This window comes from Marmota flaviventris, chromosome 11, assembly GCF_047511675.1.
Source record: "Marmota flaviventris isolate mMarFla1 chromosome 11, mMarFla1.hap1, whole genome shotgun sequence".
In the NCBI taxonomy this organism is placed as follows: domain Eukaryota; kingdom Metazoa; phylum Chordata; class Mammalia; order Rodentia; family Sciuridae; genus Marmota; species Marmota flaviventris.
In genome coordinates this window covers 68,492,942-69,646,374 of record NC_092508.1, presented here as the reverse complement: position 1 = coordinate 69,646,374, position 1,153,433 = coordinate 68,492,942, and the positions used below count along the sequence as shown (strand labels likewise).

At 34.5% G+C, this 1,153,433-nt stretch overlaps 7 protein-coding genes, 2 long non-coding RNA genes, 1 other non-coding gene and 1 pseudogene across 15 annotated transcripts; 4 read left to right on the top strand and 7 right to left on the bottom strand.

Annotated features, from left to right (window-relative positions):
- Positions 1–62,542: 62,542 nt before the first annotated feature.
- On the top strand, positions 62,543–275,977 carry Slc4a10 (solute carrier family 4 member 10). Of its 3 annotated transcripts, XM_071619390.1 has the most exons (26): positions 62,543–62,608; positions 89,565–89,646; positions 143,490–143,636; positions 157,270–157,408; positions 167,326–167,486; positions 174,434–174,622; positions 183,914–184,005; positions 184,968–185,057; positions 197,154–197,311; positions 201,106–201,193; positions 209,865–210,011; positions 215,775–215,875; positions 218,827–219,001; positions 219,593–219,726; positions 220,109–220,354; positions 235,126–235,231; positions 239,953–240,114; positions 241,597–241,710; positions 242,817–242,978; positions 250,579–250,830; positions 252,093–252,161; positions 257,721–257,894; positions 258,414–258,536; positions 266,671–266,738; positions 270,035–270,151; positions 275,911–275,977. In XM_071619390.1, exons 1-26 carry the CDS (start codon positions 62,564–62,566, stop codon positions 275,975–275,977), a joined length of 3,408 nt encoding a protein of 1,135 aa, XP_071475491.1. In that variant the 5' UTR covers positions 62,543–62,563. The 3 variants fall into 3 exon arrangements, with proteins under 3 accessions (XP_071475491.1, XP_071475493.1, XP_071475492.1); XM_071619392.1 differs by lacking the exon at positions 184,968–185,057; XM_071619391.1 differs by lacking the exon at positions 62,543–62,608 and having other exon boundaries at positions 89,571–89,646; positions 183,917–184,005.
- LOC114094771 (conserved oligomeric Golgi complex subunit 6 pseudogene) lies at positions 129,398–131,070 on the bottom strand (annotated as a pseudogene).
- Positions 275,978–283,836: 7,859 nt separating the features above from the next.
- Dpp4 (dipeptidyl peptidase 4) lies at positions 283,837–364,206 on the bottom strand. Its single transcript, XM_027938002.3, has 26 exons — positions 363,997–364,206; positions 363,407–363,494; positions 337,095–337,193; positions 336,607–336,698; positions 335,270–335,350; positions 330,269–330,321; positions 330,083–330,155; positions 329,198–329,318; positions 325,558–325,718; positions 323,892–324,004; positions 316,478–316,613; positions 314,371–314,415; positions 312,168–312,275; positions 311,831–311,898; positions 310,862–310,915; positions 310,370–310,491; positions 308,273–308,320; positions 307,919–308,017; positions 305,602–305,671; positions 303,140–303,334; positions 300,715–300,769; positions 300,037–300,136; positions 296,935–296,999; positions 287,240–287,312; positions 286,903–286,976; positions 283,837–284,968 (listed from the first exon to the last, which is right to left on the bottom strand). The coding sequence occupies exons 1-26, from the start codon at positions 364,000–364,002 to the stop codon at positions 284,867–284,869; spliced, it is 2,301 nt and encodes a 766-aa protein (XP_027793803.1). The 5' UTR covers positions 364,003–364,206; the 3' UTR covers positions 283,837–284,866.
- Positions 364,207–370,918: 6,712 nt separating this feature from the next.
- On the top strand, positions 370,919–376,619 carry LOC139707652 (uncharacterized). The gene is made up of 2 exons (XR_011709118.1): positions 370,919–370,989; positions 372,882–376,619. It is a non-coding gene; the product is annotated as an uncharacterized lncRNA (long non-coding RNA).
- Positions 376,620–429,602: 52,983 nt separating this feature from the next.
- Gcg (glucagon) lies at positions 429,603–434,655 on the bottom strand. The gene is made up of 4 exons (XM_027938033.2): positions 434,564–434,655; positions 432,870–433,031; positions 431,059–431,196; positions 429,603–429,750 (listed from the first exon to the last, which is right to left on the bottom strand). Exons 1-4 carry the CDS (start codon positions 434,653–434,655, stop codon positions 429,603–429,605), a joined length of 540 nt encoding a protein of 179 aa, XP_027793834.2.
- A 10,479-nt stretch (positions 434,656–445,134) lies between these two features.
- LOC114094856 (small nucleolar RNA U13) lies at positions 445,135–445,241 on the bottom strand. Its single transcript, XR_003583153.1, has one exon. It is a non-coding gene; the product is annotated as a small nucleolar RNA U13 (small nucleolar RNA).
- An 11,032-nt stretch (positions 445,242–456,273) lies between these two features.
- Fap (fibroblast activation protein alpha) lies at positions 456,274–531,196 on the bottom strand. Of its 3 annotated transcripts, XM_027937991.2 has the most exons (27): positions 531,142–531,196; positions 529,751–529,930; positions 529,343–529,427; positions 512,486–512,584; positions 511,413–511,507; positions 510,429–510,503; positions 507,962–508,014; positions 504,580–504,652; positions 503,783–503,903; positions 502,589–502,743; positions 500,465–500,568; positions 498,233–498,368; positions 494,696–494,740; positions 488,445–488,549; positions 488,276–488,346; positions 485,769–485,822; positions 483,992–484,116; positions 480,000–480,047; positions 474,571–474,669; positions 474,029–474,098; positions 473,098–473,292; positions 467,981–468,035; positions 460,242–460,341; positions 459,117–459,181; positions 458,538–458,610; positions 458,182–458,255; positions 456,274–456,658 (listed from the first exon to the last, which is right to left on the bottom strand). In XM_027937991.2, exons 2-27 carry the CDS (start codon positions 529,754–529,756, stop codon positions 456,557–456,559), a joined length of 2,283 nt encoding a protein of 760 aa, XP_027793792.1. In that variant the 5' UTR covers positions 529,757–529,930; positions 531,142–531,196; the 3' UTR covers positions 456,274–456,556. The 3 variants fall into 3 exon arrangements, with proteins under 3 accessions (XP_027793792.1, XP_071475488.1, XP_071475489.1); XM_071619387.1 differs by lacking the exons at positions 529,751–529,930; positions 531,142–531,196 and adding an exon at positions 529,672–529,721; XM_071619388.1 differs by lacking the exon at positions 458,182–458,255 and having other exon boundaries at positions 456,566–456,658.
- A 31,027-nt stretch (positions 531,197–562,223) lies between these two features.
- Positions 562,224–618,122, bottom strand: Ifih1 (interferon induced with helicase C domain 1). 2 transcript variants are annotated; one of them, XM_027937936.2, is made up of 17 exons: positions 617,332–618,122; positions 609,701–609,869; positions 602,372–602,518; positions 601,610–601,756; positions 589,922–590,026; positions 583,926–584,146; positions 578,351–578,561; positions 577,261–577,478; positions 576,073–576,189; positions 574,276–574,399; positions 573,491–573,769; positions 572,783–573,042; positions 568,865–569,014; positions 567,431–567,592; positions 565,044–565,234; positions 564,433–564,523; positions 562,224–564,333 (listed from the first exon to the last, which is right to left on the bottom strand). In XM_027937936.2, exons 1-17 carry the CDS (start codon positions 617,782–617,784, stop codon positions 564,154–564,156), a joined length of 3,225 nt encoding a protein of 1,074 aa, XP_027793737.1. In that variant the 5' UTR covers positions 617,785–618,122; the 3' UTR covers positions 562,224–564,153. The 2 variants fall into 2 exon arrangements, with proteins under 2 accessions (XP_027793737.1, XP_027793738.1); XM_027937937.3 differs by having other exon boundaries at positions 602,372–602,461.
- LOC139707651 (uncharacterized) lies at positions 617,871–628,929 on the top strand. Its single transcript, XR_011709117.1, has 3 exons — positions 617,871–617,954; positions 625,098–625,153; positions 628,868–628,929. It is a non-coding gene; the product is annotated as an uncharacterized lncRNA (long non-coding RNA).
- Positions 628,930–636,520: 7,591 nt separating this feature from the next.
- On the top strand, positions 636,521–653,334 carry Gca (grancalcin). Its single transcript, XM_027938015.2, has 8 exons — positions 636,521–636,656; positions 639,701–639,856; positions 644,223–644,292; positions 647,937–647,980; positions 648,269–648,416; positions 651,522–651,635; positions 651,938–651,996; positions 652,657–653,334. The coding sequence occupies exons 1-8, from the start codon at positions 636,630–636,632 to the stop codon at positions 652,681–652,683; spliced, it is 645 nt and encodes a 214-aa protein (XP_027793816.1). The 5' UTR covers positions 636,521–636,629; the 3' UTR covers positions 652,684–653,334.
- An 11,632-nt stretch (positions 653,335–664,966) lies between these two features.
- Positions 664,967–1,127,789, bottom strand: Kcnh7 (potassium voltage-gated channel subfamily H member 7). Its single transcript, XM_027938014.3, has 16 exons — positions 1,127,714–1,127,789; positions 1,125,799–1,126,029; positions 814,781–814,936; positions 792,459–792,887; positions 787,813–787,833; positions 779,875–780,089; positions 738,910–739,335; positions 726,045–726,444; positions 714,236–714,435; positions 695,842–696,094; positions 692,541–692,746; positions 690,646–690,745; positions 680,265–680,516; positions 675,136–675,304; positions 668,518–668,710; positions 664,967–665,233 (listed from the first exon to the last, which is right to left on the bottom strand). Exons 1-16 carry the CDS (start codon positions 1,127,787–1,127,789, stop codon positions 664,967–664,969), a joined length of 3,594 nt encoding a protein of 1,197 aa, XP_027793815.2.
- Between the last annotated feature and the right edge of the window lie 25,644 nt (positions 1,127,790–1,153,433).

Below are 1,153,433 nucleotides of genomic sequence, written 5' to 3'. Positions count from 1 at the left end.
CTTTACTGACATTCGTTTGTCCCCCTTGTATTATTTTTCCCCTTCCCCTCACTTCCTCTTGTATGTACTTTTGTATACCTCTGAGGGTCTCCTTCCATTTCCATGCATTTTCCCTTCTCTCTCCCTTTCCCTCCCACCTCTCATCCCTGTTTAATGTTAATCTTCTTCTCATGCTCTTCGACCCTACTCTGTTCTTAGCTACTCTCCTTATATCAAAGAAGACATTTGACATTTGTTTTTTAGGGATTGGCTAGCTTCACTTAGCATAATCTGCTCTAATGCCATCCATTTCCCTGTAAATTCTATGATTTTGTCATTTTTTAATGCAGAGTAATACTCCATTGTGTATAAATGCCACATTTTTTTTATCCATTCATCCATTGAAGGGCATCTAGGTTGGTTCCACAGTCTAGCTATTGTGAATTGTGCTGCTATGAACATCGATGTAGCAGTGTCCCTGTAGCATGCTCTTTTTAGGTCTTTAGGGAATAGACCGAGAAGGGGAATAGCTGGGTCAAATGGTGGCTCCATTCCCAGCTTTCCAAGAAATCTCCATACTGCTTTCCAAATTGGCTGCACCAATTTGCAGTCCCACCAGCAATGTACAAGTGTACCCTTTTCCCCACATCCTCGCCAGCACTTGTTGTTGTTTGACTTCATAATGGCTGCCAATCTAACTGGAGTGAGATGGTATCTTAGGGTGGTTTTGATTTGCATTTCTCTGACTGCTAGAGATGGTGAGCATTTTTTCATGTACTTGTTGATTGACTGTATGTCCTCCTCTGAGAAGTGTCTGTTCAGGTCCTTGGCCCATTTGTTGATTGGGTTGTTTGTTCTCTTATTGTCTAATTTTTTGAGCTCTTTGTATACTCTGGATATTAGGGCTCTATCTGAAGTGTGAGGAGTAAAGATTTGTTCCCAGGTTGTAGGCTCTCTATTTACCTCTCTTATTGTATCTTTTGCTGAGAAAAAACTTTTTAGTTTGAGTAAGTCCCATTTGTTGATTCTAGTTATTAACTTTTGTGCTATGGGTGTCCTATTGAGGAATTTGGAGCCCGACCCCACCGACTGTAGATCGTAGCCAACTTTTTCTTCTATCAGACGGCACATCTCTGATTTGATATCAAGCTCCTTGATCCATTTTGAATTAACTTTTGTGCATGGCGAGAGAAAGGGATTCAGTTTCATTTTGTTGCATATGGATTTCCAGTTTTCCCAGCACCATTTGTTGAAGATGCTATCCTTCCTCCATTGCATGCTTTTAGACCCTTTATCAAATATAAGATAGTTGTAGTTTTGTGGATTGGTTTCTGTGTCCTCTATTCTGTACCATTGGTCCACCCGCCTGTTTTGGTACCAGTACCATGCTGTTTTTGTTACTAATGCTCTGTAATATAGTTTGAAGTCTGGTATCGCTATACCACCTGATTCACACTTCCTGCTTAGCATTGTTTTTGCTATTCTGGGTCTTTTATTTTTCCATATGAATTTCATGATTGCTTTCTCTATTTCTACAAGAAATGCCGTTGGGATTTTGATTGGCATTGCATTAAACCTATAGAGAACTTTTGGTAATATCGCCATTTTGATGATGTTAGTTCTGCCTATCCATAAACAGGGTATATTTTTCCATCTTCTAAGATCTTCTTCTATTTCTCTCTTTAGGGTTCTGTAGTTTTCATTGTATAAGTCTTTCACCTCTTTTGTTAGGTTGATTCCTAAGTATTTTATTTTTTTTGAAGATATTGTGAATGGAGTGGTTGTCCTCATTTCCATTTCAGAGGATTTGTCGCTGATATACAGGAATGCCTTTGATTTATGCGTGTTGATTTTATATCCTGCCACTTTGCTGAATTCATTTATTAGCTCTAATAGTTTCTTTGTAGACCCTTTTGGGTCTGCTAGGTATAGAATCATGTCATCTGCAAATAGTGATAATTTAAGTTCTTCTTTTCCTATTTTGATGCCTTTAATTTCTTTCGTCTGTCTAATTGCTCTGGCCAGTGTTTCGAGAACTATGTTGAACAGAAGTGGTGAGAGAGGGCATCCCTGTCTTGTTCCAGATTTTAGAGGGAATGCCTTCAATTTTTCTCCATTCAGAATGATGCTAGCCTGAGGCTTAGCATAGATTGCTTTTACAATATTGAGGTATGTTCCTGTTATCCCTAGTTTTTCTAGAGTTTTGAACATAAAGGGATGCTGTACTTTGTCGAATGCTTTTTCCGCATCTATCGAGATGATCATATGGTTCTTATTTTTAAGTCTATTGATGTGGTGAATAACATTTATTGATTTCCTTATATTGAACCATCCTTGCATCCCAGGGATGAATCCTACTTGATCATGGTGCACAATTTTTTTGATGTGCCTTTGTATCCGAGTGGCCAGAATTTTATTGAGGATTTTTGCATCTAGGTTCATTAGAGATATTGGTCTGTAGTTTTCTTTCTTTGAAGTGTCTTTGTCTGGTTTAGGTATCAGGGTGATGTTGGCCTCGTAGAATGAATTTGGAAGTTCTCCCTCTTTTTCTATTTCCCGAAGTAGCTTGAAAAGTATTGGTATTAGTTCGTCTTTAAAGGTTTTGTAAAACTCTGCTGTATACCCATCCGGTCCTGGGCTTTTCTTAGTTGGTAGTCTTTTGATGGTTTCTTCTATTTCCTCAATTGATATTGGTCTGTTTAGGTTGTCTATATCCTCCTGACTCAATCTGGGCAGATCATATGACTTAAGAAATTTATCTATGCCTTCACTATCTTCTAATTTATTGGAGTATAAGGATTCAAAATAATTTTTGATTATCTTCTGTATTTCTGAAGTGTCTGTTGTGATATTGCCTCTTTCATCCCGTATGTTAGTGATTTGAGTTCTCTCTCTTCTTCTCTTCGCTAGCATGGCTAAGGGTCTGTCGATTTTGTTTATTTTTTCAAAGAACCAACTTTTAGTTTTGTCAATTTTTTCAATTGTTTCTTTTGTTTCGATTTCATTGATTTCAGCTCTGATTTTAATTATTTCTTGCCTTCTACTTCTTTTGCTGTTGTTTTGCTCTTCTTTTTCTAGGATTTTGAGATGAAGTATGAGATCATTTATTTGTTGGTTTTTTCTTTTTTTAAGGAATGAACTCCAAGCAATGAATTTTCCTCTTAGAACTGCTTTCAATGTGTCCCATAGATTCCGATATGTTGTGTCTGTGTTTTCATTAATCTCTAAGAATTTTTTAATTTCCTCCTTGATGTCTTCTATAACCCATTGATCATTCAGTAACCTATTGTTCATTCTCCAAGTGATATATTCTTTTTCCTTCCTTCTTTTATCGTTGATTTTCAGTTCCATTCCATTATGATCAGATAGGATGCATGGTATTATCTCTACTCCTTTGTATTGTCTAAGAGTTTCCCTGTGACATAATATATGATCTATTTTTGAGAAGGATCCATGTGCTGCTGAGAAAAAAGTGTAACTGTTTGATGTTGGGTGGTATATTCTATATATGTCAATTAAGTCTAGGTTATTAATTGTGTTATTGAGTTCTATAGTTTCCTTATTCAACTTTTGTTTGGAAGATCTGTCCAGTGGTGAGAGAGGTGTGTTGAAGTCTCCCATGATTATTGTATGGTGGTCTATTAGACTCTTGAACATGAGAAGAGTTTGTTTGATGAACATAGCTGCACCATTGTTTGGGGCATATATATTTATGATTGTTATGTCTTGTTGGTGTATGGTTCCCTTGAGCAGTATGTAGTGTCCCTCTTTATCCCTTTTGATTAACTTTGGCTTAAAATCTATTTTATTTGATATGAGTATGGATACTCCTGCTTGTTTCCGAAGTCCATATGAGTGATATGATTTTTCCCAACCTTTCACCTTCAGCCTATGTATGTCTTTTCCTATCAAATGCGTCTCCTGTAGGCAGCATATTGTTGGGTCTTGTTTTGTGATCCATTCTACTAGCCTGTGTCTCTTGATTGGTGAGTTTAAGCCATTAACATTTAGGGTTATTATTGAGATATGGGTTGTTCTTCCAGCCATATTTGTTTATTTATGTTACTAAACATGGTTTGTTTTCCACTTTGATTATTTTCCCCCCTTTAGTGTCCTACCTCCCACTGTTGGTTTTCATTGTTATTTTCCATTTCCTCTTCCTGTAATGTTTTGCCAAGGATGTTTTGAAGAGATGGTTTTCTAGCTGCAAATTCTTTTAACTTTTGTTTATCGTGGAAGGTTTTAATTTCATCTTCCATCCTGAAGCTTAATTTCGCTGGAAACACAATTCTTGGTTGGAACCCATTTTCTTTCAGTGTTTGAAATATGTTATTCCAGGATCTTCTAGCTTTCAGAGTCTGTGTTGAAAGATCAGCTGTTATCCTGATTGGCTTACCCCTAAATGTGATCTGCTTCCTTTCTCTTGTAGCTTTTAAAATTCTCTCCTTGTTCTGTATGTTGGGCATCTTCATTATAATGTGTCTAGGTGTGGGTCTCTTATGATTTTGCACATTCGGCGTCCTGTAGGCTTCTAGGATTTGGGGTTCTGTCTCATTCTTCAAGTCTGGGAAGTTTTCTCGAATTATTTCATTGAATAGATTGCTCATTCCTTTGGTTTGAAACTCTGTTCCTTCCTGTATCCCAATGACTCTTAAATTTGGTCTCTTGATGTTATCCCATATTTCTTGGATGTTCTGCTCATGGTTTCTTAACAGTCTTGCTGAGCTGTCTATGTTCTTTTCAAGTTGAAATACTTTATCTTCATTGTCTGATGTTCTGTCTTCTAAGTGTTCTACTCTGCTGGTAGTATTCTCAATTGAGTTTTTAAGTTGGCTTATTGCTTCCTGCATTTCTAGGATTTCTGTTTGTTTGTTTTTTATAACCTCTATTTCCCTGTATAGTTGATCTTTTGCTTCTTGGATTTGTTTATGTAATTCATTGTTGAAGTGATCTTTCATTGTCTGATTTTGCTGTCTGATGTCTTCCTTGAGACTCCAGATCATCTGAAGCATGTATATCCTGAATTCTTTATCTGACATTCCATCAGCTGCAGCTATTACCTCTTCTAAAGTTGAGTTGACCTGCAATGCTTGTGGTCCTTTCTTTCCTTGTCTCTTCATACTGTTCGCGTTCCTTTCTTCTTGGTGAAACTGTTGTGCTATTGAATTTTCCCCCTATATATTTATATTGGTCTTGTATAGTTGCAAAGTCTCCCTCGCAGGCACGGGCGGCGGCTCTGCCCCTCCTCCAATTGGGGCAATGTGCCTACCACGCCGGCAGGCCGCTGGGCCTGCTCTGCCAGTCGGTAGCAGGTCCGCCGTCCTTGCAGGCGCGGGCGGCGGCTCTGTCCCTCTGCGGGCCGCTAGGCTTGTTCTGTCGGTGTTCGCCGTTCTGCCTACTTTGCAGGCGCAGACAGCGGCACTGCCCCTCTGCAGGCCTCTGGGGCTGTACTGCCAGTGGGTCGCAGGTCCGCCTACTTTGCAGGCGTGGGGGGGGGGGCGGCTCTACCCTTCCTCAGGCCACTGGGCCTGTTCTGTCTCTCGGTTGCAGGTCTGACCTGTTCTGATGGTGGTCTCAGTTCCGATTACCTTGCAGGCGCGGGGGGGAGGGGGCGGCTCTGCCTCTCAGCAGGCCGCTGCTCCTCTTCTGCCGGTGGGTCGCAGGCCCGCCTACCTTGCAGGAGTGATTGGAAGCTCTGTCCCGCCGCGGGCCACTGGGCCTTTTCTATCGGTGGTCACCCTTCCCCTACCTGGCAGGCGAGGGGGGTGGGGGGCGGCTCTGCCCCTCAGCAGGCCGCTGGGCCTGCTCTGTGTTTGGTCCCAGTTCCCTCTACTATGCCGGCGCAGGGGGAGGGGGCGGCTCAGCCTCTCAGCAGGCGGCTGCTCCTCTTCTGCTGGTGGGTCGCAGGCCCGCCTACCTTGCAGGAGTGATTGGAAGCTCTGTCCCGCCGCGGGCCACTGGGCCTTTTCTGTCGGTGGTCACCCTTCCCCTACCTGGCAGGCGAGGGGGGTGGGGGGCGGCTCTGCCCCTCAGCAGGCCGCTGGGCCTGCTCTGTCTTTGGTCCCAGTTCCCTCTACTATGCTGGCGCAGGGGGAGGGGGCGGCTCAGCCTCTCAGCAGGCGGCTGCTCCTCTTCTGCCGGTGGGTCGCAGGCCCGCCTACCTTGCAGGAGTGATTGGAAGCTCTGTCCCGCCCTGGGCCACTGGGCCTTTTCTGTCGGTGGTCACCCTTCCCCTACCTGGCAGGCGACGGGGGTGGGGGGCGGCTCTGCCCCTCAGCAGGCTGCTGGGCCTGCTCTGTGTTTGGTCCCAGTTCTCTCTACTATGCCGGCGCAGGGGGAGGGGGCGGCTCAGCCTCTCAGCAGGCGACTGCTCCTCTTCTGCCGGTGGGTCGCAGGCCCGCCTACCTTGCAGGAGTGATTGGAAGCTCTGTCCCGCCCTGGGCCACTGGGCCTTTTCTGTCGGTGGTCACCCTTCCCCTACCTGGCAGGCGAGGGGGGTGGGGGGCGGCTCTGCCCCTCAGCAGGCCGCTGGGCCTGCTCTGTCTTTGGTCCCAGTTCCCTCTACTATGCTGGCGCAGGGGGAGGGGGCGGCTCAGCCTCTCAGCAGGCGGCTGCTCCTCTTCTGCCAGTGGGTCGCAGGCCCGCCTACCTTGCAGGAGTGATTGGAAGCTCTGTCCCGCCCTGGGCCACTGGGCCTTTTCTGTCGGTGGTCACCCTTCCCCTACCTGGCAGGCGAGGGGGGTGGGGGGCGGCTCTGCCCCTCAGCAGGCTGCTGGGCCTGCTCTGTGTTTGGTCCCAGTTCTCTCTACTATGCCGGCGCAGGGGGAGGGGGCGGCTCAGCCTCTCAGCAGGCGACTGCTCCTCTTCTGCCGGTGGGTCGCAGGCCCGCCTACCTTGCAGGAGTGATTGGAAGCTCTGTCCCGCCCTGGGCCACTGGGCCTTTTCTGTCGGTGGTCACCCTTCCCCTACCTGGCAGGCGAGGGGGGTGGGGGGCGGCTCTGCCCCTCAGCAGGCCGCTGGGCCTGCTCTGTCTTTGGTCCCAGTTCCCTCTACTATGCTGGCGCAGGGGGAGGGGGCGGCTCAGCCTCTCAGCAGGCGGCTGCTCCTCTTCTGCCGGTGGGTCGCAGGCCCGCCTACCTTGCAGGAGTGATTGGAAGCTCTGTCCCGCCCTGGGCCACTGGGCCTTTTCAGTCCCAAAATGTTTTAAAAATCTCAAATTTAAAACTACATTCTAATGATATGAATAAAAATACAAATATAACTCATATGAAATTGAATAATATCTTTTTACATAACAGTGATAACTTTAAAATACTATTGAGCGTGATAGTTACTTGTCATATTTTTAAAGGAAATTTTTTTTTTGGAGAGAGAAGAGAGAGAGAGAATTTTTTAATATTTATTTTTCAGTTTTCGGAGAACACAACATCTTTATTTTATTTTTATGTGGTGCTGAGGATCGAACCCAGTGTCCTGCACATGCCAGGCGAGTGTGTTACCGCTTGAACCACATCCCCAGCCCAGTTACATGTCATTTTAAAATTCTTAGGTAGTCTAACATTCATATCAATGTAATATAGCCCTGAGAATTAGAGACTCATTTATAGAAATTAAAAATATATGCTTCAAAATCCTGTAGCTACATTGTGAAATGCATATATGTTCTCAGCTAATATAGATATTTATTACATGTGATTTTGCATGATAAAAAATAAAACTCATTTAAGATAAAAATTAAGAATGTTATGGGAATAGAAATTTCACAAACAAGAAGAAATTGTACCAATGTAGTCAAACTTGTCAAGATTTATAATTGAGTAGATTCTAAGGCACAAAATTTCAGAAGATATTTAGGAGTTATTTGATAATTTGTTTTTACTCCATTTATCATTATCAAAATGTTGTTTATTAAGTGAAGAATGTCAAAATACATTCTACTGTCATGTATGCCTAAAAAGAAAAACAACAAAAGAATAACAACAAATTTATAGGATTATAGAGTAAATTATTTTTCCTGTGAATATTTGTTTGTAATTAGTTGACCTATATAAATACTGGATAAAAAAGTAAAGGATTCTGAGTGTTGACAAGATTAATTATTTATCTGAAAAATATTACATGAGAAATTAATAGTGCCGATTTTACATTTTTTTGTGTGTTTGAGGATTATGAGGTAATGTATAAGTGATATTTAGTATGAAGCCTGGAACATAAATAAGTTTACACATGTTAATTTCTTCCTTTTGTGGTCCATCAGATAAATTTTTAAAAAAGTATTTCATAATTTATTGATCCAGATCTTATTTTTGAGTTCAGCTACTAATTGAGTGAAGGTATATAACCTTCTCATACTTGACTACCCTAGATTACAGTTAATATCTAGGAAGACTGAATAAAAAATTCATCAGAATTCTCTTGTATTTTTTATTACAATGCAGCAAATGTCCATAACTGTCAGGGAACATGTTTTATCTAGAAATTATAACAATAGGAACTTTTTATTATATATAATTATAGTACTTATGGTGGCTATGATAAGTTTGTTAAAGCTGTTTTTATCATTTGAAAATTATTAACATGGGTAGCAAATTAGAGCATTCCATTAAATTGAAGAAATAGTCCAAAAAATTAAAATGAGGAATTATGATAGATATAGGAACAAAGATGCAAATCTCCATTCATGACAGTAAATGACAGAATATTTTAATTGTTAATGACATTATTTTTTCTGTTTATGGTGAGCTCATGTTATAATTTCTTATTTATTTATTCTTTTCCTTCAAACAGTTTTTGACTTTTATATGTTAACTGACTTGTTCTTTTAGAAGATAGTGTCACTCTTTACATATGTTTACATTGTTTTTGGTGTCCTGCAAAGATTCTATGTTCTTAGTATTTCTTTCCTCTGGTTCCAAGTCTCTTTGGACTTCTTGAATTTGTGACTTGGTGCTTTTCATTAATTTTGGCAAGCCATTAGCAATTATGTTTTCAATTATTTCTTTCATATTTATTTCTTGTCCTTCTGGAATCCAATTAAATGTAAGTTAGACTTTCTTATCATATCATGTATATCATCTAATCTTTCTCTTGTGTTTTGCAAAGATTGCTTTTCCACTCTTTTTTTCTAGATAATTTCTTTTGGCCTATCCCTCATCCTTGAAGTCTTTATGATAGATTTTAGTTTCATATTTCTGGTAGATTGTTTCACACATCTGCAGTGTTGTTTTTTGTTGTATTTAGACTTAGTTCCTTGCTGAAAAGCATAAAGTTGTTTTTATGTCCATAACTATCATAAGCACGGGCTGTTTTTAAAAAACACTTCATCTCTAATCATTCTTCTACATGGGCAACTGATGCCTGTTTCTGTTTTCTATTATTTAGGATGGCTTTTATATTACCACAGCTCCACACCTTTTTGATCTGGTTAGGTTTCATCATGTGCTGAATGCTGTATTTGTAAAATTATTTGCAGAGATAATTTCTGGTTTATGATGATGTTATAATCTTCCTGAGATGATTTTTTTTTCCTGCTGGTACAACCGGGTCTCCAGAGATCCAGCAATTCTATATTATCTTAGTCTTATTTCAATGTTTGAGATTTTCTGTGTCATTTAAATAATTGAGTATATGCCTGAAGTCAATGTGAAGGCTGTTTTAGTTCTAGTTCATCCTTCCATCTAACAGCCTTTGATTTCTCATCATAACCATGTACTCTCAAAATCCTGCTCTCTAGCCCCAGGAGGCTGTCAGAAATGTTCAGCCTCTCCACCAGATCAAGTCAGCACAGAACAGCAAGTGGCACCAAATGCTGTGCTGCTTGTTGGTTTTCTCCAGTAATTCGCTGCTATCTCATTAGCTCTTCTATGCTCTTAGAAAGATGTTATTTCTACTTAATCTGCATTTTTGTGAAAATTTACATAGGGATTTTATTTGTGGGATGGGCTTGGTCTGGATTGTCTAGTTCACCATTACCAAAACTGCACAGTACTTGTTTATATTGAAACCAAAATATATTTCTAAGTGGTTCTTTGCAGGAACACATGGATATAGAATTAAAATTTTATTCTGTATTAAAAACTAAAAACAAGTCATGATGACTATTTTTATTTCTTCAAATGGGGATCTATTCTTATTGAGAATGTCTCAGTGTGAATGGTAATATATAAAATAGATTTTAGAAGTATTCATATTTTCTATAATTAAATTTTAAAGCAAAGCATTAGTGAGTATATAGATTGCCATGATCTTCAATTATAAGAAAAATTAATAACATTTAAAATTGGATGTTGATTTGAAACTACTTTGCTCTGAAACTTTTTAAAGATGAAATAATGTAATGTGTCAGAAAACAGCATTACAATAGTTAGATTATGTCTAATAAAAAGATCTAAAATGTTAGTTCTCATCTAAGGCATTCAATTTGACTTTTCTTCCTCCATTTGACAGCACTCATCCATGTGCATTATAACTAAAATGTCAAAGTCATGATCAACTTCTATAAAAAGCTGTATTTAGTCACATATTTAAATATGGTTTTATTTTTTATGATATTTTATAATTTCATAGGTATCAGGGCAGAAGGTAAGAGTGAAGGAAATATATCTTTAGTTGGTACTTGGGAATTTCTATTTGCTGGCTTTTAGAGGGATAATATCTTTAAATATAGCCTCCTCAGTTATTGCCAGACATTGTGCTCCTCTTTTCCTTCTCCTGGGTCATGTCATGACCATGTACTTAGGTTGAAACAGGGTTTTATATGATCATAACACCTGTCTTCACTTGAAGGAGTGATTTTACTGATGACCTTATGCAAAAGTAAAGTCAATGAGAGATTTGGGAAGGTCTGCTCCACCGTGGTACTTCTGTATGTTGTGTACTTTCAATGGGGATCAGTGAGTAGGAAACCAAATATGGCATAAAGGGAAAAGATTAGCAAGTGGTATTAATGTGATAAACGTTTAGTCTGTACAAATTTAGGCATCAGGGAAATATTTACCATTTAAAAATTCCAAAACCCATGTACCCTTTAACAACAACCCATTTATTTTTCTTTCTTTCTTTCTTTTTTGTTCAGAAAAATATTGAGCTAAAATATTTTAATAAATGAATAATGTGCCTCTTAGATATCTATGTGGGGCTTCAAGAACCAGGTACCATAACAAAGAAATCTGATTCCTTATATGGTATAAGGAGAAAGTAATGGCTTAAGAAGTTTGAAAGAAAAGTTAGAAGAAAATACATAGGAAATAGAAGAAATGTTTAAAGACAGCTGTAAAAGAGCAAGAATTAGCAAAAGCATATGAAGGTGGAAGAAGAGTAGAAAAATGGGGACAGTGAGATCTATAGCTCAGAAAGATTGGAAAGGAATAGAGAATAACAAAGGCCAAGGAGTATACTGATAAATCCTTCAGGTGACATTGTACCTATGAATTGTGTATCATTTTGGGGGGGTTACTAAAGATGAATGGACAGCATAAACTATGAAAAGAGAGAATTTGGGAACTGATGGAGTTAACTAGATGCTCAATGGCAGAATATGGGACTTCATCACTGATAGAAGATAGCTGCAGTCAGAGTTACAGATGTGTTTACTTTTCCCTTTATAAAAAATTCTCTTCTTCTTGGCTTCTATCTGAAGTATCATAGAGAATTGTATGTGGAAAAGACAGGAAACGAGGAGTCAGAAGGCCAAGGCTTTGGTCCTAATTCACAAATTAAGTGCCAAATCAACCTCTAAATACTAGTTCCTATACCCATGATGTGGAAATGATACCTGTATCTCTATCTTACAAGGTTGTTTCAGGATAGGCTGACATATTTTTTGAAAATTCTTTGAAAACATATACAATGTCAAGCTTTGTTTTATTAAATAGTTATGAGAAGCAATATGTTATACAATCTTAATAATTAGACCTAAGTGTAAGTGCTGGCATTACCCTCTCTTTTGATCTAGTTACTTAAACTGTCTGATTAGAAGTATTATTATTAATTAAAGACTTAATATTTCTACTACAGAGTTGTAAGAAGTAAATTAAATACTCTCTGAAAGAGCCTCGTCGAGTGCCTGGCACACAGGTATTTCATAAGTGCTAGGTGTCATTGTATGTACTAACATTAGAAATCTACTCCATGACCATTGGTCAATTTGTGTGGTTCCATTTCTTTAGTCATTATATCTACCCTATTTGCACTACGATGTTCTTGTTTTAATGCTTTTTGTAGCTTACATGCCATGTACTATAGTTACTTGTATATTTCTGACTCTGTCAATAAATGCTGAGCTGCTGAAGAATGGAGACTCACCTTGTTCACTTTATGTTCTCCATCATGAATAATTATAAGTACTTTTCAATAAATGTTCACTATATTAGAAAGACCATCAGTTAGGTGCTAAGTGACGCTTTTGTGCTTGGAGATATCTTCAGTTTGATTCCAGAGAATTCTTACTATTATTACATAGTGGATGTTTATTTAGAACTTTAAGCATTTATTTTTCTTCACCTACTTTTTGATTTTGCCCTCATGCAGGCATGAGGAAGCATGTCTTTTGATAGAAGTTGGGTAGATGCTAGATTTCTTTGCAATGTTGCTACTTTGAGTTTCTCATTTCTAGACTCTTAACCAATTATTAATTTATTTATTGGATCCTTTTTTAGGGGCTCACTTGATTAGGCCAGACCTTTCTAGAATAATTTCTCTTTGATCAATTTTTTAATTAGAGACCTTTGTTATACCTATAAAATCTCTTTACTTTGTTATGTAGCATAATATAATCATGGGAGATATATTGCATCACTTTTTTCAAATTAGTTTGGTTAGATGCAAGTTACAGGTTCTGTCCACACTCTGGGGGACGGGATTAAACAGATGTGAGAACAAAGGGATGGGAATCATGGAGGCTATCTTAGAATTTTGCTGACTGTATTACTGATTTTTTTTTTTTTTTTTTGCGGGGGGGTGTCCAATTATAACTAATTTAACAAACAAGGACTTCTGACTGAATGTGTGTTGAAATTTTAAACTAAACAGTTTTATCTGAATCACTATCTTTTAGAGTCAACATAGAACCTCAGTGGAGGAGATAAAAAATTTTAAAAGTATCCAGATGAATAGAAATGAAATAAATGGTGGTGTTTGCTTTGCTGTTTAATAGGCTCGTGCCTTTTTAGTTTCCTTGATGGAAAGCAGAAGATAAGAAATCTTGAAAAGTTATTGGTATTGTTTGTCTTGAAACTGAAATATGGTGATCAGTTTATTAGACAGTAGTTTCCACTGAACTCAATCAGCAAAATAGAAAGGTAACTGCATTTTCATATACTATTGTAACCTTTACTTACATTTCATTTATGATTATGACCACCAGCAGAAGGTATTAGAGTTTTATAAAGTATTTTTTACCATGTGTTTAAGAAAATAGTTTCATATTTCTTTTTGAAGTGTATTTAAAAATGGAATTGCAAAGGAAAACATACACCCCCAGAAAAACTTGTACCGGAATGTTCAGAGGAACATTACTCATAATAGACAAAAAGTAAAAAAGAAACCCAAATGCCCATCAACTTTTATAGTTAAATAAAAGGTAGGATATCCATACAATGGGCATTATTTGACAATACAGAGGAATCTAGTATTGATTCATGCTCAATATGAATAAACTTCATTGAAGTTGGGCTAATTGAAATAAGTGAGTCAAAAACTATATATAGTATGATTCTCTATATATGAAATTTCAAGATTAGACAAATCCACAGATACAGAAAGTAGTTTGCCTAGAGTGAAGAAGGGAGGAAAGTTGGTGGGGGAAGGAAAGTGATTTCTAATGGGCATGGGGTTTTTAGTGGGTAATGAAAATCAATTGTGGTGATGGCTGCACAACACAGTGAACAAACTAATAAACACTGGATAATGGGTGGATTGTATGGGATATAAATTATATTGCAATAAAATTGCTAAAATATGGATTAGGAAGGTATTTTATCATTTCAATACAACCAAATTATTTACTGCTGTCCTTACATTGCTTGACTTTGTTCTGAGCCTTTTTATTGTTGGCATGTTATATCTGCTAAGGCGTGAGTTTCCAAGTTTGAAAAATGTAATTATGTATTAGTAAGAACCAATAGAACTACATGAGTACATTATTGTTGTCCAGGACTTCTACCTTATTTGGCCCAAAGCAGCATACAATCCTCTTGGTTGAAAAGTAAGGACAAAAGTACTTTGTGTATTCGTTAAATACAGTGGTACCTTTTTCTATTTAATTAAATTTAGATATAAGCTCTGATTAAGTGAATAAGATTTTAGGAACACCCAAGATCACAAGTTGTCAAGGTAAAATTGTAGCCTTAACAATTTTACCTTTACAATCATATAATTTTCTTTTCCCACTGCTGCTCATTAGGGTATTTCAATTTAATTTGTTTTTCTTCTACTGTAATGTTAACATCATAGAAAGGCAAGTTAAGAATAATGTTTAATAGATGTGAATACTTATGCCTATGGCTAATATTTTTATTCAGGTGTCCTTCTTTACATGTTTGATAGTCAATTTGGGAATAGTGTGGGTAGTCATGAGTATATTAACTTTATATCATTAAAGACAGAATGCAATTAAATCACTGTTTTGAAAATAAAAAAAAAGAATAATGTTTAATGACAATGTTGATGAAACAGAATGAATGGAAGTCTTTCTTTTGACTATTTCAGAGTAGAAATCTTTAGGGAAGTCTGCAACGTGCTTTCTGTTTGAAAATGCTTTATGGAATTTTACTGTGTGAGATTTTCTTACGGTATTTTTCTCTGAAAATGTACTGCTCTGTCCTTTAGCATTGTTTGCTTATGGATCTCTGAGGAATTCATTAATACTTTTAGTCTTTCTACTTGCTGGTTTATTCCCATTTTGCAGACTGAATTATTCAAACCACATAGTTAACATGATTTGTCCAAAAATCGAGCATGCAGTAAAAATGTTGAAAGTTAACCTTTCAGGAAAAAATTATGTTTTTTAATTATATGGCTTTAAGTTTATGATACATTATTTCAGGCAATGGATTTTGAATTAAAATTTTATATTTATAAACTAAATATAAGTATGAGATTTAATATCTTTTAAAAGTAAAAATGGTGATCTTAAAAAAATGTACTTTTATGACAGGCATGGTAGCACATGCTTGTAATCCCAGCTACTCAGGAGGATAAGGTAGAAGAACCTCAAGTCTGAGGGCAGCCTGGATAACTAACGCAGTGAGACTCTGTCTCAAAAATATAAAAAGGGCTGGGGATGTAGCTCAGTGGTCAGTGGTAAAGTATCCCTGGTTCAATCCCCAGAACCCAAAACAAACAAACAAACAACAAAGAACCTTTATGGACATATTCAGTTGATTAATAATTATTTTAAAGTGAATAGTATCCTGAATCTTATGGACTCCTTAATTTCTTTTTAATGCTATTACCTAAAATCAGTGTTTTAGTGGTGTATACCTTTTTCAAATCATAAATCATTAGTAAAGAGACTAAAAAATCATCTGGATTCTTTCCTTATCTCTGGGTAGATTTTCTTAAGTTGTTTTGAAGGTTATTTTTTTATGGTACAAAAGATATTGCTTAAGCTTTCATCAAAAAGAAAACTGTATTCAAAGTAACCAAATCTCTTTATTCATTGTTTATAAAAAACAATGTTTTTAATATTCATTGTTATTAAAAAAACAATTATTAAAAAAATATTTTTTAAAATTTTTTAATTAAATTATTTTTTAATTTAAAATTTAAATTTTAAATTTAATTTAATTTAAGTTTTAAAATTTAATTTAAAATAATTAAATTAAATTATTTTTAATTGTTATTAAAATTCATTGTTATTAAAAAAACCTATCTGCCAGTAATTCCTGTGACTAGAAATTATATTATCTTTTCAGAGTAGGTAGATTGTATTGCAAATATAATACAACAATAATAGTAATTAAAAAAACTAGTACTTTCTATTTGTGCCTAATCTACTTGTGATTTTGTCTACTTTTCCCCTTAGAAATTTTGACTCATGGTTAATCAGATTTCTATAGGATTTGCTAGTTAGATCAGTGCCCATATATTTGAAGTTGAAATCAATACATTTTAGGTTTGTCCATAGCAGGATCTTCCAAAGTCATATGCATATTTAAAAATTTACCTCCAGGCCTTAAGACATCCATATTCCAGAGGTTTTTTTTTTAAAACCCAGGAATTGAACTAGCAAATATACCCTCAGTTAGTTAGTAAGCTGCCAGACAATTGCTATCTCTGTAAGTCCTAAATAGAGATTCCTGGAAATGTCTATTGTGTTTTGAAGTAGATATTAATAAGAGTAAATGGTTGCTGAGGATGACTGCAAGCTTGCCAACCTGTTTCTCTTCAACTTCCAACTGAGAGTAAAGATAATGGAAACCTGGTGTTTTGGTAGAGTGTATTGTCCCACCTGCTCAACTGTGTCCTTGTGGGAGTCCCATTAGATAATGTGGTAAATTGCTCTTGTAAATTAGAAGAGAGATTATAACATCATGTAACTGTTCACAGTTCCTCACTTGGGTGAACAGTACCCAAGAGGAAGCAGTACATTCTCTTTGAATATATAATTACACTATCTGTGTTGCATGGTATTATAACATTGGAGTAGCACTAAAAAATTTGTTCTGTGTATTTTTTTGTTTCATTCGTTTCCAATATAATCTTGTTGGATTATTGCTATACTACTTTATTTAGCAGCTGATTTGATAAGAGACCTTGGTATTTATGTAGAGGCTCTTACTGAGGAATCTATGAGTTTTGTTAACATATTACTTATTATTATTTATTTGTTTTCCATTTGCCTTAAATTTTTCTGAGACAAATAAACATGATCTTGAGGAGTGTTTCTTAGTTAGATTTGGTTTATTGTACTAGCAAAATTTTAGGCTTCATTTAGGAAGCATTTTTAATAGTGGCTGTGGTCTACTAGAAATAAAAAAAAAACTAGAAATAAGGAGTTCTGGAATTCTAACTCTGATGCTTCCTTTTTGATCTTTCACAAAATACTGTTTCCTTAATAAAATGGATGATGGTTCGAGGTATCTCTATGCCCATGTGGAAAAAGTTAATATGAAGCAATGAGCAAAATGGTTGAACTTTTTATTCAGGGCTATCATTGAATTAGTACCTGAAAGTAAATTGGGCTACCAGATGATCAGAATAGCATTTGTGTTTAAACCTTGGTGAACTATAGAATGTTGATGCAAAGTAGAATTGAATATTTTATATCTAATGAATAAACTAAAATGAAAGCATTTTTATACTTTGTAGCCAGAGATAAATAATTACCCATGAAGGACCAATTGTGGATTCCATGACTGTGGCTTCTTGTAAGTGAAATCTTCTAGTACATTTAGAGGTTATGGTATCTGTTGTTAGGCCAAGTTATGTCTCTTAGATGTGTAGTTCATATTTTAAGACAGATTATTTTCTTATTATAATGCTCTTTTTAAAATGTGCCGTGAGTATAATATTAATGTTTTAGAGAGAGAATGACAATGCTCATATGTAGACAATATTGACTTTTTATTGTATGTATTTAGTGGTTTTTTTTCTCCCTTCATCTTTCTAAAATTTTAGGGTGTTCAGTTTATATAGCATTAGAGAATATTGTAATTGTTTTTATGCACAAAGTTAATTCCTTTTTGTTGGCCTGATTTTCATATTCTTTATTTATATGTATACATGATTTTCTTAGTGAATGTATTTTTTTTGTGTGTGAATTTTTGAAGATTTGAGACATAATATAAGAAGCAAGAGCAACACCAAAAATTCTATTTAATATTTTATTTTACTTTACCTTAACAAATGTTACAATTTTGAAATATATTCCTAGAAAAGTCTTGCATGACATTTAATATGCAAATTATTTTACAAATTGAAGAATGTATTTCTGTAAGTAGAATTGCAGGAGAGTAAGTGAAGTTATCCTATGAAAGATGGGTTCATTCCAAAAATACTAGTAGCTTTTGATAAATGTTACTGTGAATGAGTACATTTTCCCCCTTGGAAGTGATGATAAATAAAATAATCACACACTTCAACTTTTCAAAAGAGGTTATCTTAATTTATTAAATTTATTTGAATTCTCAGGATAATATATCTGAGAGGCTGTGTATGCAGAGATGATGAAGACTAAAGATTAATATTTTAGTTTGACCTCTGGCATGGATAGAATCATATTTTGAATGGAGCCAGCTGTGGTGTTCCAGATCACTAACTAAATGTGACACTAATGTTCTAATCTTGATGAAATTATTTTGTTTATGTATTGAAATTCTGTATGAAGTGGCAATTATTTTTATAGAAAGAAAAGAAAATGGGAAAAACAAGATAGGTGAAGGCCTATGAATAAAAACATATTTGAATATTGGTTTCACCATTTATATTGGGATCTTAAGATTTCATTTAAGGGCTGATTATATAGTCGTAGAAACTTTGGACCTCAATTCTCAAAAAAGGGTGAACTTGAAAGAGGTTTACATCTGGAAAGAAGCACTAATTTTTATTTTTCAAGAATAAACTCCATTTTGTAAAAGCACACTTTCATATATAACACTGAGCCTTAGAAATTAGTTTGCGTGATTTCAGTGGTAATATGTGGTTGAAGTAGCTAGATAAAACTGGAAAGCCCAAAGGCCATCTTTTCAATACAGTTTGTGTGTCGGTGTGCCATGAGACTCCATATTTGTTATTTCTATGTTCAAATCTGGGTCTTATTATGGAAAATTATATAGTCTTCGAAAAGCTGTCATTTAGTAGGGAAATTATTTTATTGAAATGAGACTATTTATATAAATATATATATATTTATAGTTTTTTGTCTTACTACAAGTGAACACACATGTTCTCAGGTATTTAAATTTTTTTATGTTAAAAAACCTAAAATAATAAAACAAGGACAGGCATCAAATATTTGTTATACAGAGCAATCTGAATTGAGATAAAAGCTGTATTAGTCAAACAGTAATTTCTAACAATGAAATGTTTTTGATAATATCAAAATTAACCTGTAGTTTTCTCATGACAGAATATTGTATCAAAGAAAAATTAGAAGCTTTGAAATGATATCCTCTTTGTTAGAATGCCAGTTCTTTTGGTATGTGTTTCTTTGTGTCACCTGGGGCAATTTTTCCAACACGTAACACATGTGATTTTTTTTTTCCCCCTGCATTTGGAATAATCAGCTTTTCCCTGTGCTCATTAAAGGGGGAAAAACTGCAGCCAAGGTATTAACACAAAGCAAGGTATTAACAGTGCCCAATCTCTACCAAATACCAAGTTCCTTTGTCTATTACCTAATTAACATACTTTAATGAGTTCACCAAGTTCAATGAATACTTTATGTAAAACTCAGCACTTTCTACCTCCTCTATATTCTGACACCTGATGTAACAGATCTGGCTAGATTTTATGAATAATTCATGAGTTAATATTTCTCAGATAAATAATAAAGAGTATGAAACATTTAATATAGAAGTTAAAGATTTGCTATATATTTACTTGACTATAATATTACACTTTTCAGCAAGCTATTGAAATGCATGTTCTAGTTAATAATAGCTTGAAAGAAACAATGTAATTTATGTAAATATATTTCAGTTCATGCTAATGATTTTAAAAGGCAGTGAACCATTTAATAGTAAAGCTCACTGCTTGTGAGTTATATTCTATAATTAGATTTGTTTACTTTGATACTACTGGGTTGGTCTACAAAGTCTTTTAAATGTATGTGAAGAATAAATATTTTTTACATAAAAAATTGAATTTTTGAACAGTTGAAGTTGGAAAAGTATTAATAATCTCGATAATCACTATTGATATTGTATTGATAAGTGAAGGCATAATTTATGTTTTTATATCAATGTGAAGCATTTCTTTTGCCACTACATTGGGAAATATAATAGATCTGAGAATTTTAAACACCTTGTCCCAAGGTAATGTATAGGTGTTAGGATCTATATCCTCTTCATTTTCTTCATCCCTGCTAAAAAAGGGCAGGGAATATAGACAAATTATCTAATTTTATGATGTTATTTTAGCAAATATTAAAAATATTACCATATATTACTACTCTTTCAAGTGCTGCTCTGGGAACTGGTGAGACAGAGATGAAAACCAACATCTCTGCTCTCAAGGGGCTTAGAGTCTGATAGGGAAGACAAGTTAATTGATAAATACAGTCAGAGGAAGGGTATGGAGAGGGAAAGAGGAGGGGAGGTGATTGGGAGGTACTGGAGAATGGACTCTACCAAATTATGTCATGTTCATGTGTAGATATATCACAGTGAATCTTGTTTATATATATATATATACACACACGCATATATATATTTGTACATATACACACATATACACATATATACATATAATGCACTAACTAAAATAATAACAGTGGCAATGGTTACAAAAGGGAGATTAGTTAAGTAGAACAACCAGATCAGGGAGGAAGAAGGGGAGGGAAAGGAAAGGTATTGGGGAATGAGAATGATCAAATTATGATATGTGCATATACAAACATGGCATAATGAATCCTATTATTATGTACAATTATAATGCACCAATTAAAATTAAAATGGGTCTAAGAAATGGAATCCCATTTCCCTATATGCTATGTTAGGCAGGGTGGGCATCACTAAAAATCTGGGCAGACACTATTTTCTATTGTGATACAATAAAAAGCACACAGAGAAGTTCTCTTGCTAAAATTCTATATGATACTACTCAAGCTTCTAGAGCTAATATCCATCTATTGGAAATGAAGAGAATAGAGAACACATTGACAGGATTGTAAAGTAAACAGATTAATTCTAAATCAGGATAAGTCTTCAGGATACTAATTTGGTTTCTGTGGTAAATCAAAGACATGGGGGATAGAGGAGACAAGACTGGTCTAGGGAGGGAAAAAAAAACAAACCCTTAAATAAAATGTAAAAGAAAATTGCAGTCAAGTACAATTCAGACCTGGGAAGGAAGTTAACATTTAATCTCTTATGATTCAGCAACAAGAAGTTGCTTTAATTTAACATGGCACAAGTTGGACTGGGAAGACAGTGTGACATCCCCATTTAACCATTTCAACCACATATTCAGTATGCTCTATAACCATAGGCTGATGTTGTTGATTTTTTAACATATCAAAATGACCCATCATCATGAGTCACATGAGTTTCTTTGGGAAAATACATTTTTGCATTGAACATATATGTGCTTACATATGTATATATTATATGTATTCAGTTAATATGGACTTTATTCACACTACTTATGTAACTTTTCTTTTGGACTTGTCTTCAGGCCTATGGTATACTGTTTTGATTGTGGTATCAAATTATCATGCTTTTAGGGTGGACTTAGCTTTTCAAAAAAGTCAGAAATTACCCAGAACACAGTATGTCAGATGAGACAGCTAAACAGAATAAAATCATTCTTGTTGTTTAAAAATAATAATAATATAGAACAGCAGATACAATAGTCAAATAAGAGTGTGGTTATGAGATAACGAGTCCAATTTTCTTCTATACTTGTAAACTGACTTTAAAAGTAGTTTCCAAAAAAGTATCATCAAAGTTCATTGCACTTGTATCAGCAATGCTAATATAAGTTGCTTTAGTAACAGGATATTTATAGTCACAGAATGTATATTTTAGTTGACTATAAATAATTCTATCTACAAAACTTTAGAATATTACACCGATTGGAGTAAGCAATATCAGATTTTCATGATTCCTGTTCTGGATTAACTATGTACCCAGACTTTTGTATTTTAGAAAAGTAGAGTTAACGGGGAGAAGAGGGAAAGAAACTTGAAAATGCCACTAAAAATGGGTGAAGGAACCTTGAAAATTTAGCCTGGAGAAAAGAGAATTCTGGGAGGGTATGATAACTATTGGAAATTATCTGGAGGACTTTCATGAGGGAGAATTAAGTTTACTGTGTGTATTACAGGACGGCAAAACTTGTGCCAAAGACTGGATTATATAGAGAAACAGTTTGTCCTGAAAGGGAGCAGGCAGCTTAAGTAGTAGTGAATTCTTCATCACTAGTGGTATTCAAGGCGAGAACACATGATCACTTCTTGATTACATGGAGGAGGGATGATAGCATTTTAACAACTCTTTGATCCTATGATGTCTGAAGATTTTTCTTTTCAAAATAAGTTTTACTGGTGTTAAAGAATCTATAACTTCAGTGCATGTATTTCAACTATCTTAGAATCTATTCAGGTTATGGTACAGTCTTTTGGGATCCATTACTTGATTTTGTTTTTATTCCTAAGTAAAATGAATAGGTACAATTTTCCCCTTGCAGAGGAGTCTTTTATAAAGTAATGCTTTGTACATGGATTAATTTCTCCTTATCCTCTATATTTAGTTTGTGCAGAGAGCACGAAGGCCGCATTTTTACCTTTCAATTTCCCTTACTTCAAATGTTCCACAGGATGCCTTAATTCATCATTCAACATGCCTTGTGTCATGCTATCAAGTTCTAGCTTTTCAAGTTTTATGCTAAGAATTTTGTGTAGAAGGTCTTTTCCCTCTTAAAAAGAATTAGTTTATATAGTTTCATGTCGAAGCTTGCCTTCTGTCAGTATTTGTGAAAAATTGGCTTCTGAATATCATTTGAAATGCTAGACACAAATTGCATGACTATCAAACAATTTCCAGTATACCAGATGAAACTATTTGTTTTCAGCCCACCACTTGACTGCCTTTTATTTTTGTTGAAGAAACAAGCTAAATTTAATGTTTTATTTTTATGAAATTAGAATTATGGGATCACATAGCATTTGTGGCCTTTGCGGATAAACATTTCTTATTCAGGAACATTGAAAAATCACCTGGTTTGTTTCATTTCTTTGAGGATATCACCCCCTGACAAATAACACACATTGTACATATACAGATTAGTGTCTCTTTTTTTTGCTTCTTCTCAAGTCTAAATAGGTTAATTGATAAATAAATGTGTCAATGTTACTTCACATGCAATTATTTTGACATACATATATAGGCACATATAATGCTAATATAATGTATTTGGACTTAGATCATTTTATAGTAATAGGCAAAATTTTGAAATATTAACATGGTAATAATATCATGTGACATGTAAGCAGAGGGTACTGTTGATATTTAAAAGTCTGATTTACTCTCATTATTTGTTGTAGGCAGAGAAAAATATGTTACTCTTATTTTTATTTTAGAGAGTGACTAGTGAAATGATGATACTCATTGTGAAGCCATGGTTTGATATATTCTCTAAAAGCTGGGGAAAACCATGGCCTCCTTTTCAGAACTGTAAATGCAAGATCTGAAGTCAGATGATCTGTGTTAAAATCCTGGCTCCATTGTTTACTGTCTTTGTATCTCTTGCTGTGACTCTGATTCTCAGTTTTTGTATTTATATAATTTTGTTATATAATTATACCTATTTCTTGAGTTGTGGTGAAGATTAAATGAATTATTTAATACGAAGTGCTTACATCATTGTCTGGAACACAGTAATAAATAATATGAGCAGTATTATTCTAGTCTCTGGGGTCTTTTATAGTATCTAGTTTTCTAAGAAGGAGCTTTTTAATTTGTTACTCAGAGTCCTCTTGCCCTTCCCTCTTCCCTTTCTTATCTCTTCCTTTTCTTCTTTATTCCATCTAAGGCATTTACTAAGCATTTATTATGCTGTAAGCTTTGGATATTAGGGGAGGAAACTTTCATTTTCCTTGTTCATCAAGTATGAAAAATGTACTGGTCTACAAGGCAGCTTTCTTTGAATGGTTCAGCCATTCCAGAATGAGTATGGTAGGGGAATTGGAATCCTTCATCTCTTAACTCTTCTTTTCTTTCACGGTTTGATTTCCCTCTGCTCTTGGCTAGGTGTTGTCTTGTGCTTACATAAGTGTCTCTGCCCTACCAACATTGTTTACAGATAATGACTAAGGTCATTCATAACTCTGCTGCAATTGTTTTTTTGTTTTTCTTTTTTTTAATGGATTTTTTTTTTTTTGGTTGGAGATGGACACAATACCTTTATTTTATTTATTTGTATGTGGTGCTGGGGAACCACTGTGCCGAACCCAGTGCCTCAGCGTGCTAGGCAAGCACTATCACTGAGCCACAACCCCAGCCCTGCAATTGTTTTTACAATTTGGCCCATCTCAATTTCTCTTCCTTAGTTTTACAAAAATTATCTATTTTATTTCTTGTGTTGCTTGTCTATCTTCATACCTTTGCTCATATATTCTTGGCGACAACATTTGCTATAATCAGTAAATCAGTTCTCCAAGGTCCAGATCAAATTTTACTATTTTGTAAAGCTTACTAGGATCATTCTAAGTGTAAAATGTCTCTTTCTGCTCTAAGAAACTGTTGCATTGGTCTGAGTCATGGACACAGTCCTTACTTAGTGCCATCTTAATATAAGAAACATTTTATTATTATTTTTTTCATCCTTCTTCCCAGAACTGTACTGAACAGGTACGATGACAATATATCATTGGAAAATACCAATGTAGTGGTCAGAATGTATCTCCTGAAATTCCTTTGTTGAAGCTTAATTGCCAATGGCAGAGTAGTAAGAAGTGGGGCCTTTAAGAAGTGAGTAAATCATCAAAGTGGAGCCCTCATGGATTGTAGTATGACTCTTTAAAAGGACTTGAGGGAGTGGGTTCATTCCTTTCTGGCCACTTTGCCATGTGAGTATACAGCATTCATTCTTTCCAGAGGATGCAGCAATAAGGTGCCATATTGGGAACAGAGAGTCCAGGTCTTCACTAGTCATAGAACCTGCCATTGCCTTAATCTTGGACTTCTCAGTCCCCAGAACTATGAAAAATGAATTTCTTTTGTTTATATATTTTCTAGTTTTGGATATTTTGTTATAGCAGCACTAATATACTGAGACAATCAGTTGATTTGATTTGTTGACACAAGAGCAGTTCTTTCATATGACATATTTCAGTATTGAATATAATGTAAATTCAAAAATTGTCTGAAAACTCAACTATTTAAAATCTCTTCATTGCATTTCAGAGTGTAGGGAATTTATAGCATTTAAATTATAGTCATAGTGTTAGGTACTAGGGGAACATATGGATAGCTAAAAATTTCCCTGATCTAAAGGTATTTGCAATTGAAAAAGAGGGAAAAAATAAAACACAAATCAAGGCAGAATAAAACTGGTTCTTAAAGAGTGGGCAGGAAATGTTTTTTGAGGAAAGGGATATTTAATTTTGACAGGGTGTATTAGGGGATACTCCATCAAGAGAGTAGCATTTGGACTGAGCTTTGACTCGTGAAAGAAATTGGGGAGAAAGAAGATGGGGTGTGCATAGCTGTCATGAGAATGCAGGACATGGGGGATATACTGAGAAGTGTGACTGGGGGAAATAGTTTGGGGTCAGTTCATTAAAGACCTGATGACTTTGAGAAGTCAAATAACATGGTCCAAACTGTATAAGCACAACAGTCTTCATGGCCTCTTTGGAGATGAAATACCATTTGGATGACTTGAAAATGAAACTTAATAATAATTAGATTTTCTGTTTTATGTATTTTTAGAAACCTGAGAAATGTTTCAAAATTTAATTTTTTTAAAAACAAAATTCAAATAAGGAATATTTTCTTCCCCCTTTTTAAAATTAGAGACAATAATCTTTCTAATTGACTGAATTCTTTCTTTTCCTTACTGATTTTCTGCATCAGTTTTTAGGAGTGGTAGGAATATAGAAATGTTTTATGCAGCAGTATTTAACTTTTTGTGTGTAGATTTTATCCTGTTGAGATTATATGTAATCAATTCACAATTCAGCAAAATGAAACACTGACATGTCATGATTCAAATTGTTGATCTAATTCTGTCAATATTAAATCTGAATTCTAAATTATAACAGTGTCTAATTTTATACTTCTTTAAGTATAAAGAATAATATCAATGGAGTTAAATTTTTTCATTCAATTGTCATTATTTTGGCTACTTAAAAACGTGTGTTAAGGATACAAGGTAAAAGAAACACATTTTGAGATGGTACAGTTTTGGAAATGAGGACAATTATTTTAGGTCATCAAATAAATGTCAGACTATTCTGGTGCTGAGTCTCAGGCCAACGCTTTTATCATGTAAGTATATGAATGTAGGGTTATTTGACTGGGAAAGCATCTTTGTCAGGAAGCTGAGGAGGGAATTGTATACTGATACACTAAATGTTCAGCTGTCACTTATTTATTTATTTATTTATTTATTTATTGGTACAAGGTACCACTGGCCACATCCCCAGGCCATTTTTTATTTTTTATTTTGAGAAAGAGTCTTGCTAAGTTGCTCAGGGCCTCACTAAGTTGCTGAGGCTGGTTTTGAACCAGTGATCCCCCTGCTTTCAGCTTCCTGAACCCGTGGGATTTACAGGTGTGTACCACCACACCTGCCCCAGCTGACACTCTTGATGAAGTAGTGAAATAGAACTAAGAATGAGCAGCATGAACTTAGCTACATTCTCAGCTGGGTGTTGAAAGAGTCTGAGGTTGTATCTGAAATCTCCCTAACTCGCCATGTAACCTTGAGAGTTTTGCTCCTCTCTCCAATCAATCACACAATATATTGCCTTCATTCTGGGGGAGGATGGGTTTGTTCTGAGGGCTAGTCTCATCAGGTTCAAGTGTCTGTGAATATGTGACAGTAAGTTTGAGTGAGTTTCTAATAATGGTTCTGATGTTAGTAGTAATTTAAAAAGATGAATTAATGTTAATTTTCAATTAAATGACTAGAAGGGGGAAAGAGGAAGGGCAGAATAAACTATTTTTTTTCCCCAGAATTTTATACAAGTTGCAACTTGGTAAGATTTTCATAGCAGTGATAAATATGATCTACTTTGATAAACAGATTAAACCAACAGTATAGTTTTGCTTCTCTGTTTTGTTAAAGTGCCACATAAAAATTAAAGTTTGCCTTGAAACAAATGAATGAATCTGGGGTATAAAATATTTAAATAGCAATACATGAGGATTAGAATGTTTATTGTTCAGCACATTTCTAAAAAATAAAACCAGTATTTAAAAATAGATGTTTCAACATAATGATCACACTTATTATCAGCTGAAAGGGTTAAAAACATGCTTGTAGACTTCATTCATTGGACAATTACTCATTAGCTATCTCCAAAGAAAGCAGTATGGTACACTGAATTGATGTGGAAGGTCTGAGCAGGTCTGATTTTGAAACTCCTGGAAGTGTGACTTTAGGAAATATCTTAACCTCTTTGAAGTTCAATGTCTTTGTCTGTAAAATGGGATGAAAGTTTCTACTTCATAACTTTGTGAAGATTATTGATAGTGTATTTGACATGGAACCTGGTAATATTATATTACCAGGTTATATTATAACAGATATTTAATAATTTCCATTGCTGCTGCTGCTGCTGCTAAACACTGTGCTAGTGGTTCAGAATAATTATCCTTCTGAAGAAAAGAATTTCCTTTACTTTCTTTTTGAAAATAATGATAGCTAGTTGGTCATCTGAAATTGTATCAAAAGTGATATAATCTTAAAGTGAGTTTCATAATACAATGGGAAATAGTTAGCATTGAGCTCAAGCAAAGGAAGAGCCTATTTAGATTTACCCTGATTTAGAAAGAAAATCATCTTCCTCCCTTCTTTAGACAAATATACTTTGATTGAGTACCTAGCTGATAGAAGCTACTGTATATGTCTTAGGGATATAGCAGTCTCCACGACAGAAAGAATTGTTGCTATTAAAGAGCTTACAGGTTAGTCAGAACAACAGACATGAAGAACTAAGGGAACTAATTTTGTTAAGTTATGCAAATGTAGAAAATTAAAATGCCAAAACAAACACCTTTAAGCATGACATTTCTCAAAATGGACAAGCATTTAGTACTTGTTTCTCTTTCCAAGTTATAGCAGCTTAATAGGACTTTAATAAAAACTTCTTAACATAGCAGACCTATCCCATTTCACTGATCTTAAGAAAATAAAATTTACTTCCAGATTAGAACCATGAAGTTGCAATTGGGCCAGCTCACTGTAGCTGTAATTAATTTTGTGTGACAGTGGCCTGTGAGGCCAGAGCCTGAGTTATGTGATGATTGGGCATCTCCTACTTGGCCACTGACTTAATTGTGCCTTTGAGGCCTTCTTGAAACCTTCTGAATTTTCTTTCACTCTGTTTTTGTATATTATCTTCCAAAGATGCCACAGATGACCTTCATTAATTTATGGACTATCTGGCAGAGGGAGGATGGTTCTGAAGCTTGTCCAGAGTTTTCCCAGCTGAGGGGGCTGTGAGTGTCAGCACAGAAATGGCACCCAGGCATTCCGTTTCCGTCTTGCCATGGGAGCATTTTTCAAACAATTTCCTCAAGAATGAAAAAATCAGCTTCATTGCTGTTTGTTTTTATCTATTTTTTTTTTTTTTAAATTTTGGAAAACAGTTATGGGAGGTTTTAAACTAAGGTATAAAAGTCAAGAAGGCATATATGTTCCACTTGTTGGCTCTGACTTTATGCCAGGCTCTTAACCTCTATGGGGTTCTTTTAAAAATAAGAGGACTCAACTAGATCTCTTCTTAGCTTCTTTTTCAATCCCAAGAAACTCTATACTTTTATAATTACAAAGTATCCTTTTTATAGTTTTAAGAAACAATTTCTACATTTTATTATAAAACAGCTATTTTTTCAATATAAAATAGTTTTTCCTTCACTTAAGTGAAAATCATTGAAAACATGTCAAGTGTGTGCTGTTTATTTAAAAAATTATTTAAAAATAGACATTATGTATTTTGACTTTGCCGCTCTATGTCTATTTTTATTCTTCTGTCACATGTATTTGAAGTCCTCAATGAAGTAAACACATATATTGGAATTGTTATTCAAAATTAGAATTCTCTCTTTTTTTTTTTTTAAGTCCAGCAAGCTGCAAACACTCCGTTTATTGTAAACTGTTAGACTAGATGCTGAGAACCAAAGTCTGTGGATAAGTTTGAAAGGTTTCACAAATCGCTTGAAATGGTAGGAATAACACTTTGTAGATGTGACTTGTATAGTTGTGTGAACAGAGAGTGTCATGAGATTATCCAAGGAACCCATATCTGCCAAGAATTAAGACCTGCTTTCTGTATCAGGCAGATTGCAACAAAGTGTTTCTTATAAGAGATTCTTGTAGCCTTTACAACATATCAGGGATCAAGGTGGATAGGAATGTCTGGCTTATGGCCCTTCTGAGTAGGCTGTGGGCTCTGTCATGGATGATGGCTGTAGATGATGAAATACCATTTAAAATAATAAAGTCCTTCATGGCATTTTTTGTTAGTTTAAAAAAAGCCTGGTGTTTGTATGTCACACTTCTTATTTCCTTTCTTTACTCTCTATTTCGTGTCTTTGGAATATTTATATCTGGTAATGTTTGGTTATGTGCTGTCTAAGAAACTCACATGGTAGCCAGCTCAGTTTTTGAAGACTATGTTATAAATTAAATAAAATTGTTTATCCTAGAGGCTAAGGCATTTAATTTTTAAGACCTATATTGATATAAGTTGTTAAAGAAGAAGTAAAAAATGGAATGGTCTCTCCCTACTTTGGAGAGCTTTATTTTTAGATATCTATATGTTGAAAATGTTATTAGAAGCTGATTGAATTTAATTCAGAATTTCTGAGGATCACTTGTATTTTGGGTTGCTTCACAGAAAATTATTCAGACATGTTTGGAAAATGCAGGGCTGCCATACTCTGCACTAGTGTTTGTAGTGTATATAATTGGTGCATCTTGGGTTGTGCTGTATGATGGTCTTTGGTAAATGCAGAATATCTTTATTTATATCTATATAAATTATCTATCAATTATATATTTGTTTAGCCCATTAAAGTTTCTAAGAAACTCTACAGTGACGGTTTAATTTTTGATTATTTGATCACACAACTTAAAAATTATTATTATTTGTTCAGGCTAGTCTGAAGAACACCAGGAAATTATTGCAAATGGGCTTAACCAGATATCTTTTTCTTTTCTTTTTTTAAAAAGAGAGAGAGAGAGAGAGAGAATTTTTTAAAATATTTATTTTTTATTATCGGCAAACACAGCATCTTTGTTTGTATGTGGTGCTGAGGATCGAACCCGGGCCACACGCATGCCAGGCGAGCGCACTACCGCTTGAGCCACATCCCCAGCCCAAGATATCTTTTTCTTAAGGTACATAATGTTCTTCATGGTCTGCATCTCAGTTCAGTTTAATGGATAGGGAGACACCCAGGAAGTTTCCACAAACTATAAATTTTTGGTCAAGTGGTGGTAAGAAACATTTGTTAAGCATTTTATTGCACGAGTTACTATCTTGGTGCTTTGCATCAGTTATTTCATCTAATCTTTCTCACAGTAAAATATGTGCTATTATCCTCATTTTATTAGAAGAAAACTGATTCATAAAGAAATAGATGGTTTGGTAAGATTTGGCATAGTGTGAAAGTAGTATAATCAGAAATAAACCTGGACAGTTCCATTGTTGCACATGGGGCTTTTCTGTCCCTCAAAATTTTGATTCTTTCCGTGGCAATGCAGTATAACTTGTAGAGGAGCTCACAGACACAGGGAAGATTGGATATGTGTCCTGCAATTTTTGGTCTTCCCTTTTCTCATCTGCACTTCTTTTGGGTCTTCTCAATTTTTAAAGTCTTAAAATGGAGGCTTCCCCCCACATTATTTTTAGCCATCTCACCTTTTTTCTTTTATCTTTTTCACTCTGCATTTTAAAATGTCGATTTTAGACCAGTACATCTTTCCTCATAACCTGACATCTTTTAGGCTCAAGTGAATTCCTCAGAGGACCCAAATCTATCCTAATCTGGATGATTATTTAGATAATGAATCTGGGGAATTGGGAAGAGAGAAAGTACAAAATGGCAATAGAACATTATGTTTGAGCTCCGAAGACTTCTGAATACCTCTTAAGAGATGGAGAAATTGCTTTGCCTACTTAAAATCTTATTCATTTTTGCTGTTTATAGAAATGAAGTACTGTATACATGAAAGGAGATGCCCAGCATTTCCCCTCAGAAATGATTTTAGGTCAATCCAGTGCCAAAATAACCCAATGACAAAATAAAGTTGGACACAGATACTTCAAAAATTGTATTGAATTATGCACACAATTGATGCGTTACTTTTAAGTGTCTTAGGTGTACGATAAGTGAATGTTCACATATACATGTGCCTATCTGGCTGTTACTCTGACCAAAATATACAACTTTTCTGTCAACCAAGAAGACTCCTCATGTTTCTTCCTACTCAATGGCCTTTCTTACCCAGTAGTAATGATTATTCCAATGTCTCTTCCCATAGAATAGTTTTGCCTAATCTTGAACTTTGTCCACATTGAAATCATATAGTATAAACTCTTTAGTGTTGGACTTCTTATCATCATGTCTGTGAGATTCATCTACGATCTTGTATGTTGCATTAATTTACCGTGTGTGTGTGTGTGTGTGTGTGTGTGTGTGTGTAGCATTCCAACATATGAAAATACCATAGGTTACTTATTTATCAATTTTACTATTAATGTACATTGAATTATTTCCATTTTTGGTTATGATGGATAAAATTGATATAAGTATCATCACACTTTTTAATTGACATATGAAGACTTTTTTGGATGTAAAACTATTATTTTATATCCAAATTAAATGCATTTTTTTGGTCATTGTATCTGAATACAATTAGTTTAGTGCCTATTGCTCTATAGTTTTCAAAGTGATTTCATCTATTCACCTTCTTACCAGTATTATATAAGAGTTCCAGTTGTTCCACATACTTGGTAACTCTTAGTCAACCCTTTGTATTGTCAGTCTTAAAGTTTAGTCATCCTGGTAAGTGTTTAGTGGCATACATATTTTATGCACAGGAAGTAATTTAGAATTGGATACTCAGTTTGTTTTTCAGTTCAACAAATATTTATTTCAAGATTATTGTGCTCAGTGTGCTCTAATGTACTTGGTGCAGGCATAGTTTAAAGCAGTAAGTCATATTTTGCTTAATGGAAAACACATCTTTATTCAGTAAATATTTATTAATACTTTCGAGGTACTTAGCAGAATGCTTAGGTGGGAAAGATATAAAAAGTGAAAGTGGAAGTCTAGTCCTTATCCTCAGTAATGGTACAGTCTGATTGGGAGGTAAAAGCAATGTATAGGAAACGAGCAATCTTAACTGTATGTGGCATGTAGGTAGACTAGGAAGAAGGAATTGATCTTGGTGTTTCTCAGGTAACTTTCAGAAGCTATATGCTATCATTTCTGTTTTCTGCATCTCTGGAATCTCTTTCTTTTTTTTTTTTTTTACATTTGTATGTGTATGTATGTGATGTTTGTGTCACACACAATTAAAATTGTCTTCCAGATTACTTCTTTGCCTTTATTTTGAAACTTTATTTATTCTATTCTTTTAGAATGTTCTTTCTAAAAACTGAGTCTCATCACTTGAAGTCACTCTTCTACTTAACATTTTTCCATTGTTTCCCATTGTTTTGTGGGTAAAATCAAAACTCTATAGCAGGTTACCTAACAATTCAATTTATTCGAGCTCTGGGCTGTATTTTTAGCCTCATATCTTGCTATCTCCCACAGGTATTCATACAATTTGCTGTAGACCCTGAATTACTTTCATTTTTCTGAATGCATTATGACATTTTATGCCTTCACATATGTTATTTCTATTTGTGTTTCTCTCCCTTAAAGACTTGGGTGAAGATTCACTTGTTCTAAGAAGCCATTTCTCATCCACCAGCTATGTTTTTTTTTTTTTTTTTTTGTGGGGCTGGGGATTGAACCCATGGCCTTGTGCATGCAAGGTAAGCACTCTACCAATCTACCAATTGAGTTGTATCTCCAGCCCCTCACCAGCTGTGGTTTTAATGTCCATTCTCTGTGATGTCACAAAACTCCATGCATTCTGCTCACAAGTTATTGTAATTGGTTTAGTTACTCATAGTCATATTGGATTGTGGTCTTAAGAATAGGGTTGCTATCATATTTAGTTGACAGTAATATATAAATGAGGTCACATTTGTTGGCACATGTATAGAATTTTCATAGATGAACAGGATGGGATAAAATATTTCTAAGAGTTAGAACATATATCAAATGCATAGAGATGGAATTGCATTGTATGTACTAGAGCAATAAATAAGCTGAGGGGGAGGTTGTATGGGAACAATAGCCTTGGGTTGGAAGTACTTGACTAAAGTGCTTAGTGTATGTTAATATGAAAATATGAAATGAGGTCAGATTATGGAGGGCCTTGAGAATCTGATAGAGAGCTATAGCTTCATATGGGTAGCAAGAGGGGGAGTTATAGGGTTTTCAATAGGGGAACAGTGTGATGAAAGAAAGTTTTATGAAGTATTATTTATTTATTGACATGTTATTAAGGTATAATTGATAAATATTTTATATATTTATAATGTACAATGTGATATTTTGATATATGTGTACATGGTGAAATGAGTAAGGAATGTTATCTTAATAGCTATTTATGGAAAAAGAATTTTAGAAGAAAGATTAGAGCCAGTGAAATCAAATATAAGGCTTTCCTGATTACCTAGGTGATATGATAAGAACATAGATAATGGTAATGACAGTACAGACATAGAAAAGAAATAGACAAGCAATACCTTAAAGGATAAATTAATGTGACTTAGGAATAGGCTGGACATAACTTCATCTTTTTAGCTCTCCTTAGTTCATAAGAAGTTGGGAATATTGGCTTACCCAGTGCTTTTTTAAAAATACAAAATTACAGCCTTTTCTCTTCATCTTATTTGCAATTAATTCCATATATTTCAAATCCTCATTATCGCTTACTATCCACCTTAATCCATTTATAACTATAAGAGAAAACATAACAAGCTCACAATCTTTCCTTCCTTGCTGTTGACTGCCAACATTCATGCTCATGACTCAGAATTCCTCACTGTCACCACTTTGCATCAGCCCCGCACTGTTAAGACTTAATCATCAAGTGGCATTGATCCACCTAGAATCAGAGGCTCCCAGAATTCCAAAACCAGAAGGGAATGTATAGTTTACATTCATTTTAGAGATGAGGATTGGAGATCAAAAATATTAAGTTGACTTATCTAATATAACATAACTAGCTAGTTCTAAGTTTTTTGAATTTCAGTTTAGTATACTTTCTATTTATTGTATCAAGATATATTTTGTAACCTTGAATTTTTATGTTCAAAAACATGAACAATTTCTTTTTAGATAAAAAAAAAACTTAGGAACTTTGCTCCCTGCATCCCTGTATTCATTGAATAAACTCATCATCTTAGGAGCTACTGACTTCAGGAGCTTCTTTATTGCATTAAACGCCTTTGATAACATAAAACTCTTTGTTTGGTCTGTAGGGTATTCTTAGATATTTAAACACCTTTTTATGAATATAGTAAGCTTTGTCATCTTTTAATTTTTGGATGTGATCACTGTGGCTCTTTCTTTTCAATTTCTGTGTTTTTGTTCCTAGAATGAAGGTAAAATTAAGGGGGGGGAAGTATTATGGACTTAATATTGACACAAGTCTCTATAATTTCATGCTGTTGATTCTTAGTATGTCATGCTCATTCTACTTTGAGTTGCTGTTCTTTATTTTTCTCTACATTTTATTGAAGTACAGTATACCTATAGAAAAATCTTATTTTGCCTTTGCATTTTGAGGAAAAAAAACTTAAAGCAAGTCACAGGCTTAGCTTATTCTAGTGAGGACACTACTGGGGAGTGTCAATACAGGATGTATGGTTGGCTGGGGGCCACTATACAGCAGATGCCATGCAGCAAATAGAACATAAAATAGCTCAGCTTGAAGAAGAGTTAATTTTTTTCTGTTTAGAAGGCACGTCTGTTTCCCACACTAGAACATTGAAGCAAGGACTGCATTTGGTTTACTATTATATTTCTAGCCCTTAGAACAGTGCCAGGTACTTAAGAGGAATTCAATAAACTTTTGTGTAATAGATGAATATATATTTATATGGAAGAAACAAAAGGGTAATACTGAACTCTTCTTCAGGAATGATTTGCAGAGAGGGTATTTAGGGAATAGAGAACCAGCCAAAGGGAGAGTTTCAAAGGACAGGATGGTGAATGATAGTATTTATTGTAGCAGAAAAGTCAAGTCAAGGAGAATAGGGAGGAGAAAAGCCTACAGGGTTTTATAAGTATCCCTTGAAGTTGCAAATGTCATTCTTTATTCTGTCTTCTTTTGTTGGTTATATTTTTAGAGATTTTTCTTTTAGGTACTTTCCAGTATAATGGCTCTAGTGAATCTATATTATGGTAATTAGACAAAAGAGAAACAATGTTTAACTTATAGCATTTTTGTTTGTAAAAGGTTATCATTCTGTAAAATCTATAACAATATCCAAGAAAAAAGCAAAGTAGAACAAAATTATAAGATCAGAAAAATATAGACTCTAGAGTTATAATTAAATTAGAAGTGAAAATCGCCTCCAGTGTTTATCATTTTGGTGAAATATGGATATGACTAATTTTATCATTTTAAATCTTTTTGAGTGTAACAATCAGTAGCAAGTATGTTCACATTGTTGTGTGACCATTCATTTCCAAAACATCTTCATTATTCTGTGTTGAAATTCTCTACGCATTAAACAACTTCTCATTTGCTCCTATCCTCAGCTCCTGACAATCACCGTTTTACTTTCTTTGACCACTCCAGGTACCTCTTACAAGTGGAACCAGTATAGGTTCTCTTTTGTTTGGTTTATTTCACTTAGCCTAATATTTTCAAGGTTCATACATTCTGTAGCATCTGAATTTCATATCTTTTTAAGCTTGAATAATATTCCATATACCATATTTTATTTATTCATTTATCTGCAAAAGAAATTTGGGTTGTTTCCATCTTTTGATTATATGATTGATTTTTTTTTCTGTATAACCATAGTGATTTTGCATTTTTCTTCTTCTTGTACTCTGTTTAAATTCTCCATGTTCCTTTTTTTCCAGTGCTGCTCATTCAGAAAAGCTTATGGAAAAAATGATCTGGAGCTATTAGTGAAAGACCTATTCCTATCTATGGGCAGAAAGCAGGGCTATCCTTCTCTTGTGATTGGAGAAGTACTTGAATAAGGACTTAAAGAGGGGGATAATATGTATCTGGGGTTAGGATTTTTAGAAAGGAAAGGAAAGCATTTTGCCACTTAAGTAGCTGAAAGACTTTGGGCAATATGCTTGATCTGTTTATGTCTCAGTTTTCTCAACTTTAAAATCTACCTATCTATCAGATGTCTTACAGAGATTAAAAGTGTTTGGCCCAAAGGAATTTAATAAGTCAAATGAAGGGTCTTTTTGTGAGTCAGTGTTCACAGTTCATTGAAAAACTGGCTTGTGGGTTTTCACAAATTTACGCTGAATGCTTTGGATTCTATAACTTAAAATACAGGTTTTGCCACAGACATTCAGGGATCTGGGGTTGTTATGGCCAAAAACAGCAGTCTTCTTCCAGAGAGGATGATTCTGATGAATCAAAACAACACCAGGTCAAGAGTCACATAATATGTGTATTAAGATGCTGTGGAAGAGAGCATAAGCAACAGGATTGCATATTGACCCCATAGACATGATGTCAGACAAGCTATTTGTAGGCATTGATTTGCAGTTGATTTGCTTATTACTTGGGCAACTCAATTTTGCTAGATTCAGGGTAAATACCAGCCAGATTTAGATATTCAGTTGTGATTAATCATTCTTTTAAGCAATACTGGCTAGTTCAGTTAAAAACTAGTGGTAGCTACCATTTATTTTTTACTATGTCTTAGACTCCTAGTAAGTGTATTACAGATATGATCTTGGTTATATCACAGTCATTCTGAGGCATGTGCCATTACCAATTACCCTTTAAAGATGATATAATTGAAGTTTATTAAAACTAAATAATTTGAGTCTTGCACAACTGGTAAGTGATAAAGTTGGTATTTGATTACAAGTGCTTTGACTTTAGTAACTATACAAATTTGAATTTTCTTTCTTTTCATGTTCTGATAACTACCATCCAAGATTATTTGACTTGATTCCAAATATATTTACATAGAATTTATCAAGAAGGTTTTCAATTACTTAGATATAAAAGTATAATTGGAAAGTCAAAAATGAAAAAAAGGATCATGAGTTAATGGTAATTTACTCTTAGAGGAGGAAAATAATCTATGGAACTTCTCAAACTTTTATAAAGAGAGGTACTATACAGTCAGTGATTCAAAGTCAAAGATGATGTGGCCAAGTCTGAAGAGGATGTTATGAAGTCACTTAATATTGCATTTTTCAGGTAATATCACTATTATGACAAAGTTGCTCTTTGGAAATTGTGCCAGAGCAAAGGCATATTATTTCATTCATTCTTCTAGTAAATATTAGATATCTGCTGGAGAGTATAAAGGTTGCATAGAAGGTGCAGTTCCTACCTCCAAGCAGGTACTAGTATAGAGACAAGAAAAGATAAGCAAATGCTATAATAAATCACAAGGCTGTGGGATGAGAGGAGTTAGCCTCCAACAGGAAGGTGGGGAGGAAAGCTAGAGGAGAATCAGTTGAACATTAGTTGCCTGTGCTTTGGGGGGAAATGATTGAAAATAAAATAAATAACATTAAAAACCAAATGAGAAACTTGGAAAAAATATTTGCAGCATATATAATACTCAAAGTGTTGATATTTCAGTATATAAATTACTGTCATTCATAACATACATGCAGTATAACTTCTCATGTTTGTGGTTGTACATGATGTGGAGTTACACTGGTTGTGTATTCAAATATGAACATAGGCAAGTTATATTTATGAATAATTTTAAAGTAAAATTCCTTAGACTGATTTTAGAGGGGATGTTTTCAAAACACATCGTTAATGTCCTTATGAATGAAGAAAGAAAACAAGCTGTTCTTAAAAGAATTGTGAATAGCTTCAAAAGTAATAAAAACTACAAAATAGTTTAAAATAGAGATATGTTTTTTCAAATATCAATCTGTTAAAGGTTATAAAAGATTGATAATAATTAGTGTTAATGAAGCAAGGATAAAGAAAGGGTACTATCATTTACCTACAGGTATGGGTTAAACAGTTTCACCCTACTTAGAGGAAACTTTGCTAACATGTGTTAGAAGATTAATTTCTTCTGTCTGATAAGTTTTACTTTCAGTAATCCATTCAAAGGAAATAAATCAGAATTCTGGGCAAAATTATATATAGGGGCTGTGTTGCAGCACTGTTTACAGTTGAAATGTGCTGAAGTCATGCTGGTTAATTAGTTATCTGTACCTTTAATTTAATGTAGGTGGATGTCCTGCCATTAGCATTAGGTTGTAGAAGACATTTGAAGAAAATTTCAGAAATGTGCATGATGAATTTCTTAGTAAAAAAAAAAAGCCTACAAAAACAGATACATCATGATTCTGTATGCATTTAAATATTGGAGGGCCTTATATTAAAATATATCCTGTGACTTTCTCAGTATTGAAACTTCAGGTAACTTCCGTGCTCTTTGTGTTTTCCACACTTTCTGTAATAAACAAATATTATTTTAAGAATTAAAAAAACATAAGCTCTTGGAATTACAAAATGGAATGATCTTATGAATCAATTCTGGAAATGTCTTCCATTTTAATTATTCTAATTAAGTGAATTGTGACAATTTAAAACTCTATTATCTCTCTTCTTGATTTCAGTGTCTTTTCCCTCTAATCTATACTTTTTCCAATACAAAATATCATCCAGACATTTTTTTGTTTTGTTTTTGGTCCCAGGGATTGAACCCAGGGACACTTAACCACTGAACCACATCCCCAGACCTTTTTTATATTTTTGTTTAGAGACAGGGCCTCACTGGGTAGCCGAGGGCCTCCCTCAATTTCTGAGGCTGGCTTTGAACTTTTGTTATTCCTGACTCAGTCTTCCAAGCTGCTGGGATTACACGCGTGTGCCACCATGCCCAGCAACATTTTAAAAAATATTTTTCTTATTGGTTGTTCATGGTCCTTTATTTTATTTACTTATTTATATGCAATCCTGAGAATTGAATCCTGTGCCTTGCACATGCCAGACAAGTGCTCTATCACTGAGCCACAACTCCAGCCCAGCAACATTTTTTTAAAAAAATATTTTTTATTTGTTATTTTTAGTTATACATGACAGTAGAATGTATTTTGATATGTCATATATTCATGCAGTATAATTTCTCAAATTTGTGATTGTACATGATGTGGAGTTACACTGGTCATGTATCAAATATGAACATAGGAGAGTTATGTCTGATTCATTCCACTGTCTTTCCCATTCCCATCTCATCTTCCATCCTCCCACTCCCCCACTTCCAATCTGTTGAACCTTCTCTCCTCCCTACCCCTTCCTGTTGTGAGTCAGTATCCTCATATCAAAGAGAACATTTGGCTTTGTTTTTGGGATTGGCTTATTTCACTTAGCATGATATTCTCCAATTCCATCCATTTACCAGCAAATAGCATAATTTCATTCTTCTTTAAAGCTGAGTTTTTTTTCCATTGTGCATATGCACCACATTTTCTTATCCATTCATCTGTTGAAGGGCACCTAGGTTGATTCCATAGTTTAACTATTGTGAATTGAGCTGCTATAAACATTGATGTGGCTGTGTCACTGTAGTATGTTGATTTTAAGTCCTTTGGGTATAAACCAAGGAGTGGGATAGCTGGGTCAAATGGCGGTTCCAATTCCAGGTTTTCTTTCTCTTATTGCTAGTGATGTTGAGCATTTTTTTCATATATTTGTTGATCAATTGTATTTCTTATTCTGTGAAGAGTCTGTTCAGTTCCTTTGCCAATTTACTGATTGTTTTTTTTTTTTTTTGGTGTTAAGTTTTTTGAGTTCTTTATATATCCTGGAGATTAATGCTCTGTTTGAGGTGAGGGTGGCAAAGCTTTTCTCCCATTCTGTGGGCTTTCTCTTCACGTTCTTGATTGTTTCCTTTACTTTGAAGAAGATTTTTAGTTTGATTCCATCCCATTTATTGATTCTTGATTTTATTTCACAAGATATAGGAGTCTTGTTGAGGAATTTGGTTCCCTAAGATGACCTGATGGAAAGTTGGGCCTACTTTTTTTTTTCCCCTAGTAGGCATAGGGTCTCTGAGTTTTGTGCAGGGTGAGATAGACATCTAATTTCATTTTTCTCTTGGTACTATTAAAAATTTTGTTCTAATTAGTCATACATGACAGTAGAATATATTTTGACACATCATACATTAATGGAGTATGGCTTCTTATTCTTTTGGTTGTACACAATATAGAATTACACTGGTTGTATAATCATATATGTAGAATTACACTGGTTGTGTGATCATATACATAGGGTAATAATGTCCAATTCATTCTACTATCCTTTTTTCCCTCTACCTTCACTCCTTTTTTTCTGATCCCAAGAACCTCTATTCTTCCCTAGCTCCTTCCTCACATTGTGAATTACCATTCTCACATCAGAGAAAATGTTCTGCCTTTGGTTATTTAGGATTGGCTTATTTGACTTAGCATGATATTCTCCAGTTTCATCCATTTCCCAGCAAATGGCATAATTTCATTCTTCTTTAAGGCTGAGTAATATTCCATTGTGTATATATACACCATAGTTTCTTTATCCATTCATCTGTTGAAGGGCACCTAAGTTGGTTCCATAGTTTAGCTATTGTAAATTAAGCTGCTATAAACATTGATGTGGCTGCATCACTATAGTATGCTGATTTTAAGTCATCTGGGTATAAACTGAGGAATGGTTTTTGGTAGTATAGCCATTTTGACAATGTTAATTCTGCCTATCCAAGAGAATAGCTGGATCAAATGGTGGTTCCATTACAAGTTTTCTGAGGGATCTCCATACTGCTTTCCAGAATTGTTGCACCATTTTACAGGCTCATCAGCAATGTATGAGTGTACCCTTTTCCCCACATCCTCACCAACATTTATATTATTGCTTGTATTCTTGATAGTTGCCATTCTAACTGGAGTGAGAAGAAATCTCAGTGTAGTTTTGATTTGCATGTCTCTAGATGGTAGAGATGTGGAATATTTTTTCTGTGTATTTGTCGATCAATTGTATTTCTTCTGTGAAGTGGTTGTTCAGTTCCTTAGCCTGTTTATTATTTGGATTATTTATTTTTTTGGTGTTAAGTTTTTAAGTTCTTTTTATATCCTGAAGATTAATGCTGTATCTGAGGTGCATGTGGTAAAGATTTTCTCCTACTCTGTAGACTCTCTCTTCATTTTCTGGATTGTATTCTTTGCTGAGAAGAAGCTTTTTAGTTTTATTCCATCCCATTTATTGATTTACTTCTTGTGCTTTAGAAGTCTTGATAAGGAAGTCAGTCAGTTCCTAAGCTCACATGATGGAGAATTGGGCCTACTTTTTCTTCTGTTAGGCTCAATGTCTCTGTTCTAATGCCTAAGTCCTTGATCCACTTTGAGTTGGGTTTGTGCAGGGTGAGAGATAGGGGTTTAATTTAATTTTGCTACATATGGATTTCCTGTTATCCCAGCACCATTTGTTGAAGAGGCTGTTTTTTCTCCAATGTGTGTTTTTGGGGGCCTTTGTCTAGTATGAGATAGATTTATTTAGGTAGGTTTGTCTCTGGGTCTTCTATTCTGTACCATTGGTCTACATGTCTGTTTTAGTGTCAATACCATGCCGTTTTTGTTACTATTGCTCTGTAGTATAATTTAAGGTCAGGTATTTTGATACCACCTGCTTCACTTTTCTTGCTAAAGATTGTTTATCCTTATTATTCTGGAACTCTTATTTTTCCAGATGTATTTCATGATTACTTTTTCTGTTTCTATGAAGAACATCATTGGGATTTAATGGGAATTGCATTACACCTTTATAATGCTTTTGGTAGTATAGCCATTTTGACAATGTTAATTCTGCCTATCCAAGAGAATAGTAGATTTTTTCATCTTCTATGGTCTTCTTTAATTTCTTTCTTTAGTGTTCTGTTGTTTTCATTGTAGAGATCTTTTCATTGTAAATCTCTTTTATTAGATTGTTTCCCAAATATATTTTTTTGAGATTATTGTGAATGGGGTAGTTTCCTAATTAAACTTTCAGTGGATTCATCACTGATGTATAGGAACACAGTTGATTTATGGGTATTGATTTTATATCCTGCTATTTGCTGAATTTGTTTATTAGTTCTAGAAGTTTTCTGGTAGAATTTTTTGGATTTTTAAAAGATATTTATTATTTTTTAGTTGTAGTTGGACACAATATCTTTATTTTATTTTTATGTGGTGCTGAGGATTGAATGCAAGGCCTCACATGTGCTAGGTGACTGCTCTACTACTGAGCCACAATCCCAGCCCCAATTTTTTGGATTTTTTATATATAGAATCAAGTCATTGGCAAATAGTGATATTTTGAGTTCTTCTTTTCCTATTCGTTTCCCTTTAATTTCTTTCTTCTGTCTAATTGCTCTGGCTAGAGTTTCAAAGATGATGTTGAATAAAAGTGGTGAAAGAGGGCATCCATATCTTGTTGCAGTTCTTAGAGGGAATGATTTCGATTTTTCTCCATTAAGAATGATGTTGGACTTGGGCTAAGCATATATAGCTTTCATAATGTTGAAGTATATTCCTACTATCCCTAGTTTTTCTAGTGTTTTGAACATAAAGGGCTACTGTATTTTGTCAAATGCTTTTTCTGCATCCATTGAGATAATTACATGATTCTTGTCTTTATTGCTGTGATAAATTACATTTATTGATTTCTGTATGTTGAACCAACCTTGCATCCCACTTCATCATAGTGACTATCTATTAAATATGTTTTTGAATTCCATTTGCCAGAATTTTATTGAGAATTTTTGCATCTATGTTCATCAGTGATATTGACTCGAAGTTTTCATTCCTTGATGTGTCTTTGTCTGGTTTTGGTATCAGGATGATACTAGCCTCATGGAATGAGTTTGGAAAGATTCTCTTCTTTTCTCTTTCATGAAATAATTTGGCGAGTATTGCTATTAATTCTTCTTTGATGGTCTTGTAGAACTTGGCTGAGAATCCTTCTGGTCCTGGACTTTTCTTAGTTGGTAGGCTTTTGATGGTGTCTTCTATTTCATTACTTGAAATTGATCTGTTTAAATTGTCCTTCTGATTTAGTTTGGGTAGGTCATATGTCTCTAGAAATTTATCAGAGTCTTCAACATTTCCTATTTTATTGGAATATAAATTTTCAAAATAGTTTCTAATTATCTTCTGTATTTCAGTAGTGTCCATCATGATATTTCCTTTTTTCATCATGAATTTTAGTAATTTGAGTTTTTTCTGTCTTTCTCTTTATTAGTATGGCTAAGGGTTTATCAATTTTATTTATTCTTTCAAATAATCAACTTTTTATTTCATCAATTTTTTGAATTGTTTCTTTTGTTTAAATTTTATTGATTTTAGTTCTGATTTTAATTATTTCCTTTCTTTTACTACTGTTGGTGTTGATTTGTTCTTCTTTTTCTAGGGCTTTGAGAAACAATATTAGGCTCTTTATTTGTTGACTTTATTTTCTTTTGAGGAATGAGCTCATTGCAATGAACTTTCCTCTTAGCACTTCCTTCATAGTGTCCCAGAGATTTTGATATATTGTATTGCTATTTTCATTTACTTCTACGTATTTTTTTTTAAAATTTCATGCCTGATTTCTCCTGCTATCCATTGTTCATTCAATAGCATATTATTTAGTTGCTGGTGTTAGAGTAGCTTTTATATTTTATTTTATCATTGATTTCCAATTTCATTCCATTATGATCTGATAGAATGTAGGGTATTATCTCTATTCTTTTGTATTTACTAAGAGTTGTTTAGGTGGTATAAGGTATGGTCTATTTTAGAGAAGGTTCAATGTGCTGCTGAGACGAAAGTATATTTGCTCATTGATGGATGAAATACTCTATATATGTCTGTTACGTCTAAATTTATTAATTGTATCATTTAATTCTGTAGTTTCTGTGTTTAGTTTTTATTGGGAGGATCTACCCAGTGGTGAGAGAGGTGTGTTAAAGGCATTCAGTATTATTGTATTGTTATCTATTTGATTTTTGAAATTGAGAAGAGTTTGTTTGATGTATATAGGTGCTTCATTGGAGAACAAATGTTTACGATTGTTATAGCTTGTTTATGTATAATTCCCTTAAGCAGTATGAAATGTCCTTCTTTGTCCCATCTGATTAACTTTGACATATTCTTGAGTCTTGTTTTTAATCCAATCTGCCTGTCCATGTCTTTTGATTTATATTCAAGGTTATTATTGAGATGTGATTTATATTCTCAGTCATTTTGGCTTATTTATGGTTGTTAATTTGAATTGGTTTCTCCTTTGATTGACTATTCCTTTAGTGAAGTTCCTCCCTTTGCTAGTTTTCACTTTTTTAAAAAATTTAATCTTCATGGAATATTTTGTTGAGAATGTTCTATTGTGCAGGCTTTCTAGTTGTGAATTCTTTTAACTTTTGTTTATCATGGAAAGTTTTTATTTCATGTCAGTTATGAAGCTTAATCTTGCTTGGTATAGTATTCTTGGCTGGCATCCATTTTTATTCAGAGCTTGGTATAAATTATTCCAAGACCTCATAGCTTTGATAATCTGGGTTGGGAAATTGCTGAGATCAAAATTGGTTTCCCCCTAAATGTAATCTGACATTTTTCTCTCTCAGCATTTAAAATTCTATCCTTATTCTGTGTGTTTGGCATTTTCATTTTAATGGGCCTTAGTGTGGGTCTGTTGTAATTTTGTACATTTGGGGTCTTGTAAGCCTTTTGTGTTTGATTTCCTCTTTCATTCTTTAGGTTTGGGAAATTTTCTGATATTACTTCATTGAGAAAAGTTGTACATTCCTTTGGTTTATATCTCTGTGCTTCCATCTATCCTGATAAATCTTAAATTTTGTCTTTTCATGTTATCCCATATTTCTTGGAAGTTTTGTTCATGATTTCTTAACATCTTCACTCCATGGTTAACTTTATTTTCAAGGTTATATATTTTGTTTTCATTGCCCAAGATTCTGTCTTCTAAGTGATTTAGTCTGTAGGTGATGCTTTCTATTGAATTTTTAATTTGGTTTATTGATTCCTTCATTTTGAGAATTTTTGTTTTATTTCTTCTCAGAATCTCTCTCTCTTAATGAAGTGGTCTTTCACCTCCCAAATTTGATCTCTGATTTTATTCATTACATGATCCTTTATGTCATGGATCAGTTTAACTATGTACATTCTAAACTCCTCTCTGACATTTCTTCTACCATGTTGTCAATGGATTCTATTATTGGAGCATATTGGTTTGTTTGGGGAGATTTTTTTCCTTCTTTTTCCATGTTGCTTGTGTGTCTATCCATCTAGTAGTGTGGATCTGAGGCAGTACAGTTTCTACTCTGTAGACTTATAGTGTTCTTGAAGGTTTCCTGGTTGACAAAGTGCCTATCTACTTTTCTTGGTTCATGCCATGGAGCTGCTAGGCAAGAGACCTTTCTATTCTGCCATCTTGCCAAAACCCTCTAATTTTATTTTGTTACATATAGATTTCCAGTTTTGCCCAGCACCATTTGTTGAAGAGGCTATCTTTTCTCCAGTGTATGTTTATGGAACCTTTGTCTAGTATTAGATAACTGTATTTATATGGGTTTGTCTCATGGTATTCTATTCTGTACCACATTTGTTTTAGTGTCTCCATATCTGTTTTAGTGCCAATACCATGCTGTTTTATTACTAAAGCTCTGTAGTATAATTTAAGATCTGGTATTGTGATGCCTCCTGCTTCACTTTTCTTGCTAAGTATTGCTTTGGCTATTCTGGATCTCTTATTTTTCCAGATGAATTTTATGATTGCTTTTTCTGTTTCTATGAAGAACATCATTGAAACCTTAATAGGAATTGCATTAAATTTATACAGCACTTTTGGTAGAATGGCCATTTGACAAAGTTAATTCTACCTATCAAAGAGCATGGGAGGTTTTTCCATCTTCTGAGGTCTTCTTCAATTTCTTTTTTTAGAGTTCTTTAGTGTTCTTTGTAGAGGTCTTTTACTTATTTTTTTTTTAGATTGATTCCCAAATATTTTACTTTATTTTTTTTTTGAGGCTATTGTTAGTTCTAGACATTTTCTAGTGCAGTTTTTTTGTGTGTGTGTAGAGTTTTTTTGTGAGTTTTTTTTGGTGTGTGTCTTTTAAATATAGAATCATGTCATCAGTAAATTGTGATAGTTTATGTTCTTTTCCTATTCGTATCCCTTTAATTACAGACATTTTTTGAGCAAGGTCTGTACATTAAGACACAGTCATGCAATATTTATTGGTCCATCAATGTAATTATGTGTATTGTTAATGAATAAATAGCAATATAGTTATATTTTGTTTAGTGATCAGAATAAAAGTAAATGATGGTAAATTATAGTAAGAAAATGATTTAGAAATGCAATTGTTAAAAGATTTTTATCTTCAAATTAAATAATAAATGGTGTTACCAAGGAAAAGTTCTTCATTCTCTATTTTGATTAAAAAATAGGATGGGAAAAATCATATAATTTAGAGGGTTAGATGTTAATCTTCATTGAGGCAGAATTGTTTTGATCTCTTGCTGTCTGATGTCTCTTATAATCTTATAGTTTAAAGAGTTCTTTCTTCTTCTTCTTCCTCCTCCTCCTCCTCCTCCTCCTCCTCCTCCTCCTCCTCCTCCTCCTCCTCCTCTTTGGTTTAGAATAATGACAAATATTTCTGGTTCAATGACTGGACTCCAACATCTGTTGTGGAGAGTCCAAGGTGCATTAGTACTTACTGAGGTCTGATAGTTAAGACCACAGTTGTTATCATTATTTTGATAGTTCTGTAGGTTTATTTCATAAAAATGCTTTATAATATTTAAAAGAGTTGTTTTTAGAACTATTTCTTTAAAGCTAAGGAAAATAAGTTTTGTTATTGTTGGATAGTAATCAACTAAAATATATCTTTTGGCTTTTATGTCCTTTCTTTAGTCTCCCACTTAAAAATAAAGAATAACTTATATTTGTAATTTTGTTAATGTAATTTGGTATCTGGTTTTCATTGATGGGAAAAATCACAAAAATAAGTAAGGTGATTATCCTACCACAGGTTTTTGGTTTTCCAGCAAATAAGATTTAAAAATCATAGTCTTTAAAGGTAAGATTATGTTGGGGCATGGTGGTACACATCTGTAAGCCCAGAGACTCAGGAGACTCCCCAAGAAACACACACACAGGTCTTTTCTCCAGATATTATATTTCCTATTAATGGTTTTGGGTACCAAGGTTTTTACTAGTTAAATCAACACCTTAGTGGGCAAGAAAAATATTCAGTAAGAATAGTAGGTTCTTGGCAAAATTATGAAGTAAAACAAACATATCTTTGGACCTTTCACCCTTTTTTTTGGTGCATTTCCATTCAAATTCTTTATTCAAAATCTTTTTTTTGGCATGCCCTTTCCTGAGCACCCCAGGCTCCCAGACTCTTTAAAACTCTCATATTCTTCAAAGAAAGCAGTAGACTCATGGCATATGCTTATCTTCAAAATGGATTTAAAAGTTCCATCCAACATAATTTCTTAACCCAGCAAGGCATATTAAGGCTCTTATGGAATGACAGTTGATGCTGAAAAATGCAAGCACCATAGGGGGAGCTTGGCCAATCCATCTGCTCTGTCCTCAATATACACTAATATAGAACCTATTAGGTCTTCTTTTATATCATAACAGGTGCGATTTGTATATTTAATAGATCTGAGATTTCACCACAGAGTGAGTTTTCTTAAACTGGAATGAGGTGGTGGCCAAATTATAGACTATAATATAGTTATTAATTTGGCTTTTACATTAATACAGAGACTATAAGTACATATTTATGTATTCATATTTAAAATAGTGCTTTAGTTAGTACAGTCAAATATGATATAAATATAAATATAATGCAGAGTATGAAGTTTCATTGTACATTTAGAAAATATAAAATACATTCATACAGAATTAACCCAATAGTTTATTCCTTTAAAAAGATAAGTTTTTTTTCTTTTTTTGTGTGGGGGCAGTGTACTGGGGATTGAACTCCAGTATAATTGTACAGGGACACTTGACCACTGAGCCACAGCCCCAGCCTTGCTTAGCACCTTGATTTTTGCTGAGGCTGGCTTTGAACTTGTGATCCTCCTGCCTCAGCCTCCCGAGCTGTTGGGATTACAGGTGTGCTCCACTGAGCCTGGCTAAAAAAGAGAGATTTTGGATTTAGTTTTAAAATTATAAATTATGTTCCTGTGGATATAGAGTTAATATTGTTATTAAGGAAACAATATTATTGAGCACTTATACACTCAGTTCTCAACTCAATGTTAAAGAATCATAAAATATGGCTTCTGAACTCTGGAGGTTTATAATTTCATTGAGGAGACAGGCCTTTCAGCTTTTAATTTATTAATTTATCAAACATTTGCTGAATGTTGATATATGTAAATTTAATTTCCTTTCTCTTTAAGAGAAGACAAGAAACATGTAAATAAATAGTAAGAAACAAGTGTGCAAGTGGTAAACTAGCATAATGGAAGTTCAAATAAAATGTTATGCATTTGGGGGCCACATGCATAAAAAGAAAGGTGTCAATAAAGTAACACAGACTAAATGCCAATGAATACGTTTAATAAAACAGAGCTTAGTTGAAAAAGAAAGTGGAGACTGTGATAGTGGGTACTCCAGGAGAGATCTGTAAACATGTGGTTCCTCATATTTAAATGGTTATACAATCTTCTGCCTTTTCATAAATTAACATTTTCCAGAGACTTTTTAAAAATTTTATGTGGGTATGTAGAAATATACAATTATATAATTATTCAAAGAAAAAATATTTAGTAATAATTATATGTTATACATTTTCCTATGGGCTGAATGTTGAATATATTTGATTCATTTTATATTTACTAGATATTCCTTATCTCCATTTTTATAGAATTTTGTTAGAGTGAGTTTTATCCTAAAGTATTTGAATGTGGGTTAGTAAGAATACCTTATAAGAATCAATAAGTCAATACTTATACAGAGATATAATCTTTTAAAAAAGAGATTAGGTAACTTCAAAACCGAAAGACATTTATTAAAACTGTTTTGAATGTTAAAATTGTTAATGAAAAAGAGGAATGGTCAGCAGCCAGGAGAGCATGGACAAAGAAAGGTTACTGAGGAGAAGGATGAGTGCATTCCTATGTCCAGGGTGGAGAACTGAGCCCTTGCCCTAACGACGTGCATGGATGTAGTTGGAGTAACTTTACTTTATACAATCAGTTATTTGAATCCTAACTGATTAGCTCATCTCGGTTTGATAATATCACAAAATGGCCTTTTAATTACAATTTGGCTCTCCAAAACACACTGGTGGTGCATTGGAGAAGGGTTGGTATCCTCGCAGCCATATGTTATAACTTAACAAATCCCGGTGAACAAGCAAAATAATACTTTTTTTTTTTTACAACAATGTAGAAAAAGAGCTGTTAATTTTCTAATTGTTTAAACTGCAATAATAGCGATTTGTGGATGATTTCCATGCCTCCTTTTGTATCAGAAGGCAGGTTGAAGAGAATTCTCTCAGAACTGGAGAAGAAGGCAGTTAGTGTAGTATTTTGCTTAACTTCCATTATAATTTTAAACCACAGATGCCTCCTGTATTACAAAACATCTTTACAATTTCAAAACTTTAAAGGGAGAAAGATAGTGTCTTTGCGACTTGCTGGCGATATTACTGTGCATGGCTTTGGTAAGCCCTGGGGCATGGGAATTGGCCAGACATTCTAGAGCTGTTTTTCATTTTAAGTGACTTAAACATTTCAGATATTAGTGTAAAGCAAATCTCACCCCCAGCATTCCCCAAACAATAATTTTCCCAAAATGACAGAAATTAAAATTGTAATTAAAATATGAACCTAAAATTTCAGGTGTGATGAAATTTGAATTGTTATCCACTTTCTAGAATCCTGTAGGCCACTATATTTATAATGTATTCATCCAGATAAAAATTTATTTTTTTCTTTACCTGTTTTTTTATAATTATTGAGTTTGACAAATAAAATTGTATGTATTTCAAATGTATAATGTGTTGATTTAAAATACATTGTGAAATGACAACCACAATCAAATTCATTAGCACATCCATTACCTCACAGTTACCTTTTTATTCCCTGCTACTCTCTCAGAAAATTTCAAGCATATAATGTAGTACCTATATTCAGCATGCTGAACATTACATCCTCAGAATTTATTCATTTAATAACTGAAGTGTGTACTCTTTGATCAACGTCTTTCCATTTCCTCCAGCTCCAGCCTCTGGCAACCATCATTCTCCTCTCTGTTTTTATGAGTCTTAATTTGTTTTTAAAAAGTATTCTACATGTAAATAAATGTATTTGTCTTTCTCTACCTGGCTTATTTCACTTGGCCTACTGCCCTCCAGTTCATCCATGTGTTGCAAGTGGCAGGATTTCCTTTTTCATGGTTAAACAATATTGTCTGTAGGTACCTCATTTTCCTTATCTATTGATATATCTATGGACACTTAGTTTTTTTCCATATTTTGGCTGTTGTGAATAATGCTGTAATAAACATGGAAGTTCACATAACAAAATTGTATATCTTAGAAGCTCAAGTTTAAGAGACTTTTGGCATATTGACAAAAGTAATGCCAATCTCTTGAGAGACAACTGACTTTCCCCTGTAACAATCCCTTTTCTTTGTGTACTCACTTCACTTATATTCTCTTGTAATTTTGTTGAGAACACAGGATTTTAAGATATATCATCTATTACATCTGACCAGATTTCATAGCTGCTTAGTGTAAATAAATTAAAATTATTGGGTCAGAGAAACATATTTTTGAATTTAGAAGTCGATCCTAAAAGATCTCACGAGGGTTCAGACCCCTTAACACCCATAAAACTTGCCTGTATAACTTATAAGTTTGTGCGATCATTTATATACAAGATTTTCCCCCCAAACATAACTTTATTCAGATAAATTTAACTAAGGTCAAAGACTACAGTGTTAATATAGAAACATTATAAAATTGTTAAATGAATGAAATTCAGAAACTAGTTTTTAAAAAACGATTAGAGCCTTCTGTTTCTGTGCATACCTCTTTAAAGAAAAGAGTTCACATTAGAACTAACAAAGAAGGTAAGGTTCAAGGATTTAAGTGGAGAAACAAGGAGACATAACAAACTATCTTATTTGAGGCTAACGGTCAGAATACAGATCCTTGTTTCATTTATGTTCTGTGAAAGAAGCAGGTTTGATGTGAGTTTGGTAGTTCACCTAATTGATATAAATAGGGATGAAATCTAATTTTAAATTTAAAAGGTAACCATTAGTCAACAAAAACTGCAGAGGTTCTCTTTGGAAGAAATATTAACACATTTCCTTTTGTAATTATTATTTTAGTTTAAAATTACTGCTGGATGTTAATGATATTGAGATAGATTATTTTAAAAATCTATTTGCCAACACTGAATAATTTTTTATATCTTTGTGTCCTGTAGTCAAAGTCATTATGATCTTAGGCTAAATTTCAATGTTTTTGAAATTTTTTATGAATCTATACATGAAATATACTGAATGTAAAATCGTAACTTAGGAAAAACATTTATGTCTGTGAATATGATGTAGTAATTACTTTTTGTCCTCAAAGTAATAACAATAAGATATCTGAAGACTGAATAAATATTATGACTTTAAAATACAGAGAAATAGGGAATCCTAAGGTCAATTAAATAGAACAAAGATTTTTTTGTCTTTCTTCCTTCAATTCTATGTTTCTGAAGTTTTTTGCCCCATTCCACAGACTGAAGCTGATTTTACTGAACTTGTAATAAATATTTATTTTGAATATTATCAAGAATATAAATAATAACAAATGTTGGTGAGGATGTGGGAGAAATGGTACTCTCATTGTTGGTGGAACTGCAAATTAGTGAAACCACCTGGAAAGCAGTATGGAGATTCCTTATAAAGCTAGGAACGGAGCTACCATATGACACAGCTATCCCACTTCTTGGTACATATCCCCCAATCTTAAAATCAGCACACTACAATAACAAAGCCACATCAATGTTTATAGCAGCACAATTCACAACAGCCAAGCTATAGAAGAAACTTAGCTGCCCTTCAACAGATAATGATTGGATAAAGAAAATATTATGGAGTAATACTCAGCCATAAAGAAGAATGACTTTATGGCATTTGCTGGTAAATAGATCAAACTAGAGACTATCATGTTAAGTGAAATAAACCCCAAAAGTTAAAGGTTGAATGTTTTCTCTGATATGCAGTAGCTAATACAAAATAAGACGAGGAGAATAAAAAATAGAAGAAAGAGCAGTGGAGGAGGTGAAGGGGATTGAAGGGTGGGAGGTGAGATGGGATAAGAAAAGAAAAGTGGAATGAATCTGACATAATTTTTCTATGTACATATATGAATATACCACAGTGAATCTCTCCATCATGTATATCTACAAGACACTAATTAAAAAAAACTATAAGTGAATAGCAGAAAAATCAGTAGAGGGGAGGGAAAGGGGAAGTACTGGTGACTGAATTAGAGCAAATTATCTTCCATGCTTTTATAATTTTGTCAAAATGAATCCTAATGTTATGTATAACTAAAAAACAATAAGAAGAAAAAAGTGATGACCCATATACTGATTCAATGCATATTTTCAAAAACATGCTGAGTTCTGAGAATTATATTAGATGCAGTAGGGGGAAATAAAAATGAAGCATACATAGATTATGTCTTAAGGATCTTTATAATTGAAAATGAGAGATAAGATTAAACCTCAGAGAAAGTGCAAATGTTTCAGAAAGGTCAGAAAGTTAAAATTGAAGATTAAAGAGCTATGAGAGAGGGAGGTAAGACTAAAAACATGTAATGAAGGGAAAGTTTCATGGAAGATATGTTTTGTTATACTTTGATTATAGATAGGATTTAGACCTATGGAAACAAATTAGAAAGGCATTCATTACAAAAATGATGATAACAACATTTGTGAAGTAATTCTAGTCTAGCATTGTGTGAGTTAAGTATTTTTTTTTAATTCAACTAATTTTAAAGGAACATTATCTCTGCTTTACTGGTAGGGACTTGAAGTCCATAGAAGTTTGGTAACTTGTAAAACATCTCACGTATAATAGATGGCAGAACAAAGATGTTGATAAGATCCATATGTAATAATATACACAAAGCTAGGAGCCTAAAGCACAAAATTTTTTTGGGGAATAGTGAGCTATTTGGTTAGATGGGTTACAAGATAAATAAGGGGGAATAGTAGATAATGAGAGGTCTGTCAGAATTAGCTATGGGGGTCATCAAATACTAGGATAGGACATTCATAGAGAGTTTCTGACCAGGTAGTGACAGTAGCTTCAGACAAGCTGAAAATAAGATTTTTTAAAAAGGTTGCTGGTTTAGTAACTAACTGGTGTCATTAATGCAGCATTAATACATTTAGTCATTTCTCTATGCCAGGATTATGAGGCAAATGCTGCCAAAGTGGACAATGAGGGCAGAGAAATGGCCACTAGATGCAGTAAAGGGAAGAAACTGGTTGTCTTCCAACATGTGCTTTCTCTCCTACTTCTAACTTTCTAACTTTTTAAATCATCCATTGATTATTTTCTCAACAGTGAAGATGAAAATAATAAAATAATGATTATCACATATTGAGCTTATATGTGCTAGACTGTATTGATTGCTTTATGTATATTTTATTTAACACTCAAAATAACTATGAAGTAAACAACATTAACTATTTTAGAAATGAGGATACTGAGGTTAGGAACTCAAGTAAATTGCTCATGAATACTAATGGATAAATTCAAGATTTAATGTTTGTCTTTGACAATTAAACTTCAAAGCCATTATAGTATAAAAGTTGTGTTTTAAGGCTGAGTTAAAAAAAAACACAAATATTCTACTCTACCATGTCTGGAGTGTCTACACTGCCATCCTGAGATCCTAGAAATTCCTTCTTAATCATGTATATACCTCTATTTATACCTCTATATTCTGTGCTTATTTTATATAGATCTTTTTCTTTTGGTTACTCTAACAAGTCAACTCATCTTAAAATGATTATAGCAGACATTTATTCAGTATTTGTACAAGGAATTACTTACCTAAATGTGTTATTAATTTCATTAACCCTTATAACAACCATACTAGGGCTATTATTTTACATATGAGGAAACGAGGCTGAGTACCTACAAAGACAAACTCAGGATTTGGACTTGGTAGCCTGCCTCCATAGCCTGTTTTTCACTACAGACCTTGTGAGTGCTTTATCCAGATAAAGGGTAATTTTTGAGGTATATTTACTTTTTTTCTTTCCAGTGTTTTTTTCTGTTATAATTATATTTACTTATGATCTGTGACCCTGTCACATTAGAATTAAAGAAAAAAGAAAAACCTGTCTTCCGTTTTCCCTATCATCTAAGTACAGTAGTCCTCCCTTATTTATGGTTTTACTTTACATGGTTTTAGTTGCCCCTGGTCAACCATGGTCTAAAAATCTTAAACGGAAACTTTCAGTGGTAAAACAGAATCGAATCCTGCCATTTGTGGCCACATGGATAGGACTGGAGAGCGTTATGTTAAGTGAAATATGCTAAACACACAAAGACAAGGACCACATGTTCTCAGTCATTTGTAGAAACCAGTAAGTCAACCATGTAAAGAAATGGAATGGAATAGTGGTCCCTAGAGACAGGGGAGTGTAGGGGAGAGCAGGGACAGAAAGAAATTAAACAAGAGCACAAAAAGAGTAGAGGAATCACTCCTGGTTCTTTTTTTTTTTTTCTTTTTTTTGCACAGTAGAGTAGCTATTGGGCCAAATAACTATGATATATTTCAAAATTATGAGAAGAGTATGAAATTTACAACTCCTAGAAATGACTAACGGTTGAAGAGATGGAAATGATTATTACCCTGATCTGGTGTATAATGTATTGAATTACTAAAATGTACCCCATATTATTTTTTTCAAAGAATAACTTTTATTTAAAAATGGAAAATTTTGAAAATAGATCATATTTACATAAATTTTATTACGGTATGTTGTTATAATTCTTCTATTTTACTATTTATTGTTAAAACCTTACTTTCCTAACATAAATTAAACTTTATCATATGTATGTAAGAACAGAAAAAATACATATAAAAATATATATGTATTTCAATACTTGTACCAGGCATTACATATATGTATATTTTCATATGTGTGTGTGTGTGAGTGTGTGTGTGTGTGTACTATCTGTGATTTCAGGCATCTAGTGAGGATCCTGGAACATGTTTGAAGATAAGAGTGTCTAGTATTGCAAGGTTGCATTTTATAAAAGCTATCAGAAAACTTCACTTAAAGAATTATTATTTTTTTAAAAAATAATGAGAGATTTTAAAGAATAAACATTGTGAATTTTTATTTATCTTCTCATTTACTAGTACTGGAATGGTGCTTAGAATAAATTTACACATGAAAATATATTACCTTTACACATGATATTTTGGATTAAGTCTCCTGAGTGTTTCCTTGGCTGCAGGCATATCTGATAGCCATTTGGAAGGTTTCCTAGGGCTCTTTCTGTTTCAATAAGTAAAACGCCATTGATCTGGGTGAGTGACTCCCCTCTCTAGGTTTCTTCATTCCATAGATGTCACAGAGAAAAAAAGTGTAGACTAGATCTTATTTTTTTATTGGTTTTTACTTGGTTTCTTTTGCAATCTTTTAGTAACCAGTTCAAAAGTTTGTTGTTTGGGTTTACAATCCTGGGTATATTCCCAAGGAACCAGTGTTATTATTTCCTAGTCTGTAAGCATAGCACAAGGAAGGCTTATTTAGTGTAAATTTTTGTTGTTCTTAGAAAACTTAAAAAGATAACTTTATTTCATGTACTTTCCTTTTTTCTTAAAGTATGCCTTTTTCAAACTTTTATATTTAAACCATTATCCTACACAAAGACTATATGATAATCCAGTTTGACAAAACAGTGAGGCAAAAGATATTTCTGCTCAAGATTGTAAATAGATATAACCCTTGGAGAGAGAAATTTGTACTTTTTATCTGAAACCTCAAAATGTTCATATCTGTCCAGTACAGAAAGTATTGAAAAGATTATATCCTTTGATCTAGTAAACTCACTTATTGGAATTTATCCTTAGAAAATTGAGGGTATGTATAAAACCATGTGCCCAAAGATGCTTATTATATTGTTATTTTATAGTATTGAAATGAAAAAAATGTCTACAAATAGAGGAATGATTAAATTAAAAATATTATTCTCTGGAATACCATCTAGCCATTAAATATTGTATTGCAGAAAAATTCTGACTTACAGAAATATTTATAACATAATACTTGGCAGAGTTTATTTAATATAATTGTAAGTGCATACTAATTAAAAACTGAAAGCAAAATATCAATAATATTTATCTTTGTTCAATGATCTTCTGTATGTTTATACAAATACTTTTGTAATTGGTATAAAAATCATTTCAAATGCAAAGTCAGTATTGTCCAGCAAATAGTTACATATTTTATTTTCTTCTAGTGTATGACCTACTTTTTGATTTTGCTAGGGGAACTAGTAGAATGATTATGAAATTAGAAAATATGGGATTTGTTAAAAACTTGAATCCGGTGTTGCCATTACTGTGATGAATAAAATACCATCTCTTGTTTAGACAGGTAAAGCTTGTGTGTTTAAAGGCCTGAACATTTCATTGAACTTATCCTTTGTACTCTGATACCCACAATATACCAGGTAGCAGTGATTATTTATAATAATAATTAGAATTTTAATAGGAATGGTCAGTTTTGTCACCATCTATTAGGTCTTCTTTCCTGATTTTTTTTGCTATACAATATATGTACTTGCTGACCTATGTCTCCAAGTTCAACCATATTCCTTATACAATGGAAAATAAAACCGTGCTTCCCCTTGTCCTGCTTGTGAGAACCACTTTAGATCAAACCACAATGCCTAATTAGACAATTTTTTCATATAATACTAAAATTGGCTTAAGAGCTGAGCTAATTTGTCAAAAATAGTCATAATTAGCTTTATCCAAGTATAAATAAAGTGTGAAAATAAATAATCAATCACATACATCATGTGCAAGGTACATAAAGAATGATTTTTAAAAGTTTGGATACTCTAAAAAGTAGATTTGAATATTTTTATAAAACCAGATCAGAGATATAAGTAAAACATTAGAAAGACTGAAATTTAAGGCAGAATTTTTAGTGGTAAGTAAAAGCTCATGAGAAATGGGTATTTGTTCAACTATCAAAATACTTCTCAGAAACTAGTTTCTATTTTGATAAGAAAAGCTTAAAGTCTGTAGATATATATCTATAAGATCAGTCAAATCAGGGATATTTTAGAAATTCAATATTTTGCCTATTTTTTCAGTGTATATTTTACATAGTTGATATTGTACTCCATACACACACACACACACACACACACACACACTTGATTTTCATTTATTATTTTGTTATGAAGTATATTTTACTTTGGTAGTAATATCTTTTATTTATAATATTCAGTGTCCCATGGAATTGTGCTTTTTAATACACCATAATTAATTAATCTTTCTCTTCTGAATAATATAATACTGGGCTGGGGGTATAACTCAATGGTAGAGGACTTGTCTAGCATGCCCAAGGCCCTAGGTTCAATCCCTAGGACTGCCAAATAAACAAAAGCATATCCTGAATAATATAGCACTAAACATCTTTGTGCATATATTTAATCTGCAGTATTACCTTTAGACAAATCTTCCAAACTGGAACTCTGAGGCAAAGGATTGTATATTTTTAAGAATCTTGATAGACTTTGCCAACTTCCTTTGAAAATTTAAATTAATTTACACTTTTTCATTCCTTTTTTTTTCCTGTACTGGGGTTTGAACCCAAGGGTGCTCTACCACTGAGCTACACTTCCCTGGCCCTTTTTATTTAGTTTTCTTTGAGACAGGGTCTTACTAAGGTTCCAAGACTGGCCTTCAGCTTTTGATCCTCCTGCCTAAGCATCCTGAGTTGCTGGAATTACAGGAGTTCACCATTGTGTGTCTGGGCCTCTCCTGTGCCCTGTTCGGGTGCCATCTGCCATGGCTATCTCACCTCTGCTTTCAGTCCTGTCCATTAATTCAGGGAAAGATACTGCATGAGGGGCCATGGGGGATGAAGAAAAGACAGACAGACACACATAAAGAGAAAAAGGTGGGGCAAGGTGGGCAGCCAAACTCTGATGGAATTTGACTGACCCATAGCTAACTCAGCATGTTTAGTATATGGTTTCATCCAAAGGTTATTTTGGGGAAAGTTTTAGCAAAGCAGGCAATCTGAAGGACACTGGACTGGAGAGACATTAGGGTTATATTGATATGTTCAGAATTCCTATTCCTGGAGTTGGTGTCTGAACTCAAGGCCTCAACTACCAACTCTGATCCTTTGCAGAGTTTCCTCAGCCAGTGTCACCATAGCAACTGGGCCATCTTGACCTGCAACTTGACACAGGCAGTTCCCAGTGCAATGCAGGCATAAGGGCATCAGGCCATAATTTAAATCATCGCTTTCCACAATCATGTCTGGCCTAATTTATACTTCTAAAAGCATTAGTATATAAAATAAAATGATTACTTTTTTCAGACAATATCTCAGATAATTTCTGTAGTAGACTACTTTTATATGAAATAAAGGTTAAATGCTTTATGACAAAATAAATTTTCATATAGAAATCTTGTGAGTTTTTTTTCCTGAATAATTTACTATTTCTCAATCTAACAAAACATAGGAACAACATTAGAGTGAATGGCATTTTAATCACTGAAGATACAGTATATTTTTACAAAAATAAAATTATAAGACCATGATTTATATTGGAGAAAACTTTGAAACTAGAAAACAGGAATTCTGAATTATAGTCTTGGCACTGCTACTGACTGACCTTGGGCATGAAAATCAAGAGCTAGATGTGATAATTCTGATATCCTTGCTGTTTTTAAGATATTGATCCTTGGGCTGGGATTGTGGCTCAGTGGTAAAGCTCATGCCTAGCACATATGAGGCTCTGGGTTTGATCCTCGGCACCACATAAAAATAACATAAAGGTCATTGTGTACACCTACAACTAAAATAAATGTTTAAAAAAAGATATTGATCCTTTTTGGGATATTGGACATTCAGCAAATCAGTAAATAAAATCCCTCTGGATTTGTGCTTTGTGCTCTGTTCTGGCCTGAATGTTTACTCCTTCCCCATTCATATGTTGAGAACCAATCATAAATATAATGATGGGTCACCAAAATCATGGCTCTTCCCTCTAGAATGGGATCAGTACACTTGTAAAAGAGGCCCCAGAGAGTTGTGTTGCCTCTTTTTCCTACCATGTGAAGTTATTGTGAGAAAAAATCCTAACTAGTCCCCGAATCAGCCAGCACCTATCTTGATCTTGGGCTTCCCAGCCTCCAGAACTGTGAGAAATGAATCTCTGTTGTTTATAGCCACCATTTCTATAATTTTGTTATTTCAGCCCAAATGGACTGAAACACATCCTTTTGGATCTCTCTTCATTCAGTACAAGGGGATTCTTCTGCAAAGTTGTCTACTCTTCATCCCTTCTATCAAATATATGTTGGATAGACCTCTCAGGGAAGGTTAGAGGCACCGTGCTTCACTATCATCAACATTAAGAACATCAGTATGAGTAGCATATTGTCTGAATAAATTTTTTAAACAGAGCAATAGCTGCCTAAAAAATAGGGTTCTTACAGTTTTAATTGCCGTATGTTAAATTGTTATTAAGTGGGTTTAATAATGTATTATAAATACATAATTTTTGATTAAAATATTTTATCAACTAGATAATAGATTAAGAGCTTCTACGCACTCCAGGTTTGATGGGTTTATTGAACACAACAATAAGTGTATTGGCAAGAAAACACTGAGGAAATTAGGTAATATACACTAGTTAGTATCATTAAGAGAATGATAAAACCCAAGTTTGTACCTATGTTCTGACAAAATATCTGAAAAAAGTTCAGTTTTGTTACTTCTCATTTATTTATTCATTCAACAACTTTGTTCAAGATATGCATACTAGAGAGGACACAGAAGGAATGTAAACCAAATGTTCCTCCTCAAGTCTTTCCATCTAATTTATAAAAAGGACACATATGCACTTGAAATGGATAAGTAACAAAACCCAGAGGATCTGATGAAAGCATGCTGATTGTAAATGAGATATGTGATAGCATAGGAGATTAGGAATGAAATTTGACATTTCTCTTTGTCTCGTTTCTCATATCAGTCTTGAAATTCTATTCTTGCTTACCAAAACATATATCTGGAATCTATGAATTTCTCTTTCTGCCTGCTGTCACCCCTTTGATTTAGACCCTCATCCTTACTCTTAACTTACTCTAGTTTTGTTTTACTCAATTGATTGGCTAATTGATTGGCCACAGTGTATTCAGGATAATCTAAAATTACAAAATTGATTATGTTGGTGGATTTTCATTCGCCTGAGAATAAAGCTCAAAATATTAGTGTCTCCTGAGGCTTCCTGTAATTGGTCCTTGGCTTCTCATCTCTCCCATCTGTTCATACACTTTATGGCCTAAGCATGTATTTATCATTTCTTGAATGTGCCTTGCTCAGGATCTTCTCAATTTTAACAGTACTTGCCTGGGAATATCCTTTTTGATCCCTAGATTAGGGTAGGATGACCTACTATTGCTCTCATTTCTTCTTTTTATTCTTCTATCATAACAAAACATAGTTAGTTATTTATTTGCTTTTTTGTGAAGATGAGTTTTATATTGTTTGTTGAGGAGTCCCCAGCACCTATCCCTAGCATCCATAAAGTATCTGACTGTAGATGATGTTTAATATTTTCTATACGAAAAGAATGAACATAGTTTGCCTATGGTTTTTCATCCAAATGTGTCATATATATACAATACAGTCAAAATACCAAGTCCTATGTCTGAACTTATGCAGATAGAGGCAGTACTTTCTCGAAAACATGTGTGGATCAGGTTACTAAAGAAACCTAATTTCTTAATGCTCATTTTAACTAGTCTGCATGATTATACATATTGTGCTCATCAAATATGAGTGGGAGAAGGGAAATTTACTGATTTATTATTTGTCTACATTTATCTAAAACATTTTCTGTATAGCACATTTTTGCTATCATCAGATTTCAATTGGTTTATTTCACAGGTATATAAATAAACAAAAACTTACAATCTCTGGGTGTTTTTTTCCATAGAGTCATTAATTCAGACTGTATATAATTTGAGAGCTGTTTTGGGATAAGAAGTTGTAGTTCATGTAGTAATTTTGATTTTATTTAAATTGATTTGAACCGTTTTGGGTTTTATTTCTAAAATACAGCCTTTTGTCACATGGTAACAGGAAAGCATTTCTAATTATACCTTCAGAATATTGGTTCTTTATTATCAGACTACTATGCCAATCTTAAAATTTCCCGAATTTGCTGTGTTGTGGTAAAAGAAAGCATTATTAGAACCTTGATATTATAAACAATGACAATTCATAATAAAATTCCCAATGACTTTTATATAGGTTTCATTCCTTGATTTCATCAAGCAGTTTTAGAATTTGGTAATAGCATGTTATATTTTGTATATTAAGCTTTTTAGAAAAAAGTTTAAATAAAAACATAAAAAGTATTTTTGTTTGAAGCATGTTGGCTGGAAGAATATGAAATGAAAATGAGGTTCTTGAAATACAAAAAGTGAATAAACATTTATCTATTTATGATTATATACAACCATCAAAGATTGTCAGAATAAAAATTCTTCAATTTTAGGCTCTTCTAATTTTGATGGATTGGATGTGTGTTAATATACATGGTTTGGAGGGAAGATTCCTTTAAAAGGAAGCACAGTTTTACTTGCTAAATCATTATGTTGAAGCTTAGTCATGTATGGAGAAAGCCACCTAATAATTAAGAATTGACATTTTAACATGGTATTTGTAACAGACATATTGGATACTTAATTAAACAGAGCATTGCTTATTTTTAAAAGACTGATGAAAAAAATCAAACTCTTCTTGGCAAGTGAAATCTGTATAGTAGCAGAAGTGGGAAACCTGAAGGATGTGACTGATTCTCTGGATGATGCAGAATTGCTCTAAGCAGTAAGCTTACTGTTTTCAGACAGCATTAGCAGCATCAGCAAACACAACTGTGTCAGCCTTTCTTAGTACAGGGTGTAACTGCGCAGGGGAGACGATAAACAGTGTATGAGATTTGATTTATTGATGTTGGCTTAAACAGATACTGATGGACAGATCTGCCGTTTGATATTTTCTTCTCTAGCCCCGAAGATGCTGAGAGAGATGGCTCTAGTTATCTTTTGTAAGACAGGAAATGCAATCTTTTAGGGGTTTCTGGAAATAGAAAGGTCATGCATTCTGGAACCTGTGAGCCTTTCCAATCTCTAAGTCACCAGGTATGACCTTGTGAATTATGATGATAGTATTTGAATGTAGGGTTATTGTTTTTCTATTCTTAGTAATTTAGAATTTATTACTCAACATAATTGTTAATTATCAGATTTTCCTTTGGGTATTTAAACAAGTAAAATCTATAGTAATGAACAGCAGCCGAACAACATGAATTGTAGAAGTATGGTGTGTGTGTGTGTGTGTGTGTGTGTGTGTGTGAAAGAGAGAGAAAGAGAGAGGGAGAATGTGTATATTAATGGTTACTTTGGTCTCTAGGGGAAATGGGCAGTAAAGGAAGAGATTATTTGTATGATTAAAAGCAAGGGTTTGAGCTCTTTAGGTTTTTCCAGATTAAATCTGATTAGAGTCAAATTGCATGTTTTGTTTCAAGTGATAAAAATAGCATAAATTGATCAAACTGATAAGAATATCAGCAGCAGCTTACATATGGTGATATATTATAAAATTCTTGTTATATAGAATTTCTTAAGTATAGAAATTAATGCTGCTTCTATTGTAATGTGCAGCACAGAAATAAAAGTTTGCTGGCTAGAGTTGTGCTTCTTGCCTCTGGACTATAAGCTAATTCCTTGAAATTTATATTAAAATATCTGAAATATTTTAAAAAGACATAGGTTTTAACCATTTCTCAGATCTATTGAAGTTCTGATGCTTTGTTGCTTTTAATATTGATCTCTGCTAAGGCATTACTTATAGCTGAAGGCAGACTATAAATCTGTTTAATTAATTGATTTCAACAAAGAAAGCTTGTAACATTTAAGCTTGTTGAAGAAATTTTGGCCCAGAGAGGTTCAGCATTTGCTTACTTTCATTTTCAAACTGGAAAAAACCTGACTTCATTAAACATGTTAAGTACAAAGAGTAGAGAATCTTCACAGCATGGATTTATATACATATTTTGTCTTGAAACTCTGCTATTTATTTCAAACTATTTTGTTAAAATAGATTTAACTTTGATTTGTTGCAACCTATCCTCAAAATTATATTCTTGAGTAAGAAACTACCTGTGCTTGACATTCCAATTTTGAAAGAACTACATTTGATTTTTAAAATATTGTACATTTCTTTCTCAGCGTTAGATAACTTTTTAGATATGCCATGTTAAATGATTGGGAGGAGATAAAAAATGTTGCAGTTTCTCAGTAGAAATATGGTGTTGCCTTTGTGATTCTGTAGCATATTATTATTTAATCCCTCATCAGGGTAAGATGTATTAAATAAAATGAATGGTAGTTAAAGTCAAACAGTGAATTGATTCAGTTAAGGGCTAAGTTTCTCCTTTTTAATTAAAAACACATTGAAAAAATTCTGCCTACTGATATTGGCTATAATTTATATGTTATCCAGGCTACTTAGCCAGCTTATATTCTTATTAGTAGGGAAGATTGCCATATTCTTAAGCTTGATTAATTTTGGAATGATTTGAATATACCTTTTAGTTGCTACAAAACCTGTTTAATCTGTTAGAATTTATTTCCAGTATTTGCATGTATTAGTCACTATGAGTACATTCTGTTTCTTGGCATTGCTTTGGGATTCCTCTAGGCATTGGTTTCACAGCATTCTGCTATTTTCCCTTGTATTTATGAACTTTTAAAAGAATCAAACCATAAAGATTTTTGTTAATGTTCTTTTTAATAACACTTAAATGAGAATATATCAATAATTTTGCAAGGAGAAAAATCACTATCTTAGAATTGTCATTTCTGTTACAAATCAGAGAGAAATTTCTCTCTGTTACTATGTCAAAAGACATTAAAAGTAAAGTCTGGTTAAAATGTAGCAGACATTTAAATGTAATGCCAACCTTTCTTCCTGTGCAGCAAGAAGATCTTGACCTTTTCAATGAGGAAATTGGTTGTAAACCTGCCTAGTAATGATTGGTCATTTTCTTTTCACAAAAGTGCCTCTGTACTAATTTACACATGCTTTTCATCATACATCTTAAAATTTCTAAAGATAAGTTGTTCATGAGCATTTGTTCATGTACTTATTCATTCAGCAAACAATGTGAGAAAACCAATCATTTGCATGGTACTGTGTTTAGGGTTGTGACAAATATAAAAAAGAAAAAAGTCATTTCTTGCTTTCAAGATTATGAAAAAATATCTACAATAAACTATGCGCACATTTTGAATTGACTTCAAAGGTATATGCTACATAAATTTTAACTTTAGTGTATAAACTGATGAATCCTAGGATGAGTTATACATAACTCTTTCCCATATGAATGTATTGGTATTAAAAATAAAATTTTGGGTCAAACTTTATAATTATGCATTCTATGATGGCACTGACAACTGCATCAAATTCTTTTAGTATGCATAATTTGTTATAACAGGGAATTAAAATTATAAATTGATAAAATAGCTTTATGTGTTACCGAGCCTATTAACAGAAGCAGGGATCCCTGGAATCAGCTTAAAAATAGGGATGTGACCAATTTACTCTATTTTTAGGCTAGGTGTGGGCAATTAAGTTAAGTATGAGTATTATGGATGATGGTTTTGACAGATAGGGATAACATTTTGGAAATAAAGAGTAGTAAGTGTGGGAGTACCTGATGTTAACTAGGTCATTTGGGGAGTCCTTTGAATAAAATGGATCTGAATGTCTATGTCATGTTGAAATTCTGTGATTCATCATATGATGGAAGTGCTGGGGGAATAGGTCACTTCAGGCTCTAAGAAAAGGGATTGGGAGAAACTAGAGTGATGCTGGATGGTGGTCAGTTGGGCTTCACTCTATTCTTTCATATCAGTATACCTGCTGAAAATAGCAGGAAGGTGGGTCAAAGCAGACAAAAAACCCTTGTTTCCTCAGAATCCCAAACTGGGCATGCTGCCTAATAGTGCCTCCAAAGTGCCTGTTTTGTTGTGTTAGAGCAAGAGAGAATTGACTTGTACATTTTCCTGGTTTGTAACAACTGGTTGCAGGAAGAAGCTGTCTAATATGGTGGTTAGGTAGCAAAACAAGTTACTATCTATATGATCTTGAATCTCGTATATACCTACATCGAAGAGATGTTGTGAAGATTAAATGTATTAGTGCACTACTAAGTATTTGTACTAGTATGTGGCATATATCAGGCACATTGTTGTTACTATTATTTGTTGATGAGATTTATTATATATTCTAAAAGCCAGGATGGGTTGTTGGCTAGTCTTTGTAACAGTAATTGTGCATATTTTTGTTCCCTTTCCCTTACTCTCCAAATAAGAAATTTGGCCAAAAACATATTCTACGCTGAAATAAAGATGGTAATAAAAATGCAAAGAACAACATGCTACATTTGATTAAATTCTAACATTTCTTGACAATCAGAATTTAGAACTGAAAAATTTTGTGTTTAAGTATTCTTGCATCTGCTCACTAGGTTGATTTAAACTCTACAGTAGTCTTGCCTTATGTCAGGTTCCACTTTTCATGGTTTTAGTTACCTGTAGTCACTTTCATTCTGAAAACATTAAGTGGGAAAATTCCAGAAGTAAACAAATCATATTTATTAAATAACATTATAGTATATTGTTATAATTATTCTATTTTGTTACTAACATTATTGTTAATCTCTTATTATGTCTCATTTATAAAGTTACAATAGGTATGGATGTGTAGGAGAATGCATAGTATATATGGAGTTTGGTACTAGTCATAATTTCAGGCTTCTTCTGGGGATCTTCAAGTATATCTGAATGGATAAGGGGGAACTACTGCACTGGATTCTATGTGTGCAGATCCTTTGCTTTCCAATGTTATGCCAACAACTTCATTCATGAAAGAATGAGTACTAGGCCTTTAGGTACATTTAACAGCAATTCTAAATCTTTCTTGGTTACAATTTAAGTTTAAAATTAAGAGATTAAAAAAGACTTACAGAAAATAATAGGGGCAAATTTATATAGTTTAGATTTAGTAAGCTTAGAGTTATTTTTATAGTTTTAAAAATATCTAGGTCAAAATTTTACTGAAAATAAAACAAAACTTGTTTTAGTAGTTTTATTTATTAATAAAATATTTAGTCTAGATGAAAGATCTAAGTGAAATATATTATAAATACAATACTATATATATGAGTAAAATAATGAAAGCTTCCATTTGATAGTATAATATTCAGAATTTCTTGTGATTGTTTAATATAAAACACATCTGCTTAAAAATTGTTGATAAAGTTCTGACTATGAGTAAGTAGTTTATTCGACTGAAATTTAAATGCTTAAATGTAACATTTTGTGACATCTCTGAATTTCGGTTTTCTTCACTTGAGCAATTTCCTCAGTGTGCAGCTATTCCCAAAAGTTGGCCCAGGGTCAACTGAATCTCAGGATAGTGCAGTTAGTTACAACAAACAAACAACCAAGCTACTACAGAGAACCCTACAGTTATAGCAAGCACAGTACTAGACAAAGGTATAAAGGACCACAGGCTGAGTAAGGAAAGGAGAGGAGAGCTTGATGGGGAATGAAAGGAATATGGAAAAGGTAGATCTTGAACACTGGTTTGGAGAGGGGAGACAGCTTATTGAGGGGAGAGAGGCAGAAAGAAAATGTGAGGAGAGAATGCAGTAGTCTATCCTGGGTATAATTAGTGGGTAGTTCAGACTATAGACAAGGTTTGTTGGGAGCAGATAGTGTACAGTCTTGAATGTTAGATTATGATACCAACTGGGAACACTTCTTTGCAGATCTACTTATTCCTGGGGGAAAATAAAATAAAAAAACAAAAGAGCAGTTTCTATATTTTGAAATGATTTTAAGAGCTCTAACCCTCTTGAGACTTTGAAAATGAAAATTAAATTCCTGAGTAGATTTAGTAGTTAGTAGACAAGGTAGGGGGTAGATGCAAAATGAAGGATTTTAATAAAATTCTTTATCAAAATTGCACGTGAGAGAATTTCTCAGTCTATACACAAGCAGTCAAAAGTCCTAGATTTCAGATCCTAAGAGACCTCCTGCTTGTCTCTGATGTAAACGGTGTTTTATTGTCAGGTAATCTGATTTAGCTTTGGCTTTGTTTTTGACATTTCCTAGACCAAGGACAATCTAGTGGGATCATTTTAATACAGTGAATACTCATGTCACTATGGTGAATATTTGGATAAAAAGGAATTTGTCTTAGAGAAAGTTGGAAATAGAAATTGCTATTTAAAACCATGGAAGCCACTAAATATTTTAAGCTTATTCTTTGTTCATTTAGAAATAATAAAGTAAACCATCATTGCTAATATTTTTAATATCATCTTTAAATCTTCTATTCCACACTCCAGAGGCTTTTGCCTGAGGATAATACAAAAGCTGAGTAAAATCTAAGACTAGATTTTCTATAGACATGATAGCTAGGATGTACCTTTTGATATCAGACCCAAGAAATTATCATCTGGATATGAAAATTTTGAAAAAAATTAGAATCCACTACTCTTGTTTTTAGTCAACATCCACATAAAGTATGTCAGAAGCTAAACTCTGGAATCCACAAGAGTGAGTAGTAGAGAGAAAGCCAGACACGGGTACTCCTCTGACTCTGTGTTTAGAACAATAGCAAACCTGTGTAATTGAGAATATTGTTTCTTCCTGTAGAGTTCTGCATTATTTGAAAATCCTATTTTTCAGAAGTTCTTGCAGGTTGTTCTTATTAATCCCTGTGACCTCACATTGTTTGGAAAAGAGACATACACATTTTTATTACTTGATTTAGAAACAAAGACCCACTTCTGGAAGATATCTTGGAGATCATCAGGCTTTGAATGCTTTAAAAGACTTTTAAATATTTAAACATTGTTTTCTTTTTCAAAATGCAAATAAAGGACATTTAGGGAGAAAGAATCTTCTCTTTACCCCAAGCCCTTTAAGAGTAATATAGGACTATCAATAAGAAAAATAAGTTAAAAAGATAATTATTTCTTTATCAAACTCCTCTTTCTAAAAGGTGGTAGAAACTAGTTCCAATATAATACACTACAGCATGAACTGAATATAAGTGTACATCATTATTTCTATCCATGCCTTTTTTCCCCTAAATTCAATTCAAGCTCATAGTACTATATTGAGTCTTTTGGAGTGGGGTGCTATAGCATAGTTGTTAAGAGTTAGGCTTCTAGAGCTGGGCTTCCTTTATGTGAGTCTATACCTTCTACTTTATTTACAGTTTTTATTTTGAGAAAGTTAATCTGTCTTTTCCTCAGAGTTAGCATCTGTAAAATGGTTATTAACCATTAACATGGTTATCTCTATAATTGTAATGAGAATCACTTGAACTAATACTTGAAGTAGTGCCTGGCTTAGTAAATATTAGCTATTATTATCTACACTGAACTAGGTAAAGCTGAGAATACAAATATGTGTGTATGCATATATATATACACATATATTTAAATTGTACATATAGAAATATTTATCATAGTATACATATAGATAGACCTTTTATTTTAAGCATATGTAATATACTAAAAGAAGAAATTAAGTAATTTGCCTAAGATCAAAAGTGCCAGCAATGATAGAATGATATGATAGAATGATTTCAAATCTATAATGATATGATAGAATGATCCAAACAGGAAGCATAGTTAAAGAGCCATTTCTCTTAATTGCTGTGTTAGATTACTTCAGATTATATACTCTGAATTAGATTGGCATGTATAAAATGATCATATTCTAAATGCCACACTGAGACAAGAGATCTCAAAGTGAACAGAAAACTACCATGGAAGACTTCATGGAACAGGTGTGACTTGATTTTCATTGAGTTCATAATTTCCTTCTTTCTGGCTACCCTTCCACTAGAAACAACATATGTAAAGCTATTAGCACAGTTCCTACCATAGGTTCTCAGTAAGTTGTGGTTGTTTCTTATTATCATATTCTTCCTGTTCAGTCTTCCCTCATGGGTGTAACCTACTGTTTGAAAAACAGATTATATCTATACCCATGTAGCTGAATGTCCCTGGAAAAGTCTTTTAGTCTCTGTAAGTCTTAGAATATTTATTTGTTTTGAAGACTTTAATAGGTAATGTATGTTGTACGTTATTTAGCACTGTGCCTGGCACACAATAAACCTTATAATGAATGTTACTTATTATTACTGCAATTATGTGCAACACTGTGAAAAACCAGACAGTGAAGAAACCAAGTTTCAGAATGTAGAATCAGAATTACCCCTCTGATTTGACTACTCAGCTTTCAAAAATCAATATTTTAGTTCTAATTCTAGCTTTGCTCTTGGCTTAAATGTATCTCGGTTTCTCCTCCAAATTGTAGTAAAAGTACTAGTGTTGATATTTTCCTCAACAGGATAGTATAATTGTTTGAGATGTCTAAAGAAAAAAACACCTGTCAAATTTTAAAAAGTGGGAATTCATATTCTTTGAAATCAAGGATAATGCTATTCTTTTATACATACTCTGTCATCTGTCTGGAATCCCCTATTCCATGCTGATAATCCTGTTTGTACTTTGAGACTCGGTTTTAGCATAAATCAGTGGGATTAAGTGCTCATTTATACATCCCCTAGAATACTAAGCCTGCTTCCTATAATAGTGCTTACCATGTTTACCATTTAAATGAATAGGTACTTGCATGCTGTCTCCCTTAGAATTTGAAATCTTAGAAGGCAAGTGTCTTTCAATTCAGTACATATTCTTGCATATGTTAAATGACTAGTACATATTGGCCCAATAAATAGATCATGTTTTATAAATTTAAGAATACTAAAAAATGCTTTAAGACAACAAAAGGAAAATTTCCAAAGCTCATTTAGAGGTTTTTTTTACTGTGAATTGGGTACTAGAAAAATGGGTTAGCTATTGTAGTGAATAATAATAGTTGAATAAACAGTGAATAAACATTACTGAAAGAATAGTAGTGTGAGAATAAATATTATTTTGGTTGATATGTTGCTCTGAAAATATATTTAAGTTAGAGAGATGAAGTAAAATCAGGAGACTGTGGTAAAACTAGCAGAACATACACAACTACTTTTCTTTCTCCAAAAATACTATTAAAAGAAAACTAAGGGTATTTTTTTTATCCTTTCTCTCTCCCAAGACTAAATGACTGTGGAAAGAATAGGTAAGGGAAAAAAACAATTTTGTAAGCAGAAATGTGGAAGGAAAATGTATCTTATTCTACTGAGAAAACAGAATTGTAAAAATTGTAAACTAGCAGTGGCAAATGTTGAGAACTAATCTAATTTACATTGAAGTATCCTGAAAAGTCACCGGCTACCTCTGAAAGGTATCTAACTTAAAATGTGCTAGGGTATAGCTGAATGCTGCTGCATTTGCCTAGCAAGCATGGGCCCTGGGTTCCATCACCTCACAGTAAGAGTATTCGTATTCGTTTAAAAGTCAATCACAGTTTCATTTTGTTGCATATGGATTTCCAGTTTTCCCAGCACCATTTGTTGAAGATGCTATCCTTCCTCCATTGCATGCTTTTAGACCCTTTATCAAATATAAGATAGTTGTAGTTTTGTGGATTGGTTTCTGTGTCCTCTATTCTGTACCATTGGTCCACCCGCCTGTTTTGGTACCAGTACCATGCTGTTTTTGTTACTATTGCTCTGTAATATAGTTTGAAGTCTGGTATCGCTATACCGCCTGATTCACACTTCCTGCTTAGCATTGTTTTTGCTATTCTGGGTCTTTTATTTTTCCATATGAATTTCATGATTGCTTTCTCTATTTCTACAAGAAATGCCGTTGGGATTTTGATTGGCATTGCATTAAACCTATAGAGAACTTTTGGTAATATCGCCATTTTGATGATGTTAGTTCTGCCTATTCATGAACAGGGTATATTTTTCCATCTTCTAAGATCTTCTTCTATTTCTCTCTTTAGGGTTCTGTAGTTTTCATTGTATAAGTCTTTCACCTCTTTTGTTAGGTTGATTCCCAAGTATTTTATTTTTTTTGAAGATATTGTGAATGGAGTCCACTAAATGATGGACCAATTCTCTGAAAATCACATACACTCATTCTGAGATCAAATACAGTGAATTCATGGTTAAAAGCATTTCAAAATAGAAATATGCAGACCAAGATGATTTTCATGGAAAATTCTGTGAAAAAGATTAAGGATGAAATAAGATTCTATACAATTTATTTCAGAAAGTAGAAGAAGAGGGAACACTTTCCAACTGATTTTATGGACCCAGAATTAACCATGATACCAAAAATTACATAAAGGCAATGCAAGAAAAGGTGCAGACCAATATCCCTCATGAACAAAGAAGCAGATATCCTCAATAAAACCTTGACAAATTAAGTTAATCAGTCCATGTAAAAAATAATACATCATGACCAATGGGAATGCAATGCTGGTTCGTTTTTTTTTTTTTTTTTGCAAATTAATCAAAGTAATTCACATTGTAATCAGACCAAATCAGAAAAAATCTCAGATTTAGGTCTGACATTTAAAAAATGATGATAACTAAATGTATCATCATTGATGTAGAAAATTCATTCAACAAAATTCCACATTGATTCCAGAAAAAAAGAAAAATTTCTCAAAAAATTAAGAATAGAAGTCAAATTCAACCCAGAAGGTATTTCCAACCACTTGTGGCTAACATGTTACTCAATGGTGAAAGACCGAATGCTTCCCCGTAAGTTAAAGAACAAGGCGAAGGTGTGAACTCTCAACACCATACTAGAAGACTTAGCAAGCACAGTGGCACCACTGCTTGGAAAAGAAGAAATAAAACTGTCCAGATTCATAATTGTTTATGTAGAAAATGCCAAGAAATCTTGAAAACAAAACAAAACAAAAACTCATAAAACTAGGTTAGCAAGGATTCTGGAATACAAGGTCAGATATCAACGTAAACTGTGTGCTTAAGAAAGGATATATAGCATAAAGGAATTTCATGGGTCTGATACAATTTCATCATGGTTGTGATGATGTTTATAGGAATCTGTCTACACATGATAAAACCTGTAGACTACACACCAACATTTCAAAAACCCTTTATAAGTGAAGAGTATGATTTATAAAGTGAATTATGATAGTAAAAATGCAAAATTCTGACTATAGGTTTTAGAATACGTGCAAAAAATGCAGTATATGGGAGTTCCTCAAAAAAATTAAAAGTAGAATCACCTTATGATCCAGCAGCTGACATCTGAAAATATCACCAAAGTGCTGAAAGGAGGTTTTGAGATATTTGTATACTATGCTTATGCAACACTATTCACATTATTTAAGAGATGAAAGAAACCAAAGAGGTGTCCCTCAACAGATGAATGGATAGACAAAATTTGTTATGTACATACAATAGAATATTACTCAGTCTTCAAGAAGAAGGAAATTTTGACAATTGCTGCAGTATGGATGAACTTCGAGGACATCATTCTTAGTGGGATAAGTCACAAAAAGAGAAGTACTGCAGCAGTTCACCAATATGAGGTATACAAAGTAGTCAAGCTCTTAGAAACAGAAAGTAGAATTGTGATTGCAGGGTGAAGAAAAAAGGTAAGAAATTTGAAAATGGGTATAGGATTTCAATTTTTCAAGAAAAAAATTTGAGATCATTGCACAGCAACATGCATACAGTTAACATTGATGCTTGGACACTTAACAGTGGTTAAGATGGCAAATTTTATGTTATGTGTTTTTTACCTCAAGTACAAAGTGTTGGAGAACTGGTTTAAGATCTGTTCTTATAGAGAAGGGGGGATTTATTGGTTTGTCTTTATTACTAAATATTTTAATACTAAAAGTGCCAATATAAACTTAGATAGAAAAAAAGAAACAGGATATTTTTCAATAGAGGAAGTAACACCTTTCTATTCCTTAACACTTCAATCAAAACTAGAAAATTGTTATCAGATTTAGGTCTGACATTTTAAAAATGATGATAACTAAGTAGAGAAAATGTAGATAGCAAAAGATCTAAAAAATGTTCCATATCAGAAACTTTTAGTAGGAAACTCTTGATGACTTTTTACCCCCTTTCAATAATAGATCTTTTCCATGTGACAAGAAGTAGAAATGACTGGTGAGATCATGAGAGTTGGCTTTACAGGTCCTCATTTATCCATAGTGTTGAGTTAACATGGAAGTGAGGCACTAAGCAACTCAGTGAGACCCTGTTTCTAAATAAAATACAAATAGAGCTGGAGATGTGGCTCAGTGGTCAAGTGCTCCTGAGTTCAATCCCTGATTACCACTCTCCCACCCCCTGCCCCCCCCCCAAAAAAAAGATAAGGCTGGCTAAGTTATTGAATGCTCTGAAGGTTCAAAGGGTCTAATATGGATTACAAGGTCTCACAGGAGAGGAAAGCATAAAAGAAACATTTTAGCCTTTAGGTCTAAGTTGTATTCTCCAGAACAATGTGTTAATAAATTAATAATGGATGATAGTTTGATTACCATCTTACACTTTCATCTCTGACTCAGAGAAGAAAGAAACATAATTAATTATTTTCCATTAAAACTTAAATACTTCACAAAGGGAAGACTTAGGATTAATAGTGTTATCTTCAAATATTTAAAACATCATCAAATAGAAGAGAAACTAGAATCAATTGTACAGATCCAGAGTGGGGAGAAAAAAACAAATGAGTTGAAATAATAGAGAAGCAGATTTTGCTCTCATTTATTAATTCATTTGTTCATTCACTCACTCAAAAAACTATCTATCTACCTATCTACTTACCTACCTACCTACCTACCTTCATTGTGATAAATCCTGAGAATACAAAGGTCATCTTACAATATCTCCAAAGATTATAAATTTCCAAACATTTCCTGGATTTCCTCATGCAGTTTTTTTTCCTATCATTGGATTTTCTCAAGAGAAGGTCAGCCATTGGACTAGACATCCTCTTAAGAGTCTGCCTGGAAGCAAAACAGTGCAATTTCCCACTAGAAAAAACAAGAAATGTTAATGCTGGCAAAACTGAATCAGAACCACACCTTGAGGCACAGCACTGTTTTTCATGGACAATCTATTATATACCATTGAACCTGATTTTAAACCATATTCATAATAATTGGCAAAGAATTATAAAAATTGCCACATGAAAATTTTTATTTTTTTTGCATGTTGACATATAGTACTTACAGGTAGATAACAATAATGGAATCCTAAATCTAATAACATTTGATGAATCATGAAGATGTATATTTGTAGTCACTTAATAAATACTGTTATGAATTGAAATTGTTTTAGCTTGGTTGTTTGATTTAGCCAACAATGCCTTTATTAAAAAAGAGAGTGTCATTTTTCTTTAAAATGTTTTTTAGTGCCTGGTTCATGGTTGTTATTCCATGTACAAATGTTGATACATGAGATTGAGATTCACTTTGTAGAAATAACAAAGTAGTTAAATTTAACTCATTTCATAGGTTCCATGTACCACTGAGCTTTTGAATAGTTTCTTATAATGCTCATTAAAATGTTTTATTTAGGAAAAAATATTTTGTGTTGCTGCTAAGGCTATACTTAGAGGAAGGCTTATTGCTTAAAATTCATAAATTAGAAGATGAATAGCAATAAACACATATTATTTCATGTCATTTAGAAGGTAAATTAAAAGCACAAGTTATTGTCAGATACCATGTTACACTCCTGTAATCCCAGCTATTTGGGAGGCTGAGACAGGAAGATTGCAGGTTCAGGACTAGCCTCAGCAATTTAGTGAGGGTTCAAGTAACTTAGTGAGACCCTTTGTGAAAATAAAAGATAAAAAGGTCTAGGAATGTAGCTTAGTGGTAAAATGCCCTTGGGTTTAATCTCCAGTACCCAAAACATAAGTTAAAAAAAAAACATAAGTTAAAAAAATTGGAAATACATTCTAAAGAGGAAGAATTATTGGGGAAGATTTCTTTGGAGCAACCCTGCAAAACTATTTGTTTTTTCAGTTTAGATCCTTGTACAACTGTGACAAAAATAATGTTAGAAAAATAAGGTTAGGAATGAATATTTGTAGGTTTAACTTGAATAATGTTTAACTTATTTGCAAGAAAGTGAATTTTAGTGAATAGGAATCAACATATCTAACATGGAGATGGAATAAATCAGGTTTATGATTTGTTTTCTTAAAATAATCTGTGTGATTTCTGGTGGATTTCAAACCTATGTCATTAGAATATACATGGTTTGAATTCTGCATTTTACTTTTAAAACTTTATTATTTCTAAATGGTTTTCCTGTCAACATTCTGTGAAAATAGGGCTAAAATAGAATATATATATATAATCAGTAGTGTAGGTGGTATTCAAAAAGTTATTCATATTTTCTGGTTTCTTATTCATTCATTTATGTACTCATTGTATATATTTAAGGTGTACAACGTGGTGTTTTTAAATTTATGGATACATAGTGAAATGGTTTCTACAGTCAAGCAAATTCACATATCTATATGCACATCATATCTCATAGTTACCTTTTGTGTGTGCTAAGAGCACATAAAATATGCTCTTTTAAGGAAAATTTTAGTATACAATATTAACTATAGCCATCGTACTGTATATTAGATCTCTAGATTTCTTCATAATGTAAGTTTGTACCCTTTAACCTACTTCTTCCCCATTCCAGCCATCTTTTTACTTTCTGATTCTGTGAGTTTGACTATATTTTTTAAAAAGATAACACATATAAATGAGATCATGCAGTATTTTCCTTTCCGTGTCTAGCTTTCACTTAGCATAATGTCCTCCAGGTTTATCCATGTTGTCATGAAACTGGAAAATATGGATAACTTTTGAATACCATCTCTACTATTTTTTTATTATAAAGGCAGAATATTTTTCTATCATTGTAAACAGACACACACACACAGACACACACATACTGTGCCATACACAATTTCTTTATTTGTTTTTTGGCACTTAGATTGTTTTACTGTCTTTTTAAAAAAATTTTATTTATTCTAATTTATTATATATAATAGCAGAATGCCACATCAATGTTTATAGCAGCACAATTCACAATAGCTAAACTGTGGAAGCAACCTATATGCTCTTCAATAGATGAATGGATAAAGAAACTGTGGTATATATAGACAATGGAATATTGCTCAGCATTAAAAGAGAATAAAATCATGGCATTTGCAGGTAATTGGATGGAGTTGGAGAATATAATGCTAAGTGAATTAAGCCAATCCCCCCAAAACCAAATGCCGAATGTTTTCTCTCATATAAGGATATTGATTTGTGATGTAATTCAGTGGGGAGCATGGGAAGATTGCTTTCATATCTTGGCCATTGTGAATAATGCTGCAATGAACATGATGCAGATATCCTTAAGAAGTGCTGATTTAGTTTCTTTTGGGTATTATCTTGGCCATTGTGAATAATGCTGCAATGAACATGATGCAGATATCCCTAAGAAGTGCTGATTTAGTTTCTTTTGGGTATTTTCCCAGAAGGATTGCTGGGTCATGTGGGAGTTATAATTTTAATTTTTTGATAACATCTATACTGTTCTCAAAATAATGTATCAATTTTCAGTTCTACCAATAGTCTAAAAGGGTTTCCATTTCTTCATGCCCTCACCAATACTTTTTTTTTTTTAATTAGAGCCATCCCAAGAGGTGTGATTTGATATCTCATGGTTTTGATTTGTATTTCCCCAACAATTAGTGATATTGAATACTTTTTCGTACATATTCTTTGGGAGAATGTCTATTTGGGTCTTTTTCCTGTTTTTTAAAATAGTTTTTTTTTTGTTTATTTGCTGTTGAGTTGTGTGAGTCCCTTAAATATTTTGGATATAATCTCTTACCAGATGTATGGCCTATAAATATTTTCTCCTACTCTGAAAGTTGCCTTTTCATTTTGTTGATTATTTCCTTTGTTGTGCAGATCAAGTGTTTTTCTAGAACAATAGCTTAGCTGGGTATACATTTCTAGATAAACAAAAATATTTCCTAGGTATCCTAAAGATATTATTTTACTGTCTTCTGATTTCTACTTTTGTTAGTTTGTCATTCTTTTGTAGGTAATCTCTTTTTCTCTGCTACATTTAAATTGTGTCATTCTGAATTTTTACATGATATTTGTAGATGTGAATTTTCTTTTAATTATTCTGTTTGTGATTAGTTCTTATTTCTGAATCTGAGTATTTATTTTCTACCAGTCCTGGAATTTTTTTTACCTATTATTTTAAAACAGATCGTCTCCCTCATTTTCTCTATTTTTATCTTCTAAAACTCCCATTAGGAATGTGATTTCCTCATATTATCCTCATCTTTTAAATTATTATTATTTTCGTTTTTATTAGAGCTTTAGAGTTGTACATAGTAGATGGGTTCATCCTGACAAACTCATACATGCATCAAAATCGATTACAGTTCACAATCCCCACCCACCTCCCCCCGTTTCCTTCCCATTGTCCTTCTCCTCTTATATTCTCCTTCCTTTACTTTAAGTTATCCTAGTCTTCCCCTCCCCTTTCCCTTTCTTTACTCTAGCTTCCACATATGAGAGAAAACATTCAACCTTTGAGTTTCTGAGTTTGGCTAATTTCATTTAGCACAACATTCTCCATTTCCATCCATTTACTGTCAAATGCTATATTTCATTCTTCTTTATGACTGATTAGAACTCCATTGTGTGTGTGTGTGTGTGTGTGTGTGTGTGTGTGTGTTTCACAATTTCTTAATCCATTCATCTCTTGAAGGGCATCTTGGTTGATTCATAATTTAGGTATTGTGAATTGTGCTGCTATAGATATAGATGTGGCTGTATCAATGTAGTATGCCTACTTTAGATCTTTTGGGAAAATAAGAAGTTGTAGGATAGCTAGATCATATGGTGGTTCCACCCCTCGTTTTTTGAGGAATCTCTATACTGCTTTCCACAGTGGTTGTACTAGTCTGTAGTTTCGCCAACAATTTTTTAGAGAAAGAAAAAAAAAAACTTTTATGGTTGGGGGTTAACTGTACATACTTCTTTCATGATACCATTGTACCTTTATACTTATATGAAGTCTGTAAGGTCTGTCAGAGAAAGAGCCATGTCTAATTGGAGTCCCTGGATTTTGTATTGGGGCCCCAAATACAAAATATAATATAAATAACAACAATAATAAATAATATTTATCAAAACCTTAACTATATGCTAGGAAAATTCATGAACTTTATGTATATTATTAATAATCAGTTGAGACATGGAGAGATTACATAAGATGCCCAAAGCCACACAGTGGGGAATTCTTTGAAACAAGACTTGAATCCAGAGGTTATATGGCCATACATATAAACTCTTAGTGCCTGTCCAACATTGCCTTTTTGATAGTCCCTAGAATGTGAAAAACAGCAGCAGAAGTATAATTCATATCAGTCAAGACTTTAACTTGGGTATCAAATAAACTAATGAGGGATATGGCAGAAGCTTAGCAACAGACACTGTAGGAAAAATGAAGGAAGGCTGAAAGACAGATGGAGGCTTGTGGAAGGGCATTTATGAGCAAGCAATACGAAAAGAGTAGAGACAGTGTGAGTCAGCAATAAGGAAGCTTAGCTGCAGTTAATATCATGTTCTGAGTACAAAATTGGGTTCACAGGCAGAACTGAGACTCCAGAAGGACTCTTAAGAACAAGTCAGGAATCAAGTCCAGAATTGAAATAAACAAGCCTTGTAGGCAAAGAATGAAAATATCATTAATCTTTAAAATACTTCTGACTAATTAAAACTGTTTTTAATTTCTCAAACACCTTTTATCTATCAGACACTAGGGCCACAAGAAGAGATTATTCTTTTGATCAAAGTAGCAGTCACAAGTATAATATAGTATGTTGTGATGAAATTAAACTGATCCAGAAGTAGCTCTAGAATTGGAAAACTTCTACCCCTGAACCTTTCAATCCTCAACCTGACTCTGGACTATCATTTCGATACCAGAGCCTATTTGACCAAACTGGTCCCCTAACTGATCATTCAAGTTTTCATGGGTAGAGTTTTCCAAGTAAATGAGATGAGAAAGACCTTGAGATTTTGTACCTGATGACTTAGTTTGTGACTTCGTAACATAATTCCTTTAACAGAGGAGTTTACTCTCCAATTCCTATTCTCAGTTTTATTTTTTTTCTTATATATGAGAAGATGAAACAACATTTACTTTACATAAATAAACTAAACTTAATTTGTTGGTACACAGTTCCTCAATTAGATACTTTAGAAGGAAACTGAAATACTTCCTTTATAAAAAATCTGTAGAGAAAATATTGATGTTCTTTAGAAGAAATTGTTTCATATGGATTAATTAATATGGTCTATGACATAGATTTAATTTATATTATTATCATGAGGTGGTAATAGTCTATTTCAAGATTAGAATAGCATATTAAATGTTAAAAGCCTAATTTCAAAGTAATATGCTAATAAGGAGTTAGATTTTCATGTTTTATAGAACCATGATATGTTCAATAAAATTAAGAGTTTGGCTCAACTTGTGCTTTTGATTTCAGTTTAGCTGGTATCAATTTAAATTATATGACATGTCAATTCCTGAGCTAATGTTTTCATATATATTGTCCTATTTAAAATACCTTACTACAATTGGAGGCAAAGCAATTGATTTTATATATATTTGCATTGTATTTTTACTCACATGTTAATGAGAAAGATAAAATGACTTGATTAAATAATGAATGTATATGTTGAGTATTAAAAATTGTCAATATTAATATTCAATTTTCTTATTTTCATAACAACTTAAAAGTACTAAGATGATTAAGAAAACTGTAAAGTTAATATCTGAATTTTTCTAAACAAAACAGTAGCAAAATATTGTTAAAAATGAGTATGAAAGTCAAGTAGTAGATGTTACAAACCTGGAAAATATATGTTTTAGCATACTGAAATGACTAAGATCAATATTAGTTTTCTATGAAGTAGTTTAATGAAAGTTGACCAGTTTGGAGACTGTGGAAAGAATACACACTTAAAACTACTTCTTAGGTTGTGTTTAGAAAACATATATGTCCATATATTTCTATTACTCCTTAAATTAACATTAGAATTCATTAGAAAATATTAACCAAGATATTAATCTGTAGATTGAGAAAGATGATACATTTTTTTGAGTTGCAGGGACTCTAGTTTGAAAGCTTCCATACTTAGACTTTGTTGCTTTTGTTCATTTCCTTTTTACATATCCAGAGGTTTATAAGATATTCTCTTTTTCATTTCTGCCATTCATTAAGCTTTTTTTTTAAAGTTAATCATGCTTTTGAGAGTTTGATGACCCAAATTCTCTTCCACCAATTTTTATTCTACCCTTCATTTGACAGTATTTTTTAAAAATTTATCAAAGTCACGTATGTCAGTTCCATTTTGAGTACATGTCCATATCTACAAAATTTAAAGTCATGGATTTCTAGGTATTAAAATAAATATGATGCATGTGTAGGTCATAGTTATAGTAGGAAACAGATGGTCACTCAAAGGGATGATAAAAGATTTTAATGAAGGGGCTGTTTGTAAACGTGAGCAGTGGGAAGTAAAATCCCAGGGACCTGCAACAGCAGTATTGTCCTAAAGGAATAAGTTGTGGGAGCAGTTATTGAAGACTTGCAAGATCTATAGCTGTAGAAGAGTCATTGACAAGACCTTTGGTCATTGTTGAAGGAATGTATTCATTGCCAAACTATTGATATTGATGTTCAGAATCAATCAGGATCTGGGGCCCATTCTCCTGAAATGTTGAAGATTGAACACCCAAGAAATGCCAAGGCAAGTGTAGAAAGCAAGTTTTATTTAAAGGATAGAACAGAGATAAACTTCTTCGAAGAGAAGTGGTCCCAGAGCCTAGCTTCTGAGGAAATGGAGGTGTCCTGCCCTTTTTGTAGGTTTTAGATTTCCTTTGTTCTCATGCCTACCTATCTGTCATGCCCTCTTATCTAACCTATGTGACTAGTGACCAAAAGGTGAGTCAAAAGGTGGAGTGATTCAAGGCCAAGAATAAAGCCATCCAGGGGTATAGACAGGAAGGGAGCAGCCTGGGAAGCATTCATTAACAACTGCTTGCAGGAAGGAACAATTCTCTGAAAGCAGGTAACCTTGGCAACAAATTGAGGGAGAGGGGGAAGTGTCCTGAAGGTATTAGCAGTTTATTTCTTTTCCTTTGAACCAGCCCCCATCTTCCACCTACACTAACTGTCCCATTGCAACCCCCATGACCCAAGAGGGTCCATGTCTTTCTCTTCTTACTCCAGTTCTCTGCCTGAATCTCTCTTTGGTTAAATTCAACCAGAAACTCAAAGGCAAAGAATCTGATAATAAAGTCTATAAGGACAGAACATAGTGGAGAATACTGGAAAGTGGAACTTTGAGAATCAGAAGAGAACATATAGCACCTCATCCTATCCTAATATCTAATAAAAGGGCAGAAAAGGTTAACAGTTTTTAAAAATTGGTAAGATAAATAATGTAGGAGTATATGAACCTCATAGAAAGAAATGTGGACCATCTGGAAGAATGGAAAATTCATCTAATTTTGACATATCAATTCCATCTCTAGGAATCCATCTCAAAAAATGAACTGCCAGAAATACAAAATGGTATATGTACAAGGATATACATTTTCATTAATTTTAATAGCAACAGAATGGAGGCAATCCAAACTAGTTGAATGAATTATGATGTATCCATAAAATGGAGTATTATCTAACTATAAAAATGAATAAAAATTATCTCTATATATTTAGGTAAAATAATTGACAGCATAGAAATCAAAGTACTGAAGAGTGTTCCTAGTATACTTCCTTTGTTTAAGAGAGGGGTTTATATAAAATATGAACACTTGTTTATGTTACCAAGTAATAGTAATAGTAACCCAATAAAAATTAAGACTGGAAAGGAACAAGGTAAAGGGACAGGGATGGAAATAATTCCAGGGAAAAAAGAATTCTGAATTGAAGATGAACTGCTTTGGTTTTTACTAATCCATTCTAGAATATAAAGAGAATTACTGAAAGGATGAATATTAAAAATTTGAATTTTCCTGCCTATGGCATTACTGTTAGATTTTTGTTTTGTGAAAAAGTAAAATTATATTTCATTGAAGTGTATTGATAAAGAGTTATGGTAAATCATAATAATGCATTTTAAACATATTTATAGAGTGCTTAATGATATTCACGAAGAATTCTAAGAGATTGTTGATATTTTTATCTGAAATTAGGAATTGAATGTGCTGCCTACAGTTACTCTTCTGTAAGAGAGTGCACCTTATACTTCAAATGTGAGAGCTGGGTTGAATGCTCTTTTTTTCTGCTATAGTTCTCTAACATTTGTTTAGATATTTTTATTGTTGTAAAACAAAAACAATAACAACAAAAATTCTTCTCATTAATTTTTTTGGGGGGAAGGTACAGATGTTCCCAATTTACATTTATATGTATTTGGATTCAAAACAGAAATGTTTTACTATTTAGAAGTCATCAAATGCAGAAAGCAATACAATGCTTTTAGCTCATGCCAATTTTATGGAGTTTGACTTTAAAATAGCTGAATACAAATTCTATTTAGCTATAAACAAGGTTTAACTGGAGCAGGGATGTGGATAATACTCTTTGTTCTTCCCCTTGAAGGCATGGGTGATATGTAGCAAGAGCAAAGCATTGCTCTCCTGGAAAGTAATGGATTATAGTTTGTTAAATTGGTTAGAATTCTATATAGATGGAGTTAAGGAATGATTTCTGTGAGGATGAGTTGTGGCTCAGTGGTGAAGTGCTTGCCTAGCCCGTGTGAGGTTTTGGGTTTTATCTTCAGCACCACATAAAAACAAATAAATAAAATAAAGGTATTGTGTTCATCTACAACTAAAAAAATATTTTTAAAAAATGTATTGAGGGACAGGGTCATGCATTTGTGTTCTATTCTCATACAGTGCTAAAATTTGTTTGTAAATGGTAAATACTTGAAATTAGGGCATATTAATGTGTTTTATGTTCAAAAAATATAAAGAGAGTAACTCACTATAAAATTAAATAAAAATTTATCTTACTGGCATTTTGGGGTAACCATGAAGTGTGGTATCCGGTGACATAATCTATCTTCCCTGCTTCGTGCCCCATGTTCAGTTGCCCTTGGTAATGAGGGGAAAAGTGCTGTATTAAAAGTCTTGAATAATATTGACTATATTGTGCTATATCCAAAGTAGAAGACTTTAAGTATGTCTTAGTATTAATTTGTGTTTGGGGAATTTTCAACCTAAACAATCATATATTTTAGGTATCTATGGAACATCGAGGAAATACTTAAAGGGAATAATGAATATAAAGCTTTAAAATGAGACATTTCTACTCCACTGAATTACATTCATATTTCACTTCTAGTTAATATTTATTTCAAAGAAACATAAAATTAAGTCATTTCAGAGGCTAGGTTTATAGCTCAGTGCCTGGCCTGCATGAGGACAAGTTCAAACTCCCAGAACCACGGGGGTGGGTGGGGTCGGAACACAAGAAAACAAATATTTCTAATTGTGTTTCTAATTGTAACCTGTATAGCAATTGAATAATTATTTATTTGGATTTTATTTCTACTTCTGAAAAGTTTTACTTTACCTCAATATCTCTCCATTGGTAATTCAGTTAAATTATCTTTGATTTGAGAGCATGTATGCCTCATACAAATAAGGGGAAACCCTTTTTGTATAAGTTGTATTTTATTTATTTAAGGTCCTTAAAATAAAAATGGGATGTTTTACTATACAGGGGAAATCATTTTATCTTACAAAAAAAGCTTCCCCCTTTGCAGTTGTTTCTAAGAGACTGCCATCATCAGATACGGTAGAAAAGAGTTCCTTTTGACCTTTGAATAGATGCCTGACTCAGTTTTTGGCATTCTGCCTAAAAACATCCCAGAGGGCAGGGATGTATTCTAGCATGACATATATGAATATATCATGCACAGATGATGAATTAATTTGTAAATGTGTCAATATCAGATGCTAAGTAGACTAAAACTTGCATTTGTCTGGTTCAGGAAAATTATATAAATCCCATCTTTAGTTTTATCTGTTACTTTTATTGCTCAAAACAACAGTTTTTAAAACTTTGCCAAAGAGCAGACAATGGCCTCTGCTCTTCAGAATCCTATCTTTTCATACTTTTTCTCTAATATTCTCTCATTCAAGTATACAATTCTTTCCGTGATTTCAAACATTTTTCCCTGACATGTCAATGAAAATTTTGTCAGAAAGACACAAGGCCTCAAGCTAAAAAATATGCTGTTCCACTGTGTATTTGTCTGTGTGTGAAGCACATGAGACCTGATTTTCCTATGTTGAAATATGTCTATTATCTTTTTCCTGAAAATAAGTACATTTGTAAAACATGGAGTCTTAATTTTTATCAAGATTATGTTCCAGAATTTAAAAACATTTTTATATGTAAATAATTTATGATTTTCACCAACATAGAATTTTTAAACTTTATTTGGTATAAAACAATATTGTTAGATACATTGTCCCTCACTTCAGACACCTGACTATAATATCTCTTTAGACTTTCAACAATGCTATTCATTTTATCCTGATAGTTAGGAAAATATTTAACTATATTCCTCTCACTTCTTTTACTAGTGCAGTACCTAATCCTCTGAAGATATTTCTAAGAGATTATTAAACTAATCAGAACAGCTAATTGGAAACATGATACTAAGGTGTGAATGGTGTAACTTGTTATGATCTGTTCTTACAGGATTTTAACTGTCTTTAGTATTTTATGAAAAGGAATTAGAAAATATTGTGATTTTTTTTCTCTTAGAATCCTTTGTCCTGGCCACTTCAAATTAGAGTTTATGGGAATAGTTTTCGGTTTGGATTATCCATAATAGATACCTTCATAGTGTTGATTATAATGCCAGTCTCAAAGTAGATTTAAAAAATATTTTTATTTTCTAATTTCTGAAAATTTACCTGGTACATAAAACATAAAAATTTTACATATTAATGGGGCAACATATAATGTTCTAAACTTGTATGCATGAGAGTTCAAGTATTTTACTCTTCTCAATGACTCAGTTCCTTTATTTACTCACTCTGTCAGTGTTGGAAAATGATGTCATTTCTCAGTATCCTCACTACCCCAAAACAAGGCCATCTAATAGAGGTTTTCTCATCTGCCATTCTCTTTGTTTCTTCAGAATATCTCTGAAAACAACAACTCTTATGATTTTCCCTTTAAATCTCAGAAAAATAGAGTTCTTATCTATAATGCTGGTGGCTAAGTCCTTGGATCATTGTCATCTTTTCTGATACTTAGCACAGGGCAATTTTAAAAAAATTTCTTTCTTTCCTAGCATCTTCATTCTTTTCTGAACGGGTACCTTCCTTTCATCCATCACATATGCCAAAGATCTAAATACTTGAAAAGAAAAAAAAACCCACCAATTTAATTTTGAAAACTCCTGTAGTTGTAACCCATGTTTGTTTCAATTATTCATTTTGGAAGAGGGAAAATAATCACAAGATATGTCTAGCAACCCATTGGATCCATGATGAGACTGACTTAAGCTAAAACTCCATTGATTAGCCATCTCTGGCTGGTGGACCGCAGTTACAATTTGAGTCTATTGGGGTAAATATTAATTCAAGGCGAGTATCCAGAAATCCCCCCACAGTTGGATTATTTCCTTATCCCCAATGTATGGCCACCTTGGTAAAAGGTGAGAAGTCCCTTTGGAGAGAGCTATAAAAAATACTGTAAGTTTTTGGCAGTGTAGCAGGGTTCTTCCTCAAGTGGATCTCTCCTCTCTCCCTTATATGGGATTCTATGCTTGTAAGTTGGCTTCCATATGGTAATTTATTGAAAGGCTGACTCTTTGTTTTGATGATTCAAATTAGACTTCTGTTCACTTGGCTTAGAAACTTTTGGCTTATACAGATAAAAATTTAGTAGACAGTCCATCTCTTTCACTTATAGGGATACCTCAATCAAGTAGCCAGTAACATTGTTCTTTTTGAGTCATACTGTTATTGTTTTGATTCTGTTGTCCATATGGTAACCACACCCATCTTATCTTAGTGATTAATTGCTATTACTTGGCCTTTGCCATCCTCTTGCCCTGGGATCTAGTTATTCCATCATAATTAGGTATCAATGACAGTTCAATGCAGTTCCTGTTATAATTTCTGACCTATGGTGAGAGACCACAGTTATGCTCAAGGATGCTTCATTCACCTCACAAATTTGTTTTTCATAGTCATGGTAAAAACTGTATCCTCTGGAACCTCCTGGAAATGTGAGCAGGCCTTTGTGATAAATTCAGTCCAACATTCTATTCCCCCTAAGCCATCAGGCACTTTTTCCTCAATAGTATGCTGAAGCTGTTCTGTCATTTAACTTCATTTAGTGTGTTTTAGTCAATCAACCAAACTGTTAGAGCCCTTTCTAACCCTGGGAACTTTAACACTGAATATAGAATTTTCTTAGTGCATCTGAATGAATTAATTGAATCCAAGCTACCTCCATATTCCTTCTATCATTATCCCAATCCTAAATTTCCATTCCCACACACATTCTCTAGATTTCTGTTGGTGCAAATTGGAAGAATATTGCAATTATTTTTGAGTATAGCTCAAATGTTCATGGGTCATTTTTTAAAAAAAATATTTTTAGTTTTTAGATGGACACAGAACCTTTATTTTGTTTATTTAGTTTTTATATGCTAGGGATCAAACCCAGTGCCTCACGTGTGCTAGGCAAGTGCTTTACCACTGAGCCACAACCCCAGCCATGGGTCATGTTTTATATCTCATTTTTTTGGACCTGTTGGGCCTTAAATCTCATTATAAGCCAAAAAATCAAAGAGAGTTGATAAGGGAGGGTCCTAAGAAGAATCTGTAGTGTCTTGCATGATATGCTCTTCTTCTTCCACTTATTCTCAATAGTTTACCTCATTTACTTCACTTGGTTAGGTTTTGATTTTGAAATTTTCCTTATATGTATTCCTTCTTGAGGTTATCACTGATCATATAGTTCAAGTACAAAAACATTGCAAAATAATTTTGTTTCATTTTTCAAAATATATATAGCTTGTCAATTTGGTTCTTCTTTTATTTCTCTTCCCCTTACTCTAATTCTTTTTTTTTAAAGAGAGATAGAATTTTTTAATATTTATTTTTTAGTTTTCGGTGGACACAACATCTTTATTTTATTTTTACGTGGTGCTGAGGATCGAACCCAGCACCCTGCGCATGCCAGGATGCCAGGCGAGCGTGCTACCGCTTGAGCCACATCCCCAGTCCCCTTACTCTTATTCTTTATGTATCTTATTGGCACAAATTTCCCAAAGCTTGAAACATTGGCTTTTCATTTGTTTTCACTCCCTGTCTGTTTTGTTCATGATCTTAAATGAGCAATTATTCTTTTTTATCTCTGGATTCCCATAATTCCTATTTTCAGTAGTATGCATTGTGGTACTCAGTCAAAAGTCATTTTCTTAATGCAGTGAAAGCATGTCCATAGGATCTGATGTGTCAAGTTAACTGATGAGAAGAAGAAAAGATTGTTTACTCTCCTCCTTCTTTGGCATACTCTGGATTTCAAAGAAGAAAAAAAATACTTTTTTAAAATAATCATATACTAGAATAGAATTGGAAATAGAACTAGATGCTGGAAGCTTTGTTCATCTTTAGTTTATCTTTTAATTTCTCCTGTTGTGCTCACTGTTCACTTTTAAACCATTTGCTACATGGATGTTCACAACCAGATAAAAGTAAAAAATAATTTATATTTCACTTCCTTTAGTATTTTTTAGTTCCATTTATTCCTGTGTGTTAGTCAGCTTTCCATTGCTGTGACAACATACCTGAAAGAAATAATTTTAAAAACAGCAAAGGTTAATTTTGCCTCGTGGTTTTGGAGATTTCAGCCATGGTTATGTGCATGGATCCATTGTTTCTCAGCCTGTGGTGAGGCAGAATATCAATGCAGGGAACATATGGTAGGGTAAACTTCATGGTAGGAGGAATCAGAAAGAGAAGAGGGACCCAGGGGCAAGATTTAGCCTTTGAGGACACACCCCCAAGGACCTACTTCCTCCAATTAAACCTCACCTCCTAAGTTTCCACCACCTCATAGCACATTAAATCATAAACCCATCAATGGATTAATCCATGAAGTTTTAAAGCCCTTATGATTCAATCACTTTCCAAAAGCCCCAACTCTGAACACTGCTGCATTGGGTACACAGTCTTTAACATATAAACTTTAGGAGAACATTTTAGATTCAAACCATAACATCCTCTATGGTCAAATTGATTGTACTGATTGATTGTACTAACATAATGCTTTCTCCATTACTTTACTGAGTATCAAGTTAGTGAGTTTATTATTTTTGATCACGAATGTTCAGAAGACATAGCATTTGCCAAGCCATTCTAATTTGGTAAAAGTATATATGGAAACTAAATGAAGGCTTAATGTACTTCATCATAATTCACCATCTAGTTTGAATAAAAAGCATTATACTGAAGCAAAGTAATTAGAGTTGTTGTTTACCTATTAATTGTCTACTAATTGCTTTCAAGGGATTAGATCAATTTTTAATGGCAGTGGAATCATTTCACCCTGCCATAGCATTAATGGTGTTAATACTAATGATTTTCATACTTTCCTTGTGTGGTTCAAAATGTGATCTTGTTAATAAGAATTCTTTATCAGAGATAAAGATGTATGTTACTAAATTGATGGGATAGCTGTTTGTTTCCTGTTTTTCATTTCACTAGCAAATGATGCCAATGGGAATGTTTGTATACCACCAATATTATGAAAAATCAGATGATATTCCTTAGTGAATATATGGTCAAATATATTTTAGTCTCTTTTCTAAAATCCACACTTGATAATCTAATAGGCTACTAATGTACAAATGGATTTAAGTGACTGAATTAAGCCTCTAAATATTAGATCATATTAAGTCTTATTTTTTGAAGATAAATTATAAGATAAATTATATTTACTTAATCTTCTTTTTCCCCAATCTACAGAGAAATGATGAAGAAGCAGTTGTGGATAGAGGCGGTACTCGTTCTATTCTCAAAACACACTTTGAGAAAGAAGATTTAGAAGGTAAGATATTGTTTCTCTTGGAACAGTTATTGTTGTACCTTCCAAAGTATTTCAAAGACAAATGTGAAGTTTGTTGCATTGTGGAGAGTTGCAAAAGTTGACGTCAAAGTGATGTTGGTGTGTAGGTAGAGGGGTAGATATGACAGTTCTGGAGAGCCAATAGGCAGATCTGCAACAATGAGAAGCATTTGTTCATGTAACAGACACTTACTAGACCCATACTGTATTCTAGGCCTGTGTTGTGTGCCCATCTTTCAATAATCCTTGCTTGAAGGAATTGTAATCAATCGGGAACAAAAAGAAAAAAAAAAACAATGATAGATCAGCATATCAAGTGCAAAGTGGGAGGTGAATATAGGACAGGCGGGGTACCTACCTACAGAGTAGACTGTCACTGACAGAGAGTTAAAGACAATCGATATACTGGTTTTAGTCAGATATGAATGAGAGAAACACGGAGCACCATTTATGTGTGTTCTCTTTAATAGGAAGAGGGCAGATAATTCAACTGGGAGATAGTGTGGTCTAGTGGTTAACTGTATAGACTCTGACACCAGAATGTACTGCGTTCAGTTATCAGTTCTGTCCCTAGTTGCTGTGAAACTTCCAGCCACTAAGTTACCTCCTCTGTATCTCATTTTTCTCAACTGTGAAAATATTGATAATAATAGGTATTTTTTAAAGTCTTAATGAGAATTAAGGGGAAATGCTTATAATAGTACCTGGAATAAAAGTTACAAAAATATTGACAATTATTGTTATAGCCCAGTTAAAGGTATATATAGCATTAGCTTATTTTTATTTTTAACTTGTAATTTTTACTAATGAGATAAAAGTATATAGTATTTGCCATATTTAATTGAAAAGTGAAACCCACTTAATCATTTTTTATTATTCTTTGTTTAATTCTAATTTGTTGTATATGAGAGCAGAATGCATTATAATTCATATCACACATATAGAGCACAATTTTTCACATTTCTGCTTGTACACAAAGTATAGTCACACCATTGTGCCTTTATACATGTACTTAGGGTAATGATGTCCATCTCATTCCACCGTGTTTTTTCTACCCTCTTGAGCCTCCCTACCCTCCTTTCCCTTTGCTCTATGTAGACTTTGTCTAAATCTCCCATGTTCTCCCCTAGCCCCATTGTGAATCAGCATCCTTATATCAGAGAAAACATTTGACATTTGGTTTTTTGGGGTTGGCTAACTTCACTTAGCATTATATTATTCTCTAACTCCATCCATTTACCTGAAAATGCCATGATTTTATTCTTTTTTATTGCTGAGTAATATTCCATTGTGTATATATGCCACATTTTTTTTATCCATTCATCTATTGATTGGCATGTAGTTCGGTTCCACAGTTTAGTTATTGTGAATTGTGCTGCTATAAACATTGATGTGACTCTGTCACTGTAGTATGTTTTTTTAAAGTCCTTTGAGTATAGACAAGGGAGTGGGATAAGCAGGGTCAAATGGTGAAACCCACTTAATCTTAAGTACAAGTTATCAGGGAGAGCTCCTAATAATTCACTGTGTTGAGAAGCAAATGATTTTTCACTTTAAGCATTGTAATATAACCATTAAATTATAATTAGAGTCATTTTCCTTCAGCTATAATAATTACATAACAGGAGAGTTAATATAATATTTAGTAAAACTTTCAACAACTATACATATTCTGTGCCTGACATTTTGTTTGGCACATAGAAAACACCTAGTTTCAAGAAAGTTGTACTTATTAGATAAGTGTAGTGATTTGCTATGCCATGCATATTTATTATATAAACAGAAGTCAGCAAAAACTTGAAAAATTTAATCTGGTAATATATAATGTAAAAATAATTTCTCTCTGAGGTTGAAATGCCATTATATTACGTTTTTTTCCCCAGTAACATATTTATCTACCTTTCTACTGTGTCATGCCATGACAAGTTATTCTTATAGTCCCTATACACACACCAAAAAACCTAATAAAGCAAGAAGTTAGTCTGGAAATACACTCAATTGCAGCTATAAGCTATCCTGGGTTAAAAGGTTGATGGATAATGCACACACAGATAAATAAAAGTCAACACTTAATAATTTGTAAATGCTTATAGTGGAAAATTGAATGGTCTTTTTGGATGGAAAATACATAGTTAAAAGAAAAGATTTCTTAAAATGGCATAGCTACATGTATTACATACATTTCTCTTTGCTGGGCATGGTTAGGGAATACAGGAGATGGTGTGAAATACTTATGAAGAGGGATTTCTGATTGGAAGACATTTGGATGAGCTGCATTTTGTTTTGTTCACTGATGTCTGTAGTGGATATTTTAACCTTTACAGCTAATAACTGTGGCTAAGTTACTGATAGTTGAACTATCTACCAAATGCAAATGTAGCATTACATTTTAGAATCTTGAATGAACATAGGAAAAGCCTTATTTATATTTCCTTACTTATATTTTTCTGTCCATAGACTGTACTATATAAACATCTAGCTGTTGAGGATGCTATGAAGGTATCTTATGGAATGTACAAAGATTTAATGGATCTGTTGGTGGCTCTGGATTGATTAATAAAAATAGAAAATGATGTAGGGGTGATGTGAAGGGCATTATGGTTTAGGAGATCTACTGGTAACTTAATCCAAGACCAGCAAGTGAGAGAATGCCAGTAAGGAAAGGTTTCCTTTTGTGCAGAGAAATTCTACTTAAAAAGAAAATCTTTAGGGGGCTGAGGTTGTGGCTCAGTGAGGTTGTGGCTCAGAGCGCTTGCCTAGCATTTGTGAGGCACTGAGTTTGATTCTCAGCACTGCATATAAATAAGTAAAATAAAAGTCCATTGACAACTAAAAAGTATATTTCAAAAAGATCTTTAGTAATATAGACAATATAAAATAATTTTTAAAAATGAAATTGAGTTAGGAATTGCCTTTTGTAGACAAATATTTCCAATAAATATAAAATCTTTCAATTAAGATTCTAAATTTGAAAAATTTTATTTCTCAGAGTGTGTCTATATTTTTAGCTAATAATTCTTCCTGGTGTAAGTTAACATCCTGAGTACAGCTTGTAGAAATGCCAGGTGGTTAAAAATATCTATAAAGTCTCAGGTGTAATATATTTAGTGGAAAATGATCACCTGCTCAATAACAACAGCTTGGTGTTATATATTAGTTAATTTATTCACATATATTATATTCTGATGAATGATATGACATTGACATGACATGTATAATTTCTCTCCCTTTGAATCTATTTCTTTTTTTTTTGTTTTATATGTTATTTTTGGGGGGTGGGTTCTGGGGGTTGAACTCAGGGGTACTTTACCACTGAGCCATATTCCTAGTCATTTTTATTTATTGGAGACAGGGTCTCACTAAGTTGCTTAGGATCTCACTAAGTTGCTGAGGCTGGCTTTAAACTTGGGATCCTCCTGCCCCTGCTGCCAGAGCTCCTGGGATTACAGACATGCAGCACCACGCCCAGCTTAACATATATCTTATACCATCTTTATTTCGTCTATAACCTAAAATCAAGAGCTTACAATTTGATTAGATTTTGTCCACTTTCTATTTTTGTACATCATGCAGTCAGTAAATTCTCTGAATCTTTCTCAGTGATCTCTTCCCCTTCCCTTCCTTCCATTCCTATTGCTCCAGTTTTTTTCTCTTATGTATGCTATGTCCTGTGTCTTTCCCCCAATCCAGTTTCCTTAATATTTCCGAAATGTTCTATGTAAGCCTATTTCTGTTTCCTGTGGTAAAATGTAGTGAAGGACATAGAATTCCTATAATTAGACAACCTGAGGATTCTTCTGAACAAAGAGAAAGTTGTTGAGGTTAACCAATTTTTTATCATTGGGCTCCCATGTCAGGTTTTCATATTATCCACAGTATAATACTATAAAAGAGAAATACATTAATACTCTTTTAGCTTTTCTTTTATGTTCTCTCTAGGGATAGTGTGGCCAGATATAGAATGCAGGTTTCCTAGTTAAACTTGAGTTTATATAAACAATAGACAACTTTTTATAATGAATAATAGTAATAGGTATATTCTCTGCAATATTTTTATTTACTATTATTTTACTGCAAAATATGGAGACCAGAGTAATGGATTTTAGAATGCATCATTAATATTCCCTTTCAAGATTTTGGGCTTTTATTATTTCCATTGTCAGTGATGTTGCTTGCTTGTGCCTCAATCTCAAGTTCCTTTCCAGGCATTACCTTCAGCTGAAATTATACTGACTCTTGTGTATGAAAGAAGCCTCCCCTGTGACATACTGAATTCAATGAATGTTCAATGCAATGGCACAAAATCCTGGCCCCTTTGCCTCAGTTTGGGACAACTCTGAAGGGCTTTCCCAACTTTAAGGTTCCCTGTGGAACCAATTGAAGGCTTATTGTAATTGCAGTATAATTCAGCTTCTCCCCATACCAAATCCATATCCTCTATCTCTCACAGGGATTATTGCTCACAGTTCTCTTCACAAAAACTCCCTGAACAGAAATCTGTGCCTCAGAGTACATTTTCTGGGGGATCTGATCCTCCCATTGATCATTTCCCTGGTACCCAAGTGGTACCAACAGACACAGTTGGTATTTTGGCATTGATTCTTTAGCCCTGGGGTTAAGAAACATTATGGTGTGTTAGAGGACTCTAAAACTATTTGATTTGGCTATGACAGTAAATTAAAATCAGTATTGTATCAGAAAGAGAATTTCAGAGATTAGTGCCACCTTTAAAGACATGAGGTATGCATCAGTCTGGCTACAACAGAAACTTGTTAAATGCTGAAGGATGATAGTGGACTACTTTGGATTCAACCAAATTTAGCACAATTGTAGCTGCTGTATAAGATGTGGAATATTTGCTAGAGTAGATTAACATGGCCTTAGCTGTTGATCTGGAACATACATCCCCCCTATTACTATCAATAGGAGTACCAGAAGTGGGAAACAAAAGCCCCAGGGAAGTACTACAGTATACACTAAGTTCTTGTTCAGAGACTATATTTACTTTCCTATCTTTTTCCCTAAGAGTCTAAAAGGATTCTGATGTTCTGCAGAACATCACAGTAGCTCAATCTATTGATTTGTCTTGGTAAGACAAATCTAGAATCTGTTTCCCAGATGAAAGGGAGTGTAAAACTATACTGAGCCTGAAACTCCAGCGTGGATGGGTGGCTAGGTGGAGGCAGTTTACACATGGGCCCAATAGAAATAACCAAATTCCCCCTCAGTTAATCTTCTTTACCTCAGTTCTCCCTTCATTGCTCTTTCTTGGCCTGATTTTTCTCAGAAGAGATGCCTGTACTTTGAAAATATTTAATAGTATTTTATTTTTTCAGATTTGGCTATTGTATCTTCCTCAGGCATAAGAGAATGCTAATGAAGAAGTCATTAAAAGTAGTAAGTTCTATTAACTAATTAGATGATCATAAAGAAAATTCAATAGCTGAATGTGATAGTATATCATCATAGCCATTTTGACTGAACTAATCAATTTCCAATCAAGGCAATATTGTCCATCAACTGGATCATTTAAAAATGTTTTGGTGGCAAAAATGCATGTATAATGTACAATTTACCACCACGAGTGTATTCATATTGTTGTGCAATTGGTCTGTAGAACTTTTTCATCTTGCAAAACTGAAACTATACACAAATAACTCGCTGTTCCACTTTCTATTTCTGTGAATTTGACTATTTATACAATTGGAATAACATAATATTTGTTATTTTGTGACTGGCTTTTTTTCACTTAACATAATGTCCCCAAGTTTTCTTTATACGGTAGCATATCTTAGAATCTCCTTTCTTTAGAAGACTAAGTAATATTTTATTGTATTTGCCATATTTTGCTTATCTGTTCAATTGTTGATAGACTTTTAAGTTGCTTCTACCTTTTGGTTATTGTGAATAGCGTTGCTATGAACAAGGATATGAAAATATCTCTTTGAAGTCATTCTCTTGATTCTTTTGAATATATACCTAAATGTAGAATCTCTGGATCATGTGCTAATTCTAATTTTTAAATTTTTTGGAGAAAATTTTATACTGTTTTCAACAGTAGCTACACCGTTTTATATTCCCACTAACAGTGCACAAGAATTCCATTTTCTTCACATGCTGGTTAACATTTGTTATTTTCTGATGTGTGTGTGTGTGTGTGTGTGTGTGTGTGTTTAATTTTTTTTGAGTTGTAGATAGATACAATATCTTTATTTTTTTAATGTGGTACTAAGATTTGAATCCAGTGCCTCACACATGCAAGGCAAGTGATCTACCACTGAGCTACAACCCCAGCCTTGTGTGTTTTAATAGTAGTTGTCCCATTGGATGTGGAGTACCACTTCATTGTGGTTTTGATTTGCATTTCCCTGAAATTAGTGATATTATACATCTTTTCATGCACTTGGTGCCCATTTGTAAATCAACTTGGAGAAATGTTTATTCAGATTTTTTGTATATTTTTAATAGGCAGAGGACTGGACTTGGATAGACATTTAACCCTATTGAAAATTTTAAAATATAAAAATAAGTAGTTTTTTTTATTATTAAGTTGTAGAAGTTATTTATATATTCTAGTTTATAACCCATTTTTTAGATATATGATTTACAAATCTTTTCTTCTATTCTGTAGATTGCCTTTTCACTCTTGGTTGTGTTTTTCATTACACAGAAATCTTTAATTTTGATGCAGTCCAGTTTATACATTTTAATTCTATTTCTTGTGCTTTTGGTGTCAAATGTAGGAATTTTTTGAAAATAAATATTGTAAAACTTTTATGTTTTCTTTTAGGAAGTTTTGGTTTTGGGGAAAATAGTTTAGTCAGTTTTCTGTGGTGACTAAAAGACCTGACAAGAACAATTTTAGAGGAGGAAAAGTTTATTTTGGGGCTCACGGTTTTAGAGGTCTCGATCCATAGATGGCTGACTCCATTGATCTGGGCTCAAGATGGGGCAGAACATCGTGGCAGAAGAGTGTGGTGAAGGAAAAGAGCTCAGGACATTGCACCATGAGGGGGGAGCGAGGGAGAGAGGGAGGGAAGGGAGAGAGAAAGGAGGGGAGGAGGCAGGTAGAGAGAGAGAGAGATCTCAATGAAGATAAAATATTAACTTCAAAGGCATGCCACCAGGGCCCCCTCCCCCTGCGCCGGCAAAGTAGAGGGAACTGTGACCACGCACAGAGCAGGCCCAGCGGCCTGCTGAGGGGCAGAGCCGCCCCCCACCCCCCGCGCCTGCCAGGTAGGGGAACTGTGACCACCGACAGAAAAGGCCCAGTGGCCCGCGGCGGGACAGAGCTTCCAATCACTCCTGCAAGGTAGGCGGGCCTGCGACCCACCGGCAGAAGAGGAGCAGCGGCCTGCTGAGAGGCTGAGCCGCCCCCTCCCCCTGCGCCGGCAAAGTAGAGGGAACTGTGACCACCCACAGAGCAGGCCCAGCGGCCTGCTGAGGGGCAGAGCCGCCCCCCACCCCCCGCGCCTGCCAGGTAGGGGAACTGTGACCACCGACAGAAAAGGCCCAGTGGCCTGCGGCGGGACAGAGCTTCCAATCACTCCTGCAAGGTAGGCGGGCCTGCGACCCACCGGCAGAAGAGGAGCAGCGGCCTGCTGAGAGGCAGAGCCGCCCCCTCCCCCTGCGCCGGCAAGGTAGACGGAACTGTGACCACCCACAGAACAGGCCCAGCGGCCTGCTGAGGGGCAGAGCCGCCCCCCACCCCCCACGCCTGCCAGGTAGGCGGAACTGTGACCACCGACAGAAAAGGCCCAGTGGCCCGCGGAGGGGCAGAGCTTCCAATCACTCCTGCAAGGTAGGCGGGCCTGCGACCCACCGGCAGAAGAGAAGCAGTGGCCTGCTGAGAGGCAGAGCCGCCCCCTCCCCCCCGCGCCTGCAAGATAGACGGAACTGTGACCACCATCAGAACAGGCCAGACCTGCAACCGAGAGACAGAACAGGCCCAGTGGCCTGAGGAAGGGTAGAGCCGCCCCCCCCACACACCTGCAAGGTAGGCGGACCTGCGACCCACTGGCAGTACAGCCCCAGAGGCCTGCAGAGGGGCAGTGCCGCTGCCTGCGCCTGCAAAGTAGGCAGAACTGCGACCACCGACAGAAAAAGCCTAGTGGCCCGCAGAGGGACAGAGCCGCCGCCCGCGCCTGCAAGGTCGGCGGACCTGCTACCCACCGGCAGAGCAGGCCCAGCGGCCTGCCGGCGTGGTAGGCACATTGCCCCAATTGGAGGAGGGGCAGAGCCGCCGCCCGCGCCTGCGAGGGAGACTTTGCAACTATACAAGACCAATATAAATATATAGGGGGAAAATTCAATAGCACAACAGTTTCACCAAGTAGAAAGGAACGCGAACAGTATGAAGAGACAAGGAAAGAAAGGACCACAAGCAATGCAGGTCAACTCAACGTTAGAAGAGGTAATAGCTGCAGCTGATGGAATGTCAGATAAAGAATTCAGGATATACATGCTTCCGATGATCTGAAGTCTCAAGGAAGACATCAGACAGCAAAATCAGACAATGAAAGATCACTTCAACAATGAATTACATAAACAAATCCAAGAAGCAAAAGATCAACTATACAAGGAGATAGAGGTTATAAAAAACAAACAAACAGAAATCCTAGAAATGCAGGAAGCAATAAACCAACTTAAAAACTCAATGGAGAATACTACCAGCAGAGTAGAACACTTAGAAGACAGAACATCAGACAATGAAGATAAAGTATTTCAACTTGAAAAGAACATAGACAGCTCAGCAAGACTGTTAAGAAACCATGAGCAGAACATCCAAGAAATATGGGATAACATCAAGAGACCAAATTTAAGAGTCATTGGGATACAGGAAGGGACAGAGTTTCAAACCAAAGGAATGAGCAATCTATTCAATGAAATAATACGAGAAAACTTCCCAGACTTGAAGAATGAGACAGAACCCCAAATCCTAGAAGCCTACAGGACGCCGAATGTGCAAAATCATAAGAGACCCACACCTAGACACATTATAATGAAGATGCCCAACATACAGAATAAGGAGAGAATTTTAAAAGCTACAAGAGAAAGGAAGCAGATCACATTTAGGGGTAAGCCAATCAGGATAACAGCTGATCTTTCAACACAGACTCTGAAAGCTAGAAGATCCTGGAATAACATATTTCAAACACTGAAAGAAAATGGGTTCCAACCAAGAATTGTGTTTCCAGCGAAATTAAGCTTCAGGATGGAAGATGAAATTAAAACCTTCCACGATAAACAAAAGTTAAAAGAATTTGCAGCTAGAAAACCATCTCTTCAAAACATCCTTGGCAAAACATTACAGGAAGAGGAAATGGAAAATAACAATGAAAACCAACAGTGGGAGGTAGGACAGTAAAGGGGGGAAAATAATCAAAGAGGAAAACAAACCATGTTTAGTAACATAAATAAACAAATATGGCTGGAAGAACAACCCATATCTCAATAATAACCCTAAATGTTAATGGCTTAAACTCACCAATCAAGAGACACAGGCTAGTAGAATGGATCACAAAACAAGACCCAACAATATGCTGCCTACAGGAGACGCATTTGATAGGAAAAGACATACATAGGCTGAAGGTGAAAGGTTGGGAAAAATCATATCACTCATATGGACTTCGGAAACAAGCATGAGTATCCATACTCATATCAAATAAAATAGATTTCAAGCCAAAGTTAATCAAAAGGGATAAAGAGGGACACTACATACTGCTCAAGGGAACCATACACCAACAAGACATAACAATCATAAATATATATGCCCCAAACAATGGTGCAGCTATGTTCATCAAACAAACTCTTCTCAAGTTCAAGAGTCTAAGAGACCACCATACAATAATCATGGGAGACTTCAACACACCTCTCTCACCACTGGACAGATCTTCCAAGCAAAAGTTGAATAAGGAAACTATAGAACTCAATAACACAATTAATAACCTAGACTTAATTGACATATATAGAATATACCATCCAACATCAAGCAGTTACACTTTTTTCTCAGCAGCACATGGATCCTTCTCAAAAGTAGATCATATATTATGTCACAGGGAAACTCTTAGACAATATAAAGGAGTAGAGATAATACCATGCATCCTATCTGATCATAATGGAATGGAACTGAAAATCAACGATAAAAGAAGGAAGGAAAAAGAATACATCACTTGGAGAATGAACAATAGGTTACTGAATGATCAATGGGTTATAGAAGACATCAAGGAGGAAATTAAAAAATTCTTAGAGATTAATGAAAACACAGACACAACATATCGGAATCTATGGGACACATTGAAAGCAGTTCTAAGAGGAAAATTCATTGCTTGGAGTTCATTCCTTAAAAAAAGAAAAAAAACCAACAAATAAATGATCTCATACTTCATCTCAAAATCCTAGAAAAAGAAGAGCAAAACAACAGTAAAAGAAGTAGAAGGCAAGAAATAATTAAAATCAGAGCTGAAATTAATGAAATCGAAACAAAAGAAACAATTGAAAAAATTGACAAAACTAAAAGTTGGTTCTTTGAAAAAATAAACAAAATCGACAGACCCTTAGCCATGCTAGCGAAAAGAAGAAGAGAGAGAACTCAAATTACTAGCATACGGGATGAAAAAGGCAATATCACAACAGACACTTCAGAAATACAGAAGATAATCAAAAATTATTTTTAATCCTTATACTCCAATAAATTAGAAGATAGTGAAGGCATAGATAAATTTCTTAAGTCATATGATCTGCCCAGATTGAGTCAGGAGGATATAGACAACCTAAACTGACCAATATCAATTGAGGAAATAGAAGAAACCATCAAAAGACTACCAACTAAGAAAAGCCCAGGACCGGATGGGTATACAGCAGAGTTTTACAAAACCTTTAAAGAGGAACTAATACCAATACTTTTCAAGCTACTTCAGGAAATAGAAAAAGAGGGAGAACTTCCAAATTCATTCTACGAGGCCAACATCACCCTGATACCTAAACCAGACAAAGACACTTCAAAGAAAGAAAACTACAGACCAATATCTCTAATGAACCTAGATGCAAAAATCCTCAATAAAATTCTGGCGAATCGGATACAAAAACATATCAAAAAAATTGTGCACCATGATCAAGTAGGATTCATCCCTGGGATGCAAGGCTGGTTCAATATACGGAAATCAATAAATGTTATTCACCACATCAATAGACTTAAAAATAAGAACCATATGATCATCTCGATAGATGCGGAAAAAGCATTCGACAAAGTACAGCATCCCTTTATGTTCAAAACTCTAGAAAAACTAGGGATAACAGGAACATACCTCAATATTGTAAAAGCAATCTATGCTAAGCATCAGGCTAGCATCATTCTGAATGGAGAAAAATTGAAGGCATTCCCTCTAAAATCTGGAACAAGACAGGGATGCCCTCTCTCACCACTTCTGTTCAACATAGTTCTCGAAACACTGGCCAGAGCAATTAGACAGACGAAAGAAATTAAAGGCATCAAAATAGGAAATGAAGAACTTAAATTATCACTATTTGCAGATGACATGATTCTATACCCAGCAGACCCAAAAGGGTCTACAAAGAAACTATTAGAGCTAATAAATGAATTCAGCAAAGTGGCAGGATATAAAATCAACACGCATAAATCAAAGGCATTCCTGTATATCAGCGACAAATCCTCTGAAATGAAAATGAGGACAACCACTCCATTCACAATATCTTCAAAAAAAATAAAATACTTGGGAATCAACCTAACAAAAGAGGTGAAAGACTTATACAATGAAAACTACAGAACCCTAAAGAGAGAAATAGAAGAAGATCTTAGAAGATGGAAAAATATACCCTGTTCATGGATAGACAGAACTAACATCATCAAAATGGCGATATTACCAAAAGTTCTCTATAGGTTTAATGCAATGCCAATCAAAATCCCAACGGCATTTCTTGTAGAAATAGAGAAAGCAATCATGAAATTCATATGGAAAAATAAAAGACCCAGAATAGCAAAAACAATGCTAAGCAGGAAGTGTGAATCAGGCGGTATAGCGATACCAGACTTCAAACTATACTACAGAGCAATAGTAACAAAAACAGCATGGTACTGGTACCAAAACAGGCGGGTGGAGCAATGGTACAGAATAGAGGACACAGAAACCAATCCACAAAACTACAACTACCTTATATTTGATAAAGGGGCTAAAAGCATGCAATGGAGGAAGGATAGCATCTTCAACAAATGGTGCTGGGAAAACTGGAAATCCATATGCAAGAAAATGAAACTGAATCCCTTTCTCTCGCCATGCACAAAAGTTAATTCAAAATGGATCAAGGAGCTTGATATCAAATCAGAGACACGCCGTCTGATAGAAGAAAAAGTTGGCTACGATCTACATACTGTGGGGTCGGGCTCCACATTCCTCAATAGGACACCCATAGCACAAAAGTTAATAACTAGAATCAACAAATGGGACTTACTCAAACTAAAAAGTTTTTTCTCAGCAAAAGATACAATAAGAGAGGTAAATAGAGAGCCTACATCCTGGGAACAAATCTTTACTCCTCACACTTCAGATAGAGCCCTAATATCCAGAGTATACAAAGAACTCAAAAAATTAGACAATAAGAGAACAAACAACCCAATCAACAAATGGGCCAAGGACCTGAACAGACACTTCTCAGAGGAGGACATACAATCAATCAACAAGTACATGAAAAAATGCTCACCATCTCTAGCAGTCAGAGAAATGCAAATCAAAACCACCCTAAGATACCATCTCACTCCAGTAAGATTGGCAGCCATTATGAAGTCAAACAACAACAAGTGCTGGCGAGGATGTGGGGAAAAGGGTACACTTGTACATTGCTGGTGGGACTGCAAATTGGTGCAGCCAATTTGGAAAGCAGTATGGAGATTTCTTGGAAAGCTGGGAATGGAGCCACCATTTGACCCAGCTATTCCCCTTCTCGGTCTATTCCCTAAAGACCTAAAAAGAGCATGCTACAGGGACACTGCTACATCGATGTTCATAGCAGCACAATTCACAATAGAAAGACTGTGGAACCAACCTAGATGCCCTTCAATGGATGAATGGATAAAAAAAATGTGGCATTTATACACAATGGAGTATTACTCTGCATTAAAAAATGACAAAATCATAGAATTTACAGGGAAATGGATGGCATTAGAGCAGATTATGCTAAGTGAAGCTAGCCAATCCCTAAAAAACAAATGCCAAATGTCTTCTTTGATATAAGGAGAGTAACTAAGAACAGAGTAGGGAGGAAGAGCATGAGAAGAAGATTAACATTAAGCAGGGATGAGAGGTGGGAGGGAAAGGGAGAGAGAAGGGAAAATGCATGGAAATGGAAGGAGACCCTCAGAGTTATACAAAAGTACATACAAGAGGAAGTGAGGGGAAGGGGAAAAATAATACAAGGGGGACAAACGAATGTCAGTAGAGGGGGCAGAGAGACAAGAGGGGAGGGGAGGGGAGGGGAGGGGGGATAGTAGAGGATAGGAAAGGCAGCAGAATACAACAGACACTAGTATGGCAATATGTAAATCAATGGATGTGTAACTGATGTGATTCTGCAATCTGTATATGGGGTAAAAATGGGAGCTCATAACCCACTTGAATCAAATTGTGAAATATGATATATCAAGAACTATGTAATGTTTTGAACAGCCAACAATAAAAAATTAAAAAAAAAAAAAGGCATGCCACCAGGGACCCACCTCCTTCAGCCATTCATTACTTGCCTATAATTACCACTAAATTAATCCCTATCAGAAGATTAATGCACTGATATTAGGCCAAACTTTTTAATCCAATCATTTAATTTCTAAACTTTTTTCTATTGTCACACATGAACTTTTGCGGGACACCTAATATCTAAATTATAACGGGGAGGCTAATGGGGATTAAACTTACAACCTTATACATGCTAAGCAAGTGCTCTACCACTAAGCTACATCTCAGTCTTTTGTTTTAATTTTATTTTGAGACAAGATCTCACGAAGTTGTCCAGGCTGTCTTTGAACTTGTGATCCTTCTGCCTCGGCCTCCTGAATTATAGGAGTGTATCACTAAACCTTACTCTTCTAAGGGATTTAAAGTTTTGAATTTTATGTTTAGGTTTTTGATCCATTTTAAGTTAATGTTTGTATATAGTAAAGATGACTGTATTCTTACTAACATATTCCTTTATTTCCTAACATTACACCTCTTACAACCCGCAGTCCTACCTATGGGTTCAATTTCCCCCAAATAATTGATTTACAAAGGACTCATTCAGAGAAAGAAAATGCCATTTCTCATGAATTTAATAAGCATTTCCAACATAATTCCTGCTATTTTTTTTTACAATATAAGAACATAGTAAATTAGTAAAACCTTAGGAACATTATTGCTAACTTCCTATTCCAAAAACATTTGATGCTGCTTTATACCAAAATGATACTTTCTCATTTCCTCCTTTTGCTAATGTTTCCCTCTATAGATATAGAATGCTCAATCTGGCCATTCAGGAGTGTTACCTGATCCCTCCCAGGAGAGAAGTTGCCTTCCTACTATAAACTTCTGTTTCTGATTTTGTACGTTTTCTTATATTATTGTTTTGTACACATCTGTGTATCTTTAAATCTTATCTTTCTTATTTGATTACAAACTCTTTGAGGGAAAAATTTTCATTTTAAACATCTTTGTATTTTCCCCTAGCATCTAAACTAGACAGGCACTAAAAACAATATGTTGTGTTGAATTTTATTTATATATAATTCAATGATACATCACTAATAATATAACAAATTTATGCAATATAATTTAGGAGTATAATTAGTGGTTATCAAATATTTAATTATCTTTCAAATATTTAATATTTAAACACAGGAGTAATTATATTGCACTATATTAACATAAATCTAGTTACATTTTATTTAATTCACTTATCATTATTATTTTTATATGTTATCTTATTATGTTGTTGAGGTTGGTTTTGAACCTGTAGGCTAAAGCAATCCTTCTGCCTTAGCCTCTCAAGCCGCTGTGACTCTAGGCATGCACTCTCATGCCTGTCTAATCTAATTGCATTTTAATCTGATATTCAGGAATTCATAAATTTATAATTTTAATTGAAAAGTTAAATGAATTATTAATTCTGGCTTTGTTAATTAAATAAATAACTTTAACCTTATTGCTGTTTAGTAAATATCAAAATACATATGTCAAAGATTTTACAGATAAAATTATATTCCTATCTTGACATTAGTTTTGTATTCCATTTGGGAAAAACAAAATTCTATTTGAGTATTTCCTTTGCTGGCTACCTAATATATTAGAGACCCAAAGTCCAAAGATAATATAAATAAAACACCCAGCATAAAGCTTCTGCACAACTTAGCTCTGTCAGAGATGGTACTTCTGCTTTCCTTATTTCACCCAATACATTCTCAAGCTCTGAAAGAGAATCAAGATTGTCCTTTGACCCCAATTAATATGATTTTAAAAGTGTTTTTCATCAAAAATCTAAAACAATAAGTATTGATTATATAATCATGAGATGGTATTTTATGACTAAACTAGTTTAAAAATAAAGAAAAGAAAAACCTAAAGATTAGGGATGGACTTTTACCTTAAAAGTTCTACCTCTAAAACTTTATGCCAAAGATCAGCAAAAAGTATAGCCCAGGGACCAAATATGGCTGCCATCTCTGTTCGTATGGCCTATGAATGAAGAATGATTTTTACATTTAAAAATGTACAATGTAAAAATATAAAATTTAAAAGTGTAACCCCCCAAGAAAATAGTAATATTTAAAGTATTTTAATTTATACATTGTAGTTATTCATAATATTAGGGTTCATTTTGACATATTATACAATCATGAAATATAATTTGCTCCAGTTCAGTCCTGTGTACCTCCCTCTTTCTTTTCCCTTTCTTCTATTCTACAGAACTCACTGTCTCTCTCTCTCTCTCTCTCTCTCTCTCTCTCTCTCTCTCTCTCTCTTTTTGTACTGGGGATGGAATGGAGGAGTTCTTTACCCCTGAGTTACATCCCCAGCCTTTTTTGTTTTTTATTTTGAGACAGGGTCTCACTAAGTTGCTAAGGCTAGTTTCCAACTTGTGATCCTCCTGGCTTAGCTTCCTGAGAATTGTAGGCACGTACTACTGGGATTGTAGGCATGTACTACTGGCTGTTCTACAGATCTTTCTTTTACCTGCTTAGTAATTAGTATTTTTAAAATTTCTGCATTACAGATATACATAAAGGTGAAATTCACTGTGGTTTATTTGTGTATGTATATAGGATAGTTTGGTTGGTTTCATTCTACAGTTCCTCCCTTTCCCTGTCTCTCCTCCTTCCCCCTCAAACCCCTTTATTTACTTCACTGATCTCTCTTCTGTATTCATGCAATCCCACCTCTCTCTCTCTCTCTCTCTCTCTCTCTCTCTCTCACACACACACACACACACACACACTTATTTTGGTCTAGATTCTTCACATGAGAGAAAAACACATATATATGACTCTTGACTTCTGGGTCTGACTTTTTTAACTTAGCTTGATATTCTCCAATCTATTTACCAGCAAATGCCATAATTTTATTTTTCTTTATGGCTGAGTAAAACTCCATTACGTATATATACTACATTTTCTTTAACCATTCATTTGTTGATGAGCTTCTGGGCTGGTTCCACCCCTTGGCTATTGTGAATGCAGTTCTATAAACAGTGATGTGACTGTGTCCCTATAGTATGTTGATTTTAATTTTTTTGGATATAAATCAAGGAGAGGGATAGCTGGGTCACATGGTGGCTTCATTCCTAGTTTTTTTGAGAAATGTCCATACTGTTTTCCAGAGTGATTGTACTAATTTGCAGTCCTACAAACAATGTATAAGTGTGTCTTTTCCCCTACATCATCACCAATATTTATTTATATTCTTGATAATTGCCATTCTGACTAAAGTGAGATGAAATTTTAATGTAGTTTTGATTTGTATTTTCCTGATTGCTGAAGATGTTGAACATTTTTTCATATATTTGTTGGTCATTTGTATTTCTTCTTTTGAGAAGTAACTGTATAGTTTAGTACTTTTGCCTGCTTATTAATTAGATTATTTGTGGGGTTGTTTTTGGTGATTATTTTTGTTTTGGGTTCTTTATGTATCTGAATAATAATCTCTTGCCAGTGAAGCAGATGGCAAAGATCTCCCATTCTATAGTCTCTCTCTTCATGTCCTAATTGTTTCCTTTGCTGTGCAGAAGTTTTTTGATTTTATGCCATCCCATTTACTGATTTTTTTTCTTGTGCTTATAAGTTTTATTAAGGAATCCAGTGCCTGTGCCAGTGTATTGGAGTGTTGGGCCTACATTTTATTCTAGCAGTTGCAGATTTTTTGGTCTAATTCCTAGATCTTCGATCCACTTTGAGTTGGCTTTTGTGCAGGGTAAGAGATAGGAATCAAGTTTTTTTTTTTTTTTTTTTGGTACCAGGGATTAAACTCAGGGGCACCTAAACACTGAGTCCCATCCTCAGACCTCTTTTTTATTTTATATTTTAAGTTTTGAGACAAGGTCTCACTAAGTTGCTTAGGGCCTCTCTTAACTGTATTGAGGCTGGCTTTGAACTTGTGATCCTCCTGCTTCAGTCTCCCAAGATGCTGGGTGTGCACCACCACACCCAGTGGGATCAAGTTTCATTCTTCTACATATGGATATGCAGTTTTCCTAGCACCAGTTGGTAAAATGTCTTTTTTCCAATGTTTGTTTTTGGCACCTTTGCTAAATATCAGATGACTATATCCATGTGGATTTTTCTCTCTGCCTTCCATTCTGTTCCACTAGTCTTCTTGTCTGTTTTGCTACAAATACCATGCCATTTTTGTTACTATAACTCTGTAATATAATTTGAGGTCTGGTATTGTGATATCTCCAATATTGCTGTTTTTGCTTGGGATTGCTTTGGCTTTTCTGGGTCTCTTATTCTTCCAAATGAATTTTAGAAGAATGTGATTAGTATTTTAATAGAATTGCATTGAATCTGTGTATTGCTTTTGGTAGTATGGCCATTTTGATAATATTAATGCTGCCTGTCCAAGAACATGGGAGGTTTTTCACTCTTCTTCAGCTTATATCTTCAGTGTTCTATGTTCTACAATTTAATTGTAGAGGTCTTTCACCTCCTTGGTTAGATTTATTCCTAAGAGTTTTATTTTTATTTTATTTTTAATTTCTTTTTAGGTTATTAGATATGTGATAGCATCCTAGTTCTTTTCCCACAGATTTCTATTGTAGTATAAGAAAGAAATTGATTTATGTATATTGATCCTATATCCTACTACTTTCTGAAATAGGTTTATTTCCTCCTGAAGTCTTCTGGTGGAGTTTTACAAATCTTCTAAATGTAGGATCTTGTCATCAGCAAACAGAAATAACTTGAATTCTTCTTTTCCTATTTGTATCCCTTCAATTTCCTTTTCTTGCCTGATTGTTCTGAGTAGGGTTCCAAGGACTGTGTTGAATAGGAGTGGTATGAGTAGATATCCTTATCTTGTTTCTGTTTTTAGAGGAAATGGTTTCAGTTTTTTCTCCATTTAGTATGATGTTGACCTTCAGTTCATCGTATATAGCCTTAATAATGTTGAGGTAAGTTTCTTCTATTCCTGTTTCTCTGGTGTTTTAAACATGAATGGGTGCTGGATTCTGTCAACTGCTTTTTCTCCATCTGTTGGGAAAATCATGTGATTCTTGCCGTTACACCTATTTATGTGGTGAATTACATTTATTGAATCAAACTTGCATCCCTGTTATGAAACACATGTAATCATGGTTCATGATCTTTTAAATGAGTTTTTTGATGTGGTTTGGAAATATTTCTTTTTTTTTAAATTTTTTTTAAATTTTTTTATTGTTGGTTGCTCAAAACATTACATAGTTCTTGATATATCATATTTCACACTTTGATTCAAGTGGGTTATGAACTCCCATTTTTACCCCGTATACAAATTGCAGAATCACATCAGTTACACATCCATTGATTTACATATTGCCATACTAGTGTCTGTTGTATTCTGCTGCCTTTCCTATCCTCTACTATCCCCCCTCCCCTCCCCTCCCCTCCCCTCTTCTCTCTCTACCCCCTCTACTGTCATTCATTTCTCCCCCTTGTATTATTTTCCCCTTTCCCCTCACTTCCTCTTGTATGAAATTTTGTATAACCCTGAGGGTCTCCTTCCATTTCCATGCAATTTCCATTCTCTCTCCCTTTCCCTCCCACCTCTCATCCCAGTTTAATGTTAATCTTCTTCTCATGCTCTTCGTCCCTACTCTGTTCTTAGTTACTCTCCTTATATCAAAGAAGACATTTGGCATTTGTTTTTTAGGGATTGGCTAGCTTCACTTAGCATAATCTGCTCTAATGCCATCCATTTCCCTGTAAATTCTATGATTTTGTCATTTTTTAATGCAGAGTAATACTCCATTGTGTATAAATGCCACATTTTTTTTTTTATCCATTCGTCTATTGAAGGGCATCTAGGTTGGTTCCACAGTCTTTCTATTGTGAATTGTGCTGCTATGAACATCGATGTAGCAGTGTCCCTGTAGCATGCTCTTTTTAGGTCTTTAGGGAATAGACCGAGAAGGGGAATAGCTGGGTCAAATGGTGGTTCCATTCCCAGCTTTCCAAGAAATCTCCATACTGCTTTCCAAATTGGCTGCACCAATTTGCAGTCCCACCAGCAATGTACAAGTGTACCCTTTTCCCCACATCCTCGCCAGCACTTGTTGTTGTTTGACTTCATAATGGCTGCCAATCTTACTGGAGTGAGATGGTATCTTAGGGTGGTTTTGATTTGCATTTCTCTGACTGCTAGAGATGGTGAGCATTTTTTCATGTACTTGTTGATTGATTGTACTATACTACAGAGCAATAATAACAAAAACAGCATGGTACTGGTACCAAAACAGGCGGGTGGATCAATGGTACAGAATAGAGGACACAGAAACCAATCCACAAAACTACAACTATCTTATATTTGATAAAGGGGCTAAAAGCATGCAATGGAGGAAGGATAGCGTCTTCAACAAATGGTGCTGGGAAAACTGGAAATCCATATGCAACAAAATGAAACTGAATCCCTTTCTCTCGCCATGCACAAAAGTTAATTCAAAATGGATCAAGGAGCTTGATATCAAATCAGAGACACGGCATCTGATAGAAGAAAAAGTTGGCTACGATCTACATATTGTGGGGTCGGGCTCCAAATTCCTCAATAGGACACCCATAGCACAAAAGTTAATAAGTAGAATCAACAAATGGGACTTACTCAAACTAAAAAGTTTTTTTCTCAGCAAAAGAAACAATAAGAGAGGTAAATAGGGAGCCTACATCCTGGGAACAAATCTTTACTCCTCACACTTCAGATAGAGCCCTAATATCTAGAGTATACAAAGAACTCAAAAAATTAGACAATAAGATAACAAATAACCCAATCAACAAATGGGCCAAGGAAATATTTCTTTAAGAATTTTTACATCTATGATCATCATGGGTACTGGTCTGAAGTTTTCTTTCCTTAGTGAGTCTTTGCTTTTGTTATCAGGGTTGTACTGGCTTCATACAATGAATTTTGTAGCGTTCCTTTCTTTTCTTTTTCATAGAATAATTTGAAGAGGCTAGACATTAGTTCAAAGGTCTGGTAGAATTTGGCTGAGCATCTATGTGTTTCTTAGCTTTTCTTTGTTGCAAGGATTTTAGCAGCTGCTTCAACTTCATTGCTTCATATGGGTATATTGAAGCTTTCTATAGCGTCATTGTTCAACTCAGGTAGATAATATATCTTCAGGAATTTGTCATATCTTCAAGATTTTTCTAGTTTATTAGAGTGTAAACTTTCAGAATAGTTTTTAATGATCCTCTGGATGTCAGAAGTATCTGTGGACATATCTCCCTTTTCATCACTAATTTTGTTCATTTTGGTCTTCTCTTTTTTTGTTAGTTTGGCTGTTTATCAATTTTATCATTTCAAAGACCCAACTCTTTTTTTCATTTGTCCTTTGTATATTTTTTATTCTCAATCTTATTAATTTTAGCTTTGATCTTAATTATTTCATGTCTTCTACTGGTTTGGATATTAGTTTATTCTTCTTTTTCAAGGGCCTTGATGTATAACATCAGATCATTCATTTGGTATATATATTTTTTAATGTAGGAATTCAGTGCAATACATTTTCCTCTTACAACAGCCTCTTAGAACTGTCACAGATATTTAATATCTTGTATAACTATTCTCATTTGTTTCTATAATCTATTTATTTGTTTATTTATTTATTGATTTCCTTATTTCTTCTGTGATCCATTCCTCATTCAAAAGTGTTTTATTTAATATACAGGTGTTAGAATATTGTTTCTGTTTTTTTATCTTTATGTTGATTTATAATTTCATTACATTATGATCAGATAGATTTCAAGGAATTATCTCTATATTTTTATATTTTCTAAGTTTGCTTTGTGCACTAAAATATGATCTATTTTAGAAAAAGTTGCATGTGCTGCTGAGAATAAAATGAATTATATTGTTGCTAGACAGAGTATTCTATAGGTATCTGTTAGGTTCATTTTATTAATAATTTTTAGTTCTGAAGAGTCTTTACTTAGTTTATATCTGGATGACCTATCTAATGGTGAGAAAGATATGTTAAAAGTAGTATTTTATTGTTGTCTGTTTGATTTTTATATTGAAAATGTTTTGTTCTTCATACATAGATGCATCATTATTTGGGTTTAAGTGTAAATATAAATATAATACTTATAAATATGTAATATTTATAATCATCATATCTTGTTGTTGGATGTTTCCCTTAAACAAGTTTAAAGTGACCTTCTTTGTTTTTTCTGATTAATTTTGGCTTGAAGTTAACTTTGTCTGATATGAGAATAGTTACCCCTGCTTCCTTTCAGTTTCCATTTGCATGGGGTATTATTTTTTTTTCATCCCTTTACTTCTTTGGTTATCTTTGCCTGTTAAATGATTCTCTTTCAAACAACATATAACCCAGTTGTGTCTTGTGTTTTAATGCAATCTGCCAATCTATGTCTTTTGATTGGGGAGTTTAGACCATTTACATTCAGTGATATTATAGAGAGATTATTTTTATTTCCTGTCATTTTGATTTATTTCTAATGCTTAATTCATACTTGATTCTCCTTTAACTGGCTTTTATTCTGGTGATATTCATCTCTGTGATACTTCTCAATTTTATTTTTCATTTCTTCTACATGAAATAGTTTGCTCAATATATTTATAGTTCATGATTAGTGGTTATGGATTATTATAGTTCCTCTTTATCATGGAAGGTTTTTAATTTCCTCTGAAGGATACTTTTGCTGAATGTAGTAATCTTGGTTGGCATCTGTTTTCTTTCAGGTCTTGGTATACATTATTCCTAATCCTCCTGGCATTTAGTCTTGGCTGAGAAATCAGTTGAAATCCTCATCTGTTTACCTCTAAATGTGACTTGTCATTTTTCTCTTGCAGTTTTTAAAATTCTATTCTTATTCTGTATATTAGGCATTTTTTACTATAATGTGTCTTGGAGAGGATCTTTTTTAATCTTGCCATTTGGGGTTCTATATGTATCTTGTATTTGGATTTTCATCTCATTCCTAAAACTTGGGAAAATTTGTTATTATTTCATTGAAAAAATTGTGTATTCCTTCAGTTTGTGTATTGGATACCAGTGATTCTTAAATTTGGTCTCTTAATGTCATCCCAGATTTCTTAAATGTGTTGGTCATGGTCTCTGAACATTTTTCTTTATTATTAACTTATTATTGACATTACTTTTTAAAATTTTAAAATTGTTTATATAAATATATATACATGACAGTAGAATGTATTTTGATATATTATACACACATGGAATAAGTATAATTTATTCCAATTAGGATCCCATTATTGTAGTTGTATAGGATGTGAAGTGACATTGGTCATGTATTTATATATAAGAATAGGAAAGATATGTCCAATTCATTCTATTGTCTTTTCTATTTCCATCCCTCCTCCTTTTTCTTCATTCCTCTATCTAATCCAATAAACTTCTAATCTTCCCTTTTTTTTTGTTGTGGGTTAGAATCCAATATCAGAGACTGTATTTTCAAGATCAAATACTTTGTCTTCAAGGTCTGAGAATCTACCCTCTAAGTGGTCTAATCTATTGCTGGTGCTTTCTATTAATTTTTGAATTTGAATTTTTGAGTCTTTCATGTCCAGGGTTTCTGTTTGGTTCTTTTTAAGAGTCTCTATCACTTTATTGAAATGGTCTTTCACTTCCTGCATTGCTCTCTAAGGATAATTGTCTACATCTTCTTTTAGCTCATGGAACATTTTAACTATGAATTTTTAAAATTCTTTCTCTAACATTGCCTCCACTTTGGTGTCAATGGGATCAGTTGTTGAAGTGTGGGCAGTTTGAGGAAATTTGTTCAATTACTTTTGCAAGCTGCTTATATGTCTACACATCTGTGGGATGATCATTGCTTATTCTTTTATGCAAGGAACATTTAGTAAGCTTATTTCTCCTAAGGCCACAGTGTATTGATACTTTGACTCAATTTGTGTCCTTTACCATTCCCAGTATCAGCACCACTTTGAGAGAAGATACTAAATCCTACTTACCACAATCGCTTCAGAGTAAGGTCATGTACTAATCAACTTCAGGGGAGGGAGGCTAGAGATAGATCAGAAGAATTAATAGTAATATTTCTGACATAAAATTTCCATGAAATTAAGATTTCAGTGTTTGTTTCAACTATCCATCTTTGTGATAAAATACTTTAAGTTGTTAAGGTACACAACTTAAAAGAGAGAAGATTAATTTTTGCTCATGATTTCAGAGGTTTTAGTCCATGGTTCCTTGACTCCATGGTTTATAGGCTGATGGTGAGTCAGAACAATATGGTGGGGAGTGCATGATACAGCAGAGATGCTTACCTCAGGTCAGCTAGGAAAGAGAGAAGAAGAGAGAGGGAGAGGAAAAGGGGCTGAAGATAAAATACACCCTTCAAGGGCATACCACCAGTGACCTATTTCCTCCAACTGGGCCTCATCTTCTAAAGTTTCCTCCACCTTCAGATAGCCCATTATGTATGAATTCACCAATGGACTAATCAGTTAATCAGGTCAGAGCCCTCATGACCCAATCTTCTCACAAAGGATCCCCCTCACTGCTACTTTGGAACAAACCTTAAACACATGAGTTTTGGGGGGACATTTCAGATCCAAATTACAACAATGTTTATTAATAAAGCTTTATTGGAGCATAGACATGCTCATCAATTGTGTTTTATCTATAGATACTTTTGCATTACAATGGCAGAATAATGACCGAATGTTTGTGGTTCCATGTATCACACTGCTACTCATTGCATTAATCATGGAGTTTTAGTATGATGTATATCACTATACCATGAAATTTTATTTTTATTACTTTTCAGAACAAGAAAATAAGGGAGAAGTAGACTCTGAATGCTGTGCTTTTTTGGCACAGTGTATGTAGATTTTTTTCTTGCTATTTAATTAGATAGTAAAACATTTTGTTATATAATGAAACTATTGATATGCTAGAATAAAATAGATATTGCCATAATCAGAGTAAATATTCATAAAAACCTCTGTGACTCAGAAGGTATCAATCAGAATAAATTAGAAAGTTAAAGTGGAATATGATATCAGCAGAATTTCCTTACAAAGTTAAAAATGACAGTGAAGCTGCAACCAACGTACATTTCTGAATGGATGATTTGTTAACAAAGTTTGAAAAATGGTGCTGTTTGTGAGTAGTGAAATCTTGTTTGATTACAGCAGCAGAGGAAATGTGCCAAGAGAAAACAAATTGGTTCAATACTACTAGTTTTTGGTGACAAAAGCTGTTTGAAGAATTGGGGATACTTGAAGCAATACAGATAATCAATTAAAAAAATACAGAGGATTGATGTCAGTAAGATGGCAGAGTACGAAGTCATGAACCCTCCTCCTCTCTTCCATAGACATACCATTTGGGAACAAGTCACAGAAAAATTTCCTTTGTGAGAAATCTAGTAACAAAATACAAAAAGTGAAGAAAAATGAAGAAACATGAAAATACATTCTATTCAAAGGAATGAAATGAATCTCTAGAAAATGAGCCTAATGAAATGGATGGAGATACACACACACATACACACACACACATTCACACACACACAATATAATGATATATATGGTAGCTATATATCTATATATGTGATGTACCTCATGGAAAATTCAAAGTAACTGTCATAAAGATATTATCTGAGGTTAGAGAAACATTACCGAAACAAAGTGAGAATTTCACAAAGAGAAAGAAAATACTGAAAAGTCGCTGGGCATGGTGGCTCACACCTGTAATTCCAGCTACACAACAGGCTGAGGCAGGAGGATTGCAATTTTGAGATCCTTTCTCAAAATTGAAAATAAAAAGGGCTGGTGGTGTAGCTCAGTGGTAGAGGTTTAATCTCTAGTACTGGGGAAAAGAAAAGATTTTTGTATCAAGACAAATTATAACACAATTGTTAAACATTAAGGTTAAAGAGAGAATTGAAAAGTAGCAAAAGAAGATCAAAGCTGTTAGGTACAAGGGAACCTTTACAAGATGAAAAGCAGATTTCTTAGCAGAAACCTTGCAGACCAGAAGCAGGTAGGATGCTATATTCAAAGTCCTGAAAGAAAAAGTTGCCAATCAAGAACAATGTGCCTAATAAAACTATTCTTTAATAATGAAGAGAAAATATTTCACCAACTAACAAAAGTAGAAAATGTTCATCACCATAAGATCCTCCTATAAGAACTACTAAAGGAAGGGTTTCAACATGAAACAAATAGTAACATGATAACATAAGAAACTATAAAAATTGCCAATATAGGTAAATATATAGAAAAATACAGAATGATAAAACTGTAAGAATGGTGAGTAAATCTTTGTAATTCTAGTAAAAATGTTAAAAGTAGTAAAAATACTTTTAATAGGTAGAAATATGTTAATAGATACACTACATAAATAGATCAAAGTTGTGATACAATACCATAAAATAAGAGTGGGAGGGAGAATTCAGAATTGTTTTTATTTGATTGAGCCTAAGTTTTTATGAGAATAAAATAGGCTCTTTTAACTATAAGATCTTATATTTTATAAAATTTCTAAGCCCCATAGTAGTCACCAAAAATACCTACAGGGTTTACATAAAAGGAAAAGAGAAAAGAATCAAGGAATATAAGCATACAAAAAAATCAAAGCATAAAGGAAGACAGTAGGAGAGGAAAATAAACCAAATAACTAAAAGAACACAATTAACAAAATGGCAACAGTACATTCTTCTCTGTCAAAAACTCCCTTAAAATTAAAGGCATGTAACTGCTCCCCACCCCAATCAAAAGACAAGAGTGGCTGAATGGATGAAAAAATATGACTGAACTATTTGCTGTCTAAAAGAAGCTCATTTGAGATTTAAGGATACATAAACTGAAAGTGTAGGATGGAAAACTATTCCATGAATATGTAAAGAAAGGACAGAGGTGGCTGCACTTGTGTCCAACAAAACACCTAAGTTAAAACTATTGTAAGAGCTCCCCCCAAAGACATTTTATAATGGAAAAAGTATAAATTCACCAGAATAATTATAATAATTGATATAGTAGGCATAGGCATCATAATTATAAATATTTATATACTCAGCATTAGAACACATGAATAAATAAAGCAAATATCAGTAGAACTGAAAATAGAAATAGCAATACAATAATAGTAGGAGGCTTTAATATCCCACTTTCAGTGATGGTAAAACATCTAAAAGTAAGATCAAAAGGAAATAGCAGTTGAAGAACACTCTAGGCAAAATGAACCTAATAGACATATACAGAACATTCAACTTAATAGGAGCAGAATACACATTCGTCTCAAGGAAGCCAGAATATTCTACAGAATCTTAGACCCCAAAACCAGTTTTATGGAAGTTAAAGAGATCAAAATCAGACCAAATAATTTTTATGACCACAATAGGATGGAACTAGAAACCAATAGCAGTATAAATACTGAAACAATTACAAGTGTATTACAATGTGGATATTAAACAAAAAATTCTTGAACAACCAATAGGTCAAAAAAGGTATCAAAAAGGAACTTAGAAAATATCTTGAGACATGGAAATGAGAATACTACTTACTCAAACTTGTGAAATTCCGCAACAGAGAAGAGTATAGTATAAATGTCTACATTAAAAAAAATAACACAGGGTAAGTTGGCTCATGCCTATAATCCCAGCAGCATGAAAGGCTGAGGCAGGAAGATTACAAGTTCAAAGCCAGCCTCTGTAACTTAGTGAGACCCTGTTTCAAAATAATGATAATAATAATAATAATAATAATAATAATAATAATAATAACGACGACGACGACAATGTCGTCGTCTTCTAGGGATGTGGCTCAATGGTTAAGCAGCCCTAGGTTCAATCCCCAGTACCAAAAACTAAAAACCAGAATGAGCTCAAATAAACTTTACATTTGAAGGAACTAGAAGAAGAACAAACAAGGCCAAAAGTTAGCAGAAGAAAAGATACTTTGTATGTCATGGTAGAGTAGTATTTACTCCTGTGGTGAAAGGTTTATCCCTGGGATGGATTCTATATATGTAAATCAATGAGTGTGACATACCATATTCATGGATCTAGGACAAAAGAATCAAGACAAAATTCAGAATTAAGACAAAAATGGTATGATTATTTAACTAGATGCAGAAAAAGCAGTTGACAAAATTCAACATCCTTTTTATAAAAAGAAAATACTCTCAACAAATTAGTTATTGAAGAATGTGCCTAAAGACTAAAAAGAACATATCTGATAAACCCACAGTTTATCTCATACTCCATGATGAAAAGTTGAAAGATTTTCATCTAAGATCAGAAACTAGACAAAGATGACTACTCTTGTTGCTTCTATTCAATCAAGTACTGAAAGTCCTATGCAGAGCAAGTAGGCAAGAGAAAGGGGACAAAAATCACCCAAATTGAAGAAGAAGAATTAAGATTTTGTATGTAAACCTGTAAAGACTCTACCAAAAAAAACCTCTCAGAACAAATAAATAAATTTAGTCAAGTTATGGAATAAAGATTAATATATAAAAATCCATAGTGTTCCTATTCACTAACAATGTTTAAAACCGTGTCTGAAAAAGAAAACAATCTCATTTATAATGGTATAAAAGTACTTAAAATGGATCTAACCAAGAGGTGAAAGATCTGTGGGAATGATAAAATGTTGACAAATTAAATTAAAGATAACACAAATGGAAATATAATTTATGTTCATGGATTAGAAGAATTAATATTATAAAAATGTCCATATTATCAAAATTACCTATAGATTCAATGTAATCTCTATTGAAATTCAAATATTATTCACAGAAATAGAAAAAATAATCCTAAAATTCACATAGAACCACCTGGAATAGCCAAATCCTTCTTGAGCATGATGAACAAAGCTGGAGACATCACATTACCTGATTTCAAAATATACCAAAAACCTATAGTAATCAAAACAGTACAGTACCAGCATAGAAACAGATACATAGACCAATGGAACAGAATAGAGCCATGAAGAAAAGCCACAGTTTAGTTTAATGGTCAGTTGATCATCAAAAAAAGTGCCAAAAAATACATAATATAGAAAAGACAGTCTTTTCAATAAAAATCAGTTATCTACATGAGGAAGAATGAAATTGGACCTATAAACATCAACTCAAAGTAGATTAAAGACTTAAAACTAAGACCTGCAAGTATGAAACTAGAAGAAAACACAGGAAAAGCTTCACAATGTGGTCTTGGCAGTGATTTCGTGGATATAAACCCAACAGCAGTCAATAAAAGCAAAAACAAGTGAGACTCCATGAAACTAAGAACTTTCTGCACTGCAAAGGAAATAATAACCATAATTTAAAGGCAACTTATGAAATGAAAGTGAATATTTGCAAACCGTATATATGACAAGGGGTTAATTTCCAAAATATGTAAAGAACTCCTACAATTAACTAGCAAAAAACTAATAATATAAGCTAAATATAGATAGATATTTCTTCAAAGAAGACAAACAAATGGCACATGGGGATAAGTGAACATGCCCAACATCACTGATCATCAAAACTTAACAAAATTATATTGAAGATACCAAAGTTTGAAATTTTATTGTTATTATTTTGGCACAGGGACTGAACACAGGGATGATTTACTGCTGAACAACATCTCAAGCCCTTTCTATATTTTTAAATTTTGAAATGGGCCTTGCTAAGTTACTAAGGCTGCCATGAACTTGTGATCCCCCTGCCTCAGCCTCCTGAGTCACTATTGAAACAGGCATGTGCCATCATGCTCAGCTGGAATTTTGAAATTTTAGTTAATATCAGGACTTGTTCATAAGCTATGGTTATATAGATTCCATGTGTCTTTAGGTAAACACTATAGACTTAGATTGTAAGAATGAAGATACATATTAGGCAGTTGCAATCTATTCTCAAATTGTATAATTGTGTGTGTGTGTGTGTGTGTGTGTGTGTATGTATGTATATATATAAATTTAAGTATAGCTCATTATAATAAAGAATATGCAAATTTTCAATAGAAGCAGAAAGTGGATTCTGCTAGGAGAAACAAACATTGGGTTCACAAAGATAGGGGTGTGCTTTGAAGGATGAATAGGAGTTCTAAAGTCAAAGAATAAAGGATCTTTTATATTCTGGGAATGGCAAATGTGATTTGGCTAAATCAGAGATTGTGTGGGAGCACATAAAATGTGACTGGTGATGAAGTTTAAATTTTTGCATGAGTTAGGTCAGATAATGGAGAATGGATTAATTTTGTAGTTATTCAATGAGGCAAGTTCCATTATTATTTTCATTTTACAAAGGAATAAACTAAAGCACAGGCAATTAAACAGCTTGCCCAGATCAAATGACTAATAACTATTAGGACACAGATTCAAATCCACAAGGAGACTTGGCCAAATTTACTTACTTTTTCATGACTAGTTTTAAAATGTTGACACTGTCCTATTATTAAGCAATAAGGCATTTAAATTAAGTTAGTACCCATACCATAATAGTTTTCCAAATAATTTTGTTTGAGTTTGAAATGTTTTATAGTTATCAAATTCCCACTGGACTGGAATTCATTCCCTCAATAGGAAAGACACTGTTCATTGGAGTCTGGTTTTTATTACAGCCTAATGTTCTTATTTTAAATTCTCTGCTGCACTACAAATTAATAATTTATTTAGTATTGTTGATATAGGGTCAACTGATGGTATAGTTCTAAGTGGTATTTGGTGAGCAGATAATAAGTAGTGGTGTTACATAAAAATCTTTTAAAATTGTACATTTTGCCTGCCAAACACATTGGACATTTGAAGATGAAAATTAAGGAGGATATCATTGGACATTTTAAAAAGGAATAGCCAGCAGTAAATTTCAATTATTTATTGAGCCATCTTTAATGGCTATTTACATTTCATAATAAACTGTTCTATTTTCCTATGGGTATTCTGGTAATAATAATTAAATAAGATAATAAAAGCCTTTAATAATGAAATTCACTTTTATTCCTAAAATTAACTCTCAGATGAATGATACACCATATACTATGGTTCTTCCTTTAATTATTTCATATAATTTGTGTATGTGACTCACATAAATTCATTTTGCTCTGCTTATTGCTATTCTCTACCTATCAAAGACACAGTAGTATTTGGGTATGGGGTATTTGCTTTTTAATGTGACATATGCCATAATCTCTGTAAATGAGAACTCTGTGTGTGTGTGTTTCTGAATATGTAACATTTCCTATCAGTCAGCATTTCAGAAATATAATAGATGAAAAGAAATTCCTTTTTGTTACATTAAATATAATCCTAGAAATATTAAAAGGGAATTTTAGAGTAAAGAAATTGTTCCATTAATCCTTTAATATTTTTATTGGAAAACATTCAATACTTTGAAGACAAACCACTTAGCGACCAAAGATTCTTAATATCTAGTATATAGGTTTATATTAACACTATACTCTTTGTTGAGTTTTCTAGACATCCAAGACTTAAGTGTATTCATTCTTTAGTTATGCAGTTTAAAATGTGGAAGTAGTACTGTGAAGGGAACATTGTAAAGTATGTCAACTTAGTCCATTTCTTGGCTGCTAATCCCCTAGAGGTATCCTGAAAGCTTGTCAACTGTGTAGGACACACAGCCTCTACAGGGTATCTTCTTTCTACAGAGTCCTCTAATAAAATGACCAGTCTATTTGAATTTTTTGGGGGAATTCATCAGCTTTTATCAATAATTATTTAAGTGATAATCAGATAATGAGGCTAGCTGTAAAGACACTGAGCCAAGTTTGTGTTTTGTGCTCTTCCTTCCCTAAGGAGGGTTAGGTATTAGTGTTGTCATTGAGACACTTAAGTTCTAGACATTATTGGGGGAAAAATTACTGTGGCCACTTCACCTATTTATATTCACATTAAATACAGCAATTGTTTTAAATACTGGTAATAATGAACAAGTATTAAATAATTAAAAATGGTGATATTCTTGATTTTGGAGGGGCTAGTATACACCCATAATTTTAGCAGTACTAAAATCACTGGAACCTTAATAAAATTAATTCCTTTCAGGTGTCCAGTATTCTGAGATTGAAATGTTCTCTTTTATATTTTCGCCCAGTGAATGAAATTGTTTGCTCCTCTATTTGTTTTTAAAAATTTATTTTTTAAATTAACAGAGAAGATTGTATGTAATTGCTATGTACAACATGGTACTTTGAAGAGTATATACATTGTTGAATAACTAAATCTGGATGAAATCATATGCTTTACCTCACATAGGTTTTGTTTTAGTTTTGGTACTGAGATTGAAACCAGGTGCACTTAACCACTGAACAACATACATCCCCAGCCTTTTTTATTTTTTATTTTGAGGCAGGGTCTTGCTAAGTTGCCCGGGCTGTCCTCAAAGTTGTCATCCTTTTTGCCTTAGCCTCCTGGGTTCTTGGGATTACAGGCATGTGACACTGCATCAGGCCAGGTAGATTACTTTTGGGTGAGGGCACTTAACATGTGCTTCTCAGTATTTTTCAAAATACAATACATTGTTATTAACTACAGTTACCATGTTGTACAATGATTCTCTTGAACTTGCTCTTCCTATCTAAGTGAAGTTTTCTATTCTATTACCATCACCCCAGGCCCCCTCTGCCTCCATCCCCTGGTGACCAGCATTCCACGCTTGGTTTATGTGTTTCCTCCCTCATCCCATCTTCCCTCTTTCCTGGCTCCCTAGGTGTTCCTACTGTCCATGGTCCAACCACTGAAAACATGATGGAAGAAACAGATTCTCTTAGCTTCGCTCCTCTGGCGTTTCTACCCCTTAATGAGTTTCAGGTGGGAATATAATAAAGGAAGCCAAAATGATTGAAATCATGATGAGAAGAACGTAAAATTTTAATTTTATGCTGATAAAATAAGCTTTCATCTGGCCTCTGGGGAGAGAATATTATGAGTGTTCTTTTTTTTTTTTTATTACTTTCAAACTTTCTAAATTACCTTAGAAATACCTTGTAAAAACACTACAGGCTTCTTAGCAAAAGGATTTTTTTAAAAAAATCTTATTTTTCTTTCTGTAACAGTTTGTGGTTGGGATAAATTACTGATTTCAGTAGATAACTCTATAGTAAGAAAGCATTTTTTGATGAATCCAAAGCTATAGTGCCACACTGCCAATGAAATTAGTCATAATATTGATCATGAAAACAAAAGACCTATTTACAAAGTTTGAGACATTGTTTAAATGTGAATTCCTTATTTCTCTCATATTGTCTCATTGATCTTTCTCTTTAGGTTTCTTAATCTTCTTTCTATCTAATTATTAAGTACTTTGAATTGCCAGATATAGTAACCCTCTGTCCTCAGCCCCAAATTCCCTGTGGCTTTTAAAACTTCTGACAGTGCCTTTCTTTTTAGATCACTCTTTTCTTTCATCTTTCTTGCCTAGGCTTCCTATCTTCTCACACCATGTTCCCTGCTGTTTTTTTTTTTTTTTCTATTTTATTCCACTGATTTTTCTACCCTTTCTGAAATTTTTAGATTTTTTTTGAAATAAAAATAACTTTATTATTATAAAAATTATTAAAATAATATAAACAATTAGAAATCTTCAAGATGGGGCTGGCATTGTGGCTCAGTGGTAGTGCGCTTGCCTAGGACATGTGAGGCACTGGGTTTGATTCTTAGCACCGCATATAAATAAATAAAATAAAGGTCCATCAACAACTTAAAAAATATATATAAAATTTAAAAAATCTCCAAATTGTATACAAAAGCATAAAGAAAGCAAACAAAGCAACCTCAGAAATGCAAACAAACCACTCAGAAATTATTACTATAAATATTCTGAAAAAGAATAATAGGATTAATATTATGAATAGAACATTAATTTAATCATGTGTCATAAACAATTATAACTAGACTATATATAAATGGAATTATGGTACATGTTTGACCTTTTAAATGGCTCTTTTTTCAACTAAAAAAATCAGGATATTTTCATGTTAGTAATGTAGATGTCATCATTTGAGTTGCTGCAGAACATGTCATTGCATGGTTGTACTTTGATTTTTATTTAATCAATCCCTTATTAATGCACATTTTGTTTATTTCTCACTTTTCTCTTAACAAAACTCCTACAAATATTGTTGTATATATATTCTGTGCACTTGATGATCTTACAGATGTAAATTCTCTTCCAAATGTTTTAAAGCTGAAAATTTGATATATGTTTTTATATCATTTTTCAGAATAATTGCACCTTTACACATTCCTATTAACATAGTGAGAGGTTCTATTTATTTCTTTAAACTTTTGACAACTCTCTTTTAAACATTGGTTTTTCTCCACACTTGTCTTTGTTTTTTAAAATTATTCTTCTTCATGTTGTCCCTGGATATTCACTTCTGGAATGCTATTTTCACCCATAAGTGCTGTGGGTACCTGTATTGGCAAAACTAAATTGCCCCAGGTGTATTCTGTAGCCCTTCATTGGATACAGCTAAGGTAGATACGCTAAAGAATTCAACATGATTGCAGTAGAGGTAATAAAATAATAAAATATTAGTTGAGGAAAATGCTAAAGAAATACTTAGAAAGAACATGACTACTAAAAGTATTTGAAAATCTGTTAGATGGAAGATTGTATATACTTTCAATTTTGTTAAATAGAAATAGTAGAATTCCATGTTAGAAAAAAAATGATTGAGTTGTTTTAATTGTCAATAATGGAAAAGGGCTACTTAGCAATATTTGGTTTTAGAAATGCTGAGTTAACTTCTTCAACCTCAGTTTATTTCATGTTAAAATGAGAGGTTTCAGATGGGGTAGAGAGAGAAGATGGGAGGGGAGGGGAGGGGGGATAGTGGAGGATAGGAAAGGTAGCAGAATACAACAGTTACTAATAGGGCATTATGTAAAAATGTGGATGTGTAACCGATGTGATTCTGCAATCTGTATTTGGGGTAAAATTGGGAGTTCATAACCAACTTGAATCTAATGTATGAAATATGATATGTCAAGAGCTTTGTAATGTTTTGAACAACCAATAAAAAAATAAATAAAAAAAAATAAAAATAAAATGAGAGGTTTCTACCAGTGATTTCTAAAGCATTCCCCAGCTCTAAATTCTATGAACTTCTAGTGTATACTTTAGAACATAAGTTCCTTTTTCTTTTTTTGAGGAATGACCTCCAGGCGATGAATTTCCCTCTTAAAACTGCTTTCATTGTGTCCCATAGATTCCGATATGTTGTGTCTGTATTTTCATTTATCTCTAAGAATTTTTTGATTTCCTCCTTTATGTCTTCTGTAACCCATTGATCATTCAGTAACATATTGTTCATTTTCCATGTGATGTAGAATTTTTCCTTCCTTCTTTTATCATTGATTTCCAGTTTCATTCCATTATGATCAGATAAAATGCATGGTATTATCTCCACCCCTTTATATTTACTGAGGGTTGCCCTATGGCATAATATATGGTCTATTTTTGAGAAGGATCCATGTGCTGCTGAGAAAAAAGTATATCCACTTGATGATGGTTGATATATTCTATATATGTCAGTTAAGTCTAGGTTATTGATTGTGATATTGAGTTCTATAGTTTCTTTATTCAACTTTTGTTTGGAGGATCTGTCCAATGGTAAGAGAGGTGTATTGAAGTCACCCATAATTATTGTGTTATGGTCTATTTGATTCTTGAACTTGAGGAGAATTTGTTTTATGAACGTCGCAGCACCATTATTTGGTGCATAAATATTGATGATTGTTATGTCTTGTTGGTGAATGGTTCCTTTTAACAGTATATAATGTCCTTCCTTATCCCTTTTGATTAACTTAGTCTTGAAGTCGATTTTATTCGATATGAGGATGGCCACCCCTGCTTGCTTATGAGGACCGTGTGCGTGGTATATTTTTTCCCAACCTTTCACCTTCATCCTGTGTATGTCTTTTCCAATCAGATGTGTCTCCTGGAGGCAGCATATTGTTGCATTTGTTTTTTTAATCCATGTTACCAGCCTATGTCGCTTTATTGGAGAGTTTAGGCCATTAACGTTTAGAATTACTATTGATAGATGGTTTGTACTTCCAGCCATGTTTGATTATTTATTTTTTTTAAAATTTAGTTTGTTTTTCCATGATTAGCTTCCCCCCCCCCCTCTGTCTTTACTGAGGCACTTCCCACTGATGGTTTTGGTTATTGTTTTTCATTTCTTCCTCGTGTAGTGTTTTGCTCAAGATGCTTTGCAATGCTGGTTTTCTGGCTGCAAATTCTTTTAACTTTTGTTTATCATGAAAGATTTTTATTTCGTTGTCGTACCTGAAGCTTAATTTTTCTGGATACAAAATTCTTGGTTGGCATCCATTGTCTTTCAGTGTTTGAAATACGTTGTTCCAGGATCTTCTCGCTTTCAGCGTCTGTGATGAAAAATCCGTTGTTAACCTTATTGGTTTACCCCTGAATGTAATCTGCCTCCTTTCTCTTGTAGCTTTTAATATTTTCTCTTTGTTCTGTATATTGGATATCTTCATAACAATGTGTCTTGGCATTGGTCTACTGTGATTTTGTATGCTCCGTGTCCTGTATGCATCTACAATTTGTATATCCGTTTCCTTTTTAATTTCTGGAAAGTTTTCTATAATTATTTCATTCAGCAGGTTGCTCATTCCCTTGGGGGGGGAAGGAGGGGGGATAGTAGAGGATAGGAAAGGTAGTAGAATACAACAGTTACTAATATGGCATTATGTATAAATGTGGATGTGTAACCGATGTGATTCTGCAATCTGTATTTGGGGTAAAAATGGGAGTTCATAACCCACTTGAATCTAATGTATGAAATATGATATGTCAAGAGCTTTGTAATGTTTTGAACAACCAATAAAAAAATAAGTTCCTAATTAGCTTTGTTTAAAGATGAAATGCTTAAAGCTTTTTAGTTTTCACGTGCACTGACAATAGAAGTTTATTACTTTTAAAATTAGAAAGGATTCCTTACTCTATATAGATGAAGGTGTTCAAAATGTTATATAAATTGTTTATGCCTTGTAAAATCCACAGAGAGCAGTTTTATACCTTTCATGAGGAAAAAAGCAGTTCAAATTAAAGTAGATATGAAAAAAAATGCCATCAAATTTGACTTGCTAATTTTACTAGAGTATGTTAGTCTTATCATCTTGAGATACAAAATTTGTTCATATTTGGTTCACATTTAAATTTATTTATTTATTTATTTTTGTGGTACTGGGGATTGAACCCAGGGCCTTGTACATGTGAGGTAAGTGCACTACCAACTGAGCTATATTCCCAGCCCTTGGTTCACACTTAAAGTACAATAACTCAGAGGTTGTGCCTTTCTCTAGAAGTATGGTATTCCTCCTCGGATTCTCCTCCCAAGGGTCTCTAGATTTACTTTAGTCTAAAGGGTTGGATAAGTTTATGATATATAACCCGTTTGGTGAGAAGAATGGAATTTCAGATCCATTAATTTAGCCATTCTTGAAACTCTGTTGGGTGACTGTTGTTAGTGCCAGACACTGTTCCAGATACTAGAAATAGAGCAGTGAACAAAAGAGATAAAAATTTGAAGATCATGTACTAGATATGGCTCTCAAGTTTAACCTAAATATATACTTACTAATGGATAGTCTAGCCAATTAACTTTGTTTCTTCTACTGTCAGGTAGAAGTCTGGTATCATCTAGAGCAGTGGAAATGATACAAGTTGCCACTAGAGTTATGTGCCTGCCTGCCATCATACATATAAGGCCATGTCCACTAAAACTGTTGCTTCTTCTATAGCTTATCTATCTAGTGTTCCTACACAGCCCCATAACCTCTCCCTCTGCATATACAAAGCAAAATCTGCCTTGAGTCTTAAGTGTCATACTTCTCAATGACCCAAGTCTTTTATCTTCTTTATTTTAAGGCACACATACACATCCTCTCTCTACTCAAGGTAAATTCCTTAGTATCTAGGCCTTTGGCATTTATCACATGATGGACTTAGAACCAGTTATATGCACACACATCCACTTATGTGTGCATGTGCATACACATGCATACACACATGCACACAAGATAATGTAAAGGCTGCTACTGAGTTTGGGAAATTGCCAGCCCTTTCTCTCTACCTTGGTGTTTGTTCTTGATGGGAGCTGCTGGTGGAGGGTTATTATCAATCCTGCCTGCCTTCTTCATTTAGGGAACTATACTGCTTTAGAAGTTCAATCCCCAGCACCAAAAAAAATATTAGGGTTTAGTTTCCCTTCTTCCTAAAATACTCTTTGGGGCCTATGTAAATTAGAGGATGAAAATAGATGCAGGAGTGAATATGACCCCTAACTTCACTTTCAACATCGACCTTTTATCTCATGCTTTTGCCTTGTCCAAGGTTGTTATTTTACTCTCTTCATAAAACTACTCAAGCAATCCTTCTGAGAAAGTGAAGTCAAGCTTATTATAATGAAATGATCAGACTACTTTTGGGTACAGAAAAATTTCAATAACTTATAAAAAAGAGAAAATTTAGGAAGTTCCACCTGTATGTCCCCACAGGCACCAGGCAGCAATACTCTATAATCTCTGTTCCTTCTCTGCCCTCCCACCTCCCCAATATTTTTGATTTGTACCATTTGCTAATTTATGTGGCTATGTGCTTTCTTTGTGGCTAATTTCATACTGCTAAAGTGTTTTCACTGAGCACAGAGTTAGGAAGAGAGGTGCACACTGGTTCCGGTGAGCAGACATAAGACTAACACCAATATTGCCAGGGTTGTGTGTGGGAGAGCACTAGCCACTGTTTTCATCTACTATATTCTGTAAAAATCACTGAAAGATAAAAAAATCTCTTTTTATATTCATTTATTACGATTGATGTTTAAGGAAATAAAATTTCTGTGTACTTTCTGCCAAGAACCAGTGAAGGATGCAAATACAATATCTCTGTTTTGTATTCCTGCACCTCCCTTTATAAGTCATGCAATCTATTTTCACTTGCCAATACAGGTCCCATTTTCCTTCAAATCCTCTCTTCTGTGAACTATACTTTTTAAATATTTCAACCTACTGCAGCATAAAATGCTGTGAAAAAAATTTATATTGGTATGTCATCCAAGAAACACTTATTAAGATTTTAGTATGCTAGGTCCTGGGAATATAGACATATATACCTAATTATATAATGCCATTTAATTGAGATTTTGGAAAATTTATAAAGTTTATAAATTTTATATACTAAAACTTCACCACAGGCCCTATAGACTAGTGCTTAGACAAGGTGCTAAGAGAGGGTATACTGGCAGTTATGTTGGATATTGCTGGACATATCCATCACTTCCTAAAGTTTCCTCCTGTAGTATTATACTATTATTATTATTAGTGATCAGAACATAAGATCTAAGAAAAATTTAAGTAGCAATAGGCATTATGCTGTATAGCAAAGCTCCACAACCTATTTATTGGCAAGTTGCTTTTTTGAACCTGTTTCCTTATCTGTAAATGGAATCTACAGGAATTTTGTAAAAATTAAATGAGAAAATGTCAACAAACCATTTAACATAGTAGATGGTGCATTATAGGTTCCCCAAAGGGCTATATTCTTGTTGGGCTCTAAACCTTTATAGTTCCACATGACTTGGCATTTATTTATATTCTGCTTTCAATTTTGTCTCCTTTTTTTTTTTTTAGGTAAAGAAGCATTTATTAGGTCACATTTTATACTAATTCTTAAATTTTGACAAAATTTTTATATGCTGTTAATTTAGAATTATTCTTGTAAAAAATACTTCAAAACTCTCATACTACTTTTTCATTTATGTTCCAAAATAAAGGGGAAACTGCAGAGCTAGAGAGGTGGCTAACAAAGAATCTATATAAATCAGATCAGAGCAATACTAACTCAGTCCAATATGTTACTTATTTCCATGTTATTGAAACTGAAAGAAATTAATTGGGACCTACAAATTTACAATGTAAAGAAAATTCTGTCAAATCTCTAAGTAAAGATTTAATAGGCTAAAAAATAATTCAGGCTTCAATATTTTAGGGATGCAATATTTTGCTAACACAATCAAATAACATAACTAGGAGAGAAGTGTTTGTGGATGCTGCAGTGATCAGCATAGGAGGCTCTCTAGATCTCTGTGTTTATTGACTGCCTCACAGCAGTACATGCTTCACCACAGGCCCTACAGACTAGTGCTATAGACTGTTTTAGCATCTGTTCTTTCATTGTGGTACTTAGAACAAGGTTCAGCAGTGGCATTAACATATTTTCTGGCAGGTAAACTGAACCACTGTAGCCCTCAGTGACACAGAATCCAAGTTTGGCATATTGGCTAAAAAACCCTGTTTAGGTTTAGGGTGCTGAAAAGTGTTGTAGATATAATTCAAGCCTATTCTAGTTAAAACATAAGAGGCTTGCTCATTTATAAGTGTCTAAATTTACATCAGTCTGAAACTAACCTTTCCAGATGCTAGTTGTTTTGTATCTGCCAATGAATTCAAATAGAACTAATGTTGTCCTTATCAATAGGGCATCGACCATGGAAGTGACTGTATTATCTGTGCCTAAACTGCTGGCTGATACAAGCACATATCTGGCAGAGAGGATCCAAGACACATGATAAAACCTGCACAAAATTAGCTTTTGAGCATTAAAGGGTATGACCAAAGAAACATCCAAAACTTTATGTAGCAACTTGAGTGTCTGACTGAGTGCCCAATTTGGTGCAAAGTTCAGTGGTGAGAATTCAACCTTGTCCTTTAATTTACTGGTATGAAGACTAACATATTGAGAAATATTTCAATATTTCCTATTTGTCCAGCAAAGAGTAGTGCCAACAATGCAGTTGCACTATTTACAACAATGCCACTGGTAAAATTTCAGAAGATTGGAAATTTTATATACTAAAACTTCCCCAAGTTTAGCAAGTTTACTCAATTTGAACCTTTAAAGGCCTGCACACACCCCTTAGTGATATGTTCAGCAACTTCTTGAATATTTTCTTTAAAATTGTGTATTTACATGCTTTAAGAGAGATTCAAAGTATTTCATTTCAGAAGCAGTAAGTTGATGAACCCAAGCTAACAAATTTTCTGCATACCTCAAAGGGTCATGTGAGTGGATTTCAATAGATCTAGGTGTACCTCCTTGGTCCCCCTCCTTTAAGAACATCAGTAAACCCGTATACATCTGTACTTCCTCTGGCTATTCCAAATTCATCTAAGATATACCTGGCAGGCCTTCCATTGTCCTAGTTAATGCTAGAGGTGTTTCATATGATTTTTGTGTCAAGGTTCTTCATCATCAAGGTTCTTCATTTGAGTCCACTGATGAAGTCTTTCACAAGCCATTTCTTGAAACAAGGCCCTCTGTTCCATAATTTCTAAATCTGATGTTTGTTGATATGCAGGTAAACTTTGACATACTTATGAATGTTTTACTCTTTCCAATGCCTTGAAAACATCCTTCATAATAAGTCCTTCTCTGTTCCTTGAGTTATTTCAGCAGAAGTCATTTGGAACTTGTATAAGAAGGCGTCTGCAACTTGTGCTCTTATTTTTTAATTTGACTTCCATCCAGAAACTTAATGGTTTTACTATTAAATCTTGAGACTATTTCTTTGCTACCTGTAGATGACTTGTCATATCTTGACAAGAGTTGCTTATTGCTTCAACATCTTCATTTATGCTTCCAAGTTCTTCCTTTACTTTCTTGAAAATGCTTGTTGATGGCTAAACTTCTGCCTTTCATATCTCTGTAAATTTCTCCAAGTCTGCAAATTGTTTTCAAGAAACAAGGTTAAAAGTAATTGAGAGCTTTTAACATCTCCTTGTCCTCCTCCAACAGCATCTCTAGGATCTTATGCTGCTTGAGCCATAGTAGGCTGTTGGTCTATCCAGAGTCTCTTCCACCTGCCTTATTGGTGGGGCTATTGATAGCCCTGGATGCTGGCACTGTGACCTCTTTCCTGCTGCCCTCAGCTGTAACACTGTACATTCCAATCCTGAGGGCTTGCTGCCCCTCAGCCTAAGGCAGGAGTCATTGCTGGTAGTACAAGTTTTGCCTTTTGTATGCCATTTCTGGAATCCTCAGCTTGTATCTTTACACAGGTTCTTACTCAGTTTCTTATCCCTATCAATACTGTTCACAATACTTTTTTGATTCTTTCTTGTTAACTTACCTTCTTTTGGTATATCTCTCCTTAGTTAACATTTTCCTGTTCTTTTCTAATTAGAATTATTTTCCTGTTTCTTTTACAGCTCTACTTTATATCCTGACAATCCATCCTTTACAATTTCTTATTTTTTCTTCCAAATAATTTTGCTTTCTCAGCAAAACTTCCCCAAACTTGGTGATTTTAAACAGCAACCATTTTATTTAGGTCACAAATTCTGTATGTTGTCAATTTGGACGGCTCAGCTAGTTAATGCTGTTGATCTGGGTCAGCTGGCTGCTGCGTGGCAGGGAGCAGATGATTAGGCAGCCGAGGTTGGCTGCTTTAAGTCCTCTGCAGAGCGGCTGTCAACTAGGGCTTCTCTCTACATGATCTCACATCATCCAGCAGGCTAGTCTGGACATGCTCAGATGGTTTGTGTCACATTTGCCAATGTCCCATAGGTTAAAGAAAGTCATATATCAAAGTCCCGAGTCAAGAGTTAGAGGAATAGAATCCACCTCCTGATGGAAGAAGCTACTGAAACACCATGGCACTTAAAAAAAAAATCTACCACATTAACTATTTCTTATTTGTAAACATCTTTACAGAAATGCTAAGTGTTTTATTTTTGCTTTGTTTTATCCCTTCAATTTCCCAGTTGAATTCCATCAGTATGCCTCTTGGAAATCTCCTGTTTCCTCAGCAATGACTCCTCTGTTTTTCCAAACAAGCCCTTCTGTCCTTAATTACCATTATTCCCAGAATGAGCCCTTTCTACCCGTGCACATGTCTTTTGAATTAATACAAAACTAAACCTGGAAAATTTTAATCATTTTACCTTTTTGTTCATTTTCTAACCAATTCCCCTGGAGCAAAGTGGCAGGATGCTGAGAAATCATAATTTAATTAAAATGGGGTTGAGGGTGTGGGTAAATACTGATTCTCATATTCTCTTTTGCACTCATTGTTTAAGTATCTCAGAACATATGTTGATCTATTTGCTCTCTCTTCCTTGAAAAATAAAACAATAAAATATATTCCAAAATTTTTTTTATTTGTTAAAAAAATTATTTATAAGCTGAAAGTTATGGAAAACAAGTCCAAGGACATTTCCCCTAAGCTTTTGTCATTTAAAATCCTAGGCCTTAGCCAGAAGAAAGAACATAAAAGGAACTTGCACCTGACTGGCACCAGACCCCCCCACCCTAAAGGGTCACCTGGTGCCAATACAGTAAGCCCCAGGAAATTCCCTAGTCACATTCCTGTCCCACCTTAATGGGTCATCAGGACCCCAATACTTGGATCTAGGAATTGCCCTCCTATCCCACCCTAAAGGAAGCCTATATAATCCAGACCGCTGGCCACCATTTTCTGCCCTGAAAATAAGCCACTCCAGGGTTCCACCAATTGAATCCACAGCTAAAAAAAAAGCCTGCTGATCCAAGGTTTGCTTCCTGTCTCCTGCCTTCTTCATGTGCTGAGAATCAAACCCAGTGCCTCACACATGCTACTTGCTACTGAGCAAGCTCTCTGCTACTGAGCCACAACCCCAGCCCTAAACATAAATATTTTAAAATACTAGTGAAAGTGCAAGATTTTTTGATTATAAAATATGCTCTATTTTACCTTGTCTTTTCTTCTTGTTCGAACAAGAACTTCACATTATTCTCTCAAATTGTTCTTCTAGTTTTGCTCACATTATCTCCTTTTTTCTAAACTTCCATTCCTCTTTTTTTTAATATTTATTTTTTAGTTGGACACAATATCTTTATTTTATTTATTTATTTTTGTGGTGCTGAGGATCAAACCCAGTGCCTTGCATGTGCTAGGCGAGCGCTCTACCGCTGAGCCACAACCCCAGCTCTCAATTCCTCTTTCTATTAATCCAAAACTTACTTATTGTTAAAGACCAACTCAAGTCCACCTTCTTCATGGAACTTTTCCTAATTGCCCAGGTGATTTTGATTGACTATTATGAACTCTTATAGCATTTAATGACTGGTACCACATAACATTTGCTTCATTTCATATTGTAATAATGTTTAATGCTTTTTACTTGCACTCAAATTTGTATTATTTGGCAGTGTTTTCATTGTCAATTTTCATACTTAATTCTCCAATTAGTAGATTGTTATCTCTCTCTCTCTCTCTCTTTTTTTTTTTTTTTTGCAGTGCTATGAAGGAAATCCAGGGCCTAACATGTACTAGGCAAGTGCTCTTACCACTGAGTTCCAGTCCAGTCCCTGGATGGTTATCATTTTTCTAATTGCAGAGATTATGTCCTATAAGCAATCTTTATTATCCAGTATTTTGACCAATTGAAGCTCTAGAATCTCTGAGCACTGTAAACATTGAACATTAAGCTCTTCTACAACCTACCAAAGTTGAGAAATATCATGTCTTTTTAAAATTAGAAAACAAGTTATTAGGATTCATTTATTTATTCAAGAAATGTTGAGTACTTACTATGTTCGGAGATTGAAAATAACACTGTTATGTCAACTTACAAAGTTGGTTTAATTGCTATGTTTTGCTTAAGATGGTGTAACATGTAAGAAGGAGTCTGTCTGAAAACATGCCCCAGTACCTTTTAAACTTATAGGATATTTTGGACTAAGCCCCCACCCCCTTTTTTAAAATGAGCAACTGCAGGACTTTCAACATTTCTATTTCTATTTTTTACCTAGAATAATCAGTAATGAGGCCATTTGCTTTGTAATTATTACAAATATGGCCCCAGAGCACCCCCAAGTGAATGTGACCAGCACTGGTTTAACAATTTCTTTTTGCTTTTAACAAAACAACACAAAGATCAACAGTACAGTTGCCTAATAGTACCTATTTGCTGTATATGTACACTCACTGAGACTTTTTTTGGTCTTTATTTTTTTTCTATGTGTTGCTCTCCTTTGGCAGAGAATTTCAGTTGGACTTAGAATTCTTTGATATATTTTGATAAATGATGCCTTGTTATGTTTTCTGACTCTGTTGGAGTCTCCTTGGAATTAAAGATCACATGCTTATTCAGCTTAATTATTTGACCTTTTCCAGTGACTGACACATCTAAATGGCTGTAGTAACAGTAATTATGCACCAGCTGTGGCATATCATTTCATGGAATAAAAGATACACTTCTCTTTGAAAGTAGATATTTTGACCCCCTCTGAGCATGCTAAATAAAGTAGTTTATAAATACTATTATTAAGCATAGTCACAAATGCATCTCTTTCCTTATTGTATTCTGTAAATGTTTCACATGCTATGACCAATGCCACATCAAGAAATGTTTCAGTACTGATATTTGTTATATAATTAAAATATTTATAGTAATTCTAACATGATAGTTATTTGAACATGTCAAAAATACAGGATTTGCTAATAAGATTTGTTCTAAGAAAGCAATGTTACCTTTAATGAACCCTTTGTTTTTCTTTGTGGAGAAATTGTATTTTCTTGCAACTGACATATCTTAACTTTTAGAAAAGTCCCTGAGGTTTTTCTAGGATATTTTCCATTCCATGACTGTATTCTAACTGCATTTATTTTTTCTCAGAATTCATTGTGAATTCTCAGTAAGCTTCAGAGAAATGGAATTTGCCTTCTAACAGAGACAAGAGAGAAATATGATAACTGTTAACTTACTTGAACAAGGCACTAAATAAGATTTTACAAGATAAAAGAAAATAATAATCTCATTATTAGTTTTAAGTCAAAATTTTAGGAATGGTTTCAACTGCAGGATAAATTTTGAATAAATTCTAGTGTTCTGTACTTGTCTCAAAATATTTTCTATTAGTTGCAGTGTTTTATGCTTACTAATGTTTCAAAATGTGTTCATATCGATATAACTGTATTTTTAACTTTGGGGCTTTTAATAAAATACAAAGTTAATTCTTTTTAAATATTTTGATTGACTTAAGATTTGTCCATTTGAAAGTATTCCCTCTTTGAATGAAGTTTTTTGCTTTTTAAATTTATAACAGCTGTTCGCTATATAATCTTGAAAATCAATTCAGATGAGGATTTATAATTATTAAGTTCTTTCAGTCCAATGACATCATTAGTTTCTTGTGTTCTTTGTCTTCTTAAGTGAATCAACCAGGATGAAAAATTCAATTTTGGATATAATGTAGGAAAATCCATAGTAATGCTCTTCTGGAAACGTGTATACAATGTTCTGCAGGATCCAAAGCGATTCTCTAATTTTTTTGGCAAGGGTCATTATAGGAAACTTGGTAATAGAGAGAGAAGCAGGAAGACAATAAAATGGACAGAAATTTTCATTCCCCTTTCTTTTTCTATTAAGCCACATAAGATTAGTAGTGTGAAGGGAAAGACTGATATGTATGTCTACGAATGACAGATATAGTGTTTATGTTTAATATTTATACCTATTATATTATCTTATATAATCTTTGTAGAAAATCTCTTGAATCCACTGGTAAGTTTTAAATGCTGTATTTATTTATTTTGTCTTCAAAGGAAGCATTCAGATTTGTATCAGAGGAAAACTAATTATTATTATTATTGTTGTTGTTGTTATTATTTTTTGGTACCAGGGACTAAACTCAGGGGCACTCAACCACTGAACCACATGTCCAGCCCTATTTTGTATTTTATTTAGAGACAGGGTCTCCCTGAGTTGTTTAGCACCTTGCTTTTGCTGAGGCTAGCTTTGAACTCAGGATCCTCCTGCTTCAGCCTCCCAAGCTGCTGGGATTATTGGCATGCATCACTGTGCCCTGCAGGAAAACTATTATTATTACATATAGTCATAGCCACATTGGTTATCCATGCCCTCATCAGAAAAGGATGTACATGGTTGTGCACAAAGGAGGGGAGCCCTGAAATGAGGAATCTGGGAATTTATATAGGAATTACTATATGGCTGTCTCCACCTCTCCTGAGAGAGGGAATATCTCCCACAGATAAACAAATCCTCTCAGTGAAGAGAAAGGAAAAGTCCTCAGTTTAAACCCTTTAGAATATAAGCCATTATCTCTGGGATTTTGTTCTGCTTTGAAATGTAAACATAGCTCTAGGAGATAAGTGTTTCTATTTCTCAGGTCTCTATTCAGTCAACCTTTAACTTGGATTCCAGTTTTTTTGTTTTGTTTGTTTTTGTTTTTGAATTCCCTAACCATGCATAAACATGAAAATATTTTCTCTACAATTCCATATTGGAGTATTGTTGCTATGATTTGTGGCCATTAGTTTTTCCACCCCTTTCTTACTGTGTTCAGTAGCATAATGCATTATTATGCCTGCTGTCTATACATTTTACTTAAAATCATCCTTTTTATGAAAAAGTTTATTTATTCAACAAATATTTCTTGAGCATCCAAAACTATCAAGCACTGCTCTAGGTTCCTGGGAAATATCAGTGAATAAATCAAAGATTTCTTCTTAAATTTACATCCTAAGTAAATTGCATGGTATTTATATGCTACAGAAGATATATCAGTAGAGGAGAATGAGGGGTAGTGGGGCTTAGAAAAAAATAGGGTTTAATATGAGATAGATGTAAGCTTCACTGAGAAAGTGAATTATGAGCAAAACTTGAAGGAGGTGAGGAAGAATAGTTCAGACAGTAAAAAGAGTGTAGAGTCCCCAAGGTGACAGTGAGAACAGCAAGGAGGTCAATGTAACTCTAGTGAAGTGGAGTGAGGAGATTTGCAGGAGAGGAAATCAGGGACCTAAAAGTGATGGGGCCTCATGGAGGGTCTTGTAGAACTTTGGGAAAATTTTGGCATTTTCTCTGAGTGAATTGCAGACACATTAGAAGGTTTAGCAGAGGAATGGCATGCATTTTTAATAGGATCACATTGGCTTCTGTGTTTAGAGCAGAATGTAGGGGTGAAAGGTGGACTCAGGAACATTTAGGAGGCTACTGAAATCATCTAAATCACATCTATGACTGTGGCCCTTACCAGAATGGTGCAGTAAAATGACAACAGGTGTCTAAGTTCTAGATATGTGCTGAAAGATGTCCTAATAGATTTCCTAGTATTTGGATTAGAGAAAGGGAGCTATCTAAAATAATTCAAAGGTTTCTGGTCTGAGTAATTAGGATAATGTTTTATCATCAACTGGATGGTTAACGGGGAACAGTTTATTGGAGAGGGCTGGGCTGGGGAGGATTGGGAGTGTAGTTTTGAACATTTTGGATTTGAGTTGTCTATTAGATATGGAGTCGAGTAGGCAGTTGGATATGTCTGAGACATGTTTGAGCTAGAGATGGAAAAGTGGGAGCTACTCAAACATGGATTTTTATTGGGGGTGGATTTAAGGTTTGTGGACCTGAAGCTTGTGCAATTTTGAGGGTTCTCTCCAAGAAAAAGAATTGAATATTTATTTAGAATGAGGAAATAGCATAAGAGCATAAAATTTGGAAAAGAGCATAATATTTTCAATTAACGGCCTCACCTACATCTGTAATGCTTTTTCCCTATATTTTTTTTTTACCTGGATGCCAATTATTATGTAATATTATTTTCTGTTGATAATATGGAAAATACTTAGTCTTTCCTCTATTAGGAGTGATTGAAATTTATTTTTATTGAATTATAGTTTTAAAAGCTTTCTTTTGTTTTTATAATTTAGTTATAATTTCATGAAAAATTTCAGAGTTGTCCCAAAACTTAAGATAATTCTATGAAACTTGTTGCATGTATGTAATATTTGGCAGAATTTTGTACTGACTGACTTTTGGCTCTGTACAGTTCAAGTTTTGCTTCTTCTTCACTACCCACAAGCATCCAATGCTAGGAGGTTGTGATGCCTCCTCATATTGTGGCACCACTTCCAGCCCCATATCTTTGTGTCACAATATCAGGGCAGTTTGGCACAGTGGACTGTTGGCACAGTGGATACAAGTATTCTTGGAAGCTATTTCTACTCTGAGATACCTAAGAATAACTTATCACATATGGAAGTGACTGTGAATCCCATAAATATGCTCCCCTAAATCTCACCTAAATGTATCTCCAACTCTATTTCCTCTTAGTTCTCTGAAATATCCACAGACACTGTTGTGCCCTGCCCAACATGAAAGGAAGTGTGAAAGAAGAGAAATGAAAAAAGACAATGCTTTTAGGCACTAATGGCTAATTATCTTATATACACATGTTTTCCTAAAATGTATGATCATGAGAACACAGCACACATACATGTACACATATCCTGCCTGCTGCAGGGTCTTGTATGAGGCACATGCAAGTAAGAATACCTACAACCTAAGCTCAAAAAATATAAATATTATAAGGAGAGTTAATTCAGAGAAATATTAATTTTTTTTTTTGGATCGTGTGAGATTTGGGTCATGTGTCAACTTTCTAAAACAGTCTAAATTTACTTCCATACTTAATTTTATATTCACAATTTTGTATTATTTTTCTTAAAAAGTCTGATAAAACTTCAGACTCCATATATTCCAGATGCTCTTATGAGGTCTTAGTGAGATTGAAATATATTTGAGGATACCACAGGTTATGAGTTATAAAGAAAGGAGGTGGTATAATGCATAAGATTGAGGTGTTGTAGGACTGCAGGATCATTGCAAAGTGGGTGTTCAAGGAGCTGAAAGGTCAAGAGTGTCACAGAATCCTTTATGTGTGCTTGGAAATCTGACAGATTAAGGCAGGGGTTATGCTGGAGAAAATGACACCAAGGAAGGAGCTCACATCTTTGTGGAGCGTGTGTTTTACCTGGATTTTAGCAGATTACAGCAACCATGAGGCGAATTGTGTAGTAAATGATAAGAAATACCATGAAATTGAAATTTGAGGGCTTTCAGGGAAGGTAGAGGAGAAGGGTCTGAACAAAGGGGCACCCTCTTACCTATTCCACTCACCCAACTAGAGGCAGGAGGGAGAGAGGCACTTTTCACAGTGCAGGAGAACTCTCATTGAGAGTATGTAGAGCAGCAGTGTCCTCCAGAAAAAGAGGTGTGTGTTTGAACAAGAAAAGTGAAGAGTGCTTGCAGAAGTGATTTTTTTGGCTCACTGGAAGGGTTTCAGTAGTTGGGTAGAAAACGGAACAACAAAGACAATATTTACCAGCTTCATATATATTAAATGTCTTGTAAAAATAATGAAACATACTACCTTTTCTCTTTCTTGACCTGATAAAATAGATAAGGATGCCACAGGTAATTATTGTTCTATATTTCCTCTTTTTTCCATAAAAGTTAGCTATTTATTTATTCTCTACTCATATATTTCCTTATTATAATTTGCTATTCTTTTAAAATTATTTTTCTATCCTTTCATATCCTGCTTACCTTAATCTTTTCTCAGTCACCTTCTTTCCTGTTAATTTTTTGGCCTTTACTATTTTTCTCATCTTATTTTGAAATCACACCACCTACTGCATTCCTGCCCCTGGCACTTCTCTTTAGCTATGGGTGGAAAGGTGCAGTGTGCCATCACAGAGGCAGTGCTACGTTAGACAAGAAATGCTTCAGCCAGAAAGGAGCTGCAGGAGGAAAGGCAGTTTTCCAGATTCTGGGAAGCAATGTTTTCTCCGGGTGATGCTAACATTGCCACCTACACTTCCAACAGTTTCTTCCTCAACACTTGGGAGGTGGCAAGTGGTTACTTCCCCAAACTCCCTGTGCTCTGCTGATCTGCTTAAACTCTAAATGGGGTTGAGTAGATTTATTCCTTAATTGTGCGACTTAAAATAAGACTTAACTGTTTTGAAACTTTCGTTTTACAAATTATGCAAAATACTTTATAAAAGATGTAGATATGAATATTTTCATTTTATCCATGATCTCATTGGCTTAGAAATATAAAGTTAATTTTTTAAAGTTATATGTATAGTAGAAACAAGATTGAGAAGTGAGCACTTTACACTTTCAAATTACTACTTTTAAGTTATATATTTCTTATATAACATAATGTAATACTGTGATAAATAAAATAATAACCAGGACCAGATACTGATACCAGGTATCAGTTCACTTCCCTTTATTTCCTTGTCCAAAATATAGCCTTTGTTATTAGTAAAGAACTTTTTAAGTTAATTGAACCAATAACCATTTTTTTCACTTGCCTACATGGATACAGGACAGAAACCTGAATATAGAATCTATTTTTCAGCTTGTAGTTTTCCAGAGGATTGAGCTATAATTATCTTCAGAATTATAAAGGATTAATATCCTGTACTAAAATATGTATAATATCAGATATTCCTCTAGGATTAGAAGAATGCCAATTTCACTTCCAGTCCTACTAGAATTTGGAAGTATTCTGATCCTGCCTCACAAAAATAAGTATTTTCTATTTTATTTTTTTCATGAATTATGGAAAATTACATAGATTAAGTATAAACATGGCCATTAAGGAAGGCAAATTCGTTACAATAAAATTAATTTACTCTTTGAAGAAAAACTGTCAGCCTAAATGATATGTATTGAATATTCCTGAAATCTCATGATGTTAATGATATGTCTTTTAAAAGAAGTTTGGTTTAGGCTTTCTTTGCTGAGTTAATTGGTTGGGGCTGCCATAACAAAACACCACAGACTGGATGGCTTAAGCAACAGAAATCTATTTCTCACATTTCTAGAGGTGGGAAATCCAAGATCAAGATGCTTTCAAGTAAGGTAGGTTTGGTTCTGAGACCTCTTCTCTTGGCTTATAGATGGAATCCATCTTGCTGTGTCCTCACAGTACCTCTGTGTGCAGGGAGAGAAAGCAATTGAGGGAGCTCTTTAATCTCTTTTCCCTTAAAGAACACTAATTGGATCCAGGCCACTTATTGACCTCCTTTAAAGTTAATTGCTTACATAAAGGCCTTGTCTCCTAATCCAGTCACAGTCCGGGTTGGGGCTTCAACACGAGAATGTTGGGGGAGAGAAACAATTTGTTACAGCATTTTGTTCACTTTGGCAGAGAAAACGAGTCTTTTTTTTTAAACTAATGCTTTATTATTTTCTTAAGAGAACCCCATACAATTGTCTCATATATAATTTGGTGACTTACACAAATATTTCCTTATTCGCTTATTGTTTTTTTTTTCTTATAAATTTCTCTTGGTACTCTGTGATATGAGCACCTATGAATCTTGACTTCTTAAGAATTAATAGACTTTATGTTTTTAGAGCAGTGTTAGGTCTACAGAGAAATTGCACATAAAGTACCTACAGTTCCTGTATATTTCCTCTCCCTTTGTACATACTTTCTCCTATTAATATTTTGTATTAGTTCAGTACATTTGTTAGAGTTGAATCAATAGTAATAAATCATCATTAACTAATATTCATAGTTTATATTCAAGTTCACTTTGCATTGTATAGTTATGTGGGTTTTAACAAATATGTAATGACATGTATCAGGGTAGTTTAACTTCCCTCCAAATGCCCTGTGCTTCACCTACACCCTTATAACTTTCCTGTGTATATACTGATATTTTTACTGTCTCCATAGTTTTATCTTTTCCAGAATGTTATAAAGTTAGACTCATATTGTTTAGCTTTTTAAGACTATCTTTTTTTCATTTAATATGCATTTGAGCTTCTTCCGTGTCCTTTTGTGATTACCAGCTCATTTGTGTTTATTGCTTAATAATACTTCATTGTATGGATGTACCATAGTTTGTATGTTCATCCACCTATTGAAGGAACATGATTACTTTTATTTTTGACAATTTTGAATAAAACTCTTGTAAGTATTTGTGTGCAGGTATTTTTTTTCAGTAGACATATATTTTCAACTCACTTAAGTAAATATATAATGAATATTAGAATCTAGCCTCAGACCTTACATTTTTCTTTAAAATTAAGACAAAATGGATCAGAGATCTAAATGAAAATCACAAAATTATATAATTTCTATGAAAATTTATTTTGTAAATTTTATATGAAAAGAGAAAGTCTAGGTGACCTTGAATTTGGCCAGGGACAGAATGCTATGGACTAAATGTTGTGGCCCCTCCAAAATTCATATGTTTAATATGGAAGTGGAACCTTTGAGAGCTAAGTCATGAAGGTAGAACCTCATGAATGAAATTAGTGCTCCTAAAGCTGAGACGTGAGAGAGATGATATTCTTTCTGACATGTGAGGATATAGCAAGAAAGCATTCATTCAAAAATCAGAAAGAGATATTTAGGAGCCAAGACCTGGCAATAAGTTGGATTGGCTTTGAAATGACAGGTACATTTACTGAGATAGATGATAAATTAATTGATACTTGGAAAACAGACAAGGATGGGCTCCAAAGACATGTTGAATTTGACATGCATGTAGGAAGGATGTCTAGATGAACATGTCTAGTAGATAGAGGATATATAGGTTGCCAGTCCAAGAGAGAAGTTAAGATGTAGGTCCTAGATTATGCAGCATAGTTATAATTATGAGGTTGAGGACAGAATCCTTGAGATCCCAAACCTTAAATTGGTGAATAGAATAAGCCTTGGCAATGGACTTAATATGAGTTAAACAAAGACTGAGGAGGGAGTTGGCCAAGAGAAAGTAATGTCACAGAGAGGAGAGTAGTCAGTGAGATTCAAGTGCCACCGATAGAAACAGTAGAACTGAAAAAACTCTGTAGGATTTGGCTTAGTAGAAGGATGAGCAAAATCTTTTTTTTTTAAATTAGAGATAGTGGCTTTTTAACACACTGACTTTGAAAGGAAGAGAATTGGTGAGAAAACAAAGTTATTTGAGTGTAGGGAGCAAATAGAACAGATTTTTTTATTCCTAACAAAAGGAATATGATAAAAGTATCAGAAGTAGACTATCTTAACTAATAAGATAGTTAATAAATTAATGATGGTTCAAAATATTCAACCAAATAATGAGTATTATAAATATTTGTGATAGAGCCATGGTATTCTTATTTAAATGTAATGCTAAAATACAGCAACAAGCCCAATAATTATATGTCATAAACACAAAAAATGATTTGTTGGATTGATTGAATTGGTTTCAATTAACATGTAAATCATCATCTTCTGTGCTCTGGAGAAGTATAAAGTTTAATGTGTGCATTTGCTTCCTAATGAAGGTCATCGAACACTGTTTATTGGAGTTCATGTGCCCCTGGGAGGAAGAAAAAGCCATCGACGTCATCGGCATCGTGGTCACAAACACAGAAAAAGAGATAGAGAGAGAGATTCAGGGTTAGAGGATGGACGGGAGTCACCTTCTTTTGGTAAGCAGCATTCTTGTTTTATTGAATTTGTGATTGTAATAATGTACTTGCTCTGCAATCCATAATTAGCAGTAATCCCGCATACTCATAAAGTCATTTATACTATTTTAAAGACTTTGGGAGGATGGGGAGAAAAGGGAACAAGCTTGATCTTTGTTTTTCACTTTAATCTGCTTTGTGAAATTGAAAATTGAATTAATTTTATGATATAGATAATAAAATAAAGTAGTAAAGCTTGTTCATCTATCTATCTATCTATCTATCTATCTATCTATCTATCTATCTATCTACAGTGTTGGGGATTCAACACAGGCCCTTGCCCAGCTATGTAAGCACCCCACCAATGAGCTACATTCCCAATTCTAGTTGTATATAACCTGGATAACTAATATAAAGAATGGCCATTGCTCTAAGTCATTTAAAAATCCAGGCGAAAATATCAAGTTCCCATTCATACTATTGGTAAGGCTACCCAAATTTTACTCTTAGGACCTGAATATTTTGAGTATTTATCCTTCCAAAGTACATATAGCCAAAGTATTACTTTTTGTAGTTTTCAAAAATTCCTGAGTGCCATGAGAACCCATTTGTATGACATAACTAAGAGTCTGGCTGTCAGTTCCTTGACCTTTCTAACTCCTATGACCTTCTGATCTTCTTCACCACTGTGCTAAGCTCACCAACTCACCTATAAGTACTCCATCTCTGAAGTTATTAATTTAACTCAGCCACTGACTATAGTTTCTCTACTTCTTGTTTTCTTGGGCAACAATTTGATCGCTCTACTTTTTTCTATCCACAAATTATTCTTCTTTCCTTATACTATTCCAGTTTCATAGCTTATAATTTTAGCGATAGTTATGCCATTATTCTAAATACCTTAGGTCCTCTATTTTAGTTTTATTCATATTTTTATTCCCTTTTAAAAACCATACTCATGTTGAAGTTCCCCCATGTCCCTACTTCCTTTCTGCATTCATAAGTAGACAGAGCATGGTGAAAATAATAATTCATCAGGGAAGATAGTAACCATTATATATTCTTGACTCAAGGGAACCTTCAACACCTCCTTTCAATTTTATTGCATTTCTTTGGTGTTTAAAATAATTATTTTTCTACCTCCTTCACCATTTTCTGGCATCTCCTATTTTCACCATCATTTAGCAGATTGTCTTGTCTTCTACCTCAGAGAGAAAAACTCTCATCCAAAAGAACTCACTTAACTTCCCTTCTATTAAATATTCAGACCTATATGTCCATATCACAACCAACCTCATTTCTTATAATAAACTAAAGAATACTTTTAATTCTTTCTTATAATTTCTAGAAATGTATATAATTTATAATCTAATTGACTTTCCCTTTTCAACTTTATTTTTGCAGCACTGGGTGTTGAACTTAGAGCCTTGTGCATATGAGGCAAGCACTTTACCACTGAGCTACATTCCCAGTCCTCAGCACATTTTTAAACAGGAACCTCTCCTGTTTTAAATAGTTTCTCAACCTTCCTTAGCCCGCATTCTCCCTTTAGTAATTCAGACATGAAATAAATTAACTGCATAAAAATCTGGGGTAATACTTTCACTTTTAAAAGCTATAGATACTGCTTTGTTCAATATTTGTTTTTACTGAATATTACAGAAAATTCTGTTTAAGTGCTGCATTTTTTTTCATCTTTTAAGTTCATGCCGTCTAAATCTGAATGCTTATAGACATTTTTTCTGTGTGTCTTTAATTAAGAAAACTTGCAGAGATAGATCTAATAGTAGGTATACTAAAAAAGCCTTTCCAATTTACATACTTTGATATTTTTCCACTTAGGAAAAATTTTCCTATTCTATTGATTCTATTCCATTTGCTTTGATCTCTTCATTTTGAATATTAGTTATTTGCATGTTAGATTTCCAGTGTCTGCTTTTTGTCCCTTTCCTCTGTAGTTGAAAGTTACTTTCCTATGGTACCTTTTTATCATCTGCGGTATCAATTCTGCATTTTATTATTTTCAGGATAGGTTTAATTTGCTATTGACTTTTAGTTTTCTTTTTTTTAATTTTTTTATTGGTTGTTCAAAACATTACATAGCTCTTGACATATCATATTTCATACTTTAGATTCAAGTGGGTTATGAACTCCCATTTTTACCCCGTATACAGATTGCAGAATCACATCGGTTACATATCCACATTTTTACATAATGCCATATTAGTAACTGTTGTATTCTGCTACCTTTCCTATCCTCTACTATCCCCCCTTCCCTCCCCTCCCCTCCCCTCCCCTCCCATCTTCTCTCTCTATCCCATCTGCTGTAATTTAATTCTCTCCCAAAATCATGGAATTTGCAGGGAAATGGATGGCATTAGAGCAGATTATGCTAAGTGAAGCTAGCCAATCCCTAAAGAACAAATGCCAAATGTCTTCTTTGATATAATGAGAGCAACTAAGAACAGAGCAGGGAGGAAGAGCAGGAGGAAAAGATTAACATTGAACAGAGACATGAGGTGGGAGGGAAAGGGAGAGAAAAGGGAAATTGCATGGAAATGGAAGGAGACCCTCATTGTTATACAAAATTACATATAAGAGGTTGTGAGGGGAAAGGGAAAAAAAAAACAAGGGAGAGAATTAAATTGATTTTTAGTTTTCTTGAACTGTTCTAATATTACCCTATTTTCTTTGCACTTTCTCCTGTCCTTTCCTAATCACTTTTATTTTTCTCTTGATTTTATTTTTTTATAGTCTACTGAGACTCCTCAGCTATTTCTAGACATGTCCTCTTATAGGGAAGTAGGCAATTTTCAGAGATATGGTCTTCCTTTGATCTGTCAAGATTATTTTTATTCTCCATTGATTTGTAGTATTTTTATAGACACCCAAGTTTTTTCTCTTTGCTCATTTTTAAACTTGGCAAGATTTATCCATTCCATATCTATGCATCTATGTTTTAAGTTTGCTTAGAAAGGTTGCTACCAATATGCTCCCTGACTCCTTCACTTGTATAGTGATAGGTATTAAATCTCTCCAGACCCCATGTATTTCTGTCAGAGGTAGAATGGTAACTGGTGGCAGAGCACACAATGGAAGTAGTCCATCCCAGCTTGACAGAAAGGTGGTTGTCTCTGATTCAGTGGACAGAGAGTAGAGTGTAAATTGTATCTCATATCTTCAGGTGTTTTCTGTCTAATGAGGTGATGTTTGAGAGTATAAGAAAGAGACAGTTGAGTAGATATTTTTTAAGCTTCATCTGCTTATAGTTAATAAATACTTTCTCTTAGACTGTGGAAATGGCTTATCTTTTAGACTAAGCTTTAAAGATGAGTTATCATCTTCTAGTATTTCAGAAAACATACTCATATAACCTCAGAATCATTTAATAAAATAAGTTAAGTGTATTATCTTTTGCTCACTTTTTCTGCTTCTGACTTCTTTTATTTCACGGATGAACACATACATGTCATTTCCACCCCCCACCCCCCCGCGAACAGTAGTTCTTGATACTGACTGCACTTGGGGTTTCTAAAAACACTGATGACCAAGCCACAATCCAAATCTCTGTGCTTGAGGCCCACATGATTACTTAAAAAGACAAAAGTACCGCAGGAGATTTTACTTTGCAACTAAGGCTGAGAATCTGTTATAAAACCTTTGCTATTCAATTGTGGTCAATGAACCAGAAATATTGGCATCATATTTAAGTTTGTTAGAATCAGAATCTCAAGTCCTACTCCAGACTTTTTGGATAAGAATTTGTATATTATCGATGCTCTCAGGTGCCTTGTATGCATGTTAAAATTTTGATAAGCAATGCTTTAAACCATTGCTTGTCAAGCCATGTTACATATTAGAATAATATGAGGAACTTTAAAAGGAACCAGACTGATGTTGGGCCCTGCCTTCAGAGATTTCATTAGTTTAATCCTGGGTGTTTCCATAAGGACTGATATTTTTTAAAAATACTCACGCATGATTTAATACCAAGCTGAGATCAAGAACCATCAATCCTAAGAAGTTCTGAGTCTTTGGTGAAACTTGGAAATAACTCAGGTGGCTCAGATACTCCCTCTCATGTGTCAGTCACTATTTTTGGATCCCATACCTCCTTCCTCCTCTAATAATTTGAGGATCTTTATTGACATTTAGAACTTAGATCTCTCTTATCAGGGACAACTGTTTGGCATCCCAATGATCTCTAAGCAGCAGAACTTCACTTTTTTTAGTTTCTTTAGGAGTAATCATCTATCATTGTCCCTACTTCACAGTCAGTTCTGTTGCCTTGATAATTCAGTATTTAGTCACAGACTGAGACTTAAACTGTGTTCTCAACACCCTCCCCTTTGATTTGGGAGTTGTTATTCTGCATTGTGGGGATATATGAAATTTCTATGCTCACGACTTCAAAGAAAACTTCTAACCACTTAAGAAATATTTATTTTATTTGGAATGATTCCAAAGAAAGTCTTTTGAAGATATTACTGCAGGTGCCTCAAAATTCTTCAGAATTAAATTCCAAAGAGATAAAAGAAAACAATTCAAGAGAGCATTAAGTTCCTGTGCTAAGAATCTGGAAGTTTTATACTGTAAATTATACTGTAAATTGGAGTATGTATTTGTCAAGACATGGAATAATTTGAGCCCAAATTTCTGGAGCAGACACCAACTTAACAAAAAGTCTTTGGAGAAATGTTTAAATTTTGACACTTTTAATGTTTTGTTATTCCAATATGTGAGCAATATCAGTGGAATCCTAATTTATTATGTTACTCAATAAGCAATATAGTGTCCTTAGGAACCTGATTTAATCCTGCATTCAGATAAGAGAAAAAAGAGATTATGCTTATGTCACAGACATGAAATGACAGGTCCAGTCCACCAGATCTAGTAGTTGGGATGCAATTCCTAGGTGAGTTCAAGGATAGACCCAGATTTTTGGGTTGTATCATAGTGGTGGTGATGATGTTTTGATTATTCAAAAAAAAATTTGATACTCACAAATAAATCCTACGTACTTTTTCTACTGTAATCAATATAATAATTTGCATGTAAGAATTTGATAATGATTAGTTAATTCTCCTTTCTATTTCATCAATTTCCTAATAAAAAATGCTAAAATTTTGCATATTTTTATTTTTTAATGTTATCTTTTATTCACCTTGAATAATTTGAAATTATGTTTTTAACTGGGAACATGGATGAGCTGTTTAAAAATAATCTACATCAAGAATGAGCATGAAGTCAATGATAATATTAAAGATGAGTGAAATTCTGAACAAATTAATATTGATTTTTTCTCCCCTCAGCTTTCCAGCAAAGAATGTAGCAGGAAACATGATAGGATTATGTCAGTTGCAATTAGCTAATCCATAAGCAGTAGAATCAAATCTAAAACAAAAATCTAGAGTATTAAACAGTTGTTTAAGATATGGTATACAAATGTACTGTATAAATTAGCACAACCCACGAATTAGACATAGGATTTTTTGGGCTTAGATAGTAAATTGTGCACATAATTCAGGAGAAATGAAGCAAATATAGAAAACATGACTTCAATGAGCTATGTTTTGATAGTCAATGGTTTTTTGTCCTATTTTAACTCCCAACTGGGTGATACATAATGTGGCCAGCACCTGTAATCCCAGAGGCTCAGGAGGCTAAGCCAGGAGGATCGTGAGCTCAAAGCCATCCCCAGCAAAAGTGAGAAACTCAGTGAGACCCTGTCTCTAAATAAAATACAAAATAAGGCTGGGGATATAGCTCAGTGGTCAAGTGCCCCTGAGTTCAATTCCCAATAGACCCCCTACCCCTGCCAAAAAAAAGAAAAAGTCAAAGTGATTTTTAAAATTTATTTTATTGTATAGCATAAGACCAATATTCACAAAGGTTAAACCATAGAAACAAACATACAACTCACTGATTTGACTCAGAAGTGTAACTACCACCTGGGCTAGCACTTCTGAGCCCCTGTTTCTGCTCAGTTGTAGTCAGTACTCTCTCTCCTCATCAAAAGGATCCTTGGCCTGTCATTTTCTTGAGTGTTTTGCTTGTTTTTAAACTTTATGTAAATGAATCATCCAGGAAGGATTTGTTTCTCAATGTTCTGTTTGTGGAATTCACCAATGCTTTTGATATACCTTTAATCTATTAATTTTCTTCCATATACTATGCTTCCATATACCATGCATTATACTATTGGGGAAGATTTGGAGCATAAAAAATTAAGAAGCTATTATGAATAAAGTTACTATGAACCTTTTTATATGTGTCTTTTAGTGCATATATGCACTTATCATACCTAGGAATGAAATTATTTGTTGCTACAACATCAAGCATGTATATATTCAACTTTAATAGATAATGACAAATAATGTTCAATAATTAGGTCCATATTTCCACTAACAAGCCATTAGAGCTTTTTGTTTTACATCCTTACTAACACTTGGTGATTTCAGTCTTTTTGTTTACAATTCAGGCAAGGTATATATAAAAATCTCATAATTTTAATTTATGCTTTTTGACTGCCAATAAGGTTGACCAACGTTGCATGTGATTTTCACCGCTTGAATACCTGTTTCTATGAAGTGCCTATCAAAGCTGTGCATTATTTTAATTGGATTTTTTTCTTATTGATTTATAAAAGTTCTTTACATATCATGGATATGAGTCCTTTGTTGGTTTTATATGTTCAAAATATCTTCTTACAATTGTGGCTACTCTTTTAACCCTCTTAATGCTGTCTTTTGAAGTGTTTGTACAGATTTCAGAAAAGACTGCTAAGGGGCTAAGACAGTTATTGTCTAGGAAGACTTCTCTATGTTGTCATTTTTACTTCCACTGTATGTTTTAGTTACTATAGACACAGAACCCTATCTTGACCATCATATTCTTGGTTGCAGTTGCATTACAGAGCCTAGTAAGTTCAGTGACTTTCACAAAAATAAATAAAATATTTACCAGTATAGGAGAAATATTTATATTAACTTATAGAATTTTTTCTGATTTGATAGTACTGTAACTTATATAATATATCATACTATTTTGAAGTGTCTTGTTTCAGTAGACATGAAAAAATAGGCATTGATAACATATCTTTAATGTTTACTATATTGAGACATAGTCTGAGTTCCTCTTTAAGATGTGAAAAATATGTTAGCCAGGATGATCATGAAAAGATTTTTATGAACATGTCTTTTTTTTTTTTAGGGAATTTTAATATTTATTTTTTAGTTTTCGGCGGACACAACATCTTTATTTGTATGTGGTGCTGAGGATCGAACCCGGGCAGCACGCATGCCAGGCGAGCGCGCTTCCGCTTTAGCCACATCCCCAGCCCCATGAACATGTCTTAATACCAAAAGTTTATTTCTATTTTAAAGAATGAATAGTCAGAGACATGGAAACATATGTTATTTTGAACCCAAGAAAAATACATCCTGTCATTGAATAGATTATCCTACTTTAATAAATTATCATTTCCTATACCATTGTTATTATCATTGTGTCTTAGAGAAGTCTTTTGAATACTTGACACTCTGTCTCACATTTTCAAGTCCACTTTATTCATAACGGTGAGGGTGTTATTTCCTCAAGTTTATTTTATGACTAGTATTTTAAAGGTGTGTAATGAGTAATTTTCATGCTTTTATAAGAGGAAACACTAATAAGTCTCACAATTGTGAGAATATGGGTCATGTTTAAGGATCATGGACATAGCAACTGAGTTTTGAGGGCTGAATGCCTGGTATTATAGACATCCAAACTATTGAAGCAGAATAAACTGAAATAAATATCTGGATACAGTGATGAGAAAAAGTGTTTCAGAGATATGAGGAACATAATACCAGTGTTGAGGCATGGTTACTGTGAGATGTGCCCTATGACAAGTTATTGGAGAGTCAGAACAGCTGTGTCATGAAACACAAAACAGCTATGTCTTCCTGAATTGGGTAAGTCCAACAGAGAGATTGAACTGATTTCTTAGTGTAACTCTAATAATTTCTGTGCTTTTTTTTTGAAATACAAAGGTATATTTATTTCATGATGATAAAAATGTCCATTGATGACATATAACTTCAAGTTTTATGTACCTAATACCATAGCCTCAAAATACATCAAGCAAAAATTAAATGAATAATAACATAATCTATAGTCTTTTGTGGAAATATTAACATGCCTCTTTCAGTAAGAGCCCCAAATCAGTAAGTATAAAGGAGCTATGAACACGGAAATGAGTAAAACATAATGTTAAACAGTAGAAACGAAGGACTATATTCCATTTCCTATGGAGGTTCTGTCACAGGGGAACGATGGCACCAAGTAGGAACAGGAATCAGGCTTATTTAGCTTTAGTCAGGCTCGCTGTAATCAATCAATTCTCCTGAACTCCAAGTTCAGATAGTTTCAGAACTTTATACCAAGCATGTAAGGGGAGGGGCTCAGAAGTTTACAGTCTGCAGAGTTCACACAAAAGAAGCTTTTTCTTTCACTGTTATAGGCAAATTAGCTTCTTCTCCCCTTTCTTCCTTCCCGCTGCCAGCAGTTACCATGGAGCCAAATTAGTAACTTCTCTTTTTATTTCTTTCTTTTTTATTTATATATAATACTAGAATGCATCACAACTCTTATTACATATATAGAGCTCAATTTTTTATATCTCTGTTTGTATACTTAGTACACTCACACTAATTCTTGTCCTTGTACATGTACTTTGGATAATAATGATCATCATATTCAACCGTCATTAATTGCCCTATGCCCCTCCCTTCCCCTCCAACCCCTCTGACCTATCTAGAGTTCCTCTATTCCTCCCATGCTCCCTCTCCCTATCTCACTATGAATCAACCTCCTTATAGCAAAGAAAACATTTGGCATTTGGTTTTTTTGGGATTGGCTAACTTCACTTAGCATTATCTTCTCTAACTCCATTCATTTACCTGCAAATGCCATGATTTTATTCTCTTTTATTATTGAGTAATATTCCATTGTGTATATATGCCACATTTTAAAAAATCTGTTCATCTTCATCTGTTGAAGGGCATCTAGGTTGGTTCCACAGTTTAGCTATTGTGAATTGTGCTGCTATAAATATTGATGTGGTTGTGTACCTGAAGTATGCTGTTTTTAAGTCCTTTGGGTATAGACCAAGGAGAGGGATTGCTGGGTCAAATGGTGTTTCCATTCCCAATTTTCTAAGAAATCTCCATACTGCTTTCCATATTGGCTGCACCAAATTGCAGTCCCACCAGCAGTGTATGAGTGCTTTTTAAATGCGTTTTATTGGTGCATTACAATTATACAAACTAGTGGGATTTATTGTGATATATTTATTCATGCACATAACATAACTTGATTAATTTCATTGCCCAAGTATCTCCAATGACTATTTGAAGTTCTTTTTCCCCCTACAGCAGTTAGTTGCAGAGATAACAGGCTAATTAGTGATAATTTATTTGATTCTGATGAAATCAGATTGAGAAAACATTAGATAACTATCACCCACATAGTACACATTTAGGATAAGATGGCACTAGGTTTTTATTTCTGATCCAGAAATAAAAAATGGATCAGATAAACTGGATCAGAAATGTATATGATATACTACTGATCTTTTTAAGTACATCTGATATTTTGGGGATTTCATCAATCTTATTTCAAAAAAATTTCATGCTTCATCCAGTAAGTTGTCATTTTCCTTTGAAGTGGTAGTAAATCTTGGGATTTAGCTCTTGACTCAATTATTGTTCCCTTTGCTATAAAATTTATTTTGACAAATTGCATGAAATATTTGTAATAATATTAGGTCCCATATTATTAGTGTTCTACAGAATGTTTCTTTTTCAAATTTCTTATCTATTGAATATATATATATATATATATATATATATATATATATATAATCATATGTAAGATGCAGTGCTGCATGCTGGAGGGAACAATTCACCTTTAAAAGCTGAGATGTCCAATTTTTAGTTTCTTTATTTTTGTGTCTAACCTTAATAAATATTAGTGCACTTTGATCAAGTTATTGTGACACAAACAATAGACAGTGTATGTAAACACCTAACTCATAGAAGAAATTAACATATTTTTAAAAGTCTGTTTTATCTTTTTCCCGTTTTTATAATATCACTATAGTCAATTACTATTTAAATAAAACAGAGAATCATATAGTAAACCCACCCATTTATGTATATAGAAGATCTGTGATCATGTAAGACTTGCAAATCTCACTTTTTTTAAGAGAGAGAGAGAGAGAGAGAGAGAGAGAGAGAGAGAATTTTTTAATATTTATTTTTTAGTTTTCGTTATCTTTATTTTATTTTTATGTGGTGCTGAGGATCAAACCCAGCGCCCCTCGCATGCCAGGCGAGTGCGTTACCCCTTGAGCCACATCCCCAGCGCATAAATCTCACTTTGAGCACACAGTATTCATGATATCTCATCATAAAATAGCTTTTAGATTAGTTCAAGTCCTCTCATCAGTAATTAGAAACTCTAGTCTTATGTTAGTAGTGAAATCATTGAATTTGTATGACCAAAGTCTTTTTCTGCCTTCTAATGCCCAGGCCTGGTTATAGGTGGGATAACTGTAATTGAGGGAAGGGATGAAGTTGCTTTTAAATTTTCCTTATCTTGGATGTCTTTTCCTTTACTCCAGAGACTCTATTATCTTCTCAACACTATTTTTGATCCCTCCAGATTTGGAGCATAGGAAACAGGTGGAATTAATGGGTATGAAATTGGAATGTTCTTACTGCACTACCACTATTGCAAGCTGATGACACACTCTCCAGGCTTTGCAAAATTTGAGTTTGCTCTTTCTCTCCTAGAGAGTCTCTAACTGGCACTCTATTTTGCCTTATTGAATATTTCTGTTTATCCCCTAGATACTCAGAGTGGTAGATTCTCTCTGCTGAAGTTTCTTCATTTCTGTGACAGCCTCTTAAACTGCATCTAAGATGACCCCACATTCTATGTTTATTGATTCATTTTTCTCTTGCAGGTGTGGCCCATATGTGGCCACAGATACCATGTTCTTCAAAGCAGCGATCTCAGTAGCTAGGTAGACAATTAGACAGGGTCCCTAATAGTATCCCTATTATTGCCTAGAGAATGAAAGCTCCTTTGGTTCCCTGGGAGCTCCACTCAATTGGCTTGACAGAAAAGCAGATACCCTACTGTCCTGCCTTTTTAGTGGAGTAAAAAGACTGGGACTCACATCTCAGATCTCTCTGGAGAAATCTATTTGAAAATGAGTCCACTGTTTCCTGTTTGCCTCACTGTGGGTGAAGAGTTAGAGCCATATAACTAGGTTTTCAGAAACACAATTTGTAAATGCTGCATGTAGTCTTAATCGCCCTTTGAATTGAAATATCTATTGGTTCTTGGTACTTCAGCTGAAAATTCTTTTTATCAATCTAATACTTTGCAATAAGATTACTAATTAGCATCAATAGAAGTAGACTATTTCAATTATATAATTGAATTAAAATATAGAATTCAAATGAACAGATTGTGTATGACATTCAAATAACATGAACAAAATTTTAAAGTTCAACTAAAAATGGAAAATATCATTGAGCTTCAAGGAGACTGGAGACATGAATTTGAAACAGAACCACCTAACTTGCCATCATTTCTTGATTTCATAAGATAGATAATCTGAATATCAGTTTATATCTCAAGTATAGAAAAGATAAAGAGGAAGGAAAGCCTCTGTGATCCAGAAATACAGGTAAACATTTAGTGAATCTGTTTCCTTAAACTGAATGTTGGGAGTATACCCGGATTATGTATTTCATGACAATAAGACCTCATATGAAAATAGAACTTTCCAAATTCACTTCTGTCATTATTCTTGTTATAGTGACATGAAAAATTTATTTGTCAACATAAATGTTAACTTTTGTTCAGAAAGGGCCTAAAATAGAGAATTTTGGGGTAGGTCTACAGAAAAGAAAGTTATTTTCACTAATTATTGGGAACAATCCACTGAAGACCCTGGTTAATTAGTATGTGAGTAATTAAAGCAGTATGAAAAACAGCTGATAATGCAAAGATGAGAGTTTGCTAAGGAATTTGTTTATTTCCAGTTATGATTCTACTACTGGCTTTTGTCAAATAGTATAATTATTTAAATTTGATTTTTATAACTAACCATTTGTTGAAAATACAGTCTATATTCCAAATGAAAATAGCTAATTTGTTTGTTTATGGTTATAAAAGTAATACATGTTACTTGAACTTCCATTGTTATTTAAAATTAGGACAGACAAATCCCTCTTGCTCTCACTCCATTATCATTGATGACCACTCTACAGCATCTGATATTATTATTGGCTTCTTATTCTGTTTGAAATTGTCTTCTTTGTTTCCTGACACACTATTTTCCACATCAGATGAAAGCTCAATGAGGGCAGAAATATTTTTCCATTTACATCTGTCTTACTTATTTCCTGTTTAGAACAGTACTTGATGAAAGGAAGGTATCATTAAATATTTCTTTAATATTTGTCCTTTTTTCATATCTGTGCCTTCCTCTTCTGATTCTTCCTTTTCACAAATCTTAAACCTGACTACTTTCCCACCATTTAACAATTGCCCAGTCACAGGATTCTTTTGACAAATAAGATAGCAAAATTGTTAGGAACCTCATGAATCTCACCATCTGATTCTTATAATTTATTCCACTGTGTTTTTAAATATTATTTGCACTGAATTAATTCTACTTTAATTGCAAAAAGGAAATGTTTTCCCATGTTGTAAAAATACATTGAGGATATTTTGCTTATTTTCTGTATTTCTTTATATAAAATATGCATGTAAATATTGGCATAAGTATACTAAATGCTTTGAAACTTTATGCTACAAATGAATGTATAAGAACAAAAACAAGCCATGTAGAACTGGTTAGAACAAATAAATAAATAAATTCTAAAAAAACTAAAACCAAAATAACAACAGCAGCAAAATGAGGGCAATTATATTGAGTCAGGGAAGGATTTTCTCCATATTCAATATCCATATGTACCCTTCTCTGACTTGAAGAATTTTGTTTTCCTTATTAGTATAGCTAACTAATTCTATTTCCTATACAATACGTCTTGAATACCAATATAGACATTTTAATCATTATTTTACCATGCATTTTTAAAAAGTCAACGTTAAATTCAGTGTACTAGACCAAACTTACTTTCATATTGACTGTATTTTTTGAACTTCCAGTTGTTTCTAAAGAAGATAAGATTTGTCACAATAATTGTAACCTGCTTGTTCCAGAACAAAACTGAAATCATTGAGCAAGTTTATTTTCTCCTTTAAAAAAGATTAAAAACAACAGCAACATCAAAAGCCTAGTATCTGTGAGGTCTTGGGTTCAATTCCCAGTCCTGAAAAAATGCCCCTAAACAACAATGATTTAAAAAAAAAACATTTTTGATAATTTTGCATCATTAAACTGATGACAAGTCACTGATAACTTTTCACGTGTTTATTTGCAGTCCATATTTCTTCTCTGGCAAAGTGTCTGTTGAAATACATTGCCCATTTTAATTGTTTTTACTGTTGAGTTTTGAGAAGTCTTTATATATTCTGGACATAAGATTTGTTGAACATGCAATTTGTTCGTGTTTCTGATTTTTCATAGACACTCCATCACAGCGAGTACAGTTTATTCTTGGAACCGAGGATGATGACGAGGAACACATTCCTCATGACCTTTTCACAGAACTGGATGAGATTTGCTGGCGTGAAGGTGAGGAAGCTGAGTGGCGAGAAACGGCCAGGTGAGGATTTTGGTTGAAGGTTGAAGGCATATTAAAGAATTTTTATGTTATTGGAAAAAGAATTTCCCACTTCAACGATTTCACAAACATCAGTGATTACTGCTGATTTCTGAACTTGCTCATCTGGCCTGGGCATATCCTATAATGGGATATAGGTCAGAATGAAATCTGAAGGCAGTAATTATAGTAAACAGTGACGCAGAGCCAGCAACAGCTGCAGTCTTAAAGATATACAGTAGCATAATTTGTGTGTCATCAACAAAACAATAGAAATCTAAAAGTAATTTATTTCTATCTTTTCAGCTGTTGGCTTGAACCCAAATTGGTGATATTACATGATAATTTGAGTGTGGGCTTTTTTTTTTTTTTTTTTTTTTTTAAGAAAGGGCAAATATTATGATAAGAGGCTTTAGGTATAGGCCTGGATTTCATGTCCTATTTAGTGAGGATAAAAATATTTTGTAATATGTTTATAAGATATGAATACATTTAAACAGAGTGTTTTATCAAAATGTTTTTTCTATAATTTATAATTCCTCTTTGTATGCTGCCAAATAATTAATGAATTAGTATAAAAAGTAATGAATGAAATTTCTTGCTTGCTTTTAACTCATTCTTGCTTCTTTAACATTTATGGAGTATCCATTATATGCTAGGTGTAATGGCTATAGAACAACTACAACAAAACCTTAGGTCTTTCCCTTAACAATTTTATAGTCTAACTTAAGTCAACAAATATTGTAAAGGCTGTAAATGAATGCTCTGGTTCAGGTATACAAAAGGAACTGTGGGCACAGCTAGGGTTGTCATTTACCCAGTGCTTCTCTAATTTTTATGTGAATACAAATCACCTGATATCTTGTTTGAAATGTAGATTTGGTAGGTTTTGGGCATGGAGTCTGGTCATGCTTTTCTAATGAGCTCCCAGTTGATGACATGTGTAGCAAGTATCTAAACCACAGGGCTGAAGGAAAGGGGAGCTGGATAGCTTCCCTGGCATAGGTTATTGCTCAGCCGACTCTTGAAGTTAACTGGGCAAAAAAGCAGAGGAGCAGGTATACGAGGAGGGGAACATGGTGTGTTATTGATTCAGGGTTTCCTGTTTTGTGGGGCTATCCTTTCCATGGCCAGACAGCTCTAATTATTAAAATTTTTTTCTGTTATTAGTGGACCTCAGATTGCAATAGTTTTCTGAAAGTTACAGAACTCTATTGGATCATGTCAAACTTGTAGGTTTATTTAATTATTGTCTTAACGATACCACATCAGAATTAATATGGAATTGATCATATAATCATGGTAATGAATTATGAATAATAAGGGCCCACATAATTTTTGTTTGATACAGTGGCCTTTACAGCTCTCTCTTATTTAAAAAATACTAAATAGAAGAAAACCAAAATGACTAACATCTAGTTCATCCATGTTGACATCTATAAAAATGGCTAATATTTGCCAATATTTGACATTAAAAAGTATAACATAGTAGAAAACCCAGGGTATCCCTCTATCTGTATGCAGGTAGTTGTCTTCAAAGGCAACTAGTTAACAGTGTTGTGCATATTCCCAAAAAACTTCAGATTCCAAAATCCAAATTCCAAAATGCCCTTTTTCAATTTTTACAATAGGAATTATATAACACACGGTGTTCATACTTTATTTTTCTCACTTATATTTATAACATTTCCTGTATCAGCAACATAGACATACTTTTTTTGGGGGGGGCTACCAGGGATTGAACTCAGGGGCACTTGACCACTGAGCCACATCTTCAACCCTATTTTGTATTTTATTTAGAAACAGGGCCTCGCTGAGTTGGTTAGCACCTCACCATTGCTGAGGCTGGCTTTGAACTTGAGATTCTCGTGTTTTAGCCTCCCAAGCTGCTGGGATTACAGGCATGCACCACTGCACCTGGCTAGACATACCTTTTCTGCATTCAGCTGTATGGAAAAACTTTATATAACCTATCATGATGGACATGTAGACTGAGTTTTCCCCCCATAAAATTGTTATAATGTTTATTTACACATGTATCTTTTAGGTACTTATATAGGGTAAATTTGTAACAGTAGAATTTTATGTACCAAAGAAAGCAGACATTTTAGATATTGCAAAATTACCATCATAAAATGTTTTACTAATTTACACATCCACCAACAGTGTATGAAGAGTGACTTATTTCCCCAAACCCTTGTCAGGCTAAGTCATCAGTTTTAATTTTTTCCTATTTCATATATGAAAACATGAATCTCATTGTTTTAATTGGTTTTCTTTAATTGTTAGAGAGGTTCAATATCTTTTCATGTTTTATTTTTTTCTGGTGTACTTATTGTTCATTCCTTTTACCCTTTTGTGTCAAATCATTCATTATTTTATTTGCCTTTTTGAATACTTTAAATTGGTGATATGTTATTTAGTTATTACCTCTGGGTTTTGTTTTTGTTTTTGTTTTGCATCAGGGATTGAACTCAGGGGCACTTGGACACTGAGGTACATCCCTAGCCCCATTTTATATTTTATTTAGAGACAGGTTTTCACCAAGTTTCTTAACGCCTCATCATTGCTGAGGCTGGCTTTGAACTCCTTTGAACTGCTTTGATCCTCCTGCTTTAGCCTCCCAAGCTACTGGGATTAAAAGTGTCCACCTCTGTGCCCCAGTTATTACTTCTTTTAATGAAAATTTTACATGAATTAATCAGTTTTACTTATGATAATTTTTATTGTAATATTTTAAAAATAGCTGTTTAAAAGTTTTTATTTAACCTCATCAATTTGAAGATTAAGAACTTTCTACTTTATTTTTATTCTCCAACAATATAGAAAACTAACTACAAAGGAGCTTTAAAATATATATGTGCTCAAAATTTTTATTTGATGGCAGGAAAGCAATGTATAATAATCTTTTCCACAATTAAGTGATAGAACCTTTGCTCTTTCATGAATAAAGTTATTGATAAGGAAGTTAAGGTGCCCACCTTCTTGTTTAAGGCTGGGAGCATCTGTCTTTCACTGGTTATAGGAAACAGGTTAACCCTGATGACTTGAAGGAAGATGTGGTGGTTTTGATGAGTAGAAAACTCTAGTTACTTGGATTCACTTGAAGTTATTGTTAAGGCTTATATTTTGAAAGCTTTTCTATTCTTTAACCTCATCCTTAAACTGAGGAGTAAAATTGGAATATGTTTTGGCAATAGTAACTTCCTTATTCTTGGAATGGTTGGTGATTTTCACCTTCTAGGTCAGATGGTGATCCATTTCTTTTAACCAGAAACTTTCCAGTAACTTTTCCATCCTCATAAAGCTGGGAAGGGACAGAAGCAATACAAGAATCTAGCTTTGAGCTGGGGTTGTGTCTCAGGGGTAGAGCACTCGCCTCACATGTGCGAGACCCTGGGTTTGATCCTCAGCACCACATAAAAATAAATAAGTGAAATAAAGGTATTGTGTCCAAATACAACTAAAAAATAAACATTAAAAAAAAGAATCTAGCTTTTCACTCTGTCACAGTTGAGCAGGTAGTATTGTATCATTCTCTAGAGGATTACATTGAAGAAGTTGTTTATCCTAAACCACCACAATGTATTGCTACTTATCTTTTTTTTTAAATTTATATATGACAGCAGAATGCATTACAATTCATGTTACACATATAGAGCACAATTTTTCATATCTCTGGTTGTATACAAAGTATATTCACACCAATTTGTGTCTTCATACCTATACTTTGAATAATAATGTTCATCACACTCCACCATCCTTAATAACCCCATGCCTCCTCCCTCCCCCTCCAACCCCTCTGCCCTATCTAGAGTTCATCTATTCCTCTTGTGTTCCCCCTCCCTATCCCACTATGAATCAGCCTCCTTATATCAAAGAAAACATTTGGCATTTGATTTTTTGGGATTGGCTAACTTAGCATTATCTTCTCTAACTTTTCCATTTACCTGCAGATACCATGATTTTATTCTCTTTTATTGTTGAGTAATAGTCCATTATGTATATATGCCACATTTTTTAAATCCATTCATCTATTGAAGGGCATCTAGGTTGGTTCCACAGTTTAGCTATTGTGAATTGTGCTGCTATAAACATTGATGTAAGACCCAGAATAGCTAAAGTCATCCTTAGCAGGAAGAGTAAAGCAAGTGGCATCACTATACCAGACCTTAAACTATACTGCAGAGCAATAGTAACAAAACCAGCAAGGTATTGGCACCAAAACAGACTAGTAGAACAATGGCACAGAATAGAGGACACAGAGACTAACCCCCCAAATTACAATTATCTTATATTAGATAAAGGTGCCAAAACCATACATCAGAGAAAAGATAGCCTCTTCAACAAATGATGCTGGGAAAACTTGAAATCCATATGCAACAAAATGAAATTAAACCCCTATCTCTCACTATGCACAAAACTCAACTCAAAATGGATCAAGGACTTAGGAATAAAACCAGAGACCCTACATCTAATAGAAGAAAAAGTATTACTGCTTATCTATAAAGAGCAAAGTTAATTATTTTAACAATATTAAGAAGGACCAATGTTTGTAGTCATGCTTTTGGAAGCTTAATGGTACAGCTGTTTGAGGTTCAGGGAGACATCTGATGAGCAGTCAAAATAGTAACAGACATTGAAGAGGAGGGTAGATGAATTTTGGCTGAGATACAACACTTTAGGGGTAAACAGAATATATTTATTGAGAACTTAGAAATTTAGTGGTTTTAAAGTGGCAGAAGTAATTTTGTTTTTCTAAAAGGACTAATTTGGGTTAATTCATGAATCCATCTGACTTTTCAAATGCAGTTTCATTCTAATCAATCATTAGCATTAATTTGAAGCACTTTTTTTTTCTTTTGGTTAATATTCCAGGTGGGATTAATAATTGTCTATCCTAACAGTGGAAATAAAAGCAATATTTTATCAGCACACTGCACCTGTCACATATCACATCTTGAATAATTTATGCCCACTGTTATTGCCAAGTGAAACTTAGGCAAACTTTTAGATTTTGAAGTTTAATTTTTGAATCATAATTATTTAATAAATGTTTCTGAAAACCAGCTGTTCACTTTTTAAAACTCTAAAAGAAGCATAAGAAGAGGCTAATGAAATCAACACAATTACAATGTCATGCATATAAATAGTATATCATGTTATTAATAGAAAAGTGAGTAAAGCCACCACAGCTGTGTGGTGATGGAGACAACATGTTCAACTCACTGTGGTTGCCCTTTAAAAATGCTTCTCACAGATGAGCTCAGAGGAAGCCAGGCAGGGGGTACACTTAGCCTCTGATACATACATGGTAGTGTGGAAAAGAAATATTACATCAAAACAGTTTTATTGATGTAGCGAAGATATTTGATACTCAAAATTTAGTAAATGTTCAAGTAATCTAGAATTTTTAGCAGCATGTGAAATGTGAAGATCATGTGAATTAAGAACATTGGGCTTAGATATGTTTCACTTTCCTTAAGAGAGGTATAGGTGTTCTGTGATTATATATGTTATTCTCGAGCTCCACCCTAACCATATCCACCTCCTTCCATGTGCCCTAACTCTCCTAAGAAAGGATGTTTCATTTCCTCCAAAGCTATAATTTTGGATGATGTAGGAACTTCTTCCTGTATGGATATAATCAGAGAATAAAAATTCCTAGAAAAGTTGAACTGAGTTGGTGGTGATAGCATACACAGGAAGAGTTAACTTCTCTAGAAAACATTTATTTCTATCTGGAAAAAGAATTTTCTTTTGTATATTTTCAATTCAAGTATTGTACAGCAGATTGTCATTGACTTAATCCTCAAAGAATTCATGAAACACTTATTTAATGTTTAGTATAAAGAGACTTCGGTGTGCTAATCATGGATGAAAACAGATCTAGACATACTGGAAGAAATTAAAATAATCTGCTCAGGGTTTAAATCTTCTCCCATCCCATATAGAAAATGTCATGTATTTGGCCTTCAGCTTTTTATTCGTTTTATTTTTTGTATCATCCATCACATCACATTCATGCTCTGAGACTCCTATTTGCTTTGGTTTGCTATTCAAACAAATGTCAGCAGAGTTTATTTGAAAACTGGAACAAATTGCAGCACTTTAGGTCATTAACTGCAATCAGACATCTTGCAACTCATAGTATATTTAGGGACTAAATAGACCTAATGTGTTCCAAACCTGTTTATGGGATAAAAAAACAGAAAAGAGAGACATACTCATGTGGCATATATATTATTTTATAGTCTCTTTAAAAGTGTTTGTTTAAATGTCTCTTAAAACTTTTGGCATCATTCTGGGGTTACTGAATCGTGTAATGTTTAGTATCTTTAGTAACTTGATATTTGTTACTTGTGGGTTCCTTTTTATGGAAAGCACCTTCTGTCTTCTATAATACTCATAAAATCTATGGGTACATCAAACCATCCATGCATGTAACATATTTGGTAATTTAAACTACCAAACTGCTTGGAACTTCCAGAGACTCCATCCCTTCTTATCAGGGTTCTTAAAATTGAATTTTTTACTTTCAAAACAGCCAAATGAAATGATGTAAATGTTTGGTCCCTTATTTAATTGTTTTTACTATTATTTAGAAGTAAAATTTAACTATAACTTCCTTTTAAGAAAGGGCTAGACCATTTTATATGGATGAAGAGGCATATGAATATTTAAAAAAATAAAACATTATTACAATTTACAAAAAATGCTATTGTATGGGTCAGTTTTACTGATGTAATTAAGAAATTAGGAAACATGATTTTTAGTTCAGGGTCATGTACAAACACTCTTCAGGTATCCACTCGAATAAAAATTTTAAAGACAAAATTTTAGAAGCAATTTTTTAACATGTGGATGGTAGAAAGTGCTATAACTCCAGAAATAATAAATGGAGGCCATCTTCTCATAGGAAAAAAAAATCTATTTCACCTCAAACACGATTAATATCCTTTCATAACCCTATGTGTTCTTTGCCACCCAACATATTAGAAACTAGATTTAAAATCCAACATGATTCTTCAATCAAATTAGCACTAGCCTAAGTACCTCTATATAGTCTTTCTTTTGCTCGTTTTGTCTGAAAATCACATCATGTCAGAAATAAATAAGGTGACAGAAGACTTAATGAAAGTTGCATCTATTCCTTTGGTGCCACCATTTTGTGGAACATTTCATTATAGTCCATTACACAGAATAGGATGTTTGGTTCTTACAAAGGAAAAATATCTATTTTTTTCTAGCATAGTAGGTAATAAAGAAAACAAATATAGTCAGTGTAAAAAAGAAAGGGAGAAAATAAGAACATTTTTCAACTTGAGATTGTTTTTAGACATGGACAAAAATTATGTTCAATCAGTTTGTACTATAAGAATTAACATAAGATCTTTGAGCTGAAAAGAACCATAATAAATTCAACACAGGCAATTATATTATGGTGAGAAATATGCACAGACTGGGAAAAATAAAATTAACAACATCCTGGAGTTGAATCCTGCTTTGACAAGATCACTGGCTAGGTGATCTTGGACAAATAATTTAATGTGCTGAGTTTATCACATTTTTATTCAGATGAGAAAATTGTAACCCAGAGAAGTTGAAAGAATTTTCCTTGGTCACATGGTAGCTTAATTGTAGAATATGGACAAACCTAGCTTTATTTTTATTCTCAACAAGTCCAAGAAACATTCTACAAAACAATTCTGCCTCAAATTGTCCATCAAGAGGTTGATTCTTTATGATGCTGACATTCATAATGTGACCATGGCCTTAGTAATTTATTGATAATTTAATAATACTTACTAATTCTAATTTATTATATTTATTAAAATCATATTCACTCTCACCAACAATTCTAATTAAGATTTTTATGCTAGATGAATAGCTAAAATGGTCATCTAGATCAACTGATATCATCTGAATTATGCTAAAAATATAATGAATCTCAAGGTTTTAAACTACAAGTTTGTTTGTTTTAATGGCTCATTGTTCATCTGCATCATGGGATCAGTGGAGGCTCCTCTGTTCATTATAGTTACTTAAAGACTCTGATTGATAGAGAAACCTCTGTCTCAAACATTGTTTGTTTTCATGCCCAGGATAAAAGAGAGCTCAGAGGCTCTCAGCAAGAAAATACTCCAATATGGAATTGGCACACATAATTTCTTCTCTGAATTCATTGACCAGAAATCATTTTCACCATCATTAGTCACAGTGACATGCTCTCACCTGGTTAAAAAGGAGCCAGGTAGTAAAATCCTACTCTTTAGTAGGAAAAGGGGAGAACCAGTTACAGTTCATGAGCAATATTGTAATATTCTTCATGTGATGTGTGAGGTATTGTGGCTCTGTTAAGGGATGAAAAGCTTTAAGAATCACTAACATGAAAAATTTCTAACTGTGTAAATAAAAACATCTATAAAATTGCCAACCTAGAAGAGGATAACTTTCAGTGACTTGGGGCTGAAATGTCAGTTTTTTCCAACCTCAATATGTTCTCTATAGGCATAGCTCTTCCTCCCTGTCTGCAAACTTTGCAGGATTGGCTCTTGTTCCCTATTGCTTTCCTTTTCACTTCCTGACCATTTTTTTTCCCTCCTAAACACCACCAGACACAGATGCAAAGCTGTCTTTTTCTTTTTTTCTTTTCTTTCTAAGAACTCATTGATCTCTCTTGCTACTCTGCACATTAATTATTCTGAAAAACTCATTGGTTAGTTACTTTTAGATGTTCCATTTGATTCCCTGTCTAGTTACTACCACACATTTGTCATCTGTGGAGTTGGGTCATTTGATTACATAAAATATCAATATAATATTATATATAGAACTTCTGTGATATTGCATGATGAGAGGATGTAGGGCCCAAATGACTAAGGACAGATGGAATGAAGGAAATGGTGGGAGATTGAGGGAAAGGCAATTTAGGATAGGGTTCATTAGAAAGGAATTAAACTGGTGAACTATTAGATTAGAGAGCAAGACCCTAAAGCATTGAGTGGTTGCTGCCAAAGTAGTAAAATCATTGGTTTCTCTTTATCTCTTCTACTAATCTTGCTTACAAACCATTCCCAGGTATTACTATTCATTTCACTCTAAGAAGGCAGTAGTGCCTCATTTGGCATCACAGCATCACGGTTCTCTTCTTCTGCTTCCCTGGAAGGAACACTCAGGGAATGGAGTCTTAGTTCAGTTCTCACATGTTCAGAGCCTAGGAAGTTTCTTTCACTAATTTTCATTCAACAAGCCTAATAAAAACTTTTCCTACAGAATAGGCAACAAATTATAATAGCCTCCCTAAAATTTGAATGGGAATATTATCAAGAACTAAAATATTTAGGCTTAATTTCTTCCACTAAACTAAATATTGTATTCTTTTATTTTCTTATTCAATTAATATTATCTTTACATGAAGAAGTATGCTGTCTTTTTTAGCCCTATATCAGATTCATGGTGACCACTGGTTGTTCAGAGTTAGAAAAATTAACAAAAGTAATAAGAGCTTCCTTTGTTTTTAATAATCTTTCAATTACAAAATGAATGTTTTTTAATGAAACTAAAATGAGTAACTTGAATGAGATTTTACCTACTTCCCAAACCCATGAAACTAAGAAGAAGCATGAAAAAAATCCCTGGTACCAGGGATTGAACTCAGGGGCATTCAACCACTGTGCTGCATCCCCAGCCCTCTTTTGTATTTTTTTATTTAGAGACAAGGTCTCACTTAGTTGCTTAGGGCCTTGCTTTTCTGAGGCTGGCTTTGAACTTGTGATCCTCCTGCCTCAGCCTCCTGAGCTGCCATGATGCCTGGAAACATGATTATCTTTCTATTTATAACTTATATAATTGTCAAAAAGGATCACTCATCTACAATATAAAATTCAATGTGCTGATAAAAATATTTATTTGTATAGGTGGTTGAAGTTTGAAGAAGATGTGGAAGATGGAGGGGAAAGGTGGAGCAAACCATATGTGGCTACTCTTTCATTGCACAGCTTGTTTGAGCTGAGAAGTTGCATTCTGAATGGAACTGTGCTGCTGGACATGCATGCCAACACTTTAGAGGAAATTGCAGGTATATCCTTTTCTCCTTTGTCTATTTTGTTTCTGTGGATTCAGCTGATTTTTATCACTCTCTTTTCCTTTTTATACCTGTATGAGTAATTCCATTCATGTGAACTTTGGAAAACAAATTCTCATGATCAATGTCTGGAGCCTTACAAGTCACCTTCTACCCCTTAACTTGAGGTAAAAAAAAATTAAAAAAGAATCTCAGAGAAATGTAGTCTAGATGGTTAGTGATGACTCTAGGGCAAGAACCTAGAGGTACTGACCCCCATTTAGTATTTATTTATCACTTGTATTTAGATTAACACCATTAGAAAACTGAAAGAAAAAAACCTAATTTTTCCAATATTCCAAAATATGAAATAACCACATGAAAAATTTCAATAATTAGGAAAAATATTGGATTAGAATGAGCACAGAAAGATACAGCCATTTGTTTTAAATTGAATTAAAACTTTTACATTCTAGAGAAAGCCAAGTATTGCAGCCATGCTTCATAATTTACCACTAAGTTTAGACTCTGGGACAAATGATTTGTACTGGAATTCTATTATGGCTTTATGCACCATCAGTTGTATTTGTGAAATGTATCACTGTCGCAGAAATAGAGTCAAAGAAAGAAGACACGGTATAGCAGAATAAAATAATACAAAAAATACAGAAATCAGTTTTGAAAGAGTATAAATGAAATGATTAATGAAGATTTTAAAAATAAACATAAAGAAAAGAATAAGGCAGGCTCTTTTAAATTCCTACTTTGGGAAAAAATAAAATTATTTTACGTGGGATTTATTTATGAGATAGAAAGATTTAAAGGAGGCTTTAATATGTTAATTATATTGCAGAAATGGGGAAAAACTCCCAAAACTATGTGTGTGTTTTTTAAAAATCACAAATAAGAGAAAAATGAATTGGTATTTAATCATCATATTAGAAAAATAAGGTATCTAATTTAATTTCTAGAACAGCCCATAAAGTAGGAATGATGCCCAGTTTTCAATGAGAAAATGGAAACTAAAATTTCCATGGCCCAGATCCATCAAAAGGCCTCTGATTTTAAGCCCAGTGTTCTTTCTTTTATATTAAACTGCTGTCTGAAGAAAAAGTAGATGTTGAAGTAGATGTTGCCTGCATTTTAATGGTGGTTTAACCATTTTATGAATTATTGATTTGGGTCATTTGTGGTGATAGACATGCATATATTGAACCACCTCAAATCAAGAAAAATAAGCCTTCTTCCCTAAGAATATACTACATATAAAGAAGTTACCCTTTAAAATACATATATGGAGGCTGAAAGACTATATGAATTTAGAGTATGATTTTGGAAAAACACAGGCTATACTGATGGTTGACACTAAATCAAGATTTAAAAAGGTCAACTTAGAAATGTGCAAACCTAAGAATGTAGGAATAGTAGCTATTCCCCTCAATTTCTTAGTTTTACATTTTAGGTCTTGTTGATATTCAATAAACAGTTTTTGTATTTTAAAATGGTGGCTTTTCCTAAACTTTGAAGTTTAGGAAGCTCTAAACTTTGTATATAATCTTTGAGATACTCATAACAAACTTGTAGTTTAGTATTATCATTAGCCTTATTTCTTAAATACAGACACTAATAATCTGAAAGTTAAAAGATTTTGCCTTAAGGAGTTCTTCTGCTTCACTTACCGATGGCATTATCTTTGAAATTGACTAATCCAAATAAGTTTTATATTGGCTTTATTAATGAAATCGTCAAATTCCTCAATCTGTCAAAATAAGCCTCAGGTAACATACTCTTCATATATCTTTACCAGGCTTTAAATTTCTTAAAGCATATAATTTCTAATGCTTTTTTCAGGAAGTTATTCTTACCAGGAAATCTTTTCCCAGTAATTTGACTAAAGCTCTGTTGCTCATTTCATCGGCTTAGTTCAATTTTACTGTCTAAAATTATGTTTCTTTTCCCTACCCTGGCCTCCTTCTCTAAGTTAGTTCTGTAGAATATGTGAAGATTAGCTGTGTTAAATCTAGCTTTTTCAAGCAAATTGCATTCTCTATGTCTATTCTTACAATGAAAGTAGTTCAATGGAAGCTTGATACCCTAAAATAGCTTTTTTAGTATTCTTTCTGCCTTTCTAATTAGTGTCTTTCTGACTCTGAAGTAGCCCAACTTGAACGTCCCACTTTCAGTGAGGAGCACCTTGTAAAATGTTGTTCAGGATATGTCAGTAGTTTAGAGCTAACATCCTAACATCATGTAGAAAATAATGGTACAAATGTTTGTTTTGGTCATTTTACCTTAGATTCCTTTTCAATTCTTAATGAGAAATTTCTTCTCACCTAGTAAGCATAATTTAATTTTATTTAAATTAAAAGTTATTTATTTCTGCCCTCAATAAAATCTCACTATTTTCTCCTTACAGCTTGTAATCACTTTCTTCTTGTTTATACTTACTGCTCTTTTCATGTTATGACAATTGAGCTGCATTACTAAGTGTGTAATAAGTAAGTCTGTTTTACGTTTTTAGGATTTCTGACTTGGCAAAGAACTTTCATATCCATTAATGTAGTTTATTTTCACAACCTTATGAAGTAGGAAAGAGGCTATTTGCCCCTTTTTAAGATGGAAATAATTTCTTTCGATCAACCCATAATCATAGATTTTTTTTTGTTCTGTTTATAATAAATTGTGATCAGAATCATTAACAATAAGACTTGGAAGTTTTTTCCCTCCTCCTGTTTATCATTACTTTTTCCATTTGTTTGGCAGTTATAAACTAGGGACATATATTAGTCGATTGTTTTCCTTTTCCAAAAGTTAGACTAAAAGTTTATCTTCAAGGACGCTAGGCCCTAGTACTTTGTGAATGCACGGCTCTGAAGTACTGTTTTCTACATGTTTCCTAGTAGAGAAATATGCCCTAGATATTGTTTTGGAACGATCAAGGATTTTTATATCAGTGTTTTGATGTTTTTGACAGACTTAGATAATTCCTTAAGAGATTTTGTTAGAATTAGGAGCAGAAAATCCCATTTGTATCTGGCAGGTCTGTCAAGAATTTCTGGTATAATTAAAGTTGGATTTTCTCTTGGATAAAGTTAATTTAAAATGTATCTATTTCCCAATGTTTCAGCGAACTCAATTAATCTAAACTTCAACCTTAAAAACACTACTTAACCTTTTCAAATCCAAAATTCCCCCAGACATATTTTCTTACTGTGATTTATTCTGATGTGGAGGCTAATTTTATTGAAAATACTTCCTAATTATATTTATATACATTATAGACAATTTAATGATCTATGTTAATCTCTTTGAAGTTCAGCTTTATAAAGATTAAAAATGAAAATATGCTCTTTCCAGCGTGAATATTTTATCCTGATTCTGTCAATGAAAGTTACAGAGAAATTAGAACCAAACTAAAGTTAGTACCATGAACAAATGATCAGTCATAGCTTTCAACTCATTGAAGTAACTTCCGTTGTTTAGAATCTTTTATTGAAATATAAATCCACACAGTTTGTTCCACTGAATATAAACTGCAGACTTGGGAATATAGGACTAACTGTATACTTTTAAACACATTTGTATTATAAAACTCTTTGGTCTGTGAAGTAAGTGTTCTATGGTGGTTTATATTTTTATGATTTTAGTGCTGGCAACCAAAAGCTAGAATTCCAAAATTTCATGTTCCCTACTCTTCTCTCAATTTTTTTTTAAGGAAAAGACAATGGGTTTTCAAAGTACTTATATGATAATCTTGAAAGAGGCATAGATTTATATAGGATTTGCAAAATCTTTTGATCTCTAAGAGCATTTCGTAGTTAGGATGGACTGATGAGTGCCTGATATTAGGAGGAGAAATAATTTTTCTTTTTTCTGAGGCCTTTTTACATAAATGATTGTAGTTTTTCTAGCACCTGCTTAACAATAGAATAGGGTGACCTATTTATCCTTTTTCTTCTTGCTTCTTCCTTTATCAAGACCCTGGCATTGTGCTTTGGCAGGCGAGACTGTATCATTTAGACATCATAGCCTGCTGAGATTGCAGGACTTGACTCTGGGCCCAAAGTGATTATGGTCCATTATCCTTTCCTACTTTTCAAGTTAATTCTGATATATATTATAGTGATGAAGAGAACAATGTAAGTGATTATTGAATCAGATTCCCATTGGTACTTAAATCTCACCCTAGTATAAGTTATATTCATCAACAAGAAGATTAGCTTTTCTACTTCATTAATGGGTTATTTGATGATGTTATACCTCAAAGGAGTTTATTGTATATTTTGTGTAACTAATGAGCAGATAAGTATTTTTTAAAATATTTACTTTCTCTTATGTAACTGTTTAAAATAAAGACATCATTGCTGAGAAACTGTGAAGCTAGCAGTCTATGAATCTTTGTAGTGCTCAAAACTGAAAAAATTGTAGCTTATTAGAAATGAAAATTTATAAATATGTTCACAGTTTATTATATAATTAATTTTTATGATTAATTAGAATATCAAATAGGCAATCATACCATGGCTTACGGATGAAATTGCCTTATAATGATGTCATATTGGTGTTTTAATAATCTATTTTAAGTTATTTTATGAAGCATATATTATAAGCATATTTTATACATATTTTTTCCATCCTAGCAAGGATTCAGTATAATGTCATATATTTTGAATATTTATCAGATCTTTTATTTTAAAGTAATTTAGGGGCATTATAACTACTGATCTTCAAAGAGTTGACAGATGGATTTAAATATTATCTTAATATTATATATCTTCATAATTGAAAGTGACCTTTTGAGATAGTTATAGTGGCTGAAATCTGAATATTTCACATTTTTATTAAGGCTGACTACCAAATATTTATTTTCACCTCTTTTCATGGGAAATAGTAAATCAATAGAGCAAACTATCTATATCCCACATTCCAAACGTGGCCTGCAGCCCTATCTAATAAGGCTTTTTAGCTAAAAATGGTGATTACATTTTACATGGTTGAAAATAATAAAAAAAGAAAATTAGTATTTTTAAATGTGACATTATGTGAAATAAAAATTTAAGTAACCATAAAAACATTTTGCTGGAGCACATCTGTGCTCATTTGTGTATGTTGTTTGTGGCTATTTTTGTGCTATGAAGACAGAGTTGAGTGGTTATGCTGGAGAGCACATGGTCCAGAAAGCCTAAAATTTTTATTATCTGCCTCACTTCAGAAAAAAAGTGTCTACGTCTGGTTTACAGAATTGACTCTTCAGTGAAGGGCAGTTCTTAATTAGTCTAAACTAATTATGTGAAGCCTGGTTTCATTGCAAATGACTGATTCTGGATGGGCAGGGCTTTGTCAGTTGGACCTAGGAGAATTTTTCCCGTCTGGGGGAAGACCCTTTTAAGAGACAATCACAAAAAGTTAATCAAATTTCTTGTTGGATGTGAGCAAGGACATATATTTCCTTGTTGCTGACTGCTACCTTATGTCCATAAGGAACACCAGGTGGAGGTTAAAACTTACATGTAGAGGAGAGAAGCAGGCAGAACCACAGAGGAATGGAATCAAAGCCAGCCTAACTTGAGTCTTCCTATTATGTGAACTAACAAAATTAATTATTTTAGCTCGTTTGATATGTATTTTCTATTATCAGCTAGCCCAGCTTTTTCTCTATAACATATACTATAATAAAATATGAATGTATTAAAACTACTGCAAATTTCAAGTTAGGGACTCATAGCCTAGTTAAAGATTATTACAAAGAAAATCTTGTATTTGGAAATATTATTTACCAATAGCTTCAATATTCCAATTGGTGCATCAGGTGCTTTATGTCATTAGTCCTGGCAAAAATATGAGATATTGCTACCTTCCCCCTTATGAATAAGCATATTCAATTTTGTAAGGTCACACAGATGGAATGTGATAGAGTGAACCAGGTCTATCTCCCTCATCCTTTTCCTTTCACATTGAAAGAAAACAATAGCATATAAGGGAGAATTCTGCTAATTTTGAAACCTTCAGTGTCCTCAATGAGGCAGTGGAAATGATTCATTGTAATATGTTTTACATAAAGAGTTAGTGCTTCAGAAATTAATCACAGTTATATTTGATAATCTTAAACAAATTGCATTGAGATTTATTGAGGTGATCGGTTATATTACTACTTAACTCAAAATGCCTTTACCTAACCAATTCTTTTATGGGTATTTCTGATACTATGTGTGGTAAATGTCAATCTCCTTAGTGATAGCCTTCTGAAATTTTACCATGTTTTGCAGTTATAGGTCTTTTTAAATTTTTTTATTTTTTTTAAGTTATAGGTCTTTTTATCTAAACATATTTTCAAGGAAAAGTTTGAGAAAGGAATGATTTTATGTCAATTTGAAGTTGAACTGTTTATTCTCCAAATGTGGGCAACTAAACAGTTGCCTGGACCTCCATGCACTATATTTTCACTTAAAGAGGAAACAATAAAATGGAAGAAAATCATATTAAATTATATTAAAATATAAGTATAAAACCACAATTTCAGACATACAAATTATTTTGATGCTACCCCTACAAATATTCCCTCCCATCAGTGCAAACAACAAAGAACATAACTTTTTTTTTTCAATACAACTATGTCATTTGGGGAAAAAATACGAGAATTACATATTTAAAATTAATTAATTCTAGAGGAGTTTCCTTCTGGAAACAATCCAGACTTTGAGAATAAAACCTTTTTCTTATTTTTTTTTGTAAAAAAATTAATGGTTTATGCTCAAAAATGCATGTGTTTCTTATTCGGCATTCTATATGGGAAGATAGACTTCTGCTTATTAATATCATACCTATATATTTTCAAAGGAATTAATTCCTATTTCAAGATCAAAACTAGTATTTAAGGTTTACAGTTTTGGACCCAGTGGTCCACTGCCAGCATAGTACAACAGGAAAGCTATGCTCATATTCTCTTGCCTTCCCTCCTTCAGATATGGTCCTTGACCAACAGGTGAGCTCAGGTCAGCTGAATGAAGATGTACGTCACAGGGTCCACGAGGCACTGATGAAACAGCACCACCACCAAAATCAGAAAAAACTTACCAACAGAATTCCCATTGTTCGATCCTTTGCTGATATTGGCAAGAAACAATCAGAACCAAATTCCATGGATAAAAATGGTAAATGTTTCCTTATTGTGCTCTTTATATCTACTATAGGTCTCTAAACTATCAGTGCTTCTATATCTTTAAAACATATTTCACTTGAAAATGTTTTATTACAATTCATATTGTTATAGTGGAATTATTTCTTTTCATAGGCATATACTGTATATGCAGTCTTATTATCAAGTATCAAATTGTAGAAATTTTAACAAGGAATTTAAGTTTCTTGAAAGGTTCATGAAAGAATGCAAAGAAAATATATCTAATAAGAACTTACATATATGAATGCAGCAAACATAAATGGAGCATCTCTGGCATCTTAAACAAGTAATGCAATGCTTCAACTTAATGCCAACGGTGGTCTTTAGTTAAAATGAATAATGCTTACCATTTAGTGTTTGTGGAAAAAGATGCTGGCCTCATGTTGCTCACAGTCATTGAATTCCATTAGAGTTAGCAATTGAAAGCCCACCAGCACGCTGCATGTGATTCTACCTATGTTAGGCCTCATTTCTACTCATGGGCTCATTGTTGTGTGCTGTGTGGCATCTTCAGTGGAGCCTCCTCATGGATCATCTTCACATACTATTATTTTACAGAAATCATTGACTTACTTTGACTTCCACTTCAGACTGTTTTATCTCCTGTATTCTTTGTTCTCCCCTTCCATCCATTTAATCTTACATAGACCACACTAAGAAAGCCACTTAGAAATTTCGGTATCATTTATTTTCCATTAGTCTCATTAGGGTAAATGGAGTTACCATGAGATAAAAATGAGTTTGTTAATCTTCCATCAGCTATAAAAGTACTAAAGCACATGTGTTGACAGCATGGACTAAATCTTGTGTGATTTCATTCCTTTTCAAAATCTTTAGTGATGTCTTAAACACAAATGTATGAAATTGAGTTTTCTCTAGACTTTGCTCTGTATGGAAATTTTCACCAGTTTTCATACTACTGAATCAAATATACACAAACAAATACAGAAGAAATGGTCTAAGGTATCACTCAATTTTGTTTCAGAATATAGGTCTAGTTTCCAATAGCAAGAAACTTATTTTTAGAAGTCCCAATGACTGAAGATGTCATTGTTATTGTATAGAAGGATCTATAGTTGTGCATACATAAAATTTGCAAAAATTGTAATGAGCACTTTATGGTTTATAGCAACTTAAGATTACAAATTCCACTGAATATTGTGAAGATAGATAACATTCTTTGATTCAAATCTTTTATGCCATATATTTATATTCTAAATCACAATTTCATTTAAGCTATATGATACATATTAATGAGAAAATGAAGTTATGATTGGAGAGATAAAATGTAGTAATTTTATTATTCTTATAATGCTAGTATTTTTAATTTGGTTTGGTAATGTCAAGAAAACTAATTCAAGTATGAGCTTATGTTTACAGGATTTCACAAACCTTATGAAAATATACCCAGGAACTAATTATCCAAGAACTTATATACATTTTGAAAAATTAAACTATTGCCTTCATTTTGTCAATTTTACTGAAAACCAGACAGTAAAATATATATATCTATAAGAAAAGTTTGTGTTTCTTCAAAGAGGCAATGATCTTAGACTGTGAACTAGCTATAATTTAACCTCAAACTTCATTTGGAATAATGTTTACTAGACAAAAATTTCATTGAATTTTGTTTTTGTTTTCTGAGGGAAGAGAGCATGGAATTTACTGGATCAACTGACCATTTATTATAATATCAGGCAGACCTAGACTTACTGTTTTTGCTTTAAACTTCTGTCAAATGTAAAAAAAAAGATGTGAGAATTATAGCTGTAGAATTACAGCCATGAGTCACAAGTTTCTCTATAGATAGATATAGATATAGATAACAAGGTTTTCTGAGAGCTTACTTTTTGTCTTATTCAGGAAATGGCTTAGTGTTCCCAAAAAGTAGTATCTGAGTGATTCTGTTGCCATCTGTAAAATCAGCCTTTATCTGAACACACACGCATCTTTTCAGGGCATACGTTAGGGTAATAAAAACTTGGAAACATTTGTAATAAGATCCATATATCCAATTAAGTATTGTTGTAGAGTATGCTGTCAGAAGTAGTTTTCTAAGCCTAGGCTTATAACACCTCCTTATGACTCTGTTTTGCTTTCTCACACACTTTACATAATTATGTGTGCTGAGAATTCTGAAAATATGTATAGACTTTACCAATTTAGAAATAAATCTTCTACTCAGAAGTGAAAAAAAGTGTGAAAGACCTTTACTACTAAGGTTCTCAATCTACTTATGAACTCTAAAAACTGACAAAGTCTAGATAAACAAACAAATTTAAATTCATAGCCATATATATAGACTTGACATTAGGTTTCAAAACATCTAATAGAGGTTCAAATTTTTTGGTGTAGTAGTACAGGGAGATGCAAAAGGATTTTAAAATATCAAAAAGAATAAAAATAATATTTTCTTATTTAAAAATCTCTTCAGTAAGATATTTCACCCAAAAAGGTTCACTTTTTTCTTTTATGATTATAGAATAAGAATTAAGCAGGGAGCATTTTCCAGAAACTTGATGGCAGAACATGTTTTCCTTTCAAAACATAAATATGGAAATAAATTCTCTCTTCTTATTTAATGTGCTTTTGCTTTAGGGGCAAAGAAATTGAAATGCCCTAAAAAATGGACTGATGATTACGTAAAGATGTTTAAAAGAGTTACTTAGAATGAGTTTTCTACTCCCTTAATTGAATCGCTCCTTGAGCATGCTACTTTGGGAGTTATTGTAGTCAATGTTTTCACTGCTGTGACCAAAAGACCTAAAAGAACAATTTTAGAGGAGCCAGTTTATTTGGCACTCATATTTTCAAAGGTCTCTGTCCAGAGATGGCCAACACCATTGCTCTGGGCTCAAGGTGAGGCAGAACAATAGAAGTGTGTGGTAGAAGAAAACAGCTCAGGACATGGCCACCAGGAATCAGAAAGATCTCTGCTTATCAGGGACAAAAAATATATACTCCAAAGGCATGCCCATTAGTGACTTACCTCCTTCAGTCACACCCTACAGTTGCCATCCAGTTAACACATTCAAGAGGATTAATGCACTGGTTGGGTTGAATATCCCATAAAAATTTCATCATTTCACTTCTAAATTTTGCCACATTGTCTCACACATGAGCTTTTGGGGATACCACATATCCAAACTATAACAGTATTACTCCAAAGGTTAAACATCCAGGTGCTATTGTGAATGTGTGTCTTTCTAGTTTTAAAGGTTAGATTAACAAGATAGTGTAGTTCCTTGCTCTTTTCCTTCCCATGTCTACACTTTTGTTCATACTTTTTTAGTAACTTGTGATAATTTGTCAATCTCCACCTCCCAATACACTGTACTTTTTTGTATAATTTTTTCTTGGTATTCTGCATATTCTCATGGGCTAAGATGCAGGATGCTATGGATTCTCCATGCATTTTTAATGCCACCATGCTGTGTTTAACTTTCACTTTTCATTAAGCATCAAAACTGTGAGAATTAAATGTCTGATTCTGATGTTTCAATAAAAAGTGACAGTTACATTTGGCAAAACAACAGCAAAAATAATAGAAAAATAATATCTACTTTGACATTAGAACCCTGAAAATGGTATGGATGGAAAGTACTAAAAATAAATATATCAAGAATATTCAGATACTTTCTTGAAACTAGAAGATGTTTTAAAAACAAGACTAAAATAATCAAAATAGCAAAATAAATTAGTATTTGCATTTATTACTTAGGTCATACATTCACTTACTGAGAAATTTGAATTGCAAGTCAATTTCAAAATGTTATTACCCTTGTGATAACTTTTGTAGTTTTGAAAACAATCTGAGACTCTTAGTTTCCTTAGATGTAGGGTGTCTTCAATCCACTCTGTCCTTTACTAATAATTTCTAATTCTGTCCCTCTCTTTTATGTGTTTCATATTTAGAATCTCAAAAACAAACTGCAAAGCAGAAAGTCTCTAGTATTTGTTCAAATACATAATTACTGAAGAACATTTAGGTGTGGAAGGTTGGGATATGTATTGATTCTTTAGACCTAGGTAGATTCCAGCCCTTGAAGCACTGTATACATATGTACTATGAATTATTATTATTTGTGGTTTTGGAAATCCCATTTATTGCCTTAAATCACTTATTTTACAAATGCTGTACTTTTTATTTACAAATGCATGATGCCTTTATGTGTCTTGATATTTACATGTTTTGTTGTTTTTTAAATGTTGTGGTCTCATAAATAAGATATCTATGGTGTAATATTTATCTCTCATAATGTTCTATCTAGGAAGAAAAAGGTAAAGATAGAATATTTCTTATTAGAATTTCTTGACAGAAAGCATATTAAAAGATTCATGTAGGTGAAAGAAAACCAGGATGGTATTGTTGACAAACTTGATGGGTCTGTTCAGGGATTATATTATATTGTATACAACAATATTATATTGTTGTAGTTGAGTTTTGAACTCAAGACTAAATCTTAATAGCAAGCTTAGTTCTATGATGATGTGCTTAAATTTGTTATTTCTTATATTACATTAATTATTTTCAGGCATACTAATTTTTCTCCAAGTTTAATTATATGCATACTTTCATGTTTATTAAATATATCTCACCTAGTCAACATTTTCTAAATATTTAAACCTTCTTTCTTCATGTTTTCTAATCCCATGAATAAATGTATTGTTACACATGTACGTAACTTTGTCATTCATCTTTATATTTCTTTATTTTGCTCTGTCTTGTGTCTGTCTCTAACAGGCTCATCTCATCTCTGTACCTCCCTCATCTCCTACCCTTTGGGTATCTAAATGCGTTGACGTTTTCTGAGGTAGTGTAACCAGCTTGGTCTCTAGGTTAATTGTAATGTATTTCCATGTCTTCATCCCAGTTTCCTTCTAGTACACATGATTTACAGTAGAATAAGCAATACTAAACAATGATACATTTAAGCAGTATTGATTTGAATTTGGCCAAATAAAAATTTAAAAGCTGCTATTTTACAATACTTCTGTGCACAATTTACTTAAAGAGGGAGAGAACTATATGTAAAGACTTGAATGAATCAGTGTAGTACTCAAGATATTTTTTGAGAACATATTTACCATTGTGTTTAATGATGAGGTATTTTAATGATACTGTCATGACTTGAAATCATGAAATAGTACTTCTGATGTAATCTATTGTTCCCATCCTACAATATTATAATGAAGGAAATGGCTATGCCAGTATTACAAAACATTTAATGAAAAATTTATGGTGTGACAAGCAGAGAAGCACAGCTTCCATTTTTCAGGCAGTGGTCACTTGAATTGCTGTCAGTTTTTATCCTGTGCTTGGCCCTAGAAAAATACATTAACTATAATATTTTATATGATTCCTACATGTAAGTCCAGAGGGAAAAATCATTTTATCATTCAAAGAAAATTAATTCAAACAAGTGTTCATATGAATATTGCATATACTTAGATGAGATGTAAAACAAATATTAGAATTGGGATTAAAGTGAAGAATTCTTTAAGTGTAACAGAAAATATAGATGTATGTCAGAGGATGATGTGTTAGGCTTATCAGTGTTTACATTTAAATAGTTAGACTCTGGTTACTGTTAATGCTTTTTTTACTTTCCATCACTTTTTGAATACTTTGAATGTAATAGGTTACCAAGTTAATAAATATCTATTTTTACAATCATTTTTATGTCTTAAAATTATTTAGATATTATAATAACAAAGGTTGTTAATCATTGCAATGACATTCACTCATAGGTGATATAAATATGGAAAGTTATCAGTGGACAAACTGAAGGTAACAATAAAGAAACAAGTTAAAACATTTCTGTTTGCAAGCATTGTAATATAATGATTAGGAAAGCTATAATAAATAAGTAGCATTCATAAAGCTTCCATAAATATGTGAGTGCTAAACTCAAACTAAATACTATCATTTTTTCCTGGTACAGAAAATATCCCAGCAAATTATTTGTTATTCTATTTAGAACACATTCTCTTCTGGTTGAAGGATAAATTCTGCACTTAAAAATTGCCATTTTGTAAACTATGGCCTTCAACATCAGCAAGTCAGCAAGAAAGATAGTGATTCTCTTTCAAAATCTCAATGTATAGATTACCTTTTGTGTTTAGTTTTTTGGTACTGGGGATTGAACTCAGGGGCATTCAACCACTGAGCCACATCCCCAGCCCTATTTTGTATTTTATTTAGAGACAGGGTCTCACTGAATTGCTTCGTGCCTCACCATTGCTGAGTCTGGCTTTTAACTCATGATATTCCTGCCTCAGCCTCCCGAGTTGCTGGGATTACAGGCGTGCGCCACTACGCCTAGCTGGATTACTTTTATATAATAGTTTTTTAGTTCAAGAAATCTACTTTGATATTCAAGCCCATCAATTTCTTTTGAAAATTTGTAATGATTTGAATAAACTGAAGAAATATTCAGACAGATTATGATTCACAACAGAATTATAAAAATTTCTTCAACATATGAGAGTTCTAGTAATTCAATGGACTATAAATCATGTTTGGATTTTAGTTTTATAAATATATCAAATAAAAATTTGAGCTACTTTTAAAGGCCTCTATTTTTTTTTACAAATAACCCAAACCAAACTTATTAATTTTTAAATTATAGTACTTGAACATTTTTCTATTTTCTGCCAGCTTGTCATAACTGTTCTGAAGATATACACATTTAATGTGTTCTTTTGTCTTAAATAATTAATGCAAGTTTTAAGAAATAATATACTAAGATTTCAAATGCTTCTTAAAATTTTCAGGACCTTTGTCATGATAAGTACATTTTACCATATCTCCAAAATATAAAAGATAAAAAATTTGTGGTTTATATTACTATCTCATAGGCTGATAGTTTTTATGCCTTCCCCCCTGCATTAGCATATATTCTGTGCACACATCTAGAATCTAGAAATAGCAAGGAATTTATTATCATCTAGTATGATTCCTGCTAAATATTCTCAACTAGATCATTATCAATCCCACTTAAAATATTCAAAGAAAATAGATCCTAAATCACTTTCTTAATATCAACTTTATAAGGTAATGTTTTGTAAAATTTTTTAATCATCTTGGAACAAGAATAGACTAGAACAATAAATTACAAAATATCTTAAAATTATTAACATTTATGACTAAAATTCTTTGCGAGTATAAATATAGATGCTAATGTTTTAAACATATTGCATGAACTAAAATAATTTGTGAAATGTTCTACTGAAAATATACAAAAGAAAACAAAAGATATTCAATTTTCTTTAAATTTTAAGTTTCAACATACTTTCCATTTGATTCAATCTCTTCAAAGTTGATGATTTTGCATGGGGTTACTTTCTTTTTGTATGTGTATACTTAGAGAATTAAATAATTGTTCTTCAATGAGTTTTATACCACATGAAATTAATTATTGTAAGAAAGCAGATACATGTTTATTTAATTTTCCCATGACTTGTGTTTCACCACTCAATTTTATAGAACATTCAATAAATTTAGTTTGAAATATATCTAATGTTCTAACTCATGAAAATATGGAGAAATGATGTGAAACTGGTGATTGAAGACATCTGTTAGTAGCACAAATGCATTATGTAAAAGGTTTTTTAAAAAATTACAGTTATTATTTTGAGAATGGTAAATTGAATGGCTGCTAATGAACAGTTCACAGTGAGAGCTGCATATTGCAGTTAGAAATGGGAGAATGGAAATATTTTATGTACTTTGTCTGAAATTTCTCTGAACTTTATAAATTTTCCTGAAATATGCTATAATCAGAACTTGCATACATGGATTGAGGTGAATTTGCTTTTAAAAGTTGCTTATTTTATTTTCGCCAAATATTGTATTTTATTTTGTTTAGTGAAAGCAGAGAAGCATTTAAGCTCTAAAAGTGTCTTAAGCCCTATTGCTTTCTGACATTATAACAATGTTAAATCATAAAATTGTTCCTATTAGTAACTGACTCCTACCTGAGAGGCTTAATATTCCAAAAATGATAGTGTTTTTAATCACACTAGGTGATTTCTAGGTAACAAAGAATAAGTGAGGTTTTAGGAGAGAATTTAAAAGGGAAGTTTTTTTTTTCTTTTGTAAGTACTATTGGAATTATAGAAGTTCAAATGAAGACCATAATAATTGGAGAAGAGGGGAATGAAAAGAGGAGTTTGGAATAAAATTGAGATTTAAGTAGGTAGAAAGAAGAGCTAGGTAGAGAGAGTATTTCTGAAGTCTCAGACTGATGAAACTGAGCGCAATATTTTGGAGTCACTGAGTTAAGGTCATAAATGTGGTCAAATCTTCAAAGTTGGGTTGTCATCACTCATTTCACAGAGGAAGAGTCTAGATGGGAAGAAGTTGAGGAAGAAGAGACATAAGTGAGAAGTTAAATAAACCTTTGTCATTTAATTGTGAACTATGGATAGATTTTAAATGACTTATACCTGCAAAGAATATTTGGTAGTTAGTGAATGATGGGATTTAACCTTTTCCGTCCATTGTCACATCCTCAGCTCTGATCTGTACTTAACTAATGTAATCTTCACTATAATAGGGAAAAGAACTACAAAAGAATTAAGTTTTGGTGAGTGTTAAAAGAAGATTAATACAACTCACGTTTATTGATCATTCTTATATAGAAGCCCAATATCAGTATGCTTATGTAATCGAATAGTCACATTCATTAAAATTATATTTATTATTTTTATACTGTATAAAATAAAGATATTTCTAACTGAAAGCCTAATATAGAAACCTCTAAAACTTATTGCTGAAAAACTTACTGGTTTGGCTTTTTAGATGTGATTAGATCTAAAAGTGCTAGGTAATTTTTAAATCAACATTCATCTTTGTTTTTTAATGTTTGAAATTCTGTAGTCTAGGCTTAAATCTTAATAGATAGCTGTCTTTTTAAAATATACCATTTTTTGGATTGATATTTGAAAATCAATGCTGTTTCACAATCATGGTTAGATTTAGGTGGTTTTGTAAGCACATTTTTTTTCAGAGAGAATAATCTCTAGAGTTTTAAGTTGAGAACTGGTTTAAATTTTATTGACTGATTTCTCCCATTTCTATCTGTAACTGTTAAGAATTTGGTATTGATCCAGATCTACTTATATTGATCCTTCATGTTTATATCACAAAACTTATTAAAAGAAATCTGTTAGTCTAGTTTAATTGAAGTTGATGTTTCACTCTGTATATCCATAATTATGTAAATAATTTTCTGTATTTTGTAATAACAATTTCTTTCAGCAGGTCAGGTTGTTTCTCCTCAGTCTGCTCCTGCTTGTGTTGAAAATAAAAATGATGTTAGCAGAGAAAACAGCGCTGTTGACTTTAGCAAGGTAAACTTTTCTCTTTCTCTCTCTCATCTAAGAAGTTTGCTCAATTACCGTTAGAAATTACTACCTATTTTAGGAGGTATTGACATAATTTTTTTGCATGCACTTTTTGGTTTTCTTTCAGTCAAAGTTTGGAATTGTTATAGATAATGTTAGCATTAAGTGCACATATATTGTTTTGCTTACTCAAGAAACTGAACATATGAGTTTTATGCACAATGTTCAGTATTCAGCCACTTGGTATAATGTATTTCTTTCAATAAAAGAAATAATTGGACTTCACAAGGATTTTAACATAAGTTTAATTTGATGTTTAAAAATTTTTACTAGTATTTTTTTCAAACTCACTTTTATGATATTTATGGAAAAACAAATCATATACTATAAAGCTTTACTGTCATTATAATTCAGAGTCATTAGTGTACGGAAATCCTAGAAGGACATGGTGAAATTGAGCTGTTTTGAATAAAAGCACACTAAAGATGACTGTGTTGATGGATACATCTAATTGGAGACAATTCAAAAGAAATCCTTTATTTGAATATATTCTAATAAAATAAGGAGTCATTGAAAATAATGTGATTTAGGTTGGCAAATTCCTGACACTGCATATGTGCCATTGTAAGTTATCAAAACTAACATTCAAAAAGAGAAATTGTAATACATGAAAAATAAGAAGAGCAAACAATGCTCTTTATCTAAGTGGCTGAAACAGTAATAACTGAGTTAATACTTTGATAAAGTCCTTAGTGCTGGCAAAGGTTGTAATAGTGAATGAGTGGTCTGAGATGGGAATGGGAGGCTCTTTGCAATGGAGGAAGTTGACTGAATCAGTTCTGTTTCAGCATTGCTGTGATAATGCCTAAGTGATCTAAGTCTAGTTAAGTGCATGTTCTCCTCTGATGCCTGGTAGAGTCTCATGGGAGCCTGGTATACCAGCTTAAGTCTGTTAATTATGCGTGCAGGGACTGGGAGGCCAGCAAAAGGGGCACACTAGTCCATGTGGGATGAAACAAAGGCATGAAAAAGGACCTCCACACCAGCAAGAGAGAGAGGTGAGGGCTTCCTCGGGCTACTTTTCTACAGTGGTTCAGAGCTCATTTCACTGTATGGAGGCATGTGATTCAAATATTCAGCCAGTTCAAATGTATTCCATTTGTCACTCTAAAAATTATCTTTTAAGGCATTACATCTTCATTCATCTGAAAGTTGGAATAAAATTGTCACAAACTGCTCTAACTTAATTTGTGATATTCTTATTTTGAAATAATATCTTAAAAGTCATGACATATAAAATTGATTATTCATTTATGCAAACATTAACAGTATAACAAGGGCATATTTAACATTCTCAAAAATAATTATTATAAACTCTATAGCTCATCCTTTCAAATTAACTACCTTTTAACTTTCTAAAATAATGTAACACTTATATACTGAATTTTTATATATCTCCATGTCATTTTGGTTTTTGTTATGTGACCTATTTTTACAACCTTCAACAATGTATCATCACCTATAAAGAATATGAAGATTGACAATTGAAGACAGTAGTCTTATTTTCTGTTCTCCTCAAACAGTTGGGACTAGAAAAAAAAAAATAAATGTTTTCCTTTAATCCTCTTCTTCATCATCACATTTCCATTCACTGGTCCATTTAATAGGGAAATTAAATTTTTCAGAGCCCTCTACTTAGTGCCTGTCATTTGTGTTTCTCAGGTTCTTGTCCTTAGAATAGTACATTGGAAAGAACATGGATTTGAGATCTTGAATCCTGACTCTAGCATTTATAAATTATCTGATCATTGAGAAATTCTCTGAACTCCAGTCTTCTCATTTATAAAATAATAATAATAATAATAATAATAATAATAATAATAATACATATCTGTGGTTTTGTTACAAGATTCAATGAGAGAGACAGTGAACCTGGCAGGGAACTGGGCATATAGTAGATGCTCAAGAAAAGTGGCTTCTATTATTATTGCTATATTAATATTAGTAGAAATGGAAGTAACCAAATAAATAACAAACCAGGTTTTAATGTTTTGGTAGATATGCACTCTTTAAGTCTTAAATAAGGCTGGGATGGGAAGGGTGACCACCGACAGAAAAGGCCCAGTGGCCCGCGGCGGGACAGAGCTTCCAATCACTCCTGCAAGGTAGGCGGGCCTGCGACCCACTGGCAGAAGAGGAGCAGCCGCCTGCTGAGAGGCTGAGCCGCCCCCTCCCCCTGCGCCAGCATAGTAGAGGGAACTGGGACCAAAGACAGAGCAGGCCCAGCGGCCTGCTGAGGGGCAGAGCCGCCCCCCACCCCCCTCGCCTGCCAGGTAGGGGAAGGGTGACCACTGACAGAAAAGGCCCAGTGGCCCAGGGCAGGACAGAGCTTCCAATCACTCCTGCAAGGTAGGCGGGCCTGCGACCCACCGGCAGAAGAGGAGCAGTCGCTTGCTGAGAGGTTGAGCCGCCCCCTCCCCCTGCGCCGGCATAGTAGAGGGAACTGGGACCAAAGACAGAGCAGGCCCAGCGGCCTGCTGAGGGGCAGAGCCGCCCCCCACCCCCCTCGCCTGCCAGGTAGGGGAAGGGTGACCACCGACAGAAAAGGCCCAGTGGCCCGCGGCGGGACAGAGCTTCCAATCACTCCTGCAAGGTAGGCGGGCCTGCGACCCACTGGCAGAAGAGGAGCAGCCGCCTGCTGAGAGGCTGAGCCGCCCCCTCCCCCTGCGCCGGCATAGTAGAGGGAACTGGGACCAAACACAGAGCAGGCCCAGCGGCCTGCTGAGGGGCAGAGCCGCCCCCCACCCCCCTCGCCTGCCAGGTATGGGAAGGGTGACCACAGACAGAAAAGGCCCAGTGGCCCGCGGCGGGACAGAGCTTCCAATCACTCCTGCAAGGTAGGCGGGCCTGCGACCCACCGGCAGAAGAGGAGCAGCCGCCTGCTGAGAGGCTGAGCCGCCCCCTCCCCCTGCGCCGGCATAGTAGAGGGAACTGGGACCAAAGACAGAGCAGGCCCAGCGGCCTGCTGAGGGGCAGAGCCGCCCCCCACCCCCCTCGCCTGCCAGGTAGGGGAAGGGTGACCACCGACAGAAAAGGCCCAGTGGCCCGCGGCGGGACAGAGCTTCCAATCACTCCTGCAAGGTAGGCGGGCCTGCGACCCACCGGCAGAAGAGGAGCAGCGGCCTGCTGGGAGGCAGAGCCGCCCCCTCCCCCCCGCGCCTGCAAGGTAGTCGGAACTGAGACCACCATCAGAACAGGTCAGACCTGCAACCGAGAGACAGAACAGGCCCAGTGGCCTGAGGAAGGGTAGAGCCGCCCCCCCCCCCAACGCCTGCAAAGTAGGCGGACCTGCGACCCACTGGCAGTACAGCCCCAGAGGCCTGCAGAGGGGCAGTGCCGCTGCCTGCGCCTGCAAAGTAGGCAGAACTGCGACCACCGACAGAACAATCCTAGCGGCCCGCAGAGGGACAGAGCCGCCGCCCGCGCCTGCAAGGACGGCGGACCTACTACCGACTGGCAGAGCAGGCCCAGCGGCCTGCCGGCGTGGTAGGCACATTGCCCCAATTGGCGGAGGGGCAGAGCCGCCGCCCGTGCCTGCGAGGGAGACTTTGCAACTATACAAGACCAATATAAATATATAGGGGGAAAATTCAATAGCACAACAGTTTCACCAAGAAGAAAGGAACGCGAACAGTATGAAGAGACAAGGAAAGAAAGGACCACAAGCATTGCAGGTCAACTCAACTTTAGAAGAGGTAATAGCTGCAGCTGATGGAATGTCAGATAAAGAATTCAGGATATACATGCTTCAGATGATCTGGAGTCTCAAGGAAGACATCAGACAGCAAAATCAGACAATGAAAGATCACTTCAACAATGAATTACATAAACAAATCCAAGAAGCAAAAGATCAACTATACAGGGAAATAGAGGTTATAAAAAACAAACAAACAGAAATCCTAGAAATGCAGGAAGCAATAAGCCAACTTAAAAACTCAATTGAGAATACTACCAGCAGAGTAGAACACTTAGAAGACAGAACATCAGACAATGAAGATAAAGTATATCAACTTGAAAAGAACATAGACAGCTCAGCAAGACTGTTAAGAAACCATGAGCAGAACATCCAAGAAATATGGGATAACATCAAGAGACCAAATTTAAGAGTCATTGGGATACAGGAAGGAACAGAGTTTCAAACCAAAGGAATGAGCAATCTATTCAATGAAATAATTCGAGAAAACTTCCCAGATTTGAAGAATGAGACAGAACCCCAAATCCTAGAAGCCTACAGGACGCCGAATGTGCAAAATCATAAGAGACCCACACCTAGACACATTATAATGAAGATGCCCAACATACAGAACAAGGAGAGAATTTTAAAAGCTACAAGAGAAAGGAAGCAGATCACATTTAGGGGTAAGCCAATCAGGATAACAGCTGATCTTTCAACACTGACTCTGAAAGCTAGAAGATCCTGGAATAACATATTTCAAACACTGAAAGAAAATGGGTTCCAACCAAGAATTGTGTTTCCAGCGAAATTAAGCTTCAGGATGGAAGATGAAATTAAAACCTTCCACGATAAACAAAAGTTAAAAGAATTTGCAGCTAGAAAACCATCTCTTCAAAACATCCTTGGCAAAACATTACAGGAAGAGGAAATGGAAAATAACAATGAAAACCAACAGTGGGAGGTAGGACAGTAAAGGGGGGAAAATAATCAAAGTGGAAAACAAACCATGTTTAGTAACATAAATAAACAAATATGGCTGGAAGAACAACCCATATCTCAATAATAACCCTAAATGTTAATGGCTTAAACTCACCAATTAAGAGACACAGGCTAGTAGAATGGATCACAAAACAAGACCCAACAATATGCTGCCTACAGGAGACGCATTTGATAGGAAAAGACATACATAGGCTGAAGGTGAAAGGTTGGGAAAAATCATATCACTCATATGGACTTCGGAAACAAGCAGGAGTATCCATACTCATATCAAATAAAATAGATTTTAAGCCAAAGTTAATCAAAAGGGATAAAGAGGGACACTACATACTGCTCAAGGGAACCATACACCAACAAGACATAACAATCATAAATATATATGCCCCAAACAATGGTGCAGCTATGTTCATCAAACAAACTCTTCTCAAGTTCAAGAGTCTAATAGACCACCATACAATAATCATGGGAGACTTCAACACACCTCTCTCACCACTGGACAGATCTTCCAAACAAAAGTTGAATAAGGAAACTATAGAACTCAATAACACAATTAATAACCTAGATTTAATTGACATATATAGAATATACCACCCAACATCAAACAGTTACATTTTTTTCTCAGCAGCACATGGATCCTTCTCAAAAATAGATCATATATTATGTCACAGGGAAACTCTTAGACAATACAAAGGAGTAGAGATAATACCATGCATCCTATCTGATCATAATGGAATGGAACTGAAAATCAACGATAAAAGAAGGAAGGAAAAAGAATATATCACTTGGAGAATGAACAATAGGTTACTGAATGATCAATGGGTTATAGAAGACATCAAGGAGGAAATTAAAAAATTCTTAGAGATTAATGAAAACACAGACACAACATATCGGAATCTATGGGACACATTGAAAGCAGTTCTAAGAGGAAAATTCATTGCTTGGAGTTCATTCCTTAAAAAAAGAAAAAACCAACAAATAAATGATCTCATACTTCATCTCAAAATCCTAGAAAAAGAAGAGCAAAACAACAGCAAAAGAAGTAGAAGGCAAGAAATAATTAAAATCAGAGCTGAAATCAATGAAATCGAAACAAAAGAAACAATTGAAAAAATTGACAAAACTAAAAGTTGGTTCTTTGAAAAAATAAACAAAATCGACAGACCCTTAGCCATGCTAGCGAAGAGAAGAAGAGAGAGAACTCAAATCACTAACATACGGGATGAAAGAGGCAATATCACAACAGACACTTCAGAAATACAGAAGATAATCAAAAATTATTTTGAATCCTTATACTCCAATAAATTAGAAGATAGTGAAGGCATAGATAAATTTCTTAAGTCATATGATCTGCCCAGATTGAGTCAGGAGGATATAGACAACCTAAACTGACCAATATCAATTGAGGAAATAGAAGAAACCATCAAAAGACTACCAACTAAGAAAAGCCCAGGACCGGATGGGTATACAGCAGAGTTTTACAAAACCTTTAAAGAGGAACTAATACCAATACTTTTCAAGCTACTTCAGGAAATAGAAAAAGAGGGAGAACTTCCAAATTCATTCTACGAGGCCAACATCACCCTGATACCTAAACCAGACAAAGACACTTCAAAGAAAGAAAACTACAGACCAATATCTCTAATGAACCTAGATGCAAAAATCCTCAATAAAATTCTGGCGAATCGGATACAAAAACATATCAAAAAAATTGTGCACCATGATCAAGTAGGATTCATCCCTGGGATGCAAGGCTGGTTCAATATACGGAAATCAATAAATGTTATTCACCACATCAATAGACTTAAAAATAAGAACCATATGATCATCTCGATAGATGCGGAAAAAGCATTCGACAAAGTACAGCATCCCTTTATGTTCAAAACTCTAGAAAAACTAGGGATAACAGGAACATACCTCAATATTGTAAAAGCAATCTATGCTAAGCCTCAGGCTAGCATCATTCTGAATGGAGAAAAATTGAAGGCATTCCCTCTAAAATCTGGAACAAGACAGGGATGCCCTCTCTCACCACTTCTGTTCAACATAGTTCTCGAAACACTGGCCAGAGCAATTAGACAGACGAAAGAAATTAAAGGCATCAAAATAGGAAAAGAAGAACTTAAATTATCACTATTTGCAGGTGACATGATTCTATACCTAGCAGACCCAAAAGGGTCTACAAAGAAACTATTAGAGCTAATAAATGAATTCAGCAAAGTGGCAGGATATAAAATCAACACGCATAAATCAAAGGCATTCCTGTATATCAGCGACAAATCCTCTGAAATGGAAATGAGGACAACCACTCCATTCACAATATCTTCAAAAAAAATAAAATACTTGGGAATCAACCTAACAAAAGAGGTGAAAGACGTATACAATGAAAACTACAGAACCCTAAAGAGAGAAATAGAAGAAGATCTTAGAAGATGGAAAAATATACCCTGTTCATGGATAGGCAGAACTAACATCATCAAAATGGCGATATTACCAAAAGTTCTCTATAGGTTTAATGCAATGCCAATCAAAATCCCAACGGCATTTCTTGTAGAAATAGAGAAAGCAATCATGAAATTCATATGGAAAAATAAAAGACCCAGAATAGCAAAAACAATGCTAAGCAGGAAGTGTGAATCAGGCGGTATAGCGATACCAGACTTCAAACTATATTACAGAGCAATAGTAACAAAAACAGCATGGTACTGGTACCAAAACAGGCGGGTGGACCAATGGTACAGAATAGAGGACACAGAAACCAATCCACAAAACTACAACTATCTTATATTTGATAAAGGGTCTAAAAGCATGCAATGGAGGAAGGATAGCATCTTCAACAAATGGTGCTGGGAAAACTGGAAATCCATATGCAACAAAATGAAACTGAATCCCTTTCTCTCGCCATGCACAAAAGTTAATTCAAAATGGATCAAGGAGCTTGATATCAAATCAGAGACACGCCGTCTGATAGAAGAAAAAGTTGGCTACGATCTACAGTCGGTGGGGTCGGGCTCCAAATTCCTCAATAGGACACCCATAGCACAAAAGTTAATAACTAGAATCAACAAATGGGACTTACTCAAACTAAAAAGTTTTTTCTCAGCAAAAGAAACAATAAGAGAGGTAAATAGGGAGCCTACATCCTGGGAACAAATCTTTACTCCTCACACCTCAGATAGAGCCCTAACATCCAGAGTATACAAAGAGCTCAAAAAATTAGACAATAAGAGAACAAACAACCCAATCAACAAATGGGCCAAGGACCTGAACAGACACTTCTCAGAGGAGGACATACAGTCAATCAACAAGTACATGAAAAAATGCTCACCATCTCTAGCAGTCAGAGAAATGCAAATCAAAACCACCCTAAGATACCATCTCACTCCAGTTAGATTGGCAGCCATTATGAAGTCAAACAACAACAAGTGCTGGCGAGGATGTGGGGAAAAGGGTACACTTGTACATTGCTGGTGGGACTGCAAATTGGTGCAGCCAATTTGGAAAGCAGTATGGAGATTTCTTGGAAAGCTGGGAATGGAGCCACCATTTGACCCAGCTATTCCCCTTCTCGGTCTATTCCCTAAAGACCTAAAAAGAGCATGCTACAGGGACACTGCTACATCGATGTTCATAGCAGCACAATTCACAATAGCTAGACTGTGGAACCAACCTAGATGCCCTTCAATGGATGAATGGATAAAAAAAATGTGGCATTTATACACAATGGAGTATTACTCTGCATTAAAAAATGACAAAATCATAGAATTTACAGGGAAATGGATGGCATTAGAGCAGATTATGCTAAGTGAAGCTAGCCAATCCCTAAAAAACAAATGTCAAATGTCTTCTTTGATATAAGGAGAGTAGCTAAGAACAGAGTAGGGTCGAAGAGCATGAGAAGAAGATTAACATTAAACAGGGATGAGAGGTGGGAGGGAAAGGGAGAGAGAAGGGAAAATGCATGGAAATGGAAGGAGACCCTCAGAGGTATACAAAAGTACATACAAGAGGAAGTGAGGGGAAGGGGAAAAATAATACAAGGGGGACAAACGAATGTCAGTAAAGGGGGCAGAGAGAGAAGAGGGGAGGGGAGGGGAGGGGAGGGGAGGGGGGATAGTAGAGGATAGGAAAGACAGCAGAATACAACAGACACTAGTATGGCAATATGTAAATCAATGGATGTGTAACTGATGTGATTCTGCAATCTGTATATGGGGTAAAAATGGGAGCTCATAACCCACTTGAATCAAATTGTGAAATATGATATATCAAGAACTATGTAATGTTTTGAACAGCCAACAATAAAAAATTAAAAAAAAAAAAAAATAAGGCTGGGATGTATTTGTTAAATGAATTTCACCTACAAGATTCAAAATAATCTAAACCTTTAGTTTTGGGATTAAAAACAACAAGAGGGTTGGGGTTATAGCTCAGTTGGTAGAGTGCTTGCGTTGCATGCACAAGGCCCTGGGTTCAATCCTCAGCACCACACACACAGAAAAAAAAAAGAGGGAAAAAAATAAGAAAAACAAATAACATCCCTAATTCTATAACCTGGGAGGGTTTGGAGAGAACAGAAGTTATCCATCACTATAGAAACAACTTTTAGTGCCAGATTTTACAGGTAGATGAGTTAAGATTTTTCTTTTAGCCTAATGATATCAGTTTTATAGTAAATTAATCAAAGCTCAGCTAATATCCAGGTTATTATATCTATTTAAAAATCTTAAGTCTTAATATGTAGATTCTAAACCCTAGTAAAATTCTGAGATGTTAAAAAAAAAATGGTCGTTTACTTATTTGCTTCATGTGACATGACCTTATATTCTATCTACCTTCAATCTACACATTTTTAATTCATCCACGGATAGGACCATCAAATTTATTCATTGAAGAAGTAATTTAGAATATAATCTGAATTGCCAGATTTTAGCTTTTTCTACAGTGCTTTTAAAAGAAGATTTGTCAAAACACTATGTACCTCAGGCTGGGGTTGTGGCTCAATGGTGGAGTGCTTGCCTAGCACAGGTGAGGCACTTGGTTTTATCCTCAGCACCACATAAAAATGAATGAATAAAATAAAGGTATAGTGTCCGTCAACAACTAAAAAATTTTTTAAAACCCCATATATACCTCTTTCTTTTATAAACTGACAATAGAATATATGTCAGTAGTGTTTCTTTTATTTCAAATAAACTAAAGAAGGCTTTATATAATTTATTTTGGGGATTAAAAAAACATCTTTTGCATCTATCTTTAGTTTGTAACACACATTACAAAGAGTTGGATTATTAAATCCTAGAACTATAGGGAATTTGAGACTGACAACAAAGCTGAATCCCAGAGAGATTAAGAGAAGGACTCAAGATTGTTGGCTAGTTAGTGTCAAAATAGTGATTCCTCATCAGATTCTCTATTGACTTTCTTGTGCTTTCTATAAGGGGCTCAAGATGTAAAGCTTTCTTTCCAAATTTCTGCCTAGTTTCCCTTCTTCTGTCAGTGTGGAGCTTGCCTAGATTCTTCTGGTTCTGCCATGGCCTTGTCCAATCTTCTTCCCTACGAACTGTTTTTCATCCATGGCTTACATACCAAATGCCCAGAATAAAGGATCTGTCCCTCAGCATGAGAGTGAAGTCTAAAGAGCCCAGAAACATGAGTGTAAATCCAGAAAATAAATCTGAGAAAATACAGCTTCATTCCTGGAAGATTCCATTGGGAGGATCAAAAACTTTCAGAATTTCTTTCTATCCATTTCAAATATTGGAATCCACTTGAAAATTAATTGTCTTAAGAATTTCAGTCAACCTAGATCCCCAGAGCTGTTTTTAGGTAGCTATAATTTATGGTTCTTCAGATGTGATTTTTTTGTTTATATTAATAAGTAGGGATATTGCCAAATAAGATATTTTTATGAATCATACATAACACAAATACAAAAATATAGGGCTTGGCCAGGAATAACATAATAATATAACTATTATAACATATAATTTCTTATCCCTGAAATACATGTCTACTCCAAGAATAATATAATGTAATGAATATAATATAGTACACCTAACTATAATTTATTGCATTTCAAAATGAAAGATAAACCTGCTAATCTGCAATTAAATTCTGTGTATTTAATGCCTTTTCTAAATAACTATCAATGATATAGTAGGTATTACAAAATTTTTTTAAATCATGTATAAGCACCATAAGTTTTTGAAAATTAAACTATTTTAGCATACTATATACTCTTTGATTTAATTAAGTTTAATCTGTAATAGCTAATTGCCTGAAGCACAGACTTTTATAGGAAAGACTATGACATTTATCAAATAATAAATGAGTGAGTTTAAAGACATTTTTTCTAGGTGGAATTTAAATTTCAGGAATTCTTAATATGCCTCATATTGATTACAATTATAGATTTTCTTAAAAAGTTATTTTCTCATTTTAAATTTTGTCCTAGTGTATTAATATTTATCACTGAAACTTCATTTTTACAAGCTCTGAAAGACTTAGGACAATGTATTATGTTTTTCTCATAGGACTAATATGGCAAATCTCCTATTCCCTTCTTAAGATTTTAAGAGTATAGTAAAAATGTAAAGCATTATTAATTTGTAGAAGTTTCAATGTACCTATCAGCTAGAAATATTAAATATGAAAATCCCATAAAATTAACTTTCTTATTAACTAAATTCCTTTGTCATCTATAAATTAGATTTTATAATAGAAGGTTAAATTCTATAAAAGAAATATATTTACCATGCAATATTCTATATTGTATGATTTACGATAAGTTTATGTAAATAAGCTTATAAATTTATATTTGGAAGTATATTTGTGGGGTAAAAACTTTGGAATTTATGATATTTGTCAAATATTTCTTTTATAAGCAATTTTACTTTGTTAAATCATTCTCCCTTTTCTTAAAAAAGATATTGGTTCTATTTGACATTTTTATAAACTAGTACAGATTAATTTTACACTTAATCCTTATATGAAATTAATAGTGTACATACTGGATATTTTGTTTTAGAAATCCTTGTCTTACAGAAAGATAATTCATTCTCAACCTACCAAATAGCTTTACTAAAGTCTTAATTTAAGAAAGCAACAGATTTAATATGGTCACTAAAATGTGGCTGTGAATTTTTTTAAAGTACTCCTAGAAGTTTTAAATATTTTTACCTTCAACTTCTTGGAAAAAGTCCTCAACTTATTAACCAGCAAAACAACTGTCTGGCCTAAAAATATCTTTTCAGCCTCACTCTGTTTGCCAGAGCTCTTTCCTCTCTCTCTTGGTTATTCTCACTTTGATCTTTGGCCCTCATTTCATTAACAGGAGAGTATAAAACCAATTACTAGAGAAGATAAACTATTCCCCTAAAAAATCATAGTTCCATAAAAAGCAACTCAAGTGAATAAAAAAAAGAAACAGGCCTTGTAATTTTACTATAAAGTCCCTGCTTGGTTTTCACCAAAATCTTTTGTATAAAAATTGATATTTATTCTTAAAGATTTTTACATTCATTTTTCAGACACCACTCTTTACTTTTAGCATTTCTTCCTGTTAATGATCACTTTTTTTATGTTCATTCAGTCATAGACATCTCATATTTGAAATTCAGCTATGGATGTTTAGCAATGCCTAATGTTGATACTTTTTTTTTCTTGTTTTCTCTATTCTGTTATGTCTAAATTCCTTAATAAAAAATTAAATTGAAGAAGTAGCATGCCAAGTATAAAACATGAATAATATAGAACAATTAGAATAAAGATGAAGACTAAAGTCATAATTTATACTGTAAGAAGAAGCATGATTATATTTCTTTTGAAATAGCCATATGTTGAGCATTAATTAATAAAAACGTATTATGTAAAATTAAGACAATCTGGCACAAAATATTGAATCTGTTGACAAATGCTAGTTGATATATGGTTACAGTAAATTTAAGTACATATACTACTCCTCCCCAAATTTAAAGATTGCTGATGTTAAGAAATCTTTTAAAAATAGTGAATAGAAAAATGAAATATTTAGCTCATTGATGACAAAGTCATCTACAAGTAAAGAAAAGCGTCATGCATGGTGTGATGGTGCACACCTGTAATTCTAGCTACTTAGGAGGCCAAGGAATGAGGATGGCAAGTTTGAGCCGAGCCTCAGCAATGTAGGGAGATCCTGTCTCAAAATAAATCAAAAGGGCTGGGAAGGTGAGTCAGTGGCAGAGCACCTCTGGGTCTTTTTCCCCTAGTACTGAAAAAAAGAAAATAAAGAAATTTATTATAGAAAAAGGGCAAATGAGATATACATCTGTATTATTTGAATTGTATTTATTGATGGATAATATATATGAAGCAGTGTTCTAAATTATTACTCACCATGTTGTTCCAATTTTGATTTACCTTATTTACTTTGTGATGATCACAGGTTGATCTGCATTTTATGAAAAAGATTCCTCCAGGTGCTGAAGCTTCAAACATCTTAGTTGGAGAACTGGAGTTCTTAGATAGAACCGTGGTTGCATTTGTCAGGTTGTCTCCAGCTGTCTTGCTTCAAGGACTGGCTGAAGTCCCAATTCCAACCAGGTATAAAATATCAGAGCATCTTTTACATTTTTCTTGAAGCATTTGTGTGTGTGTGTGTGTGTGTGTGTGTGTGTGTGTGTGTAAGAGAGAGAGAGAGAGAGAGAGAGAGAGAGAGAATTAAATATAATTTCCTCTTAGAATTTTGATAAGAAACCAATGTGTCACCGACAAAACTGTTTCCTGTTTGTAAGAGAGAAAAATGCTTTAAAAATTATTCTGTCCTTTCCTCCTCTTCCTCCTCCTCCAACTTCTATGTTTTATTTTACACATGTTCCTTGTCCCTGGGTACCCTGTCTATGTAATAATAATAATACAAACCTATTTTACATTTTTTGGGGGGAATGACTAAGTGTTAGACTTTTCTCAAAGGTTACATTAAATGGTGTGCTCAAGAAAGAGAAGATTCTGCATAGGAGTGTGGTCAAGCTCAAAAAGATTAAAATTTCCAAGATTTGGTTTGTGTTTGAGTAGGCCTTAAAAATAAATATAAGTGCCATCATTAGGAGCGCTTCTGCCATATTAAAGGTACTGTATATTTCAGTGCTAGGCACAGTGTACCTCTCATCCATGGTGTCTGAAGAATCACTAGAAACAGCATAGTGGAAATATAGTTCAATCTGAATCAAAAAGTACAAGTTCTATTTGACTACCTGAATTAAAAAAAATATTATTATTAGTTTTAGTTGCAGTTGGACACAATACCTTTATTTATTTTTATTTTTATGTGGTGTTGAGGATCGAACCCAGTGCCTTGCATGTGCTAGGTGAGCACTTTGCTGCTGAGCCACACCCCCAGCCCCTGATTACCTGAATTTGTTTCTCATTTGACTATACATAAATAGCTTAGTGATAATTCAAACTAAATTGTGTTATCATTTATCCCTATTTTATAGGCTGTCCCTGGATAAAATTGCATATATATAATAAAATATTGACCTTAACATGCTAGGTTCCTAGCACACAATTATCCAAGGACCTTCTTTTCTTTCCCGCTTGTCCCATCAAATGTGATTCCTAAGGATAGATTGTCTTTCACTCTGGTTTTATTCAGCAAAACATGATACCTAAGGTCCCATTTCCAATGTGACTGCTGCTCTTTGTGTGATACCACGACTCCTCAGATGCTATTAGTATTCCTCCTCTTGCAAACATGGAATGCCTAGTCAGGTTGAAATGATGAAAGTTGAAGTTCTGAGGCAACTAGATTTAGAAAATATGTTTCCTCCACAGACCTCTGCCCTTAACTCAAAACACAGCAGATTATATCACTTCATACTTTGAGTACAGATAAATATTCCAGAAATATGGAATAGTGCAGCCAGGAGAGGTCTCATTTTATAAGAGCTCAACTGACTAAATTGGGATTTAATGTTGGAGTTCCTAGTCTCATTCTGTGGTTTTAGGGAGAAATCTACTGTTTTTATCAGCTTTTTATCATGATTACAACCTTAATAACATAACTTAAAAGGGAAAAGACTTTATTTTGGTACATTGTTTCAGAGGTTTCAGTCCCTAGTCAGTTGACTCCAAGGCAGAAACATGCCAGGAGGGCAAGACAGAGGAAAGCCGCTCAGCTTGTGATAGGAGGTAGAGAGGTGTGTGTGTGTGTGTGTGTGTGTGTGTGTGTGTGTGTGTGTGTGTGTGTAGGAACCCAGGACAAGATATAGTCTCCAAAATAGTACCCAAGGGCAAGCCCCCAAAGGCACACTCATTTCTATTAGATCCCACCTACTGTACTTTCCACTACCTCCCAATAGTCTATTTGAAGTATGCATTCCTTAATGGGTTAACCCACCAATGAGGTCAGAGGCTTCAAGATCCAATCACTTCCCAAAGACTCCACCTCTGAACACTGCTGCATTTGTGACTAAGCCTTCAACACATGAGCTTTTAGGGAATACTTCATATCCAGACTATAATACCTAGTTACCATTCAAGTTATAGAAAAAGTTTCTATTTATCATGGTTGATGGCTTTTTGATATTTCTGATACATACCAACTTTTATTAAAAAGGAGGAAGGTTGGCAAGCTCATTGGCAGAGTGCTTGTGTGGTATGTGTGAAGCCCTTAATTGAATCTCAGTACTGTACAAACAAACAAACAAACCAGGAAGGGTGAACTCACCATATTAAAGCAGCATCTGATTGGTTGATTAAGGCTGAAATTTCTCTGCACCACTTATAATCAAAGCAGAGTTTCTGAGAAACTGGGGCTCAGATTCGAGGGATCAAACTTACTAATTGTAGAGATAATATTCTGGCAGTTTAAAATTTCTTTTCAGTTGTCCCAGCAATTTCCACCATTTAGGAAGCTATCTGGTGAACTATGAGTAAATGATTGCCGCTTATGATAATGATAATTCCTGTATTTTAAAGAAAAAAATTCCCAGGAGTAGAGAAAAGCAATAATGAGATTATATACCCTCAGTTTGAAAACTGTCAGGTTTAGGTGACCTCATTTCATACTGACATAGCAAAATATGTGCAGGGAACAATGGAGAAAAAATTAGGGGCACTGTGGAGCCATCATAGAAGGAGAGATTCAAAAGACTAGACTAGTTAGGAAAAGTGAAAAATGGAAGAAGATTAGTTAGACAAAGAGAATAAAGAAAGCCATTCAGGATTCCTAATTATCCTTTCTTAAGAGGTCAAAAGGGCACACCATGAATATAAGAGCAACACATAGTAGAATATGTCAAAAAATAAATATTTTAAGACCTTATAAATAGCTCATGGAAACCTGAAAAACAGCAAGATGCACATAGGTTAGGACATTTCTCAAAAGTATTATGGTTGATAAAGCTTCTGGCACCACATTCCAATATTAATGTTTTAAATATATAGTGGATTTTTCTATACAGTAGAAATTGACTTGAATTCAGTTACAATTGACATAAAAATTTTATAAGTTGGATCCTGTAAGGTTGTATAACATGATTTATGTAAAAACATGTACAATCTCTAAAGTCTGCAACTGAATGGAGGATAGAATTACAGTGACTATTTCGGTATACCTTACAAAGCCATTGGTCTTCATTTTTCATATAAACCATTTAACAAATTAACACCAAAGAATTATAATGCAAAATATAGGACATTCTTTAATTTTCACAATTTCCTTGTAGCATTGACCTTCTCATAGATAGGGCAATTACCAGTCCTCCAAAGTCAGAGCATGTATTGATTTCTTTAAAAGCACCAGTTATGATGATGAATTTGCCAGACCTTCAACCTTGTTTAGATGGAGTATTATAGTGCAGCTGCTATTTTTATTCTTCTAGCATTGGAATTAATAGAATATTAACTCTTTTTTCTTCTGCCTAAATGATCTTTGATTTTTAACAATATTTTTTATATTTTTATATATATCTACAGGGTATTAATATTATGTTCTATCTTTCTTTATACCTTTGTATTATTTTCTAACCCCTTTGAACTGTTTTCCATTTTGTATACAAACAAGTTTTTTTCCTTCTAATTTGGAAAGGTTTAATGAATTTTACTTTTTCTACCTTTGTCCTCTAAGGATTATAGAATCCTTAAAATTCCTAGGAATGACTGTATAGGTCAGATAACTCAATGGGGAAATACTGAGATAAAAATGATCGTGTATTCTCATTGCTCAAGGACCTTATGCATAAGAGTCAATCACTGTAAATTGTTTCAAAATAATAATGAACTATGAAAAATTGTGGAACTACTTTACAATGATATTCTCATTTCACTGATTCCACTGGGAGGTGTGTTTCTGTTCTACCCTGAAGCATTTCTCTTTTTTTTCTTCTTAATTACAGATTTTTGTTCATTCTTCTGGGACCCCTGGGAAAGGGTCAACAGTACCATGAGATTGGCAGATCAATTGCAACACTCATGACAGATGAGGTATTTATTCAAGTTTGTTTCACTAGCTCCTCTTTCCAGGACAGTTTGCTAAAATTCAGATTTCTTTGTACTGAATTTCATTCTATCATGTATCCATTATCAAATTTCCTTGAGAAAAAATTGTTCAAAAGAGATTATAGATTAACACCCAAGAATATAATATTTTAAAATACCATAGTCTAAAGAGAGTTAGTTTAGTGACAATTATATTGGTTTATATTCCCTTTATAGTACATGTGCTGCCAACGTAAGCATCACTGTTTATCATTGCAGATTTTATTTTGGGAAAAAATAATTTTAAGGTCTAAATGAAAAGCAATGGTGTGTTATTTGAATAGTATACATAACACCAAAAAGCCCTGCAACATCTGTCATTTTTCTGCAGTTACTTTACATATATGAAGATGTTTTAAGAGACTTTTTGGACTATTAGAGGCCCTATAGATAGATTTTCAAGGGGCTTGTTGTCCCTGTCATAGAGTGCTCAATTTTTTTCTGTGTGGAAAAAAAATTGTGTGTAAATTTCGTTTTTGGACTAGAAAAAGCTTTCATCAACTTCTCAAAGAGATGTATGTCTCAAAAAGTAAGATCTTAAAATAAGAACATAAAAAGTTGTATGATATAACTTTTCTTTGACTTGTATTCCCCACACAGTATGGAAATTTGTTCTTATTGTTAAAAGAAAGAGCAGATGGGAAAGATCACAGAAGGGGCATTAATTCAGTACTAAATGAACAAATGGGATTATATATTATCTAGAATATCATCTAAATAATATAATAATGTGTTTATTGGAATACAGGGATGCAAATACTTGAAAATTCTATAAAAGGAGCCAATTAGTGTTGCATATTACTTTTCCTAACTTTATGAAATTGGAAAAATTGAACTTATGTTTGGGGTTTGACATTATAAGCTTTTCTATCTGTTAAAATTAAGTTTTATATGAATTAACGATGTATATTTATACATTGGCAACTAAGCTTGGAAAAACGTTTTAAAAATCAATTTTCTAAAAAAGCCAATTTAATGAATGTATTTGTTGCTTATGGCTCCTATAAAAAAATTGCCATGAACTGGATGGCTTAAAACAAGTAATTTGTTTTCTCCTGTTTTTTTTTTTTTTTTTTAGGCCATAAGTATGAAGTTCACATGTCAGCAGAGCCACACTCCTTTATAAGTCTCTAGGGGAGGGTCCTTCTTTATCTCTTCCATTTCTGGTGACTCCTGCTATTCCTTGGCTTATGGCAGAACTTCCATATCTGTCTCTACATTCATGGGCTTTCCCCCATGTCTCTATGTCTTCCCATTTTCTGTTATCAATGACATCTGACATTGGATTTAGGGCCCAGCTAGGTCTAGGATGACTTCATCTTGAGATCTTTACCTTTAAATTTAAATTTCATTTTTATATTCTTACCTGTAAATTCTATCTTCAATAACCCTTATTTCTATTGGTAGAACTCTCTGAGAAAACTCATAGTATCTCAACTTTTAGTGTTTCCAAATTAATATTTTACAGTATTGTTAAATAAATTATATTGTGATTTGTGTTTTATAAATTAAGTATATTATCACTTTCATGAACATTTATTTCAAGTTTTATTATGTTTTGGACAGCATGTCTCTCCATCTAAGACATTTAGGTCACTACATAAGAGAGTTGTGAGGTATGCCACATTTCATAATATGAAAGGAGTGTAGTATATCCTGAAAGGCTCAGGTATAGTCTTCTTAGTTCTCATCTTCCTTTTCCCCAAGTGTGAATCAAAATTTTCTCAAGAGGAAAATGTTGGTTCTGAACAACAGGGAAACACTCATGTTTAATTTTAGATTTAGAATGAGATCAGAGAAGGGGCTTCCTCCAGTTTCCTTGATTGATGAGACTACCTAATTTGAGAACATACATTAGCCTTCTAATGAATGAATGGAAATGAATCCTTTAGACTTGAAAGTTTTGAATTTAGCTTTAGGAAAATTTGTAATTCTTTGTGTGTACTGGCATAAAGAAGCAGAAAGCCCAACAGAAAATTACCCATATCAATAAGAATTATTAATTATACCAGGGCATGTAAATTGAATAGAATATTGATTGAATATGAAAAACCTGTTTGAATACATTTATTTATTTGTTTATTTTAGTACTGGGAACCAAACCCCAGGTCTGACACATGTAAGGCTAGCATTTTATCACTGAGCAATATCCCCTGCTCTTAGTATGTTTAAAATACTTTTAAAAAGAAAAACAATGGGTTATTGTTCAAAGTCCAGGTGCTTGTTTAATTGCTTTGAAGTCTATAATAATTTAATCATTAAGAATGAAACTGAATATGTTGATTTATAGAGTTAACTTGCTAAGAAAATGATTAGTTGTATTATATTATAAAACTGTAAATTCTGTGAAAGCAGTAACAGCTGATTTTGCCAGAGATCAAATAAAGACTTGTTGAAGTGAACTTCATCCTTTTCTTTTTTTTTCCTTTGTCTGTATTGGGAGGTTCTGATAGATAGAACATATCTTTTATATTTTCAAATCCTTTTGTATTTTCAGACTCAGCATAGATCCCTGTGTCAGGGGTCAATAATTTTTTCTTTTTTGGAAAAGAACTAATTATTTTGTTTTGTATCTCTGTTATCATGTATATCTAAAAAGAATATTTTGATACTCTTTTCAACAAAACATTTATGAAAATTAAATTTCTAGTTATACGTTTGTTAAAAAAAATAAAAAGAACAAATAAAATTTAAAATGAATCAATATTGAATGTACAACTCATCCTGCCAATATCTTGAATCAATAATAATCACTTTCTTCATTGCTGTTGAGCTTTACTAGAGAATATCAAATGATTGTGCTTATCAGCACTGCTACCCATTTGTTCATCCCTTTACATTTGAAAATATTAAGAACCTGAAAAGCTATTATGTATATAGATATGTTGTTATGTATCATCATAGAACTTAAAACTGAGAAATTTTAAAAATATGCATTTTAAAATCTATTTTAAAATAATAGTAAAGCCATTATATATTAACATAACAGTTTTATGAAAACCACAGCAATCGGAAAACCAAAACTATTTTCTACTAAAAATGGTACAGTTTTGCCTTTTTTGTTCTGGATTTTCAAACTAACAGTTTTCTTTCTTTCTTAGATCTCAAATCAACACTGGCTCTGAGCAGTCAGCAAACATGCCCAACACATGGTAGCTACTTAAAATATATGTATGAAATGAATATCCAGGTCTCTCCTATCCTAAAAGTAAATGTCTTACTGCTTAATAGTTTCTAGCATTGAGGAAGTGTTTTCAAAATCTGACTCTTGAGAGTTTTGAAACAGCAGTGTGTACTTGGTCATGAATATTTTAGCTTCATCTAACACTCTACTGAAACTGCTCCCAGTCAGGTCACTATTTACAAATATACTATTGAATGTTCAGATTGATGTTGAATACCACTTTTTTCTTGTTTTATATTTCCCCCATGAAAAGGAGTTAAAATTTATTGTATACTATTGAATGTTCAGATTGATGTTGAATACCACTTTTTTTCTTGTTTTATATTTCCCCCATGAAAAGGAGTTAAAATTTATTGTATGCTTTGTTTTGATACTAAATGTCTGAAATGTTACTGTTTACCCCAAGGTTATCAATTATCCTGCTACATTGTATTTGTTGAGCTTTCATATTTTTTTTTCAGCATATCTGGAATTGCTTTATGTGTGATATGTGGATAGAAATATAGTTTCATTTTAGATAGATTAACAATTGGCTCAGTACCATTAATTGACTAGTGTGTCATTTTTTTTTTTTTTTGCAATCCCTGCCTTTCAAAAAAATCTACTTTGATGCTAATGTCACACTGTTTTACATAAAACAACTTTATAAAGAGTTTTGAACTATAGTAAAACCAGTCTCTGTGTTCCTCATTAATTCCTTTGATAAGTATATATTGGATAAATATTTATCAGGCATTCTGACAGAAATGATGGGTGAACAAAATGATAGAAGTGAACAAAATGGATAGAAGTGAACAAAATGGACAAAAGCCTTTTCTTTCATTAAGTCAATGTTCTAGTGGAAAGACAGACCAACATAGAACTAAAACATATGGCATATGGAGGTAAACACTATGGAAGGAGGGACAGGAGATAGAATTGGGTGGAAATTGGCACCAGTTTAAATGGTCAGAGAAGAACTTACTGAAGAGACATTTCAACCAAGAACCTAAAGGAGGAAAGAGAGCAGCCTGTGCAGACAGCTATGGGAAGAGTGTTTCAAGAAAAAAATAAACAATGGCAAAGGCTTTGAGGAAAGAGTGTTTCTGAAATAACAGGTGAAAGCAAGGAGGACAAAATGGCTGGGAAGGAGTGAGGAAGGTAAAGAGCAGCAGGCATGAAGTCAGGAGGGCAGCAGGGGCAGTCTCCATGGGCATTTGTGGGTCATACAAGGACACTGAGTTGGAAGCTAATGGAGTGTTTTGAGTAGAGAATTGTACTTTGTAGTCATCCTTGACTCCTCTATTTCTTTAACACCCTAAATACGATCTGTCAGTAAAGCTTCCTGGTTGTGCTTTCACAGTGTAAAAGCACAGAATCCCACTACTTCCCACTTTCTACTCTATTATAGTCTAGTTTTCATCATCACTTGGTCCATGTCACTGTTATTATTCTTTTATTGAAAGAGCCTCCTTGCTATTTTTTTTGTACTTGTTTCACTTCATTTTCTTATCAATGCAAAAACTAGAGTAATCCCTCCTCTGTTAGAGACCCTTGAGTGAGTGGTTCCCTATGTCACTGAATCAAAGTTCTTATGTTGACCTACAAAGTCCTGCAGGGCTTTAAAAAATATTGTTGTTGTTGTTGTTATTATTATTATTATTATTATTATTATTATTATTATTATTGGGACTGAACCAGGGTCATTCTACCACTGAGATACATCTCTAGTTCTTTTTATTTTATTTCACTATTTGAGGATCTTGCCTAGTAGTTGAGACTGGCCTTGAACTTGTGATCTTCCTGCTTCAGCCTAGCTGGGATTAAGGCATGTGCCACGATGCCCCTGCTAATCCTGCAGGACTTTGCCTCTTCCACTTTATGTCTCAGTCCTACTATTTCCCTCTTGCTTTTATCAGCTCCAAGAATTGGCCTCTTTGTTGCTTCTTAAAAAATGACATGAATGGTCTACACTTGCAGTTCCCTCTGCCAAGAAAGTCTTGTTCCCAATAGCTACACAGTCTGCACTCTTCAGGTCTTTGCTATAATAGCTATTGATTGAAATCTTCCTTAACACTCTTTTTAAAATTTCAGCATTGCCTAGTCATTTCCTTATTCCTCTTTGCTGTTTGTCCACAGCACTTGCCATTATCTGTCAAAATTTTTTTATCTTTCTCCCCCTCACTAGAATTTAAACTCCATAAAACATGGATTTTTATTGGTTTGTTCACCTAACACCTAAAGAGTTCGGATAAATCTTTATTGAATGAAATTTCAGAGTTTGTTTGAAAAGCAAAAAGACATTAAATTACTAAATACACAGTTAACAATAAATTCCACTAGAGCATTATAATTACAGAGAAAGCTATCAAGAAGGAAGAAGTATTATGAGAGTATTAAAAAAAAATGTCTAATTTTGTCTGAGAAGGGATCAAGAAAGGCTTCTCTGAGAAGTCAGATGTGTGTGTGTGTGTGTGTGTGTGTGTGTGTGTGTGTGCCCTTAGATCTGTTAGACAAAGAGAAGGAAGATGAGCAATTCAAAGTAATTAAGTTACTTGGGAAATTGGCACATACTGTTTATAATTTAAAATCAAATAAAGAGTAGTGTCTATCTTTGAGGAGTTTTAAATAATAGGAAATCAGCTGCTTTGGACATTCATCTGTCTAAAGCAGGATATAGGATCATGTGACCTCTTGAAGCAATTTTTTAATTGAGTGAGATCACATAAAGATCTCAAAAGAGCTGATAGTAGCAAGAAAAGAAAAGAAGAGCAGCTAAACTCTCATTAAAGATTATGAACATTTGCAATTTATAAGTGTTCAGATTGGATTTCAGGGCCAGGTAAAGATCTTTATGTGTGAGTATTTGTAGCTTATACAAGCACTTTGAGTTGGGAAACAAAATGATAGTCTGAGCCATAAAAAAAGTGTCTTGGGGCAAGGAACTCTGTGTTTTTATATTTTAAAAATCTCTTTCTCAAAATATAGCTAAGCCCTTTATATAACTTGATGTTTTCATATTATAATAAGTGAAGACTATATGTTTATCACACCAATGATGTTTTGTGAAGTGTTATTAGATGGAAAGTCAAGAAATAGCCTTTAAAACTGATTAGGATCATCCAGTCAGCAGTTTAGATTGAGTGTCCAACCAGAAATTGAAACAAATGGTCTGAAAGTGGAATAGAATATTTGAAGCAGAATTTTCTTTTCTTTTCTTTTTTATATAGTGTGTAGCTTTTCAGATAGGATTTTTTTCTCTAAATAATATTTATTTAAATTTCTTACCCGTCTTTTGGGAACATGATATCTCATTTCTTTTGAGCACTGAATAATATTTTATTGTCTAAATGCATCACTGTTTACATATTCACCTACTTAAGGACATTTTGGTAGCTTCCAAGTTTTTGAAATTAGGAATAAAGTTGTTATAAACGCCTTTGTGCTGTTTTGTGCAAATAAAAGGTTTGAATTTATTTAGGTCAATACAAAGAAGCACAATTGCTGAGCCATGTGTAAAAGCATGATTAGTTTCTTAAGAAAGTGCCACATGGCTCCAAAGGTAGCTGAACCATTTTACATTTCAAACATTGATTGAAATTGCTTGTAGCTCCATGTCCTTGCCAGTATTTAACGTTTTGGAGTTTAACCACTTTGGAGTGTATATAGTGGTATATCATTGTTTAAGTTTGCAATTTTTTAATGTGAAACATTTTCTCATTTGCTCATCTGTCATCTGTATGTATCCATATTAAGGCACTTGCTCAGATGTTTGCCCATTTTTTAGGCTGTTTTCTTATTGTTGAGTTTTAAGAGTTCTTATACAGTTTACACAATAGTCCTTATTGAAATACGTTCTTTGCAAATGTTTTCTATCAGTCTGTGGTTTGTCTTCTCTGTTTTCTGATAGTATATTTAAAAAATACTGAATTCTTTTTTTATATATGACAGCAGAATGCATTACAATTCTTATTACACATATAGAGCACAATTTTTCATATCTCTGGTTGTATACAAAGTATATTCACACCAATTCGTGTCTTCATACATGTACTTTGGATAATAATGATCATCAGATTCCACCATCATTTCTAACCCCTCCTCCCTCCCTTCCCTTCCAATCCCTCTGCCCTATCTAGAGTTCATCTATTCCTCCCATGTTCCCTCTCCCTATCCCACTATGAATCAGCCTCCTTATATCAAAGAAAACATTTGGCATTTGTTTTTTTGGGATTGGCTAACTTCAGGTCTTTGCTGTAATAGCTACTGACTGAAAACTTCCTTAACATTCTTTTCAAAATTTCAGCATCCCCTAGTCATTTCCTTATTCTCCTTTGCTGTTTGTCCACAGCACTTGCCATTGAGTAGCATTGAATATTTGGTCATTTTAATACATACCAGTAAAAAATAATATAGGAATCCCTAACCTCAAATATTCTGTTTTCTCATGTGTAAAATGCAAAAATTTATCAGAAGTGTGTATCTTATTTTTAATGTAAATGAATTTGTCCAGTTTCTCCTTATTTTTTTTTCTCACTTGAGTGTATTGTCTTGCATGTCAGTCAGGAGGAGCTTGGTTATGCTGAGGGAAAAGCCAACTAAAATCTTAGTGTCTTAAAACAGTAGACGTTACATGGTGCTGAATGGCCATCACAGGCTGGCAGGGGGGCTTTGCTGATTAGTCACTTGGGCACTCAGGCTCATAGAAACTCAACCTGGACCTGTGTTTTTCAGTTCCTAATCAGATAGAGGTAATGCAATATGTCACACACTGGAGCTCATAACTTCTAGTCAAAGGTGACATATGTGCACCTAAATTGACCACACCTAATCCAAATGACAAGAAGGCAAAAAAGTCTAATCCTACCATGTGTCTCAGAGAGGGCTTGGAAGATCTGTGAACAGCCAAAATGACTGCACATGTATAGGCAGGCTGAAAATATAACTCATTCTTTGAATGGAAAATAGTTTCTGTTCTTTTTAAATATACAGCCAGAAAGTACTAATTTATAACATTATTATTTTCAAAATTGAATAAAATTAACCTTTTAAATTAGTTTATATATATCAGGATATAATTATAATATTTCTAATACAGTTTACAAATTTTATTCTCTATTTTTAAGCAAGGAGTTCCTCCACATATAAATACATATAAATAACCTTTATGTAGCTTAAAATTTTAACTGTAGTTTAATGAGTTTTCATTTGTTTTACTTTTCCTTTCCCTTACTCCTCACCTCCAGAAATTTTACCATTGACACTAGCATCCAGAGAAAAATAGTGTGGAATCTGTGTGGAATCATAAAATAATGCATAATATTTTACATTAGAATGAGAGCTGCCTATTTCTTCAAAATGTTATAATCACATGTGGGATCCTGGGAAATGAAAATACTGAAATCATTAAGATGTTTATAATTTTTAAACTACAAGTGGTATTTCCTTGTACAGGTCTTTCATGATGTTGCTTACAAAGCTAAAGATCGCAATGACTTGGTATCAGGGATTGATGAATTTCTGGATCAGGTTACAGTTCTCCCTCCTGGAGAATGGGACCCCAGCATTCGAATAGAGCCTCCCAAGAATGTTCCTTCACAGGTATGTATATTTGAAAACACTCTTTAAAATATCATAATTTTGTTTTCCTTTAAATATATGTCCTAAAATAATATAACCCTTCAGAAAGATTCAAATAGCTGAAGCATGAATTTACAAAAGCTTTCTTGATACTACTCTGCAGAAATTTAGCATTTGGAATGCAAGCCACTAAATCAGTCTCATGCTCCTGGAAAGGGATTTTACATGGGAAGAAAATTAAAATTTTAATGACAACATAAAATATGGCCTGGGATAAAGCTTACTAGAGTCCTTTGGGGTTCTGGATACATTACTTTGAATTTGGCAATTATTAGGAAAATTTCAAGGCATGGCTTAATGATTTTATACAGAAAACTTCCTGTTACTACTAGCCACAGTGAAAATTGGGAAGAATTTTTTAGTGTAATTCTTATATTTGTATTACTTTTATGTAGATTTGTGATATAAAAGTTGTAAAATTTTTGCCTATAAAATTTGAATATGTATTTTATCCATCATACATTCCAGAAAGATATTGCTATTGTTTGGGTCATTTTTTATTATAGGCATGACTGTTGAGAGTGGTAGCCAAATGTTTACAAGTCCCCCTCCTCATATTGCCACCTATTTCCTAGGGGATAAGCCTTTCAAATGACCCCAACAATATCCTTTTTCTCTGCCTTGCCTTTGGTTCTTGCCCTGAGGGAGTCCCGCCTGGTCTGACTTGCTGCTCTGGTTCAAGTGACAGATGGCCTGACTGACACAGTCTTGGGTTAGTCAGAATTGGGCAAATGAGCAGGTGTATCACTCAACAATGAGTATGTATAAAGGTCATCTTGATTTTACTATCAATTTAAAGAAAATATATTAATATTTTATCCCTATATTTTTATTCTGAAGTCATTCTATAATTATTAAAGACTATTCACTTTCCTTTACAATACCATTTTTATGATTTTATAACTGCTATTACATAGTTTCAGTTGTTCTACTACTAAAATAAAAGCAGTTTCTTAAGGAATAATTGTAAGGATTGCCTTTTTCTGTGTTGTATACATCTTCCCACTAATGATTTGGGAAAGGCAAGATTATGCTCTCTGAGTTAATAAAAAAAACTCTTTAATTGATGTCATTTGGATAAATTCGGTGATAATATAAAAGCATGGAAAATGTGACTTTAAAAGTCACTGTAACACCAGTTAGTTACTCAAACATTAAAGTTGAAGTAAAATGTTTTTTTTTAAATACCCTGTTTTTGAGGCAAGTCAAGAATGGGAGGTCTGTACTTTCCATTATTTGTATGAGAAAATACAAATTAATTAGTAAATTCTGAGTATTGAGAGACAAAAGTTCAAAGAACATTGAATTAAGAATCCAGACATCTGGGTTCTGCCATTATTCATTTGTCTGACCTTGAACAAATACTTTATTTTCTGATCTTCTGTTATCAGTGCTGCCCAGAAGAACTTTCTGCAATGATGGAAATGTTCTAAATCTATGCTACGAAATAACTAAGCCATTATTGAGCACTGAAATTGTAGCTCCTGCAACTGAAGAACAGAAATTTTATTTAATTTAACTTAAATTCATATAGACATGTGGTTAGTGGCTAACATATTACACAGCAAAATTCTATATAATGAGTTTGAATCCGAAATACTCTGAATGCTTCATTTCAATGTTAATATTTTCAAAGGCATGTTATGTTTATGTAATAATATGAATCTGTGTTTTCTTCTATTAGATGTAGTAACATGAATGAACATATATTAAGCACCCTGACTTCATACTCATTCAGATAATATTTTCCCTGATGGAAAAAAAAATTCTGTAGTTTTTATTCTTTTGAAATGTGCAAATCACAGCATCTTAAATACTTTTTTCATTCAGTTAAAAGAAGAATAACCTGCCACCTCAAAGAATAACCCTGAAAATATTCATTAGAACTTTGTGTCATTCATTCTAACGATTCCCTTTTATGTACCCAAAACTTTTGTATTTTCTCATGCCACGTACTTGCTTGTCAAAATCACAATCCTGTTAGAATCTTTACTTTGTATCTGTACAATATAGCTGAAGTTGAAGGAAAATGTATAATTGCATTGACAGTTCTTACATTATTTCAAGACCACAACCTCAATAGGACTGTTAATGTTGCAAGTTTATCATACTTGTCTTCTCAAGTCCAATCTTTCTCTTTAGATGATGATTTCACAATTGTTCTCTCCTCAAATCTTCATCATATCTTTCCTGACCCTCACTCTCATAGGTTGACTTGCTTTTTCCTGAGAAATTCAAGAAAACCAAAAAGGATTTTCCAATGACTCCTGCCATCACACTTAACCTGTATGCCAACAGTGGTATCCACATGTGCTGCCATCTTACATATTACTCCTGGGGAACTATTTGAAGCCAGCCTTCTACTTGTGCATTAGATCCTATCTCTTCACATCTACTCAAGGACATTACCATTATCTTTCTCCTGTATATCATGAATTATTTTTTTCTGTGTTACATTTTATTAGCATACAGTATAGTGTTAACTTGCCAATCTTAAAAGAATAACTATTGATACCACTTACCACTACCTCTGCTAGTAAGTTACATTTCTTGTTTATCTTTGCAACAGAATGTCACAGAAGAGTTCTTTGTACCACCTGCCTGAAATTCCTCTCCTCCAAGTCTCTCTCAACATCTACTCCAATAAAACTCTTGCCCCCTGCTGCCCTGACTTCACTTAAATACTTAACATGATGGTCACCAATGATCTCCATAATGCTAAATCCCACGGTCAACTCTCAGTCCACATTTTATTTAACCTATCAACTAATAGTATTTGACAGAGTTGATGATATTTTTTTTCCCTTGGTAGATTTGCTTGACTCCCCAATCATCACACTCTTAGTTTCCTACAATCCCATTGATCACTCCTTCTCAGACCCCTTCTCTGTTTCTTCTTCTGATTTTTTTTTTATGTTGAAATGACACAAGGCTCAGACTTTAATCATTTTCTCTTTTCTGTTTACATCCTCATGAGGATATCATCTTATCTTAGAGTCTTAAACTTTCCTGAAATTCATTTTCCACCCTGCACTTGAGTGTTATTATCCAACTGCCTATCATGTGACTTTACTTCAGTGTCTTCTATATATCTACAGGTTAACATGTTGAATGTTTGAACTGATTTGTCCATTGTCCTGTTTCTATACCTATATATATCTTTGCATTTATGATTTTAGAAAAAGACAATATAATGTTTCCCAAAGTATATAAAAACCACTGATATTTTCTCAGAACCTGTTGCATTCACACCTCCCCACCTTGGTTAACTACTAACTACATCCTTAGCATTGATCAGGCTAAAATCATCAATTCTTTTTTTTTTTCTTATACCAGACTTCTATTCTGTAAGGAAATTCTATTGCCTTAACATTCAACATTTATCCATAATTATGTTATTTTTCACTACTGCTACTGCTGCAACCCTGGTTCATCCTGCTATCATCTCCTGGATTACTGAAATAACCTCCTAACTGGTTGGCTCATTGTTTCATCCCTGGGCTTCTAGAATCTGTTCTTGATATAGCAGCCAAAGTAACTTAAGTTCTGTTATGCCACTCCTTTCCTCAAATGTTCATTTCACTGAGAATAAGAGCCAGACCCTTACAATGGACAATAATATACACTATCTGGCTTCTCTTTACATCTGAAATGTCTTTCTGCCATTTTTTTTTCTTTCTCATTTCTCTCAACCAACAAGATCTCCTTGCTCCTGTTCTTCAAGCTCTCCAGCCACTCTCCCCATTATGAGTGCCCCACTGGCTATTCTTTTTATCTGGATATCTCCTGGCTAATGCCCTTATCTCCTTCAAGTTCTTCACAAATGAGCCTTTGTCACCAAGCCTGCCTGACCCCTCTACTTATTATAGCCAGACTTTCACCTACCCACCACATACCCCAGATTCCCCCAACTCTGCCCTATATGTTTCTTCTTCCGTAGCTCTTGCTTTCTAACACACAGTAGAATTAATTTACTCATTTAATTTTTTGTCTGCCTTTCCATAAGAATATAAGCTCCATAGACCCAATTTGTCCACTGGTATATTCCAAGGGCCTAGTATATTTTTGAAATATCAAAATACTTCTGTTTCAGATCATTTAACATTTTCTATATTTCCTTCAGAATAAGTATTGGTATTATTCATACACATTACATTTTTTTCAAATGCCATTTTCCTTTCTCTTTGAGGAAACATGTACTTTAGAATGGTTAATATCTTTCATGATTTATCATTTATTTTCATCAATGTATGGCTTTTTAAAAACTGTAAAACGATGATTTAACTTATCCAGAAGGGATAGTTTTCCCAGAAGACCAAATATTATCACTTGCTTTCTAATACTGGTGGGTGCTATGAAAAATTTCCCTAGGTAATTAGGAAGTAGATCTTGAGGACCACTTTTACATCCCTTTGTTCTGTATTATATCTTTTTTAATTACCATATAACATACTATCAACTTGCTAATCTAAATGTATCCTATTTACCTGTGAAGACATTTTCATCAGTTGATAGATATTTTATATTCATACTTTAGTCTCATTGTATCTATTCACATGCCCAGGGAAAATGTAAAAACATTAAGCAATGAACTGTTCTCTATTGTGCTCATTACAAAAATCTGTTTTTCTCATGTTTTAAACATGAACCATTCTAAATTTCCCATTGTGCATAGACCAGTTGATAAGTCACTTTTGTGCTTCACATTTACACTATTTTGGAATGGCATTCAAGTACAATTTTTAATTGTACCACTTAATTTTTTTAAACTATCTTTTCAAGTGCTTTTGAACTCATTGGTGTACTGTACATGGTGGGATTATGTATAGGGCTTTCCAGTTTTTTTTTTTTTTTAACTTCTCTCCCTGATAAAGGTGGGTGGAATAAATCTAAGGGAAAATAACACATAAACTTCCATTAATTTGTCATTGGTTCAATTAGATGCTTTCTTTTATAATAATGTTTGGGTATATGAATCAGAAAGCCTTATCAATTATTCCTTGGGTACAAAGATATTAGCTGGAATTAAGGAGGGAAATACAATTTAAAATTAACAGATAGTAGTGTTTATTGAACAAACTATGCCATGCATAGAACACCACCATGCCTAACACCTTCTTACTCTAGCCTACCCCATCAACCCGTCTTTCTCTTTTTCCAGTATTTCACTTTTCTTTGTAGCTCCTATATTTACCTCATGTTACAAGTTTATTGTATACCCATCAATAGAATGCTTTTTATTTTAGTTTTTTCCTTCATCTGCCTCCTCTACCTCTGCCTCCTTCTTTTCTTTCTTTCTCTTTTATGGTCTGGGGATCAAACCCAGGAAAATGGGCATGCTAGGTGAGTGTTTTACCCCTGAGCTATATCCATAGCTCTTAGGATGTCTTTTCTTGCTTACCTTTGCAACTCTAGCGTTAATAACAATTAATGACACACATTAGGCACAGAATATACATTAATGGAAAGAATAAATAAATAAATGCCCATTACCTAATTTAATTCTCTCAGTGATACTGTAAGATAGGTATTATTGTTACCACCAATAAATAGAGGAGGGAACTAAATCTTTAGGAGGCTAGATAACTTCTCAGAGGTCAAGCAGACTATAAGTCATACAACCTGTGTTCTTAGCCACTCTGCTTATTGCTTCAAGAAAATAAAAATACTGTTATTTGCAATTAACCTGGAATTAAAACAAAACAAAACAAAAACTTCCTGCAGGAAAAGAGGAAGATTCCTGCTGTACCAAATGGAACAGCAGCTCATGGGGAACCTGAGCCTCACGGGGGACATAGTGGACCTGAACTCCAGCGAACTGGAAGGTGAGTGAAAATCACTTATATGGGACTTCAAGGAGCAAATGACATATCATTCTTGTCTGTCAGGAATTGTTATTTTGAGATCTAATTTATTTCATACTTTTAGTACTATTTGGGGGTGAAAATGTCAATTATTTGATTTCTCTGAAGTTACTAATGATTATCATTAGTGTTAAATCAGAACAATGGATACACCATCTCATTTTATCTTACCTAATCTTTCATTTTGCTGTGCATATACATTCACAGATCCTGTGAATGAATAAGAAAACTGTCAATTGACTCTTCCAAAAGAGCTTGTTGAAAGCTTCAAGTTCAAGATGGAAATAAAACTAAATACCAATAATTCAGTCTTGTAGACCTTATCTCATTAAATGCAAGCAGGATGTATATAATGGTACTTGTTATTTTTATGGCTGTGATTTGAAAGAGCTATATGATTTATTTTTCTAATCACACATCTTTGAAGAGATGAAAGCTTCAATTTATTTCATAAAATGGTGCTTTATGTTTTTTTGACAGCTTGTCTCTCTCCAAGCAATGTGTGAGCAGAAAATCAGAAACCCTTGGGTGGGTCTGTCTTCAGGGAATTTGTGTGTACAGCCTCCACTATAATTAAAGGCAATTGCAAAGGCCCCACAGGACTGGTGCCCCCGCCCCTCAAGGCCATTTTCTGTACTGCTTGCAATGTGTCCTCTAAGCTGGCTTTCCAGTTCCTGACGACTCTGTGCATCTTAATTCTCCTGTGTTCTTTCCCTTCATCTATGTTTTGTCTCTGAGGAAATGTCCTTTAACATCTTCCTTAGGCTCGATACCTAATTTGAGATGGTTTAATATTTTTTCTTTCTCCCGTCAGTGGAAGCTTTGTAACTCATTCTGTTCACTTTCATACTTTCAAATCCAGTCCTTTTATTTTTGGTGGTTTTTTTTCTTTCTCTCTCAGGTGTAACATACCACTTAGCTTAGATTTTTTTCGAGTTCACTTTTCCTTACTGCTTCCTAAATCCTCCCAGGTCACCAATATCCGGTATCTTCGCTTCTCCAGAGTTCTTCCACAGATTCTGTTGCTGACATGACTTGAAGTATCCATTACTCATCTGCTCTCCTGGAGTTGCTGGTGTACATCTGGGCTGCTCTTGCACTGTTCTCTGTAATGAATTCCCACTTCCGGATTTAGATTTTTTAATGCTAAAAGCACATTTATTACAGTTATTTAATAGCTAGTCAGACTAATGTATGCTCTAATAAGTAATTAATTAGAAGCCAATGGTATATATAAATAGCTATAAATAATATCAAATAGCTATATATTAATTACTAATTAATAGCTTATAACCACCTCAAATTCTTTTTTGGGATTAGGTAGCATATAAATCATAAATGAATGCATAGTCTAGTAGAGTAACGCTGTTTGAACTGTGACTTAACAAAGTATTCAGAAATTTTTAAAAATTACTCAATATTAAATATGCATATATTTTGACAAACACAGGCAGAGGAACCTAAGGTGAGCTTTTTATGTGTATAAATTTCACAGACAAGCTTCTCTGAGTTTCTAATGTCCTTTTTTTTTCCCCAGTTAAAACTTTATTCTTTTCAACCCTTTCCTGATGGAAGAAATCACTAGGAAAGCAGTGATTCTGTGCTCAAATAATCATAAAATAGTTATTAATTGAAACTATTTGTTTACATCAGGTCAAGGAAGTTAGAGAAAATAGTCAAATTTTCAGTAATTCTGAATATATACATATTCCAAGGCCAACTAGAATTTACTTCTCAAGAGAACAATTACGTTTGAGATGATTCTAAGACTGCCAAATGAATAATCCTATTCATAAAATGAATAACAAAAGTTTGACATTTTTGTATGATCCAAGTATATTTAGAATACTGACATAACTTTGGAAAATAATGAGGTTTTTCACCATAAATTTTCATGTGGGAACTTCAATGTGGTTTTACTCAGTTTACTATCACATCTTTATTCCATGAAGCACACAGATCTTTCAGCAGTCAATGTTAAGTCTGAATATCATTATTAAATTTCAAAGAATTAAAATACCTAACATTAATGTTTATTAGTGTTCTCATTCCTAATAGAGTAAAAAAAATAGTTCTCAAACTTTAAGCATCATTTCATAATTTAATAGTCCCTTGCCAAAATTTTTTTTTATTAAGTGTTCCAGTGTGGGTTTGGGGTATATTTGTATGGAATTATACCTACTGGGATCTTGATAGATGTTGGGATATGTTCAGGCAGTAGTGGATCAAAATTACATTTATCCAGTTCAGTTATTATCAGTTTGTTCTTTAGTTTCCTAAAAATACCAACAACCCTTGAATCTATCTGTCTCTACTAAGTATTGCTGTTATGCACAACACAAGGCCATTTAGATGTCTGTTTGGACATTATGTGGTGAGGGGTGAGGAATTTTTTTTTTGTTTTCTCCCAGAGAGACTAGGTAAGTGAAGCCATGGTAAAGCACTGCATTTTTTTCTCTAAGGTGATGTTCAGTATTGGTGTGTACAAAAATCAGTTAACCCTCCCTCCCTTCACTTCTGTTATGCTAAATGGAATGTAAGCAATTACAAAATACTGCCAATGATTGAGAGTGGTAGGCCTGAGTTTAGAATGGTGTAGGTTGATATAGAAATGGCACAGAGAGTAGAGTAACCCTTGAATCCCAATATTTGAATGTTGATTGATGAATAGCCTTGAAAGAGTCTTGGAGTTTTAGTTTTTGACACAATATTTGGTTAAGAATTGAGATAACATAGTGGTACAAAGCCATCCCTATAGATCATGATAACATAATGTAGCAGGTTATTGTGGGTCTCAACTCTGCTGATGGAAAACGTATACTGTGGCCTGGCAACAAAGCAAGTGAGCACTTCTATATATATATTTTTTTTTATATTTGGGTTTCACTATTGTGTTTCCCCCCATGTCCTAGGATTTTTGGGGGACTTATCTTAGATATCAAAAGAAAAGCTCCATTCTTCTGGAGTGACTTCAGAGATGCTTTCAGCCTGCAGTGCTTAGCATCTTTTCTGTTTCTCTACTGCGCCTGTATGTCTCCTGTCATCACATTTGGAGGACTGCTGGGAGAAGCAACTGAAGGTCGTATAGTATGTATTATCTTTTCTCTGAACTTTGAAACTGATTTGTTTGTAAGATTAATAGTAAGATAAGTGAGCCTTTAATATTGGATTCTGTTATAAGGAGAGATTTAATGTGTGGTGTGACCGATAAAACTCATGTATGACTTTTCTGGACAAGTAGTGGGGAACTGGTAAACTAGGAATGGTGTATCTCAGAATAACTAATTCTGAGTCCTACATGAGATTTCTGACTGATCCCTTGATCCCTGTCCCTGGTACCAGGCCAGTTTTAGGCTCTGGTTCTTACCTCACAAGTCCATTTCTAAAATATCTGAGCCATGTTTCTGTCTAGACACTATTTCTAAATATGTTCAAACTTTCTGTGAGGTAAGAGACAAGTGAGGCAGGAAGGTAGAGAGGACACTTCCCATTTGTTACCATTCATTTTTGCCCCTCTTGGCTCATTCCCCTGCTCCTATTCTATCTTCTGCCCAGAGTTGCCAGGCTTTGCATAGTGAAGAAAAAAAGAATGAACCTGTATATTTTAAACATTTCTTAACTAGTTTCAATGGCCACCTGTACAGTTTAGGTAATGGAAACATTTATATCTTTACACAGAGTGCAATCGAATCTCTCTTTGGAGCATCCATGACCGGGATAGCCTATTCTCTCTTTGGTGGACAACCTCTTACCATATTAGGCAGTACAGGACCAGTTTTGGTGTTTGAAAAGATTTTGTTTAAATTTTGCAAGTAAGTGTTACATACTCTGGCCCTCAGTCCCTCTCTTTTTCTTTACTGTGTTTATGCTTCTCCTAACATCAATTTTGAAGGTCTGTTGAGAAAGTTGGAAGCAGCTGAGTTGATCCAGTTTGTCATTTCTGTCTCAGTGGAAACAGAAAGTCAAAGGCTTATGCATATTGTTATATAATGTTAATAAAAACTAAGATTCAGTTCTAAGCACTGAGGAACCTCTTTTAGTTTTGTCCCTGAGTTGTTCCCTTTAGACAAAGTCTTGAATTTCATTACTGGGGATATGAAGCTTATTGAATTAGGCTTATTTCTACTTATTTTATATGGTGGCAGGCTGTAAAATGACCTTCTTCCCACTATTATTTCCTTTTGTTCCTCCTAGAGAATATGGGCTATCATACTTATCTTTAAGAGCCAGTATTGGACTTTGGACTGCAACATTATGTATCATACTTGTGGCCACTGATGCCAGTTCCCTCGTCTGCTATATCACCCGGTTTACTGAAGAAGCTTTTGCTTCTCTGATTTGTATCATTTTCATTTATGAGGCTCTGGAGAAGCTGTTTGAACTCGGTGAAGCATATCCAATCAACATGCATAATGATTTGGAACTGCTGACACAATATGCGTAAGTACCATTTGCCCTGTTGTCTGTGGAACTTTTCTTTTCACAAATATTGTCATTGTTATAAGAAATATGAGGAACTTACTCAGCAGAAGCTATGCCTTAAATTGATTCATGACCTACATCCTGGACTTTCAGAGTTGAATAGGATTCTAAAAGTCAATTAATTAGTCACTCATCTAATTATTGAGTTTATTATACCAGTTCTGCCAAGAATATCTTCCAAAATTTCTATTTCTCAAGTAGTCCCTAAAATAAGTAGATAAGAAAACAAGTCAATTTTAATTTACATTGATTTTGACTTTGGAAAATATGTGTTATTTTGGTTTTCTTTTAAGTTCTTTTCAATGTATTATAACATAGTAATGAAAATCTAAGATTTCAGACATAAAGCAATGAGGTAAAAGAAACTCACTGAATTTGTGTTAGGTTGATGTTTGAAAATATGATAAAAATGTAAGTGAAAATCACTGAAATGAAATATTGCAGTATATGGCATTCATGGTAGAAATACTCCGGAATTTCTCACTGAATTATATTATCGTTGAGGATTAAAGATGAGATTGCACCTATTGCTCTTTCTAGTTTTGTTATACCAGCAATTGGAAATTTCTCAGGTTGTTCCTGTAGAGTATATGTGGCCATTAAATAACTCTTTCATTTAATTCTAGAATTTTCGATTGCATTTATATATAGATTTGTATACAGCAAGTATTTGAAGCAATATATTCTTTCTGAGACACTTATAACTTCTGCATCAATCACCAGGGTTTATCCTTTGAACTGCTTAAATGTGGCCTCAAGCTTCTTGAGTCTTTATTTACTACTAGTTGTTGAATGTTATAATTTTGTTAAGAATGATCTAATGATACATTTATCTAATGATACAGTGTTGAAAATAAAACGGTTCTTTAACTTTTTCTTGGTTTTTAGAGATAGATTAAACAATGCATGCATCCCTATTTTTAGACAAGAACCTAAGGGGTAATGTAAAATAACTTTCCAATAAAAATATATAAAATAGTATGAATAGTATTAAGAAGGGAATAAGAGTAGGACACTCAGAAAGAGGCAGATTGTAAGAGCAATTAACCAGAACCAGGGATAAATTTGATACATGCCTTTTCATTTATCTTTACTTAAAAAGAGAGAAGTATACCTGATTTTAGTTATCTTTGTTGGGATATACAATTCTTTCTGGTAGGATTTTTTTCAAACTGATACATGGCAGGTACTATGCTAGGTGCTGGGGAAATCATGAAAAAAGATATTCTGTCCTGCAGGAGTTTCCAGTTTACAAGGCACCAGAGACAGATAACATGATGAGATGAGTGCTGTGTGAAGACATTGCCAAGGTACTACCTCAGAAGAGTATCTCACCCAGATTTGGGGTTCAGAAAAGCCTTTCTAGAGGAAGTCCATAGAATAACAAAATCAATAGGGGTTAGAAAGAGCTGAGGAATAGGGCAAGAAAGTGGTTCAGACAGAGGGCATGAATGTTCGAGATTCACTGAAGCTTTGAAATATTTGTCTGAAGTCAGATGGATAGTGGTAAAACACAAAACAAAATCCAGGTTTTATTACTTTGACATAATTTAGTACACCAATCCTAAAAATGAACAAATTAGCACTCCAAAAGAAATGATGTAGAACAAATAAAATAGGTAAAAGCAGAATGGTTTTATTTGAAGAGGTGGGAAGGCACCAATTACCCACCCTTCTGGATGTTCTGTCAGCCTCAGTGGCAGCTTTTCAGGGACTTCAGACTGAGGGGCCAGTTTGATATCCCCTTACCTGGAAAAGAGGAAGTTTAGAAAAGAAGAATTGAACCCTGGATAATGTTCACAGCTTGAGGGAAGAAGAATGAAAAAAATTGTAAATCAATAGATGAAAAAAAAATAAGAAGAAGTATCAGAGGTGTCAGTTAAAGAGAAAACCACAGGGTGAGGTCAGGTTTTTATCCTGTGACTCCTTGCTTCTGATTAAGAATGATGTCACACATGTGTCATTAGCAATTCATGTTCTGGACTGGACAGATTTTCATATTGTGTACATGCATTTGATCAGGAATTGCCATTACTTGCTTTCTGGAAAAGCAAAACCAATCTTTTTATTTTGTTATGTATACATATATTTATTAGCATACTTTTAGTTATGTGCATTAAATAAAATACAAAAGTCATTGCTCATAACACCATTTTAATGTATTGCATACTTGCACAAAACATTTAATGTTTCATGAAGTTCCTATGACACTTGTAGTTGCTTGCTTGTTCTGACCTTTTCATATTAATAAATTTTAAGTGTCATTATCTTAATGCCTATCTAAAGTTTCTGCTTCAGATGTTGTTGGACTCATGCTTTCACAAATTTTATTAGAAAAAAAATTTTAGAAAATGTTATAGCCTGGACATACTATATCTGAGATTGCAATTTTTGTAAATTGAATATACCTATAATTGTATATATAAGCTATTATATGTCATATATTTTATTGAGGTGTAAGATATTGGGGAAAAAGCCATCATGTTCAGGATCTTCATTTCAGATATTCTTTGTAAATGGGCCTGCTATATGCAGATTTCCTTAAATTCATAGTTTACCAATCAAATAACAAAATGTTTTTGATTTGTAAAAAAAAAAATACTTTTCTAGTTCCGCTGGCATCTTAACCTCATAATGTGGTAATATGTAGACCTTACATTTGAAGATGCACACTTTCCTTTCATTGTGCCAAAAGCAAGTGTCAAGACAATCTATTTAGTTTTGAGAATATATATATTATACCAGACGATCAAACTGAATATGTCAAGTTAGAAATAAGTAATGAGTTTAAGCGAATAATTTTTCTTCTTTGCTTTGATTTTTTTCAGAAATGGCAAAAATAGAATAAAATGTTCTGCTTGTGTAAGATGAAATGTTCCTTCAGTGTATAATAATAATCTAAAGTTCTCAAATATGGCTAGTTAAAGAAAGATTAAGGATATACGGATGTTTTGCAAATGGTTGGGTCAAAGCAAAGTGCAAGGTCTATTACTCTAATTTCCATATACATGTAGATTGGAGTTAAATAAAATATAACAATTATCAAGATGTCAAAGGAGTGATCTCACTACTATGTGATGTGCTATTTTTTTTCCTCTCTTATTTTCTCTAATACTTTATTCAGCCCTCTACATAATCCAGGATAGTGATCTGTTTTGAATAAATGATGATATTTAATATCCTTTTTCTCATCTCCAAGTAGACTTGAGTCTCCTGTAAAGTACAAAACATGTAACAATTTTATCCCCCATAGTACTAGCATAATACTATTGATGCTTAATACATATTTATTAACTAATCATGTTGCAAAATAATTGACATAACCTGGCCTGTCTTGTTGGACAAGTAAAGACAATTGTGCTAGTTCACATTATCTTTAGTATTATCATAAAGATTTCATCCAGAAACTTTGAATAAATTTGACAGATTATGAAATTCTTAATATGAAATAAAGATGTATAAACCTATATCAGAAAGTTAGTTCTGACTGAAAATTTGGACAAGGTGCCAATATGATGAACCCAGAACCCAGTGAAGCAGGACTAAAATTTGCAGTACTTCAAAAACTGATCAGGGATCGGGGAGAAAGAACATGAAAGAGAAGTTTTTATGGCTCATGGACCTTTTAGGACTTGAAAAATAAAAGGTAAAAAAATAAAGCATAAAGTACATTTAGGGTAACCTCTGCACTTCAACTTTCTAAAATCACATTTTTAGATGTATATCAACTAAATTAATTCAGAATTGTTTGCAGCATAATTTGTAATTATATCTTTATGTGTTTGAATAATGCCTATGTGCCTCCACTAGTTTGATCCCCTTAATGGCAGGCCCAGGACTACTATGTGCACCTTTGCGTTCTCTACCTGCAAAACAATTAGCACATATGATATGAGCATGTTTGTTCATGTTTTTACATTTCTGAACATGCTTCTTAAGCTTGATATGCATATTGACATAAAGTTTTTCCCCTCCAAAAAAGCTAAATTTAAGAAGGTTGATTATCTGATGCCTTAAAATCAAATAAATAAGTACACTGAGTAAACAAACCTCTCACAACCAACTTCATTCTTGATAGAACTTCAGGACTTCTTGCTCCTATCTAATTATGATTTTAGTACACATTAATCAACATTTTGCCATCTCCCCACCACCCATACACACTCTACCTAGCCTCTGGTAACACTATTCTACTCTCCACTTCAATGACATCAACTGTTTCAGACTCTACATAAGAGTTAGATCAAGCAGTACTTGTCTCTTTCTATGCCTGGTTTATTTTACTTAACATAATGACCTTTAGTTCTATTCCTGTTGTCACAAAGAACTTTCTCTTTCATGGCTGAACAATATTCTATTGTATATACATATCACATTTTCTTTATCTATTCATTAGTTTATGGACACTTAAGTTGTCTTCATGTCTTGGCTCTTGTGATTCATGTTGTAATAATCATGGCAGTGCGGATGTCTTTTAGACAGACTGGTTTTATTTCTTTTGGATACATACCCAGTAGTGAGATTGCTGGATCATATGGTACTTGTGTTTTTGATTTTTCAAAGAACCTGCATATTGTTTTCTACAACATTTGTACTAATTTACCCTCTCATTTACTGTATGAAAGGGTTCCATTTTCTCCACATCAACTATTATTTTTAGTTTTTTTGATAATAGCCATTCTTACTGGGGTGAGATTACATCTCATTTTGGTTTTGTTTTGCATTTCCCTGATGATTTTTTACTGCTAAGCATTTTTCTTGTATCTATTCACATTTGTATTGTTTTCTTTGGGGGAAAAAACATCTATTTAGATCTATTGTGCATTTTTCATTGGATTATGTGTTTGTTTCGCTATTGAGTTGTTTGAGTTCTTTACATATCCTGGTATTAACATCTTGTCAGATGGGTAGTTTGCAAACATTTTTTCCAATTCTATAGATTGTCTCTTCACTCTGTTGATTGTTTTTGGCTGCCCAAAAGCTTTTCAGATTGATGAATTCTATTTGTCTATTTTCACTCTCATTTACTGTGCTTTGGGGATCTTATCCAAAAAACACTTGCCCATTTCCATGTCCTGAAGCATTTCTCAGTTTTCTTCTAGGAGGTTCATAGTTTCAGGTCTGATATTTAGATATTTAGTTCATTTTGAGTTGGTTTTTTCATATGATGAGGGATAGAGGTTCTAGTTGCATTCTTTTGCATTAAGTATTACATGAACTCAATCTTATTTTAATGATAAATCTTGTTTCCTATAGCAGTGTACCCAGCAGAGTAGTTTATATTCACTATTTCAGTGATACTGTCCCTAATGTTTTTTTTTTTTAATCTTTTTGTCTATCCACTTCCAGAAAGGTAGAAGATTGATAGCCTTTTTCAAATTTACTCTTTAGATCCATTTTCAATTACTGTTTTCCTTTTATATTACTATAGTTTTGAATTATAGATTTTAAATACAATTATCTACTAGTATTTCTTATTCTTGTTAAATATCAACAAAAAGGCAGTAATTTACATGAACATCCAATGTTGAAAGGAGAATGCTAAGCAGGAATCAGTGATTTCCTGATTTATTGCATAAAGATATACTGAATGGCTAAAATATAGAACCATATTTTGGTGAGATGTGATGACTGTTCTCAGAGGTGACAGTCTATGAAGTACTGACCCAATTTCTCTTTGCTTCTTGAATTGACCTAGATTTAAGGATATATTCTGAAATATTTAAAGTGAAATGGAGTAATATTTTAATTTACATTAAAATACCTCAGCACAGACACTGTGAGAATGTATATGTTAGTCATGGGCAGCTATGCTCTGAACAAAGTACAGCTAGTGTTAAAGCAGAAGCTGCACTCTAGCAAAAGCTCCTACAAACTCTGTGGGTATTAGCCACATCTCAGCCAACAATGAGGTTCTGCTGAATGTCAAAAATGGATTTCTGTGGACATAATTACTGACTTGTTAGTCAATATTACTGAAATGTACTGGTCAAATTAAAGGTAATCCAGATAACATGGATTGACTATGATATCCCTGCTCCTGCCAAAAAAGGATATAAAACTCTAGTTAGTAAATTGTGTAGTCTCAACTCCTACGGAGGGTACTCAAGACCTGATTTGTACTCAAGACCTAATCAAAAGTGTCCAGCCATCTTTGGCAATGGCCACCTACTGAGAACAGTACCTGAGTCCTGAGTATGGAGCATTGTCACATCATCCTTGAATGAACTTTTCATGCAAGATAAAGTCAAAGTACATAAAATAGAAAAAGTGGAGATTCAATTAGATGATAAAAGAAGTTATAGGAATGTTTTTTGCCTTTATTTTTCAGGAAAGTTTGTTTAATATATGTCTTTGAGCATTACTAGAAAATAAAAACAAACCTGTACTCCTCATCCTTACCTTCCTGAGATATATTGGGGCATAATTTTTGAGTCTATCCAACTTTTTAATATTTCTTTCAACTGCTGGAATTTAAAATTTTCTTTTAAAGCACTGTTTCTGAACCATTAAGTAAAGCAATTTAAATCGTCAACACAGTTTATTTTTTAAAAGCAAGTATTTGTAATAAAAATATTCATACACAATTTCACTGGATTTTTATATCCTTAAAATTCATTGTAAATGAAAAACAGAATAATGAAAGTCTATAGATAGTTGACAGATTTGATAGAAATATGTAGTTATAAAAGTTATGAACCATTGCTGTAGTAATTATCTAGCTATTTATTTATAAAGTATCAGTTAAAATAAGTTCAGACCTCATATTTTAATTTCAAAGAAAATAGTACTTTTTATTTTCAAAGTCCCTTTGATTATTTTACTTTTTATTTACTGAAATCTTGTGGAGCAGATAAGGTCTGTCTTATGGAACAGGTTTTAATGACTTATGATTTACTGATAATTAAATGAAGCACAGAGAAAACTCAGTTTTTCAATGTAATATTTTTTCTAATTAGATGGCATGATCTCTTTTCATTAATGAACTTTATCTTACCTGTTGATTGGGCAAATTGCCACAGATTCTTTATGAAATTAATGTAATGCCAATATTGGTACTTTGTATATAATTTGATAATTTCATTCAAAGTAACTGCCATTCCTACTGGGACATTTCTAGCAAATTTTTCTTGTTCATGGAAAATGTGGATGCATTATACATACATTCATCTTGGCTTTGCTGGATGTTTCAAGTGTCACAGCTACTACATACCTGATTGTATTAGTCATGTTTAGAGACATTTCAATAACTTCTATTAGTGGAAGAAACATTTACATTTAACTATAGAAATTAATATTTTAATTGCTCCGAACACTATATTTACTAGATATTTATAGAACCAGTCAAATTCAGGTAGCTTAAATTTTTTTTATAAATGCCATTTTTTATAACATAGGGTGTTGTATTCTTTATAATATAAGTTTATGTGTTTTATATTTGTTGTAACATACAGGAAAATATCAAGATAAATATATATACAATTCTGCAAAAGAAAGACATTTATATTATAGCTCTCAGTTGCAGGTACAACATTTTAATATGCTAATCACCAAATTACTAATACTTTCTCTCCAAGACTATTCAAATATCATGTGAAGTGTCACAAAATATGTTCTAAAAATGAATGGTCATTGCCAGTATCAATAAAGTTTGTATACAGGCCAGTTCTCTTCTACTCATCCATTATGTCACTCATTTCTTCATTACATAGGAGTCTTCACAGTCTATCAGAACTTTCTCTAGAATTGATTAAGAGGCTAGTTTTATTTCTTCCAAAATTTTTCGCATTGTGATATCTAAATAAATAAATAGTCCATGGTAGAATTTTCTTTTCAATTATAAAAGCAGACTTTTAGGGGCTAGCAGGGATGTTCCTACCCACTCTGAAATCATATAACTAAGTATTAGGGGATGCATTAAACCCCCTCCCCATTTTTGGTGTCCTAATCCAATCTGACTGGTATCTTCTAAGAAGAGGAAATCTGGACTTACTAAGAAACCCTATAGATGTGTTTGCACAGAGAAAAGACCATGTAAGGACACAGCAAGAAGGCAGTGCTCTGCTTAACTTGGAGAGAGGTTTCAGAGCAAACCAATCCAGATAATGCCTTGATCTTGGATTTCTAAGTCTCTAGAACTGTGAGAAAATAAGCTTCTGCCTTTTAAGCCACCAAGTCCATATTATTTTGTTATAGAAGATATAGCAAACAAATACACTGAATAAATACTTATATTTGAGCCCTATTTATGTTTGGAGTTCTGAGAGGAAACTCTTACAGGCTTTTCCTTCTTTTAGCTCTTCAGACTTCAGACTAATAAATACAGATTTATTCTTGACTACTTTCTCTCACATATTCAGATTACCCAGAAGATTCTAATGGCTCAATATGCAGAATTCAGACACTTTCTTTTTTTACTGCCCTTTCTTCATATTTTTTTTTCTAGATTATAGCAATTGCCTTCTAACAGCCGTCTCCAATTTTATATGTGGGACAAGACTAACCTCAAGACTGGCCTCCACAGCAGACTGGACTCTCAAAGCAGACAGAATCATTCTTTTGAAACCCAGGACAGATCACTCTGCTTCTCAAAGCCCACTGCTGGCTTCCTGTGACCTGCAGGGTATTGCCCCACCTGTCCCCTTTGCTTCTTCTGCTTTACCTGCTGCTCCAAACACACTGGTCTCCATGCTTGCTCAACCTCCTTGGGGTATTTCTGCCCATAGGCCTGCACATTTGCTATCGTAATTTTTTTTGGTCTGGAATATCTTTCCTCAGATTCCTATGTGGCTTCTTTTTTTCCTCCTTTCTTCAAAATCATGCACTTGAGAACATTTTGATCTAAAATTTCAATACCTCTCCCTCCCTTTCCTAACATATTATACAATTTACTTATGTTTTTACTGTAAAGATTATTGAAATATCAATAGGTAAAATAAAGTTAGCCCATTTTAAGTGTGCCCTTAAATGAGTTTTAACAAATGAATATGACAGTAATTGATGTACAAAACATTTTCCAAAAATATTTTGTTATGGGTCCTTACATAATGGCATTATATGTACAATAAATATTTAATTATAGTTGACCTATGTGCTTTCACATAAAGGTATAGGGTGCCCAAAGGTGTAGAGTGGAAAATATTGCCAGAGTTATGTATTTAGAGGCCAAGGAGAAGATGTGCCATTTGTATGGAAATGAAATTCAAAGAGAGAGTTTATGAATTCAATGCAACTAGTATGTTTGTTTTTAGTATTAGCTGGTTGTGGCAGTGTTTTACAAAGTTATGTGACATTTTTAAAAAGCTAAAGCTACTTTTCTCATGATATGATACAGCTGTACATCAGAATGATGTCTTTAAAAGTATAACTGCAATGGAGTAAATTAAATGCCATGCAAGTATGATTTTGTCAAATGAACTCAACTTATATGTATAGCTATAAAGCTCTAATAAAAAAAGTATAGGTACTTAGCAAATCCACTCAAAGAATACAATCTGAAATATGGAAATAGGTGTTTTTGTAAAATGCTTGACACTGTATTATTTAAATAGTAATCTGAATAGAACAAATTAATGTTTAATAATAGATGAATAAGTAAACTACGTTGCATGTTATTAAAAAGAAAAATTGTATGCTTATAAAAATATTTTGAAAATATACATAAGAAGAACTACTGAAAGAAACATACCAAAAAATATAGTAGTTGTGATGGAACACCATCAGAGATTTCTTTTTCTTTTTTTATTTTAACTTGTATTCTGTAGTGTGGTTTTGTTATTCTTTGTAATTCAAAGTACTTTTGAAACAAAACAAAATCATTTTAAAGCCATGTTTGACTTTACAGATAGGTCATGATTTTCTGATTTTATGCCTTATATTCATTCCTAACTTGCTACACAGCACTCTGGAAGCTAATTTAGTCAATAAAGAGGCTTGAAAAAAAAAAAATGAATCACGAACCATTACTGTTCAGTGCACACAGGAAGGTACTATTAATAACCACAAAGGCAAAAGGAGAGCATCTGCAACCCGGGGACTAAAATTAGTAATAGTGGTGAAGGGAGTTTTACCAAACCGTATTTCCAGAAGGCAGCCGCAGGCTTCTCTTGTGTAAGGAAGACTGATCACCTCCATTAGCCTAGAAACCAAAGCAAAGACTTCTGGATGAGGGCATTTAATTATAATGTTTATCTAATCACTCTGCAGCCATTTAGATAAACAAGATGGCTTAGAGCACATGCTTTTCCGTGGGTAGTAAAGGGTAGCAGAGGATGTTTTTGGTAAAAAGTGCATTTTAAGCCAAGTGATCCAATATCACAAGTAAAAATTATTGGCATTTTAAATTGGTGTTTATAAAAAATGTGGAGAAGTAAAATAAAGTAAAAACAGTGAAGTACAGATACTGCCCTTTCTACCTTATAATCAATGGTAACTGTAATGTTTAACGATGATACCTAACACCTAATCAATATGTATTTTCACCTGTATTAACTCGTTTATCCTCATAATAACCCTGTAAAGTAGACTACTATCATTATCACCTCTTTATAGATAAATCAAAGCATAGAATGCTTAAATTACTTGTACAAAATCACTTAGTTGAATGAACATAAGAAATTTGGTTGGATGCTCTGGTATCCTAAGTGACAGTATGCACCTAAAGAATTTGTGTGTGTGTGTGTGCGCGCGCGTGTGTGTGCACGTGTTAATTCTTCTATCGTATTGTGAGAATCACTAGAAATTATTTTGGATGAGATTAGCAGAAGAACTTTTTCTGAACTCAAACTCCATCTTTTCATGTGTTATTTCTAATGTACTTTTCTTCCTTTTTTATAGTTGGAATTAGAATAATTTGGACCAAGTTTATTGGTACAGAAAATGATATTTTTCTCATTTCATTTTTAATTTATGGAGTCAGAATATCTGCTTCTCATGTTTAAAAACGTAAGAACTGAACAGTCAGGACCCTTCTTTGGGCCACCAAGGATTGGCACAGAGATCTTTTTAAACTTTACACACAATCATACAGCCTCTGAGAACTGTCCACTGATTCCAGTTATCAGATATGTTGACTCAGGAAGGAACAGTGGCTTTCTTGGCTATCCTTGATGTCTGTGATATACAAAGTAAATATTTTAGATGAAAACATATTTTTACAGTTTGGAATTGACTTACAAATGAGGAAAGTTATTTGCCAGAGAGAGTCTTGATAAAGGCGAAAATAACCCACATCCACTTGAACACCTAGCTGTGCAAAAATGTCTCTCCTATGAGATTGCCATTTTTACATGGTATTTGTAGCTTAGCACTTTCATTGAGTCAGTTAAAGTGTAAAAGTAAATACACAGCCAGGAATACAGTTACACATTATGCCCTTTTATCCACTAGCACATATGATTACTTTGGGCAGCAGAGAACATGGCCTGAGGAATGGTACACATGACAAACAAGGTGAAAGGAAAGCCATATCACCAGGTTTATATGGGGTTAAGAGAAATATGACACTGGACATCAGGACTGAGGGGGGTGGGGGTGAAATAGTTGTCATGATATGAAGGCAAGGCTACATGGTGCTTTGGAGGACACATAGGTCCTGAAAAACAAAACAAGGAGAAACACATAGCACAACGTAGGTTGCTTCATTTGTTTCGAGTCTCCTCACTTTCTAACTATACTGCTAGAAATGGCACCACGTCACATCTAGAAGCATCATATTATAGCTGAAATAGCAGGAGTTACAGGGTCAAAGAGATGTATTCAAATCGAATTCTATCAGCACAGGCTTTTGGATAAGTTACCAAATATTTAGGTTTTCCCTCAATATCATATGGAAATTAAATTATTAGTCTAGAAAACATAATGTGCCTCCTATCATGCATATAGCTATATGCATGACTTATTTATATAGACAGATAGTAGCTACAGAAATCATATGTATGTGTGTAAACCCATTTGCACAAGGGTGTATTCATTTTTACTATAGTGCTGTCTTTCTCCCTTATTATGTTTCCTCTACAATAAACTGGCCATATTTTCTCTCTTTTACATTTTAGTCATCTCTTAGTATCCTTGGGTGATTGGTTCTAGGACCTCTTACAAATACTAAAATCTGCCGATGCTCAACTCCCTCACATAAAATGGCATGATATTTGCATATAACCTACTTGCATTCTCCTGTATTTTTAAAATCATCTCTGTAACATATAATACCTGATACAATGTAAATGCTATGTGAGTAGTTATTATACTGTATTCTTTAGGGAAAAATAGCAAGGAAAAAATGTCTGTAAGTGTTCAGTTACAGAGGCAGTCCCCACCCCCAGAATATTTTCAATCCATGGCTAAGCTAAATCTGCAGATGCAGAACCTGTTTTATGGAGGGCTCACTGTATATATTTACTTTGAAGCAAAGCAAAGAGAGTGCTAGCATATTACAGAAAGCACTAGGATTCCTTTTATGTTACATCAAGATGAAAGTTGAGTTTTATATTTTGTACAAGACTGAAGAATGAACCAGAAAACAGTAGTGATGATGAGCATGATGATGTCAGGCATAGTTCCAGAGGTACCTACATGTTACTTATTTTTCACAACAGTTTTGGTAGGTAAGCTTTTTTGTCTCCATTTCACACATGAGGAAACAGATTTAGAGTGGTTAAGTAAGTTGCCCATGGTCTCAGTCAGTAAATGATAGAGCTGTCTAGTACAAAATCCTGTGTTCTGTGACTGTGTACAACCAATCTGGCACTTGGGCACAACTTGCATTCATCAATGTCTGTTAGGCTAGTAATAGACATCTCCAGTGTCTTTGTTTCCCTTCTGCTGACACAGGCCGGTGCAGCTGATTGTAGCAGCTACAGCCTGTGTATTCCATTCCTTTAAAACCCTTGTCACCAACTTCCTCACTCCTCTGGCCTCTGATACCCATCAACAAGTGAGCCCAGCTGGAGAATCCTCTAATATCCCTTAATGAGAGCAAGAACCATGCCTGTCCATCTTGCCCAGATCAAGTAGAGTTTCTCAAAATAATAGATAGACCCTCTACTCTGAGAAGCATGAAAGAATGGTGGAAAAGCAAAACAGCCAAACTTCCTGATATGGATGATGAAGAGAGATTGTGGCTAAGGTACACAGAGGTTTACCAAGTATAAATTATAAAATTTTCTCCACAGCTATAATCTTAGCAATAGTGGTTAGATTATACAGTTATATCAAAACAACTAAAACAGGATTCCAGTGAAATTTCATCTTTGGTACTATACGTGGATTATCTTGGAGCCCAACCACCATTTACAAAATGTTTCTCTTAGAAAATGCATTCTGAATGGCAAAATAGCAGGAATATGAATGACTTTTTGGAAAACAAACTATTCATTAATTGAGGTTCATGTAGAAGGCCATACTTTTGTTAGTTGTCTTTGCTTATATTCTCTTCTCAATAGCTTATAAAGTTATAAATAACATGTGGTCAGAAATTGTATTTTCATATGACAGCAGAATGCATTACAATTCTTATTACACATATACAGCACAATTTTTCATATCTCTGGTTGTATACAAAGTATATTCACACCATTTTTTGTCTTCATACATGTACTTTGAATAATAATGATCATCAGATTCCACCAGCATTTATAACCCCATGCCTCTCCCTTCCCCTCCAGCCCTGTGCCCTATCTAGAGATCATCTATTCCTCCCATGCTTGTCTCCCTATCCCACTATGGATTAGCCTCCTTATATCAAAGAAAACATTCGGCTTTTGTTTTTTTGGGGATTGGGCTAACTTCACTTAGAATTATCTTCTCCAACTCCATACATTTACCTGTAAATACCATGATTTTATTCTCTTTTATTGCTGAGTAATATTCCATTGTGTATATATGCCACATTTTTTTTATCCATTCATCTATTTAAGGGCATCTAGGTTGGTTCCCCCTCACACATCAGACAGAGCACTAATCTCTAGGATATATAAAGAACTCAAAAAGCTAAACACCAAAAAAATAAATAACCTAATCAATAAATGGTCTAAGGACCTAAACAGACACTTCTCAGAAGAGGATATACAATCAATCAACAAAATATATGAAAAAATGTTCATCATCATTAGTATTTAGAGAAATGCAAATCAAAACCACTCTAAGATTTCATCTCACTCCAGAAATTGTATTTTATATGGCATAAAAATACAACTGTTCTCAAATCTTTCTTTTTAAAGAATCTAGTATTGATCATGGCATTGTATTCATGGCACTCAGAAAAAAAATTGTTTATTGATTATTTGATGTTTAATAGGATTATCACTTTTCACAAAGAATAGTACATCCTGAGATAGCTATGGTTCTGACTTAATTCAGGCTCTAATTTTGAATTTCATAGCAGTTATAAATTATCTTGACAATATGATTTACTTATATTTTTAAAATTGATATGGCTATACAATATTAACTATAATGGGTAAGTGGTATAACAATAGATTTGGATGCTTAAAATTTTTTCATGTATAATTTAGAGGCAAGTGGTTATGTTAGGGCCTCTCATTCCAGGAAATACTATAGAGTGGTCGAGTATCACAGAAATATATCTGTCTTGATTTTTGGAATAGTCTATCCTAATTGCTTGTCAGCTGGAGAAATTCTGTGAGTGGGGAGAAAGGACCATTTTTATATGTGTTTTGGGTACTGTGACAAAAAGCTATTTCAGAAAAGACCTTATTTTGTCTTTTCAGATGTAACTGTGTGGAGCCACATAATCCCAGCAATGATACATTGAAGGAATGGAGGGAATCCAATATTTCAGCCTCTGACATAATTTGGGAGAACCTGACTGTGTCAGTAAGTAAACCACTGAAAAATAAATCCTATCTTGAATCACTTATTTTTGTTGATTGACATTCTGAATCAATTATTGCCAGTAAAGTAAAAGTTTTGAATGCATAAAATTTTGAAAGGGATAACTTTAAATTCCTCCATTTTAGGTATCCATCAGTAAGCTGGGGTTTCACTCACTATCAAATGAAAAGGTTTTTCTAATAGTTTGTAGGCCTGAAATGCTCTGAAGGCACACATAAAAAGAACAATATGTGTGCATATATTTTAGCTTGCCCATAAATATTTAAGATAGAACTATTTTTAAAAAACAATCATTATATATTTATCAAATATTTAAGTCATGCGATGAATTGAAAGTACTTTAAATATGAGTGCTGTTGACCTAAATGAAATCACATGGCATGACTCAATCTGCCTTCCATGTAAAGAACCCAGAATGTTTTTACTTTACTCTGATACACGGCTCCAGCTGCTCAGAATATATAGAGGGGGAAGGGATACTTTGGGTGGACAAAATCACTTTTCTTAACAGAATTCTGTTACTACCCTCCACAGAGCTTTCTTGTTTCCATTTTATTCTCATCTTCTATTCAAGAAAGGTGACCAACATATTTTTCACCAATAGTGTTAAATCCTATGCCTTTGTTTTATTTTCTTAGCCTTCTTTGCTTGCTTTCCTCTCAGTTGCATTTCTTAGTTCTTCTTTATCTATTTTAATGTTTGTGCATCTCTTTTTACATTTATATTTGCATTCTTTACTTCCATTCAGTGAAATCTTATCATTTGAAAAACTGAAAGTGTCCTGCTTTTTATAAGCATTAAAATCTCTGAGAAGCTCTAGTTTCTTTTCAATTCTTCCCAGTTACAAACATTACAATCCAAAGCTTTAGCCACTTTACCTCCCTATGTAAGCTCAAATTCCATTGTGATCATCAACACAAAACTGCATGAATTCTAGTTCATTTGATCAAACACATGCTATTTTAGTAAGTGGGCCAGATAGTGGAACATAGAAATCTTTATTTGTTGTTATACAGATACAAAACTCAAAACATGATTCTTATGTGACCTTTTGTCTATTTTCTCAATTTTCTAAAACACTAAATGTGAGCTTTCAGAATCAAATTACTTATCTTCCATTTAAAATTCTTCTTGACCTAAATTTTACTACCTTTATTCTTATGGTAGTTATTTTCTCTAGAATAAGCCTGTACTTACTCTTGTTGTTCTCTTCTGTTATTGTCAGTTAACATTTATTCCTTTTCATCTATTTTTTTATGAGGAAAAAAATTGCTAGGTTGTTCTGCTCAGAATCATTTAATTTGGCCAGTAAAAGAAAGGATGATCTGACCAAGAATTATTCAGCATTTAGGCATGGGAACATGGTGGATTTTTTCAGCAGTGGCTCTTCAATCTGCATTCCTGTTTTGTAAACTGTGTTGTATCTAAAGAGCCCCTTGTTTTTGTCCTTTATCTTGATGCTCTCTTCAACAAGAAAATCCAAATAATCCCACCTCTGAATTATTTAACATGATAATTTACTCTTTGTGCTTTATATTATTAGAATAATTTAATATTAAATAATAAAATTCATTCTATATATTAGCAAATCAGAAATAATAATCTTCTAAAAGATTTACAGCACAATTGATGTGACTAGCCATTCCTTACTGTCTGATACTAGAAGTTTTCTGATCAAGTGGAATATGGTGAAAAATATTTTTGCAATCAAAGCAAAGATAATACTTGGTGGGTTTTTCTTTTTTTATTTTTGAAGAAGTTTTTTTATTAGGTATTAACATTCTGGCAGAATTTTCAGATTATTTTTCATTAGTTAAAAGCAGTTTTACAATGGGTAATTGCTAATCTTGACCAGCTATAGCTCTTATCACCAAAAAGAATGCTATATAATGGTGTGGGGGGGAGGGAAACAAAACAAAAACCTGTAATTTTTAAGTCAGCGAAGAACATTAAAATTTGTCTTATACTGATTTTTTCCTCAGTATAATCATGATATTCATCAAAGAATTTTATTAATAAAGTGCAGTTAAAGTTTATTATATTTTATGAATAGTGATATAACATTAAATTTACCTATTATTCATTTGCTAAGTCCCATATTGTTTATTTTTGAGTTGTTAAATACCTCATGAATCATATTCTACACCTTGCTAACTAAGCAAGAGAAAAAGTCAAAGGACTTTTCTTTGATTATCTCAAACTGCTATATGTAGACTAAGGTTTAAATATTTGATAAATATATGATGATTGTTTTTAAAAAATAGTTCTATCTTAAATATTTATGGGCAAGCTAAAATACATACACACATATATGTATATATCTGAGTTTGACATATATATCAAAATCAGCCATTTTAAGGAATCCCTTTGCAAGTTTACAATACTCATAAATAATTACCTAGCAATTGGTTAAGAAATGTTTTTGTGCCTGAATTACATATGTAGTTTGTACATATATTAGGGGTAGGACATTCATGCCAGCTTTAATAATTTATCAACTTATTTTTTGCCAACTTATAGAATTGTTGAAACTTAGAATGTGTTTGAAGAGTAATTAGTGGAAATCAGTTTGTCAACAAGCATTTTTTGAGAACCCATTGTAAGTGAAACCATATGTTAGACTCAAAAGAAGAGAGCAGGATTTGGAATTGGTTTTGACTTCTAAATTTCAGAATTTGCTGAGTGTGTGAGTGAGTGAGTGAGCGTGTGTGTGTGTGTGTGCATGTGTGTTGAGAGTACAATTGATATAATGCTGAAAATAAATATTGAACATAGTAGTTCATAAGTGCATATTTTATGTTAGCATCCTGTCTCCTTGAAAGCAAGAAAAAAATAAATAATATTTTCAAATTTTCTTTGAATTAAAATAACGAGACCAGTCTTTGCAATTTATTATGGATTATAAGAGAGAAAAATGATCCTTTAAATGGAATCTGTTTTAAGAATTGAGGATAAGACCCGGCCAAATCCAAGGAATATTTTGAAGACTTTTATACTTGCAAAAAGCCCACAAATGCTCACAAATCAATAGATAATGTGCTTATAATGGAACTTTTAGCTTTTCTTTGTGCTTAGCCATTCTGCTTACCCATGATGTTGCTTAGTAATTGCTCTCCAGCATTTCTGGACAGGAGCAGAAGCGTAGACTGAAAAAAAACACAAGGATTCATTTTTGCTACTTTATCTATTTTTATAGAGTTTTGAGAGAAAGGAAATTGAAGCTATAATTAAGGCCTGGGGGATTTTTCTGTGGTTTTTTCAATTAGCCAAGTTATTGTGTTCTGTACTAGCTTAACATGATAATTGGAATTCAGCTTGCAAGAAAGGTATCCACAATTAGTTTAGAATAGGGGACAGACTCTTTTAGACAGTTTAAAGTGTCTCAATCATATTTCTCAGGATTGTTAGGATCAGGTGTCTACCCTCCAGTAGATTTTGCTGTTGTTTGCTTGTTTTCAGATGACACTGTAGCTACTTGTGATGTATTCTAGAATCTTTTAAAGGTATTTTTGTTCTGCTATGCAAGGATTCCAGTATTTGAGGTTTGTTTCACTGTGAAGACTCTGTTGCTGATCCATCCATCAGTCCATATTTTTCTCTAAGATCTCTTTGTACTATTGCACAATTTAATTTCTGTTCAGGGACCAGAATACCTCAAGAACCAATAAGGTCACTGGAGCATTTAACTTTTTTTTCTCTTTATTTATCTTTATTCTTAAAATAAAATATAATTTAGTAAGATTATTATCAAATTAAAATAGGAAAAACCCAAATTTCTTTAAAGTCAGTTTTTTCCTTTCAAAATATTTGATGTTTAAAATGCTGTTTTTCTTGAGGAAAAATTTTTTGACTTTGCTGCCACCTCATGGCTAAGGCCGAAATTAGAAATGGTTTTTCAGGGGTTTATGGAAATACAGTAGCAGAAATAAAGATTGTGGGGAAGTCATAGTAAAAATGAAGTTTATCTTGCTCAAGTAACTTTTTGCTCACTTGTTCTTTAATCTAAATTGAATCCTATCTCTGACTCACAATTTCATTTTAATAATTATGTATTGTAGTTTGTTGTTGTTGTTGCTTGTCTTTCCAGGTGGTTGTAGAGTAGGTAATTTTTCAGAATAATTGTTCTTTAATATGTGATCATTTCCATTACAAGAATCTCATTTGAATCTCAGCTTTTCTGACACCCAGTAGCAGTGAGGCCACAACAAATTACTTAATATCTCTATACCTCAGTTTCCTCAGATAATGAAGTACAAATAATCACATCTACATATACTATAGGGCAGGTGTGCAATTAATTAAATTGAGGCACTCAAATGCTTTGGCCCTGGGTCTGATGTTGGTAACTATTCACTATCAAATATATCATATTCTTAATAAATATGGTGTCAGGAACTTAGTAGATATTAGGTTTAAGAAATTTGATAAATCAGTAGTCTTGCAGATTTAAATTTGAATTTGTAAGAATAAACATTTTAAAAGGAGTTTGTTTTCAAATTTTACATACTATGTCTTTGATATTGCTCTTTATCTATCCAAACGGAAATCAGAAAGAATCTGTAATATCTGCTTAATCCTTGTGAGAATCACAGGCGAAAAGCTTCAGTTGTTTTAAGCTGCTGCTGATTGGGAGATGTTGTTTTCTGAAAGAAAAAATGCCCAGCTCTTTCTTAACATCCCATTTGCCTTATTTCCTGTGGCAGGAGTGCAAATCACTGCATGGAGAGTATGCTGGACGAGCCTGTGGCCATGATCACCCCTATGTGCCAGATGTTCTGTTCTGGTCAGTGATACTGTTCTTTTCCACAGTTACAATGTCAGCCACTCTGAAGCAGTTCAAGACTAGCCGATATTTTCCAACTAAGGTACTTTGACTGTAATTTTCCTAATCCAAATGTAAGCCAATATACAGCATGTTATGGAGTCCTACATGTTTTAGGACAAAGGAAAGAGCAAGTGATGGAAGGAAAGGGGTCATAAAAGGACTTTTGTATGGCATGCCAGGTTAGAGGCGGGGTGGGGTGAGGGGGTGATAAGGAAGCATTTTGTGATTCAGGTGCCAAGGAGGGCACCAGCCCTGCAGGCTTTTCTCCTGCCAGCCTCAAGGATCAACGCCCACTTTCCCACTTAGGTTTTTGGAAATTCAAAGCACACACTGCATTACTGATTGTCACTTTCTTGCCCAGTGAACAGTGGGAACTATTCCAACCTGACAGATACCTCAGAGGAACCACTCTTACATTCTCTAATTGGGGAAGCCCCTGCAAGACTTATTGGAACACTATTCTCTTTTTCGGCTTTTAAAGCGTCAGTCCCTCCCCCTAACCCTCCATGTTTGCATCTGCATATTTGGAAAGGAAAGTAAACAGAGAAACAGCTTAGTTCAATATTTAACACTGCAAAGTAACACCTATAATGTCTGATTTCGCCAAAAAAAAAAAAAGTAAAAGAAACAAGGAAACAAGCTTTTTATGGTTGAGCTATAGATTTTGATAAAAATTCTTCTGAGAAAATGTTTCAAGAACTGTTCCCTTCAGAAAGGGCTTCTGTTTTAGTCTCTTTCTTCCCTAAGGTGGAAGATTAATTTCTTCCCACTAAGCTTAATCTGATTAATACAAAATTATCTTTTGTAAGTTTAAACAGTAATCTTAAGCGTTTAAAAAATTATTTGTGTATATAAAGATCCTAAGAAAAAAACAGATCTTATTAATAATTGTGTAAGGATATTTGCTCAAAAATGGATTTTTAAAAGAGAAATAACTTGAAAAACTGGCTTATGCAGAATACATTTAAAATTGAATAAATTTTAAATTTGCCTCCTCTGTTGTTTATATTACCAAGTGCCATACTTGTATCATAGATAAACTAAGTGCCATACTTGTATCACAGATAAACTAAAACATTGAGCTTCTTCAATAAAAACAGATACTTTTATTTTACAATGCCTTTGACTAATCATATTAAAATGTTTCCTGTGGACTTGAAAAGGAGTCCTAAAATTTTGTCAAATTTTGTCCATGCACCCTTATTCTGTGTTCTGAATTTTTACACACCCAGGTTCATAATAAAGTTAGATTTTAAGTAGGTATTTTAACAACACAACCACCATTATATCTATTCCATAATTCTTTATTCTGGAAATGTTAAGTGTGTACTCTCCAAAATGACAGAGATACATAAATATATATTCAGGTTCTGACAGACCTAATGGTAATATTATAGTATACATGAAATATATTATGATATTATGTCATAAAGTGTTTATAAAGTGTGACTCTAGATTGTGTTCTGAGTACTTATTGGTATTTATAGCTCCTTCAAGTGACAAGTGTTCTTATTATTTTTAGGTTCGATCCATAGTGAGTGACTTTGCTGTCTTTCTTACAATTTTGTGTATGGTTTTAATAGACTATGCCATTGGGATCCCATCTCCAAAACTGCAAGTACCAAGTGTTTTCAAGGTGAATTTATCATAGCACTTAATATCTATCATCTATCTCTCCCTTTCTCTAAGTTCAATCTTCATCAAGATGAAGTCTGTAACCTTAGCACTTCTTATTTTCATGAAAATATATAATATACATCAGTAGAGCAGTAAATTAGCTACGTGTAGTATGTCTAAAACTTTGGTTTAGTATTAAAAATAAATAGTAATCATAGAAATAAAAACCCAAGGATTGCTTGAAAAAAATTCCTGTCAACTTCCATAAAATCAACACTCTAAAAGATCAGGAAGGATTTTGAAGCTAAGGGAAATGCATTATCTTGAGACAGTGAGTAGGGCTTGAAAAATAGATTAAGATAGGCCTAGAACAGAATTCTGGCCTTGAGCCAGTTACTAACCCTCTCTGAACCTCAGTTTTCTCATTTGTAGAACAGGGGTGGGAAATTCCTCATAGTATTGTTGCCAGAATGAATTTCTTTGAGACTCATCTTCAGCATCATTCATGTTTAGAACCCTATCCCGAGCCTCTGATGTGACAAAATTATTACTCCATCTTCACACAATAGCCTATGCCTACATCTAAAATAAATGACTACATTCTATTGAAATATTTTGTTTATATGTCTTTCGGTGATTCTAAACTGAAAGAAGGTTCTGACTTATTTATCTTTGTATATCAGTTTTAGAAGAGTAGTCAATGTATTATTTGTTAAAATAAATAAAATTTCCAATTGTAAAGGGTAAATATTGATTTTTTTACTGTAGGTATTGATTGAGAATATAGATTTTTGAGCTAATTTGTCAGAGTTTAAATTCCATCTCTATTACTTATTATTACTTACTTTGGGACCTTGAGCAATTTACTAGATCTGTATGCCTCATTTTTTTTTTTAATCATCTTTAGAATGTTGTGAAGAAAAAAAAATGAGTTAAAATAGTTAAAGCACTTAGAGTGATGACTGTTATCTTATAAATGCTTCATGAATACCATGAATATTAATTATGGGCCACTCAGTTTGCCAGTTTATAATTAGGGATTTCCTGGTAGTATTTCTAAGACTTAATTTGATTCAGTATCTATTAATCCAGCTGCTAATATATACACTCATTTATTTTCCTCAGCCTACCAGAGATGATCGTGGCTGGTTTGTTACACCTTTAGGTCCAAATCCATGGTGGACAGTAATAGCTGCTATAATTCCAGCTTTGCTTTGTACTATTCTAATTTTTATGGACCAACAGATTACAGCTGTCATCATCAACAGAAAAGAGCATAAGCTAAAGGTATATTTTAACATCAATTTCAAAATAAGTAATTCTGATTTAACTGATAGTAATCAACTTTGCCTGTATTCTGTATTCATTTGCACATTGAAATACTAAAATCATATTTTGGGGTTCATAACTTTGGGGGGAATACCAGGGATTGAACTCAGGGCACTTGACCAATGAACCACATCTCAGCCCTATTTTGTATTTTATTCAGAGACAGGATTTCACTGAGTTGCTTATCGCCTTGCTTTTGCTGAGGCTGGCTTTGAACTTTTGATCTTCCTGCCTCAGCTTCCTGAGCAGCTGGATTAGTGCCACTGTGACCATTGGGGTTCATAATTTTTATTGTTTTGCAAGACACTTTATCTTAAAATACAATGAAAAATTTGTTAGTAGCACTTGGGTAAGCATTAGTCTTAGAATCTTACCTTCAGGACTGAGGAAAAAAAAAAAAACATTGTCAATTTTCTAATTTTAGCATGTTTAACATATTTTAATGAAGTAATTTCGGTTAAGTACAGCTTTAACAACTTATCTTACATCTGGGATTCTCTGTTCCTTTATTTGATCCTAACTATGCCTATTACATGCAATTGCGTTGCATTAATTAGTAGAACAAATTACATGTCCAGATATTTCTCGTTTTAATCATTATTCTGTTTGTAATGCCTATAACAACAAAACTCAGTCACAAATATTATAGTTTTTAAGTGATATTGTTTTAATTCTATGGAAAATTTTGATAGCTTTTTTTTACAAGGAGAATAATTAATTTTGGATATATCTTATATACAATATTCTGACCCTACCATTTTGCTACTTTGAACAACCATTTTTCACTGGTATTCAATTTTTCTTAGATATGTGATATGAGTACTATCATTTAAAGGAATGAGTTAAATAAAATCAATTAAGTCATTGAATGATTAAAAATAATCAAAATAAGTCCTTGTAAAAAGAGAACATGTTCAGTCTTGTTTTGTTTTAGTATCATTGGGGTTTGGAGATTGCCAGCTCACATACACTTACTCTATGGGGGGAAAATCATTTTCAGAGTAACAGAAATCATGGATTTTGTAAATATATTAGAATGATTAAAAAATTAGACTTTTGGTGAATATAGTAATGAGATAAGAAAGCATAATTATTTGTAATAAATCTTACTAAGGAAGTGTATCTATCTTAAAGAGCTTTCTTCATTCTCTTTGTAGAAAATAACTTAAGATGCTGAATGTTTAAAAGGTATTAATTCAATTTACTTAGGGTTTTTATTAAATAAAATGTTCAATTATTAACGAAATATATTTTAAAACATCTCATAAAATCTTACGAACTAGACCAGTGGAGTGTTGGTCTAGTTTAATACCAGGTGAACAACCAGCTCTCTTATGTAAAAAAAGGAGACCCAGATTTACCATATGTGCTGATTTCCATAGTGTGACTATTCCCAACATGGCCATTTTGAACTATCAGTGGGACATAAACTGGCAGGAAAATTCTACTTTTTAAATTTTTATTTGTTTTCATTAACACATCAATTAACCTCAAGAGATGCAAAAGAAGCATTTGATAAAATTCATGATAAAAGCTTTGAAGAATTTAGAAGGATCATACTTCATCAATTAAAAAAAAAATCATATATGATAAACCCACAACTGAAATCTTATGAATTGTGAAAAATCTGAAAGCATTTTCTCTAAGAAACCAGACAAGGGTGTCTTCTCTTGCCACTCCTATTCAATGCAGTACTAGAAATTTTAGCCAGAGCAATCAGGCAAGAGAATGAAATAAAAGGAATATAAATAGGAAAGAAGGAAGTCAAATTATCGCATTTACAGGAAAATTTTTTAAAATTAAATAATTTGCTCTCATAAGTTTAGATGGATTGGTTTAATAGTCTCCTTATTTATTTATCTATTTATTTGTTACCAGGAAATGAACTCAGGGGCACTTGACCACTTAGCCACATTCCCGGCCATATTTTGCATTTTATTTAGAGATAAGATATCACTGAGTTACTCATCATCTCACTTTTTTTTTTAGATTTTTTTTTATTTATATATGACAGCAGAATTTATTCTAATTCTTATTACACATATAGAGCAAAATTTTTCATATCTCTGGTTGTATATACAGTATATTCACATCAATTCATGTCTTCATACCTGTACTTTGGATAATAACGTCACTGTTGCTGAGGCTGGCTTTGAACTCTGGATCCTCCTGCCTCAGCCTCCTGAGTAGCCTTTAATAGTGTCATTTTTTTTTAATATCAATAATTTTAAAACATTTCCTTAAAAATACCAGCATTATACAAAATCAAGCATCACCAGGACTTTTTATTATAATGTTACATAGTTACTTGAGTAGACCTATAAACAAGTTTTAGAACATTATGTTAAACATTCTCTAAATATCCTGCAATTCTCTAAAATGTAGGAAAACATTTTATACTAAACACCTGTTTATTTTTTTAAAAACTAAAAGCATCTCTGTTTTCTGATTTTAAAGTAAAACATGATTTTGATTTAAAATCAGATAATATGAAAAATTAAAGGACAAAGTTGAAAAACACTATAATTTTATGGCCTAGAGATAATATTGTTTACATTTTAATATATAGTTAAGTAGATATTATCTTTTTCTTCCTTCCATCTGTCCGCCTTTCTGTTTTTCTTTCTCATTCTTTCTTTTCTGGGGATCAAACACAGGATAAGTATGTGTTCTACTACTGAGCCCAAACCCTGCAGCCCCAGCTTTAAGTATGTATTTTCATACCATATATATTCATTTTTTTTCAAGGAAGAATATTATTGTGGAGATCATCCCATTTCAGCAATGTAATTTTTTTTTTCATTTTTAGTGACGGCATATAATTACATGACATTTTTAAAAAAATAAACTAAAAGACTGATATTGTAAGCAGAAAGTAAGCCATTCAGTCATTGATTACCTTTCAAAAGAAGTTTGCTTTAGCCCTTATAATAGGGTAGAATTCCATTGATTTTGCTGAAATATTACCCTGTGTGTAGGTTATCAGTTAAACTGATTCAGACAGTATTTTCTCCAAGTACTAATGGAGTCATATTAAAACAAACTGGAAGTAAATGAGGATTTGCTTTCTGTGTTATTACCTTCTGAGCCATTCTGTATCCTGGCCCTTTTGAGGTTTCTCAACCTCATGAATTGCCTAGCCTTTGTTCTTGCTCCTAATTCTTCATCAGCCTATTGTAGGCCCTTAATATCACAGCTCCAAAATCTACATACTGTTCTCCCCCTTGTACACACAGCGTAGAATAACCAGAATATAGTAATACATTCTTCAAGTGGTCCTTTCATATACTTTCATTGACAGGATGGAAATGCAGAACTAAAACATTTATATTTTTTGTCACTGAAATTAACCTGAAGCTACATAATTAAACTTTTTGTATTATGTAAATAAGTAACTTTGTATTCAGAAGGTTCATATTTTTACCCCTTAGTATCAGAAACTTAGTATCAGAAACTTGGACTTAGTATCAGAGCAAGTCTGGCTTGACTCTGAGCTCTGTGGTATTGCTATCAGTAGAGGAGTCAGTGGGGTCTTGGTTACTCTGAGCCTGAGCACCCTGTCCTTCTTGGATGTAGATAATTTCAAAACAAGTTTCTTCCATTGGATACATGATTTATCCACAATGAACATTTAATTTTGTTCTATAACCCTTGTCTTCTTTAACTTTGCTTTGCTGCTGATTTCTTGTTAACAACAACAAAAATATCACCTCTTAGAACACTGTTTACTTAGAAAAACAGTTGGTTTCATGGCCGCTCTCCCTTCCTGCTGCTTCACTGAAACATTTGCAAAAACTCCTGACTTTGGCTTGAACCACATTTTCACACACACAAAAAAAAATGTTTCTTGAATATACTTCCAGACCACAAGTTCACCACATCTCAGCTTTCGTAAGTTTTCTTTTTCTTTTTTTCTTTTTTACCTGAAAACCCATTTTTGCTCTGGTTGGAACATTCCCTGAAAATTTTTAATGAGTTTTGTTTTCTAGTTACTGTACCTTTCTAGTTAATATACCAAGCACCTTGTAGACTCTACATCCTATTATCTAAGTCTATATCATAACTCTAAGTCACTCCAGAATTAATTTGTTTTTATCTCTTCCAAACATATTTTAGATCTTTTCAATTTCATCATCAGAACTAGTAGTTAGTTTTCTTTTAGACAATGTTTCTCATGCCAGTAAAAAAAAAAAAATCATTTCATGAGTGTTACTACATATAAAACCTTGCTGATCTACATAGGCTAAGCCTAACTCACTGGCTAAGTGACTCATTGCAATAAGAATGAGGGAGAACAAAATAAGCAAAACTCTAACTCATTGCATCTTATGATCCTTTGGGTCATATGAAGAGTGAAAGAAGCTGCAAGTGTGAAAATCTGAAATGAAAAGTATCATATATTACTTACAGTTATACATATAAATCCATATCATCTCCAGCATTTGTATATTTGTTTGTTTGTTTCTTCCTCAGAGAAGTGGGATAGGCATAGGTTAATGGAATCTCTTTAAAAAGCATTGAAAGTAACAGCTTGTTTTTTTTTTTTAAGCTTACTCTCAGAAAGTGTAAAGAGAAAGACATTATCTTGCAGAAAAGAAAGTTTCTGTTAAGATACAACTATGGGCTTTTCTACATGTTTCTGTAGACAGTTCAGGCTTCTCTTGACATCATTTTTAATAAACAGCAATACAATCCCAGATCACTTGAGTAAATGAATGCGTTTGCAACATTCATTTGGCACCACATTCTCTTGATGATTATGGCATTTGATATGTTCTTTTTTGCCCTCTTTGTCAGCCTGGTTCTTCATGTCAATCTATAGTCTTTTATGTGGTTAACTTGACAGATGCAGGAAATTGCTGCCAAGCTTTGAAATGAATTTTTTCAGCAGTGGCATCTGGGTATCAGATGGTCCTTTTGGCTGGCCTCTTGTCTTGCTGCATGTTGGTTTTAGTGGGGTCTGGTGTAGCATCACCTGTTGCTATGCTCCCTTTTCCTCCCATATGTCCATTTTCCGTGATTCATGGATGAATGTGAGAATAAAAACTCCAGTTCTGTCTTTATTTGAGAAAAAAAAGTCTACAGAAATATGTTAGAAGGTGCAGAGTTCTCTCTCTGACAAAGGGATAGTTCCCTTTGGTTGGCATGCCTATCAGCTAATAATTTGGTTACAAAGACCAAGTTTTTAAAGGCACTTCTAATGAAAGGCAAGAATAAAGTTGCTGATTAATTAGTGGAAGTGCCAGAACGACTTTATTTCCTTTGGTTTGCATAAAATCAAGATGCCCCATTGTTGTATGGCATAATGAGGGGGAAGTTGTCTTGTTTTTTTTTTTAATGATATATTTGTATATAACAAAGCTAGCTTTCTAAATTTTAAAAGGAAATTATTCCCTCTGAAAAAATTGTTTTGTCCATTTTCATCATTCCAGAATTACACTGTTCATATTGTATCACATTATAAAATCACTCAATAGGAGTTATAGAAAATCTCCATCATAAGGAAGATCTTCCTCCCATTATTAAATTGTAGTGAACATGGTTCCTGAGCAAGTCCAGGATGTGCTAAAAGCACAAACTAGACTCTGATATTCATCTTGTGGCCTCCAGAACTTCTTACATCCTCCATCCTCTCCTAGCAGCACCACAGCTTTGCTACAAGCTTTAGGGGCACATTCACAACCATTCCTTCAGATTTAGGGCCTTAAGGAGGTAGATCCTTCACTCACCTTTATCATTGTCTCTCAGTCCCAAAGACAAAACATTTCTGGAACTGCTTAGGGCAAACTCTAAAGGAATCAAAATTTGAGTTCTATATGACAGAAGCACATCTTCCAAAATGTTTGCAGAAGGGTCAAGGGACCACATTATAGCCCTAGTAAAACACCTTCCTACTGCCTTTTAGGTTATGCTGACACCAGGATTCTCTTCCCATTTTCCAAATCTTTTAATGAAAATCTTCCCTGCATTGCTTACAAAAGACAGTTTCCAGAATCATATACATCAGGGGAATAGTTCTAGTGAACATTTTAGTGAACTGTAGCATTGCCCCAGATATCAGTTGACTCAAGGAAGTGCTTCACTGAGCTGGTGACAACATGGGGACGTGGGGGGGGGTGTTAGGTGGATCCCCCCCCCCCCTTTTGTCATTTTTAATGATTTAGCAGGGATAAACAAAAAAGAAAGGAAGTACCAGTAACTTTGAGAATCTTTTTTTTAAAGAAAATAATTAACAAAACAAAATAACAGAAAATGCTACTATGACAGATATGCAACAAATAAGATTCATACTTTAGACTCTGTGAGCTTTTGTATTAACTATAAACTGCTTGTAGTTTGACAAAACTGCCTCCAAAAATGCCAAAGTTGTTTTATTGAAGAATTGGTCACTGCTGCTCATTGTCAGACCAAATTTAACTGTTATATCTTATTTTATAATTAAAATAATTAAGTTTAATTCTAAGAGAAGTTTCAATGATATATATTTCCTTTTAAAACAAGTCAATCTGTAACTTTTATTGGTTACTTCATGTGTGTTAATTATTGTGCTAGAAACTGTGAAATATTGAGAAATTATATGATAGATTATCTGTTCTTAAGAAACATAGTTTTATTGAGGAGCATTGAAACAAAATGCATACAAAAGAAAAATGTGTTGTCCAACTGCTAGAATGTAATAGTACTTAATGTTCATTGAGTGCTCTCCATAGACCATACATAATACTAAATGATTTTCAAAACTAAATAATTCAATCCCCATGACAACCCAGTGATGTGCTTTCTGTTATCATCACCAGTTTTCAGATAGGTGACACAATAGACAAAGAGATATACCTAAGGTCATTGGTTGAGCTGGCATTTGACCCCAGGCCATTGGTCTCCAGAACCTATTCTTTTAACCACTTTATTATACTGCCTCTGATACAGTGGTATCTTTGCAAAATTAAAAATAAGAATTGGAACATAAAATAGGCCAACTCTTTGCTACCTCAGAGGTTTTACCCTTTAAGTTCCTGCAGGACCCAGTGAGAGAGGGGAGCAGTGCTCTTGCCCATCCTCGAGTTCTCCCTCGAATGGACCTAATCACCTATTGATATCAGCCTCCTCATATCTATCCCACTTATTTTCCTTTCTTAAACTTTCTGTGAAGCACTTAAATTTGCAACACCTGGAGGTTAATGATAGTGGAGTAGAAATACAGAGGAGATCAGTAACATCAGAATGGAAATACAGAGGAGATAGAAAACATAAAAACTAGCATTTTAAGAAAGACTGATATTTTTCTAGTGCTGAAAGAAAAACTTTTTGAACTAGATCACACTATATTGAGATAAATTGAGCATAAAAAGGGAGCCTTGGTTCTATGATATTACTCTTCCCAATGGAAAGCCACCCACTGAGATATCAGAGAGCAACTGGAAAAATGTTTAAGAGTTTACCTGGAGAAGATCCACTGTGGAGGGCCTTTGGGATATTATCAGGATGAGGATTCTATTCACAATCAGGCCATCCTTTAGCTGTTTTATTGATGGTTTCTTTTCTTTCTGCTTTTTAACAGAAAGGTTGTGGGTACCATCTGGATCTATTAATGGTGGCCGTCATGCTTGGAGTATGCTCCATCATGGGCTTGCCATGGTTTGTGGCTGCCACAGTCCTTTCCATCACTCATGTCAACAGCCTGAAATTGGAATCAGAATGTTCAGCTCCAGGAGAACAACCCAAATTTCTTGGCATTCGGGAACAAAGGGTTACTGGGCTTATGATTTTTATTCTCATGGGATCATCCGTCTTTATGACCAGCATTCTGAAGGTAATGGAATGTTTTTATGAGTTTGAGAGAAAGCAGAAAATACATATTTAAAGATTTCACTTGAATCTAAGGAACATATTACAAATATTGTATGGCATGTGATGAAAATGATGAATTTTTTTATCATATTTATTCAATTCTTCTTAAACTGAAGGGAAGAAATTATGTCCTATAGTTTAGAATCCTTAGATATATAAAGGTTTTCAATGGCAAAATAAAAATCATTGTGTAAACTATTACAATAACTTTGAAATGATGATCAAGCTTTGGAAAAACATCACTCATTTCTGATTGACTGTGACCTGAATTCACTTTTAGGGTACTTCACAAACTGAAGTTTCTGATTTTTTATCAATGGAAAGATATATTAGCAACTAATATTACCTGCTATAAGTTAGCTGTGTAGAAATGAGCATAGCCATGCTTGTGGTCAAATATCCAGTTTTATACTTTAAGTGCTCCATAAAACTATTGCATGGACATCATCATTACATATACTTACTTTTTTACATTTAAAATATTTTAATTCATTTTGAAGAGCACTACATAGTACTTATTTTGTCATGTAATTTGGCAGATATTTCTGAATTATGTTAATTTCACTATAAATTATAACTCATTTTAGTTGCCTGTAATTTGAAAATTTTAATTGAATTATTTAATAATTTTCACAAGTTTACTTGTATTTAATCACTGAAATTTTTGCAAGAATTAATTCATGTTGTGTAAGTAATTATAAAGGTGGATGATGATGAGCTATTTCAATAAAAACAGATAATATGAACAACACATGATTACAAATATCTACTATAATCTAGGAACAACTTTTCAGTGTAAGATCCATTCTTCCTCTTTTAATCCAATTATCTTGCCATTGTGAAATAAAATTTAAATTGTCTTTCAAGTTGCATAACAGTTATTTTTTATTGTTAAATAAAAATATTAATAATTGTTAAAACTCTTATTTATTGTGCATGATGTGGTTTCTGAAATAGTTTTTCACCTATTACATATTGATAAGAACCCTATTGTTATCATCGCTTTTTAGATAGTGAACAACTAATGCACAGAGCTTAAATAATTTACATAAGCTTCCAAAGTGCTAAAGGTCTGATTTGAATCCATGTCTTCTGGTTCTGTATTATATTGCTTCAAAAATACATTTTGTATCTGTTTCCACCCCCACTTTTGGCTAAATGAAAAACAGCATGCCAATGTATTGGAAAATAATTTGTGCCTTTTCTCTAATTGCTCTTTTACAGTTTATTCCCATGCCAGTGCTATATGGAGTATTTCTTTATATGGGTGCTTCATCTCTAAAGGGAATTCAGGTAAGCTACTTACAGTACTACAGGTACATCTGTCATGACTTATCTTAGGGTTTGTTGATGTTGTGTCATATGACAGCTGAGAAAACAACATCATCTGAAGAGTGGTTTTCAGACCACAATTAAATTGTTCAAACTTTTCAGAGTTGCAAAAGTTAAAAAAGACCCTCTCCAGCATCCAATGTTCTTAATCTTAGGGTACTTTTATTTACCATAAATATATTAATATTTTAAGAAGTTTAGCATTTATACCTTTTATTGATATTAACAGCAGTACCTTTCAAGATACATCCAAATACTTATAGTCTTTGACACTTTAATCATATTTATGGACATCTATCCATGACAATAGAAAAATATGCACAAAAATGCTCATTCTAATACATGTTATTATTATCCAATAGCAGTAAAATGAGTAAGCAATTAGACAGTCACTGAACATTGATAATTATGATGCCTACCAAGGTAATATGATAAAGATACTTATGATGTAATACAAAGTGAAAATGTACCTACCATATGTTTATAAAGCTAATAGATTGAGTTGGATTAAAATGAAAGGTGGAGGAAAAAATGTGTTAAGATAGTGAGATCCTGGATGATTTTTTTTCCTTTTATATTTTTTTCTGTTATTACAACTGTATCTATAGAATTATTTTTTAAGATATAGGGTAAGGCAGTTTCAAATATAAAAGAAATTTTATACATTGTTAAAATATTGGTTAAATTATCGTGTTAGGCACTGTATTAGTTTTCTGTGGTTGGCAAAAATTTACTTTACAATCCCATAGCTCAAAACAACAAATCTTTATAAGCTCACAGTTTCTGGGGGTCTTGAATTCAGGAACAGATTAGTTGGGTGGTTCTGGTTCAAGATGACTCATGTGGGCCTGTCAGGATGTTGTCAAGGGCTGCAGACATCTGGAGCCTCCACAGTGTTTCAAGATTTACTTCAGGATGACATATCACATGGGCATGGGCAAGAAGCATCATTCCTTTGTGGATTTTGGTTGGAGATTTCGGTTTTCTTGCCACAAGGGCCTCTCCATAGGATACTTAAGTGTGCTCACAACAGGGAAGCTAACTCCCAGAGAGAGGAAGTTCTAATGACATTTGACTTACCCTCCAGAATTGCATGTAGTCATGCTTCACATTTTCTATTTGTTAAAGGTAAGTACACTCTAAGTCTAGCTTTGAGCACAAGAGAAATTAATTAAGATGTCATCTTTCAAAGATAAGAGTATCAAAGAATTTGTGGACACATTTAAAACCCTCTATAAGTGTATTCTAAATAATTGTGGATGCTATTGGCAAATTCTTCCTGCTTATTTCTTTTATGATGTTTTATGGGTTGGATAGTGAATGTTCCCTCAAAATTCACATCCATCTGGAATCTCAGAATATTATCCTATTTGTAAATAGGGTCTTTGCTGATGTAATCAGATACTTGGTACACTCCCAATCTAATAACTGGGGTCCTTATAAGCCGAGAAGAGGACACACAGAAACACAGGAAAGAGAGGCTACATGAAGGTGGAAGAAACGATTGGAAGTTTGCTGCCATAAGGCAACAATGCCAGGAGCCCCAGGAGCTGGAAATGGCAAAGGAAATTTTCTTCCCTAGGGCCTTCAAAAGGATTATGGCACTGCCAACATTCTGGTTCAGATTTCTGGCCTCTGCAACTCTGAGAGAATAAATTTCTATTGTATTAAACCAGAAAGTTGTGATAATTTGTTATGGCAGCTCCAAAAAACGAATACAGATTTCTACTTAATTTTGCCTTTGAATAATCTTATTTTATAACTTAATATTATTTAGCCAAACCACTTCAATATTCCTGAAAAAGAGATTAAATTCAAGCCTTATTCACTGAGTAGTTTAGTTTTTTGTTACCTAAGAGAAAAATATAAATTACAGCTTTTTCTATGACATAGCTGGTCCCATTGCTGTTCAGAACATACAGAAGAACAGTCACTTGACTGAGGAACAGCACCATGGGTCTTTGTTCCTGAGTGAATGGCCAGTTTCTGACTTTGAGAATAGCAGCATGTAAGCCTTTGGATAGTGCTAGGTAACAGAATTGAGGTGTAACTTCAATGCAAAGTCATTATAAAATCACTGAACACACAAAGATTGTATGTCTTTGTTCATCTTGACTCTGGGTAAAATTAACTTGGGAGAGGGGGATGGTTGAGAAGTGTTATGTGTTTAAATTTTCCTGGGATATAATTTCATTTGTTCATTTTAAAGTATCTTTTGGTAGAACTGAATTGGTAAGGCAGATAAAGAAGAGTATGGAAGAGGTTTTATTTATTTGTTTTTCTGATTTTTTTTAAATTGCCTTTGGCAAAAGTTCCATGACTACTAATTTCATCTGTAAGTGAAAAGTATTTATTATTAGGCCCCAGGCTCACATAAATACAACAGCAGAAGTTTAAGAAACAAACTAAAATCATTTTGATAGGTTTCAACAGATTTCCCCCCCTAATTCAACTCATATGATTTTATACCCATGTGGTTTAGAATTAAACAAGAATGTCAAGTTTGGAATTATTTGGGAAGTGATTCTTTGAAATAAAAATTGAAGAAAACATTAACAAAGCCCCATGAGTTAAGTAAAATGAGTTTTAAATACACAAATGAACAGCAAAACAGGGTACACATGGACAAATAGCATCTCACACTGAGAAACAAGCTTAGTGAAAATTTAAGTGAGCTCCACACTCAGCAGTTGAAATTCCTAATGGGAATTGTAGCTAACTGGGCAGGGAAATGGAATATTGACATTATGATATAATAAAAGCCAAATGCAAAACTTAAAATACATCTATCATGAGTAATAATAATTAAATGTGTTAAATAGCTATGGTTCAAGGAATATGTTACTTTGTTACCCTATACATTGAAGAAATCTATTACCTTATGGGCAATATTAAAAAACTTTTATGTAGGTTTCTCAATGTGAAACATGGCAGAAAAAACAGATCACAGTGTTCTCATGAACGCTGTTTCCGTATTCAGATATATAACCACATCTATATTCATTCTAACACTTTGGGAATCCAAAGTAAAGCAAATGTGCCACTTAAACAATAACAATTGAAGCACCCACACACTGAAGTACACTTATGCAATAACATAGCTTCATAAATGGAGAAATGGTAGTTAGGGAAAATTAGTTGTATAGAAATGGAAATTTTCAGTTGTAAGCCAAAGGATTTTATTTCTCCCCTATTCTTATCTTCACTGTGCCCAAAGTTTTATTTGTATGCTTAATGATTTCTAATTTTAAGAGGTATTTGAGAAGTATTAAATAAAGAGACCTAATGGTATGTGTATGGACAGTATGGAGAGAGATGAACCAGGAATGAGTTTAGCACTTAGTACTCTTAATAGAAAGTTTCCATAAGTATTTTGGAAGGTAAATGAATGGACACTGGATGAATTAATGTGCACAAGATTCTGGTTTAGATAAATGGGCAGAGGAAGGTCCTGCATTCTGTAAGATAGAATACAGAAGGACAGAGGTATATATTGAGTCTGGAATTTCTAGTATATGAACAAATAGGGTTTGGTAAAATAGGACCCTAACAGTTTGACTATGGTCAGTTGTTCCTCTGCAGATTTGAGTAATTTTGAAATATATGATGAAAACTGCTAGTTCTTTCTTATAAGTTAACTAAGAATATTACTAATTTTAATGTTACCCTTTTGACAATACATATATTATTGTAGAAATGGCACAAAGAAGAACAGTGACTATGATTGAAAGTCATAGTATTTTCTAAATAATAACCTCATGCCAGAAACTGAAAATGGCAGAAATTTCAGAAAAACTAAAATGACCACCACAAAATAAAATTACTATGCACTACAAAGTGTTACTAAGTAAAATGTAAGGAAGATTTAAGCTTCTGGTGAAATTTTAATTTATTAACTTGGGTGCTTGATAAAAATGGCCTCAAAGTCAAAGCACAACAGTAATGCAGTCAAAAATAATGCTACTACATGGCAAAATTGAAACAGAAAATAACATTGATTTATGTAAAATAATTCAAATAAAATATGATTAAAAACCATAAATGGTTTGACAGTGCAATATAGTATATTAGTCAAGAAGTTAAAATTCTCTCTGGAAAACAATTTTTTAACAAAAATCTATATAGATTAAATCTTTTTTTTCTTTTGTATATGTAGATTTTACTGGAGGTTTGGGGTGAATGCTAATGGAAGATAAGCATACCCAATATGGAAAAAACAATTTAAACTATGAATATAAGTAAACCTGATCTTAATGATCTCTTTGGATATCTCTGTCACCAAGAACTTTGTGAATTTTGAATGGCCAAACCTTAAAAATTTTTAATAACACAAAATTGTACATCTATATGAGGTTGATTATATTATACAATATACACTGATGAAATCAGGGTGATTATCATTTTCATCCCCTTATCATTTGTGTTTTGAGTCTTTGAACTTTTCTTTTCTAGCCATTCTTAAAAATATATAGTTGGTCATTTTGAACTATAGTCACCTCATTGTGTTTTAGAACACTAGCACTTAGTACTTTTTCTGTTTTGATACAACCTATTGAATCCTTTACTATCTTTCCTCCTCGGTTTTTAGTCAGTTTTTTTTTGTGTGTGTGTGCTAAAATCAAAAGATTTGGCAAGAGCAACTGTAGAGGAAGAAAGGTTTATTTAGTACTCATGGTTTTGGAGGTCTCACTCCGTTGTTCTGGGCTTAAGGTGAGGAAGAACATCATAGCAGAAGGGCATGGCAGAGGAAAGCAGCTCAGGACATGGTACCAGGAAGCAGAGAGAGAAAGAGAGCTCACCCCAAATGCAGGACCCCTAAGACCTGTCTCCTCCAGTCACATCCTACTTACCTACAGTTAACTTCTATTAATCTATATCAGAGGATTAATCCACTGATTGGCTCACAGATCTCATAATCCAATCATTTTGTCTCTTATATAGGTTAAATATTTATGGTTAAGAAGTTTGTGTTTGTAAAGACAGCATCAAAACCCTTGTTGGGGATCTAAGTGGCAAAAGGAGCAGAGTTCAAATAAGGAACTCAGAACATCCTCCACAGCAGCTGGGTGGGGTCTGGAACTCAGAGAGGTAACTGAGGGAGACAGCCAGTTTGGGAGTCATCAGGAAGTATGTTAAAGTGGAAAGATGAGAACTGAGGATAGAAGAGAACTGAGCTTGGGAGTACAGGAATCCCCAGTATTTGTGGAGGAAAAGGAGGAGATTGTGATGTGACAAGAATTAAGATGACCTTTTGCCCTCAGGACTCTACTCTCCAAGGTAGCACTGACTTTGGCTTTACTATTTAGCATTTAGCACTGGCATTACTGTTGTTATACTCTACAACCTGTGCGGTTGTAAACTAAAATTGTAGTATTTCAGTGTGGTGTATCAATCTCATTGATGTCCAATTATCACAGATACATTATGTCAACCTAAAATTTGGGGACTATATTAAATATCTGCCTTTCTTATTTTTGTTGTCTTATTACTAAATGTAATTTAATCTGCTTAATCTTTTAGTTATTTGATAGGATAAAGCTCTTCTGGATGCCTGCAAAACATCAACCAGATTTTATATATCTACGGCATGTACCACTCCGAAAAGTTCATCTCTTTACAATTATTCAGATGAGTTGCCTTGGCCTTCTGTGGATAATAAAAGTTTCAAGAGCTGCTATTGTCTTTCCCATGATGGTATGAAACTTGTACCCACTCTTTTCCTCTGATTTTGGGGTCCCTTTGGAAACACATGAACTAAAATTGGAACAAAAGAGTCTGATTAGAAACCATAGTATGGGGTTTGAACAACCATTGGAAACCCTACTATAAACTTTGGCACTAAAATTAGTGACAAAGATAGGGACTGAATATGATCATGAATTTGATTCATATTAGTTTTGTCTATATTATTCTGAATGTTTGTTATAATATGAGGTAATTTACCCTAGGTGAAAAAATATAAACTTTCAAAATTTAGCATCAGGGGCATTTTTAAGTGAAATTTAATTAAATATTTCCAAGAAGTTTCAAATACTTCAAAAACTATAGTGAATTTAATGATGTAATTTTTAAAATTCTCAACATGAATATACATATTCATCTCAAGGTTAATGTCAGCCCTAATCAAACTGACTCATTTCTACCAAAAACAATTGAATCTATATTTCCCACTTTTATTCTTTAAATCTTAAGCTGTTTTATTATTTTCTTCAGGTGTTAGCCCTGGTATTTGTAAGAAAGTTGATGGACTTCTTATTTACCAAACGAGAACTCAGCTGGTTGGATGATTTAATGCCTGAGAGTAAGAAAAAGAAACTAGAAGATGCTGAAAAAGAAGTAAGTCAGAGAAAAAGCAATGTCTCATAAAGAAGAAGAAGAAAAATAAAAGAAAGAAAAGAAAATCAGTTGCTCCTTGCAAAACTAAATTAGTATAGTTATCATTAGACAGTTATTACAAACAACTATGATGGACAGATTCGGAAGTTCAGTTTTTAAAATCATGAAGATTTAACCAGAGACAGAGGGCACCAAGATCTCACCTTAGGAAACCAATCTGTATCAAATATACAAATACTTTGTGCTTAATTAACTTCCAAATAATAAGGATTATTATTTCTCACTTATAGATGGCATAAAGTTGTTGATGCTTCACCATTTACAAGTTATGGTCATGCAATAACTATGTTTTCGTTGAAAATGTGAAGACAGACAGAAATGAGTGAGTGAGAGAGAGAGAGGGAGAAGAACAGAGATGTGTTATTACTGATGGTATTTTCTAGGGAACAAAATTTTAATCAGAAGATTCTAGTGAAAAATCAGTTAGGTTTGAAATAGATGAAATGCTTAAAAGGAAAAATGATTTGCATTCAAAGTGATTTAAGATTGAATAATGTTTGAGAAACATTTTGGGTTCTATTTATTTTCATGAACTACTTATTTGATTCTATTTCATATGTTAAAACAATTTATTGTAAGTTTTAGGGCACTTATAAAGTTAATATGTTAGCTTGGATCTATTTTGAAGACTAATCATAACATTTTTAAAAGTATATAAAAACTACAAAGTATAAATGGAAAGAGAGAGAGAGAGAGAGAGAGAGAGAGAGAGAGAACTCATACAACATTTAGCAGAATGATTGAGCTCATAGATTGTAAAAGTAAAACAAAATTTCTATGTAAATATAAATAAGATTTAAAGAATATTTTGTGAGAATTGAACATTATTATTTCAATTTTCTTATAGGTGGTTAATAAATGTATTCAGTTTTTTAATTATAGAATATTTTTTAAAGTCTTAGATATGTTCTTTCCATTGGGTAATTCATTTGTAAATGTTTCAAGAATTTTAAGTTTTGCTTAGTCATTTAGTGAACTCAGATTAAGCCACAAAATCTAATGAAGTTTCTGCTCAGAATTTTCTACCAGTATGGCTACATAATGTGAATAATAATTCCTTTCTTTTTTTATGGTATTCCATTGCAGTCAATAGATTTTCACACATAGATGGATCACGATGATATATTTTTTTCTGTATAAATATTTCAATTTTTCAAAATGTATAGAAGGCATATATAGAATCATACTTCTAGTATATTAATATAATATTAAATATTATAAAATTGTCATTAGTTCTCTATTTTTCTAAGTTTAATGTATTCTGATTTAAGTATTAGACATTTTTTAAAAAATAATGTTTTAACTAGTATATTTTGGATCTCTTGTTTCTTTTTAGAGTGTCAGTAAATGTCTGTGTTACCCTCAGGTATTATTCAAGAAAAATATGACAGAATTTGGCACAAGCTAAATTTAAATAAGATGGACATCAGACTATTGAAATTTTAATGTCTTAAATTATTCATAGTTGATGTAATTAAAATTATTAAGATTGAAAACAATTTCTAAGAAGTTATAAATTTTCAAAGAAAGTAATTTTGAAGAGAAGGTGTGCATGTGCAAATATTTAACAATGAATCCCAGTACAGTGTACAATTAAAATACACTGGTTTAAAATTTTTTAAATATATAAATTGAATTTTTTAAAAAACTTATTGGCCACAAGCTTCTCTATAGTTTCTCTGATAATTTTACTATTATTAAGTACATTCAGGCAATAACTTAAAAGTTACTATGACTGTATTTTCTTACTTTGTTTACCTGCCATGTCTTTACTGCTACTGGTGGAACTAGATAGCAATATTCCCAGCTATGTATAATCACTGCATTCTAGCATTCATCTTAGGCCACATCACATCATGAGACATTTTTGCTCCTCTTAGAACTTCAGTCTTAGAATTTAGAACTTTCAAAACGAAAAAATGCTGTGTAATTTCCTATGTTATCTTTAATATTCTTCCCTACTATGACTGAAAGTTTCAGATTCTCCATTTGTCTCTGAAATAGAATAGACAAAGCTGATGGTAATAATAAACTTCATAGAATTAGCTATTTCCACGGCCCAACTTTCAAAGCTGTGAATATTTGGCATTTGTATGTATGTGCCCTATATCCATTTTGCAATTTATTAATCCCATTAGGTAGGAATTCTATATAATTAGTTTCTAACCTTTTTACATTATATCCTGCTATAATCTAATGGGTATTTACTCTCTTCTGATTATGAAAAATTCTAGAAGTAACTAGTGTCCCTAAATTTCCTAGAACTCATGTTTTCTGCAAGTATATAAAAATAGATTAAAGATTTATTGGGATAATTTTATGGCCAAATCCTTCAGCTCCAAGTTGAGAGGGGAAAAAATCTTGTAATACGTTCATCAGACAAGTTTATGGATCTTTAAAATTCAAATAGATAAATATAGTGAGACTTCCATGTGATCCTCATTACATGGAAAGAAACAAGAAAATCAATAATAGTCAAAAAATAAACTACAATTGAACATTAAAATGTAGTTCTCACTATTGCAAAGGCAAATAATTCTGCATCAAACTGGGGAGAGAAAAGAAAGTTTATAGATGTTTATGTTCTAACCTGGGATTAGCATTTAAAAAGTAGGATCAGAGAAGAGAGTAGGAAGATTTAAGGAGGATGACACTAAAAGTTAAATCTCTGGTTGATTTTCTACTTGGTTGCCTAGATGTTGATATTTTATTTCTTGAGCTTAAGGACTCCACTAGAGGATGTGATCTTCTTAACTACGGCATCTTGTACCAAGGCCCAGTCTTCCAGGAGATTTTGCATTAAGGTGGCAAATGGACAAGTTCTCCAGAAATGTTTCATTTCTGCAATTGCTCAAATTAATTGAGTAACTTTGATCATGATCTGGCAAGATAGTAAATAGCAGAAATGTCTCAGCTCCCTGAGAGTTGAATTTAAAGTGAGCTCACCTCTTGTCCTTTTGATGATAGTTACAAGTTTGTACCTTTATCCTCTAGGGTTTTCCTATCAGTAGCCCATTTATGGTCTTATGGCACTGAAAAAGCATTCATTTGACCTTAAAATTCAATAATGAGTTAAGCAGAATAAATAGCTACACAGGCCAGTCCAAGGTCGCAGAGCTTCTGTTCCAAATTTTCATGTACTTCATGCATATGCATATGCATATGCTTCAGTTTTTAGAAAGAAAGGATTATAATCAGGGTAGAAATGAATATTGGAACCCTGACATTTTGCACATTGCTCTGTGTAAAGGGAAGACTGCAGAATCAAATTCTGGATGTCCAAATGTGCTCAGAGTACCAACATGCCTTTCTTCCTACTTAAATATTCTCTAGGACATTGTACACATTTGACAAAAGGACTATTGTTAAAAGCAGAAAACTCCACAGAATGTTTACTCTTGGAGAGAGGGTGATGGGGTTAAGCTTAGCTAAACCCTGGACATTCAATTTGGCAGAAGGTATCAGATTGAGACTTCTTGATTTACTGAGGGTTCACTCTAACACATACACTGTTAGAAAAAGTAGACAAGTAGGGCTTTGTGATTTGTATCAAATGGGTTCATGAAAAATTCCAAGAAATTAAAAAAAAAAACAAGTGCAATAAGCAAATTACAGAAAATGTCTTACTATTAAGAAGGGTCAGGATGGGTTGTGGATTTAGAAAGCATGGATAACTAATTATTATACAAATATCTTTTCTAATTGAATCTTAAGATGTGGCAAGCTTATTCTCCTCCTTCAAGCAGTAGTTTTTCAAAATGTGATTCCACAACCTCTGCTACACCAGCCAACACCTGGCAGTTTGTTAGAATAAAAATTCTTGGGCCTTACCCGAGTCCTACTGAGTTAAAACTCTGAGTAGAGGGGCCAGTGCTCTGTATTAATAAGACCTCTAGGGGATTCTGATTCATGATAAAGTTTGAGATAAGCCCTTTCCTAAACTACAGAATCTGAATCTCCAGAATATACTCAAATTCTAAGTACAAGGTAACTCTACAGAATTTTTCACTTTTGTATTTATAATAATTCATATATAGAGACAATGAATTGAATATTTTGATGAAAAATATATGTTGTCTCTCTATATGATATGAATTCTATATTAATCCTCCCATTTTTCCTTCTAAGCTTTCATTGTTAGTATTTTATGTATTGGCTTGTCTCTACATTTGGAAATCATAAAAAATCCTTATAAATATGACATTATTATCACGTTTGTAGCACCTATTCTGTTAGTTGGGAAAGGAAATGTCTAGATGCTGCTTATATTCTGTAGGCCTTGTTTTCTTCTTGGATAAAATAAAGGAGCTGAACTTGAATTTGGAAATCTCTTCCATTTCTTAAGATATATAGATTACAAAATTGCTGAGTATTTTCTATCTTCTGTACTGTAAGCATCTTCACAAAGATACTTAGAGTTGCTATTTGTTCTTTGTTGTTTGTAATTTGGAATATTTGAAGCCTCCTACATAGATACAGACTTTGCTGAAAAATGGATAAAATAAGAGATGTTACTACTTCATTAAAGGTAAAAAATAATTAAAGGATAGAGAATTTGTTAGGTGTCACAATATGGGAATAAGAATTTTTATGTTTTTATGAAATACAATTCAGATTCATGATATAACTTGATATATATCCTCCTATTAATCAAAATATACCACAATTTGACTCCTGTTTTATTTTCCCCTTGAACTCAACACAGACCTTTGGCTCTAACCAGGCTAGTTGCTCATTACTATGAAAACATTTTTTATTTATTCCTTCATTTTATGCTTGGTTCACATTATTTCTTCCTACCTACAATTTCTTCCATTCTACAACTTCTGCTCCTGTACTTCTCATGGTGAGCCTTCATATCCTCTAAGGGTAGGGTCTATATCTTTCTTTTCATGGTTGTAACCCAGTGCCTAACGGACTTCCCATCATGTAGATAATGCTTAACACATATTCATTTAATGAATTTATTAATGGTTTCTGGATGATTCTTGTTCACTGGGTGACTAGAGCATAGTATATGCTCAGTAAATGTTGGGATGCTAGTGAGTAGATTTTTTTTCTAAGCCTAACTTTTCCTTCCCTTTACTGGACATAGCATTAATTGCAGTTCACTTATTTTGTGTCTGAAAATTCTTTTATTATCTTAATCAAAAGATGACATTTAAATCATTATAAATATTTCTTTAATCAAATTGAAGAAACCCCTCAAATGTTCTTGGGTAAATTTTGTCTTCATCCTTTTAACATCTCACAACTGAGTTCTATCACGACATAGAACTCAGCATATTCTTGATGGATTCCGTATAAAAGAAATGCTGAATAGAACTCATTTTGAGGTGTGTCTGTGGTGGATACTTGGTTAGCTTTATGCTATTCTCTCTCTGCTTGCATGGTTGACATAACCTGAGTTGTGATTGTCGTGATGACTGGTGCCTGATTTGACTGCTCCTCCCCAGAAAGGCTCAATTTTTGGCTCCCTCAGAGTGCTGCCTGGGTTGCAGCCGGCCCTCCATCCCTGCTCCAGGGCCCACCCAGCTCCCTTCTGGCACTGAAGGCAGCGGCTGCTCTGCCACCCTTCTCTTCAGATAAGCATGGCTTGGAAATGCTATCTTTAGAGGTGATGAGTTTTTGTTTGGATAGAATTATGACTAGTATAAAGCCCACACATGCTAACAAGCCACAGAGTGCAAAATAATTATTGAAAGCAATTTGAGAGAAAAGTGGAAAATCATCTGAAGAAAAACCAAAATTGTTCATAATGCTTTGGCCCAATTTTTTGCTGTTGGATTGAATAGTGATTCTTCATTTTTCTGCTGCCAGGTAGCTTACACGGTGATGAACCTGTTCTTCTCTTAAACTTTATTTGCATTTTATTCTTTGTTAAACATCCTTAGCTTTTTGACGTTCTTTTCTGAATTGGCCAGAAAAGATACTATGTGACAGTCTTAACCTCTTATTGGACAACTAAGGACAGATTTACCTTTTGTTTATATCTTGGTTTTCTTTACATAGCCTATGGAATCATTGAATGTCTTCTCTTTAGGCTCCTCCATGTGCATTAAGGTAACCTCTCCCATGGAAGTAACCTTTTCTACCTGAAAGGATACATATGCTCTGCCCATGGGTTCCAGGATGTGCTTGTAAATTAATATGATATATGTATTGTATTCCATATAATCTTTTTATTGCATTTGCAAGGCATATCTCATTCTAGGCTGCAGATTAGCTCTGCTTATGCTTAAATGGGTTATTTTAAACTAATAGGATTGTACTCATCTTGAATTAGTTTTAATAGTGCTGCCAAATGACAAGGAGAATATGTGTAAAACATAAGTAATAAAATACAAGGGCCTTAAAATAAAAAAATACTTTAAAAACAGTAGAGAAAGAGAATAGAATTGGTTCTTGGAATGCACAGGGTTATGCCATTAGCCCCACCGTGTAAAAATATAACATAAAGTGTCTGAGGGGGAATGTATAAGCAGAGGCATGGCAGAGCTTATGCAGCACCCTGGCCTCTCCATTGCTCCGTAGCCTGGGCTGGGCATAGAGGTTCTGTATGCACCACAACCAAGGCCCCTGCAGAGAGGGCCCTACCTTGGCCAGTAGGTTGGGAGACTGACGCAAGAGTGAATGAGGCCTATCCCCATCACATGACATATTCATAGGTTAGCTGAAGAGTCACTAAAAACCACTTTGCCTATATAAATAACAAGAAAGATGGAATATGACATTCAGATTACAGATTGTGCAAGTGAAGGGCCAAGATTTGAATAAAAGAACCCCAGGTACCACCTTGCCTTCCAGGAATAATGGCATCAGCTAAAGGTTATATCTCTCTGGCAGCTATTATAGGTTAAGCTGGGTTAAGGAAGTTTAGCTCTCCTAAGTTACTGAAAGGGGAAAGGAGAAGAGCCTTCAGAGCCATCTGTATCTGTATTTTTTTTTTTTTGTCATCAATTCCCACTTTGGGAGGATCACCTACTTCTTCATGTCTGTACATCTTAAAATCCATTTTGAAGATAGAATAAAATAACCTAATATTTTTAAATATTCTAAATAATTCTTTGAACTGGAGTAATGCCAGTTGACCCATTTGAAAATAAATAAGAGCTGTAATTAAGAACATTAAATAAGAGCTGTAATCTATAGACAACTTTCTTACTGGGTACAGAGAAAAAGTTTAATGATAACATTATTTGAAAATTTAATGAGAACATTTTAGTATGGTAGCCATATGATTATCCTCATTTCAAAGATATAGTTTAGAATATTATATATGAAGATATACATTTGTGAATAAAGCATTTCTACCTTTTGGAGAAAGGTGAAATGTTATTGTTTTAAGAAGAAATATGAAGCATAAACAAAAGCTAAAGATGCATCTGACTGGAGTCTAACTATTCAATTTGTTTTGCCACCAAGCTTACCTATGTTTTGATGCATATATTATAGGAAGATATCTTCTATTATATCCTTCCAAGTCTGCAGCATTTGTTCTAAAGTGTGGTGTCCAGACTAGCATAGTCAAATTTAAGTGGAAACCCATTAGAAATGTAAATTTTTTTGCCCTCTCTACTTCAGACCTATAGAATCATATGAGGGCAGAACCCAGCAATCTGTATTTTTAAAAACCTTGCCAGGTAATTATACTGTAGAGTTTGAGAACTACTGGTCTGAATATATTCTTTATCTCCTCCTAATAAAGCATTCTGGGATGTAATTTCAACTTTACAACAACAAAACTGATTATATTACCCACACTTTTGTCCTTGTAAGGTTTAGATTAATTTTTAAAAAGTCTGTTTGGAAATTAACCATGTTTTACATTGAGTGACATGAAGGAGATTGTTGTTAGCATTTAAATTACTTTGTGTTATGAGATTCTCATTAATTACTTATGTTCTTGGTAGCTAAGCTTTATTGAAAGGACCTGTGCTGGCATTAATAAATGCAAACAAAGTGGAAGGTCTTGAGGTTAATGAGATAATGAAACATTAATCTGTGTTTCTTCTTTAATGTAAAATGGAGATTCATCAGGTTCACTTTATATACTTTACATTTGTCTTTCCAGGAGGAACAAAGTATGCTAGCTATGGAGGATGAGGGCACAGTACAGCTCCCACTGGAAGGGCATTATAGGTAAGATATACATTTAAAAACACATCCATGTCAGTAATAGAATATGTTGATATGTACTCTAAGAATTTCACACTGTGTGGATGCTCATAGAGGTTTGCTGAAGTTGTATTAGAGGAGAGACTGAAACTAGAAATTCGATTAACCAGGTTCCAGTACTAAGTTCTGCCCATACTGACTGGATGACTATACCCAAGTAGCATAAAATGATGTGGGGTAGGAGCTGTTGTCTGAAATATTTTCTTCTCATATTTTATGATATTTATAAAAGAATCCTTTCATAGTCTTAGAAAGGAGCAAATAGAGGACAGGGGTAAGATTCACTTCTGGACTAAATGAGATAGTTATTCACCAAGTTGATCACCGGTCAATATTTTAACTCTGGGAATTTACCCCTTAAAATAAAAAGTTAAATCTATTTCTTGAGCTAGAGGAATAAGTTCTATTAATCATTTTATGAAAGATTTATGCAATTCCCACAAATATGGTAATATTCTTTATATACAATAGGAAAAAATAAGTTTTATAAGTTGTAATAAACATTTTTGCAAGTATTTGGCCAATAATATTCATTCTCTCTCTCTCTCTCTCTCTCTCTCTCTCTCTCTCTCTCTCTCTCCCTCTCTCTCCCTCTCTCCACACACACACACACACACACACACACACACACTGCTCCACTCACCCCTCCCTCTCTCTTGCTATAGTTTAGTTTAGTTTTCTTGTAAATTCTATTTTAAGTACCATTTAATACCCAATTTTATGGATTCAGTGTTCTTAAGGATAATTTAAGGCTTGCCAGTAAAAAAAAAAAAAAAAAAACAACAGGGGATAATTTCCACTGAGGGAGGAATTTGTCATAGTGTTAAAGACAAAATAGGAATATTTTGGAGCTTTAGGGTATATTCTAAAATCATATTTCCTAAAAAGTTTTAAATAAAATTACATAGCACTTAAGAGTGAGTATAAGTATAGAAGGCATTTTTACTTTCTTTCTTTTTTTTTTTTTTTTCCTTCTGCAACACTTAAAATCTAAAATCCTCTTGATTTAGTGGAACCAGTATATTTCCAAATGTATTCTATGGAAACCTAGTCTCATGGGGTAACACTCCCAGAAAAGCCTGATAATGAAATAAGTTTGGAAAACATTCCATATTGCATTCCAATTTGAAAATTCACAATGTACAACTGCATATGAACTAATCTAAGTAGTACTGGATTTTTAAAATGAAGTTTGACTTTGTCTAATCTAGCACTTTCTAAACTCTTGCTCATAGCCCCTTGTAATGTAATATCATGAAAAATTTGTGTTTCACATGATGATTCTTTTTAAATTAGTTGATCTCATGCTTTGTGTTACTAGGAAGCTCTCTTTCCAGGCAGATTAAAGAAATTAAAGAGCACCTTTCTAGATTGGGTAAAGTAGAGACCCAAGTTTTTTGTTTGTTTGTTTTTTTCCATCTTCAATGTTGAGTTGTTGCCCTCTTGTGAGCAACCACTGATTTGGTTCCTGTGAGGTCAGCTTAGGACTTCTATAGGACATGATTTTTGTCATAGCAGTTTTACCTACACATAGCAAAAAGAGAGATATTTTCTGTTATAGAAACTTTATTTCACTTGGTAGATAATTAATTGCTACTGCCATTTGGTTGTTTCTACCCCTGGGGATGTTTTGCAGCATCCTGGATGTAACCTATAATTGGTGCCATTTTAAAATGTAATAAAAGCATCAGGTATAGTACAGGCTCTGATATTGTAGGTTACCCTAGATATGTAGAAAGAGCTCTGCCAAAGATACAGGCTGCATTCATCTGTTGAAAAACAGTTATCACGTAAGTGAGTACCAAATACATGAATGAATGATCAAGAATCACATCCTTATGAAATTTATATTTAAAGTAGAGTAGAAATGGAGGACAGAACATTAAAAAAATGAACAAGTAATATAATATAGTATTTCAGATGGTGAAAACTGCAGTGAAGGCAAACATCAAATAAAAGGGATGGGTGTGGTATGAGGAGATGGAAATAGCAATTCTAATTAGAGTGGTTGACAAGAGCCTGAGAAGGTGATGTTGGAACAAAGAGAGGGAAGTTATATATAGTGGGATGAAATACTTGTGAGGGCAGAAGAAAGATCTAGAACAAGGCCCTGAAACCTTTAGTGTTCTACAATGGTCAGGAGGCCATTGTATTGTGGCTGAATGAGCCAGGGCAAGATGGAGGAGGTGAAGTAGAGGTTGAGGGGGCATAAAGCTCGATATGGATCATTGTGAGAACTCAGTGCTTACTGAGTAAGTGGGAGCAACTGCAGGGCCCACACCTGCAGACCAGGGATCTGCATGGCAGTAAATGCCAGGTGCAAGAGCCTAAGCAGTCCACATGTAGAATCTAATCTGTTATGTGAAACAAATTTTTAAAAACTGCAGCCCAGTCAGGTGTGGTGTCCTAGTCCTATTATCCCAGAGACTCCAGAGGCTGAGGAAGGAAGATCACAGGTTAAACAATTTAGAGATAACATCTCCAAATAAAAAGAAAATAAAGAAACTAAGGGACTGAGGATACGACACAGTGTTAGAGTGCCCTAGGTTCATGTCCCCAGTTCCACCAAATAAAAAAATAAGAAGAAGAAGAAAAGGAAAAAGGAAGAAGAAAAGAAAAAAAGAAAGAAACTGCAGCCCAAATCTGTATTTTTACAATTAGAATCTTTTCTTTAGATCTTTTGAGTTTTTCTAATAATTGAGAGTCTTTCCATATTTCTTAATTTTTGATTATTAAAAATCCTGTAAAATAAATAAAATTTGGTACATATGTACAACAAAATATTATTCAGCCTTAAAAGGAAAGAAATTCTGGCATAAGCTACAACATAGCTGAACCTTGAGGACATTAAGCTAAATGAAATAAACACAAGAAGATAAATACTGTTTTATCTAACTTATATGAGGCCCTTAAAGTAGTCACAACCATAGAGACAGAAAGTGGTTGCTAAGGCCTGGGAGAGGAGGAACAGGGATTTATTGTTTAATGCACATAGAATTTCAGTGTTAAGAGATGGAAAGTGTTCTGAAGATGGATAGGGGCAGTGGTTTTATGTTATGAATGTATTTAATAACATTTAACTGTGCAGTTAAAGATGGCTAACATAGTAAATTTTATATTACACGTATTTTACCACAATAAAAATGGGAAAAAAAATTCATATAGACATAAAATTGTCCTATATTTAGTTTCTGTCCTTGAATAACCACAGTTACTTATTTAATGTTTATTATTTCATTTTTTGGTAAACTCCTAACTAGAGATGATCCATCTGTGATAAATATTTCTGATGAAATGTCAAAGACTGCCTTGTGGAGGAACCTTTTGATTACTGCCGATAACTCAAAAGATAAGGAGTCAAGCTTTCCTTCTAAAAGGTTTGAATTTTAAGATAATGAGGTGTACTGTTTCTAATTATTTTATGAAATCAATCTACTAGCGAAAGAATGATATTGGTTTCTATCAAATTTATATCTAAAATGGTTCAGAAAATTCATTTTGAAAATGGTCAAAATTGTTTTTTTTACAAATGTTATTATGTTTTCCAACATTTCACTTGAAAATAAAAGCTCACTCCAAAACTAGCACAGTGGGGGGAAATAGAGGTATAAGTGAGTTCTAATGCATGGCATTTTTGGACATTTATTTTGGCCTACTCTTGCTGTATGATTTTATTGTATTCCATCATCACCCACCCTGGACCCCCTCAGATGTGTGCCCACATTTCCCACTTCCTATTTCCTTTTTGAAAAGAGATATCACATACAGTGGGGATTTTATGTTCAGTATATTGCTAGTCCCCTATCTCAGGTCCCTGAAAATTTTTACTCACCTCCTTACCCTGAAACTTTTGGCTCTCAAAAGTTCTACCCATTCTTGTTTATTTATAAATATGCGAACAACCCCTAGAGTTGTCTCTGGTGATTTTATGTGCATGCAGAGGGATAGGTATGTCCTCAGATATCAAGAATTGTAATGAAATGTTCTATTGAATTTTCCAGAATTTATAAATAAGAATCTAAACTATACCATCCTGTCTTCTCAGTTGCTAATCTGAAGAAAAAGGAATTCCTTTGCTATGCTAGTGTCTCTTATTAGAAAGCAATTGAAGCAATTTGGGATGGTGTTATGGTTATTAAGTTTCTTTATTCTCATAACCTTAAATTAACTTTTTCTACTTAATTTTTATATTACATTTTGCCATAAGCTCCCCTTCCTAATCACTCTAGAAGCTGATTCCCCAAAGGTAAGACTCTCTCCCTTACACCTACTCCTTGGCTGCATTTACTTATGTTAAATGGTGTCTTCTGGAAACCTGATCAGCCTGTGTCTTCCGTGTGAATTTTGGGGAGGCAAAAGACATAGAAAGTCTTGGGCTCAGATCTAGTATCAGACTGAGTTCTATGCTGCTCCTGTTACTAGTCAGCTCTTTAAGTGGCTCTGAAACTTGAATAAACTTTGTTCCATCCACAACTTATACAAATGCAACATATATAAACCAATAAATCTCACAGAACTGTATTTAGTACTGACATTAAATTTTTAGATTGGGAATAGAAAATTTGTCCTTTTAATTAGGAAATTAATAAATGGAAACTCAGAGATTCCATTTATGTTACCATGAAGCATCCCCACCTTCAAGTCTTACCTGACTTCATGAGTCATAATTGGAAACATGGACTAGAAAGCAAGACTACTTTATACTTGGAGAATATATCTCTTGTTGCTGGCTTTTGTCACCCCAAAATGTCATACCGCTTCAGTGTCACCTCTACACCAGACAGAATAAATAGGACAAACAGTGGATGAGAAGAGTCTTCACCCCAGGGGCTGGGTGGCAGTCCTCTCTCTGTCTCTGTCTTCTTCTGTCTCTCTGACTCTCAACTCCTCCAAGACTTACTCCATAGGATATTAATATAAATTACTCAGTGGAATGTCTCCAAGATCTTTGGTTGATATCTTTGAACAGGGCTTCAAAACCACCACATATTTATTTGCTTGGGTCAAGCAGCAACAGTGTTTTATTCTAAAACATGCTTTATCATCCTTTCCCCCAAATATCTGCTATAGTCTTAGATTAAAAAGAAAATATATACATTTAAAATACAAAATCCAGGCCAGCTTGGGAAGCTGAGGCAGGAGAATTGCTGATTCAAAGCCAGACTCAGTGACTTAGTGAGACTTAAGCAACCTAGTGAGACCCTATCTCAAAATAAAAAGTAAAAAATAAAAAATAAAAGGTCTGGGGTTAAGTGCCCTGGAGTTCAATCCCTGGTACCAAAACCAAAACAAAACAAAGAAATCCAGGTTGATGAGCTCAAAGTAAGAAGTAAAATGCCAGCTGTGGGAAATATCTGTAGAATTTGAAATAATTTTGTAGATTGCTTTTCTTCCTGAATTAAAAAGATGCGTGTCCCAAATTGTTTCTCTGTTTTTCTTTGGTTCAAGTAAAAGGTTTTATGGCATGAATTTTCAGTACTTCTTAAAGTTAAGTATTAAAGTCAAGTTATGCTTTCCACCAGAAAAACCTAGTCATATTTTTTAAAATATGTCTTGATTACTTCAGAAGTAGATTAACTCTAGTAAACAGTGTAATGTGCTTTTAGTAGGTCCAACTTTAAATAGATCATCCTTTAAACCTTGATAGAACCACTTGATAGAACCACTTTTCATTCTTTGAATATACACTCCCACTGACTTGAGGTTCAAACTATTATGGAATGAACGTTTACCCAGATATCTTTACTTTTTCATGTGATACAATCTGTGGCTTTTCTCATGAAAAATCTCTTTCTGAGTGGTTAACATCTTTCATCTTTTTAACTGTGGGAACTGTAACAGAGTGTGGCTTTCAGAAATCCTAAAACCACCAATCCTAATAACATGAATATGGTGCCAAAACTACCACTTTCTCTTGGTATCTGTTGAAGGCACTAAAGTATAACAACCAGAAACTAGGAAAAGTGGGTACCTGTTAGAGTATTCATTGGCCAAAAGAAAAAAAAAAAGAGGCCTAAGATGTCAAGTTACCAGGACCTGTATCTCTCAAGACCTAAGCTGATTCAATGCAGCCTTTGATCCAGTCCCCTCAGTTATTTTCCTTCCTGTCCCTGGCTATAATATGACTCAGAGAAGCTTAGGTACCCTTTGTAATAAAGTTTAGCAGTAATTATTTCATTAATATTTTATTATTTCATTCATTCATTAACATTCACACTTGCCAAACATATTTTACCTAGTTTGACAACAAGTAGAATCTAAGAATGAAACACAAGTTCTACCTCATCCATAGGATGTCTCCTTTTGATCTTAGTTTAATAGTCCCATACATACTAGCTCCTCTGAAGCTTATGTGATGGATTGGTAGAAATAGGTCTCATTAAAGACCACATTGCATCAGAATAGGTGAGCAACTGCTGTGTTTTATAAAACTGATGCCCACAATCAACTTTTCATGGGAAGGTACCTGTCAATGCTAGGAAAGGAACATTGGTTTTGCCTTGGTGGCAGAGGGTGGGCTCTGGGGCAACTTCTTTTTGCTTCTCCCTCCCCAGCCTACCCCTGCACTCCCCACAATCTTATTCTATCCTGGATTCTTCTCCTTTGCTCTGATTTCTTAGGTCTAGTCTCTCTAATCACTGCTCAGTAAATATTGTTCATAATAACTGCTTTTAGTACAACCGAAAAGTAACAGCTTCATAGATTTCTTAGCAGCATGACAGTATTGGGTCACTTTTTCCTCTCTTGAAATACTACTTGCTTACATTTTAAATTTTAACTCTTCAAGTACAAAGATAGTCTTATCTATATTGTATTCCTAGGTCTTTGCAGAATGTCTGGCACATAACAGATATGCAGTATGTTTTTTTGCAATAATACATAATATATATGTAATATGCATCTGTAATAATTAAAGCAGTAAATTGACTGGCATCTAAACAATGATTTAATAGGGAATCTGGAGAGCCATACAAAAAGAAAATTCAAACTAAGAATATTTTTCACAGAAGTCTTGAACTAGTTATAAAATTTCTGCTTCATAGTTTGCTGAAATCTAATTTGATAGCAAAACCAATAATTTTAATGAGGGAAAAACAGTCTTTTATAACCAAAAGACTCAATATAACTGAAGCAGACCAGAAGGAAGCTCATCTGTGGATCAAGTTGATAATCAGATTTTTTTTTTTCTTCACTGCCTGGTGACTAACAGTGCCATTGAGAACTCATTCATTTATCAAAAGGTCATGGACCGCCTCCTATGTTCCAAAGTATTATATGCATAGGAATTGTACAGTTGTAAACGCCAGTACAATTGTCCTTCACAATTTCCTGTTAAATATTTCATAAGGCAGAGTCCACTGGAAATGGAAATACCAGTGTCAGTATGCTGGAATTGAGCTGTAAGAGAAATTAGAGGCCATTGGTACAAAACTCAAATTTATAGATGAAGATACTGAGTTTCAGAGAGATTAAATAACTGTCACAAGGTCATGCAGCTCATTCTTAGCTTCTAGGAACTGAACCCAGATCTTCCAACTCCAAACCCAGGGGTCCCTGCACTGCCCATTCTGCCTTCTTACATTGGCTTTGTTTGGCAGAAGAATTTGGGAGCCAGGTAAAGCCCAAGGAAAAGTTAATGTTGAAAGCAGGATATCCGACACTTGTCATATAAAAGAAATTTAAAGTAGAAGAAAGTGAGTCATACAGATAGAGGAGTTAAAAATACAGAGTTAAGACTCTCAACACATCATGTGCACACTGTCATCTCTTCTCATGGAAAGAGAAAAGAAAAGGGAAAAAAAGTTGCTTTGCTCTGACCTGTAAGGAGTATGTGCTGAGAAGTGTGGCAGGCATAAACCCGGGTGCCATAGACACTCGCTCACACCAGCTCTGAGCGCTGGCAGCGTGCCACAGATGGCAGAAGCTCCGGCACTTCTTACCTGATGGTGCCGGGTGGTGGTGACAACTGAGAAGGGCTGTTTCTAGCTTGAATTGGAGGAAAAACAATTTTAAAAACACACTCTTAGAATGTGTCTAAGTTATTGACCACTGAGAAAGCTGCATAGGAAGACCCATAGAAATACAGAGTTTGATTACTTTATAACTTGGAGAAGAGTTATAAAACCCCAGGATGTCTTCCCCTCAACTGATTCATAAATGTATATTAAGGGTTGAAGTTAACCATAAAATGCTGTGGATTCTTCCAATTTAGGGCTTCAGAGGCTGGTTGTAGGTTATCCTGTGTCATCAGTGGCGAGGGGCACAGAGATGTCCTCCACTAAGAGGGCTCTGCTGTGCACTGGAGGTACTAGGGGAATAAGCATTCCATCCTACTGGAAGCACTCTCTATGTGAGCTTCATGTATTTGAGCATGTTATTGGAATTTTCCATGAACACTTCATTGGAAGAGTAGGAGAAATATACAGTGAGAAAATATTGACCTAATAGACAAAAATGGTAGAGTTACATTACCAGCTTGACCATCAGTAAAGTTGATTAGAAGGTGAGATTAAACAGAAACCATTCAGGAATGAGTTTATTCTAGAAGTGAAGTGAAGTGAAGCAACATTCCTCTGATGTAAAGGCTGAGGGCTAGTTTGTAAAGATTGCAAAAGCATCTGGAGAGCAGAGTGCAGAGTCACCCATACACAGATCAGGGAGATATGTCAGTATTACCTGACTGAGACCCAATCCTCACCAAAGATCAAGATCCAGTTCATGCACAAAGGAGGGGCCACATGCAGAGTCCAGAAATACCTCTGGCAGCATCTTGTTTGTGTCATTTACTGGTGTTAGTGCTATCTTAAAATGGGGCATGACTGGCATTTTCAACAATCATCAATGATTCATTTCCTAAAAGTAGATCATGTTATTAATCTTGCATGCTTTAGAACTGTTTTAAAATGTCTGGGTTTTGTTTTTTGTGTCTGTTTTTGAATTTCCCCCTCTCTGCAGTTCTTGGTTTCTATCTCAATGAGTGCAGAGGATTTTAATTGTTGCTTCGAAGCATGAGAGAGCAGTGCCTACAGGCTCTTGTGTTGCTCGGGGGTTGATGGGTTTTGTGTGTAAAGCAAGCAAATCTCAATGTAGCCATGCTGGATTACAGTAATAAATTTCTCTTTCTTTTCCCTTGTAGCACTGAAAGCCGAAAAGAGAAGAAAGCTGACTCAGGGAAAGGTGTTGACAGGGAGACTTGTCTATGACTTGATCTTCAATTTATTTTTTTTTCATATATATGTCACAATTATTAATAAAACTGCTTTGATCATGTATTGTAAATTCTGTTTCTCATCCCCAATCCACCTTCATACTGTAAGTAGTGCAATACTTGTTTCATTTCTGTGTTTAACCTTCTGAGCAAGTGAGACAACCTTGTGAGCAGATACAATAGCTAATGCAAGAATCCGTGTTGTGTTCCTTGCTGTAAGACATTTATAAACACTGAATTCTCATTGTCAGCTTTATGAGAGCAATAGCTTTCTTAAAGAGATAAGTCATATTTGCCTAGTTTGTATTTTCCTACTTTAGTAACCTGAAGATGCCTGATAATTTCATTCAGAAGAATTTTGAAAGGTAGTCTTACTTCTTTTTATTTTTATAGATTAGCATTAGTGACTTACTTAAAAAAATCAAACAGTTAGTTTGAAAGCATTTTTAATAATAATATTTATGCACTTCCTTGATTTAATACTTAAGAATTTATATGTAACCAAAACTTACAGTCATTTGAAAAAAAAAATCTATAACCTGTTCACAGCTTGTTAAAAACAATCAGATACTAATGCAATGAGTCAACTAGTATTTGCTTAAAATTCAAGTTGTGAATACATGATCAAATATTAGGCTTGTATGAAATGCTTTAGAAAAACTTTGTAATGGTTTTGTGGGATTTATCAGAAATGTGCTGTTAAATTTCTCTCCCATTGACAAGAGATGTTTTCCAAATAAACCTATAAATACATACTTGTGGAGTAACACAAGATAAATTATCATACATGAAATTCCACTTCTGTACAGTTATTCTGCTACTAATGGTCATGTACTGCTTAATGTTGGTCCTGAATCATGTTCTAATGAAGACCAAAAGGTCTCCAATTGTAATTTTTTTTTTTTCTGCAAAGCTCTTTTCCACTTTTTAATTAAATGCATGTTGTGGAAAAACAATCTTTTAAGTGAAAATTTCAGATTCTGTTTGAGAAGTTTCTGTAGATATTTTAGTCCATATGAAATAATCCATATTTAATAAGCTTATGCAAGAAGAAGGAAAGTTAAGGGTTTGAGCATTACAAAAAATGTAATATTTAATTTCATTTTAGATGAATGTGAAATGAATAAAAACTAAATTTGAGTAATCAGTGGTCATCACACTTAAAATATTTCAATGTCCAATTTTACAATATTTCTGAGCCCCTTGGCTTTTATATACTATTATTCATGTACTCTGTACATGCACACGAAAAGTAGAATAAATTCCTTTTTGTGATTAAGCTAATAAGGGGGAAAAAAGCAACAAATCCTCCAATAGATTTCACATTTTGATACCTTCTAAAAACATTTTCCTCACAATCCTTGAAGGAGTCATTTTTTAAAAATGGAACATGAGTCAAAAAATTATGGGAAGAAGAATTTGCAGTTTAAAAAGTTTGTCTTTATAAATGCTGAAGAAAAAAATACAGAAACTTTCTGTTCTAAATAGGTTGCCTTTTTGTATTTTATAATACTGATATACACTGTAAACATTTCCATTATTTTATGATTTAGCCAGCCAGTCCCAAAAGCAGTCTCCTAGTGTTTTAATATATTACTAACTGTTCAGTTAAAAATGATCACAGTGAATTAAAAACTTCATGTGATCACTGATTTGAATAAGCAATCATATTCAATGAAATTCTGTATTTCTGAGTATTTTTATAGTCATTTTGTTCCTGTGTGAATTTTAATGCTATCTCTATGTTAATCCTAATATTTTGAAATCATATAAAACATAAGAAAAATGTAGTGTTATATATTTACTCTTAATTTCAGATTCCTGGTCAGAATTACTGAATATATTGAATGTAATTTATTGCAAAGTTTAAGTAATGTGTAAATGTGACTAGGATATTGTTTTTCAAAACAAATGTTATGTGGAAATAAATATTTATCCTAACTAATTTCCTTGTATATTTTAAATTATGATGCAATGTGTCCTGTCTTTGTTTTTCCTTCATATTAACAGCAAAATCAAAATAGAACTTTTTGGAATAGTACTGGGGATTAAACGTAGGTGCACCTAATCACTAATCACTGAGCCACATCCCCATCCCTTATCTTATTTTATTTTTTACTTTGAAACAGGGTCATACTAAGTTGCTTAGAGCCTAGGTAAGTTGCTGAGGCTGGCTTTGAACTTGTGATCCTTCTGCTTTCAGCCTATGGAGCCACTGGGATTATAGGAATGTGCCACCACACATGGCTCATGTAGAACATTTTATTTGTTTGAATGTAATATTTAAATTTAGACATCCCCAAGTATAAGAAACCTTGGTGATGTAAAGATTTCAAGAATAGTCAAATAATTTGAACTTATGAACAAAAAACAATGAGAACTATATAAGAATGTATTTTCTCATTTTCCTGGAGTACCATGTCTTGGGTGCAAATGACATTGCTGTTAGAACCAGAAAGAGGCTTCAAGGTCATTATCAGAATTTCCCATATTGGAACTCCTTAAATCCTGTTTTTTTTTTTTTTTTAAATCCATGAGGAAGAGTTTCCTGAAATTTGTCTCCCTTCAATTTGTTATAAAGCTCACATCAGACCGTTAATCTTTTGTAGTCATCTGGAACTGTACTGTGATCAGTACATTCAGAACTTTACCTGCTCATTAGTATTTCTCTCTTGACTATTGGATTTACATTGTAATTTCTACTACTAAACAGCATACAGTATCGGGAAGTCTTTCCTAACTATAATTGGAATGTCTTTTTGGTGTAGTTTAGACCCATAATCTGTTAAAGGACCCTCCTTAGGTATTTTTGGATTTTTCTAGACTCTTAGAAGTGTGGTTTATTCCTATCTGCACTGACCTACCTCTGTTTCTGTTTAACTTTAGCCTATTTACTCCTGAGCACTTATTCTACTATTATGTAATATTGCTCTACAATTTGTTCAGTATGTCTCTATTATATTATATATTTATGCAGTGTAATGTTTGAGATTTTAACCACTTGAAAGATTTATGAAAGTAATTTAAGTAATATGACAAGTTTCCAAATATCTACTTGGAGAGGGTAGTTCAAGTCAAAAGCCTAGTAATCAAGAATTACTGATACTTCTTTAGAGATCTTATTTAGATATTCTATACAGAAAGCTGCAGCCAGCTGATATGCTGTCCCTCCAATTTGGTTGTCAGTATACTGAGCACTATTGTGTGTTCTGGAACTTTGAAAACAGGACTATGACCTTTGCTTCTGAGGGTAAGTTGGGTATATGGCTATAATAAAATGTAATTTTTCACTATTTTGGTGGTATATTAAAATGATATATAACCCAAGGATGGAACTTTGAGCAGGACAGGGTTTGAATAAAATGTTATAGAAGAGCTAGCATATGAATTAGGATGGAAATGGGGAAGGAAGTACACTCAGTAACTGCAGAGATTCTCAGCCCCATGTCAATATTGAAATAAAGATAAAACAGTAAAGCTAGGTAGCAGTAACTACTCCTGGCATAGTTGATGTGTAGTGTACATGGAGCCAGGGTGGTGCAATGTTAGGAAGGTAGTGAGACTTGAAAAAATAAAAAAGGTAAAAACAGAAGATGGAGACATTATAAATGATGTCAAATTCTATTTTAGGATATTTGAACTTTATCCATTAAGAAGCTCTTAGTAATGGAGAGACATGAATTTTTGAAAAGATTAATCTGACAGCACAGTAGAGAATACAGTGGAGGAAAGAATGGAATCATTCCTTTGAGGATCCTGCTTCTAAAATGACTCTCAGATAGTCTCAAATAGACTCTCTCTGAATAGTTTCTAAATTTCTATTAGTATTGAAACCAAATGGGCTCCTGGGGTTCTTAATGAATTAGTCCAGATATTCTAGTTTTGTTGGAATATCTTCTTTGTAGAACTTCTATACATGGAGATTTTATATATGTATGTACACACATACAGAGATTTGTATTTGAAAAAAAAAAGTTCTGAAAAGCATGGCATAAGCACAGAAGCCTGAGACTATTAAATAATTCTAAGTGTGGTATGAAGTTCAGCCAATGTCTGCCTCATGAAAGTTCAGAAGCCACCTTCCTCTGCCTACAATATCATTTATTCTTACTGTGCACTTTGCTTTGTTCTAGGTCTTCTTCATTATTGGTGTGTGTAGGATCATGTGGTTTCTGCTATGTGACTTATTTCTTCCATTTGTTTTTAAGCTCCTTGAAGGTAGCAGTGGTATTTTACCCCTCTTTCTAATTCTGGTGTTTACCCAGCTAGCACAAGCTGTTGATAGAACAAAAGTAAAATGTGTCAGAAGATGCTTCGGCTTAATTTAAAAAAACAAAATGGATTCTTACTGACATGTATCAGAACAAAAACCATGCTTATTAAGCACCTTTATGAGTCCAGAGCCCAAGGATATAGAAGCCTAAGGCAAAAACCTATGCAATCCATGAGGCTATCAAGGTGGGAGAAGCACCAGATAAATGTCACTAGGAGGAAGGAGAACATGAAAGGAGAGCATTAGACATTGCAGATACATAAATCTCAATAAGCACAATCGTTTGAGGTAGGTATGTTGGTGCTAGAGTTGAAAAAGTCTTAGTAATGTCCTTTAAATGTTTTTCACTAGTCATCAGTTACTGATAATCTAACCCTGGTTCATCTGACTTTGACTGCAGGATGCTGCGTGTCCAGTAAGACGTTAGATGGGACTATCTTCCCCCTTATGGAGTGTTCATTCTGGTTCATGGAACCAAAATCAAAATCAGGTTAAGACGAATAATATTTCTTTTCAATATGCTATATTTTCTTCACCACCCATTTCTCTGAGGTTATCATTGGTAAGCAAACTTACCCAGTTAAATCCTCCCCTTTTTTCTCATTACTCACAAATGTCATGGCTTTGGATAAAAGAGGTTTCAAGAAGTACAGGTGCCCTCCTAATCCTCAGGTTCCATGTCTGTGGATGCAACCATCTGAAAATGAACACTATTTGGAAAAAAAATTGTGTCTATGTTTAACAGGCACAGTCTTAGTTTTCTTTTCACCAGTCCCTTAAAAATGTAGTATAATAGCTATTTGCATAATATTTACATTGCATTAGGTATTATAAGTGATCTAGAGATGATTTAAAGTATATAGGAAGATATTACTATGTTATATGTAAATGCTATGTCATTTTATATAAAGTATTTTAAATATCCCCAGAGTCTGATACTTATATTCATGAGAAAATCTGGAACCAATCCTCTGTGGATACCAAGAGATGACTGTAACTAAGGGTTTTGATTGTCAGATGATTGCACATCTCACCATACTGATACATGCTCTTTCAACAATTTGAAGTACTTGTAGACTTGATTCAGTGAAAGGCTATGTAGAATAAGAATGTTGATTTTGTTGAAGTTTAAAGCCTGTAAACATTAGGAAAAAACTCCCTTCTCAATAGCAAGAAAGTTATTTCTATTTTTATTAAATTCTTGGGGTCAAATATTAATATTACACAGAAAGATGATGTGCATAGATAATAAATTCCTACTCAACACAACATTGATTTTATTAATACCAAGTTCTGAGCTTTTCTTTGGATAGTGAGTGACATTATACTTTATATCTCTCATTTCTCTCTCATTCTCAACCATCTGTATCCCAGAGACATCCTGAATACATACTCCAGGTCACTAAGGATGCATGCAAAAAGATTTTTGGACACTGCTAAAATAACTTGTCATAAAGTTGGCACAACAAAATTCTCTTCCTTTATGGAAAAAGCCATGCTTGTGTTTTGGTATGTTTTTGATTTAGAATTTATTGAATCTTAAATATTTTACAAATCGAGTAGTCTTATAAGTCAGTATTCTCACATCAACTTAGAGAAAAAGCAGCAAATGCCAAAAGGTGGAACTGATAGCCTGTGAATATGAAAGGAAATAAACCCTCAGGATATCATACAGCCTGATGTGATGATTGATCTTTATGGTGGCGGCTCTGAGTCATCTTGAATGCATCGAATTATGTTCTGTGCCTTCTATTTAAGAAAGCATAAAGATATGAAATTATTTTTAGCCAAGTTTCCAATAAAAAATGTTCAAAAATAATTTAAAGTGATTTTCTGAAAGTTTTGATAGAAACTTTAAAAATGAGCCTGTATCTACAGATGAGACGTGAACTGTTTATCCCTTCTTTTGGTGCATGCACCCCTGGACTCTGTTGCACTCTCACAGGCTGTTGGTGACAGAAGTCTTAGTCACTCACTAGTTTGCCGAGCCTGCAGTTGTCAACCGGAGACAAGTCTGCACATCTTTAGTGGTATGACTAGTTCTTGTGTTTCACATTTGTCCTCAGGTTAAGTGGGTCTAGTGAATCTATCAATTTCCTCATCTTCCTTTTCCAATAGGCAAATTTGAAACTCTTACTAAAATGTAAAACTTATCCTATGAAGGTCAAATAAAAACTTCTTTGAATTTATTCACATCATTAGCACTTGTAGCCCCCTTTGCCTGAAAAATATGTGATGTGATTTTTTTTTATTAACTCTGGGCTCAAGGAAAAAAATGTTCAACATGCTTAGAAATGAAGAGAACAATAAATTCATTTAATTTTGATACTTTACAAATATCACACAGTATTTGATTTAGATATTAATATAGTATCTGTCATTGTATAATATGTAATTTTCAATTAAGATAAAAGGAGAATTTCTAATAAATTTGATTTTATGAATTAATGTTGTCCAGGGTGTGAACATATCACTGGTCTTCCTTGATATAGAACTCTGCAAAGATTGTCCCAGCTGTTCATAATAATGGAGATATATTAAAAAATAGAATAATGACAAGAAACCCACAGAGTTGAATGTTGGTTTATGGTTCCAAGGGATGAGTGGGACTTAGGAGATAAGGTAAAGTGACTTGATAGCATGCTCTGAAAATATAGTTGAAGCTGGATTTCAGATCCTCTATTTCGTATGCATGACTCACCAATCTCATGTTGAATTGATAGGCTTTTTCCATTTTAGGTTTTTATGCTATAGCTCATTCTGAGATAACTTTATCTAACAAATTGGTCTGAAGCTGAGTTTAAATTCATAAAGTAATTTTTACTTTTTAAAATGAGGCTGTTTTGCAGATAATTGAAACAAAAAACAATGTTTTCTCAGTTATATAGACATTGCTAGATCAAATTCGGCATCTTAAATTGACACTTTCATTATTATAATTCTTTCAACCAAAAAACTGGTCAAATACTTAAGTGATAACTTGCTTCTTTTTTTATTCACTTTTACTGAGCTGTCAGAACTAGTATGGTTATATTATTAATATTGTTTTTTTTAATGTGAGCCTCCTCATAGTTCCATAGAATGAAATTATAAATTATGTATTATATAAATGACCAATATGATTTTAAATTTATTTCTCAAAAGCTATGTGTTTTGATAATAGATTTTTTTTTTGTACCAGGGATTGAACCCAGGGGTGCTGAACCACTGAGTCATATCCCCAGCCCTTTTTTGTTTTGAGACAGGGTCTCACTGAGTTGCTTAGGGCCTCAGTAAGTTGCTGAGGATGACCTTGAACCTGCTATCCTCCTGCCTCAGCCTCCTGAGCTGCTGGGATTACAGGTATATGCCTCTATGCCCAGTGATAACAGAAATTTTGTATGTATTAAATTAAAATTGTATGAGATGCTTAATATAACACATTACTATGTGTATACAGTTTTTTTTAAATAAAAGCTGAGCTCTTTCCACGTTTACATGCTAGTCCAGGATTGTTAACAAAATAAACATGAACCTTCTGGATAAATGTGTCCATATGCCACTGTGATCTAGATCTGATATAAAACACAACTCATAACCTCTGAAAAATGAAGGTACATTTATTAAATGACCAGGAGAAATTCCACAGCACATAGAATGGAAATAATAATAACACAAATGTTCTAGTTTATTTTCCATTCAAAAAAAATGAATCCGAGGAAATTAAGTTTTTTTTCAATTAAAATCCTCAAAGAGATGAAACAAGAAAAATTAATGCAAGAACTCCTTCATGTTAGAATTTGAAATACAAATATTTTCAACTTTTAACAGGGCAAGCTGATGTGTTCACATCTCAGATCCAAGCTGCCTCTTTTCACTAGGAAACATCAGTCCTTTTTTTAAAAGCACATTTACAATGCTTTCCCATCACCCTTGCTGTGTTTTCCTAGCACCTATAGCCATAACTGGCACCTGGGGGCCTTACATTGCTGGCAGTTTCCCTTGCATTTCTTTGGAGTCTATTCAACTGCTGTGGTTTTACTTAGAAGTCAGTGCTTTGCATATATGATTTCCTGAGACTGTTTGAATAGTCTTTCTCAGAAACTGTGCCAGTCTGGCTGCGAACAGCTCTTCTCGGAGGGGAGCTGACAGTATCCTGTGGGGTTGGCGTGCTTGGACCTGGGTTTGTAGCCATGCTCTGCTAGCTCCTTTCCCTATACCCTCTACTCTTGTCCCTGCACTAGTGACATCATTGCCCACATCTTGTCATCCCTTTAAAAAAAAGAACAAGATTTGGACTAGCCAGAAAAAAATGAAAACATTACCCAGGGGACCTATGCAAAGCTCTCATAAAAATAATTTATATTTGTTGTTTCAGCAGCTGACATGGAAATGATTTTAAGTGATAAATAAAACCAGAATGAATAATCTAAATTTCTGTAAGGTAATAATCTGTCATGAAGACAGAAGTCCTTACTTATGAACATAAGTATGAAATTTGGAAATAAAGGTAACCTTAATTTTCTTCATTTTAGTGCATTTTTAAAGATTATCATCTTAACATTGCAGTTTTGAGATAATGAGAACAAAATGTTTTTTAATGAACTATAAATGGTATGCTGTTTTGAGGTGCTAAGGTATAGAGAAGCACTGTTTTATGAAATGGCTCATGTGGGTATATATATGCTGGTGTGCTGTGCTGCTAGCAATTCCATGGTCTTCATCGGTGTACCACTAGAGAAAGAAAGAAAAAGGTCAGAATTAGGAAGTCATCCATTTAAAAAAAAAAGCAAAAGAGCTCTCATGAACATACGTGGTAGAAAACAGGGTGTTTTGATGCCTGAAATAGTTTATAAACTGAATTATGATCACAAAAACTGTCTAATTTTTCTCCAGAGCTTTCCCAAGTCATGTTGTTCTGTCCTGCAGAAGTCTCTGATCCTCTTTAACAGGTGCTGAGGAAATCTACTGTGCATTTGGCTTAACTGAATAGTACTTTAAGCAAATATAAATTCTAATTAAAATATCCAAACCCACTTTCAAGTTTGACTCAAAGGACACTTAAATCACCCGATGCAGGCATATATACTCATTAAGACCACCTATTTTATTTGTTATCAAGTGTCAGATTTTTCTATACTCTATCAAGATAAACTATATTAAACGAAAATTTAAAAGGCAACTTTCCTAATATATGTCACTAAGGAACTGGTAAAAATCTGTTTCAATATTAGAACTATATGTTTAACATAAATGAAGTCAAAAGTCAAAAGTAGGGGCTGGGGTTGTGACTCAGTGATAGAATACTTGCTTAGCATGTGTATGGCACTGGGTTCGATCCTCAGCACCACATAAAAATAAACAAATAAAACAAAGGTTCATCAACATCTAAAATAAATGAATGAATGAATGGATGAATGAATAAATAAATAAAATGGGTTATTTGCAAACACTTAGATATTATAATGGCCTTTAAAAAAATCTAACATTTATATAGAAGGAGTTTCTGACCTGAGCCAAATTTTTAAAAATTTTTCTTTAAATGTTGATGAACCTTTATTTTATTCATTTATTCATATGTGGTGCTAAGGGTCGAACCCAGTGCCTCACACATGCTAGGCAAGCACTCTACCACTGAGCCACAACTCCAGCCCCTGAGGCAAAATTTATCACCTTATTAAATAATTGGGAAGTCATTGCCAGGCAAACATATATTTTGGAGATACAAGTTAACTCTCAAAAACTGCTGTAAGTATCATGAGTTTTGCTTTGAATAGTAGAAAAATAAAGCTCAACCTCTTAGGAGAATTTGGCCAAAAAGATGCCAGTTTTTCTCTGTATTCCTTAACTGTCCCATTCCTATATAGCAGGCACCATTCGAACTGAGCACAGAGAAAATCATGTATATTAGAAGAGAGAGAAAGAAGTCCTTTTTTTTTTTTTCAATAGATGAGAAAGCTGCATTTTACCTAAATTATTTTATGCAATTAAATTATTGCATTTTACCCAAATTATTTAGCATAGGTATGTATGTATATGTATGTATGTATGCATATGTATTTCTTCTTAATTTGAAAATCGCTAATGCAGAAAATGAATTTGACTAAATACCTAGAAACATCCTCTGTACAGGCGACAACAGCTCTAGCCATTTCTGACTTTGTAAAACAAGCCTCATTGTTTATTGTCTGTGGTTGTTCAACAAAAGATAACATAGCAATCACAAAATCTGAAGCATGCTGATTATTAACATCCTACTGTTGTTACAAAGGCTAGTAATACATACTAGACAGAAATGGATTTTCATATTTGAGCTGAGCTATTATCATGCTGGTTTCACTTTAGAATTACTCTGCCACACATTTACTGAGTAAGTGATTACTTTTGAATCAAAACAGGGAAAGACTGAACAATCACAGGAACAGGAGAGCAGTGTTTTGACACTCCCAGGATATGCAATATTGTGCTTCTCAACCCCACACTCTCTAATACCACTGAACATCACTCTATGTATGACTCAGGCATATCACTTCTCTGACTTTACATTGGAAAAATAAAAACTCTTTTCTGTCCCTGACTCCTGGGATGTCTTTGGGAAGAGGTATCCTCCAAAGAGAAAACTAGATCCCACCAGCCACTTTGCTCCCCTTGAACAAAGTTTTCTGTACCATTGCCTGGAAGTCCACTCCAGCATCCACTAGGGCTTTGGAGATCTGCGCTGACTGCTGAAAGTGAACGTTATCTGCAGGGAGAGAAAGGAAACATCAAGTAGCTAATAGCTTCTCCAGTTTCTGATACCAAAGGGTGGGAAAGACACAGAAGAAAGGGACTGTTTAAAGTTCTAGGACTCAGCATCCCATTTAGCCCAAGACAAGTGAGTTGTGGAAAGCAACACTGTTTTATTGAAGTAAATGTAACAGTCTTGCCCCTCATGCTTTTGTTTTGTCAGTAGTGAAATTGCAAACCTGTCTGTGATACTAAAAAGTCTAATTAACTGAAACTCACCATCTGCTGTTCCATGAATAAGGAGGTACTCAACTTGTTTAAAATTTTCAGCTCTGCTCATGACTGTTGAATTCTGGAATTGGGAAAAAGAATGTCATTATTCAAAAAAGGATCTGCCATAAACTGATTTTTCACTTCAGTTTACAAAATAAAATGTTTTCAGCTGGGGCCCCCTTTGATACAAAATATAGCAAACCGATATTCAAGCAAATGCTGTCTTCATGCATGGCAGAATGCACAGCATGCCCTGTGCCTGGGAGACAGGACTGGAAAGGGAGGATGCTACATCTTCCCTGCACATGCAGGAAGAGGGCACCTGCCACCCAGGCTGCATGCAAAACCCCTTGAGTCCCAGATCCCAGATTGGCTGTGTCCTATGCATTAGCACAGGGCAGAGCCTCATATTAGCAATGTATGTTCCATGGGCTTCTGCTGTAGTTCAGCCAAAAAGTGTATTACCATGGCAACCGTGTGTCACATGGTGCCATACATGCTACATTTCAAAGAGCCTGTACATAGCATTTGCAACTAAACATACTCTGCAATATGTCATGTGAACTTTGGTCCACATTGCTAGGTTCTGAATGAAAAGCAAACATTACCTCTTTCGGAACAGATGTTTAAAACCTAGACAAATGTACCATATGGGAGGGGAAAAGGGTGAAAAAGATCAAGAATGGCCTTGGAAAATCAGTGGGTTGTTGTTGTCTGCTTCATTCTTTATAATGCAGGAAATGCTGCTATTAGTTCAAGTCATATCTAAGTCAGCTAGGGAAATAGGACCAAAAAAAATAAAATAAAATAAAATGGAAGATCAGCTTTTTGAAGATGGCTTCATGACTTGTGTCAGTTAGGGCTTCTAGAATGAAGAGGTTTTTGATGAAAAACTCTTTGGAGGTAGAGAACTGGCCATCTGGTTCTATTCTGGGGCTATTTACAAAGTGGAGATGAAGATTAAAATAGCAGACAGAGGTAGGGAGGGGGGAGCCAGAGTCCACTTTGGTTGTCCTGTGATGGGATGGATAAGGGAAGAGAGAGAGGGGGTTTAAAATCAGCCAGCAAGTCTTGCAGCACTTTGGTGATACTTTATAAGAACCAAAGTTTATATTTTTGTAGCTAATACCAGCTTAATATTATTGACTGGAGTCCTGGTAGTCAAGCAGGAAGGGGATGGGGGTGAAGTCAGAGTGTTTGTATTCTAGTCTCAGCTTCAAATCAGAGAGGTGTGCAACTGCATTTTGAGCCTTGATTTCTGTAAAATGGAAATAAGAATAACTCCTCTTACTCCCTCATGGAAATAAGAAATCAAGAGGCATAGTAAAAGATTTTTTTTTTTTTAGGTTAAATTGCTGATGCTAATGTGAGAATCGTGTGACACAGTGTTTCTGGTAAAAGACATTCTGTCTACAACTTTCAGAGCAGAGTTACCCAAACTGTGTCAAGATCATCCTGTCCTGGTTAGCTCAGAGCAAATGCCCTTCCACTTCTGTGCAGGCTAGTCCCCACTCGTCCTGAACATATTCCATTTCTGACCCAAATTGAGAATGTATTCACAAACTTCTAGAACAAACACCTGGAACTAATTAAAAGGTACACCTTAAATTTACCTTACTTCTAAGAAACTTTTCACTTGGTGAGATGTCCCATATAAATCTGTCCATGTATAAATCCATCCATCCACTTATCCATCATTTGTTCATTCATTTATCCACTCATTCTTTCATCTAGTCAATCAATATTTACTTGTATTCCACTAAACTATAAAATCTGCAATTGAAGGAATTTGTCTATATTACTAATTACTTTATTCCTTTCATCTAACAAGTACTAAATATTTATCAATTAAATAATTAAACAAAATTAATATGAACTTTTCCACTTTGTTTTGCAGTCAGTGGGAACAGCCAATTTAGGCAGAGTAAATTATTCTCATTTTTAAATTCAGTGAGATAGCCATTAGTAATAATAGGTATTGTCCATTGAGGAATTACTCTGTGCCTGTCACTGTGCTAAGCTTTACAAAGGAGTTAGAAAGCACTGTTATATTGAATCCTCACAATACCTGTGTGAAACAGATTCCTATCAACCCTGTTTTTATAGGTGGAGACACTGAAATTCAAAAGGTAAGTAACTTGCATCAGGATACATATATGGGAACTGTCAGAACTGGACAAAGTCTGATAGCAAAACCCCCTTTACTTTCTGTGTTGCACTTCATCACTTCTAAAATTCCAAGCTGCTTATGATTTGTCTCCCAGCAAAGGAACAGTGTGAAATAAAATGTTAATTAACTGTCCTGGAACTTGAAGTACATAATAATAGTGGATACCCTGGCTCATGAAACACCATGCCTTCTTGCATTGAAATAATTGGAAGAGAGTCTGGTCTACACAGCTGAGATTTGGGAGGCAAATTTTCTGACTATGAAGGTGATATATAACCTAATGTAGCAATAAAACTGAGCAATTTTTTGCCCTTCCAGGAGGAAATGGTCAAAATAAACCTCCCTAAGAGACACTGTAGCACACCTTTCAAAGCTGAAAACAGAGGGGCTGAGTCCTGCATCTTAGCAGTGAACATTAGTATGTGGAGTTGCTGGACCAGGTGTCCTTTTAGTGTCCTCTGCAGTGATCTTTTCTGCTAGTCACGCTCTCAGCCCATGCAGACTTCTTCCCACCTTCTTTCTCCCCAAGTTAAATCTAGCTGTTGCTCACAGAAGATAGTCAACCTCAACACTGAGACATGACCCAGATATACACTGTGTCACCTCACCTCACCTCCAGCAGCCTCACGGGCTTGCCTTGCTTGGCAGCATGAACAGCAAAAGCTGCTCCTACAACCTCCCTATGCCATGAAACTGAGAAATGTCATTGAAACATAGAGTAATAGTTAGGAGACATATAAATACGCAGGACACTTAGCAAGGAATGTGATAACTACTGGAGTTTGGACCAAAACAGTTTCTGGCTGCCTTTTTTTTTTTCTTAAATGGAGTGAATACAGGCTGAAAGAAGACAATTTTTATAAACAAGTAAAACCCTGAGCCTAAGATAAATGTTGTGATGTACACACTGTAGCTGTGATGAACTAGACATGGTGAGAAATGCAACATACTGAGAAAAAGACGAAAACTGTGATAAAAGTGTCATGATGCAAATTGTTTTACATTAACAATATTACACTACAAAGAAAGAAAGACAAATACTTTAATGCAGCAGGAGAAAAATAAAACAAAAGCTTCCCCTGCAACTGCAAGATAAGTGTGCCATTTCAAACGCACATTTCCCCTGCTCACTGGGAGAAGCCTCCAGAGGGACCTTTGAGAGGCAGATAGGCAGCCGGGAGGTGCACACACACAAGCTTTCAGGCTGCAGAGAATATTCCCCCCCACACACAAAAATGCAGCTATGTTACTTTGACTCTGGAACCACTAATCGATCCTTCCCTATTGGACTGTATATTCTGGCTTCTCAGTTAAGACTCCACTGTCCATTGTATGGCACACTTTAAGCTGTGAAGGTAACACACAAAGCCCGTGAAAGAATCGGATGTGTTCGTTTAGGTATGATTAATGATCATGAAAAATTAATGGTGCTATTTTAACCCACCCAAGTAGGATGATCCCCCTTTGCCTATCCATGGAAACAAAAATAAAAAAGGAAATGGATGACTAAGTTAGAAGCCGAATAGTCTATCACCAACTACTAAAAAGGAAGCTCAGAGTGATAAATGGGCAAGGATGCAATGGTGGTGCAGTTGGCGCTCTCCTGAGGCTAGAAACTTCCGGAGAGCCCCGCTGCCAGCAACAGTCTGGCAAAGAGAAGTGGGAAGGATTGGTCCAGTGGCAGTGCCGATTCCACAGCATCTCTGTGAGGAGCTTTTCCTTCAATCCCCCAGAAGAACCATCTGTAGCTGCTTGTTGGATCATGCTGGTTCCTCAGTTACCTTCCAACAAATAAATCTTTGTATTTTTGAAATAAAAGAAAGAGCTGATGAAAGTAGGAAAGCACCGCGAGAAATAGAAGGTCTAACAAGTTGTGAGCTGCTCCTTGTGCCATCTAGACCCGTGAGGACACATGACTTCCCGAGGACAGGAATGGTAGCAGCTGCCATGCTTTGAAAGCTGCTTCATGGCAGGCATGGGGGTCTCAGGTAATCATTTTCAAAGCCCTGTGAGGTAGGTCTAATAATTCCCTTTATCCATATGAAGAAACTCAGGTGCAGAGACCTCCTCAGGTTCACACTGTGGGTAAGTTGAGGAAACAGAAGTTGGGTACAGATCTTTCTAACTCCAAAGTCCACATCCCTGATATTCATATTCTATTGTCATTTCACATCATGGCCAAAAAGCTCATTGCCATTCCTAGGCTCTTGTCACTGAGTTTAATGAACGACAACCCTCCAGTTCAGGAAGATATTACCTTGGATTTACTGGTTTGCTCTATGAATTCTTCTAACTTGCAATCAATGCCCCATAAATAATATTAAATGATACCATTTGGGAAGCATCATTAATGCCACAGCAGAGACCACAGAAAACATTTACGAAAAAGTGAATTCAACCCACTATATCAGATGTTTTACTTGTTTACATCTATCAAACAACTGCACCCATGAGATGCCAAGGAAAGAGCTCCCATCAACCCCAGACAGGGGGCTCTACCTCAGGCCTCACAAGCAACACTGGCTTCTTTAAAGATCACACAGCAGTCAACATTTTATCAGCACTCCACAAACAAGTTAAGGTTTGGCTTAAATCTGAAGGTCTCTCTCCCTTTGGCATATTCTGGGATAATAGAACAAATGTCAAATCAGTACAAGATGGCATATTTACAAAATTGCACCCTGTTTTGCATAACCTAACGATGCAGCAGTTCTTAAGGATTGAACATTTCAAATCTGCTAGCAGAAGACTGCCAAATCTATGACTGTTTCATACACTTGCCAAAAGCCTATCAAATTTTGAGCAAAATGCAAAATAAATCTCCTCTACAAGTTAAATCAGTCCCTTCTGTGTGTTCCAGGCTGCCCTCTTCTCTTGGCAACAAGGCTCAGGACTTGGGCCCCATTTCTCTTGCCCTTGATCTTGCACTTCTCTCTCAGAGTACTCGCAAACCCATTTCCTCCCTGGTTTTATGTCCTGCATTTTTGGTCACCATTTGGCCTGCTCTTCCCTCAGCCCTTCTTCTGTGTCCCTGGAAAACCACTCCACTTCTTACTCACCTGTCTACTTCCTTGCTCGGCCTCTCCCCTCTGCAGAATCTGTTGAGAGCCTCTCTGCCCTCCTCCATCTTTTTCTATTGGATTCAGATGGTGCCATCTCCCTTTTCTAATCCTCTGTATCTATATGTTACTTAACATTTTTTTGTGCCTTAGTTTCTGTACCAGTAAAATGGAGATAATTAGAATACTTAAAGGATTTAGGGGAGAGTTGAAACCGATTATCCACATAAAGAGCATAGAATAGTGTCTGGCCATAGAAGCACTTTATAAATGAATTAAAAGAATGAATGAAGTGATTGGAACCGGATGCCCTCTGTTGGAGAGGAGGTAAAGTGAAACCATAACTTCTTGGTTACTCCCCTGTCCCTCCCTACATGCTCCTGACATACAGAATTATATATGAAATTCCTGGGCCTCCGCAGTCACAATTGTGTTTTTCACATACGTTGGCTACTTTGTCATATTCAAGCTCATGTTTTATTACCTACTTTTATTTCATCTCCCCTAAGTCTTGGCTTTTCTTTACCTACAAGGGATAAACTGAACCCTAAATGGGTGAATGTTAATATCTTTTGCAGGTTTGGCTAATGACTGTGATGATTGGCCATCTAAGACAGCACTCACCAGTGCTACTCAGGAGCTCACTCCAAGAGGTGGCTGAGCCCGCTGTTTGGTAGTGAGTTGCCTCCCTTGAATCCTTTGCTAGGATCTGTCACACTTTTTGTCTGTTTTGGACTGAGACTGATTGCACAAACATGTCCACAGATCTACACTACTCATTAGTTCAGATTTGTCACTCTTCTGCTTTGGCTGACAATTTCTGGGACCAGCTCCTTGGAGCTTTAGGGAGATGAAGTTCTTTCTTCTTTGAGCTCTTTGTATCCTTTAAAAGGGATTCCCAAAGAGTCTTATAGACTCTCTGCTATGCCACTGCATTGGATCTAAGCCTTAGTCCTGGAGTCCCCTATCTATATTTCAGCTTTGAAAGAATGGGAAAGGGTTCTCCCTGTGTTTGAACTAAGCCCCAGTTGAATGCTTAGCAGTTGAAGTGCAGGGCAGCCTCCAATGGGTGCTGGCTCACAGCATCACACAGCTTCTCTGCCTGCTGCATTCAGCTGTGTGAAGGGTTCCTCAGAATTCCTTTTCCTCAACAGTAAATAGGACCTTTATTTCACAAGACGTGTTCCTCTCATTGATGTAGGTTTCTCTACATTCTTCCAAATCTAGGTCATTAATGACCTCATCATGAATCTTTTCCTAATTTGAGTTTTATTAAAGACTGCATTCTCCTTCAAAGGTTCTAATTCTGGCTGCTGTATTGATTGGTTTTTAACCCAGAACATGGATGAAGATCAAGGCCTTGCTGATTGCACCCTTTGGACATGTCTAATCATCAATATACTGAAGAGAGTCACTGCTCCAGACTAAACATTTCCTTCTGACCTGAAGAAATGCACAGGGTGGCAAAAGCCTCTAAGAAATTGTCCTCTTTGTCTTTTCAGGGAGGGAGGGAGGGAGGGAGCAGGAGAGAGAGAGAGAGAGAGAAGCAACCTGGGAAAGAAAAGTAAAAGATGGGGTCCAGAGGGGCAGCTGGGGCCTTGGAGGAAAATAGAATCTCTGAATGTATTCTTGCCAGAGACAAAAGCACAGGCTCATTTAAAAAACAAAGGAGGGCAGCTTTATTCTAAAGCCTGCTGTGCACCAAAAATAGGAACTTAGATTCAGTTCCTCCACATAGATTCAGTTCTCCACATTCGGAGGAAGCAACTTACCACAGTGGAGACAATTCCGCTAATGCATTTGCCTCACTTTCTCCTGCCCACCTTAACTATCACCCTCCCAGATAATTCCTCTGAGTAACACATTGGGAACCTTTAGCTCCCTGGTACTGGCAGTTTTAATGTGTCCATTGCCAGCAATAAATTTCGTGCCAAGAAAACCCGACTCCTGGCGTGGAAGGATTAAACAGTCCTCGGGTGCCATCTGTGCAGTGAAGTATAAGAGTGACTTTGTGCACCCAGTGTGCGTGTGTTGCCATTGGCAGTAGGAAGTGACTTCTATTTACATGACTACCTCATGCAGTGAACACCTAAGGGGAGAGATGAAAATGGCCACCACCATGGGGGGTAGGTGGGGGGAAGAGGGGGGTTGGAATGGGAAAGAGAGCCTATAGAAAATACTGGAAAAAGATACAGATTGAAACGGCAGATGAAAACTAATTACCCTATATAATTATATAGGGAGTCTGGTTAAGAGAAAATACACTGCAGGCCTGATGTGCTTTGAGGAAGGAAGGCAGGTGCCACGGAGGTACCTCCTTAGATGTCAGGGTTTAGACTTGACCCTGGGCTTCAGGGTTCAATGTCCCCTAAGAATGTGGTTCATCAAAATAAACTTCTTGACTTCTCATTCTAGAGTCTGGGGGCAAGATCTAGGAAGTAACCTCTAATGTTTCAGAAGCTTTTAGTACTTTGGGATAATCAAGTTTAAGTCTTCTGGCAATCAAACTTAAGTATTCAGAATGGGCCATTTACAAAAAAAAAAAAAAAAAAAAAAAAAAAAAAAGTCAAGCTATAAAATGAGAGAAGTGATGGGAAATGAAACCTACATCACAATGTTTCCCTTCAAGTTTTTATGGTGAATCAGAAAAGGTTTGGGGCTTTGTACTTTATACAGGGGAATCCAAAGAATATCATGTTGAGGAAAACCTTGAATAACCTTGCTACAGAGGGGGAAGATCCTGTACAAAATAAGGATTAAGTCAAGAGAGAATCAAGTGGGGATTAAAAGATATACAAGAAAACAACCCAGGGTTCAAAAGCAGATGCTTCTCCACTGTTCCCTTAACAGATGGAGATGGAGAGCGAATGACAGATCAGACATAAGGGGCAGAGGGCACTGTCACAAAATGGAAAGCTACAGAAATGGAGCAGTGAGCCTCCATATAAACCAGATCACTGTAATTAGGGGGCTGACCACCTGGCCAAAGAGCGGGGACTGGATGTAGTTGTGCACACAGGAAAGGGTCACTGACTGACGTGGAAAGACAAGCTAAGGGGAAACAAGCTGGGTTTCTGATATAAAAGGAGCGAGGTCACATGACAGCTGCAAGGCGGTTATGAAAAGAAAGGGTGTCTGTGTGGAGGAGAAAGAGTGGGAAGAAATTGAGTGTCAAGTATCAGATGGGAGCACTGACAGAAATGGGGAAAACCTGGTTATGGGACTTCCTTGTAGGGAAAGATGATTTGTGTGCCTCACTTTTCTATCTTGACTGACAAATACAGATGAAAACATCTGCAGGCACAAACCCCATACACACTTCCACCCACCCGATGGACAGACTTGCTTATTAAGTAGAAAGTAACAGGTACAACTAGTTTGTCTATACTTTTAAAGACTTTGAGTTAATATTATTACATTTTGATCAGATGGTTTCAGAATACACAGTAATAATGATGCCACCTTACAAAAAATGGACAAATAGTGTTCCAAGCAATGTTTCAATACCTTGAGAGTCATGCATTGAATCATGACACAGATGAGCAGAAATGATCTCCTCAGATTGTTGTCTTTCTTTCTAATTCACTATCTCAGGAAGCCTTTTGAACATTCTTTGGAGAATGGGAGCATTAGAGATAATTTACCTTGTCATCTGTAAGTTTTAGTTTCTTTTTTATTTCCCCCCCTTTTTTTTTTTTTTACCAAGGAAAGTGACACATAGAATCAGAAAAATTTTGGAAAGATCCAAATGCTGGAAGCATACCTAATAGCTCATACTTCGGGTGGCATCAAGGTGGCACCAAAGAGAACACTCCGGCTTTGCTGGCATTGTCTCTGTTAGCAATGATAGCCAGTGATTGCTGCTGCCAGACCATATTTCAAATGCTATGGCTCATCTGCAGGGAAACCTGCCCACTGGCTCTGCCTTTAAGCAATCAGCCTATTGGATGCTCTTCAGTAATTTATGGTCAGGGTTTTCCAGGGTATTGCCCAACTGTATCAACCCCTCATTTGCTTTACTCAAATCTTGTGTTTTAAAAAAAGTGTACATAACTGGCTCTGAGTAAGAAAATTATAGGCTTGTAGATATGTCTTAATTATGATGATACTATGAGAAATTTTAATATTTAGCTAAAGGTTTAAAGAGTTTTCCGGTCTCTAAAGGAATATGTTGAAATTGATATGTTTTCTAAACTGAAATTTTTATAATTAAAGTAATTATCTGGTGTTGCTTTGTATTTCTAAATGAATGCATATTGTGACCTATATAGCATACGATAAAGACTGTAATTATGCAGAATATAGTAGAGGAAGCTATTGGATTATCTCTAAACCACCTGTGTTATTTCTTTTTAACAAGAATTTTGTTGGAAATTAAAAATAAAATTATATTTTCCAGAATAGATACACTTAAACAGTTCTTAATCCACTTATAAATAGGTTATAAAATGTGCATAGCTCACATCTCTTACCCTGTAACGGTCAAGGTTGTCTTCTGGGGTTGGGAGGCCCATGTAACGTTCTGTGTACACTGAGTCTGTGAGTGAAAGGAAAAAAAACAACTAATTCCTACAATAATAACTTTTCTTCCCGTTTATTGGGTTAGTTTGTTTTCCTATATCGTAACTCAAGTACTGAGATATATGTGTTTATGTGTGTGTATATATATAGTTTCCCTCAGAATTAATCCCTCCAGATTTGGCTTGTTATGTAGCCAGAGACACTAATTCCCAGAAAGCTCACCTAGATTCAGCCCTCTTCAGACTCATCCCTAACCCACTCACACTTAGTCCTCCGATGGAGGCAGAGAGAAAGCAAACTAAATGATATTTGCTTCAATCGATAACTCACATGCAGAAAGTCAATGTGAAGTAAGACTTGCTCGAAGAGTCACCTTCGGTTTTTTGGTTGTGAGACAAATCCTTTTGGAATACCCTAACAATGATCAATTACTAGTTGGTTGCTTAAATCATATATATGTTTTGACAGGTTGGTATTCACTATAATGAATAGAAAGTGTTCAGCTATCAGTCCCATATTGGCTTAGCTGCTCTATCACAATGCAAGTTAAAATTTTGGTTTTTCTCATTTTGTGGAGAGGTCTCAATTTCGTGTGATAACACTTGAGTATTATGAAACAGATTACATTAATATCTGTCTGCTCGAATGACATAAGCTCTTTTATCTATAAACATGGTGAAAAACAGGTTGCATAATTGGTTTGGTGATTTTTGATAATTAAACATATTTCCTGCCCAATTAAAAAAATAAAATCATACATTATATGTATTTGCCCTAAGATATCAGTGAGAATTTTTTTTTCTTTTTTTTTTTTTTTTTGTGTGTGTGTGGCCAAATTCCAGTATGACCTTAGAAGTCTGACATAACTGTTTGGAAAGCTGCCTCCTTAAGTGACCAGATTACAGTAAATAAGTATAAGCATGATCTATTGCCATTGTGCTATGTAGGTTAATGGCTTAAAGGTCCTCTAACTGCACAAGTATATAAATATTGATTCTGTTAATTCTTTAAATTAAATCATCAAAATTTAACATGCTAATCTTTTTTGAATGGTTGACATTGTAGATTAAAAACTACACTGAAGAATATTAGTTGTTCTACATGTATTCTTGCCATTTCTGTTAAAATAAAAAAAATTCCTTATATTTTTAGAAATGAGTAAAACGTTTTATTATTTTGATTAAAATGAATACAGACTATATGTAATTTTATTCATTTAGAGGACACTCATGTAAAATTATAATTTTTTTTTTTTTTTTTGTACTGGGGATTGAACCCAGGGGCATTTAACCACTGAGCCACATCCCCAGCCCTTTTTTATATTTTATTTAGAGACTAGGTCTTGCTGAGTTGCTTAGGGCCTTGCTAAGTTGTTGAGGCTGGCTTTGGATTCATGATCCTCCTGCCTCAGCCTCCTGAGCTGCTGGGTTTACAGGTTAAGCACCACCATGCTCAGCTGTAAAATTACAGTATTTAAAAAGCCATTTTAAAATATAAGATCTTCATAAAATATCTTTATAAACTCTAACATTTAAATATTAATAACTTAGCTTGCGTGTTTGATAAGGGTTTATTGGGCTTTAAGAGCAAAACAATTTTTTCCCAAACAGTGGCAGACTTCATTTCTGCTTGTCTTAGAACATAATACCCCTTTATTATTTATGCTGACCAGGTTTATATTTGTGGGAAGGCCTAAAATTTAAAATAACATTTAAAATTTATGCGTAACTTTTAGAAATATGCCTTGAAATACCACTTACATATTCCTTTTATCCAATCTTTAAATAAAATTGTTCAAATTTGCACACATATAAAAACTATTGAGTTCCTCTCTATTAGGCTGGTCCTTATACACTTAATGAAGTTGTTTGTTATCATTAATACATAATTATATCATTAATACATAATACATTTTTTAAAATTTTTTCTTCTTTTTTTAAAATTTTTTTATTAGTTGCTCAAAACATTACAATGATCTTGACATATCATACATTTGATTCAAATGGGGTACGTAGTCTTATTTTTCCACGTGTACAGATTGCAGGATCACATTGGTTATACAGCCACGTTTATACATACAGCCATACTAGTGTCTGTTGTAATACATTTTAAACTCAACAGACTGTTTCTATTTTTTTATTGACCACCAGAGGTCTCCAAAAACAAGCCATCTAACATAACCAATCTCAAGGAGAAAAGTGTTGTATGAAAACAATTCCATTGTGTGCAGATCAAATAGTAACTATGCCCTCCAACTCTTTTAACAGAAAGATGCATTTTGTCCATTGACTTCCATTGACTGAGTGAGACTTTGAAAAAGGGTTTTCCACAGGTCTGATGGTACTATCATATATCACAATGTGAAATAGTTAATGAGCATATTTATTATCAGTGATTCTATTCTTACACTACATAAATGGCTTGAGATGGGGACAAAGAGATCCAGGAAAATACTACATCTCCCCACCTCTGAGGAAGATCTAGTCTTTCATTGTCCATTATCATCTTACAGATTACCATGCCCTCTAGAATAATATTCTCTCATCTATGAAGATAATAGTCTACAATATCTTTCTCCTACTAAGTGATAGTGGGGAAAAAACCCTGGAAATTCTTGTGTCCTATTCTTCTTCTATCTAAAGCCTACCTTTTTTTTGACTTTTACCCAAAGGGAAAGAGACACACACTTTCATTATTCTGCTAATATGGGAAGTCCCAAAATAAAATAAGAAGTTAAAGAAAGGTTTATTTGAGAAATGTAGCAATGAGGCTGTTTTGCAATTTGGAAAACAGAATTTGTAGATAAGAAACTAATTGTGTAGATAATACATAATATCACTCAAGCTTACATAAGAGCAGAATAAATAAGATCATCTTATTATAGTTATCCATGAAGAACCTCTAAGATGAATCAGGCTATTATTTGTGGCAGAAACACTGAAACTCAAATTATTTGCTGTATAGAGTGAAACTCTAAAAGGAATGATTTTGTTACGAAAAAATTAAGCAATTTAACAATTGCTGTTTCTTTGTACCTGACAGTAATTACATACCATAGTACTCCCACCGAGACACAGGTGCCACAGCTATTCCACACTTGAACACGCCACTTCCCGATCCCAGGACCATCGAGGTTACGTACCCTCCATATGACTAAAGAATGGAAACAGTTATTTTTATGGAGGTAAAGGAATAAGGACATATGGTAAGCGAGTCGCAGTTTCCACATTTCTCACATCTTTATATACTGTGCCTCTTTAGAGAAGGAAAGCATGGTATAGGAGGCTTAAATTGGCCTTAATTGGGCAGTATCTAAAGTCTACACTTTCAGAGCCCTGGTGCCTTTTCTTGGTAAGTGTAAGGGGGAAAGCATGGGACATTTGCTGATGCTGGTAATTGGGTAGTGCCAATTAAAGAAAATGAAAGAAATAAAAACAATAAAAAACAACTGACTCATGAGAAGAAGTCTCCCTTCTTCCCTCTCTCACTCCCTCCTCCTCTCTTCCTTTTTTTCCCTCCCTTCCTCTCTTTTCATCTCCCTCCCTCAACACAGTAGCTGAAGGTGCAAGCCTAGCTCAGGAGAGACTCTAGAGGATTACTGTCAAGAGATACAAGACTTGATAGACACGATTTTCGTCTCCAAATATTTGCATACAAAAGATAAATGAACCTGCTCTGGGTTATATCCACTAAGGAATGCACACCACTTTACCCATCCAACAACTACTCACCCAGCCCCAAATTGCAATTCGCTGGCTGTCCACAAATCCCATATTTGAAAATTGTCTGAAACACAAGAAGTCTATGCATCAATTTTATACCATGTATATAGAAAACAAAGATAACTACTCAAATGTGAGACCAGCCATTTGTTATCTCTTTCAGTCTATTTGAAACTAAGATGGATCATTGCCAGCAATCAAAAACCACCTGAGACAAATGCCTGCCATGCTAACTTAAGACCCAGATGAACACAGCTTGCTTTCATTGGAGTGGAGTCCATAAAAATTGTGTGTGTGTGTGTGTGTGTGTGCGTGTGTGTGCGTGTGTGTGTATGATTCACAGAAAACAAATCTTGGCAGTTTTTTTCACAGCTTTATATAAAAATTTGCAGCCCAGATGCACTTTTCTTTACATAATTGAATTTAAATTTCTCCAGATGTTTTTCAGTTTGAGAGCGTCTGCCCCTACAATGGGGAAAGACAAGGGCATGAAGAACATCTGGGTATGGCTTAGAAATATATCTGGGCCCCCACCTGAGAACTTAAACACCATTGTCTAATAACTTTCTTCTTATGCAGGGTGTTGATTAGTTAGCTCAGCACCATTAAAAAGAAAGCAATTTTTGCTTGGTGGATTAAGATGTCTTTTTGCCACTAAACTGTGTTCAGCTTTGGAATCCAAGTAAAGAAATGAGAAATATGTTTTTTGCCTCTATTCCTCAATCCTAGCCTTACATCAAAAGGCACTTTTTAAATTAAAAAATCTAGCAAATGGAACATTTGGGGCTTTTGCATGTGGCTTTGGGAGCTCTTTTGTTTTCAGTTGATGATACATATCCTAGGCTCTGAGTTATGCAACATTAGGGAACATAAAAATAGTTTTCAACTCATTTTCTGTATGTCAAACTCTCTAAACTTGAAGAACTCAGACATGCAGATGTGTTCACTGAATCATGAGTGTGCAGCTTGATAAAGCTTTCTAAGGGACCATGCCCTTGAAATCATGGCCTGTGCATGGCCACAGCCTCCAGATCATTTCCCTCCTTCCAAAAGGACAAAAAGAAATGTTACCCTTTTGTTGGTGAACTTGTACCTGGTTTTGGACGTCACATAAATCGGATTATACAGGATGTACACTCGTGTCTGGCTTTGCTGTCATTTAACAGTGTATTTGTGAGATTCATCTATGTTACTCTAGTTGTGATTAATTGCTGAAATAGTGTTCCATTGTATACTGCATCTCATTTTTTTCAAACTTGAGTTGCATACTATGGAAACTCAATTCTGTAATTCTGCAATATTAGGGTTTTTGTAGGTCAGATTTGAGAGGCCCTTTATATGCCCTTTATATGCCCTCTCACATATAAAGTACATGTGGATTGATACAAATTTATTTTTAAAATGTCAATGCCTCACTCATGAAAATATTTATTGTATTTTATTTAGTTAGTTATTTGTTTACCATTTTCTCTTTTTTTCTTTGTTACTTTTCTTAAAGGCATTTTTTCCCTATCCCTTTAATCATTCAAGGATCTTTCTGCATATCCTGATCCATGATTTCACAACATTATCTCAAATTCCACCACTTATCAGACTTCCCCAGATATCCACGCAGTTGGTTATAGAAACTCAAAGATTATATTTCCCATTTACTAGTTGAATGTAATTGAATAAAACAGTTGGAATAAAACTGGGTTCAAATCTTTTCACCTTGACAAGTTACCTAATCTAAGAGCCTCCATTTCTTCACCTGAAATTTGGGTAAGAACTCCCACCTCCTAGGACAGTTATGCAGCTTCAGTGACAAAAGCTGTGGGTAAATCGCTACCCACATCACGTGCAGATCATGGGGTACTCATCATTCATGGTTAAAATCTCTCGTAAGCTGGATCACATCAATTCATAACCCCATAAGAGGCCAAAAATGAGATGTGATTCCTACTTAAGGAAGCCTTCATATTTGTGACCCTGATGGGTATGCTTTATACTTATCTCAAAACAGAAGAGTCACTTTCATCCAGACTCTGGAAGATACTCCAAGGACTTCATAGTTGTGACCCCCTACAATGTCAAAACACACTGACCTCCTCTTTATCCTTGACTCTTAAGGGATGGGCTTGCTCAGGTACATTTATCCCTCAGTGTGTTTGATGAATTTCAAATCTCCATTCTTAGAAGGTAGTAGCACATATGCCAACTCCTTTCTAGCATCACTTACAAAGAGATATTTAGGAAATATTTTTTTTTTTTTGCCTTCGTATAAATCTATAATGACATACCTTGTTCTTTTCCCAAGCATAATGTCTTTACCACAAGGATAAAAGACTACAAATTTATCCCAGCACATTTTAAATTTTTACACTTTACAACTTCAAAATATAAATCGAGGGGGAAGAAGTCAGAAGTCCTTTGAATTGATCTCCTAGTCACTCACCTGGCTGCTTCAATTTGATCGTCAACTTCAAATGTTCCCAGTCTTCTGTTGATTGCATGCATGATCTTATCTCCTTGGTAACCACTTCCCCTGCCGTCAAAGCTAGCTACTATGATGTTTTCTGTACTGGCAAGGTAAGTGGCCCAGTTGAGTCGGAAGACAGCATCTGCTTTTTGGCTGCAGGGGCCTGCGTAGCTGTGAAAAGACCCAAAATTCAATAAAGAGTCTCAAAGTCAAAAGTCCCCAGATCAAATCAAAAGCTTGTGTTTGTCTTCCCTGTAGAGGAGATGCATGTATCTTTCCCCATTGTGAACCTGAAATCATGCCAGCCACTGGTGTATCCAGAATGGTTCCTCTAAAACTTGACAACATGTCTGGAATGCCTGTGTGCTTCCTTCAAAGATGCCATTAGTTTTATCTTTGAAGATTGTTATCAAACCCAGATTTCAGAAGTCAACAATTTTAAAGTATTACACAATAATTTCTCTAATAGTGGCAATAGGGAAATTTTGTTATGAAAACCTAACAATGATGACAATAAATGCAGCTTTGACTATATTTTTCCATCTCAGCTTAAAATACTTGAAGCATTTATTTATTTCCTAGGTTGCAACTTCCGTGAGGACTCTGTACACCCTATGCTTTGGAATTCCCTATGTACCCAGCAGAGTTTCTCACTCTAGGGTTTTGCACATCACTGTGGAATGAATCAAGGTAGGCACAAATGCTATTACCTAAAAGTCCAAAGGAGAAAGAAATACAAACTTGTATTGGAAAATAGGTTATGTTATTTGGCATTTTTTCTAGTAACAAGTTTAACTCCCTCATATTTGCAACATTCACAGACTATAGTCTACCCCACTCACAGCTGGGTGGACAATCTCTATTGAACACTTTTGCTGCTGTTTGTTAATTAAGAGGCAGTACCTATAGAACATTGCATCTCCTTTACATGTCATAACCGCATGGTCCCCAGTCCTTTTTAATTTTTAATTTTTTTTTTTTTGAGACAGAGTCTCATTAAGTTGCTGAGGCTGACTTTGAACTTGCAATCCTCCTGCCTCAGCCTCCCAAGCTGCTGGGATAACAGGCACATGCTACCATACCCAGCCATTTTTAGTAACATGTGAAATGCCTTGGTCCTGTCAATGATGCTAAATTTGGTAGATTAAGAGTTTGCCTCTTACCCAAACTCCCAATGGTTGCCTTGACTCTTTTAAGACTTGAAGAGTTATCTACCCCTGAGATTAGACCAAATTATTAAACAACAACAAAAAGACCTTAAAAAAGATAAGGAGGAGAGTAACTGACCAAAAATGGGTGCTAACTTGACCTTTTTGTTTTATTCTTAACCTTTCTTAATTATTTACAGGCATGTCAAAGAAGAGAGAGAAACATCACTATTATATTTTAAAGGATGCTTTTCAGAATTGTAAATATAGCCTAATATAAATCAATGTCACAGATGAATTTGAATGCATTAAACCAAAATTAAGCTTAAGAAAGTCAAATAGCACATCAGAAATTTAAAATACCCATCTTTCCTTTTGTGTATGTGCTTTATGTTCAGTTTTATAAAACTGTGAACAGAGAAACACAAAGCTATGTCTGATATTAATATCTGTGCTTTTTTTTCTAGTGACAACAGAATTTTTTTTCCCTTGAGTTTCATTTTCTCCTCCATATGATAGACCAACAGAACTCACCACATCCGTTTGTTGTATGAATAAAGTAAGTCACAGAAAGCACCTGGCTCACAGCAGGCCCCAGCACTTTTGTTTTTTATAAAGGAAATAATACATGCTATGATGGGAAGACTGTGGCATTAAGGGTGAGACCAGGGCACTTTTAAAGTGTATACCTAGCAGTTAATAAAAACATTTTACAATATTGTCATATTCAGAACTCACAAACATGATTCCAGAACTTTCTCTAAGACTTGAAGACTTTAGGATCATAATGAACACTCTGCTACGTTATTCCTCCTCTTTACAAAATAAAAAATTAAAAAAAGGAACAGACAATGCCTGGCAGTGAAATTTCAGGAACTAAAAGAGAAAGCTCAAGTCTTAAAAGAGTCAAAGGCAACCAATGAGAGTTGTTTGGGTAAGTCTGGGACATCTGTTAATACCATCTCTTGCTTGTTCAAATGTATAGAGCTAAGGACAAGCATGGGAACTTGAGAATTCCTGTGGAACTCCCCTGGATTTTTGGAAGCAAATCATAAGAAAAAAAAAATATGCTATTATAATAGAAGAAAAGTGTCTATCTTGCCTATTAAGAAGAGAGTAGAAAATACAAGGTTGGAGTTTGTGGATGCAAAATGAAGGTGAAAACAGTAATCAGTGATTTGGGGAGAAAGAAAGATTGCATTTGGCTCTATGTTTCAGTAATCTGTACTGGGCAAAGGGAAAAAAAAGTGACATTTAAGACTAAATTGCTCTCTCCTCTTGAATACTTACACTTCTAATAGCAGAGGGTATTTCTTGGATTTATCAAAATGAGGAGGCAAGATCATCTGATACCAAAATTCTAAAAAGAAAAAAAAAATCAATTAGTGAGATAAGAACAATTATTAGTGCAAGATTTCTTTCCTTATCTCTGTCAGTGATGTCATGTCTAGAGTCTAACAATTTGCTAAATTAGAATAGAAAAAAGAAAACGAGCTGCTTGGATTCAGCATGTTTTTAAGATATAAAAACACTGTCAGGTTAAAATACTCGTTAATATTAAGACAATAAAGTTGTCTCTAAAGTATCTATCGAATACATTGGTGCCTTGTAAAATAAAAGTGCATCTTAGAATTTCTAATGTTTTGTTTTTATGATTCTGTTCTTTGGCATCTGATCTACTTATCTAGTTTGTTTATGGCTTATGTTCTAAGTTTTCCTCCAAAATGTTTTCCTCTTCTTGAATTTCCTTGAAGCTGTTTAGGATTTGTAGTTGGCCCCAACTCTATTTTAAAATTCTGATTTAATAACATTTTTATAATTCCTATTGCCATCCCAGACCGCAGAGCTGCGTTCCCATTTTCAGCTCCGTATTTCACAGAATGAAATCGGGCTTATGTGGAGCAAACTGTTGCGTACATTCTGTATGATCTCCCACGGATCTGTTTGATTCCCTGTGCTTGATTTAATGTCAGTTTGATAAGATTTGTCCTTAAATAATGAATTGGTTTCCTTTGCTTTCAAATGAAAGATGAGTTTTTCTAACAAATCTAAAAGATTAAGCGTTTTTCCAGATTTTAATGACTATTTATAGCTTTGGGAGATTTAAATTGTGGGCCAAAAATGAAAAATTCCTGATCTCTAGAGCTCTTTCCTACATTTATTTTCCTTTTTGTCTTATTGCTTTGATTTTGGTTGATTTTATTTTGGTTAAGGACAAAAGAAAGATTTAGGAATAAAATATACAAGTAGATTAATCTTCAATTCTTATTTTACTGAATATGTTTGTTTTCTAATTTAATATGTTTATAAGAACAAAATTTGAAGTTAATTTATAATATAATTTCAATGAAATATCAAATTATTGGCTGCCCATGATGTTTTTATTTGATTGAGGTTCTGTGAGTCAGCACTCACTCATTAGAAGATGCTGAGACACAAAGGTTCCACCTTTGTGCAGAGGGATGGTCCTTTCTTTGGGGGGGGGAGGGTATCTTTCTAATCTTAAAGCTCCACCTTCCCTGCTCGCTTCTCTTGAATGCCCCCTTTAGCCCTCTTTTCCTATCAGACCCTCTTTTGTCTGAAAGCTCTACCCTGCAATCCCTATCAGTTTTCCCTTTCATGTGGCTTCCCTGATCCTAAACCCTTCAGGTATCCCCACTGTTTACCAACTGGAATAGAATGTCACATCCAGTACTCAACGCTTCTGCACCAGGCCTTGTCAGCATTGAGAAGCTCTAAGATTATGACTTAGAGGTTTGAAAACACCATCATCACTTAGGAGCTTACTCTAAATGCTAGAACCTGGACAGTCAACCTGACTCGCCGGGCCAGAATGTAAATGTTAACGAGCTCCCAGGTGACTCACAAGCATGTTTTATTTGAGCACCCCTGCCCTAAGATATTCTTCAGAAGTACCTACACTCTCAAGGGCCTGTCTTGTCCTTAAAATGAAATGAGTTGAATATTTCCTATTATATGCAAAATTTATAAAAAGCATCCAGGCTAAATGAACCCAGATGGATTCTTCCCTTCCCTATAAGTTGTTAGCCCTTAGTGGAGAAATGAAAACTAACCAACAAACACAATTTCCTACTCAAAGAAACCTACTGTTCTCAGTGAATGGGATCCAGGATTAGTTGACCAAGCCCAGTCATATGACAACTATGAGAGGGGAGGAGGTATAGAAAAAATAAAGATTTCTCTCTTGAGACTGAATTTCAGCCCTTTATAGAGAGCCCCAATTTGAAACTATAATCATCTCAGATATTTTCCAATTATTGGTTTAAAGGAGAAACATATTAGGATGACATTAATTAAATGTATAGCTACCCTTAGAATAGTTACTAGCAGGATAAAACTGAATTAGTAGTAGTGCATTTTCTCCAAACATCTTTCCTCTTGACAAAATATATTTTATATAAGGTGCTGTTATTTTTTTACGATGAAAAAATTCAAAAGTAGTAGATCTGTGTTAGAACATTTTATGGAAAAATAAACTTCTAAATTATATTTATATGATATAAAAGATATATTTTCAGATTATCACAGTAGTCATATTTACTGGTGTTTCCATGAAAAGTATTATTCCAATAGAAATTTAACTTACTTGTTTCATTCAAAATAATAAAGTCCAGCTTCTTTGAAGGCATTTGGACATCCTGCAGCATTTTATCCAAAGCTGAATTATCTTCCAGGACTCTTAGTACTGAGTAAATAAATGAAGCAACAGAAATTCATTGCAAGGTGAAGAATTTAGATTATGCAATAATGAGCAATGCAATACTCAGCAAACACAAAATGCGCGGATTGAACTGTACATACTTTGGGTCATAAACCTTTTGCTCAGGTTGTTGTGAAGATACTTTAAAGCCAAGGGAAAACACACAATGCTAAGGACATGTTAGTCCTCTTCACATGCACTTTCCTACAAGCAAATGAAGGGTGAGGTATGATAAATTACCTTGATCATTTGTACTTCTATGCAGAGTATAGAGAGGCAGACCAGGGCCTGTTAACACAATCAGGGAAAAATATGTTTTAGATGAGAATGGCATACATGACTTTTTTTTTTTTTTTAAGAGAGAAAGAGAGAGAGAATTTTTTAATATTTATTTTTTAGTTTTCGGTGGACACAACATTTTTATTTTTATTTTTATTTTTATGTGGTGCTGAGGATGGAACCCAGTGCTCCGCACATGCCAGGCGAGCGCGTTACCACCTGAGCCACATCCCCAGCCCCATACATAACTTTTTAAATCTCTCTTTTATTACCATTTACCTTTGATAGAAGACATAATAAATATCATAGTGGATAAGAAACTTAATAAATGGTGGTAGTTGATCCTTAAAATAACTGCAATTGGATACAAGGTGTATTACTGCAAAGGAACAGGGCTCAGTAGAATGAGGTGGGAATGAACCTCTGCCCTGCTGGGCTTGAGTACGTTACCACCTCTATGCTGCATTTCCTTGTCACTGAGCTGAAATGGGAGCTGCCATCCTCCCCACTCTGAATCCACTCTGAAACCTTGCTTATCTCAGCAGCTCCAGACCCTGCACTCTTTGGGCAGCAGGCTAGCCGAGCTCTGGAGCCAGCCGCACCTGAAGGAGGGTGGGTCCCCCAGCATGCCCACTCCTGAGGAGTCCCGGAGCCAGGAAGCACATCTGCAGTGCCTGACTTGGATAAGCGATTTCCTTCTGGCATGGAAAAGTGTTTTTCTCACAAGCCCATATCTTCACTATTTATCCCAACTGTGGTAGTTGCAGAGTGGAAGGTAATGTATAGAAAAGCTATTTTGTGAGCTAGTTAATTCTGATGCATTTGGATGATAATATTAATTTTCATACTTGATTGAAACCACAGTGAAGACACTATCCAGACCTGGGTTTGAATACTGGCTGAGTTGCCCTGTGCCTCCTAAGTCACATAGACAACAGATGTATGCTTCAATTTCCTAACTACAAAAAAAAAGGAAGAAGATAATAATATCTACTTTGCAGAATTTTCTTAAGGATGAAACAAGATCATGAATATACAGCTTTTAGCACAGTGCTTAGTATAAAGTACACACCCAAGAAAGGGGGACAAGAAACAGCGATGGCGAAGAACCACAGAAATAAATAATAAAGAAAATACACTTGGGAAGAAAGATTCAGAAAACTGTTCAGAGTCATCTTTTTTGCCATTTTGACAATTCTTTTCAGAATATCCACATTCCTACTCTCACTTAAGAGGTAGCCTCACTCAATTTTTTAGAAAGAGGGCTCAGGGGCCAGGGTTGTGGCTCAGTGATAGAGCACTTGCCTGGCATGTGTGAGGCACTGGGTTTGATTCTCAGCACCACATATAAATAAATAAATAAAGAAAGAAAGAAAGAAAGAAAGAAAGGGTCCATTAACAACTATAATAATACTAATAATACTAATACTAATAATAATAATTTTAATTTTAAAAAGAAAGAGGGCTCAGGAGGCAGAGGCCTGGGTGTGAATCCTCTATAGATGCTGTGCAACTTACACTAGGTGCTGTGTCTCTTCTTGCCCAAGTTTCTTCATTTGTAAAATAAATAAATAAATAATAATAACAATAGCAACAGAAGATAAAGCTATGAGCACATTGAGTGACAGGCACTAGTCATGGCTTCTCATTTAAAGGGGTGAGTTCATAAAATAAATATTTGAAAATGCACAATCTGTAGAGAAGACATATATAGAAGATATATAAGAAGGAAGAAGGAATAAATAGGAAGTAAGTCTCCAAAGGGAAAGTAAAAGTGGTTTTAAACTCACCACTTAAATGTGAGTGGATAAAAAGGGACTGAGGTGTTTACAACAGCCCCCCGGGGTTCAAAAGGAGAGAACTGAGCAGAGAAGAAACAATGATTTACAAACTGGACATTGGAAGGAATATCTTGGGCATGGGAAGAAGGGACCAGGAGGGTGGTAAAGGGAAGCCCTGAGACAGGGGTCACATTAGCTGAGGGAGTGGAGAGAGCTACTCCTGAGGACCACGAGTCCCTGCAGCCTCTGCCCGACCTTTCAGTGGGCGTCAACTTACCTGAACATCTCAGCTGATAATATTTTGCCATTTTACTAAATGACACAGAATAGTACTGACACCTTTCTTGATTCAGCTCACAACTAAGGCATGTCACTTTTGTGTAGTCATTAAGTTGGATTCTGTAAAACCAACAGTGGAAAGTAAATGCTCAATGAAAGGACCAAGGAAAGGAAAAAAAATTGAATAATGTCACACTCTAGATTTAGAGTATTCAGAACACCAAAACCATCCTCCAATTTCTTTTTTTTTTTTAATGTGAATTATATGAGTTAGTAATAACCTCAAATCTCCCATTGTTTGGAAATGTCACAAAACAGCTAATAAACTCATTCTCTTTAGTGACACGCAGGTTGATTTATGAGAGAATAAAAATAGTTGGCAGCAATTCTAATTTAATATTAGGACAAGACAAAAAAATTTTTAAAGGGAGTCTACAAATTGTTCATAGGCAAAACATGATTGAAGTCCATAACTTGACAGAGCTCTTACTTATAGAGATTTCTTCCTCCTGGCATGCCTTTGTATTCATTACTAATGTAGTATCTGGAAAAAAACAAATGAAATACATATCAATTCTGCTTTTTAAAAATATCAGAAGCGTCCCCTGAGGTCAAGCAGCAGGCCCAAGAGTGCTCACAAGCCATCGTCACATCTTTGCCCCCCACCTAGAAGCCCTCCTCTCTGTCAAAGGACATGTTTTTCCTAACAGAGCAAAATTAATCCTGGGATTTCTTCTTTAAGTCAAATGACAAGTGAAGGCTCAAAATAAGCTTTTTTTTTTTTTTTTTTTTTTAGGAAAAAATACGACTGGACAAGCAGCCTGAAATTGAAACCCTGTTTTCAGTCCTGTTTTCCATATTTTCTGTCTTATGCCATCAACTTCTAGATGTCAGGAGCCCCATCTTTCCAGAGAGTGGCATAACCATTTCTGGAAAGGGGCTTTAGAAACTACTTCAGGCAGTGGCAAAATTCCTCCGTTAATGAGGCCAATAAAGAACCATACAAGTGCCTAAGATTCTAATGGAGAATAACATTCCCTCTGCCACCAGCTCACAGGGTAGTGGATAGCGTCAGCAAAGTTCTCCATGAACCAAAGAGAAAGGCTGAGGCATGGGCAGATAACACTGCCTTTCCAAGCCTTCCAAACATTCAGTGCCAGCTGAAGGCTCACAGAACTCCGAGTGCTAGTGCACAGGGACGATCCAGCAAGAGGCTGCAGCTCTTGAGATGTAAAGCAGGTAAGAGCAAGAGGTAGAGCTGCTTGGTGGCATGGCATCAAATCTGCTGCGCATATGTGAAAATCATTAAGGCTTCCGTATGTTAAAAAGAAAAAAGTATTGAACACATTCCAGATAGACTACTCTGTATTTTTTCAGAGATTTTTTCCCCTACTTCTGTGCAAAGAGGGCTAGATTGTGATAAATGGATTTATATCCTATCAATTATTAGCATACTTACAGATAATCGTTGGTAAGAGCTTCTATCCCAATGACTTCCCAGGCTCCTTTTGTAATAAATGTGCAGGCCTGATGGGGTTTTTTAAATAAGAGATTTATTAGACTCTTTCTCTCTCTGATCACAGGTAAGTAGAGGATTAAATCATTTATGTCAGGAATTAAAATAGGAATGAGATTTCTTTTGGGGTGTCCACGTCCCATTCCACCTCACTCTAATACAAAAGAATTGAAATTGGACTATTTGTCCACATTAATTGACTTTACCAAATGATTTCTTCTTCAAATTAGTTTTCAAAACAAGGTGGTCAACTTGAAATAAATTACACAAGAATACTCACTTCCTTGTTTATTTGGTAATGGCAAATGTGTTTGTAACCCTCTCCATTGCTGATGATCTTGTAGAAGCTATTGCCATCAGAGGTAAAATGAGGTTCTGAAGGCCTAAACTAGAAAATAATTGAGAGCAATTAAACATTAAAGCACCACATATATATCTACTTTGCAGAAGTCTTATTTGAGTACCAACTTTAGTCTCACAAAGTCCTTTCTTAACCTATGCTCAAAATCCCATGCTTCATTTACAACCCAAATGCAGCTAGAAGGTCTCTTTTATAAAATATGGATGAAAAGACCAAACCCCTAAGTACTTTTTTTTGTGAGGAGTAAATAAGAGAATGCATATAAAGACATTTGCACAGGACATTCAATAAATATAAATAGCTCCTGTTATTTTAGGGTATCCTCTCTCTGTAAAGGACAGTGATTTCCATGGATGTGTGTTCCCAGCATCCACCTTTGTTCAAGATGTAACTTTCCTCAGTGTCACAAAGGTGCTTTCCTAAAACTGACATATTATTCTTTGCCTGCTTCAGGTTGGAGGGGTTTTGTAGTTTGGGGGAATTTTTTGTTCCTCTTTTTACACATATTTCTTTTTGAAATCCAGGCTTAACCATTTCTAGACGAGATACCATAGGAATGCCTGTTGTATACTTCATGTGGAAGCATTCATAGAGTTCTTTTTATTATAAGCCTTTTCATTTTGTGAGGTATGATCAACAATTTACCCAAAAAAGGTTGCATAGAAATATAGAATAAAATCTTCATTTTTTTTTTTTTTTTTTTTACTGTTCAATTAAAGATAGTGCTCAGAATATAATGTAGCCTAAGTAGAAGAGTGTCTTTCCAAGCCCGAAAGGAGTACGTTGTTTTACGATTTCTGTTTCCTAGCTGCATTTGAGAGCAGGTAGGAGATGGTCTTTTAAAATTGTTGGTTCACTTCGCCCTCGATGTTTCCTCTCTCATCAGCTCCCATTTTGGGAAGGAAGAAACACGCTTCCCTCTTCTATTTAGTGATTCAAGTGAATTCATTTATGGAGCAAGCTGAGGCGTGCAGTACACTTGGTGTTCTCATTACAGAGCTCTGAAACACATTCCCCTCTCTAGACCTGTGTTCACAGCCTTATCTTTTTAATACATTTCCCTGTTTCCCCTGGATGGAGTTGTGCCTAGTAGGAATGTGTGAAAAGTGGCATCTGTCTGGTTAAATACAGAGAGGAAAAAACATATTTTTTTCAAAGAGTCGTGAGGAAGTGTAGCGTGTCTCTTGCCATGGAGGAAACCACTTTTCATGTTGGCAAACGTCTCCCCTCTGCCCAATCAATGCCTGAAGAAAAAGGACATGTGAATGCTTCAGAGCTCTGAGCCCCCCGGAAGGATTCATCTTCCCGAACTGGGCCCTCTCCTCTATGACCCAAGAGTTGTGAAATCTTTCCATTTTTGTGTTGCTTTGTTTCCCTCTCCAAGGAGGATTTATAGAAGTGGTCACAAAAATTAGGTGCGAGTCAGTCTTCATCTTTCACGTGGGGTGTCTCGATGGCTAGAGCTCCTTCATGTACACGTTCCATTCCATGGTTTCGAGCAATATGTGGCTGGTAATTCTGAGCAATGTGCATATAATGCAGCAGGACTGGGAAGCATGAGAAGTCTCCGAGGGTCACCATGCTTTCCTGGATAAAGCTCTGCATCTGGGTGCCTAATAAAGTGTGAACTCACATGAGCACAATTTCTTCCAAAGAGAGGTGCGTAGCGGGCGTTGTGTGGTTGGTGCTGAGTTTCTGCTAGTTGTAGTCACATCTCCTTAGGCATTTGTCCAGGCTGGGATGGAAACTGTGTTTTCTGCCTTTAAAGCACATAACTTCAAATATGAGGTCAACAAGCATATTCGGCATCTTGGCTGCCTTTCAGCAATGGTTGCTTTTTAACTGACTGGGAGCTACAATTTGCCTGGAGTATGTGTTTTGTTTTGCCTGCTCTGCTCTGGGTTTTTCACTTGTCCCCTTACTTTTTCCAACTCAGTATGCTCTATATCCTTCATAAAGAGATAGCTCTGTAGGGACCATCTCCAGTATTTTAAGAAACAGGTCAACTGACATCTCTATTAATAGCAAATAACATAGGTCCCCAATGTACAATGCCTACCCATTAAATAGCTCTGCATAGCTGGCCCTTAGCACATAAAATCCTGTAACTCATAGTACTTACTCTTCCAACCCAGCCTGTAGAACTTGTTTCTGTGTGTTGCTGTGCCTAGGAAGGGGAAAAAACACAAGGACAGCATTTCAGAGAGGAGTGAGATGATGTCATCTATTCTTTAGCCATAATCTGTGGTAATATAACAAAATTACACTTAATAAAATAATTGAAAACTATCTCCATTCACCTATTTTCCTTTATGTTAGTATTTTTCTTGTAATTACATTAGATCATTTCCCTCTCTTGCCTAGAGCTCTGTCCTAGCTCTACCCCCTACACTGCCCTCCTGATGTGTGAAGTTCAACACGTACAGAACCAAAGGTAATTTCCTTCTCTATTCTCCATCTCTACCAGCCTGTTCATGTTCCTCCATCCTTCTACCCACCCATGCCAGACACCTGGGAGGACTTCTAGATTACTACACTGCTCACAGTCAACCTCCTCAGCCCCTTTCTTTGACTTCTCTGACCTTCTCCACCATTACTGCCTTTGTTCATGTCTTTGGCAGGTTTTCCTTGGTCCACTGACATGATCTTCTGGACATTGCTTATCTTTTCTCCCTCGGGCCTACTATCCACCCTGCTAAACCTCCAGCTGACCGCATTTGGCAACAGATATTATCTTTATGACACTCTCTGATTTATTACCTTACACTGTCCCTGTTTCTTACCAAGTAAGTCCAAACTCAGAATCGTACCTGAGTCTGAGCGTGTGTATCTCTATCCTCAATGTCCGCCCCTGTTTCTGTCCCCCGCCCCTGGTCATAAATACCACAGTCCCTTATGCCCCAACTTATTCACACTAGATACTTAGCACAGCCCTCTGCATAGATAAGCCTTTTGCCCTTATCTACTCATATATGGCATCTTATTCCAGACTCAATATTTCTTTTTCTTACATATCCAGCCAGTCATTCTCAATATCCTATATTTCTCTGTTCCAATGCACTTGTCCCACCCTGCCTGCCTGAGGGATGTCTCTACTGGGGGCAGGTGGGTTATACCTTGATTAGATGCTTTTATGGCACAATATTCTAACATTACAGGGATCTAATGAGCAGGAAGCAAAGAGCTTGGATTTTGCTGTTTGAGTTTCAGCTGTGTCCTGTGACCTGAGCAAGCTCCTTAAATTTCCTGAGCCTCAGTCTCCACAGTGCCTGGCATGACATAAGTGCTCAATAAACGGTTTACCTTATGATTTATTTTTGTAATGGAATTCCCTACCAGAACAGAAACATTTTAGGGACAAGAATGCTGTCTAAATCATTTTTAAAAATATGCATGGCTTAGCACAGAGCTTGGAACATTATACATTTGAGAGCACTCAATGTTTCTTGCATAAATAAATGAATAAAGTGAGTCAAGACATGGGGTGCTCAAGCTCTCTGAGGTGAGAATCTTCCTGTGCTCAGCCAGGAAGGGGAGCAGGCAGGAAGGTGCATAGGCACAGGCCCATGACCAGACAGGGAGGCTTGCAGAGGCCTGGTTATATGCTAGCAAATCTTGTCTGGGTTCTACCCTTCTTGAGGCTGCTGGCTCCAAAGGGGCTTTATGGTTCCCTTTGACTCATGGTCTTCTGCTCACGGTCTCCTAAGCTGGGACTCCCCCTGAAACCCGGGACTTCAAGGTCAATCAACCCTAAGTCTGCCTCAGTGTTGCCATCCTGTCAGGCTGGTAGTTATTTATTTAAGTTCTAAAGCTGTTTCCTGCTTATGGTAATGGATTTCCTGCCTCAATATTTCTTTTTCTTACATATCCAGCCAGTCATTCTCAATATCCTATATTTCTCTGTTCCAATGCACTTTGTTGCAATTGCAGCCCCTAGTCCTCTTTGCATTTTTGAATACTGACATGAGATTTTACCTTCTGCATTCCAGTCACCTCCTTTCCCTTTCCCAAGAGATCAAACCCAAACTGAACAGTATGGGTAGAGAGGGAAGGTGAAACAGAAGCCCTAATGAATATCAGGTGATCTAATCATCAAACTGATCACTGCCTCAGGGTTGAACACAGAGTCAGAGAGAATAGAAAATCAAACTTCATTTCCTGATTCCCATTCATTACTCGAGTTTAAAGTCTACACTGATGACAAGCAGAGTATCCTGACCCAATCTTACCAATATGCAATTCCATCTAAGGTTGTTCTTATCATAGTCACAAATATCCATGACAGAATAGTTCTGAATCCTCCTGAGCCACTGCAGGGAAATTCTTTCTTGTGTAGCCCATGTGACATCACACAAGTAGTGATCCCTGGAAGGAAGGAAGGAAGGAAGGAAGGAAGGAAGGAAGGAAGGAAGGAGGGTTGGGGTGGTGGTGGTGGGAGAAACATAACACAGAATGAATTTGTTCCAGACCTTGATACAAACATTTTACTCAGTAAAAATAAATCAATCCTAATGGGAATTAGAACTTTTAGTGGGTAAGAATACCATTCAATACCATCATGTTTTACCTTTCCTTAAGCTTAAAGTGCAATTTAATTTTGAATGGAAATTAAAATATATCCCACAAGAAAAGTTGTAGCAAAATCCCACAGTGGTTTAACATACTCGACTAGAACCATATGCTCAGGATTAACTGAGTCTTAAACGTGGCCCTGGTGGTACCAGGGAGTCGAGGGTGATCTCTCTCCTCTCCTCTCTGTTGTCTTGAGGGAACAATACACTGGCTGAGATGTGAGTATTTTCTGGTAATTTGACGTGCATCTCCAGAAAATTCTTCCTATTAGTGTGAAACTGCAGCTGACCCTTTTCTCAACTTCATTTTCAAATGGAGAAAAAAAAATTGACTCACACTTCCATGAACTTTGAAAATCTAAGAATTATTTCCTTAAAAAAAAGTACTAAAACCCCCAAAATGACAACAAATAAAAGCCTTTTTCAAGAGTCAAAACATGAACCTTGTGAAGAAATTAAGAAGCCCTGCAATATTTCAACTTAAATTTATACAAATAGAGATAGCTCTAGCAATGCATCCTCCCCAACACATACCTGCAAACAGTTTTGGAACCCCTCTCTGATTTATAGTGAAATGCGTGGAATTCATAATTTACTGTGCTGCTAGACTCCCTAACGTTATGTGCTCTGGATAGTTTCTTTAATTTTCCCTTTTTGCCCCTCCTCCAGTATGATTTTGGATGACTATTCACAAATCACTCCTCTCTAGCGCCTGGTCCACTCCAAACTTTCTAAAATGCTCTGCTTGCTCTAACCCCACCCAGTGGTGCCTGTCCTCTCTTCTGGACAGCTGGCTTTCCAAACAGACTATATTCTTGTGGAATGCAGCCCTCTAGGGGTAAAAAACAAAAAAACAAAAAACCCACCTCTCCTGAGTTGTGTTCTAAATAGCTCTGTCCTTCCTCAGAACTCACAGAGATGGGTTCCTGTCTCCACGCCCTTCACAGACACTGAATCACACAACAAATATGAGCACTGGGGGCCTTAGGATAAAGCACTTTAGGCCCCTCCCAGATTCTCTAGGACACTCCATGGGTTAATGCTCCTGGTGTCACTGTGCCTGCATCCTCTCTCTCTGCAGGTTGCAGGTACTGAAAGACCAAAGCCCTTCATGCAGCAGAGGGTCACATTCCACACATAGCAACTCCTTCCCCTTTCAGCCCTCTTCTTGCTTGTTAAGGGGCTCTGCAGCCTTCTTCCTCTTCCCATTTGTCTGAAATGACTGTCACATCCTATTTCTTCAGGTCTCAGCTTAAGTGTCCCTGGTCAACGATGTTTTCTTGGAAACCCCTGTTGCCATACCAAATGTCAGCCTCACAGAGCTTATCACAAATTGCCAGGCTGTAGAACCAGAGAGTGCCTCTTTGCATGCCTGGGAGTAAGGGTGCCTCGTCTAAATCTAACTCATCTGTGTTCACAACATAGAGGCATCAAAGAGAGGATGGGAAGGCAAATAAATCTTATCCAGGAGGTGATAAATCCTTGCAAAGAAAAATGGAAAAATGAAAAAGAAGACAGAAAATGAAGATTATTGAAATTAACTTTCTAGACCAGGGGTAAGGAAATTTTAGCTGAGGGCTAGATAGTAAGTGTATTAATCATTATGTTCTCTGTCATGGCCACTGAACTCTGTCTTTGTAGCATGGAAGCCCAGACAATACTTAAAACAAATGAGAGTGACTATGCTTCCAAAAAAAGATGAAATGTAACTATTCTATACTTTTCACATCATGAAATAGATATTTTTGCTTTGAGTTTTCTTCCTAACCATTAAAAAACATAATAATAATCTTGTGGATGGATGATACAAAGCAAGTGGCAGATGGGATTTAGCCCATGGACCCTAGTGGGCTAACCCCAATTCTACACAATTGTTCAAAAACCTTTCATATAATCATTAAAATCATATACCTCTCACTCTGAAGAAAAAAAAAAAAAAGGCTTTCTATTACCATATACAAAATTCTGTAGGATTCCATGGGCATAGATTAGGAAACTGGGATCCAGAAACACTTTTCCCCTTTCAAAGGGTTCTGGTGGAAGAAAAGGAAGGTGGGGTGGGTGGGGGGGGGGGCAAGGGAACACTTTTCCATGGTCAGTGAGTCACTGGTACTAAGTGGCTTTATCTACTAAAAGCCATAAATTATACCTCAGTTTAGAAATAAGCACTGTAAAACAACCATTCCTATTTGAAAACATTGAGTAGTGGAATTTGGGAAGTCAGCCAGGAAACTCACGTGCATTAACCATCTTTCCTGCCCATTTCTAGATAAAGATTAATGACCCTGGATCCTCTACTACCTTTGCCACTCTCCACGGGCCCACGGTGTACTCTGTACCCTGTGAGTGCTCAGCAAAGGCAGTTCATCAGTGGAACAAACAGTCAGTTTTGACTTTTCTTCTAAACACACTTCTCTTCAATTGCAGCCCTGAGCCAAGATCATGCCAGGCTGAGATATCAGGGTCATGAAAAAGATATAAACCAATGGCTCAACTGAACTTTTTACTGAAAGGGTTAAGACTCCACTTCACACCAGAAACATTCAACAAGCAGACTCTCAACTACGCTTTACATGCTACGTGCTGGTTTTATTCTGCAAAGAGAAAGAGGCAAATATTGAGCATATTTTCTCTCTATAGTGGTTGGGGGAGGGAGGAAGAGGGGCTGCAGGTGCGGCTTCCTCAGAGCCTGGACTGTTTACCAGAGTTAGACACAGTGACTCCACAGCTCTTCAAACTTCTGGAGCTGGATCTGTCCGAGGGGAATATGGTTGATTTAAATGCTAATGCAACAGAGTAATTTCTGGACATAACAATAAGAGTTCACACCCATGTGGTATCTACTCTGAGCCAGAAAATGTTCTAAGTGGTTGACAAAAACCCATGACCACCTGTGTCCTTGTAGTTCATGTTTTGCAGATGAGGAAATAGAAGTGCAGAGAGGTTAAATAACTTGCCCAAGATCACCCAACTGCAGAGTGTTGGAGTCAGTTTTCAGATCAAGTGGCTGGGCTGGCTTTGGCTTTCCTGTTCACGCTCACTCCCAAGGCACAGGCTCTGCCTGACACTCTGGGAAACTGCTGGTTAGCTTGACCTCATTGTTCCTTTTCAGCATAACATTCCTCACTCAATGAAATTTATTTATTTATTTTTACTAGAAAGTTGGGTGTAGACTGAATTGGATAAAGCAAATCACATTTGCATTCACGGAGAGGGACTTGATTTTGAATATCACACTTACAGGGACTCTCCTTGTAGAGTGACTGTCCTAGCACAAAGCCTTGCAAAGTGTTGGCATTTAATAAAGTCTCTTAGGTGATATTCATGCCCCTAATTTGTGTAAATGTTTCTTTTAGGAAACATGAAGGCTACTTAAAATAAGGTATGCATTACTAACTGGAAAGGATATTGGAGGGAAAATTGCTACTAAGAGCAACTTTAAATCGTGGAGTGATTAATTCAGTGAATCACCAGAGGAAGCAGGCGTACTGCCAGTGCTGGCCTCAGGCTCCATGCCACCCTCTGCTCTGATAAGGATGCCAACCCTCTTGGGTCTGCTGACAAATCACTGAGAAGAGAAATGGGTGGGGCTAGTGGAACACAGCAGATATTAGGGATGCAGCCTTGGTAGCCTTCAAGCCCTAATCTGCCTCCTTTCCTGCAGGTGTTATAGTTTTCCAGGAACTAGTTTTCCTCCAGTGACAATCTCAGAGTTGATGACCTTATAGTCCAAAGGTCATCCACTATTCCAGAGAGCAAGTCTTTATCTACTGTGTCCCCCAGGCGCAGAGAGAACACTGGTAGGGTATGTCATTATCCCGGTTAGATGGGCCTCCAGAGCCATTGGCAGATGTTGGGTGGGGTTGCCTCAGTAAAACACACCCTTCTCAAGTCAAAGAATTTACAGATGTTTGGGGGGAGACAGAAAAGAGGGATTGCTAGGCAAAGTCACTTTGAAGGCTGTCTTTGGAGCTTAGGAATTCTCATAAGCTCTACAAACAAAGTCACCAGGAAAACCCACCTTATCCATCCATCCACACATCTAATAATTTATTCTACACATATCAAATGGGTACTAGCTTTGTCCCAGGCACACTGCTAGGCACTGGAAATCTTAAAATTGGTTCCTACCCTGTTGAACTTGTCTTACGTTAGTTGGCAATGTAAGTATTGCTCTAAATAAAACAGGAGTTTTATAATTTTTCATTATATGCTTTTTCCTCTCATATTTTGAGTTCTAAAAACTCCCAGTACACATTAGCAGCTTAACTAATCAACCTTAGCACTAAACCAATAAGGGTAGCAGAGAGGCTTGCCAGTGTTCTTGGAAAAGTGACCTGATGCCCTTCTCACTTGTTATCACAGAAGTAACACATCCATCCATTTCTACCTACTTCTGCTAGTTTCTATCAAAACCACAATCAGTCTCATCCTCCTACAGGGGTTCACTTGCTGGAAGCTCTTTTGACAAAGGGACACGGATAACAGGAAACTGAATGAGGAAAACATGGATAGAGGAAGAAAGGACAATGCTGGTCCTAGCAAAGCCACCCATTCCTGGAACTAGTGAATGAGGGGGTAACACAGCTGAGAGGGCTAGGCAGTTTGTTAGGTGGCATAACCTACATGGATTCATGGATTCCCTGGGTCCTGCACGTAAAACATTCACAGTGAACAAGACAGCCCCAGGCTTAAAGAACTACAAAGCAGAAAGAATTAATGATTAATTCATTGAGGGCAATAAATAAGTCCTTAAAGTTGGATAAGTTTCCTGAGCTCAGCACTTCACAAACTGTGCTTTGGAAAGTGATTTTTAAGTGGGATCATCTATGAGATGGCTGTAAGATGACCCCTTAGGCTGTTCACAGGGAATAAATGAGAGAGTAAGGGCAGAACACGGAGCTTAGTCTGGCCCACAAGCACTCAATATATTTTAACTCCACTATTTAGTTATTTGATCCTGGGAAGCACAGACCTCTGTCCTATTCCCATTTCCCACAATAACTTGTTGTGAGAGTTGAGCCAATGACTTTGCCTGTCTGAGCCTCAGCTCTCTCACAGTGGAGTTGACTGTGTTCTGGGACTCCTCCAGGTTCTACCGACCTCATCTTTTGGGACTCCTCCAAGTCCTACTGACCTCATCTCTTGGGACTCCCAGAGGAGGAGAGGGGGGCAAGGTTAGCCTCACCAGCACAAGTGGCAATTGTCCATTTTTATTTATTTATTTTTTTGTGCATTTCTAATAATATCTCACGGGAGCAAAGCTTTCCGAGTCCTTAAATAAAAGTTTATAAACTGGTGAGATCTACACTTCCTTCCAGATGGAATATTTTTCTTAGCAGGAGCCCATGGCTTATCTATCCTCTCTGCAGACAGACTTTGGTTGTAGATCAAGAGGTCATACCAGGCACTGCTGGGCTTTCCCCAGAGAGCCCATGATTCCCACGCCCTGTTAGTTCCACCCTGGTGCCCTTCCTCTTCTCTGTGCCCTGCTGGAATCATAACTGCTCCATCTGTGCATTCTTCAGGATGCTTTCCTTGAACCCGGGGGGGTCATGGAAAACCTGTCTCCCTTCCTTGGAATGCCTCCAGCCTATGTTATGTCACCTCACTCTTGCAGAAATTTATCTGAATGTTTTATATCTGTCCCTGATTATAAGAGCTAGCAGGACACAGACTTTCCCTGCACATGCTTGGGATTGTAAATAGTAGTCTTCAATCAGTGTTGAAGAGGTCCCTGGATGGAACCAGTCAATTTTAGAACTGTTGAGTAAAATTTTACACCTTTGAACAAAGTCAGGGATTTTTTTTTTTAATTTACTGGCAATCGAGTCCCCTCTTGGAATAAATAAGTGTATACAGATATTTTTATCCAAGCTAAAGAATACTAATCAGAGAGCACAATCGTAGCATGTCTGATAGTTAACGTAACCCCAGAGAAATCAGATGCTTCCCTATTGCTCTGATAATGCCTTCAGGAATCTGAGGGCACTATCTGTATTCACTGGGGTCGGGGGAGGAGTTGTATGTAATTTCTCCAGAAAAACAGGTTTGAATACAGAGTGCTACGTGGCCATTTTTTTTTTTTTTTTTAACCTCTGGGCTTCACTTTCTTATCTGTAAAAGAGGCATACAGTAATAATAGTTGGAAAGAGAGATAAAGTCCTACATCTGGCATGTGATAAAGTCCTACATCTGGCCCACAGTGAGCACTCAATATATCCTAGCTCCTATTTAAAAACAATCACAAAGCCAATATACATAATGAAAATGGGAATAAATAAAAACTTACGAGGTAGCCACAAATTGCACCCAGCATTGTTTCTTTACAGGAAAATAAATGTGTCTGAAGATGCTTAATGGCAATATTTCAAAGTTCCAGGGTCACCGAAGCAATGACATTGTGGGGCACACAATATGGTCATGGGGGTTCATAAATTGAATCCAGTTTCTCTGAACTGCTTCAGGTCTTGCCCATGGCCTACTGTTCTGTGAGATCCTTATCTCTTACCACACTCTGCTCAGTCAGGAGGCTCCAGTCACTGGCTTCCCTGCACTTCCTCAGAGGCCCCCCACTGTGTTGCCCCAGGGGCCTTTGTGCTTTTCCCTCTGCCCAATGCTGCATCCCCAGGTATCCATGTGGACCAATCCCTCCCTTTCTTCAATCACTGCTCACAGTTCACCTTATCAAAGGGATCTTCCTAAACCTCCTCTCACCCAGCACATTGCCTTTGCCCTGCCTTGGTTTTCCTCACAGCATTGATCACCACCTGGCATTTTATAGTTATTTGTTTATCTGGTTATTGTCTGCCTCTTCTAATTTGAGTGTGGGCTGCACAACACCTATTACTCTGACTGCCCTGTTCACTGTGCATGTCTACCACTAGAACTGGGCCTAGCCTGAAGGCATGGAGGAGGGATTCAACAAGGAGTCCTCAGTGGAAGAATGAATGAGTGCCAGTCTGGCTGACACAAAGGGATGCTGCGACTGAGTCTGCCATTCATGTTTGAAACATGTTCCTAGGAAGTGTGGAACTGTCCCCAGCCCAAGTGTGGAAGCAAAGAGCCTTACCCTGTTGACACAGAAGCAGGAGCAGTAATTTCCATGGAAATGGCACTGGTGGTGGAGTTGAGAGAGTCGATATTCACAACAAAGAACTTTACAGTTGGATTCACGGCTCCTGCCTAGGAATAATCATGGAATTGGTATATATATATACTATATATATATATATATATACACACACACACACACACACACATATTTACACACACACACACACACATGCATACAGTCATTACAGAACTTAAAACTACACAAAAATGGCTGGGCTTTATGGCCCTAAAATTATAACAAATGACACTTTAAAGCAATTTAATGTGAATAAAATGAACATAAGGGAGAGTCAGGAGATGGAACCTTTTCATATTCAGGCAGAAACATATTATGTACTTGTGTGTGTGTGTATGTGTAAAACTTGAAGGTCCAAAGCACTGCCATTTAAATAATGAACTTTTATACACTCATCAGTTATGTACACCATGTAAGCAAGAATAAATCTCTTAAAATCAATTCAATCATTCGCAAATATACCATGACTCCCTAGGACAAAATGTCTTTGGTGGTCTCTATGAAGAGCACCTTGTGTTCTGCCAAAGACACAGTCCACCAAGTAAAATTAGTACCTGAGCCAATGATGCTAATTAGGCAGCCACCATTTCTACTCCACATCCAGGTTCATCATGTTAGTCTTATAGTCAATATTATGACAAAGCTTAGAAAGTCTTTTTAAATATACACATACACACACAGATATCCTATTGACAGATTAGTTAGAAATAATATGATTTTTTATAGTGAGAGCATTTTATGGTGTTTTTTTTTTCTTTTTTGCCAGTTTTGCTCATCAAAAAATAACATTCCACTGAAAACACATCTCCATATTTAGTCTCGGATCTTTTTTCCTTTTAACTTCCTCTCCCTTCCTAAAATGGCAGCTTTTCATAAAGCAAATTAAGTGAGTTGGTAAAAATAAAAATCTCTTTTTCCAAATTGCTTACAGCAAAATCACTTTATTAGATTTTCTGATAGATGACACTGTGACCATTATTATGATAATACTAATGAAGAATCCCTGGCTCCCTTCTAGCCTCGCCTTTCCCTGATTTGTACTGTTTAACCAAGCTCTCAATTTTAATAAACAGGCATGCTGGATGGTGGAGAAGAGCCTTGAAAATCGAGATGTGACACTATTATTACAAATGTAGGATGTGCAAAACTTACATTAGTGCCAAATCTATAATAGAATCACTAAAACTAGTCATGTACTGCAGCCCGTTAATTAGTAATACAATCTGATATATAACCAAGCTTTTCAACTTCATCTCGGGCACATTCCAACTTCCACAAATGAGATGAGCTTCTGATTCAATTACAGCCTCTCTTTTCCTTCATTCAAACATTTTCATCCCCCTACCTCTCTCAAAAGCATTTTCACCATCTTTTTCTGCTTGTCATTTCTCAAAGTTTTTGGAGAAATTACAAAACCTTAAATCACACTCTTTCCTGGGATAATAAAAATACTTTAAAATTGCCAGATGCTGTTGACTACAGCAAGAGTAATCACAGCAAGCTGTTGAAGAGAGACTGACAATATTTTCATTAGCAGGAAGGGATTAAATGCAACCATTCTCTTCCCATCAAATCACAGAACCACTGAACGAACGGGAGCACAGACCTTTGGATATGGAATCTGCACCGTCTTCGGGTACTGCAACGACTCATCAGAGTAGAAGGAGTATTTAATAAGTGGGACTTCTGTGTCGTTAAATTGGGCATATGCTAAAAAAGTACTGTTTGGAGACCACCACAGAGCGGAGTAGGAACCGAAGACTTCCTCTGAAAAAAGACATAAATTGTTCTGTTACAAGAAGTAGCTGATAAATTGGCTTTGGCATTCAAAATATTGTTCTCATTAGCTTTAGTAATTACAGTAGAGTTCAACTAATGAAGCATTTTGCTTTTGCTGGGCTTCCAAAATCAGAGTAATACAAATGAATGAAAACAAAATCTTTGAGGATATATCTGGATTGTAAAAATAAGTAACCCATTGGACCATTTTAGAATATTTTAGCATGCAATATTTAATATAAGCTCTACATTTTTTCTTTATCTTGTAATCCTCTAAATTTATGCCTCAAAACATACTAAAAGTAAATTTCACACAGGAGGCTGATTTTCCTTTCTAATTTTCAAACAGTCAACATGCCAGCATACTCTCCCCAACTGGGCTGAGTTTGTACTGAGCCCGCAGGGTACTGGTGGGTGGTGTATAGCTCCAGGCTATCAAATCAATATGGTACCCAGAGCTTACTACTCTTGGCACAAACAAGGTGTGGGAAGGATGGATTTAGAATGGCAAGAGCTCCATGAGACCCCTACTGAAAAACATCTCCTTTGCCCAGCTTAGAAACTGAAGACTCCCTTGGCTTCACACCCTCCTTTGGTGTATATGCTGGTGGGTGAGGGAGGAAGGTCATAAGGGAAAAAAGTGAAATAAAGATCTTGCTTTGCAGTACGTTGTTGGCTTTGTTCTTAGTATCTGACAGAGGCAGCTCCTCCTTGTAGTAATGAGGTTGACTCAGGGGATTTTCAATCTCTGGCTCTTAAAATGTCTAACCCTCTATCACCAGCTGGAAGTGGAGGGTTCAGGTAAACTGAATGGAGACTTCTACTTTAACCCACAAGTCTTATGTGATGATATGAATGCAGACATAAATGCAAAAGCACAGAAACTAGAATGTATGGGTAGGAAATTCTGTATCTCAATCACTTGTCTGACCATGGCAAGACATCTTTACAAGTTGCTTAAAAATGTATTTTCAGGGCTGGGGTTGTGGCTCAGTGTAGAGTGTTTACCTAGCATGTGTGGAGCACTGGGTTTGATCCTCAGCACCACACAAAAAATAAAAAAAAATATATATTGTGTCCACCAAAACTAAAAAATAAATATTTACAAAATGCATTTTCAATAATAGCAATAGCAGCAGTAGCAGTCAAAATTGTAACAATAAACTGTAAGAATTATTTTGATGAGCAGTTGACATTTGGTGTGAGTGCTATCTATGTACCAGACATTGATAACCACTGGCACTTGTGCCAGTTAATCTTCACAATAACCCACTGTACAGATGAACACAATGAGGCAGGGTTACTGAGAGTAGGAAACCTGCCTATGGTCACAAAGCCAATAATTAGTAGAAGCAAGAACTAACCCAGGTCAGATCTGAGTCATGCTGTATTTCTCCTTTGGAAAGGCAGCCTGTTCCCTCTTTAATGACTTCATGCCTGTGTCACTGAATTACATTCCTATAGTCATTAACAATTTATAAAACACAACTAACTTGTTCTTCACAGAGATCCCTAAAGGAGTCTGTTCATAACCCATTAAACAAAGAAGGAAATGGAGGCTTCAAGAGATTTAGTAAATTGCCTAAAAATGCAGGCCTTTTGACTGAGTCAAGTTTCCACTCAGAATCTCTTCATGTACTGAGTTGACATCTCATTCCTCATCTTTTACCTGTTGATTCTAGTTTACAATACAGCTTCAATGGCAAAAAATCAGTACAGTTAAAGCATGATTTTGGTTTGTAAAATTACTTGTACATATAGGTACAGGTGATGTTTAACTATTATTTATTTGGAAGGCAAAATATATTTTTCTCTTTTTTTTTTGGTGGTGGGGGGTGGTGTGTTACCAGAATTAAACTCAGGGGCACTTGGCCACTGAGCCATATCCCCAACCTTATTTTGTATTTTATTTAGAGACAGGATCTCACTGAGTTGCTTGGTGCCTAGCTTTTGCTAAAACTGGCTGTGAATTCTTGATCCTCCCGCCTTGGCCTCCAGAGCCACTGGGATTATAGACGGGTGCCACAGTGTGGGCTCTTTTTCCATATTGATAAGATAATGAGTTACCTCTGTGGACTGAAGAGCCATTTTTAGAAAAAGGGCCACACTGGAGCTGTGAAGTCATTCTTGTATACGTAATGGCTTAGTTATAAATACATAAAATTATCTACCTCAGAAAGAATTGCGGGGCGTGGTGAGACACACCTGTAATCCCAGCAGCTTGGGAGGCTGAGGCAGGAGGATTGTGAGTTCCAAGCTAGCCTCAGCAATAGCGAGGTGCTGAGCAACTCAGTGAGACCCTGTCTCTAAATAAAACACAAAACAGGGCTGGGGGTGTGATTCAGTAGTCAAGTGCCCCTGATCTCAATCCCCAGTATACCCTATCAAAAAGAAAGAATGTTGCATGTTAGCTGTGTTCTTATCTTAGAGAATCCAGCTCTTCCTGAGGGAGGGTCACAGCTCCTACACCATGCTATATTACCTACGCCATGCTATGTAAACTCTTAAAGAACCCTTAATAGCTAGTATTAGTAAATTTCATTAAAAGTTTTACTCAAACACTTCCTTCTGGACAATGGAAATTTATCTTTCTTTTAATAATATTTATGGTTGTTCTTATAATGTTATCCTTTAATCAAACTTGACTTGGACAGGATAAGCATCAAAATTAAATCATCAACTAAAACTATATTTTTTTAAGCATGAAGAGAAGAAATAATAGGATGAAATAAGGATGAGTCTTTCTAATAAGTATGAGGAAACCTCATGAACAGTTTGGAACAGCCTCAAAATGCCTTTTATCTTGGCAACTGTAGATGTGGAAATGTTTTCCTAATATTTTCTAAGTTTCTCAAATGCTTTCCTAATAGTTTCTAAAACTTTTTCCTAAAAACAGAATGTTACTTTTAAACTCTTTTAGTTTTATTCTTTTACTCATTTTTTCCTAAGCCTTTCTAATTACTTTTTTCTTCTTTAAAATTGAAAAATCACAATTTGTCCAAGTTCAAGTGAACACAGATTCTCTATAAAACAGACTCTTTCTTCCTTGATACTTGCTAACCACCAGACAGTATTTTTGCATCCTTTTGAATGTTACGAGGGTATTACTTTACCTTAGAAACTTCTGGGTTAGGTTGGTCTCACTAGAGAAACATTTGATATTAATCTGGAACTTTTGTGCCTCATTAAAGCCAGAAAAGTTACCTACACAGAAAGGCCCTTTGTCACAGTTAACCAAAGACAAGCGGAGCATTGTGAGACCACTGGGACAGAGGCAGCCCTGGTTACTGTGAAGACATTGTTGGTCTGTGAGATACCTGGTATTGTGAGTTCTAAATTAGATTCATGACATTTTAAAAAATGCAGCTTATTTTGAATCCCATCAAGTGTCCTCGACTTTAAAAAAAATGTTTAAGTATTTTTAAAAACTTATAGATTTTCTGATTTGAGAAAGCGTTAGTCCCTACCTTCATAAACCCAGTCAGTTATTCCATTAAATACTACATCTTCTTTTCCCGACCATGTGATCCTTTGACTTGGTAAATTTGGTTCAATTTTAACATAAATATCATTGTTCCAAACGTATGCCTAAAAGAGATGGGAAAATTTATTGGGTATCAATAATAACATGCTATATTTTATCCTGGAGTCTTAAAAATACTTTTATCTATAGAAGTCTAAGGATTGCCATAGTTAATCAATTTGAGCAAGAGACATTTACTCCCTCCGTCCCATTCTTAAATGAGAACTACACAGACCATAATCCCCAAATAATACTAAAAACATTCTTAATGTGTTAAAAATAAGAAGCTTACAAATATTGTAATTTGCATGCTAAAGTATTCAGAGAAGTAGCAGACTGGACCTCTTCTACGATATGATATGAGCTTGTGGGTTTCTGTTTTGGGTGGGAGCAGGGGAGTGCAGCTGCATTTTTGGAGAGGGAAGTTCTGCTGCAGATAAGAATTTCATCTATATATTTAAATTCTTTGGGGACTTCTGACACTCTCCTTGCACCACAGAATATGAAGATATCTAGAGTGACTCAGAAGTTCACCAAACTAGCAGAAAGCAGGTGTGACTCAAACAATATCTAAGCACAATAGACAATTAGAACTTCAGTTCAATGAGCATTTTTCCAGAGAACAAATAATTCTCTAATAGGAATCTGGAAACTTTCATGAATTGTATTTATTATGTCAGATTAGTAAAATATTATCTTGGGTAATAGCACTATATTTTATAGTGAATTATTGGCTTCCTAAGGTGTCTGCCTTATGTCAGGGTTAGTGATTTCTGCATATGAAATATTGGGGTCAATATTTTTCTGATGTCAGGAGAGATTCACTAACCAATTTATGACCTTCTTGTGACCATGTGATACACTGTGTATTGTTTGGAATTCTCTCTTCTGTAATCAGCTGTCTGGAAAAAAAAGGAAATATTACCAAAAGAATAACTTACAGTGGGATTTCCTTTTAAAAAAAACAAAGTACACTAGAAAAGTCTCATAGATTTCATGGAGAAATTTCACTGACCTTTTACTTAAGTCATAAATGTCATATGAAGCTGAGTAGGAATGCCTCCATTGCTAAAAGAGAAAACAAACATTTCAGGATTGTGCACATCTTAATAGTTTGGTCACTTACTATGGGAGCTTAAGAGGACAGGTATGGTAAGATGTTATTGTATGTAACTCTCAAATTTCACTATATATTATAATTCTCTATTTAGATTCCTAGAATTTTAGAGTTTTTAAGTATCCTAGAGCCATCTGGTACAAACTTCTCTGATCTTCACTTATAACCTTGCTTTGGTATCTTCTCCTCCAAGGAGCCTTTCCAGCAACACAGTGGACCAAAGTGTCAAAGTGATAAAAATAAGTGAGCTATATCAATTGTTGCACAACATTAGCCCTAGCGTTTGGCATAGTATATAAGAGTGTCTCTTTAGGAAAATGTAAATTGTCACTTTTTACCCAACAGACCTGCAAAATATTTACAAGACATGATTCTACTGGTAGCAGCGTGGAAAAAAATGTTTACTTCTGTAGATCGATGGTGAAAATGCCAAGTGCTATAGATTTTTTGAAATCTACTTAGTAATATGTACTAAAATTAAAATACAAGTATCATCAAGTTATTAACAGCCATCTGCAGAGAGTGAAAACGAAAATCAAACTAAACACCAAGTAGCTAGAAGAAAAGAAATAAATTTGAGAGCAATAACTAGATAGAAAGCACATAATAGAGAAAAATTGATGAAATCAGAAAGTGATTCTATAAGACTAGTAAAATGGTTAACATAGGGAAAGTGAGAAGGAAAGAAAATGCAAATGTCCAATATCAGAAACAAAAAATGGTACATCACAACAGATTCTCCAGGCATCAAAAGACCATGAGAATATTTGGAACATTTTTGCTAATACATTATAAAAAATTCCTTGAAAAAACTTAATAAAAGTGATATAAAAGTCTGAAATCTTACATTTTATAAACAAATTGAATTCATAAATAAGAAATTTTAACATAAAACACTAATTCCCAAATAATTTTTCCAGTGCACCCCCTGTTATTTATCCAAATAAGTGAAAACTTTTGCGCACATGAAAAACCTTTACACAAACATATGCAGAAAGTTTATTCATGATTGACAAATCTTGGAAATAACTAAGATATTCTTCAACAATAGGTGAAAGGATACACAGACTGTAATAAACTCATACAATGGAATATTGTTCAGTGATAAAAAGAAATGAGCACCTAGGCACTGTGGCAGACGCCTATAATCTCAGTGACTCTGGAGGTTGAGGCAGGAGGATCGCAAATCCAAAGCCAGCCTCAACAACAGTGAGGCACTAAGGAACTCATTGAGACCCTGTCTGTAAATAAAATACAAAATAGGGCTGGGGATGTGGCTCAGTGGTTGAGGGCCCCTGAGTTCAATCCCTGGAACTTCCCCCTTCCCTCCCCACCCCCCCCCCCAAAAAAAAAAAAAAAACAGCAAAAAAGAAATAAGCTATCAAGCCACAAAAAAAGACTGGAAGAACCTTAAACACATATTGCTATGTGAAATGGCCAATGCAAAATGTTGTTCACTGGATTAACCATATGACTTTCTGGAAAAGACCAAAGGACAAAAGCAGGGAAAAAAAATCAGTGGTTGTTTGAGATAAAGGGGATAAAGAGGGACATATAGGTTGAAGGCAGGGGACTTTCTGGCACAGTGAAACTGCTCTTTATGATACTATAATGGTGATTCACATCATACATTTACCCAAATCAAAGACCATACCTAATAATGTATTGCTATGTCTTTTCAGGTGTAACAAATGTGCCATAATTAATGCAAGATGTCTATAGTAGGGAAAACTGGAGAAGAAGGGATGAGAAACATCTAGGAATTTTCTGCTTAATTTCAGGAAACCTAAAGCTGCTCTAAAAATATAAAGCCTATTAATTTCTTTAGAAAATAAATTAGAGCTATGATTTGGAAGGAATTCCACATGGTATCATTAAGAAATGCAACTTACATAAAAGAATGGAAATAGAATCTTATTTTTGTAAAATAAGCAATAACTAAAAGAATCCCCATATACTTTCACACAGTTATATGAACAAGGAGAAAAATATAAAATATGGAGAGATATACACTAGACTCTGGGGAGCCAAACAAAAAATGGGGAAATGACTGAAGATAAAAGAGTCTGTATATGATGAGATCTTTGTATTCATAAAATTATAATCTTTACGTGTATAATAAACATAAAACATTTTAAAAGAAATTCCTTGTCCATATGTCTGTGCTCCCCACCATACTCTTACATGTAAAAATTGGGTCTTACTCGTATCTTTACATAACTTGAATCTAGTGTGAGCTACATGGTAGGTGTAAAAGAAATAAATGAAATTACAATAAAGTTCAAACAGTGTCCTTGAGGATGAGATATATGAAATAAGCAACCAGCTCACGGACAACCAGCTACATGATAGCAGAGCTGAGACACAAGGTTAGGGCTCCTACCCATAACTACTAGTCATTTCTCCTCCCCTTATGTTCCCATGTTAACAAGTATTTATTTATCAAATTTCCCTTCTCGTACGTCACACATTTCCCCCCTGCCCTGAATCTTGGATTATTCTGAAACACCCCATACTTGTTTCCAGGCAACCTTGAGCATAATAGTTGCTAAGCCAAAAGGTGTGGTATCGGCTGGAAATATTAAGGGCTGAGATCATTTTGGAATGACAAAACTATCGTGGGTATAAAAGGAAATGCAAAATATTTGGTATGTTTACCTCATCTTTTAAACAGACTCATCAGTCTATTTAGTCTGTGAAGACTGGCAGCTATTATCTTCCAGACATTTCTCTCCCAGAGCAACTCCTCGTGCAGTGGGGGATATGGGCAAGTGAACTACCATCAGGGAATCACAGTGTGATGGGCGAAGAGATATAATGAAGCCAGTGAGGAGAAGCAGGAATCATAAATCAGGTCTCAGGGAGGGAGAGAGGCTTACGTAAAAAAGTGGGTCTTGGGCTGAGTTTCATAGTGGAGACTGCCACGAGAATGGGCCAAAGAACATGGTATCCAAGAGAAATTGAAATGTAAAGATAAGGAAAATCATGTTTAAGAGAAGGCTTTGGAGTCTTCTAACTTGTATTTAAGTCTCTACTGTGTAACATCAAGCAAGATTGTTTTCTAAACTTCCATTTTCTTTCTAGGAAAAGGGGGATAACTATGGCAACAGTCTCAGATCCATGAGAATGCGTGTAAGGTAAGGCTATGGAACATTACCACCCTGTGGTAGATGACAAGACACTTATAATCTCTAGAGCACAAGCTAATGAGAGGAGATGCTGGGATAGCCTCTATGTCAGGCTGGAGGATGACACCCATTTACTCAGTTATTTATGACTCATGTATTTGCGGTCACTACCTAGAAGTGATAATCGATAATTCTGGATGCACTGAGTCTATCCTGGAGAAGGCAAAAGAACACTGGAGAGTGAGCCCCAAGGAAATGTAATAGAATCAGCCTTTTCTTTCTTCTGAATATGTTTCCTGAGATTTCGTCATGAAGACATTTATGCTGCCCATAAAACTATTAAACAAACAGAAGGAAGACTAGTAGAGTAGAGGAAGTAAGGGGAAGGCAGGAAGGAAAGGGGTGGTACTGAGGTAAAAATGGAGAAAACTATGTTATATGCCTTTGTGAATATGTCAAATGAACCCTACTATTATGTATAACTATAATGCACTAAATTCAAATGTTAGTCTTTAACATGGACAACTGTTATTCAGTGGTTCTCAATTCTGGTTGCCCATTAGAATAATCTATAACATTAAATAAAATTTTGATGCCAGATTTACCCTAAAGACTGCAATTTATTGACCTCGGTATTGAACCCGGACACTGAGAATTTTTAAAAAGTTCTTCAAGTGACTTTATCTTATGGGTAGTTATAAGAAGCACTGGTTTACACAAACAAATCCATTAATTGAAAATAGATATGCTGAAGTTGCCATAGGATTCTGATTTGCTTATAGCTGATGGACTTAGCAGAATATAATCAGAGAGTCTTCATATCCAGGAAACAGAGCTCAGCACTGTGGATGCACGGTAAATATTATGATTGAGAGTCTCCATCCTGAGATGGTAAATGGCGTATGGAACGCTTTGCTTGGCCCGAGTACAGCAGTGTTGGTGTGTGAGATAAGGACATTTGATATTATTTGTCCCAGAGAGTAAAAGTCGGGGGTGGGAATTCCCAGCTTTGTATTTCATTTCCAATACAGAGTATCTCTACAGGTTTCCAATCTTTCCTACATGTCTTAAAACTTCCTATCCTTGACAGCTACTGTCAACTCCATGAATTACTAAAAAGCTGCAAAGTTATCATTGATTTTTTTTTAATGCTAAACATAAAGAGGAGGTGTGATCAAGCATTGGCTTTTCCTGAGTGTGTGAGAATTCCACATTGAGTGAGTGACTGGAGCAGACTGAGTGCTTTTGGTAGGACCTTTGTGGTCAGATTAGAGGCTCTCTTCCTTAGAATGGTTGTATATGGTGGGATGTGAAGTCTGGGAGGAGGTCTGAGGCATCTTAGAGTCTTTTCCGGAGAATGAGTGGTTTAACTTTTCAAAGTAAATATTTCCTGAAGATCTTAAATGTAAAGCTAAGACAAAAGATATAAGGAGTAACATCAACCAATGTACAAGTCAGACATGTATACTAACTTTAAAATTATACAATAAATGCCTTTTTAAATTTTACTAACTTATGTTATAAGTATCTACAATTCAATACTAATTATACTTCATAGTATTTGAAAACATGAAAATATTTTTTTCTTTTGAAACATTAGTTGGATTTGTCTTTTATGAATAAGAACAATTTTTTGGTGTTGAATTAATGAGTTTTAGGTGACAAGTATATTACTTAGGTGTCCATCTTAAAACATGCACACACTGAAATTAGTTACAAAATAACGTATCCATCCACCTCTTTAAATGTCACAGAAAGCATTTTTTTTTACCTTCACATAGTTGTATTCTAAGAGAACGAACAACCCATCAGGAGATACTGAATAATCACTAATGGAATGTGGAAATTCTTCCTGTCAATCAAGGAGAAGAAAGAAAAGTTGAACAATGTAACCACCATCACTGAGCACTTACTACATAGTTGGTGCTCTTCTAGACACATGGTGTGTGCCTTGGGAGCACCCAGGAGAGATGGCACAGTAACCCACACAGAAGACCATAATATGAGGTGGGCAAGTGATCAGTGTTAGAAAGGTTTAAATCTAACCAAGGAAAGATGGCTGTGAGGGTGGGGATTGGGAGCAGAGAGAGAACTTCCTCAGTAGGAGGAGCACCATGAGCAAAACCCAAGGTGTGGGGAAGAGTATGGAGGTTTGAGGAATGTTTAAGGGATAGGGGTAACCTGAATATAGCATGGGGTGTGCCCACAAAGTGGAAGGAGCAAGGGCATCAAATTAGGAAGAGTTGAGACTTAAATATAAGACATGGAACTATGACCTGCTTTTGTATGTGGAAGTGATAATATCGTTTTTTTTTAAAGATAATCATGACACAATGTCTAAAATAACACATGCAGGGGACTTGTATCAGGCTGGATTGTGGCAGTGCTAAGTGATCTGGTCTCCAGAATAGATATGCACAAGTTAGAGTACTCACTACCATAAGATTAACTGAGGATTTAAACCAAGACTATCAAGAGGAAATGGAAATCTGTGAAGTACTGGACAGGGAATTGATAGGGTTTGTTGAGTAGCTATTTATAGGGCATGTCAGGAGAGTCAAAGACGAATCTGATGTTTCTAGTTTAACTGACTGGGAAGAGAATTAAGAGGTTATTTACCAAGATTGGAAACTTGGCAAGAGAAATAAGATGTTTTTGACAGTGAAGCGGAGATAACTAGTTAAGCTTGGGATAGTGAATTTAAAAGGTCTGCAGGTCATCCCTGGGAAGGAGCCAGCTAGCTATTGGAAATTGAAATTTGGATCCTGGGAAGAGGTTAGTGTCAAAAACTAGAGGGAAGAACACAGAAGCTGTGGAAGTGCATGAAATCACCCCAAACAGATACAAAGTGAGGAAAGAGGCCAGAGAGTAAAGACAGCTGTAAGGAGCACTTACATGTAAATATATGAGCAGAGGAGAAGAAATCATCAAAGGAGACTAAAAAGTAGCGAAGACAGGGAGCATTTGAAGGTGAAAAAGATCCACTGCGTTGTATGCTGCAGAAAGTCCAACAGAATGAGAAAGGAGAGTGCTCATGGAAAACAGGATAGAATTCATGAAAAAATCCCCAGAATTTCATGCATGATTTAGTTATATGGTTAAACATACAATTGTACGGTTCTCCAAGAAAATGGAGTTGTTTCCATTTTCAGCATTGAATAGCAAGATATTATCTTCTTGTTTGTAGAGATATTCATGATCTGAAGAGAGAAAAGAGCCACATCAGTATTTCAGGTTGCTGTCAAACATTTGCATAAGCTAAAAACTATGCAATAAATTTTAAAAATTTGGTTCACAAAAAGACTAGATATCTCTAGGTTGGGAAAACATGAATGGTGACTATTACACTAGTACTTGTTCGTTCTTCCATCATTAATGTCAAGGTTTTAATTTGCATTTAACTTTTGATACTCCATGTCAAAGAAATTCTTTGTTTCTTTCCCTTTGCACCCTAAGTAGAAGAAAAAATACTCTCCAGAGAGTTTTTAAAAGCAAGAATTATATCTTCTCAGTGCCATAAAAGTACCCCACAACCCAAGCTAACCAGGATGAAAATAAGCATAAAAATCTGCACCTCCATTAAAAAATATTCTTACCTGAAACCCACCGCAAGGAGTAAACCTTCACTCGGTAAGTATTTTTTAAGTAATCAGTTAGCAAATAAGTTTTGCGACTGTCAGCTGCGGCGTCATCGGCTGGTTGAAGGAAAAAAAAGAATGCAATGTTCAATACTATGTAATAACCTAAGCTTTGGATAAAATGAACAAATGGATCTCTATAATATCAAAGGAAGAGATAGAATTCCTTTTCTATAAGTGCTCACGAAAATGTAGAGATACACTCATGCAAGGCACATTTTGAAATATTTCATACTTGATGATTGATACCAAAATGCATTTAACTAAGCTGGGTGCAGTGGCACATGCCTGTAATTCCAGTGACTTGGTTGGTTGAGGCAGGAAGATCATAAGTTGGAGGCCAGCCCCAACAATTTAGCAATACCCTTTCTCAAAATAAAAAATAAAGAGGGCTAGGGATGTAGCCCAGTGGTAGAGCACTCCTGGGTTCAGTCCCCAGTATGGCAAAAAAAATTAACACATACATATAAAGCATATGTATCTGTTCACAGTACTGATAAGCTTCAATGTGAACATCTAGATTAGCAATTTCCAATAGAAACAAAATGTGAGCCACACTTGAAAAACATTTAAGATAAAATGAATCATAATAGCATATTTTATTTAGGTCAATATATCCAAAATATTTTTTTCAACATGTAATCAATATTAAATTTCATTAATGAGTTCTTACACAATCTTATTTCATATTAATTCTTTAAAACCTGTGAGTTTTCACTCACAGCATGTTTCAATTTGACTAGGCACATTTCAAGTTCAATACCTACATGTGGACATGGAACTAAGTATTCTAGTGGATAGCACAGACTAGATAACCCTCTGCTGAGTCCCTGAGGTCCATTTCCAAGCCCTCTTGCTCCTCAGAGACCTTTAAGACATTCTGATCAGACCTTTTAGATATCCTTCTTTGTCTCACTGCTTTTCCTTGAACTTGGTGGCATCTGTGTGGTTCTATATTCTGCTACTAGGGACCTAAATTCAAAATCTGAAACATGTTTGATATCTCCTTCTCTTTTCCTGCCAATTCCATCTAATTGAACCTACGGATTCTTCCTGAAAAATCTATTTCCAGGTATTCCTGCCATCAGCTTCATCCATTCCAATCCATCCTCTGCATCATCATTGGAGACATTTTTCTTATATCACTTTCACCTGGTGCTTATTTCCTTCAAAGATCTCCATATTTCTCCATGGCCTATAGGAAGGCAGAAATGCCTTTGCCGGCACTGGCAGTGTTATGATTTGGACATGGGGTGTCCCCAGAAAGCCCACACGTGAGATAATGCAAGAAAGTTTGGAGGAGAAATGATTGGGTTATAGCCTTAGTCTAATCAGTGAGTTAATCCCTGATGGGATTTACTGGAGTGGTAGCCTGTGACTGGAAGAGGTGGGAACTGGGGCATGGCTTTGGTGTATATATCTGTATCTGGCAAGTGGAGTCCCTCTCTCTATTTTCTTATCACCGTGATGTGAGTGAGCTGCATCCTTCTGCCACCCTCTGCTGCCATGATGTTTAGCTTCACCTGGAGCCCTGAGGAGTGGAAAGGCCTTCTATGGATTAAGACCTCTGAAACCGTGAGCCCTCAAATAAACTCTTTCTTCTTTACAGTTGTTCTGGTCAGATTCTTTAGTCACAGCAGCGACAAAAACTGACTAAAACAGGCAACCTCCTCCGTCCAACATGCTTCTCTCTTCTAGGTTCATGTCTACTCCCTGAAGAAACTCTTGTCCTGGCTCATGATTTGCACACTAAACCCAGGAGACCCTCTCCCCCTTTCTCCCCTCTACTTCTTGTCCCAAGTCAGTTTTCTGCGATGTCTTCAACTGCTCTCTTATTTGTCACCACCAGCTACCCTCTGACTCCTACCTCTTTCATGAAGACTTCAATTCTGCCTCCTCTGACTTTTGCTTTTTTACTGTTATTTCATGACTTATATTGATAACTATTTTCCATGCCTGCTTGAGTATTCTATTCAGCTAGGCTGTATATTTTTTAAGACAGGTTCTTTTTTTTTTGCATCAATTCTCAACACCTAGCACAGTTTAATGATGTAGTGTGCAGGCACACAAAAAAAGTTTTAGTTGATTAACATAGGATTTCTTCCTACAAGCACAATTGAACCAATGTGATTTTTCTTCCACAATCCCAGAGGCTGACAAAGAGCTTAACGTCTTTTCCCAAATCTTTGAATTTTCCCATATGTAACATTCACTCCCACAATTGGCCCCATCATAGCTCTCCTATATCTACTCCAATAGCACCTTCTCTTATTAATTTTTCACAGCTTACGGGAAGGTAATTCTCTAACAGGAAATGTTCTTTCAAAAGGTAGTCTTGAGATTTTATCCCTGAAGACCTTATCTGGCAATAGTCTTGTACCTACCTATAAAACCTTCTGTTTCAATAGATAACGTTGCTACATTTCACTTGATCACTTTGTTGATTTTGCTTAAGCCTAGTTTGTTAAATACATTATGGAAGTTTGAAAGTAAGGTATTATGCTAGTTAGCAGAAATACAGAAAGTGGGTGAAATCAGCACTTGGGCTTGTCAACTGTCAAAACAAGAAGTAAAGAAGTATTTGTGCTACAGAAAATATTATTTGAACTCACACTGGGGCTAGTAACCATGAATCTGGATTTGTTCACTGATGCCCTCAACTGTTTGCATGCACCCAGGTATTTTTTCATACATCTAATGATTATAAAACAAGTATTATCTGGTAAGTACTATTGAAAAATGCCCTGCTGTTAATAACTGTTAGTCTAAAATAGACAAAAAACACAATCCAAATTAGTATAAATTGAGGTATAGATGGTCATAGACATTCACAACTCTATTCTCATCTATTGATGTAGTTATCTACCTGAACATACAGAAAAGAGAACAATATATCTATGTGTACATGCATACATATATGAACATATGACAAAACAGACATGTCAACATAGAACACCTCTCACTGGCTCTTGACTTTGTGAGAAGGGAATGAACTGAACAGCTATAACAGATCACACATGTACTATCTCATTTGAGTGCTATGTGCTGCAATTATACTTGCCCATGGTTTTTGATGGCAACATACTTACATCTGGAAAAAACTGAGGCCAAATTCCCATGACGTCGCCCAGTGCCCAGAGGGCTGCACTTTGCACTCACAATGCCTTCCTCACTGAGCATTTACCTCTCCCGCCCTCCTGGGATGTCCCTGGATTTTTCTCTCACCAGCCCATGGCTTTTCTACACCATCATCTCTACCACAGTTGGCTCCCTTCTGTTCACGATGGCCCCTGTGCATCCATCTGTCAATGTCCCAGTTATGACGATTGATGGCACACTCTTGTTAAGGCCAAGGCATCCTGTGAGGTTTACCCCTACCTTGGCTTGAGTCAGATTCATTCGACTGCTTTACAGTAACCCTGTAACCTGGTTTCTCTCTATTAGCTACCTAGTCCCAGAGCAGCATGGCTAACTTGGAGCAAGTAGAGCAACAAATGTTCCCTGTTTTTTTGCCTTGCCATTTGATAAGCAGGGCACATTGGAAGACAGTTTGGAAACATCTAGATAAGCGAGTTCTGTGAGATGTGAGTGCCAAGTCCAGGTTTTGACCTTTAGCAAGTTCATAGTTTGCTGCCAAGTTCCAACCTATCCTGTCAAACTCTTATAGGACATGATCATGTTTCTTCTTCCTCGTCTACTTGTTCACTGACAGGGCACTGCTGCAGCAACAGATGAAGGTCTTTGGCTGCTTGTGTGGTTTTCCTGGTGCGGCCTGGGACATGTCGTTCATTTGACTTATCAGTTCAAAGCACTGTGCTAGCCAAGTAAAGCAGTTAATCATATGTTACCCATCATCTCATGCAGAAATCTTAGATTCAAATCTTCCTTAATTAAAAATTAAAAGAAAAAGGTTAGTAACAGTATGCTTTATTTTTTTGGGGGTAGAGCAACTATTCATTGAACCATGAAAAAAGAACATTTTTATCAGACATAAAAGATAACTAACATAAAGTGTTTAACCTCATGATAAATTCTCATCAAACTGTGGTATCTTAACAAATCCTTGCTTTAGGATTAAAATTACTTCTGAGTAAAAGAAGTTCCAGAATAATAAAGTCCAAATATGAAAGTAATGTAGTTTCATGTTTTTATCAATTATTTACTGAGTAATTACAGTAGATTTTGAATACTCATATGTCCATTCATACAAAAATATTTTAATCTGTCTTAAACTCTGATTTACAATCTTTCTACTTTACAAAGATAAAATATTTTTGGTAAAAAAAGACTAATAAAATACATTAACAGGAAATGTGCTCTTTATAGCTCATACAAGCATAAAGTTGTTAAAAACAGACAAAAAAATATCTGGTTATGGAGTCCCTGTGCTCCCTATGATAATCAGTTTTACATTCCACATTGATGGTTTATCTATGATGGGTATAAGAAATAAAATGGGTGTCACTTCAGAATTTGTGCTATCAAACTAGCCTTGACGTGAGGACAGAGGCAGAAAAATCCATACAGTAGTAGAAGAAACTGATTGAAAGGATTCTCAGATCCTGTGGTTGGATTACCTAGCAACATGTACAAACTACTACTCATCTCTGATGATTCAAAAAAATACAAGGGATTGAGTAGCTGGAGGTTTTGAAATCAGAGAATCTGGATACAGGCTCACTCAATTGCCTTAGGGCCTTAGGAAAAATTACTAAACCTTTGGTATGGTTTCAGTGATGATATCTCCTCCAAAATTCATGTTGAAACTTAATCCCCATTGTGGTAGTTTTAAGAGGTGCAACCTTTTGTAGAAGGAGTTGAATCTTGAGGACACTGTCCTTGTGAATGAGTTAGTCCCTTTAAAAAGGGCTGGGGAAACTAGCTTAGGTCTTTTTTCCCTTCAACCTTCTGCCATGTGAGAAAGCAGCTGCAAGAAGGTGCCTTTAATGGAGGAGGATGTTAGTAGGCAGGGAACCTGACTTCCCAGACTTCCAAGACTCTAGAATGGTCAAGAAACTAATTTCTGTTCTTTATAAATTATCCAGTCTCAGGTAGTCTGTTATAGTAGCACAAAAGGGCTGAGACAGAAATTGGTACCACAGAAGTGGAGTGCTGCTATAAACACATACCTGATAATGTGGAATGAGTTTGGGAACAGGGTCATGAGTAGAGGTGGGACAGTTTTGAAGTACATGCTAGACAAAGCCAGTATCACTATGAATGGGGCATTTAGGGAGATTCTGGTGAGAACTCAAAAGAAGAGGGGAGCTGTAGAGAGAGCCTCAGTCTTCTGAGAAGTTATTATAAGTGGTCACGATCAATACGGTGGTAGAAATATGCAGAGCAAAGGTCACTCTGATGAGGGTTTAGGCAGAAAAAAAAGAATATTGTTTTGGACAGTGGAGGTAAGGCGACCCTTGTACAAAGTAGGGAAGAACTTGGATGAATGGTGTCTGTGCTCTAGGGCTTTGTGGAAAGCAGAATTTAAGAGGAACAAACTGTAACATTTGGTTGAAGAATTCTCTAAGCAAATTGTTAAGGGTGTTCTGTGATTTCTTCTGACTGCCTATTATAAAATATGAGAAGAGTGAAATGAATTATAGATATAATTTATAATCAAAAGGAAAATAAATTTAAGGATTTGGAAAAGTGTCAGTTTTGCTAGGAAAAAATCATGTTTGGAATACCAAGGGTGTGGCCAAGCAATTATTTGATAAAGAGAGTAGTGTGTATAGAAGGAAGACAAATGCTATTTGTCTTGGTCTTCTCTGTGCTGCTATAGCATATTGCCACAGACTAGATAATTTTTAAGCAACAGAAGTTTATTTGGCCTATGGTTCTAGGAGCTGAAAGTCCAAAATCAAGAGACCACTTCTCAGAAGGATCTTCTGTGTCATCACATGACAGAGGCATCAGATATCAAGAAAGTATACAAGACAGAAAAAGAGGAGCCAAATTCAATTTTTTAACAAACCACTTCCTTCAATAAAACATTAACCTGCTCATGAGTATGGAGTGCTCATCACCCAAACACCTCCCTTTAGTCCCATATCCAACACTTTTGCAGTGAGATTAAATTTCCTAAGCATAAACTCTGGGAGGCATGTTCAAACCATAGCACTATTCAATAAGACATGAAGAATAAACCTGAATGCATTTTGAAAATTATTGGTGCCTCCCATTCCTGACCCAGAACACTGAAGCCTAGGGGATAGAACTGTATCAAAAGACGGGCCTCGGGTTGCCCATGGTACCTCAGCATCCACTGTCCTGCACTGACTCAAGTTCCCTGAATTGTGATGCTCTGCTCCTCAGTTGCCCTATTTGTGTCTTGAGCAGACCTAACAATTTCTCAGATGACCACTCTGGAAGATACAGGCCTGAAACCTTGGTGGCATTTAGTCTACTTCTGCAGGTACAGAGTGCCTGATCTGGGAAGGCATGGCCACTGCCATCCGGATTCCAAAGGATGCCTCAGAGAGACTTGGGGTCTATGCAGAGAAGTGTCACAGGCGTGAGACCACTACAGAAAGCCCCAACTTGGGCAGTGCTTACTGGAGCCTTTGGGACACACTTTCCCAAGTGACTTCACAACTGCAGATCAATGAATGTGCAGTGCCAGCCTGGGGACCACAGACACAAGACTTCAACATGAGAGTTGCAGCATGGGCTGTGCTTATTAGCAAAGTCATGGGGGTGGGATTCTGCGAAGCCTTGGGGACCCACCCCAGTGTGTCTGAAAAGTGGAACATGGAGTCAAAGGTTATTCTCAAACCTTCCTCTGACACAGCAGGCCCACTCCTGTCTGAGGAAGTTTGCATTTACTATACCCTCTTCCTGTTGCCTGTCCTGTTGGATTTTGGACTCACCTGGGATCTGTTATGTCTTTCTTCTTGCTTACAAAAACAGGGAAGACATTCTTGGAAGCAATAACTTTCTTGATTTCACAGGCTTACAATTGGTGAAAAAATTGCCTCAGGATGAATCTTATCTTGAGTCTCACCCATTTGTGATTCAGATGAAACTCTGGACTTCAGACTTTTGAGTAGATGCTAGAATGAGGTAAGACTCTGGGGACTGTAGAGATGGAAAGAGTCTTTCCTGCACATCAGGGCATGAATGTGAGGGGACAAGTAGTGGAATGTCATTCAAAGTTCATGTTGAAACTTAATCCCTGTTTTGGTATTAAGAGGAAAGGCTCTGGGAAGTTATTAAGTCATGAGGTTGCTGCCCTCATGGACGGATTGGTGCTTTATAAAATGACTGGAGGGAATTAGTTTAGCTCCTTCTGCCTTTTTGTTCTTCTGCCATGTGAGGTCATAGCATGAAGACCCTCTCCAGACACTGAATGCTGGCACCTTGATCTTGAACTTCTTAACCTCCAGAACTATTAAAAAAAATGAACTTCTGGTGTTTATTAATTCCCAATATGCAGTATTTTGTTGTACCAGCACAAATGGACTAGGATGAACTTTTAAAGTCTCAAATTATTAATTTAAAAAAATAAAAATAATAGCATTATTAAGCACACAGGGATCTGAAATGATTAAATGAGATAATGTTTGCAATGTGCTTAATTCAGGACCTAGAATTTAGCAAGCCCTATATCTGTGCTATAGTATGTATTACTGCTTTGCTCAAAGCATGTGTTATACCCAACCAGGATAGAAAGATGAATTAAAAAAGAATCTCTTCCCCAGAGCACCTAGAAGTGATGTAAAGAACAAGAATTTCACTGCAATAAAATAATAGCCAATTAAATTTCACTGTGTTCATAATTGCAAACATTCCTAATAAGGCAGTAGGAGGCCATTACACTGAGAAAATATCCAGTACAAGTGCAATCTAATGACTTGCTAGGTGTTAATGAATATCACATCTTCTCTCTGACATGCCTTACACCATCCATTGCATCCATTGTATAAGGCAGCAGTTTATGGAATGAAGGGAAACACTGACAATACAATTAGAGGATTTATGAAGAATGATGTTTCTCTGATTTTATTTATTTATTTATTTTTATGTAGTGCTGAGGAACGAACCCAGGGCCTTGCACATGCTAGGTAAGCACTCTACCGCTGAGCCACAACACCAGCCCTCTCTGATTATTATATATAAAGGACTTCAGAATAATGTCACAATCAGCAGATTTACCTTCTCAATAATAATAATTAAAAAAATCAGGTTCATCAAGTGACATCTGATAAATGTGCTGCCCTTAACTAGAATCTGTAAATATGGGAACTGTGTACTATAAACATGTACTTGAGAACCAGAGTGTTAGATGATGAAATTTTTATTGGGAATGTGAACATTGTCTTTTCAAATGTCTATCTGAAATGCCAAACGGTACAACGTGCATTTTCCAGATAAGCAACAGTCTGGAAAAAAGGGAACAACTTGACGGGGCAGTCAGGCACAGTTCTAGCCTCACCTCTTTTCTTACTCACTTATCATTCCACTCAGCTACCCTGACCTCCTAGCTCTTCCTCTGACACAGCAGGCCCACTCCTGCCTGAGGAAGTTTGCATTTACCAGATCCTCTTCCTCGAATGGTCTTGCCCCAACAAATGCTCAAGGCTTGCTCTGTTACCTTCTCCAGATCTTACTTAACTGATGCCTTCCTTCTGTGGGCTAGTGTACAGCCCCCTCTCCTAGGACATGCTCTACTGCTCCTTCTAGATTTATATTTTTCCTTAGCAGTGATACCATGTAGCATATAGTTTACTTATTCCCTTCTTTACTGTCTGCCTCCCTTGATTGCAGGAGAGTTCCATGTGGGCACCGATTTGTTGCTGTTCATTTTATTTACTATTATATTACTATAATATAGAACATTGCCTGGCATATGGATGATCAATAAATAGTTGTTGAATAAAAGGATAAATACCAGGACAATACAAAAACAAGAACCAATAGCTTCAAGCACCAACATGTGAACTCCAAGTGGTTTTGGTTTAGGAGAACAGCAGGCCTGGTCAGATGGCTCTAGATAGATTGGGGATGGAAGCTCCTCCAGTCTGCCTTCCATAGGGTCAGCTCACTTTTCTAAGCCTGTGCCAGTCATTTTTGTGCTTTTAGTCGTTGATATGCCTTTTTTTTTTTTTTTGTCCAATAATGCTGAAAAGGAGACTTGCAGCTATATTTCCAAGATTATGAGTCTGCAGGCTTCGTTTTATCAACAGTGGAAAAATAGAAAAAGATCAGACACTAATAGGAGAAGATAAAAGACCCCATTTTTCTTGCTGGTCCTGCCAGCATGTGAACAGAAGTAGCACCTGGCCAGGATCTACCTTCTTTTGTCTTTTGTAAGATCCATTTAACCTGCTTCAGCTTGCCTATCAGTGGAACCAGAAGCAATGGGTTGTACCACACACCTGAAAGTTTTGAGCTCAGATGGCCTGTGTTCCTCTTCTTTCTCTTTGTTCCCAAGCCCTCATCATAGCTCCTTCCTGCAATTACTGCCTCTGGATTACCTCAGAATTACTGTTTTGCTTGTTTATCTGTGCAACCAATTTTTATATTAAAAACCTAAATTTTATATTAAATACCTTTGCTGAAATATCCAATGTGACCTTTGTTTTGCCACGGTATCCTAAATGATATAAGAACTGACACACCTTGCCTATAAATAAGAAGGTCTCTATCAGTTGTAAGAATACAACATCTGGCCAACCAGGATACAAAGATGTATTTAAAGAGTCTCTTCCCCAGAGCACCTAACAGTGATGTGAAGATCAAGAATTTCACCACAATAAAATAATTGCCAATTAAGTTTCACTATGTAAATAATTGCAAACATTCTTAATAGGACAGTAGGAGGCCATTACATTGAGAGAACATCTGGGACACTAGATGCACTTTTTCTTAAATGGCTGGATGACAAACATCTTGGCTTTGTGGGCTGTGTGGTCTCTGGATACAGCTTCTCAAGTCTGCCCTTAAAGCTTGAAAGCCATCACAGCCAACCCATAGGTACGTGAGTGGGGTTGTTTTCCCATAAAATTTTACTTATAAAACCAGGCAGCCAACCCTTGCTGTATTTTAATGACCCATGTATTTTGGGCACTCCTCAAAATTGTGAGCAATTAAAAAAAAAGTATTCTCAAGATTGATTTTAAAAGACAGATGTTGTTGAAACTTGGATGGCCTTGAAACAATATCAAAATACAGAGCAGAAAAGTGAAAATTGGCAGATTATTCGTGTCTTGATATGCAGGCTGAGATGAAACCACCTGTACCACTGGTAAAAAAAAAAAAAAAAAATGGTGAGCCCTGTTGACTGCTGTCACAGCAATCAGGAGGTTCCATGCATGCAGGAAGTCAGCTCTGAATAAGGTGGCAGGATTGCTTCATTTCTTTTTGAAATTAAAACAAAACAGAACTTTTTTTCTGATTATAGTCACTCCCTCTTCCCTTGATAGGACTCTCTCTTCTGGAAATAAGTAACAATAAAGGCTCAAACTAATTCTTAGGATATTTATGCCCCACTAAGGACCTGGCAGTGGGCCAGCATAATCCAAAATGATGAGAAACAGTTGAAAGGTGGAAACTTGAAGTGTACAATACGTGACCCACAAGCTTGAGAAACATGCAACTATTTTGGCACAGGACTGGTTTCTCATGACAAATTCTCAAAAATAGGTGTAGAGACATGAATGCAGGGTGTTACAGCAAGCTAGGAATGATCTGCTGGTGTTCAAAAGAAAATTGATGAGAGAGTGTCAGCATTTAGGAAAGTAGAAAGCTCCATATTGAATCATTGAAGAACTTTCCAGAAATATTTATAAAAATATAAAATTTACAAGGTTATCCTTTGTGATAAATGTTTGCCATCCAGGATACAAGGAAAAACAATTGCTGCACATCAAAAGTGCCACAGAATTTAACCTTTTTCCTGTATTTGCTAGGCAAGCCTTTTGGGAATGTAGGGTAAATGTTATTACGGTATCTGCTCTCTAGGACTGTTAAGAAACAAAAGGATTAAAAAAATATATAAAGAATAATATTTGTTCATTCTTATAGAGTGGAGGCAGTTCTAGACATTGTATATTTTTCTCAATTGATTTATTATTCTTACTCTCATCACATTTTGCAGATGAGACTAAGGCACAGACTGGCACAGCCATAGTCTCATGATTAGTGTGTACCAAACTACATTTGAACTAGGCAGTGTGAATCTGAGGCCAGTGTTTACAACCTTCTAAACCTTTCTAAGTACCTAGGGGAATAACTGTTAATGCTATGCTGAAAGTCCTTTGTGAATTGGTGGAGATGAGTTAGATTTTATGCAAGTGTGAATTTAACTTTTGTAACTAATTTAAACAGAAATTGAAATTTAATTTGTTCTAGGACTCTGAAGTCAAAAAGGGTGTCAGTTCTCTTAAAAACTCTAGAATTTTCACTCTGGACTGCATTAAGTATGGCAGCCCTGCGGTTTCCTGGATGGCAATTTGTATCCTTCAATTTGTATCCTTCTCGTTCTCTTTTCCATGATAGATCCAGTAACTTTCATCATCTTTCCCCTAATCTCATTAAAATATAGTCAGGTAAGCCTTAATACAAATCTCTTTTTCCTTCCTTTTTTTTTTTTTTTTTTAATCCCCTACTCCCTAGATTCCAAACAGGACACAGTACTGAATTGCAGGCCATGCTGTATCCATTTTGAAAAGATGATAAAGTATCCAACACAAAGAGTCAGTGATTGCTTTTACAGCAAAAGCCACCTCAGGGGCCAATCTTCTACCACGTTCTTCATTTCTGTGGTACCTATCCTTCCTGCCACTGTTTAACCCTTTGCTTAGAACTCAGGGAGAGGCTGACTTCCTCCTGATCGCCCCTCTGCCGCCTGTGCCTCGGATCCCTGGCTATGTGATTTCCATGGGAATTCCTTTTCATTTCATTTTTACCCTTTCAAGAGTCTTCCATCTTTCCACTGCTTACTTCTGCCCTGTCCAAAGAGTGCAGCATAGGGTGTGCCTATCTTAAAGAAACAGTTTCCTGATCTTGGTGCCTTCCTTAGCCATTTCTTATTATGCTACTGACAAACTTTTAAAATAAGGAATTTCTATGTGTGGTCTTCATTTCCTCACCACCCCTTCTTATGCCTCTTGATTACTTAGTCTTTATTACATGCCCTTATTACTTAGTCCTTACTTATTTCCTTATTTCTTCCTCATATTTTATTTTTTTTATTTTTGCAACACTCAGTGGCACTTTACCAGTGCCATGAATTGCATCCCCAGCCCTTTTCACTTGTTTATTTTGAGATAAGGTGTTACTGAGACAACCAGGTTGGTCTTGAACTTTCGATCCTCCTGTCTCAGCCTCCCTAGTAGCTAGGATTACAGGTATATGTCACTGCACTCAGTGATGCTTATTTTCTATGCCAGATATGACCAATTGATCAGGCAATTTATATCATTATTTAAACACTTAATTTAAATTGTTTCTTAATCAGATGATATATAAGCCAAGAGGATGAATGTATCATATCTTTATCAAACAGCAGCTCGCACTGTACTCTATAAATAGTAGGCATGCACAATCTAGCACTGGATGATTCACCTTTTATTTATGAACATAGCATTTTAATAAGAATTGCTGCAATGTTGAAAAATGTTTATCAAAATTATTTTTCTTGTGTGAACTATTAAGACAATTTCTTGAATTCACCAAATATTTACTGAACATATTCAATGTTCTAGTCAATACAGTCATAAAGCTTACATGCAAATAGGAGAGACATGTGAACAAAAAAATCAATAGTGGCATAGGAGCCAGAAATAAGTGCTATGGAGGTAATAAATGGGGTAAGGAAGAGTTTGGTGAGGTTGCCAGTTTCAACAGGATGATTGCAAGGGCCCTATGAATACGCGAGCATCTGACCCAAGACCCAAAGATAGGGAGGAAGTGAACAATGCAGGTCCATAGGAAGAGGATCTCGGCGGAAAGATCAGCAGGTCCAAAGCCCCTGAGGGAGGCTGTTACAAAGTGGGACAGGAGCTCAGACTTCACAATTTGTCATTATGAGGGCTCTGGTTTTGACTTTAGAGATATGGGAAGCCATTGAATGGCTCTCCTCTGAGAAAGACCTATGTTTAGATATGATCACTATATTCATTTTCTATTGCTGTACAACAAATTATCACAAACTTTGTGGCTTAATACAGCACCCATTTATTTGCTCAGAATTCTATAGGTCAAAAGTCTAGCTCAGCATGGCTAGATTTTCTTCTCAGGGAATATCAAAGTTTTTGTGGCTAAAATCAGATTTTGGCTAAATTGAGTTTTTATCTGAAGACTCTGGGGAAAAGTCTGCATCCAAGTTAAGACTGTTAGTAGAATTTAGTGCCTTGAAGTTGTGATTTTGAAGATTCCATCCACTCATTGACTATGAGCTAGGGCTTCTCTAATCTCCTAGAGACTCACCCACATTCCTTGCCATATGGCCCCATTCATCTTCCTTGTCAGCAATAGCATGTCAAATCCTCCCCATCCCTGAAGTCTCTGTCTGCGTGTTCTATAACCAGCTACACACTCTGTTTTTAGTGGGCTTATATGATTCTGTAAGGACCAAGCAGATAATCTTCTTTTAAAGTTGGTTGTATCATATAACAAAACCAACCACAAGAATAGAATCAATCAAATTCACAATCTCAGAGATTAGTACATAAGAGGGGAGTAAAGGAAGTCTTAAAAGCCATCTTAGAATTCTGCTTACCACAATCACCTGATCTGTTACAGTGAAGGAATTAAGAAAATAAACAGAGAACTATTTGCTCTAATTCAGGTGAAAGGTGGGGGTTTGGGAGACCAGGGTGGTATCAGTAGAGGTGGTAAGGAATAGTTAAACCCTGAAAAAATGTGAATATAGAGAAGATAGGATTGCTGACAAGAGGAAGTTACCTGTGACTGAAAGAGAGGAATCAAAGAAAATTGCATGCATATGGGCCTCAGTAATAGCAAAACTGAAATTGCTAATTTGTTCAGATAAGATGTAGTAAGGGCTGGGGGTGAGTCTTAGCGGGGAAAGAAGTTTGAGAGTTGTCATTATGAGATGCCAATTTCATATACAAGAGGAGAAGTCAAGTAGGTAGTTGTATATATAAGCATCTAGAGTTTAAGAAAGAAGTTTGGTCTGAAGACAAAATTTAAGACTTGTCAGATTACAGATGGTATTTTAGGCTGTGGGAGTGGATGATGTCATCTAGTATGAAGAGAACTGAGGCCTTAGGAGGGATCCTTGGAGTAGTCCAATGATAGAAGTCAGAAACATGAGGAAGGAGCTCCTTAAGAAAGGTTGGAATGCAGCACACAGTGAGGTAGAAGAAAAATTAAGACCTAGAGGGAAGTGTAGAAGGATGATCAACTGATGAGCATGCATGACGGACATAGAGTGAGAACTGAGCTGAATTTGTCAACACAGAGAAAAGTAGGAGCCATGACAGGAACAGGGCTATTTTATCGGTGCAGTGGAAATAATCCTTTTGGGTTTAAGGGAGACAAAGGAGAGAGTACAGACAATAATAACAGAAAACTGAGAAGTTTTGCAATTAAGAAATAGAGGGAATGATAGGATAGTGGAAATGTGAGGTGTAGAGAGATGCTTTCCTTCCTTTTTTAAAGGATGTGACAGATTATAACATGTTTATGATCAAAAAGAGATGGGCAACAGGTAACAGAGAACTGTCTTGGGGTAAACAAAAGGGATGGAATCCAGTGAACAAATAGAGACTCTGGCCTTAGATGGGCACTAGGTGGTTTATTCATTGTCTTGAGTAGAGGAAGATGCACATGAGTGCACAGGTGAGCTGGTAAGAGCTGAAGAAGCTCTTTCACATGGTTTTCTTATTCAAACAGAAAGCAAGTTCCTCACCTGAGAATGAGCATGTGGAAGGGGATTTGGATGGAAAGGAATATGTGGAATCATCCACCCAGAGAGTGGCCAAGTGAGCAGTGGAAATAATTTCGGTGCATTGCCAAGCATAACTAAGGGAGCACTTGATGTCAGATTCTAGATTTTCCTTCAGTACAGTAAAACCACTTTTACTGAGATGAAATCAACAGCAGGCAGATTAATTTTCCCCTGGAAATTTGTCAACAATAATTTGAGTCATCAATTAGATTTTAGTATCATTATAAGATTAAACTGTATCTTCTAGATATTGTGGATATTTTGTTTTTATTTGTTTTCTTATTTTATTTTTATGACCACTAATTATTTCAGGTCCTACTTTCCTGAGTTACCTTCTACAGATCTAATTTTTATCATCTTTTAAAAACCTTTTTCCATTTTGTGCTGATTCAGCCACTTTTCTTCATTATGAATTGGATAAAATACTATAGTTTACATGTAGTTTATTTTTTTAATTTTTTTACATGTAGTTTAATAAGCAAACTGACAGTAATTCCCTTCATATGTTTCTGACTGCTTCAATTGTCTTAGATTTGCTTTTCTTTTTTGGGGATTGAACTCAGGAGGCACTTGGCCACTGAGGCACATCTCCAGCCCTATTTTGTATTTCATTTAGAGACAGGATCTCACTGAGTTGCTTAGTGCCTTGCTTTTGCTGAAGCTGGCTTTGAACCTGCTATGTTCCTGCCTCAGCCTCCCAAGCTGCTGGGATTATAGGCGTGTGCCACTGCACCTGGCATGAGTCTTAAATATTATGCATTCAATTCTTTCCTACTTTTGATCACTTTGAATGGTAAGAGAAAGCAAATACTGGGATCAAAATGCTCTTGAAATAAAATAAAAACACAGCTCTGCAATAAACCTAGATAGACAGGAAAGAAAGGAAGAAGAGACTTAAAGTTTCTAAGTCTCTGGAGATAAAAGCTACTTTGATGCCTGTTCATTTTCTGGAAAATCAAATCTTTCTAACTTAAAGATATGTGATATGCCTGCACAGACCACCCCCTTTCTGACTTTCAAAAGTCTCAATTCCCCTTCTATGGGCTAAGGAATTTCCTCTTTAGACCCAGAAAAGTGAGTCCTGATTAATCTAGTCTAATCATGATGACACATACCTTATGTTGGTGATTAATTTAGAAACAGACAAAGAATACAAATTCAGCCAATAAAGCAAACCTGAGGGAAATTCTGCCTTAGATCAGGGGACTTTTAGAAATGGTCTTCCCACTCCAATAGGGCAAACCATGAATGAGGAAGAGCATCCGCTTCCTCCTTGTGAAAGAGCTGTGTGAACAAGTGATGGGCTGAGCTATAGCAGCCATGCCCACCTATGAGAGGACAAGCTTGGGAACAAATCAGTAGTCTGAGGATAGCAGAGTTGAGTCCCTTTGGGTCTTTGAGGATAATGTTTGATCACTGCATTAACAGATTCAAAAAGTACTTACTTTACAATTGTATAAATGCTAATAATAACAATTATAAACTCTTATAGCTAAACACTTTCTGGTTCGGTATTCTGTTACTTGCATCCAAAAACACGCTAGCTGATAACATCTTTGTATGGAATCAGGGGGCTGTAATTTGCTGAGAACTGAACATGTAGGTGAACTTCATGCCTGGGATCCAGTGTGGCAGCTGGAGGATTGGAAGGATGATGTTCAGGCCCATTAATTATTAACCCTTTATGCTTGGTTGGTTTCTATAAAGACTTTCCTGGACAGAATTTATCATTTGCTTGTGAATGCTTCTGTAGCACTTTGCTCACTTACTAGAAGGGCACTTAACTCTTTTGATTGTAGTTAATGTTTCCTTTAATATAATGAATTATTTGAGAACAAGGCCATAACTATCATCTTTATATCTGTAGGGACAAAGTGCCTAGCATATACTAAAAGCTCAATACATACCTACTGATTTGGAGAATTACAATCCATTGACAAGTCTGTGTTAGCAGAACAGACTAGAGAGGGCTCCCTGAGCCTGGTCTTGGAAAGGGGAAGCCTGATGTGGTAGGATGAGGGAGGTAGTCGAGCAGAACCTTTGCAGATTAGCCTTTATGGGAAGCATGGCCATGGGAGCTAGAGAAAATCCTCCACTTTGGATAGGTAGCCAGCTGTTCAAGGAGTCATACTTATCTCCTCTCCCTCCCTCCTACTTCATATTCCTATACATTGTCTTACCTACAAAATATATCCCATTAAAAAAAATAGATTTCTATTTCCAATGCTACTACCTTTGTCCAAGTCACTATCATCTCTTACTTAGACAACCCTTATCCCCAAACATTATCCATATAGGAGTCAGAGACCTATTTTTGACATATAAATAAGATCATGCTACACTTAGGCTTAAATTCTCTGGTAGCTCAAAACCATACTTGGAATAAGAGAGAAGACAAAATCCTTCAGTTCTTTCTAACCCACTTTCTTTTTGACGTAGCACTTATTATCATCCAAAATTGTTTCTGCTCATCATCCGACTGCCCCATGGACTGTGTAAGGCCCAAGGGAGCAGGTTTTTCACCTGAACCACTGAGGACCATTTTCCTCTCACCTGCAACAACACCTGGCATGCAATAATTGTTCAAAAAATGTTGTTGAATTGACAAATACTTCCTTTCGTCACTATAAGACCTTAGTTTTGAAGGGGTTTTAAATTTCACACTGAAGAAGTTTTCCTGTCTGGAGCAAAAGAATCAAGAGATATAAAAGAAAAATGAGTCACCCATGAAACTCATAGTCCTGAACTTAAGAAAAGCAGGTCCCTACCACAGAGATGGGATTAGGGCTACAAGATTCACCTGGTTTAGTTTTAGGAGACTTAATCAGAGAAGGGATGGATGATAGGTACTACTTGAACTCTACCCCTCCTTCCCTTTTTTCCTCAGTTAAACCTCCACGGCTCACAGAATACCTGAACAAAATCCCTGATGGCTTTGGCTCTGCCTTAAATGACTTCTTCTTGGGCTTTAGATACTGAAACAAGTGGCCTAAGCTCATAGCTCTATTTGTTTACCCAGCAAACCAAATAACTAAGGAGTGTGTACATTAATGTGTACAGTTGAAGAAAGCAAACAGTCTATATTTAAGTTTCAAAAAACTTCCTATGAATTTGTACTTTTGAAGCACAACGTAAAACTGAAAATACAATACTTGGAAAACAATAAAACATCTAGCTCAGAAGTCCTAACTTTGTGGTTTCAGGTTATTCTCAAACTGAGAGGCGCACCTTCTTTTGGAGGTCATAATGGAGCTGTGAAGACTAAAGGTAAAAATATTTACAAGATATTGATTTACAACAATGAAAGGATCATCATCCAGCCATAAAGCAATGATTAAACATTAACTTCAGAAAAACTACAATCAAAGCATTTCCTAAGTTCAATTATTTATGAGAACCAGCAGGTTCAGGAAAGGATAGAAGTCAGATTTTGATTGCTTAGATCCAGTATTTACTTGCACGCTCCTAAACTTCCTATGCTTAAACTTCCTCAAGTATAAAAAGACAAGATAATAATACATGTCACATTTCAGAAGATCTTGAAGACATCAACATATTTCCAGAGAAATATGACCTACTCAAACCAAATCAGGAGGACACACACAATATAAACAGATCTGGCATGCAATAATTGTTTATTTTATTTCAAGCAACAAAATAGAAGATGCCATCAAAAGCCTACCAATCAAGAAAAGCCCAGGACCAGACAGATTCTCAGCCAAGTTCTACAAGACCTTCAAAAAGAATTAACATGAAAACTCCTCAAATTATTCCATGAAACAGAAAAGGAAGCCACACTTCCAAACTCATTCTATGAGGCTAATATCATCCTGATACCAAAACAAGACACAGCCACATCAAGGAAAGAAAACTTCAGACCAATACCCTTGATGAACATAGATGTAAAAATTCTCAATAAAATTCTGGCAAATTGCATACAAAAACTTATTAAAAAAGTAGTATCACCCTATCAAGTGGGTTTCGTTCCAGGGAGGCAAGGTTGGCCTAATATGCAGAAATCAATTTACAACAATGACTTTATCACATCAATAGACTTAAAGACAAGAATCATATGATCATCTCAATATATGTAGAAAAAGTATTTAACAAAATACAGCACCCCTTCATGTTCAAAACATTAAAAAAATAGGGATAGTAGGAACATACCTCAACACTGTAAAAGCTATAGATGCTAAACCCAAGGCCAACATCATTCTAAATGGAGAAAAATTGGAAGCGTTCCCTCTAAAAACTGGAACAAGACAAGGATGCCCTCTTTCATCACTTCTATTCAACATGGTCCATGAAACTCTAGCCAGAGAAATTAGACTGAAGAAAGAAATTAAAGGGATATAAATAGGAAAAGAAGAACTCAAACTATAGTTATGTGAATATGACATGATTCTATAATTAGAAGATCCAAAAAGTTCCACCAAAAAATTTATAAAACTAATAAATGAATTCAGCAAAGTAGCAGGATATAAAATCAACACCCATAAATCAAACTTGTTCCTTCCTATACATCAGTGGTGAATCTACTGCAAGAGAAATTAGGAAAATTACCCCATTCAAAATAGCCTCAAAAAAAAAAAAAAAAAGAAAGAAAGAAAGAAAGAAAAAACCAAAAAACTGGGATGGTGGTGTACACCTGTAATCCCAGCAACTTGAGAGGCTGAGGATCACAAGTTCAAAGCCAGCCTCAGCAAAAGTGAGATGCTAAGATCTTGTCTCTAAATAAAATACAAAATAGGGCTGTGGATGTGGCTCAGTGGTTGAGTTCCCCTGAGTTCACATGCTTTTGGATAGGCAGACTTCACATTGTCAAAATGGCCATGCTACCAAAAGCATTATACAGATTTAATGCAATTCCTATTAAAATCCCAATGACATTCTTTATAGAACTAGAAAAAGCAATCATGAAATTCATTTGGAAAAATAAGAGACCCAGAATAGCCAAAGAATTCCTTAGTAAGAAAAGTGAAGCAGGAGGCATCATAATACCAGACCTTAAACTAGAATAGAATAGAAGAAAAAGTGGCCTAAATCTTTACCATGTTGACTTAGGAACTGACTTCCTTAACAAGACTCCTAAAGCTCACAAAGTAAAATCAAGAATCAATAAATGGGATTGATTCAAACTAAAAAACTTCTTCTCAGCACAAGAACAATCAATAACGTGAAGAGAGAGCCTACAGAATGGGGGAAAATCTTTACCACATGCATCTTAGATATAGCATTAATCTCTAGGATATATAAATAACTTTAAAAATTAACATAAAAATAACCCAATCAATAAATGGGCTAAGAAACTGAACAGACACTTCACAGAAGAAGTACAATGGATCAAAAAATATATGAAAATATGTTCAACTCTCTAGCAATTAGAGAAATGCAAATGAAAACTACTCTGAGACTTCATCTCACTCTAGTCAGAAGAACAATTACCAAAAATATAAGCAACAATAAATGTTGGCAAGGATATGGGGAAAAGGTACACTCATGCATAACTAGTGGGAATGTAAATTGGTGCAACCATTATGAAAAACAGCATGGAGATTCCTCAGAAAATTTGGAATGTAACCACCATTTTGACCCAGCTATCCCACTCCTCAGTTTATATCTAAAGGACTTAAAATCAGCATACTACAGTGATGCAACCATGCCAATGTTTATAGCAGCTCAACTCACAATAGCCAAACTACAGAACCAACCTAGGTGCCCTTCAAGAGATGAATGGATAAAACAATGTGGTATATATACACAAGTAATATTACTCAGCCTTAAAGGAGAATGAAACTATGGCATTTGCAGGTAAATGGATGCAGCAGGAGAATGTCATGCTAAGTGAAATAAACCAATCCCAAAAAACCAAAGGTTGAATATTTTCTCTGATATGTTTATTAATATTTTCTCTTTTTCAGGGCTGACTTTCTGTGTGCGTGGAGCCTACTGATTGCTGTGACAGCAGTCAACAGGGCTCACCATTTTTTTTTTTTTTTTTTACCAGTGGTACAGGTGACTTCATCTTAGCTTGCATATCAAGACACAAATAATCTGCCAATTTTCACAATTAGCGGGGACTAGGGAAGAATAGAGGTACTTTAGATTAGGCAGAGGGGAGTGAAGGGAAGGGAGAGGGTAAAGGAGAATAGTAGAATTAATGCAACATTATTACCTTATGTGTGTGTATGACTACATGACTGGTGTGATTCTACATCATGTATAATCAGAAGAATGAGAAGTTATACTGCATTTTTGTATGATGTGTCAAAATTCATTCTACTGTCATGTGTAACTAATTAGAACAAATAAAAATTTTAAAAAATAATATATGTCTATGAAGTGTATGTTCTGGGAAGACCTAATGAAATAAAATAATTTGCATCAGAAAGAAAAGTGTAATTTAATACAATGAAAGCAAATATGGATACTACTTAATAAGATTACTGAAAGTATGGAATGTTGGGGGTTGGTGGTGTAGATAGAGGGTTAGAGTATGCGTGAGACTCTGGGTTCACTCCCTAGCACTACTAAAATATAAATTAATAAGTAAATAATAAGAAAATGAAAACGAAAAAGCATGCAATGTCATTCTTAGGCTGAAATTTGTTGCCTGTATACAGTTTTATATAGGAATAGAAGCACTAGTGCTAGACTCTTCTCTTCAAAACACTTAAAGTTTAAGGATTAGCAATCACGAAATTATCATTTAACTGTAAAGGAGAAGTTGAAACAATTACGCTAATAGGACCAAGTTGATCATATATTTGAAGCTTATATTTGATCACAAGCTAACAAAATAATGTGAAGTTTATCAGTATCAGGTATCAGCTCTAGAGTCAAAATGTCCAAGTGTGAATCTTAACTCTGTGGAATATGGAGCAAGTTCCTTAACTTCTTTAGCAGCTGTTCTCCAAAAATGGTTCAAGGATATCCACCCTTGTGTAGTGCCCCTGGCATTGATGTGATGTAGAGTTGGTCCATGGGATCACAGCAGAAGGGATGCTTCAGCTCCCACTTCTGAGGATGAGTCATAAAAGACACTGGGGCCTTCTGCTTAGATCCTCTCTTGGCTCCTTCATTCCAAGGGAAGGAAGCTCCCTTGTTATCTGAGGCCCTTGCTGTGGGTGGGTGGGAACTCTAGCTAGGCATCCTGTGAGTGAGCTTGGACAGGGTCCTCCAGCTCCAGCTGTGCTTTCAGTTAACAGGAAGCTGAGCTAGATGGCAACCTCAGGAGAGATCCTGAGCCAGGACACCAAGCTAAGCCACTCCCAAATTCCTGACCCACACAAAATATGAGAGAATATTGTTTTAAGCTTTGGAGTAATTTGTTATGCAGTGATTGATCCTCTCAAAGTTTCTACAAACCTTCTGTACAAATGGAGATGATAATAGCCCCTCTCTCCAAGAGTTATTTTAAGGATTACATGGGGGAATATATTGAAGCCCCTCAGCCCAATCGATATCTGGCACACAGTGAAAACCTGTTGAATACTATCAAGTCCTCACATTCCTTCCCCTCCACCAAAAAGCTGCTCCTACAGGTTATTTATAGGCACCTCCCCCCTGGGCCTCAGCACTTTCTTAAGTCATAAAAGTAGAAGGACACTGAGCCAGCTCTAGGAAGTCCCTTTATGCTCTTTCTCTGACCATTAACTGGGCAAACAATCTTCCCTTTCTGTCTCTCTGGACCCTTTTGAGAAGACAGGCAAAGATTTCTAAGACACAGAAAGTTGAGGCGCATACTATGGCTAGGGAACCAAAAGCCAAAATCATTGGCCTGTCTGCAGGAACGCTCACAAAAGTTGACAAGTTAACTGAGCAGCTCCCCGGAATCAACTAGAGCTTTCACAGACCACGCTGTTTAGAAGCTGTCCTCCACATGTACAAAGCTTTCATTCAGACTTATTTCTGTGCTTTTCAACTGGGAATCGATCCTGGACTTTCTCAGGCAAACTTCATAGATGTTATCTTTTCTCTCTCTGATTATTCCTGTCTCCTCACATTTGGGTTTTCTTTTATTACTGGTGGGTGGGTAAGCAGGCAAATTTCTTATGAACTGAAAGAAGGTATTGAGGAAATTTACTACTAAAGCAGACAAAAGAACAAAAGAAGAATAGTGATACTTCCCAACTCCATAATACAACTCCATAATAAAACTATCTGGCAACCAAGTATTTCAAATCTCAGCATGTAATGCAAAAAAGGGAAGTAAAGGAATCACAAATACTGAGTGAGGGGGAGTTTATCATTAGGCTATTAGGATTTCTATAATTCCATACAATTGTTTTATTGCTAATTCTCAGGGAACCTGAATGTTCAAATAGGCAATCTTCATCTATAATAAGTGAAAAATTTAAAATAAAATTATGATTATATATAAAGTTTTATATATATATATATATATATATATATATATATAACTAAAAGTTTTATATACATGTAACTAAAAGTTATATATACATATATATGTGTAAATATACAAATGGAGATGATTATATATATATATGTATATGCTTTTAGTAATATACATGTACATATGTTGGAGAAATGCAAGCAGTCGTTATTCTAACCTCTAACCTCAAGACATTTTTATTCTAAAAAAAAAAAAAAAAATACCAGTAGTTTATGCCTCTCCTCAACTTCTGTCCACATTTCCCTCCTGTTCCGGTGTGTTAGTTCTGCTAACTAAACTCAGCATTTCCTATGGAAACACTTGACCTTCTCTTAAATTAACATCTCAGAGGAAGAGCGTGGGGTTGCATCTTTCTCCTTCCTTTTAGCAATTTCATTCTTTGTTTTCACATCATCTAGGTCTTTTTTTTCTATTAAACCTCCTTCTCTCTCTCTCTTCCTTACATTCCCCTTCTCCTTCCTTTTATAGATCCCCAGTCTCTTTCTTTCTCCCTTTCCTGCTTAAAACTTGATAGATAATATGAGAAGCATCTCTTGATGGTTGGTTATGGAGTCTCTGTAAGAATCTCTTATTATGGCACCGCCCAGGAAAGGTATTGCTGATTAAGTGAAAATGCTGCACTCCTGAGCTTTTGTCTCTGTCCCTTCTGATAAGGCAGGAGTTGAAACAAATGACTTCCGTTTTGTATCTAAACATATATAGACGGAAATTAAGAAACACAAGAAAACAAAATGGGAAGTTTATATAAACCGCCATGAAACCACATCTCCTCCTTAAGAGAGGTCCTTATCTATTCTCCCCCTTACCTCTTTATCTTTAATCAATTACATAAGTCTAGTCCTTCACATTTCTGAATAGCTATATAGAATCAGTACTGCAATCTATACCCTAAGAGTCCTATGCCATTTCCCTTGTTTTTCCTTCTAGTCTTGCTCTATTTCAACCCACTTTCCAAATGTCATGCCTAAGAGTCCAGTCATGCTCAAAATTCTCCAGCAGTTCTGCATAATCTACAGGTTAAAATCCAACTCCGTTTCCTGCTATCTACCCTCCTCTTTGGCTGTGGATCCTTTTAGGATCCAAGAATTGAGGATATGATTTTTTGTCTCTGTGTTGTCACACAGTCATTCACATTTTCTAACTATTAAAGTTTCCCCACAAAAGAAACCTCTTGTGAGAAGTCTTCCCTGGCTTTCCCAGGAGAGTGCCCAATCTCCTGGGAAATCTTGATCAATTTGATCAAGCATTCTATAATTTGAACCCTAAATTAGAGTAGTTAGGTGGAGACCTGAGTCTCTCTAGAAGTCCTCTTCAAGAAAACATCCTTGTAATTTTATTTGGAGGAGAGACTTGGTGCTGTTTAGGGTGAGACAGCTCCTCCCAGGTCTGTATACACTACTCAATGAAAGAAAATCTTGGTAGTTAACTCAAAGAAGCCCATGGAAGGCAGCTGCATGATGAAGGGCCCTCGGCAAATTCACTCCCCATCTCAAGTGGCTTATCAAAGTACAACATTCCCTCTAATTTCACTTAAGGGAGGTTCCAATAATTACAGTTTTATCCATCTTTCCAGTGATGCTTTAATGCCTTCATGATGTTTTGGAGACAAACAGGCTAGACACACACACACACACACACACACAACAAGTCATTTGTTTGTATATTTCTAGTAGTCTATAAAATGTGATTGTTAAATTTGCAGCAACTAGCACAGTCTTGGAACATAATGTGTAAGTCCTATAAATATTTATTGATATGAATGAGCTATCCTTTTCCCACAAGGCTTTGAATGAGTTGTTGTTTAAATATACAAAAGTGTCATTTCATGAAAATAATTACAACTTAATAATGCAACAGAAACAATCAAACATAAGTGGACTGAAGTCTGTCACTCTGTAGTCTAAAGTAACCACTTTAATTTAAACACTACTTTCTTTAAGTAAATGTCATTAGCAATAGGTCAATTTATTATTATTTAATTTCTGGCACCTTTGCTTCAATTGCAGGGCAGCATATTTTTCATAGTTTTACAAAGTAATTCTAAATTGTTACCTTGAAATCTGGATGGAGACCCCTTGTATGCAAGCACTGACTACATTTCCTCATTGACTCAACCATCCAGAAAGAATGTTTCAGTTGACTGACTAATTTAGTAAGTGTATAATGCTAAAATGAAAGTAAGTGTTTAAAAGAAAAAGAAGGGCCAGAGGAAACCCAAGCTAGTTAATATCATGTGATTGTATTCAAGCGTGTGTATTTCATTATTTGAATGTTTTGTATCAAAATCTAGGCCTAAACTGGAACACTCAGGCAAGCTAAAAAGACAAACAGGTGACTTTAAAGGGAATAGTACACTAAAACATCACTGATACCAGATCCCTCTGAAGATTGTCATGCACACCAACTTTATAATTTAGCTCTGCAAGATTCCTAAATTGGTGAAATAGTCACATTTGGATTCTCAAATTGATGAAATTTTCATCATTCCTGAAGGAGAAAAATAAAACAACAACAACAACAAAAAAAATGGGTTCCCTGTGCACTGTCTTTGGCTTCATTTTTAAATTTTCCACCCCTTAAGACATCTAGTTGCAACATTTGGGATCTTTAAACACTACTTTCTTTTCTTAGAAGATCATAATCATAAACCTTTTGAAAAATTAAATTTAAGATTTTTAAATTTAATAAAAAGAAATCCTGACTTTCTCCTAATTTCAGGAAGTATGTATTTGTTAAAACTAACAAAACGTGGCAGCTGCAAGGTTCACAGCCAGCCGAAACTCTGGAGACCCTTTGAAGTGAATCTTGCCGCTAGATTAGACGCAGCTACAACCCCGGAAGTCTTCTTAGCGACGCCCTGGCACACTGTCTGAGCCCCCCGGGAAACCTGATCCAGGTCTCCAACTGTCTTATCTTTTTCAAAAGTTTCAAACTTACTGCCTTTGTTCAGCAGAACCACGGGCACGGTGATGATGGTGACAAGCGCAGCTGCACCCAGCAGTCCCAGGAGAACCTTCCATGGTGTCTGCAAGTCGGTCAGATCACGTCCAATTAGAGGGAAGCGTTTGGCCCCAGACTGGGTAGGAGGATCGGGGCCGAGCTGCCTAAGCGGCGGCGGGGTTTACAGGTGGGTGAGTTAGAAGAGGGAGACAGTGAGCTGGAAGGGTTTGGAGTTCGGTAAGTCAGGCGCCCTTGAATGTTTGGATTCTGCACACTTTAGTGCGGGTTTCTCTTCCCTGTTGGTCTGAAGCCAAGTGAGGGTTTCAGCGTGCATTTTTTGGGGGTGGCTCTCTGGGACTTCCAGGGCTCGGTGCCTGGCTCCTTAGAAAGAAAACCTGCAGATCGGAGAGCAAAGCCAGAGCTCTGGGACCTCCCTTCACCTGTTAGAGCGGTCCTGGGATTTCTGCCTAATGGTAGTCCCAGGTCCTCTTCCGCGAACTTCTGGGCAGTTTGGGGAGAGTCTGGCTAAGAAGCACCTACGACTCGACCCTGGGGCTGAGTAGGTGGGAGACGTGCTAATCACTCACCTTCATGGTCGCCGTCTGCTCGGAACTGAGCTTTCGGAGCAGGAGCGCAGGCAGAAGTCACCGCGAGCTGCTCAGACCCACGTCCTGCTCCCCTGCTCTGGGCCGCGGATTCACCCTGCGCTCGCCAAGTTTCGGCCCCGAGTTAAACATTAGTGAGCTTCCAGCCCGCTCAGTATAAAGGCGCGACGGGCAGGCTGCGGGGCGGAGGGCGCGGGAGAAGGCGCGCGGACGTGGGACCCTGCCATTCCGGCCGGGGGCGCCCGCGAGGCACCTCCCGGGCAGTGCGGGGCGCTGGGCGGCAGCTCAAGTGGTGAGGGTGAGCGCTGCGGGCGCGGTGAGCCGGAGCCACCGGGGGAACGCGAGACTGGCGACATGGAGCACAGCGGAACATCTTAGCCCAAAAGAACTTTGACGATCAGTTCCTGCAGCCCCGCCTGGCCTGGACAGAGGAGGAAACTGAGGCCCAGAGAGGACATGGGGCTTGGCAAACCTTCACAGCTCACTGCTAGTAGCTGAAAGGAAAACCCAGGCCTCTGTCCTTTGCCCAGCTAAAGGGTCTCAGATCTGCAGGTTTTCTTGCTAAGGAGCCGGGCACCGAAAAATAGTGGTGTTTAATGCAATCTGGAAGGTAAAGAGGGAGAGGAGGTAACTGTTCACTTTTGAATACCAGGTAGAGACTCCATATCTGTATTTAATTAACCTCCTCAGGAAATTTCCTCTTGTCTTGTAGGCTTACCTTTTTATCAAGATGGCAAAAGTAATACTACCACTTATGTGGAACTTACTTTTTCTCCAAGAACTATGCTAAGTGTTTACCAAGCATTTTACAGGGGAGGGAGTTAAGTACAGAGAGGCTAAATAATTTGGCCAAGTTATTCAGCTAGGAAGATATGGAATCTCAATTAAGAGTTCATGTTCTTAACCACGACTCTATACAACCTCTCATCATTAAGTCTTGTAAAGAAGTTTTGGAGCAGAGAAAAGGTCACCTGTTTCTTCCTACCCTGCTTCCACCTTGTGCCCTGGAGGTTTTTCGTTCATTCATTCATTCATTCATTTATCTATTGATTCTCACATTCTCCCATTTATTCCACTTAGCCACTAATATTGGAGTGGTCACAACCTGACAAAATCTCTTCTAGGTGGTGGAGATAAAGTGGACAAGACAGATAATATCAGTGCTCTAAACTCTCTCAGTATAAAATACACAAGTTTTGCCTTTTTTTTTCTATTTTTCTTTCTCTCATGAGAATAAGAACTCCTTTCTCCTCTAAGCCTCTCCAGCTTGTTCACTGCAGAAAAGCAAAAGCTGTCTGTTGGATGTTAGAGATAAAAGACTGAAAGTGCAAAGTCCTGTGGGTCATGAACACATGATTATGAAGAAGTTCAAGATTCCATTCCTTTTTTCCGAACCAGATTTTGCATCTGAACTCAGGCATTTTTCCCTCTTGCCAACTAGCTGATTATGATTCATAAATATACTCACTCCCAACTCCAGGAGCTCACACTGAACTCTGCCTTCTTCATCAGCCTCATTCCACCCTTCTTTGATAACCTCTGTCTTCATTAAAAGCATCTCCATTCAGAATTCACAAAAATTAAACACTTCAAACATCTTCGTTTTTCTTCAGTCTCCTGCTACATTCACTTGTTTGGTCACTGCTATAGTTTAAATATGGCTCCCCAAATTAATGTGTTGGAAACTTAAATCTCTAGGGCAACAACGTTAGGAAGTGGGGGCCAATAAGATATTAATGTCATTATTCTGGGAGTGGGTTGAGTAATAGGAGAGTGGACTTGTAATAAAAGTCAGTTTAGTCCCCTCCTGCTTGTTTGCTCTCTTGCCCTTCCACCTCCACAGTGGGATGCCACAGCTAGAAGACCTTTGTCACATGTAGTCTTCTGACCGTGGACTTCTCAGTTTCCAGAATTATAAGCAATCACTTTATAAACCACCTAGTCTGTGCTATGCTGTTATAGCTACCCAAAATGGATTAAGAGAGCAACAAATTCTTCAATTTTGTTTCACAAATATCTTTGCTCCATTTCTGCCTCTCTCTTCCAGTGGCTGAGGAAGGTGCATCAAGAGCCTGTGCTTAATCTGCATGCCTGCACCATAGCACTGAACATTTAGCAAGCCTTGGGACAGCTCAGGGGAGGTTGGTTGACATCCTGTTCTCTGGGGACATTCCATAGGACACAAATATCTTCACTTTTTATGCCCATTTCAAGAGACTATCACATACCTCTCTTTTTCATGTCACCAGTCTCTCAACATTGTTTATCCTAAGTCCTTAAGAAACCAGCTGGCCGACACATTAGCCACTACTTATGAGTCAGTGTGGATATTGTATCATGCCATCTCTTTTTCCATGCAAAACAAAAGCAGATTTTTGTCCATTAGTAAGGTTTCCTTTCCATTGGACTTCAGACATCCCTGAGAGTGGCTTTGGTATATAAGCCATCCACTAATGATTAGTGCCAGATTTCTTTGCAAAGGCTGATTCTTCTACCTCCCTGGTTGCCCACTACAGGGAATGCTCCAAGGGGCTATAGAGTGTATCAAGGGAGAGACACTAGCACAATAATCAAAGGCACTATGGAGTCTCTGTGCCAATGATTTTCTCATGTCCTATGGACCTGGTAGACTCATCTCCCACCAGGTACCCTTTTCACCAAAAAATTAAAATTTTCTGCACATGCCCAACTTTATTTATTTTTTTTTGGTGGGTCAAGTTCTGTTCATTGCAGGTAGCTAGACTATGTAGTTACTTGATGTTGATGTTATGTGCTTCTCTCTACTCCCCTCCCCCATCACTCCAGTGATATATTGGACCCTTAACTCCTAGGACTTCAGAATGCAATCTTATTTGGAGATGGGCTCTTTACAGAGGTAATCAAGTTAAAATGAATTCATTATCACCATGTGACTGGTATTCTTACAAAAAGGGAACACTTAGGAACATAGAGAGGTACCCATAGAAGGAATATGATGTAAAAAGGAACAAGGAAAAGATGGCCATCTACAGGTCAAGGAGAAAGGCTTGTAGTAGAACTTTCTGTCCACAGACCTCAGGAAGACCTAATTCTGTGGACACCCTGATTTCAAACTTCTAGCCTTGAGTTCTGTGAGACATATGTTTCTGTATTGAAGTTACCCATTTTGTAGTAATTTGTTATGGCAGCCCTCTCACACTAATGCACCTGGTGTTTTGTGATCATGCCTTCAAGCTCTACAGAGCCAGGTAGCACAAGACAGGCTGCAAATGAAATAGTGAATAGTGGTTGGCTATTGTAGCTCACTTTCAAGACAGCCTCCAAAGTTTTGGTATAATTTATTATAATTGTAGATAATTAATAAATTGGCAAAGAGGGTATGGCTTTGCTCTAAGATCCTTGATCTGTGACTCTCCTGTTGGGGCTTGTCCGAGTGTATCAGCATCCCTGGCTTCCACTGCTACTTCTAATAACATTGTGTTGCTAAGTCATAATTTTTAAGTAGTGGGACAACTTGCACTAGAGTTTAGAGCTGTAGAGCCCTCTTTCACTCCAGGTTCCACTCAAAACAGACTACCTTACAGATTATTGAGCAGTGGTTGGAAGAGTGAACCCAATGTTAATATATACTGTCTATCAAATTCAGAGTTTTGGCAAATCTTGCTCTTCCTTATGATGGATGAATGTAAATGATTTAGTGACATCTTTCATGTTAGAAAAGGTGGCCTAACATGTTGTAGACCATGGAATCCTTTGAAACTTTGCTACATTTTCATAAGCTTTGTCCTCTATTGAGTGCTTTTGTCTTACTAAATCATGTAAGAAACATGTTCACCAGCTACATTTAGTATAGTATTACCAGCACAATGAACCAATGTGATGATATGTGGGATATCAAGGTGATCAAAGTCCTGGGAAACTATTTTATGACAGAGAGTAAAAGAGTTGGTGTAGCCCGGAAAAAAAAAATGGTGAGAAGACACTGCTGTCCATACGTTTTGTTTATTACATTCAAGGAAAGAAGTGTGCAGGTTATTGTTCCAAAGGCTAGAATCATATTTTTTGATCCACAATAAAGTTACCACATCTGAGTGGCGGCTGAGACTGAAACATCATCATTTTCCATAATCCATCTTACTTTTGCACAATTTGAACAGCAAGTTAATTGATAGGAATCCAATTAACTGCCTATTTCAGTTTTCAGAGAGTGGCCCTAATCTCTGCTCTTAGGAAAGCAGCACCACTTTAGCTTTCCGTATTGATGTGGAGGTACCTTACCAGGCCATCTACTCGGCATTTCCTGCCTTAGTATCTTTTCGTAATTCATGGAACAAAGGAGCCAAGGCAGGCAGGGAGTCTCTAGGAACTGGGAAAAGTGAGGAAGTGGTCTCTTTTAGACCCTGCAGAAGGAATGGTGCCCACTGATGCCTCCTGTTGAACATGTTTCATACTTCCGACCTCCAGAAATATAATGTACTAAAATTGTGTTATTTTAAGCCACTCAGTTTGTGGTAATTTGCTTCAATTCAAAAGGGAACTAACACACACTAACACACACTGAGGTGTTTTAACACCACAGAACTTAACAGAGACCCAGAACCAGTATTTAATACCTCTAGGGATGTCTGAATATATCCCATATCACAGGGCATTTTCAAATTTAGCTGTATATCGTGTCTATCTGGGGAAGGCTTAGAAGAAAACTTAATGTATGTACTCTGACAGCACTTCAGGGTCCTTCCTCAAAAATATCTGACTCTTTAAACAAAGCATTCTGGGTCTATTAATTAGCTTGAGTCTGGGAACTTGGTGAGAGGTTACTGCGTTTTGAATTCTCTCTCTGAAACTCAGATTGAAATTTAATTGCTACTGAAATGCAAATTAAAACTAAGATACCATCTCACTCCAATAAGAATGGCAGCCATTATGAAGTCAAACAACAATAAGTGCTGGCGAGGATGCAGGCAAAAAGGTACACTCATACATTGCTGGTGGGACTGCAAATTGGTGCACCCAATTTGGAAAGCAGTATGGAGATTCCTTGGAAAGCTGGGAATGGAACCACCATTTGACTCAGCTATTCCCCTTCTAGGACTATACCCAAAAGACCTAAAAAGAGCATACTACAGGGACACAGCTACATCAATGCTTATAGCAGCACAATTCATAATAGCTAGAATGTGGAACCAACCTAGATGCCCTTCAATAGATGAATGGATTTTAAAAATGTGGCATTTATACATGATGGAATATTACTCAGCACTAAAAAATAACAAGATCATGGCATTTGCAGGCAAATGGATGGCATTAGAGCAGATTATGCAAAGTGAAGTTAGCCAATCCCTAAAAAACAAATACCAAATGTCTTCTCTGATATAAGGGGGGTGACTCAAAATGGGATAGGGAGGAAGAGCATGAGAAGAAGACTACCACTAAATAGGGAAGAGAGGTGGGAGGGAAAAAGAGGGAGAAGGGGAGTTCCACGGAAGATGGAAGGAGAACCTCATTGTTATACAGAAGACATATATGATGTCGTGATTGGAAAAAGAAAAAAAAAGTGTGTCACATTAGATTGGATATAGAGAAAGGATGGGAGAGGAGGGGAGGAGTAGGGAGGATAGGAAGGGCAGCAGAATAGAATAGACAATATGATTGATGTATGTACATTCCATGTATGTATTATATGTCAAAATACATTCAGCTGTCATGTAGGACTAAAAAAAAATAAATAAATCTTATGGTAATAAATAAATAAATAAATTTTAAAAAAGAAATTTAATTGCTACTGAGATTGCATTAAGAGTTGGGGTCCTTAGGAGGCTATTAAGTTATGGGGGCTCTGCCCTCGTGAATGAGAGTGGGTTAGTTATCATAGCAGTGTGTTTATTATACAAGAAGCAGGGAATTCAGTCCCCTTCCTCACTCCTTGATTGTTCCTTTGCTGTGTGATGCCCCCCACTGTGTTATGATGCAGCAAGAAGACCACACCAGACATGGCTGTTTGGTCTTGCATGTATGTGTGTTTCCACACAAGACATATATATATCCTATTGTTTATGTTTACCAAGTCTGTGTTACTTTTGTTTAGCTGCAGAAAACAGGCTGAGACAGAGGCCATGAATTCCTATTATGAAAACTTAAGTTAGATTTCTTGAGTACTTAAATCAAACCATAATTCAATAGATTGCCCATCTACTCTGTTCTTAAGTACTTCATAGTTATGGTTTGGATGTCCTCCAAAGGTCCATGTGTGAAAAGCCTGGTGTCTCCTGTGGTGCTGTTGGGAAGTGGTGCATTCTTGAGGAGGTGGAGTCATTAAAAACCTGACCTCAAAGGGAATTGTGGGACTTTGGTTTCTTCTTCTTTCCCTCTTTTTTACTTCCTCTTATGATGTGAGCAGTTTTTCTCTGCCATATGCTTCCTGCCATGATGTGCTGCCTTGTTATAGGCCCAAAACAATAGGGCCCATTGATCATGGACTAAAACCTTCAAAACTATGAACCAAAATAAACCGTAGTATAAGTTGATTATCGCAGGTGTTTTGTTATAGCAATGAAATGCTAACTAATACATTCATGATAAGTTAACCACCATAATTATAGGTGAAACACTCAAATTACCACATTGCACACTTATAACTGTTTATGTTAACTGCCCCTTTTGAGAACCTGAGTTTTGGAGTTGGTACTACCCAGAGTGAGCCATGGCCCTGGAGGAATGCAGCCAATGCCAGATTGCTGCACAACAAAGCAGACAAGAGCAGAAGGAACAACTACTGCAGACTCTTCCTCTTCTTTCCTTTCTTTAGAGTGCTGGTAACTCTCATTAGCTGAGCTCAACTGAGGACCGAAAACAAAGAAACCTGGATGATAAAGAATGCTCTCTGCAGATTTGTCTCCTAATGTCATCCTACAAAAAGGAAAGGGTGCAGAATGGATGGGGGAAAATATACAACTCCATTATAGTACATATTTGCCAAGCTGTTACCTTATGGAGGTAAAAAAGTTCCATTTATCCCTTCATCTTTCTCTGCCATTTTTCTGTCTCCAGTACCTAGGAAAGTGTTGGGAACATATTAGTAGTCAGTAATTGTCATGGAATAAGTAAAAATTAAAATGATAGATGAAGAAAATCTAACAACATCAAGTCTTTTCTGTGCTCTTGGGAACTAGAATTTTGAATGCCTGGAAGAAATAGGACCTTACATGTGAAGAAAAGGGAAGGAAGGGTCCTTACAGCTGCTGAGGAGTTACTTTGGGGAGTCCCTCATCTCTGCAGGACAAGTAAAGGCTGTAAGATACTTCCGTGTGTGTGTGTGTGTGTGTGTGTGTGTGTGTGTATTTCCACACAAGACATCTACTCTCCTCCTAAGCAACTCTGCTCCTCCTGTGTGGAAATGACTTCCTGATTCCCTAGGACCAAATTCCATATCTTGATTTCTTTTGGACTTCAGAATGAAACTCACCTCTTTGAGATCATCTTCAACATTGACTCCACCTGTTTCTGTTCAATTCTCTTTTATTTACCAACCACACTATGGAAGATTATCATGTTTGTGCTCTGGTTTGAACCTATTTATTATAAAACTCATTTCTACATGCATGGATGTTAGATGATAGCTACCTTAGATAATCCTATGAGTTCTACTATGTGAAAGAAAGTTTTAGACTCCAGGAATAACATACACACAAAAACTTGAGTAAGAAAGGTAGAGGATCTTTAGAGAACTTCTGTTAGTTTAGTTTTTCTGGAATATAGGGACTTTAGAGAGAATTGGGAAATGAAATTTGGCCCTGCAAATTTTCTTCAAATTTAACTCCAATAATGAGGATGCAGCAGAGAGCCACTGAAAATTTTTCCTGGAAAGGAAATCCAACTTTTAGTTTGAACTTTTGGTATAAGAATCAGATAATAGTGTCTGCCAGACAGGATGAAAAAGAGAAGAGCTAATTTTACACGAAATTATTTTGCAAAATTAATTGGGCAAGTGTGTCTCTATGTGTAACTTGTAAAATAATTCATCATGTTTATTTATACTTGTAAACATAACTCTATGAACACTATTTCCCAGCTATGGTCATAATGTTTTCCTGACCTACCATGAGTAATACCAAGTCAGGGTTCTTCTTACACTCAGGGCTCAAAACAAGTATTTTCCTACTGGTTAGAACAGACACCAGCCAAGGGGTAAAAAGAGTGTTGCACCCTTCTTTTGATGATATCCTTTGGATAATCTGTGGGGTTATTTTTAATTTGAAAAATTTGCTCATATTAGCACCTGACTTATGAAGTAAATACATGATGTATTGAGGAAATGAATAAAATAATTAGAGCTGATTCTTACACAGTGGCTGTAGCTCTGGTGACATTTTCTTAGTGTTTTCCAAATTGTAAACACATGTAGATATGCTGCTGAGTGGATGTTTATGAGAGAGGGATTGGATTAGAAATGGAGTGGCAGAGCTAGGCTGTGGCTGCTGTAATTCAGGATAGTGAGGACCAGTAGAAAAGCTGGAGGCAGGGCCCAAACTAAGCCAAAAAGAGACCTCTAATTTGCCAAGGGAGGGACCAATAGTATTTTCGTTTGAGTGGTGAATCACATAATGAGAAAATCATATGTGAGAGGGCCTTCTCCTCATTTTATTAAATGCTGTTTTATGAATAATGATAATAGGTAAGAAAGTTCATATTACTGACCTATTGTGAAAAATAAGTCTATCACTTCTTTCATTTTTTAAAAATTGTGGCAAAATACATATTATACAAAATGTACCATCTTACCTACCATTTTAAAATATCTGGTTATTTATTTTTCAGTTGGAGTATTACAAAGTTTACATGGTAATTTTAGTGAAGTAAATGTTCACCTGAAATTTTTTTTCTTTTAGGACTCTTCTTTTTCTTGGCAAGATGGTGGAGTAGGACTGAACTACTACATCACACAATTTTGGGACTGGTGTCTGGTTTCTGCTGCCTGAGTTTCCCTTCAGAAAGGAGGTACAGGATGGAAAATCATGACTACTGGATCTTCTCAGTGAAGCCATATGGCAGCCTTTGCCATGGCGTATGCAGATGCCTTTCTTCTGGTGATATTCCTCATGCTTTGAGAGGAAAAACAATAATAGCTGTATTCCTTCAAACAGAAACCAAACCCCAGAGGAGGATGTTTGAAAAGCCAGGAACTACAAGGCAAATGCAAGTCAACAGGAAGGGTCAGATGTTGTTTGACTTCTTGGCTGAAAAACCTTGTTTTATTTTTAGGTGGTAGTATTTACATAGGTACTACAGTATTTTACTCAATTTTATTTTTTATTCCCTACTTTAATCCCACTGCCTCAAGTCTTTTTTTAGATATGTTTTCCTTAACTACTTGTCACAAAATTTTAACACTACAAATATACTCTATTTGTTTATGTACTGTATGTAACACACACACATACACATTTACACACACACAAATTCTTTCTATGTATGAAGATTATATATAATATTTTCTTGCCCCCAGAATCAATTTTTATTTCCTTGGAGACTGTGTTGCTCTAATGAGAGTACAGGCTCTACAGATACACACAATTCCAACATGAACGTGCACATTACTCCAGATCAGCAGAATATCATTACACATTTTAGAGGGATGGTTCCAGCATAGGATAGAAATACTGAATTCACTCTGGGGGAGCTATTCTCTGAAATCTTAATACTGAGAGAATCAAATATGCACACAGACAATGGCAAGAACATATCTGATCTTTGGACCCCGATCTATAACTTCTAGCAATGTGATGGCCAGAATGGTCAAGAATCGGTCAATGACTGCCTGCATCCCTATTTGTATCTATTTATTTTTATATATGGTGCTGAGGATCGAACCCAGGATCAAACCCAGTGCCTTAGACGTGCGAGGCAAGCACTCTTCCACTGAGCTACAACCCCAGATTCCCCTATTTTTTAAAAAAATCCTTGCATCCAATCAGGACACTCAGAAAAGATTTATAAGCTTCCCACACCAATCTTGTAAGATTCACTGCTTCTTTTGAGCCTACCTGCTGTGTCTCCATGTCTTCAGATTCCAATCAAAGCAGACCTGAAGCCTTCCTCTTTTTCTTTATAAAGCTTGCCCACTCTCTTCTACCTGTGTCAAATGCCATGTGATAGTGGCTAAATCCCTTGCTAGAGTAAAATGAAAAAAAAATGAGTTTGTTTGCTTTCATTTGGGTTTTATTCATTTTTTTCTCCACAATGCAGAATATGGATACAGCCATTGGAGAAAAACACGTCTTCAGACAACTTTGATAATAATTATGTCATTTCCCTACTCTGTTGTTTTAGCAGTAAGCATGGCTCATTTGTTGGTCTCTATGTTATTCAATGCCCCCAAACTATGTCATATTTTATCAGCCACATACTCTTAATAATTTTGAATGATATTTCTCCACTATTTGATTATAGTAGTCATAGTATGCAATGATGCTTGGAAATGCAGGCCATTGCTAAAAGACTTAGGCAGTCTTTTAAAAAGACCTTATTATTGATTTTTTTAAATGCTTATCTGTTAACTTTACTTTGGTGGGGTCCAGAAAAACCATTCATGTTCAGATGGCTACTTTTTGAAGATTTCATTAGAAATGTTTGTCTCTATTTAACACTTTCTATCACATACACCAGAATTTTAGCATTAATATGTTGGCAAACAAACTCAAAATGACCTCAAGAGAATCTGAAGGATGACCCACATTTATTGCAAAGCTTACTATGCAAGGCAGTGTACTGGATGAACAAGTCAGACATATCACCAGGATCATAGTTTACAAATTCATTTATAGCTGCTAATCCACCCAAGATTTTTTTAGCAAAGTTCAAGATCAAATATCAGAGATAATCAGCCTTCATTGACCTTCCCCCAAACATTGGGTGGGGGGGAGAACTGAGGAAATAAGTTAGAATTCCAGGTAGCCACAGTAATCCCCTGGGGTACAGGTCTGATGTTCAGAGTGTAGTTGTCTTCCTGGCTTCTCATGAGTTCCTTCCTGCAGGTCTTGTTATCTCTTTATCAATGTCTCTTCTATACCCAACTGTACCATTCTGTAATACTTCCTTCAAACCAATCCTCTCAGGCAAAGACTCAACCTCTTCCTCTCTTTATGTACTATCAAACTTCATCTACTCAGATTTAAGCAAATTTGAGGAGAGGTTGATAGGATTGATGTATGCATTTTTATCAGGACTTTTGAGGCTAAGAGATCCTTCCTGATTTTTAAAAGTTGTGCCAAATATGCCCTGCACATACTTTCGGCTCTTCCCTGAACATATTTCATTGGAATGATCTAGGGACTTCCTGTCTTATCTTGCTTTGAGTGTGGCAGCCATGCTTTATTAATGTTTGTATTTTTAAAAACTACACCAGTGCTGGGCTGGAGTAAACCCAGTCAAAGCTGGCAACACACAGACAACTGCCTCTTCCAATAACTCACCATGCCACCTGGAAGGCAGTAGGGAAAAATGAGTAAAGACTTTATAGTCAGACAAGCCTGGCTCTGCCATCCAGTCATTATATGCCCTTGGCTCATTTTTACACAACCTGCTTCACAGAGTTGTGGAGATTTAATAATATGATAGAATTGAGTCATCTCAGCTACTCCCAGAACTTCAAATAAATTTATACACTGATGCCTTCTCCATGTGTCTCTCCTATTGGGATCTCGAGTCTGGAATCTGGGTCTCCTAGAAGTTCCCACCTGTGACTCAGAGACTTATCAAATGCAATTTAGCTAGAGTGAGATAATCATTACCAAGACTAATCCCTCCCCCACTAATGAAATTTGATCTTTTTTTATAATGCCCCTCCTTAGTGAAAAGAACCACCAGTTATATTGCCCACCTCTGGAACTCAGCAGTCCTCCTTTATAGGAATCACACCTTATTCCACATGTTGACTTCTTCAGTATGTCCTTCTCAGTCCACATCCCTTGATGCTTGTTTTCTATTTTTGCTCAGGCCTCCCTCTCTTGCAGTCTAGGTCTCTGCCCAACCTCTTCTGACTAGTGTCACCTAGCCATTGCACTCTAGGGCAACCTCTTCTACTTTCCAGCTTTAAACTAGTGGCTTCCCTTGCTGCAGGATAATGTCCAAAACCCTCTATCTGTTGAGTTATTGGAAGAAGCAGTTGTCTCTGTGTTGCCAGCTTTGACTGGGTTTACTCTAGCCCAGCACTGGTGTAGTTTTTAAAAATACAAACATTAATAAAGCATGGCTGCCAAACTCATTAGCCTTCTTTCTCATAGCTCCTGTCCAGTCTCTTAGTACCTACACTAAGCTATTTGCATTTCTGAAAATTGAAATGCAATCTCTTCTTTGCTTCTGAATCTTCAAACACAATATGTCCCCTGCTAAGAATTCTGTTTTTTGTTTGTTTGTTTGTTTTTTATTGGGCTAGGTCTTCATTGGTATGGAGGACTCAGGTGCCATGTTCTCTGAGAAACCTCATGCACCACTGTTCTAGCCAGGTACTTTGACTCTGTTTTCTCCAAAAGCTTTGTTTCTCATTTGTTTTTAATAAAGCATTCATCATTCTGTAATGATGAATTATAGAATGTAATTATTGTGTAATAAAGTAATATCCAAAATCAGTGGGCCCAATGTGTACTAAAGAGTCCTCCAAGCTCTTTATTTGTATAATCTCATTTAATCCTCATAACAACATTATGCAGTAGATACCAATTTCACCTCCATTTTGCAGATGAGGAAACTGAGGCACAGAAAGGTAAATGTTCCCAGTATTACATAGCCAGAAACTGAACTCTGGAGACTGACTCTAGGGTCCATATAATTAACTATATTGTATTTTCATATCTAATAATCTGCAAGGATTTTGTCTGTGCTGCTCATTGATGTACTTCCAGGGCCTAGAATAATGTTTGGTGCATCAGAGCTGTTTATTAAGTGCTTACAGCTTCACCAAAGGAATATACGCTGACTCATTTGTGTCTCTTCTTCCTGAGAGGCAGAAACTAGGTTTATTCCATTTCTTCCTGGGAGATAGCCTACTACCTGGCACATAGTAAAATTGTTAAGACCATCTCTCTACCTAGATCCATTGCCACTCATGAGATTTATGAGTTTCCAGATTCCATTTTGCTTTTGTGCTCTCATGAGACCTAGCGTTTACCCTGCCATGCCATACACACTTTGTTGCATGTCAATTTTCAATGAGTTGGAAAAAAAATCTGGTCAGCTGCTGCTTGACAGCTGGAAAAACAGAGCTGCTCTGGAGCCAAACAATTTTTGCCTCAAAAAAATAGGGAGGAGATCTCTTGCCTCCTGCAGATGTGTGGGTGGAGGGCTGAATCATCAAGTTCTTTGAGTTCCTTGGAAAAAGATAACTTAAAGGAATATTACACGACATGGAGAAATAGGAAGATAATGAGCAGAGACATGCACAAAAATGACTAAAGTATTGAAAAATATGACCCAGAGTCTAAAAATATTTACAGTGTATCTTGGAGAGGAAAAGACATGGACCAACATTCCAGTGTCCTGGAAAGCTGTGCATGAATGGGCTTCCATTTGAAGAAAGCTGGACAAATGCTCACTGGCCTAGGGTCAATAGTTCTAGATGCCCTTTGAGGAGCTGAGACCAGGAATGAGGACAACTTTACCAGAATAAAACAGCTTGTTTGGCAAGACATGAAAGAGAATTGTCAATTCTATGTGATCCAGGCAGAAGGGAGTGCAATGTACTGATGGTATTTCCTGGGTGGTAGGTGCATTATGAATTTTTCTTTTCTAAGCAAACACTTAAAATTGAAAATATGTTGTAAACTTTCTCTATAAAGCTTGAAAACTTTAGGTGATAATGCATATTTCAGACTTTTATGGTCATGAAAACAAAAACAAAGCAACAATGCTCAGATTCTAATATCTGGTTTATCAGGTCAGTAACATTTGAGAGACACATTGGTGTAGTAGAACATGGGCTCAAGGTCCCCGTTGCTTTGTGACCTTAGAAGTTTGTTTATTCAGGCTATGCCTCAACATTTTCTTTGAGAAGCATTTTGCAAGCAGTGTTGTAAGAGCTGAAAAAGCATAAAATATCTAAAACTATTACTTCTAGGAACATGGTGGGCTCAATGAATAAACAGAGTTGCTATTTGCATAATTTTTCATTAGCATTATTTTCTTAAATTCTAACGTGTTGCCCTGTCATAAAAAAACTAGATTAAAATAGACCCTAAAGTCAGAAGAGTTTTGATTAGGATGAAGGGGCTAAATTGGTTACCCAGATGGACTCATTTGTTACAAGGGGATTATGAGAAGTATTTATTCAACAGTGTTCCTCAGCCAGTGTTTGGGTTATTGGAAAAGGAAGTATATTGTAATAACAAATGACCCCAGGGAGGAGGGGAATTGTTCTCAAATTCTTCATGTATGTCCATCTTTTCTTCCCAGAAAGAATATACTTCCTTGATGGGCAAAGTCCATTTCTTCCGTTTTTATAACTTTCTTTTTCTTTCTCTGGGTTTTCAAGAGGAATGCACATATGGATAGAAGAAAACTAGAAATTCTAACTACTTGTATTGCTAAATATGTGTGGAGTTTTATATAAATATATTTCATAAGCAGTGTAAATGGTGAGAGTTCATACTGATGATTTTGTGGAACACTTGGTGTGCTAGCTTAAGTGCAGAACATGGCAAGCTTTAGCCTCTTGGGGACCTCTGCTCTCAGCTGGTGTAACCTGTTTCTCACCTCAGAGACTCACAAACCGAAGTGCCTGGACTTCTACTGCTGAGGTCCTGCTGGCCCCTCCTGTTTTGGAAAAGGAGCCTCCAAAGTGTTCTCACTTTTGAGGAAAGTGTTTCTTGGATTAAAATCTGTAGATCTTCCTGATTTCCATAAATATTCTGTGCTTTTTTTGTACTCTAATAAATGTTGCTGGAGAAGAGTTTTCAGTAGTAATCTTCTCCTTCCTATTATTTTGAAAAGCATTGATTAGTAAATAGTTTATTTATATTTAACTGTAGCCCTTTGAAATTTAATTTCAAATAAAACTTATTTGAAAATGTATACAAACTTTCAAAGTTTGTTTAGTCAAAAAAACTTTGAAGTTTATCCAAACGATTTTACGATTTTTACTGTAAAATCAGCTTTGTTGTTTTAGTGAAAATCGTGAGAGTTAACTCAAATATATATATATATATATATATATATATATATATATATATATATACACATAAAATATATATATATATATATATATATATATATATATATATATATATATATATATACATACACACATACATACACACAAAATGATATTTCTGACCCTCTGATCTATCCAGCCATCCATGTGTGAAGTTATAGATTGGTGAACGACTCTCAATGAATGTTTAAAGAATACTTTTTTTTTTTGCTTTAGGCATTTAACTTAATGATTGAGTGGTCACTACTGATCCCTCCTGATAAGGGGAAGAAAACATGTATTGAAAGAATATAGTCAAACCATGTGATATTACTGGTCCTTCATCACTTTTAACTTACAAAAATGAAAATTAAATATAATACAATTAATATTACTAGGGTCCATTCATAAAATAACACATTCAGTATTATGTGAAATACAAATTTGACATTGCAATAGTGACAGAGTGCAGTTAAGAATATTTTCAAAAATTATTTTAAAATATTTTAATATTTTACAGCTATTTAAAATAAGCTGTAAAATACTATGATAAACCAGTGATGGATGAAAGAAGATGTAATTATATTATTTTTACTCAGTTGTTAAATATAAACCTTATAATTATAAAAATATGTTAGTTTATCAGAAAACCTGAAGTTCCTGACATTTTATGAAACAATTCTTTATTGTGTTGTGTAGGAGGTGAGTTCCTCTGAGGAGGTTTAGGAAATCTTCCTTTATCCCACTGAAGACTGTTTCTCTTGGTCTGTTTGGGTTGATGTACCAAAGTTTCACAGAATGGGTGGTTTATAAACCACAAATTAATTTTTTCAAGTTCTTGAGGCTAGGAGTCTAAAGTTAGGGTGCTAGCATAACATGCTCTGTGGACAGTGCTCTTCAGGGTTGCAACTGCTGATTTGTCACCATATCTTCACATGGCAGAAGGGGTAGGCCTCTTGCCCTTCATAGAAGGCCCTAGTCTCATTCATGAAGGTTCCAACTTCATGACCCAGTTACGTCTCAAAAGTCCCGTCTCTAAATACCAGCATATGGGGATGAAAGTTTCAATTAATGAATTTGGGGGGACGTAAATATCTAGTTCATTTCAATATTTTAACAAGAAATTCTTTGAATTTTTAAACTACCCTATACATGAACAGAAAGAGCTATCATATAGAATTAATAAAATGTGACTGACAATAATTTAAATTAATTGTGACAATGAGAATTCTAAAACATATATGAATCGTTTGGGGTGGGGGTTAAAAAGTTATGGATAATACCCCAAAGGTATCACCCCTGCCTTTATATTTTGGTCTCAGATTCAGTAAAATTCACAACTCTGAATTATCTTAAAGAGCTAATAATCTTCTTCAACTTGTGTGCCTCTAATAGACAGATTTAATAAAGGAATTAATTAGCATCTGATGGCATGGTACAGCACAAACCTGAGGAGAAGCCTAACAGGCTCATTAATCACACAGTAAATCTCATTTTGTAGAAAGCAAAAAACAACAAAACCCACACAAAATCACAGAAGGACTGCAACCAGAGAGAAAAGAATGGCTTCTTAGGGCTCCCAACCCCTTCAAAGGTAAACTCCTTACAATTCTTCACCACTTTATTACTAGGTAATTCCCCTCTGGATGTTGCCATTTTTTTTTTTTCAAGGGAAGAGTTATACCTCTGGGCTCATAATAAGTCTTTGTTTTCATCAGGAGGGTGTGGGCGGGTGGTAATATGCCCCCAAGGAGTTCCATAAATGGGATTTGATCTGCATTCTTTCAATGCTTTCCTCTTGGAATACTCTCCAGCAGTCTACACTGCGCTCTCCTTCCTTCAAACCAGTCCCCAGAGTTGGCCTTCCTGCCATGACATACAACTCAATTAGTCAGGGTCATTCTAGGTGAATTGGGCTGGCTACTGAATAACCACACAGATACAGAAAATACCTTTTATGGGGTTCATTGATGGCTCCTTGACCTCAGCTCCCACAAGGGAGGCCAGAGAAAGGCAAGAGAGGCAGGCAAAAAAGAGAGAGCATGCCTGAAACCCTCCTATTTATTGGGGGGAAGACATTAGAGAAAGTTCTACCCAAATAAAGCAAGGGATTGGTTCTAGGGGGTTGCTTGGTGGCATCTCGTGGTCAGCAGATTGACTGACATATTGGAAAGCCATACTCATCTCAGGTACTGTATGGGGATCATAGGCAGAGCAAGAGAAAAAGACACATACATTGCATAGCCCAGTCAGAGCAGCAACGTCAGTCCAGTACCCTCCAGAACTCAAATGCTCATAGTTCACATACACAGCCCATGAATGGCTCTGGACACCTTTCCACTTCCCAGTCCCTAGTGCCTTAGGATTGCAGGCTACAACTGCTGGGAGCTGAGCTCTTGACTCCAGGCTCCATACTTGAATCATTCCCAACTCTTCATCAATTCTCAAGACTCTGCTCAGAGAAAAAGTCTTCGAATGCAAGTGTGATCCTATCATCTCTAACTCCTTGATTGCGTTCATATGTAAATTCCTTTGCAGAGTTACTTCCACTCCCCAGCAGCCCCACTACCTTCTTAATACCACTCTGCCCTTCATTCTAGGCCTTCGCTCATTCAGGAGCAGTTGCTCTGCCTAGAATGTTCTTGCCCCAACAAATGCCCAAGGCTTACTCTATTACCTTCTCTAGATCTTATTTAACTAATACCTTACTTACCCTCTGCCCACAGTATCTACAATTTCCTGCACTTAGACTAATCCTGCTCAATTGTAAAGTCTTTGCTTATATGCAGCTTCCTCCAAGTTGCCTTCACAGATTCCCCAAATCTGGGTTTCCTTAGTACCTTCACCGTTCTCTCCCCGCAGCCCTGACACACTTATTATCATTGCTTTTTTGCTTTTCTGCAAACTTCTGTAGTTTGCAAGCACCATGAGGGTAGAAACCCTTGTCTTGGTCCCTACTATATTCCCAGAACCCAACACACTGCCTTCCTGGTTCAGAATAGACACTAAATATACACACAATAGTGTTGTGGGCACACCTTTTATCTTTGAAGAAACTATAGTCTGCTTTGATTTCTGTGTATTAGAAGATTGGGATAATAAACAACACATTTTTAATTAGCTCTGGATTAATATCCAAGTTTTACAACTTAACGGCCTTGTCAACTTACATAATTTATTTAGCTTTCCCGAGTCTTCTCATATGGATCAGTATGGGGAAATAATACATCTACCTTGAGGGGTTCTTCCAGATATTTAAACAAGCATCATTTGATATGTACTATATCACTTAAGATGTTGGCTTTCTTCCTCCCCAACACTCAGCTCTGCTTCCACTCCACACAAGTCTCTACTCACCTCACCAGTGGACTGAGATGCTTCTCCCTCACCTGTGTGACACAGGCTTACATGATTAAAAAAAGTATCCTATTGGGCCAGGCACGGCAGAGTACTCCTGTAATCCCAGCAGCTTGGGAGGTTGAGGCAGGAGTATTGTGAGTTCAAAGCCAGCCTCAGCAAAAGTGAGGCGCTAAGCAACTCAATGAGACCCTGTCCCTAAATAAAATATAAAATAGGCCTGGGGATGTGGGTCAATGGTTGAGTGCCCCTGGGTTCAGTCCCTGGTACCAAAAAAAAAAAAAAAATCCTATTGAAGAGGGTAAGATTATTGTTGCTTATAAAAACAATATTTGCCATTATAATACATTGAAATAATATATATTGACATATATTATATATAAAATATATAGATTTATACACTATATATTCATATATATATGTATATATATAATTACAAATGTTTAAATATACACATAAAATATTTTGTGCTACTCTATGGGATAAGTAAATTTCAAATTAGATTTCAAAATGTAGTTCAGTTGTAGACTACTTGTGTAACACATACAAGGGATCTGGTTTTGATCCTCAGTGCCATGAAGAAAAAATAAAGAAAAAATAAACAAATAAATTAGATTTCCATGGGCAGAGTTTCCGTTTTATGGTATGGAGTTCAAATTTTGACCTGTTATTATTTTAACTATTAGTTATATTTATTTAAATCAAATCTTAAATTTTTTATATTTCTAATGGAAATGAAAACTTTGAATTGTATTTAAACTTAAACTAATGACATATTTTAGATTAAATTTTTTTTTCCATAAATAATGATAGTAACTAATTCATTTTGCTTCACCACTTAATGAGTTGAAATATGCAGAAAAGATCTCTGAGCTCATTCAGTGCTATTGTTTTTTTTTTTTTTGAGGGGAAGCTTATACCTAAAGAAGGACATCACAGCATGGACTGATACACTCTTATTTCCCCAAAATGTACAACCCAAAGGCTAGTTTTTCATGTTTTCAATTTCCGGCTGAATTGTGGCTAATCATGGCCAAGTGTTTTGATGGTGTTGGTTTCGCTCTTAAATGAAACTGGATCCTGACAAGAAAGTTCAAGAATTATTGTCAGCTTCTCTGCATAACTTAGAAGCATCTCCAAAGGCATATGTACTATTGCCCTGGCAGACATATATACACGAGTACAGTGTAACACCTCCATCCTCCATGCTTGGCAAGTTAATGTGGATGTTCATTTTTATAGCCGCTAACTTATTAGCTGTGGATTACGTTGTCACTTTGTGTGTTACATTTCCAAGCATAAGAAGTGTGAGTGAGTTCTAAGACATGTGAAATGAAGGATCAGCTCAAAAAAGCTGGTCTTGAAGGCATCAGAGAGTAGGGATAAAGACTTCATCATGCAGTTCATAGAGCCTGCCAATTCCTTGATTGACAGCTCTCTGTATGGCAAGTCTTGAGGGATTGGGTATTTAAATCTTAATTACAAAAAAGTGTTACAGAATACTAAAAATCATTCACGGAAACTGGAAGGCTTATAATGAAGCATTCCTCTATTAATCTCTTTTACAGAATAAATTTGATTGACAAGATCCATATAAATAGTGTAAAGGAATTTCGGAAATCAGTACAAAACTGAAGGGAAAACTTTAAACTATTTGCCACAAATGTACCATATTTTGTAAATTGAATTGCCCTCAAAATAAGACTAAAGCAAACTTCTTATAAGATGTAATCTTAACTAGACGAAATTAATAAAACCTCATTGACATGACTCAAACAAAAATACAATAGAAATAGCGGCTTTTCTTAAAAGATATAATCACAAGATAATGAGGTATGAAATTGATGAATTTATGCTATACACATGTATAAATATGTTATAATGAAACCCACTGTACTGTATTAATATATACCAATAAAATGATTGGATTCCCAAAGATAGGGATGAAACAACTGAAGAGAAAATTTTTAAATAAAAATTGAGGAACATTCAATAATATCATTTATGTTCTTTGTATATCCATGTCATTGCCTTATTAATTTATTAATTCAATAGACATTAAGTTTTGTTCCAAACTCTTTGTTGACTGAGAGAATGTGGAGCTAATGATGGTAGGGTCACAAATATCCCAGGGGAAAACACTCATGAAAACTGATCCTGACAACAGAATGTCATTGAAGTATAAATTGAAGTCTGGGAGTCTTCCGTTCTTTTGAACCTCTGTGTCTACTCTCCATCTTTCTCTACTTCATTTTTCCCTGAGAGAGATGATCTATATGGGCTGTATCTGCTAATCTATATGTTCCTGTATTAGCCAGGGTGCTTCAGAAAAATGGAACAGATATTATATACCTACCTATCTACCTATATCTATATGAAGATATCATTACTGCTTTAATTAGATGTCTGGGTGTCTGTATAGATATAAATACAGAGACATTTATTATGAGGAATAGGCTCACACACTTATAGAGGCTGAGGTTATATGATCTATTGTCTTCATCCCAGACTCAAGAAAGCTGTGGTACAGGGAGTTAATGGTGTAAGTCCCAGTCTAAGTCCTGAAGGCCTAAGAACCAGGAGTCCTGATGTTCAAGAGCAGTAGAAGATGGGTGTGACAGAGCAGAGAGAAAATACCTCTATTGGCAAGGTGAACTTTTTATTTGTTTATTGATTTGAACACTAATCTCTTCCAGAAACAGTCTCTCAGACACATTTAGAAGTAACATTTTACCAGCTAAGGAGGTGTCCCTTAGCCCTTCAAGCTAATGCAAAATTAAACATCACAGTTCCTCCCTTTGACTTCTGGTTGGGTTTAGCCAATGGGGACCCTGCTAGAAGATCAGAGGAGGGGAGAAGTGTGAGGTAGAGTGCTGAGAGCCCCAGCTATATCCAAAACCTGTATTAGTTTACCAAAAGTCACAGCTCCTTTCCAGTAAGGTCTTCAAGTCAGCCAATTGGATGTCTCATCTGTTTCCTGGCAGATGCATCATAAGACCACAGAATCCTATGGTGATTCCAGAAAGTTCTCACAGAGAAAGTAGCCCTGGAGCAAGGTCCTTATAGAGTAGTAGAAATTCCTGAGGATATGGGAAGAAGCTAAGGGAAGCTTAGTACAGAACACAGAATGAATGGGTGAAAGAGAAGGGAAAAAAAAGACACAATATTTTGGGGGTATATTGTGAAGAACCTTATATTTCCAACAGTTGTATTTGAATTTAATTCAAAGAATATAAACAGTATGGTGTTTTTTTTTTTTTTTTTCAGGCTCTTAAGCAAGAGGTAGCTGAAAAGAGTTTTAAAAAGCATTTTCTCATATATGACTATTAAGTACACCTTTGACTGCAATATTTTTGTGGACATTATCAGCATTGATTTAAATTTTTTTATTATAATAAGGATATGGTATTTATCAGTTTTAAGTTCCTTTTGCTTATGTTTTATATAACTAAGAAACCCAAATTAATTTCCATAATAAATAAAACCAAAACCATCTGAACTCTAAAACACAACTTAGCATTAACAACTTTTTTTTTAGTTGTAGTCAGACACAATACCTTTATTTTACTTATTTATTTTTATGTGGTGCCAAGGATCAAACCCAGTGCCTCACATGTACTAGGCGAATGTTCTACTGCTGAGCCACAATCCCAGTCCCTCCCACTTCTTTTTGTATATCTTTCATCTTACAACATGCTTTGATGTCATTTTTCCTTCATTTAACATATTGTTTCCTTCAAAAGTTCTCTCATTTCATTATGTTTCTGGATTCAGAGTCAGGAATTCTCACTGAGCACAGTGGGAATGACTTATCTTTTCTCCAGGATACCTCAAGCTCCGCTGCAAAGACAGATGCTGCTGATGTTGACTGTTCCTGGGAACTGCAGCTGGGGCTGTCAACAGTGCTTCTATACATGATTTTCCATATAATCCCCCAGCGTGGGATTCTCAGAGTGATCAGATTCTTGCATGGAAGTTTATATGGTATTTCGGAGCTTCCAAGTTTCCTGGCTTGCAAAGTAGAACTAGCCTCACATTTTCCAGTCTAGATTCAGAAACCATGTGATGTCACTTCTGCTATATTCTATTGGTTGGAATGGGACAAAGTGAACTCAGATTCAGGGCAAGGAAGTATGGAGCCCACCCTTTGATTTCTTGATGGAAAGGATATCAAAAAACTTTCAGCCACTTTTAAAGCTCCCATGAAAATCAGATGTGCACATACAAATGCACACACACACACACACACAATTTGGATGATCCAGAATATGCTTATTGACAGAAAAATAACTGGCATTGTCTTTTTAGGCTTTAAAATTAGCAATTGAGGCCCCCAAACTGAGGACAAATGTGGTAGTAAATTTCTCCCATTTTAGCAGGTTCACTATTAAGACATTTCAGTGTACCATTTAGGTCTTCAGTGGCTAAACGACTTTCCTTTCTGCTTTCCATGGAAGACAGAGACCCATGAGCTCCCCATGGAGAAGCATATAGCACTTGCTTCTCTGCCAACCACATTGCATGCTCAGCATGAACAAGGTGGCACTTTGCCATCTGGACATCTATATTTCTATATTTCTACTTTACCAGTCTGTTACAGACCACCCATCCTGGCAAAGAGCCAATATTGAACCCCACTTTTAGATTACTACAAATCCTCTCAGGCCACCTTTTCAGTCACTATTATGTTAACAAATTCCACAGACTTAACAGCTTCCCACAGGTGCAACCTGACAGCACCATGCCTTCAGACTCTCTACTGTGCCTCATGCTTCCTGCCTCAAGGGTTCTCTCCTGCCTCATGGCTTTGGGCTCCTGTGACGACCAGCTTGACCTCTTCAATGTGCTCAACCTGTAGGTGTGGAAAAATGAACACCCATGGAGTCATCTTTCACCAAGGTGGTGGGAACAATGAAAAAATGCTTGCTCTTCTTATCACCTGGTACTCTCTAAGATGCATTTACAGAGTCCCCAGAAGATTCTGTGGAATTGAACAGCAGTTACTCAGATGATAATCAATTTGTAAATATATCATTTTATTGACTCCCCATTCTCCCCTCCACTATTTTTTTTTTTACTTCCTTCTCTCGGGTCCTAATTGGACTCACTTTTCAAATAAGCTACATGCACATGAGCCTTTATCTCAGGCTTGGTTATTGGAAATACAGACCATGATAAGGTTTGTGGAATTGCTGGATGAATTCATATTGCAGGTGCTAAAAAAGTATTGTCCAACTCCAGGCCAACAGTGAAGGGAAAGGGGGTTGCTGTCAGAGAAGCCTGGATAGGGCTCTTGAGATCTATAGGCCCAAACTTCTTCACATATTTGGTGTCTATTTCTGGCTGATGTGCTGTTCAGTGGCATGGAAAATAGACAAGGTGACTGTTATATAAGACATGAAAGTGCTTGTAAACTGGAACTTCAATATCATTTAAGAAATTTAGTGTGGGAACTATTATTCGAATGGATCCTAATGATTCTTGTCTCCTCAAAGTCATGCTTTCCATTGTCCTCTGACACTTGAAGCAGGGCTCATTGTGTAACCAGTAGGATACTGCAGAAACATTGAACTGTTGTATTCAAGATCAGGTCACGAAAAACACTGTAGATCACTTGCTGTGGAGAAACCAGCTGCCATGCCAGGAGGACATTCAAGAAGCCCTGTGGAGACAAGAAACAAGAAATGGCAAGAAACTGAGTGTCCCTCCAGAACCCAGCACAAACTTGCTACTGTATTATGTTTCCTATTGCTGCTATAACAAATGACTACAAACAGTGGCTTAGGACAACACAGATGTATTATCTTGTAGTTATGAAGATCAAAAGTCCAGAATCATTCTCATTAGGCTAGTCAAGGTGTCGACAGGGTAATTCCTTCTAGAAGCTGTCTCCTTGCCTTTTTCAGCTTCTTGATGCCACCTGCATTCTTTGGCTCATGATCCTTTTCTGAAATTGCCGCATTCTCCTGCATCTGTCTTCACATTTTCTTCTACTCATCCCAATCCTCTTGCTTCCTTTTTATATGAAATCTTATAATGCTTTTATACGGATAATACATCCCCGAGGATAATCTCTTATTTCAAGATCCTAATATAATCACATCCCACAAAGTAAGACGGCTTTTTTCCAGGTCAGACAATTTGTTGATACATTTGAGGGGCTAGAATATGGACATATTTGGGGGCCATTATGCAGAGTAGCATACCAACTATATAAATGAACCACCCTGAAAACAGGCCCTCTCTCTTCCATAGAGCCTTCAAATGCAATCTTATGAGAAGCCTAACCCAGAAATGCCAAGCTAGGCCATTTCTAAATGATAGACCCACAGAAACCATGGAAGACAATTTTAATTTTTCCACTGAGTTTTGGGATGATTTGTTACTCATCAATCAATAATTAGCACAAAATGGAAAATTCAATTGTATCTAAAATTTTCATATAAAATCTTAATATTTGATTCACTAAAGCCTTTGGATTCTTTATTTGTAATTTCAATTTTTGGAAATATTTGCCTAGTACTAAGTAAATAATTTAAAATTTATATCTACTTAAGAGAATGAAGTTTTCTTGTCAAATTCAAAGAGTATGAAGAAATAGTCATTTAAAAATCTTATTCTAGAGCTAAGGTTAGGATTGTGGCTCAGTGATAGAGTGCTGGCCTAGCATGTGTGAGGCAATGGGTTCGATTATAGCACCTCATATAAATAAATAAAATAAAGTTAATTGACAAGTAAAAATTTTTTTTTAAAAAACTTATTCTAGCCTCAGTGACAGGGAGTACTAGTGAGACAGTTTAAGTTTCTCACTTAAAAATTTCTGAATATTTTATTTGAAAGTTTTATGGAAATTCAAGATCTAGTATTACTCTTCATACATTGTATTATATTTCTATCACAACACAATGGCAAAATATAAAGAAAATATAATACATTTTGTACAAACCCCCAGACTCCCAAAATTCTTCAGTGTTGTACATGGGGATAATATTATTTTTATGAGTTTATCAAACACAGAACAATCTCTTAAGACCGTGGTTCTCAAAACATGGATATCAAGAACTATGAAGGAGTTCTTGAAGCTAAGCTATGAAGCTAATAGGTTAGTTTACTACAGTCATAAATACTGTCAGGAGATATGAGACTCCCAGATCAGAAACAAAGAACAATCTATTATGCCCAGCTATAATAGTAGCCAGAAAATCATCAGTTTTGCCCTAAGTTTACCAAACCTCAATTCCCACATGGCAATATGAATAAATCAAGGGACATCTGCATGTGCAGTGTGTATTCTGTCAGCTCTCTCTCTCTCTTCATATTCTTGATTGTTTTCTTTGCTGTGAAGAAGCTTTTTAGTTTGTTATCAACCCATTTATTGATTTTTTATTTTATATCTTGTGCTTTAGGAGTCTTATTGAGGACTTTCTTTCCTAAGCCTTCATGGTGGAGATTTGGGCCTACTTTTTCTTCTAGTAGGCACAGGGTCTTGTTCTTGATCCACTTTGAATTGAGTTTTGTGCAGGGCCACAGATAGGGGTTAAATTTTATTTTGCTATGTATGGATTTCTAGTTTTCCCAGCACCATTTGTTGAAGAGGCTATCTTTTCTCCAATGTATGTTTATGGAGCTGAAAAGATAAATCTTGATCAAAGACAGTTGGTGCCTATGCTTGCAAGGCAAGCAGAAACTTGTGAGAATCATGGGAGATTATCTCTCAACAGTTGATAGGGGATTCTAAAGTAATGTAAGAACTTCAATGGGAGCTTCATGTGGCTGAAACTTTATAGTTATTTTATGTTTTTACTCTCACTTTCTCATGAATGTCAGGGGAGATTTCCAGAGTCCGCCTAAAATATGATGTCATTACTGTGATTTCTAACAGAACATTTGCTTCTGTGTTTAGAACATTTCTTTCTAATATTGAATACAGTAAATTTAAATAAATGTGGCCCAAACAGACAAAAACTCTTTGGGGTCCTAAATGTTTTTAAGAGAACAAAGATTCCTCAGTCCAAAATAGTTTAAAAACTGGGGCCCCAGAACAATCATCAGAGAGACACGGTCTTGGGAGGGATGTCTACATGAGATGTTAGTACTTTCCCCCTCTGAGTTGGAAGGGGGCTATGAGAGAATTGTTTCCAGAGGTCAAGGGTGTGCTAAAGTGAGAAAAGAAGATGAACATTTCTTTCCTGAGTTCTCAGGCAGTTCATTACTGAAGGGCTACTATCTTAATTGGAGCAGAAAGAGAAAAGATTTAGAGATGACAAGGTAGAGTGAAGGGGTAGCAGTACTGTAGTTGGCACATGCACTTTGGGTGAGGAAAGTGTGGGTGATTTTCCCCTGAATCACTTGAAAACTTTGTACATTAGTCAGAATTCATCCATCTTATTAGTACCACACCCCAAGGGCTGGCTTCGGGATGAAGAGAAGATGAAAGCTGCAGACATTTTAGTAAATATAGTATACGTGCTGTACTCATATATTTTCCCACTTGGGAGAAGAAATGAAAATACTAGCAAAAGTTTAACAATTAACAATATAAGAGAGAAAAAATAGACTGGAGTTACAAATTTTGTGACATTTTTTAAAAAATTATTTTTTAGTTATAGGTGGACACAATATCTTTATTTTATTTTTATGTGGTGCTGAGGATTGAACCCAGTGCCTCACACATGCTAGGTGAGCACTCTACCTCTGAGCCACAACCCCAGCCCAAATTATTTTATTTTTTATTTATTCACTTATTTTATTTTTATGCAGTGTTAAGGATTGAACCTAGTGCCTCATACATGCTAGGAAATCACTCTACCACTGAGCTATAACTCCAGCCTTGTGACAATTTTTATAATGGAAATTCTCCTTCCATGGCTGATTTCAAGACATCAATGGATTAAAAACCAGCTCATTAAATTTCTGAAATTTTAGAGATGGTATGAACCATCTCTAGTATACAGATGAATGAAGGCACTGGAATAAGTCGGTCTGGATCAGATATTCCCAGAAGCATGTGGGGAGTGGGCCCTCCCATAAGAAGATATTGTGTCCAAAAGAGCTAGGATCTGAATTCCTACCACCTTGAGTGAGTGGATAAATAATCAGTGTAACCAAGCAAACCATAATAACATGCATTAAGTAGGACTCTCATTCCTTCCTATAATCCTTATTCCTCCATCCATCCTACTCACGGGAAGGTGGAGATATTAAAAGGGGAGGATCGCACCTCTTTTGCCATACAGGTTTCAGTCCACTGATCAAGCAGCATAAACTATGAACAAGAGAGGAGACTCTATGAGAATTAAGTTTTAACTATATAAAAATGGACTGGATTCTAGAACTGATCCAAAAATAACTAAAAAAGATAGATTTATCTCAAGATCATTGAATTCAGGCTTAAACTCCTAACATTCAAACTATTTGATAAATTAATTACACTATGTCCATCATTGAAATAAATATCAAACAATATTCTGTTAGATAACTCAGAGAAAGATGCTCTATGGATAGAGTGAGGTGAGTTAGTAAAGTATAAAATATCCAGAATTCAAGGTTGAAGATTTGGTCTAAAGAAACAATAGATGAGAGCCTAGGGTGGCAATTGGAACCAAATCCAAGAGGCATATCCAAAGACAAAGTTACCGGACTTAGTTCTATATGGAAGGCAAGGAACAAAAGATGTTAAGTTTGGGCCCAATTTTTTGACTTAAAAGGCTTAATAACTAGTAGTTTTTTAAAAAAATTATAATATAGTATGTACATATATGTTGAAAATGGAAGAGTCCTATCTGAAAAATAAACTAAGATAATGCTGGTGAATGTGTCTCCTAGTGCTAAAATTAATTCAGCTTAATGTTAATAACATTGTTTTAGAGCTTTATATGAATGGTATTAATTCTGTTTAATCTTCTGGGACTTAATTATTTCACTGATTATATTTCTAAGATTTCTCTGGGCTCAGCTGTGTATAGCTGTAGTTCATTGATTTCCACTGATGGGTATTCTACTGGGTGAATATATTACAATTCATGTAATCATTCTTTGGTTAATAGGTATTTGTGATTTTTTTCAGTTTTATGTTATAATTATGTCTATCACAATGAACATTCTCCTGATGCACATGTTAGGGATACTATGAGAAAGAGAAAATGGCATTTAAAATGTTTTCATTCTCAAGTTGGTGGGGGATTTCATAGATGTTTATTTTGCTATTATGCTTTAAAATTAACATATATATTATGGGAATTCTTTATTATATATCAAATATTAAATTTTTAATGATAATGAAATAGTGCTAAGGAGAACATAAATGGAGAGAATAGGAAATAACAGCTTAGAAAGAGATGAAATATTGGTTTAAATAGGGTGATCAGAGAAGGCCCAGTGAGAAAGCAATGTTTGGGCAAGACATAAAGGAAGTGAAAAAGTGGTCAGGTGGAGATCTGAGTGTTAAAATACAGATATCACAGGAAAAAGAAGATGTTTTTATTTTCAATTTGTTCTAATTGGTTCTACATGACAGTTGAATGCATTTTGACACATTGTACACAAATGGAGCACAACTTTTCATTCCTCTGGCTGTACATGGTGCAGAGTAACACCAGGTCATGCATGAATATAGGGTAATAATATCCACCTCATTCCACCGTCCTTTCCACACCCCTCCCCCCGACTCCTACCCAAGCCAAAGTTCCTTCATTTTTCCCTACCCTCTCCCCTTAATGGATCAGCATCTGCTTATTAGAGAAAACATTCCCTTTGGTTTTTTGGGTTTGGCTTATTTTACGTAGCATGATATTCTCCAGCTCCATCCATTTACCTGCAAATGCCATAATTTTGTTCTTCTTTAAGGCTGAATAATATTCCATGGTGTGTGTGTGTATATATATATATATATATATATATATATATATCACCATTTCTTTATCCATTCATCTGTTGAGGAGCATCTAGGTTGGTTCCATGGTTTGGCCATTGTGAATTGAGTTCCTATAAACATTGATGTGGCTGTGTCCCTGTAGTATGCTGATTTTAAGTCCTTTGGGTATAAACTGAGAACTGGGATAGCTTGGTCAAATGGTGGTTTCATTCCAAGTTTTCTGAGGAATCTCCATACTGCTTTGCATAGTGGTTGCACCCATTTGTAGTCTTACCAGCAGTCTCACCCCCCACATCCTCACCAACACTTATTGTTGCTTAAATTCTTGATAATTGCCATTCTGACTAGAGTGAGATGAAATCTTCATTTGCAATTCTCTAGTTGGTAGAGACAATGAATATTTTTTTTCATATATTTATTGATTGATTGTATTTCTTCTTCTGTGAAGTGTCTGTTCAGTTCCTTAGTCCATTTATTGATTGGGTTATTTGGGTTTTTTTTGTGTTAAGTTTTTTGATTTCTTTATATATCCTGGAGATTAGTGCTCTAAGGTATAATGTGGTAAAGTTTTTCTCCCATTCTGTAGGCTCTCTCTTCACGTTATTGATTGTTTCCTTTGCTGAGAAGAAGTTTTTTAGTTTGAATCCATCCCATTTATTGATTCTTGATTGAATTCTTGTGCTTACAGTCTTGTTAAGGAAGTCATGTTCTAAGCCAACATAATGAAGATTTGGCCTATTTTTTCCTCTACTAGGTGCAGGGTCTCTGTTCTAGTGTTTAAGTCTTTAATCAAATTTTCTACAGGGCAATGGTAAAAAAATGGCATGATATTGGCAAAAAAAAAAAAAATAGACATGTAGACCAATGATACAGAGGAAAAAGAAGACTTTTAATGCCTAGTAAGAGCAATGTGCAAGTGGTACAAAGGGAGCAGTATTCAGTTATAACAGCCAGCGCCATGTTCTTCCCTGAGGATCTTCACTGGCTGTCCAGACAGAAGGGTTGTGGCCACCATGAGGAATAGCCACTTGCAGCAAATATCCTGAGCTTTCTTTACCCAAATAAAAATGATCCTCTCTTCTTTTAGCTTTTGGGAAACACACGCACATGCACACATGTACACATATATGCTCAGGACTTTAACAGAAGATAGAAATGTAGAAATAGATGCTTTTACAAGACACATTTAATTTATTCCAAAGAGGTCCAGACAGCCCTGACCCTATCACTATTGTGAGACAGGTCAAATCTGTTTGGAAAACTGCAGTCAGAATTTCCTTGTATCTTTGGGAAATCTTCTGTTGTGCTTTCTCTGCTCAGGTTCCCTCAGGCTTGGCTTTCTCTAGAGGTAGGGCTGGGGCAAAGTCCTAAACTGTAGATCCACTGCTGAGCTAAAGAGGAGCTTCATGAGTTTATAGACTTTCTCTAAATATCCTGTCTCCTCCCCCATCTCCTCACATTTCCTGTCAAGGTAAAGATATATTTCCCAGTCAGTTTTCTCGTAAATATTTGATTGTAAGCCTCATGGAAAATATGATTTTAATGATATTTAAACAGGGTTTCTAAAACAATAAAAAGACTAAGCACAAGTAGTTGTCTTTAAAAAAAAAGCTGGGATTGTGGCTCAGTGGTAGAGCGCTCACCTAGCATTTGTGAAGCACTGGGTTTGATTCTAAGCACTACATATAAATAAATAAATTAATTAATTAATTAAAGGTCCATTGACAGCTTTTATATATATATATATATATATATATATATATATATATATATATATATATATATATATAAAAGCTGGAATTTGCAATTTTTTTTCTCTTGTAGATGATGAAATGTTCTTATTAGCCTTTTATAGCAACTAAAATGCTTCTATTGGTAAGAAGATATGGGGAAACTCTAATACTTAAAGTCATAAGTAACCCATACACTTGGTGGTGGAAAAATACTTTTGGCAGGAAGTACGCTTCATGACAAATATAGTCAGTGTGTGTGTTGTGCAAAATGAAATGCAAACTGTACTTTCTCAGGCCATATCCACCTTGGAGAGGATGGCCAGTGGGACTCCAGAATCTCCCAAGCCCCTGCTGCCCACCTCCCAAGTGTCCTTCCCTTGAATTGGTATCAGGGGTTTCAGGACTACTCAGCAATCATGGTGGTCACTGTTGATGCCTTGGTACTGTTCTGGACCAGATCTTGGCTTTCTTTGTGATGGCTAAAGTTCTGGTTGCACCTTGAGAAGGCATATGTTAATGTCTAGCCTTTTATTCAACTGAGATTTGAGTAGTTTACTCTGTGAGGCTAGACTTATGCTTTCTGTGTTAGAACTACAGCAATATACCTAATTACAACCCACTCAACTCCAGTTTAGGGGTTGGATCTGGGAAGGGGGGAAGTAGGAAGCCTCCAGAGAAGTTCTTCTAACCTTCTTCAGCATCTGTGGAGTCAGTTGCTGGATTTGTGGTAGGGAGAGTGAGATCCCATTGGTGGACAGGGTAGTCTTCATACAGCTGAAGGTTGCAGCAGACTGGACCCCCAGAGGTACTGGCACTAGCTATGAATGGGCTGTGTGCTGTTGCAGCTAGAATGGCCTGACAACAGGCTCTCTGGAAAAACATCAATAATGCCCTGCTGATCTGGGATGATAGGTTGCTAGGACCCAGTAGACTGAAGAAGTTCCAACCACGCAAGAAGGAGGCTGGGTTAGAGGTAGACAGGTACCTGCCACTCTTGCAGCTCTTTGAATCCTGCTAGCATATCAGGGTAGTCAAAAGATGTTGCACTGAATGGGGTGAACTTTTAACTCCATGCTTTCTATTCCACTGCTTTGTGCATCAGTCACCTTAGTCTAAATTATATGACAGGAACAAATGTCCCTGAAATACATGAGAGTTTTTTGTTTTGTTTTGTTTTTGCTCAGATTACAAATCCATTGTAATCCATTGTGGCTATGGCTCAACTGCACAGGGAGAAGAAGGTAGAAGAATTACTCCTAAAGCTTATATTTGAAATTGGTGTTTGCCATCAGGGGCTTGTTCAGAAGATAAACTGAAGTCACGCATTCAAATGCCATATACATGTGAAAGCTAAAAGAAAGAAAAGACTTCTCAGGATTGCTCTCTCTCAATTAATGTTATTCCCCAAAGCTGTGCAAATTTTCCCTCTTTAATTCTTTATTCAATATAGAAAATAATCTTAAGGGGGGAAAAGGATTTCTGGTAAAGCTATTTGCACATGTCAAAAGGCATCTTGTCAAATTGAAAAAAATGCCTGTTTCACTGCCAACAAAAGTTGTGTGATATACCAAAAGTTTCTGATATATGAGTTTTCCACTGTTTTCTGCCCCTGATCCCTTCCTCCTAAAGAGACGTTTGGACATGGTTGTTTGGTTTCCTCCCCTCTTGCCTTCCAAACAGGCCCCACCATGGCCAGCCAGTCGTGGAAAAAGAATACAAGCAGCTGGAGCCTAAGGGTCGGGCCGAAAGGAGAGGGTGGAGTGACAAGAAGCTTGTCACTGGGGAGTGGAAATGTTTTCTCTTGCAAAGGAAAGAAAATCCCTTTGGAGCAGTGTTCCTGGAGCAGGGAGTTTTTCTAGGGGGTTTTAGAAAAGGAGGATTTAGAATGTAAGCAATTTGGCTTTGAATCAGGTTTAGGTATGTTTGGCTTCCAACTACAGAAAAACCTCCAAATGATTGTAACTGATGTAAGACAGAAGGTCGTTTCTGGATCAGGTTAGAGTCTGGACACAGGCAGTTTGTCATTGTTAAGGAAGCACCATGATCAACAAGGATTTTGTCTCTTCTTAGTCCCACACTGTCAGCCTACCCACCCATGGTCCAAAACAGGTGTTTCAGCTCTTGCTAAATCATCTATATTATTGCTTCATGAAAAGGGAAGGAACAAAAAAGGCACACTGCCTCCCTCTAGGACATTTGCCAGGTGTTGCTCTAATATTACCACTAAACTCATTGCCCAGAATTTATACACACGGCAACACCTAGGAAATGTTTTCTTTTATTCCATCCAGGTGTCTAGCCAAATCAGAGGTTCTACTTCTGAGGAAGAAATGGAGTGCATGACTAACAGACATCCCTAAGAAGGCATCTTGAGATGGTGCTGTGAACTATACTTTAATGCCTTGAACAGTCTGAGAAATGAAGTGAATAGTGTGAGTTGAAATCTTGGTTTCTGTACTGTATGTCATTGTCTGTCACATAGGTTTTAGGCTAAATCAGATTAGCCACGGCTCAGTATTCATCTAACTGGTACAGTGTTCACTAAATTCTTAATTTCGGTTACCACCCATGAGCTCCTCCAACTGAAATACCTTCGTATTTCCATCTATAAAACCATTGTGATCCAGGAAAGAATATTCTCCTCAACATTGTTGCAAGATATGGAATTTCCCAATGGATAACCTTGATTTTTTTGTTCTCATATATTGTGAGGATCGGCATATTTGATTCTATTTATTATTTCACCTTCTTTTACTTATATACATCTTTTTGGAAAATTTGGGACAACTTCTCTTGGAATTGACACAATGTAAGTCAAATGGCACAATGTAAGTATCAATGACAGAAGCATTTCTATTTTAAGAACATTATTGTTTCAGGGCAATTCCCAGGAACCTTGGGTTCTTTTCTGTCTTGAGGTACAGTTTCGGCCCAGAAGAGAATTTAGGAAATACCCTGTTGCCTTTCTCCTCATTTACAAGATTGTCAGTGTTTGAAGTTCTATAAACCCCACCCCTAGCCACTATGAAACCTCCATTTTCATTTCAACCAAGTATTATATTAGGATTCAAGCTTATTTGCTTCTTGTGGTGGTCTTAGAAAGCCTAAGTTCCAGAAATAAATGTAAAAGTTAACTCTTCACTTTCCTTTCCTCTTAGAATGTTATATCTGTTATCTGCTATATTACATACCAGGGATTAAAACCAGGAGCACTCAACAACTGAGCCATATCCTTAGTCCTTTTTTATACTTTATTTAGAGACAGAGTCTTGATGAGTTGCTTAGGGCCTTGATAAATTGCTGAGGCAATTTGAACTCAAAATCCTCCTGCCTCAGCCTTCTGAGCCACTGGGATTACAGGCATGCTCCACTGTGTCCAGCTATATTATAATTTTTGTTATAAAAACAATACAAGCACATTGTATTTGAAAAAAGGACAAAGAAGGAAAAAATTTATCCATATCCCAACCATCTTAACCATGTTCATGGTATTCTTTTCTGGTCTTATTTTCACAAATGTGTGTGTGTGTGTGTATGTGTGTGTGTATGTGTGTGTGTGTGTGTGTGTATGAATGAATATTTTATATATATCACTATGTGCTCTGCTTTCCACTTTAGCCCTTTTTATTTTCAAAAATTCTTCGGAATCAGTTTGTTTAATGCATAGTATTTAGTTTTTACTCCATTAAAAATCCCATACTTTTCAACTACCAAATTGTAACTCAAATATAACTTTCTTTTATAAGTTAAAAAAATCCTCTTTAATAGTGATTTCAGTTGTTTTCCTGCTGTTTAGTATTTAAAGGTAAAATCACTTTAACAACCATGTGCAAGCCAAAACTAGTCATCAGAATTATAACTGTGAGTCCAGTGTTTATTTAACCTCTAAAAAGTTTCTGGTTAGTCTCTAAGGATGATCCCCAACAAACTACTTTATCTTGCTTTTGTGGCCTTGGGTCATTCTCTCCTACAATAAATCTGGGCTTGTCCTATGTAGCTAGTAGAATTCAATGGAAGTGAGGCTGCATTACTTCTGGAACTAGGTCGTAGAACTAGGTCTGGAACTAGAAGCCTTGCAGCTTTTGCCTTGGTCTCTTTGAGCTCTGGAGGAATTCAGAAGTCCAATTACCTGGGGTTGCCTGGGTGTAAGAAGCCCAAGTTAGTAATGTCTGCAGAGTACATACTGGGGCAGGGGTGGGGGGAGGAAGTTGGGGGGAGAAGAAAGAGTTGTTTGATTTTCTGGACTGCCCCTAGTCATTCTAGGCATAAGCAAGCAAGCCAATTCGACATCCAGATCAGTCAGGCTTTCCTATGACTGTGCTGCCAACTATCTAATCGTAACTACCTGAATCATCCCAAGTGAGCACTGATCAGCTGAGTCCAGTTAAACCGCTAAATTCTTAGGGGTCACTGCAAATTAGTATTAAAGAATTAAGTTGTGGGGTGATTTGTGTTTCAGCAATAGATAAGCAAAACACTATCATATTCACTCCTGTATCCTTAGTACCTAAAATGAGCCTGACATACTTGGTATATTGGAGATGCTTGGAAAACACTTGTTAAGTGAGTAAATGCAATTACAAGATTACCTGCCTGCATGCAATTATGAAATTGTGTACAATTATGAAATTTTCTTATAATTAAAATGCTAAGAAAATGAATCACTTATTACTTCTTCGCCAGACTGAATCAGTGAAGGTTGATAGTATGAAACAATGGAACAAAATGCCAAAAATGGCTAAAAAATTTCCTTTCAATATCCTTTGTTACTGAAATTGTGAAAGTTGTATTTTAAATAAATATAATTTGGTCTTACTTTGAAACTCCAGAATGAGAGAGAGAGAGAGAGAGAGAGAGAGAGAGAGAGAGAGAGAGAAAGAGATATTGGTTTTCCCAGTTGCAAGGCTATGAAAATAGTGTTGTGATCTTATTCCTGTTTCCACCTTAGCACCAGGAGGACTGGTGAAGTGTGGCAACAGAGGTGTCATGGACCAGTGCCCCTATGGCAGTTGATGAGGTGGTAAGTTGAGTGTGGGAAAAGTATGCTTTCATGTGGTTTGGGGGACTCAAAGCAAGATGAAAAGAACAAGAATTTTTCCAAACATTCTTTGCCCAAGGTTATTCTTTACCCTTTTGTGAAATAAAAAAACAAAAAGGTGGTTTAGGAAAAGTGCCAAGAAAATAAAGGTGGAGAAGTGTAGATGAAGGAACAAAGAGCAAAGGAACGGGCTACTCTCTGGCAGCTTATATTTTTTTCCAAGTAACATTGCAGCCATCACAAGTTAGCACTGTTTCTCTGTTCCTCCTTCGTTTGCTCTCCTTCCCTCTCCCTGGTTCCCTCTTTAATCAAAAGAGAAGTGTGGCAGAAAGAGAAAGAGGCTGTCACCTTCCTGTGAGCTGCAGCAGAGAACTGGGACTTTTGCTGGGGCACAGCAGTGCTTTCTGGTCCTGAGCCAGGTGCAGCGGGGTCAGAGTTTCAGGCGTGGCCATCAGGGTTTTGGTACTTGAGAAACAAGAGACCCAGTGCTCTGCCAAGTAGCCAATAAGCAACATGGGAGGCCAGTGTGAGGCAAAGGCTCAACAAATATTTGGTATATCTGTGTGCAGACTCCTGGTTGTAGAAGCCTCAGTGTGAACATAGCAAAGATGCATAATGTCTTAAGGAGACAAATGGCACCTATAAAATATCTAAAATAAAGAACATTCTATGATATTTAATATGAAAGTCTATTCAGGTGTTGGAGAAGGCCCAGAGACGGACCCATCCTATTGGAGAGGGCACTCTCTCAGGACACCCTCTCACTCCAAACATGTGCTGTCTTGCTCCAAACATTTAAAAAGGTAGAAAGCTCTTTGTATACTCTGGATATTAGGGCTCTATCTGAAGTGTGAGGAGTAAAGATTTGTTCCCAGGATGTAGGCTCTCTATTTACCTCTCTTATTGTATCTTTTGCTGAGAAAAAACTTTTTAGTTTGAGTAAGTCCCATTTGTTGATTCTAGTTATTAACTTTTGTGCTATGGGTGTCCTATTGAGGAATTTGGAGCCCGACCCCACCGACTGTAGATGGTAGCCAACTTTTTCTTCTATCAGACGGCGCGTCTCTGATTTGATATCAAGCTCCTTGATCCATTTTGAATTAACTTTTGTGCATGGCGAGAGAAAGGGATTCAGTTTCATTTTGTTGCATATGGATTTCCAGTTTTCCCAGCACCATTTGTTGAAGATGCTATCCTTCCTCCATTGCATGCTTTTAGACCCTTTATCAAATATAAGATAGTTGTAGTTTTGTGGATTGGTTTCTGTGTCCTCTATTCTGTACCATTGGTCCACCCGCCTGTTTTGGTACCAGTACCATGCTGTTTTTGTTACTATTGCTCTGTAATATAGTTTGAAGTCTGGTATCGCTATACCGCCTGATTCACACTTCCTGCTTAGCATTGCAATAAGAGAACAAACAACCCAATCAACAAATGGGCCAAGGACCTGAACAGACACTTCTCAGAGGAGGACATACAGTCAATCAACAAGTACATGAAAAAATGCTCACCATCTCTAGCAGTCAGAGAAATGCAAATCAAAACCACCCTAAGATACCATCTCACTCCAGTTAGATTGGCAGCCATTATGAAGTCAAACAACAACAAGTGCTGGCGAGGATGTGGGGAAAAGGGTACACTTGTACATTGCTGGTGGGACTGCAAATTGGTGCAGCCAATTTGGAAAGCAGTATGGAGATTTCTTGGAAAGCTGGGAATGGAGCCACCATTTGACCCAGCTATTCCCCTTCTCGGTCTATTCCCTAAAGACCTAAAAAGAGCATGCTACAGGGACACTGCTACATCGATGTTCATAGCAGCACAATTCACAATAGCTAGACTGTGGAACCAACCTAGATGCCCTTCAATGGATGAATGGATAAAAAAAATGTGGCATTTATACACAATGGAGTATTACTCTGCATTAAAAAATGACAAAATCATAGAATTTACAGGGAAATGGATGGCATTAGAGCAGATTATGCTAAGTGAAGCTAGCCAATCCCTAAAAAACAAATGTCAAATGTCTTCTTTGATATAAGGAGAGTAGCTAAGAACAGAGTAGGGTCGAAGAGCATGAGAAGAAGATTAACATTAAACAGGGATGAGAGGTGGGAGGGAAAGGGAGAGAGAAGGGAAAATGCATGGAAATGGAAGGAGACCCTCAGAGGTATACAAAAGTACATACAAGAGGAAGTGAGGGGAAGGGGAAAAATAATACAAGGGGGACAAACGAATGTCAGTAAAGGGGGCAGAGAGAGAAGAGGGGAGGGGAGGGGAGGGGAGGGGAGGGGAGGGGGGATAGTAGAGGATAGGAAAGACAGCAGAATACAACAGACACTAGTATGGCAATATGTAAATCAATGGATGTGTAACTGATGTGATTCTGCAATCTGTATATGGGGTAAAAATGGGAGCTCATAACCCACTTGAATCAAATTGTGAAATATGATATATCAAGAACTATGTAATGTTTTGAACAGCCAACAATAAAAAATAAAAAAAAAAAAATAAAAAAAAAAAAAAATAAAAAGGTAGAAAGCATAAAGAGCCCTAGAACTCCCATGAAGTATTCCCATGACCACAGTTTTATCCTGAGGGAAAATTTGGGGGTAGAAATTATTAAGTGCCAATTTAAGACTTCTATAAAAACAACATGAAACAAACTAAAAAGGTGGGTCTGCGTAGGTTGCTGCCAAATTTCTAATTCGCAAAGGAGTGCACTTCTCTCAAGGTCGCTATCAGGCCTTGGCTGCTTGCTGCGCACCATGGGAGATACCTGGGGAGGCTCTTTCTTGATTTACACTTTAAAAAAAACTAACCTAATTCTGATTTCAGCTTTCAACATTTCTCTTCTCGGATTATCTACTTTAAACAGACAACCCACTGGCACTCCTCTCTGTTCTTCTGGACGCTGTGGGAGCCGAGTGGCTTTCCACAGTGTGTGCTACTTGGTCTCACCCTAGAGCAGAGACGATTTTGCCTTGTACAACTTCAAAAAGCACTTTGATAAGTTCGTTTTGGTTTCTTACTTAAATATGGAACAATCCAAGTTATTATCACTTCTGGTTTGTTTTTTAAATGAATTCTTTTTTTTTTAAATTGCACTTACTATATCCATCCAAAGAATGTCCAATTTCTCCTAAAACAATTCAGAAAAACCACCCAAGGTATTCACAACAGCAAGGGTGAATTTGTGATGTAATGCAATGTTTCTCAGGTATTTTCTCTGCTCCAAAGTCTTGTCATTGAGTCCCACAGGCAGATTATTCACCCACCAGGCCACCTGTGAGGTCTCATTGCATATATGAGCCAAAGGATGACAGGATAATTCTGAATGGCCAAATTCACAGGCTCATTGGTGAAACAGTGGGCCAAATTAAATGATTGGCAGTGAATGAAATATGAGGTCAAACCACAGAGCAATTGCTGTGGTTTGGAATACTGTCATCACAGAAAATTTATTGTTACTAAGATACATACTAGTGTTCCTTTAAGAGTAGTTTGTGAAATGCTGATTTAGACACACTGGATTAAAACAATTTCATCAGGTAATCTCTGGTTTAAGGGTTCGGCTAAGGATCAGTTGCACCAGGAAGCCTTGTTAGTTCCATAGCAGTTCATCTCTATTCTATCACTCACTCTGTAAGAGCATGTTTGAGTTATCTGGCTTAGCTCTCCATTAAACTGCTTTCCTTGATACATTTTTCACAAAAAGTTTGGCTTTGAAGAGTTCAAGGATGAATTAATGGGTGAATATCATGTCAGGTATGTGAGGTTTGGAGAACATTGGACACAGTGGTGGCTGTATAACTCTAGGATTTCTCTTGAGTAATAGCAATGGTATTGCCCAACCTGAAAGGTTGTTGAGGAGGGAAAAAAAAGAGATAAGCTATATTACTTTATTTAATAAACATAACTGAATGACTGCTCAGAGATAAGTACTGTGAAAACATTCCAAAGTGCTTTAAAAATATTTTCACTTATTTCATAACAGAATTTAGTTGACTAATAGCTCTTGTACACTACTGGACTGAGCAGTGTCTGTTTTTTTTTTTTTTTTTCCTAACACTTTGATTTTGGATTTTCCAGATAAGAATTTATATTTCTTCACAACACACTACTATTCCTATTTTGAAATATTAGAGCAATATGAAGGATCCCTTAAGAAATGGGAACTATATTTTGATGACCTTTCTTTATGATCATGCTTGGTTTACTTTGGTCATGGTTCAGGAAAAATAAAAGAGAAAAGAGCTGTGCAGTGCAAAAAGTCTTCTTTCTTTCTTTTCCTTTTCTTTCTTTCTTTTTTTTTTTTTTTTACTAATTCAACATAATCCCTTGGGAAGATCGATGTGGTTTGGGTACAGAAAACAAGGTTCATAGAAGTCTGAATTTGAGTTTGTTTGGCAACTAGATACCAAAGAAAAATGGAAGAGATATTTTTAAGATTTGAGAATATTTAGGTTCTTAAAAAGTGTGTGTTATGTAAGTTAATTTTTACATGGCCCAGGCACTTGTATATGTCTGAAAGGAAAAGTCAGGGAAAATGGCTACTTAGGAGTAGCTGATCTGGAGAACTAACAAGAACTGAGCAGATAATTCAGCAAGTTGTTGCATGGAATAAGTTCACTATGGTAAGAACATCATTTAGTTTGAGAACATTCCTACATTTTTCAAAATAACTCATAACATCATTTTGTATAATGGATGAGTTTCTTTCAGTGGTCATGGTTTCATAATTTGTAAAACCTAAAAAAAATGCCTAACCTTCTAGTTAGAGTTTTTATTTTTATACTTCTTTTCTAGAGTGCTATGGCATATTAAATTGCTTTGGGTTGAGTGTTTTAAATTCCAAAAGATACGACTCCCAAAGGCACTGGAAAAAGCAAGCAGAAGGGACAGAGTCATGGACTTCCAACAGCTATTTAAGTCAAAAGGAGTGTATGTGAACACAGATTGGATTGTGGTTCTTACTAATGAAAAGGTTGGGTTTCATAACGTTGAAGTTTGGGACTCTGACTCTCATTTTCATAGAAACCCTAATATAGATGAGGCATAAGCTCTGTGTCTACTCCATCTGGCCAATTTAATGGATGCGTATGCAGAAAGCATAACTCCCAATGTGAAACTGGGGACTCATTTCAGTGGTGCTGTATCTAAAAGGTTATCTGTGGAATCAGGACTGGGTCATCTCAATGGTCCTCATGTCCTGTAGCTCAAGTCCTGTGAGAGATGCTGCAGAGCCTTTAGTGGAGGACTCTGGTGGTTCCATGCTGTGTCTGAGGAAGAGGCTGCTTTAGGCAGTAGAGGGTGCAGAGGCAATTGGATTTTGTTGCTAGTGTGTTGTAATCTAGAGACTTAGAACTTTCCAACAACACTGGAGAGGACATAGGTATTATTGAAGGACACACCAGTGGACAGATGATCCTGTAGCAGAGAAAGGACAGGTTTGACTGGGCTGTGTGTCTAAGTCATGTCTAAAAAATCTGCTACTCTAGCTACAATGGTGTGTAACAGCCTCAATACGGCAGAAGGAACCATTCATCATGTTCTTGGGTTCTTTGGATAAAGCTTTTCTGTGAGGCTTGGAATGCCACCCAGAAAAGTGAGTCTGGGACTCCTGTTACCATCTGAGTGCTTGCTCATGCATAGGCTGTTGGCTGTTGGCTCAGGGTATTTCTGAGGCTACTGATTGTTCATGCCCCAACACTGAAACCAAATTCCCAACATGGTGACATTTGGAGGTGTCACTTTTGAAAGATAATTAGGTCAAAATGGTGGAACACTTGAATAGAATTTGTGCCTACTTATAAGAAGCGGTCAGAGAGCTAGCTCACCCTCAATCTCTAAGAACATAAAAAGATAACCTTCTGTAAAACAAGAACAGGGTAATCAGTATAACCTGACCCTCTTGAGCTTTTGAAACTCCAAAATAAATGTTTATTGCTTGAGCCATCCATTTTATGATATTTTGTTATACCAGCACAAGCTAAGTCAGTTATCACTGGATAGCTGCACATGACTAAGGTAATTTATGGGCTCACCTGATATATCATAAGGTTTCAACCAACTTGACCCTGTCCATTTGGCCAGGGCTTCCTCTCAACATGAAGGCTTGTTTTAAAGGGTAAGCAGAGCTGGCTTCATGAGTTTGTGATCTGTGCATGTTTGAGGGTCCTGGGTTTGTTACTGGTTTGGATGTCTTAATTTTGAAAAGAGGGCTGCTCATTTTCATCTTGTACTAGGTCCTAAAAACGTGTGTGTGTGTGTGTGTGTGTGTGTGTGTGTGTGTGTGAGAGAGAGAGAGAGAGAGAGAGAGAGAGAGAGAGAGAGAAACACCAGCCAGAAGCAATATTGTTTCCCCTTTGCTTTTAAAACCTCATCTAGGAAGTAAAGAGAGCATTACTTCTACTACATGCACTTTGTTAGAAGTGAGTAGCTGAGGTGTTCCATATTCAAAGGGAAGAGAATAGATTCCACTGCTTGATGGAAGGATGTCAAGGTTCTGGGAGAGTATGTGGGAACATAAATATTGCTATGGCCATTTTTGGAAAATACAATCTGCCACACATGCTCTGCATATATTTCTGCAGGTGCCACCTACTGGGTTAGTTTTTATTTTGTTTCTTGTGTAATAGAGTGTTAAAATTAAAGTTAGAGACTGAGACACCAAGATAGAATTGATGTGAGATTCCATAGCCAGATCGCAGTATGCAAAATTCTCTTTCCATGACTCAAATCACCTCAACCAATTTCAGAATGGGAAGAAGTGATGAACAGGAGAATTTTGAACTAATTTATTTGGAAGGAATAGTTGCTCCATCCTATTTTATCCCAGGTTTAATAAGGGTAGACCTCCATGGATCTTTTTGATGGGTCCTGAAACATGCTGAAGTTAGGTTGGGATTCTCAGAGGACTAGGGCCCTATTTGTATCTTTAAAAAGTTAAAGATATGACAACATGGTAAAGTACTATCCTTATTTTAAAATTTTAATTAATTAAAATTTATTATTTTTTATTTAATGTTTTTATTTTATAATTATTAATTCTTTTAAAGGTGATTTAATTAAAAAGTCTTTATTTTCATTCAGTATATAGCAGACCAGGCAAGGTAGGTTACTGCCTGGTTTGCGTAATTCATGGGCTCCCCAGATATATCATAAAGGGTTCAGTAGACTTGCCCACATATATGAGGAATATGCATCTTCTCATAAATCCCAAACTGGATGTCCCTCAAATCCCCTTGGCCATTGCTGAATCTTCTCAGAGGCTATGGTAAGGAGAGCATTTTATAGGGCCCAGGACAATCCTGAGACTCTCTATGAAAGAGGCAGTGAGAGAGGACAGGGAGCTGCTTATCCTGTGCTTATGGATCACATTGTTGAATATGTTGAATATTGAATCCAGGCAGGATGGAGACTGTACATCTCCAGGATTCAAAGAATGAAGAAACACTATCTGTGGGCGAGATGTGTGTGGCACTTTGGTGAGTGAGTCAGTGTGAGTTCAACATGAGTTTGTCCAATGGAACCATAAAAGGATGAAGGATCAGAAGCCAGAAGCTGGAGATGATGCCAGGTAATTATGGGCTGTAGAAGGATTCACAAGTATGATGACCAGCCATTCTGGTTCACCCAGAACTGAGAGGTTTCCCAGAATGTGGGTATTTTAGTGCTTTAGCATATTTCTGGATAAAACTGGGATGGTCAGTCCCCTACCTTGATTACCCACAATAGGATGCATCTTCCCAGGACTTCAGAATTAGAGAGGAAGGGCCCAGCAGAGACCCTTCAGGATACCTATGAAACTGCCAATGAAGGACCGACCTTGCAAACATTGGCCAGGCTCAGAAAGCTCAAAGCCAGTTCGAGAAGGACATTTTCTAGCCCCCTTACTATGTCTCTCTTCAAGCTCTGGCTCCAGACCAGAAACTGACTAGCAAGCTGTGAAGAACACGTTAGGAGGGGAAAGCAAAAATGGAGAAGTAGAGAATAAGTGGTCCACAGTAGAGCAGAGAAAGCAAGAGGGCGGGAGGAGGCTTAGTGCTGAATCAGTTCCAGCTTCTGATTAGGCAAGGAATTCCAGCTACTGAATTTATTTGTTACTAAAGGGACTTGTCCTTGTCCTTACATAGTCATCTGAACAAGTCTAGAAAAGTCCTGAGATACTTACTCGTGAAAGCTCTACCAAAGGACTGGTAGAGGGAATGTCTACTGACTGACAAGGGAATGTCAACTGTGCTGAACACATGTGAAAGGGGGGTGAGTCACAAAAACAGGGGTGTTAGGATTTCATCATGGGTCACGCTTGTCCAATGTACCTGCTATGCTTGAAATTTCAAGTAGCCTGCTCCAAGAAGAAGTCACAATGACATGATAAAGAAATAACTGTGTTGATTATTTTGCTCTACGTTTAAAAGGCTGTGTGCTTTCTATGAACTATTTAAAATCTTTCAGATGATCAAGATAAACATAGGAAAGTATTCCACCTTACCTATCCCTCACTCAGCTTCTAATGACCATCCTATTAGTTGAATATTTGCCTCTTCCCTAGGATGGAGGCCAAGAATCCAGGAGGTAAATGTCAGAGCTTCTACAGGGAACTGTGGTTTCATTTATACTGAGATGATTGTCAAAAATCACTCAGCTTCCTTCACTTCTGTAGGGTCCCCTCAGCCATATGAACCAAGCTGCTCTCGCCATCTGAACTCAGCTCGGCTCATCTGCTTCTACTTGAGCTTTGGCTCTTGGGACATGCCCCTTTCACTGACACTGGCTTATCATTATTGGTACTTAATCCTACGCAGCCCTACACCCAGTCATATTTGGCACCCAGTCTCAAGAGCTCATGATTCCTCAGTCTTTCTGGACCAAACCATCTGATGCTTCTGACTCCACTGCCTGGGATTTTTGTATTAGTGCCTTCGTTGATGCTGCCTAAGAGCTGCTTCTTGGTTTTCTTGGATCTGGATTCTAGTCTCAACTCTGATAAAAACTGTCTGTGTAATTTTCTTCATCCATGCAGTTGGGACAAAAAGTAACTATGTTGTCCAGGGCTATTGTAAAGAAATAAAATAATAGGTTGGAAAGCCACTTACAAAAGTTAGGTAGTAAATACATGTGTGGTATTACCATTGGTCCAATCCTGATAACAAACTAAAGTTGGGATTTCCGATCACATTCCAATCTGATTTTTACTCTTACCTACTATTACTGCACCCCTTGTCCTCTTGCCTGGATCCCTTATCATCAGAGCCTGATGTGTTAAATGCTAGTATCTGTTTGTCCACCCACAGTATCTTCCAGGGATATTTTCTCACACACAAAGGTCAATTATTCTTTCAATCCCAGGTGAGCCACCTGAACCTCTCTAACTACTTTTCTCCCTGACATGACTTCTGAGTGACTACAGAGATCTGTAGAATTCCAGTTCAACCAACATTCTTCTCCTTGCTTCCTTCAGAGCTACCCCACAGAGGGAAATCAGGACAACCGAGCATCTGGAATCCAAGGGGAGGTTATTTTGAAGAAGGAGAAAACAAACTCTGCCAAATGCTGCCAATAGCTCCAGGTAGACAAGGCCTGAGAATTGACCCATGGATTTGGCAATATGGAGGTTACTGATGAACACGGAAAGAGCAAATTTGGAGAACAAAATAAAAACAAAAATGTGATTAGAGTAAGTTCGGTAGAGGTCAGGAAGAGATAAATTAGAGACCGTCCGTTGGTCAAGTGTAGCTAGTTCTATCAAGGAGATTTTTGTTTTCTTCTTTTTTTTTTTCTTAAGGAAAAGAAAAAAAATGTGCAATAGCTGAAAATAGGAAGAAGAAAGTTTTTTTTTTTTAAATGAAGGAATAGAGAAATAAAAGAGAGAAATAAATTGATGAGACAGTAGAGAGAATTTCTGGAGCTATGACTTGAATAGGTTAGAGCAGATGGACTGTAGCACATATTGCAGGGGTTGGCCTTAGAAACATGGATGGCTCAACCATAGTCGTAAAGGGAGTGAAGCACACATGCACACACGCAGGTGGGTGGGTGGATGTGGAGGTGTCTTCTGGTTGATTCAGTTTTCTTATTTACGCAGGAGGAAAAGTCATCAACTGAGAGTGGGGTATTGGAATTTGAGGACAGAGAAGGTAGAAAAGTTTCATGGGGGAGTAGAACCATAAACGACTTAGAAAAATTCAATATAATCACTGGGCATGTTCAACGCCCTCATTGTGTTCATGGTCAGGCATCTGTGTTGATATAAATAATTGATGAGAAATGGTCATCCATGCAAGTATAGGCACAGAGTAGGCAGAACGTTGATTATTAATTATTATTATTATTATTATTATTATTATTATTATTAATTTTGAGAAGGAATCTCACTATGTTGTCCAGGATAGTCTCAAAAGAATGTTGAATTTAGCCAAGATTGAAATTTATCCAAGATTGAACTTTACCCAATAGAATTTAATAAAACAAGAGCCAAAGAATTTGGAGGCAAATTTAAGATGGATAATGGGGGAAGGGAGTGAAATTGCAGGAAAAAACTAGGGAAATCTTGCAGGATTGATAGATTGAGGGTGTTTGTTGCAGGGTAAAGTGGCTGTTGGAATTGAGGTACAGGAAATGAATTGAAAAAAATAGTGGTTATTGGACAGAGAAGTAAATTTATGTTTAAATAAATTAAAATTGAGATTATGCCGGGTTAGTAGTTATGGTGAAAATCTAAGAATATACTCAAATGCATGAGGTAGCAAAGTGAAGGGAAGGTTTACATAATCAGAAGAAGCCCCTCTTCCTGGGGCTTGAGAAAGCAGATACTGGAAAGCATCAGCTATGGAGATCCCAAACTCACCAAGAAGTAGGGAGAAATAGAAAGAGTGCATCTCTTTTAAATTTTAAGCTAATTTTCTTAAAACATAACAAGGAGCAACCAAGTAGTGCTGGTCTACAGATATTCTCAACAAGCCTCTTTGCCTGCGAATAACATATTGATAAAGCTTTACATATTCTCCCAGTTGTTCCATGTTGGCAAGGACCATGATTTTTATGCTAGTGTTCTTATTCTCCTCATTATGTTTCAGTTTTAGTTCAATATATTAAAAAAGGAAGAGAGAAAGAAAGAACAGGGGGTGATGGTAATAAGTTTAATTCAGTGAAGCAATGAAGCTTAAAGTGTGATCTGAGAATCACTGAGTTTCCCCCAAGATCTTTTTCTGATTATAACTATTTTCATAACAATACTAAGATGTCATTTGCCATTTTTGCTTTTGTCAAACAAGCAAGTGTATAGTGGAGTTTTCCAGAAGCTATCTAACATACAATAGCATAAAGATTGAGTACAGAAGTTGACTTGGGGATGCAGTTAACTTCTTTCAAGTCAGAAATTAGAGATCTCAAAAATTGTGAACTATGCCACTTACCTTTACGTATATTTTTTCCCATGTTGGAAAAGATGGTCTTTTTCATAAAAATTATTATTTTTTCTAACCTTTAGTTGGACTATTCTCTTAACTTATTTAGAAATTTGTTTTAACTTTGAATATGTTAAATATTCATAGATATAATCCACATGAACAAAATATGTTTTGGAATAGTGGCAGTTTTTAAGAGGGTAAAGTGGTCTTGATGGCAGAATCTCTAAGGACTTATGAATTTTGTCTCTTTCTGAAAGGTGAAGATTCTTTCAAGGGAAAGTCTGACAGGTTGGACGTGAGGAAGAATGTCCTACATGAGCATTTCTGATAACTGTGACCCAGCATAAGTCACATAATTCCCCAGAAGCCAATACTGGAGAACGTGGGTAGAAAAACTATCAGAGATAGTTCCTCTTTAAGCTATGCAAGATTTCCTTACTTTGAATATCACTTAGAGTATTTATTTAATAAACAATTATTCTTAAAAAATTGAGCAATGATTTACTCTGTTTAAGAAAATATCATATCTTTTACAATCTCTATGAAGCCAAATTATTTGAAAATTTGAGAATTTAGTTTTTCATCTCTGATTGTAGAAAAACTATACATGTCACTGTAGAAAATGTGAAAAATCCTGAAATGTACAAAGAAAATATGAATCAGTTATAATTGTGCCTTCAAAAGAAAGTGTTAGTATATTTCTTCTATTTTTTTAAACAAAATTGTTGTCTTGTATAATTTTACATAAACTCTATTTAACCTTTTATTATGAGTATTTTCTCATTTGTTAATCATTTTAAATGTATTAAATGGAGTAGAATATTTCATTTGGATTATATAAATATATTTAAGCAATATGCTATAGATATGAAAAGACTCTTCATTTTCCTCTTATAAAGAATGTTTGAATATGCCGCTCCTGTTATAGCAATTATTCTGCTTGCATGAACATGCATGTGCATACACATATACCATGAACTCTGTATATTTATATCACTGGTTCAGAAATATTTGTTTTACTGAAGGAAATAAATATAAAGACATAACTTCCTCCAAAACTAACTTATAAATTTATTATTGTTATTGCTATTGTTGAGCTTATTGACAATTTCAATAAAAGGGCCAGTGTGGTTTTTTTTCTTTCTTTCCTTTTAAACAATATTTAATGGACTTGCATTTTATTTGAACAAATTAATTGGATAAGGAATATTTTGAAAATGAAGAGATACTTGAGGAAGAATGGTGGTTACACTTGGTATTGAAAAGTATTGTAAAAGAAGAAAAATTTAAATAGCAGGGGTTCTTAATAAGGATCAATGTATAAAGGAAGAAAATTCCCTGGAAATAAAATCTAGCATAAATTAAAATTCAGCATATGATGCAAAGAAGTATCACAAGTAAGTAGTGATGCTAATGGATATTCAATAAATGGTGCAAAAATGCCATAGTTTCTTTGGAAAACAATAAACAAAAACAAAAATACAAATCTCATTTCTGAAAAGCTAGTTTAGCTAGATAAAATTAGAAGAAAAGATGTATGGTGCCATCTAGTGGATAAATGGATAACTGCATAATACGGTTCAACCTAGTGTCTATTGGCAGAAATTAAAATCTGCTGAAGACTCGAGGGAGGTAAATTATTATTCATTAATAAAAAGGTCTATACATCATGTACCAACACTAATTTAAGGAAAAATTTAACACCTATAAGATTATTTTCCTTTTTCACAGAACATTATATATGGTAGCTTATAAAGTGATCCAAAGTATGAGAAATTTCAGTTCCAGACATTCACATAAACAAGCATGCCAACCTGTCATACTTTTTTTAGTAACACAAAGAAACAAAAGAACCATTTGAATAAGAGCCTGCTGATTGAAAATTCATATATGAGCGTAGAACCTGCCAGCAGTTATAGTTTTGAATAAAGAACACAATTGGAGAAACCTGCTCTCTGGATTGTGGAGCCTGATGGAAGTGCAGAACATGCCCTGGGCTGTGGCTAGTGAGGCTGTGCAATTCTTGGGCTCAGTGGAGACCCTCCTCATTGACCCAGGTACAAGCTGCACACCCACATCCATCCCCATGCTTGTTCCCTGCCTACAGTCTCCCCCATCAAGCAAACCTAGGTTGCTGCATGGATATGCAGACTAATCTGCAAGACAGTCCTTATATCTCTGAGAAGGAGCCCCTTTCTCCATCCAGGTGGCTGCAGGTGTAGCTTCTCTGTTGCTGTATACCTCTGCTCTCCGGCTTTTGCTCCTTGGTCCAAAAAGGAGCATCCAAATTGAAGCTGCATCTATTAATTCCTTTCATTGGGATTTTGAATTTTGGAACAAGAGAATCAGGCCAGTCTAACTCTGGGTAGTCAAGCCTGAAAGCTTAAAATTCAAGAATTTTGGGTTCCCATCAATATAAACTAGAAAAACAGGAAGGATGAAGTCCAAAGGAGCAGCAATGAGAGATGGACCAAGAAGGACCCCGACATTCCTCTCCCAGGATGTTGCTTTACTCTGTTCGGGTGTTCAGTTGCTACTTGGATTTCCATTATCTTTCCGATAAGCCCTTCATTTTACTGAAGCAGATGGAAATGTTTTTCTTTTGAGTTCAAAAGAGTCATAATAAGCCTTTTGAAAGGGCGAATTTTATCTGTTATGTTCAAAGGCTGCTTATTACTTTCATATCTAGCCGGAATGCTTTAGCATAGTCTACGAGGATTCTCATGACCTCTGAAGCTCCCTTCCTGACTTTCCTTTGCTCTCTTTTCTCCCACCTGCCTTTTATGCTCCCTTTCCACTCTCCACGCTCCAGCTATATCCAATGACTACACTTCCCATGCCCTAGCATTCTAGCCTCTGGGCCAGGCTGTACCCTCTCAGTGAAATACTTTTACACTTTTCACTTCTCCTGGAAATTGCTTCGCAGGATCCTTTGGATCTCAACTTGGGCATCAGTTCTTCCAGAAAATCCCCTCAGGTCCACTGAAACTGCGTTGGTGGCTGCTCCTGCGTTATCCTATAGCACTGTGTGCCTAATACCATTACAGCTTTTACTACTGCATCAAAATGGCTTGTCCATTTGGAAGAGACTCTAAGCTCTGTGAGGGAAGGACAGTATTTGCCCCATGGCTGCATTCTCCAGTGCTTTGTACTAAACCTAGAATACAGTCAGCGCTCGAATATCCATTCGATGAACTAATGAACATATACAGAGAGCTGCATCTGTTATCTAAGTGAGAAGCACTAAGGCACAGTGAGCCGTAAATCTTTTCACAGTAAGTGTCCAATCAGCCTCATTTCTGCTTAGACTAGGGTTTGTAAATCTCTGATAACATTTTTTTGAGAGCTGCCATCTCAGGTTCCAAAACCAGATAAATACTTTCAATGCATGCAACTTTCATTTTATGCCATGTCAAAGCTAAATGCACATAAATCAAAATAAGGATTACCTATATTTTGCAGACGTGGGTGGTCCAGACACCCACGAGGAGATAAATAAATGTTTGAGGTGGGTCCTTCAATGATTTTTACAATGGATGCCAATTTGGCAAGCTTGACTGGGCCCTACCAGTGTGAGGAACCATGATTTTGGTATGATGTTGGGGAATTTGTGGCTTCCATCTGCTGGTTATCTCACAAAATGTAGAGCTGAGAAAAATCACATACTGATTAAATCATAGAATCCCACACTTGGAAGGGACTTCATGAGATGATCGGGCCCGCCTCCTGAAGGTCAATGCATAAATCATCTTGTGCAGATGGCTGTTTATACTATTTTTAAAGCTCTTTAAGGATGGAGATTACACAGCTTCCCTTGGTAGTCTGATCTTCATGGTCAAGAACTTCCTTTTTTAAAAGCCCAGCTTCTCACTGCAGTTTGGCTCATTTCCTCTTTTTTTTAGCTCTCTGTGAACATGGAGAGTACATGATCAACCTTCCCTGCTAATTATCTCTGGCCCACACCTCACACCCTTGCAACTAATTATTAAGATCTATGCTATTTCCCCCCTCCTAGGCGACACAGTTGTAATTCCTTTATTTTTCAGACTTATTTTCCCTCTCTATTATTTTTGTAATTTAAATATTTGCTCCACAGAATCCATCCCCTACTTCACTTTGTAAAACTGGTAATTGCATTTCTGCTCCAGTCCTGATCAGCTGTAAATAAACAGCAAAACTTGGTTCTTATCTTATTCCAGCTTGCAGTTTAAATCACGGCATTTCCTTTTTGTTTCTCGTGTAGATGACATTCTACGATATGTCTTACGCTGTTTACCGTCAAACTTTTACTTTCTCTATGTCCTGTCTGTGTACTCTGTCTTGGGTGGGCTGGATCCCAGCCCCTCCCAAACCAGTCCGTGTCCTGATCTCCAGAACTGTGGGTGGGTTTCCTTGCCTGGAGAAGGGACTGTGAAGATGTGAGGAAGGATCTTGAGTTGGGGAGATTTTCCTGGATTATCCAGGTGGGCTCAATGTAAACAGAAAAGTTTTTATAAAATGGACATGGGAGGTTCTGAGGCCAGAAAGAAAAGATGGGAACAGAGACTGCAGTCACAGGCTTTGAGGACAGCTGACATGGGCCAGATAACACTGCCTCTAGAATCTGGAAAAGGTGTGGGCGTGGATTCTCCTTCATAACTCCCACAGAGAGCATGGCCCCACTAGCATCTTGATTTTTGGTCCACAAAAACCCATTTGGATTTCTGACTTGCAGAACTGTAGGGTAATGTATTTGTACTGTTGAAAACAACTCAGTTTGTGGTGATTTGTACAGCAACAGTTAAAAAAAAAAGTGGATACCATTTATTAATGAAAATAACTGTGTTCATCTTGAATGTACTGGTTTTATGTAATAGGCTATTTTTTTTTTTTTTATTTATAAAGGTTTCCTAGAACTAGGTTCCTATCATCCAAAGCCTCAGCAAAACTGCAATGGAAACATAACTTCTTATTAGTTGTCTTAATATAATTTATGTCATGGAGGATTTCATTTATCAAAAGGGTTCTCTGTGCCAGGTATTGCACTATGAGGTTGGACGGTGCTTTCTCACTGCTGGTCAGAACAAACCCAGAAGCAGGGATTATTGTGCCACTTTCCTGAGGCTTGGAGTAGTGCAAGGACACAGCTAGTTGCCGGCAGAGCTGACACTCAAGCCCCAGTTTGCCAGGTTTTAAAGTTCATCTCTATCTTGCCATGCTGACCTGCTGTGGTACCATGCTCAATTTCTCTAGATGGAAGAAACTGAAGTGTCATGCATTTTTCAAGGAAGATGTGTTACTATAAATGTAAGTTTCTTGGAAAAAAAAAAAAGGCTGGTTTCCTAGAAATGCCGTGTATTTGTTCCAGATGTCAGAGGAACATGCTTTCAAACAGCAAGAACAAAATTATAATTGTTAGAAAAGTGAGAGGGATCACTCAAAAAAACCTTGTGGGAGGGTGGGAAGAGATACAAGCTCTCTCTGTCTTGGCAGTAACCTGTAATTTCCCTGGGGGAAATCATGTGTAAAGAGAAAACTCCTAAATGAGTGTTCAGCATGGTGTGATTGAAACTCTTATTATGCCCTATGAAAGTCTCTGACATTGTATTGTTTTTAAAGTAGAATTTTGTCACCCACGTAATTTGACATATGTGGCCAGGAGGGATGCTATTTGATTATGACTTCCGTGCTTCTCTTCCCTGTTTTGGTACTCTCTGCAAGAAGAGAAAGTACAATTTTGTTTTTAATGTTCATTTTTTTTTTCCAATTAATTTTCCATGTGGTCTGCCAAGACTGAGAGAACATATGAATTTGTTCTCTTCATCTCATCTTAAATCAACCAACAAATATTCAGTTAACAAACAATTGCCCCTTGCTTCTGTTTATCAACTTCTCCCTGCTATTTACTTTGATCTGAGCAATTCGTAAGCTGTCTCATCTTCTGGTATGGCTTCTCTACCCACCTTTCTACTGCACACCACTGCCCTGTGTTCCTCTTATGCGCAAACCTCACTGTTGCCCTCATTTCCTCTCTTCCCGGCACACTGTGAAGGACCACAGTGGTCCTCTTGTTACCTGCACCCTCACTTTCTTGTCTCTTCTTAGTCCACTAAAATCCTATCTGTTCCGCCATTCTTTCATAAGAGACAACAAGACTTCTCACAAAACAAAACAAAACAAAAATCACTCTCATGGGATGGAAGTGATATATAACTTTTTTAAAAAATATGTGCTAAACTAAACTTACTGTTTTCCTTCCAGCCTTTAAACACTGCTCCTTATTTGGTATTTATTCTTTGATACATGACACCATTTAGATGCTGAACCAGGAATCTAAGATGTAGCTGCTGTATTCCCTTCTTGTGTCCATCCATCATTTTAACGTTTTGCCTGCCTCTTCCTTCCTGATTCTATTTGTTTCTTAATTCAAGTTTTCATCTTTTTACAAATGAATTATTGGGAAACACCCCAAACTGCTATTTTTTTTCAATCTTCAAAATTGTTTTATGAAATTAACTGTTCCTCTCAGGTAACAGAAGAAGGGAGAGATGGGTGCAGTAAAAAAGATGGTAAGAGAGGTTGAAATAAGATTGAAGATGTGAACTAAGACGCAAGGATCACGGTAGCAGCTCTAAAGTACGTGTGGACCCATGTGCTGTTAAACACTCCAACCTGCAGATTATTAAAGTCAAATTAAACATAAATATATGAAATACAACCTGTGTAGGCATCTATCATACCAGGAGAGTGTTCATGCTGATGAGAGGAACTAAGTCGTTATGAGTGTCCCTGGAATCACCAGAGCAGCTACAAATCATAGACAATTATTGTTACCATTGTTCTGCCTTCATGGGTATTTCATGACCAGCTTGGAACTTGGTAGCCTTTGCTTCTCTCTGTTTGTTCCTTATTTCTTGTGTAATTTATTATGATACATTCAAGACATTAAAGCAGACATGGAGATCATTACATTCCCATTAGTTGTGTATGATGTTCTGTTTTCAAACAAAACCCACCAGCCTTGATGCCATTAGAGGTTCCTCTTTTTGCCAATATCTTGCTATAAATAATATCATTGTTAAAATCCACATTTGTCTGATTGTCAGTAATATAATAATAATTGATGTTTCATTTTATTTTTCTACGTATTTTTTTTAACTTTCTTTGGCAACCTTCTGTTAGATATCTGTCCTTTTGCTATTTGTGTTCAGTTTCATATATTCGGTATCTCAATGTGAATACAAAACCTTGACATTTATTGAACCTAGGAAATTGAAGATTAGCAGTCCTGATACATCAGCAATTTCCTGGCTGATGTATAGTCTAGAGAAACTTGTGAATTTGTAACTTTTTATTGTTTGTATTTTCACTGTTTGTAATGGCAGAGATGTTGAGAATAAACTGATTTATTTCCATGAATGGAAAGTACATATTTATGAGTCATAATGAATAAAGATTTGAGGATTTAAAATCAAAGGAAGTATTAACATATTAAAGATTTTGAAATTGTAGATAAAATAGGACACTGGGGTACAGGTATATGTTGGTGGTAGAACACTTGCCTAGACCCTGGGCATGATTCCAGCAACATAAAATATATAAATCAGTTAAAATTGGATACAATTCATGTAAAATCTTAAAAGACACAAAATATTATGGTGTGTAGGTTTATATTACATATATGTAACCTAAAGACTAATGGTTCATGGGAACTATCAACACTATTTTGGGGGTAGTTTTAATTCCTGGGAAGGATTGAAAAAGTAGATATGGAGATTGAATATACATTGTATTTGCTGAAACTCTAATGCTTTGCTTACTATTTTAAGTTAAAAATTCAGAGAAAATATAACAAAACATTATATCTTCACATTAGGTAATAATTTGTGTTATATTTTTATTTTGTACTTTAGCTTATCAACATTTTTATTATTGCTTTAACAATGAAAAAACAAGTAATTTTCCATCATAAATTACATTTAAACTTATTTTGAGTGAACATTAAATGTGATTTAAATTACAAAACAGTTTAAATATCAACACAAATTTGAAGATGCTCTTCATTGGATTCATAATTTTAAGCTACCGGATAATGGGTTTCTCTGATCTTGGAAGCAACAGAACTTATTGATTAAGCTTAAAAAGAAGGAAAAAGAAGAAGAGGAGAAGGAGGAAGGGGAGGGGAAAAGAGAAGAAGAAGAAGGAGAAGGAGAAAAGATGATAAAGACATAATTAAACAAACACCCATCTATTGACCACTAACCCTAAAATATGAAGTTAATCAGCATACGACAGTGACACAGCCACATCAGTGTTTATAGCAGCTCAATTCACAATAGTCACACTATGGAACCAACCTAGATGCCCTTCAACAGATTAAAGGATAAAGAAAATGTGGAACATATACACAATGGAATATTACTCAGCCTAAAAGAAGAATAAGTTTATGGCATTTGCAGGTAAATGGATGAAGCTGGAGAATATCATGCTAAGCAAAATAAGCCAATCCCCAAAAACCAAAGGCTGAATGTTCTCTCTGATATGCAGATGCTAATTCACAATAAGAGGATGTGGTGTTAGGGAAAAATAGAGGTACTTTGTATTAGGCAGAGGGGAGTGAAGGGAGTGGGTAGGAAGGATAGTAGAATTAATCAGATATTATTACCTATGTTCATATATGATTACACTACCGGTGTGATTCTACATGATGTACAACCAGAAGAACAAGAAGTTATACTCCATTTATGTATGTTGTGTGAAAATGCATTCTATTAACATATATAACCGAGTAGAACAATTTTTAATAAATAAATAAATAAATACCATAAGAATTAAAACCCTGTACTTAGTCTCCCTTCCTTCTCCTTTTGACTCCCAACCTGAGGTTAACTGCTATTCTGAAATTTGTGTTTTTGCATTCTCGTGAACCTTTACTTTTAATGTTGAAACTGTAAAGACTCTCACTTACCTAATGTAGCACCTTGACTATTCTACCCAACTGTTGAAGACTCATGAGTCATCCTTGATCCATCACTGTTTCTCATCCTGTTGTTCTCTGGTTTGGGCTCCCACTGAGGGGAAAGGCAACCGTACACCTCTCTTCCCAAATCCATGTTCCCAGTGAGATCACTCACCACCCAAACCAACTTCAATAAGTATCAGAGTTTTGCCAACTTTGTCTTATCTACTCTGCCTCGCTGTTTGTTTTGGAGGCAGTGATTGGTTGGAGTAACTGACAGCAAATCTATATAATTTCTTAATTCCTAATATGCATCTGTCTCCATATATCCCACATATATGTATGTTTTTATACCTATATCAGGTCATTTTACACCCTAAACAATTAACAATTATTCTTTAATATCATTTAACACCCAAATTATTTTCCAATGTCTCCAGTTTGATCAAAATGAGTTTATAAAGTTTGAAACAGGTTCCTAATAAGGTCCACAATTCCTTTGATTGATATGTCTTTACTGTGTCTCTTATTCTATAACAAATCTGTTCTTTTTTTTTTTTGCTTAAACAATTGTCTGATAGGGAAACTGTTTGTAGAATATAGCACATTTTGCATTTGGTTCCTAGCTCCCCATGTTCATTATTACCTCATATTTAGTTTGAGAGGTTTCATGGGTTGAGTTTTGATTGTTTAGACAGGAGTAGCCTGGGTGGTACATTCTATCACACAATGTAACCATTAGCAGGTTCCCATGTGGCCAGTCTGAATTCCTCATCCATTTTTTCCCCTAATGATTCTAGAAACTTTTAGTCACAACTGTCTAGCTCTATTATTATTGTTTTTTTTTTTTTTTTTGAGAGAGAGAGAGAGAATTTTTTTAATATTTATCTTTTAGTTTTCGGTGGACACAACATCTTTATTTTATTTTATTTTTTTTATGTGGGGCTGAGGATCAAACCCAGTGCCCCGCACATGCCAGGTGAGTGTGCTACCCCTTGAACCACATCCCCAGCCCCAAGCTCTATTATTTTATTAGAGTGTGCAAAATGGTGATTTTTTAAATTCTATAATTTCATTTTTAGTATTTAGTTGAAATCCTATCAAAAAATCTTTCTCTTATCAATGATTTGGTTACTCTGAATAACAATTGGTACCAAAAAAGTTAAAATATGCCTGCTTCTTTTCCCACATCTGTCATATTATAGAGTAATGAGTTGATATTTTAGCAATTACAAGTGGTAATGAGTATTTAAGAATTTTTTAGATAGTGAAAAACTAGAATCAACGAAAAAGTTGAAAGAAGAGTTCTAAGAAGTGTTCATTCTAGGTCCATCAATTAGTAACATTATCCTATTTGTACCTGTCCCCGTCATTTTATTTTCTCTCACCACAAAATGTTTCAAATTAACCTTGTCCTTTATGTAATTGAGGAATTAGATTGAGCATTTATCCAAGGAGTTTCTGATTTTTTTAGTAAAAAATAGTACCTCAAACTAAGGCGTGTGTGTGTGTGTGTGTGTGTGTGTGATATCACACTGTGGTTTGAACCTGGAATGTCCCCCAAAAGCTCATGTGTTGAAGGCTTGGTCCCTAGCTGGTGGGGCTATTAGGAGGTGGTAAAAACTTTGGGAAGTACAGTCTATTTGAAGAAATAGGTCAACTGGGGAAATGTCCTTAAAGGGTATATCTTATCCCTAGGTCCTGTCTCTTTCTTTCTTGACTGCCATGAATTGAGCAATTTTGTTCTACCACATGTTCCCTGTCTCACAACAAACCCACGGCAATGGGTCAAGTGATTCTGAAACCATGAGCCAAAATAAATCTGTATTTCTTAAAGTTGATTTTCTTAGATATTATGTCACAGTGATGGAATAATGCAATATATTAAGTACATAAACACACATATATTCATGTACATGCATATTTATACTTATATCTACAATTCAAATTTGTGCTGTCTTTCCTCACCTTTCCTATTCCATATTGGTTTTTACCTTCTTGTACAATGAGAACCCTGTTTTCTTACAAACTCAAATGTAATTTACTCATTTGTTCTCTTCCACAGCACACACAAAGGAATTTCAAAGTTACCATATCAATAATGATACTTAAAAGCAATTGGAACTGTATGAACAGATACTCATTTTTAAATAATGGTTACATAATTCTTCATTTTAGTAGATATAACTTGATTGATTCAACCAGTATTCTATGGCAGGTTATTTAAGATGTTTCTGATTTTTCACAGTGGATGATCAATATCCACAAAGAATAAACAAATTTATATGTAGTTTTTAGTTTCTGGATGTGTTAGAAATTCATAGTCAGGATGAATTTCTAGAACTGGTGCTGTTGAGTAGTTTTGGTAAATACTATCAAATTCCCCTTTGTAAGAGATATAGTAATATTTTGCACATTCATCTGCCATGTTTGAAAAGTTCTGTAGACTCATATCCTTGTCAACACAAGGTATTCTTAAGCTTTTAAATTAGAAATGATATCCCACTGAAGTTTCATTTTGTTTTACTCAAATATTTTGCATTCTTAAATGCATTTATAAGACATTTATAAGACATCGTTTATATAATGTGAAATGCACAGATCTTAAGTGTTCATTTAGATGATGTTAGATAAATGTATGCAGCACACCCTAATCAAGAAACAGAACATTTCCACCATGTCAGTATGCTCTCTTGTTCCTATTTCTATTCAAATTCTACACCTCCCTCCCCCAGAGGCAACCACTAAGCTATTCTGCAGCCATTGCTTAGTTTGTACTATTCTTAAACTTTATATAAATAGAATCATGTAGTAAGTTCTATTTTGTGTCTGGCTTCTTTCCTGAAACATGTTATTTGTGGGATTTATCCATGTTGTTTCATTATTGTATTGCTGGGTAATATGCCACTGTGTGAATATATGTTATGGTTTGGATATGTGGTGTCCCACAAAAGCTCATGTGTCAAAAAATGCAAGAATGTTCAGAGGGGAAATGACTAGATTATAAGGGTTGTAATCTAATCAATGGATTCATCCACTAATAAGGACTAACTGAATGGTAACTGTAGGCAGGTTGGTTAGGTAGGGTGTGGCTGGAGGAGGTTGGTCAATAGGGTTAAACCTTGGAGGGTTTATATTTTGTCCTTGGTGAACACAGTGCCCCCCCACCCCCACCCCTCTCCTCTCTGTTGCCATGTTCAGAGCTGCTTTCTTTCTCTACACCAGCTTCCGCCATGATATTCTGCCTCACGTTGGACCTAGAGCTTTGGACTCAACTATCTATGGGATTAGACCTCTGAAACTGTGAACCAAATAAGCATTTTCATCAAGTCTTTTGGTCTCAGCAATGAAAAACCTGACTTAAAGAACATACAAACATTTCTATCCATTCTACTGTTAATGGACATTAGGGTTGTTTTTCCAATTTTTTGGCTAGTATGAAAACAACTAAAGACATCCTTGCTCAAATAATTTAATGAAAATGTAGTCTCCATTTTGTCCATTTAACTTGATTCTTTTAACCAATATCCTGTGCATGGTGACTTAGGTTGCTGTATACATCTGTATTTTATATATATTCCATCAACAGATAATGTCAACCTGTGTCTAGAGAAGTAGATGATTGTCAAGTATGGCTGTTTGCCAAAGAGTTCATACAACCCTGGGCCCTTCCTTGAGGATCTAACACATATCTGTTTACATATTTCTATTTTACACATACATAAGTGTATATATACATTTAACTGTAAGAAATTGCCAAATTATTTTCCTAAGTGTTTGTCTCATTTTATGCTACCACCAAGAGTATATGAGACTTCCAATTGTTCATGTTCTTGTCACCATTTAGTCTTCTTCCTTTGCATATTTGATATAAACATATAATGCATTAATTCCATTTTACGGAATTTTATGAGGAATAGGTATAGATTTTTATCAAACACATATACATTGCATGGATTTTATAAAATATTTTTTAAGATTTCTTAATACATTATATTATATTAGTAGATTTCCTAATATGGAACACCCTTGACAATTTTGAAATAAATTGCATTTGGTCATAGTGTGTTATTAATGGTTTAAACATGCCATTGAATTCTACTAGTATTCCATTTATTTTTGGAATTTAAAAATTACTACACATAGGTGAAATTAGTCCATATAACTTTCCTTTTTTATATTTCTTCCATCTGTATCAAGTTAGCTATTGATGTTATGCTCACTTTATAAGGACACAGTATTTAGAATATTATTTTCTTTTCCGCCTTAGCCTCTAGAACAATTCACATAGCATTGTAATTACCACTCTTGAAAAGTGTGGTAGACATTATGTATGAAAACATCTGGACATGGTGCTTTTTCAGGGGATAATCCTTAATACTTCCATTTCTTCTATGGAAGCTGGTTTATGTAAATTTTTTTAAAAAAATATCTACTGGTGTCAATTTTTTAAAAATTATATTTTCTTAAAAATGTTACTTATTTATTCTAGATTTTCAAATATATTTGTTGAAAATTTTCAGTCACCTTGTTTTAGTTTCCTATTTCAGTTTGTTTTCCAACTCTCTTTATTTTATAGATTGTTTCTTCTTAGCTAGTAATTTTGTGGTTTCTTTTAAAAGTTGTACTTTTGATTTATTAGTCCTATTGTTTTTTGCTTTGTTTTCTAATTTAATTCTGTTTTTACCTTCATTACTGCTTCTGAAAGCTTTAAAAAAATCATAAATAGGTTTTGAATGCCAACTAGTGTGTTGTTAACATTTATTGAAACAATCCCATGATTTTCTCTTTTTATTTCTGGTAATGTGAATTACATCAAATTGTTTTGCAAATGCTAAACTGCCACAGAATTGCTAGAATACAACTTGTTTATCTACACTGTATTTTTCCTTATATAAGGTGATGTATTTGATTTGGTGGTGTTTTATAGAGGATTTTTTCATCTATATTCATGAGTCAGATTAACCTGTTGTTTTCTTTTCTTGAGAAAACTTTATCAGATTTTTGTATGAAAGTTATTCTGGTTTCATAAAATGAACTGGAAAATACTCCTTCTTTTCCCTTTGTTTTAAAGAGTTTATGTAATATTAGTATTATTTATTTCTTAAATGTTTAGAAGAATTCACCTGTGAAGCCATCTGGGCATGAAGATCTTTTTTGAAAAGGGTTTTAAAAATAACAAACCAAGTTCCACAATAGACAGGATTATTATTTTTCCCTGTTTTTGTGAGTTTATTTAAATGGATTTTTTTGAGGAATTTGTCTATTTAATCTAAGTGTTCAAACTTTGGGTTTGAAAAGTGTGGTAGACATTAGGTATGAAAACAGCTGGACATGGTGCTTTTTCAGGGGATAATCCTTAATACTTCCATTTCTTCTATGGAAACTGGTTTATGTAAATTTTTTTTAAAAAAATATCTACTGGTGTCAATTTTTTATAAAATTTTACATAGACTTTGCCTTTTTCTTTTGTTGTGAGGTGTTGGAGATCAAACTCAGGACTTTGTGCTTGCTAGACAAGTGCTCTACCACTGAACTACAGCCACCCCAATACAGTATATTCTTATAAATGCTTTTATTGTCAATGAGAACTTTAGGAATGTCTACTTTAATAAAAGCATTTTGGTAATTTATTTATTTACTGTGTAGTCTTGCTAGGGATTTATTAATTGTATTAATCTAGTCAAAGAACCAACTTTCGTCATTGTTGATATTTACAACTGACTGGTTTCTTTTCGCACTTATTTTTAATACTTTCACTTTAATCTTTCTGTATCTTTTGTTTTAGGTGTGTCTTTTGAATACTGCATGCATCTATCTGAATTTAGCATTATTTGTTATTCTGGTAATCTTTTTCTTAATACGTGGTTAAAATCCATTTATACTAATTTATATGACTTCTGTTAGCCTCAATTTTGTAATATTGTTTTATATAAGTATGAATATTAACATAGTGTTTTCCATTAACAAAACACAATATGCTCATTCCACCTGGCTCTTTTACTTCTTTATCCTAATTATTTGATCTTAGTTCTGTAGTTAAAGATATAAAATATTTGTATCAGTCTCATACTGAATACTCTCCAACATGTTTCTTGTTGGATATTTTACCTTTATTCACTGTACTCAGAGCGAGTCTAGGGTTTGTCAAGCAGTTTGAACTTAAATAACGCCAAATAGCTCCATACTACAAAGGGTGATAGTAAAAGGAATTTTGGGTCTCTGTCCTGACTGTGGTAATATATATGCCTTTTGATCTTAGTGGCCTACATAATATTCACTTTCCCTTTTCCTTACTGGTAGAGTCTTGGTTTTGTGAGAGATGCAATATATCCTGCTGAAATGCAGCATTTATCAGCCTATCTTGTTGTCAGAATGCATCATGGGTTATATTTCTGGCCAAAAGGAAAGATGGTGGAATGAATTGGTCATAACTTTCCTATGTGCTTACATGAATATGCCACAGTGAATCTTACCATTGAGTACATCCAATAGAACATGATATATTCCATGCTCTGATTATTATGTCAAATGAATTCTAATATCATGTATAAACTGAAAAGAACCAGTAAAAAAACATAATTCAAAATCTGTTGATTCTTTAAGTTGGTGCATTCCTTTTCTGGTTGTTAGTTCTTTCCTATTCTTCTTTTCTTTTTCCTCTATATTATCTTTCCCTTTCTACTCACTCTTATGTCTTTTCCTTTTCATATTCCATAGAAAGTAGACAGGAGCTGGAAGAAGGGGCAGCGATCTTTTAATCTTGAGGTAGCCATGGGGGGAAACCATTTGTTAATGATGGCAGACCAGAAAGAAAAAGATCATGAGCTATTCCTGACATGTCTACCTTTGGACTTCTTGCCTCTGGATTTGATCTTACCCATTGAATGCCTTAACAATCAGCATAGCCATCTTTTACTTTAAAATGATATTACTTTATGTAGCTTGTTAGATTCCCCCTTTGAAATGCTTTGGAGTAAGACATGGTTTGGTCTGGAGAGACTGACACATCTTGACACATACAAAGGTACTTTTTGTCCTGAGAAGTTTCATGTTTAGGTCTTTAGTATCCTGTTATTAATGAACCTCATGGTGAAGCAAATGCAGGGTTGTGAATAAAGATGTTTATAAGATATGATGGTGCTGAGATGGTTTTAATTTTGCTTTTTCACATAAGAAACTTAGACTCAAAGAACTTAAACTGTGCAGGATCCTCAGCTAGCACTAGACTAACTTAGGTAATTCTAGTCTTAAATTTTCCATTCAACTCAGGAAAGGTTGATCATATATAAATGAGTGAAAATGAATATTAAAATATTACTTCAAGTTCACTACTGCTGATAAAAGTATAAAAATAAATTTACTAACTTTGGAATCTTATTGGTGGGTAATTTTATGGGAGCTATTGAGATAGAGAAAGACAGATGGAAATAACCATGGGCATGTCAATCAGCATCAGGCTGGCCTAAGATATTGGCCCTTGCAGAATAGAGAAACCAGGGTATAGGGAATTTTGGACAAACTTGAGTGTCTACTGGGAGATGAGGTTTATAAAGTGGGCTGGGGGTAAGTGACTAGGTGTGCATATCCAATCTAGATAGGATGTGTGCTGGTGTATGCATATGTATGTGTATGGGCCACTGTAATGAACAGGGGACAGGCTGAATCTTTAGAAAGTGTCAGCTGTTACAGAGCACTTGGAGAGATTTGCCTTTTGAGTCTAATACTGCCTGCTGACCTGCTATTTCAAGATAAACCAGAAATGAATATTTATATATAAAAAGCATTGGCTTTTCAATGATGGCTCAAAATGTTAAAGCATCCTGCAATCATTCAAAACATGGAGTCATATTTGTGCATTAGTTTTGAATTTTAGGTTACCAGCTTAGGCAGAAACTGTGTTGGAAGTAGGCGGATAGAGAAATAAAGACAATGGTAAAGAAGCTTGAAAGTTTTATTTATAACTATGTTTGATACATTAAAAGCTGAACATTTTTATGATGAAGGCTTCAAGATGGAAGTTCTCTTTTCAGTTTCATCACTGTGGCCAGATTGTCTCTTCTCTTATTATTCTGATGCAGATATGTTGTGATTTCAATAATTTACATTTACAAATTATATCATAGAAAAATAATTGCACTGCTAAATGTAAATGGGTGGGGGTTCTTCATTCAAAATAAGAAGAAAATAAAAGAATCTAGTACTTTTATGTTTTAAAGCTGATAATTTAGCAATACTCTGACAATAGTTTATTCCATTTACAATCTTTTGGCTACACAATACTAAAAGAAAATTCACTTATTGGCATGCAAAGCAATATGGCTTCAGAATACATCTCTTAAATTTACAGAACTTAAAATTTCAAACATCCCAAGTGGCTGGCAAGTGATGGTGTGAAGATGGTCTTGAATAATGACATAGTTATTTCCTACAGATAAAAAATAAAAACAATGATTTAACATATTATCATAATCAGAAGATATAGCTAACTTATGTTGAAAACATTTTAATGATTTTTGATAAAAGTTGTTTATTGATCCCTTCATCTGTGAATCCCCCAATCTTTTGGACACATGACATATTTTCATTTAAAGATGATTTATCTAAAGTCTGCCCATCATAAAATATAACAATTTATGAAAAATTATAGAAATAATTAAAATCTACCAAGTTAGTGGTTATTTGCATTTAATTGTTATTACTATGCTTATTAAATGAAGCAAATAACACCACATATACTGACATTTTATTTTTGTGCTAAAATTTCAGCATATGTGACAATTTGGACATATAGCAATTGTTACATTAATATGTGACTTCACATCTCCATGTTTCATTCATATCTGTGCTTCTAACTCCCATAGGCAGTAAAGGTTTTTGGAATAAATGAGTTAGTGGATAAAAAATTATAATGATGAAAAACAGAATGATGTTTTCTTAACTAATTTAAAAATACAAAATTTTATCACATATCAGGAGAGTCAAACTCTCCTTCACACAGGAAACAACTTGTAGCAGTACGATGATCAATGATTATGAAAGGTTTCATGCTTGTCAGAATTAGCTAATGAGCTGTCACCTGTCAGTGATTTTGGTCTGAATCAGCCAGTTGATGAAGTCCCTGGTGGCAAGGTTATCAAGAACTGTGTTCATCTCATCTGAGAAAGAGCCATCCGCGTGTCTGCGGCGGAGTTCTTCAACGATGGTAACTTCTTCTGGGAAACTAAGAAAACAAGGTTTAAAGTTGGTGTTTGGATAGATATTTTAAATAAATGTGTATGGATTACCTACTACCAGCAACATGTGTGAGGGTTGTTTAGAATATGGTTCAGGAATCTATGTGTAGAGGGCCTACTATCAAACCCCTCATGGGATGCTTGTGAGCTGGTGACTGATGGAAAGGTAGAAGGTTTCAGAGTAGGGGTTTGAAATCAAGTCAAATAATTCTATGCCCTTTTAAAAAATTCCAGGTAGTTTCAAAGATTTTAGCAACACAGAGCTATTGTTGAGACTGTTAACTTGTCTACGATTCAACAAGATATATCACATTTTATAAAAGCAACAATTGTCAAGATAGCTATGCAAAAGGTAAGTATTAAAGGTTCCAATTTTTCTCTTTTTCTTATTTGTCATAGTAGAATTTTTAATATCCCTTATAACACTATTAAATATGCTCAAGAACAACTATTTACCATTGGTTTTGCAAGTTTGCTTGCTAATGTTTTAAAAATTAGCCACATACTATTTCCTTTTTATCTTAAGATCTATATTCCAAATTCAATTTAAAAATCAGTGTTGAACATAAATTTCATGTCTCTTATATTTCAAATGCTAATAAAAATAGTCACAAAGAGTGTAGGGGTCCTTCGTGGTGTAAGATCTAAGCAAGTAACTAAAGATCCTAGTTCCATTTTCAATTTTGATTTAATGGATATCTATATGATAATCCTATCAAAAAACTAAGTATGTGTTTAAATATATGGACATTTCTGTACCCAGAGTGTCATTTTATTAGCATTTTATGTTTGGTTGTTTTTAGTTTTTATCACACACTAATCCAAATATCTGCTCATACGTGAATATATGTTGATCACATATGTATATATGTAACTACTTCAAGTCAAGTTTTAAATATAAAAATTTTATTCAAATAATGAAATATTTTAAGTTTTCAGTACTATGTGTTTCTTTTACTTATCTTCAGCTTTCCTGGGACAGTACTCATTTAAATTTATTGTTCTAGTGAGGTTTTCAAAAGCATAATGTTTATTCTCAAATGTTTCTGTCCTCACCTGGAAAGTCAATATCCAATTATACATGATAATAGTGGAGAATAAAAATGTAACCTACTGTACTCATTATTAATTCCTGTTGCAAAATTTTTATATTAATCCTTATCAATATAGGTTATAGTCTTAGTTGATGAGACTATACTAATTGCTTCTTTAATCCAGATCCATATATAGGTAACTATACTATTAAATTTTCTGCATCAAGGAAAAAAATGTCAGATAAGAATGTACAGACTTACTCTCGCCTTTCTCGGCCTTTCACCAGCCAAGCAATGAATTCCTTGGCAGCTTGACCTTCCAAGTAAGAACTTACATCACTGGTAAAGGTTCCTTCAGCATGTCTCTCAAATTCATCATGACGTTTGGCAATGTTATTCCTGAAAGAAATGTGAGTTAAGTGGAAGCTTTGTCTCTTTGGCAATATGGTTCTCACTTACAAGCAGTGGCAACCTCAGGTTCAGGATCTGATGAACAAGGCGCTTAGTGAGTTTGGGAGATTCAGGTGGCTGGGGTTTCATTTTGAAGTTATATTCATGATCTGGATTGAAGACTGGTGGGAGAGGGCCAATGGCACTTAGGAAATGACCAAAGCATGACCTTCCTTCCTAGTATACCTGTTCTCACCTCCCCTGCTCACCTGTGCCATTGCGGATGAAAGCTGCATTATTTGTTACTTTATTCTCAATAGATGTAGGCTATCCACTGTGCTTTGCTACTCACCAGCAAGTTAGGTATTTGTTATTAGTATGTACAGGGTCATCGTTAGTTGATTGATTCAAAGGAAAGCAAAGGACCATCTCCAAATGTCATGGAAAGAATCACACAGTATGGATTAAAGAAAATGTGTGATCTTCTAGGAGGAAAACAAGGAAGATAATCCCACATCAGGCACAAGTTTGTGCAGAGTACTCTGGGGAGGAGGCATCTGCTGCTGTCGTCTGTCCAGCATGCAATTTGCCTCCGGAAGGTTTCATCTTAAACATATAGCAAACACCGCAGAGTGAGGATTGTTATATTTTAATTTACCAAGTTGTGGCATTTCCATACAGAAAAAGAGGACAGTGTTTTTCGTTTGTTTAAATCTGTGATTTCTCAGATTTCTTGGTAACTCTACATGTAGTCCTCGACAGAGATGTCTTCCAGTGACTCCCCTGACCTTGACAGCGGACTTTCCTGCAGTTGGACCCTCCCATAAGGTTAACTTTGGTTGACAACTCTATGTCTCCTATTTCTCCTACTTGCTTGTGTTCTCTCTTCTGCTCTCACTCCTTTCTTCCTTCTCCTTCCATCCAGACAAATCTATGTCCTTTTCCTGATTCTTAGATTCCTTCAGCTACTTTGTATGCATAACTCCCTTCTCCTTGTGGGCCATCCTCCAAAGAAATTGTGAAATTCTACCATCTCTGTGAAACCCATGTGGATAATTTTCTCCAGTAGCCTAGGAGCAGCAAAACCCCAACACTCGTCAAAGAAAATCCAACATTAAAATGTATGCCTTACGATAGGTTTGTGTTCTTATTTGCCGCCTTCTCTCTTTATGCCGTGCAGCTAGCTAGGCTGTAATTTTAAATGCATATCTTGGATTTTCTTTTACAAGAAAAGGAATGCATCTGTTTCCATTCCTTACCACGATTAACTTGGCGGGGGGATCATTTTAATGTGATCACAGTCATGGGTTTGAACCCCAAAAGGGAGTATGGAATTTGCTCTCTCTTTTGTCAGAAATTATATTCCTAACCTTGCAGGTCCACAGAAATTCATGTTCAACTTTAGGTAAAAGTGAATGAGAGTAAATATCACTAAGACCACAGTTGGGAAAATAAAGTCTCTGTGCCCTTGGAGTCTGGGTAAGGCATTTGGAGGGGTGAAGAGTGAGACATTTAGACGTCTAATTCAAAGGACAGTCTCTCCAAACTTGAGAATAATCAAAGTTGAAAGGGCTTTTGGGAATTACTAGAAAAGTGTGATGACTTTAAAAGGTCATGAAAAAAAATTTTGGACAAGTTTCATACATTTGTGTATGAATTTTGGACCAGATTTAGATTCTGACCTGTTTCTCTTGGTATTCATCAGCCACTGCACAAAGTCCTGGGCACGCCTGGAGTCTAGGTACTTGCTGTAGTCACTGGTGAATGTGCCCTGCGAATGACGCTTGTCTTCATTCATCTGGTCAGGATCATTCAGAGGGTCTGTCTGTGAAGCCGGGAAGGATCTGTGAAGAACAGAGAAAGGTGTGTCACAAGACCTTCCAAAAGTAGGCTTATTTGAGAAGCACATGAGTCATATGCAGCTGTTTCAATAGGTATTTCAGTGAGACCTTTGCTTCTCATGGGAATCTCATAGTTGAATACACTCTTATTCTGAATTCTAGTAACAGGTTTCTTAACTGACTTCATTAATTTTCTGAAATGGGATCAAATAAATCCCTTTTCAGCTAATGAATCTACTCATGGTAATGCTAATAATGACAGAAAAGAACAGTGACTTGAATATTTTAAAAGAGTAAAGAATCACAAATCATTTGTTTTGGTTAGCACATTTATGTTCCCAAGCTTGTTTTGAATATATTAATACAAAAATATAGCTCAATCACCTATTTATGTGGTAGCTAATGGCGGAAGAAAGAAAATTAAAAGTTCAGAGACAGACATGAAAAAAGATCACTTGCTAATTTGAAACTATATAGTGGATAATTCTTATGCCAGTAATCAACAGTTGGTTGGCATGGCAAATATATGTGGAACTATTCAATGGGATTGGTACTCCAGGAATAGAATACTGTTTTTACCTGTCAAATTAGCATTGATTAAATATTAGGGAGAATAAAATATTTCTATATTGCTAATGGCAATGCACATGCATATGGCTTTGCTGGAAGGAAACTTAGCAAGGTACTAAAAAAGGTTTAAACTCATTAAAACGCTTGAACATAATAATTCTTCTACTACAAATCTACCATCAGAAAATAATAAGGAACTCAGGAAAAAGTGTATATGCAAAAATGTTATTTGTAGTACTCTTCACGAGAAAACTTGAAGGTCTCTTTAAGTGTCCAATAGAAGAGAAATAACTAAATAAAGGTTGAAAATTTCTTGGGTGAAATAGTATGCAACTGTTAAATATCATAAGTTTAATAGATATTCTAATGATAGAAGAAAAAGCTAACAACACAATGTTAAATGAAAAAAATATGCTACAAAACCATATAAGTTGAGAGATATTTAAATACAATATACATAGAACCCAAAGCAATATACCACTTTTCTCTATTTTGAATAGTTTTCTTTGGATAGTGGAATTTTGAGCACTTAACTTTTTTTTTTTTTGCATAGTTTTCAAATTTTCCATCATGAACATGTATGATTTTTACAATTAGAAAAGAACAATGTTATTTTTAAAAGGAGTAAAAAGAGAAAAGAGTTAGTGAGAATAATTAAAATAATCTACTGTGCAGTACATGGATAATGAATGGATAGATCAGATTGGATCATCTGAAGAATTCAAAGGGCTGTAATTTTCTCTGAAGATGTTTTTCCAGGTCCCTCACCCCTTTGATTGTGAAACAACACATATTCTGATCCATACTCCAGAAAAGACTGTCTTTATCACCATCATACTATAAAGCATTTGAAAAGTATGGAGGATATATGCTCTAAATTCCAGAGATCCCACTCACCTGTCCTGTTCTCCCAGTCTCTCTTCTAACCATAGTACTATGTTACTTAAAGTTTAAGGATTTAATACCTGGTTTTCTCCTCTGTGTCTTGAAGGGATCGTTGCCAGCTTCCTTGCACCAGCATTATAAACAATCCGGCCACAAAGTAAATGTTCTTCATCTTTGCTGCCTGTCAGGACACAGCAGGGAGTAGGGAAGGAAAGGGCAGGGGCAGGCAACCCTATATAAACATGTCAGGCCAGGGGAGTTAGATTTCGACTCACCAAATATTATAAGAAGAAAGAAAAGCTAATCTGATCCATTTTATTCTGATTATAATTCTATCTTAATTCCAAATAATCTTAAAATTTCCCTAGATTTTTAGAGGCAAAAAAAGAATATATATATAAAAAAATGTGCTCCTTCATTAAGCTTTTTCATTAATGTAGCACACTTCTGTTAATGATTAAAAGGCTCATTTCCAGACTTGAAATAAAAGATGTCCATAATAAACATTTAAAATTCCCACTGTAGATGATATGCCACATATGGTTAGCCTGAATGGCACCTTATCCATAATGCCACCCCCTTCACTATCAGTCTGGCTTTCAATTAATAGTCCTTCACTTCCAAGCATTTACATTATACTGCATTTCAACCATCTTAAAGCAGCCTCAGGCTACAACTTGGCATACCAGCTGTCGGTTCAGATGTATTATTCATTTATATTTTAAATAGTGTAACTTGGTCTAGACTTTGTAATTATAAAGCGGCCAACAGATTTGAGGTATTTTAGGGTGCTTTGACCTGTTCTAAATTAAAGGGAAAAAATCATTTTAAAGACAAGCAATTTGCAACAAGAACTAATGCTTCTGGCAACTTGAACAATCACAACTAAGAAACTAAGAAATTAGTATCATAAAGGAAATTAGTGCTTGCTTCTGAAGTCTCGGAAGTCCCCAGGTTGTTTCATAATTGGATTCAGTCCAGGACATAACTTTTCCTGTCGGTGACACCAAAGCCCTAATTGTAGGACACACCAGACTTCTTATCCTTATATCACAAGCAGATGCCTCGTGATCCTTATATCACCAGCCGTAAGATGCCAAGGATGTGGTGATGTGGTGTGAATGGGGACAGGCACTTACGAATATGGGGCAGAATACCCCAGTGGAGCAAGAGCCTCTACTTTCTGAATGGAAACCTCAAGTCCACTATTTGTCATGAACCTCTCTCTGCTTCTTTCAAACTTAACCATGTTTCTTTCTTTCCTTTTTTTTTTTCTAGAAAAGGGGATTTCAATCCAAGATTCATTATGTTTATCCATAAATAAATTGAATGAGTATTTTTAGCAAATGACATTTGGTTTGGAATAAGGATTTTACAAATATTATCATTTTAAACTATCAATCTTTTCTTTAACATTCTTGCCATATTTACTATTTATCTCTGGCACTAAAACACAGAGAGTATAATACCTGCAGAGGTGAATTTATTCTCTGAAATATTTAGTACTTATATATTAGGCAGCCAATTAGACAAAGCAACATAATGGGAATTATGCATTTACCCTTTTTATTCATTAGCATTAAATTACTAATTTGGCATTTTGCCATATTTCAGTTTAACCAGTTGGCAAACCTCAGAAACTTTGCCATCTATTTAGTTAGTGTTGATTATAACTCTCAATTATAATATCTTTCAGGAATATTTAAAACTTAAAGTCACCACCTTTTAATATAGAGGATTATACCTCTTTTGGAAAGTTTCATGTAAAAGACTGAAAACTGTCAATTTAGTTTTGAGTAAATGATTTTCACCCAAAGTCCCTACAGGTTTTGCCATGTCTCCTATTACTTTCTATTGGGGCAGATTTAGAGCATGTGGTGTTCTACCAACGTGGGAGCTGATGGAACAAGAAGGAAACAGAAAGGAGTGTTCAAATCCCTATAATGCTATCCTATATTGAGTTCTACTGATAGAACTGCCTTTTAAAATCTCATTCATTCATTTTAGAAAGTTGACAGAATTGTAAAAAAATAGAGATATTTCACTGTTTGAACATCATTGTTGAGAAATTAAATATTGTTATTTTAATATCAAAATTTTATTTAATAAGAAACAAATTTAGGATTACTTTCCCCCTCAGTATATAGCCTAAGTACAGAGTATGCTGCTTTTTGAGAGCAAAATTTAAACAGGAAATATGGTAATAATAATATTCCATTTTAGGAAGGCTTTTAGACTTAGGAAAGAAGACATTGTATTACATTCCTAAATATATTGATTTTTTTAGGCCACATAAATACTTTTAAAACTGGTTGGTTCATAACAGAACCCCAGTATGTACTGAAAAACACACTACTTAATCATTTACTTCCTTGATGATCTTTGTAAATTTATTTTCTTTCTTTGAGAGTCTAAATAAGTACCTTGATTTTTTTTCTAAAGAGATGTTCTAAAATTTCATTTTAGAGTATAGCTACTTGAGTTTTTATTATTACTATTGGTCCTCAATACCTAGTACCTAATTATTAATTTATGGTTTTAATCATAACCATTCAAATAAATCCACAATAATAAATGATACTTGTTCTCCGCACCAGCTATGTTACGTCTTATTTACAAACAACTGATTTCATGGACTTTGATTATTTGACAGACATCAGAAATTCAAATATTTGAAAGATGATACTGAAACTGCTCTTTTGGAAAACAAGAGATTTTAATTGATAAGGAACAATTACTGTTATAGCCTCTGTAATGGACACATTTCTGAGTTTAAAAGGCACCTTCTGTTCACACATCTATCAAATACAAGGACAAGTATTCATTTTCCAGAATATTTCTACTTATTTGAACATGCAGTTCTTAAAACAGTTAAGACTTGTAACAAGTGCATCCATCTGAGTCTTTGTTTTTATTTTCTATCCTCACATAGGATAATTTCTCTGAATCACTTTGTGGCTTCATTTTGTTAAAGTAGGTACAAATATATTTGATATCACATTTTATCTCAATTCTAGCCTGCGTATTATTAGTAATAAAATCAAAGAAGAATATCAAGACAATTCACAACATTTTGCTCTCTTAAAAATACTTAACACTTCCCCAAAACAGGTTTAGAATTTGATAATCATCCAACAGGAATCTTACCTTCTGATGGAGTGGTGTGGGCAGAGCAGGTGGAGAGAGAGTGGGCCCTCTTTCGAACTTTGGATGTGCTCTGTGCCCTGAGCTCTGCTGTTTGGCATCCAAGTGCTCTGCTTTTATATACTCTCCAGCTGTTTAGCCTCACAGATATTATGCTGACAATATAAATTTCTCATCTGTAAATAATGAGGTTTTGTTACAAATGATTTCCCTCGCCCACTCGTTTTACTCATCTGCATCCTACTGGGACCTCAGAGAGACCCGGAAACTTTTTATTTACTCTTGTGCCTTTTTGTTGTTGTTGTTGGAAATGGAAAGGGCAGTTTTGAAAACTCATTTTCTCAGTCAAGCATGAAAATCACTTAAGATCTCTAAAGTGAGTTTGCTATTGAGGACCATGGCCTCAATTGAGGGTCTTACAAGTCCTTCTTTTGCTCCGTAGCCATGATGAATTTGCCTGAATCATCAATCATTCATTCTTCTCTTCAAATAACACGTAATTCACTTAAGGCATTTCCCGCTATATGAAATTAATCTGTGTTACTTTTGTGGGGAATTTGAAAGAGCTTCATTTACAACCTAATGTGTCTTGTTTGAATAAACTGGGTTTGGGCAGAGAGGATAAAGGAAAAAAATAAGGACCAAACATCAAATATAGGTGATGTTAATTATATAGGATCTAGTATTTCTTTTTCTTTTGACTGAATATTTAAGGCCTAACTTTACTGATAGGAAGGTGGATCACTAGGTTACAAAAGAATGAGATGTGAGAAAAGCTGTTGAAGTGAGATGCTTATTGTCATATTTCCAAACTTTCATGCTTTTGCCATATAGGCCCATAGTGATCTATAGAATGTCCCAAATATGATTCTGGTCATATCAGAGAAAAGAAAAATGCAGAACAATGTGGTCAGACAGCACAAAAACCCATCAGCATAATTTTACTCCTGCTGCTATCAACAAGCTGTGTGACCTTGGTTTAGTAACATTTTCTCTTTGTGCTTCTGCTACTGATTTGTAAACTGAGAGGTGTGGTTAAATGTCCCTTTGAAAATAAAACTTGATATTCCATAGACAAAATCATTGTGACATTTTGTAACTAGATTCCACAATTCTAATACATTATATGACAATGACATGTATGGAAGTCAATCATTGAGAAGTCAATTACTAAAGAAATATTCCAAATGAGCTTTTCAAATTGTGCCTCAGACCAACTGCTGGATGTAGAGCTACATAAAGGCAATATATAAAAGCATCAGGTCAAATTGGGAAACCCCACTGAGGGGCTTCTGTGCTGATTAGTGATGGTATGAAGCATTGCTATTCAAAGTCTGGTCCAAGGACCAGCCATCACTTGGGAACTTGTTGCAGATGCAGAATTTCATGGTCCCACCCAGAATTACTGAATTGGAACCTTAAATTAAAGAGATACCCAGAAAATCCATAGGAAATTCATACGTATATTAAAGTTTGAGAAATAGAGCTGTATAAATGATCTATCTCACTTTCTTCACCTGCTTGCTGGTGTTGTGGGTGGGTTGATCTGAGGACTGCTTCTTGGCACTACCAGCAGAGGGGGCGAAAGAGCAGAGAAAGGTATCAAGCCTTAGATCCCTCTGGAGTAACATGAATGCAGTAATGGCTTCAAAGTGTGGATTGGCTTAATATATAATTAAATTGTCCTTTCTCTGACTACAATCTTTATGAGCATAATGGCTATATTTTAGTGAAATGTTTTGACACATTCCGCTTTATTTTTTTCTTGGTGTTTTTTTTTTTTTTTTTTGAGATTTACTCATTTATTTACTCCTTTCTCCCTCTCCTTCTCCTTCTCCTTCTCCCTCTTCCTCTCCCTCACTCTTTCCTTTGTCAGACTACCTGTCTGTGGAGCAGCCCTCACTGGGGAGCTCTGTAGCTGGTATACATAAAGCCCCTCAACACAGCACCAGCATCTAAGTAAGTACCCTCTGCCAACATTTCACTACCAAACACTTTTCTTCTCTTCCACAATGCTTGGTTTCTACTGCTTCAGAAGTAATTATCACAACTTCTTTCAGGCATCTTCCTCTAACTTCATCCCCAGTCCAATAACACTGATGTTTGGGCCCCAACACAGTGAAGATAAGCATTCTGAGAATGAAGAAACATTAAGAACTCAAAGGGAAAGTACACTGCTGCTCTTCATCCTAAGAGTGACAAGTTGGTTTCTTAATGGCAAGTTGTTGTCAGAAATAAAAACAAACATCAAGTGCAATTGGATGTGCAGGTCTTTCATAACTGTCTTAATGCCAGGCTCTACTTGGCCTTCAATGCTCATGGTTACAGTTGTTTGGTTATTTAGATGAGAAGTAGAGTGGTAGCAGCCCTGAATTTATATTACCGATGATACAAAGCTTGTTCCAGAAGCAGTGAAGTTCTGGGTGGTGTAGTCTAAAGTTCTTGCATCAGGAAGCATGGGAGTACCCAAGTTTCCAATGGATATTGCCCCATAAAATCTGTGCTATGCCAATTTGACTTGATGAAAATAATATAAAAAGAAATTTGTTTTATGGAATACAATGCAAAAATTTACATCAATAATAAGATAAAATAAGCTACTTATTCAAAGATTTTTGTGCTTTTTATGATATTTAGTACCAAGGACCTCCCTGAGTTCAAACCTGCACATTTGCACAGAGGCCCACACTGAGAGGGTCTGTGCTTGCCTTAATGCTGTTCGTACCATCTTAAATTCTTAATAATTTTTAGACAAGGCTAAATTTTCTAATTTTTTAGACAATGATGTTGCAACCTGGCACCATAAATATGTAGCAGGTTCTGCATAGAACCTCACCTCACAAAACCTTAGTTTTCTGTAGTCATTAAAGATACCAAGAATGAAGTGTTTGAGAATGGCAGGATCCACACTCATAGTTCACTCTGGTGACAAGTCTATGGGCAACCATGCATGGTTGGTGAGAGTACAAAGCATTACAAGCTCTTTGGAAATCAATTTAGTAATACTTAGGAGAATTAGAAATACCTTTTTCTGAGCCCAGTAAGGCTTAAGCACTATTCTGAAAAATTATACAACATATATTCCTACATATTTATGTAATGATACAGGTACAATGATCTTTGCCGCAGTACCATATATAATAGTAACAAGTAGGACTAATCCAAGAGGCCATCTGTTGATTACTATTTAGAAAAAGAAATGAGAAAGCTCTCTATTTTTCAATATGGAAAGACTTCAAGATATGTTTTTGTTGGAAAAAGAAGGTGCCGGCTGGTTGTACAGAGGAGGCTATCTTTTGTGCTAGAAAAGGGAGGAGTCCAAACATATGTTTATCTACTCATAATTACATTAAAAATTAGAAGAATATACAAGAAACTGATGAAAGTGCTTACCTGTAGCATGCACTGAGGGACAGTGAGTGGACAGGAACAGGATACAAAGAATACTTCTCAATATATATATATATATATATATATATATATATATATATATATATATATATATCTTATATTATTGGACAGTTTTGATCATTTAATTGAAATACCTGTTCAATAAAATTGCAGTTTGAAAAGCAACAAAACAACCATTTTGAAAAAGAGGTTAAACTGAATGTACAACTACCCTTTGATCTAGCAATTCCACTTCTAGTTACTTCACCCAAGAGAAATAAATATATGTGTCTCCCCAAACTTGTATAACATGTTCAAAGAAGCTTTATTACAACATTTGAAAACTGGAAGCAACTGAACTCTCCATTAGCAAGAGAAAGAATAAGCAAACAGTGCTAAGGAATTTATCCCATGGAACACGACTTAAAGACAACAAAAATGAACTAGCAGCAGATACAGGCAACAAAGTGGACAAATCACACAGACATCATGCTGCATGAAAGAAGCTAGACACACAAAGCAACTACTACATGCACGGTGCATCATATACAGAGGTTCAAGAACAGGCAAAATTAAGGTTAAAAAAAAATCAGAGCTCTGGTTGCTTCTTGGAAGAGGATAGGAGAGGATTGCCTGAGAGGGAACTTTCTGGCAAGATGGAAATATTCTATATTGTGATAAGGATATGTGCTGCCAGATTTATCCAATTGTCAAAATAGCAAAGCTAAGATTTGTGATTTCAATTTGTGTAAATTTTACCTAAAAGAAAAAAAAGGAATAGTTTTAAAAGAGGAGTATAAAGTGTGATTATAGAAGGATAGAAAATACAGAATACTGATAATTGTTGAGGTTGACTGATGGGTAAACAGGGTTTATTATCTGGTTCTGCTTTCTTTAGGTATGTTTGAAACTTTCTATACTAAAAAGTTAAAATAAAATGAACTACAATAAAATGATTATGGGGATAGAGGAGTGGCACCAATGAATCAGTTATCATTTTTTAAGCTAAAGAGTCTGACCTTTCAGTTAATAAATAGAAGGTAGGCAAAGTCAGTCCAGTTCAGAGACATTGTGGTGGCAACAGAGCTGGCAAGTAAACTGGAAGCACAGCACAGGGCCTAGGTCATGGGGAAAGTGGAAGAGTGAACCACCATTCTGAGGTAATGAAACTCAGGCTGCAGCTTCCTTCTCTGTATTACACAAAGCTCATCTCTGCTACACCTCTGCTCTATATGAGAAATCCACAGAAGGGATCAAACTTTCCTCAAGAGTCTGCAGTCCAGTTTTTATTCTTGGAGGTAACTGCAATATGCAGTCCTCTTTTTAGGTTAGAACACTCTTCTGTATAACAAGGGTTTTCTGAAAATAGGTGTAAACCTTCAAAAGATTAAAAAAAAGATCACAGAAAAAAATTATATACAGCATTTGAGGGAAATGTTTGCCTCAATTGAGGTTTATTTTAATTTTAGCTTTGAAGATAAAAAGCTCTGAGTTCACTTAATAATGTCTTTTGAAAATTCAAAACTGAGTCCATAGAATATAATCATCAGATGCCCTCCTTCACATCTCTGCGATGACTTGATGGGCTCAAGTATTCAGGGGCAATAAAGGAAGAATTTCCAGGGGAAGCCAGAGGATGTGAGAAATACCCTTCCAGTGAGATATTTAAGAGTTGGTCCATGACCCATCCATCTGGAATGATTGGAGGAAGCCTGCTGGGGGAGGGGAGGTTTGTCAGAGGATCAGTGGACAGTCTTCCTGCCCTGAGGCTCTGAGACCCTGTTGACAGCTGAGCTCGATTTCGAGTCTGTGCAAGAGATAGTGCAGCATCGTGGCTTTGCATTCGTTGATTTTATCTTTTGCAAGATCTCTGGCATAATGAGATGTTTAAAATTGTTCTAAGTTTCAGTTGTTATTTTTATTCCTAAAGGGAACAAGAAGGAGAAAGAAAACAAAATCACATTTGTACAAAAGAATCTTATGTCATAATTTATAAGCAGAATATATATTTATATGTATAAATACATATATATCATTGAATACATGTGTTATGCTACTATTTTTCGCATATTGTAGCTATAAAAAACAAACCATATGTCATTACATTTATCCAACCTCTTGCTCATCTGGAAAGACTTTTTTCAAGATTCTAAGAGTCTTTAATGTGAACCAATTAAAACATTGCAATTTTCAAAGTCGTGTGTATAAGGAAGTTACTTCAACCATTAGAAAATTTAAAATTTGAAATCTGGATACAGAAAAACAATGCAGAAAATGCAAAATGGAGTTATGGACACTTTTTTCTATTCACTGGGCCTTGGAATCAGACTTGCCCCCTGCCTGACACTTGTTCAGTGTAGGCAACTCTTATCAGATGTATTGCAAGAGATGACCACTTTTCTGGTGATATTGAAATGATATAATCATAGAAGATAATTCATACAGTCTTCTAGGCTATTATTAATTTTTCAGAGCTTTATTTATTATACTTTATTGTTTGGCTATTTTTTCTTCAACCCTACAGCATATTTCCTATATTTTAATTTTGTAATAAATTTGCAGAAAAATTTATTTCTATAGTCAGGGTCATTTCTGGAGGCCAGAATTCTTCCATACTGTGTTCCAATACCTACTCTTTCTTGCTGAAAAGCAAGTTGCTTCCCTGTTTCCATATTGCCAGAGGATATAAAGCCTAAATTTTCATTCCCATTTTAATAAAATCCTTTGTCTTCATGGAGTGCAATGGATTGATTAACAATAAGATCTTTCCAAGGCTGAGGATGACAGCCTCTCTTTTTTCTTCTTCATGTATCTGGTCCACAATTACCAGCATCTTTTTCCACAGGTCTGATCATCCAAACTGTAAAAACCAAGGACCATGGCCCATGACTTCCCCTTCCTCACAACTATTAGGCATAATGAATAGGATAACGAACTTAGTCAAATGAATATCTTAAAATTTGATTTGATTTATTAAGCATCAGTTTTCATCTAATGTTTTTATGCAAACTGGTTCTAAATAAATGCATTATTTAGGATAGTTGACATTGATGCAAACAATTAAATGAAAATTATAGATTCAGAGCTACATTTGATTAAATACCTTGGTTAAAAGTACAATTGTCACCCATTCCAGCAGTTACATACAACACCAACCTGCAGATTAGATTATATTTTTCATTTCCAACTGAATTCATATATAGAATTGCAGGCCACAGATTATTAAAATAATAATAATAATTTGAATTGAATTAAAATATTTCTATTCTTTTTAAAAAAATATTTATTTTTTAGTTATAGGTGGACACAATATCTTTATTTTATGTTTATGTGGTGCTGAGGATTGAACCCAGTGTGTCTCATGCATGGTAGGTGAGCACACTACCTCTGAGCCACAACCCCAGCCCCAATATTTCTATGCTTTGAGACCATTTTTTTTTTTTACAATTTGGGGACAAAGACCAAGCCTCCTAAGAATAGAAATAACTACCATTTACTCCAAGCAAAATCCCCCAAGTCCTCAGAATCTGCTCTGACTGCTGTCTAAAATCCATTCATTGCTGCTAGTTAGCTAAGATGGGGAGACATCTAAATACAAAACAACTGGCAATTGGGCTATTTTTGTAGTTTAGTTTTTTTTTAAGTGTATGATTCAGTAGTTTTTAGTGTATTCAAGAATGTTGTGTAACTATCTAAATCTGGAATTTTTTTCATCACCCCCAAAAGAAGCCCGTACCCACTTAACTGTCACTCTCCCTTGTCCCGTTTCCAAGCTCTTGACAACCACCAATCTATGTTCTCTCTTTTTATATATATTTGCTTATTCTGCACATCTTATAAAAATAGGACCACTCAATATGTGACCTTTGGTTTATTTATTTATTTTTCAGTACTAGAGATTGAATCCAGGGCCTTGCACATGCTAACTAGTCATGCTTCCACTGGCTCTATGCCATACATTTGCTTATTCATTTATTTTTTTTGAGACAGAGTCTCAGTAAGTTTTCTCACTGACCTTGAACTTGGGACCCTTCTGCCTCCTTGCTTCCAGAGTAGCTGGGCTTGTAGGAGTGTACCACGGCTCTCAGGCATTTAGTTATGGGGTCCTCTAAGTTAATGTCAGACAGATAAGGTGCCAATATTGAAACACCGTTCTGAGGGAAGCAGTTCTCAACACAGTGGCATGGAACATGTAATCATCATCCTTATGAAGTAAAAATGGATACTCCTTTCATTTTTTTAAAAAATGTTTTTAGTTGTTGATAGACCTTTATTTTTATTTATTTATATGCGGTGCTGAGAATCGAACCCAGTGCCTCACACATACCAGGCAAGTGTGCTAACGCTAAGCCACAGCCCCAGTCTTCTCCTTTCACTTTTTGATGTCTTTATTTAGTATAATATTTTCAAGTTTCATTCACATTGCAGGGAGAATCAGTACTTCATTCCTTTTTATGGCTTAGTACTATTTCTATAATATAGTAATATGTCTATATCATATTCTTTTATACCCATTAATCAGTTGATGGACATTTAGATTGTTTCTACTTTTTGCTTATGATGAATAATGCTGCTATAAACACTTATGAACAAGTTTTTGTCTTCATTATTTTTTATTTTTATTTTTTTGTACCGGGGATTACCACAGGGGTTTAACCAGTGAGCCACATCCCCAGCCCTTTATTTTTTATGTTTCATTTAGAGACAAGGTCTCACTGAGTTGTGTAGGTCCTTGCTAAGTTGCTGAGGCTGGCTTTGAACTCGTGATCCTTCTGCCTCAGCCTCCCAAGCCACTGGGATTATAGGTGTGCCAGTACATACATAGGATCAGATCTGAAAAAATTGCCAGCTCCTTTCCAAAGTGACAGTGGAAATTTTGCTTTTTAAAGAATCAGAACCATGAATTTTGGATAAGTCACATGATTGACTTTTCATTCTTTTTAATGCCTGCAGATTTCACAGAGAACATTAAAAGTATAGGATTGAGAACCCTGTGGCAGGGTAGGACATGGCAAGAATGAGCTGATGTGAAGGCAGAATTGGAGCCATAATGAGGAGACTGGATAAGGCTGGGTGTCTGAGAAAGTCTTTTTGGAAGACTCTGTTGAGACAATTGAGCAAGAAGCTGGAAGACTAGAATGCAGGGGTAAGAGAAGGGAGTATATGGCGTTTGAGAGGTTTAAGCATTCTGAGTATGTGCACGGATGTAAGATAGGAATTCTATGGGTTTCTCCTCTGCCTTTTATAGAGTTATGGCAGTGTCAGTAGAAACTGGTTAAAGTAAGCATACTTAAATGTTATGTTTTTTCTTTAATTGAGAATGAAAATATTCTTATTGGCAATAAGAATAGATCAAAATAGATATTCATGAAAGTACTAAAAAGCCTAATTTCCTGGAATACACTATATCTTTTATATCAGAACTCAATTTGTACTTGATTCTAGAACTGATTCAGTCCTTATTATGAATTAATTATACTGAATTAATTATTGAAAAAGAAACCCTTTAAAAAATTATTGAAGTGAAATGCAAATAACAAAATCTCCCTTTTGAAGTGAGTGTCTCATTGGCATTTACTCCATTCACGATGTTGTGTTGTGCAGTCAGCACCTCCGTTAGGTGCCAAGACTGCCCACATCACTCCAAAATAAAAGCCCATGACCCTTATGCACTTCCTCTCATTTTCCTGTTTCCCATCCTCTGGCAACCACCCTTTTGCATTTTGTCTCTATGGATTTACCTCTTCTAGACCTTTCACCTGAGTGAAATACACAATAGTCTTTGTGTCTTAACATGAATTCAAGATCCATCCACATTGTAGGATGTACTAGTACTTCGTTCCCTTTCATGGCTGATTATTCCCATGTGTATGCACCTCAATTTGTTTGTCCATTCACCCATCGATGGCTGTTCAGGCTGTTCACACCCTTTGACTATTGTGAATAATAATACCATGAGTCTAATAAGTGGCTTCTCACTGTTGTTTTGATTTGTATTTCCCTAATGACTGAGGATGTTGAGCATCTTTTCATACATTTCTTGGATACTTGAATATCTTCTCTGCAGAACTGTTCATTGAAGACCTTTGCCCATTTTTTAATTGTGTTGTCTTTTTATTGTTGAATTTGTAAGAATTCTTTATATATTCTGCATACAGGACCCTACAAATAATGTTATACATGTAAATATGTATGATACATATGTTTAGAATGTTTATATGAAATGCATATATAATACATATTAACATCTTTTCCAAAAGTGAAAAGAAATTTTAATGATAAAATGGCACATTTTAATAAATTATATATCTTAACAACTTACAGTCATTATTTCCATGACTTTATCCATTTTTGGGGAAGTGTGACACAAGGATCATATGAATATTGGGTTGCTATTTATAGGGTTTATTATAATTTTAAGACTGATAAGACCCTACTTTTTGTTAAGAGAAAATAGCATGGAAAATATTCTAAATAAATACATCAGAGAAGGTTTAAAGGGACATTGTTTTTTTTTTTTTTTTTTTTTTTTTTACCATAGAAGATTATATAAACAATATTTTATGGCTCCTGCTACTGTAGCTTGCAAAAGTACATAACAAATGTACTCTGGATATATTAAAGTTGTTTTGGCAACTTGAGGTACACAAATGAGTTTTTAAAAATACAGATTGATAGCCACTCACTAAAATGGGAGAGAGATAAAAGACTTATTTTATGTGGAATCTTCTAAATTTTATTTTTTTGTCTTTCTTAAAAATCTAATCTGAAGGAATAAAACTTGAGGTTTACACATTCATTGTTCTTTTTCTCTGGAGTCTCTCTGCTTTGGCAGTCTGAATGTTTTTGGCATGATATACATGGTGCCAACTTGAGGATGATTCTTGTGCAATATCTTGGAAGCTTTTCCTCACCCTGCCCCCATATGTAGTTCTATGGCCATGGCGTGGGAGTTGGCAGGAGAACAACTGTGGGAAGACATAATGTAGGGGTAACATCAGAGAGAAGACATGGAAGAAACACTGGGACGGCCTGTGGTGGTGCCCACTTGTAATCCCAGGAGCTCAAGAGGCTGAGGAAGGAGGGTAGCAATTTCAAGGCCAGCCTCAGCAATTTAGTGAGACCCACAGCAATTTAATGAGACCCTGTCTCAAAAAAGAAATTAAATGTAAAGAAGAAAAAAGGAACACATAAACACTAGTGAGTGGAGGAGAGCTAAGGAGAAGACTGGAAAGCTAGCATCATTTTGAGTTTAGTCTCAGACTCAGTTTACATGTTGAATGGCTTCCCTTTTTATACACACAATGTTACTGAGGCCAGAAACAAAATGTCGACCCCTTTAGAAGTCACTAAGTTATAGATGGGCACAAATTCATTTTAAAAACCCACCTATAAATGTTTACTTATCAGTCACTGAATAGATACTTCATTGACTGTACTTAAATTCTAATAATGATTAGTAACAGCTTACTATGGCTAGGGTCATGGTGTTGATACTCTATAGAATATTTGCCTAATGAAACAAATATGTTATAAAGCTGTCTGAAAAGGCATTCCATTTCTTGTTTTCTAGAATACTTGACAAGAGGCACGGCCAGTGTTACATGGAACTCTGGTGATAGAAGGAAAGTCATGTCCAGTAGACCTGGACCTATGGGATCTTAGGTGAGGTCATAATACATACCTCATTTTCCTACTAAGAAATACTTATATTTTAACGTCTAATTAATAGTTTCAAAAATTAAATGAAATAATATAAATGGAGCACCTACATTCAAAAAAAAAGCAGAAAAACTATTATTCCAAATACAAATTGATACCTACAGGCCAAATCTGTCATACAGATTTTTCTTTACTTGCAAATTAGTTGTCTAGTGTTCAAAATTTGGAGAGAGTTTATATTTGAAAACACACTCCTTGGGCTTCTGTTGACAAAAATTCTGGCCACAGTAAGCCCACATTTCTGCACTGCAAGTCTGAACTTAGTTGTTATTTCTCTGGATGAACCCCCAGCTCTCCGAGTCCCACCCTTGGCTTACCAGGACCTCCCTGGCCCATCTGTGGTTGACTTCCTTAATTCTGATTCCTTCATTCTGGTTGCCTAGCTGACCTCAGAGGTTGCTTGGAACTGTCAACTTTGCACCCAGGAAATCTGTTCCATTCCTCCAGTGTAAGATTTTTCAGATATCTATTTAAATCCTATAAAATGAGTTAATCAAAGAAGGTGGTGGGTTCCTTAAGAATGTTTGCATCTGAGCATCACACAAGAGACCAATGCTCACATTCCCTGCCTAAGTCAGGGAAAAAACTTCAACTTCAGCACTTTTAGGGCATCAACAACTGCTATTCAATCAAGCATTTCACCCCAACCTGGTAAATAGAGCCTCAGAGAAAGAGTTCCATAATGAGAGGGAACAGTGTAACCACTGTGATCTCAGAAGATACTAAGATTCAAAGGTGAGAGGAGTGAATGAGAACAGATCTATCTATCTATCTATCTATCTATCTATCTATCTATATGTATATATATATATCAGGGTGCAGACATAAAAAAAAAAAACTCAGACAGTAAACCCAGGAGTGCTTTACCACTAGCAATGTCCACAACCCTTTTTAAAAAAAACTTTATATTTTGAGAGAGGGTCTTGCTAAGTTGCTGAGTTTGGCTTTGTACTTGTGATCCTCCCGCCTTAGCCTCATGAGTCATTCGGATTACAAGTGTGTGCCATGTGCCTGGCTTTGACCTCAGATTTTTTAAAACAATTTAGGACTTCAGCATTGCTGTGTTCTATTCACTAATAGGTTACATAAGATTTCTTAGGGCTTGCAAAGCATGGTTTGAGAGTCCTGGATAGAGCACAGTCCCTGTGGCACATAGAAAAAATAATTGAATCTTAGAAAGAGAGAGAACTAGTCTAAATCACAAGAACTGAGACTCAGTTTTCTTGATTCTGTCTGGATATTTTGCAGGTATACAATGCTGCACTCCATGTGGGATCCTAAAAAGCTCAATGTATTTGAGTTAAATCATCAACTACAAAAGTATGATCTAAAATGCATAACTTTTGGAGGATGTATCTTGCTGATGTACTTTCCATGACTTTAAGTTTGTAATGTGAATTTAGGAAAATTAGCCAATCAAACATTCAGGGTTTGAATTTATGACCTGATCAGTGACAGTATAAAGCATGGGTATTCTTGTTCCTAAATGTTAAGTAAACCTTGCACATTCAAAATATATACTTATTCATTAAAAATATATTATTGTTTAAAAAGTAGTATTCATAAAGGTGAAAGATTTACATGATCTGAAGAGAAACTGAAGTAATTTTATTTTTTTTTAATAAAAGATGCTAGATACCCAAGAGCAATTTCAGATGTTTATCTGTAGTCTGAACATTTTGTGCCAAACTTCCTCAGTTTGCATGCCCCTTTAATGATTCATCTAGAGGCAGCAAGTGTTTAAGTTAGGACAATGCAGTAGGCTGTTTCCATTTCCTATTCCAAATTATTTTTGTTTCAAAGGCCAATCTCGTTTACATCTCTGACTGATTGATGTTGTCCTTAACCCCATTTTTCTTACTGCTTATCAGAGATTTTTTTCTTCTTTCTCTTTGCTTTGAGGGGGTCAGAGCAAGACCTGTTTCATACTAAGTTACAGAAAGGGTAAGATGCTTCTGTTGGGAGATTGCACATAAAAATCTTAGTGGCCACAGCAAGTGGTGATACAATCAGCAAATATTTATTGAGCTTCTCTTATCTTATTCCTCCTGTTTAGGGCCTGGAGGCAGAGAAGTGAAATGACAGATGAGCTCTTTGTTCATAGGGAGCTGGTGTTCAAATAGGAGAAATAGAGAGCAAATGGGTGCAGACATAAATAAAATTATTTCTGATACTTCTAAGTGCTACCAATAAAGCAAATTTAGATAATGTGGTTGGAAGTTTCTGAATGGTGAAAGTAATATTAAATCCAGTGACCAGGGAAATTCCCTCTAAGGCAGTGAAACTTAGATAAGAAAGACACAGTCAAGAGAAAAGTTGAGAAAAGATGTTCCAGGATCTAAAGCAGAAAGAAGTTTGCTCTCTAAAAAACCACAGAGAAGACCAGAGTGGCTGGAGTTTGGTGAGCAGTGTGAGAGGCGTGGAGATGAGCCCAAGAGGAAGGCCTCTGTGGGTTTTATAGGTTGCAAAGAAACCTGGTGCATGTGTTGTCTCTTTCACCTGCATGGTGCCCTGGCAGTTTGTCCTTCCCAATTGTGATTCGATCTCTACTATGAAATATTAGACTTCATGGACAGGTGTTAAGAGTGAACTGTTTGCTCAAGGTAAGGACCAGGGGGTTACATGAGCTTTCTTGGGCACTCACAGCTTCAATATTGGTTATTCCTAAAAGACTGCATTGCTTTAGAAGTAGAGATGCCCTTATAAGTGATTGAAGATTCTAACACATATTAAATTCACTGATACGAGAAAGAAATTTAATGGCTTCAGATACAGACTATTAATTTCTTGAGAAGTTTTTTTTGAAAATGACAACAAAACACTTGTTCATTTTATGTCGCCAACAAACACCTACAAAATTCTTACTATGTGTCTGATATGTTAGCTCTACAAACAGTATTTTATTTTATTGGTACTGGGGATTGAACTCAGGGGTACTCAACCACTGAGCCACATCCCTAGCCCAATTTTGTATTTTATTTAGAGACAGGGTCTCACTGATTTGCTTAGCACCTCACTGTTGTTGAGACTGGCTTTGAACTCTAGAGCCTTCAGCCCTACCCTCCCCAAGCCACTGGGATTACAGGCATGCACTACCGTGCCCAGCTACAAAAAAAATAACTATTTTAAAACTCTAATCAACTTCATGGGATATGAATTATTGTTATTTTAATTTCACTTAAAAGGAAAAGGAAGCAGATAAAATGAATAGAAGTTGAACAAAGTTACATGCCTAGTATGTTCCTGAGCTGGGATTCAAACCAGGTAGCCTGACACCCATGCCTTACTCACTGTGGTGTGCTGGACTAAAATGGTGACAATCAACATGCTATGTTCAAAAGACTAACATGAGATAGCTTGCATTTTATTTGGAAAAAAAAAGTGCTTCCAATATTGCAAAGAATTGCTTTAATCTTCTGAAGAAAATGAGAGTGCAGCATTGTCATCCCTGTAGGAACACAAAATACTTGTATATATTTAAAGCATCATTGCTTTTTATTCATTATTTAAGTTAGAAATGCAGCTTAGTATCTGTGTGATATAAGCAAATTTTATAATATTAAAAAATTTTATACCATATCCATTGATACCTGAAAGAATGTTCCAAGAACACTCTAAATACTATGTGAATGGATAGTAGATGTTTTTTAACAGACTAATCATTTTTATGTTCTACTAAATGTTTCAGTAAGATGTGTACTTCCAAAACTCACCTTTTATAGTAGTAAGAAAAATTCGTACTACCAAAAATGCTACTAAAAAAATTCCTACTAGCAAAGATGCTTCTACCCCTGAAGGACAATAGACAGCAATTATAAAAAAAGGAAGATGGATTGTTAAGCTACCATGGCATGACCTTGGCTTGACTGTGCTTCTATCTCACTCATAGGATATAGACTTTCTATAGCCCTAAAGCAAAAGGTAGCATTCTGTACCAAGGAATAAGTTGGTAAAACATATACTGTCAAAGCACCTTTTAAAGTCATAAAACGGAGTATTGGAGTATTAATTAGAAGCTGATAGAATGAAATCTATGTTGCCAACAACATTACCTATGTCCAAAAGATGTGCTTATAACAAGCATGCTAGTATTGCACGCCAATAATCTAAGCAGGTGATCATTAGAGGCTGTCACTAGAAACCAGGTTATTTCACTTATAAACCACTTGGTAAGGTGTAGGCACTTATTTCTTCCTGAATGAGAATTTATTCTACATCAACTTGCCAAGGTACCTGTCCATAATGCCAAGAAAGCATTTTAGCAATTCTCCTTTAGCAATTCACAGGCTGGGAATGATTTACTGCATTCAGAATTTTTCAATCTGTTTTATTGGATAAACTCAGAATATCTGGTTTATTGAATAAATTCAAAATCTCTGTTAGGTGCCTTCCTTCTTTTTTATAAACAGTGTAATTGAAAGCATTGTTTTGGTAGAATCTTCTCAGAAGACCATATAATCACCATTTAAATTAGCCCTAATTCATTTTACATTTGCTTATTTTACTGTTAACTTTCCCAGAACTATTTTTTTTTTTACAATTAGAACATCTGAATTTTAATTACATTACCATCAAGAAGCTCATTAAAGTCACTTAATTGGCAACATTTCCAAAAAAACCTTAGCTGGGTTTAATATATTTTAAAGAGTTACTGTCAAAGTATAATTTCACCATTACAAACAGCTTGGCAACAACATTTGCATAAAGATCTGTCAGTTTCTGAAAAATGCTCAAATGTTGGGAAAATCAGATTCGTTAAGTCGCCTTTACTGAAACAGCCTAGAAATGGAGAAATTGTCACATATATTCATCCTTGTAACCCCTGAAGTTCCCAGAATACTGCCATGCCAGCATAGGGATTCAATATATGTTTCTTGAAGGAAATAAATAATGTATCTTATATGTTGGAATAGATTTTAAAAAATGTAAAACCCCAATGAAAGTTCTCTCATTTTGTCAAATTTAACCAAATACTAATATACTTGATTTTTTTTTCAGTTTTAAAAATACTAGATGGTCATTCAGAATTTTGAGACCTTTATAAATATCCCTGGGGCCAGCATTGTGGTACTATAATTTGTGATTACTTTTAGAACTCGTTCTATGATTTCCCTCTTACATATACTAGAAATTTTTTTTCTTCTTTCTGTTTTTTTTGTCATACACAGTATCTAAAACAATGACTCATAATTGCATTTGTTGAATGAATAAATGAATGAATGAATGTAAATCCCAAGTTTGTGATAAGTAAGAAATTATTATACTTTGCAGTATTTATCAGGGTTTTAGAACCCCGCTCCAAATACATTCAAAGATTAAAATGTGGTAAAAGGTCATTATTACTATATGCTAACTTTTTTAAAAACAGAAAAACCCAAAGAGGAATCTAGGAAAGCTGTAAAAAATATATGTTAAAAAAATTTCCACTTGCTGCCTTGCTTTACAAAGTCTTGCACAATGTTTGATATACAGTCAGACTCAACACATGTCTGTTGAATGAATAAGTGAAAGAATATATGCTGAGAGTCCTGAGGAAGACCTGGACTCAGGTAGGATCCATCAACAGTAATGTGTGAAACCTGAATTTTCATGAAATAGAGGCATTCATTCATTCATTTAACAGTTGGTGAGCTTCTGTAATATGCTGTGTTCCAAGACAGAGACTATGAAGATTTCTCTATGACAGTATTGTCACAAAAGCATGTTGTGATGATGGACATATTCTACATGTACATTGTCTACTATGGTAGTCATTAGTGACTACCATGTCACTATCTGGTGACATGTGACTAGTATGACCAAAGAGCTGAATTTTATCTTCATTTTGCTCATTTAAATTGAAACATCCGCATGTGCAGAGTGGCTATCACAGGTGGGCAAATACCACAAGAATTTCACTGTGTGTTGAAGAACATGATGTATTTGAGGAAATATTGGGCTTATAGAGGCTGATGTTAGGAGAGTGTGGTAAATCTGCATGAGGACAAGTCATCAAAGGCTCTGTGTGACCATGGATAATCACTGCAGGTTTCTAAGTAGGCAAATGACATGACAGATTTGTCTCTTAGAAGTTGCTTCTGTGCCTATGGATGTAATCTCTAAGACTAGAGAATCTAACTTTTCGAATTTCACAGAGAAAAGAAATTGAAGATATATAGATATATAAATATGTGTGTGTGTGTATATATATATATATATATATATATATATATATATATATATATATATATATATATATTTTCCTTCATCACATTGGTAAGATGCAATTTGAACCTTGTAGTCTCCCTAGATTGAGTATTAGGAAATGACTACTGGTTGGTCTCTCTCCACAGTGGGAGAGTTTGAATGCTGAGGCTGCTCTTTGGAGATAGAAATTTCTAAGAAGATGCTACTTTCCTTTTACTCTCAGAGCATCAGCCATTGCATGCAGGTAGAGAAAAGGGGCTATTTTCAATCCTGAGTCAGTAAAAGTACTATCTGGGATCCCTGACTACCACAAAGGACCCCTTCCTGCTGTGTGAGGTGGGACTATTTGGCCTAAGTGGGAGGCATGGTTTGAGAAGGCAGCAGTGGAAAGAGCATTGGACTGAGAAACGCCTGAAAATTCTAGAAAAGACTATGGTATATGATCCCTGAAGCCCCTTCCTGCTGTAATCTTCCATTCCTGATGGGTTCTTCTGGCTACAGAACATGAAAGAAGGCATGAGAGTACTCGACTTGAAATTGGAAAGGAGGAATTAAGCTAGAAATGGAGAAAAATAATTCAGGGTGGTTCAGTGCTGAGAGACACATCAGTGAAAAATCTCCTGGACAGTGGCTTGGTGGATACTTCCAACATTCATGAAAGAAGATCTTCTGGTGACCTGGTATGGATCTTTAAAATTCTGTGGCAATCATAGAAATGGCAAGTTGCCCATAGTTTCTAATTGATGGTGACAGCTAACTGGCAGAGCATTGCTTTCAGGATTGCAGTTATTACAGCTTTTTTTTTTTTTAATTTCCCAAAATGAACTTTATAATATAGAACTAAAACCCCAGAAAAAATTCATAGATATCAAAATTTCCCCTCTAGCTATTGGTATCTATTTTATTTATTTGTTTTCTTAGTTAAGTTATAGCCTAGTAATCTGAAGGCACTTACTATCATTAATTTGAAAAAGGGATATGACATGGGCACATTTCCAAATTTGAAGCATTTCTTAAAAGAAGTATGAATTCAAAAGTCTGACTTTATCCTTACCCAATGCTTTTGGCAATGCTAAAGAAATCTGGGAGAAATTTAATAAACATTTCTTGGAGGGAGAGCATGTAATGCAAACATCTCAAACTTGATTCACTGCATTTTCTGAACTATGTTTTTGCCTACTCTGAGCTATTTGTTCCAGAATTTGAAGACCCCAAACTGCTTCTAGATTCTTTGCTCCCATGACCATCAAGATATTATTCACACACTTGCTGTGTACAACACTTCATTCTGTGATAGAACCCAGAACCTGAAATCAATGAACACAAACAACATGAGAAAGCACTTGAACTTCTGACTTTATTTATTTATTTTTCTCAAATAAACAGGTTGAAAAAATACTAGTTGTGTCTAAAGGAAAATGCATGGTTCCTTTTTTCTCCTTCCACAGAGTATCAGAAAATGTAAACAATATTGAACTTCTGAGCCTTCCTAAATTTTTGCCATCCTTTAGAAAAACATTCATTTGTTTGTTTATACCAGCATTTTACAACATAAAAGTACACGAGTAAACGGTCTGAGACATTCATATAAAGTTTTCAGATTGTGATACAGGCTTGTATCTGTATCAGTTTTAGTCTGATGAAGAAAAACATTGTTTCAGGAAGTGGGTCATATGGGTGTATAAGTGGTTTGTGGACAGGCCGGATAAGCCGTGGTTCTGGTCAGAGTACCACTGAAATAGAAAAGGAAAGAAGCCTGTTTTACTCCTGTAGTCACAAAATGCATGCAACTTTGATGTTTCTGTATACTCCCAGGACCTGCTGTTTTTTTCTTTTTAAATATTATCGGGAAATTCTACCTAAGAACATTTGAATGAATAAAATAGTTTACACATGAACATTTAGAGCAGGAAGAACTACGGAGCTTTTATTAATGTTCCCACTGTTTTATATCCTTTAAACTTATATTTTATAGACCTCAGAGGCAGAATTTTCACAGTGTCCAGCATCTTGAGGCATCAGGATCAGGAAGCATGGGTTCCATGTTGGTATGGTGGGGCTGGTCCTTGCATCTATGGAACTTAATTTTTTCATTTGAAAATCAAAGGCATTGGATTTAATTTTATCTAAGAAGGCTTATAGCTCAAAAATTTTATGAGGAACAGACTTCCTCTCTGTTACAGAAAACTCATAATATTGTGCATCACATATGACCATAAATACCCCTTATGGGAGTAAAAAACAACATTGTAAAAAACTGGAGGGGGGGTGTATCAGAGATATTATAACAATATAACTTTAAAATTCATTGTTGGGAGAGATACCAATAAGATTATTATTTTCATTAGTAAAAGTGGCAGTGGTTATGATATAAGTCTATATATTTACTAGATTGAATTTTCTTTGGGGAACACAATAAAAAAAGATCAGAAAAATGATCAAATTATGTCATGTGCATGTATGATTATGGCAAAGTGAATGCATCTGTTATGTTTTATAAATGCACCAGAAAAAAATCTCACCTCACTCTTCATAAAGTGTTAAAATAAACAAATTTACAAAAGATAAAAGAGCTCCCTTTCTGGCTTCTCATTCCATATAAGCAAGCAATTGAGGGAGAATCTATGCTCACTGAAGAGGTAACAATGTGGCTACCAAGGACTGCTCTCCTTCTCTTGGCTTCTGTCTTATTTTGTCCTGTTTCCATTTCCCATTCCTCATGCAAACTGGATTTTACATTGAGCTCATTTATTCATTTGCTCAGTAAAAATCTGAGCTGTGTTGGGTGGGGCATATGCCAGGTGCTGAGCAGATACAGGTGAAAAGATTCATTAACCCTGAATGGGGACTGTGTGACTTCAGGGAGCCTTGGCGGTTCTGATAACATTCTGCAATTGCTTTTTACTGAATATCCAGGATTTTCTAGCTGCTTTGAGAATCCTAGGTATTCTAGGGACTCTAAGTACATAAATGCACTTATGTACATAGGATTGCAGAACTATTTGATGTTTGCGATAAAATATCATTTGATCTTGTGAACTCCCTTATTTTATATAACTCAAGTGGGAACTCCAGAGGTAATTTTGCTTCTCTAGGGTGTTTCAGGGAGTTCATGAAGACCTACAATTTATTTGCTAATGTTCTGCTTACTCTACAGTCTCTTTGTCAGGTTTACTAAAAGATAGATAAATAAGACCCTCTTCTTTTAGCTTGAGGGGTCTAAGGCCATGAACATGAGTGAAACAAAATTATGTACCATTGCCTGGAAATCCACTTGTGCATTAACCAGAGCTTTAGCAATCTGTGCTGAGTTTTGAAAGTGCACATTATCTGCAACAAAGAGGGAGAGAGAGAGAGAGAGAGAGAGAGTTAAAGTGCTGCTAAATACCAGAAAGCATAGAGTGACAATGTACTGCCTGGAAATGAACACCAACAATTATCTAGTCATGCATTTGACATTGTCAGCAGTGAGTAATCACACTCAGATATGGAAATGTCCCTGACTCTTAGGTACTGACCCTGAGCATAGGCATAGGAGGATGCTTAATGTTTCTTAAACAAAGTGATGCTGGCTCAGTATTTTTATGTGTAAGAGTCTTGCTTAAACCTCACCATCTGCTGTTCCGTGGATGAGAAGATAGTCTACATTTCTGAAATATTCTGCTCTTGCCATCACAGTTGAATTCTGGAAAAGAGGAAAAATTAACATTTTAGTTGCTGCAAGTTCTAATAGAAAACTAGCTAAATCATTGTGCAATGGACTTAGCACCAATACTGAAATTATGTATTGCTTTGGTTGATAAATATTTAAGAGTCGGAGCAACACATTTTCATCATCATTTGCATTACTTCCATCTGATTCTTAGTTTGAAAAACTGAAAGTTTATGTGTCATATGTTACATATGAGTGAGACCTTAGGCATAAATGATGCCCGCTCAAGCTGTGTAAGGGTTGGGGGGTGGGGTGGAGGATTGGGAAAAGGGAGGTTAGGGAAAGGAGAATGAGGAAAGAAAGAATAAAATCCCAAAGGGGTAAAAATCCTTTCTCGTGATGTGTTTTGCAGTTAACAAAAGAGGATCATTTTGGCTTGGAGACCCAGAATTAAAGCTATAAAATCTGGTTTTCTACTTTAAAATTATTTAGCATGTTAGAAATAAATTAATGGCCTAAGTAAATTAGAAAATACTTACTTTATAATGCTCAAGATTATCATCCTTTGTTGGGAAACCCATGAATCGTTCTGTGTAGATAGATGCTACAAAATATGTAAGAACATGTTAATTTGCATATGATACATGTTATTTCATTAACCAAAAAGAACTCTTTAATAACTCTTCCTCAACTCTCCTATGAGAAAATCTTGGGTAAATTTTGCTTTAGTTTACATAACGATTGGCCTCAATGAAGGTCTGTTATCTGTGCAGTTCAACTCAGTAGGGCAAGAGAGAGAATGCAGGAAGAAATTACAGGAGCAAGAACATCCTAACATTTTCTTTCTAGAACTGCTCTATCTTAGGGGGACTGCTGAGGTGGGCATGAAGCTGTTGAATGACTTTATATTTTAAAAGAAATCAGGAATGCAGCCATTTGAGCACTTGACCAATGTCTTTTCTCATCTGAGATGAAATATGTGCCTAAATCCATTCTCCTCAACATCACGCACGTGCACACACACACACACACGCGCACACACACACATGCACACACACATACACACATATTTTCCTGGATCCTCTCTAAAAATCACAATGATCTCATTTCTATCCCAATACAGGGAAGAAGCTCTGATGAAATCCAATTTTTGTACAACTTTTTGAATCATTTTCAAATAATTACTCTGATGTTAATCATAAAAATAGGCAAGAGCAGGAAGGGTTCTTCCCAAACATAGTTTTCATTTCTATGATTTCTGGAGTAAAGGAGATGCAGTTGCAAACTGCAGCATGGAGGTGAATTGCTTGGTTCCCAGATGGACTTTGCACTTAACTGGCTTAAAAGCCAGTTAAGCTGCAAATGTGTGCTTTCAAAAACATGAGTTAGCTCTGATTTTAAAGATTTGGTTCAGAGCCTCCAAGCTTCTGGGAGAAAATAAGATATAATGAATTTTAGAAGAATCCTTCCTCACTCTTAAGATTTCTTTGATTGTTGCAGCGTGATTATAATGAATCTTATGAACCACCTCATGTATAGATTACATTTTTCCTGGTGATGCTGGGGTGAATTTTACCACATAATTTATTTTTCTAGCAACCTCAAATATAGAGTAATTATATGTCAAATGTTTTCAGGGCAATATTTATAAAATGTTTCCATACCATAATATTCCCAGCTGGAGACAGGAGCCACTGCTATTCCACATTTGAAAAGACCAGTTCCAGACGCAAGGGCCAGTGATGAAACGTAACCTCCGTAGGACTGTGGAGACATTGTCATGTGTCAGGCCCAGATTTACTTTCAGAATCTCCTCCATATTTTTAGAGCAACCCTAATCAAAATCAGGTTTGAAGGGAGCTGGGAGATATGCATAAGACTACATTAAATGTCTGTCTTGCACCCTCAGCAGTAAGCTCCATCCGTAATTTTACCCCTAATAAATTAGAAATAATTGGTGTGCTAATCAGAATAGACTGTTCTAAATCAGGGTTGAAACAGCTTAAGAGATAAACATAATTGCAATCTTTCTGCAAGAAAATTCTCCTTTCAACTTCTATATTTCTATTTAGGACCTTGCTAGAACAAAAACAGGATTTTATATGAAAGAATGAACAGAAAAGTATAAATGTAATATACTTTATATTATTTGCAAGAGTTCTGTGAAGAAGAACCTGTGTCTATGTATCTATTCATTTTCATAACAGAAAAATATAAAGAAGCCCATAAGAATCTTTTGGAGAGCTTAAGACCCGGCCAGAGTTTGTGTATTATATAGCTACAAATTTTAAGGAATCTGACATAGTAGCACAAAGAAGGGAAAGTCATTAGTGTCTTTAAAAACCTTATATTTCATCGCACAAATTTAATAAAAAATATAAAAAGGAGATAAAAAGCACAGAGAGAGGAGTAGGTTTAGCTGGCATTTCATACAGGAATCAATGGGTGATTCAGAAATGGGACCCTGATAATAGCTTTTCCATGTCACTTGGATAACTGAATATATTCCTAAACATGAAAAATTAAACAGGGAATAACAAGTAGATTCATGTCCTCCTGGAAGCCAACTTGGTCTGTTTGGACATACTAGGATGGAGGTCCTTCTTGGAATAAGTAGGCTTTTGGAACATGAACCAAAACAGTGTGTGAAGCAGGTTAAGAAATGATTCTCTGTTCATCCTTGTCTGGATGCAGGGACATCTCTAGCCATCCTAGGGCAGCAGTGTGACTCCCACTACAGTTTTGCCTTGTTTCTAAGACATTATTACCACAAATTTGGGAATTGCTTCCTTTGGATCATGACAGATTATGTTACATTTCACTATAGAAAAGTCAGTCCTTAGGGCAAACAGAGAGAGAGAAGGAGAGATAGAGGGGGGGGGTGGAAGAGAGAGACACAGAGAGAAAGACAGACAGAAAGACAGGGTGATGGCAGCAAGTCAGTGGCAGGGGTCTATCTGTAGCCATGAAATACAGGGAGTGGGAAAATAAGCTAAATTATCTTGTTGAATCCAACAGTTAAATGAAGATCCTCTAACTAGTTTACAGTTTTATGTCTCCAACTCTGAGAAATTTTATTGAGGGCCGTTGGCTGCAAAACACAGAATAAAAGAGGCGGCTCCAATTATACCATGGCCTCTTTTTATTATACTTGGAGTAGAACTGAACCATGTTTTAATAGGGGAAAATATATTTTAAAAACAGAAGGAACATTTGGGTTTGAAAATCATTGTGTTAAGTTAAAATTCTCTGATTCAAACTTTCACTTATAAAAATAATTTGTTGTGATTAGTAGGTTAGCAAGAACTATTTCTAAAATTAAAGGGGTTTCCTTTCTTTTTACTTTAAATTCAAATGAGAGCAGGGTAAGGCTAAAACCTTTAACAATTTTATTATTATTTATGGTTTTATTGGAAAAGAGTGTTTACCAAAAATGAAAATACTGGGTCTGGTTCTGCTTCTCCCATGCCCTAGAGCAGGAAATAGCATGAAGTGAGATTTGGCATGGAAAGACTTTGCACATAGTAAAATTGTTCTTGAACATTTCTGTTTAAACTCTTAGGAATTATTTAAATGTGTCAACTCAGATATTAGGTGATAGTGCTGTATTTAAATATAATTCTCCTGTTTTCAGAATGAATATAAATTTTTTATAAGAATTTGTAAGAGCAAAAAGCCACTGTATCTGCAGTACGACAAAAGAAGGCTATACTTTAAATTCCCAGGCAGCTTGGAAAAGCTATTCCTATTGTAGAAATGAAGAGGGGGAGAAAATCCTGTGTTGACTTTTTTCTGCTCCCTCATGAGTGGGGCTCCCAGGCAGAGTGGGTGGCTGCCGTAAGAAAAGAACCCACAGAGCAGATTGGCCATGAGAATTCTAGAATTGTGTCCTTTGCACTTAGATGCCTTGCCATTTTGTTTAAATGAAGGATGTCTTTAAAAACATTCTTAGAAGGGCACAGAATTTTAAAAGAGGGCTTGTGGAACACTCTTATTTGAGATATAATGCACATTGGGACATTTTACCTAAAAGCAATAATCATAACTAGCTAACATTTGTCTGGTCAAGCTTATTGCAATGGTCTCTGGGGTCCCACGCAATTCCCCCGCCACACACACACACACCTCCTCCTCTTTTCTCTTCCCCTGCTCACTGGTTCTCTGGATGTTCTTTGAACTCTCCAAGCATGATCTAGCCTCAAGACGGTTGCAAATGCTGTCACCTCTAGCTGTGCGCTCTTTCCCCAGAATCAGCCTGCTTTACTTCCTCACCTCTTCCAAGTCTTCACTTAAATAAAAAGAGGCATCTCCAACCTTCTAATTAAAACACACCCACCGTGAAGCACACCCTTTCTTGTTTGTTTCACATTTCTCCATCCTGCTAACCATCACTCAACATTCTCTATTTCATTTATCTTGCTTTTGTCTTTCTCTCCAACTATTTGCAACTCCTTAAGCATGAAGAGTTCTGTTTTATAAAAGAATGTTTCCTTGGCACTGAGGATATGGCCTGACATACAATAGGAATAAAATAAATACTTGTTGAATATAACTTTGTTATTAACTCACATAATTTTCAAAGTGACTTGGTGGGAAAACTGAAACTGAGAGGGAACTTACAGTGGCTATAGTCAGTAAGCACCAGAGCTAGGACCCAAACCCAAGACACCTGGTTCAGAAACTCGGGCCATTTCCTCTCCATCCCTACACCAGTGCAACTTCTTTTGAGGCGGGGAATAATATAGTCTAATACAGTCTCATTAGAAGTGCATTTGTCCTACTTTAACATCGTTGATCACACATAGCAATTCAAATTACTTATAATTAGTCACTGGAAGAGAAAGAACTAAGATTAAATAATGAACTAATGCTTATTCAACACCACCTGTCTAGGTCTATATTAACAATGCAAAGCCCACAAGTGAGACTGTTTTTCTAATAATTTAGACAAAACCCTCACTGCTCTTCAATTGTCAGAATAATTGATCCATTTTTTAATTGCATATAGGTTTTTAACACTATTGATATTTTTTTGGCTGGATAATTCTTTGTTGTAGGGCTGTGCTGAGCATTGTGGGATGTTTAATTATCTCTGGTTCCTATCTTCTCCATGCCAACAGCTGTCCTTCAGTATGACAGCCAAAAATGTCTCCAGATATTGCCAAATGTCCTGAGGGTAAAATCATCTTGGTTAGGAACTACTGTAATAAACCCATAATTTTTGGGCACCATGAATAGATATTTAATAACTATCTAAAAACAGGGTTACTGAGCTGTGTTTTGTGTGAGCCAGAAAAATGAAAGGAGAAGGTAAAAATGCTTCCTACTACAAATATAGTGTTTGTAGCTTATTGACAACTATTTAAAAAAAAAATTGGTTTCATTAGGCATGATGTATTGTGCAGACCACAAAAATGTCTAGTACTTCATAGAAATATACCTTCTTCCCTGATACATAGCACATTAATAGCTAAATAACTCTCCTGGTCTTTCTCAATCCTTTTTCCTACCTATAATTTTTTCATTGGTCTTTGCCTGTATTAGAACACTTAAAGCTACGGTCTCTCCCCAACCCCTACTTCACTAGCTAACTTCATATGTTTGGTATTTATTCCTAGTATTCATGTTCTTCTGGCCCTTTGGTCTACCCCTCCCCTTTGGCCACTCTCCACTCTGCTGCCAAGATTATCTTTCTAACATACTAATAATAGCTTCAACAGTATTCTCATATAATGTTCATGGAAAATATTGTTAATGTGTGCTTTGTGATGGAAAAGGAATAAAGTATTGTGTAATCACATGCTTTTCGGTAATATGGTGCTAAACAAAATTTAACAGGTTTTTTTTTTTTTTTTGACTCACCCTTCGTAGAGTCTGTACACTCTTTTATAAACATTTAATGATTTATCAAATTATTAGATCATAGAACCTTTTCTTGTAAAATCTCCTAGGACTAGTGGAACACATTTTGGGAGAACTTGTGGGAACTTGTAGGATTAACTTCTAGTTTAAACAACATTGTGGATGCTTGACAAGGCCATGCATCATGCTAAGTATTTGAGAAACAAAGCTTAGAAAAGACAGTCAATTTTCTTGAGCCTACATTCTTGAGGGAGAAACCAAGAGACAGATGAAGCTTGCTGATTCCCACAAGAGAAGGATAAAAAGTTACTGGAACACAAGTAAAGTCATACCTCAGTTGTGTTTTCAGAAGTAAGTAGAAGTGTTCCATTTGGGAGTGAGAAAAAAGCAGGGAATGGAAGAAGTGAATTGTAGTGGGTGGACATTGCAAAGCACAGGGAACTGCACATACAAAATCATGGGAACAAGGAAGAATAGACATGATTTAAGTTACTTATGAGATGTAGGGAAAAGTGGAGAGATAAGACTGGAAAAATAACCTGGAGCCAGACTGCCAAAGGCATTGCATGCAAGGGAATGTATTTGGGCCTTATGAGGTAGGAATCTTGGAATCCTAGTAAGTAGGAGCAGAAAAGCAACATGATAAAAATTGTGCTTTGGAATGACAACTTTTTAAACAACATTGCAACTTGTGGAGTCAAAGCAGGGAGGATGGTTTAAAAGCATATTGATTGGTTTAAACAGGAGTTACCCAAGTGATGGCCCATGGATTAAAAGCCTCAGCATTCCTGCGTTCTTGTTAGTAAATCAAACTCTCGAGCCTCACCCTAGAATACCACACCAGAATCTCTGGTGCTCAGGCCCTGGAAGATATGTCTCAAGCTCTTCAGATTAGCTTGTGCATCTAAAGTTTGAGAAGTCCTGATCTAAATGGCATATGAAGAAACTCAAAGCAATGTCAGTGGGGATGGAGAGAACTTACCTAGATGCCTGAACGTAGAGTTGAAAGAATTTACCAACCAACAGAATGTAAGATTCACAGAGAGGGGGAGGTTGAAAGTAACTCTGAGCTTTATAATTTGGATGACTAGGTGGGCAGTGAGGCCTTCGTATGAAGAAGAAGACTTATCTTAAAGTAGACAGTAATAAGTTTAGTTTGGGGGTAAATAAAGCCTCAGGTTCAGGTAGAACATTTAAAAGAGATAACCAGTAAGCAGTGAAATAAGCAGCTCTAAATAAATAAATAAATAAATAAATAAATAAATAAATAAATGTAATTGCTAGTGGCAGGGATCTGACATTCATCATCAATTTTTAGATTACAAGGTTTTCTCAAGAAAACGAAGAGTACTGTTGGGTCAAGGCTAGACCCTGAAACATACTTACATTTAAAGAATTAATGCTGTGTAATGATCATAGAGACATAGACAAATGAAAAGAGAAAGGTGTCACAAAGTCATGTACAAAGTCTATTCTCCTTTAGGAAGTCTAGAAGACCCTTGTTATCTGATTACCTTTCTGTGCAGACTCATGTCCTACCTCTTCTTTATGATTTTTTAGACTTGAAATTTCATGTATTCCTGACCAACTTACACATGCCCTGCTCTCTGTCACCTCAGGATCTAGGCAGTGTGGTCTTTACTCTGCCTGGAATGCCCTGTTATGAAGTTATCTTTGCCAATCTCATGTGCTGACTCACTTCTGAATCCTTCCTTAGCTCTCACAGCCATAAATAACTACTCTTCTTCCTGTTGTTCTTCACAGCAAGTTCATCTCTCTTAACACTTGGAACATTGCTGAGCCATTGCTTTTCCCCACAAGAGGGTCAGGGCTGTAGCTTATCATCCTTTCATCCCCAAAGACCCCAGGACAAGACCTAGCTGAGATTCAGTGAAAATTTACGTGAATGAAAGAATAAATGCATGCAGTGATGAGAGAGATGGATTAATATATGTGAATTTAGTCTAAAATCTGAAGAACAGATAAAAACAGCATAGTATTAAGCTCTTTCTCCACCTTCCCTTTCTTCTGCTGATCTGGTATGTGATCAGATATTGCATCCATCAGCTGTCCACTTTCTTATCTCAATAGTTCTCTCAAAGTCTGCTTCACAATCACTATCATGTTGTAAATAAGCAATAAAAGGAGTCTAATATACTATTTCTTTCAGTGGCATTTGCACAGTTTAGATGTGATGAGAATCTCTTATTGAAAAATTTTAGGCTGATATGGATGTACTTTCGGGTGATGAGTGGGTTCTTTAAATCATCCCACATAGATGGTTCTCTACCAAACTAATACCAAAGATGTTCTATAAATGAATGTAAAGTTCTACTTTATGGTTATTCCAAAGCCCGCAGATAAAGCAAAGCATAACGCTTAGTGTTAACTACTGTACACAAGCATTCAGCTTGAAGTAAAAATTTTCAAAGATTTACTTTAGGAAATTTCATAAAAATGAATAGGAGGACAGGTCTTATCTGAAATATTCCACTACAAAAATATTTTATTTATTTCCACCCATTTGAATTCCATTCTGTTATTTAACATTTGATAGTTTTAAGAAGGACCAAATGGTTTGAAATAACAACTTTCTCCAAATTCATAACAGCCCTTCATCTGGTCACTGAGCTGAAAGTTGAGCCGAATCCTGCAGATTCCCTTCAATACTGGGTTTCATTCCCTCCATCTTGTGCAGGCCTCTCAGAGAAAACAGCCAAGAAAAACAACCCAAGCACAACCGGCTGCAAATTGACTTGCAAATGTACAAATTCAGACCAAAAAGTGAAGCAGGAAATCTTTGAAGGGTAATTATCATAATTTATAATGGGCAAACCTAAACTCTTTCCAATACTTCTCCAAACTTTCCAGTGACTTCATTGCCCAGGGCTGATATATTTTGCCACTTCCTTTTATGTGTACTTTCAATATACATACCAGTCCTCAATTATGAGAAATTATCTCCATGACCAATAGCTAAGAAACCAAATAAAATTTGTCTTCAGTTAGCATAAATCAGTATTATATCTACTAAAAGAATTTAATGTCAAAAATAAATAAATAAATAAACAAATAAGAAAGAAAGAAAGAAATCTAACATCCTGGATAGGATTGGAGTAAACTAGGTACTAAGTTTATATTGTAAACTTCCTATAATTTCAAACTTTAGCTCAATGTTTCACAAATATGAAATATAAAATAGAAGCATATTTAAGTCTAAAATAACAAAAGAAATTAAACGTCTGATGAGTATAGTGCAGTTCAATATGCTATAATTTAGTACCAAAAACCCAGTAAAAAAAATGTGTCAATTATGTGTTAATTTGCTGTATGCGAATGAAATAAAATGATTGAAGAAAAAAAAGGAACAAACACTTATAATCACCACTTTGAAGCCCAGATTATCAAACTGACTGTTTCCATTGACAGATTAAATTATGTTGCAACATTAACATTTCATGAGAAACCTTATAAGCGAATACTTTAGAAAATGATGATTGCTAAACCAAATAACAGGCATAAAACATATAAAACAACTCACCCAGCCCCATATGGCTATTCTTTTTTCATCAATGAAACCCATTTCTATGAATTTTCTAAAGTAAAAGAAACAAATTTTTAGAATTTTAAGTGTGTACACATGACATTTACTTCATTACACAAGCATATTTAATCTGAAGATTTAATAGAAACGCTACATTTTCTTTGTTTAAACACATGCATAATAAGGCTGCATTTACAAATAATTAAAATAATATTATCATGTTTTCTGCAAAGGATTAAAAGATCCTCCATTGAACATTTACTGAGTCATGATCTCTGAGCTATCAGGCCTAGTATCCTAATCATGTGGGTGAGGTACTGAGACTCAGAGAGGTCAAGAAATCAGTTCACAGTAATACAAGAAAGGGCAGCCCCACTAAGTAGGACCAAATTTCTAAATCCCCACCTTTTGGAAAGAAGGTTTTGTTTTGTTGCTGTTTTATATTTTATTAATTTCTTATCACCTTGTGTACTTAGTTGTTGCCAATAACCACCAATTTCATTTTTAGCTATGTTGAGAAAAATATCCCTCCTTCTCCCATTTCATACTTAGCTGCCCTCAATTCATTATGGTATGAACAAGTACCTTTTAAAAAGAGAAATGATTCATTTCAGCTCTATCATAGAGGAGCCTCCATTCAAAAACCACTTTTTAAATACAATTTTCCTTGGGAACAAGAGGCCAGGAGGAAAACAGCCTTTAAAAAGTCATGAGAAGCCTTCAAAGTCAATGTAGAACAAGTGTTTTTATGTCCCCCCGATGGCAGGTGTTCTAGAGCAAATGTGACTTATTTGGGGAATGATTTGATAAAAACTCAAAATCTCAGAGAAACAGAAGGGGTGAGAGAAAGAAGTGGTTGAAAAAACTGGAGGAGCCTCTGCAGAAGCCACTGTATGCAATAGTAACTGGATGAGGAGGAGACTCAAGTGTCACCCAGCCCCAGAATGATACCTTTGTTTTGAACTCTTGAGTTTCTCTTAGTGCCCTTTCTCATCAGTTCTTTGGAAGCAGAACGGAGTGATTTTCATTAGTTGAATAATGGAGTTTCTTAAAGGGATTTTACAGCAAACATTTCACTCATTGCATTGATTCATCATGCACGCTTCCGATGCATAGAGGAGTTGGGCAAATGCCCGGGACAAACATATGGGAAGAGGCCCCGTTAGTCACAGCTTACCCGACACTGATTCTGAAGGACACTGAGGAGTGTTCAGGGAAGAAATGCAATAGCAAATGGAAAGTTGCTACCTGGGTGGATGCTGCTCATGGTAAAGCAGAAATGTGCAGCAAATTGTGGCCCCTCAGCCCTTCTTCCATAAAACTTCAAAACCCAAAAGAAGAGGAGGTTCACTCTCCTGTTAAAAAATAGTCTTGCTACTAGTGTTTGAAGACAGTTCTGAGCCATAAAATTGGATGTGATTTTATGATCTCCCAGAAGCTAGCAATCATATTGCCTTGCATCTGGGGTAAAAAGCAAATAACAGGTGATACAAGAGAACAGGAAATTCTTTACAGCTCCCTTCCTAGGTTTATTCCTAAAGGATGACATTTACAGGAAATGATAGCGCAATAGTTAACATGGAAATGAAACATTAACACTTAATGTGGCAGGACTAGGTTAAAAGTTAGCTAGATAATCTGAGCACGCTGAGATCAACAAGGCCCTATAAAATTCACCTCCAAGCTTTCAGGAAGGTAATCAGAAATGCTATTGATAATGTGGTTAAATCAACACAGTGTTAGTAATAAATGAATAGGATGCTTTCCTAATCTTAGAGGCTAGATTGAACTTTGCAATTTTTCCTCCCAGTAAAAATGGCTCCAGGCCAAGGTCAACTGGAAATCTTAGTGATCAATTATTATGCTATTTTAGAAATGTTCTTAGAAATGTTCTTATTGGTACCATCTATAAGAGTATGATAGGATATTTTTTCACATGTGATTCTTTACTGTTAATCTCAAATTGTATAAAAATTAAAAGCTGTGGAAATGTTAAAAATGTAAAATACTCTCCAAATGAGCAGATTCGATCCTATAGCCACTGGAAATTTATGGTTCTCTTATATATGCAATTTTCAGAGAAGCCTGAGGAAAGCGAGCCCAGTTTCACTTATATGTGTGACTTCAGAAACATCTCCTTAGAACTCTCCCTTATAGCCAGAATACTCTCTCTTGTATACAGAAGTTATGAGGTTGTAAGACTTCTGCTTTTTCTATCCTGCTTTGTTTTGTTTAAATCTATTTGCTGGACTTGACTAGTATTTACTATTGCTTCCAAATATATACATGATTTTCTTTCAATATGTAGAAAATTTAGCCAGATTGTATTTTATAAGAGATTTAAGAAGACAATTTTTATTCTTAGCCTGGGAGGAATTTGAGGGTTACAATGGAGGGATTATACCAATTTCTCAGGTCAAGTATTTTTTTGTCTGATTCCTAAAACACTTCTTTGGGAGATAAGTGGTGGAATCATTCCCAGGATTATCATTATAACTTTACCCTTTTTAGCTTTTGATTTCTCAAAGCATTAGGTTCCTAGGCCTCCTTTTCACTTTTGCGTAACAGTGATTTCAAGAAAGTCCAAGGCCAGCCCTGGAGACATATGCCATGAATTGGGCCAGGCAGCCATCTCTGGTTCACTGAGATATTTACTAAAATTACATCAAACAGCAATTCTGTCCCCTCAGAGTACAGATAGTTTATTCACTTTTACCAGATTGTAAGTGCATTGAAAGCAGACATTGTAAGTTGGACAATATCAGAGTGAAATACAATGGCATGTATTAATATTCAATATGTTGTTGGTAAATGGCTGAATGAATAAGTGAATACATGCTTGTCCTACCATAGGAAAACTCTCTTCGGATTTCATCCTAAATAACCATTTACTACTTCTGGTTCATCTTCAATTTAAATACCAAAGACAAACTGGTTACTGCAATAATTGGTATAAGCAGAATTTGTGGCTTTGTGTCCTCTATATTGAATATCAGAAATAGCAATTTTTATTAAGGTCTATACATAGGATTCAGGCTTAAAATTTCATTCTATCCAAGGGAGACATTAAGAAGCTATTTGTTCTTAAGCTCAAATGCTACATTTCTGGTGGTAAATCAATATACAAAAGTATAATGTCATATTTTGTTATCATTGGTGGATTGTGACGATGATGATGGTGGTGGTGGTGGTGATTTTTTTGACCAATGTGAAAATGACTTTTTTAGCTCTATCCACTTTGGAAAAGATCTAATTAAATTACAAATGAAACATCATTGTCATCTTTGTGTTTTCATGTAGTCCTGGGATTACATGTTCTTAGTGTTTCTTGCATGGTTCAAGTAAAAATGGGTTGACCCAAGATGACCAAAAATAAATAAATAACAATTAAAAAAAATAAAACCTAAGGAGTTAAGGCTACAATGCTGACAATAGCTAACATTCTTGTTAAGGCATGCCACAGTCCTTAGATAAGAAACTGATGTCTTGGTGGGACAAAATTCCTCCAAAGAAATTAATAGTGGGATGGGGATGTGGCTCAAGCGGTAGCGCACTCGCCTGGCATGCATGCGGCCCGGGTTCAATCCTCAGCACCACATACAAAGATGTTGTGTCCGCCAAAAACTAAAAAATAAATATTAAAAAATTCTCTCTCTCTCTCTCTCTCTCTCTCTCTGCCTTTCTCTTTCTCTCTCTCACTCTCTTTTTTTTAAAAAAGAAAAGAATTTAATAGTAAAAACACAAAAAATCTGGATCAGTGAAAATCATAGAGCTTTCTAGAAGTAAGGGGTTAATGATGGCCATAGATTTTCATGTTATTTAACAACCTGCTTATTAATTTGCCTAATTTTATACAAATAGACTTTTTAATTGAACATATTATGTGTATATAAATTCACAGAATGGAAGAAACATGAAATATGTAAGTTATTATTATCTTTTTATTTTTAAAGTAATTACTTGTGAATGTAAATTCTCCTGCTTTGATTAGAGATAAAAACACAGAAAATTATTATCTGGGCTTGGCTCCTGGCTGTTAAATACAATTGGTGTTGTGTGTGTTACTTTGAAATCAATAACTATTAACGGCAATAGGTGATAAAAATAATAAAATTTCTAGATTGTTCTGCTGTGAATCAGTGTTTGACCTTCAGCTATCATGCATGCAAAATCGTCCATGGCTGAGAGTACCATTAGCATTTAGCTTTTAGATTTATAAAAGACCATTCTATAACTTAAATAATTTATACTCTAATAACAGAAACCCAACAGCTAGAGAAATAGCCAGAAGAATCCTGCACAGTGTTTCCAAAGAAGCAGCAATTTTGGTGGAAATGTTCTTTTTGTTTCAGAAAAAGATGATTGAACTGTAAGTTGTGGTTGAAAATACACTTGATAATAAGAAATCAGATTATGAATCTGTCTTCCCACTAAATATTATTTTAATTTTATTATTCTAATATTCTTTCTATTATATAAAATATGTTTTTGTCAAATTAAATAGGCAAAAACTTTTATGCTAGCATAGCTGAACTTGACATCTAGTTTAACCACAAATGAATGCCCAACACCTAAAAATATGTAGTGCTCATGAAATCCTGAGTTATTTCTTAAGAGTATTCACAATGCTTGAGCAAATTTAGATATTTGGTTTTCTGAAGATTATTGCTAGAGTTACACAACATTTATATTGTAAATATAATATTGTGAGCTGTAAATGAAAAAATATTGCAACAGCTGACACACTGAAAAAGGATGTGTCACTTAGCACAGTAAATCGTTTTTCTATATATTTATTAGATCCATTCCATGAATAATTTTCCCTATATTTGGAAAAATATTTCTTTAATATTAATAATAGTTTAGATCAAGGTAGGACAAGAGACAAACAGAATTATGTCTTTAAAAATGAAGAAACGAACTGAGGATGTGGCTCATGTGATAGAGCACCTAGCTAGTATGCATGAGGCCCAGGGTTCAATCCCCAGCACTGCAAACAAACAGACAAACAACCAGCCAACCACCACTACCAACAACAAAAGAATGGAGAAACACAGTAGTGAGTAATGATATTTGTTGCATGTCGATGTCAGTTTTAATGAGAAGGGGCTCACCTGACTGCTGTAATCTGGTCCTCAACTTCATAAACACCCAGCTTTCGATACACTGCATACAAGAGTTTGTCACCTTGGAAAGCTGTGCCTCGACCATCCACCAAAGCAATGACCATGCCTTCCTTACTTGAAAGATAGGATATCCAATTAACAGCAAACACAGATCTCACACTTTGACTGCAGGGACCACCATACCTAATGGGAGGGGGAAAAAGAATCTCAGAATCCTTTATAATACTTAATTTTCCATACTGGTCTAGCATTGCCTCTAGTAATTCCCAGAACAATTATGTGATAAAATTTTAATAACAATGGCATTAGAACTGGCTCAAAATCAAGAGACCAGGCTTTTCCCAGAGGTTTGCTACAAGGAAGTTGTTTTGGGACACAGCCTCCCTTATTCCCCAAAACGGATACATCTAGGGTTGGCATTTCAAGGAATATGTGTGGGTTTTTCGTCATTTCTGCCACCTGCCACTTGCTAAAAGCAGACATAAGATATACTAAAAAAATGCATGGTGTTTTAAGCAAATTGTGTGTAGGTCAGCACTGATTTTGGGTGTGATTCCACTAAATGTATTCCATTCCTTTATTTCATTTCTAACTCAATTACATAAGATGTTAAGATGATTTACAATATTTTTTTGGCTGCAATTTCTCTATCTCAAAGGTATTCTGACACATTCGGCAATTTGCCATGCAAAGGCAATTCAACACAGAAATTGCAGGCAAGTCCATCTAAAATCTCAAAACTTCCTCAATCTATTTTAAATAGCCATATTTTATTTACTCTGATTAGTTGAGGAATATATAAAAACAGCATCAATAGGAACTGTTACCAAGGAGAATGGTTCATTCTATTTCATAAATGTGTATTTCATCCAACATATTTTCAGTAAATAGATTTTACACCAAAGAAAATATTACATACACTTGAATTAGCAAGGGATACTTCTTTGATCTGTCAAATTGAGGAGGAAGAATCATCTTGTACCATAATGCTTTTGGGAAAAAAAAGGAAAAAATGTTTATTCCACAACATGCATGATAATATCATTTATTTTCTTTAATAACAATATACACCATAAAAGCAATTCATAACTAGTAAATCATTAGGAATTAAGAATATATTTAAATTAATTTTTGTTACATAAATTACATCTAATTTACAAATGACTAGAAATCTTGAATTACTGTTTGTTCTAGAAGCAGACATTCTAAAATTAAAATTAGATAAGATCTTTTTTAAAAATGTCAGTTGAAAGTGAGTTATGGAAAAGTATAAGATCAACTTTATTCATAACCACATTAAAAATGTTTAGCAAAACTACATATCATTACAATAAGACTGTTTTATACAAGATAATCTAATACGTCAGAGAGTTTGGACTATAACATTTACCAGAAATATTTTTAAAGCAGGAAAGTATTCAATTTCATATTGATAAGAGAGAAGTTTTTAAAAGCTCTTACTAATTTCATCCACTTCGAGCTTCTTAATTTCCTCTTTAGGTAGCTGGATATTTTTCAAAGCATTTTCCAGTTCCTTGTTTTCTTCTAAAATTTTGATTTCTTAAAAAATAAAATGTTTAATTAATAATATTTCCATAAATATTTTTTCTTAAAATTCCTTTGGCTTTAATATGGATAAAACAGAACAGGTTAAGGCTTCTTTAGGAGATTTCATATTGGCTAGCAGTTTTAATCCAACCTTCAGAACGGATACAAATTTATGAAGGACATCACATTTCAATTACTGCCTCCTATGCTGATCCTTATGGCATCATAATTTCTGACATTTTCGGCAGTATCATAGAGCAACAATGTTAATTCAAGCATGTTTTCCCATCTCCGATTATTGTTTTTTTTTTTTTTTACAACTTAAAGCCAAGACCTAAGTAGGTGACATTTCTTAGATCATCCATTAAAAAATAAGTAGTAAATATAAAATCAAGATTGCTGAGCACTCAAATTTAAAATAATTAATTGTGAAGTTACACAATTTAAAAATTTTCAGGTGTAAAGACAAATATTATCTCTGTGATTTTTATATCTATTTTTGATCTTTTTCTGATACACTTAATCTAAAAAGTTCTCTTTTTTTGTAGTTGAAGAACCATGTGTATAATTCCTTCAAAAACTTTAATAATATATGCATACACATACATATATATATATATATATATATATATATCAGTAAAACAACAACATACAAATGCACTATGCTCTCTTTGTCTTACATATTAAAAGATCTGAAAACTGTTGTTTAGATTTGAGCCCAGTTGTGTTTCACAATTTAAACAACTGAGTAAATCCATCCATCTCTTGAATATTATCAATCAATGATACATGCAAATTGGTTTCCAAAAATAGAGGATTTTTCTATAAGTTTTCTTTGAAATAGGACTGACACCAGCAAGTTTGTCTTTTGTATAATATGTGGGGTTTGTACCTTTGTTTTTTACAAGAGGGACTAGGTGACTTATGAAATACAGCGATTACTACATAAGATATCCTGAGGACTTCTTATTCATTTGTCTTTTTGAAAAAAAAATGGTTCCTGAAAATAGCAAATTGGAGACTTGTGACTACAATAAGTTGCCAAACCACTTCTCTTGTAACTATCAGTTTTCATATACTCAGGGCATCTTGCTCCAACATGTTATATTTAATCTTAGCACAAGTATGGGTGTTTTGGGTAGGAATTGTATAAGATGAATATTAAATTTCACATTAACTTTGGGTAATCCATCAGAAAACAGGTACTTGTTATGCCTTAAAAATTGAAACAAAAAATAAACAAGTAAATAGATAAACAAATTGAATACACAATTCTGAGTTAGAGCCAACTTCATTCTCCTTTTATGGATTCTGTATGTGGTGAAAGTGAATTCTATGTGGGGCCAGCATATAGAATGGTTGGTTGATTGATTTAATTGATCATTATTTTACAAAGTACTGGAAATAGGAGGTGTTACCAGGTTGGTATCACTTTGACTCCTCTCTAGTCTGTTTCTATCCATTGAATTGTTCTGATTTATGACAATGAAATACTAAATTTAACTAAAAAGCTAATCAATGTCTCTAGAATCAGAGTTATACTTTTAGGGATATTAATTGGGAAATTTTTGTACTTTTTGAAGCACAAATGGAATTTCATAGGGCTATAAGTAGAGTGAAAGATGGTAGCTGGATTTCTCTATCAGGCATTGAATTGAAAGCCTGTTACCTGCAAGGTGTGGTACAATACAGATGGCACACTTTATTTTGTTTCATTTGTCATTGTGTATTCAGAACCCAGTGCACTGACATGTAATATGTTCTCCATCTGTATTTGTATGTATGTATGTATGTATGTATGTATGTATGTATGTATGTATTTATTTATTTTTTGATACCAAGGATTGAACCCAGAGGTGCTTAAACATTGAGCCACAACCCCAGGTCTTTATTTTTTATTTTAAGTTAGGGTCTCACTAAGTTGCTTATGACCTTGCTAGGTTACTGAGGCTGACTTTGAACTTGTGACCCTCCTGTCTCAGCCTCCTAAGCTGCTGGGATTACAGGTGTTCACCACCATACTGGGCTTGTAGTGGCTTTATTACGATGAAATTAAGTGTTAGAATGATGGCTTTTATATTTGATTTTTGTTTAAATCATATGAAAATGCAATATTGCTCATTAGCTAAATTATGTGAGAATTTGTGAAAAAATTGATATAGGAGGCCATTCAGTCAGCTGCTTAATTTTGATGAGAACCTGCCTTGCCCCAACAACTAAGCCTCAACTGGGCACTCAGTGTCAAGCCATCTCTTCTAGGTTTCCATAGCATCTGGTTCAAATACTATCTGCTATTTTCAAATGACATCCACCTTTGCAAAGAAAATGAAGTCATTGTACTCTCTTCCATAATGCTTACAAATTTCACTTAATTATGCCAGTACCACTTTCTTCATTCTCTACCATCACAACACACAGGATTGATTTCTTTACCTGTCTCTGGACTCCATCCCCTCCCAACTTCTCACTGGACTCCTTTCTCTGTTGCTTCAACCTCCTTTTTGTTTCCTAATTTCTTCCGACATCATTTAATGAAACTCAATTTTTAAAAAAAAATATTGGTTTAGTTGTCAATGGACTTTATTTTGTTTTTATTTATATGCAGTGCTGAGAATTGAACCCAGTGCCTCACTCATGCTAGGCAAGCACTCTACCACTGAGCCACAATCCCACCCCAAACTCAAATATTTATCATCTTTCCAAAACAAAATTAGAACTCCATCAAATCACTTCCAGCCATCATCCAATCTCTCCCTTCTTCTCATCACAGTCAAGTCCACTGGAAATACTGTTTCTTCTTCTTTATCTCTTATACAGCCCTAATCCTATTTCAATCTGGCTTCCACCTCCACTGTTCCACTGAAACTGCTCTGACCACGGTAACATCAATCTCTTGTGGCTAAATCCATTAATTTAGATTCGGTCTTGCTTCACTTTCTGCAGCATTTGACACATCTATGTACCTCCACTTTCTTGAGCTCTTCTCCTTCCCTGCCTCTTATGACACCATGCTCTCAAGAACCATACCCCACACCCCCGCTGTTCCCTTACAGGCTCGTTTTTCTTTTTCCATTTCTCCTGTGTTGATGTTCCACACAGTTTTGTTCTAGGCCCACTTTCCACTAATCCCATCCAACCCCCATTTTTATGACTCTGCTGATCTCAATTATTTTCAAAGCCTTTATAACCAGGTTTTTCATAAACAAATGACTTCTTGATGGTCATCCTCAGTACAACTTGATGCTTTGACATGCAGCTCTAAAACTATGTCACTAAGGACAGTCCCGTTTAGATATCCCATCAGTATCCTAAACCCAACATTCAAAACAAAATTCATCATCTCTCCAAAGACTTATTTCCACAGTGAGTCCTCTCTTCCAGTGAAAAACACAAATTTCAATCGACTTGACCAAGCCAACCACTTAAACAGTATCAGCCCTTCTTTCATATTCATGAGTCCCAGATTTGATATAGCTACCACTAGGAAATATTTCCTACCCACCCCCTCAAAAAAGCCAGATGAGGTGCTCTCTCTGATTCAGATTTTCTGTATTTCCTCTCTTTTACAATATTATCTTACTTTTTTGTAACTTCCCATTCACACAATTGCATCCTCCACTGGTTTATTATAACCTTCTTGAGAACAGGGACACATCTAACCCAGTTATCTATCATTTTATAGATCTAGTAACCTAACACAGTGTCTGGTTTAATTTGGTAAAGCGCCCAATAAATATCTGTTGAATGAAAATTGCTGGCACCAAATGCAATGAAAGTGGGTGGAATAACTGTATATAAATAGAAGATACAGCATCAACTGTAAAACAGTAACTGGACATTTATTCAAGGTACAGATTCCCAAGCATAAGATCTACCAGATTGGAATCTCTGGGGAAGGTCTGATAATCTGCATTAATGGTAAACATAGTAGAAGAATTTCAACATAAGGCAAGTTCACAGAATTATGATCTAAAAGAATTTGAGTTCTTCTTTATGAATTAGAAAATATAAAAATACAGATGATGTTATGTTTAGAGTGACATGAACACTGTACCTATTTGGTAAGAATTCAGTGACATAATAAAGCCTCAAAAGCAGTACAGAGATTAGCATCTACAAGAAATATGACCAGTACATTAGGGAAAAAAAATGTTATGATGTAGAAATTCATGCTATGAGAAAAGAAAAGCTGTTTTATTTTATAGTCAGGATAAATTGGGAATTTTATATCTATAGTGTTTTGCATTAAAAGAAAATTTAGGACTTGGAAGTAGTATTACTTTAAAATTTCTCTCACTGAAGGTTGATATGAGCCAAACTATAAATCTGTTATTCTTAAAAGCATTTCATTATTAGATACAAAGTTAAAACAACCACAAAATAAAACTAGATTCACAGTACTTCCATATTACAATGTGGGTCCTATCTAGAGATCCTGAATCAACTCTGATTTTCTTTATGATTTTATTTTTACTATACTTAAGCCATTGAACTGACAGTCAGACTAATCCTAAAGTAGCTTGTCACCAAAGCTGACCAGAGGCAACTATAGGCATGAGTGCTGAAGGAAGTGGCATCTGGGTGTCCCTCACTGTCCCAGATCTCCAACAACTCCAACCATATAATGCCATTTAATAGCAAATCAAAAGATAATGGAGAATCAGCTGGATGAATTTCAGAGCAATTAGGCACTTGCGAACTCTGTTGAGAGCAAAAGCAGTCATCTCTGAGCTGGGAACTATCTTGAACTAATATCACAAATTTAGGACACAGGAGGGCTGTCTCGATAGCACTTGAAAATGGAAAGAGCCTCCAAATTTCAGGGCTTTCATATGTGGCAACTATAGTGATGTAGCTGTTAAAAAAAAAAAAAAAAAAAAAGCTAGCATGATAGTCACCCTCTGTTCTGAACTGAACTGAAGAAGTTATATCTAGAATTTGTCTTGTTTGGGATGTTACAAAACAATAACAACAAAACCTCAAAAGCGAAAGCTTCCCTGTGAAACAGGAATTCTTTTTTCGGAAGGAGGGTGTACTGAGTATTCTGTTTCTTTCCAATTCTAATCTGTGCTTTTTATAAGGCCAGTTGGGGAAGCTAGAATTAATCCCTATGATATAATTTATCTGCATTATGCCAGATTCTCATAGCAAATAGTCATCAAATTCCATATGATCATGTTTGACTAAAATAATATCTTGATCTGTGTAATAAGCTGTGTGCTAACAGGATTCCATCACAGTTCCTCTTTTCCATGTGGGGCCACTGTAATGCTTTCTCTAGTGGAGTATCACAGTGAATTCAGGATGCTTTTAGACAAGACAGCAGTATGTAAGAGAGTTACCTTGATCTGTGCGGCCATCATGAAGGGTAGAAATGGGGAGGCCTGGGCCTATAAGCAGGATAGAAGCAAAAACATTTTAGTGTTAAAATAACAGGGAGTTTTCAACAAGGACTGCTGACAGTATTTAAGATGAGTGTCAAGGTCAAGTATCTTTTTTAATTTCGCAGTAATATTTTTTTTTTCCCACAAAGAAATAAACATCACTTTTGTTACATTTAAATAACACAGGAGATCAGAGCTCAAAGAACAGATGTGAGAGAAGCATTACTTGTACGTATACTTTCTAAGAGTGATCCTAAATAACTAAAATCAAATTACACAAAGGGGCCTCCAAAGATGCTGTGGCAAATATCCTTCTGGAAAGATACCACACTGTGTTGGGCCTGTTTTAGCTGTGTCTTTATTATCAAATAAACTTCATCAGTACTCAGATCATATTTTGAATCTGGCTTTCTGGTTCCATGTTCAGTTTATGTTGTTGGGCAAATTCAGCATTGTTTTTCTTTATGTAATTACTCCATGCAGAAATAAATTGATATAGAATATATATATTTTTTCAAATATTCTGTTTCTGGTCATGTTCCCTGGGATACAGAAGGGTTGTAGGTCAGAATTTCATGGGGAGAAGGTAGCTATGAGATGCACATTTGTGGGACTAGTGTGAAAGGATGTGATAGGAAGGGAAGGAGGGCTTCAGTGTTGTCACACAGAGACCCCAGCCAAGACCCCAGCCAAACCCCTGCACAACTCTGGAACTAGCTAGTCAGCAGATTTGTCTTTTGGGGCAGCAGGGTATGCTTTTATTCCCTAGCATGAAATGTAGTCATTGCATGTGGCCTGAGACGAGAATAGTCTGTAGAGGGGGACTCAGCTATAAGCTGACAGCCACCTGCACCCTCATTAGCTGGAGAAATTTTAGTGAATCAGTTCTAAAGATGGTGGGAGTGGGTCCTGCTGGTACAACAATGTCCACTACACATTCTAAAGTAGACTTCAGCTTTTGCATGCAGAAAATGGCCATATTAACAAACTCTAGAAATAATTATCAACTATATATCATTCATTTGACTTATAGAATCACATCATACCTAGAAATACACTTTTAAAGAAAATGCTTGCTCAGGCAGTCAAGGGGTTAAACAGGCAACACAGGTGGAGTGTGGGGTAGATGTTCATGCCACCCCAGTACTTCTTTCTGTGTAGAGGGAACACCAATCAGAGAAGTACCCTTGACCCCAAGCAAAGCAGAAGAAGAGTGATTTTCTAGATGAGTCTGAGAAGATCTGGCTATGAATAGTTTCTCCTGTCTTGCTCCTGGCATCTTTACGTCTTCTGAGAACATGCTTTTGCTCTATTCCTCAGAGCTATAAGTGTGACAGTGCCAAACCCCATGGGGGAAACCTATAGATGTTCAGTTTTAACCGTATCTCTGGGTGCAATTGTAATCCTGCAGTGGAATATTAGAAAGCCACACACCTCAGCCACATTTTCCAATTAGCCTTTTATAAATAACAAAGCTAATATTTTGATTTCCTACCTGACACCTCAGTATAACTTAGGGATGGAGAACACAGATATTATTGGGCTTTCTCAAAAACCAAAGTTCGTTTATGGACTTTCAGAGCTTTATAGAATATAATTGCAGAGATTTTCATTTAGGTCAGTTTTTCTTCAAAGTTATCAGAAGAGACAAGTATACCTATGACCTTTTTGGCCAGAATGGAAGGAAATGAGCCAGGAGTATAAATTTCGAGACTTTAACCAATCAGCACCCATATTGCAGAATTTTCATGGGTGTGCAGTTCCAGTAATGAAAACTTTGCATTTCTTTTTTTTGTCTAAACTATGAGTCAAACTAATGACTGACTGTTCTTGACACTGAAGCCCAGGATAAGGTCCTGAAGACCCTAGTACCAGTTGTCTAAAATTCCTACATCACATCCTTTTTGTTCCATCAGCATCATCGGTGTGATTTTATCTGCTTTAATCCTGTCATCTGGGACTTAGCACCCCTTTGGAGAGTTTGAAGTTACATAATGAGGCTTTACTCTTAGTCCTAAAGGGAAAGATTTCAAGGTTTTTCCTATGATGGTGCAGTGACTCATTTTACTGGAGCTTCAAAAACACCAGACGATGTGATGCTTCCCACACAGTATATTTTTTGCTAAATGGGAAATTACCATACTGCCGAGGAAGAGTGAGTGGTGGAAAAGTCAGGCGATTCAAGTTCTAGAAAGGACTCTTCCACCAACTTTTGAGGAGAGCTCAGTCTTTGATTTCTTATTTCCTTGGTAGGCATTTAAGCTCAAGAAGATATTAGGGAGACAAAGTGATACAGCATGTGGTAGAGTACTCTCTAAAACGTTATTCAAATACAGAGTGCATGTCAATATAAATGCAGGTACATTAATGCAGTGTCACTGATGCCTTTATCAGCAAATGCTTCAGCACAATACAAGTTTCTTGGTAGACTTTGCAAAAGACAGCAATGCTATGATACTCCCTAGCACCTATGTTTCATCTCCAAGTTCTGAATGGCTAGGATGCATTAGGCATTCTTCTTGGCCTTATATATATAAAGATTAAAAGAAAGCAGCTCCTGCTTTCCAGGAGAGAAAGACAGATACTAACAATTGATTCAGTATGGTTAGCTCAGTGATGCTATGTGCCTGGCATGTAAGCTTTGAGTATATGTTACATAAATACAGATCTTTGGATGAAAAATGTTTTTATATAACTTGAGAGGGATATTTAATGTATACCTTTGAATGTCATAGCCACAACCAGCACATATGGTCATGAACAACAATCTCTTGACATTTCAAAGATACCATTGACCAAAACACTTTATGACAGTGTTATTTAAAACTGACATCACGTGTCATTTTGAAGGAGGCATTTGGGTTAAAATGTTTGTTCATGTCCACACAGTCAAATGAACTGTGGTTCAGGTTCTAGGCCCAGGTGGCTGGACTGAGGGAAATGGCATGTCAGGTGGCTTTCATGCTGGTTCTCATTTCAGAGGACTCTGCATCTGAGCAGGGATCCCAAATAGAGATTCCACGTGTTCTCCATGCCATGTACTTCAACACAGGGAGTTAATACTAGAAATGCAAGGGCAGCAGGCATTTCCTATAATCTTATGCCAAATGCTCTAATCCCCACCCCTAAATTGGGGATTAACTAGAGGGTGGAGACACAAATGGGCAAATCAGAAACTTTCCAATCCAGTTTTCCAGATCTCTCTTATGAGTACTAAGATCTCAACAAATTTCATGGATCTATGTTGTTATCTTAGCCTGTTTTACTATTTGTCACCTCTTCAAGATAAAATGTTGTGCATAGAATAAAATTATTAGGATAGAAATTATTCATGAAATATACCAATGGCCTGAACAAGCAGGAAATGATTATTTTGTACTTGAATCAATTATTTAAGATATCATTCAAGTTTTGAAAGGGTATACAGAATGACAAAGGTTCATTTTCTATACCCATTGAAACTGAAGCTGGAAGAAGGTTGGCCTTCAGGGAGAGATCTTGGGATTCTAGGCTACTGTTCTTTCTACTGGATGCAGGAATTTGAAATTTCTCCAACAAATGAAGCCAAAGTCCCACAACCATTTTACCAGAGAGTGCTTCTTTTTATAATATTTCCCCTGCTATGGATGGGATAGATTATGTTTGGATATAACGTCATGAAGCTGTGGACCATGGTGGTTAAGAGCATGGGATTTAAAAGCAACAGACTCTTGCTTCAATCTGGCTGGTGTTATCCACAGTGCACACCTTTGGCAAGTTATTCTGTTTCCTTAACAGCGGGGATAATAGTACCTTCCATTCTTGCCTTCGTTGCTTCTCTTGGGCATTAGATAGGAGCCTTACATGTAAGAAGTGCTCAGTACCTGAAGCTGGGAACACACCAGTTGGTGGTGACGAGGGTGAGGACAGTGGAATGGGATGGTAGTGCTCATGGTGAGGCCATCACCTACCGTAGCAGATGAGTGCATAGTACTTGGCATAGTCGCTGAAACTTGCTGTGTAATATTGGCACCTTTCTTTCCTTAGATGGCAAGTAACACACTTCTTGCTCGGAGGATAGCTTCCAATGCTAATTCTAGAGGGAAATGAAAATAAAACTAAGCTAAAATTTTGAGATTGTATTTATCAAAATGTACTACTCCATGTAAAGTGACTAATTTACATATTGACATCAAACACACTCTATTTTTCGGTTGCCAATATCATTTAAAGTAAAGGGGAATCACAGTATTTTGATGTAGCTTGATTTTTGATCCATTTGTGCCTGAAGAGGCATAAACTTTGAGGGAGAAGCCCTGTGTGCTTTTCCCAAAGTAGGATAAATATCTAACACTTCCCATGGAAGTAAGATAGTTACTTCCCATAACCACTTTATGGAGTGGTTGGGAATCCATACCTCTTGATTTCCCCATCTCTTTTTCTAACCCACAGCAAAACACACCAAGAAAACCTGGCAGTGTCAATAAGAAAAGGGTTCCTGTTCTAATCATAAATCTGGGAAGGGAAAACAGTAACAAGAAAATTCGAAATAAGAAGCCATGGTTCTATACACCTTTCATTCCTTTCAGCAGAAATTTGGGCTTGAGGAAGTTCAGAATGATAATGCTCCTTCGTCATAGCCCTAGCCAAGCCAACCTGTGCCTTCTACAGTGGTCCTACACTTACCTCAGCAGAGCCTCTGTGTGTTTTTTGAATGCAGTGATTGATTTTAATAAGACTCCTGGATCTTTCTGCAAACCGTCAGAATTAGAATCCCACTTGGGAGATAATAGATGGTGTTATGCCAGGATGCAGGAAGGGCCACAACCCCATAGTGGCTTTCAGGGTTACCTGTGCCACCTCAGAGTCCCTTCTGCTGTCCCCTGACCTTGCTTTGGGCATGGTAGAGAGTAAACAGAAACATGGCTTGTTTAAAATAAGGATGCTCTCTAACAGCTAAGGGAAGGGCATGATTCAGGAGGGAACAGAGGAATATGACATAGGAAAACTTCTTATTTCTTCTTCACAGTTAGTTTTCATGTTTGTATTTTAGTGTATCATTGGAAATGAAAGGGAGGGAATTAACAAGGGCTCAGAGATCAATATGTCCAGGTACAGACTGTGGCTCTAACAACCCTACATATCTCAGAGTTGTGGGGATTAAATAAAAATATAGATGCAAATCAGATTAAAAAGGTGCCTGGCATATAGTGAACTACCAGCACATGGTAACTATTGTTTCTATTTCTACATCCAGAAGGAGTGTTGACGGCACCATTCCAGTCATCAAGGGACAACCAGAGAGCATTAAAGCAGGAAGAGAGATGGCTTATGCCAAAGTGAACCATAGTAAAATAAACCACACATTATGGGAACAAAAACAATGCCTGACACATAGTGGGTACACAATAAATGTGTATTTAAATGAATAATGTCCTTAATTACCTTTAAATGTTGTTGAAATATTTAATATCATATAAATAACATTTAGTATTTATATTGACATTACAATTTACTGTTTTTTCCTTTTGAAAATAAACATTTTGAAATGACTAAAAATGTATGTTTTGTTTTTATTCTGATATAATACAAAACAACATTCCCTGAATGTTTTATATTATAAATAATTTTTGTTAATTTTCACACTTCAAAAAGTTTCCTACTTCTCCTGGGGATTATGATATATGATATATTTTTATTCAACTATTAATATATATATAAATAAAAGAATGGACTGGCATAATTTACCTGTAGATATTTCTTCTTCCAGGGTAACCTTCAAATTCATTGCTAGAATAAAACCTGAAAATGTATTCAGAAATTGTTACATATTGATGAATGATCATAGTACTGTTACTAATATTAGTAGAATATAAACTACAGGTAAGTATTCACCTAATAAAATTATTTACTGGTAATTATGTGCACATATCACTGCTATTTATAAGTGAATTCTGGGTATTTACCCTGCATTCCAAATCATCAGAGAAAGCTTAAATTATGCTAGCACTCATTTTATTATAGATATATAATATTTTGATTTATTATGAGCCATGTGATATAAACTATGATTTTAAATTAATATTATGTCTTTCTTTTTCCAAGATTAATAACAATTTATTGGTTTCTGTATACTATATTATTTAATTTTGTCTATGATTATGAAAACAGTTTATTTTATAGTAACCCTGATAGGAGCTCAGTTGGCCATAAACGGGGGAAACGCATCCAAATGGGGATACCACACACCTTAGGACATGTTAACTTACAACAGAAGCAAAACAAACCACAAGAGAGCATCCTTACCACCTAAGAATCCAGGGAGTACCATTCTAGCTAGTTTTAATACAGCTCTGAAGTGGGAAATTCAATTTAGGGATATAATATTCTTTCCTATGTGAATTTATCTTAATATCACAAGTAACTGTCTATTTTTTTTTTTTTCAGAAAGAGCACAATAGAGAGTGGAATGTTTGGAATAACTGAAGTTTGGTTTAATTCTCAGGATGGTTTAGCAATTCAGGTAGTTTATGTCCTCAAAGTCTTAACCTTTGTTAATTCCCAGAAAACAGAAAAAGGTAATAGAATGTAAAATTCATAGTATAAAATTTATATTCTAAATCTGCATATGTCCAGCTTATATCTTTCCTAATGTCACATGACTCCAATCACCACTTACACTTGTCTTTCTCACATCATTTCAAACCACCCGTGAATAAAATGCTTAGACTCTTTCCCAGAGGGCTCCCTGTAGCTTTCCTGAGATGTCAAAGTTTCCCCATTGTCTTCACCTCTAACAGCACAGTCCCCTTTTCCTCTTTCTTCTCTTTTCCTTCACGGTTAGTAACTGACCAGCATCTTCAAGCCTCCATCTGCCTTAACCACTTCCCCTTCTTCTCCTCCACTTAACAAATATATACTGAACTGGTTCTCTGTGTCAGGCATAGTGCTAAGTGTCACACAGAAAAGGAGAGTAGATTTGTCCTCTGTGTACATCCTTTATTGCCATTATTCAAGTTCAGAACTCAGCTCAACATTTTGACCACAGCTGTGTCATTTTTTTTTCTTTCTGGTACTGGGAAGTGAACCCAGGGGTGCTCTACCACTATTGCCTCCCTAGTTCTTATTTTTAATTTTTTTTTTATTTTGAAATAGGGTCTCGCTAAGTTGCCCAGGATGGAAGTTGTGATTTTCCTGCCTCAGCCTCAGTAGCTGGTATCATAGCCATTTGCCATATTTGTGGGTCTTCTTGTCTTCAATTTTCTCTACTTCCTAAATCCATCATAAATGAAATTAATCTCCCATCTGTTTTTATCTTTTTAACCCCCTTACTGTAGAGATTTTAATGGCTGCTCTATACAAGGTCCAAACTCCTTTGCCCACTATTCAAATAATTCCACATATTGGCAATAGGTTTTTGACAGGTGTCTATCCAGTGAGCTTGGCTAATGATGCTGACCTTTTGCTCCATGAATCTGAGATAATGACAGGTAGTTTATGAGTACTAAGGGGAACCTCTGTGACAGTCAGGAAGTGCACATTTGTGATTAGAGAAGTTTTATCATAAATGATTACTTCAAAATGATAGGCAGTATTCAGAATGGACTGTGAAGGAAATAACCAAAAGAAAAAAAATCCCCACTGGAGGATAACAACAAAAGCCTTATATTTAATATGGTTTAGGTCTGAATCTTCATCTGTCACTAACTAACTGAGTGGCTTTTGGCCAAGTTAATTAAATTTTCTGAGTATCAGTTTTCTTATCTGTAAACTTGAGAAAATTATTTCTACTTTACAATATCTGGTACATAGTAATTCCTCAATAATGAATAGCTGTTATAGATGATAATATTAAACTTAGATAACAATAAATATTTACAAAATATTCTTCATATCAATGGGCTGCACCCCCTGCCCCCATTGAATTTTGAAGCTTGTTCATTGCTTCAAGTGCTGAAGAGTAACACTTGGCTTGAGAATTAGTTGTTGTTTTAAAATTTTTAGACTTTTATATAATTATCTATCAAATATCAGAATAAAAGTGTCTACTGAAAATTCTTCCCCAAAGGAAACAGTATTGGCTAATTATTAAAGAACGCAATCCTAAATGAAATCGTAGCCATCTGAACTAAACTGCAGAGTAACAGAAATGCTCTTTTAGTTAACTGGAAGAGATGGTGCAGTATCATTTTTACGTCCATCGGTCGGTGCCAATTAAAACCTGAATGGTGCATCGTGCTTCATGCAGTACTTACAGTGAATCCTGTGTTACTCTGAATATATTTATGGCCTCCCACTTGCCACTTGTAATTTGAATAGCATTTTCCTATAAAAAGACAAACATTATGTTGTGTGAATCTGAGCGTTATTTGAGCAACCTCAAGTGAATGATCTTTGAGGAGATAAATCTTGGAAGGAACGTACCACAGAGTCTTTGATATAGTGAATATGTTTGTAGCCATCCTTGTCGCTAAATATTTTGTAGTATGAAATGGCATCATAGCTGAAAACTGGTGTTGAAACAAAGAACTGAAAGAAATTAACAGAGGTTATGTTCAAAAGACAAACTGAATTAAAACCATAGATTATTTTCAAAGCAATATATGGTCATGTTTGTAGGAATCAGAGTGCCTGACCTCCTGCTCCCATCTTCTGTCACTCACATCTGAAATTTCAATTTTCCAGATGACAGCTTTTCCAGAGATTCAAATAGGCACTCACACATGCCAGCTACTGCTGGGTGCTACTATATACCCCTGACTTTATAATGTTTAATTTGATTAAATTTCTATGTTCTGGGATGAAGAATCACAAATAAATGTTGATATTTAACCAAACCAAACTTTAAAATGAGATATTTGACCAAAGTGTGACTCTCATGAAAGCTGACTTGTCTAATGTCAAGCAACTAATGGCAATGCTTGAATAGAGACATTTTAGGGATTAAAATAGCACCTGCTAGCCACAGATTTTAATGGTGAAGAGAGAATTCTGTACTTCAGAGAAAAATATTATCCACGATGAGGGAGGTTTACTTCTGAATCTCAGGAAACCTGACCTTATTGTCTTAGCTTGACCTTTTCCAGGGAACCTTCCTGAGTGCCTGCTGGGAATCACATTATTACATCGGGAATGCTAGACACTCAAATGTGCCTTGGAACAGAACTATCCACACCGCAACATCCTAAATGGTATAGAAAACTGAGATCCTGCAAATGTCCTCATAGTAAATTTCAACCAGTAGTATCATGTTTCTCCCATTAAAAAAACATGATATGCTCCTCCATCTCCTGTTATTTGTAAAATGATCACAAATTTGTAAAAAAAATTACACAAGAAAAGAATTATTCTACTGATACAGAGTAGCTGTTTTCCTAATTTAAAACCAAATCTCTCTAGTTGATATTCCTCCATGTGACAGGAGACCAAGATATTCAGTACATTTAGAGCTAAGCCAAGCAACAAAACCAAACAAATAAATTACTAATAAAATAAAATGAAATTAAAAACACCAACATCTTTTAGCTATGAACATTTATTCTGCTAAGACCTATTCTGACATCCATTTTTGAGAAAGAGAGCAGAAGAAGTTACTGTTGATTTCCTTAATCATAGTTGCATGTATGATCTGATATTGATGCCTTTTGATAAAATTAATCATTATTTTTTCTTAAAATGATTGTGATCACATGACATTAATATGAAGCATATTTGATGCATCTGTAGTAGGATGAATAGAATAAAGTACCACTAAAGTTAATTCCTGGGATAAGAGTCTAAGATGTGATGATACTTGAATGGGTGTACCCTAAGTCCAATTCTGGAGTTCTCAAGAGAGAGGACACAGAGAGACACAGAATTACAGGAAACGGACCTAAGTGAGAACAGTAGCAGGATTAAGGTGATGCAGTTGGAAAAAAAAAAAGAATTCCAGGGATTGCCTAGTGCCATTAGAAGCTGGAAGAAGCAAGGAAGGATTCTCTTCTAGAGCCATCAGAGAGGGCACAGCCCTGTTAGCACCTGATTTCAGATTCTATCCCCCAGAAATATGAAATAAAAAATTCTGTTGTTTTAACCCACCAAGTTTGTGTAATTTATTATAGCAGTTAGGAAACTAATATAGTGTCCTAAGTCTTATCACACTGACTAGACAATGAAATTAGGAGGAGGCTATTAGCTTGAGGCTGTTTCCACACTTTGAGTTGTATGTGATGAACCACAACCTAACCCCAACCAGCCAATCACAGGCAGGCAACTCATCACACAGGGCCCAATAAGGCAAACTCCTAGCTGCAGCCAGCTGGGGTTTCTCAATTTTGCTTCTGTCTCAGTTCACTGCTCACATTGTTGGGTGGAGCTTTCAGAACCTCTTCTGTTCTGAGTGCTGCCTGATTCATGAATTGTTCTTTGCTCAAAGAATCTCTGCTAAATTTAATTTGTTTAAAATTTTTCTTTTAATAAACATTGAACAAAATGGAAAAATGAATAATGAAAAACTGCTGTCTCCTTATATGATTCCTTCATTAGGCTTGCTTATTAATAATAAACACTAATCCTGGTAGGGTTTTGCAATTAAGTGAAATTATGAGTCATGGGACCCAGGTAAAGAAAACTGATATGCAATTTTGTGAATGGAATTTTATTATTATCTGGGTCTTTACCAAAATTGTTTCTTCAGAATGAAGTTTTGTCTTCTTAGCCTAAAGATATAATTGCCTACTAGTAACCTCTTTATGTCCTCCTACTTAGTGTGAAAGACAAAAATTGGTTTTATGATGTCTTAATCACTAACATGAAATCTGAGTCACAAAATACTTTAACCCATTTTGTACCACTGTCATAAATGAGGAACACCTACAAAACTTCTAGGATATGATGCTAATACAATTATATATAATTATACAACAATATATAATTATACTATAATAGAATATTAATTAATACAATAATATGTATAAGCTGTAGATTATGATCTCCAACCTATTTTAATGTTTCTGTATCAATTTTGCTGAAATATTCACAGAATTGAAAAATTAGGATTTAATGGATTAAGGTAACAGTTAAAAAAAAAAAGTTATCCACACACTTGTAGTCAATTAAGAGACTTTGAAAAGGCTGTTCTGTATTAAAACCTAAAATTTTGCTTTTATGGAAAATTAAAAAAAAATAACTGGGTAGAGTGTTATATTTTAAGATACCAGAATCAGGCAAACAGGAAGAATCTTTCTGTTAAGCAAAGACTGTTATCTTCTCTCTCCTCTTTGGTTGCGGAACAGCTGGTTTAGATGATTGGGGTAACTTGGGTGAGGTAAAGAGAGTGTGAAATATTTCCGCTCTCATTGGGCCAGAGCTAGGCCCCTAATGCATTCTGAGTTAAGTGCTTCTTTCAGCAAGTCACACCTGGACCTAGATAAGCCACACAGCTAGGCTGTTGTCAGTTTTAACAAGGCCCCTACACTGGCCTTTTTATTATGCTTAGAATTTCTGATGAATTGCTCTTCTCAATGTGAAGTGCAAAGCCATTTAAATGTTTTGCTTGAAAAGTGAGATTATTTACCACCATGCTATATCTTGTCTTAGTGGTTAAATGACATAAGGCTGATGCCTAAACTGAGTTCACATTCAACCAAAAGCAAAGGCTTTCCAACATCAAGTAGAAACTTATTTGTTTTTAACCAAGAGGTTTCTCCAACAGCCTAAAGAAGGTGTAATGTACTTCTTAATTATTTTAAAATAATTTCATAGTGATTTTGCAGTCTAAGCAATATGCTTTCAGTGCTTGTTCTCCAGTTATAAAGGATTAAATTCTAGATTCTTCTGTTAAATTTTCCCTTTTTTGGTCTGCTCTTTAAAGGGAAAAAGTCAATTTATTTAGAGTGATTTTTTTTATTTCTTTGACAAAATACCAAAGAGTACAGTTATTTACCTTAAGTTAAGACATGAAATGTTTCAGTGCTGAAAAAAGAAAGTGGTAAATAAAATTCTTAGAATTTAGGAAACCCATTCGTTAATTCCTATGCCTGCAACTAACAAGTTAGTTACTCTTACCAAGCTTTTTTTTTTTTTTTTTTTTTTTTTTGGTAGTGTTGGGGATTGAACCCAGGGCCTCATGTGTGCTAGACAAGTGCTGTACTCCTGAGTTGTACCTCTAGCCCTAATTTCTTTTTAATTTATAGATGATCTTCCAAAGTCTTTTTCAGTTTAAATTTCTTTGATAAATTCTAAAGGAACCCCTTCTCTAAAACTGCTTTTAAAATTTACATTAATACAACTAGCCTATATACTTTTAAGACCCAATAAATATTATTTAAGCAAGCCTGGCAATGTAATTTAGTGATAAAGCATTTTCCTAGCATATTTGAGGCCTTGGGTTCAATTTCCAGAAACCACACTCCCTCAAAAAAAAAAAATCAAATATTATTTGAACAAATGTGTAAAGTACATATACATTTCTAGATCTTCTCTGGTTAATTTCATTAAGTCACTAGTTTGAGCAGAGATCAAAGGAAGCTATGCAACATATTATGACTCTATAAAAATTGTGGCCTGACTTTTTCAAGAGCATATCAGAATTTATAAGGCAGATGCATTGAGAGGGTGTGAATTTACTCTTAAAAGCTACCAGTGAAAAGAATTTTTGAGAATTCTTCTTCTGGAATTTAGAAGGTTTACTGACTATTCAATAAATTTTAAAAGATTGACGTTAACACATAAGAAAAACAAATTGTTTCCAACAGAATTCTAAAACATTAAATATCCTGGCACAAAATCACATGTTCCAAGTAAAGAATTCACTTATTTTTTAAATTTAGTTGGGCATGATTTCTGATTCAATGAAGGGACCTCATCTTCTCTCACAGGACAACATATGTACTCTATTAGGGGTATTTCAAAAACATTCCATAATTTTACAAGACAATTCCTTCATTCATTCACTCACTCATCCAGCCCTTATTGGAAAATGCAAGTTTGTTGTAATATGAACTTTAAAAATTAAGATGCAATTGATCTCAAGACCTTTCAAAAGGTGTATTCTAAAAATGTTCAGAGTGTTTTGGGCACTTCAGCATTTCTGAAGCAAGGTCTAGATACCCAAGGTAATATCTTTGAGAAGTTTGTTTGCATCATTGCTGATCTTTTTGTAAGCATATCATTCATATTACCGTATTATAAATCTAATAACATTATCATCATGAAGAACACAAGGATATTTTTAAGCACTCTTTCTTCCGATTCTTTATTAGAAATCTTTGCAATGGGATTGAATTAGGATCTTGATTTTCCTCATTCTTCACATTTTCAAATGCTGATATAGAAATAGGAATGACCTTTCTGGAGGTTGAGCTTCTGATGATCAAGAAAGCAGACAATTTACAGAATCCTTTCCCTCCCCCCACTGGTTATTGCTAATTTTTCCTGTAATAACATAATAGTGTGGCAAAAAGTATATTAAAATAGAACTTTTTGACTTTTTAAAATCAATTCTTATTACCTCAGAGTGTAGTTACATTACTGTATGTTATTAATAAAGTTCTACTGGTCCCTAGTTAGTAAATAAAACTGAAATATCTTTCATTAAAGGCTGAGCGTAAATATAGTAGCCTGTAAGACAAAAATTACTGGATACAGAAAAGTGTTCAACTAAGAATTTTTAATACCTGGATATATATTTTTTAAATTTTTATTTCCTTCTCTCTGGCCATTTTAAGTTAGAATTTGTTAAAGATGTATGATCTTAGAATTGAATTCTGAATTCTTTACTGTCTTTATGTCATGAGTCAATGTATTAAATCTGGTCCTAAAAATTTTCTTTTTTGCATAATGTGTTCAAATTTCAAAAAAAAGTGGCATCCCCAAACTGAAATGCTAGTTGAATTAAATTATGTATGTGATGAGTGAGTGACAGCATTCAAACCACATTCACTATTCTCCATCCTATTTTGTATTATTTTTATAGGATATTAGATACAATTGGTATATTTCACTAAAACATGATTTTTACACTAGAATTCCTCATATATCACCAAACAACAATAATAACAATTTATCCAAAATTTCCAGATATAAGTAATCACAAATCATAATAAAACACATTTGCCTATTTGATACCAAGTCAATGCTTATAAGAATATGCATATATGAAATTCAGTTTAGTTTATATGAAATATATTAAGAGATAGTTTGCATTTAACTCACAAGGATTCCTAATGTCTTTATTTTTCCTTGATTAAAATGGCATAAATATTAAGATGATTTTATCCCATCTACTAAGATTTGTGTTTTCTTTTGCAAACTGATTAAATGTTGTTGTATTTAAGAAATACTATCAGTTAGTAGTGGGGTGTGGTGGTGCATGCCTGTAATCCCAGTGACTCAGGAGGCTGAGGCAGGAGAAGGATGGCAAGTTGAAGGCCAGTCTCAGCAACTTAGCAAGACCCTCAGCAACTTACACCCATTTTCAAAAGTGTGTGTGTGTGTGTATGTATGTATGTATGTGTGTGTGTGTGTGTGTGTGTGTGTATATATATATATATATATATATATATATATATATATATATATATATCAATTGAAAAACAAAAAGTGCCGGTTTGAGAACATTGGAGAGAGTCCTTTGATAGTTGAGAATCTGTCAAGTGGCATTAAAATGTAAGGAAAAGGTAGCAAAATCATACTCCACCAGCCCATCCAGTTCTGCTTTCTTCTATATGTTCCTGGGTCTGAAAGACAAAAGATCACATCAAACATGGTATTAGCAGAAAATTTTTTTAAATATAATCTGGACATTTGGGACCAGTTAAACTGCTTGGCCAGAGAGTCCTATGGCTAGTCAACTATCTTCGATTTTGAATTTAAGAAGATTCTATTAAAAATCTTATATAATAGTGCTGCTGTATACACATGGGTACTTTGCCTGCTGGATCTAGTTTCAGATCTTTATTCTGGTTAAATCTTTTATAAAGTGGTACTTTAGAATTATCAAACATGTATGGAGATCCAGCATAGTTCAAGCACTTGAATTAGTGTAGGTGAAAAGGAAATTCATAATGGAGATTAAATTCTTTTCTTGGTCTTAAGAATTTCTCGTGAAATTTTAAAATCTGCGTTAAATCTTATTTTGGTTTACATTTTAGCATAATAGCATTGATCATTTATTAAACAAATGTTTAGTAATTCTAAAAGGGTGAATAGGCTTTTCTAGACAAATAATTAGAAAAAGAACAACAAACAACACCAGACTGGATTAGTTAACCCAAGTGGTTCAATATGGCTCAGTGGAAAGTGACTACAGGGAAGAGGCATAAGTATGAGCAAGATCTTGAGCAACCTTTATGCCATCCTAAGAAGTTTGAATTTCTCCTGTAAATAAATCTTTGAAAGACTTCAAATCCACCGTTAAGAAAATATGATTTTGAACATGATAAAGAGAATGGGTTAGAAATAGGTAAGATGGAAGGAGGCAGGGGACCAACTGGAATGTTGTAGTAATGTTTGGGAAAAGAATAATAAAGAACCAAATGAAGGTCTTGGTAGTGAGGATGAAGTAGAGAAAATGTAGTCACAGCTATTTAAAAGTTGAAATCTTTATAAATAATGTTGGTAAGTAGTAACAGAAACCTCTGATGTGGATAAAACTACCCAAAGAGAGTTGAGATAGAGGAAGCAGGATAATCAGGAGCTATTTCTTCCTTTGGGTGGGCTATGAGTATGCTACATTTCCCAGCCTCCTTTGCAGTTGGATGTGGTCATGTGATATGTTTTAGCCAATGGTGTATAAGTTGAAATTAGTAAGGCTCTTTCTAGACCTAGCCAAAAAAAAAAAAAAAAAAAAAAAAATCTTATTCATGTTCCTCCATTCTTTTCTCTATCCTATGTCTGGATCTTGATGCTCAATTTTAATAACTTTAGAATAGTATTGAAAACCACAAATGAAGCTAGCAGAAATTCTATCATCTGGGTTCCTGGATGATTATATGGAACAGAGCATCCCCTCTCCCAGTCCTTACCACACTCCTCTTACTTGGACTCACTATTTGATGGGTATATGAATATGAATATGAAATAAACTTCTACTGTAACCTACTGAATCATTGGAGGTTGTTGTTTTGTTATAACAGCCTATCTTGCAAATACATTAAATAGGAGGATAAGATGTCTAGAGAAGTCAGCAGAACTATAAAGGAAAAGAGTAGTTAACAATGTAAGAGAACCATGAGAAGATGTACTGCCAAAAAAGGCATGGGAATAATAAATTTTAAGGACAGTTTGTATTATCTCCTATATGGAGAAGCCAGTGCCTACGAGAGAATAAAAAAGACAAGACTTGAAAAACTAGTGAAACTTTTTTGATTCTTCATTTTTAATCATAAAGATAAACTTCATTTTAATCCTCTTTTGGGAGGACAATAATAATGTAAGACGATATTAGTGTCTCAAACTATAAATTTCTTAATATATCTCACAATTGTAATTACAAGTATCTATTGTCAGTTTCTTTTGATTCTTTGCTTTATGTATGGCTCTGAACACCAATAAATTATTGATAAGTCCTCTAACCTTAAATATTATTGGTTTTCAAACCCCAAACACAGTGTAAGTCATGAGTATGTTTGCTGGAAAATGCAACACCATTGTTCTCAAATCTGAAAATGTGTTGTATAAATTTTTCATAGTATTCTGAAATAGAGGTTGTTTAGAAATCCTATGGTTATTCAGTTCTGGTATTTTAAATGTAATAACATTTCTGGCAAGAATGTTTCTATTCAGGGGACTTCCATACTTCATTGGATGAACATCTTTGATATTCTGTAAATTTAGGTTAATGTTATCTCACATTTTTATAAATTAGAATTTTGGATACCAAAGCAATTCCAGTTTTTAACTAAAGATATTAATTAGTTAAAAATTGTGTCTAAATAATAAATCTCCTAGTTTTCAAGCTAACAAAATTAAGGCAGTAGTTTCTAATCACTAGATCTAGTGAATTTTGAAGATATTTTTAACCAAAGCTGACTATTCAGACCAATGGTTTCAAATCAACTAGTATAATTAAGGTCAGTTTGTTTGTTTGTTTATACTTTTGCCTATGAGCAATCAATAAAGCCAAATATTTCTACTTTGTATATCAAAATATAAATAAAAATAAGCTAGCATAGTTCATCAAAATCAGCCAAGTCTCTTTCAGACACAGTAGTGATTTTAAAAATATTTCAGCTTGAGTAATGTTGACTATTGCAGCCCTAATACATTTTCAAACAGAGTCATATGACTTTTTCAATGTAAAACATATTGTCCTAATTTCTAGATCGAATTTAATGATTTTCTATGATTGTTCTGTGCTTTTCTTCTTACTTTTAAGTAGCTTTATTCTATATTTGGTTTAATGAAACATTTCTTCAAAATTAGAAATCTCATGAAATGAACCCATCAAATTTCTTATTTAAAGAAATTTTGAATTTCATAGTCTTTAATATGAGTACTTAAGAGCCAGAATATTTTAAAACTTTTAAATTGGTTAAAGAAGCTTCTGACTCATTCATGTCAACAGATTATGTTTAGATTTGAGCAATGGAAACAATAAATCTCAGTAGAAATCTGTCTCTAATTTTCAAATTCCTCCCCTTAGGTGTGGGGTACTTCCTTAAGATAAATGGATAATAAGATAATTTGATCTAATATTTCATGTCATGTTTTCGGACATCCACCTTGGATTTAAAATGAGTATGTTAGGCTTTCTTTTGATATTCATTTCTTTTGGAATTTTTACTTTTTAATTTTGACATTGAATTGAACATGCCCCATTTGCATTTCTTCTCCTTCTCTTGTCTAAAACACATTGATTTCCATAGTAGAACCACTTTATGTTTTTATCTTCATTACTTTGCTTTTGTTGACTGCTAATCTTATAATTGCAAAAGGATGGATGACCATCCTAATTGAGAACCAAATACCTGATTTTCCCAGTGTTAAGCTGCCTCATTTAGTCTTTTTCTCTACCCAATTTCAAGGTTAAAGTCATTTGAGAAAGCAACAAATATCTAATCCATTTAAAGCAATGGTGGACTTGTGAATATAGAGTATATTTTTGCCAAGCATTTTCCAGTTTGATGCAGTAATTCTACCTTTATATATTACATATTAGCTATAAATGTGTTTCTACTGTTGTGCTTTCATCTTCAGAAATATGTATCTCTAGCATTAATATACTTTACCTTTGGGCAATCCCATATCTGCCAGTCTTCCCTGAAAGCACATATAGACAAGACAGATACATTCTGGACTCTTTTTAGCCACTGCAAACATATTCGTTCATCATTGACCCATGTCAGCCAACTGAAATAGTAATCACTGAAAATAAATCAAAACAGATAATCACAACCATAAACACATCACATTTAAATAATTTCTTATTTTATGTTTTCTAAAGAATTTATCTTATTATTATGGAATATTTGCTCAACAGAAAAGGAAGATAAAACTTTCCTTTCTCTGAAAAGAATTTTAAATGTATCTGCTGACTCCTGATAAAATAATTTCACTTGCGTTTTCTCTCCATTCTGGGATAGTCACATCTTAGTTAATAATTGAAGACATAAGGCCAAAGCTACTGGTCCATCTAGAATGGAGAAAAGCATTAAACTTTGTATTTTGTGCAAGGAATCACATTTTTTTTTTTGCTGTCTACTTGGTGTAAAAAAAGGTTTTACATTGACAAAACCACTTTTGTCTAGAGGCGTGTTTGTGTTGGAAGCAGAGTGTTAGCTGTGATAAGAGGTATTGAAATTTGGGTTAATATAATAACTGGATGATGGATATGAAATAACTATATTAGTGTTTGGTACATAGTAGATGTCAATGAATGGCAGCAAAGATTATGTGAAGATGATTTGTAAATAGGGGAATGTCAATGTAAAATGAATCAGAGCTGGTGCAGTGGTGCATGCCTATAATCCCAGCCATTCTGGAGATTGAGGTAGAATGATTGCAATTTTGAGGCCAGCCTGGGCAACTGAGTGAGGCCCTGTCTTAAAATAAAAAAAAAAAAAAATAAAAAGGGCTGGGGATATAGCTCAGTGGTAGAATGCCCCTAGATTTAATTCCTGGTACTGAAATAAATAAATAAATAAATACATGGATGAATGAATGAATGAATAAATAAATAAAAGAATGAAATGAAATGAAACAGAATTTTGCAGTCTTCCACAGAACTGAAGGAGTTTGGGGGCTCAAATTCTGTCTTTATATCCTCTTAGTTGTGTAACTTCAAGCCAATTATTTAACCATTCTATGTTTCTGTTTCTATATAAAATGGAAACAAAAGTATTAATTTTAAATCTGTAAAGATTAGCTAAAAGTAACTAAGGTGCTTTAAGACTATGCTTGCTAAATAATATATGTTCAAAATTGATGAGTTATTACTATTATTATATATATATTTTTAAATGTTCAGACAAGCCTCTTAACTCTATATGGTACTACTTCTATTCCATTTACCATCTAAGGAGAATGAGTTTTAAAAAAATGATGTATTCAGTCACCTTTCCATCAACTAAATTGGGGTGAGGAAGAACTGATAGTTTGAAAAGTTAAAGTTGTTTTTAGTACTGAAGAGTGGATTTACTTAGGTAAGTGCCAGTAGGGGCTTCCTATGTGGTTCTTTTCTGGATCAGGGATTAATCACTGGGCCCTAGCTGATTCTCCTTCATGAGGCTGGAGAAGCCAAAGGCTGGGTCTGCTAGGCAGGAGGCTAGGTAAGAAACCTCAGCAGCCAGGATGTGGGGACACCTTTCCCTTATCATTTCAACCAAAAGAGACCACAGAGGATGGATTGTGGGACTAGAAGTTTGCTGTAATCAGGACAAAACAGAGAAACTCTACATGAGGTCTAATGCTGGGGAGGTGAGAATACTTCACTTTCCTGTCTGTCTATAAATAATCCCCAAGTCGATAACTCCAGGATTAGAAAATTGAAAAGAGACTACTTTCTAGCAAAATAAATGAATAAAAATTTTAAAATCCTTATATTTGGAGAGGGTTAACCTATCTTTTCTTGTTTATTATGCATATATGACACAGGATGAATCTATAAACCTTCGCTTGAGAGAAAGTAAACCACACTTGAAAGAAGCCTGAGATGGAGGACATACATGAATTTTACTATCTTCTTTTTGATCCTGAGCTGATAGCTGAATGTCTGAGGAAAGCTTCATAAAGGTGGATCATTGTAGCCCCTTTTATATGTGTAAAAGGGCTACTTAAAAAAAAAAAACAATTTAAGAAATATTTATGATTTTTAAGTTTGTATGTATTGTGTGTGCAATTTTTACTTTTTGAGCTTATAGCATGCACATCCATAAATTCCCTAGAAAAGAAGTGTAAATTCTGATTTAAAAGTTTCTACATGATAAAATTCAGTTAAAATTCAGAAATCTGAAATTAATCACCTTGAGGCTATCATTGCTGGAACTGGCACTTCCCTGGGACCCACATGCTGAGGGTAAGTTGTGTCAATAATAAATATCCGAACAATAGGATTCTTAGCCCCAGCCTGCCAAAAAAAAAAAAAAAAAGGAAATATATAAATTCACAAAATTCCGTTTATCACCAATATTTTAAAGACACTTCAGGAGTTTAGACACATTTTTATAACTTAATATAGTTGAGTATATTATGTTGGATTTAGTCTCTTTATTGCCTAACCAGGAACTTCATTTCAATTTTATTTTTCAGGGCAGTTACAAGTGTTGTCAACTGGAGTAAGAACATACATTTTAAGTGCTTAATGAAAGAGCTTCAATTTATAGTGGAAAATGTTTGGGATATGAATAAGTAGTTTTTCAATCTGTGTTCTCTTTTCTGATTTTCATGATAGTTCTTTCACTATTATAGCATTCATCTGTGTGCTTAGGGGAGGAGAGAAGAAGATTGGTTTGTTAGGATAGTGAAAAGAAATAAATGAAACATACTTTTGGCTTTTGCCATGTAATTTGGATTAGGACAGTAACCAAATGCTCAGTCTCCTAGCTTCTTGTATTACTACTGCTAGCATCCCAAAAGATTAGGAAAATTCCGCTTCCAAATAAAATGTCCATGGGATTTACACTTTTCTTGTTTTGTACTTCCTGTGCTATGGCATGCCTAAAATTTACATGACAGTATAGCTTATGCCTAGACAGCTTCTTAGAATTCCTGTTATTTTACTGCAAAGAGAGAGAGAATCTTACAGTTATAATAAAATTTAAATCACAAAGTTTAGGTACTCAGTGTTCCATGACTCAGTGCTGATTGCATTCATCTAGAGAACTGTTTAGTCTCTCCTAGGACCTCCCAGGTGTGGCTGGGAAATCCTTGATTCTTTGGGATATTCCTGTCTCTCTGTCCAATGTCAGATGTTTCAGCAACTCTAGTCTTCAAAGGAACATAAGAATGCGGGTCGAAAAGTCCTAGTCAGTGTCAGTGGCTCCTCAGTTCTGAGTTTCCTGATCTTTCCCAACTCCTATAAACTCTTTCAAAGATTTAAATTATTTTATGTCTTAGATCCTAAGTATTAGTCTTCTCACATCCAAACACTTCCAACTTTCTACAATATCCCTCGAGGGGTCTCCTATCTAAATACCCATTTCCTATCTACTGATCTCTTAAAAATTACTTTGAATATAAACATGATACTATCTGCAATTCTATTTTTTTCTGTTGCATGTTTGTCTTGCTTCTAAGTCCACTTGTGCAGATCCACACTGTCATCCTGCACATAGAGGGACCCACTGGGTCCATGCATGACAGTGTTCTGCCTGGCCCCCCCCCAAAAAAAATACAGGAAACAGAAGACAAAAGCCATATCCTAAAATCATACCCAATTCCTCATGCAAGAGGTGAGTTTGTGCTTCGATTTCTTTTAAATTTCTCCTTTAAATTGAAATTAGGTTGCAATACCTCTTCACTGTGAGTTGGCTATTCTTCTATTATATACTCATATCCTTTTTCTGTACTCATGGGCCTGAACAGAAGGAATGTACGATAATAATGCTAGAATGTTTGTTATGCAAAAAAAACTCTGCACTTACCCCAGTCCACTTCTTTCATTTCCTTGAGGAAGAAACTGAGGTTCACAAATGTCACTATATGTCCACAAAAGACCATAACCCATGCCTGCTTCTACCTGACAGAAACATCAAATTCAACATTTGCATTTCCCATTCTAGCTTGCATTTACATGAGAATTCAAGAGGGAAATGCTAAACAGAACTTTACCCTGAATTTGGAGCATGAAATATGAAAAAAAAAAACATTAAAATTAAGTTAAGCTTGTTTTTCCTCCATGATCTAGACCATATGTTTCTCAAAGATTCTGCAATGGATTTTGCAAAGTCTATTTCATCCAGTACAACCAGATGTCCAAAGCAACAGATGTCCACATCAACAATAGAGCACAGCACAATGTTTGCCTTACAATGCACAAGGACAAGAAGCTCTCTGAACATGTTGATCCCACCTCCACTCATGGTAATAATGACTGCTCATTTTGACACCAAGGAAATGAAGGCGTCTGCTGAAAGTAGTCAACATACCTTTGGGTATGGAATATTTATTGTTCTAGGATACTGCTCATCACCATAATAAGAATAGGCAATAACTGGTATATCTGTATCATTAAATTCTGCGTATGCCAAAAATTTTCCGTTAGGAGACCACCAGAGAGCATATTTTGTAGCAAGCATTTCCTCTGAAAAAAAAAAGTACTATTATATTAATTACAATTAAGTCTTACTCTTAAAATCATTGCAATCAGTTCTAAATAGCTATTTTTGGACTGAATATGACACATGACATACTTTGGTTATTACAAAAATAAATAGTCTGAATTAAGAGGAACAGTTTAAACTTACATGCCATATTAAATATGAATTAGTCTTGTTAGCAATTGACATTAATGAGAAATGTAACTTTTAAAATAAAATATAAACATATTATCTATAATTAGTTTTTCCTTTTAGGGCAGTTTTTGGCTTCTATACTAACCTAAAGCTGCCCAAACAGGGAGAACTCTAGTTTAACTAGGGAGGAGATAGCCATTGAAAGTTGACTTCCTTTTTTTTTTTTTTTTTTTTTTTTAGTTTTCAATGGATCTTTTATTTTATTTATTTATATATGGTGCTGAGGATTAAACTCAGGGCCTCACACATGCCAGGCAAGTGCTCTACCACTGAGCCACAACTCCAGCCCCCTGAAAGTTGACTTTCTATCCTGGAAATTTTTAAAAATAGGGTTGGCGATGTTATATTTTTTATATATTTATATATTTCATAAAGGCAGGGATTAGAGACCTTTTAAATTTCAGTTACGTGCTAAATCCTACATAACCTAGAATGGAGACAAAATTCAAGAGAATATAAAAAAACTAAGAACATTTTCTTAAAAAATAACATAGACAGTATTTAGTTTGGGGGTGGGGGAGATTTCTTTCTTAAGAAAATGCAAACATAAAAAGACTAACACAGTACCTAAGGACTAAATACTTCTTGGGATATAAATTATTACTATTACTTTGTAGTAATGTTCGTGAAAATAAATTTTACCGGTCTTTTGATAACAAGATTTAGTTCTTTTCAAATATGCATATATTGTTCATAACCTAATAATAGCTTTTAGAAATGCAAACACTTAACAAAATAAGATGTCACTCATCTTAATCTTGCTGAATGCATGAAATAGTTTTCAATTAAAGCCTAAAACAGCACCAGTAGAAAGAGAATACAGCTTACCTTCATAAACCCAGTCTGGGATTCCATTAAATATTTTATTTTCTTTTCCATTATATGTAATTTGAAAAGGTGGGTCCCCTGGTCTTTGTTTCAAATAGATATTGTTTTGGTAGACGTATACCTAGAAGTGGTGGTAAGTTAGTCAGTAGGAAAATTTCCTAACAAATATAGTAAAGGATATAGATTTGATTTAATTATTCACAAATTCCTTTATAAAGGGTGGTGATTCAAATGCAAAAAAGACTCCCAATAAAAATATTTCAATAGGTTTAAAACCTCAACAATTAGCCCACATTAACATTGATTATGATTTTAAAAATCTACATCAAATAAAAAATGAATTCTATTATACTTGTTTTTATTACTCAAATAAGTAGTTATGCATATTGACAAAAAGTCAGATAAACTCTGAATATTAATAGCTAGCCAGATCTAATCTTTATTTAGAGTCCTTAAATAAGAGCTTGGACAAAATTTCATGTTGTCTGAAGCTAGTCTGGGAAACTTGTGAAAACCATATTTTTCCTGAGTTTTCTGGCACAACGCATTCTGGCTGAGTATAAGGATAAAGTTTTTGACTGCGATATTTAAAGAAGTCTATCCATGAGCTTGAGATTTTGCGGAATTCTCAGATGGGTTTCAATTTATCCAAACTCTTCCCGTTTTTAACCACTAAAATAGTCATGAATGTATTTTTTTTTTTTTTCCGTTTAGGCAGGGAAATTTAACAAAGGCCAAAATCAAATGGCTCCTCTTTTATTTAAATGATTAAACACTTCTATAATTTAAACACTTACTAATTTACTCCCAACAGGCGACCAGCATAAATACTGAATTGGACGAGGAAGCTCATATCCTTTTACAAATTCTCTAGAAAGAAATGAAGAAAGAAAGAAACACAAGGAACTTTGCTGTTCAATGCAAAAACAACAACAAAAAAATCTGCATAAACATAAAAAAACAACAAGCCATAAAAATGAAGGACAATTCTAAGAAATGTCTCTGTTCCTGGAGATATGGGTGCCGTATACCTCCTTCCACTAGTTATAAGTCACTTAACTTTCCTGAGTTTCAGTTTTCAGACCTTATAGTGAGGTAAGTGGATTTATAGACCGTAGGGATATCTCTAGAGATTATCTGATAGAATCCCTTTGTTTTATAGAAGACAATTGAGAGGTTTAGATGCATGATATGACTTTTTAAGATCACATTGCTAGTTTTTGGCAGACCCCAAATTAAACTCAAGTCTTTTAACCCCTGAGACTGTAAAATTTGCACACACCAGATTAAGATGGTGGCTGAAGTGCCTTCCAACTCTGAAATTCTATAATTGTGCTGAAGTTTAATATGTGCTCTTCCACATTCTCATTCACAACCCCCATCTCTGTGAATGCATATGCATTTCAAATTTTTGAAAATAAGATGCCATTTGACAATCTCCCCAGGGATCTGACTTAAAATCAGAAAAGGAAAGGAACATCTGATCTCAAGCTAAACTGAAAAACAGATCTTATACTGGGCAGTATGCCTTAAGCTTGCAAAGTTCTCCACCCGTAGAGAAATTTCAAATATTCTATTGGCCAAAAATCTCACTTCAATGTTTAGAGTCGTTCTGTAAGTCTCCATTGAGTTGCTTGTATTGTGGAGCTTTTGCAGTTCTTTAGCAAGAACACATTCAGATTTTTATGTTACAGAATCATAGGAAGCTATGTTTAAGTTAAACTTCTTGAAGATTGTATTAATACTTTCATCAAGACAGTTTTTGTGGAACCACACAGCAAGACCTACCTCCAAAGTCTAATTTGAGGAGCCCCAAGAAGGATTCCCTGTTCCTTCTTCCAAAATCTCTCTCTAACCCTGGACCTGATACATGTTTAATATTTCTTCCTTTCCTATTATCTGAATTCTTAGACACCTGTGAAGTCCTGTAACACGTATTAACTTGATTTAACTCATTAATTCATGCAACATGATATCTAGAAAGCAATGAAGGGAGAAGGCATGGGTTTGATAAGAAAAATCTCTACCTTGGAGAAAGATAACCATGGATGCGGCAGTGGGAATGCTGGCCACTAGAGGGCAGGATTTGAATGCCACACCTTGGGGAGGTTTGGAAAAAATTGAAAACTATGGGAGGACACAATCGGGGAATGACTCTCAGAAAGGACATTCTCCTGGTTTGCAACTCTCTTTCAAGTCAGTATTCATGTTACCTTTGACATTGTAACACTGACTTAGTTTTTGTACTAGGTGGAATTAATCTATGGGATTACATAGTTAGCACCAAACTGAAAATCTCAGTGAATACTTCTTCATGATGGGAAAGCCACAACAGTTGTTGAGTCACTTGGAGTATGAGAGAGGGAGGATGATGGTGCTTTACAAAGGCTGTCATCTTCTAGGGGTTCCTTAATTAGCTCGAAACTAGAACCATATTAATTTTCTCCGTGCTAAAGAATGTCTATAGAGGCATGAAAGATGCTCGGAATTAGTGGCATTCAGTCATATCTTGAATCTCAAGTAATTTTTCATCCATCACTCATAATGTATTCACCTGATCAGAAAAAAAAAGTCTGAGATTTTAGACAGTTGTACAGAAAACAGAAAACAAATAGTGGTTTGATTACATTCACTGCAGGCAGGCTAGATATTTAATATGGTTTTAGGTTTTAAAGTTTATACAAACCATAATTAAAATATTAATACTGTCATTTTTTGGAATCCTTTCATATTTGGTAGATCTAAACATAGGGAATTTCAAAAATGATTAAAAGAAAAGCACAGGCATGAATAAAGACGTAAGAAATTGTACTCAAAGACTAAGATTGTCAGCTCACTGTCCTAAAGGTTTTTTGAGAGCAAATTTGGATTTCTTATATTGAATCTCTTGTATATGTTTATAATATAATAAGTATTCAGTAAATGTTTCTTGAATTATGTGATGATGTGGATAAAGAGAAGAGAAAGACTTAGAATCCATTCGATGGTTTTGAAGTCTATTTAAGAAGGGGCTCCTATTTCTTAAGTGACATTTTAAGAAGATCAGTTATTCTTTTCTGAAAACTTAAAAGAAGTAGATAGTCATTTTTTTTTAAAAAAATGTGTTCTTGACAGACAAAAGGGGAAACAGACCAGAAGATTTTTTCAATGCCTCTTCAAGCCATATAATTATTATTACCTTTTATGTAACAGCGAAGAGGGTATCACATTAAGATGAGTAATGAACCAATTCATTGTCCACACCCAGCCAGAGTGATTTTTCTAAAGTGCAAATCTGATCATGTCATGTCCCATTTAAAATCCTTCAGTGATTTCCTATTGTCATCAGAAAGAGATCTAAACGCTTTTCAGTGGTTTCCTCATTATAATTTGGCTTGTACCTCTGAGACTCAACTCTTTCTCAATCTTACACAATCCTCCCTGGTAAGTGGGTCCCTCCTCCAATTTCAGCTAATTCGACACACCTTGGGTTTCCTGCAATTCCATGTCCAGTCTCCCTTTTGGACCTTTATATATTATATTCTTCTTTTGCTTGGAATTTTCTCTCTCAGTTCTCACCTACCTTTACATTCATTTAACTTTTTTCTTTTAAACAATAACTATTTTAAATAGTTAAAGCATACATAAAAATAAAGAAAATGATGTAATACATGGAAATTTATATACCATCTAAGTTTAGGAAAATATTTGGTGTTTTAAATATTAAGTTAAACATTTTGTAATTTTTAAAATAATTATTTTTGTCATTTTTAAGTCATTAATTTAAAATCAATTCATGGAATATGTGTTGGACACAATTAATGCTGACTTTCCCTCTCTCCCACCTCCCTCCAATGAAGTAGCCACTCTCCTGAAAATAGTATCTCATTTCCATGCATGTTTTTGTCCTTTGACTACATATGTTTATTTCCATAAATAGTACATCCATAATTTGCTCTTTGAAAGCAGGAAAACCAAAATTATATTGTGCATAAAGGTTTAAAATAGTAGTCAAATTTTAAAAAAAGGTGAATATCTCAAATCGTTCCCTGAATTTTCAGTTTTGTGGGTTCACATATACTGTAAAAAAATAACACATTGAAATTAGTAACAAGATAATACTGTGTCAATCTCAAATTAGAGATAGAATGGAAAGTTCTGGGTATTAGATGGTATTAGTAAATAGTGGTGACGTTTTACCCATTTCTAAGGTCGTAGATGTGGTATGTTGCTGTGTAAGAGTATCTCCAAAGCTGTCAGAAAGAAGAGAGATAAAGACAGATTATAATTTTTAAAAGGCTCATGTCAATAATGTATAATCACAGAGAATCCCATTCAAAGTTCAGAATTATAAAAGTACTGTTTTCACAAGGAACTAGGAAGGTTATGTTTCACTTCTAAACCAAGCCTCATTTAAGGAGTCTTACTGTGAACTTTGTAAGCTTGTCCAAGTTCCAGAACAAATCTCAGCAGTGATCTAACTTTCACTCCACAAAAAGCATATCCAAATCATTTCTTAATATAAAAAGCTAATATTTCCTATAATCTCAGCAGCTCAGGAGACTGAGGCAGGAGGATAGAGAGTTCAAAGCCAGTCTCAGCAATTTAGCAAGGCCCTAAGCAACTCGGCAAGACCCTGTCTCTAAATAAAATATTTTAAAAAGGACTGGGGATGTGACTCATGGTTAAAAAAAATGCTTATCTTTGACACACTTTATTCTAGGAATTTTTCCTTCTTGTTTACCTGTATTGAAGTAAAAAACACTATGATTTTCATAGCCCATAGGGATTGTCCTGTGCCTTGGTAAAAATAATGATACCTTTTATCCAGAATTTCATTCAAAATATTCTTTTGTTGAAAATTTCTTGACTTTAATTGAGCACAGTTTTCTACACAATAGAAATTGAAAAAAAATAAATGGAAGATATTTATCTTTTTTGTCAGGGACTAAAATATTAATATTTATTCTCTATGGCATTGACTTTTAAGTATGACAGCATTTGGATAATCCAATGATTAATCACAAGATTGTTTGGAGAGCACATATCCAAAAAGAAATAGAATTGGTTAATTTGAAAGAGTATTGACATGTTTTGAACCATGTCTGCTCCCAAATTGTCTACAGATCAAATCTACTCAAGCTTGTAATATACAGGATCTCTCCCTTGAACATAGATCTCAGCTTCTTACACTCAAATATCTTTTGTTAAAAGAAACCACAAACACAATTACACCATGCAAGTTAAGTTTCAGAACAACTAAATTATAGTTTTCATTTATATTGCCATTTTGTCTCCTTGAGGACATAATCTGTTCAACTTTATTGGACTTATGCATTGTCAGAGTCTATAACAGGAGCACATTTGAAAATTAACTCTTCAAATGGATAATGACCACCAGCTCAGTTAATTCTTTAAAAATATTTTATATATATATATATATATATATAAATAAATATATATATATATATATTTAATCATATATATAAATAATATATATATGATTAAACTTTATTTTTATTTATTTATTTTTATGTGGTGCTAAGAATGGAACCCAGTGCCTCACATATGCTAGGCAAGTCTACCACTGAGCCACAGCCCCTCAGTTACTTCTTATATTCCCGCTGAATGAAGTTGCTCTTTTTTTAAAGTATGCTTTTACTCAGGTTAGTGATTGTTGATGATACAAATGCCATTTTGGATTCTGTTTCTTAAAGAGATTTCAAACTCTTGAAAAGAAGCCACATTTGTTTTAAGCATGTCTTTCTTTAAAAAAATGTTTTATTTATGCATTTAAAATTTTGATACAGAGTCTCACTAAGTTACCCAGGCTGCCGCGAATTTACAATCCTTCTACTTCAGTCTCCCAAGTAGTTGGTATTACAGGTTTGTGCTTCCACACCCAACTGAAGCATGTCTTTTTGAAGACTGTTGATGCCCAGGGGCTAGGTCTTTGGAAAATAATCAATGATCAAAAAAAAAAAAAAAAAAGAGCAATCTGGTTGAGATAAGAATGCCTTTTTTCTCCCTAAATATTAAGGAAATTTTACATCTCAAATAGGATCTGAAAAAAAGTGGTTGTCAAAACAAAAAATTCTTGATGTGAAAGTAACTATTAGAAATCTAGTTTGATAATAAACCACTTTTCTTTTTTGTCAGTGTATGGAGGAAAAAAAATAAGAGGATCAACTTTCTTCTCTTCATTCAGAAAGAAGAAAGTAAGTGACGCTTAATCATCTGACTTGGTGGGAAAATTTCTAAACCAGAAACAGATATAAACCCTGACTTACTACTGAGTATATATTATAATGTTTGAGCACTTCACCAAAATTGTACACTTGTACAATTGTGATAAATTTTCATGGTGTTTAACTGTGTGAAAATTAACTAATGGCTTATGATATCAAACATAGGATAATTCTCCCCTTTCTAATGGATATTAGTGCTCCCAAATAAAGTGATTTTCCCCAGAGGAAAGTGGCTTGCATAGTGATAACCCAACCAGAATGCCAAATTCTAAATTATTTGCCTGTTTTGTTATGTTTTGGGGTGGCTCATTTACTTCTTGAATCAGTGAAGATGGATTCTTATTTTCTTTTTCTTTTGTAAATTAACCTTTAGATTAATAGGGGATATAATAGATATACACAAATTAAATAGTTGATACCTTTGAATAATCACTTTCAAGATATGCAAATTGCCGATCAGGTGATAAACCATAATTCGAAGCATTCACACTTTTCTGAAATTATGAAGAAGTTGATTAGAATACAGAAAAAATAAAAGTCATATAAGTTTATAATTCTAAAAGAATATTGTGTCACTCATACACTCCTACATCTATACACTTCCGGTGCAACTGGAGAATGTTTATGTGTACCTAGTGTATGAATAGAAATTCACTATACACTATTGGGGAGGATGCAATAAATAAAATAAACTTTGTGACTTAAAAAATCATATAATGTAACACTTGTGAATGAGTAGCATTACACATTAGAAAGTTCGATAGAAGAGATTCAATATAGCATTAGAAATGCATTACATAAGAAGTTATTGAATCCAGATGAGAAAGTCATTGGTTACAGAGACGAGTTTTAGCTGAGCTTGGTTTGAACAGAATTAGGTTTTTAAGGCAGAGGAAGTAGAAGGTGGAAACCCAGGAGCACAGAACAGTACGTATGCATGGATCATGGCTACCATATATTGAGCACTAAATCTGTGGAAGGCTCTATCCCAAGCACTTCTAAATGTTATTTCATTTAATTCTTACATGAACCCAAAGAAGTACTATTTTTCCCACTTTATAGAGGAAGAAACTGAGTCATAGTTAAATTGGTGTAGTATAGAACATTATCCTAGATTCTGTAACTGGTGAATGACAGAACCTGTATTTGAACCTCAATCTGCCTGACTGTAAGGAATGAGTTCCCATTCTTAACTTAAGTCACACTACCTCCACAGAGGAGGATAGATGCTAGGTGACTGAGAGGAAAGCAGGCCAGTAGTGCAGAGAACCGGAGGACTGCAGCAGGGATGAAGCTAGGAAGGCAAGTTGAATCCAGATCAGGTGCTAAGAATTTTAACTTGCTCCTTGGTCCATGAAGAGCTAGCAAAGGTTTCGAGGAGGAAGATGAGGTTGGATACATACCATGGTGCTATTACTCAAAATGATATATGATTCTCCTGTTTCAATATTATACAAGATGATATTATTTTCTGCAGACTGATGAAGATATTCTTGTCCTTTAAATAAGAAAACAAAGTTTAAAATGATATGTTAACAAGATATTCATTTATAACAAAAGAATCCTCTCTTATTTCACACACTTGCTTTGCTTTGCTTCTGGGTCCAGTACCTGCTGCTTTGTCAGATTTAAAATAATGAGTTGGTAATGGAAGTGAGGAAAGAATACTTTTTTCCTACTTCATACAAAGATGCTATATATGCCAACAGCAGTCCTATTTGAACTGATTCCGGATGCTTGGGAATCAAATTTTGTTTTATCTAAGTTGCAAAAAGGATAGACTAGTTTAAAATGGTAAATTTCTTTTCCAATAATAAAAATATATTTGGTTTTTGTCTGATTTCGTTTAAAACCTACTTCATATGAATCATATTTTCTAAAGAGAAAAATGAAAATATTCAGTTTTATTTAGTGGAAATATACATACATATATATATATATATATATATATATATATATATATATACACACACACACACAACTATAACATTATAAACTATTTAGTTCATCTCACCATTTATTAGACTTATTTGATAACTTATTTGAAGAACTAAATGTGAATGCCAATTTTATAACCCTTAAAGAACTTGCTGTTAGAATGAGGTTTTTGTCTGTCTTCCAGATTCTCTAGATTAATGATGGAATTTTTCTTTGAGTAAAAGTCTTATGACCTCTCCAAAGTAGATTCTTCTCTCCCATGCTTGAAAGATATACCACGTGCTAAAATTATTTCAACAATGCATTCTCAACTTTCACCTTTCTGTTAAAACTCCTCTTGGCCTTATTACTTTTGAACAATCCCAGTCTTAATGGTCTTGTCAAAAGTGCCTGTGTAGATACTTGAATTTTCCAAATAATATCTTTTTTATGTATTTCAACTGATGTGTCTTCAAGGACCATATAGATTCACTGCTACTAAAAACAAAACAAAATACATTTAAGACACTTCCAGAAGATAAAGATGTAATTCACTGACCTGAAATCCAGTTTGGAAAAAATGTTTTATAAGAAAATGTTCCATTTAAAATATCCTTCAGTGTGAGGGCCCTCTTTGTACTTCCTTCAGGGTTATGGACTTTGTGGAGAAGAAGAAAAACACTATTACTAAAATACAAAGTTAATAATTCAAATAAATTCTATGTCTGGCCTTCATCTGTTCTTTCTCATATAATGATATGCTCTGCCATTTGCTAAGTGCCACTTAGCTCCTGTCTTAATAATGATTTTGTAAACTGGGCAACCAAGACATAGAGAGGTAGTTCAATTGTCAGTTGGTGGAATGTGTTGAGGAAGATGAAGGTTACAGAGGAGAACAACCCAGAGCAGCAGGGACGTCATTCTTCAGGCAGGAAAAGCCATTAGAGGCTTCAAGGGAGGAAGATTAGAGGAGGTTTCAACATCTTTAAACCTTGCAGAGCTGAGATTACAGATCACGTGGGTTTGTCTAAATCCTTAGCCTCTGGATTGGTTCATTGTACTTCCTCATATAGTCTAGGCTGGGATTTCTACTGGCTTATCAATAATATATTTTAGCATCCCATTTGGTTGAATAAGACCAGCCAGAATGGTTACCTTCAAGAAAGGCATTAGTGAATACAGGTAATTTTCCTATCCTGACCATATCATTTTTAAAGAGAAATTGGACTAGAAAGAAAGAAAATCACTTGAACTCTTCAAGGGATCTTAGAAACTCTAAGACGAGAAGTTTTCCATAGAAAAGCTAGTATTTTTGAATCTGGCATTTTCCCAGGTGAAACTTCAAACATAAGACCTATCCTTTTGTCTTTCTGTGTAAACTCTTTCATAGTTTTCCATGGATTTTTTAAAATAAAAACCAAAAATGATAACCTGAACCAAAGGTCCTGGCTGGTCTGGGATACCCTACCCCACTAGACTTTCCTGCTGCTTCTCTTTCCTTTCTAAACAAATGCTGGACTTTCTGTTCCTTAAGTATTCTCTCTCTGCAGGATTTCTGCACCTATATCTTTGACTGAAATTTTCATTCAGGTTTTAGTGCTCAATCCCAGATCTGCTTCCTCTGAAAAGCCCTTCTTTACCCTCTGGTTTAGCTTAGGTTCCTTTGTTACACAATTCCCATAGAATATGCCCCTTTCTTTCATAACACTTGCCTTGGTTTGTAATTGTGGGTGTATTCCAGTAATTGTTTCATTACAAAGTTTTCTAATTTCCTCTGTATGATCTCCCTCACATATATATCTTAATTTTCCTCACCAGTATATCTCCAGTGTTCAGCATATACAAGCATTGAATAAATATTTATTGAATGAATGAATGCATGAAAAGAAGGATGAATTAATGGATGGATGTGTAGATGGATGGTGGATGTATGCTCTTCTTTTAATTTCCTTTGGTCATTCTGTCATCCAAGCTTGCTTACCTATAACTAAGTGATTGGGCTAGAAGATGCCTACAATCCTTTCCAGCTATGCTGTACTAAAATATGAGATGCAAAAATTTGACCTGCCCTGTTAACCTTGAATGTACATAAATGTACTGCTATGTAACCAGAGCAAAATTATCGACTAGGAGATGGCATCTTCTGCTATTTTAACTGATTCCCACTGATGAATGTATGCTTTGCCCATTTGATTAAGACCCTGGGTTTCCGTTTTTTTTCTATTTCTTACATACATGACAATAGTGGAATGCATTACAATCATAATTATCCATTCACAGCACAGTTTTTCATAACTCTGTATATAAAGTTTGTTCATGCCAAATTATGCCATTATACAAGAGCTCTCTTAATTTTTTTGCATTACAATTCTTAATACACCTTTATACCACAATTTATCATATCTCTGTTTGTATATAAGGTATATTGACACCAAATTCACATCTTCATACATGTATTTTGTATAATAATGAGAGTCTCCTTCCACCATCCATGCTATTCCCCTTCTCCCTCCTTTTCCCTCCCACCCCTATTCCCTATCTTGAGGTAATCTTCCTCCTATGCTCTCCCTCCCTACCCCTTTTTTTGTTTTCATTATTTGATTCTAGTGGTTATGCTTGCTGTAAGAACACAGGAGGTCAATGAGCTCCCTTGCAACTTGACACTGAATACTTCATAGCATTAAGTTATTCTTTAAAATAATCTTCCTGCATTCTCTTTGCATTCTAGTAATTTTGTGTACATTATACAATCTTTTATAATGAAAATTCTATTTAACTGAATGGTTTTGTACAGAATTCATACCACTGATTTTGTAATTTCCATTTAGTGACTAAAGAACCATTTACTATAAAAGCATTTAATTAAATTGTATTTAGCTTTCCTAAGAGCAAATTGCAATCTGTTTCTAATGCATTCAAGGGAAAATTATAATACTACTTGTAGTGAAAATTGTTTTCTATTTGAGATGAATTTGTGTCAGAACAATCCAAATATTCAGATGGAAAATTGAAAAATGTAGTGAATCCATTAGCTGTGAATTCCAAAATAACTAGATTATTGTTTATTTAATTTTTTATGTCAATTCAAAAAATGAGTATAATCTTGGTGATGTCTTATTTTTATATCCAGCATAAATAATACTTTGGTGATAACTAATGACTTATCTCATAGTTTTTCCTATTTAAGTATCTTTGTATACAGTTTTTTCTGTTCATAGTTATACTTTAGATATTCATATCTGTAATAAATATTCATTTTTATAAAAGATTAAATGAGATAGTTCAACTAAAATATTAACTTCTATGCTTAGTATGTAGTAAGCAGCCTTTAAGTATTATCTTTTACTGTTATAGCTTATCAGTATTTTTCAAGTAAATATTTTAGATCAATGTTTTCCAAACAAGTTTGACCACTGGAGTTTTTTGTTTTTGTTTTTGCAGTACTGAGGATTTAAACCAGGGCCTTGGATATGTTAGGAAACACTGAGATATATTCCCAGTCTTTTTTATTTTTTTTTTGAGACAGGATCTTGCTGTATTTCCCAGGCTGGTCTCAAACTTGCAATTTTTATGCCTCAGCATCCTAAATAGCTGGGATTACATGCAACTACCACTATGCCTGGCATTGTTATTGTTATTTTTTAATATCTACTAAAACCACTTTTGGGGAATTCGGTTCCAGCTTAGGCCACATATATCATATATATATATATATATATATATATATATATATATATATATATATATATATATATGACACATACACACATATGTATGTACACATATATATGTATATATATATATATATGCTGTTTTTATTCTAGTTTAATGAAATTTATGGCTAAATAAAATTTATATAAAGACAAGAGTTTCAAATTATTTCTGAAAACCTACTCATTTTTTGTTCTATGTCATTAATAAACATCCTAAGCCTTATCAGATTTCTGAAAATGATTCCAAAGATTAGGTATTTACATTTTAAGCCTATAATTTATATTATTTGAGAAGGTTATAATTGATAGTATATTTCATATTACTTCCTAGTTAGTCACTTGTTTATATGGTGAATAGCTATTAATGCCAACAATCTATATAGAGAACTTAGCATATGTCTTATTATGACTCAAAATACCTGTAAAGCAATCTTAAATATGTATTAATTGAACTACTAATTGCCATAAAGTGAGAAGTACTGAGTGGTTGTAGAAAGCACACACTCTAGAAGCCAGCTACTTTGATATAAGAAAAAGGTTCCTGGCACAGATTGGTGTAGGATGATTACTTCTAACCAACTGTTACCTTTGTAAGCCACTTCTCATGTGATATAGCCAGGGCTTGAAAGTGTAATTATGTTGGTGTTAGGCTGGGCACAGGTAAATTCATTCCCAGTATAATGGGAGGAATTTAAATTAGACATTCTCTTTCTGCTGAAAACTGACACATGTTCATAATGCAGTGCAGTACATATGGAAGGATGATACATACAATCATGTGTCACCTCACTATCAATGTTATCACCATACTAACCACAAGTAGAAATGATCTTCAACTGGGTACCATGGAAATGCCAATGGATTTTCACTATCTCCATTTTTAATTTATTGAACATAATTTTTACCTCAGTTATTTATATAGCAAAAAATTTTACAAGATGTAGATCTCTAACTATGAAGGTAGAGCCTTTGTTTGATTTTTCTATTGTATGCTCAGAAGCTAGGATAGTACTTACATAATATGGAATCACAATAAATATTGGCTGGATAAAAAAAATAAACTAACTTCATGGATATTGTGTTACTTGATTTTTTATGATTTTCCCTCAAAGATTTACCTGTCCTTATTTTCTACCCTCTAGTCCCTATTGTCAATTTCATATACGTGGTCTGCTGGAGGTATTTGTAAATATTTATCCAAACATGGTCCTTAGAACCATGTGAAGTGCATATTTAAAAAATTGATTTCTAGTCCTTGTCTCAAACATACTAAATCAAAAATCCTGGCCAGGGGTTGGTGGGATATCCTGGAAGTTTTAACTTTTACCAAGTCTCCTAGATGATTCTTCTCCAAAGGTTCAGAGTCCCAATTAAACTATTTTAGTAACTGCACTCTGATTAATGTACTCCTGTGCCTATCGATGGAATTGCTCCCTGACTAAACTCCTGATAGGTGTTTGAAGCTAGTCTGCTAACAGTGCACATTACACGAAGAATAGGTCCCACACAATCAAGTATTGCTAGCTCTCAAGGAATGTTATAGTCTCTTTTAATATTTATGCTCCTATCTAGTGAACTTGCTCATAGCCAACAGTGGGCTTCTATTTAGGTAAATTTTCTTTGCTGACCCTGGAGAAGTAGAGAAAAGGCAAGGGGACTTATTTGTGGTCCAAATTAGATTTAAGTAAGATTAGGGGAAAAGTGTAGGGGTCATTATTTTCTTGTGTGTGTGTGTGTGTGTGTGTGTGTGTGTGTGTGTAAATCAGTGTTGTTATGGTTTAAATATGAAGAGACCCCAAAAACTCCTGTTAATGCAGGAATATTCAGAGGTAAAATAATTGGATTATGAGAGCTGTAATTGTCCATCCTAATTTGAATGGACTGACTGGGTGAAGTGTCCAGGAAGGTGTGTGTGACTAGAGTAGGTGGATCACTGGGGTGTCCCCTAGAAGGGTGCATCTTCTCTAAGGCCCCTTCTCCCTCCCCTGCTTTATGACTCCACCATGAGCTGAACAGCCTTTCTAGGCTGGGTCCTACCCCCTGATGTGTTGCCTCACCTGAGGCCCTGAGCAATGGAATTGGCAATGGACTGACACCTCTGAAACCGTAAGCCCCAAGTAAACTTTTCCTCCTCTAAGTTGTTCCTCTCAGGTGTTTCGGTCATAGTGACACAAAAGCTAACTAAAACGAGTATAAGAAGTATCTTCAAAGAATGAAACTCACTGAACAAGTTCCAGTTACCTGAGAAATATTTCATTATACTGGATGAATAAATGGATTTTCATGTGTCTTCCCAAATATTATTTTGATGTTAAAATACAATCATTTGATTATTTTGGAAGGATAGTTTTGGCATCTATAAACTTTAATAGTTCCAAGAAATCAGAAAGGAAATCTGAAAGAATCTCTCTCTTCTGATACTTACTTGATTAACACTTAATTCCTGACAGTGCCCTGAAATTTGATTTTGCCCATGTTTAACATAGTTACGCATATACTGCTTAAATACTCTAATTAACCATGCTTTAATTATTTGCATTTTCAACTTATTAAAGCAAAGCTGAAAATTATTTCAGTTATGTATCCAAGAGATTACAATTCATGAAATGATTCACAAGCAAGTAATGATTCACTATTCTCCCAGTTTTTTTCTTAAAACTTGGTGCTTCTTTATTGGAACTGTTTCTGCGATTTAATTGCCTAGTTCTGAAAAAATAGAAGTGTCAGAGCAGAAATTTTGTAATAGCTCTAATATTTATCATAAACCAAATGAAAAAAAAATAGGCTTTATTAAGTGGGCACTCAAGTGGCTGGCAGATCTATTGTTCCTGCTTTCACACTTGATTTGGAATTGATGCTTAGTTACCACTCCAAGGAATGTGAGGTGGGTCCCAGGAACACCACACCAGTCCCTCTGCTGGCTCTGCAGAAGAGCCATCATCTCCAACAGTCAGTTTGGGACATTTTTATTTCTGGAGTAACTTGCCACAAGAGCAAGTGTAGAAAAATGAGGGTGGGATATGTACAATTTATAAGCTATTGTGACAAAATTTGGGCCAAGATTGACAATTTTTGAAAAAAAAAGTGTATCCAAGATAATTTCATGCCAGTGATAGGAAGTGTTATAATTTACCAAGTACTTGTCAGTAGCAAGCTCTCTACACACATGGTACCATTAAATCTGAAGAACAACATTCTTAGATACAGATCATTATTAACACCATTTTACAAACTGGGAAATGGACTGACGCCTCTGAAACCATAATCCCCAAGTAAACTTTTTCTCCTCTGAGTTGTTCCTCTCAGGTGTTTTGGTCATAGTGACACAAAAGCTAACTAATACAAATATAGGCAGTATCTTCAAAGAATGAAGTAAAGGTCTGGTTTAAATTCGGCTCCATCTAACTTTATAGCTTGTGCACTTTATCACTGTACTGTCATTTAAAGTAAGAGCATGCATAATAAAATGACAACAACTTATAACAAATACAAAAATAAAGTCAAGAACTAAGCAACACACAAATGGGGTAGAATAACTATGCCTCACCCCCCCCAACCTAGGTTAAGCTCTCAATTCTGAAAGTGATTTTCCATGGTATGTACAAACAATACAGAGCAACAAATTATTCAAAGAGAACTGTCAGGCTTTTTAAAAAAATAGCTTGCTTGTATATTATGTTATTTTAATTTAGGTTTTTTTTTTCATAATACTTAACAGCTTTCAACATTCCTGGGATATGGTCAATATCATGCATAAGAACATGAATGGCAAATGTCATTTTGGTGACTCTGAAGATGAAGGTAAACCTCACCTAGTTTTCAAGACCCATTTAGTCTCCTTTGGCAGCTCATCTTCCTCTAAACTCTACTTTAAATTGTGGTATGGTCTCATGGCTATTGCTAGAGGCCTAAGGAAGAGCTACCTTCCTGGGTCATTTTATTCTCCTGAGGTTTCTATTGTATATATTTGGGTTAATCCATCCCTTGCGGTCACTGCCCCACCCCATTTCTTCTCTGCATTGGTGATGTGTATTTGGATATTAAACTTCCTTTTTAATATCTTCACGTGCATATATTACAGGTACTTTCAGTGCTAAGAAATAAATTCCACACTCCTCCAGATTTCTGTACACAAATGGCACTATCTATCATCACTCCTCAGTTCAAACACTTGGGAGAGACTTTTGTGTCCCCTCTTCTCTTACTGCCTTTGTCCAACAGCCAACCTGGACAATTCTATCTAAACCTCTCCCTGTTCTGCTTTTCTCCATTTCTACTGGACCCTCAAGGTCAGGCTATGTCACACCTAGGTGGTTGCCTAATTACTCCCCAGCAATTCATTCCTGGTATTTCACTGTGACTTGGATTTGTATTTTCTTAATGACTATAAGTTCGGATCATCATCCATATGTTTATTAGCCATTTGTATATCTTCTTTGGGGAAATGAATATCTTTATCAATTTTTGATTAGGCTATTTGCCTTTTTATACTATTGAGTTGTTAGAGTTCTTTATATATTCTGGATGCAAGTCCTTTATCAGATATATGACTTGCAAATATTTTTTTCTCATTTCGTGGGTAGTCTTTTCACTTTTTTGATGTTGTCCTTGGCAACTCAGAAGTGTTAAATTTTGAGGAAGACGAACTTATGTATTTTGCCTTTTGTTGCTTATGCTTTTGATCATAGTTAAGAAATCATTGCCTACTCAAGGACTTGAAGAATTATTCCTAGGTTCTATAAGTTTAAAGTATTAGCTCCTATACTTGGGTCTTTGGTCCATTTTGAGTTGTTTTGTTTATGGCGAAAGGAAGGTCCAATGTTCTTTCCCACATAGATATTCAGTTGTTCCATAACTACTTCTTCAGGTATTCCTCAATGAATTGTCATGGCACCTTTATAAAAAAAAATCATTTAACCACAAATTTATAAGACTATTTCTGGACCCTCAATTCTATTCCATTGATCTACACATCTTTCTGTATGCTAGTACCTCACATATTCATTATGTTCCTTTGTAATAAGTCTCAAAGTTGGGAATTATGATTTCTGTTTGCTTGTTTTTAAGATTACTTTAGTGATTCTGGGTACCTTACATTTTCTTTTTTTTATAATTTTTATTGTTGGTTGTTCAAACCATTACATAGTTCTTGATATATCATATTTCACAATTTGATTCAAGTGGGTTATGAGCTCCCATTTTTACCCCATATACAGATTGCAGAATCACATCAGTTACACATCCATTGATTTACATATTGCCATACTAGTGTCTGTTGTATTCTGCTGCCTTTCCTATCCTCTACTATCCCCCCTCCCCTCCCCTCCCCTCCCCTCTTCTCTCTCAGCCCCCTCTACTGACATTCGTTTGTCCCCCTTGTATTATTTTTCCCCTTCCCCTCACTTCCTCTTGTATGTACTTTTGTATAACTCTGAGGATCTCCTTCCATTTCCATGCATTTTCCCTTCTCTCTCCCTTTCCCTCCCACCTCTCATCCCTGTTTAATGTTAATCTTCTTCTCATGCTCTTCGACCCTACTCTGTTCTTAGTTACTCTCCTTATATCAAATAAGACATTTGGCATTTGTTTTTTAGGGATTGGCTAGCTTCACTTAGCATAATCTGCTCTAATGCCATCCATTTCCCTGCAAATTCTATGATTTTGTCATTTTTTAATGCAGAGTAATACTCCATTGTGTATAAATGCCACATTTTTTTTATCCATTCGTCTATTGAAGGGCATCTAGGTTGGTTCCACAGTCTTGCTATTGTGAATTGTGCTGCTATGAACATCGATGTAGCAGTGTCCCTGTAGCATGCTCTTTTTAGGTCTTTAGGGAATAGACTGAGAAGGGGAATAGCTGGGTCAAACGGTGGCTCCATTCCCAGCTTTCCAAGAAATCTCCATACTGCTTTCCAAATTGGCTGCACCAACTTGCAGTCCCACCAGCAATGTACAAGTGTACCCTTTTCCCCACATCCTCGCCAGCACTTGTTGTTGTTTGACTTCATAATGGCTGCCAATCTTACTGGAGTGAGATCGTATCTTAGGGTGGTTTTGATTTGCATTTCTCTGACTGCTAGAGATGGTGAGCATTTTTTCATGTACTTGTTGATTGATTGTATGTCCTCCTCTGAGAAGTGTCTGTTCAGGTCCTTGGCCCAATTGTTGATTGGGTTGTTTGTTCTCTTATTGTCTAATTTTTTGAGCTTTGTATACTCTGGATATTAGGGCTCTATCTGAAGTGTGAGGAGTAAAGATTTGTTCCCAGGATGTAGGCTCTCTATTTACCTCTCTTATTGTATCTTTTGCTGAGAAAAAACTTTTTAGTTTGAGTAAGTCCCATTTGTTGATTCTAGTTATTAACTTTTGTGCTATGGGTGTCCTATTGAGGAATTTGGAGCCCGACCCCACAGTATGTAGATCGTAGCCAACTTTTTCTTCTATCAGACAGCGTGTCTCTGATTTGATATCAAGCTCCTTGATCCATTTTGAATTAACTTTTGTGCATGGCGAGAGAAAGGGATTCAGTTTCATTTTGTTGCATATACATTTTCATATGAATTTGAAGATCAGCTTGACAATTTCTATAAAAAACTAAAATGAATTGGGATAGAGACTGCATTTAATTGATAGATAAATTTATGAAGCATTGTCATTAACTTAAATGTGTTGTTTTCTGATTCATAAATATGGGCCATCTTTCTATTTGCTTAGATTTTCTGGTTGTTAATTTCAAAAGTATAGAAGTACACTTGATTTTTATGTATTGATCTTGTATTCTGCAACTAGGCTGAATATGTTTTTTAGTTCTCTTAAGTATATAGTGTATTCCTTAGAATTTTCTATATAAAAAAAGATTGTGTCATCTTCAAATAGAGATTATTTTACTTTTTCCTTTCCAGCCTGCATACCTTGTATGTCACCTTATTGTCTAAATCATCCTGTGTAGAACCACCGATAAAATCTTGAATACAAGTAGTGAGAGCAGACAAACTAGTCTTCTGTTTTTGATTATAGGGGAAAAGCCTTGAAAATTTTAACTGTGATATTTTTATAGACACCTTTTAACAGGTTGGGGAAGTTTGCATTGTTTCTATTCTGTTGAGTGTTTTTATCATGAAAGCATGCTGAATTTAGACAACTCCTTTTTCTATATTATAATAATTATGTGGTTCTTGCTTTTTTCCTGCTAAGAAGACTTACTACATTAATTTTCTAATGTTAAAACAACCTTATGTTCTTGGGAGAAATCCCACTTAGCCTTGGTGTATAATCCTTTTTATATATTGATGGTTTGGTCTACTATTATTTTTCAGGACTTTTACATCTATATTTATTAAAGATGTTGTTCTACAACTTTCTCCAGTCATGATGTGTTTGTCTGGTTTTAGTATCTGGGTAGCACTGGATTTAAAGAACAAGCTGAGAATTGCTCTGGTTTTTAGGATAAATTTTTAAGCATTGGTAATAATTCTTTTTCAAATGTTTGGTAAAGTTTGCCACTGTAACTATCTGGGCTTAGTATTTTCTTCATGGGAAGTTTTCAAATGACTACATAACACCTAACTACATATTATAGTTCTACTCAGGTTTTCAATTTATTGTGTATAAGTTTTGATAATGAACATTTTCCTAGAAATTTATTTCATCTAAGTCATCTGATTTTTATTTTTATTTTTTTTTTTTGAGTTCCAGGGATTGAACCCAACAGTGCTTACCAATGAACAACATCCCCATCCTTTTTTATATTTGATTTAGAGACAGGGACTCACTAAGTTGTTTAGGGCCTCGCTAAGTTTCTGAGGCTGGCTTTGAACTTGTGATCTTTCTGCCTCAGTCTCCCAAGTCACTGGGATTATAGGCCTGCACCACTGTGCCCAACAGTTATGTGATCTTTTAACATATAGTTGTTATAACATATAACATATAGTTGTTACAGTTGTTATAACTGCCCAACAGTTATGTGATTTTTTAACATATAGTTGTTTAACATATAGTTGTTTAATATATAGTTTAGGAGCCCTTTAAAAACTTCTAAACACAGTGATTTTTCTGCCAAGTATAAAATTATGATACATATGAAAAATTTAATTTTGATATTAAACAATATTATTCTTTTTATTATCAATTAGAATTAAACTTAACAAATATTGTTATCCTGTTTTTGCTACTTATTTTTTGTATTCATAAGGATATCAGAAATGAAAACCAAATTCTTTGCTCTAAATATAATGACAAAAAGTAAAAGGAAACTGGTTGGTGTTTGATTAACTGTTATATGAAAAATCACTTCACTTTGTATCTGGTTGATTATTGACACATCTTAAGGTTCTGTTGAACAGTCTCTGATTTTCAAAAACATTTAGACATGATTCCAAATTCCTGATTTGATCTTTGAACATGTTTTTCTAAAGGTCTATTTATGATAAGATGCTCCTATAATAGTTGTGGCACAACTTGCTTTGGAAATCGGAGACAGGTAAATTCGTCTGCATGATAGGAATCATCCAAAGATTTGGAGGTTTTTTTTTTAATATCTAAAATTTGGCAAAACTCAAAAAGAGTTTGCCAAGATTCATCTTCTGTGATTTTAAAATCCAAATGCCAATTAGAGAAATATAATCTATGAACTTTATTTATTTACACTCAACTCAAAAGATCTTTTATATACATGAATGTTCTGAGCCTTTTCCTCAACCTTGCAGACCCCTCATGTTTCCTCCAAAAGAACACTGAATAAATAGCTTAAAACTCTTCCAAAGTTTGAGGGAGTCTGTTCTACAGCTCTAAATATTAATACTGGAAAATCTCAAATCTTAAAAACATATTCACATCTCTTTTGAAGATGATCACATTTCGCAATGTCTTACTGTACCAAAAGTGACTTTTGGGGTTATAGCAGTAATAATCATAATAACAACAACAGTATATTTCTGACTAAAATGTAGTAGGTATTCTAAATATTTCTTCTGAGAAAATAATAATCTTTGTTCTATCAAAATTACCTATAACTTTAGATATCTTCTGAAATACTTTATATCAAGTATTACTTTGCTAATTTTAGATATACATTATATATATGTATATAGTCATAAATATGAATCTATTGCTATATCTTTTATTTATAAGATAAATAAATATATATTTCACTTGCTAATTTGTTTAAATAATTTTGGCTTCGCAGCTCCATCAGTCTCCTTTGGGTTCCTTGAACTCCCCACTTTCCTATATCAGGACCTTTGCACCTGTCTTTTCCTCTACATTGGGGGCCTGTCCCCAGCTTTTGCCCTTCTTGTTCTCAAGGCCCCAGCTGAAACACCATCTCAGAGAGGCCTTCACTGACCACCAATGTTATGAACTGAGTCGTGTTCCCCCAAATTTTACAGGTTAAAACCCTGACCCCAAATGTGACTATGTTTGAAAATAGAAACTTTCAGGAGTTGATTAATGCTAAACAAGGTCATAAGGTTTTGGTTCTAATTCAATAGGACTAGTGTCTTTATAAGAAGAGGAAGTGACAGCGGGACGTACATGCACAGAGAAGCTGCCTACAAGCCAAGGAGAGGCCTGAAGAGAAACCAAAGCTGTGGACACCTTGATCCGGGACTTCCAGTCTTCAGAACAATGAGAAAATCAAGTTCTATTATTTAAGTCACCTAGTTAGTCTGTAGTACTAGTAACCCAAGTAGACAAATGCAAAATTTGCTTCTGACAATTAGGATGATGCTGTAATAAACAACTACATGTTTTTTAAAAGCCCAAAATGTAACCTTTTGTGAGAAACCTCAATTTTAGAAATTGGCAATAAATCTAAATTTGTATAAAATACTTCAGACTAAAATAAATAAATAAATAAATTAATTAATTAATTAATAAAATGAAGACAACAGTAGAAGCAAAAGAATGTAAAGGTGGACAATAGGACTCTAGGGTGGTCTAAGGCTAGACCAGCAGTGGCTCTCCCTTCACTGAGAACCCCAAGGCAGACCCAGTGAATTTGCACTTAACTCATATTGCATAACCCTCCTAGCTCTCTCCGTTTTTTCATCCTCCCTTTAACTTTTTTCTTCTTTTCTTCTAAGATCACCTCATACACAGGGACAGCAAAGATATTCAGGATTAAAGACTTCCTACTTTCAGAATTAAGGGGGACATTTTGAAAACTGAAATCCATCAAGCAGCAGTGCTTACTCCCCGTCTTGGCCTGTGTCTGTGTATATGTAAATCAAGATAGTGAACATAGAGCAACTCTACTACCATTCACCAAGTATCTGCTACATGTTAGAAATTTTAGAAAAATAGCGAACATTTCTTTAATGTTTGCTCATCACCATGTGAAGAAATCTACACTCAGTAGAATCCAAGGAAAGGGTACATAGCTCCTACAATTCCTTTTGACAAAAGTCCAGGAATTCAGAAACTAGAAATCACAAACCCAGAAAAGCTATATAGAATTTATGTGATAAATTCTGGGGCCTCTGTAACATTCCAATTCTAGTTTCTCTGTTTCATTACCTCTGTAAATCTCTAGAAAGAAGATGATCTACATGTTTGTCTTCGGGATCAATAAAAACAAGGGGGAACCCAGCATTGTGATGCATTCCTGTAGTCTCAGGGGCTTGGGAGCCTGAGGTAGGAGGATAGTGAGTTTAAAGCCAGCCTAAGCAATTTACTGAGGCCCTAAACAAATTAGCAGGACCCTGTCTCAAAATAAAAAAAAAAAAAGGCTGGGGATATGGCTCACAGTGGTTAAGTGCCCCTAAATTCAGTCCCCGGTACCAAAAATTAAAAAAAAAAAAAAAAATATATATATATATATATATATATATATATATATATATATATATATGTAAAATAAGGGGGAGCTGGGGAGCTTGGTTTGGGTTCCATCTTCACACTGGAGGAGGGTGCCCAGGAAGAAGAATCTCAAGATAAGAAATGAATGGAAGTGGAAAGGAGAATGAAAATCAATAGAAGTGGTGTAGGGTGAGGCCAAGGAGAATAACTTGGCACCAAAGGGTAGAAATCTATGTGTGTTTTCCATTTTGACAAACAAAAAATTGATTATTTTAGATTTTTTGATGAAACGTGCTCCTTAGATGTTTTTATTATGTGAGCCAAGTGGATCTTTCTCATTTCACTATTGCACATTCCTATCTGTTCCTAAGATCCTGTGTAATTCCTTCCAAACACTTTTAATCCTGAGACTGGCTCTCTGTGAACCCTACTGCTTCATGGAAAAGACCCTCTCATTTTTTTTTTTTCACTTAGACCTGTGGGGAATGATAGAAATCCTTCTCTGGTGATGGTGGTGTGGACCAGGTATCTTTATCTTTGGGTTCACAAAGTCTTCCTTTACCTTTCAAGGGTAAAGGAGGGAAATCAAGACTGCTGCATCTCTGGAACCCTTGCAACTGGCCAATGGTGGCCAGGTAAATTAGTGGGACTTCACACATCAGTATACACATGGATGAGTGAATGAATGTTCCGTAAGTCTCTCTTCAAGTTCTCAAGACTGTTCTTACGTTGCTTACAAATTCTGGGCTAAGAATACAAGGGCACCCGAGGTAAATGTGAGGTAATGGATATTTGTTGAAGTGTGAGAAGCAGCCCAAGTAGACGCTTACTTGGCTTCAAGTTCTAGGATCCTTTCCTTGCCTGCTTCCCTTTTCTGCCTTGCTACTTTAAATCCTCACTAGGCATGGGACAAATGTGAGAGCAAAGACTGGGCCTGGCAACCTGGCCCTGGATGCTTGAGGCATGGGATGATAAGAAAGGAGGAAAGTCAGAAGAGAAGGCCAGTGCATCTGACACCAGGGCTGCCTGTGACACCAACACCAGGAAAGCTGGGCTTCTGCCCCCAACCTGCTCACGAAAGCAGGGGAATGATTGGTCCCATTTACAGTATATTTATGTGACTTCAAAAGAAGTTCTTCATCAAATTTAAAATTAAAAAATTGATATTATAAACGAAAAAAGAAATAAAAGCAGAGTTCTCAGTTTATTCATAATTTTTCTTTCTGAATGAATACTAAAATTAATTTTATTACTTCACCCTATCATGAAATTACTCTGAGTGTAATCTTGCCAGTTGAAAACAGAAAACTATGCTATAAAATACATCAGACTTTTATCTTATATATGATTTATAACATAAAATTTATGTGTATACTCTACAAATCTAAACTTGGAAAGAGGGTATAAATGGGATTATATGGAATGACACAAATGTCTCTTTGTGTGTATGCTTATATAATATTGGTAATGTGTAAATGTAGTGTATCTCTTATTAGAAATGATAACTCAAATTCTGAAGTGCAATCCTTCCTTCCCTGTGAACAGAGAGGCATGCTCCAAATAAAATCCACATACTTTCACTCTAAGAACATCTATTTCTGAGGGAGAAAAGTGTCCATTTCATGTACTTCTGAATTTCTTTAAAAATTATGAGTTGATTTGTAATGATTTAATATTCAAAGGGTCATTAGATCTAACACAACACCTGACAATTGTTGGTAGGTGGGAAATGTGCCTCTAAAAGGATGCAGAAGAGACACCTGTTTAAAAACAATTTTAACTTGAAAATTTATAAAGTATATGGACACACACTGCATACATCTCAACAGTCTTGTGCTAGCAGAATACAGACTAAAAATCTAATTGAAGATCTGAGAACACTGCTTGCATGTTGCTAATCTGCATTCATTTTCCAAATCTATGAAAAAAAATCCCTTAAGCATTTTGGATGTTTCAAATTATTTTCTATATTTTGTTTTTAAGATCTTTGGCTGGAGGTGTCATCTACCTTCCTTTATGATCAGCTATTTTTCACCAAAAATATTTCCCACATTGGCTGTCATAAGCTTTTGATATTTGTTGGTACAAACATTTCCCCTTTCCTAGAATCTAAAGCACAAAATCTGTTATTGTTCTATCTTTCTTCTGTTTCAGAAGTTCAAGTTTCTATAAATATTTTCATACAAAGAAACTATTCCCTTAGTATGACTGTATTATCTGTAGACAGAGTCATAATTTAAAACTAGCTTCAATTTCAGCCCACAGAATCTCCCAGTTTTCAACTGAGATCAATGTCAAACTAAGCTTTTTTTGTAAAAGGAATCAATTTATCACTAATCATAATGCTGGCTCAACTATATTTAAACTTCTAATTTAATTGTTCGATTCTACTGCACATAGAACAATTTTACTTGTTGTATACAGCTATTTCTGAGAGTTCTATTTTCAACTTCTTCCTTTGGAAAGACTATTTAGTTATTTTAAAACTCCATAAATTTTATTTTAACTCTTCTTACTCCTTCTTACTCATTTTTACTTTCCTCAAGATAAACCTAATAATGAAAAAAACAATGCTAGTTAAAAATACTGCCTCTAAAGGCCTATCAAAGCTTGTATTTAAAATATGCATATATTTTTGGGGGGTTGTGGGGGTGATGCAGAATAGTTCTTAGGTTTTTCTATTGCTGAAATAACACTGTAAATCTCTTCCTACCCATGCCTTAAATTCCTCAGTATTTCTGGTTTTACACAACACATATCTGTGAGCTTATATGTCTTCTTAGAAATAACAGCCTCACTTTGGAAAATAAGCACTTAGGAAATGTTCAACCACTTGTGATCACGCATTAGTGCACTTTCCAAGCTATTCTAGGCAGACTGAGCAAATCAGAGAAATTCCTTACCTCTCGAAGGGCGTAAGACAATGCACATGACCAGTAAAGCAAGCACAGCAGAGGTAGCAACTCCAAATACAATTTTTAACCATGTCTACATAAGATAAAGAAAATTAGGCATATATGTAATTTCTGCTAAACAGAAGTGGCAAGATTTTGATTACATGTAAATCCTATTTCTCCTTCCCCATAAAGCTTTCGATTGTCCTTCACTGATCTGGCAATAATTGCTGGAATTCTTCCAGCTCTGCAAGGACAAATGTTTCTATAGTATATTTAGAACATTTTCCCAATCCTAACCCACTCCAGGAAGTGAATACTCATATACAAATCCTCACCTTCTGAACAATAGAAAACTCTGATCACACTCAACCCAGCCAACCTTCTTTAGCAATAACTGAGGGTGCACATACTAACCTTCATTTTTCCAGATGTTTTTGAAAGTTAGCTAATTTTGACTGTAGAGCGTGGGTCTGTAGATCTGTGAAAACCGTTGAAAAGAAGCAAGTCTGTCTTCCTACTTGGAAGCCGAAGTCAGGACAAGAGTTTTTTTCTTTCCACGGACTTTTGAATACTGTGCCAAATTTCAAAAGATTTCTGTAAAATTAGAAACAGATTTTGGGGGCGTTCTTGGCCTTGAAATGAACTACGAGTGGCTCAAGGGAGATTTTATAGCCTTCTCATCCTTGTAAATTCTACACCAACATCTGCTTACATTGACATACAGAGGTTTTTTGTGTTTTTTTTTTTTACAAGTTCAAGTTTCTTTTTCGAAATCACTCATGGATTGCTTTAGTAAGTCACTGAGTTTTATATAACCTTTTTATTTGTAACTGAAAGATGAATATAAAATAATAAATCTACATGATATAGTCATTATACACATATCTAATTTTTAGCAGAAGAAGAACACTGAAGCGACATAAGATTTTGAGAGAAGTACACCATATAACTGCACTTTTTTCTCCCCTGGGAGATTATGAGGTACTGCAGACAGAAATGTTTTTCTTTCAGCACAATTTCTTTGTCCATATAGCACCATATGCACTTTCAGTAAATACAGAAGTTTAAAAATTCAACTGTCTAAACCCACGGCTGCTTTACTTTAAAGAAATAAAATGCCATCTGGTGAAATTTAGTATGGGTTAGGTGTGTTTGCACAGGCTAGAAAGATGGAAAGATCAGTAAGAATAATTTACCAGCAGACCTTTGGAAGAATGGAAATGGCTTTGCAAGAGTGGTATTTTTGCTTTCCTCTCAGAATATCTTCTGAGAAAGGAGAAGAGTTAGTGATTATAAAAATTTTTACAATAAATAAAGAGGCATCTGAAAAGAATAGTTTTATGTAAAATTTCACTTTGGCTAAGTCCACAAAATTCCAAAGTGATCGGTCAACTTGACAGATCAGTAAAATGACTAAATTAAAACACCCACATGCACAACAGTTTCTCTTGGAATATTCTGACAGGTTCAATGCAATTCACTTTGACAACTTCTCTGATTCCCCATGAACATAGTTGTTAACCTAGTGTGTCTTTAATTTTTCCACTAATGAATTTTCTTTTTGGAATTTTAAATTGTTTTCACCCTGATTAAAACAAGTTTCATGGTGACCTTTCATGGATCATTCATATTACTGAAATCAGTTGTTTGCTTTAGTCAACTAGTCTGGCTGACACGGGTGCTTTCTTCAGCAAAAACCAGGACAGTGGCTTGTGAACTTCTTTTCAGACATTCTCCAGACATCCCTCCCTGAATTCCAGCCTTATGAAAATTCTGTTGAGGAAAATGAGTCATTAAGCACTTACTGGCAGAGGAAAGTCTCCACAGCAGCTCCTTGATGAGACCCCTTGTCTGCAGTTGGTGGCCCCTACTTTTACAAACTGAATAATCATTAGGAGTAATGTGTGAGGTAGGCTTTATCTTCATGTGATCGTTAAATACTCAAATCCAAGATACAAGTCACCAGCCTGGTCCAAGATAAACTGCTCCCATGTGGGTCCTCTCAGATCGACTGCCTTCTCTGGAACATTCACACAGTATGTTCTCAGAAATTCTGTCCCAGCCTGCCAAAGCCCGAAAGTCCACAAGTGATTTTTAGAGAGTGATTTGCAAGATTTCACATTGTGGAGAGAAACTGACACCAATAAATGATTAGGGTGTAATTAAAATGAATATTATTAGCTTTACCAATTAAAAATGTACTGACATGTGACTCATCTGAGAAACTATTACGATTCTACAGGTGAGTGTGTGTGTGTCCAAAAAAGTGTGTGCGCCTCATCAGGCAAACTTTAAGAGAAAGTGGGGTGCTGTAAGAGGGTCACATTTAAGTTGAAAAAATTGGTAAGTGGGGAAATTTTGAGGATGAAACATGTTTAATTTTGTTTGTTTTTTTCCCTTGGAAATTTGGGTGAGTCAAAGTGTAAATTCTGGAAATTTTCTACTAGTTTGAATTGTTTTAGGAAAATGAAACTGATTATGGAAATAAAGATGTCAAGAGCTCTTCCATCTGATTTCATGGGTTAGGAATATATGGTTTATAACAGAGTTACATGTACCTATGCCTTTGAGATAATGTGGATGCATTCTAATTTGTTTCCAAAGACTTCCATGAAAATTTGGATGTTTTAAAATATTTTACAATTTTTACTGTTTTTTCCTTTTAGAGTCCAAATGAAAATGCTCTAAGTTTCTCCCTTCCTCCCACCCCCACTAAGGAAACTGACTCCTGTTTTTTATTTTTTTGGTACCAGAGATTGAACCCAGGGACACTTAACCACTGAGCCACATTGGCAGCCCATTTTTATATTCTATTAGAAACAAGGTCTCACTGAATTGTTTTAGGATCTTGCTAAGTTGCTGAAGCTGGCTTTGAACTCAGAATCCTCTTGCCTCAGTCCCCCAAGCCACTGGGACTGACTCGTATTCTTACTTTACAGTTAACATACATGTTGGGAAGACAAAAGTGAATCAGACATAGTCTGTATCACTAAGGAGCACACATTCTTGCACAAGTATGGCAGTTAAATTCTTAATATTTGCTTCTTTTTGTTTTGGGGAGCTTTTGCTGGGTTTGTGCTTAGTAGAAAGATTCCCCTGGTTGGTTGGTAATTTCTGCATATACCTGGAAGGAAGGACAGAAAAAGCACATAACACATGCTTATAATCTTAATTCAAATCTAGCCATTGTCAGAACTAAAATTTTTCTCAGAAAGCAATTCTAGATCTATAAACCCTATAAAAACAACAGAGATGATGGGTCAAGAATCAGGATAATAAGGTTCATCAACTAGCTCTTTTCAGAGAAGGACCCTCTATATGGCTTGTTTTGGAATATAATGGCATTCTGGTAGGCACATGGTATAAATAAGCTCCAAAATAAATCCTCAGATTATGAAGGGGGCTTCATAGAGCTATGTACTCATAACCATTATATATTTGCCATATTCCCAGGAAATGCATCCCATATACGTTCCTAGAATACAAAGGTAAGACAAAGCTGACAGCATAAATAAAGATGCTCTCTCTTCCTTTTGGGGTGGGAAATAAAGAAAGAATAATTTACTTATTAATCAAAAACTATAAAATGTTTTAAGATTCAGTTATAAATAAAGAGTATGAGCAAATAAAATGTTTGGTTTTATACTCTTTATAGTGAGAAGTTGCTCCTAAAAAGCCTTAGATCTCTTAAAAACTTGCTCACTTGATTCATCCGGTTCGATAAACATTTCTTATTTACTCTTATATACAAAGTGCTCTAAAACATTATTTCATTCAACCTATAACCAACTTATTTTGTTGAACAGGAAACAGAGTCCAGAAAGCTTTGGTAACTTGCCCAAGACTCTAAGAGGACCCAAAGTCACTATATTACATTGCTTCTTTGTTACACCTCCTAAGGTTGAATTTAGAGTTTTTTTTTTTTTTTTTTTTTAATTTAAAATGATATCTCATTGATTTTCTCCTGAAAGACACCTAAAAATGTGATGGTAGAATCATTAAAGCTAATATACACACAATCCTCACATCCTCAGTGTACATTATTAACCAGCCTCGTTCTATAATGACTGTGTCTAAAGTTGGTTAAGTTCTTTAGAACTTTGTTAGAATTGAAGGTTCCAGCTTAAACATAACTGTAAAAATATTTCTACACTGCCTGGGAATAAGGAATCTTCCTTCAGATTCTTATTTAAGGAACTCATCAGAATATCTATCATCAAACAGACTTCTGAGACCCAAGCTAAAAAGAGTCCTAAGGTCTTTAAAATTCAAACTCATAATAACGATAATATAGTATAGATGTGGAAGAATTGATACAACATAGTATCAATGAGAAAGGATCTAGCTGAAATAACTTTTTCAATCTGATCTAATTTCTAAAACTACAATTGTAACATAAAAAAACTATGAAGAAGCATGCCTCCCAGTTTGTAATTGGTACCTACTACCTTCATAAATGCATAATTATATGTCAGTGGTTCATTAGCCTATCATAAATAGAACAAGTTCTCTGAGGCAAGGAGAGTTAGCTATCAGAATTGGGTCAGAAAAGAAGGAGAAATAATTCATTTCACTGAGTGCTGAGAAAACAGACTCAAGACAAATCTGTGCCTCTGTGTAGTTTAAAAATGCAAACATTACATCTCCTTAGAAATGTTTAATCAATAGGAAGATGAGTTAAATAACAAACTGAATGTATAAGTACCTTAAATACTTTAATACAACTTAATGAGTTAAATAATAAATTGAATGTATAAGTACCTTAAATACTTTAATACAACTTAATGAAACACACTGCTATTTCACTAGCATTTTAAAGTATATTACTACTAGTAGTAAATGCTTATGGAACACTTTTATTGAGCCTGACATTTTTCCAAGCACTTCACATGTATCACTTCAACTCTAATCACCCTCCCAGGAAATTTAAGGAATTTTCCCAAAGCCATACAGCTTATTGGTGACAGAGATGGGACATAAACTAAACCCAGGTAGTATTTATAACACGATTTGATTGATTCATGTTTAGAGTTCTGACAGAAGGAGTTTATGGATACTATGATTGTGATGTATAATCCAGGAAAGAACTAGAAGAATATGAAAAAAAGGGAAAAAATTAGATGAGCTAATACATTGGATATATTAATTAATACAAAAGTACGTTTCCTAGTGTAATTAAATAATAAGATGGGAAGTAAAGGAATTTTTTTACAAGATGACAGCAAGTTTCATTTAATGTTTCTATTCAAGATGATGATAAGGCCCAAGTATAATTGTTATAGAAATCAGTGACCCAGATAGAGCAAAGAAATAAAGACCCCTACAGATGGAGTTGTCAAAGCAGTGAGAGGCTAAAGTATTAATTGAGATGTTCTTTTTTTTCTCTCCCTAGTCAAATGTTTTTCTTATTGTGTAACCATCATGCAGTAATTGAGATGTTCTTGTGGGAACTTAATTCACCCAAAATTTTGGCATAATTGGGGTCAGGCGAGAAATGTCCCAAATCATATTTGAAATTCTTTATAAAGGAGTCAGAAAGGCATCCAGGTCAAGATGGCAAATTGAGTATACACACAGATTTCTTTGCCTTCCAAAACTCCATTAAGTGGACCATAAGGAAGGAAAAGGACACACAGACAACCAACAACAGACAGAAAGGAGAGAGTATCTTCAATGGATAAAGCAGAACAGAAATAGCAGCTGCCTCCAACATGTGTAGAAAGGACCACCTTGCTGCCAGAATGGGACTTTTCCAGACCTAACATGGAGGTTACCACTGAGGGTAGGAGAAAGAGCTGAAGCTGGAAAGAGGACTACCAGGACATGCACATGGAATTTTTTTTTAACCTCTTGGTGTAGAACAATCTGTAGCTGGCATTTATTTCAGGCAAAAATAGGAGATTTAATTTTAAGAGAGATCAAGCTGTGACTAGAGAACACAGCGGTACACCGGGGCTGACCACACCTCCAGCTCAATGGCTACCTCATCTTCAATCCTGAAGCTTTCCAGCTCATACCAGGGTTTTCCATTCTCACCTTATTTTTAAATATCTGCTCCTAAACAAGAGTTATAGGCCAAAATAACGACTTCTTAAAAATAGAATTAAAATTCTAAAACACAAAAGAAGAATTTTTTAGAAAAAAAATCTAAGATGAATGAGTGGAGAAAAAATGCAAGGAAAACAGAAAAAAAAATAATCATTTTGGGAATAGAAGTACACTTTTTTTTCAAAGCTTGAATTTTTCAAAAACTTGTTGAATCTTATCTGTGAGATTCAGCCAGATATTTCCATCATCTAGTCACCAGGCTATGAAAACAGAACATTAGGAAACAAATAAACTCCTCATGATAGATAATTTTATGTTTCAACTCAACCGGGTAAGAGATATCCAGATAGCTGTTAAAACTTTAACAACTGGGAATGTGTTTCTGGAAGAGATTAGCATCTAGACCAGCATATGAACAAAGATCAGCTTCCAAAAATATGGTCATGCATGATCTGGTCTGTTGAGGGTCTGAGTAGAATAAAAAGGCAAAAGAAGGGCAAATGGTCTCTTTCTTCTTGAGCTGGGACATCTATCTTTTGCCCTAGGATTCCAGTTCTTTGATCCTGAACACTGGGACTTATCAGTGCCATTCCCCTGCTTTCAGCCTCCACAGTGCTTGAACTAGTTCATTTGTCTCCTTCCTCCCTCCCTCCCTTCCTTTCCCTTTTTTCCTTCCTTCTTTCCCTTCCTCCTTTCCTTCCTTCCCTCCCTCCTTCCCTTCCTTCTTTCCTATCATATGTCTATGTAATTTATTTACCCATCTATCCAGCCATTTTTCCTATTGATTCTCTTACTTTGGAGAAAACGGACTAATTCACATTTTCTGTTTTTGGTGAATTTTCTTCCCATCTTAGTTCTTTAAATTCACTTTAGTTTTGAAAATTTCTTCTTTTACACTTTAAATTTTTAATTATTCTCCTTTCAAAAAGTTATTATTCTTGCCTATATAAAGTTACTAGATTGTGTGACTGAAAATATGATTACTGAAAACTTTTTAAAGTCAGTATAGATTCTGGGAAATAAAATTAGGCAATTCTTTCAGAACAGAAAGACAAAGATGGACAATATGATGAAAAATATAAGAAGCATAGAATATATAAACTGAGGAAATTTAAGAAATAAAAGTCAAGAAAAGAGGGAGAGAAAGTTTACTATGGAATGAATGCAAGAGAATTTCCTAAAACTGAAGAAGAAAATATGTTTTGGGTCCACAAAATGCCCAACACAAAATATGAGAAAAGAATCACACTTAGCCACATAATTGTGAAATTCCAGAATTAATTATAAAGAGAAAATCCAGAGAGAAGCAAAATTCAGACTGACAACAAACTCGCCATTGCCAATTAGATGCTGCAAAATAAGGGAAAAATGTTTTCAACATTTTGAAAGAAAAATGCTAATCAAATCTACTTAGCCAAGATACTGTCAAATCTGAGGACAGAATAAAGGTATTTTCAGATGTGTGATATTTCAAAAAGTGAATTCCCCAATTATCCATTTGTAAGAAGGAACTTAATAATGTATTTCATCAAAATGAGGGGAAAAAAATGCTGGAGTTATCATTCAGGGGAGAGCAAATGAGGAAGCCAGAAGCGAACAACATTGTGAGAGCTCCTGTCTCCAGCCACTTCTGAAGTCAGATCTAGTCTGTTTGTGTAGTAATTTCTTTTTAAATTTGGGTTGTATTTTATACCTTTTGTAACCAAAAGAGTTTATTGGTCACAATATATTTGGAGGTTCTTGATTTAATGCAAAAGTAGCATCTTAACATTCTCCATTGAGCAGCATGACAATTGGAACACAGAAAAAGAAATGCAGTCCCATCAGACTACTTAGCTCAAAAGCAATGCCTGAGTAGCCATAATAAATCAAACTGCCCATTGGTTTTAAATTTTTAAAATTCACTAAGGACAAATCACAAGACATATGTATAGTCAGAGAAATTAATGATTTTAACAAGTATTAAAATAAATGTACATCTAGTATAAGTTGGAAAGTAAAAAGGAGTAAGTTAAGCCGAGGACAGGAAAACTCATTTCTTAATGCAGACAGTCAAGAATAAGAAATATGGAATGAATTTAACAAAATCATGTTATATACATATAAATGCACAAAAGGAAATTTCATCTTTATGTATATGTAGAAAGTGCCAATAAAAATATAAGAGTGAAAGGAAGATCAGTAGTGTAGAGGAAGAAGAAAAATGGGAGGTACGAAGAGAAGAAAACAGGGCAGGAGAATAGAGATTGAAATCAAATTCCTTATATATATATATGATTTTGTCAAAATGAACCAAGATACTAATGATTATAATGCTCTCATAAAAAATGACTTTAAAATATGGGGGAAAAGAATAGGAATTAAAAATTAAAAATTCCCATTCTCTGAAAATTCCCTTTCTGAACAGAATACGAATTGTGCTGAACAGAATAGGAATTGGAGGCACTGCCATGTTATCATTGATGGACCCAAACTGATTTTCTGTTAAAATTGGGAGCCATCTTGCCACAAAGCCATGAAAAGATAATTTCGGCTTTACTATAAATTACTGCAAATTCTGAACTAGCTTGGAATGCCTGCCTGTGCCTTGAACTCACCACCCATGCCTGGCTCTCTGACCAGATAGCAGCCCTCTCTGAAACTTTAGTGATGCTGCACAAATCTTGGCCTTCCCTGGCCAGATAACAACCCTCTCCGAGGCTCTAATGACCTCCATAAATTCTGATGTTGGGGCCAGCAAAAATGTAAACTAGCATTCGTCAGAGTTTTGTTATCTGTAACACCCCTTTGTGTAACTTTCTGGGCCTGAGCAAAAATACAAAAGCCATATGATTTTTTAATGCAATTTCAGAAGTTCAAAAAACAAGTCTACAAGTTCAAGTTCATGTCCACTGCTAAGTAGTTTCATACCATAGGTGAAATTTGGGCTTGGCTTCTTTTCTGATCCTTTTTTAAAAAGTTTTCTTTAATTTAGTTGTTTATTATTATTATTATTATTATTATTATTATTATTATTATTATTATTTTCTAGTTTTACAGAGTAGTTGGGTTCATCCCAACAAACTCATACATGCATACAAATCTATTTTAGTTCATGACTCTAGCTTTCCCTGCTCCTTTTTCCTTCCCATACTCTCTCCTCTCTCCCATTCTTCTTCCTCTACTCTACTAGAGTTCCTCCCATTCATCTATTAATTTCTGTTTGATTGATTCTTTATGTTATCTTATCCTTCCCTCCCCCTTTCCTTTATTTTATTCTAGCTTCCACATATAAGAGAAAACATTAAACCTCTGAGTTTGGCTAATTTCACTCATCATGATATTTTTCATTTCCATCCATTTGCCAGCAAATGCCATTAATTTCATGAATGGATTAAAATTGTGGTATTCATCTATCTATAGGCATCTGGGTTGACTCCATAATTTAGCAATTTTGAATTGTGCTGCTATAAACATTGATGTGGCTGTATTGCTTACTCTAGTATGCCAATTTTAGATATTATGAGAAAATACCAAGGAGTGGGATATGAGGGTCACATGGTTTCATCCCTATTTTTTTGAGGAATCGCTGTCTGCTTTCCAGAGTGGTCATACTAGTCTGCAGCCTTAGCAACAATGAATGTACAAGTTTACCTTTCTCCCCACAACCTTTATGTATCTTATTTTGAGCAGTTTCTGTTTAGTTCTTTAGCTAATTTATTTGTTGATTTTTTTTGGGAGGGAGGGCGGGTGTTGTTTTTGAGTTCTTTGTTCTGGATATTAATCCCATATTGGAAGAGTAGCTGGCCAAGATTTTCTTGCATTCTGTAGGCTGTCTCTTTACACTATCATGTCCTTTGCTGTATAGAAGCTTTTTAGTTTAACAGCTCCCCACTTTTTGGTTCTTAGTTGTTTTTTTTTTTTTTTTTCTTATGCTTTGGGGTCTTGTTAAGTTGGTGCCAGCACCTATATGATGGAATGTTGATACTATGTTTTCTTCTAGCAGTTGTAAAGTTTCTGTTCTAATTCCTAAGTCTTTGATCCCTTTTGATATGTCTTTTGTGTAAGTGAGTGATAGGGGTCTAATTTCATTTTTTAAAACATAGTTATCTAAGTTTTTTAACACCATTTGTTAAAAAAGCTGTGTTTTCTCCAAGATTATTATTTTTTTGGCTCCTTTGTTAGATATGAAACAGCTATAGGTATGTGGATTTGTCTCTGTGTCTTCCATTCTGTTCCATTAAGTCTTCATGTTATTTGTGATGCCAAGATCATCCCTTTTTTTCACTACAGCTCTGTAGTATAATTTCAGATCAGGGATTGTGATGCTTCCTGTTTTGCTTTTCTTGTTTAGTATTGCTTTGGCTATTCTGGGTCTGTTATTCTTCCAAACGAATTTAAATTTTTTTTTTCTAATTCTGTGAAGATTGTCACTGGTATTTTGAATCTATATGTTGCTTTTGATATTATGACCATTTTGACGATATTAATTGTGCCTATCCAAGAACATGTGATGTCTTTCCATCTTTAATTTCTGTCTCCAGTGTTCTATAATTTTCATTGTAGAGCTCTTTTTTTTTACCTCCTTGGTTTGATTACTACCCATGTATTTCATTTCTTTTTTTGAGGTTATTGTGAATGGGTTGGTTTTCCTGATTGACTGAATCACTATCGGAGTATAGGAAAGCTATTGATTTATGGGTGTTTATCATGTATCCTGCTACTTTGCTAAATTCATTTATAACCTTTAAAAGTCTTCTGGTAGAGTTTTGGGATCTTCTAGATAAGGATCATATCATTAGCAAACAGAGATAATTTGACTTCTTTTTCTAATTACATTGACTTCCTTTTCTTTCTCAATCACTCTGGTTAATGTTTCCAGGACTGTATTGAATAAGAGTAGATAGAGTGGACAGCCTTGTTTTTTATCTGAATTTAGAGGCAATGCTTTTAGATTTTCTCCACTAAGTATTATGTTGACTTTGTGTTTGTCATAAATGGCCTTTTATGATGCTGAGGTAGGTTTCTTCAATTCCTAACTTTTCCAGTGTTTTTCACATGAATGGGTTTTGAATTTTATCAAAGGCCTTTTCTGTATCTATTGAGATTATAATGTAATTTTTGTCCTTTATTATGTTTAAGTGATGTATTACATTATTCATTTGTGTATGTTGAACCAACTTGCATTCCTGGAATGGACCCCAATTGATCATCTTTTTGATGTGATTTTTAAGTGTAGTTTGCTAATGTTTTATTAAGGACTTTTGCATCTATGTTCACCAGGGATTGTGGTCTATAGTTTTCTTTCCTTGATTCATTCGTTGTCTAATTTTGGTATTAGCTTCACAAAAAGTATTTGGAAGCCAGGCATGGTGGCACACGCCTGTTATCCTAGCAGCTTGGGAGGCTGAAGCAGGAGGATTGCAATTTTAAAGCCAGACTCAGAAAAAGTGAGGCACTAAGCAACTCAGTGAGACTCTGTTTCTAAATAAAATACAAAATAGGGCTGGGGATGTGGCTCAGTGATCAAGTGCCCCTGAGTTCAATCCCCAGTAACCGCCCCCCTCGCCAAAAAAAAAAAGTATTTGGGATTGTTCCCTCCCTTTCAATTTTGTGGAATAATTTGAGAAAGATGGGTGTTAGTTCTTTTCTAATGGTCTGGTAGAATTCAGCTGAATATCCATCAGGTCCTGATTTCTTTTCAGGAAGGCTTTTAATTCTGTTTCAATTTTGTTACTTGTTATTGGTTTGTTTAGGTTATCTATATCTTCCCAATTCAATGTGGCACGTCATATGTGTCAAGAAATTTGTCAATGTGTTTCAGATTTTTCAGTTTATTGGAGTATAAGTTTTCAAAATATGTTCTGATAATCTTCTGAATTTCAGAATGCTCTGTGGTGATATCTCCTTTTTAATCTCTGATCTTATTGATTTTTCTTCTCAATCTTCCTTTTGGTGAGTTTGGCTAAGCATTTGTCAATTTTATGTATCTTTTCAAAGAACTAAATTTTGTTACATTGATCCTCTGTATTGACTTTATAAATTCTCAATTCCATTGATTTTTGGCTCTGATATTAATTGTTTCCTGTATTCTACTAGTTGAGGGTTAGTTTGTTCTTCTTTTTCTATGGCCTTGAGGTGGAGCACAAGCTTATTTTATTTGGGATCTAATTTTTAAACGTAGACGCTTAGTGCTATAAACTTTCCTCTTAGAAATGCTTTCATACTGTCTCAGAGATTTCAGTATGATGTGTCTTTGTTCTCATTCATTTCTAAGAATTTCTTGATTTCTATTTTCATTTATTCTTTGATCCATTATTTAATTAAGAGAATGTTGTTCAAATTTACATGTGTTTATGTAGTTTCTATTATTTTTCTTGATGTTGATTTCAAGCTTTATTCCATTCCATAATGATCTGATATGATAACTACATGGAGATTTTTTTTTTTTTGTGTGTGTGTGTGTGTAGGTGTGTGTGTAGTATTTGCTAAGATTTGCTTTGTGGCCTAGGAGATACGGTCTATTTTGGGAAAATTTCCATATTCATCTGAGACAAAGGTAAATTCAGCTGTTTGGGGTTGGAATATTCTATAGATGGCTGTTAGGTCCATTTGATTTATAGTGTTGTTTAGGTTGAAAATATCTTTTTTGATTTTAAGTTTTGATGACCTGTCTATTGGTGATAAGATTGTATTGAAATCCCCCAGTATTATTGTGTTGGGGATCTATGTGGGATTTAGTGTTATGAAGTATTTTTTCCATGTAATTGGGTGAGTTAATATTTGGGGCATAAATGTTTACTACTGTTCTATCTTCTTGTTGGATTGTTCCCATTAGTATGTAGTGACCTTCTTTGTTTCTTTCGATTAATTTTTGCTTGAAATCTCTTTTGTCAGATAAGAGACTACCTACTCCTACTTGTTTTCTTGGACTCCATGCCTGGAATATTTTTTGCTATCCATTACCTTCTGTCTGTGGGTGTCTTTGCCTATAAGATGAGTCTCTGTAAATAGCTTATAGTTGGGTCTTGTTTTTTTGATCCATTCTGTTAATCTGTGCTTTTAATTAAGAGGTTGAGACCATTGACATTCCATGTTAGTATGCATATGAGTTTGTGTTTTCTGCCATTTGGGTTTTTATTTTATATTTTTTATCTTGTCTTGATTATCATTTAGTGGATTATCTTCTATTAAACTTCTTTGTGGGACTTGGGGATTGTTCTTTAGTTCCTCTATGTGCAGTTTATCTTTTAGTATTCTTTGTAGTGCTGACTTGGTACTCATTAATTCTTTTTGTTTTTTCTTGTGGAAAGTTTTTATTTCCCTCTCAAGTTTGAAACTGAGTTTTGCTGCGCATACTGACCTTGGCTGACAGTTGCGTTCTTTTAGGGCTTGTAATATATCATTTTAGGCCCTCCTTATTTTAGGGTCTGAGCTGAAAAATCAGAAGTGAGCCTTATTGGTTTGCTTGTAATGTGACGTAATGTTTCTCTCTTGAGGCTTTTAATAGTCTTTCCTTATTTTCATGTTAGGCACTTTGATTATAATATGTCTTGGCAAGCTTCTTAAATGACTGGGTCTATCTGGAGTCTTATGTAAGCCTCCTGTAGGTGGATGTCTATCTTGTTTCTGATATGGAGAAATTTTCTGTAACTATCTAATTAAAAATGTTCTTTTTTTTTTTCCTTTTGCTTGTATCTACATGTTCTCTTCTATCTCAATGATTCTTAGTTTGTTCTTCTAAAGTTGTCCCAGAGTTCTTTTATATTGTAGTCATGTTCTATAATCTTTTTCCTTTGCTGCCTTCTCTGTACTAAAGATCATATAGCCTGTCTTCAGTGCCTGAAGTTCTGTCTTCAAAGGCTGAGGTTCTATTTTCTATACAAATTAATCTATAGTGATGCCTTCAAGTGAATTTTTAATTTGATTGATTGTGTCTTCCATTTCTAGGAGTTTTGTTTCATGTCTTTTCAATATTTCTACTTTTTTTTATTTACATGTGTATGATTTATTAGTAGTTATTAAGAAGCCAAAGTAATTTGTGGTGATATAAATCAGAACAATGGTTATCTATGGGAAGAAGGTTTATTAGTTATCTTTCAATTACTAGAACAAAATACATAAGATGATCAACCTACGAAAAGGAAAGGTTTATGTTGGCTCACAGATCGAAGGTTTAAGTCCACGGTTCATTGGCTGTGGATTCGTGCCTGTGGCGAAGCAGTATATCATGGCAATAGTGGGTGGCAAAGAAAGCTGTTAACCACATGGATGGGAAGTGAACAGAGAAAGAGAGGAGGGACCAGGGCTTCAGTATCCCCTTTAAGTGCCTATCCCCAGTGACCAAACTTCTTCCAATAAGACCCCATTTCTTGAAAGTTTCATTGTCTCCTAATAGTACCACAGGCTGGGAGCCATGCCTTTAACACATGGGCCTGTGGGGAGCATTTCAGATCCAAACTTTAGCAGGAAGCAAGAGGAACCTCTCAGATGATGAAAATGTTTTATAACATAGTAGGTTGTTGAACACACAAGCACATATGCTTTTCAAAAGTTATTGCATTTTACACTTATGATCTGTACATTTTATTATACATAAATTATACTTAACCTTAATAAAATAATCACAATACCATGTGGACCATAGGAGAAGCAGTAGACAAGAAATTTTAAGACATGTATGAGTTACAAACTTAACTCTGTCACTTGCTGTTATTTTGATCTACTTCTTTATTAAAGGAAATTATCATCTCCTGTAACTGGTCTCTTAATTACTTCCTTAGGTCTTCTTTTAGTTCATTTAACATTTTAATAATATTTTTTATTATTGTTCTCTAGATTTTCACCCATCTCACTGTCAGTGGGATCCTTTGTTGGGGTATTGTAGTTTTGGGGGGGGGATATTTCTTCACCTGTTTCCTCATATTTTCAGAGATTTTGGTCTTGTGCATCAAATGAGGTAGATTCCTCTACCTCTTTTTTACATGTGTCCTTTTGTGCAAAATTATCTTATTTGTTCTGGGACTTCATGCTCTGGTTGTTCCATCTTGGGTCCTTGTTGATGGTTTGAGGCCTTTGTCTCCTCGTTTCTTTGAGTTAGAGTAATGTCAGGGAATGTTTAATCCAGCAGCAGAGTCTCTAAACTGTGATCTTTAGTATCCTCAAGGATCCCAGAATCTCAAAGAATGGGGGCAAAAAAAAAAATAATAGGAAAAACTATTGCAGATAACAAACAGTGTTAAAGTAAATACCCAGATCCTACTATGACATCTTCAACATTAATTTGCCACCAATAAAGAAGAATGGTGGATTCAGCAATTGTCAACAGTGTCAACAATAACCATGAACTAGCTCTAGCTTTAAAGCAAACAGCAGGTGTCAACTATATCATCCACAGCAGTAATGATTGTATTAGTATTAATGGTGGGGGCAGGAGTTATTTAAACTAATTAGTTTGAACAGTAGTAAAAATACAGTTAATTAGGGGGAAAGGAAATGTCTTAAGAAGTTAGAAAAGACTTTACAACTTCATAAAGTGAACTGAGAGAATGCAAAAGAGATGTAGCAGGTGATGTTTATTCAGATGGAGGGGGAAAAATAGAAGAAGTAAGGTATTGGGAGGGAGAATAATAGAATTTGGCCATTAGCAGAAAAGAGAAAGAGAACAAGAGAAATAAACAAATGAAAACAATACAAAATCAAACCAAGGTATACAATCCAAGAATTCCAAACCCTCACAAGACAATACTAGGAAAAAATGCATTTAAAAAATATTAAATATGATAGAAAAGAGACAAGTGTATGTTTATTTATCCTTGAACCAATCTCTCTCTCTCTCTCTCTCTCTCTCTCTCTCTCTCTCTCTCTCTCTCTCTCTCTCTTACACACACACACGGAATAAAAATAATAATAAATAAATAAAACAGTTGAAATTTCCTTAAAAATTAAATTTTAAAAGCCCAGTATCTTAGTGAAGACTGAAGAAAACTTCCACACTGAGGTGGTCAAAATATTTGACCTGAATGGGTAGTCATTGTCTATGTCCAATAGTCTTTCTTTCCAATTCTTTCATGAGATATGTACTGATAGAGCAAGGGGTGGGGATTTTAACCCCATTCTGTTTTTGTGTTGCTCTCTGAGATATCAGTTGGAGCATCCTAAGATTGCAGCTGTTTGATATAAGACTCAGCTTCCCTTCTCATCAGTATCAGGTGGGATGGGTTAAGACATACTATCAGTTGACATTTGTCCATTTGGACCAATTCACTGCATTCCCAAGGAGTGAAGAATTTTGTGAGAGAGTTCTAGCAGGTTTTCTCAGAGGTCTAATCAGGCCTCAGGGGCTTTGTTGGGTGGGGTCTTCTTTGGAGAGACTAGATTGACTTGCACCTAGGGCTAGACAGTAGCTGATCTCTTCTGCAGGTTTGATTTTCAGAAGCCCCTCAAGAAATCCAGTCATGGAGTAGTGAGGACTGATCCTCAATTCACTGCTGCCTAGGAACACAGCCTTCCGAAAATTAGCCCCTGAGTGTATTCACCCACTTCAGCTGGTCTGCTGAGCCTCCTGACACAAAGAAACAAGTTAGGCTTCCATTTTCCCTTACAACTTGAATCTCCTAAGGTACAGTCTACTCCACTCCAGTTTCTCTCACATTCAGTCAGGTACAGCCTAGGTCCTTGGACCAGTATCTGCTGGGATATTGTGGCTGTGTTTGTGAGTGTGTGTGTGTGTGTGTATGTGTGTGTGTTTCTAATCTCCTGGGTCCCTCAGACACAGACTTTCCTCTTCCCTCTTTCTACTCCTTTTGAAACATTTGCTGCCTAGCACAATAGAAAAAAAAATGAGTAAAGGAAAAAAGCTAGATTTTTATTCAGGAAAATCCACACATTCAACCAAATTAAAAATAAAAATGATAAATGTTACCAAATCAAAGAAATGAAAATAAAATACTCAAGTGGATACTTTTCATTTGTTGCAGAGATTAAACAGATGAAACAATCCCTGTGTTGGCAAGGCTACAGGGTAAGTGACACTCTCATAATCAGCTGGTAGAAGAAAGATGAAGAACACCCTGGAGCACAATTTCAGAGTAAATATCAAACCGTTTAGAATATTTGGTATTACAGTTCTGTCTCTAGGAATGCATTTTAAAGATAACACTAGATAAGTGTTCAAAGATGAAAATACAAGAATACTTGTTGAAACTTGATTTATAATATTTAGAAATGAAAATATTTGAAAGTCCATCTTGGTGAAATTTGAAAAATGAATTATGTAACATGAATTTGAATGATGCAGGTCTAAAGGTGCTGACATAATAATACATCTAAAACCTATTGCTTAATGTACATGATATCATTCCATTTTTGTGGAAGGGGATAAAGACGTGTTTGTAGGTGTATTTATCATAGAAACTGTGGAAATATATACCTCAGAGACATGGGTACCAAGTGGGGTTTGGTGTGTATTGATTACCCAGGAAACAGATAAGAAGGGAAGAGCATTGTCAATAGCAAATTTATGAGCAACAGTAATAAATCCCGCTAATGCAGATATTTATTTTTTATTCCCTTCATGCCAAACAATTTTAGTGATTCAATACTCCTTTCAGATGAAGCAGAACACTCCATCCCACCATACCTCATCCTTGGTATGTTATTTCATCAGAAGTCAAAAAGTGGTCTCCCAGTGAGCTAATCAAATTAGATCTGAGGGCCATTTGATTAAGAAAACTGTATGGGAACATAGTTTATTGTGGAAGTAAAAAATATTCCTGTGTGTTCATTGTACAAAGTATATCAGGCCAAGTATCGGATTTTCCAATCCTTGCCCTGTTTCACTCTGCACGCCTCACTTCTGTCCTCCATTGTGGTCCCTGGTCCACTAATGTAACCTGAGACCCTCTATCCACCTACCTGCCAGCCCATGCCTCAGCCACAGCCCTTATCCTTCATGAACTTGCATATTTTTTCTTAACTCTTATTCCCATAGCTAGTCTGAATTTTAAAAGAATTGCGCTAAAATACCATGATTTAATTAAAAGTTATAATGGTCTTGATTGTAATGGATTCAGATATCAAGGCTGGCCAATAGGAAGGTTGTGTAACTATTTCTGGAAGTAGATTTAAAGTAGTAAAGAGACCAGAAGAGACCAGGAGATAGGACATTCTATAGCACATTCTATGTCACATCATACAGATTTCTACTTCTTGTTACCCTGAGTAAGTCCAGTCTTTTAGGTTTTTAAGAGGAAAGTCTTTACTATCATAAGAAAAAAAAAAAATCAACTGGCCTGACTTGAGGTCTATGCAGTCTTAACCTACATATAAATAACTTTCTATGTGTCTGGTAAAAGACATCAGGAAACATGGGGAGAGAAATAGGGAAAAAAAAGTTTATGGATAAGAAAGTAACAAGGACATAACCAAAATAGGCTCAAGTCCTTGCTCAAATATCACCTCCTCCTTAAGGCCTAATTACCTATGGAAAGCTGAAGCATCTTACTTACTACCTTTTCTTACTCTTTTTTTTTTTTCCCCACATAACTTACCACTTTCCAGAATCCTTTAACAGTGTGTGTGTGTGTGTGTATGTGTATGTGTTTTAGTATGTATTGAACTCAGGGGCTCTTGCATATTAAGAGGATATATTAAGAGAGCATACCACATTATTTTTTGCTTATTGCCTCTTTGTCCTCATAGGACTCCATTAGGTCAAGTATTTTTGTTTTGTTCATATATTTCAAGGGCTTTTGAACAATGCTTGTATGGGGGCCTCTGAGTTCCAGAAAGCCTATGTGGCCATCTGGACCCTTGGGCTGCTGAGGAATTGGGCTTTTCCTCCGATTGGCACAAACTCTAATGCATAAAGTAGGTATTCAATAAATATTTTTTAAATATTTATTTTTTAGTTGTAGTTGGACTTTATTTTATTTATTTATATGTGGTGCTGAGGATCGAACCCAGGGCCTTGCACATGCTAGGTGAGCACTCTACAGCTGAGCCACAAACCCAGCCCTTCAATAAATATCGTTGCATGAATAAATGAAGAAAGGAAAAAAGATGTAGAGGACATGGAGCTCTCCTTCCGCCCTGTGAGGGCTCATGCTGGGTAACACTGAAGGGCAATACTTCCAGGTATGGCCAGTAAAGGGTCAAGCTCGTGTTTGTGAAGCAACCAGATATTAACCATTGTTATCTAACAATGGTCATCTAATCCCTGTGCTACTGCATCAGGGTGCCTTTCAAGATGGATTGCAGGGTTTTTATTATAATGTGGAGAATTAGTAATAGGAGACGTCACTGCAACTATTCAGTTATTTTCCCCTGAGAACTGAGGAAAGATTACCAGCTATTTATGAGAAGTATCTCTTTTATAGATTAGTAAAGTGAGAATTAGTTGAACTCCATGTCTCCTTCATATGACATTTTAATTAGTGAAATTTCAATGAATATATAATCTAATCATTACTGTGTTCCACTGTAATGATTTTTCTAGCAACTTGTACTTTTTAAAAAAAAAATAGAGTAGTATGAGTATTATAATTAATTATAAGGGCAATCATTTGATTAAATTCTATAGATGGTAGAAGTCTAGAAAAATCTTTCTGGTGTTTTTGTGCCAAAATTGTGGAACTCTTTTGACTAGCAATTTACCATGCTCTTGGTGGACGACTTTAGTAAAACTTTAATTTCTGTAGGGGCAGTGCTCTGCTCACCTGAAGAAGACAAAGTGTTTTAGCCTATGTGGACATCTGGACTCTCTGGCTGCTGAAAGATTGGGCTGTTCCTCCCATTGGCACAAACTCTAATGCAGCAAGTTCTTCCTTTAATGCTTCCTTCTCCTCTAGACTTAAACTGATGGAAGCATCACAGAGGAGGGAGTTGTGAGGGATGGAGAAAGAAAGTCAAGAGAAAGGAAAAGCAGGAGATGGTGGACTCTGTGGACCACACAGTTCTCTTGGACATTATTTTGCTATCCTATGCACTGACTGCTACCAGTCCTGGCCGATTTGTTTGTGTCAGAGAAGCTTGTTTTAAGACAAAAGAGATCTTGATCTTCCCTTTTCCTTAATGTTTAAAAGGCTGGATCAGGCTACCAACCTAAGGTCTTTAGAGGCCTCGTAGTGAATGTAGTGTTTCGGGGAGGCAGAGACCCACCTAGCATGGGAATATAAATATAAAGGCTAGAAAGGTGGAGCTTCCCTGGAGAAGAAAAAAAGAAGTATAAGGGAAGACTGCATTGGATGATGCAGATGCTAATGTTAACTGCTAGATACCCTGTCAACTGCAGATTTGCTGAGCATCACCACCCATGCAAATATGCATCCAGGAGCCAGGAAGAGGAAAGGAAAGGCAGCACTCTGTTAGCAGCAGTAAATGCAAGGGCTTCCGTACCACTAATTAATATCTTTTTCTGCTTCAGAATAATTTACTTACATATCAACCCAATGTTGTTGCTGAATCTCAGTTTTGACCATATCCTTTGTTCAGTTGTCACTTTGGCCTTTGGGAAAGAGGTGGTGCTAGAAAAGAATGATAATGAAAGTAAATAGAAAAGAAGAGAGAGCAGGTCAGAGAGAGCTCTGGCCTTGCCCACATGTGAAAAAGTGTAATTGTAAGACATAAAAATGAATTAAAAACTAGCTCCTGCTATTCAGCGTTTACCTCAAACACTGCTAATAGTTCTGCTTTGATAAAAGAGAGATTACTTTACTTTTCCTCTTAAGTGAGGATCTCTGCAAACAGTCTCTAAGATGGAGAGATGCAACAGAGTTTGTTTGTTTTGAAGGAGGAAGATTGCTTTCAGGAGGTAAACCTATAAGGAAATGAGGAGGGTAGGTAGTCAGAGGGAAATGCTGGACTGCAGTACAATATGAAAAGTCTCATCCATCCCTATATGGACCCAGGAACAGGGGTGTCCTTTCAGAGTAGCCTCTAATGGAGTGAAAGGTGTAGACCTGTGTCCCCTCCAGTCATCGCTTTGGCTTTAGACCCTCCCCGAAAAGATATATCTTAGGGGAGGCATTCCTCCAAACCTAGGACAGTACCCATGAAGAGGCAGCTGTTAGCTGTCAGCAAGCATATTCACAGACTTGGGGCATTGGTACCTTGGCCCAACTATAACAATGTGCACAACCCAAAAGATGAGACTTTGAAGAATTAAGAGAAAAAGAATGTGATTGGAACTTCATGTTTAAATTGAACTGTACCTATATCTTTATTTAAAAAAAATGTCTAGAACTATCATGGTCATTAGCCACGTGAATCTATTGAACACTTAAAACCTGGCATGTCCAATTTGAGATGTGCTGTAAGTATAAAATACACACCAATTTTTGAAGACCTGGAAAAAATAAAATTTAAAATATTTTATTAATTCTTAAATTGATAACATGCCTACATGATCACATTTTTACTATACTGAGTTAAAAACACTTTGTTAATTTGATTTTCCTATTTATTCCAACTTTTAAAAATATAGCTATTAGGAAATTTTAAATTAGTTATTTGTAAACTACTATATATTTAATCCCTGGTCTAGAAAAATCCTTCCTCCCTCATGGTACTAGGGATTAAACTATACCTATATCTTTATTAAAAAAAATAAAAGATCCTTACAAATGCTAGACAACTGTTCTAACACTGAGCTCCCCCACCCTTCTGTCCCCCATCCCCACTCTAGAAGACCCTTAAAATTTTATAATGTGTTATCTCAGGACACAACCTAAGGCAGATTGGAAGTGGCCACAGAATGAGAAGTGCAGAAATGATCTACCTTCTCAGATACATTTCCTGGCCTTTCTAGAATGGTAACCCCCAAACTCCTCACTTAGCTCTTGAAAGTCTATTAGTCAACTGAGGTTGCCATAACAAAAATACTATAGATAGGGCAGCCTAAAAAATATAAACTTTTTTATTTTCCCCTTATAATGCTGAGTGTTGGAAGTCTCAGATCAGGGTACCAGCATAGTTGGATTCTGAGAGCAAGGGCTTTTTTTCTGGGATTATAGATAGCCACCTTCCTGCTTTATTCTGACATGACAGGTGACTTGGAGAAGCACTCTTACAAGGGCCCCGCCCTCATGACCTCATCTAAACCCAATTACCCCTCTAAGGCTCCATCTCTAATACCATCACAGTGGGATTTAGGACTTCAATAGGGACAAAATTCAATCCACAGCAGAGACCAAGATAGCACCTGGTCATACAACTAGTTTGTCTCCATTGTTAGAGTGAAAAGGAACATAGGAAGTACCCAGAAGATTCAATGAGACACTCCTTTAGGGAACCAGAGTTTCTGGGAAGCCAAAGGGTTTGTTTTATTCACAACTAAAAGAGATTCTGACTCAGTTTAAACTTTTTCCTCAGGACAGGAGAATTGTATACATCATTAGCTCAGTGATGAGTATGGGTAGACTGGAAACAGCTGAAGCCTATGAGCAAGTCCGTGGGTGCAATGCAGTAGTGATTCCATGTGCCAGGAATATGATTACACGTGGCACCAGATGACGACCAAGCAGAACTATGAGTCATATTTAGGGCAAAAATAAGGTAATGCAAAGAAATTACTTGTATTTGTTTCTATCACCCACTGTGCTGTACTTTTGTATTTATTTTATATGTTGCCATCAATTTCATGCCAGCCATATTTTCCCCAGCTCGTGATTTTAACATCATCCAGAACCACTCATTCCTTCCATTTCCACTGCCAATGACCAAGTCCAGATTTTCGTTACCTCAGCCAGAATGACTGCATCCAGCTCCTTCCTTAATCTTTTCCCTTCCAATTTTTTTTCTCTTCAATCTATGATTTAGCCTGTTAACTCCTTGTAGGTCATCTTTTCCAAAACATGTCATTTCCCTGCTCAAGAAACTAGAAGAACAAGAAACATGTCATTTTCTTTTCCTACAACATGTCATTTCCTTGCTCAAGAAACTAGAATGACATCATATTGTCCAGACAGTATGGCAAACCCAGACACAGTATGGCATTCCATCAAATCCAGACACAGTATGGCATTCCAATAGACGTGTAAAATATGTTAGTCTTTCTTCTTCTGTCTTCCTCATTTAGAACACACTTCTCTACCCTTCTCCATCTTTAAATTATTTCAAATAAATGTGGATTGAACATCTAATATATATGATGCTATTTAAATTCCTTATCCATTCTAATTCAGAAGTTTTCTCAAATAATCCTGAGCTTTTCTCAATTAATCCCTTACTTCTCTGAACTCTACAACTGCAATTTTTATACCATGCTACTGTATGCTCATCTTTTTTTTTCAATAGTTTCATGCCCATAATTACTGAACTCGCAACCAATTTGTGCATGCCTAAGGTCAGAGATTACATCTCACACCTCAAATCTGAAAAGGAAATTAATATTTATTGAATATTTACTCTGTGCCAGTCACAGTAAAATGTGTTCAACATTTGTTATTCAGAATTCTCTGTATCACTTTTCCTTGTGTGTTTGTGCTCTCTCTTCATCATTTCCAGATTGCCCTGCCAGACAGCCCTGACTACTAATGCCAAATAACAACAACTCAAGTAAGCAAGTAGCAGATTTACTGGTGTTTGGGGACAATACCGGTGGGATTTCCACTAGTCATCTCTTCTACTTGGGCTGCAGCCTCCTGCCTGGCTTCTGGGATGCCCCCTTTCTTCATCACTATTTTCTCCCCTCTTTTCTAGCAGATCCTGCTTTATGCAAAACAGTTTAGTTCTCTGATTCATTCCCACAGAGCCGTAAGAAGGTCTCATCTTAATAGAGAAATGCATTCATGAGAGCTTTTCTAAAACCAAGACAGTTCTCTCTTTCTTTTTGAGAGTTTTTCTGCAAATCATAGGCATTCTTTCTTTTTCTGTCATATACGAGTTGTATCACTTAACCTTCTTAACAATCATATCACAGCACCTAGCAATAAACATGTGAGTGTTTACTTTGTATCAAGCCACTATTCTAAGTGTATAATCTAAATTATCTCATTAAACCTGCCCTCTAAACACAGAGGAAGGGAGGTATTATTATTCTTTACATTTTATAGATCAGTTGTCAAGGTAAGCAAATTTTTTCTAGGAGAACTCAGAGAATAAGTAAAAGAACAACAATTTTTTTTTTTTTTTTTTTGGCATTGGGGACTGAACCCAGGAGCGCTTAACCATGGAGCCACATCCCAGCCCGTTTTATATATATATTTTTTTAGAGAAAAGGTCTCTGTAAGTTGCTTAGAGCCTCACTAAGTTGATGAGGATGGCATTAAACATGTGATCCTCCTGTCTCAGCCTCCCAGGCTGCTGGGATTATAGGTATGCACCACTGCACCAGGCAAAGAACAATTTAAAACCTTGATTCCATAGCCCAACCTCTTGATATTGCTGTCTTGCTTCACAGAGAATTAAACTGTGAGGTGAAGTGACCTGTTGTAGTCATGGTAACTGATGTGGCTGGGATCCTTATCCTAGGCACCAGAGCATGATGTTCAGTCCCTGCTTTGGGAAAGCATTGCTCTGGTCTCCTCCATGTCTACGTGTGGCTTCCCTGACAAGTGAAGCAATTAACTGCATGCTAAGTTCACTAAAATATATAGGAAAGTCATTCTTTTAGAAAACTCATCTTTGACTCCTCTTTTTCTTTGATTCCCTCAAGTCCTGTATACCAACGAATCTCTCACAGTATGCCCCTTTCCAGTCTATTCCATTTCTATCATCCTAATTCGCATCAATAGACTTGCCTAGTGTTATCTAAATGCTTTAACTTTGTCCCTTCCAACCAATTCATCAAAGTCTCTTGGTGAATAAATCAATTCAAACCCCCAGTGCAAATCTCTAGAGGTTTCTGATTACCCTTAGACTGAAATGCATCTCCAGACAGTGGCCAACGGGGCCTGGCATGACCTGGCCCAGCATGACCTGGCCCAGCCTGCCTTTCCAACCTTACTGCAGGTCATTCTTCCTACTCATCCCACTTCAACCACACTGGCATTTTCTCAGTTCCTTGGAGAGACCAAAGTTCCTCATTTGGGATTCAGCCTATGTTGTTGTTTTTGTCTAGTACAGTTCATCCTTCCACTCTTCAAGATTGTTTTCTAGGTCACTGCCTAAAATGCCACCTACATTCAGATTCCCTTCTTCATCTTTCACTTCTCTGTCAGATCATGTCTGTTTCTTGTGTAATGCATAAATGATGAATCAACCCACTGGAGAACGAATATGTGAAATAGATTAATATTGAAATGCTAAATAGATGAAATGAACTGACATATATAGCAAAAATACAGAAAATGATAAGAGAACAACTCTAAGGTTATTTTTCTCTCTGTTTGCCACTATGTACAGATTAAATATATGATGTGTGAGGGAAGCCCAAATAAATAAGGGAAGATTAATGTAGGGGTTAATCAGAACTGGGTTCTTGGAATAATAAGATTTTACTGTGAACACTACAAGGAATTGATTGGCAAAACTTGTTTCTGCATAGGGGTAAACTGTAAAATAACTTGATAAAAACAGAGAGGTTATATTGGAGAGTAATAAGAACATTATGGTTTCAGTTTATGATAGATAAAAGAAGTGACATATTATATAGCAATTTTCAATTTATGCTAGTGATTGACTTTTAAAGAAGCATTATCCTTTCTTTAACACTGCTGTTGGTCATTACTCAAAATATTCTCAATGTTTCCTGTGAAATGGTATAGAAAGTACCATATACATTTTCCCCCTCAATACTCTTGGAAATAGTTACTTTTCTGGATTAATGTTATTTTTGAAAACCAACAAGTAATTTCATATAGCTAAGCCCAGTGGATGAAATGGTGATCAACTGTTATTAATGTCTAGGATCAAAGTTAGAATCTAACTCATCTAATCTCTAATGATCAATGTCCACATCTATATCTAGCTCTCCATCTATCTTTGTATCCTATGTATCTATCTAGCTATCTATGCATCTCTCTCTCTATCTGCCTCTATATATTCATCTATTAATCATAGCTTGCTCTGAAGGTCTTACAATCGAAGATACCCCAAGACCTTTTCAGGAAGTACAGTATAACCTCCCAAGGTAGGGGGACGTAATCTCATTTATAAACATAGGTTCTGTGATTTCTTTAAAAAAGAAAATTCTTCCTGTTTTTTATTTGTTTTGTTTTCTCAGTTACATTTGTGACTTAGGTCATAAGATTTGAAGTACTTCTGTTATACATCAATTGTCAGTCTTGGCTAAGTCAGCACTCCCTAAGAGATTTCTGTGCTAAACCAGAATACTATATTGTGATTCTTTATAAAGAGAAGAGATCCTTGCTTGCTTTGGGATCCTAAGGGGAACACTGATATACATTGATAAAAAAAAAATCCTTAAATACTAATTTGTGTATGATACTAAGGGTAGTGCTTGGCACTTAAAGTACATTCAACACATGTTGATTCCCTTTCTGTTTTTCTTTTATTTTTTCTTTTTATTCTTTTAAGGGTACTGGGGATTGAACTCAGGAGCACTCAACCACTGAGCCACATCCCCAGCCCTATTTTGTATTTTATTTAGAGACAGGGTCTCACTGAGTTGTTTAGTGACTCACTTTGGCTGAGGCTGGCTTTGAACTCGTGATCCTCCTGCCTCAGCCTCCTGAGCTGCTGGGATTACAGGCATGAGCCACCACACCTGGTTCCCTTTCTGTTAATCGTGTTTTGAGAGTTCAGTATCCTATACTTTTATTTTCCCCTTATAAATAATGCGTGTTTTGAACACATAGTAGCAGTGGCAGTGGTGGGCCTAGGTGTAGAAATGCAGCAACATAGTCTTTCATGCAAGATAGGATTTTTTGAATTTAGTTACTGGTATTAAAAAACTGGTCAGATCCAGAAAATGAAACTATCCAGTTATAAAATACATTCTGTCCTCTCTCTAAATGATTTAGTTAGAGAATTGGTCAGATGTGTTTGAGTCATTTCCTATGTGAAACCTCGTGCTTACACATAAAAGTAATTGGTATTTGGAAATTACAACTTCTTATGAACCGATTCTGGTTTATCTTTCTTATTATTTTACCAGTCTGAGTCCAATCTGGAGGGAGAAATCATATGGTAATTTGAATGTAAAAAACTATAAGGGGATTAAAGAAACAGACCATTAGCTTATAAGAAGAAAAAGGAACTCTAAAAGCTATAGAAACAGCAGATATCTGAAGCAGCCACTACCCTTAAAGCTGAGATAGAGCACCCAAAACTGGGATGCAGATCTTATTGGAGAAGCAATTGTGGGTCACTGAACAGTGAAGTTGCTGTGGTGCCACTGGAAAGTCCTGGGATGTGTCCTCCTGGGAACCAAGGGAATTGCTCAAAGGAGGTGTCTCATTTGGGGTTCTCAACACAAAACTGCCTAAGGAGGTCCCTGGAGAGCTGCTGGCCACCGGGCACTACTGGCTGCCATGCACTATGAGAACCTGATGCTAGAGAAAATCACATTCCGTGCAGAAACTGATGCTGGAGGAGCCATTCACACTGCAAAAGCTGACCAAGCAAGCGCCCAAGAGCTAGGAGGCAAATCCCTTTCATTCTGCATTGTCTCTCCAACACTTGCTACTGGTAAAGCCTACTGTCATGCCAGTTGACAAAAGCAAAATTGTTTAAAGGACCCGAATGAATATTTGAGAGCAGACATAAAGGGGAATTTGGAGATAATAAGACAATAAGTTGATTACAAATGTTATTTTCTGATATTTTGATATAATAAAAATAGTAATAACAATAGTCAAAGAAATTTCCTACTCATCCAAACCCCACTTCTAGTGTGGAAAACCATTTGTGGTTCAGGCATCCATCAAGCCTGAGATAATGAATAGAGAAAGGCCAAGAATCAAACATAGTATAACCATATTGATTTACTATATAAAAGAAACCACCTGGGAGAAGTGGTCAGGAAAATAAAAAGAAATGCAGGATAAGTTTAGAGAGATATTTGAGTAGCTTTGAAAAAAACAAAGATAAAGAGAGGTAGTAATTATACTAAACTGAATGGCTCCTTGATAAACACAGTTTAAAAGAATTTAAATTATTTGCATAAAATGTAATTTCCTTTTGAATTTTTTTTTACATTCCCGAAATAAATACATAAGTTTAGTTTTAATTAATTTAGGTCTAGTTTTTCTTAAATAAAACCCCACATGCTAAGATATCCCCACCTTATTGTGTTACAAGAACCATAACATTTTAAACCTTTTTGAGTATATTAAAAATAACAGAATTTATTCTAATATCTTGCATGTAAATATTTATTTGATCATAAGTTCCACATTTATTATTTCCAATTCAGCTGGACCTAATACTGTATAGCAAAGTTTTAGTTCCTGAGTAGCCATTTGGTATTCATCAAAGCAGGTTTAGATGTCATTTCTACTTCCTTACATCCCCATGCCCATCAAATCTGAAGTCCAACTCTGTGTAGATAGTATAGAGCTTAATTCTAGGAGAATAAATGCCATCCATCCTCTATTTTTGTAGCTTTACATTAAGCTCTATCTTTCCTTCATCTTTATTCATCTTCTGTTGCAGAAGTGGTAGCAGCCACAGCCACAGCCTTTCTGTCCAACCTTAATCTGTTTCTGTTCTCTTGGTTTCATTCTCTTCCATGTTAACCCACAATTTTTCTCTCACCTTGAACTTCATTCAAAGAATCCCAACTTCCTCCATCACTATTACATCAGAAGTTAGCATTCTCTTTCATTAGTTCATTGCCTTCTAAACGTACAGAACAGTTGAATCATATCAATATTAATTTAACTACTCTATAATAACTTAGGTAAAGTTGTTTATTATTACTGTTATTGTTAGCACTGAGGATTGAACCAGGGCTGTTACAACTGAACTCCCAGTCTGCTGCAAGTGAACTGCTAAGCTTTGGGTCCCGCAATTGTGCATGAAGACTTGAGTCTTAAAATTGACAAATTGTTAATTGGGGGAAGCTGGGAGCCCACAAAGCTGCAGACTGCTTTGTTTTTGCACAATACATCTTTTATAGGGCAGTGTGAAGTTGAATCTTAACTATGGTATAACATTGAAAACAACTAACTTGTTTGCTAGTACTAAGAAAACATTTCCCCCAGTGTCAAAATAGGATATGTTCTCACAAAATTCTAGGAAACATACACCTAAGTAGGAAGCAGGTAGTACAGGTGAGGCTTTATTTTTCTCCTTAACCAGGGTCATCGTGCCCCACAAGAATTAGCCTAACATAAGGAGTTATTACTGTCCTGCCGCATTTAGCATTCCAGCCTCCTTGGCTTCAGCTAGTACACAGGAACTCCACCTTTGGGTTCTTCAGGGTGCACTCTCCATGATTTCGGGAGATGGGGCCTCAACACCAGTCCTTTTTATTTTTTATGTTAAAACAGGGTCCATTAAGTTGCGGAGCCTGGCCTTGAACTTGAGATCCTCCTGAATCAGCCTCCTGAGTTGCAGGTACTGCAGGCATGCACCACTATGCCTGGCAAGTTTAATAATATCCTTTACGTCAATATTATTTTATCTACACGTTGCTGACATTGATAAAATCAGCTCCAATTTATACTCTTTAAACCAAATAAGATTATATTCTGAATGTAGTCCCAATGACTTGCTTTTTCAAAGCATAATAATATTTGATAGTAAATTATCATTTATGGGTTATCACTTGTTCTCCATTTTTCCTATCTCTACAACATCTATCTTTGACACATCCAACCACCAAGAAGAACTCTGAGAAATCTTCTAGGTATTGCACCATCCAATGTGATCTTTTTTCTCTATTAAAAGTCACTTTCCCAAAGCCATATATGTATAATATGTCAAAATACATTCTACTATCATGTACAACTAATTAGAACAAATAAAAAAGTCATACACAAAAAAGATGCTAATATTTAAAGATACACTTGCCAAAAGAGATAAATCCTACAAAAATTATATTAATTTGTAATTTTGAACTCAACAGGTCATTTAGAATTAATTGTGCACAGTCAAATAATGAAAATACAAATCAGGGTCAAATTCAAAGAAAAGGATAAATTTGGTATTAGAAAGGTTAGAGTGGTACTGAATTGATATTAATCTCAGATGGCAAAGGAGTTCAGAATAACTGTAAATCAATTATTTTGGTCACTTTAGTATTGTACAAATCTGCAGATTGATGAATTATGAGCTCATTTGCATGACATGTTAAGGGATTCAAAATGAGAAAAACTAGCCATCCAGAAATCCAGTCATTCTTTATGTACACAGTTAGATGCACAAACTCAAAGAGGACAGAAGGAGACAGGATTTGAAAGAGATATATAAAAATGCTCATCTCTGGTTCATTATTATTTTATATAGGTCGCTAAATCAATCACTTAAATCTGTCTTCCATTTGTGTCAAAATAAGTCTATTTTTTAAATTAGTATATCAAAAACTGAAATAGGTCTTCAAATAGATTCAACTTAAGTAGCGGTCTGAGTATAATATAAAAATTGTATGGTTAAATATTATTTCCTACAAACGGTCATCTTCTCACAGTCCTATATAAGATCTGATCTATTGTTGGATTTTAAAATAATAAATAGGGCTCAGTTCTGTCACATTTCATCTTCAAATGAGATGCATATGGAATGATTAATTTCATGTAAAGACAGACTTTGTGTTACACTGCAAAAATTTTATAAAATTATAAAGAATCTTCAATGCTTTCCATGTTTTATAACCTAGGCCCTATGAAAAAGTTTAGAAGCAAAAGACATCGATTATTGGTGTCAGATAAAAACTGCTGTTGACATCTCAGTTTTTCTCTCTTTCTTCTATGCAGTTGCTGGAATCAGAACAAAAACATTATCATGCTTACTTGAAGATGAAGACAGGATCTAATTAAAATGGCATCTATGTAATGGACCTAGTTAAGTATAATAGCCACTTAACGAGTTAGTGTTTGTATTCATACTGATACATATTTTTCAATTATATGCATAGGAGATCTGGACATCAAATTCACTCCTGAGCTACACTGAATAGCATAGTCATAATAATCATGTTTTCTTACAGCTACAGCTAACTTCTTGGGATTAGTGCTGTACGTTAACGGTTGAGGTGGAGAATTCCAATCTTGTCAATGTCCTACTTAAACATTAAACATAAGTCTAAAATTTAATGATATTATTATGTATCCTTGACACCTGTGATGACTAATGCTGCTGATACTCTTCTAGCAACTGCAGCTACTATATTTTATACATAATTCCTGCTAAGTGCCAATTGTAGGATATGTTCTGTGCAATATCCAAATTTTCACAACAGTCTCTCAATGTTATTAGTTCCCTTGGCCTTAGAGACATTTAGTAGCTTGCCCAAGTCACAAAGCTAGTGAAGATCTAAACCCAAGTTTGACTCACTCCAGACTCCATGTTCTTATTCATAAAGTCACATATTTAATAAGACCAATTAAAGAGAAATGCACAAACCAAAAAAAAGCAGAAGTTTATAGTTGTTTTAAAATAACATCATAACTCTTAGAAGGAAATAGAATTCTCATTTTTCTTCATTACTATGACTCATGCAATTGTTTACCAGATTTTGGATGCAAGTATTTTATTCTGCTCAGGGTGAGCAAATGATCCTTTGCTTCCACGTACTTCATTTCTAAAATTGTGAAATCTGATTTGTACTAGGAAGTGACATCTGGGTTTTGTTTTTGAAGATCATATGGGATATCTGCTGAAGAGGTGGCAAAGAATGACTTTTAACCACGTGTCTATTTGAGCAAAGACCAGAGTGACCAGAAAAGATTGTAGTAAGAGCATTTGGCAGAAAATATCAATAACAGCCAATGAGTAATTACTTCGAGGGTGGAGAAAGATAATATTTTCTTTCTATTGCTCTTCTCCAATATCAGCTAATGCTGTTCTGGTCTCTTGTATCTTAAAAGCAACAATAACAGAAAGAAACTCCAAATTCTTCTGTTTTCATATTTAACTGGATTGAATTCTTAAACTTCTTTCTCCAAGGCATGGCATTATACTGCTATAGGGACTATTAAATTACAAAGAATAAAATATTTGCCTCTTTAATAGCTCTGTACATTTCAACAATGACTTGTGACATGTACTAATCATCCTTTGGGAAACTATTTCTTATTCATGTTCGTGTTGTCTCGATATCTTGTATTCAGGATATTTGTACACACTCCAAGTTACTATATTTTATTTCATTTGTTCTGAAAAGATCTCAGACTGTTTGGGATTTATGCCTTACATTTCTTACCCACATTGTCTCCTGAAGTTCTACTGATTTGGAAATGTTTGTTTTAAAATTTTCTAACACTTTTGGATCCTTTGAACCTGCTTTGTGACATATGACTCCAGCCAGTGTACCCATTCTGTGGGATCCCTAGAAAACCCTTTAACAGACATGAGCTACATTCAACTGTGTAGTGTACTCAACAGCTATTCAGCCCATAGCTGATATTACCACAAGTTATTGGAAAAGATCTTTAAACATAAGCAACCAGGCAGCAAGAAGCATGTACTATGATAACAATTTAGTTTTAAGGTACTTTGAATATTGTTAAATCTAACCCTTTGTTTTCCAGGACAGGTTCTGTGTGACAAGGTTATTCAAAGTCACTCAATCAAATGGGAACTAAAACTTCTGACTTCCATACTGATGTCTTCTTGTCATCAGCATATTCTGTAAGTGACACTAAAACAGTAGTGTGACCATTGAACTGTTCAGTAACAATCAATCAAAATGCCACAATTACATTTGTTTATAAATGACATATGCATCTTAGTTCAAGTTTTTAGGTACCTTCATATATTGTTTTATACTATTTGAAACATGTATTTTAAACTCTTAAAGTAGAAATAACAATTTTTATTGAAAAAAAGTTAATAGAAAACATAGATGGAAAAACCTGATATTTGTTGATGTTTCAAAACCAGTCTACATATGTTACAGCAGTACATTTAGCTTTTTTATGCATTTGGTTTCTTGCATAGTTTCCAAAACATCCTAGAAGACAGCAATACTTTAAATGGAGTCTGTTAGAGTTTTAAAAAGTATTTTAAGAAAACCACAATTTTTGTCCTCTTGTACTCCCAGAGCTCAGATTAATTAATATTCATCTTTGCTGAGATCTTATCAAGAAAAGATTCAAGTCTTCTATAAAATTGAATTCAACCTATCTACCAAAGCGGCAGAAGAATTTTCATTTTCCCCAATGCTGTGCTGCATCTTGGTTACTGAGATAACTGTTTCCATGGAGCAAGCCATCTATGAGACTGGGTAACAGTCAGTTCAAATGTTCAGCTTTGGTTTCTATTTCAATCCTGTGGCTCCTTCATGACAAGAGAGGCTGCTTTTCTAATATGAGAATGTCCTGTGGTACAGACCACCATGGGCCCAGCATTTATCTCCATATGATAGTGCTTTCTTTATTCAGAAACATTAAAGGTGTCACCACTTGGCCTGATTACTCTTCTGCCAGGAGTTAGGGAGGATCAGAGGAAGCCATTTTCTCTTTACTCTTAAGTAGTACCTAGCATTTGCTTCCTGCTAAATCTTAGGTGAACTCTGGACAGGAAGGTGAGCTTCTCTCTCCATGGACACAGGTTATCTCCTAGGCATGAATAACCAGTCTGAATTTTTCCATCACCCTGTTATTAGGAAGTTTGGAGAAGGCTGAAGAAGTAAACCTTAAACAACAAGATGCAAGATGTTGATAACACTGATTTTTCTGTGGTGCTTTATGATTGTCAAAGTGCTTTCCCACAGACATATATGCCATTAACGGCAGAGACTGGACAGGGTATGAGGGGGGAAAAATTCTAATTAGGGTCCCCATATTCCTACCCACAGGTGTGATCCCCTGAACAGTCATCTGAGTATGATCAGGACCTAAAGATATGATGGAATAGTTACTCATGTTGTTGTAGTTAAGTTACATCAAAGGCTCCACCTTGGCAGAAAGTTACATCAAAGACTCCACCTTGGCAGACTTGGGAATTTCTCCTGCTGCTCTGAAAAGGTCAATGTCAGTGCTGGAAAGGGACCTTGAGCAGGTCACAAGATTAGGGTGTTCCTAGGAGATAAGGGCAAGTCCCAGTGGACATTCAGAAAGATAAATTAAAAAAATAAAATAAAATAACCCAGAAACCCCAGTTAGAATCTGCAGAGAAACAAATTCTAGCAACTCTACATGAGCTTGGAAGTGGATTCTTCCCTCAGTGCCGCCAGCTAAAAACACAGACTGGCTGACACCTGAATTTCAGCCTCGTGAGAACCTGGGCAGAGAACACTGCCCAGGCTTCTGACAAAATAGAACAGGGACTGCAGTAAATGGGTGTTGTTTGAAACCACTAAATTTGTGTGATTTCTTATGCAGCAATAGGAAACTAATAAAATAAAAAGCAAATTATGTATATCATAAACATTCCAGTGATATAGGAGGAAGGTTCAGAACTGTTTTGTCTAACTTTCTTCTGAAAATTAGTAATAGAACTGACATTGGCACATTGGGTTCTCATTTATGTTGCAGTACTGTTCTAATGGTACTATATGCTCTATCCTAATGAGTATTATTGGTAGATTTTCTTTATCCTGTCAACCAGTAAGATGAAAAATTGCAAGCATAATATGTTGTGTTGTTTGGAGGGCTCAATGCAGATGAAAGCATGATGATTTTATTAATTCTCACATCAGATCTTTAGTATAATAAAAACATTAATCAAAATCATATTAAATGTTAAATTGATAATGTTTTAAAAGAATCTAGAATCAAATGCTAATCCTCATCACTAGGCAAACAATATTCTGAGTAGTCAAGATCAGGAAATGTGATAGGCAATTCAACCCACTTTTTGTATTGTTTCTTTGATGAATTGTTTTTGAAACCCACTACAAAATTCCTTATTTTGAGACAAGGCAGATCTAAGCCTTTATGGACCATCATTGTTCCCCAGGCCTGGAAAACAAAAGAGAAAAGGAGAGAAAAAATTAAATGTACATCTACTAAGCATTCCTTTGGGCCAAAGTAAAATTGAGTCCACAGCAATTTACTTACTTGACCACATTTGCAGATGATCTCTCCATTTGTTTGATAGTCAGCAAACTTCTTCTGCAGTGTTTTGTTTTCTGTCACAACATAGAGTTTCCTAAAATCATCCAGGAGTTAGAGTCATTACTGGGAATTAGCAAAATACCAATTTGCAGACAACAAGTCCACACTGGACCCTAGACTCATCCACATGCCTGTATTATCCCATGCCTCATTCCTTCTATCCCTCCTGCTTCCAGTATTATTGTGGGAAATCTGGTTGATGTCCCCTATCCACACAAATCTCTCAAGGGTCATGTTTCCTTTTGTGACTTCTTTCAGTCTATTAGTTACTTTAACTTGACTTTGGTTGTTCAAAACTTTGAGAACAAATATGAACATCTGCATATTATGTGCCTTGTATCAAAATGGCTGTGGGATTTACATTTCTCCTCTCTTGTCCCAGCATAGATTACTTTAGAAATAGACATTTGAAATGGGAATATAGTTGGATGGGAGTAAAATAGGATAATTTCTGAAAAAAAGACCCTTATTTTCACCATTTTGAAAGACTGTTTACAATGTAGTATGCTTTACCACTAGTAGAGAAACGAAAAACTGGGTCCTCCCAAACTCACTTGAATTCTGTTGTCATATTGACATGATGCATCTTCTCAATTACATAGATATCTTTCCCTGAGCAGGCTAACACATTACAGTTCTTGCAGAGAAAAGTTATTATTGATGGATTGTCCTTGCACTGCTTGGCAATATTTCTCTTGGTTTTCATTTTCTTTTCCATTATGCTTTGCAACTGCAATTCTAAAATCTGCATACAGAAAGGAATAGTCAATTTTTTCCCCATAGTTTTATTGAAATAAGTTTCCTAGAATTCTGAGATCTTAGTTGTAAAAATATACATTTAGCTGTGGTCTAGTAAAAAGAAATCATGAGACAATGACCCCAGAAGAATATAGTCTATCAGCCTGTCCTATAATCACCCTAAGTCAAATAAAATGTAATAATGGAGCAACAGTTACTGAGTAAGTTTCAGGGAAATGTTTAAGCTCCTCAACTTGATCTTCGACATCTGATTTGATTTTTAAGAAGCTTTCAGTTATATCAATTCTGTCTATGACATAAAAAACAGATTTCCCCTCCTATACTAGTGGTTGCCTGAGCACTGCATTGAGAAGGATTCTCAAATGAGATGAATGGAGACATTATCTTGGTAGCTATGATTTAGTGTCACACCACACTTCACTGGCATTACTGCTCTGAGCTCTTTCACCTGGAGTAGTCTTAGGAAAGCAGGTCTCTTAGCCAAAAAGGACCTAGACCATATCTGCTATGGTTTAAATGTGACTTATATACCCAATTTATGCCAGAGTTAAATCCCCCAATTCTCATGTTAATAGTACTAAGAAGATGAAACAGTCTGGCTATAGTGGGGCTTTGGAGAGTGATCAGATTAGGTTATTAAGACAGAACTCTTACTACTGAGTCCTGGGGATTTTACAAGGACAGGGAGAGAGATCACACAGACAAAACGTACACTTGCACTCCTGCCATAATATGGTTATAGCTGGGGGCCCTCACCATAAGCCTTCAACATGCTCTTTGAACCCTGTACTTGTGGAACCATGAACCTTTTCCTTATAAAGTAGCCTACCTCAGATATTGCAGTATAGTCATGAAAAGCTGACTAACACAAAATTTTATTTTAATGATTGGGAAAATTTGACCCATAAATTCCAGATATTGTCCTAGCGTTCACCTTAAATAACTTGTCTTGAAATATCAGCCTTTACAAATATCTATTTGATTCTTTCTTTTTGGACATTAGATGTGAAGCAGTAACTTTCTAGTGGTACTATTTTGTGGAAAAAGTTTGACACTCCAAAATGTTTGGTTTGCTCTCTATCTAAAGGGGTTTTAAAATGTAAGTTTGTATATAAACCTGGCCAGGAAACCTTGGACTTGGTTAGAGTTTTGTACACCAGTTTGAAAGCATCCCTTTCCTGAAGCTCTATTTAGGGTAGAGCCAATTCCAATGTTAAGAAACTAACATTCACACCCATATGCAAGGGTGTGAATTTTCTTCTAAATGGATTGTTTGCTATTATAGTAGTTACAGTCTTTAATTCAGTAATTTGAAGGATTTCCTGAAATATTGTAGAAATACATTCTTCTTTCACTGTATTCCTTTACACAATTCACATAACTGTGTTAATAAACTGAGATGTAGTTAGATGACATATATATATATATATATATATATATATATATATATATATATATATATATATATATAATATATGTCATTTTTATATATAAAATATATATATGTCATTTTATATATATAATTTTTTAATCATTCAGATCCAGTTTCAGTATTACTACCTCTAAGAGGATTTCCTCAAACACTCATTAAAGTAGCCATCTAGTGACTTGTTTTATACCATCCTATTCAAATTCCCTAGCAATTATCTTTATATGGTGTAGGTGTTGCTTTTGCACCTTTACTTAGTTTTTCTTCTCCAAACATCACCAGTGGCACACTAGTATATAAGCTTCATTCAGCAGGAGTATGATCTGTGTTGTTTGTTACTATGTTCTGTCTGTGCTCCTAGAACTTGCCTGTCTTAAAGTGGACATTTTATAAATATTTCTAGAATTTAAAAATGTGCTTGTATAAACAGATTGGATCAATCCAAAATTACCAGATTTTGTTGAATGAGTGAGTTGCCTTCGTCTTTCTATATCCAGGGCAGCCTGAATTTATATTATCAAAGTTTATGGTTGGTTTTACCATAATGAACAAAAACTCCCTAAAAATTTCCTGCCCACCATAGGTCTTGATTCTTTATAGATAATTCTGGACTAAACACAGCTTAGCAAATAGGAACTTGTAATTTAGTACAATTTTTGTCTGGAAAAGTAGCCACAGAGGTAATAGCAATGGTAATCGTATCCAGCCTTTTTTTAAATGGAGACCAAATTTAGAGGTGAACAAAAACAATACCTTATGAGCATATGCCTCTGGTTTCATATTTTGAACGCAGTGTATAGCTTTATACATCATTTTCTCCCGGAAATCATTAACTATCTCACGTTCAAGAACTCCTGAACCGCTGGGGGCAACCACAATGTAGGTGCTCTCCTCTGCTCTGGCTCTACCACGGGCCTGAGAACATAAAAAAAGTCAAGCAAATGAAAGGCTATTCTTCACTACAAACTTTGTTGGTTTGAGCCTGGAATGATATTTATTGCTCAGCAAACTTGCCTTCAAACGATTGCTCTACTCCTTGTATAGTTAGTTATTTCTTGTAATTCAGCTCTTCAAAACTTAAAATATGCTGTAATATGGAAATTGGTGTTCTAGTGTGAAGAGGGTGAGGCCCTCCCACTGGCTTTGAAAGTCCTCAGGAAGACAAGAGGGATGCATGAGAAAGGGCATCTCTGCCTTGGCATCAGGGCTGGTGAGGCTGCAGATCTGCTCCTGGCATCTTACATTTGATTCTGAGCACATTTCCATGGACACATGCTCATTAGAGAGACAATTTTTTTATGCCTCTCAATAAAGTGATATTCAGGTACATTTTGAGTAACAGAAATGTAGCCTAGCTCAGGAGCCTATCAACTATAATATTATCCTTAAGGAAAAATGCATACTCTTATTATAAATAAATTTCTGAAATAAAACTATTTCCTAATTAGATGACTGCCTGGTTATCTTAGTCTTCTATGACTTGACTTTCATCCAAGGGTATGATTTACAGCATAAATAAAAACCCTTTAGTTATTGTTACAGGAAGCTTATTGTACCTATTAATGAGCACAACTCCTGTACATGTTCAACAAAAGGTAACCATAATACTGCTAATGTAGGTGTGATATAGATAAAGTGAAATTTGAATGGAAACTGGGAAATCTTATTCATTTATTTATTTATGACACTTTTAAATCTGCCCTTACTAAACATTTTATCATGAAAGATTTCAAACATATAAAGAAGTTGAATGAACAAGGGAAGAAAATACAGAAACATCAGGGTTCCCTAAGATTGGGGTGTGTTAGTCTGCCAGACACTTGTGGGAAAGTGTGGTTCAGATTTCTAGTCCCACTGGGGATCACAGACATCCTAGGAATAAGAGGCCTCTCGGCTCTTACATACGGGGCCAGTGCCATGGTCCTATGAAGTCTCAGGTTACAGAAATACCAACCTAAGAAGAGTTTTTCATTAAAAATACAACAGGTATCTGGTTGTCAAATGAATTAAACAGCAGTAATGTAAATGACAGTACTGCTCAGTTCTTCAAGATTGCTCTTTTTAGCAGAAAAGGAAATATGTTTTTAAAACTAAAAAAAAAAAAAATGTTTTTTGCTGCTTCACTAAAAGAAAGCAATCAGAACATAGAAGGAAAATTTAACACATTATAAAGGTATCTGAACGTACCTGGACCATGGCTATTTCATTAGTGACAAGGCCATAACGGATAACGATGTTACATTCTTTGATATCCAGACCTTCCTCTGCCACTGTGGTAGCGATAAGCAGATTTATTTTTCCAGTGCGAAATTTACTAATGACTTCTTTTTGTTCATTCTGTGGAAACATTTCAATAAATTAAATTTTGTGATGCTAAACACATTAAAATCTTCTAATTAAGAGAAGAAATAATAAATTGCAACTGGTCAGTGTAAATCAAAGGATTAGATCATACACGGATCTGCTGCCATCTGTTTTTGGCATTGAACAAAGACATGATGGGGAGACAACATTTGATTTCCAATCTGGGATTACCACACAATAACACAAATATTTCCCTCCTCCAGTCTGGAGGTGGGAAGATCATCAGTTATGCCAAGGAAATAAACTGATGGGCGATTTGGGAGGAAGAAAGGCGGAGGTGCTGTTGGCTGACAAAAGGATATGGCAATGAGAAGCCGAAACGGGCTTTTACTTTCACTACATTCACTTCAGAATGTTTAATATTCAGAGAATTAGATGTAGTGATGTTTTTATAGATTGTTGAGTTTTGAGTCACAGGAAAAAAAAAATGCACACTCTATACTGCATTTGGTCATTTTCAGAATCATTCAGGGAAGAAACATACAGAATGTTCCTGAAAGGACAAATAAGAAAGTGAAAACACTGGCTTCCTGTGGGACTGGATAAGAGTCTAAGATGAATTTTAGAGGCAACTTAACATGAGTGCAGGTACAGGGTACACTGAGAGTTTATGGTGGCCTTATATCTTACTAGTTTTAAGCAAGATCAATATTGGATGTATTCAATGGGATAACAAAGATGGAAGAATAGGTTATTAAAAACAGATTTACAAGTATTTTTAAATAACAAGTATTCTGGATTTTGAAAGTCAATATTAATATATTAAAATATGCCCTTTGGTCCCTGCATAGGAAGAATAGGTGAGCATGAACCTAGCCTGATGTAACTGGTGTTGTTTTAAATTTTCATATGACTGCCTTTATCAACACTCTTTGATACAGATTCACTCTATCTTTTGTTCCTATACATTCAACAAAATAAGCCATCTAATAAATCATGTGCCTCTGATCCCTTTCTTCTTAGGGGCAGCATAGGTTGTTATTTGATTCCTAACTGCTGGAGAATTCTCTAGTAAGGCCCCTCTTGAGTCTTTAAGGATTTCTTCCTCATGTCTTCACATCTGCTGATAAAACTAATATGTCCTTGGATTTTATCAGAAGATGCCTGTGCCTTAATTCAAAGCAATAACTTTAATAATGAAATTTCAGATATACTATCAGATCTTTAAATCACATCAAGTAGATGCCAACTCCTCTTCTAAAGTATAAATTCACTCCAGTGTACCAGGGTGGGAAATGAAGAATTCAGAGGGGTAAGGAAGGGAAGAGGTTCCAGATTTGGGCATGTAACCCCCAGATTTGAAGTGGATAAGGAGCAGAAGTAGTTTAAAAACAGGATTTTCACTTGTACCTCATCCCTTTTCAAACAGGAGCCAAGGCCACTTGCAACAAAAGTCTCAACATTAAACTAATAAATATAATAAGAAATAAAAGACCTAGAGTGAAAGAGTTTGGATGTAATACTTACAAGGATTAACTCAAAGGCTGTGCGACTGAACTTCTGTTTGGCCTTTCAGCCACCCAGAAGCCAGGGCAAAAACAGTCCCTATGAGGTATTCCCAAAAAGTTTATGTGTGAGACAATGCAAGAAAGTTTAGAGATGAAATGATTGAGTTATGAGAGCCTTGACCTAATCAGTGAATTAATCCCCCATAGGGATTAACTGGGTGGTAACTGAAGGAAGGTAGGGTGTGGTTGGAGGAGGCGGGTTCTTAGAGGCATGCCTTTGGGATATATATTTTGTCCTTGTTGAGAAAGCTCTCTGCTTCCCTCTACCACACTCTTCCACCATGATATTCTGTCTCATCTTGAGCCCAGAGAATCATGAGTTCCCACATAAACTTTTCCTCTTCTAATTGCTCTTGTCAGGCCTTTTGGTCACCACAACAAAAAAATACTAACTGAAAACAAAGATTAAGTAGATTGATTCTGATACTATGAAGAAATAAGCTTGTTGCCCAAAGAAAACAGTGCTTTATCTGGCTTTAAATTTTAGAGGCAACTTAACATAAGTGCATGTACAGGGTATATGGAGAGTTATTGTGAACAATTCCCAAATTCTTTTTTCTAAAAACATGCTCAAATAGATTTAGTTTGCTCCGTTGGCCTGAATGATGATGTCCATAACAGAACTGAAGTATCTCCTTGTCCAGCAAGACTTGGGGGTCAGTATGACTTCAGCCTTCAGAAGAACATTTTACTCTAAAAAGAGATGGTTGTATACCCTAGAGATTAGTGTTCTATCTGATGTGTGAAGGGTAAAGATTTGCTCCCAAGATGTAGGCTCTCTATTCATCTCACAGATTGTTTCTTTTGTTGAGAAGAAACTTTTTATTTAGAATCCATCCCATTTATTGATTTTTTATTTCAATTCTTGTGCCGCAAGAGTCTTATTAAGGAAGTTGGGGCCTAATTCTACATGATGGAGATTAGGGCCTACTTTTTCTTCTGTTAGACGCAGGGTCTCTGGTTTTATTCCTAGGTCCTTGATCCATTTTGAGTTGAGTTTTGTGCATGGTGAGAGATAGGGGTTTAATTTCATTTTGTTGCATATGGATTTCCAGTTTTCCCAGCACCATTTGTTGAAAAGGCTGTCTTTTTTCTAATGCATGTTTTTGGTGCCTTTGTCTAACATAAGATAATTGTAATTTTGTGGGTTAGTCTCTGTGTCCTCTATTCTGTATCATTGGTCTAGCAGTATGTTTTGGTGCCAATACCATGCTGTTTTTGTTACTATTGCTCTGTAGTATAGATTAAGGTCTGGTATAGTGATGCCACCTGCTTCACTCTTCTTGCTAAGGATTCCTTTAGCTATTCTGGGTCTCTTATTTTTTTGCTTTTTCTAGATTAATGGATATAAAAAAGTGGCATATATACAAAACAGAATATTACTCAGCAATAAAATAGAATAAAATCATGGCATTTGCAGGTAAATGGATGGAGTTAGAGAATATAATGCTAGGTGAAGTTAGTCAATCCCCCAAAACCAAATGCCAAATGTTTTCCCTGATATAAGGAGGCTATTCATAGTGGGGTAGGGAGGGGGAACGTGGGAAGAATAGAAGAACTCTAGATAGGGCAGAGGGGAAGGGAAGGGTTTTGGGGTTAGAAATGATGGTGGAATGTGATGGACATTATTATCCACAGTACATGTATAAAGACACAAATTGGTGCGAATATATTTTGTATACATCCAGAGATATAAAAAATTATGCTGTATATGTGTAATAAGAATTGTAATGCATTCTGCTGTCATATATAAATTAAAAAAAAGAAAAATAAAGAGATGGTTGTTGTACTCATGCATGAAATGTCTATGAGGGTCTTTTTCTCCCCAAGTGTTATTTTACTGTGCACACAATTGCCGCAGTGCCAGGCGCCATCCAGACTTGTTTACAGACTCTAACACACAATAAATAGTATAATAAGATAAAAATGAAATAAAACAAAAACCTTGAAAAAAAAAAAACATTTTTCTCTACACTGTATTGGGTTGTTAATTTTTGAAAGAGAAACCCAACTTAAATCTTCCTCCAAGTATGGAAAAAAAAAAAAAACCAGACTCTTAAGACAATGCTTAGCTTATCAAATACCAGAGTAGACTATTATTAAACTTGATTTGAAGAACCGGTGTTTCATTCTGTAAAAGTATTTTAAGTGGGAGAGATGATGAAAAGCATTACAAGCAATTTGAGACTGATAATAGTGGCATAAGAAAAGAAGTCCAAAAGAGCGTTTGCACCTGTGTCATAGGCTTGAACTCACTGCTGTGGCCGGCGCCAATCAGATGGTGGGCTTTCACTCCTACTTCAGCAAATTTTTCATTTTCAGAAATCCACTGGGAAAGGGCATATGCGCCCTGTCGTGTTTTTGTAAAAATTATTCCTCGTGCAGATTCCTCGGTCCTGGTATATTGTTCCAATATGGTGTTTCTTAATTTGGTCAGCTTTTCATTTTCATGTTCTGGGTTTTCAGCTAGTTTTTTCAACGTTTTTTTGTTTTCTTTAAGAAATAATTATAATTATTAATATTAATTAGCTTCACTTAGCCATTCTACAACACATATATATCAAACATCATTTTGTACATCATGAATATATACGTTTCATTTGTTAAAGAATAAATAAATTAGTTTTAAAAACTACAATTACACTAGAGAATTTTATGTAGTGATACACTGAGATGTGACTTATCTATCATTGATCTTATGCTATATCTAATATCAGGCTGGTCTGATTAATAAATTCATTGCAGTCATTTTGATAGTAAAATGGATCATCAAGTGGTTGATTATACCATGCAAGTAATCCCTAATCTGGTCACATCAGTTAGGAGTGGGCTTTCTTCTTTGAAAATAAATTTTTAAGAGGGACTCTGGGATTGCTTACAAGAAGCGGTGATTCGTATCAAAGAGGTAAGACTGTTGAAGATATGTTTCTTTGAATCTTACCAAAAAATAAAGTCATGAGAAATTTATCAGTCTCGTTCAACTTCAAAGGTGTTTTTAAATCACCCTCATCTTCATCATCATCACAATCATCTTCATCCACACTTGTGTCACTGTCGTGTTCCACAACTGCAAGCTTCTTCTCTTTCTCATCATTATAGAATGTTTCAAGGTGCTTGTACGCATCGATCATCCTAATGGTGTCATTAATTTGCAGGGCTTCATTGTATTTCCTCAAATGTTCTGCACACACACGGTCTTTGCGATTTCCTTCTCTAGCAGCTGTGAAAGAATACACTGTGTAAGAGAAATAGCAAGCAAGCCCCCTATGACTGTGCTGCAGACTTAAATAAATGATGACTCCAAAATCAGCTTCACCTTCATTTTGAAATGATCAAGGTACCGCTTAAAATGTGTCATGAATTCTCAAAGGGGGAAACAGTTCCCAACTCCTTGACAAGCTGACTTAAACTCTGCATCAGCCAGAAAGTGTACCTGATCCATGCAGGAATGACATGACAAACCTGTCAGTGGAGCTTGCCATGAGAGACAGCTGTTAGTACTAATCTTCTTACTTTAAATATACAATAAATGAAAGAGAAAACTGGATGAATTGGTACTTCTTTCCTCAGATAAGGGATTAGAACATGTTTAAGCTTGTCCCATACAGAATACAGAAACTCAATTTGATATTCTATTTGCTTACAGTTTGCTTGTGAGTATGTGCTATAATCATCTCAAATCTTGGTGTAAACATGCGATAAACTGTTAGTTCAAACCCAAATTACCTTTTTTTTCCTTTTGAATGGCCCATTGCTCATAAGGCTGAGTTCCAAAATCTGATGTTGGACTCATTTGGCAGTGATTTTGAATGCTTGTCATTATTTTTACAAGTTTCTCTTTAAACGGATCCTAAAAATAAATTATACACTTATTCTTACATATTTATGCTGTTATGGAGTGATGTTATCTTTGTTAAATTTGTTTATATGTTATAATAAATTTGACTGAGAATCTTTGCCTAGACAATGTAACAAGATAATCTCTAATCACATCTTTGTACATTGTACTTATTTTTTTCAGCTTTTTATTACCTCTAACATCAAGCCATACCCATACTAACACCATATGCCTCTGCTGTAATTTCTAATTTAAAAGTTTTACAGAAGTAAAATTAATGAATGATATAAATCCTAAATATTAAAGGTAATTTTAAAAACACATTGAATTAATGTCACAAGTACTTGGAAAGTCAACAAATTAAAGAAGCACTTCAAAATTCAAACAAATTTAATACTGTTTTCAATATTGTTTTTATCAAAATAAAAACCTTAGTTTGAAAAAAGAAAAATATGCCATAGTTTATGCTATATGATTCCATTTTATAAATTTCAATATCAGTCAAAACACATCTTTGGTTTTAAAATCAGGATAGTAGTTCTCCTTGGGACACTGTGATTGACAGGGGGAGGAAGGAATTTTCAGGCACTGGCCATGTTTTATGTCTTTATCTGTATTTTATTTGCATTGATGTGTTCAGTTTATGAAAAATCCACAAATTAGTACACTTATGATTTGTGCTTTTCTGTGCATGTGTTATACTTTGATAAAAAAGTGTATTAAAAGTGTATCAAGAAGTTAGTAAGCTAAGAAAGAAGAAATTCTTTTCAAAAATATCATAAGAATTTTTTAATGATTATGAGTAGAAACATGCATGTAAACATATCAAATAAAACTGAATGAATAAAAAAAGTGAAAGTGAATAAAGTACATTTGAATGTGTGCATACACCTCAAACAGATAGTACTCTTTCAGAATTGAAAAAATTATGAAGGTTGGTCACTAACATTGGTTTAGTGCCTACTACATTTTAATCACAGTATTGTTTACTGCACATATATCATTTCCCTTATTCTCAATATTCTTACGAGTTGTATTTTCAATGTGATTAAATGAAAATAGCTAAAATTCATCATGCTTTTTCGATTTTACAAAAAATAGTATTTATATAACCTACTGGTCATAATGTCCAAATTGACTCTCAGTTGATTTTTATAATCAATAAAAATATTCATTAGAGAAACACCACTAAATTAAATATTTCACTCCTTTATTATTATAGCATTTTCCCCAAGAAAGTAAATATGCAGATATGCAAATTAGGTAAAATTTCCATTATCATTGCCAACTTTAATCTGGTAGCAACAAAATGGCTCTGTGGAATGTCAGAAAACTAATCCTGGAAGTCACCAAGAGAGTAAAAAGGATAAAGTTCACTGTCATATCCCTCTAGTTCAGAACACTGCTCCTTAGCCTCATGCCTGTGACCTGTATCCCTCCAAGGCTCACATGTAGCCAGTTACTGAGTTACTTTTTACATAAACTAGAAAACTAAAAGATGAATGGAGGAAACAATTAGCATCAGTGATTTGCTGCCCAATACCAAGTTTTGAAAGCATAAAACTTTAACTTGTTTGCAAAAATTTTTAAGTATTATCCAGATGGTCAGTATAAAATAGCTTTTGCCATCTTTTAATTGAATATGGCATTGACAATCAAATAGATATAAAATGTTAAGAACATACTTCTCTGGTGTCATCTGCAATTACAAACTTCTTGCATGGCTCCTTTATTTGGTCTTTGAGTTGCTCAAGGTTTTCTTTAACAGTTTTAATGGTAAATGCATCAAGATTGGCACATATCTGGAGAAGAGATATTTTAAAATGTTCAAACAATTACTTTCCCCTTATAATTGATTCAGTGTTAGTTTTTGTGTAAGGAATATGTAGTATATAATTTGCGGCATAAATATGTAGCATAAAATATCATGTAAGTAGTAAAAAGAAGCTTCTAAATCAAGTTGGTGAATAATTATAGCAAAAAGTATATTTCTTCTCATCTCTTAAATTCCATTCTGCAGCTGGAAAATTGGACATGAAAAGAGTACAGCAATTTACAGAGATTGACAGAGAATGGAGATGAGATAATCATATTATACAGGCGTATTACAGATCATCTTGACAACCATGGAACACTTTACCAACCTCTTCATATAATGAAGACAGTGCAAAGTTGGAAGCAGCCTTATCCCTTTGTGCATAGATTATACTGGAGTTAGTTCCTAATTCCAATGATAAATTTTATCTTGAAGCCAAAAATTGCACCTCTGAATGATATGTACTCTAAAGATTTTTACTGAATTTAACTCTAAAGGACTTAACACACAAATGCAATTCTTGGGCTACTCTGATTCACTTCACACTTGAGATCTTTAACACTTGAGTGGTTTACATGGCTTCACCATTCTGGGGTAGCTGACAATTTCATCTTTAATGAAAGATCCTCATATTTCTATTTCCCATTTAATTTGAGTAGCTCAGATTCATAGAAAGACACATAACCGAAAAGACACAGAAAATATTCAGTTTTACCACTCATGGTGTAAGACGCTATAATGCGTGAAATTTATAAAATAATCTATGCACATTTTTATATAGAATAGGTCATTAAGTTGTAGAATATTTGAGAAGGCATTCTGTTTGTCTCAACTGCTCATCAGTTATATCTACTCTTCATAAATGTTATGCTCTTCTGCATCACAGTTATTTAAGTTTTATCACTGTTTTGTGGATTAAGTGTATTTACCATAGTTACAGCAAAGAGATTTAGTTTAACTGATGATCATGACATTTGAATTCAACCTTACTTAAAAAGTCCAAGAAACATTGTTATTTGTTTTAGCTTCTTGATGATATGTAAAGTTCATGACTTACTTTTAAAATGTGTTCTTCAGCCTTGGCTTGCTTTGTGGCACCTCCAACACCGGGTGAAGCTGTTAGGCCCAATATCTGAGGCAGGGGAATCACTGGTTTGTTTTCTTTTTCCAGACGTTTGTTTTTCAACTTCTGTTTCAAATAACGTCTCATGATGTTATTATAGACTGCTTCTTTGTTGGTGTGATGACATTCATCAATAATAATGAGGGAGAAGTCTTAGAGGAAAATCAAATGGTTAATTTTGCAATACCTGAAAGCTACAGGGAGAGAAGTACCCTGAAACTAGCAAATCAAGTGGCCATGGGGATGTCTTTCTTGGGCAAGAGACTGGCACTATTCTGTTTCAAATTGTAGGAGAAAATCTAATCACTCACTCAATCTGTGTATTCCTAAGTATGGGATACTATTCACCAAGCTATACCTGTTACATACTATACCTGTTTAATAGATGGGTTTCAGAAAGTTCATAGAGCTAAAGTGTTAGTTCATAAAGCTAAAGTGTTAGGAAGTGAAATTTACAGCCTGCTTTTTTTTTTCTTTTTTCTTTTTTTAAGCATTCAGGATTATCCTTTGGTTGTTTAATAAAATATTTCATTTTGGGTTGGCAATCTTTATTTTTATTACATCAACTAAAATTATGCACTATTTAAAAAGAGAAAATTTTGTTTTAGGATTGTATTTAATTGTTATAATTACTTTTAGACTTTCCCTGCCAATATCCTACCTTCTCAACCCGTCCCAGAAAATAGGAAGGATTGTTTTTTTCACTCTGCAGAGAAGGCCATGGTTCTAATGGAATCTCTTAGCAAATAAAAAAATTTTGTCAGAAGTAAACAGAGAATCCAGTGAGTGCTTGATTTAATAATGGTATTCTTATGAAGATAAAAGTGATCTAGAAAAACTTAACTTTTTGTTTGTTTCTCCCAGTAAGTGAAGGGTTTTAGTGAAATCTTAAAACATGAAAGACAATCTAAATGAAGGCTAACTTCTCATCAACATTTTAAAAATTATTTAAATAATTCAACCTCTTTTACTATCAACATTATTACTATTTTTTCTTTTTCTAAAAACAAACACTTCTACCAACCTGACAAACTGACACCAGCATCTTCTCCACTTTCTGAATTTAAGAGGGAGTTTTCAAGGATTTGAGCTGTACTGATAATAACATCATAGGATTTGACAACTTCTGGAAAAGATATTTTCAGTTGGGTATCACCACTTAACCCAATAACATGATACCATTTCTTCAAAAATGGTTTGAACTCTTTGAGGAAGAGCTGTTCAGCTAAAATTACCTTAAAAAATGAAAAGATAAAAACAAAAAGAGAGAAAGCAAAATCAAAGTAAATGGTATTGATCAAAGGCCTACTATGTGTGAAACATTAAGAGACATGTTTGCCTTATCAGTTAATTAGGCATAACAACCAATTCTTATATTCATCTGTCAATGAATGTTTATTGCATGCTTGTTAGGTGTGACGTCATATCTGGAACATAAAGGTGTTTGGGCTATGGTTAATGGCTTAGAGCAACTCAGTCTAGCTAAGCACAATTATCAAGACTAAAAAAAAAGTAATGCAATGTAATAATTCTCTTGGAGAAGTGAATACAAAATGACAGAAAAGAGGAAGAAACAACTAATCCCTCAAAGGAAGTGTTTAAGAGGGAATTCGAATCTACTCAGCCATGTGTTAGTAAGGACATAAGTTGAAACTGAAATGGGATAAGAAATATATTTTTAATTTGCACAGCAGGGCCAGACTGTGAACACTAACAAGAGTATTTTAAATGTAATGTAACTGTTCATAGGATCCTTACGAGTGGTGTATAGAGGTGATTTATCCTCAATGTTAGTTTGTGGATCAGGCTAAAAGCAACCTACCTGAACAATTAGAAAGAGCAGGAAACCAAGAGCAAAGAGGAAAGGCATGACTGGGAGCCTGGGTAGGAAGTGAGGAAATGAACAACTGGAACAGCTTTGGTGACCGAGCAAAAACCAAAGAGCAAATACACTTGGCAAAAGAAGGGGACAACTTTCTATCTTGTTCAGCTGACTCTGTATGTTGCAATGACTGCTGAAGTTGGCCGGATTGACACTGCAATGCTTCATATTAGTCGTCACTGGATTGGGGGAGGGTCCTTTTCTAATAGGATTTATACACTGGAAGTCCAGGGTTATGTAGTATGAAAGATAGTTGCCGGGAAGAGTTTCAAGGGCAAGCCTCAACAAATGCACAATATTTTCCTCGTGATGTGATTACCTGATAGTGCAAACAGTGGAATATCTGCTATTCTTTTTACTTGAGGTGATCCCACTTATGTGTTAAATAAGGGCTGGCTGATCTCCCTGGTGGAGAATGGTAGCACACAAAGAACAGGCTTTTCATTATTATTTATTATTATTCAGTAGAAATGATAGAGGCTTCTAGGAATAAATGTCTGGGGAGGGGAAAAGGGAAGAGGTAAAAATGGAATCCATGGAAGCAAAATAGTCTTAAAATCAATAATCAAGGTTTGCAAGTGAAAAACATTACCACAGGGTAGAAGGGGGTAATGAGAAGAACTGTCATTCAGTGTTTTTTTCAAAAGAAATTCTCTCTGGTTTACCTGCCACAAAATCACTTAAGAGATTTGGAAAACGCAGACTCTTGAGCCCCATTCAAGGATTGCCGTATCTAGGGACCACCTGAGAGCAGAGCCCTAAATTCTTCACTTTAGTGAAGCTCCCACGTGACATTTAAGACTTCAAAATGTGAGTGCCACAACTCTTCTGTCTCTCCCACAAAGCCATCACTGATTCATTTTTCTAGAAGCATTGTTTGCACTGGGTAAGACAACAGGAGTAATCTGAGTCACAAAGATTCTGAAGAAGAGAATGGAAAATGAATGTGGTGGAAAGAAAAAGCAGGTCTCAGAAGCAAAACATCCCTGAAAAGAGCCACTCCAGCTGCTTGATTGTGTGTGACCTGGACAAGATCTGATTCGTCTCAAGTGTCTCCATTCCTTCAAAACTAAGGGTAATGTGTGGACCTGTCATAGGGTTGTGAAAATTAAATGTAGTAGAAGCTGCCATGTTTCCAGTACTCAGAAAACTTCCCTGATACACCACTTTGCCTTTCATTTGAGTGGCAGAAGTAGTGGAAAGAGAACAGGTTGACTTTAGAGGATAAGGGTTCAGTTCTCTTCTCTGATGCTTATTGGCTGGATGACCCCTGGAAGGCCAATTAAAGTTGGAGCCTCAGTTTTCTGATGGAAAAAAAAAATGGGATAATCATGACTACCTTATAGAGTCACTGTGTGGTTTTAATGAGATAATGTACAACAGAGCACTTTATAAAGTGCAATAAAATATCAGTTATAGTATTAGCATACATCTCTCATCTCCTTTCTAAACTGTAGATACCTTGAGAACAGAATGTGCTTTGGATATGTTTTTAAATACACTCATGCTGAATGGCATAATTAAAAAATCTCTGGATCATGGAGTGACATATCAACTTCTACCCATAAAAGAGGAGTCAAAACCTTCTAAGGAAGCAGCATCCTCTTATCTGCAAAACAAAAACATTGTCACAGGAAAGAGCAGGTGTTGGAAGTCCTGATAATCACTCTGGGTGGCATTGACTTCCTATTGAAGGACACAGAGAAAGCCAGATGCAAGTCTGACATGGCTAATTGGGAGGTGTGTGGTCCTCTTGGAGCCTTTTCCTGAGATGTGACAGAGTGCCTGCCAAGACTAATCAAACCCAACTGCTACCCACTTCTGCTGAATCATATGGGGCTACATTATAGCATCTGAAGGAACCTGGGATTTATCTCTCATGATGTTGAAGCCCTAGATAGGAAATGAAAAGTCTGGGAGCACAGGTGGTGTTTTCATTTCTCCCTGCATTTGAAGGCTATAACTTTGGAAAGGATGGAGGAAGGGAGATGAAAGTAAAGGGTATTAGGAAACATGATTTCTCTTTTCTAGATCAAAGGTTACAGTAACTTCCTGTTAGGCTTAAAAGCAGAATGCAGGTTAAGTTTACTTATTGGACCAGAGATTTCCTGACTCACCAAAAGTAATTAAAGTGAAATTACTCTAAAATAAAAAAATGGAATAAGAAATTATGCAATTATGACGTAGATGGGAGAAGTAGTGGAGGGATTTCTAGTATTTCTAGGGAGAAAAACAACAGGGAAGCTCAGGGACTCAAGTTATATCCTCAAATTTTCACAAGACAAAATGCAGTGAATGTGAAGAGTGAGGATGAATTAACATTTAAACATGGCTATAAATGAGCATTCATAAAAATCACCTAGATCTGAGGAGATGAAAGTTTCCTAACTAGAATAAAGCACTGAGATAGGAAGTCTCATAGAAAGGAAAGTGCATTAGACACGTACAACATCATGAGACCTGAAATGATAGGGCAACATCAGCAATATGAAGAGAGAAGCACAAGTATTTGCATTTAGGTTAAAAACTTAACTGCACAAAAATAAGTTAACTTTAGCTTAACAGATTTTCAGAAGAAAAGGAAATGGGGTTCTGAGTTCATGGTAAGGTGCAGATGAGTCTGTAGTTGTCAAAGCAAACCAAGTCACAGGCTGGGTGAGTGCTATATCATGTATCTCCTGTACACCTCAATGGTAAGACCATAGCTAGAGTATTTTGTTCTGCTCTGGACTCTGTGTTTTAAGAGGGTTCTGGATAAAGTTTTGGAAGAATATGAGAACTAAGAATGATGAAAGGCCTGGAAACCCTGTTATATCAACAATTAAAAGAACTGTGGACATTTATCCTAGGGGACAAAAAGAAAAGTAACATAGGACTCACAGGACTCTTTCACAAAGGGCTGTTGTAAGGTAGGAGAATTATGATTTATTTTTCAGAAATACAGAGGAAAAAACTGCAAATAATGCATATGAGTTTCAGAGAAGCAAATCTGGATGAATACATGTGTGGCTTTCTAACAGTGTCAGTATGTCAAAGAATGACTGGGGCTGTCTTATAGACAGGAGATCTCCTTGATATTTGAAGTTACTCAGTGGAAATAAGAGAATGACTCCACCAAGGAAGAAATCTGGATCTCAAAGGCCCTGTCCAGCGCTACTGCTCTGTGCCCCTGTGGCCACATAAAGGAAACACAGAAGTAAATGAATAAAAATTGGCCCCTAGGTTTTGAGGCTGTATGGTTCGGAGGAGGTGGTATAATTAACAAAGAGACAGATAAGTAGGGAAAGTGAGCCCTTTGACAGGGTAGATGTTGAGGATGAGTTTGAAAAACAGCAGAATAGCTAAGTTGTAGTTAAAAAATCAGTTTAAGTAGCTTTGAATCCTATTAACTTTGTTCTGTCTCTGGATCTGACACTAAACCTATTCTCTGGTTAAAGTGTTTGATTTCATTAGTTACAAAGGTGAGGAGAATGAATGGGAGAAAGAGTTAATATTTATTGAATCATTATGAGACTTTTTATCAACACACACACAATCTAATTTAGATTTCAGAACATGGTTATTATTATTTTGTTAATTTTACAGATGAGGCAACTAATTTGTCTGAGATCACACTGCTGTTAGGCAGAAATAGGATTCAAACTTATTCTAAAAAGTAATATCCATCACAAAGGAAATATATGAAAGGTTATAGACAAATAATTTCTAATGCATCACCATTACCAACAATTAAATAAAAAATAAATAAGTTCTCACAAAGTAAATGTGTAAAAGAGGGTATAAATGTGTAAAGGAGTAGTTTTAGACATAGCAGATATATACAAAATACATTTGGAACAACATGATGGATGAAAGTTTGGGCATAAAGAAATACTAAAAATATAGGAAGTTTTATAGTTGACTGGTGAGTTTTCTGTAAAGAAATTCACGAGAATGGGAAAAAGTCTATTCCTGGTCATGAAAAATATACTCAATTTTATTCCACAAAATGGCAAAAACTAATATCCCCAATCTGCAAATTTATAAATTAACAAATTCTCATCTATTTTAGTAAGGCTCAAATACCTAGATTTTGTTTCACAATGAAGAAAACATATATCTATTAATTAAGATGCCCTTCACATACCTTCATATAAAGTATTAAAGAAAAATGGTCACATTTAATGTTATTATACTTACTACATTAACATATATTATACATATGTGTAATATGTGTATACATTCTTTGAGCATTATTTACCTATTTAGCTGGATATACATAAACCAAATATTCACTTCATTTTCTCTTTATCTTTAAGCCACATTATATATATTCTGGAGAGGACATTTCATATTCAATTGAGGACCAGTGCTTAAAGAGACTCTAAAAGACATTATTTGAGCCTAGATATATTGAGGTCATTGATGTTCACATGCAGTGAGAAACTAAACCAGTATCAGTTGACCTTAAAATACATCTTGCAAATATCATCTTTAGGCCTAAGTTATAGTTATTTGATTTAATGATTTTATAGAGAAATCCAACTTTAAGCTTTGTCACTTAGTAGAAATACTTATAAAACCAAACACTGAAAGTAAAATAATTGCTCATTTTGACATTACATCCAATTGAACTTAATCTGTGTGTTATATTGCTACAAATATTATTATATAAAGGCTTCAGAATAGTAAAATGAAAAATGAATAAATGATGCCATATTACGTGTTGTCTGAATACCTTATTGACAAGAACTATAACTTTTCCAGGCTCAAATGCTTGTTTCTTTTTGTCCAAGTGATCTCTGGCAATGTAAACAGCCACTCTGGTTTTCCCACTTCCTGTGGGAAGGCATATGATAATATTCTTCCCTTCCAAGGCTGGTTGGGCAACTTCCATTTGGTAAGGCCTGAGCTTCAGTTCTGGCTCAGGGGATGCTCTTTCTGCAAACTCCTCTTCATCTGAAGAAAGTTGAAAAGAGGAAAAATAAGAGGCAATAAAATAATCAAGGCTAGTAGGCCTGAAACTGAATATAGGCCTCTTGTGGTTTAAATTCCTTCTCCTCTATGTCCAAACCAATTCATTTTCTAATTTCTGTGCCAATCAGTGTCAGGTGTCCTCTTAAATTTGCAAAACGCTGGTGCTATATCATGGAAGTGGCTTAAGGAGTGGGGGTACAGGAGTGAATTAACAGCACGAGGGCCTGGGAAGCTAGCAACATGGGGGGAATGTTTTCAAAGAGTGAGCAAAGCCAAGAACAATTTACAGAAATGGTTGTGGTGCTGGATTGGCAGTTATGTTGTTAATGCATCAGAATTCCCATTTCTTCATTTAGCCAATATGTCTTACTTGTTTCTTTGAGCTTTTCCACATGCAAAATCAAGAGAAACTGGGAAAGCAGGATTCATTCATCCCCCTTTTTCTGCTATCACCCTTATTTTTTATTACAAAGAAGATATTACAGCTGATTCTGTTTTTCTTCATTTGTTAAAATTTTATCTGACATCTAAAAGACAAAAAAGCATATGTACACAATTTTCCCTTGATATCTATGGGGAATTTGTTGCCCCTGTGGATATCAAAATCTGCAGTTGTTCAAGTCCCTTATATAAAATAGCATAGCATTTCCATATTGCCTGCACACATATGCCATAACTTCAAATCATCCTTATATTACTCATAATGCTTAATACAATGTAAACATTATGAAAATACTTGTTATTTTGTATTATTTAAGAAACAATAACAAGAAAAAAATCTGTGAATGTTCAATACAAGCAATTGTTTTAAAAAAACATTTTTGATCTGCAATTGGTTGAATCTATAGTTATGGAATATGAAGGGCAGGATGTAAATGTTTGTGTGTGTGTGTGTGTATCAAGTCCTCTCCTATTTGAAGACATTAAGTTATGGGGCTGGGGTTGTGGCTCAGTGGTGACGCGCTTGCCTAGCATGCGTGACTTACTGGATTCGATTCTCAGCACCACATACAAATAAATAACATAAAGGTCCCTCAACAACTAAAAAATATTTAAAAAAAGAAATTAAGTTGTGCAGAAGCAATATTTAGTGACTAGGAGAAAAACTTTGCTCATGCTAGCCTTTAATTCGCAGGTTTTCATTGAAAGATAATAACTAATTTTGTTAATTTAAACTAAATTGTGACTAATTTTGCCATTTAGGTTTGAATTATGATCTTTATTATATCCTTATATGTATATCTCCACAAATTCATATTTCTCCTGAAACCCAAAGCACACTATATTACAAATATTTTAAATTAACATATATATATTTTTTTTTGACTGATAATACTGGTAAAGCAGTTGCTAATGTACACTAATTTTAAATGTTAGAATGAGATTATTATAACATACATTGGTTTCAATATATTTTGTTTAGAAGTAACCATTTTAATCTACATTAGCCATGAGAAAATATTTAAAAATGTACAGTTTACAACATGGAATGCAGTAATATAAATGTTATACCAATTTAAAAGTCTATCTTATGTTTTATATAATCACAAGAAAAAATGAAATGACAGCACTTATCAGTACTTTATCACACATGAAATAGTGTTCTTTCTCTTATCAATGGTCACCAATAAAACTAAACTAACATAATCCCATTAATGTTTGAAAACTTGCTGATGGCTCTGTTTCAGCAACTGGATGGTTCTATTTAAGTGGACTTTAACTTGTTGTGATAGTACTATCTGAACAGGTAGGAAATTTCACACAAAATACCACTTAGGAAGAACCATCTATAAAGCTGGCAGGAAATGTGCCTTCTGTATGGATGAGTGAAGACAGATGCAAGACATTTAAGCTATCATTGGGTCTTCTGCTGATTCATTTAGTATAGTTTTCATGAAAAACTCACAAGATTATCAGCATTTAATATAGACATTTACACATTTACAAGTTTTCTTTCTATGCTTACTTTGAACTCATAATATTTGTAACTCATTTATGTAAGGTTCAGATTTATTTAAGAACAATATTACTTCTCTACTAAGTAGCTTTTATAAGTAATCAAAATTCTGATATTTCACCTCCATCAGAGGATATATATCACCTAATTTTTTCAAAAGAACAAAGTTTTTTTTTGTTGTTGTTGTTGTTGTTGTTTGTTTGTTTGGTGGTGTTAGGGATGGAAAAACAGGGCACCATAAATGTTAGGCGAAGTCAGAATATTTGAAGCAATGTCAAAACCAAGATCCAGGAGGAATTTATTCTTGCTAAATTGCTATTTAGTCTATGATATTCATTAAAAAATATTGATAAATTCTGTTTTGCATTTCACTGTATGCATTTTTGCATAGATGTTTTTAAAATAATAAAATGCTGCTTTCCTTATTTTAGTTGTATGTATTTTTTAAATAATCATTCTCCCCTTTTGTTTTTCATGCTTACTTCTATATCCTTTGGTAATAATATGGAGCAGTTTTCTAAATCTCTTTCCCAGAAACCTAAAGCCCAATCAAATGAGTGAGATATCAACATCACTTATGCATATTAGATATTTACTATGCTAATAGATTTAAGAAGAGTTGAAATGTTTAAAAGATATCGTGTTCAAAATTTAACTCTAGAATCAAAGTCATAAATCTTAGTGCTACTTTACTGGTCATGTACCACTTAATTCATTCTGCAATAAATATTTTCTGGGTGCCTATCATGTGCCATGCACTACTAAAATACAACCATTTCCTTAAGGATTTCAGACAAGAAAACTATACTTCTACCATTGAAATGGGCTAGACAGCTCAGTAACTTTCTATATTTTTGAGTCATGACTAGGAGATTTGATGGGCAGCCCAAGTTTACAAGAAAAGCACAGAGTAGATAAGAGAGAGAGAGAGAGAGAGAGAGAGAGAGAGAGAGAGAGAGAGAGAGAGAGAGTTGGATTCAATGTGAAAATTGCATCCAACCAAAAAGAGCTGGGTGAGTGCTAAATATTCAGCCTGATTTCTTGCCTTATCACATCCTCTGACATAGGGATGGAAGAATTTATCCACACAAGCAATGAAAAAAGGGTTCCCTCTTCTCTGTCACCAGAAGGAGAAAACTGGGCTGGTATCAATGAGTCAGGAGCCAATTTCCTTTATAAAAGAAATGTTTGCATTTTTGTTTGTTTGTTTGTTTTTGGATCTCTCTGAAAAGCATAATTACATCCAATAATAAAAATATCATTTAAAATATTCACAGGCTTTTAATTATACTGTGCCCTCCCTCTAAAACAAAGAATGACTAAAGACCTTAAGATTATATTATACTGTATAAATGGTCAAAAAATGAAATCAAATTAGGTTTAAATAATAATATTCTATTGGAACTACACCATGTGGCAAATTTCATTCTCACATTGATTTTGACAGCTGAGTTATTCTTGGAGAGAAAAGGTCTGTCACTGCATGTGTTCGAAATCCACAAAGTATTCCTTTACCTATAGCATGTAACACAGAAAAATACACCATTCCAGTTGGACAAATATTAATAGGCATTACCTCGAAATAGTAAGGAAACACTTTCTAAATATCAGGCCAGTTTATATTGACAAAAACATTGCTACTTTTTGAGAAACAGTTTATCTTTCTGAAAATGGGAAATGGGGGGAAAAACCCTTTTATAATATAATTAGAATCTTTAAATTCTAACAGTTACCAGCAATTATGCTTTGCTGTGGCATAAGACTTCCTCAAAGAACGTAATGTAATTGTGTTGGTTCACACCTGTGATCCTTGTAGTCCATTATATAACCTTTGAGTGAGAATGAAGGACATGTAGAATAAGATCTTTTAGCTGTCGACCTTAAAGGTTAAAATATGATCTTAAACACTGTAATACTCTTCAGTAACTCAAAATGTGTTTAATGATTCACCAGTTTACCAAAACCTTTCATAAAATTCAATAAAATTGAATCAATTCAATAGAATTGGTTTCTATTTCAGCTATAGCATGCAGCAGAAGGTAAGGAAATTCACAATTTTATCATTTCAGAATTTTACTGCCCACTATGCAAAGTAATTCTGTTTCTAAACACTGACCCATCTAGAACTTCAAGGGTGTCTCTTGGAAATGTGTTTGTCTTTGAAATGTATTTGCCTTTGAAAACGTATTTGCTTTTCAAAAGTAGGTTGCATTCGGATTTATCACGTCTTTCATGCCACATTGAGGACTAAAAATCAGCAAATACATTTGCTAACAGCTCTAAATAGGCAAAATGCCCTGCACACAGAGGATATGCTTTAAATATTTATTGAAGGAATGAATATTGTTGAAAAACCCTTACTTAGACAAATAAAAATTAGGATGAGGTCCAGAAGCTTAAAACAACCCATTAATGTATTAAATATTAGCTAGAGTATATTTTGCGTTCTAGTAGCACCAATCACATATAATAGAAATGGTAATTATTAAATTTACCAATTTCAGAACAAATAATGAAAAACAAACACAATCCATAGAAGTAAGCCCCTGACAAGTACTTAATGACACTGATGGAAGTAAATACAAAATGAATTAACCCTTTCAACTTACAATTAACGTTTTGACTGACATTTGGTGAATTGTTTTCTTAAAAATAACTTATTCTCAGGAATTCAGGAGTATGATTGTGAGAAAAGGATATAGAAATAGTCATGGTGGTACCATTTAACTTAGAAAGCTATTAGGGCAGATGACCATGTTTTTATATGCATTTTTTTCTCTTCTGAGCCTATTATACATCTGTATTTCTATGATTCTGACAATGCAGGATAATATAAATTGCACATTTTTTAATTCATTAATGAAGGATAAACTAATTTGCTTCTTAGTCAGTTTTCCACTGCTTCTTAGCTGGCCAAATTGCATAGTACTTTCCCTTTGTAATTTGTTCATTTTAATTATGAATTATTCATATAGACCAATATAGAAAGGTATATAATAGACATTTAATAATCCATCACCATACTTAAAAATATCAATATATTAGCTCAGTAGTAATCATGGAATACACATCCAAAGAGACAAAAATAATGTGAATCTACCAAACTGAGAAGTTAGGAAATTTGGTAGGAGTGAGTTTTGATGAAGGTGGGGGGATTGGGAACAGGCACTTCCATTTATTGCTGGTGTGATACACAACCAGTAGGAAAAGCAACTTGGGAACTACCTAGCCAAGTTAGCATTTAGTGATCAAAGTATTTTGTAAGCTCTATTCCTATTCCAGAGCTCTGTGCACAAATTGGAACTCTTTTAATTATATGCTTCAGTTCTAGTTCTTTGTTTTAAGAGATGCTGTTTATCATTTGCTAAATGATTATCTATCTTTAGATATCATTATCCAAAGTTACATTCCTCTTATTGATAGTATTAATGTCTTATTTAAAATCTATTTTAATAAAAAGTAACATTTGAGAAAAAATATCAAGCTGCATACAGAATTTAGGTGTAGTCAAATGAATCGACACAGATCTCAAAAATAAAACAGATGACACGATTCCATGAAATGTGGCGTGTACCAGACCAAAAAGACAAGTATTGGATCAAAATGAGTTTGGTTCTAAGACTTTTGTAAGTTGTACTTTTAAAGAGAGCCAGTGGCAAAGTTCCAAAACGACTCACTGGAGAGAAGAATTGCTTTAATTGCATAAATACATTAGGGAGGGTATGAACAGCCCCCATGCATTCCACTATATGGCGTCTTATTTCACACTTTTTAAGGTTTACACAACAGTTAGGCAGTACCTGAATCACTTCCCATGGTGCCTGAATCACTGCCCATGTTGCTGTTATGTCCAAGGCTTTCATCTAAGCAGCTGACACTTCCTTCTGCCAAACTTGTGTCTGATTCTGCAAAGGAAAACATTTTAAAATATTTTTAAAATATTTCTGAGAATAAACGTATTTTAACTGCACACCTCTACAGCACACAGTACCTACAGTTCAATGAAAGTGGGGAAGGCACACCCAGACAATTATGAATAAAAGGTAAGAGTTTCTGGCAGGCTACATTAGGAAAAATCCACTATGGATGAGCAGCTGCTGGGTAGTGACTCAAATACATATTACCTACTTAAAGTGCTGTGATCCAATGTAAGAACTGAAGCAAATTCTTAAGGGCTTACGACTTTGGTCATTGCTCACCATGTAGATTTTGCCCCCCAAAAAGAATATCCAAGCTTGATACTAGGTTTCAAATGAAAATACTATATAAAAAGCATTGAAACTATTTTCATGTGTACAATGGCAGAGAACTAGTAAAATATATAAAATTAATAAAATGCATGGATCTACTGATCAGTTATGAAAATATTTCAGAGATAAAGATGGATTTACAAAATCACAATTTAAAATCTAAAACAAATTCGTTCAAAAAAAATCCCTGAAACCTGGTTTTCCAGTGGTACCATGAGCTTATGTGTGGCTGGAAATAAATGTTTTCTTAACTATAATTAAGTTAAGCCTCTATCAAAGAGTTATGGTCAAACATGAACAGCAAGTGCACACCCTCCACTTAATCCGATTTTCTGGTTTCAGTAGTATCAATTCTTTTGAAAACCTTAATTTCTTCAAGGGAAGAATTTCTTCAGTACAGTTCAATTCTCAAAACTTATGCAATATCATTCTTAAGGATCAAAATTACCACCAACCTGGTAAAAATCAGTGCAGTGGTTACTAATGTAGACTTTGGAATCAGAAGGACTTGTGAAATTTGCTATTGATATTGCTTTGATCCTAAGTTTTTATTATTTAAAATGGGTCTAATACCATTTACCTCATAGGATTTGATAACCATTAAGTAGTATTGGGTACAACAAGTTTTTGGCACAGTAAATTGTTGTTAGTTGGTGATTAGAAAACGAAAAAAAAAATATATCAAGTGGTGGTCTATTACTGGCAGGCATTCATTTAATAGTGTTCTTATATTTAATAATATTTCAAAACATTTATACATCTTAGGTAATTGTCATCTCCTTTTACACCTCCCTCAATGCACTAAGAAGTTACAGTAAGGTAGCCTTTAGCTGTGTAAAACCACTCTCATCTATCATATATTTAAAGCTGGAAAAGAAATTGATGATAAACAGACACGTAGCATGTTATCAAAAGAACTTCTCCAAAAGAGATGATACTAAAAACTTTAAGTACACTCTTTCTTTTGAACTAGTTCATTTTTTCAAGTCAGATGAGGTGTATCTTCTACACTGCAAAATTACTCATTTTAGTTGTATGGTTTGACGAATTTGATAAATGTATAGAGTTCTGTAAGATATTTCCATTACCACCCAAAATTTACGTCAAGCCTCTATAGAGTCAATGTCCTCCACTGTCCCCTGGTTACCACTGATCTGATTTCTGTCCCTACAGTTTTGCCCTTTTCAGAATGTCATATAAATGGATTCATGCAATATGTAACCTTTATGTCTTGCTTCTTTAATTTAGCATAAGATGTGTGAGTTTTGTCTATATTGTTGTATCTGTAATTTCTTCCTGTTTATTTCAAGCCAGTATTCCATTTGGTGTTTGTTAGTGACATCTAAGACATCACCCCTCCAATTCAGTTAAGTCTATTTATCTTGGGAGATGTAATGGAATTTCAGCCAATACCAATCAAATATGTAAGACATCTTTCTTAAAAGTTAAAAGAAAGCTGATAAGAAAGTTGTAGAAAAATTCTCAATGGACATCCATACTGTTTAAGTATATTAGCACAACATAAATATACTAATGTGAAAATACTGTGCTTATCAGTTGTCATAGATTAGCTCTAAAACTCAGATTTGAGGAATCCCTTATGATCACACGGGAAAACCTGTATATCTCACTGAGAGATTTTAAATATGGCACTTTGCAATTCCCAGAGGTATGTCTTGTTAGAAGCTCAGAGGCGAGTGTGGGATAGAACTGTCAAGTCGAAGAGCATTTGGGGCAGATGTACTGATGAAAAGAGAATATGATTTGTAAGGAAAAGGCAAGGTGTAAAATGAGATGGGGAAAATGTCATTGCAAGGATAATTCTAGATCTAGAAATATAGGCCAAGATTTTGACACAAAAAAAGTGAATTTTGATGTGCTTTACATTTGTTGTTTTAAATGTAGGTAGGACTGAGAACTTAAGAGAATAACAAAATTACTGGAAAATACTAACAAATATAATCTAAATTCTAACATTGTTTTCCAGTAGGCATAATAGAAATGAAAATTGTATTTGATCTTCATTTCCTAAACATTTAGCAGTTAAATCACAACCTTAAACCTGCCCTTCGTATATGTAGAGTCAAGCTTCATTTTAGCATGCGTAAATTTGGGAGGAGTTTTTATGTATTGTGCACAAACAATTTATAGAGAAAGTTGCTACTAAAACTAAGATATTATTAATTAAGTTCATTATCTGAATAATTTTGATCTCACAATCAGATCTGCAATGTGTCAGGAAGACACTGAGCTCATAGCTTTCACAGATGTAAATCATGACTTAAGTTCTCAACATTACTTGTGGTAGATATCCATTAATCTGTTCACTTTTGTAAATGAGAAACCAAGACTCAGAGAAGTTAATTTATCCAGATCACACAATTATGGGGCAGAGTCCCCATTTTCTAAATTCAAGTCTAGTGTTCCAGGGGCTGAAGATTGTGTGGAGCTTTGTAAACAAGTAAGCAATCCCACATCCACAATGTTAAGAGAAATCAAAATTACTTTTTTTTTTTTTAAAAAAAAGGCAATAGACATTTTCATTGGAATTTCAAGTTTTGAACCAAACTTAAAATAGAGCTTATCTTTCTAAGAAAAAACAAAAGAAGTTAGAAAAATGATTGTACTTTACTAGTACTTCTAATTCATTGAACTCCCATTAACTTTTTTCATTTAAGCAACCACACTCATTTTGCACATAAAGGAACACTTCCATCCTGTTGCACAAAATCAATTGTAATAATTCTGTTAGAGATTATTAAAAATGAAAGAGTTCCATTTCTTTGTCATTTTAAGGATATATAAATCTTCAGCTTCTCCACACAAAAATAATTTAGTTTCCTAGGCAGCAAATTTTTATGCATATATATATATATATATATATATATATATATATATTGCTTTCTTAGAAACAGAAGTACTAAAGGAAAGAAATTTAATAATAAAAGAAAATACTTCTCTTTAACAGTGAAAAGATCATACCCAGGAGTTTTCCTCCTGCATTCACTTAAAAAATCATCTGTCTCTCTTTCTATCTCTCTCTCTCTTACAAACACACACACACACACACACACACACACACACACACACAATGAGATCAAAAAAAGTGCTCAAAGAAAGATGCAACCAACATATTGTGTTTATGTACCAAAAATTTCTATAAGTGACTTATTTTAGAATCATTTTGTGTTGTTCTTTGTACGTTTCAGAGCATGTCATTCTGAAGTTAAGTCCTAAGCACATGATTTTAAATTAGATCATATAAAATAAAGTTAATAAGAGGCAGGATGTTGTCATACACCGATCATGCGCTTTGGAGTCCAACGGATCGGTCTTCATATCTGAACATAACAGTTTTAAGAAATAGTTTTTACTTTCTTATTTATTGTAAAAATGATTTTATTCAAACAAGGAAAACAATTGCAGGAGAAATAAGGCTTAAATTCTTGTGAAGTTGCTGCTTAAAGGAGTACTGACCATTGGAGTTACATTGTGTAATAGGTTTAATTAACTTTTATATAGGTATCATTTCCTCTAGGGAAAATAGCAAAATTAACTATGAAATAGACTAGAAAACAGTAGTAATTTATATCAAACTCGACTGGAATGAAATAAAACCATGCCTGTTCGAGTAAGAGATAAGGTTTTCTGTAATAATTTTGTAAGCAACACAGAAAAGAACAGTTTTGCTCACAGTGACAGGAAATATCTAAGACCAGTCCATAAGTCATGGAAAACTACTGCCTCATTCTGGAATTCCATCTTGAATATTTTGCTAATATGGCAGGAATATTAGATTTAATCCAAGAAATTTTATATTTAACATACCCTAGACCTTAAATGCTTTAAAATATTTAAAAATCATTTAGAAACCAAAAATATTGAAGTTAAAATTTCAAACAACAACAACAACAAAAACCCCTCTTGAAAGCCTTTTCAGATTTATTTTAATGTAAAGTCTGCCCTCTGCTGGAATGTGCTATTATAACAAGTAGTAGACAGACAATATGTTTTTTATTCCAAGAGCTAAGGTTCACCAGGCAAAATACAAATTGTTTCTTACTTCTATTCCTTCCAGGTAGTGTTACTTCTACGTTTAGTCTAGATGCTTGTTTACTCTATACCCTCTATCTCTCCTTTCTTGTAGGTTCTCTTTCCTAAAAGGTGATTTTGCCTTCCAGAAAGAAATGATGTGAGGGGCAAGGGCCCCTGTGGACACTGAGGAAGAACACCAACTGCTTTCTTCTCCTGAGAATTGGTGCTTCCAACGCATTTGAGTTATCTCACTTCACTTTTCATGGTAATTCTGTGTTGAGTCTTGTTCTGACCTCATGATGTTCTCAGTGTCACATCTAGCCACCCCATCTTCCCTCCAGTTTCATCACCCTCTCAGCATGGAACATCAGACTGCCCCAAAAGCCTGCAACACACATTCACATATGGGCACTCACAAAGAGACTGCATGGATTTCTTAAATGTGTTTACTTTCATACTACTAATAATATATATTTCCTTTTTCTTTTGAAACAACTTAATCTTTCTTTTTTTTTTTTGAGAGGAAATAGATCACTTTTATTTTCAGCTCTATGTATATGGATCTACACACACACACACACACACACACACACATTTTGGTCTGTCAGATTTTTCTCTCTGTGCCAGGGAACATGTGTTCCCACAGAATGGAGAGAAGCCACCTCCACCCACCTTGCATATTCTCTCCTGGATCCAAGCTTCTAGGAAATGAGTTCCCCAAAGAGAAAAATCTCTCTTAGAGCCACAGTCGCACATGGTTATCCATGGAGCTCCTCTGCTCCTGTTTATAGAATTTCTACTGCTTAAATATTTCAACCAGAATTAAATTTGAATTGCATGTAATGATTTTGGCTTAAATACTAACATCTATGCCTGTTAGCCTTTGGACATGGGCTAATACAGAAAGATAGCTATTCAAATATAAAGTTGGAAGGACAGCCACACCCTCTAGAATGACTCCTTCATTCCCTGCCAATCAGTAAAGGAGGCAGAAAGTCTTAGAGTCAATCATGACTGATAATCTGAATAACACGGAAGTAAGACTGGACTAGAACAAGGTTTAGGGATGGCAAGATCAAAGAAAAGAAATTGGAAACCTCTTTAACTTTCAGGTGCTCATCCAGAAAAGATAGGAGTTTAGCAGACCTAAGCTGATGCCAAAGAAAGTACCAAGAGAGATATTTTTAAGGATGTCCAGGGAATGTTCAACAATTGGTTCCTTGCAAGAGAAAAACTCCACGATTTAATAGTGTTTGCCAATATCCACAGTGTGAATATTTCCACCATAGCCAGATTCAGGGTGTCAGTGTGATGCCCTGAGTAGAGTTGTCACTAAATCCATTCTTCTAATTAAGGACAATGGCAAATGCATTGTGCTGGCATTTCATAAATACCAAAACAACAAGTCATTAATTTTAACTATATTTTTTTACCTTAGGAAAAACAATTATAAAAATTACCTTGGGAGAGACCCATTCATTCATTGATCTTAGAGGGCTTGTCTCTTGCCACCCTCCTTCACAAATACCCCCCTCTCATTACACTGTTCTTCTGAACACTTTTGAGTTTTTTTTTAATACCTACACATTTACTCATGATGTTCATGCAAGCCAAAATGTGGCCTGACACATTTGTTCACAAATCCAGCATTGCACCATCACGGCTTGGATGAAATGTCTCATGTTCCTCCTCTGGTAAGCTCTCTTGGATTAGCCTTCCTTCTTTCACAAGTTGTCTTGGCTCTCTTCAACCTTTGACACACATGTCTTTACAGATTGATTACTCTTTCTCTTTGGGGGGGTCATGTGACTTGTTTTCTTGAACCAAAATTAACAGAAAGGCTCAAGGTTTGGTTCCCCAATAATACAATTTGATGAACTCACTTCTTTCTTTCTACTACTCTGGCTCTATCCTCATTCACATCCCCAAATACAGACAGCAAGGGTTAATAATCAAAGTAAAGTTAAAATTATCACTTTTGGTAAAACTCTACTTAAAAAATAAAAAGCAGGGACTGGACTTGTGGCTCAGTGGTAGAGTGCTCGCCTAGCACATGTAAGGTGCTGGGTTCGATCTTCAGCACCATAGAAAAATAAATAAATAAAATAAAGGTATTGTGTCCAACTACAACTAATTTTTTTTAAAATAAATAAAAACAACTTTGCAGCCATAAAGGTATGTCACAAAAATAAATCCAGTCTGAATCAACTGTATACGAGGGAGGTTTCTTTCTGATAAAATACCTATATCTTCATCCTCTAGATATGAACACTAACCCTTTTCAGAACTGTTATGAAATTATAAGTCATGTAACTGACCTGTGTAGCTCAAGATAGTTTTCAAATAAAATACAAGCCTATGTAATCTATTAACAAACATCAATACCAGCAGCAGTAATATCTCCCTTTCTTTTAGCTCAAAATATTACGTGCATTTGAATTGCTTCACTAGTACTGCTTTCTCAATAGTTAATGATAAGAAAATTTAGCAAGTAAGCAGAGCTATCTTAATTTGAACCAATCCTGAAACAGTATGTATAATTCTGAGACAATATTATTGTATACGACTATAGCAATTATCTTTTCCACTTTGGTCTCAAATGCTACGATATTTATTTCTAAGGATACTAAAAATTCTCTAGATTTCTACAGGTTAGTGCTATAGAATGTTATTCTGGTCCTCTAGTGCAAAGATAAAATTTGTGGCACTTTTACAGAAATTAGTATAGAACAAATCTAAGATTGGACTTCAGTCTATAAAAAGGCAAAACAAAACAACAACAACAACAAAAAGTGCTGTGACAGATTGGGCCAGGGAGAAGGAGGCTGCTTTATAAAGGTCAATTTTTAAACCCCTCCTACAGAACATGATCTATGCAAAATATATCCACAATATATTCCAAAGCATAATGTCACCGGATAAACCTAAGGAGTTGAACATATGGGGGAATATGAAAAAGAAGGTATTAAAGTCTGAAAACAAGCAGGTTGGTAAGCTCATTAGCTGGGGTGGAATTTTAAAATCTTCACGTGAAAGAATATATAAATCAAAATATACACATGCAATCCCAGTCATGCGCACTGTGTATTCACACACAGCACACTGCAGTTGTAATCTTCCACTTTGGAACAGTAAAATCCCTCTTTATAAGTGTCAACGCGCCCTCTTCTGGTCATCATGAGGTATTTGCATTTCTGATTCACAACAGGAGATGCAACAGAATAATAAAAGAAATTTCCGGGATTTTTTACTTCAATTCTATGTAACATAAATTTTACTTAGTTTTAAATATTACTTACTTTAGTTTTATTTTATACAAAAGCATTAATTTCAAAAATGATATAACAAAAGTGTCCAGGTAAAATAACTACTCGTAACAAAGCAACAATAGTGGTGAATTAAAAATAATTATATGACATTTTTGCTGAAAACTAGAATATAGAAATATGGAAAACATACAGTGATATGTTTTTCAGGGAAGTATGGCCTGAAGAGACATGAACATTTTATATAATTTTGTTATAAAATGGCTTTAGAAAGCAGAATGATCACTTTCAGCATTAAAATAGTATTAATGTGTAAGGAATGTTCAAATGTTGTTGAGGAATTATTGTATTAATTTGAAAAATGGTGAATTAAAAACTTTTTGGTGCATTTTAATTACTATCTACCTTTCTTATTGGGAAGCAGTTGATTGTCAATAGTGAATAAGGAGGAAGGAGGAAGAAATGCCAGTCCCTACTTAATGAAGACAGGATAAAAATCTCTCTCCTTAATCATTCCCCTGGAGAATTTTAATAGATTACCCTTTACATGAAGGTGGCATGATTAAAATTGGTTTCATAGTAAGTCACTGTTACTAATGGTTCTGGTTAGGTATGTTAAGGAGTAAAAGGGGCAGAAAACAACATATGAATAATCTTTGCATTAAAACTATAAATAATTAAAAAAATACTTGGGTGCACCAAGATTTTATGCACTGAAAAAAAAAATGGCATACAAACTGGTTCAGAAATAATAATTAGAAAAGTTTTACTTTAAAATCAGAAATAATTTCTCACATTTTTTTCTTTCTGCACATAAAAATATTCATAACTGCAGAATGTATGCAACTTAAGTAACAAGTTTCTTTCAATGCTACTTTGGTAACTATTTGAAATATTAACTGATTATATTGAAATTCAAAATAAAGATTATACATTATCAACATCAAGAAGATACATACAAAAATTATACAAATGCACATAAGAAACTGTGGAACACTTTCACATTTATTCTGATTGTTAATTCTAAGAATGCTTATGTAAGAAAAATCATTCTATATTAAATTTTGTAGCTAAAGTTCAACCGAAAGAATTCTTCTCTGTGCTAATAGTATTTTACAAGTTACTTATGCCAGGAATTCTTAGTTTTTAAGATCAAGAAAATGAACATATACTTGGAAAGATCCATGATATGTATCAGCAACAGTGTCTAAAGCAAAGGCCCAGGGCCAAGGCACCACATTTTTGTAATTACCCTTTGTTATTATTCTGGCAAGGGACAGAATGGGTTGGACTAACCTGCTCACCAATGCACATAGATGTCTGCATGTCAAAAGACCCTACAGACCAGAAGACTGTTGTGAATTGGATTGGGTCCTCAGCCCCTGTCCAGCTGACTGTACTTGTATATGCCCTTACACTTAGATACTTTAATGTTCTGTATTTTTCTTTCATAGGATATACTGTCATTGTAGCTATAAGGTGACTACTTTGGGCTGACACCCCCAGAGTGGGAAGATCCTTGGGGGCTGAAGCCATTTCTCTTATATTCCCCACTGTCTGTACAGTACTGAAGAAGGAGCCTGGCACACGAGAGGTGTTTAATTAATATTTTCTAAGTAAAAGAAGTGAAAGAAATAGAACAGGGAGGTTAAAGAAAAAGGAAGGGAAAGAAGATCTCGAGAGGAAAAAGAAATTAAAAGCCCCAAACCTTTCTATTCCCTAAAACCATTATGAAGATCCAGATTTTCTCACAAGGTACACTTAAAACGTGAAGAAGAAGAAGGAGAAGAAGAAAAAGAGGAATTTAAATTCTTGGCCTTTTTCTTTTTTCTTTTTGGACCACTTGAAACTCAGACTACATAAAGTGCAAACTGATAAGATGCACCTGGCAACTTTTTATGAAACTGCTAATCTGAAATGCAGGATCTTTGCCCAGCCTCAGTTCAGTCTTCCATTCTTTCTAGTGTGGACTTAGAAAGCTGCCAGTAACCCACAGAGATATCAGGTAGCTTATCAAGAATGTTTATTAAAAAATAAAGCTCTACTTTCAGATAGTGGATTTTGGCATTTCAAATAGAATCATGATCTCTAAAAGAAAGCACAGGTGCTTGCTTAAATGGAAAAACAAAAACCACTCTAGAATTCAAATTTAAGAGATTTGCCGTATTACACATGAAAACCTTCCTGCTTAGAGTATGGACCAGGACCAGAAGCAGCAGCATCACCTGAGAGCTTATGAGAAAGGTGAAATCTCAGAAACCACTGCATACTGACTGAATCATATCTGCATTCCCATTAGACTGTCCTCCAGGTGGTTCATTTGATCATTAGAATCTCAGAAGCATTGCATTAAAAAAAAACATAAACAGACTAAAAAGCAAGTAAACCATAAAAAAATTGCCATCATTTTTGACAAATATCATTACCCTATACACTTCAGTAGTTCAGATAAACCAGCAAGAATATAAATTTTGTTATGGTTTGGATGTGAGGTGTCTCCCAAAAGCTCACGTGTGAGACAATATAAGAAGGTTAAGAGGAGAAATGCTTGAGTTGGAGAGTCTTAACCTAATCGGTGAAATAATCCCTAATGGGAATAACTGAGTGGTAACTGGAGGCAGGTGGGGTGTGGCTGGAGGGAGTGGTTAATTAATTGGGGGTGTGACTATGGGGTATATACTTTGTATCTGCAGAGTGGAGACACTCTCTACACTTCTGATCACCATGTGAGCTGCTTCCCTCTGCCAGGCTCTTCTGCCTTGACGACCTGCCTCACCTGGAGCCCCAAGGAATGGAACCAGCCTTCTATGGACTTTTCCTCTTTTACAATTATTCTGGTCAGGTCTTTTAGTCACAGTGGCGAAAAAGCTCACTAAAACAAATTTAGAATATAAATACCCTAACAGAAAAATGAATGTGTAATAAACAAAGAATAAACTTGCAAAAATGTTTTTCAGTAGAAATCAGAAAATTAAAATAACAAAAAATCATATTTAATAGCAACCAAATTGGTAAAGATTAAAAATCTTATCACCTACTCCCATAGAAGAGAATCAGGAAAATAATGACACTCTCCTACAATGTGGGAAAACAAGTAAATTGGCATGAGTTCCCACAGTGAATTTGACATTAAGTATCAAATGTGTTAAAATTGTATAAATTATTTGACCCAGAAATTCTAATTATATGTTTTTAAGTAAACTGTGGCATAAGTAAGAGGGCCAGCATGTCATTATTCATGACAGAGTAACTTATTAAGCTAAATATTCAATAATTGGTTAATTAATTATGTTTCCTCCAAATGGTGGGACTATTATTCAATCATTAAAAACCATGATTTAGAAGAATATCTCATGAACACAGGAGAAATGCCATTTTATGTATACACATCCAGGAATGTAAAAGGACTGGAAGAACACATACCCAAATGTTATATATAATACTTATATCATGTGAGAATATGGAAGACTTCTCTGTGTGTTTCTATGTATTCCAAATTTTCTACACTGCATCTGTATTATTTTTGTGGGTACAAATAATGAAATTTACAGTGGTGTACTGGAGTCAGTTTATACTAACTCACAAGAGCCAACTGTTAAGTTTTCAGGAATTTTGTGAGTCAGTTACTAAGCACAGCTATTAAAAAATAAATTATGTACATTTTCAATTAGATAAATTCTATTTAGAGAGGTAGTAAATATTTAAAACTCATCACCTCCCAATTGTTTTACTACCTCACTATTATCTATGACCTTGATGCTGCTCATTCCTATTCTACCTGTGCAGTGATTCTTTGTGGTTCTTCATCTTTGTGATTAAAAGTGTTAGAATGAGCCCCTATTTTCCTGTCTTTAATAGGTCATGATGTCATTGGTGTACCAATTAATTTTTCTGGAAGTAATAATTAATGGATATAAATTCTCTACATGTTCAGTACCTGAAACCATAGAAGAATCTGCAAAAGATGATTCTGATGTATTATTCTCCATGTCCTGGCCTTCTTTCCATAGGCTTGGCTGATCTGTGGCTGAAAGAAGTGACTCATTGACTTCAGAACCATCTTCATGGCATGACTTCCCAATTTCTGTGAATTAAAGAATAGAATAAAAATAGTGCAGCACAGGTTTTCACACAGTACATACAATCCATCATTATTTTGAAAAACAAAAACAAAAAAAAATGGGGTTCCAAATAGAGGTTACCTGAATACCCTTAGATATTTTAGAATTTGGAGCACAATATAAATTGAATAATAATGCAAATTTTTATACAATGTAAATAGCTGTTATTGTTACTTTGAAACTATAATTAACTGAAAACAAATTAACTGAATGCCACCTCCCAACTTTCTATCCAAATATGTTATGTTGAAAGCATTTAGAAACCAAGAAACAGCACATGCTTATGATGCCGTAGTTATCACATCAAAATGGCTGTGGACTTCATACAAAGTAAAATCAGAAACAAGTATGTTCATACTTACAACAGTTTAATACTATGTTCATTTAAAATATTTTTGTGAAAGAGGAATCATTTTAATTTAATTTCCTGTAAAAAATACTTTAATAATAAAAGTGCTCACAAATCCCAGAGCCCAAATTTTCCCTATGTTTAGTCGGTCATCATACCATTAGTGCACCAACTGATTTTTCTATAAGTATTAATTAGTGGATATAAAGTATCTCAATGTTTCAAGTACCTGAAACCATAGAAGAATCTGCAAAAGATGACTCTGATGTAATATCCTCCATGTTCTGGCCCTCTTTGTCTAGGCTTGGCTGATCTGTGGCTGAAAGATGCAACTCATTTACTTCAGAACCATCTTCGTGGGGTGAATTCTCAATCTCTGTGAAAGTATTACATGTAAATGACAGTGCAGCACAGGTTTTCATACAGTACATATAACCCACTGCTATTTTAAAAATAGAGGTTCCCTGAATACTCTTAAATATTTTAAAGTTCTGAGCAAAATAGAAATTGAATTGCAATGCAAATTTTTATACAATGTAAATAGCTGTTATTTTGAAAATGAAATGTGGGCCCCTAATATATTTACAGTAACATACTTTAAATCTTTGACATTTTTAAAGACATAAAGCATGTTTTTATTATGACATAATATTTTACTTTTAATATGAACACTGTAGTTTTTTGTAATGACTGAATTTTATCTAAAAAGACAATTTAATAAGTGTGTGCTAATCATAAATAAAGTGAGATTATTTGCTGTCTGACAATGACCTTCAATGACTCAGTGGTTCTAAGCTACATTTAAGGCTGAATTAATGAAAATGCAAATTTTATAGTTTTTCTTTAGCTTGTGCTCTCACCATTTTGTTCCCTCACTGTATGTTCTGCGTGAGTTGTACATCTGCTTTAATGTCAGACTAAATTCATGTATTCTGAATTCCTGGAGATTTTTTTTAATTCAATGAAATATTCTGTATTCCTCCTTTCTCTTTTCTTTTCCATTCCTCTATTCCTATTTTTCAGCCTTGTTTTATTAAGGGCCTTTATAGGACACAAAGAAAGACAAAGAAGCTCAATCTGTCACAGAAGTCCAATGCCATGAAGAAAATTTATTAAGGTCTTAATACACATTGACCCACCTTAAAGGATAAAGGAAGCTGCATAGAGATTTTCTTGAAGAAGGGGTTGTGACTTCGGACAAGTGGCCAACTTGACATTCTGCTCATATTTACATCTAGCTGTTGAACATGTTTGGGGCTTATAGCTAAAATAGTCAATTTATTCTGTGCTTAATATATATTAGATAATTACATATATTAAATAAATTAACCCTTTAAATAAACCTAGATGTTAAATAATATTCCCACTTTATAGAGGAGTAAAGTGAGGATCAGGGAGGTGAAGAGTGTAACTAAAGATCGCACATTCAGGAAAGAAACCAGGAGGCATTAAATGTTAAGAATACAGAGCTTGGGCTTCTGCATCAGCCTGCTTGGGCTGTTACAACATGCCATCAACAGGTAATTGCAACAACCGAGATTTCATCTCTCACTTCTAGACTTGGGCCAAACATGACCCTAGTGCCAACATGGCTGACGTCTACTGCCAGCCCTCTTCTTAGAGTACACCCACCCACCACCTTCTCAGTGTCCTCACTTGGGAAGAGAGAGATACACTTTTCTTTCTCCTTCTTCTTCGAAGGCCACAATCACATCGGATTAGGGCCTCTCCTTCATGACCTCCTAAAGACATCATCTCCAGATACAGTCATAATAGGGGTTAGGGCTCTAACCTATGGATTGACGAGATATAATTTCTCCCACAGCATTTCATTACTCCCTACCCCACTCATATTCTTGTTGTTGCATGGAAAATACATTCATTTCATCTCAAGAACCCCCAATGTCTCAACTCATTCTGGAATCAAATGTAAAGTCAAAAGTCCACATGTTATCTAATTCAGATTTGGATAAGGTGCTAGGTGTGATTCATTGAGAGGCAAATTCTCTTCCAGCTATGAGTCTATGAAACCAGACAAATTAGGGGATTTTTGAAATACAATGGTGGAATGAACAGAAGATCAACATTCCATCCCCAAAAGGAAGAAACAGAAAAGAAGGAAAAGGTGATTTGAGCTAAACAAAGTCCAGAATCTAGCAAGGTAAATTCCTTCAGATCTTACAGCTCAAGAACTCTCTTTGGAGAACAATATTGAATAGAAGTGGTGATAGAGGGCATCCCTGTCTTGTTCCAGATTTTAGGGGGAATGCCTTCAATTTTTCTCCATTGAGAATGATGCTAGCCTGAGGCTTAGCATAGATAGTTTTTACAATGTCGAGGTAAGTTCCTGTTATCCCTATTTTTTCTAATGTTTTGAACATAAAGGGATGCTGTACTTTGTCGAATGCTTTTTCTGCGTCTATTGAGATGATCATATGGTTCTTATTTTTAAGTCTATTGATGTGGTGAATAACATTTATTGATTTCCTTATATTGAACCATCCTTGCATCCCAGGGATGAATCCTACTTGATCATGGTGCACAATTTTTTTGATGTGCCTTTGTATCCGATGGGTAGAGAGAGAAGATGGGAGGGGAGGGAGGGGGGATGGTAGAGGATAGGAAAGGTAGCAGAATGCAACAGTCACTAGTATGGCAATATGTAAAAACGTGGGTGTGTAACTGATGTGATTCTGCAATCTGTATTTGGGGTAAAATTGGGAGTTCATAACCAACTTGAATCTAATGTATGAAATATGATATGTCAAGAGCTTTATAATGTTTTTAACAACCAATAAAAAAAAATTAAAAAAAAAAAAAAAAAAAAAAAGAACTCTCTTTGGTTTGACATTCTGCTTTTGGCCCACTGGGATGGCAGGGCAACCTTGCTTCTTTTGCTCTTTCAGATAGCCGTGAGCTTTCTGGTCTCTGTGAGGGGAGTACCACTTCTGAGGCACCTCCCCCAAATCAGAGAGGTAGCACTAATTGAAACTAAGGAGGAAACAGCTTTGCTTCCTTGACATGTTTGGGAGTGGCAGTCCCATGGTCTCTAAATGGCTTTGGGGTCATTCTTGCCTTTCCTTAAAGCACAGGTTCATAGTCCAATAGGTTTATGGTCTAACTCAGCAGAATCCAAGAAATCTGACAGTCTTTCTTCACCCCCAGCCTGCCTTTTCTTTCCCCTTTATTTCAAATTGACAGAGTCTGTGTCCTGCTGAAATGGCTGATTAAGTGCAAGTCACATCCACAATCTATTTACCAAGAGTTTGTTCAGTTGTACCTTCATGTTCTTTTCACAACACACTTTGCCATATGTTTTTGTAAGAGGCTAAGAATTTCCCAGATCTTCAAGTTCTGGTCCCTTCTTGGTTACTAATTCCTTCTGTTACCAGCAGGAGTTGGATATGTGTTCCACTGGATGGAAGAATGAACACGGCAAACGTGGCCAAGTTAAACATGGAGCAAGACTTTTATTAAAAAGGAAAATGAGAGAAAGATTCAGGGCTCCTGGTGCAGTGTGCCTGGGAGGGGCAAGAGTGCCATTTACATCTTACCATGCTCCTTCTTTTACAGGAATGTAATTAGATGATAAGCTCCTCCTGATTAGTTTTCGATATTCCAATTGTCCCACAGTGGACGTGGGTCAGATTATAGATTATGCAGGAACTTTTGGCAAGAGGGAAACATCTGCCTTTTCTGAGAAATAGGAACTGTCTTATAACACATTCGGGCATGTTAAAAAGGCTCTCTTCATACTTGGCGTCTTGTCGACATTTACTGTCCTTTCTCTACTCTCCACTGCCTATCCTCTGCTATCTCATTTCTTTAACTCATCTTTTTTTTTTTTTTATCATTTTACTACAAACAGTCAGGAGAAACAGAACCACTCCTTCCACATCTTGCTTAAAAATCTCATCAGCTAAATATCCAATTTCATTGCCCACAAGGTCCACCTTCTACAAAATACTAGAACACTCTTCCACCAAGTTCTTTGCCATTTTATAACAAGGATCACCTTTCTTCCAGTCTCTAATTTTCTACATTTTCTCCTAAGACCCCATCAGAATCACCCTTAAACCTATATTTCTGGCATTCACCTCAAAATTCTTTCACTTTCTATACATTACCTGGTTCCAGAGTCACTTCAATGTGTTTTTTGTTTAGTAGCATCCAACTTTTGGGGTATCCAAATTTGTATTAGTTATTTGAGATCACCAGACCAAAATAGAGTAGAGGATTGGTTTAGACATCAGAAATTTTCTCACAATTTTGGAGACTGGAAGTCTAAGATCCTAATGCCAGTAGAGTCAGTGCTTACAAAGTTTTTCTTTCTTGAGTTACAGATGGTGGTTTTCTCACTGTGTCATCCCACAATGGAGAGAGAGTGATCTCTTTCCCTCTTCCTCTTCTTATAAGGCTACAGCCTTATTAGATCAGGGCCTCACCCTTATGACCTCATTTAACCTTAACAAGTTCTTAATACCCAATCTCCAGATACACCAGATACAGTTACATTGAGAGCTATAAGCTTTCTTCGGGATGGGGGAGGGGGCAACTCAATTCATAGTAGCTCTTCACCACAAGAAAAATATCACAACTTTGTCCTAATTATCAAAGCTTGCTAGAAAAATGTTCAGAGTTCAGCAAATAATATTGAAATCCCTGAATCTCCCGACTAGATGTTTTGAGGCAATGAAAATATTGTTGGTCAGAGTGACTCTGAATGTATGTAGAAGTGAGCCCCAGATGGGGTGGGCGTTTTCCATCTAGCCTTCAAAGGAAGCCTAGAACCATTTCTACTCTGCCACTTTTCTCATTTCTGAGTCAACATCCATCCTTACGCACTTTGGTTGAAAGGAGGGAAAGCCTCAACTGTGAGAGAACACTGCTACGGGGCCAGGGAGAGAAGAGAGACTGATGAATAATTGAAGACACTTATTTCTTTTCATGAGCCTTTCCCACTTTCATATAATGATTGGTTGGTCTGGGAAAATCAGGACAAACTAGTCCCAATGCCATTGTTAAAGACAACCAGAGACCTAATCACAATACAAATTTATGGCATATTATAAGAAAAGTAAAAACGGAGGCATGTGAATACAATGCATATGTAATAAGATGTGCTAGAATACTGGCATTACATAGGATTTTCTAAATATACTCTACTAGATGACTATTGTTTAAAAAATTATAATTTGAAATATTACAATGAACTTCCAACTAGGCACCTGGTAAAGTGGAACTGAAAACTTATCTTGGCAAGAACTATTGCCAGACACACATTTATGTCAGAAAGATCTGGAAGATACTTTAAAGCAGAACTTATAGACCATTTGCTAAAGAATTATACCACTGAACCCGAGCATACAATGAACAGGTACCCTCTAACAGGGGAAGGGTTCACCAGAGACTTTCTGATCTGAAAAACTTCCCTTTCTAACATTTTTTGATATACTGAGGCCAAATTTTCTTGGGAAACAAAAAATAAACTGGACTGTAGCCATTTTCCACTGAAAGTCAAGTCCTGGAATGATTTATCATGGATGGTCCCATGAGGTCTTAAGTAGGTACTCATCATGAGATGGGGTGGTCTAGGGAGTAGCCCAGGTTTATTCTTGAGGTATATAAGAGGGAATTGGCCCATCATTGTGTGTGTGTGTGTGTGTGTGTGTGTGTATGGTTTTGGCTAGAAGTCCCTTCACTTAGCAAATAGGCCTTAGAATTATAGTGTGAAAAAATTCCTGGAAAATAATAAATACCTAAAAGAAAATGTGATCTTGATATTATAAGTAAGTGGCATCATTGAGGCCCCACCAGAGAATCAAAGCAAGATAAAGATGCTTCTTATTCTGAAGGACTTTTAATATATAGTCATAATTTTGTGGTCTAAACAGAAATCATGGAACTTGCTGGTGAATGCATCATGGAATTGCTTATCTAATTGATCATTCTTGAATAATCCCCCAAATTTTTAAATAATTTCAGAGAAAGAACAGTTTCAAGGCCTTTTGAACTTTAAGTTCGTCTTAAAGATGTGATGCTGTACTAATGCCACTTCATAATTCTTTAGAGCTTGTAAACACCCCATGGTAAAGAAAGTTGACTCTGTCTATTGCTCCATTTTTATCCCATTGTCTGTCTCACTCTGAGTGTATGTGTATGTGTGTCTGTCTGTCTGTCTGTTTCTCTCTCTACACATATATATAGATACTGGTACAGATACATACTTCATAGAAGTAATGACAGTAGAACCCCTGGAAGTTGCTGACAAACAGACCATGGGACTTTTGAAAGTCTGATTTTTGAAAGCTGGTTTGACCACTTTTATTTATTTATTTTTGGCACCAGGGATTGAACTCAAGGATGCTTCACCACTGAGGTACAGCCCCGGCCCTTTTTATGTTTTATTTTGAGACAGCACCTTGCTAAGTTGCTTAGGTCCTCACTAAGTTGCTGCTGAGTTGCTGAGACTGGTTTGAACTTGTGATCCTCCTGCCTTAGCCTCCCAAGCTGTTTGAATTACAGGTGTGCACCACCATACCCGTCCTAGATTGACCACTTTTAAAGAGTGAAACGAATAGTTTTATATAGTTATATATTTTAAATTGCCAGGCAAAAATAAAGCTATTTCATAAAATAATATAAAACATAACATGCTGTTTCTTTAATAATTTAGCAATTTTACTTTATCACTCATATTTATCTGTTTTTGTTTTGCATATGTACTTCAGAAAATTGCCTACTCTGTACCTTGTTCCACTAAAAATTATGGTGTATGGGAAGAAGGACTTTACATGTCATTTAACCCCATATCCTCAGCACCAGGAACAGCCCACCACATCTGGCACTCACTACATGTTCACTGAATGAATGAATGAGTGAATGAGTGAAGAAAAGAGGTGAAGTCAGCATGCAATGATTATTAATTTGTTGGCAATTAACTTTTAACTTGTTTTATAAATGATATTTTTGAAAGCATAGAGAATATATTAAGGAAAGAAAAATAAGTTGGAAGTTTTAATTAGATATAAAATAATGTATGTAAAAGGGCTACAAAAATTGTTATTAACTATTTTTTAAAATTTATATTACATGAAGTTGAGATGTGTTGTAATTACAAACCCGTCATCAAATTTTCAAACTACTTAAAATTTATGAAAATATTCAGAAGTGTATGCAGCAGAGTTTTAATAACCACTAAAATAATTTTGCACAATTTATTTGCATCTTTTTAATGCAAAAAGTACCTTGTTAAAAATTCCAAGTCATTCTCATGCTTTCAAAATAAGACTAATAGTGGAATGTTGGTTGGACTTTGAGTCAACCACCAATATTCTAGTCCAGCTTGATGAATTCTGCGGGCTCTGATAATTTAATTTTTTTCTCAGGCACTAATTTCTTTGTTTGTATAATAAATAATCTACCAAATCCCTTCCCATTTGAAAACTGCTATTTAAAAAAAAAAATCTTGGTGTTTGGCAATATGTCTATAGGTTTCATTAAACTTTCAATTATTGGGCAAAATGTGGAAAATCATCCCTAGTAAAATAAGAAATACCTGCATTGCTTTCTGAGCAAGCAACACCTGTTAACTCCTGGGCAAGTCTGTTATTTCCTGTTTCTCGAAGAATGTTCAGAAATGTAGAAAACCAGTTTTCTTTCTGCACAATCCTGCTGAGCAACTCTCTTACACCTGATTCATTTGCATTATTTTCTGCAGCAGTAATCTGTTAAGAGAAAAGTAGAAATAAATTCAACATATCAATAAATTTAAACAGGAAATATCTGTTAGGAAAACTGAGCAATTAAGCGTAAGTATTTTTAAAAAATTTATATTCAGATTCTAAGGAAAACAGCAATGCTACATGCAGCAATTTTGGAGTCTACCAGGAAAAATATCTCTGAATCAAACACCCTTTGAAACATGTAATTTTTAAGCCATTTTGATGTCCAAACCTGATGCTTAGAAATACATGTTTTACCTCATTCTGAATAAGAAGAACATAAGAAAGCATCTTTCATCAATAACCATATTTTACCAATTTCTTTCTATATATCTATGGCTTGCTATTTCCGTTCAACAGAAGAAATTTGTAAATGGGAAATAAAATATTTTTTATCCAACTTCTCTTTCTTCACTATTACTACCATGGAAATAAGTAATTACAACCACAGATTCATATTTTTGTTTATTTAATATTTGCATTATTTATAATTACTATAATAAAATTTTCCAAAATTTTGTTTATTTAATATTATGACATTTTTTTCTATATCTATTCCTTTTGTAAAGTATGAAGTAGACTTATTTCATATCCAGTCATTGTAATATTTAGTCTTCATTTTCTTTCCCATTTATTTATTTATTTTGGGTACCCGGGATTGAACTCAGTGGCACTTGACCACTGAGCCACATCCCCAGCACTATTTTGTATTTTTTATTTAGAGGTTCACTGAGTTGCTTAGTGTCTCGCTTTTGTTGAGGCTTTGAACTCACGATCCTCTTGTTTCAGACTCTCGAGCTGCAGGGCTTAACCTAGTGAATCTTTTTGTAATGTGGATCATTTGTATAATTATTATCACAATGCATCTTCCTAAAATAGGTTCTAATAGAGTAACTGACATTTGGAGAAAAGACTAACACAAATCATGTTAGATGGGAAAGAAATGACGCCATCATTAGCTTTCTGTGGCATCAAGGAAGCTACTTCATCTCCCTAAGCTTCCATTTCCACATGTGGAAACTGAGGCCACCATGGAGATTCGAGTGTTACTCCATCCTGATTGCACATAAGAAACACCTGTGGAGACTTTAAAAAATACTAATGTTTAGCATCTGTCCCAAAGGATTCTGGTTTATTTTGTCTATGTTGGGGACACAGAACATTTTTCAAACATTTTTTTAAGCATCTCATGTGATTTTTACCAGCCTCCTAATTGAGAAACACTGATATAGATATTCTCAAGGTTCTTTCTCAATATCTATGAATCTTCTATATCTATAATTTCGGCTGTTTAGACTAGTTTGTTCTTACAAAATGTGTTTTCTAGTCCTTTAAATATATTCCAAGACCTTTTAATGTCAAGGATTTGTTAACCTTTTTTCAAATAATGTTTTCTACAAATTTAGTATTATCTATTATTATGGATGACCTAGGAAAGTATTTACTTTTATAAACATTTCTTTCTTTCTTCTTTCCTCCTTCCCTCCCTTCCTTCCTTCCTTAATTCCTTTCTTTCTACCAGGAATTGAACTCAGGGGCACTCAACCACTGAGCCATATCCCCAGCCCTGGCTTTGAACTCATGATCAGGCTCCTGTCTCCGCCTTCCAAGCCACTGGGATTACAGGCATGGGCCACCATGCCTGGTCTTTTACAAACATTTCACTAGCAGACACTACTTAGTATTAAAAAAATTGTTCTACATGACCTCTACTCAAAGGTCATTTTAGTCCTATTAGCTAATAGGTAATTACACTGTTCTAGGGCTTTTCATATATTAAGCTAGCAACCCTGAAGTAAGTACCAACATAAACCCCTTTCATAGATCAGAAGGCCAAGAGGCACAAAGATGTTTGGCTCTCTCTCCAAGGTCAAAAATCTAGTAAATGGCAGAGGTAGAATTTCATACAGGTAATTGACTGTAGAGGCTAAAACCTGACTTCTTGAGCTATAATCATAGCTAAAAATTTTCTTCAATTTTATTTTTTGTCAAAAAGTGATTATTTGCACTTAAAAATTAAACTTATGAAATTTTAAGTGATTTCAGGCCATCTCTCACAAACCATTGTCTAAGCAATTTCTTGCTCATTTCCTACTTTTTCTCTAACTTCATTAATCTCCTAATGGAAATTTTTTGACTTCTCTGGTATTTGTAAGAGTTTTATTATTTCCTACTAATTGGAAAAGTAATTGCTATTGACACAAATTACACTGGTTTCAGCACCTCATTTTAACTCAACCCTTCCTTTTGTTTTTTTTCCTGATACTAGGACTAAACATTGAACTTAGGGGGTACTTTATCACTGAGTTACATCTCCAGAATTTTTACTTTTTATTTTATTATTTTTTAATATTTATTTTTTAGTTGTAGTTGTCAATATCTTTATTTTATTTATTTATTTTTATGAGCTGCTAAGGATTGAACCCAGGGCTTTGCAAGTGCTAGGTGAGTGCTCTACCACTGAGCCTCAACCCCAGCCCTTTACTTTTTATTTTGAGACAGGGTTTTGCTAGGTTGCTGAGGCTGGCCTTTAACTTACAATATTGCTGCTTCAGCCTCCTGAATAGCTGGATTACAGGAGTGCACCACCATGTCTGGCTTCAATCATTTCCATTTTTATTATCCCATTTTTAATCAGCTTTAAATATACTTGAAGTAAGTAATAAGAAAGTATTTCTCTAAAAAGAATTAATGGGCACTGTAATGAATACTTTTATTAAGAATCTAAGCATTTTCTACTCACTAAATTTTCTTTGACTATCAATCTGTTAAGTAGATTTTTACTCTGGAAACACATATGTCACATTTTCTTTGCCTTTATTGATCCCAGGCATTTGCATATTATAATGCTTTTGTTTTCTACATTTATTTGTACTATTTGAATGCAGAAATATATATAACATCTGTGTAATTTTAGTAGCTTCATCAAGATTCTGAATTTTTAAGAAATCATCCCCATTTGGGTGCTGGAAAGTACATCAGTTCCCTTTGAAATAATTTTACACACACACACACACACACATACACACACACACACACACACATGCACACACATTTTTCTTAATCTATTCTCCTATAATATTATAAAGATGTTAGACCCCAATATATAAACACAATAACAGAAATTTCTAGAAGGGGAATATTTAAACTTGAGATTGATATAGAATGATTCCCTCCCCTACTGGAAGTTTTCTCTATGAATTTAACAATGTCCATGGCAACATTGCTAACTAATTTATGGAACATAAAATATAGGTGAATTTCAATGGAGTAGTTTCCCTCAGCTATAAAGAAGAACATAATTGTCATTTACAGTAAAAAAGATGGAATTGGAAAGCATCATGGTGACTGAAATAAACCAGAAACATAAAGTTAAGGGTCATGTTCTCACATGTTGAAGCTAGAGAGGAAAAAATAAATTTAAAAAAGAACTCATGGAATCAGCAGAGAGGCCAATAGAGTAGAGGAAGAGGATCAGGGGGAAGGAGGATGGGAGGTGAAGGGGATATTGGGTATGAAATTAATCAAATTATACTATGTGCCCATATGAATATGTCAAAATGAATCCCACTATTCTGTATCATTGTAATGCACCAATATAAAACAAATAAATATGGTAAAATTTGTGGGTAAAGCAACTTCTAAATTTTCTGTTAGTTTTTGTTTTTCTTTCCAAAAGAAAGTAGTGAAAAAGCCAAAGATATTTTCATTAAGCACTGGCTTGCCCACATGATGTACAGTTGATGAAACATGTTTTTTCTTCTTGTATAATAATCTCAGATTTCTATTTAAATATAATGGTTTTTTTTAATCCAGTAGAGTTAAACTATTAGATAACAGTAAATTAGGAAGCAAAATTATGTTAAAGCATATAATTTGTTCATGTTTTAATCACATAAGTGTTTAATATCAAACTGACAGCTAAGTTTATTCATATTTCTTTTTTTCCTCTTGTTTTTCCTAATTTGCTTGACAATACAATAAATGAGGAGAAAACTGACTGAGACACTCATTTCATTTGAGGAAAATAGGACTTAGCTTCTAGCTGGACTAGTCTTAGTACTTCTGTTTTTCCCAAATAAACAAAAGGTGTATGGAGTGACGAAGACTACATGTGTCAAATTCTTTTGAGCAGGGTTGAAACATGTACCTCTCTTGGGTTGTTCAGATTTACATTAAGATTCTGTGGAAATGTTTAGATGATCACTTCTGTTACAGAGTCCACAGCTGTCTAAATCAATGGGTATGCCAAGTTGTCACAATGCACCCTAAAAGAAGCAGGGCAGTACAGGGACACTCCCTTACAGGGATGGTTCAGTTGTAATGATCTGTAAAAGAACTAGTGTTTACTGCTGTGTCTCCAGCATTTAGGATAGTGCCTTGAGTACAGTAGGTGTTCCTTAGCTATTGGTAGGAAGGATGAACTCTAACATTGCAACTTGAACTCCAGGTTAGCACAACCATTGTCTCTGATTTTCTCTTTATCTTTCCCACTAGCTTGTTGTCTGGCACAAATATGCCACTCAACAAATTCAATAAATGAATGAATAAATCAATAAACTAAATAGGTTTGTTGGGTACTTATTGGACACAAAACTAAGTCACAGATCGTTTTCAGAATCCCTGCTTTAATTGGGGGAAGGGGCTGGCATATGGAGGTAGGAATCCTAAACTAAAATCACAGTCCAAGTAGGAAATGTCTACTGGAACACAAGTAAAGAATAAAAATAAAAGATCAATTTTTAGAAGTCCTGATTACTTAGTTAAGCTGAGCTTAACTTTTGGTATCTTTTTCTAAACTGTCAAAAACTACATTTAGAAATCTAATGCACATCACCCATTCATTCTCCAATGCCTGACAAGGCAATCTAACACATCGTGTGTTTTCAACTCATTCCAGAGAATTTTTTGGAAATGAATTCAAGCAATTAATCAAGTAATCAGTATTTATTAAGTACTAACCCTATACCTAGTCTTGGCTAGGTTTTGGGAAATGAAAGATGTATTTTCCCCTTCAAGTCAGTTTAATCTAGGGACTTTTAGAAGCAGATATCAATTTCAACATGAGATTTACCTAAATCCCTGAAGCTTAAACTTTATATGGAAATGTAACCAGATGAGTGTTAATAAAATCAATATAATTATATCAAAATAGTAAGTTCTTTCCTAAATACTATTTTTCATTTGATGTTGACTAAAACACTATGAAAAAAGAAAAGATACAATGTTCGTTGTCATTGGATCAATTTAGGATTAGAAAACTTAAATAACTTCCCAAAGTTGTCTATGTAGTAAAAAGCAAATATAGCCCCAAATCCACATCTTCCCATTATAAACTCTCATGACTGTCCCATCATACTTTCTGCTATTGGATAAACATCATGGATGATTTCCACATCACTAGAGATTCTTCCAAGTATAATGTTTCCTTCTCCTTGTTTCCATAGCTTAATTTTGGAAATGATAATGTACACACACACACACACACACACACACACAATTATTAGTCTCTCACAGAGTCCCTATTACTCCTAGTCTCAAATAAATAGCTCCTCATTCTTTCCAGTCTCCTTTGAAATGTGAATCTGAGGCAAAGTTTGGGCTGCTTTGGCCTCAACTGCCATCATTACACAAAAGTCCCTTTACTCCCAGTCTTCTTTGTGTCAAATCCCTTGCAATACTGCTAGCTGCCTCCAAGCTTGCCAGAATCAAGAACTTGGATAAAATGTAGCTGGCGGAAATTCAATCCAGGCAAGACAAAAGTGATGCTGATAGGCAGAAGTATTTAGAGTAAATAAGAAGAAGTGCTGTTTCACTGGCAATCGGGACATCATACCCACCAAACATAAACAGCTTTGTGGTGTTACTGGACTCTGTTGCTTCTGGACTTCCTAACAGCTACTGTGGCTGGAAATGCCATCTTCCATCTCCAGCTGGCTTGAAGGCTGCATACTTTCTTCCAAATTAAGATTCTGCCACAGTGATGTACACATTTGTCATATCCAGCTGGACTACTATAATGCGTTCTAGTTGGTGCTCAATACACAAAATGACATAAACGCTACAGACAACAGTGTAAAGTAATTTACTTTGTTGGGAAAACTGGCCATCACAATTCAACGCATGTTGAGTCTTTGGATAGGCCCTGTAGCTGTTGAGTCTATGAAGGACCATTAACTTTAGTTATTAAAGACCAACTCATAATACAGGCTAAAGCCAACTAATCTGATACCCAGAACATTGTAAAGAAGATACACATAATTAATGAATCAAACAGAAAAAGGAAAATGTCAAAATAATAACATAGTATAGACAAAAACCCTTGACTTGTGGTGATTTATCTACAAAGCTTTTAAAATACACTTTTGACTTACAACCATGAATAAGGCAGCATTTGTATACTTCAAGTATACAAATTCAGCATTCAAGTAGGCCAGTATTTGTATACTTCATAGTATATTTTCATTCATTGAAAAACAATGAACATTACATTAAGTTTTGTAACATCACCTGTCAAATTCATCTTATCAAAATGCTACCTTTATGAAAATCTGCTATTCCTTTCCTAATATGAAAAGCTACAACTGGCAACATATTTCTTCAAGTGAATTATCTCCAAATTTTTATTCCAAAGAACATGGAAACTTCAGTTAAACAAAGAAAAAAAAAAAGTGTGTGTGTGTGTGTGTGTGTGTTATATAATTTCCTCATTTGAACCAAGATTAAATGGTATAATAAATAATATAGGGCAGAGATTGGAAAGCTTTTACTCTAAAGGGGCAGATAATAAATATTTTAGACTTTACAGGCCATATGGTCTCTGTTCAACTGTGAAAAGCAGTCATAAAACATATGTAAACAAATGAGCACAACTGTGTTCTAATAAAACTTTATAAACACAGAAAATAAAAAAAAAAAATTCAAAAACCCAAAGACTATTCTTAGCTTCTGGGCCTGCAAATATGAGTAGCAGACTGGATTCAGATTTGGGGCTATGGTTTGCTTGCCTCTGTTCCATGTAACCACATTAAATAAGAACTAAAATTCAGTACTATCAGGATTTGATGAATCTAGCTCTGCACTGCTCTTCCTGGAAGAAGTTGAGCAAATTAACTTACCTCAGTTTTCTCTTCTGTAAAAAAGAAACAATTCTATTACAACTCTTCATGGGTTATTTCAAATATAAAATTACTATAATTGTACATAGTAAGTGTTCAATTAACAGTATTTATCAATACAAATTCCTGCTTTAATGTTAGTTCTTTAGTTTATTTCAGTGAAAAGATAAGAAAGTTAATTCTTTTGTGTTTAAAATTTCAAAATTATGTTTTCCAGCGCCCACATCGTCTCTTTTTAAAGAAGGAGGGAACGAGATTTGCCCACAGAAGTTAAAAAAAAAAAATTTGCAATCCCCACTTCGCAAAAATCTTTCTTAAAGCCCAGCTCCCTCTGAACTGACACCTACCCGATTTCTGTCTTCAAGTGTCAACAGTTCCTTCTCCATGCATTTATCCAAGACATCTTTAACCAGAAGCTTGTCCACCAGAGTGGGCTGAAGGAGGTTCAGCAGTTGGAGACATTCATCATGAGCCTTCTCAAAAGATGGGGAGGGCAAGTCTGTGAGATCCGGGTTCACATAACGGGCCGCTAAGGTGTTGCCGGTTCTCTGGAGGGCCACCACAAATTCCCGAGTCCAGCCAGGGGACCAGACTTCCTTCTCCAAGGTGTTCAGGAGCAATTCAACTGCGCGCATGTTACCAGAAGTGGCCACGGTCCTGCGAATCTGCTCCTTCACTTCATTAGTCAGAAAGGTCAAGTAGTCCAGGACAGGCTCTACCTGGATGTAACTTTTCAATCTGACCCTGAAGCAAGAGATGAGATAGCGAAAGTTCTTGTCTGCAGAGAACCCATTCGACATCTTTCTTTCTCAGAGAGGGAGAGGATTCTCCCAACTAGACGGTCCACAGTTGAGTGTTTGTATCGCTGTCAGCTGCTTTGAGGTGGCAGGGTCTTCTACGCTGTGCCCAACGACACGGTGGCCTGCGGGACCCGGGGCCGGGGCAGGAGAGAGCGGTGGCGCCTGAGCAGGTGGGCAGGCAGGTGGGCAGCGCGCGCAGTGTCCGGGTCGCGGACGCGGCAGGTTCCGACTGACAGGCGGGTTGCTTTGGCTCTGGCAGGGCGACACTTATACCTTCGCTGAGTCCTGTTTTCCACCAGGCAGTTGTTGTGGTTAGCTGGACTGGTTTCTGTTTCGATTCTCTTCTCGAAAGACTTTTCATACGTAATCTCCAGGGCCCCAGGGCCGGCAGTGTGTTTCCCGGGAGGAGCCACCCTTTGGTCGCTGCGGGTTAGGAGATGGCTTCGGTAGAGGTCACTATGGGAAATAGCAAAGGAGAGCGAATTTTCTTGGATCCATTAAAACAGCAAAGCAATGGCAAACTTCCCCGGGGCCTGTGTTTTGGCTTCTCAGCAGGGTTCTGCCTCAACAATTAGATCCTTTGTCAGCTAAAATGTAGAGAGCAGAAAAGTGTGAGATTTGGGACTTCCCATGTGGAAAATGAAGAGAGACTGCCCCAGACCCTGATGTGAGCAGAAAGGAATTACCCTTTGCTAGTGAAGGCACTTAAGTCTGATCCAGCCAGAGGGTGAAATTGCAAGGGACTAGCCAGGAGATGAAGCTAAGAAAAACACGGTCCCAAAATCCAGGAACCCCAGAACCCCAGAAGGAAGTTACCTTTGCACCCTTCCTAAAATAAACCTGACCTCTGGACTCCCAAGAACTAATTTGTTCCGCCAAGAATTTGGGTGTGAGTATGGGAAAAAAAAAATAAGTAATAATAAACAGTTATAGCCTGATTTCCTCAGGCCTAGATTGCTAGTATTTATATATCCTTGACCAGGGCCTGATGACAGATGCAGAAGTACTTTAACCACTAACTCAGTTCAGGAGGAAGCCAAGACTGAAGTTTTCCTATTTCCCAGCATGTGAGTTCCTCCATATTCTTTAATAGATAACTTTCTTTTAATAAAACAAAACAAAACAAAACAAAATCCCCAACAACTTATTTTTGATATAGCTGCCATTCTTTTCTTGGATTCGATACAGCAAGTTTTGGCTGAAGCAACTAGGAACTTAATTAGCAACTAATGTACCAACTTGTAGTAAACATCAACATTTGTCTATGTCATGAGAGAAAAAAAAAGACATTCACACTGAAAAATGGCAGCTTCATTTCAGTACAGAAGCCACAAAAACACAAGTGCTTCAGGTTGCGGCTTACTAGAAGGCATTCTGCAGCCCTGGGCAACTGTGGTTGTAGTAGTATATGATTATAACTTCATGGTTTGGAATTACATGGTAGATGGAGGAGTCATTTAGGCCATCAAAGATATATTTAGGAAAATTAATGTTAGCAAAGCATATTCAGTGACATGTGGATAGTACACTGAAGCCTGGTGGTTCTTTGGACCTTGGGAATTTCAGAGTCTTTAGGTTTATTTACTGAGGCATACACAATACACAAATAAGCAATTTACAGCATATTGTCTTATTTTATTCTAGAATTATAGTATATGACTAAGATTCTCTTTCAAAGAACTGTAAGCTCATGGAAGAAGGGACATATGTATAGTGGCCAGTAAAATGCTATATGAATAGGAGGCCCTTGATGATTTCACCTCTGAATGGGAATATTGAGTTAGCTAATAGCTGGCCTGATGTCTAGCACACAGAATTATTGAAGTGAATGGAACTTTGGCCCTGTGGAGTTCTTTATTTTCTATTTCTTTATTTTCTATTATTTCTTGTTTGGGGAGTTGACTTTGTAATTAGATAAAAGAGAATCAAATTTGATGTTTCTACAGAAGTATTCAGCTTACTAATTTTAGTTCTTAGGTCTACAAAGATCTCATTTTGGGCTATTGCAAAAATGTATCTCCCAATGCCTCCCCACCCCTGCCAGCTACCTGTGGGTTTAATTCAATATGTTGAAGCACAAATTGACCAATCAACCAAAAGCCATTCTGTTCCCTGGCACCTATCCTTCTATATTTTGGTTCTAAACACTGGAGAAAGAGAAGGGATTGGTTATTTTCTATGGGGAAACAGATAGTGTCATTTTCTTAACCAGCAAATTGTTGTCCTGGTGGAGAAAGGGTCAAAATTAAATGCTTAAGTGTTTGTTATTCAAATTATATCATTCATTCACTTGCTCAAGAAATATTTACTAATACTTTATGATCAGCTCTGTTCTAAATGCAGTTAATAAAATGAAAAATACAAAATAAATAAATAAATAATAATATATTTAAAAGTTTCTATTTTTATAGAACCCACATACTAAATGGGAGTGGAAAGACAGATAATTAATAGCAACCAACAAATATCCAATGTGTCAGATAAGGATAAATGCTATGAGGACTATGGTTAAGAGCTAGATGAAAATACACACTACAGTTTTTCTGTCTGGTTTTCCATGTATAACTGTCCTTGCTTACCTGTCATTATCAACATCACATGATAATACCAACAATAATCCATAGTCATTCTCAGTTGAAGTTGTTGAATAAGGATTGAGTGATGTGGACTGAGTGTGTTAGGAACAGTAAAGGAAATAGAAAGGAATCTCTCTTTCAGGAATCTGCCATTATTTTGATAGGGCCGCTTATGGAGAAAGGTTGAAGAAACAAAAACCAAGCCCCTGTCTCTCAAAAAGAATCTTTTTTCTTCATGTATATTTTTGCATGGTGATTTAGTTTATTTTCTGCCTTTTCTTTGGGTATTTTCCTCTGTCTGGTTTCTTCTAATATCTTTCACTTTCATTTTTTATTTTCCCAATGTGAATTTCAGTTTCCTTTCTCTTTTGAGATAGGAAAGGCTGCTGATCTATGTCTTTCCCTTTTTTTTTCTGGACCTGCCTGTTGTTTATACCCTGCCTCCTCCACCAAAATAATTTCCAGCCTCCATCAGTTTTAAAACACTGTTTAGTGTTTTGTTCTTTCTGTGGTAGTTCAGGAAGATCCTGAATAACTGATTTTCATTATTGTCCAACTTTTCATTTTAATTTTTTACATTTAAGTAACAGGAACAATCACAGTTGTCATGAGAATATAATGATCACGTGAAGCAGTAATATTTTTTTCCAAAGAAATTGACAATGAATTTAATTTAATGAGAAAATCTTTAAGAATTTTTAGATAGTCCTTCATTTGTTTACTAAAATATATCAATAAAGAGCAATTCTATGTGACTTAAAGTGTTAAATGCTTTTACCCTAGCAGTATGGAGTTGTGGTTAAGCACAGAGACTGAGCCCAGAGTGTAGGGTTCACAGTTAGCACGATCTAATTATTGTATGATTAAGAGAATCACCTAATATACTTCAGTTGTAAAATAATAATGCCAATACCATGTCATAAAGTTATTCTATTCTAAGCATGGACCGAAAAGCACTTATCACTAGACTTGAAATGTTCATGTGCCTAGAAAGTGACGGCAGCCCAATATGCTTACAGAAATAAAAGAAAAGAGATTGTACCAACTTTCAAACAAAGTACATTCTATAAAGGAAATAATTTAGTTTTGTATATAATAAGTAGCCAATATATATAATTTGTATATAATAAGTAGTCTATACTCAGTGTCTTTTATTTTTGCAAGAAATTTATAGGCTTATTTATCAGGAATGTTTATTATTAAGTAACACTGATTTTAGGGGCTGGGGATGTGGCTCAAGCGGTAGCGCGCTCGCCTGGCCCGGGTTCGATCCTCAGCACCACATACAAAACAAAGATGTTGTGTCCACGGAGAACTAAAAAAAAGAATCAATAAATATTAAAATTCTCTCTCTCTCTCTCTCTCTCTCTCTCTCTCTCTCTCTCGCTCTCTAAAAAAAAATCACTATACTTAAAAAAAAAAAAAAGTAACACTGATTTTAACTTTCAATTTCAAACCATTAATGGTCCCATAATAGGGGAAAAAAAGTTTTAGTTAAGTTTACTTGATTTTGATAATTATTTCCTAGTTATTTCTACCAATTCAGTTAACATTGTAGTTTCTAGTGTTCACATTAAAAGTTTGTTTTGTTTTTTACATAACAAACAGTTTTGGCAAACAAATCATATTTCAGTGGGTAATTTTTCAAACATTCATTTTTCAAATTCTTCCACCATAGCTTAAGTCTTTTGAAAATAATTTCTTTCAGGTGTTTTTGTTAAAATGGTAACTTCACCTCAAAGGCATAGATTTTGTTTCTTTTACTTTATTTTTTAAATGTTTTTAATATTTATTTTTCAGTTTTTCGGTGGACATAACATCTTTATTTTATTTTTATTTTTTTTAGTCATACATGACAGTAGAATGTATTTTGACATATAATACATACATGAAATGTACATACATCAATCATAATGTCTATTCTATTCTGCTGCCCTTCCTATCCCCCCTACTTCTCCCCTCCTCTCCCATCCTTTCTCTCTATCCATCTTTTACTTTATTTTAAATGCTGGCTAGGCACAGTGTTGCACAAATGTGTTCCCAATGACATGGGATACCGAGGCAGGAGGATCACAAGGTTGAGCTTAGCAAGACCTTAAGTGACATAGTGAGTCCTTGTCTGAAAATGAAAAACAAAAGGGCCAAGGAGATGGCTCAGTGGTAAAGCACCTCTGAGTTCAATCTTCAGTATCAAATTAACAAATAAATGAAATGCTTAGGAGCAATCTCTTGTCAAATGTAATTAGACTGCCATTTTCTTCACCCTGCAATGGTCACTGTGGGGTTAGACGTTGAGAAGTGGAAGTTTTAATTGCTTCATGCCCGCTGTATACAAATTGTTAAATATTTTTTACTCCTCTCCTGCTAATTTTACAACTGATAGTCTTAAAGTAGGACTAGGAATATTAGGTCTATAGAATGAGCTATTGAAATAAAATATAGAAATACATTGAAACAAATTTCAGAATTGCTAAATAACAAAAAATTACACTAAAAAATTTAAAAATGAAACATTGTTTAAAATATTGTTTAAATATGTTTAAAATATTCAAAATATTGCTTATCATTAATGCACAAGATTATATAAATTGCATTCAAAAAAATCTTATTTCATTCACCTGATTCTTTACTTTTTAGTTTTTGGTTGTATTTTATAATATTATAGTTGTACATATAAGTGCTTTTTTTTCAATAAATGCATCTATATTCATAGGAGTCTGTATTCAAATATTCATTTGTTTTTTCAGTACTAGGGATTGAAAGCAGGGCCTTGCACATTCTAGGTAAGTGTTCTCTTACTGAGCTACATTCTAGCCCTTTCCATTTTCTGATTTGAGACAGGATCATGCTAAGTTGCTCAGGCTGGCCTCAAACTTGCTATCTTCCTAACTTAGTCTCCCTAGTACCTGAAATTACAGGCATTGTTCCCAGCTCATGTGCAACTATTTTAAATGACAAGGAGCAAAACATTCTGATTTTTGATAGTAAACAAATGCTACAGGATCTTCAGGCATTTTATTGGAATATGACCCTAAGAATTCTAGAAAATTTGTTTCCCAGTTTCTTTATCTTCCTAATATACACATTGCTTTTGAAGAGTATTTCCCAAGAGGAAGCACAAAACAGCACACTTGATTCCCTTTTTGTGGTCACAAAGTGAGCCAGGTGACATTACAGGAAATTTTTTCTCAGCCCTATCTTCAAAATAGCCTCACATGGAAAGATGTTTAACCCTTGCACCAAAAGCTCCATGATTTGAAACTTTAGCATCAGTTAATTTTCCCTTCAAACCCACTTGTGATCTCACTGTCCAGCCTGAGGTGAGAACCAGGGATTACAGCTTCTGCTAGCCTATGGAGAATATTCTTGAAAGTGAGTAGTTATGTTCTGTACCATTGTGCCAAATAGTTCATTGTGAATACTGAGCCATCACTCTCCTTGGGGGTTCTGTTATTTTGAGCCTCTGGTCACATTTACCTTGGCTTGTATGTATTTCTGTTTAAAGATGCCTTATTAATATATATTGTTAATTCATCAACAGCAAATTATTCATGACTAATGCTATAACTTAAGCCTGAACAAAACTTATCTAACATATTTATTTTCTCTGTAAGGCACATGGAAGCCTTTCTATGTTTAGGAGCATTAGACAGTACTTTAGCACTGGGTCTGAAAGGCATCTCAAACAGTCAAACACCAACAAAGCATACACACACACAAACTCTCTCTCTCTCTCTCTCTCACACACACACACAAACCTGCTAAAAGGTCACTTGCTGTAGTGTGAGACTGAGACAAGAAAGCAGAACCTTGGTTTATTTGACCTCAGTTGGGAGTACATGGGTTGGGTGATTCAATGTTTCTTTTGTTCTATATGCGTTTGCAAAAGACTGGAAATATATCACAAGTATGGATTTTAGGATTACAACCTTTAGAGGTGGGGTCTATAAGGAGTTGATTAGACCACAAGGGCTTTGCTTTCATGTGTGGGACCTGTTTCCTTATAAAGGCCATAAGGAATTGAGATTGGTCCCTTTTGTCCTTCTATCTAACATTAGGACCATCATTCAAGATATCATCTTGAAAGCAGAAATGGGGCCCTCACCAAACACAGAAGTTGTTAGCATCTTGATCTTGGGCTTTCTGTCCTCCATAACTGTGAGGCAATTGATGTCTCTTCTCTATAAATTACCCAGTCTTAGGCATATTTTTTATCATCGGTAACTGAGAAAAACTGTATGTGTAGGCAAACACATACACACAAACATACATACATAGGGCCTAACCAGTGTTATTTGAAAAACTGGATTGTGTTTTGTAGACATATTTCTGAATTATTTATAATTCAGTATTGCTAATGCTGTGAATTAAATGGACATGTATTTTCAGAAATTTATTAAGGAACATGCTGTAGTTTGGAGCATTCATCCACCAAGTCCATTGACCTGGACAATGTCACATATTTGCTTAGGAACAAATAAAACCTATTATATATTATATAAAATATGTAGATTCATTGCAGTAGCACTTTGAGCTCTTCAAGTATAAATTTGTATCTAGTATTTGGAAAAAATGGAATGAAAAAAAATGGATTACATATAATTAAACTGAAAAAGCCACCTAATGTCTATGAACTAGAGAGAAAGTAGCAAGTACAAGGAATATAATTCAGGTACTTTGGAAGAATGCTTGCTTACCTCAAGTCATATTGTGCCTACACCCTTTGTTGTTCTTCAGCCTACAGGTTTAGGAAAGAGACAAGGGACAGAAGAAGCAACTCATCTCTTGTTTGGGTAGGTAACTGTAGTTTTTTATACTTTTACCAACCACAAAGTGGGAAGTTAAGGATACTATTAAGAAATTCAAATTTCATACCAAAATAATGTAGTTATTTTGCTGCAAATTTTTATCCTGTAGATGAACAATGTTCAAACTGAGAAGATTCAGTGTGCCTTAATGCTAGATAACTTATAGGGTGATGGACAGAAACTCAGTTGGTGAAGCTTTGGGTCATGCCCCCTATTCTAAAGAAAGGAAATCTCTCTCTCATTTTTAAAAACTTTGGGGTTTATGTATTTTTGAAAAGGTGTTTGAAAATCTCTGTATAGAAAGATCAAAACATGATGTCTAAAGAATTCTTATAAAAATAGAAATATTGAATCAGAGCCTTCTTGGACTTACACACTGACACACACACACACACACACACACACACACACACACACTTGACAAGTAGCAAGATGGGTTCCAGACAGGATCCTGACTTTACCAACAGGCTCTGAAACCTGTTTACCATTTTGTAGAGTGAGGGAAAGGGGTTTCAATAATATTGTACTGCTATTGTGGTAAATGAGAGTGTATGGATAATGTTGGTAAATGAGTGAAGTGATGCTGCATTTAGTTATTGAGGTCACAAATTATGGCATGTTTTACAACGTGAAATTATACTGCACTATAAAAATATTTCCTGCTTACTCCTAAAATAATTATTTTTTTTTCTTCTCTGTCTCCCTAATTAATATGTATGTGTCTTATTTGCTTACATGGGTATTTGTGTTGAGAATACTTAAATTTAAAGGCCCCCAGAGCTTGTATAGTCCTTTCTAATTCCTAGAACTTGGTCGAAATTTTTAGAACTTCTTCAGCACTGATGATTTCATTTTGTTCATTGTTTTCTCCCTCGAATGCAGGAAGAACTTCAATGGGGAAATATTTACACTATGTGAAAGTGACAAAGTTGTCTAAATTATTCTATTGCTTCAAATGATCTATTTAGTAATATTGTGGGGGCTGGAGGTGTAGCTCAGTGACAGAGTATGTGCTTAGCACAAATGAGGCCCTGAGTTCAATTCCTGGGTCTGAAAAAGAAAGGAATCAATCAATCAATAAATAAAAAGTACTTTAAGATGAATGACTTATAGTTTTAATAGAAAAACAAAAGTAAATAAGGCTGCAGGCATGGACTGTTAGTGATATCTAGTATATGCCTCAGAACTGCTTTAGTCATTTCAAAATGGTATATGCTCACAAATGTGATGCATTCTGTTCATTAAGAATTAAGAGTTATATTAACATTTTATATCGTGAAACTTATAAAAATGTTTCAAGTGAAACTTTTCTCACACACACAAAAAAAAAAAAAAGAAAGAAAAAGAAACAAGAAATGACTTCTGGAGGTTGAATAAATTTCTCTGATGGGGCTGAGAACTACCTAAGGCTCATTATATGCACAGAAATCTGAATAACAAGATATCTTCTCTGAAGAGCTGGTGGACACAAGCAGTCAAGGCCAAATCTTTATCTTGGTTGTATTCAAGCCTTATCAGAAAGGTAGTTAAGTGGGATCCCCTTCTGAGGTTTCCTTCCTGAGCCTTCTCTGTACTACTACCCATACATGAATCTTCCTCTGCTGCCACCTTGTGGGGCTTTATCAAATCTTAACTATATTAGTAGTGATTAAGCTGATATCAACTAAGCAAAATTGTAGCTATGTACAATTATAGAATTTTTGGCAGTTAATAGAAAAGTGATAATCTATATTTTTAGTGGCTTCCCCTAAATATAATTTAAAGTGTTATTTTTTAAAATAAAAGCAAAGAAGGTAACCTTCTCCCTCATTATCTGTGCTACTAATCCTCTGCCCAATCTTGGAAAGAAATTCATTTTAAATTAAGCTGCTCAGGACCCAGGGTACTTCTGCTACAAAGTCAGAGGGTAAGAAGGGAAGCACCTATATGTAGGGCACAGGGTAACATGCATCGAGACTGTGTAGGGCTACTTTGACTACACCCACCTTATACCTTCCTGACCTTCCTTATGTGATCTCCTGGTGTCCTGGGTTTTCCTACAGGTACAGCACTTGCCTCACTTTTTTGAAACTTCAATTTGACTTATCCGCCATTCCCAGTAAGCTATAAGCTCCACAGGGCCAGGAAACATATCTTCATCCTTTCTGAATCCTCTCATCAGCAGTAGAGCCTCACACAGAAGCAGCACTCAATGAATCGACTTTCTTTGGAAAATCCTTTTTCCTTAGAAGGGGAAAACTATAGGGTTGGGGCCAGTTTTAATTTAATCTAATCAATATACCCCACCTTCTAGTTATGGTGATTAAGTAAGGGATGGTCATGCACCCCAATTAGAACCAAAGAGATAAAGTGGAAATTTGTGAATCAAGGGTTGAGAGGGGGCCTCCCTCCTGTCCTAAGGAAGAGGGAGAGGGACAGAAACTGTTGATATACCAGAAGAAGCCTAATCTGAATCCAAGACTGGTGAGTCATATGAGTCAATATATTTTCTTGTTTAGATATGTTGAGTTGGGCTTTCTTCACAACATAAAGATTAACTGAACTAATGGGGAATATCTCCCTTTTTCACAGGAGAAACTGAGATTCAAACTGAGTTACTAATGTTTCAAAATCAATAGATAAAGTTGGAATCAGTTTCAATCCAGAATATGCTTGTTTTATGATTCCTTCAAGAGAATAACTAGAATCAATCTGACTTCTCTTGAAGTCAGACTGTGTATGTGAATTAATAAAATCTGTATTAATAAAGTTTAAAATAATCAGTAAAATTCGTTCCAACTCTGGCATTGATACTAATTTATTATCTTCATGATATGGTTAAAATCTGATATACATATTTTAGGCTCATGCCTTTCCAATAGCTATCACTCTTGTTTTCCTCAAAGCCTTTCTCAACTTATGTAAAGATTTATTTAAAATAATATGCAGAGGAATACTTTACTGAGGAAATTTAATGTAAATTATTATTTGATCTTTCTTATTCTTATGCCCAATATTTTCCTCCTATAAGGTCCTTGCTTAGCATCTGGATGGCAATCTTAAGTGACAGCCGCCATTTTAATGAAAAAGTTGTGCTTTCCAGCCCAAGGGTCTTTCTTAGAAGGCACACCACTCCCTCATACCAACCCAACCCCTAACTACCCGCATTAGGACTTGGTGGGCTCTGATTCCTGGGCCTGCCCCTTAAAATCCCGGAACCCAAGTCTGTTTTGCCTTTCTTTGCTATAGAGGCTATAGAAAGATGGCCTTTATTTGTCAGCTCTGTCAAATAAGTTCTCCTGTGTATTTCTGCCTGATCTTTCATTCTTGCTTACCTGTCTCTCGTTCCTTGCTTTCCCTTCACCTCCTACATTCCAACTGAACCCTTTTTTGTACCTTTCCATTTGATTATATTTTTGGATATCATTAACTATGATTTTATTAGACAATTTATAGGAAACTCTTGCATAAAGATTCTGTGACTAAGTAACATCCTCCTTTCTCCTCCCTTTCTCCTGGGCTGGTTGCCTAGTTCTCTTGGAATATGTGGCCCAAGTATGTAATCCAATGGTAGCTGATAAAAATCTAGTTTTTTTTTTTCTTCTCTTTCTCTCCTAGATAGCCTAGTTGCTCAGTCATGTATTTTGATGCACTATTTAATATAATTATTCTATAAATATTACCTTATGCAATTTATTTGGATCTTTTCTTTCCTTACAGAATAATTACATAGGTTGAGACTCTAATTAAAAGAGTTGTTAAATTGGGGCAGAGTTGTAAGGTAAGTTTCAGAACTTCTTTTTTCTTCAATATACTTGATATTTTTCAATCGCCCTTGAAGATCTGTTCTTCATCTTTCTCTACATTGCTCTGTGCCCTGAGAGACTGACCTTTTTATCAACTACTTCCTTTTCCTCTGGTTTCTGATCAGGTTTAGCCAACAGAAGCACTGACAGGAGATCAAAGGCAGGGAGAAGGGTGAGGTTTTGGAATTTCTTCTCTCAAATTCATGTCATCTGGCTCAGCCTGCATCTCTGCATTAAAGGTCATATATCATGGAGACTCTTCATATAGCAAGTTTATCCAGGTTTCAGTAACTGCACCCTTGTCTTCTTGTACCATCAGCCCAAGGGTGGTACTAGTGCCTCAGTGTTTTAAGAGAATGCTTTTTCATCCCTTATCAGTGTCTCTTACCTATGTGGATAACTTTGTAAATAGTGACTGTATGACAACCCTTTTATTGTTGTGTTTTGAACGTGCCATCATGTTTTTTTTTTTAAATGGCAGCAGCTAAGCATTATAGTTAAAGACCAGAAAGCAAGACATGTGTCCAAGTGAAGCCAGAATTAAAAGATGCAGTCAGTATAGATACAGTCAGTATAGATAGGTAAATCCAGTCGGGTAGGATTATAGAGGCCAATTTGGGTCCAGGAAGTTGGAGGGGGTATTTAAGTCCTAATGCCTTCAGAGCTCTTCCTCCACCCTAATCAAGATAACCTTCTCCTGCTCCAACCTGTTGCTGAGATTACTTGTCCCAGGAATTTTTCCTTCCTTCTTGGCTCCTCCAGCCTAACTGCTGCTTAACTTTTGGCCATCTCATTGAGCATCTCCTGGGCCTAGTCACATATGCAGGAAAGAAAGAGATAAGGGAAAGAGAGCAGGAGAGCAAAGGAAGCCTAGGACATATTTAAAAAGACAAATCCCTCACTTCTTTGGATACCAGGATACCAGCTATGGCCCCCTTCTCCTTCTCAGGAGAAGTCTATATTCCCCCTTTTTAAATAAACCTTGCTTTATATGCTTGCCTTGGCATGCTTCTCTAGTGTTGTACTTTAACATTTGAGGGAGCAGAACTCTGTAACCAGCGGTATCACAAGGTGAGCTTGGTTGAGTGGATCTCATGTGGTGTGTTTACTGGGCTTGTTGTACCCACTCTGGGTTCTCTTGGCACCATTACAGATCACAGGTCTTCATCTATGTCAGTAAACATCTTAATTCCTATTAGGGACTTTATAAGGAAGATTCCAAGATTATTCTTTTCATTTTGATTTAGTTTCTAATTAAAAATATTAAGTTTTAAATCAGTTAATTCTCAGATTTAAGTAGCTACAAAAGCTCTAAGAATGGGACTTTACTTGTTCACTCATCATTCATTCAAAACTGCACAAGCACTGTGGGTCATTATTTTAACATGAAAAATGACCAGCTTATGTTTTGTTTGAAAAACATTTTGCAATTGTTTTGGTCTATATCCACCTTAAAAGTTTAACTTATTACTATCCTAGTTTTCTCTTAAAATGTAATTGATGCTACTTATTTCCCAAGATTGTTATGAAGATCAAATGTGATAATGTGCAAAATTGTCTGTGAAAGATATCCCGTGCTATGTGCTATATAAATACACCAATTGTAATTTGTTCATTCTTATTACAGGTCTCATTTGAACAAATATTTTTAGAAATTTGGGAGTGTCTTATTTCACACATATATAAAACACCTGAGGATTAATATGAAAATGTGTTGATCTCAGCTTTCATCCAATCTAAAATCTACTGAAGAACTGGGTCACTTTTCTTTTTAATGAAACTATTTTTAATTTTTTGTAAAAGGCGTTTTCTCACTTGATTCACATTATACTTAAGCAAGTTACTAATAAAAGCAATAAGCACCAAAAAAGCATCCATTTAACATTTAGTTTATATATTTCTAAAGTCAGTTTTGTGAGTTTATCAACCCATCTTATGTATATGTAATCTAAAACATATTCATGAGCATGAAACTTAGATTTAAAATTTAAGATAGACATTTTTCCAATGTTGCCTGAGTAACACTTTACTTTATTGAGGTTATTAACTATAGTGTTCTACTCTTATTAAGTATTAGTTGTGGACACATATTGTGATCAACATTTCTCAAGAAGTCTTCATTTAATACAATTGCTTAATAAGACTTAATAATCAAAGTGAGGATGTGTATGTTCAGGAACCTTTTGAAGAGCTCTGTAGACACTCTTCATATGTGCACTATTTATTAAATTGCTGTAAAGTTTGTGCTTCTGCCAAAAGACTAATTTATATTACTAGAAATAAAACCAGAAAACTTGTTTAAGCTTAGGTAAATAAAGGTAATTTTGTCATTTGGTCAAGGTAATAACGGTGAAGAGTATTTATTTTTGTCTTATTTGAAAAGCTTATTCTTTTCTCTTTGTCTTTACTGTTGGACAGTAACCTTTGTGTAATTGATGAAAACTATTGTGGGTTTATATGAAAATATAATTTTATAATGAAATAAATGGCTTCATTTTATATTATGCATTATGCAAATAGCACATATATAAGCTTCCATTATACCATGTTAAAAGACAATGAATAATTTCTGGACTAAGTTTGATAATTATTGTATATCAGTTAAATAAATTTATATAATACATTTTAGCATGATACAGATAAATAAATACTAGGCTAGAACCAAGGTGACATTATAACAGAGGACATTGGGACTAAGTGTCTATTCTTCCTCACCTTTCAGGTTTTGTGTGTTGTGGACTGAATTGTATCCTTCCACAAATTCTTTTTTTGTTTGTTTGTTTGTGGTGTGGGGGATTGAATCCAGGAGTGCTCAACAACTGGGCCACATCCCAACCTTTTTTATATTTTTACTTAGGGACAGGTTAAGTTGCTTAGGACCTTTATAAGTTGCCAAGGCTGGCTTTGAACTCTCCATCCTCCTACTTCAGCCTCCTGAGCTCCTGAGATTACAGGTGTGCGACACTGCACTCAGCCCACAATTTTTTGTTGTTGTTGTTTAAACCTTAAAACCCAATGTGATGGGATTTAGACATGAGGCCCTTAAGAGATAATTTGGTCTAGATGAGGTACTAAGGATGGGGTCCTTCTGATGAGATTAATGCCCTTATAAGAAGAGAGCTAACAGAATTTAACTTGCTTCCTCTTTCTCAATCCTCACTTACACAAGCAAAAGGTGATGTTAGAACACAGGAAGAAGGCAGCTATCTGCAACCCAAGGACTGACCCTGAAAGTACCTTGATCTTAAGCTTCCACTTTCTAGAACAGTGAGAAATAAATTCCTTTTTTTTTAAGGCACCCAAATTGTGGCATTTTGTTCTGGTCACCTGAGCTGACTGAGGTACCTTTTGTACACTTTCTCAAGTGCTAAATAGATTTAGAACTTGCCAGAATTATTTTGCATATTCAGTTGACTGTTATCTTCAATCCATTAAGTCATAAAGTTATTTCTATTATTTACTAATTTTTATGGGCCAAATGAATCAATTAACTAATTAAAATTAATTAATTTTTAGTGATACCAAAGAAGTATTAATTTCTTAGGCCCTTTTCACTTTCACTTGTAGCATTAATGGTTAGTCCTCATTTTAGGGTCGTTTTGGAAAAATCTCCCATGCCTTAAAAAATATTTTGTTACCATTTCTAGAAGTAGAGAATAACATACTCCATTAAGATGCAGACGCTGGGTGGTTGGAAGGTACCCTTATCAGTCAAGCTGTTAACTTCCAGAAGCTCCTAAAATCAACACCATACCTGATCTCATTATTTAATCTCAAACTTAATAGGCCCAGTATTAATTTTTGATCTCATACCAAATAGTACCATGTCATTAAAGGCAAATCTGAAAACATCTGTAAATCCCTGAAGTTTCACCTTAAAATAGAACAATACCTCACCATCTCAACTACTACACTGATATCACCATCAACTCTAGAGTATCAACAGACTTGTCTCAGTCTATCATCAACACAGCTGAAAGGGGACATGATATGACTTCCAGTTGAAGTCATATCATATCCCACTTAGGTTCCAACTTTCAGCTCCCTCTCTCAGCCAGATCATGAAGGAGTCTTCAAAATGGTCTATAAGACTTAGATGTCTGCTCTGTAACCACTCCTACCTCTGTTTCCATCTACTCAAGGTTCACCGCCCTCCTTGCTGTTACTCAAAGAGGTTAGGCAGGCCTTTGCTTGAGGACCTTAGCTTTAGTGTTGCCCTAGAATACTCTTCCAACTGATACCCACATGTCTTAAGTTGCTCATGTCCTTTAAGTTTTTGCTCAAATCTCATCTTTGTAAGGAGGCTAACCTGAGCACTCTTAAGTACTGCAACCTATTCTGTCTTCTTCCTCCCCTGAACTTTGCCTTAGTTTCCATTTTTAATCTAATAGCACTTACCATCATCTCCTCATATACTCCTTCCTTTTCTTATTTTCTTTATTCACCATTGTCTTTTCTACTTGCTTGAATGTAAACTCTTCAAGGTCATGGACATTTGTTACCTCCCATTGCTATACTTTTCCCCGTTTAAAATAGCATTACTTTATATGTGTTCAACAAATCATTGTTGAATAAATGAATTATGAAGCTTCTTGGTGATAGAAAGTAAACTCCATTAATTTTGGTTTTCAATTAGCTGATGGGGCTTATTCGTGGTGTTTAGTATAATTTGACTTATATGAAAGAAGTAGGCTTTGACTGCAACTAAAGTTTGCCTCATACACACTTATTTCTCCTGTGTCCCCACTCTTCATTCATATAGGAGGAAAGAGAAAATGCGGTGACAATAGATGGGGAAGAAAACCAGAATTAATTTAGTGTTTACAATGTATTGGTAATTGTGTTGGTTAATTGAATATCTAAATTTATGATTAAGCCATCATGATTCAGAAGAAATTCACAGGTGGACATCATCATGTGAGGCTTGTGATCACCAGAAAGCATGTATGCTTTGTAAGAGAAGTGAATCAATTGGTTAACCTTGGTCAAAATAATGCATCTTCCTGTCTATTTCTCTAAATATTTTTCTACTATTCATTTTCTACTCTTTTAGCCCCCCTTTTCCCCTGTGTAAATAATAAATAATTTTTATTAAATTTGAAGTACTAAAGTTGGAGGTAGGCAGGGAAAGGGAAATGCATTAAGAGATTATGTTCTGTTGCCTAACTGTTTGAGTTCTAATCTCTGCTTTGCTACTACACAACCATGGGCAAGTGAAATACAATTTACTACCTTACTTATTGCATTAGCAAAATAGGATTAATAATAGTACATGCCACATAGGGTTGTTTTGAGGAATAGCACCTCACAATCAACAATGCCTACTACATAGCATTCACTCTAGAAATAGCTATTTTACAAAATATTGAAGTATTTTCTGAAATAAAAGTATATGATTTTAAATTTTTTGTGCATTACATTTTCATAAAATGCTGTTGTTCATACAGTGTAAACTGATTCATTGAGACAAATTATCATGACTTTTATTTTTTAAAAAAATCAAGGATCATCTGAATTTTTTATTTTTGAAACATTATAATTACAAATACTAAGTTTAGGGAGTGAGATGCTGATGCTGCAGAATGTGGTTTTCAAAGTCTTCTCTGTGTCTATCTTCATGATAGGAACTTTCCTGTGCAACCCTTTCTCTAAGGAAGAGATACACTGTCAGGATCTATAAAGGATCTAATATTTTACCCCACTTGCAAGCTAATAAAGTTTCAGAGAAATTGGCAGAAGGCATGAGATTTCTGATTCAGAGATAAAGGACTTTATTACTCAAAGCACAAAAGCAGCTTGAGCAAAGTCCCCCAGGGCAAAGTGGAACTGTCAGGAGGGTGATGCAATTCAGTGGGTTTGTTACCAGGCTGCTTAGGAAACTACATACTTTGGAAAGTCCTGTCTTTTAAAAGGGCTAATAACAAACCTACCCAAACTTTGTCCTGGAGGAAAATATTATCTTAAAAATTACATGTGCATGAGGCTGGAGTTGTGGCTCAGCGGTAGAGTGTAGAGTGCTCAACTAGCAAGTGCAAGGCCCTGGGTTCAATCCTCAGTACCACATAAAAAATAAATGAATAAAATAAAGGTATTGTATTCAACTACAAGTAAAAAATGAATATTAAAAAAAATTACACGTGCAGAAATGTAAGAGACCCATGGAGATTTGACACCTGGTATGCCCAAATGTAATGCATCAATCAGTATGATCATTGTAATGAAGATACCCCAAAGTTCAGATCCTAGATTTAGACTAACATAGTAAATGTAGACAATCTTTCCCTAAGTATTTATTTGAATATATAGTTAATTCTGTGTATTAACTTGGCAACAATTTGTTCAGCTTTCTATTATCACTTGATACCTTAATGAGTCATACATTCTTTTCTGCTACCAAGTAGAATTTGCCATTTTTTCTACTTATTTATTTATCCCAGTAATTTAACTTTATTGGTAAAGTATTTCTTATTGTGTCAGAGGAACTGACACTTTCTCAAGAATAGCTTGTACATTTTCAAGCTTCCTTTCTCTCTGTCTCTTCCTGGTAAAACTGTTTCACAAGGTGCAAGATATTCCTCTGTGGTGTAGCTAAACAATAGTTAAGCTTTGCAAGACTGATTTCATCTGCTAATAGTTAACACTTCTTTTTAACATCCTTATTTTTGAAATAGCTCCTCTCTTATTCTTCAGTGATAACTTGAAATAATATCATCTTTGTTTTGTCTTAAAACTGAAACTATGACTATTTTGTTCTTTTAAACTCAGAGCTATAAATTTCATTTGTATTCTAGATAAAAGCAGACTTGTCAATTACTTAAAAATCAAAATTAAAAATTAACTCTTAAAGAGCAAAATATTCTTTGGTATAGATAATATTTAATAAGGGTTTTCCAAAGGTTGAGTCACTGGTAGGATTGCCAGATAATATAATAACATACAGGACACTGTGCATTACTGACCTATAAACAGCAAAAAATTCTAAATATAAGTGTACGTGTGTGTAATATTTGAGACTTACCCTAATTATTTACTTGAAAATCAAATTTAACTAGATATCCTATGTTTTTATTTGTTACGTTTGACAATTGTGGCCAGACTCCTTAATTTGGAGTCAATTGGGGTTTAATGCAGAAGTACTCTCCTTGGGGCATAGCCATAGTCACAACTTCAAAGTTCTGATGTGACATCAATACTACACAAAAGCAAAGATTAGTAACTGCAAAATTTGAAATTCAAAGATGACTAAGTCTAAGCGCAGAAGAGTCTAAGAGTAGAAGTGTGCTGCCCGGTTTTGATTTTCTAGGGAGAAAAGAAACTTTAGGAAACAATAGCTTAGAGAATCGGAGTGAGTTGGTTAAGAACTTGAGTGAGCCAATAAGAGCTGAACAAACAGGTTCTCTGAGCCAAGAGACCTGATAGCCAATCAGAACTGAGGAGAGTGAGGCTAGACTCCGAGAAGGGGCGGGCTCCCGCAGTGTGGTCGAGAAAGGCAGGACTCAGCCAATCGGAACTAGGTAGGGCGGGGCTGGATTCAGGGGGCGGGCTTGAACGCGCGAACGCGACGCGCGGGGATTGGGTGGCTTTCGGCCTGAGCTGCACCTGCACTTCCCCGCTTTTCTCACCAGGGCGAACGCCAACTCAAGAGTGACTATTGGGTGACACTTGATCGGCTCTTCATGGCCTACCCGGGATATGGAGGAGGGGTGAGTCCTGGTTACTTTTTCGTGGCCTCGGTTCACGCTGGGTGTGTGGCCCGACGGGCGCTGCCACCGTGCGGGTCCGCCCACTGCCTCCGCGTCCTTCTCTGGTGACTGATACTAGAGGGCCTGAAACAGAACTCTGAGTAGTGCTGGAAACAGGGGCTGGGCGGGCTAAAATGGAACTGCAGGTGTTCCGATCCTTGAGGACCCTTAAGTGTCGACCCTCAGTGTGACGTTGCCATGTGAATTGTGTTTTTGAAATTTCTTTTCTTGGAACCGAGGAATAAAACATCCTTCTCCTTTTGTAATAATCTTATAGGGTTCTCACCCCTGCTCCACGCAGTTTTGTTACAGATCCTCTTTCTGAAATTATTTTTACCACTTCTCATTTTTAAAACTCCTTACAAATACGTTAAGATGAACTCTAAATGCCCCCGATACCTTTTGTCAGAGCAAAGACAATCTGTTTTTCTAGACTTTGTTTTTGAAGTTGTGAAGATTATTCTTTCTCATGTAATTGTTTTTTCTACATCACCTTTGGAGTTAGAATTCTTAATTGTAGTATCCTGTGGCTAGTACCTTCCTTTTGGAAAGGAATTCCAAGTCTTCAACATTTTTATCAGTAATTTTCAAAGTGCCTGGAGCATACTTTTTGTTTACAAAGAGTGTGGGATGGTCCACTAGGGTGCAGGCAGAAGGTAGCCTGTTTTCTATTTTTATTTTAACTTTTTTTAAAACCTAAAAATGGAAATTATGCTTTATTAATTTTAATCCAGATATTGACACTAGTGTATAGTAGTGGTGTTCAAAGGAATTAATTCTAATCCTTGGAACTAAGGGAGAATCATTTTTTAAGGTAATGGATTTCCAGGCTCTCAACTCTGACACATACTTGTTCCTAAACTGAGTTGCTTGAAAACGTGCCTGAATTCCCTCTGGCATCTTCTACTTTCTAATGTCTACTTTCAGTCCTTAAGTTACTAAGGAAGTTTAAGGTGCCTAAGGAAGGTAAAATCTCTTTCAAAATTAGTCAAAATAGCATGAATCCATGAGGCAGTTTAAATTTCATTACCTTCTACATATTTTAATTAGATTGCAGTCCCTGTTAGAAATATGTTACTTTTACTCCTAGTTGGATATCCTAATTTCATGTATGTGGTAGAGATGATGGTGATAGTAATAACATATTAATTGAAAGGATTTGCTACTTCCTTACCCCCATTTTTATCAGAGTGCTTGTGTTTAATGGAAGGAAACATCTGTAATAACATATTAATTGAAAGGATTTGTTACTTCCTTACCCCCATTTTTATCAGAGTGCTTGTGTTTAATGGAAGGAAACATCTGAACATATTTTAAACATTTAAATGCTTTTTTTCTGCTTATCCTAATAAAAACAGCTCTTCACATCTATTCTCCAACTCCTTATTAGTAGCTAGGACAAAAATACCCTCAAACAAAGAAAGCAATATAGATTAGTAAAATTAACACTTTTCAGTGGAACTCTTTTAAGATACATTGAATAAAATCCAAGGGTAAAATATGCATTATTTCTTTATTTGGAATATATTTATAAGTTAAAATTGTTTTATGAAACATATTAACTATAGTCAATATAGACCTAAATTAATATTTTTATATTTAACAAAATATAAAATGGTAGCTGTTAGACCTTTTTGAAAGTATACTTTTATCTGACCCAGTAAATGATTCATCTTTTTAAATGCTTTTCTAATACTTTTTTACTTGTTTAGTAAGAGTTTTTTTAATCAAAATTGTATTATTTTCATTGTACTAATTTTATAATAAAAATTTTCACAGGAAAAAAAATTTAAAATTTTAATTTATATATATTTTCATTATATTTTTTTTCTTCCTTCTACTTGAAATTCTTTTTTCTTTCTGTCTTATGGCAACCTCTTTTCAGCCTTCAGGTCAAGATTTTTGTTTAATGGAATGAGTTTATAATCTACTACTTCTTTCTCTCTGGACTCACAAAAATTCTGAGCAAAATGTTTTTCTAAGGTATTAAAAGCATATGCCATGTCCCAAAATGAACAGTAAATAAGAGAGAAACCATAGCCATAGCATGAAATAAATGTGGATAGGGTTTATCCACATGTCTCTGAGGGTAAGTATATTTGAATACATGGTCTACTTCTTACTAGCTATTTGACCTTGACCAGGTCAGGAGATCTTGAAGTTTCAGAACCTCAACTGCAAAAAGAACAAAATACTTTTATATCTCATGGAGTTGTGAAAATTTAATGAAATAATCAATGGAAGTACTTAGAGTGGTACATGGCATATAAAAAGCCCTCAATAAATATTAACTGCCTAATATTATTATTTCATTGGTATTATTATTTTTCTTATTAGTATTGGAGTGGACTATTAGAGTTGTCACTGTATTTTTTTCTTGTCATCTTAATTTTTTAAAAAATAAATCTTTTATGGTGGAGAGGATATTTGAGCTATAAGCAGTTTCCCATGATTAGGTCCCAGTTTCATTGTATTGACCACATTTTTTTCTAAGTATGTGTCTTGAGGTATAATTCTGAGTTTCACTATATGTGAAATCTTACGTTTTACTTTCATTTATTTCACTGATGATGATGGTAAACTTTAAAAATTATACCTTATATTCTTTTGTTGAATTAAGTTCTTAGTGGCTGATGTTTTTTTTCTTTTTAACTACTTTTTAAAAATTTTTTACTTGTAGATGGACACAATACCTTTATTTATTTATTATTATGTGGTGCTGAGGATTGAACCCAGTGCCTCACACATGTTAGACAAGCTCTCTACCATTGAGCTATACCTCTAGCTCTTAACTACTTTTAATGCTGAATAACAAATACTAATGAACTCTGTCTTAATGTTAGTTACCTAGTATTATGTAGCTTAAGCTTTTGTGATAATTATGTTTGGGAGCTTTTGGTAACTATATTTTTACTTTTCAATGGACTTTCAATACATATTTTATTTGAAGCCACTTTAATGGATAATTTTTGTATTATTTATTTTCTTCTCTTTTACTCTTGTAGTTTGGAAATTTTAGTGGTCAGATGCCAGAAATGCAAATGCCAGGAACAGGTCCAAACATGCTCCCTGGTGGTTACTCTGGGTACCCAGCATATTCAGACAATTATTCTTCAGCTGATGATGCTATGTGGAATTATTTCACTGCTGTTGCTGGACAGGTAAGGTGCTAAAATTATTGCACAAGTGTTAGTTTAAAAAAAAATGATTGGTATTCAAAAGAAATGTCAAGTATTTCACTTAGTATATCAGTTTAAATGCATATGGAACTTATGTTTAAATTTTTTCTAGGCTGATTTTGTTCTTGAGACCTGAGATGAGGGCAGTCATAATTATTTTATTTTAAAAAGTCACTTTAAATCAATTGAAAGAGGAAAGATTTTCAAAGTAGAAAAATCTAATTCTTCCTTACATAGTAGGATGTCTTCTAAGGTTTGATGTTGTTTGTCACCACCAAAACTCATGTTGAAATTTACATGCCAGTGCAGTGGTACTGAGAGGTAGTAGTGCCTTTAAGAGGCCTTTAGGTCATGTGGGCTCCATCTTCATCAGAGGATAAAGGTGATTCTTGAAAGAGTGGGTTAGTTATTTCACATTGGAGTGGATTGTTTTGAAGTGAGTCAGTCACCTCCCATTTTTCTCTCTCACACATTTGTCTCTGGTCTTCACACCTGGTCCTTACAAAGAAGAGCTGATGCCTGTGCTTTACCTAGCTTCCAGAAACATAAGCAAAACCAAACCTCTTTTCTTTAGAAGTTACACAGCCTCAGTTATATAGCTGCAGAAAATAGACCAACACTTTTCTTGCTGACATTATTTGACAAAGGGATTTTGTTACTAGTAGTTAAGTACATCATCAAAACATAAGTATTATAGTACTTAGATGTTTTCTTATTTTGAACTATCTTATCTCTCACTTAATCGTCTTAATATCTTCCCTATGTTTGACAATGAGAAGAATTCTATTCCCTTGGAGAGATTGATAATCTAAAGCTAATTACATTTAGTCTGAACATCCTTTTATAGCAAACAAGGATGACTGTTATAAATTTAAGGGAAGGTAAGAGATATTTACAGCAATTAGTATTTAGTCTAGGGAACAATATTTTAACTTTGCCATTCATTCCATTAAAAAGAAGTGTTTGTGTGTATGTGTTTGTGTGTATGTGTTTGTGTGTGTGTGTGTGTGTGTGTGTGTAATTTGAAACCCACGTATGTCAAACAGTATTATAAATAGGAAATCACCTCAAAATATCATAAATTTATTCAAGTTGAGCAATTACATTTTTTCCACAGAAGGATTTATGTCATTTTTAGTGATTTTTTAAATTTATATGACTGTCCAGTCTTTCAAAAAGATTATCTATATAATCATATTAGGGCATATTTTTCTATTTTTAACAAAATATTACAGAAATTATTATCTTAATGATATATTATAGTATTAGCATGTTATTAATCTCTAATAAATTTGAATAAGTATATAGAAGGCAGGCTTTATTATGACCAATCGGGAAGTATGAACCTGCCAATTCAGGTACGTGAGTTTTGCATGCAAAGTTTTAGTGATAATAAGTAATTATGTGGTCAGGCAAAGTTTTTTTTCTTTATTTCTATTGCAACTACTGTTTATTATACCACAATTTATTCCTTTTAAAGTAATTTTATATTCATTATCTTGTGAAAGTTCGAGTGGTCTTAATGGAAGTATGTATCACATCCATTTTTATGAGATATCAGTTGCATTTTTTTATAAGAGAATTGTTGAGTATTGAAGATAGGAAAGAATATAATTGCGATACATATTTGTATATTTACATATATAAGTGTGATAACATATACACACATTTTGATATTTATATGTGTTATATATTTATTTATATTTTTGTATATTTTTTTCCATGGTTCCTAGCTCATAATGCCTTCCCTGAGGCAGGATATAGGGCATAGAAACTAGAATTTCTCTTCCCCAAGGAAGTCACAGAAACTTTTCCCTGTTCTTATATGGCCATAATTTTCTTTATTCTCTGATTTACCTTACCTGACAGGAGGTCATAAGACTCTTATTCCAGAGGAGTTCTCTCCCAAACCCTGGAGGAAGGAATGCTACACAGAGGCCAAGTAGAGTCTGAATTTTAGGCCTTGCTGGATTTTCTTACCTAGTCTATTAGCAATCATGCTGATGCTATGAAATCTGAACCCGAAAAGACGGCGTTCAGAGAACTTCTATATAGCTGAACATGTGAAGGTTCTTGTTCACCTATTGATGTGCCACGAAAGTAGTACACCCTAATTCCAAAGGAAGTCTAAAGAAAAAATAAAATCAGAGTCCCACTGTATGGGACTTCTTGAGGCAATTAATGGATGATGTCCTACATTTTATAGCATCTGATTCTTAACCCTGGTAAAATAGTAAATATTGTTTTTCTTAGGAAGAGTACACCTTCACTTCTGAAGAACAAGACATATAATTGACTTTTATCTACAGTGTATCCTTCTAGGCAGAGCAGTGGGTGAGGGGAGCTTAGGCCTTTGCAGATAAATGAGCACATGGAAATGTGGCACACAGAGTTTAAAGCTGTTTTATTTTGTGTGAGAGGAAATAGTGAGCTGTTTTGTAGTTTCCATTTCATTCATAAGAAAGATCCTAAAATAACTTTTATGTGTTTCAACTAAAATTTACAATAAATTTTGTTTTGTATCTTTTCAACTATCATTTTTTCCAAGTCTGCTTTTTCCATAAATGTTCTTTCATCCTAAAGAACCTCCACACCTTTTGGTTCCTTCTTCATTGTCTAGAAGTGTAGAATTTAGAGAAATACCCAGTTTGGGAAAGGTGTGAAATATTACGGAAGAGGCTGGTGAGAAACTTTTGTGTGAAATGTTACGGAATAGACTGATGCTTGAACAGAAAATATCATCTGACATGTAGGATTTGTTGCTCTTCATTTTAATTGGATTGGTGTAGATTTTCAGTACACTTACATTTTTCTTGAAAACTTCATGTTTGTGTGGTCTGTACATTCCATTCTTTGCATTCTTGTGCTTTCTACATGATACATTGTTTTTATAAATGGGAAAAAATTCATGAGGCTCAGTAACTTCTCATTAATTTAATCATCAAGTAGAATGGCATTTTTCCACTTAAGAAGAGTTAAAGAAAAGATAATTTATAACTACATCACTTTTTGTGTGCTAAAAGACATTTTTTTAAAAAATCAAAAATAAAGATAAGTCATTTTCTTCCTTTGCCTCTTCTAATAGTTTGTAAAAGAGTCTTTTTAAATTTGGTGTGCCATCATTGACAGTAGCATGGCATTTGTGTGTTATTTCACGGAAATGGTATTGACAGTGGCAGCTCTCCAAATTAATTAGTAGAGTGTTTTACTAATGACTTTTTGCTCAGAACATGAAGTTTTTGAAAGAGGTTTATAATATAATAATCATTTGAAACAGTTGCTTCGGGACTTCTAATAGGGAGGTGGATAAATGTTGGTTAAATAAAATGTGCCCCAAAGTTCTTCTAAAGTTCCTATAACTGGAAGAAAGTATTTGTAATGTAGCTACAAGTCTAAGGAAATAGGTATTTTTTAAGGTATAATTTTATTACTATAGAATTTAAAATTTAATAAAGATCCCCAAAGTATGTAGGACCTAGGAAGGAGCACTCAGATATTCTAAGCAGAGACGACTGTAAGGATGCTTCATTGAGAAGAATATTACTCAGTATTTTTAAATTTCTATTAGAACCACTGGAATTGTGTTTGCAGGTTCATTGTTAAAGATCTAGTAGAATGTGACTATTTAAATACTTCTTAGAAGTTTTTTCTAAAGTATTCATTTCTTTTTTTATGAAGCATGTGTCTTAAATTTACCTTTTTAATCTTTTCTCATAGCTCTTGTTTTGCATCTGTGCCAATGTATGTGATATTTCCAAGTGAATTACCTTACTGTATATTTGTGTAGAAAATAGGATTAGGCACTGAAACGTAAGGAGAATACTCTGTTTCATTTCCATTGTCATTTCCAATAAATTCAAACAAGAATGTTTGGACACTAATCAGAATAGCTACACAATACAGAGGACTATAAAATTTCACTAGAGGTAATTGTTAGATTGAAAAGGATATGTTTCCCTGCCAGTAAAACATTCAATATGAAGTTTTTCTTTAGACATAGTTCCTTCCAAAAATGACCATGACTGGGAATGTTTGTGAGAACTTTTTAAAAACGTTTTATGGATTTTTCTATTTTAATTAGAGATTCAATGACTTTCACAATATTTTGTTTTGAATTGTGATAGAACAGAGCAAATATGCTGTTTTTTTCAGAAGTAGAGGAAATGATTCATTGCATTATGTTCTGTAATATGCTTTTGCGGTTGATAATTCTTTTTAGAATTTTGAAGTTGATACCAGTATTCTGAGAAATGCATATTTCTTGATTGAGCTACCATAGTTAATTAACATTTTAATATGCTTTTATATAACTAAACATTAAATAAGGTTATCATTATTGTTTTAACAGGATGGTGAAGTGGATGCTGAGGAACTTCAGAAATGTTTGACACAGTCTGGAATCAGTGGAACTTATTCTCGTAAGATCTTCCCCACCCCCTTTTGTTGAAATTGGAATAGGATATTCATTTTCTAGTTTTTTGTATCCCCATAATTAGAGTACATATTTAAAAATTTCATAGCAGTTATACATGCACATGGTTTAAAGAGATGGTTCAGCCAAATGGTTCAGTTATGAATATAATCTGTTCCTTGTACATTCCTTTCTTCCCAACATTAATCACTTATATAAGAGGCTTCTTTTTAGCTGATTCTTTTCGAATTGAGAGGATTAAATTCTCTTTCAACCTTGAGGTAACCCTGTCCCTTCCCTTCACACAGGAATACTTCCCAGTCTCCCATAGTACAATATGGTGGTATGGTAATTTTGGTTAGGTAATCAGTAGTTTTTTTTGGTATGTACATACTGTTTATAACTTTGTCTTGTGACAATATATGATTACTTTTCCTTTTTATATAACTTTTTGCTTTTCTTGAAATTAATAAGGTTAAGTATTCTATCTTTCTTATCAACCTGGAACTTTCCAGTGTGCTCTGTTTTTTGTGTGTGATTCTCATACTGGCATTCTTTCACCTTCATTCTGGAGCTGTCTTTGTTTTCTCCAGTTGGTTGGCCTCTTCACTCAATCTCCTGACATCTTGCTTTCCACTTAAAAAAAAATACAATCCCTTATTTCAATGAAATTTATCATTAGGTAAAATAAAAGTGGTAAATATTGGTGACCTTATGTATATTAAAAAGATTTAATTCTGTCTTCAGAATGGAGGGATTTTAGGTCAGGTATCGAGTCCTGGGTTACAAATCATTTTCATATTGAATTTTAGAGGTATTACTTAATTGTTTTCAGCTTCCATTGTTGTTATATCTTTTCACTTCTGGCCCATAGGTGATTTGCTTTTGTTCTCCAGAAGCTTGGGAGATCTTCTCTTTGTTCCTAGTATTCAGAAATTCCATAATGCTTTACTTAGTGGTATTCTGTGGGGAACTCAGTGCATGTGTGCTTACTCTGGAAACTTATTTACTTTAGTTATGGGTAATTTTCTTCACTGATGTTTTCTCTTTCTATATTGCATGTTATTTGAACTAGGTCTTCTACTTATTCTTTTTTTTTTTGTGTGTGTGTGTGTGTGTGTGTGGTGCTGGGGATTGGACCCAGGGCTTTGTGCATGCAAGGCAAGCATTCTACCAACAGAGCTGTATCCCCAGCCCTCTTTTATTCTTACACTGTTTGGGAAATGTCCTCAACTTTATTTTCTAAAACTTCTATTGAGTCTTTTGTTTTGACTATAATTTTTTAACTCTCTCAAAGACTATTAATATCCTTGAGTTTTTTCTTTCCCTGTGCCTGTTATTTCTTACAAATTGTTTTTATATCCCCAGTTTGTTTGTTTGGTTATCTTTCATGTCTTTTCTCAGGTGCTTGATGATACTTTTGTTGCTCATGTTTTGCTAAAATGCTGATCATAAGTCCTGACATCATGGTTAAATTTTGATCATGGGCTTCAGTGCATGGTTTTTCATTTGGGCAGTTCTGTTGTGTAACTTTGAGTGTTGGTATCTTTAGTGATTTCCTTTGGGGATGATTATCCAGTTTATCTTCTGACTGCAAGGGAGACGAAATGGAGTCCACAGGGTTCTCAAAACTTTTGTAAATATTCAATTAATTGCCTTGTGTTTAGTAGATATCCCATCCCAGCTGTGCCTGATATACTACAGTCCAGAGAATTCTCCAGAGAACCAAATTCTGCTAGGTTTAGGAGTCAGAGCTATCTAACCAAATAGAGACAAGGAGGTGATTGGGGGCTTTAAATTCTCCTATGTGGACGTTACACAATTCTGTTTGTATTTGTACCTTCACTCATGTTTTCAGAAGTACTGCCAATTCAATTTATTACACTTGGAGTCTTTCCTAAGGTAACTAAGTTGCTTCTGAGCTTTTCTCTTTTTGAGTAAACATTACTTAATTCATGTCCTTTGACTTTATAACTTACAATGTATTTTCCTGTTGTTTCCTCTCTCATTCTCTTTTTCTCTATAGATTTTTATATTTTAAAATAGCTGTCCATTCTATTGGGTTGTGGGGAGGAAGTAAAAACCTATCAACTTTCTTGAATTAAAATTCTCTCTACTCTTTGTCAAAAATGTTTTAACCTTACATACATGATTATATTCTCAGACTGAAGATGTGCTTATTTGTCTGTTTAATTTTGGCCATGTATTATTACCCATTCTGATTCTCCCACTTTGTGAATGTATGTCAAGTTAATTTTAAAGCAAAATGGATATTATTTACTTGGCCAAAAGGTGGAATACCATTTCAGAAATTTTTTATATTAACAACTCCCCTCCAGTAGTTTTTATATGAAGGAACATTGACTTTAGTCCTGATTCTTCTATTTGTTAGCTCTGAACATGGGAATCTATCTTTCTGGGCCTCGGTTTCTTTATTTGAAAAATTAAGACTGTTATGCATTTGGTTTACGTGAAATCGCATAACTTTCACTACCTAATTCATAGTGAGTTCTCATTCAGCATTGAGTTGTCAATTCAAAAACACTGTTACCAATAACTTTAGCACAGGCAGTTTTTATTAAATGTTTCATGAAAATCATCTCTTGTAACTTGTAGAATATTTTATAATTTATCCTTAGTCTAAAATTTAGCTGGTGTAATTTTCTTTTTAAAACTTTAAAAATATGTCATCAAGTAGCATAAAGTGAAATTAATTTTAAAAATTATTTATCCACTTACTCATTCATATTAATGAGTTTCTAGTAAGAGTTTTGTAGGCCTAAGTGAACAGTGGTGATGTAATTCTTCTCAAAATAAATCAGCATAGTGGTTGAATGAAATTGTGATAAGGATTAGAAAAATTGAAGTTTATCTAGTGGGCTCTTTCTAGTACTATCAGTGTGAAAGTGTTACTATGTCTAATAAGCCCTGACTTTAAGATAGTTTGTGTTGGTTTCTTCTTCCTTTCTTCTCCCCTCCCCCTTGCAGTGGGAAAGGGGGACAGTGGCTTTAGCTCAGAGGCTCATTTCCTTCTTCCTTGGTCATTGAAATAAGCCACCAAATGCTTTTCCTCCCTCTGTATCATCTCACTTTAGAGTCTATTCATTGTAAGCTAAAGTCCTTAAAATGGAAAATATAGAATTTCTCTTTTGCTTCTTAAAATTCTTCAGTGACCTTAATTAGTCTTTTGAGTGGTATTGAAGAGGTTAGTATCTGGCTCTAATTTGTTTTTCTGAGGTACTCATATGCTACTTATGAGTACTCTTAAATCTTTTACACTTTGTGATTTCTGAGTATAAGTCAAGCGTCTACTTAAAGCCTAGTCAGCATTTGTATTGGAAGACTGAAGCCCTTCCTGTCTCTAGGCCCCAGGCAAAGCCATGTGCTTTAAACACCTGTGACACCTATAGCTCTATAATTTTTCATTATTTTGCAATTGCTTATCCCTCATGAGACGAGTAATTTGAAGACAGTAATTTTTTTGCCTTTTTTTTTTTTCCTACAAATGCTGAACATTCAAAAAAGGTTGTTAATTATGGTGATTGTGTATTTGGGGCAATTTTAAAATATTTTCTTTTGGAAATAAAGATTGTCATAATTTTACATAGACAAAATTGAGCAGACTTCAGTTAAATATTCACTGTCTTTCAGCTTTCAGTTTGGAAACCTGCAGAATTATGATTGCCATGTTGGATGTATCCTTGAATGAAAATAGAAAAGACTAGAATATAGTTATTACTTTATGAATATTAAGCCCATTGTTAGTTTTAAATGACAACCAATTAGTAAACTAGAATTTAAAAATATTTTTGAGATCCTGTTAGCTGTCTATAGACATTTATGTTTTTATGCAGAAAACTATTCATATGCTGATTTAGACTACCTTTGTAGATGCATACTTATTTTTTAGCCAATGATACAGAGTTTGGGTCAGGTTCATTTTCTCAGATCCCAAAACTTATTTTTATTAACAAAACTATTAGAGAGATTACACAGGAAAAATGGGGTTTGATGAATTCAAGGAGCTTTGGGCAGCTCTTAATGCCTGGAAACAGAACTTCATGACCATTGATCAAGACCGAAGTGGCACAGTAGAGCATCATGAGCTGAGTCAAGCCATTGCTATTATGGGTAAGAATATTAAAATTCTGTCAAGTCTGTACAGGTCATCTTTGAACATATGAATCTTAATTCTCAGTTTACTACCATAATGAGGGCTATATTTTTCACTAGAGTTCTCTAGTTGAAGTAAAGTTGCAGGTAAATTCTGACTAACAACGTCAAAATTATATTAACTATAATTTTTCCTAAATGTTGATCTTCCATTTTATTCTAAATTTCTTGGGTATGTTTAAATTTATTCTTCAATGGTTAATACTCACCACTTGTATTCTTTTGTTACTTGAGAAGTATAAGTAATTTGGGAACAAAATTAATCTCAATCACAAATTTCTGTATCAGAGTTTAATTTTTCAGCACCCAAAACCATGCTTTTCCCCTTCTTCACTTACATAATAAAACACAAAAATGTAACAATATACCTCAAAATGGGAGATGGCATTTTAGAATATTTTGAAAGAATGTAACTTTATTTCATTATAATTTCTAATAAGCTAAGGCTCTTTCATGGTCTGCTTTTGAAAGAGAAAAATACACAAAGTTGCTAAATTTGTTTACAGTTAATTCAGTTTTAAGAAACTTTATTTTTCTTACCCTGTACTTTTATTTGTAATTATTTCTAATCAAAATGTTTGTATAAAAATTAACTTTTTGAAAATTAACATCTGGACTTAATGTACAGGGACTTATCTGAAATACAATTTAAAGAACTCAAACTAGTGATATTTTTGTTTTATGTTTTAAATAGATAATTTATTTATTAGGGACAGTACTGGCCATATAACAATGTATAGTTTCATTAATAGAGCCTTAATACCTAATGGATTAAACTGGGTCTTTTATTCAGGAAAATGTTAGAAAATTAATATAATCTTTAGACTAAAAGAACATTTTCTAAGCATTCAAGTGGACAGTTAAATGTAAGAAAGAAGTGGACTGAAATATTCAAATGATATTGCTGAGAGTACTATGGGAAAATTTTAGGAATTTTATCAGTACCTATCCAGATCGTACTCAAAATGCATTTTCATAAAACTATAGTAGTTTGCATGTTTTGCTATTTCTCTCATTTTATATTTTTTAACAAGTTTCCTATGTTACACATTATTACAACTGCAGATGGAACATTCTCTTCTTACATTGGTGCATCTCATTAAATTTGAAGGACCATCCTAGGGGTATAGCAAGTATAACATATTAATTAACATTTCTGGTTTTCATCTCATTATTTTAAAATTTCAGTTTTTATGTATATTGTAAAAGGTAAGTAGTCAAACAGTAATATATGCTAAAGCTACGGGTGTTAATTAATAATATAAGCTAACTGCATACTTATAGGAGTTTTCTTCCCAATATGTTTCAAAGAAAGAGAAGGGGAAAACAGAAAAGAGAAGGAAAATTGGAAGGAAGAAGTTTAGTGATAATTTGGAGGGAGGGGCCCCTAAATCATGCTAGAACATCACGATGGGAGAATGTGCCCAACACTGTTACTGTGCTCATACACAGGTCTGCTGGGTAGGGTATTAAATCACCTGAGCTCCAGTCTCCATTTTTGAATATCATGGCTGAAGATACCAGAGAATGAATACTTTATCTGCCACAGATATTTACCTCCTAACAGAGCAGCTTTGCAATCAATCATACCACACTGAGTTAGTTCATTGTCCTTCCAAATGTCACTACCAATTTAGATAGCCTGTTAAGAGTATTGAATTTTATAATGCACCAATGTGGAATGACAAAAAAAAAAATGTGGAATGAGAAAAAAAAAGAGCATTGAATTTAAGGAAAAGGGTAAAGGGAAGAAATAAGTTTTTAAAGGCATCAGATTTCACTGTACATGACAAATCATTTTTGATCTTGTCAAATTAAAAATAATTTGAAAAGAAATAAATCTTCTTATAGAAATGTTTGTAAACATATATGTAAATATGCTGTTTTCCTTACTTCCCTATAATTAATAATAAAAATGGTTTATAAGTGTCTTCTTGGAAAAAAACAATATATGTATAGAATTTAAGAACACAAAGATACTGGAGGTGAATGATCAGAAACATTTTGATGATAGGAGTACACAGAAAGAATTTTGGAGACAACAAGACTGGAATAAAGAAAAAAGAAATAGTAAAAAACGTGTGACGAAACAAAGTTTGGAAGACAAGGAAGAATAACACTTTAGGTTATTTTGGGAGTGGCAGGGACTAGGGCCTCAGGATTTCTAGGCAGGTGTTCTACCACTGAGCTATATCCACAGCTCTTTTCTGCTTTGGAGTAAGCATTTTGTTCCCCAAGGAAGGGTGATGGGAATAGGAAACACAGTAGAATGAATCAGACATAACTTTCCTATATTCATATATGAATACATGATCAGTGAAACTTCCACATCATATACAACTGCAAGAATTGGATCCTAATTAGAATAAGTTATACTCAATGTAAGTGTCAAAATATACTCACTGTCATGTAAATTTAATAAGAACAAATTAAAAAAGAGTCAATGGGAAATGTAGGATTTGATTGATAGAAAAGATCACTAAGAATCTTTGCTTTGATATTCTTTCATTTCTTTCATTACTGGAGATTGAACCAGACCTGGCATATGCTGAGCAAGGTCTCAATCTCTGAGCTACATCCCCAGTCATTTGTTTTGAGACAGGACCTCTCTAGTTTGCCCAGGCTTTTAATTTGTGTTTCTCCTTCCTCGGCCTCCTGAGTAGCTGGGATTACAGGTTTGTGGACCACTGAACCTAGTTTGCTTTGATGTTCATTAGGAACTATAAAAACAGAACTGAAATATTGAAAGGTTAAAATCTAGGAAAAACACCTATACATATCAAAATCAAAATACATTTAAAAAAAGGTAATTATTTTTTTCCTTAGCTTTTACTTTATTACTGAGTGAGAATAGAATTATGATGTTTGTGTATTCTTTAGTAGTGTTAATAATGAAGCCTTTGATTCTTTTTTAATATTAATGTGCTTTATTTTTAATATTTTTTCGTGGAATGACTTTTGAAAGTTAATCTATGTTATGACTTCATTAATGAAAAGGCAATGTTGCTGTGTTCTTTTGCTGTTTAGTTTTAGAAATTATACTTTACTGATCTGTTTTTTTAGGCTATAGGCTGAGTCCTCAAACGTTAACTGCTATTGCTAAACGTTATAGTAAGAATGGCAGAATTTTCTTTGATGATTACGTTGCTTGCTGTGTGAAGCTTCGAGCATTGACAGGTACTGACCATTTAAAAATTGATTCAGTATTATGCTGTTTCCTTATAACATGTCCACCCTTTCTATGTTACCTATTTACTATTACATCTAATTAGTTTTAAGTTTTCAATATTTAGTAATAAAAATGTTGAAAATTGTTTTAGCTCAGTTTTGGAGTTTCCTTCATCTCTCAGTTGCTTGGAATATTAAATCACTTTAGATTTAATCAAATATGAAATTATTCAGTCTTTGTACTTGGAGACATTATATATTTGAAATTATAGATTTTAAATTATAATATTAAAAGTATTTTTTGTGTAAAGATTTCTTTAGGAGAAGAGACCACTTGCAACAAGGGTGTGTGAACTTAATTTATGATGACGTAAGTATCTTGCTTGCCACTTTGCTACTGTGTTCTAAATGTGTTCTTAGTTGTCAAAAAAAGTAAGTGATTTAGGGTATAAATGTGGGAAGTAATTCATTTTATATACCATATTGTTTCTTTTATTTATCAGCTGAATGCATAGATAACATTAAAAATTACTACAAATACCAATTTTTCTTCATTTTTTAAACCTAAATGTACTTTAAAATTTCATGACCGGTTTTTGGTCAGTTTATCTTCCAAATAATCTTTAAGGGTTAAAAACTGTCATTTCCATCAAGAGTAGTTTATTTTGACAGATCTTAATTCTCAGAGAGATGGGATATTTTAATTTCTGACAAATTATAAAGCTGTTCCTTCCTCATTTCAAATGTTTACTGTTAACATGATTCTAGTTTTGTGTTTTTTTTTTTTAATTGAAGCTATTGGGAAGTGATAGTTCACGTGTGCTTTCATGTTTCAGGATTGTGGTTCTGCTTTTTTATATTTACTGATATAAATCATAGAATCAGCAATACCTTACTAGTATATACTGGCTTCAATTACAAACCTTAAGAAACTCTTAAACATTTCCTGTTATGAAAAATCTGTTAAGCAATGTAATCAATTAAAAAGCATTTTATTGTTACCATATGATAATTTTACTTATATAATTAGTTTTTGCAGGGGACCATGGTAATTTGAATGCCTTGTATTTGAAAGCAGAAGAAATACTGTGAATTCGTTTGCTTGGAAGAAGTGAACTGGACTAACTTAAATTAAAACTTTGGGTACTTTTTGTGATCCTACTTGTTTAATATTTTCCCTAACTATGTGTTTTTCTTTAATCCATAGTTCAAAGCAAGAAAAGATAGAGATAGATAGGTTTTTTTTTCAAAAGTTATCATTTTGCAAATATCTGCACACTATTGTAGGATATTGGCACAGAATTAATTGGTGTCAAAACGTCTTACCCTTAATTTTTAACAGTGAAAACCTAGAGGAATGTACTAATGAAATTATGTAAGATTATGTAAAGAAGCCAAGTGACTAAAGCTTAGATAAATTTATACTTATATGAGATACAGATTACACTTTTGAATTATATTTGTAGAGGTAGGTGTTTGAGGGTCAGCTAGAAGGGATTTTGTGCCATCACATAATCAAAAAACATAACCTTTTAGGTTTTTGCCTATGAAGAAGAAAATTGCAGTTACTACAAATGTATCCTAATTTGAATCTATAGAAAAAACTACAGTAGGCATTGCTTTTCCTTTTTAAAATTTTTTTGCACTGCATATTTTTCTTCAATATATTTTACTGTCTACTGTGAAATAAAAAGTTCTTTAAAAACCAGATTTTCCTTCTGCCTTGTATTTCATTAGTGAAAACATACATAACCTGAAATTTCATTTTTCTCTAAGTCTAGATTGGGGGAATGACACATTTTTGAGAAATCGTCAACTTTTAAATTTGTTGTTAAACTGAGTTGCTATTATTAGTTAACTGTTTATAAAGTTCTAAATCAAGTAAGCTATGCCTCTATTTAGATATTACAAAGTTGTAAGTTTGGCTTATTTGACTACATTAGCAAGTGGCTTTAATATTAGCAAATCAATAACTATTCTGTATATCTTTGTAATATGGGTTATTGGGTATAGGAGACACCACAACAACATTTCTTGGTGGTTTTACCACAGAAATTATAAAGCAGAGTCACCAATTTCTTAACATTGAGATCCCTGGCATAAGCTGTCATAATTAGTGTAGTTTCTTTCTTGGCAAACAACCTAAGTCTTTCTTAATGAAGATTTAATAAACCACATGTTTTTCTCACACTTTATCTGAACATCTTCCAGCCTGAAGGTTACTATAAATTGATATAATTTTAGTCTGGCTGGTGACCAAATTAACATACAGTTTTTTAAAAACTCCATATTTTGTAAAGGATGGAAGATGGGTGGTAGTCCATCTTGGAAAAAAACCCTCTTATAAATGAATAGAAAATCACCTTTTACTTTTAAAAATCATAGAAAGGAAGAAATGTATAGTTATTTGACATTGATAGTTTTTTATAATTTGCTGTCAAATTCACTTAGTTTGATAAGAATGGGTCAAAAATAATCCGTATAGTTTTGTCCTCTGGCTGTTATTTTATTTTTCATGGACATATATTTATTAATGTGAGAGGACATTACCTGAGTCATAACAATACAGAAGTATAATTTTAAAAGTTGCAGGAAAAAGAAACCAGATAGTGTGATCATTCATGTTGAATAATGGTAATGATATAACCCAGGAACTTGGAACCTTAACTTATAGGTGATACATTATCAAGTTAGTATGCTGTTCTGTGGTCAGTTATGATAGTGTTCCTAACTTGGAGGCTCACAGTTGGGGTAAAACTTTGAATTTAACATACACTATTGTTCATAAAGGTTCTGCCAAATGACCCTTGTATTAGAACTCTTCACACAATTCCCTAACTCATTCTTTTTTAAAGATGCTTCTATGCAGTTTGGTGTTGAGAGATGCGAAGTTTCCATGGCCAAACATAATTGGAAATTCTCATCTTCAGGGAGTTTAATAACATACATTAGCATATGAAAATATGCATAGGTACATATGGTTATGTCAAATTATCATGGTTTGACTCAGGTTATTCCAAAATGTTGACCACAGAACCCTTTTTTCTAGCAAAACCTATATTCCATTCTGATCTAGCTTCATCATCAGGCAGTTCTTTTATATTATAATCAAATTAACAATCTTATAAACACATTAGGCAGAGAGAATCTTTTATCAGGATTTTTGTATAGAAATGCAGTTCACTTTTTTGATGCTGTTAACATAATTAATGTGAACAGATATCTTTTTTGTTTTATGATGGACACAATTGCAATGTAAATAGTGTGTGATAGTTTGTATTGGTTAACTTATACCCCAATTGTGATGATGTAAATTACTGAATAATGTACACTCTTAATGTATAAGTGCTTTTATTTATACAGTAAACATGTTTCCATGTCATTTTGAGAATTTTTTTAATAAACATTCAAATAGCTTGCTGTAAAGTTTTGTATCATACAAAATTTATTACATATATAGTATTATGCTTCAGTTCAAACAACAGTGCATTAATTCACCTATATCTAAAAGACTGCCAAATGGTTAAATGTCAGGTATTGCACTTCTATTTTGAGTGGCAGTTCACACATTTTAAATTACATCAAGGGGAAGTCAATACTATGGGAATTTTCATTTGGTCCATTTTGATTGTAATTTCAAGGACTGTGCTCATTTAATCTTTTTAAGCATGCATCCAAAAAAAGTAACAAAAAATGTAGTCAAGTTATATATTTATTTCCAGAAAAGGCATTTACCCTGAAAGAAAGTAGATTTTATTAAGGTAGTTTAAACTCTGTGCAATTTAAAAAATAACAAAATAATTTTGTGATTATTTATTTAAAATATACAAATCAAGTTTATTTGTAATCTTATGGCATTACTAAACTGGACAAACAAAATAAATATTATTTGTCAGAAATGTGCTTTTCTATGCTCTTTTGTGTTTTGACAACCTTAAAAATGATGTTTTATTTTGTTTATGACAGTATTATTTGGAATCAGTAGGAATAACTTTATTAAAAATCTTGAAATTAAATCTGTTGGAATAGAATCCAAGACTTCTTTCATGTTAGCACATAATTTCCCTTAAACTTTAAAGTGCAACTGGGGGTATTTTATTACTTTGAAATTTGTATTAAGAGATCCCATTTTTATTGTTAATCATTTCATGGTAAATTAAGCATTTTCAAATGAATGCATGATGCTAAGGTATTATCTAATAGTATGTCTAGAGTATACACATAATATTAGATGATACATATAAAATATTTAGAACTTACAGTGTAGACAATGTTTTAATTGTACATTTTGTGTGTGCAGTGCTGGAGATTGAACTCAGGGCCTTGCACATACTTGATGAGTGCTCTACAACTGAGCTCTATCCCAGGCCTGAAGTTTTAAATGAATATTGTTCAGATGATTTATCATCTAGAATAAGATCAAATCATCACATATATACAAATATTAAATTAGAAATTTCCTGTGATTTAGAGTACTGAGCACAAAACTACCTTCCAGAAAAATACTGGGAAACTCAGGGGAAACTGTCAGAAAAATCTGTGCTTTTGATTGTTTCCTGCCATGTCTCTTTCTACTTGTTTTAAAACATATTTTTCTGGCATATAAAGAAAAGAGCTTTATTATATATTTAATATCCCTTTTATCCAAGTAGCTTGCAATGTGCTTTGTGTATTATTTTGCATGTGTTCAAAACTCAGGTTTGCTTCTGTATATCAGAATATATAGCAAGTAAACCTAGGTAGCACTTCTATATCATTACGATGTGCTCTAGTTAAAAAATAGATAGGACCTTTGCCTATGTGCTAGTTATATTTTCAGGTTGCCACTTCTGTGACATCAAGAGATGGTGGCAATTTGGGAATCTTACAGGGACCAAGAAGAACTGGTCTAGACATCATTAAATAGCTATATTCAGAGGCATGTATTGCCAGGAATGATTAGTTCCAGGTTCTGATACATTTGGGAGGAATTCCAACCTTTTCCCTTAAGCATAAAAATATAAATGTGTATATATGTATATATAGATATATAGATACATGCATATAGTCATTTGTATTTTAGTTGGTTGTATTATTTAATCAAATTTTATGTTGATATGATCACTGAAATTTCAAAGGATAGCCTGAATAGTGTGAATATGAAAGTTCCAGAAACATTGATTAAAGATCCATATTGTTTTCAAAATTATAAGTCATTTAATAATGATCATAAGATTTACTGGACTTTTAAATGTATATTTAATTTTCCCATAGTTATCTAAATGCAGGACCCTCAAATTTATCTTATGGCAAGAGATAATTAATCTTACAGAAATGTTTGATGATATTTAGCCTTTTAACGCTAAGATACTTGTGTTCTGATCAGCCCCCCTTGTATCTGCTACTTGAATTTGGCTAATTTTTCATTCATTACATAGGCAAATGTTCTCATGGTGTTTAAAATCTTATAAATGAAGGGTGAGGAATCTAAGCTACTAAACAAGACTAAACCGTCCTTAGCTTAGTACATGCCACATTTTAACCAACACATTTCATTTGAAAGTTTTCTTTCAAGATAATTTTTGTTTTCTTAAATAGTAGTAGAGCAACTAGAGAATGAATTAAGAAAATATGAAGCTTAGACAAAAGAAAATATTATCTGGTTACTTTCATTCTTATTTAAAAATGCATCAAGGATACATTTATAAAAGGTTGTTTTACATATAACTTAAAGCCTGTTTAGCCATTAGGAATTTTAAGTAAACAGTTCATCTTTTTGTTAATTATTACAGTGGTCTTGAGGGGTAGTAAGTTAAATGTTTTTATATTTCTTTAACTTTAGGTTTAAAGTTTGGTACCACTCAGTCCAGCTTACTAGTTAGTATCCTAATGGAGCTCAGCAAAACTCTAGCACTGTTACAATTTTGTGATTTTGTGAAATACATCAGCACCACCATGCCTATATCTAGTACTTTGTGAAATGTTGGAAATAGTTGGCTTTTCTAATAAAAGTATCCTATCTAGCTAATGAGATTTTCTTTCTTTTTCCCCAAAATAATTTCTTTTACAAATTCTTGAATTTTTGTGTATAAATAGATCAGAAATTATATGCTTCATTCTTAAATTATGTATATATACTATATTTTCAATACAACTTGTACACCTCTTTTAGCTACCAAAAATTTGCAACAATTTTTACATAAAATTTACATTTTTCTTATTTACAGTTATTTGTAGAAGGTTATTGCAAAACTAGTTGTGCAAGTAGATTACACTGTCAATACCACATACCAATCTTTGAAGAAAATATTTGCTAAAAAATAAATATTTCTGCACAGAATATTTCAGAAGCATCATGATTTCATGCTACATTATGTGCATAAAGACTACAAAGTAGTATGTGTTTTGGTAGTTTGTTTCATTTAGTTTAAAGCATTCCAAAGTATTACTTAACCAGATGTGAGTGAGCTTCTTTATATGAGATGACTGACACACATTCTTTTTTTGAAATACATTATTCTTTAACTTGCAAACATTCTGATATAATACATTTTATTACCAAAATTATGAAATGAAAATATCAGGTAAAAAGATGTAATGTGCCTTTAATTAAAATCAGTAGGTGCCTAGGAGATAACTAGGGGTTCTGCAATATTTTTACTTAATTTCTTTTACATTTGGAAGAAGGGTGTCATATCATTTCAATGGTATTTTAACTATAAGGGCATTTGAGGCGACTCTGTGAAGGAGTTAATTATAAGATAACTTATCCTTGAGTTTACTCTTCAATAAGAATGATGACTGCATTTGAGTACATTTCTTATGTATTCAAATACTTAACACATGTAATAGTGAAAAATAATACAGTTAAAATGTTCACAGTTGTGATGTTTCACAGTTGTGAATTTTAAAACAATACCAAAATAGAGGAAGTCCATAGAATATATATTAATCATACAGTGTTTTGAAACCACAGGTGTCCCAAATTATATCACGTTTTTCAAAATATGAATTAATAGAAGTTGTCATGAATGCAATTTAGTCATTCATCTCATTTTTGACATTAGCTTTTCAAGAATAACCATGTTAATAATTCCACTTTTCAAAATATTTTGTTGAGGCCATTTTTATAATTTTCTATTTAAAAGTTTAATTTTGATTGCTAGAGCAGTGTAATTGGTCAGTTGAGTATAGTGTTTTGTGCACACTGCATTTATATACGTGTTTTGTGCTTATATTCATAGTAATAACAATTGTTTAAAATAACATCTGACTGGTCATCTCAACCTCCATTTAGTCTATATAAATAAGCCTTGCAGTAATCTCGTTTCATGCTCCCAAGTATTAATAATTCATGTCTTCTGTAAATTTTCTTTTATATATTATACATCAAAACAAAGTGTTTGTGCCACAAGAGAAGGTAATGAATTGTTCTAAACTTGTGCACTCATCCATCACAATATCTAATACTTTATAAAGTAGTTAAAACATGATCCTTCTAGGTTTTAAAAATGCTAACATCACTTGATCATAAGTTAAATATAACCACAAGAAAGTTGTTTTGAATTAAACACTTGAGAAATGAGAGAGAGAGCTACTTGCATACATAGAAAACAACTGAAATGCAAATGTGTTTTAAGGATGTTGGAAAAAGGCAATATTTGAGAACTATAGGGATACGAAAGCAGAGGAAGATTCCCTGACACTGATATTCTCTTGTTATTAGCAACGAGATCTTTGGGGTGTGGGTGAAAGTCACCTTCAGATTTTTGTTACAGAGTGTTAAGTGTGTTGAGTGTGGGGTTGAGGAACCAGCAAGAGAAGAGGTTAAGTGCTGCTCTTGCACTAATGCCATAAAACCACTCTCTTTGTGATGCACAAGTCACAGGATCTTACAGTTGTCCTGTAATTTGTGTGTTATATAGCACTTCCACATATAAATTCAGAGGATCCTCAACACATACCTTCAAGGAATGACATGCTAAGTCCAATTTGTACTTTTGGATACTGGGGATCACTGGGAATTTATCTCAGGAATAACTAGAGAAGGTAGGATTTGAATTCAGGTTTACTGCATTGAGCCCCTTGCCATGTCTACCATTCTACATGAGAGTTTAGGCAGCCTAAGATATGTATAATGTATCTTGCAATGAGGAAGCGGGTCTGGAAATAATCATTACAACTGCAAAATTCTATTTTCTGTAAAAATAGAAAGCACATTTACTTTCAAAATTGCATTCTGTAAATACATGTTCAAATATACATCTGTGAACTATAACATGTCCAAGGATGGACTTCCACAGTGTGCCAGCCTTTATAGAATACATTCTGGTAGTACTGAATTGGACATATCACCTTTGCATACTTGGTGTTTAACATTGATTCAGAGTAGATATGTTTTTAAAAACCAGAGTCATACTCCCACTATTATTGTTGTAAATGGTATTACTTTAAAGCTATAAACCTACTAGTGCAAAATACAATTAAGAGAGATAATAGCTACATTTAGGTTTTTCTGAATCAAAAATATTAGTCTTGGTAACATTTAGTTAGCGATGTAACTAATATGTTATGCAGAAGCTAATTTGTGGAAAATTACCTGTTTTTTCCTGATTGTTTTCAATGTCATGTTTTTTGGGTAAGAAACAAAGATTCTAGCATTTTTTGAGCACCTACTGTGTGCCAGGCACTTTACTATATTTTATCTCATTTCCTTAAGATTTTGTGAGGCAGATACCACTATCTCATTTTTTACAGATTCAGGAAAAGGATTCAGGGAGGTTATTAATTTGCTTAGGGTCACAGGGCATATTAGTGAAAGTGTTCCTGTTGAGATTCATTTGGTCTGATTGCAGAGCCTATGCTTGTTCTTCTGCATGGTGAACTAATTTTGGGGGGTACTGGGTATTCAACACAGTGGTGTTTTAACACTTAGCTATATCCCCAGTCCTTTTTATTTTTTAATTTTGAGATGGGGTTTCTCTAAGTTGTTGAGACTGCCCTCAAACTTGTGATCCTCATGCATCAGTCTTCTGAGTCTCTTGGATTAGAGGCAAGAGCCAACATGCCCAACTAATCTCAGATTTTTAGTGTGCCTGAGGATCATGTGGATGAGAGCTTTTTCAAAGGTGATTGCCAAATGCCAGCCCCCAATTTTCTGATTAGTGGATTTGGGGTAGGGTCTAAGAATATGCATTTTTAATAAGTTCTCTGGTGATGCTAGTACTACTAGCTTAAGAACCACACTTTGAGGACCACTGTCCCATGTCATAATGTCTTCCAAGTTCCTCTTTGAACTCACATGATAGACATATTTATTTTACTCAAAAAAATGTGACTAGAAACAGTAACATTTTAATTTTTGATAATTTATAAAAGTTTTGATTTTTTAACTATGAAATCTATCTATCATCTATCAAGATAGATCTGATTTTGGTTTTAATACTGGAGAAGAAATTTAAAGACTTCACTATTTTAAATTATAAAATATTCAATGTAAATATCCTTAGTTCTAATAACTGATCAGTCTACTGAATTCCTTTTGGTAACCATGAAAATATTCAGGGGAAAGATAAGTATTATTTGTTAAATATTATTATTATTTTAGATATGCCGATGAGGTTAAAGGTTTTATCTTTAGCTAGTACAGTGTAGAATGGAATTTAAAATGACATTTGCATAAGAACATTTTTCTTCTAACTGTTCTGGAACCATTGTTAATATCAACTTTCAAAAAAACTTGGTACAATTATAGTACAGCAGTTCTGATTCAATTATACTATAGCAGTTCTGACAGTGACAGGTATAATAGTGACACCAAACCTGACACCAAACCCTGACTTAGTTTCTATACCTCCTTGCTAGAAGAGTAGAAAATTTCAATTCTGATGAACAACCAGTTATAATGGACTCAACACATTACTCTTCCACCTCTACCTGCTGCTTTCCCATGTTTTTAAATTAGTGATTATTAAATTAAAAACCCTGTGAAACATTGTATCAGCCTTTTTATTTCTGGTTTTCTATTCAATTAATCAAAGTACAAGAAATCCCATCTCAAAATTAATTGTATACCTTAAAATGTGATACAATTTTAAGGCTAAGTTTCAGCTCTCTGTTCAGCAATGAATATCAGCATCTAATCGGCATGAACTGTAGATTTTAGATGACATTTTATTTAGGCCAGGGGACCAGGTAATATTATTTTTCAGTGGAAAGTAAAAGATGTTATGTTAGTACTCCCAATTATCTCAAGGGAAAATAGTTCCTACACTGCTGTTTTTGATTGACTGCACCACTGACCTGGCCTTCAGCAGGTTCCCAAGATTATGTCAGACTGATTTTGCTACAGCTGATGGGGAGGGCATTAGTGCTTTTAGGCATCAGATCTTTCACTGATTTAGGGAATGAATTTTGTACATATTAAGTTAATTGATTTGGACATCCATAGGCCAGTTTAACCATTGAGTCTTTTGACACTTATGTCCAACTTAACCACATCTTTATATTGCTCAGGCTTTTTATTTTAAAGCTAACATCCTGTGGGAAAGGACCTAAATTTATAATCCTGTTTCCTCTCTTAAGACTTCAGATTTTACTATCAAGCAGTTATTTTATGTCAAGGAATTAAAAAAGAAAAGCAGGTTAGTGTTATGCTAGAATTTAAACAAGCAGGATACTTGCACACTATTCTCCATCTTCCCATTCTTACATGCTCAGTTTTTATGAAGTACAAATAGAGGCTTTGTGTGGATGGCTGAATTTTATGCATGTCATATCAAATGTTGCAGCTGAAGCATTCACTAATCAAACAATCAGATCTCAATTCCTCACCTGCCAAATCCTCTCTCTACAAATGAACAGTCTCTAGTGAATTCATTCTGAATGTTCCTGGAGCTAAGGCCTATAGTCCTTATGAAATTTGTTGCAGCTGCAAAAAGTGTGCCCCAATATGGAAATAAATCCCTAAATAGACTTCAGAATAAAAGTTAGCTATTTATGTGACTCTCTCTCCCCGGTTAGGCATCCATTACATGTTTGTTAAATGAAGGATTGAAGTGGCAGATAGTCCCAAAGTTGCTTCTGCATAACACTAAATGGTTTAGGCAGCTGGTTTCAATATTATACTTTTGTTGAATTGACTGGTCTTTTGCTATATATATATATATATATATATATATATATATATATATATATATATATATATGATCACTTATGACCTTTTTTTATTAAGCAGAGATGAGAACATGCTAATGCCTATCTATGGATTTCCTTCCACATAGATTCTCAATTTATGTAGCCATTTGAAAATATACAGGGAGCAATTTAAGGTCACTTAAGTCACATTATATACAGTGTAATCATTTTTGGAAATTTAAATAAATCACTTGCATTTGAAACTGACCAATAGATTAGTGTCAAAGGTGAAGACAAATCAATAGATTCTGTTTTTTATCCTGAAGGGATAGAAATTAACCCATTTAAAAATGTGCAGATAGAACATGTCTTTAAATATTTATATGAATGTAAAACTTAGTGAAGTGATAAGAAATTTCAACAAATTTCAAAATCTTAGTTCCGAAGAAAAGGCTATAATGGATTATTCCATAATACTTTAAAATTATAATTAAATTAAAAATAAAATCTCTTAACTTGAACTTGTCTTTGTATTTATTTTCTGTATTCTGGTATTATGAGAACTATATGACCCCTCAACCTAACAATTGAAGCTATTAAAATATATCCTACTGAATGTTCCAGTACTCTGGAGTCAATATATACTAATTAAGCCCAATCTATACAGAATGTATTTGTTCTTCATCTTAAATTAGCAAAGTGTTTGAACAGCCACAGAAAATTTAAGTTTAATCATTGATGTGTGCATTTTTTTCCTAGACATCTGGAATTGGACAGCTAGAAAACAACATAGAATTTTTGAAAGATAGGCCATGCACATGAAATTGCATGTTCTTTGAAAAAATTCTTCCAGCTTTCTTGGTAAAGAAAATTATGTGGATCTACCATTTTGATCAAATTTAGGATTGCCCTACAATATGAATTGGGAAAAAAGCTGTGATTATCAGTTTGTATCAGTCACACTTCAGCAGTTCTTAAAGAAGATCCTCTCCCCATAAAAGGAAAAGTTCAAGAAACTTGTATTTTAGCCTTCAAGGAAATGTGTGAGTGTAAACTATTTTAGATGTTTTGTGAATGCAATTAGTGACAGAATTTTAAATAGAAAGACCTTTTTATTCTCATTAATGTTGGTTTGTATTCAATGTTGAAAGAAATGAAAATACTTCTCTGTAAAATATGAGATTGTTGCTGAAGACAATAAAAATGCAGGAGAGATTTCTGCCTTTTCAATCTGTTTGCCTAAAATCAGGACACAGTTCATAAAAACAAAAGGTCTTTCTATTTTCCTCCCACCTTCCTGCCCAAAGAAAGGATGTAAATTCTCCATTACAGCAGATTGCTTATCAGCTCAGAAATTGCAGCTCCAAAGAAATCTGGGAGCAGACTTTACTCCTTCCCACGGTTTTCCCACCTTTGGAAACCTGGGACTGCTTTCTTTTTGTCCTGTTACTTCTCTAAAATGTATTTTCTTTGCTGAAGATCTTATATAAGCTAGGACATTAAGCCACTGCCTTGAGTTACTTCTGAACTGCTTTCAGTAATAAATATTCTTATGTTTCTCTTGTTAAAATATTCTGCCTTTTGTTACAGAAGTATGTCTTGCTAAAAACTTGTTAAGAATTGAGAAAAAATTATATTTTCTCCCCTCTAATATGATCTACCTTGCTTGCTGTCTGAGGCTACAACTCTCAAAATTTGCATTTTCTTTTTCAGTACGGGGAAATGAATGTAAGCAACTATAAACATCTCAATACAGAAGGACATCAATTCTCAAAAATGACTAAGCCCCCTTTATCCCCTTGAATTTCCGTAAGTTGAGGATCATCTGAGTTGCATCCAAGAACAGTTTTATCCCTTGGTTTCTTATTTGCTTGGAAGGCATTTTCATGACAAAGTACTGGTTTAGTAAAAGCAGTAAATAGGAGTCTCCATGCAAGAGAAATTGGAGTTTCCTAACATGCAGATGATTTTGAAAATAAAAATAAAAAATAAGGTGCCTTGAGATGCTGGCAGTTTTAACAATTGGAACCAAAAGTTCTTAGGTATATTTACATCTTAACTGCTCAATTTTACCTTATAAGCTTCAATTTAGGAAAATATACAGTACTTTTGCATATAATGGTACCTTGTGAGCCCCTGAGTCAAGTAGAGAGGATTTAAATACAAAAAGGAAAACAGCCATTAAAAGCACTTACATTGTATGTGGAGTAAATAATACAAAATGATTATTTCCCTGGAAGACCAGGATCAGAAACATGCCTATGAAGACCCAAGATTCCTACAGTGCTTAAGGAAGAATCTGGCAAAGAAGGATGCCTTATTGGGTGAAGGTAAGTTTTTCTTTGTCGCAGGTGAAGCTCTAAAGAGACATCACTGTCTTGTTTTAAAAGTGAAGTCAAGTTGTCTTCTGAAGCTGTGTTCAGATGCACCCCACTTGAGAGGGATTCTTTGGATTTAAGTTTGGATTTTTCAAGGTCTAGAAATTCAGGACACTGATAGAAAGAAAAGAAAACACATTTTTATAATTCACACCAACAGTCATCTAAAATTATATTTATAAAATTCCAGTAATTTTCCACCGTTAATCTTATCAGTGGTATTAAATTAACCCATGTTAAAAAAAATTAACCCACATTTTTATCCTAAAATGCAGACATTGGATGCCCCATGATCAGTTTAGATAACCCTTAAATAATTCCAAGAACTTTAATTTTACTCAGATATCAAAATTATCAGATTAAAAAAAAAATCTCGCTTTGAATTTTTTAAATCAGTTTAACTCAAAATTTAAGACCAAGATGTGATGGAAATTATGGCCACTTGGTGACTAGATCTATTGGAGAGGAAAGAAGAGAAATAAGAAAGGAAGTAAAATCATCACACTCATCAGATGATACAATTTGAATCCCCTGTAAATAAAGAAATACATAGTTTTACATGTTTCCCTTCCATTAAAAACTAAAGATAAATTAATGCCTATTTTCATATTTTAGAAAGATTGCTATTATTTTCCTTCTGGCACATTACCTTCTGTTACTAATGTGGTTTCATTTCCTAGAATTTTTAAGTAACTTCTGAAACATTTAAAAAAACTTTTACAAGGTTATTCTATAAATCCTTATTGAAATCATCATTTTTTAGTATGATTTGGCTGTGATGTTTAAGTATTTAAAGCTAATGCCCAACATGGAATTCCAATGGAGTTAAACTTTTCATATTAAAAAATTCAAAAGGAAAATTAAGAAGTTCAGAATAACCAAAGCAATCCTTAGGGAGAAAAGTAAAGCAGGAGGCATCACAATAACCAACCTTAAATTATACTATAGAGGTATAGTAACAAAAACGGCATGGTATTGGCACCAAAACAGATATGAAGACCAATGAAACAGGACACAGAGACAAACCCACATATATACAGTTATTTCATACTAGACAAAGGTGCCATAAACCTACACTGCCTCTTTAACAAAAGGTGCTAGTAAGACAGGAACAAAGGACATGTAGTCAGTATAGATAGTAAATGATCCAAATCATCCCAAGATGAGGACTGATCACCAAAGAAAAGGAAAGGAGTTGCTAACACCTCCTGAACATTTCCCTGGCTCAACAGGTTGCTAACACCTCTGGGGAATCACACATTCCAACATAAGAAGTTGCCAATAATTATCCCCTGGGCTGTTCCTTTTTGCCCTTAGGCATCTACACAGGAAAGAAAGAGAAGGTTAGAGAGGGAGGAATACAAGGAGGGAGAAGCAATCTAGGATCTACAAAAAAGACAGACATACCCACTCCTGTGGGCACCCAGAAGCCTGCTAAGGCTGTTCTGTCTCTTTCTTAAATATAACTTGCTTTCTATGCTTGTGTTGGCATTTCTCGCGTGTTTAATCTTCAACACAGGGGAAATGAGGACCTTCACCTGATTTCCAAGACTTGTATCTCTGGGAAAACTGGAAATCCATATGTAGTAGAATGAAATTAAGCCCCTATCTCTCACCCTGCACAAAACGGAACTCAATGTGGATCAAGGGCCTAGGCATTTAGAACAGAGACCCTGCACCTACTAGAAGAAATGTAGGCCTAACTCTTTGTTATGTCAGCTTAGAAACTGAATTCCTCCACAAGACTCCTATAGGGCAATAAGTAAAATCAAGACTCAATAAATGAGATGGTGTCAACTAAGAAGCTTCTTCAAAGCAAAGGAAACAATCAAGAATGTGAAGAGAGAGCCTACAGAGTGGGAGAAAATCTTTGCCAGCTGTACCTCAGATACAGCATTATTCTCCAGGATACATATAGAACTCAAAAAACTTAACAGAAGAAAAACAAATGACCCAATCAATAAATGGGCAATAAAACTGAATAGGCACTTCATAGAAGAAGAAATATGAATGGTCAGCAAATATATGAAAAAAATGTTCAACATCTCTAGCAACTAGAGACATGCAAATTAAAACTATACTGAGATTCCATCTCATTCCAGTCGGAATGGCAATTATCAAGAATACAAGTAACAATAAATGTTGGAAAGGATGCAGTGAAAGGTTCACTCATACATTGCTGTTGGGACTTCAAATTGGTGCGAACACTATGGAAAGCAGTAGGAGATTCCTTAGAAAACTTGGAATGGAATCATCATTTGACCCAGTTATTCTACCCCTTGGCTAATAACCCAAAGACTTAAAGTCAGCGTACTATGGTGACACAGCCACATCAATGTTTATAGAAGCTCAATTCACAACAGCCAAGATAAGGAATCAACCTAGGTGCCCTCCAGCAGATGAATAGTAAAGAAAATATGGTTTATATACATGATGGAATATTACTAAGCCATAAATTAAATTGTGGTATTTGCTGATAAATGGATAGAACTGGAGACTATCATGCTATGTGAAATAAGTCAGTCCAAAAAAAAAAAAAAATGGTGGAATGTTTTCTTTGATATATGAATGCTAAGACACAATAAGGGGGTTGGTAGAATAGAAGTTCATTGGATCAGACAAAGGAGAATGAAGGCTAGGGAAAGGGGATGGGAATAGGAAAGATAGTAGAATGAATTGGACATAACTTCCCTATGTTCATATATGAATACAGAACCGGTGAAACCCCACATCATGTACAACCAAAAGAATGGGATCCTAATTAGAGTAAGTTATACTCCATGTATGTATAATATGTCAAAATACATTCTACTGTCATAAATATCTAAAAAGAATAATAAAAATCAAAAAGGTCCTCTTGGAGAGCTTCAGAGACAGGGTATTTCATAATCTCCCTTTTTCCATGTGTCTCATACAGGTGAAAAAATTTAGACATCTCTGGTGGGTAGGGCACAGACTGTGATAATTTTCTGTGCTTGAACCTCAGTTTGTAATCTGGCCAACTGTGATTTCTTTTCTTCCAGAGATCCCTCCCTTCCCCCCCTCCCCCGTCCTTAGTAGTGTAGTGAATGACCTGCTTTTTTCTCTGATGCACTTTTTCGATCTAGAATTATTCCTTAGCTTTCAAATCTCTATAGCATGTAAATCACCTAGGTTGATTCTGAAAAGAGCATTTGCTTTAAAAAAAATGATAGTGTTCAAAATTATTCTTCTGTGTCCATTTTCTGTCTTTAAAGGCACATCAAGCAGATTACAGAGCCCATTTTCAGAAATCCTAATTGAGTAGAAAGAGTGGTAGAGACAGAAATCTGTTTTCCACAGCATCCAAGGTAATTTATTCAAATGGTCTCTGGAAACACTTTAAGAAACACTCGTGGTGGAACAGCATCTACACTTACTTGTGAGGAAGGGCTGAAACTTCTGTCAGTCTTAATGGATGCTATGGGATGGCTGGTTCTCATCATGCGGAGGATGGGTCTCTGATACTCTGTTCCTGCAGTTACCATACTGTAGGCTGGGGGGACCACAGTAGTTTGTTTCTGCAGCAGCTGTAAGATGGTCTGGATATCAGCAGTCATTTGGGATTCAAGTCTGTAGACCAGACAGAAAAAGGAGAAAGAGTCCTAAAATAGTCCAGAATTGCAAAAGCATCTGAGCAAACTTCAGCACTTACCAACCAAGACGACATGCCTGCTTTAAACAAGAAGAACAGGAGAGGGAGCATAGGGATGCTTTCTTAGCTGATAATCTGTGTCTCACTAATGATTCCAACAAAGACCATTACTTTCCTGCTCGTTTTAAGAGAATCAATAGAAATACAAATGAAAAGACTGTATTTTTACTAATGTTTATTGATTTCAAAGTGTAAAACATGCTGAGAATCTCTTTTTAAATAGTAATTATCTTTGCTTTTTATCAGGCTTTACTCAATTTTTTTTGTGAATACTTTGTTTATTCTTTAAAAGACAGACTAGCAGCACATTTCTTTCACAGTTACAAAAATCTCAAGAAAATTTCTTAAGTGTTTCAAATTTATATTATTGTTAATTAATCTTGCCCTTCTATTCATAGCAAGTATTGTATATTACTCATTGTATTCTTTCTTTGATGTTAAATGCTAAATTCCTTTTCCCATCTACAGGGAATTGATATTTAAGAAGCAAAAGAAATGTAAAAATTCACTTGCTTCTATGTCCCTTCAGGCTTGAGCAACAGCCAGTATGACCATTGATTTCTACAAAGCTCATGAGTAGCTCACTGGCTTATTAATTTCATTCTAATTTTAAATTAAAATTTAAAGGAATACGGCAAATACAATCAGTCTGATTCCCCTCTGCTGTGTGGATTAACACCATTGAAGACATAAAAAAAAATTCATGGGCATAAAAACAGAAAATTTGGACCATACGCCTCTACAGAAAGTTCTTCTAGCTATTTTATTTTTGCTTACTGTTTTACCTATGAATTCAAAAAGCAATGAAAAGGTAATGCTATAGAGTAAATTAGTCTGTGATTTGAAAGAAAGCAACAAAACCTAGAAAAATGAGAAAAGATCAGTATTTTCTTTTTACTTTTTAATATTAACACTCCAGATCTTCCTGCTGGGAATCATAATTATGTATTCTTAAAGGTTTTCTATAGTTGATAAAATATAACCAGATAACTCAGTGTCTTCTAAGCCAATAGCTTTAAACTACACCTGATTATGCCTTGCAAGTACCAAGGCCACACACCAAAAAGGAATGTTGAATTTTCAACTGGTTCATCTACTTGTTACCTGCAAGTCTGATCTAATTTTTTATGGTACCAACTAAACATTTTTATTGTTATTAATCAATTTTTTCTTTTCATTCTTCGAGGTCCAGCTCAAATTTTATCTGTACCTCCAAATCTTACCATATTTAACTAATTCAGAGTTACCTTTTCTCTTCTCTGAGCCCCTGAAGAAAATTTTACAAACTTCATCAGAGCTATTTCTGTACAAATTTGTCTCAGTTTTAAAAAATTTAATAGTTAAAGTGGCTTTTTTTACATGATATTTATTATCATTACCATTATTATCAAGATAGGCCATTGAATATAAAAGGATTTGGGAATACTGAGGTTAAAAATTTCATCCACATGTGGGATTCAAGACACTACGTAGTAATAGGGATGGGGATGTGGCTCAAGCGGTAGCACGCTCGCCTGGCATGCGTGCGGCCCAGGTTCGATCCTCAGCACCACATACAAACAAAGATGTTGTGTCCGCCAAAAACTAAAAAATAAATATTAAAAAAAAGACACTAGGTAGTGAACAAAAATTAATTTCATTCTAATTTTAAATTAAAATTTAAAGGAAAATGGCAAATACAATCAGTCTGATTCCCCTCTGCTGAGTGTGTTAACACTATTGAGTCTATAAAAATCTTTTGAGTTTTTGAGTCCTATAAAAAATCTTTGTTAAACATTAGCAGTCTCTAAGAAACAGGATTTTTTCATCATGGATTTTATCTATTTGAATCATGTCTATGAGAGAAGAATCTATCAGAGGTAATGCTTCAGCATTCACATGCTCAGCAACCTGTGGCACTGAGAGGGCCACATGCACACAAGAACAACATGTGCAGTTGAAGTGGCTGTTGCCAGGTGAGACCTGAGACCTTTGGTATTGAAACAATTTAATAAGAGTGTAGACCATTCTATCCACATGACTTGGTTGTCTATTCTAGGAATACTTTGCCTGGGAAAAATAAGGCTACACCAGTAAATAACTTCACTAGTTCAGGAATTTTCGACAAATAAACTCGTTGGAGAGAACTGTTTGCTCATCAGGAGCCTCTTGTACATCCAAACTTAATTCATCAGACTTGCTTCAAGATTCTCACCCCCCTGAGCCTGTCACTCTGGATGGCTGATGTCATGAATTTGCCCAATTTTAATAAGTTGGGACATAACTTTCTGATGTACAGAACCAGTGAAACCTTGACAAGCCCAAACACAAAGTCCTGTAAATATCCTACTTCTTACCACTGAGCCTTGGTCTTGTGAATGGTCTCCTGTCTGCACTGATTTTGAATACTTAGTTTTGTCTTATTAATTGGTTACCTGAAATTTGGAGTAGTTCGACAAAGGGGAGGTGTAGTAAAAAGTTTCTTTACTATACATAGAATTGTATTTTTATGTTTTATGACTAGAGTCTATTGGCTTAATTACAATGGACTTTGTTATTGAAACCTGATAATGTGCTTTATTCAGGAGGAATTACAGAGAATTAGACAATAATTCAGTTTGTTCTTGGTCTTTAAAACAGAAAATAACCTAGTTTTGGAATTTTATTTTTTTGTCAAGATAGCCATAAAGTTGTAGAAAATGAATATTTTCATATACTCATTCAAAGACCAACTTTTTACCAGGAATTGTAATAGGTAGAAAGTCAGGTGAGAACATGAAGGAGAATAAATATGGAATCTGATCTCTCAGTGCTGTCAGGAGCTGATTGCTTAGAGAGGAAAAATGAAGGAAGTGCATAAATAACTAACACTAGATGAAGCAGGTGCTCAATGTCATACTAGAGGCATAGAGACAAATTGCTCTGGATGTTCTGCAGTGGAAGGAGTCATTACTCAATTTTTACATTTTCTAATTCTCCTTTCTCAAAGTGTCTCCCTAAACCAGAAACATTGGACATCCCTGGGAGCTTGTTAGAATGTGGTGTCTGCCAGCTCTAGACTCATCAATCCACTTAGAAACTGCATTTTAACAAGACGCCCAGGTGATACCAATGCATATTAAAGTTTGAGAAGTACTGCTGAAGAATCAAGTCTTAATAATCTATCTAATCATGTCTATATCTAGGCTATATATGTATATATGCTTATATATACATATAAAAACACATACATATGTACATATAAGTTAACCTATGTAAACCTTTAACCCTACATATAGTTTATCCTTAAAGAAGAAAAGAGGCAGTAGCAAGGACTGGTTCAAAATCGACCATTTATGTTTGTTTTTATTGCATTGTGGCTTGAATATTGTGTTTGGATGAGATGGTGGTGTAAGAACTCAGTTTTACATTTGAACAAATGCCAAAGTCAAATAGGGTATACTCAACTCTAGAACGTGTCCCAAGATTCTACCTCTGCAAAGCAGAGCCTAAGTTAAGCTACCCTCTTCAAATTTGTTTCCCTTACATTTGTCTTACAGAACAAAGTGGAAGAAAAAAAGTTTGGAGATTTCAGTTAACTAAAAATGCAACTTTTTAAATTTTAAAATAAGCTAAACTGATTTAGGAAATAAAATGTTTGTAAAAGTATTAAAGAGAGAAAAAAACTAGAAGTAGTAATGGTGATAACAATTTAAAACATGTTCAGAAAGCACATACATATGCTGGGAATATGTTAAAAGATATTTAATTCTGTTATGACTGTGGAAAATTCATACAATAATAATATACTAGCTGGATGTGGTGGTGCACACCTGTAATCCCAGTAACTTGGGAAGCTAAGGAAGGAGATTCACAAGTTTAAGGCCACCATCAGCAGTTTAGTGAGACCTTAAGTGACAGTGAGAATCTGTCTCAAAATTGAAAAAGAAAACTGAGATGTAATTCAGTTGTAAAGCACCCCTGGGTTTAATTCCCAGTGTGAGTGTGTGTGTGTGTGTGTGTGTGTGTGTGTGTGTATATATATATATATATATATATATATCAAGTTTCACACACACACACACACACACACACACTACAACAAGGAGTCACTGAAATCTCAATTTTAGTCCTAAAGGAAGGTTCAAGCCCAGAAATATATGTGAAGTAAGAGAATACACTCAAATGAACCCTAGTAATAGAGCTGAAGTTCACTGATGATCAAATTTTATCTAGCTTTTTTTTTTTTAATCTATGCTACCTTTGGTATAGCAGGTATAGTCTCTATATATGGTCAGCCCTCTGTATCTTTATGTTCTGCATTAGAAAATCAATTGAGCACATATTAAATATATTTGAAAAGAAATTGCATTTTTTATTGGCCACAACAAGACTTTTTTCTTGTCATTATTCACTAAACAATATACTATACCAATTATTTACATGGTATTTACTTTTTCTTAGATACTATAAGTAATCTGGAGATAATTTAAAGTATATGGGATGATGTGTACAGGTTATATGCAGATACTATGCTATTTTACACAAGGGATTGAGCATCAAGGGATTCTGGTACCCAAACGAGGTCCTGGAACCAATCCCCATTGCATACTAACAGACGATCATGTATTAATTCTGTCCATACAAAAGCACTGCAAGTAGGTTTGAGTAAAAATAAGAAATTGAGAGTAGGAAAGTTTAAATTACTACCCAGTCATTCTGTAAATAGTTAAATAACCTAGTTAAGAATTTTACCCAGGTTAACTAATTTGTACTGTGTTGGCATTGTGCCAAAGAAATCACTGCTGCCCCTGTCATTCACCATTTACTCACGTTTTTAACCACCACCACCACTACCACCAACATAAATAAAATGCATAGAAAATATTAATCATAGATAGTAAGTAAAGCCATAGTTTATGTGGTATAGGCAAAACTCAGAATGCTAACTACAGATGGGTAAACAAGGAGCTTGTTAGACACGGGCAGAATCACAAGATATATTAAATATACACATTCGTGCTACTACTCAGCAAGGTATAACAAAGAAAAAATAGAAATGGGATGTACTCAACAAGAGATGGAAAGAATAAATTTTTCTCATGTTGCCTCGGGGAAGACAACTATCCCACACACATTTAACCATCTGTTAGGGTCACCCAGTGTTTCATTCTGGCTCTCCATGTGGTCTACCTACAAAAGGCCAGTAAAACACATGGCTGTTGTACAGGCTAATTAAAGGACCACAGCAGTGATCAGGTGTGTCAGGCTTTGCATTTCTATTATAGAAACAATGCATTACATCAGCACAAGAGATTTGGGTTTCTCTCTCTGGAGAAAGGTCAATTCTGGTCCTTGTACTATGGACATTGAGAGCTGATGTGGCAGATTTAAGAACACTGTCTAAATCAGGATTCAGGTAGTGTGGTTATTTTTTTTAATATTGTTTTTTGTTATTCATGGACACAGTATCTTTGTTTATTCATTTTTATGTGGTGCTGAGAATCAAACCAAGTGCCCCACACATGCCAGGCAAGCACTCTGCCACTGAGTCACAACTCCAGCCCTAGTGTGGTTATTTTACCATGTTTGCACTTACTGAAAATGAATCAATTACCCCATCTAGTTCTTAAATCCTGTAATTTGAGCATTTTATCTTAGTCCATGCAGTTTTGGCTATGGCTACTGGGAGAACTTGCCATCTGGTCTATTTGAAAGCTACCATTGGGTCAAGGTAAATTCCCAAATGAAACACAAAGCAGCTACTGAGTCATACTCAAGTCATATCTGTTTTCTGACTCTTTTTAACCAATTTAATTTTAAAAACCCACCCAGACTTCTATGAAATAGTTACCTCCTGCCTAAAACCAAAATTTATTCTACATATTAATCAGTCTAGATCAAAGATGAAGGAAAATGGAAAGGTTCTGTCTTTAATTTGTGGGATTTTTAATTTATTCACAATTTTTTTGACAAACTGACCAAAAACTGTATGTTTAAATCACTATTTCAGTATTTTAAAAATGCCACAAAACATGGATAAATTACCAGAAACAACTATAAAGTATAAAAGAAGGATTAAAAGCATAAAGGTGTTAGTTAACAAATTAAATATGAATTACTCTGAGGGGAGGTAGCCAGTGATGGTGATATACTTAATTTTAAGATAGAGAAAGAAAAAATAGGACATATGTTGCTTAAGATATGAAGTGCAAATAAATGTTCCTTGCAACACAAATTGATAATTCTGTCAGTTTCTAGTGTTATTTTAAATAAGTATGTGTGGAAAATATGGGATTGCAGTAAGAGGAATTTGCTAGAAGCAAAGCTAGACACGTCTAATGGTTTGCATCATACTCTCCTTTTGCCCCACCATTTCTGATACCTGTTAAGTTGCTCTTGAAGCAAATCTAATCTTTGCTCTACTTCTCCATAGGTGAGGTCACTTTCAGTTTCTGAGATCCCCCAGGCAGCTCGCTGAAGTGCTGAGGGACTACACTCTTCAGGCTGAGCCCTGGCATTGTCTCTTTCCCAGCTTTGCGTGTCAGTGATATCTGTGGAAGAGAGTGAGTTAGACATCAGCTTTCTTTGGCACTCCTTTGCCTCATAAACATAGACACTAACAAGACAAGCTGTAAAGGATCTTAGGATATAACCCAGGAGACATAGAACCAAAGTGGTTCATGGACAAAACCAGGGGCCATGACCAATTGGTGGTAGGTTCCTTCTCTCACTCTGCCTTCCTTACCTACCACATACATTTTCATAGCATTAAAATTTTATAGAAGGTCAGGAGTCTTGGTTATGATTTTGTCTTCTTTCTATTTGTGCTAAAAGAAGGTATGGATGGCTGAACATAACTGATTAGAGCGCAATGTTTTTGTGCTTTTGAATTTGAGAGGAAATAACATATTTTGTTTATAATGTTTTACTTAACATTTGAGATATTTTGGGCTCTTTCTCACAGAATAGTAAGCATTCTTTATGGTCCAGGAGAAAACTCTTGAGGGAAGTGCTGGTCTTCAAGGGTATGTTCTTAGGCAGCCCAATTCAAGGTAAGAGCCAAGGAGTCATAAACTATTAAAGAGGAGAAGAGTTTTAAAGTCTTCCCATCTTGTTTCTTTGCTTATTTGAAGCTTCTTCTGCACTATATTTTAATATCATCACACTGTTCGCCAATGTTTTTTTTTTGTGTGTGTGTGTGTGTGGTTCTTTTGTTATGTATATTTTTCTTAACGTACTTTAAACAAACAGCTTATCTGCTCAAGTCCCCCTTTCCAATGTTTTGGGTGTCTTTTATGTGCCAGACACTTTGCTAAATGTGGAGGACTTGAAGAGGAAGGAGACAAAGCCCCTGAACTTGAAAAATTCAGTCTAGCAACTTTGTGATCATTTTTCATCCAGAGATTTATTTTTGAACCTCTTTTAATTTACTCTTTCTCCTAAGATCTGTATTTTCAAACTATCAATATTTGGGGGAAAAATGTATCCTTTCTTTGTTACTTACATACTTTTGATGGTTTTGTTATGCTCTCTTACCCTCTATAAAAATGATTGAAGGGTTGAAAAATAAAACCCATGAAAAGATAAGAATAAAGTTGGGAGCTTATTTAAGAGATAAAGAAAAATAATATATATATATATATTTCCTTTTGGGAAGACTGATGGAAGGGAAGGATTATGTCAAGCTGGTATTCCCTTTCACATGGAAATAGATTTGAATTAGAGAAAGTGATTTGGTTTTGATATAAAGATTTAAAATCTTGGCAAATTCCTATGATTAGAAATTGAGAAAAAATACATAGTTATGGATTTATACTCTTAGTGATTTAAAAATTTCAATAGAAAGTAACTGAATTGGTCAGAATTAGCTATGATTCTAGAAATAGGGAACAGAACTGTAAGACTTCTTTCCCCATAGATTCTCTAAAAGTACAGTCAGAGAGCTCAAGTGCACCCCTTTCAATAAGTAGCAGACAAAAGAACAACAAAGTTCTATATTCTTTCTCTATGGACTTCCCCCCACTATCTTTTATCATTGAATACACAGAAATTTTTCTAATGAGGTGCCTATAATTTCAGTCTCAGGAGAGGAAGCTTTTACAAAGCATTTAAGCATATCCAAATATAGCATGAGAAAAATATAAGACCAGGTTCCTTGCTCTGTGGAAACGGGTAATAGATCTCACAGAACTTACAAGAAACTCTAGAAAAGCTCCTGATTATGGATGGCTTCCTTACTGATTCTTGTGTTTAGCTTTGGTTTAGAGAGTGACAGCTTATTTTTTCTTTTGATATTTTACCAAACATGACAAAATGTAACTTAACATAGAAAAATGATATTGCTGGAGTTTTAAGTAATTTATCAGCAGATTTTTACTGAGAAGTATGACTTGTTATCACAGAAATGTGAACCAATTTAAGATGCAAAATGATAATATAACAGTAAACCAGGTTTCAACTTTGGGCTAGCAATGCCAAGTAAGCATCAGAACACATACAAATGTTTTGGTGCTGCCAACACTTGTCCCTGTCTAGTTCTGATAGCCAGTTCATGTATGAACATTTCTTCAGAGAAGACAAGAACTGATAGGATTAAAATTACATATTTATGTTCATAAGTTTAGTGCCAAAAAAGCATACAGTATTTCTGCATATGTTTAACAGCTCTCTCCTTTTCAAATCCTATGTAATAAATTGATTTTTAAATGACAAGGGTGAATCACATGCAATAAATTATGGAGGATAATATTTTTACTGCAGTGTTCAAGAAGAAAAAAGATTATTCTAGCAGAAATGAATAAATATACTGTGAGACAGAAGCTTCCTTGATTATAATTTATTCTTTTATTAAAATCTAGAGATATGTGATTAGCTTGTTTTTAACAGGAATATAAAAAATGAGGAGTTCAAAGGGGAAATCCTGGCTAGTGGTCTTAATCAAATGAACATCCTTGTAGACACTTTCTAAATATAGCACAGAAAAGAATCTGCACTTGGTTGCCTTGGCAAATGTTGCTATAGTTGCAAGATACATTTCTTCAAATGGATGAGCAGAAAGTAAACTAACTTTGCTCTGGTACACAATTTTCCTAGAGTCAACTTTTGACCTCAATGTAAGTAGAATCAGAGTCCACTTAATCTTTTTTTTTTTTTCTTCTTCCTTTTTCCTTTTTTAGTTTTGCTTTAATGTGTTCTGAATCTCTCTTCTGTTGGATTTAATATGACAAATCCCAGGAATACCAGGGAGTGAAATTTCCTATTGATGTTGAAACTAAACTTTGTGGGGATTTTAGTAGTTCAAACTGTGGCAATCACAGCTACATCTTACATATTATTAAAGTTTTGAACATTACACAGGATTTTACCTTAAAAGTCAATAGGGAATAAAATCTGCAGAGATCAAGTTTTTAAATTCTCTATTGGTTAATCCTATTAATTAGTCATGTTAACAATCACCCTGATTGAAGTTATATAGCATCAATTACAGTTACTTAATTGACATGCATATTTAGCTTGGCATTTGCAAGATAATTAGTTATTGCCTGCATGGGTACTACATTGAACACTTTTTTAAAATTAACAACTTGGAGATATTAAAATTATTTTGTTTTTTTAGAATACTACTGTTCTTATTGGGCATTTGGAATAGCTAGTTAAAGATTGGAAGAATTAGCATTATATTAGGTGAAGGGCATTAGAATTCATTGTCAGGGAGAATCATTATAATGTCAAATAAAATTCCCCAAATATTTCTTTAAAGACTTGTCATATAGAAGTCTAAAATTCAAGAAGAAAACAAAACACTTTTTTTTTTTTTCAGCAGGGCCACATTATGCTGACTTTTGTTATAGTAGAGATTGTTCAACAAGCTCTTCAGAACTTTTGACTTCCATGATACAACCTGTTTCTATTCTTAGTACTTCCCAGAATCCATTTTCATAAATAACTAAAACGGGACATTTGGTAATCACATCTAATATTCCATTCTTCCACTGTGATAAATGAGGTACTATTTTCATTCACTTTATCAAGAATTTTGATTGTCCAGAGGACATTTGCATATATTCTTAGCTTATTTCCATGTGGGATCCTGGTAAAAGCTGATTTGACATGATATGGAAAGTAACTCTGGAAAAATATAAAACCTGAACATCCTAGATTTAATAAAATCTTTGTTGTCAAATATAATGCTTTGGAATAATGGTGTGATTGTAGGAAGTATTTACTTACTCTGTGGTATAATTTTATTATCTTGCCAGGTCAAAACATCTTATTTCTTCCTTCATTTTTGTTATATTATTTTGATTTTTTTCTTATGCTATCTTAATATTTACATTTTATACATCCAGATACATATTAAATAGTAAAACCAGTGAGAAAATACCAAATAGGTTGGGGATTTTATTTCAGATAAAGTCATTTACAGTTTAATTTGGATAATAATCATAACTAATGAGTTGGTTGGATATTATTATTACTATGTTTTAAAAATGTGAACTGTGTATTAGTGGATTTGTCAAATCAAGTATCTCAAGTCATAAAGGGAGCAAGTGATAGATTTGGTTTTAGAATCCAAGAAGTTGGACTCACAACTGTTATGGGTACCACTTAATAGCTAGATCTATAGATCTAGCTCCTATTATGCTAAATTAATTGTTCTTCCATGTGGTTTCAAGGTTTCCTCAGTTTCTCATCCTTCAGAATGAAATTTGCATATATTAAACATTATTGCTCATCTCTTGTGTGTTTTCTTCAACAAAACACATATATTTCTGTATTCCTTTTAGTAGGGATATTAAACAAAGAAGTCTTATCAAAAATATACTCTATTTCAAGCCAGGCATGATGGCACATTCCTGTAATCCCAGTAACTCAGGAGGTTGAGGCAGGAGGATTGCAAGTTTAAGGACAGCCTGGGCAGTTTAGTGAGGCCCTAAGCTATTTAGTAAGATCCTGTCTCAAAATAAAAAATAAAAAGGACTGAGGACATAGTTCAGTGGTAAGGTACCTGGCTCCATCCCCAGTACAAAAAAAGGAAAACAGAATATTTCGGGAGAGTTCCTTTTGTTTTGTTATAATTCACAGTACGATGTTGTATTGTAATATGATTGCTTTGACCTTTGAAGTTATAAAACTATAGGTTTGGGGGTAAGAAATGGGTACAGAAGACATATATAAAGAACTAACCAGTAAAATCTCTTAAAATAGTCATGGATGCTCTCTCCACATAGGAATCAATTGCATCAATAGGATTTCAGAAATCTTTCTACCTATACTTAAGCCTGGTTGGCCACAAATACCTCTCATGCTGACATTGTTTGGAAACATTTGCCACTAATTCCAGAATTATGCAAACACTACATTGCAGATGATCTAAAATCTCAACTCTTTACAGACATGAATTGAAAAAGATTAGATTAACATGTGTTGGTACAGTTCTTAATTTGTGAAAAGTCATTATAGTCTGTTTAGCCCTGAGGAGAGACAACCTGATTCCTGATTCTGGATTACCTTTGCAAGAGTGGCTTTTCTTATTGACATGAATTCTTCCTGAGGTGGGCATTGCTTCTTCGAAATGGAGCCCAGCTGCTTTCCCTGTTCTTGGAGTAGAATCTACTATTCCTGAGAAGAGCGGCTTGTGGTCATCATCAATGGAGGAGATGAAAGATGATGATCTACTTTTTTTCTCTTCAAAGTGTTTTTTGGAACTCTGATAATGTCTTATGGTATCTGCAGAGTCTTCAGGATCATTTGTGCTGCTTTCTTTGCCAAAATCTACAGAAGAAAATTATTTTATAGCAGATAATCAAATGTAAGACCCTATGCATGCTACATATACTAACTAGCTACACACAAACTGCCCTTTTTTTATTATAAATGTGCCGCAGTCTGGCTGGGCACAAAATAACTGAGCCACCACAAAAGCCTTGTAGATTCAAACAGCAACTCTTTATTCCCGAACTCTTACCCGCACTCTACACGCACATTCTGGGGAAATACTCTCCCTTCCCCGGGCTCTGCGTACCAATCCTCTTGGAACCCCTTGAGAACTCAATGGGAACTCAAGGAGTGGGCGCCTGAGGCAGCAGAATACGCCCTATTCCCAGCAGGATCCACCCTAAACCCGGAGCCACCCTAATCCAGCAGGATCCATCCTAAACCTGGAGCCACCCTAATCCCTGAGCAGGGTCACCTTTCAATTAAAAATGCCATGTCATTCCTACTTGGCTATGGCTCTCAGCATAAATGTAATTGCTTTGGAGACTTTTTTTAAATAGAGGACTATTAGACTGTCTTAATGAGATAAATTATTCATATCAAAATTAAAAGAAAATTTGCAACAGGAAAGTTTAAGTCTCAGAGAAATCTATAGGATAACTTACAAACTTATTTATACATGCTCAACTGTCATTTGTATTCTTAGAATCTGGTGCACTATCTCTTTAGGGAAATGAAAAAGACAAAGGAAAAATATGTCCCAATTCTAAAATATCGCCATTATGCAGCTTGTTATTTGTTTTTAACCTCCATACTTTATCATCTATGGCAGTCACTCACATATTGAAAAGGTCAAAATTGGAAGCCTCCTTGTACTAAAAGCTTGCAGGATGAATTTCAACCTTAGTTCAATGCATGTAATGGCCCTAACATTCCAGAAAGTTTGGTCATGTAGTATAATGCAAAGAATATAATACTTAAATGCAGTAATTGAGGTAAGTTTTACCTAATTACATTAAAGTTTCTAGTGCTTATTGGCTATTTTATACTGAAATGTCAGGATAATTTCAGCCCCTGAAGGTTGTGTTAGAATATATTTCAGCAGAAAAAAAAAACTCAGAGACAAATCTTAGGACTTGTTTCTATTAGTGTCCTGGGGAGACAGTATAATTCTCCATCTGGCTTCTGCTAATAACTAACCAACAAAACTCCAAGAGGTCTATTATTTTCTAGAGAAATGGTGAAGACAGTGTCCCCATCTACTCTGTGCCTGGGTGTGCTTACTTTGTTATTTATAGAAGGCCAAATGAATTGATTTAAGGCCACTTCTGTAAGGGTAAAAGAAATTGAAGTTAAAGCGTAAAAGTTAAAGGGTAAAAGACCGGGTGTTGTAAAGTTTCTAAGCTGCAAGGTCTGAGTTAAAATGTAAAGGATTAGGTATTGTTAGGTATCTATGCTACCTGCAAAACCTGAAATTTCTGTAGCTGTTGAGACAATGCTTAGAACCGCCCAGTAAATATTTCCCCTGACTATTGGTTGTTTAATAAGGGCTCTGTGTGGTCGCATGTAGGCATTGCAGGGTCTGGACCAATCAGTTTAAATGTAACCCCCTCCTTAGGAAAGACCTATCACTCCAGCCTGACCTGTTCCCGCCAATGAATGAACCAATCATGTTTAGGAGTTGTTATTCAATTTTCCTGCGCCTCATGATGATTTGTTCTGATGTATACAAGGCCCTCCGCCCTCCCCAAAAAGTGTACTTAAGCAGTGCTCAGCCCCTGCTCGGGGCTCTGGGCTGCTTTCCCTTCTTGAGTGGGCACGGAGCCCCAGCATGCTGGTTCAATAAATCCCCCCTTCTGCCAATTGCATGAGTGGTCACTTGGTGGTCTCTTTCTCCGACATTTCGCTAGATCCTTACACTTCAGAGAAAAATCCAACTGCTTTTTAAAATTCCCATATGGCATAGAAATTAAACAAAGTTTTTTTTCTTTATTTTTTAAATCATAATTTAAAATACAAGAAGCCAGAAAGCAGCCCAAGGAAAAAATGAATAGAGGTTAAAAATAACCTTGAAATGAAATTGTTATTAATGAGTTCATGTTCAGTCAATTAAAGTATAATCTATAAAATGCAGATTGCTTAATTTATTTTAAGATTTCACACTTTCTCCCTAATCCCAACATTGTCAAGAAAACCACACTTTCCAGTCCCAAGTACAACAGAAGTCATCATTGATTACTCCACATTACTTATATGTCTCCACTCAACCACTGATCTAATTGGCTATATATGTTCCAATCAGCTATTCTTAGAGACATGTTTCTCCATTGTCTCTGACACAGCTCTAATTAAAAAGTCAATCTTGTCCTCTTCCTCCCCATTTTCTTTATCTTAAACATCTTCCTTCCTCCAAAGCTCTCAGAAAATTTGGTCAACATTCTCCACTTCTTGAACACATCATTTCATTTCTCAAAAGATAATAGCTACCAATTTCATGTTAGGAGATTTTTAAAAAAAAGGGTAGGAAAAGCTTCACATATCATCACATCAAATCAGTAAATTTCTGGGATTTTCCTCCAAGTAAACCATATTGTAGTTAATGGCTTAAATACCAGTGGGATTTGAACCAACCTGGATTTTTCATCTTCTTTCCCAGCAGAATCAAATATAAACTGAATTAACCCATTAATTCATATATCTACAACCTAGGAAGGTATAGATAATGCTAATATAGATATTTGCATTGAATATACACCACAAATTAATAATCCATTTGTCTCTTTGGCTTAAGAGGTTTGGGGAATCCATACAATTTCAAATCCTTACACATGTTTACCTACTTCATGGGTTCCGGTTTTAGTCTATCTACTTACACTTGATTTTGGATTTTCAGGGACAAAATTCATTAGTTAATATATATTTTTAGATTTAGCTATAATACTTATTTCAATTAATGACAAATATTCACAAAACGTATAGAATGGGAAATTACTAATATTTAGTTCTCTTTGGTAGGATGGAGTGGATTACTCCATATGCATAGGACATAAGTCCTCCAGCAAAAATTCCAGATAAAAGCAGAATCCTTAAAAAGGAAGAAAAAAGTAAGTATTTTTGAATTTTTCTAGTTTTGTATGGAGAAAACCCCCACATTTATTTCTATGATTTACTGGCCTATCATCTAGGTCATGTGAACTATGGCTTTGATGCAACTCCACTGAAACAACATTTTTATAATTCATACTAGATAAATTAAGGTTTCATTTTCTGTCATATAAAGTGAAAGTTAAAGTGACAATCTATTTGTGGATTAAAAATGGAAACTGCTTGGGCTTAGGCTGGATGTTGGCAGATGTACTACATGAAATTGGGCAGCTGAAATGCATTATAATTAGCCTCCAGGTACTTACGGATTTGATGGGCTGCTCCATGCTTGCTTTTTTCTGCTTAAACTGAATCATTTGATAGACATTAAATAGTATTAGGTACTATTTTTTCTTAATGCTATTTGTGATCTGTGTAGAAATAGTATTCTGAGAACAGAAATATTAGAGAGTTTTTACATTTTCTCTTTTTCTAGAAGTGAGATTGTGTAATCACTAGAATCCATTATTTTACAAAGAATGTTTTTTGCCTCTTTGTTTAAGCATCAAATTTACTTTCTGATTCAGATTACTGAAAACATTGTTTTTCTTTATTCCTATAGGTTGTTCATACTTATCTTTCCCTTTTCTTGTCAAACAATTCTAAAACATTCCTAATTTGTTGGTGGGGGTCTCTCTAGCTAGCTTCAGAATGAATTTTAAATGATAGAATAATAGTGTCCTGATGGAGTGGCTGACCCATCCATCCTAGAAAACATATATAAAATTCTTCAATTTCAAAAACAATCTGGGAATGAACATTGGTGATTGCTTCATCTTTTATGGAGTTTCTCTCTCTCTAATTAGTTACTATTTTTCTTTGTCAGAACCTACAGGGGGACATAACCTTTCATCCAAGAGACAAATTTTATGTACTTTCCTGGCATTTGAGTTTTATGTTTTCCACTGGTGACAATTTTGAGAAAAACTGAGGAATTTCCAGTGAGATGTCTTACAACAAGTTTTCATTAGAAAATTAGAGGCTGAAATATAAGTCATATGAGATCAAGTACCTCCGTGGTGTCAGATATGTTGAAAAGGATCAAACAATATTTTTTAAAAATATATAAATACAAAATTTCATGTTCTTAAGTACTAATAGATGATGCACTTGGGGAGATGTTGGTCAATATATATTGGTACAAAGTTTCAGTTAGGATGAATGAGTTATAGAGATTTATCATCTGATATAGTGACTACAGTTAATGTATGGCATGTTTGAAAATTATTGACAGAAGATCATAAATGTTCTCTCTACACATATAGAAAAGACAAATATGTGAAGCCATATGTGTAACAATTATCTCAATTGCAGTCATCATTTTGAAATGTAGGCAAATGCCAAAATATCCCATTGTACATCATAAATACACACATCATTAATTTTTGTCAATCATACCTTCCTAGACCTGGAAAAATATGCATGTATATACTATTAAGAGGAATAATAAAAAACTAATCACTGTTTGTTCTTAAAGAAAATTCAGAGTCACCAATTATCATACTAATGTATTTAAGTGATTAGCTTAATAAAATTAGAATTAAAACTCCCCTAATCTATATAAGTAAATTAATCCATATGTATATTTACCCCTTAAGTTCCTTTCATGGAAGTTATAAAAATGTCTTATTTTGGAGAAACACTCAAATTTTACTAGCTTTTGGTTGGTATCATCCAAAAGATACAGAGATACTGAAGATGATGCTAATTGTTATCCTTTGAAATGGGATGTGTTGTGAGTTCAAGTCATTTGCACACTGTTCTCTGGAGCATTGTATTTTAATGAGAAAATGTCAGTCTCTCTTTCCTCCTCTTAGGATATATATCTCCTAAGGTATGTGGAGCCATCCAAGCCTAGTGGAAAGAGGATTATAAACGTGTTTTCACCTTCATTTCCATCTACTTTGTTACCACAGGCACATCCTTAACACTAATTTTTTTTTGTTTGTTTATTTACTTATGTTTTAGTTTTTCATTTTTGCCAGTTCTTTACATCAATCAAGACTTACTGTGATAATCTATTAGTAGGAGTGATAAAGTCTTCTAAGCTCAGGAAACTGGTTTCTAAGGTTTCAAAATTAAGAAAGTAAAAAGGTCTCAATAGGAAAGCTAAGCCCAGCATTCTTTAATTTTGCATGCTAATGTCTCTTTTGCTAAGCATATTCGTATTCTTTCTGACTCCATACATGTTTTTGACATTTAATTGAGCTAATTATATGTCCTGTTTTTGAATTTTAGGATTTTGAAAAAAGAATGGGGAAAAGATTAGAGAATAGATGGTTAGAACAAGGAAACTCAGTGGAGGTCTGATGAAGAAGGAAGGCCAAAGCATCTGTGCCTTCTGTCCTGAGATTCCCTTAGATAAAACCTTAAATAAAGGTTGTAGGCCTCTTCATGGTGGCCTACATCCTTTAGTTAACACACACACACAAACACAAACACACACACACATATATGTGTGTGTGTGTAATTATATCTATCTATCTATCTATATGTATGTGTGTGTAATTATATATATATATATATATATATATATATATATATATATATATATACATACATATATCTCCAACATCAACAGGGATATTACATCATGATTTTTCACAATGTTAGAGAGTTTTCAACCAGTAAAGCCAGTTAGAGTAGAGTTCCTTCTAAATTTTCTTCTTCCTCTTCTTTTTTACTACTTGGTACCAAAAAATGAAAGATTCAATTCTGCGAAGTGTGTAGAAATATTTAATTTTCCTGCTAAATCATCTAGAAAATGTAATAAAAACTTTAAAGGTAGCCTTCTTAATGTATGTAGACACTGAATTTAGAAGGAATTTCTGTTTGTCTCCGGGTTAACTCTGAAGAATTTTCTCTAGGAAATAGAGACAAATATTTTAAAACAAAATAGAAACAAAGATAAAAACATAGGCAAACTTAGCATGCAGTGGGCACTCAATGACTCTTTGTCAAGTAAATGGGCAATTGATTGGCTCAGGCCTGTTATACTGCTGCCATGACTGGACTATTCTCTGCCGAATGGCTATTGGCACGCTAATCAGCCATTAGTAGCTACTTTTCAATGTGCATTTTTTCTTTGTCCACAGAAAGAATTGAGTGCTACATTCCAAATATTTGGTCATATAAGTCCTATCAATAAAATATGTACACATGCATGAATGCATGAATGTTTACCAATACTTTATACATTTAATATACACACAGACATGAGCCCTATGTATTTATAGTATAGTATAATAATAAATAGCTCCTGTGCCATTATACATGCTATTGTACTAATATTTTCTGTATATTATACTCTATAGACAACACATAAATTTTAAAAAATACATATTTGCATGACACAATGGATCATGTTAGCACAACTCTGAAGACCACTCAAAAAGAGACTAGTTTTCAGAATTTTCCTCAATTACTTTTATTGTGTCCACCTGCCTTAACAATGTCTCTGGTACAGAATAAATCACAGAACCCTCATTTTTATTTTTTACTTTCTGTAACAGTAACATATTACTTCCGCCTTAAGAGCTATGGCAACTCTTCCCTACAATACCCCTAGACATACAGAGAGATCCTGGGTAACTCCCTGCAACAATTTTGAGAAGTGAACTAACTTCTTGAAGACTCCCTAAAAAATACAAGGTGTCTGACAACTGTCTTCTCCAGAAGATATAAACTTCATGCAACTCAAGAAAACAAACCACCTTCATCAGCAAATTCATTATTTTTCATCAACTTGCCAGAGATTCTTCTTCTCATCTCTTCTTTTTAAAGGCCATTGTTTTGAATGTGAATTCCTTAGCCACACATGGTAAGCATTACAGGAAGGGGCTGCAGGTGAGGAATGAAGCCCACAGCTTCCTGTTGAATAGGCAGCAGGTGAATGCAAGACTCAACCTCTTTCTGCCTCCACTGCACATGGTCTTCCTCTGATTCTTGTTGCTTCTGCTGATTGATCTCCCAGTCATCAGTAATCTCAGAATTTTGCTTTCAATGTTTGTTTCTTATGAACAGTAAATTAACACTAAAATAATGAGAACATTTCATGAGACACTTTTAGTTCAGGTGCCCACATGCCTTTTACGATTGATTAGTGAGTCCTCTGAAAGTTCTCTGTTCCTTTTCCTTATATATGTGTGTGTGTTCCTTCTAGACACTGATTTTACATCAAGAAATGATGGTCATTTATTCTTGATTTTACATCAAGAATAAATGATCACCTAAAGAGCATTAGACTGGTCTAATAGGGACCAAATTGCTTTCAGCAAATTTTACACTTGCCTGCAGTACCATGGAATCTTGAGAACTCTGGAATAAGGTTTTAAGTGCTGGATAACTAGAATCAATTGCGTTTTCACATTGTCCAATTTATGGTTACTCACAGACACACCAGGGAATTTCAAAGAGCTGCTAGTAGGCACATCTTTTGCTATCTACACTTCATATAAAATGGATCTCATAGACTAAGCCTGTGATTAAAGGAAAAGTTTTAAAAATCAATAGAAATGTCTGGTTGCATGAACACAATATAAATTTTTTCATGCTTTCAGGGCCTTATCAGGAGATAAAAATATTAGATTATTTACCTTGAGAATGAGGAAATTGAATAAGATTGACAAAAGATTTAATAAATCTTCAACTGTATGGGGGACATTATTATATAGACATCATTGTCAAGCTGTTCTTCATTTCCAGTGAGATAAAAATAGGAGATTAAATTCAGGATAAGGGATTTAGATTAACTCTGTGGAAAAACAGCTTGACAGTAATGGTTCTCTGATTTTAGAAAAAGTCACCAAGAGAATACAGAAAGTGATGGCAGAAAAAACTTATCGCCTATCCATGAATGGCTTATTGTTCTACAATTGGTCAGAGGATTCAAAAGTTAGCCCAACTCTTCAAATATTTATCAAATGTTCTTTGCTGAAGTTTGGTCGAGAAAAAGGACAAATCTATCAATAACCACTGAACACAATATCACAAGATCAAAGTGCCTTGGGAATTCATAAAAGACCTTATATCTTTAGGGAAATCGAGAAATAGTTCATGTCAAATATAAATTGAAAAAATAATTGGAAACTGACCAAGATTAAAAAAGAAATTTGTGGTGAAAAAGTGGCATGTTGTGGTTGTGTGAGTGTGCATACACACATGTTTGAGGACAGGGAAGTAAATTTTACTTAAGGGAATAATATCAGCAAAATCACAGAAACAATTTACATGGATGAGAGAGCAGTTTAATTCACATGAAAGGTAGATTGAGCTAAAGACAGTAGATCATCTTCTGTGGGGAAAGAACTCAAGAGAACAGGGAAGTGAGTTACGAAAAGAATTTCAATCAAAAAAAAAAGGGGGGGAAAGAGAATTAAAAGGAAGATGACCAAAGTATTTCATTCATTCTTTCAACAGTTATTTGTTGAGCAACTGTTATGTATTACTGAAGCCAGGGAGCACCAAATATCTCTGAACTCCATGGATCTTACAATATAGAGGCAGATAACATTGATTAAATAAGGATGCAAATAAGGCTATTTATACAAGTAAAATAAAGACTGCAGAGATGATTAACTGATGGGGAAGGAGAGTGGCTGATGAGGGTAGTTAAGGGATGGGTAGTATTTGATAAGACTAAGGAGGTAGGCAGAGACCAACCTTATTAAGAGTACAGGGAATGGGAAGTCCTTATAGGGCATTGAATATATGTGGGTAACATAAACATAACAATATTTACCAAAAAAAACCCTAGTGTGGAGCATAAATGAAAAGAAGGGTGAGTTATATGTGGAAAGAAAAATTGGAAAGCTATTTCTGCATTTCAGGGAGCAGATAGTCGTATCTTGGTATGGGATAATGACTACAGAGATGGAAAGAAGTGATCCAAAAGGAGACCTGGTTTGAAGACTAAATGGAGATTTATTGGAGGTAGTTATAACAAGACCTATTGCCAGAGTTGCTACAAAGGTTGAGAGCTTTGCTCCTAGATATCTGGTTCGTATAATTGATTGGCTGGCAGTGACATTTGCAAAAGTGTGGATATGGAAGGGAAGACATGTATCCCTACTTGAATTTAGGAAAAGTTGAGCTTGAGTAGCCTTTGAGATTTGAAGTAGATGGATTAGTAGATATTTTGATATACAGGATTGAAGATCAGATGCTCTGTGATTAAGATATAAATATGCACATCTCTTTTGTGATGGTCTAATTAAATAATAGGCATAAATGAGATAACCCAGGGAAAGAAAAACGTTGTAGAATGAGAAGACAAGAGTCTGATGTCTTAAGAAATTCTAACAACTGATGAACTGGATTACCAGACAATGATCCTGAAATTATCTTCATGGAGTTAGTGAGGGAACAAAGAAAATAGGACAAATAAAGTGTCACAGACACCAAGCAAAAATATTTAAGAAAAGGAGTGGAACTGACTCATCATGCCAGATGCTACTGTGGGGCCAGATAAGGTGAAGACTAGAATGTCTGTGGAGTCAGAGGGGGCATGAAAGCTTTCTCTCATCTTCCCAGGCACACTTAAGTTTATCCCCATCTGCATTTCACCAAGGTGCACTTATTCCTGTGACAGTAGTCATTATTTGAGTTGGGGCCATCTCCTTCCCAAGGGAAGATGAGGACCATTTTCTGTCCTCATCCATGTCTTATACATGTGGGGACTGAAGGGAGATTGAGATCTTAACCTAAGAGTCTTCCTTCCAGAACTCTCTTTTCAGAACTCTAAGGCATAGTTATTGCAACTATTCTTAAATGACTTCTGCTTTTTAGTCAATCTGCTCTATTTCTTTATCTGTCATGTCCTTGTAGATATCAGACACTTTTGTTAAATCGCATAATAGGAAGCTATCGATAAAAAATCAGAAACCATATCATTAGATTTTGAAATAAAGCAAAGTATTTGTCCTCCTAAAGCCTGAATTACTTCTGAAATCAGAACTATAATGAGCATTTAAGTAAGAAGAGTTAATAACCACATGCTCTGGATTTAAACTTTAGGAACAGAGTAAGTTACCTTTCTCTCCTTCACTTTCAAAGGACAATTTCCTCCTTCGCAGTTTACAATTTTCTCCGTCAGAATCATTCATGGATTGTGATCGTAGTAAGAGATCAGCCTTTGTTAATGGAACATGAAGATAAATGGAAGTTTACTTGACGTGAACATGGTGCATTATCAGGGAACTCTTCACTATTTCATATCATCAGAACCACTTTGAGTCTTAATTATTAGATTGCAGGCAAACAGCTACAATAGTTTACTTAACAGTTGTCTCTAAATTATAAAACAGAATGCTAGAATAATTCTAGCAATTTCACCATCTGATGGGGAATCATAGTAGAAATTATTTATTGGACATGTTTGGAGATGATGCAGTCTTTTGAAACAAAATATTCCTTTATGTGGGATGTGTTTTATGCAGCTTGGTAGAGTCAAAATGACAAAAAATTCAAAACTATAGTTAGTCTCTATATCTACACATAAAACGTATAAACTTGTTTCAATTACCTATAATATTTAATTTACATTAATGAACATCAAGTTAAATTTCACAACAATAAATATGAGAATGAATGCTGAGAGTCCTTTATTATATTTTTTCCCAGCTCCTCCTCCCCACTCTGAGAGTAATCTTTATAATATATGGAAGCTCCTACTTAATTTATTTGGGTGCTGCCTGAACTTTTATAAAAATAAGTAACTAAGGCAGATATTTGTTGTTTTTCAAGACAAAACCAGAATGAGGTTGGGGACATTTGTGATTGTACAAAGTACTGAATTAAAACCATTATTGGAAACATGCTGTTAGTAACTTGAACCTTTTACCTCCTAAATATTTTTTAATCTTTCATTGCTTTGAAAGGAGACAAGTATCTGTGCCGATGTATCAGGATTCTGAATGGCACCCTGGTGAACTTAAAAGATGCTTCTTTTCAAATTTCTCACAGCGCCTGGGGATGACTATCACTCCAGGGAGAATTAAATCTACTACATTTCAATACCTAGATATTGACATAAATATCTTCACCCCCACCCCTGAGAATACACTAGTGAGCAGATAAATATATCTGCAAGTATTTAATGGCAAATACTGGGTTTCTGATAAAAAATAATATTTAAAATTAGAGTAGGGGTTTAGGATTTGGGGGAGAAGAGGATGCTGGGGGATGAACGTGGTAATACATTGTAGATAACGATATACATTCTATGACCATAGAACAGCATTAAGCTCATGATAGCTCATAAGGACACATTTTTACAGTGGAAGAGATTGAGGGCTGAAGAAATTGAGGGCCTAAGAGCTGCGCTCCCAAAATTCATTTTAGGTTAACTACTGTGTAGACTTATTTAAAATTTTATTTCTATTAGACCATATATTATTCATTCTATGGAATTAATTTTGAATCTATTGTAAAACCTGATTAACTTATACTTTTGTGATTTGGAAATTCTGTTAATGTGGACCTAAACTTGAATTAGGCAAATCTTTTCATTATTATTGAGAAGTGGTAAATGATGTGTGATATAAATAATAGCTGAAAGAATATTTTATCCTTTGTATAAGACAAACTCTTTTAAAAGATTTTCAATAGTCTGGAATCAGGATTTTCTTAAAAATAATTGGCATAATGTAAACTAAGAGTATTTTAAACCAATATGTCACCTAAGAATTCCTGCAAGGTCAAACTTAATTGATCTGCTTAAAATTATTCAACACATTTGAAAATAATTAAGCTAAATGCCTTCTCTGTAACTCAGGAATTCCAATATTCATCTGTTTCTTTCTAAATATGCACAAATGATAAAATTTTGTTGTAATTTTTGCTTGGTTATTTTCAGAAGTATTTGTGCAATCCAAGAATAAGATAAAATGTCAGAAATAAAAAAAGAAACAAATAGTTAATATGTACCTTTGCACTTTCATGCCTGAGGTTGAACGTCAACTCTAGGTTTGTTAGAAAGTGATCAGAAAACTCAGGATACATGTCCAAAACCTCTAGCAAGTCTTCCCGCTGAATCTTATGCAAGTCACAGTATGTGAGAGCTCTTACATCTGCATTAGACTTGCCAGGTTTGGCATAAAGATGAACCATTTCTCCAAATATATCATTTTTTCCTAAAAAAAATTAAAAAAAGAAAAGGTAGAAAGAAAAAAAACGGGAGAAAAAAGGAATCAAACTTAATGTTTTCCTTTTAAAAATAGAATGGGATCACTGATCTATGATGAAGCCCCGAGCCACAGATTTCAAAGCGAAGATCCCACAGAACACATACATGACCAGCAAAGTTAAGGCAACTGGACTGGCTGCCCAACCCATAATATATTTGTCTAGAGGAATTTTGCCTCTAATTGTCACTGGTTCTGATAGAATCTGTTTCATTTTCTTGTTTTGGTTCTTTGGTTAAGCATCTAAATTTAGCAAATGTATCTCCACTCAGGTATGCTCAGTGAAGTGTGTTGCCCTATAGCATTTTAAAGATAATTTCAAGTAGATTTTATCTGATTTTGTCAACCCAGGAATATGAGAAAGGCCACAGTGAGTCAGATTTATATTCTTTGTGTGTCCAAATAGTCCCTGGAGGTGGTGCCAACAAGAGCTTATACTGGAGCTCTTTCAACCCTTCAAGGATTAGGGAGCAGTCTGAACATACCTTGTTTCCTTTAAGAACTATTTTGTATTTGCTCTTAATGAATTTGTTCAATTATTTAAAATCTCTAGTTACATTTCCTCAACATAAATAGTGATGCTTTTTGTCATATGGCTTTTGTTCTGAAAGTTTGTCTTTGTTCTTCTGCAAACCTTGGGGCTAATTCAGTGTCTGGCTTCTGATTGATGAGCCCTCCTATCACCTCTGCCTAGCCACATGCCACCTGATTTTTAAAGTCTTGCTCAACGATAAGTACACAAATGATAGCAATAGCAACAAATAGTTTTTGAGAACTAAGTAGTTACCAGGTGCTCTATCAAATACCTAAATGCACTATTGTGTTTTATTCCCCAAAAAAATTCATGAAGAAATTTGTAATTATTCTTCAAATTTTGTTAATAAAGAAAGAGGATTAAAGAGGTAAACTGATTAGCCCAAGGTCAATTTAGTTGGGTGAAGTAGAGGGAGGGAGAGAGTAAATTCCATGACTAAATTCCATGCATTCTGACTTCAAAATCGGAAGTCTTTACACCTGATGATTTAATCATTTATTCACAATATTTCCCCCAAATGTTGTGCCATTTGTATGTTTTTGAACATCAAGGTACTTATGTGATGTATACACTTAACAAATACTGACAGATCACCTGATTATATATTACTTGTAAGATTATTAATGGTAACATAAAATAGTACTTTCTTATAGCTACCCTGAAGCTTTTTTCAGATTTAAGAAAAAACTTCCTGTGTATATTATTTTAGTTTTTGGTGGCTAACTCATATATTTCCCACTAAGGAAGCTATCAAAGTCTTTTACATAATACAATTCTAATTAGTAAAAAATGCTATAATATTCTTATTTTAAATGAGAATTTAATGGGAAGAAGTCAAAATAGCATGTCTTTTTTAAAAAATACTTATTTTTTAGTTGTAGTTGGACACAATACCTTTATTTTTTATTTATTTTTATGTGGTGCTGAGGATTGAACCCAGGGCCTTGCACATGCTAGGTGAGCTCCACCACTAAATCCTCAAAATAGCATATCTTCACCATATTAAAAAAAAATGACATCGAAGTGAAGGCATTAACCATAGCTTAAATACATACTCACCAGTCTTTTAAAAATGAAATGAATAATCATAATTTGTGAGGACTTTAGGTGGTGACTTACATGGAAATGGGAACAGAAAAAGGGAATATCTTGAAATTTAGTTTTGAGAGCTCAATATGGATATTATATTTTTTAAAAGCTCTGAACTGAATTAGCATGGATTTTCTATTTCAATTCGTTTATATGGATATAAATGAGCAAAGAGTAAGCCATGTTGACAGCTTAGCAGCACTCTGTAATTACTATTTCATAATACAAGAAAGCTTGTTACCTTTTCACAGAAGCTATGGCTGGCTGTTTTGAAAAACAGGAACGTAGGAAGCATGCACCATCCCTGGCAACATATCAGGACAGGCTACCAAGGTCAAAGCTACAAAATCCTAACTTCACTGTGTGGCCTTGAAGTGATTTAAAATGTTTTTAGTCTTTGCTTATTGGATAGGAAACCATATTGCATACATGGTCAGTTTGAGGAAAATATTAACAAAATTATTAAAATATATATGGGACCACTCAAACATTTTCTTTCATGTGTTTAGATCATCTGCTGTGCCATACTCTGGTTCTACACAACAAAAGAGAAACCAGATAACATCCCTGTCCTTTGGGAGCTAACAATCATATAGGAACATTATGAATTGGGTGACATGAAACCATTGCATTTCATGCTCATTATTAAAATGGGGATGGATTTAATCAAGAAGGGAAAAATGAAGTTTTCCCAGACTCTGGGGTCAGTGTTGTCATGGGGAGAGTGAGACTTAAAGTTTAAGTTTTCTGGCTTCTTTCTGTTCTCTTCTCTTTTCTACTGACATTCCAAAGAAATGCTACAAGTTCACATGGTATAAATTTATTTTTAAAGAAGCTAAACAGATTAAACATGGCCCTTCTTTTGCATTCAAACCTTCTTATTACTAATTGTAATATTATTATCTCTGACCCTGGACTTATGTTTATAACTTCATACCACCCAGATAAGTCCTCATTTAATTCCATTGGTAAAAGTACATAGTAAATATGTGAAATTCATCAAAATGTAAACCTGGCTCATGACAGGGCATTGGCACATGCAGACAAGTATATCTACAACATTATATATTTTATTTTAAGATGTTAAGGGATCAAGCATGAAGCCAAGATTGTCTAACATGAAAAGGAAAATGCTGACTATTTTCATATATTTGGCCTCAAAGATGAGAGTAGGTGCCAAGAACCCAAGAGAATCATGGAAGCTTTTACACATTGGAGAAAAAGTGAGACAGTGAAGCAAATATATTTTCTGCAATGTTAATTTGATTTGAATGGACTTTTAAAATAAAACTTTAAAATTACTAACCAGAATTAAGAATCCTTATAAACAAGTATATTGGTCCTTTTAGCTATCATTTTAAACTATTTATTGCAATAGCTAATACCAGAATTTGTCACTGTTCAGCTTTGATACACTTACCCAGAATAGCTACCACAATGTCATCTTTAAGGATTTCAATGGAGCCTCTGGATAAGAAATACAGTGCAGTGAGGACATCCCCACAGTGAACCAGGGTGTCTCCAGGAGGTGCATGAGTGGTCTTGAACTTCATTGCCAAAGCTCTAAGGCAACCTTTGCTTGCCCCCCGAAAGGCTTTGCAGTTTTGTAGCAAAGTCTGGTTCAGATGTAGACAAATGTCAGCTTGTAAGCATTCTGGGAAACCCTTTAGGACCTGAAGGAAAAAAATAAAGAGTTTCATACTACCAGTGCACGAGGTACCTCAACCTGAAATAAAATACATTTCTTGCTCACAGAACTGCAGGTGTAGTCATTGTCACACAGTAGTTCTTACAATTATTCTACCTCGCCTACCTTAATGAATACTAAGTTTGCTAAACATGTCAGAAATTTTAACTCAAATACTCCTTCTCTGAATTAACTGCAGGCATTCAGACTCAACACAAATGCTGTCTCATTAAAATGTTATGCCTACAACTTTTCACATTGCTTCTTCTCCCTGCATCATGTTATTCAGTATCATACCGCGCACAGATGTAATGCAATGTGACAATTAATAAGACATAACTAATGGAAGGCAATACAACTAGAAAGATAATCAACCTTCTGAAGGAATTTCAAGTCAATTCAGATTGCCATCTCTGGGATATATCTGAGTTATAATTACTAAAAATGTTGATCCTGGAATAGCCATAGTATTTGCAAATGTCACATACCAGGGAGTGCTCTTAGTTTAACAGTATGTGGCTATTTATGTTTCCTATATACATTATTAATATTGAATATTTTGATAAGCATTGAAAATAGAGAAAGGAAAGGAGAAGAGCAAACATTCTTTAAAAGTGTAGTTTAATTTCCAGAAATGGAAATTGTGCAGGCATTTACAGTGCATACATAAACTTCTAAAGTGCTACTGTTTTGACAATCTATTCAGTGGTTAATTTAAAACTTGTGGAAGAGATTAAACAATAGCTTGTGACAAGTGCTACTCAATTTGAATGGAATAAAACTTTGTTATTTTTATGAAATTCCCAGGATACAACGGGTTGAAGACACTCAATTCCTGCTTTTTTTGTGTCTTGCTATTTTAGGAGTCACATGCAGATTTTGATTTTTATGTTGACTTTCTCCTGCCAGTATAAATAGTATGTGTTGAGATGGAAAGAGGGGGAATTACACAGTGCAATTTATAGTAGAATAATGCAATTTTGGGATTTTTTTGTTCAACTTTGGTATGCTATTTTAATTATAGCATATTATATTTAAAAGTAATCATGAATTGTTTTTAAGGCAATTCAAATATATCTGGCCAAAAGAGGAACTTCAAATTAAATCATATTTGAGTAAACTTACAATTATTTATATTTTCAATATTCAAACAGCTATAGAGATTCTACTTTGATAGGATCATCATGTAATGTAATTGTGATATAACATGAAAGAATCACTAAAAGGTATAAAGTCCAACAGTCATAATCGTCTGCTCTTGTTTTCTTTGTTGTATAGAGTTACCTACAAAAATGGGTAGAGGAGAAGCCATGGAAATGAATTTTGGCTATGAATTGCCATAGGTTGACTCTTGTGCAAGTCACTTCACCCATCTGTTTCTTTTCCATGAATAAGGGCCTTTGAAATTAGCTATAAGTTATCAACAAATAGCATGCCAATTGTAAGAAACTGCTCAACCACCTCTATGCCACTCATACTTTCATCCTGAAGATTCTCCACCTGATTCAGGTCTAAAAGTAAGGAGTCCTTCTCTGGCTTCCTGGGTTCCTGGGCACTCATCTGCAAACTCTTCCCTGACCAGTAACTCAGTCTTGTTCTACTTTATTGGATTCTGCCCAATTTGCTTGCTTGGACTGAAGACCTCACCTATGAGACTTGCCTACTTTTGGCCAATTTTGTCTCCAAAGTCAGGGATTTTTCCCCCCACTCTTGGATGGAATCCTATATCAACTTAGCTATTCTCATGGAACCAATCCTCTAGGTCACTGATCCCTTTTACCATCTAAACTACCACAGTGGATCCTTGTGCTGCCAGACTAGATTTGAACTACGTTTGGACACTGTTTTCTGAAATGTCACTTTAGTTGAAGGTTGTATAGGAGAAAAATATTCTAAGTAACTGGCTTCCACATATGATTTACATCTCTCTGAAGCACCACTGTCCACAAATGACCACAAATAAAGATGAATAGAGTGTTACACCAAGTAAAAAATTAGATATGTTCATCTTTCTCTTAAGACACAGTTGTAATAAGGTTCAAGAAGGTTTTTTATACTTCACATAAATGAGGAAATATGTTCTAGCTATAAACTGGAATAAGATTAATGAGCATATAGCTGCTGTTTCTGGCATTTTCCCTGAAGACACACTGTGTATATTAGTCTGGTTATAGAATTTTAAAAAATGAAAGTGTGTGTGTGTGTGTGTATACACATAAGTGTAAGCATGCTTTGAGTTGGAAGGCAGAGATGATATGGAGATGAGGTTCCTTATTTCTTTGAGTGTGTTATATAAGCTATGGAGTCAGGCATGAGCTAAAGTCCTAGCTCTGTCACTTACCAGTTGTATGATTGGTTGAGTTACTTCTCACAGACTCGTTTTTTTTTTTTTTTTTTCTCCCTTGGTGTGTGTGTGTGTGTCTGTGTAACTCAGGAATGCTCTACCACTGAACTAATCCCTGACCCTATTTTTATTTGTTTATTTATTTATTTTTTTGTGACAGAGTCTAGTTAAGTTGCCCAGGCTACCCTTGAACATGTGATCCTCCTGCCTCAGCCTCTTGAGTCATTGGGATTACAGGTGTGTGCCACTGTGCCCTACTCAGTTGCTTCTTTTTAAAAATTAAATTGATCACATAAACTTCATAGAATTTTTGCCACAATTAGATATGATGAGGTATATAAACCATCCGATACATAGTAGATAGCCTTTGACATCATTTTTTTTTTTTTGTCACCCAAATTTATTGTTCCTGAAGAACTGGTATGTTCTCTTTTGCTGGAAATTGAGTGACAAAAAGCTTACTAGTTTTTTTTTTCTTTGGTCTTACTGGTTAGGAAATTTTCCCTATAGTTTTGTTTTCTATTGACTCAGCAGAGTTTAAATGCTTTATGCTCCATGTATCATCAATTTAAGAACTCTGTTTTCTTGCATCTCGCTGTGTTCTTGTTTCCTATTTCTGCCTTCTTAAAAGTCCTGGCTACTTACACTTAGATTTTCACTGTCTTAAATCCTTTTTGAAAGTATGCAGTTAAGAAAATAAATTTACAAATATGTTCTTAGAATTCCAGTGTTCTTGAAATCACCCACAAAACGTTAAGGGTACATGCAAAAGTATTTCTTTGTTAAATGTCCTCAGCTCGCTACATTCATTCTATTAGAGGTGACACCCATGGCAAAAGGTTACATAACATTGGACGAGTCATACAGCCTTCATTTCCAGGGGTAAGTTACACAGAGCTCACGTGAGCTTGTACAGATTAAGGAATGCTTGTGTGGTGTTAGCTCTACACTAATTTTCTCTCAAATATTCTTAATTTAAGAGATAACATTCAACTAGTTTAGTATTATATGAACCCCAGTTTGAAGACATTTGAATATGAACAACCCAACAATAACAATGAAGCAAGATAGCATACATAAATCAAACAATACTCATTAAAGGAGTCACATAAAACAAAGGGGGAATAAAATGATTACATAATAAACAGCTACCAAACATTAATTCAGAAGTACTCAACGTCATGTTGAACTTCTCTAAAAGCTATGTATGCTGACACACAGTGGTATAAAATTACTATTGGCAATTACGTAGTGTGCAAATTCAAATTTTATGTATACTGAAAAACAATCAAAAATATTTAGGAATGAATGAATGCTGAAGTTAATATAAGCCTGAAACATCTAACTTGATAAAATATATTAATTGAAGTGTGTGTCTCATTAACTTTTTAATCAATAAACCCTAAAATATAAGTTTATAAATTTATACTAATAAAAAAATTATGCTACCTATTTTATGTATTGGGGCACTAATGAAAAAGAAGTTTAACTCAGGCATATGACAGATCTAATTTAAAAACTATGTCTGATTTTTAATCAGTGGCATCTGATCAGAGAAATATTATAATTAGTGTTTTTTTTCTGTTTTGGACATGTCTTTATTATTTCACATTTCAAGAAGAAAAAAGAGGTATTTATTTCCTTAATCAAATTTTACCTGGCTGCTGATAGAAAATGATTTCTAAATAAAGTTAAATAGTCCCAATATATTGATAATAAGCTGTTATTCTTTCCTCAAATTTAAGACACAATATTCAATATTTTCTGTTTCTCAGCCTGATTACAAAATACTCTTTCATGGTGGGTACACTTTCTAGATTGTGTTTGGAAGCGTGCCAATAGTTGAATTTTTACCAAAACCCTCTCCAGGTTTCTTTCATAGTATTGTATTTGTTTTGAAATAAATAAAAATGTATTCTCTAGTTTATATCTCATGGCCTGATAGTATAGAAAGTTGGTTTATGTTGTAATAATGTTTTTTATTCCTTTCGTTTAATGTAGCTATAAAGGGGAAATTTCCCAGAGGCAGGCAGAACAGAGCACATTTAGAAAGACAGTCAGAGTGTGGCAAATGGTTCCCCTAAATAGCAGATTAATCATATGTACAACTTTGGTGGCTGTGTTAACTGTCATTAGGAAATTTTCTAGGGAAATTCTCTGGGTCATTAAATGTACTTAAATCTTGACAAATTAGGATCAATCAAAACACAAATTAACACTCCCTGTGAAGCACTAAACCTTAAGCATGATTATCAAATAGATTATGCAAGTAATATATTAAGTCTTAAGCTCTGCCTTACAGTACGGTTTTAATATTTTATAGCATTTCCTGATTCTGATAGAATCATTGATTTTTTTTGATAAATCTTTAGCACTTGTAAGATAAGGAAGCTTACTTTTTTCCATTTCTAGAAGTTAACAGAAATGTCCTAACAGCATGGATTGTGTTATTTCTATATAATTCCAGATCATATTTATTTCTATGGTTAGGCATTAAGAAATAACACATATATTTCATGTGTCCTTGGTGATTTCATGTTTATACTACATTTTAGCCACTGACTATAATGGGTAGCCTCTGTAAGAAGTTTTAACCCCACATATACATTTTACCCTAGTTGAAGCTTAAATTGCTTCAGCATCTATTTTCTTATTTTAGCTTCATGCAGCTCATAAGAATAAGAACTTATTTTATTGTATAAGGCCATTGTGTCTGGACATATTGTTGGGGAAGTAGAGTATTGTGAAGTACACGACTGTGGGAATATTTATAAGCATTGAGAAAATAAATTTTTGGATATAAATTATCAACATTTAGCATAAAGCTTATATCACTTAGAAAATAAAGCATATGGGAGAACAAAACTCCATCATACACGGACATGGATAACAAGAACATGAATCCTGAACCGGTTTTGGTACTAGTAAAGGATCCTTGTAAAATGAAAAGAAATCCTTCCTACATCTTCCCCTTCCTTTTCCACAACTCCAGCTAAAAGCATAACTGTGACATATTTACCTCTTTTCAGAAGGCAATGTAAACTTTAAACTGACTCAAATTAGGGTAAGAACAAATCAGAGTGTGGGCAGTGCTGTGTGGGCTGATGTGATTTATTGCTTTTACACACATGTCCTAGTTACCTAGGCTCTGAAGTCCTTCTGCTAATTCAGCAAAAGTCCGATTTAAAAAAAGGGTGCCTCAGAATTTCTGAAATGAGGTCTCAGGGGAAACCTTGGAAACCATTATGGTTTTAAGGTGAATAGGAGGGATCAGCATTGGAGGAACAGTTTCAGGATCTCTCCTCTTTATCCCTACTCAATTAATTGAGAGAGTTGGTAGTGGAAAGGATAAACAGAATATGACTATAGGGGGTTCAGGTAGATGTTTGCAAATAGTTCTTTCCAAATTAATAGATTATAGATGACTTGAGCTTGTTTTCAGAGTAAGAAAGAAAGTGCCCTCTGCCAAGTGATAAAAAGAATGTTTTAAAATATCATGTTTAACTTAAAACAGCATCTCAAATTTGAGATGATTTGATGATTCCTGAAACATTTCTCATGCATCATATTTTAGAATGATTTTTGTTTTGCTTGAATCATTAAATTTTATGAAGAATGCACAGTAGCATTCATCCCATTTTTCAAATGTTAAAGCCAAGTCACAATACTACAATACATTAAGGGATTTTATTTGTGGAAGAACTATGATTCCAAACTTAGTCCAGAGATTCTTCAACTATTTTGACTTGCCATAGATGTCCATTAAGTTGAATTTCTAAAGTTTCTAACAGTATAGAGAATCAAAAAATGTTTCCTGATTACTTCATTTGTTGGTTTTGTACTTGTTGGGATATTTGTTCATCAGAAAATTTAAGGCAAGTTGTGTGCAATGGCACACACCTGTAATCCCAGTGTCTTGGGAGGCTGAGACAAGAGGATGGCAAGTTCAAGGCCAGTATCACCACTTAGAACTTATCTCAAAATTTAAACTTAATAAGAACTTATCTCAAAATTTAAAAAGGGATGGGAGCAGTGGTGCTGGGGATGTAGATCATTGGTAAAGTGCCCTGCGTTCAATTCCCTGTGCCAAAACAAAACAAAACAAACAAACAACAACAACAAAAAAAAAAAAAAAAAAAAAAAGAAAGAAAAAAGGAAAAGAAAATTTAAGGCTAAACAAAAATAAATGCAGTTGTTTTCTATGAAAAGCGATAGCTATATCTGTTATTGTTCATTTTTTAAAAAAATGATAAATGTTTTCAAAATAGAAGGTTCTCTTCCTTCACCCAATAATGCCCCCACCCCATAATTGTATTGCCTATTACTTGGTTCTCTGAAGGTTCCAGGTACAGATATATCTGTACATTTCTGCTTCCACCAATATTGTAATACATCTGTTTTATATGTTTAAGTACCTATTTAGGCCAGCAGTGTAGTAAAATTACACAATTCAATCATATAATACATAAAACAATAACAGTTTGCAAAAAGAAAGGAAATGTATTCCTTCCCAATAATGGGAAGCTGAAATCTTTAAAAATGTTTTATAATGAAAAGTTATTTTTAAGATATCTAAATTAGATGTGGGCTCTTATGTACTTGAAAAATAGAAATACTTTAGTCCATAAACTCTAATTATAATCCAAAAAGAGAGAAAAAAATCCAAAAATTGTCTACAAAATCAGAAGTACTTGTAAATAGGAACCATAATATGATAATCTCTTGATTAAAGAAGAAACACTTTGGAAAGTAATAAAGGGGAACATTTCATATCAAAACCTGTGGAACCATAGAGAAATGTCTATTTAAAGGAAAATGCCTACTTTTATTTTCTTTATTATTAGAAAAGATAGATGTAAACAATGAAAGACCTTAAAAGTCTTTAAAAATAATAGGATAAGTAAATAATAGGATAATCCAAAATATGAAATGGGAAATTATTGAAAGCACAAGCCAAAAAAGAAAAGAATAGTGGCAAAAATAAAAAATAAGCTAAGTGAAGTTAGCCAATTCCCAAAAAATAAATGCTGAATGTTTTCTCTGATATAAGGTGACTGATCCATAATGGGGTAGGGATGGGGAGCATGGGAGGAATAGATGAACTCTAGATAGAGCAGAGGGGTGGGAGGGGAAGGGAGAGGGCAGGGGTTTAGCCATGATGGTGGAATGTGATGAACATCATTATCCAAAGTACATGTATGAAGACATGAATTTGTGTGAACATATTTTATATACAAACAGATATGAAAAAATGTGCTCTATATGTGTAATAAGAATTGTAATGCATTCCACTGTCATGTATTTAAAAAATAAAATCAATTAAATATTAGAAAGAAAGAAAGACACAATAAAAATATGTTAATCTTTCTACAAGCTGTTTAAGGAAAGAAGAAAGCACAGAAATATACAAATTTGGGAGTGAGACAGCAGATGTGTGTGCTGAAGCAGAAAAGATAAATGTAGTATAAGAGAAACCTACATGCAAAAATCTTTGAAAGCTGAAATGAAATGGATGAGTATTTGACAAGACAGAAATTACCAATATCACCTAAAGTAGAATAATTAACACATTAGAGTAGGAATGGTGACTACTATTAAAATTACCAGAACCAAATGATTTTACATTTCCTTTGTAATGTTTAAAGACCATATAACCATTGGTCATTATAATATTATAATCATTATAATATTACAGCCATGTTGATGCAAAATTATATATTATAATATTATAATCATTATAATATTGTAGCAAAGTGGATGCAAAATTCTAAAAAAATTACAAATCAGTAAAATCAGACATATTTTTTAAAAATCTCTTTTAAAATAAGATTTATTTCAAGAATGTAAGGATATTTTAAAAATATTAGTCATAATGGTAAAGCCATTTTTATTAAAACTATTTTGGAGTTTCTAGTGAATTAAAAAGCTAATAAATAGTTATCTTTTTTTAAATGATGAATTTATTTCCTTTTTCTGGTTATTAAATCTTTAAGAGAACTCCCCTCAAAGCAAATCAAAGCAAACTAAAGAGAACCAAGCTAAAGAAGAAAAAAAAATCCTGTCAGAATGATGCAATTTGTTTAGGTGGTTGGAAAGAACATAGGTTTGCTTTTTTTTTTTTAACTCCATATTACTCATAACTAGGTAAAAGAAGAAATGTATGGTATTTTTCATGTGATGAACTAAGCTATACAAATTTTAATGATAATTTTAATAATAAAGGTGAGAGTTTCTGGGAAGAAAATGATAAAACTTATGGAAGGTAAGCTTATTTTTTAAGTCATAAATCACCGATTCTCTCCCTTGTTACATATTAGAGTAGTCATACAAAAAACTGATGCTCAAAATTTGCTGTAAGCAATTTTTATGAAGCAATGAGATTTGTTGAAAATATTTCAGATCATTTTAATGTGCAGCTAACATAAAAACTGAACACCGAAATTCCAAAATTTATAAAAATAAACATAAAATTTACAGAAAGTAAATTATAACAGGCTTATAATTCATTCTCTATTTTTCCTGAGGAACACCCTGGGGAAAAAAAATAACCAGCTAATGACAAACATTAGTGACCTGTTCCTGATAAGCATACTTATCAGGAATTTAGTTCTACATTTGTTATTGGGGCAGTTCCTATCTGTGCAGTGTTTTCATCAAGATATATCTAGTCTAAATTGTTTATGCCATACACACAAACCTTTTGTCAATAGATTCATAGATTTTCTGAAAAATGTCATGTGAGCTATGTGATGTACAGAGTAGAAAATGTGCTTAATTATCATTAGTTTCTTTTGGCTAAAGTGTTGTATCATCATGTACTTTATATCATCACTTACATCAATTTTAACATACTCTGTTTAATCTGAGCCAGAATTCACACTAATATGGGAAGAAAGGTCTATATGTTTATGCCTCATGATGTTTAATATCTTTGAGATTATTTGTAAATCCTGTTACTGGTTATGATATTTTATTCTTTTAAGCCAGATTTAGCAATCTGACCTTTGAGTTGTCTCAAAAGTTCAACATGAAGTATATTGCAATTGAACAAAAATAGTCATCTATTTTATGTGGAAGAATAAAAGCTCTCAAATAGCCTAGAAAAAGAAAAATAAGATTAATAATTTACCAGCTATTAAGCCACGGTATACAGCCACAAAGGATAAGCTATTACTGTTATAATAGAAATGGACAAATTGAGCAGACTTGAGAGTCTAGATGTGTATCTCAATTATATCTTATAATTTAATCTATAACAGTATTTTAATTAAATGGAAAATGGCTTATGTAATAAATCCCACCAGTGCTAACTTCTATTCATGTAAAAGAAATCATTTAAGAAAATAGATTTCAGATTACAAGGTTTTCTTCATCATATAACAAAATTTTAAGGAAAATCCAGGAGACTACTTATGTTCATAGTAGGGCCTTTATAAAATACGAAAGGATTCCTGAATCATATAATAAAGGTGACCCATGGAATCATATTAAAAATAAAAACAATCACAACATTTTTTATTCAAAAGATCTGTTAAATAGAATCAACATATTGAAAAGAACAATTTATAATGTAGATCACAGACAAAACATTTATATTTATATATATATAAAATTTACAAAGAGTTCTTGTAAAATAAGAAAAAGATAAACAAAATATATAACATGGCCATGAATATGTAATTCATAAAATAAAAATTCAAATGACACTATACTATCTACTTTATCTATCACATATTATGTGTTATATATAGTGTCACTTGAATTTTTCAAAAAGATGCTCAAATTCACTTGTAGCGAGGAAAATGCCATTAAAGTGACAATTATTTCTCACATAGTCCTTAAACCAGAAAAATTGAAAAGAACTTTAGTAAAGGGAAGAAGAGGAAATGCCAACATTGGTAGTAATGTAAATTAAGAAACACTATTGGAATATAATCTTACAAGAGCTATTAAAATTAAAAATACGATCTTTAGCTCAGAAAATCTTGTATGGGAATCTACACACAAAATAAAAGTATTAGTAAGAGCCAGATGTGGTGGTGAATACCTGTAATCCAAATTAATACCAGCTACTTTGGAGGCTGAGGCAGGAGGATCACAAGTTTGAGGCCATTCTTGGCAATTTTATGGGTGTGTATGAGTGTGTGTGTACGTATAATTATACATTTCATCTATATCTCTTTTAAATATTGCTTAAGAAATCCCCTTTTATAAAAAAGCACAGATGTTATGATTTAATTCATGTAGGCATGTAGGGATATGTGTGTGTGTGTGTGTGTGTGTGTGTGTGTGTGTGAGAGAGAGAGAGAGAGAGAGAGAGAGAGAGAGAATAGGAAATGATTGTGGTTACCAAGATATTATGATATATTTGAGAGTTATCTATGAGTATAAAGATCTAAGGTAATTTTTAATCACTTTGAAACAAGTTCTTATACTGTTTGATTACTTACAGTGATTCTAAAATTTCACTTTGAATAAATGTTAGGTCTTACTGTTCCCTTTAGTTTTTCTTCAATGATTAAAGTAATTTCTTTCTAAGAATTGCTAGTATAAAAGCCATACTCTCATGGGAACTATTTGTTACGTTCAATAGGAAATTAAAAGCATTTATGGGTCCCAATTCTGTGTGGTAAGATGGGTAAGAATGAAAAGAAATGTACTGAGTTAAAATTCCACACAATGCTTTCTCATTCTTAAGAACAGTGGCCTTTAAATGATGTGTAACTGTAGTATAAACCTATTCATGTCACTACTGGGTGTGTTGCATGTGTATCCGTTTTGCTTGTCTTGATTCTGACCATTATGCATATGCCTCCCCTATGCTTTACTTCAAGAATATCTCCATGTCTTTTATCCAAACAAGCCTATATACTTTTATTAACCTTTTATTAGTTCTGCTTGTGAAATTCTGGCATCATATACTCCTCCATTCTTTGGATATTTAATCAATGGAACTGTTATTATAAAGCTCTGACATCAATGTGGGTATTATCTACTGTGAAATATTAAGAATAACTCACAGGCAAAGCAGATAAAGTCAGACTCCGAGTTAAAGGTCCCATCATAAAAAATACTGCCAGGACCTCATTTTCCTAGTTTCCTCATTTCCTGTGATTCACAGTACAGAATTGGGTGAGGACTAGAGATAAATAATTATTCAAGTAAAATAATTATACAGATGTGGAGTGAGTTATGGCCTTATCTTCCCATTATAGTTAGGTATTTCTAAACACAACACTTTTTAGTTCTACAAGGGTTGTAGAGCATGCTTATAGAACATTACCACTGGAGTGTAAAATGAATTACAATGTAAACATAAATAGTTTAGCATAACTCTGAGGGGTTAAAAATGCGCCAACAAAGGTGATGGACACTCTTCCACCAATAAAAAAGGGTAAATGCAGAGTTCAGTTTGGAGCCATCTGGCCAATAGGAGCCAAAATGCTAACTGAGAGAGGTTCCACAGATATACCTAGCATATAATTTGTAATAATTACATATTTTCCCATCCATTCTCATTCACATGAGTATGTTTAAACCAAGAGAAGCAATTAAAATATGTATAAATTTCTTGAGCTATTGATACCTTAAGGCTATGTGATAATTTAGGTTGGATGAACTGCTTTTGCTTACTTTAATCCTTAAAAATACTAAGAAACCTGACATAATAGATAAATATTTACAAATCTATTAATATAAATTTCCAGTCTGCTGGGTGTATCTTCCAGTGAAGAAAATACTGGGCTTTTATTTTAGGGAAAATTGTGGTGACTTGATTCTATTAAGCTTGAGAAATTCTGGATTACTCTAAGATATAGACTAAAAGACTCTTAAAAAATCATATTTCCAAAGAATATTTTATAAGTGAACTTTGATGATCTTTTTCTGTTGTTTATGATTGATTTATTCCCTGTTGAACAAGGGAACTGAAATTGAATTGAGTTTAAATTACTCCCTTGCTCTTACCTTTTCAAAGAAAGCAGTTTAAAATATGTCATCTCCTTTGGCATAAGAAATTGCACTTTGGACTCCTGTTCAAATAGGACCATTATTTTAAGGAGTTTAAAAACAGTCGTCGGAGACATAATATCTACCTTCCTACTATTTTAAGAGTAAGACTTGCAATAGATGGAGAAACTGAAGCCAGAATGTGTCCAGTGCCTGAGCAGATTTCTGCAATGACTGCTTATCATATGTCCAGCCCCAAGTCATGCTGTTCTTACTTTTGTTGGCTCAGGAGTTGTGAAAAGTCAGACCTCATCACTGAAAAAAGACTTTCTCACTTTGTGTGGAAGCAACATGATGTCACCTGTATATAAATCCTTCTTGATTGTGGTTGGAGACCAGGATGAAGTGATTATTATCACTTTCAAAAAATGACTGAGCAAGTATCATTGTGATTTCAAAACATCAGATCTTGTCTTTAGCTTGATATTCTTCATGTCAGGGAGTTCCAGATGGTACTAGTGTTCTCTGTGGGGTTGCTATTTGTTTGTTTTTGTTTTTAAAAGTTTAAGATGAGCAGCTTTTGTGTAAAATAAAAAGGGCAGGTGAACTTTGCCCTTTCTTAAGCACCAATTGTTTGGGGTTGGCTACAATAGGTGATCAAGAGTGACAAATTTAGGGCTTGGGATAGGACTTGCTTAGAATGTATAAGGCCCTGAGTTTTATCTCTAGCAACATCAACAACCACAAACTCCCCCTCAAAAAGTGACCATTTGTGTGAAAGTAGTGAACTCCTTATCTGTGCAAAATTTTACTATCTATCCAATTTCCACAAAACCAGGCAATGCCTGTCAACCAATCAAAATGCAGATTAAAAAAAAAAAGGTATCTCAATTGCAGTGTGCAAAAATTTTTAAATTCAACTCCTAAAAGGTAAGTAGATATTTATTTACAGAAAACCAAAAGATTTTACTAGTCCTGTGGGTCATTTTAATTTAAATGCAAGTTTTTGACAATTTTCTATCCCCTTTTAAATAAGTCTGATGTGAGGGCATCCTTTCAAAAAAATTTATTAAAGACCTTTGATACCTTGACCTGATCAGTCAAGTTTTTTTTAATCAACAATATTTATGGACTTCAGTATAATAAAGGATATTTAGAACAAGTCAAGGAGGATTAAAACAATATAGTGTTAAAAACGAGCCAGGTTATTTTGTAAATTTTACTTTAATATTAGTGTGGGATTTATTATGACAAGTATTGTTTTTAATCTGAGTTGCTGAATTGAACATAACTGAAACAGCCTACCGTTACATTTCACTATGGTGTACCAAAACACTGATCCAAATATGAAGGTCTGGCATAGACAAAGTTATTTCCATATGTGCAGAGAATGAGTGTAACAAAGTTTCTGAAGGAGTAGAGCTAAATCATGGATGCAGAAATGAGGTTTGTGTTACTAATGGAGACAGATAACAGGGAAACTAGGAAAGAGTTGTGAAAGTAAAGCAACATTAGATTTAATGTTCGTTATGTTCCTTGGAAATCATGTCTCTCTAAGAAATAAGGATTTATATTAAGCAGTATATCATTTACTATTCTCTTTTCTACCTTGATTGGCTCTGTTTGTTGGGCTCATTACAACTGTATGGCATGTCACTCAGAATACCACTGTGATTCTATGTATTTTTAACCTACTATGTTGTTTCTTGATTGAAATCTCAAAAAATTCCTCCCCTTTTCAGTTCTATACCTGTCCCATACTTAACTCTTTCTCAGGTACCTATCTACTTCCTGCTTGACATGGAGGCTACACCATGTAGTACAAGAGTTGTTTTCTCTCTCTGCCAATATCTTCACCTTTTCTCATGTCTTCCCTGTTGGTCTTCAGAGAAAACTTTTCTATCCACACTGTTGAATAATCTATCCCTTTTCTTAGGCTCTTATTCTGACTCCTTTCTATGTCTGCCTTTCAAAATTTCATCTATGATTGCCCCAGGCTAAAAACCCCAATCAATTATTCTTCTTTCTTTCTAAAAAAAAATAATTAAATAAAGTTTCATCTGGATGATTTGTCAAACTCTGCTTTGTATTCTTCCACATATATGCCTCAATGATTTTGCTTGTCTTTACCGGAAATGTTCTCCTTGTTTCTCTGCCATCACAATTCTGCCACCCACCTAGTCCAGTAATTTTGGAATAATACTCCATGCAGAAGCAGATGTTCCACAAGGGAGACCCAGATGCTCACAGCAGGGAGGGAGGAGATGGGCAGCAGATAGACTAGAAACTCCATCTTCAGGAAGAAAAATTCTCATGATAGTGGCTTTACACATTTACCATGTCTGAGTATTGTGCTTTAAAAATACTTGAAAATAACAAGTTTAATGAAATTGCAGAAAAGTTAAAGTGACTTGTCCAAGATTAGAAGCAACTTAAAGCTTGTATTTGGGTCTTCCCTATCTGTGTTTTCTTCTATTATCCAGGCATTACTCAGGATTCTGGGCAGTATTTTTTGGTATGGAATACATTCTCCATTAAATGTTTATAGAGGTTTTTCTTCCATGCCATTATAATATTAAATTACAAAGTGATTTGTGTCTTAAATGGGTTACTTCCTTCCATCCAGAAGGATATATGAATCATCAAGACTCTTCTTCATTCTCTTATGTGTGACATGATACCATTTGATTCTATACTGGCATGGAAGATTATTTTCATTATCTTAGTAGTATTGTAACTAAATGTTGGCAAACCTCAGAAAGTTTCAGACTGGGTCAGAAAGATGGCTTTGATTTAGGGAAATTCCTTGAGAAGCCATCAGTCCTAACCTGAGAAAGCATCTCCTCATTCCTAACTAGTCAATTTTCTGCAGGTAAAAAGAAAAGGGGTTTTCAGAATTAACCTGTGCAGATCTTTGAGATAATTTTAAATTTTTGAGATAATTCTTTAGAGTCTGAAATCAGACTCTAAAGAATCTGGCCTCATCATCCTTGGCCCTTTTCCTTTTGTACTCAACCATTGGTTCAATTAAAGGAATCATTGTTCCCAGAAGTTTTTCAGTTTTGGGACATTCTGGCAATTGCTTTCACAAATGGCCACACTTTTTAGGTCAATTCTTCCCTATCTTTTTATGCAATGAAAATAACTTTAAGTCAATTAATACAGTGTGTTCAGAAATGCTGTACTTTATTTGGACATGACTAACAGTAAAAATGACCTGAAATGTCTCATGAGAAATTATATTTAAGGTTATACTTAAATGAAATAACATGGAATGCTGATGCAAAATACAACAATTTGATGTATTTTCATGTATCACAATACATAAATCTAGACTATCTTCAACTGTTAATAAATTATAGCTTAGTTAACAATAAATTTACATTATATAAGAATTTTAACAATGTAGTTTTGGAGGTAAAAAAAAAAGTCCACTTATTTTTTTAACCTCTCAATAGACTAGGAGTACAGTTGGTTTTCTCTAATCAATTTTATTTTGCATTATCATGCTTAATAAGCAAGCATCTTCCATTTGCTGAGTTTTCAGTTACCTTGAACTTTGATTTTTTTACTCACTTTGCAGTCACAAAATGAGAAATGTAGACACTGTGTACAAACGAGAAGTTCGTGCAAAGTCAAGTTCTCAAAACCACATGCAAGACTCAGCGGCACATGGTTTAGAGCCCACACACTCCAGGATCATGTAATACTGGCATGCAGATGAGAGGAAAGAAAAGCACCTACATCATGAAAATAGAGGATGATGAAATAGAATGACATTTTCTTTATGACAATTATCTAATGCAAACCGTATACCCATAACCTTTACCAGAGTGGGAATAGGGGCAGAGAAGTAAATCTTTGCAGGGAGTGGGAAACTGTATATAAATATTAGATAGAGGTCAAGTTGTTGTTAAGTTTAAGAATAACTATTCTGAACTTGGCCTCTTCCAGGTTGTCTTCCCCAGTTTCTTGCTTTGTATTTCCTCTGCTACATCATGCAAAAAAGATCAAAACTAACATTGGAAATCATTTAACAAGCTCTAAACCTGACAGATAACAAGGGTGTTCTCCACAATTTACACGAGAATTAAATTGGATATAAATACCTCCTGTTCTTACCGGTGGGTGTTGTGATTCCATGTGTTAAGGTGTGAAGCAGACAGGAAAGAGATAAATCTTTCATAAGTACATTGTAAATAGGCAAGTGGTATATAAACCATATTCATAGGTAATAGAGTAAAACAATGAAAGGTAAATAGTTGTCACAAAGTAGACTTTACCACAAAAAAAAAAATGGTCATAAAATTAGAGTTTATGGGGTGGGGGTAAAATAAATAAGTGCTTTACTACTGTTATTTAAATAATCTGGCAGTGTGGAACAATAAAATTGAGTGATACTTATTTTGATTAAAAATTCTTGACACTGCTTCATCAACCCAGCAGTAGAGATTCCCAGATAAGTTTTAAATACTGATGCTTTTATTAAACAATCATACTGATGAAAATATATACATGAATAATATATAAATGTTCTTTGTTGCAAGATTAAAGTGTTCCCCTGGGAGAATTTATCAAATGAATTTTTCACAATGAACTTTGGGATGATTGGAAATAACTCATGGAATTAAGCTACAGTTTTGTATGAAATGTGCTAACTTGATTACTTCTTCAAATTAAAAGTTTTAAAATGGTATATTCTTTATTTCTCAAATAAATTGCATGCAGCTATGATAAACTTATCCACAGACAATGAATGTGCTTTAAATTGGGCAATATTTGTAATGTTTCCTGCATCATTACTCCTAATTTTGAAACTTGGTTTTTGGTTAAAATTTTGCTGGTCACATACACAAAAAAATCAATGTAAATTCTATAGCTTCATTTACTAAAATTTATATTATGAAATTGATGTAATTAAATGTCAGTGATTTTATTTTCTAAAGAATTCTCAGAAATAGGGTCCTTGCCCAGTGGAGGATTAGCTAGATGGGAAGGCTCCAAATTTTAATCTTTTTCCTATAGCTCAACAATATGTCATTGACTTTGGATTTGTTGTATAATTTATCTGTAACAATTATTTTCTAAAAGCAAATAAAATAATTTTAGCATTTTTCCCTACTAATAAAAGGCCCTTTAAAGCAGGCTGATAAATATTGATTTTTGAGCAGTGATAACAGGAGGTAGGGTTGTGATAAGTGATTGTTGGTGTCAAATTTGCTTAAAATATATGAAGGAATCCATATTTTCCCCTTGAAATGAAAGATTCATTAAAGCAAGTACATTAAAAGGGCACAGCGTTAATTGTTTCAAAATATAGAAAAATTGTTGTTGAAAGTGGCATGAAACTTCCTATCAGAAAATGCTTTTAACATGCTTAAGTTTCCTAATCTTTCCTAAAAATTTTTAAATGTTCTACTTTTTAAAATGTTTTATTTAACCTCGGATCTCTGTTTGGGGACATTGTTACAGTTTACTTGCCAAATTTTAATTTCACATGGGTTCAACTACTTTTTTGGGTGCTGACAATTAGGCCATACTTTGAAAGTCCAAGTCCCAGCTAAAGCAAGACTTTCTCTAACCAGAAGTGGGAACTCTACAACACACAGTTATATCAGTTTGCATCATGTTATAATGCCTTTGCCACACAGTATAACTAGATATAGCACCATGCAATGCCATGAATTGAGAATGAGACACTATCTCCAGGGGAGAAAATAAACATCTGAGAGAAGAAAACAAAAGCAAGGGATTCAAAGCTGGTGAGACTGGCTTTTTCATTTTGGCTATAGCTCTAATGCCTGTAGCACTATTTTGGGAAACAGAAATACATACCATGTTCATGTCAATGCCATTGGTGTAAGTCCATGCATGCTGGAAATACTCTTCAAGCCGTTGCCTCAGAGGGTTGGGGATTTGGTGAAAACGAATGAACTCTTTTACTCGTAGCATCTGCATGTGGTACCTGGCAGTTCCCGAGTACAGTCTTTGGATAATTGCAGAAACATTCCCAAAAATGCTTGCATACATTAGTGCTGGATTGGATAAAAAACAAAGTTATGGGGGAACACTACACATGTGTATAGTATATGTTCTCAGGATATCAATCATGTAGATTTTGATCATGTCAGCCAGCCCAGTTATGCAGATTTACCACTGGCTCATGTGCAAAAAAATTAAACTAGTAACACTTGAAATTTTTATAATTTTAATGGTATAAATAGAGAGGGAAAGTATTAAAACTCATTATGGATTCTAAATTAAAGTACAAATACAATTTTTTTTTTAATAACATGAGCTTGTGATCAGGAGCATTGACTAGAGATGCAATGGGTTTGGAATATAGCATTTGATTATTTTTAGTAAGGCATGCTATGGCTCACTATAATTTCTTTTTTCTGAAAAAAATATTCATGGGCAAAAACATCTTTTAGGGATTTATAAAACACTTTTTGAATTAAAGTTAAATATTAATTTTAAAATTGTGACTCTCTCTGCCTCTTAGCTTCAAATCTAATCTTGTAGTAGTAGAGGTCTGTTATAAATTTTAAGGTTATTTTTAAAACTTTGAATTTTCTGAGTAATGACTAATTTTTAAAAGAAGACTAAAGTTTCTTTAGAGTGTTAATTTGTATATGATTTTTAATTTATTCTAATTCACTTTCACAATTTCTTTGCATAATAATATATCTCTGGCTTAGAAAATGCATATAGTTTAATTTTTAAGAAAAAATAGAATACATTTTTGTTCTTTTACATATAGGAAGAAAGTGTTATTTTATCCCTTGCAATATTTTCAGTACTTAGGTAAAATACCCTCATTAGTACTTCTTGAGCTAAATCTTTAGGATTTAAAATAAGGTCTTTGTATATTTTCTTTTTTCCTTGTAGTATTTGTTTTCAGCTTAGAATAATCCTAAAAATGAAATACTCTGTACCTAAATCACCTGGTATATATATCATATATACCAGGTGATTTAGGTACAGTGTGTGTGTGTGTGTGTGTGTGTGTGTGTGTGTGTATGTATGTGTATATATATATATATATATATATATATATATATATATATATATATATATATATTAGGTACAGGTATATATATATATATATCTTTGGTCATCTGTCAGGAGCCTGGAGCTGATGTGTATGTAAGGCACTGGAACAGCAGTATACTGTGCAGGTGGGAAAAGCAGTAACAGCAGCATTATGCTTTCTTGAGCATTTGCTTTTTTCCACAGCATTTATCTTATCATTTGTATATTATGCTTGGTTTTCACCTTCCTTGTTTGTCATAGAAGTCCAAAGCAAGAGAATGTCCCTGGGAAAGAAGAGGAGCCCTTTAATTTTTATTTATTTATTTTGTATTTAAAGAGATGAAAACTGAGGAGATACAAGGTTTAATTTTGTTAATTTGATTAGGCCTCAGGGTGCTCAGATAAGCTGGTTAAATATTACTCTGGGTGAGTCTGTGAAGGTATTTTGGTTGAAATTAACTATTTGTTGTTGTTATTTTGTATTTTTTTGGTATTGGGGATTGAACTCAGGGGCACTCAAACTAAGCCCCATCCCCAGCCTTTTTTAAAAAAATTTTATTTAGAGACAGGTTCTCACTGAGTTGCTTAGTGCCTTGCTTTTGGTGAGGCTGGCCTTGAACTCAGGATCCTCCTGTCTCAGCCTTTGGAGCTGCTGGGATTACAGGTATGCACCACTGTGCCGGCGAAATTAACTTCTGAATCAGTAGACAAGTGAAGCAGATTGAACTCCCCACTCTGGGTGGGCCTCATCTTATCCATGTGAACAGAACAAAATGACAAAATAAGGGAGAACTCACTCTCTGCCTGCATGTCTGTGTTGGGAAATAAGTCTTCTCTTGCTTTGGACTTGTACCCAGACTCAGAATGAAATTATACCACTGTTTCTCCACCATAAATGCTTAGGACAATTCTTTACAATAATTCTAGGTATCTCTGTATCTATTTATCTGTCATCTATTGATCTGCTTTTCTGGAAATCCAGACTAATCCAGGAGATCTTTAGCTGAGTTAGCCTGTGCAAGAGACATTAATTTTCTCTAAGGCAGATCAGTTGTTTAGGGTATACCTTCCAAAAGAAGCATCAGCAGCCCTAAATTCTTTCTAATTTGAGTCAATTAATACATTGTTACAAGGAGAGCTTAGCAATATTTGTCACAAACTAATTCCTGTGACTCATGTAGGAAGTATATTTTGCATCCTAAGCTTAGAATTGGATGTATCTTTATGTACTGTTATGTTTCCAAAAAGTACCTATTACATGCTCTGCAAAGAGATTCTGAGAGCACATAATCAATGATAGTTATTTTACCTAAACCACACAGTTACTTGTGTAACTTGTTTAGTTTTTAATAAATACTGTGGTTTTATCTCCATCTTACCATTGAAACGTTAGTTTATGTAATAAACAGGTACTTCCCGCTTAGTGTTATGATGGAAAATCTGGATTGTAAGTATGTAGTTGAAGACCCGAATGAACCATTGAAATATATCTCTTGGGAAATTCTATGCTGATGATGTTTTAAATTATACAGAAGAGTTATTTTTTGTTTGTTTGTTTGTTTTGTTTTGGTTGGAGAGGAAGCAAGTAGAGCTAAATATTGCAAGATAGAGATAAAAATATAATATAACAAAATTATTATAGTTATATATTATTTAGTTGATGTCCATCAATTGGAGTAAAATACTAGTCAAAAGAATTCTGGCTATTTATAGATGGGCATTTTCCCCTTAAAATCAATATTTTTATTTAGTAGAAAGTTCTTATTTCATCAAAATGGTTTACTTGTTAGTTTATTAGAGAAATAAAACATGTATATCTTAAAACTTCCTTTAGCACACCATACCCAAACTCTGATATGTTAGCCAAGCCAATAAATTTCACTGTTTTTTGTATATTAGATAAACTATGCTGATAGACTAAATACACTTTTTCTTCCCATGTATTACATACAATTTGGGGGGGTGGGTAGGTTGGGTACTGGGGATTGAATCTTGGGGTGTTTTACCTCTGAGGTACCTCATCCCCCCTTTATTATTATTATTTTTAATTTTGAGACAGGGTCTTTTTAAGTTGCTTAAGGCCTCACTAAGCTACTAAGGCTGGACTCAAACTTGTGATCCTCCTGCCTGAGCCTCCTGCGTCACTGGAATTATAGGCATGTACGACTATGTCCAGACATATTTTTTAAAATGTACTTAAAATATAAATTTATTGCAGCATAATTTATTTATAACAAGATACATCCTTTTCAACTGCATAGCCCAAGTAGATGGGACACACATGAATAATCCTGTAAATACAATAATTGGTATAGACTATTTCCATTACCACAAACATTCTCCTGTGTCCCTCATTTTAGACCTTAGGCAAACACTGAACTCCTTTATGTCAGTACAGATTAGTTTACATTTCCTTGGGTTTCACATAAATGGAACTATAATGTACATGCTCATTTGAGTCTGACTTGCTCAACAGAATGTTGAGGATCGTTGTGTCTATAAGTAATTTGTTTTAGATCTTGAATTGACAAATTGATTTGCATCTTATGGAAATACCACAGTTTATCTCTTCCATTGATGGAAGTTCATTGACTACTATGAATAAATTTGCCATGAATATTTGTGCCTAAGTTTTTGTGTGTACATATATTTTTATTTTCCTTTTAAACACCTAAGAGTGAATTACTGAATTGTGTGGTATGTATAAACTTCATAAAAAACTGCCACGCTGTTTCCCAAAGTTGTTTTATTTTACATTCTCACCAGTAATGTATTACAATGCCAGTTGTTCCATATCCTCTGGAACTTTGGTTTAGTCAGTCTTTATTTTTAACCATGGTAGAGCGTGTATAATATCTCACTAGGATTTTAATGTGCATTTCCCTGCTGACTGATGTCATCTTTATATGTACTTCATGACCACTGTTTTGTGAAGTGTCTTTTCAAATATTTTGCTCATTTTTGAAATGAGTTATCTTGTTAGTTTGGAGTTGTAAGAATTCTTGATATATTCTGGATATCAACACTTTTATATTTATATTTTGAAAATATTTTCTTCCATCCTATCACTTTCCCATTTATATTATTAACAATGTCCTTTGAAGAACAGAAGTTAATTTCGAAGGTCTCAAATTTATCAATTTTTTATTTTGTGGTTCAGAATTACCTTTTGTTTTGGTTTTGGAAAAATGTATCATTCAAGAATTTGTGCATTTCACCTAGATTTTCAAATTTATTGTAATAAATCAATTCATAAAGTACTTTTATTATTAATTTTCTTCCCAGAATTCAATTTTTTTCTCCTATGGTTCTGTGGATTAATCCAGAGCTTCACACATGGGAGCCAAGTGCTCACTTACTTATCACTCCTTCTCCCCAAAGTTCAGCTTCTTACTTAATATATTACAAAGTTTAGTCAAAATGTCCCAAGCTTATGTCATCATCAAACTCCCAAATTCTCTTTCTTCATCTCTACCTTATTCTCCTGGGCTGGTTTAGCAGTAGTGGAGGGGCCTCCAGCTGATTGAGCAGATCCATCAGCCCCTCCATTGCGTAGGAATTCCCAAGGCTAACATTGAACCTGGCCTTAGCGAATAAGCAGAGAAATCTGATTTGTTTATACCAACTTTTTAAACAAACTTATTAATCTCATTCTCTGTGATGGTAGCTTCATTGTCATGCATTATGAGGGTAGACAGTGTAGACAGAGGCTAGTTTGGAGACCTAGGCCATAGTGCTGTTGGGTGTAGTCACTGCTGGGCACAGTGCTAAAGAGAGGAAGTCAGGGCTCACCAAGCACTGCCTTCACTTTCTCAGAAAGACCCAGCACCTGGGTGGAAGCTACTTTTGTCTGTAAGATTTATAGTAACATCTTTTCTTTCATACAGGTTGTTAGTAGCTTTCCCTGCCCCTCTCTTTTCCAGTCTAGTTAGAGGCTCATCAATTTTATTGATCATTAGAAAGCCAAAATTTACTTTGATTCACTCTCTATTGTTTTCTGTTTCATTAATTTCAGCTGTTATTTCCATTTTCCCTTTCTTTCTGTGTTGTTTAATTTGCTAGTTTATCTTATTATTATTATTATTATCTTTTACTGGTTTCTTAAGATAGAGGCTTGGATCTCTTTTAAATAAAGAGACTCAGAAAGCTATAAATTTCTCTCTAGACACTGATTTAGATGGCTCCTACATTTGCATTAAGTAAAAATATTTTCTGTTATCTATGTGATTATTTTTTCTTTGAACCATAAATTATTTGGAAGTGTGTTAATTAATTTTTAAATATTTGGAGACATTACAAATATCTACCCATTTTTCTCTCCTATATTTCTGCCTCCTCCTTCTTTATTATAATTTATTCTTGGATTTTTTTTGTGGTCAGAGAAATACTCTGTATGATTTTAGTACTTTAAATATGTTCTGTGGCTCAGGATATGATGTCTTGACTAATGATCTACATATACTAGAAAAAAAAATGTGTATTCTGCTGGTAGTCTGTAATTGTCACCAAGCAAAGTTAGCTAACAGTAGTAATTAAGTCTTTTATATTTTATTATTATTTTTCTATTGTATAAAACATAGAAGAATGCTGAAATTTCAAACTGCATTTGTAGATTTCTCTTTTGAGTTTGTCTATTTCTCCTTTTAGCTCCATCACTCCTTTTGCATTATAATTTTGACATTTTTTTTTGTTTCAGCAACTTAAAGATTTTATTCCATTATCTCTAGCTTCTGTTGTTTCTAATAACAAATGTTCTATTATTAACCTTATGCCCCCCCTTTTTTTTGATGTGTGTCTTTTTTTCCCCTAGCCCCTTTTAAGATTTTCATTGTAACTAGTTTCCAGCAATTTGATTCTTTTTTGTTTTTGGTACTGGGTATTAAATTCAGGGACACTCTACCACTGAACTAATTCCCAGTTCTTTTAATTATTATTATTATTTTTTATTTTTAGATAAGGCTTCCTTATGTTGCTCAGGCTGGCTTCAAACTTGAGATTCTCCTGCCTCAGCTCCCGAGGTGCTGAGATTACAGGTACATGGCACCATACTCAACTCCAGCAACTTGATTATGGTGTGCATTTATATATTTTATTTACATTTAATCTGTTTAGGATTCACTGAACTTCTTGAATCTATAGTTTATAGATGTTGTTTATAAACTATAGATTGGAAAAAATTCAATCATTATTTTTCTTGTTATTTTTCTGCTTGCTTCCGTAGTTTTGGGGACTCTACATATACATTTTTTCAAGTACTAGGTATTCTGTTAGTTTTATCGTCTCTGTCTGTTGATTTCCTTTTTTATTTGATTTGCTGCCTGTTTATGGGTCACATTTTTCTGTGTTCTACTGTATCTATTGTTTTTATAATAATTCTGGCTATTATAAAATTAATGTTGATCCATGCTGTATTTTTTCATCCTTTAAAATGTTAGACATTATTATTATTTACATTTAAATTTATTTAAAAGTTATACATAAACACATAAAACTGCTCATAATGTTCTGATAGATGTGTACATTGCATAATGTATAAGTCCGTTCAACTTTATCTGTCTCCTCAAACATTTATTATTTCTTTGTGATTAAAACACTCAAAATCCTTTCATCCAATCCCAATCACTATCTTTAGTGAACCCACTGTCTAATAGCACAACCATACTTTTACCCCTATGCAACTGTAACTTCACAGCACTTGATTCCATCTCTTTCCACTCTTCCCTACCTCTTCTTTCTCTTCCTCTCCTTGTAAACACCATTACACTCTTAATTTCTTTGAGGTCAACTTTTTTATTTTCTACATATGAGCAAGAACATGCAATTTTTATCTTTTCTTGGCTTATTTTACTTAAATATTTTCAGCTCTATCCATGTTACTTTAAATGACAGATTTCATTCTCTTTTAAGGTTGAATTAATTATATTCATGTTCCATATTTATATATATGTTCCTATATATATGCATAATATATATATATATATAAATATATATATATATATATACACATATATATATATATATATATATATATATATATATATATATATATATATATCCTTATATATATGTTCCATACTTTGTTTATCCATGCATCAGTTGATGGACATTTGGGTTATTTCCATTTTCTGAGTATTGTGACTAGTGCTATAATAAACATGGGGGTGGGATTTCTTTTTGACAGAACAATTTAATTTATTTTGGCTATATCTACCCAGGAGTGGGATCATTTGATCATATGGCAGGTTTATTTTTAAGGTTTTGAGAAACATCCACACTGTTTTCCATAATGGTTGTACTAATTTATGTTCCCATGAACATATGCAAGTGTTTCTTTTTCTCCACATCTTTGCCAACACTTATCTTTCTATTTACTTATTTTTGGTACCAGGGATCAAACTCAGGGCACTCAACCACTGAACTACATCCCCAGCCTTATTTTGTATTTTATTTAGAGACAGGATTTCACTGAGCTGCTAAATTGCTGAGGCTGGCTTTGAACTTGCCATCCTCCTGCCTCAGCCTCCTGAGCCACTGGGGTAACAGGCATGCGCCACCACACCTGGCAACACTTGTTTTTTTGTTAATAGTTATTCTTCTTGGAATGAAATGATTTCTCATTGTAGTTTTGATTTGTATTTCCATGATGATTAGTGATGTTGAGCATTAAAAAAAATACCTGTTGGTTATTTGTATGTTTTCTTTTGAAAAATGTGTATTTAGGTCAATATCTCTTTTTAAGAATGGATTATTTATATTTATTTTACTCTTGAGTTTTTTGAGTTCCTTATATATTTTGGATATTAACGCCTTGTCCCATTGTCAGATGTATAGTTTGTAAATATTTTCCCACATGCTGTAGGCCCTCTCTTCTCTCTGTGTTTGTTTCTTTCACTTTGCAGCAGGTTTTAGTTTGATGTTATCCCCTTTACCTATTTTCCCATTATTTTTTGTGCTGTCATGGTCTTGTCTAAAAATCTCTTTGCCCACTAGACATTGTTCTTGCAGATAGTTAGACAATTTGATGATTGGGTTGTATCTACTGAGACTTGTTTTTAAAGTTTTGTTAAGATTTGCCCTGATACTGTGACATTATTATTTTTCTGAGATTTTTAGTGAATACCCTGGATGTTCAATGGAGGTTTTCTGCTTTGCTTATTTGAATCTTCCAAACCTGGGTGAAACCTAAAAATTGTTCAGATTACAGTACTTATATGTTACTTCACCTGACCATGAGGACTTTCATTCCATGTAGTTGTCTTAGTATTTATTAGTACTCAGGGTTATACCCCTGTAGTTTTCTGGAGTTTTACTTTGTCATAATTGTCTCTGTTTTTCTTTTTGTATTGAACACTATAACACCCTGGGCTTCATAACCTGTGATATTGTTTTCTTAATTTATTGAGAATTTTGTACCCTGCTTAGATTTTTTTTTCCTTTATTGTTCACTGTGGTTCAGAAGGTGTCTATAGGCAGGAAACCAGGGGTAACATGGGGATATCTTGGTTCTTTCCCTTCTCTCAGGGATCACACTTCCCTGCTTGGTGCTCAATGTCTGAAAGCATCTACCTTATACATTTTGTTTGGGATTCTGTTTCTTTGCTTTTTTCATTTTTTTTTTTTTTTTGTTTAATAAGGAGGGGTAAGGCTACTCCATCATACTGGAAGTAGAGAACTCTAGTAACTGTCTTTTACAGTCTATAACATTGAGAAATTCTCCCAAGATGTTTGTTAAGCAGGTTAGAGATGGAAGACATTTGTTCTTATTTTACTAGTTTATTCGTTTTTTAAAATTAAATATAGACATTGTATTTCTAGTATTTGAATAAAGTATAAATTTATACTATAAATTAGCATAAATACAAATAAGTCAGCTTAAATTATATTTACACTTATTAATTAATTTTCACTTTGTTTTTTTATTTTGAATTATATACATTTTTAAATGAATTCTCTGATTCCTGTTTATGTATACATCAGAAGTGATTAGGTAGTAATTAGATAGTAATTAGGTAGAAGCTTTTAAAATGCATTTACAGGGGCTGGTGTTGTGGCTCAGTGGTAGAGGGCTTGCTGGCATGTGTGAGGCACTGGTTTTGATCCTCAGCACCACATAAAAAATAAATAAATAAAATAAAGGTATTATATTCATCTATAACTAAAAATATTTTTAAAAAATAAGTAAAATGCATTTACATAAATTTAAATTATTTGCATTTGGTTAGATGATAATTTTTAATTTTTATTTTTAAGTTTTCTTGAATTATATTATTGTAATGTGCATAGTTGATTACTTTTTTCCCAACTTGTCTTCAAATTTTTTAGTAAAATGACTGAATTTAAATAAGCTCAAGGATTATGAGAGTTAAATCTGATAATCACTATGTTTATAATTAGCACATATACAATATTTTACATTACATTTTCAGTTGCATTTTATTTTTAGGTCAAAATTAGGCTCCCTAATGAGTCTGAGAAGTGTGAAGTATATGCTTGGAGTATGAATTTAGCAAATAGAGGAAACCCAATGGTTTCCTAATCTAGTTCTAGCTAGAAATAGCAGGTACAAATATATCCATGTACATCAAATTGCTCAGCAAATTTCTGACATTCTTCTTATTGCTGAAGTATAAGTCTTAATTTTACCTTTATTTATTTCATAACAGGTCATGATAGATTCCTCTGGGAATATCTGAAAGCTTTTTCCTGTGTGACATCAAGTTTTACACAATCCCATTTTGATTAAATTTATAGAAATGAATCTTTTAATAAAATAAATGATGTTATGTGGATGATGAGTTTATTGTGCTGTACTCAATTTAACAAGAGTGTTTTCTCTTAAAAGATGAAATTTATCTGCAGGAAACATGGATTTTTTTAAGGGATCAATAGAAATAATCTGATCCTATATTGATAAAAGCTAGGAAAAGGAACAAAGGAAGGAAAGAATAAAGCAGGGGAGAGAAGGAAGAGAAGGGGAGAGAGAGAGAGAGAGAGAAAGCAAACTCTTCATACTTCCTTGATTAGGGATTAGAGATTAGATATAGACCAATTGATAAACTGAGCTTTCTTTAATTTAAAATAGTTCACAAAATAAATATCGCCACATACTTATTTAATCCTCACTGTGGTGAGGATCACTAAATGGTGAACTGGCTACACTTTGCTGTACTTAAAAAACTTTTTTTTTTGAAAATTCTAAATTTCTAAATACTGATTCTGTTTTATTAAAAACATCATTATATATAAATTTTTTCTATACAAATATTTGAGAATAAACCTTTTTCTTTTCCTTGCTTGCTACTTATGCCACTAAAGTTTAAAACAAATGTAAAGTTTATTCTAGTCATTACAATCATGAAATGCTTTGATTGTATTTGCCTGGAGAAACTCAATCTGCCTGGATATAAATTTCAAATTTTTCTAGTAGACTCCACTTCCAATTCCTTCTGGATATACTGTTACTTCTGTAGTTGTAGTCAAGGCTTGGACTGAATTTGTAGAGTATCTAAAGGGTGTTTAAATCTGTTATTTTCTTATTCAAATGTTATTAAGATAAAAATACCAAACGTGTATGCACATATATATGCAAATTACAATTTCTATACAGTAGACAATAAAGTGGGAGAATCTATTTAAGTTTCAGAAATAGGTCTTATTTGAACATATTTCAGTACTCAGTAGGTTGATATTTAAAAATTGAACATCAGACCTCTTTTCAACTTTGTATGTAATCTAAATATGATACTCTTCTTGAAGCCATAAAAATCAATCATATTTTTTGCTAATTACTGCTTGCTATCATCAAGGTTACCGTTAGTTGTTTCACAGGAATGATTCTTAAAAATATTAACATTAATCTCACTTCATCATAACCTAAGTTTCTTTTTTATTCCAAAGAATATATGTAATAAATGATGCTCAATATAAACTCATTACAGGGTAAAAAGCAATTACTTAGCTCTTGGAGTAATGTCATAGGAAAATGAATTTTTTGTCAATGTCAGGAGAAAATACATGTGTGTATATATATATATATATATATATATATATATATATATATATACATACACATAAGTATATATGTGTTGTATATGTATGTATATATACATACATGTGTTTGAAAATTAACTTACATTATAATTATAGTGATGACATATGTAAATACCCACATATCTATGATATAGATGGTTCTATCTATATCCATCTATAATTTTCTCTATATCTGTCCATCCATCTATCTATATCTATAGTATTACTATAATCTGGCCTAAGCTTGAAATAGAAAATACCTATTAACAATAAATGACGAAGACCTTTTTTAAAATATATATATATATAGCAACAAGAGTGAACTGCAAGTTTCAGTTTCTGAATCCCAAGACTCATGTCACTCCAATTTTATGCCCACGATTTCCTGAGGTCCAGAAAAGCCTTTAAGTGTCTTTCACTTCACAGAAAGAATCAGATTCAACAGAATACAGTACCCATGTATGTAACTCCATTATCTTCATACTTGTCTATAGTTTTTCTTTACTCTCAATGTTCTAGAGATTATCAATTTTGTGGTATTATTTTATCCTAACAGATAGCAAAAGAGAAATCTACTTACAGCCAATCAACATGACACAAATTGAAAAGATTTTCTCCGAATTGGTGTTAGGAGACACATTTCCAAATCCTACACTGGTTAAACTGCTGAAGGTAAAATAAAGTGCTGTGACGTATTTGTCTTTAATGGATGGTCCAGAACTTGAGTCACTGTCATTGTAACGTTTCCCAATTTGTTGTCCTAAGGAATCCAACCATCCAATTTTGTCAGTCAGATATGGCCTTTCTACATTCCCAATTGCATACCAAATGCAAGCCAGCCAGTGAGCAATCAGGGCAAATATGCACATTAAGAGCATTAGAACAGCAGCGCCATATTCTGAATATCGATCCAGTTTCCTGGCCACTCTCACAAGACGAAGGAGCCGAGCAGTCTTCAAAAGACCAATTAATGTGGTTGTCTGTTGGAAATAAATGTGTATGGTTAGAAACAGTTGACAAGCAATTCAAAGTACGTTTAGGTAAGGTAGAGTTGCTAGAAACAGGTTAAAATGATATGGTAGCATTGAGAACAACTCTTATGTTTGAATTAAATGTTAAGGTTAGTTCATTTTTAAAAAGTTTTAAACCTGCATTGGAAAATGCTTTGAACATATGGCAGCTTATTTCACTATCTACCCATGTAAGACTTGTGGGACAGATAATCTATCTTGTTTTAAACCCAAAACAAGTACTTTGCCTATAATGTGTACTCAGTAAATCATTCATTCACCAACAAACATCCCAGTGTTCCTGCCTACCCAAAACCATACACCAGGACAGTAGTGTTGAACAGGAGGAATGCCCACTTTTCTAACAGACATATTTAGTAGACACAGTGTCTTCTTTAATAGAAAGAAACTAGGTCATTTTATGAGATAAAGACCTAGTTTATTTATTGGGCAAAACAGATATTTTTAAAAAATAATTTCACAGAGTGAAAAGTGCAATGAGGACATTAAGCAGAATACCATGACACAGTATAATATTAGAGGGGGTGTTCAGGGACATGGGTTGTGGCTGAGATTACTTCAGGCAGAAAGATCAAGAAAGGCTGTGCTGAGGGCTGACAGTTGAACTGAGAAAGATCTGAATAATGAAAAGGAGCCAGTCAAGCTCCCTCTTTCTGTAACTGTTGGAACACTTATTGGATAATTGCATGCATTAATTACACTCTATATTTAAATGCATTTTTTTCTTCCTAAATGTGTTAAATGGATAAATCGTTTCTTGATATGCCAAGGATATTATGATTATATTTTGCTTTGGAGTATGATATCAGTAACTAATTGCATGATTATTACTGACCAGGTATCTAATGATAGGATACTTTTATATAATAACAGGATACTTAACTGGTTGTTTGGACTTGAAATCTGATAAGTACAAATTACAAGTTCATTTCTTAGGTTTCTTAAATAATGTCAACTATAAGTACTATATAATTCACAGGGCATATAATTATTCCATAGTTACATGGTATTTACCAATCAATTATTGAGTCATTTTATTTGTTCATTGTTGGTGTTTATTTTATAAAGTAATCCAACTGTGTTAAGAATAGTTATATCTTAATTGAAGAAATAGCACATGAAATAACTGTTGCCCCTTATCTATTAATATTGACTTTGTAAAAAAAGAACATTAATGTCAAGGAAAAGAAAACTTTTTATTAAAATGTTACAGTATATACTGTAATTTTTTCCCTTGTACCATTGGTAAGAAAGGAAGGCATTAATTGTTTTAAAAATAATATTGGAAATCTTTAAAAGTCAGAGGAATTTGTGTAGTTGAGATAGGGCTACCATAACTAGAACTGGTCTATTTTCAGGTTTAGTGGTATAGAGATGTGAGTCTTTTCTGTTCCCAATGCTGTGTTATATTTTTCAGAGTGTAATGAAAAAAATAGTTTTTTTTTCTTCTTGACAGATTTAAAAGCATATATCCTTACAATGATTGATGGATAGTTCAAGGTCATATTATTATTATTGTTCTTCCTTTTTTTTTTTTTTTGGTACTGGGGATTGAACTCAGGGGCACTCAACCACTGAGCTACATCCCCAGCCCTATTGTGTATTTTAATTAGACATAGGGTCTCATTGAGTTTCTTAGCACCCCCCTTCCCTGCCCCCTGCAATTGCTGAGGCTGACTTTGAATTCCTGATTCTCCTGTCTCAGCCTCCCCAGCTGCTGGGATTAAAGGTGTGAGCCACCATGCCCAGTTCAAGGTTATTTTAGTCTCCACTATTTGTATGGGCAATATTTTAGTTTTAATAGGTATGTGCTAGGGGACCTTTGAATGGACAAACGTATGATTGAACTCTGCTTTTGTATCAATATGTCACTTTGGATAAGTTATTTATTTAGTCCCAAGCTTCAGTTTCTTCATCTGTAAATTAGAATAAAAATGTTTAATTTATGGAGTTGCAGATAAGACCCAATAAATGGTCACTCTTCATGTCTCTCTTTAAATACCTCTTACATTTTTGTGTGACAATGTAACAAATGCCTTGGCCTTATTTCTATTTTTATTAAGTTCTGCTAATACTTTTGAGAATTCTTTGCTAGTGACAGTTTTGTACAGCACTGCTTATAGACAATGCTTAGGGTTGCAATAATTATTTTTTCTTCTTTCTATTCAAATATTTCTCTAAAGACTTAAGGTATCTTGCCCCATGTTACAGAATGGAGAGAATCAACTGTATCCAAATTTAAGACAGAGTAGACTAAGGTATTATCAGTCTCTTCTTGCTGAGTTAGGCACTATTAGTTCTCATTTTTAGTACAATGTACTCTATTTATACTGCCTGCAAGTGAAAAGTGGGTCCAATGACTTCCTCATAATATTATGCTAACATCAGAACTGAAATGAAGAAATGATTTCAAAATGAATGGTTATCCTGCAGCATACCTAATTACATGAAATATCCAGATATGGTATAGAAATCTATCTTTGTGGTTTTTAAATTTCTGGCAATATAACAGATGAAACTATCTACAAACCCACTCACAACCATTTGAAAAGAGAAGCAATAAAGAATTTTCTCTTAGATGTTATTTATTGAGCTTTTTACTGGTATTAGAATATTTTTTGCTAATTTTTACTCTTGATAGAGACTTTGAAAGCATAAAAGCTCAACAAATACTAAAGTGTTATTATTTTTATAAAATAAAAACACATACTGAAATTATAAGATATAAAAAAGGTAATTCATTTTCAAAGAAAGGTACTTTGTTAGTAAGGGGGACAAAAGGAACCTTACCACTTCCAGTCCACACCTTACCAGTACCAGATCAACCTGAGAATTCATTTATTGTGATTGAATATTTCAGACTCTTTTTGCCAGATGTCACAGCAAAGAAAGTTTTATTTAGACTTTTATTTTTAACAAATTTTGACATTATTTTTTCTTGTTTTTAAAATGTCTCTTCTTTCAGAAGTTAAATAATTCATATTTTTTTTGTTGGTAAATGAATATCATCCAATCTCAACTTGAAAACATATCTATATCCACTGTTTATTAAAAGCCCAAGATGCCTTCTTATACTGAGGTAGAATTTAGTTTTGTTTATTGAAGTATTTAACTTTCTTAAATATATATACAATTATAGTTTTTTAAATCCATTAGATCCTAGATTCATATTTAAAATATCTGTCAATATTTTTTACTAGACATTCTACAATAAATCAGGCGATATTCTGTCTTAATACCAGTGGAATTCTTTTTGAAGGCCTGAAATTAGAAAATTTTTTATCAGTATTAAACATCTTGCTACTGAAGAATAAATTTGGTTACAATTAAATCAGAAAGTGTCACCAACAAGAGAAAATCTTACGTTCAACAATTTCAAAAAATAATTTTACTTTATTTTTTATAAGCATTTGCAAGAATCTTACATTTAAAATATTTATCACAGAGACTCTCTAAAACCTTTGTCTATAGGTAAGTGATATGATTATTATTTTATAAGTAAGGAACCAAAGTATATGTTCTTTGGTTTCATCCACAGGGCTGACAAAATAAATCATCAATGAAACCTTCTGCTTAATTCATCATTCATCTTGTTTGTAAGAAAATATTAATGTGCAAATAGGGAAATGGTAACACAAGTAATAAATTTCAGGATTCCACACTCACTTTTCTTTTATAGCTTTGCATTTATATACATCGTTCAATGAATTATTCAATAAAACTCAGTAATATTAAAGCTAGTTTGTAGTCCTTTGTCATCTTGTCTACAATCATTTCAATATTTTCAATAACCCATTACTAACACAAAGAGAGATATTTTGAATGTGTATAAGACCTTGGGAATTACCTAGTGTGCCATTTCTTTATTCACAACAAACCTCATATTTACTTCCAAAAATTATGAATTTTGTGGGGAATCCTGGGAATTGAACCAGAGGAACCTTACCAGTGAGCTATACCCCCAATCCTTTTTATATTTATTTTGAGACAGGGTCTTTCAGGCTGGCCTCCAACTTCTGATTCTCCTTCCTCAGCCTTTGGAGTCCCTGGAATTACAGGTGTGTGCACCACACCCAGGCAAACTATGGTTTTTAAAGAGGAGATACAACCCCACTGAAAATTTCTTCCTATATTTAACAATATTTACAACTGAGATACTTGGCTTTATATTGTTTGTATAATTAGCATTCTATTATATTGCAATTTGAATTTGCCTTCTCTTCCTTTACAGTGACATGGAAAACTTGTCATTAAATGATTCTAAATCATAGTAGGCAAATGCTACATCAAATAAACAAGTATAGCCAGGCACGATGGTGCGCTCCTGTAATCCAGCAGCTTGGGAGGCTGAGGCAGGAGGATCATGAGTTTAAAGCCAGCCTCAGCAAAAGTGAGGTGCTAAGCAACTCAGTGAGACCCTGTCTCTAAATAAAATACAACATAGGGCTGGGGATATGGCTCAATGGTCAAGTGCCTCTGAGTTCAATCCCTGGGACCCAATAAACAAATATGTATAAATGCTATATCTTTAAAATGGGAATTTGACTTTATCCAGATAAAATCTGTACCTTATGCCATCTATAGCAATATGTGGTCAATTACACTAAAATAAGACAAAATTGATCAGCTTAATGCAAAATTATTTATTCAATTGAGGATCCTGTATCTTTCCCTGCTAAGTCACAGAGTTTGGGAGGTACCATCAAAGATGCAAAAAAAAAAAAAAAAAAAAAAAAAAAGCCAATAGAAACTTCTTTCACATATAAGTCAAGAACCACCTAAAGGAAGAGACAGAGCTACTTACTTAAAGTTTAACCTAAGTATTTGTGCTGTTTTGGACATTAACTTCCAACAAACTACTGTCATCTATTGTAAAGATCAAGTTCAAGTTCAGAAAAAACAGCTGACAAGATGATCAGGATTTCTAAACAGATACCTGCTGAAATTTTCCTCATATTCATTCCAAAATTTATCTATCAGACTAATGATCCAAACATATTAATAGGAACAGAAATTCTTTTCAATTGATATTTTTTCCCTCAAAGAGCTTTGTAGATACTTAGGTTTCTAAGACCTTTTTTATTTTTTGCATTCAGAATTCATGAATATAACAGTAAAGTCTGAAAGAAGAGAGGTCAACAAAGGAAGGAATTAATTACAAGAATCCTAATTTCAGGGAAGGCAGAAGCTAATGAAACATGTAACTAAGTACAGTTCTCTAGCTTCTGAGTGTTAATGTCTTAGAAACTAAGGTCTGTCACAAAAAGCTAAATGTGAGAAAATCTGAGGTAGTCCATCTAAGTTGACTTTCTGAAGATGGAGGCAATAACATTATTACTTCTCATTAATGATATTAAGGTAGTTTGCTAAGGGTGGCATGATGTCTGATATTATAAAACTAGAAAATACAGAATCATTTCCCTTTCTGAATGGCATGAACATCAGACAATATTAGTGATATAGGCAAGCACAGTTATTGCCAATATTCATTTTCTTCAACATGTTTTTAGCATTATATATAGAAGATCCTTTACTTTAGAAAATTTGAATTTGCTTAAAATATTAAATGGTTATTATGAAAAATATAAGCAATCATGCTACATCTTCTTTAGTAACAAATGTATATGTCTCATTATAGTTTTAGCATTAGATATGTTTTACACACAAAATTATTTGGATAAAAATTCAGTTCTTAAATGTTGGTGTAAATAAAACAACAGTGTTACAGTAGTTTAACATTTGGTGGAATTGGAAGAAAGACATTAATGTTTAATTGGCGTTGACAAAGTTACCTTTTCAAAGTTAATCCACAATGTTATAATGCATCAAGGAGAACATTTGGACAATCCAGCTAACATTAAGCAATTAAGAAATCATCCCTATCATAATTTCCATTCCTTTATGTATTTTTGTATTAATTTCATAGAGATGTTCACCTCAGAACACAGGAGGACTTTGTCATCCCAGGGATTGCCACCAGATCTTGTACATCCAAATGACAGAATAATTTCTGCCACCTAAAAAATAGGTAAGTTTCAAGATTTTCCTTCAGATCTACCAAATATGAATCTCCAGACTTTAAAAAGACCCACACAAAAGTTGGTGCCTGCTCCTGGTGTAGAAATATTGACTCAAATCAACTTTTGCCAGGATTATCTGATTTTTCATTTAATGAATCTCATTTTGCAATACTCACATGTATATCTTTGTGCTTGCTCCTGGGGTGCCTGACTTGCCTACAAGCCATCTATCTTTACTTAGATGACTGAGTAATCAGCATCTCAAACCTAACATGGCCAAAACAGAAATGTTTCTTCCACAACACACCTTTTTCTCCTCAGATGTTCTGTCGTTGTTGTTTTGTGGTTCTGGGGCCTCTCATATGCTGAACAGTAGCCTTACAACTAAGCTACATCCCTGGCCCCTCCCCAGGATTTTATCCATCTGGATAAATGAGCTACCATCTATAAAACTGGGTTAAGCAACTCCTTTGTTTCCCCTCTTTTAAGTATTCAACAAGAATAAATGAACAATAAAAACATCTTTGAACTACCCCTAATTCTGCTTTTTCTCATACTCTCTCATACAATTTATCTACCAACAAATCTTGACAGCCTACTTTAAAAATGTATTCACATTTACTGACTTCTCTCCATCTCCGTTACCACCATGTTGTGGTGTCCCTCCCACATTGCAGCAAGGTTCTCCTGCTCTTCTCCTGGCTTTGCCGTCTGCAGACAAAAGCCTGCACAATCTTTCCAAGTGTCAGTCAATGTTATGCCTGTTCTGCATAACATTAAACAAACCCCATGACCCCATGTGATTTTGTTCCTATCTAATCATCTTGAGATCTTAGCACCTTACTGCAGTTCAGCCTGCCTGTGGCCTTCTTTCTATTCCTCTAACATCTCAAGCCTGTTTCCCATTTGGACCATTTTCACAAGTGTTTCTTTCTGTTTGAAATGTTCTACATAGTAGTTTCATGGGACTGGATCATTCTTATCAAGTCTCAACTCAAATGATACTTCCTCCATGGCTTTACCATTAGCCCACCACCCAAGACATTTCTTATCAGTCTTTTTTTTTTAAATTTACTCTTTTTTGAAATCATCTTGCACAGTTATTTATTGGTTTATGTATTATTGGTCTTCTGCTCTCTTCCAGGCCCCACCTCCTCTTCTCCAGTCCTAGAATTTAAATTCTCAGAGAACAATCTTTGTGTTGTCTAAAGAGCCAAACCTAGGAAAGTGTCTATAACTTTGATAGGTGGTTAATAAATATTTGCTGAATGAGTAAATATTATGTTGCGAAACAGGAGTAGTACATAAAATAGGATGTCACTTAACAAGTCTGAGTTTCACTGGCTTCACTTGTAAAATGGGAATAATAGTTCTTTAATGCCATAGGCCAGAGAGTGAATTAGATAATTTCTTGTGGTTACTTCTAGTTCTAAGATCTACATTGGTAGTGAGACTGTATTTTAATTTGGTAGTAATATGTATGTTCAGAATTTGTCAGAATATTTTAAAATTTAGACTTTAAAATGTAAAAGACAGGAACTCCTTAAACCCCATTCCGCCTCTAAGCTTATCTATAAAAGCACTACCTGTGACAGTTTATCCTCTTGAACAACAGGAAAGAGTGTCCCTCAGGCTCGAGTCCCCACATAAACTTCAAATTCCCTTCAGTCTCACATTCTCAGGCATCTTCAGTAGCCTTGCTTGTCAATATTTAATACTCTCTCCACCATTCCTCTTTCTTTTTAGTCGATAAATATCTTAGGGGGAAAAAAACCCCCAAGATTCAAAATATAATAAGCCTTTCCTTCACTATGCGCAGCCTTCCAGTACTGGAATTCTCCTTTGATTTGTTACCAAGATTCTGGCAAGAAGGGGCTCTGTTATTGTCATTTCTTGAAGCCACTTCAGTTTGGCATTGTAGCCAATATTGCACCTAATTAATATCATTACTGCATACCCGACTCAGTGATTTACTTTCAGTCCCTCTTGTACCTTTTATCTTTACCATATTTGACACAATCCTCTTGATTTTTTTCTTAATTTGCTAATATAATGAGGTAGGTGGAAATCCTGTAATGTCTGCAACAGTCTCCAACAATAACAGAAATTGTCCATGTGCTATGTAACTTTTCAGTGTCCTACCAGTCGTTTGTATATGCAAAAACCAAACTTAGTCATTCATCCTTGAAACTTGGTTTTAAATATAAGAAGAAATTTACCTTGGTGCATTTTAATAGTCATTAAACTTTCCAGGAATTTAGCTACCATGTAAATTGAGAGATGACTAGCTCACTTTATTTGAATCTTGACTAAGACTGGTTTACTGCCTCATAAAGTGATATCTTCAATGACAGCAGGTTTTGTGGTAGTTGTGTACTACATCATATCTAAGTCTACATGTGTGCTTGTCATAGATGCAGAGTTCTGGGCTGTATATGGGACAATATACACCTATCCATATGCATACATGTAACCATAGGCACAAATTTTCAATCCTTACTGGATGCAAATATAAAGAAAAATACAATAATATTCAGTTGAATATTGATTTTTTTTGTTTAAATACAAGCTTACTCATTAAATCTATGTAAAAGCTCCTGAGAACTTCATTATATTATTTAATGTACACATGCCCGAGGCATTTATATACTCAAAAAGATACTATTTTGTTACACATAATATTCCTTTTATTCTCTTTTATTAAGGGTAGGGTAAACTAGGCATGTAACTATTATATGTGATTTTATTTAACAATAAAGGGTGCATTATAAAATGTTTGTTATTGAATGTACATGTTAGGTCTGATAGGGTTGGGAACCTTTATAGGTCCATGCTTCTAATGGGTTTCCCCTCTAACTAGAATGATCCTTCTACCCTTTCCTACTGAAAAATTCCTACAAGTTATCAGGAACTCCCTCTATGTGTGTCCCTTGTAAATGGTGTTATTAAAGTATTTATTAGATATTATCCTATGTGCCTACCTGCTGGTCTCCCCTTCTAGACTGCAAACTTCCTGAACTTGGGTTCTCGTCTTATTCTCTTCTGTAAAGCCAGGGTTTCCCTTATTGACTGGCACAAGGTTAAGTTCTTGGCAAATGTTTATTAAATTAACCATTCTACTTGGGGAGGAGGATACCATAATCTTTTCTGGAAGTGGAAAAATGGATTAGGTCAACTTTTAAAATTTTTATACAGAATTCTAATTAGTAAAGGAGATAAAACCAAGTTTTATTTATTTATTTTTTATTTAATAGTGGAGGTTGCTCTGCGTCTAACCAGTTCATTTTGCTGTCTACGCTTAAGGGCCTTTGGGACTTTCTGAGGCATCTTAATGAATTTGCAATTTGAAAATCAAGAGACTACATGATCTCTCATCAGAGCGATCACTAGTTTAATCACTAAAATTTATCATTCTATCTTATGTCCAAAATCTCAAAGTTTTTATTTTTTCTTCTATTCTTGTGACAGAACTCCCCACATTACTCTATTTAAATTTAAGATATCCTTTGCTCTGGAAGTAATCCTTTTCTTTCTTTGTCAGAAACAAAATTGGATGCTGAATATCTATAATGCACTTATTGTATAATGTACACTTTTGAAAAAAAATTATTCTGAAATAGCACTGTGAACTGGAAAGCCTGATTATAACTATACAGCATAATTTATATGTTAAAGGAGCATCTTCATTGCCATTCCTGTGAAAAATAAAAGGTAGCCCAAGTCCATCACTTGTCTCCTTACCCTTCTATGGCTGAAAGGTATCTTGATGTACCTGATGTCTGATTCCCACGTGTGCCCTCCAGTACCCTTCCATATTTGATGTATTTTATGTCTATCTACTTCACCCCATCATATTCTGTGTTCCTTTTCTTTACAACCCAGTTACTATACTCAAAACCATTTACTTTTGCTCTCTCATTTCTCCAGAATTCCTTTAAGTTGCAGCTGGTTAATGTAATAACTGTTGTACATTAACACTGTTAATGTAATTTACCAACATTAACACATGAATACACATTAACAGTTTTTATTTGTTAAATAAATTGATGGAATTAAATTTATTTAAATTTGTGGGTTAATGTGATTTGATATAAGTTTTTAAAGGGAGATTTTTATTAGCTATCAGAGATATTAATCCAAAGAGTAGAAGAGGAAGAGAAGGAACCACTAGCAAAAAATTACTATGTAACTTCACCTGGTCTAGTCTTTTCATATAAATTCAACTTATTTTTAAAAAAATCACAAGAACTCATTTTTAACTATTTTACAGAAAACAAATAAAGTCTTAAATAGATTAAATAACATCAAGTAAGTGGCACAGAAGAGAATCAAACCCAGGCCTATCTGACTCCAAAGCCATGATCTTTCCCATATCATTCCACTTCTTAAACAGACTGAGTAGCAGCTATGAGAACATAGGGGTGCTCACGAAATTCTTCATGAACTGTGGGGTGGCCTCAGTCTCTGTGAGGCAAAATTCGCCTTTTCCTTGACAGTTCATAAGAGATGTGGTCTAGGCTTCCTCTTTTCACAAAACTATTTCATCCTGTAACTGAGGTGAATCTCATAAATATTCTCTTGTTTCAGATTATTCAAAGGAAGTCCTGTTTGAAACAGTGATTGTCTGAATTACATGTTTTAATGCAATTTTATTATTTTCAAGTGAAATATTAACTGAAATTAAACCAAACTCGTACTTAATTCTTTAAATTAGGGCTGGGATTGTGGCTCAGCGATAGAGGGCTCGCCTAGCATGGGCGGGACCCGGGTTTGATTCTCAGCACCACATAAAAATAAAGGCATTGTGTTGTGTCCATCAACACCTACAAAATAAATATTTAAAAAATTCTATAAATTAGAATTAATGACGATAATAAGTATACCTAAATATTCACTGATTTAATGATTATTGATTGAATACAATGAGTATATCACTTTCCCCTAAGAATTCCATTTGCTTATTCATTAATTTATTTAAATTTTAATTTGCTATTGGTGTATATTTTTTAACATTGGAAAAAATGAAGTTTTATTCTATTGTTTATCAGTGTGGACTATTGTGATGTGATTACATGGATCTCCCATTGAAAGAAACTCAGATAATTATGAAATATTTCCCTTCCTTTTCTTTAGTTAAAACTGAAAAGAATAGCTATTAAAACTTTATCTACTTTAGTGGCAGTTGATATTTTTTTTTAGGACTTTGCTGATTTGCACATGTATTACCTCATTAAAGTCTTAAAAACAATGACTGAAGAGAAGAAGGTAACATTATTATTCTTTACTGATGAAGAAAGTCAGACTTGGGACTTTGTTTAATATTTGCAGAATCCAGCAAGAATATCATCTTCCACTACTCTGCTCCTAACTGACCCACAGTTTCACCAGCATGTTCTGCAGGAAAAAGAATGTTAAAATCTATACCTATTGATTCTCCATGGCAGAAAGAGTCTCTTGTCTGAGGCCTTCAAAGGCTACTATATGTAGACTTGCTTAAAAACAACAATAACAACAAGAGATGATGTATTGTTTTTAGGCAGAAAAGATACTACCTTTTTAAAAATTCAACACATTGGATTGGGGATATAGATATTGATGAAGTGCTTGCTTTGTATGCACAAGGCCCTGGGTTCAATTCCTACCACTACCAAAAAAAAAAAAAAAAAAAAGAAAAATAAAAAAAAAATTCAACACATTGAGTTCACTTTTTCTTAATATACTGCTTTAGAACTATTTTCAGACCTTTTGTAATTTTTCTAGTATTCAACCCAGGGAATTTATAAAAAAAATTGGGGGCAATTAAATGGGGGGCCCTTTGGAGAACTTAATTTTTTGGATGAAAAAATCCTTTCAGAATCTGATTATAATTATCGACCCTCTATCCCCCCAAATCACTCAATATGCATACACAACTCATATTTCTTTAAATTTCCAATTTTATAAGATATTTGGAACATATGAGCTGGATGTTATTTAAGAGATAGGGGTTTTGCACAAGACATTTCAGAAGATTCTTTCTTCCACATAATCTGAAGAACCAAACTACAATAATAAGAAGGAAAGCAACATTCTTAATGTTTGACAGTTTTACACCCACAAACTTAATATGTAGACATTTTACATCCTGGGAATGTGCTATGTGTTATGTGTCTCAAAGCTTAACTTATTGGTTAAAGAATGGAATGTATTTTGCATCTCTTAGCAAAAATAGAAGGAATTTAAATTATTTGCAATGGAAAAATAGTTCCATTTCATTTTATAACATTTCAAAGTGAAAATGAATTTCATCTGTGCAATACAGAAAGTATGTAAAGCAACCATTTTTAAATGAAAGTAGATTTACTTTTATAATTGCAATCTTTCAGAAAATAAGATTTTTTTAAGCCGCTCTTACCTCATCAGAACCTGATCCAAAAATCAGCAAGTCAAAAGGAATTGCTGCAACCATGTCAATCAGGAACCAGCCTTTGAAGTAGTGTATTGCTATTTTGGCGGGATCACTTACCACTTCTTCATTCTGATTTACATAAGTAGTTCTGAAGTTTATTAGAATATCTATGATAAACATAATATCCACAATCAAGTCTACCACATTCAGAGGGCTACAAGAATAACCACATTCTCGCCTTTTCTGTTCTTCTCTGTCATTGAGTAGGAAGGCTGCCGAGTAGGGGGTGAATATAGCAGTGTATATGACCAACAGCAGAATAAGCCAATCCCAGACTGCCTTGAAAGGGCTGTAGTGCAATATTGTAAACTTGTTGATTCGTGGTGTCTGCAGTTTATATTCTGGTAGGACATCTGCTCCCAAAGAAAGGACCTAAACACAGAAAAGAAAAACACATACTACATAAAAATATCATTATTTAATATGAAACCTGTAAAAATGAAGGAAATTATATAGCAAAATCTATTAGAAAGAATTCATGTAATTTTGATGTACATATGAAAACAGGAAGTCCATTTAAATGAAATTCATATAAACTGCAACAATGTTTTATATTCACTTCAAAAAAACCTCACTGGTATTTCTGGATAAATTCACTGCAAAGTAATAATATTATTCCTGAAATACTGAGGAAGGGTTATTGTTTCCTTTGAAACACATTACTTCACAGAATTAAAATTAAATGACTGTTTTTAAAAAAACCCTAAAATCAGTTTTGATATAAGTAATAATTCAGTTTTCAAATCTAGGAACAGACTGACTATAATGAACATAAAAAATATACTTGGATCCATGGTCTCATGTTCGGTTTACCTATACTTGATTTATGTTAAACTTTGATAAATTAACTACAATTTATTTAAATCTTTACTTATGCAAATTTTCTCACTTGTAATTTGATTTTAGCATGGGGTAAGGGAGCACATAAAACAGATTAAAATAAACAAAAAGCAGTCTTTTCCCTAAACGGTAAGAGGGTATTTTATGTCTGGGTTGAATATACTTTCATCCAAACTTTTCCATGAAATTTAGAGAATCATAAAAAGAAAATGCTGCTAGTAGATGTTCAGAATATTGATATGGAAATGTTGCAAGATTCTTAGCCACCAAGGGATACAAACGTCTTAAGTTTTATTCTACTTAATAAGGCAAGGGGTAAACCAAAACAGTTTCCCCTTTTAGAGTTTTAGTTTATCTGAAAAAATAAGAGGTAAACTTGAGTTGTACCCTGCTAAGTAGACAAATCCATGATTTTGGGATTTTAGATGAATTTCAAAAACCAAAGTCAAATAGAAAGGTTATATAGCTACATAGTGGCAGATAGAGAGCCATTTTAAGGGAATTGTGAGTTTATAGTGTCACACTATCAATGCCCTATACATACCAATGGCTCCATTTGAAATGTTAATGTTGCCAAGAACATTTTCTTAGACTACATTCATCTAAACTGCTGATGCATCATGGGCTTTGAGTCATGGATCTGAAGTAATCCCCTGTTGGTTAGACAGAGAGTTTTGTGTGTTTTTGGCAATTCTATCCATGTTGGTTTTATCTTGACCAGAGTAATGAACTATCTTGGAAAATATCAATTTTGAATCACTTTTCTTGTTATATCTCATACTTTTCCCATCCTATAACAAGTTACCATCCCTATTTACGAAGGACCTGAGATGTTAGTCCCAAATGAGATAAAACGCAACTTAAATATAACACAAGAATCCAGGTAAAATAGTTAAAACTGCTTTTACATGTCAAATTGATTTAATACATTAAAAAAATGAATAAAAATTTGGACCTGATCATTAATCAGCCCAGAGTAAATCTGAACCAACCAGTGTATGGAGGATATAGGACTATATTTTAAGCTATTAGGAGATGACAGGAGCTAATTATTGGCAAAAGAAAAATATGGAAGATAAAATGATTTCATATTCATGAAATATTGAAAATCCTCAGAATTTAAGATATGCAAATATATAAGTATACAAGTTTCAGAATCCTAATAGGAAAAATGTTTGTATTGTCTATTAGTTAATAAGTGCAGATTAATAGAACTCTGATCCCATTGTGTTTAGATTAGAAAATGGGTGGCATGACATTTTGGTCTGGAAGAATGGATCACCTCTTAAGGTGGTATTACATCATGTAATGTCCCTTTCTCAATCACCAGGGGGCTACACAGGTTGTCAGGTTGTACAAGGTAAAATCCAAAACCTTATTTTGGCTTTCAAAGTCATCTAAAAATATGGACCTGTTTTATCTTTCCAGGTTCTCTTCCAGTAGACCACCTATGAATACAGAGTATTCTAGCAAAACAAGGTGAAACTTTTGAGTTGCTTAGATCTTTCCCTCTCCTTTCCCTTCCCCTTCCCTTCCTTTCGCTTTCTACCTTGTACTAGGGATTCAACTCAGGCATGCTCTACCACGGAGCAGGATCACTTACCACTTCTTCATTCTGATTCACATAAGTAGTCCTGAAGTTTATTAGAATATCTATGATAAACATAATATCCACAATCAAGTCTACCACATTCAGAGGGCTACAAGAATAACCACATTCTCGCCTTTTCTGTTCTTCTCTGTCTTTGAGTAGGAAGGCTGCCAAGTAAGGGGTGAATATAGCAATACATATGACCAACATCCCTAGTCCTTTTAAAATTTTTAAATTTTATTTTGAGACAGGGTCTAAGTTGCCCAGACTGGCTTTGAACTTGTGATACTCTTGCCTCAGCCCCCTGAGCCACTGGTATTACAGATGTGTGCCACCATAGCTGGCTTAAACTGCTTAGTTCTTAATAAATCCCTAAATTCACACTTTTCCCCATAAAAAGGGTTACACAATCACTCAAAGAGACTCAAAGAAGTCATTTTTAAAGACAGATATTTATCTGAGCTTCCTTACTGCTTAATTGACATGCTTCTGATGTCAACCTCTCACACAATACATGCTATGGCATAAGTATGAATTAGAATGCATGCAGTATTATGGAAACTTCCCTGTAAGTAAAAACTGGCTAGAACTCTTCCTATCCCATCTAGATACACAATCTTTTAATATTTAGATGACAACTTTAGTAAGAGCAAGAGACTAAAATTGGGGAAGACACTGTTCCTGACATCATGGAATTCATGGTCTATTGGGAAGGAGATGTGCAGGAAATGAGAGCCCTGATTCCACAACAGTGGCCACTTTGCTCAGTGTATGGAGCTGGTGGTGATGCTGAGGGGGAATGATCTTCCCAGAAGACTTTCATTAAAACATGGCAGTTGAACTGACACTGAGTTGGAAGTGATGAGGGATATATAGGACATACATAGCTGGGGGATGGGGAAGTTGGAAGAGGTAGAACATGAACAAGGTTAATGAAGCATAAAATAATGTTGTATGTGTTGAGAAATTATAAACAGTCTTCTATTTTGCTGAAAGATAAAATGTAAGAAGGGAAACCGTTGTGGAGGATAGCAGTGGAGAAGGCCAGGACAAGGCTGCTGAAGGTCCACTGTGACATAATAGCAAGCAGAGGTTTTGAACTTTAGGTCAGTGTTTTTTTTTTTTTTTCTCCAGGTATTGAACCTAGGGGTACTTAACCACTGAGTCCCATCCCCAGCTATTTTTATATTTTTTATTGGGAGACAGGTTCTTGCTAATTTGCCAAGTTGTTGAAGCTGGTATTGAACTTGTGATCTTCTTATGTTGGCCTCACAAGCTGTTGGGATTACAGCATTACCAGGTCTAAGACAATGTTTTTTTCACACTTAAATAACATACAGAGTTCTTTTAAAGGAAAAGATTTCAGAACCCTAATAATGATTTATTTTATTTTTATTCATAATAGCAAATATGTTAAAAATAAGACTAGGTTAAAATTTCATGTTTATACTTCTTGGTATGATTCTTCTAGGTTAAATTGTGTACCCTCAAAATATATTTTGAAGTTCTAATCCCTGGTACCTGTGAATGTGACCTTATTTGGAAATAGGGTCTTTACAGGTATAATCAAATAAAGACAAAGTCCTCATGGTTTGAGATGGACCCAACTCCAATAATTGATATCCTTAAATGAAAAGAGAATTTGGGACAAAGAGACAAAAACACAAAGGGAGAATTCTGCATGCTAATGGGGCAGAGACAGCTGCAAGCCAAGGGATGCCAAGGATTGACTGTAGCAATAGGAAACTAAGAGAGGTAGGAAACAGATTTACCCTCAGAACTTCCAGAAGGAATTCACCTTGCCAATACCTTGGTTTTGAATTTCTAAACTCCAGAATTGTGAAAGAATAAGCTTCCATTGTTTTAAGATACCTAGTTTGTGGTATGTTATTACTGTAGCCCTTAATATAATGACAAAAAATGAAAACAAATATTTGATATTTTTCTAGGTCAAAAATCATTGAACTTGGGGCTATGTTATTTATTAAATATGAAAAAATGTATTCTAATCTAAAAGACTTTTTGCAAAAGTATGTTGTCAAAATGCTGTTATAGACTTCAAATACTTAATTGCTGTGTCAGGATAACCTAACCTAAATCTTAAGGCAAGCTGTTATTCTCCTAGGCTTTGAAGGTCCATTTAAATAGCATTCCTTGAAAACTTTAAGAACTTTTGTTTATTGAAAATTAACTTTATGGCATTATTTAATTTTACATTAAGTGATTATCTAGTCAACTTATATTCAGAACTGGATTTAAAAGACAGTTTGTTATATTCTAACATGTCTATTGATACAGAACTATAGCTATTTGGTATGTAGAATGGAGCATGTTTTGACAATGAATTGGTATTAATTGGTATGATACCAAATATTATGTGCAGGTTCTTTTGACTTCTGCATGACTGTGCATGTATTATATGATCCATTGTCACCAGACTTTTACTAACAAATAACGTAAAAAAAAAACCCATTTATTTATACTGCGTGCTTTAGCACTATGAGGTCCCACTATAAATCCAAATTTAGTCTTGGGCACTGATGTCAAGTCAATGGCAATATTGTTACTAGGTGAAAATGTTAATGATTCAGATGAGTATAGTTTTGCTTTATTGTTTCAACAAAATACAGGAAATTTTAAGATTGTTAAATAGGACTTATGGCTCTTTCAGATATCCCTTTCCATGGATATCAGTTGGAGAACTGTTAAATGTTACTAGGCAGGGAAGAAAGGTGGCTGTGTTTGATTTTAGACAGATGAATCAGGAAATAAAATGGAGAAGAAACCAAAGGTGGTCAGGACCAAAGACTTAGAGGTCAATTTAAGATTTTGTCATTCTAAGAGATGTACACCAGGGAGTAGGTAGCAGAGATGGAGAAGATGGAAAACATTTGTGAAATAAAATTTTCTCAGTATATAAGGATGAGAATTACAGAAACCTTTCTTCCCTTTGGTTCCAATAATAAGTCTTATTAGAGTCAACCATGGTAATATAAATCTCTGAAACTTCAACCAACGTTGACATAAAGGAAAGATCACTAGACTGTAAATTTGAAGACCTGACTTTGAATTCCAGACAGAATTGTTAAATTCTCTCAACTTTAGTTTTTTCCATCAGTGTGATGGGGATAGTAATCTTTGCCTGTCACTTGTCTATAGAGAGCTAGCATATCAAATCACATAATTTCTATAAAATTAGCTAATAAAATTAAAAATATTTACATGCATGTAAAATATTTTCATTGTTGTTTAGAGTTCTAGGGTTACTTCCTATATCATAATCTAAACAAATAAACTAAAACCCAAATATTTATAAATCTATGGGAGGAAGTTAAACATTGACTGGATACTGAAAATACTAAAAATTGTCTCAGTTATCTACTCTTTGTAACAAACTGAACCAAATTTTCATCATTCAAAAGAGTAGTAATATTATTATTATTGATTTTATGGATAAAAAATTGAGTTTGGCCATGCCTGGACAATAAGTTTGCTCCACAGGATGTCATTTGGGGTTATTTAGTGAAATTTAGCTGGTAGCTGAGCTTATGTGGAAAACTCAAGAAGGTTTCATTCACATGTCTAGAAACTTGGTGGGGATAATTGGCAGATTGGGCTCACCCAAGATTCAGGAGTGAGTGGATTCTCCCCACCCCTCCTGTGGTCTCTTCAGCAGGATAGCAATACATCTTATGTGGAGACTTAGGAGTCCCAAACGAAATAGAAACTTTAAGTTTTCTTAAGGTCCAGATTTGGAATTACATTGTTACAGCAGCATTTCTTTCATAGTCTATTGGCCAAAGCAGAGGCAGGCCAGCCCAGATTTAAGGAAGTAAGGGAATATTCCCTACCTCTTGACAAGAGACTGACATGATTGTGGAAGGGAAGAAATCATTATACTGGTTTTGGAAACAAAATTATACTTAATTATAATTAAAATATACAAAATTATACTGGTTTTGGAAACAAACTATTGCAGGACTTGGTGACAATTTTTTTTAGGTAGGGTGACACTGTAGTTATATATATTTTAAAAAATGGCCTTTACCTTTTAGGAGTATGGAGTGAAGTATTTGTCGATGAAATGTTATAATACTGAAGATTTTCTTTAATATAGTCTGGAGCATGGGGAGAGGAGTTCTGATTATATGCAATAATGTAGGCTGTATGTTGATTTATATTGGAAATAGGTGACTAGATACTATTCTATATGTTTAAAATGTTTCAAAATAAACACTTAAAAAACAAGTCTAGAATCTCATCCAGAAATGCATACAATAAATGAGAATATATTTTCTTTCTAATTTTGTTTGCTTGCTCCCTGCCCCCAACCTTCCTTTCTATTTTTCTGTACAGAGGATGCACTCAGGGCTTTGCACATGCTATGCAAGCATTCTACCCACTGAGCTATATCCTCAGCCCTTTTTTATATTTTATGTCTTCTGAGTTAGAGTCTCCCTAAGTTTCCTATGCTGACTTTGAACTTGTGATACTCTTTTCTTAGTATCTCAGTGTAGAGGATAGAAATTCCTAGATTAAAATAACTATTTTTATAAATATCATGGAGTACACATATCAGAATTGCATTGGTTCCTTATTGGGTGTGTTTTTGTCCTTGTTTACAGAGCAGAATGCTTACTCATACTATGTGGCTCTCCATTCAGCTACATAGACTTTATATAACTCAGATTTTGTGGAACCTTGACTGTTTGCTGCTACATTTCCATGAAATTGGTGGCTGGGACAAATCATGTTTGGGAAACTAGTTGGAAGTGTGTACTGCATCTGCTTTTTTCTCTTAGTATAAGATACTTCATGGCATGGCTCATCAAGTTAGATTAAAATACAGACACATCTTAGAGACTTATAATATGAAGTGTCTTATTGAAATAGATTTTTTTAGAGTTTCATATTACAATTTTAGACTATCATTCTGAATTAAATGCAGAAGTTTATGTTTGCATTTTTCTCATAAAATTACCACCAGATTAAATGTTTACACTGTTTAATGTCATTTTAGTAGATATTTGCATTATATATTTCTTTTAAAATTCATTTCTAGAAAGATTGGTCACTTTAGGTATCAAAACGTTTCATTTTTTTGTTTAAAAAACTGTTATTTCATTAATCATAGTTTGTTTTCCCATAAAACTATGAGTTTAGAATTACAATATAATTATATATATATATATATTCCTTTACGTTGTTCTAATTGTTTTATTTTTATTTTAGTGGTCCAAATTCAAATACATTTTCACAATGTTAATATCACTTTGGAAATAAATATAAAATTAAATATAAAATTAAAATAAATTTTAATTTATTAAGTTAATAAGTTAAGGTTAATTATGATAGTACTTTGCAACAACCGTTTTTGGAAATAAAATATTAGATAGGTATATATTCATTTAATTAATGTGCATAGAATTCTAAGAGACCAGTGACTATGTAGGAAAAAGCTGTTACTCAGTGTATTAAATTCCCTTAAGAAAGCCAACTTCTCCCACACATTTGAAAAATCACATATTTTAGAAAGTTAAAGCACGATTAAATGAACTATTATAAAACTTTTTTTTTTTCAGGAGAGAAAAAAGGAAAAAAAAAAAAAAAAAAACACAAAAAGCAGGGGGAAAATTCTCATTGTATGAAAAAAGTGAGACTCCACAATCTTCAGAAAGACATTTCTATTTTCTTTTTCCTGAAACCACCAATTAAATGTACAGTTTAATACAGACTAAAATATTTCTTTACCAAATACAGTTTTTTCCCCTAGCACATTGCTATTTGTTTAACCTCTAACAGTTATGTGTTATATAAAACCAAAATCTTTATATGAAACAGCACTATTTATTCAATGAAGATCTACTGTGAAAATTTTGTGAGAACACAGGATTAATAACTACTCTTCTCTTTTGAAAAGTGCAATAGGGAACGATTAAGCCTTCTAAAAGATTATACAGTACTTTTGGCAGCTGTTAAACGCCATGCTGAGGTGTTGGTAGAGACTGCTCATCTGGTATTTATCTTTTACTTGGGACTTGCACTTAACTAATAGGCTAGCTGTATTTTTATCTATTGGAAAGAGTACTCAGTAACAAAATGAATCGGATAGATTATACAGCATCAGGAAGGATTTAAACTCCCTTGGCTTTTCAGCATATTATTTAAGAAGTAGAGTCAAACCTGAGAGATTATCATTGAAATAGGCACTGATGACCAATCAGATATTCAAATTAAAAGATGAAAAAGAATCACATAATAAAACTAACTTGTCACAGAGAAGATCTTTAAATTAAATAAAATATTAAAATTAGGAGAATCACTGTAGCAGCATTCTAAATTCAAATAACTTTCTGAGATTTAGATTAAAATAAGTATTTGGCTATGTGCGTGTGTATGTATGTATGTGTGTACTGGATTGGGTATGGATGGTTGTATGATTTTGTAAAACTCAGCATCATATAGAATCTAGTTAAACCTTAGGTTTAGCATTTTGTTTTGTATGTGCTTTATATTGTAATAGGAAAAAAAAAAAACACAAAAAACATCCACTTCCTAAGGTGTATGTGGCTCAGAATTTGAGAGAAATCGGTTAGAAAATATCTTAAACACTTATTGCATTCATAAATCACTTCACAAGCATACATAGGTTCTTCTAGCATCATACATTCTTAACTCCCAAGCAAGCCCATGTCCATTTGGATAGTGCATCTTGGTTCTGAATCCACAGACCCTGGGCCACACTGACAACAGATTCTCTTTGGCCTGATGTTTGCTTCCATGGCTTCTCTCTCCTCTTTTCCTATGGAAACTGCAGTGCATCCTTCTCTCCATATCTTTCATCTTTGTTTAAAAATTTATTGATTTTAGAAGAAAGATGGAGAAAAGGAACACTTCGCACACCAGTTTATGAGTAAGGCTGTGGCAGATTTTTTTTTTCAAATGTACAGATGACTGAGGAGCAAGCTGCAAGATGAGAGAGGAGAATAAAGATTTGGCTAGGACAACTCCAAGTACAGGCGCTGGTGCCAATAGGAGGAGGGAGGCATTTGGCAGGCTGTTGGAAGGTCTGAGATGGAGCTCTGGAGGAGGCCGAGCTAGAGATCCTGCAGAGGCAGTGGCTGAAGTTTTGGAAAATGGATTAGAGTGTAAAGAGAGAGGGAATACACTAGGAAATAAATGAAATATGGGATAGAGAAAAAGGCTTAGCTAGTATTTCACAGGCCCTGCACAGTATCTAGTATATACAGTGTTATGCATAATGATCACCCAAAATTGTCATTGAATGGGCATGTTTGTAGCTTAAAGAGAAAGAGCCAAGAGACAGCAAAGCAGGGAAATCACCAAAGAAAGAATTAGGCTAAAAACAGCTCCTGTGCACTGAAATTTGTTGTTCTTTCTTCCGTGGAATAGAATTGTGGTTAGAATGCATCTGCATAGTTGAGAACTGCATTTTCTAGACCCATTTGCAACTAGAAATGCTCTTATGTCTAATGAGCTGCTCTTCTTGGCCAAAGCTTCTAAGAAGCAGGAATGTCTTCCCTCCTCTCTCTTTTTCTTTCCAATGCATGACGTCAGAAGCATCTAAGGCTTCAAGTACCTAAGTCCTATAGGGTGGATCTAAGGCTTGCTAATTTACTTTGCTAAAGGCAGAGTGCCCTCCTTCCCTCAAATGGTTTTGTCTTGTTTCAGTTTTCTACATTAATGTATCCTGAGTTGAATTATCTATCTCATCCATTGATGCTGAGACAGTAAGAATATCATGTAATGATGGGGACAGAGATTGGAGTGATGTCTACAAGCCAAGAACACCAAGATTTCCAACAATATCAGAAGCTGATAGAAAGACTTGCAACCTGTTTCCTCTAGAGCCTTCAGAGAGAGGATCTGGCCCTGCTGACACATTGGCATTGGACTTTTACCCTCAGAACTAAGAGAATAAATATTTATGTATGTGTGATGTCACCATGTTTGTGATAATTGGTTTTGGAAGCCCCCAGGGCAATACAGTACAATTTCCTTTATTCTACTTTACGAATGTGAAATCTGAGATTTGCTAATTTAAACAAGGCTGTTTGGTCTGTAGGACCTGTGCTCTTTTACAACAGCAGCCCTGTATTTAACTAATTTCTCTGAGATGATGAAGGCTATGTTTTTCTGCTACACATACTGTTTCCAGAAGAATAAACTATTTGATTTCAAAGGTGTCTGTACACATGTTTTTAATAAAGTCTTAATCACCTGTGGCAAAATAGTGACTTAAGACAGTGATGTATGCCACTTCCCATCAAAAGACAACATGCAGCCTACTCTGAAAGATAGGTGATTAGATGGATGTCCATGTGAAGATCATATGAAAGCCAAAACAGAAATGTTTGAGAGCCATGGATGGGCATAAAGAAAGGAAAATAAGGACAACTCAGACTGATTAGAAATTCATAATGTGTCCAACATTGTTGAATTCATCTGGCTACAAAGTGAGACAGAGCTGCCCTCTTACCTATCCATGTTCTGTCAGGGAAAATTTTATATATCAGTTATGGCAAGCGAGGACAGTGATCTCTGCCTCCTGGTCAGCTTTGAACTAAGGTAATTCATGTACAGAGTTTCACATACAGTCCCTGTTTACCATAAACACACAACACGTGATTACTGCTACTATAATTTTAGGCATATGAAACTAGAATAGCTCAAAGTTAAATTACACAAAACAATGTAAATTATAATTACTTACTGAACCTCAGTCTCTGATGTCACCATTGGAGCAAATCAGTTATGCAAAGGTAGAGCAGAAGACAGATGGTTGTGTCTGTTGACTATTGAGTTTGCTAGTAAGGTAAAAATTTGTTTTTGAACATCTCAATTATTATATATCAGTCCATAGGACATGTGTCATTGTAATTTAAGGAATTGAACTTTTCATTATTAAAATCTTCAATCACCTTGAAAGGACCCAGTAAAAACAAGTGACAGAATATGTCTTCCTAAAGCAAGTGTCCCAGACTGGCAAACATTTTTGTTGGTCTGGATGGACTATCTATCATTAAGAATGTGATATCTGCTGGGTGGTTTGAGAAAGTGTTTTCGAGCATCTTTGGAAATTACACGAATTTCTCTTATTTTGCTGCAAGTAATTAAATGGTATTTCTTCAAAGTGAATTTAGTGTTTTGGACGTTCTATCAGTTGTAAAGTTTCCCAAGATACCATAGAAATGATACCTATAGCAAAATAAACCAGAGCAGATGACCTCTGAGGAACTGAAATTCCATCATTTTTCTTAAATTGCACAGTTTACTTATTCAATTACACTTAGTGTGATTTCACCATGTTTGCATAATCTACATGTCAAGGATTAATGTATGTTAGAAAAAGAAATCAGAAATGCTATCCATGAGAATCATAGAATTCTGGGGAAAAATAAACATGTTTATATGTATGTGAGCAAGCACATCATGAGGAATCATCATTGTCCTCAGATGTGTGAATGGACTTCTGTGAACTCTCTGAAATGAGACAGAGAAAAGAGAGAGGGAGGGGGAGAGACAGGGGTAAAAGAGGAAGAGAAGGAATATTTAATGAGAAGATGAGGCATAAATCAATGGGAGAACTAACAGGAAATGTGCTGGAAGTCGTAGTGAAGCACTATTAGAACATTCCCCCTATTGATAGAGATTTTCTAAATATTTACAAGGTAAAAGTTCTGCTCTTTCTCAGACCCAATCTTTGTTTTTTTAATAACTTGGCTTTGTGATGGATATGTTCATTAGCCTGATTTGATAATTTCACAGTAGATGCATCTATCAAAGCATCACATTATTCTCCATAAATATATACAATTATTATGTTCAGTTCAAAATAAATTTAAAAAGCAAGAAGAATAATATTTTTTTCTTGCTAAATCTCCAAAAGAGAAATGTCTTCCTATCAGAGGCTGAGTAAATTCAATCTAAGTAGCCTTAGCAAATGTAACATTACTATCGAATTCGTACTTGATGAGTCTTACTTAGTTGGGCCATGTCTGATGGTTAAGGACTCAGTTAAGAGTCTGTAAAATCTTGGCAGGAATATACTCACGTCATTACTTTAGTAATAGGTTCTTGGAAGTCTGTCCTTTACCTTCTGGACTTATTCTTTTTGGAGGTCAGAGAAGATTCATTAGGGACCCAGAATAGCAATAAACAGAAAATTCTAGGATATCTATCGGCCAACTCAGTACAGCCATAAGAAGTAAAAGAAGATACATTCCACAGAATCAGGTGTTATTCATCTACCTATTTTTTTTTCTGTTTTTTCTTCTTCCCTCTTTTATTCCCACCAGGCTTTCTTCTTTTCCTCCTTCCATAATTAAAATGCTCAAGAGAAATCAAACTTCTGCAAGAAGGAATTATGAACTAGGGTAGAGAGTTGTTAACTAGATTGTTTACTAGATAGCTGTCTGATGAGTTTAGGCTTGTTCGCTCTATTTTCTGTACTTCAAACTACATCCATTGCTGCCCACACAATAAGTGCTCAATAGTGTTTTCCATTGGATGACTAACCTGTGACCCAGATGATTGAATACATCAAGGAGGGGATATTGTTGATTATGTGAGAAATTACTTTATGTTGTTTTAAATCTGAAAGATCCTCTGAAAAATGTATTGCTGGGATTCAGAAATACTCCTTAAATATGGTATGGGGAACTGGATTACTAAAAATCCAATGATCTTTTTCATGTTCAAATTATAACAAAAAACAAAACAATTTTAATAATAGGTATGAATATACATTCTATCCTCAAATACTAAAGAAACCTGCGTAATAAGAGAAAATTTGAAAAATCAAATTATAGTTTAATTATAATATATTCTTGGATCTTTGAGACAGAAAACAAACCAGGTATTCTACTGAAAGCTATGATGAATCATGGAATTAATTCTGAGGCTAATTCTGTTATAGTCAAGAAAGTTACAACTAAAAGTTGGCTAGGAGTATCAGCGAGATAACTTACTTTCTTTGTTAAACAACTGTCAAAGTTTTTTAAATAGCTAATGTATTTTAAAGAAATGCAGAGAAATTCTGATGTGGTTCATTCAAGAAAATCACCTTCGATCTTTTAAGTACCTTGATCATCTAAAATAAGTGAAAAGAAATAAATATGACATTCTTGCTTATTTAGAAGACTTGAGATGCAAGCATAATTTTGAACTACAGATTCATTAGCTTCCTATTTTTGTGCATCGCTTCACAGTGATAACTTCTTAGGAGGTAATTTCTCTTGATTCTAAATGGCCCTGAATTCCATTTTGGCTGATATTATACTTTGTGTCTCATGAAAAATGTTTTTAGCTTTGACATTTTGGGGAGAAAAATACTCAGATTTTTTGACTCCTAGCCATGCCTCCAGGGGGGAGGCATGAATTTGATAAAACCTAACTGAAACAAAAAGCATTATTCAAGTGACAAAGAACAAATGGAAATCAAGCCCGTTTATGCCTCCTGATGAGAAGTATTACTTCCTCCATAACCTAAAGCTTAATAAATGTATAATAAAATGATTATGCCCTGCTTCAATCTTCTTGATTTCTTCATTCTTGTAGATTTCACATCCTACTACCCTATGAAATATGCCAGTTTTTCTTTCAAATGCAGATAAAAACTACTATGTGAAATTTATAGTCAGGAACACATATGAATAGTAGAAGACATGTATTATTTACATTGAGTTTTTTTTTATCAGATTTTACATGGTAAATAAGAGCAATGTCCTTACATGTACCTCATTTCATAATTGACTCTAAGTAATTATGCCTTATTGAGAAATTTTGTTAATCATCTCATTTATAAAATAGTCAATGGACTCTATTCTACATTGGCATTTAAATGGTAGTTCCTGAACTCTTGAATTTCATACTCTAGTAAAATTATAAAAGCAATGGTATATAACATAGGGTTGCTGAGGTTTTGTTGAATCAATTATGAATGTTAGGAAAAGCAACATTTTTCATTTGACTATATATCATGATGATTTCATAAAACAACGTTATTCATTTTACTGACATGTATAACTAAAAATAACAAGTAAAAATTAAAAAGTAAAATAAGTTGTCATAAAAAATTAGAAACGCCAAATTCAGAATAAAAGTTAATCTTTTTTAAAATAAGATTAAAAAATAAATTGAAAACCTTATTATCTTATATTGTTTCATCTTTCTCATATTGTTGTGGACATCTAATGGTGTCTCATTAGAAAGCAATGCTTTGCAGAAGAGGGTATAGAGAACTGTAGAGAAAATTATCTCAATTATAAAATAAGTGGGTTGAACTAAGTTATCTCAAATTCTCTTTTAACCCTAACATACTCTGAGTTTGCAATCCTTTGGTAGAGTTTATACTATAAATGACTTCATAAATGACTATGTGGATGATATTGAATACAAACTCTGGTAAAGAAATGTCTTATTAAAATAAATTCAGTTTACTCAGATTTCCAATATATAAATTTAATTTCATAAAGTATAAACATACATCCCATGTACTTAATAGATGGGCAACTGCTTTGGTTGTGCATGGCTTCACAGTGGCAGGCCTCTGAGTACCAAGATTTCTGCCTAAGTGCATTTTCTGTTTAATCCAACTGTGCTGGAGTGAAAGTTACCTCAGATCAATCATTTGGTCACAGGGTTATTGTTCTATGCAGGGATAACGCAGTGAGTCATGCTGAGTTACAGTGGGTATTATGTTCTTGTTGAGGCATATGCAGGATCTGACTATAATCAACTATGTACACTAATATTACACATTTATCAAAAATACACTAAATATAATGTAAATGTGCATCCTGTTGTGCAGTCATGCATACCCTTATCCCATTTTCATCTTTTTCTTAATGCATATTTAAGTAGCTATGGATCCAAAAGAGGCATCTATTTTCATAAATGATAGACTGGCTGCCATTAATTATTTTTCAAATACATCATCAGTATTTTATTTTATGGCATGTTCCTTTGAACTGAACTCAACCTCTGAAGATAATCAGAATCTACTCAGTATTGCATGAAATCAAACTTAACATCTTATTAGTGTACTTGAAAAATTTTCTTTATTTAATTGACTGCAACTATTTTCTTGCCCCTCTAAGTTCAGTATTAAGGAATAGCTGATAACAGTGTTGCAAATAAGTATGCAAATTTAATATGTGCAGAGGTGTGTGTGTGTGTGTGTGTATGTGTGTGTGTGTGTGTGTGTGTTTCAGTGTGGATATGATGACTAGAATCTGAAAAGAGCAAAAGAGAGAAACTATATGTTAAATGTGCTAGCAATTTTTTACCTAGCAATATTATATCATGAAATTAAACTTTAAAAATACCAAACCACTTTTCTATGAATGGTTGTATTTATTACAGAAAAGAAACAATTAGTTCTCCAGTTAAAACAAGTACTAGCACAGACTGCATCCTGTATTGCTACCCTTTGGTGACAGGTTGGCTCCTCATTTTGTCTGAGGACAGGTAATAGGCTTGAAGTGATTGATACTCAGCTAAAATACCCAAAGTAATCAATTGCAGCAAATTTTGGAACAGTTTAACTCAACACTAACATTATAAATAAATTGTTCTGGAGTGAGGCACAGTGATTCAAACATGTTAAATGTCAAATAAGAGGAATAGAGAATGTTAAGGGAGGAAGAGTCACTTAGAAATAAGAGATCCATCATTTTAGTCAACCTTTGCCTGTCTGTTCTGGAGGAAGAGATAATTACCATAGCCAGCATATCATTTCCAGATAATGCTGATTGACTTCAGGATGGATTTTACTTCCTTCCTATGACAGAAGACAGAGGCTCTGTGGAAGCTTTTATTCTGGGAATTCACAAGATATTAAAAGCAAAACCATGCAGCCTAAAGGATTCCACCTTGACAGAGACCTGGAGAGCTGTGTGAATTGCCTGTCTTTAGGGAAGAGTTTAGTTGGCAAGAAGAAGTTATCATGTCACCAAGAAGCTGAAACGGATTCTTTCACTAAAGGTTGTGAAATCAATGTCAGCTGAATTCTAAATGTGATCCAACATGTTTGATCAGCTGGTGAAAGTGTATAGTTATGTGCCAGGGACTAAAGATCTTTGTCTTTTGGGGTTGCTATAACAAAATATTACAGACTAGGTGGCTAATATACAACAGCATTTTTTTTTCTCTCTCTCTTTCTCACAGTTCTGGAGTCTGAAAGGCCCAGGATCAAGGATTCTGGTTCTCATGGCTTTATTTTGTTTAAGGACCACCTAGGAAGCTTGTTCAAAGGCCAAATTCTTGCCCTTTGTTCTCTAGGTCTAGGCAAGGCCCAGGAATCTATCCAAATTTTAGCAAGCATCTAAAGTTAATCCAATGTAGTTAGTCTCTTTGTGGTATATATTTATATGTTGGTGTATGTGTGAATTTGTGTGTGTGTGTGTGTATGCTTGTGTGTCGTGTGTGTGTGTGTGTTGTGTGTGTTTAGGTATTTGAGAGTAGGCAAATGAAGGAGGCTTGCAGATCCTGTGAGTAAGGAGGGCTGTCAGGAGCAGATTCTATTGTTTGAAATGCCTGACTGAGAAGTTTGGCTTGTAAAATGATACAGTTATTACAAAGTTGTAGACGTCAAAATCCCAAACAACAGAAAGTTTGTGAAAGAAATATTGACTTTTATCTAAATTGCATCTTAAGAACTACAAGTGAAGAGAAGCATGCTCTTTAATCTAAACAACTCTTGTTTGAAAAGCTGCCTCTTCAAAGCAGTAGTCAAAATATCCCTATGGACCCAAAACCTGGGGTCTCCAGTGGGCATGAGAAGTAGAGTGGAGTCCAGAAGAAGAAGGCAAGAGATTGCATCAGAAATCTCTGAAGTCATTCATTTATTAAATTGTTCAACCCGTATTTGAGAACATACTATGTTGTAGGGACTGAAGGAGGCTTGGTGGATACAGAAATGAAAGACTCATTCTTTTTCTTGAAGAGCATACATTTTAATAGGTACCTTAGAGAAATAAGCAGATAATGTTTAAATTAAACAAAGAAATAAATATGTGATGCAGTGTAGTGAGTACCACCATAGAGTTTGTCATTGGGGGCTGAGGTAATGCAGGGGACAACTTAATCTGGGGAGAGAGAGAGAGAGAGAGAGAGAGAGAGAGAGAGAGAGAGAATATGAATGTGTGTGTGTGTGTGTGTGTGTGTGAAAAGGCTACCAGAAGGAAAACTTAACTCCCTGTGTTGAGTTTTTAAGGACAAATGGAAGTTCTTCAGAAAAAATAATAGGGAAATGCTTTTTAGTCAAAAGAAATAGCCTGGTACAAAGTCAAATTTGGGTCAGCACCGTCGGTTGGCATAGTTTTACAAAATGCTGTGAAATGGCTCCAGAAAAAAATGAGAAATTTAAACTAACAACTTGCTCTGACTGAGGTCTTTCTATATAATAGACTCTTTGCCAAGAGTAGCAGTGGGGCTATCTCATTGTATTCTCACAATAATCCTATAAAGTAGGCATTATTATTGTTTCAGGTTTCAGTAAGGAAATTGGAACACCATGAGTTTAATAAACTTGCCATGGATATAAATCTGATAAATGCCAGAGTCAGGATTAGAACTCATATGGCTTGGCTTTATGCCCATGGCCCTCAACAACCATTTAATACTGACCTTAAGGGCTAGGTAGAAAGGGTATCATGTGTCATAAGGAGAGTAGATATTATCCTGAGGTGAATTAGTAGTTGTTAAATGATATAATCAGATTTTTAATTTTCAAAGACCATTTTGTTCAGCATTTGCAAGGCTATGGGTTCAATCCCCAATACTGCAAAAACAAACAAACAAAGACCACTTCATGCAAAGATAGTTTGATTGGAATAGATCAAAACTAAGTGGGGTTACAATTCTGAGTCTTTGAATCAAGATGGTCCCTCCATGTGGTCTCCCTCATGGTCCCCAGTGATTTGGCCTCCAGGTGTTCATGTCCTTATATACTCCCTTCCTCTTGAGTGTAGGCTGATGAAATTACTGACTTGCTCCTAGAGAACAGAGTAGAGCAGAAGTGAAGCGATGTCACTTCCAGTGTTAATTAGAAAAAGACTGTGGCTTCTGTCTTCTGTGTACTCTCATCCTCTGTTGCCCTAATGCTCTGGATAAAACCAGTGACCTTGGTGTGAGGGATCCTTGCTGGAATGAGTAAGTCTGGAAGAGGATCTTCTGAGTACAAGTAATAGCCTTGTGAGCAGACTTAGAAGCCAATTCTTTCCTCATTCAGCCTTGAAATAACTGCAGTCGTGAATGATGGACACTTTCCTGCAGTCTTGAGAAAAACACTGATCCAGAACCACATAGCTAAGCCTCTGTCCAATGCCTGACCCATAGAAACTATAAGATAATAAATGCTTGCTGTTTTAGACTCTGAGGTTTAGGATCATTTCTTACTCAACAACAGACATCTAATATATCAACAACTCTCATCATATCATCATATATGCTACAAGTCCCCAGATGTACACGTGGGTGGGTCCCCCCACCCACACGTGATGTGTAGTGTTCAATTTTGCCAACTGTGTGCTGATTAGGAGAATTGTACTAAGATGTCATTACTCTCTCTAATTTTCAATAAAGCCCTAATAAATTCAAATTGCCTTACAATGATAACTAGTTTTTTTGTTAACAAGATATATTTTTGTTATTTCTAGAAGATATTTTTGGAAGATCTGATAGGAAATCCTCGTGCCAGCTAGCTTGGCATGAAACCAGATATTTGGGCTTCCATTCCCATTCTTTGTCCTTCATTTTGAGTATTAGGCCAGCTCCTTCCCCCATATCTGTGTGTATGTAAGAAAGCACAACTCTTACAATGTAGCTGTGATCATAACACTTACAGTACAGCCAAGAGAGTGTCTGTTGAGATATATACAGCAAATGTTTTTGATAAAGATGAGGTTATTATGTACTTCTATAGCTGAATTTCATGACTATATAGGATATTTATACCGCTTAAATAACTGCCTTTCACTATGTATTATCCCACAAATAGTAGACAAAGAAGAAGGCAAATTTAAAATGGACTCCTTGAAGTCCCCCCACCCACCCGTGATGTGTACTTTCTCAGCCTCATGAGTCATGGGCTGTGTGCATACAGTTGGCTCAGATGAGCTGGCACCCTTGAAACTGCAGCAGCTGCACTAAACAATTACCAGGCTCTAACTGAGAAAATTTCCCATGGGGGACAAAGAGCCAGCTGGGCATTGCTGGTGCTTGTCTGGTGGACGTTTGTTAGTTTGTATGAACACTGAAATTCCCAGGGCAGCAATCAATGGGTGAGATAATTTCACCCAGAATACATTAACCTAGAAAACTGCAACTGGAGAAGACCCTTTACTGGGGGTTACTTTGTGCTTTCAATGAAGCAAATTGTCAAGCCTTGTCCTGAACATTTAGAAGGCAGATGAAGCCTTGCGAAGCTTGGCATCTCATTAAAGGAGCCTAGTGCCCATTAATGAAACTCAATTTATCAGTCCTCAGCTTTTTCAGCGTAACTTGCTGAAATAATGTCCTTAAACTTTCTGGTTCAAATTACTCTGGAACTCTACACACAGAGCAAACTTCTAGTATTAATCTTCTAAGACATATTCATTATACCAAAGACTGTATCAAAATATTAATATTTGCCTGGCATTACTGTCAAATAAGAATACCTCAGAGCACCTTAATATATTCAGTAATTCAGAAAAACTCATTATCTTAAAACTATCATTTACCTTGTTATGAAGACAGATGCTGAAATGAGGTATTTTGTAGCATATTTCATATTTTAATGTGATATATATTTAAAATAAAGGTTATGAATCTTAAGCTAATATGGGTTTTGTACTTACCAGTTCATTTTAAATTGCTTCCATTTTACTAAGCTCTATATCATTTTCTCTTTAATAGTTTTAGTTCATTATCATGCTTTATTAAATACACTTTAAAACATCTTTAAATACAACTAATCTTGAGATAACTGATGAGATGGAGGTCAACCCCAGTCCTACATTTAGTCATTAATAATGGTAGGAAACACCACATATCATTTCCTTATGCATTGAAAAAAAGAATACCTTTTCCACAGAATATTTGCAAATTTGAAGATTCAAAAAATAATATCCTACTGTTATCTCTAAGAGAACCACAGTTTTTCAGATGCAAAAAGTGGTGATGTATGTGATTAATCCCCACATTTGCAATATAAGCCTTTATTACAGCAATAAAAATGGGTTTGGGCAGAAGCAGACCATCGGATGTTTTTATATTTCAGTTACCTCAGGAGCTAGGAAATAGGGCATCTATAGATTAAACTAGCTACATAAACTTCGTTATTCAGGGGAATCTATTGAAACTAATCTTTAAGGGAAAAAAAATTCCAAACTGAACTAAGAAGAACAAGAGGGAAAGAAAAACATGAATTTTTTTTTTTCCTGGCACTAAGTAAAAATTAAAGGCAGTTACCTCAAAAGTCCAGGGCCTGTGCTCATTCCCAAGATTTTGCAGTTTTCTGCCTTGATATCTCTTAACCTACTAGCATGGATTCACCTAGCAGGACAATAAGGCCTGCATACAGGTTTCACAAGTGCTCAGATCTCAGCATGCCTTTGGAGAGAGAAGTGGAAGGGAGTCAAAGAGGTAAAGCCAAGAACTTGTGGAGCACAGACTACTGAGCCACTCTACCAGCTTCCTTCCTGTTCCTTGGGGTCCTTTGGATCTCTTTCCAATTAAATCACCCCCAACAAGTAGTCTTAAGAAAACAAGTCAACAGAGTTACCCCAGGTCCCCTGTAGGCTTCATAAGTAAATGGAGAAGGAAAGATTTTAAATAGAGAATTTCTTTTTTGTTTTTTGTTTGTTTTTAAGCCGGTAGGCCCTCTAAAGAACAGGCTGCCATTTCTGTCTTTGCAGATAGAAGCAAAAAATATAAACTCTACCATTTTTTTTCTAATGCTTTTATTTTCAATCTCTTTCTCTTATTGAATAAAATAAGTCCTGCTCTTAAAAACCAGACACCATAATTGATTTAGAAGTGGGTCTGGTAGAATTCAAAGGTAGAAGTGGTTCTACTTTGCCTGCTCAGAAATACGCAAACTTATCCTGTGTATCCATCCATCCATCCATCCATCCATCCATCTAACACTAGGAGGACCTGTAATGTATTAGATACTGGGAAAATCACAAGAAACAAGACATAGTTGTCATTATGCTTACACAGGAGTGGGGGAAGACAATCAGGACATAAATAATCACACAGATAGAGATTTATGATATGTATGATAAAAGATAAAGGAAGGTTGTGGAGAGTGTAACATTGGGGGAATTTAAATCCAGTTAAGGAAGGCATTCTTGTGGGTATGGTGGGTTAGGAAAAGTGGTGGTACAGGGAGGTGAGACTAAACACAGGGTTCATTTGTCAGGGATTTGTAAAAGCCTTTGCACACCTGAGAAAACTGTCTTGGGGTTCCCAATCAATTCCCTCAACCTGGGAGTCTAGGCTTCTTCTGTAAGAAGCTATGTCTATCTCCCATTGCTGGTTTCGAACATGCTTTTCTCTTCCAAATTAATTGCTCTTTGTACAGTGCTATAGTAGTATAGGTGGTTGGAGATAGAAGTGGCCAGCAGATCACTTTGAAAGCATGTGTGACCTTTTTGAGGTGGTTATCTCAGTGGTGAGCACCTCATAGATTTAATATCTTTCGTAAGTATAAAATGTTTTAAGTTTAATGAGAAGGGTTTGTAATTAGCCCCTTCTCTCTTTAACTCTTCTACAGTAATATTGCAAAGTATTGTGTTGGTCACTAATCTCATAGCCTAACTTTTTTTTTTGCCCTTACGTGCATTTTACAAATTATCTTCTCTAACCCACTTCTTAGAAAGCAAACAAATAAACAAACAATTTCAAACCAAGTCATCACCTAAAACAAACTCAAAATTGCATTAGGACCTGGGGTTGTGGCTCAGTGGTAGAGTGCTCGCCTAGCATGCATGAGGTACTGGGTTCGATCCTCAGCACCACATAAATATAAAATAAAGATTCTGTATCCACCTAAAACTAAATAAATAAATAAATATTCTGAAAAAAAAAAAAAACTGCATTAGTATGAATGAGTGAGAGTTTCAAGGTCACATGACACACTGTAGCTCCCCATCCTCCAGTTCAATATTAAGCCACTGAATCATGATTCATTGAAGTTTCTGGTGCTAATTTAATTTCAAACCTCCTGCTTGCCTTCAGTGTAAGGTAGGCCCTTGGGTAGTTTAAGCTCCTGGCCTACTTCAGAGTTCCTTTTATGCTCTGGAATGTATCACATTTTACAGAGCAGGTTAAACTCTAGAACAGGTCATTAATCATTGTGACTCCTGGGACTTTCCTGGTGCTTTTGAGAAGGAAGCAGAACCGATACAAATAAAACAAGTGGGGAATTTTATTTTAAAAGCTTCAGATCTGTTCACAGAAATCACAAGGGAGGGGAGAGAGGTAATGTACTCTAAATTTAGGTAAGTGTGAATGACTCAATTATTGGAAAATTCTTCTCCTGACTGACAGAATGAAGCCCTTTAGTGGGAATGGAGAAAATGAGGATCTGAAAGACTACTTTTAAATTATATAAAAGTCATTTGATATCTTGAATTTATATTTTATATTTATTGATAATTTGAATTTGCCTTTTCTTTTAAAACACATGATGCAGTATCTTTGTTAGCTAGAGGATACCCTCCTGCTTGATCACAGGTTTTATTTTAAGATATAGGAAGATCAGAGTCTGAATTTCTAGTGTATGGAAGGCTTATGAACTTTATATATTGTCATGGAGTCCAAGCAAGCATATTTGCTTATTGGTAAGAGCAAATGTTCAGTACTTACCACATAACTCAAGTGTCAATTGAAAGAGCAACTTATTTTTTACAATTTAAGCACAAATAAACTAATGATTTCTATTTTGCTCCTTTTTCTATTCTTATAGATTACAAATGAAAGTTATGTGTTTATTCATAAGATAAACAAAAACTTAGGAGTTATTCATTTGAAGAAACTCAATAAATTATGCCTCCTAAGAAGCATTGGAATTAAATGTGGGTATAAAACTAAGGAGTGTGTGTTTGCATTTGTGTGTGTGATGTAAAGAACTGAGGAAGAATAATATTTGTATTCCCTGAGTATGTCTTTGGAGAGGCCTTGTCAAGAGTCCCTGTCAATGCTCCCCAGCTTTTTTTAGTTCATTAATCCCTGACTGGTATTTCCTAGAGTGAAAATAAGTGCAGCCTGACCCCCAAGATAAAGGATGAAATTTATTTTAATATCTACTTCATGACATGTCATCTTAGATTTTAAGGGAGGCTATTGTGAACGTAACCTGATATACCATGAAAAATGTTTTTGCCAAGGAGATCATAATTTCTCAAGGTTTTAATGAAGCTATTTTAAGATATTAGGTAGGAAAGAAAATCTCCAGTTAAATTCAGACATTAAATTAAGCAATAAAAATGGAGTTCAGATTTGGTAATATAAAAATTGTATTTTTATAAAATGTAAGGGTTTTTTTTTTGAAATACTTGTATTTAAATAGACACCTATGGCATATTCATTTTTCTTAATTTTCTTGACCAATTATTCCATTACAAATTGTTCAGTGTGCAGTAAACACAGGAAGCCCAGCATGCTCACAGATGTATTTTGACACAAAAGCAACATTGGTTCTTCAGGAGAAGCCTGAGGTACTGACCCTCAGACTCCTTCTGAAGGTGAAGAAAGGACAGTGATCATGGCAGTGGAATAGGGTCTACTGGAGAAAGGAGGAGTGGGAGGGAATTTGGGAGCATACAAACAGAACCAGAAGGGCTGCTTCTAAAAAATGTCTCCCCTTTCACCTGCCAACTTCTCTCTTTCCTCTCCTATGCTTCCATCAATAAAAGATTCATTTGAGTTAATGAGTTTCTCCTTGAAGATGCAAATATATTCCAGGGAGAGCAAAACTCTGTTTTTCATGCAGTTTTTTATATGAGATACTTTAATCAAATTAACAGCATTCAGAAAACATAGATTTTTATTGCAGTGGGAGGAACTGAGGGGGTTTTAAACAACTATTTATAATTTTGTATATCACTTTACAACACTGGCATATTTCACTGGATAGTTCTCCATGATAAGAATGGAACTTTTGGAGAGGAAAACAGACCTGGAAGAATGTTCTACCATATACCTCAGGGAATTGGTAGTATAAGGGGAGAAGAGAAAGGAGGCAGGAAATGAGAACTTGGTTCAGAAATGGAAGTCATGTCATGCCACTCTTCCCACAGCCACCTCTGGGACTTTGCCTCCCTGGGTTATTCTACTTCAAAATTTCTGTGCCCTTGTCTGTGCCTTTCCTGCACCCTCACTACCCCGGACGTCCTCTACCTTCTTGTTTTCTTCATGGCTCAGTGTAGACATCACTTCCTCTGATTCCTCCAGATTGAGTTCAATGGCCCCTCTCTGCTCACAGTCCACCCCTTCTGTCACAGTATAACCTTTGTCATAGTTTGATATGTGCTCTGTTTAGTCTTTCACTGTCCACTCAGTGAGATGGAAGGGGAGTGACACCACTGTCACCAGAGTTTTTGATGCAGTGTCCTTTTCAGAGATGGCTCTCCAGACACATCTGGAGAATGAGCTAATTGTTTGCTGTTTTGCCTTGGAAGTGGCACTAAATATTTATCGAGTGTCTACATTAAGGAAGATGTTCTGACTACTTCACAAATTGGGAATCTAAGACAAAGAAAGATCAAACCATGCAGGAAAGAGCATTGCCAGTATTAAATGATGGGGGCTGGGAGCTGAATCCAGCTGATAGTCTGTTACCTTCTAGTTGGAAGCTAATTGAATCAGAATCTCAGCCTGGAATGATTCAGTCCCATTTGGGCCTATCTAAGATGGTTTCTCAGAATACTGTCTCCTCCTTCCTTCATGCTTCTTTCCTTACTAATAAAAATGAGAAGGCAAAGACAGTTTATGAAAAGGGAAGAAGAATGAACTTTCCTATGTCTTATTTGATTGTCTATAATCTAATATGAACTCAATAAATGTTACGTGAATGGATACACAAATTTGTTATTCTCTTTTATCAAAGAAGTAATACAGAATTTAAATATTTCTCCTGTGAATGCCAAGAATGGTCTACATTCAATGGGATTTTATTTTGCGTAATTTCCAAATGGTGAGTGAGACTTGTGGTAGGTTCTTTGGGCCATATCTTAAAAAGATGATGTGATCCTATCACTCAAGTAAAGTTCAGAAGATGAAAAACCTCAATGTACACACACAAATACACATAAATTACCTACATATGACTCTATCTCCCTTCATTATTATCATCCTCTACCCTCTTGCTTTCTGGCTTCATCAACCAGCCAGGTACAAAGAGACACAAAGAAGCATGAATATGAATTGTTTAGTTGTGGAAACAAAGACTAAGTGACCCGCAAGTTTAGGGATAGGAGAGATTGGTACAAGCTGGGAAGCCTGATAAATTTACTTGGAGATGATGTAGATCTCAGAAATAAGAAGGATTTAAGGCAGTATATGTAGCATAGTGGTAGAATGCTTGCCTATAATATTCAAAGCTCTGGGTTCAGTCTCCAGCATGGTGATAGCGGGGAGGTGGGGGGCTGGGGGGAAAGGACTTGAACTATAGAGATAAGGATGGCCATATTCATGAGAAATGGCCATATTCCTGAGAAACTCTCCATGTCATATATATATCATGAACAGGACAAAAGAAGTTTAAAGGAGACTGTTGGACCACAGCAGACGTATTGCTGCTGAGGGGTAGGAACACAGTGATAGGGGAGAGGGAAAGCATGTGTAGTGAAGAACACTTTGGGGCAGTGTTTGTGTGTGGGGGCGGGTGAGGAGGGGGTAGTATTTGTCCTCTGGGAAGATGAGATGAATTGATTCTAAAAGACATATTAAAGTGAGTTCATGTGGGTAATAATTCAACAAGAGGATTAACCGATTAAAAGAAAACAAGTTTTCTAAGTGTTGTAAATAAGTGTTTCGAACGATGTCAGTACTTTTAAACAGCCACATTAGGTTTACTGATGGAACCAGACTCAAGGTGTGTAGCAGGTCACTCAGGTTATGCATTAAGCTAAAGCAAAAGGAGAGAATGATATTATTAATTCCTGCTGCTTCCCAAAGCTACAGAACCTTGGGAAACTGAAAATTTTGCAGAAGTAGGTTCTCCTAACTTTTACAGATTAATCAGGAACCTTTCCTTCCTCTCCTGGATAACTATACAAAAAAAAAAAACAAAAAAAAACAAGTTCACTACAAATTTTAATTTCTGTTCTGGAACCAAACTGAATGTCAAATGCCAACTGAATATCATTATGTCCCAGCTATTAGCAAGTTAATTTTCACCTGTTGTAAATGAAACTTCCTAGAACTGTCACAGACCAGTAATTATGTTGTGGATTATTTATTCTCCAGGACTGAAGATGGGGAAGGACTCCTATTAAGAAGGACTCCTATTAATAATGAATTAACTTTTCATAAGCTAAGGAAATAAAAGCAGAATGCAGAATAAATAACACAGTATATTTAAGTGGAACATGTATATTAATTTAAATACATAGGACATGTTAAAAAGTTATTTTAGACCATTTCAACATTTTACATTATAATCTGTTCAAGATACTATTGACGAGGGCCCATTCTGTCTAGTTCAAGTTTCAGGTTACTATACCTACCCTGGGGCATGTATTTCTGTATTTTATTATAGTCATTATTTTCATGTGTGGGGGAGGATACTGGGGATTCAACTCAGGGGCACTCAACCCCTGAGCCACATCCCCAGCCCTATTTTGTATTTTATTTAGAGACAGGGTCTCACTGAGTTGCTTAGCACCTCACTTTTGCTGAGACTGGCTTTGAACTCATGATCCTCCTGCTTCAGCCTCCCCACCTACTGGGATTATAGGCGTGTGCCACAGTACCTGGCTACTATAGTCTTTTGATATAGACTTCAATTCCATATAGAATTAAAGTAAGGTTCTACAGTGTGGTGTTATCATTCTCAGCAACATTTAGGAATCCTACTTTTCTTTCTTTTTCTTTTTTTTAAGAGAGAGAGAGAAGAGAGAAAGAGAATTTTTTAAATATTTAGTTTTCAGTTTTTGGTGGACACAACATCTTTATTTTATTTTTATGTGGTGCTGAGGATCAAACCCAGTGCCACCCGCATGCCCGGTGAGCACGTTACCGCTTGAGCCACATCCCCAGCCCAGGAATCCTATTTTTCAATAATAAAAATAATTTCCTAGTGAACTCACTCATTTCTTTGTTGCCTTCTTATTGTCTTGAATATTGTGTCTCTTTTTGATAATTAATATAAGTCTTGCATTTAATTATGTAGAAAATTCTACATTTGATCTTCATAAAAGTGGCACTGGATTATTTTCTCTAAGAATATTCTCAGAACAAATGAATAATAACTACCTAAATTTTAGGGACTGTGCTAAAAATGTTGTTTGCTTCCCCCCCAAACTTAATTTTCTGCCCTGTTGTTGAGGCAGTGAACAGACTGTTACATCTTCTAAAAAGTACCTGTTTGACTATGTGGTTTTAACTAGTTATAAAAACTCATTTCTTATAAGTAATTCTGCTTATACTTTTTGAGGCATTTATCTTATATAGTAGAGGATTGGGACCAGGGGGAGTCAGACTAGGAAGATGACAGTGTTCCTGGAACTCTGTCCTTTCAGGTGCAAAGGAGAGGATACAGGAATAAAAATGGCCTTGCTCCTGAATGGGAGTGCCAAGTGAAAAGAGCACAGGAGTCAAAGTCCAGAAATTAGGAATTCAGTCCTGGGCATACTTTTAACAATGTGTGTGACTCTGGATATTTATTTAATTCACAAGTCTTTTTTAAAAATATTTTTTAGTTATAGTTGGACACAATACCTGTATTTTATTTATTTATTTTCATGTGGTGCTAAGGATTGAACCTGGCACCTTGCACATGCTAGGCAAGCGCTCTACTGCTGAGCTACAACCCCAGCCCCACACAATTCTTTATAAAAATAAGTACTTGAAGATTAGAACAATAAAAATATCTAAATAGCGTTATTAAAGGAAAACACAAAATACATACTCCAATGAGAACAAATTAACTTATGGTGCTTAATCTACTTAAATCAAATCCTTCCATTCTCCCTCTCTCTCTCTTTCTCTCTCTCTCTGAGAAAGCCAATATATAACAGAATGCATCTGGGCCTGTTGCCACTTGGATAATATGAAGGTTATAATTATCTGCCCTTTGGGGTCTCATCTTCCTTGTTGGCACTTAGTACTAAAAAGAGCACAGGTTTCAAAACTCTTTGAAAGACAGGTGCAATGACACATGCTTGTAAGTCCAGTGAATCAGGAGGCTGAGGCAGGAGGATTCTAAGTTCAAGGTCAGCCTGTGTAATTTAGCAAGACCCTTTCTCAAAAAAAAAAAAAAAAAAAAAAAAAGTTAAAAAAACAAAAACAAAAACAAACAAACAAAAAAAAAAAAAAAAAAAAAAAAAACAAAGCTGGAATGTAGCTCAGGGGTAGAGCACTTTCCTGGCCTGTGTGAGGCTCTGGGTACTGCCATAACAAACAAACAAAAATCAAAACTGTTTGAATGATGGCATTAAATTTTGTTTGATATTGTTAAAACAGTTTTCTCCACTTTTGCTACATAAATAACATGTAAAGAAACCAGATAAACTTACACTGTCAGGATGACCCCTAAGTGATCCATACAAAGTGCAATAATTTTTTTCTTGGCAGTTACACGTCCTTTCATAGAAAGGAAATAAGGTCTAGGGAGTTGTGTCTCTTGTTTCCCTTGAACAAAGAAATTGTGAAGATTCAGGGTAGAACAAAGGTACCTCAAGTGGAAATTCCATTAACTTCCCTTCATATAAGTATTCCCCCTCTCTATCTTAGTGATCTTAGTGATTCTAAAACAGAAGTTTGGTTTCAAAATGCATGTAAGTTTAAGAAAAACTACTAGAAAAATATTCAAAATCTTAAAATGACTCATCAGAAATCTGTTTATATTCATCTTATATAACTAAATATAAAATAAATGATAATGAATTACTTCTCTCTTCTTAATACTAAGTTGTTTTAGGCTTTAGTGCTCTTTGAAAAATACCTTTCTTTTTTTTTTTAATTAGTTTTCTACTGAACTCTCCTACCTGCGTTGTCATTTTCTAAAATTAAACACAAGGTTCATCAGGAGGTTTTCATTCATGTCTATTGAAGAAAACATAGGAGGAGAGAGAAGTCTTTCTTTATTGGAAAGAAAGGGAATTGGCAGGATCTGGCAATGGTAAAATATGTGAGAGAGAAAGGGAGAGAGAGAGAAAGAGAGGGAGAGAGTGGGGAAGGCATAAGAGGTAACACAATAATAAATTTTGGAAGTAATTCAGATGCCTGCAGTTAGGAAATCTGTAAGGGTCTGAGATCACTATTTTCCTCCCAAAACAACAACAACAACAAAAAAAACCTATGAATAATGGATATATAGCTCTGGGCATAATTTGCAAATGGCAGCTGATTACCCAGAAACCTGGAGGTATAGTTGAACTAACAGTGGCCAGTCAACGAAGAAAGAGCATAGAGTATTTCTATTTTATTCTTTCATTTTTTTTTTCCTTTTGACTCTGTTTATCCAATGTCACTGGGCCTTAATTCCATGAGCTGAAAATTAAGATTATGTTCCTGATGATGCTGTGGTGGTCTGGCAGCTTGACCGACGTTCAGATATAAGAAAGAGAACAGGCAGAGGCCTGGTTACAGATTGTGTTTCCACATTACAGAAAAAAAAGGGGGGGCGGAGAACAACAGTAGGGAAGAAAGGAGCCAACAAAGTGTGGGAAATAGCATGGTCATGTGACCAGGGTCATACCATATGCCCCTTCACCTCTGACCTTGCCATTAAATGGGTAACTCTAGTACCAAGAACTTCTCTTCATTGTAGCATGTGGGCAGAAAAGGAGGCCTCTCCAGTCTCAACTCTCTTGTGCCTAAAGTAGAGCAGAAGGTCAACTTTAACTACAGTCAACTCAGAAAGGATAGTTAGACACTTCTGTTCTTTTCACCATGAACCCTGCAGCAGTCATTTTTCTTTTTCCTAAGTCATTCTAAAGGAGTAGACTTTGAAACACAGGTGTACTTGTGAAAAGAATATTTAAGACAGAAGAGGAGACATAGATGGCATTTTCTTTATCTCCTCTGAGTTCTACATTTAGCACATGGTTAGAAAAGAAACCTAAGCAGATTTCATTAAAACAAGAGGAAAAATATATTTCTATTGTGCACTTGTCCCCATTCAGTTACTATTACTCCATGCTATATCAATCTTCTTCCTTTCAAAAGAGTTACAATTTCTAATGTATTCATGCTTGAGTTAGACATACAGTTCTCTCGGTTATCTGTGAAGAAACATTTGGTCTAGGCCGTTATTTCCTAAAGCATCGCCCATCTCATCATTGAATTCTATCAATAAATGTTACCCATAGAGAAATAAATAACAATTAAAATGGATACTGTTTTCAAAAATTTTTAAAAAATATTGGGTCAAGCAAACATTTTAAAATACATTTCCTTAAGTCAGAACTTCTCAGAACATTTAGTGTACTACCCTTCCATGTTAACTTCTAGACAGGACACAATTTGACTAAGAAAACTTTTCTTCCAGGAAAAAAAAACTGTGAGGCTCGTGTAATGAGGAAGATACTTTAGCTTACTGTAACATACACAGGCTTTCTGAAGTGGATGCTATTTCTTAAAGGGTTTTAGAGTAATTCAGCATGGCAATAGCTGCATTCTGGCTTTAGTAGCTGCCCGCTAAAAGTATATATGTTTTTCCAGTGTGATTACTAAAATAAGTATGAACATGTCTCTTCATTTTTGATAAAAATGGGAAAAAATCACAAGAACATGTAATCAAACCAGATAACTCAATAAGAATTTCAGAAAAAGTGCTGGGATTGTGGCTCAGTGGTAGAGTGCTTGCCTAACATGCATGAGGCCCAGTTCCATCCCCATCACCACATTCAAATAAATGAATAAGATAAACAAAACAAAGGTATTGTGTCAATCTACAACTAAAAATATTAAAAAAAAAAAGAATTTCAGAAACAGACGCAACATTCAGTAATAACTGAGGAAGCAAAAAATCAGCTCTACACTGAATTCTCAGTGTTTTCAACTGTAGAATGAAAGGAAAGATTGGGTTTGTCCAGATTTCCCAAGTATGTTTGATTTTTTGATGTGGGAATAGAGGTTTCAAATGGGCCAGAGATTGTTAAAAATTCAAAATCCTCAGGTTTAAGTTAAACTTAATGAATGTCTGAGGGTTGAGGAAAAAATAGAGTCAGATAGACATAGAGATAGGTAGCAATAGGGATGGATACAGAGGTGTTTCAGATCACTCCACTTTTCAGGAAATTTTGGGAAACCTTGGGGAATATGATATCTAAGACTCCTTTGAATTCTCTAGTATGAGGTCTGACTGCTTTTTGGTGAACTCTCTAAAGACAATTGGATTTTAAATGGTTTATTTTCTAACTGCATACTTTCCAATAGAAATGATACCATCAAAATATAGGGACGAAGAGATAGAGGGAGAAAACACGTTACTCACAAATTTGCCACCAATATAATCAATGAGACTTTTATTATTTTATTTTATTACTTTGTTTTATTTTACTTTCCTTCATTTTGTATATTTTTTCTCAGTACAGTTCCATGATTGAATTTGCTGACTAACTCAAGAAATAGTACATAGCTGCTTAATGTTGACCAGGCCTTGGGCTGCTGGGGTAATGTGAAAATACTATGTGCACTCTACTATTCTCATATCTGACACAAATCCTTGGCCTGGTTCTTATCCTGTGAAACATGAAAAACTCTCTCCTTCTGCTGGCTGCGGTACCACTTGGCAACCCACCTGTTACCATATGTTTGTCACAACCCCTACGCCAGGAGGGAAAAGAAACAAAGAGACTCTGTATCTCTGTGTTGCCTTTCTCTGTCCTTAGGCCTGACTTTTATCTCAAGACTCATGCTACCTGGGGTGGTGACGTTGGGAGAAGAACTGAACCATCTTGGCAACAGATATCCACATTCTTCTGTGCCTCGGTCGCCATAGCAACCAGGCTATTGCTATGTACTCCAAGCTAAATTATTTTTACCTGTCTCTTCTGACCACTCGTACTTTTACTTCAAGCATCTATTTTCAACCCAGTTTCTTTGGCTGACACAGCTGTGTAAAGGAGAATGTACTTTTTTCTTCACTTCATTTAAAAATATATAAAGAGTGTACAGAAGTCAAACAGGTGGTTTTTAAAAGCAATTACACATAAATGCTTCCTCAAAGCTCTGGCTTTTATTCAGAGGCCCCTCAGGATTTCATATGAATATATTATTACTGCATCATATAGAAAAATTTGGAAATATATGGTTTTGAGCAAATTAAGCTATTTAAGTGCACATTTATTTTAATTTGCAATACATACCAGTACATGCATGCAAGTATCAATATGCATGTAGCATTTAGTGAAACAGACAGAAAATTAACTTTTTTTGCTTTTTTAAAAAATCCCACCCTTCTTTTTATAAAATAACAAACACCCTTATTTCATATTTGATATGTTTATGGCATATAATATGCTTGTGATTGTCAATTATTACTAAAATGTCCATAACTTTTGCTTATTATTGTTTAGGTTATAGACCAAAAACTCCCAGAAAACATAATCTAGGAACTTAAATCTCAAAGCTTTGCATTTAATCAAAGGCCCTTGGAGGCAAAGACCTTGATTTATATATTTTTGTATCAGCCATAGCATCTAATGCTAACTCACATTTTGTAATCACTCACACATATTGGATCCCTAATTAATTATTCAGATGAATGTGCTTTGTACCTACTTATAGCATCCAGACCTATTGCTTTTCATTTCAATTTGCATGTATACACAGTTTATAGATCAAGCCCAGAATGTGGGAAAAACATTTCATGGGGATTTCTGTGTTTCTGAGCCAAGTTTCATGGTATTCTACAGATAGAAGCAAGATGATAGATGCAAAACAAACACCATGTAAATTGGTACTGTTCAGAAGTACTTTTTTATTCCTCTGTGCATTTCAGATTCAATTTTGAATTTCGTGATCATTGCTATTTCTGGCAGTTCAAAATGATCTGTACAGTTCTATTGAGGTTTGTATGAAATTTAAATCAGTTCAGATGTAAACTGAAGTTTAGGAAAAAAGTAATTATTGTAGAAGGCTTGTGAATTTTGTTTTCTATAACTTCAAGAGTGGAGAATCGATAAATTTCTAAAAAAGTGTGGCAAATTTGACTTCTGAATTAAATATGATTTTTAACTCCTAACATTTTTATTGAAAAGTATTACCACATATAAAGTCACATTTAGTTTGTAATTGTGTTTGGAAGGTTGTATAATCCTGTCATTGAAGAAAGTTTAGGATTAAATTTATCTGATTTGAGGGATTAAGGAATGTATTAAGAAACTTTGTATTATTATGACTAAGATGATAAATAATTTTATATATTAGCTAATTAGATGATATCACTGTTATTTCTCCATTAAAATTTCTCTATTATAAATCAATTTCAATTCCTAAAGAAGTACAAAATAATCAATACTTGTTTTGAAGTCATTGAATCATATTGAAGAAATTATGCATATATTCATGAGGGTCAAATTTCAAAAGAAAACAAAGGGCTATAATCTTCAAATTCTTTTTATGTCAATAATATCAGTATGAGTTTGCTTTTCCTGTAACTAAGTACCAACAAAATCCCAAATCCTACCGTCTTTTCATATTGCATGTACTTGTAACAAGTACAATTGGCGTGCTAACCCTTGAATAGATTTAGGAAATAAATAAGCAGAACAGAATCATAAAGAAGGTTTGCTTACAGTCTAAGAACCTTACTTCCCCAGTCAGGTGATCTTGGTTTGAATGGTACTTCCACAATTTACTATGTGGGACACAAGTTACTTCTTTTCTCTGATCTCAATTCCTCCTCTATTAAGTGGGGATGATAATAGTGCTGAGTGTCATGCAGATTAAAGCTGATAATTCACTAAGCCACTTAGCATGGATCCTGGCACATAGTAAATACTTAATCAATGTCAGCTACTATTAAATTACCATAATTCTATTTTCATGTAAATAATATACTTGTGTGAATCCTAAATATTGGGGATCTATTTTACTTTATAGTTCTACATAGATTTAATGATTATATGACCTTTCATACATTCAGACATTTCTTCCTGGTGACCTAAGTCTTTTTGTGATTACATTTCAAACTAATTTTCTTGAACACTCTCCGTAGGAAAGTCATAGGAAATTTAAACTTGTAGACCAACAGTAAATCTTTTTTTTTTTTTTTTCATCTTCTGTTACCTCGATTAAAATTTCTTGATTAAACTAGACTTTCTCATACATTTTATTTTCTGATGATATCTATATGGCTTTTCATTAAATTCACCAGATAATCTTCATAAGTAATACAGACTAAATTGTAGCACTATTTGGTCATAACTTGACCATTACTAAGTTGCAGGGGAATATAAACTACCTTTACTTTCATAATACTGTTGCATTTATTATACTAGCACTTGTAAATGCTGTTATTATATACTGTTACATAGTGGTTATCCAAGTAATTTATAATGCCTTGAGTATTAATATTATGTTTTATGTTTTGGTGTGTCTATCACCTACCCAGAACATAATGTGTATTCAGTGTGTTTTTGTGTACATGTGTGTATGTGATTGATGCTATTAGTACAAATTTTTTATCTTCTTTATCGCAATGAGCCAGTGTTGTTTGTTTTTTGATCCTCAGAGTCTCCCCTCCTCAACTCCATTTTTCTGGGTTGGTTGTCAGTTAATGCGCTACATATTTTTTCCACTTGAACAATGATCACAGGGCCCAAATTGGTCAATCAGGCTCCTCATTCTCTGGGAATGATAAGAATACTAAAAGAGAAAAGGACTTTTTCATTAAATCAAGGAGAGTCTGAGAAGCTTGCTCTCCTTAGGAGTGGAGTTACTTCAGTACAGAAGAAAGCTTGGCCAAGGGAGGGAAAAAATGTTCCCAGTTGTAGAAACAATGAATGCAGCTGTCCCCAAGCAGATTTGCCCCTCCACTTCTCAGTTATGTGACTCAATACACTGCCCTTCCTACTTTCCTTTCTATGGGTGGAAGTTCAAGCTGGGTTTCTATTACTTCATTTTGTTAAAGAATGAATAATAAAGTCTCACATGCACTGCCAAAAAAGTTTTAGAATGCATAATAACATGTTAAACTCTTTTGTTACTCCTGTGCATATTCAGGGAGAATGATGTGACACAAAACGTGTCAAAGGTGAACATGAAAACAAAATGATACATTTCATCCTAAAACTTAGCATAACATTTGGCCTGGAAGTAGCCTTAGGAATAATTAAATCTTAAAAAAGTACAAAAGTTTTTTTCTTTTTTCTTTTTAGAATGGGGAAACATAGCCTAGAAGTTTATCTCAACTGAAAACTGCAAATGCACGGTTAAACCTTCGTTTTGTTTTCTGCCACCTTTCTTCCAATTAATTGTTTTTTCTCTATTGCTCACTGGAAATTAGTAGAAATGGCCAGCCAAGCAGAGTGTGGTAGCACACACAAGTAATCCCAGTGACTCAGAAGGCTGAGGCAGGAGGATCATAAGTTTAAGGCCAGACTCAGCAATTTAGCAAGGCCCTCATCAACTTAGTGTGAATCCGTCTAAAAATAAAAAAAAAAAAAAAATAAGATAAAATAAAAGGGCTGGAGATGTGGCTCAGTGGTTAAGTCCCCCTGGGTTCAATCCCCAGTACCAAAAAATTTTTTTAAAAAGCCAGTTCCTTGTCTCCCTAAAATGCAGACAACTGCAAATTAGCCTATACACAACCCTCCTCAGCTAGTAATATTTTATATTTCCTCCAAAAGAGTAAAGAAGGTCAGATGAAGTACAGGATGGTGTATTTCAGAAGTTCAGCCTGTAAGAACAGCCAATGAAAAAGGTCTATAGACACAAAACAGCAGCAAGAACTAGAATCATGCCTAGGGGAATAATTTAGAAGACAGAATTTGCTTTGGAGATTTGGGATTGCAGATTCACTCTTGGTAATTCTATCCAATACCCTCAGTAGTTTATGTCTGAATTTTAAAAAATCCTACTGTGTGTCATGTATTTTACTAGGCACTAGTAATACAAACACTTCATGCCTCATCCTATAGACCCCTGCCTAAGTATGCCCCACTCTAGATTCTTATACCTGATCTTGGAAATTTCAAGTTTCAAAATTCATCTACAAGTTTATATTCCTCCACTACTGCCAAGTTTATAAGATAGGGAAAATTTCCATCCCTGGCACCCTGTCCCATTTATCTGTAGCATAACATTTCATACTGCTTCATAATACCTATGTAATCTACCAAACTGTTTCCCTCTCTTCTTTGAGGCAGAAAATTGTTTTTTAACTCTGAATTTTCAACACCTAGCATTGTACAAATTGGTTCTTAATACAGGCTTATTGAGTGGATAAATTAATGCATGAATGAATGGCTGAATGAATGAATAACAATATGGTCCCTGATATGAAAGAGCTGTAACCCAGGAGGCAACAAAATAATTGGGTAATTCTGATGCAATGTGTAATAGAGATAAAATCCAAACAGTATGATGGAACATACGAGCAGAGATTAATTTTCTTTTCATGTATGCCTTTTTCTCTTGATGTCTGGTCTATTGTTTGTGCACTGAGGGAGTGTTTGAAATTCACATTGAATGATCATGAATAAAAGCTTGACAACTTTTGTAGAAAGTATTACCATACAAATCTATTAAGGGAACAAAATAAATAAGAACATTTGATAAGAAAACATTCCTGATTGACTAAAGCAAATATGTTGAGAATTTCTGGAGGAGAATCTCCCTAAATTTTGTTTCACTAACAAGTTATTTTTAGTGATAGAGGTTTAAGTGATGTTATATGGAGTGAATATGGAAATTCCAAAGATAGTTATAAATAGAAAATTTCAAAAACACTAAAAGAGAAAGAAGCATAAGATAGTTCTGTTTTCAATACTTAAATGAAATTTCTAGAGGTTATGCCTGCAGAAAAACTTTCTCAATACTTGATCTTTACCTCCTTTCGTGTGGCATGTGGAAAATTGAAAGGCTTGTGATTAAGAGCTAAGAGGGCTCTAAAAATTATATAGAATGTTCCTAACTTTTTTTTCAGTTTCTTATTTTACTTTTATCTAGACCCTCACCATTTTTTTTACTAAGACCAGAACCATATAATTATCCTACTTGCCTCTAGAATTTTCTTCCATTAACTGAATTTTCGTATTGTTACAAAAAATGATCCTTTATAAACACAATGCAATTCTAATCTTCCAACACCCTTTAAAAGCCTTTGCTTGTATTATCCATCTCCAATTTGAGGTACTGGGAGAGTAGGAGGGGTGTACTCCAGAACTTGGGAGAAGTGTGGGCAATTTCAGGAAGACTATGGAGCCTTTCAATGGGCCTTCGATCTACTTAGTGGTGAGTAGTGTTAGTCTGTTTGGGCTGCTATAATAAAATACCATCAACAGAGTAGCTAACAAACAACATGAATTTATTTTTCCCAGTTCTGAGGCGGTGGAGTCCAAGATCAAGTCACTGGTAGACTTGGCACCTGGTGAGGGTTTGATATATTGTGTGTAGATGACCTTTTCATTGTGCCTTACATGGCAGTAGGGACCCAGGCAATTCTTTTGCAAAGGTACTAACCCCAATTATGAGGTTCCACCTTCATGACCTAAAGCCTCCCAATGATCCCATCTCAGAACACTGTCACACCTAGGATTAGGTTTCAACATATGAATTTGGGGGAGGGGGAACACAATAATTTAGTCTATTGTAATAGTTTAAATTTTTAGAATATATTTAAACAAATATTATAATATTACAGAGCTAAATATATAAACTATAGGGATTTTGAAATATGAAGCGCGAGACCTAAAAATAACATCAAGCTTCTGATGAAGGATGTTGCATTTTACCAAGGTACTTATGTAAGAATATAGTAAAGAATCATCTAGAATGGAAAGTTCCCATTCTCTCCTTTCACTGGCCCAGGAAGGTGTTTCTATAACTTTGTTCTTGTTATTTTTTTCTCTATGAAATCCCTTCCTTTGGTCAACTTCTTCCTTCCTCCCTCCTTCCTTCCCTTCCTCCCTTCCTTCTGTAAAATTTGATGAACTCCACTTTGCCAGGTATCCTATGGGCCCCTGAGGATGCAGAGATAAAGGTTACTCTTCAGAGATGATAAGGAGAGTAAGAAGATTCATACAGTAATAAAATAATAGTGATGAACGTTGCTTGTTATGTACTTAGCACCATGATGAAACATTCCACATGGTATTCTATTTAAGTCCTATATCAACCATGAGAAATAAGTTTTGTCAGTCCTTCAGATTGCCTCAGTGTTACTCTTGTCCCCATGGTACACAAAAGTGACTAAGCCAGAATTATAATACATGCCTGTTTGATTCTGATTTATGCTCTCAAACATCACTTACTAGCCAGTTTGATAAATAACTTTCTTGATCCAGCATAAATATCCAAGCCTACTTTGTTTTCTCCTCTGAAAAGTCTCTCCTTAAAGCACAGTTACTTCCTCCCAAACCTGTGATCCTATACTCTTTATTACCATGCATGTCATTGTGGCTATCTCTATACCTGTTTCCTGTTACACCAGGATGAGAAAGCCCCTAAGAAGGTGCCTTCTCTGATCCACATGAGCATTGCTCTCCTGGCACAGTGGATCTGCTGGGTGTGGCAAAACAGGGGCCTGTGGTGGAGCAACTCATGAGAGCATTGCTGACATCACGGTTGGTGTTTTGTTTGTTCTATAAAGAATACAAATGCATTTTTAAAATTAATATAACAACTTCTGCAAATGAAAAGTGTATTTTAATTTCTAGATTTCCAGCGTCTTCTTTAAATTGGAAGATTTGGAAACATTCATTGGTCAAATATTGCTACCTGGCCACAGTGGGCTGGAGATGAGTAGCAGCTCCTTTGCTTTAAAGAGCCCTGTACTCAGGAGTTCTCACCATACTGAGTACTATCTGTGCTACTCTGTCAACTTTACTCATTAAGGCCACTTGCAGAGTCCTGACCCTAATATTTCCAATCATTTTTCTATCTCTTATCAAGTCTGTAAAATATTTTAAAGAGAAAAACCATCATGAGTAAGATTCAAAGTTATAGAAATGGTGTAAATACAATTTGCACAATGGTAGTCTTTTTATTCAAAACTACTGTCTAACTATTTTACCTATAAGTGAAGAAAAGTGAAATTATAAGAGTAGAGCACCTCATTACTACACAAACATGGAAATATGTACTAGGGACGTTCTCATAAATGGTACATGTGATTTCTCATTCCAAATAAATATAGATTGCTCACATCTGTTCATAACTGCTTCATTGCCTTTCATAGCTACTTCAGCTCACACATAAGGTTAGGTGCAGACAGCACTATAACATATGTAGTGATTAAAATAACAGAAACAATTTATTAGTTCAAACTCCTCAATACCTGGGATGGAGATTGGGGTCAAGTTTACCTATATATTGTGGACAGTTTATACAAAGACTTACTAAACAAATACAATAAGTAACTTGTTTGTATAAAAATTGCTTACTTGACAAATTTTAGAGTCATGAATTCCTAACAATGTAAGTGCATTGTAAGCAAAAACTAGGCGCTGCTTAGGTTGGTATTTTGATATAGTAAGTACAAATCATATTTATATCTATTCTATGAAGTAAGACCTCATCTAGATATTACATTGTACTCTAGCTCAAGTGGCAATATTTATTAGAAAACAGTAAAACATTGTTCCTGTGCAAATGTATTGTTTCACTCTGACTTTTCATCATCTCAGACAGCTATTTCCCTAGTCAAGTGACTTACAGTTGACTTTATCTGGTATAGTTGATCTAAAAAAGAGGCCATATCTAAGAGTGAATCCCAATTAGTCCTCTAAAGCGTCAAGAGACACATCCATTGTATTTTTAAAAATGCTTTAATAACATGAGACTTGGCAGCAAAACAATAAATGTCTAAACATGATGAATAGCAGGCTAACAACCTCTACAACACAGTAACAATACCAGTTACCCAGTTCTGCTTGATCTAGTAATACATAAAAATCACGGTATACAGCTTCATTTATTACATTATAGGGTCACCAACATCTCAAGACAAATAGGAGTATATATAAATGTCTTACCTTTGTTGATAGTCATTCAAAAGAAAACGAATATGTTTTATGGTGCCGAAAATAACCTCAAAAATAGTTGAAATTGATAGTAAAATCATGTCCTACCTGGGTAACTTTCTCTGTTACATTGTGTGTTCGATCTTTAACCTTGGGTGCAATAATAGTTTTATCTGAAGAAGGAGGGGATGTATTCTTTTTTTCAGTTTTGACATCTGAAAAATTCAGAGTGAGCTGTGGAATCTTGTTAATGGTGCTGTATTTGTTGAGGTTTGAATCTGACGTGGATCCCAGGAGGCTTGACTTGATATGATTAAAAGGCCCTAAAAAATTGGAAAGCATTTTTTAAAAAATAATATTAGAAGGAAGAGAAAAAAAAAAAAGAAATGGTCCTAAATGCCCTGTTAATGACCCATGACCAAAGTGACCCTGATTCAATTGTGACTAAGTACAGTCAGTTGATACCTGAAGACAGGGCTTAGGGTCGCCTTCTGTACAGGGGGCAACATGTGAATGAGGGAAGCTAAGACAGGGTCCTAGATGTGCATCCAGACAGCAAAAGGCAGCTTGAGCTGTTAACTGGATTCTTTAATTAAGGGCTGTAATAAGAGCAAAAACTCTACTCCCTGTGACTGGCCAAATTATACCTTCAATGTTTCTAATAAATTTTGTTTTATAGTCTGGGGATTGATTACTCAAGCATGAGTGTGCCTATGGTTAAAATCATGTTAGCCTTGAAATTTATTAATGAGTTTTTTATCCTACACCAATTTGGGTTACTCCATTCTCTGTGTCACTGAGAAGGGACAAGCCAACTGGGTTTTGCATATGCTTCTGCTACTTTTTGAAATGGTCCACGAAGTCTAGAAGAGTTAAACCCAGATGAAGCTGAGAAGTTCCCTTTGTGTGTGTGTGTGTGTGTGTGTGTGTGTGTGTGTGAGAGAGAGAGAGAGAGAGAGAGAGAGAGAGAGAGAGAGAGAGAGAATATGAGATCTGTGATGTGAGTGTGTGTACTCGATCAAAAACCCCAGATTCCTGGGTGGGACTATTAGATCTTTCTTTTCTTTTCATTTTTTCTTTCATTTAGACTTAAGACTGAATGCTTTCTAAGAAAAAAAGAAAAGCAACTATAAAAACCATACAGGAAGAGTGCTCTGGCAAATATAATTTACAATAGAAGTGACAATAGCTATGTAACAGAATATATGTGGGTAGTTCCTGGTTACTTCTCATATTCTTGACAATGTGCCAAGATTCCTGGTTCCCTTATTGAAGATGACTAGATTGACCAGCTACATCTTTTGAGATGAATCTATTGTCTGTTGCTTATGAAGAATCAGGAAATGCTCCAAAGAGTTTCTTGTGTGATGGGTATTACTAATACCATTATCTAGCTCTTAAAATTTTTATCAGGAAGAATTTTATAAAAATCCTGAGACCATTAGTGTTAGACAGTATCTTCCTACATCAGAGAGTGGTTAAAACATACAAATGGCATGGATGACTTTCCTAGTGGATGTGTTTTGCTTTATGTTATCATTTCTCCTGTTCAGAATTAAATATACACATTGCAGTAATTAAAACATACTTTAAACATCAACAAAGAAACACTTTAAAATCAGATATATTGACTTTATATTTTTGATTCCAATAATCAATCAACTCATGTCAAATATAATGTTAAGAATACCAATTAGTATATTCATGTTACTGTGGGGAAAAACACTATATTTCTTTATAAAAGTTTATGATTATTTATTATTATGAAAGTTTGAGGTAAATTTTTAAAATGTTCCAGTATTTAACAAATATTGTATTTCTTGAGCTGCAGTGCGATTCACTTTCTCTGTTTCCCATGAAATTATTCAAGTCCATTAGTTAAAAAGTGTCATTGAGCTCTTTGGGTATTTATTGCCTCAATTTTGCTGATTTGTATGCAGATACTCTTGCTCCTACTTATAGCATAGGATAGCAATGTATCACAAAGTGGCACCAAATTGGTTCATTTTTAGATAGGTCTCTCCAGGTCCTTGTAGAAGTCTCTACCTCACTCACTCATATTTTACTGTAATATATTCCAGATAGTGTTTTCCTGTTGGGAGGATTTTATTTCTACGTTTTAGACACATATCTTAACATTTAAAATGTGAAAAATAAACCAGAACTTCAAACTTCTTAAACATTTCCCTTTTCTTAACTCTAATGCTATATTTTCCCTCCTAATAAAGTTACTTCACTATGCACAGGGATACAGACAAGGGACTAGAGATGGTGAGCTCAGGGATATAGCTAAATTTTGTTAAAATCCTTTAAATCCATCTTTCAATTCTTTTTTCTACCCAGTTCTTATTTATGTTGTATATCTGTAGCAAATTGTCTTCAGAGCTCTTCTGGGTAAAGCAGAGACCATCTATGATGATAATAAATGGAAAGACACCATTGGTGTACTTTGGTTGTCCTGTGATCAGTTGTAATAAACTCTAAATTGATTACACTCATAACCAAATGGTCTCAACTATAGTAGTACTTCACCCAAGGGGGCATTTGTTAGGGCATTTTTTGATTGTCACAATGATGGAAGAATTTAAATATCACAATTCTCTCACCTTGAAAAAAATTGCCTTGCATGTTTAAGGACATCTGTGTTGATTAAAATCTGTTTATAATGAACTGAGCCTTGAACCAGTTTAATCAAAATAGAACAATTTACTTTTTACATGGCCTTTCTAAACATTAAAATTTTCAGAGCTACAACTAACGGGAAGAGAAAATATTATACATCATTTTGTTAATAACTTTATTAAAAGTTGTTGGCTATTTTAGAAAGTTATTTTAGTGATGCATTGCATGTGCCATTTGGGTGATGAAAATTTCTGAGTTCAGGTTACAGTCTGTGTTTGTACTTGACACATAAAAACATGTAAACTAAGAGATTTGAGTCTCCTTTTTTCAGTGTTGGGTTCAAGTATTATATTTGCAGATAATTATAGAAATAATACTAAAACCATAAACAAAATTTCTTTCAAAATATTCTTCATTATTATTTTTCTCTGTACATGTGAAATGATGTGTGATTTTTTTTTTTTTTTGGCTAATAAGACTTTTTATTTTGCTATCGAACCATTTTCCTGCTCTATCATTTTATCCAGCAATTAAGTGGAATGTTTTTTTCACATACTTAGTGTTTTTAAAAGCATTTTAATGTCTATGATTATTGTACTATTATCTCTAGCATGGTTATATTTGAACCCTAGCATATTGAAATAGATATCATTTGATTATAAACTGCCTTTCTCTTATTTCTCCTTTATATTACAGTTATGGAAACATGTTGATCTTTCAGAAATGGTTAAATTTTCTCTGAATTTCATTTTAGGACAGTAAAATAAACAAAACATTTGAGGATAACAAAACATTTGGTGGATCAATGAGACATCAGTTCTGATACCGTTGAGAAACTCTGATATAAGGTCGTACTCAGAATTTATAACTCTATTGCAATCACTACTTTAGCTTATTAACTGGTTGAAAATGTTCTAAACAGTTATTCTGTTTTTCTTTAAACTCTTAGACTTAATCTAAATTTTCTTTTAAATTGATAAATGTAAGGAATTCAGCCTATACTTTGAATAAAATATGCATGCTACTTAGATAAGACATTTGCAATTTATTTCATCCTAAATAACAAAAAATCATTTTGTTTCATTCTATGTCTTTGAATCAGATGCTTAAATGTAGAAGTATTTTAGAGTCTGCAAGATGAATAGCATTAGCTTCCATTCTTGTAAACTCTAAAATCCAACAACAACAAAAAAAAATTTCCAAAACTTAAGGTAGGAATTAACAATATCTTTATTTCACCAGTCCTACATCTAAGCTGATAGAATAATAGTCCAAAAGGGCATGAGAATCAAGGACTAGAAATCAGAATACAAAGTTTCCTACCTCCTAGGTCTACATTCAGAGAGGCCATGGTGAGGATTTAAAGCTGAAAAGCAGCCTCACTGAGTGAACAGATGGGATTTAGGATGCTAATGAAAGAAAGAAGAATAGCCTGAAAAACAAAGTCAATGAATTAAAGAAAACAAATGGCCAGAATTAGAAGGAAATCATAGATTTAATATAAAGGAATATGAAATTCAGAAGTGTACAGGAGAAGTTCATGTTCTGTATGGACCATCTGCAAGATGCATGGCCAGATTTACCTTTTCAGTATATTAGGATAAAGTGGAAAATCATGACCAAGTAGTGGGTCAAGTTTTAATAAGTTACAAATGTTTGATTAAAAATAAGTAGGACAGTGTTCAGCAGCAAAGAAATACCTATACCCTAAGATCAAGCTAGGGGCTAAAGCAATAGCTGAGAAGATTTTTAGATTGAAAATATATCAAATTTACCTGATGAGGCTATTTAAATTTATCATGAATTATGAAATACTGAAGGAGAATATATTATTTTTAGATAATACTAGAAAAATAAGTAAGAATATAGTTTCATAGACATATTTTAGATATAAATTACATATCTGACATATACTATATATAATGTTATTTAAAATTTTATATATATGTATAAAATATTGTCCTTGAAGGTCAAATAGAACAAGAGAGAAGAAAAATAAAAATATTAAAATTATTTTAAAATTTATTTTTGAAAAGGGATCTTGCTATGTTGCCTAGTCTTATATTCCTAAGTGTAGCTGAAACTTTAGGTATGCATCACCATGCCCAGCTTAAACTTGTTTTTAAATCAACAAGTCTTTGTACAATATTTCTCAGGACATTGAGTTTATTTTGCTAAAGATTAACAAAACTCAGATTGCGAAGTGTCTTAACATTAAAGAAAGTGCAAACACAGCGTTTCATAATAAAGCATTATAGAAGAACATTGCTGATAGGCATAAGGCAACAAGTTTAAAACTTAGATAAATAAGAAATAATCATTGGATATTTAAAATTTCTGTTCAATTGCCCGACATAATTTACAAAAGAAAACTGTCATCACCAAAAATCAGTTATCAAATCCTTAGAAGGTCCCAAGATTCTGGGTAATGGCAAATGTAGCTTCTGAGAAACAAGTTGCATTCTATCAATTTCTTTCTTTTATGAGTCTGATGGGTTTCATGGCTAGAATGGAGATAAAAGCAACAACAAATCTTGGGAGTAGATTTGTTTCTGTCTTGACAGACTCATAGACAAGTTCGAAACTGAAAATACTAATGTTAGAAAAATGCAGGTTTACTTGAGCTAATAAGGAGGTAGAAGAAATGGGTAAAATTTTATCAGTGACATTGTTTAAGTTCAGTAAGTGGAATAACTTTTTTCATAGATGATTTGGAAAACATAACAGATATAGAAACCACTCAGTTTGAAGTGAAATAAGTTTATGAGTGATTGAGGTAAAATTTGACACCCTTCACATATTAGAAAAATAGTTAAAAATACGACGTGTATATACATACATGGGTTATACAATTTATTTGAAATAGCTTTTCTATTTTGTGATAATGATTATACTATCTAAAAAGAACTCTGGAGTGTATTTTTAAGAAGTCAGAGTGCTAAGGGAATTTATTAAAGGAAACAGGTCCTAAGAAAGAAGGTTAAATGGAAATTATTTAGTTTTAGAAGAAAAGAGTGAAAACCAATTTTCTATCTTTATAGTGTGGTATTATTTTGACTACTAGTAGTTAGAGAATATCTCTGTTCACTGGGGATAGATTAAGGGAAAGAAAGTACACTTGAAGGAAGGAGAATTTAGTCTATCTCTTTGTGCAGTAGTAACTAAAGCAGACTTCTCCAGAAAGTTAAAGAATGGCTTCCTCTGGAGATAAAGACACCCATACCACTTGTGCAGAGTAATTTATTCATCTAAAGGGAATAAACCAAAAAAACTTAAAGATCTTCCAAATGCATTTCTAAATTATTTATTTTATCTTGTAAAGAAATAATTTTTGATTGAATTAGGTATTAAAATCATTAATTGTCACTGTGCATTTTGTACACAAAACAGTATAGAACTGTGTATCTTTTATTTTTTAATATTTTATTTAAATCCAGCTTAGAAGTAAAGCCATTTTTTAAAAAAATGTACTTAGTATATTATCATGTATGTAATTAATATATTAATTGTTCTTGAAAACCTTAAAAGACAAACATACCTAAACTTTATTTAATAGTTTTCTAAATGAGTAGCATGAATAAAACAATGAAAACTATGAAGTGTATATTGACATTAAACCTTTATTAAACTTTCTTCAATTACAGTGTTTAAATTTAAAAATATGAGCATGTTAAAGCTTTTCTACAAAGTTTTACTGATTCTTAATCCCAGATTGACTTTGGCCATTCTACTACATGCTTTATGTTGTACAATTGCTGTGTCATCTGAAATCTATGTTAAAAAATAAAAAGAACATATTTATTTAGATGATTGTTTATAAAAGAGAGAAATGTTTGAGGATAAATGGTTGGGTAGGGCGTGTAGCTCCCTGGGCAAGTGGCAGAGCACTTGCCCAGTATGGCAAGGCTTTCGATTCCATCCCCCACACGGCAAAACATTTTTGAAAAATTAAAAAATAAAAAGAGTTGATCAAATGTATTAGTAAATGAAACTAAAATAAGGTGACTACAGTTTGACAATTAGGTTAAATATCAGTTTGAAAGATATGCTACCCTAATTTTCTATAATAGGTTCAATTCCCACTATATTTTTAAATATCACTAGAAAATTACGGTTACTAATTTATTGCTAATCCTTAAATATTAAATCATACTTCACATGAACAAGTTGATAAGAGCTGTCTATATCCTGTTACATTCTGAATGATGTCAACCAAACCTACCACCTACAGTTGACACTAATTGGCTCCCTTTTAGAAATCCCAGTGGACAGGCCAAGGACAGAATAATCATGTAGATGAAATCCCATCCCACTATTGGAGTTCATCTGCATAGACACTTGTTGAAATGCTTATAAAGTTTGAAAGTAGGGGGAAAGTTTATCATAATTTTCCTTACTTTCAAATTGTCCTGATCTGCTAACCAGAAAACATCTTTGATCTCTAGTGCTATTAACTCATAATCATCACCAACTCTGAATTTATTAGCAAAACAATTGAGAAATCAATATGCAAAACTGCACAGTGGTCAGAGTATCAGTGACATACAGAAGAAGCCAAAACAGGGAATTCCAGGTTATGAGGGTTACTGGTGGAGACGTTTTCATGCAACACACATGCACAAAATGAGTCACTGTCACCATTTGCACACCCACAGCAGCATGCATGGCCTAGGTAAAAAGACTAAGCCAAAAGAGTTTTCAATTTGATGAGAATATCATGATTATCATGTTTTTTTGGTTCTTGTATCTATTGCAACATTGGAGAAAACAGAAGAGAATTTCAATTTTTTAGCCAAATTCAAAATTATCCAGAGTGTTGCCCAATTAGACATAACTGAATCGTGGCTGTAGGTCATGCTAGTGATTTCAGACTAATATAGTACACAATTAAAATGATTAAAATATAATGTAGAAAAATTGAAAATGATTTTCATGCATGTACAGTATACTACTACAGGAAGCTTAAAACCATACCCCCTGCCATCCAGGAACGTGAAACTAGTTTTAAGGAAACAAAAGAGGAACAAGTGAAGTGATGCTGTCATATAGCACTTTGTTCATTTTATTTAATCTTGTACTAATTTTATTCCCTGAAATAGGCTTATGTGCTTCTTTTATACTAGAATATATTTAGCTTGGTATTTGTTTATTTCCGAATGATTTAAATATTTATGAAGTGTTCATTGTCAACCTAGGGTTACACTTTTTGCAGAAAAAAAGGCATTCATAATCACTTTGATGACACAGCTGAGAAAGTAACAATGTCTCCAGCAAATCAAGCCATGATGTCTCCACCAGGCACCTGGGCTAGCTAAGGGCAGCATGAAGATGTGGCACTGAACAGGGCATACAGCAGGCAAGTTGACATGCCGAATAAAAGGGCCATTTAAGCATCAGATGGTGAGACTTGGGTGCGTACGTTACCTTTGACATTGCGACCATTGTCTGTTTTAAGCATATAAGGACACAAAAAAGAGAGAGATATAAAAAAACGACTAAAATTATGTTATACACACTGGATAACCTTTGTAAAAACAGGAGGTAAAGATTGAAAATGTAGCATTAATTGAAATTAACATTGCCTACTATCCAACCATATACCAAAACTATTTGCCATAACAGACAGTCTGCTGAAATACATGAAATATTTATCTGAATTTAAATGGATTCCAAGGTACGTATTTTATAATTATGACAGTTTGGGGAAGATACCCACAGCTACCTGAAGTTGTGATAACTGTCAATGTTGTCAAAAGCCAATTTGGTTATTTCTTTGACCATTACTTACAATATATTCAGAGAAAGATTACACAATATTGTGCATGTTAACTATTTTTTTTCTATACTTAACCCAGTATGTTGATAAGAAAAAATGTTTCTAATACAACAGTTTATTTTAATAAATTATTAACTACCTACTCCCCAATGTTCTTTAATGTTTGTTTTAAAATAGCAAAAAACAATTAAAGAGTCATTCTTATGTAAAACTAAAGGGAAAAAATTCAGTAAAAGATTTGTCTGGATAAAGGGAATGTTTTTTATCTGTATTGTCACACTGCAGTGTGGTATCTAGAATATTTAGAAAATTTGTGTAAAGTGGGCTGAGTTAAAGTCTTAGGAGCATTTTTAGATGTATTTTCAAATTGGAAAGTTAAATGTTACATATTGTCTGTTTACAAAACATGTATCAAGAGTTTTCAAACACTAAAGTTAAAAAACAATGAAGTATTTTCAAACCATTCAAATATATCCAAGATTTTAACCACCTGTTTAACATTTGGTTGAAATCGATACTATCACTGTGCACATATAAAAACTTTACTTTCTTCATTTTTATTTTTGGTACTGGATAGAACTCAGGGTCCTTTATAGCCAAGCTACATCCTCAGACCTTTTAATTTTAAAATTTTAAGATGGGGTATCACTAAAGTTGCTGAAATTGATCTTAAATTTGTGATCCTCCTCCCTCAGCCTCCAGAGTTGCTGGGATTACAGATGTGGGTCATCTTACCTGGCCAATTGTGCACATTTAAAATCTTGAGATATATAATAATTCTGTCAAATCTTACATTTAAAGTAATTCCCATAGTGTGGCATACTGAATTGCTGGAGTAGATATTGCCTTTTACAGAGATATACAAATAGAATGTTGCCATTGAGGACAACTCTCTTCCTTCTTTGAGGGAGTCATGAAAAGTGAATAGGGAGGTCGTAAGAAATATTGATTACACAGAAATAATTTCTCCATGAGAAGATGGGTGATAAAAAATGAGTAAATAACAACTGCCTTCATGTAATTAAAATTTATGTTTGTACTCACCAAACCTAGAAATTACAAATAAAAATTTCAAATTTTAAGAAAGCAAATAAAATTTAGATTATATTGTTAATGCAGCTTTGGCATTCCAAAACAAAGTGAGATGTTTCTGGACTTTCACTGAGATCCGCTTGCTATTTCTTCATGGTAATGTAAGTGCAGAAATTAGAGTAGTTAGAGCCTTTTCTAACAGTTCAACAGACTAATTTCATGTATGTTGAATGTAATTATAAACAAACTGAAACTTATGTTTTGTATGTGTATTTTTACAAGTTTGTTTTTCTGGTAGTACATTTTTATTAAATTTATAAATGGATTACTCTGTGATTTATTAGAAAAACACATTCTGGTCCTTCACCATGGATGGTTTGAGAGACACAGTTCGAAGGTATTGGATAAATAAGAGGATTATGGAAAATATTATGCACTGTTATATTTACAAAGTATTTAAAGTTCCATAAAAATAGCCTATAGAGGGTGGGATTTTTCTGTCTGAATGAGACAATAACTGCATTCAAAGACTGGTTTATGTTGGATTTATTCTGCTAACCAATTTGATGGATTCATAAACTAAAATCAGTTTTAAAGATTTTCCACCTACCCTTTTCAATGTCTCAGATTCGAAAATATAAAAAGATGTAGATGTAGGAAATGTAATTTCTTCTATGCCCACCAGTGATTTTGTAGCTAAAATTGCTCTAAAGCTGAAGTACAAAATACCCTCTAAATTTATCGATCTATAGTCACACGTTGAGTATAGCATCTTGAAGAAAGTGATACATTTTCTGAAAATAGCCTAACTTGGATGGGGGAGGAAAATTGAGAATGATCATAATATTAAGTGTCCATTCATAGTACCTGTACTGAGCAAAGCAAAAATATTAAGTCATCCTTTCCTGTAATTGTGCCAGCAACTGTGTTCTAAAAAGAGACCACATAAACTGAAAACAATAAAATTAAGTTATGAAATACCACCTAAGCTATAGAGAGCCACTGTCAAAGTCTGTAGGATGATTATGTAATGTATCAGTTTAATTTTCAAATTTATTGTTTTTGGTTTTTTTTTTAATGGTTCATCCTATAATTTGGGTACTTTCCTGAGAATTTCTGGATGGTCAGTCTCTGAAAATGTATGATTGCTAAAAATGATCAAACTAGCTGGAATAATTAAAAGATTTATTGGTGGTGTGAATTATCATATGGAACTTATGGTTGTTATTCAGTCCTAAGGTCTCTTGTTCAAGGATCAAATTATAGAGGTTTCGTTCTGTTAGGAAATGTTGAGCCCAACATCACCAGAAGGTGTAGTTCCTTACATGATTACCCAGGTTGGGAGCTGTCTTTGATTTTATTTTCCTTTTGACCTTCTTTGTACAAGAGATTAAAAAGGGTGTACTAATTGCTCTTTTGAAGTATGTATTTTTTCAAATCTGTCTTATAGCAAACTGCTATTTCTGTTTCTGAGATATTGATTTATCTCTTTGAATTCTTTCCTGACAACTCATTTTCTTTCAACTTTTCTGCCTTTTGTACTTCACTGTGCCCTTTAGATAAAGATCCACCACATGATTCAATCCTAAAACTCTGGTTTAAATTTAGAGTTTTGGCAAGCAAATAATGCATTATTTCCTGATGGGTGAGATTTTCAAACATAATTCATGAGCATGGTCCTCTCAATATCAAACACACACTTATTGAACACCTGTCAAGAAGTAGACCATTGTGTGGATACTAGGACTGCAGAGCTAATACCCTAAGTGCCTGTGCGTGGGCAGCTCATAGCGACACAATTATTTCTTTGAATGCCTACCAACAATGACAGGTATATAATACATAATAAATAAAGAATGTAATAAATGTTATAACATATGTAAATATTGCTCTGAACACTCAGCTGTTAAGTCATTAAATGCTTCTGGTTTGGGAAGGGGAAGTGGATGCTGGCAGCTGAGCAGGAGTGTGAGGGGTAAAGAGGGTAATAACATTTCAGGCAGAGGAAAGTAAAGGGAAAAAATTTGTTATGTGTTTTGGGAACTGGCAAGTGATCTTGGCATTGGCTTAGAATAGATTAGACAGTAGGTGAGGCAGTTTTCTGAGGATAAAACCGAGGCTTGAACAGGTAACTGTGACCATTTTGTGAAGTGCCTAGTCCTGCGTTCTAAGGAGCCTCAGAATCAGAATTTCAGCTTCACTGAGACAAAGGGCAAACAGCATGGTGATGAGGGCAATGAAGGAATGAGAATCAGAGGAAGGGCATTAGCCTCTCCAGAAAAACAGCTCTGAGAGTCAGAAAAGTGGGACTAAAGCATTCAGGACTCTCAGACTCCTGGGGAGAGTTCAGTAACTCCCTCAGGGAGCAGAAGAGAGGGAGGGAAAACACTGCATGGATTTGACTGTGGACTCTTGAGACAGGCGATCCTGGGTTTGAAGCCAGGCTCTGACACTGACTAACTCTGTAATCTTGGGCTAGCTATCTATTAAGACATCCAAGCCTAGTTTTCTCATCTATATAATGGGGCTTAAAACTAGTTCTTAATTTATAAGGTTAGAATTAAATGAGAGTCAATGTTTGCCTGCACTTATATTGTCTCAGGCATAGAAAGCACTCAAAACACAATGTGACCCATGATCGTGCTAACCATGGCTTGTTTCTGTGGTTGCTTTTCAAGCAGCCTTATTTTCACCTGTGGGTCATATAAGAATGTGAACACAGAGAGGCCAGGGAGGAATTAATCAATTCTGATTTTGCTTTTCAAGTTCATTGGTGGGTGGGTTTTGTCCCCTACCTTTTCTCCTGTCTCCTACTTGTACTTCATCTCTGTCAATATTTTACATTTTCATAGCCCTCCCTTTGGAAAGAGTAAGCCAGTAACACGGCACACTTCTCTTCCTTCCCAGGGCATGACCATTTGCTACATGTGGGAAAATTAATTATGCTTGAGCTTATAGTGTTCATCATCTAAGTACGCTTTATATTAAACATTAATTAATTAACACTCCATGAAGTAGGCAGATAATGGTTATCATACTATTTAAGAAACATTGATGAAGAAGTCAGAAGAAACCAAATTATTCACTAGAGTTCAAAAAAGACATGAAAAACAATGCTGAATATTAGACCCACATGTTTAGTAGCCTTTAATCACATTTTTTTCTTCCAAGGCAGAGGTTTAATGTTGAAATAAAAATTAATTAGGAAATAATCTTTCTTTACTCATTAATGTAATTCCATGTGTAAAAAAATTTGACATACCTTCACTGGCATGTCGGTCTCTAAATATGTTCTTGGGGTGGACACTGAATCCTTCTATGTCATGTACTGAAGATGCCCTCCGTATGCTACAGAGGCTTTCTCTTGATCTGGAGTGGGTCAGTTGGGAACTTGACTGCAGCATGTCAGGGTAGAGTCTGTCCCATTGCCTTTTGGGAGAGGAATGGTCAAGAGGTCCAGATATATTCACCAAGGGAGAACATTTGCTGGGCTGTATCAAAGCTTTTGTATCATCTGCTTCAGAGGGGCTGCAGCTTTCTTTTGTAGGAGACTTAAAGTGCTTCATGGCTACTGAATCATCACTGTGTTTAGATGAGTCAATCACTACCACATCAGGATCTTCTTGTGGTAAGGATTGCTTTCTGTAAGTGAGAACTCTCAGAGCAGGGAACTTGAACCCAAAAAGTTTCCCTACAAAGGGAGACAGGAAAGAGCATTGTTGTAAGAAAATGAATATAGCTTTAAACAAAAACAAACATTGTCAATTCATATTTAAACACTAAGTAAAAAAAAAATTAATCAATATTTCATTAGGGTCAGCTACAGTTGGAATAAGGGATATTATGAGAAAACTTCTCTGAAAACAATATGAATTATCTTACAAGTAGTAAGAAAACAGAAAAAATGTGTTCATTATGTTTCTTAGATAAAATAAACTCCAGTGTTAGGAAAGTATTATTTAGATGACAGGAGACTTTTTCAGCTTTAATAAATTAAAAATATGTTGTTATGGTTTAGATATAAAGTACTCCCTAAAGCTCATGTGTGAGACAATGCAAGAAGGTTTAGTGTGAAATGATTTGGTTATGACAGACTTAACCCAATCAGTGAATTAATCCAGTGTTAGGGATTAGCTGGGTGGGAACTGTAGGCAGTTAGGGTGTATATGGAAGAGGTAACCCTGGGGCTGGCGGGGGACAGGAGTGTCTGCCTTTTGTGTTTATATTTTGTCTCTGGTAAGCAGAGCTCTATCTCTGCTTTTTGGTGCCATGGTACCAGCTGCTTTCCTCTACCATACACTTCTGCCATGATATTGTGCCTTATCTCAGGCCCACAGGGATGGAGTCAGCCATCTATGGACTGAGACCTCTGAAACCGTGAGCCACCAAATAAACTTTTCTTCCTCTAAAATTGTTCTTGACAGGTCTTTTGGTCATAGCGATGAAAAAGTTTACTAACACATTTTGTTGTACATTCTCAGCTCATATAGGAGAGGAAAGAGGAGGGCATCATATGAGAAGGGACAAGGACAGGGATGAGTATAGTGTGTGTTTGGAAGTTACCAATGGGAGCTATAGGGAAGGAAAGGTGAGGGAGTGAGGAGTCAATCTTATATGTCTTGAAGGTTTATGTTGAATAATATTTTAGGTTGATTTGAGTGGTAAAGGGGTCATCTGTGTCACAGAGTTTCCTCATTCCATCTTGAATTCAGGAAAGACTTTTGGTTTCCAAAGAGATGTACTGAAATAATAAGAATTTTTTTCTGCTTTCTTTTTTTTCACTGATAATCCTGAAATTTAAGAGTATGACATGAAATGTCAAACATATCTAAGAATGGAATATAGAGAAGGGCAACAAAATACCAACATTAAAGGATGGATATCAAAAATTTTAAATTAGTTCATAAATATATAACAATAAAGCATTCAATGATGAAATGTAATTTTAACAAAGACACAGTAAAGTGTGCAAATTTAAACAAGAGGATATAATTTTTTCCACCCTTTGGTTTGGCAGTAAATGAAAAAAAAAATGAGCATAACATCCAGTGATGGCAAAGATTACTGGTTGCTCATTCTGATTCTTTGTTGGTGGGATTACAAATTCCTTCACACTCTGGAAGAGTGATCTGACAATAATTAAGGAGAAAAAAAATACACGATTTTCATCTCAGTAACTCATATATAGCATATTATAAAGGCATAAAAAATAGAAATAATCTGAAGTCCATTATGAAAATATGTAAATAAATCATGGAATTTTTTATGCTTAGGAATCTTATGACATTCTTAAAAATGTACATATTATGTATGTACACACTATATATATACATTTTATATAGTGTATATATATATGTATATATATACACACACACGTATATATACATGTTTTGATTGAAAAGTTGTTCAAATATACTGTTAAAAAGAGAGTTTTGAATCAGTATGTTTATGATATTATTATTCATAAACAAAAATACAGTAAAAACCTATAATTGCTCATATAAGTTGCATGGCAGCAGAGAAAGATGTGGAAGAAACCATTCCAAACTTTTACTGCTAATTAGCTCAGTGGAGGGATTTGAAAGGAGGTTATAATGTTTGCATTCTCCTTATATATCTCTACTGTTCATTATAACAATCAAGCATTCTCTTATAAATTAAAAAATAAAGCAATAAAGCTTCCACCCCTGAAAGAAAACAGAAGTTAAAAGAAAGCATCCAAAGAATAATTTGTAATGCAAATCTTCTCTAAGTACTATTTGTAAAAAAAAATGACAATAAGTAAAATTTGTAGTTTTAGGGAAAGTATTCTGGGTCCACATCACCCTATGGATTTATAATTATATGTTGCTTTTCTGGTTATTCATCTTATATTTTTGGTCTACAGGATTTCCATCTTTTCATATTCTTAAAATATCATGGTATCATTCTTTAATAATTTACTATGGACTTTTAAGTGCATTGCAGATGGCTCTAAGACATGCAAAAATACTTATGAAAACTCATGAAATTTTCTACATTTTGAGTTTATTAATTTCAGTGATGGTCTTACCTACACATATATTTTCAGTTCTCTTTAATTGAATGACTCACAAATGTATATCTCTAGTCTGGTCTGAACTATGAGTTTCTAACTTGCATATCTAATGGTGTCACCAACATTTCTACTTAGAAATCATAAAAACATCTCAAAATCTTATAGCAAATTCTGATCTTGTAATCTATCCCTCCACGCCTAGCCTTTTTTCAGTGAATGGCATTACATCCATCCAGATGGATCAGACTTAGACTTGAGGGTCATTATAGAAATTGTTCTATCTCATACCCATTACTTACATCCAATTGTATCAATCAATCCCCTAATTGTGTTCATTTTTCATCTTCTGAATATCTTCTGAATGTTTCCATTTTTCTTACTTCTACTACTGTACCCTGGCTCTAAGCTACTATAATGATTCACCGGATTTCTTGTAATAGAGTGATAATCCACTTTTAATATGTTCATATTTACCTTATTATCCATCCTTAAAATAATATTTTATGCCTTTTAAAAACTTCACAGCTGATCATATACACTATTGCCTAATCCTCACTTCTGTCCCAATGTCTTGCTTTGGAAATGAATACAAAATTCCTCCACCCTGAAGCATTAGCTATCCTCCTTACTATCTGGAATCCATCCATGAGGACTGTTTAATTCCTCTGGAGGCCTGTGTGTCTGTCAGACTCCAGGTTTCCTTCTTTTTTGGGATTGTGCCCCACAGTTATTTTCTTAAGGAAGTTTTTCCTTTTTTTCTGAACCATATTAGCACCACTTTATGTTTTTCACACAGATAATAATTACACATTTGCTGATTGTCCAGCAAATGGAGTAGAGGCCTCCTCAGGGAAGGGCACCTGTCTGTTTTGCTCACTATTGAGTCTAGTCATGATTGAGAGTCTGATTATGGTATGATGGATGGATTTCCATAGACAGGTTCTAAGCTTAACTGAGAATATGCTCAATTTTGACTATAGAAAACTAGAATATTTAATTTCTCTTGCACTCCTAATTAATCTTAACCTCCCAGAACTGTATTGACTCATATTAACTAAAATGATTAAGTATAACTCGACAGTTTATGGGGGGGTGAACTAAATGCCGTGCCATATATACCTGAAACAACTTTTATTGTCAGTGGATGGTCTTACCTACACATTTCACCATTTTACAGAGGTTATTGATTGCTACCATTCTGATTCTAGAATATACAAGTGTCAAGCTCCTCATCATCTAGCAAAGTTTATATAAAGTACATGTTACAAAACATTTTAGAATTTAGCAGCCTAATTTGCTATTGCAACCTTTCATTCATGGTCTAGGAGTTAAAAGTTTTTAATATAATTGAAATAAGAATTATCTCTTTGATAAAAGACACGACACTATGCAAAGACAAACCCCAAGTACATTCTACATAAGACTCTTGACTAATAAAGATGAGAGTACCCAGTCTGCACAAATAAGATTAAATATGGCAGTGCATGGCAATAATTGTTTTGCAAGCATTGTTACATATTTTCACCAGCAACTTTTATATGATCAGGTAAATTGTCAAGTTAAAAATCAGTGAACTACATCGAAGTCATTTGATTAGTTTTTAATGAACATGAAATTGAGTTATAAAGTAGTTTACAAATCAATTTTGTAAGCTTATTACAATACATTGAAGGTCAGTGCCTAGTTTTATTCATTCTTCATCAGTTACATTACCCTCCTCCTTTAAAAATAGTTCACTGGCTTTCTTAAAGTAATGACCACACAAGGCTTTTAGTTTGCTCTTATAGTGCAGGCATATCCAAGGTGGTACAGATGGTCTTTTCTGCATCACTAGGTTAATATGATCATGTTATATTGCATTACAGATTTAGTTGTCTAACAGTAGTTCATCCGGAAAGAATGCACATTGAGAAATTTGCTCAGTGCTAACACTTTCAGGCATGAAATATAAAACGTAGATAAGTGTACTATTCTTATGAATCTTAACAATGAAAAAAATACTGTAACTATTCAGATTTTATTATATTTATTTTCATACTTGAATAATTAAAGTAGATAATATTTAGCCTCTCATAAAATGCCCAATAAATGTGAAATTAAAAAAAAAATAATAAGGCTTTCAGAGATTTACACATTCCCAGAAAAATAAAAAGTTCTGAGAAACTACTTATATGATGAAAATTTTGTTTGAACACATTATTTTTATTGAAGAAGGTGTACATTTGCTAACACATAGGATATTAAAAACAATATCTTTTGGGGGGAAGAACAAATAATTCTGTAAAAGTCGACATCTATTTTTAATCATTGAAATTCCTCATGATATAACTTAACTGTTAGTTCTCAATCATGTCCTTGCTTCAATTTCTCATTATTTCTACAAATTTTTAGAGTTTTGCTTATCTAATTATTTTTCTATGGAAATCCATTAAAATATAAATTAAAATGATTTAATTCTTGCTCAATTAATTTACTTAATTGAATTATGGCCTGCAAAGTGGAGAGAATCTTAAATGCAATTAGTCATGCCAACCAGAGACTAGCTGGGCCAGGAAGGAGTGTCCATGAGTGTGGAGTGAAGTGGATTTGGGGATGCTGTAAAGTCCATAAACAGAGGTCTTGTCTTGCCCCTCATGGAGGATTCGTGGTAATTTGTGGTGGTGGGAGAGTATCTAAGATTAAATCCCTGCAAATAGTACAAAAGATTTAACGGGGAGTATTCTCAGGAGATGTATCTCTAAGGAAGGCAGGATTGGAAGCAGAAGTTAAACTGAAGCTTTAGCCAAGCCTCCTGGGAGCTGTGGAGCTGGGAGAACACTTTAGGGTTGCTGCCTCTACAGTGATTGTTCTCATGCCTCGCTGCAGCAATAACTTCCCCATGACCTCTATCTACTGCCCTAAGACTCCTATTATTTCAAGATTCCAATTTGGTCCCACAATCAGTCTGCTAAATGAAGTCAAGGTATCTGGCCTTTGTATCTCTGCATCAGCCAGTCACTGGTGATAGTCACCCCATAGAGGTCATAACCCTGGATGAGGTAGTTCCCTGCCTTTGATTACAATTCCCAGTGAGGGCAGAGCTGGGTACCAGATGCAGTCAGTGCTCTAAACAGCTAGGTTGTCCCAGTCAGAATGAAGGGGTCTGGACTTTATACCATAGTGTCCAGTACAGAAAGGGAGAGAGGGGCATCTTCTGGTCTGAAGAAGTCATCTCATGAATTAATTCCAGTCAGTTATTATGACACAAATAAAGATGTATGAAATAATATCAGCATGTCTTTCTAAAGTTAGGATACTCATATATCTGACACTTGAATTGGAAGCCTAAAAATAAGTGGGAATTTGTTTTTCAGCCAGATAATCCTGTATGTATAAAGAAATGTGATTTTAATCCTAGAGTCAAAGAGAATAAAAGATCAAATTTGATGGGAGATATAGGGAAGTTGATTGATATGTCTGCTTTTTCATTTTGGGGAGACAATTTTTATAGAGGCACCCTGAAAGGAGAAGACTCTTTCTTATTGCTAAATATTTAAGAGGTATATAATGCTTATGGGCTGCTAGAACAATCCAGAACATTTTGAAAGGACTTAGCAGCTAAACTGGGAAAAAGTACCACTAAGTGTGAACTCAGTACTGATAAAGTGGTTACCCTGATCGGTGAGTGAGGATCTCACCAGCACAGCCAGTGCAGTTTTGGTGCTAGTGATTAACAGATCTTGTGATGAGGGTATGACCTTGTGGACCTGAAGCTAAATATAAGGCTCCTCAAAGGAGCAGAAGTGATCAGTGAATGCCTTGAGAAACTAAGAACTCTGTGAAACATACTAGAAAAAAAAGTGTGTTTTTACAAAATTACAGTGAGTGTAGGACCAAATTGGAATCTTGAAGTAATGTGAGTCCCGAGGCAGAGGCAGAGGTCGGGGAAGTCAGTGCAGCAGCCAGGCATGAGAAGATGTAGTGGCCACCAATACCAGTGCATGTCTGCAAACAGGTCCAAAAATGTTGATGTTATCTGAGAGGCATTGCTTCCAGACTGGCCAGGTAATCATGAGAGCAAAGAGGCAGAAAATATACATTGGAATAAGGGAGAAGAGAGGACAAGGTGATGGGTGCTTTAAGCCACTCAAGGTTAAAATCTTTCTGTTAAGAGAAGCTGGAAAATAGAGCAAACACACTAGTATTATATACACTTAATTAGTTTCTAATGTGTAAAATAACTGCTTAATAAATCTATTCATGATTTACTTATACTGTAATTTAGTTTCTCTCTGATAAATTTCTTCCTTTTCCAAATGTCAAGTTAAAGAGTGCATTCAAATCTGGCAAAAGTGATAATACTGTAACCTAGATTGATCTTGGATGAACATGCAGTCATCACATCAATAAAGACTCTCTTAATGGAAAGTTCCAAACACAAATGGGACAGACACCAGTTTCCCAAATGCTGTTTGAATAGGAACTGTCCTGGATTCTGGTATTGCTAGGTTACAAAACCTTCCAAATGATATTCACTTGGGGGCCTCTCTGGAATGTGTATGAGGATCTGGGCATTCACTTACATCCATTGTTAATGAAGGAATAATGCATAATTTTTACTAGCAATTTTCTTGACCTGAGAAATACATATTGTCCAAATGCTAGGTGGATATGACACAAATTTGATTACATCTATGACTGAACTTTTCCCAGATTTCTTTTGGCAACCATGACATGTTTCCTTTTTCTATATCAAATTTAATTTTCAGAATGAGGAGACTTCCAAATACATGATAATAGTAAACAATTAGTTACATTTTAAAACCTTTAATTAAATTCATCTGAATAATGGATTAATTGTATAGGAGTGCTTGCTGAATGGGACATTCTGTTACTACCACTCTTCATCTTTGAATTAAAGAATGACTTTCAGCTCCAAAGGAGAATAGTAAAAACACTGTGAAACCCTTTTATAAATGAGCTTCAGTTCTACAGAAAATTTCTTTGTCCATTAGCTTGGGGTCTGAAAACAGATATACATTTGGGGGAGTAATGCAGCTGTTGAGACAAATGTATATTTTATGTGTTAATTATCCAGAGCGACTCCATAACATATGAATATGTTTTTAGTAGCTTAAATTAGCTAGATAATTGTCTAAATTATTGGCTATATTTTGTAAGCATCAACTTAGCTTCAGTAGATGCTTTTAGAATAATTCAAACTTTAATATTAGTAAGAAAAGGAGTAGGATTCTCTTTGATTAGTAGAGTATGATTTTAATCTTTTCAAAGATAACGATATATCCTTTACAGTACCTTAATAAGATTAAATGCAAAAGTTTATTTCTGAAAATTACTGTCAGAATAAGATACTATAGAAATTTGAGCTTATTTTGTGTTTTACTTAAAATTAGTTTTACTTAAAATCCATTTTTATGGTTTTTATCTCATTGTTAATTAACTTAGACTGTGGCTTTCAAATTTTCATGGGTGTCAGAATGACTTGAAATATTTGTTAAACCACAGATTGTTGAATTTCTGTGTTTCTGAATCAAGTGTTCTGGTATGGGGCAAAGGACATGCATTTCAAGCATGTTGAAAAATAATGCTGATGGTCTTTTACTTGGAGAATCACTGACTTGTCAATGTGGCCAATGTTCATTCAGCAGAAAAAAAGTAAATCATCCAATGCAAAATTAATGTATTCATTTATTTATGTTTTCTACCCACAAATACTGGGTACGCACTATTTGCAAAATATAGACATAGTTGAAAGAACATACAATGTCCCTGCTATGAGATAGAGATGAAAGGTTCCTGGCAATTTAAATAAGGAATTTGTCCTGTAGTATTCCATATCCTCACCTCACTTTCTGGTTTTATTCTGTGATGCCTTCATTCACTTATTTTATTGTCTACTAGGTGAACAATGTTACTAATGTAGTTGAGGGAACATGGGCAGGATCAAGTCTCAGGGGAGAATGCTAAACAGGGGGAAAGTCCTCAGGAATAAGTATGCTAGGAGGAATCATCACTATTATATTTTATCAGAGGGGATACTATGTTATGCAAATGAAATGGCATGAAATGAATAGCGGTTTCGAGAAAACTTTTGTGAAGTAAGGGATGTGATGGGAGATGAAGCTGAGGAAGCATCAGAAGCCATATGGAAGGTCTTGTATTTATGCACACTTAGGGCTTTGCAGTTTTATATTCTGGGGCAATAGAGAAACACTGCAAGGGCTATAAATAATGGATTATTATGATCTATTTTAAATTTACATATTATCCTGAAGAAAAGAAGCCAAAAGCAGGGATAAAATTATGAGACTATTTTTCAGTCCAAATAAGAGGTGTTGAAAGTCTGAGCAAAGAATTTACTGTAGGATGAATGGGAGAGATATTTAAGAGGTCTGTTTTGACCACCCATTGGCAAAGAGTTGAGAGGATTAGAGGGAAGGAGAAGCTTAGCATCATGCTAGAATTTCTGGCTTAGGTGGCTTGGATGATGATACCATTCGTTATGAATGAAGCTGAACAATTTTTGGTGGGATAGGTTATATGGTTGTTCCAGATAGAACCTTAAATTTTAGCTTAAAATGCTAAATCTTCCAGAAATATTAAATTTTCCAAAGCATATATCCATTGAGCAGGTGGAAACACAAGATTGTAAGTAATGAGAAAAGTCTAAAGAAAGTTTTGAGTCTAAAGAGTATAATGATTCTTGAGAAGGTCTTTTTTCCATATGTAACAGACAAGTTTGTCCAAATAGGATTTATATAGAAGATGACTATGAAGCGAGGAAGAAGAAAAGAACCTCCTGAAAGATTAAGCAGTGTTTAGGAATAGAGTTAAGGGAGATGTGATTTGTGTCTCTGTGGCAGAGCACTTGCCTAACATGTACAAGGCCCTGGGTGGGGTCCCCAGCACTAAAACAAACAAACAAAACCAAAAACAACAACAAAAATAAGGAGACGTGAGGAATGCAACAAACTGGAAAGCATGCCCCATCTAAAGTAGGTGGCCAGTATTCTGTTCTTATTATGTAGGATGTGTAGCTGTGTGTGTGTGTGTGTGTAAGTGTGTATGCCAGATATCCTAATTTTAATGTGTAATATTCCATTTTTCAACATGTTGGCAACACATTTAACTAATTAAAACTTTAAAAAATATGATGTGATATAAACAAAATGTGTCTGTTGAAAAGTAAGTTATTTATTTTCAGCAGCATGAGTATGAGCAACAGAAGAAGGAGCCAGTAGAAAACATTGGCAAGAGAGGGGCCATCAGTGCAGATGCATTGAAAGAATGGAGTCTGACCCATCTCACTTCCCAGTGAGACACATTGATTGAGGGTGGGCTGTTTAGGGCATTCTCACCCCAAGCCTTCCCATGGCTCGGCTCTGAGACATCAGAGGTGAGGTCATCTGTGGGGGAATAAAAGAGTGGATTTAGGATCAGATTCAAGTGAGAAGGTTCACAATATTGCTAAGGAAAATGGTGAAGAATCTTAAAAGAAAAAAAATGTATTTCATATATAGTTTTTGACAGGTAGTGTAATCATTTATTTACTTGATAACATTCAATATCTTCTTGAGAATAAGGAAAATTTAACTTGAGCCTATTGTGCATTAGGAAATGTCTAAATATTAGCAAAGTCTTGATATTTTGTGGATTTTTGATGGTGATGGCAACACTAAATCAACCTAAATTGAAATAAAAAGTATTTTACGTTGATAAAAGAAGTGAAAATATTATTTTAAAAATCTCTTTGGGAATATAAGTTGAAAGCCAATTTTTATTAATGACTTAAATAGCTTTTAAAATAGAAGACAGTGAAGACATCGATAAATTTCTTAAGTCATATGAGCTGCCCAGATTGAGTCAGGAAGACACACACAATTTAAACAGACCAATAACAAAGGAAGAAATAGAAGAAGCCATCAAAAGACTACCAACCAAAAAAAGCCCTGGACCAGATGGGTATACAGCGGAGTTTTACAAAACCTTCAAAGAAGAATTAACACCAATACTTTTCAAGCTATTTCAAGAAATAGAAAAAGAAGGAGCTCTTCCAAATTCATTCTATGAGGCCAACATCACCCTGATCCCGAAACCAGACAAAGACACTTCAAAGAAAGAAAACTACAGACCAATATCTCTAATGAACATAGATGCAAAAATTCTCAATAAAATCCTGGCGAATCGAATACAAAAGCATATCAAAAAAATTGTGCACCATGATCAAGTAGGATTCATCCCTGGGATGCAAGGTTGGTTCAATATACGGAAATCAATAAATATTATTCACCACATCAATAGACTTAAAGATAAGAACCATATGATCGTCTCGATAGATGCAGAAAAAGCATTCGACAAAGTACAGCATCCTTTTATGTTCAAAACACTAGAAAAACTGGGGATAACAGGAACTTACCTCAACATTGTAAAAGCTATATATGCTAAGCCTCAGGCTAGCATCATTCTAAATGGAGAAAAACTGAAGGCATTCCCACTAAACTCTGGAACAAGACAGGGATGCCCTCTCTCACCACTTCTATTTAATTTAGTCCTTGAAATACTAGCCAGAGCAATTAGACAGACAAGAGAAATTAAAGGCATAAAAATAGGAAAAGAAGAACTTAAAATATCACTATTTGCGGACGATATGATCCTATACTTAGAAGACCCAAAAGGGTCTACAAAGAAACTACTAGAACTGATAAATGAATTCAGCAAAGTGGCAGGATATAAAATCAACACGCATAAATCAAAGGCATTCCTGTATATCAGTAACAAAACTTCTGAAATGGAAATGAGGAAAACCACCCCATTCACAATATCCTCAAAAAAAATAAAATACTTGGGAATCAACCTAACAAAAGAGGTGAAAGATTTATACAATGAAAACTACAGAACCCTAAAGAGAGAGATAGAAGAAGATCTTAGAAGATGGAAAAATGTACCCTGTTCATGGATAGGCAGAACCAACATCATCAAAATGGCGATATTACCCAAAGTTCTCTACAGGTTCAATGCAATGCCAATCAAAATCCCAACGGCATTTCTGGTAGAAATAGATAAAGCTATCATGAAATTCATATGGAAAAACAAAAGACCCAGAATAGCAAAAGCAATTCTAAGCAGGAAGTGTGAATCGGGAGGTATAGCGATACCAGATTTCAAACTGTACTACAGAGCAATAGTAACAAAAACAGCATGGTACTGGTACCAAAACAGGAAGGTGGATCAATGGTACAGAATAGAGGACACAGAGACCAATCCACAAAATTACAACTTTCTTATATTTGATAAAGGCGCTAAAAGCATGCAATGGAGAAAGGATAGCATCTTCAACAAATGGTGCTGGGAAAACTGGAAATCCATATGCAACAAAATGAAGCTGAACCCCTTTCTCTCGCCATGCACAAAAGTAAATTCAAAATGGATCAAGGACCTAGATATCAAATCAGAGACTCTGCACCTGATAGAAGAAAAAGTTGGCTTCAATCTACACATTGTGGGGTCGGGCTCCAAATTCCTTAATAGGACGCCCATAGCACAAAAGTTAATAACTAGAATCAACAAATGGGACTTACTCAAACTAAAAAGTTTTTTCTCAGCAAGAGAAACAATAAGAGAGGTAAATAGGGAACCTACATCCTGGGAACAAATCTTTACTCCTCACACTTCAGATAGAGCCCTAATATCCAGAATATACAAAGAACTCAAAAAATTAAACAACAAGATAACAAACAACCCTATCAACAAATGGGCGAAGGACCTGAACAGACACTTCTCAGAGGAGGACATACAATCTATCAATAAGTACATGAAAAAATGCTCACCATCTCTAGCAGTCAGAGAAATGCAAATCAAAACCACCCTAAGATACCATCTCACTCCAGTAAGATTGGCAGCCATTATGAAGTCAAGCAACAATAAGTGCTGGCGAGGATGTGGGGAAAAGGGTACACTTGTACATTGCTGGTGGAACTGCAAACTGGTGCGGCCAATATGGAAAGCAGTATGGAGATTCCTAGGAAAGCTGGGAATGGAACCACCATTTGACCCAGCTATCGCCCTTCTCGGTCTATTCCCTGAGGACCTTAAAAGAGCATACTATAGGGATACTGCCACATCAATGATCATGGCAGCACAATTCACAATAGCTAGACTTTGGAATCAACCCAGATGCCCTTCAATAGATGAATGGATTAAAAAACTGTGGCATTTATACACAATGGAGTATTACGCAGCACTAAAAAATGACAAAATCATGGATTTTGCAGGGAAATGGATGGCATTAGAGCAGATTATGCTAAGTGAAGCTAGCCAATCCTTAAAAAACAAATGCCAAATGTCTTCCTTGATATAAAGAGAGCAACTAAGATCAGAACAGGGAAGAAGAGCATGAGGAAAAGATTAACATTAAACAAGAGACGAGTGGGGGGAGAGAAAGGGAGAGAGAAGGGAAACTATGGAAATGGAAGGAGACCCTCATTGTTACACAAAATTACATATAAGAGTTTGTGAGGGGAAAGGGGAAAAAAAAAAAAAACAAGGGAGAGAATTAAACAACAGCAGATGGGGTAGAGAGGGAAGATGAGAGGGAAGGGGAGGGGGGATAGTAGGGGATAGGAAAGGTAGCAGAATACAACAGTCACTAATATGGTATTATGTAAAAATGTGGATGTGTAACCGATGTGATTCTGCAACTTGTATTTGGGGTAAAAAATGGGAGTTCATAACCCACTTGAATCAAATGTATGGAAGATGATATGTCATGAGCTGTGTAATGTTTTGAACAACCAATAAAAAAAAAAAAAAAAAAAAAAAAAAAAAAGATTAAAAAGAAAAACACTCTTTTTCTGTTTGGAAGTATATTGTTCAATCAAGATTTTTTGTTTAATTTAGTTTCCTCTCAACTCTCTCAATAAAACTTTAGCAAATTACAGTGTATATATTTTTAACCAGAATATGATACCAGATATATGTTTTAGAATAGAAGACATGTAAAATTCAAATATATTTTTCAATAATTTAAAATTATACTTCAAAATATCTTATTTAAAATGGATAAATCTATTTTAAAAATAAGAAGCCTAAACATTAATAGTATAAACATTAACCCATAATTTGGTTCTATTCTGCACTGTAGAAATATTTCATAGCAGAGATATTAAAATAGGAACAAAAGAGAACAACTCTTTCCATTGGTATTAGCTCCTTTAGAAGTGTCTTCTTATATCTAGTAAGAAAAGTAAAATTTTCTTGTATCATTTCATTGTTTCAGATTGCATAATTTTAGAGAAGCCATCATTTAGAAAAACGTTCATATCTTTTATTTGCTATTTATATTTATTATGTAGAAGTTAATTGGCTCAGAGTGCAGTATTTATTAATTTGATAAGTATACCAATTAAAAATAACATTTTTATCTGTAGTTGTTTCATTCAAAGGGACATAAATGGTAAATACATATGTGGCTGGTCTTATATCTCACACAGAGAATAAGTTTGTGAATAACTCAATTTTCCCAAATAAATCTCCTTACTTTTCTTGTGTAGGGCCCTTGACTCTGAAAGTTAGAGATTTAAACTGAGGAATAATCTACTACTTCATGAAACAAGTCTCTGTTCTCCAGAACTTATTCAGGTTCTTTAATCATAGTCGCTTTTAATGCTTTATCTTTTCTATTGTGCATTTAGCACTTTTTCTTTTCCTTGATAATCTCATTTTAAAGCTTTATTTTTAAAAATCTGTACCTCTTATATTGTCACACCACAGTTTTTCCTCTACATTTCAGAAGGAGTTAAATTCATGGAAACTCACATTCTTTCCAAAACAAAACAAAACAAAACAAAAACAGTAACATTTTTCCTTTTCCCACTACTCTAACTTAAGTCCTACCTCCCTGGGACATACACACACATGTGCATGTGTTCTCTCCCTCTCTCTCTCTCTCACACACACACACACACAGACACACACACACACATATACACACAATTATATTCACTTTATTTACGTAAGAAGTTAAGCAGTGGTTAAGGATAATGCCAGATTGAAATTTGCTTTATATGTATCATCATACACTTCTTTGTAACCACAGTTCCATTTCTGATCACTTCAAGTGATATTAAACCTTGCACTTGGACGGTAGGTTGGAAATAATATTATTATTTTGAGTTTAAGAAGTGTTTGCAATAAGGTGGATTGGAATTTGATCATCTTTACTTCCTTCCTTCTGTATTTCTTTTCTTCCTTCCTCTCAAACAACAATGTTTGAAATAGTCAAAATCATTATTTGCACTAGCACTAAAATAGTACTTTAAGAGAAAATAATCACGAGTGTTTGCCAAAGATGACATAATATCAAGTAGTAATTGGATGTATCAAATGTTATCACACATTATTTCTACTTATTAAACTTTTCTGCTTAATTTAACAATCAATTCTTAAAATACTGACACCAAGTAAAGGGAGATATAGACCACATAAGTTCAAAAGGGTGCAGTTAAAAACGACATACTGGTTGTAAACAATGGGCCTCTGAAATACTCTGGAAGCCAATTTTTCTGTATAGTCATACTCTGTCCAGTGCCTCCCTGGGTGGGTGACAGCATAACACAAGGAAACTACTGATGTTCACAAAATAAGGTACAGAATCTCCACTGTATTTTTCATGACTTGCACATGAAATACCACTTTAATTGAATATAAAGTTGCATAGATCGAATATTATACATAATATTGGTTATCTTCCATTTGGGAAACCAAAGTTTCAATTCTTTGTTTGCATTTCAGTTTTAAATGAACACATTATTATTATTATTTTTAAAATCCCTTTCTCTGTCCTACTGCAGATGTACTCCTCTCATTTTCATTTCCATCCAATTTGATGGACCATTAAAAAAAATCCCATGGGAAAAATGAAAAATTTGAGGAGACAATGAAGGAACTAAACTAGGCATTCTCTCAAACAAATGATGTTATTGATATTCATTACAGGAATAAAGGCTGACATTAGCTGAAGTTTACTCCCAGGAGTCATTCAATAAGGGCTGAATATATTAGTGGAAAATAAAACAGAATTGAAACAGTCATCAACATACAAGAAGACAACTTTGGAATAAAAATAGTTTTATAGTAGTTCAATTTTGTTTCTGAACATGTTATTTGGAAGACTGATGAATTTGGGACTTTGGTGTGTTTTTCCCAAGTATAATATTGTTCAGGTTAAAACATTCAGAATATTTGAATCACATTAATATATTTGCCTCAATATTACTTTAATAAAATAGCATCTTTCTGTTATTTTGACATACCTAAGGAAGTAATTGATACTACAAAAATTATTTGTTGGTTTGATTTAATATTCTACTTAGGCTTATATCATAGGCTTTTGAGACAACGGTTTTGTATTACAAATATTTGCTATTTGAATGTATATAAAATATAAAGGATAGCAAATGCTTTTCTCAAATACTAACATTTTGTGAAAGACTTCTAGTTTTTCATAGACAATGTCACCTCAATTCTAATTTCTTCATGGATCCTCCTCAAAATCATAGTAATCATTAAGGGACAGGGACAGAGATAGTGCCATAAATCATGCATAACAAGTAATTGAAGAATAGGAACTTACTACTGCCAATATACAAACAGGAAAAGAAACACCCAAGACCATGCCAGCAGAATTGGCTAAAAATGCACTCTGCAAGGAAGAGTCAAGTGGAATAAAAAAGGAAAAAGAGGAGGACATCACCTTTGAGTGCTGAACCCCATATCAAAGAGTTCATCGTCAGGAGAATAATACCCACAATGAGTAAAAAAGTACTAAAAACAAGACTGAGCACTAGTTACTGAAGAAATAATGGAAGGAGATACAAAAAGTGCACAGGATTCCAGATACCCAAATCACAAAGGTCTGTTAAGCAGTTGGTATCAGACTCCTTGTCAGTAATAGTTAACACAAAAAAAGGAAGCAATAACCTGTACCAGGCTCACAGGGCAGCGAAGTGTGAACCAGAGGGGCTTTTTCAATATTGGCTGGCCTTCAAATATCAAGGCTATAGAAAAACCAAGGGAAAGAACTTGCAAACATTTCACCCAAGAAACTTTCCTGAAGAGAATACGCTGTGTCTTAGAAGTTATGCTTAGGGAATCATTGACAAGTTGATGCAAACATTTCACTACACATATAAGATCAAAACAAAATTAAGAAGTATATACACTTTATATACTTGATAAGCTATACCACACCAAACAAAATGGGAGTAGAAGAAAAAAATGCAAAATAAGCTAATTAAGTGCCTTGTTAGTAAATAGATGGGAGTCAAGTGGAACAATTTAGATCAACAAACTGAAAGGAGACTAAGGACATGTAGGAGCACTAAGAAATATAATGATATTAACTAAAATTGCATTGTGGAAAGGAGAGTGTAGGATTCATAAGCTAATTTTATTATTTCTCAAAATAGGGAATCAAAATACAAAATACAGTGTCTGATGAAAAGGGGTAGGGATTAAACTTAGTATATAAGATTTTCTTAGAACCAATCTGTAAATTTCACAAACTGCCTAATTCCACATAAATGATATTCTATGTCTTTATATAAAGATAGCCACTAGAAAACAATGCAAGTGTTACCAAACATCAAAAGAAAAGCAAAAATTGAAACAACAACAAAGTGAAAAACAAAAGAAAACATAATAAAATACTTTGAGTATATTTAACTTATACTTGATAAACTAGAATATGTTAGTAGTAAGGAGACAGGCTCAGTGGTAAATTCCTGTAGTCTCAGATGTTTGGGAGGTTGAGGAAAAAGTATGGCTTGAGCCCAGGAGTTAGAGGCCAGTGGCAATACAGTAATACATGGTCTCCAGAAAACAAAAACAAAGTAAAAAAAAGTGAAATAAATATAAGTACTAGGAAAAAAATCAATTTTTCAAAAAATGTAAATACCTAAAGCGGTTATTATCAGTTAAAGAGAAGTGGCATTATAAGTAACAAAGAAAAACCTAACTTACCATTACATTAAAAAGACAAAACTAAAACAAAGACTGAGGTCTTAAGATACCATCTCACTCCAGTAAGATTAGCAGCCATTATGAAGTCAAACAACAACAAGTGCTGGCGAGGATGTGGGGAAAGGGGTACTCTTGTACATTGCTGGTGGGACTGCAAATTGGTGCGGCCAATTTGGAAAGCAGTATGGAGATTCCTGGGAAAGCTGGGAATGGAACCACCATTTGACCCAGCTATTGCCCTTCTCGGACTATTCCCTGAAGACCTTAAAAGAGCGTACTACAGGGATACTGCCACATCGATGTTCATAGCAGCACAATTCACAATAGCTAGACTATGGAACCAACCCAGATGCCCTTCAATAGATGAATGGATTAAAAAAAAAAAAAGTGGCATTTATACACAATGAAGTATTATGCAGCACTAAAAAAGGACAAAATCATGGAATTTGCAGGGAAATGGATAGCATTAGAGCAGATTATGCTAAGTAAAGCTAGCCAATCCCTAAAAGACAAATGCCAAATGTCTTCTTTGATATAATGAGAGCAACTAAGAACAGAGCAGGGAGGGAGAGCAAGAGGAAAAGATTAACATTAAACAGAGACGTGAGGTGGGAGGGAAAAGGAGAGAAAAGGGAAATTGCATGGAAATGAAAGGAGACCCTCATTGTTATACAAAATTACATATAAGAGGTTGTGAGGGGAAAGGAAAAAAAAAACAAGGGAGAGAATTAAATTACAGCAGATGGGATAGAGAGAGAAGATGGGAGGGGAGGGGAGGAGGGGTAGTAGAGGATAGGAAAGGTAGCAGAATACAACAGTTACTAATATGGCATTATGTAATAATGTGGATGTGTAACCGATGTGATTCTGCAATCTGTATACGGGGTAATAATGGGAGTTCATAACCCACTTGAATCTAAAGTATGAAGTATGAGATGTCAAGAGCTATGTAATGTTTTGAACAACCAATAAAAAAAAAGAAAAAAAATAAAATATAGAAAAGAAAAGGGAGAAAAAGATCCAAGTGTCATATTTAAGATGCCAAAAAACTGAGATGGAAAATTATTAAACATAAAATATAGCTTTTTTACCAGTAAAGCCCAAATTACAGTAATAATAATAAATTATTTATATGAATATTTATAAAATGTGAACATCAATTAAATAAGTACCATTAGTACTATTAATAAAATTATAGGAAATATGAGGAGAAATAGAAACAACCTAAAAATAGAAGAGTATATTTTAAAGTCCAAGACATATCTGAAAGACAGAATGTAAGTAGGAGTAATAAGACAGCATCATAATAAGGTAGAACTTTAAAATGTAGACAGCAAAGCACATACTTAGATATTCTTTAATAGTATATTCTTTTCATTACACATTCACATTCATGAAAATTGATAAAATAATAAAACACAAAACAAATATTAGAAAATTACAAAATAAAAAATATATGTGCACAACATTTTATGAATCTAACAAAGTAAAACTAGTAGTTATTAACAAAAATAATACTTTGTAAAAATACCTTTTCTACTGGAAAATTAAAAACTATCCACAGTAAAGTACTCTTGAGTTAAAAACTAAGAAATCAAAGGTTCCATATATTTTAGAAAAAAATACTGAAAATATTACATATCTGTATTGATAAGATATAGCTTATATGAATTTGAAAAAGATATATGACCTTAAAATCATATTTAAGAAATTGATTTTTAAAGATAAACCAATAAATGGAAAAGATACAATAAAATAACCCAATAAAAACTGAATTAATAAATATAAAAGCAAAATTTTGTGAGCTTAAATATTACAGAATTTAAAAAATTAATAAAAATTTAGTTCTTTGGAAGTAAAGTCACTAATTATTAAAAATCTAAATGGAGAAAATAAAACTAAAAAATGAGAAATTTAAGGAATGAAATAACCAGAACAGAGGAAAGTTTGGAAACATAAGTTTGTTTTGCAAAATTCTATTAAAACAGATTTTACAAATATCAACATTAGCTGAGTGTGGTGGCGCACACCTGTAATCCCAAAGACTCGGGAGGCTGAGACAGGAGTATGGTGAGTTTAAAGCCAGCCTCAGTAAAAGCAAGGTGCTAAGCAACTCAAGTGAGACCTGATCTCTAAATAAAATACAAAATAGGGCTGGGGATGTGGCTCAGTGTTTGAGTGCCCCTGAGTTCAAATCCTGGTATCCCCCCGCCAAAAAAAAAATCAAAATTAAATACATATTTCCAGGGAAATGAAATTTGTCAAAACCAACCCTAGTCAAAAAAAATTGATATTTTGTTTAGATCAGTCTCTAGAAAGATGAACAAATTTGTCAAAGAGCTACTCTACAAATAAATACCAGTAGATGAATTCACAGGGGAACCAACCACATCTAACTTTAAAACTGTGGATTATCTCCTGTTTCAATGATTCCACAGCAAAGAAAACAGAGAAACTCTGAACTATTTTTAATGAATTAATCACCTGAGAAAATTGCATATTATATGCAAAAATTACACCTCAATGTTCCTAATGAATATTGATATAGAATTCCAAGTTAGTATTAGATGAGAGAATATTGCATATTGCAAAACGAAATATATTGTGTTCTTTCAGGGATGTAAGAATGGTTCCATGTTAGTAACTTCATTTATAAAATACCACAGAAAGGAGGAAAGAATGCTGCACCAATTACCAGAGATGCTAAAAGGCACTTGTACAAATTTGAACACCCGTTCTTAATAAATGAAAGTCAATGGAAACTGCCTTAAAATTACAAAGTACATGCAACTCAACCCATATGCCATCATTGGAGTGATTGGGAAACACTGGTGGCATTTACACAAACATCAGGAACAAGGCATGATAATGTTCACAGTTAATTTCTTTTAATGATATATTGGAAGTAATAGCCAGAACATTTAGATAAGAGATGTGCCCAAATTGGAAAGAAAAAAATCTCTATTTCATATAATAGAATATTTTAAAAACTCATTAGACTCAATGTATATGAAACTACAAACTAAAAGAATTTGCTAAGATAGTAAGACATAAATTTAACAAACTGAAAAAAATTATTAGAAGATATCATGAAAGAGAAGATTTATATTAGCAACACAGGCAGCAGCAACAACAACACAACAATTTAAAGCCCATGAAGCAGATTAATCAAATTAGAAAAAATTTAAATATTCCCTGAATGACATAAAACTCAGACTTAAAAAAGTAAATATATATTTTATATTCTTAGAATAAATGACTTAACATTATAATTACTTAAATACTCAAGTTAATTAATAAAGCCCAGGTGAATCCAATATAAGTATCAAAAGGATTTTGTTCTGAATCTATAAAAGTTATTTATAAAGTTCATATTGAAAATTCATTTAAAATAACCCAAAAACCTAAAAATTAAATTCAATCAATGAGATCAAACACTAATTGTATATGTAAAACAATATAATTCTGAAGATAAATAGCCATTAAAAAAAAATAAACAAGTTCAGAGATAGCCCCAAATACATAATGAAGTACATGATAAAAGTGACATCTTAAATTTCTGGTGGAAATTTTAAATAAATGCTGTTAGAACAACTGAGAATCATAGATAAAAATATAAACATGTACTGTACCCCAAAGTAAACTCAAAATGTATTGCACATTTTAAAATATGAAATCATAGAGATTCCAATAAAAAGGTAAATTTATTTACTACCTTGGAGTGATGAAGATTTTCTGATTATGACTCAAGAATTCCAAAACAACAAAGGAAAAAGTTGGTAAGTAACCATATCAACACTCACCCCTATTCTCTTTTATTTAACAACAACAACAAACCATTCGAAGTAAAAACCAAATTATTTACTGGGAAAGCTATTGGCAACTTGTTTTAGAACTTGACAAGAAGAGAAAAAAGTAATAGAAAATGTGTATAGGAGATGAAGAGTTGACAAAAGAAATGCTCATGGTGCTTTAATATATGACCCTCACCCATAATAAGGGAAACATAAACTGCAGCTAATGGAGGTCCTTCCCACTTAATAATGACTAAAAAATTCAAGAAGACTGATTCTGCTGTCTGAGCTCTGGGGAATAGGGAAGATATACTGCTGGTAGTATGCAAAATGATTCAAATCATATGTATAGGAATTTGGGAGTATGTGGAAAGATTACACAGCATTGACTCTTTGACTTAGGAATCCTACCTGGGACAATTCTGAAGATACTTTTGTCTTTAAGTGTGTGTGAGTGTATGTGTGTGTGTGTATATATATATATATATACATACACATACACACACACACAATTTAGTAGAAGATTAGTTAAAAGAAATTATTATATATCCAAATCAAATCACTTCTAAAGCAGCTGATAAATTTCCTAAAGCACCAAAGAGTAATATCAAGTTTGACTTTCTTATATAGATCTATATTATTTCAAATGTAAATATATTTTGAGAACTGAATAAAAAATGAAGAATAGATGCAAATTATTACAAGAACATCAAGAGTGTTATGCCTTTTACTTACGGTTTACAGTTTTGACTGGTAATATAGGGTTTACCCTCTCTGGGGAGGCAGCATTTTCCTCATCTGTCACATATTCAAAGTTAATGATGAACATCATAGCGACACCCTCTTGGTTTTTCACTGGAATTACGTGAGTGTTACAAATGAAAGTGGACCCTAAGGAGATGAAAAATAAAGTATTAGATTAAAAATATGCCTTCATTTTACACTATCAGTAATACTAAATTTGAAATACGATCTTACAGAATTTTCTATCTTAGGTAACCACTGAAATTAAATAAAAATAATTGATTTTCACTTCATATTTTATTGCATATGTATTTACTTTATATATGTAGAAACATACATAGTTTACAGGCTAAATTTGTTAACACAGTTTTGGAAAAGTAGAATTTAAATCCTTTCAGCTTTTATACCATCCCTACAATAGTAAATATAGGGGGAAAAAAGGATGTATTATTTAATTTTTTTTAGAAAAAAGCTCTTAATCTTTCCTCATATATTTGCTTTGAACCTGAACTTACATAAGGTGTGACTGTATAAACATGAAAATAATCTATTTTATAAAATCTTGATTTTAAAACCCTAAGCAAATTTTGTGATTTTTTCTTTAATTTCTTGGACATAAACTATTAAAATATAGACTTTGACTTATATATGTTCCAATTATTGTGTAAAATTCACAGTGCCCAAATTATTATTCATTTATTTGATTTTTAATATTAGAAAATAAGAACACGTTTCAGTCTATAATACTGTATTCATTTGTTCCCTATTACTATCAACTACCAACACTGATCCTCTAACAGATTTATGGAATACAGTTGAGTAACTGACTTTAAAAATGACCCAACTTCTGACTGACTCCTTGGACTTGACTTCTAGTATTATCTCAAAGCACTTTACACACAACCTTCCTTTTGGAATATCTGAAAGCAGTTTACTCACATCCTCATATGATGGAAATCTCACAAGGCAGAGATTGGTTTGGGTTCTAAAATGTATTTTAAATGCAAATTATTCAGGAAGGGTTCTTGATCTCTCACAAAATAGTATTTTGACTTCTTTCTCTTTTTTTATAGCTTAGCTGAGACTTCATGAATCTTGAAGAGAGTGGTATTTCAATGTATAGGCAAAAAACAGGTTGAGAGTCAGGCTGGTCTGGCATTGACCTTAACAGGGAATTTGAGAAAGTGACTAGGACACCTGAAGGCTGGGAACAGGAGCACTGGCATGTGACAGAAAGATGCAGTTGAAGCCCCAACATCTGCAAGGGCCAGTGGGTGCTAGTAATCCAAATGATGGATTATCAAATCAGGTATGAGATAACTCTTTCCTTTCTTCCGACCCCTGCATCATGACCCCTCCTGTTGCCTGAGCTAAGATCAAAAGCTTTTTTCTGATACTACTCTAGATTGAGGACATCACAAGGAATATTTTTTTGAGGGTGGGAGATCTAATTATTATTTGTGAAGCTGTTTCAGTGGGCAAATGTATTTTAATTTCCAATTAATTTATTTATGAATACACTTTTAGAACACAGACTCTTTGTAAGTTAGAGATGTCTATGTGCTAGATATAATTTAGATTTCCACATATGGATAGTCTCCCAAATTTGAAATGGAAAAGACCTTATTTATAACAGAATTCATATATTTTATATGAAGGTGGCTTTAATTTTACAAGTGTTGGAAAATATGCTTTAAGAATGATATGCAGCACCTTCTGTCTTCAGCTATATCTTCAATTCATTTAATAAAATAGTTAGCTAGAGCACTTGTCATAGTTTCCATGGCAACACACAGGCCGACTTTAGTAAACAGAAAATAAGCAATTTAAGATTGTTCCATTAGAACTAAATATAGAAGTGCTTCAGGCCAGGCATCACAATACATATTGGTTAAACAGGGAGTCTGAAGAGCTGTGAGAAATAGCCATTATGTACTTTCCTAATGAACCAAAATACATATTGTTTTTACTACTTAAAATGACATTTCCTAGATCATTTAGAATATCATTATGAATTCACAGATTTGATACTTAACAGTTTCAAATCTTCCAACATTTGGGGTACACTGCTAATTGCAAAACAAAATATAAAATATGGATTTCTGAGAAATCCATAAGTATAGGATTTAAGGACAGAAAGCCAATAGGTCTGCAATAGAATATAGAGTTATTTTGTTTTGTGTAATAAATGGAAAACCATGTTTTTCAATACAAATGCTTTCAAATTTGCTGTCTAGTATTGAAAATCATAAAATTATATTGCTTCAGAAAAACAATTCAGCTCTATGCATTGGCTGCACTGCCAATGCATAGATTTGCTGTCTACTATCATTGTTTCCTAAATGTTTCTAATAAACAATGTATCTCCTTTACAGTTGACTGAAGACTCAGTTTACATACTATTCACTTTTAGTTTGAAATTTAATATCTCAATCCATCTTGCATAGCCTTCTGGAAAGAAGACAATGAATGGAGATACATGGGACTTTGAAGAAGAGGAGAATAGAATACATTTTATGGAGCAAAACTAGTTTAGCTTCCCAACTTCCACAACCTCCAACTTCAGTCAATATACACTTTTTTAAAGTGACATTTCCCTAAGAAGTCATCACTCATACTCCTAAACATTTTTTCCTGGGTGAAATATTGGGGACAAAAGCAATGGAAACATAATCCAGCAAGCACCAATCTGTCACTGGAGAAAAAAATAGAAATAATCAATAATGTTTAAACCAGGGAACTAAAAAAAAAAAAACTAGAGAAAAAAAGTCTAGAGCTTGTTAAAATTTAACTTATATCCAAATGAAATCAATAGTGTTTATATTCATACTATTGAAAGCAATATACAGATTCAGTGTAATCCCATCAAGATACCAATGACATTATTCACAGAATTAGAAAAAAAAATTCTTAAATTTGTTTGAAAGAATAAGAAACTCAGAATAGCCAAAGCAATACTAAGCAAAAAAAAAAAAAAAAAAAAAAAATTGAAGCAGGAGACATCACAATACCTGATCTGAAATTATACTACAGAGCTGTATGAACAAAACAGCATGGAATTGGCACCACAGTGCACATGAAGACCAATGGGACAGAATAGAAGACAGAAAGAAATCCACATATCTACAGTTGTGTAATATTTGACAAAGGTGCCAAGAACATATATTGGAGAAAAGATAGCCTTTAAATAAATGGTGCTAGGAAATCTCGATAACTCTGCAGAAAACTTAAGTTGAAATGGATCAAAGACTTAGGGATTAGATGAGAAACTTTACAACTACAATAAGAAAACATAGGGTCAACACTTCATCACTTAGGTGCTGGCACCAACTTCTTTAAAAAGAAGACACTCAAAGCACAAGAGGTAAAATCAAGAATAAATAAGTGGAATGCCATCAAATGAAAAAGCTTCTGCACAGCAAAGGAAATTATTGGGAGCTTAAAAAGAGAACCTATAGATTGGGAGAAAATCTTGGCCAGCTACTCCTCTGATAAAGGATTAATATTCAGAACTCAAAAATATACAAAGAATATACAAGAATATACAAAGAACACCAAAAAAATAAAAAAAAAACAAACCCAAAAAGCAACCAAACAATTCAATCATAAATGGCCAAAAGAATTAAACAGAAACTTCTCAAAAGAAGAAACACAAATGGCCACCAAATATATGAAAAAAATATTCAACATCATCTCTAGCAGTCGGGGAAATCAAAACTATATTAAGATTTCATCTCACTCCAGTCAGAATTGTAATGACCAAGAATACAAATAATAATAAATGCTGGCAAGGCTGTGGGGAAAAATATATACTTGTACATTGTTGGTGGGGTTATAGACTAGAACAACCACTCTGGAAAGAAGAATATAGATACATTAAAAAATCTAGGGATGAAACCACCATATAACACCGCTATCTCACTGGTTGGTATTTTCCCAAAACATCTAAAATCAGTATATTAGAGCAATACAGCCACATCAATGTTTATAGTATCACAATTCTAAGTATCTAAACTATGGAATAAGATGCCCATCAATAGATGAATAGATTAAGAAAGTGTGGTCTACATATACAATGTAGTTCTACTCAGCCATAAAAAAGAATTAAATTATGGCATTTGCTGGTAAACAGATGGAGAATATCATGCTCAGCGAAATTAGCCAAACTCAGAAACTCAATGGTCAAATTTTTTTCTCTCATGTGCAGAAGCTAGAGTAATGTAAAAGAAAGTGGGAGGGAAGAATAAGGTAACATAAAGAACCAATAAAACATAAATTAATAGACAAGTGAAAGGAAATGTAGTAAAGGAAGGAGATGGCAAAGGGGAGGAACTACCAGAGGGAAAAGGGGTGATTATGAACTAAAATCAATTTCTATGCAGGTACAAGTTTGTCAGGATGAACTCTCAACTTATATGTGTAATGATAAAACTAATTTAGAGAAAGAAGCATATTTGCAAGAACATTATCCATTATCCATTATTGTAAAGGTGTATATGCAATTATACTGTATAATACTGTATTAGTATTAGTTAGACTCAGGTTCATTTCCAAATTTTGTGTCCTGAATAAAAACACAAATGCCCTGGGCCATTTATGAGAAATAGCTCTCATTTTTACTAAAATTTATAAATTTAAAAAAGTTCAAATATTTCTATTGAGCCAGCAAACTGGGGGTTATCTGAATAATTATGAAAATTGTATCTTCATTAATAAAAAGCATTTAAAAATACACCAAGCTGTATTTTAAAATAAAAAGCCAGGACTCCTTTTGAGCTGCTTTGAAGGTATGTTATTCTATTGTGGTGTGTGTTCACAGGGCATTCTGCGTTCAGCAGAGAAGCCACCATGACTGGAGTCACCTGGTGGTCATGGAGTCACATGGTAGGGTGGAGAGAGCATGTAAGTCAAAAATAAATCAGGGAGCCACACAATGCAGGTGAAGTTATATATCTGGAACTTTGCTCTAAAAAGGCAGACACTGGAGAGTTTTATGCAAAGGTTGGCATCATTTGACTTAAAACTATCACTCATGTTTGGGCAAAGAATAGCTTATACCTGAGGCCAGGCTGAAAGCAAGAAAGGCACTTAGAAAAATAATGCAACAGGATTGGCAAGCTGTCTAGTGACTTTGGACTAGGTGATGAGGAGGGGTCTGTTTAAGATGCATTGAAGGTAGCAGTGATAGAAATCACTGATAGATTGAATTGGATGTGACAGGATGAGAGAGATCATAGTGGATGTCAAATTTTGTGTTTAAAGAACTAGAAGAATAGAGATACCATGTTTTTATGTGTGGAAGAGTATGGCGAGAGGTAGATTTGAAGATTATATATATTCATAGGTTTTGAGTGTGTTAACTTTGAGATATATAAATGGAGATGTCTAGAAGGCAGGGTATGTAAGAACAGTTCAGTTCAGTGCAATTCAGTTCAGTTCAGTTCAGTTCAGAGAGTAGTCTAAGCCAAGGATGTGAATTTGGTAGTCATTGGAGAATGGATTAGATTTGAAGACTGGATGAGTTTGCTTAGGGAATAAGTACAGATAGAGAAGTTTGGGACGTGACCACAGAGATACTGCAGGATTCAATGGGAGAAAAATAAGAACCTAAAAGAATTGGAGGGGAGCTGACGGTGAGAGGCAGAAAAATCAAGACTGTGGTGTACCAGGGGCGAAGAGAAGGAAGTAATTCAAAAGGAGGGTATGATAAACTGAATAAATTTTGCAGAAAGTCACAATGAGAACCAAGAAAAGATCATGGAATCCCAGGTAACATCCCCAAGAGATATTTTGGCAGAAGAGGAGCTATGAAACTACTTGGAATGAATTCAAGGGTGAATGAAAATATAGGAAATAGACATAATTATACAAAAATTCTTTTTGAAGTGTTTAAATAGATGAACTGAAAGATGGAATGGTAGCTGAAAAAAGATGCCAAAGTTAGGAGATCTTGTTTTGCTAGGTTAGAGATTTTTCAGCATATTTATATTCATACATAAAATATATTTATTCCAAATTTTGTTTGCATAAATTCTCAGTATTAGTAAGGCTCAAGAAAAATCTAATTCCAACCAAGACATAATAATTTTCTTATATTTCTCTCCTTTTAGAAAAATGCACCTCATGTCTATGTTAACTGACTTTTCCATGCACATAATATCCGTATGTAGCTTATTGCTTAAGGGTACAAGCTCTCCAATACTCTTCCTAAAATGAGTCCTGGTTCCAATCTTTACCTACTGAGTAAAACTCCAGCTATTTACTAAATGTCAAAGACTCTCAGTTTACTCATCTGTATATTGGGGATAATCTCTATTTCATAGAATTGTTCTAGGATCAAGTGAGTTAATATTGTGTAGTAGAGTATCAAGGGATTCTCTTTTTTCACTGATATAATATGCTATTACAATATATTTTAGGGAACACAAGTAAGAATGACCTCCTTTCACCCCACGCGTGCAAATTTATGAATGAAATCTACAGAATCATTACATCAAGAATTTGAAAAAGACAGGCAGTGGAAAGAAGAGTGGTTGAGGGGAGTGAGGAAGAGAATTCTTCAGAGAAGACCAACAATTGCTGTGTTTCCCTCCTTACCTTAGTAGCTTTCACCTTCCAAGTTCAGGCCTAAAATGGAAGGATTGTTAAAGACCTACCCAAGACTTATGAAATGTGCTTCCTGCAGGTGGGGCGCTAAGCACAGGTATTTACAAGACGTTTTGAATGAACACCTGGTATGTTGTGGGCAAGGGACCTCAACCCTGAAGATGTAGAGAAATGCAGGCTGCCTTCTTCATCAGCAGAGCCAAGGAGATTATGACTGGGATAGGACCATGCCAGTATCACCAGAAGAGCTTGGTTGCTCTGCTTGATCCATGTTTCAGACCAAGAGCTATCATGGGATCGGAGTCCAAGGGACTCCAGAGTAAGATTCAGTTGTTAAAACACCAGATGACAGGGGCAAAATAAAGGAATTAGAAACGAATTGTGGAGAGAGAGCATGGGGGAAAGGGGACCTGAAAGGAAGAAGGGACTCAGTAGGGCTCCTAATAAGTCCCCCCAAGAGCCTAGGAGAGATAATGTAGCTCTGGCCATCTTCTAGACCTCAGAGAGGGCCCACAGAGATGGCCAGCTCCATAACCTTTCTTCTTTCTCAGTTTTTATTTTTTTTTATTTACAGGGGAGCAATTAGCAACCAGATCATGGAGAGTTGAGGAAGTATAGATTGTTGAGGCTCATTGCCCACAGCAGACTGACCAGAAGTAGGTTGGAAGTTGTACCTTTATTACTGAGACTGTTTTTACAACAGAAAGTGATCAGAAATATTTATTACCTGGCAGTGATCCAACAAAAGGAAAGTCTTCCATATCATCCTCTAAACACAATAGTCAATTACCCGCAGTGAGCAAAGTTCATGGGATGGTGAAATAAGAAATAAAGCTGCATTTTGATCACAGTGGAAGCGTCACACTGTTCAGCAGAACTCATACCCAGGTAACACTTTTAGAAAAAAAGTATTTGGCATGGAGTGAAACTTGATGATATGTGCTATTATTTTTTGCCTATTGTTGAAGGGTCTCCAGAGGGCAAGGTAACTCTTGATGCTCTGTGTAGTTTCCTCCAACCCTTTACCATTCTTAAAACCACAGAGCACAAGAGCATGGGGTTTAGTTATCTTTTGGGGCACCAAGTAGAGATTATTCCTTTCTGAGCTGATCAGTTCAGTGAATGCTTGGCAGTTTTTATTCCTTTCTTTTTAGTAGACTGGGGAGGCCCTTTAAAGATTAAAAATATCATTAGAGACCTGCCCTAGGGAAAAAAAAATCACAAAAATTGCAACCTCAGAATAAAAAGGCCTCATCCAAGAGGCAACAATGCTTATCTCAAATAGAAAGTCCTGTTAGAAAAGCAAAGGCACCATTTCACTTCCTAGAAGGAGAAAGTCACTTAGCCATGAATGACTTATGGTGAAGCCAGGCAGAGGCACAGGTGAGAAATTAGCAAAATCTGCCCTTGTCATTTATGTATCTAGCATTTATTTTTATTTATTTATCTCAGCATCTCTTTAGTCTTCTACTCCTCCATCTAGGACTCCAAGGTGAAATATTATAGACTGTATTCTATCAAAAAAGTAGGGCCATGGAAAATGTTTTTCATAGGAGAATTTCTTAAGAGGAGCAGTGAAAAATGAGTCAACATAGTGTGTAACTCTAATGCAGCCTCCAAGAGAAGAACTATTTTGGTTATGTAGCTAAGTTCTTCCAGACATCCCTCAGTCCAAATTCTACAAATGAAATGTCCTAATATCAATGTTGCCATTGAGCAAGCTGAGACCTGAAGAACAGGAGAGATCCAATGGTGAAGACCAGGAACAGAACTAGAAGAAAAATCTGACTGGAGAGTTTACTTGACATTTTATATATATATATATATATCAGTTCTTTTCTTTTCACACTCCTTATATGAAAAGCAGACTAAGAAGAGACTTCTCTCTTTTTTAGAATCCATTTCTAGAATTCATCACAATGTTTTTCAAATATTACAGCAATGAAAGTATTCCATTTTACAGTATATTTATAACTAGCCTATAAATTCTGCAAAGACAACATATCATCGATCTATGCAAATAGTCCTCAGCACATAAGAGGAGCTCAATAAATATTTGCTAAGCTAATGACTCCCTCTAATTCTCCCTGACAGTAAGATGGTTTATAGAAAGTGGTTCACAGGTGGTATTTCAGTCAGATATGTATTGCTGTGATCAAAAGACCTGATAAGAACAATGTACAGGGGGAAAAGTTTATTTTAGCTCATGTTTTCATAGATTCAGTCCATGGTTGGCTGACTTCATAGCTAGAGGCTAGGAATCAGAAAGAGCTCAGGTCACCAAGGACAAAATATAAACCCTAATGCCATGCCTCCCAGTGACCTACTTCCTCCAGCTACACTCTACCTGCCTCTAGTTTCCACCCAGTTAATCCGTATCAGTGGCTTAATCCACTGGTTATGTTATATAGCTCTCATAATCTAATCATTTCACTTCTGAAAATTCTTGCATTGCCAAACACATGAGTTTTTGGGAGACACCTCATATCTAAACTATAACCCAAGGGAAACTTCAACCTGGCCAGAACAGTATGTGTGACTGTGATGGGTAATAACCTATAGTCTACAAAAAGTTGCACTTTGGAGTTAGAGACAAAAGTTCTAAACATGACAACTTCTCTGTGTTTTGACTTCTTTCTCTGTGGACTCAGGACAATAGTATCTATCTTTAAATTGTGGAGCAATAAATGAGAGGCTGCCTCCAGAGTGCAGTATGTAGCTCAGAGTGAATCTGCAGTATAATAAAGGCCATGAGAATGGAACATCGTAATAGAATTCCTGGAAGTATAAAAATGGAAGATGCCCATAGAGTGATTGTGAAAAGAGTCCAGGAAACACTGTACTTAATATTTTTAAATTAAAAAGCTAAGGAGGAATATATTTAGAGAACCCTGGTAAAATTCAAACTAATTTCACTTGCAAAACTGAGTAAGCAGAACCTCCTATGTGCCAGGTACTATTGTAGCACCAGGGGTTCATCAGAGATGAACTGGTCTTGGATCCTTGCCATCCTGTGATTTACAATATTGTGGAGATGGGAGATACAAAATAAGTCAAAAAATACAAATGTCATGCTAAGCAAAGTAAGCCAGTCCCCCAAAAAACAAAGGCCAAATGCTCTCTCTGATAAGTGGATACTGATCCATAATCGGGGAGTGGTCATGGGAAAAATGGAGAAACTTTGATTGGACAAAGGGAGGGAAGGTAGAGAGGGTGCATGGGGGCAGAAAAGATGGTGGAATGAGATGGACATCATTACCCTAGGTACATGTATGACTGCATATATGTTGCTATGCTACATGATGTACAACCAGAGAATTGAAAAGTTGTGCTGCGATTATGTACAATGAGTCAAAATACATTCTGTTGTCAAAAATACCTAATTAAAATAAATAAATGAAACAATACATAGTAGATTAAATATTGATAGTATTATAGAAAGTCATTGAGAAAACAAAGAGGATAATGAGCACCCAGAGTAGGAGAAAGATTCTAACTTTTAATAGAATGGGAAAGGACTGGTTGAGGAGATCACATTTTGGTAAAGAATTGAGAAAAACAAGGAGTGAGTCATAAGGCCATCTGGGGAAAGGGAGGGTAATAACACATATAAAGACCTCTGATGAACTGAACTATGTGCCCCAGAATTCACATGTGGAAACTCTCATATGACTGTATTTGGAGATGAGATCTTTAAAGGAAATGAATAAGGTTACATGAGGTCATAAAAGCAGAATCTTCTTCAATTGGCTTTGTCCTCATAAGAAGAGGAAGAGAGATTGGGAGCACAGCTGCAGGGAGGAATGGCTATGGGAAGACACAGCCTAAGGCAGTATCTGCCAGCCAGGAAGAGAAGGCTTTTTCTGAAATACCACCTGATTTTGGACTTCGATCCTCCAGAACTGTCAGAAAACACGTTTACTTAAGCCAGGAGTCTGTGGTATTTTGCTACTCCCACTGGAATAGAATACAACTGGCCCAAGGGCTGGACCATGTCAGGGCAAGTGGTCAGTGAGGCCAAAACGGTAAACTGAGAGGTAAAATGCAGGGGATGGCTGCAGAAGGGGTGAGAGAGCAGGCAAGTGTGGAGGGTGACAGGGGAAGCATGGCCTTATAAGTGCTGTGATGACAGGGACTGACAACAGGCATCACTGGATGATGGGGGAGCATGGCAGTGACAGGCTCTGGCACACAATTTCAGAGGATCATCTTGGTGCTATAAAGACAAGGACAAACACACAATATCCATGTGAGGTTGTTAAGTAACATGGTTTTAATAGACTAGAAGTATACTGGAATGTATAATATTAAGTGGGAAGTGATGGATGAGGTCTGGGTGGGAGAAGGTCTTGTTCTGACTGCCTTTTATGTCCTGGGAATTCAGTCTTTTGGCATTAGGGATGTGGCAAGTTGTCTGAAGCAGGAGAGTATCTTAAAAAGAAGTATTTTTGTATACAGTGCACTCAGATATGGACTATTGTAGGTAGTTGTGGTGTCTTTGAGGCAAGAAAGACAAAGGAGCTGTTTATTTGATTGAGGAGATAGAGATACATTTAGAAAGACAATTTAATAACTTTGACTCTATATTATATCAACAAGAATAGATGGAATAGCTAGTTCAAATGAGCACATATAGTCCTTCAGTCTGATGGATAGACTCAAACTGGACTGTAGGGGAAGGCACGAGGCCATCAATGAAACAGTTGGTCATTTCTCTTATTTTACCAGTAACCTTGTTAAGTCTAAAGGTGCCTACTGAAAACAAATAGGACAAAACCATGTGAGTTAATAAAACTGTTTTATAGAGAAGCATTGTAACAAGAGGACTAAGCTGCAAAAAGGTGGTGGGCGATTTGATAACACAATAGTTCTAAAGCAACATCTTCAGCTTAATCATCACCTACAGATAGATTTAACACACAATCACCAACATAATTAAATCATAGCAATCATTAACATATTTAGATATCTGACATCCTAATGGAGAAACATGAAACTAGAATTATCCTTTCAGAATATCTAAGCACCCTTGTATGTATTGCCTGCCATTTGAAAAGTGAGCTAATCTAATTTCACAAACCTGGTTGTCACATTCATGTTCCGCTATGCAGTAGTAAGTGTCTGAGATGTCAACAGGATAAATGATTTATTTTTAATTGCATCTTATTTTAAAATAGTTAAGATATTCTGAAACAGTAAGGCAGTGCCTTTGAGAAGTAAATTTATTAGATGTGTAGCATTATGTAGTACATAGAATTGGACAGACCTGACTCTACTGTTATTCAGTAAAGGGCCTTTGGCAGATTATTTAATTAATCTCTTCAAGACTCAGTTTCCTCATTTGGAAAATGAGGAATAGAAGAGTATCCTATGCCAGAGTGTTGCTGGGAATGGGAGATGAGATAATACATTTAAAGTATTCAGCAAAGAGTTTGGCTGGTAGGAAGTAAAGAAAGAAAGAAATGAATGTGACTATTATTAACGAGGGTGAGGAAAATCTGTTTCTTAACTGCAAACCGTGGTAAACTTCTTCAAAGATTCAGTGATGCAATGGAGTTACTCATCTTTTAAGAAACTTCAGAGATTAACTCATTGGGTTAGTTCCCTTGGCAACAGATGAGCAGGTGCATCAAAAAGCAATTTGAATTGCAGCAGGGACTTGGTGAAGGAAAGATCTTTTTATTATCTAATGTCTAAAGTATGCCTCCTAAACTCTTAGTGACAAGGCCTGTGGCTTATTTCTTCGGTTTTTTTCTGTCCTGTGGATTGCTCCATTTTTTGTAAAAAGTATACCAGGTAACTTTTATGAGATTCAGGTTTGTCTTGTTTTTGTAGTTTTGGAAAACTCCACAGTTGGTAGAATCTGATATGTAGAAGGGTACTCAGTTCACATCTTCATTTCTGGGTTTCTAAGAATATCATGATCAGAAATTGAAAGTACATTTTAGGAACAAGGGTAATGCTAATGGCTATCATTTATTGCATGCCACTCACTGTTCTCATGACTTCACATGCTTTAATATAATTTGCATCCTAATAAAAATTTAAGGATGATGGTTCCATTCTCATCCTCATTGTACAGATGTTAAGACACCCATGCATATAGTCTCCCATCTCCCTTGGTCTTGAGGTGCTTTGTCTCCTTCCTGAGATAGAAGGCTTGGGTTCCAATTCCTTTGTGATCAGCTGTATTCAAAAAGAGATTTTTATGTATTATAAGCAATGGCTTGCAAATTGAACTCTTCTCATTTCTTTCTCACAGTCTTACACATGTCTGCAGCACTACTGACTTAGGAAGAATTCCCTCTGTTACTATCTTAGTGCATTCAGTCTTATAGTGGCTTCTGACCATTTCCATCTACTTTCTTTTTTATTTAGCTTGGGGTTTTCCAAGAATAAGGGTACTCTACTCTGCTCCCTGGATGCTTATATGTTATAATCACAACTATTAACAACCACATAATCACATCATGGCTACTCCTATTTTCTGATATGTTCTATGTGCCAGGTGCTTCTTATGAGAAAACTTTCACACAAAGTTTTTAAGTAAGTTTTAGAACCAGGGTTTGAACTCAGACCTGTCCTGGTTTACTCTTTCTCCTGCATCTATAATTCTAAAAAGAATGAGATGTCAATAGATGCTATTGGAAAGGGATTTCTATAACTTATCTAAAGGAAATGTCCTTCTCTAGAGGGTACTCAGTGCACATTAATGATATTAGAGGTTTGGGGAAATTCTGTAAAAACAAGTAAATTCCTTTTGCATAATGCAGCATTTCCTAAATTTATTTGACTCTCAAAACCTATTTTAGATAAATTCATAACATCTAGTCCCTTGGAATGTGAGTGGAAAAATGACACATTGTGTCACTTTGTTTTAAAGACAACCTCCTGAGAGGAAAGAGGGTAAATATCATAGGTTACCTAGATGCTTACTGGGTAAGGAGGAATTATAGCGAACAAAGGATGGGCCAAGAGAGAAAAGAAAATGCCAAAGGCCAGGGTCACCTATTCAATAGATTTTGAATGGTACTGGTTCTGGTCTGAGCTCTCAAAAACCCACTGAAAACAGCATTGTCATATATGATCACATATATTGCATGAATGATTCCCTTATAAATTTGTTCTAAGTTAAAAGATTATTGCTAAATTAAATGAGTTTTTCACATCCTAAGACCAATTAATACTTTATAAGACAGATCAGATTTTATATCAAAAAAGCCCTAATTCAATAATCCATTAATATCCTGTAGCAGAAATTCTATGAGATAACTGTAACATCCACAAAACATATTTTCACTGTGTTTCATCAGGAGTCATTCCCCTTTGTTCAGAAAATGCAGGTGTATGTGAATTTATAATTATTATTGACTATCACTCCTTTCCATTGACACATTTTTTGTTAACATTTATCCTCAGCTGTTATACTTAAAACTGATAATTGGAAAAAGCAAAATTCAGCTCTTTTTTTCTATATGAGATAAACCACAGATACATTATTTGGTGATTGAAATTATAAAGAAAATGTCTTACACCATGTCTCAACCATAAGTCACATTTCTCTTAAGATGGATTATTATTATTTCCCACTTCTCAGCCCTAGTTCCTGTTCAAGTTTGGAATTTCTGGTATTGAATAAGTGTAGCAGAAAATATGAGTCTTAGAACAAGCCACGATGATTTATGGTGCTCTACTCATTCTCCTGGAAAACCAAGTCAACATTTATGATCAGGAAGTTTTGGGGCATATTTGTGACCATTTTTAATAACTTTTATTTTTTTATGCCCAAGTAAATATTTGGTTATTTGGTTCCACATTTTTTCACAAGGTATATTCATGGTAAAAAGCCTCAAATATACTTAAAACAGTTTTACATGCCTAAATTGCTATTTGTTCAGTCAATTTCATTAACACTGAACTGATTGAGCTGACTCAGAATATGAGCAAATATGCTTATCACTATGGTACATGCAGAGGATTGTCAAGGTCAAAGTGCAGGAGAACCCTGCAGACAGCCACCCATTGTGTGGATGTCATTGCTAACTGAGGCTATATATGACCATGTGCATGGCATACTCTGTCCATGAGGTGTGTGTGATTGTTGAACAGAACTACATTTTTCCCCTCTTACAATCCTTGCAAAATTGGAACAGGGAAAAAGTAACAAAATAATAAGAGCTCATCTCAGGATGAGTAAAAGCAACTTAAAATATATAATACGTATTTTAAATTGATAAAATTTAACAAGAATGTTACGAGGTACTGTTCTAAAAATTATAGAGGTTACAAGTATGACTGAAAACAGGCTTATTTTATCAAAAGAAGAAAACATTCTTGGAAGTGTGATGGATTGTCTGAGGAGAGGAAAATAATTCCTCTCAGGGAAATGGAAAGTTTTGTGGAGGAAGCATCATTTAGTCTAGTCTTAAATGATTGTGACATGTGGAACTTCAGAGGAAAAGCCTCTCAGGCTGAGGGACAGTGTGAGCAATAAAGAAATGTGGTGCCTCTAGTGCAAAATGTGTGCCCTGGGCAACCAATTTAATTGTCCCCATGGCTAGTATTTTTTTTTAATAATAGCTCTTATTAAGCAACAGTTTTGTGCCAGTTAGTAGGGTGCATCTTGTACATGCTTTCTCTTATGGAATCCACAAGAGAATCTGAAGGAAATATATATAATTTGAACTCTGAAGTGAAAAGAACATGAATATTTACTTGGGCATAAAAAAAGTTATTAAAAATAGTCACAAATATGCCCCAAACTTCCTGATCATAAATGTTGACTTCCCCAAGCCACACAGCTCATCTTTTGGGAAATGGGGATTCTGTTCTAGGTGGTCTAGTGCATGCCAATGTCTTCGCACAACTGAGCGAGGCCCTGTCTCTGTGTGGGTGATACACAGTGCTCTACATTCTTCCATGATTGCGCTTCAGATCACATGCTGCACATTACACTTTACACAACACACACAAAAAAGGCATGTGTCAAAACAACAAATGAATCAGCGAAAGGGGCTCTGACCTTTTGGGAGTATTCCTTGCGATGGGTACAAACCTCATTAGAGTTACCATCAGGTTCTTTGGGTATGTCAGGGACAAATGTGTAGAGGCACAAAATGTTGAAAGCAAAGGTAAATTTTTTGTTATCTTGCACTTCTCTTCCTCTCACAAAAATTCCTATGCTGTTTGACCACTGTAACTTGAAATTATTAGTTTTTTTTATGTGTATAGTGATTTTAATCAATTAGTGGGGGAGCATAAAAGATGTGTTGAAAAACTATTGACAACAGTGCCTTCTCTTCCCATTGGGTTTTGTATTACCACTGTTAGTGGGGAACACCCTACCCTGGCTTTGACTGCAGGGCTTAGGGCATATGGCTACTACAGATGTTCCCAGTTCCCTAAGGCTGCCTGCTGCGTGGGTCTGCAGCAGATGACTGACAGCAGGGAATACTTTGCCATGACTCATCTTGCTCTGGATGTTTTTCCAAAGGCAGGAAAGGGAAGAGATGTTTTATATCAAATTCCCACAGATGACATTTATTGTTGCCCATATTGGGATTCATGGTAATAGTGACTGCTATGGTTGCAGTTACACACTGAGACTACAGCAAAAAAGTGGGAGGAAGATGCTCTGATTGGTTTGCACAGTAGCACTCATTTGTCTGTGCAGCTGGATATATTCCCCATGACCCTAGAGCCTGTGTAGCAGAGAAGTTAAACCTAAATCTTCTGCGTCAGATTTCCAGGGGTTAATTCCTAGGTTGGCCACTTCTCAATTCAGGAATAAATTACTGAATTTCTCCAATAATTTGTCTCCTTCTATAAAGTGGAGATGATAATATTATCTAATTCATGGAGTTATTATGAGGATTAAATTAGCCCTTATCTACCAAAATCTTAAAATATTGCTTTATGTGTTAAAAAAGTGTGAGTTACCAGTATCATAAAAGAAATATCAATCAATAATTTTGAATCCTGTAGCTTATAAGGCATTGATGTAAAGTTAAGGCTCAATAGTTTTTTAATCGGGGAGAAGGACAAAATGTGCCTATAGCATACAGTTTTCTCTTATGAACTTGACTGTTAACACCTAATATAGAGTTATATATTCTATATAATATATATTTATATATAAATATATATTATAAAATACTATATATCTGGTCTCTTTTGCCTGTAGTTACACAGTTGCATCTCTAGACCTTGCCTCTAGTTGTGAACTTCCCCTGAATTAGTCCTATGAAAAGTCATTAGTCCATATATTTATCCAAGAGTCTTTGTTAAGTACTTACTGAATTCAGAGATACATGGGGCATAATCATCAGATAAGAGAATACATATCAGCTAGTGATGTATGTATATGGTATAAGAATTTTTGATAGGTAATTTTTATGCTTTTTTGGTTCTTAAATCTAACTAGAAGTATGTTGACTATAAGAACTAGAGTTAATTCCTCTGCCTGAAGGTTAAGCATCTAGCTGCTGTAAATAAGAATGTGGGTCTAAACACCCATGGCTCCTGCTTAATTCATGATGATACTGAAGCTGATTAGTAAATGTGTCAAGATGTAACTTGTCTTAGGTAATCTAAGTTCAATTAACAAAAGTTTTCTGGAGATGAATTTCTATATCAGAGAAATTTCTCCAGTGGGTTGAATTTTGAACACTATAGCAAAGCCAATGGGGGAGACTTTTTGATGTCACTGGATACTTTAATCACCCCTCAAATGGTAAAGAGCTTAAAAAATATTGGAGTGAACACACTGGTGAGATTATAAGGGACATTATAAAACCACTAGCAAGTCTGATCTATCATGACTTATATTGGAAAAGAAAGAGACTAAAGCATTTAAGATGAAAAGAATTAATTTCCTGATTCCTTCCCTTACTGTTGGAAATCACTAGAGACAAAGAAAGTGGATAATATTATAGCCTCCATGCTAATAAGAGCAAAGAAGGAGCCAGCATTTGATTGGCAGGTAACATCATGAGAGAAACAAAATAAGAAGGCTCTGTACCAGTATTTCAGTGGGCAGGAATAAACTGAATTGATTTCATTGATATTCTTTAATTGCTGATAATGCTAAGAACTGTATCTGAGAAGCAATAAGTATTTCAGAATGTAGGTTTAATGAAAAATTTCATAGACAGATGAAATCAAGTTACATCTTAATGGGGAATGCTAAAGTATTTCCAAACTAATTTTAGAAGCCAAGATAGTATGGCAAAATATGTAGCCATTGAATGCTATTTTGGAACCTAGTTTCAGGGGAAACTAGTTGAATGATGGTATATGCTTCTCCTAAGCCACTGCCTCCCTACGAAGGAACTGAGGTCATGGTATAAATATCAATGTACTTCTGCTGTTTTACCTTACAGGGGAAATGTTACTCCATCAATTTATCCTTCCAGGTTCACTTTATATCCTTCTACTCCTGCTCCTAATGTACAGAAGATGCTGTAAAGATTTCCTTATTTTCTCCCTTTTCATTGAGTTTCAGTCACCTGGGACCTTAAGCAAGAAACTAGTCTGTCACTAAAGATCATAGTTTCCATCAGCCCTCAGAATAAGGCTATGTCTCAGGGTCCCAGTAATAATCCTTCCTCCAGCTTGCCCCTTCTTACAACTTGCCACTATTACCAACTCTGGGAAACAGATGATTCCTGTTGCTTCTCCTAAACCCTGTTAATACTTTTGTAAATCATCCTAAAATCCCAATTGGAATGTTCAAAGAAAAATTTTTGGATCCTGATTTGCACAGGATAAAAACATTACCAAAGAAAGTTAACAGAATCTCCGTAAGCAGACATTCCACATTTAAAGAATAAAGATATAGCAAAATACTAAGATAAGGAAAATATCTAAATACATTAAATGAAGCAAAATAATCTACAAAATCAGGCCAGACAATAATAATATGGCACAACCCATATAGATTGGCAGAAATTTTAATCAGGACAAATGTGTCTGTAAGGTATTTGCATAAGATAAATGAGTTTCCAACATTAAAGTTCCTTTAGAACTTGTATGGGAATGAAAAACTAATAGACACTTCTCTGCAGGGGTCTGAAGAATATCAGAATACTAAATAGCAATTTGCCATGATCAAATTCAACATCTTGAAAGTGAGGAACTAAAATAATATCCATCAGAAGGGGAGTGCTTAGGGACTAAAAAGAAAGCAAACACATATCAAAACCTAACAGAAGATGTAAAACAAAAGTTTACTAAATAATATCCAAGGGGAAACTTGAAATCATTTATAAGCAACATGATGCATTTTCAAAAAAATAACTTGATCACAAATCTTACATGATTAAACTTGGTAATTCTGTACAATAAAGAAAAACAAACAAAAGGCATTTCCAAAATGGAGAAACCACCAAAGAGAACCAGGAAACCTAGTGGAGTTGAAAGTCAAGTGCCATAAAAATTAAGCCAAAACTAATTTGACCAACACTTAGAAATAAATTCTAAACCACTAATTCAAATTACAAGCATTTGGAAGAATTTTTAAAACTAGAGACAGTGAAGTAGGGAACAAGTTTGGGTTACTGAAGGTATACTCAAGGTAGAGAAGGAAACTCAGCTAAAAAGCATTGTATTATATATGGAAGAGATTTACCAACATGCTATATAAAGTAGAATGCATTATATGTATTGGGCAAAAACAGTATAAATAAATAACCTCCCCTAATTCATTTTTATAGTGTTCCAAATTTGGTCCTGGTGCCCAAGTATGAAATTTATTATTTTCATGATCAGTGCACTGGTCCTTGTGATTCCTATAATAAGCATTTAAGAAAACAACAGATTAGAGCAGCATTTCTCTACCAAGGAAGATGTTGGCACAAGAAGTAAATTGTTAGGATGCTAAAGCCCATAGAGAATAATGTGCTGGTATAAAGGTAACATTTTGCTGTAAGGCAAAATCTGGTCTGTTTTATCTATCTCTTGGCGATGTTTGCATTTAAGTAAAATTCATGAAGACCCAAAAAAGAAAGAAAAGGGAAAGAAAATAAAGGAATAAGAAATTTTTAACTGACCACTATGGGCCTAACATTATGGTAAGAATCTGAGCACACCATTAAATCTTGATGGTATTCTAGGGGAAAGGATTACTGTCAACATTTTATAGTGAAGCAGACTGAAAAGGCTCCTTGTAACTAGCTAAAGTCTAATCCCCATCAAAGAATGGAAACCAGACATTTGCCCTTGTCTATCTCTTATTACCTGTTTTATTCCACTAATTTATTTAGACTTTTCAAAGATTTTAACAGATATCTCTAAGAGGTTTGAGGAAGCTTTAAAAAGTCAATCACAGTTTGATTTGGTTGGTGTTTTACAAAGGTAAGGAGCTGATTAAAAAAATAAAAAGAAGAAAACAACAAAGACAATCAGGCCTATCTCTGTATAGAAATCATGAGCAGTGTTTGCCAGGCAGAATTCTAAAGAGGTCCCCCAAATTTCTTACCCTTGGTATACATATCCTGCATATTTTTCGCACTGTGAACATGATAGGCTTATGTTATATATTAGATGGTACAGTTTATGTTGTATATTATGGCTTATATTATATATTATATAGCATAATGAACTTTATTAAAGGAAGATTATACAAGAGTGCTTAATAAAATCACATGGAACTCTTCAAACTAGAAACATTTCTTTGTTCAGTCTCATTTCTTTGCTCTTGTGGTTTGGGACTAAGTTACATGCATATTGGGACAACTGAATGGAAAGGGAAAGCCCTAGGAGCTGAATGTGGTGCTGAATGGACAACTAGCAGGAAAGTGGGAACCTTGTTCTACAACCATGGGAAATTTATTCTGCTATTACTCATTGCATTTGGAAAAGTACTTGAACCTGGAAGAGAATGCTGGCCCTGCAGTTACAGCTAGATTTCAGCTTTGAAAATCCCAAGTAGAGAACATAGTCACCTCATGCCCAGACTTCTCACATACAGACCTGTGAGCTACACAGGCATTGTTTACAGCTGCTAATTCATTGGATTTTATCATTTGGAAATAGGAAACATACCGAGCAAAAACTCCTGGAATCTGTCTTATATGACATATTTATAAAAGTTCAGGCAATTGAACAGTACAATTACAGAAGGCTTGTGCATATAGTAGTTTGATCTGTAGGGAATATGCTGCATGGTGACTGAGTTATGTTGACAGGAGGAAGGTGTTTCTGTGTCGGCCAAAGGCAAGGTGCTCCTGAAAGAATTAATCCAGGGGGTATTTGCAAGATGATGGATGAGATCTTAAACAGCAGTAACAATTCATTAGGGAGCTGGAGGGGACATTTTCATAGTTCCCTTTAGACTCTAGCTTAACACGCTTCTGCTGAGAAAACAAAGAATTTCTGAGCATCCACAGGAAAGGTCTTGGAAACTAACTAGAAATAAAAGGTCTAGAAAAATTTTATGGTCGATTGTCTCCCAGAATAATGTGCAGAGTTACCCTACCTGCCTAGACATGAAGAAATACATGAATGGTAGACAAGGGTCTTGTATGAGAAATATGAGTAGGAGGACAGAAAGTTTTAGGAAGTATCTTTTATAAATATGTACTTTTGAAGTCAAGCCCTTGTCCTGGAGCTGCACAGTGGCAGAACAGGTGGGCTGGAGGGTGGGTGGAGAGTACTGGCCATGCTGTATGAAGCCCCCCATGACAGCATGGGCCTGAGGTGTGTGAACCAGCACCGAAGCAGCCTGTCCTGGGCTGGATGTGGATGCCCACTCCACACAGCATCACAGTTAGAACCCCAGAGTATCCATAATCCGATGACCTCCACCTCCACCTTTTCTGCCAATGGTAAGAAAAGAAAACTGTCGCATACCTGAATGGAAGTTCACTCAGACTGAAGGATTTGCAGATAGCACTGGTACTTTTCCAAACCTTGATGAGCACACATTTGAACCAATGGCATTGACTCAACTGCTACATAAATCCCTAGACTAGCACACTCAGGTGGCAACTCCTAGTGGGGACACCCTCGTGCCCTTGCCAGAGTTGTGTTTCTATTCTTCACACTTGAACAAATCCTACTCCTTTCGCTCTTTCATTGTTCTGTGATCTCATTCTCTGGATTTCCTAGACAAGAACCTGGAAAGAAGTTGGTGGTGAGCTACTAGAGTCTGTTGCAAAACTACAGGGCATAACCTACCATTTAGAGCTCTAAAAAGCCACTCAATAGTAGTGGAGAAGAAACCACTTTTGCCAGCTGTGACTGTCAGAGCTGACACTGGCTTTCTTGGCTGTAGAGGCCTGCAGCTTACATAGACTTCACCTGGCCAGCAGAAGCAGAGAAAACAGTGTCATCTCAAACTCTCCTTTCACTCTACCTGTAGTATTAAATTTTGAATTTTAGTTCAACATGCCCCTGGGGACAACGTGAGATTTATTTGTTAGGTAAAATTGGCACAAATTGTGCATGTTTGACTCAGCTTCTCCTTTTAACCTTTTGGAAATGAGCTGAACTAGGGAGAACACCCTTTCTTCTCTGCATGTCTCTAATTAAGTAGATAAAGCTGTTTCATTCGGGGGTTGATTATGAGGAAACTTATAAATCTCCCCAAAATGTAAACCATCAACTCCACACTGTTTTTTTTTTTTGAGTAACAGAGATGAAAATTTGCTTCAGAAAATTTTGTCATACTTTTTTTTTTAACTATTTAAAGTTCGTTGTGTGAAGGCAAAAAGGAGTTCTGTTTATTATACCTTCCCCAAAGTCCTAAGAATTAGAAAATGGCAGCTCCTCCTAATGCCACAGAGTAACATTAACAACTAAAACTACAAGAGAGCATAATTTTATTCATAACTGAAAGTACATTTGAGAAATTTGGTACTTTAAAAAGTTGTATGGGACTGGGAATGCAGCTCAGTGGTATTGCTTGCCTAGCCTCCATATAACCCTGGATTTGACTCCCAACACTACAGGAAAAATAAAATAATCATAGGAGGTACAATTATAAAAGGTTTCAAGAAATGTTTAATAAGGATATTATAAACATGCACATAAAAACAGAGCTTGAGATTACAGCTCTACATTTCTTATGTTTTATAACAGGTCAATTATATCTTTATATAGCACTCATGGTATATTGCAATTGATCATGTATTCACACAATGGTCTCAACCTTTGTGGCACATTTAGTATTCAAAGAAACTTCTAGTATTGAGGAGGTAGTCTAAAATTAAGAGCTTGGTTATTTGGTCATATAATTCATCTCATTACCATAGCTCCCTGGACCCAGGAATGAAACAAACAAACAAACAACAACAACAAAATAAAACAAATAAACAAAAACTTGTTGCTTTCATCTAGAAAGCAGTTTTTTAATGGCTTTTTTTTTTTTTCCTCTTGAAAGGGACTTAAAAATCAATGGCAATGTATTAGATAATTTCAAAGGAATCTAATTACCTTTTCATCTGCATGTCCAGAGGCCTTTAAAAGGATTTTTTTTAACAATTTCACAGGCATAGTCGATCTTAGATGAGTCTATTGCACTATCTGTTTCTAAGTCTACTCCCCAATTTGGTAACTTGAAATCATGGCCACTTTATTTATTTATTTATGTTTACTAAAAATGCAAAACCCATTCGTAGACAAAGGTTTTAATTGGAGCTTAATGAATAAATATCTTTCCCATGGTAGTCCTAGTACAAGCTACATAACTTTGATTCATACCAGTGTCAGGCTGAAGTAAATATGTTATCTGCATTTGTCTACACACCCCTGGTGTACTTCTTTTTGATAATCAGGCTGTATTGGTTACCAATAATTTAGGAATCCTAGCTTCAAGAAATAAAGCACTTCACTTTTGGTATAGCTACAGAGATAAAAGAAAAAAAGTTCATTATCCACCACCTCCCCCGCCACCAAAAAAAAAAAAAGAAAGAAAGAAAAAAAGAAGAGGAAGATGCACTTTACCTTGTACTTGTTGTTTGCACTATTTTGGATGGAAACAACTGGAATTAAAAGTTATCTAAAAACCCTGAGGAAAGTGAATGAGTATGAGGATTACAAAGAGAAGTGGAATATGTAATTACTATTCCAATCATAAATTAACACATATGAACATTTATACAACAAGTGTTTTTAGATATTCATATTCCTCTGTAACAAATTTTATACATATGGCTTCTTTACTACTAATAAGCGAGCTATGGAATTCTTCATCACAGCATATCCTGTTGAACATGTATTAGTTTCCTGTTGCTGCTATAACAAATTATTACAAATTTAGTGGCTTTAAACAATATAAACTTATTATCTATAGTTCCAGAGTCAGAAATCTCAAATAGTTTGTAAGACTACATTCTTACTGGAGAATCTAAGGATAAATATATTTTGTTGTCTTTTGTAGCTTCTAGAAACCACCTATATTCCTTGCTTCTTTGCCACAACTCGATGTTAATATACTAGTGTATTTTAGTTTCACTCAATTTTTTTATATCTAATACTTGACATCCTTTTTCCAATACTGTGTTTACACGCGCGCGCACACACACACACACACAATTTAATACTGTACTTAATTTTTATTCGAATTTTATATGACACAATAAAATAAAAGTTCTTTTTGTGGCATTGTGATCTTAATGTAGACACTAAGAGTTTTTAACTAAATGTGGCCTAATCCTGATACAATTTATGATATTTTTATGTTTTCCTCATTCTTGTGATTTAAAAAAATATTTTAATAGTATTAATTATCTACATGTGGATTAACAGTTTAGTATTATGTACAAGGATTTAGAGTTAGTGAAGTACTTGCCATTTGATAGTAAGCACAAATATCCTCATCTACTTGAGAAAAATATTATGTACATTTAAAGAAAACTAAAAATAGACTTCCAGTTTATATGGTACTCTGTTTAAAATCATTTTCAAAATAAATATGGTTATTGCAATGTTTTATATATTAGCTCAATTTTTAAAAAAATCACATGCTGAGGTCCTGGGCTTGATTCCCAATATTTTTTAAAAATTCAAAAAAACACTAGATATTTTTCACAAATATCATAATATTAATAAATTAAAATGCAATGTGATTATGAGATTATAAAAACAAATGAGACATAGTTCTATATTTTGTTATGAAGCCATGTCCACATGATATAAAGAAGAATTCAAAACTTGGTTAAAAACAGCATTTATAATAAATTTTGGCTAAATATAAAGAGATAATTATGTCTACTTAAAATAGAATCTGGAAAGAAACAAGCTTATATATCAATCTGCTACTAATCGAAGCTAATATTCATTGAATATTTCTTATATTCTAGGTTGTATTTTAAATACTTAGTACATATCATCCCAAAACAAGCTTATAAAGTGTTGTAATTATTATCTTCATTATACAGGAAATAAAATAACTTGATACAGATATTTGGTTATTTTACATTTGGTTTCACTTATGAAGATTCAGAGAATTCTTATCTCCATTTTGTTCACAGTCTATGAAGGAATATTCAATGCTAGTGTATATTACTTTCATAGTTACAAAAAATAAGAAATGTAGTTTTATTTGGGGAAAAATAATTCTCACAAAAGAGAAACTGAGTTGCAAACACCTGACTGTAATTTATCTGAGATTATTATTTAAAATGTAAAAGAACTGGTATTTGAAAATCTATTTTATGGAACCTTTAAATCCACTACTTTTGAAAGGAAATTCAAATAAGATTTCAAAATCTTCACACATATAATCAAAAATCCCTCTTTTTCTAGTCTCAACATGCAAATTCCATCTTTTCCTAAGGATTCATTTTTACAGTAAGTTGCAAAATGCATGAAAAATATCTTCATTTTAAAATTAGTGCATAGATTTTTAAAAAACATACAACATCAAATGATGAATCCACAAAAACATTTTGTTTAAAAATCATGTCCGTTTCAGTCAAAATTTTTAATCAATTTACAAGAAAAAAACAAGGAAATTAGATTTGGAAAAGTCATGCAGCATATCAGTTGGTGTTCTAGTTACCTATTGCTGTGTAACAGAGTATTCCAGAACTTAATGGCTTAAAACAATTTATTATCATCTCAAACTTTTCTATAGGTTAATCTGATGTAAGTGTTTCTGGCTTAAATTTCTTCCTGTTACTGCAATTAGATTTTGGTATGGTTTCAGTGATCCAAGGGCTGGACTGGACTGGACATCTGGAATGACATAGCTGTAAGGCTGGCAGATGTGTCTGGCTGATGGTTTAAAGCTCAGCTAGTGCTATTGACTGGGGTGCCTGAATGTGCCTCCATCAAGTGACTTGGGCTTCTTAGAGAATTATCCTGAAGTCTCCAGAAGAAGTACCCAAAGAATGAATGTTTATTGAAAGCCTTTTAAGAGGCAGAATAGATAAGCTGTTGGACAATGAAGGGCTATTCTCCAGGCTTTGCTCAGAACCATGACTATTTTACTTTTCCATATTTTATTTATCAAAGAAATCACAGAATCCACCCATATTAAAGGATGTATAGAAATAGATTCCCCTTCTTGATGGACAAATGACAAAAGATGGGCGATGGATAGAGATACCATTGGAGATGCCTTTAGAAAATGCAACCTGTTACAGTTGATTAAAAAGCAATTTTCATCTAGATTTTGCAAAATGTATTTGGTTTAAAAATTATGACATTGACAGGAAAGGATTAAGTTTCTGGATATATGAACTTGGTTACTCAGGTTATCACAACTGACAGTGATTATTACAAATAACAAGGAATATGCAACATTACATTTCCAACCGTCCTTTTCTCTGTTTCCTCTTTTTTCCCCCCAAATGTTTGCAATGGGGAATGGAGACATGTAGAAAGGTATAAATGTTGGCTGCAAAGAATGAATCTCGAGAGAGATATTTGTGGTATGACTATAAATTTGCTAATAATTACCATTAACCTTGAAAGTTTAACAGGAGAAGGAAGATAATCCTTTCCATATGATTATGATTATATTATACACCTGTGTACCCTATAAAATTTGTAAAGAACTTTGTTATGGTTTGAATGTGAGGTGTCCCCCAAAAGCTTACAGGTGAGACAATTCAAGAAGGTTCAGAAGACAAATGATTCAGTTATAGCCTTAACCTAATCCGTGAATTAATCCCTAATGGGATTAACTGAGTGGTAACTGGAGGCAGGTGGGGTGTAGCTGGAGGAAGTCGTTCATTCGAGGCGTGGCTATGGGGTATATATTTTGTATCTGGAGAGTAGAGTCTCTCTCTTTCTGCTTCCTGATCATCCTGTGAGCTGCTTCCCTCTGCCACACTCTTCTGCCATGATGTTGTGCCTCACCTTGAGTCCCAAGGAATGGAGTGTGTTGTCTATGGATTGAGACTTCTGGAAACGTGAGCTTTACCTCCATTACAGTTATTCTGGTCAGGTCCGTTAGTCACAGCAGCCAAATGCTGACTAACACAAAGTTTCATACATGTGTCCCTGTATGGAGCCTGAATACACCTTATTTAATGGATTGGGAACCTGAGAGATAAATTGGGTCAATAACCTCCTTAAATTCACCTAGCTACTAATGGGGATTGATGAGTTTTTCTGTCTTCAGGACCCTTCCCTTGCATAACAAAACTCAAGAGCAGGTGAAGAAACAGGGAGAAACTGCAGATGCTAGTGAGCAAAGTCTAGTGACTTGGGCAAGTCATTTGACCTATTTAGTCTGAAAGAGAAGTAAAATGGAGATGCTAATAGAAGTCCTTACCTTATGACATTGCAGGGAAAATTAAATGAGGAAGTATAATAAAGTCAAAGGGAGCTTTTGAAAACCATTGTTTCATGCTCTTGCTGTGGAGTCATCATCAATATTATTACACTAAAAATACAACATGATGTAATAGAGTGAGTGGAGCCACACAGATGTGGCTTTTTATTTTTCAATGTAATTAGCAAAATCTGCTAAAGTTTTTAAGGCATAAAATCACCTGGTAAAAATGTATTCCTGACATTGAAATTGCCTGGTAATTTCAATGTCAATTTTATTGAAGTTTGTCCACATCTTAGTTACCTTTGGAAGGCTAGACTATAACAAAAGCAAGCCCCCCATGTCTACATGGTCTTCTACAAAAATGGTGATTCTTTTTTCCTTTGCTTCTGTTTGTGGTAGACTAAGGCAGTTGTAGGGTTTCTGTGGCTCTGCTCCTAGATCTCTCTTCATTCCAAGATCTAGGATAATATAGCTGCCACTATTTCACATATACTATTCTCATGGCAGAGAGCAAATACAATGGCTGAACCATATAGCAGCCCCTAAAATTTCTGTTCAAATGTGGCACACATTAGTTACATTTTATTAGCCCAATACATTGCATGTTAAGCACAACATCAACATGGCAAGAGTATCTAACTCTCTTACAAGAAGATGATTAAATTATTAGGAACAATAATGCAGTCTGTTATCACCCAGGATAGGAATCACAAGACTGCTAGATTGAACGTTTCTAGAGGCAAAAATCCTATCTGAAATATTTTACAATATTCAATTTTCAGTGGCCAGTACACAGCTTTACATACTGTAGGAAGTACTCATTAAATACTATTTGTTTAATTCATTATATAGAGAAGGAGTAACAGTTTAACATGCATCCAACCCTGATATTGTAACCCCATCTCTCATGATGTTCCAAAATAGTCACTGATTAAAACTGAAATTTGTTGCTAATCTAGATGCACATTCAAATATAATCAGAAAATAAATGCAGTTCCCTTTATAGCACTGTAATCATAACAGGGAGTAGGCTATTACAAGCAATTAGGTCAAATTAAAATAGTTTATTCATTCAACAAACAGGATATTAAAATCGGCTATTATAACTTTCTATGTGCCAGGCATAGAACAAAGTATTAAAAGTGGACTAAGAATCAGTTCTAGCCCTTACCCCGAATATGGTGTAGTAACAACTCATCAGGCCCATAGTTTGTTTTACAATAAAAAGTTTGGATTTATTTGTTTTTATTTTAAGATCCTAAACAAGGGTAGGGGTGGTACACTGTGAGTGGACAGATTATTATTTTAGTAAAACTACTTTCTCTGAATAGTTTATCTAATCTAAAAAGTAAGGCTACTTTATTCTAATTTCCTTTAAAAATGGAGGCATCACTGCTGAAGAGAGGTTTCTTGGAGGTCACTTGAATCAGGAGCAAAAGTATCTTTATATATATTGTGAAACACATCTACTTAAAAGTGTATTCACTGTACACAAAAAGTCAGTTCATCCTTCAAACCTTCCATCTTTGGTGAGAGGATATTAAATGCTACATTATTTTGATAAAACATATTTAAGCCAAAAGAATAGCAGTTGTGCTTTGCTGAGCATTTTCCTTGGCAAGGGGACTGGACTAAGTTCTGGAACTTTCCATTTCTTTTCTTTCCTGAACATGACAAGACACTGCTCAGCTGGACACCAGAGGGACATCCAGAGGCTAATGAGAGGGCAGAATACTAGTGGAAACAAATGAACACAGCCAATTCTAACTTTTACACTAAGCAACAATGAAACATAAGTTAATAAATAAAATTAGAATTTTCAAAATCTCTTCCTAATTAGCAACATGTTACATAAAACAAATGGGAGTTTGGGTATTCAGATGATCTAGTACACTATTAAAAATAACAAAAGATGTGGAAATTCCTAGGAAAACAGTTTTACATTTAAAAAGCCTTCTTAAGGGGCTGGGGTTGTGGCTCAGTGATAGAGCGCTTGCCTTGCACGTGCAAGGCGCTGGGTTTGATCCTCAGCACCACCTAAAAATGAAAAAATAAAATTGTGTCCAACTACAAATAAAAAAATATTTTAAAAAGTCTTCTTAAAATGTTGATTGCTTTAACTGTAGAATCAGTTTCTATGATAAATTGACATAACATTTGATTGCTATTGTTAAAAAATATACAGTGCTTCATAAACAAATTCTTTTCAAAGCTTTTTACTCAGGTTAATATATAAAGATCCTTTCTGGAGGTTTATAAGAAGTCTCTTTAAAATAAACATTTCCCCCTTCATATACTACACAACAATTTTGGAAATAAGTGCGAAGAAGACTCCAAACTGAGTTACCCTCCTGGGTATCATGACAAAATGAGGCTTATTCTGAGCACAGTGGTCACAGGGTATGTGCACAGAGTGGGCTCTTTATTTCACAGTGTCAAGGCTGGACCTGTTTATTCTTCCCACCACGCATGAACTACAGTTCACTCTTTCTAGTTGGCTCTCTTATCTTGCTATCAACACACTGGTGCTTTTGATCTGTGGCACTTTCCTGACTTCTATGGCTGGCATTGTGGAAGGACTTCTTCAACTCTCTCCTATGGTATACTTTGCTCCTCTTCCCATCTTTTCCTGAACTATAGTGAAACCCAATTCAGGTGATAGAAGAACGCCTCTTTCTCCTCAAGTTATAGTTACCCTCTGCCGGATATTGTTCTGTCTTAAATAGCAAAAGAAGGTGCAAGAAAATCAGAATAAAGTGCATGAAGTTGTGATACAAAACTAAAATGCAAAATTAAGTTTTTCTTAAAAGATTTGAACCAGTCTAAAAGAATAAATAAATGGTTGACAGGTGGGGAAGCATAGGTCTTTTGACATGTAAAACTTTAAAAATCATAGAACCATAGAATTTTACAACTCATCAAATTTAGAGGCCTTAATTAACAGATGTGAAATCTGAGGCCAGGGTTTTAAGGAACTACAATCCAGAATAATGGGCAATTTCTAAATAACTCTTAATTACAGGGCATTTTCAAAGGGCTCTTATCTAAGAGTTCTAATGAATCCTGTGGAGAAAAAAACAGCATGACTGTCAGCTGTGATCAGTAAGAGGATGAGTGATCAAGGTGCTGAATTATGCCAGGAGATGCTTAGAATGTTCTCAATACCTATGGTCAATTCTAATTCTGATACTATTTGCAATGCTATTTCATTTTACAAAGTTTAGGGAACAAAAGTAAAAACTAACCTTCCTCTATCATTTCAATGACTTCACACTGTGCAAATAGGATACTCAAAATATTTCATAACAATACCTCCAAGTGACCCAAGAATTAGTATAATACAACCTCTACATCACCAATGACTCTTTGGAGTCATTTTCATAATCAGAGTTCATTGTTACTTCTTTAAAATGGAAGCAGCTGATGTGAATATAGAAATGTGACAAGAAAAAGAGTGTAATGAATAACATGATCATTATTTCTATATCAATGGGGTACAGTAGCCCACAAAAAAATGTGTCTGCATGGATGACAAGTCTGAGCCATGGTGGTGTACTTGTGAACATTGATCAGAGACAGGGTATTGGTATGTGCCTAAATCAGGTTTGTCAGCAATGATATTTAATAGATGGAATTCTGAATTATATGAACAATTAACAGCATTTTGCTGTATCACCATATATTTATTGGTTAACAAAATGGGTAGAATTTGTTCTCATTTTTAAAATCTAACACCCACTGTGGGCATTAGTTACAGATATTTAAATTACTTATTTTTTTGACATATAAATTTGACCTATAAGTTCCTCTGTCATGATGTTGTCTCTCTTTGGGGGTAAGATGCAAAAGTCAAGTACTGAGGCTGCCAACTGTAAAGAATGATCTTCCATGGCAACTAGCCAGAACACCATGTTCCCATAATTCAATGAAGTAAATGTCAAATTGCATTGCTGCAAAATTTATGAATCAGAAACCAAGTTTTTTTTTTGTTGTTGTTGTTTTTTTCTGTATTTGGAAGTTTGCATTTCTGAAGCATTTCTCTACCATTTCAAAGTTTCTTGTGAATTCAATGCTTGTAAGAGAACTCTGTACTGAAGACTTTTTACCTCCTTACAAGCAGATAACTTCTCACCAGTACATCAGAGCCAGAGCAAAAGTAGCATGGCTTCAAGAAGAGTTAGAAAGAGAGAAGTGACCAGGGACTGAAAGAAAAGAGCCCATTTAGCCATACTGAGGACAGCTGGGAGTCACAGCCAGTATCTGGATTGCTAACAACTGGGGTCAAATAGGATCAGAGGAACTGAAGAGAAAACGTCATGCTCCAGCTCTGACTGTGCATTCTTTGTATATGAAGGATGGCAAGGTTAAAAGAATTATGCCTTTGAACCAAGGAAGCTGGTCAAGTACGGAAAAGAGTTGATAATATTATATTTCAGTGTTTGTATCATTCTTCCAATAATGAAGCTAAAGAAATACCAGATAAAACTGATGAACTTGGGGGATTTGTGGCAAAACTCGGTGGTAGAGAACTTTCCTAGCATGATGGCTGCCTTGGGTTAAATTCCCAGCCCACAAAAACAAAACCACCCTGAAATGCTGGGATAGGGTTTATAGCTTAGTGGTACAGCACTTGCCTAGCATGCATAAGGCCCTGGCTTCAATCCCCAGTACCAACTTAAAAGTGACTCTTTAGGCAACAAATTCATTCCACGTCTTACTCTTCAGTATTCGGAATATTTTTCCAGTATGTTATTGTCTGCAAGGTGTTTGGTATTAAAATGGAAGGATTCTTATACAGACCTTTGGTACCCGGATAGCTTTATACTCAAAACATCAAGTAGAATAAAGTTTTTCTTTACAATTTAGAAATACTGTTGGCCCTGGTTGTTAGATTTTAGAGCATTAAAGATTTTGTACATCAGGAAGTTTCTCCTGGATGTATACTTTTAATTTATGTAGACGAAGATCATAATTATGCCTCTAATTTATGTTGAACATCATTGTATAAGAAAAATTTTCATTTGCTTTTGCTTTAAACTTCCTTTAATCTATTTTGCTGTAGCTGTTGCATTTGTTATGAAACAGGGGTAGTGGTTGTTATTATTGTGGAAAAGAATGAGCATTGTATTTAAAGCAGTTTTAAAAATATTTTACATTAAAACAAAAACATTGCCTGGGCCTTGCAACATACACAATCCCAATTTAATCTTTAATTAGAATTTATTATTGACTTAAAATATAAATGATTTCATTAAAAACTCTTTATATATAATTACAAAGTAGTATTGTAAGGATCTGGATTTTCCAAAACATGACAGCTCCTTCAATAGATACATAAGCTACTGCATGTAGGTTAGGCATCCCACATAGTGTTCTGAATGAGTTGGACAGTGGCTTTTTGGTGAATGCAGTCTATTATAGCAAAGACAAAGGATATGTGAGTGGAAATTCTTGGCATTAGCCACCCGGGGAAAATTGGTTGGTCCCTAGCCCAGATGTCAGAACTAGGAGGTGAACTTGTCTCTCTTTATTCTCTTCACACTTGGGACTGGGCTTTGAGGAAGCTGCAGGTATTGATAGGAGGCAAAAGAAAAGAGAATTTCCCCCCAAAGAAGCAATTTGTTAGGAACTCCCAAATGGGATGGGATATTGCAAACCAGCTGTTTATTGTCTGTATTGTTTCTCTTGCCCATGTTGTTGTCCCTGGGCTTTTGGAAAGTCTGAATGAAATGTTCTAGAACAAAGTCAGTCCCTCGAGAGTCCATCTTTTGAGTTGGGTCTCCACACTTGCAGCACAGAGCCCAGTGTAATGATGACAGCAGAGAAAAATGCTTGCCCTGGTGGAGAGCTTACCACTTCACCAAGGATTGAGAATGACAGTAAGGTTTGGGTCTTTCTTCAAAGTGTAATTTAGCTGACTCAGAAACACAAGGTCACTTTTCATGGGTAGCTAATTTTGCCACTTATAATTTAAGTGACTGCCATTAAATGAAAGATGGTATATATTCACTGAGTTTAAATGCGCAAGGATCAGCAGCTCCCAGGTAGAGACCTTGAGCTCTGCCACTTATTGACTGAGGAAACCTGCTTTCTTCATCTAAGCATTCAGTTAATGATAATCTCCCTTGTGGGCTGTTTTCAGTGTGAGATCATACAATGACTTAGAGGAAATTACTAGACACATAAATAGTAACTGATCTCAGAGATGCAGACATTTGTATGTTAATGATTCCACCTTGTACTTCTTAACACAATATGACAATTTACACACACGTGCACACATACACACTCTTCTCAGTGGTGGGTTTATCTGCATGGCTTAGAACTTGGGGGCCATTATACCTTTTATAGCTAATAATAATGTAGGGTAAGTTGGTATAAACCTTTCAGATAAAGAAAGAAGTTCCAAAGATCCAACATTTTCTAGTGTTGTGCCTTGAACTGCTAAGATTGCTTACCTATTCTTTAATAAAAAAAAAAAAAAAAGGCAAATACTAAGTTCAAAATTTACTAAGTGCAAATTAAAATACCCAATTCATTATGTTGGCTGTTAGATGAAAATATATAATTTGAGTTTGCAAATGCAATCCTATTATATAGTAAGATCTGACTTCATGCTATTGTCTCCTTATGTAATAGTGTCTAAATCTGACAATCTGTCAACTTACAAAAACATTAATTTCTAGGTCTTTCTCTTCCTCACCAGTCTCTTGCACTGGTGGGTAGAGTAATGATTTATTATGGGATTATTTAACAGATATATTTTCCCAATAAAAATCAAAGCCATTTTTATCAGAGGCCTAAAAAGTTATTTTCTGGAATAAAATCTTGATTGGATTCACTCTCTAATGGCAATAGACTGGTAAGATTCAAAATTATTTTCTTTCTGATATTACTTCTGCCCACATACAGTTTCCTTTAAACAACTATTGCCACATAAAATTCATTTTTCAAAAGTCACTTAATGTGTTGCTCCTTTGCTTCTGTTTTCAATCTCAATTCCATTTCTCTCCCCTCCATTATTTTTTGTTTAAATATCTCTAGAATCCCCGGGTAGCACAGTTAATACCTATATTTTTCCTACCTGATTTACAGATATGACTCAGAGTTTAAATGACTTGACTAAGGTTAGGAAACCAGACAGAGATTTCACAGGTACTGAATCCCAGTCAAAAGCATTAGCACAGTTTTCGAAAGGGAACATTACAGTTGCAGAAGTCTTCTGAATGAATTTTCTTAGCTCTGCCAACACAAAACAGGCCATGTACCCCTGAGGAAACTGAGGTCCAGAAAGGTGAATAAGAATTCACTAACCCCTAAAATTGCCTATACAATTAATCTGTTCTGCTTTTTTTCCTTGGAAACCCCTGGAAAGATCCTTTGTGGTAAATCTAAAGAGACATTTATATAGGTTATTTTCCCTTATTACATGAAATATTTATGCATGACCTTGACCACTAATTCTTTGTAACATTAAAGATAAGAAGGATTATTGGTTTAGGATTAAGGAAGTACAACATAATACTTTGCATCTGTAAAATTACTACATGCTTCTATTTCTGAAGTTCATTTGAGGCTTTATCCCTTTTCTGTTCACTTTTAGTATCTCCACATCAATAAATCTGTTTCTGCATCTAACTGCTTATCACACATTTCATGATCTTGGAAAATCACAATAGCTTTCCACAGTCTTTCCAAAACCCCCATTGGGTGAAATGTCTAGTGGTAGGTTAGATGTGTTATTGGGAGCTGTTATTATTTTTGAAGGCTATTTTAGCTCTGAGATGGATTAGTAGTGGTATATCCCCTTAACCTCCAAAGTAATTTGTTTTTATGTTTTCAGGTTGGAATTATACCCTTACTATTAATATTTCATACTAACAAGTAGGGGTTTCACTATGTCCATCTGCTGGGCTAGCAAAATGCCTGCCACCCATATCTGAATATTGCATTTAGAAATGAATTATGATTTCAACCTTCTTCAGTTGCTATGGTATGTCTTTTTCCCACTAGGTATTTTCTATACATTATTAAGCCTGTAGTAAAACAAGACACATTTCGTCCCTCAACCTCAATTGCTTTATGTTTGCAAATATATTATTTCATTCTAAAAATAACTAGAACTAGGAAACATGTACACTTATATAAGCTAGACACCATAAGGCATTTAAATGAATGTTAATTATTTAGTATATAACCCTACTGGAATATAAATTTTACAAATAAATCTTGTAGAAATAGTAGCACACAGAAATATCTTGACAAGAAATACCAAAAAATGACAATTGTTATTGAATAGTAAAACAGCAAAGGAAAAAAAAATCAGCATTACATCACTCTGTAAAAGAATTCAACATATCCCATGAAATAGTCACTTGTTGAATGATTGGTTTAGTTATCCTGATGTTATACAGTAGAGGATTGTTCCCATGATTCTAAACACAGACTAGGACATTACACATCTGAAATCAGTCCCTGTCTCTGAAGATCATTACCAAGGATGTAAAACTGTATTAATAAAATTTTACCATTTAACGAGTTGTGATACATTTTAAATTTGGGGGAAAAATAGTGGCTAGGAATTTACTAACATATTGGTGTCAGCCACTTGTATTCAAATAATAACTTTTTATTTGGGGGTGTATGACCTTGGATAAATTGCTGAGTCTTCTGTGCCTCTGTTCCTGTATCTACAAAGCATAATAATATTGAAGAGTTTTGGTGGGGATAAATGAAATAATGCCTGTAAGTGCTGAGTATACTAAATATTTAGATACTGGCTTATTACTTAATGTTTTAATATATTTATAAGTTGCTTTCATCTATCTGGGAGCCATTTCCTGATACATTAATGCTCATAGTGAAGGAATGAAAGTCTCAGAAAAATATCAACCTAAGAGCCTCTGCCTTCTGTTGTTTGTTATTCTGTGTTTTCTCGTTCCATCATATTTCACAGACTATACAAGTCTCATAGACAGAACAATTACCTGAGTTTAATGTCTTGTCTAAAATCTATTTTTATGTAAATCATGGTTACTTTGTCCCTGTCCAATTTTATTTATGGATAGCTTAATATTTTTGGACTCATAGGTAATCAATAACTGCTTTGTAACCATTTTCAGCTTATTTTACTTACAATAAGGTAGAAAGCTCAGCTCACAGACTCAGTTCCATATGGCCTAACCTATGATCACAAACTTCCTGCCCCCCAAAATGATTTCTCTTGAAATTCTGATTAATAAGTAAAAGAGGCAGAAAAAAGAGGTTTTCAAATTATTACCTCAGGTAAACATTTATTCATTGAATTATTTATTTTATCAAGATACACTAAGCAAGTGCCTAACAAGGACCGAACTTTTTAAGTAACTAGAAGAGATCAGATACTTTGTGTTTAAAGACAGAAAGACTTTCCATTCTGATTAGTAAAGGTGATGGTCAGGGAGAGATCCAAATCTATAAACACCTAAGTATATATATTCTTTCATCCGAGATAAGAGAATGATATACTGAACACAAGGGTACTCGAAAAAATAAAAAGGTGAAAAAATTCCAACTGGGTGCATGTCAGTGGAGCCTCATCTGAAAAGATGAGTAGGACTTATCAGCTGGATGGAGATTGAAGGATTAGGCTTTCAAGGGATAGACTATTGATGTCATTAATTTTATAGTTTTTTACTGCAGGATAGGCGGGACTCTTATACCTATATATGGCATGAGCTAAACACAAGAAAAGAAGACAACTGAAAAATTAGGAAGATAACAAATATATAGTGAGTTTCCTCCAAGGTCATTGTTGGAATTAATGTGAATATGGCTGTTCCTTAGGAGGAAGAAAAGCAGAAGTATAAAGTCATCACTTTACCCATGAATAATATTCCAGAATAAGTCTGCAAAGTGACTTTATAACAAAAATTGAAATTTATAAAGGGTTAGAGACAAAGGGATGCCTCATTCCTACCCTCGTTTTCACTGCCTTCCTTTCTGAATAACAGTCCAATAGCCCTTTGGTGAAGACAGGCAAGGTAGGCATCCACAAAAAGTTGGTGACTGGAGTTGAGAAAAATGAGAATCGTGCATGTCCCACTTTTATGAATCTTGAATATCTGTACTTCACTAGGAAGTGAGCTCCAGAGGGCAAGTCATTTTCAGTTTCACTTACCACAGCATAAAAACAAAAAAAGCAAGTATGGCATATTCAGAACATCCAAAGAATTGTGGTAGGGAATGCTATAAATCATACGTGTTTCAAGTTTGAGCATCCCTAATCTAAAAATCCAAAAATGTTTGCAAATACAAAACTTTTGGAGGATCCACAGGACAGCACAAATAGAAATTTTCCATATCTGACCTCTTTCCTTAGGTCATAGTCTAAATACAGGTGCACTGAAAATATTGCATGAAATTACTTTCTGGCTATGCAATTAAGGTGTACATGAAACACAAATGAATGTCTTTAGACTTGGATCCTGTCCCCAAGATGTAGATATAAAAACCCTCAAAATTATGTACATGCACATTTTCCAGCATCCAGAAAAATCTGAAATCCAAGACACTGGTGGTCCCAAGTATTCAACTTGTATAAATCTTGCTTATTTGAATTGTTGGTCTCTCTTCTCTAGAATGTAATCTTTATAATTAATTTTTTAAAGTTCTATTCACTACCCAAAGTAGTACCTGGCAGACAGTTAGTGCTCAATAAATAAATTTATAATTAAAAAAGGAATGGTTTGGATAATACAGATATATGTATAAAACAGTAAATCATTTAATCTTAAACATTAAATAATACTTTGTAAAATGTCCATTTATAGTTGATTAAATAATAATATAGTAAGGGAAACTTAAGTGGCATTTTAATGAGCATTTTGTCTTTGTTCAAAATTTATTGTTGGATTGCAAAGCCAAAGAGTCTGTTTTAGGTAACTATGGCACAAAGGATGAAATTATAGTTATTAGAGTACAGAGAGAAAGCACATCTAAATATACATTTAAAAATGTATAAAGAAAGAAGTCTCACCTGAATTCTAGCCAGAAAAATGCAAAAATTTTGAGGATTTTAATGAAAATGATTGCAAATAGAATTCAAATGTAAATAGAATTCAAAGATCATAAAAATATTTATCTTTTAAAAAATATTTTGGATTTATAGTATCTTTATATTTTTTTCTCAGATATTGCATATATGACACAAATGCATGACATAATGAATTTTTGTATGTGTGTGGTATCCAGGATTGGGTACCAGGGGTTGATCATAGTGGTGTTCTACCTCCAAAGCTATATCTCCATTCCCTTTGTAAAATTTTTTTATTCTGAGACAGGTTCTCACTAAGTTTCTCAGGCTGGGCGCTAACTTGCAGTCCTCCTGCCTCAGCCTACTGACATTATGATATTTTTAAAGAAGTCACAACTTTGGATTCTGAAAACACATATATAGCCTAATAATATTCAGAGATGATCTAAATGTACCTTGAAACTATATCCTTCAAGAAACATTTGGAAATGGGATAGAAAAAACAGTCATGAGAATAACTTAAAGTATTTTGAATGGCATCATCTGTTGAAAAATTTAAAGAAAATGATAATTGGAGATGAAAGTAATAATGGTATTCCTTTTGGATTCATGACTAAATGATTGCTCATTTCTTCTCATTGTGACAGTATCTAGCCCTCTAATGCCTACAAAAGAGGAATTATTAAACATTTCCTGGAGAAATAAATACAACAAATGAAAATTTCATTGTATTAAAGCACTACTAATAACACAGCTAAAATATACATAAAAGTCAGACAGAAATTTAATTAAAAATACTTTAGAAAATAGCAAGTCATACAATTACACAGGTTGGAACTTTATAAAATTTTTATTTATTAATTACATGTAAAACAGATTTGTTATAAAATATTAATTATTTTCATATACATGTTGTGAATATTTGTTTTTCAATCCACTTGGTGGACACAGGTATTTAATAGGCAGAGAGATTATGATTTTCAACCCTTTAAAGAAAATTCAGGTAGAAATTTGGAGCAGTATAATACATGTGAAAATATATTGCTTCATATATTCACCAGTTTAAAAAAAAGTGCTCATGAGGACAGATTGCTTTACAAATCATGAATATGTTGTAAAAGGTACATAAAAAAATTTTAAATTGTAGTTTTCCACTTATTCAAATTATCACCAAGACTCTTAAGTGTGTAAATTTTTTGAAGACTGAAATTTGTATTGGATATTAGTATTTAATTGTCTTAAATCACATTATTCACTGAATATCCATTGTATAAATCTACATAACTTTGGAGTACTTTGCATGTCTAAGGTGTGAATATTTATATTTTCAATGCATGCTTCAAGCTACCTATACTGAAAATTACTAAACACGAATGTTAGTAAAATGCAAATGTGACCGAGAGTGCTTGGGCTGTATATTTTGACATTTCAGTAGCCCTTCTTCCAGTTGACATTTGAAGAGCTTGTCTCAACTCATTATTTCAGGGCTTTAATGGTCTCATTTTATCTTTAGTGTAGTTTTTTTTAATGTCTTAATTTCCTATTCTATGTAAAAAAAAAATAGAGGAATGAAAGTTCAATCATATACCTATTAGAGATTTTGCTCAATAGAACTGTGATAGTTCCATTCTGTTTGTCTCTTAATGCGGTTGTATAAATGCAGTAGAAATACAAGCTATTTACTTAATAGATTACACTGACTTTCTGCAGCCACTGAGAGCAAAGTACTTTTTTTTGTTTTTCATAGTTCATATGACATTTTTAATGTTGAATGAATATATATAGAAAGAACATCCTTGAATACTTTAGTAGTGTTTATCCCTTGGAGTTTGGGAATAAAAATACAGAAGGCGGGAGCTGAATGCATCCTGTGAGCTCATCCCTCTGCTGTACCCATGATAAGAGCAAGGCTGGGTGGTGGCTCAGATACCATGGCCAGCACCAGCAGTTCATGACTAAAAGGGCAGACTTTGGAGACAGTTACAGATTCTTTCCTGGACATAGTATCTCAGGCTGGGTTTATCAAATAAACCAGGAATATTTTTTTCTCTTGATTAAAATGTATTTCAAGTAGAATGCTACATGCTCAGGTCAGTAAGAATGGTTAATATTATATGCTGCCTTTGGCATATAAATGTAGACTGCTAGTGGAAATGTAGGGCATTTAAGGCATTTAGTCTGTTGATTCTGGGGTAACTGGAAAAATTGTAGCATTTCCTACCAAATAAGAGTAATTGTAATTGTAGCGTTCCCTACCCATAAGCCATCCTTTCCAGCTAAGTTACTTGACAGAGAGGCTTAGCTGGGAATCCGACTCTGCATAGAAAAGTTCAGAATATGTAAAGTTTTCTGTTCAGGGATACAGGATCAAATCACACCTGCCATTAGTTTAGGCCTGAACCTGTAGATCAAGAATAATAACTGGCCTTTGGCCTTAATGCTCAACCCTGGGTCCCTTCCCACATTTACTCTATGGTCTATTTGTCTGAATCCTGGCCTTTGAAACTTGCTTTGGTCTTCTAGGATAGCTCCCAAAGGGTACTTTAGTTTGTCTCTCTGATGTCTGGAGTTCTGCTCCTTGTACACAGACTGACCTGAGGTTGCCTGCCCGGCTGCCTACCTTGAATTCCTGGCAGTGCTTTGCTAGCTGTTGAGTCACCTTCTTAACCTCTGTGGGATCTTTGTTCTGGATGATCAGCTCTTTCTTATGGCCATATTTGTTGCATGTGGAGTCTCTTATGTTACTACCCTCAGCAGCAGCTACATCGGACACCTTAGCAACGGACTTTCTCAGGGAATAAATAAAATTCTAACTTCTGACAACTATGATCTGCACAATTCTTCCATGTGGAATTGCACTTCCAAACTATGTACCAATAGCTATTTCCAAGTACTTACTATGCCTCCCACCACTTTTTTAACCAATAGCATTTTTTTGTGAGTTAACCAGAAGTTCTATATTTTATCTTATAACCAAGGGAATTATGTTTATGTGAGTTGAAACATGAGAAATAACTATACTTGAAAAGTTAAAAAAAATCCTTAAACCAAATAAGTGGTTTAGTTTTAAAAAGTTTAAAACAAGATTACAAAGACCTTTTACAATTGAATTTCTCAGTCATGGAACTGTAAAATTAATTTAAACCAAACAATTATTTTTGCAGTGCTTCAAAAATTATGAATGATCTTTCAGCTAGCTGACTCACTTGGAGGAAATGGGGTTTTACCATGCATAAACTACTTTTAAAACCACATAGTTTGGGTTTGATTTAAAAATGAACACATCAGTTTTGAAGAAGGCCTGAATTGGCAAAATTGCATTTGTCTCAAGGCAGCATCCATTCTTTGCTTTAAGATTCACAGCTGCACAGAAAGTAGCAGGTATTTTTTAAAAGATTGATGTGAAAAAAAATTAAATTTCACATGGATTTTCCCTGACTTTACTAACATTTGATTTTTTTTTTCTGTAACACTGTTTAAGGCTGAGGATTAGGACTTCTTGATGCAAAAGACACGAATACTTGCTGTTCTCTAAACTTATTTGCAACTTTGACTGTCATATGACATTTCTACTTTCCATTTTCTTTTTTATAATGTCTTTATTTTTTGTTCTTTTTGGTTATACATGACAGTAGAGTGTATTTTGACATATCATACATATAGAGAGTATAACTTTCCATTTCTGTGGTTGTACAAGATGCACCTCCCTCATGAGTCTACTAGAGCTACAAAATATTTCCAGTTTTGGGGGGGGTTTGGGGTTTGCTTGTTTACAAGAAGGTACCCCCCCAAAAGAAGGGATGAAACAGATTTTTCCAGCTAATAGGGACTATAATGATGACTAAGAGTATCAAGGGAAAAAGTTGAAGAGATGAGAGATAAAAAGAGAAAGGAAGGTTTTTAGTTGTATCTGATAGAACAGGGGAGAACTGGAAATTTTTCAAGTAGGATAATTTATTATAAATTGTTCCTAAACTTTGTCTTCATTCTTCTTAACTAAGGTCTTTCCAAATCATTAACATTTTTTTCCCCTTAGAGGAAGAGAGTGCAGGGAGTCATATATTGAGGAACCTTCTTAAAGAAGTTTCAAAGATTGCACACCCCACTTTTATCTGAATTGGCTTATTTCACTTAGCATGATTATCTCCAGATCCTTTCATTTATCAGCAAAAGTCATAAAATCATTTTTTTATGGCTGAGTAATATTTCATTGTGTATATATACCATGTGTTTTTTATCATTCATTTGTTGAAGAACACCTAAGTTGGTTCCATACCTTAGCTATTGAGAATTGAGCTGCTATAAATATTGATATGGCTCTGTCACTGTAATATGCTGATTTTAACTACTTTGAATATATATCAAGCAGTGGTATAATCGGGGCAAATGGTGGTTCCATTTCTAGTTTTTTGAGGAATCTCCATACTGCTCTCTAGAGAAGTTGCATCAAATTTGCAGTCCTACAGCAATGTATGAATTTACCTTTCACCCATATCCTCACCAACATTATCTTTTATTGTATTCTTGATTGTTGACATTCTGACTGGTATGAGGTGAAATCTCAGGGTAGTTTTAATTTGCATTTATCTAACTGCTAAAGATGCTGAATATTTTTATACATATTTGTTGACCATTCACATTTCTTCTATGAAAGTGCCTATTTAGTTCCTTTGCCCATTTATTGATTGGGTTATTGGGTGTGTAGCATCAGTTCATCCATCCAAACACTAGTAATAAAGTAGGAATAGTGTGAATATACCTCAATATTGTAAAAGATAGATTCATTCTAATCAAAGAAAATTTGAAAACATTCCCTTTAAAAATTGGAACAAGGGCTGGGGTTCTGGCTCAGTGGCAGAGTGGGAGGAACTGAGTTCAATCCTCAGCACCACATAGAAATAAATAAAATAAGGGAATTGTGTCCAACTACAACTAAAAAATACATATTAAAAAGATGTGAAACTTGTTAAAAAAAAAAAAAACTGAAACAAGACAGGGATGCCCTCTTTCACCACTTCCATTCAACCTAATCCTTAAAACCCTAGCCAGAACAAAAGGAATAAAGAAACTGAAAGGATACAAATAGGGATAGTTTGAGGTCTTCTTTTCCTATCTGTCCAGGAGATAATCCTATATTGAGAAGACCCAGAAAACTTCTAGAACTCATAAATAGATCAAGCAAAGTAAGCAGGATATAAAATTAACACCCCTAATCACTTCTGTTACTATATACCAAAGATGAATCAGCTGAAAGAGAAATCAGGAAAACTATCCCATTCACAATAGCCTCAAAAAATATTCTTGTGAATTAATCTATCAGAAGAGGTTAAAGACTTTTACATTGAAAACTACAGAACACTAAAGAAACGAATTCAAGAAGGTCTAGGAAGATGGAAAAAACTCCCATGTTATTGGATAGGCAGAATTAATATTGTCAAAATGGTCATACTACTAAAAGTGCTATACAGATTTAATGCAATTCCTACCAAAAGTCTAATGACGTTCTTCATAGAAATGGAAAAAAAAAGCAGTCATGAAATTCATTTGGAAAAATATATATATAAAAAAGGAGGCCCAGAATAGCCAAAGCAATCCTTGGAGAGAAAAGTAAATCAGGAAGTATCACAATACCAGAAATCAAATTATACTACAGAATTATAGTAACAAAAACCAGCATGGTATTGGTACCAAAACAGACATGAAGACCAATGAAACCAAATGAAGACACAGCGACAAACACACATATGTACAGTTATTTCATACTAGACAAAGTTTGTTTATGCCATAAACATACATTGGAGAAAAGGTAGCCTCTTCAACAAGTGGTGCTGGGAAAACTAGAAATCCATATGTAGCAGAATAAAATTTAAGTTACATCTGTCACCCTGCACAAAACTCAACTCAAAGTGGATCAAGGATGTAGGCATTAGACCAGAGAACCTGCACCTACTAGAAGGAAATGTAGGCCCAACTCTCCACCAAGTTGGCTTAGGAACCAACTTGCTCAAAAAGACTCTTGGAGTTCAAAAAATAAAACCAAGAATCAACAAATGGGATGCTATCAAACTGAAAAGTTTCTTCTACAGTAAAGGAAACAATCAAGAGCATGAAGAGAGAGCCTATAGAATGTAAAAAAATCTTTGCCATCTGAACCCTAAATAGAGCATTAATCTCCAGGATATATAAACAACTCACTAATTTTTAGCACAATTGTATTTAAAAGACTGTTGTTTTGCAAGAATTTCCCACAATTCCATCTTGACAATGAAAATTATTCATATATTTATATTTACCAGTGCCAGGCTTTTTCCACATAGGAATTACTAGTTTTAATTTTGAAGTTGAAGAAATAGAGGCCAATGGGATTAAGCCACAAGCTCAAGGTCATGCAGCAGGTAAGAACTGAGATGTGATTTCAAGTCTGCCTAATTCCAGAACCCCTGATTCTTCCACTAGGTATGGGTTCTAAGGGCTGTTGACATGATCCTTAATGCTGCAGTTCATAGTCAGCTATGCCTGCAGTAACTAGTGACATTTTGCACAAAAAGAATTTCTATTGCAACTCAAAGCATGGCATTCATTGGATACTCTCCACTCAACTCCTTTCCCTGATTTACCTGTTGCTGATTCAGATCCTCTCCAGAACCGAGTGGAATCAAGATAGGTAATAGACCAAAATAGAAGGTAGAGGCCCTGCCAGAGGAGTGTGCTAGTTTAGAGCCAGCTGTCAGTGTGAGGACAAAAGGTTTTAAGGTCTTGCTTAGGGCACAGTTTCTACCTGTCTGCCCTTTCATCCTCAGAACTCTTCCTGTCAGAAAGGATTCTCAGAAGTCATCTCTTTTTAATTGTTCATATCTTACTGAGAAATTCTTTTGTTAATGAATATTCCCAGGGCAAGTTTACTTGTCTATAATTTGAAGTTAAATCATTTATCTCTTAATAGAAGAATTTCATGAATCAAAGAAATGAGAAAGGTCTTTGAAATGAAGGGCATGTGTTCATTCATTTACTGATTGACTCATTCAATGAGTGCCTTCAAAACACCAGGTCTTGGCAAGACAAAATGAGCAAAAGAGACACAGTCATTGTTTTCACAGAACTTAAGCTCAAATAGGGAAAGAAACAAGCAAATAATTACAAATAAAATGTGATAAATGCCATGACAGAATGTAGTGAGATGATATTGGCCTTGCAAGTCTAGGGATTGTGTGTGTATATGTGTGTGCACACACAAATTTTGGAAAGCAATGGTGTCTTCAGCTCTAGCTAAGGCAGTATAAAATGGGGGAGAGAGAAAAGTATTATTGAACAGTATCTTTTTTTGTTGCAAACAAATATCTATCAAATGAGGCATTTGATAAATATAAGAAATATTTTTATCATAAGATAAATTATTTCAAAGTGTTTATATACTTATTTTTATTTTATATTTTAAGATTTAAATGTATTTCTGCATGTGTCAGTTCTGATCAGGAAGTTGAAAAGCAAAGATATTATTATTTCTACTTCATGGAGAGTCAATGATGCATCTAATGTATAATGAGCCAGTCAGTGATACAAATAAGACTCCTGATCTCCAAGTTTTGGCTTGCTGGTGCCTGAAGGTCAATTCAGTACCTAAGCAGGGCCAACAAGGTAGGACAAGGCACCCAGGACTTTAGAAAGTCAGAAGCAAAGCTTAGTGAGATGAGAATGAAAGAAGAAACAAGTGTACTTTGCTCACTTTAGGATTTTGCTTTGAGTTGGTTTGAAAGTGCTGGCTAGAAAGTTCATGCTCATAGCATAAGAACTGAAAGTTGGAATATATACATTTCCAAATGGAAAACAGAAAAATAATTTTGGGATGGCAGTGGGACCTATCTCCTTTGATGAACATCCTTTGCTATCAAAAAGAAACCGAAGGACTTCCTATGAGGAAAGTACCATACAAAAGGGTTATTATTGTTGTTTTCAATACTACAAAACAACAAAAATTAGTTTTCATTCATGTTTGTAAGATTCTTATATAAAGTAATAAAGTTTATATTAGCTCTGTCTTTTGAAACATTTATATTTAAACTGAGCAATAAAATAATTATAGATATTAGCGGAATCAAGGTTTACCATGAAGAAAAATATGATAATTTTATTCTGAACTCTTTTATGAGGCTTATGAGGGTTGTGTAAATCCTTAAGAATCCTATAAATAATGTGAACAGATAACCAAGATATTTTTTATTTGTGCTGAGGAGAGAATGAGTCTGGACAGGAGATTTTTCTGCTTTTGAATATAAAGCTCATCTCTCCCCAAGAATTAAGATTACATTAAGCTGGTCCCTGAGCTTCCTGGCAGGCTTGAGTCACTCTTTACCCTCTCTTATAAAGGAACATCAGTGTAAATGCAGATTTATCAACCTCAGTTTCCATACAGAGAGATGCTTCATTTCTTGGCTAATGGGAGTTTATGGGAAGAACTACCATAATCACATTTCCAAGGAGGCAATGTCCTTCCTGATCCTCTGCTATGTCAACATGAAAGTTTTGTTTTCCCTAGTTTCAGAGAGCAGCCTGGGGTTTCTTTAATCTCCCCAGTGTCTGACATCAGTTACAGCACAAAATCCTGGAGGGTTTCTCATCCTTGGTGCAGCGAAACAGCAGAGGAACAAGTTCAAGGATGATGGCAGAACAGCTACCCCCGCAGCAACAGCAAAGGGGGAGAAATAGAAGTAATGTCATTGAACAGGTGGGCACACCTGACACAGGCACAAGCCTTCCTATATGTCTCTATGTCTTATGATGGCCAGGAAGCAGTGGGTTTAATGAGGAACCTTAGCCAAGACAGACACATGGTGTACAGAATAATCACCAATAGGAAACACCTTTTCTTCAGAAAGGTCAGCAACTGTAACTCTGGGAAACATGATTCATATAGAAACAATGCTTTCTTATTTTGAAATACTCTGGTAATTATTTTCAAATAACCCTTAATGGAAAATTAAAACCGGCTTTCTATGGTTTGAAAAAACAATACCACTACTTTCAGCAAGAGCTGTTGCCACCAAGTAGTAAGCAGTTTTCCATCATCATTCAAAGCAGCCCTGACTATAGATCAGGTTGCATGCACTCCAGGCTATTCTGTTGAAAATACCTAGCAAATGAAACTCAATGACCTTTCCTGGCTTGTGCTAGAGACATCATAGCTCAAAGTCAGGATGGTCTTTCTGAACTCTGGTCCTCTGGCAGTACTAACTTGTTTACATTATTTATGGTTCTCAGTACATACATTATTTATGGTTCTCAGTACATGTCCATCACTTAGAAGGGGTCTTATAAGCTAGTACTCTGACTGAAAAACATTTACAAAGTTCCTACAAATTGACAAGAATGGATAAGCCCCAATTCCTATCCTTCAGGAAGATATATTGCATAGTAGCAATTTTCTTGAAAAAAAAATGAGTATAAATAAAAGCACAAACATGGAAGAAACTATCGCTCTGAGAAGTGAACCTTGGGCTCACTATAAGAGTGTGAACAAAGAAGGCTTCAGAGAGGAGGGGTCCAGACCTAAAAAACCCATTTCCTGCTATTCTATTATAGTTCAATCCATTCTATTGCACTCATGTTCATTTGATTCACTTTAATTTTGTTTGTTGCAACTCACATCAATATAAATTATAATAAAATGCTCATGTGTTGGTATAGAAAGGAGGTTCCCTCTGAACATCATATATCATAGAACAGTAAATGTCTTGGATTAAGAGAAAGAAGACTGCTGAGGGTAGTGATCCAACCATCCCACCATATTAAATGCCACTCCAGGAATGCTTTCATCAGAATAATCAGGGAGATTGAAGAGTGCTTGGTTTGGATAGAAACCAAAAGACACAGCCTCGAGACATCCCAGTGGGAACAGAGGAGGGTATAATTTCTCCATGGAAATGGTCTCGGGATGTAGGAGGTCTGAATGATATTATATAGAAAAGAAAGTGAGAGAACAGAATTTTGAAAAATGATAGAATTTTTATATTAGTTTTGCACAGTGAGCCACAAAGTGCTTATTGATATGTTTCATCATAATTAAAGCTTAGGGAGAAAAAGGATACCTAGTGACATGATTCATCCAATTAATGAAGAATAGAGAAGGGTTTTTGTGATGAATAACGGTGGTGGGCTTCAGAAAAGTGAAATTTGAAAAATTTCCAGATATGTTGTTGCTGGTTTCCAAGCAGAATTACCATTTTGATTTCCAATAAGAGTGGTTATTTGTGAGAGATTCAAGCCAATGGACACAGGAACCAGAAATATAACAAGATTTTTTTTTTAAAAAATCCAATACAAGTATGGCATGCTGCACTTTGATAATAACTGTACTTTTATATCCATAAGTGATGGAAGAAATTTTAATAAAGGAAACAATGATGGATAGCTATTTTCAGAATCACATGAAATATATGAATGACTGAAAAATACAATAATCACTGTTACAACAGCTTATCAAAAATAGTAACACTGTTTTATTATAGCCATTGCCAAGGTATTTGGGGCACAGTCTTCTAGAGGTGAGAGCTTATGCTTTACCTTATTATAAGAAGAGGCATCGCAGGTCATATCCCCTGCTTGTCCTTTCTAACCATGGAAAGTTACTTTTTGTTTTATTCCAACTCTTTTTTTAAAAAATTGTATTTAAATAGATTTTTTTTCTCCAAATGCAAACTTTATTTTGCATAATCTTGTTAGGTCACTAGAATTTTTGAAAATTACATATGTATTGTTGGTAATGTTTTCAACATTGGGGGAAAATATGATATCAAATGCCAGTAGCAAAATGACAATTTACTGTCATATATCTTAATTGATTAGAACTTTCTGATTTACTATTTAGAAACCCGCGACCATCCAGAGAGATGTCTCAAACCTCTTTGCTACAAAGGATTCCACCTAGTCAGAGAAATGAAAAGCAGTGATGAGATACTCATGCTTAAAGAAAATAAGCTGCTGAGTTGGAATGTTTCATTCTCCTCATCCTTTTCATTTGAAGATGATAAGCACACTGGCTTCTGGAAAGGCTGGGAGATCTACAAGCATGAGCCAGTGTGCAAAGCAAAATGGGCTGGATACACTGAAGGGCGATTTGGACGCAGCTGGGTCAGCATGGCTGCACAACACTTCCCTTTGCAGTGTGAGATTTATGACAAAGGTGATTCTATAAGGTCATGATCATCCCTGCTGGGACAGAATGTAAGAGTCCATTTAGCCTTACAAGTAGTTAGCTGCCTTTGTGGTTTGGTTTTGGGGGATACTGGGCTGAGATTTCCTACCTTCAAACATTGTCCATAACCTGCTTTCTTTTTTTTTTTTTTAACCTTAGGGTTGAAGAGATACTTTTGGAGTTCTTTATTAAGATATAAATAAAAGCCGGAGTCATTACCCCATACTCTTATGTAGTATGATACTTTAGCGTTTCACTCTTCAGCAGTAAAAAGTAGGGTAAAACACAACATAACCACTTTAGCACTAGCAGAATCATCCCCTAGAGAAATTCCCCTCTTTCATAACTTGGTTGAGGCTTTCTGCCATTGTACTTGTGGGACAAGGCCAGGAACAATGCACAGCACCTTAACGCTGCAATCTAATTTTCAGTGATTCAGCCTTGAAACCAGCCCTGCTGAAGGGGGCCTGGCTGAGTCACACTTTTTGTTCCTGGGCTTGCCTTCTGTCTTGGCACTGGGAGACAAGTGATTTGAAAGCTTTGGGCCAGAAAAGGTCACTTTCTTCTTAGTTCTACAGCACAGCACCTCAAGTGATAACATAACAGTTCAAATACTTGGACTTGAAGCAAAGGGACCAGACTCTGACACTCATTTGCTGTGCAATCTTGCAGAGCCCAGGAAGCCTCTCCAGCTTCCCTTTCTGTCTTGGATCAAGGAGATGGATCTATGATCATTGCTTTAGATATTAGATGACACCTGTATCTAGGAAGTAAAACCAGCAACGACCCAAAGTGAGTTGGCTATAATTGCTTGCTCATAATCTTCCCACACTGAGTCGCATTTAAAATGTTATATTTTAGTTGCTTGGAGAGAGTGAGACATTTTAAATCTATTTTTAGTATAAACAATGGGGACAAGTTCTGCAGTAAATGCTAAATTTCAAAATTGCATCCCGGGTTGTGTTTTTAAAGTTTTAAAACACCCCAACTATTTAAACAAGGCCGCTTGACTAATGGCTGTAAGCTGGCTATAATTGGTTGTGATATATTTAGGGAAACTTTCATTTTGCAGAAGCTGAAGAGGCTCCAGTTAGGTGACCAGATGGTTAGTAGCAAGGTAGGCTGGATATTTGTTTGTTACAAAGAGCAGATTTCCTGTAGTAAAGAGGCTGCTTTCTGGGGGTGGGGTGGGGGTGCTTTTAGATATACTTTTAGATATATAATTTTCCTTGATGCATAACAGCACATCACAATCATAATTTAAGTCATAATTAATTTTTTTTGCATTGTAACCTTGACAGTATAACGAGGACTAAATAGGTTAAAAGTCACTCCAGACTATCCCCTTGCTATCCTGGTTCTAGTTAATAAGTGCAATGTTAAACAAAGTTTCTCAACTATAAATAATGAACCTATTTTTAAACGAGCAAAGAAAAAATAGTAGTGACCTTTCAATGGTAACCTAAAATTCTTCAAATGTATAATCATATATCATATAGAAATGAATACACGGAATTGACTTCAAATGTGCACAGCTCTTAATATATTGACAACCTAAATACATTGACCGTTTTAATACCCCCAAAACAACACAATTGAAATGAATAATTGTAATTTAATATGATGCTTAGAATTGCCTTGCTGGGATAAACACCACAGTGAAAAACAGGGTACTAATATCTCAGTAAAAACTGCCCCCAAACCCCACATAGTTCAGTCTGATGCAAGAACTCTGAAGCAATCAGGGCAAGATCTACTTTAGAATTTGAAGACTTTAGATCTTAGAAAGAGTAGTACCCAATAATCAAACACACCAAAATATTTGCATCAAAACATGAGTAAATAAACTAAGTGAAATATAATTTAAAACTATAAATAATCTCATATTCATTATAGGTCTAATTTTGCTATGAAATGAGTGAAAATCATTTATCCTATTCTTTTGGACTCTCAGAACTTACTGCTTTTAGAATTGTGTATATAGGTCTACAGGTCTCTATTACCATATGCTATGTGATGACTTAATTTTATATTCTAGAAAACCTTCTGTTACATAGAATAATAAGAAATATTTTTGGTCTTCATGGGATGAACACACCATATATGCATTAAGTTCATTTCATTGTATTTACATTCCCAGTTTCAATGTATTTAACATATTTTTGTAAGCATTCTTTAAACCCCTATCCTTGAATTTCAAAGAGCCTCAGACTCTAGTTTGAGGAATTAATCAATATCCAATAAACTGGAGTGCCAAGACGGTACATCCTAGATGCCGCTTAAGTGGTTTGGCTCATGAAATATGAAAAGAATCTTGTTACAAAGTAGTGAGCATTGACCTTAAGTTCTGAGCTATAACAGTGAGATGGAGGTATTTGAGGAAACCATCTCAGGATAGAACTCATCCTTTGGTCTTTATGTATTTTGCTTCATTGGAAACCTGAAATCCCAAGGTCACATAGTGTTAGAGCTCAGAGCCACTGCATTTTTGGCATGTTTTTGAACTAATAGATGCTACTGACACATTATTGTTTCACCCCTTAATTGTTCTAATTTGCTCTATGTTCAAAGAAGAATGCTCTAGAATTAGCATGAGGCCTAGGGTTTGCCTTAATTCTGTCTCATTTTAATGTTTTATTTAGCTCTGGGCAAGTCACTTTTTCTAATTCATTCCCAGTTGTTTTATCTGTAAAAGAGCTCACTCTGTCTCATCAAGTGTAGTAGGGCTTACTGAGAATATGGATGTTTGGGGAAGTTCTTTGTAAAATGAGATGCAGTCAGAATTTAAATGATTATTTATCAACCACAAAACCTCTGGACAAGAGCAGAAGATAGGTCCCTCTGCTGACCTGTGCTCTGGGTCAACAGATGATATTGATTTAAGTGCTGGGCACCCTGCTTTCTCTGCTCCTCCATCTCCCATTAGCCAAGGGATTTCAAAGTGACAAATTTAAAGACATAAGTGTGACTACTTTGAAGACTCAATATTTCTTTTCCTTTTTTTAAAATTTTCTTAATAGTTTTGTATTTTTTGTGTCTCTACCTCTCCATCTTAACATAAGCTCTTTCAGCCAGGATCTGCCTATTCATCTGCACATCTCTCACAGTTGATTCTACCCCATCATCAGCAATTTGTTTTTGTTTGTTTTGCTTAAAGCAACAGTTAAGTGGTGAATAAAAATAAAATAAAAACCATTTTAAAAAATGAAGTATACTTAAAGGCTCACTTTTCCAAAACAGGGATACATCTAATCCTAGTACAGATTTTTATTCTAATAATTCAGAGTTTTTTTAAAAAGAAAACAAAATCTACATTAACCTTTTGATATGATTAAAAAACATTTCTAACATATCCTCTACTATGAAACTTTAATCTGAAATAAAAGGACATGGCTGGACAAATGGTTAATAAAAAAGATAAAGTGGATAAAAGATTCTGTAGTACCCAATATTCTGTGCCATATGTTATTACCCAAACTTACTATTAGAATTTGCAGGAATGCTATTAGATTAGTATAAAGGCAGATTAGAATTGTGTGGGAATTGATCATGTTTTTAAGTCTTACCTATATTTATTTTATAAGAAAGAATTATACGTATTAAAAAGAAATACAACAAATGTATATATTTTAAAAAAAGGATTTGTTCATTACCCCACAATATTTTAAAATGTTTATTAGGACTTAAAATGATTTTCATGTGGGCTGTGGCTGTGGCTCAGTGGCAGGGCGCTCGCCTAGCATGTGCGAGGCCCTGGGTTTGATCCTCAGCATCACATAAAAATAAAGATATTGTGTCCAACTACAACTAAAAAATAAACATTTTAAAAAATGATTTTCATGTAATAAAAGCTTTTCTTTTTATACATTTTTAGAATTTCCTTCATATATATTCATGACTGGATAACTATTAATACATCAAAGTATTGATTTTCCTATATTCAAGGACTGTGGTAGATTATAAAATATGGCTACAAAATTCTTGTGCCTTTACACACACAGTCACTTGCAATAAAATCATTGTTCTTCTCATTATGAGGAAGAGTCTCTTTCCCACCTAACCTACCCCTTGAATCTGGGCTGGCCTTACAGCTTGCTTTGACTAATAGAATGTTCAGGAAGGGATAGCATGCAACATTTGAGATGAGACCTCAAAAGACCTGCTAGCTTCTGTTTTGTCCTTCTGAACTCTGAGCGCAAGTAAGGAAGATGGACCACATGGAAAAGAAAGAAGTCCCTTGTAACCCTCTCAGCTGAGACGTCAGAAATGTCACTGGAACCATTCTTGACATCCCATCCCCAGTGAACCTATCAATGACTGTAACCTTATGAGTGAGGCCAGGTGAGTCCAGCCAAAGATTTACCCAACTGAGCTGACCCCAAACCACAGAATCATAAGCAAATAAGTTTTGTTTTGTTTTGTTTTTAACCATTACATTTGAAATGGATTGAAATGCCTAAAAAACTAGGCAGTAAATAGCTGATGTCATAATTGTTGCTTTTTGTTTCCATTTGTTCCCTAGAAATAGAAAGTTGGGATTTGGAGTAAGCATAAAAAACTAAGTCCAATAAGAACTTAGAAATACTGTGGTATATGTAAATTTTTTGTACAACTAATTTTCAGAGTGTCATTAAACTTTAAAATTTTAAAATGAAAGAAATTATCAATTTTACATGTAAAGTTATCTATACTATAACTAATTTTGCATATCCATCATCAGCATGACTAAAATTAGTCATGATTTCAGATACAATTTAAGCCCTGATTCATATACTACACATTTATTTTTCCCCAATGAAAGAATGGATTCTTTCCTTACATCTGTAATTCTATTGCTTAATGTTACTTGTAAACAAAGCTCTCAGCTGGCATTAAATGAATTCATACACACGAATCCTGTCATGGTGTGGCTGCAATTTTTGGCTTATAATTTATGCATTTAATTTTTTGCTTGTTTATTATGCTATTTACTTTATATTTATGAGTGATGTGCTAGTCCCATTAGGGAAACTTCTATAGGCTTCATCAAACACATTGACTACTATTTTTCAGTTAGGTAGACATTTTAAAGTCCAGTTATTATTTTTCTAGGAAACTGTACTTGGGATACTATGCTCAAACAAAACTTTTAGAATACAATATAATAAGGTTTCCTTTAATAAAATATTATATATTCCCTCCTCCAGTTTGTTATGAAATGTGCTCAAAATAACTTCCCAGAGATATCATAGGTTTGCTACGGAAGAACTAATATGAATCTATTTTATAAAATCTGCTTAGATTGTTTTTAATATCTATTTTATTGTGGAGACATTGTCCTTATAGCATTTAGATTTGTTTTTAAGTAAGACACAGGAAGCAGCATAAGATAATTTTTTATGTTTATTCTCTCTCTCCTCTCTCTCTTTCCCTCTCTCTTTCTCTCTCTCTCTCTCTCTCACACACACACATACACACACACACACATACACACACACACACTCACACCATGCACATGCTGTGTCAAACTCTCTGCTTTGTGAGTCTATTTTGGTTTATAAAGTTGTCTATTTCCACTTTTTTTCCAGAAAAGACAGTGGCATGTGGGATGACAAATACCAAATAAAGCTGGATGTGGTGTCACATGCCCATTATCCCAGATACTAGAAGCTAAGGCAGGAAGAACATGAGTTCATGGGCAGGCAACACAGTGAGACTCGGTCTCAAAAGAATTTTTTTCCCAAATAAAAAAGCAAATCCCCCTTTTTTCACAGTGGTAAATGGTTCTATCTATGGAGTAGCCAAACATTTACTTCTTATGATGTTGTCACCTTTCATTTGCCTTCCCTTGGTATTCCTAAGATACCAAATTCACTTAGCTCAGTCTTTGTTTTCTTCACACTCAAAGAACTCACGATGAATCAGTATGTACAAGATATAGGTTAACACAGCAGAGAGACTTGGAAGTCCTGCTGCATATACCTAAAACATTTCCCAGAAAACAGCTTTACATCTCTCAAGTGTTGCCAAGACAAGAAAGCCAGTCATGTTATTATATAGCAGGAATAGTGGCACTGGAAATCTGTGCCTTTCTTCTCTCACTGCTCCTACACAGAACAAGTTATTAAAAGACCACTGAATGCAGTGTTGCATATATATCCTATGAAAAGAGGCAAGAACTACCATGACTCGATTCTTCACCTTTCCATCTCTGAATATTACCCACAATATGATACTCATAAGAAGCGTTAGAGAAAACATTAAGAGCACAAATATGAAGTTAGTTATTTTTCTGATAAAAAGGCAGCCAATTTTTTATGGTATCTTCATTTAACAGTCAATCTCTGTTTTATATAGATCCTAGTAGCTTCATTTTTTGATTTAACGTAAAGTGAATCTTAATTTCTATTAATCTTTTACTAATAATTATCTGGCTTATTACTAATATTTTGATATTATTACTACAACTGTGATCTCTTCTTTATAACACCATCAGCAAATGAATCTTGGATATTTATTGAGCTGTATATAACAAATTTATGAATCTGTTATTGAAACCAAGTTTGTTCCCTTAATTCACTCCTTATTTGGTATATTCTAAATTTACTTATCCAGAAGAGGTTATTATCAATTAACCTGTCTACCTTCCTGCCTCTCTCTCCATGTGGCCAAAGGCAGATATAATCCTGTGCCTAGATTACTGTCATCAACAAGTAGATTATGGCTAATCAGTGGCCATGAGATAGGCTTGGTGCTGGTTCCGAAACCCTTGCTCACCCCAGTCATATTTTTTGAGTAAATAATCTGAATAATTAACTTGGATCCCTAAATGTGGTCTAAATTCTTCACTTTTTTTAAACCTGTACTAGAGATTCCATTCATGCTTATCTAAGAAGGTTGATGTAGAAGAAAGGAAACAAGAATTCTGAGAGGAGAGTGGCAATATGACCATGGCACTGTGGGTCTTTTTGGGCAAAATACACCAGGGGAGGACATAAATGTGTGAATCTGGTGCAGTGGTGAGCAAGGTCAAGAAAGCTGGCTTCATTATTTATTGATAAAACAAACAAAATGAAAACATTTCTCTACTGAAGAAATGATCTTTTCAGTGTTTAACAAGAGGCAGGGAGTGGCATGTCCGTTTTGGTAACTTCGATCTATTACCATAACCCTAGAATTTAGAGGTATGAGACATGTATGTGTGGATGTCACTAATCATCATGATTAGAACATAATATGAACAAGTAGAGAAACTCCAATACCTAATGCTTAAAAAATTATTCCAGATCTTTTTTTTTTTTTTTTTTATCTCCAAAGTTTTCAAAATGAGTCCTGTAGAGCACATGGGCTCAAGCATCATAGAAGGGTACACAGGAACCACTGGAGGGTAGCATCTTGTACTTCCAATAGGGCAGCTCTCCTCACTCCTGTTTTGTGTGTTGATGATCACGAGTCTTTCTAAGGAAATATTTCACTGTCAAAATAAGTTTTTAAACCAAACTATGGATTTAACATAAGAACAAACTATATTTTCAGAGTCCACACTTGGGTGGTTTTAATAAAAAAGGTCAGGGTGATTTTAAATAATAGCCACTACTGCTGCTATTATTTAGCTAGGGTAAATTGTGAGCACACATGTTTCATTAATCATGCAGTAAGTTCTTGTTAAAGTCTTTGTCTATTAAGATAAGAACTGGGGCTGGGGATGTGGCTCAACCGGTAGTGTGCTCGCCTGGCATGCATGCAGCGCTGGGTTTGATCCTCAGCACCACATACAAATAAAGATGTTGTGTACGCCGAAAACTAAAAAATAAATATTAAATTATCTCTCTCTCTAAAAAAAAAAGATAAGGACTGACACACTGAAGAATGAACTTAGAAAAATAAAATCCAATACAAAGAAAATCATGCATTTTATGTGGATGGCTAGCTTAGATTAATTTAATGCTGAAGGGATTAGTTAGTGTCCTGGATTGAAAACCCCAGATAAAACTCCAGATGGGCACTAAGTGAATACTTCAGAGAAAACTCCAGATGGACACTAAGTGAGTACTTCTGGATGGAGATTGGGAGCAGAGAAAGGAAAGAAGATATTAAATTATAGAACATAGAAAGCAACTGATTTTAAAAATTGACTTTTAGAGTCTTTTATGTAGAAAAGCACTTGAAGATAGTTTGGCTTCACCTAAATCAAAGAGGTTTAGAAAGTTCCAAACCACAGCAGGGCAGGGAGGAAGATGCTAGTAGTAGGCGTTTATCCTAGTGCATTTGAGTGGGAGGAGAGCTTCACCCCCTGAAGTTTTGGCAAATGCTATGACTGCAAATAGGAAAGAGCTAGAGCAAATATTTAAAATCTGCAATTGAAGACAAAAACAGAAAAGCCATTGAGGTTCACATTTCACTGTTAACAATGGAAAGAAACTAAAGTCATGGGGACTTGCTGAATCATGCCTAACTTGACTTGGACTGGAGAGTGACACAGGAGCAACATTGAAAAGGGACCTAGATCTAGAATAACAACTAAGGAAAACAAAAGCAAGTCCGTATTCTCTAGTCTTCCTCATGCACAACACAAACTCTTAAGAGTCAGTTTTCTTCATTCTTTTCCCAAATTATTAGCACACAGTCTCCTGTCCAATCTATCAGCAGCAAATCTTCTCAATGATAGCTCAAAAATATATACTAAATCCATCTACTGATCTTCATTTCTACTCCATTTCCCTAGTGGCTACAATCTGTGGCCTGGAAATGGTAATAGTCCTGACATCTACCCTTTAACCTATTTCCATGCATATCTTCTAAAGTAGATTTTAAATATGTAAAGTCCTCCAATGGCTTCCCCAAACAAAAAGGAAATTCAAACTTTTGACCATTCTCTATGAGGACCATACCCTTGCATACCATTAGACCTCATCTCTTAGCACTCATTGTTCGACAAATCTAACTCTACCTTTGGCCCTTGGGAGTTTGTTGGTCTCTCTCTTTTGAATTTCCCCAGCTCTTCAAGGCTGACTCTTACTCTACCTTTAAGGCTCAGCTAGACTATCATTTTCTCAGATATCATCCTTGCCCAATCAAGTTACTTACCTATCAAAGTTGTTTTCTTTATATATCACCCAATTTATTATTGATATCATGTGATCTACATTTCCTCCTTGTATAAAACCAGAGCCCAAGAATTATTTACTAAACAAACAAACAAAAAACCCCCCAAAACTATAACCCATACTCACTTCACTCACTTCTAATTATTCCTTCAGAAGTTCACTTTTATGCAGTAATTTTTCACAGAATTAAGCAGCTCCATATGTTGTGGAAGCCACAAAAAGATAAAAATAAATAATGCAAGGAATAAAAAGAGATAACAAATACCTTCTTAGTTGTGCCACTAACCTACATGCAGCTGGAAAGAGGCTGAAGGACTAGTGAGTGAGTCATCAGGCGACCTAGGTCACATCACTTTGTAATGTCATTATGCCAAAAATATATAATCATAGGAATTTGTCACATAAAATCTATAAGGCATTTTACATTAAAATTGAATTATTGTTGGAACATTTTTAAAAATATTTTAGAAGCAGTAAAATATTTTTATCTTCACTTTTAAAATTTGGCCCACATTGTTGACAGTTTCTTAACTACTGGATGGAGTCTCAGCACATCTGTTCTTCCGGTTAGTACTCCTTTCTCTTCCTCTCATCAGAGGAATTTGTACTCCACGTTTCAGTACCTTAAGGGAGTCAATCATATACACCCAGTTAATAACTTGCTAAGCAATTTATTTAATGAGTTGTGAATGTTGAAGTCACAGTGAAGGTCCCATGCAGAATGCATGGGATTTCATTCCAGTTTTAATTTTTTCTTCCACTAAATTGACCAAGAGAAAAAATGTTGAGGGGAGGCAGGCATATCCTTTTCCCTTTAACTACTGACAAGGAAATAGTTAAGAATAGTGTGCTAGTCTGGTGGGGTGATTCAAGTCTCCCACAGCTGAAAGGTTACTGAATTCAGAGTTGCGCTGAAAGTCCTGGTCTATTCCTACTCTCCTGATAGACAGAGGTTTCACCCACAATCTGCAATCAGCACTAAAGTTATATTAAGGCAAGGAGGCTGATGCTCTCGAAAGTACACAGTCAAGGCAAGGGTGGAAGCTATCAGAGCCAGAGAGACATCGTTAAGTACTTCAGGGTCCAGCCTAGTAAAGGAAGTCCCCAGAGGTGTGTGGAGGAGATTGGAGAAATGATGAGCACACTTGTTTAATCAGGACTTCTACATGACTCTTCTTGCCACAAACTCCAGAGTGCTCGAGAAAATGGCAATGGGCATGCTTAGGAATTTAGTTGCAGGAACAGGTGTCAGGACTTTGGCTCTCAAAGGAGTCAGATGAAGTTGAAAAAACTAGCTGCAGGCAATGCTTAACAAACTTTCCCTGCAGCAACCACATAGCTTTGATTTACTTACCGGAAATTTCAGCACTATTTATTTGTATACTGTTTATTATATTGATGATAAATAAACATATAAAGTTTTTATTTTATGGTTCCTCTTTATTAACTTACTGGCAAGGTTTTGGCTTGTCAATTTATTTAGCTTCTGTTGAGTTCTCCCAGTTTATAAACAGAAATGCTTCTTTAATCTGATATCAAAATATGGATGTATTTTTGACATCTCGCCAACTAAATCTACATCAAAAGCATAACATAGCAATTTGTGAATGGATTAAAAGTGTTTGCATCCTACTTCTACTTTCTAGATTTAAATAGATACATTCTATTTTTATCCAAATCATTTAATTACTCATAATCAACTGTCTATGTTACATGTTAAAGACAGTACATCAAGAATTTCCTTGTAAAAGACCAAAGGATGAATATTTCAGATTTTTGGGAATATAAGATGTTTGTTGCTTCATAATCTTTTCTTTTTGACTATCCTTTAAAAATATAAATGACAATCTTAGTCACAGTATCAAAAAAAAAAAACTGGTTGCAGCCTACAGGCCAAATAGGATCAATGGGGCTTACTTATCTGATCCTTGGGATAAGTAAAGGCAATTGTGTTTAAGAATTTTAAATCAAGTAGCTCCACTTTTTTTTTTTTTACCTACATGAAAGGTATAATAATATAGGCATGCAGAATTGACAGATGTTTTATATTATGAACAAGAGAAAACTTCCCTAGAGAGGTAAACGTTTTAGAATGTAAACAGTATGCAAAATCAAACTTAGTCTAGTCCTAATCTCAGAAAAAGTGACCCAATTTAACTTGAGGCACTTTTATTTTTGGTGGCTTCCAGAAAAGATGTAATTTTAAAATGTCAACTTCAATATTGTTCTTTGGTAATTTAAGTTGGAGTAGTCTGGACAAGGATAAGAATTGCCACTTCTCACATGTGATACTATAGTTTTCCATCCTTTTCCGTTTCCTGATTTCAGGCTAACTTTTCATCCTTGATAAATAATAACAACAAAATATAGGGCTGTGTGCCTATTTAACATTTTGCAGTTTACAAAGCTCATTTCTAAAGGAAAATGAAGGTGATTTCTCAACCTTTTGTGGTTTTGGTCATACTTGTCAAACATGCAATCTCATAACCAGAAAGAGATAGTTGAATTAAATTATCTTTAAGAACTATGTTGAACAGAAGTGGTGAGAGAGGGCATCCCTGTCTTGTTCCAGATTTTAGAGGGAATGCCTTCAATTTTTCTCCATTCAGAATGATGCTAGCCTGAGGCTTAGCATAGATTGCTTTTACAATATTGAGGTATGTTCCTGTTATCCCTAGTTTTTCTAGAGTTTTGAACATAAAGGGATGCTGTACTTTGTCGAATGCTTTTTCCGCATCTATCGAGATGATCATATGGTTCTTATTTTTAAGTCTATTGATGTGGTGAATAACATTTATTGATTTCCTTATATTGAACCAGCCTTGCATCCCAGGGATGAATCCTACTTGATCATGGTGCACAATTTTTTTGATGTGCCTTTGTATCCAAGTGGCCAGAATTTTATTGAGGATTTTTGCATCTAGGTTCATTAGAGATATTGGTCTGTAGTTTTCTTTCTTTGAAGTGTCTTTGTCTGGTTTAGGTATCAGGGTGATGTTGGCCTCGTAGAATGAATTTGGAAGTTCTCCCTCTTTTTCTATTTCCCGAAGTAGCTTGAAAAGTATTGGTATTAGTTCCTCTTTAAAGGTTTTGTAAAACTCTGCTGTATACCCATCCGGTCCTGGGCTTTTCTTAGTTGGTAGTCCTTTGATGGTTTCTTCTATTTCCTCAATTGATATTGGTCTGTTTAGGTTGTCTATATCCTCCTGACTCAATCTGGGCAGATCATATGACTTAAGAAATTTATCTATGCCTTCACTATCTTCTAATTTATTGGAGTATAAGGATTCAAAATAATTTTTGATTATCTTCTGTATTTCTGAAGTGTCTGTTGTGATATTGCCTCTTTCATCCCGTATGTTAGTGATTTGAGTTCTCTCTCTTCTTCTCTTCACTAGCATGGCTAAGGGTCTGTCGATTTTGTTTATTTTTTCAAAGAACCAACTTTTAGTTTTGTCAATTTTTTCAATTGTTTCTTTTGTTTCGATTTCATTGATTTCAGCTCTGATTTTAATTATTTCTTGCCTTCTACTTCTTTTGCTGTTGTTTTGCTCTTCTTTTTCTAGGATTTTGAGATGAAGTATGAGATCATTTATTTGTTGGTTTTTTCTTTTTTTAAGGAATGAACTCCAAGCAATGAATTTTCCTCTTAGAACTGCTTTCAATGTGTCCCATAGATTCCGATATGTTGTGTCTGTGTTTTCATTAATCTCTAAGAATTTTTTAATTTCCTCCTTGATGTCTTCTATAACCCATTGATCATTCAGTAACCTATTGTTCATTCTCCAAGTGATATATTCTTTTTCCTTCCTTCTTTTATCGTTGATTTTCAGTTCCATTCCATTATGATCAGATAGGATGCATGGTATTATCTCTACTCCTTTGTATTGTCTAAGAGTTTCCCTGTGACATAATATATGATCTATTTTTGAGAAGGATCCATGTGCTGCTGAGAAAAAAGTGTAACTGTTTGATGTTGGGTGGTATATTCTATATATGTCAATTAAGTCTAGGTTATAGAGGACACAGAAACCAATCCACAAAACTACAACTATCTTATATTTGATAAAGGGTCTAAAAGCATGCAATGGAGGAAGGATAGCATCTTCAACAAATGGTGCTGGGAAAACTGGAAATCCATATGCAACAAAATGAAACTGAATCCCTTTCTCTCGCCATGCACAAAAGTTAATTCAAAATGGATCAAGGAGCTTGATATCAAATCAGAGACGCGCCGTCTGATAGAAGAAAAAGTTGGCTACGATCTACAGTCGGTGGGGTCGGGCTCCAAATTCCTCAATAGGACACCCATAGCACAAAAGTTAATAACTAGAATCAACAAATGGGACTTACTCAAACTAAAAAGTTTTTTCTCAGCAAAAGATACAATAAGAGAGGTAAATAGAGAGCCTACATCCTGGGAACAAATCTTTACTCCTTACACTTCAGATAGAGCCCTAATATCCAGAGTATACAAAGAGCTCAAAAAATTAGACAATAAGAGAACAAACAACCCAATCAACAAATGGGCCAAGGACCTGAACAGACACTTCTCAGAGGAGGACATACAGTCAATCAACAAGTACATGAAAAAATGCTCACCATCTCTAGCAGTCAGAGAAATGCAAATCAAAACCACCCTAAGATACCATCTCACTCCAGTTAGATTGGCAGCCATTATGAAGTCAAACAACAACAAGTGCTGGCGAGGATGTGGGGAAAAGGGTACACTTGTACATTGCTGGTGGGACTGCAAATTGGTGCAGCCAATTTGGAAAGCAGTATGGAGATTTCTTGGAAAGCTGGGAATGGAGCCACCATTTGACCCAGCTATTCCCCTTCTTGGTCTATTCCCTAAAGACCTAAAAAGAGCATGCTACAGGGACACTGCTACATCGATGTTCATAGCAGCACAATTCACAATAGCTAGACTGTGGAACCAACCTAGATGCCCTTCAATGGATGAATGGATAAAAAAAATGTGGCATTTATACACAATGGAGTATTACTCTGCATTAAAAAATGACAAAATCATAGAATTTACAGGGAAATGGATGGCATTAGAGCAGATTATGCTAAGTGAAGCTAGCCAATCCCTAAAAAACAAATGTCAAATGTCTTCTTTGATATAAGGAGAGTAGCTAAGAACAGAGTAGGGTCGAAGAGCATGAGAAGAAGATTAACATTAAACAGGGATGAGAGGTGGGAGGGAAAGGGAGAGAGAAGGGAAAATGTATGGAAATGGAAGGAGACCCTCAGAGGTATACAAAAGTACATACAAGAGGAAGTGAGGGGAAGGGGAAAAATAATACAAGGGGGACAAACGAATGTCAGTAAAGGGGGCAGAGAGAGAAGAGGGGAGGGGAGGGGAGGGGAGGGGAGGGGAGGGGGGATAGCAGAGGATAGGAAAGACAGCAGAATACAACAGACACTAGTATGGCAATATGTAAATCAATGGATGTGTAACTGATGTGATTCTGCAATCTGTATATGGGGTAAAAATGGGAGCTCATAACCCACTTGAATCAAATTGTGAAATATGATATATCAAGAACTATGTAATGTTTTGAACAGCCAACAATAAAAAATAAAAAAAAAAAAAAAAAAAAAAAAAAAAAAAAAAAAACAAAAAACTAGTCCCAGGCCTTAGACCTTTCACCAACATGAACTCCAGATGGATCACAGAAAAAAAAAAAAAAAAAAAAAAAAAAAAAAATAAATAAATTATCTTTAAAACAGACCAATTAATGCATTTATAAATTGATGCAATAGCTCTGTAGACAAGCACTCAGATATTGCCTACTTTCATTCAAATGTTGCATATCTTTATTCTAGCACTTTCTCTCCTGCCCTGCATTTGCTTGCCTAATCCAATGCATAAAGGATGAAGGAAGGACTATAGTGTTAGCAGCAGCATTTTGTGCAGGAATTCCCACTTTTCATAACCTTTTGGAACCAGGTCTTCTCTCATCTGCTAGTAGCTTCCTCTGGTTGCAAAGTATAATTCTCTATTTGTCATTTCAAATTAAACTTATAATTTGGTGAAGGCTTTGAGAATTTAGGGGATATGTGGCCATATCCCTAGCAAATTCATTCAGAAGAACATTTTCGTTTAACTCAAAGACATGCTAGTTTATAACCTGGGGATATTTCTTCTGGAACCACTTACTGTATACAATTATTTGAGCAAAGTTTAACACCTTTAAAGAGCAAAGTATCTCTTTCATACTCGGCTCCTTCCTTTTCAGCCCAGCAAGTTTTCTTCAGGGAGAAGAATTTTGAGTTGGGAGCAAGGAAAAGGGAATATATTGAACCCAAATTAACATTCTGAAAAGGGCTCAGAAGAAGAGGGGTTACTCTTAACTTGTTGTTTGATGCCAATATAACTCTGATATTAATATCAAAGAAGGCCAACATACAAAAAAATTACAGGAAAATATGCCAGAACACAGATGCAAAAATCCTCCACAAAATACTCATAAACTGTATATAATAATAGATCCAAAGGACGCTTCACTATGATTAGGTGAGATAATATTTCAGGGATGCAAGGATGGTTCAACATATGCTGATTAATAAACGTGATTCACCATATTAATAGAATGAAGGACAGAAACTATAAGATCATCACAATAGATGCAGAAAAGCATTTGACAAAATTCAACATTCTTTTGAAATGATATCTCTCAACAAAGTAGATAGAAAAGAAATACTCCTGAAAACAAAGGCCATGTACATCAAGCCCATAGGTGGCATGATACTCAGTGTTGACAAATTGAAAGCTCTTCCTCTAAGATCAAGAACAAGACAAGGATGCCCACTCAAACTAATTCTATTCAATATCATGCTAAGAGTCCAAGACAGAGCAATTATGTAAGAAAAAAAAGTAAAAATCATCCAGATAGGAAATGAAGAAGTGAAATTGTATCTCTTTGCTGACAACATGACCTTATTAACAGAAAAGTATAATGCCTCACCCCAAAATAGTACTGATAAGCAAATTCTGTAAAATTTTCAAAATACAAAAATCAACATAAAAAAAAATGTCATTCCTATACATTAAGAGTGAATTATCTGAAAAATAAATTTTAAAAATTTTCATTTACAATAGTATAAAAATACTTGGAGTAAATTTAAGGATGTGAAAGATCTGTATACTATAAATTTTCAAACACTGATAAAAGAAGTCAAAGCTAAACACATAAATGGAAATATATGCTGTGTTCATAGATTGGAAGAATATCATTAAATTGTCCAAACCAGTCAAAGCAATCTCTAGATTCAATGCAATTCCTGTTAAAGTTCTAATTTCATTTTTCACAGAAATAGAAAAAGATCCTAAAATTTATATAAAACCAAAAACAAGAAAAAGAAAAAAAAAGTAGAGGCAGGTATCACACTACTTGACTTCAAAATATATTATTTAGCTATTATAATCAAAACAGTACAATGTTGGCATAAAAGCAGATAAATAGGCCAATGGAAAAGATAAATAGCCAAGAAAGTAAACTATGTATTTATAGTAAACTGGTCCTTGACAAAGGTGCCAATAATTCACAATGGAGAAAGGACAGTTTCTACAATAAATGGTGTTAAGAAAACTGGCCAAATATGTGTAGAAGAATGAAATTTGATTTTTATTTCATTTGTCATATAACAGTCAGCTAAAACTGATTAATGATTTCAGCATAAGATCAGAAACAAAACACATAGAGGAAAACATGAGAGGCAATCTATCAACATTGGTCTGGGCAACAATATCTTACATATGACACCTAAAACAGAAAGAAAAGCAAAATTAGACAAATGAGATTACATCAAATTAAAATCTTTTTCACAGCAAAGGAAACAATAGAATAAACAGACCGTTATGAAATAGGATGAAATATTTGCAAAATATACATCTGATAAATGGTTAATATCCAAAATATATAAGGATCTCAAACAATTCAATTGCATGAAAACAACACAATTAAAATAGGCAATTGACCTGAATAGACTTTACCTAAAGGAAGACATAGTCAACAGGTGTGAGAAAAAAAAATGCTCCACATTATCAACAAATATGGAAATGCCAATTGAAACTACAATGAGGTATAACCTCATACCTATTAGAATAGCTATTACCAAAACAAAACAAAACAATAACAACATCAACAACAAAAAACTAGAGATAAGTGTTAATGAGGATGTAATGAAAAGGAAACTCTTGTATAGTATTGGTCAGAACATGAATTAGAATAGCCATTTTGGAAAAGAGCATGGGGCTTCTGCTGAAAACTAAGAGCATTATCACATGACCCACCAATCCTTATTCTGAATATTCATGCAAAGGGATTGAAATCAGTACGCTCCTATCTTCATTGCACCACTCTTCACAATAGCCAAGTATAGAAAAAATTAAACACCCACCAACAGATGAATGGATCAAAGATTGTGACACTTATACACAATGGAATACTATTCAGCCTTTACAAACAACACAATTCTATCTATGACAACATGGATATATTTAGAGGACATTATGCTAAGTAAACTAACCAGGCAAAAAGACAAATATTCCATTAATTCACTTTTTTGTGAAATCTAAAAATTCATAGAGGAAGAGAGTAGAATGGTGGTTAACAGACTAGAGAGGGTCAAAGAGGGTGGATGCAGAAGAAGGAGATGTTGGTCAAAGAGTAAAATATTTTAGGTATGGGAAGTGGGAAGTGAGTTCTGGGAAGTTACTGCACAGCAAGGTGACTACAGTTAATATATTGTATGTTTCAAAATTGGTTAAAGACTGGATCTGTAAATGTTCTTAACACAAATAAGTGACATGTATGTGAGGTGATGGCTATGTTAAGTAGCTGGATTTTTTCTCATTCTGCAATACACATACATGTATCAAAACATCACATTGTGCCCTATAAATACATATAACTACTAATTTTCTATTAAACCTAAAAATAAAAAAAAATTGAACTAAAAGTCTACTTATTCTACTATCAGGAACAAGATTATTTTTGAGTATGCATTGAATCAAGAATTCAAACTTTGAAATCTAAGTTTAAATATTTTTTTGTGCACTATTTCCCAGAGAAAATTTCTATCTCTATGCCTCAATATTCCTGGCCAATCTTCAACTTTTATGTTCCATCAAAAGACTATTGAATAATTACTTTGGAATATCTATGAATTTAATGTGGAAGTCATTGTTTAATTTTTCCTTTGTATATAAAATGGTTGCAAAATTTACAAAAAAAAAGGAAAAAATTATATATTTTTTCAGTAAATTAAGGTTATGAGTGAAAAAAAAACTTTAATTATACAAACTCATTTGAAGGATAAGTAAGTTACAAGCTATAAATATCCACATTTATGAATAATCATTAAAAAATATTTTTGCATTACATGTAACCAAAAAAGAAAAGTCCTTAGCTATTAAGAAAAGCAATAAATGAAACTCACAGTAGAAGCTTTAAATGAGAATCATAAACATAGTTTAGCTGCATTTAAACAAATCTAAAGTTTCTAATAGAGTGATTAGATTAATTTTAAAAAGTTCCTGTGCATTGAATAGTACAGAGTGATTACCACTCTGTGTTTGTCATTATAAAATCCATCATCACATTAAATATGCCAAATGAAGTTGTTTACTGGGATTAGGTCAAAAGTCCTTTCTAACTTTAAAGGATTATGAGTAATATAAAATAAATTATATCAATTATACATAACTAAGTTATAAGTAGTACAAACATTATTAAGAAATGTCATATATTCTTTATGATGTTCAATATGGATAAACATTAAAGATTTTGAGGTTTTAAAAGAGTTTTGAGGAAAATTTTAAAGAATTTTATAACTTCTTAGTAGCTGAAATAATAATTTTATAATTACTCTTTGAAAACTTACATGATTCAAACTATTCCCCCAAATTAGTATTCCTTCATAGATGGAAAATGACACTCCACAGAAATATACCTTTGCAAAATGGTAGATCATAATGGTCTTCAGTACTGTTGCATCCAAGGAAAGTTATAAGTTAACAACCCAGATGGACACTATCTCTATGAAGAAATGTTATTAAATTAAATCAGAGTTTGTAATACTCTAGGTCTTTTTATCTACATATGAACAAAATTCTTTATGATATTAAAATATATTCATTTCTCATTTGGACAATGTTTAGGGTTTTTTTTCCATCTCATATTTCCAAATTATTTTATTAACATTTCCTACTTTTTTTCTGCTTTCTACCCTTGTATCCCAAGTATCCCAAGACTTTGACATTTTCCAGGTTTTTCAAATCTTTCCAATTTATGTATTCGTCAATTAACTTGGAAATGTTAATGATTAAGCTATATTTTAATTTTTACAACATTATATACTATAATTAATAAAATATTAAGTTATATATTTTACAAAGTATACATTACTTTTCCTAATTCTATGGTACAGAATTATGTTAACTTTATATAACCAGCAAAACAATGTTGACCAAAGTATAGTGTAGAACTCACTAGGTAGCAACTAGTTCTCTGCTCCACTCATCCAATTCAAACTTGAATTTATACAGTTGGAGGTCTCTTTAGAATTTTGCTGCACAGTTGATTCTAGGGAGTTCAATTTCATTTGCTTGTAATCATTTTTCAAACTGTCAAGGACATTTTTAATTCTAATCCTGTCTTCCAAGGTGCTCACCCATCCTGATGATGTGATGTACCTGGCAAACTTAATGACTACCCTCTCCAGCTTCTAATCAATCACACACAGAGATGGTAAATGTGCCCAGGACTGATCTCTGTAGAACATCTCTGGTTACAAGCTTAGGGGCAATGGTTCTATGTTATGTTATTTTTAAATTCTGGTGATTGCCTTATTCTTCATACTGTGCCTTGGAGAAAGACAAATGGGAAGCTCACTGAGTTAAATGAGCCCAAGTGGATCCAGGAACATGATCACTGATAGGTCCAGCATCTTCGCTCTGAGCACTTTACAAATGATAGCTCACTGCCTTAACATTCACTCTTGAACAAACTGGATAATTCATCAGGGGACAATTTGCCTCTGCCACAGTTTTATTGTTCTTGTGATTTTCAAGACCGCAGCAAGGTGCCTGGTATTTAGGAAAATTTTATTTAGGCCATATGGACATAACTGGTTTCACTGACAACTCCCTAAATGCTCTTAATACTTTTGTGTAAAGTAGAAATGGTAAAGAAATGAGCCTTTCAGAGTCAGCTTAATACTGAACAGATCTATGTACATGTTTTGGTTCAGGAGTCTGGGCTATCTAACAAGATATATTAAAGTTTTACTTCTTGCACGGATTAACATTTTCAGTTAGATAAAAGCTTAAAGCTTCCTTTCAAGATTGAAGGCTGAATCTGTAATCGAGCTGTAAAGAATTGCGGTGACTGTTTCCTGAACTATAAAATGGAAATTTAGACTAGATCAGGTCAGCAAGTGTTTTTATCTTATTGTTTTGTTATTATTATTTGCATTGCTGGGGATTGAACCCAGGGCCTCTCACATGCTAGGCAAGCACTCTACCACTGAGCTGTATTCCCAGTCCTGATGGGTATTTTTTATCTGGGGTACCAAGTAATTGGAATTGGATGCCTTAAATGCACTTTTGGAAATCATGAGGTGGATTTTGCATAAAGGGGAAAAAAAAAACATTCATTCCATGGTACAATTATATGTCCCATGGGGAGAGAGGAAGGGGCATAAAAGGACATGTTACTTATCTTGGCAATAGATTATTTTCAGTCTCCCTCTACTCTAAGATTCATTCAATAAGAACCTAGCCAAAAGGAAAGAAATGGATAACTCATTTTGTTCATTTCAGTACTCCAGGAAGAAAAATACCTGATTGGATTTCTATTTTACTAGCTAGTTAGAGAAGAATATGATTGTTGAAGATGCTCCGGGAAGAGTTTGTAACCTGCTGGCAGCCAGTGGTCTGCAGATAATAGAATAAATGTTGTCATTAATGGAGTTCCCTTCATTCAAGAGGACACTAGTTGTCTATCCTTGGGTTCTAGACATTCGGTTCTAAATACTTCTGTCAATAAGTATACTATATCTACTCTGACTTCCCAATTAAAAGATACTTCTTTTTCTTTTTTAGCTTATGTTAGTGTTTTTAACATTTCTTAGACAGAACTTCTAAATCAGAGCACAAAGGACCTTTAATGATCTTGCCATTATTCAGTTTGTACGTAAATGTCACATTCACTAACAAACTATACAATTAATCTCTTTAACATTTTGTTTAGGCTGTAAGTGGCAAATTTTATTCTAACTTGTCTTCTTTGAAGGTTCATAATTCATACAATTATCTGGGTACTAAACGATGTACTCAGTCACAGTTGAGCACAGTTGAGAATTTTGGAGCACTGTGCCTCAAGAAGAAATATTAAATAATGTAAGTTCTTGGTTTGATGCTCCATTTCATGTGTTAAATGTGGATTGCACTTCATTTTCCTGATAACCTTTTCATGACATGTTCCTCATTAGCCTTTATAAAGTCTGAACAGTTTGTAGTATTTTTGAATTCATGTTCTCTGACAAGTGGACTTGTGTCAAATTTAAGTAAGAATAGTTGAGTTGTGAGTTAAGAAAAATTATAACAAAATATATGTTAGAAATAAAGATATTAAGCTTCTTGTGTTTCACTGAGAAAGGAACTGGAACCATACCTGTTCCTTTGGATGTGTGAGTTGTTGGAGAGGGACTGGTGTGAGGCGAGTACATGGGAGACGCCGTTATAATAATTTGGAATAAAATATAATCTCATTTTATTTTACCATCTACTTCTATGTGGGTGAAGAAAAAGGTCCTGCAGGTTTGGTTAGAGATAATATGTCTAAAACAAAATATGCAACAGGAGTCTCCTGTGTGAAAGCCAAACCCTAATAGAACAGGCAAAAGGGCATGCGGCTTCAGGGCCCTGCTGAACTGGAAGGCCATTCACTACATTTATCCAAGGAAGCCTGAGGCAAGGTAGCTGGCAGGAAAATCCAAACTGTGTTTGAAATTGCACCATGATTAGAGATTTGAGGAAGGTGCTAAATATCAAACCCTTCCCACAGCCTACAAAACACTAAGTGACCTAGCCTTTGGCTACTTTTTAAACTTTATTATCTGTTCTTCTTACTCACTGAAATCCTGCCTACTCTCTGTCCCTAAGCATGCTGAGCCCATTGTTGCTTTGCAGAATCCTTGCACTTCTGTGTTCCCTTTGCTTAGATCTTTACTGGGATCATTCAGTTTATTCAGGTGTCCACCCACATTCTGTTGTTCAGAAAGAGCCTCCTTGATCACTCTATCCTAAATATTCCAATACTGGTTATCCCATTACTCTGGATTACTTTTCTTTATAATTCCTCTCACCATTTCATATTATATTAAAATACTCTTTTATATCAGTGAGTGAACAAAGATACCATAAAAGGGGAAATGTGTGCTGAGGGTAAAAGCCAAGACACGGATATATGAGGAGGGAAAGCGGGGCTCCTCTGCAGTGTTCTTACAGAATGGTATCAGGATGATTTTGGACCCACAGTTAGATGAGTACATTGTCACACTCAGGAGATATTCAGAGAACCAGGCAGGCAGTCTTTAGGGGTTTGAAATTGAGTTTTGGTGTCATCCCTGTGGATTTTTGAGGCACAATGTCTTGCTAATTTTTTTTGTTTCTGCTGAGTTCTGAGACTCAAAAACATGAATAAAGTAGACTAAAGACACTGCCCATATGAGATGTATGCCAAACTATAACTGGACATTGGGATGTCTAGATTGTAAGAAGACAAATTAAGACCTAATAAAGAAGAACATGGTGATTTTTATTATTTATTTTAAATTGAAAAATACATTATTTGTGAGAGCATTGATGAGGTTCCCATGTTCTCATTTTGTTCTTAGATGTGTTGTATTTTTGGATTGTTTTCATTTCTATATCAATTCTATAGTTTTCTCATATGGACAGGTATTTATTTCTATTGTATATTTTCAAAGTTAGAATGATCTTTCAGAATGGGTTGTAAAAATGCTATTCTCACTCTCTTCACTAATAAAAACAGAATAACAGAATTTTAAAATCTAGATGGTTTCTTTTTTAAACATAAGTATATGTAGAAAATATCAACCTTCAGAAAACATCCTATGTAATCACTATTTTTCCTATTCTGTATGTGACCTCTGATTGAACCCTGCCTTTAGTCTATTCTCCAAAAATAAAAATATTAAATTCTAAAATGTATAGGCTAACTAACTCACCATTTATAATCTATATCAGTATTGTATTTTAAAAAAATCTGTCAATGAGCACTCAAATGAATACACAAAAGCATTGCTTTTTATTTCTCATTAATGGCAATTTGTACCCAGTAGTATACACCTTAAAAAATCTCAATCCATACATCATTATAAGTTAAATTATTAAAGACACTTGGTGTTTTAATTAGTATTTTACTGAGATGAAAATATATGAGTGGCAAACACATTGCAAAGGGAGAATTTACTCTCTGGGTTTGAGGGAGTTCTGTTTTATACCAGGAACTTTTTTCCTAAACAGAATTTTTCAGGCAGAAAACATATTATTCTTAATCGTGGTTGTTGCCCTCATTATTTATTTAAAAATCACATAAATTTATGGTGCTTCGACATGGTTATGTTGCTTTTTTGATAAACAAAGAAAATAATAGGAGCTAGATATGAACCTTCTAGAAAATCTCTTTGGTTCAATAATGACTTGCCCAGTTGTCCCACGAGTAGGAAAAAAAATTAATAATTTTTCTATTTGGAGAAAGGGCATTTGTTTTAGACAGTTTTGTGTCTATGTGATCAAAAGACCTGAGCAGAACAATTGGTAGAGAAAAAGGGTTATTTTGAGCTCAATGTTTCAGAGTTTTCTGTCCACAGATAGATAACTTCATAGCTCTGGGCCCAAGGTGAGGAAGAACATCATGGTGGAAGAACATGGCAGAGAAAAGTAGCTCAGGCCATAATAAGCAGGAAGCAGAGAACTCTGCTTACCAGAGACAAAACAGAAACCCAAAAGGCATAGCCCCAGTGATCTATCTCCTCCAGATACTGCCCAAGTACCTACAGTTAATATCATATCATATCATATCATATAGTGGGATTAATGCACTGATTAGGTAAAAACTCTCACAACCCTATCATTTCACCTCTAAACTTTCTTGCATTATCCCATACATAAAGTTTTTGGGGACATCTCACTTCTAAATCATAACAGTATTGTTTAAAGATGCTTGGTCTTCTCTGAGCCCAACCAGTCTTATGGTTTCAATGAATTCTTACATGTTAAGGATTTCCAAATCAATTCCTTAATCACTGAATTCTCTCTCAACTCCTCATTTTCCTATCAGACTGTCTGTTTCACATATACTTCACATACAGTATGTCTAACACTGAACTCCTAGTTGTCTCCTCTAAACCTCTTCTCTTCCTATACTTCCTTCCTTTTTTTTTTTTTGAATATTTATTTTTGAGGTGTAGCTGGACACAATGACTTTATTTTATTTATTTATTTTTATGTGGTGCTGAGGATTGAACCCAAGGCCTCACACGTACTAGGCTAGGGCCCTACCACTGAGCTACAACCCCAGCCCTATACTTCCTTTCTTGATGAAAATACGTTTAGCTACTTAGTAAACAGACGGGAGCTATTCTGAAGAATTCCTCTTTCTCACTCTTGCCTGACTTCAACTCTTTTTTGGTATCGTTTTTAGTTTCTCTAATACTCTTATAAATCTGCGGTTTCCCTTTTTCCACATTAAGGTCTTAACTGAAATATTATTGTCCTGTGGGGAGGTGGGGGGTTGGGTGTGGAGAAAAATCACACTGACCAAAAAAAAACAAGAAATATCTATGTTCAAATGAAGAAAAAAAAATCCTCATCTTAATTTTTTAATATTAAGTAAGTTTTTCAGGAATAGTATACAAAATTGAGTAATCTTAAATTGCTAAAACTGTGGTTTTTATTTATTATATTAAAAATAGTAGAACATAGAAGAAAATAATTTTAAATGCTTATTTGTTGTTCTATAAATTCATGATCATTTTTTACCATTAGAAAATAGAAAGCTATCTAATCTTTCAAAAAAGTGAAATGAGGATTGCAAAGAGAAAATGCCTATCAAAAGCATTTTTTTTGGAGCGATTGAATATATGAAAACATGCCAATCTTCTCTCCCTTGTGTGGTTGAAATGAATGAAACTCAACACAGGTTTCCCAGACACCCAAATCACTACTAGGTTTCTTTGTCTGATTGTGGAAAGAAAGCTATAGCGGCATTAATTACTGTCACATACTTCATGATAGGCTAGAGTTCACCTTTACAGAGGCAGATTAATCTTGCTCTTCAATTTAGCCCACTCTGCAGCAATGACAGGATAAATCATTTCAGAGAAGATTTGTTAAGCTGATTAGGATTCTTGTTTTAGCAGTTATCAGACTTATAATGGACTAGTGGACAGAAGTAAACAGACACTAGACAGTCACAAGTAGAAACTTTTGGTAATGGAATACAAATGCATTTTTATTTTTTAAATATCTACAAAAATAAAAACTCTTTTGAAAGATTTTCCTTGTTTTGATTTTTAGGTGCCTTGAAGATGATAGATATGAATATGAAAAGTCTTTAATGTGAATTCCACATCTGTCATTTTTCTGATGGAAAATATTCTAAAAGTATGAATGCATTCTATTTGTTAAAGTTTCATTTTTCAGTGTTGACCCTTTCCTCTTGAAAACTTGTACCTTTCCCATTACTAAGCTTGATAATTTGCTTAACTTCATATTAAAATACATCCTTGACAAAGTCAACAAGAACATTTCCATAATGTCTACAAGTCCAAAAGTCTGACTTTCCCTTTTAGGTTCTATATTACTAAGATTCAGGATACCCATTTAAAATTTATTTCAATTTACCAAGACATTTTGTACTTTTTGTTAGCACATTCTAGATAGACATATTGTATGCCTGTTTAATGTATTCCTCATACGTGTTTTTTCGTTATGTTAGAAATAAAAAAAGATTCTATTTTCTTCAGAATATTTCTATAGTAATGGCTTACTGCACCGTGGAAGAAGACCCTTTGTGTATGAAGAAATCTCCTTTGGAAATCTAAAATCTCCAGAGTAAGAGTTTCACTTTTCTGGTTTATGAATTTCTATATTTTTTCAGACATTTTGGTGGCTTCTAAATAACAGGTTTGTGCATAAATCTTGGGAAGAAAAAAGAGTATATATAAGTGAAAGACAACTCTGAAAATGTACAGATCTTCAGTGAGAAGTCTGACTTAGATGTTTAAAAGTAAAAGACAAACTTAAAACAAATAAAATTGAATTGTTAAAAAATATTGTATTACTTAAATTCCTTATTAACTGACAGTAAAGTAAATGTTAATTAATTTCAAGTATTCATTTAGTTACCACATGGCATTTGCTGTTATTTAAATTATTTTTTCTATTCAGTGTTTTAAATCCAAAGTTCTATTCATCTGATTGGAAAAAGACTGAAACAAGGTCATGAACAATTTAAAAAAGCAATATAAATGATTTATAAAAGGTGGAAATATTCTACTTTATGATTAGGCATATCAATATAAATTTTAGATGACCATTTTTTGCTTACCACAAAAGAAGATGAATATACAGTGTTGCTCAGTACTTCAGGCTCCTGTACCCAGGTTTAATCTAGTTTAAAAGCATACAAATACTTAATCTGAGCAGAAATATGGCAAGATTATTTTAAAGTTCATAACTTTTATTCAGTAATTCTTCTACATTTTTGTTTTATTAAGATCACCAGAACCTTAAAATATATTTTAAAAGTATAGACCAAAATGCTATATTTAATAAGAAAAAAGATGAGAACAGCCCAATATTTAAGACAAAGAGTAACTAAAAATATTACTACATATTGATAGTTTGGAGTGTTACATTCCTACTAAAATTGATGTTTCCTAACAGTGAAAATTCACTTTGAGTAATGTTCAAAAGGATGATATTTTAAAAGAATGATATATGTACATATTATCAGCACCCCATTCCCTTTTTTGAGACAGGGTCTTACTATGTTGCCCAGCTGACCTTGAATTTCTGGGCTTAAGTGTTCCTCCTGCCTCAACTTCCTGAAGATGGGACCACAGGCAGTCCCAATGTTTGAAATACGAAATATAGTTAAAATAAGACTCCAAATTAATATATAAACTGTAAATAGTGATTATTTGGAGATAGTAAGATTATAAATTATGTATTTAGTCATTTACCAGCAAATGAGAATACATTTTACAAATAAAAAATAAGTGTTTTTAAAAATTAATAGAAAATGGTTTATTGATTACACTGCTGTTAATTTTTGAAAGAATAAAAATATGTTAGGAAGAAACAGAATAGTTCTCTTTATAGAAATTAATATTTTAATATCATTAGTTTTATTCTTAAGCTGAATAAACATTCTAAATACATTAAAGTTTATACAAATTATTTTCTGAATATATATTAGTTAACACTCTGCACTTCATGTATCTTTGTATAATGTTCTAAGGTTCCAAGATTTTACTAAAAAATAACATATTGTGTTCCTCCAAATTAAATTAATTCAGCAGTTTGAAGATATGCATATAATTTCACAAATATATGGATAATGCTGCCTTACAAATTTTCTTATTGCAGAAAATCTGACTTATTTTTTTTTTTTTTAGATTTCTAAATCTAATGAATGTAATACCAACATTTTATTAGGTTGCATCTCAAAACTGGTATTTGGGGTTGTGATTGAATAGAGGAGTCCATTCCTAAATACAGAACTTGAGTGCCATGCATGACCATTGCAGTATTAAGAAAAATAACTCCACTATTGGGAAGCAGCTCTGGCCCTATGCAGGGAGAGGCTCTGTGTGAGGCTTATGACATGATTAGCTCACAAGAGACACCACAACATTATTGGATACTTTCAACTCCAAACAAAATTTGTTTTAAATAGTGGTGGTTCATAATATTTTCACAGGACAATGATAAGCTGCGGGCTGTGGTCAAGGCACCTCTAATATGAACTGCAGCTAGGTACATTGTGGGCATAGTTCTGCACCCTGAAGTCATTGCTCTTGGGTTTTTTTGTTACTGCAATTTCCCAACCCCTCTAATGGGCAAGGGAATCACATTGTTGGGCTATTATAATTTTTCTTTTTATTCAGCAACAGGAGAAAGGCACAGCTAGAGGTGGCAAACTTTATCCAGTGAATCTCTATTCACATCCTGATTTTAGTCAAATGGGCTCACCTACAGTCCACTGAAAATCCTTGCATTATTCTGCTTTGATCACACTGTTAAGGGTGCTAGAAATTCCTTAACATGTATCCTTCCCACAGGTGAAGCTAATTTTAAGTAACTGCTGTTATTCAACTTCTGAAGTCACCACATTATATACCACACACATCTGGTATTTTACATGTTATTGTCTGTGCCATTAACTGAACTGTATGTCACTGTCTGGTTTTATATTGTCATTCAGATATTCTTCAGCCAGACTGAACTGCTATTAGATTCCTGAAAGGGGGATGCCCTTACTGAAACTCCTGGACCTTTACAAGAGCTATTTCCTTTGTTCAAATCATGATTTCCCTTTGATTCAATTTATTCACATCCTTACCCTCCTGCCTTCCCCTTCCAAAGACGTTCTTCAGTGATCAAGTGGGACCTCATTTTTTTCCAAGAAGACATTTCTGCCTCTCCCCGTGGAAGGAGGCTGGGTACTATTCTAACCTAAACCGAAGGTATACTCTGCTTACTTCATCATCTACAAGTATGAGCTCCTTTTTCATTTATGAATAAATGAATGAAGAAATAAATAAGGAACTCCTAAAATATTATTTAAGTTTTTCTTAGGTGTAAGTCTTCTAAGCTTAATAATCACGTTATAGGGATGTTGAGGCTGGGGAATATAACTGAATATTTTGAGTATGTCACCACTCAGTGTTACACACACACACACACACACACAGGATTTTCAATACTGATAGAATTTTAAGGAATGGATTGGATTTTTCCTTTACATTGTTATCCTCATACAAAGTCACAGAACTCTTCTCTAGAAGTGCCCTTGGAGATCACTTAGTCCAAATTTTTCATTGATATTTCTTTAAGATTTCACTGTGAAGATATTTTAGGTATTTGGGCCCAGAGGCAAGATGAGTTAGTTAAGGGAGAAAGTGCTAAGAGTGCATAAATGAAGTTAAGGCAAACTTATTACCAGTTTTTCCTTCTTTTTGAAGGAAGATTTGGCATAAAGTGGAAGAAGGAGGGAAAAACTGGGGAGTGTGGGAGTGCAGCACTAGGCTCCCAAAAGATCCAGACACTGATGGCCACTTTGGAAGTGCCAAGCATCTGAGTGTATAGAAAGGCAGGGAAGGGTCTCGCAGCACTGCAGGATTCTGCCAGGAGGTTTTAGTCTGGAAGAATCTGAATTCAAATATAGGTCAGTCTAATCCAGGGCTAAAGTAGATCATCTCTTTCTTTGGAGACTCAGATTGTAAACCATCTTTAGGAGACTAGGTAACTTTGGGAAGATCACAACTAGGTCTCCTTCTATCACCAACATGTTATTATAACAACAACAACAGAAACATTAGTGTGAAGTTCAGAATGAGATGGAAATGGGAAATAGTCACACATCACACAAAAGTTTAAAATAAGGTCAAGAGAGCGTGGTATATGCATTAAATAGGGTGGTGTTCTTAACTTTTTGAAAAATACATTATAGCAATAAAATCTGACAGATTATGGAGCCCAAGCAAGCAAGCCTCAAATGATTCCCTGGAGAAGCATTTATGTTTTTATTCCATGTACCACAGTTCCTTTAGGGAACAGCTAAACTAGTTATTTTACCCACCTAGTTCTGCCTCTCCTTGCCATCTTTGAGAAACATTACTTCTCTGGAGAGCTGTTTGCCCAAAGTGTAGGACTTAGGAGATCATCCAAATTTACTAAATGTTAGAGAAATAACATTGAACCAGAAAATGAAAGTAGTTAAATAATTTTTACATGTATATTCCCAGAAACAAAGATTCTATTTTTTTAAATAACTCAAATGTGATTCACAATTTATTAAAATATCTTCCAATTTCCCCCTCTAGTGTTTTGCCAACATAATGTAGGCAATTTATAATCTACTTACTAGAAGAATAGGCATAAGGCTGATGATTTGGCTATTTCATCTTCATTGATCTTATCTCTCATAAGGTGTTAAAATCATAACTGGGTTAATATTCTGAAAATTAGTGATACGTTTTCTTTTTTGTCTTTCTGAATACTGGACTTTTACTCCACTTTTTCAAAGAGTGAAGTGGAATAGAGTGAGGGCTAGGATATTTTATAGAAGTTATTAAAATCATGTTCCAAAAGAAGACTGTTCTGTGAACAGTGCAAACACAGTAATGGCAAAAAAGGAAGGTGTGTTAGATAAATGAGTAAAGGAGACTCTAGATCCTCCTCCTTGTAAGAACACGAGAATAAGCCACATTGTCCCTTACCAAAAGGCCTTCAGAATATGAAAGTGAACTTGAAGGTTCAGAAATAATTGGAGTGGACTGTTAGTAGATAAGATCTTGAGTTACAGTGGTCTCATTAATTATCTAAACATTCTGGCAGGACAGGTGACAATGAACTGAGTAAGATATCTTATTCTGTTACATAAGTAGTCTGATGGTATCACACCTCTAGACTTTAACTTTTGCCCTCTGATACATGTTTACATAAGCATACTCTTTGCTCTCTGATATCTAGATGCCATTCTAGGGAGAAAGTGAAAAGGGGATAGTGAGATAAGAGGTGTGAGATATTAGGAGATGACCTTTTCCTAGAGAGCATGAATTTTACCTAATAGGAATAAGGAAGCCAGCTGGTCTGAAGGATGAATGAATAAAGCAATATATTAATGACCCAAGACTAAGTAGTCCAAGAGGTTAGAGGGGAAGACAGCATTAGTAATAGAAGAAAGTAGAACTATCTTTTCTTTACACATATTGTCAGTTAAACCTGAAACTTTTATTTCATAATGATATACAAATATATATTAAAGAAAAGTAGCATGTGTTTCTTCCCCTGGATATTTACAATTGAGTAAAAATCCAGATGTTATTAATGCTTAATTGATGTCTATCTTTTATCACAACTGTACAGTTCACTTTTCTGTGGGATAGTCAAGAATGCTTTCCAAATGAAACAGAGCTTTAGTAGAGTCTTCTTTTATGAATAGCACTTAGGAAAATGGAAAAAAAAAATCATAGCAGGAAGGAAGTGTGGATGTTTGGAATAGAGTTCTGGAGTCAATAGCATGCAGAATATGGCTAATACAAAGAACAGAATTAAAATTCTATTGTCAACCTTATGGCATATCAAAAATATTGAAAAAAATAGTTAATACAGAAGACTTATGTTGCAGTCAACTTTTTCACTGCTGTGACCAAAAGACCTGACAAGAAGAATTTTAGAGGAACAAAAGCTTATTTTGGGCTCACAGTTTCAGAAGTCTCAGTCCAAAGATTGTGGACTCTTTGTTCAGGACCTGAGGTAAGGCAGGGCATTATACCAGAAGACTGTGGTAGAGGAAAGTAGCTCAGAAAATGGTATCAGGAAGGAGAGAGGTTGGGGGAGACTCCCTTCACCATATATATATATATATATATATATATATATATATATATATATATATATATATATATACATTCCTAGGTTGGGTAAAATTTAGCAAAAGTTTCATTTTAGATTCAAAAGTGACCTTCCAAGGAAGAATGAGAAATAATTAGGAAACAAAAATAAAAAGTGTGATAGAATACCTAGTGGAAGCTGATATATATATATATATATATATATATATATATATCAATCAATCATGGTTGCCTTGAAGGGTTTTTCCAACTGTACTAACTAAGAGAATTAACTAATAGAAATTTACTTGTGGTGCTTGGGCTGGGGATGTAGCTCAGTGGCAGAGTGCTTGCCTAGCACATATGAGGCCCTGGGTTCAATCCTTAGCACCACATAAAGATAATAAATAAAATAAAGGACTTGTATCCATCTATAACTAAAAAATTTTAAAAAAGAACATTAATAATGTTATGAACTAAAAGCAGAGGACATCACACAAAGCTACTGTTGCAATTTTAATATAAATGTTTCCCCCAAAAGATTGTGTTTCAAAAGCATGATTTCTAATACAGACTGTTTGGAGGTGAGTTGTTTAGGCAATGATTATGGTTCTGGTCTCATCAGTGAATTAATCCATTTGCTGGATTCATCCATTGATAACTCAATGATCTACAGGTTGTAGGTTATAACTATAGATGTTGGGGGGTGAGCTTGTAGGAAGCAGGCCACCAAGAGAATGCCTTTAGGGATATATCTTGTCCCTATCTTCTCTCTCTCTCTCTCTGTGTATGCGTGTATGTGTTTTCTACCTGCCATGGGCTGAGCGGCTTTCCTCCACTTCACTATTCCACCGTGATGTTCTACCTCACCTTTCAGAGCAATGGAATTGGTTGATCATGGGCAGAACCTCTGAACCTTGAGATCCAAATAAACTTTTCCTCCTCTTAGTTGTTCTTGTCAGGTATTTTGGTAACAACTACAAAAATTTGACTAACACAGCCAGGATCCATGAAAGAGTAGGCCCTTGGAAAAACATAAACTTGAAAAAAAACTATCAAACTTGTCTATTATGACGTGAGCTTACATGGGAAAACTATTTTTTTCTAAAAATTTGATTTTTTTTTTTAAAAAGCATTTTCCTACACTTACAGGAATTCACAGTTTAAATTGTCATTCTTTAGTTGGTCTAGAAGACCCCAAACAGTGAATTAGCATAAGTAATTGGCATTGATTAATATTGTACAGGAACATGTGTCAGAAAGTGACACTTCTCAGGATTCTTAAACACAAAGTGGTGCCAAACATGAATTCGAAGTCCACAATTAGAAAACACATGATGAAGAATCAGCAAAGTGCTTAAACTTAAATCTACCTGCATATCAAATAATTAGTTACTGAATGTACATATATAACTTTGCAATACGTAGAGAAAAATAGAAACATGGAAAAGAATAATATATTGTTAAATACCCACAATCATAAAAGCATTCATAAAAATAATAACAAATATCATTTAAAATACCCTGGAAACTAGGATAAACTAGACTCCGGCTGAAGGGGTGACTATAAATAATGTATGTTAAGAATTATTTTGAATTTAGTTCAAAGACCCAAGAAGAAAACTATGATAGAGTTTAGGGGTTTGGAGAACAGAATGAGAATATTTAATATGTACCTAATTATGGGGTCTGGTAAATAAAAATATCTATATAATAAGAGAAGTTAGGAGAAGAAATAAGCACAAATGTTTTCCAGGATTAAAAAAAATCACTGATATTCATATTGAGGGAGGCTTATAAATCTTAATTGAGTAAATAAAAAGGAATCCACAGCTGGATATATTATATCCTAGTAAAACTGCAGAACAGTAAGTACCAGAAAAGTAGCCTGAGAGAAAGGTAGATTTTTTTTCCAGAGTACTATAATTAGAGTGACCATGAACAAGTCAACATCATCACCAATAGCATTTATAAAACAATATAACGTTTTTCCATATGTGAAAAGAAAATACTGTCAAACTTAATTTTTTTAAGGGAAGCATATGTATTTTAATGAAACAACACCAATAATTTGCTTGAACACACCACAAATAAACAAAAACAATTTAAAAGTTTGAACAAACTTCTGGCTACTAAATTAAAATTATTCCAAAAGCCTGTTGTTGTAGTTTGTTATTTCAGCTTTCCTTTGAATTCAAATTTCTAATTTTCATTACTTTCTCTGACTGTTGTTTACAATTATGACTCTCTCAAACCATGTTGTTCTTCTCTATGTCTCAACTTATTTTTTTTCCAAAATTATGCTGAAGAGGTATTGAAGCAAAAAATTGGTTACATAAAGGTGATACAAAATAATCATTGATACCATAAAATAAGAATAACTAATTCAAAGTACAAATGCACTAGATAAACATCCTGTATAAATCTGGGTATGGTGGCTACACCTATAATTCCACTAACTAGGTAGGAGGATTGCCAAGTTCTAGGCTAGTGTTAGCAAGACCCTGTCTCACTACTTAAAAAAAAATAAAATAAAAAAAAAGGGATGGGGGATATAGTTCAGTGGTTTAATCCCTAGTACCAAAAAGAGAGAGGGAAAAAGGGAAGGGGGAGAGAGAAAGTAAAATAAATACATAAATAAATAAATAAGGGGCAGGTGGTGATTATAGATAAGTGTGCATGCTACATTTTTGAAGGGTTAGCTCTAAAGAACAGAAATGAAGTGTTTACATTATCCAATAGGGGGAAAATGAAAAACATCTTGTACAATCCCTACTCCAAAAGTTAAAAACAACAACATCAATAACAACATAGAGATAGCAGACTAATGGAGTGAAAGGGAACTGAGACTCATGAGCACTTTTGTTAGAATCTAAATGAACACAACCATTTTGAAGAATAGTTGGTAATATCTTAAAGACTAACTTGTACACACTACATGTCAAAACAATTGTATCTCAAGGCATATAGATTAGAAAAGAGCTTCTGAAGCTATCATTACAAAAAAACTTCTTAAATGTCTAAATCACTGCAGAATAATAATTTTGCAAAATGCAAAATCATGTGTAGATGCAACCATGTCAAATTATTATAAAGTTTTCACATGCTTATTTCAGGTAATTTTGCTTAGCTCATCATAGATAACCAATAATTTATAAATTAATACTGGTCAATAGACCACATACTGAGTAGCACTGTACTATAAAAATCTTAAACACCAGCACAAGGAGAACTATGCCAGAAAAAACACAGTATCAATGTTTTAACAAATGTTGGACCAAACAGACTGGCTAAATGTCTCCCACATAATGACTAATTAAATCAATGTGAATGAATGAAACAGAACTACAGTTGTCAAAGTGGATACATATTTTAAAATAATACAATTTTTAGTATACAAAGAACTTTGCAGAACTATATATATTATATGGCAGAATTTTATAATTGAAAATGATGCTATATTTTCTTGAGGACTACACATATCTGTAGTAAGTGTAAAACATGAAAAGTGTGATAGTTAAATTCAAAATGTTTCCACTTCTGGCTGGTGAGAAAGAAAGAAAATGCTATTGTATGGCGCTCTTGAACTGTGTGTATTGTATTTCAGCTGGAAAGCAGGTTCAAGTACACTAATTACATTTATTATATCTCTCATATATGTTTGAAACTTTTCATTATTTAAAGAGAAACACATTCATGAAAGTATTTCTTAAATTGAGAATTTACCAATATAGGACTTTGGTTCAAATGGAAGCAATGATTCAGACCCACAATTCTCTAATATATCTGAAGAATTTTGTTTTTTACTGTTTCTGGAACTTCAAATTCTATTGTTAATACTTCAAGCAAGCATAAGAATATCACCCATTTATTTTGTTCACTTATGTTTCTTGCTCTGAGTCCAACCTCTAAACAAGTTGAGTGTTCTTTAGGCACCAGACTGCAGGAAGCCTACAGCCAATCACAGATTTTATATGTAGATTTTAATAAGCACAGAAAATTGCTGTGCCTCCCACATTGCAAACCAGCTTAAATTCTATATGCTTTTCATTTTGTTCTGCACTTCAAACACTGTCTACAAACATGTTAATTGTAAATAAACAGGCAATTGCTGTACTCTGCTATTTACATAAAGAAAATGACATTAAAAATATATAGCTCAAGGGACTCAACTGAATACTAGTTAGAATTTGCCTCAGTGATCAGGGTGACTTGTGCCTTCTTTGTTAGATTCTCCTGTGTATTAAAAAAATTATTATAGTCTCAAATGTTAGGGAGCAACCTAAAGATATGATCCTAATCATATTACATTCTGTACAAAAAGTAGTATATGTTGCTACATTTGATTATAATTACTTATCATTTATGCAGTACTCCCTTCATGCAGAGTAATTTTATTTATTGTTTAGTTAGTAAAATAATGAGGTTATTAAACTCTCACATTGCTTAAATTTGCTTTTGTTTTCTTTTTAAAAGATTGTGTTCAGCAAAAAGTTCTAGCTCTGGGAAGAGGTTTATGAATGTAATTATAATTATGAATGCACATGCAAAAATGTCCAAATGACCCATGCTTTAAATATACCAATAAGAAAAGTCCAAATTTCCTTCTAGATTGCTTATAAGTTAGTTTTCAAGTAATTAACAAAATGATATTCTATTTCACAATTAAATTAGAAGTTACTAAATTACAGATGGGAAAGTTGCTAAGAAATGTTTATGGTTTTCTAAACTGCCTTCAAATCCAAAGTGTTGCTGGAGTGGAATTCAGGCTTATTTTTTAAAAAATGCCATAGACTCTGATTGTGCACCTGCTTTAGTACGCACAGTCTATCATTCTGCAATTTTCCACATTCGTTTTCAAGATTCAGTTTAGGACTCATGGAATAAATAAGAAAAATCAATTTCATTTAATTCATATATATAAAATAAAACCTTTGTTGCTACATGCTAGTTTCTACAGAGTCTGAAAAAATCTAGTTGATGACTTAGCCCTCTTTATCTGGACACTTGGCTTTGGAGAGATGAAACTTAGAAATGCTTAATCTTTAAAGTCAAAAAATGCAACTGATTTGTCATTTCTGGTGAAATTACAGAATTAACCATGATTTTAGAAAACTTGGGTATTTTCTTGTACATCCATAACTAGTGGCATGACTTTAATCAAGGACCTCTTTCAATCTCTTAAATTCCTTCCAGTTTTCCTATATTAACTTTCCAGGATTCTTAGTCTTTTTTTTTTTGACATTTTATATATATTTAATTTAAAAAATTTTTAATATATATATGACAGCAGAATGCATTACAATTCTTATTACACATATAGAGCACAATTGTTAATATTTTTGGTTGTATACAAATTATATTCACACCAATTCATGCCTTCATACATGTACTTTGAATAATAATGATCATCACATTCCACCATCATTTATAACCCCATGCCCTCTCCCTTCCCCTCCAACCCCTATGCCCCATCTAGAGTTAATCTATTCCTCCCATGCTCCCTCTCCCTATCCCACCATGAATCAGCCTCCTAATATCAAAGAAAACATTCAGGATTTGGTTATTTTGGATTGGCTAATTTCACTTAGTATTATCTTCTCTAACTCCATCCATTAACCTGCAAATGCCATGATTTTATTCTCTTTTATTGTTAGAGTCTGTAAATAAGTCAAAATAACACCTGGCATTTTGCCAGGGTAATGTTAGAGTTCGTAAACAAGTCTGGATGGTGCCTGGCAAAATGCCAGAGGGAGTGGTTTGAGAAGTAACAAAAGCGAGCCATTAAGTGTGGAGATTCCTTATTGGTTGACTGATGTATCTAGTTTATGCTAATTAGATAAGCTGTGTGGAATGTATAAATACTGCTCCTGTCCTGCAATAAATGGCTTCCACTCCTGCTGTATCAATCTACACAAGTTGTTCGTCATCCCCCTGGTTATTCTGCTGCAGCCGGACTGCGGAATTTTATTGCTGAGTAATATTCCATTGTGTATATATGACACTTTTTTTATCCATTCATCTATTGAAGGGTATCTAGGTTGGTTCCACAATTTAGTTATTGTGAATTATGCTGCTATAAACATTGATGTGGCTATGTTCCTGTAGTAGGCTGTTTTTAAGTCCTTTGGGTATAGACCAAGGAGAGGTTAAATGGTAGTTTTGTTCCCAATTTTCCAAGAAATCTCCATACTGCTTTCCATATTGACTGCACCAGTTTGCAGTTCTACCAGCAATGTATGAGTGTACCTTTCCCCCCACATCCTCGCCAACACTTAATGTTGTTTGTTTTCATAAGAGCTGTCATTCTGACTGGAGTGAGATGAAATCTTAAGAGTGATTTTGATTTGCATTTTTCTAATTACTAGTGATGATGAACATTTTTTCATATATTTGTTGATTGATTGTATATCATCTAGGAAGTGTCTGTTCAGGTCCTTGGCCCATTTATTGATTGGTTTTTTTTTTCTTCTTTTTTTGGTGTTTAACTTTTTGAGTTCTTTATATACCCTAGAGATGTGTGAGGGGGAAAAATTTGCTCCCAAGATGTAGGCTCTCTATTCACCTCACAGATTGTTTTCTTTTGCCGAGAGAAACTTTTTAGTTTAAGTCCATCCCATTTATTGATTCCAGAACTTAAACTATACTACAGAGCAATAGTAACAAAAGCAGCATGGTATTGGCACCAAAAACATACTGGTAGACCAATGGTACAGAATAGAGGACACAGAGACTAACCCACAAAATTACAATTATCTTATATTAGACAAAGGTGCCAAAAAAAAAAAAAAAAAAAAAAAAAGCACTGGAGAAAAGATAGCCTCTTTAACAATTGGTGCTGGGAAAACTCGAAATCCATATGCAACAAAATGAAATTAAACTCCTACGTCTCACCATGCGCAAAACTCAACTCAAAGTGGATCAAGAATTTAGGAATAAAACCAGAGACCCTGTGTCTAATAGAAGAAAAATTTGGCCCTAATCTCCATCATGTGGGATTAAGCCTCAACTTCCTTAATAAGACTCCTTTGGCACAAGAATTAAAATCAAGAATCAATAAATGGGATTCTTCGTCTTTATATAAGATTTGTCATTGGCCTCAGAGCCACCTTTTTTACACCTGAAACTTAGGTTAGGTGTCAGGATGAAAAGGAAACAGCATAGAAATGTGAATTCTATGAAAGCCATCAGAGTTGACCTGTGTTCTGGGGATGCTCTTCAACAAGAGGGAAAACATATAATGGAGATATTTGCACAATTCACATTACAAAAATTTTATTTCAACTTAGGAATAATACGCTAATGATTCTTTCCTGCTTTAAAATATAAAGATTAATTCCAAAAAGGGAATTTCAATAATCCCATCTATTCCTATAGCTTGGCTTTTGATTTGTTTAAGGTTGTCTTCTCTCTATGTATTTATATCACGCCTCTCTCTTTAATAATGTGTTTCTCACATGCTACAGATATTAAGTCAAGTTGTAGGTCTGGGATAGTGAAGTTCAAGGTTGGATACTGGAGGAGATGAGAACCAGTGAGTCGGCATGATTAGAGAAGCCATGTTAAGAAAGATGTGCAGTGTAGCCCAACATCTCACGCAGATTACTGATTGGTTTTAAGAATTTAGGAAACCAAAACAACAGGCCTCCAAAAAGATTGGACTGGATTAGACATTAGCAGAATGAAGGTAAGACAGAAAAACACAAAAACATTTGTACACAGGAAGCTTCACTGGAGTTAGGGTTCTAGAGAGCATTAATACTGGTTTCTAATCAGAAACTGGTTTTTAACACAGAAATTATTTGGAGATCCCTACCAGGTAACCAATATTAGTAAAATATTACTAGTATTTTAGATGGGTTGTATGCAAAAAGAGCAATACTTTCTGAAATTAAGGACAAATTAGTTCTAAATAAAGCTGTTAGAGTGTCTAAAAAAGTCCAAGGAGAAAAATCATCTGAATTCTTTAAAATGATATGCCATTTATTTTTTATTTATTGTTTCTCTTTAAAGCTTTTATAGAAATCATAGAAATAAGTACTTATGATTATAGATGTTTTATCCTAAATAGAAGACTAAAATTTAGAAATAATTTTGACATTTATTTGTCTTTTTATAAGTGGTTGAAAAATGAAAGAAGAGATGAATAATACTGTCTCCTATTAAATCCAGCTTTATTAAAGAGAGGGAAATTAAGGAAAACAGATTGATTAGATTTTATAAGTAAATTCTGTACAATAATAGTAAAAATTATTATACAGTCACATAATAAAGATTATTACAGACAGGGAGTATTATCTATCTCATCCCATTATTATTTAGTCTCAGGCATCTTATTTTGTACTTGGGAAATACCCAGTTTTCATGCAGGCCCTATCAGTAAGAGCAGGAAAGATAAAACCAAATTATTCTCATAATCCTCCATACTGAACTTTACAGCACAGATCCAACAGTAGTATCATTAAATTAATTATAATAAAACCTGCATCTTAAAGAACACTTTAAAAGACACACATTTACATAGAATTTCAATTTAAATATATGCAAAAGAGTCACTAGATTAAAAAAAAAAGTTGAGTACTGATTTAGAAATAACATTACATCCACTTTTACATTGGCAAAATGAAATGATATATACTACTTTAAAAATGCTAATCTTTTATAAACTGCCATACTTTGTTCAAAAATTTGTATCTTGGTTTTCATTATGTTTTACCTGTACACATTTATGGGTTTATGGTGAGTGTTAATGAATTGATTAATCAAGTTAATCCCTGAAACTAATTGAACTAGCTTAATAAATGTCTGTGATTCTCTTGTGTATGCCAAGAAAGGTGTGGAAAACTGTCCAACACCACAAACTGACTTTAAAGCACACTATTGAATACATTAATTGGACAGAGATGCAAAAGAAGAGATTCACCATACTACTTTAGAGAAGCATTGTTACAATGGCTCATTGACATAATGCATGCTTATGTACTTCTTTCAACAAAAATTTGTTAAATTCTGGTACTTGTAAATCATTCTTCTGGGCACTGCTAAGATAAGTAAATGCAAGTGCAGTTACTGTCCTTAAGGATATGATAATTTTGAGTAGCTTTTGAGGGAATGTTAAGCTCATCTAACTATCATGTACTCATTTGTTCAATTACTCTTCACTAATTATTGTGTGCCAAGAGATATACTAGACAATTCAGTCATTAACTATAGACAATATTGAGTTATTAAATCAAAAAAAGTTATTCCCCCTTAAGAAAAATGATATACCTCACTTTAAAACGTATCCCAAATGAATGGAAACTTTTGAAAATATACCACTAAAAGAATGAAGATAAGGCAAGATCAATTTCATTAACTCCACATATCTTATAAAGAGTCAAGACTAAAGATCAAGAGTGTTATTGGAAATTTCTTTGGGGAACAATGGTTAAATCATTTATAATTCTCCTTAAGATGGAACAACAAGCAGAATGAGCTCTTTGATCCAGGACACTACATTTTTCCAAAAATCCAAGTCTATTTCCCTAGTCTCCCTCTAGAAAACCCTTCAAAATCAATGCCAGATGACAGCTGATCTATTAATGATTTCCGCTGTGACAGCTCAACCTGAAAACAAAACAGCAGACAATTATATCCCTCTCCCAAAGGGATCCTTTTTATAGACAAGCCAATATATATACCTATCATTGATGAAATAATTCTCTGTTCTGCAAAGTATTTGTTGACAACTTAAGATTTTTGTGGATAGCTGTAAATCTCCAGATCCTGGAAGAAGTTTGACAGCAATTAAACTCATCCTGTTCCAGAGAACTTGCTCCAGAACACAAACTTTGGCAATTTGACAATCTAACTTATTGTTTATTATTAAACTTTTATTTGTTATGCCTTATTTTTATAAGAACATATGGTATTTATATAAATATCTAGATTAAATGAAATAGCTGGAAACATTAAATCTTTTGTAATTTTAACTTGTTCTAAGATATTCAAATATTAATTGTTCCAGAAAATCTAAGGACCTTGCAAATCACCTCTATGTTTATGATTTCAAATGTGGGTTTCTGGTTTCTTTCTGTACTTGAGCATTATAGCATACCACATGTCATTGTCTTGCCTTTTTTTGACTCCTTAAAATATTTTAGATACCGGGCTTCTTATTTTCTTTTTAAAATAGTCTTCCCATATTTTATCCCTATTATGGATGATAATAATTCCCAAGTTCCCCAAACTTAAACTTATATCTGCATTTTAAGATCACTCATCTATTATATTTTAATTACAATTATATTTAGATTCGGTCAATTGACTCTTCTTGAGGTTTTATCGGTTGTCTTCACTTTCTGTCTTTGAATCACTAACAGACAAATCAGATACATGTAAATAAAAAAAGTGTCCTTAGAGTTGTATTGCTTCCCTTTTCTCTAGGCACCAAGAAATAACAGAATAATCTTCCTGTTAAGAGATATCTGTCATATAATTTCCTTACTAAGTATAAAATACCAAATTTCTATAATCTAGCACAAATATAACAAGTTATCTGGCACACATTGGAGAAACAGGAATTCTCTTTCTATTATTATTCCCAGACAAAAAGTACAATCTGGAACAACCACAGTAAATCAAGAATGTGGTCAGTCTAAACATAAGCAACCTACAATTTCTTTCCCATACTGCCAAATTCCTCAATTAAATTCCCTTCTCCCATGCTTTCTTTCCTTTCACACGTTTTTGGTGTATATAAACATTTTTCTGATTAACCAATTATTGTAGTTGCCTGCACACAACATTGCTAATTGTGAACCTTGTGTCTTCTAAGAAGCTATTCTATAATTTAAAAGAGTGACTTCTTGCTTTACCTCTGCTTCAAATTCTGGGTTAAATTACCATTAAAATCAAAGAATGTGCAAAGATCATCATGACATGGGGGATACTAAAGGCATGTTGATGCTGGCAGTTATCTTCTCGCCTAGTTAAGAACCAGACATAAGGACATGTTTTTCAACCTGAATGCCCCATTTCTTAGCCTATCAATTTACTTCCTCTGTGTTCCAATGCAGGGAAAGGGAATAGGGCTGGAAACTTGGTGAAGATATACTTACCCTACACATGTTTTTCTGTGGTTTTGAACATAATTTGTGCTTAATGTGTGATTTTTGACAAATGATTATATACTATCAAATGTGATTGGGAAAACCAGACAGAATTCTTCTCTCTCTCTCTCTCCTCTCTCTCTCTCTCTCTCTCTCTCTCTCTCTCTCTATATATATATATATATATATATGGGATAATTTACTAAATATATACTTAATGGATTTATTTGAAGCCTATATATATATATATATATATATATATATATATATATATTTTTTTTTTTTTTTTCTCTCTCTCTCTCTCTCTCTATATATATATATATATAGGCTTCAAATAAATAAATCCATTAAGTGTATATATATATATATATATATATATATATACATATATATATATATAGAGAGAGAGAGAGAATATATATATATATATATATATATATATATATATATATATATAGGCTTCAAATAAATAAATCCATTAAGTATATATTTAGTAAATTATCCCATACCAGTGTGCATATGTATTAAAAGGTGAAAGGATTATTCTTACTTTTTTTTTGAGAGAGTCAGTCAGACAGAGAGACAGAGAGAGAGAGAGAGAGAGAATTTTTAATATTTATTTATTTATTTATTTTTTAGTTTTCGGCGGACACAACATCTTTGTTTGTATGTGGTGTTGAGGATCGAACCCGGGCCGCACGCATGCCAGGCGAGCACACTACCGCTTGAGCCACATCCCCAGCCCGGATTATTATTACTTAATCAAATTTCTCCAGTGGCTGAGATGTGTAAAACTTGATTTTACAGGGAAGATTGTGAACTGTACCGTATACAAGGTAGTCATGGACTTTTGTTTTATCAAACTGAAATCATTTATTTAATTACATTTGTTAAAGAATTAGTTTATATTATTCTTTGTATCATCATTAGTTACATGCATAGTGCAAATATTTCTTTTATGAAAAAAGCAACCAAATATCCAAAGATAAAATAGCTATTAAAAGGCATTTTCCTTTTACCACTTCTCATGTGTGTCTTTTTAAAGACTATTCAGTCTAATTTCTCTCTTGATATATAGTTTGCTATTCTATTTCTGCAAAATGAGAACATTCTGTTCTATTCATTCTCCCACTTACTTTTAGAAACTGCAGAGAGGCTTAAATTAAACTCCTAAAGAATTAACTGTCATTCTTATGCATAGTTATCAAATATACAATACTCCTTTGTGGACTTCTTAGAGTTGTGCCTTGCTGATGAGAGTGATCAGCTGTGCATTCATATAAAACATCACGGGAGGCAGTATCAAAACTGGGTCAGTACCATCCCCTCGTGTGAAGATAGCTTTGCTTGTGTGAGCCAGTGAGAGAAAGGGAAATGGAATTGCCCATTGGATTATGATGCAAAGTACAGAAGAGAATGGTTTCTTTGGGTCTAACATAACCATTTCATTCATAATTTTTTTATTGGAAATCAATATCAAGTGTCATACAGAAGGTCCTTCAAGGCTGGCACATGTGAAATGAATTCAAATTAGTCCCCTCTTAACACAGAATAATTATATTTAAATAGCTTTGTGCCAATGGACTCCCTTAGTTTCAGTGTTGTGCTTTATTGGGGATGGGGTGAAAGAAGGAGTTGATGTCTGAGTTTTCTTCCAGGTCTAAAATGTTTTCTCTTGAATGCCTGGAACCCTGGAATGCAACGCTAAAATCTCTAATTTATGTTGGTGTATGAGCCAAAAAAGCTCAGTTGAAAATCATCATAAAATCTGGTAGTATATCTCCTAAGGAAAAAAAAATCACCTAAATACAGTTCCCCAGAGAATCAAAATCTATCAGGAGTACGCCTGGGAAATAAGTAAGGAGTACTGGAGAATTTGTGTTTTGAGTCTTGGCCATAGTGCTTACACATTTTTTCTAACTGATTTTGACTGTTCTATTACATAAAATAAGCAGGCACTAGAAGAATATTCCATATTTTATTTTATGAAATCCAAATGATTAGAGAAAAGCATTAGTACAAGGACAGAAAAGAGTAAGAAAATTTCTACTTCAGAGAAATTCCTACATTATTTATCACCAAGATCAGTGGAACACAATGTTTAGATAAATTTTTGTGCTCAAAAACATCCTCACATGGGTAAGCCACAAAGTAATTTTCACAAACTTCATGGATATCTGGCTCTGTATTCTGTTTTTGACAACCAGTGATTTATACTAGGGCATGATGATTTTTCATAACATTAGCCCAGAAAAGTCAAAGGTGTCTTCCTGTATCTCTAGTTTTTCTTAGAAGTGTTTGTCATCATGCAGAGCTTTATTAGAGTTTTAAAAATAAATGTGTATGCACATTTATGAAAATGTCACCATGAATCCCACTGTTATATAGAAGTATGATGCACCAATAAAAACTTTTGTATTTCACTTAACCATTTGCTTGGAGAAACTACATATTATAACTTATGACCATTTCTGTGTGTCTAAAATAGTTGAATATTAACATATACATATGGTTTAATCTACTGATAATTTACACATGGGTAAGATTTATATTTTAGATTTTCTTATAAAAGGATTCAATAGTTCAACTAAAACTGGTTTGAAAATAGAATTGCATTTTGTATGTGGCCTATTAATAATGTGGAAACACTTTGAAAAATGCAGATATAAGTAAGTTTTCTCTTATTGTGGTTTAGTGCAGAGATTATGAACATGCATTTCAGTACTAGACTACTAGGATTTAAAGCCCAGATATGTGAATAAATCACATAACTTTGGTAAATTATATTATCTCTCTGTACCTGTTTCTTATAAAAGGGGACAATATTACCTTATGGGATTGCAATAAATATTGAATAAACTAACATTTATAGTATTTCTGAATAGTGAAGTACCTTGTTTACATGTGTCATACAATATCATTATCTTTGACTTAATAAATCAGTAGTTTTGGGGTGGTGGGTATTGAAGATTGAACCCAGGGTCACTTTACCACTGAGCTACATGACTAGCTTTTTTTTTGAAACAGGGTCTGATAGAGTTGCTTAGTGCCATGCTAAGTTGCTGAGCTGGCCTGGGACATGTTATTCTCCTGCCTCACCCTCCAGATTTGCTGGGATTATAAGCATGCATCACTGCAACTGGCTGACCCAAAAATTTGAAATATTTTTAGAGATACTATACTATATGGATCAGAAGTAAGGCTGTAGCATGAGAGAATCCAAGATTTTAAGCACTGACCCTTATAAATCTGTCTTCCATTTGAAAATGGCAAGTGATAATGAGGCCAGAAGACAGATCTCCCATAGGCAGCCAGGACAAGGGCTTTGGAGAAGGACAGGAGGGGAGGGGGGCATCATGACAATCTGAAAGGAGATATCAGATCTCGAGAATGTCCTGTGACTTGCTACTCTCCAACAGCTTCAGCCACTGCAACTCTTAGTTAAAACACTGATTTTGTTCCTCACAGCTTCAACCCCAGCAGCCCTTCCTTAGTTACCTTTGCTCTTACACCTACCAACTGTAGACTATAAGCAAACCCCTACCCAAAATGCTTCTTTTACGCACAAGGTGTCAAACCACAAGGTTGGACCCATTTTCTTTATTATGTAAATAAGGGATTGAAATTATTCACTTCTGATTGGCTCATTAAGCTTGGAACTTGAAGAGCTTGATTGGTCCATGCTGTGCCCTTCAACCTATGAATCACCAAGACAACAGACACCCATTGCATCCCTCTCTTAGGGCCCCTCTCTATTGTGAGATCTTCTTCTTTTCTGTTACTATAATAAATCCTGTTATTTTGCTCTCACCCTTGTGTCCATGGATTTCATTCCTCAAATTCAAGAAATAAAGAACCAAACTTCCTAATTCGAATTACAATAATGCCTACAAATGCGGAGTGTGAAAACTGGTTTATGATCACTCACCACTAGGCAATGACCTCCCTTAACTTTAAACATTCTGACTTTACTAAATTTTCAAGATTCTATTCAGATTCTAACTTTCCAAAAATAATTAGATAAGTCTTTACCTACTTTAGTTTCAATGAGTATAATTTTACATTCTACTATCATAAGATTTTCATAGAAAATGAATCATAATCATTCTCCTTATATGATATCCTTGCTAACTCCTTTATCCATCAATGTCTAAGACATTTCTCCTAATCTTCTCTAATTCCATTGTCAGTTGTTTAATGATTCATTTAATTTCTCCATAGGAAGTTATAGATAGTTTCAAGTAGCATGGTGGTTGAATGTGAAGACTCTAAGTCCAGACTCCATGGGTTCAAATCTTGGCTGTGTTATTTACTAATCTTATGACCTGGGCAATTTATATGACCTTTTAGACCTTTATTTTCTAATTATAAAGAAGAAAAAAAAGTTTCTGCTTCAAAGAGTTGTGAAGATTAAATTAGTTAGTGCAGATAAATCATTTAGAACTTTACCTAGCATGTGAGGAGTCTTCAATAAATACTGCCTATTATTATTTTTTCTCACTCTAACTAAATAGAAGCCAATAAAGAATAGAAGGACTTGAGGTAGATGCAGGATTATAGATGTACATCTGGCTGAGGCAGTATCAAGGCCAAGGCAGGAGATCTCCTTTTAAAGAAAAGATGCTCTGTAGTTATTACAAGATTAACAAAATGAAATTGGGTAGTCAATAAGAAACATATTCATGTAAGAAGGTTCACAACCCCACCACCCCCACAGAGCTTTGTGGTAGAGATTACTATATTATTTATTATGTTTTTAGAATAATAGGTAAAAGAACTGTGTGACTGAGAATTACATTGGGTGATTTATATTGGAAAGAAAAACAATAACACAAGGAAGAATTACCATGGAAAGTAGGGAAGAAGCTGATATAAAATAACATAGATGGAGTTGTATATGAGGTGGAGTCTTTGGTCACCTGCATTAAAAGACTTCCAAAGCATCTTGCTGTAGGATCCATTGCATATGCATACATATATATATATTTTTTCTGATCCAATGAAATTCATTTGAATGTGACCCTGCTATATACATAGGTCTTAAAAGGCAGCCTAGTTATTTTTCAACTTTTCACCTAGCCATTATTAATTGTGCACTGTTGTGGATGTGGGGAAATTTTACTTATATTAATATATAATGATTTACCACAATTTTCAATAAATATACACCATTTTTTGGTGTGCAGTATATATAAAACACTAATTGTGGGGAAAAACAACAGGCAAAAATACTAACAAACAAAAGTCATTCGCTAATTAATATATATTTGGAGATGCAGAATGCCCACAACATGTTTCAGTGTATTTGAGTGAATGTCTCAAGTAAACATTGCATCATGACCTTTATAACACATGTCTGAAGTCTACTAAAATGATTATAATACTAATACAAATCATACAACAAAAATTTTAAAATAGAAGATGATTCTATTGGTATAAAAGAGGACCCTTTGTCCAGACTGAAAATCAGAATTCTGAATATCAAGAAATAGTTGACTTATTTATTGGGATTAAAGATCTAAAGTTTCTTTCAGTGCAAAAATAAGTGATTGGCATATTTGAGATATGGCAATATAAATACAGTTTGATAAGAAATGAATGTTTTGGAAAAACATATTCCATCATATCTGAACCAATTTGAGTCATGGGCTAGCAGCAGCATCAACAGAAATAGATATCACTGTATAGACTAGTTCAACTCTACTTATTATTATTGGGACACTATTAAAGATTTATATAACGCAGGGTTTTCAAAAATTAGAATAACTTAACTTGTACAATGATACCAAGTGGAGATATTATTCATAATTGGCTAAAGAGACAATAATCAATATAGGAAACAGAAGGGAAATAAGTGACAGAACTTCAATTATTATTATGGTTTACTTCTCCAACACCCCATGAGTGAACTGTCTTTCTTACTCTACATAGTTACCAATTAAAGAGCAAAATTTAAAAAACATATTACTATTGAGTGCTTGATTGTAGCAACTTGAAAGATCATGCTTATGGAATATATGCAAATAAAAACATTTGTTAATTAGTGAGTTCTGTTATAGTCTTGATAGTGGCTTCTCAGCCACATGCATTATATCACATGAAATCTGTCTTCTCACCTTTGGCCAGACACATTCAGCCCTGAGAATTAAATTTCTCAGTGTCTAAGAACATTGAGAGGGCATTGCATATTAGATTTATGCATGGCTTTCAGATCAGGTAACTATTTTAGTAATCTGTGATTGGCCACTTATTTCCTCATCAGTCTATATTGGAATTGGTAAAACAAAGAGGACATGATCATAATAAAATAAAATGTTTGACCAGGTGAGCATCTACGCCATAGTTAAACATATGAAAAGTAAAATCCATGCAAACCAAAGCAAAATCAATGTGCATTACCTTAAATAAACCACATTCCTAAACATATACTGAAGTAACACCTTTGAGAAAACTTAAAATTTTCATTTGTTTCCGAATAATAAATACTGACATAATCAACAGTCCACAGTCTATAGAAATTATTTAAAACTCATGGCTAAATATTTTTAATGAAAAAGAACCCAAAAGATATGAGAATGCTCATGATTTTCATATCTTATAAAGTATACAATGAAATTTTAATCTATTTGACTTGGAACCACCGAGGGACTCGTGTTGGCTCAGTGGTTGGCCTGGATACTACAGGAATGAGGCGACTGCATCTGTCCCTGAACTGATTACCAAGACAGGCTTTGCTAATTGAGTGATTGACATGGACAACATTTAAATTTTTCTCATCAGATCCTTGACAGCAAGAACTGTTATATTTTTCCCTCTTTTACCTCAGAGTGTGACTTGTATTGAATGGACATTCAGCAATTGTTAATCAAAAGAATGAGTTTATCACCTTTACAATTTAAGAAAGTATCTTTGCTGTTCTTAGTAAAAACACTGAATTGCATAAAAATAAGAATAATGAATTAAAGTTGTAATAAAGTAAAAATCGGGAATCTTATTGAGAATGTATTGATATTGAGAGAATAAATATATAGTTTTCTTTCAGTAGCATCTATTGCATTATAACACAAAATTTTATTTTTAAACATAGAAAAAAAAATTGTCTCCTTCTTTTTGGTTTGAAGAATGATCATCTTCTCTCTCCATGAGTTATTTATTCCTAGGAGATTCCCTTACAGCAGTTTGTAGGTATTTCTGAACATTGGACAGGTATACATCTAGGGCTTCAAGATTCATGAAAGGTAGAAATCACAGGGTGAAATCTTGGGGTGAGGGGTGAGGGCATTAGAAATATGGCAATATAGAATGGAGTGTTGGTTAAAAAAACAAAACAAAACAAAACAAAAACTAGTGCCCCTCCACCATCACAATACACACACACACACACACACACACACACACAAACAAACACACACACAGAGTTTAGTTTTCAAAGTCAGAAAATGTCCAAGTGATGATAACATCCAAACTTTAGTCATGAAACAAATTACCAAAAATGGAGTGGATATGAATGTCAGTGAAATTGGCAAAGTCAAGAACTACAAAGTTCAGAGCTTTGAAAGGTCATCACGTAGACATGAGAATAATTGATAATGATGGTCAGAATTCAGATACATTTAAAACTGGGTTAAGTTTTACAAACATTGGATTTAAAGTCCCTATCAAAATTAATGTATAGATAAGCAAATATCCATAGTGTTATGAGCCAAACTATATGTGCCTTGATGAGACAAACTCCATTTTACCCTAAGACTCCATTTCATATTTAAAAAAATATCACTTTAAAAACACTTCTCCCATGAGAAAACCCCACCTCTACCATCCTGCTTAGTACATCCTGTTTAGCAATGCAGAGCAATTGAAAAATGTTTCTTTTATTCTTATGCAATGTAAGATGTTCTCCTTTTAGTCCCATTTTTCTTGGGCAGTGTACTGTACTTGAACTGGATCATTCTGACCCACTTCCTACGTTGCTATAGTTTTGACTGACTGGTATCTTGTGGTTTGGGGCTATAAAAGAGACACACTATCTTCTGCAAGGGGATGAAGGTTGCAGAGGTGACTTTCCTGCTGCCCTTCCAACCTACCAGTGAATAAATTTCCATTTCTTGCTACAAGACTGATTCGGTTATTTATTTCAAATGTGCCACAACAATAGAATGCAAGGATTTAGAGTTTGGGGAAGTTGAAGGCTCAAAATGCAATTCTGAAAGTTACATTTATGGTTATGACAGATGAAGATGTGGACCTAGTTGAGATTATCTAGGAAAAAATAGTGAATTAGAGAAGAAAGTACTAAAGATCAGATTTTCAGGAAAACTATAAACTGAAAATGTGGAAAAAGACAGGGATCAAAAACAATATTGTAAAGACTTGTGAAAAAAACAAAGATAAAGGGAGAATGAAGAAAATGCAATGTAATTATAGTTAAAGGTGAAGACATTTTCACCAGCAATTAAGATTTTTTTTTTTCTTTTTTGGAGGACAGCTGTTTCAGGCAATGGATGATTAAAAAGGATTAGACAATAAAAACACAGAATGAAGACTTTTTGAGAGCTTTAATTGATGTCAAAGTAAAGGAAATGATTAAATACAGTTTGGAAATATTAGTGTACAAAAAGACTCTAAGCAGGTTGGAAAGTTTTGTCAGGGATAAAAGCACCAATGGGAAAATGCCCTTTAAAAACTGAGGTCTCCCATCATATAGAGGTGGCCTCAAGTTTCCAATGTCTCAAAGGGATAGGTTATAAATCAGCAGGTGACATGGTAGAAACTCCTCCTTGGTATTCTGCCTGCTTAATCTTCCAGATCAGATTCCAGCTAGGAGGAGAAGTCCTGGGGTGGTTCCTGTGGTTCTGAGGATCTTTGCCTGCACAGGACCTGGAATCACTCCCATTCATATTAAACCCAGAGTGAATGATCTCTATTAACTAGTGTCAACTGCAGTTGGATCTGGGCAGATTGAGGTTTCCTAATTGCGTTCCAGGAACCCTGGGCTGGCAGCTGAGAGTCCCTCTTGATATCTCATTTATCTCCAACATGGGCATTTGGGGCATTTTCATTTTGTGGGCTGCTACTTAACTCTGTTGTGACATGAGTCTATTATATTGTCACCTGATAGGACTGGTAGGATAAGAAGCTTGTCCTCCCACCTCACCAGATCCCTATTGCATTATTAGCTCTGTGCATTTATATTACATTTTCACTTTTGTCTCTTGAGCAAACTTTCATTTTCCCCTTTATTTCGGGACTTTATTATTTCAAAGCACACGTCCTTTTGATAACAATGTGTAGTAGAAGTGATTAAAATACTATGTGCCCTTCTTAGAAACTGGTGTACAAAAACCCTCAAATAATGGCTTTTCATGAACATTTGGAGAAATTTTTCATTTGAATTGTTTCTTACCAATGGATAGACTATGAATCTAACTCATGAGATGATTTATGAACTACTATTCCTTCATTTTAATTTATAAGTTTTAATTTAAATATTCACCTATTTACAGAAAAATATGTAAAATAAAATAAGCTTATTTATATTTTTAATATCATAGAGTAACATGAGTTTGTTTCAGTTTCATCTGAGTTGGTAAACAGAACACTCAAATAGTATTGACACATCAGGAAAAAGAAGTGGGAGACTTTAACAAACAATATAGAATATAACAAATCATAGAAAGAAAAAAAAAATAATGTCTCATTGAGAAGAACTTGAAGTCAGAGAGAGGAAAAGCTAACAGAAGATTAAGATGAATGTAAATGTAATTTGAAAAGAGAAATATAAAATTGAACATTTTAAGAAATAAGCCAGACACAGAATAACAAATACTGCTTGATTTAATTCTGGAATTCATGTGGAATCTCAAAAAATTGATCCATAGAGTAAAAAGTGGTATGGTGATTACTAGAGGTTGAAGTGATTGGTAGGGAAGAGAGGGTGATGTTGGACATATATATATAACTACAATTAGAGGAATATTTTAAAAATATGTCCATGAAAGGCAAAGATGTTTGCAAATTATAAGATTATCTAATAAGAAAATCCATATAGATCAACTGAAAGCTATTGAAAGCAATGAAATTATTGAGGACGTTATATGTTCACTAAATTCAATAGCTTCTGTGTAAAGCAAGAACACCAAGTTAGGAAATTAATGGGGAAAAAGCATCAGTTTAGCGTAAAATATTTGAGAATAAATTTAGAAAGGAATATGTGATGTTTATATGAAGAATATGCTTGGTGCTAAAAATAACTCAATAATTATAGAAGTATTTCAAAACCCAAGATGTAAAAATTTCAGTTTGCAGTTTTCCTCAAATTTATTGATAAATTTAACCTAGTTCCTATTGAATTCTGAATATTATAGATGTAGAAGTTGATATGTTGATACTAAAATTCACATAGAAAATATTACACAATTGAAAACTTCAATAAAAATGTTCTAAAAGAGATGAAAACATAAATTTATATGATTAAAACAGGGAGATTGGCTGAGGAATCAATAAAAAGAATAATGGAAAAGAATAGATTCCAGAAAAACACCTATGAGTAAACATTTATTTATTTATTTAATTGGTTGTTCAAAACATTACAAAGCTCATGACATATCATCTTTCACACATTTGATTCAAGTGGGTTATGAACTCCCATTTTTACCCCAAATACAAGTTGCAGAATCACATCGGTTACACATCCACATTTTTACTTAATGCCATATTAGTGACTGTTGTATTCTGCTACCTTTCCTATCCCCTACTATCCCCCCTCCCCTTCCCTCCCATATATTAACTATATGGCATTTAAAAAATCTGTGGAAGAATAGACTATTCAATAAATAGTGTTGTGAAATCACCTAAACATTTAAAATGGAATTTTTTTTTTTTAATAATTATTTTTTTCGGCAGACACAACATCTTTGTCTGTATGTGGTGCTGAGGATCGAACCCGGGCCGCACGCATGCCAGGCGAGCATGCTACCGCTTGAGCCACATCCCCAGCCCCTAAAATGGAATGTTAGTAGACCATCTATGTTCCGTATGCTAACAAATAAATTTTATATAAATTAATAATCCTAATACTGGATAAAAATACAGGAGAATTTTTTTTTATAATTAAGTTCCCAAGTGAAAGAAGTTGAAAATGAGGGTAAGACTTTCTCAAAACAATGGAAAACCCAGAAGATATTGGGGGGAGAGGGGATGTGGTAGATTTCCTTACATAAATGGAAGTCAAAATAAATAACTATCTTAGAAGAACACTTTTAAGTTTACAGCAGAAAGATGAAGATTGATAGTTATGATCTATAAAACTGTATATTAAGGATGTTATCCCCTTTTGATTTCTAAGCTAATGTTTATTGAACACTTGCCAGTCTTTTAAGTAACACACTGATGTTTTATAAATCTTGGATTTATCATGATGACCCTGTGAGGCATATGTTATTTCATATTTTCATTTTAAGCCCAAGAAAAACAGGTTTGGCTGAAATACTCAGCCCAACCTCACATAATTATTTGCATACTGACCAGCATGTAAACAAAGGTTTTCAGGCAGAGAATTCCTAAATGCAGTGCTGCAGGAAGTTTGCTCTGGTTGTGCTTCTGACACTTTTTGCAATTTACAGCTTTTAATTAAATTTCCTTCAAATGTTTATACTGGTCAAAAGCTAAAAAAAATCCAAAACCTCTATACACATGTATCTTATCTATATGATTCACTTTCCTTAATGCTGAATATTCTCTTTTCCATACCAGGTAAACAATATTTTGATTTTGTGTTTCTGTGTCATTTTGTATAACCCTCAATCTTGTACAATTTATTTCTGGTATACTTTATGAGTTTAGGCGCTAAACTGATTTATTTTCCCATGCAGCTAACCCTTTTCCTATTTTAAACTCATATTTTTAGAAGGGAATGTTTTGAAGGCAACTATTCAATTCCATTTATTATGTATCTATCCTTGTACCTATTGTGCATTGGTTTACTTATTGCAGTTCTTCAATTTGTTCTAATATCTGATAGGGGTAGACTCATTATTCTCATTTTTTTTCCAAAAAAATTCCTGAGAATTATTCACAAAGCATTGACTTAGGAAAGGATTATGATGCACAACATTTAATCTTTTCATCCAGAAACAAGGCATAAGTTTGCATGAATTCAAATCTTCTTTATGTATTTGATAACATAGATTTGTATAAATTTGAACATTTTCTTTGCATGGATCCTTGATATTTATACTTAAATGTTTTCCTAGATCATTTACTCTGTGTGTGTGTGTGTGTGTGTGTGTGTGTGAGAGAGAGAGAGAGAGAGAGAGAGAGAGAGAGAGAGAGATCAGTGTAGACAATGAGTGTTAACTTAGCATTGGGATGTGTACTGTTCTATTGTATCTTCTGTATATATTCCATTTGTAACTCTGTTTTCTGTGTACCATAAGAATACTGTTTTCCTTTAAGACTAGCATTGAAGACTATATTTTTATATCATTTAAATTCAGTAATCATATTAATGCACTACTAAATACCAGGTTTCATGTTAGAAGAATGAAAATAGAGGTAAGACAGAGACCTCAAAATTACGCATGGTCTGATACAAGAGATGGTAATCTCTCCATCAGGAACTTGGAGGAAGTATTGACAAATGACAAAAAGGTTATTGATAATGCCACAACTTTTGGTATCTTCACAGCTTCTAGCACATTCTCTCATCCTTAACAACTGCAGCAGTAACCGCTACTATTTTCTATCTTTTATGTATCAAGCATTGCAATAAGAATTATGAATAATGTCATCAACACTCTCACCAACCTACAGTTTAGACATCATAACCTTCATTTCACTGAGGAGGGGGCTGAGACTCAGGAGTCTTAAGGAACATACCCACAATTACACTGCAAGCACATATTGTACCCCAAATTCCAACAGGTCTGTGTGCTTAGTGGTCTCCTCTTGCACCTGGCTGCATAGTCAGAGCGTCAGTTGTTTTGAGATGGATAGGTGATGTTTACTCATAGAAAGTCAAAACTAAACTAGGAAGTTTTCCAGTAATCTGAGATTTAAGACCTTTTTTCCCTTTGGATTTTCTTTAATTGATGAAAGAAAGATGATAAATTGGGAGGGGAACTAGATAATATCAAATATTATTAAAATAACCAGTTAGAAACCAACACATTCTGTTCCTTTTAATCTCTCATAAAGTGAATTCCACACTGTCCAACATGTGGCTACTTAATTTTATATTTAAATGATTAAAATGAGATAAAATTAATAAAGCTGTTCCTCAATTTTACTAGTCATATTTCAAGTGCTTAATAGTTTCATTGCTTCATGTTCGCAGCTACCATATCGGACAGTGCAGAAAAGTTCCATCATCACAGAAATTCTTATTGAATAGTGCTGACTTATCACATCCGACTTAGAGGTCATATTCTGTAGTTTGCTTTATAATTTCATTTACTCAGCGAATATTTAATATGCTCTAACTGTATGTCAGGATATGAACTTGGCATTGAGCTATAAAAAGAGTTGGGGCTGTTTCTTCCTTTAAGTTTCTCAAAATCTCACACCAACAAATGTAATGAAATTACTATTCTTGAAACTAATAATAATAAATGATATTAATATTATTAGCTATCCTGAAAGATTGCCATTCTTGTGCAAATCTCTTTCCCTATATAATCCTTACCTATTTGTGGTGATGTAACCACTGCTTATTTGAGATTGATGTATGCTGCTCTGAATTACCCATTGCCCCAGGAAACTATAAGTTAAGTCCTGATTTTTACTTTAAAGTTTTGCAAACCTTAGTGCTGATTTTATACCCACCCACACAGGCCCAGAACTGCTGCCTTGGCAGCACATTTCTGAATCACAATTTCTGCTAATTCTTTTTGGATAATAACCGAATCCATCATGATCTAGTCATGTCTTCTTTATCTGTGTTACCTAAAGAAAAAGAGGAAATCTTGTCCTAGAATTCTTCCCACTTTATCCTTCACAAAGTGGCCACTACTAAAATCATCAGCAAAACAGTCCAGTTCTTCACAAGTAAGCATTTGAAATTTATCATGTAGGAGAAGCTGCTGGAAAACACTGTTGTTTTCTCACACAAGACAGCTCAGCTTCCCCATGAGTTTTAATACACAAGCCAGAGGGGTGTCTGGAAACACCTGGTTGCCAGTTACCAAATATGCCCCTTGTGAAGGCTCTCTCTCTCTCTACCTGCAGTTAACAACAAGAACAATTTGCTTTCTCACCTTGCAAAGTAGAATGGAAACTCATTTCATCTTTCTTGTAAAAAACATGTCCATTAAATTAGAGCTGCTTTTCTGCACCTACTTCAGGTTCCGATATTCTAGAGCACATGCATAAAAAGTTTGGTTTCCAATTCAATGCTTAGTAATACTAAGTTTGCATATTTTTTTTCTATTTGGCAACAAGAAGATTTTATAGGGTGGCATTATTTCATTAAAATAGCCTAAAATTAACACAAATAAATAATGGGTAAACTGGAATCTCAGCCAAAGATGAAAATAGAAGAAATTATTAATTTCATCTCAGAGATTTATCATCTTTTGAGAAAAGATTTGCTACTGCTGTCTAGCTTCCACTTGGGTCATTCTGTTTGTGGGATGTTCTTATTTATAGCAACTGCTGTCCACCAGAGGCCCAATGCTGTGGTGATCACTGCTTAGTGCTAGTTACTGGGCCCTCACTCTGTTTTTTATCCCATGAAGTAAGTCTTGGCTAGTTTCTCAGGTTCTCTTTCTTTGGTGTCTAGATAAAAATTTGCTCTGTATTTTCCAAGCCTAGATGATTCAAATCTCCATCATCAGCTTTTTAGTTACTTTTTTCATAAAAATGCCAGCAATATATTCCACTGACATGAATGAAAGCAAATAATCACACTAGCTTAGCCAAACAATTCCTTGAGGGTAGGTAACAAATGTACTCATTCTATTTTCTTCTTAAGTTCAAGTTTTGTACTATTTTTTCCAGGCTGGCCTGATGCCCAGTACTGAGTAAATGAGCTTGTGTTGGTCACTTGCAAATTCACTCTCAAAGTCTCCACCTTTCCTTAATCAGTTTCTAACATAATCTAGGTCCACCTGGATGCTCACCTCCCCAAACCCTTCAATCTTCTTATCCACAGAATCTTCTGAGGCCTCTCTATTTAGGGAACTAATTAGGGTCTCAGTCAATCAGACACAACATTGGGTTTTTCTTCCTTCTTTATTCCTCATATCCTCTATGATTTAAATCAAAATGCACCCTCTTATACTGATTCTTATTTCTAAAAGTTGGTATTGCCATTTCCCAGGTCAGTGGTTAGGGGGATTCTGTGCTTTTATTTATGTTCTGGAGACTTCCCATATTTCTAACCTCTGTAAATTACTTAATCCTTTCTCATGTGATCTGACCCTCTTATCTTCTTATAGGGTATGTGAAGCAAACAATTCCACTTGCAGTTTGCCAGGTGGGGTCTGCATTGCAGACTATCCTGGGGTCATCTTGCTTCAAAAGAAGATACATATCCAGTAGTTCTAGATGGCAAATACTTAGCCCTTGTTCTCCAGTCCATTTGACTAGTTAAAAAGCTGAAACATTGATTGAAGATACAAAATTTCATTTAGAAAACAGGAATAAGTCTAAGAGATTAATTATATATCATGGTGATTCTAGTTAATAAAAACATATGTACATTGGAAAATGCTAAGAGAGTATAGTTTGAATGGTTTCACCACAAAACCAATGATAAGAATGTGAGATAATACATGTTAATTAACTTGATTTAGCTATTCAACAATATGTATACAACAAAATATCATATATTCTGTAAGCAGTCACAATTTTCATTTAAAAGACAAAACAAAATGGAGTAGAAAGCCAATGTGCTCATCTCCATCTGCTTCTGAGGGATGGGGAACAGATGGCCATGGTTTACCGGCCCCTTCACATCCAGAAGTTAATATGCTACTTAACGTGTGAGTTGATGAAAAGTTTTAGTGTGTTGCCTCTTGTAGTGCTCATGTTTGCATTATCTTGTGATAGCCTCATAAAAGAACTTGAAGGCTTATCATTGAAAAGGAAATTCAGACTCAATAGCAGACCTTTGAAACAACATTTTTGGAATAGGGTGCATGCTTAAAAAGTTATCATTTAAAGAGAAAAGCACTCTAAGCATATGCATGACACTTGAAGATAAAGGTTTTTTTGCTGGTCTAGCTTTGATTTGAGGTGATAGTTACAACACGATGTGCAGCTAGCTTCTGAGCACTTCTAGCTTTGCTTTAAAAGACCAGTGGTTGTGCTGGAAACATAGCTTATATTCAATAACAACCCTCACATAGGTCAAAATAGTCTCTAGAAGTACATCAATCCAGATTCTGCATTCGATTGGTACTCTTAGGAAAGAATTCATTCTAGATCATCAGTTGAATTAAACTAACTAATTTTGAGTCCATCTGCCAAATGTTGATCTTGATGTCATTTTATTCACATACCTTGCTAGTTGGGGTACTTCTAGGAGAAAACTCTAATGGCTTGAGCTTATTTAAAAATAGGACTCTACATTTTGAAAGCAAAAGAGCAATTTTCTGGAACTGTTACTGAATTATTGATGAACAGGGTGTTGCATTCTTAACTTGAGGAGTTATTGAAAGAGACACAAAGAAAAGCATGAATTTAAAAATAACTGACATTTAAGACTAGAAATGCAAAGTCAAAGAAAGCGTTGTGAAGTTTATTTGATGACTATCAGAAATGTACAGTAGTGACATGGAGTTATTCCCAAAGTTCCTACAAGCAAATACAAATTCTCTGGCTGGTGACCTAATTCAGATATATGAGTATAAATTAATATATAATTGAAAAGATGTTGCACTAAAGGTTGTTCTAAATTTGGGGCAGTCAATCAAACAAGAGTTCCTGGCAAAGGTAGAGTTAGGTCAAGATAAAAGATAATGAAAATTCATTAGTAAACCGTAAACAGGTTTTAACACATTCAATAACAGACATCAATCTATTCAAATCAAACTTTGTCAATATTGGCACAATTAACCTTGGAGCATTAATAACAATTACTTGTTATGGGGGAGATTGTCTTCAGCATTGTACTTAGGGCCATCCTTGTCCTCAACTTCCTAGATACCAAGAGTATACTCTCCCATATACTCTTGTGACAACCAGAAATAGCTCCAGACATTGCTAACATGCCTTGGAATTGGGCAAGATCATTTTTCTTGTTGCATTGGAAATAACTGATGTAAATGCCTCTTATATGTGAATCTTTCATTTGATGCTACTTGGTTTAATTAAAGTATTAAATTTAAATATATCGGATAATGAATGCACTATACCACCTTGTTATTTCCATAAGAATATATAGAATGTGAGAAAAAATTTACAAACTTTATATCTTATTAGGGTTTGATAACAAGACTCTATATGGAAATCCAAAACTCAACAGCAAAAGCAAAGCAAGATAAAACAACAAACAATTAAAAATCAGCCATAAGCTGGGTGTGGTAGCACAGGTCTTTAGTGGCAGTTACTGGAAGAAGCACCTTGTGAGCCCAGGAGTTTGAGTCAGGAGTAGACAACATTGTGATCTCATTTTAGAGCATAAGGATGCAACAGGTCTAAACTCACAGTCCTCAAAATAACACATACAAATGTCCAACAGGTATATGAAAAATAGCTAACATCACTAATAAGCAGAGAAATGCAAATTGAGTTCACAATGAGACATTACCTCACTCTTGTAAGAATGGCTGTTAGAAAAAATACGATGGCAATATGCAGCGCAAAGGGAAACCTTGCACACTGTTGATAGGATTATAAATTAGTACAGCCATTCTGGAACACAGTATGGGCTCAAAAAATTAAAAATAGAGCTTACCATATGATCCAGTAATCCAACTACTAGATATATATCCAAAGGAAATCAAATCAGTCTTTAAAAATGATATCTGCATCCCCATATTTATTGCTTTACTGTTCATAACAATCAAGAAATGTAAATAATCTGAGGGTCCATCAATTGATAAACAGATGAAAAGAATATGAATATCCATAGCAAATATCATTCAGCCATAAAAAAGAATACAATCTGGTTACTTGTGACAACATAAATAGAAGTATAAGTCATGTTATGCAAAATAAGCCAGTTACAGAAAGACAAGTACCACCTGGTCTCACTCATGGGAAACACATTAAAGGTTGAGTTCACAGAATTGAGAGTGGAATGTGGTTACCAGATCTGGGGAGAGTAGGGGCAGAGAGGGATGGGAAAAGGTCAATCACTGGGGACTCAGTTGCAGATACATAAGAGTAAAAATTTCTGGTGTGCTAGTTTTTTTTTCTTGCAAAAGTATTTTTTAATAAGTTGTATACTTCAACATGGTAACATGATAGCCCAATGATATATCAAGTAGCGACAGTGAAGATTCCTGGTATTTTTATATAAAAACTATGAATGACACTACATTTGCACTTAACTTTACAAGAGATTATCTTCAGGTTCAGGAAGATTCTTTGACAGTTGTAACAGTGAAGACGTATGTGTATGGACTGAGTAGACAATGAGAGTTTTAGTATTAAGCTGCATTCTCAAAACATACTGAAGAAAAGAGGATATAATGACAGTATGGCCAACTTGCGGAATAAATCTCAAATCTTTTAAACTTAGTCATTTATAGAAAATATAGTATGTATCAAAATTAAAAGGTGTCTTACAGAAATAGAGCCAGAAAATGACATAAAGATTAGAATTCTGAAGCAATGAATGTGTTTCTGTTTTGTGATAGAGGGAAGCTATCTGTGGTGCTGAAATTCCTCATAGACACAATGTTATAAATTAATTAAAACCAGAATTCCCTGCTCTATACAAATGCTGGTGATGGGCAACTTATGCTATTGCTGTGAGTCACAGCAATCATTGGCCGGAGTTCAGTCATCAAGTGGAGGTGCTCTAAGATTGTACTCTGGAGTGCTATTACACGTTAGGATAAATATAGAAAACAAATGTGTACTGTATATTTCAAAAAGCTAGAAGAAAGGATTTTAAATATTTTCACCATAAAGAAATGATAAATGTTTGAGGAGGCAGACATGTCTGACCTAATTACACAATGTATACATGTACTGAAATATCATGTCACTCCATTAAAATGTATAATTTTGTGATTTCATGTATCAACTTAAAATAAATTTAAAAAGACAAGCTATGACGTGAAAAGAATATTTGTAGATGATAAATATGAAAAAAATGATTATTATTTAGAACATATAGAGTACTCTCAAATCTTTCTAATAAAATAAATAAACAACCCAATTAGATGACAGATAAAAGATATAAGGATTTGTCTCACTGAAGAGGATATACAGAGTGAAAAGAATGAAACACTTCTGTTATGGTTTGGGTTTGAGATGTTTCCCCAGAAGCCCATGTGTTGATGCAGTAATGTTCAGAGCTGAAATAATTATATTATGATAATTGTAACCTAATTGGTAGAATAATCTATTTGATGGAGTAATAATTAGAAAGAACTACTGTACTAACTGGTAACTATACAATCAAGGCATGGCTAGAGGAAGGAGATCACTGGGGACATCCCCTTGAAGATTACATTTTCTGGGCTCTCTCTGCTTCCCAATTGCCATGAGCTCAGCAGCTTTCCTTTTACCCTGATGTTCTCCTTCACCTTGGCCCACAGTAATGGAGTCAGCTGACTGTGGACTGAGACCTCTAAAACCATGAGACAAAATAAACTTGTCTTCCCCTAAGTTGTTCTTGTTGGGCATTTTGGTCCCAGAGATGTGAAGCTGACTAATAAAACCTAATTAGCTATTAGGGAAATTCAAATTAAAACCACAGTATGATATTACCACCCATCTAACAAAATGGCTAAAATAAAAAAAAAAATATATTGACAAACCAAATGCAATGAGGATTTTAAGAAACTAGTCACTCTTATTACTGTTGGGCATGTAAAATGATGCAGCTACTCTGGAAAACATTATGGCAGTTTCTTTTTTTTAATGGCAGTTTCTTAAAAACAAAACAAAACATCTAACTTACCTTATAATATAGCAATTGCACTTCTGGAACTCATGTTCACATAAAACTTGTACATGAATACTTATTGCCAGTTCATTCACAGGAGCCAAAACCCCAAAATAACAGAGATGCCCCTCAGCAAATGAACATTTAAACCAATGTATCCATACCATGGAATAATACAGAGCAAAAAAAAAATGAAATATTAATGCATGAAAAATTCTGGATAAATATTCAGGGAATTATGATATGATGAGTGAAAAAAAACAACACCCAGATTAAACACTGTATGAGTCTACTAATATAGCATTCTTGAAATGTCATGATTATAGAAGTTGAGAAGATATTAGAAGCTAAGGAGCAAGGAAGTGGCTGCAGCATTTTTTTTTTAAGGACAGAATAGTCCTAATTGGGAATGTTTTGTCTTGACCTCATCAGTGACCATGTCTTGGTTACTGGTAGCATTTTGCAAGATGCTACCACTGGGAAACACTAAATACATGATACAGGATCTCTCTGCATCATTTTTTTTACAATTGCATTTTTTTACATTAGTCTCAGAATGAAATAAATAAATTAAAAATATGACATAAAAATGATAGTCTGGACATTAAGGTAAGTTTAACAATTGGAGTCTTAAGAGTCTTTTTAATCCACTCGACTTTCAGTGCAGCCATAATTGCTATTTTTTCATAAAGAATGATGATAAGAACAATTAGAGGACATTTTTCAAGTGGAGCTAAAGACTCCTCCAACCAACTAATTCCAATAGAAAGAAATAGCATATGGTTTTTTTCTCCTTAACTTAATTAATTAAATCAAGTCTTATCCTTCTTTACCACAATTCTGTGCAAGTGTCCTAAACACTTCACAGTGATGACTTTTGTCTGGACACTTAAGGCACTTATTTGTATGGACAAGTCAGCTAGAATCTTAATTATAACAATAAATATGTATTATTACCCTTATTTGAAAGGCATTAAAGTAGAATATAGTACATTTGGTGTCATTATTTTTCATTAAATTTTTATCCTATTTAATTTTCATTTTTTCAGATATTTTTGTAACTTAACAAATAAACTGCATAATTCTTTTTTTTTAATTTTTTATTGTTGGTTGTTCAAAACATTACAAATTTCTTGATATATCATATTTCACACTTTGATTCAAGTGGGTTATGAACTCCCATTTTTACCCCATATACAGATTGCAGAATTACATCAGTTACACATCCATTGATTTACATATTGCCATACTAGTGTCTGTTGTGTTCTGCTGCCTTTTCTATCCTCTACTATCCCCCCTCCCCTCCCCTCCCCTCCCCTCTTCTCTCTCTACCCCCTCTACTGTCATTCATTTCTCCCCCTTGTATTATTTTTCCCTTTCCCCTCACTTCCTCTTGTATGTACTTTTGTATAACCCTGAGGGTCTCCTTCCATTTCCATGAAATTTCCCTTCTCTCTCCCTTTCCCTCCCACCTCTCATCCCTGTTTAATGTTAATCTTCTTCTCCTGCTCTTCATCCCTACTCTGTTCTTAGTTACTCTCCTTATATCAAAGAAGACATTTGGCATTTGTTTTTTAGGGATTGGCTAGCTTCACTTAGCATAATCTGCTCTAATGCCATCCATTTCCCTGCAAATTCTATGATTTTGTCATTTTTTAATGCAGAGTAATACTCCATTGTGTATAAATGCCACATTTTTTTATCCATTTGTCTATTGAAGGGCATCTAGGTTGGTTCCACAGTCTTGCTATTGTGAATTGTGCTGCTATGAACGTCGATGTAGCAGTGTCCCTGTAGCATGCTCTGCATAATTCTTAAGTATAATACTTGTCTCCAAATCTTTTCTGAATAGTCACAATGATGCTATTACAGTGTCCTTTGGGCAGCAAGCATAAATCCATGTTTCTGAGTTACTTGATTAACTGAAAGTATCTTAATTTAGCTAAATTCAGTACTTTCTCAGGAAAGAGGATAACAGATATTGTAGGCTCCTGAAGAGATGCATTGTTTACAATATTTAAATATTTAGTGCAAGATCATTTCTGCTGTCATAATGTTTCTTTCATTTGTATCACACTATGGTGAATCCTAGAAACAAAGACCACCTGATAGCGGAAACATCTGCATGTGTCAGCTGGAAGCCACAGATGAGTTTTAAAGCTGCAGTGTTAGTGCCTAACTTAAAATCCACATCAGCATGCAGCTGTATTGTTGCTATTCTTATGGAATGGAGGATAGAAAACCCTGAGCCTGGAAGTAGCACTAAGTAACCAGGAAAGCACTAAATAATGTCCCAAAGATTTTAATGTGTGTTTACTGTTGTGCTAAAACAGTTTAATAATTAAAATATAATGGTCAAATTATAGGCATTTGGGGAAGTTTAGGAAGAAAGAATACATATGGTTCGAGAACTTAAAAAAATACTTTATGGAGTGCAATGAAGAGAAAATAGAAACGTTTATGCAATTAACACTTTAAACTGTACATAGCCCAAGTTATTCTTGAGAGAAAACCCTGACTTAATGGAATTTCATCCTTTGAAATATTTTAATGACTCTTAAGAACTGCCTTCCCAGTGTTTTTAATGGTGATTTTTTTTTTTTAATCAAAAAATGCTAAGCAAGCCCACCTTCTAAATTAGTACCAATCAGGGTAGGAGGCTAGTTTAGAGCACCATGTATTCATGACCATTCAGACTATTGATTTTGTTTCAAATACCACGCTGAGCAATATATCAGAAGCTATTTGCAAAAGGTGTCTCATAATATGTTGTGTCACCCTAATTACACAATAAATTAAGGCATTAAGTATCAGGAAAGGTGTATGTAAAATTTTATAGCTGAAATGAAATTGCATTTGCATTATGGAAAACAGTGAAATGGATTTTTTTCTTAAAGAAAAAAAATGCTTAATAAACCAGTTTGACATCCTACTAGATAGTATTTGTCTGAACCTTTAAACATAGTGAGACACTCTCAGAGGATTAGGGGAACATAAAATGGAAAATTCTAGATAGTTCTTCAGTGGAAAACTAGTGTGGATCCTCAGTTTATAGGCTTGGAAGTCACCACCATATTGCTTTCTTTCTGTATACTACCTTCCCTTCTGTATGTTTCTTTCTTGTGTTTGCTCTTCTTTCCCATCTTCTGTCCCAAGTTGAAGGAAGTTAGTTTGGGTAACTTTAGGGGGGGAAAAATGGGCTTGGAAAATGATTGAATAGCAAAAGTACTTTAATAATAACTCAGTAGTAACAAACATCTTTTTACTCTAAAAGGACAGAGTAAGTAACTTGTCATTTAAATGAGAGAAAGTTGGTGGTGGTGTGTCCTTTTAGTATACTCAAGGATTTTTTGATAATTTTATGTTTTATTTATAGCATTAAATAGGATTAAATTTATCAACTCACTGCTTACAGCAAGACATGTCGTATTTGGTATAATATTTTATTTAATATAAATAAAATATCTGCCAGTGACTGATGATTCCAGAAAAATACCCACTAACTATACATTGGATCTATTTATTATTATCAGATAGAAAGTTCCCTTATCTTCTATCATGATACATCTCCATCTGTATAGAATTCTTTCTGATATAAATAGTGAGCTAAGCCAACATGTCCTGAACATAACACAAAGACACTTCAGTGGTTTGAAATCCTACCAAGATTAAGGTTTATCCAAAAGACAAATATAAGATCTATTAATCTCCCTATTATAAAAGATAATAGCTATTTATTTTAATAATCTGTTACAGTTAAGGGTTACAATTCAGAGTAATCTCTAGTTTTGCTACATTCTAGTAGTAATATATTGGTATATATTCTAAAATGTCATGTAAACTGGGAAGAAACCTCTTCACTTTTGCTTCTGCTTTTCCAAACAAAATGACATTAATTTGATTTCCTCTAAGGTCCTATTTCTTCTTTAGTTATTTGAAAGTATTTTCTCTGAAAACCTTTAACTATTCTTCTAGCAAATGAAGGCTATATTCACTGTATTGCTCTATTAAATCTCAAATACTGCTAAAGATAGATCATGTCTATTTGATCTTAAAAAATAGCAATCCTATAAATACAACTTAGTCTATACAGACATATATTTATTTCTGTGTGTTTAATTTCTGAATCATTACCATTTGCTTACTTACATTTAACTTAGGACCATATACAATTTGTTCTACATTAGCAAAACCACGGAAAACTAAAGAACATTAATTTTTTTGTTGTTTTTTTTTCTTTGTTGATGTTTTGTTTCATGGACATGAGGTCTTTCCATTTGCTTAGGCTAGTCTCAAACTCCTGGGCCTCCCACTTCAGCTTTCTAAGAAGCAAGGACTACAGAACATGGTGCATGGTTTATACTTTTAAAAATCCCCTTGACATTCCTTTGTTTTGCTCTTGTTTGATTTAGTTTAAATTTATTAAATAATTTTATACTCTATAATTTTTAAGTTAAAAAATCACCATGAAACAGAAGGACAGTCCTCTATGACTAAGGCCAATTGCAAATTTAGTGAGTATATGTTGAACTCTATCATCACTTAGACTGTTAAACTGAAAGAAGACATTGCTCTTCAGGCTTGTGAAATCTTGGCAAACTGTAACTATATTTTCTGAGGCTGTGAGCCACAAGTTTTTAACATGCTCTCCTAGAAAGTAACTTCCCTTGCAAAAGAGGTTAAGTCAATTCATAATTTTTCATCATGCCTTGAGCATAGGTAGAACATATAATATCCATTTCTTCCAGCTTTCCCTCCTCTTTTCTAAATAAGGTCACAGTGAGAATTTCTGGTAACCCATAGAGAGTGTGTGTTTTCATGGGAAAGCTTTTACACTTCTGCCCAGTGACAGAATTTAAACATTTTTTGTGACATATCTCACAACCTCCAAGAATTGTCCTTTTCCTAGGCTGATAAGCTGATGACAGTTACTTGCCCATCTAGTTCTAGAAAGGCATAAATCAGTGGTTTTGAAACACTATGAAGCCTCCAGGGGATGCATAGAATAATGAGCAATTGGTGTGGTCAAAGTAGACAAGGATTAGATTTGTCAACTCACTGCTTACAGCAAGACATGTCGTATTTGGCGGTTTCAAGCCATGAAAAACAACAGAAAAGTTCCAATAAGCTCTCTGGATTTGCAATATTTATGTTTTATCTCCACAGGGGAGAAGTGAGAATGCATATGAAGGAGAGAGGAAAAGGTTTAACTTAAAATTTAGCATTATTACATTTGTTCCTCATACATCTATATGATCCATCACATTCTCATAGAGAAGGACAAATTTATGAATTTATCTGGTTTATTAAGTGTTTCACAGAGCCCCAACTAGTAACCCACATGATTCTCTCTTCCGCCTTTTTTTCTATTCATATGCTGCTTTGTACTTTGTGGTTTCTATTTGTCCCTACCCACCCTATAGAGGGGCCCCTGACCTCAGTGCCTTCTACTCTTATCTTTCAAACCTGGAATGTAAGATAGCACCACTGTGATTGTATTCTGGCATATGGAACACTTGACCTTAAGATAAAGAGTTTATCCAAGAGCCACAGTCTCCTGATAGGAACACTGAAAAGTAGAAGACTTCCTTCATGGGCAAGTGTTGAGTAAAATGTGTTACCTCCATGTGGCAAAAAGGGAGACCAGAGAGATTCAAACTACAAGGACTAGGTGGGAAGTTATTGATTTAGAGACAAAGGTGACTGTGAAAGACCATGAGTGATCTCCAAGAACAGAGAAAAGACCCAAATGATAGTCACCAAAGAAAGAGGGATCTTAGACCTATGACTGTGAGGTACTAGGTTCTTCCAAGAATATCAATGAATTTGGAAAAGGTTCCTCCCATAAAACCTGCAGCTAAAATCATCACCTTAGTGACATCTTGATTTTAGCCTTGTGAGACCTTGAACAGAAAACTCAGAAGTGTGCATCCAGATTTCTAACCCACACAACTGAGATAATACACTGGGGCATTTTGTTTCAACCTGCTAGGTTGGTGATAATTTGCTATAGAGTAACAGAAAATTCATATGCACTTTGTCTCAAATCTATCAGTAGCACCAATACACACAGGGGCTGAAGGGTAGATTCCCAGGATGGAGCGTCTGCTGGCTCTAAGGATAAAACATATCAAACTTTAGTCTATGTATTCAACTGATGTCATATGTAGCCTAACTAGGTATTCCTGGAGCAAACAGCTGAGAGATTTATAGATACCCAATATTGCTGTTGTCTCCAAAACTCCTTTATTTCCAGGACTTTGAAATGCTTCCCTGGGTGTGCATCTGTTCAGATATGTTTTGAAAAAGGATAGTATTCAGTCAGCTTTTTCACTGCTGTGACCAAAAAGACATGACAAGAACAATTAGAGGAGGAAAAGTTTATATGGGGGCTCATGATTTCAGAGGTTTCAATCCACAGACAGACTACTCCATTCTTTGGGGCCTGAGGTAAGGCAGAATATCATGGTGGAAGTGTATGGCAGAGGAAAGCAGTTCAGGACATGGCACCAGTAAGGGGAGAGGGAGGGAGGGAGCGTAGGAAGGAGGGAGAGAGGAGGAGGAGGAGAGAGGGAGGGAGGGAGGAGGAGGAGGAGGAGGAGGAGGAGGGAGGAGACACTCTGCTCACCACAGACAAAACATACCCCATAGCCCTGTCCCCAATGACTCACCTCCTCCATTCATACCTTAGTGTCCCACAGTTACCACCCAGTTAATCCCTATCAGAGAACGAATGCATGGATTAGGTAAAGGCTGTCATAATCCAATCATTTTGCCTCTAAACTTTCTTGCGTTGTTTCACATATACACTTTTGTAGGACACTTCATATATAAACCATAACAGATTTGTATACTTAACACAGAGTAAAAAATTCCTAATTCCTATTACCCTTGGGACTCTTATAGTATGCCGTTTTTTAAAATTACGGAATCATCTCCAAACTTGTGTGTTTTACAGATACCCAATATTGCTGTTGTCTCCAAAACTCCCTTATTTCCAGGTCTTTGAAATGCTTCCCTGTGTGTGCATCTGTTCAGATATATCCAAACTTGTGTGGCTACATTTATAGATCCATCATATTTTTATCCTTTTATGCTTAATTAGATGATGGCCATTTTGGGAATACGAATGCATGATGCACATACTTTTGTATCCCTAACTAGTAGGCAGTAAATAAACAATTGTTGAATCAGTGATGTTCAAATCAAAAAGTTTATAACATAGGATCTGGAGTCATACTTTAGACAGCATATTATGGGCCCATCATAAGTAATTAATTAATGCACTAATAAATTACCTATGACAAATCTGAAATAGTTCCCCTAACTAAACTTTACCACATAATTCTAAGGATTCCATAATGTAGCCTATTGTATGTTTCTAGTTTTTTCTGTATCTACTTCCAATTGTGTCTGTTCACATTCCACAAACACACATCTCTGTGATTTGCTTATGATTTTTCTCAGATAACAGCATCCTTTCCCTAATCCATGCTTCACTTTAAGTCAGGGGTCAAGAAACTTACTCACAGTCACACCCAGACTTCCATATGTTTTTTTTGTCCAGCACATAAAGTTTTTGTATTTTTTTTTTTTTTTGTGTGTGTGGTGCTGGGGATCAAACCCAGGGCCCCATGCATACCAGGTCAACACTACCATTGAGCCACATACCCAGGCCAATAAGAAGTGTTTAATATTTTTTAGTAGTTACATTTTAAATATCCAAGCAGTACCAGTACCTTAAATATTTGCTGTCTGCCTCTTTACAGTAAATGGTTACTCATTTGTGCCTTAAGGCCAGTTAAAATATTACCTTCTCCACGAGATTGCATCTAAGTTCTTCCAAATCATGAGAAGAGTCTTTTTGTAAGTCTTCTTTGGATTGCTGTAAAACTTATTCAGCCCTTGTTCACTGTTTGTGTATTTCTAACTTTAAAGGGCTCAGTCATGTTTCTCCAGGTCTTAGGTGGACATTGTTTTCATATGTTTTCTTGCAGGGAAGAATTAAATGTGCAGGGATCACTTGAATATGATGAGTATTAATTTATCAATGCTAACATTGAGATGACAGGTGGCGAGTGAAGTGGGTGATTTTTAAATCTATATAAATGTCTGACATTGATTCAGTTAGTATCTTCAAAACTAGGCCGGCAATTGCAGTACATACTGTCAATATGTATTGTGTTTCTGAATGTAGTAGTGTGTAATTGTAAAATATATGTTGATGATTATTAAATGACATGGTTTGCTTTTGAGAAAATGCAAATGTGAAATTTAAAAGCTTTGAAAGCATAGAAAGTAAAAACTTCTGAAAAAACGCAGAAGAAATTCTAACACTATATTACAAGGAATTGAATAGATAATGATACTAACAACCCAGGACAAGGGTGAGATTAATTAAAATGCTGAAAAGACACAGGCTGACTAAATAGAACAGTGAAAGACCTGAACATCAATCGCAGGAAAGTACTGATGTCAGTAATTAAGAAAGTGTGATGAGTATGTTAAGTTGTAATACCAAAAACAATGTCACAACTAAGAGATGTTGGACCTAGAGTTGAACACATCAAATAAGCATGGGGAATGTAATGACAGAGAGTTTTCACTTGACCTGTATCTGGAACATGAAATCCCCCAGCCATTTATAGGAGATATGCTCAAAGCATGAACCCAGAAGAGTATCCAAATAAGAGCCATTGAGAAATGAGCATTTCCATCAGTAGCACCAATAGTCATTAACTTCCTGTAGATGGAGCATATGGATGTCAAATACAAAACAATATAAAGAAAATGTGTGAATATTTCATCAGTAATTATTAAGACTTGCTGTAACAGCATTTACTTCTAGGAAGTTAGTATTAAAGTTACTTACTAGGCTGATTTCTCCGCTATGAAAACCTTCTCTGTGTTTTTTATGATCAGATTATATATCATTTCTCTATATATCCTGTCTGTATCACCTTTGCATACTATAGGTACTTAATAAGTATATCTTAAATAAGTGGAAATGAAAAATAAATTAATGAAGGTTGAGTGAATCTCTTCTCACTCTTACCCTCAAATAGACATGCATTTCCTATGTCTAATGATAATAACCAGGCCATTAAAAAAAGAAAACCACAGTGCCTTTTACCCAAGCTTTAATTTTGTTCAAAATGATTTTCAAATAAAAACTTTCAGAAAGAAAATAATTTTGTAACAGCAGTAGAGTATAAAATTTGCACTAATTTTAAAATTAAAAGAGAAACTTCCAAGAGAATAAATGCATAGTTTGTGCAAGGGCTTTTTATCAATTAAATGCATTTTTACTCTTGCATCTTAAAAATGCAAAGATGCATTTTTACTCTTCTCTGCCACTGCAAAAATTTCAGTTAGAAAGTGTGAGATGTCTTCAGTTAAGTTATAGAGGAAATGAGAAACAGAGGTATACAAAACTATATATTTTTTCCTTGCCATTCCAAAATATATAACCCAAATACATATAAATGCAACGTGTAGAACCTAATATTGAGAACTCTGGGATCTCTACCATAGTAATGATAAGAGTCCTGGATCTTGGAGTCAAAAGCTTAGAGCTCTACATGTTATTCAAACCCTAGCACTTACAAGTTATATCAACATCTTTGAGGTTTGTCAACACTGTGGGAAATTATCCTTTAACTATTAAGTAATGAATGAATGAATGCAAAGTAGCTAAGAACTTATGTAGCAAACCTATCTAGTTCAAGTCCTATTTTTTCACTGACTAAAGCATAATATTCAGCAAAATATTTTCTAGAAAGTTTATTTTTCTTACATGTAAAATGGGTGTACTAATAGTATATAACTCAACACGTACAAAATAGAAGAGATAATACATATACAAGACATACAATGGTATCTGGCATAAACTAAGCGACTCAAATAATTTTACATATTAGTTTTAAACAAAATCCCTTCTGATGAGGGGAGAGTGGTCATTCCTAAAGAAAAAGTTAAAAAAATTAGTCTCATCTTTAAAAATATGGTTTCCTTATAGCAGCAGTGTTTTCACATAACATTAATGAATGCTTAACAGCCTTGGAGATGCCTGCAGCTAATGTCTGACCTACTTATTAGAAAGGGAGCTCCAATAATCTGGCCTTCACAGAGGCTGTTTTCCTGGACTGAGGAAATTGCATAATTACTACTTCAGACATTGCTATAGAATGTTCTCAATTATATGAAAGTACTACAATCCTTAAAGTAGTTAATTGGGTAGTTTTCCTAAATTAATTCTTTCTAGCACATTGAAAATGTCCCAAATCCACAGAAAAGTGTAATAAATATTGAAAAATGAAATTTTAATGTACATATTGTTAATAATCATACTTTAGAATATTGATTTAGGATCAACTACACTGAAATATTGCAAGTAAGAGAAAGCTAAAGTTATGCAGTTTTAGTCTGTGTTTCCTACATATGGGTGGCCACATTATGAATTATCATGGCACCTCTGTACTCCATAGTTTCCAGTGGGATGATAATCAGATTATTATATGTTTTCCAATCTTGATATCACAATTTGAAGGAAAATTTATAGAATAGAATATTCAGAGAAAGAGGCAACAGAAGATTTAAAGTTTGAGAAGTACATGTGAGGAATGAATGAAAAACTTAAACATGTGCAGGAGGGAAGTTCTCACAAGGCCATGACAGTTGTCGTTTGAGTTGGAAGTTGTAGAAGATAAAAATAATTAATGCAATTCAAGAGAGCATAATAGAGACCAATAAACCAAAGTCACAAACAGCTTTGTTCAAAACTAGAATGGACACCTTGGGGAGAGTTTGTGACTCTTACCCTTGGGAGGACTCCAGTAGACTGCTTGTCCCCCATGCTAAATTGCTAGTGTGGATGATGGGCTGCTTATGGTGCTTAATGTAGTGGTTCTAGAACATTAGGCAGTTGAATTTAATTTGTCTTTGTACTTGAGCATACATAGGTCTACAAAACAAAAAATGGTATGGAAGGTGAGGAGTGGCCCTAATATTTCCATTCTAAGTTTTAGGATCCAATAAATGATTATTTTGTGAATTTTATTTAATGATAGTGAAAATCAAACCATTTTACAGTGTTGGTTTTGAATTTAGATGGATCTACAGAAAACTTATAAGGGAAAATGTTTCAATGAAAAACTTATCAGCATTAATAGTGCCCTTTCTCTGAAACTGAAAAAAAATACTAATTTAAATTAAAATGTATTGAGCAAGAATATATGCTTCTGTCATGAGAATTTTCTCTTCATTACAGCTTAAATGGTTTTATTTGCAACTAAAGGAGAGAGATAAGGGTTTACAAATTCTTTCAAAGCAGATACTTTTTTTACTGTATATTGCTACTAGGCATTCTAGTTAGGTTATGTCAGGTAACCACACAAAAAAAGTAATAAATACAAAGTTCATGTTTCAGGAAGATGGAAATTTCATTAAGACTCCATTTCCATAATCAATTATTAAATAGTTCACCAGAGTATTTTCTTTTCCTAATCTATTCAAAAGAATACCTTCTCAAAGGAAGAGCATGTTCTTCCACACATGAATGGATTTTGAAATAAAAATCACCAAAGCCTGTTCTGTATGCTAAAGGTTTTCTAAAGATTCTAAGTAATTGTGTCACAAGCCTTTTTTTTTTTAAAGCTTAACTCTATACAAATGATGAATCATCAGAGAATAAAATTATGCCAGAAATTTTGAAAATGACTTTTAATTTTAGTTTTGTAAGAACAGCTACCTAGCACTATTTTGTAGGTAGTGGAATTTTATATTCACTTATTACTTTAAAGTCATTTAAATATTACCTGTCTGCTGAAAAGTCACATTCCTATGAGTAATAAGAGCGTGTGTTTTTCGATTCTCCATGGTATGTATCTCAGAGAGGAAATTCTCATAGGCACTCAGAGAGACAATGACATAACCCGAGACAAATATTGACTTTTGACTTCTCCTTTCACATTGAAAGGCTTCTGTGATGGCCTGTTGCCAAGAATACTTGGAAGACACAGAGCATCAAGAACAAAAGCAAGAGAGACAGAAGGTGGAATTGTTGAAGTTATTTTCAACTCAGAACATTTACCTCAAGTTAAAATACTCTCTTTATTGGGTCAATAACAAAGTAGAATTAAGTACAGCTGCATTTACATTAATATGCAATTAAATAGAAATAACATTTTATTCTTATTGTAATGACCCCACGTTATTTGTTAGTATGTGTACTTGTATATAATAGTTAATACATTCCTAATATCTCCGGGCTTTAGATAAAGCCAAACAATGCAGTAAAGTGCAGAGTAAAACAATAATTGCTTTCAAATTTATGTTCTTACAGCACTTAAAATAAGCTAAAGAGTTTACCCTGGACATATCAGATGATATTTATCTCATAGTTATTATGAATCATTTTGTTTGTTGCCTTGTTTTTGGTACTGGGGATCCAACCTTGAGATGCTTTAACACTGAGTTACTCTCCCCCAACCCCCTCCCACACACACTCATTAAATTGCTGAGACTGGCCAGTATCTTTCTACCTCAGCCTCCTGAATCACTAGGATTAGAAACTTGTGCCATTGTGCCTGGCTTGAATCTTCAGTTTGATTGTGAGTTCTTTGAGAAGAGGAGTATTGTCTTGTATTTCTTTTCATCTCTAAAGCCTACCACGATTCCTGGCACAAGGTAATAAAACCTCTGAGGTCTTCAGATATTTCCACATGACTAAGATTATGCACATTTCTCCAGACTCATGAGGCATATAGTACAATTACCTTACATGTCAACAGAAATGATTCATAATTTTTTCTATGACAGTATGATCAAAAATGCTTTTTTGTGTGTGAAGACATGTATAAAACAATGGCTCTTAAAAATGACCTTAGCAGTTTACTTATAATTGTATAGTGGCTATTTTTCATAATTTAATATTCAGGAGTTCAGAAATATTTTGAGGGCTATCAAAATATCAACTGATATCAAAATATCAATGTATGATATCTGTATAGTCTGAGAGAAGCTATCATGAAGCCTAGGCATATGCAACTACCACAAGTGGAACTTTTTCTTCTCTCTTCACTTGATCAACTCTTATTTACTCCTCAGACCTAAGTTCAAGCATCATTTCTTCAGGAAAGCCACCCTGACCTTCCTGACAAGGTTTAAATTCTCCTATTAGGTAGCTCTCCCAGGAGGAACCTGTTTTAGTTGCCAATTTCTTCTTACCATTGTAACTATTTGTGTGCTGTCTGTCTCCCTACCAGGCTTTCAGCCCCACCAGAACAGGGCCAGGTATGCTTTTATATTCATTCTCCCAGCATAACACCTGGTATGTAGGAGGCACCCCATCAATATCCAATGAGGGAGAGAATTTATAAACAGAGGAGCCTGTGAAGATTCACTGAGACTCTCAGTTAGCATGTAGGTGCCTGTCACAACAGCCATACCCTCCCAAAGAAAATTCTGAGAATTTCCACACCATTAATAGCATTCATAAATAGTAATTATTTAAATATTTTAAAAATGCTATCTTGAAGCAACGCATGTTTCCATAGAAGAAGAAATGCCAAGTTTTACAATTTTGTATTTATGGAGGAGTAGCATTGCCCAAGCACACTGACCATTTTTAAATATTAAATTTAAAAAACCCTTTTCATTAACTTAGGATCTGACATGGCTTAGATTACAAAAATTCATATTGTGGGTCATTAAAATTTACATATTTTTTCTAGCACATAATCAAATGGGATGTTACTGAAAGGTAAAATAAAGGTAATGATTTCCTTACTGAAAGGTTCCATGTTAGTTTTTTTTTTTTCAAATTGGTTTTATTTCTTAAATACATGGCAGTAGAATGCATCACAATTCTTATTACACATATAGAATAATTTTTCATATTTCTGTTTGTATATAAAGTATGTTCACACCCATTCATGTCTTCATACATGTACTTTGGATAATGATGTCCATCACTTTCCTCCATCATTGCTAACCCCCTGCCTCCTCCCTTCCCTTCCCACCCCTTCACCCTATCTAGAATTTGTTAATTCCTCCCATGCTCCCTCTCCCTACCCAACTATGAGTCAGTCACCTTATATCAGAGAAAACATTCGCCATTTGTTTTTTTGGGATTGGCTAACTTCACTTAGCATTATTTTCTCCAACTGCATCCATTTACCTGCAAATGCCATGATTTTATTCTCTTTTATTGCTGAGTAATTGTTTGATTCCAAGTGAAGTGAAAAAATGTCAAATTTTCTGATTTTTAACTAGTTTCTATATGACAACTGACTACATTTTCCTAAGCTTTTATATTATTTCAGATGTCATAATTGAAAGAAAATGAGTAAAATTATCCTAGAAATAGTGTAGTAAAATAGCCTAAAGGACAGAAGAAACTTGTAGAAGTATGTTCACATTTGTAACCTCTGAACAGATTAAATAAATCATTTTTAATGGCACACAAAAATACCTTTTCTTCCTACATGTTATAAATCAATTTTAAAATATAAATACCTATAGAATACAGGAGAGAAACAGTAGATGATGTTTAAAGCAAGATGATAAGCAAAAGAAATGTTTTGCTTATAGGTACTTCATAGTTATTTCTAGTTTTGATTAGGAAAATGCAAAAGCAACAAAGTTTAAGCTTGCGGCATGGGCGAACAAGCTGAGAGCTTACAATCTTTCTGGGTAGATCCAAAACCACACCCTAATCATGTATTCTTGAGAAAACTAAAACTTTCTAAATCTTTAACTTCTCATCCTGAAAATGGCAATAATATTATTACTTTGGATAGTTATGAAGATTAAATAAATAATGTATTTGAGTGAATACATTTTATAGTATCTATTACACTCAAGGTATTTTGTAAATACTAGATTTGGTTTCAACACTCTCATATAATAAGGATTAAAGAAATTAAGAAAACTATCCTGTTTACAATACTACCCCAGGGAGAAAATAACAAATTCAAACAAGAAGGTGAAAGACATGTACACTGAAAACAATAAAACACCGATGAAACTGAAGAACAAAAAAGTGGAAAGATATCCCATATTTCTTGACTGGAAAAAGTAACATTGTTAAAAATGACCATGCTATCCAACAGCCAAAGCAACCACGATAAAAGGAACAAAGCTGGAGGCATCACACTGACCAGACCGTAAGCTGTACTACAAAGCTATACTGACAAAATGGCATAGTACTGGCACCAAAATAGACATGTAGAGCAACGATACACAATAGAAGACACAGAGACAAACCCATACAAATATAATTATCTCATACTAGACAAAGGAGCCAAAAATCTAACATTGGAGAAAAGATAGCCTCTTCAACAAATAGTGCTGGGAAAACTGGAAATCCATATGCAGCAAAATGAAACTAAACCTGTATTTCTCACCATGCACAAAAATCAACTCAAAGTGGATCAAGGAACTAGGAATTAGACCAGAGACCCTACACCTAATAGAGGAAAATATAGGCCCAAATATTCATCATATCAGATTAGGCTCCAAATTCCTTAGCAAGACTCTTAAAAAGCAAGAAACAAAATCAAGAATCAATAAGTGAGATGGATTCAAACTAAAAAGCTTCTTCTCAGCAAAAGACACAACCAATGAGGTGAAAAGAGAGCCTACATACTGGGAGCAAATTTTTGCTACATGCATATCAGGTAGAGCACTAATTTCCAGGATATATAAAGAACTCAAAAAACTTAACACCAAAAAAGCAAATAACTGAATCAATAAATGGGCTAAGGAGCTGAACAGACACTTCTAAGAGGATAAACAATCTATCAACAGATATATGAAAAAATGTCCAACATCTCCAACAATTAGAGAGTTGCAAATCAAAACTACTCTAAGATTTCATCTCACTCCAGTCAGAATGGTAGTTATCAAGAATACAAACAGTAATAAGTGTTGGTGAGGATGTGGGGGGAAAGGTTCACTGATACTTTGCTGATGGGACTGCAAATTGGTGCAAATAATCTGGAAAGCAGTATGGAAATTCCTTAGAAAACTTGGAATGGAACCACCATTTTACCCAGCTATCCCACTCCTCAGTCTATACCCAGAGGACTTACAAACAGAATACTATAATAACACACCCACTTCAGTGTTTATAGCTGCACAATTCACAATTGCTAAACTGTAGCACTAACTTAGATGCCCTTCATTCAACAGATGAATGGATAAAGAAACTGTTGTGTATACACACAGTGTAATATTACTCAGCATTAAAAGAGAATAAAATTATGGTATTTACAGGTAAATGGATAGAGTTGGAGAATGTCATGCTAAGTGAAATAAGCCAATATCAAAAAAACAGGGGCCTGAAGTTTTCTCTGGTAAGTGGATGTTAATCCAATAATGCGGGTGGATGGGGCACATGGGATGAGTAGAGCATGGGGCAAAGACGAAGTGGGGAGGGGACATGGGTATGAAATATGGTGGAATGAGACATACATCATTACCCTAGGTACATGTATGATTGCACGAATGGTGTGACTCTATTTCTTGTATAACCAGAGAAGTGAAAAATTTTTCTTAATTTGTGTACAATGAATCTGATGTCATGTATAAATGATTAGAACTAATAAAAATAAATAAAAATAAAATAAAATACGTAACAAAAGTATTGTAATCAGAATAGCATGGTAATGGTATAATGACAGACACATAGAGGATTGGAAGATGAGAGGGAGCCCCAAAATAAATCTATGCCTTAATAGTCAATTGGTTTTGACAAAGATGAAGGTACCCAATGAGGAAAGACACAGGAGACAAGCTTCAATAATCAGTGTTGGCACAACTGGATGTCCACATGCAGAAGAATGAAATTAGTCCCTTACCTCAAACATATATAAAAAGCAACTCAAAATTGATGAAATACTTTAATGTAATCCCAAACTGTAATACTACTAAAAGAAAATGTAGGGAAAAAGACACCCATGATATTGTTCTGAACAATAATTTTTTAATATATGAGTCTAAAAGAAACAGAAACAAAAAATAGACAAATGGGATTATATCAAATTTAAAACCTTTAGCATAGCAAAGCAAACAATCAATAAAGAGTTAAAATAATGTAAAGAATGAAAAAATACTTGCAAGCAATAATCTTATTAGGGTTGAAGTATCCAAAATATATAAAAAACTTAAATCAACAGCAAAATAACAAATGAGCTGATTTAAAAATGGGTAAAAATGTCCAAAGTAATATTATTCAATACAAAACATACAAATGACCTTCCTACTATTACGAAAATGCATTTAAAAAATGTGAATGGCAATCATTAAAGAAAAGAAAGATAAGTGTTAGTGAAGATATAGATAAAAGGAAACTTTTGGAGATTTTTGTTGGGAATTTTAATTAGTATAACTAATTTAATTAGTATAACTGTGGAACACAGTACAGAAGATTCTCAAAAATTTTTTTAAAAATTAACATATAACCTAGTAATCCCACTCACTACTGAGTATATATTAAAAAGACATGAACAAGTATGCTGGAAAATATCTGCATTTCCATATTTATTGTAGCATTATTTACAGTAGTCAAAAGCAATGGATGAATCCGTTTTTAAAAAACTGTTAAATATACAAAATGGAATACTATACAGTCTTTCAAATAGAAGAAAATCTTGTCATTTGCAACAATTGAATCAACATGAAAAACATATGATATATGAATCAAGCTAAGCACAGAAAGACAACACCACATGATATCAGCTATATGTATAATCTAAAAAGTTGAGGTCAGAAACAGAACAGAATAGTGGGTACCAGAGACTGGGTTGCATGGGGGTTGATGCATGTGGATCAAAGAATATGAAATTTCAGTAAATTTGAGAAATAAGATTGAAGAGATTTATTGTACAATATAGTGACTCCAGTTAATAACTTTGTATTGTATTCCTGAAAATTGCTAAACCATGGGTTTGAAGTATTCTTATTGTGAAAAAGAAAGATGTAGGGCAATACGTATATTAATGAGCTCAATTTAGTCATTCTATGCTGAATAAATGTTTTAAAATATCATGTTGTACATGATAAATATATACAATTTTAGTCATCAATTAAAATAATACATTGATAAAAATTAAACATTTATTATGTTCTTTTACACAGAAATGATTAACATCTTAAAAAGTTGATGAAATTTTAATATTTTTAAGGCCCTAAGCTTTGAAGTCATATAGACAAGACTTTAATTTCAGTTCTTCCTTCTCTTTACTGTAAAGCCTTTGACAGTCTAAAGCTTCATCTACAAAATAAGGACAACAATATATAATTTATAAGGTAATTGTACTAATTTATTGAGATATTATATGTAAATTATTAGTATAATTCTTGATATATAGTCCTCAATAAGTATTTTTCTTTAATGATGATAATAAAAATAGCATCTCTAACATATATCTCTCCTAGGGATAATTCCCTGATCAAGTATTTGGCATAAATACTATACACGAAGCACTATAAACAGAAAAGGATACAATGATGTACATCTGCAATCATCTAAAACAATAACGTATAGAAGGCCATTCAAAAAAGATTCTATTGCACTGTACAATGAGTTTGTAACATGTAAAAGTATGTTTTGAATGTTCCTTCTTAGAATTCTTCTTAGAATTTGGAAGATTTGAATGGATAGCCTTTTGAGAATAGTACAGGAAATCAAACATGATGCTAAGGTTCTCTAGAGGATTTGGGGCCTGAAGAATATCTACAGAAAAAATAGAAGCACAAACAATAAATCTACTAAATGCTTCTGCACAATGTTAGTGTCAATATTTTTATAAACATACTATTAAAAGCCTACACAGAGCACAAAATAATCTATACCGATAAAAAATAGTATAAATATATATATATATATATACATATATATATATATTTATTTGGCATGCTCAGTCCATGAAGAGTGATGTTTAGGAGAGGAGTCTTTCCTTCCTGGTTGGTTTTCCCTTGTCTCTTATCCATCATTTTTATGAGGAAAGAGATCAGAAAACAAAAGCCTACAGAGCATGTGTCAAAGGGCAAGAAGGCATTACTTTGTGTTAGTGATCATTTGAGAAAGGAAAATGGAACATAAGGGCTAGAAATCACCCTTTCCTTTCCATTTATCTGGATTGTGTTCATGGCTTGTTAATCAGACATCATATTTGGTCAGGATACTTGATGATATGGTAGAAAACCAATAAAATGAGCATATTAAATAAAGATGAAGTATATGAGTTTTATTATGGAGCATCAAGAGTAAGAAAATTCAAAGGAAAATGCAGGAGTTTATTTAGCTAGATTTACCTTAAAATAAAGAGTGAATATTAGAGATTATTAATCATCAAACTCAAAGATTACAATTACAAACAACAACATTTTAAAAAATGAGAAATAAACTGGGATAAGGCAATTACTGTGGCAATTTGGAGGCATGTGTCCTCTTTAAAAGCACTAGACAGCAACTGTTAGAAAATAGAATTCTTATGCAAACCTCAACTTTTTTTTTAAGAGAAGTTTTACGTTTACAATTAAATTGAGTAGAGTATACAGAGTCCTCCACACATGTCACGTACTCAAATGGTGTTTTGTAACAGTTGATGAAGCTACATTAATCCATCATTGTTATCCAAAATCTATAGCTTACTGCTTAGGTTCATTCTTTCTGTTGTACATTTTGTCAGTTTTTACAAGTACAAAAGAACACGTATCCACCATTATCGTATCATATAGAATATTTGCACTGTGATAAAATTTTCTGTGTCCATCATTTCACACAAACCTCCCACATCCAGAACCCCTGGGAGATACCGATCTTCTTACTTTCTTCATAGTTTTTCCTTTCTAGAAAGTGATATCATTGGTATTACATGGTATACAGTCTTTTCAGATTGGCTTTTTCACTTAGTATTATGTTATCTCCATGATTTTTCATGATTTGGTAGGTTATTTCTTTTTAGTGCTGAATAGTGCACCATTTTGTCGTGATGCCACAGCTGATTTGTACATTTACCTACTGAAAAACATTTTGACTATCTTTAAGTCTTGGCAATTATGAATAAAGCTGCTATAAACATTTTTGTGCAGGTTTCTGTGTGAACATAAATTTTCAACTCATTTGAGTAAATACCAAGGAGTGTGATTGCTGGATCATATCATATGTAAGAGTGTGTACAGTTTTGCAAGAAACTGCCAAACTGTCTTCCAAAAGATGCTATTCCATTTCCCATCCCCACTAGCAAAAAGTGAGAGTTCCTTTAGCTCCACATTCTAGCCAGCATTTATTGTCATCATCTGTGTTCAGGATTTCTGCCATTCTAATAAGTACAGAGTTGCAGTTCACTCATGTTGGACCATGGAATTCCCTTAGGCTTTGTGATGTAGGGGATCTTTTCACATGCTTTTTTTTTTGCCATCTGTATATATTCTTTGGTGAAGTGTCTGTTCAGTTCTTTTAACCATTTTAAGTAGTACTGTTTGGTTTTTGTTGAGTGTTAAGTGTTCTTTGTATAATTTGGATAAAAATGCTTTATTAGATATGTTCTTTTCAAATATGGGACTTATATTAATTGACTCTCTAGAAAGCATCTTTCACAAAGCAGATTTTAATTTTAATGATGTCCACCTTATAAATCGTTTCTTTCAGAGATTGTGCCTTTTATATTGTACCTAAAAGTCATTACCAAGCCCAAGAGTCTTAATCCATTTCAGTTGCTATAGTCTAATATCCTAGACAGGTAGCTAATAAACAAGAGTATCTTATTTATTGCAGTTTTGGAGGTTGACAAGTCCAAGATAAGTCACCAGCAGATCTAGTGTTCTGGTGAGGGCCTGTTTCTTGACTCATTATTGGTCCCCAGGGCAAGAGTGAGGGAGCTCTGGGAGTTCTCTTTTAGAGGGGCATTAATCCCATGCATGAGGGTTTTACCTTTTTCTAATCACTACTACTTTATAATGTCTTGAAGTCAGGTAGTGTCAGTTTTCTGCCATTGTTCTTCTCCTTCAATATTGTGCTGGTGATTCATGATCTTTGATCCATATAAACATTAGAATCAATGTGTTGATGTCTTCAAAATAACTTCAAAATAATTTTTATTTGGATTGTGTTCATCTATAGATTGAGTTGACAGTTTTCCTTATCTATAAATGTGGGATAATTCTCCATTTATTTAGTTCTTTGAATTATTTTATCAGAGTTTTATATTTCCCCATATAGATCTTTTATATACATTTTGTTAGATTTATATCTAAGTATTTCATCTTGGGGTGTTAATGTAAGTGATATTGTGCTTCAAGCTTCAAATGCCCATTGGTCATTTATGGTGTATGGAAGAGTGATTTATTTCCACATACTTACCCTGTATTTTGCAACTTTACTCTGAATATTTATTAGCTTCTGGAGTTTGTTTTTAGTCAATACTTTGGAATGTTTTACACAATCATGCTATTTTCAATTAAAGAAAATTTTATTTCTTTCTTCTTGATTTGTATGTCCTTTATTTCCTTTACTTATTGTTTTAGTAAAGACATACACGCATAATTTTGAAAAGGAGTGCTGAGGGAGATCTGGCTCTGAGAGGGAAAGTTACTAAGTTTTCAGAATTAAGTATGTTGTTAATTATGGGGATTTTTTTGTAGATGTACTTTATCAATTTGAGAAATCCAATTTCTATTCCTGTTTTGATGAGAGTTTTTATTATGAATAGATGTTAGACTTTTACAAATGCTTGTCAGCAACTATTGAAAAAAATCACATGATTTTCTTTTTTAGCCAGTTGACTTGATAGAGTTCATTGACTGATTTTTGAATGTTGAACTAGACTTGAATGTTTGTAATGGAACCCAGTTGATAGTGGTGTATAATCCTTACACAATAGTGGACTCACATTGAAAATATTTGGCTAACAATTTTTCAATCTGTTAATGCTGGGTTCATAGGATGAGTTTGGAATCATTTCTTCCAGACTATATTCTGTTAGAGTATTGGTATAACTTCTACTGTAGATTTTTGGTAGAATTTACTAGTACATTGTATTGGAAGGTCACTTACGATTGATGCTTTTATAAAAAATAAATTTAAAAAATAAATATACATCTTCTGTCTGTTCATTCTCATGTGAGTTTTGGTATATAATGTCTTTCAAGAAATTTCACCTTGGCTAACAAATGTGGGCATAAACATATTTTATAGTATACTTTATTTCATTTTTGATGTTCAATGAATCTGTGCGGGTATCTCTTCTTTCATTTCTGATATTAGTAATTTTGTCTTCTCTTTATTTAGTTAGCCTGGCTAAGGGGTTATCAATTTTATGGACCTTTTCAAAATACTAGCTTTTGGTTTTCATTGATGTTATCTACTAGTTTCCCATATTAAATTTCACTGATGATTTTGGATTTAAATTTCTAATCTTTTTTGAGTTTTCTAAAACAAAAGCTTAAATTATTAATTTTAGATATTGCTTCCTTTCTAAGGGCATTCTGCTCAATGCTAGGCTGTCTCTTCAAGCCCTGTTTTCACTACATTTCACAACTTTTGACAAATACTGTTTTAATTTCAGTTAAATTCAATGTATTTTTAAATTTCTCCTGAGATTACTTCTTTGATCCATGAGTTAGAAATGTGTTTCTTAATCTTCCCATATTTGAGGATTTTCCAGTATTCATGGATTTTCCAGTTATCCACGTTACTGATTTCCAGTTTAATTCCATTGTGGAATGAGAGAGTATCTTGTATGATTCCCATTATTTAAAATTTGATAAGGTGTATTTTAGGGGCTTTAATTTGGTCTCTCTTAATGAATGTTGCATGTAAACTTAATAAGGTGTATTTAAGAGCTGATGTTGTGATGCTTCGATTTCCTTAATTGTTTTAGATATTCTGGGTTTCTTATTTTCCCAAATGAATTTCATGACTGCTTTTTCTGTTTCCATGAAGAACATCATTGGATTTTTTATGGGAATTACATTGAATGTATACGGCAATTTTGGTTGTATGGCAATTTTGACAATATTAATTCTGCCTATCCAAGAACATGGGAGGTCTTTCCATCTTCTAAGGTCTTCCTCAATTTCTTTCTTTACTGTTCTGTAGTTTTCATTGTAGAAGTCCTTCACTTCTTTTGTTAGATTGATTCCCAAAGCTCCCCCAGCCCCCGCCACCTGGGCCATTGTGAATGGGATGATTTTCTTAATTTCTCTTTTAGCTGATTCATCATTGGAGTATAGAAACACAATTGATTTCTGATTGTTAATTGTGTATCCTGCTATCTTGATGAATTCATTCATGAGCTCAAGAAATTTTTTGGTAGAGGTATTGGATCTTGTAAATACAGAATCATGCCTTTGGCAAACCAAGATAGGTTTAGCTCTTATTTTCCTATTTGGATACTTCAGCTTCTTTTGCCTAATTGCTCTGGTTAGAGTTTCAAGGACTATGTTAAATAGAGGTGGTAAAAGTGGGTATCTCTGTATTGTTCCTGTATTTAAAGAGAATTTGTTCATTTTTTTCTCTGTTTAAAATGATATTGGCCTTGGGTTAGTCATATAAAGCTTTTACAATGTTATGTATGTTCCTATTATCTGTATTTTTTCCAGTGTTTAATAGAGCTATAGTAACAAAAATAGCATGGTATTGGCACCAAAACAGGCAAAAAGACCAATGGAACAGAATAGAAAACAGACATAAACTCACAAAAATAGTTACTTCATACTAGAGAGACATCAAAAATATACATTGGAGAAAAGATATCCTGTTCAACAAATGGTTCTGGGAACACTAGAAATCCATATATAGTAGAATGAAATTGAACCCCTACCTCTCACCATGCACAAAATTCAACTCAACATAGATCAAGGACCTAGGTATTAGATCAGAAATTCTGCACGTACTAAAAGAAAATGTAGACCCAATACTCCAACATATCAGCTCAGGAACTGACTTTCTTAACAAGACTCCTAATATGTAAGAAGTAAGATCAAGAATCAATAAATAGTATGGCATCAAACTAAAAAGCTTCTTCAGAGTAAAGGAAACAATCAAGAATATGAACTACAGAATGGGAGAAAAACTTTGCCACCTGTATCTCAGATAGAACATTAATTTCCAAAACACAGAAAGAACTCAAAGAACTTAACATAAAAAAAGGAAATAATCCAATCAATAAACAGGCAAAGGAACTGAACAGTCACTTCCCAGAAGAAGAAATCAAATGATCAACAACTATATGAAAAACGTTCAACATCTATAGCAATTAGAGAAATGTAAATTAAAGCTACACTGAGATTTTATCTCACTCCAGTCAGAATGGCAATTATCAAGAATTCAAATAACAATAAACATTGGTGGGGATGTAGGGAAAAAGGTATACTTGTACATTGCTGGTGGGACTGCAAATTGGTACAAGCACTCTGGAAAGCAGTATGGAGATTGTTCCAAAATCTAGGAATGGAATCCCATTTCACTTACTTTTCCCACTCAGTAATTATCCAAAGGATTTAAAATAACCATAATGCAGTGAGTTAGCCACATCAATATGTATAGCAGCTCAATTCACCTATATAGCAGCTAAGCTATGGATCCAACCTAGGTGTTCTTTAACACATTAATGGGTAAAGAAAATATGTATATATATACATATATAGGTGTGCAATGGAGTACTACTCAGCCAAAAGGAATGACTTTATGACATTTCTAATAAATCAATGGGTCTGGAGACTACCATGTTAAGTGAAATAAGCCAGTCCCCAAAAACTCAAAGGTCAAATGTTTTCTCTATATGGAAAACATAAGCGGAGGATAAGGTGGATAATAGAAGTTTTGTAGATTAGACAATGTGGAAGAAGGGATAGAAAAAGGAAAGATGATGGAATGAATCTGACATAATTTTCCTATGTACATATATGAAAACATTAAAGTAAATCCCACTATCATGTACCTCCACAAGAGTGGGAGCCTAACTAGAATAAGATATATTCCATGCTTGTATAGTTATATGAAAATGTATTCTACTGTCATGTATAAATTTTAAAAACCCAATAAATAATTAAATAAAAGGTATAATGTATATTTATCATTTGTTAGATAAAGTATTCTACAGACATCAATTGTATCCTATTGATTGATGGGACTATTGGATTAAACTGTGTCTTTACTAATTTTCAACCCAAAAGATATGTCAAATCATTCAGTTATTTTTAAACATTGGTAAACAGAGAAAATACATATGTTTTTAAATATTGCAGTGTTAAACCTAACACAACCTTTTATATCTTGTATAAAACTTAAGACAAACAAAAGTCAAAATATCTGCAACTATTTCATGATGATATTGAGACAACTCATACATGTTTGAGAAAAAATTTACATTTACAGAAATTTTGCAACTATTTCATGATGTTTCAAAATTCTACAACTATTTCATGATAATATTGAGACAACTCATACATGTTTGAGAAGAAATTTACATTTATAGAAATTTTGCTCTTTATTGTTTCATCATTCCTATTTTCATATTAAGACCTACCCTGGAGTGTATTTAGATCTCAATTCTTGATGATTTAATAATGATTTAATAAATGGATTAGCTACCAGTAGACCCTAGTCTTGACTCCCCTATGTCAGGCATCCTGATGATTGTTAGCACAATATTTTTTACAATGAACAGTACTTTTCTTTGGCAATGAATTGATCTTGTATTAATTTTTAAAGATTGGCTCATTGATATTTTGAATAAATAAGAAATTTAAATTATTTTCAACATGCTTACAAGACTGACATTTTCTAAAGTGAGATTGAATGTAATGATACTATTACCAATGCCCCAAATATACAGTATATACGCTCCATTTGCTATCTGCTGATGCACCAGAACACAGAGAAGAGTTCTGTCATTAGGTTCTTTACCTGTTACCAAAGCAGAGGATTATATGATATCTTTAGAGACAGGAGTTTTGGAAAATAGAAAATTCAGTAAAGAGGAAAGGTAGTAGCAAGCAACTTTATAAAAGCAAGTAAGTTTATAAAAGATAATACTCAACTATGTCACATTTAACAAATTATACTGAAGAATACATGTGGTTGAGAATCTTCATTTTTTTTTTTCAGAGAGCCTTATATGTGTGAACATAAATGGTCATTATCTACAATAGTAGATTGTTTATCCAGGAGTCTAAATATCCATCCTCATCTAAATCATGAATCTATGGGTAGATTATGAAGGCCAATTCTTAATATCTTGAAGGCTCAATCTCTGTGGTTTGTACAGGGTGCTGTGAATTGTAATAGATCAGAAATGACTCTGTAAAAGCTATTTCTGGTAATGAAAATAGCATAAATTTTATGAGATAAAGAACATGTAATCCTGAGAAAGAGATATTCCATATTTAGAAAGGAAATGAGAGGCAAGAGCTATCCAATGACACTGACAGATGTTTCCAAAGAGTTATTGCATCATGTCTCCTTTGGTAGCTGCACATATTGTTATAAAAGGTCTTGATGCTTTGTGGTTTAGTTCGAGGAAGGTAAAAATTTTAAAGTTTTATACTATTGTTGTAGGACACTTTTCTATAATTTTAAAGAATATTAGATTACATTAAAATTCTGACTTTCTGTGTAATACTTCACAACTGAATAAAATATATTCATTGAAACCTTCTTGGGGGTTCACATTATTGTGGAACATTATATATATATAATATGCTTTTCAATTAAGTTTATTTTGTGGCAAAACAGATTGACTAGTATACCAAAAATCAGTCACCAATTTAGAGACATCTGTATGTAAAATATTTACTCCTGTGTGAAAAAAGACGTCCTTACTGTGTACTCTTGTTCGCTTGGAGTTAACAAATCCAGCCTCTTTCCTTGTTTAGAGCTTTGGCACATTCTCTTCCTTATGGCTGGAGCGTACCTTCTTGTTTCACAGTTAGTTCCTTCAGAGGTTTTCTGAAGCCCTCTTTTTGTTGATCTCAATGAGCTGCTTTCTTTACTTTATAGCTGTTTTTTCTTGCTTGTTTAAAATCTCCTTTCCCTATGAATCTATAAACCCACTGGAAGAAGGACCATGAGTATTTTGTTCAACATGATTGCATACACAATTTTTAACAAAATGCCTGGCAAATGTTCAGTGCACAGTAAACATTTGTTCTGAGAATAAGGAAATGAATAAACATGATATAGTACATAGAGCATTGAATTTGAGGTCAAAAACCATGAATTCATCTTACTCTCTGACACGTTTATACTTACATAGGTAAATTATTTGACTTATTTTGGGCACAGTTATCATTTGTAAATAAGAATATAACAGTAAGGCCTCTCTTACATGGGGTTATGAGGTTTAATGACAGTGGTAGAACACACTGGCAAATGGCAGGCCTGGGTAGATATAGTCACTGTACCATGTTGCCTTGGGTACATCATGACCTTTGGAGCTGCCGTTTGCTCATCTGTAAAATCAGTAAATGAATAATTATGAAGGTAAAATGTGTTTTCTATAAGTTCTTTGCTTGACACAGAGAAGACATGCAGCAGACATTTATTGAATATGCCTTTCCAGAAAGCATATTCTCTAATATTTATCATAGGACTCATACATCTTCACTTTTGTTTGAGAAAAAAAATTTTACATTTGTAGAAATTTTCCTTTGTATTTTTCGTTAACATTTCTGTTTTCATATTAAGACTTACCCTAGGATATGTTTGGATAACAATTCGTGGTAATCTACTAATGATTTAATAAATTCAAGTTGAATTTCTCTTATTTTCCTCTCAGAGTAAAACATAATATTGATTATCACTAAATTCTCCTTTTTAATAGAGAACTGATTAATTTTATTTTCTATAAAATCGTCATTAATTTTTTGCCCACTCTGAAAATGTTCAAGAGAATCAAATGATCAGTTATTAGAAAGAATTAAAATTGAAATGCAGATAAAAACATTAACCTGCTCACGGAAAAAAATCTTTGAATAACCATCCAACACTATTATCAGTAATTGAGAACAAATAACATCAGAATATAATAATATTATAGTGATAAAATTGCATTGATGTCTCAAAATTGGATAGAAATACTAATGTAAATTATGTCAGTAAGCTTAGCTATGTATGGCTTTGAGTATCAATGAAATATAAAACAGAAGAAACTGAAAATATAATAACTTCTCAATAGTCTGTTTAGATTCACTAACCTGCAAAACACATTACAAATCTACAATCTTCTACCTGGCTTTACTAATTCTATCTGAACTTGTCTACTAATTGTCACCAACTCTTCTTTCTCTTTAATGTCATATTAATGCTATGATTTCCTCTTGTTCAAATCTTCATAGTGATTTTTCTCTTTAAAATTATGAGTCTGTTTAATTAGCATCCATACTCTAAACTATTAATTTATTTCTCTTTTCATGTCACTCCCAATGCTACTTATTCCAACCTTTTTTTTGTTGTTGTTCAATCATTTTGTCTTCTAGCTTGAGATTCAAAATGCCCTTCAAGAATCTTTCAAATGATGTTAATCCTCAGCATAAATGCACATGTGAGCTATTATACTTTCAATTTTAGGTAATTCTTGGACATCCAAGGCCCAACTACAGATAAAGCTCCAAGTGAAGAACATTTGTTTTAGCAATCTCCTTCCAATTCTCAAAGCAGTAGTAACAGTTATCTTTATTGGATCATAGTCATATACCAGATACTGAGACAGATGGATGTCTTTCAATTTCTTGTCTTTAAGCTTCATACTCCCATTTAATAGAAAATGAAGTTAAATGTTAAAGAAGTTAATTTAGCAAAAGTTACACAACTATTTTATAGTGAAATCAGAATGCAAATCCACATCTTATTTTAAGTACAGTCTGTTCCACTGAACTATGCTGCCACACAACACTTGGTGAGAAGATGAAGAAAAACAGCCAAAATATCACAGACTGCAGGTGACAAACTGAGTTTGTGTAAACCATCAGTTCCATCATATATAAAGTATAGCATACTTTATAGTGTTACATAGTGATAGGCAATAGAGTTTGTCAGTAAGTCATATGTATACAGTAAGGTATACATATGATTGCTAAATATTGAAAAGAGTATCTACCAGTCAGAAAATATTCAGTGTTAAGTTGCTCTAACAGTCTTCTAGTTTATGTGTTTTCTTACTCACTTTGAAAGGCACCTGAACAACTACTGGGTTAAATTTGCCACAGGAGGGCCCAGCTCTGGTCAATTCAGATATGCATATGTAAGGTATTTTGAATATCACTCTTGGTTATAGACAAAAAACAAAGAAGTTGCCCAATTAACCTTCCTGATCTTCATTCCTCTTGTTTGCTGGGTCACACTCAACTTATATGTTTTACCACCTATGATTACCATTGAAAATATACTTATAATGCTTTTCTAGAAATATAAAAATCAACAAAAAATTTTGAATTTTGACAAAATTTTGATAAGAATTCCTATCACCTAAATCTCACATTTTTTGAATGATTTATGTAAGAACATAATTTATTTGAAATAGGCTTGAAAAAATTTTGGATCATATAAATCTTGCTAAACTATCATTTATATTCTTTATCCTTTTGAATGTAAAACAAATATCCTGAATATTCATTACAACCGAATATCTATAATAAAATGCTTTGCTACTTGGATTTCCTCTTCTGATTAGTTTTCTTTGCATTATTCTGGTTCACTTAAATTATAATAGGAAATATCCTATCTCTTACCCCTTCTTAAAATACTGCTTTTCTAAACCATTCCTCGATATCTGTGAGAATTTTCCTTGGCTAGAAAGAGTATGTCCTTCTTTCCTCAAATGCTTTTATGATCCTCACTTCCTTACTCTTAGGGGAAACTTGCTGTCTCCTGAAGATATTGTTTTACTCTTAAGTTCAATTTGAATCCCATTCTTCTCCTTCCCCTTTTCCCTCTTTTCTTCCCAGGCCTCCTGCTTAGGATGTGGAGTTCCAGCAGGTGTCATATTTGCTTTCTTCTTCTCCTTCTTGTCTTTACTCCATCCCCCCCCCCCTTCAAAAACAGACCCTTGTCAAATACATCATCAGATTCCATTACCTCTCCTCCTTATTGCTCTCTATGCAGCTCCTGATCACTTTATATCATTTACTGATAATTTCAGCAGCTAACTTGTCTTCTTCTTTTGGAAGATTTCTACAGTCTTCCTAAATCTGGGGCCTCTTAGTTCTACTCCTTATCAAAAATTATCTTTTCCTCTGCTTTGAAACTTAGTCCCTACCACATCCTCTGACTTTCTAGGTGAATCACCTTGATTCCATTTCATCATTTCCCCATTTATATCTAACACTTTAGCTATGTCATTCTTCTTGACAGAACCACACTGTAGATCTTATCACCACTTCAAGAGCTGAGCTTCTTTACTACATGAGCTTTGATGTCCCTCTCACTCTCAATGATCTTCTCTACTTCTAACTCCTTTTCTTTTTTTTTTTTTTTAATTTATGTGTTTTTTTTATTAGCGCTTTAAGTTATATATAGTAGTTTGGTTCATGCTGATAAACACATACGTGCATGGAATTTGATTTCAGTTTCATGACTGAACCCCTTCTTTTCATCCCCTTTTTCTTATTTTTCCTGTTTTCCCTCCCTTCCTCTACTCTACTAGACTTTTGTTCACTCATCTATTTATTTATATTTGATTGGTTCTTTCTACCTATGTATAACAATTTGTGATTTTTAAAATGTTAATTTTTGAATTTATAATACATAAAATATATACATTTCAAAAGATTAAAAAAAAAAAAAAATTCAGTTGGAGAATTTCCTCTACCAAATCTGTTTTCCAATAGCTCCTTTTCTCTAGCACATCACATCCAATAATTATCTGAGTATAGTAAGTCTCCCAATCCATTGCCCTACTTCTTTTGCTCCCTTCCTTATCTGGCTTTTATTCTCTGATCCACTAGTACAATTAACCCTATAACTGCTTTCTACCACTGTCAACCCTAATACAATCTCAACTTTGGTGAATAAAATGACCACCTCACTCTACACCTATACTACCATAATTGAAAGTTTCTAGAGACATTAGGAATCTAAGTTGACTGGATACACTTTATGGAAGTTTAGGTTAAAAGTACACTTTCTACGTGGTTTTCTTCCTTGTTTTCTTTTGCTGATGTCTTCTCCATCAATAATTGCTGAATTCCTCCTAATCATCAACTTTATTTATCTTTCTTTCCTTATATTATTTCATTTTGTAACAAATATCATCCATTTCACTGGCTTAAAACTTCTATGACTCAAATTTTACCGTCATCTTACATTTCTCTGTAGCTTCAGACTATGCAACTGTCTCCTTAATATATCTAATTAGATGGCTAATGGACAGCTCAGACTTAAAATACAAAGACTACAATGTGATTTAAGACAATATATGCTTTCCTGTAACCTTTCCTGCATTATTCTTGAAGTCAGCCTGCATTCTAATTTTCCATATACTTAGTCTTATCAGTTATACATCCACAGGTATTTCAAGCTAATCTTTTTTTTTTATTTTTTTATTTTTTATTTTATTTTTTTTTATTGTTGGTTGTTCAAAACATTACATAGTTCTTGATATATCATCTTTCACACTTTGCTCCAAGTGGGTTATGAACTCCCATTTTTAGCCCATATACAGATTGCAGAATCACATCAATTACACATCCATTGATTTACATATTGCCATACTAGTGACTGTCATGTTCTGCTACCTTTCCTATCCTCTACTATCCCCCCTCCCCTCCCCTCCCCACCCCTCTTCTCTCTCTACCCCCTCTACAGACCTTCATTTCTCCCCCTTGTATTATTTTCACCACTTCTCCAACTGGAGGGCAAGCTTTGCTATCTTCTTTGTGGATGACAGAAAGAACATTTTGCCAGTCTTTGATTTTGTATGTGCTAGTCCATTTTTCATATATCCTCAGGCGAATCAGAAGTATAAATCAAATAATGTTACTCTCTTGCATAAAGAATTCTACTCGTTCTATATTATCCAGATCTCTCACCATGGCATGTATATTTTATACCTTTCTCTCTGAATGAGTCTCCCTCTATTCATTTTCTCTTAGTTAGTTATACTGTCTATCATTTGTTCCTTGCTCAAACTAATTTGAATCCCAGAACCTTTGCAATTGCAATTCCTTCTGCTGGGAACATCTTGCTCTTTCTCTGAAAAAGTATCAAGTTCTCATCATTCAGGTACCAAGTAATGTTTCTCTCCCCAGAGTTACTGGTCCCAATCCCTAGATAAATCAGACTCTTTGTCCCTCATAAATCCCTTACATAATCCTACTTTATTTTCTTTGTAGCACTCATTAGTGTCCAAAGTTGTTCTTTTTATGTATTTATTTTGTTTGTTGTCTTCTTCTTCTCATTAGCATATGCTAAGGATATTAAAGGCATGGATTCTATATGTCACATTACTCCTTTAGTGCTTAAAACAATAAGTATTGCAGATGTTCAATAAATGCTTATTGGGAGACTAAAGTATATCACTTTCTTCAATTTGAGTTTACATAAATTAGTTTTAAATTTCAAACAAAAGTTAATTTATATTTTCAGTAGTATATAAGAAAAAACATTTGATTAATGTTTGCTTTTCAAAACAACTAGTAATCTTAATAAATTATTGAAAATTATGTTTAATTTTATTGCTCAACTTTCAGGAAAATGCCAGGAACCAAAATAAAGAAAGGCTAGCAGGAAGGTAACTGTTATCTGAAGTTTACAGGTATACTGAGGGCAACTAACAATTTGTGTTCATGGTGGTGTAAGATTAAACATTTACTGTGAGGAGTTAATGGAAGACAAAATCTAGGGTTTACCAAATTTGGAATATCTGATGAGATGGAATGCAGAACCTCAAAAGGAGTATACTCTTAATAAACACCATTAAATAGAAATTGGCAGTAAAAAATGTTTCCTTAAATTTGCTACCAGGTGAGAGGAGAAAAAGACTTTCCTTGAGAATTCAAAGGCACAAGCATCACTGATGTATTGTTGGGGCACAAATTGGAATTATCCAAACCATCTGCAAAACATCAGCTACAGTGTTATAGCATTAAAGCAACTCAACATTTACAGCCCTCCCCAGAGTCTGATGAAGATAGGAGCTAGTTCACTTTGGGAAAAAATAAAATCTTCCACTAAGTCCTCATAATATCACAGATAAGGTTCTGTTGACTGTGATCTCTCAAAAAATCATAAAATATACACAAGACTAAGGAATCATGAATGAGAGTTAGTAGCAAAAAAATGGCAGACACTGTACCCTTTTAGATGTTATGTATTAAAAATATTTCACAAAAAATGTAAGATGACTCTAATTACTATTTTTAAAAAAATGACTCTAGATAACAAAAATGTATTGAGTATTTTTAAAACCTAGAAGAAAGAATTTTGAAATATTTCACCATAAAGAAAAAACAATTGAGGACTTAAATATTTAACCTGATTTAAACATTAATCAATGCATATATGCAATGAAATATTATAGGGGATCCCTATTGATATGCAACATATTTGTCTGTGTCTCAGTTAAAAATAAATTTTAAAAAATTTAAAATGAAAGGAACTATCCAACAATACATATAAATATTCAAATCTTTTAAAATGAATGGCAAGATTGAGAAAAAAATAGTCTTGTGGAAATTAAAAGTGCAATACTTAAAATTTAAAACTTATTAGATGTGTTAAATAGCATCCTAAGACAGCTGAGGAGAGCATTTTTCAAAATTGAAAAATAGAAATACATAATGAAACATCAACCTAGATAGTCAGAGGTATTTAAAGTCCAAAAAAAAAAGCCTAAGTTAAAGAGGGGAGTGAGAAGTTGTAATATAATGCCCAGTTGAATATCCAGTAGGACATAATAGTGAGAAATGAGTAGGAAATTATGAAAGAGGTTAGAGTTGGGGGTTTTCTAGAAGCATTCTAAGATATGAATGCCTAGATTCAAAAGTCAAAATGAACCTAATGTAGAGTAAATAAAAAGCAACACCCAAACATGTCACTGAAAACCTGCAGGACATCCAAGCCAAGGCAGCCAAAACATAGTTGTAAAGAAATGACAACAGTCCAAAAGCAGCAACAGACACCAAAAGTCAATAGGATTAACCTTCATATTGCTGATAAAAAAAATATCTAGAATCAAATAATTAGTAAGTTATAAAATTAGTTATTTCAAAACCAAGGGAAAATAACAATCTTTCATAAAATCAAAATTGTAGAGTCTAATTAATAAAAATATTTCTAAAGCAACAGTTTCCAGCTCGGAGTAATTTTTGCTGCCTTTCCTTGCAGCAAGCCTTTCCCTGAGAATATAAGGATATTTGATCATAGCACCTGGAAGGTGTTATTGGTGTCTAGTGGGTAGAGGTCAAAGATGCCACTAAACATTTATATTGTAAAAGACAGCCTCTCACAATAAAAAAGTTGTCTGGTCCCAAATGCCAATACTACCAAGGTTGAGAAACCCTGCATCAAAGCAATGTCTAAAATATAAGGTTAAAAATTAGGAAAAATTACTATCCATGTAAATGTGTACATTGCAAGAAAAAATATATAGGAAAGAATGCAGTCAGAAATGTTAGACAAATAAATGGAAATCCAGGAATATATACTAAGTTTAGAAAATTTACTGAAAAAAGAATGTCATATGAACTGGGGGATAATTAGCTTCTAAAAGCCCTGTTATATTTCAGAAAGCAGGTGAGATAATGATTAGATTCATATTTTAAAAATGAGATTATCTGATACATTTCTAAGATAATTATAAATCATTAGTTCTGCAAACCAATGTAGGCAAAAAACTGAAATAGAACAAAAACAACAAAAAATTTTTTAAATACAAAAAGGAGGAAAAATTCCAGTTAAAATCAACAGCCTAGCTGGGCACCATGGTGCATGCCTATAATCCCAGCAGCTCTGGAGGCTAAGGCAGGAGAATCATGAGTTTGAAGCCACCCTCAGCAATGTAGTGAGGGACTAAGAAACTCAGCAAGACTCTGTCTCTAAATGAAATATAAAAAAGGGCAGTGGATGTGGCTCAATGGTTAAGTGACTCTATGTTCAATCCCCAATAACAACAACAAAACCCAAAAGTGTAAAAAAATCAAAATACATCAACTAAATATGACACAAACATGATAAATTTAGCTTATAGACTGTAAAATGGATAAACAAAAGTACAAATGAAATTAAAAGAGTATAAAAGCTGGACTAAATAAAACTAATCAAAATAATGCTAATATAATTATATTGTCACAAACAATATGGACTAAGACATAAAACTATATCTAAGAGATAAAAAGATCAATATACATGTTTTAAATTATAATTTACTAGGCAATTATAAAATACACACAATAAACAAAAAGTTGTTTATGGAACTGTAAAGAAAAATTATGTGGAACTAATGATAATTAGCCAGCAGACTTTTTTTTAATATTTTATGTTTTAGTTGTGGTTGGACACAATACCTTTTATTTTTATTTTTATGTGGTGCTGAGGATCAAACCCAGAGCCCTGAACATGCTAGGAGGGCGCTCTACCACTGAGCCACAACCCCATGTCCCAACAGACTTTAATAAACATGAAACAATGATTGACAGAATGAGGAGAAAAACTGAATCAATGTTTTGACATTGTGAAAGATTTCAACATACAGTATTAATACATCAAGCAGCCAAGTATACGAAGGAGAGAAAGCTTTGACCAACACAAATAACAAGCTTGACTTAATGAATATATAAAATATATGTCACCTACTTTTTCAAATACTTAGGAAATATTTACAAAATGTGACTGGGTCATAGGCATAAAGTGAGTCTCCACAAATTCAAGAGGCTGAGGTGATATTTCTTATCACGTGATTATCTTAATAACTAGTTGTGAAGAGATAAATAGAAGATGTTCATATTCTTGAAAATTTTAGAAACACTTGTAACTCTTGGCTCAAAGAAAAGTTAATGGAACTTAGAAAATACTTGTAAATGACCAATAAAAACAAAACAGAACAAAACAGCTATTGCAGATGCAGGTACAATGACATTTATAGAGAGAATAGTAACTCTACATGTTTCTCTTAAAAATATAAATAAACTCAGTATCTAACTTAAGAATTTATGAAATCACAGTATGTATGAATGAAGTGAAGACAGAAAAAATGTGGAAATAATGATATTACCCAATACTCCTGCAGAGATTATTATATGTCAGATATTGTTCTAAAACATTTATTAATTTTAAATTCCTCTTACCTAGCATGTCATGAATTATTACTAAGTAAATATTAAGATGAGTGAAAATAAGTTTTGACCCGAGTTCACATAAGCAAGAAAATAAATGAGGGAAGAGAAAGGACTATAATAATTAATGAATTGTATCAATATTTTATAATACTTCCTCATGCAATCAAGGATGTTTTAGAAGCAATTCTATCAAACATCAAAATAAGTGATAACTAGAATATTTGATAAATTGTATCGGAGAATGTTAAAAAAGAGTTACTAAAATACTTGTTTTCCTGGGATATATAAATGCTGACACCAAAACAGATACAAGGATAATAGTCTAAAGGAAAATTACAGACACATGTCACTCATGGATATAAATGAAATCATTCTATATAAAATATGAAAACTTACATCGAGCAATGTTTGAAAAAGGCGAAGCAACATTATCTATTAGGTTTATCCCAGAAATACAACATTAAGAAATCAGTTAATTTAAGCGACCACTAAACAGATTCTAATCTTTATTCATACTAATTCATTCCTTTCTTGCCATTCTTCCTTTCCTTGGGGGTCTGACAGAATGCAAAGAGATGGAACACACCCCATCCACTGGTATGAGTTTATTTTCTTTCTTGCACTCTTGCTCTTTGCCATGAGAATAGCATATCTCAGTGAGTGGATGCTCATTCTGAATGGGCCCTAGAAAGTGAATAAATTTGGAAGGCAATTGATATACATTTGACACAACATCATGTAATGTGAAGAAGACATTAATTTTTGTTTTAATCACTGGGACAATAGGATTCTTGGTTAACTCTGTAAAACAGCTTAAAAACAAATTATTTAATTTTTAGAGAAGATCTTAGAAAATTTAACAGAATTCAATATGCTTCTAATTTTTTAAAGATCTTAGAGAATTAGAAATTGAAGAATATCCCTTAATGCCCATTGATACAAACATCAAACCAAAATAAGAAAAAAATCACTACTTAAAATACTATATGCATACATACTATCACTAATTAAAATACTATATGACTGAGAGGAAAAGTCAATGTTCTCAGACTGATACTTGTTCTGAAATTTAATATTATATGCATATAGTATTTTAAGTAGTTTATATATGAATGTAATGATATATTATAAATTTGATCTTTAAGATTGGGATCAAGAAGATAATGTCCACCATCGTTATTTTTAGTAAAAATTAAGATGGGTGGCCCAGTCCAGACATTAAAGCAAACAATATAAAAATTGAATAGAAAAAGACTGGAAAAGAATTTGCAGATGATATAATTATGTATGGGGAAAGTTAAAAGAATGTTCTGATAAATTTTGAGAATTAAAAAAGAGAAAGTTTAGCATGTTTTCTGGACACAAATTAATATAAAAATTAACTGTATTTATACATAGTAGAAAAATTATTAGGGAATACAGCAAAAATAATAACAGCACAATTATTAAGTATTCAGTTTAATCTAATAAGATGTATGCCTGTGACCTTTATGGAGAAAAATTTTAAACTTTAATGAAAGGTATTTAAAAAGACCTGAGCAATTTGAGTGATATCTCCATTCTCAGAGAGGAAAAGTCAATGTTCTAAGACTGCTATTTGTTCTGAAATTTAACGACATAACCAATGTAAGCACAATAAAAATCCTAATAAATATCTATGAAAGTTAAAATGCTAATTCAACAATTTTATACAAATGCAAAAGTTCAAGAATGGCTCAGACACTGATGAAAAAAGACTAAATCTTGGAGAGCTATCCATATTTTTTCAGAAAAAACACAATAACAAATTATGTGATATAGGCAGAGAGAGAGACAAAGAGAGCAACTCAAAAAAATATAACATACATAAACGTTTCCATACATACAAAAAATTTCTACAGAGCATAGAAGACATGGCAGGGCATGAAATAACAGATCATGTATATCTTCCTCAGAGAATATTCAAAACTCATATCTAGTAAAGATCACATATAAAAGGCAAACTGTAAACCTTCAAAAAATAATTTGAAAAAAATATGATTTGCAATTAGAAAAGAATCATTAACCATGGCCCCAAAGGCATTAGTTATAATGTAATAAAGTTGATCAATATTTTATTTTATAACATTTTTAAATCATCAAAAGATAACACAAAGAAATTGAAAAGAGAAGTTAAAAATTGGAAGAAGACATTTGCAACCAATAGCTAAAAGCAGATTAGATTGCAAAATACATAACAGAATCCTAAATATCACTAAGACTAAAATAAACAGCCTAATTTAAAATAAAGAAAAATGAGCAGACATCTTCAGGAATACTCAATATGTTAACATATATTCCATATATTTGAGGTCTGTTGAATATTAAGAAATGATTAACACAATTAATAATGAATGAAAATGAATGTACCCATGATACTTGTGTCAATCAGATACGTATAACAATCCTAATTTGAGTAAAAAAGATGCAGGTAAAGATGAGATATGGTATAATACTCTGATATGAAATTCAAATACATTTTATGATAAACACAGAAATAACAAATTTTTTTTTTTTAGTCACAGGGATTGAACCCAGGGGTGTTTAACCACTGCGACACATGCCCAGTCTTTTAAATTTTATTTAGAGAAAAAGTCTCACTGAGTTTTTTAGGGTCTCTCTAAATTGCTGAGGTTGGCTTTGAACTTGTGATACCCCTGCCTCAGCCTCCTGAACTGCTGAGATTAAAGGAATGCACCACCATACCTGTCTGAGAACACTCTTAAGTGCACTTTGTCACATTAATTAATGCTCTGTTTCTTTAACTGATTAGTAGGTTTGTGGATGTTATTTTATTTTTCTCTGTAACTTACATGTTAAAATACTATTTTATACCTGTCAATCATTTTATCAAAGTAACAAAATGAAATTTTACATGGCAAATTTTACATGGCAAAATTCTAGAATTAGTTATATAGAGCAATTAATATTTCCTATCTACTCAGGAGGTTGAGAGGAGGATGGCAAGTTTGAGATGAGCCTGGGCAAATTAGGGAGACCTTGTTTCAAAACTAAAATAGAAAAACAAATGTAAACAAAAACTTAAAAACCCTGGAGATGTGGCTCAGCACTAGAGCACTTTCCTAGCATGAGGGAAACCATGTGTTCAATCCCCAGAATGTGATGGACGGACGGACGGAAGAAAGGAAGGAAGGAAGGAATCTATAAAGTTTCTATGAAGATTTTTTACGCTTGTTTTGTATCATGATTCAATTACTACATTAAACATGGCCACTAAATCATAAAAATGGAAAACATAGAAGACTGTATGGACAGAGATGGATAAATAAGAAACAGTGCTTAACCATGCTGAATAATTTCCTAAACATCCCCTATTCAATTTTTAAATTAATTTGAATGCCTGAACGCAGACACAGTGTCTGGTGTCTGCTTGAATATTTTAAAGCAGTGATACTGCTAAAAGGCTGTCTTGCATCCAAGCAGAAAGATTCATCTCCTGGGCTCTGCTCCACTCAGGAAAGCACATTAGTATTTAGAAAAAGTTCTGAAGACAACAATGAAAGTTGTCAAGTAATGTCTTAGGAAATATCACTGAAGGTAGTTCCAAATCTTTGTTAGGCTTAAATAGAAAGCAGTCTTGCAGTAAAATGTGTATATTCTGTGCAATTATCTGTTTATAATATAATTATAAATTTCTGAGCATTTACAACTTAAAAAATCAACCAAGAGAAATACCTAGCATTCCAGTTTCCCTGCTTCCATTGACATAGTAACATTAAACAGTATCTCAAAAGGGACGAAATAGAAAGAACAAATTGAGCTTTTACTAGGAAGCAAGGAACTTCCAATCTCTATTTCTATGTCTCGGAGACATGCAACTGTCATAGTTGACACATCCCTGGAGCTTCTGAGACACTTTTAAAAGAAATTCAGAATTAAATGGTGCTAGCAGAACTACCTTGGAGAGCTCCAGTCATTCCCAATGTCATGGATTTTAAATTGAAATAAAAATATAGTCTCCTAACCTCCCTTGTTCTGTACTAACACATAAGTGATAGAATCATTATCACTGTCCTGATTCATGTGCTTAATGATTCCCTAGGAAAAATTAGCCACACTTAGAGAACCTGAATATTATTTGTGGGGGGAAAAACCCCACACAACTTAATAATGCTGCTTAAAGATAGGAATTTTTAAACTTAAATGCAAAAAATATCTAAAATAATACTTTATATCACATAATAATTGTTTTATGAGTGTACCTTCCCCCCCACATCCTCGCCAACATTTATTGTTGCTTGAAATTTGCCATTACGATTGGAGTGAGATGGAATCTCAGTGTAATTTTGATTTGCATTTCGCTAATTTCTAGAGATGTTGAACTTTTTAAAATATATTTGCTGATTCATTATAATTCTTCTTCTGGGAAGTGTCTGTTCAGTTCCTTAGCCCACTTATTAACCGAGTTATTTGGTTTTTTGGTGTTCTTTATATATATATTTTTATATCCTAGAGAATAGTGCTTTCTCTGAGGTGTGTTTGGTAAAGATTTTCTCCCATTCTGTAGGCTGTCTCTTCATGTTATTATTTCCTTTGCTGTGGAGAAGCTTTTTAATTGAAATACATCCTAGGATTGCAAATTGGTGCAACCACTATGCAAAGTAGTATGGAGATTCCTCAGAAAACTTGTAATGGAACCTACATTTGACCCAGTTATCCCACTCCTAGGTTTATATCCAAAAGCCTTAAAATCAGCATACTACAGTGAAGCAGCCCCATCAATGTTTATAGCAGCTCAATTAATAACAGCTAAATTATGAAACCAAATTGGGTGCCCCTCATTCGCTAAATGGATAAAGAAATTATGATACACACACACACACACACACACACACACACAATGAAATGTTACTTGGCCTTAAAGAAGAGTGAAATTATGGCATTTGCTGTGGATGTAGCTGGATAATATCATACTAAGTGAAATAAGCCAATCCCAAAGAACCAAAGGCCAAATGTTTTCTCTGATATGCAGATGCTAATTCACAATGAGGGGTGGGGATACGAAAGAAATAGAGGTACTTTGGATTAGACAAAAGGGAGTGAAGTGAGGGGAAGGGGTATGGGGGTAGAAATGATATCTATGTATGATGTGTCAAAATGCATTCTACTGTCATGTATAACTACTTAGAATAAAAAAAAATGAAAAAACAATTGTTTTATACTCATTAATATCAATAATCCCTTAAATTTTTTAAATTGCAAAGCAACTTTGTTGATGGAGTACGATAATACTAGCTTAGATGACTGCATGTGGAAAAATCAGTTAAGATGGCTAAAATAATTGCAAGTCCATGGTTCTAGTGAATTTGAACAGATTATACAGCGAAAATATGTATAAAAGCCTGGGGATAGGCATCCTGAAAATGTGTGTTTCATTGTCTATCATTGGTTATTTCATTCTTACATGCTCATTTTGTCAATGTCATCACACAAGTTTTAATGTTAAATTGAAATGTATCACACAGAGAAATCTGCACCACCTACTGAATTTCTGCAAAATGAATATGTGCATTATACCAACACCCCAATTAAAAAAAAAAGAAGAATACTAACACAGCAGAAGGATTCCCCCATACTCCATTCAGACACCTTCTTCTAGACACATTTTTATGCCTGCTTCTTCTCTCCTGTATGTTCGTGAGGGTGACCCAAGTTGCTGTATGAAGGTGGAATTTGTCCTGTCTTACTGTTGTGTGGCAATACACAGTAAACTACAGTGTGTTTACACATTTTACTCTTGACAAGCATATGTAGAAGTTATAATTCAGGGCCATTGTAAATAATGCTTGTATCAACATTCCTGTACAATTCTTTTGGCAAATATATTATGTGTTTCAGTCAAACTACTAGGTGATAAGGGATTCATGTATGTATTTAACTTAGTAGATCCCACCGAACAACCTCCCAACTTGTAATCAATTTATAGTCACACTAGCAATTTGTGGTAGATTATTGCTTCACTTTCCCACCTAAAATTGATTGCTGAGCTACTCTGGAGGGTGTATGGTAATATCACTGTTTGCTTTTAATTTTGCTTGGTAATGGTAATCATTTCTTCCTTTACTGGGAATTTGGATATCCTCTTTTTAAAATGCCTATTTATGTTTTCTATCCATCTTTCTATTGGATTATCATCAAGAATGAATGAAACATCATAAATAAGAGTATATTTGTTAAACTGAACATGTTAAACATAGGTAAAGAGCACTTTTATTATTAATTAGTTAATGTATGTTTAAAATTTTTGAAGACTCCAGCTTTCCTGATCAAATGTGGGTTATCCTATATCATTTTTCTTCACAACATTCCTTTGGTGAAGTAAGAGGACTCATATGTGACCTCTCCAAAAGAGGATATGGCTGGTTGTACAAGCTCAATAAACCAAAGTTACTCATTACAATTATATTAAGTTGAATTGAGTATGAAGCTTTCAGAACATTGCTAAGCAATGACACACCTGAATGAGATGGAGATCAAAATCCAACCAAAAGGAGAAAAAACTAGTAATCAATCCAAAATTTTCTTCAACAATAAAAAACTCCTGTGTTTCATAAAAATCTCATATGCATCATAGAGAAGAGGCAATGTGTGAAATTTATCAAAGACCTCCAAATGCTCATGAAAGGCTGAGTATTATGGCTTCATTGGCAACCTTACTCAGTGTACCAAACTCAAATGAATACTTGGGGGCTTTTGTGGATTTTAGAGCCTTAATGTTAACCTCTTAGGTTAACAGATTTTGGAGACATATGCTTGGGTTGGATAACCTAATTCACTATTGACCACAACCAAGGCACTCTTCTAAAGTCATTAGAATGGAGCTTATTTCTCTAGAAAATATTAGGTATATTTAGGAAATGAAGAGATATTTGTCTTACATTAGATATTTATCCAAATGATACAGTGAGAAAAGTCTGTAGCCATGAGACCGAATGAATATGATGCTTACCTGTTAATACTAAAATTGACCAGGAAGCTTCAAATAAATAAAGTTGGATGCTTCTGTAGGATATGTGAGTCCATGAGTTTACTGTCTCAATATAGACTTTAACACATGGAAATATGCTGATGTAAAATTTAAAGTAATGCGTCACAGGTGTGAAACTGTAAATTTATAGCAACATAGATATCTTAGAACGCAAGATGGTAGCAGAGTGACTCTTTTTAGTCAGGTAGGTAATAAGCCCTAGAAATGCAAAGGGAGGGAAGTACTTCATAGGGTTGTCATAAAGCAGTTTCCAAGAACAGCTATCTTGCTGGTGTATTTCTGAGGGTAGAAAGAATTATTAGCATGTAGCCATATCTTTAGTCATCCTAGAGAGCTGTTTAACAATTAATATTGCAATATTTCAGATTTGCCTTTGTAGACTAATATGCTTGTGTATATTTAATATATTAGAGTGTATTGGTAGGTGATTGAGATCTATTGTTTTAATTTAAAATATTTGCATGTTATGCTTTGGGGAAGGGGGATTACTAAAGCCTAAAATACTCCTAGAGTTAGTTATATTAATGCATCCCTGATGTACTAATTACTGAAGCACTCTGAGCAGTTGTTTGAAAAATAGGAGCAATTTAGAGAGTTAAATACAGAATAACAACATCAAACCATGCATTTTCCTGCTTTACATAATGGATATCACAACTTTTCTCTTATTATTATTTTTATTTCTCATATATTCAGTAACCCAAAAGTCATATATAAATATTTCAGTGTTGGTTTTAATTATCTTTGTTTTGGGGTGAAAACCAAGGCAGGGTTCAGCTTTGTGTTAATTAATATATTATGCCTAATTTGTTTCTGCACCTCCACATTTTTCACCTTTTTTTAATTTTTTATTTGGCCTTATGAAATATCTTTCTGAATTTGACTTCATTTGCTTTTGAAAAAAATATTTTGGAAACGTGAGAACATTCAGAACATTTAAAGCTAGTAGTGTCTTTGGACTTTACATAAGAAGATAGAAAATGGTTTTACGGAAGTAGAAAAAATGCCATATTTAAACCTATAGAGCATTTTTCTAGATGAAGAATGACCATTGGTAGTTCATCAACATACAATTCTAATGGTTTACAGTATTCAACATTACAGGGTCTGTTTTTCACTGATTCTCTTCGAAGGATCTGAGGGGGAAATGAAGCCATTTTTACAGAGGAGAGTGGAAGCCTAGGTAATGATCACATTGGGTTCCCTCCCTCTAATACCATCTTCACTCAAGTCAGAGCAAGCTGGAAATCTTGGTTCAGAAGAGAAGGCAGGAAGGACACAGTAAACAGCAACACACAACTTGAGATAGGTAAGAAAGCAGGAAGGGAGGGTAGAGGTGAAGTTCTACATGCCAAGATCTCAAATCCAGAATGAGATCCAAGAAAAACAGTGGAAGTGTCATTAAGAGTCAGATATACTTTATATACAAACAGAGATATGAAAAATTGTGCTCTATATGTGTAATAAGAATTGTAATGCATTACAGTGTTGTCATATATTTAAAAAATAATAATAAAATCAATTAAAAAAAGAGAGATCTGGAGTCAGAGTTCAGGGTTTGTGTTACCGACTGGCTGTGCAGCCCTCACTGTACTGTCTTCATTTGTTCATTTTTTACCAACTATACTAATACCCACATTATAAAATTTCCATAGAAATTAAAGCAATAATACTTTAAAGGATGGTAATGAGATCAGAGAAACACCCTTGTTTTTTGGTCTTGTATTGATACATTTCCCGGATTGGATAGTGTAGTGAATTATAATTCATAATTACCATGCTGATATATATTATATTTATTCTTTTGTATTTATCAAATACCTAGTATTTAATATTTAAAAACAAATTTTATAAAAGTTATAAAAACTTAGGTATAAAAAGACTTTTATATGTTGGTTATCTCTGCTGTAGAATCATGAGGAACTTTCAGTTTATTATTCCTTTCTTAATGGTTTCAGATTTTGAAAATGAATATATAGTATCTATAAAAGACACAATGATGAAAGAAAAATAGAGTGATAGTAAATGTTAGATGTACATCACAGAGGTTTCTAATAAAAGGCTGAAGTAAGTAAAGTTTGGCTATTGGGAGGAACTTGAAAGATGAGGCTGTGGCTAATTTCATTGATCTCCTGGAACACCGAGTTCCAGGTCCCAAGTATGTGGGGAAACTTGTTGGACAAGTCAAGTTCAGTGAGGCAATGTTTCAAGAATAGAGGCAACAGTTGTAAATGAATGCTAAATTGACTGGAATTAACCAGTGGATATGAAGTGTTCAAAGAAAAGGTTCAAGTCTACACAAACTTGTATATGTCATGTTTTTAATTTTAACTTTTTCTAGTAAAGGAGCCCACCAAGAGTCACTTTCTTGTTTGCTTCTTTGGAGATGGGATCTTGTTGTTTTGCCCAGGTTAAGTTTGAGCTCCAGGGCTCAAGTAATCCTCCTACCTCAGATTTCAAAATAGCTGGAGCTATAAGTGCTCACCATTGCAGCTGGCACAAAGTTACATTTTATTTAAACAATAAGCTCTTTGATTAAACTATGAGGTTATGTGTATTTAATATTGCAAATGCAAGAAATGATTTTGAAAAGGTAAAAGTTTAAATTAGATGTAGAAAGGGAAAAAATGAGTGGAACTTGGAATTCCATCATGTAGAGTCAATTTAGTGCTATTCACTTCAGGTTGGGGTGCTCCCAGACACCCATCACTTCACCATCAGAGTCAAGCATGAAAGCCACTGCTGCAAGCCAAAAGTCAAGTTCAAAACTGAGCCAACTAGAATGGCACCTACAGCAAACAAGCTGAAGAAACTGAAAGAGACTGAGGTAGAGACTGAATGAATTGGTAATTTTCATCAAAAATAAAAAAATAAAAAAGAGTATATGTGTTTCTCCAGATGCCACATCAGGATGACTGTTACATTTGTCTGATTTTCTAAGATAACTCATTTGGGACATTTTTTGTTTATAGTATGTTCCAGGAGCAATTCTTTTAATTTATAGATCATGTTTGACAAAAAGGAAGATTGATATGTGCAAGTCATTTCTGTGTCCAGTAGCATATCTCATATCATTTAATCTGCATTAAACACTATTGAATCATAACAGGTAGAACCCATCTTTAGTTATTCCTTTGTTTTGCTGATATTTGCTGAGCTATTTTTTTGGTGGGCAAATATAGGAGTATTGTTTGATATGAGTATACCTCAGTCAATTGTTATTTATAAAGGAAGATTATTTACATTTTTCATTTTCATTTCTTTTTTTCAGACAGAAGGCACAAACATTTGTCTTTATCCAGAAGGAGAGCTTCAGAAATTCATATGAAAATGTTTTATAAAACTGATTCTGAATTTCATGATAATCTAAAATATTAACACAAGTCTATTCCTGTTGAGTGAAAGGATTATCACTTTATAACCTGTACTGCCAAAGAAGATTCGTGTCTCTGTTTATGATTGAGTTTTTCATGAAGATTGTATGGAATGACATTCTTAATATTGTTTAAATTTTTAAACTTTAAAAGGGTATAACAGTGCAGGTAATTAAGGATATTTATATGGGACCCCAGCTATTTGGACTTGACTGCTGAAACCACAATTCACACACTGTATGACCTTGGGCAGATTACATAACCTCTGTGTGCTATAGATTTCTCACATGCAAAAAGTGAATAATAAGACAATACCTGCTTTGAAGTCTTATTTTGAAAATTAAATAATTTTATTCCATGTTAAGCACTTTGAACAGTGCCCAACACATAGTAAGCACATAAAAAATTTTTAGCTATAATTATTAGTGGAAAAATGTAGACTCAGAAAGTAAATTTATTTAAAATTAAAAGCCAACAGTGTCAGAGGTTTCATGGTAGTTAGAGAAAGAGAGAGAGAGAGAGGGAATGGGGGTAGTGATTGGAATGGGACATGGGAACTGTCTAGGATAGCAGCAATGTTTTACTTATTAATCTGGGTGATGATTATTTCAGGTGTTCATTTTGTGATGATTCAGAAAGCAATGATTTGTGTATGTTTCTCTATGTACATGCCAATAAATACATTAATTTAAGAGTGAATAAAGAAAAAAGTACAGACTTCCACTTCAAACCTACCCCAAAACTCATGCCTTCTTAACACCATATTCTTGCTTTTTGCATTGATTTAGTTTGAAGACCAATGAATAATCATCACATTAATGTTGTTACTTCAAACACAGCCACTTTTGTAGTTTGTTTGGAGTCAAAGTAAATTTACATTTTATAATTATATATGTGCTGAAATCATAATAAAGATGCAAAACTAAATTGTAATGCATTCTACTGTCATGTGTAAATTAAAAAAATAAAATAAAAAAAGAAAATGTGAAACTAGTTTGTATTCTTTCTATGTTTAAATAATATAGATTGTTCAAGTCAAGATTGGGGTCTGTGATCTTTTATTTTTTTTTCCTTTAAAAGGAAATTTGCTTTGATGTTTTAGGGAAATAGTGGATTGTAAATCAAAAGGCAAAAAAAAAAAAAGAAAATTCATAACTTGCTAACATTTGTCATGTGCTTACTGTTAATGAAAATTATTTTTTCTTCTCTATTTTGAAAAAGTGATTTTATGTTTTTAGGGATCAATTGGAATGAATTTATTTCCAGGATTTGTTTATAAGGGTAAAGTGATAAAATCTCATTTTTGACCGTACTAAATGGTATATCAGATCTTAGAATACAGTACCTTCTTTAATGTAGAGGGATTTCATGAAACAATAGCAGAATAGCCAGACTTCATTGCCTTCCAGATCATTTAAAAAAAAAGTTTCAGAGTGCCCAAAGGTGCCAGGTGCTGAATTCTAAGCAAAGAGAGTGAGGAATAATTATATTATATATATATATTTCCATACTAATGAAAACCTGTCAATTAAACTGAGAATCATAAAATTTGCTTGTTGCCATTACACACTTTCTGCCAGTTGTAATAACTAATTTACTAATGAATATAGTCCAGGAAGGGAGAGAGAAAAAGATTATAAAAATTCTGGAAACTTTGTGACAAAATATTTATTATAACATGGTCATGTTTTCAGCCAATCTATATTTCAGGATGTAGCAACAGCTATATGTTAAGAAAATAACTATATTTTTCAGGTGATACAAATATTGTAACAAAATACTGAAAGATCAGTCAACAAAATGTTATCTATGGTTATTCTGTTAGGTGGTATGATTTTATTTTATGATTTTATGCTTTCTATAGTTTATAATTTTAGTTAAATTTATTTTATTTTTGTAATCAGAAGGAACAAGAAGGAACTATATATTGTGATGTCTAGATCTTGCACTGAGTTTGAAAATTTATAAATAAACCTGCATGTATCTGCAATGTTCAATTTCACATTGTTTAGATTTGAGCACAGAGAACCATCATTTCCTGAATATTCATTGTGGAAAAATTAAAGCAATTAATGATGTTTTAGTCAATGCAATTATATTTAAGACAGATTTTCTTACATACTCCATTGTGCTGAATTTGTCTTGCTTAATATGCAAAAGCATAGAATTTTTTTCTTTCCTCTGTGTCAAGAGTATAGATCAAAAAATAGGCACAGATAATGATATTGTAATAGATAATGCTAAAAAACACGGTTAAAACTTTAAGCATTGTTTGGTGGCAGAAAGTGTAATGCAGAAATTATTTTCCTGCTGAATGAACCAGCAGGGTTTGACAAGGTGATGAGGTCTATTTCTAGAAAGACACATTATATTTTCGTATGTAAAGACTTTATCTCTTTCTGTATAGCAAATCAGAATGCCAAGATTCTTAAATGCATGTTTACATTTAGCATTCAAACAAAGCATACTATTCCCTATCCAGATAGTGTAGACATTTTAAAAATTTATTTAATATCTTTAGATCTGAATGTCAAAAATTCTAATTTAGAAATTGTGGGATTTTGGAGATAAAAATAGCCTTTGAATTCATCCTTACAATTTCCTGATTTTGAGAGATTTCAGTATTGAGAAAGGAAAATTGGGTAACTCCTACAAATTCAACTAAATAGTAAATGGCAGAATCCACTTTTACACCTTATTCTCTTGTTTACAGTTTGGTATCTTTCTGTGAATCCTCTCTAAAATGATATTTTGGTGATTAGGGGAGGGACCGGGGATTGAATTCAGAAGCATTAAGTCACTGAGCCACATCCCTAGCCTTTTTTTTTTTTTTTGTATTTTTATTTAGAGACAGGGTCTCACTGAGTTGCTTAGTGCCTCCCTGTTGCTAAGGTTAGCTTTGAATTTGAGATCCCCCTGCTTGGCCTCCTGAGTCACTGGGATTAGAGAAGTGTGCCACTGTGCCCAGCTATAAAATGATTCTTATACATTCCACCAGCCTCTTCAAACATACTATTTCACTAACATATCTTGGAAGCATTTTCCTCTTTGATTTTTTTTTTTTAATTTCAGCACTTAAAGTCATACTTAATCTGTCCTCAAGTGCCTCATTGAGAGAGAGCTTCAAGCTTTCAAGAAAACTACTCCAGAATATTAGAATCCACAAATACAAGGCAAAGTGGAGATATTTCTAACAAAAAGCATGATGTCACATTAGGAAACTGTCCAATTCCATGCAACAGAAAAGCCTTTCCTGAAATGATAAGCATTAGAGGTCAGAGATATGCTAATTAGTTTGATTTAATCAATCCATAATGCATGCATGTATCAAATCATCACAAGAAAGGGACAAAGTGTGGAATGAAATTGAACAAGTTATGCTATGTACATATATGAATATAGCACATGAATTCCACCTTTATATATATCTATAAAGCACCAATTGTTTTAAAAATCAGTGAATAAATAGAAGAAAGACCAACGAAGTAGAATAAGGGGACCAGGGAGAAGAAGTAGCAGTGGAGGAAAAGAGGAAATACTAGGGACTGAAATAGAGCAAATTATATTCTATGCATGTATGATTATGTCAAAATGAACCCCAATATTATGCATAGCTATAATGCACTAATAAAACATTTAAAAAATAGAATGAAACTTTAAAAATACCTTTCTTATATGTCTAAATTCATTTAGACATAATATTTCTCTAATTCAATCAGTATTTTCTGGTAATGAAGTATATTTTTATACCTGCTGGGTGCCAAGAAAATTATTAAGCAGTACAACCAATACAAGAAGATATTTTTGATCCGTCTCTTAGGGGAACTTAGCAACTTATTTAAGAGATACTGTACAATTAGACAATTGTTGTAGTGCAAGAAAATATGCACTGAATACCTGCCCACTGAATACATACCAGTGATCAAGTGTATGGCAAGAGGATGACTTGCTTTGGATGCTCAGCGATATTGAGATTATCAGGAACTGCTCTATAACTGAGGAACTGAGATGGTAATAGACTGGCAAATTTTCAAGGTAGAAACATATTAGCCAGACAATACAAGCAAGGAAATAGACAAGTGAACGGAAAATTCATGTTTGGGAGGTAGTGATGGAAGTGCCTGATGTGAGGGGAGATTTCAGATGTGTTAGCATAAGTAAAGGGAGGCCAGAGTGGGAAGTTGGGGAAGCATCAGGGAAACCAATGGAGCCATTCAGGAAGAAATGTGCTAGGAAGTCTACAAAGGAACAAAATTAAAATTCATAATAAAGGGAAATTAGATAGAATATGTAAACAAATCAATATTCTCAAACCTTACTCGTGATTAACCTTGGTTAGTCAAAATGTGTGTGTATGCCATGGTTTGGTTTCTAGAGACACTTAAGGAGAGCTGAAGATGGAGTGCTGGCCTAGCATGCTCAAGGACCTGGATTATATCCCTAGTACCAGGTCGGAGTGCAGGTGGAGATGGGAAAAAAAGAGACTCAGGGAAACTATGTGGGTTATGGTTTTCAAATTTTATGCTACAAGGTATGTAAATCATCCCAATTCCTGGAAAGGGTGTGGTGGAGACTGATCTAGATATCTGAACAAATTTACACATCTTAGGAAAACTGTCAATCTCTGTTTTACTCATTTAAAATATTTTCTGAATCTCGTCTAGAATTCCCTGTTTTCTTCCATATTTACCACTTATAAAAATTAGAATGCTTTTAGGTCTGAACCAGTTCCAGAGACAAACCTATTGAAGCTAGAACAAATTCTTGAGGGTCACCAGCCCTCTGGAATACAAGCAAGCTCAGATGAATTCTCAACAACTGCTTTGTTGGAGATGAAAAATTTGTGTTTATCTGAATGTTCCACATCCCCAGAAGAGTCTATGTTTAATATGACACTGTAATTGTCAGAGGAGAATCTTTCTATCAAAGAGTAGTAATTGCTGCTAGTTGTCCCTAAAAATCCCTCTGAGGATTTATCAGGGGCAACATAAGCAGCAAGAAACCAAATATGTATGTGTGTGTGTGAGTGTGTGTGTGTGTGTGTGTATGTATGTATATATATATATATATATATATATATATATATATATATATATATATACATGCATATTTTTTTCCTCAACAACAAAGATGCCACTAGGAAGAATAAGGTTGGTACCAACCCCACTCTAGATTTGACCTTGACTGATCATGATACCTTGAATTCTATTTTAGACAGTTCTTTCAACACTTTGATGTTTTGCATTGTTGCACTGGGTACTTACTCAATGTCAATGACCTGCTGCAGTTGCCTATAGTGTCACACACTAGTTCATGCAGGTCCCCAAGATTGATTGTTAGGACTTTTGTGAATGGTGATTAAAACTATTATTAAAAATTAAACTGTATACACTTACAATTATATAAGTTATGTTAAAAGCAAAAATAACAAATATGCAAAATTCTCCAATTGTTTTACATTTTACTATTATCTATGATCTTCAGGCTATTTATGCCTGCTAAATCTGCATCACAGAAATAATTTAATACAAGCTAAAATGTATGAGAGTGCATTTTTCTCCATTTCTACATTCAGTGATGTCATATTGATAGTTTGAGATTAGCATGTTAGATGCATTTACACCATAAAAATTAGCAAGTACTACAAAACAGATACCATCACCATCACCCAGCCACCCAATCGAAAAAACCACCTGCTAAACATTTACTAGAATAACAACTAGTAAAATTTCACTATTTTCAGAGCTGAGCAATGGGTTATGATAAGAACACACACATTTAAAATTCAGCTCTTTTCTATGTTAACATCACCAGACTAATTTTCTCTTAGAAGAGTACATTCAAAGATGTGTTTCAAAGTAAAATGGCCCAAGAGACTTTTTAGTAAATAAAAACTATGTGTGCGCACAATCCAAGTTGCTTTTATCAAGAATTTCATCAATAGATTTTTAATTAAAGCATATTTCATTGCATATGGGAACAATTAAAAAGCAAATTTACTAGTGATAATTTATAATATGTAGGGCTAATATTAAAGTTTTGAGGATGAAATAAAAACTCATTAAGCAATTAAGAGGTTTATAGTTCCTACCAAGCTATTTTATTGCATTAAGATAAGAATATGGGGCAAATAAATAAAAGGCACTCCATTTAAAGGCAGCTCATTATTTTCCAATACAGTTCTAATTTATAAAATAACCCAGTTCAACTCATCCCTTCGCTACCAAGAATTTTAAACACGTAAATGAAGTCACCTTGAAAACAAATACAAACTGACTTGTCATATTTACTATGACCATATATTCAATTGCCTTAATCAAATTCAAGTTTTAAATAATCTTCTTTTTTCTTCTTCCTTCCTTCCTTTCTTTTCTTTTGGTGCTAGGGATTGAACCCAAGGCCTCACACACACTAGGCAAGTGCTCTACCGCTGAGCTATATTCCCAGCCCTCAAATTTAAGTTTCAAAGATACTGATTTGTAGACTTGTTTCTCAGTAATAAAGTTCTATTGGCACCACCCCATAATTGCATGGTTGTGCCCCAGATTATCCTGTGTCACTCTCAGTTGGGTACCAGGGAATGCACAGACATTTCACATAAAAGTTAAGATTTTCAAGGCTGGTGCACAAGAACACAAGTCTCTTTTAGTTTAATCAGAAACCATGATTTTGAAACCTACTTTCAAAGTACCTATAACAACTCAATGCACATGGAATTCACATGAAACTTTGTCCTAGTTACCAAGAAGTTAGTGACTCTTAGAATCAGGTAAGCATGAAAACTACTATGGCATAGGTATTTTTAATATAATTTCTTGATTCTATGGCAATAAATAAATAAATACTGGGATGTCTTTAAGTACACCCCTTATTTTGGTCTCTGCTGTCTATCAATAATAGTGTGATATTCAATGCTATAGCTTATTGTCAGTCAACAGGTAGGTGTCTATGTCTTAGCTTCACAGGTTTTAAGAGTTGTTACAGTGGAAAAAGCCAAGAGATGGAGTTGGGATGATCTGAAAAAATTTCATTTCAGATAAAAATAACTGAGGATGACAAGAAGGGTAGAGAGTAGAAGGACAATAAGCACTGACTACTCTGTTCACGAGGAGTGGACCTGTGAATGATCTCTGCGTTCTACAGACAGGATATCCTAAGACTTTTATTTACACAATGGACAAAGGGTAAAGAGGAGAAAGGAAAACAATGTCTGTATTAATAAAATAGAATTCAACCAATTTTATCTTCTCAAATAATTGGCATGTTATCCACATTTTTATTCAGGGAGAGAAAGCTTTCATTGGAAACTCTATTTCTACAGAAGAAGCTTATTGCCTATCCCATTTTTAGCACTATCCTATTTACTAGAATCTCTTGGTTGGATACCTATACTTTTGCTAGGTAGCTCTCAGTGCAGTTTCAATTATCCTTCCTCCTGCTTCCCTTCATCAACGCAGATAGAGAGGGATTTGCCACATTTAGCCTCAGAATGCACTCAGAAGGGTTATTTCCATCCATGAATGATAAAGATTAAGCAACAGCAACAAACCTACCTTAACTATCTCTCTATATTAAATTTGACATTAAATAAATACATATTAAATTTAACAGGGATCATATCAATGTGCTGAATTCATAGAAAATGCACAATGGTGACTTTCTCAGGATAGGTTTATATTGTTTCATTTTTTTGAGACCACAGTTGTAATTTAGCATTCTAGATGCCATTCCTATTTAATAAGTTTTAAATGCTGTTTGTTATTGTATTAGGCCAATTTTTGCAAGTTTTATTCTAACCTGTAGAGACTTTTTTTTTAAGCAAATATTTTACCTAAAACTCAATTTGGAGGTGGAAAATAGAGACATTTTTCAACAGACAAGGTAAGAATGAACATCTAAACTTAATTCTCATAAAAATTTTTATAATAGAAAACTTTCCAAATGATAAATTATAGAGAAAATAAAAAATATTCTTTATGATAACTTTTTAATCACTCTATCAATGATACTGCATTCAGGCCAAAGCAACCTGAGAATTTTTTAGTTATGCCAAGGATATAGCTCAGGGACCCCCAGAGGCTGAGGAGAGCACAGGGCAGGAATGAATCCCTTATAGTAAGTTCAAGAGAAAAAATATGATTGCTTAGGTTATGGCTACATAAGGAAACAATAGAGTTGGAGATAATATTTTCAATATACATGCATGGACACATTAAAATTCCATTATGATAAGGCTAAAAATGGTTTATTGAGCTTACATTTCCTTAAGCCCCAATTTGAATAGCAAACTAAGATTAAATATGTAATTTGCTAATTGCTTCCAAAACTTCATGGAATTTCAGAAAATATTCCCTTTTTCTTTTTATTAAATCAGATGTTGATATTTTGTTTCTTTGTCTATCAATTAAGTTAACAATGGTGATACCAGTAGTTTGAAAGATTGAAACACCTGGCCTTTGAGGGAAATATTAAACAATATCACTGAGCTTATTATGATTTAATAATAGTCTCTTTCTAGCTAAAGAAACTTCCTAACTTAAAGAAACTTTTCCCCCTGTAATCTCTGGTGCTGCATATCCATTGGAACCATGACACAATCAATTGCATAGTTTTTAAAAAATGATAGCCTGCATGTACTTATGAACACCATGCCATTGGCATCATCTAAAGAAATTGGTATTGATATGAGCAGCATTAGATTTAATAATCAATGTTATACCATAGTTATAATGAACTATGTATCTTAGAGTCTATGTCAGATTTTTCAAACAACACCCCTTGATATACACACATGTGCCATCACGTGGGCACACACAGGCTTCTGCATCTGAAATGTCAGTTACGGTGTTTGAGTACTTTAATAAAAATACAGTATACTAAATTTTGAAGATCCTGTGTGACAGCAGGGTACATATTGTTTACAGCTATATTTTTCTACTGACAAACCCAGCAGGTACAGGGAAGTCTCTAGGTAATTTGATTTTTTTTTCTATTGGTATTTTAGAGTGCATGCTGGTATAACACTGTAAAGGACAAGAGCAGTACTTGAGATGTGCTGGTAAGGGTTGAGAAAAGTTCATATTTGTGCTGTATTTTCGATCATCCCAAAAGGAAGCAAATATTGGTGTTCAAGAATTGGGGGCCACATGGGAGACCTTAGAAGTCACTTCCAAAATAAATATAATCCAATAAAAGTAAACATCATAAAGTAGACAGCACACTGCAAGTAATCTGGCAAAGAAATGATAGGGAAAGAGATACTGAGAAGGGAGTGCTGGAGTTTCAAAGAAAACATTTAAATAACTCAGAGGAAAGAACTAAGGAATTAAGTGTCACTAGGTAATGAGTATTGGTAAGAGCCTGTAGACTATATGGGTGATAAAATACCACAAAAAGCCCTTATAAGAAAAGATGGCATTTCTTTAATTACTGAAATGAATAAAAATAATTTCTAAGTCTAAAAGATGTGTCAATATAAGCTGAACACAAATTATAAACCTTTCCCATATAAACAAATAAAGAAAAAAATTTGGCTGCTCTCTCAGAGATTTCAGATAATAAGCAGTCAATTATGATGATATGCATAAATAAAGCAACTTTTTCACTTTTAATTTTGAATGGTGCAGTGACTTCATAATTTAATGAAAAGGACCTGTGAGCATTAATGAGATAATATTTTCAAAGACGTTAGAAAAAGGTGTTATTCTAGTATAAAGTCTGGCTATTAACAGTATCTATCTTCTTTAATAATACATATATTCTCATTCTGAAAATGTACTTGAGGAATCATAATTAATCACTATAGTTTTAACTCTCTTATTTGGTAATTTCTAAGTATATTTTGAACAACGTTAATCACCACTTCAGAACTTGGAAAAAATGAACAGGCCTCTGAAGTTTGAGGACTGGGTTTTTACCACTAACAGAAAAGACATCTGACATCATTGAGACAGATACCTGCAATAGGTCACTAATACAGTAACTCAGAACACAGATATGCTGATTCACCCTAGTTCTTCAGCCTTAAATCGGGCTAATATACTCTAGAAAAGAAGCAAGTGGGCATTCACAGATCTTCACAGTATTAAACACTTGTAGAATCATTGTGTGTGCATATGTGTATGTGTGTACTTGTGTGTGTGCTTATGCATATATTATTTTTACATGATGAATCTGGGCTCTTATAATCCTGTGAGTCCCTTACTCAGAATTCTGATGCTATACTCCAGAAATAAGCAAGTATAATCAATAAGAAGCTTTATCAGTGGTTCATCCTCTTTCTAGGAATGTGCTAGCCCAGGAGTGGAAGACTTTGGCAAAATTTCAGAGAGGAGGCAGGGAAGTAGAAGCAACTCCTCACATCCAAGATTTCTTGGAATACAACCATAGCTAGATTAGAGTGAAAATCAAATCAAAACAAATAACAATCACACACACAAACACATACAAAACCTGCTTTTGTTAAAGTGACTATTTTCTCAATTAATGGAGAAGATTTTCACTAAATCTAGTTATTCTCACTTTGCAGTATTTGGGCAGACCAATAAGATTGGAAGGAGTGAAGTTTCCTTTATCCTAAGAAAGCTCTGAGAGTAATGGCTGCATTATCTATACAAGTCTACTAATTTTCTCTTTGCCATACACGTGTAGGGCTTTATTATGTCTCTAGTCAATAATAATCATTAATTGAATTTGGTAAATATTGCAATGGCAGTAGCAGCAGCATAGTTCTCAAATTTCTCTAAATGCCAACATAAAACAGGAAGATTAACAAGATAGCAAAAGCAGAAATCCATAGACACATGTATAGCAAAATTAAAGGCAAGCTCTCCCTATGAGCCCACATATATAAGACTCTGAGGACAATCTATTATTAGCCACAGGCTTATGGGTTATTTGAATATTCATGGAAAAAGATGGGGAAAGTCATCCTGTCCCGTACAACCCCAAGAAACACAGAATTGTACACAGATTTTCCAATGGATGGCTCAAGGATCAGTTTGAGAACGGTTAAAACTGGAAGTGGCTTTGTCTAGTACAATTATTAGTAGGGCCAAAGTTCCCACATGGTACATTTTAGAGGACAAGGGACTGGAGCAGTCTAAGCCTTCTATCTCTTAAAACTGACATGGCAAGGGCCAAACTAGGGGAAACCTATTGGAGAAAAGTCAAATTCAAATAGAAACTAACAGACAATATAGGGTTAGAGAAGGTCTATGTAAAAGCAGGGTAAGGAAAAGATTTCATGAAATCTTGGAAAGCAAGGCACTTTATACTTTGAATCACTACAAGAAAACAACAAACAGGCAGGTAGAAAAAGTACTTTGAATTCTACTTCTTCCTCAAAATGCAGACACACCAATTTCACATTCAGTAACCCTGTTGACATAGCTCTCAAGTAATCCACCAGACAAGGAGCTTCAGACAAGCAACTGACTGGAGAAAATGTGGAGAAAATTGCAGAGGTGAATAGTAAGATACCGGTACTTTTAAGACTAAATGAACCTGAGAAACCCTGTCAAGCTAGACACTGAAGAAGCTAGCAGTGAGAAGAAGAGTCATGTCAAAAGGACTCAGGACCTAAAGAAAGATGTTTCTTCTGCAAAAAAATGAGACTGGGCTTCAATGAGAGTAATGATTGCAAGTGATTAAAATCTTTTAAATATATTTAAATTCATGAGTTCATGATTACATTTTAGTAATCCTATTGATTTTTACATGATGATGTAAAACCAATGTGCTTTATCTTAAAAACTAGTAAATACATGAAAAGATAACCAGTGTTTAGTCTTGGTTCTTTTAATTTATGTAGCCTTTCATATATGAACTATACCACTGACTAACCAAGTAGATAGGAAAAATTCTTTTTATAAAATGATTTCAATCAATGTATGCTAAAGAAATGATGACAGAAGTTTGTAATCACTAATTAGTTAAGGTATCCAGGTATTGAACACCAATGATTGTTAACATCAATAAAGAGAGGCAACCAGATATTATGTACTTTCTGAGAAAATAATATATTACTATTCTTATTCTTGCAAAAGGGCAGAGCTGAGTCTCTTAGTCCATCTGCCATCTTGAAAGAAATATAGAGGACATAGCATCATGTTGAATTGCACCAAATGTATGCAATCAGAAAGATAAAAACTGTCAGAACCCTACAGGTCAAATTCTCTAAGTACTATAGAAAAATCAAGGACTTGAAGGAGTACCTATACCTCAAAAGAGATTTAAACACACTTTAAGTTGAAAAAAATGTGCAAAATGACATAAACTATGAGAAATCTAAAATAAAATTTAGGAATTACTGATACTAAATTGAAAGTAATATTTATTTTAGAGGAAGAGGAAGAAAGAATCTGAGGTTGTTAGAGTGGAAATAACTTCTGGACAGATGATTTGTTATATATCTTGATCTAAATATTGACATTAGAATATTTGTCTGATAATATCTCATTCTTGTATGCATTTGTTTTCTGTGATTTCCTGTACATATGTTTTATTTCATAATAAAATGTTACAAAGTAAAAATGATATAAATAGTAGTCTATTGATGAAAGGATTTAATGAGTAGACAACTAGGTTTCAGTTTATCTCAGTTGCTACTTCTTGTATTCTGATTATTTCTAGTTTTTTTTTTCTTTCTTTCTTCATAATGCTGGGGATCCAAGGCAGGGCTGCATGCCAAGCAAACACTCTGCCTCTGAACTGCATCCCTAGCCCATTTCTAGTTTTAATTTCTTATATTTGACTTTCTCTATGAGAAAAATAACTCTATATTGTTCCTCAATTTCCAAAAATATAAAAATACCTATTTCCCCAAGATAGATTAACAGTTTGAGCATGAGGCTTTAGATTTACTAAAGTTAATGCTACCCCCATTATTCTCATAGTTTTCACAGAACATACAAATTATATTCAAAGTTCACACACTTGGTGCAGGTGCATGAAAAATCATGGCCTCTGGCTCGCCTTTTCTCTAATTCCCTTTTCTCAGAACTTGAGCCTGCTATTCTTCTTTATATCCATAAAATATTTAATTCTTGCAAGAGGATAATATTTTACACACATGAATTGAATATTGCATATAACAATGAGTTTTATCCTGTTAAATTAATGCCTCTGTCTGGAAATGAGATGTATCCTAGCACTTAATATTATAAATTGAAAGCCATGACAACTGGTAAGCACTAAATCTCACTTTTAATTGTTCCTTCTGCGTGTTGCTCTTTTCTCTTGGTCAGTGAATTTATTTTTATTTGTTTATTTGTGTTTGCAGAATAACTGTATCTTTCTTTCACTTCCATTGCATAAGCTTTTCTCAGGCTTATAAATATGCCACATTTTCCCCCAAAGTATTTCATATAAAAAATCCCATTTAATTATAGAAAAAGAGGCATGAGAGGGAACACCATCTCCTCAAGCCCCAGTCAAAGGAAAGAAGAAAGAAGAGACATTTTGAACATCACGGGGGGAAAAAGAAGCCCAAAGCAAACACTTTTCATCCATTTACAATTTTGCTGTGGAACCATGAAATGCAATTCTGAATTCCTGCTCATGCTGCAAGGTAACTGACCTCCTGAAACTCATAACCCCATGATCCCCTTGGGCCAGCTTCTCTGTTTCCTTTCAGTGGGAAAGTTTCTACTCAGTAGGCTCATGATTTGAAATACAGATTTTTGGTGTGTATCTGAAAGGGAAAAAGGCTGAATTAAATATTGTAGAACTGCCATCCCTTTTTCACCATCCAGCCACTCCAGGGTTCTACATGTAAAAATAGAAATATTTGCAAGAATTATCTTCTTTCAAAAAATCCATTACTTTATGACTGTCAGCATATTTGAAAAATAAAGATCATTTCCAACTTATTTGAAGTTAACAGAATCTGTTTCTTAGTGATTGTGTCAGAGGTTTAAAAACTGTTGCTCTCAGTTTTTTCCTTAACATTTAAGAATCTGTTTCTTTCTTGAGTCTGTCAAAAGCTTCTAACAAATTGAAAAAAAATGTTACTCATTCAGTTAGATTTTTTTTTCCTGGATGAACATGATACAACAAATCTGTTTTGGTGTCTTAAAAATCAGAGTTTTGGCTTATTAAAATAGTTAAATAATGGTTGCTCTCTTTAAGTATTCATGGCTGCCCCTTAGAAATGGGAAATGGTATTATTCTCGTGTTTGTCCTATGTCCCAAGGCACTAGTTTCATAACAAACTGGACCAATAGTTTTATATACAATCAGATGCTCAGTTAATAAAGAATGGAAATGATATTACACTCCTGGCCCCTTCAGAACTGTTAAAGTACAGTCAGTGAATTGTTACTAAAGATGCTGTCAAATATAATGGTTTAGAGAAGACATTGGGGAACAAGATAAATAAAGCCATTTTGAATATTGCCAGAGTAATTAGTTTTATGATTCTTGAGGTTTAGTTTTTATTTACAGTTTATCTAGAATAAACTTCTGAAACGGTGATTGTGGGAGATTAATTATAAAACTTTTATAGTTGTGTATCACTGATGAATTACCTGGAGAATTTAGCATATGTATACATATATTTATAATAGTTTATTTTGCATCTTAGAAGTCCTTGGTAAATACTGACATATTATTTATACAAATGTAATGTTGTTCAAATCTATTTATACAGGATTTTTATCTTTTCACAATACTTGTGCTTACTGTTTTCAGTCTCAACTAGACAGAAGGGACCAGATATGCCATATTCCACTAGAAATGGCTACCTGAGACACGGGAAACATTGTTTTCAAAGTCATAATCTCATAACCCCTCAAATCACCTCTAAAATCCAATAGCTAGATGATTTAAAGTGAATTATAAAGGTTAAAGTTTAACTTTACAAATATTTAAGATCAAACTAAAGATTGTATCTTGATGTGTGTCAGCATTATACAGTTGAACCAATTTCAGTTTCTAGAAAGCATTGCATGGAGAAAACAATACTATTTTCAAAGTGTTAGGTCCTTTTAAAATAAAGAAGTAGAATGAGAAATATCAGGTGTCACGGATCATAAGCAACCTTCAACATACCCTTGTTATTAATGATTATGAAAAACACAATATTTTCTTTGGAAAATAAGACAGAACTAGAACTATATTCAGTATATCTGTCCTTTGTGCCACAGTATTGAAAATCTGAGGCTATTACTTCATAGTATGCATCTATTAGCCACAGGTGTAAAATAAAGTGGTACGATATTATTTTATTCTGTTAAATAAATGACAGACCATGAGGTAGAGACATCTGGTTTCTATTTGAATATCATGTATTACTATTTTAACACAATCAATGAAATACAGTGCCTCAAGAGATATTACTCATCATTTGCTTAAATTGCTTAAAATATTCTAAAAATAATTGCATCAATTATGCCATGATAGTCTGTCAAATAGTGCACTGCAGATGTGATAGTAAAGAACTTGACATTTGTTCCAATATTTTAAGGAGAGGAAGTCAAATTTCAAGTTAAATCATTGTTCATGCATTTAAAGCTGTGTGTCTTTAGTTCTTCTCCCTCTTACCACTCCAGTCATTGAAGAAGATGGTCTTTGTGCCCTGAGTACTCTCTTAACATTTTCTTTTACCAGATTAGTTTTCATTATCCTCTAAACTCTCACTAGGAACTCACCTCCTCCTGGTAACCTCTTCAAATCTTCTGTAATAATAGTAATTATAAAATATATTCTATTTCCCCCTAATTAATCTGCATGTTTCTTGGGAGACAAGATTTGATTTATCTTTGGAAATACAGGGTTCCTCAAATGCACTAGGGGCTCCATAAATCCCAGGTAGAGAGTTGTATTGTATGAGTTTTTCAGAAAGGCAGTGAGGACCTGGGTTTCATCAGGAGTGTAGGGAGACTGTTTAATGCTAGATGAGATATAGATTTTAAAAATGAGCAACTTTACAACTAACTCTGTAGAGTATCTTGAGGTAAATAATAATATGAACAATAATTGATATAACTTGCATTATGTGATATCTCATTTGATGCCCATAAAAAGCTATGAAGTGTCTTATTATCTTTACATTTGAGACACTCGAATGTGAGCTTAAGTAAGATATCTAAGGTCTAATAGAAAATTATAAGAACTAAACCTAGGATCAAACTCGACCAGTATAATGCCAATGTCTGAATTCTTAACCTTTTCACTTTTCTTTCACTACTTCCCAGATGACAAAGTCATATGATTCTGAGGATTTCAGAGTAAATATTTTAGAAAATATGAGAAATATGAAACAGAGGAAAAAGTGGTTTGTTCAATATAGAATATCTCCATTATTAAAAATATACAATAGAATGTTTCATTTCAATATAAAAAGAATGTCAAATGACACATCTGTATTCAAACACAGGAAACATTAAACATTACATAAATGCCTATATGATAACCAAAGTCTTTTTAAGGAGAGTTTATTTTAAAACTGTTGAAAGAAATATATAAGCATAAATTTTAAAATTTAACCACTTCAAAATTTGTATTATGACTTACATTAACTTTTTCTAGAAGATGGGGGTTACCTGTCACTATAGTCATCACTCACTGGAAAAATAACAAAAGCTACTCAAAACACTGACTCAATTACTTTGCACAAGAACTTCCAGCACTTCTGAGATACCATATACGATACTAACACAATGACAGATGCAGTAGTGGGTACTTTAATCAAGCAATCGACCTGCCAGCTATTCAAAAATCACATATGAGCTTCTTGGAAAAGAGCGCAGAAAGAGGTAATAGAAAGCTTTTTGCTATTATGAAAAACATAAAGGTGTAAGATATTGGTATATTGTAATACTGTGATTTCCGCTATCCAAGTAAATTTTAAAGAATTACAATAAAAAACATAATATTAGCAAATAGCTATATATGAGTTTTTCATAAGAGATTGCACTAATATTTCCCAAAGTAGAGATATGATTTGAGGTATCCTGATATGTCACCCAGCCACCAAAACTATGTTTGATCTGGATTAAGTCACATAATATTTTCTGTGCTTTAGTTCCCTCAGAGAAAAGTGCCTGTTTCTGGAGAAGGAAGGTATTGATAAATTTGAAAACTAAAGGTACAAAATAATGGCAAAGCACCATTCTTACTTTAATATGTTCAACTACAATAATGAAAAATTCAATTAGAAAAGCAATTCAATTACTAAAAACTTAGGAAAGACATTATGGACATTATTTTTCCTACCATGAATTTAAACTTACTTGAAATGCAACATTTGGTTGTGTAGAAATTACAGTTTGTACTTTATAAGTTGTATGTTTTGGTTCAGGTGAAAATAAGGGTCAACATTTCAAAGATACTTGGGAAGTACTGTTATTTTAAAATATGTGATTAAAAAGTCAACAGCCTCATCTAGCTGGAGTTTATGTCTCCAGCTCCAGAAGATTGGGAAAGAACCCTACTGGGCAGTGGGAAAGCTGATTTCTTTCAGTGTCTTTATCCAGATTCCTGCTGCTTTGAGCCTGAGTGCTAACCAGCTGTCTCTGAAACCCCACTTGGCATCTCTGGTCAGGAAAGGCCAACAAAGATACTGAAAATGTACATAAATATATTTTCTGTGCTCTCATACTCAAATTCTTATATAAAATAGTGTTGGTGAAAAGGAAGAAAAAAATTTTGCAATTCCAACAAAGATTCTTGTTTTTTTTTTTTAAGTTGTGTTTTGACAAAATTAAGATGGGTAAAACGTAAAATTAAAGAGTTAAATTTCTTAGCACTTTTAGAGACTTTGTCACTATGGATGACGATATATTTTTGTACATTATAATTCATGTTATCATTTGTTTGACTGCTAGGGATTGAATTCAGGACCTTGTGCATAAAAAGCACACCGACTATCTACTATTGAGTTATATCCCCAGCATCTTAAATCACAATTTATTTATACTATCTTTTATACCTTTTTTAAAAACTCCAACTGAAAGGAAATAATTAAATTACATAAAGAATCAAGAGAAAAAGTGTTGAAAATATTTCATAACAAGTCAAAAATATATTCCAAATTACTCTAATAACTAAAAAATGGTGTGCATGTTAAGAAAGTTAAATGTACTTCTCATTTCAGACTCAACAAGGATGTATTGAAACAATGGGAAGGTTCTTTAAGCCTATTTCTTAATCTGGAAATCACAGACAATAACCGTTTAAGTGAAAGCAGGTAAAGGATGCAATAGTTAAAAAGTATTTTAAAAGTAGCAAACTTGTACAACTAAAGGCATAATAGCAAATTTATTATCATTAGGGATTGCATTGATCCAACAGATAGGATGCATAAACCTTGAATTGATGGGAAGACTGGAGACTGGAACATTACATAATATTTGCCTTTTTAGAGCACTAAATGCCAAGGAGGATCCAAGTCATTTGCTTCATGCTTTACTGGGAAATAATGTCCAGACATTGTTCTTTTTTATTTCCCTTGGTATATGTTTGTTCAAGCACAAATTGTAAAACTGCACTAAGCGGGTCTTTGGGGATTTGTCTAATTAATGATATACATTGTTATCCTTAGCCTGTTAAAACGGATTATGATAAGCCAGGTATAGTGGTGCCTATAATCCCAGTGGCTCAGGAGGATGAGGCAGGAGGATCATGAGTTCAAAGCTAACCTCAGCAATAGTGAGGTGCTAAGCAACTCAGTGAGATCCTATCTACATATAATACAAAAAAGGGGTGGGGTTGAGGCTCAGTGTCGAGTACCCCTGAGTTCAATCCCTGCTACCCCCCAAAATGGATTCTGATATGTTATGAATGACTGGCAAAGACCAACTCAAGGACTTTCAGATTATTGAAATAGCCTCTGTGCATTTAACACATTCAAAATCCAGCAAAAAGTTGGTATTTAGTAATGAAATCATTAATGTATTTTTTCTTATCAATGAATTTGGGAAGCAAATTCAAAAGACTTAGATACATTAAAAATTAGTTTAAGCACTTGAAACCAACTGTCAGCCGATGCTTCCAGCTGGAGCATTCATGATGCAATAAAATTAGAAAGTTGGAAAGAAAACATACTCTACACAAATGTACTTGATTTAAAAGTCAGACTTCACATTTCAAAGTTCCTGATATTTCAAATGAGCTTCTGCTGTGCATGCCCACAGAGGTATACTTTCAAGTCACAGAAGAGTGCTCAGCTAAATGTAAAATCTTTTGTGCTTCATTACACAGACAGGAACTTAGAGAACTTTTCTGGAGACAGCGGCTTTGCTGCAGTTAGGATGGCCTAGTCAACCCAGTAAACCTTGGAAAAATATTTAAAGTTCCCCTTTTTAAAAGTTCTCAGTTTCCTAAGAACTTTTTCCAAAAGTATAAAACTGTGAGGGGTGGGGTACCTATAACCTCCTTAAAAATGACTTTAGTAATAATCAGAAAGATGATCATGATGATAATGTACAAATGAGGATCATGATGTTGATGATAATGATGACATAGGAACAGTTCTCATCTGTTCAATGTCTGCTATGTGCACAATGTGCATTATTATAACCTCATACAAATTCTATAGTAACTACTCCTATTATCTCCAATTCACAGATTAGAAGACTGAAATTCACAGGTGTTAGGAAACCTGACAAGGCATACCTAACTTATGTCAGAACCCAGTCCTGAGCTTAGATATGCCTCTCTACAATAGTTTCACCATTAATCATTCTGCCATATGACATAAGGTGGTCAAACTCCAAGTACCTCCTGTGTCATGATTTTATTTCAGAAGCTCAGAGAGCTCTTGATAAACAATTTGCCTTTAATTGCCTCCACCCACAGGGAAGTCATGTCACCCACCTCTGAAATGCAGCTGCCTGTAGGAGGGAAAAGGCTTGGAATAATGCTTGTCCACATAGGAAATAAAATTGCCTCCCATACTTAAAAAGGCAATAACCGCAGTTAGAGGTTGGTCTGGTCATTTAAACCAACACTTTATTTTTTTTACAATGTGTGTTACTGAGAACTTTAATGAGCACAGTTGGAGTGGGGAGCTTTCTATTTCTGAAAGCCAAAGAACATCTCCAGTTTCATGGTGTTCCCTAGCAGCACACTAGAATATGCATTCACTTAAGCCCAAGGACACAACTTAGTAACACATCTTTTGACAGTTCATTTTACCCTCAGAGGTTTCACATTCAAAGAAAGTCAATTATTCTCCTTGCATTTGAAAATCAATGGAAAGTAAGCCAAATCTATGTGGCTATAAAATACTTAATTGATTGTTTTTTAAAAAATTTTGACTATACACTTGAGGTTACATTCAGGAACTCAGGTGATATGTCTTTAGGTTTTAAAACTCAAGCATGAAAATCATCAATTTAAAAAAATGGAAAAGAAAGTGGGATCATTAACCTTTTTTAAAAAAAAAAAGAGAATTTTTTAACATTTACTTTTCAGTGGACACAACATCTTTATTTATTTTTATGTGGTGCTGAGGATCGAACCCAGCACCTCGCACATGCCAGGCAAGTGCGTTACCGCTTGAGCCACATCCCCAGGCTGGGACCATTAACCTTTAAGGGAGAAAGTAGTCATTAATCAGAAAAGGTTAAATTAAGGTATCATTCCACCTAAAACTGGAGCATATGAATTCATCTTTTCCATAAACTACATATCTAGCACTCAACTAACATCTAAAAAATTAATTGAAATAATCTAAATATTTTAAAAAAGAAATGCTTCATTTTAATGACTTTTGGGAGGGGGCGGAGTGACTACTGGGGACTGAACTCAGGGGCTCTTGACCACTGAGCTACATCCCTAGCCCTATTTTATATTAGAGACAGGGTCTCACTGTGTTGCTTAGTACCTCACTAAATTACTGAGGCTGGCTTTGAACTCAAGATCCTCCTGCCTCCGACATCCAAGCTGCTGGGATTATGGACATGCACCACAGAGCTCAGCCTTTAATGACTATTTAATGCTATTTAATAAACATTGATCGAGAACATCTATTTTCTCTAAACAGCAAAGATGCATTTGTGAATGTTAAAACTGTGAAGGATATTAAACCCTGCTGTAAAGAAGACTATGCCCAAATAAAGGAGATAGGACAAGTGCAAATACTTCTGACATAAATAGATATGCAATGAGTACTCAAAAGAATAAAGTAGGGTATGCACAGTGGAAGCATTGACATCTGGCATCATCTCTTAATCTCCCCCTCTTCTCTGGACAGGTGACCTCTTAGTGATTTCTTAACAATTGGGTACTTAGCAGTCTCTGTGCCTTTAACCTGGCTTTTTTTTTCCTGCCCAGATATCCATGAGGCTTGCTCCTTGTGTTCATGTAAAACATTATTTCTCAATGATATTGTTTGTCTTTGCCCTATTTAAAATGACAACCTCCTACTCCTTCTCCATTGCCTTTGCCTCTCTTATTTTCCCTCCTCTTATTAATTTTCAAAGATAGTACAGTATTTCTTATTTATTTAATGTATGGGCATGGGCTTTTATTCATTTACTGTTAATTTAGCAGATCCTGGACCACTTGGTTGTTAGTATGTAGAAGGTACTGACTAGGTTGGGTGGGGTCCTCAGGACAAAGCAATTAAAGACTTAACATAGTAGCTAGAGTGTTTCCAGAGTCCAGGGGAAGTCTAAAATTAAAGTAGGTTTGAATATATTTGTAGGCTAAGGAATATGAAGTGGAAGCTAGAGAACTGTAAAAGGATCAGGAAAAATGACACCACTAAGGATCTAAGAGTTGGAAGAACTGAAGAAGGTGGAACTAGGGGCCTAACTGAAGCAATAAGCTTCTTCTTTAGGAGAACACCTCCCCTTCAAGACAGGAAACTGGGGAGAGAGAGAGGTGAGAATAAGGGGGGAATTTAAACATGAAAAGGCTGAAGCTGAGTCTCACCTCCAAGCTCACCTCCAAAGGCCTTTACAAAGAATAGAGGGTATAGAGGATGGTACTTTAATAAAGATGAAGGATTGTTCAAAGAAGGGTCAGAGATCACTGCTTGAGATGAGCAGGGGCTGTGCAGGTGGTAAGAATCTGAACCCAAGTATATAATATTGGTCCATCAAGAAGTCAGCCTTCTACACACCCCCTTTGTATTGTGGAGAAAGGAGGGAGAAAGAACCACGTGGGCCTAGGAGCATAGAAGATCAGAATGGCAGAGTGCCAGGAGGACAGCTATGAGGGAGAAAAGTGAGTATATCTTGGGAATCACCTAAAATTGTTTTGAACACAGTATGAAAAGACATGGCACTCAATAACAGTTACTTTTATTGCTATTATTTAAAAAATCATCCAGATGAAAGGATCAAAGTTAGACTCCATGATATTGAATGAGCTCATCACTCAAGTTGTATCTAGTCCTCCTCTGCCCTCAAAGTCCAGATATGCCTCCATTTATCATATATAAAATAGGATGGCGTGAGTCCTGATCTCATGTTTATTGTGATGATTAAATAGAGTTGAGTCTAATTTTGGAGAAAAATATTTGAATAGTGATTTTAAAATGATACAAGTTTAAAATTAAGTCTCTAAAACAGCATTTGGCTGAGATGAAGCACTATTTAAGTGTTGTCTTTCAAGTACACAATAATCACATGGTGATGAGGTGTTGAGAATCTCTGGCTCCATACACTGATTCCTTGTTTATGTATTTTATCTTAGAAAACTCTGAAAACCAAACCTCTCAATCCAATGTCTATGAATGGTTCTCCATCCCCTAAAAAAAGTGTGAGAAATAATATGGGTGACCGTCTGTTAACAGTGGTTCACTAAGATAAAGGTTTTTAACTGTTCATGTAGAAGGAGTGTGAGTCCTTTGTATCTTTTCTTTTTTTCATCTCTATAGAATCACCTCTGAACACTTAAGCTGGGAATTCAAGGTTCATCACATCTTGCCCCCAACTTCTCTTACAAAACTTTATTGTAGCCAAACAGATTTGTTCATAACTTCTTCTAACAGTCCAAGTCCCACCTTTTCTCAACCTTTTTGTCTGCATTCAGAACACCTTTTGCCTATCTTACTAGCATCATTCCCTCTGTTAATGTCCTATGGACGTCCTTTCTAAGCATATCTCTGGCTAAGAAAGAACTTGAGAGAACATTCCCCTGTGACTGATGAACTTAAAATCTGTACACTTGCAGACTGCCCAGTATTTTTTTTTTTTTTGGTGGGGGGAGGTATGGGGGTACCACAAGCCCGAAAACATTCACTGCTAGTCATTCAATGGAGGATGTTGAAGGGACACAACTGGGTCATTTGCAAGCAGATATGGAAGGTAACTTATCCTTCTGCACATATATGGTCATCAAAGAAGCAAGATGACAAGAAAAAAAAGTAGAAATACATTACTTTCCAAAGGTGACAGCCAAGGACTTGCCAATTATGTGAGCAGAGTTGGTCAAAGGTTAAAATAGCTTTGCTCTGCAGTCATGTGAAATGAATCCAACATCCAAAATTATCTTCAAGACTCAAGAGGGGCTTTGAAAGCCAGTTGCTCAGAATTAGCCTGATAAATCCTTTATAGGCCCTAGAGCACTAAAATGAGTATGGGGACTGCCATAGTAATTTGAAACAAAATGCTAAGCTGTGAAATACAAACCATGCATGTCTGATAAAATTAGAATAGCCTATTTTTAGATTATTTTTTAGCAAGTGTCTGAATAAATTCAAGAATTTCTATGTGTTATGCAGTAGCACTGCATAATGAATCACCATAAATCAGTATTTGCACACACACATTCAGAAAGTGAAAGCAAGTTAGCACTATTATTCATTAATATGTGGGAAAAGACATCTTCATATTTGAGTGTCCTGTTGGAACAAGGATCACAAATTGAAAGACCTTCAAAGAAGGTGACTTGCATGAGTGTAGCAGAAGGAGAGCAGATGCATATCACGTCCACTGCTCAGGGATGCAGATGAGCAGCAGGGAGGCTGGAAGACATTGGCCAAAGCTGCTTGTACTTAGATTTGGCTAATTTTTGTCATTAGTGAATGTAGGCCCAGTGCAGCCACATTTTACAAGTTTTTTAGGAGAAGCTGGAAACCCTGACCTTTTAATATGAAATCTATGGATTTTAAAATTTGATTCATTCTTCTAAATTATTATTGTCAAACAGAACACATCTGTTATGGCCTGAAAAACCACCATTTTTCAATTTTTGCTTTGGATTCATATGATGACCCCTCCTAGTGTCGCTTCAATTCAATAACCACAGGGAAAAAAAACCTTACCTGTAAGATGTTAAAAATAGCCATTATACTTTTTATAATACAGTTTCACACGGCTGAAAAAAAAAAAAAAACCTTATCTAAAAATAATAGAGAAGACTTTGATATGTGGAAACCATGAAGCAAGGTGTAGGAGTTTTTAAGGGTAATGTAGATTGCATGATATCTTGCCCCTGTTTTATTTCACGGCTGCCCTCTGGGCTAAATATATTCCTAGAGCAATAATCCAGATGTCATTGTTGGGCCTCCTATATCAGTAGAGATTTTGAAAAGTACAGTACTTTGAGAATTTTTTCACTAAGGCTGCTGTTGCCACCTTTAATCTATTAGTCTCTAGTTTTTCTAGGAAAGCACTTAAAAATAGTCTCTGGACAGTAACGCCTTGATAAACTATAAATGGGAGAAATAGCTACCCTTCAGGAAGCAGGTTATGCTCTTCTTCATTTTTTTTTTCTTTTTCTTTTGTGATGCTGAGGATAAACCACCAGGCTTTGCACATGCTAGGCAAGTGCTCCACTGCCTAGTTATGCTTGCTTAGCACTTCACTGTCCCTGGGTTCAATCGCAGCCCCACCATGGGTGGGTTGTGAGGGAAAGAGGGACAAATTAGAAAAGAGTGAAAGGGAAGCACGTTTTATATCTAAAGGGCTTTTCCGAAATGCATTACTCAATAGAAATCACAAAACTGTGCCCTGCCTCCACCTACATCCTGCATTTTTTAGCAAGATTTCAAAAGAAAATTTAGTTAGTATTCATTTCATTACAAGAATAATTTCTGAGTTATTATCTGCCCATGCAACCTCACAGTACCTTTCCCAAATGCCACCTTTTTTTTTTTTTTTTTTTTTGGCACTTAACACAACTCAAAACCTGGCTAGGGTAAAAAAAAAAAAAAAAAAAAAAAAACAACCATGATCTCAACTTAGAAGTTAGATAGAGTAAGTGCTGAATGCTTCACACAATAAATGTTTTCTTGTTCCTATAAAAGGAGGAGCATACTGCAGAAGCCTCAGTGCCTGCAGTGCAGCAGGTTTACAATAGTGTTAACTTCAAAAGGAGAGGGGAAAGAAAATAAAAGGAAGGACAAAAACAGACAAAAAAGATGCAGCACGGCAATAAATATGAATAAATATGAAAAGGTAAAGAGCTACTAGATGACAAAAGGAAAACTGTTTCTGGCCCCCTCTTCCCATCTGCTTTTGCCCCTTTTCTTTGTTGTGCATTTAGGATGTTGCGTTTTCTCTTCAAAGCAGCACAACAGGAGCCAGGTACTTTGATCAAAGTGTGCTTTTCCCTCATGTACCTGACTCTTTACAAGGCATTTCAAGTGACTAGTTTTCAACTCTATTTTCCATCAGATGTTTTTGCCAGTGAATTCTTGGCTTCTTTAGAATTAAAATCGAATTGAACAATTTTAATGTCAGCTGAACAAAAGCAGACTTAAGAAAAATACCCCTCTGCCACACGCTCTTTCCTCTGCAGTTCTAAGCATACTTGTTGTGTTCTTTGGGAAAATAGCTCCTGTTTACTTTATTATCAGTCTCCAAAATCCATCTCCACTCTAATAAAGAAGCCATCCTATGGTCCTGGATAAGGGCTCTCCAGGAGTCCTACTCTAGGGCTCCTCCACTTACTCTCTCCTCTATCTCTTCATGAACCAGGAGATGGCTTTCTCCTCTAAAAGAGAAGAGTGGCTGAGATAAACTATTTATTACACTCAGAATGACTTAAAAGAGTGAAATTTTGAAATAGACAGCTCTCAGAGTGATTTTAAAACAAAGGAAAATAAGAGATTAAATGAATAAACTCTCAAAACGTTCCTGAAATAGGTTATCTCGTACTTTCTAAACTACACTGCTATTTTGTAGTTCTTCTGGGATATTGTTTGCTATCAGTTTCATACATATAATTAAGATGACCATTGGGGCTGTGGTGGTAGTTCAGAGGTAGAGCGCTTGCCTAGCACATGTGAGACCCTGGGTTCGATCCTCAGCACCACATAAAAATAAATAAATTAAATAAAGGCATTGTATCTAACTACACCTAAAAAATAAATATTAAAAAAGACGACCATCTAAAAAATAATAGAAAGACGGTCATTTCAGCTTTGACTTCTCCAGTACCTCTTTTTAGAGCAGTTTCCAAGGCAAAAAGGTTTTCTTTCTACTGGATTTAAAGTAAAGAGGAAAGTATGCATGTTTGATTGTAAAGTGCCAGTTAGATGCTATTGCTGTAAAATGCAGGTACCTGGCTGTGATCAGTCTCTTTTTCAGTCATGTGGAAGGAAAGATGTGTTCAGAGTGCAAAGAATTGATTCAGGATGTTGGAATGGTAATTCTTTATAATTGGAGAAAGTTGTCAAGAGTAAGGCATTCGCTGCAAGAGAGGAAAGTGTTGGAAAATTTGATTCCATCCATTGAGGCAGAAAGAGAGCCATAAGAGGCAAAATTTGAGAGAAGGAGGCACTCAGAAAATTGTTATCAGAACCAGAAAGTCTCTGATGGCAAGGACATGGCTTGGGTCTGTAGCGATGGGCAAAACTGACTGTATTTTGACCCCAAATATCACCAAGTACCTAGAACTTTATGTCAGCATGCCAAGATAAGAATGGTGGTCAGAGAGGAACTTTATGGTCAACCATGAACGTTCAAAACTACATAAAATTGCTCATACTAATTTAGTGACGATTCATAACGTCAAATATATAGAAATGAAAGCAGCTAAAAACTGAAAGTCAGTTTAAATGAGCCTTATGATATGGCTGAATGGAAGGTTTGAATTCTGACATATTTGATTATTTTAATGAAAGATGTATATTTAATTTCTTAAGGATGAAGTACAAAATGAAACCAAATACTGAGTGAAACATAACCATAGCATGATAATATATGCCAATATTTATAGTCTGAACATAAATGATTGTGGTTTTAGATTATTCCTTTCACTGGTTCTCTACTCATTTCTGAACAAGTCTGTCAAGTTTGGGCCTAAAGAGTCAGGCCAGAGCAAGAAAGCTCTGGTTCAGGAATTGGAGTTCATGTTACTCTGTCAGGTGGGGGTATTCACAGAGGCTTCCAGAATGGACTTCTACTCTGGGAGGACATTGCAAGAAACAAATAGACATTAGACTGATATAAATCAATTATCCAAACCTCAGCTACAAGGACACTGGAGAGTCATAGCCAGCTAGTGTGAGGTTCAAAGACAAAGAAAAGCCTAAGAGCCCTGAAGGACAAGAGTAAGGTAGGAATTAAGCTGATGAAGCAGGTACGTTAACAATATTTTTAGTCAAAATCCCAAAATATTTTTCTTGAACCTTCAATTATATTCTCTAGGATTTCAGAGACGTAACCCAACAACCAGGAGACTTCTTTAGAAATGTCTAAAATCTAAGGAAAAGCCAGGTGTGGTGGCACTCACCTATAAGTTAGAAAACAATAAAAAAGTGTTGTTTTAAAACTTTAAAATTAATTCAATGTGTTTTTTTAGAAAGAAAATATTTAATAGAAAAATGTCAATCATTTAATTGGATTTAATTAAAGTAGGGCCACTAAGTTTAGACTGGAGTTGCTGTGTGTGATGACTAATATCAGGGACCAACAGGGTCTTGGTTCAGTAAGTCCTGCAGCCAATCAAAATTGTGAAAGACAAGAGCTATTTTGTCAATATAGATAAGAAATTATCAAAAAATGGATGGAAAGGGTGGAAATCCACTACTTAGGACTTGCTTTACCTAGGTGAATATTCTAATTTGAAACTTTCAGGATAAGAATCATAGAAGTGGAAGAAGACATGAGAAATAACAAAATCACTGTAAGCATGTTTTTTAAAATTCCTAAAGAACTCTCCTCACCCCGCCCCACACAAATATGTACACATACATATACACATACACATACCCAGAAGACATGATCCCAGAAGAAAAGATTTATATTGCAAAGATGCCAGAGTATCAAGTTAATCTATTAATTCAATAACAATTTTTTAAAAATAATTTTCACATTTTATTTTTATTTTTTGACTTAAAAATGTTTTGGAGATGGGGTTTTACTATGTTGTCTGGTCTGGATTTGGTTTTGAACTCGTGGGCTCAAGTGGTCCTCCTGCCACAGCTCCCAAGTAACTGAGACCACAGGCACAAGCCATCATGCCTGGCTTAATTAAGCTTTACATTTTAAGATAATGTAGTTTACCTGCAGTAATAAGAAATAGAACAAAAGATTCTGTGTATATTTTACCTAATTTGCCCAAAAGCAATAACTTGCAATCTATGGTCCAGTATAAAACCCAGACACTGGCATTGGTACAATCACAACAGGGCACTGCTATCACTACAGAATCTCTCACACTCTTCACAGCCACACCTGCTTCTCTCCTACCCACACCCGTCTCTTAAATCCTGGCAAACACTGTGTTCTCCATTTTCGTAATTTTTCATTCAAGAAGGTTATATCAATGAAAGCATATGGTTTGTAAACTTTTGGTATTGACTTTTTTTTTTCAGTTAACATAATTCCCTGACCTTCATACAACTTGTGAATGGACAGTTCATACCTTTTTATTGCTGAGTAATATTCTACATTATGGATTATCACAATGCTTTTAACCATTCATTCATTGAAGGACATCTGGCTTGTTTGAGTTACTGGATATAATGAATAAAGCTGCTATAAAATTCCAGACAGGTTTTTGTATGAACATAAGTCTTCACTTCTCTGGGATAAATGCCCAAGAGTGCAACTGCTGGGTCATATGGCATTTGTATTTTTAGTTTTTTAAGGAAACTGGCAAGCTGTTTCCAGAGTGGCTACACCATTTTCATTCACACCAGCACGTATGAGGGATCCAGCTTCTCTGCATCCTTGTTGACATTTGGTGATGTTACATTTAATTTAGTCATTCTGATTTGTGTAAGTTATGTATCATTGTGGCTTTAATTTACATTTCCCGAAAATTTAATGATGTTTAAGTGGAAGAAGAAATGTGAGAAAGAATGAGATCCTTTTAAATTTGTTTTATAGGAGAATACGTTTTGGTAAAAGCGCATGCACACACTCACATACACGCATACAACAGACATGACATATTCCCAGATGAGAAGATTTCTAATTTAAATGTCAGATCTCCACAAGTCTATGGGTAAGTTTAACACAATTCCAACAAAAATCCACAAAATGTTTCTTTAAACTTGATAAAAATGCTATAAAATATCTGAAAGTTTAATAAACTAGTAGTAGGCAGGAAAATTGTGTTGAGAAGCAGTAAAGCACAGTAAATTTGTGATACAACATTTAATATTTATGATACTGTTATGTGTAATGCAATAAATTTTAGCGAAAATTATAAAAATGATGTCATAGTAGAGCAACAAAAGACAGTCTAAGGAGGCAAAATGAAAGTTCTAAAACATACACAAGTACTTTTCATATGTATGGTTTTTGAAAGAGTTTGCTCTTCGATTTAGTGCTGAGATAACTTTTGCCATTGAGAGAAAGAAATTAGATTCCCATCTCAGCATATAACAAAATAAAATCCAGATTAACTAGAAAATTTAATAAAAAATTTATTCATTAAAAATGATCTAACATTTACTACAATACTGAATCACTGAAAATGTTCTGGTCTACTCATATGTAATGTTGTGAAATGATATTCTATGATTAATAGCCATGATAAATATTTTTCATACATTTCTTTGTTCAGGTTTTAAATTTTTCCTTTATTACATATTTAATATTTTAGCAATCATGAGAAAAAAAATAAAAGGTATTTAAGTTTCATTTTTGTAAAGTATTGGAAAGAAGGAGTGATACATTCCCAAAGCTAAACCTAAAAGTAAATAAATAACAGTTCTTGCAGGAAGGTGTTGAAAGAAATAGATGCATGAACACCACTAACCAACAGGTAGGACTAGAAGGACATTTTTAAAGGTTTGTCCTTATATGAGAACAGATGTTCAACATTTTTCTTTGGAAAAATGCTTTGTGTCTTTACTCTTTCTTCATCTCATAGTTCATTGCTGAGAACACTATTATAAAGTGTCGTGATTGTGATCTTATTTAATTGTCACACTCCAGAGATTGTGCTACTGTTGTCCCCATTTGGCAGTCTGGTTTCTAAGACATGGAGTGGTTAAGTCAATTTCACACATATAATAATCAATGAAGCCAGAATGTAAATCCAAGTAATCTGACTCCAGACAGTCTCCATTAATTACTTTGCTATATGGCATTCTGAGAAATGGTCAAGTCTCTGAACACCAGCCTCAGTTCACTCTGCCATAGTCTTGCTGCCATAGATTATTCTTCAAAAGTACTCAGGATCATTACACTTGTTCATTTTAGTACAAAAATGTCTCCACTATAAATATTTGTCAGCTTCTCAGAGGGCCTTCTGACCACATTGATTAAAATGGTATTCTCTAACAAGCCTTTCTTAATTTTTCTTCATAATTCTTGTCACCAACTGACCTTTCATTATTAAATGTTCAGGTGGTGGCTGTAAGTTTCCTTCACCAGAAGGTAAGCATCTGCTTTGTGTCCAGCTATATTCCTACCTCTTGGAAGAAGAAGGGGTGAATAAGATACTAGTTGCTAATGGAAAGGAATTCAGAAAAGGACAAAAATTATAGAAAAGATTCCTGAATGAATCCCCTAGTGGATACCTAGAAGCTGCTTTAGAAATCCAGAACACCAAAGTTTGATTTTAAAATCCCATCTCATATTTAACTAAATTACTGTGTGCATACGGACGTGATGTAATTTTTTTTTTTTTTAAACAAACCAGGCTGTAACTTTTAAGTGGTATTTTCACCTCAGAATCAATGAATGGGCAGACAGTGCCCTGACTTCAATGACTGTCATTGTCCTCATGTGTTTCTTGCAACAACTTTTTATAATTATCTTCAAAGCTTGTGAAAATTTAATTTTCATATACTTAATAATGGATATGTTTTATCTATTTGAGAGTGGACTTGGTTTTGGAAATAGCCAGAAGTCATTTAAAGCCCACTGTGGTGAACATGGTTTGAACAAAGCAGACCTCATAAATTTTTCATCAAAAAGTGATGTGACTAGAACATAATGAGACTCTCCTTTTCACTGATTGCTCATAAAGTGTCTGTGGAAGAACTTTCAAAATTAGACTGTGAGATTTGTTTTGAGTGTCATAGGGTAACAGAAACCACAATATTTGAATGCAACAACACTCATTGTTTATATTGTGATATATTAGATTTAAGTTTAAAAGTATATCAACCCAGTTTTACAGTAAACATATACAGAATTTTAAAAGGGAAGTTTTTTTCCTTCTAGTCTCCCCAGATCCTGTAATTTCAAGTGTCCCCAATTCTGCATGTGGATAGTTGCTTTGTATAAAATCATATTAACTAGGTACATTAAAAAACTTCATTATACCCTGTGGATATGTATCTGACTTGTTGTATAGCAACACAATTTTAAGAGTCAGAGAGTTATAAAATTTTAAATGCAGAAAAGAACTTGGAAGGAAGACCTTCCATCTGTCTTCCAATCTAATGATAATTTTACTCACTCTGAAAGAAGGTACTCAGGAGACAAAGTTCTTGTCCTCATTTGGGTATAAATTAGCTGTAGATCTCAGACTACATACCAAATTGTTCTGGGCCTCCATTTCTATTCATCAGTGTGGACATAGGACTAATCACCACCATCCCTTTCAACCTATATCTGCTTCTATTCAGTGCATCAGTGGGAGTTTATGATTTCAGAAAGCTTACTATAAAATATCTTATAAAGTTTTCTATTTCATCCTTTTTAGTAAAGTATAATAAATCTTCCTAAAACATGGTAGAAAAGTCTAGTTTATTCTCAGTACCTACATGTTGAATGTGTCACCTATAGGGTTTTGTGTTTGCTTTTTCATAATGATTGAGATCTTATAAATCCTAACTGGCATTCTAAAAAGGTTGAAATGTCAAACCACTAAGTAACAACAGGTAATTATAAGAGGATTTGTTCTGAGCTAAACTGACTTATGTTCCTTTCTTTTCAAATATCTACAAACTAGCTCTAACTTCTTATGAATACAGATTTTGTTATGTTTTAGCAAGAAACATTTATGATATTAAAAGAGAACTCCCTAGCTATGCAAATACTAGTTTTAAACAGATGGAGTGAAACCCCTAATTTTTGCAACCTTGTTTTAAAATAGGAATATGTGGGCTAGATACTAAATACAAAAACATGACTTCAACCTACTCACTCTCCCAAATTGTTTGCTATTTTCAATCAACACCCTCAGGTTCAGGGAAAAAACAAACAAATAAACAACAACAACAACAACAAAAAAAAAAACACCGCAAGATAGAAAAGTATACCTGAAATTGTAGTCCAAATTTACCACACCTCTCCCTCTGAATTAATAACCTGTGAGTAGTTCCCTGCAACTTTATTTATAAGTCTTTATTTGTGGAAGTATTGAGTCATATTCTATATACTAGGATTTGATAGCTAGAAAAAAAAGTAAAATCTTCAATCCTGTCAATCTAAGTTGTTACTTACACATACTGAGAGAAGAGTCACAAATCAGTGGCCTTCTAATCGGTCTTAAGACCTATTTATTTTATCAGGAATTCCAAGAATCTAGTATTTTCACTTGCATATTTTATACTAGATCCAATTGGATTCTTATGTCTATAGTAATTGTTTCTTGAAATTCCATTCTTTATATAGCCCCAGGGAAGAAGGATACAAATAAATGACATTCATTAAAAACTAACACTTTTAACCAAGATCTTTTAAAATTTGTATGAACAACTGGGCTCTAATAAACTTAATGCCTACAAGAAATGGTTCTTTATTTCAAATTATTTAAAATTTACAAAGTGGTCTAAGGAGAAAGAAAAGATCTAAGTAGTTGAATCATTATTGAAATTCTAAACAGTTGAATCATTATGAAGTAAAGACTTCATTCTTCAAAAGATCCAGGGTCATATAAGGGAGTTAATAACAGTCCGAGCTAATTTTATTTTTACTAGTTCTTAAAGAGGAAGAGTGAAAGCTATCACTCACTTTATGATGTTTATGTAATCTCAATTTCAAAACTAGATAAAAATGGAATTATATGTGTGAAGTTCAGGTTTGAATCCCAGCATCAAAAACAACAACAACAACAAAAATGAACCCATTTTAATCACGAGCAGGAATTTTTTGTTTGTTTGTTTTTTCCATATTGTAAGTTAGTTTTAGTAAGACAAGCTACCAAACAATCTGCTTTTTCTCTATTTGTTTGTGGCGATACCTTTACACATTAAATTTTCACTTATGTGAGTATACTTCTGCAGTCTGTTTGGTTCATTGGGCTATTTGTTTCCTATGCATCATCAATCTGTTTTTCTTTTGGTTTGGGGATGCTATTTCACAACTAAGAGGTTAAATTCCTTCATTGCTCTTTGTTTTAGAATTAATATAGCTGATCACCAATTTTAATTCTTCCTTTTGAACTTTAAAATAGTTGTCACATTAAAAAAAAAACACAAAACTCCACTTAGAACTTCAGATTGGGATTTGGAAATGCACTGAATTTATTGATAATTTGGTTCCAACTTACACATTTCTTTTCTTTATTTATTTTTATATGGTGCTAAAGATTAAACCCAGTGCCTCACATGTGCTAGGCAAGTGCTGTATCATTGAGCTACAACCCCAGCCCTACCTTTCTTTAAATTTGATTATAAACACAGGTGTGTAATGTTTCTTTTTCTCATGACCTTAGAGTTTTAAATCTCTTTATAGATCCTAAGCATCCATTTTTTAATGTTATTGGATTTTTTATAAATTATGAATTCAATTCTCTCTTTTCTCATAATTCTGATAAAAAATATCATACTGTTTGTTAAGTCTAAGTGTAACCTAGCAACTATGGTACCTACCCTAGCCTACAAATTTTAATTATTTATTTTACTATTTATTCTGTAAAATCATACCTTTTACAGATATGAACATTTTAACCACATTTTCAACATATATGCAGGAGGCAAACTCCATAAAATTTTGAAACTCAAATATAAGAAGGAAAAAAAAAACAATTAAGAAAAGATATTGCCAGAAAGCATCTTGTGACCCATAGAATATAAAGGACTTTTAAAAAGTATGGAAGTAACTATTCAGATCACTTGTTGATTTTAATTGCATTATTTCTATTTTGTTCTTAAGTTTTTTGAGTTCCACACATGCTCTGGATATTAATCCTTTGTCAAGTGAATAGTCAGCCAGTATTTCTCCAGGTTGTTTTATGATGTAGTAGAGAGGAGTTCAAAGTCTCCAAACACAAAGAAATAACGAGAGAGAAATGCTGATCACACCTGACTTAATCAGTGCCTGCTCTGCACATGTGTTGAAATATCATATCACACCACATATTCAATTTTTAAATTTAAAAGTATAGAGCACCTGAAAACACATCAATGCCCCGGTTCTGAGTATAAAATCATGAATGCTACAATCATAATGAAGGACTGGTGGACACAGTTTCAAATCCTGGTTTTTATTCTGTCTTCCTTGGAAAACATTGTATTTAAATGTTAGAATAAAAACTTTTCTAATAACTTTCAGTTATGGAAATGTAAAATAATAGCAAATCAACAACTTTGAAGTAATAGGTAAGGTAATGGTCGCTGAAGCATGATGAATTCAATCTAATGTCTTTCTAGTTGAGGAATATAGTTAATTTACTAGATCTGTTAGCATAATTAATCCTACTGTATTTTAATGCCTTGTGGATTGCACAATTAATACAAATACTATAACAATGGGCTGCATCGAAGGAAAATGTTACTACTTTAAAAGTAATGAAAGAACTCTGAAAAATACTTTTTATTTTTTTCATGACTCACTGAAAGTGTGTTTTATTTTTGGAATGTCTTCTAAAAAGCTAAGGTCACATTAGCCAACAGCTTGCTGATGAACATTTCTGTAATTTGCAAAGGAAAGCTCATAAACCTAATTTTAGCTATAACTATGGTTTTCTCATTCAATTGTATCTACATCACCAGATTATTTTCAAATTTATAACATAAGATTTATCCATGACTTTGAACTTGACTAAAGCAGACACAAATTTTTTATTGGTAAGGTTTACTTCTCTACTTTTCTTCCACATTGATTATAGATTCCTATTGTAGTAAATTTAATATACAGTATAAGTAAAATCACATTGATATAAAATTTTTCTTGATTTTTTCTAAATTATGTTTACATTTATAGAAGAAACATCACCATCTTTGCCTATATTTTTATGATCAATATTCTTTAAAGCAAGATTTTTGAAGAGCAAAATCAAAAGCAAAAATCCTCAGTCACAGGGTAGCCTTAAGCATTCTTAGAAATATATTCAGAATATGTTCATATAACTCTCATGGATGTACAATAGATATCCTATATCACCTGAGGTTTAGTTACCTTGTCCTCCTATAAAATGTTTTATTATGGAAAATTTCTAGTACATTCACAGTTGGAAAAAAATAGAGCAAACATCCCATGTAACCAGCACTCATTTAAAATAATTATCAAATTATGAATAATATTTTATTTATACTCTTATCCAAATCCCCCAAGTATCAAATTATTTTACAGTAAATTCTAGACAAATTATTATTTCTATAGATCTATTATTTCTACATACACTATTATTGCATTAGCACATATTTCAGTATGCAGTTCTAAAATACAAACATATCTACAATGCTATATGTTTTTTAATGAGAAATATTTCTTAATATGATTAAAATTCAAATAATATATAAATTCCCTTGATTTGTAAAAACTTATTTGCATTGGGACCCAATGAAGTTCACTCACTGCATAGTAGGTATCTTTTTTCTTTTGATCTATAGGTTTTAACCTTAAATTTTAATCCCTAGCCTCAACCTATACACTTAACTTCCTTCTATTTTTCTGTCTTCTGAACTTTCCCTCCACACCCCCAGCCCCATGCAAGATAGATAAGTTATTCTGTAGAGTTTCCAACAGCTTTGGTTTTATTCATTTTATCTTTATGATAACAAATGAGATTAATGTTTGACTATTTCCTTTTATTTACTGATTTTCAAAATAATGAGTTGGTTGCCTTGAACAGTGGTTAGGATTTTTAAAGTGTTATTATAAACTCAGATTTTAAAATATTTCAAAAATCTATGAAGGTTATTCTTTTTCATGCTCAACTTGCCCCATCTTTAGTCAGCAGAAGCTTCTTTCACTACCTTCTGTGTCTTTTTGATATGTTCTTAGTGGCTTTATCTTTTCTTTGCTTTCAGATATGACATTTTGGGTTCCTATATACATTTCCCACACTAGACCTGAGTGAAATCAGCTATTTTTCCCAAGCAACACTGGTTCATTTTGGTGGAAAACAGTACTTAGGAATTATAATCTAAATATTGGGGAGGGGGCTTACAACTGCTACTACCATTCTTTATTTTTAGAGGTTGTCTTTCAATAGAAAACAACAGAATTAAAAAAAAATCTCGAGTTCATCTTGAGTTCATACAGATAGTTTCAGTTCAAATTTAGCTCTACAGAGATCTTACCTACACTTACCTATATATGTTCAGTTTTCCTTTACCTACACACAAAATCCAGATTTTCAGACAATATAGTTGCTAGTGCACATGCAAAATTATTTTTTAACGAAACACTAATGCCACTATAACAAAAATGTCTGAATCAAAAGGTGTTAAGATTTTCTCCTAAGATTTCTTTTGTAAGTTTTTAAGCTTTACCCTTGATATTTAAGTCAAGGATCTATTTTGATTTAGTGTGAATTAAGTTCAAGGTTTTATTTTGTTTTTATACAGATATCTAATTATTATACTACTATTTGTTTAAAATTTTAATTCAAAATATTTTTAGTTGTAGAAGGACATAATACCTTTATTTATTTATTTATTTTTATGCAGTTTTGAGGACTGAACACAGTACCTCACACATACTATGTGATCTACAATCCAACACCAGCACCATTTGTTTAGGACTATCTTTCTTCATTAAATTATACTTGAATCTTTGTCAAAATTCAATTGATCAATCAATATAGGTCCATTTCCCAACTCTGTATTGTTCCATTGATCTATATGATTATTATTTTGCTAATGTCCTATTTTGATTAATGTAGTTTTATAAAAAAAAGTTTCAAAATCAGGTAGCATAAGTTCTCTAATTTTGTTATTTTTATTTATTTATTTTTACAAAGTTGTTTTGGCTGTGCTAGATATTTTGAATTTCCATGTACATCATTGAATTGTCAATTTCTTAGAAATTTCCTAATGGTATTTTGATTTCTATTTGAACTGGCAGACACTAACCCTCCAAGTGGGGAGGACAGACATCCTAACAATATTTCTCTTTTAATCATTTGTAGTTTTCAGTGCATAGTTCTTATGCGTATTTTGGAAAGTATTCCCAAAATGTTGTGTGTTTTTAATGTGAGAATTTCAGTTTTTGCTGATTCCTAGTACTAAGAAGTTCAGTTTATTTTTGGTAATTAATCTTGTTTAGAACAAACTTGCTAATCTCACAATAACTTTTTCCATCAGTATGTTTGAACACTTTTACTTCTTCCTCTCCAATCTGTTCACTTTTTATTTATTGTCTATGTTTTCTGAACTAGAGAGCACCTTCAGTAAAAAAAAATCAAATGTAAGTAATTAGAGTAGGTATTTTTGTCTTTTTAATCAATGTTGATGAAAGCCTTCGGTCTTCATGATTAAATATGTGATTCATAAGCTTTTTATAAAAGGCCCCCTAAAATTTAAGAAAATTTCCCTATATTGATAGTTTTCTATCAATAAAGTTTCTGTTCTCTTGGTTGATTTTTATCATAATGTGTGTTGAATTATTTTGCTTAATGATTTTTTTCTGCATCAAATGAGATGATCAATGGTTCTACTTTTTAACATTGAAATCAAGTCTATAAAATAAGTGTTTGTAATTATATTAGATATTGAATAAATAACTGAAGTATTAAAAAAGAGCAAGAGAATTTGAACATGTTGATCTTAGAAAAATAGCTAAATAAATGTGTGTGTGTGTGTGTGTGTGTGTGTATAATGCACTAAAATGAAAAATTTAAAGAATTGTTTAGGCATCATTTTAGATACAAATTATGAAACTCGAAGGCTTTGAATGAAAAAAAAAGATGTAAAATATGAAAGAGAAACTAAGAAACATAGGTTCAAAGTGTATCTAAGTCCTAGACTAAAAGATGAGAATCAATATTGAAAATGATATTGTTCAGAGTTTTCCCAAATTCATGAAATACACTAATTCTCAGGTTCATGATTATAGGATATCATAAGCAAGATTCATGAAAAAGACACAGACACTTTGCTATAAAATTTTATTTCCTGAATTGCGATTAAAAAAGTTAACCTTGTGTAGTAAAAAGTAGGAAAGTACATAAAAAAGAAAAAGCACAAAATATGCTAGCTAAAATCAATCTAAATACTTGAGAAATCATAATTAATGCATAAAAAGGTTAGTTTTTTAAAAATAAAACTTGGAACAGAAAAACTATATTTTTGATTTTTGTGCTGTTGAAAAAGGAAGCATAAAACACTTAAAATACATAAAAATCAAAAGACAATGAAAGGAAAAGTTTCTTTCAGATTTTTACAAATCAAAAGGAAGTAATGAGTATATAACAGTAACATCAGACAAAAGATATTTTATGATAAGAGGATCAATATATAAGGACAAATTTGCCAAAATTAAGAGCCTAAATTTAAATATATCTAACTTCAAAGCTTGAAAATTTCTTAAGTAGATATTGCAGAAAAAGTAAAAATTGAGATATGATCAACCATAGTTTTAAAAATGTATTATGTATCAAACAATAATTCATTTAAGAACATTACTATTACAATAAACTGCAAAAAATGAAAAAAATGACTACAAGAAATAGTTTATTGCTAAAGAACTGATGTTATAAAAGTTGTATTTATTATTGACTTGTAATGAAATTGGAAAGGATAATGAAAAATAAATAGAAATAACTATATTTGGAAATTTTACAAAATACAGCTGCTTCTAAATAACATAGTTATAAAGACAAGTCATACCAGAAATTAAAATATTATAAACTGTAGTATAATTGAATCTTAATGAAAAATAAATACCATATAACACATTGTGTGGAATATAACTAAAGTGGTACTAAGAGGAAAGCTATAGACGTAAATTCTTGCATTACAAAAAATTATTTGCAAGTCAAGAGTTAGAAAATAACTAGAGAAATACTAAAGATTTTTACAAAAACAGACTAAAGAGCTGGTTGTGGTGGCACACACCTGTCATCCCAGTGTCCCTGGAGCTGAGTCAGGAGGGTCTTAACTTCAAAGTCAGCCTCAGCAACAGTGAGGCACTTAGCAACTCAGTGAGACCCTGTTTCTAAATAAAATACAAAATAGGGCTGGGGCTGGGGCTCAGTGGTTGAGTGCCCCTGAATTCAACTCCCAGTATCCAAAAACAAAAAGAAAGAAAGAAAGGAAGAAGGAAAGAAAAGAAAAAAATAGACTAAAGAATCAATGTAAAAGAGCCACACTAAGATGGAATAGCAGCAGATACACTGGATCTTATGATAAACTACATGTGAGAAGGATGGAGATTTCTTTTCCCTTTCCTTTACCAAGCTCCTCTGATAATCTGATATTGGAAGTTACAAGGTTAAGGGACTGATGATATGACAGTATCTGGTGCAGGCTATAGCAGAGAATTCTACCAATGATCCAGGGGTCATGAAACCAAAAGATTCTATACAGGAAAAAAAGGAAATTTAAAGCAGGTTAATTTAATGCCAAATATACATAGATACTCTGTTTATATTGCTCTTCAAAGGAGATATTTCCTTAGAGTTAATGTGTTTATGTAGGTAAGAAGTGCTTCACATTTATTCAATTACTGGTTAAAGATAAAAAAAAAAAAAAAATGTATGCTTCCTAAGTCATATATTGGGGATCCAGTAAGTCAAACTAACCAAATGTAAAGTACAATGAAAAGAATAGGATTGAGATGACTTGTAAGTTGCTTTGCTTCTTCAGACTTGAATATTCTCATTTCAAACAGGAAGATTGCAATTGTCAATATACACCTCAAGGGATTTGTATGAGGTTTAAATAATATATGGTAAAGAACTCTGTACAAGTATCTAGGACTTTATTAAGCCTGTTTATGAATAGCAATTACCCTTAGAAGCTGCAAATCAGAGAACAGGGATATCTATCTATAAAACTATCATTATTCAGAAACTGTGGCCAGTGAGACAGTTTTTGCCCAAAACCGTGTTTTTGTTTTTGTTGTTGTTGTTGTTGTTAGTCTACATAGTTTTTAAAATACTTGAACTGATTACAATGAGAAATACAAAGCTTTTGGGTAAAATTCCAGACCCCAACTTGTCTTGAACATGAGGCATATTCAGCAACAGTGGGAATGTACACTTTTCACTCCCAGTATATTATACTGTGTATGATATTGAGGACCACATCTTGGATGTGTCCAGGAGCAGGAATTGACTCAGGGAACTGGGAGCTGACAGTCACAGCCAGATTCTTTTGAAAAACAAACAGATTTGGCAACCAAGTTGACAATCTTGTATGGGAACAAATAAATTGAAGTTGAATAGTCCACTGCTGACCAATCCCAGCATTCTTTAATTGTCCATATCTTGTTTTCATTAAACTTATAACTTTTCCCCACTTTGTTAGATTATGAATATGTTCAAGATATATGTTGTTCTTCCCTATTGCAAGATCATTTCTCCCTAACTCATTGGTGTCAGTCTTGGATGCATAACTTGTTTCAGCCAATGAATGAGACATAAACCACTTCCAAGCTTAAAGAGACATTGTGTGACTCTGCCTTCTGTATTTTTCCCTTGGGCAGAGATTGGGATTTCCCCAGGTGGGGCCTGATCTTTCAGGCCAGTCCCAGAATGAAGATGATGTGGAGCAGAGCTGAGATAGACTCAGGACATACATGTAACATGAGCCAAACTGAACGACTGTCCCTGTGAGCCTCTGAGATTGTGGAGTCATTTTCTATCAGAGTAGAACTTAGTCTAAGTTAATCCACATAGCTTTTCAGCTCCTGTACTCATTATTTTGTCAAATATCAGTAGTAACCTCCTGCCTGCCTAAAAAGAAGGGGCATTTGATCCAGTAATCTAAATCTATTCTTTTTTTTTTTTTTTTTAAGAAAGGGAAGGGCATAGAGCAAGAGAGAAGTATCCTGTTGTTATGTAAAATGGAGTAAGTACTTCCCCCTTACTTTTACCATCTAGAGTGACACAGATACTGAATTAATATTAAACGAATTTCTACCATGTAGCTGTTTTTTTTTTTTTTTTTCCTGTTTTATTTCATTTTAAATACTTATCTTCCCTGATATCCAGTAAATAAATTGTGGCTCAAAAATTTAGCTGAGTGTGTCTGTATGTGAACACATATTCTTATTAAGAGCTCGTATACATTTTTACTAAGTCTATTCCATTAATTGTGTATTCTAGAAAACCTTCTTCAAAAAGCTATGTATGTCTGCATTTGTGAATCGAGATAATGATTCTTTCATGGATCTATGATGTTGCATGATAAAATTTTGTTTTTCTCCCTGCCAAAACATGGAGAAATGTGATGAGCAGAAATATAATGACTCTTTTTCCATAATGTTTCATATCATTCATAAAGAAAGTTTAATAATTTAAAGGGCTATTCTTTATTTTTAGATTATGACCTTTTAATGATTTTATGACTGAATTTGTTTTCCTATGAGAAATAATAGTGGTTATAGATGTTGATCTGGGTTAATGTCTTTTTCTTTATGGACACATTAAGGCAATCTGGTATCCATCCTCATATTTGTTATTATTGCAATTTTCCCACCCATGTGTAATGAGATATATTTTTGAAGCGAAGAACAATTATCTTTTTCCTCCTGTGATCCCTCTTTAACACTAAAGTCCTGCTCCCTATGGAAGCTAGACACTTGGCTCTCTTTGCCTCAGGAGCAGATTGTTTAAGCAGAAATTCATTGCTTTACATTTCAAAAAGGACTATTCAAACTTATGGCATATATAATTAAATGATAATTTTGTTCTCAAATTTCAAAACCATGGTTTTAAATATCAAAATCAAGGGCTTGGTAGGACTCTACAGTTAAAATGCATATCATAAGCCATCATCATAGGAAACATATGATTAGGTGGCACCAATTTTTCTTATCAACCATTTTTAAATTTACGAATACAAATATGGACTGGAGAGAATGATGTTAAAGGAAAACAGTCACAGACTAAAGCAACAGATTTACATGTGGATGAAGTCTTTGAAAAGGAGCTTTAACCCTGTTCTTTATACTGCTTTTCATCCAAGCCTGGGATTTGGGAACCTAAAAGACAACCAATTAGTTTGGGGACCAAAAGGCCAACAGAATTTATGCCTCTGTCCCTGGGAGGTGACAATCTTAGTAGTAAGAAGGTATGGAATAGAAAGAAAGGGCTGTGAAGTGGGTGGACAAGCAAGCCTTGATACAGCCCTCAGCCATCATTTCAGAGCTTGCAACACTCACTGGCCTCCAGAAGGGCTTGCCCTCAGCTGGGGCAAGGCCAGTGACCTGAAAGGCCTAATGGTCATGGTAAGGTAATGCTGATTGACTTCCTGGACTGATGACTTAACTAGGGAAGGAATGGACATTTGGGGTCCTAGGTACCCTGGTAAGGAACCCCACACTTACTACAAATGCTGGTTGGAACAAGAAAAGCTTGAACACAAGTTTACCGCAGTCCGGCTGCACCAAAATAACCGGGAGGTGACGAGCAACTTGTGTAGATTGATACAGCAGGAGTGGGAGCCCTTTACTGTAGGACAACAGAGGTATTTATACATTCCACACAGCTTATCTTAATTAACATAAACTAGATACAGCAGTCAACCAATAAGGAATCTCCATACTTAATGGCTCGCTGGCATTACTTCACAAACCACTCCCTCTGGCAAAATGCCAGGCGCCATCCAGACTTGTTTACAGACTCTAACACAAGTTGTTCATTATGTATAATGGATCATGATCAAAATTAAGTTATTAAACAATAAGCAAAGTTATGTTTTTGTCCCTAGCATTTTAAGAACTTTAAACTCTTTACTCATTACACATGAACTCAAAAAATCTGGAAATGTTAATTTTGATGCATGTTTCTTTGAGGTACCTAACAGGTATGAGTTACACCAAAATAGAATGTTTTACAGAATAGAATTTCTTACATAATGATGACTCAAGGTGACTTTCCCTTACACAGTAAAGGTGAAAGACTGTGGCTGGAGGAGGATATTGCCAGTTGGAAGTTACCCAGAAGGTGAATGATCCATTTGTGGCTAAGAGACATTTAAACAGCTCACTCTTCGTAAGTGATGTGATATTTTCCAGTAACAGGAATTACTGTAATTTCTGAAGTAACCAAAGTCAGAGAAGGAGAAATGGGTGTTGGACAGTGTTGGTTAATCAGAGAAGGACAGGAGATATCAAGAAGCACCCTTGAAATTTAAAGCATGATAGCAAGAATCATTGGAGCTTTCTCTAAAAAAAAAAAAAAAAAAAAAAAAATGCAGAGTGAGGGCCAATTCCAGAAGACTTATTAGGAGGTTTGTTATTTCTCCATATCTTGATTATATTTACTGTGGTTCCTCCCAGTGGTTGGCAGTTAAGCTCTTCAAAAAAGACTCTTCTTGGATGTGAGGGCGATCTGGCTGCGACATCTGTCACCCCATTGATCGCCAGGGTTGATTCGGCTGATCTGGCTGGCTAGGCGGGTGTCCCCTTCCTCCCTCACCGCTCCATGTGCGTCCCTCCCGAAGCTGCGCGCTCGGTCGAAGAGGACGACCTTCCCCGATAGAGGAGGACCGTTCTTCGGTCAAGGGTATACGAGTAGCTGCGCTGCCCTGCTAGAACCTCCAAACAAGCTCTCAAAAAAGACTCTTCTTTTTGCCCCCTGAGGAGTTGGCAACGAATGTTAAGTTGCTCAGGATAATAGCTGTTTGATTATCCAACTAAGTTCATAGATTCAGACATGTAAGGTCCTTATGGGGAGAAAGAGTTGCACAATAGACCTAGAATTTGATCTGCTACTTAAGGGGACTATGTGTACCACTTCCCAGTGAAGCACAGAGCCCATTTCCATCTTCCTAAAGATTTGTATCTTGAAATCAATTGCCCATAGCCATGGAATATTCATTATATATATATATATATATATATATATATATATATATATATATATATATATATATATATAATATATATATATATATATATATATATTTATATTATATATATATATATATATATATATATATATATATATATATATATAGTTATTTAGTTATTTATATTGTAGAAGCAATGCACCTCGACAGTTTCTAATGGGAAAAAATGTAGTCCTTTAGAGAACATGGTTTATTGTTTGGGGCCACCAAAACATGGACAGCAAATATCCCTACATCATGTGCAGGCATAAATGGTGCTTCATGAAATAAGCCAAAGGCAAATACTTCAAGGGATTTATATTTTCATTAATCCCATAAAAAACATCTGAAAAGGAAAGGGTAGTTCCAAACATCCTTAGAGCTATAGATTGTTGCCTTTTTGGTAGATGTGATGGGGGACCCAGAACACTAGGTGAGGGCTTATGAGCTTTAACAGGATTTGGAGAGGACCCTTTTCATGCTCATAGATCAGAAAGGTGACAGCAGGCTTATGACTAGCACAAGACAAAGTGAGATCACCAGAGCAGGAAGAAGGAAATGAGATAAGGCTACAAGGACAGAGTGAAATTGAAAGCATTCCAAGCATTCTCAGAAATACTTGCAGTGTCAAAGTTCTGTTATTATGCATGTGACACAAACAATGTGGACATTTGGGGGTACATATATTAAATAAGAACCCTCAGGAAAAAGATACAGGAGGAGTTTTAAAAAGTAACATCTGCAAACAATGCTTTCAAAATCACCTACTATAGTTAAAGAAAATGATATTAATGACCAATAGAAACAATGACATCAAGAAGTAATAATAATCAAAGCAGGCATACAAATACACTCTGAAATTTTACTAGCTAAATCTAAAAGATGTTGCTCATTAACTGCATTCTCCTGCTGTAAATAAAGAAGATGAGGTACAGAAAACTATGGCTTGGCTTTTGAAATGGCTCTAAAAAGAGAAAAACCCATTGCAGTCTTCATAGCTGCAATGAAATAGAATCTTCCTAGATTAAGTTCCTTTTAATGTTCTGATGATGATGGTGGTGGTGATGATGATATGTGTTTATATATTCAGTCATTCCTCTATTTCTACAGGGGATTGGTTTCAGGACCACCTGTGGATGCCAAACATAAGCTGTTATGGTTTGGATCACAATTATCCCCTGAAAAACTCATGTTTTGGAAGCATGCTTCTCAGTATAGCAAGGTTCAGAAGTGGGAGCTGCAGCATCATTAGTGGACTAATCTGAATGGACTACTCAGTTGTAGCTATAAACAGGTCAGCATGATTGGATGATAGGAGGAATTTAGTCACTGGGGTTGTGCCCTTAAGACTTATATTTAGTCCCGGCCCCTCCCCTTGCTCCCTCTCCTTCCCTACTGCCATGAGTTGACAGCTTTCCTCTGCCATGTCCTTCCACCATGTTGTTCTGCCTGATCTCAGGCCTAGAGCAATGGAATCAGCTGACCATGGACTGAGACCTCTGAAACCATGAGCACAAATACACAAATAAACTTTTCCTTCTTTAAGATGTGGTTTTCAGGTATTCTGGTCCTAGTAATCAAAAACTGACTAAAACAGATGTTCAAATTCCTTATATAAAATGATCTAGTATTTGTATATAATCTATGTACATTCCCCTGTATATGTTAAATCATGTATAGATTACTTATAATACCTAATACAATATAAATGCTTCACACATAGTTTTTATATTATTTGGGAAATGACAAGAAAAAATGTCAGGAATTGTTCAGTATAAACACATTTTTTTTCCAATATTTTCTGTCTTCAGATGCAGAAAACGTGGATATGGAGGGCTGATTATAATGTGTGGTTACACACATATGCACACATACACATGTGGTATTAGTCCTTGTTCGCAAAGGCCCTTCTCCTTTGTGTGTAACCCATAATGAGGTGTTAAAGATCCTCCTTTGCTGACTACCAAGAGATCTATCTGCCAAAGTTCTTCAGCAGCAAGGAGTGCAGCACTTATACATTAAGATGATCAGTGCCCTAATTTGACATCCTGCAAGGGACAAGTTTGCCTTAGTGTTTTTCATTTAATCAGGGTTCTCCAGAACTTGCTGATGGAGGCTTTCAGACTCAGTCAGGAGGCCTCTGAACTTTGGAACTTCATGCTGACTGCTGCTTAATCTGACCTAGTTCTTCACAGGGAAAATAAACCTAAAGGAAACATTGGAACTAAGCCGATGGAGCACATGCAGAAAATGCCCCAAAACAACTCAAAGCCCATTTGGTCATTTTTTTCATCTATCTGTACAACTATTAGGCAATTTCTTAACAGTACTATAAATAATCCATAAAATGGGGAACACTACATCAAGTTAGTTAATGGAAGTATTTGTAAAAAGATATAAGTTCTACTTTATTCTTTTTTAAAAAATATTTTTATGTATATATTTTTAGTTGTAGATGAACACACAGTATATTTATTTATTTTTTATGTGGTGCTGAGGATCAAATTCAGTGCCTCAAACATGCAAGGCAAGCGCTTTGCCATTGAGCTACAGCCTCAGCTCCACATTCTCTATTTTTTTTTAAGTATTTTTTTTTTAGTTGTAGATGGATACAATACATTTATTTTATTTATTTATCTTTTATGTAGTGCTGAGGATCAAACCCAGGGCTTCACATGTGCCAGGCAGGCCCTCTACCACTGAGCCATAACCCCAGCCCCTACTTTATTCTTGATATAAGATAGAATCTTTGTATGATAAGTTCCCTTAAAAAATTCTAAAATTAGCTGGGCATGGTGACTCAAACCTGTAATCCCAGCTACTCTGGAGGTTGAGCCAGGATAATCACAAGTTTGAGGCCAGGTTGAACAACTTTGGAAGACCTTGTCTCAGAAATGCAAAGGGTTGGAGATAGAGCTCAGTGGTAAAGTATCCCTGGGTTCAATGCCCAGTACCACAAAAAGAGAACAAAAATCTAAATAAAGTCTAACAGCCAAAATGTCATGTTCTGACCATAAATAAAAGAAAAATAAGTACAAGGCAGTAATTAATATATCTTAATTACCATCTCTCTCAAGAACTCAACCACCAAGTTGTCTACTTGCTTCCACTGAACCTATGCTAAACTCTTTCACAACATAATTTGGTGTAAGAGTACCTCTTTAATGTGTTTAGGTCAGTCCTAGGCTAATTCCTATTCCATGAGCCCTCCTTATTAGATCCCCATTCTGACAGAGTTGGTTTTATTTCTGCTTCTGGGTACAAATCCCAACCCATGCAGGAGCTCAACTCTCCCCACATCCCCATGCCAGCTGTTATTCCAGCCCTTCTCTAACACTAATGCCTACTTCGGGAGCCTGAGTTGCCATTAGCCCCTGTGTGCATAGTTCTTTTACATGGATTTTTGCTTTGATGCCCATTTTCAAGTCCTCTTTTTAAAACATTCTTTGTATGCTTGCCCTGCTTGCTCTTAGCTCTAAGTTTTCTTCTCACTCTATTATCCCCACTTCGTGTCTTACAGGCTTTGAATTATGATTCAAATTCCTAAAAAAGGATTATGGACCACTTCCCAGCTGCTGTTATTTATGATGCCCATTTCTGAGTACTACCACCATGGATCCTTAGATACCTTGCCATCTTCTTAGAAACCTTAACATTGCCTTGAACATCTTCATTGTCAGCCACTCTCCATTTTGTCTTTTCTCTTGGGGGACCATTTTTTTCTCCACCTGCTAATTCAAACCTCTCTACAAACTGCACCAAGAAAACCAATAGAGCTGTTGTGATCCCCTGGAATTTGTCACTGTAGAACCTAGATGGTGTCCAGACATCAGGTGAACCTCCTCTCTAACATGTTTCTAAGTCTTCCTTGGAAGCTGGACCTACAACTGAGGGTACACAAGTCTGGTCATGATCCCATGTGATGCTAATCATTAGGAGAGCATCCTCAAAAGATTCCATGCATCTTGGCCTTATTTTATACAGTGATTAGAGTCCCAGGCCCCAGCCTACCTTCCTACTGATTCTACAAAAAGAATATGAGATCAATAGACACATTGAAAGATATGATCATTCCTATTTAATGTGAATAGATATGTCCTATAAGATATGGATATTAGGGTGGCAGTGCAGGGGTGAAGAGGGCACGGTATTGACTGACTCTCAGAAATGTTTATTTATTAAAGCATTACAAATTGGAAAAATTAACTGGCCTGCAGAAACTAATCCAGAAAAGGGGAGTCAAGTAGTAGACAGACCAGCCTCCCAAAAGGCCACTATAGCAGGAATGCCAAACAAGTTGTGACATGTCAGTAGCTGGCATGGTTCCAGGTCAGTAGTTGTTACACAAAAGCAATGATGATTCAATGACAGATCATAATGCCAAGTCATCCTTGCTCAGGAAAACCTATTCCTACAAACCGGAGTCAACAGGCTTGCATGTGTCATTGGTGGGGAGGGGTGAAGAAAAATAAGGAAAAAATATTCAAAGTTGTCCAAGAATTATTACAACAAATGGTTTGGTGTAATATTCCGGTCATAGGTAAACCTGAGGCATCAGGCAACTGAAGTAAGTACATGCTATACAGGAATTTGGCAGCCTTGTGAGTGAAAGGCCAAAGCACCCCTCCTCTCAGGCACAACAGGGACTGTCAAGGTGAAAAGCACACCTAGGCTCTCACCGGCACCAGGAGGAGAGGGTAGGGAAGGTAGCCTGTCTCCTGGATTAGTGACAACTACATTGAGTCTGCAGGTGAGAGTCACAAGTTACATCCAATTAAAGAGAAAAGCATGGGGTAAAGAAAGAATTCTGACAGCCATACTTTGCTCCCCAGCTTTGATGATGCCTATACAAAGATTGACTTTGAATTCTGAAACTGGTATCTCAAGCCTGTCAATCATATGGCAGGTCCTAATCCTTTTAATTCCTGGCCAACTGTTTAGTAGTAACTTTCTGGCTTTATATAAGGGCATGCTATCAAAAAAAAAAAAAAAAAAAAACAAAAAAACAAAAAACAAAAAACACCTCTCAAACTGACTGATGTTTTCTGACTTTATGACTTTGCTCTAGTCCCTCATATGCAGTTTCATTTCCTTGCCCTATTATCCAGGTCCTGCTAAGTCATCAGAAATATATAGTTCTGATAGTGTATACAACCTGTAAAGCACTTCTCTTTCTGGAGTTGGTAATTTTCTATAAAATGAGAGTTTGTTATCTCAAGGACATGTACTTTTTTTCTTATTTATTTGGAGTTCTATATGGATCTTGATTCAAAACTTGATAAAGACTTTAGAAATATATTATGTTATATGAAACTTAGGCATCAGGCAGCTGAATTGGTTATACCGTTCTTCTGAGGGTGAAATCTAAGTAATACTTCAGGGAGGGATCTTTAGATTTTCATTACACCATAGTGACCCATTATTGTACACATTACATGTTATTAATCAAGTTTAAGTTAAACAAATTAATTAATTAATTAAAAAATAAAAAAGGCCAGGCATGGTGGTACACACCTTTAATTCTAGTGGCTTGGGAGGCTGAGGGAGAAAAAAAAAAAATCACCAAAACAAAGTTGGGGGGGGAATTATTTTTGGAATATAGTTATGTATATTTTAGGTTATATATTAGAAATCATATGCCATTCTATTATAATATATATCAGATATTGTTGTGTATATTATTTATTATACATATTATATTTATTCATCTATCACCAATATTTTACTAACATATCCATGGTGTAGTATAATTCAATACTAGTTAACAACCTGGCAATTAACTTTAGGTTTCAAGTTTTAAGAATAAAACTAACAATGTTTATAATAATAGCTAATGTCTCTTCTTTAAGTAATATGACTATCTGAGAGAGAAGCACATAAAAGTAATGATAGTTTACATTTATGTAGAGATTTATATCACACTTTCCTTCTCAAGACACTTTTCACATCATTAAAGCCCTTTACACAATATCTTCCTATTTTTGTCAAGCAATATGAGATTATATATATATATATTACTGGTAAAACATTTTAAATGTTAAAAAGTCATGTTTTCCTACAGTTAAATATGTATTTTCTTTCAAGTGGCCATGTTGCCTGTGAATAGATTTATACATGCAAAGAATGTTTGTATTTATCTTCCTGTATTGTATTGAAAATATATTTATTTTATTACTTGATATGGGTTAATCAGAATGATCTTATGAAGAATTCCAAATGTTGACCTTAAGAGCAGGGGATAACTTCAAGTCTAAATTGGGCCATCAAATATTCTAAGCCTGAAAGTCATATCTCAGAATTTCGTCATGTTAATTCTACCAGAGATGCTGTTTCAAACAATGAAAACACCCAACACTAAGAGTGCCATGAACAATTAAGGTCCAAGTGACTTGAAAATGGTAGAGCAAGGGGTGAGATAAGAATTATTTTAATCTTTAAATTTATGCATTCATCTCTGATTCTGTATTTGTTACTTGTTATAACGTTAGTGGGTTTCCCTCACTTCATTTCTTTATTTTTCCTAGTGTCTTTATTGACAATGAAATAAATACTTTTTTTGTTGTTTTCAGAAGTGTTAACTTAAATCTATTGTTGATATAAATGCATTTTGATCATTTAACCCCTTCTGATATCTAGGTACTATTTTTCACATTATCCTTTTCATATTTCATTCCTTGATAAAATGGAATGCTTTATGTATTTTTCCTTCCTTTCTTTTTTTAAACTAGAAGTTTCAAATTTTTCCTTCAGATGAAGGAATAATATTTTAGGCAAATTATCTGCAATTCAACTGCATGTATAATTAAAATACACAGGTATTTTCATTTTACATCTCTTTCCTTTTACTCTGTATCCTCGTATTTACTTGTTACTACAGAAGAGAACAGAGATTAAGGGATGGTTTACTTTCTGACATATGGTAATAGGGTTTGCAACAAGAATTAAGAGACATGCTCCAATTACATCAGGATGTGGAAGTTTATTATTAGGACACAACGTATGGAGACTAAGAAACATTTCAAGTAAAAATTCAGGTCTTTGGTGAAATGCAAAGGTATTCATTGCTTTTAGTAATCTGATGCATGTTCTGCAGATGCAGCAGAAATGCTATTTGTCTGCTGTATTGGGGACACCTTTCCTCTGTGATTCTCTAAACCTACCCCCTCTGTCATTTGCGACATCACTTCACTTTATAGACTCTCCCATCTGTATTTCTCTGTAACTAGTTGTAGTGGTAACTTCTGACAAGTGGAATTAGACCATTGGACATGTTAAGTAAAAGCCTTTTTGTATGTCATTTTTAGTGTTTTTAAATTTTTTACCTTGTGCATGTATTTTTTAAAAAAATGTGTTCTGTTATTAATTTAAATGGAGCTCTGGGGAGAACAATTCCTAAGTGATAATATCATGAAGGATAAAAGGAGGAAGAAAAGAAAAAGAAGGGAAAAGTCTGAATGCATTTAAGATAAAATAAGATCATTTTAAAAAAATCAAACTAAGATAAGATAACAAAAGGTTAATAAAGGGGAAAAAAAATCAAACACTATTTTACTAACATAAGTGAAACTTACCTAGGAACTGAAAATCAGAAAGCAGGTTTGCTAAATGTGAAACCCCAGATTCATCCTATTTCTGGTGCTAAAATGTAGAGATGTGTAAAATGGTTTAGTGCAGTGTCCCAGTGTTACTGGAATGTCCTCTGAAAGCAGATGATTTGGTAACACAGTCCCCAGTGCAGCAAAGCTCAGAGTGGGGCTTGAAGGCAATGACTGGATCATGATGTCTCAGATCTCATCAGTTGATTAATCCATTGATAGCCAAATGGACTACTGGAAGAAGGGACCTAGGTGGAGGAAGCAGTCACTTGGGGCATGCCCTGAAGGGCTTATCTCCTCCCCAGCCCCTTCCTCTCTTTTTGCTTCTCAGGTTCCCTGAGTTGAACTAATTTTCTCTACCAGCCCTTCCTCCATGATGTTTCTGCCTTGGAGCCAGCTGACCATGGACTGAATCCTCTGATATTGTGAGCAAAAATAAATCTTACCTCTTCTATGTTCTTTTCTCAAGGATTGGTCACAGGGAAGAAAAGCTGACTAAAACACTCTGTAATCAATGGACATTACTAAAACCCAGGATTTCAGTGGCCTTGGGAATACTGACAATAATGACAACAAAAATAAAAATAAGAAAGTTTAATTATAAAGAGTCCTTAGAACCTAAATGAGGCCACTCTGGAATGCCAGTTCATGGAACATTAACTAAATCCTTAATCAGGGAACCATAATTAAAGCATAGTATCAAAAGAGCAATGACCGATTTTGTACATTTCTCCATAAACTGTACTAGTGAGTAAAAATCTATCCACTTTTCAAAACTATGTAGTAAATTTACATCCATTTAAATTCTGGTGAAATAGATTTGTTTCAAGATATTTTACAGATACAGGCAGAGAACCATTTTTCTAATTCGAATTCCACATAAATGTTGTGTTCACCTTATTTCAAAAAATGCTAATGACCCAGAAAGCATTATGGATATGAATTGATTAATAAAAAAAAAATCAAGAACGAAACCACCTTACATACATATCCATTTGTCAGACTGTGGAATACCTACCTACTATAGACTACTTATATCACAAATCACAGAGAATTTAAACATCCATAAAGCTCTACCTTAGTAAATGCAGTATAATTGTCCCAAAATATTAGTTGTCAAGAAAATCTTGGTAGCACTTTGTATTATAAATATTAAACAAATATTAATTTTCATGTGTTTTCTAAGATACATAATCACTTCCAATAAAACCCTTTAAGATTAAGCAACAGCCTTTCCTCCCTCATGGATTTGTTATTTTCCCTTTTATTCGTTGTAATTAAGTTTTCCCCAGGCAAACTAGCTTCCCTACCAGGCAGGTATTCCCAATTCCTTCTAACTCTAATCACTATATCCTCACTAGTTCTGTTCTGACAATATTCCAATTTTACACATACAGTTTTATTCTAATTTACAGAACTTTTAATTACCATTCTAGCCTGTGATTTCAGAAACGGGCTTGTGTGATAGTCCTGCTGATAACTCAGACCCCACTTAACCTCTTGACTGTTTCTACACACAAGCAAGCAAACTCTTTGCAAGAGCATTTACAGGCTTTTGTATTGATTTTCACCTACCCAGTTTTTGACACTCAAAAAAATGCTCAAAGATCCTTTGTCCCCAGAAGGAATTAAAACACTGAAATTTTAGAATATTGTGGTATGACTCCGTGATGTAATGTGGGCTTCACTGGTAAAGTTTTAGTAAATAGAGCTACTAGCACTTGGGTCTTGTCAACAACCATGAAATATAAAGCAATTTGAAACAGTAATTTGTCAAATCAATCTCAGTTCTGCTTTAAGCTTCACCTACCTTAAAGAATCCCAGGTACCTGAACTCACCCACTGTGTTTGACCTACCTTGCATAAACACAGCTTGACAAAGTAATCATCTGTAGCTAAAAGCTTTCTTACTGAAGAATTCATTATTTAGAATAAATAAGTGACCACAAACATTAGAGGAGGGATATAGGAAGTGGTGTAGGTTAAATATCTTAATCTAGATTTTCCTTTGGTTTGAAAAAAAAAAAAATCATACCAGATAATTTCAATAAAATTTATTTTCCAAAAGAGATAAGTATAATTTCTATCATATATCCTTAAAGGAATATTCCTTTAAAAAAAGCAATATGTCCCACAATTTTTTTTTCAAAGATACTAAATGAATACTACATATAATAATATAAAGTAATATATTACCACATACTGGTTTTTACTTCTGAAGTGTTTCATTTAGCCATAATTCAAAACTTTGAAAAAGGGGCATCTGTTTTTTATTCTAAGCATGTGCTAAATAAAACATTTATAAATTATGGGTTTTTTAAAGATTTTTCCTCTTAAAAATAAAGAAGCGTCTGCTCTTTTCCAACTTATGTAGAGATAAAAATGTATTAAGGAGCACCTAAGTGTGTTGTTTTCATTCTTCTAAGTCAGTCAGCTACCTCCTAGCTCAGTAAACACATTGACACTTAGAACAGTGTCATTATAAAGATGTACATTATAAAAACTAGTATTTTTATGGATGAAGAATTTGTGAAATGAAACTCATAGCATTGTTAGGTTATAAATGTAAGATGAACGGTAGTTTTTCTAATACCTATATCTGGACATTTTAAAAAAATTAAATACATGTGATTATTTTGTTTTAAGCTTCTTCTTATGATATTGTGGTTTTCAGAATTTTCAAGCTGGAATAGCAAGATAAATATAGTAACTAATGTTGCTGGAAAATGGGTTTAATAATGGCAAAGCTCACCGACTTCACAGTTCAGCAGAGTCATTCTTAATAAGGCTGTGGCAACATTTATGATCTTTAAATAGTAATTTGTCATCTTAGCTTGTAAAAAGATGACTGATTTGGAAAATAATGTTATAATTGCTAGTATATAAAAATAATTTGAGTTAGAGGTCATAAAGTATTTTTATCTTAAAATATTTATAGTGAATTTAGCTTCAGCTCCTGTGAGTTCTTATCCCTTGAGGTTTTCTTTGAGATCCAAGCTTAAATGAACCAGAAAACTCAAACTCAAAACTCATCTCACACTGCCAAGCTTTACATGGTTTCTGCCTGAAATAATAAATCAAATCTGAAATTCAGCCCAGATTTGTTGAACACTCTAATTTCATGAAATCACTAAGTGAAACTATAATGAAACTTTGTGATAAACTTCAAGCAACTATGGAAATCAGAAATCAGGTAAAATGCCAATAAATTGATACAGTCAAAATGAAGTAAACTACTAGAAATTTCCTTTTCTCATCTTGATTTTGGAAAGACAAATCAGGACAGTACAGATAATTAGCAACAGAAATTTAAATAACACGTTAAACATTAAAAGCTTGAGTTGTCTATGAAGTTGCTCGAAATATGATGAAATAAAAGAAGGGGAGGAAAACAAGCAAAGACTGTTTTTTGTTTTTTTTTTCATCTTTCTGGGGTTACCAGGATGTTTTAAATGGTCCTGTCTTTAGCCATTGATAATTTAAAATCTAGGTTTTCCTGCCCATCTGTGAGAATGAAGCCAAAATAGAAAAAAGGAGAAAAAAAGTATGAAGATTCTTAATCACTTTGTTGGATAAGGTACAAAAACTGCCTTTAAAAATATCCTTAATGCATTTATTTTCAGAGTTTTAAACTTTAACTTCAGAGTGTAGCTGCCTGAATATTTCATTGAATGGAGGAGGAGCCGGATGATATAAGAACAAAGTCTCAAAAATATGGTAGCAAAAGAGCCATCTGGTGAGAACAGCAATTGAATGAGTAAGAAAACTATGAATCTTAAAAGGAAGCTTTATGTAAATGGGGGTTAGATTTTGAGATTTGAACAGTAGTGAAAGTTAAAAATAAGAAAACGCAGAGAATGTTGATCCATCAGCACAGTAAAGCATAGAAACTAATATCTTAATTCCTAGGAATTGTAAGAATTTTCAAAAATACATATTCTATACTTTTAGTACTGAAACAAAGTGATTATGTGTTTTTTACTTTTTGTCGATGTGTTTAAAAAGCGATGTTTCTACAGGGTTTGTTTGTGCATGCCTGTAATCCCAGCAACTCTGGAAGCTGAAGCAAAATAATAATAATAATAATAATAATAATAATAATAATAATAATAATAATAATAATAATTTTGAAGGCAGTTTCAGTAACTGAGGGAAGCTCTAAGCAACTAAGCAAGACCCTGTCTCAGGATAAAAAGTGAAAAGGGATGGGTAGGTCTCTCAGTGGTCAAGCACCTCTGAGTTCAATCCATTGTACAAAAAAAAAAGTGATGTTTATACATTGTTCATTCTGGTTGGTCATGGGTTGATCATCTGAGAATGCTGTGGAATGACAGGAAATGTGTAAGCACAAGTGAACCCAACAGCCCATTCAGTTGGCTGGTTGCAGAGGATGGAGTGTCTCCCTAACTGAAAGCACTGCACCAGTTAAAGTGAATTTAAAGGACTGGGGATGTGGCTCAAGCAGTAGCGCTCTTGCCTGGCATGCATGTGGCCCGGGTTCGATCCTCAGCACCACATACAAACAAAGATGTTGTGTCCGCCAAAAACTAAAAAATATTTAAAAAAATTCTCTCTCTCTCTCTCTCTTAAAAAAAATAAAGTAAATTTAAAGGCTTTTTGGAAAAATAATTATCCTGGGATGATGGAAAACAACCAAAACCAACAGTTGTTTGATGTTTATAACTTCTACTGTGGAGTGAAATTCTTGATACTCCCATATACTCAATATTTGCATAACTTCATTCTGAGTAGAGCAATGTTTCATATCATGACCTAGATGAATTACTTGAGAGTACTTTGTGATATTCATTCAGGGGTCTGTAAAAAAGGTGAAGTAATTTGTATGGTGTACAGACCATCATAATAAACAAATATACATTCTGAATTTTCATTTTTTTTAGAGAGAGAGATTTTTTTAATATTTATTTTTCTTTTTAGTTTTCGGCAGACACATCTTTCTTTGTATGTGGTGCTGAGGATCGAACCCCGGCCGCACACATGCCAGGAGAGCGCGCTACCACTTGAGCCTCATCCCCAGACCTCATTCTTGTCTTTCTTGACAGTCCCTATACAGTTCAGAGGTAGTATGGTAGGAGTGTTGGCCGGAGAGTCAATGAAAATAGTCAGCATTTGAGGCAATGGTCTTTGGAGATCAGTAAGAAAACAAAAATAAAAACATGTTACTCTGAGAAGTCTTTGAAAGACACTAAACTTGGTCTGTGTGGACTTGCACAAGGAAAAATCAAATGACCTTGGAGCCTTGCTATTTCCTATGTGGTAACACTGCTCAGAACACTATACAAGACTCCTTATACCATAGGGTTTTATTAGGACTTCTGTGAATTGTGTTGTAACTGTCATCATTGCTATAGAGGTCAAACTTCTTATGCTACCTACTGATATCAAGGTTGAACTTTTTTGTCTTTCACCTATTTGTCAGGAGGAACAATGATTCTTTCACTGAGATGAGTCATACTAGGTTTTAATGCCCTTTTCCAGATTCATTTATACCTCAATGATCAGCACCTAATCAAGCTATTTAAAGCATAATCTTTTCACATGTATAAGGACTATTGAATATCTATGCCAATACACTGAGGACAGAGGGAAGGCAAGAGCCTCTTCGTACACTACTGTTATCTAAATGTAGCAGTCTTCTTAATTCAATGGATCTATTCTGAAAAACAGGAATCCTCTTCTTTCTCATTAATCTAGATTTTCTTCCAAAATTTAAGTTTTTTAAAAAAATAGATTATCATTTTACTCTATAAAATGTTCAAAAGACCCCAAAAGAGCACAAAGATAGGACCATGAGCAAGGACAACGTGGCACTAAAATAGCCATCCTTAACAAACCCAAAGCCAGCCCACATCTCTCATCTTTCTTTTCTCTTTCTCTTTTTTCCCCTTCCTTACTTCATTCCTTTCTCCCTCCCTCTTTCATTCTTTCCTTTTTCTTTCTCTTTTTCCTTCTCTGTTTCTTATTGGAGATAAAAGCAGTTAGGATTTTTAATTCACTTTTCTGAAACACATTGCACTAATTGCTAAAGAATATGGGGATATGCTGAAAAGCAGAAGACATATATTCACTCATTCAATAACTGTTTCTCAGATTGGGGATGTAACTCACTGATGGAGTACTTGCCTAGCATGTGCAAGGTCCTAGGTTCAATCCACAACACCATTGGAAAAAAACTTCTGGGGCAAATATTACTTATATTTTACTCTTTAACATTTATAAAATATTTTAGTGAACAAATAAAAATCTCTACTCATGTGGTACTTACATTATAGTGAGATAAACAGATGATAGTGAACATAATAAAACAATACATAAACAAATATGTGTTTTGAAAGTAATGTGTAAAACATTCAGCAGACCAAACAGCTTGGGAACCTGGTAATGACCAGTGAAGGATATGCGCAATTGGCACCAGCGAACTTCCTTTATTTATAACTGCTATCCTATCTACCTTCCACCCTTGCTCTAAATGAGCACACCACCCAAACTCCTTCCATGACCTGGCCCTGCTAAACCCCATACTCTTGTTGGAGCCTGTCACCATTTTCCGCTCAAAAATGTGCTCCTCCATTGCGTAAGAAAACATCGCTGATCCATTGAGATCTTCCTCCATTTCCTTTTTCTTTGTGTATTTTCTTTCATGTGCTTTGATTTGGTGCCAATACCCAGGAATGGGAACTGGGGGCTTTCTACTCCCCATCATAATGAACCTCTACTGCTTTTTAATATTTCCCTCCCATTTCTCTCTCTTTTTACCTTATACTCAAAATTATTAACAGTCATGTTAAATGGCTGATGAGACACAGAAAGTGACCATCTTGGGCATTTCTGTTGCTCTCTGAGGCCAGTAACATCCTCAGCCATAGCTAGCATGGTTGAATTCCCAAAGTGTTTTCTCTCTCTTTTGCTTTCCACCTTATACTCAAAGAAGAAGGGCCTTCATGAATTCTGGGCTATATTTTTGATAACTTTCTGCCATGTGGATGGAACAAGGACCTGTATCAGGTCCTTTACTGATATTAGAGGTATCCTCCTTCTAACCCTACCTTATCCAATTCCTTCAATTTCTTATGTATTCAGACCTCCAGATCAGAGGCCACTTTGTTCACATATGCAACACCAGCCTTCTCATTGTTTGGAGAGGTAAGGTCCCTTCCAGTTTCTTGCACAGGTGTCCTAGTCTAGACCTTAGCCTTTGGGCTTATCTGGACTCAAGGGGTCCTCCAATAATGAGATTGTAGGAGGAAATACCTTCTCATTCTCTGGTGGAACTCTGGTGACAGGAGACATCAAAGGATGCCTTGATCTCAACTGCCAACCCACTCAAACCTCTCCAATATGTAGGTTCCCCTTTAGATTGTCTCATTGTTCATCTGGACCCTGGGGGTCTTCCACCAATCTGGCCACAATCTAAATCAGGCAACCTAAGTCAGTGGCCCAAATTTGGAATCAGAACCTTTGACCCCCCAAATTATTAGAAATTCTTAGACAATTTCCCCCAATGAAATGACAAATCACCTGAGAATCTTGCCTCCATGCTTTCTTTTACCTTTGCTCAAGGCCCTCCTTATGCTAACCTTGCTCTGTTCTACAATTAATTTTCACTAACTCTCCACTCCATGAGCTGCCTAGATCAGGTCCTGACTCCCAATCCTCTTTTCATTTACCACCTGTGAAATAGCAGATGACCTTCCACCAAAAGTAAGTAAAGCTGGAGGTTTTAAAGGCAAGTTTCATAGACAGGAATGCCTGATAACTACCAAAAGAGACTTTCACAGTCACAAGCATTTTTCTGAGTCAATGTGGGATGTACAAATCTTCCTAACCTCCTACATAGTCAAGCTTGATTTGTGTTTCTGTGTCTGCTAGTGTGATTATCTAGCTCCAATATTTATCCCCCTTAGTGGTCTAAAAGACATAATGTGTCACAGAAAAGTCATAATTAACTTTACTAAGAAAGTCCTAAGTAACAAAAACAAAGAGATCTCCACTAAGCACAAAAGTTATGCCAATAAAAAGGTATTATGTAAAAATCAGATAACATTAGATAGCTTAACTATATCTTATAGGAGAGTCTGTGGTATCATAAAACTAAGTGTTGTGATAACTCTGGCAATGTTAAAGATTTACATTCCCAAATAAAGACCTTGTCCTCACCAGCCTTGTTATGGTAACAGCTCCTTAGTTTGGGACCTCATGGTGAGAGATTAATGGTTTCTGTCATCTTCATCATATTCATTGACATTTTCCAGATGCCACAACATTTATTTTGTATTATTCTCATTGCAGTACTCATCTCTTTTTGTGTCTCTCATAGGCACACCCCAAGATGACTTTACAACCTGTTCTTTCCAAATCGCACTTTTGCCATAGACCCAAAATATTCCTAAAAGAGAAAACTAAACTGCTTGCCCCACATTGCTTCCTTTCAGCTTGAAGCAGCCAGAGCAGTAATCATCCACTTTTCTCTAGCATCAGTAAGATTTCCATTTTCAGAGGAGAAATGAGGCCAGGGGACAAAAAGACAGTCAGTGTAGGTAATGAGTAGATAAGAAAGATAGGTTTTGATTCTAGAGGAAATAAAATGTTAATATTTTCAGGACACATCCCCCTCCTCTACCTGTTACCAAGGTGACCTGCCTTCAGGGTATTATTCCACCCTACAAGGAGTTGTTAATGAATGAATGAATGAATGCCCCTTGGGCCATTCTCTTCATGCCTCTACCCACGGGCAGCTTTGTTCTTTCCCTTGGATCATTCCATCTTTAGCCCACATTTTGTCACTGGTCACATAAGGATTAGGGGAGGAGAGAGGCAAGATGGGAGGAGTAGAGAGGCAGGATAGGGGAGGACAGAGGCAAGATGGGGGAAGACAGAGGCAGGATAGGGAAGGACAGAGACAGAATAGGGGAGGACAGAGGCAGGATAGGGGAGGAGGGAGCATGCAGGATAGGGGGAGGAGGGAGCATGCTTAAAGTTGTATATAATAATTTTATCAGATGTGCCCACTGTGCAGACCCCGACATGCTTTCTTTTCCAAGCAGTAATTTACCTGCAGCCCTGCCTAGCCTCTGAGGACGGAATATGTCACATTCCTAAGCAAACTACCTGCTCATTTCAGGAGAAATATAGGCCCAAAATAGTGTTGACAAGAGGAACCTAAGTTTCCCTGAAGGAGCAGAATTTTATAACCAGATCTTGAAACTCTGGGAGATTTTTCAAGATAGAGCTCCCCTAGCTTTAAAATTAGACTACATTCTCTAGACTCTCATAAGACACAGTTTCTGCTGTATTCCCCTCATCTGGCAGGAAAAAGACTAGAAAATCTGTCTCAGTTAATTAGAGTAAACTCTCATCTACCCTAGTTCAGAAATCCAAATTATTTATTTTCTCTAGTGGAGACATCACCAGAGCACTAATAGGCTTGCCTCCCACTTCAAATTGAGGAGAATAATATGAAATCATGGTACTATCAGTAAGAGAATCCAAAAGTACAAAGGGAACATGTAAAAAAAATTAAGGGCACAAGTAGCTGGCAAATGTCTTCCCTTAACTATTTTAATTTATCAAAAAGTTAGTATCCTCCATTCTGAGAAAGGCCTCACCCAGAGGTCATGGAAGGAAAGGCAGAAACTGAAGAAAAAACAAAATTGTCACTTTTAAATTCAGGCCACTTGTGGGACCCAAATGGCTAGCTATCTTATCATGCTGCTTTCTTAATAAGTTATTCCCTACCACTACCACCCTGGAAGGGAAAATGGAAGGATCAAGTCTTCTTTACCTTGAGAATCTTTAACCAAGGTTTTCAGGGCTCTCTTTCATTTTTTTTGAATATCTAAACTAACTATAATCTGAGCCATAAAGAAAACTCTGATAAAGATACTCTGCATGTTCCATTAATAGAGTAATTAATGGCCTTGTCAATTTTTTTAAGAAATCTTGTTTAAATTTTTGAGCTCATGGTTTTATGGTGAATTCACATTTGATTCTGCATGCCTAAACTAATATATTTTTTGATCAGTCTTATTTATCTAACTAAATGAGAAATGGATCCAAATATCTTCAGTTCATGTGACTTGAAAAAGAGGTTCAGTCAGGCACAGTGGTACACACCTGTAATCCCAGCAGCTAGGGAAAACAAGACAGGAGGATTATGAGTTCAAAGCCAACCTCAGCAAAAATAAGGTGCTAAGCAACTCAGTGAGACCCTGTTTCTAAATAAAATACAAAATAGGGCTGGGGATGTGGCTCAGTGGTCAAATGGCCCCGAGTTCAAACCCCAGTACCCCCACAAAACAAAAACAAAAACAAAAAGAAGGAGGGGTGGTTCAATTTAAAAACAGATGATACTAAAGAAGTCTTTAAAATTACTAACTCACAAGTTTTTCTAGGTGACCATACAACTAATAGAGTGTTGGTTTCTACAAAATGTATAGAATGTAATATCAATTGTTTCTAAAATTTTTCTTCAACAAGGAAGAGATGTTTAGTACTATTAACTATACTTGTCTGATATCTTGATTTTTACAGTTAAAAATAAATAATATTTAACTTCAATGGGATTAATCCTTATAGATGTGTTTGTTAGAGGATACATCTAATTAACTTGCTATGTTAACGTGTTAAAACTTCAACTTATGATTATAAAATCAAGTACTGTTAAGTTCTTAAATTGCATAATGTAATATATTTAAACATTATGTGTTTTCATAAATTTGTATATGGACAAAGGTTTAAGATTGCTTTGTCTGTATTTTCACTGAAAACAAGATTACTAAGAGTTAAGACTCTCTCAGGTGTAACTTATATGCAGAGAGTATAAGAGATTTTAGTTGGGCTTCAGTTAAATTACCATAAAAACAAAGTATTTAATCTTATTAAAGTGGAGTCATTTGTCAAAATTCAGAAATTTCATAAGGGTTGTTTAAGATTGTGAATTACGCTAAGCAATAAAATCTAAGAATGGAAATATATTTTAATATGGAAAGTAGAAGGAAAATAAAATGTTTTTATAAAAGAAAGTCTTTTGTGTGGTACAGTAAAAAGTTGAAAATGTCTATGTTGTAGAACGTTTCAGGAAGATAAATTTCAAGAAGTTTTTATAACTAAGTTAGATATATATAATTAGCACAAAGTTATTTATGTTTTTTTCCTAAGGTCAAATATTAATGCACTGATATAAACCAAATTTGATCCTCTATGCATTAAAGTAATAATGATTTCTTAAAACGTTAGTGTCTTACCTATCAAGATAATTTCTCATGTCAAATTTTATTCTTTAGAGCAACTGGTCTTATAAGAATTAGGGTTTGTACAACTCTGGTTAAACAACAACTGCTATTTTAGAGTATTACATTACATTACAGATTCTGAATTTTTCTTTAAAGGCTAAACTTGGTTAGTATAAAAACATGAGTATAATTGTGGTGCTATTACTGGCCTCTGTGTATACTAAATGTATTCACATCTTCTAAGTATACAAGAGTTTAAATTATAAGATTTAGAAGAACATTTTAATCAGGAAGATGTTCTTCTAATTAAGGTTTAAAGTAAAGGTTTAGGATTACAAAAATTATGTTCCTTAGTTCATAGCTATTATACAAACTCAATATGTTTTTACTCTTGTTAATTTCATTTTGTATTTCCCTTGTAAACTTTAATTGTTGTTTGTTAGTGCCTTACAGAAATACAACTTTCAATTCAACAACTTGAGCTACTTTGAGATAATAGACCATCATTTATAGATAGACAGGATGAAAAGCTAACTAACAGTACTAATACTGACCCCAATTAAATAAAAGGGGTGAATGACTGTAAAGTTACAGACATTAAAGTTAAAACCCAGTACTCTTACTTTAATACTGTTGAAACTGGCTTGCTAGATGTTTAAGACCAAACCTTAGAAACTGAAGTTAAGGAAATAAGAGAGGGAGAGGGAGGGAGGGAGGAGGAGAGAGAGAGAGTACAAGAAAGTGAGAGTGAGAGCCAATATTTGGCTCTTGCCCTCTAAGTTAGCTTGAACCCACGGAACAAGGGAACTTCTCTAAGCGATTTGCAACTCTGGGCCATAAGACATCCCAATAAGGGGGATCCATGTGACCCTGGAAAACAGAAAGCATATCAGTGCATATGCTGCAGAGAGGAGAGTTATTGGAGAAGAGAACATCCCTGATGTTCCCAAGGGAAGCCATATAGTCAAAAAGACTCTAACCCATCCCGGTAGATGGCACTAGAGGAGCTAAGAGGCTGCTTACAAGTTCCCAAGAGTGCCCCTCTGAGGCAATTCAGCTGACTCTTAACAAGAGATAGGAACAAGGTCAATTTGACCAGCTTGGTCTTGAACACAAAAACAGTTTTCACCAAAATACAGCCATACAAAATACAGCCATACCTCAGCACTTATCTTAAGACATACCCTTGTGTTAGCCCCACAGCCCTGGTACCCCCCAAACTCTGAAGCATTTTTTCCTTTGCTAGGTTCATATTTACCCCTGCATACCAAAAATTAGTCTAGCCTCTATAAGTTGGTCTACCTTACTCTTTAAATCGATGTTTTATCTAACCAAAGTTTGTCTGTCTTGATAATGGCACACACTAGACACAAGTGTGCCTTCAGTTTATTCCCTTTCTTATGGGGCTACAGTTCTACACTGGGATTGGCAAAGAAGCAGCAGGATTAGGAACTTCTATTTGCTACTACTATAAACAAATTGTCAGTACAAGTTACTGAAGATATCCAACAGTTTGACGATTCAGTACTGACTTTACAAAATAATTTGATTCCCTGGCCTCTGTCGTCCTGCAGAATCATGGGGCCCTATATCTCATTACTGTCGAATTAGGTGGTTTCTGCCTCTTTCTCAGGGAAGAATGCTGCTTCTATGTCAACCAATCAGGACTGGTAAGAGATAAGGTTAAACAACTACAGGGACTGATTGGAACAGCAGAGATGAGAACTAGCCAATTCCCAAAATGGTAGAGTTCCTCTCTTCCTCCTCTTTTAACCCCTCTAATGCTCGTTTTTCCTGTAATAACCTGTTTCCCCTACTTTGTTATTTTTATACAGAAGCAACTTCTTAATAAGGTGACCCATCTAGCCCAGACCACATCCCAAGAACATGCAAAAGCCATTCTCCTCCTTCACTCACAATGTGACTCTCATGAGCCCCATAGAGAAGGAATTACCCACAATAATGTCAAAGTTTCCTCTCTCTACACCAACCTCAAGCCACACTTGCCAGGACTGTATAGAAGCCTAAAATACCCCCACCTCCTTATCTTCTTCAGATCTCTGACAGGGATCCCCTACTTGTACTCAGCAGGAAATAGTCAGATATGATGATGTTGCCCCAATTAATATACCCCTTTCAGAGTCTGAGAAAAAAAAAAAAAAAACTTTTCAGAGTTTGGAAAAAAGGATATGGACAATAGGCCCCAGAAAACTTCCATTATCTACAAGTGTTCTCCTACCCACCCTCCTGCTCCACCCTAAATGATACCACCACCAAAACTCCTCCTATGACCTGGCCCTGCAAAACCCTATAAAGCCCATACCCGTGTTGGAGCCTGTTACCATTTTCCCCTGGAAAATATACCCTTCCATTGCTTAGTAAAGCATCACTGGTCTGTTGAGGTCTGACTCCATTTCTTTTTTCTTTTGGGATTCTCTGTCATGTGCTTCAAAACAGTGTCAGAAGGGAGGTAGCAAATTATAATTCTAAGTAGTAAACTCTGCCAAAAACCTAACCCTGGGGCAAAGGTTTGAAGGTGTTAGCCTCAAGTTAAAGCATCTCCAACACACTTGCATTATAGTTGGGCAAGGAGTACACACATAGACCAAACATTACAGAAAAAAAATTTTATATATTATATATATATATATATATATATATATATATATATAATTTTATATATATTATAAGAATAGTCAATCCTACTTTGATATATCTATATATATACATATATACATATTATGTATGTGTATTATATATATATATATTGTAAAAGACAAATTAGCATATAGCAGTCTTGGTGTTACAGGAATATTTGGTGTAGAAATGACTAGGATTTAAATATGATAATATGATTGAATAAGGGATGAGAACATCCCTACTGAGAGTTGAAAAAAGCATGAAGATAGGAAGAAATAAATGATGTGATAGTGATGAGTAATCTTTTTAATAAATGAACTTAATTTTATCCTACTGATAACCTAGAGAGACCTTCGAAATGAAACTTCTCCAGTTTCAAAAATAAAACTTACACTGGGGACTTAGGTGTTCCTAGGAAAGGTAATCAGATTAATTAAAAAGAATGACAACTCTGGATTCAGAGTTAAAATTAAGGAGATAATGATGAAAACTTTGAAATCACTAATGACAGAAAATCAGCCTTTGCAAAGCCAAGCAGTCAACAGAACACACAGGGGGTTTAGCTTCCAGGTGGTGCTGCATCAAGAAAGTGTCAATGGGGTGGGGAACTAAGCAAGAGAACAACTACTTTGCTGAGTTCTGGATGGAAAAACAGAAAGCACGGAGAAGGTCTTAGGACTTAATATTAATCTCATCAAGAAGAACAAGTCATGCAAGTCAAGAAAAAAAAAATCTGGATGAATTTTAATTTAAAGCTTACACAGTAAGAGAAATATGTAACTTAGCAATTCTGTATAGGCTTAAAAAAGAATAACATTTTATTAGGACTGGATAAGCTTCATGTTAAAAATGAATAAAATGATTATAAAATTCAGAGAATTAATATAACCCACAGTGTGCAAGAAAATGAATATAAATTTATAAAATATTTTACAAATTAAAGTTAAGTTTAATGAATTAATTTATGATACACTTATAGTAGAGCTAATTTGGACACAGATGAAAAAATACATTAAGCCATTTATCAAAGTTAAAAGCAGGTTAAGAGATATTTAACATGGTGAGAGTTTGATTCATATAATTTTCACCAGCAGTTACATTTTGTTTGACTCAGATCTTTTGGGGTGTATGGCAATTGTGTCACATTAGAATTATTATTGTTTAGTTCTCGCACATGGGAACAAGAGGGGAAAAAGTTGTGCCTCTCAATATTTATGTGGAAAACAACTCAAATTTGAAGAATCTTGTTAAGAATCTGTATTCCCTTCTTCTATGATATAATAAAATGTGTATTTTCAAATCTTCATATTTTTAATTCAACTGCCTTAGTATATTTTTTAATTTCCAAACTTTTCAAGGTTTATCTCCCATGCATTCAATTTCTACACCAAGTTAAAAAAATAAACAAATATCCATCCAATTCAATAACAACTGATTATATCTTTAGCACATGATTCTTTCCTAAGACCCTTTTACAAGTATAATATGATCTGAGAACAGGAGTGGTATTTAGGCCAATCAGATTTTTCATCTCTAGGTTAGAAAACTTTATCTATGGAACAGAAGTTAGTTAACTTGAAGGAAAAAAAATTTCATACAGTGGCATTAAAATTTTCTACCACTTTGTTACCAAAAGAAAATAAAGATAGCTTCATGTCAAGGACAATATTGTAGCTAACCCCGAACATTATTTATACATGCCACTTCTTTGAAATCATCACCTTAGATCTTCTTCTTAAGGGTACTATTGAAGAAGCATAGATATTTGTATATCACAAATATGATTTCATATTCTGAAAAACATAAATAATATTAGTTTTCTATGAATTTCATTTTTTAAACTTGAAAAGTTATTACAAGTTAGGCTTTAAAGCCTTCCTCAGAATGTCAAGGAAACATGTTAAACTGAAGAAAATTAAGAATACCTGAATAAAAATAATCCATCCTACTTTTATTTCTAAAAAACATCTTTGGACTGCCTCAGGAATACATTAAACCAATAAAGGGCAATTCTAAGTTTTTAAAATGTTTACAATTTGGTTCTGATCTTCATGTCTCTCTTTCTTGCTTATTTTGAGGTTGGATAATATTTGGGAGGAATGCTATAATATTCATTTTCTTGTGTCATCCAAAACATTCCTATTTCTCTATTTTTGCTTGTTTAATTTAGCCTGGTTACATGTGGAAAATGATCATATACAGTTTCAATTTTCTTCAACATAGTTTTCCGTCAGTTTTATTTTCTGTAGTTGAAATATACCTTGTAATTTCATAGGAAAATCACACAAATTAGGAACTATGATCTAAATCAGGCAAATCTGATGCTCCCTCCGTAGAATCCAAATCATGAGTAGAGCACAAAGAGACAGAAAACAGAGGATATTTATTCTACTCAAACAGTATTGTCATAATGAATACAACCCCAGGTCAAGCTGGTGAATGCCAATATTCTTTAGATAATTTTCTCCTCATTTATGTAAGTTGGAGTCAGTTCTGTTGAAACCAAAAACTCTAATTCTACAATATGTCAGCTGGTATCCCTTAGGAACTGCTACAGATGGGATTATTCCATTTTATAATTTTTCAATTAGTTTGGATAAAGCTGCTCACCCTTTGCTAATAAGATTTCCTAGATTAATAACTTTGTGTTCAAGAATTGTTACTTCTTCCTGTTGAGTTTCTCTTTTGATTTTCTTTTCCTCTCTGAAAGCTTAACAAACTCATAAGTTGGCACATATTCAGGTTGTAAAAGACCTACTTGCATAGAAGTAACTTGAGTTTTGTATCCATATGAATTTCAACAGTAAACATTATTTGAAATAAAAGTAATTTTATTATTATTATTTTTTTTTGTACTGGAAATTGAACCCAGGGCGCTGAACCACTGAGCCATATCCCCACCCTTCTTTGTATTTTTATTTAGAGACAGAATCTCACTGAGTTTCTTAGGGCCTCGATAACTTGCTGAGACTGGCTTTGAACTCTTGATCCTCTTGCCTCAGTTTCCTGAGAGGCTGGGATTACAGGCCTGTGCTACCATGCTCAGCAATTTTAATCTTGATCTATACAGAATGTGAGTATAAAAGCAATATCCAAAAGAGAATGAAAATTATCATTTATCCATTGATGATAATGGTATTTATTATTTCCACTACAATGTCCTTAGGAATAGCCTTTCACTTCCCAAAGTGCATAATACCAAAGCAATGTTGTGACTGTCATAATATAAAACAATGTGAGAAAGAAGAAACTGAAAACAGGGAAAGGAGAATGAATATTGCTGGAAAAAAACAAACAAGAACCATCAATCCTAAACTATACCAGAGTAGTAGAAAAGTAAAACAGAAAGGGAAGAAAAGGGAAAGATATTGCAGAGTGAATCAAAAACTTTGGCAACTGATTGCATAAGAGATAGGACAAAACAGTTACTGTAAAAAACAGATTTCTAACAAAAATGAAATTAATGGATGGACAAGTAAAGGAATTGAAACAAAAATGGCTAAAATAATTAATTAAGCTTTCAACATGAATGGACTAGTGGAATTTGAGGTACTAGTGGAATTTCCACGTTGAATATCTGTTGGCAACAACCAAAATACCATGGCTTCGTGCAAGGGATTATTTATATATTATAGAACAGATAAATTGTTGAAGTAATAAGAACATAGGAGCAAGTACTAGGACAGAAACTTGGGCAATTTACATTGAACTGTTAAGGGAACAATTTCTTTAGCAATTATAGAAAGTGCAAATTAAAACTGAGATTCATCAGTCAGAATGGAAATTATCAAGAATACAAGTAGCTACAAATGTTGGTGAGTGTGAGGGGAAAAGGGAATGCACATTCACTGTTGTTGGGACTGCAAATTGGTACAATCCCTTTGGAAAGCAGTATGGAAATTTTTCAAAAATTCTAGGAATGGAACCACCATTTGACCTGGTTATACCACGTCTCAGTATATATCCAAAGGATTTAAGATCAGCATACTATAATGACATGGCCACATCAATGTTTATAGCAGCACAATTCACAATAGCCAAGTTAAGCAACCAACCTCAGTGCCCTTCAAAAGATGAATGAATAAAGAAATTGTAGTATATATACACAATGTAATATTACTTAGCAATAAAGAAGAATGGCTTCATGACATTTGCCAGTACATGTATGGTCTGGAGACTATCATGCTAAGGTAAATAAGCCAATCACAAAATACCAAAGTCAAATATTTTCTCTGATACGTGGAAGGTAAACCACAATAAAGGGGGAGAGGGGAAGAACCAAAGTTCAGTAGATTAGACAAAGGGGAACAAAAGGCAAGGAGGGGAGATAGTAATAGGAAAGACAGAATAAATCTAACATAATTTTCTTGTGTACACATATGAAAATACTTAATGAATCCCACTATCGTGTCCACCCCCAAGAATGTGGTCCTAATTAGAATAAGATATATTCCATGCTTGTATAATAATAATAATGTATAACTAAGAAGAAACAATTAAAAAGATAAATATAAGAGCTGGATAAAGGACAAGCAGCTGGAAAGGGAGAGAGGATGAGATATTCCGAGTCACGAAAATGCAATATCTGCAAACCCAAAGGAATAAAATGCAAAGAAAAAGGACTGAAACTGTGAAGAAGCCATTGGATTCAGCACTTCACAAACTTCTGGAAATTCTTAGGGGAGCAACTTTGATAGTGCTAAGGACAGAAGTCACTAGGCAGGAATTAATTTTGCCCCCAAATAAAGATATAAGTTGCCATGCCAGTAGGTCCACATTGAACTGTGGTCCTATTACTTCACCCCACATCTAATAACTGCCACGATAATCGTCTTCTCAGAAATACAATGCTGCTCATTTTATGGCACTCTTCTCACATATTTATGTTTTACATTCTCCAACATTATATTTTCTCTGGAAAAACAACAAAAATTAATACTTTCTCCCCAATACCCATTCTTTTTTTTTGAAGAATAAGGTGATTTATATACAGTTGATGTCAAAATAAGTATAATTAATAAAACAAAAACACTCACCATTTTGTTTCATTTAACATATTTTGTTGACTTAATTTGGTTTCTACCAGGAGCGTTTAGTTAGAATCCTTGAGTGACACTACATCAATGCAGTTTTTAATTTAAAGATGGCTGCATTGAACATTCCTAAGCAAAACACTAGCAGAAGGTACCACTGTGTCAGTACTAAGATGCTATTAAAGAAATCTGAACCCCAAAGAGACACATCTAAACAGATATCACTTCATTTCTGATTCATGAATACATTTACCATACTATTGTGTTACGACATGGAATACTAAGTATGAGCTGTAGACATTTTTCATTTTGGTAAATGAAATAAAAGCATATATTTGGTACATTTAAATGGAAATTTGTAAGTAATCTAGATGTGGTGCTTGCTGCAACCAGAATAGTAGTCTTATTTATGTTTGCCTTATTGTTTTAAACACACATCATTGTCTTACAAAAACAAAGTTAAGAGAAATAAAAGGAAGCAAGTGAGATCTTTAAATCCAATGTTTCACATTTTATTTTGAGTATATTTTTCTACTATAATTATATGAACTAAAAGTAAAGAATTTTAATTTGCATTTCCATAAGTTATTTTTCATAAATGAGTTATATGATAAACTAGAAAGAAACATCTGTTATTATTATTCAATAGACTTCAAGAGACAGATAAGATTTTACCTATTTGTATTTCAAAGTAAATCAATATTTTAATGAACTAAACAGGAGGCCAATCTTGACCAAAAGAGGTTGAATACCTTAACAACAGCTCTAGTTAAGATCATAGGCTTGAATGTAAATACCATGAAAGCAATGGTTTTGCCCATTTGTTGCTATCCCCAGAACCTAGGATAAATCCAGGAATAAGTTAGATTTTCAATAAATGCTTGTCGTTGGAATGATAGTTCTTCTAATTGGGTCTCCTTTCTATTATACCTGAGGAAAATTTTATGTCTGCTCCTGTCAGTTGGAACAGTTAACTAGACTAAATTGAAGCATTTAGAGGTCTTGTTTTGAAGAACAATTCAGTTATACACAGACTTTCTAAAGTGGGATTTGTTCTTAGATAATGCAGATTCAAAAACAAATATCAGCTAATCCTTTAGCTAAATAATCATAAGATTTTAATTATTAGGGCCCAAATCAATATCGTTTTTTTAAAACTCAAGTTAGTCATCAAAACATAAGCACTGGTAAAATTAGGTCCTGTTTACATTTCACTTTGAAATTTACTTTCCACCATTTGGGAGTTTACAAAGAAAAAAATTCTCTTGGTTTGAGAATTTTTTTCTATGCTTAATTTTAGTTATGCATTTTGCATTTTTAGATTATTATTTTTTATTTTTATTTGAATCTGTAAAGCTGTTAGAAAATGTGGAATAAATTACTGAGGTAATCATCTGCTGTTCTAACAGTTCCTTCTGGTGCCAGCTAAAATTAAAATGGGAATATCAGTGTTGAGAGATTTAAATGTTAGGCATGATTGAAATAGTATCATTTGAAAGAAAGGCTCCCAGACAATCTCTCAACATGTATTGAAAAGGCAGCTGATTTTAATGATTACCCTTCAGGTTCCCCAATTAGTCTATTTAATGCATTTTTCCCTTTCCAAATGTGCTGTCTTAATCAGACTACTGATGAAATGAAGTCGTTTTATTGCTAGAATTTAAATATGGTAAGAAATACAAAACAAAACAAAATCTCCCTGAAATGATTATAGTTTAGCCTCTTCTCCTCCCAACCCCCACAAAAAGCATGCATTCCTAGAAGCTTTTACCACAAAGGTATCTCAGGCTCCAAAATTTCTAGGTGACATAAAGAAACTGTAGTGCAGCAATTAGTATTTCTTCAGATTTCACAAACATGCTACAGTGGATGGTGTAAAAAATGTCCCCCACCCCCATTTCCTGGGACATATGCTATCAGAATTAAGATTTTTCGGAAGATAGTAAATAGGACATGCATATCTAGTGCAAGAAATAGCAGCTGGAGATCTTTTGTCTTGAGACAATTACAGCCAAGTTACCAGTCTCTCCAATCATGTAACACTTATCAGACACTGCCTTGAAGGCATACCCTAACATACTTCTCTGTACAATCCTGTGAGTTCCTAGCATGCATTGCTGACACACATTTCTTACTTTCAATAAACTCCCTGTATTTGTGCAGAACTAATGTTAGATCAGTATACTGGGGAAGACTGGAAATGTTGTATGTGAATCTGGTCTGTTAATATAAGGAAAAAAAAAAAAAAAGAATAACCTCTTTCTTCCATTGTTTGCATGGGACATATTATGTCTGAAACATAACAACATCTAAGTAAATACTGAATAAATAAGTAAAATTTTAATGAGTTTGTTTTAAGGAAACATAAGACATACACCTTAAGCTACGTGAAAATGTCAGATAAAGTTCCCCACAGGGGGTGACACTTCTTTGAGGTTCTGGTGGGCATAAAATTTGGAAAGGATCTGGTATAAGCAGCAAGGTTACATTGTTATTAGAAGATGTATTGTTCAGTAAAATTGAAAAAAAAAACACTTATTTCTAATACAAGCAGTAGGTTGAAAGTATTGAAGAAACTCTAGCTTTAATCAGTAACTTAATCTTAGATTTAATCATAGTTGTGTAAATGCTTTAGATCCAGTATATAACCATATAACTTTGATAAAGCATTCAATTTATAGGAATTATTTCTTATACCAAAGGCTTTATCACAAAATCACTTCACAGGTTTATTATATATAAAATGTGAGTCAATGTATAAAAGTGTTGAGAAAAACTAAAAGCAAATAAACAGTAAAACAAAACAAAAACAAAAAAACTCTGCTGCCTATTAGCTAAAATGAAATCAATTGAAATCTCATGATTTGTCATGCACGGGAGAGAATTTAGGGATACCATTATGAACTCACTTTGAGGTCAAAAGAATATGAAGGAAAATTGGATCATTATTTGTGGAAAAATGAATGACACAAAGAATATTTGCATATAGTGTAATAGTCTGATTACAGATGACAATTACTTGTTAAAGAACCAAATGAGAAGTTTGTGTCTCCCCAAGAAAGAGTTACTCTTCTACTTGATAGGAAGTTAACAATTGATTCTGGATTTCTTAACTGTTCCCTATGCAATGGCGGGTGGGGGGGGGGGGGGACTTGGATTGAAAGGAAAGTGGCCTCAGCCAAAGAAGCAACTTGTATTGTACTTCCTGTTAATTTCAGATACCTGCCACCTTGCCTCATACACAGTTCCCAGGAACTGGTATGTTCCCTTAGGAAGGGTAACTATTTGGGTTTCACTGGAACCAAGGGAGAACAGTCCAGCATGGCACTGAGGGATTAAGCTTGAAAAGTCCTCTTTTAAGTAGATCTCCAAAACAAGCCAAGGTAAATTTGTAATGGATTAATCAATTAAGCCTTCTCAGCCCAATTTCTTAGACTGTGCCAGTACTGGGGCCTATCCAACTCAAGAAGAATACAGGCACATTGAAATGATTACTTCTGGATTTATAACTACATTGGTTAGAAAGAAACTGCAAGCTGGGTATAATTATACTAAGTAACCAAAGGAAAAAAGAGAGGGATGAGAGAAAGAAGGAAAGGAGGGAGAGAGGGAGGGGGAGGGAGGAAAAAAGCAAACAAACAAAACAGGAAGTTTTACATTTTTTAAAAACTAGAAAATTTTGAAACAATTTAAACTTGGTATAAATGTATCAGAATTGCTTTCTAGATGATAACAAGTATTTCTTTCCCCTAATCTTGATTAATTTTGCTACTACTAATATTGACAAATTAGACTTCAGAGTCTGGTGTATTATAACATTCAGAAGATGGAAAGTCCTGAAGAATCAATAAATGGCAACATTGTTTATTATATTTACTGAAAATGGGAGATAATAAAGTACCCTGAGCAGAAAGTGCCCTAGTATTTTCACAATGTTAGCCAAAATTGTGTAACATGCAACAGATAATGTCTAATATTATAAATAAGTATAGCTCATGGTAGCTAGATGGAATGTTTATTTACCATCAACTCTTCATTGTTATAGTTTAGAAACATGACACACTTCAGTGGGAATCTAAAGAAGAAACTGAAACCTTTTCCAGTTCAAGACTCTCTGTGTAATTTTTAGAAATTTCTACATATTACTTTATTCTGATCTACACTGGCTAGAGAAGAAATTAGTATTCCCAGATTATTATTCAGTAAATATTTTAATTTACATTTTTATCAACCCTAACTACTTCATATATATGAAAGAATTCACCACATGTGAAAATTCAATATTATCTATTCAATAAAGCTTATTTCTCCGGTGGATTTACCAGATCCAGGCAATATTTCTTTATACCATTAAGATCTGTGACTCATAGGTTTGATTTCATAACCCCTGGTTACCTTTAAAATTGATTAGGAGACAAGAATTTTAATGATCCCATCTTCATTGCCCCTCGAAATGTTATGTTCTGAGCCATATACTAGTATTTTTAATGCTAACAAACGCAGGGAACCAGCAGGGCACTGTGGTGCCTGCCTGTAATCCCAGCGGCTTAGAAGGCAGAGAGGCAAGGAGGATCTGAGTTCAAAGTCAGCCTCAGCAAAAGTGAGCTGCTAAGCAACTCAGTGAAACCCTGTCTCTAAATAAAATACAAAATAGGGCTGGATTTGGCTCAGTGGTAGACCACCCCTGAGTTCAATGCTCCCCCCCAAAAAAAGTAGGGAACGACTTGTGTTCTAGTCAGCTATTTATCTGCTACAACTGAAAGACCCAACTAGAACAACTATAGAGGAGGAAAGGTTTATTTAGAGACTCACAGTTTTGGTTCCTAAGTGGCTGGCTCTATTCCTCAAGACTCAAAGTGAGGATGGACATCACAGCGGAAGAGTGTGGCAGAGGAAAGCAGAGGAAGACTCTGCACCAGATACCAAATATATACCCCATAACTATGCCCCCAATAAACCTCTTCCCCAGGTGCCTCCAGTCACAACTCAGTTAATTGCTGATGGGATTAATTCACTGATCACCATAGCCACGCCCCCCAGTGATCCACTTCCCCAGCTGCCTCCAGTCACCACTCAGTTAATGGTGATGGGATTAATTCACTAATTAAGCTAAGGCTACATAACCCAATCATTTCTCCTCAAACCTTCTTGCATTGTCTCACAAGTGAGCTTTTGGGGGACATCACATCTAATCCATAAAAACTTGTCTTAAAACCTAATTATACTAGAGATGTTTAATATCCTATGTGCATACAAATAAGCTCAGCTGAAATATTTTATTTCACTAAAGCATCTGCTCAACAACGATTTCCCTTATAAATATATACTTTATTGAAAACACAAATACAATCATTTGAACAGCATATTTAAAATCACCAGATAAGCATCCTGGGAAAACTTCCTTAGAAAAGATCAGCACGGAGTCAGTCTTATTCTTCCACTTGGAAATAATAAATTATTCACATGTGGAATAATAATTACCATCTATATATCATTCCAGTATCTTTGGAGTAGTTTCTAAGTTTATAATATTTTTAAATTAATGAATATCATTTGAAAAAATTCTACTTAAGAATTAGATTAATACATTATAGTATAAACAGTGTGGTTTTAGCATTCAATGAAAATAGCCTCATTATTTTTTTTAATTTTTTTTAGTTGTAAATGAACACAATCTATTTATTTATTTTTATGTGGTGCTGAGGATTGAACACAGTACTTCTTCACACATGCCAGGCAAGTACTCTACCACTGAGCCACAACCCTAGCCCATATCATGATCTTTTGACCGTATGAGAGAGTGCATGATGTTACATTATGGTGTGCATTTGTATCTATAGATTTTCTTCATCTACACTTAAACCCACATTTTTTATCACTCTCTTTATCAAAATGTGATGAGAAGATACCTTAAGTGAGACTGCATCCAGAGAGTTCTGTCACAGGTATAGGATAGACATGACACATATCCATGGTAGGAATCTAGTGCTGGGGCTGCTTGGCTCCCTTCCTACCTCTTTATCAAGAAAGGTCCCCCTAGTCCTGATTTCAACCTTGTAGTTTTCATCATCCCTGTGTCCTCACAGTCAAGTACTCGATTGAATTATTGGAGGCTTTCTCAAGTTACTTTCAAATTAGAACTAAGGAAGAGAGACTGGATCTGTCAATAGCACTATAAAAAGTGAGCCCCAAAGACAAAATCTGTGCTTTAACAGCAACACCAACAGTTGACACTTGTTGAGTTCAGATTACAGATGAGAAAACTGTACACTGGAGTCATTGACCAAGTCTTAGTGCTAATAAGTGATAGAACTGTTGTCAAAGGTCAGGCAGTCTGATTTTAATATGGCAAATTTCAACTATTACTTTCTAACCAGCCTGAGAAAGTGAGACCATTGCATACAGATGAGAGGCTGCATAAGAGTGGTGGTGGTCTTTGAGTTGTGGATCAAGTTGCTTCTGAGTTATGGCTGTACCTCTGCCCTTCCTATAGTTCGATCATTTAAATAGTCTTTTAATTTCGACAGCATCTCCCATTGTTCCAAGAAGCCTTAACAGCAGCATTCCACCTTAACTGCACTTGATTAGAGTTGCTAAAATTCCAAGGAAAGGAAAGATAGTAAAAGTGAGGCCCTTAGGGATTGGCAGAAGAATCAAGAATCCAAAATACAGTGTTGCTCTCTCTGCTTCTATATGTAGAGTCCCTATTTCTTTCTTCTTTTTACTGTCTTCCGTAGATCTTTTCTTTCTCTGCACTACTTTGTTTTCAACTACTCATTTTATTCTCCATAGCTATAGCTCCTCTTTTTATCCATTTGTGTGTGTGTGTGTGTGTGTGTGCTTTTCTTACTTGTTTCAAATGGATCAAGACATAATATCTATATACAAATGAGTCCTTGTTCTAACATCTAGGCACCAAACAATCTGAGCTAATGAAGATCCCATGGGAAAAGGAGGCCTAGGACTAGAGTGCACAGAGGAGGTATGGAGAGAGATTTTGCATGCTAGAAGAGAAAGGAGACAGCCTGTGGATTTTAGATCAAGGCCAATCTAATTGCCAGATGAGGAATCATGGAAGAACATCTCTTGGTACAAAAATTGGAGTGCTTCCTCTGAACGTTATAGATATTTAATATATCACTCATAGATTCTACTCAAAATGTCTCAGACAATTGTTTTAAAAATTTGAGTCTGAAGAAAGCTTGTTTGAACCATGAGAACTGAATTTTAGTCATAGTGTCACTATGCCTCCTATCATTGTTTAGACAATAAAATGATACTAACTCCTGATCTTTTCACTTTATAAAATTGTTATTAGACATAAAATTATATAAGTAATATGAATATACTTAGAAAACTATGAAGTTATGTATAACATGGGAAGTATGATACTTACCCTGTGTTTTTTCCAGAATAAGCAAATTATATATTCTATAAATTTAAGAAACCATTATATCATAAGTTTTTGAAAACATAACAGAGAGGAAGAGAGAAGATTCAGTCATTAAAATAACAGATTCATCAAAACATTGGGAAAGCATTTTGTTTAATGATAGAATAAAGAAGATGAGATCTATTACTACTACTATGAATCTTTCTTCTTTTCAATTTTTATCTACCTTTCTACATATTGTTTAGGAACTGTGTCTCAAAATTTCATTTAACTGACTCATTTCTTTAAACTTCTAGAACTTTATCTGAATTTTACAAAAATTATCTTAATTTTACAAAACAACTTTCATAAGACAATGTCTGTTCCTTTAAGGCATGGACAATGATTCACTGAAGACCGTTCTGAATATTCAATAAATATTAACAATGTTATTTCTGAATCATTTTTTAAAATCACTCAATTGGTCATTTTTTAAAACCAAGAGCGTGCATCTAAATCTTTCCTCATTAGCAGGAATTACACTGATTTTTTTTTTGTGTGTGTGTGTGTGTACTGATGTCAGAGTAAGCAGAAAAAAAACTGTTCATTTAAAATAGCACAAATACATTGTTGATTTTTATTATGTAAAATTGTAAACTGATGCAAGTTACACAGTTGCTTCTTTCTAGGTCCTACCACCCTTCTGGAACTTAAAAGAATCACATTAGTGGAAGATGTAGTAGAAAATAGGGTAGTCACAGCTTGTCACATCAATGGACTTTGAACATTCAGAATGATGGTCTGAGGGCCAAAGTTAGGTGGAGCACCTGGTGGAAAATTAGCCTGAAGGAAAGCATTTGCTGCAGGAGCGTTTTACAGTGCCTAAGCATCTTGGTCTATTCGTCCATTACATATTTATTCAGTGCCCACTGTGTGTCAACCTCTATAGTAGTCTCTGGAGATAAAAGTTTAGCTTTTTCCCCATTGTGTAAACAATGTGACAAGTACTATAATGAATCAATGTGAGCCATTTAATAAAGATGCCTTTGGGGTATGTGGGGGGGTGTTAAATGCATGTTGAGTTCTTTTCTTTTTTCATTTTTGATTTGCTCCACTTGAAGCGATGATTTTATATCAGTAGACAAGTGTAAACTTAACTCGCAAGGGATTTTTTTTTTTCTTTCAAAAGACTTGGTTTTCACTTATATTTTCTACAAAAGAAATGGCTAAATATTTCCCAATAATATATATATCCTCAACTATAATTCTATAAGGTTTCATGGAAATCTCAACTCAGAACTCTGAAAATCAGTATGATTTCTATAATTAGTATGATGTCTCTGAGGTTTTATTTATGAAAGAAAAGTGTCAACAGCCATGAGAACCAATGATGCTTTGACTTTTGGTTAGTAAGACCATAAAAATTCAAAGCAGGAAGTAGCATGAGTATTAAGAAGGAAATCCTTTCCAGGAACATATTCCTTCATGTTACCTTCTTTATAATACTTTATAAATGGACAGTATTTAATATTTTCTAGCACGATTATCTAAATATTGATGAAGTTAATAAAATCCAATATAATCATCAAGAGTATTCTAATGTATTGTTAGAAATGCTAGAAATACTAAATAATCCATAAGTGTTTTTAAAATGGTCAGAATAAATTTGTTTTTTAGTGAAATTATGTGAAAGCATAAAGAATCATTTCCTCTACAGATTACCTCCAGTGCAACAAACAACTAGATCAAAACCAACAGGAAAAGAAAAAAAAGATTTAGACTTAGATACAGATGCCTTAAAAGTGAATTTATGAATTATTATTGAAAATCTGAAGATATTTCTTAAGACAACCAATGTAAACATAAATACCTCTAGATTCAGTTTGACTTGAAATATCTTTTTAAAATTCACAATATTTTAACATGTTATAAAGCATCGTGCATTAAGTTTACTCTAGGCAAAATAAGTTTACTTTAAATAGACAAAGAGGGCATAACCAACATCTTTTGGTTAGCTTACATAATTTTTAAAACTTATAGTTTTAAATTGTTAGACATATATAATCATATAACATCAAATAGAGCTATCACAAAAATTCAAAATATTTTAAAATGTCACAGTGCTGACATGAATATTGATGCCAACTTTATCTTATTTGATGTAACTAGGAGAAGGGCAAGGAAGGAGGAAAAGAATACAGGAGGGCACTATATGGAAGGTGAAGTTGCTACTAATGCCAAAATTCAACAATAATTTTACCCTTCAGAACACAAGGTGAAAGAAGAGAAAAGAAAATCTGAATAGACATAAATTCAGAGTGCAAGAAAAGGAAAATGAAGTAGAGATATATGTTGAAACTCCACTAACAGATAATTGCTTGAATCCTGGTATGTGTACAGGTCCAAAGAATACATCCACATGTGTCTTATGTACCTAAATATTAAATACCCATCATCTTACTTGACACTGTGTTTGAAGTGAGACTGTTTTGACATGAATGAGTGTGCACAATCTGAATCTTGCTCTGTGCTATAATTCTTCAACTCTATGAACTGAGTGAGAATCTCAATTCTTTCAATCTAGTGGGACAATCAATCCAGTTCAGGTTATCTTCCTAGGGACCAGAGATGCCATAACTTACTTTGTGGACATCACACTGTTCTCTTTGCTATAGGTATTTGAATAAATAAAAGGTTTATTGAATTTAATAGAGCGTGTGAGGAGTACAAAAGTGAGCTCTTCAACTGTTTTTCATGGAGATGGTTCAATACATAACAAAAATGCACACATAATAAAAAATATAAGAAGTGAATAAATTTCCCTGCATATTGATGACATAATTCCTCATTTAAAAAATATAAAATGGGGCTGGGGATATAGCTCAGTTGGTACAGTACTTGCCTTGCATGCACAAGGCCCTGGATTCACTCCTCAGCCCCACCACCAATACATATATATATATATATATATATATATATATATATATATATATATATATAGTTCTGTTTTGCTACATTCTCTTCTTCTTTGCTTTCTCTTTATTTCAAAAGAGCCTAATATTTTATTTGGTTTTCTGTATTCTTTTTTCTATCTTTTCATATTTTTTTGTACATGTATGAGAGAGAGAAATAGTGAGAGAGGGAGAGAGAGGATGGAGTGTGTGTCAGAGACAGAGTCAAAAGTCAGAAGGCTTGAAATTGCCTATGCTTTTTATTGACAAATAAAATACACTGTGGCTCTAGCCTACATTGCTCACACTCTGCACATGTAGCTTGATGGGAAAAAGTATGTGTAAAAGTTACCAAAACAAAAATCCATCTGAATATGATTCAAAAGCCTAATATAATCCATGAGAATGGAACTCCTTAGGTTAACCTTCAAGTGTGCCTCACACTCCTTTGCTATCAAAATAACTTTTCCAAGTCCAAGTTCCAGAACTATCAGATCAATGAGTCCCTCAACAATGACACAAAGAAAGTTTGTCAGTGGAGACTTGTTGTTAAGGTTGATGCCTATTTATTTTATTTGGCATTGTCCTTCGCATCTGTGCTGTTTTTTTTTTTTTTTTCCTCTTTTCAATATTCTGCCCAACATTTGAGCAACACAGATTAGAAAGCAATCATTTGTTAGGGTCTGTAAACAAGTCAAGATGGCTCCTGGCATTTTGCCAGAGGGAGTGGTTTGTGAAGTAACTCCAGCGAGCCATTAAGTGTGGAGATTCCTTATTGGTTGACTGCTGTATCTAGTTTATGTTAATTAAGATAAGCTGTGTGGAATGTATATACCCCTCCTGTCCTACAGTAAATGGCTCCCACTCCAGCTGTATCAATGTACACAAGTTGCTCGTCACCCCCTGGTTATTTTGCTGCAGCCGGACTGTGGCAATCATTTTCACATGACTTTATGTCATTGATTTTTTTGAAAGGATAATGTTTAAAAATTCAAAAGATACTAAAGTTATTAATTCACTTCGGGTGTGTGTGTGTGTGTGTGTGTGTCCTTCCAGAGACATTCTATGCAAATTACATACAAACACACACATTCTTATTTCTATGTAAAAGTAGCATGTTCTATACATTGTCCTTCTGTTACTTTAAAAAAATTACCCAATGACCTTTGAGATCGGTCCCTGTTTACAATGACTTTATGAGGAACTTTATCCACCTGCTTTCTTTCTTAATGGTTGCATCTTATCCTATCATGTGTCTGTAAAATTATAACCCATGCCATATTCATAGTCACATTACATTTCTTTGGCTGCAATGAATAGGTATGTATTTCTGGACCTCCTATGAGTCTAATTGTTCCCACAAAGTATATTTCCAGTGAAAATACTCAATTAAAGGGTATGTACATATAAAATCTCATGAGGTATCTCTGAATTTGTCTTAGTAGAAGGTTCATCTACTTATATTCCCACCAGCAATGGATGAGAGCGCTGGTCCACATGCTCTCATCAACATTGTATATAATAATAATTATGTTTTCCACATGATAATGAAAAGTAATTTTTCAGTGTTCTTCCATGGTTTTACATCTGTTGTCGTTTTATTGTTTATATTTAACTTAACACTTGAAATTTATTAGGAATAAATTTTTTTCCACAAATGGTTATTGAAATGTCACCTATTTAATTTTTATTGGTTCTTTTTAGTTATACATGACAGAAGTACCCATTATGAAATAATTACAGAAGAATGGACCTACAACATTTATTAATTAACCCACTTTTCCACAGATTTAGAAAATTTACCTTGATTTTATTCTATAAATGCACAAATAAATGGGACCCTTTCTGAGATTAATCTTATCTCATTGATATTTATGCACATTCACGTACAAATGTCTCAATTTTATTTATTTAATGTCCTAAACATGTTTAATAAATGATAGGAATATTTGCCATGTATTCCTTTTTTATTTAAAGTTTTAATTTTAACATGAACAATATTTATAAGACTTACAAGTCTTATAAATTAGAAAACCTATTTAGAAAACCTATTTCAAGGCACTGTTAGATGTTAACTTTTATAAAGGGACAGCCTATAAATTTAAATCATCTTTAACTTTATGTATCCTGCCACATTTAATTTTATTGTATTCTACCATATTTTTTTACAGATAAAATATTTTTATGATGTGGAATAAAATAAATTGCGTTAGCAAAAATGTTAGCCATGTTTTTTTTTGTGTGAGCAGGATAGTGGATAATATCTGCATCAAAGTACATTCCAACTTTTAAATTATTAACTTATGAATTTAAGTCCTTAAATTATTGATTTAAAGACTAATTTGGGAGTACAGGAAATTAGTAAATTGGAGGCTGACTACCAAATAAAATATAAATGTAGATGAAAGATGTTATTGATATATTAATCAAAACACAAATTTGCAAGGACCTTAAAATAGAAATGAAATGACTAAAATTTCAATGATACGGGCAGGTTTTCTGAAGCTGGGAATAATTTGATAAGCTGTGTTTTTATATCTAATATGTAGAGAAAAAAAAAGCAAAAGCATGAACATCTAGTATCACACATTTTTCTCTTAAGTCAACGGTCCCATCTTTCATTCAATTTAATAGCAACTCTGAAATGAGCCAAGTCCACAGACTTCAATCCACCATGTCACAGTTGGCCTATGGGCCCATTTGTGGGAAAGGAAAATTGAGAGAGAGAAGTGAAAGAGACAGGATTACTCCATCAAATAATGAAGGAGCAAGACCAATACTATTTTTTAAGGGAGGATAAAAGGCATTGAGCAACCCGTGCTCCATAATAAGTGTTGTCGGGTTCTGCCCTCTTCTCAAGCTTTCACCAGGAGCAAGTCTTCCCGCTTTTCAGTGTACATGTTGGCTGAGGTGTTCTGCCCCCACTGGCATCCCCACTGTCCCCTGCACTGGACACTAATGCAGTCAAATCAGCTGGCAGCGTTTCTGTCCAAGATCAGTGTGTGCTGATGCAGAGAAGGAAAAGAGGGAGGGGTGAAAAGGACAGGTTGGCTAGTGTTAAAGGGAGACCTTTTCCACAGGGTTCTATGGTTGCTATAGAAACAACTTCTTTTGTTTGTACATATTCAGAACAGCTGCTTCCTTTTGGTTTCTGGTGGTGGGGATATTATGGAGGTAACTGAGAGGGAAAGAAACAAACACTATTCTGACTGTGGAAAGTAGTTTTCATAGTCAGATTTTTTTTCTTTTCTTTCTTTTTTTTTTTTTTTTTGGTACCAGGGATTGAACTCAGGGGCACTAGACCACTGAGCCACATCCCCAGCTCTATTTTGTATTTTATTTAAAGACAGGGTCTCACTGAGTTGCTTAGTGCCTAGCTTTTGCTGAGGCTGGCTTTGAACTCCTGATCCTCCTGCCAGAGCCTCCCAAGCCACTGGGATTACAGGAGTGTACCACTGTGCCCAAAATAGATTATTCTTATTTCTCTGGGCTTAACTTTATTTGGGGACTCAGTGTGACTCTTGAATGTTGGTGAGTAAGGTCTTGAAAGCTGATGAATTCCAACAGACACAGACCTCGGTATGCTGTGATTTCCAAGATATTTAGGCTGGCTTGAACAACAGACATCCAATCTCTGTGCCCTCAAGACTTGACACACTCCATTTTATTTCTCCTTGGTATTCATGCAAGCTGTATTACAAGCTCCCAAGCAGGTATCTTGTTCCTTCTAAATGCCTATAAATTCCTGTATAACTTTTAACTTTTCAAGTCCTAATTAATTCCCCTAATTAGAACTTTTTCTGGCTCTAACCACTTACAAAGTTGAATTGATGAATAAAAACAAATGTAATGAATATGCATAAACTAATAATCTTTACTGAATTAAGAGTCCTGCTACCTACATACTACTATTGAAACCAGCTTATAAGAGCTTTCAGTAGATCTTCTGAAAGAAGGCCATCTCCAAGGAAAAGTCACAGAAAAATATGTCTTAAGGAACAGATGTCCTATCAACTGTATTGTGTATATGTGCATATGAATTATATATGGCATGCATATGTATGGAGTTTATTTAATATATACTCATTTGTACAGATATATATATATATATATATATATATATATATATATATATATGTGACTGGATCTAAGGAACATGGAATAATACAGATTCTCAAGGGGTTAAAATATTGAAGCAAAACAGCAAGAATGGCATCTGCTAGAGGGATAGTCAAATTTTGTAAATATACAAAATTATGATTCAAATAAGCAAAATAGAAGACACAGCTGTCCTTATACGCAAATTAACACTGAACACAAATACACTATTGTATTTTAACCCTTTGGGATTGTGGAAAAGTGCAATATTAAAGCAGCAATGCTCTTTTAAATTAAAATTTATTCATTACTTTTGCTACTGGGGGGCTTTTAAACTGAATTTTTAGTAAAATTCCATGAAATATTTGGTTGGTTTATCTTGGCAACTGCAGATATTCACAGGTGCTACATTTTAAGACTTAGTTCATGGTAATTTGATTACATATCTGTCTGAGAATTCTCATAACAATCCACTTATCTTCTTACCACATAAAATCAGAATAAACACATTTTGATTGGTTCAAAACTTGAAGGAATTTAGCAAATGGCAAAAAATGTTGAATATTTAATTAAAATACAGAATTTATCAACATTACTGTTGAATCTCATATGGAGACTTTTTTTTACTTATTTAAATAATGATATTTTAGAATTCAAACGTTTTATGCTAACTTCAGTTACATATAAATTACTAAAGGTGAGACTTAGAATCCAAAAACAAGCACAAGTCTTCAAATTTCTCCATGTTCTTTCTGCATCACTTGAGACAACTGTCTTATCCCTTTTGAAAATCAATTTCACATACCATAAAACAATGATACTGACATGTTTAGGATATGGTTTTGAGAGAACCAATTAAAACAAGATATTCAGATGCACACTGAAACTGTTAATATTTTATGGTTCTGTTAACATGGAAATCACCATCAAGATAATAACTGAAGTCCATCATGTCAAGGGAGCTGTGTATTAACATTGGATCTGTTTTGCCTTCAAATTTCTTGTTACATTAAATGATGAACACTTCACTACAAAATCTCTTTTGGCCAAGTTTTCTGTTACCCTTGGCCAAGCATATCAATAAAGAACAGTACATATACTCAGAGACATAAACTGATGAAGATCTTAGGGATATGGGGGTAGGGTGTGGGAATAGAGAGAGTAGAATTTGGTGCCTTATCAATTCTTTTAATGACATAAGCCACACTTCTTATGAATAGTCATTAAGGAATTCCCATGAATCATTTAAAATATATTTCCATCTTATTTGAGTTAGTAAACAGATTTCAGGTTTTTGTATCTAAATTATCCCTATGAAGGATAATATATGTTATCACATTCAATTCTCATGATAATAACTCTATAAGTCAATTTTGGTTTTTTTAGCCAGGGATTGAACTCAAGGACACTCAACTACTAAGTCACATCTCAGCCCCTTTCTATATTTTGTTTAGAGACAGGGTCTTGCTAAGTTGCTTACGGCCTCGCTAAGTTGCTGAGGCTAGCTTTGAACTTGTGATCCTCCTGCCTCAGCCTCTGGAATCCTTGATATTACAGGCATGTGCCACTTCCCCCAGCTTTAAATCAAATATTAATATTTCTTCTACATTTGAAATGAAAAGAATTAGGAATGAGAAAACTGAGGGTTACAGAGATCATAGCCAATAACCTGAGAGAGGTTTGAACTTGAACCCAGACTTTATGACTTCAAAAATCGGCTCTTTTAAAACACACTATTTCCTTCCCTTTGCATTCAATTCATTGTCTCATAATCCTTCCAACTTAAAAGTCAAGTGAGCACCAGAGCCCCTGACTCAGACAGAAACATATTGGTCCATCTTAAATATGATATCTTAAAAGTCTTACATTAAACATACAAAATCAGTAATGGAGACCAATTAGGATGATAATTGACCTAGCAGAACTTTAGTTTTCACATCTCTAGTATTTTGCCTCTCTTTTCTTTCTTCTGTTTCAATAAATTCAATGCATTAAACGTTTCTTTAGTGGCTACCAAAATAAGATATTTCAGTCCTTGAGAAGCTAATTTGGTAGAAGAAAGAGATATAGCCAACTCAGAGAAGAAATGCAAAAAAAAAAAAAAAAACCCACCAACTTCCAATTTTTCAATAACCAAACAAACAAAAAAATAAGAATAATTGATCACTACTTATGGCTATCCTAATTCCTCATTCTGAAGCTTTGCAGCTATCTTTTCCCAGATAATCAACTGTGAGGAAGTTTTACTTCAGCTGGATAAGTTCTCAATCACTACAATAGCCTTTTATATACTTTTCTATATAATCATACTTATTTGATTTTCATACTATATCAGAAAAAAATGTGAACTTGTTTCCCTCCAATTAAATAATAACTTTTGAAAGTCAAATGATAGTCAGCCTTTCAATATCAAAGGAATAGAGTTCTTAAAAGGAGATAATATAAATTGCTAAAAGATAAAAATGTATCAAAAAATTAAGATTTTCCATTCCCTATATTGGGAATTTCGAGATTATAATGTTCACAAATTGATGAAATTAATTTATAAACAATGAAATTCCATTAATATAGTTATTAAGATAGGCATTTGATTATAAAGACAAAAAATAAATGGTTCCTCGACTTCCAGGAATTTATAAACTTGACAACAAATAAATCTTTTCAGATCAAAGGAAGATTTCTAAATAAACTCTAGATTGTCATTTTAGGTACCTATTAGCAGTAAGTTACAAGGGCTAGTTTCAGCTAATTAATGGTTTTCAATGGTCAAAATACTGTAAATATTACATAAGATGATAGGCTAAATGCAGTTCAATCAATACCAAACTGTAAGTCCTGTGGATATTATAGTTACAAAAAACTATTTTAAATAATTCCAGTATGTCCTTACAAAGAGCAATATATTTTTAAGGACTTGTATCTTTCCAACTTAAATTAAGAGTGTTATCAAATGATAGTCAAGAAAGAATCATGCTATGAATCACAAGCAAAGTGCAACAAAAAGCCCATCAAGAAACAGAAACAAATGAAAATGTACTATCGCAAAAGCAAAGAGAGGAAACCAGTTTTATAATTATGAAATCACCATTTAAAGAACCATACCAATACTAACATGCTTGTTTATCATAACCAGTATTATCATAATACAATACTTAAGAAAAAAATCAATTCTGAGGAGTAACAGCTTTTTATAAATGTTTACAGCCTACTTTTATCTTTTGGGGACTGAACTTAGGGCACTTTACAACTAAGCTACATTCCAGCCCTTTTTATTTTTTATTTTGTCGTGCTAAATTGCCCAGGCTGACCTGGAACTTATAACCTACCTCAGCCATATGCCACTGTTCCTGGTCCCATTGTTTTTAATTAAAATAAAATGATATGATAATCAACGATTTGTCTTTCTTCAAAAAATACAATACAAAAATATCTGTTACCAATTTTATAAACTCTGATAATTTATTTTCAAAATTCGGACACTAACATTTTTAAGCATTTTTTTTTCTGCTTAGAAAGTTATTTTGTTAAAGAAAATAATTTCATGTGGTGCTTTAATTAAACTTCACAGTTCTTATGTCATGGTTACTGATTGCCTTTTTTGAGAGTAATTTAAAATAATGTACATCATAGTACAGATATAAAAAAATTAATGTACAGCCTTTCAGATAAGAAAGAGAAACTTCCTATGTATGTTTTAATTACCTCATTTAAAGTCATTTAATATATCTTCTAATTGTATACTCATTTTCACATTAAGTTTACTTTAAACTCATGTAATTTGAACTTAGTTAAATGTATTTTTCTTTTAATTCTTTTATACCTCAATGATTTTATTATTTACTTTCATTATGATTGGCAAAATGTGAGTTAGAAGATAAAATCTCATAATCTCAGCAGGGAAGAGGTCAAGGGTAGTGGTTGGATTGAAACATTGGTCTCAATGTTGCCAATTCAAGGAATCTTATCCTGGAGGGATTTTCAGTATGCTAAAATTTTACTACTCTTAAATGCATATATGGTGGGCAACCTCATTTTATTTTAAATTAATGCCTTAACATTTGGGTCCAAAAGTACCAAGAGTAGTCCTCTCCCTAAAATAAACTGGCATGTGACTTTTCTGAGTTTACGTGTAGTAAGAAGTGAAGCAGAAAAGAAATTCCTAAAACTAAAAACTCAGGGAAATAATATTGCCCTTAAACCCAAAGGAAAACAAAACAAAACAAAACAAAAAACCAAAAAAACTTACGTATCTTACAACCTAGAACCTACTTATCAACCAATATTTGGAAAATAAAAATATCTAAAACACAAAAGTTATAAGTGAATCAACCACCCTGAGACAATGACTACAATATTTTAGTGACTTCATTTTGAGTCTCCTCTTGTTTATGAATGTGTATGAGTTCACATTGTATCAATGACTAATTGTTATAGGCATCACTTCAGGGCACTTAACAATGACATTAATTTTTGTAAACATTTTAATAGTAGCACAAATTATCTGCTTTATTTTCTTTCTAATGACACAATAATTGCACATATCTATAAGATATATATGACATTTCAATACATGTATGTAATATGTAATGATCAGATCATGGTAACTGGCATAACCATCACCTCAAACATTTATCATTTTTTTTTTCTATTGGGAATGTTCAAAATCCTCTCTCCTAGCTCTCATATATAAAGTCTATAATTTAACATTTCCTCATTGTCAAACATTTAAATGAAGACTAAGCTGTGTTTTGCAAAACTACAATGGTGATGAGCAGCATTATACATAAATTTATACTACCATTGAAATAATATTGTTAGAATATAAATGTTTATATATAATAGTTGGGTTCATCTTGACAAACTCATGCATGAATGGAAATCGATTTTCAGTGTAATTTTTTTTTTTTTTTGAGATGGGATCTCCCTATATTGCCCAGGCTGGCCTTGAACTCTCAATCATTCTGCTTCAGGCTACCAATTACAGACATGCACCAGCATGCGCAGCTTTCACAATATATAATTTTTGAAGAAAGAATGGATTCTTTCAAAGCCTTTAATGCATAGCACCATATTGTTTGCTAGAAATATATCTCTCTGAATTTATGTCTATCCTACATCATTATCATTCTTTTAAAATGTATTAGTCAAAAACACATTATCTGACTGTGTTCAGTTTTCTTCAATTAATAGCATGTCTAATTTCAATTTGAACTATTGTCTTTGCATTTTACATGATGTGTTGAGTTTTAGAAATTACATCGCTGTTGCAACTTGTTGTTTTTACCCAAAAGGCTATCCTCTCATTGTGTACTATGGTTCCCTTTCTACTCACAGACTATCATTTGAGAGGCATAGATACTTTGTGGTTTTGGGTAATGGAATAAAAATTTTGTACAAATGGCTCCTATAATAAAAACAATTATCAGATTTAGTAATCAGGTGGATGTGGGTGATCTATGGATGGTCAAAACAAAAATGGATAAGGAAAATAAAAAAAAGAATGTGAGATGTATAACCAGAGAGAAGAGAGACAGGGGAGAGGAAAAAAAAAAAAAAAGAGAGAGAGAGAGAGATTTAAGAACAAAGTGGCTTCCCTCTTAAGGTTACACTTTTATTGTGTACCAGGAAACTCTTTGACCTCCGTGCTGGTTATTAAGCTGCTCAATTCTCTTATTTTTTAATACTACAGCAAAGTGTTAAAATATCAGTAGTGCTGTAAGTTAACATAGACTTGATTTATATCGTCTGTAATACAATGCCAAGTGAGTGTGGATGCTAGCCTGTGGATGCCTGAATGTTGGACTTGGCTCAGCTCTTTACTGTCTCTGTAGGTTTGGACCCGTTATTTAATCCCTCTATCTCTGATTTTCCCATAGGACTGTTGTGAGGATTCCAGAGTGAACACGCGGGATGTGCTTTGAACAATGTTTGGCTCATGATAAACCCTTGACATTACTGGCTTTCAATTATGAGCAAAGGTAAAGAAGCTCAAGAATTTACTAAAATAAGCTATGGATGTAGTGTTATTTCATTTATTCAGCAGACCACTCTTGAGCACGTACTAGAATCCTCATCCTGTGCAAGATGGCAGAAACATAACCAATTCCCTTCTGGTGAACTTCCTCTACCACAGTCAACGCAGGGGAGGCATTACAGAGGTATCACATGCACACAGCCCCATGTCCTCATCTTCACATCCTCCAGCTAATCCATATGGGCCAAGCCAAGTTTTCTCTGTGAAGTGTAATTTAAATAACCCATGACTGAGCCAGTTACCCCTGAGTTTTGAATTAAACAGACAAGTTAATTCGAAGACTGCATTTTAGAATACGTTCAAATCAAAAAGTCCTGGTAGAGATAGGGAGAAGGAAAAAGCTGAGGACCAAGAAAAATGAAGAAGAATGAGAAGAAGAAAAAAGAAGAAAAAGGAAGAGAGAAAGCTTACCAGGTGGTAGAAGGGATAAGAAAAGAGAGAGAATATATGGTAGAGACTGAGACCATGTAGGCTCTGAAAGAGAGAGTAGCTCCATCTAGGCCTTTATTTTCTCTAATTTGCATTTCCATAGTATCAAGAGAATCCCAGAGGTGAACTACTATAAGGGGTTCCTGGAAGCCTTATGATCATTCTGCAATTCATTTAACAATTCCACCAATATATATCACTCTTCTAGTGACATTAAAGTTGCTAGAGTAAATACTTAGGTGGAGGAGACTAATACATGTTGAGAATCTCTCATAAAGCTAAGCATGATGCTGAGTACTTTACATTTACTAACATTTCCTTTTTCTAATACCTTGTGAGGCTTTCATCATCTGCATTTTACAGAGGAAGAAGTGGGAAAACTCAGCAAAGTAAAGCAACTTAACAATGTGGCCTTACAGCCAAACAGAGCCAAGATAAAGTAGATGACTGATAAATTCATTAGAGGATGCCACAGGGAAGAAGGTTCTAGGCACTCTTTTTGGCCTTTTGTGTGAACAAGGTAAATTACTGACATAAATTTAATTAACAGTTATTGTATTACCATATTCAATAAAATATGAAGCTGCAACAAATTTTACAATATTTCTAATACTGATTATTGATATTTTTAAGACTAAGATTGGCTTACACTTTTGGGTATGTGTTTAGATATCTAAATTATTAAATGAATATAAACCATTTTTGTGCACTAAGAAATATTTTAAATTAATGAAGAATACAGGAGAAGGTTAAACATACGGTGAATTGCTGAAGTGAGGATCCAAAATGTACTAACGACAGCAGTGAAGGCATACAGCAAGACTACACATGCTCACAGAGCCATCAGTAAGTGCCCATCAAGATGAGGTCAGGCCAGAGCTAAATCGTGTTTGCATGAGGAAAATAAATGAGCAAAAATAAACTCCAGTATTGGTGTCGAGGTAAAAACATCAGAATTCAAGACAACTCAAAGTACCTGAAGCATAAGGGGGAACACATGTCAAAGAAGAAATGATAAGAGAAGCTTTAAAAAATAAGGTTTTCAGGGAAATTTGATATCAAAGTAGACTAGATACACACTCCTTCCTCTGCTTCAGAATAGCCTGGGGCAGCCAGCCTGCTTCATTTCTATTCACGTGTGTGTTTAACTGTAAAAAAGGTTTTCCAGAATGAACTGACGGTATGGAAAATGCCTACTCCATCCTTTCAGTGTTTGCACCTGGAATGCTTTGCTAGAGTATTACTCTTGGCCTTTGATCCCTCTTCTAAGCGGAAACTTGAGGATAAAGCAATGAGAATATAACAAGCCCATTTGCTGGGCATCTGAGACAAACTTGCAAAAACTAGGTTTTTATTTTAATATAATTGATCTAACAATCTGACCCCTATTATCTGATTATCAACGCATTTCCAAATCAGGTAGTAGGAAGAACGTGTGTTCTCTTTGCCTTCCTGAAAACTCAACAGCTAGTACTGATTATGTGGGTTAAGATGTATATGTATGTGTGTGTGTGTGTGTGTGAGTGTGTGTGTGTGTGTGTGTGTGTGTAAAATCTAAGGATTATTTGAACTGTACATTACGATCATTTGTGTATGCACAAAATTTCTTTATTCTACATTAAAAACGATTTGCTTTGTTTTATTTAATTTTAATTTGGCTATTTGATTTGTGGGTAATATGCAAAAATTATGTACAATGATTATTGAAGTTCAGAATAGCAGGGAGGAAAAAAGTGTTTGAAGGAATTCTTCAGTTGACTATGTAAGCAGCTATGTCAATCTAATAATGCCAGGGGTAGGTCTAGAAATACAATTAGTGGGTTTAAAGCATTTATTAAAAATAAAAATAAATGAGAGAAATCAGTAATTTTTTCAGAAAAGAATAATCTGTTCATATTCTATAATTCCATTAAAATTATACTAATTACAACAACTATTTCTGTAATGCTAATGAATCATTTAAATTTATTCTCCAATGCCAGGGAAATTGATGATGTTATGTTAGAAAATTTCCTACCTAGGCATATAGACAAATTATCTATTAAGGAAGTATAAAAAGAGGTGACTGCATAATAAAAGAACAATGTCAAGGTAATGGCTTTACTTTTGAACACAAACGAAAACAAAATATACTTGTGACACTCCTAAGGATGGCCTAATTTACACAGCATTTTGACATATAGTTGTTACTACACGGACAATAATAACAATAGCTTACAGTTGCTACAATTACCTAGCATGTCCTAACATAGTGCTAAGTACACAGCATCTCATTTTGACCTCATTAAACTGTTTGAAAGCAAACATCATTATCCTATTTACAGATAAGGAAATGGGAGCTGGGAAAAATTATTTTCCCAGGGCCACACATGTACAATTGGGACAAACTGGAATTAAACCCAGGACTCTTCGGATCTGAAGTCTATGTTCTTTCTGTTATGTCACATTTAATGCACTTCGTATTTCTAAAATAAAATTCTCCTTCCCCTATACCATATCCCTTTCCTGATTTCCCCACTTCTGCACTTGTTTACCCAGGTTCTAGGAGGCAGAGTTTGATCTTCTGCCAGGACTCCCAAATCCATCAGTTCCCAGCACCACTCTAAACTTCCGGTGCTCCTCTCACCTTGGCAAAGTTCCCATGGCTTCCCTCCTGGAACAGCAGCAGACATCTCTCTAAATTCATCCTCCATGAACAACTACATTAATCTTGTTTACACACATGCCATTTTATATGCCCACAGAATCCATTTCATTTTGCTAATAACTTTCAACAACTCATTTTTTTTTTCCCCCTATAAAACCGGGACAGGCAAACATTTTCTTTAAAGGGCCAGTTGACAAGTATTTTAGGTTATATGGTTAAGCCACACCGTCTTTAGTGCTATACGCTCAACTCTGTTAATGTAGTGTAAATTCAGCCATGGACAATATATAAATGGATGAGCATCCTTCCAAAAAAAAAAAAAAAACAAACAAAAAAAATCTGCACTTGGAAAACAGGAGGTGGACTGGATTTTGGCAACCCCTGGTCCAGGACAAATTGAAAATAAAAACTTTCACTTTTTCTCCATGGCCCTCTTTATTCCATTTCTTTCTTATCAGTATTACTCGTAAATAAAACATAATTCAGAAAATCAAAACTTTCATTGTCTTTCCTTATTCCATGCCTCTCTTCCAGGGTCAAACTTCATGAGGCACTTGTGTACAAAAAAATGTTTGTTTTTTCTCTGTTCACATCCCTACTCCTCCTAACGGCATTCTGCAAGCTTACGTGTTTAGCCACCACTCATGCTTTAGTCACTGAGAATTTTGTAATTAGACAGAAATGGATTCATACACCACCAGCTCACAGCATATTGTCAATATATTGAATATGTCTGTTTCTAAATTTCTTCTAGAATACAAATATTATTGCTACAATGAAGATTGAAATGAATAATTACATTAAATGTGAAAGTGCATGGCAACAGGTGTATAGCAGGTGACAGTGAATTTGAGCCCCTTTCCTTTCCTCTCAAGTCATCGATAAACAAATCTAATTCACAGTTTAGGGGCTTTGTTCCATTCCATTTCTCTGATCCAAATCGTTGAACCTTCTTCACTTGAAATATTTTCCGCCTCATCTTGCTGGGCTCTATCTTAGCCCTTCATTTTCTATCACTCTGTTCTACTTATATCCTCTTGGACAGTTCTCTTATGTTTATCTTTACATATCCTTCTGCCTGAAGTGGGTTTTCTGCTGAATTTTTCAGACCCAGCTCTGTCTTGACATATAGATAGTAGTCACCATCTCCAGGAAAGGCTTCTGTGATCATGTAATCCAAGTTATTCCTACCATTACTGTGTCTGTTACATCAACAGATTTTTAACTCTCTGCATTACGCTTGTCTCTAACTGATCTTTCTTTTGGTTTTCATTTGCTTCTCTCTTTATCGTCTCCCTTCATAGAATGCAACCTTCAACCACCCATTCATCACTATTTCGTTAGCATTTAGAACAGTACCTGGAATGTAGCAGGTACTCCATAAACAAATTGAGCCAGGTGTGGTCGTGCATGCCTCAAATCACAGCAACTTGGGAGGCTGAGGCAGGAGGACCACATATTTAAGGCTAGCCTTAGAAATTTAGTGAGGCTCTAAGCAACTTAGCAAAACCCTGTCTCAAAATTTTAAAAAATAATAAAGGGCTTGGGATGTAGCTCAGTGGTAGAGCACTCCTGGGTTCAATCCCCAGTACCAAATATGTGTGTATATTTGAATTCTGTGACCATCATGATATTCCCCAGAGTTCTGCCTTTAGTCCACATTTCTGCCCAATGTCTGAACACTCCTTTGAGCAAAATCATGTAGCTCTAGAACTTCAAGTGTATAATCTATTCCAATCAGAAGCTGGTCTTTCTTCTTCTTCTTCTTCTCTTCTTTTCCTGAAGCTTAACTTCTGCTCTGCCACCCTTTTCTTTTATGATTTTAATTTCCACATAGTTACCTTTCTAAATTGTGCATCAGCATTCATAACATCTTGGATTGAAGCCTTCAGGAATTCCTCACTACCTACAGAACAAAGACCAGCCTCCAGATCATGACGAACACGTGTGTTCCTCATCAAACTTCACAGTGTTATCTCTCCCCAATTCTCAAATAATAGCTCAGTGAAGTTTGATTGAGTTCCATTTTGAATACAAAGATGGAAAAGACAGAGATCTTCCCTTTTTACCAAAGGAGGCTTTGTAGAAAAAAAAAATCATCCAAAGAGGCAAAAATCAAAGGAGAAGGGAATTTCTCCGTTGGGAGCCAATTTGTTTCCTAGACTGATCTGAGGACCCGCCATGTACAATTTTTCATTCAATCATTATTGTAATAAAACTGGAATTATTTATCTTATGAAGAAACTAATGTATAAATTCTTTCAAATAAAAGATTTTTATTTGGTTAATTCACTTCTGTTTGGCCAGCATTTTTGATGGTAGAAGGCATCCGGGAGATTCTCCATCAATATTATTGCTAAGTAAAGTAGAGAAGCTAATTAATTTGTCACAGAAAGAAGATCAACAAGCAGCATTTTAGAAGAGCAGGCATGTCTCAATCTAAATCCTTTAATTTTTTAGCATCCAAGAGGTGTGGGGTTGTATATATATATTTACATAATCTTAACAGTACATCAGAGACCATGCAGGGTAGACTATCAGGAAGCATTCTTGAATAAATAATATCACAAGGTACTTCAATATACAGAATAGATATTAAAAGATATATTTTAAAATATGATTTAAAGTAGTCTTCCAAAATCATTAAATCAAGTAAAAGGACTTGTTAAACAGATACTATTCACATTTGCCCCATTGCATAAGTGATACTTTATGTATTCAAAGTTCAAACTAATCCATGTTCTCTATCTGACATTACTGCGTAACATGATATTTTGAGACAGACCTGACCCATATGTGTGCTGGAGTACATTGATACTCAGGGATATGTGTATGTATGATTTGGACAATTTTCATCACATTGAGCTAACTCATCTTAGTGGAGAGAAGCCAGATATCTATGTGGGTGTTCAATTTTCCTAGGTCATTCAAAATAAATTTTAGTGAAACTAGAATACTCTGCTGATATCCTTGTTACTTATATCAACTCTGTCTTAATGTATAATTCACTTTGTTTCTTTGTAAAAAGAAAAGTCATAGAGAAAAAAAATTAATTCAAAATATGAATTTTAATGTCAAGGACAACAATGGTATTTAAGAAAGCCTTAAAAAGTTTTATGCATGTGCACAAAATACTATAACTCTCTTTCCAAAAACACTATTAATGGAAGAATTAATTCTTGTCATAACTTCTGTGTGTGGGACACACAATGATCACCACTTTTTGTGTCTGTGGTACTAGGGATTGAACCCAGAGCTTTGTGCATCCTGGGATAGCACTCTTCTACTGAGCTATATCCCCAGTCCTGATAACTGTTTTTTAATTTTCATTTTTATCCTCCTTCCACTAATCCACTCCTAATAGCATCTAAACTGTCTTGGGTTCATGATGCCACCTGGTGGCAGGAAACTGTTGGGCCAACTATCCTCCCCCATGGTCTTCTCATCTTTCTTGAAGAAATTTTGATCACTCTATTACCACCGTATTCCTTCTCTTCTACAGCTTAATTAACCTTGCCTTAAGTAATCTCTTTCTCAAACATGCTCAGACATCTTTTAAAAATGTTATCCTCTTGGCCCTGGAATCGACTCAATTTCCTCAAAGTCCATGTATCTTTCTTCTTTTACTCCGTTGCAACTGTAAGTTGAAACAAAAATTTTGTAACCCATGACTAATTAATATATTAAGGGTGACAGTGAGATAAATTTATCTGAAAAAAAGAAATATTTTTCTTAATCCAAAGACATATGTATGCGTATATTATTGTTCTTAACAAAATTTATGACTTTTATTCAGACCTTTCTGCATCTCATTTAATTGTTTTCAGTAACTCTTAAAGAGTTGTCTCATTCTTTTTAAGGGCTGCATACTATTCCACTTTACAGTTGTGCTGGCATGTATGGAACAAATTCCCTTATTGAAGGACATAAGGGTTTTTTGCTACTATAAAAAAATGCACCAAATAACACTGTGCCACTTTTACAGTACTTATATAACAAATACCTAGAAATTAAATCCTTGAATCCTAAATATACCTGGAAAAAGTATTAGCATTTTGAGGCTAAATAAAGATGACAAACCAGTGCCCTAAGTTTTATGATAACATCCAACACAACTTCTAGATGTGAAAAACCACTTTGATTTACACTCTTAGGTTTTCCTAATTGGACATTTTTTCAAAGATGGAAAAATGTGGCCTCCATTTCTAACCTTATATAAAAGTTATCTCTGTGTAAAAGCTTTTGGTGTTTTAAGCAACTGATTTGGGGAAAGAATACTTTTATAAGATTCCTGCAGACATTTATTTCACTTATTTATTAAACTACAAAATCTTATTAGTGCTCGATTTTAAAAGTATACTACTTAGAATTAATATGACTACAGCAGCTGTTGGTCATGCATAATGATAGCAATAAACTATTAAGATGATGTCATCTATTCCATTATCTTCATTGCTTAATTTAAGAGAAAAGTTAATAGATACTATATCATATATTTACATTTTAAAACATAACCATTTAGACAAGCTATTTTATTGAGTCAGAAATTTATAGCTGACATCAAGATTAAAGATATTTTAATTTCTCAGTATAGTCCTGCAGAAAGTAGGAACCAGAGAGAGGAGATATTGTGTGCTAAGTTAATGTTCACAGTATAAATAATGATATTGAAGATAACATGGGTTTCATGTACATTATGCTAAATGTTTTATGTCTATTAGCTCAAATATTCCTCACAAAGGTCTTATTTAATAGAATCTATCATTATCTGTGATTATTATTATTTAATTGACCCAATGAGGGTAAGAAAAATAAAACATTTCATAATGCCAGGTTGCATTAAGTGATAAAAACAGAGATTGAATTCTGATGGTTTAACAACACTGTTTATTAACTAAATCATTATATATATATATATTAGCTCTCAACATATATAGCCATCCTCTCATGACCTAGGGGAATAGAAACTAAACTAGATGGAAGAGAATGAGGAAGATAAAAATCTAATTGGAAGTACCAAAATATGAAACCACTGGTAGAACAGGAAGCAAGCTGTAGTGCAGTAAGAAAGTAGAAGTGTTTCAGGATTTCATTACATGCATTTTTTCAAAGTAGTTTTCGGCATAAGGTCCTTGAAGATCAGTGTCTACACAGCGGGATGTAAGAAATTAATAAGCAAATGTGTATACATTAGATTTAGGGCTATTCTTCCCTTAAGTCTCTAATCTCCAGCCTTTAAGATTTCAGGGTGATCATTTTAAAAAGTGACAAGTTCAGAGTTTTGAGAGGAGAAACATTTCTTGTAATGGCTGAGAACATGTCCTTTTGTGACTTTTTTTTTTCATTACCCTGCAAAGGTAGAAATATCATTACTCATATTCAATAAATATTCCTTTCCATTTCAGGTGTCCCATCATCGATGAGATGAATAGCAGAGTGAAAAACTGACTGGAGCATTCATAACACAAACCCCTTGCACAATTTTGTGACTCTGTGTCATTGCATATACCCAACAAACACCCATGTAGTTACTATAGACTTGCCCTCCCAACCACACACCAGACATAGCAGTTAACCAAGTAGAAGAAAACTCTTTCCCTTACTGGGCTTACACCTAAAGTGGGAGGAAAAAATAGTGTACAAAACACAAAAACACACATGGGTTATGTGTGTGTGTGTGTGTGTGTGTGTAATCAGTTACATGATGAAAAGAATGCTGAAGAAAAAATAAATCAGGACACGTAAATAGATAGTCATGGACACAATTTTAAATGAAATAGTCACCAGGCCCTTTCTGAGAAATTGATTTTTGAAGAAAGACCAGAAAGAGGTGATGGGATGGGTCATGTGGCTATTCTGGAGAAAAGCCTTCTAGGAACAACAAATGCACAGGCACAGAGATGGAGCATGTCTAACGTTTTCAAGGAAAATTGGGAGGGGGCAGTGCAGCTAAGTTGAGAGAAGGAGAGACAAGAGAGTAGGATAAACGATTAGAGTCAAAATGCAGCATCCAATTTCAAAACCATTGAGGTCACTATAAGAACTTGGTTTTATCAATGAAGTAAAATCCAGAAAACCAGTGGGGAGATTAAATAAAGACAATGTCCAAGTAGTAAGAAAAGTAACAATTCTGATTGTGTTTCTATTGCATTAGTCTGAGGGTGGAAGAAATTTAAATAGCTTCCAAAAGAGACTGAGAGATTTTCACCAAGACCAGTAATGGAATGAATACCAATGACGTGTATCGAAGGGAATGCGGTGTTTTGCATTGAGTACCTGGTGAAGCTAGACTCTATTTTTTCAAAATTTCCTGGCTTGTGTGACTGCCAGATTTGACCAAAAGAAAAATATGTGTGAGATGTGCGAAGAAAAGTTGGAGCAGTTAGTAATCATGGGTCTCTGAGGTCATCATGGTCAAATGCTGTGATAGGCAGCTACAGAGGTATCTGGTGGGTTCCAGCCTATCTTAATGCTTCACTGTGCATCCAGCATCATCATCCTGGCTACTAACCCTGTTATCCAGTATTGGCCAAGAACACTACCAAGTAGAACTATGAAACCACAGAAGTAAAAACTTACCAATTGATTGATAAATACATGAAAAAATGTTCATCTTCTCTGGTAATTAGAGAAATGCAAATCAAAACTAATATGTAATCTCACTCCAGTCAGAATGGCAACTATCAAGAATACAAGCAACCATAAATGTTGGCAAGGATGTGGGGGAAAAGGTACATTCATACATTGCTGGTGGCCCTGCAAACTGGTGCAACCACTCTGGAAAGTAGTATGGAGATTCCTTAGAAAACTTGGAATAGAACTGCTATTTGACCCTGCTATCCCACTCCTCCGTCTTTAGCCAAAGGACTTAAATTCAGCATACTAGAGTGACGAAGCCACATCAATAATTATAGAAGCTCAATTCACACAATAGTTAAACTGTGGAACCAATTTAGATGTCCTTCAATAGATGAATGGATAAAGAAACCATGATATATATGCACAATGGAATATTACTCAGCATTAAAAAAGAATAAGACTATGGCATTTGCAGGTAAATGGGTGGAGTTGGAGAATATGAGGCTAAGTTTAGTAAGCCAATCCAAAAAAAAAAAAAAAAAACAAAAGCTGAATGTTCTCTCTGATAAGTTGATGCTGATCCATAACGGTGGGTGGGTGGGGTATGGGAAGAATGGAGGACTTTGATTGGGCAAAGGGGAGGGTAAAGAGGGGAGGGACCATGGGGGCAGGAAACATGGTGGAATGAGACGGGCATCACTATAGTGTATGACTATACATATGGTGCAACTCTACATCATGTGGAAACAGAGACATGAAAAGTTGTGCTCCATTTGTGTACAATGAATCAAAATGCATTCTGCTGTCATATACACCTAATTAGAACAAATTAATTAATTTAAAAAAGTAACTTATAAGAGGCAACAGTTTTCTACAGATTCCCACATGTGCTTCTCTTGGCAGCCCTTCATGATACCAGGAAGTGGATGGTTTTTTGGCTTTCTTTTCTGATGATCCTAGTATCATTTCTTGTCTTCTCTTCCATTGTTCCTTCCACAACTGTGTAAGGTCTAATTTCTACAATAAATTCTTTATACCATCACACTCATCTGTCCTGCCTGGAACAATTCACATACAGGAAAACATCCCTTTGCTTTAACGTTTTGATAAAATGACAAATATTGGCAAGCTTTGGAAAAATAAACTTATGTCCTTTGTAGGACGTGCTGGCTCAGTCCAATAATGTTTTGAGATGTTTTCAAGGAGGCTTTTTTGTAGCAGACGGAATGTGGTTTTACAGCTTGATCCAAGGTTTATGAATAACACTTAATCCCAACTTCTGCTTCCGAATGCTGTCAATTTGGAAAATGAGAGCAGATGTTGACAGAGATATATTTGCCAGTCTGATGCCTCAGCAAACACCCTCTGAAGGAAAGACATTGTGAGACTAGACTGAATAAATATCCTCTTTTAAATTTATTTTGCCCATCCGTTTAGCAGCATCCCCTAAAGATGACATCTGTAAGATGATGAATACAAAGAGATGTTGTCATTAAAACTCAGCAAAGTTTCCATACTTTAATATCTCAGCTTCAAACATAAGAAATTCACATTAAAGAGAATATTTCTGCATGTTTCAGTTTGAAATGTAAATGAATGCCTGCTTTATTCATCAGTGATTCCTGACTTAAGGGTTTCTCCTTTCTAAATTTATTGAGTATATTCTAGTTGCAGTTCAAAGAGCCAATAACTGGTATGTTTGAGTAAAAGATAAAGAGATACTCTTTGGGGAAAAAAAACTGTAAGGAATTCCCTTGTTTTTTGTTCAGGTAAAACTCTCATTTTTTATGAATTTACATTGTTCTCTACAATCTAGTATTAGGATTTTGTGAAATACAAATTGCCTCTAGAATAGCAGTGGAAGTCTTCAGCAAAGTAAAGATAATAATAATAGAAGAGACCTTATCCAACACTATTGTTGAAAATCAGCAATGATTTATTGAGCTTATATATGTCAGTGATTCCCTGTTACAGTGTTTTATTTAAACCTCCTTATGATTCTGTGGGGTTGGATTTACAGAAAATGGAGACTCCAAATGGTTAAATAATCTGTCACCTTTTCGGAGCCAATAAGTGGCAGAATGACTTTTGTGTATGGAGTAGTAGAATGTTCCTTCTTTCAAATTCTGGAATGCTAGCTAAGGAAATAATAATATTTAGCTTCAATATTTTATATATTTCTCACTTAACCCTTGCTAAAGAGGTATTAATTTCCATACCACCAATTATATAGCCAATGACATGAGCCTTGAAAAATTAACTTCCTTTTAAATTTTATATAAATTTATATAAATTGGCATCCTAATTCCATTAAGTAGTAGAAAGAGCTTAGGCCTGAGGACTCCACATTCACCACTTACAAACTTGGCAATTCTGGGCAAAGGACTCTCTGAACTTCATCGTCATCATGCAAAAAAATAGCATGATTTGCTTTACATTCAGGAATGCACCGAGGATCAACTGCAACAAGACATTCAATACGCATTGGATTCACTTCCTTTCCTAAAGACCATAGAAGGTAGGTTTACCTTGGATACACTAGTGTTTTGGATAATTTTTGCAAGTACTTAAGGGTGAAAGGAATCTCTGACAAACTTTCCCATGTAACTGTTACATTTCAGAAGCTTTTAATTTGGAATATATTTATGTCTGAATCAGTGAGAATTATAATGCTTCTTCAGAAATCTCCACAACAATTATGGGGATGAAGGAGAGATGAGGGAAGAGAAGAGGTGAGCTTTGTGGGGAAGAGACATAATCCTATAGATGTCTGACCACTGAAGTTCTCAAACTGCCAGTACCAGTGGGCATCGTCCCAATAAGGTTGGAACCTATTATCCAGGGTCTGTATTACTGCGTAATTTCACTGTTTAGAAATTCCCCTAAAATGTTGTCATTCATACACATATCTCATTTTTAAAAGAAAATATCAGTTTACCATTGGATAAACTAAGAAACACTTGCTTTTTGGCTGCTAGGGATCATACTAAATTAAAGATGAATATGCTACTGAGCATGGTCTCTTCTTCAGATTGATAGACTTAAATGTATAACATTTTAATAAAGCCCTTTTCTATTCATTTTTGGCTATTCTGACCTTATAGCTCTTGATTTGTATGTTAGTGTTTCATATACAATGACTACGTAGTAATCTCAACAGTTTTTCAACATTTCACTGACTGTACTCATGATCATAGTTTACTACTCTTTAGATGTCCTGACTATTGGGCTTTTTGCACTTGCTCAAATCTAATTAGCTTCAAACATTGACTGAGTTAAAAATAAAAGGTTTCTGTATTTTGATTTTTTTTCTGGCTTTCATTCCTACTCCTTATTCAGGAAATATAAGGAATGTTTTGTGGGTGGGGTGGGGTTTATTGTTTGTTTCCTTTTGTTGGTTATCTGGGTTGTACTGGTTTCTTAGGAGAACTGTTTTGAGAAAGAATCTAAGACCAGTTCTACTTAGAACCTCCAGAGAATGAACACTGGGGTGTGTTGGCATCATTATCATTCAATTATTAATTTTCCAATTACTTAATGAACTCTGACTTTTAATGGTTGTGACAGCATGGTTTAAAACAAGTCATGTGAGCCAATGTTCACTGAGCACTTACTATGGGCCAGGTGCTATGCTATGAGCTTTACGCTTATCAGCTCCATCTTACCATAACTCCCTTACACAGATACGGTTACTTGCATTCTACAAACAAGTAAAACAGACCCAGAAGTAAGTTAGTTTTCTAAGGGTACAAAGTGAATCAGTCACTAAGCTAGAAACTGGAACCTGTAAGTAACTGTGTAACTGTCACAGTGTTTCTATTAGAAACAAAGCAAGCTGAAAACCCACAAGGATTTTTAGACTCTGTTTGAATAAATACTTGTATAAAATCATTGAAAATGTTTGAGAAGTTTAAAGGCCTTTAAAATAAAGTACTTTTAAGTTATGTTTTCAGTTTAATTTAAAAATTATAAATACAAGTTACTCTTGAATATGAAACACTTGAACTTAACATGACTTTTGTTAATTGGAATTATTTAGATTTTCAACTTTTTAAGCAGCATTATCTTAAACAAAATCATCAAAATAATGTACTAGAAATTTCCAGAACTTGTATCCTCATAAAACATCTTTTTAACAACTATTCACTCCTAAAATTTCTTCATAAAAGTTAATAAACTCAATCAAAAGTTCCCAGTACTTAAGTGGTGAAGGGTTTCCCTGACGGAAGACAATCTGGAAGTATTGGAAATGGTGATCAGTTATTCAAATGTATATTTTTTTTAAAAAAAAGCAAGTCCACAAGGATCACAAATAGGAAATAAAAACATCATCAAATTAGTAATTAAAAAAATAAAACACCAGTAAGCAGTACCAGAAATAGAGATCTACAAATTCCTGACAAATAATTCAAAATAATTATCTTTAAATAAACAACACAAAATTGGGAAAATGATACATGAACAAAATGATAAAGTCAACATAGAAATAGAAACCACTTTATTAAACAAAACAGAAATTTTGGAGCTAAGAAACACAATAACTGAGCTGAAAAATTCCATAGAGAGATTCATCAGCAAACTTGATTAAGCAGAAGAGTTAGAAATCACAAAGGTTGGTAATTAAATATTAGCCAGATAGAGGAGCAAAAGGAAAATAAGGGAAAAACTGAAGAACTATGAGATTAATAGGACATTTATGCAACCAATTTAAGCATTATAGCAATATAAGAAGGAGCAGAGAAAAAAAATGGGCAGATGGTTTATTGGAAGAAACAGTGGCAATAATCTTTCTGAATCTCAAGATGAACAGCTATATTAATGAAGCCGAGACAAATCTTAAATAGATTAAATTAATGAGACCATAACCGATGCACATTATAATCACATTCTCAGAAGTCAAAGACTGAAAAATTTTAACACTTCAAAAGACATGAAACAAAACTTATATAGGAAGGCCTGAATAAGATTATTAGTACATTTTTCAGCAGAAACATTGTAGGCCAGGAAGAAGCAGGGTGATATGTGTTGAAAGAAAAAAATTGACAACACACACTGGTATACTTGACAAAGTATTCTTCAGAGAAAAAAAAAGAGAGAGAGAGAGAAATAGAGAGAGAGACTTTCATATACAAAACCTGAGAGTTCATTAGGACCAGACTTGCCTTAAAAGAAATGCTAAAAAAATTGTTTTGAATATTTATTTTTTAAAAGTAAGTGAACATAATACCTTTATTTTATTTATTTTTATGAGGATCAAACCTAGGGCCTAGAACATGCTAGACAAGCGCTCTACTGCTGAGCCCCAGCCCCAGTCTCCTAAAGGGAATTCTTAAAATTGAAACAAAAGCGAACTAACATGAAAATATAAAAATCACTGTAAAGATAATAATATAGTTATATTCAGAATATTCTAATACCGTAAAGGTTGTGTATAGATCAATTTTTACTTCAGTACAAAAGTGAGAGTATTGAAAAATACCACAGCTAGGGTAATTCATTAGTGGGTACACAATATAAAAAGATGTAAACTGTCACATCAATAACATGAAATGTGTGAGGAGAAAAAGTTATAGCCTGAAATCTTTACATAAAGTGAAAGTTAAGTTAGTAACTTAACACAACTTGTTATAAATGAGAGATGTTTTATGTAAACTTAATGATAATCACAAAGAAAGAAAACGGTAGATTCAAAAAAAGTGAAGAGAAAAGAATTAGAGTATAGCACCACATCCCCCACATACACACACACACACACAAAAAAAAAAGAATAAAGAAAAAAAGAGAAGATGGCAAGAAAGGAAAAACAAACCACAAAGCAGTCAACAAGCAAATATGAAATGACAATAATGAATACTTAGCTATAAATAATTCATTTATATGTAAGTGAACAGAATTTTTAATCTAAAGATATAGAAAGGGGCTGTATGGATGTATGGGTTTAATAATTTTTTTGGTTATTTTTATCTCTTCTAATAAGTTATCCATGACAGTAGAATGAATTTTGACACATATATAAATGATTGTAACTTCTAATTCTTTTGGTTGTACATGATTTAGAGTTACACAGGTCATGTGATCATATATGTACATAGGGTAATAATGTCTGATTCGTTCTACTATCCTTCCTACCTGCAGACCCCCTCCCTTCACTCCTCTCTGTGTACTCCAAAGTATCTCTATTCTTCCCTAGCTGTCCTCTATCCCCTTAGTGTGAATTAGCATCTACATATCAGAGAAAAGATTCAGTCTTTGGTTCTTTGGGATTGGCTTATTTTGCTTAGCACAATATTCTCCAACTCTGTCCATTTATAATGAAATTATTGCCATAATTTCATTCTTCTCTAAGGCTGAGTAATATTCCATGTGTATATAAACCACGTTTTCTTTATCCATTCATCTGTTGTAGGGCACCTAGGTTGGTTCTGTAGTTTGTAGTTTAGCTGTTGTTAATGATGTGGCTGCATCATTGTAGTATGTTGATTTTTAATGACCTAACTTTTGTCCATAAAATATTTTAGATTTAAGGGCACATTTAGGTTGAAAATTAAAGGAAGCAAAAATATATTCTACACCAGTGGTAACCTAAACAGAGCATAATGCTTATCTTTATATCAGAAAAAATATTGACTTTAAGTCTCAAACTATCTGTCACAAGAGACAAGGTCATTATATAATGATAAAGAGATCGATTCCTCAAAAGAGTATAAATATTATAAAGATATATGATGCCAACATTGGGCTACCTAAGTAGATAAATTAATTTTAACACATCTGAAGGAAGAATTGGATAATATAAAAATAGCAGTGAACTTCAATACCCCACATTCAACAATGAACAGTCCATCCAGACAAAAATCTAGTAAGGAAATACTGAAATGAAACTGTAGTGCAGATTAAATGGATCCACCAGATATACACAAAACATTCCAAAAACAACAACAAAATACATATTGTTCTCAAGCACATATGAAACATTCTCTGGAATAGATTTAAATATTTGGTAATAAAACAAAACTTCACAAATTTAAGCAGGTTTAATCTTATCAAGTATCTTCTGACAACACTGATACAAAACTAGAAGTCAGTAACAGGAATAAATCTGGAAAATCAACAATTATGTGGGAATTAAGCAGCATACTCTAAAACTGAAAATTATTCAAGAAAGAAAACATAAGAGAAATTATGTTGAGAAAAAATGGAAACAAAAGTACCAAACTTATGGATGTAAGTTCTTAGAAGAAAGTTTATAGCAATGAACACCTACATGAAAGAAAAATAATGATGTTATATAAACAACCTAAATTTATACCTGAAGGAGCTATTAAAGAATAAACAAAACCCAATGTTTATAGAGGGAAGAAAATAAGAAAAACAGTAGAGAAGAAATAAAAGAAATACAGGCTAGCAAAACAATAGAAAAATCAGTGAAACTAAGAGTTGGCCTTTTAAAAAGAATTGAGAAAGCTTTAAATGAATCAACTAAGAAAAGAGCAAATTGATAAAATAAAAAAATGTAAGAAGTAATATTCACAAGTGATATAAAAATACAAAGGATCAAGGGAGGTTATAATTAATAATCACATGCTACAAATTGAATAAGTTATAAGAAGTGGATAAATCCTGGAAACCTACTAAGACTGAATCATGAAGAAACAGACAATCTGCATAGACCAGTAATAAGTAGGTTTAAGGTGTAATAAAAAATCTAACATCAAAGAAAAACCCAGGTAATAATGGCAACTACTAAATTCTACCAAACATTTGAAAAAGAATTAATACAAATACTTTTTAAAGTTTTCCAAAATATTCAAGAGGAGGAAATATTTCCAAACTCATTATAAAAGATCAGTACTACCACATCAGAGCCAAACAAGAACACTACTGGAAAAATTTACAATGGAATCTCTTATGAACATAGATTCAAATATCCTCAAAAAATACTAGCAAGCTAAATTAAACAACACACCAAAAGTATCTGCATTATTGGCAAGTGAGATGTGTCCCTGTAATGCAAGAATGGTTCAACATGCACTAATCAAGATGTGAAATATTTCATTAACAGAATGAGGACTAAAAAAAATGGTATTTTTAATAGATGAGTAAAAACAGCCATGGAGAACATCCTTTGGATGATGCTTAGCATAATGCAAATGTGAAAATTTAATAACTATGTCCATTCACCAGCTACTGAAGGGTACCTGTAAGAGCTTCAATGAAACAGACTATGTTCTTGTTTATTTCACAACCACCACTCTCGACTTTTCCGAAACATGTTTTGCTTAATCTGGTTTTACTTTTAAATTCTGAATCACTTTGTGTGTAGCACTGTAGCAGTATAAAATGGCTCAGAAAACACTTCCTCCTCTGACCAGATGTAACTTCATTGCAATGATGTTGGTAGCCATCCATGTGTGAAACTCTAAAAAGTGTCACATGGACCCATAGATATTTAAGTGTAGGTCCACCAAGTAGGATTATGATCTAGTTGAAGGACAATGGGACAATATGACAACTGCATAATTCATACCACTTATGTGCCAACAACTAACACAGATGTATCATATCTCATATATCCATTCGTGCAAAAACACTTCAGTCTCAGTAATTAGCAATAGGTATGCTGCAGATGGCACCACTTTTCCCTCCTAACAAATGACTCCATTCACCCTACACAAATATTCAACAGTAACTGTCCTATTGTTCCTTCTTTCCTCTCTTATGCATAAATTCTTTACTACGATTACACACTTGAGTCAATTGTCCATATGAGAAAAGAGAGTTTCAGAAAGGTTTTACATGGTTGATTGCTTGAATTTGCCCTATTAATTAAGCTTATTAAACCAACTTTTATTATAACATTTATATGTTCCTATTATTAATATATAATAATGCCTAAACTCAAACTATAATATAGTGTAGGTTCTAAAAGAATTTGATGTGGAAAAATGACCTTATTAAAATTCATAAAAACATTAATTGTATTTCTTGATATCCCCCAGTTTTAATAGTTTTTAAAGTCCTGATTCATGACCTTGAATAAAATATATATCAGAGTTAGTGAAATTACACTATTTATATTTTTTCTTTTTAATTGTTCATTGCATTCTCAACTATTTTGCCCAGTTGGAGAGAAATTAAGAACATGCTTTGGTTTTTAATATCATTAAAGTGAATGAGTAACCACAAAATCTGACTTCTCAATGTACTCATTCCACAGATACAAAGGGACTAATTAATTAGTTGTAGATTAAGATTTGCCTTGCATGCTATCAATGATTTAATATTCTATGATTCAGTAATAAGGTAATACAATTAATTTCTATTAAAACATTGATATCATTACAAAAATCAGTGGCTAAATTGGAATAAAATTGTTTCAAACTTTATCCTTTCAGAAGCTTCTGATGGTGAATGGGGAGAGAAGGGATAAGGAAAGAGGGATAAGTAACACATGAGGAATCTGACTACATTGGTGGCATCATTCAGATTTCTTTGATCCAGGGACACTCTTAGTAAAGGATATCCAATTTCAATGGCACTCCTCTAACTAAAATGAGGGGAAGTCTGACCTGGGAAAAACTAGCTATATGCTCCTAGCAGCTTCTGGATCCATACTTTACATTCCCAAATCTAGCAAGAGAATGGCAAAGGACCTCTAAAGGAGATGCTTGCCTCCATTCAGCTTCTGACATTGAGTGCTCTTCTGGTCACACTGAGAGGCATCATGAAACCTTCTCTGTAAAGAGAGCATTTCTCTTCATTTTATCTTGAGCTACAACCAGAATAGGAGGGTACATCTGTGGGATTCAAAACAAAATTTAAGATAACCATGAACTCCTTTCTCAGACTGGTTCCATTTACACAGAGAGAAAGCATCTTGTGTCCTTCCTGTGAGCAAGTCTAAGAGCACAGGGGTATGGATATGCTCTGTGCACAGAGTCACAGGCAGATAGATGTTGGATGTTTTTTCCTATGAAGTGAAAAGAAGTAGAAAATGTTAAGTGAAAAGTCATTTACATACACCATAAATGATCACTAAGAGCAAACAAGGGCACTAGAATCAGAAAGTCCTGGATCTGATCTCATTTCCATCATTGAGTAGCTGCATGACATTGGAAAATGTTTTAGCCTTTCTTCCTTTCTTTCTTGCTTTCCTTTTACTCTCCCCTTCTTTCCTTCTTTTTTCTTACTCTGTTCCTTCCTTCCTTTTGTCCTTCCTCCCTCTCTCTCTTGTGCTATTGAGTATCCAATACAGTCTTATTGAACATGCTATGCTAGTACTCTACCTCTGAGCTCTGCCTCTGGCCAGAGTTAGTTTTTCTAAACCTCATTTTTCTTATCTGTAAAATAAGTATAACAATCTGGATTCCAAAAACTTTCGAGAAAACTGAATATGACAACATTCAGAAGGGCCAGGACGAAATCTAACATTTCAACAGCTGCTGTCCAACACTGTTTGACAAAAACTTCCCATTGAAACTGAGGGAGCCCGTGTCACTCTTATGAAGAGAGATGCTCAACTGTCTGCCTCCAGAAAGCTCAGTGGGCTTCAGTACATCATTAAAGATATAAACATTAGAAGTCCTCTCTTTCTGTAATATGGTTGGTATAAATTGTTCTATGGCCGTGTACTATCCACCTTGTCTTAGATAATGTAAATACATGGTATGATGACACACTCTTTATTAGGAATATATTTCAGAGATCAGATGCTATCTGTGGTTTCTTAGCAATAACAGATATATAGAACATCTTTTGTGTTATGCTTAGCATGGTGCATATGCAAAAATTTGATGAATCACAGTTTCCATGCACTAGCAACTGCAGGCTATCTGTAAGAGCAGAAGTTTCAATGAAGCAGGCTGTGTTTGTGACTGCTTGAGAGCCATCACTTGGGGGACATTTTCTGAAAACCTGTTTTGCTTAATTTTATTTCATTTTTAAATTGTGAATCACTTTTATATAGCATTGGAGCAGTAAAGAAGTACTCAAACACATCTCTTCTGACATGATTCAACTTTATTCCAATTTTGTAGGTCTCCATGTGTAAAGCTCTGAGATAAGTGCCATAAGGACAGATAAGATACTAAGATGCAGGTCTAGCTGGATGGATGGTGGAACAATAAGAAAATACAAGATATATTATAGTAAATTCCTCATCTATTAAAACTATAGGAGTTCAACCAATTTTTGTCTGTCTGTCACCTGTCACCAACAAGTGAAGTTGTTTGCTATGAGGTTGAGTTTGATCTCAGAAATATTCTAAATATGATGCTTTGTTAAGTCAGTAATGTATTATGAAAGCTGGTAATCTATTTAGTTTCCTTGGATTATAATGTTGGTGATTCTTACTGAAAAACATAGTTACAGGGGAAAACTGATCCATTCTCTAATATCTCTTATGGTGCCAATACTTATTATTTTAACAGAGAAATCTAACATTACTCAACAGAAAACAAGGGTTGTCACTTGGATAAAGAAGTCCCATGTCTTCAGAGGCTAAGAGATTATTACAAATGTGTGTAATGGACTGAACACGAAAATAAGAACTGGTTGGCCTGGGGCTATATCTGAACACAGAACTCAGATTTAAAAAAGAAAGAACAACGACAAAAATACCACAGTGAAGGAATCTGGACTATTTTTGGCCCATGAACATGGTTTGCAAACCCCTGATCCGTGACCCATGAGGGAATGAAGTTGTCTATGATGAGTTTTTCTGATAGTGTTGAGTGGCAGTGATCTTGGAAGCCACAGGCACCAGAATGAAATTCCCCTTGCTGCCCTGGGAAGGCCTGAGTGAAGTTAGGCTCATGAGTAGTCCAGCACAAATCCCTGAAATCTCAGCAAAGTTTGGAGGGAGATAGTGTGAATTCACACAAGTTAGTCAAGCACATAACATTAAGGAAGTGGAATACCAAATTACCTGCCCATATTGAGTTAGAAAAAAGTCTAACTGATCTCTTTTCACACTAGCTAAAATTACAGAAAGTGTAGATAGTGGCAAGAATTAATAATATCTTTAATATGAGTTCAAGGCATTTTAAGAGAAATATAAACTTACCTGCTTTCAGTACATGAAAATTAAAGGTAAAAATTTAAATCCCAATGTGTTCCATATATTCTCTGTATAGTTAATGGTTTTAGTTTATAAAACTCTCCTATTTTCATTAGTAGAAAGATTTTAATAAGAAAACAAAAATGGTTGATCCTAAAAATTTTTAAAATTTATAGTTTTTTCCTTGTTAATTTGCTGTGCCAAAGATTCGCTAAAAAAATTGTGCAGTTAATATTTCTGAAAAAAATTCAGGCAAGAGAATTTTTGCCAAAGCCTTGCTGTATTATAATTACTATTATAAGGGTAGGACTTTTAAAGAGACAGAAATGAATTATAGAAAATGCTACACAGGTGTTTCATAACCTCCAATGTGTATACTCTACATTGTGTGATAATCTTGAATAAGCTTTTGGGATTCAACTTCCAGGAACTGTATGGTTGCCCTCATTCAGGAATATAAGAAAAAATCATAGTCCATACGCATTATAGATGAAATTTTGTCTCAAACTAAAATAGCCATATATACTGACCTCTGTCAGTGTTTGATTTTGTCACTTCCTAAAATAATAAGTAATATGACCAAAACTATTTTTCAAAACGTTTCCTAAAATATTGCCTTAAAATTATGCCATTTTCATAGTGGGATAGGGAGGAGGAACGTGGGAGGAATAAACGAACTCTATAGGGCAGAGGGGTGAGGGGGAAGGGAGGGGGCGTGGGGTTAGAAATGATGGTGGGATGTGATGGATATTATTACCAAAAGTACATGTATGAAGACATAAATTGGTGTGAATATACTTTGGACACAACCAGAAATATGAAAAATTGTGCTCTGCTCTATATGACTAATAAGAATTGTAATGCATTCTGCTGTCATATATAAATAAAAATTAACAAAATTATGCGATTTTGAATATTCTGAAATAGAAAAAAGTTCTATAGGCTGTGCTGAGGGAACATTTTTCCCAGGCAATATTTGCACTAATTATTTTCCTTATCAAGTATCTAATGTTGGGTAGGCTCCACACCGTGAGTGAAAGTGGCTTCCACCAACAAGGAACTCAAAATTCATTAAGGAGGTAGATAGGTCAACAGTAATCATGTTGTTGTGCAAGACCAGAACCGCAGTTTCACCTAAAACACCACACACCTCACATTCACTACTCACAGGGCCACCCTAGAAATCCAACTCTGATTGACTGTTTAGGATCAATACTGATATATTCTTGGTTGCTTTTTTCATGTTAAAAAAAATTCTGGCCTCTAAGCAACAATGGAGGTCTTGTATCTTAAACTTTAGCCAGAAAAGAGAGTAATTACTGTCTTTAATTCAGCAAAAATATGACTGAAGAAAGTGGGAAAAGCAGACGATATTTCAAAAGATGTTCTTGCTAGAAATTCTCAGTTTTATCCCTAAACTGTAACAGTGAATTGATTTTTTTTAATGTTTTGTTATTGATTTTCATTGATGGACCCTGTAAAAAATGAGCTACCTCACGAGGTTTGCTATTGGGGTGTATTTGAGTAGAGTTAGTTACATGTCTATCAACAAAGACCCCCTGTGTGAAGTCCCACTTGAGAAGTATCCCTTATTTCTTAAGTACTAAAGAAAGCTTTGCTTCCCTTGAGAAACAGATGTTTTCTCCTTTTTCAACTGGCACTTTCTACATTTTCCTTAAGCTGTCAAGAAATTCACTGCCAAATTCAATGCTCAAATATAGCAATTGTGAGGTCTGAATGGTCTATACATTGTGTTTAATGTTTCCTTCATAAATTTGTTATTTAATTTACATTTATTCTTGTTTTAATTTTTGGAGAAAAAAATTACTATTGAATTGTATAAATCTTTGCTACAGCAGCTATGTATGCCTTGTGAAATGACATGCAGCATAGGTAATGATCAGGTAATATTCTTAAAGATGAAGTTGACATTGATACTATCAATCATTACAACTCAGATATTAAATACTCAGAATACTTTTTATGTGGTATTATAAGTAATTATAAACAAGCTTTCCTATTTTATGAAATTGTTCTGTTCAAAGTTACCTAATATTCACAAAATTAGACTTCAAGTAAAATCAAATTTAAGAACATATAAATGATTAAATCCTTCTTTGGAACATTTTTTACTTAAAGTATGCCAATTTGAGAAATGTTTCAACCAGTTTGAGAATCACAGCAAAACAGAGGTGAAACTGGAACAAATTCCTATCAGACAAGAGGACGTTTTCATTTTTGGTAAAACAATTTGTCTGCCTGATTCTTATTTCAAAGCCTTAGAAAGTCAAAAGCTTCATCATTTATACATTTGTCCTTCTGTATATCAATTCTACTAGGACTTATCTAAGTGTAAGAAAGGAGGTTTTGCATTATAATATAAAATATTCTGTTTTTAAATTCTCCCCTCCCCTCTCTCCCTCTCTCTCAGTTAATAGCTACTCAGAATGAGAAGAAACAATCCAAACACTTTGAATCAGAATAAAATATAAGCATTGCACTCTTTCTAAGAGAAATAGATCTCTTATTAACGTGCCACAACAACAAGCAATGGACACCCCAGCCCGGAAGCCTGGGGACATCCACTTTTCAGAAGTGAAAAGAAGGATTGATGGTGACAAAACTTAAAACCATTTAAAAAGATGACCATGTGCAAAAATGTAAGTAAATAGCTTGTTTTTCTACAAGATCATTTTACTGAAAGTCATTTAACATGTTAATACTTTTTTAAAAATTGGGCATACTATTATTAATGTTAATTTTCTCATTGTCTTAGACTTACAAACTTTGGTGAATGTATTTTAATTCTAGGACACCTAAAGTCCTAATTCCTAATTCTCCATTAAATGCCCTTGGAAGCACTTAGATCTCTGTCACAGAAAGAATATTATTTCTCTATTACCTACTTATAATAGAATAGTGTATTACTAGGCCAAATTACTATGTAAATTACTAAATTTTAGAAGGCATTATTCATGTACATGAACAAGAACATCCCTTCTTCATATTAATAAAAGGAAAATCTTCTATGGTTTATATTATTCCTTGTGATTTTGATGATAAAACACCAAAACCATCAATATTGATAGGAATGATTGATTTTAAAGTGCTTGACTATTGATCAATTTGTGATGTTCAAAGCTCCTTGCAGATCTACCTTTTGAGAAGGAAAAGTAACCTTATGTTGCTATATTCTTGTTCTGCTTATTTTTCAATTTTTTTTTGTTAGATTTCAGGAGGTAATGTTTGGGAAGGCAGACTAAGGTAAAAATAGTTGGCAGAATACTAACAAAAGTATTATATAGATTTAATGCAATTCCTATTAAAATCCCAATGACAGTCTTCATAGAAATAGAAAAAGCAGTTATGAAATTCATTTGTAAAAATGACCCAGAATAGTCAAATAAATCCTTAACAAGAAGAGTGAAGCAGGAGGCTTCACAATACCAGAACTTAAACTATACTACAGAGCTATAGTAATAAAAACAGCATGATGTTGGCACCAAAACAGACATACAGACCAATAGTACAGAATAGAAGACGCAGAGACAAATCCTCATAGATATAGTTATCTCAGAGTCGACAAAATTTCCAAAAACATTCATTGGAAAAAGGATAGCCTCTTCAACAAATGCTGCTGGGAAAACTGAAAATCCATATGTAGCATATTAAAATTAAGCCCCTATCTCTCACCCTGCACAAAACTCAAAGTAGATCAAAGACTGAAGCACTAGAACAGAAACCCTGTGCCTAATAGAAGAAAAAGTAGGCCCCAGTATTCACCATGTCAGCTTAGGAACTGACTTCCTTAACAAGACTCCTAAAGCACAAGAAGTAAAATCAAGAATCAATAAATGAATGAATCCAAACTAAAAAGCTTCTTCTCAGAAAAGGAAACAATATCTATAGAATAAGAGAAAATCTTTACCACAAATACAGCATTAATCTCCAGGATAGACAAAGAGCTCAAAAAACTTAACAACCCCCCCAAAAAAATTAAAAAAAAATAATAAAACAATCAATAAATGGGCTAAGGAACTAAACAGACTCTTCACAGAAGAAGAAATACAATCAACAAATATATGGAAAACTGTTCAACATCTCTAGCAATTAGAAAAATGCAAATTAAAACTAAGATTTCATCTCATTCCAGTCAGAATGGCAATTATCAAAAAATACAAGCAACAATAAATGTTGGTGAGGATGTGAAGAAAAAGGAACACTCATACATTGTTGGTGGGACTGCAAATTGGTGTGACCACTATAGAAAGCAGTGTGGAGATTCCTCAGAAAACTTGGAATGGAACCACCATTTGACCCGGTTATCTAACTCCTAGATTGATATCCAAAGGACTTGAAATCAGCATACTACAGTGAAGCAGCCACATCAATGTGTATAGCCCCTCAATTAACAATAGCTAAACTATGCAATCAACCTAGGTGCCCTGCAATAAATTAATGGATAAAGAAAATATGGTATATATACACAATAGAATATTACCCAGCCTTTGAGAAGAATAAAATTGTGCATTTGCCAGTAAATGGATGGAGCTGGAGAATATCATGCTAAGCAAAATAAGCCAATCTATAAAACCCAAAGGCTGAATGTTTCCTCTGATATGTGGATCTAACTTACAGTAAGGGGGAGGGGCTAGGAAAAAATAGAGTTACTTTGGATTTTGCAGAATGGGAGGGGGCATGTGAGTAGGAAGGATAGTAGAATGAATCAGACACAATTACACTGTGTGCATATATGACTAGATGACCAGTGTGATTCTACATCATGTACAATGAGAAGAATAAGAAATTCTACTCCATTTATGTATGATGTGTCAGAATGCATTCTACTGTCATGTATAACTAATTAGAACAAATATAAAACAATGGGATTTTAAAAATGGTGTCCCAGAGTTTTCTGATGCCAGAGACAATGTGATGACATCCTGGGAGGCAAGAGACCTGGCCCTCCCTCCTACCCTGGGGCTCTCTCCCTTTCTCTTTATTACAATTTGTTTATTAAAGTGGGGGGAGTAGTTGGCAGAGCTTTCTTGCTGGTTTTTATCTCTTTGTAAGTATGGAAAAATATATTCAAGTGCTGCACACAGACATTGACTTTATTTCACATTTTAAAGTAAAAATTGTTTAATTTCTTTTAAATTCCCATTTAGATTTATGCAAGGATAGAGAGAAAGGTTGTCTATTTTTAAAAGTAGGAAAAATTCATTTTGATGTAATTGGAACTAGTTTTAAGGGAATAGAAATGTTTAGTGAACAAGCACATCTTTTGCAGAGTAGAATAAAACCATACTAAAAATAAAAGAATAATAAAAAATCTATCAATGGGATTTAAAATACAAAATATGTATTTTAAATGTAAATATATTTCTTCTTACCTTGAACATTTAAATTTAACTTAAATACTTAGTATGCTAAAACTAACAGCAGGAATAGCAATTCTCAAGAATATAATTGTCTTTTTATTTTTAATTTGCACAAGTAAAATCTGGAATATAAAAGTGGAATTTTGAGATAATTTCTTGAAACATACTTTTTTCCTTACCAAGAATGTCATATCCAAAATAATTCAACACCATAAAATGTTACATAATCATTCTGACATTCTCAAAAGGCAACATAATCATTTTTCATCACAAATGGACGAAGCATAGTGGTATGCCTTTAAGCTAACATATTATCCCATGCAGCAATCCTTCTGTGCACATTATGAAAACTAAAAGCATGGTGGTGGATTAAATTTCTTGTATCACAATAAAACAGAAGTTGCTTGAGAATGATAAGCAGTAAACTCCATTAAGAAACCAATTAATAATAATTAAACCCCAAACAAGGAACATGCCTATCTAGAGTTCTTCTTGAATACTAATGATTTAAGGTAAGTTGTTGGAAGAAGGAAACACGCTTAAGCTTTAATGAATTCTTTATAGACTGAATACTTCATTATGGACCTAAAGTTAGCTGGTTACTGGATACATATTGACTTATTGGAATCTTGGCCTATTTATTAAAATAAATTTTTTATCAGTTGGCAAGAATATTTTATATTCCAATATAGTGGTTTATATATCTGTGGTTTGTATATCAGTGGTTTGCAAATAGTCCATGAACTTAAATTTCAGACCTCTAGACCCTGTCCTCAATGTACCTGAGTCAGGAGGTCTGCTGTACAGATGGCAAGATTACTTTTGTAATAATTTTGGCAGGTGATACTAATGCTGTTGGTTCTGTAACTACTTTGAGAACTATTATACTGTTTTAATTAACTCTATTTTCTTTTTCAGAGAATGAAGGAGACAATATCATGGATGTTTCTCAATACTCAAGAGGATTGGGAAAATCTCAGCTTCTTGAGTACTTGAAGTTGTTGGCAGTGTTCTAGCTGAAGTTTTATGTACTGATTGCTGGTCTAAACACAAGAGCTTCTTTTTGTCATTACGATCTTTTAGAGCAGAAACCTTTTGCTCCCTTTTGCTCTATGCAACCCTTTTTCTCATAGGTCATAGGCCTCCTTTAATTTATCTAAGGCCTAAAACTAATTCTCAGCAGGATCTCTTAATTTAGACTTGAGTAATTTTACTTCAACCATCTCTCTATACTAGTGCTATTCAATAAAAATGGAGTTTATGCCACAAGTTTAATTTTAATTTTCTGGTAGCTATAGTAAAAAAATAAATAAAAGGAAACAGACAAAATAAAGTTTCATAAACCTTATTTAACTCATTGTATCCAAAATAATGTAATTGCAACATGTAACAATATATGAAAATTTTTCAAGAGATACTTTTAATTTCTGCACCTAGCCTTTGAAATTCAATGTCTATTTTATACTTGGAGTACACGTCAATTCAGATGCTGAATTTCTACCAGTTTAAATTGAGTAATAGAAATAAATTTTCCTTAACATAGGTATCTTCTACTGCTTCAAGTTTTAAATTCAAATTCAATTTAATTAAAATTTAAAAAAAAAATTGTTTCTCAGTAGCACTTGATATTCATTTCAAGTGCCTCATAGCTAGCTGCCTTTGGTTGTGGGCACCATTGAAGATAACATAATTCTATACCTTTTAACATCATAAAGATCCATTATTTTAACAAGACACCCGGGAATGCCTATCAAAGATGATTGTATCAGGGAAATTCTTCAGCTTTGAAATTAACTTGCATTCTATCAAACATAGAAGAGGAGGAACTGAACAATTTAAAGAAGAGCAAAACTCAGTGACCTGTAGGAACACAAAACAGGAAAGACCCCACCCTCCAAAAATGAGTTTTGTTCAAACAACAATGAACAGTTGAAAGCAGGCAATTCAATGATCTGAAAGATATTTAGCTTTTGAATCTATGATTAGTAGTTTTCCAAATATTCATATTTGAGTTATCCTAACTCTAATATGAAAGAAAGGGTGGTAATTTAAAATAATTCTGAAATATCCACCATTGATAAACTAAAAGTGTTCACAATAAATTTACAGGCATGTTTATAGTTCTAGTTTCTGTGACGTATTTTACTCATATTGTACCTGGATTGAACTCTTTCCTAACAGAGGGTTATCATCCCTTTTTTTTATAGATGGGGAAAGTGAGATAATTTTCCCAAGATCAGCTGGCTAGTAAGTGATCCAATTTTGTCTGTGAAAGCTAAGCTCCCCCTCTACTGTCAGACAATAGCACTATGAGATAATTTTGAGTTTCACTTTGCAAAGACCATTATTGAGACCAATAATATGGAACCCCAAATTATTGATATATTTTATTTTAGTCATAGAACTGCCTCTGGAATCTCAGTGCATAAAGAGAACAGATTTTTTTTTTTAACTTTGGCATCTAATTCCCAGTGAAATACTTAAAAAATAAAAGAATAGAGAAATTTATGGAAACTTGAGCTCAGTGGAAGCTACACTTCAGATGACTAGTGCTCTCTTTCCTTGTATTTGCCTTCCTTAATCTCTAGACCCATGAGCAAGGACATTTTCAGTACATTAGCTGTGACCATATGGCAGGCTTCCAATTATTTCAAAAGTAGCAAGGAATTATCCTCCAAAATAATTTTAAATGAAAGTAATTCCATCTTTTAAATTAAAGTATATCTTCAACCTTTAATAAAATTAGAATTATGTTATTTATAAATATAAGAATGTATAGCTGACTAACAAAAATGGTAGGAATACACAAATTCACAAATATGAAATTCTCTAATATCACTGTCTCAAAGAATCATACAGAGTTCTAAAATCTTTCAAGATGAACTTAGTTTAACTCCATTTTTAGAACAACAGCTCATTTCTCCAAACATCATCCTGAGTAAAGGACTTTGTGATGAAGAGAGCAAAAACCCATTCATAAATCATTACTTACTGGATTCTTACTATGTTCTTTGTTCTCTCATACCAAAAAATAATAAATTGCTTTGAATGATAAATGACACAAATTGTCACTGTAGTTCACAGATTTCCTTCTCTGCGTAATTTAGGGGCAGAGAACAGGCAATTGCCAATAACTGACATTACTGTTAATAAAAAATGAAAAGATTTGTTCTTCCAGCCCTCAAACTCTACTATTCAGTGTTATAAGTTGCATTGAGCTTTAGGGCATTCTCTTAAAGATAGTAAATGGAAGAAATAGTAGTCTGAGACAATAAAAGTTGTCCTAAAAGAGCAACAAGAACTTGGTATTCCATTAAACGTTCACAACACTGGCAATACTGGAGATAGAAATGGAATTTGTAATTTTGGTAAAATTGAATTTGTAGGAGAAGGGAATATTTTTGTTAATGAGGTCAAAACAGAATAAAAAAGCAATTAGTAATTAAATTAACTCTTAAGCAAAGTCACAACCCAAACTATCCGCTGACCACCATATAGATTGCTATATTATCTGTATGTTTCAAAGTTATATAGGAAGCCATTAAATAAGAAAAATCTAGTCACAGAAATAGAATGTAAAATATAGAAATAGAAAGTGTAATAACACACATACAACAGTAAAGGGAAAGAAATTAAAAACTCATAGAAATAGAAATGCAATAGATGAATACTAGATGTTCTCATGCAAAAAGAAAGAAAGCTAAAAACAGTAAAATAAGCCTCTAAAAATATTTATCAATAAGAGTTAATTTAAAAGGAAGTAGAATTTATGAAAAGAAGTCTTCAGTTTATATTTTTGTTTTCTTTTGGTTTGTGCTACTGAAGATTGAACTTAAGACCCTGCACACGCTAGGCCAGCATTTTACCAGTGAACTGAAACTCTGGCCCTTTTTTAAAATTTTATTTTTGAGATAGCATCTTACTAAGTTGCCCAAGAAGCTGGCCTCAAACTTGCAATCCTAATGCCTTCACCTGCACAGTCGCTGGGATTACAGGTGTGTGCCACCACACTTCACTATTAATTTGTATTTGTAGAACTTTAAGTTTAATATTCAGTTGCAAGCTAGAAGATAGAAAAGACAAATATGGAAAAGTGATTGTTTAATATATTATACACCATGGACCTTGAAACCACATATTATTTATGGTACTTTCCTTTATTCATTGGTTCTCTATTATCTTCATATATTCATTAAATGTGTAGTAAATGCCAGACACCATGTAAAGCTCTTATCTATGATGATGATCTTGACACTAAAGAAATTTTTAGTATGGAGGCAAATCACCAGATGTTAGTTTAAAAAAAGGAATTAATCTCTAAGATGTAGAACTGAGTTTCCCAGGACACAGAAACAACTCTCATTTTTTACTTTATATGATCTATTCTTTTTGGATTTTATTTTTTCAATTTCATTACATTTTAAGTAATTTATAAATTTTAAATTTAGAAACTGCCAATTTATTTGTAAATACCAAGTGAAGAAGAAAAACATCTAAAAATGGAGTAGAAGTTTCAACAAATATTGATTTGGGGATTTTTTTTTTTTTTGGTTTCTTTGAGACAGGTTTCCCTATGTTCCCCAATCTGGGCTTGAAATGGCAATCATCCCATGTAGGCCTCAGGAGGAGCTAGGATTAGAGGTGTGTGCCACTGCATCTGGCAGCAGATTTTGAAAATATGAGTAACCATCTTGATTCTCCCTTTCTCTGGCTTACTTCTATTTTGGAACAGACACACACCCACACTCACATACATACACATGTTATACACACATATATGTGTGTATTATTATCATTATTATACACATACGATAAAAATAATTCCAATTGTATTTTTCATAAAGTGATCTTGGAAGTAGTTTCTAGTACTAAGGACAAGTAGATGCACCATAGAATTCATCAGGGACAATGGTTCCAAGTGGTAAAACAGAAGCAGCTAGTGGTTGAATTCTGTTGGAATAAGTCATCACATTAGTACCAACTTGAGCAGTCCAGTGTTTGCAAGGCTCAGATACCTTAGAGAGTGAAAGCTACCTTCCACATATTAGTGATTAGTTAGTATTGTTCTGGTAGATTTTTCTAACATATTAATAACTGAATTTTTTACACAAAAGTTTGAGGTAAGATTTACATGGGGTTCTTTTTAAGATCCATCAACTGAGAGTTGGTTTAACTAAGGATGATTATTGTCATTAAATACATAGTTATATGGAATTAAATCATTAGTAAGAATTTCTAATTATAGAAAAGAGAAAGTTAAAGAAAAAATGTGTTAAAAATTTGAGGCAATCTTAATTTAAAAAAATAAAGATATATATTGGCTTAAGTCATAGATCTCAGACTATTCTTCAGTTTTTCATTTTTACATTTTGAATTTATTAAGAATTACTATTTTTGTGAGATATTTCATTCTAAAAAGGGATAGGTTTTAGAAGCATTAATTACTGTAAGAGTCAATGAACTTATTATGCTTCCCAAATTATTTCTAGTAGAATTTAGTTCTTATGTACAAGTTGGACATTTGTTTCTTAATAAAATGAGCAATAATGGTCTTGTAGAAATCAAGGAAAAAGCTTTACTTTTAATGATGTTAAGTTATACTTTAATAAAGTTTGGACCTTCTTGTTCTAATGAACAGGAACTTTTAAACTGCCGTTCCAATGTTTCCTACTAAATTTTAAGTAAAAGTAATAGAATCTTCAAAAAATAAAAAAAATAAAAAGTAGTTGCACAAATTGTCTCACAGACTGGGTTTGTGGCTCAATGGTAGAGTACTTGCCTGACACATGTGAGACCCTGGGTTAGATGCCTAGTACTGCAATGTATTAATAAATATCTCACAAAAATATTCTTATCTATTCTAAATGTAGAAAGTATAAGAAAAATAGTTTTAAAAATTTCCTAATTAGTGAAAGAAGCACAGGTGGTCTGATACTAGAATAATAATAATTCATTTATTTGACTTTTGATTGATATAGCTTTATGAATTTCAGAATTCTTTTGTAACTCATACATTTTAGCTATTCCTAATATAAAATACATTTATAATCTAAATAATAACATTACAATACCTTTATGGTTTAATATTCATCATAATTGAACACACTGGAATTAACAAGATTATGTTTTTAACTTACAGAACAAGTTCATTATACCAGCAACATACTTCTGAAACAGGGAGAAGAGTGAATAAGTAAATCAAGATAAGGAGTAGGTGTCAGCAGAAAGTCTGTCAGAAATTTGTCATCACATCTCAGGATAAACACATGCCACACATGATAAAAATCAAATGAAGTAGAAAAGAGAAATGTTTTCTATTGCATTTGTTAAAGGGGAGAGACAAACTCATATTAACAGGGAAGTCCAGCTTATATTTATGTTTGCTTTCCTAACCCATCTTTCGCCTTTATGTCTGCTATCAGTCTCCATTATCTCTTGTTATCTAACTAATGCTAGAAAATGTATGCCAGCAAGCACCACTCTTGGGAGAGTTGGTGAGTGAAAAACTGTTTTTTAAATTTAAAATGCTTAACAGACATGATTTTATGTGTGTCACTTTCCTTTTAATCTGCATATATCACAGTGCAGAATGTTGAAAGTGAATTTAAATTTAGTTCTAAAATCTGATGCAATATGTGCCTCTAAAACTTAGTGTCCTAGTTTATCTTAAAATACAAAACATTCCCCTGACAATTAAAAGAAGAGAATAGCACATTATGATCTGTCAATAATCTAGTTATGCTAAAGGTCAACTGTGACCCCTAAAACTGAGGAGTTAACCCAAAACATACATTTAAGTTGAGCAATAAACAAGTTAAATAACCAGCACCCCTAAATTTAGGGAGTAAGCTCAATTTTTTTTTTTTTAATTTCAGAAATTTTGTCTACTTTTAAATAAAACATGGTCAAATAAATTTGTTCTACTGAATTATCAGAATTAATGTCAGGAAATCTTATGATAAATAACTTCTACAAAATAAATAAAATATAGATTCTAGTTTTATATCTCTTTGCTCTCTAGAACATTAGTCATGTATTCAATATTATGGGAGAAGCCAGGAATCTGAGGACATGTGTACTTTTCTCATTTACTCTTCATTAGACTTTGTCTCAAATTTACTTTTTAGAAATGTGCCTAGGACATACCTAGCATAATCAGGAAAGGGTAATAAGGTGGATTGAAGAAATGTAAAATACTATAAACAAATAAAAAATGAAGCAAGATGACAAAAACATTGTGCCTGGGGCAGCATATTTAACAACAAACATTCATTGGATGGCAAGTATATGCCAGGAGTTTTCAGAAGTCATTGAATTTCATTCCTTTGGCAGGTTCTAGGATTCCTATTTTATGGTTGAGGATGACATTTTAAGGAGTTTGTCCAAAATCATATGACTTGTAAATAATAGACCTAGTGTTTATACACAGGCATCATAAGCTAAATTCTTTTCATTTCAGCATATAAATCCAGAAGTTGGGGAAAAAAGAATTTTTATTATTGTTCTATCGATTAAAAAAAACTTAGTATCTCTTTTGACCATTTAAAGTGTTGTAAGAAAAATAAACACAACATTACTGTTTTGGTGGGAGGGTAGTACTGGTAATTGAACCCAGTGGCACTTCACCAGTGAGCCACATCCCTATCCCTTTTTATTTTTTGAGACAGGGTATCATTATGTTGTATAGGGCCTCACTAAGTTGCTGAGGCTGGCTTTGAACTCTCGATTCTCCTTTCTTAGCCTTCCAAGCCACTGAAAGGGGTGGCCCACTGCAACTGGCCATATCATTATTCTTACTGAGTTCACAAACTAGATAATCAAAAAAGATAAAGTTCACTAACATCAGAATATTATAAAATCAGCAGTGGTTTATAGGCAGCATGTGTGGGACAGTTTAGAAATGTTCTTCAGAGAAATTGTAGATTTTTAAGCTCACACTGGCATGAAAGTCTTGATTATGAGAGGTTTTAAATGAAAAATATAAATACAGATATGAGCACCAGTGTGTGTGTGTGTGTGTGTGTGTGTGTGTGTGTGTGTGTGTAGGGCTGAATAGATTCTTCTGGGTACAGTCAACAGAGGACTCTGAAAAACAGGGGTATGAAGAAGTAAAAACTCAGATAAGCTTCTAGTAGGTACAGGGTCTCTGATATGATGCCTAGGTCCTTGATCCACTCTGAGTTGAGTTTTGTGCAGGGTGAGATATGGGGGTGAAATTTCATTTGCCACACATGGATTTCCAGTTCTACCAGCACCATTTGTTGAAGAGGCTATCTTTTCTCCAAAGTATGTTTATGGTTGTCTAGTATGAGATAACTGCTTTTATGTGGGTTTGTCTCTGTGTCTTCTATTCTGTACTACCATATCTGTTTGATGCCAATATAATGCCATTTTTGTTATTATAGCTCTGTAGTATAATTTAAGGCCTGGTATTGCAATGCCTCCTGCTTCACTTTTCTTGCTAAGGATTGCTTTGACTATTCTAGGTCTCTTATTTTTCCAAATAAATTTCATGACTGCCTTTTCTATTTCTATGAAGAATGTTCATGGATTTTTAATAGGAGTTGCATTAAATCTATATAGCATTTATGGTAGTATGGTCATTTTGATAATATTTTTTTTCTGCTATCTAAGAACATGAGATCTTCCCATCCTCTAAGGTCTTCTTTAATTTCTTTCTTTAGTGTTCTGCAGTTTTCATTGTTGAAGTCTTTTATCACTTTTGTTAGACTGATTCCCAAATATTTTATTTTAAATATTGGATCATCACAGGAAGTCATCATAAACTTCACATAGTAAAATAGAATAGAAAAACGGGAGTGATTGCATATAGTAAGTATAAGTATTGTTTCAGGAAACAGGCTTCAATTATACGAATGTATCAGACAGACTATATGTGTGCATGGACACACAAAATGCTAAATTACAATATAAAATATAAGTTTTTCTGATCATGGATAAAAGTTTGACAAACATCGGGATGCCTAGTGGAGATAGTTTGTGGGAGATCTGCAAATTAACAAAGTGGCAGAAACTTACAGGAAGCAGAAAGAAATATTTGACAAAAAGAGATACAGTGAAAAGAGTGCCAAAGGGAGATTAGGTTGGCAGAGAAATACAAGACAAATGGAAGGATGAAGAGATGGACCTGAGCAAGAATAACAAGGAAGTTACTGTAGCAATCTAGTAAGGTGTTTGGGACCTATCAGCAACATACTCTCTGTGGACATAAAGAAAGCCAGAGGAAGGATCAATGTTTCAGGGCACAAACTTGCAGGATGACTAATAAATAAAGAAGGAAGGCAAGAAATGAATCAGAAAGGACAATGATTTTGATATTTTAGGTCAACAAGAATGGTACTTTTCAGAGATCATTTTAAGGTGAAGATCATTTTGAGGAGAAGATAAATATGGATTTATCCAAGTTAATCTTGCAGTGAAGTTGAAACAGACATTAGACATAATGAAATATGATATTTGACTATGGCAAAAAAAAAAAAAAAAGAAAAGAAAAAGCAGTTCTGTGGGTCCAGATTGAGAAGTCAAACTATAGATGATATATCACTAATAATAATAAAACCTTAAGATCCAAACATAGTGGGAGAAGAGAATCAAAGAAGCAATTGGAGAGAAGGGACATTGCCATATTAAGAAAGCCAAAAAGGAGAGTTAATGTGAATGTATTTTGAGAAAGGACTAGACACTTATGGGGCAGACAGCCTTGGAGGCCTAGAGAGTGCAAATTCACTAGGAAAATCAAGACTGAAAGATTCCTGAAACTTGATGATGGAGACAGTGATATGGAAATGCAGAGAGAAGGTAAGAAGTCTAAGACTACAAGGGAAGAAGGGGATGAAAATCAGAAAGTCACCACTGAGAAGATGACAGGTCTCCTCTACCCTCTCTCTGAAATTTAGGTAATATTTTATTTTGTGTTCGAAGTCAGAAAGGACAGACTATAAAGAGATTGGAAATGTTGAAGATCAGAGGTAAGTCAGAAAACCTGGTGGCATAAAACGAACACTAGATTGCTTTCGTGTCGAAATACAGATGGGACAGAATCACTGACCCATGCTGATTCAAACAAACATAAGACAATCATGGATAAAATTAAATCCAGATTTGCACCTCTTCTGCCCTTCCAAGACAGTCTTTCTCAATTGGGTCCATTCCTCCACTTCTGTATACAAAATGTTGGCATCTATGAACACTAGGGAAGAAAATTTTGTTAGAGGGGCAGTAAGCGATCATGTTACCATGGGGGAATGGGGTATCTGGTGACCCTTGAAGCTCATTAAAACCAGGAGAAACCTCTAATACCTTTAGATAGGGATTTTGTGTCCATCATTCATTTTCTCTCAATTGTTGGTGGAAAATCTATCAAAGTACTGTAGTAATTAATTATTTCCTATCCAGTGTCAACTACTGCTCACACAGCTTAAAAACTTAACAATTCACCTGAACTTCTCTTAAGTTGGTAATTAGGAAAATTTGATTTTTAGTACTTATATACTCTTCTACATTTTAAAACTCTGAATATGACAAATATATTTAATAACCTATGTCTTAGCATTATTTAGAACTGGAAAACTTTATTTAGTAAAAAGTCTCTATCAAAATCATGATACAAACTGCAATATGCCATAAATATTCAGCAATAAAAAAAAACCTGTGGATCATTTCATCAATACATCCTTGACAAATTTTTTTTGAAACACAAAAACTTATCATTTCAAATGTGAGTGATACACTCTTCAATATACTCACTTAATAAGTAACAACCTTTCCGTACATAACTAAGGTCACTCTCATCAATTCTCTATAGGAGTAGAGGAATAAATTCACCATATCAAGCTTTGTCAATGGAGACAAGCTTTTATTCCGGAATGAAAATTACTTAACACTATGTAGCTACCAGAAGTTTCCATTTCGAAGAATTATGAAAATGTGGTTTAACAGCAGAATGCTAATGCATATTAGGAGATAATGTTGGATTTAGCCAAGAAATAATATGTAGTTTCCTCTCACTCTAGGCTTAAACTAAGTAGGCAACCCATTTACACTACTGATACAAAAAAAAAACCAAAAACATACTATATATATGGAAGGATATTAGAATTAATCAAACACTATTACTCTATGACATATATGATTATATGACCAGTGTGATTCTACATCATGTACAACCAGAAGAATGAGAAGTTATACTACACTTATGTATGATGTATCAAAATGCATTCTACTGTCATGTATAATTAATTAGAACAAATATAAAAGATAAAATATAATGAAACAATATATAATAATAAGACAATGTGTTATATGAATATGAGATACACATATGTGACAGTTGGATCATTATACTCAGTATAGCCCTCCCTGTGGTTAACTCCTCATCACCTCCTGAATGCCACTCTAATTCAGCTGCAACAGACCCTATAGTCCACCATAAAATCCAGCTACTTCACTTCAGGGACTCCAGAAATTAGTACTAATCTATTCTAACCAGTTCCCTATATTTATGGATAGATAGTATTCTCTTCTGATTGCTTTGGTATAAACTCATGTCTTGCAGACTAATATTTCACCCCTCTTCTCATGTAAGTTAAAAAAAAATACGCCCAGTAATAATTATTATAAATACTAAAACCAAACTCTTTTGTGGTCTTAGATATACAACATGCATTTTAGCTGCAGTCATACTGATTTTGATGTGTTTTTAATGAAAAGGAGTAAAAAGATTTGCATTGAAAACTACTTTGATCATATTCTCTTCCCATGTATAGAGTTCTATAATAGCTTCTGCTACAATATTATAATGGCATAGGAAAAGATGATATTATTGAGAAGTGGTTTCCTCCCTTAATTTGACCATCCACTACTAATTAGGACTTTTTAAAGAAATGATTTGGGGAAAAGTAGACCACAGACACATAAATCTTTGAATAAAATGAATAATGTGAATCACAACTCTCTTATATTTTTAATTGAGGAAAAAAATACCACAGTAACACATTTGCACAATTAAAGAAATTTACAAAGACATCTACCAAATAAAGGTAGTAGCAAATGGAATTACATACTTTCAACACTGACCAAACACTTATCTTCTCAAGAGATTAAGTTTTTAAAACTGAATGTTTCATTACTTTTCACAATTGAGCAAATTAAGAATGTAATCAGGAGGGTGAAGCAAGCAGGAAGAAAATATCATTACCTGGGGTTCTATAATTGTCCTTCATCAGTGTCCTCCTACTAAACACAACTGAAAACCAAAGGGCATTGAATGAGAATATAGTTTTCAGGATCGTGATGCTTCAGATAGGGAATAATCTCTAAGGACTGTATTAAAAAGTCAGTTTCTGAAATTGTACTCAGGAATACACAAACTCCAAATATAGCTGTAATGAGAATGTATGTTCTTCATTTTATTTTATTTTTCTCCACACTCAACATAAATTGTCTTCATGACATCAATAAGTCTGGATGATATTAGCTTTTCTTATGAGCACAAATGTAAACACAAACATTTCTAAAAACTATCTTCAAGAGCTCATTATCCAAAACCACCTGCATGAGCACATAGAGTCGAATAACTTAGATTCATTGATTCAAACACATCTGCATTTCATTTCATTTTTAATGTACCTGTAGATGCTCCATGAGATATGAGTTCCCCTCAAAGTATATTGCAATATAATTTTATGGCAAATAGTGATGCTTTACTACGTTACTATAGGACCATTTCGTCTCAAGAGATTCAAATCAATTTATAGGTTCATACACTTCATGTATTATATTTGATAAGAAAAAGTGTTATGAAAGGTTGTTTTAAAAGCATCCACCAGAGCAAATGAAATGTTCAATGAGGGAGAAAAAGAAAGCTAGATGATTGCTTCAAACTCTGAAAAATACTGATTTGAAATTAAGAGAAGCTGTTCCCCATCTTCACAGAAAGAAAACTAAATCTTTATTTTTAATAATTTGTTTTAAAATATTTTTTTTTAGTTTCAGATGGACACATACCTTTATTTTTATGTGGTGCTGAGGATCTAACCCAGTGCCTTCCACATTTGAGGCAAGCACTCTACCACTGAGCAGCTACAAGCCCAGCTCATTTTGAGAAAATGAGCAAGATCACAGTGCTTTCACTATATAACGGATTATGTGGCACTATTTTAGAAACAGGAAGATGTGGACACTCGTTTTGATGTCAAGTGATCTTTGGCAAGTTGCTTGACTTTGATTTCTACCTTTGTAAAACAAAAGCTATTGCAACAGACAGAAGAGAAAAAGACAGACAGGAAGTTTGTTCTTTAGGTATCATTTGGGGAACAGCTCCTCTGGGCCAGAAACCACTGGCACATTTCTTAGAAAGCATAATAGGGGATTCCAGTTCCTTAGCATCTTAAAATTTTGTAATTCTGTAGCATTTCATCTCTAGGTAATATTATTTTAAATTGACTCAAGGGTGGAAAAGTTTTTATTGTTATTATCTTGTTTTCCAGGAGACTTAATCTTGTTACTTCACCAAAGACACAAAGTGTGGAAGGCAAAATAGGCCTTGAGTATTAGCTTCTACTTCTGGAAAAGCAAATCTGTTTTTTGGAACAAAGACCTCTTATCTGTAGCCTGGGAGCTCTTTCATCTGTGTAACTGTCAATATATGGTTCTCACACAATAAGATGTAATGAATTCCAGCACTTCTGCCTTTGTTACAGAGACAATTAGGGTGTCCTGCCATCCATTATTCATCACTCTTGCCTCAGCTCTAAATAGAACAGTAAGCAGATCTGAAGAATAAGTATTCCTCACACTGGAAGAATTCACCTTCCAGGGTTATGGTGTCTAGTCACAGATAACCCCCCTGAACTTACGTGTCTCAGACATTTCATTGGCATGCTTTCTTTTGAAGAAAAGAAGCAGCAGTCTTTATTTTGTTTTATTGTTTTTGTATCTTCTTCCCATTATTCTCTCCTTGTTGAAGCAGTTACCCCACCCTATTCTCTCTTCTCTATAAGTCCACATACTTATTTTCCTTGAATGTCACAATTTTGTTTTTCTACATTTAAATCTATCCTCCTTCTTGGTGTACACCTGCAGTTCAGTTTTTTGTTGTTGTTGTTGTTTGTTTGTTTTGGTTTGGTTTTTTGTCTCCTCCAATAACCAAGTAGTAAAGAGGAAGTTTGTCTTTATACTCAGAATAGGTGACTTCGCCAAATATTTCAAATTTAAAGACAAATAGAATCTGATGTCTACAACAATAAGAAGAAAAGACACATCTTACCTTCAAATTTATTCTAAACATGCTGGTTCATTTTATAATCAAGAACAAAATTTATCAAGATGAATCCTTCTGTTTAAACTAGTTAAGTTTTCAAGATTCCAAACAGTCACATTAATTAGGATAATATTTAAAAAATTGAGACAAATGATTTTTCACAATAAAGATTTACATATGTGTTCAAGAAGCTTTACTTGCTTTTCACATTAAAAAAAACATAATCAGTATGCAGCTCAAGTTTCATTATGATAAGTTTGATCAAGCATTCTATCATTAGAAAAATCAAATGAAGTCATGTGATGGTATGTGCACTAGGTTTTAGATGATGTAGTTTCAAATTGACTTTTATTTAAGCTTTTAAATATAAAGAATAATAGAAAATGAGAGACACAACATTTGGGCTAGGATGCTCTCATGGGTTATGAACACTGGAATTCAAAAGGGTACCCAGAGATAGCCACTGAGGAAAACAGGTTGACCTTCATGTCAGCCTCAAAAGTCAATAAAATGTTAAGTTTACATCTCAAACATGCTTGTCTCAGCTCTAACAGACACAAATAAACTTTCAAAATATATTTAAAAATTCAATCCATAAAATCTTCTGGGAATAGCCACACTAATCTCAGTTTAACTGCATAATTAAACATGTCTTCTCTCAATCTTCAAAGAAAGTTCTTTAATTCTAGGTTTCAAGACTGTGGTGACCATCTGAGTAACAGGTATTAATCTTCTGGAATATACCATTAAATTTCATCAAAACTGTATTTTCCAGATTAACAAATTTTACTTAGAAATCTGTCCTATATCCTAATATTCTACTTTATGTCTTCACCAACTGTGTTTTGCTTTGGAAGAACTCTGGATCTGCACCAAAGAAAAACTGACTTTCATTAAAACGGACATTTCTGCCCTTTCCCGTAATAGAATCTTGAGAATCACAAGAGGAAATCAATAAAAAGTACCCTACCCTAAAGGACTCACAGATTATTAAAGATCCACTTGCCATTTAAGAATAAAAATAATGACCCTAAGCAAAACCAGGAATTAAATGCAACTGGTTTAGATATAACTTTAAGAGGATGAAATATTGGATATAAAATTAAGATTCATCGGTAGTGCAAAAGATAAATATGAATGCTAAGTAGGTTGATATATGTTAAAGCAAAATATTTAGTGTCTTTAAGGCATTACTAAAATCTGAAAATGAGATTGGGGAAAATAAAAAAAATAGTTACTAATCAATATGCATCATCATGATTTCTTAAATGATGAAAATAAGTGCTGGTTGGTATATCAGGGTATATCTAATATCTTTCAATCTTGAAAATACAAAAAGTTTTAAAAATAAGTTATGGAGAGTGTTTTTTATTGCTGTGATGAAAATCCAACCATCAGAGTTTAAAATATAAACTAATTCTCCTATACATGCAAGTGAATGCCCAGAATTTAAGAAGTGTATTTCTCATGATGCATTTCTTACTTAAGTCTTTGTAATAACTGTATGGTTATAGAAAAAAATAGTATGACTCTGAAAATAAACATTTACTTTATTAAGTTGAGGTAAAGGTTACATACAGTGAAATGTAAATTTAAGTATACAATTTGAGTTGAGACCAATGCATAGATCCAAATAACCCACATTACTGTGAAGATATAAAACTATTATTTTGTTTCTGTCATCATAGTTAAGTTTTTCCCAATCTTGAGCTCTGTTCTACTGGAGATATGCAGTGTATATTTTTGGGTTCTGACCTTTTTTGTTCAACATGCCTTTGGGAATCACTCATTTATTTAAAACATCCGTAGTGCATTATTATTTATCACTGATTAGTATACCATTTGTGGCTATACCACAACTTATTTATCTATTCACCTGTTAATCTTTTGAGAGTTCTTCCAGATTTGGGCTACTTTAAATGAAAATTGCTATGAATTTTTCATACAAATAATTTCATGGACTGTATTTTATTTTTAGATATTGACTTGAAAGAAGAATTGCTGGATCATAGTTAGGTGCATATTTAGCTTTGCAGTGAAACACTGATGAGTTTTTCAGGGGTTTGTACCTTTTTTCAGTCCCACTGGGAATGCATGAGAGTTAGATGCTCCCCATCTGCACCAACATTTGATGCTGTCAATCTTTTAATTTTATCTATTCTAGTGAATGTTAAATGGCATCCTACCTTGGTTTTAAATCACATTCCTTTTGTAAAATATACAAACAAGTTTCTTTTTACTTAGTTTTTCTTTTCATTACTTATTTTACATGCACACACATATAAAATTTCTCTATTGAGAGGCATCTTTTACACACACACATTATAGAATATGATTCCTTTGTCAAATAAATATATGGAATGTTTTCTTTCAATTCGTGTCAGTTTTCATTTTCTTAATGGAACTTTTTGAAGTGCATGTGTTTTTAATTTTGGCTATATCCAATTCATCAATTTTTATTCCTATGTTTAGTACCTTTTGTATCTCTTCCTAGAAATCTTTACCCACTCAAATATATAAAGATTTTTTTTTCTATTTATTTCTGGAAATGTTATAATTTGAGCTTTTGTGTTTAGGTTTATAAGTTAAATGAAATTCATTTTGTGTGTAGTGCCATGTAGTTTATCAAGATTCAGTTTTTCTCACACTTTTCCAGCTATTGTCTCACTTGTGGATAGGACTTGCTTTCACTCATTGAATTACTTTAATGCCCTTATCAAAAATTAATTCAGGGCTAGGATTGTGGCACAGTGGTAGAACGCTTGCCTGGAATGAGCAAGGCCCTGGGTTCGATCCTCAGCACCTTATAAAAATAAATAAATGAAATAAAGGTATTGTGTCTAACCAAAAAAAAAAAATCTTTAAAAAAATCAATTCAGTGTATATGTGAGGATCTATTTATGGACAATTCTGTTCCATTGATCAATATGTCCATACCAATCCTACTATCGCACTCCATGATTGCTGTAGCTTTAGAGGAATTGAGTAATTTTTTTTTTTTAATGAGGTGGTTTCAGTCTTCCAACTTTGTTCTTCTTTTCCATGATTATTCAGCTGTTCTAGAACATTTGTGTTTTATTATAAGTTTTTAAATCAACTCGCTAATTTGAGTGTACTATCATTTTGTCTAGATTAACTTAGGAAGAGTGGACTTTATCTCATTGGGATTTTAGATTTGTGATCATGTAATAACTCTCTTATGGTTTGGATCTGGAAAGTCCCCCAAAAGCTCATGTGTTAAAAGCATGGTACTCAATGCAGCAAGAGTCATAGATGGAGCATTTCCACAATGATGTAATCATGATGGCTCTGGATCCAATCTTTGATAGCTGGATGGAATGTGGGGAGGTGGGACCTATTTGGAGGAAGCAGGTCACTGGGGGCGTGCCCTGAGAGGATTTATTTTTCCAGTCAGAAATTCCACCATCCCCCTGCAGCTGGAAAGCTTTTCTTCACTGCATCTTTCTGCCATTATTTTTTGCCTTACTGCAGGCTCAAAGCAGTGGATCTAGTTAACCATAGACTAATACCTCTGAAACTGTGTGCCCAAATAAACTCTCCCTCCTTTAAGTTATTGATATCAGGTATTTTGGTCACAGCAACAAGCTGACTCACAATTCTCCTTTTGTTTATTTATTCTTTAATTTCTCCAAACTATACTCATGACTGAGGAAGTATTGCATATTTTTGTTAAATTTATTCTACTAATGTTATTTCAAAGATATTTTAAAATTTAATTTTGTAATTTTTTTTCAAAACGCACACAGAAGAACTTGACAAGTGATCAAAGATAACATCACCAATAATGGGAGAAGCTGACACCAAGTGTTTCTGATGATGCTCAGAAAACATAACATCACTTAGGTATTAAATATAAGAAAAGTTCACAAATTGAATCAAGTCATGAGAATTCATCAAACAAATCCAAATTGAGTATTCTGTAAAACAATGAGCTTTTTTCTTAAAGAAACCAATGTCATAAAATAAATCAAGGGCTGAGAAACTCATTTTGATTAAAGGGAACTAAAGGAATACAACAATAAACTGCAATGTATAGTACTAGTTCAAACCCTGAATTGTTAAAATTGAATGATCTAAAGGACAACATAGGGATGATTGAGAAAATCTGAATTTAGAGTATATTAGGTAATATATGCAAATATATTAAGTAATATATGCAAAACATCCTGAATTTGAGAATTACTCTGGAGTTACAAAAGAGAATTTTCTTATAATTAGAAGATAATATATTGAACTACTTAAGAGTCAGCATCTCTGCAAACAAATTCAAATGGGTCAGCAAAAGAAGTGAGTACATGCAAAATAGCAATATGTGAAATTCCAATACTAAGAAATAAAAGCAAATGCGTTGACTTGTAAACAATAACTGAACCTATATGTAAAGTTTATAAGAGTCCCATTGTGATATTTTTGCATTCCTTCTGTAGGTCTGAATATTTAAAAAAAATTATTTAGTTGAAGTGATTATAGCAAAGTAAGACACACAGATCATTCTATCCTGTAATTTTACAACTATGCTAATCTGTTGTTATTTGAAAGACAACAGTAAATTTGTGTTTGAGCTGTCAAGAATTTCTGTAATCTTTATGGGGGGTGGATTGTTTGTTTGGCTTTGTTTAGAGGAAGGACAATGGAATAAAGAATTGAGGGAAAATGGTAACAAGAGGAAATGACTTCCAAAATCACATCAAGTGCTATTCTTTTCTATGACTGTATTTCACTAAGGATAATCTGAAAATAATCCTGACTGAAAGTCTGTTTGTTGTTGTGATTGATGCTGTTTGTTTGTTTATTCATTAAATGGAGAAATGTTTTTCAGTTGAAACTATGACCACTCACAGTATTGTAAACTCCATCTCCTTACATCATATAAATTTCATAATGTGTCTATTCAAATATTTTCTTATTTCATAAACTTTTATTTAGCAAATACAGAGTCAAAGAGACACCATAAATCAACAAGAAATCAGGCATATAAGTGTGTGCAGATTATAGTTTTTTCATAGCTACATTTATTTTGTGCATTATCTTTTAGTAATATTTCATCATGTGAAATGATTTCAAGAATTGGGGGTAATTTGAAAGAAAAGGGGAGTTGAATATGAAAGAGATGCAAAAGATTGATATCTAGTGTAATTCTCAGGGATTTTTTTCCCCGTTTTTGGATTGTAACACTAAATTTACAAAACTAAATCTACAAAAATGCAAATGATATTAGAATACCAACTGTATCCGTCACTTTTTAAAATTTTTGTTTCTTTTTCCTTTTTCTGGGGAGGGGGGTGGTGGAAATGCTTGACATTGAACCCAGAGCTCGTGCAGGCTAGACAAGAGCTCTACCACTGACCTCTGTCCCAGTCCCAATTTCATAGTCTTTTATTTTGACTTTTAAATGTCTGTACTTTCCTTTTGAAACTGAAGAGATTAATTTCTACTTAAGTTCATGAGGACAAATAAATTGATTTTACATTGCAAAATCTAAATAAACTAATTAATGTTTCATTATTTCTTATCAGAATATTGATGACTTTATCCTTGGATGCTATCAGCTCCAACTTTTCTGGGCATGTCCCCCCCTACTTAATATATATCCATCAAACAAGAAATTTTACATGTGATGCAAGAATAATTTTATCACAGAATTACAAACAGACTGACCCATGCAACCGAGGCTGGAAGGAGAAGTTGGGAAAAAACAAAACAAAACTAAACTAAAACCTAACTGTGCACATGCTCTATACACAGCCAGGCTTTAGTAGAGTTCAAGATAAAGATCCTTTTGAAAGTGGAAGATATCCTGTAACAGTCTGTTGGTATTCAACAATGAACTCAATCTTTTTACCTTTAGTACATTGCTATTCTCCTGACTCACAATGGTTCACAAAATGGTTGAGGTTAATTCCCTTTACTAAGAACCGTCAACATGGTATTTATAGAGGGATTCATTTGTAGTCCTATTTCAAAGAGGTCAGCAGGTGCAATGTATTCTTTAGAGGAATTCTGACTCACTTCTCTAGATTGTAAGATACTGTCTTTGTCTAAACAGTATGCATTTTAGGCTTTGCAAAAATGAGTGGCTACATTTTTTAACTCACCAGTTTGGAAAGCCTAAAAAACGTTCATGAAAAGCCTATTCTATAGAAGGATATACATTCTGAAAAATCGGACATACAATGTCAGATACAGGTTGTACTTACAGTGCCCGTATTTGCAGTTTGCCTGGAACAATCCTGGATTTTTCCTCTTGAATAACTTCTCCCTATCTTTTTCAAAATATTCATCCTTTGGATACTGAATTATGTCACCACCTTAGCACATATTGGGTATTTTTAATCTACAGATTTTCTTTAAAGTAGTTAGGTTTCAATTTTTTCCACACCTTTGCTATAAATTAGACATTTTTTCATTCTCATTACATGATGGATGGAGAAGGGGAGGAATGAGTTTACACCTCAGTATGTCAATCAAGAAATTTTACTTCTTATAGAATTTTTTTAAATGAAGATTTTTAGAAGAGTACTGGCACATCATAACTGCTCAATAAGTGACAGCAATTCTTAAAATTATTTAAAGTGCTCCAATCATACTCTATTATTTAATTCATTCATATTATTAATCTAGGAAAACAACTCTAGAATTTGAGTTATGGGTTATGTTTAAATTGAATATGAGAATGAGAAGAAGGTAATTATTTTAACTGGAGCAATGGGATATGTTGTAAGGAAGTCCTGACTAGTAACATTATAATGTTATTAGCATAATAAAAAAGGCTTCTGGTCTGAGTCCTTGTTTCTTTGTATCTGTAACAGAGAATAGCATCTAAAACTTCTGCCCGACTGAAAGTGATGAAATATTTGGCATGTTTTTTATTGTTGTTTCTAGGCATTCGTGCAGTTAAATCAGTTAAAATACCAAGTTTCATCTTCATTCTTTGTATTTTAAATATAGGTTACTATCGCTTCTTCAAATGTCATAGAAGTACTCATGAAAATACTTTGTATATTCTTTTATACTTGAGATTGTCTTTTGTGTAGTAGAATTATAGTTTCCCCAGTTAGCTTTATACATTATAAACTACTACTTGGCAAAGATTTAGAGAATGCAATCATTATTGCTCATATTTTCCAAAAAAATGAAATCAATCAAACTTTTTGATAGGAAGTATGTTAAAAAGGCAAATTATCATTGAAGATATTGGCAACCTCAAATGAGCCAATAATAAAAATGAAAAGGTTACATAACTCATACTATACACACATTGCAGTGAATATATTTAAAATAATGAATGTTAGCAGGTATAAATTTCAGCAGGATGCCTTCTGTTTACTTTAGAGATGTGGACTTCAGAGATAAGTCCTGCGATTTTACAATGAGAACTGAATAGATGCCAACTAATGGGACAGTAGAAGTTGTGCATCATTAGTGGCATCTCTGTGTAGTTATTTATTTAGGGAGCAAATTCTGAGAACAGCAGTGTGAGAATCCATAAATCCTACTGAGCCTTGGTTAAGTGACATTCATTATAAAGAACACCTGGAGGGAAGACCTGAGAATTGAGTCACAACTAGAAAGATCAGATTACCTGAGCTCTGCATGTCTGAGCTCAGTAAAGCTGCCCAGGTAGAGAATGATCTTTCTCTGCAGTCACTTCAATAGTATTATATTGGGATATTGAGATAATGTTGGTAGTTTATCTAATACAGTGTTGAGTTCATATTGCTTATATATTTCCTCAGACATTATTGTGAAATTTTGAGCATTTGATTCAATTTGTGGTATACAAGTACATTTTTACTTATCACTTTGCATCTAAGCAAAGCTATAAATTTTTATAGAAAATTCATATATCTGAGTAAAAACTATTGAATAGAAACTCTTCACATACTTTCTATCACAGTTTATGTAGATAATAAGAAATGTTTAAATTAAAATCCAACTTATTTCATATAGAAAAAAAGGAAAAAGTTCAAAGAATGCTTTAACTTTTAATTAGTAAATTATTTAAATAGTAAATGACTGGTATTAATTTGAGATGTGGAAAACTGCAAGAAAATCACTGAAAGACAAATCTGAATGTGAAGAGCAGATTGGAAAGAATGGTGTGGGATGGGGTGTCCAGGCTAGTCGGTCAGTTATTCACAGGAGTATTTGAATAGTCATGTTCCCTAGAGATGATGATACTCGGCACTAGTTTCTTTAACAAAGAAAATAAATTGCCTCAAATATTTTCTATACATGTTTTTGTAAAAAACACTTTGGGTTAAATTTAATTATCAGAAAATAAGATACTACTTATATTTGCTCAACAACAATTAAAAGGCATGCCAAATTTAATTATATTCATGAAATGGCTACTTAAATGCATTCCCCTTCAGAGCATGTAACAAGAAGTATCAAAGATACACATACTGTTATAGCCAGCAATAATATTTCTATAAGAATATACTAGGCTTAGAATGGTACAGGTTGGGCAACAGAATCTTGGTATGTTTTTACAACTGTAAAAAAGTTGGAAATTGTAAAGTGTTTATTAATAAGGTATCCATGGTAACATGCTATTTCCTTTAAGGCTATATTTGTAAATATTAAAATAATTTACAGTCTGTCCATGTAATCATTAAAACATGCAAGTTCAGTATGAATTTCTCAGTGAGGAAAACAAGCTACTGATTGGTACAAAATTTATAGTGTTGTCCTGGTAATGTCCACATGCACACACAGAGAGGTATGAGTGTATTTATATAAAAAAATATAGATGGAATACATGCCATTATTTTAGCAGTTGATATCTCTTAGTTTCAAGACCATATGTCTTTACTTTTTAATTTCTCTCTGTATTTTCTAATTTTTTAAACATCACAGTTAAATCACTTTGACAGACAGACAGAGAGAAAGTAAAAATAAGAAGTCCTTCCTGAGGTGTTGAAGTCCTGTATCAGGATGTGACTGATGAAGTGACTTCTGATACCATAAAGGCTTTATAATCTAAGTTCATGATTCAGGGTTAGGAAAAATGAATTCACTATGTTGGGAGACCAGTATAAAGATGAAGCTATTTTCAGTGTGTGTGGGAAAATAGCAGAAAATGACATCAGAATAATTGCAAGATTTTATTAGTATTTTATCATGTGGATTTAATGGAGGAGGTGCAGGGAGTGTTGGGATTACTTGAAAACTTGCATATGTTATTATAAGCAAGAGCAGACAAATTCTTCTCTTCACTGACCTGTGAATGCCCCCATCAAAATCAGCAGATGGTGTGTAGGCACTAAAGATCTATCTGGACTGTTCTGACCATTCATGTTTCTCCTTCTTGACTAAGGAGGATGATTACTTGTTAAGTGTTTTTACAGAGATAGTTTTCTAAATATTATAATAAACTTCTTTAAAATATATAAACTATATGATAGTACATTGTTATTTCTCAATTAATAAATAAGTTGATAATTTTTACAGTTCTCATCCCTAGCAAAATTATTGACACTAGATGTTGAATGAGTAAATGAATGGATAAATGCATAAGACTTTTCCAGCCCCTGCTACCTTGTAGACATTTTCACTTATAAATAGGTGTATTCCTGGGCTACTTTAAATCTACCCTTTGCTATTCAGCCATTTCCTTTAGTTTTTCATGAGTGTCTTAATAAGTCTCTTCAAAATGTTCAAAGTTGAGTGGAAGAGACAGACATAGAAACAAATTACCACACTATAATTTCATAAGTGTCCTAATAGAGACAAGGAAAAAATGTTAGGGAACGTGGAAAAAAAGCTGCCTGAGGATTTAGAGGAGACCTTGAAAAGGAGCTGAGGTTGAAACTGCACAGAAGTTTGCTTAAAATTAGAGGGTGTTGATGAATGGTATAGGAAGGGGTCATGAAGGCTATCCCAGGATGAAGGAGTCACGTGTACAGATAGAGGAGTCCTAAGGGTGGTGGCCTCTGGGAGGAGCTCAAACGCAGGATAGGTATGTGCTGAGTCTGACATTTGGCTCAAGATGGAGAAATGTGGAGGAGTTTTAAATAACCAGGAACTTTCCATACTAGTAAATTATAATTTCCTTTATAAATACTAATGGTGAATTTTTTTCAAATCACATCATCTTGCCAGGAAATAAAATTCTTGTTATGGGAAAGAGAAAGAACACTGCACAGATCCTTAGGACTGAATCACAGTGCGATGGGAAATTCCTCCCTGACTTCCTGGACAAGGACCAGACAAACAGCAGATGAGGGATGCTTAACTAAAATTGTGCCTCAACTATGAGTCAACTGTATAATTTATATCTCAAAACTGGCACGCTTTTAATAGAAAAGAGAGAGTCACTAATAATTATGGAGGGACTATAAGCAAATCCTAGCTACCCTCACTTCGCTGAACTGTAACATGCTGCCAGAGAGATTCATTTTGACTGATGATATTGTTTTAATTGCAAAACATTTATGGTGAACTTTGTTTCATTCACTTTTTGGTGTGAACTAAACTGGTTAGATTTACACTTTGGATGAATAATAGAATCTACGATTCAGAACTAGAAGGAGGATATATAAAATGGGGAAAGGTTACCCTTAAAAACTATATCATTTGAAGGCGATATATAGAATCAGCAAGCACAGACAAATCTAAGCTGTAAACTTTACTTCCACCTTGCTCTGTGATCATAAATATTTGACTTAACTTCTCTGAATCTCAAATTAACTTATCTGTAGAATGAAATAATACAGTAATTTCTACTCCTAAAGTTGTCATGAAAATCAGACAAAGGAATTTCTATGAAGAACCAATAATAGAACTGGGATTCAATAGGCATTAGTCTTTTGGGGATCTAATTTGGGTAGACTATTGGAAAGACTATGAGAATTAACATCTGGAAAGTACATCCATTGTGTAAAACACACTTGAATAAATGAATAGTTAAAGATCAACTGGTTAATAATATTAAAGAAAATGAACTGTACACATAGGATTTTCTAGAAAAACTAAAAGAAATATTGACTAATGTAGTATGAAAGGTAAACAAAAACCTGATTAAAAATTATTCGTTCACCATATCATGTTATTAGCTCTAACACTGATTTTTGTCAAGTAGAAATGATCTTAATTAGTGTATATGAAGACCTTAAGATTGATTTCAATGTGTGATCTTTTCTAATACAAGTTTTTTTTTTTTTTTTGGTAAGGAAATACTTTATTTAGTTTGTCCCAATTTTTGTTGTTTACTTTTCTTTAAGAAATTGACTATAAACCACCACTTTTTCTTACATTAATTTTTGTCATCATGCCTATCATCTTGTGTCATTAGCACAGATTTCACTGAATAAAATTTAAAAGAATATTTTGAGCAGAGGTCAGTGGTGTATATTGAGAGGCGACATGATCCAAGTTTTCTGAGCTCTACCAATGTTTTAAACAACATGCAAGAATTAATGTTCTATCAAAACCAACACACAATAACATATATAAAACAGTTCTAATAGTCCTAGAGGAAGGTGGGGAGAAGTGAGGGTAAGAAAAAAACAACACAATAAAGCTTGCAGTGGTGGAAATCCACCTGCTGAAATAATAATTTCTAGCTGATCATTTGGGAATAAAATGCGCACCACTATGCAAGGAGCCTGGCATGCCCCAGCAGGCACAGTCTAACTTGAGATCACCTTATGAATGGAGCCAACTAAGGGCAGAAACTACCCACAGTCCTCTCTCACCCCTCCCAAAATTAATACCCATGAAGCATAGCCACAGCTAATTTTACTCCTTTTCTGAGTGAAAAGTACCAAGAGACATTCTACAAGACAGTGGAAACCATAAAAAAGACAAGTTTGTACACAGGAGGCCTATTTCAACTGGGGAGAGGTCATAGGGAGCCATAGTTTGAATTTTCACAGAAAGAACACTTTGCTCTTCTTAATTAGAATTTAAATTTAAATTAAAGGAGAAAGAAAAGGATATTATGGGATGTTCATTCATGACAATAGGAGCTTGGTACTCTGTTTTCTCATAACTCACCTGGGACAAGTAGAAATTTGACTTTCTTAATTGTTCAGTAATAGGACTGTTTCCTCACTGTTGTGATTAATGTTTTGCCGCTGTCTGATTCTGTTGCAGACAGCACAGCCAAGAGAGAGAAAACATTCATTTCATGATTGTAATTAATGATTGTTATTTTTTACTAATAACAAAAGATTGCTTTAGGTTTTATATATTCATTATTGTGTTACCCTGAGATTAAGCTTCATTGTTGATTAAGAATTTTCAAGAAAACACTGAATGATAAAATATTGTAATACATATAAAAAGTATTGTGTAACATAAGCAGTGAGGAGAGAAAATCTATCAAACACAAAAAATACAAGTAAGTAAGAAAAGGGCAGAAGAGGTCTTTGGGATTGTTTGTTAGGGATTGTTGGGAACAACTGTGAGTCAGTAGTGGGGTGGCCAGTAAGTGGCACCTGTGGTAACTGATTGATAACTTCTGATTCATAGTTCCTCCCTAAGTTCGTTAAATATTTTTCTGACTATATGTATAGCTACAGGGCATTAAAACATTTAACATTTTAGATTAATAAACAAAGAAATATGGTAATTAATAAAATTAAGAAGAAAATTGTTCTGAAAAATAGTACAGAAGTGCTCCTAAGAAAATTACAAAAACCATCCAGGCGTGGTGGCACATTCCTATAATCCCAGTGGTTCAGGAGGCTGAGGCAGGAGGATTCAGAGTTCAAAGCCACCCTCAGCAAAAGCAAGGCACTGAGCAACTCAGTGATATCCTGTCTCTAAATGAAACGTAAAATAGAGCTGGGGATGTGGCTCAGTGTATGAGTTTCCCTGAGTTCAATCCCCCGTGCCAAAAAAAGAAAAAAAAAATCATTTACCCTATATCTTGGTTTCTGGGAAATCTCTTGATCTAAACCTGTTTGTTTCTTCGATTCCATTGTACCATCCCACATGCCCTTTTCATTTTTTAAGTAAAAATTGAGCACCCACTTGACATCCATATATTCAGGGCACAGAAATTAACAAGACTTAGTAATTCCTCTAAATTTGCTCAGAAAATAGATAAAATTAACTACCATGATATACAATAATATGTAGCCCACTGGAAAGTCTACATTGGAATTAAGAACACAGTGGTTGAAGACACAGGGGAGCAGGCAGTAAAGACATCAGCAATGACTTTACAAAGAAGTCTTTTGATCTGTCTTTGGAAGGATGATGATGATTTCTGCAGGGTGAGAAGCAGAGGGAAGGGCAAATCCATTCAGGGAGACTTTGAAGTATTTATTATAAAAGAAAGCTTCTGAAAGGTGAGCAAACCCTTGGGTGTATAAAAGTGCAGTAAAGTATGATTGGAACATAAGATTTGTAAGTGAAACAGAATTGGCAATGTATTCAACTAGTTGATATTTATTGAGCACATTATGGGCAAGAAACCATGTCAGAAATAAAGCTATGCTGTTTACTGAGTGCAGCATATTTCAATCAGCCTAACAAAGTAGATGCTATTCTCCAAATATACATGTTAGAAAAGGAAAATTAAAGAACCAAGAAAGTAAACTTGGTTAAATATATCTAGTTATTGTCAGAGCAAAGTAAATTTATTGTGGCTCCTCAAAAAATACCCTCCTTGAAAATCCAAGTTAACTCTGAAGGTCACCAAACCTACTGAGAAAGAATCTAATACATTAGGCTGAGATATAATGTAAGTGCACTGTGCAACAGTAAGGCAAAGCTGTTGAGGGCTCAGTTCTACCACTTAGGAGCCATGTGTGGTCTCACAAATTGCTCAGTCTCTGTGGGTCTGTTTCTTTCTATTAAATGGTTATAAGAGTATGTATATCTATGGGGTTGTTGTACCCATCATTTAATACATGTAACTTATTTACTATGATTATGGCTCCAATAAGTCATCGGAGTAAGTGATTCATGTTTCAGAAATAGCTCTCTGATGGCATTGTGGAGAAGGGATTAGAGAGGGAGGGAATCTGGATTCAATACTTCAGAAGGACTAAGCTGACTTCAATCAGAGCACTTGACAGTGGATGGAGAAGTAGGAATAGCATTGTGAGATATTTCAGATGTAAAGACTGAAAGGATTTGGTCACCAGCTGGGTTTAGAGTGAAGGGGGAGAGAAAAAAAAAAAAACAAACATAAAATGACCTAAGGTTTCTAGTATAGATGGCCAGACGCAAGGTGATGCCTCCATACTTCATACTCCAACTGCTACTTCCCTGTGGTTCAAGTATGCAGGGACTCTCATGGCAGGCTGGCTGCCAGCAGTTGATTCAGTAGTTATTTATAACAAGCAACAGTAACAACAAACCAAAACACTTTGAGGCCAGTAGAAGCAAGTTCTTTCCATTAAACCTATTCTAGTCCCATTGTTTTAAACTGACTCTGTTCTCAAGTCCTTTGGGTATAAAAATAACCAAGCAGTTATCTCTCAAGCCACAGAAAACATCACTTCTTTCTAGCATCAGAACTGCTTACAGGTATAGTACTAGCAGGTGGCATAAGAGGATCAATAAACAAGAGCTCACTCCTATTTTCAAGCCATTTGGTTTCACTGGGAACAATAACGAAACAAAGTTTTCACATTGTGAGGAAGACTGTTTCTTGACAATGTTCATTTCACCAATAAATACAATTGAACAAGTATAATATCCAGAACACATGGGAGGTAATGAAATTTAGGTAGGTGGAAGGAAATGAGTTTTAGGATTATTTGTTGCTATAATATCCTATCAGTAGGACATGGAATAGTATAAACAAAGAGTTAAAATGACACCAAAACAAATTATAGGCAACATACTCCTTGGAAATGTTTCTTATTGCCTGAATTACCCACACATGATATATATTTCTATTCTTGTCTTAAGAAATACCATCTGTATCTCTACTACACAATCCAAGAATTAGGAGAGCTGAATATATTATGTTTCTTATAACTTATAGAAAGCTATTGTAATAGTTATGTTTGTACTGTTAAAATTTTAACTGAACTGCATTGCTTCTTTAACAAATTATTATACGTAAGCAGTAAAAGGTGTTTACATTATATGTAATTATATTAAATATAATGTGTAAATGTACATTACTAACTTTATTTTAAGGTTGGGAAATAGAAGAAGAGTGGCAATGAGTCCTAAATTTTGTAAGTTCTCTCTATAAAAACCTTCAATCTATAGTTCATATATTCTTTTTCTTTGAAAACAATTTCATGAAAACATCCAGGGATTAGAAGACAGAAATGAACATAAGTGCCTCTTGGTTCTGAAAGCAGAGATCAAGTTGTATCTTCCACTGCAGATCCTCCTTCTGTTCCCTAGGGCTTAAAACATTTCCTTAGAGAGAGGGGGAGCTCAACATGCATCTTCATCTTTACTCACAAATCAGCACTTTAAAGAAGGTCATTCTGCATAATTGTCAGAGAGAGCAGGTTCTGTGTTAGCGAACCAAGACCTCTTCCTGTGTTTAGTTGCATTAAATTTGCCGCTGTAACTTTGCTTTCTGGATATTTTCTGGATTAGGCAAAATCTTTCTTCAGCCCCTACTCATCCCTCAGTTCTTTAAAATAAGCTTCAAAGATGAAGAAAGTAGTACTACACATTTCTGTTTTGTTAACAAAATTGTCATTTTAATACACCTGGAAGCATAATGCCAAAAATACAGGAATGCTATGACCACTAAAATAAAACACTTTAGATCATGTTCTCCTTCTAAGGATCCTTATTTGTCCTGGAGAAATTTACTTTTATTTTTCCAAATGTTTAAAGTTGTTTGATAATTTAAAGCATATCTAAATGTGATTGAAGGGGTTTTAGCACTTTAACTAGCTAATTTTATTGCAGCATGCATCCCAGACCAGATGAGCAATAAACTAAGGGATGACCAGCTAAACTATCTTTTGTTTTGGTTTTTTTTTTTCCTACTTCCAGAATGATGGACTAGTTAATAACTGAAGTATTTGTGATTTTTCAATCACTATGCCTAAAAATGTTGCTTTTAAAGTGAATATATTACACTATTAAAATACATGCCCATCCTTATATAAGCCTTGGCATAATTATAGTTTTGTATAATTAGAATTTTATGTCAAAAGATTTACAGCTTCATCACCTCAAGCAATATTTCACAGCTGCCAAGAATGATTTATGCAATAATGATTTAAACTGTAAAATAGACTCCTCAAAGGAAGGGCTGTCAAATATTCCTATTGCAAATAACAAGGTTTTCAAAAATTGATATTCTGGCAAACAGCAAGGCCAATTGTACCTAGCACAAACACATAAAGGAGCGATGTAGGAAGTGTTGCTTCACAATGGATCATGCGGTTCACAGCACACTGTACCAATGTGAACTCCTTGCATAGATTATGAGTTTAACCAGCTTAAAAAGCCTCTGGTTACTTTGGAAAACAAATTTCAGAAATAATGCCTTGCTCATACATTTGCTACTCCATTTTGAATAAATAGAGAAAGTGAAAACAGAGTATCTCAACTTGTTGTTAACTTCCTCATTGTGCTTATAACACGATTTTCTATATTCCTATAAAAGGCTAAATTAAGAATAAGTCAAGGAAGCATTTACTGTAAATAGTCAAGAAACCAAGAAACTACCAAAAGTGAATGACCTCAATTATTAAGAATTAAGAACCTTTGAGAAGCAAACCAATGAAAATGTTGATTTATTTTTTCTTTTCCTGCTTTTATAAATGCACAATGCCTGGCAAGTCTATAAGATGTAAGACTATTAAAGCACTTGAACTTCAGAAGTTCTGACTGATTTTACAGTTGGCATGTGAATGAAACCAATATGCTCTGAAGATTCTTTTAAAAGTATTGAAAGTATCAACAACACACACACACAGAGACACACACAAAACACATTAAAAAAATAAGTGTGACTGAATCCTAATCTAAAAAGTTCATTTAAATTAATTATTTTAATTTGGAAAACCAGAAAAATCTTGACTAATCATCTCACGTTTCTCACATCAATTAAAGCTAAATAGGCAACTTTTGTTGTTAATGCTAAAGATACCCAAGTCCTTAAAGACTGAATCACAATCTGGAAAAAAAAAAAAAAAAAACAGAACAAAATTACCACCAAAGCTTGACATTTCCATACCTAAAAGACCTTTCAAATAATTTTTGTAAGAAAACAAGAACTTTAATTCATATACCCAAGCAAATCATTCAGAAGAAAATTTACATTTCTGAATACACTAACATCTTTACTACAGAACTTTTTACAATCATGATTCCATATGAAATTGCCTTTTAAGGTGTTTTGAGATTATTTTATACAGTCATGAACAAACTAACTAGATTTCAAAATATCACCATTTCAGTGGCAGTGTAATATTAATTTTTATTCAAAAACACTTTGCATACTATACTTAGGTTCTATGCAATTGGGCAGACCAAATTTATTTTATGCTTCAAATCTGAGAGTTGAAGAAAAAGTGTGAAATATAGAATAGCCTAGAAAACATAGTGACTAAAGATGGTTCAACATGCTCTGAAGAGCCACAGTACAGACTGAATTGACTTCATAATAAACATTCATATGGGGAAATAATGTCAGACACTCAAAACATGTCAAAGGTCCAGTTTGTTGGCTTCAGGTATACAAATAAAGAAGCTGATTTGGGTAGTGAGACCTTCAGTCCAATACATGCCTTCAAGACAATAAAATAATTAGGCTATTTCTAGTATGCTAACACTACTGATGGAGAAAGAGAGGAAGAGGGACAACATTTAAAAACAACCTCTATGCCCTCTGATAATCATATAATTGCTTTCATTCCAGATTAATACAAAGTTATACAAACCTGTTTTTCCAGTAATACTTGGTTGCACATAACCACTTCAGTTCACGCAATACTTAATAGAGTAATTAAAAACTGTACATATTCTATCATGAAACATTTAATTATAAGGAAAGAAGAGGAAGAGTTAAATCTTTTCCTTGCTACTTTTTCTCTGTGGTTTACCAAATGATGACTCATTATATGACATAGGCTATAGCATATCACACATTTACCAAATACTTAAGAGTTCCCCCCAAACCTGAAGATACCCCTCCTCTCCATTAATTTCTGTCAGTGGAATAGAAAGAAGTAGATAATAATACAATATTGACAAAATTAACTGCCGTATGTGTGTTTTTAAAAATTGTTTGACATTTAAAACTTAACTTGTCAAATATCATTAAGTGTCAACATTTGAGAATATGTGATGCATCAAAATGGGAATATCTGAGTATTCATCCACAGGAATTCATTAATACTGTGTATTTAATGTATGCATGTCTCCCCCATGGCAAGTCTAAAAGAAGGAAGCGTGTCCTTGAAGTTGAGCCATGACCTTAAGTTTGAAATGCCAGTTTTGATGCAGCTGTAAAATGAGTACTAATAACTTCACAGAGTCATAGTTCCTATTCTATATTTCTTATTTTAGAACAATATCAAATACATGAACAGCCTTTACTATTTGAATATGCACAGATTTTCTGGACCACTTTTAGAAGTTCCTATACATCATCCTTACTCTTCTTTTAAAAATGAACAAAAGAAACAAGAGGTGTTGCACATCAACACCTAAAGAGATAAGAAATGCTTATAGCTGTAATCTTAAATTTCAGATTACACAGTTTTCAATACTTCAATATAAAACATATTTTCAAGTCCAAAAAAATGAAACTGTTTCTCTCCTACCAAATACATATCAATGCATGCAATAAATTATTGATCTTTGTATTAGTCCTTAGAGAAGGAGTGTGCAAAACTGATTCGTGACATTTTATCCTCAGTGACATTAAGTTACTGCACTTTCAAAGTACCCTTAGTGAAGAAGAAAACATTTTCTATTAATCTAAGAAGAATATTCATACTTCTTGGGCACTAAAACATAACAAGCAATGAATACATGTACAATTAAATATCTGGAGTGTCTCTGCACACAGACTTTCAGTAATCAAAATTTCCTTTCAATGAAATAAAATATGAGGAATCCTAAATAAACTTTACCATTTTTGTGATAGTAGGTGACCTCCACTTTCCTCTCCTCTGACCCCAACAATGCCTGTGCAATTTGGGCAATATCATGCCTCTTGGTCTCCGGCCCATGGAGGAAGTCGCAGGTGCATGGCTTCTGCATGACATCTGGCCTGGAGAAACCAGTCATCTCACAGAACCCATCATTGCAGTAGATGATGGCACAATTCTGCACTCTGGCATTTGCAATGATAAATTTTTTATCTGTAATAAGAAGATGGTAAGGCATCTTTTAAAAAGCTTCCATGAGACTCTCATAAACAGTGAACGTATTTGTTGCATAATAAGAGCTCTGAAATGTAGGTGCTTCCTCAAAATGTTAACTGCCCAGACTTTTCCAAGAAAAAAAAAATCACAAAAATATCCTACAAACTTTAAAAGTTAGAATAACGGTCCAAAGTAATTTTAACCAAAGGTATTTTAAAAATCACTCTTCAAATTGCAAGAACACAATTTCCCTGATAGTCCAGATCTCAAATGCTGCAACTCCCAAGGGTCCTAGTGGACATTCAAACAAGCATCTGACCCATTGATATTTCCAGAAAGCATTTAAATGTAAGATAAAAAATTTATAAGCCAAAACATTGAAACATCTTGTAACTGTCAAATTTTTCACTTCAACTCTGTCCCTTAGAATACAACTTTCTCAAAGTAGTTATTCTTGGATCTGGCTTTTCTCTATTCCTCTAAGGCATACTACACACATTGTTAAGAAAAAGAAAAAAAGACAACTAGCTTTGCAATAAAACTAATTCACATTTATTAACAGTTCAATAATGCAAATGATCACCTTTTCATAATGTATTTTTTCCAAAAATAAATTTCCTACACAATATCATGTTAACACCTTTTTACTTTTACTTTGGGAGAACCTTTAAATTTTGTACAGTAATAGAAAATTTAGTGCAAAAAACTTATTTATTTTGATAACATAATATATTTACTATTTCCAGGTTGAATGTGATGCAGGAAGTACAAGTTTATTTTGTACATAAGGTACTAGATCTTCACATCATTAAATGCAGTGCCGAAAAAAAAACCCTGCAAAGTATACAATATAAATGTGCTAATGTACATTTAAGAAAACATAGAATATAAATTTAAAAGTCTAGTATTTAAGATTACTATGCTTATATAAAAATTATTAATTTCCAGTAGGTGGTCCACATGAATACATTAATTTTTTCTACATTCAGTATCTGTGGGGTTTACTTATTATACTTCAATTTTTAAATTTCTAAATGGAAACTTTAAGAGGATAATAAAGTGACAGAAATATTATTTTGAATAATAAGCTGCTTGCACTGGGAACCAGTAAAAGATAAGATACTGCTTTCCCAAATTCTCTCTTTGGGCATATATTTGCACTGATTCAATACAAAGTTTAGCTTCTGTCAGCTAGCAGCAGGCAAGCATCCTTGTCATTCCACAGCCCTGCAATTTACCAAGATAAAATACAGTTTGCATAGCCATTTACATCCCTACTACCATTTACATACGCTTGTTCAAATAGTAGGGTCTGCTCTGCTTCTGACTTTCAAAAGTGTACAATAAAACAGCCTCAAAAATATAAACCCATGTTATACTAGCACGTTCCCCTTTAAGATAGTAGAATAGTAGGACATTAAGTAGCAAGGCAGATAATGGAGCAGTGGGAGAGGAGGATCAAATTGCCTTCTACAATAGAGACCATAATCTAAAATGTAAATCAAAATTAATATTAGAGGGAGAACACTCCCGCTGCCATCCGAGCCTCCTGGCTCGGTTTCACAGCCTCTGAACTTGACAGAGCCTGGAGTTGCCGATCTCCCCAGCTAGTAAGCGGCGGAAGCCAAGTACACTATCAAAGCAGAAAGCGAGGGAGAGAGAAGCGAACAAATGAACTTACTTTGCCCTTCAAATTTCCGTATGATGGTCCCCAAAAATGTGTTCTGTGGTGCCACATGCCCCCTGCGAACAGGCATGTTGACCCGGGTCTTCCGAGGAGCGCTCCCCGCGAGCTCCGGAGTTCTCCCGGGATCTCTCCTCCGCTAGAGCCCAGGCCAGCGCGCGAGCCGCTCTTTGTGGCAGAGCATCCTCTTTTGAAACCAGAAATCTCTTCCCATTAGCACCACTTCTAGACACCCGCTTCACCCACCGGAGTCCAATCCATTCCCCTCACCTTCCGGAGGGGGCCTCGCACCGGACTGCCGCGGGTGAGAGGTTTGGGGGTGGGGAGAGGGAAGGAGGCGGGGTGAGGGGAGGTGGCGGGGGAGGGACGAGGGAGGGAACGATGGGGGTGGGGTGAGAAGGGGGGCGGGGAGTCACAAGGGCAATCGATCTGTTTCTCTTCTCCCAAACAGCGCCAATTTTCCGGTGCAAATGGGCTTAACCTGGCAGTTGCCCAGAACCCCGAGGATGGCGACCGGGCTGGGGGAGGAGGGGGCGACTTGTGTAGCTTTTGCAGGAAGGAGAAAAAGAAAAAAGAGGGGGGGGGTTGACGTTTCTATCCCCGCCCTCTCCCCCTACACACACACACACACACACACACACACACACACTCCTTTTATCCCGAGAGCTTGGGCGCCACCACAGCTCGGATTACTCAAGCGTGCTTTAGCGGAAGCCAGCCAAGAAATCTCCAAAACTCAGTGACAAACAACTACCCTGGGAAGGTGATCTCCACGGCCACCAGCTACAGGGCTCCATCCCTGAGCTCCTCACGCCGCAGTAGCTAAAAACACTCCTAGCTGCAAAGAAAAGACAGGTGGGAAGACAGTCCCTCAATGAGAAAAATGTCTGAGCTGTACTGACGCTCAAGAGGTTGAAGACTGAGGATGAGCCACTCAAGAGTGAAGGTTTAGCGTCAGTGTGCAGCTTGGATCCCTGAGATTCTCGGGGATGGGCGCTGAAGCCCGGGCTGGACTGGCACGCTGGTTCCTGCTCAGCCCTGAACCGCGCCTCGCAGAGACTGAAGGCTGCCCGCGCCTCCGAGCATGCCCAGTTACACCGCTTGAGTCCCTAAGGAGTTGCAAGGTTGAGGGGTGATTGGGTCTTCAGGTGCTAAAGGCTGCGAGAAAGACGAGAGGGCCAAAGACTGTGAAAGCGACTGGCACAAAACAAGCAAAGAGTTTGAAGTGGGCGAGGCTGGGCGCCAGGGGGAAGGAACAAAAGGTGGGTGGGGCTAAGAGTTAGCAGTCTTGATGTGACCTCCCATTCATCAAAGGAACACACTCGCCACATCATTCTGTTTTCCTTCACCTTTTCTAAGGAATCATCTCGTTTAGGATAGCAAAAGGTTCAAGGGGGCAAAATAGAGTCCTCTTCGTTCTTGCTTCTCAGAGGCTGCCAACGCGCAATCTCGTGGTAATACATATGCTTTTGTACAAACGAGTCCTGGGGACTTAGGGAATCAAATATGACAAGTCATGCTAGGAAAGCATGTTTCCAAAGTTTTTTTTTTTTTTTTTTTTTTTAAGTTTTCTTTCTTCTTTCCGTTTCTTTTATGCTATCTTCTCCTCTCTCATAATAGCCCTATCTACATCCTTTCTCTAAGTGGTATTTGCAACCTATTGGCTCTAAAGAAATAGAACATGGACAAACCTCTAATTTCTAGCTGGTAATGAGGTTCTGTCCATCCCTTTCAAACATATAGTTGCATGTTAGAGATTTTGGGGGGAAGGAGGGTTCTTGCAGTCCATTAATCACCTCTGCCTGTGCATTGAGTCAGTCTGGTCTATATGTTATCACAGCCTCATATCTGAAGTGAGATAATGAGGGTGGAATTGGGAATGGCCAAGAAGCAGAGGAGTTAGTTTAGTAAAGAGAATCCTGTGGGTCGCAATAAATAAGAAAGAAATAAACAAAACAACTATTATAGTCCAGAAGATATACACCAACAAATCAAGACAAGAACAAAAACCTAAACAAATCTTACTTTCATTCAATAGCAATGAAAATGAATCAGAACACATTACCAAGAAATGTTGAATGTTCCTATTAACTAACATTACATTATTACTGTATGGCTGTCTCTTTGGGGATATAAAAAGATATCCTTTTTCAATGTATGGCTTTTCTCTCCTCTATACTTTATGAGCAGTTGATTCTGTCATTCTGTGCTCTAGCTGCAAATTGTCTTACATGAAGAAAATTCCTCTTCAAGGTGCTGAATATGTGGAGCTATCCGTGGTGCTGACTCTGACACTGCCTTTAGCAACTGCTCTCTGCCTACATCCAGCCACATAAAATAAAACTGTAAATTCAGGCAAGTGGACCTGATATGTCCTTATACAACAATCATATTCATCAAATGCCCACAGAAACACCAAGTTCTATTTTCATTTTATCTCTAAAACATCTTTTTCTACTTAGCTATTTAATCAAACCCAAACTCATCCTCTTCACAAAACCCATCAAGGACTTCAGAGAAAACTCAATAAATGCATACTGTGTGATTCTAATTAAGGTTTTCTGTATAAAGTTTCATTTTTCTTAAGGTTTCATGGTGTAATAACACAACAGTAAGTTATGGCAAATAAATATAGACAAACATGTTTTCTAATCACATATAAACTCATTGAATGAGTACTTCTGTAAGTTAATAGACACTTCCAAATTGATTTTGAAACACAATATTTATCTTTCATATGGCAAGATGTTTTTATTATGAGTCTGTTACCATATTTTACAGGCTATTAACTCTGGAAACCCTGGAATTCTGCTTTTGTTCTTTAAGAGTACAATTGTCTTCCTGCTTGTTGAGCTATTCTCTATCTTTTTATAACTTTCAGAATGGACCCTGTTTGGATTGGTTAATGAATCACATGATAGTTAAAGTTCCATTGTCAGTGTTGCATATGAGTAAGCTCTGTGGGCTTCACATTTTTTTCCCAGCCTCATTTAACTCTAAGATTAGTTCTATTAATGATTCAGTGTAAAATCATAGAACATTCTATAATCTATGTATTGTAATTGATTGATATGAGCAGAAGATTAAAGGCATCCTGTTTCTAAATTACCCTAGTAATCGTGTTCATGCATTATATATTGGAACAGTGGAGACAAGTACATTAATCTATATTCAGCCAATAATAGAATCAAACTAGAGGAGAGTAATCATGGCTGCTTGCTAGCTGGAAAATTATTCTTCCTTCCATTCTCATCCTCTGAAAAAAGCTAACTTCAGATTTTATGTCTTTTAAGATTTCATAAGTTATAATATTTTTGGACATTTTGGGAAGTCCAAACTTTGAACAAAGCATGTAAATCCAATTGTTGAAATCCTATCAAGTGTACCCATTAAGTCAATTCAATCAAATTATGGGAAAAGATAAAGAATCAATTCAGATATATATTTCAAAATTATCTAATTACCCATGCTATTTTTAAATTAAGTTATATAGAATTTATTTATGTAACTTTTAAAAAATGATAAAATTTACTTAATAAATTTTATACAAAAATAATTCTGCACAAAAGCTCACAGAATTATTGGAAACTTGCTTAAGAAATATATATTAGAAATTACTCAAGTATCATACACTATTGCTTGAATCTTCAGGAAACACTGTCGAATATTTTTGTGGCATTTTTATCTTGATAGAGAAAGGAAAGTTTTTAAGATCAAATAAGTTATGTGATTTGTGGCAAAACAGATGTGGAAAACAAATTGATTAATGCAAAATTTTCTCAATTTAGGAAACTATTTTACTACTTGATTACACAATGTGACATTTTAATGGCTATTTTAATGTAGGCTTCTATGGAGATGCTGAGTATTATCCTATTAACTGGGACACATTTAACTTATGAATTATCTAACTTAACAGTTTTGAGTTAAGCAGATTTTGGCTGCTATTGCCATATGTAGTTCTAGACTTTTGTAAGAGGCAGAAATTTTGAGGTCATCTATTAAAACAACCATATTTCTGTGCAGCATGGAATAGCAGAACAGGCAGGGGAAAAATTGTGTTCTAACACCAAATTGCCTTTTATAGAAAAAACTAATGAAAATGGTTAAGCTATTTTACTTATAGCTTCATTTCTAAAATCAGTGTAACAATTCCTAACTTTCAGTTTTGTGTGAAGAATAAATAATAGAACAGATATACATGGCTTAGCACAAAATCTGGCACCTAGTGAATATTTAAATAACAGCTATCCTACAATAGAAATACTCTACACTCTTAAATTAGTAAGTTAATGAATTAACATAGAATTATCTAATTTAGATTAAAGTTTTGTTATTGGCATATGTGTGTGAGACAGAAAGAAGGAGAATGAGATAGAGTGTTTGGAGCACAAGAAATAATTAAAGAATGCTATTGGTAAATCATGCCCATCCTAATAATTTGGAATAATACCATTTCATATACTTGCAATATATTAACACATGCATATTGAGTTAGAACATTCGATATTTCTTGAGAAACTTAAATAATTTTTGATAACCTACTTTATATGTGAATTTAATCCAAATGGTTATTATTCGCTCTAACTCAGTAACTTTTATACAAACATATTTCACATGATTTCCATCCAAATCATTAACATGGCTCATCTTATTGATAATACATAATATTTATCATAAGAACAAACTCTTTCTGTAGAGATGAGGTGTTGACAGTCCCTTCCCTGAAATATAGCACCTATTTCTGCAGATAATCTATTCAATATACATATTGCTGACCCATTTATCAATAATCAACATACATGATAATTAGTGACCTAACTGAATTGTTATACTTTAAGAAAAATACATACACAATTATAAGTTTTAAAGTAAGGGATTATATGAATATTATGGATGAAAATTTGATAGGGTATATTGGTAAGGTTGCTTAAAGGATGATTTATTGATTGATTTAAAAAATAATTTTGTATATGAGTGAAAATAGTGTATGAAACTTCATTTCTCTCAACATATCTTAGCCAGACATGATGGCATATACCTGTAATGCCAGTGACTCACAGGAGCCAGGAGAATGGAAAGTTCAAGGCCAGCCTCAGCAACTTAGAGAAGACTTAAGCAACTTATCAAGATCCTATCTCAAAATAAAAAACAAAAAGAGAGGGGATGTGGCTCAGTGACAAAGCACCCCTGGACTTATCCCTGGAACTCCCCCCAAAAAATAAATCTTAAAATTGGTTTAATTGGCATGTTTACTCTTATAATTATCAAAATCGTATACATTAAGAATAACCTGAGAAGAGCAAGAATGAGAAATTTAATCAGGATCTCATAGCATGTAACAAAGCTATGGTAAGATCCAGGAAGGTTTGGATCTTTTTTATAATAATTTGTTAATTTATGCAAATCCTGGTACAAAATTAGCATTAAATAAGCTCTCAATAAATATATTTTAAGTTGATTGAGTAGGGGTTATTAAGTTTGTCTTTTATTTATGAAGAAGGTGTTCTAGTTTGTGTATAACTAGATTTACAGCATGTTTCAGCATTTCTGGAAAAATGATGAGGCTGAATTATGAAAGCTTATTTGTGGGAGAGATTGAGGAGTCTTTTGGGAAAACATTCAAACTAAGTGGAAAATCACAAAAAGTTGATTTAGTATTAAAAGTTCCCATCATCAAGGGAATGCATAAATGATTCTGGCTATTATATGAAGGGCAAATAAAGTAATAATAAAGTAACTTAGAACTTTTTTCAATCTTAACCTCTTACTGACAATTGTAGCATCTTTTCATTATTCTGTCTTAGAACATATGTGTCAAGGTCCAGAATTTTTAAAATAAATTTTACTGAGGTATAATTTATATGAAATAAAATGCATACCTTGTGAGGGTATAATTTTAAAAATGTATTTAATTTTTTTTCTTTTTGTGTATGATCACTCATTATTTATTCACATGCTGTTGTAAGAAACAGTACTACATAGTAGTGTCATTGACCTTCACCCAGTTTCTCCCAGTGGTATCATCTTGTATAATTATAATGAAATGTGTTATCTCGAGAGTATCATAAAATTGGCAGGCGTTTTTGGAGTATTCCTGATCCCTAAGACCACTCTCAGGTTTGTTGATCACTAGAAGGACTCACAGGACTCATAAAATTGTTATACTTATTGTTATTATTTTATGTAGTGAAAAGTAGATGTTTTAATCAGTTTTGCATTGCTATGACCAAAAGATCTGACAAGAATAAATTAGAGGAGGAAGAGTTTAATTTGGCTCACTGTTTCAGAGAATCAGTCCATGGTCAGCCAATTCCAAATCTCAAGGTGAGGCAAAACATCATGACAGAAGGGCAGAGTGAAGGAGAAAAACTCCAGAAATGACAATAAGGAAGCAGAAAGAAAGAGAACTCTGCTCATCAGACACAAAATATAAACCCCAAAAGCATGCTCCCAGGGATCTCCCTCCTTCAGCCATACACCACTTGCCTACCATAGCTATCATTTAGCTAATCCATATCCATGGATTAACCCCCTGATTAGGTTATGACTCTCAATCTAATCATTTCTCCTCTGAAGATTCTAGCATTTTCTCACACATGAGCTTTGGGGGAACATCTCATATAGAAACCTCAATAGCAGGTTAAAACAAAGAAAGAAAAAAGGCACAAGGCTTAGATTCAGAACAACCAGGTGTACATTTCCAGATGTAACCTCTTAGACTACCCACTAGGAGACGGCTTAATTTTCCCAGGAATAATGCATGACCATGCATGTGAAGTGCTGCTAACCAGGCAAGCTCACCAGAGATTTTGGTATCCAGCATTTTTATCACAGATCAGCAACAGAGCTACGACACAATGCCTGTATGACTGACCTCAGTTGCTGAGGCTCTAGCACTCAGCTTTTAAACTGATACCATATGGCCGAAGACCTCGAGTATAGAAAACACTCTTACCAGGCAGAATATTCCAAGAACTCAGTGGTTTATTCTCAGTTATTCCTGAGAATAAACCAAGCCAATGGCCAGTTTTAAAGATAGGCCTTTCTTGGGAATACCTAGAGTTTAAAAAACCCAAGCATATGTTATTTTGACAAATCTAAATGACAATATGATGAGCAATTATTGAAAGAAGGGACTGAGATCTTCAGAGAGAACGATTCTTAATGTTTGTGATAATATATAGCATAATGTTAGCAATGTGAAGGAGGAGGCTTATAGCCTGTACTGTATAGCTGCATGGGGTCTCTGAAAGTTAGTATAGAAGTTTATGCACAGCCTCATTTTCCAATCCATACCTCTTTCTCCATTGTCTTTGGTGTGAATTTAGATTTTTAGTTTTAGATTTTTCATCCTTCCTTTTAGACACATACTCAGTTTCTTGGAGACCATGTGTTATTTATTTCAGGATTCCTAATATTGAACATGCCATCTGCCTCATAGCAGTGTCCAGTAAGTATGGTTATAACAAAGAAGAAAGGAAAGCATGCAGGATGAACATGCGAATGGGTGTTTGAAAAGAAGGTAGGGAAGATGACACGAAGAAAGGCAGTTGGGACTGTTAAGAGAGGCAGAATTGACTGGAGCAAGTGGGAATGGAAGAGATAGAAGATGAAAATATGAAAGGAAAAAATGAAGTAAGGGAAGAAAGAGTTGGAGAGAAATGAAGAGAGAGGAGAAAGGGAAAGTAAAAAAGAATTAAAAGGAGAAAAGAAAACAAGAAATAGTAAAAAGAAAAAAAAAGAGAGAAAGGAAGGAATTCAATTAATTATGATTCTACCATATACTTTCTAGAAGAGGTCATTCCTAATAGTCCAGAATTCAGAAACCATTTAAAATAGCATAACCCAAAATCTACACCAACACTTATAACCCATATAACATGAAGAAACTATCTAATTTTCAAGTATCAATAAGAATATATTTCTAGAAAACATAGACATGCTTCATTCAGGGTAATGCACATTTATAGCAAATGCATAGTAATTTAAAGGTGTCTATAAATAATTTACTATATAATGACATCCATTTTAATGGAATTATAAAGAAGTACATATATATACACATATTACACACACACACACACACACACACACACACATATATATATATATATATATATATATATATATATATATATATGCATATGGAGTACAGTAACATACTTATTGGTCATGTAAAATCAATTCAATTTTCAAATTACCAGATGGAAAATATATTTATAATTAAGTAGCTTGTGCTTGAATATCAGTTAAAGATAATCATACTTGCAAATGGTCATTATTGATGGTTAACAATAAAATCTAGGGCCTATACATATAACTAGGCTGTGCATTACTATTTGTTTTTAGTGCCCTTTCTTTTTTCAATCTTTTCTGCACTGACTGAAAGGAACTTCCTGCTTACTGAGTAAGGCAGGTTAGGAACCAAGAACTGTTCTTTATCTCAACCCAGTTTTACAGCTAAGAAAACAGAAATAGAAGATTTGCTTGTGGTCATAAAATGAGTTTCGTTCACTTCATTTTCGAGCTTTGTATCTAATATGTGAATCTCTTACTTTCCTAACTGCTAAAACATACTCCTTCTTCCAAATCTGTTAAATTTCTAAATTTGATAACTAATTTGAATGTTTCTTTTTAACCAACACTGCATATCTAAGCCATACTGCACATTCGAGCACATTTTGGTAATGCTTTATAGCACTTTGAATCTTGAAATTCTTTCACATGCTTTTACCCAATGTAGACATATTTAATCTTTTCTGAGAGAAATTTCCATTTCTCTGTCTCTAATTTGTCCTAACTGAATATTCTGCCTTATCTTGGACCAAATATGATTATGAAATTGTATTACACTAATATTTTATTTCAAGTATTCTGCATTAAATTATTTTGCTGAATACTATTAATGTATTTCATAAAGAGAGTTACTAAATAACTATGGTGTATGCCCTCCTTTGAATTAGTCATTAACATTGTTAGCCCTGGAAAGACTTAAACATTGGAAATAATTCTCATTGACTACATATAGATTTTCTACTGCTTTTTAAAGATTTACTTTTTCACCATTTTTATTCAAATTGTTATTTCATAGCATAATGTTACATAGCAGTAAATAATATTGAATCATTTTCCCTGGCAGGTCATTTTTTTTTGCTGTCATTTCTCATCGTTTTGTTAAATTATAATCCATAAATAAATTCAGGTCAGAAATTCCTGCTTCAAATATTTTCACTTTTATTTTTATGATATTTTGTCATGCAAGATTTGGGAGACATTTCATCATTAAATATGCTAAAAATAAGATGAGGAGAAAAGAAACATCATGTAGAGGGAATCCTTTGCTCTAAACAATTGTTTACGTAGTTCATGAAAGAAATCACCTGGGGTGTTATTTTATTTATGAGTGATATTTTATGTGGTGAGTTCATTTCTATAGTAATTAGGATAGTTCTAGAATCTGGCATTTTTACAGACTTTCAACACTGATATCTGTATTAAGCAATGTTACATTGGCATTCTCCTGGGCTTTGGCGCTGAAATAAGATTAGTAAGTGATGGAGGAGGAAGTTCACTACCTAGAGTGATTAGAAGTGTTTCTGTTAGAATTGTACTTAGCTGGAAGCAACAGAAAACTCTATATTAATGTGTTTGACGCAGATGCCTCAGTCTTATGCCATAAACAAGTCTTTGTTAGGGAGCCCTGGGCAGGACAGCTCAGGCATTTGCTATGGAAATTTGTTATTTAATCTTCTGTTTTCCTCTTTTCTCAAGTTTGTTTCTTCCGGGGTACAAAATAGCTCTGCACCTCCAGTCTTCTAGTCAGAATTCCAGGTAAAAATGAATTACACAAAGAAGAAATAAAGAGGCCAAAAGGGAGATAAGAATATATTGACTTCTTCTATCCTCTTTTTATAAAACCAGAAAAACCTTCATATTTGCAGAAATTCAACCCAGCCAGCATTTCCTTATGGCTCTGATGAAAACTGTGCATCATGGTCCCCCTAAACAGAAAAGTGACTAGAGAGACTTTCACAAGTTTTCTTTGATATCTGAAGTTTTACTAGAATTTTCTTGTTCTCTGTCAAATGCAAATGCTCCCCAAAAAACATGTACATACTCAAGTTATAAAATATCCTCATTTTATGCAATTTCTACATAATTCCCCAAAGAAAAATTTCTGTCAGAAATATTTGTACAATAATTTTATTGACATACTATACTAAGTACTCAAATCTCCAATGATTAAATCAAAATCATAATGGCTAATTGAAAAATTTAAGGGTAATTACTTTGAGGAAATTTTACTTTTCTAAACAATTCTACACAAATAGGATTACCTCTCACCTAGATTTTATTTCCAAATGGCTTCATTTTCATTCATTGTTCTGTGTTTTAACAGGGTAGCAAAAGGATTTCTTTCAAAACCCAGTGTTAAACTTAATCACCCAATGGTGCATCATATAGTGATACAATTGATATGACCACTTTTCTTTCTTTCTTTCTTTCTTTCTTTCTTTCTTTCTTTCTTTCTTTCTTTCTTTCTTTCTTTCTTATCAAACATGATTATATATAACTCATGATTTTTAATAAAAATGTAACTAAAATTTTGTGAAAGAGAATATAATATCTACCAGTACAAATGCTTTGAACATTGATAACTGTACATAAACTTGCTGATAAGCAATATATCTCTGAGCCACACTTTTTCAGTGACTATTGATCACATTAAGTTATAAAATATTTCCTATCCCTATACCAGGTGGTTGGAAGAAAATAACTGCATAGAATATCACTATCACTTTAGTTAATTTAAGCTATAATTTTTTAAAAAAGTTATGTCTTTAACAGATAGCAGACATTTGACAATGCACCAATATCATGTGAAAATATTTCAAATTATTAATAAAAATTTGTGTGTTTTTATTGGTATTTTCACAAATGTTTGAAGACTGTTAAAAATAGAATAACCACATTAAAATATATACTATGGCTATGTTCATATCTTAAAATCTTTATAGTTTACAGATGTACATTTACACAAAAGGAGAAAATATTTATCTAAATGTCATTCCTATGATAGAATACTAAAATTTATTTAATGCATTTGTCCAGTAAAGGAAAAAAGGCAAATGTAATCTGATGGACAATTTTGATTGTTTGATACAATTCAATACTACAATGAAAACCAAATAAATTACTAAATAAATTCTGAAATTAATATATCATTTGGCTATTGTGTCCCAGAAACACACAAATTACTATGGATATAAAATAAGAAGGGGTAAAATTTTGTCTGAGAATAGGGAAGTAAGTTCTTAAATGATCAACAGAATGCCAACGAGTAAGAGAGAGGCAAAAATTTATCATTTGATAATTGTTATTTCGTATTTCATCAGATTCTTTATTGATTACATTTAGTTGTTTCAAATAATTAGACTTGTAATATATGATCTGCTTTAAAGCAGAAATAGCCAAGTTTAATCATTCTGGTGAAAATAATATAAACATCTTCAGTAGAAGTAGGAAAAAAAGCAGGTCATGGAAAATTTCCTCTTAGTCTCCTAACAAAAACTGATTATTTATTTGTTCATGCAAAATACTCAAGTGACCAAAGCTCCCCATACTTTCTAATATCTGCTGTTCTGTTATATTTTGCTTTAACTATAGTATTAACTTCTCCTGTTTAAAAAGAAACAAAAGCAAAACCTCATTCTGTAGGGATTAGCTGAAATATTTGTTATTTCAGTTGACGAATTTCTTGTTTATAAATAGTTTGTATAGCCTGAATTCCAATATGTATGACCTCAGAATTTCCTATTGCACAGTTCTTTCTTCATTGTGTTTGCTCCAAAACTAGATTAGAAACTTCATAAAGACAATTTTTATGCCCTATGATCCCCAATATAGTAATATCTTCTTACTTCTTTTTGCAATGTTCTTTGTACATAGTTGATGTGTAAAGCCCATCAACTATGTACAAAGCACTATGTTCTATTAAGTAACAGGGTAGCATAATGATTTCCTTCAAAACTTAGTGTTAAACTTAATCACCCATATTGCCTTCCATATTGGCTACACCAATTTGCAGTCGCATCAGCAGTGTATGAGTGTACCTTTTTCCCCACATCCTCACCAACATTTATTGTTGTTTGTATGCATAATAGTTGCCATTCTGACTAGATTGAGATGAAATTTTAGAGTAGTTTTGATTTGCATTTCTCTAATTGCTAGTGAAAATGAATATTTTTAAAATATGTGTTTGATTGATTGTATGTCATCTTCTGAGAAGTATCTGTTCAGGTCCTTGGCCCATTTATTGATTGGCTTATTCCTTTTTTCTTTTTTTTTTTTTGGGGGTGGTGGTGGTGGTGTTTAGTTTCTTTATATACCCTAGAGATTAGTGCTCTATCTGATGTGTGAGGGGTAAAAATTTGCTCCCGTTATGGAAAGCAGTATGGAGACTCCTTGGAAAACTTGGAATGGAACCACCATTTGAACCAGCTATCCCTCAACTGGGTCTATACACAAAGGACTTAAAAACAGCATACTACAGGGACACAGCAATGTTCATAGCAGCACAATTCACAATGGCTAAACTGTGGAACCAACCTAGATGCCCTTCAGTAGATGAATGGACAAAAAAAAATGTGGCATATATACATAATGGAATATTATTCATCAATAAAAGCGAATAAAATTATGGCATTTGCAGGTAAATGAATGGAGTTAGAGAAGATAATGATAAGTGAAGTTAGCCAATCCCATAAAAACAAATGCCAAATGTTTTCTCTGATATAAGGAGGCTGACTCATAGTGGGGTAGGAAGGGGGAGCATGGGAGGAGGCGTGAGAGGGGAAGGGAGGAGGCACAGGGATAGTAATGATGGTGGAATGTGATGAACATCATTATCCAAAGTACATGTATAAAGATATGAATTGGTATGAATGTACTTTTTATACAACCAGAGACAGGAAAAATTAGTGCTCTGTATGTATAATATGAATTGTAAGTCATTCTGCTGTCATATATACATAAAAATAAAATCAATAATAAAATTAATCATCCAATGGTCCATCATATATTGGTGCAATTGATATAACCACATTTTTAAAGTAACAGTTAATGTAAGTAATGTACAATAATAGCAGGCTGTCTGAAAGTAAATGATAGTGAATATTTGTGCCTAAGATACTGTCTATTAAGATCCATTCCAAGCACCAAAGTATCTGTTTATTTTTAATGTTGAACATTTTGAATAATAATTATCTTTTGACCCTGCCTATCTTGATGAAAAGGGCTTTACTAAACTTACAGAGAAATGGAGAGTTAATCAATCTTGATAAAATGAGCTAAGAGGTACTCATTAGATCATCAGAAATTAGTACTTTGGAATGGACACTAAATTAATCATTTCTCATATTTAACATTGGAAAAACTTTGTAGCTCTTGTTACAGTCCTTGATCTAGCAGAGGAGGACCTAAAGTATGGACCTATGTTGAGCATTAGAATTGAGTGATTTAATACCTAAACATTTGTCATTTTTTTTGTAATGAAAACATTCAAATTATTCTCCTTAATATTTACAATTTTGTGAAACAATATTGTTGACGATAATTGCCTTTCTGCTTAAAATGACACCAGAATTTATTCCTCCTCTCTGGCTATGATTTTTACCATTAACTAATCTTTTTTCATTCTTCTTTCCCTTCCCCTCTTCTCCAGTTTCTTGAAACCATCATTCTGCTTTCTATTTCTATGAGCTCAGCGCATAGAAATAGATTCTACTTATACATGAAATCATGCAGCATCTATTTTTTTCTGTGTCTGGCATGTTTTACTTACTATAAACTTCAGGTCCATCCACATTGCTCCCAATGACAGGATCTCATCCTTTTATGGGTGAATAGTATTCCACTGCATATATATAAGAGACACATTTTTGTTTTATTCTTTCATCAATCAATGGACACTATGGTTAATTCTATATCTTGGCAATAAATATGAGCGTTCAATGTGATTCAATGATTCATTTCTTTTGGAGACATCCCCATCAGCTGCATTGCTAGATCTTGTAGTAGTTCTATTTTTAAGTTTTTGAGGAACCTACATACTCTGACTGTACTGATTTGCATTCCCACTGGCATTATATAAGTTACCCTTTCTCCAGATCCTCACTAGATTTTTAGAATTTGATTTTTTAAAAATTATTAACATACATTTATTGTAAAAATTACTTTCACTTTGACATTTTCATATATGTATACATCATTCTTGGGTCATGCTCACTCCCCCTTCTACCATCTGATGTTCTCCCCTGTATCCCCATGTTCCCTCATCCCATTCTCCTGCCCTAATAGTCCCTGTGCCACTTCTAAATCATAGTTTTTCTTTTCTTTTCTCTCTCTCTCTTTATTTTTTCTCTCTCCTTCTTTATTTTTTCTTTTTCTTTCTTTCTTTCTTTCTTTCTTTCTTTCTTTCTTTCTTTCTTTCTCTCTCTCTCTCTCTTCTTTCTTTCTCTTTCTTAGTTTCCACATATGCGAGAAAACATGAGATAATAGATACTTATCTTTCTGTGTCTATCTTATTTCATTGAAAATGATGAATACCAGTTCTATCAATTTTCATGCACATGACATGATTTCATTCTTCTTTGTGGTCAAATAATACTCCATTTTATATATATATATATATATATATATATATATATATATATATATATATATATATATATAACTTTTCTAATCTACTCATTTGTTGATGGGCACTTGGGACAAATTCTTATCTTGGCTATTGTGAAGATTGCTGCAATGAACATAGATACTCAGGTATTTCTTTTGTATGCTGATTCTTTTTCTTTATATAAACATCAAGGTGTTGTGTAGCTGGATAATATGGCAATTTCTTTAGTTTTATTTATATTTCTGTTTTTAAAGGCACCTCTGTAACTGTTTTCTACAGTGTCTGTATTAGTTGTCATTCCCACTAACATTGGACAAGGATTCCTTTTTTTCCCCCACATCCTTACTAGCATTTACCAATTTAAAATATAATAGCCATTTTGACTAGGGTGAGATGAAATCTCAAAGAAATTTTGATTTCTATTTCCTTGATAACTAAAGACAACTGAGCATTTTAATATGCATATTAGCCATTTGTACTTTTTACTTTGAGAAGTATCTGTTTAGATTATTTGCCCATTTTGGGGTGGGGGTTATTTGTTCTTCTGTTCTTAATTTGTTTGAGTTTTTACATATTCTGAATAGTAATCATCTGTCATATGTGTAACTGGCAGTATATTCTCCCATTTTGTAGATCTAGATTCAGTCTTCTAAATGCTTACATATCTCGTTTTCCCAACACCATTTGTTTAAAAGGCTGTCTTTTTTTATGTTTGTTTCTCACATCTTTGTTGCAAATCAGCTGTAGACATGTGGGTTTATTTCTAGGTGTTCTATCATTGCTCTATGTGTCTATTTTTATGACAGCACCATGATTTTTTTTTTTTGTTACTATGGCTTTGTCGTATATTTTGAAATCATTTATTTTGATACCTTTAGAATTACTCTTTTTGTTCAGGATCACTTTGGCTATTTGGGACGGTTTGTCCTTGAAAATAAAAATTAGGATTGGTTTTCTTGTTCTGTAAAAATTTACAATGGTATTTTGATGGGGATTGCACTGAAACTGCATATCACTTTGGTAGTATGGCCAATTTAACAATATTCTTCCAATCCATAAACATGGGGATTGTTTCCATCTTTTAAAATTTATTCCTTCAGTGTTTCATTGTTTTTATTGTTTGTTCCTAGAACTTTTTTGAGAATACTATGAGTGGGATTGTTTCCTGTGTTCTTACTCAGTGAGTTTATTATTGGCATATAAAAAGGCTACTGATTTGTGTGTATTGATTTTGTGTCCAGCAACTTTGCTGAATTTATCAATTTTAAGTCTTTTGGTTGAATCTTTAAGATTTTATGAATATAGATTCATATCACTTGCAACAGGGATAATGTGACTTCTTCCTTTCCTATTTATGTCACTTTTAATTCTTTCTCTTGCCGAATTCCTCTGGCTAAAATTTCAAGTACATTGAATAATAGTGATAAGTGTGATTTCACAATAGCTAAACTGTGGAAGCAACCTAGATGCCCTTCAGTAGAAAAATGGATAAAGAAAATGTGGCATATATACACAATGGAATATTACTCAGCAATAAAAGAGAATAAGACTGTGGCATTTGCAGGTAAATGGAGAGAGTTGGACAATATAATGCTAAGTGAAGTTAGCCAATCCCGAAAAACCAAATGCCAAATATTTTCTCTGATATAAGGAGGCTGATTCATAGTGGGGTTGGGAGTGGGAGCATGGGACAACTAGATAAACTCTAGATAGGACAAAGGGGAAGGAGGAGAAGGAGAGGAAGGGAGGGAGCAAGGGGGTAAAAAAGATGATGGAATGTGATAGACATCATTACCCTAAATACATGTATGAAGACACAAATGGTGTGAATATATTTTGTATACACCCAGAGATATGAAAAATTGTGCTATATATGTGTACAATGAATTGTAATGCATTCTGCTGTCATATATAACAAATTAGAATAAAAAATTTAAAAAGAGTGGTTAAGTGTGGACATCCTTGTATTATTCCTTATTTGAAAGGAAATTCTGTCAATTTTTCCCTCTCAGTATCATGTTGGCTATAGAATTGTCATATATAGCCTTTATTATATTGAAATATGATCCTTCTCAGTCTAATTTATTCAGGAAATTTTACCATGAAGGGATGTTGAGTGTTATTAATGGCTTTTTGTTAAGCTATTGAGATGATGTGTAATTGTTTTTTTCTTTGATCCTATTTATGTAGTGTATTACGTTCATTGATTTGCATGTGTTGAACCATTCTTGCATCCCTGGAATGAAAACATGGTGTATGATCACCACATATATTTATATATCTCTATATATCAATATACAGATATGTATATACATATACATACATTATGTGTGTATGAATATATATTATGTATATAGTTTTTTTGTGGTGTGCAGATGCAACCCATGTCCCCATGCATGTGAAGCGAGTACTTTACATGCTATTTTTAACGTGATGTTGAATTTAATTAGGCAGTATTTTCTTGAGAATTTGGTATCTATGTTTACCAATGATATTGATCTATAGTTTTCTTTTTTGTTTTGTCCTTATCAGATTTTGGTTGTAGGCTAATGCTGACTTCATAGAATGTATCTCCAAGTGTTCCTTCCTTTCTAGTTCATGAAATAGCTTGAGGACCTTTGGTATTTATTCTTTAAAAGTCTGGAAAAAATCAGTAGTAAATTCATCCAGTCCTTGAACTTTTCTTTGTTGGGAGACTTTTTATTTACTGGTGTAAAATCATTGCTTGTTATTCATCTATTTAGGATTTTTTTACCCTTTTAGTTAAATTTTAGGTCATATGTGTTCAGAAATTTGCCCATCTGTTCTTGGCTTTTCCAGCTTATTGGCATATGGTTTTTCAAAGCATTTCCTACTAAGCCTATGACGTACACTGTTGTCTGTTTTAATATACCCCATTTCATCTCTAGTTTTATTTTTTTAGTCTTTTATCTCTCTAGTTAGTTTAGTTAAGGATTTGTCAATTTTACTAATCGTGTCAAAGCACCAAATGTTCATCACATTGACCCTGTGTCGTCAATTATTTTAGCCTCTGCTTCATTTTTTCCCTGTCCTGATCTTTTTTATCTCTTTCCTTCTACTAATTCTTGCTTTTCTGAGACCTTAAGATGTATTATTAAATAACTTATTTGAGATCTCTCCAGTTTTTTAATGTAGCTGCTCGTAGCTATGTCTGTGTTTGCTGTGTACTACAGGTACTAGAATGTCATAATACCATATTTATTTGAATTTATAAATTTTTAAAATTTCCCCAACTTCTTCAATATCATACCATTCATTGAAAAATGTATTGTTCAATATCCATGTGTTTGTATAATTTCTGTAGTTTATATTGCTATTGCTTCCTAGTTTTATCCCATATTAATATGGTAAGATGCAAGAAACTCTTTCAATGTTTTTGAATTTATTAAGACTTATTTATGATATAATATATGTTTAATTTGGTACAAGAGATTATGAAAAAAATGTATATTCTGCAGTTGTTGGATAGACTATTCCGTAGTTACCTATTAATTAAATTAGATCTATGTATAATGTATTTTAACTCTGATGTTTCTATGTTGATTTTTTTTGTTACAATCTATTTATTAATAAGAGTGGGGCATTGAAGTAACCCAAAATTGGGTCCTATCTCTCCCTTTATGTCCAGGAGATTTTTTTTCCGCATAAATTTGTTTGCCCCAATGTTAAATGCATGTTTATAATTGTTATATATTTTTGGTGAATTGTTTCCTTTGTAAGTATGTAGTAAACTTCTTTTTCGTTTCTAAATAATTTTGGCTTAACGTTTGTTTTGCAAACATGAGTATAGCTATACCTGCTTGCTTTTGAATTCTGTTTGCTCAGAATATTATTTTTCATACATTTACTTTCTGTGTATGTTTTTGCCAATGAGTTTCTTATTGGAAGTATTTTGTTTTTAATTCCAATCAGCCAGTGAACATCATTTGAGTGGAGAATCAAGACCATTTATACCCAGCATTATTTTTGAAAAGTATATACTTTTATATGTCATCTATTGTTTTTCTTCTATTTGTTTTAAGTAATGTATAATCATTTATTATCCACTTATTCATTTCACGGTTTTTGTAGCTTTCTGTATTAATAATGTAGGTTATTTTCTTATTCTAATTTTCTTATCTACCCTTCTCATGAGATATATATTTTCCCCATGCTCTCATGACTATATTTATCTTTATTACTTTTCTTGTTTTAGAATTCCCTAAGTATATTATGCAATATTCATTTAGTTGTCACAAGTTACCGCAGTTTATACTTTTCCTGGAAGGTCTTCATTTCTTCTTTAATTCTGATAGATAACTGTCTTGGGTATAGTAGTTTTAGTATATTTACTTTATATTTTAGCAATTTTACTAGAAATAGGTCTTGTGGGGGTTCTTTTTCTATTTGGGATTGTAAATTTCTCCTGTATCTGGATAGCCAAGTCTTTTTCAAGATTTGGGAATTATTTTGCTATTATTCAACTAAATTGTTTTTCAATGACTTCAGCCTATAATTCTTCCTGTCATCTATTCTAATTGTGTTTACATATGCTCTTTTAATAGTATTCCAGAGAGCTCACATTTTCTGTTCATTCTTATTTTTTCTTTATTATTATCTAAATGTAATAAATCTTCAACTGTTTTTTAAGCCTTGCTATCTTTTTCTTAGGCTTGATCTAGTCCATTTGTGTGGCTTTCAGCAGTTTTTAATCTGACTTGTTGAACTTTTCTTTTCCAATAGGGTTTTTTTTTTATCCTTTTTCAAAAGTTATATCTTTATTGAATTGTTCAGTTGTACCCTGCACTGTCTTTTTAAATCCATTCAGTTGCCAGACAAAAATTTCAAAAGAATGATTTTCAAATAGCTCAATAATTTCCCAGAGGATATACATAAACAGCTGAACTAAAAGCTGTTTTATTATTTCTATTCTAACTATGGTGAGAGGGTATCTCATTGTGGTTTTGATTTTCATTTCCAATGATTAGATATGTGTACATTTTCATTTTCATGGCCCTTTGTAAATCTTTTTTTAAGAAATATATATTTAGATCTTTGCCCATGTATTATTTTGGTTATGCATTTTTTGCCATTAATATTATTCTTATTAGTAATATCTTCTGGATATTAATTGCTTATTATATGAATAATTTATAATTTTTGTATGTCTTTTCACTGTATTGATAGTTTTCTTTACCTTTTAGTTTGATGTCTATTTCACCCATTTGTTTATTTTTTCTTTTCTTGCCTGTACTTTAATATTCTATCTAAAATGCAGTGATGTTTTCTCTTTCTTTTTTTTTTTACCAATGTATTCTCAGGACTTGAAGAAGAATGCTTATCTTATGGTGGGTGTTAATAATATTTAATTAACTCATGTAACTACAAAACTTATTTTTCTTGTGATAAACATAATTAATAAACAGTCATAATATCTATACTTGTACAGTGTTCATATAACTCTATACTACCAAGGAATGCTCTGAATGATATAAAAGTCCTTATTCTGTTTATATCTATGAGTCTCTTTTCCAAAGTTTTCTACCCTAATTTTCATCTTAGGAAGCAGATTCTGACTGAGTTCATCGATGGAAACGCCAGTCAGAGAGGAAGATCAATGTCCTTTTTCTCTTTAGGTAATTTAAAAATTAATTTGTTCCTCTGTCAATGGTTACTGTTCTTTTCGAGGTAATTGAAAATTATTCTCTCTCCTCTTGAGTTTTCATATATACTTTCTCCAACTCTTATTCTTTCTTTCCTAGGGTTAACATAACCTTGCTTATAGTATATAGAAGTCATTCTGCAATTCTTTAGACCTCATAGGTATTCATGTATTTGTATATAGTACCTTTAAAAATAAATCTTATTCAAATAATCCTTACTTTGTGTGTGCCATCTGTTCTGGTTGGGACTCTGATTGAGTCTGAAACCTACCTGAGGAAAAGCTTAATGCACATTAATCAACAGCATATAATGAAAAAATAAATAAATGTGTTAAATTATGTGAATATCCTATTAATATAGAATATACTGATATGTTTTATATTGATATATAAATATTAAGACAAGAACATTTGTACTTCCCAGAAATAGCTTTTTCAGAATAGGTTAGATTAAATTGTATTTGAAAAATGGGAAAATCTTAGACAAAAGAACTGGCCCAACCTTCAGGTATAGTGACCAATAGGAACAAAGGCATAGAAGGGGAATGAAATATAAAACTATTATACATGGGAAATTGAGAAAAATCACTGGGATAAAATACAGCTGTTAAGACAACTGGATTTCTTCTTCACACTCTAGAGAATTCATTTATTTGCCTTTTTCAGTTTCTAGAAGCAATCTCTATGCTGTGGTTCATGGTCCCATTCCTCCATCTCCAGTGACAGCACATTCAGGCTTATTCTCACGCTTCTGTTTCTCTGGTTTACTCTATCCACCCTTTTTCTGTCCATCTATCCTTACATCTACCCAACCATCCATCCCATCTATCTTGGTAAAAACATACATCACAAAATATATTATTTTAGCTCTTTTTAAGTATATAGTTAATTAAGTGCACATTGTTTGCAATAGTTCTCTAGAAGATATTCATCTTACATAACAAACTTTATACCCATTGAGTAAGAATTTTTCACCATACCCTTAGCCTCTGGCAAACACTATTCTACATTTAGTTTTTAAGACTTAAGCTAATTTTTTTCATGTATATGGAATTATGTAATATTTGCCATTTTTGTGACTAGCTTATTTTATCTACCATAATATCCTCAAGATTCATTCATGTTGAGGATTACAGGATCCCCATCTTTTTAAATGCTGAATAATATTCCATTGTATGTCTGTCTTTAATGCATTAGTTACTAATGGACATTTGATTGCTGAACACCTCTTGGCAATTGGTAATAATGCTGCAATGAATAAGAGTGCAAATATTTCTTTGAGATTCTGGTTTTGATCATTTTGGATATATACCAAGAAATTGAATTGCCAGATTATATAGCAATTCTGCTTTTCATATTTTTGAGGAAATGTCACAGTGTTATGTACAACAGCTTTTATACTATTTTTACTCCCATAAATGATGAATAAGGATTCCAATTTCTCCACATCCTCTCTTACATTTGTGATTTTATATTCTTAATTTACTCTACTGCCACCCTTTTTCTGTCTATCTATCCTTACATCTATCCAACCATCCATCCCATCTATCTTGGTAAAAACATACATCACAAAATATATTATTTTAGCTCTTTTTATAGTGGCTGTTTGAACATATGTAAGGTTACATTTAAGTTTTGGTTTTGATATGCATTTCCTGATGATTAGTGATATTGCACATCTTTTTATATACATTTGCCTATTTGTTAATCTTATTTAGAGAAATGTTTTTTTCAATTCCTTTGCCTTTTTAAAAATCAGGTTAATTTGTTGTTAAATTACAGGAGTTTATTATGTATTCTAGATATTAAATTCTTTTTAAATGTATTTCTTTCAATCATTTTTCTCCTATTCTGCAATTGTCTTATCACTTTCTTTATTGTTGTTTTATTGCATGGAAGTTTTTATCTTTTTCCACTGTTTCTATTGATGTATTTTTATTATAATTTTAATTGTGCACATTTAACAGATAGATTGTGATAATTTGACACAAGTACAGAGTGTACAATCATAGGACATGTTTATGGGGTAAAATGTGATAGTTCATGTAAACAATCTATACTAATCAAATAATGGTAATTAGCATTTTCATATCTTTATTATGTCTTTAAGTTTAGAGCCTATTGGCTCCTCTTTTTCTTGTTATTCATAGAATATACTAGAGCTTATTATGAACTATAGTCACTCCACTAGTATACAGGGAAGTTGACAAAACAGGTTCTAAAATGTAGTTGGAATGGATAGAAGTTCTAATATATTCCATTGGTTAATATGTGTACCTTGATGCCAATACTACATGGCTTTGATTACTGGACCTTTGTTTTTTAAAAATATTTATTTATTTATTTTTGCATTATAATTCTTAATACATCATTATATCATAATTTATCATATCTCTGATTATATATAAGGTATGTTGACACCACATTCACATCTTCATACATGTATTTGGTATAGTGATGAGGGTCTTCTTTCACAAACCATGCTATTCCCCTTCTCTCTCCCTTTCCCTCCCACTCCTATTCCCTATCTAGAGATAATCTTCCTCCCTTGCTCTTCTTCCCAACCCCATTTTGAGTCACCCTCTTGTATCAGAGAAGACATTCGGCATTTGTTTTTTTGGGATTGGCTAACTTCACTTAGCACAATCTTCTCTAATGCCATCCATTTCCCTGCAAATGCCATAATCTTATTCTTTTTTTATTACTGAGTAATATTCCATTGTGTATAAATTCCAGATTTTTTTTAACCATTCATCCACCGAAGGACATCTAGGTTGGCTCCACAGTTTAGCTATTGTGAATCATGCTGCTATAAACATTGATGTGGCTGTGTCCCTGTAATATGCTGTTTGTAGGTCCTTTGGGTATAGGCCAGGAAGAGGAATAGCTGGGTCAAATGGTGGTTCCATACCCAGTTTTCCAAGGAATCTCCATACTGCTTTCCAAATTGGCTGCACCAGTTTGCAGTCCCACCAGCAGTGTATGAGTGTACATTTGTCCCCGCATCCTCACCAGCACTTGTTGTTTGTCTTCATAATGGCTGTCACTCTTACTGGAGTGAGATGGTATCTTAGAGTAGTTTTAATTTTGCATTTCTCTGATTGCTAGAGATGATGAGCATTTTTTCATATATTTGTTGACTGATTGTATATCCTCTTCTGAGAAGTGTCTGTTCAGATCCTTGGCCCATTTATTGATTGGATTATTTGTTTTTTGGTGCTTATCTTGTTGAGCTCTTTATATACCCTAGAGATTAGAGCTCTATCTGATGTGTGAGGGGTAAAAATTTCTTCCCAGGATGTAGGCTCCCTATTCACCTCACATATTATTTCTTTTGCTGAGAAAAAACTTTTTAGTTTGAATCCATCCCATTTTTTGATTCTTGATTTTAATTCTTATGCTATAGGAGTCTTATTAAGGAATTTGGGGCCTAGCCCCACGTGATGGAGATTAGGGCCTACTTTTTCTTCTATTATACACAGAGTCTCTGGTTTAATCCCTAGATCCTTGATCCTTGTGCATGGTGAGAGATAGGGATTCAATTTCATTTTGTTGCGTATGGATTTCCAGTTTTCTCAGCACCATTTGTTGAAGATGCTATCCTTCCTCCAGTGCATATTTTTGGCACCTTTATCTAATATAAAATAATTGTATATTTGTGGGTTAGTCTCTATGTCCTCTATTCTGCACCATTGGTCTACTAGCCTGTTTTGGTGCCAGTACCATGCTGTTTTTGTTACTATTGCTCTTAGTGTAGCTTAAGGTCTGGTATAGTGATACCACCTGTTTCACTCTTCCTGCTAAGAATTGCTTTAGCTATTCTGGGTCTCATTTTTTTCCAGATGAATTTCATGATTGCTTTTTTCTATTTCTATGAGGAATGCCATTGGGATTTTGATTGGACCTTTGTAATATTGATAGAAATTACATAGAATCTGTAGATCACTTTAGTTAGTATTGACATTTTAATAAACTCAAGTCTTCTAATCTATGAATATGGGATTTACCTTCATTTGTTTTCGTCTTTATTTCAACAATGTTTTAATAGCTTTTAATGTACAAGTATTTAATCTTCTTGGTTAAGTTTATTCTTAAATATTTTACTTTTCATGCCTTTATAAATGAGAATGTTTTCCTAATTTTTTTGGAATTAGTCATCATAAATGTAACTCATTTTTATGTGTTCATTTTGTATCCTGCAATTGTTCTAAATTTATTAGTTCTAATAGTGTGTGTGGTTGTGTGCATGTGTATGTAAACTTTAGGGTTTTCTACATACAAAAATCATGTCAGGTGAACAGTGATGCTTTTTTAAAAATTTTTTTGGTTGTAGATGGACACAGTACCTTTATTTTATTTATTTATTTTTATGTGGTACTGAGGATTGAACCCAATGCCTCATACATGCTACACAAGCACTCTGCCACAACTCCATCCCTGAGCATCATACTATCACTTCTTTTCTGGTTGGGATGTTTTTTAAAATTTCTTTAACCAATTGGCTTTTTCTAGGACTTCTGGTACTATGTATAATAGAAGCAATGAGAATGCATATGGTTGTGTTTCTCCTGATCTCAGAGGGCAAGTTGTCAGTTTTAACCCTTATACATGATCAAAGTTGTGAGTCTTTCACATGCAGTTTTGTGTGTGTGTGTGTGTGTTAATTTCCTTCTATTCCTAGTTTGCTAAGTGTTTTTATCAAGAACAGGTGTTGCATTTTGTCAAATATTTTTTATGGATCAGTTGAGATGATCATGTGTTTTGTTGTCCTTAATTCTGTTAATGCAGTGTATTACATCAGTGGATTTTAGTATGCTGAACCATCCTTGAAATCTGAGAATAAATACCACTTGATTATGTGCACAATCCTTTTGTTGTACTGGAGGACTGATTTGCTAAGTATTCTTTCAAGGAATTTTGCATCAATATTCATCAGAGATATTGGTCTCAATTTTCTTCTTTTGGCTTTGGTATCAGGGTAATGCTGGCCTCATAAAATGAATTTGGCTTCTTCATTTTTTTTGCAAGAGCATGATGTTCATTCTTCTGTAAATGTATGGTAGAGTTGTCCAGGGAAGCCATCTGGTCCTGGGATTTTCTTTTTTTGGAAGTTCACTCTCTTTCACTTTACAGCATCCCTCTGATGACATTAAGCTTTTCTTAACAATCCAGGATAACCTCTACATAACAAGATCATTTTAAGTCACAATCTTAATTCCTTTTTTCAATCTAAATTTCACCAAATGTGTTAATTTCCTAGGTCTCTTCTAGGGCTATCATAATAATCACAAATTGGGTGGGCTAAAGCAACAGAAATTTATTTTCTCATTATTTAGGAGGACAAATTGTGAAATCAAGGTGGCAGCCAGAT

Excerpts from the sequence above, each read along its gene's own strand:
- Slc4a10 (XM_071619390.1), top strand. The coding sequence starts at position 62,564 with ATGCATTCTGGAACCTGTGAGCCTTTCCAATCTCTAAGTCACCAG. Across the intron at positions 167,487-174,433 it reads CACTTTAGAGGAAATTGCAG|ATATGGTCCTTGACCAACAG; the intron begins GTATATCCTTTT and ends TCCCTCCTTCAG. Across the intron at positions 250,831-252,092 it reads TTATGACCAGCATTCTGAAG|TTTATTCCCATGCCAGTGCT; the intron begins GTAATGGAATGT and ends GCTCTTTTACAG.
- Dpp4 (XM_027938002.3), bottom strand. Across the intron at positions 325,719-329,197 it reads AACTGACTGGGTTTATGAAG|AGGAAGTCTTCGGTTCCTAC; the intron begins GTAGGGACTAAC and ends GTCTTTTTTCAG. Across the intron at positions 312,276-314,370 it reads CTACAGGCTGGGTTGGAAGA|TTTAGGCCTTCAGAACCTCA; the intron begins GTAAGTACTATG and ends ATTATTTTCTAG.
- Gcg (XM_027938033.2), bottom strand. The coding sequence starts at position 434,655 with ATGAAGAACATTTACTTTGTGGCCGGATTGTTTATAATGCTGGTGCAA. Across the intron at positions 433,032-434,563 it reads GACACAGAGGAGAAAACCAG|ATCCTTCCCGGCTTCACAGA; the intron begins GTATTAAATCCT and ends TGTTCTTCACAG. Across the intron at positions 431,197-432,869 it reads ATGAATACCAAGAGAAACAG|GAATAACATTGCCAAACGTC; the intron begins GTCAGAATCTAA and ends CATTTCTTTCAG.
- Fap (XM_027937991.2), bottom strand. Across the intron at positions 512,585-529,342 it reads TGTCTTACGCCCTTCGAGAG|TCCATAACCCTGAAGGAAGT; the intron begins GTAAGGAATTTC and ends TTCTCCACAAAG. Across the intron at positions 484,117-485,768 it reads GGAAGAAGAAATATCTACAG|AATTAGCATTGGAAGCTATC; the intron begins GTAAATTATGCC and ends ATTTCCCTCTAG.
- Ifih1 (XM_027937936.2), bottom strand. The coding sequence starts at position 617,784 with ATGTCGAATGGGTTCTCTGCAGACAAGAACTTTCGCTATCTCATCTCT. Across the intron at positions 602,519-609,700 it reads TTGCTCAGAAAGCAATGCAG|AGATTGAGAATTCACCCCAC; the intron begins GTATTTCTTATT and ends ATACTTTCACAG. Across the intron at positions 569,015-572,782 it reads AGTTCAAGCCTATGACACAG|AATGAACAAAAAGAAGTCAT; the intron begins GTGCAAACGCTC and ends ATGTTTCCACAG.
- Gca (XM_027938015.2), top strand. The coding sequence starts at position 636,630 with ATGGCCTACCCGGGATATGGAGGAGGG. Across the intron at positions 651,636-651,937 it reads GAAGCTTCGAGCATTGACAG|ATTTCTTTAGGAGAAGAGAC; the intron begins GTACTGACCATT and ends TTTTGTGTAAAG. Across the intron at positions 651,997-652,656 it reads TGAACTTAATTTATGATGAC|TTTTTGCAGGGGACCATGGT; the intron begins GTAAGTATCTTG and ends TTATATAATTAG.
- Kcnh7 (XM_027938014.3), bottom strand. The coding sequence starts at position 1,127,789 with ATGCCTGTTCGCAGGGGGCATGTGGCACCACAGAACACATTTTTGGGG. Across the intron at positions 696,095-714,235 it reads ATGGCATTGACATGAACATG|GTCCTAAAGGGTTTCCCAGA; the intron begins GTATGTATTTCT and ends TTTTTCCTTCAG. Across the intron at positions 675,305-680,264 it reads GAAAAGCCACTCTTGCAAAG|ATATCACTGACACGCAAAGC; the intron begins GTAATCCAGAAT and ends TCTCTTCCACAG.